This window comes from Lasioglossum baleicum, chromosome 3 (genome assembly GCF_051020765.1).
Source record: "Lasioglossum baleicum chromosome 3, iyLasBale1, whole genome shotgun sequence".
NCBI lineage: Eukaryota > Metazoa > Arthropoda > Insecta > Hymenoptera > Halictidae > Lasioglossum > Lasioglossum baleicum.
Window position 1 is genome coordinate 20,294,965 of NC_134931.1, and position 1,139,966 is coordinate 21,434,930.

Sequence of the window (1,139,966 nt, forward strand, 5' to 3'; positions counted from 1 at the left end):
AACAAGATTTCCACCTCCCCACTGAAGATCGTGGTGTTAATATAATTATTCCGGTATTAGAAACCCTGTACGAAGGAGACTGCATCTATGAAATGAAAATAAATATTTATGAACTAGCTCGCAGCGATTGCTAGGATTCTATCAGGTTCCAGACGCAGTAAAACTCTTATCAAACTCGGTAAAATTGTTTAGCATAAGTTTGAATCAATACGAGCGCATGAATCCCGCAATCCGGCCAGCAAGTGATACCTTGAAGCCTTTAATTACGCGAGTCCCCGTATGCACGCGGCAGTGGGATCATTTAGAACAGGACCGAGAACCTGAATCGAATATAAAAAGGGGCAGAAAATGATTACGCTGCTCCAGGAAAGGTTTCGCAGGTGAGATCCGGGGGGTTTTGCTAGGATCGGACGTGTTTCTTCGGTCCTCTATTAACGTAGCCGTCGGGTTTTCTAGTGGGAGGATGCGGTCCTGGCGCCGTGGCCCGATAGAATTTGAAGCGTTACATTAGTCGGACTAATGACCGACATGACTGTCCGTAGGTAGATACCGGTTCTTCGAGATCCGAGAGAGGAGTATGCCCCGGGAGGATCGTTGCATACGGCCGCGGCCGGAGCAATACGGCGAATGATCATCGTTCGCGATGAGGGCGCCACGTACCCGGGTGCATTCGCAGGGAATATATGCACGCTCGCATGCATCGCTCTTCCCCGCCTCGGTCTCTCTCTCTCTCCGCCTCTCATATTTCGTCCGTAAGCACACGCATCCACGGAGAAATGTGCTTGCGCACCCTATTCGTCTTCTGTCCTCCCCTGCCCCCCTACACCGCCCCTATTTTTTCCCTGTTAGACGATCCCCGGCAGAGATTCAGTCGACGAACTATCGAACCCGCCGAGAAAAAGATGCGCAAACAGATACAGAAACATTATTGGCCGGTCGATTTGCATTTCGCGATAAGCCATCTATTGCTCCGCCTAATTGCGTGCGTCGATGGGTCAATCGACTTGGACGACCGAAGCAGATAGGCTACCAATTACTCGAGAATATGCTACCAGTCAAGATGTGGCCCAAGATGTGATCAAAAAGAGGGACCTTTCATTTCAAGAACGGTCCTGTATTTGTCTGTCGATCTAATGAACTTTCAAAAGACTAGATAATGCCCCGGAGGCTTCCGTTTCATCTGATTTTTGTGGTTGCCGAGCCAGCGCCGGTAATGATGCTCGACAAAGTATACCGGTAAATCTGAAGCAGTTTTAAAGCGTCCTATATTTATAGCAAAGATACTGAAGTTTGTGGGAGTAGGACGAAAGCGACTCGCGGTGCAAACTAAAACCGGGAAAACACGTCGAGGAAACGTGAACGCGGGGCGCGTGCCGAAATTGAAACAGGAAACGGGGACTAGCGGCGATCGTAAGTCAAGGGAGCACTCTGGGTCCCTTAAAAGCCTGTTGCGACGGTGAACGAAAACGAGTAGGGACGCTAATTCATAGGGTCTCGGGGCGAATCGTGATCCAGACGCGCCTCCTTCGCCGTGGTTACTTGTACGGAGATCTTCGTACGACGTAAATGATGCTTAAGGGACGACTACGTGTAATCACCGTGTTTCAGATGAGAACGATGTTTCTCGGGACCGATCCAGAAAATTAAATCCTGCGCGAGTTTTGCGATTCCAGGGGCATGGGGCCATTTGTCACGCCGCTTGCTTTCGTTAATGAGCGTCGAACTGTCTTTCCGCGACGAGATCCAGGAAGCTCTCCCAGCCATGATCAAATGAAAACAACGGATCACGTTGTCGCGAAACTTGTCTTCTAATTCGATCATCGTCTCGACGCCCTTTCTCCTCCACGGTTGTTCCGTGGTACACGGAATCGCGAGAAACCGAGGCTAAACGACGACGACGACCTCGTTATAATGGCAGACGCGAAGAGATCGATCGATTACCGCTTCTCGCTCTCGGGCAACCTTCGTTCTCCCCGTGGATCCGTGAATATTTATAACGCGGCATTAAACCGTGAGTGCGTTCAACGATAACCGTAATATTTAAGCAGGAAATCAGGTATCTTATCGGCGGGGCGTGCAATTACGCGAATTTATTTTAATGGTGTTCAATCGACTCCGAAAACTCGCCGTAACCAAACATGGCACCCGGCGAATAACGCTCGCCTCCCGTTGAAACGTAATTCCCTCGTGAAAATTGCTTTCCAAAAAAAAAACGAACCAAAAAAAAAGGGAGGGATTCCAATTCCCAGCACCTCGTGATGAAACCGGGACGAAATTCACGCCCCTCCTCTTCCTCCGACCCTGATAACTTCGCGAATCGGTCGAAACACGAAACCAATCGAGCCACGCCGATGGACATCGTAAAAAAATTCAAAATATTGGAAGAAGGCCCTGGGACCTAGTCTGGCACTTCGCACACTTGTCGTTGGACACTCGTAGAATGATGTTCGATGATCAATCGGACACTATATCGAATCCTCTCATTAAATTGATAGAATAATAATGTCCTGAAAGTTTGAACAGTTGCGACAGACCACTATGAAATGAAAGATGCGATACAGAGTACGAATGAACAGGAAGTGAATCTTCGTGGAAAAGCGACACGATTCTCCGATGAAATTTGATCGTTTAAGCGTTTGGCGAATCAAGGTGAGTAACTAAGGTTGATATTGATTAATCCAAAAAGCAGCGACATTTTTAAATCCTTCCATTGAAATCGTCCAAAACAGCCTGCTTGCAACGTGACAATAGTATTTGTCTGTACATAATAAATAGTCTGTCCACGGCTTACCGTTCCTCCTTCTCGGAGATGCTAACACTTGAACGTGAAAACCGAACATTCTCGAAAACTAGGTCTCGAATGAAAAACTAATACGCTTCACCTCTTCCCCTTTGCGTACCACCTCGAGCTTCGACGAGCCTAACTTCCGATCACATGCCGTATTAGCAATTCTACGTAGAGAAGGTAGCAAACTAGTTTCCACAGTTCGCTGTGCCGAGGAGGAGGAGAAGAACACTGCACGGAGCGAGTAAAACTACCTCAAAGTCGGCAAACGCGATGAAATTATGGCAGATGCGTTCGCGTGTTGTCGGGAAGAGAGTTAGCGAAGGAGGCCTAGCCCGAAATCCTTGGAGCAAACGAGCGCGACGCGGAATGGAGCGGCGGCGACGGCGGCACGGCGCGACGCGGCGGTCCAGAGGAGTAGAAATCCAGAAATCCGCTCGGGCGACGATTTCACGGGTAAAAACACGAGGCGGCGTTCCCGGTGCGGCACTTGTCTCGTATCGGCACACTCTCGAGGCTCGAAATCCTCCGAGCCGACGACGACGGCAGAACACGGAGCGGAGCGGAGCGCGGAGCGCTCTGGGGAGATCCTCCACTCGGAAACTCGCGTCTCGCGAGCAGGCGGCGTAATACCGCGCGTAGTCGCCGAGTGGAGCGAGACACGTCGGTCGGCGCGAGTCGAGACCGAGGGTTCCCGTGGCTGGTTCGTGCGATTCCGCCGGCGCTCGGCGATCCCCGACACCCCCGTTCGCCGTTCGAGTCTGCCGACGCGAGACGAACGGCCGCGACACTCCGCTCGGCCGACAGACGCGTCCGCGACACCGACCAGAACGGAGGTGCTGTTCTCTCTGCGTTGAACGGCGCTCGTCTCGAACGAACCTCTCGTGTGCAAACAGTCCCACTGTGTCGAGTCCCGGAGCGAGTCGCGCCGATCTACGACCGGGCGCAGCATAGTCGACATCGACCGTCTCCCCGAGTGATCCAGGATTGTTACAAGGATTCTTTTTTACTCCGGAACACGAAAGAAAAAACGGAGATCTTGTTCTTTTTTTTGTGGATCAGTGAAGAGCGTCGCTCTCGAGGCGACCCGTGCGAATCGCAAGTGCGTGAGAAAGTAAAACCGGGGGTGTGCTCCAGGCGAGAAGGATACCGCCTCGTTTCTTGTGCTCCTCGTGAGATCCTCCAGTGCGATCTTTGACTCCGTGGTTTCTTGCTCCGTGCCCCGTGCCGCCAGGATCGCCGCGCCGAGAAGACTATCTCTCTCTTTCTCCGGTGCTGTTACCTAGCAGTGTTTTCCTTTTTTTCCGTTTTTCGTCGAAAGTTTTTGTGGTGAAGAAACAGAGTTGCTCTCACCCTCTCCGTGTGGTTTTTTGTTTGTTGGTTTTCAATGTTCCGTCGAGCTACGTGAGCGACGCCGGGATGCTCGGCAGGTTGGTCGTTCGGTGGTCGGAGTGATTCCGTCGGATACTGTTCGCTGCGGCCCCATCGGAGTTTCGTCGAATCGTTCGGATTAATCTCGTTAGGATATAGCTCGCGCGCTGCACCAGTCTTTTACCGATCGAAGGCTCGTCATCTGTGGATTTTGGTTGATCGTTTCGGGTCGGCGTGCAGATAAAGTTGGACCAATGAGAGGGTTTGCTGCAAGGTGCGCTCCAGGTGAGAGAAACACGGGGTGGACCCATGGAACAACGCGTACCTCGATGGACACCGTTGGAAGCAGCCGAGCACCGGAGAAACTCGATCGGTTCTAATCGGCGGTCGATCGCGGCCGATCCTATCAGACAGCGTCGCGAGTCCCGAGTCCAGAATCGTCTCTGACTCGGCTCCGTTTCCGAAGACCATAGAGAGAGGCGGCTGTGTGTGTGATCATCCGTGCGCCGCTCTTTCCGCTGGGAATGTCTCGAGGATAACCGGCCCGGGAAAAACAGGATCCCCCGCTCAACCGAAGAGCGTTCAGGAGGGCTGCGAGAAGAATCGGAAAAACGCGACGAGGAGAACCGTTAGCCGTTCGGGGAAAGTGAAGCGTGGATGTGGTGTTCGTGCAACGGTGGTGGAACGTGGTTGTGGACGGCAGCAACGAAGGTGCAGGTGTTGTTGTTGTTGTTGTCGTCGTTGTTGTTGGTTCTTGTTGAGTCCCGGTGAACGTGGTGACGGTGTTGCTCGTTGTCCACGTTGTTACGATGGTTTCCTCGTCCTTTGTGACTTTGGTGTTCCTCGTATGCCTGCAAACGGTACTGCTGTCCACTGTGAGCAATTGCGCGAAGACGATCAGCATGTACTGGAACACCACCAACTCCATGTAAGTGCCACCGGAATTTTCGCAAACAATTTCCTGAGATACATCCCCCCACCCGTCGCTCCCCGAGGAAAAGAAAATGGCCACGTGGCTCGGACACAATAACCACCAGAGAATTCTGAGCTCAGTTTCGCGAAACCGTCGACGCGAACATGTCCGCTCTGGCACGCGTGCCAAAGCGTTTTCAAAGTCGTCGCCGGGGAATCGATTTCTCTTGGCGTCGTCGCTTTTGAGTAACGACCCCTCGCGCCGGTGTCTACCCCCGTGCGCTTCCGGCGGGGCTTTTATCGCGTCGAGCCGTGCGAGACCGGAGTATCGCGTATGCCAAAATTACAGGGTGCATCGCCGCGACGTCTTGCTCGCTTTAATATGCTCGCGAATGGCCCTCGACCAGACCATTCCGTCCGCGACGTCGTCCAAATCGTCGACGATAAAAGGGACGAAACGGCCGATTCCCAGCGAAGTAGGAGAATCGTACCTGACGATCTAGTTTCCCTGAATTGTTCCACTATGTCTCCGTTACTTGGAGCATCTCGCACTAAAACGCTCCTGCCCCTTTGACTTCGAATTTTTACTGCCGTCATGAGCCACTGTCCCCGCCTCGGCTTTTAACCGTGGAATATCGAACTCTTCTTATTTCCGAACAAAGATATTCTATATATGTTTCTTCTATCGATCGTGTTTAAATTATAAATTATAAATAAACGATCGAACCGTTTTGCGCCGAAAACATTTAAAAATTTATTAAAAGATATTCTATCTTGTGAAAAGAAAAGATTTAACACGCAATTTGTTAGTTGATTCAACGTTAAACTAAAAGTGACTATTTTACATTATTTCGTGAAAATAACAAGACTGTGTCTGTCCAAATTTCTAGCTATTTTTTTCAATAAAACATTATATTTATAATTTGTGTTGTAAAGTATTCATAATGTATGAAAACGTTTGTACAGTACTGCAGAATGATCTCTTCCTTGAGATTCAAATTGCATGAATAAGCGTTAACGATGCTTGCTTCGCTTTACGCGTCCGAGCAAAGTGATTAGAATTTGAAGCGCATCTGAAGCATCCATCTCGATTCAGTCGCGATTGTTTCGGAGTGGTGAAACGTAGTGTAAAAATAATTGATTGCAGAACCGCTAAACGCAGGATTAATGGTTGAAGGGTGTAAAGGAAGCGTGTTGGGATTGAATGGGGATTCCGACGTGAAATTCCACGTGTTCCGTGGGGCTCCCGGGTCGTTTTCGCACGAGACGTGTTAAATCGGACCGCGTAACGAGCCTCGTTATTTTATCTGCGGAAAAAAATCTATAAGCGTTCTCGTTGTTTCCTGTCAGAGGCGAAATCGCCCTGGCGCTCGGCAAACCGAAGCGGCAGACGCGATTCACCGCACTGCCAATTAAATCCACATTATGTGGTTAGGCTAATTTGTCACGGCATTTTTCTGCTCTTCCGAGCTGGATCGGGTTCACGCGCGACTCACCGGCAAAAACGTTTTCGCCCGAAACGATCGCGGCGGCTCCGTAAAAATTCGCGTGCGGAATCACACGCTTCGGAGAACCGCTGCCCCCCCTCGCCCCCGACACGATGAAAACTAACAGTTCAGAGAGTTCAATTACCGGAGAAGTCTCGTAGCGTTTCCCCTCCATTTCTGCCTTCTTCCTGTTGTCTCCTTATACGCAGCTTGTTAGCCGAGCAAATTTCTTTCGCCGGTTACGCGGCGATTTGCGTAGACCGCGATATTTCTCGACCGAGCGAGAGGCGACAAAACAAATAATAATTGACGCGACTCCTTTTTCTCGAGCTCGAAAGACCTGCTTGGAGCGTAATTTTCTCTCGATCGCCTGGAATTTCTTGCCGATCGTTTCGTCGATCGGTGGATACCGGTTAAAGGTCAATTCGCATTACCCGTTCAGGCAGAGAACGATTTCAGAAAAACACTGTTGCGAGTTATGATCCGTTAATTGTCCAAATAATGCCCAACAATCTCCGCTTTCCCGTATTCTGTTCCCCTTCGTCTAATAACACTGCGCATTGATCGTTCAAAGATACATGCAAACACATTTTCAAAATGTCGTTGCCAAACATTGCATTTGTCCGAGGTGAATCGTTCGAAACCTTCGTAAAACGAAAAATTTGATCGAGAACAGGCTCCGGAATCTCGAAAAGGGAGAGAGAAAGAGAGACACGGAGGACGAATCCCGGAAAAATTACGACAGGGCCGAATAAAGATGATCTGACACCTATCGGATACACTGTCGCAAGAAAATCTCATTCAGTCACGATATCGAGTGAAACGGAATTTTTCCAAGTTCCGTTGGCCGCGGTGTCGCCGAGAAAAGTGGCCTAACTTTTTGCCGTGAAACACGCGCGGGCGGTGCAACGTCCGAAACGCATTCAGGTTCCTCCCTGCTCGTCCGAAAACCGTGAGCCTGTGTGCGCGGATCGGCGCAACAACGAAATCCCGGGCACCCTATTCTCCTCTCGTATAAGGCCCAGGACCCCGACGTCCGGCTGACTTTGACGATCGGTTTGAAGTCGCGCATGCATTACTTGCAGCCAGGACGAGGTGGCCGGGGTCGGCCGGTGTGTGCGTGCCTCGTACGTGTGAGAATCCATTTCGCGAAGGAGAAGGACGTTGTCAGACTGTCTTCTTCGCGGGACGTACGTAGGGCAGTAAAAAACACGTCCCGTGCAGAAAAAAATCGAAAAGGAAGTAACGCGTACACCGAGCGCGCAAAAAGGAGAAACTGAGAAAGAAGAAAGGGGTGTACGATCCGGGGGCCCCGAGCTCGCCCGGTCGGCTGTAAATCTTGGCCGCATATTGGAAAATCGAAATTCGCTTTACGAAAAGGCGATGAAAAAAGAAAGCCAGAAGGTGCATCATGCTTTGCGAAACAAAACCAGAGAGAGAGAGAGAGAGAGAAAGAGAGGGACGGAAAGTTGTCAGCGAAAACCAGTGGCTCCTTGATTATCATAAATCTGTTTCCACGTGGAAGGCGTATTCCGGCTCCGCCGGGTTCAAGTACGGTGTCTGACGTTTACTGCCTCGTTGTATTTTCGACGGTGGTGGGGTTCGCTTTGTAGTTACGACGGCGAAATGTATTAAAAAGGATCGGAGACCGTTCGACTGGGCGTGTCGCGTGCACGTTAAAATTGCGTAATGTTCATGGAAAATGTCGTAAACGTCTCGTTAATTCCGTGAGTTTGGCATCGAAGGCTGAGATTATTCAGCTGGCTATTCGTGCGGTTCGGTGGCAGCCGATTCGGTGAAATATCGGGGAAGATCCCGCTTCGGTTTTTGCGAAACGAACGACGACGGCGAAGAAAGTACGAGCGATGCGCGGCAGATGCTGCTCCCGCGCCGCTGGAGACTTCAATGCCGGACAGGAGATCTCCCGCGGCAGATTATTGAACTCTCCTCTCCTCGGCTCGGCTCGACTTGGCGCGGCGCGGCGCGGCTAGACGATTCTATCGGGTTCAAGAAGCCGTGGAACGGACCGGGCAATAAGTATTTCTAGTTATCCCCCGAGAGAGCTTACGGTTTCGTATTCTACTTGTTTGCACGCACGCGTAACACGCCCTATCGTATTTTTCACCGACCGGCTCGTTAATTCTCTCGCGCGCCGCAGTCAAACGTGCTGACAAACTATTAAATTGTACCTAATATTTCACGACACCGCGGCCCGATATTATCGATATTTCAAAGATGATTACGCGCATCCCCGTCGAACGGGATATTTATGGAACACGTTTCCACGTTGAACCGCGTTGCTCTCCCGTTGATTTTGATGTTCGTTAAAGTGCCCGTGTGCGTCCGTCGCCGGCAGAAAGAGAGAAAGAGAGAAAAAAAAGACAACACAGACACACATACACACGGTTTCGCATTCCGCGGTGTTTCACTCGGACGCGTGAATAATTAACGACTGACGTCAAGAGCGAGCGTGTAAAATTAATCGGTTTCCTCTCGAAAAAATTAGTATAGCTGCGGGGAGAAAAATCTGTAGACTCGTTTTTTCGCGGATTCTCGGCTTTTTTAATGTTCTACGCGAGGACTCGTGCGGGTATACGACGACACGGGGGACGGTCGTTTTCGTTTTGGTCGGTGCTCTCGGGTGACAGGTGTCGAAAAACTTGGTCCGACCGACTAGTCCGCGTTACGAGCGTGTGACACCTTCCGAGAAGTTGGAAAACCACCGCACCGTCGCGAACCGCCTCGCTCTCGCAAACTGTCATTTCGACACGGCTCCAATTATTCCGTACGGCGAGTCACGTACGTACACACCGGCGAGCATGAGTAAACTTAATGAATGGCAAGTTGGCGAAGTACCAAACGGTGACACGTTTCGCCGGGATTCTCGATACCGGCAACCTCTCGGACCGTTCATCATTTCGCTAGTTTCGCCTGTCACGAAATATTCTCGCTTGTCATTATTCATCTCATACATTATGCATATCCGGTAATGTGTGTACACACACGGGGGCCCCCGAATTCTTCTACGTTGTATCGAGCTTTCGTATTCGAGATACCTCGCGCGCGAAATTATGGGCTTAGGCGGGGCCGGCGTGAACGGATAAGCTTTCGGGCCAGCCGCGCCGCGAAAATTAGATCGCAGGACCGTTTACGAGCGAAAATCTTAATTTCCGCCGGTGCGGATTTCATGAACCGTTACACTTTAACACGGCCTCGGTACCGTTATTAAATTGCCGGTGTGTAGTACACGCGGCAGCGGGCGAGCAAGCTCGTTTTTGAAAACCACCGTCGAGGTTCCTATTATCCTCTTCGGTAGCTCCGTTTCGTGGCGCTTTATAGCTCCGAGTATTAAGGCAACATCGATTTGCAGCGGCCACAAATCAGTGGTTTCACCGAGGAAACTAGTACCCTTCGTACCGAAGATTGAGAATTCGCTGCTCGATTCATGGAAATAACCATCGGCCACCGCTACGCCACCGCGCCGCGTCTCGAATCACGCGGAAACAAAGAAACGCTTCGGTCACGACGCGGTGGAAACGAAAAGAACGCATGTGAACCACAACCCGCCGTCTAAACAGGAAGAGATATGACATTTCCATTGTTCCATCGTTCGCGTAAACAACTTTTTCGGAGCCGCATTCCCAGAAAATCGCGGCCGAAATTACATTCCCGAGTCGCATGTTTTGGTGTCTTTACTATCTTTCCGCTATTTATTATTATTTATATATTATCCTGTTTGAAGAAAATTTCCAGAAAAATCGTAGACACGCGTCATGGATGGTCGCATGGGCAAATCGTTGAACGACGGAAATTGTTGAAGGAGTCCATGAAACTGGATAGTAAATGATTCAGTTTTATTGGTGTAATAATGATGATGCGATTGAAGGCAAAAGCTACTGCGGTAGCAATATCTGTCACCCGCGGAAAAGTGGCCGTTGCGACAAGAGAACGGTACCCATTTCCCTTGAATCATGTTCCCTCTAAACTCTAAAGCGTAAAGAATCGAGTCCCGCAAAGAATACCTCTGACTACGTTAATCGCGACGTACGATAAAGAAGTGTGTACCGAAGGCAAATTGCATAGAACCAAAGTGATATAGTGGCAGGTAGTTTCCGTCAGGGGATACCATTATCCATAGTGTGTAAACGTGCATTCGCGTCGACGATCAACGCAAATCAACGGTTTTCCTCTCGGCCGTGCGACGCCGCGCGTTCAAGAAAATTGAAAATTCCACGGGAAGCCGGCGAATGGCTCTGGCGAACGGTAAAACGCTCGTTTAACCAGTTCGATGGAGAGAAACGTGCCATTCGGATACACGCGGAACATTGTTCGGAGTATCTAGCGAATAGTCCAGCTTATGGAAAATTGTTTGAAGCATTTTCGTGGCGGAATGCGGTTGTCGAGCGGAATCCGAGCGTTCGGAGGATCAGGACGGCAAAAATCGTGGAGGACGCCGCGCCGCGAGCGCTTAACGAGTGACAAATTAATTATTCATCATTAAAGACTAACGGCGCTCGGCGGTATCGCGTCAGCGATGTCTGCGCGAGAAAAACGAGATGCGAGACACCGCGTTGACGTTTACGAGTGCGCGGACAGCGCGTAAATATCTCCATGAACTTGCGGGACGCCTTCTTCCTGTTGCCACGTGTTTCGCGTTCCATCGGCTGGCCGGATCAAAGAGAGGGGTTCCTCTCCTCTCCCGGAGGAGACGCGAACTTACGCGGAACGGTGCGGAGCGGAGCGACAGATGCGCGAAAAAGCCGCGAAAACGCGCCGCTAGTCCGCTAGAAAACCGAGCCTCCGCTGATTTACCGACCTCGGCGGGAGCTCTTCTGCTTTCGCGTGATTTACTTTCCGAGGGGAACGTCCGTCGACTGACGCGCCCGCCTTCGCGCGGCTATCATTGCATTTAATTAGGCAATAAAGCCGACCGGCAAGAAGACCGAAAAAAGATGCGATGAGCTCCGCCCGCTTCCTGCGAGGCCGACTCTGCAGGACCAGGATTTTGTCGCGACAGTAAATTCTCGACCGAGTCAAATTTACCTCTGAAGGACTTGCTAGAGCGAACGGGATGCCGGGAAAATTTGTTTAGTACAGTAACCGACGGGACGTAGCAGTATTCCACAACTAGGGAAAGTCCGTGTTGTGTTTATTTACCCTTGTTGAAGATGCGCGCGTAAAGTTAGCGAGCGCGGGCTTCGTCGTTACGTTCAGCGGAAAATCGGAACGCCCGAGGAAAAATCATCCAGTCAATCGGCCGAATTATTGGCTGACAGAGCATCCAGATCCTTGTAGAAGGATCTGGTCGTTCAAACAGGAAGTCGGTTTTTCTATCCTGTTAGCCAATAAATAGTGCAACTCCCTCTTCGCAATTGTTGCTCTTAACTATCGTTTGTTCAAACCCGATCGACTTCAATCCTTTTCGCCTTATTCAAACGGCAACGATAAAGATTCCTTCGCGACTCTGCGCGAACGGAATCATTGCTCGTAAACACTCTCAGTGACGACTCTCAAAGGAGAAACAAGTTATCGTAACGTGAAAGTCTCGAAAATCGAAACTGGAAATTCGAACTCGTTCATCTAACAACGAGTAATTCGAACTCGCTTTTGTTTCAATCGCGACAACCCTGGTATGCGAAAATGTTCTTGTAGTCCTGTTGACTCTGAGAAATAGTAGGAATAGAAAGCGAGAGTGTAACAAAAAACGCTGCTCTTGCTGTGTGGAAATGAGAAAATGACTTGGAGAAGGAGCGCGTTATGATTGGTGATTGGGCATGCGTGTTTTCGTGTCGAACTGTGATACTCGACCGACGGTAAAATTTCAAAATCATGCGTCTCTATTTTGAATAAAAGTGGCTGGATCGCGCTGTTTACGCGTTCCATGGAAAAATATTAACATATCGAGAGCTGTGATACTCGACTGACGATAAATTCGAATTCCGGGATAATAAATGTGTATTTATGTGAAACGAAAGCAGCGCGACGGGTCAGCACTTTCGGAGCGGATTTTTGCAAATCCCGCGGCACTCGAACGCGAGCGAATCAGATCATGGAACAACCGGGATTAAGCAAGGAGAATAGGGTCCTCTGCTGCTAGTATGTCCAGCTGGCCATCTCCTCATCTCTGCATAGCAGGAGCCAAGTCCGCGTGCACGGTACCATTAATTCAACGCGAGTTACGCCGATAATCCGGCGTCGTATCGCGATATATGGACGCGCGCGGGACCCGCCGGAATATTCGATTTTCTTGGTCGTCGGTAGGAAACGGGGAAAAAGACTAGCTCTCTCTCTCTCTCCTCCGAGGCTCTCCGTTGGAGGCAGCCTGCAGAGTTTATCGGTACCGTCGCGGCGCGCAATAAATCCTGCCCGTTATCAGCATTTAATATCTTCGTTAAAAATCCACGAAGAGAGGCCGAGAAACAAAAGATCATTATTAGCGTAAGCACCGCGTGTACATCATTACTCGGTGTCCCGAGCAACCAGTGCTCCTCCTCCCGCTTCCTGCTCCGGCAACAATACGGAGCCACTCGAGTCGAGTCACCCGTACCCGGGGAAAAAAAGCGTACGTCGGGGCGTTACGAGCTACGAGGACCGCGTTACGGTTAATTAAGCGCGAACGGAGCTGCTGCAGGGCCAATGCCAGGATCGCCTAGAAACTGGAAGCCAGACGTGCCGAGAGAACACGTCCAGTAGCCCCCCTCTCTCTCATATTATCTGCTGGTCGGCGGTCGTGTTGAACAAGGCCCGCCGAAATCATCAGAAAAGTGTCCTTCCTGCGGCAGCTGTTTCCTGTTACAAAAACTCTTCGGGTTCATGGGACACACTGGGTGGGGCACCCTCAGCCACGGGGGTAGCCAAAGCCCCCAGTAGCGTTGTGGTTGCGACTTACATGCGATTACGTGCTGCTCTCCCCGAGCACCCCGTGTTAGACACCGTAATCCATAAAACGCGACCCTGTCGCCGAAGCCCGAAATTTATGCTCCGCCTAATTCCGTGAGGCTCGTTCCACTGCCGCAGATGGACGATAGATCCTATGTTGTACACGAGGACGTGAAACGCGGGGGAAAATTGCTTCGGGTAAATTGTTTTCCTGGTGCCGTTGGTGATCGATCGTCGGATAAAGAGAGCGGTGCGCGAAACGGGAAACGTTAATGAAGTAACAGCAGAACTAATTTCTAGTTTTCATTTCTAATCGTTTGATGGCTAGTTCGACACTAGGTTTACAGGACGTGTCAAAATGGCGCGTTCTAACATTTGCAATTTACAGTCATTGAGATTGTAAAGGTATTTCACGTGAAGTATTCATGAAAAAGAAACAAAGACCAATATTTTTGTTTTATTTTTGGTACTCGGGATATGTGGTGCAGGTTTTTGCGGGATAAATTCCCCCGATCTATGGAAATTAATGTTTACCCAACAGAACCGGAGAATGTGGGGGACGCGTGTGCAGAAATAAGTCGAGGGGTAGCAGGTCGTACATCAGAATTATGGAATAATCGGGCATTGTCCGTCGACAGATCGCCGCGCGCCGTCAGCGTTGACGGGGCGCAGATGATATTTCATGTTACCCACGCATTCCATTTTTCCTAGATCGAGTTTCCCCTCGGTCGATTGCGGCGCGAATCGGCTTGTTCCCATGCGTTTCGCGGTCCCCGTGGGGCAAACACGGTCGCAATGAAAATCTCTCCGCGACTCAGCAGGTGGCGGCGGCGGCGTGTAGGTCGCCGTTGCGCGCCGGCCAGAAAAAGTGTATCGTTCGATTGTGAACAGGCCACACCGGTAATAATCGTTATTACACCAATTAATTCGCGCCTACGTGTGTACACTGGACTGCGTTATCCGTGGTCAGCACGCGATTCCATCTGCGGAGGAACGTCATTAATAGCTAGTCGGATATCGCTATACACTTAAAATAATTGCGACCACAAGGATGTATGCGTTGCAGACAGCTCTCCAGCACACGGTTGCTCGTCTCCGACCACCGTCTCCCCGTCTATGTACACATACGCGAAAGTATAATTTCAATCCCCCGTGGGAACTCGCGAGGCATCATCGCGTTTACCCCAATTAGCTCGTGATCGACGCCTCGATTTTTTGTCCCCGCGCTCGAAGGCCGAACGGTCCCTTTTGTTTTTCGAGACTGTTTAAGAATTTTAATCGACCGGCTACGTCACGCGTGTTATTACACAGGGGCTCAATTATCGGCCATAATAGTCGGAGAATTACTGAGACGCTTCGTAGAACGTTACGATCTTCGCGAAAAAAAAGTTGTATGCATTTAACTGGATAAGATCACTCTGAGGTGAGGACTGAGATTATGACAATTGTCTACAATAGGTGGGAAGTATCGTATTAGCGAAGTAAGCAAAGATTAAAGACGTACGAGTCGCGTATAATGACAGAACAGAGTACTGGAAGAAGAAAAGGAGAGATGGTTTCTAATTTCGTGGTTCTCCGCAGAACGATTCCTCTTCTCTGTGTCTTTGAGCAAATTCTGCGCGGCCAATCGCATAATTCGACTGGTACAAAGCCTATCGGGCGATCGAACCGGGCCAATCTGGTATCGGGAAGCTTAGCGTTCCATTAGGAGTCAGCGTTCGTCCGGGAAGCTGGAGACAAATCGACGGAAGATTCGCGATAGTGCTTCGAATCTCGTCGGGGCGACGAAAGGAAAAACGTCGGTCCGCATCGGGACAGATGGTTATCGCGTTATCTGCGCCCTTTGTTCCCGGTCCTTAGCCGTGACAAACCCGTGGCCCGGAGAAAATCCCGTTCCTCGGTCGGCGAAGTCCTCGAGCAGGCTCGTCGATGGAAGAGAGAAGGCTCGCGAGACAAGGATGACCGGGACAATGCCGATTTCCGCGGCGTCACCACCCGGAAGAGTCGCTCGGACGCCGATGATTTCCTTGAAAGCTTCGAATAAGAGAGGCGGCGACGTTGCGCCGGAAAGAGACACATGCGTGCGCGCTGCGTTCACGCGGCCAGAGAAAGAAAGGAAGAAAGAGGGAACGAAGCAGAAGAAGAAGTAGAAGAAGAAGAGGACAACGAAAGAGAGAAAAGGAGAGGAGCCGCGCGTGAACTGCGTATAACTGCACGTTTCGCCTGCGAAACCGTGGAGGAGATTGCACCTCGAGGTCCTGCGGTGCACGTTCCATGAAGGGACGGCACCGGTTACCATGGAGGTGGTGGGACGACGGAGGGGAGGAGGTACGGAGAGAAGGAGCGAAGGAGCGAACACGAACGAGAGAGGAACTGCCTCTCGGTCCCTTCCACGACGTATCCTCGCTCGCTCGTCCTCATTTGTCTCCTCGGTTTTCGAGCCACCGGCCAAAACTCGTGCCTTTCTTTCGCCCTCTTCTCCTCCAGCTTGTGCCCGGCCGTACCCTCTCTTTCTCTCTCTGCCTCCTCGCCCCTCGTCGCCCCCACCACTGGTCTTTTCATTTTTTCCTTCTCTTTCTTTTCTTTACGCCATCTCGCTTCCAATCCACCGCTCGCTGGGACCCTGAAAGGCCTCGCGGCTTCGTCAGGCCAAAGGAAGGGAGAGCGGGAGCGAGGCTTTTTCGAATCGAATCCCTCATTGTCGACTCGGTAATTCGAGGAGGATCGAAATAACCCATTATCCCGTAATGAGCGGTGCATTCACATCCGCGCGGGGATGTGCGCGGGAACTTGCGCCTGTGCTTGCGTGCGTCGGTGCGTCGGTGCGTGATCCTCCGAGCGTGTGCGTCCTTCGTGCGTACACTTACACCGCGAGCAGGCAGTGTACACGCACAGCAGAATCCAACACCGCCAGACCCCGTTACATTTACATATAGAGATCCCCGGTAATCGTCGCGCGATCGAGTACGAGTTTCCAGACCTATAAAGAGCGTTCGAGCCGTTCGACGCCTCGCTACGATCTCTCCCCCACCGCACCAGCTAATAATACACGCGATTGATTATTCTTCGAGTCGGCAAGTGGAATTTGCGTCAGGCCCTCGTTTCCTCGCAGCGAGAATGTCGAGAGCGGCGCCTCAGGTGACCGAATGATCTATACAGCAGTGCGTATCGGCGTGGATTTTTCCTCGTGGACTCGTTTCACGTCAGCGACGGGTCATAGGTAGCCATTACCGTGTTAAATCCGGATCGCGACGACTATTTATACCCTGCCGCGGCCAGTTTCTTCTTTTATAGACTTCGCGGAAACGGCATATACATATACATGTGACACGGATCCGCGCGAGAACAGAAGAAGCTATCGACTCTGATCGATAGTTGGAAAACTAGACGGTCTCTCGCGTTCGAATAGCCTCTCCATTCGACTAGGAGAGTTCAATATATCACTTCTAACTCGTTTAAAAGACTCCTTTGTCCCTCGCAAACGAGGCCCGACTAATCCCGATCTTCCGGCTAACTTGCCCGCTTTCTCCTACCCGGGGCACAACGTTAACAGTCAGCTTATTAGCTTAACATAACATCGCGGAATCCCCGGGGAACTTTCGGATTCCTCGTCCGGGAAAGTTCCTCGGCAGCTGACGCCCGCACGCGACCGGCGCGGCGGCGCGACGGACGACCGATCCCGGAAACTTTTCTACTTGGCCCCCCGGAAACCGAAATTCGGATTCGCCGGGGTTTTAAGAGTGGCTTCGCCCGAGCATTAATGCAAACTATGCGGCGAACAAACGTTAAGTCGTGTGCGGAGAAACCACAGAGACCAAGGGTAATTCCCGAAGTGCCTCGAACGCTCGAAAGGTCTTCGAACCGCGTCGAGTCGAGAGAACTCGCGGGGAGAAGAGAGACAGAGAGAGAGAGAGAAAACGGTGTGCTCTCGACGGTACAAGCGGCGCCATCTGTAGGGCCGACCGGAAACCGGCGAGAACCCGCTCCTCGTTTACGACTCTTTCAAGGACCTGGTTGCACTAAATCCTTGCTCCCGACTCCCCTACCAGCTGCGCTCTCGCCTCGCCGAGTCCTCGACATACCTCCGATGAACGGTACGACTTTCGCGTTTACCGGCCGGTAAACGGCGTCGCGTAATGAAGTAATCATCCCCGTTATCGGCCCTCATTAATCGATCCACCTCGAGCAGGCGAACAGTTACTTTTCACCGCACATACAACTTCCTTCCTTCTCCGGCTTCAAACGATCAGATCCTGGGGATAACATCTGTCGCACGTTTCACGCCGTTTTCCCGGGCAATAACCGTATACCCGCCGCGCTCGGAAAACAGGATCCAGCATTTCCATTCGGGGGTCACGGTTTCTTGCCAACCGCGAGAGCCAAGTATGTACTGTTATTCCGTAACGAAGGACTACGGCCGTAGGTATCCTGAACGCACGTCGCTCTTTGTTCACTGAGTTTCCCAGGACCAGGTGTAATTATCGCGAATTCGCCGTCTACCGGACCGGTCTAGCTAATCTACTTCTTCTTGAAAATAATTAAACTTAATGCCCAGAGCTTTCGCAAAGTCTGGTCGAACCTGTCGCCATCCTGTTGGCCTTCTTCATTTCCCGATAATGCGTCCGCCGAGCTTCGTTTCCAACATGCCTTGAAATATCTGCGGAGATGATGTTCTGTATTGTCTCGAAATTTTTTGAACAATTCCTCGTGGGCGCGTCTGTAAGATCGATAATCGTAAATTAAAAATATTACAACACGTCCTGTAAACCTAGTGTTAAAGCTCTACGAGTTCAATAATCAAACAGCTCCAATGCTGAAATTAATTCCTGTATTTTAGACATCAAAGAGAAATACAATCAATTTATTCGGAACAATTCTAATAAATATTTCATAAAATTTTACTGGGTTCCGTCCCATTCCGGGATCTGGGGTAATGAAGTTACCGATGACTTAGCTAAAAGTGCTACCACTTTCTGTTCCTTAGGTATCTCTAAAATTCCTGATACTGATTTGTACGAACTGTTCATGAAAAAAGCCTTGTTCAACACTTTCATAATAATTAAAAATCAAGGGTTATGTAAAGGCAGATTTTATTTTCTACATTATTATAGATATAACCGTCTTCCTTGGTTTAATGGTATAAATTTATCCCGTCATTTCATTGTCTCAATAAACAGAAGCATTATTATCATTACCATCTTGCTGGCTCTCTCGCATGGATTGGCATCATTGACAGCCCTATGTGTAGATGCAACTCCGAGTGTGAAACTCTTAATCATGTCCTTTGGCAGTGTAATTTATATGATGCGCAAAGATTACTACTGCTGAAAAACCTTTCCAAGTTCAAATTCCAACTGCCTCTGGACGTTTCTATATTTTTGGCTGGGCCCAATATTAAAGTCGGCCTTTACATTCACTCGTTCCTAAAAAGTTGTAACTTATATGTTTAAGGAAACCAAAATGGTTGTACATCCTCATGCTTAGTTTTGTAAATAAGTTTCTTGTTCTGTTTACTCCATTTACATTTATACCTAACGTTGTAATAAATCTCTTACGAGATTTTCTATAACAAAAAAAAAAGAAAAATCAAACAGCTTGGATTGCGTGGGATTTTTAAGTGTTTAAGACGGATATAGCGCATTCTTCTGGACATATCGAAGGTCCGATATCTCTGTTTGCCCTGGAATATCGCAGTGCACATTCACGAAAGTGCATCGATCCGCCACGAAGAAGCTAGTCAAAGGTTTTCTTCCCGTTGGACTTTGCACGGTTCTCTAATCTCTTAGCGGTGTTGCCCTCACGTTTCCCGTGGTTTCTTTCCTCTCGTTGTACCCCGTCCATTGTTCCAGGGGGTCCGCGGTACGTTCTAATCATCGCGTTAGATTCCATATTCCCTTATCTGTCCGGGACAAGACAAAGAAATCTTACAGGGTTATCTCTAACAGCGCGCGCTCGAGCTCTCCCCGATACTTGCATTAACGTTTCTCGGATCCGCGCTAATGGCTCGGGCCCTAGGCGACGCGACGCGACGCGCGGATCTATACACAGCCTAAAACACTGAGAATTTCCGTGCTAATGGATCGACCTGTTGACACGGGAGTTCGTTTGTTCATCGGGAATTCTGAAAGGACATCCTCTCCGCCTCCTTCTCCTCTCTTCTAGCTCGAGCTAGAGGCGCCGTGCGCCACGGCAATGGAGAGAGAGGACTATTTGCAAACGGACTAATCACGAGTTCCTTGGATCCCGACGGTTGCCTATCCCCGCATGGAAATGCCAGGCGAACAATGGAAATACCTGGGAGTGGTTTGTCTTCGCCAAGCAAACCACTACTGTCGCTTATCTGCGCGAATTATCTGCCTTTAAAATGTTTGTTCCCTGAAAATTCGGTGCTGGGTGCGTGTGTACGGGCGAGCGACGACGGGCGCCATGTGCCCCGAGCTGGAACAATCTGATCGCGGATCTAAGGAATCTACTAGTGTAATACGATAGCGAGGCCTTAAAACAAAGACATAGAAACCTAGGATACGGCAACATAACACCTGGACCCGGGGGCTACCTGCTGCTGGGTTTTCGGTCCACCGTTTTTCGTAGCGGCTGCTTTTTTACGCGCACGACACCCCGGTCCAAGGTATTATAAATTTCGGTATTTTAAATTCCCGAACGCGCCCGTCTCGGAAATAATTCATTCGACGTTTACGAATTGGAGCCGCGCGCAAACAGCCCGGCGCGATCGAACGCGACTCTTGCAGATGCATCTCGCCGCCTAATGATGTCAGGCCGACGAATATCTTCCGTGTGAGAGATCCGTGAAAAGGTTGTCGAGGACGAGCGGTCGAATCGCTCGTTTCGAGAGAGAGAGAGAGAGAGAGAGAGAGAGAGAGAGAGAGAGAGAGAGAGAGAGAGAGAGAGAGAGAGAGAGGTTTAACGCAATTCAATGGGGTATAACAAATTCCACGATTCGAAGTCAGAAAAAGGGATCGGGCATCTCGGGACAGGCGCGTTGCCTCTTCTCTTCTGCTCGCTTGCCTGGCTGCCTGTCTGCCTGCCGGGCTGACTACCTGGGACCCGAGCTCTCGAACGTGTCCAACCGTTTCCCTTCCGAAGATCCTTCTTCATACATATCTACACATATATTTTTTTTAATTTCGGAGTTTCACCCGACAGAAGAGGATTAATGGGTGCTCCGAAGCAACGAAACCGTGACGCAGGAGGAGAGAAGGAGAGAGAGAGAGAGAGAGAGAGAGAGAGAGAGAGAGAGAGAGAGAGAGATCGGAGAGCGAGCTCTCTGGGTATCCTGAAACACCCCATTCCGTCCACCCCAGGTTGCCAGGTTCCTCGAAGCAGGAATGCCATAATCTAGATAACCGAGCATAATAGAATACCTGGACCTGGACTGGTTGCTTTCTACCTCGTTGCACCTTCACCTTTTTTTTCTCCCTTGCCTGTGGCCAGCTCGTATCTCGTTGCTCCTCTTCGCCATGGCTCCCTCTCTTCCTCGTGTCCTGCCCTTCTCCTTCGTTTCTCTCCTCTCCACCGGGCCTCGCTCAGCTCTCCCGTGTCCTGCTCCACCCATCTGGCCTGTTGATCCAGCTTTTCCAACGCGATCGTCATCGACGATCCCTGTGTTTCTCGGTGTCCCAATGACAGGGACGAGCAGGAGGCATTCCTCGTGCTCGACAAGAGACTAGGAATGCCGATACCTACCAGCCGGACAGAACTACCCACCCTTGTCTATACGTCCTGCAGCTAGGACACGTGTTTTCCACCGGACTGCCGATGCCGTTCGCCAAGAAACAAGGGAAACTCTTGTCAGCCTCGGTGGACCGACCAGACACGATCGTATCGGGTTTCTTCGGCGGATCAGAAGCTCTCCCCCGGTTACCCCCTGTCCCCTCGAGTCACATGTGTATCCTAGAAATTTCGTGAATGTCCTGATGAGACTGGCCGGGGCACCCAGTCCTCGTTATTTCTTCCCTTGTTAGCCGTTCGGCGATAATTCAACTCCGTCCGGTCCGTGGGATCGGACCACGCGGTGGCACGCACAAGCCTGACTCGCCACAATGTTCTTAGCCGTCCACGCAGCAGCTTGCCCCACCTCTCTTTCCTTATCGGTAACAATAACTTTCGGGAAATCGGAGCGAGGGAGGCTATAATTACTATGATCGCGCCGGTTCCACGAAGAAACGAACGCCAAACCGCGAAACGTGTAACAGACTGTACGTATAGACGGGTCTTCGACCATGGGAACAGCCTCGGCAGAATAAGAGTTCTGCCCCCGGCGAAAAAAATCGATTCGACACCGGTCACCGGTGGCCGTTAACGAACCGATCCCGAACGAGCCCTGGCATTCACAGAATTTTAATTCGTATCCGAGCACGCCGGAACGAACGATACCGGCAGCATTCCGGGATTGTGTCTACACCGGGAAGGCGTCGTGCCGCGATCGTTTGCTTTTACGTTTATGTCGCCGTTACGAAATCTCGGTTCCAATTGTCCTTCCACTCGGCCGATACGGATCGTTGCCCCGCGACTCTTTATCTAGATGGATCTCGACTGCCTCGCCGTACACACGAAACCACGGAGCCTGCCGGAGAGAGGTCAGACCGTTCCACCTTCTTTCTCTCTTTCCGTCCGAGTTCTCCGTTCTCCGTTTCCGCCTTTGTCTCGCCGTTCGTCGCGAGGGCATTATCGGGCGAAAGCGAGCGATAATTAAACATTTTCGCGAATTGGACGGCGCGCTCTCTCTCTCGCACACACCCGCCATTAATTGAGAAGCTGGATATCGCCGGCTGGGCTCCGGTTACTTTCGAGCGACGTTCAACTGGAAATCGCAGCCGACCGATAAGCGTTTGCACCGTTCCCCTTCCGGTTATGCTGATAAAGCATACGCTGAATGGAGCTCGTAAGCGACATTGATATAGGACGCACGCTGAAAGGACCGAGAAGCTTGCACCTGGGCATCGGGGAGCGCGTCTGCCACGAGAAACCTGTTCGTTTTGACTCTAGCGCTTCGCGAGAATGAACTCCTTGATCGAGAAAGACGGGTTCTCAATTGTATGCCGGAGCGCGATGAAACTGGTTGCAAATGCACTTAATAATATAGTGCACTGCCCTCGGTGATCTCTTTTCCGAGAACGCAGCCCCCGGGGCTTTCGAATCAGAATCACTCAACAGTTTTTTTCAGTTTTCAGCGAAATTGGATGGCCCGACCGAACACTTATTAACCGGTAATGCGTTGTGTACGCGTATGTTAATGATTCACGTTGCCCGCGTCGCGTCGCCTTCATTATTTTCATTCGTTAATTTAATCGTGAATCCCGAGCTCACAGCGCGGCTGTCGTGGAATTCGAAGTGGAAGCGGCCGGGCTCGTCATTTAACAACGTTTAAAACAACGCGCGGGAATGCCCGAGATATAATTATCAAACTTTCGAGTTTTCCCTCGAATCTCGGACACGCGGAAACGATATAATTTTAAACCGTCCAGCCCGAAAAACCGGGAATACCGTGGAAATCGATTGCTTAATTATACGAAACGCGGTTAACGCTCGTTACCCCCATTATCGCCGACAATTTCGTTAAAGAATTCCGCTCAACTTCGAACTGTGAAACGACCGGCGCGGCGCGAGCATCGAAAATGTTCGCGGAACGGCCCACACAATTACGAAATTGGATCGCCGTCATGGTCTTTCCGAGCATCGAGAGGAAAAAAGAGATCGTCGAAGCTTCGAACGCATTCATCTGCCGCGATCTCCCTGTGATCTGTTTCGGTGATCAAGACGCCGCGGTGCATGAACGCAAATGTAATTACTTTAAAAAGAGTTGCAGCACCGCGTTAAACCGTGACCCGGCGCGACTAGAATCGAAGAAACGAATCGTGAGCGTTGCGAGAGAGCAACTCGGCGCAGCTTTTTATTGTACATCCCGGCGACCATCGAACCGGTGACGAACACCGATCTTCCGAATCGGCGATGCGTGCAATTTTTAATTACTTTCGGCGATTAATAGGGCGACGCAGACCGCCGCGCCGCCAACGAGTCACGAAGAAATCGAAATAAATATGCGCACTCACGTGCTGAGTAATAAACCGGCCGGTTTTATATTTCGAACGAGAAAAGGAAGACTCGTTACAACGTCTTTGCGGCGACTAATATTCCCTATCCGTTGAAAACATCGCAAACTAAGGGATAGAGCGATCGAAAGAGGTGCGATTATTTCAGTGTGCGTTGACTTCGCTTCCGATAGAGCTTGTAAATGTTTTTATCGGAAGGTTCTGTTCTACATTGACTGCTTGATTTCCGGAAACTCTTAGTCTTTTCATTCGCCGCCAATGTTTCCCTTTCGAATGGAAAAGAATCCTCGACGCATTATAATTTCCAATGAAAGGCTATTTTTCAGGAAAACTAAATTTTCTGAATGGCGTTCGTGCCCGTTCATTGTTATGCTCGGCCCGGTTACTTGATAGTGAAATATGTCTCCATTGTTCTTTACCGAGAACACATTCCTCCAATAAATCACCGGAGATTTTTCCATCTCGTGGTCATCAGCTTAGAAACGAACGCGAAACGAAACGAAACGCGGGGGTCAGGCCGATTCACGCCTCGACATTAATTTCTCCTCGATTTCCGTCGTTTAGACGCGGAGGAACGTTAAGGGGGTCGGCTCGAAGCATGACGAGAAACAGAGGAGAGCGAGTTACGCTCTCGCGGCTCCGGAACGATTCCCTTCGGGGTGATCGTGGATCGTTATCGCGCGTGGAAGAGTAGTCCTCTCTCTCTCTCTCTCTCCCCTCCGTAGTTGGGAAAAAAGTGCAAAACGACCGGGCCGGCTCCAGATGCGCGATCATTTGTAATATTTAATTATGGGCGAGTCCGCGGGGAAGATTGTCTCGCTACTTTGGATCGAGGGGAGGATTTTTTACTCGGACGTTTTTTCGCTCGGCCGTCGATTTTGCCTCTTTGCCGTGCGATTTAGATCACGGGAACCGATGCGCCCCGAAAAATCGAGGTATTTTAATTGAATCTCGAGCGGATCGGTAGGGATGCTCTTTGAGAAATTCGAGAGATACACAAAATACTCTCGGATGATGAGAAGGGAATAAACATTGGCTGATAAAGCGACGATAGAGCGATAACGGAGATTACGGAATTTCGCAAGCATTCGGCGAAGCGTTCGACGCGCTCTTTGCACCTCGAAGTCAACCGAACCCCCAATCCGCGGTTGTAAAAACCGCGGCTGATCACACGAAACTGGATACCGTATCTGTAACGGCAACGAGGGCACAGCAACGAGTGTTTCCGAGCCATAATGCCTGGTAAATTGTCGGGTTTGCGCGGTGCAAAATGCGAAGCGGCGTCATTTCCCAGCGGCGTTCTTCTAAAATTATCGATAACTCATCGACAATCGACTGTAATTTCCCGCCGTACGCGGACGTTCCAACGCGAAAATCTCTCTCCAGAAGACTCTCGACCGTAGTCCGTCTCGACGCGAGGATCGAGAACATTGTTGCGCTTTGTCCTGTCTGCGAGGATGCGCTTTTTACCCCGCGGTTGCGCAGTCCCGTCACGTTCTTCGATCTTCTCATTAAACGATCCCTGAACGTGTGATGATAATGGAAACCGAGACGTTCCCGCATTCTTGCGGCTCTTTTTCCGCAAAACGAGTATAATGACTCTATAATACGAAATTTCAGCTTGCAACACTGTTCTCTCATTATGCGTTACACACGCGGGCGCCCCGAGAAATTCGCAACGAACGAGCGTCGCGGTTTTGTTGCTCGAGCGCGCGTTATCGCTCGAAAATCTTTCGGACGGAGCGATTTATGTGGGATAACCACGGCCAAATAATTATTTACCTGGCACTTTCCTTCAAATTCTTAAATCGAATTTTAATATTCTATGCTCGACCCGTGTCTATCCTTTTTTCCTCGGCGCACGTTTCGGCCGCAAACAACTTTCTGTTCCTTTTTCGATGTCTTGTTTGAAATCACTTTCACATGCTGCGAAAGTTTCTTCAAATTTAGGACAAATTAAGACAATCGCAAGGGATCTACTAAATTTAAAAATGTCACGTGAACAATTTGAGAGGCTGGATAAAATTATTGGAGGATCTAAATGGAAGTCCATACCGACTAGAACAACTGATTGGGATATTGTGTGCATTGTGAATGCATTGTGTGCGTTCTTCGGTAAGAATGGCTCGCCGAACAAAGTGGAACGAATTCGAACAAGCGTTTTCATCTGGTTTCTCGACGGTAACAAGCATCATCGGGAACCATAATAAAGATGTTCGGTCTGGCCGAGCGAGTTCTACACGGGCGATCCACTCGAGCTTCCTCTATTCATCGATCCCTAGACAAACATTCTTCAGCATTCAGCGGGGATGAGAAATATTATGTTAGTGGGGCTCCGGCGTTGCGTGCCAGAAAGCATCCTAATGCGATTCCGATGTACGAGCGTGGAAGAGGTTCCTGTAGCGTAGAAGAGTAAGTAGAAGACGGGAAGTCTCGGTCAAGAAGCAAAACCGTGGACTGCTAGACGCGGGACGCGGTACGAATGATTCTTGCCGCGGCTGGCATAAGCCCTGCGGGCTGGGCGCGGCATGAATCATTGGAGGACTTGTGCACACAGACCGGATGCGGTAAAAATCTTTTTCCCGCGGTCACGCGCCCGTGCATCGCCGCCCTTCGCGCATACTTCAGGACTGGTTCTGAAGTGTCGCGTTTGTCATCCTCTCCTCTATCCTTTTCGTGAAATCCTCGACTCCCTGGCAACGACGGGGCCGGCCCGGGGGATAAAGGCCGAGAGAACGCGCTGCGGCGTGTTTACATTCGCACCGGCCGCACGGATTTTCTGCAGTGCGGCGCGGCGCGGCGCTCTGGACGACTTACGCTCTCGCGTACACTGAATGGCCGGTCCCCGAGGGATTTACGTTCCTCTGAATGGAGGTTAAACGCGAGCGCACCCGATACAATGCGGCCGAACACCGGCCCTTGCTTTTCGCCGGCTCCTCTTTCTCCTTCTCCTCCTCCTCCTCCTCCTCCGGTACCTCGTCCTTCTTTTTCTTTCCTCCTGTAGCTCGAGCGGTGCGTACGCCAGGACCAAATAACGCGGCGGCCGAGTACGCTTTAAGCGCAGTGTAAACAGGACGCATTGAGATGTTGCAGACCACTCGTCGACTGGCAAACACGCTGCCCTCGGTGACTGTCTCGAGATGACGAACAAACGCGCGCCGATGGGTCCTCCCCGGCGGAAAAAATGTTGCTCCCGGGGTGGTCGGACGCCGGCAGAATCCCGCGGGATCCTGATCGGTATTAAATTCCGAATCTGTACTCGCGAGTCACCGCCGAACAGTCACCGGGGACGGTGTTTCGCGAGGTAAAAACTCGATGACAGCTCCCGGCTGATTAATCGAGCGCACACCGCCCTCTCATTAATTCCCTGCTGTCTCATCGGGCCCGAGACCCGAATTATTCTAATCTCCTAAACATTTTTGACTCGGCGGGCTGCTGCTGGTGCTGCACCGTCCACGCTTACCACCTGAGGCGCGATAGAAGCTCGAGGAGGTTTCCTTTTCTCGTGGCGACGCGTTTTCCGTCGAACATCTTGTAATAAACATGTGGCCGAGCACTATGCCCCGCACCGTATGATCAGCCGAAATATTCCTGAATATATTTCGCATATTACATGCATCCTGAAATACGAAAGATGTTATTACCGCGTACGGCGCTCCTCGCCGAGACCAAGAATGGAGATCGGGGCCCGGGTTCGAGGGCGAGCATCATCGTGTACCGGCACCGAGCAAGAAAATGTGCCACGTAATGCGCCGCGGGGCCGAAACCAGGATGACCAGAACGAGGAGAAACCTCTCGGTCGGCAACAGAGAAAGAAAGTATGAGAAAAAGAGAGAGAGAGGCGAGCAGGGAAAGAAGGCAAGGGCAGATGCAACAGTCCAAAAAAAGAAGCAGCTGCACCCTCTGCAGGGACTATCCTCTCCTCGACTTCACGATTCTATGCGCGTCTCCCCTAGCACACACACCCGACTTCTCTCCTTTCGTTTCACGGAAAGGAAACGATACGCGTTACAAAATATTCGCCGCTTTCTTACCGCGGGCTTTGCGGGCCGACGAACCGTGACAGACCGCGTGAAATCAACGAGTCCGGCTCCGTAACGATGAATCCACGTTGTTCTCTCCTGCTCTCAACGCGCCCGATACCTAGAAAAGAGTAACGAGCTGGTTTTCGGAAGAGCTTGCTACCAGAATGGACGCCCTCTTTGCCCCACGAGTCTTGTTGCACGCTTTGACGCGCTCGCCGCACCGCAAACATATTTTACACCTTCTCCTTTCCATTAATAGCCATCACAATTGTTCCGGCAGTCGGTAGTCCTCCTCTGCTGTCTGTAGTGTTATGTTACTTTCCCTAGTATGTAGTTTAGCTCATCGATTCCATTTCCCTTGCTGCTGATTCGATTCTCCGGTACTGTGGTCTCTGCTTATCGTATTTGCTGGTTGATTCCAGCTATTCTAGCTTCGAACTTTGTATCGACGAATTTTGTTCGCTATTTCCGGTTAGGTCTGGATTTACAGTAGCCGTTAAAGCTCGTAAAGTCGGTCTATCTGCACCTACGGCCCTGTGATTGAAAGTCTCTTGCTAATTTGTAAAACTTCTCAGTCATGAAAGTTTTTACCGAGACAGACCTCTGCTGTACTCACGCGCGGCAATACCATGCCGAAAGTTATAAACAGTCGATGAAATTAAATTGAACGAATGGCATCTATACTTATGAACGCTGACAGTCCTGCTACAATAAAAACGATGCAATAATATCCGGATGCAATTTTACGAGCCGCACTCCCGTCTAGAACGAGGAAGTCCAGCACCGCGGCATGACAACACGATTAAAGTGTGAGTAATGTTGACTTTACGACATTTGGGTAGGTCGGTTCGAGTCAACACGCTCTCGATACACAGACCCAGAGACATCGAGGTTGCCCGGGGATTGATATTACAAATTCCCCTTTATCAATCGATACCCTTTATCTGACAACCGGAGGGTGAAAAACTCTCCCTCGGTTCTATAATTTGTTTCGGAGCTAGAGAGAACGGACGCGATTGCATCGCGAATATTACCAGGCTATTTCTATTTAGAAAACGAGAATAATGGAAAGTAATACCGAAGGAGGAGGTCTGATCGGAAAGTGGGGTAGCGAGTAGAGGAAAAGCGAAGAAGCAACCGGTGCAAAGGATCTCGAAATTGCGAGTCCGGCCAGAGAGAGAGAGCAGCACACCACCTTTTCGCTTTGATAAGAATATCTCGCACCCGTATCTCACAAAGGTTATACTATATTTCTTGTCGAACGTTATCAAATACGCTGAAGGATAACTGGCTTCCGAGAAGGAACAATCTGCCGATGCACGATAAGCTTGTTAGTCTCGAGAACCTGGTTCCCTGGCTCCCTTTAGCTCCCTCCCCCCCTGCGATCCTCCTTCACCATCCACAGCGTACCCCGTCAAGCAACACTGAATCATAACTGACACCGAATTAAAAGCAAAGTCCTCGTTACTCTTTCCTGCTCGCACGGAGCAGCGAGAGCCGGGCCGGGCCCGGTCGAGCTCCTTCTGGCGTTTCCCTCCGTCCCGTCGTGGTAATTACGAGCACACGGTGTTTATAAAAGGTGTTGCAATAAAGTTAAATTAACCTGTCCTCGCCAGCGGACCGTGCGTATCGGGTTCGTTAAACATTTACATCTGTCAGTGGTCGGTCCTCGGGATCGGCCCCGCGCCTTGCGGAAATTTAGAAAACACACGGCCCCAACGTCATCGCCGTCGTCGTCGTAGTCCTTGTCGTTGTGGTAGTCGACGTCGTCGTCGTCGTCGTCGTGGAGATATCAAATTACCCTCGTTACGCCGCGACAACGCGGTCTTGATTAACTTGTCCGAGAGTTGGTATGTAAACGACGCGACGACGGGAAAGTAACAGCCTGACGAGTTTAACGCGCCGCCACGGAGAGGAAACTCCTTAAACTGAATAACGCGAGCATCGGGGGTTACGTAGACGGCCTTCAGCGACTTTAGCGGAACGGCTTTAGCGCACCTCACCGTAAATAGAATAGAACGAAGCCTGGTAACGCGATCGAACCCGTCTTCTGGAATCTCGGGACGAATCTCGGCTCGAGTAGCGTAGATCTCGCGGAAAAGTCTATGGAAAGATTGTTTCTGGTTGCTATAGGTTCGTTTGCTACTCCTAGGACTAGGCATGGGATCAAGTACCTCGCAAACTGGTTTGAACCTTGATTGATGGAATTCGAACTGTCTATAAGTACATATGTTTCTTCTATCGATTGTATTTGCTGATAATAAATTAAAATTGCGCCGAAAACATTTAAAAATGTCTAGAAGTACTTCGGAAAAAAAGAAATAGTACTCCCAAGTATACTCGGACCTTTGCCAGACAGTTTCGAACCCTTTACATGTACTGTGGTGACGGTAAATAATACTTGCAAGTATACTCGCAAGTATAAAGTGAATTAAACTGAATTTCTTTGTTCAAGCGATGGACTTTAATCAATAAAATATTTTCTCATTTATTCTTTCTGGCAAAAGATCATCGAACAAAAGGGAATATATCTCTTTATTCATTAAAGCTCATAGCTGGAATAAAAAAATTGGGCTCTATTTCACTTTAAAATGCCGTAATTACTTTCTTGCCGACCCAATATAAATAAGAAGCAATAAAAAAATGATTTTCTATACCAGGAATTCTTAATAGGGTCTATAACCTAAAAACCGGAATTTTTTTAGGAAATTTGAGCGTTTATTAAAGAAAATCTTGTACAATTCTGTTATTCAAAGTATTGTCCATCGGAAGTTACAACATTTCCGCATCTTTCTGGCAATTTGTGGATGCCATCCCAAAAAACCGGTCATCCTTTGCCGTTTAAATCAAAAGTGCCAGTAACCACAGCAGTGCCAGCAATAGTACAGTTTACCCTACTTGTGAGAGTTTCGATTACTTTCAACATCGAAGCACTTACAAGTATCTTTCCGAAACTTGTAAGTACTCATTCCGAGGTTCGATAACTACTTGTATACAATGAATACTTTTCAAGTATAATCATTGAAACTTTTATTGCTTTTAAGTAGTAATCGAAACCCATGAGATGAGACTTGGTTATCGAACTTGACTCGAATTCGTGAGTACATATTGAACTTGATCTCACCCCTACCTAGGATCCCATGTCTCAACGTCTGAGAAATTGCTTCGTCGAAGGTTAAAACTATTTCTACACATTGGTAGCCCTATACAAGTGTTCATTCGTTGGAACACGACTAACCCTACAATCAAACTGATCGTAAATCTTTAGTCCCACTGCATTCCCAGCAACTAACACCGCCAAAACTCTCAACAGACGAGTTAGAAGGATCGTAGGCCTCATTTGGCGAATTTCTGGTCGCGAATGCATCTCTCTGCGGCATTTTTTAATCTTCTGTGATTGAGACGATGCAGTCGTTCTGTGTCGACGAGATTCGTCTTCCGTGTAGCAGGTGCCAAATCCGTGGGCGCTTAATTAGCACGACTCGTTTCCAAGTCCGCTGGAAATTACGTGTTCGTGCACCACATAAGAAAAATAGACGAACTCGGTCTCACGTCTGTGAAAGGTGGAAAGAGGCAAGAGAGAGAGGGAGAGAGAGAGAAAAAGGGGGCGAGATGGAAAGAGAGTGGAGCACCGGTTATCGAAGGTTCAATCTTCGGGCCATGGGGCCGGTCAATATATGGGATTCTGGGGATACGGGGGAGGTAATCGATTACCATGGGACCGATCTTTTCTCCTCCTTCTTCCCTCTTTTTTCTGTTCTGCTCGTTTTTTCCCGGTTGGTCCGCCCCACTCCTCGGAGAAGTCTCCCAACCCCGAGCTCTCTCGGACCGACGCCAAAATTTATACCTGGCGGCTGCTACGGAGATGCACCCTCGTCTGAATGGAGGCAGGGCATTCAACGGCGCCGCGAACTGTGAAACGAAAAATATATGGTTTCCAAAAGAACAGCCGTAGGTCGATCCTCGAAGGCGGAGGAGAAACGGGCGATGCCGCGGCGGAGGGAACGAGAGCCGAGAAAAAGAGAAAGAAAGTGTATGTGCGTGTGTATGAGGGAGAGAGAGAGACAGAGTCGGGAGTGCACACACGCGGGGCGAGAGAAACGAGACGAACGAGGACGGAAGAATGAAAGGAAGGTGCGGAGAGAGAATAAGAGGCGAGAAAGACCACGGCTGTAGAGTCTCCTGCGAGTCTCCGAAGGGAGAAACGGATTCTTCGAATTTTCGAGACCGGCAAGATTGATGCTGAAGAACGTTCTTAGATGTCCGTAACCATGGACGGTATTGTCGACAGACAGTTGGACGTCTAATGACGAACGATGGGGGCTTCTTGTCGTTCCGAGCGGGCGACCCCCTGCGCTATATCGGTGATCTACCGACGACCAGGTTTAGAAAAGTATCGGCGATTCGATCGTTGCCGATACACGTCCTCGATTCTCGTGGGACCATCCCTCGCGCGCACCGCGACGGTATGATATAATTAAAATGCAGCTGTTTGTGAGACCATCGCTTTGCTCGAGCAGTCAACGTCTGTCCTGATAGTTTAGAAAAGATTTGTACGACCAAAAATTGTTCATGTCCCGGCAAAGAGAATCCAAAAAGCGATTAACAATTCGGTTTGCTCGCAAAGATCCTAAGGTGTGATCGGTACAGGCCACGGGTACCCTACATAAAAATCCTCGTTTAAAGTTTGTGCAGCAGTTTGTGTAGCCGGGATCCTCTTAAACTTGTTTTCGAGCTTCTGCTCGCAAACCCGAGAACGATCCTGAATGATCATTACCGACTCTAATCCCCCATTCATGGACATTAAACTGTTACGCCGCGTAGCCCGGCACCCGAATGCCCCCGGCTCGAAAACACTCGACAAAAAACCCCGACGCGACAAAGTACCCCGCGAACTATTAACCCCTGGCAACAATGCCAGGCAAACAAAACGCTGCACTTCTGTCCGCAATAATTTTTTATCCCTTGCTGGCTCGGTATCTGGCACAATGGGAGAACCTTCCCCGAAGGATCCAGATCGAGCGTGGAGCGTGACGACGCTGCGGCGGCCCCGGCACCCTAACCCCTGGACGATACTCACAATCAAGTGGGCCATTATTTGCCGAAAACTCGACAGGACGCCATCAGGCTACGAGACTAGGAGGGAGAGCCGCGTAAGGAAAAATCGTAGATCAAAGGGGATGCTCGAAAGACGTCAGGTATCTCTGGATCCCGGTGGAATATCTTCCAGGTCGTCGCGGCGTCTACTCCAGGTATACCCACGTAAACCTTCGACCTTCCTCCTGCACCGGTCTTTGGGACCGACGAGCAAAAGACGTCGGTGCTCTCGGTGTGGGACAAAGGCGAGACGATATGGCGGGTTGTGCGAGAGCTTGCGTACGCACCGTTAGGCCCCATTTGTCTAGAACGGCAGGATTTATGCCGTGGCTACTCCGCCCTTGGGCCTTCGAGAGTTCCACCGATTTACTTTTATGGGCTGTGGTGTGGTGGCACGCTACGAGAAAGCGGAAAGTCTGGCTCGTGGATGATCCAGCTTGGCCGTTGCGCAAGGGAACATACCGGGAGAAAGCATGAGGAATCGCCATTCCTCTCTCGAGAACAACGCTGCCTATGGGAGCGCGGGGCGTGCGTTGTGAAACACGAGCGAAAGAGATGACGCGCGCAAGAAATCGTATCCCGTCCGGTCCCTGTGATTCAAGCATCGGACGTTTCTAATTCACTGGAGCATAGGACTCCCGAAGCGTTTCTTCTCTCGCTGGCTGCCACCGTTCCGCGTTTCCCCGCGAGCGTGTTATTCGACACGATTAAATTCTCCGCTCGTTTAAAGACATATTTCCGAGATCTTTCGGTGACGCTAATCTCTCTCCCCCCCTTCTTCCGTATCATTTACTCGGCCGCCGCCGCCCCGTCGAATCTCTCCTAGACCTCGAGATAAATACGCTCGCAATCGTTCCCCGAACAAAGACGAATCTACCTCTGGTGCTCGCGCGGCCGCGCACGCGGGATCCCTTGCACCGGTTGGTCTCCATTTGTCTATGTCTATAACGACCGGGATTCATACGAAGGTAACCCCGCCCTGAACCCGGCCCGGAGGGGCCCCGGGTATTCACATCCACGGCTTAAGTGTCCGTGGCCGCGTCGAAGAAAAAGAAGAGAAAAGAAAGAGAAGAGGAACATACGAATGGTTCCTCAAGGTTGATTTCTACGCCACTTGCCGGTGGTATCGGAGCGGCGCGCGGACATTTTCTTCTTCTGCCGCGTTCCTCGGCCAAACAGAGCCCCTCCCACGGGCTCTCGAAAGTATCCCGATTATCCGGAGGTCCTTTGTCCCGAAGGACGCCGCACGTGGTGAGGCCCAGGTACCCGGTGTCTCGCGGCGAGGGGCTCCGGGACGAAAGTCACGTGCGCGGGCCAGCAGCAAAGGTAAAAGTCGTCCCTCCCCGGGCCTGTTTCAACGAGGACTAAGGTCGTCGTGTTTACCCGACTGCTTAGCACGTCGTAAAGGGATGACGAGTCTATTTCCTTGAACCGAGCGGACGACAGGACATCGCCGGCGCGGGGGAGATTTGATGTATGTGCACAGAGACAGAGAGAAAGAGAAACAGAAAGGGAAAAAGGCGAAGGAGGAGTCGTCGAAAGAAATCTTGGAGATGTTGACAGAGCTGGGAGCACGGAGGGGCGAGCAGATAAAGAGGCGGCGAGAAGAAGCAAGGGGCAAAAAAGTTATCTGCCGCGTGAAGAGGATCTGGCGCGGCCAAAGAGTAAACGATAATCACGACTTCCTGATTCGGCGCGGTCGTTTCGGGCCGCGGGCTTTGCGTCGGCCGAACAGATGCCGCGTGTCCGCGTGTACAGACTATTTGTTTACACGTCGGTAAGACCGAGCGTGGTGCGCAAGAGCATCCAGACACACGGGACACACACCAGACGCGGACAACAGCCCGCCGCTTCTATCCACGGAGATTGTGGGAATGTTCCTCCGTTGGCCGAAGCTAATGCCGAAGTCTCGATAATAGCAACCCGAATGTTATCGGGTTAAGTGGGAGCGTGGGTCTCCGGGGAATCACGATGTAATAAATTGCTTCCTGCGGGCTGGATCGGGGATACTGCAAGTATCCCGGAGATCCAGGTTTCTGAGATCCTCGGGCAAACAATATTCTTGATTGCTGGTACATACTACCCGCTCGATGAATTAATATCACTGACCCTGGAAGTACATCCAACTACGCGCTGCACGATGTAAAAATATATGGATGATTGCGTTTTCATTCGGTGTCGTTTGTTTCTTGATGTCCTCTCGACATGCCCGTGCAAGAGTGTGGTGGCACACTCGCAAATCGCTAGATCTGCGTATACGTATATTAAATTACAAGGTTTACAAGAACACAAAATGACGCTTCAACATTGCAACGAGGAGTTCAGAAGCGGTCAATTGTGATTCCTAAGAGTCAAATCTGCGTCTGTCCGGTGCTCTAAATGCATATTTCTACGTTATCGAGGAATAATTTGTAATATTCGGCAGATACCGCTTGTCACGAGGCATCCGCGAAAAATCGCTCTGCATCGACATAGCCAGGATATGTACAAAGGCGATGGTGTGTATTTTTAGTTGATTAATTAATTATTTAAACACGAAAAATGGGTTGGAAAATAATATAGCACCTCGAGGTTTCGAAATTTTGCACTAGTAGCACTACTGTCTCTTTCCTAAACTGCACGTTACAAATGTTATAATAAAATACGAACGATAAATCTCTCAATATTTACGAAAATCTGTCAGTGGCGGTCATCTTGTGATATCATGCTTGCTTCGGATGACTCGTGGCTGGTGGGGGGCATCTGTCGAATATTACAGAATTATTCCTCGATAACGTAAAAATATGCATTTTGGGCTCCGGACAGACATAGATTTGACTTTTGAGCGTCATTTTGTGTTCTTGTAAGCCGTGTAATTTCATATACGTATATGCGGTGCCACCACACTCTTGCACGGGCGCGCCGGCACCCTTAACCGTTAGCACTATAATCATTTTTTGGTGGCATAGAGTGTTTGAGTAGTTGGATCGCATGATTACAGACTAGAGTTCGTTGGACGGAATTTGTAAAAATGGAGCAGTCTCGACGGTGCAAGGACGCGACGTACGCGTACGATTGCAAGGAATTTGCGGCGACGACGATTCGATCGCGAGGAGATTTCTAAACGGCGCGGCGCACCGCAGACGGAGGAACGCTCGGAAGGGAGTCCCGTCGCAGATTTCTCACAGATGCGATGCCGAGAAAAAGGGAAGAGACAAGATGCACCGCCTCTTCGTAGTCTGCGAGAGGAGACGCGCGGCGAGAAAGGATCGAGACGGGTGATTTTCCGCGAGTCACGCGAATTCGTGACTGAATCCCGAGAATCTCCGGCGATGTGTCACGCTGGTGTGAAACGTCACGGCACTAGGAAGTGACCCCGAACTGTCGTTTGGGCCCCGCGTACCTGCGCACGACAATGTCCATAAACAATGGGGGCTATCTCGGCAATATCAACACGATGGCCGGCAGAGGATCTGACCCAGGAACGGGGCCCTGACCCCGAACGTGCACCGGGACACGGGTTATCTTCCATATCGGCCGGACAGAAATGTCTCAATGCGCAATCCGGATCTTCGTCGAAGGTGCAAATCCAGCAACGGCGTTCTGTCTCTGTCAAGGAAGTCCGCTGTCTAACGGATGCGAGCGGGACCCGCGATCGGGACCGCCCCGGGACAGATTAATTATAAGGATTATGGAATCGCGACGGAGATAACGTGATTGATGCTCCTCCGCCGGCCGTTTTGTTAAGATAACAGAACAATGGAGACGGATGCTGCGGTTTACGGACAGGACGTTCGTTTCGCTGCCTCCGGGGATGACGTGATTTACACGGAATATTCTAATGTTAATCTGATCGCTAGACGCACACTTCACTTTCCGTCTGAACCTACTCGGGGGGAGCCTCGCTTACATTCCCCAAATAAATTAGTCGGGTATCGTAGACGTTGCGTTCAACGAACAACAACGGACCATCGACTAATTCTTTTCAACGGACTGTTTACGATGTCACCGAGGCGTAGTTTGGAAAGAAGAAGGTCGGACGGAGGAAACACGTGGATTTCTCGGATAAGGTGTTCCCTGTGTACCTGAACCTGGACGACATTGAAACGAATGGCCTCGGGAACATCGCTCCGGAAAGTTCGAAAGCGAAATCCGACGCACCATTTCCCCATCATAGGTACACAAACATTTCCATAACCGTAAACCTTTCATCGGCTCCCTCGTACCCCGGCAGCTGGTATCAGCCATAAAACTGAAGAAGCTATAACGTAGCAAGGTCATGCCGCAAGCTCGACGATTTCTTTCCGAAGCGGAGTGCTAATACAGCCAACGGTACTTCCCCGAAGAGTGGTCCCCGTCTAATCGACGTTCGGGATCGCCATAAAGTTGCCGATCGTAAAATTAAATCGTCGTTAAATGTCACCGGGGGTCGGGGGCCGATCTTTCGTTGCTTTCAGGACGATGACAGTGTCCGTGAGCGGAAGGAGGCAAACAAAAAACACAAAAACAACAAACGAAATTGGCCAGCGCGGCAGAGCGAGGGGCAAATGGCTCGACCGAACATCCCGCTAAATAGTGGTCGAAAAGTGTGTAACCGGTATCGTTACGTCCCCTCGAATGATACTGTAAAACGGGTCCCATTGCTTTGTCGTGTTCGGTTTGGCTCTCGGATCCTCTCCTCGAGAGAGAATTAATAGGCGCGTGACGCACTCGAGAGAGAAAGAACTTGTTTAAAAAAAATTCCGATGGAACCGCGAATGAAAGCAATTAGCGGTGTTCAGGTTAATGAAAAGTCGAGTACGTCCACGACTCTATTAACATCGCCACCGTATACGCCGCGTTCTCCGCAGCAAAGGTTCAAAGGGTGAAGACTGCGGTCGCTTTCGACACATTCGAAACTGCCACGACTGATAAATCTGCGGCTACCAGCCCCCGGAGGAACTTCGAAAGCACGCGCGGCGTCGGGACGCCCGAGCCATGTGGTGGGCAACCTTCGGGTCGCCGACTATTTCTTTCGACGACGCCCGGCATTTGATCACCGATCGGGAGAGACACACCTCTACTTGCACGGTTGGTCCAATTACAAAGCGGTGGCGTGACGGTGCACATTAATTACGACGGCCCTGGCTAATTCGAATTCCAGTTAATCTCGCTCGGAGGCTGCTTGTGCTTCCAGAATGCTCGATGTTCTGCCGATCGATTTGTCTTCTTCTGAAAGCGTGCAATTTTATATTTATTAAATGCCTGCCACGCTTTTACGTAATCAATTGGGCTCCAGAAGAATCAGACACAATCGGACCTGACCATTACCAGATCCTGAGATAAAGTCTCTCATTCTCCGAAAAGAATATACTTCTAGATCAGAAAACACCGTCTCCCCTTGGATTGAATATATGTTCAACTGTATATTCTAACGCAAACTCCAATTTTCATATATCATGTCACAGAAATAAGAATAATGTATAAGGTTTTTCAATAAGGACATAACAACTTTAAGTTTAAATAAAACACAGAAAAATTGAAATATCGGGCTGAAATTTATTACAGTTTCCACGGGCACGACGGCAGCAATCGATTCCTTGAATCCAATTTTCAACTACTCTCCCACACATATCAGCCGGAATGTTGGTAATTTCGTGTTCAATATTGTTCCTGAGATCGTCTAACGTCGTTGGATGGTTGGTGTAAACTTTCGACTTAAGGTAACCCCACAAGAAAAAATCCAACGGCGTTAGACGATCTCAGGAACAATATTGAACACGAAATTACCAACATTCCGGCTGATATGTGTGGGAGAGTAGTTGAAAATTGGATTCAAAGAATCGATTGCTGCCGTCGTGCCCGTGGGGATCATATGAACGACATCGAATTCCACACATAATTGTAACATGTGTACTACAACTCGAGTTGTTATGTCCTTATTGAAAAACCTATATTGTCTCTGACATGAAGAAGATTACGATTCAATTTCTGCTTCGCATGAAAATCCGCAGTCCGGCGATCAATCGGCGAGCACAGTGACGTGTGATTTCAGCACCGTTGCATTACGACGTGCGTATGCCACGAATGCGCGAGGTGTCGGTGCGTAATAATCATAGGAAAGAATAGATTGTCGGCGTCACCTGTTCGAGTGCGAGTCGAGGGCGAATTCCGTCGGACGGTCTCGAGGATCGTGTCGCCGCTTTCGACGAGCTTGATAAATCGACGGTACGAGACGGAACCCCGAAAACACGTGCGCGGACTTGGCTGCGGCATAACGTCCCGGCGGACTATTTCTTTCAACGGCGGCCCTCTGATCTCCGGCCGGCTCTGACACTCCGTCTAGCCACTTTAGTGCCTCCATTCCACGCCTCGCGAGGGAGGTGGAACGACGAGAGGCGAAAGCGCGTTTGTACGCTCCGCGTCCCGGCTTTTAATAGGACGCAACGTCGCGGTACGCGTGGATCGATGAACTTTCGGTGAAGTCGCGCCACGCCGACGGGAATCGTGTTGTTCGCGCTCGCGTGCGCACCAGCTCCAATCGCCGCTCCGATCCTCGAAGCTGTTCGGGCATCTCGCTTCGATCCGCCGTTTCTTTTTTCTCTGTCTCGCGCGCGTCCTCGTGGAATCGAGCACCAACCATTGGTCTCGGGACGTGCCAAGAAAATGGAGAGAATCGGCGGCCAAATTTTCTCGGTTTACGGCTCCGTAACTGCCTGGAGACGCGGATCGCTGTTTTAGGACCGGGAACATTTTCGCTCTTCCCACAGCTGCTTCGTCAAACCGTAGTTAATCTCTGTATGGAGCTGTTACTACACATTTTGTAGTTGAGAACCGCTTTCCATCCCTACCGCTCCAGTTTCTTATTGGTTGGTCACTAGATAACGTCACGTGATGCTTCATAGGCGTTACAGAAGGAATCTGTATCTGTACTTATAGTACTCTTTCGAAGTTGTTCGTTTACAACTCGTTCAAAGAGCAACGAGTGGAAGAAAGTTTTTATCCTGGCACAGATAAGTGTCGATGTAAAATCTGGGATCTCGATATACACATTCGTGGTGTCACTTTATTTCGTCTGGCTGCGAAATACGTTTGATTTTTAGACTCGCTTTGATCTCGAATATCTCGAGCAAGGGGAACAGTCGGTGACGTCGACGAGCGACGTCGGAGGACCTCGTAAATTTCTTGAAATGCTCTCGTTGACTATGATCGCTTTGTCCTCCCCTCTTTTTTATATCCATAAACCACGACGGCACGGTGTATTCTTTCGCGGAGATTTATCCCCACGAAACATCGTCAATTTCCTAACGACCCGGCGTTATAATGGAGCCGTATATTTTAAGCGGGCCCCTCTCGATTCTTCCACGGGTTTCGACGTGTTTAACGCGAGTCCGCTTTGGCCCAGAATTACACCACTACGAGCACGATGCAATCTTCAATAAAACTTCGAAAGGGTTCCCGAAGTTCCCGCCGGACCACGGAATCGACCGCAAACTCGATCGCGTGAGCAAATGTAGACCGCACTCACGACCGCAGAGCGACGTTCGGTTTTTCGAGAATCGGCCAGAAATCGGTTCCTATTGTTTTCCTCCCTTTTTCGGCACCGAATCCAATCAAACGCCGCTAATTCCTCCGGAATCGCGTGAACCCGTCTGATCGCGGGAAACCGAAAGCGATGTAGAGGAGAATCGATGCTCGGTAACAGGTAACAGGTTCCGTAGCGGAGATCGTTTTGCTCTTTATAGTCGAGACAGAGTTATAACCCGAGGGAAAAATTGCCGAGCCCCTCGTTAACTTTCGTTTCGTCTCTTCCGCGCGCGCGCGCGCGCTACGCTCCGCAATGTTTCTTCCTGTGTTTTCCCAGCGCTCGTAAATCTCGCGGATTATCGGCGTCAGGGAAAAACTCTCGGCAGATTAGGGTAATTAGAATGCGAAAGGAGAAACGGTTTTTTTCGTGGAATCCTTCCATTGATTGCTCAATCTCCCCTTTCGACTGAACTTGCAGAAAATCGCGAAAGAAGTTTACATCGAAACATAAATATACCGACACTGGGAGATCAAAAAAGCTGTAATTGCTTCGCAGGATCGTCGATACTTCAACATATTTTCTTCGACTCTTGTTCTTTAACATCGCATCGACGACTTGGTCCTTAGCGACGACAATTGCGTTTCGTTTTACACGGAGATACAAAATATCGCTGACGTTTTCCACTGTTTTTACAAAGCACAAAACGTTTGATTTCTCTTTTGCCGTGTATGTAACGCGAAAACGAGTGAAATATCGCTCGAACACCTTCTGTATTATTTCTGAAGAATGCACGAGGGTTGCCGCGCTGGCGCAAAAAATTGTCATCGACGTGAAAACAGACGTTTCGAGGAACAGTATGCAGAAAATGCAGAAGTAGCAGGAAGTCTATTCGAGTTAACCGGTACACAAAAATAGACCGAACCCGAGACGGATTCGTTCGCAGTCGAAGACAGATGCCATGGAGGGAAGAATATAATAAATATTTGAAGTTAACTAATAATAACGCCGCGGGGTCGTTCTAATGGCATGGAGAGACGAAAAGACGCCGCCGCCAGGCCTCTCGCAGACGACGACGACGACGACGACGACGAATACGACAACGACAACGACAACGACGACGACAAGAGAATCACCCCGCACGCTTTTACATAACGCATTAATGTCGTGCATTAAATGGACCGACTGCCGGCGTATAGTGGACCATGTTGCAGGAAGTTATTATAAATACGGCACGAGATCGTGGTATTCGTCACGGAACGGAAAGCCGCGGGAATGCGAGCGTCTTTTATAAATAATTTAAAAGTCGAACGGGCCGCGCCACCGAGCAGACGAACAAACGGAACCTGTGTTTCGGCAAAAATGTCCTGTGCCTGCCTCGGAAATAGATTTACGGGACCGAGTGCGGGGTGTCCGGTCCCTTTTATATTTCCACGGTGAAGTAAGTTCCGTCAGTGGCAAGTTGAATCTTCTTTATAGCCGGGCTTAAAAAGTCCTCGGCCTCGCCTCAGCTCCTTTTTCTTTTACAGGGAAGAAGCTCGTCTGCTAAGAGCAATCGAATTAAGCTGATTTAAAGAACTTTTCGAAAAATCTTTTACCACGGACGAAACAAAAGGTTAATTATACATACAATGGGGCACACTCTGCACAAGCAGTCGGTTGTCGCTACGATTAACAAACTCCTTAAAAACGGTGCCTGTAAAAATGTTCACGACCGTTTCGCACGAAATTACCGTGGAAAAACAAAATTGTCTAGGGGAGCAGCAATTTGCCGAGCACGTTACAAAATCGCGGCGGCAGGTGGAGATCGATACGCAATACCTTCCCGGAACCGTAAACTACGATTCCTATACATGTATTCCTGTTTGGATAGGAAAGCAACCGTGCCGGTATCTTTCGAGCCTGGCATTTTTCCTGGCGCAGGTGTCGCGATTCGGCTGGCGTGACTAATGTTCGAATTATCATAATTACCAAAACTGTGGCCCTCCGACCGAACAGTTGGGGTTAGACTCGAAAAACCAGAGTGGCTTTAACGAACCATTGGACTTCCTTAAATTATTCATAGGCGTCCGACGCTATAAATTTTCTACGCTAATTCTCTCCGCACCAGGATCCGTTAACCGTCGAGTAGAACGGACAGGAAAAATGCGCGTTACTCACCTTTGACCGTAAAAATTGGGACATACCTTCAGTTTATACAAGAATATCGTGTTTAGCCCATAGTGTGTTAGCATTCTATACTTGAGTCCAAATAAGAATGTACTTGTACTGCGCAAGTCGTTGCGGGTCAGCCATAAAATTGATGGCATTAGCCAATGATCGCGTGGTCGGTGAAGTACGAGTAGGGGGATTAGCCAATGAACGAGCTCCGTTTATAGTGAGATGCGCGTCTTAAATTCGTCGGCTAGTAAAGTACATTCTTATTTGGACTCGAGTATACTAAAATATGAAAAATTGAGTATCGCAACGAACGCGTTAATATTGGACACAAATTATTACCAATTCCAATCGTCGCTTAAGCGAGGAAGTAGTCATGTTTTAGTTTCAGGTTTGTTTCGTCCTTCTTAAGCGAGCCAATCCGCGCACAGAAATTGTCCGAGGAATGAAAGCACGCTGACTGAAAGGGTCAATCACTAAGGATATATCCGCGAAGCCTTTTCGCTTCTGGTCTCTTTCCACTTTTCCTTTCGGTCTCTCTTCCTCCTTCGTGCTCGCTTTACCATCCCTGTCTAGCCTCTTTGACGCAAGCGCGCGAGCTTTGATATTCCTGCCAGAATATCCCACTTATAGTTAGTGTCTGTGCTTTCTCCGCACGCCCCCTCTCTTTCTCTGTTTTTGCCTCTGTTGACCATCCCGCTCGCGTGATCGTTCTTCCCCTCGCATTTTCACGGTTCCCTTCCTCTTCGTCTCTCTGTCCCGCTTCCTCCGCGGTCCCGGTTAGCATATCTTCCTCCGCGTTTCTCGCGGAGAGTCTTTGTCCCGTATGCACCGCGAACGACGAGAACGACAACGACGTTTCGCGTGCTTTGAAAATCGTTCTGTTCCCTCGCGAGGATGTTCGTTAACACGGCGAGACGAAGGTCAGGGATCAATGATTAAAAAGGCTCGTTTTGCAGGGCACGAGAAGCGACCGTGTCGTTTCTGCGTCGATCGTCCTGCGATTTCTATTGCTTCCCGGCGTTCCTTTCCGTGATCCTTGAATACCGTGAACCGCGGAGAGAACGACGGTAATTACGCCGATAGGAATCTCGCGTAATTGCGGCCCTCGGAGCGATAACTTTTTAGCTTCGGCTACGCGCCAGACCTCTCCTTCTCCTCTCTTTTTTTTTTCTAACGCGATCGGCCGAGAAAGAGAAACGATAGAGCTCTCGACTCTCGCTGCGCGCCGTTTGAAAACGGGAAATGAGGATTGGACACGGTGTACACGCGCCTGTGTGCGTATCCTATGTGAATGTGCCCGTACACACAATTTGTATGCATCCCTCTCTGTGTGGTTATACGCATGTGTACGCGAGCTATGCCCGCTCGTTCGAGACGAGAGACGCGTAGGCAAAGGAAAGAAGGAGTGACGGATAAAATTGATCTCGGCGAACGATCAACAGGAATTTCCAGGGGTCCCGAAACGATGGAGGTCCACGATCGGTACACGCCCACTTTTTCGTTGTTCCAATTAGGCGGACCCTTGCGTAGGTTTTATTTGGTAGTTGATTGGTGTCGGCCGGACAGTAGTGGGAATTAATGAAGACGGTGAAGGGGTAGGATATGTCGAACAATTATTGGCCCTCGAATAATTCGGGCAGCCGCTCCGCCGATTTTACAGGCATTTACCCGTCGAAGCAATTAGCACCGGCGACACGATTCCCGGTGAAAGAGAGCCGCGGTACGCGTATTATACACATGACACGGAAATTACGAATGAACGAGTACAGCTCGGGGAACAGGACTCCGTAAATACAGTCGGCTCCGCGAGATCGCCAATAAAGACCGTTTCATCGGTAACCGAAGGTTCATTAGCACTTCGAAAATCCTTCTATCAAGTTTCAACGTCCCATTAGACGGTGAAGAAATTTTATTTATCGGCAAACCTCTCGTAAACTTGCGAACGTGATGAACTCTATGAGATTTCCAACCAATTTTTATAAAGTGTAAGATTAGGTCACGCCGAGCCAAATGTGTTCAGGATGGATTAAAATGAGCGAAAATTGGATAATTTTCCGGGAGAAATATAGCGATCAATGGGAGCGGCGGCAACCCCATGTGCAACAACCGCATAACACAGGGCGAACATTAGTCCGTGCAACATTATCGTGTGTATCAGGTGGACGAAAACGTTGTCCACGCCAGCCCCCCGATATTTAGAGACGCACAGGTTTCAGGTTCGAAAGGGTCACCGGAGACTCGGCCATACATATTCATGCGGAGTATTTACCTAAGGCCAGAAAAGAACTGTTAAGAACCAAGGCAACGTATCGCATTAAATACGAGGGTCCTCGGACAGAGAGAGAGAGAGAGAGAGAGATCCTACGAATACGTAGGTATATGCAAATGACACCGTTCCCGCCGGGGAAACCTTTAAATCACACATCGAGGCTACCAATAACACGTCGACGATCGTAATACAAGACAGCCTTTATGCGCTGTACCAGCAAGAGTACCAAAACCGCCTCTCGTCCTCGAGTTAAAAGGATCGCGTTCTAAGTACCGTAACATGCAATAACAGGCTTTCATCGGACATAATTCGAGCCGGGATTAAAATAACAAATAGACGAGAGGCCGACGCGTGTTCCGCGTAATCGGTATACCTTGTTGGCTGTCCACGCGATTGGTAATACCGTGTCGTAATGTTTTCTTTTTTTTATTTAACGCGATCCTAACGCGGAGAGAGGAAAGAAAACATCGCGTTTCGTCGAAGGCGTTCTTTCGACATAATTTTCGTGTTTCGTTCCGTCGGCCAAACGAGAGCTCGAGAGAAAGGGACTGCTCTCGGAGAGCGGGTTTCCTTCAAAACGGAATCCCCGGCAAATTTATACATCACAATTCACCGCGCATCGCCGCCATTAACGCGTCGACGACCGGGGAACAAGACGGCCACGGTACATCAACCTCCGTGGAAACGGAGCTGCCCGTCCCGAGGTACCAAAAGGAGCCATGCCGTGCTTTTATCGCGAGTAATTCGGGCCACGATCGTACGTATACGGTGTCTAATAAATTCGTGAATGGCCCGGCTGCGACTGAAATGTCCTATACACCCACGCGCGACGCACACACACGCGCACACACCTTCCTCGAAACGAACAGGAACACAACCGGAGGGCCGGTCTCGGTTGTGTGCGCGTGCCTCTCTCGGTCTTCCTCTCGGTCCCGAGGTTGTTGGCGTTGGTTGCGCGCTTAGGGTGGGTACACCGAGAGCCGGCGCGACGGACCGACATGGGGGCACCGAGAGAGAGCGGATATTATCGCCAAACGTTAATTTGGTCGAGGCCCGGCCTACCTTCCAATTTTCGAGCCCTTACACGCCCACTTACGAGATTGTCCGTTAATGCTCCGAAACGTCGGGACGCGTTTTCGACGCCCGCGTTTTACCGCCATGGAGAGCTTTACGGGCTGCTCTCCCCGGTATACACCAACGCCGAAACCTAAACAAAAAGCGGAACGTGCTTGCAGACGCGAAGCGAAATTACTCGCGGTGAACCATCTTAGCGCGGATACGCACCCCGGAGACCAAAACGTCGCGTTCTTACGAGCAGATAGAACTTGGCGGACATCGAAACTCCGAGCCCCGACAGGTACCCCGGCCCGTTTAGGTACCAGCAGACTCTCCGGATACCAGTAATTTATGAAGATACCAGTGATTTAGACCCTAAATATGGATCCTGGCATTAAGATAATAACTGTAAGAACTAAATTCACTAGGTCCCCATGCGTGGATACTAGTTCTTAGCGACGAACCTCTATGCAACGCGCGTGATATTGCTGCATGATTCTATTCATTACCCGAAATTGTACGTCATTGCTCTCCGCGTGGTGCGTCCGATTACTTTAATCGAACCATTAGTAATCGGACCGACGCGACGCGACGTTTGTGCATTTCAATAGCGTGCAATAAAATTTGATGATGTTTCACCTCGCTCGCAGTATACAGGATATTTCACCTAACTTGACCACCTTGAATATCTTTGTTGTGATTTTTTTTAGAGATATCAAGGTCACCTTCATCTTTTTAAATGGAGCGAGGTATTTTTTAAATACCTCATTTTAAATAATAAAAAAGTACTAACCTATGTATGTCGAAAAGTCATTTATTAGTTCAGGAGATATTTTAGAAAAACAAAAATCATTTTTGGTATCGTATGAGCCCCATTTTACCATTCAACTTTGTCCTTCAGACGTTTGACGTATCAACAAAGACAACAAAGATATTCAATGTGGTCAAGTTAGGTGAAATACCCTATTACCATCACCAATAGAAATGAAAAACGAAATAATTCGCAGATTACGAACACAACGTCGTTGATTCGTTCAGTTTAATAAATGAATTACTTACATTGTATAATATTTCGCCGTCCGGTAGGTACTGGACTCAGCAATTCGACGCGCGTGAATTTGCATAGCCGACTACTGATAAGTAACCGCAAATTTATCATTAATAGCGTGTCCCAACATTGACACGATAACACGAAGATCGGTCCCCTTGCCGGACGATGCGATGGGGGATTCAACGTCGTCGTCGGCCGAGCCTTCACGGTGGAATTAAATTAAGCATCGCGAAAAAGAAACGGTCCGAGAGTAGGTCCGTTCGAGCGTTGAGAAAACAGGGAAACCGTATTTCAACGGTGCCCCCGAACATTCCCGTGGACTCCGGGCATCATCGCGCGTCCGTATCTAATTTATGTAACCCAGAACAAATATACTCGGCGGGCATGCCACGGTCGTATGTGGCGGAGGCAAGCCGGCGAAAGGAAAATAAATATAGGGTCGAAACAAGTGGAGCGACCGCGAGAACCAAGAAAATAGTCTCTGCGCCGATTCGTAGACCCGAAATAGGGCGGTGTGAACAGCAGGAGACGTTACTGTGCTCGGTGCAACGTGGAGGAACGGACATGTATTGCCGTATGTGAGCGCCGTTGGAAAGAACCGGTTATATAGGAACCGTCCTCCACCTTCTTCACCTTCCTTCTCCTCTTCTTCTGCTTCTTCTTCTTCTTCTTCTTCTTCTTTACCTTCCTTTCTACATATTCGCCGACCTTTCGTTCCATCCTCGCCGAGTATCCAGCAAGCTCTGCTACATAATACAACCGAGCCTGTATATACAAGCTCACCTGTATGCGTACATGTGTGTACATACGCGCAGAAGCCGTATGTACACTTACGTGGGGTCCCGACACCATGGGCGCCTGCCTATCTGACATTGGGTGCCTACGAGGGCGAGTCCGCGCGTCGTCCTCTCTTTTTTCTCCTTTTCCTGACCTGGCTACCAACGGACCCGGAGGGAACCGTGTACTCCCTGCGAGGAACCTCCGGGGGCGTCGGAATTTCGCGAATGTTTCATGGATACCCTCGTTTCCGAGCGACCGATACGCGGAAACGGCCGGACCTATTGTGCTTCCCCCCGTCGACATCCCGCGGCGAACGGAACGTAGTCGTTAATGTTCGTACTCATCGCGCGGATATCCCGGAATTCATTTTTCAAAGGCTCGGGCCGTGTACAACGACGGATCCTCCTCTTCGTTCGCTATAAAAAAATATATTAACCCTTTGCCGTTCGTGATACATTCCTGATTTGCGTCTGGTCGGTTGGCTACACTCATCAATTGCCCTTCCTTCGCGTAAACCTCTCGATAGAAATCGAGATATACATATCACATGTATTTGTATGTTTGATCGAGCGCAGTTGCTAACGATCCTCTTTTTCTGTTGCAGATTTCGAATAGACAATACAGACCACATAATAGACGTGAACAAGAACAACGCGGCGTTCGAGTACGACCAAGTGAACATAATATGTCCTGTGTACCAACCAGGGACGTATGACGACGACGCTGAGAAGTATATTATCTACAACGTGAGTACACGCGGTTCGACCGCGAATAATTCAACTCTCCTTCCGGTAAAAGTTGGCCGCGACGCGACGCCACGTATGCTATACCGCGTTCCACATGCCCCGGGATCGGCAGATATAAATCGTGTTACGGGACTGCCGGCCCATTACACGAACGAAAAAATTGTCAAAGGGCGTTCCGTGGATGTTTAGACAGCTGTTGCTACTCGAAACTCGTTCGTTAACTCGCTCGCCGCGGACCCCCAACAACGACTTCCGCTTCGGAGCCAACTTTTAACACCGCTCTGCCACCGACAGGGGCTGCTACACCACCCCACCACCGCCACTCTTCTCTTAAAAATATTCACGGAATATCGTTACCGCTATTCCTGAAATAATACAGTACGCTCGGTTGCCGCGTCGCTGTTCGTGGTCGTGAGAAAAACATCCCGTGAATCAAATTGTTGCTAGCATCGTGGAAAGTTCTTGCCCTCCTGCGTTGCTATCGTCGATCCCGGGACCGTCCGGCGGCGCAGACGTAAGCACAAACTTACGAATCATCGTCGAGATCTAATCACCGCTTCGACGCCCATCATCCCCCTCGTATTGTCTCGATAGCGCGGCGATCGGGTCCCGACAATAGACATTATTCCTCCGGTTCACCGTGTCCTGCGAGGCGAAACTAGCCGAGTAGCAGAAATCAGCCTCCTCCGGAACCAGGCCACGCAGACTACCCGACGGGAACTTCTTTCACAGTAGTCAATCAACGATTAATGTCCTTTTGTGGGACTGCGCGCTCTGCCTCCGCAAACACCGTGTTCGCCGAGACGTAAAACAAAGAGAACGTTCTCCCTCTGCCTCTCGACACGGCCGGTTTCGCGGCAAACCGGAAGCGTCGCCAATTGATTCGCCACGGAAGTTTACAACGCCTCCGATCCGTTTCCGTAGGTGTCCAAGGAGGAGTACGAAACATGTCGGATAACGAATCCGAATCCGCGGGTGATAGCGGTCTGCGACAAGCCGTCCAAGACGATGTACTTCACAATCACCTTCAGGCCGTTCACACCGCAACCCGGAGGCCTAGAGTTCCTGCCGGGACACGATTACTACTTCATCAGCACCTCGTCCAAGGAGGACCTTCACAAACGCATCGGCGGAAGGTGCTCCAGCAACAACATGAAAGTCGTGTTCAAAGTCTGCTGCGGCAACGAAGCTGACACATCGTCGTCCTCAGCGACGTCGCGCAACAACTGTAAGTACTTCTTTGCAATATCTAACCAATACGCAGACTCTTCCCGATGTATTTCTCGATATGCTGTCCCCATCCTCACAAGTGCTCAGACAAAAATCCCAATCCACAGTTACAGAATTAAGGTGGAATCTCCTTTGCGCATTTTGTTATCGATACTACATTCGTCGTAGCTCTTTTCAGTGCCTCGCTTCTGTTTTTTCGCTTCGAGACCTCTGAATGTTGGGCTAGACCCAAACGCACGGGTTTTGTGACCCACTGCTTCTGAGGAAGTCCAGACACTCAGCAATGCGTTTTGTCGACCCACTGCTTCAGAATACTATTATAATAGCAGAACTAGCAAACCAGCAAATGGTGAAAAAACAATTTTTTTTTAAATAACAACATTTTGAGTGGATTCTCTTATGTTTTCACTACAAGCTCCTGAAAACTCATTCTTCTCGGTTGACGCGCAAAGGAGATCCCATTTTTACGCCTCCCTTGAGCGTCGCGCGCGTGCGGTCCTCGGCAGGAAGAACCGAATCAGAAGAGGACCGCGCCATAAATTCATTATCCCGTGATCAGTTCTAAAGTGGAACAACTTTTGTGTCAGCCGGTCCACGGCTGCTTCTCCTTGTCCGTTCTCCGGACTGGTCCCTCTGTGCTCCAGTGTTTCTTCTGGCGGTCCCCCCTCTTAAATAATCCCTATCAATTATAATTCTTACTGTGCACCATTTGTTGCGGTTAGGGGGGACTAACACTGTGTCCCAGAGCACAATAAATTCCACTATTTCATTCTAGTCCGGTCTCTCCACTCTCCCTAATTCGTTCCAGCCGCCCTCCCTGCACCACCTCCGCCTCGTTCTGCCCGCTACCACCGGCCCCGACACTCGCCAGAGACGATTCATGCGCCGTAATGACTAGCTATTTCGCTGCCCGAGAACTCTGAACTCTTCGGCGTCGGGCATTCAGGATTCCACGGGACTCACGGCCTCGAAATCCCCGCGTGTCGGCCGCTGGATAAGCTTTGCGTGGACCCTGCTCGGTCTCTACGCGCGCGCGCGAACACCACTGTGGCCTACGATTACTATCGCCGGTCACGAACCGCGAGAAATGTTAATCTCGCGGAAAATTTCAGGCGCTCCTCTGCTCCCCGAGGCCTCGCGACCACGGCGTACGACGTTTACGGTGGCAATTAGCCGGCGAAAACGGGGAATTAATTTTCGATTTTATTTCCACGGTGGAAGCTACTTCTCGCCGGTCCACGGGGACGTGAATATCCCCTGAACGCGGATGAATCGACGCTTCCTCGGGCGATATTCCGTTAAAGGAATCTTTACTTTCTTTTACGGCAGTCACCAGATTTTATTTCTATTTTTAACAGACTTCGAAAAAGGAGGAGGTTACTCAATTCGAGCCGCATATGCCTTTTTTCGCTTTTTTTCTATGTATGTTCACCGATTACGCCGAGATCGATGGACCAATCGGAACGAAACCTTTTGCATCTTGTAGAGTATGTCCCCGAGGTGGTTCCTTGAAAACAAATGTTCCATTTTTCCGTTCTTTGCGGTTTTTATTGCAAATAAGCAATACGACCGAAAAACCATCCTACGGTGTTCTACAAATCCTGCTCGTTCCCCTAAAATGTGTGAAATAAAAAAATTAAACCGACTTCGACAAAAACACAGTAAAAGAATGCACAGTATGAAATAACTTCCACTTAATTTATGTGAATACACACGAACAAAATGCAAAAATGAAAAATTTTCCAAATGACAGATGCTGCTGATTATGATTTCATTGGAATATGATGGACTTGGAAATCAGTAGGTGGAAAGAGAAGATACATTAATATGTGAAAGCATGTAGAAGAATTTAATGATCTACGTAATTTTTAGTGTCGAGAATTTTCAATTTCGCACCGCCTGTGGAAAGATTGTATTTTATTTATTATAAGTTCGTGTGTATTCGCATAAATTAAGTGGAAATTATTTCATACTTTTTAGTGCGTTCTTTCGAAGTCGGTTTAATTTTCTTTCATAAAACCATTTTTCCGTAGATTCCCGTTCGTGGTTAGAGTATCTACCGATGAAAATCCATTCTTTCGCGCGGAAGCGTCCGCGGCTTCTGATGCAATATCGCGGGAACGAGAATTCTCTCGTTGGCTTTTGCTTTCCGCGGCGCGTCACGGTTACGTAAATTCGTATCAGATTTTTACTGCGCCACGTTTACGGTTATAACTGTAACGTCGGCGGCTACCCGCGCCGCTATTATTATGTATACGGACGTCATACACACGGCATGCAACGCCGAATGATCGTCGACGCGATTAAATAAAATTTAACGGCCGCAATCATAACCGCGTCTATTTCGATACGCGGACACCGCGCCGCGTTAAATACCGAACGCGCGTCGTCCTCTGCGCGCAGCGCACACCGATAATTGAAATCGATGCGCGATTCCACCGTGGTCTGCGTTTACGGCCGGTCGTCGACGCGGCTCTGCGTCCGCGAGGCTCCGGCTCGGAGAACGCGCCGAAAATTACGCAAAACTCGGTCGTTCCCAAAACCGAAATTGCATGGGAAAACGGTATCCTAAATCATCCGACCGAGAACGCCGTTGTCGCTCGTAACGGCGAGTATAATCGAATCACACGAAATTGCGGGCGAGACTCGTTTCCTCGATCCGATGAACGAAACTTTCACAGTCCTCTACCTACCGCGATCCTCGACCTCTCCCGTAGATCGATAAAGCTCGCGCGCGATCATATATCCCACTCGTTCTGCCGGAGCATCATACTTCGCAGTGGTAGTTTCGTATACTTTATTTTGCGATGAACGCGCGAGCGCACGGCCATTAATAAAACTCGCCGGAAATTGAACGAGACGGCCACGTAACTCCGGCGGCACGCGATCGCTCAAAAAATATTCGCAGATCGGACAATGTCTGAGCCGAAGCCGCGATAACCGGCTACGCAGAGAGGGAGAGAGAGAGGGAGAGAAATATAATTTTTTACGTGTCGTTGCAGCCGTGCCCGTGACCAGCAGCACCGTGCCAAGCAGCAGCTCGACCAGCACCGCAGTTTTGGGTGGAGGAGCCGCCGGAATGGCACCCCAGCCACCACCAAGCGTCTTCAAGGGCGGAGATCGATTCTACCCAGGGGGCAACATTCATCATCATCACGATCATCATCAACCGGCCACGGCAGCGCCGACCCTGCCCCACGCGCCCCCTCCGGCTATCTACCCCGTGCATCCGCATCAGCCTCCGATTCACAATGGACCGCCGTCTTCCTTGCCGCCCAAGACCTCGACCGGCCCGAAGAAGAAGAACAGTACGTATACACAGCGCCTCGCCACCTGCTCCCTTTGCCGCGGAACGAGTTTCTCGATGCTCCTCGTGACCATTATCTTGGCCAGCGATTTTTCCCTGGGACCTCGTTCACCGACATTAATTGCGGAAGGGAGGGCGAGAGTACCTACCACCACGTGAATCAGAGTCTTTTCAAGCCCGGACACACTCGGAGATTGGCGGCCGATTTCCAGGATCGAACGATAGGAAATATGTGAATCAGCCTCGCACAATAATCGGCTGGCCCTCCCCCTCCCCCTGTCCGTGAAACCGCCCCGAGGGCCGGGCTCTCTCCACCACCGTTTATCGGTGATGAACGCGAACCCTTTCCGCGAAACGAATTTCTCGATGTTCCCCGGAATCATTCATCACGGCACCGGGATTTCTTTCACGGCGAAATTAATTATACCACGAAGGATCTCGTTGACTGACGCAGCCAGAGGGCGGGGCGATCGTATCATTGGCCATTCCCCCGGAAATCGTCGAAATGGAAAGCTTCGCGAGCTATCGATGGCTGGCAATTAGTCTCGGAAATCTTGCTCGATTGTTCGATAGCCGGGGCCCGATTTAATTATCGGAAACGGAAGCCACGATAATAACATAAATTCGAATCGAGTCGCGTCCTGTCGTGTCGCGTCGCGTCGCGTCGGCTAAATGCTGAAACGCAAAGAGAAGTCCCCCCCCCCCCGTGATGCATTGCGAGAAAGCCGAGTCCCCTGTTAGTCGGGTGGACGCGCACCGCGTTTGCAATTGCACCGCTCGGTCGAGGTGTCTTTAATCGTTGGTTCCTTTTTGTCGGACTGGTAATTATTACTTTGTATCGGAATTACTGTTGCATAAAATTAAGATAAACCACTCGTCCCCGACGACTTTACTGCTCGTTATCTTATGTAAATCTTTCTTTCGGAGGCAGAATTGCCGGGTTGCGTCGGGGTTCGTTATTAGCGCCACGTAATTGATATTTCTCCTTTTCGAGACGGCGCGCATAGTCACGAGATCCTCGCGCTTCTTCTCTCCTTTCTTTCTTCTTCTTACTTTTTTTGTCTTCTTCTTCTTCTGCTTCCTCCGCGATCGGTTAGACGGGGGAGAGAGCGTCACCGGTTTCGGTGGTGTGTTCCACTCATTAAATTACCGTTACGTAGTTGGACGTGACGGTCCATTGCGTGCCAAACAATCATTTTACGTGATTCATTCGGCTTATCGGTCGAACGCATTAAGTCGGATAAAGTAAATAACGAGCGAATCAATTTTAATGAGGTTTAAAATTTTATCGTCCCCGAGCACCTTGTTCTACTTATTACCGGGCCCCGGCCGAGATGCGCCTCCAGTGAAATTGCATCGAAAAGAGTGATTATTAAAGCAGCGTACGCGAGACCTCACCGACCGCCGAATGTTGTCGGCGTTGTAACGCCCAGAAATAAATTTTTTCCCGTATAAAAAATAATTTATGGGCCGGTCGCATCGCGGCCGGAGTATCTTAATTTTCTTCGATTACCGTGGCGCGGAAAAAATCGAGTCGATCCGTCGATTACTGTTATCGATGTTTCGAGCGCGTGCGCGAGAAAGGGAGCACGGTTAAATAGATTAAAAGGAGCACCACTGTGCGCGCGAGCAAGCGCGTGCCAGATGGAGAACAGTCCGATGAAAACGGGGAATTGAATTCGACGACTCCCGACAACCATCTGTCGGATGCGACTCAATGCTCGCCCTTTTTTACGTCGTCACCTATGATAATTCGACTTCGAAACGCGCGCGCGGGCAAAGCGTGCATTTGCATTTCACCGATAAGCCGAGCCACTCATTAACCAGTCGCGCCGCTCGATCGCCCCGCACGGTCGAGAATTTGTATTCACAAGCTGTCCAATTGAAATTACTCGAGTCGGTTTGCTTAATTCATCAATCTCTTCTCGATCCTCCGATGTTCCCCGCGAAATTACAACGCGTGGATAAAATTTACAACGTCGCATTAACGATTTCATAGAACTCGGCATGTGTGTATACCATTTAAACGGAAAAGGCGAGAAGTCATGCGTTGGCTGTAGACAGTCCTCGACGAAGCGTGATAGGATCGGGTTGGAAATTCGGGAGTGTTGAAAAACTTGGTTCTTGCGAAACGATAACACATCCCGTTAATTTTGTAAAGCAACGCGCACAGATATTATATTTGCGAGTTAATAACGGTTTCTTTTTGTTCCAACAGAAGAATATTCGGACCACCCGAACGAAGTCGTGAAGAACGAGGAGTTGACCTACAACGGAGCGAGTTCCAGCCGAGTACAGGATCGGTACAGCCAGCTGTTGGTGGTTGTGACGGGAAGTCTGGTGATCAGTGCGCTCCTGCCGCAGTTGTTGCGGTGAAGCGACGGCGCCGCCGACGAGAACGTATATCCCATACGTCGAAACCCCTTTTTCTGTGATTATCCTACGTTTAATTAATTTCTTGAGGCACGCGCGTAGCCCCGCGCGGCCGCCCGTCGATCGTGAAAAGTAAAACGCGCACGATTCACGGTCGGACTGCCTCGAGAGAGAGAGAACGGGAAAGCTTAATCGTGAAGAAGACGCGCGAGGAGACGCGAATAAAACTGAAGAAAATCAATGAGAAAACAAAAAGGAAGCGAAGAATGTTATATATGGGTTTGGGGAACGTAAAGAGAGAAGATTGACGAAAGATCGATGAGCGTATACATTATGTACAACCGTCGAGAGAAGAGACACGCAGCACGACACACGAGCAGAGCAACGCCATATATATATATTGAAATAAAAATAAAAGAAAAACTATCAGGAGAATAATAAACGGAGAAAAAAGACGAGAGGAAGGATGAACGAGGACGTAGTAGATAGTAAGATTACAAAGACGAAAGAAAGAAAGATGAAACGAGGTGAAGAAACGCTACTACTAGACACTATTATAGTATGCCCACTATTATCACTACTATAAATGGTAGTCGTATTGGTTGTCCTTCTTATCATTACGCTAATTCTAGATATTTATTCGAAATACGAGAGGAAAACGCGAAACGAAGTCGTGTGAAACAGCGTGCTAATTATTCTTTAGCGGGGCACGAGGACAGGGAAACCGTTTCGAACTTCCCGTGCGATCCTCGATCGATCGGTACGACCGCAGGATGTCGATGGACGAGCGAACTGTCCTTTGTTACCGACCAACTCGAGGCCGTTTTCGAGAATGCCCTTCGAGATCATTCACAGAGAGAACCGTTCGTTTCTAACGGACTTTGGATATTCCACAAACGACCGAACCAAAACAGACTCGACCGACACGAACTGACCGAATTCTCTCGGCAATCTTTCTTCTCGGTGAAACACGTCCATACACAGATACGCAATCTCGCGATGCACTGGGCATTGAATCGACAACTAATTGTTCAATTAGTTCAGATAACAATCGAATCGAGTGTCTAACTAGGGTTTGGTTGGACAGCCGAATCGATGACCGACCGACGACGACAATGATCCCGGTCGATGAACGAAGGACTGTTCGCGACGGGCTGAACGATCGCGACCAGGATAATTAGCACGCGTGTAAATAAATTCCTATTGAATATGTACAAGTGGCCCTCGCGCTGCCATGCCGGGGCGAGGGGATTTAAGAGAGTGCCGTATACTAGGTAAAAATCTTCTATATGACACACGCGCGGAAAGAGTGCGATATAAAGTGTGCGTGGGAAACAGTGTGCGTGTGTGTGTTGTTCCACTGTGTGGCGAGACCTCTCTCGCCGAGGATCGCCTCACGGGATCGTCAGTGTCATAAAACAGTAAAACGTGCGACGAACCTTTGTTATGTTCCGGCGAGAGACCGTGTTTTCACGTTCACGGGCACACGAGAGAGCGAAGCAGCGCCTCATCGACGCACGAGAAAAATAATTCCTCGCTCTTCGATGTCGGACGTCGTCGATCACCGAAAGCGAGCGAGCGAGCAAGCGAGAGCGAGTGCGTGCGTATGCGTGAAAGAGAGAGAGACTGATCGCGGAGCGAGACATGATGAAATTTTTGTATCATAGTTGTACCATACCGAACTCTATCTATAGATCTGTATTATATTTATTCTCCGCTATCATTACGCTACGAATAATCACACACTCGATATTCTATATTTACTAGTAAAAATATCAAATTTCACTAGCGAATAAATTGCGTATTCGGCGGGGGTGTAGACGACACGACGAGAGCGCAGGCGAAAAGAGAAAACGATCAGCTCTCCACCTGTCATCGTCGAATCGACCGGCGCGCGTTCGTTGTTCTCTTCTTTTAGATTTTCCTCGTGTGCAACACACGCTCGGGTCTCGTTGCAAATACTTGCCCGCGACCCAACATCTTGCCGATTACAGTCTCGCGGGCTTCGACCGGTCGGCCACTCGTTGTGACCGCTCGTTTCCATTGTATCTTCTTCGCCATCTTCTTTCGCACTCTATTTATTGTTCGCTGGATTCGTTCGTTTCCACACACACGCGTGCAGCTCTCGCAATTCTTTGCCAATCGTGCAGGACTCAATAATATTTCACACAACACGCAGAGCGGTCACACGCGCGCGACCGTCATTCGCGCTGCCGTTCGAACCTACGACGCGTGTGCCGATCACACTGACCTCTGCGCATGCGTTGAGACTCCGTTCACGCTGCGAACGCAGCCAAATGTAATTCGACGTTCTTTGTTAAACGACGATCCGTCAAACACACAGTACTGCCATATCCGCGATAACCGTTGAGCATTAACCGAGAGATAAGAACGTTATCTCAAATTGAATCCGCGCATCGCGACCCGCATGCGCGATCACTACGATCACTTTTGCCCGGCGAGTTTCGCTCGAAACTGAAAGTTTCCCGCGAGAACAACGTCGGGGCGATTATCCGTTGCTTTACGAGCCTGATTTGATTCGCGACTTAGCCTCGACGAGCGAGGAATTCTGTTCAATGATATCATATATCTCAGCGATGCGAAAGTAACTCGTCGGGAACGGTGTGAACGGAGCTTGATGCGGAGAACCGAGAATCATCCGAGGATATAAAGGCGAGAAGAACGGCGAGCAGAAGCTGTCTCGTGTCGGCCGAGCGAAAAATGATGAACCGAATGGCGACTAGAAGAGTAACGAATTATTGTAAATACGAGTATGCGGAGAAAGATAGATGTATGACGCAGAGCGAGAGAGAGTAAGAATGCGAGAGAGAGAGAGAGAAAGAGTAACAGCGATCCCAATTCCGAATCGTAGCTAATAAAAAAAAAAAATGAAATGTATCCTGAAGGCTGCTCGATTGACCGACTCGTTTTCATCGTTTATCGATGGTTCATCATGGTCTTTGATTACTAACGCGACAACCAAGTAGGAAGGTCAACGACACAACGATCAGAGCCGTGAATGTTGAGAGGGAAACGTCGGATATTGAATGCGTGTATAATGTTATCCAATACAGTATTGTAAGCCTAAGTATTACATGCCTCCGATCCACGTCTGTTTGTCTGTCTGTCCGTTCGCCTGTCTGTTTACAGTTTGTACTTTTACGACCCATGTGTTAATCGCAATAGCAATCCGTAATCGTACGAGCGATCGACGGAGGGGAGGGGACACAGCAGTCGATGTCCTGCGTCCACGATTCAACAATTTTTTCAAACCTGTTGTTTCTATATATACACATATAGAGATATATATACATATTTCTTTTTGTTTTTTGTCCACTGTATCTTTCCTTTCATACTTCGTTCCCATTCGCGTCGCGTTTCACGAGGTGTACGCGTCTACGTTTTAGTTTTCTCTAGTCGTAGAACCGTTCGATCGCTGACCAACCCGCAAATCGAAAACCCAAAGACAATCACCTGCACAGTGTAGAAAAAAGAAAAATCGAAAGCGTTCGCGTAACGCCTCAGCCGTAGACCAGTTTTGCCGCCCACCCAGTAGCGTTTCACGATCCTTCATAGATATAACGTTCGTCGTTGTCCTCACCGTAGGAGCATTCACGCGATGTACAAAATATTTCTCTTTACGTACAACAACAACAACAACTTCGTTTTGCGGGTCTCTCAGAGTTTTATTTTATTTCCCCCGGGGTAAACGGGGAGGGCCGGGCGCGATGCACGGTACGTAGATGCGGCGCGATTACGTCTCGCGTGTACATGTGTATATATATGTGTGTGTACGCGACGCGTTGCACATCGTTGGAATCGTGGATGCAACGGAGCGACTGCGACCCCCGCCTGCCACCGGATATCGATCGCCTCGGTAGCGAATTTAATCAGAACCAGCGGAAGGACGCCCGTAATAAAAAGAAGAAAATAAAAACGAAACGATGAATTACATAAATGCAATAGCAATGCAGCAACGTTACATAGAATCCATTGTGAATGGTACTCATTTTTACGGACGATAGGTGAATAATAGTAATAACAATAATATAGACTCGAACTATCGATAGAAAATAGACAAGGTCACTCACTGCAATTCAATTTTTATTTTTCTTTCCTTCTTCCGTTTTGTTCAGATCCGTTCCAAAGCACCCGCAACAAAACCAGCATCCACCGCAACGAACCCAGTCACCCCCTCGTCATACTGATCATACACATACACGTACACAACAAACATTTACCCGCACACAACAAACATACTGTACGTGAAACGCTGCTCCTCGGAAATGATATTTTTTTATCCAGCAAGCCAGGAACAAGCGTTGTCTGAAATATTTAAATCGTCAGTAGAAAGTATAATGTGTAGATATATCCGATATATTAGAGAGTTCACAGGCACCGACATGTCGACAGGAATAATTTTAACGTCTAATGGAACAGTTAATTAGGTCGCGCGTTAAGATTAGCCTTCACACAATTAATCGTGTAAGTACCGTGCATACACGCGCGCGTTCAACCATACACATGCATAGACGAGGAGAGAAAGGAAAGAGAGAGCAAGGCATACATACATACATACATACACACACACACGGAGAGACACGTCGCGAGCTAGCACGTTTCCGAGCAGATCCGCGAAGAACAGAACGAGGAACAGGTTTCACGTTTCATTCCAAAGACATCCCCGTGTTTCCCCGACTGCGATTTCTATCGTTCGTTTTCGCTATTTCATTGTGTTATCCTCTCGTGTGCGTGTTCAGGAACAATGTCGAAGGAGATTAGAGGTCTCCGAGGAAGATACAGCACGTGTATGTACTCTCGTTGCGTACGCGAAGGACTTGTTCCTCTCTTCTCTCGAGACAGAGGTTTTTTAAAATGGGGGATGTAAACGAGCAAGAAAGAGAGTAAACGAGTACAGAGACAAAGGAAGCGAATGGGGGGCGGGGGGAGGGAAGGGGAGAAAGAAAGAGCGAACGAAAGAGAAAAGCCAAGAGGAAGAAAGAGGTTCAATTATATCCACCGCGTGATGAGAAACAGGCCGCGGATTATCGAGCGTAAAAAGGGATCGAGATGATTTCGTAGGTACGTCGTTGTAAATATGAAGAAGAAGAAGAAGAAAAAAGAAAAGATACCAGATTACGATCAATAACGATAACACGATGAAATTTATATTAAATGCATAGCAAGTAACGAGGATAGGTTTCTAATAACGATTTATTATAAAAGTGAATGTACGTTGATGTCTAAGATTTTTAACGAAGATGGAAGAACTCGAAGTGGTTTATTATTAAAGTATGATTATTAACTCGTAACCGAGAACACAAGTACTAATTAAACGGGAACGTTTGAATACAGAACCACACTTTTTAGCCAGGTCATGAATTCTCTCACAGTTGCATATATTAATTTTGTAACAGGTACATTACATGACACAATACGGTCCCAGTCACAGAGAAAGCATACGGGGCGCCGCGTTACCATCCTGTCGCCATTTTACCCTTCTTCTTTGGTGCATTTGTTTCTCGATCCACGGTGTCGCGATCTAAATGATTTCGAACAAAGAAAATCACAATTTATCCGATTAATTTACATCTCCGACGATTCCGGTTGGTTCGCTCGCACTTTTTTTTCCTTGCGTATGTTGGTCGTGCTATACGTAGTAGAACTGTGGTAATTACAGAAACGATTATCAGCGAGTGTATACGTTTAAACGAAAGAGAAACCAAAGAAAGGACAGGAGATAGTAGCGCGGTCCACGTCTGGCGTTCGTGAAACGGGATCCCTTTATAGATTGCGTGTGCTCACCAAGTATGCACGTTCAGTACAGTACAGTCGTTCATTACAAAGCATTACAATACAATACAAAGTAGCGTAGAGTTTCATAATGGTAGTCCACTTGTAGCGAAATAGTATTTAAACAGTCCAAGCAGACAAAAAAACCGGAAAAAAGACACATAATCGACATAAAAAAATTGCAGCTAACCGTAACACTGAGTAAACGTTGAAAGAAAAGAATCGATCTTCATGAAGTACATGGAAGACCACGCATACACACAGATACACGGATACACGTACACTCGCACAAATCATTGGCATCGAACATTCGCGATACGGAGCACAGGGCAGCGTAAACGTCGCTGAGAAATCGCGATACGGCCCGGAACTAAAACTACGAGAAAAAGAAAGACATCCATTTACATGTTCACACGCTTCACATCTTCGCCAAAGCTACATACACAAAACGACAAGAAAATTACGTGAAAGGCAAATTTTCGACGGCCACGCGAGAGACGACGCGAACGCGTGCGCTCGCACCGGGAAGGAGGAAAGTAAGAAAGGGTCGACGACGCCTGAACGTGGACTTGTCGGCGGCGTCGCCGGATTTATAATAGGTATATTGTATTATGTATGTCGATATACGGTCACATGTATCGATGGAAAACGAAAGTAAACAAAAGAAAGCGAAAGAGAGATAAGAGATAAAGCCGGAGAGTAAAAAAAAAGAAGCTACGATGTAAAAAAGAGAAAAAAGAAAATATGAAGAGATAATGCCGGACAGGGAGACCGGGCGTCCCCCCTTTATCACATACGTGAAGAACACACATCCGCACACACACACACAGAGACACGTTTGCCACACACGTACAGAGAGAGAGAGAGAGAGAGAGAGAGAGAGAGTACCGTCGACGGACGTCGACGCCGTTTCGTTTTGAAAGTACCTTGCGCGAGTCGTCTCGAATTGTTTAGTACAAAATGGAAATGCTCTCGGCGGACGAGATGCGTGCGATCCACGTTCCACGCGGTTCAGACCAGGGTATCGAGCACCAGTCCGCGGATTCGATGAAGAAACCAGGTTTCCTTTTTTGCGTTTGAACGCCGTCATCAGCGACGGGCCACCATCGCGTGGGTTGCGAGCCGAACGATTCACGGTGCTGAATAGCCGGGTAGATTTGAGGAAATCGCGTGTCACGCTCTTTCCGTTCCAACTCTGACAAGCATTAATGTGTTCCTGGAATAAACATTCGGAGCGACGACGAAAAAAAAAAAAACGAACGAGCGAACGAGAGAAGAGCTCGGTTTCTAAATGATTTCTGCCCGCTTACCTGCCTGCCTGAATTCGAGACATACATTTTCAAGACGCACCGTGAACCATTCGGATCCAAGCTGGAGAATAAACGTATATTTTTTTGTACAAACGAAAACGCGACGATGATTTCGAAAACCGCATGGTGGAAACACGTTCTAACATCCACACTTTGTTGCGCTGATTTAACCAGATAGATTTTATCGATGTTAGGTGTGCATCCTTGAACGTTACTGTAACTACACTTTAGAGGATTGTAAATGAGCGATACGCGAGAGGAACTCGATTATTATGTTGGGTCTCGGGTTGTTCCTCTTTTTTTTCATTCTTTCGTTGTTCGTTCTCGAAATTGATGGTTCTCGGCGTTAGGAAGAATTCGAGTGGATTTCGACGGTGTTCCTTTTTCTTTCAGCGATACCGTGCGCCACGGCGGCGATGACGATATCCGGCTCCAACGCACAGAAATAAACAAAGGTTCCTCTTCGCGCGAGCTCCTCTCGCGTCGCGCGACACTTCGAATGAAACGAAACGAAAACTGCCATTTTTCAATTATTATCACGATCGATGCCCTCGGAAGATTGACAAATTTATTGAATAGTCGTACATTTATTCGTTGTCCTACCTTGCGGAACGAATGCGAAAGAGAAACGAGAAGGTTATATACAGTGCAAAGAGAAAGAGGAATGTGAGAGTTCGCGGCGAAAGCGGATGTCCGGTTCGATCGCATATTTCAATTTTGCGAGTCTTTCGGTACTGATCATAGAAATCGCTCCAATTCGTTCCATCGAAACCGAAACGTCGTCTCCCATAGACGAACGCGCTACATTCACGACCAGTACATCTTGCAAAGCACATAATATCCACCCGTTCATCAAGAATCCTTTGAAATATTGGCGAATTATTCGGAAAATCGCACGTTCTTTCGAATACTCGTAACGAAACCGTCGATACGTTTCTTATCTATCTTACACCCTCTTTCGAATACTTTACACCGACTGCTAAAAAGAGAACCACTGAATTACGTGGAAATTCAAACGTCGTAAACCTGAATTACTTATGCAGCTGATTACTTAAGTAAGAACTTCGTTGAAGTAGCATTAAGACGATCGAAACTGATCCTTTCTAATCGGCGCATTTTTATTTTCTACCTACGAAATACTACACGAATGCAATTCGATTGTTCAACTGCGGAACAACCATAATTGGTCGACTATTGATTGATTGAGTATGATTAATTTACACTTAAACAGGACATATCAACGAAACTTGTTTTATATTCTGGACGCATTGGATAATATCCTTTAAGTAACTGAGAAGCGATACGGAATGGTAACTGTAAGAATGTCGAGTCTATGGGATATCGTGTGCTTTATGGGATCGAATGTACATAGCGTATACATAATAGGAAAAATTGCGGCGGCGTGTAGTGTGTACGAAATCTCACGATTCGCGATGCCGAGAAGGAAGATGATTATGTTTCGAGACGCGCCAGCCCAACGTTGGGCACGCGGCCATGCCACTTGTTTCAGTCGATTCGAGAACCAATTGATTAAGCCTCGATTTCATTCGCCTATGGTTTTTAGCCGTGTATGCTTCACAGACAACGAATCTCTCGACTCGCCAAACGACTCGCGACCGACAATAGTTCGCGACCCTTCGACACGATTGATTTCAGTGCGGGACTTTTATTACGTAAGACAGAACTTGCAGAAGCAAAAAAGGATAGCCATTCTCGCGAAACTTCATATAATAAATATATATGTGTATATTATCCTCGAGCAAATTTGTTGTCAGATGAAAATTTTGTATTTTCTCAGAACGGAAATATCGTTTGGAATCGTAAGTTATGAACCCGGAAAAACAGTCAACGTTGTGGAACTTCCAAACCGTGTCTCTTTCTGAAACGACTACGATGAAAACTCAGTTCCTCTGTACCGCGTTAAACGAAGCGTAAGAAAATTTCAAAGCGTAGCAGCGTTTATTTTCTTTCGCGAGCTTTAAGAGGAGAAAGTAAACTCGATTCAACACGGTTGTTAAAGAGAAATATTTGTAAACGTGCTGTATCATAAGTTTTGTCTTACACGTGTATTTTGTGCTTCAACTGCAAAAAGGAAAGATGCATACGGCGCCTCTGATTTGGAAAAATGCAACGACAAGCGAATATATTTTGAACGGTTAGAGATAAGTTCCGACAATTAGCGTCAATTGGTGCCATTTCCGTGCCATCGCTTCCCTTCGCGAGCACTCGAGATCGATCGTGGATTAGCGTTCTCTACGCGACTAACGGAAACACAGAAGAATATTTATTATCCGACGATGTGCTTGAAAACGATTCGACTAATAAATTCTCAACTAATTTGCGAAAGAATTGGATAGATTCGCGGCGTGGAAAAGGGAACGTAAGGGGGTACGATGCCCGATTTGAAGAGTGCGAATCGTTACGACCACGAAGTTGAAACAATCGGAAACGAGACGAAAGGAAGGAAGCATTTTTAGACGGCGACGTATCGGAGTAAGGTATTATACAGAGTTCTTAGTGAAAGTAAAAACTAACGGGGATGACACTGATCAGGCGATAGCCAATGTTGTTCGACTTATCTGCGGAATGGAACACTCGCGTCCTAAGATCTAAGCATAAGGAAAAATGAATGCGGGAATAAAAGGGGAAGGTAATTAGAAATGGAGCACAGAAACGATGAGAAAATGGCCTATTTAGATGGCCTACGTACTGTCGCACTCGTTTGAAAACTTATTGCAAGAATGCACACGAAGTAGCGTACACTTTGCTGTACCGTTTGTTGACGCGAATAACCACGCGAATTAAAAAGTCGATTTGATTTATATGTACACGGTGAGCCCGAGATTCGCACGAGGACACGCGCGTTTATGCAGGAACAAGGGAGAACGATATGTCGATCGATCGATCACCGTGTCTCTACGGTTAGCTTGGCCGGAGGGCACGAAAATCAATCAATGGCCGCGAGCCGCTTCTTTCTCGTAAGCGCAAGTATCCTCTGCGGCGATAATTGTTATTATACGAACGAATTCAAGACGGCATGGTATACAAGACTAAGAACAAGACCTAAAATGGGGACATAATATTTTATAACTCAACTTTTGTACAGAATAAATAAATACTTGTACTGTGGACCAATATTTGTTTTATTTCATTAACACCCCCCTCGGTAAATGGAAATCGATCTCGACGATTTCAGAGATGCTGCAGCCGACGATGGTCATTTAAAAAAATAAACCACAAGTAAAAAAGCAATGGATGATCTGTTTTATACATACGAGAGTCTGTGTATCTATATGTATATCTTTGTACAATTGAGTTCTCTTCCGTTTCTGTTGCGTAAACTATTTATTTTTCGTCTGAACTAGTGGTATTATAACAATGCTATTTTTCGCTTCCGGTATGCGCCACCATCTTCCAAGTCTGTGCTCTTGACCGACGCCAGCAATCAGTTGAGTTCCATCCGGGGTGAAGTGCAGCGCATTTATGAAACCCACTAACTGAATTTCAAATAGCGGATTCAACGATCTGAAGGAGTCGCTGCATTTCCATAGCTTTATAGAACCGTCTCGCGAGCCTGCGATTTCAAGTAGAAAATGTTTTTCACTCCTTCTCTAAATCATACTGCGCGATATATGTATTGAGGAAAATGTATGCGATACCTGATGCGACTAAATCTGTATTGAGCAATGCAGTTATACTCGAGATCCACATTGGCTGGTTATTCATCTCGTCCGTCCCATGCGCGTTTGGCACACAACACAGAGGTTTCTTCTTCAAACAACCCCAAACAGACAACTGTCCGTCATCTCCACAACTGAAGAAATTTTCTTCGTTTATAAGCTTCACGCTGTCTATGCTACCACCGTGACTATTAAATATGAGCTGCGATTCTTCGACGATTTTCCAAATTCGGACTGTCCCGTCGAAACCGCCGCTCGTGATGGCTCGTTCCCGTGCCAGTGCGTCTATCGACGTAATACCACTCTGATGCCCGAATCTATTAAAAAGTTGAAACAATAGGATTTTAAAATGTGGACGAGACAAAACACATCGTTTTTAAAAAAGAATACTTACAGAGATTCAACATATGCCATGTCATCCAAGTTCCATACTTTCACGCTTCTGTCCTCAGAAGCAGAATACAACGTATGTGTGTCTTTACGAAAAACCAGACCAGTCACGCTACCCCTGTGACCCTGCAAATTCTTTATATGACTCAACGTGTCCCCACAAAGTACTTTAATCTCTTTACAACCACCATCTCCTACTACCTTTAAAGAAAAGAACTGTGATTTATGTATGCTCTTATATTTAAATATATTAGATAGAGTAATTAACTAACTGGCGAATGTTTATAATGTCGATAATGCAAACAGACGTCGATAATGTAAATTTCTATTGAAATATTGATTAAAAGCTGCTACGTTCTATTAAAATATTGATTAAAAGCTACGACGTGTTCGTTTTTTGTTGTATTGAAATATGATTCTAAAAGCACTTTTAATTTTCCCCGAATTTTCCATTTTTCCGTGACACTTTTCCAATTTTTCTTATCCTATACCCTAGTTCGGACTAATACGAACATTTTAAAAAAAGAACTAGCCAAATCGGTCCAGCCGTTCTCAAGTAATATGCGCTTACCAACGAACAGCATTTGATTTTTATTTTATTATATAGAAGATATATTTTATTATATAGAAGAAGAAGATATTAGAATATTTGTTTATGTAGTCTCACCAAAAATTTGCTATCAGTGCTAATAGCCATACACTGTACACATTTCATTCCTCCTTCTTGATTCTTTCTCTTCCCTTTGATGGATTTTAATTTGGTTCTTTCCTTCAAAGACCCTAATGTAAAATGCAACGTAAGATAAAGTAATATGAAAAGGGTTATACATTTGTTAGCGATTCAATTATAGGTAATATACATTTCACTAAACTGCCGTCCTTTGAGCCAGAGTATAAGAACTTTCCATTGCTAGACAGGCATATGCAGGTAATAGAATTTTTGTGCTCTTTACACTTCAAAACAATTAGCTCGTCATGACCAACATAATTTGATGCTACAGTTTTCCTTAACCGTCCTTTCTCTTCTAAATATTCTTCGTGTAGCCTTTTCGTTACTGCTCCCTGCTCAAATTCTGCTCTATCTCTCTCTGTATTTCATCAAACCAAAGTTAGAATATCGTAATGTATAATGTTCTTGAAATATATCTGTTCGAAAGGTTACCTTCTTCTTCAATATGTTCTAAATATTTCTTTGCCAGTCGTATACGCTTCTCCTGTGCAGTTTCTTGTTCTTCCTCCTCACTTTCGTACTCTTGATACCGACGTCTACAAATGCCAATAATAGTATCGCATAAGGATACCTAAATTTTGTTAATATAAGTTTACTGTATTGTACACACCCTTCGTTTTCCTCTGCAAGTTCTTCATCTGTACTAGCAATACTTTCATTGTCATTGGGTACAGATTTCTTTATGCTTTTCTTTCCCTTTGTCTTTGCAGCATGACCATTAAACTAAAAGATCATCGAGAATATTTGGTTAACGATAATTGTGTAATATATAATCTAAAATATAGATGTAAAACGTACCTTTCTCTTGTTTGCTACAGTACTTTGATTTTTTCGAATGAAGAATGACATGATATATTAAAAATACTTCTTATACTGTCTAACCTATTTCATTTAAAGCACATGGTATGTATTCGTACACATAAGAGCTGCCAACTATTTACAATGCGCAGCTACTACTGCTGATTTCTTATATTTTACAAAATTGGTACTACTGACAACTACTGACAAGTTCACTCTGAGAGGAAATGAGAGTGCTCATCGGACTGAATCGTCGGTGATTGGTCGATAGTGTCAGAGAGTATTGTAGCAGAGAGTATATCTCTGATTGTAGCAAAAAAAAAATGTAAAATGTAAAAATATAGGAATCTACATTATCGATATCCGCCACAGAATGATGGAATGGAAGATCCCTACAGCACAGACAGCTCCTGTGCAGTTGTGTGCAGTGTTTCGATTGAACCCACCGTAACTCGCGCATGCGCGGCCAAGACAGTCAGTAGCGTATCTACAATGACGCAGCAGAGCGGCCAGGGCCTGGTGCCTTGAGGCAGTTATATTGGCGGGAATGTACCGGTGTTATTAGCGGGACGACTGATGGACGAGAGACGTGACGCGGAACGTTAATATTTTATTATACAATGGCAGTTTGGACACAGTCTGGACACACTAATACTGTTTCACTCTATTGACTGCAACAGCTAAATTTTGATTTCCATGATAATATGTTTTTACTGCTAACAGAAGGTGTTATGGCTCCATCTAAACCAAACGTTTCTTCTCCAATTTCATTTTCTTCCATTGAGACCGTAACATTTTGTTTTGTGCCTCTGTACGGGAATACCTTAAACCGAGAAAGATGTTTGTACATAAATCTTTGTAAAATTAGACAGACGTTCTAGTAGATCTTAAGCTACTTACCGATGGTTCTTTGAGCGTGCTGTTGCACTTAATAGACTCATTGTGTTCCATGTACCGACTATATCATGCACAGGTACCAAGTTAATAGTCTCAAGCACGTGTTCAGAACCCATAAGAGTTAAGGAACCATACACTTTAAAGACAGTGTATTTTTTCTGACAAAGAGAGACAGTATACTTCTATAGTACGCTTTAAATGAAATATAAGTTTGTCTACATATAAATATGGTACAGTACATGATAACCCAAGCCTCGAGGAAAAGGAGAAGTCTTGGAATTATTAAGATTCCACTGCATTTCATAAATTGATATCTAGTTCTGGTATAACTTTTATCAGCCCTTGTTCAATATGAAATTTGTAATGTTAAGGATCATACTTACCCATATAGCATAACGGGAACTATTCGAGTCCTTCATGTATATGTCTGAGATGCTTAAGTTATTGAAATAAATTGGTATCTCCGAATTATTTCCCAATGTCAGAGATATGAGAGTAGCAGACGTCTCCGTTTTCGGAACAAGTTCTCCCAAAGTTTGGATTGTTTTAACACCATTCTCTTGGTAATCCTCGGAAGAACAGTGTATGGAGATGTCCTCAACCAATATGGGAATATATGGAATATCATACCGCAAAAGGCTATTACGCCTTCCCAAAGAAAAACTCCAATTTTTATGACTTATTTTCAGGAATTTTCTACACTCATTTTCCAACATTTCTCTGCTTGTATGCAGTGCTGCGATTCGGCTGGATTCGGCCCAATTTTTCTCGCGCACAGTGATCCACAGTGATCCCATACATTGGGATCAGTGTTCCGATCGAAGCAAGCGTAACTCGCGCATGCGCGGCAATTTCAGCCTCAGTAGCGTAACTATTTCGATGAAATCGGGTAGCTTGAGCACCCCACAGACTTTTAAAAAGTCTTTCTTCACTATCAACTGCCATTTTATAATAAAATATTAACGTTCCGCGTCACGTCTCTCGTCCATCAGTCGTCCCGCTAATAACACCGGTACATTCCCGCCAATATAACTGCCTCAAGGCATCAGGGTCCTGGCCGCTCGGCTGCGTCATCGTAGATACGCTACTGTCTTGGCCGCGCATGCGCGAGTTACGCTTGCTTCAATCGGAACACTGATTGGCAGATGATGAGGAGCAGAGGCAGTTATATTGGCGGGAATGTACCGAAAAACCAGTGCTTCGATTGTGCCCAACATTTTTCGTACGATGGATGGCCGCTAGAGGCGCTGTGCGGAAAAACAGTAACGTATCTACTATTGGGTAGCAGAGCGATTCCAGTTATTCATCACTGTTCCAGTTCAATCCGTTCAATCGGAACTGATCGGAACTGATCGGAACACTGCTCCTGTGCACTGTGCACTCCTGTGCCACCGACGAATTCTGTTACATGATGGCATCACCGTGTAATTTTAATGTATTCATTTCACTGATCTGTAATCCTGTAATCTGTGTAAGAAGGTAAGAATACAGACCAGCGGCAATCAGTGGTAGTGGTCAGTAGTGATTGGTAGTGGTACCCTACTGTAAACAGAAACGTGGTTATGTTCTTCAGTGTCACGCTATTAACAATAAATTGAAACAACAACTTTCTTTACAAAGAGTATTTGGGTACGTGTTTTAAATATATAATACTGCATAATTTAAAAATTTTTCTGGAAGTCTTCTTTCAAGATAATAATTAAGTATTATCACATTGTTCATATAACTAATTTCTTTCAGATATAAAGATCATGTCTTCGTGGAAGAAAGCAGCCAAATCAACACAGAAAACTCATAGAGAGAGACATCAACCTGATTCTCGCAAGCATTTAGGTATTTTGGAAAAGAAGAAAGATTATGTTGCTAGGGCCAAAGACTACCAAGAGAAACAACAAACATTGAAACTTCTACGGAAACGTGCTCTAAATAAAAATCCTGATGAATTTTACTTTCACATGATTAACTCTAAGATTGAGAATGGAGTCCATAGAGAAAAGAGCAAAGATGATTCCTCGACTCCAGACCAGATACAACTAATGGAAACTCAAGATATTCGTTATGTTACTCACAAAAGAACCATAGAAGCCAAAAAGATAGATAAGCTTCAAAGTCAATTACACATGATCGATGCTGTAAACGAGGTTCCAAATAAACACATATTCTTCTTGGATGATTCGGAAGAAATAAAAAACTTTGACTTAGCGAAAAGGTTAGACACGCATCCAGCATTAGTAAATAGACGCACGAACAGACCTAAGTTAAGCAGATTAAAGAACATGAAGGTACCAGAAATCGATGAAAAGACTCTCAGTAAAATTGAACAGCAAAAACACATGTCGTACAAGGAATTACAAAAAAGGATCGACAGAGAACGCGAGCTGACTATTGTACAGCAGAAGCTAGAAATGCAAAGGGCGCTGAAAGACAAGAAAATTACTAAACCTAAATTAATGGTTAAGGGCACAAAGAATTCTGCTCCGATATACAAATGGAAATTTGAAAGGAAGCGATAATGTACATTCAGTCTCTTGTTTAATTAATATTATTTTTAGGCATATAAAATATCTTACAAACTTCATATAATCAATAATCTTCATACTATGTCTGAGAATTATTCAATGTAAATAATTTTTATCTATTAATCAACAACTCTGATTGTCAGTAATAAAATCCAATAATTTCATTTTGGGAATGTTATTTCACAAAGACTCTAATCTCGTAAAGATTAATCAATCAATATCTATAATGGTCGTTTCACTTCCTGGTACAGTTATAAATTCCACATCCGGTGTTGTTTCTTCGGTTTCTACTCTAGGCGGCATCATCGTAGACATCATTGTCGTTTTCATAGCGACAGTCGTTGTTCTCATTGTAGTCATCGTCATCTGACTGCTGGACATTGCTGGCATTGGCTTCATCGTGGTAGTTGTTGCAGCCATCATTTTAGTTGTAGCTGTAGTAGCATTGCCCATCATTTTAGTAGTAGTAGTACTCATCACTTTAGTAGTGCTAGTGCTCATTGCTGCAGGAACTGTTGATAAACTGACACAATCGTAATTCAGCTGCCATATTCGTTTTTTCGAATAGATGTCCAGTCGAAGGCAAACCGTAATCGACCTGAAAAAAATATATTTAATGACTACACACTCGAGATCAACTGAACATCAAAATATTACCTAGAGAACTGATTAAGTTCCAAAACGTTTATGCACGCGGTTGAGAAAATACATCGCGGTATATCGATGCAAAACTTCAGCGGCCTATAGTCTGCAAAGCAAAGAAATCAGTTGCCGAAAAGGTGTATTTCGAAAAATAACGATGTTTGCCGTCACCTGTAACTTTTCTGGATTTCAGTACATCCGAATTCAACGTCACGTCGATTCTTACTCCGCTTCCCTGATAGATGAAGTTAACGCACACTGTTGTACAAATTGGTTGTAGATGACCAAAAGAAGTAATGACTCTGTGAATAATAAACGCTGCTAAATTAAATAATTATACACTTACAATTTTTCTCAGCTTTGATGAATAAAATGGTAACAATCTGGCAACAGGAACACGCATAAGACAAAGAACAGCTGCAACTTGGCCGAATGCTCGTCACGGTCTTGTAAGCCAAAAATCCATTTGTAATTGGAAACCCTATCACACATTTAACGATATTCACATATCACGAAACAAGGAAATAGATATACATAATAAAGAAACCAACTTTCTTCAGCGATAGTAATGGGCCAGTGAAAGAAGAAATGCAACCAAAACGAAATTAGGACACTGCACATTCTAGAATCCATGCTTAGAGTGTTCCAATGCACGTTTTACTATGGTGCACTCACAACTCGATGACCAATACAAGTTGCACCTCTCATGCTTCCAGCGAGCACCAGTGTCCACGGCGATTGTTATTCTACTAAACAATATTGTCAGATTCATTCTCGGGTCGGTGATTTCCCTATAGAAGGTGCAGGATGATGACCGAGATATAACGAAACAATAATGTTTTTACTGCACCTGTGTATTATGTTTATTCGCCGCTTTCTCTCTCGAACGCATATCTATTGTTTAATGTCGGCAATCGGCTCAAACGAAATCAATCATCTCACAATATTTTCTCGAACGCAATACATTATGTACATTTGAACTGCGAATTTAATACCTGGATCCATTATAAACAATTTAATAAATATCTTATAAAGTGAACGATCGAGCTTGCTCCAAAATGGAAGAAATATGAAACAATCGATTGATAAGTACGGGAGTTGGGTCATAATAAATAATATAATCATATTATTCTTTCAAGACAAGAAAAGTATAATAAATAGACATTTCCACGTTGAAAATGGCAGAAATTGCGCATAATTGTGCTATTAGAGCGTTCCCATCGGTCACGGAGGCAATATTGTGATTTTTCATAAATCGAGTATGTCGTCATCGTCATCATCGTCGTCATCGTCGTCATCGTAATCGTAATCTTCTTCTTCTGCATCGTCGTCGTCATCTGGCAAGATCTCTACTTGACCTATTCCACCTCCATCCTCCGGTTTAACCAGAGCTAAGCCGTTTGAGCCGAATCTGAGGCAATCTAATCCGACCTGGAAATGTGTACGTTCATAATGAATCGACTAACGGGAAATCTTACAGCTCGAATAACCTGGACTTAGACGACTTACCTTGAACAAGGTGGTCTCCCGAAATTTGCCTTCCATGTTCACGCACATATGAATGTTTCTTCCTTGGAAGTAAATGTTGTAGAATCTAATGCAGGCCTTAACTATCGGCAGTCGTGGCACTGGCACGCATATCGGCCGAGGATTCTTTCCTGAAACAATAATTTCCGCTCGTAAAAGTGTTCGAGCAACTTGATTTTATGAAATTCACTTCAATGGCGCTATAGCTGGGGTCTACTTTAATCAATTAATTATTATAACGTGAAAGAATAATAAAACCACTTGGGTCATGATTTAAGAGAAACAAATTTTGCAAATTTCAAAATACTTTAGAGACCAGCTAGAACAAGAAACAGTGATAAAGTCTCCTTTCATAAGTGCGACAGAAATAAGAGAATTGAATAACGCAGATACAGTGACTTCCATTAATATTCGGACGCTCCAAAAAAAAAACGATAACTTTGTTAATATTGGACTATGCGATTTGAAGTTTTTGGGGAAAAGAAATTTTTTCAAAAATTGTAATTCATCGGAATTGTAGAAAAATTACTAAAAGTTGCATTTTACAACTTTTTTATGCGGGTCTATATTGAAATTTTAAAAAATACGTTTTGTATATGCACTGTGAAAGTTTCATAGAAATCAATTGATGCGGGAGAAAACGACAGGCATTGAAAGATGTAAGAATCCTTAGAATTACTGGAGTTGGAAGCCGAAAATCGCGAAAAACTGCAATCTTTACCATCTTTAAACTTATACCATCTGTAGCTCATTACAACGTCGACCGATTTTGACGAAATTTTCAGAATATGTTTAATTGATACAGGTCTACGAAACGCGTGTTTTCTAAATTTTCCATACAAGTCCACATACAAAAGTTGAAAAATACAACTTTCAGTATTTTCTCTGCAATTCCGACAACTTGTAGTTTTCTTCAAAAATTTTTCTCGCGTTGTGTAGCAAACCAATTGTTCTAACTTCCCAAAAAAGTACAAATCGCATAGTCCAATATTAAAAAAGTTATGGTGTTTTTAAGAGTGTCCGAATATTAGTGGGAGTCACTGTATGTTGAATCGACGTGTTTGATCAACCCACCGGAAATCGTTCTCGTGTACAGAACTCTATCGTTCATTGAAACCTTTGCAGTGAAGCTGAACTCGTCTGCGTCGTAGGTGACATTCACGCAAGCCTTTTGTTTCCAGGTGTCGAACAGTATCCTGGAGCAGCATCCGCATAGTCCTCCTCCGCATTGGCAAGGTCCTTGTCTAGTCGCGGTGACCTGAGTACTCTGGTTCGTAGCAGTATTGTTCGCTTGTTTCAGCAATCTCGCCAGTTCCACTACTGTCTTCTTGAAGTCCTCCCTCGAAAGTACATTATTCACAGAGTTCTCTGACCTCTCTTCTTGTTCGACGACCCATTCGCTGATCCTTCCCGCGGAACTTTGGGTAATAAAAAAAACGAGGAAAAGCAAGCGATAGATCTTCATTGTTTGTCTGCGAATTCAGTCGCCACGAGAGGACATCTTCGATGAACGATTGGAACTCGACTGACCGGTTAACGGGCAACTTTGCTGTGACCTCGTTTTATGGAGAAATTTAGGTTTGACTGGAGCCGTTTATCCATATATTCGATCGTTTCATTAACTTTTCTGGAAACTAGATTCCGGAAGAAGACGCGGCAGGCAAGTTTCACCGGGAAATCGAAAGTACATTCGTAGGGAGGATGCAATTTGAATCTGTACAAAATACTGTTCGTTTATTGAGATATAACACTTTATCTACGATCTTAACAGTACCGCTTCACGTTAAAATATCTAGGTGCACGGCAGTGCACCAGCCAAGTTCTCGCACTACCTCCTTTTACACGAAACCACTTAGCCGTGTTTTAGAGGCTTATAATTCGGCACTGGAAGCAGATGGAGAGATGTAATTTCGTATACTTGTTAAATGCTATTATGTCTCAATATTGACAAAACATTAATCTTCCAACGTTAGTAGGTTCCGAGATATAGGACCTCAAAAATCGCTAAATTTGTCACTGACTGACTGACTGACAGATCATCAAATCCTTTTAGGTACTTCCCATTGACCTACAATGTATTAGGTTGTCCCAAAAGTTTCTTCCGTAATGTGATCCTTTAATATTGCTAAATAAATATTAGGTTGTCCCAAAAGTTGGTTTTCGATTCATGCACATAATGCAAATTCATATTAAGAAGTACTAAAATATTAACATAAAGATTATCGTATTGTTTGTATTTATTTAGCGACATTAAAGGAACACATTCCGGAAGAAACTTTTGCGGCAACCTAATATAACAACATATAACAAACACTCAAAGGAATAATTATCGAAGTTTGAACTTTTACACCTTAACTTAAAGGGGTCGTATTGAAAAAAACATTACGAAATAGATACGTAGGATAGAACATAGCAGCATAACATACATAAGTATACGTTTTATTAGCTTCGAAGTCGCAACAAATAGTCTGATGATAAAAAACAATCGCTCTAACGTAAGCAAAAGAAACTGCACCGAGCATCGTCTATACCAGGGGTCGGCAAACTTATTTTTTTCCGACAGCGGTGCTCGGGTATATTTTGACCCAGTATCAAAATTGTCTTACAATTATCAATTTCTAGGAACCGAATGAAAAGTTGTCACATTATGAATATCAAGGAGATTAATGGGTCTACAAAAAGTATAAAAATCAGTCTTAAAACATCAACAATTTTAGTTACCAAAATGATCCGTCGTCCGAGGGTTAAATGATAGGATGAGATCGCAAAGATTGTAGGAAACTTTTTCAACGAATAATAATGCAACCAAAGCTACATTAATTGCAAACAAAATGTTGGTGGAACAAGAGTAAAAGAGAATTTGAAATAATTGGGGGACGAGGACACTACCTGTCAATATAGTTAAAACCATGAAGATTTGTGTAAGCAGATTAAAGATGAATAGTTTGCACATTATTTGCAAAACATGTACATAATATCGAAGTACCTGCATAGTAAAGTAGTGTTTAGAAAAATGAATAAATATATGATTACGATCAGTATAAATATACATTATCAATAACAACCGTTTCGTCAAGGCTCTTGTTACACTTGTGGATAATGTCTATGCCGATCGATATCATTTAAATAGTTGATATAAATTAATTTGGATATTTCTTATATAATTATATACATATCCATATGTGTATATGGAGCATAACTCGTCCATGATCACAGCTTAAGCTGTCCAATCTGTGCTTCCTCTTCAGGACTCAGCGTCGATGTATAGTTCACATAAGCCTCCAAATCTTGCTGTTCGAACTCCACCTCGTCGTACACTTCCGGTTCCTCTACTAGTGTATGCATCTCAAGAGTCGATGCATCGGTAATGTTCCCGATTTGCGCCCAAGAGATTCCATCGACGCCGACTTTCACGCAATTGAAGTGCAAGGTCAGGATCGGCGAGCCAACAATACGAGTTTCCAAGTCGATGCAGGCGTGAAGGTTTCTTCCTTCGGTGTGCAAATCGAAGAAACGAATGCAGAAGTTGACGAAAGGCAGATAGGGCACTGGGGCGCACAGTGGTGGCGGGTTTCTGGCTACGGTAATAACGAAGGTGGATTTTTACAAATATAGGAAGCACATCACGTTTCTTTTCGTACAATATTTTTTCCAATGAAATAACAAGAACAATCACTTTTATTATTAGATATTACTATCAAATAACTTACCAGACAAGGTATTGGTGTAGATCTCTCTCTCGTTCATGGTGAGCGCCATGTTAATAGCTAATGCTGAGGGATCGTAAGTGAATTTCGTGCACGCGCGACGATTGAAATTAATCGAGGTCAGATTAACACCGGTACAACAGCTACATTGGAGATTCTCGCATTGGCAGGGCAGACCTCGATACGCGATCTTGGTTGACAATGGATCTCTGCTAGAATCTTCCCTTTCCGGCTTGAGATTGACTCCAGTCGCCGGATTATAATAAACGGTAGTGTATTTGGCAAGATCTGTTAAATACAATTGTTTTGCCGATATGATTGATCGATTCAATTTGTTTCCTCCAATATCCAAACTTTTACCGGTACTAACAATTTTATTGTCCAACTTAACACTGTGAACGTTTCGCACCGCGAGAAATAATACAAAAACACACAACATCTTGGCCAACATGGTTCCCGAAGAGAAACGTCCGATGCCGATCGGTTCTGGTCGTAGACTGAAATTAGGCTGAGATTCGACCACTCCACGATGTGTCTTGACCTTCATTAATTATACATAAACTTTCGATAGAAAGCAAGCCCGGGAGATTCGAAGGGATCCTACGTGAGAGTGTGTATGTATTAATGTCTTTGTATTTCTCTGTCCTGTTCTTCTTTTCTCGTGTCGTTTTGTAGATTCCGTAGACGACGTTATCCTCGTGCTGGGACTAGTCAAGCAACTAAAACTTTACTATAAATAGAATTCACGTTTTGACTGACAGTATTTCATAGCGAGTGTCGTAAAAATACTTAATACTAATCGTTTTATTGAATAGTCGGTAAGGTCAGAACGGTTTCTGGTCAATTTTCATTCTAAGTAAGTTGCTATCGAACTGCGATAAGATATTTTAATCGGAAAGTTATATTCCGTGTCTGTCAGACTAATTACGAGTACAAGTATCACAAGGATTCATATTTACGCGTCTCGCGTGTTCGTACACAGTCGAAGAAAATGAAATCTGTAAAAGTACACTTTTATTCAATTCGTTTAATTACAATTTCAATAAATTAATTCAATAAATACATATAAATACGTGCATATCTTAAACAATAGAGTATTACACTAATCGAGTGATTCGATATGGCTGAGGTCGCGGACGACGTTTGCGACTCGTCTGATCGTGTGTCGATTCCCGTCTTTGTATCAATATTTTGAACGTTCTTTCCACATTTGTCGATATAATCATTTACCAAAGAAAGAAAGAAAGAATTCATCAGTCTCCAATATTCCTTAATCTAGCCAACAGTGACCCGTTTAGTCGACAAAATTTCTCCACGACGAGAATCCTGTCTAATCGACGGATCTACAGCGACTCTCATTAATATTCGGACGCTCTAAAAAAAGCGATAACTTTTTTAAATGTTGGACTATACGATTAAAAACTTTTTGGGAAGCTAGAGCAACTAGTTTACTACAGGATGCGAAAAGAAATTTTTTCGAAAATTGCAATTGGTCGGAATTGTAGAGAAAATACTAAAAAGTTGCATTTTACAACTTTTTTATGTGGGCCTATACTGAAAATTTAAAAAATACGTTCCGTAGATCTGTATCAATTAAATATATCCTGAAAATTTCGTAAAAATCGTTTAAAGATGGTAAAAATTGCAGATTTTCACGATTTTTTCGGCCTATAACGGCAGTAAATCTAAGAATTCTTACATCTTTCAATGTCTGTCGTTTTTGTTCTGCATCAACCGACTTCAATAAAAATTTCACAATGCGTATAATTGACACAGGTCTACAAAATGTATTTAAAAAATTTTTAATATAGGCCTACGTAAAAAAGTTGTAGAATGCAACTTCTAGTATTTTCTCTGCGATTCCGGCCAATTGCAATTTTTGAAAAAACTTCTTTTCACATGCTGTAGTAAACTAATTGCTCTAGCTTCCCAAAAAAGTTCAAATCGTTTTGTCCAATATTGGAAAAGGTATCGGTATTTTGAGAGCGTCCGAATATTAGTGAGAGTCACTGTATATAGAATCCCAATTATCGAATGACTGGTGTGAGAACAGTCGTGAACACTCAAAGCCTCATGACTTTGCTTTGGCGGCCGCCTCTCGAATGCCTGCTCCTCGCCAAAAGTCCACTGAGACCCAACTCGTAATCGTCATCGTCCGCATCCGAGCTCTCGTCATTCTTCTTCACTTTTCTCTTTTTCACATTTTCCTTATCGCCGTAAACCAGCGCACTGATCATAGCATCCTCCTCCTCGTCATCGTCATCGACTAGATCGTCTAGATCTTCGGCTTTCTCGTCTTCGTCTTCAGCATTCCCTTGTTCCGTCTCTTCTTTCTCGTCCTCGTACTCATCTTCTTCCTCGCTGTCTTTCTCATCGTCATCACTCAGCAATTCTGCTTCTTCGTCGTCGTCATCTAAGATATCATCATCATCGTCGTCATCGTCGTCATCGTTGTCGTCGTTGTCGTCGTCGTCTCCTTTAACCGGTTTCTTCACAGGTTTCTTCTTCTGATCCGTCTCGGTCTCGATCGCATTGATGCTTGTACTGGTGAGACTAGGCTTCTTGTTGATTTGCGGCACCGTCACCTTCTTCGTCGGGAGTTTTCCTGGCTTCGCGTATGCCAACACTTTATTCGACGTCTCGGTGACAGTATCCTCGAACTCGTTGACTGCTTCGGTAACGGAGAACTCGTCCGAGTCCTCCGCGACGTTGTCCTCTGGCTGAATACTCTGAACCGGAATATACTCGTTATCGTCGTTGCTATTGTCCTCTGCGCTGTCCCCAACGATCACCGCTTGGTCAGTGTTCAAAGGCGTCGCGGGCGTAGGCTTCGCTAGAAGCGGAATCGTAAATTGAAGAAGAGGCGCGGCTGTGGTACCCTTCGGTTTCTTCGTGGTAGTTTCATCGTCTCCGGTGAAGATGTCCAGTAGAGCTCCGAATCCAAGAATGTCGTCGTCGTCGTCGTCGTCTTCCTCGGCTGACGAATCCGGTACAGAGTTAGTCAATGGAGAAATCTCCGAAGGGTTGTCATCGTCGTCGTCCTCTTCGTCGTCATCGTCAGCACCCAAACCGAAGATGTCATCGTCGTCATCTTCTTCCGGCGATTCTGTCTCTACCACAGGCAGAGGCTCTGCCGGGCGTAGCTTCAGGCCATCGGGACCGAATCTGTGGGAAGAAATAGTTTCTTGAATGAAGCATTGCAATAAAAGTATATGCTATCTCTCTATATGCTATCTATAGTGGAGTAGTCAGCTGTTTTAAGCGTTGTCGTTCATTAATAATGTACTGCTTTCTAAATTTTTTATACGAGGACGTGAAGCCTGCATCGGAGGTGACGAACAAGCTGACCATTCTGGCCATTTTAAGCATCTCATCAGAAAATTTCCAGCCGTTCCGTCAATGTTGAAAAATTGCACAACATTAATTTTAAATTTTATTACCTAAAGCAGCTGACACGTAAACTGGCTTCCAGTTCCGTCGACGATTGCAGCTCCAACCCAAGACAGGCTTTGAAGTGGTTCTTGGCTTCGCGTTGGATCGAGTAGATCCTGCCACAGAATTTCGTGAATCCTCCGGGTAACGGGACGCACACCGGTTTCGGACTCTTCCCTGAAAATCAGGCCGGTGCCGTTATTAGTTGGACAGATCTAACCTTTTAGAAAACGCATTCCTTTGTGCGATCATTTAATGTATGCGAAACTTTCACCTTGGCGCGCGCGCGCGATCGATCCGGACACGTTGATCGGCCAGGCGACGCCTATGCGTTATGAATAACTTTGTTCTGACACGACGCCAAGTATCCGATGTTTGTACACCGGAGAGACATGAATTTGTTCGGAACTGCGAACTTCTCTGACCGACAAAATCTGCCGTTTGCCTTTGTGCACGAACGATCGGTGAAAGTCGAAACGAGTTTCTCAAATTCCGAGGGGGAGTTGAAAGAAGCGCGTAACAATTAACACACTTTTCGGGTGATTAGCTATTTTCGTAAACGCGGGAATTCATTTATATACTAAACAATGCCCATACAGCACTCTCTTTTCTTCTTTAACAATCTTAACATTTTACCTATCGGAAGCCTATTAATAGGATTATCAATAATTGTGCTGCATCAAAAGAAACTATAGAAATCTTCAGTTACATTGCGATCTTAAATGAAACTATTAGATGACGTTATTGAGGGCGACTTGTTAGTTCACAATGAAAATTGCTGTTGCTATTGAAGGTTCCATTAAAAAGTGTTTAGCCATTTACCATTGATTTTTCAAAATTATGCAATAATCACCGGTCGGTAATGTGTTAATAAGTTCCCAGAGATCCTAGATGGAAGATTTACCGGGGTAGAAGAGAGTTCAACAAAAATATTTACCATTTACGATAGTGCTGGTCAAGATGTTGTCGCCGAAGCTGAGCTGAACTGCCAAGTTGTCCCCTTGGAGATACTGCAAGGACGCGCATCCTAAAATCAAAGAATCCATGTCATGCAATTACATAGCTCTTCCGCGGGCACAGTTGAAGAGACAAGTATAACGTGCCGCGGATGCGTTATGTCGTTATCTCTCAGCTGTTATACTTTCTAATGTCCGCGTTCTAATACCTTTAATCAAATCAGAAAATAATTACCTGGCCCCTGCAGTTGCACCAACGGTATATGGAAGTCCCGGCAACAATTGCATATGTTCTCGTTGCAAGTGCAGTATCTGTTGACATTATCGGTCGCTTGTTTCAACGACAGCGTCGATACACCGACGTTGCTCTGCTTGGAACTATTACTGATGGCTCGTTGCTCGATCTGGTTCTGATCTATATAAAATGTTCAACTTCGCTATTGCCTTCGATGTTACATCTCTTAATGCTACGGGCACGTTAACTATTGGTTGGCAGGCTGCGTGAATTGTACTCATTCATCAGAGGCAGAGACCACGAATTGCAATAGTTATTTCGCAAAGTATAATGACTCGATTGCGAAATGTATGCGCTTATGTTTAGATAGCTTCGTTGCACGTTCAATTAATTTTCACGAGCCAATAACCAAAAGAAAAAGAAAATAATTGGATCACTGGATCTGCAAAGGCCCAAACGACTGCATTGATACCCTAATCACGTCTATCCAGTAAATACAAAAAAAGAATTAAACCGTCTTCGAAAAAACGCACTAAAAAAATGGTCCAAAAAGTATGAAATAATTTCCATTTAATTTATGTGAACGTAAATGCAATACAATCTTTTCGGAGGCGGCGCAAAAATTAAAGTCGGTTAATTATAGATACTAAATGTAACAGTAATATTTACTGTTTTACGTAACAAAACATGTGAAAGTGGATTACACGTTGCACAGGTAAATTGACTCTTCGACGGAAACGAAGCGTGAATAAACCCTCTTCCACGGTATGTCATCGACAGTAAGCATTCAGCTCTGATATACTAACTAGCATACTTATTACCTTTGCTTCCCTTTCAGCGGAGAAATTGATAAAAACAAAAACATAGAGAATATAAAGAGTAGTATTATTACCGATAACTCTGCCGTAAGCTGAGTACGCGATAATCGCCAGAATCAACAGCCACTCGATAACCACCGACAGCCGCATCTTCTTGTTTCCTCTGCAACGTAAAGATTAAGAATGCGATAAATGTCTGCCACAGTTGTACTATACGCGAAGACACGTGCGCCCATCATTCCCTTGGCCGGCTCGCTAAAGTCAACCGGCCATGCAATCAACGTTCCACGATTTTCGGCATTATCGCGATTTGCGCAAATTTTTTTTAAACGAAAGCTGAAACGTTTTTTAACATTGAAAGAATTCGCTAAACTCGCACAACTTCAAGAAAATTGTGGTTTCTCCAATGCTACGCGCGGAAGAAATTTCTTTTTAACATGCGACACATCATTTCCCGTAGATTTTTGCGCGCTGATTTCAAATCTGGTTTCAAAATTTGTCTACGACCTCGCAGGATTTTGCAAGAAATCGATTTTCGTGAACACAACATATGAAATCATTTTTTCGTTGCAAATTTTAGCAGAGAGCATGACGTCGGTGTTACGGAAGCTGTACACCGCACATCTTCGAAATTCTATGGATCTTTTCAGGTGTTCTCGTATCGACTTACCTCCAGGACGAGTGTGCAGCTCGAGAGGTTCACAAGACAAGATTGTTTTTCGATCCGAAGGAAGAAGCGTCGGAGAGCCACTCACGAATTGCTTGACAGAAAAGCTAACGGAACCGCGAAGCGTGTCACACGGAAGTACCGGATGCGGCGAAACGGTGTGAACAATACGATCACGTGTTACGCTCGTTAACGATAACGTATCGCGAAGGGTGAAGAAGCATGGTTGTTTGTTCGCGTAGGTAGAGAGCAATCATTTCGAGCAAGGAGAGCACGCGGGAGAAACGATTTCTGTCTCGAGTTTCGAACGGAGAATTCGCGGCGTGCCGGCTCGCACGAGGTCTAGAAGCTCTCCGTCAGTCCGCGACCGGTTGACCTAAATCCCGGTCACGGTCAAAGACGAGTTGCGCGCCGTTCAGCTGGGTACTTCGGTGACTCGATTAAGGAAGCACGTTTGCGGACGCACATGCTACCCATTGTCTTCGCGCCGGTGATTATACGGTTAGAACACGGGGAACGGTGCACAGTACGCCACGGTATGTTCGTTAAATCTACCACTCCCGTCTCATGCTGATAACATCGTCAAGATAAAAAGAACTGGATTTCATTCATATCGTCTACAGAACGCTGACAGAAACATTGTTCGGCGAAGCGAGTTGAATTCGTTTCGATTCAAGTACCCGGCGTGGATATAACGAGTTTGAGGGTTTACGATGCTCGGAATCTGACGAAAAGATTGCATCAGCGGTTCGAAGGGAAGCATCCACAAAGAGAAGTGACGGCTGTTGAAGTGTTAGAGAAACAACGTACACTTACCTGTGCGTTGACGGACGAAATCCAAGGTAAAAATGTGATCGGTAGCCAGGCGATCCTTCGGAAAAAACGTCTCTCTTTGTCGCACCCTTCCGCTCTTTTTTGCGACTCTTCGTCTTACGGAGGCCAATGTCTAACTGAAGTTGCCGCCCAACTCCCCCCAAAGGTTTCTTTAAAAGTCGGTCAAGCCACCACCACCTACCTCGCTCGACGTTCCGATTATTAAGCATTCTAATACAGTCTAGGTAAATGAGACGACGATTCCCCACCAGCAAAGATCCCCCAGGTGATCCAGACTGCAAAGCTGTCGTTCCGACGACGAAAGTTGCCAGGAAGTTAGCGTTTTCGTCGCTCGTCGAACCATTGTCGGTGTCGGTGTCAACCACGTCCGGATCCACTGGTACCAGCCTCGATCCTCCATGGACGATTTACGCTCGAGCATTACAAAGATGACTCAACACACGACGACAACACCGAGATCGCAAGATCGGATAACAGTCGGGGAATCTTGATGATCGATCGTTCATACTAATTATTTTATCGCGTTGACCACATCGTCTGCGTGATGTAATTCCAGGAATGGAAATAAAGGAACTTCGTTATCGACAGAAGAGAAATTCAGTTGAATTTTTAACTAAACTTGACGAAAGATAAAGCGTAAATGATGCGAGGAGCGTGTGCGTTCGAGGTTCCTGTTTTCTTAACCGGAGTTAACTCGACGTTCGCATTCAACTAGAAGTTTCGATGGACCGATTTTCTATTCGTACTACTTACACGACCGTTCACATGTTGGGCGTGGAGGAAACTTGAACTTTGCAATCGAAAGAGTAGGATCGAATGCTTGAAATTTTATATGTTTCTAGTTAATCCATACAGAAATGCAGTGGCCCCAACAATTATTTGAGCACGTTTGCGATTTGCGACAAATCGTCGACATTTAAGTGTGACAATTTCATGAAACAATAAGTTGGAGCTCGAGTCTTCCATATGCTTTCATAAACAACAATCCATTTTTGTTACGGGTGGAAAACTGAGTTGTTCTAAAAAACTTCCTTTTGTGAATGAACCAGTCATAGATTTAAAGATTGAGTATGCTCCGAATGTTTCAAAAGTCGTCTTTAAAGGTTTTGGTACAGTGCTACTACTGAATTAATCTTATTAACACTTTACCTACCGAAAGCCTATTAATAGGATTTCCAATAATTATGCTGTACCAAAAGAAAGCATAGAAATTTTCTTTTACGTTACAATTTTAAATGAAACTATTAGATGACGTTATTGAGGTTGACTTGTTAGTTCACAATGAAAATTGATGTTGCTATTGAAGGTTCCATTAAAAAGTGTTTAGCCATGTAGCATAGATTTTTCAAAATTATGCAATATTCGCCGGTCGGTAATGTGTTAATAGGATTCCGGTAGGTGAAGTGCTAACACTGGCCAATCTATCCATCCTGTTTATGTCTGGCAATTAAAGCGATAGACTATAATCATTAGATTGGATCTCCCTAGCAGTTAATAGATCATTATATAGGAAACAGGTCAAATTTAGAGACTAATTTCCCGAACCATTTCCTCCGAGCAAGTTGCATCTCGTTAACGAGCATGGGTAAAAGTTAATCGAGTTGTGTTTATTGCGTCCGTACATTGTTCTTCGCTATACAGTGTATTTTCAGCTGCGAACAATCGTGTAGAATTCTATGTACACAAATTTGCACACGCCCCAACACACAAACCCCAATAGCCGCGCGTTCTAATCATTAGTCCCCGCTCCGAGCCAAGCAATTTCTACCGCTATAAATTATAACGAAGGAAAGGTGTCCGCGCGCGGTGCGTCCGTAATGAGCGAGACGGAAATTCTTCATTCATCGAACGTGCAGTTCGCTTTTACACGTTACAATTAACGCCGAGACATTTCACCGACCTTCAAACTGGTCGTTGGTTCCGTATGCAACGGTCGAACTACAGTGGCGAAGAAAAGAAAGTTTAAACAGTGATGTATACGATCACCACCACAATTTTTACCAGCTGAAATTTAATTTCAATGCAGCAATGAATTTTTCATGAATATCTACGTCTTATAAAATAAAGGACGCGACAAAACTAGAAAATTAATGGTATTCGTATCTTATATTTACCATAAGACACTTTCCAGTTAGCAAATCTACTTTCTCTTCATCTGATTTTCATAAAATCTACTGTCTGCTTATTACAATGTACTTTTGACCGCTGCCCGGGTCGAACAAAATTGATTATTAACGCATTAATAAAGTATATTGATGTTATATTTTGTGGTAATTTGCAAAATTGCTTAGTTCGTAACATCAGATCGAACCAGTGCGCTGAAAACATCAATATACCTTGTTAACAAGTTGTCGATCGAGATAAAGGAATGGCGGAGATAAAGGAATAAAGGAGAATGCCCTAGATTAGAATGTTATCAAAAGTTATTAATATCCCAATGCAGAAATTCCGATTTGAATCTTTCTTTTGTTTGGCATTGTAGATTTGACACTTGGATAGTCAGTCCGTCGATCAACCACCGCAAAAATCTATCTCTAAACATGCTCCGAGAGGCTAATTGACGCGTGATTAATAATACGATCGCCTCTCGGCTAATCTGCGCGACAAACATTCTTGCACGAGAGATAAGATCCTTCATCTCGCTGGGATCTCCAGGCGGAACGGTGTTTTGGTAATCGAGGAGGGGTCTTTCTCCGGTTAGTAGGTCGAAGAAAGTAGTGGTCAGGAGTGGTTTGCCTTGGTCAACACTTGTCCGTCAGCGTAGAGATTCTACAATGGAATTCAAACACCAAAGGACTGTGGTACACTGGACAATTATTGTCGATGACGTCCATTCTGTTTTACCAATATGTATTTTCCGGCAACACGCTCCTCGGGATTCTAAACCGTCGCTCGCCGGACCAGGTAAATAACGAAGAAGTAGGTCGGGATAAGAGAGGAAACGAGTTTTTACGGAACATCATGGATAATTTCTCCTTCGATTCCATCCTTTTTATTTACAATCTACAAAAGAACAATTGCTCACAGTTCACTTTATGAGAATGTACATTTTTAATAAGATCAGTTCCTCCTGTTGTGTTCGATGGAATTAATTTTAATTGAAGGTGTCCTTGTTTAAGACGAAACTAGGGAGCTTTTGTTAGTTGTTTACGATAAATAGTATGAATGCCCTTCATTTTCATAGTGCATAAAATGAACAGAGGTAGCCCAGTGGACGATAATTATCGAAAGAAGCTCAAAATACAAATTGCGAATCGATTACGATAGATTTTGTTAGACAATGATGCTATTTATATCTTGAATAAATCTTTGAATAGAATTAGATCTCTTTAACGATACTAGAAATTTACAATGCAATTACGACGACGCTGATCGCGGCGAAGTAATTAGGACTCCGGAGTGTCCAAGCGTAACCATAACCGATTTTCCTCGTCCAACCGAGCATACACTCCTTCCCCTTTCGTTGGACGTTTTCATGCCACTGTTCAAGATCGATCTGGAAAAAGCGAAGGTACACGCGCTCGGCCGGATAACATGGTGAAAATATAATTGCCAGGGAATTGTGGCAACGAGGAAACGGGTTCATGCTAACGACGGTATCTAATCATTGTCGGGCATCGATTTCTGGTGCGTGTATTACTATAATTACGCGCCATAAGCATGACGTTCCGCGCTTTGAAAAGAAGAGCCTTGAACAGGACTCGTTAGTTATAGATACGTGTGTCTAACATGGGTTTCCGTGTGTCCTGTTTTTCGAATGATCAACTTACCGAAAAGCGTATATATTCACTTTTACTCGGTTCCGAATGTTTGTCACCTTTGTGAGAAGGAGCAAGGAGGGGAACTGGTCGACCGATGTAAATTGTTGAAGGAGATCGAGAAAAAGGAAATGCTTTTCCTGTCAAGCTGTAAACGGTAGCCATCGTTCGCTACGAAAAAGAAGAACACAGGCCCGTTTTTTTTCCAGCGGAGGCCCGACACCACAGATGGGACGGTGGCGTAAGTCCTCTCTTGGTACCAGGTTGCCGAAGGAGGTCACCCGGTCACCCAGATGAGGTTCCTTGCCCGTTGTTACCTCCGCACCTCGGCCAATGGCGTGGCACCTCATCGTCGCCGTGGCCAATCCTGTCGCCAGTTTTCGTGCCGACTGCCGACCGATCGCCGATCCGAGACCCGCGCCCGGCTTTGTGCCCAGATTTAAGCTTCTTCCTTGCTGGGCAGGATCTCCAGCCTCAGGAACGCGTGTATCCTTTTGACAGTTCTGTCGCGCGGTGACTTCTGCGTCCCGCGTTTCGTCGACTCGGTCGCCGCGAGCACAAACGAAAAAGAAAAACCCCGTCGGAGGAATAATCACGCCGAGAGGATCGCACGAGGATAGGACACGATGGCTGTGAGGTTTACCATTCTGGTGCTGTTGACCACCGCCGTCGCCATGGTGTCTTCGGCTGGATTTCTCGGTGAGCAGATCAGTTCCTCGTGATTTTTCGTCGGATCCGACAGCTCGCGAACTGTCCGCGGCGGAACACGCCTGTCAGAGGCACGTCGAACTCCTCGCACGACCGAGAAGCTCGTCAGGGTAAACAAACGCCGCGTTCTCGGCATGCCAATCGAGGCTCCTTTTGCGGAGGGTGTTTCGGTTTTCAACGCGAGGTTACTCTGCTGTTTCTACCGTGGCGTGGCGTGGCGTGGTACACTTTCCGTTAACCAGGTTTTCCGGCGGGTTCGTCGTACGACGGGATTCGAATTCGGAGACGCGAATCGTGGCTACACGTCCTAGTAAGGCGAGAAAGTACGCGCGGCCCGAAGTCTTCCTGGCGCAGATTGACGAGCTTGACACACTTCGCGCTACGTTGCGTCCGCGGCGATCGCGAATTCGAGAGAACGGTGTCAGGCCAGCGAGGGGAGATCATTTCAGAAACGACGTCGAAACTATCGATGGAAAACGCAACGATTTTTTTCATTGACTTTCGATCGACGACTTTCGTTTTGTTCCAATTTCTCTTCCTCGTGAGTTTCTCCCGAACACGTTCGTTATTTTTTCCCCCTGAACAGAAACGCTGCTCTCGTGGGACCTGCCCGCTTCTTCTGGCGGAAGATCGACCACGGCGCAGTCCCAATGCTTCTGCCAGATCTCCAATTGTCTGTGCTGCGTCGATTTGAACCTGACCACGACCATTGACCTAGGCGGCACCGCCTGCATCAATGTCAAGCAGAAGGAGCAGAACGTTTCGTTGAACTTGAGCTACGCCGACAATCCCGTACACAATGCCACGATCAAGATTGGTGAGGCATCAACTCCATGACATAGTAATCTAACACAACCGTCGTTTTCATGATAACCCGCTTGACACCAGAACTGCCAAATTTGTTTAAACGATAAACACCAGATGTTGCTTGTACAATCGTCGATATCAGATGTATTTATCAGAAACTATTCAACAATTTAATTTCTCAAATTCTTAGTCAGTTCCTAGATACAACATCCTGTATATTATACGTAACAACAAAAGTAGTCGTTCAGGAATTTCTCTTTTCAACCGTTTGGAAGTTCTAGCGTTTAAATAATGCGATCTTGGAAAGATCATTAAAAGTAAAATTCTAGACATGAAATAGGTAATTATTGAAAAGCTTCCGGATGTCAAATTTTACGTCCGGTCTTCGCTTCATTGGACACGGAAACTGTGAGTCGACAGTGCGATATGATTTGATTTGATCGACACGCTAGGCCTCGTTCAGACTGGAGAGAATTGTTTCGTCAAAGTGATCGATTTAAATGCTTCACAGCCGACGCGGCCAACAAACCAACGTGCATGAACCTTCTGTCAGATCTGGCGCAAATATGCGCGAAATTTACGTCGATAAAACAAGCGGACGCTGGTTACGACGGGTGTCTGGTGATCGAGCCTGCATTGCTGGGCACACCGCAAGCCACCTACCACATGGGATGCTTCAATTTCAATCAAGTGGTGCGGCAAATCGAAGTCTCCGCGTGAGTACGATCCCGAAAACGTTATGCGATCAGGCCCGCGCATATAATCCGTATTGGATTTCGCTTTGACGCCACACAGTCGTCCAAATCGAGAAGTTCAGTGACTTTTGGCCCGAAAACGAACTTTCTCGTATTGATATCTAATCATTGAACATGTCCATCGACCTCGGAAATGGAGAAATTAGTACAATTTAATAAATATTATAGTCGTAATAAATGTTGAAAGTCGGACATTTTAAGAAGAGTATTTTCCACGAGAAAAATTGCTTCTCTTTGATGCGATGCCCTGACGTCCCTACTTAATATTTTCTCGCGCTATTTGTTTAAAATTAAAGAGCAGATTTTTGTGATCAGAAATCGTATCTTACATTATCAATTAGGCTGCATAATATATGAAAAGTTAATGCTGGACTAAATGGCGAAAATTTAAAAAATTTTTCACAATCGGTAAGGGATATCTTTAAAGTTCTGGGAAGTCCCAGTTTCTAACAAATTGGAATATTTTTAGTACACCTTCCTCTACATAAGGAGGTCTACCAAATTGACTATTTTTTCAATGAATTTTTGTGGAAATTTCATCTCGATATCACTTATGGTTCAAAAGTTGTAACAAAAAGTCACTAAATTCCTCGATTTGGACCACTGTGCGCCATTTTCACGGTTCGAATAGTTCCCTCTTCTCCTCGGGGGGATTTGTGAGGAACGATATCGACCGTTTACCGATGAAATGGAGAAAGATGTACAGTAAAGCCTTGACTGAGAAAAATCCTCGGGTCCGTGCTGTTTTTTCGCTCTCGTGGTTCCACTATTTCTTCGTGACCTCGCCGACCTGTTCGAAAACCGTGAAATCTGTACCCTGATCGAAACGATTTCTTCCGCAGCATCACCGAGACCACAGAGACAGCTGAAAGCACGGAAGAGGAAGACTCTCTGAACACCGAGGAGCTGATAGCAGCGGTGACCGCTAGCGCCGAACAAGGTATAGCTCTCTTCTCGCAATGGTTGGGCTTGAACTTGAACCCGAAGCTGAACTTGACCAACAAGAACAAAAATCAACCGGTGAACCAGCAACGCGCCGACGTGCCCACGACATCTAGATCCGCTCGTACACACTGGGACCAGGAGAAGAACAACGACGAACGATTCAAACAGTTGCTCAGCGCGCAGGACAACGTCCTGAAAGGATCAGCGATGATCGGTCGATCGATCGGGGCGGAAACGACGTTCGTTTACTCGAAGCCGTCCGAGTTGCTGGCCGAGAAGAGTTCAGGCGACAAAAGGGTTCCGGATGTCGTTTCCGAGCACCTAGCCGTAGTGCCGAAAGAGTCCAGACGAGGTGGCCGAGCGTACAACATTCACCAGCACGTAAACGAGATCTGAGAACGCTCGTTTCTCCGGTTCGACGCGATCGGTCGAGAATTGAAATTTCTAATGTTCGTAGAATTTAGGGTACTGCACGTAGACTGTATTACCATGATGCGTTAGGAAGGTTTATCTATTATTTTTGTTGTATCTTTCTCTCTGCTATTCATTCCCGACTATTATTTATCCAATGATTCAATGTGCAACCATTTGGACACACAGCGGTCTGTCCTTTTTAGCGAACAACTCGTGAATAGATTGCTGAGTATATTTTTTAATGAACAAAATCGATCGTAACGGTTAAAGAACATTGTTCGATAAAGTATTAGATCCGAGAGACTTGTTCAACGATAGACCACTGCGTGCGTTAGAGAGCTTAAGGATCGTCGTTCATATATTTCAAGGAGGCTAGGTGAAGTGTGCCCGCATCAGCTCCGACAGAATGATCTCTCGCAATTGTGATCGTCCGTTTTCTTCGTCAAGCTTCTTTTATTCGATGCAGGAACGATCCCTGTCTCGTTCTATCGACTGGAAACGCTTGACCTTCTGTAACGACTGTGTTACGGAAAACGCGCGAGAAAAAAAAAACGGCTACGGCCGATTGGGAAGGATGTGGGCAATGCGTTCTATAGGTCGGGGGGGGGGGGGACACGGGACTCCATTATACGATCTATTTTATTTGCATTCGAGCCCGCATAGCAAATAGAAAATACAGTAACATTATCAAGTCCTTTGCATGCGTATGCGATAACATTGCGTCGCGCTCGCACGCTCGCCAGCGAATACACGTACGCGAACGTTGTCGACGGAGTTTCCGATGTTCAGTCCGGGGAGGAGGTATAGTCTGCCACGCATATACAGAAACGATCGGACACGATCGAACTCGCATGGTCGAACGATATCGACTGGAATCCTCTCTCAGTCGAACGAGCGCAAACAGAGTAAATTAAGTTCCTTCTGATGGAATATCGTCGAAAACGTAACCGTGGACCAATCGTTTGATAAAGAAAATTTACGCAAACCAATCGTTGTAAACCACCAATCATTGTAACATCGTCGTAACATGGAGGATGATAATTAATAAAGCCAAAAAGACAACAGTTCGATCCGTCTTCGTCCATCCAGTCCTCTCTTTCGATGAATCGTAGTTGTCGGAGGGGGCGGCGTGCGCGTCGTTTCTAGCGCCGTTCAACGCGCATCTCAAATTTCGAGTGATTAATTCTAACTTAATTAACGTCGCCTCGATCCATGGAAGACAAAGAAAGTTGCTGCAAACGCGTTCTTCGTCCGCGATGCCGACTCCTCCTGTTGGAGGATAGAAGGAGAGAAACAGAAAGGTCGCGAGCGTAATTCGACGCTCGAAAACGAAAAGGAAAAGTGCCTCGTTGTTAGAATTAATTCCTCCGCGCGAGCGATATCGTCGCAGGGAACGCGACACCTTAAATCTAATCTAATGATTAACCGCTCGTTACGTTAGCATCTTTTTCGCCTTTTAAAAGTCGATATAAGAAATATATAATTGTATACTTATTATATATATATATATCTCACCATATGTATATATATATTTTTTTCTCCGATTATACGTATATCTATAAAATAAACAAAAGAATCGAGTGGATTGAAAAGTTTATCTCGAAATGAAATATTACACATGGACTAGATACTAATAACATTTCTCGCCTTAAATTAAACGCGCTCTCGCTCTCATTCCGTCAAAATATATATGTATAGTTCTATAGATATGCACTGTTTCCATCGTCTTTCTCATCCCGTCGCAATCGTCTCGTAGTAAAAATATTTATTTGGACTTCATCTTTGGGCGATCATCGTTACATTCTATGCGGTAGTTAAAAAATAATTCGATTCTCACTCACGGCAACGTGGAAAACTTTGGCCGGTCCTGTTGCGCGCCTCCCGATTCGATCAGGCCATTCGAGGTTTACAGAATTCCGGTTGATCCGCCACGATCGACCGTTCGGATTGGTTGATATTTCGCTCTCGCACAGTTCCTTTCCATTTGTTCGATCCTTGCTTTACAAAAATAAATCTGTTTAGTTGCTAAACCACGGCGGAGGTCACCGATCGTCCCTCATCCGCGTCCGTTTCATTCGATTCGATATCGCGATATCGTTTATTAAAATATAGATCATTTGCTCGAGAACAGTCTAAACATTCGATTATTATCTCGAATAATACATCGTTTCGTTTGTAAAAGTCGATACATGAGAGGGAGTACGAATTCCGGATCTTTCACACGATCCGTTTGCTATCTCCCGAATTCCAAGAAATGATACATCAGTCGCAAATGTATCGAATCGATACATTAAATCGCAAAAACCACCTTCTCGACCCACCTTATGCGTCCGCAATCGGAACCGAATGCACTACTGTTAGTGACTTCGAAGATTACTAGAGAGAATGATTAAAAGTTATCGATAAATACGGCAGTACATCGATTACAAATACACATACCAGATTATAGGGTTACATCGAATTTTGATTCATTTATACCTGCTCGTTCCTCGCCTCCGTCCGAGCGACGAGCATTGAAATCACTAGTAGGTAGGCAGAGAAACTTCTGTTCAATTTATGGCGTCGAACCATCGCGATCGTCGTTGTTATCGAGACGCAACGATAACGATATTCTACCTGTTGAATTTTGAACATCGAATTGATTGGATTATACTCTATATATGCACGTGTAACGCATTAGCACTGAGCCTTCATCGGCGATTCCCATCGCTGTCGAAACAAGGATGGTGCTCAACGAATTGTCAAAATTGTTACCACGGAAGAAAAACAACTTTCTCGACATATTGATGATGAACACGCGTACAAATGAAACGATTCTGAACTAGAAACATCCCCGTCGTAATCGAGAACAACCTGCGGAAGCCGGTCCAGCTTGTTGCGGTGCTATGCGGACGCAGTCCCGCTCTTATTATTGCCAGCAATAATAAACGATATTGCTCACTGGTGGACAGCATCTGCAAAGCACATGCCATTGCACTTGTTAAAGTCGGAGGTAGCACGCCTTCGCGCGGAATGTGGGTGTAAACGAACACTAGTTCACTGGACTTGTTGACGAGGCGCCGCAGGAGCCACAGGTGGTAGGGTCAAGGAATCCCTTTTCTTTTTATTCACGCGCCGACCGACGTGTAGGACCACGTCCCCAGCTTTCACGGATTTGAACTCGGCGATTGCTTCGGCGTGCGTCATCCCGTGAAGAGGTTTCGAATTTATGGATAAAATTTCGTCCCCTGAAACAATATGTGTCCGTTGTTATTTATTTCTTAGTTGATGTAATCACATTTGAGAGTGTGGGGTTAACGAAGAGCCAGTTGTACCTTCTTTAACAGTGCCAAGATCAGCAGCCTGCCCATTCGGGAAGACAGTCTTCACGTAAATCCCCATGGTCCCTCGGGGACTATCCGTGCCGCCTACGATACTAAAACCGAGTCCCTTGTGGCCAGGACCCTTATAGAATCTGGCAGTTAGTATTGTGAATGACGCGCCACCCTTGCCTGGCCTTGGCAGGGTGCAGAACCTCGACTCTTCACCCTCGCCAGCTTCGTCGATGTCTTCGAGTTCCGAGTCGGTATTCAGGCCTTCGTCCGTGTCTTGTGTACCCTGCAAAGACACGTGTCGCGGGGTCAGTCATCGATCACCATAAAACAAATCTTATGCTCGCTATTCTAAAAAAGTTTACAGGATGTCTTCTATAAAACACGTGGAAGCTTCTCCGTGGCAGATTGCAGAGGACTTATTGTTAGAAAGGAGACATCGAAGTTGAGTTACGTCGCCATTTTTTAGGCATTTCCGGTAGTGTAATTGAAAAATATTTTAGACAAGAGAAGGACGAAGGTACGATTTTACAATTTTTAATTTGCTAAACGAACGTTTGCAGGAAGCTGTTGTTACAAGCATTGTTATGAAAATCCTTAATTCTATGTCGAGATTTGGATACGTGTTTTATAAATGAGAGTTCGTAATTTTTTTGCAAGATTTGAAAAGCGTCCAAGCGAACCTCAACCGGGTCGGTATTCTTTGTTTTGCGCCCCAAATCCAGTTGCGCCCGTAGCGAGCGCCTCTTTCGCCACGCGCCCTCGTTACGGCACTGTCCAAAACATATGGTGCCATTTAAAAAAGTCAAGGTGACCTTTACTTATTTACGTAAAAAGCATTTTTTCAGATTTAAGAATATGCGAACATGTAGCTCACCAAGTACTGAGAAACCTTTGTCTAACAATAAAACATTTTTTAATTGCACTACTGGAAATGCCTAAAAAATGGTGACATAACTTAACGGACACACCCTGTATAAAGTCAGTCTAATAATTGATGGCACACACTTTAAACCAGACTGACTTTTTCATAAATGGATCAAACGACTTCAGTATTTCTGTCAAGCGATATGGATTAGTTTATTAGATGACATGTAATGAAAATTTTCGAACAATTGCATTCATTGCGATCGGGCTTGTAACAAAAATGTTTAAAAATATGTTTTGTGGATTCATATAAGTTATGTACACAAGCTGAGAAATCGTTTCTCTGTAAGTTTATACAGATACAGTAAGGAGCATAACTGAGTCAACATACTTTTTATTTATGAATGGACCAAACGACTTCAATTTCTCTGTAAGGCTAGAGGAATTAGTTTAGTAAATGACGTGTAAAAAATATTTCGAAAAAATGCATTTGGTCGGAATTGCGAAAAAAAATAGTAAAAATCAATTTTAAAGCATTCTTTCAAGAGAAATTGAAGTCGTTTGGACAATTCGTAAAAAAGTTATTCCGATTTAAAGTATGTTGAATCAGTGATGCTCGTTAGTGTATAAACCGACTTACTTGCCAAGTCTTCAAACCGGAACCGGAGGAGCTAGGAATGTTGGCGACGCTTCTGCTATTCAATCTCCTCGTTGTTTTCTTCCCAGGACTCTTTTCAGCGCCCAAACTGGATGGGCCGTCCTCTTTGCTCATGCAACCGGATCCAGACCCGTTCGTGTAAGTGCTGACCTGTCCGCCGACTTTGAAGTCCGTCACCCTCTTCCTGGGCGTCACCCTCGGTATATGGATCTCGTCGAACGCGGGTTCAGACTGATTCCGAGCCTTGCCATTTTTCTGGAAGTGGACATTTTCATACGAGTGATGATCTCTCGTCTCGGAGTTGCTCCTCGCCAGATGCCTGTCCGATTGCGGGCTAGTTACCGCCGACGATATCTCCGACCTGTGGCCCCGTTGGTAGCGAACGTTCTCGTACGAGTGATCGTGCTGTCTGGCAGCATCGCGGTTTTCCGAATTGCTGCGTTGTAACACGCCCCTGGATCTAGGGAAGCAGCCCGGCGACGAGCTGCCTGCGTACACCACGTTCTCGTAGATATCCTTGTGGCTGTGATCGTGGCTGAGGACAGGCGAGTCGTAGGCGCTGCTGTTCTGCGAGTACGAGAACGTCTTGTTGCTGTTGGTCACAGTGCTGTTGCAATTCGGAGAGTTCGGCACGCTGGTCTCCGCCAAGGTTTCCAGGTTGTCGTGGTACGGATACGGTGGCAAAGACGTTGGCTCGCTGGAATCGTAGCCGTCGCCGTCGAAGTTCTGACTGGACGACGAGGTCAACGGACTGGGCACGTAGAAGTTCGACGCGTTGTCCTTCTGCGAGAATACTTCGGTCACGCTCAGAGCCTTTCTCTTCCTGATCCCAGCGTTTATCTTACTGAACTTGCTCCGGAGGACGTTTTGAATGTCCGCTATACCCTTGGTAGTGCCTAAACATTCACCAAGAACATCGACGATTAACTTAATTATTGCTCGCCTTTTGCAATTGGTAATTCGAGCGTCTTACCTGGTAGTCTTAAAGAGCTGGTCTGCAACAGCTTCTTCGGGGAATTGCCATCTTGAAGGCTCTTCGCAGCCGGCGAGGACTCTCTGCTGGCTGGACTGGATCTCACCGCTTGAATAACCCCCTGGGTCGTTCCGCCTTGTATCAAAGCCTCTTGCGGCTCAGACGTTTCCTGCACGGAACACCTCCTCCTCAGCTTCCTCCATCGTTGGCTGATGCTCTTATTCCATAGAGTCAAGTCTGCAGGAATACAGAGGCAAAAAAGTCCCGGATGAGTCAGAGATCGCAGGATATCCTCCTATCTCTTCCAGCGTGCTCGAAGGGGAAAAGGGAGGGGAAGAATGGCCGCTTTCGATCGTCGGGCTAAACGATAGGAAGCGCTTATCCAGTCGTCGAGGAGACGACGTGTTGTTATTTACCGAAGATAAAGTCAGGTCTTGAAGGAAAGGAGAAGAAGGAAAGAGAAGGAGACATGCAGAGGCTGCATCAATAACGATATCGCATCGTCGGATCTTTAAAAACGTTCCAGAAATGTTTTGTCGGATGATTACAATTCAATATAGTCTCCATGTTGTTGTTCAGAAGTCCACGTGGCCGCGAGAGACAAGGCAGCGATCGAGTCTTATTGCTCCCGTCACCGCGCGGGTCGTTCGAAGGTTCGTGGCCCGTCCACTTCCTCTTCCTCTTCCGTTTCGCAGGGTGGCTCCGATGACGTTGCGGGGAACACGCTCATAACCGCCTCGACGATTTCGACTTTCCTCGATGACGGTGGAAAGCCAGCCGCATGAATTATTGATAGACGCCGGTGACGAACGCGGTCGCGGGGTCACCGAGGTTGCACTTGACGTTAATTCGGCCAATTACGATTGCAACTGCGTGTCGTTTCTTCCACGTTGCGAGCAGGAGCGTTCCAAGACGACGCATGCTGACAGACGTGTCACGGAAGGGACGACGAGGACGATGACGATGACGACGACGACGAGGGGGCCGAAAAACCGGGTGTCAGCTTGTCGTTGCCCTCGCCGATTGTTACGGACGCACTGGGGCGTCGGTGGCGGCTGCACTCGCCATTATCCAGAGTTACAGTCATCTTGCAAAATGCACTTTCACTTCTCGACGTATCTCCGGATGCGCCCGGCTTCGCGAGGCCTTTTTCGTTCCGCGCCGGACGTTACACGCTCTTTCCTCTGATCGTGAACGTTCGTTAAACTCTTTTTCCCCCTGTATCGGTTTCTCAATCGTTAACTCATCGACGAGAGAACGATGGTCGTTCCTATTTTTGCGGGAATGTTTTCATTCAAACGCTCCGAATACAAATGTACCGTGCTCCGGAGAAGACCGCGCGAAGGACGGCGCACCTCCCTCGCAGTGTGACGTTTCATCCCCGGTCGGTTCCGCGAATTGAAATACCGAACTTGTTTAATGGAATCGAAACCCCTGGTGAATGCTCAACAGTCTCTCCGGCTCGGTCGGGCGACGTCGAATAGCTCTGTTCATTATCGGTTTCGTTGTTGCGGAATAACGATCCGCCCGAGCCAAGCGAGACCGATATTTCGAGGCGGAAACCGCCCGTCCACCGTGGCGTTAATTAAAATTTGCCAGCATCGGCGAGAGCTTCATGTAAATCAGTATCGATTGCACGGAAAACGGGGATTTTACCTCGAGCAGGTCGACCGTGAGCGCGCCAAGGACAATTCGGCGTTCCTTGTAAATCGTCGGCCGATCATCTGTTTTGATGTTTCGACGAACGTCCTTTTCGCGGCTCTTACAGCATGAACCTCGTGAACTTATATCCGTCCGGGTGCACGAGCAGTTGCAACTCGAATCGAAGCATCTCCATGTAAAAGTAAACGTATCCGACGACGTACGCCAGCATTATCGAGGTCGATGCAGTAGCGACGATTCTTCGGACCGAACCGGATAACAAAACGGAGAAAAGAATACTGATAAAAGAAGAAAGAAGTATCGGGAAAATTCGGAAAATTCAGCCACGCGACGCACGGTCGAACTGTGATTTCGGAAACAGGGGAGTCCACACTCTACGCGGTCCCGACATCAACTGAAAGACTGGAGGTTTACGGTTCGCCGTGTGCGTAAGGCATTACGTGCGTGTGCGTAACAGAGGCTACACACGTGTGCGGGGCTACGTACCTGTGCATACAGGGTGACGCGCGAGAAACCGTCCAACGGTTCGCATCCCTCGTACACAATTTTCGTGATACGAATTCCTCGCATAACTACCGACCGACACGTGAGGAATTCCTTTCCTCGCGATATCCTTTACGTCCTGCCGCGACAGGCCCCGTCCACGCATAGCTTTCGCCCGGTCGACTCGCCTTCGAGCAATTACGGGCGGCAATGACAAATTAATTGCCTACATTTTCCCGTAGTAATGCTTTCACGGCTGCCAACTAGCTAATTATAAGAAACAATTTCCTCTGATTTATCAAACGTGGAGGATATTTTAGAGAGCTCCATGTGATATGCTACTGTCACCGTAAACATGGCGTAAATACTTAATAAATTGGCGTGTAACCCGCTACAGTAGGTCAACGCGTCACACTTTAATATTACAAACACAATTACTTTCGTTGTAATGGGATTTGTGCAGCTGCAACAAAGACCATTTCGAAAAATGTACTCCGTATGGATTTAACGAACAATTCTCCCGCTGGAACGCTATTCGAGCAAGAACCGTTTCGCTTTACTTCATATCTGAAGCACTCCCGCTCCATTTTACCCGCATATCGGATTCGTGTCCGTCTCGAATGAACGTTTTAAAGGAAAACCGGAACCCGGTCGATCAATTTTACTTCCCGGTTCACCGGGTATGTCACCAGCGTCGTAGACCGATTGTGTACTGATTGTGGGAACCCTTCGACGTGTGTTGGTGAACGTGTCCTCTCTCTCTCTCTCTCTCGTTCTCTTTCAGTTACATGCGTACACAAAGGTAACGATACTTGCGCGTGTGTGTGCCTATTAGTGTGCATCACGGCTGCGTGCACACCCTACATGCAATTCTACTCGTGCGCCTCATGGTCAGGGCGGGACGCATTATTTTCTGCAATAATGCGAATGAGTGTTCTTTGTGCGCGGGTTCTGCACGAAGGTGGACACGCGTGTGGCCAGGAACCCAAGATTTTCGAGCCACGCTGCCAACTGCGTCGCAGTAGAGAGAGAAGGACAGGTGAGGCGAACGAAGAAAGGGGAAATAATGACAGAGAGTTCAATAATCTGTCCCGTACCCCGAATCGCCGGCACTCGATCCTTTGCATATTGTTTTTCGTAACGGTACCCCCGATTTTCCATAATTCGCACGAGCCGAGACCTAGATTGAAAGCCGAGATTGATCCTGGGAACACGATGTAATAAGACTTGTGTCCTCCAATCGTTCCGATCCATGGGAGCATATGGTAAACCCTCCCGCCCGTCGCTACCGTTCAGCTGTAAACGATCGTTCCTTTTGTTCCGTTCGAACAAAAACGAAGCAAATCCAGTGGGTTTGTTTTTCTTTGTGGATCTCTCTTTTATTGTAGCCACGAAAGAACGAAAGCGTCGAATGTTTTTCAACTGTGACTTTATATTTTTGACGATTTCATGGCAATCGTACTTGCTGAATCCGTTGAAATTCTTCCGTCTACGAACCTTCGCGTTCCAACCTATTTTCTACACTCCCGGACAAAAAGATAGCACATCGTCTATTTTTTCTCATTTGGTAGAACAAACTGAAGAAAATGAGTATTTTAATATGTCAACATATTCTGACATGCCTCTATATATGTATAATGTGCTGTATATCATCGACAATATTTACTTCAACAGAATTCTAGAAATGGAAATATTTTCTTGCAATTTGGAAATATTGTCGAATTAAAAAAATGTATTCAACATGAGTGGGAGCAATTAAAGCAAAAACCATTAAAAAGCTCTATAAATCTTTGCCAAAGAGAATAATGGCTGTTATTAAATGTCAAGGAGGAGCCACGAAATATTAAGCATTAATTGTCATTCGTTGATTTACTGTTATACATAATTTTAAGTTAAATGTGCTATCATTTTGTCACACCATATTTCCTTAACAATTCTTTTTTTTTTAATAAAATTGTACACACTGGCGAAATTCAATTCAATTTCATTTGTGTCTGTTTATAGCGATATTTTGCAAGAATGTGTAAAAATAAAACCTTGGTTGTAATGTTAAATGAATAAATATTATGTTAATTTTAAAGTGTCCTATCTTTTTGTCCCGGAGTGTAAACATTTCGATTAGAAATGACTGTAATTTTTTTGTATTTTCTGGTCGAGAAATGTGTATTTTATTTAATGGATGTACATATTCATTACATCCTTCCGTTTCGTCATCGGAAAGAGGACCATGATCCTCCTTCGCGCGGCACGCGAGTGCTACCTTTTAAAGTGATTTTCTCAGGCAGCAAAAATGCAACAGCGGCGACTAGTGAACGTAGATTTTCCAAGGTTTCAGTTATTCGCGAGTTTACACGAGCAGGGAATGTCGATGAATTCCATCCATCATTCCTGCTTGACCTATATCCCATTAAGACCTTTCGGCCTGGATTACGCGTGCGCTGGACACAATATCAAAGCAGGATGTTTCCAAATTCAGCACCGGTCGCAAAAATCACCTGTTCGATAAATTTGTACTTTTCCTTTGCGCTCTGACAAACCAATGCTTATATATTTTAAATCATTCTTTGCGCTCTGACGACCAATACTTATTTATTTCGATAGAATCTGAAAACCGTTCTTCCATTTCGAAAAAGTTCCATTTTACGAATTTCTTGTGCGGTAACTGTAAAAGCAATGCAAACATTTCTTACGCAACATGACTCTACAGACTTCCCCAACACAACACAAGTATATGATTTCATATAGCATTATAAATATTTAAACATTTTACATAACACTCGGTGAGCGAGCGACACACACGTTAGGATATTCCTCTATTTATTTTCAAAAATGAACGCCTGCGGAAAAATGTAGCTATACCACGTAACAGACCCGGTATTCGCTGTACGCTTTGTAGAAACATTCGTCTAGATTCTGCGAGTAAAGCGAGAAAAATCCAGTTTTCTCTACGAAATTGAATGTTTTAGGAGTTGAAGGTGATAGAAAAAGTACTACGTGTACAGTACTCGCGCACTAGGTTTTGGAACGCAAAAAAAGTTACAAATTGTTAGACAGTGTGTTATCGACGATCTGTAGCCGCGATCAAAATGACGCATAGGCGGCAACGCAGTCTGGCATGCAGAATCAGCGAGGCGCGGCGTGTATGGGATAAACAAGACGGTTTACATAATAAGTGTGGACGGTTTTGATATTCTTTCCTCGAGGAGAAAAGAATTATCGCAGCTGGCACCGTGTTAGCTCATCTTATGCGCTTAGATCGACTTTGTCATGGTTACCATCCCAGCTTAAATACCATTGATATTTTCTTGTGTTCATTGCGTGCTGTCAACAAAGTAATTGATTAAAAATAAGAACCCCGTTGTTTTATAAACATGCGCCTTTCCGCGTTGACATTTCAGAAACTTTTCTCCAATATGTATAAACGTAGAGGCTATCAACTTCATTCTGACATTTTCAAGCCATTTCCGCAGAAATTGTATTATTTACCATAATTTGTCTTGTTAGACAGCGAATATTTATGCAAATGCATATTTTACCACGTTTTTATTAGCTCGCTTTCTTGTCTGTCTGTTTGTCCGTTCGGTACAAATTTTTAAAGTGATTCTATACTAACTTCCCGATGAGCTAGAGAATTGAAATTTTAAACATAGCTCGGAACTGGATGACAATTCAACATTTTAAAAATTTTTTTTAAAAAAGCCTATGAGTTTAGGAGATTAGAACTATTAAATTTAACCGTTACACCTCCCCGCACGACGCTCGGTAGTACGTTATCGCGTTCAGCGATCCCCACACCCCGTACAGGTTAGGAATCTGTAACAGCTCCATTAGAGTCAATGAAAAGTATAATGCCATTGCGCATCGAACCTCTGCAATGACGTAAACGAGTTGTGTAGAATACATTCCCCAGACATTCAGCTTCGAATAAAAAATGTAGAAGCGTGGAATTAATGAGACCTCCTCGTGCGTGCGAATGTGCGCGAATGACGCGATTGTCATGCGACGATTGTTTGCAAAATGAAAATCGGAACAGATCGGACTGAGCAGCGAGGGAACAGGAACGCGTGACGCGGCAACCGTACACCTTTTAACACGTATAGTATTAGGGACGGTCTAGTTAGAGCTGTCAGAGTGCTCTAAACTATTGTTCAAAGTAACCTGAGAACTGGAGAAATTCGAAAATGCTAGCTTAAAGAATCGCGGTGCTTCGCCTGCATAATTAACAATTAAGAGTAAAGGTATATTAAACATTTTTCTCATGTGGAACAATACCGACTGTGACTTCCGGTTCTCCCAAGAAATAATAACGGAACGATATACAGTAGTGTCTCGATGTATGTGAAAATTTCGGGACTGAAATGTCACTTATATCGTGTAGGGAGACTACTCGTTGACCTCTTACTTCTTGCCATCAGCGTCGAACGGAGGAGAAGATAGCAAGTGAATAAATCGTCGAAAACAGAGTTTCATTTTTAATTATTTGTTCATGAAACTACGGTGCTGTTGTACATGTACACAGTGCAGTGTACATCACTTTCACATACATCGAGACATTACTGTACTTCGTTCTTTGTACTTCAGTTCAATAAGCATAAATGAACAAATACATATACGTACATACAATTCTAAATTACACGTAATTGAAACTGTTCGTTGTCGTCTGAAGCTTGATATTAATACTACAGAAACAATTAGAAGACACGTGATCATCCGGAAGGCTTAACTAAATCGAGCGCGACTCGCCCGTTGATCTCTGTCGTGCGAACACCTACCGTGCAAAAGGTTTTAAGCGACACGCGACATGGCGTTTAGCAACCACACGTGCTTTGCAACTATTTTTGCATCGTGATGCCCGATAATAATGGACTTTCCCCCATAAATACTCCCACGGCAAGTGGCGCGAACCCATGGAAAAACAGCGGTGTTTCTAGACGACGACGATCGTCGGACGATAGGAACGGTTTAAAGACACACGTACCGCGGCGGCATACGCACACGTGCGATCTAAAGGGAGTGTAATGCTTGTGTGTTGGTAGCGCGAGGCGCGGAGCACGTGCGTGAACGCGCATGAATACGTAGGAGGGAATACACGCGAGTGTTTCGGTGACTAACTGACACGCTGTGCGTGAGGTCAAGCCGAGAGAATGTTTCTTTCTATAGCTCATTGTGTCTCGGTATGCTTTCTGGCACTATCGTTTGTTGTTCCGCTGCTATCAACTTTTAGCGAGGTTATTCAATTCAGCCGGGTATGCAGCAGCAGATTCTACAGTGCTGGACAAAACTATCAGTTTTTTCGTGTGTTTCTACATTTCGCATATTTTTGAACGAAAAACATTGTACATTTTATAAATCCTGTCTTTTGTTTACCATTCCGAGAACGGCGCGGTCGATGAGGTCACAAAAAGATAGTATACCTACACGATCTATGTCGGAGCACGGCCCCGAGTGTCCAGCTTACAATTAGACCAAGAGTATACTCTATTTTGGTTTAGCCAACATGCTAATGAAGCCGAGCTCTCGAGACTTTCTCACCACATATTGGCCCAGCTAAAAAAGTTGTAAAACTCAATTTTCACTATTGTTTTTTCACAATTCCGTCCAAATGCGTTTCTCCAACATATTTTTTACACATAATTTACTAAACTAATTCTTTTAGTCTTACAGAGAAATTGAAGTCGTTTGGTCCCTTCATAAAAAAGTTGTTCCGATTTAAAGTGTGTGGAATCAGTTATGCTCCTTGCCGTATAAATGCGTGGCACGTGTTCTAAAAACCTGGTAACGTTCCTGCCGATTTCCCTCAGACCTATTCCCTCGTAAAGCAGTCCATAATGGTTGCGTTTCACCGCAACGTTACAAGATGGCATCGGCCGCCGTCATTTTACGAACATTACAACAAAGCTATCGGCATGTATGAAATAGATCAGCGCGAGTCATCAACCTAGAAATGAACCATTGCCTCGGATGTGCTCCGATATGGAGCACGCGCGAGATTAATCTTGTTTGCGTGAATCGATGTAGTACAAAGCGGTGATTAGATTCCGCAAAATACCGAGCGGAATGACGGTTCGTCGCGGCGCGGCGGCGTGGCTGGTGCATTCTTCATATACACTACGTCAACGCGGAGCGAAGCCGAAGACGTGTATTCAAACAAGTGGACGTGCCGAGCGAAGTGAGGAGGGCGGTAAAAGACAGAATGGGAAAATGCAAGGGATGGTGGAGAGGAGAGGGACTGGGACATGGCGGGAAAGAGGGAAAGCGGGAAAAGGGAAGCTTGTAGACATGTATACAGTCAGAGTTGGGAACGCGTAGACTGCTGCCTGCGAGGAATGCGTAAACGGTAGAACCGTTTTGTAAGTGGCGAGAGAGAAAATGTGCTTGGTGGCTGAATGCACTCGAGAGACGCCGATGAAAAACTCTGAGAGTTCCTCGACGCCGACCGGTTAAACGATTTCGACAAAAACCGCGAATACCGCGCCCTGTCTACACAATTTTCTTCGTTGTCATCTTCTTCTTGTGTTCCTCTTCTCCGGAACACTCCGCGCTCGGCTCCAGCGTACGCCCCGTTTTTAATTATTCCCCGACTGTGTGCAGGAGCTGACGGTCGCAGGCGGCCTCTCAGACTTCTTTTCGCCAGCTACCGACTCGTTTCGCAATTTGCGTAGCCCTTGCGTTTATCGCGGGACGCTGCGTCTGAAATTACCAGGGGGCGTTCCACCGGCTTCCGGTCCCATTCGGAACACGCCGCCGATGCCTTTAGAACACGACTGATTCGCGGATCGTTGCTGGCCTTTTTCGCGTTTTCTGCAAGGTCAATGACGCTCGCAATTAGCATCTGGAACATTGACTTCGTCGTTGATTACACATACTGTACTATCGTGTGTCGCGATCGCGCGATGCCTCCACATCTTCGCGTCGCAGCACAGCGGGACAAAGACCCAATCTAGGTGGGAAAAAATCAAAACCCGTTTTACGTTGTTTACATACGCCTAAATATTTACTTGAAACTTGACTTTATAGTGTTTTAAAGATCATACGAAGGTCAACTTCATTTTCTTTAATGAAATGATGTATGAAGACGCGTGATTCACCAGCCGCAAGAATAATTCCACGAATGTTTAGAAATATGGTATTGGAACGATCTGTACGCGAAATCAACTGCACGTAAGCCAGTGAACTAGAACGTGAATTATACCAATAGAACCTTGGAACGCGAGCTGAATGGTCGACGTGAAACGCAGCGTTGGTATCGACAGCAAAAACACAGGGACAGAAAGAAGTCAATTTGCAGGCGCATTATGCGAACGACATGCAGTCTCCACATCGATGTCACCCGTGCAGCCGCCAGTTTTGTCACTGGTGTGAATAGTACGGAACGTGTTCGCGGAATAATCGGCTAACTGTATGCAGACAATGGCGGAGGCCACTCGGTACGCATCGTTGACTCCAATTATGCAAGGAGTTCTCAACTTGGCACCGCTGCCGCTACTGTCCTGTTACACGAACACGTTCGCGTAATGGGCATATCGAACCTTGTCTCGGGCCCTCCAATATTCGACACATTAAGCGGTCATTCTGGCTTTTTATGTTCAAACAATCGATTTTTTTTTTTGCGTCTTCTTTAACAGTCTATTTACGGGACCCTTCAAAGTAAAGGATTATTGATAAAAATCGCTAGTTACCTGAATATATACATTTCTGTTATTTTTATAAACCGAGGCAAAATAATCACTTTTGCGTGATATGTATCAAATTCTCGCTGCCATCAATTGTTTCGTTGCCTATCTTCACTGATCGAATGTTTTATTAGAGAAGTTCTTGTGTCGGATGCGCGCGAACAATATTTTGAAAATTTATCCGCCCTCGCATCAAAGTAGGACTGCGAACAATTAACCGAGACGCTTGAAAGCGTTACGTTCAACGCAAAAAAGAGGAGGATTTCCGTTCCATAGTCATCGGGCGATCGTACTTATACGTCCGAAAGAGAACACCGTAAAACTTTTTCATTGTTCCTGTGCCGACACGGCGTCGGCAGATCGTGGCTAATGAGAAAGTAACGACAACCGTAAGCATTAAACGCACAGATAATAAAATAACCATTATGTACGTGGGGCTCGGGTAGTGCGTGTCGCAACTCGCAACGCACCGCGTCGGCCACGGCGGACTTTTATGGAAAATTACATTTCCGCCCGAAGCTTCTGGTCAATGGGAATCGCCACGACTCGCTCCAATTTGCTTCTCTTTTTGTTTACCGAGATATAAAAGTCAACTCGAGTTTCTTTATTGTAAACGGTAAATTTCAATCTTGTGTTTAAAGAGCGAATTGAACTCCGAATCAAAAACTGTAAGGGTGTATATGTTCTCTATAAATAAAATTTGTAATACACAAGCGATGCTAGCAATGTTCTCCATTACAATTAATACAGTTTTTGATTTAGAGGATTCATCTTATTTCTTTACAATTCACGATAAAGAAACTCAAGGTGGTCTCGATAAAAAAAGCAGGACAGTATGCTACTCTTGAAACCGTGCAACGTTCGCGATTCAATAAATCTACATACAATAAATATCAATAAATTCGTGGCACCATTTTTAGCTGGATCACCCCATGAAGTTGGGATTCGTGAAACCGGTGCGTGGAGCGTCTGAACTCCATGCTTCTCATAGGTAACCCGGAGCAACCCGTGTGGAACGCGAATATAGATTCCTCGGCGTCTACGCGACGGAGCGAAAATTATCCAACCTTGCGTAACGTTCGTCGGCGATTCGAAATTTGCATTGAAACGCTCGCGAATGACTCTGCAATGTTCCCGTTCGAGGGTGAAAGAAAACTCTGCGGCTGCGGCCGGTTTTTGTCGCACCGGCCGATAACGATAAACCATTATTGCGCCTGCGACACACGTTGACCTTTGCATCCTAGCTCTCCGGCTAAGGCTCCAATAGGCCGGACGACGATTTAAAGAATGCACGAATTATGTACGGGTGCACGGTGCGTGACGCGAATACCTTGTTCCCCGTTTCCGGACGAATTATCGCTGCCTTTATAGACATGCTTTCTCGGCTGCACCGTTAGAATCGACGCGATGATATGTTACGTAAATATTTATGAACCACCCCCTTATCATTAACACACCGTCGCGCGCGAAATGGACGATAGAGGAACAGGAAACGGCACGGAAGGGAATGATGACAGCGATGCAACCGGTGACCGAATGTCTCAGTGAATCACAGTAATTTTCGGACATTTTTAAAAGGATTAGGAAATTAGAACAATTAGTTTTCTATCAAAAATTCGACTGTCTCGGATTTACAGAGAAAACACTAAAGGTTGTACAGTGTTTCATCGATAAATGTCCCAAATGTCTGGCCGACAATTGTCCCAGAACTATCACCACTCCTGCGAGGTGTACCCCCTTGAGGGGCCGAGAAGTATGACATCATACGACTCGGATATATCGGTGAGACCACACTAATCCAATGATAAAACTTCTATATTTTTCATTATTTTTCTATGGAACTTTCGCCAACATATTTGTGGCATTTTTCTAATGAAAATGGTACCAAATATGATATAATTCCGATCATATTGACTTGTGTAATGGACGATGAAATCTCTTTCTTTCCCATACGTTGTCCTTCTTTGCGTCGAAAACTTTCATCGTTCATTACACGAATAAATATAATTGGAATTATATCGTATTTTTGGTATCATTTTCATTATAAAAATGCCACGAATATGTTGGTCAAAGTCCCATCAATAAATAATGAAAAATAAAGAAGTTTTGTTATTGGATTAGTTATGTTTACACTTCTCGGCGACCGAGGCCTCTCGAGCTCCGTTGTCCTTTTCTACGTTCGGCAAAAGTCAAGGAATAGTATCCCTGGCGGATAATTGTCCTGGGCAGACCCGTCTGTATTCTACAATTACATTTACTTTTTCCAAAGAACCAGTGTGCAGTCAACTTTTAAAGAGTATCTATTTAATCGTATACTCCACTTCCATGAACATATCGAGTACTACATCAATGCCCATAATAGTCACACAAGTTGAAAACACCAATTTATTTAATAATAGAAAAATAAAAATGACAATTTTTATTGTGACAATGATTTTCGTGACACTTCCGCGCCTCGTAAATCCTACTAGAATTCAGTTTACTTAATAGATTGTAGTCGATTTAATTCTGTACGTTCAATTGTTTAATGGATTGTAGTCAAAATTAACTTTCAAGTGAAAAGATTATTTCGGTCATGTAAGACCGACATGGGGCACTCAATGTGTTAAAAATTCGATACTCTTTGAACGTAGCTTTCGCGCGACTGCGCCCACGAAAAGCAGCGGTCAACGAGCATGCCCGCTGATGTCAACGTACGCCAACTAAAGAACAGGATCATTCGACAGGAAGTACTATCTTTATACACCGAATTTCAATCAGACGGAACTCTCGACCGGCTGTCTCGCGACCCGTATCCGGTCAACGATCGATCGGACGATTGTGGTGGAAACACGTCGCCGCTTACTAACTAGCTTACTGACTAACGTTACCAGTAAGAAAATGGATAACGATGTCGATATGAACGCGGGAAATTTTCCTAGAATCTAAAAGAGGTACACGTCACAGTCTTCCTCGCAAGATGTTACGAAAATTCTACGCATTTCTATCTGTACGAGTAAAACTGTTGGCACAATTAATAACAGACATAATTGTTACAAGACAAAATTTAATAGTTGGTGAAGACGGTAAAAATTGAAGCTTTTGGTCATTCACCTTCCTCATTTATTAGTAGACTGCGGATCTTTATGCAAAATAAAAATTTCTTGCCTGAATTGCACAGCAGATTGTAGTGAAATAGAAATTTAGATTTTCTTCCTTATTATGTTTAATAGGTTGAAAATAATATAATAGTATGTTTAAATTTTCCAAATATTTTCGCTATTTTAAATTACACCTACTCCTTTTTGTCATAAATGCATACAATCCGCAGTCTATTTATTAGATTGTCATCTATTGGTTTGGCAATAAAGTAATTTCGGTATTTTGAGGTGAAACAAAACCCAATTTTTTTTTGTTCAAGCAATGAACTAATGATGTTGACCTGAAATCGGACTTGGATCAGTTTTTTGCCGATAAGGACCACAAGTTTTATGAGCGCGGAATTGTGAAGAAAAGAACACGTCGAACAAAAAAAGTTGGGTTTTATTTCACCCTTAAAATACCGAAATTACTTTATTGTTAACGCAATATATTGACGAGCTTTTTCTAGCATTGTATTTTTCAGCCGAATTGTCCTCGAAAGTGTGATCCCACTCCCTGCCTATCTTCCATAGAAATATGAATGCCAGCGTTCTTAGAATTTCACCATTACTCCGTTGCCACAAGAATACGGCATATACGAGAATAATTTCGGGGGTTGTCGGACGTCTGGAATTAAATTACACGATTACCGTGGCAATTCGTCAGCTTATGGTGTAATTCGATGCGTGACATCACGCTGATGCCCGCCGACATGCGGGATATGAATCCGTCGAGCGGGACAGAGTTCATCGTCTCCTTGGAACGTGGAAACTCATCGATGGAACCGTGCTCACAATGATAACGAAGGTTTATGAGGAGATCAAAAGAAACGTCGGAAGGAGATAAATGTCACTAGTATGCTTGTAAATCTTGCGGGTAGATTGTTATTCAATTTAGAATCATTGACACGCCATCATTTACACGCTAAAGATGTACGAATGCATTTTTAACTACAACCCCCGCCCCCTCCTTCCCTTAAAGAAGACAAAATCTGATATAATCTGCGTTCGGCGTATCAACATAAAGATCAGCATAAGAAACATACAGAATTTCTACGAACTCGTGAAATAAAAATCAAAACAAAGATGAAACCGTACCAGCTACCTAAAACGCGACACTCCGCTATTTTTAGTTTCGTAGATATACATATGATAACGAATAAGAAGATAGGTGACACATGTCCCTCAATGCAGGGTTAATGTCGCTTACTAACGTCGCTTAATAACCATAGCAGTTGAAGAACCGACGTAAAACAATCAATCAAAAAAGAGTTAATGCAATCAGAGAAACTCAACAACTTTGCTGCAGGTAACATCGACGATACTGATGTTACGGACAAAGTCTTATCTCTGCTACACATCTATGTATTGTTTTCATTTCAGTTTTCTAGAATAATGTTTAATTGAAGCTCTCCAGACCCTGAAATGGGTCCATTTCGAATAGAAGCGTTGCTACTACTACTATGTATCAGGTTGGAAAGAAAGTTCTCGCGGTTTTTAACTATTAAATTCAAATGCAAAACCGTAAGAACTTTCTTTCCAAGCTAATACTATCACAACGGGTGCTGTTGATTTTCGATAACCCGATTGATCCATTTCGTTTTCGTGCAAGTCGCACACCGAACACTGTTACGATTGTTAGATCGAATAGAACGGCGGGGGGGATAGAGGTTAGCGCGATTCGGAACCGAGGCACAGTTACGATTTTTCGCGCCATTGGGGCGCGCCGCGATGCGGTCATCATAGAATAATACAGCTGATAAATTTTTTTCCCCGATAACAATTCTTTTCAACAGAATGGAGGGCGATAAGCAGGCGCCTGTGATGGCGCACGGCGTACACAAGCTTCCCACTACTGTGCTTGATTTAACGCCGACTCTGTCTTTCGACTGCCATATAATTTCGCGCACGGAACAATGTGCATTTTTCCCAACTCTTTCTCGAATCTAAACACAAAGCGCACGCGGGGTTCCAACTTTCTAAATAAAGTAAAACGCTGATGATTTACTCGTTGAATTAATTGTCTACGAAAGCCGCTGCTGCTTGTATCACAGTTTCCGTTTCAAGCGAGCGAATCGGACAGCAGAAAGTGTTAACAATGCGGGCGTTCGATCGATTAACTTGACATTATCGTGTATCAGGCATGTATAAATAGCGCTAACCGAGGGTGGACCATTATCTCGCAAAGCCTCGAACAAAAGTCCACGATTTCGCTGAAGTCTCGTTCACGAAAGGCCAACTGTCGCGGATATCGTCTTACACGACGCTGCGCGGCAAAGACTCGAGAACGGATCCCGTTCACGGAAACCTAAAACATTCCTGTGCCACTGCTGTTTCAAGCATGCTTCTGAAACGAATTTTCCAGGTTTTCGGGTGCGGCTATAAATCAGGCAAACCGCCTCGAAGGCGTGAGAAAGTTTTCCCCGAAAAATAACGTCGTCCAGGCCTGGCCCGGCCCGGTCCGACTCGACAGTCGACAGTACGCAGCCGCGCTCACTCATCGAGTGCTCGTAATTAAGTGCATAACGAGGCTTGTTTACACGGAGTCCGGTCCTCATAATCTCCAGAGCCGCTTAGTCTGCCGTTTTAATCGGACTCTTCTCGGAACGGAATTTATGGCACGCCCATGGTGTACAATAGCACGGAGTTGCGTCTCGTCATGCCTCGCGATGCTTTCGATGGAATCTTCGACGTTCGCTCATGATTGCTCGTAATAACCAACTGTTTCGGATCGGAGAAACTGGCGAATATTCCGATGAATGACCATTACTCGCGCCTCCAAGATTGATACACGCTCGAACATAACAATAATTTAGCACCAACGGAATACGGGATCAAATCAGTGGGCAATTAAATTATTTACGCTCAGAGGCGGGCATTATTTGGCGAAACAAATATTTCAAATACTATTTAATATTTTAGATTTCACTTTGCTTAAAGAAAAATAGTATTTTAAATAAGATATACAACTCCGAAAATAAAATATTTCTATTTTAACAAACTGAACCTCAAAATAAAATATTTCTATTTCAACGATTTGATCCACAAAATTATTTCTATCTTAGCAACCAGCAACACGAAATGAAATATTTTACTTTTTGCATTGTTATAATACTCTGGAAAACCGCATAAACATACAGTCTATCCTATCGTTGAGAAACGATTTACACTGATAAATGTATTGAATGCGACCATTACTTACAGCAATAATATTTTGAATTGAAATTGAAAATAAAGACAAAAAATACAAATATTTTCAATATTCTTCAAATAAAATACTATTTTCAAAAATTACTGCCTCAAATAGATTATTTTAGTTTCAAAAATTACTGCATCAAATAAAATATTTTATTTTTCAAGTTGTACACACACTTTAAATTAAATAGGATTATATTTACTATTTACTATTTTAAAAAAATATACTGTTTTGTACTATTCTGTCGAAGACGAAAAATTTGGGTGCAATGAATATATTGGCATAGAACTTTATCTTCGAATATGGACGAATAATGCCATCAGTCACATATGGCTGACATGACAGTGAATATGTTAAAAACTCGGTTACAATTGCGTTGGCCAGACGATGCCGTAGAATCCGCGATCGATGTTATATTATATTACAAAACGTCTTCTAAAATAAATGTAGCTGTAGCCACAGCAAGGATCGTGGTTCTGGATGTTTTCTCTCCGGCTAAGGTTTCGAGCGTCGTGTTTCGCGAGGCGGTTAGACACGTTTACACGCGTGAGGGTGAAAATGTCAGGCATTTACCACGCGATCGCCGCGGTTTCTCTCACCTTTGCGACCGCGTATGCACTGCGCCTCTTTCGGCGAGGCCGGTTCGCGTAATAAATACTCTTCCGTGACAAGACCATGCGGTCGAAAACACGGGAACCCCTTATCGATCGGTATCGACGATGCCGCGACCGTACGATGCTCCGAATGCCGACAAAACCCCCCTTCTTTCCTCTGCGCCCGGCTACGAACCGAGCTGATTAAGCATCGGAGAGAGCGCGGTCTTAAAAGGCTTAAAAAGAACCCTGGCCGTTTAATCGGCTCGGCCAGATGACTCAATTTAAACAACCCGGCGACGAATCGTTCGTGGAAAAAATCCGATTCACGATTACTTGCGCGAGGCACGTCGTTCGGGACACGTACGGCTTTCACGTGAGCTTGTCAAATTTCACCTGTTCGCGGAAGGGTTGATCGGCCGGCTAGAATGCCGAGGCTATTGTCCGCGAAATTGTACGTGTATCTCTCGCTCACCTTTGTTGTCGCAGACGTCGCACAGAACCATCTCTGGGTTGATGAACGGGCTCGCGTGTGCATCCGACCGCGTGGTCACGCCTGCACTGAGACACTTTATCAGAGGAACGCCGGTCGTCGGACGACAACGCCGTGACGAAGAGGAAGACAACGCGGAGGAACGCCGCGTACGTATCGACCGAGTTCAATAACGCGTAACCGGGCTTGTTCGAGGACCGCGTGTCTCCGAAGGAGGATTGGGAAGCAGGGGGATGGAAAAGCTGAGGAACGAAGCGAGGAAACGAGCAGCTATAGCACAGCACGCGAGAAGCACGGGTTATGTATCTCTCTTCAAGGGAAAGGATCGCGGTGGAGGATGTTGAAGAAGAGCAACGGGGGGAGGAAGGGAATTACATCGACACGCGAATTTCACAGGCGCGATAGCGTCGATTACTGTTAGCGGTTTGACAGCTAGGTTTGCACTGGAGAGCAACATACGCCTGTCTCAACGGGGACACGATGGGTCTGCGAGCTGTTGGAGGGGCGAAGAGGATCCTGCGTTTCATTGTACGCACACCATGGCCCACCATGGAGGGGCAGAAAGGACGCCGGGATCAATATTAGGGCGTAGACTCAAGGGCAAGGGCCGTCACCGCCTATAGATACATATACTGATATACATATACGCCGCACCATGCGTGATTCTCTCCTGCGGTAAGGAAAACCGAGGATATTTTTGGGCCCATCGTCACAATGTATCGATGCACCGATCGCACGATTGATCGCGCAATTGATCGCACGATCGATCGCTCGTGGAATCCTTATCGAGACCGTGGGCTATTGTGTTTCGAAGTTATCTGAGGCCTTCCGGTGGCCGGAGGACAATTTGTAATCTTCGCACGGCCGTGCAGATGGTAACCTCTGCGGTTTTCGCGCGGTGTGTTTCGATTGTCAATAGACGGTTACGTTGTTGGGGAAAAATGTAGGTGTGTTGGCCTTCCGTCGCGCATCCCGAGGACAAATGATAAAAGCAAGCAGTCGGTGATTAGTAGAAATAGATATTAAAGACCCACGGATAAATATATGTACCCACAGAGCACGATACAGCTGAAGGTTCACTATCTAGAAATTCAATAATTCTATAAATCCAAAAATTCGTTGAATGAAATAATAATCAACATAACGTAATTACGTAGCAACTGGAAAATGAAATAGCTGAACAGAAGAATGTAAGAGATAATCGAAATAACTCTGCGGCACATCTGTGTTTCGTATTGACGTTGCGCATTCCATGCGAGCGCGAAGGAAGAAACCTGCGGGCGAGAAAACCCGAAGCGGAGAAAACCCGCCCGGGGAAAACCGTGGAAAGTAGGCAATTTCTTTTCTTTTCATACGGTTCCAAGAGCGTCGACATTTCATAAATATTTAACGCTCCTTGCGTTCCCCGTAACCGTGACGCAAGATGAAACGTACGCAAGACCCGTTGAACGATTAACACAGCTTTTTGCGTAACCATTTTTCTGAATCTCAGCCGCGCAAATCGAATGCAGGAGAAACAATTACGTACCGCGATGCGCAAGACTCGGGAGAAGTAAGTACATAATGGGCAAACAGCATTTCAAAACGCATTCAAATGACAAATAAATTACCAACTTGCGGCCGCACAATCAAAAAAATGTTTTACTATTGTATCAATTTGATACGCGAGGGACACATTAAGCTGTAATAAAAATGACGGACGGATGAGAGTCCAATAAATTATTTTTAGAAAAGTATACAGTCTAACGTCTACAGAAAATACCAGAGCTTTTGCGTACACAAGTACGATATTATCATAGTTGATAACGTCCGAGAGAATATGTAGACCCTTCAGCGCCTCTTCTCCGAGAAGGCGGATCCGAGCCCCCGCTATCTTTCCCTTTCCCTTTCAGCGTTACAAGTGTGCCTGAAACTGTAACGCGATAAAACTTTTTCGAGGAGGTACGCCGCGGCGCTGGTAAACGTTTTCGTGCACCTATCTGATACATGGCAGACACGTAAGCAGGGAGATAGAGTAAATCCACGTGTACGAAGATAAGCACTAAACCGAGCGCCCCTCCGAAAGACAGAGAAGAACGAGAACGATCGGGGATTACGTAGACCGAGACGTTCGCCGTCTCGGGACTTTCATCGCGGAATCAAGGTGAATGATCGCGATCGACGAGGAGTGAAATTAGATGGTTCGAGACCGGTGGCGTGAGAATCGAGAAAATCGGCTCCGGCTATGCGGAGGAAACGACCGTGCGTCATGCCAGAATCATTCGCAGCCGCGATTTCAAGCTGGCAGCAACTCGAGTCTCTGGATTTCCGTTGACAGCGTGTCGCGGGCCATTTCTCGACGGGTCGTAAAAAACACCGAAGCGACGAGACGATTGTAGAAAGGCTTGAACAGTTGCAGTTTACGCTTGATCCCGCTGTTAGGATGTGAAGAGGGCAGGCAGAGAGCATGTGCCTGTTCCTCCAGGCAAATCCATATGTCGGGACTGTCGGGACATATGCTAGGGAAGCGGTGTACCCTGACCTGCGCCAGTAACACGCTCGAGAGAGGGAGCATTGGAAAGTCTACGCATAGGGGTGCTTTAGGGCAAGGGATTAATGGCCACGTCGGTTGTAATTTTAAACACCTCGGCAAACGTGGCTAATCCAATCTACCGGCTTATGAAACGCACCCTTTAAACCGACCGAAGAGCCTACGCGCCGCCGCCGCCGCCGTCGGGGGTCATCGAAATGGCCAACAGAAATTCCAATAAATCTCACTTAACGCCAGGCCACGGTGTGCGCCCGTGTGCGTTAATCAGCCTTTTACACGCGCGTGAACGCTCGCTCTCCCCGGAGCATTGAGACATCGTCTCCGTGGGTCGAATGGAATGCCTATGTGGTCGTGAGTCCGACGGTAATCAAGCACTTCGGATCTTTTGATTCGATCAGATTTCCCAAATCCCAAAGTCGAACTCGGAGATTTTAGTTTCGATTTGCAGGATTGAACCGTTTGCCAAGTAATTAAGCAGCCCTCCCTGATCCATTTCCCCTCACTCGACGCTAACGAAAGTTTGGCTGGCTCACCTTTCTTCTGATCCTCGCTATCCGAATGCAGCTCGACGTCGTGCAGCCTCATGGATTGCACGAATCCTCTCCAGTGACTCCGCGATCTCCCCCGCTCGTTCAAATCGGACTTCAGGTCGGCCAGCTGTTTGTCGGACTCCTTCAGCAATCCGTCCAAGATATCCGGCCTGTCGAGCTCCCTGGTCTTCCTTCTCGTGACTTCGCTAGCGTCGACGACGTTCGGGCGATCCTTGACGTTCGACGTGTCAACTTCGTCTCTCCCGACGCCTCGAGAGCTTTCCTCGCTACCGTTTCTACCGATATCGTCTCTGATCCTGTTCACGTCACAGCTCAGTCTGCTCCTCGACTCTTTTCTTCTCCGTACGGGAGGACGCGGCTGCGTTTCTTCCGTCGGGATTTTTTCCTTCGCTTGTTTGGAATCCGCGCCGACGCTGCTCTTCTGAGCTGTCGTTTTACTTGGCACCCTGCCGTTCGCTTCCTTCGACACTTTATTCGAGGAACCGTTCTTGGGGTTGTTACAGCGATCCTTCAACGACTCTCGATTAGTTCGCGACGCCTCCAGCAGCTTCTGAGCCAGTAATCTCGTCTTATTGATTTCCGTCCCCGTTCGCTTCTCCTGCTTCTCGGACTCGTTCTTCTTCTCAACTCTTTTCTCACTGGACCTCACCATTGTCCGCGGGGGACCGTCCGACGCCTGAAACATTTGTTGTATCTTCAGTATGTCCGATCGGATCTTCGCCGAATTCGACAACTCGGTCTTCTTGTTCGCGGTTGAGTACTTCGAGTCGGGCTTCGCGGAGATCCTGGGACACCTCTGCGCCGGCGGAGTGTTTCTGAGTCTCTCCAGATCTTTCAGGTCGGCTAGCATCGAGCTGGGCGTCCTGGCGTTTCTAGGGGAACTATCGACGGCTATGGTTCGCGGCCGGTCTCGCTCCTTACGGCCGATCTTCTCCATCGGTATCAGAGCCGGATCGACGAACACGGTGTCTCGTATCTGACTGATGTTACGCAGCCTCGGCGCGCCGACCTTCAGCCCGGTCGTCCTCATAATGACCTTCTCCACGGTCTCGATGTCCCTTTCACGGCCCAAACGTCTTTCTTCGATCAATTTGGCTCGTTGAACGTCGATTGCCGACACAAACGGCCCGCGATACACCGGACTGTTCACAGGGCCGGCGGATCGTGTGTTGGACATATGATTGTTCGGCCTGCTGGCGCGCAATGGCGAAATCCTGACCAATTTCGGCGCATCCCGAGGATCGTCCGTTTGCAAAGTGCCCCTGTACACCATCTTCGGAGGTTCTGTTCACTACTGCAGTCCAGCAATCATCAAGAAGTCATCCTCGGTGGTATGTCTCCGGTCTGAAAAAAGAGGGATTCAGTCTATTAATGGAAGCCCACTGGTGCCTGCGTGTACGCGCGTATCCTACTTAAAGGCGTATTTAAAACGCGAGCCGTGGAGATGTAGATCATCGTCTTCCGCTTCCCGTATCTAAAGAGGGGATGCGTAGCTAGTGGCGCGGTAGAAACAGATTCGTTTCCGTGTGCCGATCGTAACTAAAACCTCGCATCCGCTTGAAAAAGTTCGACTCTTAGATGCTTGGTCGTGTCTATTATATTCTTCAAACCTTGATCCAACTTATTGCGATAGTTTTAACTGACAAATAATTCGACGACACTGAACGCTTGGGATCAGTGTTCGAGTCTTTCGCATTGAACAATTACTGGAGAAATCAAAAGTAAACAATGCATTGTTGTTTAAAAATTAATGAAAATACAGTAATTCAATACAAGTACGCGCGGATAAGTATGAAAGAACTAATTGAATATAAGAGCGACAGGGAGCCACGAGTATATCTACGGACCAATACTTGCTTTGTACTGCAACGATGATCATTAGCACTATATTTACGATCGTTAGCACTGCAGCGATTATTAGCATTATAACGATCACTGACGCCATTATGACGCGATGCACGCATTTATTTGTATAGTACTTTTACCTTCTCGGTTTTTACAGCGAGAATTACATTTCATGCATTATAATGAAGACTACTTTCAGACGTAGCCGGCCAGTTGAGGTGTAGAAAACAACTCTTTTCCTCTTTTTCGTCTCGTTTAGTAAGCCTAGCGTTACAAATTGAATACGTTTATGTTTCCGCTCGTGAACGACGACGCGACGCACAGTGCGCCGAAACGCCTGTTTCTTGGACAAAATTCAATAACTTTTGTTCTGTTTACGATAGAGACATGAAACAAGGTGGGTTTTTTTTATTTATATGTATTGAAAGCAATCTCAATATGATATTATTATAAATATAGCAATTTATTTAAACATTGAGAAACGATATTTATAAACAAAATTTTGTTTTATTTATTCAGTTCTTCCGAAACTGAAACTTCGTTTTAAATTAAATTTTTTTCATAAATAACAACTGATCGGAATTGTAGAAGAAATACTAAAAGTTGCATTATACAACTTCTTTGTGTGGGCCAATATTGAAAATTTCACGAATACGTTTTGTAGATCTGTGTCAATTGAACATATTCTGAAAATTTCGTCAAAATCGGTTGATGCAAGAAAAAAAACGACAGGTATTGAAAGATGTAAGAATTCTTAGATGTAGGCCGAAAATCGTTAGAATCTGCAATTGTTACCATCTTTAAACGTTTGTAGCTCATTGCAACGTCGACCGATATTGACGAAATTTGACTAAGCAGTGACTTTCTCGATTTTTTTCAATGGTTCGGCGCACTGTGCGACGGTTGCATTCGGAGTTCTCCCATCGAGTCCCCGATACACCCGGATAAAAGGAGCTTTGCCCCGCATATTTCCCGATCGTCGAGATCTCGATCGACATCGAATCGATCAACCGGTTAAATCGGCTTGTATCCGCGCGAGGTTTTCTCCGAGGATTGACGCGCGTAACTGTTAATCGACGTAAATTACAATCGAGAGACAGAGAGAGAGAGAGAGAGAGAGAGAGAGAGAGAGAAAGTGAGAGCGAGGGGAAAAAAGAGAAGGAACAGCTAACCAGTATATTATTCGTGGCGAAGGCTGCGTCTCAGGAGTCAGTGGGTGTCACCATGTAGGCAGTGACCCGGCCATCTTGCGACACGTTTACCATTGGCATGTAGGTGTCTCCGCAGTTAATACGCGACAGTCCGTTTCCAATGCATATATCTGCCGGTGTATTTAATCGGTCTTAACTCGCGCATTCTAATTACGCGGGATGGGATACGTCGGGGGTGACAGTTGACGAACGAACGCGAACGAACGAACAGCCCGTAAATGGACGCCAAGACCGATCACACGGAACGGTTGTTGCGCTCGCTCATTCCATTAGGATCGATCGAGTCGTGCCGCGCTTTGTGTATCGAGCACCGATCACCGTGGCAATTGTTATGCCGCGGATATCTCCGGATAACTCCACGATCCGTTATATAACGCGCCATCGCATCGTATCGTTTTGTCTACCTCGCCGCAACCGGCAATCATCCGCCCGATACCGATGATATTATTACCTCTCGTTGCCAAGCTAGATCGACATTAACACAGCAGATACAGCGTGCAGGTTGCACGTTCATGCGGTCGGCCAGACTTGGAAAGAGAAGCTCGGGACTACAAACGACGATGCGCATTTCCCTCAATCGTAAATGATATCTCGCGAGCACTTAAAATATCCGCACCGGTCTGTATACGTTTTTGCGGTCTCGCGAAGTGAGACGTTGCACCTCAAGTATCTCGATACCCAGTACATACCATCGTCCATCGCGGCTACGACAAATAACGACGAGCATCGCAGCGTTCCTCCGGTTCTGCGGTTCTGGCCTCGTTAAGAGAAATCTACCACGTCGATTCGCTTCCGTGCGGAAAGCCTTTTTCTTCCGGGTTCGACGAAAATTTCACGAAACGTGTCATGCAACAGCGTCCCCCTTCTTTGCCCCCCCCCCCCCCGTTTTGCCACGCGTGTACAGCACCAGCTCGATCTGCAATTCCGTACACGTGAACTTGTTACGACCGCTTCTGCCTCGGCTCGCTTGACCATTAGTCACGGTACGGGAGCCACGGTTGAAAAATCCCATGCTAAATATTCCTACATGCTCTCCGATTTGATCCGTGCGTCCGGAAGAGAGTTCGGCGTTTCGCAGACCGCGCGGTGTGTTCCGAGGACATTTTTCTGCCGCGAGAGTCGTTCCGAAGCGAACCAGAGGAAACCATAATAGCATACGTACCGTATCCGCAGTGGCCAGGCGGTTATGATCGAAGGATGTCTCTCGCGAGCATGCGATTCCGGCAGCAACGGTGTTACGGTAGCCTGCGACTCGATTGTATCTTCGATATCCGCGGACTGGTTGCGTGGAATCTCTTTCACTCGTCCCGTTCCGCCGTGGAATCCCAGCAACGGAAATTGCTCTATGCCCGCAGCTACTCTCTTGTTAGCTCTGCAACGACAACAACAAAAAACGAATCAGGCTCCTCATGCATTTTCCATGAAAAGAATGCGGCGCGAGGCTTGTTTCACCGGGAACCGTTCACGCATCCGTTCCCCTTCCCGTTTTCTTTTCGCTTTTCCCCTTTGTCGCCGCTGTTTTCGCGGCTCGTTCACGGGATCCCGAGCATCATCACGCTTTGCCGAGGCCGACGTCGAACGAATCGAACTGGAAACTCCGAATCGTTACTCCGATTCCCGGCGAGCGGGCTCGTTCGCGTTGCGTAACGCTTCTCCTTCATGGGATTCGCAAGGTTCTTTTTTGCTTTTAACCGTTTTGTGATCAATTAGGGATTAATCGACAGGATAGCGGACCGTGTGTCTGTCCGCGCAACAGGATAATCGCGTGTGCTCCTCTTCAGTAACCCTTTCGTGCCGTGCGCGGTTTATCGCGAGGCGAAGATCGCTCGGTATACATATTTATGTTGAGAACTTAGCGGATCCGCTTCCTTCGACTTAGTGACAGCTAACCGCGACTAAACTAGACCGATCCCATACCCGAGGATGGGAACCGCCGCGGCAGGCCAAGAAACATTCTATTTTTACGCGCGTTTGTTGATAGCGCACCAAGGCTTCCCCGTAATAAATGCCCCGCTATCTTTGTGCAACAAAGGAACGAACGATTTCCGATGGACACTGGTGATCGCTAGTTCTGTCACGCCTACACGTTGCGAGCAGACGCCCTACTGGAAACTTACGAAACGCGCACGGCTTCTTCTTCACTCACCATCCGGATGTTTCGGCGACGATGTAAAGTAAACGGTATCGATTTGGTAAACTCACCCAAATGGTCCGATCCCACGTGAACAGCTGCGCCGCAGCCACCCCCGGCTCAGCCCCTGACAAAAACCACGAACGTCCGATGCCACGCGGTTGATTCTGTGCTACGATGGCTGCTATCAGGACCGATTTTCACATTATCACGTCGCCGGTAACTAGCACGAAACTTCTCTTTCTGCTGTTCACTGAAATCGACTCCCCGGCGAGCATCGCTCTCTGTCTCTGTCTCTCTCTCTCTCTATCTATCTCTCTTTCTCTCGGTTTCCAGTGGTAGCTAAGCAAACACCTGAAACGACGCGCACGTGATCGTGGCCTAAGGGAGTCGCAGTTTCAGCATAACACGCGCGAGAGAGGATATCCCTCGTCTCGTTCCGGCTGGTAAATCACCGGAGGATACGCGTCGACCGTCGTCTGGACGCCAGCAGCAACCGCACCAAGTTCCTTCGTGCCGTAAGGAGCACTGAATGGGTTTGCCAGCGACGAAACATAATCGCGTTTACGAGCCAGCTGTAGGTACACCACTCTTTTCCTTTCCTTTCCATGCGAGCCAGTCGAGTACCGGAGGATCCCCACTACGTACACGCGTCGAGCACGAGCGTACGTACACCCACGCGACACCCGGTATACGTGGGCAGCCTCGCCTGGCATTGACGAGGAATCAAGAGGCAACAAATGCTCGATAACTGTCAAATGTCCTTGCCGGTGCTCTCCAGAGTCCGCGAGATCTACAACGGGTCACTTTAACATTTGGACACCGCCAGTGTCTAGCTGACGATAGTACGGATTTTCTTCTTCTTTCGTTCTTTAACGTCGCGTTGTAACGAGAAAAATATTCGGTCGGTTAAAAATTTTTAAGAAGTGATTAAGTTATTTTTAATAATGATTGTTTGTTTGTCACGCAGCTGTTTTTAATTAATACCGTTTTTAATTAATTATAACGGGAATGTGGATGCGCCAGAAATTATGATTACACGCTCGAACATTTTCCTCGACGCTATTAAGCAAATCGGACGGGTGGGATAGTTTGCATCGAAAATGTGGAATATATTCAAGCAGCCGAGTACCACGGGGTATAATTACAAACACAGACGATACATTTCAGACAAGTCTCACGCGGTCGTCGATCCATGTTCGTGTCGCTGGTGATCGTAAGACCCGCAATTTCCATCTACTTGCCCGTAACCGTGGTGACGTCTTCTATTGAACGTTATCGGTGAACCCCGTTTCACAAACGCCAGCTCGCTAATGTAAACGTTAATACCCACCCACGGGGCCTGAACCTAGCAATGAGCTTCTTGGTGGACGCAACGTTGGATTTACGAGACAAGCGGATCAACGCAACATTTCTCCGCTGACAATTTCTCAATGAAATCATTCTCCAAGCCGTCGTCTGAACCGCGTAATAGCGCATTGCATTTGCGATTACGTTTCTCTTGAAAGACAGCAGATTTATACTCGGCATAAAACCACACACCGCTGACACGTTGAACACGCCCGATCTGCTCCCGAACTGTAAATCTTAATCTCTTCTACATGAGACTATGTACAGTGGATCCAAGAAGTATGTCATTAAAATCTCTTGAAAATTACTTACAGTAAGGAGCAGTATTGTTTTTCACAATTCCGACCAAACGCATTTTTTCAACTTATTTATTAGACGTCATTTACTAAACTAATTCTTCTAGCCTTACAGAGAAATCGAAGTCGTTTGGTCCATTCATATGAAAGCTATTCTGATTTAAAGTGTGTGGAATCAGTTATGCTCCTTACTGTAAATCTCGAAAAAAATTTCCTATATTTAGACAGTGATCATTTTGTAAAAAATTAACGTACGACATGAAAGGACTCATTTTAAAGCTGGATGCCTCTGGTTTCATAATCCATCGATCGTTTCATTCTGAGATTTTTGTTCGTGATTTAGCAAACGAGAAATTAAAGACAGAACAAATTTGTATCGTAACTGAAACTACAATGAATTTGAAGATTGAATGTGAGTCGAGTTTGAATTATAACCATTTCGTAATTATTTTCATAGCATGAACAATAAGTCCATTGTGAGGTTCTGGCCAAGGTTTGATGATTTGGGAGTACACCGTGAAACGGTTCGGGCATTGATGTGTACAGCTTCATTTCCCGGCCGAGCTCGTTGCGAACCGTGCCCGTCGCCGGGCATCATTGTTCCCTCGGCGACAATAGTCATTATCGCAGAGCATTATTGTTTTCCGGGTTCGCAATCGTTCGAACAATCATTGTTACCGGTGAGTATAAGTCGCAGAGACAGTCTAGCCGGCACGAAGCGCGATAATAATAGCATTCTGGACAAGCCCAGAGATGACACAACCTGCCAACAATGACTGCCACGTGCAGCGCGGTTAAACGGCGAGCAGACTCTTTTCAAGTGTTATATTGTTCAGCATCGGCCGCGCGATCGATCGCGTTCGCAGTGTGCACAATTTGAAATTGTTAAACTCGAGGTCGTCCGGTCTCATTAGGGATCAAGATGGGCGAAGCCGACGGATCGTTCATCGCGGCGAAGTTCTATGGCGCGGTGAGCATCGATCGTTGACATCGAAAGCTGTTGCTTCGAGTCCTCGGTCGCTTCCAATTAATATCTAGCGACGAGCGTCGTCGTATCGATGACGATCCATTCCCGACAGAAAGTGCACTCCGCCGTCTCCGCCAAGGTTATCCGGTTCTTTTTGCCGGCGATCGAATCAGCGGGGAAAAAACGAGGATCGAAGATTACCCAGTCCTCGGACAAGATCGCAGGCTCGCTCGAGATTAACGTCTCGCGGCTAATCAAGCCCCGTGTTTATCCTTTACTGCACACTCGGGGTATAGGACGTCCCAACGAAAGTTTAGCTTCAATTTCCTCTTGGTTACTACTCGAAGATTGCGTATCTACCATTCGAAGCTTCCTCTTCGTGACGACGGACATTGCACGCACAGCATCAGTCTTCTTGAAGTATAGTAGAGTCTTCTTCCGTATCCAAACTACAGTAGTACAGTAGTTTGTGCTTCAAGCCAATGTATTCACTTTCAATGGTATATTTCACAAACAAGTTTTTGGCACAGCAATGGGTTCACCCATTTCCCCTGTCATTGCCAATCTAGTGATGGACGAATTGGAAAACGTTTCCATTTCAAAGCTACCTTTCGAATTAACAATATATAAAAGATACATAAAGATAAAAGATATATATACATACCGAATTTATACTATAATTCGTTTATACTTAGCAAGTATGTCAAAGTTTTATTGGTATTACCCGGTTCTGTTGAACAATTACTATAGCTTTTAGTATTTTGCAGACGCAAAATTCCTCTTGAAAATGGTCCACATTTGGATCGAAACGTCGAGACAATTTAAATTGCAAAATTGCTTAGTGAATAACATTTGATCGAACCTGTGGCGCCGAAATCGTTAAATTGTTTATTTACAGTAGTGCAGTTTCGTTTCGCAATAAGAAAATCGCTATCCCCTCTTCTTCTGTTGAAGTTCTCGCACACCTCTAGTTACAGGGAAGAAGTGTGCCAATCTTTTTCACCGATGATCGTTGCGGTTTCCATGGAATGATAGCCCGCGGAATTATCATCGAAACGGTAAATACGAGACGCGTCGCTCGCGTTCGCCTCGGTTGTCAGCCTCAATCAAATTCAGCCCAGGAGCACGCTTCAAGGATTTCTATACGCGTATACCTGAGAGGAGAGCCTGTCGTCGCGGCGCGAGGGATCCTAACGCAGGCGCGCGCGCGCGTGTACCTTTTTCTAATGAAGCAAAGGTCACTTCCGGTCATACGGAAACCGGAAACGCAGCGCGTGCTCGCCCGTATCCGGTCTATGCACGGTTACTTATGCTCGCGCGCTCCCGGCAGGCTACCTTCGCTGCAGGATGCACCTTTGTTTACACGCGAGCCTACGCGTCCCTGGAAATACCCGGACCGTAGGACGATTCTACTTTGCTTGGGTTGGGAAAAAAAAGGACTTGTGACCCGGGCAACTCTACACCGCGTGTCGTTTATTCCTCGGAACCGATTATATTCGGCGAAAAAGGAAACTCGGAGGCGTTATTTTAGCAACGCATTAGCATGCGTGTATGAGTCACAGCATCAGTATGTCTTTCTTCGATCCGACAGACGAAAGGAATCTGTAGACAACAATATCGATGCGGAAAGGCGAAAGCTGTGGAAGCTTTTTCTAGAGTTACGAGGAGCGTTTATACTTTTAGTTCTATCCGTCGCGTCGATTAAGAAGGTGGTATTCTGGAGCTGAGCTTTCGATTGTTTTTACTTGAAAAGAATAATGTATGTACCAGAGTTGGGCATTAATCGATTAAAATTTTAATCATGATTGATTGATTAATGTGTACAATTAAAAAAAGAAATCGACGAAAAATCGACGATTGATTCAATCGAAGTTAATCGTCAACCGTTGATTAAATGAAGAAATCGGCGATTGATTCAATCGATTGATTTAATCCTCAATCGTTGATTAAAAAAAAACGTGGTAAAATAGGAATCATCGAAAAATCGGATGATTTAATCAATTGTTGAAGTTAATCGCCTCACGGTCTATCCATAAATTGTAATAAGGATGGAGAGAGAGACAGAGAGAGTGGGAGCAGAGAGCGGATGGAGAATTGACAGAAATAGATGTAAGAGAAAGAGATGTAATTGAATACTCGTGTAATTAATTACTGCCCAACTCTGACTCTTTAACGATTAAAATAATGTCTTAGAAAAATCTTGGAACGATGGTCGAGATAAGCAAATCAAAGTTGTAAAATGAAAATGTGCGAGTCCTCTAACTAAACGATACGTTGGGAGAATTTAAGATCGAAGTGGCAACGTGTAAGCAAGTTTATTGCAACGTACGTAACAAGTTTCACTCAGCCGCGTTCGAAGTGATGTATGGGACGAGCAATTTCAATGAAATGCATGGGTGAGTGAAATATAGCGAGATCGTACATTTCGAGCAGTCGAATAATGTGGTATAATATACGGATGTATCTATTTGACAGGATTAGAAGATGCAGAGAAATTAACGAGGGCTCCGGTTTTTCGCCAACCAGACGGTGGATGCCGCTCGATTCCCGTGGGAAGATAGTCACGTGGGCGAATTTCTCTCCAAAGGTCGTAGATCACGTGTTCACACGAATCGATGCGTGTCTTCGCTTTTAACGTGATCAGCAAATAATTGTAATTATTACGTAAACTTGCGTGTTTGCTTTACAGAATCTCATTGTTCGAACCTTTTAACGGTTATTGGATTGCGTCGCTTGTTACAGGATCGATCACAACCGAAACAGAGACGAACAATTCATTAACCTGCATCAACAAACGAGCAAAGATCATTAATTCGTGGAAAAGCTTCTAAAAATGTTGGAATTAAAACGCGGTTTGTTAGTCAATGACAAGCAACGGATACACACATTTTTTTAAGACAATTACGTCGAATAATGAAAGTCGAACGACGGTATTTCATTTTACACGTTCGATTTATTTTAAACATACAATCGCTTTGTTCTCGAATCGACTGGTTCGCTATAATTACACTCAGCAGAGAGGGAACAAAGCAAACCCGTCTCCGCCCATGCTTCACGTAACTAATAACCTACTAACATTGCGATCAATCGTAAACGCAGACCGTTCTCACGAATTCAACGGGCGTTTGGTAAACGAAGTAACTCGCGACTAATTGGAGCAGAGACTAGCGTAAATATAGAAACTCGTGACTCGAAAGATTTATCGAAACCTCGCCGAAACGCTAACGGGCGAAACGATACGCGGAAATTTGCAACGAATTACTCGCGGTCTGACGATGTTACAGCGGTACGAAGTGAAAGCGGTTTCATGCGCACATCAACAAAACGAATTAACAGGACGGGCTCTTGTTAATCGACAACGATGCGTGTTATCGTCAAAGTTTCTTCCAAATATTGAACTGTCTTATACTTTCGTTCGACACTGTGTATAAACCATTATTATGACGAGTAATCTCTCCGTTAACTCGATCTACATTTCTCAAAGAATCACACGCGTGTCTCTTCCTCTCCTACTCAGCTTATGACGCACCTTCGTTCGAGTCTTTTTCAGTTTCCATGGAAAGCAACTTTCCGCCCTTTTGTCACAGTAATTGTAATACATTTTCTCGAACATTAATATCAGGCACCCTACAACTACACCACACACCAGGATAGATAGGATTGGCGCGATTCTGCCCACCGTGACTGCGGGATACTTATTTTCGGAAGGACTAGTCGCCACGAGGTACATCTTTCTCAGCTTGTTCAGCACTCCGTTGTCTTTCAATAGCTGCAACCTAAAAATCATTTGTTCAGCATAGCGAGAGACTCGTTTTGTTCGAGACAACGAAAACGGGAGAGGTAGGATGAAAGGGGCGCGTATAGAATGGGACATTAAAATTATCTCGATGGTGAAGAACATTCCCCATATGACAGAAGTATTTTTGTTCCAAAGAAACAGCAAGTTACAGCGTAATTTGCATTATTCTATTATTCTAATCCACTATTCGCATGTACAGTCGGTGTACAAGGTATTCGTAATTCGTACACATTAAAAGAACGAATTCCTTTTTCAAAATTGGACCCAACAGCTTGAGTTTCTGAACGTCTAAACGTTAGAAGGATTAGTTTACTTGCTAATGTGCAAATGATTTTTTTTTAAATTGTTATTGGTCGCAATTGCGAAGGAAATAGTAAAGGCCACGATTTTTTAACTTTTTATAAACCTGTAATGAAAATTTAGAAGGCGCCTCTCTTTGGTAGGTCTAAGTAAGTTATATACTTGTACAGGGTGTTAAAAAATGTTTGGTCTTAGCAAGCATAGGCGTATTCAAGGTCCTTGACCTTGAATTTTAAGGTCTTTACTGTTCCTTTCGTAATTGCGACCAATAGCAATTACAAAAGAAATTATTTACACATTAGCTAGTAAACTAACCCTTCTATAACGTCTCAAAAAAACGCAAGTCCAATTTTGTGAAAAATTTATTCGTTTTTAAAAGGTGTACGAATATACTTTGTACACCGACTGTAGCTATTTTCATAAAGCTGCGATAGCTACATGCTGCCGAATAATGCAAATTACGCCTGTTAATGTAAAAATAGGACTTTCGAGGGCGAACGCGGCCTAGATTGATCTTTTATCTAGCCCTTTTGACTACTGAAAACCCCATCTTTGCAATGCTGAAAACGAAAAAGTCTACTCTCTCAAGTTTGTAGCTCTAAATTAAAGCGTTCCCTATACCCTACCTCTTCCCTGCGTTATTTACTGGTAATTTAGGACTTGTCTGTATGGGCTGCGTTCGTTCAGAGCTATCGCCAAGTTTTCAATCCTGTTGGCTCCAATGTGTACAACCGCGCACGGTATGTGACCCACGGAGTTCACGATCGCCTCGGTTATGTAGAAGCCTACTTTTTGCGTGCAAACCTACGGGTGGAGCGCAAACAAACTCATGGATCGAAGTTTCCGATAAAATATTCATAAAGGCCTCACCTGTTGAAAGCCGTCCGCCACCGTCAGAGGCAAGTCTTCCGTCTTCTTCAGAAGACTCTGCAGCCTCAATGACACGCTGTCGTTGTCCGACTGAAATGAAACTTCTTTAGCGACTGGTCGCCGTGTCGGATCATCGTATTCGCGGCATCAAGCTTACAATTATTACATCGTAGTCTGCGCTATCTCTGAAAACAATCAACTTGTAAGATCCATCGTACGCGAACTCCTTCAAAGTGGAGAATGGCAGGCTGGCTGTTGCGAGGGTCAAATTGCTGATCAACGAAGCAGAGTAGGCGGACATGATAACCAACGATGACACGAAAATCGACATGAAGGCGACCCTCAGCGAGGTTTCGCGTGGAAATTCTGGAAAAGATTCGTTTAGCCTTTTCAACCACGTTCAGCTTAGCTTCGATAGTGGGACATACAGCGAGAAAGTAATGTTTTCACAAAGAGGTGCTGCAGAAATATGTATTTAGAACTGCTAAAGCAAATTACAATATCCTTGGCACGAAATGATCGTTCATGTGGATACGATCGTCTCAGCGAAATTGTTTTATCCATTTCAATGCAACAACTAACAAGAATCTTTCCCTATATCATATCTTTCCCTAATTTTGCTGTGGCACGCGATACAATCCTAAGATTTTACATGTTTGCTTTGGAAATAGTATGTAATATACAGGATACAACGGAGTGGACATTTTCTACCTTTAAATATAAGAAATTTAATAATATGCTAGGTGTCTTATTATTTTGCCGAGGACTGTAACTGTTAATGTTATCGATACCTGTCAAGCCCTGCTGGCAATAAATTCCCCAAACGTTTATATAGTAATCTCCGATATCTTTCATAACGAGGCGACCTCTCGTCTTCATGAGAGTCAGAATTATCGGCGTAGACAGGATCATGAGTACTATCCCCATCCAAACGTTTATATCAAACTCCTGAACACAGAAATATTGGTGTTATCGTCACGTACTCGTGTAGAGAGAGCATTGGAAGGCAAAGATCTTAAAACGACAATGGGAAACCTTGATATAGGCGGCCCAGCGTACTGCGGAACTATCGGGCTTCTTGAAGTACACCTTTACACGGGATAGGATCAGCGGTAGCGTAAAGTCGACCACTTCCTCCCGGTGATTGGTCATGCTGAAATCTGCGACACCTATGTCGATCGTATTCAAGACCAGCTCGCCTATCACGCCTGTCCAGGTTTGCGTTTCCTCGTTAAAATTGCCATACGAGTCCAAAGTGTTCACCACCTTCATCGTGAAGTTCAGCGTGATGCTCAACTCGTGGACTACAGCGCCAAGAAACTTCGAGAAGACCCCGTCCTTGAATTCAATCGGATCGCGAAAAATGAGATTCCTTTCTGCGATCAGTCCCGACAAATCATGGCACGCGGGGGGGGGGGATGCATAGACACCTCAAAAGAAGCGATACCGAGCTCGCGTTCACGTCGCCGCGCGTTTTATTGCCCTCGTAAATCATGCCTGTCGCCGATTCGTTTCCGTTCGCAGGACATGTAACGCAATTATCGAGCGGGCGTGTGTTCAAACACCGATCACTGAATCCTATAGTGCACCTACCTCGACGTAGGCGATTCGCAAAACTTCTCTGTGCAGGTTATTCCTCCTCGCGTACAGGCTCCTGTTCGTTACGGGATGGAACCCCCGTTCGGCCGTCCACACAGCTAAATCGGAAACCACCGTACGATTGTCCCGCAATGCGTACCATTCCCTCAGGAGCGGCTGGCCGTAGCAGAAAACTATCATCTCAGTGTTGAACAGCAAATTGAACGGGTTCCCGGTAGGGTTTAGACAGAAAGATTTCAGGGGATTTCCCTGGTGCGGCAGGAACATCACAAACCAGACGGGAAAAGAGATATCGATCTGTCTGGTGGCCATTACGAACTCGTTCATGGTCTCCTTTGTGCTGAGAAGGACGACGTACAACGGACGCGCTTCGTAACCTTCGTACTTCTTGGTCTCGCGCGGAAAATCGGAAAAGCTGACGATCATGGTCAGGATGCCACTGTGGGAGAACGATCGAGACCATATTTGCGTCACGGTCGTCTCGTTGAAATCTGAAACGATGATTCCGCTTGTTCATTGTCAACGACGCTAACTTGCATCGTCTTTAAAAAGAATATTTAAAAAAGTAATAATATCTCTGTCGTTATTACAGTAAACATATCTAAATTTCTTAAACGAGTAAATTCCTACCAACGATTTAAACTACATTCGTATTGTTTTAAAGTCGCTTTTACGATGGAATCACCCATCACATTTATGACTTTTTTCTGTTATACCAGTAAGCAACAAAAGAAATACAATAACCAAACGAAGAAATACATTTTTACTTAATTAACTCCTGTTTTCTGTAATCGATGCAGAAAATTGTTATTTCGCATAAAAATTCACAGTCTAATGATAACTGTGATAGTGGCATGGTAATCACTGAATCACTGCGGATTTTATGCATTTATGACAGAAATAGGTACGTACAATTTAAAGCAGTGAACATATTAAAAAGATTTAAGGACATCAGTTTCTATGTGGCCCCTGTTCTTTGCAATTGATGTAGAAATTTTTTATTTTGCATAAAGATCCGCAGTCTAGTAATCAGTAACGAAGACTACAAGATTTACTTATTCTCACAAGTCATTCTATTTGTAATAAAAACAACAGCTTTCTGTGTCATCATTACAAACAATATAATATGATATCGTTCGCAAAGCAATAATGTGATGCTTCCACAACCGAGCTCATCGGGCGGGTTGTTAGAGGAATTAACTTACCGGTGAAATGATTGGAGTGCACGATTATGATACAGGTCGATCCATAATAGTTGCGTATATCCGTGATGAGTAGTATATAATTATAACTATCGTTTATATTCACGGAAAGACCGGCCACTGTCAGAATCAGTAGCACACCGATGTCGTAGCAATTAAACCTTGCCATCTCGTCCGACAAAATGACATTTATCGTTAAAAATTGTGTGCTTCGAACTAATTAATTCCGTTATTAATTAATTAGTTACCGCCGGATTTACTTTTTCCCGATATTTCTATTGGTGGTTTGATTACGGAAAATGATGCGGAAAATTCCTGAGCAGCAAACTAGTCGAATTTGTTTCCCCTCTCGCGATTTCCGTGTACCTCGGACGATAACTAACTAAACTGAGAACTAGGCAAACCGTGACGCGGCCGCGTTCGAATTTATCGAATCTATGAATCTAAGGACGCCGGGGCATGGCAGTACCTCATTACGAGCGAAACACAACGTTCTACGTTAGCCACTGCCAACGCGATCCTGCAACGAGTTGTGTACAAATTGTACAAAGATTAACACCGATAGGATTATCTATGCTGATATTTATATCCGAGAATAAATCACATTATCAACTTGTGCATCGTATAGAATTAGAAAATATCTACAGTGGGGATCCAAGAAGTATTCGAACGTTCAATTTTCGGTGGACAAACTGAATCCGTGTGCCGTTTTGTGTAGAAACTGTGAACGATACTCATCAAATACGGAAATAAGTGTCCCTTATTGTTCGATGGATTGATGGTCAGACCTCTCTCGATGCCTGTATTTATTGTAGCATACTTCCCCAGCCAGTACTAGTAACGCAATTGCAGTGCCGAGGATGAATATCATCAATACAGATATAATGCTGCCGAATGAGACCGGTTGATATCCCGTGTCCCGCTTAAAGCCTGTCTCGTACTTGTCGCGATTCAACACTCCGGAGGATAACAGTTTCTGCAGGCTGTAACAGAGTGACAAATATTTCGGGAATGCTTTAACACTAAACCTACCGAGCCTTAAAAGTAACTTATAAAAATGACAAGATTGATTTTACGTCCCGCAATGGAAGGGATATTCGATTTCGTAAATCCTACAGTTCCCGTTTTCTTAGATTAAGGCTTTACTGTGAATGAAAGTTTACATAGAATGATGTCTAGTGAAATATTGTTAATACTGTTTCAAGTTACTAACTGATAATTCAACACTGTAGTAAACTGGTTGTCCTTTGATAAAACCATAGCTAAACTATCCACTCGACCGTCGTAAATGCTGAGGAGGTTGCACGGCATATAAATGCTTTGCGATTTCCTTTGCATATCGGTACTGAAACCGATGTAGAATCCCAGTTTATCATTATTACAGATCTAGAAACGTTTAAATCGGATAATACAATGCTATGTTGTTGCAATGACGTAAGAGTCTTGACGTTATCCTCTTGAAATAAAAACCCACCTCATTAAATCCGTCTTGCGGAAATAAAGGCAAATCTTCTTTCGGTTTCATTAATTTCGTTATAGTTTTTGACACAGAATCGCCCGAACGCTGAAAATGTAGCTAGATTTCTTTCTGACGCTGAAGCAACTGTTTCTTTTTTTTACAACTCTTGAGATATTCAATTGCATTTAAAATATTTTCATCCACGTCACTAAACTTGACGTCATCAAGTATACAGGGTCTGTCCGGAAAGTAATGCGACCACATTTTTTTTTTAAATCTATTGAATATATGAGTACAAACCTTTAAAATTTTTCAAAGTAGGACCCTTGGGCGTCGACACATTTTTTCCACCGCGATTTCCATGCTTCGTGTGCTCCCTGGAAGGCGTTATCTGGAGCCTCTCGTAATACCCTCGTCGCAGCTTCGTCGAGCACTTCCAACCAAAACTTTTCCGTAGATTACGGGGAAAACAGTAAACAGTACTTCTTAGTTGGATCACAACGCTTTTTCAACCCCCGTACAGTCCTGACTTGTCTCCCGCCGACTTCTTCTTGTTTCCAAAAATTAAAAATCTGCTAAAAGGATGCCATTTTGAAAGCGTGGAACGCGTCAAAGAGGCTGTGACGAGGGTACTACGAGAGGTTCCAAAAAACGCCTTCCAGGGAGGAATATGGTCGCATTACTTTCCGGACAGACTCTGTATACTAGATATAAAGATATACAAGATAAAAAAATAAACTGTTTTCACTGATGAGGTTTCCAAGTTGCTCTTTACTTTTTATATTCTTTGCACAAACTTACAACGATGATGTCATAGTTTGCAGATCCCCTTGATGTGATTACGCTATACGTGCCATCCTTGATAAACTCGTCGAGTGATCGGAACGGTACGTCGCGGATATGTGCTGTCAAAAAGCATATCAAAGACGCGGAATAGCCAGCGTTTGCCACAATCGATGCCACAAATAAGCTTATATATGCCAATCTGAGTGATGAGTTCCGTGGGAAATCTGAAAAGAAGTTGCTGTAGATTAACCCTTTGCACTCGGACCTATTTTAACTTTTAACTGGAAAATTAAACATTTCTTTCGACCTAGAATAATTCCATTCTGTATTAATTCTTTTCTTTGTGTGAACATGAAATTGATATAATACCTCACTAAGAAAATGATAATATGATAAGCAAATTTTTTTTTGATAATTTGAGGAATTCTTGGAAGATTTTATTATATATTAAAAATCAAAATATACTTAAACGTGACGGGTATATGTATATGTATATATGGCCCACAAACTGAACATTGACCAAAATATAAACCAGGGCGTAAAGAAATAAGAGATATATTTTTCGAAAAGGGCTCGATGTGTGACCGACCTCGTTGTTGTTTACGGAACACGCTCTCGGAACTTAATCCTTCCGTTTTTATTTAGAATACGTATTGTAGAATCATAAAAAGACGAAAATTCATCATGTTGCAACATCTCCAAAAATTCAAGTCATTTAGTCTCGAATCTGATGTCTTTAATGCTTCGTTGTTCACAAGAAATTCTGGAAATAGCACAAATCCGTTCGGCGCGCGGTTCGTCAAAATGTTCAGGTCTGTACGAGACATTAGATACGTAAAATGAAAAATACGATTATTCAAAATGATCAATTCACCTGTCATGCCTTGAAGGCAAAGAATGCCCCAAATTCGAAGGCACTCCTTGTGAATCACTTCTAGTGCAGGACACGAGCACAATTTACATATTATAAATGTCGTAACGATCAAGGTAACAAATCCTGTTAAGAACGTAGCGACCCATACTGCAAAGCTGAATGCCTATGGCACACGAGCCACAAAGATTATGGTTTCCACTAATTAAACGACTGATAATAAAATTCTGCGCTGTACCTTGTAATAGGCGGACCATTTCACGGCGAAGATCTCCGGTTCCTTGAAATACATACTTTGCCTGACGGTCATTATGGGTGTCGAGAAATCCACGTAATTGAGTCTGTCATTGATCATCGAAAAATCGCCTATACCGATGTCTGCCTTCCCTGAAACAATTATTCCCATCGCTCCGCCCCAGCGTTTTGTCGTCGTATTAAAGGATCCGTACTCCGTATGCCTGGCTACGGGTTTGACAGTGAAGTTTAACGCTCTCTCGAGCTCTCCAACAATGTTGCCGAGAAATCCACCTATTTCGTTATTGTGGATTGTGAGCAGTGTCGAGGACTGTAGATTAAAAATTAAAATGCATACATTGAAAGTTCTGTTTCGAACCGGGACAAAGGAAAAATCGATTTAGTTGAGGTGAAAAATTTTGGAAAATCTAGTTAGCATCTTTATTTGAACTTGTCTTCTGACCAAAGGTGGTCACTGAAAGGGTTATTCCCGAAAAACAACCCCTGGAAATAAGTTGTTTTTTTCACCCAATAATAGCCGACTTAAAATTCTGAATAAAAGATTCCAAATAAAGCTAGATGGTAACTTGATTTTTGCTTTTGTTTCATCTAAGTACCCTAAGTAGTGACTGTGGAAATAACAGATAAAGTTTATGCTTTTCACCCCGTGTAGACATTCGAAATTCTACAGTACAATGTTTTAGGCAAAGAACATTGTTTACCAACCAAAAAAAGAACAAATGGAACATGACATGGGGGCGGACTACCCCTGCTTATCCTTCTAGAGTAATATATAATTATAACTATTATTTATACAGTCGCGGAAAGACCGGTCACAGTCAGGATCAGTAGCGCCAGATTTACTCCTACTGACATTATTATTGGCGGTTTCATTGTCAGAATTTGTAGAATTAATTTAATCAAATCACGAAAAATTCTAGAGCAGCGAACTGATTGAAATTTTGAGAAAAATGAAACTTGACATGGGGGCGGATTACTCATATGCTTATCCTGCTAGACAGAAATTTTTCGCATAGGGAGAATCGATCTCTCTTTGGTTTAGGTTGCAGATTCTCCGTTCCAATTGCGTTAGTGAAAACAACCCTTACCGGGACAAGAACTCCTCGCAAAACAATGCCCTTTAGATCGTTCCTTCTCTCGTATAAACTCGCTGTTGTGAACAGTTTGAAATCCCCAGGCGTGTTTATATCCCACTTAGCTATCTTGAAAATTTCCGTTCTCTGACCGTCTATAGAGTACCATTCGTACACAGTGTCATCTCCAGGACACATGACGAACATTTCAGTGTTGAACGACAGGTGAAATGGATTTCCCACAGGTTCATGACAGTAGTCAACGGTAGTCAGGTTGTTCCGTGGATACGGCATGAACATCACGAGCCAAGCGGGAAAGGACATCTTGAAGGTCCTCGTGATGTTGGAGAACTGGTTGAACGAGTGCGGTCCAGGTATCACAACAATGATCATCGGTCGAACAGTGTTCTCGTAGTATCTCGACAATAAGTGCATTTGACTGTGAGAGACGGTCAAGGAAGCGATGTTGCTTCGTCCGAGCATGCTCGTCCACACGTGTGTCACGTACTTTGAATCGAAAACTGTATAACGCTTATGTTGTACATATTAGGTTTCGAGGGCTACCAATTTTTTGTTGTATTCGGAACACATCATTCCTCCATAAAATGCTCACACATATTATTATTTCATGATAAATTAAGAATACTATTAAAAGAAAGTACGAGCGAAGCATGATATATACCGCAGTAGTCGGTACAGTTACTCTATTACCTATTTTTACTCTATACCATTTTTGCATCAAGCAGCTAAATTCATGAGAAGAGCGAAGGGCAGAGAATAAAAAAAGATAATTATCGATTAGAATAAAGTAACCAATAAATCATACCGTCGAAGAATTTGTCGTCTCTACAAGGTTCTACTAGAATGACAGCGGAAGTGAAACAGTAGCTGCGCATGTGTTTTATTAGTGGAATGTATAATTCCGGTTTAATGCGATCAGCGATCGATAAACGAACACCGAAATAAACGAGATTCAAATATAGAATTGAAAATCTCATATTGTACGCGTGTATATCGGTGTTTTAAAGGATGTTTCGGAATAACGTTGCACTACTGCGTGGAACGCAAATGACTGAACTCCCGTAAGTCGAGATAGTCAGTTTTATGGTGGATAATTCCAGCGTGTGCAGCGACGAATGTGATGAAATATTGAAGAGACGATCGTATAGCGTATAGTGCTCTTAACAACGTTGATAACAAGTGTCTTAAACGCGACGCCAGCCAACATGACGATCATCGAATATTAAACAGCATTTTATAATTATGTTATCGATTCTAATGCGACCACTGTGGACGTAGGAGGCGATAACGGATAAAGTGCATGCAAGATGTGAAATATGAAAAGCAACGCGGGAAGATAATAGATGATTATAATGTCGTCGTCGTTGTACGGCCAATTGGTCACTTCAGAAAAATGAACAGCGATGTTATCGGTAAATTCATTTGAAAGTTCGCGGCTAATTGTGTCTGCGCACTAAAGTCCAACGTTTCCATCGTGTATGAAAATTGATTTCAATTTACAATAATCCAATTCGAACAATCGTGCCGATCTAAATTCCATTAGAAAATTGCGTCCAGTGATGATATAGCTAGACTTTTACTTTTCCTTTGCCGTCGACCGAGTACGTGCGAGGGAACATCGTTATTTTCATGCGTTCCGTGTTACATTATAACGATCACAGTGTTTTACATAATGATACCAACCAAAGAACGGCCCGGGTTTCAAATTCTTACTGTGCCCACACTTCCGCCGATTCACAAAAATTGAACTACAATATATACAGTCACTCGAATTTCGGACGCTCTAAAAAAGACGATAACTGTGTCTTAATTGTACTATACGATTTGAACGTTTTTGGGAAGCTAGAGCAATTAGTTTACTACAGAATGTGAAAAAAATCTTTTTCATAAATAGCAATTGATCTTTTTTATGTGGGCCTATATCAAAAATTTAAAAAGTACGTTTTTTTAGGTCTGTGTCAATTATTATATGCACTGTAAAAGTTTCATCGAAATCGGTTGATGCGGGGAGAAACGACAGGCATTGCAAGATTTAAGAATTCTTAAAGATACATAATAATCTGCAATTTTTGCCATCTTTAAACGTTTTAAATTGATTTCGACGAAATTTTCAGAATATGTTTAATTGACACAGATCCACAAAACGTATTTTTTAAATTTCCAATATTGACCCGCATAAAAAAAGTTGTAAAATGCAACTTTTAGTATTTTTTCTACAATTCCGATGAATTGCAATTTTTGAACAAATTTCTTTTCACATCCTGTAGTAAATTAATTGCTCTAGCTTTCCAAGAAAGTTTAAATCGTATAGTAGAATATTCAAAAATTATATCGTCTTTTTTAGAGCGTCCGGATATTAATTCGGGTAACTGTATGTAAAATGCTAAGCGAGTTAAATAATCTACTCTAATGAATAAGTAATATTTGGTGAGTGCGTACGTAAATAATATTTGTTGTCTTAACCTGAACAAATAAGAAAATAATTAACAATTTCATTTCTGAATACAACGTATTCAATTTATATTCAATGTTATAACCGAGATTGTTTTTTATCATTACATTGTTATTTTGAAGTATTAATTATATATATATTATATCCAATCAATATTTTAGTTTGTATCGGAAAGTATACCGGAGAACTATACAACATAAACCATATGCATATAAATGAAAATAGAACTATAATTTTGTTGAATGATGCTTAAAAATATCTTAAATATGATGTAACGATCTCATATGATAATTAAAAAGTTGCAGTATACGTGTGATATACATATATATGTATGTCTCCTGAATCATCGTTCTTTCGTAGAATCCCACGTGATCGTTTGTCCAATTTTGCATTTCATTCAAAAATGGCGCCGATTAGAAATATGTAGAAATCTACTAATTGTTCGTCCAAAACGATGTTTATAAGCGATAATAATAATTATTTTGTAATAATAGACTATCAAAATACTAAAGAGACCACATTTTTATTGGTAAAATGTACAGAGCAATTTCATAGAATATTCTGATTCAATATCGTTGTGACCGCCATTTTGTATTACACTACGCAGCAGAGTTTTGACAGTCATACGTAAACTGTCTGTATACATATAAAAGCGTCCTGGCAGAGTTAACCAGACATTAGGAAAAGTATTCGTTGGAACTGTGCAAGTGTGATCGTTGCTAGTATATTTGTAGCATACGAATTTTTCTTATTTAACACCGTTACAGTATATGGTTTAAACATGTCCAAGTTAAATCATTGTAAAGTTGTTTTACAAAATGATGATGGCTCTGCTATAGAAACTCGAAGATTTGATATTCTGGCACATGATCTCAACTTTGAATCTATGTGTGGGAAATTAAAGAGTATATTTCCTGAATTACGGGACAAGAACTTCACAGTATCATTTATAGGTAATGATTACACATTTATAAAATGATGTTAATTTATGAATTTATATTTAAAATAAGGAGAGTCTCATATTAATCCTTTAGTTTTCTAATATAATACAAGGTTACTGATTTAAACCTGTTATCTTCAAAACAACTTTTATTTTTATAGATGAAGAGGGCGATAAAATTAGGATGACGAGCACTGAAGACCTAAGTATTGCTCTAGAGATTTCTGAAAAGATGAAGAGAGTAGATACACCAATCAATGAACACTATCTATTAAATCGACCAATTATTAGACTTCACGTTAAATTAAATCAAAAGGATAAGAATACACGATTTTTCCAGAAAGAGGCAATAATTCATGATAATGTTATATGCGACGGTTGTAATAACAACATAAGTGGTTTTCGATACAAATGTATGACATGTGTAGATTTTGACCTATGCTCTCAGTGTGAAAAATTAGGTTTGCATGCAGAGCATTTTATGTTACGCACGTTACAACCATTGGATTGGTCAACTCGAAGTCGCAGGTATTTCCACCATTACAGTGATTACATCAGAAAATTTCTCAGAACAAAGAATACGAATTATTGTAATAGAGAGGCATCGTGCCATGAAAGTAACAAGGAGAAACAACCCAAAGGAAATGCAGCAACAAACGAGAATATCATTGAGGAATCTCTGAAAAAAAATATAACATTAGTTGACCTAACTGTCAACGAGCCACTAGCCTTCTCTGATAATACATTTGTATCACATAATGATACTGTTTCAGCAGTGAGTCCACTAATGGAGGAATGGACAATGTTAGATAAAACTGACATCAGTCCTGCATCTTCAGTTTCGTCCAATTTAAATGAATCATCTGAAAATAATGTAAGTCTACAGTTAAAACAGACGTAATGTGTTTTTCATACTATCTGCTAAACTGTGCCTCTTATCGAGCTTTCTCATGTTAGTTAGCGACTGCACCAGTGACTACAACAGCAACTGCGCCAGTGACTACAACAGCAACCGTGCCAGTGACTATACCAAAACCTACAACAGCAACCGTGCCAGTGACTATACCAAAACCTACAACAGCAACTACATCAGCGACAGCACCAGTAATTACACCGGTAACTATATCAGCAGCGACATCAGTAATTACATCAGCAACTACGTCAGCAACTGCAACAGCAACTACATCAGAAACTGCATCAGCAGCAGCTAGGAAAGCAGCACTGCATCATTTGTCAGCATTGAATCATTCACGGATTTATCCTGCATTGCCAAAAGAGTCAAGAATACACCATCCAAATCCTAGAATTCATAATGCTCTCGTAACTATGATATCAATGGGATTCTCAAATAATGGAGGAGTGCTGACTCATTTGTTAGAAACTGAAAATGGAGATATTAATAAAGTTTTAGATATACTAGAGTACGGTAAGACATAAATACAGAGTTGAAAATTTATAGTACACGGAAGAACATAGTAGTTAATACATACGTTATTGTCAATACGAATATAAATATTTTAGCTTTTTTCTTTTGTATTTTATCTTTGAAATTTAACGGATAAATCTGTTTAAAGTGGTAATCAATTTATTTTGTTGTTAAATACATTCCTAATCTTGTACTGTGTCATTCAGATCAATAAAATACACTTATAAAAATATACTTTTAATTGTTTATATGAATAATTATTTACAAGAAGATAAGTCTGATAAATCTTTTAGCAATCACTTTTATTTATTCTATAAAGGTTTACAACGAAACCAAAGTTCTAGCGGATTTCTATTCGACAAAGTCTCTAATTCTTTTTGTCCATCAAAGCTGATCTCTCTAATCCATTTTCTATCTTTATAATATTCCATAATGGCATTAAATTCTTCATAAGTGTAGTTTTCAACAACAACCGGAAGAAAAGGATCTAATAGTTCAAACCCTTCTTTACCAAGTAAATACCTCGGATATTCAGAATCTCTCCGATTCTAAAAACAAAAGTAATTACACGTTATTATACATTTTGTATGTATATGTACATATTAGTTGTACAATATTACTTGTCGCGTACCGCATTTGCTTTTGTATCCACTGACAATATTGCAGCACCATTACACCAATTGTGATCGACGCTATTTAAAAATGTGCTGGTCAGTGATATTCTTTCTGGTGGTATACGTAATTTCTTTTCATCTCGAAGTGCTGTGATATCAGAGGTAAGCGTATTAAAACCATCTAAGACAGTCAACACTCTACATTTGCCTTCTGTGCTGGCTATTTTAAGTTCGTTCACAAGAGCATCAATAATACCGCAAGCAAACTTAACTCTTTGTACCCCAAATTCAATCATATTTAAAAGCGGTTCTCCACATGCTGTAGTTTCTCGTGAAGACCATACATAATCCTTAGAAACTTTGAGCTGCAGAACAATTATCTTATTCACATATAATATGAAATAATAAGAAGAATTGTATTAGATGATTGCAAAAGTTTGTGTCTAATTGCAAAATCAGAAACAAGTGATTGTATTCTAAAATAACAGTTCTATTAATCAATTATATAGTCAGCACCATTTTTTACAATTGCCTCCCAATCTTTTATAATCTGGTGGATTTCTTTTTCATAAGAACTGCATGATTTTTCTTTCTAAAAATAGTCATGAGGTCTCTGAAAATTAAGCACAAACTTCTGCGACAATCCAATATGACATAGTACTTACGTCAAGTATTGATAATATTGGCGCATTTAAATGTTTGAAATAATTTAACCATGTCCCTGCATGCAAAGGAAGATCTAGTTTGCCAGGTACAAGTGGGGATTCAGTAACCTCAGTTCTTGGATATTTAAACCAATTGTTAACTAAAAATTTTTTAAGTATTTATATTATATAGAAAATATACAGGGTGTCCCATGCAACTGGAACAGGCTGTACCTCCTAAACGGTCGGGAATAGAAGTCGGCATAAAAGTACTAACATACTTATGCCCTAAACTTATTCGTTAGGAAGTTATGTGTTCCGGAGTACCTACGTTATGTTCCATTATAAATCAGAGAACTTGTAGCTTCGATAACTTCCTAACGAATAAGTTTAGGGCATAAGCATGTTGGTACTTTTATGTAGGGCACAACAAACTGCATCGATTGGTGCAGTCAAAAATGTAGGTTTCCAGTTTAAAAAAAAGTGCAGTTGCATTTTTCGGATGCCCCAATGCACGAAAGTGCATAAAATTAGTTGTATGCACCATCCGATGCCATTCAACTTTTTCTTATAACATTTTCCTCTATTCCCGACCGTTTAGGAGGTATAGCCTGTTCCAGTTGCACGGGACACCCTGTCGAGGAAGATATACATTATTACAATTATCTTACTTGATGGTACGAATAGCATAATATACTTCTTTGCGAGGCCATAGTGAACTAAATGCAATATTGTTGATGTTTTTCCTACACCAGTTTTACCATCTAATGCGTACAATAGTAATAAAAATATAGCTACATTTTAGTAAATTTTATATTTTACTATACTACTTATTTGGTATATGCTCGCGAAAGATTAATTATTATATTATATGCTCTCAATTGTAATTGAAGAGTTAAAAAGGATACATAAAACATATTTATTTATCGGCTTCGAGTAATCTGTTTGTTCTAAATATGATATAATTTCAATCGCTGGTCTTCTAATTAAAATACCAAATTCTGCGAATACTTTTACTTGTTGCTTCCACTCGTTTGGCATTCCATTTTGAAATAGCTTTTCTATATCTTTTGGCATTGTATACACTCTTCTTAAATGGGTCTCAACATGATTTGGAGGGTATGATTCAAAAGTACGAAAAGTCTCAGTGTCTATATTTTGTAATTCTGGAGCAGAAACTGTTGCCAGTGCTCGTCGTCCGCTTGCGATGCATATTCCTCTGACGAATGAATCTGATGAACAAAATTTCATACGTATTAGAACAGTTGGTGAGAATGTTTACAATAGTAAATGAATGCATGTGATAATTAAAAATAGAATATGAGAAATAAATTGATTTAAGATATTATAACAATATGTAAACATAAATGGTAGAAAACATACAGGCACAAACGGATAACATGTTGTTTCATAAGTAGAGGCACTCAGTATCTTTTATTGAATATAACTCTTCCGAAATTCATTGAGCAGATAAACAAAATACAATAAACCGTATATAAATATACTTATTCGGATTCGGATACAGTTGGATACAGTGATACAGACTGTGACATAGAAAACCTACTTGAATAGAGACGAAACTTCAACGTTTTTTGAGAACACATTTTCAGTGGACATATCTGCATATTCTGCATGTACGCACAGAATATTGCATCGTCTCCAATCGTCTCACTGGTCAGGTAATAACGTCTGATGTTATTAAAAAATGTAATTGGCGAATATGCACGTGCTTCAAAGTGCCTGCAAAATGGATGTAAGAAATCTACCGTGAATGTATTTTATATTTACCACAAGGGAAAGAAACAGTGGTTATTCAATTTAAATTTGCCGGTGTTTTCATTTTCTGTCTACACCACGGACTGAGCGTAAAGTAGATTTAGTCATCGCTGCCATATGTATAACGTCGCGGCAACATTTCAAATGTAAAATTGAATTACGTATATTCCAAGTCATAAACAGTCATAAAGGATGTGTTTTGAAAAATTATCTGTGTTTTATAAGGAATGTATACATTTTCGATGTGTAGGATCAATAACAACACGATAAAAGAAAACGACGCCACGATAAGTATACTTGTAAAGTTGTAAGCACGTGTTATTCAGCGGGACCGGTAACCGGACGCGACGGGCGCGGGGATAACGTGGAACTTACAGTGATCTGAAATACCACATCGCTAAAAGTTCTACCAACGACGAGATACTCGTCAAGTAGAAGAAGAATGATATAGTATTTACCCATTCTGTAATTGCCTTATAATACTATCACCGACGAAATACTATCCCGTCTCTTTACCTAAATAGAACCAGACGATATATGACATTGTTCACGCCCGGGGCAAATCAGCATGGATAATACATATATTTTGATCTGAAGGAAGGTAAAATTGCAAAATGTTGTGAAAGACAATAGGTATAGGAATAGAATTTATTGAAAAATCAACATATTTATTAAATGTGCAGCTATTAGCTCGATATTATCCTTTATTCGTAAGACACTAAAAGTTCTTACAAATAAAGGATAATACCGATTGCCCAGGTCTCACCACGAGGAGGTTGCTGCACAAGAGACCCGAAAGGGAGTCAGAACGAATGCAATATTCCTTCTGGCTCCCTTTCTTACAGCGATGGACTTATACTAAATTACGCAAGTATGTCGAGCAATTATTGTGGAGCAAAAGGTGTGAATCGGAGAAGAAGTCTCCGATCCACGGGGGATCAAAGGCGAATCAGGCAGAAGGCTCTGATTCTATCAAAGTGACAAACAAGATCGAACCAGAGCAGAAGGCTCCGGTTCGAAGGTGACGCGGCGCCCCCCACTCTGCCAAATATCGATCGATGTCGATCGCCGTGGCAATTATTGATAAATTTATTATTTCCAGCTGGTTAATGTTTATAACAATTCTATTTTACAGCGATGTCCACAAGCAATCCCTTGGCTATCTGACCACTTAATTTTTTAGTCAAAGTGGATAATAGTATTCGTGATACGGAATAACTTTTAAACCATAATATTCGCTCGCATTCATTTATTCGATACAATTCATAGATAAATTTATTATTTCTGGCTGTTTAATGTTTATAACAATTCCTTTTTCTAATGATGTTAACGAGCACTCCCTTGACCAACTTGCCATCTAATTTTTTCGTAAAAATAGACAATAAAACTCGAAATATAGAATAACTTTTAAACCATGAACATTCGCACGGATGAATTTATTCAAAAAAGTAAAGTCTTTTCAAAATATTTCTGTCCAGATCGATTCTTGGAACATTTATGTATAAAAAAAGTGAAAGGTAATAATTTTTTTTATGAAATGTTTTGAAATTACAAACTGAGGTGTCTCGTATAAAATTTGAAATAGGAATTGTTGATTTTCCTAAAAAATTATGCTTCGATAATATATTTCTAGGAATTCTTTGTCCTTGAGTTTTGCTTTTAATATTGAAACCAACATCGTCTGAAATATCTGCTCGGTACAGAATGTAACAATTCATGATGATCAAAGAATATGGTTCCGTGACGATTGGCCTTCTCACCGACGAGAATCTCCTCAGTAGCCTTCTGCACCGACGAGATCATGTCGATGGCCTTCTGTTTCTCACTCCAGTCAGAATATATCTTAGAGGGCGTAAGAGAACACCGAAATATTCGAGTGACACGAACTCCCATAAGGCTGGCAGTCTTTAATAGTATCTGGTCGGTGGTTGTAAGTACTTCACAAAACGCTACCTGTCGCTACCGCAATTGCGTGATCCTACTTCCGTCTTTGGCTTCACGTTTCACCTCCTCAGAAGACCTTTTGGTCCGCGGTCTACATTCTGATTGGTTCACTTATACGACAAGTAGCGCAGCACTTTCGCATATGCACATAATTCATTACAAACGTCGACGAAGGATCATTTTTGTTACGCATGAAGTTTACTTTTGCTTTAAACTAACATCGACTTATTTTATTAGTGTGCCTACTGTACACATTAAGGACAATGTCTTATCAATTATATCGAAATACAACATTAGGTAATACATTACAAGAAAGTCTCGATGAACTAATTCAGGTACGTACAGATGAACTTGTCTAGCGTCAGGTTAGTGTTCTCGGTGAACACTGGATATATAAATAATAATATGTTAATTTTCATGTAAAACAGATGACGATACATAATAATAGTGCATGATTAACGTGTAAACATGTGAAAATATTTTTAACGTATTCAGTTTACCTTCTTGTCAGTTAATCATAAGATTGTATATATAAAAATGTTTAATACTAACGAGAACTAAACAAATGTTTATTTAAAATTATGTAATATAATTTTATAGTATGGACAAATCACACCACAATTAGCAATTAAGGTGTTATTGCAATTTGATAAGGCAATCAATCAAGCGCTCGCGACCAGAGTTAAATCAAGACTTACATTCAAGGTACACGCCTTTAATTACATACGTTTGATACTCATTATATAAAATATACTTTCACTATTAATAACACATTATTCTGACAAAATTTTTAGGCAGGTAGACTAAATACATACAGATTTTGTGACAATGTGTGGACTTTCATGCTAAACGATGTTGAATTTCGAGAAGTTCAAGAACTCGCCCTAGTTGACAAAGTTAAAATTGTTGCCTGTGACGGAAAAGGTGAGTATTACTGTACGATCAGTTTAAAATTCGAACAAGTATTACAATATTTTTTGTCCTTTCGCAGCATTGGATGCAGATGCTGCAACAAAACGATAAGATAATTCTATTTTATGACTAAGTATATTTACATTTATTATACCACACTAATAAGAAGGTACTAGCCATAGAGAAACCTTACAATAGACATTAAGACAAAATACAATATCTTTAATATAGGTATGTAATTATATCATTCACTTCCCACAGTCATAAGTCTTATCATATAACAATTATACATAATCATTATAATATATTAAAAGTGAAAACATGAAGAATAATTGCTTTTACCAGAATGTAGCATTAGTTTTATCTTTATAGTGTATTTGGGAACTAATAGACTACTATATATCATATTATGTTTAGGACAAATTATTTTCGAAGAACCCAAAAGCATATTATAGAATATAATTCTCTTATATCGTCCAATTTATTGTTCCAAAGATGTAAATAATTCTACGAATGGGACTGCAAAGTTTATTAAGATATTTGAATAAGTGATACAAAGTGGCATTAAGATTATATATGAACATAATTCATTACAATGTAACTTTGTACTATAAATATAAACCTTGAATAGTAAAAAATTTCGTTCAATTATTTATAATAATTTAGTTATAATTGAATACAAGATATTAATAGTAAGGAGCAATGTTCCTATGCTTTTTATCGTTATTACAATTGGTTGTTTAACACGTTTATTTCGTCGTGTATACTTTAATAAATACGATACAAATACATCGATAATGTACTGCCCGTCCAAGAAGAAACAAGGCAAAATATTAACAACTGCCATTCCTGCGGAGAACATAGTAATATATTTACAAAGTTTCACCACAGTTTCTGGCAATTTAGGGTTCATAAATGAATATTTAGGTATCCAATCAGATATATCAACTGTGTGATATATATCTGCTGGATGACCAAAAAATAGAACATCCTTTCCTTCTCTTCTTCGTATTTGAACAATCTATAATGTATGTAGAATCATGGTATCGTTATCTTGCTAGTTCAATGATTAAATAAAAAAATGAAGTTACACTTTACATACATACCTTACTAACATTATCAAGGGAAGGCTTCAGACAATGAGTATCATGAAACACACATTGATTACTTGCATGACAATAATTTTGTGATTGATTAGTTATGGTTCTAACTGGAAGACAAGAATGTGGAGGTAAGTGAAGAGGGGCTGCTTGCGGGCCCTCGATGTATTCGAAACACAAACTTCCACTAGCTTCGCTGTCTGATGTACAACAATTTACAGCACCATTAGTTTTTTGCCTAGATGGAATTGACTCATCGTACTCCTGTGTTAAAAATAAAAAATTAGTACCTCTAGTTACTGAAATATGTAATATCAAACAATATTCTTACCTGAATAAGTGATTGTTTAACACAATATCCAACAGCAGGTTGATTTGTTGTGTTTAAAATGCAATCGGTCCAGTCCTCGCTATGTTTTACATAGCAATCATTAATTTTATATACTATATCCTGCTCTAAAAGTCCCGCTGAACCCAGTAAAGAAGAATTCTGTAAAAACAAATGATTACAATAAGAAGTTATTACAATCGACATATTACAGGGTGACAAGAAATAACGGAGTTAATCATTTCTTATTGTAATCCTGTCAAATTGACGAATTTTGAAAAACCAAATAATAACAACCATAACATGGACCTTTAGTATTCATATATTTAAGAAATTTCGAAATGGCCACCCTTTGCGCCGATACAGAGGCTCAAACGAGTCTTGAAATTTTCGGCAATGGGCCGCAGCTCTTCTGGCGTCATTCGGTCCCACTCCTGGTACAGAGATTTTTTCAATGACTTCAAATTTTTATGGGGCCGAGCACAGGCCCTGGACTCCAAAATTGACCACACGCTGTGGTCCATCGGGTTGAGATTCGGTGAGTACGGCGGCCATTCCACAGATGTGATGAAACCTGGAAAATGGGCTTTGCATCACTCCTGAGTCGTTTTCGCCCTGTGGGCCGGCGCGGAATCCTGCTGTAACGTCCATTCGGGATCGCCGAGGTGCTGTTGGGCCCACAGAAGTACGACGGCTTCGAGATTGTGCCGTCGATACACTTCTTGGTTGATTTTGACCCCTTGATCCACAAAAACCGTAGCAAATCTCATTTTCCAGGTTTCATCACATCTGCGGAATTTTGGTGCGAAAGTTTGGTCGATTTTGGAGGCCAGGGCCTGTGCTCAGCCCCATAAAAGTTTCGAGTCGCCAAACAAATCTCTGCGCCGGGTGTGGGACCGAATGACGCCAGAAGAGCCGCGGCCCATAGCCGAAAATTTCAAAACACGTTTGAGCCTCTGAATCGGCTCAAAGGGTGGCCACTTCGAAACTTCTTAAATATATGAATACTAAAGATATATGTTATGGTTGTTATCATTTGGTTTTTCAAAATTCGTCGATTTGACAGAATTATAATAAGAAATGTTTAACTCCGTTATTTCTTGTCACCCTGTAAAAGAATAGGTATAGAAAGAAAGGAAGAAAGATGTTCCACTTACAGGTAGAATAGTTTTTATATACACTCCATTTCCATATAAATAAAAAGGTGCCCATAGCAATGTAGAGGACATCAGAATAACTGCAGCTATCGTTGCAAGTACAATGTTATGCCAAACACCTGCACAAGTAACTCGTAATTGATTCTTCAATGGTAACGTACGAAGCTGCACCATACTCAAGTAGACAAAAGCCACAGGTATTATGAAAATAAGCAGTATTCCCACACCAAATAGTTGAACGCCTTCCCTTGCCGCAGCCAATGCATGTCCTAATTCATGTACAATGCAACATAGTACTAATGTAACAATAAAATATCCATACTCGCTAAGGGGCATATTTACACCAGGAAACTGAAACAAATATATGAAATATAAATTGCTCGAGTGAGCTTAAGCGACTAAATAATCTCTGATCGATTAAAAATAAATTTACCATTGGTTTTAAGGTAAAATCAGAATCACTATTATTATTATCAAGTGACGGACCACTCATCCATATATTGAAAGTCATCTTTAAGATTGCTATTATGGATAGGGGTAGCAGGATAGTAGTAACAATAACCCCTGCATTGAACCAAGCGCTCCAAAATTTGGAGCGTGTCATTCCCCATTTTCTTATTCTACGATTCAACGATGTTGTCATCCATTTTATTCTCAAAACTTGTATTTCTAATCCGCTGTTCTTCAAAAAGTAGATGTATGGGTAATGTGAGCATGTCTGAAAGATAGAAAACAACATTGTTTCAAGCGTTGTTTATAAATGAAACATTTCACGAATGTCTATAGAAAAATCATTTTGATGATAATTAATATGTTTTTGGCGATGTTTACCTTAAAAATTGTGTCAAAAAAGAATAACGAACAGTGAATGAGACCTATTGTGATTAGTATACTTAAACCATCCATTGCCCACACTTGTACCACAGAGTACTCCTACATACAAAGACAAAGTTTGTCACCACTTCGGAGTACTATTTAGGGGCGGTGTTGCCGGTTCTATATACATATATATACCCAGACAGCACAGTCTGACCGAGCCTACCGCCGGACCCAGCTAGCAGAGCCCCTGACCTACAGGTTACGGGCAAACACAACGCTTGGAGCTGCGTCGAGACTGGTCGAGACCCAGACAGGCCGATTTAGCCGGGCCCCTGTGCACAAAATGGCGCGAATATCACCTGCCGGGGGCTCGAGCCCAGGGCCTGCCGGCCGGGCTGGGATTCAGCCTGTTTTTGAGAGGGCAGCACGGTATCACACTAATGTGGCCAATCAGTGCTTCGATTGAGCCTGATTGAGCCCAACTTTTCTCGCGCATGCGCGACACAGGGCGGGTCGCATCAATGTGGCAGTACTGTGCAAATGTGTAGCAGTCACCCTTTTTACCGACAAAAGTATAATAAGTTAATAAATAAGACCTTTGAGGGTGATTGCTGCCTAGATTGACCTTTATCTGGCGTTTTTGACTACTGAAAAACCCCGTGTTTGTATTATCACGCAATGAGAACGCGAATCCCGCACCCTTGCAATCTTGCAAATCAGCTGAATCCCAGCCCGGCCGGCAGGCCCTGGGCTCGAGCCCCCGGCAGGTGAAATTCGCGCCATTTTGTGCACAGGTGCCCGGCTGAAATCGAGCCGGTGTGCCGTCTGAGAACTGAATTGAATAGTAATTATTTGAATTTTAATAAAGAATGTTATTAATATATACACAATATAATATGTGAAGTAATATATACACAATAGAGAATAAATTGCACGCTATATTTTATTTTTTGTTAGCTATAGCTAACAGTACTATTTCAAATGTAGCCGCGCAAATTGCGTTTGAAATTGTAGCTCACAATCAGTGCTGAGTTATTGGCCAAGAATTCTCGCGCATGCGCGGCGATCGTTAGCAATCAGTAAATTCTCGATAAAATAGGATACCTTGGTCACCCCGTGAAATTTTTCAAAATTGTTATTATCTGATTGTATCTCTGTGCATTCTGTAACTTGTGGGACACTATTCTCGTCTCGTGTCGTGTTTTGTTTCTCGTCCTGGAGTCTGTTTGTCAGAAACAGGTTGTTTCGGTACTTTCCCGCCAATATCACTACCAATCACTACCCAACATAAATATGAATGATGACGATGAGTCGCGTGTGTTTAGTGCCTTACAAACGGTTTTTAATTACGAAAACTTCAAAAATGAAGTCCAAAAAGAAGCTACGATTGCTATCAACAAAGGTTAATCCATTGTTTATTTATAAACTGTTCGATCGTGTTCACTTCACATTAATTTTTGCACTTTCGTAGATTGCGTGCGTTATCGGGTTTTATATGAATTAAAAAAAGGTACATCTTAATTTTTACGTCCTGTTAAAGTCATTATAAATTTACAGGCTTGGAAGATATATGCATATCTCTGCCTCCCGGCTTCGGTAGATCGCTTTGTTACGAACTACCGGCTGTTTTACAAAATGGCAAAATAGTCATTGTTATTTCACCGAAATTGTGTTCTATGAAGGTAAAAATTCCAGTACCTACATATATGTAGCCAATCCAATTTTTCTTACATATTTTTATTGCTTCCAGAGACACGTAGAATTTTTAATCGATAAACGGATCAATGCACATTTATTAAGCTCGAACACGCGATTAAAGGAACAACAAGTGATCATGAAGGATTTAATGTCGAATCGCTTGACCATGAAATTATTGTATGCTACACCTGAAATGACGATGACCGTGTATTTTCGGGTATACTCTGTCGCTATTAATCAATTTATTCTTTCTATAGTTTGTTCGTCGATAATTAATTGAACCAACTTTGAATCCGTAGAATCTTGTACACTCGTTAAATCATAGAAAATTATTGTTGTACGTTGTATTTAACGAGGCACATTGTGTAAGCGAACAGGGACACGAATATATACCCTGTTACAAAAAGATTACTTCGCTCAATAATGTCTATGGATCTGTTCCTAGAGTTGCGGTGACTACTGCCGTTACCCACGAGGTAATTCAAATTATCATTGACTTATTAGCAGAAACGAATAGCGCTTAAAGTATTTTGAAATTTCATTTATTTTCTGATGAAAATTCTGTCGCAGATAATCGAAGATATTTGTCAATCATTGACGTTACGCTCTCCAAGAATGTTTAAAGTACCTGTGCAACTAATGAACCAAGTAATGGATGGTTCATTTGTGAAGTATTGTCTACCGATAAAGTAAAAACTATAGAACGTAAGATATGGAATATCTCCAAAAATATTGATTGTACGCAAAAATGTTTCAGATGGAAGTTGTTCAGTACCGAGGGGGACATCATGCGGTGGGGCTTTTATTTTTACCGGTGGACAATCCAAGGTGAAGTGAAGGACAACCCTCTTTTTTAAATGGAATGTCCTATTTTTTATATCATAGATCGATAGAGTATCAAATTCTGAGTATAAAAGTGTTGAAAAGTGATGATATGTCCTAAACCAGAGTTGGGCAGTATTTAAACACTTTTCGCCTCGGCTCTACAACGCCATCTCTATACTACAATATGGAGTAACGAATTAAAATTATTTAAATACCGATTGGAATAAAAGATACATAACTTTTATTCGTTATTCGACTTTTATTTAAATAATCTTGTATTCGCCGATAATAGTTACAAATTGTATTCGAAGCTTCGAATACAAGATTATTTAAATAAAAGTCGAATAAAAGATACTTTTGTATTCGAATAACGAATACAAATTTTCTATCTTTTATTCGTTATTCGAAATTTGTATTTAAATACAATTTAAAGACAATGTATTTAAATACAATTTTTGCCCAACACTGTCCTAAACCAAATAGTTAACGAGATATTATCCAAAGAAGAAAGAAAATTGTTTCGATAATATCTCGTTAACTATTAGATTTAGGACATATGGAGGTCAATAAATTTTTACTCAGAATTCGATAGTCAATCAATTCATGATACAGAAAGTAGGTCTTTCCAATTTAAAAAATCAAGGTGACCTTCTCCTCACCTTGGAGTGTCCATTGGGACAAACAAAAATCCCACCACATGATGCCCCCCTCGGTACTGAACAACTTCCATCCGAGACATTTTTGCGTATAATCAATATTTTTTGAGATAATCGTCTGTAACGCTTTATAATTTTCACCCTGTATAAAATCATGTTTAGATGCCGTCACACGGTGATTAGTGAATATTTCGGGCATGTGGCAGATCCTTGCAAAGTGAACTGCGACGTCTGCGAAGATAGAGATACAGTAGTAGTACAGCAAATTAAAGACGACATGTAAGTATACCGATCGCTTGAGAAGTTTAGAAAAAAGTATATTTAACTGAAAACATGTGTATTTTTTAGTTGTGATATTAGCGACGATACGAAGGAGGAACAGTCTCGAAGCGTTAAGGAAAAATCGCCGGAACGCGCGGAAGAGGGAGCGAAAAAATGCAGCGCTGCGCGCGGAGAAATTTCTATAGACGAAAATAACAACGGTGCGATTGTGCAATATAGAGATAAGCAAAAAAGTAGTTCGTCGACGGAGGGGGGCTATATTCAGCCGTGCTCGTCGAGCACGGTGAAACGCGCGAAAGATAATTCAAACGCGACAGGTGCGAACGAACTGGTAACAGCGGGCTCATTGCTGGCCAAATACAATCTGAACAATGAGTTATCGCTGGAGCCGTGCGGTTCGAAGAACAACGCGGCGAATATCTCGATAAGAATAGACGGCACTCAGATTTCCAGCGGGAGAAGCAACACCAGGACACGGACGGTCGAGAAAGAGGATCGAGTTACGGGGAACGATTCCTGCGAAGTGATTTTCGTCGGACCGAAGAAACGGAACAAACGCTACGCCAACAGAGCCACGTGTCCTGCGGAATTCAGCTCAAAAAGAAGGAAAATCGAGACCGAAAATGAACCAACCGCTGTGCCACGGGACAGAAGTGGGAGTAGAACTTCCGATCGGGATGAACGCGTCAAGGATGATGCAAATGAGATCGTGTCGCATACCGAGTCGAGAATCAAAGGTGCAAACAGCAACATCAGGACACGGATGGTCGAGAAAGAGGATCGAGTTACGGGGAACGATTCCTGCGAAGTGATTTTCGTCGGACCGAAGAAACGGAACAAACGCTACGCCAACAGAGACACGTGTCCTGCGGAATTCAGCTCAAAAAGAAGGAAAATCGGGTCCGAAAATAAACCAACCGCTGTGCCACGGAACAGAAGTGGGAGTAGAACTTCCGATCGGGATGAACGCGTCAAGGATGATGCAAATGAGACCGTGTCGCGCTGCTATGCGACGGCGGAATATTTAATGAACAAGTACAAACTCGATAAGCAGTCGATAACGTTAGTACCGTGTAGAAAATGACGGCGGAGTTATCCGAAGTTTTCTTGTAAAAAAATGCGCAAACCTAATAGCGCAAACGTAATACATAGCCAATACTCGTAGTTATGTTAAACGGTCCTCGCACTTAAGGACGATACGTCGTAATTAGCTCCACTTATCGCGTGGTCGTAGAAAATGACTCTATTACGAAATCGATTGGGATTTTCAAAATCGCTTTCGATAAAACAAAACGACGCTTTACAGTTGCTACCTCTTTTGTAGACAGATCTATATCACAGCGATAGCAGTAGCAAAGTAGGTCGAAGAGTCATTCTGCTCGTAAAACATCAGGCTCGCGCACCCACGCAACAGGTGACATCGCGTATGATCCATTGTTTGACGCAGAGGAGATTCTCCATGCATATTCGGTATTAAAATAGTAGTTCTAGCGGAGCGATCGTGAATGGAAATTTCACCGATGAAACGATCCCGAAGGCAAATTGAGAAATATTTTAATATTCCCGCAGAGCTGAACAAGCAGATACAAGTCAATCGTAATTGCATTAGATTCGGCGCGTCGAACGGCAATTGTCTCGGAATTTTTGGCACTCGGATCGGCTTAATATAATTCTGCGGTTTAAGCCCGACGCAGTGAAATTGATTGCTGCGCCCGGTTGCCTAGAAGCTGAGGTCTAGACAACTTCATCAACTCGGGCAATAAAGAACATGCAGTTGGTTAATCGTTTTTGCTCGTAAATGACCATTTGTTTGCTATTAAACGTAAATCAATATGCACATAACGGCCGTTTATTTTGTGAATTATAATATTGTGACGATATAATAGTTCAAAAAAGTAATAATCTAGCAATAAAACTGAAGTTATGCCATTTCAAATAATTCGCGGTGAAATATTTCCTATACTAAAGATTTTCATTAAATATCACTTTATGCACAATTACGAGTTCAATTAACCAATGTAATGTAACATGATTCCAATTAAAAACACAAATTTAACATGAACAAACGGCTCAAGTCTTATCTGAAATATTTTTAATTAGTGTGTTTTCAGCATAGACATATAGAGATAGACTGCGCCGTCTTATGGGCGAGTTGAAGCCCACAATGGCGGCGCGCGGTACAAAGAGTGAGAGAGAGAGCATTAGCCGGGGTCCATAGCGCTCTCTTTCTATATGATGTGTCGACACATCAATTAGAAAGAGAGCGCTATGGACCCCGGCTAATGCTCTCTCTGTCTCGCACGCCGCCATTGTGGGCTGCAGCGCTTCGTTCAGGCCGCGCAGTCTATCTCTATATGTCTATGGTTTTCAGTTACATTTCATCCTGTATCTAACTTCATGGTTTTGTCTCTTTCTAATTTGTTTACGCTTTTAACACAACAAATCTAAGAAGCGTCGTTATTTTTCGGTGTCTTCCTAATTATAATTGATAACTTAGAAGCAACGTTAGCGTGCAACAATAAAGTACGGTTTGGTAACTGGTCTAACAAGTTATCGAATTCGTAAATCCAAAAATTATGGAACGTTGCATACAGGTAGAGTAACAGGCTAAAATTGCCGTGCATGCGCGAGAAATCTTCAGAAATCTTGCACAATATCTCACCACTGGTCTAAGGTCGCCGTATCAGTGTGTCCAGACAGGGGTAATCGAAAAAAGGAATCGGGGGGAATACAAGTACCCCCTCTCTGATGACCAGAGTAATATGTGACCATATGTGACACGTTGCGCGACGAGAATAGAGTGAGGCAGAGTGAGGCGAATGGAAGACACGTTGCGCGTGCGCGATACGGACTGAACGGTGGAATAGGATAGTGGAAGGGGATAAGGTGGAGAGCCTGGAGGGGGAAAATCTGGCCACACTGTACCGTATATACATATATGGTCTATATGTAATTCTAAGAAAAATAATCAGTAATATAATATAATATAAACAGTTATATATTTAGTATAATGAATCCTTTAACGTAAGTATATTACTCTCATTAGAAAATGTAAATACAATTATCTAATTTTTTCTAGAATTTGTTATAAAATGATTTTAGAAATGTTAAGAACATTCAAAAACTAGGAGAACAAGAGTTACTGAGAGGCAGTAAATCATCATGGCACGATCAATACAGAGATAGCGCATGGATTTTTGTTGGTGGTTTACCATATGATTTGACAGAAGGTGACATTATAACCATCTTTTCACAGTAAGCATTTAATTATTTTCTGAATTCAATGTCTATCTAAAATATAGATATATTAATAGTATAAATGAATTTAATCGAATAAACAGTAATTATATTAAATTCTCTTAGGTATGGAGAAGTAGTAAATATAAACTTAATTAGAGATAAAGACACAGGTAAGCAAAAAGGATACGGATTCTTGTGCTACGAGGATCAAAGAAGTACAGTTTTAGCTGTTGACAATTTTAATGGTACTAAGGTATGAGTATTCTCCATTACATATAATACATTGCTTAAATTAACACCTTGCTGACCAGATATTTTGAACCAGAACTGTCCCATGTTGCCAACTATAATTTCTGCACTTGAATAGGAAATGAAAAAAATTTAAATAAACTTCAATCAAATTCGTTTGTGGTCTAATGTCAGATTCATTACTATCTTCTAATGAAGTATCATCTTCCAGATGACTATCGAGGTCGTTCAAAGAGTTAAATAAAATGTATGCTCATCATTCGCTCAAAAGTTCTTCACTGCCACAATGTATTCTTTTTTTAGCTCTTACCACATTAAAAGATAGATGGAAACAATCAGAAATATTGCATTTCGCATCTCTGGAAATACTGACTGCATAATTAACTCCATGCCTTATAATATCGTGTCAGACTCGTGATGAACATTCAGTACTTGGCGAGCTACATGTTCGCATATTCTTAAACCTACCCTGTATATATATATATATATATATATATGTATATGTGTGTTAGTAATCTCCTTTAAACCGAGATGAAATTCTATTTTGGTTTCGTTAATGGATAGTTATTGGAGAACATGTAGGCATACAATGGATATAAATTTTCTCCTTTTTTAGGAAATTACAAACTACAAAGAAAGTTCTAATCACTGAAACTGTAAAATAAATCGTAGTGACCAGTCAGCAAGGTGTTGAGTGACAGAATTCAATTGTAGCATTAATTATATTTATTATTATATTAATTATATTATATATCTCAGATTTTAGGAAGGACAATACGAGTTGATCATGTTGCAAATTATAAAGCACCAAAAGATTCAAAAAATATTGACGAAGAAACCAAACAATTAAGAAAAGAAGGTTGTGCTCCAAAAACTGTTTAGCATTAAAGTTATACGTATATACATTAGTGTATTTTTATTATGTTTCTTACATTATAAAAAATCATTACATCAATAAAATAATATATATCACAGTCACACAGTGATCTGATTCCCTCATAGCACTTCGCCTACAACCGTCACGCGTCACCTGATAGGTGTAGGTTCACCTCATGGACATAGCATTGATAGCATTCCTATGTCCATAGTCCATGATTCGCCTACAATCCACAGCTTACTCTAATCACTAATATATATATATATATATATATATATACATTGATATACATATATATAAGATATATAGCCTGATATAGCCGTGCTGAACAACGTGGCAGCACTGGACCCTGGACCCCCCCTCAGGAACCTCTTATTTCCGGGTTCTGCAGGAGTTTTGGGACACCCTGTATAAATATGTAGTGTCATTTGTCATTTCATTGTTTCGTGGGTTTCGTTGGTTTCGTCAGGTTTCGTGCAGGTTTCGTGCAGTTTCGTGATAGAATAGAGACTTTTGGGTTTATACATATATGCTGCTTCATGCTGCTTACATATACAGTATATAGTAATAAATGTTATTCGTTCACATAATGACTGCTGCTGATATAATTATTTTTATGAAGTTTGATAACCATTTATTCTGGTTTACTTAACATGTGACACACACATGTTTTAACACCTATCGGCAATGGCAATGAAAATTGATGTACCAGTGCCAGTTTAAAGTATTGTAATGAACTCAAACAATTACATATTGTTATATCAAATCTGTACAGAAAAAATGTACATACACATCATGCATCAGTGAATGTATATAATACATTACGTGTAACATCGAGTTAGAACATGTTCCTTCAAATTCTCATGAGAAATAGCCTTTGTTTTTGGTTATGACAATTATGAAATTATTAAAAATTCAAAGATCATACTCGACATGAATTAGAGCAATAAAAATGGTTATAACGAAGAATCACTCGATAAGTAGATCGTCTAGTTGTTTACGAAAATATCGGATACTCTTTCTATTTGGTATTACTGTACTGTGTATACAAATTTATTTAGCACATACATTTTTTGGTTTGGAAATTCGAAATCGGAAATCTAGTCGATTGTATTCGGGAGAAGTAAGTCTCGCTTACTTTCTTATTGTTTGCATTGTACATGTTGTTGATAATTGGACAAACATTAATTGCATTTAATGGTATTACACAGGACGATATATCTCAATCCGAAGAAGATGAAGGCTTACCGAAAGGTTTACGTCAATTGAAACTTCCACCCGATAAGCAAATTAATGGGAATAAGGTCTCGCAATCTCAGCGAAACCAAACTACTAGAATTAAATTAGATCATAAATCATTAAACTTTATACCATCTTGCGAGTTCAATGGCAGAGAAGCCGTGAGTGCTGTAACACGTGCACAAAGTCAAACATGCAAACAGCGCATTGTCAATGTGACGTGCCTTAATCAACAAGGGTTATTATATCCAGAGAAGATACAGTCTCTATGCCCTCACTCTCCAGGATTTATAGAGAAACCTGTCAGTTTAGGATGTTTCAAAGACGATAAAGCATTGCGCCTACTTTCTGGTTATTATCATGTTTTCAAAGGGAACAATTCTCCAGATCAATGTGCTTTCTTATGTCTGCAATCAGGGTATTTGTACGCTGGCACTGAATATTCGTAAGTATAATTGCACCAATCGATGCAGTTTGTTGTGCTCTACATAAAAGTACTAACATACTTATGCCCTAAAAGTTCTGGAGTACCTATGTTATGTTCCATTATAAATCAGAGAGCTTTTAGCTTCGATAACTTCCTAACGAATAAGTTTAGGGCATAAGTATGTTAGTACTTTTATGTAGAGCACAACAAACTGCATCGATTGGTGCAGACAAAAATGTAATTCTGATGCACTGATGCACAAAAGTGCATAAAATTAGTTGCGTAGTATGCACCGTGTAATGCCATTCAACTTTTTCTTATAACATTTTCCTCTATTCCCGACCATTTAGTAGGTACAGCCTGTTCCAGTTGCGTGGGACACCCTGTATATTTTTAATTTTAAAGGACGGGGGGGGGGGCTGTAGTATTAATTAATAAATAAATTTCGTTTCTATTTAAAGAATTTTAGTAAATTGTAATACCATGTGTGGTGTGTGCGAGAAGCAGACTAAAAGGGATGAATTAAAGCTAAATATATTCCCTTAAAATTATACAACTTTCACATGTTTTTACATGCGTTTCATTAATGTTTAATTCCAGTGTTGAATGTTTCTGTGGAATGGACAAACCACCGCAATTAAAACGATTACCAGATTCTAGCTGTAATATGAAGTGTCCCGGTAATCCGAAATATTCTTGTGGTGGATATTTAACAATTAATGTGTTTTGGACTGGAATTCAAAGTAAGAATCCAAAGAAATAAGTAAAAGAAAAACGTATAACTTTTAAAAATTATAAATCTCTATAGAATATTACTTCTTTATTAATAGGATTTAAAGCACGGGAAGCTAGAAACGCAAGTGTAGAAAGTGAAAATGAGAAACCTATTCGAATAGCTTATTTACTAACAGTAAACGGCAGAGCGAGTCGGCAAGTTAAACGCCTCATTAATATTCTTTATCATCCTTCACATTTATTTTATATTCATGTTGACGCGGTAATTAGATAATTCTGCTTTCAAGTTTAGCAAGTGTCCATATCATTATAATGTTTAATGTAATTTTCCAGCGACAAGATTATCTCTATAGAGAAATGTTAGAGGTGGAAAAGTCATGTAAAACAAGCAATATTAAAGTAGCGAGAGGAGAAGGATTGCGACATGCAAGCATTTGGGGTGGCGCGAGCCTTTTAACAACTCTTTTGAAGTCTGCAGAACAAATGCTTGCGCATCAACATCATTGGGATTTTCTTGTGAATCTCTCGGAGTCTGATTTTCCTATAAAAAGTAATGCACAATTAGTTCAGTTTCTAAGTTTAAACAAAGGCATGAATTTCGTGAAGTCACACGGCAGAGAAGTTCAACGTTTTATCACTAAACAAGGTTTAGATAAAACTTTCGTAGAGTGTGAAACTCGTATGTGGAGAATAGGCGATAGAAAGTTACCCAATGGTAAAGTTTTTCGTTTCGTCCGCTTTCAACATTATTCGTACAACATAATTTTAATAGAAGTGAACCGTTATGCTTTTAGGTATTCAAATCGATGGTGGTAGCGATTGGGTGGCTTTAAGCAGAGATTTTGTGGAGTATGTCGCTAGTCCGGTTCCAGATATATTAGTGACTGATTTATTAAAAGTGTTCAGATACACTTTACTTCCCGCTGAGTCCTTTTTTCATACAGTTTTACGCAATTCCAGATTTTGCAATACATATATAGATAATAATTTACATGTTACAAACTGGAAAAGGAAGTTGGGATGTAAATGCCAGTATAAAGCGGTAGTCGATTGGTGCGGTTGTAGTCCGAATGATTTCAAACTTGAAGATTTTAGCAGAATTCGAAATACCATAGACCGGAACTTATTTTTTGCTCGGAAATTTGAGTCTATTATCGACCAAAGAATTATAGACAGAGTGGACGAATGGTTGTACCCTGAGAAAATAAATGAAACCGTTACAGCTAAAGGCTACGACGCGTACTGGCAAAGTTTATATCATGCAGCAGACTTGAGTCCTTTGATTGATGATGCACAACTAACTATTTCGAATTCCTTAGCCAGACTAGTATTTAAGAAACTGAAGATAGACTACGATGAAATTCATCTATTAGAAACGACTGCCTATTTTAAACAAAATCAGTATGTTGGCATATTAATTCGCGCAGACGTTGTAATAAAGCAGTCATTAGCTCAACAAAAACACGCGGAAAAAGTAGAAGCTCTGGTCTATTTAAGACGTAATTTTTCTACTAGCAGAGAATGGTTAGGAAAGATACAAAGTTTATCAGTTAATACCGACTATGATCAAAAAGAGAAAACATTTAGAAATTTAGTCGGAAGTATAGGACCATACTCGTATCCAATTTTATTATATGAATTTGATTCCGGGATGACTACACCGCAAAATTTATCGATACTCTGGGTGGACCCGTACGGACGATTAGCAGATATTAATTCTATACAAGTTGAAGAAATGACATTAGTAATTATACAATTTCTTTTAATCGACAATATTTTTTTCATGAAAATCTTTCCACTGTAAATAATTAATGTATTATTTATTTATTTTCAGACAGGGTATGTTAAACCACAGTTCAGTGAACACTTGGTTGCGGGTACATGGAGTTTACTTTTAGTTACCGATTCCATGTCAGTGGCGAAAGTGAATTTTTTGGTAACTCCATTGGGATATTGGAAAAATAAAAAGATTGACCCGGAAAAAGCAAAAACAGTAAATAACGCATCAGGTGACAGTTACGACGTTACTGAAGAGATGAATAAAAAGTGGTCCCACTTATTACACTCTGTAAATTTTCGCGAGCGAACTGCATATAGCACCGGTGATGAAAATAATGTCAATTCTAATTTGGATCAATGGATAGACAGATTAGTACAGGAACACTATGAGATTGACAAAATATGCAATGCTAACGATGTCACCATTTCCGAAGTAAAAGTGCAGAAGTGTATTAATACTTATTGGAGCTCATTGAGCCCAGATTCAAAGGCTGATATCAGTAACTTATGTTAAAAGTATTGATTAGTTTTTTAAATATGTGCCATTTTCAACACTTTTAAACTTTAACATGAACCTACTAAATATGCATAAGGTTAACAATTTTTTTAGATATTTTTATATCAAGTAAATACTATATATATATATAATTATATATATATATACGTATCCGTAAGAGTATTTTAAAAGTATATATTACACCCATAAAATTAAAGAATTCTTCTTCTATAACAAAGATAACTTTTTTCCACTTTCCTTTGTATTCAATCTTTCTAATTAATTTTAACATAATGAAAAGGTATCTTATTGGTCGACCGTTTTTGTGTTTAAAGTTTAAAGCATCGAACGTGTACATGCCTTATTATATCTACGGTATTTTCTGTACTAACAAATGACAAGCATATGAAAATTGATTTAAAGTTTTGATACATTTTCGAGTGAAGTAGACGTACACCCGAATTACATGAAAAAGTTCGATTTCAACATAAAATCTAGATCTTTATTAGCAAGGTTATTTATAATTTTTATTTAATATTCAACTTGAAGAAACTTTTACTTATGGTAATATTGCTTTTCTTATTGAATTTGCCACAGCTAAGTGTATAATCAGCTTTTATATACTTAGCAGGGACACACCCAGTCAGCCAGGCCTGCTCCGAGCAGATATCGAGCACAACCCAGCGAGCAGATGGCGGACATTATCCCAGTCAGCCAGAGGCCAAGCCGAGCAGAAAGCGAGCCCAGCCACCGGGCAGGTGGTGGGTAGTATCCTGTAAGAACGCTGCTCGGAGCATTGGATGCTCGGAATCTACTCGGAATCTGCCGGGCCCGCCCTGGCGGCTGGCGGTGCAGCTGCGGACGCAGCGCCCCGGTATCTATCCAGTGCAGTGTCGCCAGGTCGCCAGCAATCGAGGGGTATCAAGTACCCCCTCTCTGATGACCAGTCCAGTCTACGGCACGTGCACCGTGGTCTACGGTCTTAGTGGGGGACGTTGGAGTGTGCGCATGGTGCTGGAATGGGATAGTGGAAGGGAAAAGGAGGAGAGTAATTTAGGCTCAATTCAGCCTCCACTGGCGACACTGATCTAGTGTCGTAGACTGACGTAGACCACGATCACGATGCCCGTGCCATAGACTGGTCTGGTCATCAGAGAGGGGATATTTATATTCCCCTCGATTTTCTCGATCTGGCGACACTGTATCTGCCTACAAAGCATCGGCCCGACAGAAACTGCCGGGCAGATAGAAGGAAGCTCGGTCCTGGATTCTGCCTCCCCGCAAGATGACAGCACGACGGCGCAGAATCTCTCCCCACCAACTCGTCAATTAGAAAGAGAGAGCACTCCTGTAGCTATATTGCTCTCTTTCTCACTCCTTGACTTGACCCGTCTTGCCAGGACCGAGCTGCCTTCCATCTGCCCGGCAGATACTTGGGAGGAGGATGCCGGGCAGCTGCGGACGGAGGTGCCCGGCAGAAAGCATTTGACTATTAGTGATCCTATCCGAACAACGCTCGAAGCATAGGATGCTCGGAATCTGGACGAATTTGCCGGGCACACCCTGTCAGCATAAAGCGCTACCTCTGCTGACGCAGTTGCGTGGTAATCTCCTGGCAGTGTCTGCCCGGCAGAAGCTTCCGAGCAGATGGAAGGCAGCTCATTCCTGGATTCTGCCTCGCCGTAACACCGAGGACCGAACTGCCTTCCATCTGCCCGGAAGCTCCTGCCGGGTCTTTCTGTCAGCAGCAAGCGTTGCCTCTGCTTACGCAGCTGCCCGTCCAAAACCGAGCATTTGGCTGACTGGGTATATATAGTTTATTATAATGCTGTACTGTGTAATATTAATTACAACTATAGTTTTCAAATGTATTTACAGAATTTATATTATATTTATACAAAACATTGTTACATGTGCCTTCAATTTTATTCAGGATTAGAACATTTTGATTTCACTAATTAATCATATGTATATATATTATAATGATTATAAACAATTGTTTTTTGTTCTGAAGTTTAACAATGATACAGTATTACATGCCAAGAATAGTGTACCATATATTTTGTTTTGTATAAACTTCTATTGTTTGTTCATAGTACTGTTTTAATTCTAACATAGTTCAAGTTTTGTTGTTTCTCCCTTGTATGTATTAAATTTATTCTTCCAAATTAAAAGAAAAATGGAGAGACTTCATGTACTTTTAAGATTATACTGTACATAAAAATTGTATTATATACACTGTACAATAAATTGGATACAAACTATACAAGCTAAAATTAAATTTTGGCATATTCTTTTAATATACTGCGACTCAGAATAATATTCGGACGCTCTAAAAGAGACGATAACTTTCTTAATATCGTACTATACGATTTGAACTTTTCTGTGAAGCTAGAGCAATTAGTTTATTACAGCATGTGAAAATAATTTTTTTTAAAAATAGCAATTGATCGGAATTGTAGAAAAAATAGTGAAAGTTGCATTTTACAACTTGCATTTATGTATTGTCACTATTACTTTTTCTCGAGGTTAATAAACTAGATTACAGCAATATACATTGACAAATATGTATATTAAATTTAAATATAATTTGTGAAGTTTCGTCTAACAAGTAAAATAGAAGACTCGATCTTTTCAGTTTGAAAACATTTTCGTGACTGATTTATGTATAAATATTATCATTATTTATCGTATCGCTTATATTATAAGATATTTTGTGTTTGTTTCCTATTTGTATTAGTTTAAACATTTAAGATTACGTTCAGAACAAATTAATTGTTATCAATTTTTCATAAGTGACTTAAAATGATATTTTCATTAAATACTTTGATTAAATAAGAAAGTTGATGAAAGCTTTAAAAAAAATTTACTCGCTCGATACAGCCGGTATTTATAAATAAAGTTGTGTATAATAAGAATTTTAAATTATACAGCTTACTTATTTTTAAAAAATATTAGCGCAGTTTTTATATACGCACCAATACGCACTGATACGCACCAATACGCACTTATCAGAGCACTTATATATATATTCCATGCTCTATGGCAGTCTATGGAAACTATTATACCCATGATGGAAACTAACAAAAATTTGTACACGAAAATTCCTACGTATATATTTACTTACGTTCTTACGTTCCTACTATTTATAAATCGTGCAACACAACAATATTCTTAACAGATTCTGGGACCACATTTGTCGCGTGATTTCATATACTCAGTAATTTATATTAACAATTTTTTGAGAGTAATGGATTATTTTACTTGCCAGATAAAACTTCACAAATTAGATTTAAATTTAATACATTTGTAAATGTATTTTGCTGTAATCTAATTTATTAACCTTAAAAAAAACAAAATCATGGTGACAATACATAAATAGATGTTCAAAATAGTATAACAATTATGTTATAAAGTAGTTTATAATTGTGTTTTATCTGCTCTAATTTATAAAACTAAATAGATAACACTAAAACATAACCACACGTACGATTTATATATGGTAAAATCACAAACGTGAAAATGTATAAACTATTGTGTCAGAGATTTATTTATCGGAGTCAGTATACATCGTTTTGTATACGTCAATGTCACGCTGACATTAAATGGAAAAGCAAAGATAAAGGCAGAGTGTCCGATATGAAAACATATTGGTTTAATAGATACATAGATTATATTAAAAATTATGATCGTGTATTAGAAAAGAACTTTCCGCAAACAATGCAGGTATATCGCATGTTTCGAGTTGGCACTGGAGAATTTGTAACAGAATTTAAAAGATATATCACTGTGATACAAAAACCAGATAGAAGTTTAACAACAGAGGAGTTAAGATTATCTCATACAATGGGCGCAGACTTAAGAAAAATGTGTCCCGTTTTATTAATACTCGCTGTACCTTTTACAAATTATATAGTATTTCCTCTAATATATTATTTTCCAAGATATCTTCTCACTTCTCATTACTGGACAGAAGAGCAAAAACTTAAGTTTATGCTGTTAGATCAGAAAAGGCGATTAAAACATAATAGACCGTTGTTTAGATGTATGCAAGCGGAACTACGTACTATTAAAAAGAAACCATTGAAAGCGAAATGGAACGATGTTATTGCGTGCCTTGGTAGTGGCACGCATCCGCATATAAATGATATTATTGCCTGTTCTGAATTATTCGCTGATCGGCCATACGCATTAAAGAAACTTAAAAGCAGGCATATAGTATGTAATATGCTTTTAATTAATTCTACATAGAGCTACGGAACAATATGCTTGTGTTTATTGTAATTCTATAAATTTCATAAACGATGTAATAATTCTGTGAATCATATTTTAGAAAGAATTGCTTATCGTACATGACATATCTACTTGGAGACTTTTTAAGAAAAGAAAATTAATTGAAAGAGGTATGCTTATTAAACATATGGACGAAGCCATACAAAGAGAAGGAGGTGTTACAAAATTATCGAAAGATGCGATACGTTGGGTGTGCATATTAAAATTATGATTTACATTTTTAACATACTTCTGTTATAAATTATATATTATCAACATTATATAAAATAAGATAAGAATCAAGAATAACAATACTACGATCTTCGTTTCGTTTACAAGTTATTAACAATTAAAATGTATCGATTGCATAGCGGATGAACCAGTTAGCTCTATATCTTTATCTCTGTCTTTCGCACAACTACTTTTGCATTATCTTCGTCATTCGCATGATGTCTATCCTCGTATCTTCTTAAATAATTTTAAAATATATATCTATATATATATATAATTTGAAAACAAAATTGTAACCACAATATTATTATTCTTGATTTTCATTTTATTTTACATTTATGAACTCATTCCGTAAACGCGCACTTACCTTGCGCAATTATATAGATATACGCTTGTATATACATAAATTATGTATTGTTTTAGGCACTCTTTTTCAGAGGTGTTAATCCTGAAACTATGTCGATAGAGAGTATGCAAAAATGGCTTACACAGTGGCTGGAAGTATCAAACACTGTTAATGAAAATACAATTTCATTGTTATTACATTGCCCAATATTGTTGGCATATAATCATTCTTCTAACTGGAAACTTATATACGGATGATGTGTTTCGAAATATATATAAAAGTATTTGTAATATTATACGTAGGTATTGTGCAAATATAATATTTAATTAGTGTTCACGACATGGGAATTTCTTTTAGTTTTGGAACATAAAACCGAGAGAATGATTAAATCTTCATTCTCTACTACATATTATAGACATGTACCCATAGTTAGAGACCGGGAATCCCCGGCCAGGCCTGGCTGACTGGGTACACTTTCATCCAGAAGTCACCGGACGCTTATTATTAAAATTTGTACCAGCTTTGATACACTTCTCTTATTCTATCTGACTCATCCCACAATTCTCAATCTCCTTTTCAAACATTTATTGAAATTGTATACATATATATTTAATTTTGCATTCAGATATTGTTGTATAATAGCTACATATAAAAAAAGAAAACAATAAAGTCAAGCTGGAAACTTGGATCCTTGTTTAAATTAATGTTTTGCAAAAAATAAGCAAGTATCCGGTGACTTATAGACAGAAATATATATAGTAAAAAGGTTTTACAGAAATTTGGAACGGGAATAGAAGATGGTATTGGGTTTGAATCCATAAAAAATATGACACTCTGTGTAAAGAGAAAATACTTTCATTTCAGCAAGTGTACACTTTTCTTCATTTATACATAAGTATGTATATATACATGTTATAAAATATAAGTTTTTTGTCTCTTGTATACACCTAGATACAGTATAGTACAAAATGTAATTTTATATCGGATATGAAATATTAATTTCACTTACGATCAGATTCTAAATGTGATATGTTAATAGAAATAAATAAAGTACACAAGTATACTACGGTGAAAGACTGAAAAAATATATATATAAAAAAAAGAAAGATTTTTATACATAGAATTAATGTTTACATTAATCAATAGGTATGTAGGCAGGTAGATTGCCAATTGGCGGTCGTTTTATTACTTTAGCATCAGAAACATCCTCTGATATAGAATTCTCAAGAGTAAACTCGAAATTTACAGTATCGTCAAGTATTTCTATTATACTATCAGTCTGAGCTACAGCCTTCATAAGGTTTAACTTTTTAATAAGACCGTCTCTTCTTTTATTAAAACTTTTATCAGCAACTGTGTCCGTTTGCTCGTAATATCTGAGTCTGTTTTCATTATTGGAAGGGGACATGTCGTTCAATTTTGGATGTGTTATCTGATCATTACGCACATTGTACTTTCGTTTTAAATGATTCTGTTTCGTTAAGGATGTTTGTGATTTGTGAGGGTAAGGACAATGCTTACCTTTGCTGCACTTCTCCATTTTCTCAAATTCTGGACATAGATTTTCGTGACGTTGTTTGCACTGTAAGAGAAAAAACTTCTAATTTATTTCACATTAGGCTTTTAATATATTGTTACCATTATATAAATAAATATATGATACAATTGATAAATAATAGGACCAATACATACACAGAGGTATTTTTTGTTTCATTGAATCTTTTCTGACGTTATTTCATTCTATACAAAACAGCTAATTAAATTTATATATACAAAACGGATATCTTATTGAAATACATATATGAAAATATATGCATACATTAAGTTCGTTTGAAAAATTGTTACTTTTAAAGGATCATATAAAATTTTACATTTTAATCGTTAAAGAAAATCTAATGTAAGTAAAAACAATGCAATATAGGTGAGGATATTACGTCAGCGATGCACGTGTAAATAGTAATTTTTTATTTAGGATTTTAGGATTCTTACTGTTGTACGTATGACGCATAAAAATATATCCATATTACCTCTTGACCTTTAGCACAATATCCTTGCAAAAATTCTCTACAGATTGGGGTGTTAGAAGAAACTTTAATGTGACGGTATGGACATCCATCCCTTGTACAACAACCTTCTAAAAAATATTTACATGTTGGCATTTTTTCAGGACCTATATCATGAGACAACGGGCACTTATCTAGTAAGCAATTTCCTTGGAGAAATCTGAAAACATTTTATCGTTTCAGAGTTAAGTCGAGTATTCTTTCTTTATATATACCGCAACAAAGCGCGCGCGCTAAACTTACTTTCTACAAAGAGAAATTTGCTTTTTGTCATGACGTTTTAGACAAGTTCCTTTCTCATGATTAGAACAGTATCCAAATCGTTGGAATATTAAACAAGGTTGATTGTTTTTCTGCATTTTGTTACGCAGTATTTGTATACTTCTCTGTTTAACTTTGTTGCTGTAATTTTCACAGTTTAGAGTTATTATAATAATACGAAAGACCTACAAGATTTTGTAGAAATGCGACAGGTAAAGTAAACTTAAAATTAGAAAGATTAATTATAAAGATGCACAGTGTAGTTATTCGTTTCATTTTAACGAATACGTTACTATTAGGCTGCAGATCTTTACGTAAAATAAAAATTCTCTTCGTCGATTGTAAGAAATATGAGCCAAATACAAATATCGACTATCTTCTATCAGCATTCACAAATTAGTGTAATCTCTTTGCTGTTTAAAAATTTGACAAACACAATTTTCCAGCAAATGCATAAAATCTGCAGTCTAATTATTATTTACTACATTGTTTCTTGCTTTAAGAAAGCGTTGCATACCTAATATTAGTTTTATAGTTACTCTTCTGAGATAAATTGGGTGAAAGTTTTGATCCAGTAACTTTATTAACTATTTTCATTCTGGAATTTCCTAACGCTTCTTTCAAAGGTTTTATCCTACACAATTTTTTTCCGTTTGTAGCCACAATAAATTTATCACTTTTTATATTTGTTGTATGTTTTTCTGTAGTAAAATAACAAATTCCTATATATCTTTATACAGTAAACGATGTCAGTATGTTATCACTTACTTTTCGCTCCATAACTTTTCCGTACTAATTGGTTTTTAGAGGACTTGTAGACAATTCCGGCGATTGTAATTAATTCCATTTTTTTATTTCTACAATTATCAAATCGTTATTTCTAAACTACAATTTCACGTTATCGAGTTATAGTAACCAGATAAAATACATACATGACTTTCGCCTGAGTTTGATTCAAATGGTCTTTGACAATAATAGTCTTTGGAATAGTTCTATCTATTCTATATTTATTTATTTTAGGTTTTATAATTGGAGATTTCATGGAAGTTGTATATTTGCTAATCGATTGCTGCGAAGTGTTTATCGTTTTGGTTTTCAAAAGTTTATTGGAAGAAGGTTTAACAGTCTTTACTAAGTTTAACGATTTCTTCATTTTGGAAATTTCTGTTTGGGAAGCATTTAAAGACTTTCTTGAACTTCGCTTTACACGTATAAGTTTTCTTTTAGACAAGAGTACAATGTTTGAATTACTTTTTCTGGGGCAATTGACAGTTCTTACAGAGTTTACATTTTTAATAAATTTTAGTCTTGAACAAACTGGATGGCTAATGGTCGGCGTTACTGTTTCTTTCTGTTCGACTGGTTTAGGTTGCATCGACGAAGATAATTTTTTAATTAATTTTGGATTTACATAGACAGACTTCTTTATAGAGTTTTGCTTTGGCAAGAAGTTATCTTTAATGTTCGTTGTTACTTGTATAGAATGATTTCCAGTGTTTTCATTAGAATTGATAACACTTTTCATCATTTTTGGATTAATGTGCACCAAAGATTTCTCCTGTAATCTTGGATTAATATGTATAGAGGAATGTTGCGGTTTAAAATTCGGATTAATGTATACATTAGTAGTTGTTGTTTCGTTATACGAAGAACCACTGCAAGTTTTAGAAAGTGTTTCGGATTTCTGAAGTGAATTTGCACATTTAACAGATTTTGTAATGCCCGCGCTTCGATTCGGAAAACTTTCTTTCGTGTGGCAAGATTTGTCTAACGATTTCTGCTTATGATGTTCTATTAAACCTGAAATAGATAACATTATTTCATTATAAAGTGGGAATTCAGATAAAATAATTAATGCAGAGGCAGTTTTTTCGACGCTTAGTTGTCACATCTTTTATTGTGACCTCCCACTGTACTATGTAACTGTTTTCTTTGGAATATTTTTTCCTCATATAAATAATCCTAAAAAACATATAGGTATAATGTTTCATCGATTAGCAAATATAATTATTTCATAGAAATACGCGAATAGAAAATGTAAAAAAATCTAATTAGAACAAAGAAATAATTAGCTTCGTAAGAGTAAGGTTGTACAGTTTAAAATTACAAACTCGATTGATTCCTATGAATCTCATTGTTGCGATTGATACAAATAAATCGAAAAATTATGATACATATAAGGAAACAATTTTTCAACTAGCTTTTTAAAGAAAGGAAGAAAATAAAATTAGGTTTATAAATTGTACAAGAGATTTGGAAACAATGAAACTTATACATTGCTTATTGAAGATTGCTATAGATAAAATAAATAAATGTACGAAATAACGGTTTCTTAAATTACTGCTAGGAACGAATTATTTGTTGCGTATGTAAAGTGTATGTTAACGCAAGAATATTTATATTTAGCTATATATCAGTGTATATATATATTATTTGTTAGAAGCTGTAACGATTTCAATTATTGTACATATTTAGTTTTTAAAGTTTATCATAATAAATGTCATGAACATTTAAGTGTATATAAATAATTTTTGCGGGACACACTTCGAACATGTGAGAGAAGTTTTTTTCTATGTCATTGTGTATAATAGAGAAGTTATTCTGAATACAAAACTTACGTGTCAAATATTGGATTTCTTTTAATAAACTTTCATCCATATTTGATCGTTCCATACTGCGTTTTTATGTAAACATAAAAATTCAATAAATAAAAGAAGAAACACTTGAAAATAACAACTTTGTGATGCAACAATTTCTTTCCCTAATTACGTTACGAAGCAATTGCAGCATTTACAGCATGCCTCCCACTTCCCACTGCTATAGAAACAAACTAACCAAACTATCAAAATCAAACACCAATTGGCTTCGAAGACGTGAAACCGTGAGAGAGTGATATTAACACCACAAGTGTGCGATAGTGGAACTACTGCTTCTGTTACGGTCAAATGGCGGCAGTTTTTGATTTGAATGTGGTTTATTATGACACGTATTGAAATGTTTCCCGATGGCTCTCTCTATTCGCGATAATTTATACCAGAGTTTTTTTCATAAACGGTAAACATTCAAAAAAAACTGAAGAGGAGGAAGTTAGTGATCCCAGTGCTTCGATTGTGGACACCTTTTCTCGCGCATGCGCAGCGATTTCAGCCTCAGTAACGTAAGCTTCTCGATAAAATGGGATTCCTTGAGCACCCCGCAGAATTAAAAAAAAATGTATATGATTTGATTCTGAAAAATGAATGTATAACAAGTGTATTGTGTATATTTTGTAACTCGTAGAACACGTCCTGGAGTACTTTTGTCCGGTAAGATTATTTCGGTACATTCCCGCCAATATAGCTGCCTCAGGGCTCTAGCCGCTCTGCAACCCAATAGTGGATACGTTACTGTTTTCTCGCGCATGCGCGAGAAAAGGTGTCCACAAACAAAGCACTGGCTGATTCGGATCCGATATCCGATATCCGATTGGATCCGATGCATCCAACTCATTAGATTTGTCGTCATGCACCATCATGCACTTCGCATTTGATTAGAGCTTTTGATATATATGTATATAGTATATATATATATATATGTATATATATATATATTTATCGTTTCATTTTATTCGATATGTTATCATTATGTCAATTTGACTCACGAAGGACACATTAAATGCACATTAAGTTGCGAAAATGATGGACGGATGAAGGTTAGTTAACAATATATAAGAAAACACATATAAGTAAATTTTACATTTATTAAACAAATATATATACCGCACCGAGTGCATTATTGTAGTACGAATTGCGTCATTAATTGATTACACGTAATATTAGACTTAAACAAATTGAATTAATTCTGCAACAGCAGTAATCCACGTGGCAACTCCATATGCACCGGCATCTTCATTTTGTAGGTATTGGGATTGTTTTGCATAACTAGCTCGTCCTACTCTGTAACAGATTATGTTTGATCATTCTACTTGCAATAAGTATGAATAAACTGAATTATTATAGAAATATATTTTTTTTATTTAAATATATATTAAAATTTTTTTTTTTATATTATATTTTTTATATTTTTTAAAATATTTATATATTGAAGTTGGTTTCTATGGTAAATTCTGTTTATAAACATGCCAATGAGAAATAGCAATACAAAATAGAAAAATATTTATTTATCAAATTCGTAAAATTTAATTTGTTACACAAACTTCAGTTTATTTATAGTTTTTAAGTAATAATATCTATATCAACAATAGTAATAGTAAATATTTAAATATATAATAAATATTCAATATCAATTTAAATGTCGAACTCATACCTACCTCGGTGTCATTTTCTTTGTTGCTTCGCATGCTTGCCAAGCAGCAGTCATTACTGTATCGCAAATACAATTTGTTTTTTTATTCAACGTTTCCTCACAAGCTTCACATACTGCATTGATCACGTCAACCTAAAAGATCAACAAATGTTCAAAGTAATGTACATACCACTTTTCATAGGGAAAAGATTATTCTACATACAGTAAAACAGAATAACTTTTTTATAAGTTTACCGAACGATCCGATGTTTTGTAAGCAATTAGAAGCGTTGGTTTATTAAATAATTTAAAAGAAGTTAATTAATTTAAAAGAAGGAAAGAGTACAGATAGATTTCGACAAAAACGAGTTTAAAGTTAAACCAATAAATATTTAGCTTGAAACTTGAAATTGTAAATTTAAGATGCTGAAAAATGGTAATCTAACAATGTAAGTAGCGAATTTAAATCTGAAACAATTTTAGGATAGCTGTTATAATAGGGCCGTGTATTATAAATCTAGAGCATTCTTAAAAATTTCGGGTTTTCGCAGCTTGGATTGGCAATTAATGATTGTTTAATTAATATTGTTGAAGACTTGCAATGTACCAGAACTTCGTCAGAATTTTTGTACGTATGATTAATAGGGAACTCGAGGCAAGAAATTGTGGCATTTTCGGTGGCGGGTGAATTTTGCAAAATTTCGCAGAAATTAGTATGTATGCCTATCAAGCAAAAAGCCATGTTTTCCATGTTTGTTCTTTGAACTTTTATATCTATTATGGAAATGTATATTTTATAAATATTGCGTACCATAGATCTATCTCCTGGTTTCGCTTTACCATATTTTATCAAACAACACAACCCATTGCGAAGTGCTCTGGCCGAAATTGATGGCCAGCCTTCTTTTTCTTGAGCCGATGCCAGATCTGTCGCAAAACTGGTAAATAATAAACAATATAATGCTCCAGACGTTCCACCCATTTGTTCTTCAGCTATGTGTGCCAACTCGGAGAAAAATGACGAAGGGTGTGACATAGGAAGACTCGAGAGTCTTTGCAAAATATCTGAAGAAGAAACGATTACAAAAAAGAAAATTAGGAAAAAATTTCATTATCATATATCGATTTTAATTTTACTTTTTACACTCACTGAGTGTATACAAAAAAATTAATTAAAAACTACCATTGGGGTCGAAATTGTGAAGAAAAAAGTGAAGGTCACGACATTTTTTTAACTTTTTCATGTGTACCTGTAATAATTGCTCGAGACCCAATAATTATGTGTAATTATAACGTAAAAATTGTGAACGACGAAATTAATTGAATATACATATTTTTAGAGTGGTTTACCTTTATCTTTTTTAAAGAAGTGTTTAACTTTTGAAACATAATTTAATACTTTCGATTTACCTCTTCCTCGAGTGTATAATACATATCTGGTAGGTTAAAGTGGGGAAAACATTGCATATTAAAAATTGAAATGGGAAAATTTACTTACGTACCACTAGCAAGTCTTTTAAGCGTTGAACCACAATCGCCGTCGCCACATCCTCTATCCAGATTGTTGATAGCAGTTTCCTTCTCAATTAACTGTTTGCAGGCTCTTGTTAAACACTTTTCGAATAATAACCGCATGCTTGCATCAATTTCTATCCCTACTTGCTTTACGTTACTTCTGGTTACTTTATCCTGTGTGGCTCTTTGTTTAGCCTTCGAACGAACGCTATAAGCACAGCCTGGCCATTTTGGCGCATTTGTAGGACTATCCAGACAACCGATAAATGTATCTATGTAATGTTCTGGTAATTTGAGAAGAGTAATATGGATTCCAGCACTGTTCAATGAGGTCATTAAAACGCCTGAATATATACGCTCAACATGGATGTTCAAATTCCCTGCGAAAAAAATTTCAGAATTCTTATTCCTCTTGAAGAGAATAAGTATACATATGTATAAATGTGTACCCAGTAAGCCAAATGCCCGATTTTGGAAAGCACTAGGCTTTGTAGTTCTGGGACAAATAAAAATCGTACTAAAGTCTGTGGAATTTTACATTCTAGCATTCTTTGAAAATATTTAGAATCCATAAATGCATAAAGATCCGCAGTCTCAATAACTTACCGAGTTGGTTCACCAAATCGTGAACAACAATCCCTTGTTCCAGCTGACTCAATGCTCCAAAATTATTAATAATCGCTGCAACGGTATCGCCACTAACTAAAGACAAGGAATCGCATAAATGTTTCAACATGAGCGAGACCACGTCACTGCAAGATCGCAATTTCTTCTTTTCATATCCAGCTTCCCCATGAACTCCCATTCCACATTCTATTTCATCTTCGGCGAGATCAAACATTGGAGGTTGACCTGTAAATGTATAAAATATAATTAATGTTAATTTTAATTTTATTGATTTATTAACGCTCATGGAAATATTTCGTACACGTAGATTAACAATTACAACGAATTACGAATAAATATTTACATAATAATATTTCATGTATGTATTCGTAACACAATAGAAGACAAAAAGTAAAATTCTGTTTCTCCGATCTCTTTTCTTAATCACACATGTATCCTTCTATTCTATTAGTAACTAATAATAATTAAAACATGTATTCTGCGCATAAAACGCGGGGATATTGTCGCAAAAAAGGAATGTAATAAAATTTTTAGTTTCTTTCAATTAGCATACATCTTTTAACGCGTTGACTGAGCGTAGTCACAGCACTCTGATAGCCAGTGCATCCCCATGATTTTGTTTTGAGAATAAAATTAGAGCGGGACTGCATATATGTATACAGGGTGAGGCGCCAGAAACAGGCCACCTGAATAACGCTGCTGCTTTTGGTGTTAGGAAGAAATGCATCAGATGGAACTTGCTTGGTTTCGAGGGGGCATTAATCAGATGTTAGTAGCTTTTTTGTAGGTGGACGCGTAAATGACGTATGAAGGTCAACTTCATTTTTTTAAATGGAATGAGGTATTTTTTAATATATCAATCTTTAATATATCAATCTATGTATGTCGAAAAATTAGTAGTTCAGGAGATATTTCAATTAATGTTGATACGATGATATTTCAATGATAGCGTTTACTTGTTGTTAAATGTTGAACAATTTTTTTTAATTGCATCGTATATTTTACTCGTCGCGAGGGTCAAAAGTGCAAAAGGAACCATGGGTCGCAACTCAACCGCGACGAGTAAAATACGATGGAATTAAAAAAAAATTGTTCACCTTTTGACCTTAAAATTCAAGGTCGAGGTCAATTTTGCGGCGGCACCTTCCTTAGTTCAATTTCTACCAAATCGAGGGTGTAGAATCATATATCCTATGGTAGCCGTAGCCGCGACATAACTCAGAAACTTTTGCATTTGAATACTAACCAGGTATAGCACACGTGGTCAATCCGACTGCATACGTAGCCATGTTCTTCAAAACGTTTTGTGTAACGTCATAAATTTCTTCCAGAGGTAATCCTTCCTCAGCCAGTGCACCTGCTATTTTTATGACGAATAATAATCCAGTTAGTCCACGTTGACCGGCGACTCCTTGCTCCTTGATCGGTATACTACAGTCGTCATTTACAATGATCTCTGTCACCTAATATTTCGATCGTGAACGAGATCGATCAAATTGTTCAGAAGTATCGTCATACAGAAATTCAGAGAAATGATTGTTGAAATATGTCAAAATTAATCTAATGTTCGATTATAATCGACTCGATATGATTCAATAGTCGTAGCACTTGACGTGTGACATTTAAACCTAAAAGACGTGTTTTCTTTGTGCTCATTAGTTCGTTTGCTTGTGTTAATAAAATTCAGTTTAGTTAATTACATAATCTAATAATGATTATAGAAGTCTTTCTTACTTTTTTTTAAACGAAAAAGACAAATTGTTGTATTCAGAAATCCTTGATCTTTTCAATGGCTTACGGATGAAGCTTTGATTTTTTTAATCCTTTGCAGTTTTGCACTCCGAATTGTTTTTCAATTTTCTTGCCAACAACTCTACTATTTGAAGTGTTTCACTTGAAATTTACTTTAAACGGCAGTTCCTTGACTGCTACTGATTTTAAACAATTTTGTTTACTACTTATATTAAATATTACTCAAAGTCCGTTGTAATTTATATTTGTGGAAGTTATATTGATTTTTAACTAAAAAACAAGACAAATAAATAAAGGAAGAAACAGATACATATAAAAACCCGTCTTATTTACATTTCTCTTTCTCTGATGTCGAATGTCGAGTCACACTCGGCAAAGAAGTGCAAAGGGTTAATTCGAAAAATTGTCATTTGTTTCTGTTTTACAACAATTTAGAGATTGTTCTCACCTTACCTTCGCACCATTTTGTCTTGCTTTTTCGACTGCAATGCCAAAATTAAGGCAGTCGCCAGTGTAATTTGGAATAATCACTAAAATTCCAGCTAAAAGTACAGTATGTATTATTTATAATAGTATATTTTCAATATATTCCCAGATAGCACAGTACGTCGTTTTCTCATCATTTTTACGTCTTTACGTCTTATGCCTCTAAAAGACGCCCTTTATACGTTCATAACGGCGTCTTTTTTGAGACGCCGCGCCGTTTTTACGGTTGAAGGAAGGTGGCTTTTATGCAACTCATTTTTGCCGTAAAAACGACGTATCCAAAAAGACGCGTTTATGGACGTGTAAAAGGCGTCTTTTTGAGACGTCGTGTAGTTTTTTTTTACCAGGGCTGTGCTGGGAAAGACGTTCAATGCAAAAGGATATGTGTTGCGATGGCGGTGCAGCAAATATGGAACCTGCTACCGATGCGGTTAACATTCCATTTCCAACGAATCCTGGAACAAGTCCCGTTATAATGTAATAGTACATTATAATAAACTAATTGTAAGATACGTAATGCACAACGCATTATAAAAGAATGTAAATACATAAAACGCCAAAAATTAATGCGTAAACCACCGCTAACTATAAGCTTACATAAAGAAGCTCGTTTACAGTTTTCTGAGAATCATATGTTCATTGGAAGAAAAAATGGCGAAAAGTTATCTTTAGCGATGAGAATAAGAGATTTACGTTACATGGACCGGATGGCTACCGTTGTTATTTCCACGATTTGCATAAAGAACAAAAAATGTTATGCAGTCGACAATTCGGTGGTGGTGGAGTAATACTGTGGGCGGGAATTGGGTACTACGGGAACCCGGAAGTTAAGTTTACAAGTGGAAAAATGAATAGTTCAAAGTACATCAGTTTAATCGACGAACAAGTGAAGAGATATGCTGTAAAAATTGCGAGTACAAACTTGATTTATCAGCAAAATAATGCAAGTGTTCATACCGCGAATAATTGTAAAAGAATACTTTAAACGGGGGAAAATATTCAAATTTTGGAGTGGCCCGTCAGGTCTCCAGATTGAAATATTATAGAAAATTACCGGGCCCATTTAGCCAAATCGGTATATGCCGGCGGAAGACAATTTCAAACCCTCGACGAATTAGAAACGTGTATTGATCGAAACTGGGTATTGTTAAGCAGAAGCGTATTTTCTAAGAAAACGTGTAATTACCTGCTGCAAAAGGCTCATGCCCGCTTCCACCGCCGCATATTAGAGACACTTTATCCTTTTGATCTTGGAGCTAAATCATATGTAATAACAAAGTTCACTAAACCTGTATTCATACGAAAACAAAATGGAGAACAATCATAACGGAAATAAACTTTGTTTTTTTCGATTCTATACATACATTTGGCATGAAAAAAATTCTGTGTGATTTTTCATAATCGAGCTGTGGATATGCATACGACAAACCAGAAAGAGACTCGGTCACTGCTTCATCGAGCGAATTAACTAGGCTCTTCATGGCACTGAATTGAATTAGAGCAGCGCTTGCAATCGAACGATGGTCCACGAGATCGTGCTGCGATGCACTGAAAGCTGCGACCCTGGGGGACGCAGGAAAGTTCCCATTTGAGAAGAGACCAAATGCTAATCTTTGTTTGAAGGTTACAAGTTATCGCGCACTTATGTAAGACTTTATTATGTATTCGTTTGACCGCGTCAGAAAGTTCGTTTGACGCATCAATAAAGTCGATCGTGAGCGTAACAAATGTTCCGTCCTGTGTATCTTCCTACGGTGAACCCAGACCATTCGTCCTGTGTTTACGGGGACAGATCTGTATTTCAACTTTCAACAGCCCGAGCCCGAATTTTTTTAAGAAATACGAGACGTAGAAATGTCATGTATTTTTTATTTTTTGAGCCCCCGTATTTGCGGGACACGATATTCTATCGATCAACAAGCGTAGGCCAGATAGCACACGACGTATTAAAGTCCTAAGAAGAGACGTATTTAAGACTATGAACTGTGTAGTTTTTATATACCCGTAATCTAGCAGCACTATATATAGCTTTTGTATTATTTGTTCGAGTTAGTGTTTTTGCTTCAACTTTAATTTTTCAATTTCAACTTCAATTTCAATTATAAAAAACAATTATAAAAAAGTTATACGGTTTTAAAGTGCGTTCAAATACTTTCGTGGTTCACTGTATATATGTATATAAAAAAAAGATTGGTCATTCATTGAATTCTATTTATTACAAAAGAGTTATTATTTACAAAAGTAATAACTATAAATAAAGTGTCTTGCAAACTTTATTACGCATTCCTCACAGATCCTTTGACGATTTTTATATCATCCACTGGTCTGTCATTCTTGTCTGTTTCGACTAAACCAATTCTCTTCACGATCGCCATACCAGAATGGATTCTACCTGTTAAAAAATTGTCGTTATACAATATATACACATACATATAGTACAGTGTAGTTGTGTTTAAAAATAAAAACATTGGATGAGACACTTTGTATTTAAACATTATTCACGAAGCATACCAAAAATCGTGTGTTTTCCATCTAACCACTGTGTAGGTGCTAATGTAATAAAAAATTGTGATCCATTTGTGTCTGGTCCAGAATTAGCCATAGACACTATTCCAGCACCTGAAGCAAATATTATATGTATGTATATCACTTTAAATCATACGAAACGAATTGAATGTTTATAAATAGTCAATTTGTAATATGATTTTCTATACATCTATTGAATACAATACATATTTATACATAATATCATATCAATCATATGTATGTATAATACAATATATTTGCAAATTTATTAATTCATAATAAGTACCTGTGTGTTTCAGGTCGTCATGTATTTCATCATCAAAGCATTCGCCGTAAATAGATACACCACCTTTGCCCGTTCCCGTGGGATCTCCACCTGAAATAACAATTTTGTAGAAAACTCTGAATTTGTATATCTTTGGACATGGGCAGTACGATGGCAGGAAAAAAGTTATGGCAATATCGGTAGGTAACATAATAGTATACCTTGTATCATAAAATCTCTAATGACTCTATGAAACTTCGTCCCGTTGTAATATCCACGTCGTGTAAGTTCAGCAAAATTTCTACACGTAATTGGTACATGTTTCCAATAAAGTTCAATGACTAGTTCACCCATGCTGCAAAGAGTATATTCATTGAAATTTTTGATCAAACGTAAAATTGTTGCGAAAATAAAAGAAACATACATTATTGAGACCCATTTCAAATAGTGATATCGCGAAACCATTTTTCGATTTGTAAATAGAAATCTCGATATCGATTATCAATTTTCGAGAAAAATTCTTAGAAAAATCGGGAATTTAAAAGAAAATTCTATTGTACTAAAATAGTCGATTATTTATAATCCCGAGACTCTTGAAATTTGTCGGAAGAGAATCTCGAGAAATCGATTAATTAATGATTCAAAAATTCCTGACTTTCGAGGAACTAGAAATTTGGGAAAACGTGATCGCTACATGCATTTATACATATATGTAAATACTTCGTGTCTACTCGTTTACTTTTTCTTCTTCTTCTTCATAAGGAAAGTTGTATACGTAAACGTAAATATAATTTTATAATAACATTTTGTATCTGCTTACGTTGTTTCGAGGGCTACAAACGGTGGTTGCCAGTGTTTGTCAGGGATTCCCGATATGTTCGCAAGGGCCATTGTTTATTCTTGCGTTTTTATTTTTCTTCACCTAATACAAAACGTTAATCGTTGATTGAAGATCTAATAAAATTCAATTCTGAGAAGAAATATATCAATAAGCAAGATGCTCGATTTTGAACGGGCATCTGCGTCAGCAGAAGTATCGCTTTCTGCTGGCAGCTCGGTCCTGCATTCTGCCTTCGTTTAAGGGGACAGCACGGTCGCCTGTATAACTGCATTCGCCACATTAGTGCAAGCGTGCTGCCCTCTTAAACGAAGGCCGAAGTCAGGACCGAGCTGCCAGCATTCTGCCGGGCAGACCCTGCCAGCAGAAATGCCGTACGTCTACGTCACAATAAGTATCGCTTTATGTACTGTCCAAAATCGAGCAGATTCCGAGCAGCGTTCTGGCAGCATAATGCTCGCCATCTGCTGGCATCGAACGGTTACAAGCTGTGCTCGTGTATCAAAAGCCTCGGGGAGGTTCGTTTGCATTTTTCGTAGACGGACACTATTTTTTTTAGCTTCGGATGCCGAGCCGAACGTAGAGAAGTGCAAAGTGTGTAAAGAGAGACCGCTCGCGCTGCCGAAGCGTCTCTTTCTTGCCCATATGCTGTCATTCCGTGCGCCCGAAACGATTTTTCCAAATCACATTTTTAGTTATGTTTTCACTATAAGCTTCCAAAAACTCATTTTCATCGATTTGATAGTTCTAGACTTATGATTGAATGAAAAAAGGCTGACACGTTTTGATTACATGTCTGTAGAATCAACAATTTTTAAGATATCGAAAAATCCTTTGAGAGATTCGTTCATAGGTCACTGAAGACTACAACATATTTAAATTTTAACAAAATTCGAAATTTTACTCCGAAAAGTGTCCGTTTTTGCGTGGAATGACCCTATTAACATATTTATTCTTAATATAGTCGTGCACCTAAATAATATTTTCACATTGCAGAAACTTAAGCGCAAATATTCTTTGATAGAAAAATATTACAAGTATTATAGAAAAATAAAATTCAACAATAAAGCACCCTTGTTTACTATACATCATTTAGGTTAGTAAAACGAACTTTTGGTATTTAGCTTTCTATTAAAATATACATGTTACTAAAACTGTTATTACAACTATAGGCTAAATACAACTATTGATAATTATATGGTGTCACTTATTTTTAATATATTACAAATACAGGTTTTTAGTTTTATGACATTTGTCGAGTAAGGTTATATTTGATATATATTCGATATATGAGTATTCTGATTAATATATTGTGTACAAAGAATGTAAATTTTAAAAACTATAAACTACATCATTTTGACATTACAATGAATATCACCATTTTCGTAAAATTCTAAACTTATTCTTGTATATAGTTCATACGTTGCCGTTAGCTCAGTATTTTATGTTTTTACCAGTTTTTAAGCAGTCACAATTCTCGAATGTTTTTATGACACTCCTATGCACTTTATCATAGAATTTAGTCAGCTAAATACAATTAACACAACAAAGGTCAGATTGAACAAATAAAATAAATACACACTCGGTAAGCAGCAACCAGCTGCAAGCTGCAACCTGCAACTTACGGCACTGCGGCACACTACCTTGCACTGTCTCACGCATGACCGGCATGACTGCATTTCGACCGCTGGAATTTAAACAGAATATACAACATAAACAGAAGTAGGTATATCAAAATTATTTACATCTCAATTATATTTTCTATAAATAAATAATAGCAATATGTATATAAACTGTGTATATATATATGTACAACTAATATTCCACATATTTAAACATCCCGGGCTGTTCGTCAGTTCGTCAATGTATTTATGTACATTCCACATTGAAACCATACTGAACCATACTGTGAAAAGTGTAAGTAATATATTTTTGCTTACTTAAGAATAAACATGTTTTCGAATTATGCTCTTTTGTATATAATCTGCTAACAATGTTGGTAATAAATTTACGCAATTAAAATCAATAAAACGATACGAAAAAAATTAATAAATTCATAGGTAACCTATACGAGTCAGTCAGTTTTCTAATGGAAAATCTCCAAATATTTTATTTATTATAATTTTTTATTCCTTTTACGGATTGAAACGTGTTATATTAATTACTAATATTATCCCATTAGTCGAAATAGTCAACTCAACTATGCCTCCGAAGAAAAATCAAAATACTTCGAAAGGGAACAAATCCAAAGCATCGGAGGGCAGTAATACGAAAGAAGAGAAAAAAGGAGGAACTGCAGTAAAAGTACGTATAAGAAATATATATATATATATATTATACATATTTATCTATTCTAAGTGTAAGTCAAAATTATACGTATGTTATACCCTTATTATTAGTAATAAAACAAGTCAGGATAAAGGATAACAAGATTCATAACACCTTTATAATCAATATAAGAATTTATATATTAACTTACAATAAAAGCACTAAATTATTAATGAAGATCTTAATAAATCATAGTTTTGCCATTGTGAAAGTTAAACACATTGTTTTCACTTTCACAATTTGCTTGACTCTTGTTCTTTTTAGCCCATTATTAGATCATCTAATCAATGATAACTAGACAGCTGATTTTATGTGTTTGTGACAAAAACGAGTAGGTGTAATTTAAAACAGTAAAAACATTAGAAGAATTCGAAAATACTGTTATATTATTTCCAGCCTATTAAGTTAATATTAAGAAAGAAAATAAATCTCTATTTTACTTGAGTTTGTTGAAATTTGAGTAGACAATTTTTATTTTGAATAAAGATCCGCTGTCTAACGTTAACATATCTATTAATGTCAATGTATTTCGTTTATTGCAAAGGTCAGACATATATTGTGCGAGAAACAGTCGAAAATTTTGGAAGCTCTGGAGAAACTAAAAGCAGGACAAAAGTTTAACGAAGTTGCAGCTACATACAGCGAGGACAAAGCACGCTCTGGGGTAAATATGTATATTGTTATACAGAGTGTCTCAGCCAAAGGAGGCCACCTAAATATTTCCTTTAGTTTTAATGGTACAAAAAATATTTATGGAAGAACAATTTTTTGTCCAGTTCTTTTTATCAGGAAAACTTATTTTCTGTGTACAAGCAAATATTATATCTATTATAATTTCATTATTTTATTTATGATCTTTGCATTGCATCTTATTATACATATTTATGTAATATTGGGTATGGGAATAAGTTTCCATCCCTTTTTGTTGGAAAGAATTGATATTTGACTTATATTCTTAAACAAAATGTCGTTTGTTTGATAGTAAATACATGTATACAATACATTTAATGATTATTTTAGGGAGATCTTGGATGGATGACACGGGGATCCATGGTTGGCCCATTCCAAGAAGCTGCATTCACGCTACCTGTTTCTTCGCTTGGTTCTCCAGTCTATACGGATCCACCAGTTAAAACAAAATTTGGGTATCACATTATAATGGTGGAAGGTAAAAAGTAGATAGTTCTAACTGTTAGTACTTTCAATTGAATATTATTGGTGATGTTGTGAAAGAAAATAATTTTTTTTCGCAACGAGAACCATGTATGTACATATTTGTCTATGAAGTATGGACAAGACACATTTTACATGCTACTTATCCGTTATAATTAGATTCTATTGTACTAACAATTGAAATTTAAAACGGAAAAGATTACGAAAGGATAAGTATGACTTTTGAATTTTCTAAATAATTGCAAGTGGTCAAGGAGAAATGTAAATACCCATAACACACGTTTGTATAAATATCCTTTATTTAGTATCATTTACAATAAAGATTTTTACTGAATTGTGATGATATAAATATTTTAACTTCTAAGAATCTTACAACCAACATAAATAAAATATAGCTAATATTTTACACTCACGTAATACAATGGCAAATGATTCTTTACATGGGACAATAGAGAGAAAAAGATGCATGCAAACAGGATTCACCCATAAAACAATATCCATTTAAATGATCTAAATACTAGAAACGAGAAAAATGAAATTAATATAACCAATAGGGATACAAGAATTTCTAGCATTGTTTATAAAGAAACGTGCAGAAAGTAAAATTTATATTATAATAATGCAATATTTATAGAGAGGTAAAATGGAGGCAAATGAATGTCGATCATCAGAAGTTTCTGAAGTGTAACAGTTATGAAAGAAATATGCGCATACATCTTTCTTAACTGTTACTAAGGCAGATATTTTCCGAGAACTTTCCTCTATACAGAGAATTATACTATTATTTTCGATAGTATACTTGTCAGAAATCTTTGTAAAATTTGGCAATTGTTTCTTAAATAACGTGTCGGTTATTCAATTCACGCTTAAGTCATTGCAGCTGCTCTCTTTTGCGTGTGGTGCTTATTTTAGAGACGAATATTTGGATTGGTGAAATGAACGTATTTCAACAAAGAATCATTCTCCTCGCAAACCCATGGTTTTTTGTGATGGCAAGCAACATCGTGCCAGTTAACTCCGTCATTATAGAACTGATTAAGTACAGCCAAACAATTTTCTGGTGCGCCTGCTTGCTGAATAGGCTCACGATTATCAGGTTGAGGTTTTCCAATGCTAAAAGAAAGCACCATTATTTCTGAAACTGACTGTTCATCAGCTTGTTAAATATCAAATTGCGATAAAATATAGAATATTCATTTTACCCGCCAGTTTCGGACCAATCGTTTTGGGATCTGTCAGTAGTTGGCGCAAGTTTCTGCAATTCAGCAGTCCAGAACCAGCCATTAATGTGAAGAGGCTGAAGATCAGGCCTATCGCAGCCTTTGAAATCACAAAGACGTCCGGATGTCCAAATGTATTTTACCTTATCTAAAACCGGTGATTATTATCGGTCTATCATGCAGCACCGCCATTGATGTATAAGAAATGTAAATTGTGTTAGTATATCTACTTTGAACAATGCGGCTTTTGATGAATTCATTTTCACCAGAGGTTTCCAAAGATACAAGATCCATACACCTTTGTCTACAGAAGTTTCTTCCTGCCAACCAGTCTACTTCTTGTCCATTTGTTCTCGGATCGGCCCATGAATAGTAATAACCCTTGCCGTTAAAACGTTCATGAATAATCCCTGAAACGTTTAAAGTTTAAATTACCTCTCTACAATAGTGTTTACACAAGTATTCTTGGCTCTTTCTCTCTGCTATCCGTTTAATAGAAATAGAAACTTTGCTCGACCCTATCCGTAATAACCGAACCAGTGATTTGCGATTCGGTTAATACCTTACTTTCCCCAGAACGATTAAACATTTAAAGGATTTCCGTCAGTGGCGCACCCAGGGGGCCTTGGGGCCCCCCCAAGAAAAAAGGAAATAGAACACTGGAAAATTGGTCAAACTGTAGAACAGCTGCTTTCTCTCCGATTTCGATGATTTTTGGATATGTTACGCGTAAAACTCAACATTATGTACAGGGTGTCACAAAATTATATGTCGCGGATATCATAGCGCGATTCTACACCCCGATTTAGACGAAAATGACGTCAGAAACACCCCGCAAAATTGACCTTGAACGTGAACAACAAGGTAAAAAAAAAACAAAATTTAGGATCCCTGATTGATCTATACCCTACCCTAAGGATCACAGATACTATTAAGGATTAAGATTTTTTTTATTTTTATACCAAAGTTTTCTTTCAAGATTTAAGATCTTTAATCTTAAAAAAATTCGTTTTTTACCTTGTTTTTCTTGTTCAAGGTCAATTTTGCGGGGGGTTCCTTATGCCATTTTTCACTAAATCGGGGGAGTAGGATCGCGCTATGGTGTCCGCGACATATATATGTAATTTTGTGACACCCTGTACATATGTAAGTGACGCGTTACTGTATAGGCAATGGGCAACTTGGGCAAATGCCCAAAGCAAAAGGGGGCCCTGAACACAAACCAAGATCCAAATTCTACGTTTTTCCCCGGAGGTCAGGGCCGGTAGCCGAAGCAGCAAATGCTGGGGGCACCGCGCTTTTGGAGCAGAAAATGTTTAACTTGTAAAATTGTGGGGAACAGCCCTGGTTACCGCTAACAGATATTTTTGCTAAAAAAAGAAAAGGTCTTATTGTGTTTTATTCTAAATATTATCATACAAAATCTAGGGCCTCCTGGTAACATTTGCTACGTGCCCCACGCTGGCTTAATCCGGCCCTGTCCGGGCCCCGACGCGCTACTTTGGCAATTCTTGCACCAGGCCACAAAATTTCATCCGTTCAACCCGGACCCCCACGCCCCTCAAGATTAAATCCTGAGTGCACCACTGACTTCTGTCATTTTTATTGACATTCCGACGTGATAATGATTCCGTCTTCCAAGGTGAAAGTTACAAAATCAATGCCGCTTGTAAATTCAGATAGTACGGTCACGGCGCGGCGGTTTGAAGATTGACATCGTTCGGTGTATGTTAATTTGTACAAACTACTTTCCCAGAGAAAAAGAAAGAAAGTTTGTCACAGTTTGTATAGCATATTTAGGATGTCCCACCTAACACCGCAGGTCGTTTTCACCCAGTCATCGACCAAATATTTTCCTTCGCGTCAAGTCGACAGCCAGGGCCTACTTACAGCTTACAAGTATAACTCCGAAGCAATAACATTGAATAACCACGAACTTACTAATTGTTGGTTTTACGTATATTTTGTAGCTTCGTATGGAACGAAAGTGCGTCGACGTAATAATCCAGCAACTGATGAATTAGTATATGTTATACCTCGCTCGGTCATTAATATTAATTAATGTAACACTCCAACCATATAATAGAAATATTATCAAAGTAAAACGATAATACTTCCTTATTTTTTATGCACAAATTAGAGGATAAAAGAGATTTTAATTAATCAGATGAAAAATATAACGTATTAGTTGGGTTACGAAATTTTTATTTCTATGCGAATTGAAGAAAATGAATTTTCAATATGTGTGTATTAGTGTGTACAAATAAATATTTGACATATATTATTTGTTTTGGATTCAAGAAATAACGCAGCAGGTTCTAATTCCTCATTATAAATAATCCAACAATACTATATACAGCGACCCGAATTAATATTCGGACGTTCTAGAAAAGATGATAACTTTTTAAATATTGTACTATACGATTTGAACTTTTCTCGGTTTTTCACGATTTTCGTCCTATAACAGCAGTACATCTAAGAATTCTTACATCTTTCAATGACTGTCATTTTTTCCCGCATCAACCGATTTCGATGAAACTTTCACAGTGCATATAATTGACACAGATCTACAAAACGTATTTTTAAAATGTTCAATATAGGCCCACATGAAAAGTTGGAAAATGCAACTTTTACTATTTTTTCTACAATTCCTATCAATCGCAATTTTTGAAAAAGTTTCTCTTCACATCCTGTAGCAAACTAATTGCTCTAGCTTCCCAAAAAGGTTCAAATCGTATTGTACAACGTTAAAAAAGGTATCGTCTTTTTTAGAGCGTCCGAATATTAATTCGGGTCACTGTATATATATATGTATAGAAGGTATAATTTTTGTATGGAAAACACAACCGACGGGATAGTTCGTGGCTCATGACAACGTTCATTGATTTCGACATAATTTTTATGTACAAAACGTATTTTTTAATTTTTTATTACAGGTTTATACGTTTATAGAAGAAAATTGTAAATGGTAACCTTTCTTATTTTTTTCGCAATTATGCACAATCAATTGTAATTCTCTTAACATTTTGTTACACGCCAACTAGTAAACTAATACTTTTAAATTTTCAGAAAAACGTTCGGTGAAATTTTTAAAAAATAATTCAGGTTTTTGAACGGAAACTGTTTTTATTCACTTGTATGTATGTTTATTATTAATTATTTATGTAAAGCCTGCAGTTAAGTGTTTTAAAACATTTTTCTGTTTGGTCTCATAAATTTAAAGAGATTAATCAATTCAAAAGATAATTAATAAAACACAGTACAGTTCAGAGAATCATGAATAAATATTATTTATCAACATTATGCTTTCAATTTCGTCAACAAATTCCAGCGATAGGTTTATTACGGAAAGTACAAATGTCAAGTTTTTGAAATCAATTACTGTAAATCTTAAGTAATTAATGAAATTATTATTCTGAATGTATAAAATTGAAATTCTATGGGTAAACAGATTCGTCTTCCTTTCAATTCGAAGTGAATTCCGCATGCTTCCAGTATGTTTATGCGAACAGATTCATTTTCGTACTTACTTTGTGCGCAAAGAGCAGGAATCGGCGGTTCCAAAATCCTTCCGGTAGATTGAAACTGCGCCGTCGACACAGCAACAAGTGTTCCCAGGATAAGAAATCGAAACATGTTTTCTTATATGATCTAGGCAGATAATGAACGTACAATAATCTTTAAAACAATTCCAATGAAAAGTTACCGATACTATAACCGCGTATAACCGAACGAACTATCGAATATAATTTAAGAACATCGATCTGAAACTCTATAGCACACAATTTTCTTAGATCTGTTCTTGTTGATCAAATTCAGGACCAGCGCTATCACAATATTATTCTCTTGTAGTATATTGTATAACAAGTGTTCTTTCAATTTATTATCCCGTTTAACAGATCAGTGTAATTTTTATTTGTAGGACGGTGATAATTAACAATATAAAGAAAACGAGAGCCACGTTAGATGTAGTCCTACGTATTTTGTAATATCAAATCGACGATGCTCACCCAAAGACGTTCTCCAAAGAACTGAGGCGCTTTCTTCCGAAGCATCCCTATATATACATATATGTATGTATATATTACAACGGGGACATCGTGTCAGTGCTTTTACGATAGTATAAGCATTTTCGAGGAACACCCGAATAACTTCGTTTGCCCCTTGTCATTTGAACGATTTTCACCTTCTCTCCACATTTTATGGACTTCCGACGAAATGAATACTATTCTCATCATTTCTCTACTATATATGTATCTCCCATCAAATAGTTTGTCCATTAACATGCCAGCCATTCTACTTTACAAATAATAATTTACAAAGCATTTTCCAATGTAAAAGGAAATTATATACATATATTTGTATATGATGCATTGTTGAAGATATACAAAACAAAGTTTAAAAAAAATCACCAATGAAATAATACGTTACGAGTAAAAAACTGTTCATTGTATTCGTCGATTTCTTAATGTTTTGAAAACCAGGTTAAAACGATATTTACAAATAATAAAATTAATCTACAGTCATGCTAATATCATGTAACTATATAGTTAGCTAATATAACGTTGAAGACACATATTATTTAACCAGATAGCACAAGACGTCTTAAAGACACCCGTTTCACGTCTATCTTCAATCTGAAAGTCTTACGCCCTAAAAAGACGTCTTTAAAACATCTTTAAGACTATAAACAGAGTTAGTGTTTTTGCTTCAATTTCAATTCCAATTTCAATTCCTATCTCAATTCCGATTTCAATAAAATAAAAATTTCAATTTTTATTGTGATTTTAATTGTAATTTCTATTATTTTTATTGTGATTTTAATTGCAATTGTTAATTTGATTACACACCTTTTATGTCAATTCCACGTGCGTTCTTTTGATAAAGCTAGGTTTAACTTGAAACTCGTTTTTGTCGAAATCTATTTTTACTCTTCCCTTCTTTTAATTTGATTAACATTTATGGACCTTTAAGACTTCTTAGGGATGTCTTAAAGACCTTCCGAATGTAATACGAACGTGTTCTGACATCAAACAGACATCTTTAAGACACCGTTTTCTAACACAAGACATTCAATGATTCGAAATTTTATGAAAACTCATCATTGATTTAAAGCAAGAAATTTTATTAATACGAGCTTTTTATTTACATTGTACAGATTGTTGTTACATATGACTCAAAAAAGTATTAATATAATATCTATTCATTGGAAGATATTAATAAAACATACAATTTTAATGAAAGTTTGATTTATTACACGAAAAAAAAGTATTTTGAGAGTTATTTTTACTTTCATTTTGATGTGTATGTTAGTATAGGATCATTGTTCGTCATTTGCATAAGTAAGGCACTACTTTGCATATAGAAGTCATTAAGACTGACATATATACTCGTAATCTTATTGAATTATGTGTTAGAGAATTTCAAGAAAATGTACACTTTCGCCGAAACATCCCTAAAGTCCAAAATAAATCGCTATCGTTTTGTGCTGAAAATTATATAACGAAACGTTAATATTTATGAGCTTCCATAAATGATATTAATCAGTATACTAAAAGTAATATTATGAGAAAGTTTAACGAGGCGATACCATACAGATAGAAAGTATAGTTGCAAACTTAACAGACACATGTGTTCATATATTTTCATGTTCCAAAAAGTTCTACAAGACAATTTATTATTTCTCAATCGGTTCATTCATATTTCCAATACTCTTTTCCATTAGTAATCGAGAACACACACACACGTTTCATGTACCGTTAGACATAATAATTTTAAAAGGTGATGTAGGTGACCTGGAAACCCAAAACGTAAACCACGTCGATTGGTTGAATACGATTTCTTTGGTTCATAAGTTTATTGATGAATTAATTTGGAAACGTTTATTAAAAATCTATATACACATATATATATATATATATATATATAGATGTACTAATAATACATGTATGTATAGATATTTTAAATAATACTGCACAGTAAATTTTAACGTACGTATTACGAATGGGAATTTAGAAGAAAATTAAGGGACAAGAAACATAATTTTTTAATTTGTTATAAATATATAACCATTCTCTTTTATGAACTTATTGTTTACAATATTTATATTTTTAAAATAGATTCAATATTGAATGAATACTCAATATTAAATGTAAACATACTATAAAATTATGTTTTTTATGTTTACAAGAGGTGTAGCGGAAATTATGCGAGGTCCATATTTTTCGATAAATAAGTATAATAAACAGATCTGTTTACATTTATTGTTTCGATTACATAAATCTCACATACGCTAATTCGACGTCTTATATTAAACTTGTAAATTTTTAGTGAAATTGATATATAATTTATTATATATTTAAATCTCATCGAACGATTCATTTATTGTTTATTTAGAATATACACTCAACTTGTCTCAGATCATTTTCAGAACGACGAAATTGAATTTCTCGAAGAAGAACAATGTGAAAAATTGAGCGGAATGGTGCTAGGAAAATAGGAAAGTTCTATATTGTTATCATACATATAATGGTTTGGCCTAGAAGATGCGATTACCGGTCGGGGGAAAGTGTTCGCGAAATAAGTGCAACCGCAACATCGCAACATAATTTCTGTACTTTGATCAAGATAAACTAATTCGAAAAATTACATGTTGCTTTATATTAGCTCCTGAGAAAATAGAAGAAACATCGAATCGAACTAATTTGATTTTCCAGGCGAGTAAAAGCTATAAAGCTCTGCTTCAGTTTGTTTCATTTTTATTAATTTAACAATTTCTTATTTTTGCCTTTTCTTCCGTTTACGTTAACGTTATACTTATGTATATAATTTATCCACAAATCGATGATTATTTACTTTTTGATGCAAGGTGTGCCAAACAAAACGTTACGAGCTGTTTTCTCAGAATATAATGAAGATAATATTCACACTTTCGTTTCAGAAGTAAATAGTCCAAGGAATAAGTTAATCTTTTAATATGCAATACATTTTTTAAGAGCAACTGCTAATGGAAAAAAACAGGGATCCAACATTTTTATAAATAGGAGGTACTATTAATTATTTGTTATTGTAGTAGCTCTCATTATAGTTACTTCAACAATTTTTTATTGTTCATGGTGGTCCCAGATAGCACAAAGACGTCTCGAATGTCCTACGAACGCTGAGGTAGTTCGAAGTTACGTAAAAGGTAAAACTAAAGCGAATATACAACAGGAAAAATCGAGAAAGTAAATATAAAAGTGAAAGAGAAGAGCAAATAGCTTTCGTTGACAGTTCGAAACGAACCGAAGGTTGCACCATAGTGACACCCTTTTACTAATTGAAATATGTCTTCCTCCACTGTAACATGTATACGCATATGTATACCTAAAGAGGCCAGGGTGCACAATGATCCTTTTCCAGATTTACGTTTACCTACTTTTAGCAGCTATGTTGAAACACTAATAAGTGTGCAGTGTTATTATTTCGGCGTAGTATTTAATAGGGTTGTTATTTTTCCTATTCGAAGGTCAAAGATTTTAAAGCTCCAAAGGTTCTCGAATTTCATCAGAGTTTCAATTTCAAAAACTTCGAAGATGATGAGCATTTATAAGTCTCTAAGTTTCAACATTTGAAACTTCGAAGGTGATGAGAATCGAGGTTTTGAAGCTTCGAAATTCGAATCTCTGTAGTAAATGGAGTTTCGAAGCTTTGAATTTTTTAATTTTGCTGCTAACAATAAGTTATATATTTGATACAATTATACAGACACCACTGCGTTTTGAAAAATACGCCACCACAGCTAAAAGATTGATTAAGTTATAACTTCATACGATTCGAAGACTTCGAAACGTCGTACACTTCGAAGTTCCCTTCGTTCCTTTGAATCCTTCGAATTTTCGAAGAGTCAAAGCTACGGAAAAGTGACAGCCCTGGTATTTATATTACGTAGCGTTCATGCTTTTTGATGAAATGATAACCATTTTCAAATTAATAGGATACATGATCATTTCAATTCCATAAAAATATCCGGCAGGACCCAAAGGAGCAGCCTACACTTTTTAATTGATGTCAATAATACATAAATACATATACGCAAATGAGTAATTCGTAATTGTATCACCGACGAGGTACTATTAAAGACTGCCAACCTTATGGGAGTTCGTGTCACCCGAATATTTTGGTGTTCTCTTACGCCCTCTAGGATATATTCTGACTAGAGTGAGAAACAGAAGGCTATCGACATGATCTCGTCGGTGCATGAAGGATTTTAACGATTTATTCATGTCAATTCTCGTTTATGTACAGAGAACAACTGATTATTTATAAAACATTGGAAACTGAAGACAGAAGATATTCAATTCTCACGCACATTCACACGCATTCACACATCTTCACACACAATACACTCAAAGATGTCGATTGGCCGATTGTGCCAACTCGCGTCTAGGTCGCGCTCTGATTGGTCTGTGTTTTTCGTCCTATATAAACAAAGCCGCGGATAACATTTTTGCAGAGGAAAATGTCGCTTCAAATGACCTCAGGAACCTCCCATTTCCGGGAAGTGAAGGAGTTTTGGGACACCCTGTATATGGTCAAAGGTCTAATTGTAAGACAAAAACTCTTTTTCTCATCGATTCTCTAATCTGATTCCGACTTTTTCAGAGAATCGATTCTCACATTTCGATTCTGAATCGACTAGAGAATCGATTCGTTGAGGTGAATCGAACATCCCTACTGTGCATGCATATGCATGTGTGAGTAACTAGCATGTGTATTGCGTATATATGTACTGATATGTATACTTATGTAGATATACGTAGCAGCGGCTGCAGCGCAGAGGCGCAGAGTAACAGTATACACTTTACTAAACAAGCATAATGAAATAAATGAGTGCTTTTATTCAGATATAACATAATGGGAAGTCCAGCGCTAATTATTTCCTAAGTATCTAGCATCATTAGCGGACATATGTATTAAGAGAAAATCCATGAAAATAATATTTTCTATGTGCACTGAAAAGCAGTTTATATTTTTATTGTGCAAAGAAACAACATGTCCGCTATCTTGTTTGGCGTCCGAATCAATTTTTTATTTATCACGTATCGCAGTGTAAATGTGAGATGATGCGATGAGACCTTCAATTTTTGTGACAATGTACTGCACCGCGATACATACCTTCAGATTTTGTATGTGAACAATGACGGAGCCGGAACTTTGCCGGCTCTGCGCCGAGACCAAAGAAAATTTTATTGGCATTTATGATGCTGAAGGACAAAAATTAGCTATAGACGCTAAAATAGCCAAGTGTTTGCAAATTCAGGTGAACATTCGTATTCTTTGAAAGTTTGTCTTTAACATGATCGAATTTGGTATTCTGAAAAATTCTGTTTGTCATTCTCATTTTCATTAATTAACAGACAGTAAATATTTTTCTACTTATTGGTTTGTTACGTGCATACAATTCACTTTTTTTTATAGGTATGTGTCATATTTAAGTGGATGTTTTTGCAGGTATTGATAAGCGATGGATTGCCGCTCACAGTTTGCATAGACTGTTGTATATTATTGAATCAGTGCAATGAGTTTTTTGAGAAAACCAACCAGGCACAAACGTCTCTCAGGCAATTACTTATAAATACTAAGTCTGAACCACAGTCATTAGAAACAAACATAGATTATATTCAAAAAGCTGACGCATTTCCAAAAGAGGAGGAAGAAACTAGAGACACTGTCGCGGAATGTCGTCAGCTGTCAAATAATTACATTCACGAGTCCAATGTTTCACACGACTATTTCATCGAGGAACCAAAAAGTATTAATCAAAAAAAGTACGAGGTTAAGGAATCGGAAAGCAATGCAAAAGAAAAAAAATGTAAAATACAAATGAAGAAAACATTGCCCAAACAGACAAAAAAAAAGCTAAAACGGAAAAGTCAGAATGAAAAATTGGACGATACACACCTATATATAAATTCTGATTTAGAAAAAGAACACAACAGTATGAATGTAAAAACTAATGTTAAGATTCCGGATAATTATATGACAGGTAATTTCTAATATCAATATACGGTGACTCCCGCTAATATTCGGACACACTTAAAAAGGCAATAACTTTTTCAATATTGGCCAATACGATTTGAACTTTTCTCGGAAGCTAGAGCACAATTAGTGTACTACAGGATGTGAAAGGAAATTTTTTCAAAAATTGCAACTGATCGGAATTGCAGAGAAAATTCTAAAGGTTGGATTTTGCAACTTGTTTATGTGGGCTTATGTGGAAAATTTAGAGAACACGTTTCGTAGACCTGTGTCAATTAAACATATTCGGAAAATTTCCTCAAAATCGGTCGATGTTGCAATGAGTTACAAAGTTCAAAGATGGTAAAATTTCAAATTTTTGGTCTCTGCAATAAATCTAAGGATTCTTACATCTTTGAATACCTGCCGTTTTTTCCTATATCATCCGATTTCGATGAAACTTTCGCAATGCATACAATTGACACAGATCTACAAAACGTATTTTTAAAATTTCTAAATGTAAAGTGAAATGCAACTTTTAGTATTTTCTCTACAATTCCGACCAATTGCAATTTTTGACAAAAATTCCTTTTCGCATCCTGTAGTAAACGAATTACTCCAGATTCTCAAAAATATTCAAATCGTATAGTCGAATAGATCGGAATTTCCGAGAATTTTCGGGTTTCCCAAGCACGTTTGGGTTCTCGAATAATTTTCTCGTGGATAATCCCGGAAATTTTAGCCATGCACCATAGATTTTTCAAAATCATGCAATAATCACCGGTCGGTAATGTGTTAAATTGTATGTAAATTTTACCATGCGTACTTACATTGATCGGAGTATGCTGTTACGTATATAGGTACAGATTCGGATTTGGAGATCATCGAATCGCATACATCGGAAGCATTAAAATTTGGACATAAAAGAGGAGACAGTATGGATAGGTACCCTTGGCTTTGCACAGACTGTAATGATAAATTGCCAAGCTTAGAAGGATTAGAGGTACATCACGAGACTGTTCACAATCAACAAGCGAAATACATGTGTGTTCTATGCTGTAAAGTTTACGATAAATATTACGGTTTCCTTACTCATGTCAAACGACATAAAAATAAAGCGAAATTCAGGTAAATATAATTTCTTTTAACCGAGACACACGTGACCACTTATTATTTTGTATAGCTTGTTAACATACAATACATTTTCATATATAATATATACGGTGCACATATATACGCATGTATGTATGTATATATGTATGTATATGTATATATACTTAGTTGCGAAGATTGTGGGAAATCATTTGTACATAAAAAAGTATTAGATTCTCACAAAGCAATTCATAGTGAAGAACGGCCTCATGTATGTCAAACTTGTGGAAAGGCATTTAGACAACAAAGTGCTTTGTACATCCATAGTCGATGCCATTTACCGGATACAATGAAGAATAGATTTCCATGCGATCAATGCGACAAAAGGTAATTTTTAAAGTTGAACACCATAATCTCCAATGTTCACGATTTCAGGTGTAAACGAATCTCTTACGTTTATGTTTCTCAAACATTAAAAGGTAAAAACAACTTTTCCAGATTCTCGACAAAACCAAACTTGGTTACGCATAAACGAATTCATTCGGGCGTTAGGAATTTCACGTGCGATCAATGCGGTAAAAGTTTTATCCAGAAAGGAAATTTGGAGGCACATTTTCTAACACATTCAGCAGACAAGCCTTACAGTTGCACCCAATGTTCAAAAGCGTACGCTTATTATTTTATAACAAAATCTAGATATAGCTTGTGCATTTATTTAATGTAAATATACATATATAATAACAGAGTCGAATACAATTTGTAGCTTTAAAACTCCGTTACAATTGAAGAAACATGAAACAGTTCATACCGGAGCTAAGCCGCATCAGTGTGCTGTGTGTGGAAGAACTTTTCGAGAAAAAGGTACATTAAGGGAGCATCATAGAATACATACTGGAGCAATGCCGTTTACATGCGAATTTTGTGGTAAATGTTTTCGCTTCAAAGGCATATTAACTGTGAGTTCATTGAATATTTTCGTTTATATTGTACAGGGTGTTCGTGGCTGTTACTAGCCATCGTTTATCTTTTCTGATACTGCTTTTTGCAAATAGTGTAATGGCGTATGGCGTATGTGATTTTGTTTCTGTTTGAACTACTTTTTTTTAGAGATGAAGGTGACCTTTAATTTTTAAAGTGGAATGCTATATGTATATTTTTTTTATATCGTATGAAAGCGTGCCTCACGACAAATTCATTCGTATATACAACGTCACAAATATGGAAAAGGAACACTCTTTAGCTTTTCCCTAATATGTATTTATTATTTGCAAGATAAACGATGGCTAGTAATAGCCGCGAGCACCGTGTGTATATATCATATGAGTTTTTCATATACCACTAATGATTACTTTAATGTTAGACTCATAGAAGACAACATACGGGTGAACGTCCATATAGTTGCCTTGAATGTCAACATCATTTCACAAATTGGCCAAACTATAATAAACATATGAAACGCAGGCATGGCATTAATACATCTCACACAAAACATTTGTCTCAATCTCAACCATCACAGCAACAATTACATCAACAGCAGCAACAATCAGAACAAACAGTCCAGTCGAATACATCTGAAGACCCTTTATCAGCTATATCCCATTCGGAATCGTCAACAGTCCAAGTAAAAAATGATTCTCTTATCAAATACTCTATTTCATGCAAGGTGTTCAATTCTCTTATCGGTAGAATATATTATTATTAAACTAGTTTCTTTAAATGGACATCGTACAGGGTGGTCCTTTCACTAGACCGCCCCACACCATCGCCGACTAGCGTTTTCAGTGGCGCTCACCACTATAACGGTCTGGGTTGGGTCGTTCGACGGGTTACGGCGCGGCGAACGGCCGCGCTAGTGGTGAGCGCCAGTGAAAACGTTGGTACGGTCTAGTGGGCAACAACCTTAAATCTACCACTGCCAGTTAAATAAACGGTCTTAAATTTTTAATTTTATAATTATTGAAACGATGACGTTGCTTACATAGAAAAATTGATTCTATAAATTCATCCAAATCCAAGCACGTACTGCAATGAGAATTGCACAAAATCTAAATAAATAAAGCCTTGTCATTTTTATTAAATGAAACATTTTAATCGCTTTCCTAAAACTATCAAATTTTATTGAATATTAATTTTAATTGAACACCTTGTATTGTATTTTATATCTCATATCCTTTATACTTCTTTTGTTTATTTTGACTGTTCATAGGTAATACAAGCTGTATCACATGCATCAGCATCTCAACCAATCGTTGTACAAACTATTCCAACTACGGCCATTCAAAATTTTCAATCCGACGTAACTGTTACCGCGCCGGATGCTGTATTTCGAGAAAGAAATGCAACATACTTTAATGCAGTGCCAGCTCCACTGCAAAATTTTTTACCTCCCAACTTACCGTATAATTTTTATAATATATCTAATGTTACATACCGCGAATGATTTCGTTCAACATAGAAAGGTTTACATTGTGTTATATAAACCAGTTATCAGTAAAAAAAAAAGTATAAAACAGACTATAATTACTTAAATGTACGAATATTTCGAATTGTATGCAATTCTGTTACACTGAAAATATGTATATGAACGTAACGAAACGAGATTAATTTACTCGTATAAATTATTTGAACCTTTTACTTTTTAACAGTCTAGAAATGATATGAACATAGTTGTTTAATGTTAACATTACGCGACGAAAATGGTTTTGTTGTAGATAATAAGTGTACAAATGGTTTAACTGTATCTTTTACTTCAATTACGATTATATACTTCAGAAATAAATAGAAAATAAAACTCATGATCAAAATAATCCTGCTAACTAATACGGTGGTATATAAAAAACTTTCAATCAAATACTGATACTGTTTTACTTGATTAGAAAAGGAGATAACACCATTTATAATCTAAAAAATAGGTTATTTTTAAAAATTCAAAGTGTTTCTTTTATAAATCAGATACGCTCTATCAAATGGTGATATTTTTAACTTCCGGTTTCGGCCGGAAATAGGTGATTGAGACCGGAAGTTACATTTTTTAAATGGAACATGGTATTTTTTATTACGGATTCGCATTCTATGCGAAAAAACAAGCAACTTTTGTCTGAAACATTTTTTCATGGATTGATGTATTTAAAAAATACCTCATTCCATTAAAAAAATTATCGATGACCTTGAAATCTTGTAAAAAAAATGTCCTCGAAAATTTTTTCCCTTGCACCGTTACATGTGGCCCTTCGAACAGTGTAACTTTGTCCGAAGAAGTTTTTTTGTACAACGAAAAGTAACGGAGATATTTAGGTGTTCTGTTTCTTCGGACTCACCCTGTATATACGGTACGGTGTGGTAATCAATCATTTTTAATATCAATTATGACATACAATTAAGTTTATACAGTTGTATAACATAATTTTATGCTATTTTATTACTAAATAAATTAAAGTACATTTATAACAGAACATATTCTTATTAAAGTTTACTAGACGCAAGCTCCTTGATGCGTGTAAGTATATCGTCAGACTTTAAGTTTTGTAGAGAAACACACTGCTCTTTTCCGTATTCTGAAATACGTAATGAACATATTAATATAAAAGATAATTCGCTACTTTGGAAGAAAACAGGCACAACTCGAAAACCATTGGAGAAAATCCCATTTAAAGATTTAACCAAAGTTCAACTGAATATCACTTATCTCCATAAAATCACATCAGTAATATCTTCTACTTTGTTTAAAGTACATACTTAGGGTTAACTTTTGTATAGTTTTTTTATTCTTTCTAACCGAAATATTAACCCTGAAGGTTTTAGACATGTGATACTTTTCTTTAAAAAAAACTTCAATTATAGCTAAGTGGCCGGATATGCGAATTACATTTGTGACACTCTTCCACATAAAAATATACCACTTTTTCATTTTGATTGCGACATAAATAAGCGAACAATCGCAATTTTTTTAGTTATGCCGGTTTTCTTCCAAAGTAGCGAATTATTGAATATGACTTGAATTTGTAAAGCTATAAAGTTTGACCGAAACAGATTTGTAATCTAAGTATAACATGGATGTAAAATATTTTTCAATATCATTTACCATATCGTGCGTATAGAAACGGTTCGGTTGCAGAACATTCTCTAATTAAAATTGGAAACTGTGGATTATTTCTTTTAAGAGGCACATACTGCTGTTGGATAAAATCTCTGAAAAAATAGGTTAGGATTTAAACATCATAATTATCGACAAATATTACATTTTCTAATGATTCTAATTTCATATTTAAAAACAATATCATTACCTAACACCTTGACTACTCGTAGATGTTTGACACAGAAGAATTCGTAACTCTTTTAAATGTGGACCAAGTTTAACGGCAGCCATTTTTTATTACTTATTACTAAACACACAGCACAGCAATACACAGGCGAGCGTACTGAAAAGACAGAATTGCAGAATGCTATTTATGAAATTATAATGTATATATTGGTATATATCTAATTTAAAGTTTTCAAAATTACTTGTACTCTAATAAACCGTAATATTTTGTACAATTTTCTAAGCATTATGTAAATAATTTGAATAATTTATTAAATTTAATTATTAATTGTGAATCATATTGTATTTCTTCTAAGATAGAATATTCAATTAAAATGTGAGTCTTATCGAAATTGCAGCTGGTTGGCACTGATTTCGAAAATGTGTCTAGTTTGGTCTAGTTTATGTGAAATTGGAGAAGCTCTGGTGGCCAGTGTTTTGGTCGAACCAAGTGTTTTAGTGGCTGTACTGATTTTCAGTACTCCAATGACTCCAACTGCGGGATTACCCAGACTATATACATAGCACACGTAGCCACAGATTCTCGTCTTTGGCAGTTTGTCGTAACTTTTACCAGTCTCTGCTTTCACTAAATAATCATGACTTTAAATCCGGATAATTTGCTAAATGAAGTTTTAAAACTTGACTGTGTTAAAAAATTAAAAGTTAGTGTTGAGAATTCAGTAAAATATGGAACTTTAGTTGGAGCAGCCACAGTAATGTCTGGGCTTCTTTTTGGACCTCGGGGACTTGTAATTGGTAATTATTTTTTACATAATAAAAAAATTTCAATTTAGCATTAATTAAACGGGGTAGACTCGTTTTTCAGGATTGCAAGAGTGCGGGAGCACCTTCTCATTACTCGATAATGCAAAGAGGGGATTTAAAAGATCAATCAATTTTTATTTAGACCGCAATTGCCCTCAAAAGTCCTATTTTTACGTTTACGAGGGGTAATTTGCATTATTCGGCAGCGTAATGTGCATATTATTCGGAAGCATGCAGCTGCGCACGTAGCTAATTTCATAAAGCTGCGACAGCTACATCCCTGACAACCAAAAATTTCAAAACGAGGGAAACAACGCTTTTGAATACTGAAAACCCCATCTTTGAATTATCGAGAAATGAGAACGCGCAACCTGCCACCCTTGCAATCTTGGAAAAATGAATCTAACCCCTTAAACAATCCGTAATACAAATTGTAAATTCCAAATGGTTTTTGTAGGTGGTGTATTAAGCAGTTGTGCAGCTAGTTATGCATCATCCGGAGAATTTAAGTCTGTTCCACATATAATTTTGTACGAAACCACTCCAGAAGAAAGGAAAGAATTAGCTGGAAAACTATGGAAATTAGTTACCACAAGAAATATAAAAACCCTTCAAAAATTCATATATTTAATACAAACTAACAAAGGATTTCTGGAGACCGTAGTACAAGTTCTAACAATGTTTTTGTCTAGTAAGATGGGATATGAGGTGCACGCGTAACATTGTATTATGTGTGTTGTATTATTAAGATTCTCTCATAAGAGAGAGATTGTAATCTAGAATTTAAAATAAAATTTCTCACAGTTTTTAATCTATTGTATTGTATGTAATCAACGACCTACTAATGATAACCTCGCCCGATGCTATTGCGTGGTGGAAAGTGCCCAGCCTCGTTATTTAATTGCCACACCTCGTACAACAATAACGCTTAACATAAACTTTTGCCATCGAATCCGAGTCTATTCAATTTTTACTCATCTGTAAAGATTACCTCAAGCCACTGCTCTCGTGTCTAATTGATATGTTCTTTCACAAAGACAAATTTCGATCCAAAGGATCGAACCGTAGCGCCGAAAACATTTAAAGATTTATAAATTTAAAAAATGTTTGAACTAAATCTGGTAGAAACAGTTTCTACGAAAAATGATTGTTAATATCTGAAAAGCGGTGATTAATTTTAGGGAATACACCGTGAATATTTTATTTGTGTATTTTTTGTACATTTTATTTATATATATACATATACTATTTACACATAATGTATGTTACTTGTACATTTATTCAATGCTTTTCCAACGGTACAAGTTAATTTAAATATACTCTATTTAGGATAATCTTAGTCCTGTTTTATACCCATCGCTCACACTGTTATTTTGTTGAATATTCCGTTTTGTCGATCGTAACGAATTAATAGAAATTAGTTTATTTATGTTATCGGCGCACAGATTCGATCCAAAATCAAGACAAAGCAATTTTGCAATTTAAAAAATCTTCAAGAGAATTTTGCGTCTGAAAAATACTGAATATTATACCGAGTGTTTCACAAGATCAACAATAACCAACAACATACTTTTTCACCGTACTTGCTATGTGTAAATTGTTTATAAGTGTATAAATTTGCAACTGAATTCCATGGAGGCACTAGCGGATGAGCTACACGCTACGCAAAAACAAAGGAACGACGTATATTGACAATCAGCTAATCAGACACGTTGATCGAAAAGTTCTTGAATCGATAAAAGAACTTCGTCTCCGCATATGAAGTATTAATGTATTGCAAAACTATTCTCAGTTTTCATTGCATTTTTATGCTATCTACATTACTTTAAAAGAAAACTTTTTGAAAAATATGCAGACCATAATAGACACTTTTATTTGCTTCATAGCAGGATCATTATGCTTGATTAGGAAGTAGATAAAGAAGCATTTACGTATCATTATGAGAAATTTTCAAAAATTGACAATATATCGTTTGTATATTCAAGAAATGATCAATTAAAGTAGTGTACACATAAGATAGAATTAACAAAAATAAATGCTTCTCTTGTCTAAGAAATTTTTGGAACCTATTACTCTTTGTATTAACTGTTATATGTGTTATATTGATCCTAGAATTATACATATTATAAAAATACAAGCAATTTTTGTTAATATCATCTTATGTTGAGCAAGCTTTTTTCACAATATCTTATTTCATTTATTTTATAGATACAGAAGTTTCTTTTTAATTTAACTTTTAAAATGAAATACATTTTGTATGATTTTGATCTTCCGAGTTTATTTTACAACACTTTGAAATATCTCTATCCATTTTGTTAAAAATGCAAACAGTTCACAATAAACAGCATATATGTTGAGAAAATATTCTGTTATATTAAAGTTTATATAGCATACTTCTATTATATTATATACATATTCTTAATATTTATTATTTTGTACTAATATGAGAATAACTAAATTGTTAATCATAGTTGCTTAAGTAGATACCATTCTATAATTTTGTATAAGTAGAAATATAAATTTAAGAAATGTACATTTTTAACAGTTTTAATTCTAAAAACAGAGTCTAGAATTTAATGTAATTTTATTGACATGTCAATAAAAGTAGATTTTATATTATACTCATATAAACATTAAATAAATAATAGGTCTAATATCTATTTTAAATTTTAAATAGAATTTATACAATCATTAGTTTTACAAGCCACGGATTCCAATTAATTTGAACAAATTTTAGTGCATAAATTAGATATTCTGTATGTTATTGATACATTTCACATTTCTTTTGTTATTCAAATCTTTTTACCTCCAGGTACTTATAAATTTACCCATTTAAATACACGTAATATTTTAAAAAAAAGGAATACAAAACCACGTATCTACAAAGTACATTTACAATTTTATAGGCATATAAATACTCATGTCTTACTAAACATAAGTATCAATAAGAAAAAAATTTATAAATAATTATACGTAAAATTAAAAATATTTATCACATCTCTCTCTCTCGTTGAAGATTAAATTATATAATTATTTTAAATATGTATAATATTTTACAATGGTTTATACTATTCTACAATTCCTTATAGAATCAAAAATTCGTTGTTAAATTTGAAATCATTCACGACAGTAGTGAAGCGTATAATTACTTATTTATATCTTCAACTAAAAATATTATTATTCAACAATAATATAAAATAAAAATTCATCCAAAAAGTCATACATTACAAAATTCTTCTATGTTGAATATATTAATATATCAAATTTAATATACCCAAGAGTTTTAATAAATATATTCATTAAAGTGGAGAATATATAAAGCATATACTATTGGTTCACTACAAATAAACTCTTGCCTCTCCTAATGATATATAATTTTGTAAGAAAAACTGAGACATGGACATACATATTTCTTCTAGAGATCACGAGTTTGAACGTGTATTGAAAATTCATGTGTACACGTGTAACGAATATATACGTGTTTGAGTTCGTGTGTAATGTTTAATACACAAACTTCAGCACGAACATTCGAACTACACGTGTACACGTGTATTTCAGTAACACGTGAAATCGAAATCTCTAATTCCTTATAATACTTAATCGATTGTAGTGTTATTTTAAAAATAATATCTCTATTAGAGCCCGTTCAGACACGACGGAAACCGCGCGGACCTTATTTACATTGGCGTAAATGGATGCGTTCACACGTGGCCGCGTGGCTGTCGCCTCTGAAAACAGCAGAAAATCAAATCCGCGCTGTTTCCGCGCGATTTTCATCTTCGTACTGAGCCAAAACTTTGCCCCTCTCCTGCATATCCGCGCGGTTACCGCTTCATCCTGAACGACTGTCAATTTTGAGGCGGTTCAAATAGCGCGGTCGAAAACGCGCGGATTCCGCCGTGTCTGAACGGGCCCTTATAGGCTTGTTTTGAAGAAAGGACGACAGTCTTAACAATTGTTCTATTTTTATAATTTTAGGCTCATTACGTATCGGTAACAGATCGTCGATTTATTGCAAACAATATAATCACAACAGAGGAATTTTTTCAATGATGAAATTTGAATTGTAAAAAATATTTTAGAAAAATAAGTTTTCATAAGTTTACAGAATTATATTGTACATTTTATTGCATTTGTAATAACAAAAACAGATAATTAAAGAATCTATCTGTAGTGAACAGGGAGACAAACAATCAAATCGTACTCCGCTATACTATGTCTTTCTCATCAATTTGCAATTTTTCATATCAAATACTCTTTATAGACTGCCGAAATCTTTTGTTTTTGATCCTAAATATTTTAGATAGATAGTTATAAGATGATGTAGTGTATGGCACAACATATATTGACATAGAGGTACTTTTTTGCGACACTACAAGCATACTTCTCTATGCAGGTATTAAAAAACGAAAAAAGTATAGTACACATATATATATGTACAAGTTGAGTAGAAAATAAAATGAATGATCGAGACACAGAAGAGTATTAAAATATAAAATTTATAATAGAAAATATAATAATTATGTTACAAATAAAAAATGGAATAAAGTATTTTACTTTTACACGGGAAATAAATTTATTTATACTTACACAAACTTAGTTTTCTAAACTTTTTAAAATGGCGTAATATGTATAGATAATTTACGAGTGATAAAAATATATTTATTATTCTATAATATAATTATAGATTAAAAACCATAACTTTTTATTTCAATAGTCGATAGATTATTCTGAAATTATAGAGATCGAGTTTTAGTATATTTGTTGCGTAACATTGTAAGTACAATACTAGTATACCTAACCTATATTGTACTAAGTACCTACATACCTTATATTAAACATGACATTTGACAATGTCATTTGAATTGTCACACATCAATTTGTATATCACTGTCTTCAGCTTCACTTTCAGTACTAATCATAGCATCTTCTCCTACTAACAAGGCGGCAGGTAGATTTTGTGGTACATTATCGATATCTAATCTTGGAGTTGAATAAACATTTAATACTTGAATTGTTGTTGGAGAAGTTGAAAGGCATTGTGGTACTGATCCTAACGGATCTGAATTTAATGTATCGCAGTCCAAAGGAGCTGACAATTGTAACTGTAAATTATGTAACTCAGGTATATGTGGCCGAATCTGCAATGATATAAGTAGTAAATCCTTTTATAGCTGTTTAAGCTCATGGATAAAGTAAAGTCGCGATCTAGCTCCCTGAGGATCTCCACGATCACTTTCTCTTCGTCTACCCCTTCCACTGGGGGGGGGGGGGGGGGCATTCCCGCGAGGGGCTAAGAAGCTCCTTCTTAGGTTGGGCCACCAGTGGCCTAGTCTAATAGCGGCCTAAGGAGTATTGTGGAGTATTGTGGGCAATAATTGAAGTATAGTCAAGCGTATGTATGTGTGCGGTATGGAAATGAGTGAGTGTGATAGTGGATTGTATAAAACCAAGTCCATTTCTGGGCTGCGAAGTCGAAATAAATAAATTATAGTTTCCTTGCACGATCTTCTATCCCCTCTCGAAACAGGCGATGGGAGGCTAGATCGCGACTTTACTGTACTAATTATATCGAAAATTTGATATGTTACCTTTAATCCGTCTGCTGTATGAGGATTTCTACAACCTCTGCATCTACACTCGACACAAGGCTTACTTTCAACATAACAGGGACACCGTTGACCACAACAAGTTAGTTTTCCAGGTATTGCTGTAGCATTGCCGCATCTACATCCTTTTCTCTTACTTCGAGCAGAACTCGACCTTGGTTTCTTAAAGCCAGACGACTGCTCAAAATGAAACCAGTTCTATTACTGTTAATTATTATAGAATGTTGACATAAAAATAAGAATTGTAGACTAATACAGATGTAAGTAATATCCGATAAATACATACTACATATATTGTATCGTATAATGAAATTGACATATAATCTCTCATCTGCATTAATCTTAGTATGGGACCTATTAATATATTGTATATATATGTAAAATTTATTTAGATCTAATGTTAGTAATGAAAATGTGTTAAGTATTATTTAGATTGTATACATTACTAAAGATTGTTAAGTGATTAATGAAGATGTGTATATAATTTAGCGTTCAAACAAAAGTTATAGTGCACTGTAAATATCCTGTAAGGCATAAGATTAATCGAATATCTATTGAAATTACTTTGCTGCCTTTTGAAGATTTTTTCTGAGAAGGGGTCCCATATTTAAGGTGGGAAGATGGAATACATTTTACCCCTCCTACAGAGCTGTGTTGACTTCCATCCATATCCTGCTGTCCTACTTCTGTATCTTCCGTAGCAGCTGCTTTCCGTTTTATTGTTATTTTGTTGCCAGACCCAGCATACATCACAGAGTATATCGAAGATCCATTTGACACAGTACGAATAGCGGGTGATTCTGTGCAATATATAAATGAGTTGCATACATTAACAAGTTTCGATTGTTTTTTGTTTCCTTTTCTTTTTTTTTTGTACAAATTATTCACACATTTATAAATAAATATATAATTCTCTAATAACAGTTGTCAAGTGAAATAAAGTAGATAAAGAAAGAAAAAAGAAATTTAATTTCTTTAATAAAGTGTTCAATGTATATTATCCACACAGAAAAAAATTAAATTAAATTAATCTAGAGAAATAAGAAAGTTGCGAAGAAGGCAAGATCATAAAATCATAGTTTGATTACCGAATAAAGCGATCGAAAAAGGTGGAGAAACTGAAACCTTATTTACAGCTGTACAAAACATTTTCATTAATATAATTAGTTTCTGATCAAAAGTTTTGATATATTTGAAGAATACTATACATGTATTTCGTCCGTTTGATTGCTCCTTAGCTGATACTTAAGATCTGTTTCTCTCTCTCATATTATTTAATTCAAAACGTCAACTATTCCCCGAACATTTATTTTTCACACATATTTCAATTTCAGAGACTTCTAACTTGCTTCTATTGATCATGTGTGGTAGGAGAGATTGTTTCTAGTTATGCGAAACTAAAGTCTATAAATATTTTTGAGAAAATTAGAAAATTTAGATTAATATTTTTTTACAAAATATCCGTTTTCATTCGACGTCAGTTATAAAATGAAAAAGTATTTATATATTTTGACGTTCTTCTTATCCTTCTTAGTAAATGTTATATATACAAAGTTTTAACAGCTTTTGAAATAATAAAGAAATTCTTCTATAATCATTTTCTTTTTTTGATTTAATAGCTATGCATTTCTTTCTGTATGTATGTATTCTAACATTCAGCAATATACTTTGTGGCAGGCCTGGGCGACGCTGGCTTGCGGAACAGATGAGAAGTGGCTGCTACTCTCCCTCCCGCAGAGGAGTAGCAGCAACATCTGTTCCGCGAGCCAGCATTGCCCAGGCCTGCTTTATGGTATCGATCCGTAGAAATCAAGAAAGTGGTCCAAAAAGTCGATATGTACTACTGGTAAATAAAAAGTTTTTATTTGAAAAAAGTAAAAAAAAAAACAAGTAAATAATAACGTATAGAATATTTGAATGTCATTCATTACATTTTTAGGTACTAAATATTAGGTTGGAAAGAAAGTTCTTGCGTTTTTTAACTATTAAATTCAAATGCGCACATATCTCAGCTCAAATGAAACTTTATTAATAAAAATAAAGATCATTGCAATCGATGCACTTTCGCCAACGAGAAACAAGTTTTATGTTATTCCGGTTGAATAATCCCGGAGAGATGCTGAAACAGCATTCTACGAGTTTGTCGCCTCCAGGACTCCAGAATTTTATTCAACCGTAATAACAAAACTTGTTTCTCGTTGGCGAAAATACATTGATTGCAATTGTCTTTATTTTGATTAATAAAGTTTTGTTTGAGCTTTATTTAATTCCTTTATTATTGTGTCTATGTTTTTGAATATTATAAATGTTCGTATTAGCTTCTTCTTTATACAATATTACATTTTATATATGGATAAAATTATAATATAAATAATGAGAATTCATTGATTTATTTATAAAGAAGCAATATACTATACCAGATATACTTTGCGATATTGTTTCAGAACTTTGTATCGTGTTTCCTTGGGTCTGGGTCGAAGTTGTACTTGTGTAAACACATGGTAAAATACTATACGCAGACTTTGACAAACCAGCAGTACTTTTAAATTCGTCTTTGAAGCCAGAACCTTCTTGTATAAGTTCCATAAGACTGGTAACACCAATAGTTGATGGATTATTGCCTGTTTTATTGGAAGACACTGAAAGTATTAAACTTCGATAAATGTTTGTGTTTGTCAAGTATTCACACAGTTTTTTATAACACTGTAACAATATTCGTAATTGGACATTTTCGACATATTTGTCATAGTCCTTGCACCAACCACACGAAGGTTTAAGTTTTTTACGTCCACCTCTACACCCACGACACACATGATGTTGACAATTAGTTTCAGTCGGCGTATGAGGTTCAATTAATAAATTTGAACACACAGTACAACTAAGGCTTTGTCGCAAATAAGGAACTAGCCTATATAGATCCGTCCATGAATTTGGATCATCAGCGTCTGCTTGTAAAACTAACCGACACGTCGATACGTACAGACTCGTGGCGTTCATTTTTTTTCTAAATTTTCCACGAGCAATACGTATTATTACACCGGGAACGTAACTAAACAAAGCAACACGACATTGTCAATACACACAAACAAAACATCAGCCATATTTAATTTTCTATCGTTTACATCTTAGACCATATATACTTATAGACCCGGCATAGGTATAGTATGTGTATAGGACACTGATATAATACTATATGAATACGAGCAGCCGTACAGCGATTGAAATTTGGATGCCACCGCCCCCATCGGAGATGCTTATGTATTAAATAGCGCGAAGCTTGAAAAATATGGTTCACAAGAGCGCCCAGCCGTCGAGATAAATTCTTTATATCTCGTCACAGCCTCCTCTACTAGAGTAGGCTGTGATCTCGTCGGTGCTATCATCCAATAATTCGCGCTGTGCATTACACGGCAGTAACAGTATATTAGCAACCATGCGACGAATATTCTCGGATGTGATTTGGCAACTAAACTAAACTCAAATCGTAGAGTCGTAGAGGCACCGACGAGATATAGACTGATATAGACCTGGCAGTCACTGGCAGTCTGCTGGCAGTCTCTCGTCGGTGGCACAGGGGCTGACAGTTGGCAGTCTTTATCTCGTCGGTGCCAAAACTTCTGATTTTTTGAACAGACGGTATTTCAGAACATGAGACACGAAGTCCCATAAGATGATAGGTCTATTCTATAGTATATCTTGTAGGTGGTATATGTGTAGCAAATTACTGGTACAAAATATATAAATATTATCATAATAATAATCGTATAAGAAAAATGATAAAAATTTCAATAATTTATACCTTCCCAATGTTATAATTTCACATGAAACTAACGAATAAATTTTAATCTGCATTATTATATTTCAAGTTCTACATATACTAGTACAATTTAAACAGTTCTATCATATTTCGATTATCTTTCGTAAAGAAAATATATTGCCAAATACAGCCTATGGAAGAGATGGTTCTATTTTGGTCGTATCAAAAATATTAATCTTTTTATTCTTACGAATAATTTATTATATCATTTTAGAATTTATAACAAAACGTGTATCTTACTTTGTGAGTATAGTATAAGTATATATATATATGTGTATAATAAATGCAATTTTTGTCTACTTGTTCGAATTCCTATGAAAAGTAAATAATAATAAATAAGAACAATATAAATGATACACAGGAAGTCACAGTAATTTATTCTTTTCAAATTGAATGTAATAACTTAAGATAATTAAGATTTTATTTTATATGGTACTATAATACAAGCTTCACTAGTTTATTAGTATGTTATATCATGTTCTGTAACAGCATAACAATTTTTGTGAATAAAACTTGCTAAGAACTCGTTTTTGCTGCATCTTTGGAAACTTTGCTACAGTCTCTAGATGATTGTTGCCTTATTGTTGTATTCAAATCTTCTTGACAATTAGAATATGCCATACCTAATCCAAATCCTGCTCCAGTTAAAATAGGCCATTTTCTACCTACAAAAAATCAAAAAATGTGATTAAGCCTGCATTCAAAATTAAGCCTTCATTCAAAAATAGCTTTTTCAGTATAAAAAAAAAATAGTTCTTAAATTTATATTACATTCAATATTGAGGAACATATACGAGTTCATGATACCTAACCTATTTCCCCACACTTGATGATGCAATTTTTAAAAATACGATAGCATGATTTCGATAACTACCTATGTGAAAATGTAGAATAATATTTGATATCTTCGAATATACGAATTAGATTAGATTTTTCTGTCACGAATCGTACTATCTTAACCTTCAAAATTGAGTTTCTAATATCGATGTCAGGTGACGTAGATTAAGAATATTATTACATATTCTACAATGTTCTCTTGTAGTGAAAAAGTAGCATTAGTTTAATTTGTAATCGAGTAAATATTAAAGTAATTGTGCCTTACGTTTGAAGAAGAACAGGGAAAACACACCACCAAGTAAAGTTCCTCCTCCTAAAAAAAGGTTACAATTTTAGCAGCGAATAAAACTTAATACTTCCTCAATGCTTAACAGGACTTATAAACGTAAGACAACATTTACCCAATTTAAAAAGTGCATCTGTGAAACATCGATCCCATTTTCTTCCAATTTCGTCTTCAGTCCAAGTAGTAGTACCAGCCATTTTTCTGTATGTATTAAAGTAGATCTATAATATTGGATGTTATGTCATACGTAAGTTTCTGGTCATCCCGGGAAAGGTTATCGAAGCATGTAAAAGCAATATTGAAATAATTTGTTGTTACTTTGGTTTTTCAGTAGTATAGATGTATGTATATGCAATGTGTGATACAGAGGAGACCAATACAATTAAATAGTTCCCATTTCATCAATCGGTAGATGCGGGGTCTCGTATATACACACTGATATACAGTACGCTATTGTTACATGTTTGAATGGAAAAGGGTGATATTGACCGCGTTATTTATTTAATATCGGCTAAATAGAACAATTGTTTCGCCCTGCAGCTTTATTAATTTCATTAAAATCCGCTCGCTCTACTTTTATAGTTTGGTTCTATAGTCGCGCCAATTTGAACGTGAAATCCAGTGAAATCACCGTATCACCGATTATACCTATAGTAATTTGTTATATAAAAGTTGGTTCAAGTTGTCGCATAAAATCACTAACGGGGAGCGGCGAAATGCATGAATACAGCTGAATACATCCGATTTTCGCAAATCGTTTGTATCAGTTTGTATGCAAACCGTGGCAAACCCTTTGTATATATCTGTATATATATACACGCATAATGTATAATATCCCAGACAGCACAGTCTGACCGAGCCTACCGCCGGACCCAGCTAGCAGAGCCCCTGACCTACAGGTTACGGGCAAACACAACGCTTGGAGCTGCATCGAGACTGGTCAAGACCCAGACAGGCCGATTTAGCCGGGCCCCTGTGCACAAAATGGCGCGAATATCACCTGCCGGGGGCTCGAGCCCAGGGCCTGCCGGTCGGGCTGGGATTCAGCCTGTTTTTGAGAGGGCAGCACGGTATCACACTAATGTGGCCAATCAGCAGTGCTGCCAGATGAGGGGAATCACGCCGATATGAGGTACCCCCTCTCTGATGACCAGAGTAATATGGGCAATCAGTGCTTCGATTGAGCCCAACTTTTCTCGCGCATGCACGACACAGGGCGGGTCGCATCAATTTGGCAGATGTCGTTAAAGTAAATTTCTACTGTGCAAATGCGTAGCAGTCTCCCTTTTTACCGACAAAAGTATAAGTTAAAGACCTTTGAGGGCGATTGCTCCCTAGATTGATCTTTTATCTGGCGTTTTTGACTACTGAAAAAACCCGTGTGTGTATTATCACGAAATGAGAACGCGAATCCCGCACCCTTGCAATCGGCCGAACACCGGCCTGGCCGGCAGGCCCTGGGCTCGAGCCCCCTGCAGGTGAAATCCGCGCCATTGCGCGCACAGGGGCCCGGCTAAAATCGAGCCGGTGTGCTACATATCTGGGATATATGTATACTGTCTATATATTCTAAAATTAATAATCAGGTGCATACAAACCTTTTATATGTATACACATATATTTATATTCTCCTTTAGATATATTTATAATTTATTAACAATTAATTTATATAATTGTCGATTCGTTTTTTTGTGAAGGGTTTTTTAAACCCATCGCAAGAATGGAAGTCATGTCTGGTCATGTCTATGCGTATTTCATTGTCTTATCAAATTCGGTGACTGGCCCTTTGGAAGACTATATATAAATTTGAGGGAGATTTTTCTGCGAACTTAGCGATATATTATGTTTCTATTCTACTGTATCGTATAAAACAAATATTCCGAAATACATTGGGAAATGTGTAAAGAGAATTCTATCTATTTTAGCGCCCTCTTGTAATCGATCCTACCCTTCTAAATACTAGAGCATTCTATGTAGTAATGTCCACTGTATATATCCGATTTGACAACATGGTCATGCAGAAACATCACTATAAAACTGCAATGACAGAGTTTCCGGCGTAAAAATAAGCCAAAATTCGTGCTGAACATGTTTGCTAAACACTGTAAAGAGAAAACGGGATAGTTTTAGCCAATGTTGACTTCATATTAAAAGTGTATAATTCGATAGACATACACGCACGTTAAAGCTGCATCACAAATAATGTTATCGATTAATTTTTTAAGAACCTCGGAATCAGTAAGCAAACGATCGAATAACATTAATAGAAGAGTGGTTAATATAGAATTATTAATGAGGTTCTCATTTTTTATCGTGATCTTCATTATAACAACTAATTTATTGTCGTCGGCTGGTGGAATCGAGTCATTGGGAAACCCGTATAAAATCTTAGGTGTTCACAAACGTGCAACCTTACAAGAAATTCGAAAGGCGTATAAAAATCTTGTTAAAGAATGGTAATTATTAAAGCGACTATTATATTTTGTTTTATCGTTGAAGCGTGGGCGTCTGTTCTTGATTTTCATGTGTCGCACAATCAATTTACGTATGATAATGTCATACTATTAATAAAATTAACATTTTATATTTAGTATTGTACTCATCGCAGACATCAAAATATCTGCTGATTGTTTACAAAATTGTGTGTTACATCTTCAGGCATCCTGATAAAACCGATCACCCCGGTGCGGAAAATAAATTTGTAGAAATTACAAAGGCTTACGAGGTAAAATTAATGTTCTCTCAAATAAAAACATGTTTACAGATGGTTTAATGAACGTCGCGCGTCATAAGCACTTATTTCCATAGATTTTGACTGATCCAGAAAGGAGGAAAAAATTCGATAATCATGGCATTACCGAAGAAAGTATTCCCAGGCAAAGAAGAGATAGTAGTCAATTTAATGTGCTCGATCCTTTGGAAGAATTATTCGGAGGGAATTTCAAGTTCCATTACCAAACTCGAGATATTTCACTCTTTTATAAGATGAGCATCACATATCGGTTCGTAAATTTTCTATTATAATATTCATTTCGATTAGATGCATTTGCGTAAGCTCTTCTGACATTTTCAATGCGAATGCGTTTGTTACAGATCATTTGAAAATGTAATAATACCAAAAACCTATCGTACACCTTATATAGTATTAGTTTATTCGGATTGGTGTTTTGCGTGTTTGCAAGTAGAACCGACATGGCGCCGTTTGGTTGACGAGTTAGAACCGTTGGGTCTTGGCTTAGCGACTGCGCACGCTGAGAAAGAATCTGCATTGGCAAGAAGATTGAGTATTCATTCAGTGCCATGCCTTGTTGTGACGATAGAGGGTCGCACTAGCGTGTATAAGGAATCTCTTTTCAGTGTTCAGAAGATCGTCGGTACGCATTTGAAATGTTAATCGAGTAGTTTATACGTTACGCTACTTTTAAAAAACAAATTTTACATGGTTTTCATATTTCAGACTTCTTACGAAGCAAATTCCCATACAAATTGATACCTACTATAAACGAGAACAATGTAGACAATTTTCTCTCAGGATGGATAGATAATCGAATTCGAGCTTTAATTTTTGATAGGAAAGAATCTATACGATTACGGTATCTATTCATTGCATTTTACTACAGAGATCGTGTCGCATTTGGTTTTGTCCAGGTGAAAATTTCATATTCAATCGCGAGCGACAAGAACTATACATCCTCTCGGTGCTATACAACTTTCATTTTTACAGACTGGAAACAAAGACACGGAATCGATTGTAACAAAGTATAAGATTTCTGCGGATTTAGATACTTTGTTATTGTTTAACGAAAATTCTGAGAAACCTATGGCATCTGTCAGCATGAAAGATATATCCAGCGACACGATGCACAATATTATATCGAACAATAAATTCCTTGCTTTACCAAGACTCTCGAATCAAGCGATGCTGGACTCTGTTTGTCCACCGGAATGGTTAAGACCGCAAAAACGATTGTGCGCAGTTTTAATATCTCAACAAAACAATCCTCTCCATGATTTTGCGAGACATAAATTTCGACAGGCAGCATTAGAATCATCTTACAGGTAACATTGTTGTAGAAGCATTGTCATTTAAGGATTATGTCAACGTAACAACAGTTATCTCATTTAAATTTCCAGCACTGAGCGAGTTAGGTATACATATGTGTTCAAAGATACACAACCAGAATTTGTATCGGCACTGTCGACAGGCGAAGGTAGTCCCTTAGAACCTTTGTTACACATTGTCATTATCTGGAGAAGAGACGCAAATCATTTGAAGTATGAGTGGTTGCCTACTGGTTGGATCGAGGCCGCTGAAGATGAGAACCAGTGGAATGAAACACGTCGAAATTTGGAACAAACTATACAAAGATTATTGCGAGCTACCGAAGCACTGCCATATGCTGCAGTCGTAGGAGAACTAGCCGATGAACATGCACAGGTAGATTTATGAATTTTTCTAAACGATCGAAATGTATCTACAGTCAGTCTCGAACGACTTCAGTTATTTTCAAAGACTTAAGAACATCAGTGTATTAGTTTCAGTTCAATAAGATAACTAGAAGAAGAACAAAATTTTTATTTGGCTCCTCTGTGACTTTTAATCAATGCAAACATATTTTATTTCGCATAAAGATCCGCAGATAAATATTAATCACCTATAACTCGTAAACCAATTAATCAATTACGATGGATCTATAAGATATTTCTTAAATTTCCGAACGAGACAAAATAAAAGAGTTGTAGAAAGCAATTTATACTATTTTCTCGTATTTCAGACTAAACGCAATTTTTCCAAAATTTTCGTTAAAAAACTCGATAGAAACTGAAGTCGTTTGGCTTATTTATAAAAAAGTTATTCTGATTTCAAGGCTGTGCCATGAACTATGTGACTGACTGTACGTGTCTACTGTATAATTTAATTTCTTCTATAGGGTACTGTAGATAAACTTATTGGCAAGGCATTGTTAGCTGTAGATTATATATCGGATAGTCTTACTAAAGAGCAAATTTTGCTTTTGGTATCGATAATCGCTACTCTCATATTAATCGGTGCTGCTGGATACGGAATGTCATATTTAGTGTGAGTAACTTGGAATTATAAAAACTTTTAACATCGTACAAGTTTCTTAACATGATATTTTATTGTAGGAAATTAGAAGAAGCGAGTGTTGAAGCTGAACGTGCTCAATGTAAGGATACCAGTATATCAACGCCATCACAGCCGCAGTTACGATTACATGAATTACGCGCAGAAAAATACAATGGTTTAGTTCGACTATTAAAACCAGGCTGTAGAACCATTATACTATTAGTTGATGCTCAAAGTAGACTAAAATTATTACCAGCTTTTCATAAAGCTGTGTGGCCTTATAGGTGAGCTGAACAAATCTGTATACAGGGTGGGCCACCCAACTTGTTCTCACCCTCCATAACGTCCAAAGTAGAGATCTCGATTTCACGTGTACACGTGTAGTTCGGATGTTTGTGTTGTCGTTCGTGTATTGTTTACTACACGGGTACACGTGTACACGTGTACTTTGATACACGGACACATGTATATTTTACCCAGAGAGCACACGACGTTTTTTAGACGTCGTTTCACGTTGTTCTTGCGTCGTTTTTACGTCTGTACGTTTGTACGCTCTTCCATATTTTGGCACAAAAAATATAACATGCCATTTTAAAAAACGAAGTTGACCTTCAAATCTCCGAAACGACTCCACTTACAAAAAAGGTATATGAATTACATGATGTATCCCTTCAAACCATACAACTTTTCTGGAAAAAGTTTTTTCATACAATGCATACTTTGGAAGTTATTGAGGGCGAACAAGTTGCGTGCTTTGTTTAGGAGTTATTATATTATATATAACGAAAGACACGGACCAATCGGAGCGCGACCTAGATGCGAATTGACACAGTCGGCGCGCCGGGCCGACTCGCGTCTAGGTCGCGCTCTGATTAATTCGTGTTTTTCGTTAATAACTCCTAAACAAAGCCGCGGACAACATTTTTGCATTTCCGGGTTCTGCAGGAGTTTTGGGACACCTGTATATTGTATGTACTATGAGAAAATAAAATTATTCTGTCCTTTATCACAGGAAAAATAAGACCCTTATGTTTGGGCTCATGTCTCTCGAAAGAGGACTAGATTGGTATAAAAAACTGCTATCCCTCACTTTGCCAGAACAAAAGGAATTAAATATAAATGCCAAAAATTGTGTTGGCACAGTACTATCATTAAACGGGCACCGTAAATATTTTTGTATGTACCATGCCAAACATCCAGAGTGCAGTAAAGGCAAAGGTTCTAAGGTATACATTAAAAATATTTAAATGAAAGTACTTGCATTGCACTGGGAGATCAAAGAATTTATTTAACAATAATTATATCGCCAGCGAATGGAACGAATGACAAAACAATTAACCAGAAGAGTAGATGACGCTGAAGCTGGTGCATTTATTGGTTTTAATAGTTCTAACGAATCTGATCTTTCTGAAGACGAGGTATGAAATATTATATGTAGATATTAATTTGTTAGAAATTTCGGTGTCAAAATGAAATCTGAATAATTTATGTGAGTTACTTTCTTCGCAGAGTGGAAACAATGTTTTGTATCAGGATAATCTTCTGGATGGTCTACCTATGTGGCTAGACAGATTATTTGAAGGTTTAACACATCGTTATTATGTAAACTATTGGCCCGAATTCACAGCCAAGTAATTAAACACCGGTATGCATTCTTGTAATGTGTATACTTTTAGCAGTAGCAAAAGGGATCCAACTAGTCAACATATTTCACTTGGAAGTCCGATAATCGAAGAGATACATCTTTACTTTTGTCCAAACTAAAAACATATTCATTGTATATGAAACATAATTTCGAAAGTTACTCACGATGTTCCGTATACATAGATTTTAGATAATCCATTTACTGCAATTGAACAAAATTTCATACTATATCATCATAGTCGATAATATTCTTGTAGATTTAAACAGTTTGCATTATTTCGATCGGTCATTATAAGTAATGATAATCTCTGAATTTTTAATATTACCTTAAATAATTCTAGTCGATGCCATTAAAGACATAACAGTATTTATATTATTTGTTTAAATATTAGGCACTGTATAATATTTATATATTTGTAATATGTCAATAATTTCCATTCATTTCGATTTCTCTTGACATAATGTATGGTTCTACATATAACAGTACATTAGAGCAATCTTTACTTTCCATATTATATACAAAGTTTGATAAAATAAATTTTCCTAGGCGTAACCGTCTTTCGATCGATATTTCATGATTTCTCTGAACGCTTTAAAATTATTTAAATTAATCCATAAACTTCATCATACAACTCAACATCGGTATCATTTTGATAAGTGTAATGTCATTACTGGACTCCGGATGTTTATGCAAAGTAAAATGTTCGTGCATCAATTGCAAGACGCGCACGAGCTAAATATAAATTTATATTCTTCATCAATCATTTTAATATGGTGAAAATAATATAGTAACACTCTTTAAAGTCTTCGAATATTTTCACTGTTCTAAATTGCACTTGCTCGTTTTTGTTGTAAATGCATCAAATCCGGAGTCTAATCATTACCAAACAGAGATCAATTGCGTTAATTTTTATTATTAATTTAACATTTGGCACGGGTTTTACAAAACAATCTGTAGCATAGCGGAGTACAGTACTCTCGCGATAAGTGTCCAAAACACGGGTCGGCCAGAGACATTTATCTATAAGAAAACACTATTGTTTGATCCACTGAACGTAGAAGAGGACAGCGAAGCTTGAGGACCTCGGTCACCGAGGAGTGTAACATAATATGGGTCGGGTATATCGGTGCAGTGCAGCCAGAACGGGGAAATCGAGGGAATACAGTTTACTCTCTCTGATAGCCAGCCCAGACTACGGCACACAGTGGGCAATTTGGTCGAAACTCGATTCAAAATCAAAGAACTTTCGATAGTAATGAGGTGGAGCGATGAAATTTTTTTAAAATTAAAGCTGAAACTTTGCAGAATACGAGAAAAATAGGGAGATTATGGTACGAACGTTTTTTAACCTTGAGAAAATTCGTTAAACATGTAGAATTTCAAGGAATCGATTTTGCAATATCCCGAGGTCGTAGAAAAATTTAGAGGCCAGATTTGAAATCAGCATAAAAAAATCTACGGGAAATGAAGTACAGCATGTTCAAAAAAGTTTTTCCGCGCGTGGTATTGGAAAAACCACGATTTTCTCGAAATTGTGCAAGTTTAATGAATTTTCTCAACGTTAAAAAACGTTCTTACCATGATCTCCCTATTTCTCCCATATTCTTCAATGTTTCAGCTTTAATTTTAAAAAAATTTCATCGCTCTACATCATTTCTATCGAAAGTTCTTTGATTTTTAATCGAGTTTCGACCAAATTGCCCACTGTGCGGCACGAGCACCGTGGTCTACGGTCTTAGTGGGGGACGTTGGAGACTGGAGTTGGTTGGAGCGTGCTCGTGTAATACTAGTCCAATAACAGAACTTCTTTATTTTTCATTATTCTTTTATGAGACTTTCGCCAACATATTTGTGGGATTTTTCTAATGACGATATATTATGTTACACACCTGAGCGACCGAGGCCTCTCGAGCTTCACGGCCCCTCACGGGGTATACCCCGCGGTAGATCTTTTGGACATTTATAGCGGGAGTACTGTACTTTATTATCAAACTTTGTGTATATCGCATTAATATTTAAGAATGTATTTTTGTTTCTCTCGCGGACATATATTTATGTTACCTTATACATTTTTTGAATCTTATATTTTTATTTACCGTAGAAACTGGTAACAAACATATTTCTACATCCATTAACTCGTTCTAAGCGAAAATTCATAATTATAATAATAAAAATAACAATAATAACTAATGATACGTGCTTTATACAAGTCATGTGCCGATTAAAAAAAAAAGAAAATAGATACTTTATAGTTGATCGAAAGAGAATGGTTAATATTCTCATAGAACAATACTTTAATATTAAATAATACAAAAACTAGTCCCTTTTCAGCTATATTTAAGTGATGTATATCTTTAAATTATATTTTGAATAATTGAAAAAGCCGATATATCACAGAGCTACTCATTTGAATAACAAGTCATCACATAAATAATGTCACTTTCATACATTCAGTTAAGTATAATAGAGTGTATAATATTTGTTCATCGTTAATATATGTATACCTATTTTTATGTTAATATAAATTATATATATGAAATGAATAATATTGATAAATTAAAGTATAAAGGGGTAATATATCGTGGTATACTTTATTTATTGGGTACCTTCTATTTATTGTTTGTTTTGAAGATTGTTATCGTTTTACAACTTAAAAGATTTTATAGTAATATAGAATTTAATCTAGAGAATATATATATACACATAATCTATAAAAGAATAAAATTAAAGAATGCTATATTGCAGAATACAAATTACGATCGATACATTTCCAATTTCTTATATAAACGACAACGCACATGTGATACTTTATGAAATGTCTTATTAAGGAAATCTATCATATATACATGTATATGTACATAATACGTATCATGGTAAGAAATGACTTGGCTTATGTGATGACTGAAAATAAATTTATGTTCATTATATATGTATATGTACTTGTGTACACTTGAATCATCATATTTTACAAAATTATCTCCTAAATCTTTAAATGCATGGAAAAGAGCGATGTATAAAGAATTGTTTACATTGTGTATACATTCTATGAAAATATTTAAAACATGGCGAAATAAAGATATGTAAACAAAATTTGTGTTTGTTTCATTTGGAAAAAATGCAAGGAATAATTTACGAAATGAAATGTATGTATGAAAAAAATACTCGTGGATATATAGTTTACTGCAATGAATGTTTTATTCCTGTTAATTCTGGAAACACCTCGTACATCACAATTTCAAAGATATCCTGTAACAAAACATTAAATATATATCCAACAGACAAGTTGCAAATGATGAACTTTATCATAAAATAGTAACTTACATAAATTAATTGTTTATTTAAATTCACATTCTGCAAAGAATCAAAAATTTTGATTGCTCCGCGTTGAGCACTTTGGGCGCCAACTAGATTAGTTAGTACTTCAGGTACATTATTTAGGAATTGTCTTCGCGCTTCACCTCGTGTCTTTAATTTCTCTTCATCTGTACGAAGAACATTCCCAGACACTAAGTGGCCATTTGGCCACCAAGATTTTGTAAATAATTGCACATAATAATGAAGCATTGGCTCCGAGAATATCCACGCAATAGTGTCCCTGATTTGCCTGAAAAGTATATTCTGTGCTTCTGGCTATTGCATGTTAATCGTTGAAATCATTATAAAAAGATTTATTAATCCTATACCTATTGATTGTTCGACCATAAGTTATTTGAACAAAGATAATTAATGATCGCCTCAGCCATCGAAATACCCCTCTTAAATCAAAGATTTCACCCAGAAGCGTGTACAAAGGTTCTGCTATTGCATCTTTATTGGAACTCAAGTATCCATCTGTGACTGATCGTGCACTGTCAGTATCATCCAACAAAAGAGAGTAATCTTCTTCATCGTCCTTATCACGAATATCACTGCTAGTATTAGACCTAATGTAAATAGTTCAAATGGTTATTACACGGTATTGCATGGTATTCTAAATTCTAAATCAATTATAGTCGGGGATGAAATTCACTGGACACCCTTTAAAAAACTAATCATTTTTTTTCAAAATTCGACCAACCGACTTGCGTTTCTGTAGCTGTTAGAAGGATTAGTTTCCTAGGTAATGTGCATAAAATTTTGTCCCCGACCGTACACATTCTCATACGTTTTGAATAACGTTGACAAAGAAAATCGAGATTTTTTAGGTGACGGAGGTGCATGTTTCAAGTGTTCCGAGCTTGGACTAAGAAATGTATACAACGCTTCGCTTTGATTCAGTTTCTCGTCTTCTAAAACAAACTGAAAATAATAAATATACTATTAGTTGAACAAGAAAAGTCGCAAGTTCCTAATAAGTGTGCATAATATAATTTAGAGAATAATATAATAATTATATATTTTAATAAGCATAGAAAATATTTTAAGAAACCCACATTTAAATATTTCTGAATTTGTACTTTTGCTTTGTCCAAGGTATTTTTATCAGATTTCCCAAAGAACTTTAAAGGTTGTGACGGTAAATCCAAATTCTTTATGCTAGAACAGAGTTGGCGAAGGTTCCTGTGTAACTCTTGAAAGTCTTGCAGCTTTCTCAACACCACCCAACCGCTACAAATACTATCGCTGTTATTTTCGTCTACAGCCATATGAACAACCAAAACGAACTGCGGCGATTCTCCGTTGTCCAGTATCTGTTTTATAAATATTTGTTCCATTAAAATACTCAAGTAATATTTGTTCTATTTGCCGATGAATATAATTTATCCTTGACTTACTTCCGCACTTTGTACTTCTGCTCTCCAGTGACCTAAATGCTCTGCCCACATTTCCGTGTGAGTTAAATGCGCCTCCAGTTGCCTCTTCTCACTTTGCAACCATTCAACTTCCTTAGCCAAGAAATTCAAAACTTTGCTCTCTGGTTTTAACGAAGCTTTCAACGCTTGCAAAGCCTGCATCTTGTTGTTCAACTTTTCTTGTAACTGATCCAATTTACTGCGAGCATAGTTCGAATGTTCCCCGACAAGTAAGGACACATTTTCTGCCAATACTCCATCTGTTATATGACGATCTTCTGCTAAATCTAAAAATTATTCACATGATACTCGGCTAGATTACATCTTACAATACTAAGCACTTTCATACGAACCATCTGTTCTTTCATTAAGTAATGCTTGCTGCATGTTCTTATATTGTTCGCTGACCGCAAACGATGGATAATATTTCTGTTCCAAGATTTTAACAACATTGTGTTGTACTTCGTAAAACACACTAGGCCCTATGTCACCCAACAAAAAACTTTCCATCTTTTTCCGAATAGATCTGTCAACTTTAATCTCAGCAGTAGGAGACGTAATGTAGGTATAAAAAATTTCAGCACCCAATTGATGCCAATGGGATTTATCAGCGTTGCGTAATTCCTGCACAGCTGCCCAATACCCGATCAAATCTTGACTAGCAACTTGTTCTAGAAATTGCGAAAGGTATCTTCGACCGATTACATTATCCAGGATGTATTGCAACGGTAATGTATCATTTGCCTATAAAACATACTTATCAAATACAATTGCTAGCGACAAGTAATAAAGAAAACTGTTTTTGCAACCTGAACAGTATATCCATTCCATCCCAACGATTGCATGTGACATTCGCATGTATTTTTAGCATACGTCAGTTGACTGATATACCTCTTTAATTTTCTAGCTTGGATAACGTCAGACTTTCCAAATGCATTATTGTCTGGATCTAAACCTTGTGCTCGTTTCACATTTTGTATTGTCGTGGCTTGCATAATTTCCGTAACGATATTGTATCTGATATGTTTCAAAACTTCTAAATCCTTGGAACTTTTAATCATGCGTATAAAGTCTTCAAACGATTCAGCATACTCGTATGTTTTTCTATGCATTGCTTCTGCGAGCTGCTGTTGATCAATGTAAGATAAAATCTTTTGGTTGATATAATCAGGATCGGTTATTAAATCTATCGCTGGCTTTAAGACTGCAAATATACAATAAGTAAAATACACATTGAACATATGGTTCTGGAATTAATAGAGATGTATGTGCACCCAATGTCTCCCCGACCATTGGGTATCAGACATTTTCGAGTTCTCGCACAACCCTCTAAACTTTCATAAATACATACAGTAAGGAGCATAACTGTTTCCAGTTTCTACACACTTTAAATCAGAATAACTTTTCTATGAATGGACCAAACGACTTCAATTTCTCTGTAAGGCAACCAGTAAGACATTACACAAGTAATGGTGCATTCATAAAAAGGTTATTCTGATTTAAAGTGTGTGGAAACAGTTATGCTCCTCACTGTAAGTTCTACAGCGAACTTACTTTTACACGCGAGAATTTCTCTCAATAAATATTTGACTGGTACAAGAGAGTAAGACGGTGGTAACAAAAGTAAAATGTACAGTTCGCAGACTCTTCTCAAATAATCTAATTCAGACGTAGGTGACATTATTTGCGTTGATAAAATAAATACTGGATCTTCACCTTCCGATCTGTTTACAAATAATGAAAATATGTAGTTCTTATCAATAATTATTATATAACAACGAAAATAATATAGCTGAACGTACGAAGCTGCTTGAGCAATCCTGATCTTTTCGAAATGAAACGTTATCTTGTTCACTATGTTACAAACAACTAATTTCGTGTGATCCACTTTGGATAAACGTTCGTGAAGACTTTGAATTGCTCCCCATAGGTCTTGTTTCATATTGTCTATTAGTTGCTCAGAATTGAAAGACAAATCGCTAAGCCAAACGCCGATAAAATCTTGAAAAATCAAATCCAACAGATTTTGTAGAGCTCCGTCCACCATACGAGTGAAAACCAGTGGATACTTGGCATATTTTTTGGTATTCGAAGTTGGAGGTGTATATCCCTTCTGAAATTATGTATAGAGTTGGAAAATTCTGTCAGTCTTAATTAAGTTTGGTAGCCTACTAACGATGATTATGAACGCTAGAAACAAGGTCCACTGAAAAATCTAGCATGAACATCATAATTATTTAATATCGATACTAAATGAAAAATATTGGGTTGGCGAGAAAGTAACTTCGGTATTTCAAGGTAAAATAGAGAGCCCAATTGTTTATTCAAGCGATGAACTCAATAATCAATAAGATATTTTCCCTTTTGTTCGATGATCTTTTGCCAAATAGAATAAATAAGAAAATATTTTATTGATTAAAGTTTATCGCTTGAATAAAGAAATTCAGTTTTATTTTACCTTAAAATATCGAAATTACTTTCTTGCCAACCTAATACAATGAGAATGGAGGAGTTCATAAACTGAGAAAAAAGCTTCGACGTGCAATGTCTATTGTTTAGATGTGATACTTGTTATCTTATCCATACGTATCAGTAAAAAGACTTGTAGACGAAAGGTACTTCAATGTCAGTGTTTGCAACAATAAATGTATACTTTGGAAATATTACTTACGTGTATACGTATTTATGATAAATGAAATATGAAACTCTTAGTATAATGTAATCGTCAACAAAATACAATAGATTTTTTATCCATAATATATTGGCAAAAGAGTTTGGTTCTCACTTCAAGTCTAGATATAAATTAATTATTGTATGAACATACCATTAACAAATTATGGAAAGCGTCGATCTCCGCAACGGTTTTCAACGTGCCTGCACCAGTTTGATGTTTCGGAGAAAGAGCGATGTTTATGAACATAACAATCAAACATCCCATACAGAAACATGATATGGTTAGCACTCCAAATATGTAGCACCATATTAAATTATTCCAGTAGAAGAATGCGGTAACAATTGGAATACACAAAATACCGACCGACACCATTGTTCCTTCTTATTCTAATTGTATGACATTAAATATTACATCTTCAATCCTGTGATTAGAAAACCAATTCGATTCCACAACAAAGAGACCGCAAATAACACCACCATCGGCATCGTCACCGACGAGCACCGACGAGATATTATTGTTGATCTGTGTTGATCGCGAACTAAGGTTTAAGAAACTCTCGAAAGATGACACTTTCTCACCACGTGATTCAAAGCCAATTGAATACAGTCGTTTTTTTTTTCTTGAAGAAATAGTTATAAAATGAAACGTAATTGTATAACTGCAACCAATTATATTAATTTTACTGAATCTTTATGTGAAGCTCATAAAGATAAAAGTTACCGCGATAAGCATTTAAAAAATTTCAAAGTATAAAATTTAATGCCTAATCGTTATATGGATACATTTTGGTTGCAATTATATATTGAAATAATATTTATATAATTATAATTTTGCAGGTAAATGTATATATTTGTATACAGGGTGTTCCGTTTATCTGATAACGGAAATAATATATAGTTGTTGCCGTTTGTCAGTTAGTATTGACTTACATGCTGAAAAATAATATGCAAAATAATATTTGCAATCATATTAAAGAAATATACTGCTAATTAACATACACCATCTGCTGTATTCATTCGTACACAATGGTGCAATCGACCTTGCTTTGCGTTCAACCACCCTCAATTGCGCATGCAGTTTTCACAATACCGTCCGAGGTCAGACTACTAATTGTAAGTACTAAGCGAAAACAATGGGGTTTTTACGTAGCAGGTGTCAAGGGTACTACAACGTAAATATATAGTAGGTTCTAAAGATAGATTAAAAAATCGAACAAATAGAAAAGTGTACCGAGATGAGTACTTATTAAGGGTGTGCAGGTACCCCAGAAATGCGGAGTAGTTTGATGAAAAGATTTTCTATTTAACAATTATTGAAATCGTAAAGGTGTTGTCATGGGAATTTATTGAATATATTTTTTTACTCCAATATATATCGCTGCTCCGGAAGTATAATGACGCAACTGTAAAATTTTGTGAAATTGACTTTATTGTGTTGACGGGCTCAAAAATACATTTACCAGATGTTTGTAAATCGACATAATTGTACTTGCAAAATTATCATAACGTTTTCTTCATATTTTTACTTGTTTTTCTTACTATAAGCTATAGCGACAGAAGCGTAAAATTTGTGATGCATTTTCAGAAGAACAATGACGTATTTACATGGTACTGGTACTACGAGGCTGGTATATTTATTATTTTATAAATTGAAATAACTTAAAAGTTGCAATAATAACCCAGAATATCTATAAACTCTCAAATACTCTCATAGAAGAATTAAACCGAATCTATATATAGGCCTATTCTATTAAGACAAATTGGAATTATTTTTCTTTCGCTTGTCCTGTAAAATTTCAATTTTTGCAGTTGTGTCATTATATACTTCTGGAGCAGCGATATATGTTGTAGTAAAAATCGCACAAAATATAAATAAATTTGGTCTTGGTATTTTTAAAGAGTAAAATTTTAAGTTAAAATTTTTTGGTGTTAACAAAAGTGCCTATTTGTTGAACATTTTCCTTTTTTCGGTGAATATACCAACAGATGTATTGGTAACGTCATCTTTTAGCAAAATCGACATTATTAACCGAAACACCTATTATAAATAAATTAATTAATAGAAAAATATATACGTAATTTAGAAAAGAAGTAGCAGTGCGGTTATACATATAAAAAGTTAGAGCAATGTGATACAGAAGCACGATCATCGTCGAGACAAGTATTAATGGCGGTGTCCTTGAAATAAAGAAAGTGGAGAAAGTGGGGGATTTGGTACTGAAAAGCACAAGAAGTCATATTCGAGATAAATAATTTGAGGCGTCGCGCGCCGCGCCGTCTAAATTGGGAAAGAGAAAATTAGGGTACTTTTGATAGAGCGATGTCGTGAATGACAGCGAGGGTGGGAGAAACCTTCTCCTTGGTCGGTTCGATTTATCCGTTCCTACTGCGTACTTTCGATTAGCTACGCGAAGCAATGTACACGTTAAAGGTCGGGAACACAGGATAAATGAAACATGCACCATGAGCACCTGTTCAAGCCGCCGTCACATATAAAATACCCACGTTTTATCTTCGACGATTTGTTTGAAACATGATGCCGTCCTTGCGCAGTCTCGTCGTTCTGCAACTTTTTATAACGAACACCTATTTCGGCGCCGCATTTCATAATGAAAAAGGTCATCCAGACGTTGAGCTTATGGGAGTGAGTTATTATATATGCGTTATGTTTATTTTTTATTTTATTATATAAAATATTTTTATTTCAATAGCCAGAACTAATACGGAAATACGGTTACCCGGTGGAAGTTCATAAAGTACTTACGGGCGATGGCTACATTTTAGAAATTCATCGTATTCCCTATGGCCGACACGATAAGACGTCCTCCGGAAGGCCACCGGTTCTGGTGCAGCATGGCTTAGGCGGGAGTTCCGCAGATTGGATTCTCTTAGGACCACCTAACTCGTTAGGTAACTAAATATCAGTACATTGCAATATTTTATGTTTTTTCATTTTCTATTGGGATGGCAAGAAAGTAATTTCGGTATTTCGCGGTGAAATAAAACCGAACTTCTTTATTCAAACGACATGATTTTCTTGCTTATTCTTTTTCGCAAAAGATCGTCGAACAAAAGTGTCAAATAATTTGTAACCGTTATTATTTTGTTATTTTTAGGGTATATACTGGCTGATGCGGGATATGACGTTTGGCTCGGGAACAACCGAGGCAATATTTATTCGAGGAACCATACGACAATCCCTACAACAGATCGTCGTTATTGGGATTTCAGGTAATGTCGCTCGCGTGTTAAACAACCTACAGAGGATTAGTGTCGCCAGATCAAGACTTGTTTCCCACTCTACCCTTCCCCTTCCACGACGCTATTCTCCCACGCTTCCGCCACGGGCGGGTCATGTGACTCGTCTAATCTCTGTCGGGCTTGTGTCACAATGTCACGTGCCTAATCTGATACTGACAGGGAGAGAGAGAGTAACTTTTCACCCTCAATTCTTCAATTCACACATATCACGTACGTTCACTCATAAAATGCAGCCAAATATTGGAAAACCATTGCTCGGAAACGTAAAAGAATGACTTTTGAGGCAAACGGCGGCCTAGATTGATCTTTCATCTAGCGATTTTGACTACTACAAAACCCCGTCTTTGCATTATTGAGAAATCAGAAGTGGAATCCCGGATCCTTGACAGTGTCGCCAGTTGAGCTCCAAACGGAGCTCATACGTTCCCCTTTTTTCCCCACGGTGCCCGTCAGTGCCCGTGCTGTAGACTGGACTGGTCATCAGAGAGGGGGTATTTGTATTCCCCTTGATTTTCTCGATCTGGCGACACTGCCCTTGCAATCCTCGCGTACGTATACGTGGTCTAGCAGTGTGTGAGTGTACCCTAGCGGTATGTGAGTGTTCACGCGCGAGCGTCGTCTGCTAGAAAAGAGCTTAACGATGCTTTTCATTTACTGTTCGAATTATTTTTCAACTAGAGTTGAAATGCCTGCCTATGGAGAAAGCGAACGTAAACAGTTAAAAATTAAAAAAAAGATAGGAAATTTTTTCAACAAGTCACAACATAAAGTACCTACACAGTTACACACACCTAGAATTAGTTGTACGATGAATCGTATATCGTCTGCAGGCCGATTTATTCGTGTCAACTTCTCTTTCTGAAATGCGACGTGACTTTTCAGCTACCACGAACTTGGCGTACACGATCTTCCCGCAACGATCGATTACATACTCGACCGGACTAAGTGTGAAAGGCTTTTTTACGTCGGACACTCACAGGGGACCACTCAGTTTTGGGTAATGATGTCGCAAAGACCAGACTACAATGGGAAAATTGCATTGATGATCGGCCTTGCTCCCGTCGCTTTTACCGGGAACATGCGCGGACCGATTACAAAACTGGCTAAATTAACATACATGGGTGTGGTAAGGTCTACGTGAATTTCTTGTCGATTGCGTAAAACTCCCGTAACCGATACCCATTACGTTTCCGCCGTCCTTGAAATGCGTTGATGTAAGGTCCAATGAATTTATTCAAAATCGTATCAAATCACAAATAAAACACAAAATTAAAACGCATTTGTCAAGCGTTTCATACATTCGTGTTTACGAAAAATGGTACTATACCCTATTATTGTAGTTGAAATTGAATTTGGAATTGGAATTGGTAGCACATCGGTATATTAGTCTCTAAAATGAAGAATTTATGTCAACATCTGTTAATTATTTTTATAGAGAATCGGTGAAAAGTTCGGCTATCCAGAAGTGCGGACACGATCTAGCTGGGGAAAGTTTGTGACGAATCTACTTTGCAAAGATCAGACACAATCGATAACGCCGCTCTTTTGCACTAATTTTCTGTTCTTTATCGCTGATTTTGGCCAGTCAAACTTGAGCGCGGTAAAATTGAATCTTAAGTAATTAATATAAACTAGACAACTGTTCCGTTGAAAATTTACATAAGTTTCAAACGATTTTCAGGACAATTTGACGGTAATTCTTGGGCACATTCCGGCGGGAGCTTCTTGGAAGCAAGTGGTTCATTTCGGCCAGGGGTATATAGGAAAAGGTAATGTAGTTATAAACTGTAAATGACGGAACTTCGTAACTATATGAAAGGTAAATGTATTTAAAAAAAAAGCGCGTATGAATGTTTCAGACTACTTCAGACAGTATGACTACGATAGTGAAGAAAAGAATTATCGGTTGTATGATTCTTCAGTGCCGCCAGAGTATAATTTGAGCAAAGCGATTGCTCCAATTGCACTTTTTAGTAGCGACGGTGATTCACTAGCGACACCAAAGGTATTGAAACTTTTTATCGTACGATCTTGGGAAATTATATAGGTGTGTAAAAATTATTAGACTAATATCGATAAACTTTTTAACATCTGGTATTTCTTTTGTAAATGATGTTCCATTTACAATATTTTTTTCTTGGTTTGACACATCTTGTATGCAATGTCCAGTACATTGAGTGTGTTGAAATATATATATATATTATATATTTTACAAAGTTTTGTTTAGAACGGGCAACAATATTCAAACAACTCGAATTAAAAATATAAAAGCGATCATTTCACAGAAATGTCCAATTTATGAATCCGTATAAATGATAATTATCTTTCTTCATGATATTTACGTTCCAAGATATTTCTGCTAAAATCAAGCAAACTAGAAAAGGAAACGTTAAGTCTAGTAATTTGCATACCTCTGTAAAATAATACAAAATTATGAGAGCACTGTTAATAAATATCATTATATTTCTTTAGGACGTCGATCTTCTTCAAAGAAAACTTGTTAACGTGGTGTTCCACGAAAAATTATCTATTCAAACGTTCAGCCATTATGATTTTCTATGGGGAAAATCTTCTGTAAAATTCGTGTTTGAGCCTATATTAAAATTATTGGCGACCTATAAGTAAAACTGGCATTATACCTGACAAAAGTGAGATATGTATATGCGATAAAAATTAATATAATAAATAAAAAATATAATAAATAGAATTAAATAAAGATATATATAAACCGACAATTTTCTGGTAAAGAATTGTCTACATGGGGTATTATAAATTGTACAGTTATACTTTTGTATGCAGCTCTTGTATAAGAATTCATTCCCAGGAATTTTTTAAAATATTTTATTATAAATAAAATGCACTACACAAAGTTCTGTTTCTGTGTTTCAATTATAAGATTAACTTTCAGTTACTAACCGATACGTATTGAATACTATTACGTGAAATTATAATAACTACAGTATCGTACAGCCAGGAAGATGTCAACATGTTGGAAAATTAAATTTCACAAGTAACAAAGCATAAATCGCTTTAAAATTCCTTTCATATATATATGTAAACGATAACAAGCATTTTTCTTTCTTATTTTGAGCGCGCAACAGTAGAATATTTAAATAACATAGTTCTCATTATATAATGTATCTCATAGTCTTTACTCGCAGTAAAAGCTATATTTTCATTAATATATTTTTAAATATACTCTTGGAACTGCCGCTTGGAACATACTTTCTGACACACGAAAAATATTTCTTTTGAATCGTGTGACCACGAAGAAATAATAAAAGTATATATAAAAAATTGTAGTGAATAAAAATAAGAGCAACAATTTCTTGATTCTGTTCTGACAAGTTATAAAATAATTTAATATTTTCATTTTGATTGTACTATCCTATGTTATAAAATAATTACGTTATGTTGTACGTTTAAAGTATTAAAATTCGTTATATTATCTTTTATATATGCGGATGAAATAAAATGAAGTATAATAAACACCTCGTGTTTATGTATACATGCATAAATATATATATTATTTAGTATACAGGGCGAGGCACTTAAATAAAATGATAATTATAAATATACCATGTATCGACTACAATTTAAGTATTTGTTATAATAGTGTCGTTAAATAATTTTATTCTCTTTTAAGTTCTCGCGTTGATATGTTATTTTTACTTTTACAAAAATGTATGGAACACGAATGTAAAAATACATTTTATTTATTCATGTTCAAGATAAATGAGATATTCATTAAAAAAAAAAAATGGTATTATCGTTACATACGACTATAAAAATATGGTAACTATTATTTTGTTATACTTAAATAATAAAAAGAAATTACATTATTTTATTTTCATATTCCAATATTCAAGTTGTAAACTAAAATGATAGTTTTTATTTTACGTATTACAATATAATATATATGTATATATATTACAAGTAACACAAAAGGTTGTAACAGATTTTGTTAATCGAATCGAAATGTCTCACTCTGCATAATATAGTATACATATCTGGCATGTAACAATATAAAGATAATCGTTAACCTTCTATAAAACGTTTTCATATAATGTGTTTTGGCAATTTTATTTTCGTGTGTGTCCTTACTCTAGATTCCTTTCGAATTATCCTAAGTTCATGTCAAATCTCATAACTCTCTAGTTCTTTTATCAAGACTTTTAACAGTTTTCTATATTTATAATAATCACAGGAACGAACAACTGTCAGCAGTAAACAATTTTGTTAGAGTATATCCCTTAAAAAGTAACTTAGGTATGTATATTCGATTATTAAAATTGCACAAAATTAGACGCTTTCGGTGATCACTTCTTACAAAATTATTTGCGAAATATAATAATCTTCTTTTCGAACGTGTAAACGTAAACCATTAACACTTGGAATTCATAACGGATGCAAAACAGTATGATAGTGGAAGACTTTTATTCTATTCTACTAGCATAATAGCCGTTGAAAAATCAACGGCTGGCTTATTTCTGGAGGTATGTCACTATTTTAGACCAGGCCTGGACGACGCTGGCCCGTGTGAACAGATGTGGCTACTTCTCTCCTTCTCTTGCAGAGAAGGTGAGACGTGGCTGCTTCTCTCCCTCCCGAAGAGGAGTAACAGCAACATCTGTTCCGCGGGCCAGTGTTGCCCACACCTGTTTTAGACTATAGGCTATATTTAATGCCATATTTAATCTCGTATTAGCAACCGTTTTCTCTATAGTTGTACCAATTTGTTATTGTTTGAAACTGAATATAATAAAATCGTATTAATGCCGCGAATTTTCACACCATCTTTCCATTTCCACCATTTCCACATCGAAGGTTTTTTACCGTTAAAGTGGACAGAGGAGCTGGCATATATGTACATATAGATAGATAGATAGATTATAATGTAAATATCTTGTAAAAAATTGTTGGGTGCCTTCTATCTTCTTCAATTTAATCTGTAATAACATGGGATCAAATTATTAAGGAACGATATTTTCTTATTTTGTGCAATTTTTACCTCGTAGTCATAATTTACTTTTCTTTTAACAATACACGGAAAAAAACATGCTGCAGCAAAATTGTTTACTGTGTAACTTTCACGTTCTTGGAGCACGTAATTCACGAACAAAAATACTTGAAAAAACTTGTAACGCTATAATGTGATGTGATTAAAATTCTTTTTAATATACATTGTGATCAACATTTCTCCTTTAAAAGTGTTTAGTAGTGTGTATATATGTTTGTGTGTTTGTGTGTGTATATATATATATATATATATACATACAGATATATATATATATATATATATATATATTCATATATATACATATATATACATATATATATATATACATATATTTAATAGTAATATTTATCATTAAAATATGTATATATATGTATATATAATAGGTTTATATATTATAGATTCACAAACTGTCTGTATAAAAAAAAAAAAAGAAATGTAGAAAAAGAAATGAGTTCTTTTAGAAATATACGTACACGTTTTCTGTATTTTTTTAAAACGCAATTAATCTATAATATACAGTGTTCTTTTCTTAAATAGATATTAGTTTGATAGAAATATATTGTTGCTATTGTTTTCAATGAATACGTTCATGCAAGCGATATAATAGGATCGTATAATGCTTGTAAGTATTTAATAGAACGACTGCATAACGGAATGACATATTATCTACGAGATTAATCGAGCAGTCAGGTACATTTTCCATTTTAATTCATTCCTCATCTAAAAATAGCTGAAAATAATACCCATTGATAACGCTTACTTGCAGCACCATGTGAAAGAAGAGTCAAATATATGATCGTTATACATAATACGTGGCGCAAATTAAGTACTTTTTTCTTCCAAATACTTAATATAAGGATTCTGTAAACTTCTCAACGTTGTTACAGGTTCTCAAATCTCTTGCAATCTACAAAATTTATATTAACTATTGATTAGAGGCAATTTTGTAATATTAAACAAGCCTTATTTAGCTTAATTTAATGGAAGGCAAAACATTTGCTTCAAGAGTCCTTTCTTCGGACTTTCATCTTCCTCATCATCGTAATTGTGTTGATCATAGTTGCTAATGATCTCATTGTTATTGCTAGAGCCGTAAGTAACATCGGTGATACTTAGAGAACTGGAGCATATCGGACTTTCGTATCGGAATGGAAATGGTGGCGATAACCGATATTCGTTATAATTATTGTCGTTCTCATTCTCTTCGGAGTACGTCATTAAAAAAACGTTGTTATGATAACCTCGATTTGTTGAGCTGATGTTCAATAGAGGATCGATACGGAGCATCGCGAGTTTGTCTTGTAATTCATACATGTAACACGGCTGCAATTGCTGTTGATATTGATTGTGACGTTGCACAATAACGAGCGGTTCTTGTCACACGCAGTCTTCCAGAGACATGAGTAACGGGTTCACGTATTCGAAGCCTTCGAATTCGCTCTGATCAATTTTGTCGATCACCCTCCTGGATAATATATCAGTCTCCGTCAGTAATATTCGCAAATCCGCTTCAACAGATAACTTAGAATTTAATACTTACGGATCATCCGGCGTTAAATGAACAGGTTCGTCCGTAAATTCTGGTGGGAAGTTGGCTAGATCACGATCAGAATCTAAACGTGGTTTGTAAGGCGGTGTGACCTGCTTCTGTTCCAACTGGAAACGAAATAAATAATAGACAATACCAAACCGTACAAACTTTAATATCGTGCTCGTTCAGAATTACGAATAATTACCATTTCCCAGTCAATTGCTTTGAAGAACGGATGCGCAACGATATCAAGGAAAGCAGCTGGCCTTTTGCCACAACCTAATCTTCGAACAGGATCTTTACAAAGGAAACCTTTAAGAACGGAAGCCGCTTTGACTGATAACGATCTAGGTATACGAATAGTTTTCTCTAAAATAACTTGGAATAGATAGTCTTCAGTGTTCTGATCGGGATTTTCTGACGCGCCCGCGACATCAAACGGGCTACGGCCTGCAAGCATTTCATACAACAGTACACCAAGTGCCCACCAATCTACAGAGAAACTATAATCATCACCCTGTAATATTTCAGGTGCGATGTAATTCGGAGTGCCGCAGAATGTGGAAGTTGTGTCGCCCTCTCGGACGCCTTCTTTACACATCCCGTAATCAGTTAATTTAACGTGACCTTCGTGATCAAGCAGTACATTGTCCAACTTCAAGTCTCTGTATATTATACCTGTAAAAAGAAGTTATCGTGAATTTCCCTCGTACCCATAACATCACAATGCGATTATGCACGAACTACGCTAGTTTCTTGCTCATAAGACGACCACGTTTAATTGATTTATGCTTCTATGAGTGGACATTATCAACATTGTAGCATTGCCGTTTTTGTTTATTAAATACTTGAGATCACACTTAAAACTTTTACACATTTTTATTTATGTAACTGACACGAGCCATTGTTTAATAGAGAAGTCGTGCAATAAATAGGCAGTGTTTATGCTCGTGTAATTGAAATTTAGATTGAACAAATAGCTTCTAATATTTCTATGATTTTTTTGCTAACTAGAGGGGAGTTGTTGCTCGCTCGCTTCGCGAGCTTTGCGATTAGGGAATATCGTATGCTTGTTGATCGCTTGGTTCCTTGTTATAGCAGAGTAATGTTGCAAAATAGAAATGTTATAATGTCGATAATGCAAACAGGCGTCGATAATGTAAATTTCTATTGAAATATTGATTAAAAGATGCGACGTTCTATTGAAATATTGATTAAAAGCTACGACGTTTGTTTTTTTGTTGTATTGAAATATGATTCTAAAAGCACTTTCAGTTTTTCCCGAATTTTCCATTTTTCCGTGATACTTTTCCAATTTTTCTTATCCTACAACCAAGTTCGGACTAATACGAACATTTTAAAAAAAGAATTAGCCAAATCGGTCCAGCCGTTCTCAAGTGATGCGCTTACCAATGAACAGCATTTGATTTTTATTTATATAGATTGCTTATATCTTAATTTTGAAAATTTCTTCTCCTAAACATTAAATTAGCACGCTTGTTGCTTCAACGAAAACTGAGGGTCATCGAATAAAGCCTGTTCGAAGCATGTTATCTGTGTAAAAGTTTCACTGTGTCCACTTTCTTGACGCGATATTTCTAAACTGATCAAGGAGACCGTGTATCCCGTAAAATTCTGAAAAATCGTAGCTTGTAATCTGTCTTTTTATGGCATAACTATCGCTCTGTAAATATTTACCCTTCTCGTGTAAAAAGTTTAAGGCGAGGCTAATCTCAGCTGCGTAGAACCGAGCGTGTTCTTCCGGAAGACGACGTTGTCTTTGCATGTGGAACATAAGATCACCGCCACGTACAAACTCGATCACGAAAAATAATCGCGAGGGTGTCTGAAAGCATGAGTGCAACCCCACAAGAAAAGGATGATTCGAGGCAGTTTCGAAGACGTGTTTCTCCGTTTGAACCCAATCTATGTCCTCGTCGTCGGTCACCAAGGCTTTTTTAATCACTTTCATCGCGTAAATCCTCTTCGTACGCTTCAGTTCCACCATCAAAACTTTCGCGTAGGAACCACGACCGATTACCTTAATCAGTTCGAAATCATTTAGAGAGTATTGCCTCTGCATATCGTTCGAGTTGTCTGCATCGTTTAGCGCATCCAGTGGCGATTCCTCCCTCTCTTCGCTTCCAGTTCCTGTAATCGTATATAGGCCATATTATAATTTAATCCGACTAATTTACATTTTTTTTTTTAAGAGATACACCTATTCGTTTGAAAAATGTGAAACTGTACTTACTGATACAGTCAATACTAATCCTAGCAAAAAGTATTCAATCGAACTAGTCGACATTGATTATACGGGAATGATTTAAGTATATTTTGAATTTACATAATGTATACATATACGTATTGTGTCGTGTATCGTATACATAATTAGTTGTACGTATATTAAATAAGTAGATACAACGATTTTTGTCATATTGTAAAGAACATGTAGATAAACGATTAACATGTTTACCTATTTACCAGCTATGAAATAATGAAGTATATTCACAAGAGAAATGTGAAAATTTCAAAGAAATGTGTAAACAATATCCGAAAGTGCGAGAATAGCATTAATTCTCTGAACAAAAGAAAATTGAACATTTGGAAGATGATTTAGTATTTTCACTAATCACTGTTTCAATCCTTCATTCTAATGAAGTTATTTCTTGTTACATCGAAGTTCTCGAATATATAGGCAACTCTATTATTCTGCTTCTTTCGCTATTGCTTTAGTTTCTTTGACCAAATACTTTTTTTTATCGGGAATAGTATATGATGTATTTATTACACATGCCCATTTAAAACGAACTCGTAGTCTTTTTCATAAAAGAAAGATCACAAGTAATAAATATTAAGATTCGATTTACAGATTCTCAGTGTTCAGCTAATCAGCACAGGGGATTCTCTACTGTGACCGGTTCCAAAAATCGTTTTCCAATTTACAAATATAAACTTTTAAATATTGGAAATAAATTGAAAAGTGACAATTCAATACAGTTTCAAATATGAAGCATATTCCGTGTACGTATCCTGCACGAGTCGAAAGTTCCTTCTCGGACGATGCCCATGCAGAAAAACCTCTTTGGTTTATTAATTTATTAATTTTATTGTATTACTCTGGTATTCACTTGAAAAAATGCTGCACACTTTTCAAATAGACGTTAACAAATCTATGCAATTTCGAATTGATGTGCTTAATGGTTTTCCTGAGAAAGGTTTCCGAGGCTCGGCCGCCTGTTTTACCGTCACCGTAGAGAGCCCCCTCGAAGACGTTCTTACGATTTCGTGAGTGCTCCTCGATGATCGGCGACTCTGAGATCTCATCTTCGACGTGAGGTACGTTACTGCATTGAACGACATCCATCAATTGTTGATCGCCGTTCCTGTCGATCGCCTGCGCCTCTATACTTGGTATCTGCTGTTGTTGCTGTTGTTGCGTGCTCAAGCACGACTTCCTCACCACTTTGTGACATTTCTTGTGGACCAGCAGCTTGCATTGGATGCACTTGAACCCCTGTCGACCTAGTCCCCATATCCGATCCTGGCAGAACGCGCAAAACGCCTTCTGCGGAAGTTAAACAAAGAGAGGAACTTATACGGACCCGATTGGCGCGCTTTTCTTGTCTAGCCCTCAGAACGAAAGTAGTGTAAGTCAAGGAGAGTCCGTAAGTCTAATTACAATTACTGACTTCATTCTACACTCTTCTTTTCTCTCTTCCGCGCCGACCCTTCTCTTTGTCCATTACTTCTTTCATTACCCCCACCCCTCCTCCGCGAATTCTACGCGTGCTTTCGTCTTCTTTCAACCGCTCCGGTCTTCCCTTCTTCGTCATCCTCAATCTAAACGCAACAACCCCTATCGCACTTCTCTACCCGTATCCCTCCTCAAACACTCTGGAGACTCTTCCTATATAGGGTGAATTACTCAAAACTGGAACTTAAAGTAACTCCGTTGTTTTTAATAACACGAGAAACTCCCTCGGGAAAAGAAACGGTTCCTCTAAACCAGTATCGCGACGGAGAAATGATTATTTTATAATGTTCGTTCTTGATGTTGGGCAACATATTGATCTTTTATCATTTCAGGGCAACTTTTACGGCAAGCTAATATTACAGCCATTATCCTTTCAAAGTCCATGCACGAAAACACGTGTATCTAAACGCAAAGGAAGTTAGTCTTTACGCGCGCGCAATGGAGATTTATGTACACAAATTAAAATACCTTGTCGACTAATGACTAATGTCATAAATGTAAATGTATCTATGCACCTGTATTTAATGCAGACAATTTTTATGTTGCACGGAAATTCGCGGTCTAATAAAATTGTCAACGGAAAATCCTTTTTACCACGAGATACATTTTCTTGAGATGTGTCGATCATGTTGTTAAAATCAGCAGAGATACTTCCGGTTGCAGCGTTGGGTAGCTCACCCTGTACATTAACCCTTGCTGTTCCTCCTCTTGCTCTTATCCATTCCTCGTCCGAGTGAAATCGACTTACACCGCCCTCATTACCCCTCGGCTGGAGCGAAGAAGAGACCAGGTAGGTACTGGGACCGTTAAATACAGAATAATTCTCGGTGACCACTAGCCAGCAAGTTCCTTTTATCAGGAATCAAATCTATCCGACCGACAGAGGGTCGCTTCGAGAGACGGCGGTGTGTAACAGGTAACAGTAGTGTGTGTTCGTAGCCACAATGGAAAAAGATGGTGTGAAATTATATTCGAGAGCAGCGAGAAGCGTGGGTGGACGGTGTATCCGGAGGGGTGGTTCGTTCGGGTGGAGTGTGGAGCGGGAGGTTTGTGAAAGCGATTCGGGGGTCAGTAATTGAATGAGTATATGATGCTTACCCGATTGAAACGTTTCGCCTGAAATATATGACCATTCACTCGGTACAGCTTCCTCCATCTACGTGCGCCGCGTCTGTAGATGCTGCCTTTGGAAAATGAAAAAACATAAATATCACAAACGAACAGAGAGCAATCCTGTCTTGAATGTCTGCGAACGGTGTTTCTCGTTCCGGGGCATACGTATTAGCTGACCGCGGAGCTGCCTATCGAATTTATCCTACGACACGGCCGCACACGACACCCGAGGATCTCTCGAAAATTCGCGTGCCTCATTTATGTTCTATTTACAATCCCCCCTCTCTCTCTCACTCTCTCTCTCCCCCCCCCCCTCTCTCTCTCTCTCACACACACACACACACTCTCACTGGACGAGTACGATAAGGAAACGCGCGTCACGCGGGACACTTTAGGCGAAAAGACGGATCCATTGGCATACCGCACCGAAAGATCTGCAGCAAAAATGTGATGCGTCTGAGTCGCTCCATTGCGAGGCACGTCAAACACTGAATAGCCACGGCAAGGGCAGAACACAACCGAGTCGGCGAATTTGTAAACACGACAAAAACATGTGAACCGTAAGCCCCGCGGTATTCATACGGGGAAATTCGGTCTGCGTTGGCAAGTGTGATCGAACGATCTATTCGGTGCTCATCCTGCCGACACGCATCATACGTACATGATGAAACTGAACAGAAGGAGAACGAAACGAATCGGAAAACAGTCGACGTACACCATGAGAAATTGATCGGAATGAAATCTCTTGATGCGGCAATAATAGATCAAACGAAAAGAAACAAGCGTCGATCAACGAAAGAACGATACACCAAAGAAGATAATACAGTAATCGTTTACAGTAGACCCCCATATAACGCAATGAAACAATTGTTCAAAATTACTGTGTGTATTTGTGTCTTCTGTGGCAGTAAGTGTACACAGTCATCTTGCGCAATGTTTTGTACATTATACTGTACGTTTACTGTAACATACAATATATACGCTACTGGACAAAAGGATAATACACACTGTGCATGTTCGTATATCATGAAATGTGCATTTTGTACGGTCTACTGTGCATGTTTGTGTATTATGTGTATTCGAAACAAGGAAATATGCATTTTGCACGTTCTACGTATGCTTTGCGTGCAACTTCGAGTCGAGAATAAGCACAGTGTCTTGTACTTCTGTCCAACTCGAGGTACATCGTGTTTGGATGTCTTCCTCTCCCTTCTCTGCTGTGTTCCACAAACTGACTCCTTGGTACTCACTCTGGAGATGACACGCAACATATAGAATGTGCAAAATGCACATTTCATTGTTTCAAATACGTATACGTAATATACAAACGTGGACAGTGTCTTATGCTTTTGTCCAGCACTGTATACAGTCTTTTTAAACAAGTTTCTGGTCGCGTTATACGAGAGTCCATGGTACATGAATCGGTTAGCCAGACCAGTCGTACACATCTCATGAGAAACTTAAAAGAACGTATTGCTAATCGTATAACTCGCTGGCTAGTTTATTCGTATTGGGAGACGAGTGCGTGTGTTAGAAACTTGCGACTATTGTTGCGACGAAAAACTCACTGTCTTCTCCCTGACAGGGCATTCCAGGTGCAGGCGGAACGTTAGGAAAAACTGGAACAGAAACGGACAATTTTCTTGAGTGCACAATTACAATGCACATTGTCAATGTAAGTGACAAGTAAACCCATTTCTTAAGACTTGTAATTTAGTAAATAATAAATATTTCCTAACATATGCTTTTTGTTTGTTGTTTTTAGACATTTCCATTGAGTAGGTATCTAATTACTTTTTTTTAGTGCCATTTTAGCGTCAAGTAATTGCAATTACCAATTACAATTGCATGTAATTGTAATTTTATTTCTGCTATTTCAAATTACAGTGATTCGCAAGTAATTGTAATTGAAATTACATTTTGCCCAACAGTGGTCGCGTACACATTACACTTTTCCAATTACAAATCGCAGTCACTTTGCGAACATAAACGTCTAAACAACTACACGCTCGAACTTCAAGTTCGATGATGAAAAATCGTTTCTTCTACAGGGTATCCCAAAAATGTTCTACTTCCTTGAAAGAGGCGATTTCCAAGGTCACTCGAAGTAACGTTTAACCTTTGCGAAAATATTATCCGCGGCTTTGCTAAGCAGTTATTAATAGAAAATACGGACCAATCAGGGCGCGGCAACAGCGGACAGACTCCGGCTCGGCCAATGCCAACACTGACCGGTGTTTTTCGTTAATAACTCCTTGACAAAGCCGCGGAGAACATTTTCGCAAACGGAAAAGTTACTTCGAACGAGCTCAGGAATTATCTCCGTCAAAGTGGTACATTTTTCGGACACTCTGTATGTTTTATCAACCCACATAGACCGTATTAATTTAATCTAATTCCGCAACCCCTTGTTATCGACCCATGTTTATCACACGTCGCAGATATTCGTTAGAGATAAGGGTCTATGTCACGTTTCATTTTCGCCAGCATAAATCCGACGCGGAAGATCTGCATTTAACGATGTCGATGTCGATCGAACAAATTGAAAATCATATTGACTCGCGCGTCGGAAAATGTAAATGCTGATTCTCGACTGCTGTCGCACGAGAGTGCAGTCACTTGAATTCTAGCCGGCGGCATCACAGTTGCCTTTTCATTACGCATTCGCCATCGTCGAGGGGGTAATGGCATATCTAATTAGATTGTAGTTCCCCTTGGTTGATCGAAAACTCGGTTTTCGAGGCACGGAAAGAATATCTCATGAATATTCAGCGATGCAAAATCATGCAGAATCATGCAAATTCATGCGGCCACTAATTTATCATTTCTTTTCCCCATCATCGAAAGCCTCAAATTGTACACTTCGATCTGTCTGTCTGAACATCCACTCGCGGGTACGTCATCCCCGTTCGCAAGTTCCGCGCGTCCGAAACTTGAGGCACACTCGAGCCGGTCTTCTCCGTGCCCCGAATCGAAATTTTCCGGGATCGATCTTAGAACGTTAGCGAATACTAACAAAGATCGTGTATCACGGACAACGTCATCATAACGACGCGGCGGTGTCCTCGTCAGCACAGCATAGACAATGATCGGCGACTAGCGAGGATGGAATCGCGCACCGTGTTCGCGAACGTGTTCAGCACTGCACGGCCTACCAAATGTCTTCAGGACCACGATCGGAATTGGCTTTTTTTCCGTTACATGTCGAGCCTAACCGCTGCGCCTAGCCGAGGACACATAGGTGTACCCTATACTGTCACTTTTATTCAGCGACTTGATCATTAACCGCTGCCCGATAACGTGTAACATTCGATTGAAACGATGCGATCGCGTTATCGCTTATCGACGAGCAGCCTTCGCGGACACGGATAGGTGCAATGTTGTTTTCAATCTACGCCTTTACATCTCACTCGCCATCGAATAATCGATCGAAACTATCGGCGAGGCTTGCCACAAAATTAAAGAAACCGTTCTAACTCGGTTTAGCGGCCGAGTATCTTATCAGCAAGTATCCGCAAGCTCTGCGGTGTACATACAGTGACTCTCATTAATATTCGGACGCTCTAAAAAACGCGATGATCATTTTAATATTGGACTATACGATTCAAACTTTTTTTCGGAAGCTAGAGCACTTAATTCACTACAGGATGTGAAAAGAAATTTTTTCGAAAATTGCAATTGGTCGGAATTGTAGGGAAAATACTAAAAGATCCATTTTACAACTTTTTTATGTGGGCCTATATTGAAAATTTAAAAAATACGTTTTGTAGATCTGTTTCAATTAAACATATCCTGAAAATTTCGTTAAAATCGGTCGACGTTGCAATGAGCTACAAGCGTTTAAAGATGGTAAAAATTGCAGTTTTTCACGATTTTTCGGTCTATAACAGCAGTACATCTAAGAATTCTTACATCTTTCAATGACTGTCAGTTTTCCCCGCATCAACCGATTTCGATGAAACTTTCACAATGCATATAACCCACGCGGATCTACAAAACATATTTTTCAAAATTTCAATATAGGCCCGCATAAAAAAGTTGTAAAATGCAACATTTAGTATTTTCTCTACGATTCCGGTCAAATGCAATTTTTGAAAAAATTTCTTTTCACATCCTGTAGTAAACTAATTGCTCTAGTTTTCCAAAAAAGTTCAAATCGCATAGTCCAATATTTGAAAAGTTACGGTGTTTTTAAGAGTGTCCGAATATTAGTGGGAGTCACTGTATAATATCAGATCGTCGGAGCTTAGAATATAATTCGTTTAGATAATAACTATGTATATTCTTCGTTTGGCGACTCGAGTAATTTTGCCGAATGGCCGATTGTTTTATGTTCATGTCAGATTCGAAAAATTCGGGAACAAGAGGATCTGATCTTTTCAGCATAAATGCTCGCCGAACGTTGTGCCCGAAACAATTTAGGAAAAGCCTTCGCGTGTATTAACGATCGATATACATACGTGTGTGATACCTCGCGAAACGATTTCACCGCAGCGAGTATCACTATAGATATTGTTTGTCGCGAATTAATACAACTAGCTACGTGTTAATTACGCCTGTTACCCAGCGATTGCGATTGCGATCAAACGAGAGCAAACAAAGACTCCTCGATACATAGTGCAGCAGCAGCTTGTACGTCTCCCTTTTCATCCCTTATGCTGTTACTCGTCTGGTTCGACCTTCGGGAATGTGTTTAGCATTGTTTATTGTCTTTTTATTTTTTATTTATTGTTATTATGTAATTATGTATCGTTAGAATGTATATAGTATCGTTTCAACGATCGATCTCGAGTGTATTAGATACGAGGATTCATGGGCGTTTTCGTTCGTAACAGTAAGAAAAACAAAACTGCTACGCTAACTTCCGCATGCGAAGCATTGTATATCGTGTGGCATCTATTTAGCAAATTCAGAATGAAACGATGTCCGTGAGTCGCGCACTGATCCTTCTGAAAACGTGAAATATGGGACTAGGCAGAGATGATTAGATAAGCGCACATGTTAGCACACCATCTCGAAAATACACGCTATTCTTCGCGATCAATATGTTGCAATTGCATCCGAGCATTCGGCTCGTTCGGTTTGAATCGAGATTGTGTTGACTCCGTCAACCGAGTGAACGCGAGTGGATTTGTGCGGGCCACGACGTGCAATAACGTGCAATATCGAAAAGGTTATACAAACAACAGGGCTGCGAAACGGAAGGAACGAAGGCGGTCGATGCACCTGTGCTTCGTTGCGAATCAATCGACCAAGTTAATGAAGCGCGGATAGGGTGTCGAGACCTACCCCAGGTAATGTCGTTGAACCAAAACTGCGGGAATCCTGTGGTATCGTCGGCCGTGGAAGGAGCAGGATCCGGACGTTGATTACACGGCCCGTGTACGCGACACCTGCTAGGCCCTATAGCTTGATTGCTGGCCGCGTACATCATCTCCGTGGCGATCACTTCGTCCAGATCGAGTTCCGAGGTGTCGTCGACACCTTTTTTGCCAAGTAGCTTCATCCTGGACGTCGAGGATCCCGGTTGCACGAATATTTCGTCGCGCGGACTGTTATTGGGCGAACACTCGCCTCGCATCCCAGCGATCGGCTGTTCGTACTCGGCGGAATCGCTGCTGGGCGAGGGTGGGTACGTGCTGGTGCTCGACTTAATCGGTCGATCACGCGGCAAAACTTGAATTCCCGTGGACGAGGTGGAAGGTACTTCGACGGCCGGTGGAATCTTACGGCCAGCGGCAGCTGCCGCCGCAGCAGCCAGTGCCGCGGAATAAGAATAGAAGGAACCACCCTGTATCATCATACTGCAGGGTGGTTCCTCGGCTGCGGCACCAGCAGCACCACCGCCACCACCACCACCGGGCCCGGACGACGTACCGACACCGATCTCACCCTGTACTTGCTGCTGTACCCCGTACAACCCCGTGCTGATCCCCGGCTCGGTTTGGTGAAACTGTTGTTGTTGTTGTTGTTGTTGCTGCTGTTGGTGCTGCTGCTGATGCAAACTTTGCGATTGTTGTTTATCCTTCTCCCGACGGGGTGATCGACCCCTATCGCTGACTGACGTTGCGCTCCAATAACCCCACGCCATTTCCTCACGAATTTACCCGTATATTTATCTTTCTCCACTTCCTCTATCCTGGCTGTCTGATATCGTCCGCCAACAACCGTACACCACTAGCTCCCGTCTTTTGCTCGCTATCACCCTCTAACTCCCACCCCCGAGTTTTCCCTACTTTCCTACCCAGCGGTACGTGCGCACACGTTCCCTCAATCTCTCTCTTTCCGGCCCGTTGTCTTTCCCTTCCTCTCCTTCTTTCACCCCCGTGCTCCTCTGCCCTCGCCTCTTCTACCGTGGCCGACCTCTTGCAGGAGCCCGGCTGAGAATGCGACGAGTCAGCGCCGATCGATGCTGGTTTATCGCCACTTTCGCAACCTCTCCAGTGACAACAGCGATTGTTAAAGATACACCGTCACAACCTCTCGACACGACGCTCGCGGACCACTAAAACAAGCCTAGCCCCACTGCGCGTATATTCTATCCGGCCTGTCCCGTTATCTTCCCGCGGATAAACCTCGGGGAATGATCAACCACGGCCCTCCACCCTCTCCACGATCCACCCTTTTTCCCTTCCCAACGAGATTTCCGGTTGGCTTCTTCGCGCGGCCGTTCTCGCTGGTTCTCGCACACTCCGACAGCCTCTCTCTGACGGATCTTCGCGAGGAAACTGTCGCCCAGTTAATCTGTCCGCGTAAGAATATCGACTGCCGCTGCAGTATTCATTAACTGCCATCACCGTCAGGCCAATTTTACTCCACGAAATGCGCAAACGCTAGGATAAAGTCACGCCGAAAACACAACTGATTTCTGTTTAACAAACCGCCCCAACTCTTTTTCCTTCCCGTAACCTCTCCTCTCTGTTCTCTCTGCTACTTCCTACCCGACCACCCCCCGCCCATCATCCTCTCCCTTGTCCTCCACCTTCTTCCCCCACGCGTACCCCGCCCCTTCTTCTTGGCTCGCACTTCCCTATTCGCTCTAATTCTTCTTCCTCAATATTTCCTTCCGTGATCCCCTTTCTATGTTAATATTCTTTCTTCTCCAGCCCTACTTCAACCCTTTCTCTCTCGTAATCTCTCTCTCTCTCTCTCTCTCTCTCTCTCTCGCCCTCCTTTTCACGTTCGCTTTGCTCAACTACCTTCTCGTGCCTTCCCACCCTTGCCCTTTTTTCCTCAAGAGCCTCTTTTATTAGTTCTTATCCGCGTGTTTGCCTTCTTTCCCGACGAAGTCCGTTAAATACTACATAATCGGGGCTCCGGTAAATACACACGAATGGAACGATTCTTAAGGGATGCAGGAATGTAATCGAATCGGTAATGCGAATCGGACGTAGTTATCCGAGGTGGTAATTATTCAAGTTATTAGTCGTTATTATCCGCGATGAGAGTCAGAATGTTAATGTACGATATAATTCTCTCTAGTACGTCTAAATTTAAATTGTTCAGTACTTTACACGGATTCCAATTTTCATTGGCGACGTACAAACGTTGTAATTAATAATATCATACAAATATTGTATTGAAAACTATCATAAACGAGACACAAACAAAATAAATGTGCAATAGAGTATAAAATAGATAACCAAGAGAAAATATATTTAAATACCACTATCCTGATTTTGAAAATTATTCATATTTGCGTAGCAAATAAATTATTTAAAAATGATGATCACATTATGAATAAAATTCACAGATTTGTTCAGAATTCTATCAGGTCAATACTAGACTGTGTCAACGGTAGACTGCTGATTACAACAAATAGGGATCACATTAGAATTAGAGATCACGAGTTTCAACGTTTATTGAAAATTCACGTGTACACGTGTAACGAATATATACATACGTGTTTGAGTTTGTATAATGTTTAATACACGTGTATGTATCTAAGTACAAAGTTTTTGTAAGCAAATTGTAATAAACTGCATAAAATCCACAGTCTAGTTATCAGTAAAAGTACGATAGGCGAAAGAACCATTTGGATGGGTTTCTAAATGTCAACTACAAATTATATTTGCTCTAACGGAACATCACTTACCATGTATGGTTATCTCTGGGTACTTCTCTAGTTCGTAAAGGCGTAATGCTTCATCCACTCCTTCCTGAGAAGCAATCCTACATGGATCCCCCTCATCGTCAACCCATTTCATCGTAAATTGATCTTGACCCGATGCATCGAATCCACATATCGTACGCATTTCCTCCCGCAATGTATCGAACGAAATTCCAGGTGATATATATGTAATCTGCACTTCCCTGATGTAAAACAAACTTGACTGAATGGAAACTTGAACTGATGGAAAACTTAAGTATATGGAAAACAAGTATGAATCATATGTTGAAAGGGATTTTGTTTATAGAAAACGTGCACAAATTACAAGAACACGTAAGTAATATATGCCCAATATATACTTACTTCGTATCATTGAAATATTTAAATAAGTTTCAACTCGTGGGAAGTCATAAATCATTGTATTACAAATGCTATATTATGTACAATACACTTATGTACAGCTTGTCGAATCTAGCTGTGCGCTTGACCAAAACTTAGGAATGCGCAGACAAAAACAAAGACCGCACTTGACGAGAGAAGGATGCAGCATGCAACGTATGAACGGTAAGGTACACACCTCGTCAAAAGTGCATACTGTCCATTATTTCTTACAGCAGTAAACATACAAAACAACTGTTTATATGTTTGTGTGAATTTAGTTTGTGTCACTTTACTTTTTAACTGAACTGTCGCCACGTGCATCGTTCGACAGGTGACAATCAGTTCACCATCATTGCGAAGTTCCACCTATTTACCATTGCGCAGCGGGGACATTTCCCCTTGCAGGGGACATTCAGCCGCACAGCTAGATTTGACAAGCTGTAGATAATATATGAAAATCAATATTTTATTTCTTAGCTTTATTATTTCTGATTTTTTCACTGTTGTTTTCACAAAAAAATACACGCTATTACAAAGAAATTATATATTTATATTACCCATTGTAAACAATTTTCACTCGAATATCGTCATTCTCTGTTTGTGTAGGCATTTTCAAAATCTCTACCGATCTCTTCTCGCTGAAAAATAAAAATAATTAAAAGGTATTATTGTCAACCTATAATCATTGAATTATAAAAACATCTAAATTAAATAAAAAAAAACATAATAAAAAATCGTAAATGTTTGTACAATTAAAATTGTTTAGTATAATAACGGATGTGAAGCAGGGAAGCAATTTATAATAATCTTATAGAATTCTGTATTAATCTTGCGAAATTCAGAATACTGTGTTAATTAGAGCTCGATACATCAACAAAATTGTCATGGGGTTAATACCCATGGAAACATAATAAATATTCTAATATTCTACTTAATTATATAAATAAGTTGATACTTTTTTTCGTTTAGTTGGCTAAAATTAAAAAATTATACATAATTGTTACGTTTGAAATCTAGTTAAGTTGATGACAACCTTAGTTTTGTTGTACGTATATGATTTCTGACTCACCACAAGTATTTTCAATAATGATCTAACTATTAAGTTAGATGAAATAATCCTGACGTGTACTTCTAGTAGAATAAAATATCGTCGTTATAAAACCACTAATTCGAAATAGACATATGATAAACAAAATTGAAAAGTACCTAACACAGCAAAACGCGTTGTCACTTGGCAGTCGCCATGTATGTATTTACTGTAGTGAAGTTGAGTGTGTAGTTGAGTGTAGTGCAGTGATGCCAGAATCGTGGACGCGAGACGCGAGCAGTGATGGTAGGTAAGGCGCTTTTTTCGCGCATGCGCGACTATTCTAACCTCAGACGGCCTCAGTCATGTACGAAGATCGGGTACCTTGGCCGCCCCGCTAATTTTTGGCCCCTGCCGTAGGGCAGCGCCAAAGCCGCCACAGTTCCCCACAAACTTCGGACGTAGATACGGTCCTGACGAAAATCGCGCATGCGCGAAAAAAGCGCCTTATACCTATACCATCACTGCTTCGATTGAGCCCAACTTTTTTGATACGATGGATGGCCGCTAGAGGCGCTGCGCGGAAAAACAGTAACGTATTGTAAAGCGGACCCTACACGGTAATCAGGAATGACAGTCTGATTGAACAGTCAGACCAAGTCGGACTGTCAATCCTGCCCAATCCTGACTGATCCTTACTTCAATCACGATTGACAGACTGATTATCAGATTGACAGTATTGAATGTTGAAATTTTTTAACCAATAACTAAGTCGCAATGTCTTTTAAAGAGAAAGCCTGTTAGTCTCCCTTCCACTTCCCGTGATTGAAGCTCGGATTTCCAAATATCTGGAAATCCGTCAGTCCATTTCATCAGTACATCAGTATTAATCTTTCACGATCAATCCGAATGTCAATCTTCGACAAAACTGTCATTCCGATTGACCGTGTAGGGTCCGCTTTACGTATCTACTATTGGGTAGATGAAATGGGGTTCCTTGCGAGCAACCCGCAGAATTTTAAAAAATTTATATGATTTGATTCTGAAAAATGAATGTATAACAAGTGTATTTGTGTATATTTTGTAACTCGTAGGACACGTCCTGGAGTCTTTTTGTCCGGTAAGATTATTTCGATACATTCCCGCCAATATAACTGCCTCAGGGCTCTGGCCGCTCTGCTACCCAATAGTAGATACGTTACTGTTTTTCCGCGCAGCGCCTCTAGCGGCCATCCATCGTATCAAAAAAGTTGGGTTCAATCTGGTTCAATCGAAGTTTACCAGTAAAAGGTTAACTGTGTAAAACGTTTTCCAAGCAAAATAAAGGTAAAAAAAGTTTGTTTTTACCAATAAAATTAAATAAAATAAGGATATAACCATTTACTTGAATTGTTGTTGAAAATATAACACTATTGTTTTAAAATTTCAGTAACAAGATGAAGAGATCATATTCTAAAAGCGATCGAGATGACTCTGAATTCAAAAGTCACCGTTCAAGAGATCGCCATCACCATAGGGACAGAAGCAGTAGAAGGAACGATCATTATAAAAGAAATTATTATGAAGAATCGTATACGGACGAACGATCTCATGGACGACGTGATATGAAAAGGTCGAGAGATTATGAAGAAGACAATAAAAGGAAAGAAGAAAAGGACAAAGTAACAAACAAAACCATGGATAAAAGAGAAGGAAAGAATAGCTCTAATAAGATAACAGAAAGACAAAATCGAACGGTTGATTTAATAACATCAAGAACTGGAGGTGCATATATTCCACCTGCAAAATTAAAAATGATGCAAGCAGAAATCACTGATAAGTCAGGAGCTGCTTATCAACGTATCGCATGGGAAGCTTTGAAGAAATCTATCCACGGCTACATTAATAAAGTTAATGTAAGTAATATAGGACTTATAACTCGAGAGCTATTGAAAGAAAATATTGTCAGAGGTAGAGGTTTGCTCGCTCGATCTATAATTCAAGCTCAAGCAGCATCTCCGACGTTTACTGCTGTTTATGCAGCTCTTACTGCAATCATCAATTCTAAATTTCCTAATATTGGGGAATTAATAGTAAAACGTCTTGTAATACAATTCAAACGTGGGTTTAGAAGGAATGATAAACCTCTTTGTATTTCGTCGGGAACATTCATAGCACATTTAGTAAATCAAAGAGTAGCTCATGAGATATTAGCATTAGAAATATTAACATTACTAGTAGAAACACCAACAGATGATTCTATTGAAGTAGCCATTGCATTTTTGAAAGAATGCGGTATGAAACTGACTGAAGTTACCAGGAAAGGCATTGAAGCTATATTTGAAATGTTACGAAACATATTGCACGAAGGTCAGTTAGATAAAAGGGTTCAGTACATGATAGAAGTCATGTTTCAAGTTCGAAAAGATGGGTTTAAAGATCACGAGGCAGTTCCAGAAGAGCTTGATCTCGTCGAAGAAGAAAATCAGTTTACTCATCTGGTGACATTAGACGAAGCAACCGATGCTCAGGACATATTGAATGTTTTCAAGTTCGATGCAGAGTATGTTACTAACGAGGATAAATATAAACAATTGAGTAAAGAAATATTAGGTTCGGACGTTAGTGGATCAGAAAGCGAAGAAGATGATGGAGAAGACAGTTCAGATGAAGATAGCAGCACTGCTGTAATGGAAGGGAAAGAAGATGTGATTGTAGATAATACCGAAACAAATCTAACAGCTCTTCGAAGAACAATATATTTGACGATTCACTCGTCTCTTGATTTTGAAGAATGTGCACACAAACTGATGAAGATGCAACTGAAACCTGGGCAGGAGACAGAACTCTGTCATATGTTCTTAGATTGCTGTGCAGAGATGAGAACATATGAAAAATTTTTTGGTCTATTAGCAGGTCGATTTTGTGCCATTAACAAGATCTATGTTACTCCATTTGAGCAAATTTTTCGAGATTCGTACCACACGATACATCGTTTAGATACAAATAAGTTACGCAACGTGTCAAAGTTCTTTGCTCATTTATTATTTACCGATTCTATTTCATGGGAGGTACTGTCTTGTATAAAATTGACCGAGGATGACACAACCAGTTCTAACAGGATATTTATCAAAATCTTGTTCCAAGAACTTTCGGAATACATGGGATTATCTAAACTTAATCAACGTGTTAAAGATGTTACATTACAAGAAGCATTCGAAGGATTATTTCCCAGAGATGATCCGAAAAATACTCGATTTGCTATAAATTTTTTCACATCAATCGGTTTGGGTGGTCTTACAGACGATTTACGAGAACATTTGAAAACTCATCCGAAACCAGCAATAGTGCCTATAACAGAAGAAAAAGCTGAAAGCGCATCTAACGAATCCTCCCCGTCTAGTACAAGTACATCACCATCGTCCTCGTCTTCATCTTCTTCGTCTAGTAATTCAAGTGACTCTGTCGTCTCTTCGGAAGAAGAGGAAACTAAAAAAAAGAAAAGATCAAAGAAAGATCGAAGGAAAAAGCAGACTATAAAAGAGAGCAAGAAGAAACACAAGAGAAAGGACAAACGAAAGGTGAAAAAACCAAAATAGAATAGATGTACGATAATTCTTTTTTTTTAATGTAATAAATAGAAATAATGTAATTAATTTGTAATAAACATATTTTTATTAATGATTACTTCGCTTCTTGGATTATTTACTATATGTATTTTATGGATATGTCACGTTAGTAATCACGAGTTCGAAACAAAAGAAATTATTTAATAACATAATTTGTCTTCGGTTATCATTTCCGATAAGGCGTATCAAAGTAAGAATGATAATTGTTGTTATGTGCGAATGTATACGAATTAATACATGGATAAGCCTGTAAGATCCCGAGATATTTTTGGACAAGATTAGAATAACACTTTCGAAATAGACTAACGAAAATGCTGTTTTGTCGCGCTTCTTCAAAATCATCACCGCTGCTGCGGTAGCTTAACATGCGCAACGTTAAGCTTGCCCTGACAATGAACGTGGAATTAGGCGCGCGCTCTGTCAATGTGGGTGTTGACACTGTTTTGACGGGAAGATCACGTGATTAAATAAAGTATATTTACGTTATAGACTTGCGGTTCGTTACCGGTGACGAGCTTACAAACGAATAGTCGCCGGTGGCTTGTCGCTTTAGTTTTGCAGTAAGCGCGCGAGTGTGAGAAAGAAATAGTCCGCGGCGTTGTTTGTATACAATCGAAACTGGTAGGGATAGTGACGAGTTTATAACGTGGAGGATAAATCGAACTCGTAACGAGAAAATATTGTACTCATGTCAGCCGTTTCCACCATTAACAACAGTGCTGTCGTCGTCCGACCAGACTGGACCAGACCGACATTATTTTATGATCCGTAGATACGCAGCAATACGCAGACTCAACCATTCCAAATCTTTCGGAAGCGAGCGTGGTTACGCGAGATCTGTACGTGCGTGGTGCATATATATATACACACATATATATGTATGTGTGTGTGTATGCGCGCGTGTCACCGTGTCACACCACACTGGTCGAGAATACGATACAGACAAAGCTGTTAAAGTAGTAGATAGAGAAGCACGGTAGCAGGCTAGGCATAATGCTAGCTCGGTGGACGTTGCGGTGTTAAAAGGGGTATAGTGAACTTCGATCGACGACGTGACACTTTGTGAAAGAGATCGAAGACGCGCAAAATTTACGATAGTTCTATGCCATCCGAGCCGAAGACATGAGCGAGAGAGGCGGTTCCATGTATACAACACAGGCAGATAGAAAATTCTCTGTAATTAAGAGTGTAATGCTCCGTGCGTTCACAAAAGTGTACAATGATCTACGTCCACTTTAAGGATCCCACGACGAGACCTCCTTGTGTTTACATACGCGCAGGATTATAGTGTACGCGCGCGTGTGTGTGTGTGGCTGGGTATACGTGTGCAGAAAAAAAGCAAGGTGGAGACGGTGGAGAGTATTTGTACCAGAAAAAAGACACTAGTGGAGGGAGAGGAAGGGTGGAGGGAGGGAAGGAGAATACACGCATGCAATCGACGAAACGTCTTGCTACGAAAACGCACTAGTATAAATATATATTTGGTTTGTGTGAATATCACGGCGTTAACATTGGATGGCCGAGTTGTGGATATTTTGCGGGGCCTCGCGTTGCCTGTGACCAAACAACGTGCAACGCGATCAGAAAATATGCGTATCTTTTTCAGCGGTTCTTCGTTTCCGAGTTCGCGTGCGATCGATACGTCAGTTGGTCGCGATGCGTTAAGTCAATCCGTTGTCTGACGATGCCATTCATAATGTTCATCGATCGAACGTGTCATCGGTTTCATGATTACTTGAATAAATAGTGTGATTAACTTTATATTTATTTGTGCTCGTAACATTGTTGCGAGGAACGACAATAGTATCGGTGGTGTCGGGTGGTGGTGACAGTGAAGAAGACGACGAAGACGAAGACAACGACGACGGTGGCGGCGACTGTGACGGCGGTGGCAGGGACAGTGGTGGTAGAAATAACTGTGGCGGTGGCGGTGGCGGTGGCGGTGACGGTCGAATTGGTCGAATGGCGGTCGCGGTGGCGATCGTGATAGCGACGGTAGCGACGGTAGTAACGATAATACCGAAAGCATCGACGATAGAAACGACGGCAGTGATAACGAAGATCGCGAAACAATGGATATGCTTATAACCGAAGGGATTTCTTGCACTGTAATAAAACGATAAATGGAGAAATATGCGAAGAAAATCAACGAGAAGTAAAAAGAGAAGAACCGATTGCGAGCTGTAAAGGAGGATCCGTGGACAAACAAAAGTGGACAAATGTGAAATCAGAAGGAATTAAACCGTCTCGACGACTGCGGGTTCGTTTACAGTGGAGGCTATATCGTTTTTCTCGTTTTTTTTCAAAGTATATATATATATATACACACACACACACACACATATATATATATATATATACATATATATATCTATCTGTATACACACATTCGTTCTACAAGTACGAATTATCATGTGCATGGAAGCGACGTTGCGATGGACAATAGACTGTGGATAATAGATAGTCGGGATCTTTGTGTTGAACATAATATTACGGCAAGGGGAACAGACTTCGAGAAAGACATATATGAACGGGTTAAGCGTGTACTCTCTCGCGTGCCAAAGGAGAAGCGACTGGATGTAACAGTGCATCATCTGAGATGAACACATCGTATGGTTGGCCACTAGTGCTATTTATCAGTCCGTGATCGTAAACGCGGACTACTATGAATGACACGAGTGTTGAATTAAGTAGTGCAAAAGTGAACGCATGTAGGTTTTGTATATTGTAGGTGGTAAATACGCCTATGTTACGGATCGGACGGACGAGCGTGGTATGTCACGAGCTGTCTCGAAGATTTCATGCAACGAACGGAGCTCGCTATCTTGTTGAATCCTTGTACACGCGAGACAAATAATGGAGACCCTATTGCCTGGCAATACAAACAGTCAATCGTACAGCCCGCAATTGAAGACCGTCTTAAAGACATATCAGCTATCCGCTGTGAAAAGCTTACAGGGTCCGAGCTCGGCCTTGCTTGGTATGGACTGCAAGAGCCTATTACAAGATCAGGCACCTTGTTACTCCCCTTCGAGTCGATCGAGTAATTGTGTCATTGATTCAGCATTCGAGCAAGTCTCCACGAAAGATATAGAAAAAGATAATAATTTAACAGTGACACCTCTCATCCCGTGTAAAGTTCGCAGGATAGACCAACCGCTCGAAGATTCTGACGAGGATCCTCAATTAGAACGCTCGAAAAATGTTTGTGAGAAAAGGGAATTGGAATTTCAAATTCCAATTTTAACTGCGCCCGATCAAAGTTGTTCCGAAAGGTGCGAGACTGTTTTGGAGGGTGAAAGGATATCTTGTTTTGTGGTAGGAGGTGAAAGGAGGTTATGTTTACCACAGATTTTAAACACAGTGCTGCAAGATTTCTCGCTTCAACAGATCAATCAAGTGTGCGATGAATTACAAATTTATTGCTCACGATGTACAAGAGATCAGTTAGAGGAACTAAAACATTCAGGAATTTTGCCGCGTAACGCTCCTTCCTGTGGCCTTATTACTCAAACCGATGCCGAAAGGCTTGTCAGTGCTTTGCTTCTAAGGACAGAGTCGTGCGACCTCTCTAGAATTGGTCAGAATGAGGATAACACCGAGAAGAAAGTGTCTACTAAAAGTGACAGCGACAAAGAAGCTATTGTCAAATTTAAAGTATATCACGAGTGTTTCGGGAAATGTAAAGGCATTTTTGATGCGAATTTGTTCGAATCCGACGATTCGGTGTGTATAGAATGTATCGAATGTGGCTGCCAATTTTCACCTCAATGTTTTGTTAGACACGCTCACAGATCTCTTGAAAATCGTACTTGTCATTGGGGTTTCGATTCTGCGAATTGGAGATCGTACCTGTTGCTCTCGCCGGAACAAGAAAATTATAATAAATCGCTGAATACATTTCGAGAATTGAAAGAGAAACATCTGATATTGGGTTCGAAGCGAAAGTCAGAGGTATTGTACATTATATATTATTTCTTTGAAATATTTATATTCCATAAGATTTTCCCATTTTACTGCTTAATTAATGCTGATTGTATATTAAAATACAAATAGAAGAAGAAAATAAAGAATCCTTTTCCAGTTGCGCCATGATTCTGAGAAATTGGCTAAACGAATTAGAAGAGACGTAACGAGAGACGAATGTCCAGGAATATATAATGGAAGTGGCTTAGGCTTATATCATCCTGTATCACAAGTAGCTAATGCAACTGATCCATATCTACAAATGCAATGGGCAGTTTTTGAATTAGCAGCTAGAGGGGCGTCAGCTTTTAGACCTTGGAATACTACAAGTACTTGCAAGCACAAAGATAGGTAAGGAAAAGCATTGAATATATATATTTAACTCTCATCTGTCCCTCATTATCGCAATTTAATGTGTCTCTCATGAGTCGAATGAACGCAATGGTAAAAGATCAAATGAAACGAAACGAGAAATAATTCACTTCGCTAATTATTTTATTGAGAATCAAGAATAGATATTTACACAATGTATTGCTCGTTTCTACATGTCCGACTTTGCTTTGTTTCGATCTTATTGTTCTTAGCTTTGACTCGCAGCAAGGAGAATACATAACGTCTCTTTCTCTCTTGTTCGAGTTGAGGCCAACTTTTGATTTTCAAAGCTATACATTTTTGTGTAACAATTACAAAACAATAGACTAGCTGTTGAAGAACTTGAAAATGATGTGTGTCAAATTAACACACCAGGGTCCTTTTGGTAACAAATGTTATGACATCTTTTTGTCACATGTTTTGCTATGAACAATACTAATACTTTACAAAAATAAAAGCCACGAAGTTTCAGATGAGTTGTTCTACAAATGGCAGACTAATATTATCCTTTACATGAAAAATATATCAAATTGACACACGAGGGACAGATGAGAATTAAAGTAAGGAAGGTTGTATAATAAATATATAATTTTTTCTGTAAACAGTTCATCGTTGGTGCCTGCATATCTAAGCCGAGGTCCACCTGTACTGCAACATCCAGAACGCGTAGTTCCTCTCTCTGAATGCAAACGTTTCGAACCACATTTTCAACCAAATGTAGCCTTAGCACCTATACCTGCACCATCAGTGCCTGTAGTACTTCCACCCTCTGCTCATCATCAGCGACGGCATCACCACGAACACAAACGTTATAATCATCACTTATCAAGCCCGAATGAGAGAGACAAGAAAGAACCACCGCCGGACAGTGTGAAACTCGAGAAAACATCTCCTAGTTCTGGATCTAGTGTTGGCACTTATTCTGCATTCCCTTCGTGTACACCTGAAAGCAATCAGAAAGAATTGCCACAGAAAATTAAAAATGAAGTCGGCGAAGAAGAAGAGAGTAGTACTGCGGTAACATCTTCTACGGTAAACATAGAACCACCTTCAACCGACATTGGTACCTCCGCGCTGGAAAGTGATTCTGACTCTGAAGGAACAACAGCAATAGATTTAGAAGATAGATTAGTGGCTTTAGAAGTACCGCAAGATGTCCTGGAGCTAGCACGGCGTATAGTTTCAGAGAATGCACAGTTGCGACGTCATCGGCGTTCGGATGCACGCGAAATATCTCGACTGCGCAATCAATTGCAAATGCAACAGCAACTACAATCATCTAATGGTGATGATAAAAAGGAGGAACCGGCGAATGCAAGCGCAGCAGACAGTACAGAAGGTAGTGAAGAAACGGAAGCTATAATACCATCAAATAATAAAGAGTCTGAATCTGTTGTTCTAGCAGTTAGTAAAGAATAAAATCAATGATTAGAGTTTTTTAAATTATTTAATATTAGGTCGTCCCATAAGTTCGTGCCGCGGATATGTTTATTCGATTCAGGGCCAAATGATTCAAACGCGCGATTTATTCATATTCGATTTATTACATAGCGCGATAAGCAACCGAAGGGATTAGAGTTTAATGATCGAGTTCAGTCTGTAGAAGGCATTCGAAAGAAACAGTTAGTGAACAGCAAGCATTTCGTCTTTTACATAGTGAAAAACCATGAGGGAGACGTGTATTGATTTTCGGCAGCTTATGCTGTACGAGAGTTTCGCAAAGGAGATACAGCAACAGTTGCCGCAAACAATACTTGTGCCGTTTACGGAGAAGGTGTTTTATCACCCCGTACGTGCAGAAAATGGTTTGATCGATTTAGTAAGGGAAACTTTGATCTTGAAGGTCAACCAGGTTCTGGACGTCCAACCGAAGTAGACAAGGACAAAATTCGTAATCTAGTGGATGAAAGGCGAAGTTTGTCCGTTCGAGAGATGTTGGAATCATTAAATATCCCGAAATCATTTGTCCATAGACACGGGCATAGCTCACAGAACGGAACCGCCGTGATCGCGTATAACGTGCATATTTTTCCTCGCAACAAAAATTACGTGAATTTGGTTGGCAACTTTTATTACACCCACCATATTCTCCAGACAAAAATTTGATAACGGCCAAACCATAAAAACAGACATCGAACAATATTTTAACGAAAAACGAAAAATGTTTTACAGTGACGGTATAATATCTTTACCGAAAAGATGGGAAGAGGTTGTAGAACGAGAGGGTGATTACATTTTTTCGTACACTCTAAAGGTATTTAAGGTAAACTTCATATATTAATTGAAATTTTTAAGTAGTAGAACAAGAAGCAGCACGAACTTATGGAACGACCTTACAAAACTGCTCAGCAATTTTTTGCATCGCTTATCTTTTGGCCAGATAGGCGTGCATTAAATTTAGTATTAGATCTACTAATAATGATAAAATTCTAAATGAATAAAAATCTGTTTAGGTTTATGTGATACATAGAAAGCCTTCAACATTGTAAAATTTGATTTCAAATTTTTATTGTAATCGTACTTCATTGTATCGATTTTCGAGTAAAATCGAATGTAGATATTGTAATATAATATGGAAAAGCAACATAAGTTAACCAGAATTTACCATGCCATTTAATAGTTATACTTAAACGAACGTAAAGTAAGTTTTTCATGCATATTAAATATTCACAACCACAAAGATTTTTATGATCACTTGTTTAACTAAACGAATTAAACAATGATCAGAAAATAAAGAGATTAGATTGCTTTCCATTTACTTTTTATAGTCATGATTGCATAATGTAAATACATTCAAAGTAACATACGTGTATGTTTATATTAATAGCATTATCATGCAAAATATTGCTAAAGTACAAAAAACCTTTAGGTGCTATATTGTTATATTAGGAATGTTCTAAGCATAAATCTAGGTGTATTTCAGCAGTTCGTACTATACCATAATATTAAACACCTTGATTATGTTTTGTTTTTATTGTCTTTATAGCGTCGAATACAAATGAAATTTTATTTCTCGCTAATAAACTCAATTTGATTAATTGCACATAAATTAAGTTAATTATTTAAAAATTGAATATATTCGAGTGATATTACAGGGAATCGGGAAAATTTAACTTATATTTTCAAAAGTATCGTGACTTTTTGTATATACTTCTTATATTATTTTGTGACAAATAGCTAATTCGAATTTCAATAAAATGAAATTTATTGTATTGTGAACAGTTGGAACAAGAATGGGACGAATGTTATTTTATTAGAGGCGCACGGAATCGCGATATGTGTACTTTTCTTGTGTTTCTTTTTGCAATATTGTATAATATTCCCAAGTAATACTTATTTTATTAATGATTTTTAATTTTTGACACAAAATACTGTACAGTATAAAATTGCCACAATCACGTTTGTACAGAATGATTATACTTTTTGGTATTAATATTTATTTGAGACATAGCATCTACATATCATTTTAGTTGTATTTAAAATTCGGACAATATTTAACCATGTGGGCCGTGAAATATTAAATGTGATTTATTGAAAATAATTTTACATAATTGGAAATTAAGTTTTATAATAAGAATATGTAATTGATATTTCTAGGAGATTGTGGAGCAAAATTATATGCACAATTTTACCTTTTATTGACCGCTATTCTTCTTTCTGCTGATATTATTATGGTGTGTACATGCAATAATAGAAAAATACATTTTTTGAAATATTTATGAAAAATCAACACTGATTTAGAGATATACCTAGATACGCACTAGATGTTTAAGAATAAGATAACATAAACACAGAAGATATATATATATAAATATTTGTATATATCTCGAATACACTTTTTTTAACTTCCATTTTGTTTTTTGTAATTTCATTATACTCCTTTATTTTGTTAAATTTTTGTCATTGTTTTGCTTGTTTTATCTTGCGATATATGAAAAAGTATAACCTGAACGTAAGTTCCTTCTGTTCGAGTGCAATTTTTGAAAAATTGTATCTCAGATATTATATTGTTTTTTTCTTTTTTTGGGGGGGAAATATGATTAAAAATTCCACGTGCATAAAGTATTCGAACGATTTAAAATATATTGGAAAGGTTGTTTTAAAAGCTTGAAAAGCTTTTTGTATTGGATACATACTAGAAATAGGATATAAATCCTACACATATTTACATACTATAGTGAAACCAGTTAGTTATACATTTGTGTATTCGAAACATACATACACATATATTTCGAGACTGCTTCGAAGATCTCTTATCATATACGTTTTTCTAACATAACAAGAGTGCCAGTAATTCTTGTATCACATCAAAGCACAAGGCATAAGAAATTTCCATTTTCAATTTTATTATTCGCTACGCTAGCTTTTTAAATAACAAGTGAACGATCAATTTTCAAAGCAATCTGTTAGACGAGGAAATTGAAGGTGTATGATATAATGGATTATATAGGATAAAATGCATTCACTATTATACTTCGTATAACATTTGGTCAATACATATGACATATATACGTTACATCATATTGTTGTAATATTATAAGCATCCCACCTACGGTTAAGAATGTAATAATTTATGATTTTCATACGCTCTCAGTTTATTATAGATATATCTGTTAGAGTATGTCGTAAAATAGTATCATATATGAATTGCATAAAACTCGGTTTTTCAATATATATATATTTGAGATCTGCATATGAAGTTTCAATGAATCATGTAACTGCCATGACTAAAGATGTATTTTCATTTCGAATGGGTAATGTATTAAGTTCAAATGGGAAATTACAAATAAATACACAATATGCGACGTCTGACTTTATTAACATTTATGTCACGACATTACGACGTCTTGATGTGGATTTCGTTCGTTCGAATAAATAACAATTCGCTATTTGGCTTTCACTTTGATTAAGGTGTGATTCATCAAAATAATGTTACCGAGTATTTCATAAATAAGAGGAAATCGTTGTTGTTATAATATATTTATTTTAACTTTCAAAAAAGAGATGAAGAGTCGTGTGCTGTAGCTAAATGTATTAACTATTGCATACGCTATTATGAATATGTACATTCGATATTTGAAGCACATTTAATATGCGTGTAATTAATACATTAATATTCAAAAACTCGTTCGATTTTAATTTCGAGTAGTAGACTATAATATAGGTTTCTTTATTTGTGTTGGAAATAGAAATATGAAATACTAATCGAACGAGTTTTGAGGTCTATTGTTTGTTCTGTCGCGTTCATGGATCGAAATTCAAGAAAATAAACTATTGATAAGACGTTCGTTACGCAATAAAGGATCGTTCAATGCAAATAGTTTCATATTAATTAGGTAATTTCAATACGTTGCTTCGTGTATGAATAATTTATGTATGAATAATACATAGCGTATCTATTACATATATATATTATGGTCTCGACAGAGTTGTGTAAGTAGTAGGCGTTCTTCCGAATACGAGTTCAAGACCTTTGTTTGAATTACCATAAATTTAATTCGTCGATGAGACAAATAACAAATAATTTACCGGGGACGTGGTACCGTATATTTCTACTATCAATAATCTTAGTGTGTCTAGAGAGCCGAGGGATTTACATCCTCTCAAGCACACACTATCAATAGTTTATTTTCTTAATCATAAACACACTTATTCCACGATTAATGGCATAATAGATTTCGAATAAATGTGTTTCATAATAACACAGAAATATTTTTAAGAAACGAAGCGTGTCATTAAAAATAACATATAAAACAAGTGCAATATGAAAGTACAAAATTTCACCTTTCATTTGAACTTTGTATACTTTACAAAAAAAACAAAAGAAAGAAACGAATATATGGACGACTTCTCCGGTATTCTAAATTCTAGTTATAAGAATTTCGAAAATGTTTTACCATTAGAGAATCTCAAGAAACCTGTATAAGTCCATGTCCCTGATAAACGTACTTATAATATATTATAGCGTTGAACTTTTGAATATTCTCTGACGATAAACGGAGAAGCGGTTTAGAACGATTAACGATAAACAATTTTCTAATCACTTGAACGTTATTCTGAATTTTGTATAATCGAATATTTATATTCGAACGACGAATTCCATATTATTTATGGATCGATATATATAACAATGGATATTAATGCGTAGTTCCAGTAGCGATCTGATTGATCTTTGGTATAATTGTAGAGTAAATGTACATATAATTATTTTCCAAAAAATACTCATTGTTAAATGTATATGACGGAAACTGTTATAGATAAGGCTATTATCGTCATTTATATTAATTGAGATAATAAACGACATTTCGATTAAATAAGATTTTTCTATATTATTGCATTGTGTGTGTGTGTGTGTGTGTGTGCTTCTAAATACATAATAGTGTATATTTAAAAAAGAAAATGTTATTTATATATTATACATATGTGACAATCGTATTTTATTATTTTTCTTTCTCGTGTGTGTTTTATTTTTGTTGAATAATATATGAAACGCGGCACCTGTCCGTAAATTCCTTTCGTATAGGTTAATCATTCATAAATGATTAAATATGTATAATATCTTTATATGTATATCATTTAATGTTATACTTAAATATAATTAAAAAATATAATTAATATTGTAACTTTAAATAAGATATACATAAAGATATTATATATACATCATTTATAAATATATATATATATAAATCCATTTTGGGAATTCAGAAACTAATATAATATTTAAAAAGTTGTTATTTTGCATTGTTAGTAGCTGTAATAAGGATATTTTAAACGAGAAAGGAAAGAATATTGTCAAACAAACTTTTATATGGTACCAGAGATGGTATACCGTGCACACATGCAATCACACACGAAATAAGTTATATGTATTTATACCTGCATTACGTTCGTGTATCGCTAAAGCGCCGTCTACCTGTTGCATTCACCACTATAAGTGCCTGAATTCCAGTTTCATCCAAAATCCTTTAGGAGAACGAAAGACTAATTAGATTTCTGGTTCGAGACTTTACCGTTATACTCTTAGTATATTTATATATATTCTTCGATGTAAAATACCTTAAATATTTTTCGTTTAACATTACTATTTACACACGGAAGATCTGTATAACGTTTATTAGCATGTTTAAAATATGTGCACTTCTGTTATGTTGTGTCTGGCCACAGTGAATTTTTGACATTTAACGATTCATGTTTTGGAAGTGTGATTTTAAGGCAACTTTGAGGGAACAGAATGGCTTTTTTATGCCCAGTGCGTATACGGCGAGGAAAGAAAAAGAAACGTGAGTAAAAAAACATTGTTTTATGGTTTTCAAGAAATTTGTTTTTATTCGAACTTGAACTGTCGCGTATACTTAATATCCCCGTACGTATTACTTATCCCGAGTGATTCATGTTTCTACATACTGTCATTTTTATGAAATAAGATCAACATTTGAAAGTACGAACATCTTTTATATACCTATTGGAAAACGGAAGAAATGTTAAACAAAAAGTATTCGATTCGAAATGACAAAGTTTTACTCGTATATATAGATGAACATTTCTAAAACTACAGTTATATTTTCTGCATAATACGCTATACTTTTCTATTTATCCTATGATAGAAAGTATTATAACAGTTCTTCCTACTTTGAAAAGCCTGAAGTTTCCTCTGTTAAAATCCTTCTCTGAAAAAGAAAGATTTCTCAAAGATAGAAGACTAAATAGAGATAGTAGAACTGTATAATTTCGATATAATTTTCTCTAATATAGCTGGAGTACATAATTTTAATTTGGAGAAAGATTGTGTTGGAGGAGGTGGTACGGGATTGGGTTTAGGAACCAAAGTGCCATTGCCGCCTGGTCGTATAACGGGAAGTGCTAGTATTGAAACTTTAGTTAGAGTAGGTATTGAAAAAGAGAATGGACTTTCACCGGATAGTAAAATGGTCATTGTCCACGACTTTATGCCCTGCGTCGATGATGAACTTCAAGTGAAACGTGGCCAGGTTAGCAGAGCTGTTTTATTCTGTACTGCTTAAAGAAAATGTAAATAACTCTTTATGCGGTTCTTTTTATGTTCGCTTTATGTTTCATAAAGTTACATTTAATTTCATTTTTCTGTTTAATGTTGAATGTGAAATGCATTCTTCAACGGTGTTGTTTTGTTCATTTTCTGCATGTGTTCTAGGTTGTAAATGTTTTGTATAGAGAGAATGATTGGGTGTATGTAATAGCAGCTGATACTCGTATGGAAGGCTTTGTACCACATTCATATTGTGCACCTTACACATCGCAGCTTGCCGAATTAACACTTGCTACTCTTATGAACAATGTGAAAAAGAAACTACCAAGGTCTAACGAGACTGATTGTGATTTTGCTGGTACAGGTCGTTCGCAAACAGTTGACGCACAACAAACTGATACAGGATCTGCATCAGACTGTGAAAGTTATGCTCGTAATGTGACCACAGCTGACGCAAACGTTAATAGATCTAATATTACACAATCACAAAATTCCATACAAACTATATCTTCTCAGCCAGATGTACACCCTTTTTTTAAAGTAAATATACAAGTATTTATTAATCTCCTAATCTATAATGTAAACGATTCGAATCGACTGAAACTTTATAAATATGTCATAGGATCCGTCAGCTGGAAGATATATTGTACTTTATACTTTTGTCGCTAGAGATGAAAATGATGTTAGCGTAGAAAGAGGAGAGTTTGTGACTGTGCTCAATCGAGACGATCCCGACTGGTTCTGGGTACTTAGACACTGTGATGGCAACGAAGGATTTGTACCGTCTGGATTTGTATATCCGGGACATGTTCTTCATTCTTACGCGACAACAACTAGTACAACTACCACTACTACTACCGCAGCTACAACATCTGCGGAAACGCATAGTTTAGGTAAGTTTGTTCGATCTGCGATACGTTAAAGCGTGAACTAGTCGAATGTTTGCGCTGGAGAAAACATTAATTTTTGCAATATACAATACACAGGAAAAGGTAATAGCACTATACCAGGAAATGAGTCGTTACAACAGAAAGGTTTGCGAGATTTTCGAGATGAGACTAATGGGACAGAATTAGTTGTACTTTACGATTACAAGGCGCAGGCGCCGGATGATTTGTCAGTGAGAAGAGCTGACTGGATTTATGCAGATTTGGGAAATCAAACTGTGGATGGCTGGTTATGGGCATACGCACCTAAGACGCGCAAATATGGTTTCATTCCGAAAGCGTATGCCCGTCCTCCTGCTATGACAAGCTTATGATACAAACTATAATCTTATGTATCTTGCATTTTATGCATATATTCAACTAATAAAGTACTTTTATATAATAATGCATTTTAAACGATACTCAGCCATGCGGATACAACACGAGAATTATCTCTGTGTAAGTACTTTTACTAACGTTGTTATTAGCGAGAGCTTTTATTAAGTTTACCATTCATATCTTTCGATGTGATATAGTTAATGTACAGTAACATTAACATTGAGTGTAGCACAATCGGATGTAATATGACGAAGGAGACCTTCGTGCAGGACTATACAATCACCTGTCGACAAAATCTCTCGAGGACATTGGGCTGTTCTTAATGAATTCACTGGACCTGTGTATGTCAGGGAACGTAAGCCTTCAGCATTAAACTTATCTACAGCCTATTTTGGGAAAATAGTACATTTTTTATTATATTCATATCGTATATCATGCATATAGATTTAACTACATGTCTAATTGAATATGTTCGATGAATATACCTGAATACTACATAGAAGTTTCTCCGTAGTGTTACCAATATCTAATCCAGCAACCCAGGCAATAATTATGCTTTTCTCGCAGTAATTAATTTTGTTACATTGATCTGTTGAATGTAATCGAGCAGCTAGTACTGGTAACGGCAATCGATTCCGGAACTTTGGATTAATTTGACTGCTGTTAAATAGTCTTGCAACAGGATCTCTTATTATGAAGATATGTTTAAGGAACGCATAAGAATGTACATACACGTATGCGGTATCAGCTAGGTATAAGCTATACTTACGAGAGTTTACCGGAAACTAAAAGAAGAGCAAGACATCGGCTAGAATTCAGAGATAAAGCATTGAAACTAACAATCAGTGTGCTTTTAATGCCTGGTTCCACATTCAAAATGGGAACTTCTGGATGATCGAAAACAAAATGATGTGTTAATGCTGAAAAAGCAACGTTTATAGCGCAATCGATTCGTGGACATCGGATTGGTCTGCGAGAACATTCCGCTGTAATTTGTCCATTAATTTTCGTCTCGGATATATAAAAGTCCGGGTTTCCTTTTTTATATAGATTACAATAACTATGTTGTCTTTGTTTACTGTCATTGACGTCTCTTTCTTCTCGAGTATTGCTTTGATTGTTAACTCTGTCGCAATGAACGTTGTCCTCAGAATCGTCGACGTTAGAACATCCCCAAGTAGTCTTTTCTGTGTTTGTTATTGGTGTCGAATAATTTTGATTCCTAGACTTAATATAAGCTTGTTCGGATTGGCGATACCTAACATGACACTCTGGTTGTTGACGTGGAGCTTGCATTTTTCTCGGACAAATATATATGGAATTTAAACTAGTGTCGCTTTCTTGGGACAAACTTAAATTCGAACGTTGAATTTGCGCTTGGCAAAGAATACAACCTGCATCTGTAATATGCGATCATAATCTGAAACTTCTACGCCTTGTATTCACAAGTTCTCTAAGACTAATTTAATCAATTCGCAATATTAATATAATAAAAGAATATATAATTACAATAGGTTTTGCAAAAGTCTACTTTAAACCACCTGACGGAATAGTAAATTGTTGAATACAGTGTTGGCACAAAATGTGCTCTTCAGAACAAGGAATATTTTGATGAAACGTGCTGTTCATATTCTCAGCAGCAAGATGACAAATAGCACAAAGTCCAAGTATTGTATTCGAGTGCTGCGAATACTTTTCTTCATTATCTTTCTTCTCGTTTCCTTTTTTCTCTTCGTTAACCATTCTAATCCTACAGTATTTTTCCTCCTGCACTCTTCTCTCATCATTTGATTCTATTGATTCTGCATGCTAAAAATATTCTATTAAGCTTTTGTTATACTCGTCAAATAATCCTTTGCAAATCTTTATCTAATCTTAGTTATAAGTAGTTCATTGAATTATAAATTCATTCATTACGTTAAACTATCCAATATTAAATCTTATGTCTTCAATGTACTTAGTTACATGCCTCATTCTGAATCTGTATCGGGTTGCAGTATACTTTGTTAACTCGATAATTTTCTTTTTCCATCTCTTTTGTCAACTCACGGGTCAGGCCTTGCGTCTCTTTGAATGATAACCTTTAACAATCGTCTATGTTGCTTTGTTAAAGTATGTTATTATTGCTGCAAAATGTAGCCATTGTACTCCGCCTATTGTTATCACAACTTGGACAATTTTAATGAATACTATGGCTATAAATTTAAATACGCGAATACGTTGTTTGAAAAAAAAACTGTACGATGACCAGAGTACAATAAAAAATATATATTATTAATATATGTGCATATGGGAAGAAAAATTATAAGGAAAAACATGTTTTCGTTCAAAAAGATTTAATATGAAAAGGTAATAATATGGTTCTAACAATGAAAAATCGTCTTGTCAATAAATGAGTATTTACCAAGATTACAGAAGAAGAAAATCAGAAGTATTACCAAATATAATATCAAAGTCAACTGCTCACAAGTTATTTTTGTCAAGGTTCTTGAACATTTCGTGTTCCAATAGTTTCGTGAATAATTTCCAGCATAATATATATTTTAGGCGAGACTTTTAAATGGGTTCTACGAATGCGTATATAAATAAACCGTTTTGATAATCTTGTCAACAAAAATGCTTATATTTTCGGTCCGCTGTAATTTATTTAACAATGTTTTTCGTTCATCAACGCGATAAACTTTGATACGTACGATTTTTCAACTACATTTGAAGAACCATTTTGACACATGTATTTTTTGTCACTTTCTGATACCTTCAAATATTTGAAAACTCGTCAAAAACTGTGGATTAGAATGTTTCATATATTTAGTAATGTCACTATTTCAATTTTATGCTTCCACAACTATATTCATACATCAGTTTCTCGAATGCAGATTTTAGATTCATTTCTTTATGTCATTTGACAGAAAGGACACGATTCAACAGTTTTGAAAAACTTTTAAGGCGAGTATATATTTGCTAATGAGAGTTATTTATACGAAAACGCAGTTTGAAAATTGTAATTTTAATGAAATTCTACATGTGCTAAAACCGATTTTCTACGTTCTCAATTTTTTAATGTATACATGTAATGGAGTGGAACTTAAATATGCAAAATGTTTGCATTATTTATTTATTGCAATATGTATACATTAATTGCTGTTGTATAGTCCGAAAGAATTTTCATATAGAAAAAATGATTCTGTCATACCTCGGTGAGAGCAAATATTAGAGAGTACACGTGTACACGTGAATTTTCAATACACGTTCAAACTCGTGATCTCTATTCGAAAGTTACTAAAGTGTAAAAAGAGATTCGAAAGAAGATTATAAAATGTTTGAACAAACAAAGTCAATCAACTATATTCCCACTTAAACTACAATACGGTAGCGTTACATAGAAAATAGATAATGGTACAAACCATTTATCGATAACAATATTTTGGTAATACAATATCGATATAAGAAGCTCTAAGAATATAATAGGCCTCGCCGAAGCGTAATGTCTTCTATGCATGTACATATACAGAACGATAGCAGACAATTGGCAAGATCTAGAGTCAAACATAGTACATAGAAAAATTACCAATAGCAAATCACATACCAAAGTAAACGTTTTAGTAAAACATTACAAGAAACGTGGCAAAGCTAACATTTGTATAACTTATTCTATATTTCACTGTTTCTTTTCAAAAATGCAATTCACATAATTTTTGGTGGCATGTAACAGTTTTATAAAAGTGTGTAATGTAAATCACGGAGTTCTTTGTACACGAAAAGATGCAAAATTACAAATGCAATTGTACCTAATAAGAAACAATCTGTAAATTAACGAGACTTCTTTTTGTACAACATATTTTTGATTAGTTTATTTTATGCTATTGATGTAAATTCTATACCTATTTGGCAGGAAACGTTTGTAAAATTAATACTACTTAGTTCTTACATCACCGAAGAAAGTTATAGCATGAACCACGTTTGCAAAATTAAGATAATATAAATGTTCGTCCATGGTGGCATATAAATTGTTTTTAAGAATAATCACGCGTTAAGTTTATCATACAGATTATCACATTTCTTTTGTATTTGATTGTAACTTTTAATTCTTATTAAGAAATTTCGGAACATACATTATTCTCGAAGTTGAATGTTTCAGTACTCAGAGGTCTAATATTACTTAAGTGTAAATTGTCTAGTAACATATACTTGTGCTTGTCATTTAAATTAATCATACTATAACTTTTGCCACTACCACTTGCTAACAAATGTTTTTTATCAAGCAACATTAATAATGGTAGCTCCTTAACATTTCGCGTTTTCGTAGTTGTTTCTTTAATAGTACAATGATCGTTACAATCATTAGTTATTTGTTTTAAATTTACTGAAGATGAACTGGCACTATGAGATAAAAATTGCAAAGAATTAGATCTATTCCACTTCTTTGTCAATGCTGCGTCTTCTTGTAATTCTGAGTTAGTTTTACAATTAGTGTGAGTATTCAATTGTGCCTCATGCAAGTTTCTTGTAGTATATAGATCATGCTTATGAGCGTCAGTATACTTTACATTTAAGATTTCTTTATTTAATTCAAGATTATCAGTCTTATTATCTAAAATATCATTCATACTTTGATATTTTCCTATGGAACTGATATCAAGATTCGAAGATAAATTAATGTCGCTATTGCTTTCAAGTTTGCTATTATTAAAGCCAAATTTCGAGGTTTCATTTGGCACATATTTTGTTGTACTTTCCACTTCTTCGATGGACGTTGAGCCTAATCTGATCAGATTAATTTTTATAGGACTATTACCTAATGATCTTGATATACTATCTCTAAAGTTAAATTTGCGTTTGTTCGATACCACAGAGTCAGCAGTTAGATCTTTTGCTGCATTCGATAATCCTTCACCAGATGACGGTAAGGACATATTAGCCAATGGATTTTTTAAAGACTGTAGATTCTTTAACAATTTTTGAAACTGATTTAAACTATGTATAGACAGTTCTTTAGTCTGCGAAAAATTACGATTTAATTCTTGTGTAAAAGTATTTGATTTTGTACTGTCTTCTTTATAATATCGTAATTTCTTACTGTCGGTGTCATGAGAATTGTCGAAGGATAAATTGCTGAGTTTTTTCATGTTAGCCTGCAGCTCTAATTCCCATTGTGTAGATATTGCTTCGCTTCCATCTACCGATCTCTTCTCGAGATGTTCCTTATCTTCTCGCAATTGACAAGCATTCTGCAACACAATGAACACTCTGTTAATTTTCTTAAAAACCAGATTCTACCAAAATTAGACTAAAGTTACAGACTGTTTCACTTACATATTCTTGGATTCTATCACATTTATTAAGTTGATGATTCGTAACATCCTTTATTCTATTGTCGTTTAATTGATTAAACTCTATATCGTAGTTTAGAGTTTTTTGTGGACTAACTAGTTCTGCGCCAACACCTGGTTCTCGAGGACCATTAGCTATAAAATCTGGAACAGAAAAAGTAATATAAACAATCCACTGAAAAATAATTATTCAGTCAATTAGCGTTAATAGTATAATACCATTATCTCGCCGTTGTTGATGTATTTGATTACTAATTTCTTCTAATCTATGCAGACTTGTGGCGTAATTAGTTTTCGCAACTTGTATTGCTTTCTGTATACATTCAACTCTCTCTTTTTGTGTTTCCAACATTTGATCGCATTGAGCTTTAACTTCAAAGTAGGGTCGTGCTTTTATTATAGCACGACGATGCTTTTCTTCTAATTGCAATAATCTTTTCTCAGCATCGTGGAACAGTATTGCTCGTCGATGATGCTCTCTGCCACATTCTGCTTTCTGGTTTTCTGCATCCATTACCTGAATAAAATACATTAGACTAGGACCATGCTATGTAGGTTCTTTATTTTATATTTAACTTACTTTGAGAGTTGCATGGTTTAACATATCTTGCCACGCCTGATCAAAGTTCCACTCATGCTGATGTGACATAAACCTACTTTCGGCTAAAGCCACAGTTTCTTTTGCTGCCGCATGAATTTCGCTTGCTCTTTGAAATAATTGAGCTTGTTGTTGGCATTGCACCTGCGCAACCAATTTTACACGAGTGATTCTATTGTTCTAAAAGTCTCTTCAGACGTTCTCTCACCTGAGCACGACGTGCAACTTCGAGCGCATCATAATAACATCTTGCTTTTTCAACATAACTATTTCCTACTTTGTTTATAATTTCCTTTAATCTCTTTGTAGTCTCGGACAACAGTTGTCTGAACGCAGTATGAGCTTCCTAGATAAAAAAGTATTTTATATTAATTTTAATAATAACGATTCTCTTTATAATAAAATAACTTACATTTAATTCAGTTTCGAGTTTATTTATGTCGTCCGTTGCATCGTTCAAATTCTCCAGCTCAATCTACAATGTATTCAAGTATATTGTTTATAAAACAATCGAATGCATTAGACGATAAATAATTATGGAAAAATACATAATAACTTGAAAAAAAAAATTAAATTTAGTAGTAATCATAATTTTTGATTCGAGATCGTTGATTAACGCATCTTTTCTTTAAAAGTAAAAATAAAAATTTTCGATGAAGAAGAAGTGAAAGCAAAGTGGAACATGGTACCAGGCTGTGTTAGGCCTCGCCGTCGCAATTACTAATTATATTCTTTTTACATGTATAATCAATTGCATACTTCGCTATTATCAAAAACAGGCTTACAAATACAATAAAAGTATAAATAGAAGATGCGTCATTACAGATAATTACCTGTATACGAGGATCTAAAGATCCATCGGCGTTGTCCGCAACATCCATGCTTTAATACTTGACATTTAATTGAACTTGACGTATAATCGTGAACGTCAATTCATTGTGAGTTTCAATCTGTACACAAACATTCCGAATCATGAAAAATGTATAACTCTTGCTGCATCAAATTACTTACTATCGTTTACATTTCGAAAAGACATGATGACAAACAATTACAGGTAACATTGGTGTCTGCGCTTACACTGGCTTACACACTACGAAGCACTACGAAGTATATTTACATACTACGAAGTAAATTAGTCTCGGCAGGAACACTACAGTGTATACATATACATCATACATACATACATATATAGTAACGTATCCCCACCACAGAAAATACAGCACTTACCATGGCTTACCACCTGTACCTACACACATATACATAGATATATATTGTATATATATACATATATATATATACTCTGCAACGTTATCAAAAATCTTCTACAAAGTAATTTGAAGTAACTTTTTCCTTTGCAAAAATGTTCTCCGCGTCTTTGTTAAGAGTTATTAATGAAAAACACGAACCAATCAGAGCGCGTTTACAGCAGGCGGATTCTAGCTCGGCCAATGCCAACGCCACGCTCAGCGGGGCGTATCGTAGCCGCGCTCTGATTGGTCTGTCTTTTCATTAATATAATTATATATGTACAATATATATATATATATATATATAGACTGCGGATCTTTATGCAAAATAAAAATTATCTGGATCGATTTCAAGAAATAGAAACTAAATTGAATGTTATTTCTTTCCTTAATCATTTTAACATTAAACCTACCGAGCCTCAAAAGTAACTGGTTCCTTATAAAAATGGCAAGATTGATTTTATTTAGACTTCGTGCAGCTCCTATTTTAATTAAACTTTGTCAATATATGATTGTCAAAATGACCGGTTCCAGATTTTTTTATTTTACGATTACTGATATAATACTCCGGTCAGCCAGGCCTGCCTCGAGCAGAAATCGAGCCCATCTGCCGGGCAGAATCTAGGTGTCCAGGACCGAGGACCGAGGACCGAGCGGCTAGCATTTTGCCTGAAGGAAGAAACGTTCTTGTTTATCTAGTCACACATAATCAAAAGTCTTTCCTTCAAATATTTCCATTCCTATAAAATTTCATGTTTTTCGCAACTTCAACCTCAATGTGGCACGTCTTTCCTTTATCCGATCAAGCTCATCTTTTGCAGGAATTATATAGATTATATTTTCTTTTATAATTGGCCCAGAAATGTTACATTTTATGCTGTTCATTATGATCCTCATCAATCACATTTTTTGTTATAGAGGTTATTTAGATTCAATTTACTTGAATTTACTCAGAATTTACTTTACCTAGAAATTCCTAGTAACCATAGATGTAATCAGATGTAATTCGCGAAGATCCTGTAGGTTGGTAGCGCTGTACATACAGGAAGTCTCTCTCTAGTGGGCCACGTGACGTCTTTTCCTTTAAAATCGTGCTGTTAGGAGGTACGTATGGCCTGGCTCGTAACAGTTTTTGAATCTATCTGCATCTGCGATTTTACGGCAATAATCGTCTCAACATAAAGAAATTCTTCAAAATGTGATCGACAGCTGTTGTTTTATTGGAAAATGTGTGACTTTGTTGCTCGACAAATAATGATTGACGCGACTGAAAATCGCGTGTCGGCAGGTCGGGCTGCGACATTTAGGTCGGTGGACACTGGATGTGATACAGTTTGTCAGTGAATTTTTCTATGATTCCAGAACGCAATGGGACGTTACTCTCACGAACCGGAGAACGCGACCAAGTCGTGCAGAGCACGCGGCTCCAATTTGCGAGTGCATTTCAAGGTAAATAAATTAATACATCGGTAGATCTAACCTTCAAAGATTACAGTAGCGTGTGTTTACAAAACTCGTCGTGACGGCACGTTTGGTGAAACGAATTTTCGTGTATTAACCTTAATCCGTGGTTGCAGAACACGCATGAAACAGCACGTGCAATTAAAAATATGCCTCTGCGAAGAGCGCAAAAATATTTGAAAAATGTGATCGAACACAAGGAGTGCGTACCATTCCGTAGATTCAATGGTGGTGTTGGCAGGTGTACTCAAGCAAAACAATTCGGCACCACGCAAGGTTAGTTTCAATGAATAATAGACATTTCCATTGAATCAAGAGTATTTACTGTTTCCCCGTTTCTTAACCTCAAAACATTTTGCAGCTGTTAACGAACGCTTCTTGTCTTAGGTCGATGGCCCAAAAAGTCAGCAGAATTCTTACTGCAGCTTTTGAAAAACGCTGAAAGTAATGCCGACGTCAGTGGATTAGAGATCGACAGACTCGTGATTAATCACATTCAAGTGAACCACGCTCCTTGTTTGCGAAGAAGAACGTACAGAGCCCACGGTCGCATCAACCGTTAGTACCCGCGATTAATTTCTTCTGAATGCATGGAATTATTTACTAGTGATTCTGGTAACCTAATTAACTTTGTCTGTTTTCGTAGCTTACATGAGCTCGCCATGTCACATCGAAGTAATTTTGACGGAGAAGGAAGATTTCGTTGTCAAAAGTCCAGAAGAAGAAGAGCCTTCCAAAAAGAAACCTAGTAAGAAGAAGCTTGCCAGGCAAAAGGAAAAGATGATGAGAGAATAATTTTATCTACTAATTGGATACTGAATGTACTGTGGAAAATGAAGATTGCACTGTTCTCTAATTCTTTTCTGATTTTATTTATTATCCCACCTCTTCGCGTGTAATTTAGAACATAAAAGACGTTTGCTTCAATAGCTATAGTAATTTTAGTTATTAAGAAGTTATTTGAAGACTTCTAGTAAGTAAAGTGTTGAGATAAGTTATTTTTTTTTCAAAGTCCACAATACAAGAAAAGTTTATTTCGCTATTTAGAAGATTTATTAAAAGTACAATACATTGTTTAGTCTACATTTGTTGAAGTCTTTATTTTATTGCGTGTTACACATTCGAACATATTATAAACGCATAATAACCACGGGACGAATAATTCAGTACAAATCAGGAAAAAATAAAGGGATAGCTTTAACCACTGGAAGTTAGAGTATTTTTCAAAAATAATTATCTTTAATTGTTACATTTCTTTTTATATTTCAAATCCTTCCAATTGTTACAGTTTAAATTAGAAATATGTAGGAGAACACGATGTACTTTACAATGGTAATGTTATGTGAACGAAGGATGAAACATACAAAAGTATGCAGTAAAATGTTCTCGAAAAATGATCTCTACTCGTATATAAGTGCCTGTATCTATACATTTTACGTTTATCATCAGTATACAAAATCCACACGCTCTGAACATATTCTAGAACGTTTTATTGAGGGTTTAGTGCTTCGAAAATATATATATAAATACTTTGAACACTTTATATTGCTTTATAAAGAAAAGCATTGTACTAATTCAAGTTATTTTAATTTATTCTTTCTTTTTAAAAAATCAGATGTCTAGACAGCTGTGAATTCAATATTATACCTATATTAATTGTTCCCAGAATTGAAAACGGTCGAGGGTTTTTAAATAACTGGTGTAGAAAGATTGCAAAAAATGTTTAATTTATAAAAGCAAAAGATATGTACAACTTAATGTTGAAATTCATTGTTCACGAGGTGACTTGGGATTATTTTTTCTAAAGTGTGAATAATTCTATACTATCATGACATGTATCTCCTAAGATTTCTGTTTCATTATCGTTAGAACTTGATGTATAAAATAGGAATGTACGTTTTGATTATAGCAATACTGCTGTTTATAATGTCATCCGTTAATAAACTAAAGTGTAGATACATGAGCGTAGGAGCGCCGGTTTGAATGCGTTTCAAATTTTCTTTAAAAAATGTATACATGACTGTACATTGAATTAGGATTGATAGAATTCTCCACTGGTGTCAAGAAAGTGGTTCACGAGTTGTGTTTGGTAAGAATAAGCACAATAATCCTCCACCTGAAAAGGAAAAGCAAATATTAGAAAAGCAATATTATTTTCTCTTCATCTTGTTGAGAAATAAAATCGAAATGAAATTAATTGTAAATCCGATTCTATCCAAGTGAAGTTGTGGAGGGACCAACCAATTAAAAGAGCAGCGACGATGAAGGTGGGTGCCGGACAGTACATGTCCAAAAGTTGAGCTATTACAATGTTCCCAATGATACCACCAAGACGTGCCGCGACCATGGAAATAGCAATTCCGGTCGCACGTAGATGCGTAGGGAAAACCTCAGTTATTAAACAGTCCAGTGCTGCATTTCCGCAGCTTATCACACCGCTGAAGAAGGCTGAAACGATCAGATTCTGGTGCTTGTTGTACACGAAGTATAATCCAATCGAGCACAATCCTGACGAAAACGTACTAAACACTGCAGAAAATATATAATCATCAGTTTATGTATTCTTCGTTCTTTTTCATTTCATTTCTCACTGTTTATTTACTAGCTTGTCGCATACGAAACTGCTATTAAGGGGTAGACTCGTTTCTAGGATTATAAGGGTGCGGGATGCACTTTCGCATTTCTCGACACATAATGCAAACGATGGGGGTTTTCACTAGTCAAAAGTGCTAGATAAAAGATCAATCTACATAGGTCGCGATCGCCCTCAGAAGTCCTATTTTACTACGTTTTTGTTAGCTTGTTTTCTTGTCTGTCTGTCCAAATTAAGTCTGTCCTTCGGTAGGCGTATACATAGCCGGATAAGCATGGGCCAGCGGCCCCCGCTCCGATTTTCCTGATTCCTGTCTTAAAACATCGTTTTATGTCTAAAAAAAACATTGTGTAAAATTTCAAATGTCTACCCCCACCGATAGGGGTGATATTGAGGTAAATTCCCCCGCACTTAAATGCAATTTGCTCTAAAACGAGAAAAGATATCGCGACATGGGATAAACGGCAAATAAAAGATATAGATACACTCTATATTTGAGATATTTTTGTCAGAATTTTTTACTAATTATTTATAGTTGAAAATAATTAATTAATCTTTTGGGAATTTTTTTCACTATCTTCCCCTGGGTTGACACCTACTAAAAAATTCTAAAATATTGCTATGATTCTAACCTATTTTGTGAAAAAATCTCAGAAGTGTCCGTTTGGTGGAACAGTGTCAAAAAAAATAAAGTATGCCGGCGAACGCTCGGTTTGATCAGTAACGGCGCACAGTGGGCTAAACCGATGAAATCTGTGTCAAAATCAAAGAACTTTCGATAGAAATGAGATAGAGCGATGAAATTTTTAAAAAAATAAAATCTGAAACTTTGCACAATATGGGAAAAATAGGGAGATTATGGTACGAACGTTTTTTAACCTTGAGAAAATACGTTAAATATGTAGAATTTCAAGAAATCGATTTTGCAATATCCTGAGGTCGTAGAAAAATTTTGAGACCAGATTTGAAATCAGCGTGAAAAAATCTACGGGAAATGAGGTACAGCATGTTCAAAAAAAAATTTTTCCGCGTGTGGTATTGGAAAAACCACAATTTTCTCGAAATTGTGCAAGTTTAACGAATTTTCTCAATGTTAAAAAACGTTCGTACCACAATCTCCATAATTATCCCACATTCTGCAAAGTTTTAGCTTTCATTTAAAAAAAATTTCATCGCTCTATCTCATTTCTATCGAAAGTTCTTTGATTTTGACACAGATTTCGTCCGTTTGGCCCACTGTGCGGCGTTTGTATAAATATTAATTTTGTCTCAAATCCTGAGCATTAATTAAATTGCTATTGTGTTGGGATTATATATTTGTTAACATGACGTCATGTCAACCGACGGTTAATATGAAAAATAAGATAAAAATCGATTTGTATACCCACCAAGGAAAAATTTACGGCCGAGACGGTCCATTCCCAAAACAGCGACGATATTTGCGGGAATAGCAGATGCTACGGTGATTAACGATTCCATGAAGACGGAGGCACCGACTTTTTCCGAACAGAGGTTCTCGATTTTATGAGAGCCTTTTTGAACCACATATTCGGTCACTTGGCATATCGATGCCACCTCGCCTGGATGGTCACGATGGAATTCGTCGAAACGATTGAACAGCTCGGGGAACCACATCATTAAACCATAATAACCGATGTGAAAGGTGAAGTTGATGATGATCGAGATTATGGTGAAACGAAGAATCGGCGAGACGAATAGTTGTCTGCTGTTCTTCACGATGTCACCGAGCATTGTTTTACATTTATTTTTCTCGACACCAACCTTCGCCGGTTCTGGCTCTTGGAAGTCATCGAGGATTAATTCTTTTACCTGCCGAGCAAATTTCAAAATAAGAATATAAGGATAGTGTTTCTAACAATTAGGGGTAGTTCCCTTAACAACGGACAGTACCTATATAAAATTAGTAATTATATCAATATTACTTATATAATATTATAATTATTAGACTCCGGATTTTATGTATTTATACCAAAAACGAGCAAGTGCAATTTAAAACAGTAAAGATATTAAAAGACCTTAAGAGTATTAATATATTATTTTCACCACATTCAAATGATTAATGAAGAATATAAATTTATATTTTTGCATAAACATCCAGAGTCTACTGTAATATTGTTAATTTAGAGATAACGCATTACATTTGCAGGGGTAGTATACCCTCGGATTGTAACTAGAAAGGAACTAGAATCTTACTAGAAAAATGGGTCGAAACATGGGTTTGCGCGCTTCGGTTGTTTGACCTTATTTGAGCAGATTTTCGGCTGTATTATTCGACGAATGATACATTAATGTGTATAAACTTACCGTGTAACTTTCACGCGGTTTGCCAGTGTTAATGGCATAGATCCCGCGGAAGATCTCGAGCGCCTCCTCGTATCTTCCGCAGGATAGGAGGTATTTAGGGGATTCAGGGAGCAGCAGGAGCAGCCCCGCGACGATAAACGACGGAGCAGCGCAGATCAGCAGGAAGATTCGCCAGGAGTTATATGTGAACGTCGAACTCACAATGCCGATTTCATTAGGGATGATCAACCATGCTAAACCTGAAGAAAAACGGTACGATTTTGTTTACGTGTTATCCACACAAGAAACGTATAGTATTACACATATTGCTTAACACAATCAAACGTCTCACAATTTGTAGCGTTTCGAGAAGGTGATAAGCAAGATAAAAAAACAACATAACTTATAATTACTTACCAGCGACAAAGAGGTTCCCAAGTGTCCAGAAGGCAGCCATAAAAGATAACATCGAGCCTCGCTTAGACTTCGGCTGGAACTCTGCAAAGTACGACCAGATGACAGGTCCACTGCCTCCGAGGCTGAAATGACAGAAAAACGATATGGAAAACCCTATATATTATGAATTGGTACCGGTACCAAGGAGAGGACCCAAAGTAACTACATAGTTTTAGCCTCCGACCGAGCACTATTGTACGCAAGACTTGAAATGGGACACCATAAACGATGGCATGCACGTACAAACGATATTGTGTGTTACTTACGCAGCACCGTTTAGAAAACGGAAAAGCATGAAGAGTTCATAAGACTGGGTGAAGCTGGAGGCCACGATGCAAAGGGCGTTCGTGAACGAGATGGCGATGAGAACCTTCCGACGGCCCAGGGCGTCCGCGACGGAGCCCCAAGCGTACGCGCCGGCCATCATGCCGATGAAGATGATCGAGTTTAGCCATCCCTTGGCTTGCGTGTCGAGCTTTAGGTCACATTGTGCACTCGGCAATATGAAGGACATGGAGATCACGTCCATCTCCTCGCTGGTGCTGACGAAGCCGCATACCGTGAGGAGGAAGTAGTGAAACTTGCCATAGTCTAAACAAACGGGAAGTAAAATCAACTGTGTGTCCCCTTCGCTTAGAACAGGCATGCACAACTCGTAGCTCCAAGAGCGGCTCGTGACCGTGTCACCTAAATTACATTACTATTTGGTATATGTACATATGACAAATAAATGTTTATATAATATTACTAGCTGTACCCGCGACTTTGTCCACGTGCAATAACAAATCCAAAAGTTATAAGCAGAAACGTGCCCAAAAGGGGGCGGAAAAGTCGTCTTTGGTCACTAATCACGTCACAACTTTTGAACGAATGGACTCTTTCGCGAATACGGATTTCTCCTAAACCTTCCCGAAGAAACGCTGCGTCTAATGGCTCAAACCACAGCTTTCTACGTTCAGCCGTTCTCGGTTGATGCCGTCACAAACAGTCAGACCGACACGATTTTATTATATACGAGAGGGTTAGTGGTACTAACGAAATAAATTGTAATCGAAATTAACTAACTGGCGAATGTTTATAATGTTATAATATCGATAATGCAAACAGACGTCGGTAATGTAAATTTCTATTGAAATATTGATTAAAAGCTGCGACGTTCTATTGAAATATTGATTAAAAGCTACGACGTTCGTTTTTTTGTTGTACTGAAATATGATTCTAAAAGCACTTTTAGCTTTTCCCGAATTTTCCATTGTTCCGTGATACTTTTCCAATTTTTCTTATCCTACAACCTAGTTCGGACTAATACGAACCTTTTAAAAAAAGAATTAGCCAAATCGGTCCAGCCGTTCTCAAGTGATATGCGCTTACCAACGAACAGCATTTGATTTTTATTTATATAGATAGAGATTATACAGGGTGTTTCGTAACTGGTGGCACAAGCGAAATGGGGCTGATATTACATGAAAAAATAAGTCGAAAATATAGACGAAAATATTTTCATGCGAGGCCTTGTTTGCGAGAAAATCGACTTCGAATTTCCGCCGGGTACGTGCTTTAGTATATGCGAAAAGTAGAATTGGTTGATCATGGTCAGACGCGTCAGCCGCGTCAGACGATTCCTATGCAATAGCACGTGTATTCGCTGGATTTTCAAACTCGATCTTCTCGAAAACGAGTTGCCAAACGAAAAAATGTTGTTCCCTTTTTTCGACTTATTTTTTCATGTAGTATCAGCTCCTTTTCGCTTGTACCGCCAGTTACGAAACACCCTGCATATATTATTACATAGTTCTTCACCCCATGTACCCTTACAGTTTTTTATCCAAGGTTCAATTGTCTCTTCGATCGTAAGATTAAAATTTACTCTTACACTACTTCACAATAGAGAAATCCAAGATGGAAAATTTACTTTTGCACACTACTTTAAAATAGAGAGAACCAAGGTGGCTTTTATATTTTTGTTTGGACTTACCGGTAAGTTCAATAGCTTTCTCGAAATCTGCTTTAGCGTAGGATCCTTTCTCGGGATCTAGGGTCTTGCCCTTGGTTCCAATACCTGCGCAAAAAGAATCATCTCGTTTAAAGGACCGAAGAGCAGAGAAGCTGATTTAATTAATTGCTACCTACGGGCAAGTTCGAGATCCTTGGAGCTACAGCCGTTTAGCCGCTCGTCTTTTACATCACACTCTGAAATGGAAAAGTTCAAATATATGTATAGTGTCTTCATGCCTTCGGTACATCTCGCTCATGTTAACATCCGATCCTATTACGGGCTCGCTAACTATAACTTATCGCTTCGCGTTTAAGGAGTCGCAAATATCGACAGAAACTATTAACCTTTCCCTGCGAATCACCAAGTTTAGTTGCAACCATAAGAAGCACTGGGAATGATCGATTTTCGAGTAGATCGTAAGGCAAAAGAAGGTTGTTGCTCTGTGTCTTGTCTATTCAGTATTCAGATCTTGAGATTCTACTTGCAATAAGAGAATTCATTACTTTTATTCAACAAATGACACGGGAAAAGTATTTTCGTTTTGTGTTCGATTCATCGAATGATCTCCAAATAATTTTCTATTTCAAATACTCGACTCAAATAAAATAATATACAATTTTACGTGGAACTTTCCAATAAACGAATCGTTAATAAATTGAGTTGAAGGCAATGTGTTCATATAATTACACTCGTATAGAGTTTTGCGCGCTAATTCCGAATCTGCCCATCATTTTTCTCCTACACGCATAGTTTTTGAGAAGCATGACTTTGAAAAAGAAACGTATTTTTCAACTTTAAACAAATATTGTGATGTTAACATAAAAGATATTGAATTGTTCTTTACCGCAAAAGATTCTACAGACTTTCCCGAATCCAGTGATACCTAATACTAATACATTATGATTGTTTAAACATGTTTCAAACTCTATAAGATCAACCCAACAGTATATTGGAAAGAATTTTGATGTTGGACAGTGTTAACACATCACTCAATAAGTCCCCGGTCTGACGCATATATGGCAACAGTGTTGACAGACCCACGTGATCTCCGGGTAGTACTATCCTTCAAACAGTACGTGTCAAAATTTCATGGCATTCTGACCGTTATTTTAGAGGTTACAGTCGTTTTAGTGACCCCAGTTTTGTAATTTTCAAGACAATGGATAGAAAGGAATTTCGTGTGTTGTTTAAACACTGTTTTTTGATGGGGAAAAATACTGTTGAAGTCAAACAGTGGCTTGATAAGCATTATGGGGACTCTGCACCAGGGAAATCAACTATTATTGACTGGTATGCTGAATTTAAACGCTCTCTGGTCTGAACGCTCTGATCGCCCAAAATCGGCAGTTGTTCCGGAAAACATAAAAAATGTCCACAGAATAGTTTTAAAAGACCGTAAAATGAAGTTGCGTGAGATAGCTGACACCTTGAAGATATCAGAAGGCAGTATATTTACAATTTTACATGAAAATTTGGGCATGCGCAAGTTGCTTTCGAAGTGGTTGCCGCGTTTGCTCACATCGGACCAGAAACAACAACGCGTCGACGATCCAGAGCGCGATGGAAACAATGGTTAAATTGGACGAGTTACGCTTTGAATTGCTTCCCCATCCAACGTACTCTCCAGATTTGGCCCCCGGCGACTACTGGCTTTTTGCAGACATGAAAAAGATGCTTCAGGGAAAGAAATTTGGCTCAAATGAAGAAGTGATCGCCGAAACTGAGGCTTATTTTCAGAGCAAAGACAAATCGTTTTACATAAAGGGCATCGAAAAGTTAGAGGAGCGTTGGAATGAATGCATCACTCTTGAAGGAGAGTATGTTGATGAATAAAGTGGAATTTCTAAAAGAAAATTTGTTTTTCTTAGTTAGACCGGAGACTTGATGAGTGATGTGTTATCATTCAATAATGTGTGCTTATCCTGTGTGCATGATACACGACACGTACATATCGAAATTGATGTGTGTTTCAGTTTATCTATATTTTGTTTAAATAAGAATTTGGGAATACGTACTATGATTGTGCTTAGAGCCAGGTTCACTCTCTACCATTCTACGATATCGACGCAGTTGGGTGAATCTGGCGTGGTGATAGGGTCAGCTAAGAAACCTTCGTTCTCGATGATGGGCTTCGATCGATATTAAATTGATCTCGTTCTCGCGGTTTGCTGGATCTCGGCGAATTCTTCCTGCTGAATCTGCGCTGATCTGCTGCTGCTCGTCGGCGGGGCTAGGTTCTGCGCTCACTTGCGAGCTGGAACACGACGCAAAATCAGATCTGTCGTTACATAAGTGAAAAAGTGACGCTTATGCTAGCGGGTATCCATGGCCAGACGGGTGGCAAATTTTTACTGGAGACAATAACGCAGCGCGCTAGTGCTCTTTAAGGCGGTAGTCTTTTTCGGATTGTAACTAGAAAGCAACTAGAATTTTACTAGATTTTCGGTCGAAAAATGGGTCTGCGCCCTGACGTTGTTTGACCTTATACGAGCATATTTTAAGCTGGGTGAGGGCTCATTCTAAAAAGGAAGGTTAGACGCAGTGCGCTCCAGTCATCTCATAAGTCAAAAAAGTCTTTTAGAGACTTTGGGCCCTCATACTATTAGATATAAACATAATCTCGTTAAAATCATGAGAAGAGCGCACTGCATCTAACCTTCCTCTTTAGAATGAGCCCTCACCCAGCCCAAAATTTGCTCAAATAAGGTCAAACAACGTCTGGGCGCAGACCCATGTTTCGACCCATTTTTCTAGTAAGATTCTAGTTATTTGCTAGTTACAAACCGAGGGTATACTAATGAAAATAATGAAAAAACAAAGTTGACCTTCAAATGAAATCCTTGAGACACGTGTTTCACACTTTTTTAATATCTTTCATACTTTTCGAGATATTCGGCTGGAATGTTTTCAAATGAACACCCTGTATACTGAGAATGAAAATCAATTTTTATATCACTCCAGTCTGTTGCAATTCAGGTAGAAAATGTCTATTTTGCATGAACATCCGCTATCTAATAATATAATCAGCCAGCACAACTGCACTGCGTTCAGTTTTGTCGAAGTGCAGTTATCTTTCATCGAACAGTTCGAACAATCGATCGCGAATAGACGACGATATATCTCGGCTTATGGAAGATCAAGACAAGATCCACGTTTATTTGCTTTTACATCGAAACGCTTGCTTCTATGCCGGGGCGATATCACGTGCTAGAAATCAATATCAACGGGTTAAGCAGGGCTAATTTGTAATTGCACTGATAATAATGGACGTGGGCCGTAACGATTTGAAAGGCAACGATTTGGTGGTTTCCCAACGATGCACACGACAATAGACTCTGTTTACAAAGAGACTGCTGAGAGGGACGTGATTCGCATCGCAGAGAATCTGATCGTCCCCCAAGAGATAATGAGAGTGTTATTGCAACACTGTGTCACGGGGAGAGTTAAGCCCTACATAAATACGTGTTTCGAGACGCAAGTCAAACTTGTTCACATGAAAAAGTGTACGGATCAGAGATCGAAAGAGTTGACTATTTCATAGGTTCTTTCGAAGACGTAGATAATTATTTATGTTTCTCAACTTATTCGTCATACAGGATGTCCCAGAAATGTACTTCTTTCTGGAAGGAGCGATCCTGAGGACATTTCAAGTAACTTTCTACTTTGCGAAAATGCTCTCTGCGGCTTCGTCATGGAGTTATTATTTTACTAATAATTTTTTGTTTATAAACTTCTCAGTTCTTATGGACCATTGCAGATAAAAAAAGTACGTATCAAATAGTTTTCAACAAACTATATCCTGTATAAATTTCATTAAAATCGTGTTAGTTAGTGTTACATCTGGCTGATGTCCTTTGTTAGTTGAGTCAGCCTCTATACTATCGGCAATAACTGAAACTGATCTTGGAGCTAACTGTGAGACATTCTCGAGATAGAACCTCCACTGAACCAAGTGGAGGAAGGACACGCATATCTCACGCCTAACGAATCGGAATATATTCTGCAATTATGTACATGTTCCTCCTTGTCTATACTTTTTCGGAAACAGCAGCCACCCTTGGCCGTTCTCGTGACCGGAAAGATGATGAATACGTCCATGACGTTTCATGCTCCACGTTTGTTTCGAATCAAATGTTCAGTTAATGCCTCGTACAGACCTGAACATTTCGACGAAGAAATACGGAAAATTTGTTTTTTATATTAAGGTTTAACGTCGCATCAACATCTAGGACATTAGCGACGAACTTCTATTGTGTTTCTTAGATTTTGTTGAGGTGGTTAATATCTTTAAGGAATTCACTGGTGTTTGTTATATGCTTTTCGGATGTGAGGGCCGTGTTCCGGTTGATTTCAAATTTGAGTCGCTGGGTGGAGAATTTTCGGCAGTCATGTCAGACGTGGTGGACTGTGAGCGGGGAAATACAGAAAATGTTGGCAGTTCATTGAGTGAATTAAAGTTTCAAAGTGAAATGTTCAGGTCTCTGTACGAAGTATTAAAGACATCGGATTCGAGATTAAATGACTTGAATTTTTGGAGCTGTTATATGACATTTTTTGAACGCTTATTGTAACGAGAGTTTTTCATAACTTTAATTAATATTATCGTTTTCGAGGACTTTGATTTTTTAGCCGGTGAAAAGCTAGCGCGTCGATCTGGCGCGGTGCGGCGCTCCGCGTGTACGAACAGCGATGTCCAATGCGTAAATAAATAAATGTTAAATAAATGTACGTTATATATTCATACAAAGGAAAAAACAAGTAAAAGTAAGTAGCTTCCCTGGTTAATGCCTACTCGCATAAAGGAAGAATTATAACAAGTTTTTCATAACGATTAGGAGACTCCTCGTAATAAACGTGACATAATAATGCAATTAAGTTTCGTTGATATGCTCCTCTTCTTGCATTCTACACTTTTGCACGCGCCATAGATGCATACAGATACGCAGGATACTGATTGCCTCTAACGAAAGAGCGATCGCGCGATAAAAGCGTTGAGGTTATTCTTTGGTTAACGTCTTGCTAACCGAGTACTACAGACAATTATGATGTTCGTTTTCAAGATAAATCTGCGATAGTTTCAATCTCATTAATGCAGCCGAGGTATCGTTGATGGATATGGGACGATGAAACGTGCACTCCTTGTACTATTCATTGTTCGGTCCTATATATTTTAGAAACTGATTTTCTCTCTTGATATGTTCAACAGGTTGAAAATAATATAAAAGTATTTTCGAATTCGTCTAACGTTTTCAACGTTTTAAATTACATCCACTCATTTTTCTTATAAATGCATCAAATCCGCGCTGTCTAATTAATTATCATACTTCAAATAAGTAGTAAAAGTGAAAATAATTTGATCACTCTCTACGTCAACATAAGCTGTTAAGAAACTGTCCAAGCTATTTAGATGTATATGTACAGCGGCGTGCTTATACCCCTCGTGTACTACATAATAATATAATGAAGCAATAATAGAGTGTACTGGAACGGAAAAAATGTTGTTCCCGCATGAAATCACAAAGCCATGACCTTGAATTACAGATGACTGCACCCGTTTAACACACAAATAGAACACGTTACGATCGCTTTAATTATTACGTGTTCCCACAATTCTATTATGTTCGACGTAATGATCCGACGCACGTAACCGTCCGTGTTCGCCACTGTGTTTCTTCGTTCAGTTTACCATTGATCGAATAAAATCCCATCACTTTTTAAGAAAGCATTGTCACGGATGAAATGACCGGAATCACGCCGCTTACCGAATCACCATAAAAAGACAAATAGCATTCGATCGTGACGCAGTGTATGACGAATAGTGTCGATAAAACAGATTGAAACAGAATCGTGTATAGCAAAATTTAGTGTCATGGTTTCGGCAGATGGTTGGTTTGCTAAATGACTTGCGAAAAAGATTTTCCAAAAATTACAATTTACAAGGTTGCATGCAAAAATTAAAAAAAAGCATTTTTTAAAACTTTTTTATTTGGGCCCTCAATGAAAATTTAAACTATATGGTTTGTAGATCTACGTTAGTTACACACATGCTGAAAATCTCATCGAAATCGATTAATATACCCACAAGAGCTACAGTGGTTGAATGTGGAGAAAAATCATAGCTTTTCGCGACTTTTGGTCAGTTTCTCCTTAAAATCCACAGATTCTTACATCTTTCGATGAAATTTTCAGCATGTGTATAGCAAACATTCATCGACAAAACGCATATTTTTATTTTCCACACGGGCTCTAATAAGTAAGTTATAAACGGTGCCTCTTTTACTTCCTCACGTAATTCTAAACTATCTAAAAACAGAAAATTGATTATTATTTTGGAAAAAGGTGTTGTGTTGTATCGGTTCAAGATGGGGTACATGATGAATAATTAGAAATTAATAACTAAAAGAGAGATATGTAATTATGTTTTTTTGATGGATAATACAATAGTAAACAGATGGGATATTTGTAATAGCATAAAAAAGAAAAAAATTAATTGTCGACCGTGACAGGACTCGAACCTGCAATCTTCGGATCCGAAGTCCGACGCCTTATCCGTTAGGCCACACGGTCGTTGAAGGGTAGTTTCCTGAAATTAGTATTTCTACAGTGCTAGATCTGTTGCCCCCGTAACGTTTTAATATGAAATCAACTCGGTACGCAACAGTTTCAACAATTTATTTGTAACATTACCTTATAGAATTTATATGTTATATAGATATTATCATTTGAAATAACTGAGGACCATGTTATTCGTTGAAATAAGCATGTTTGGATTTCTGGCGATCGTTTCTTGTTTATGCTAATGTTATTTATGCATTATTAAACAATCTTGGATATATTATTATTGCGAGTGTTTACTACAGAGCCCATCATTATTTCTTAATCATTGCCAAATATGAATAGCATTAAAATTGTCGTAAACTCTTTTTTGAGTACACTGAAAGTAGCAAATAATATAACAAATTGTTTATTGTAAGTGATAAAATTCTCCTTTACACTTCTTCATTTTCTAGATTGCAGTCGAAGGAGTTGCTGCTATAAAGAAACATCTTCACGCTCGAGTAAGTGGAATAAATTAATGAAAAGCAATAAAAACTCAAGTACTGTTTCAAATGTGCTATTTTGAATTTGTGGCGTTGTGGTATCATTTTGCACAGATACAACCTGTTACTAACTGAGCAATAGATACACAAAACGAGAACTGTAGTTATTCAACTATATTTGCGAAAATTTACAAAATTGGATATTGCGCTACCCTTTTGTCGCGGAGTATACATACAATCGTTTCTTGTGAAATCAGTTATAGATTATTTTTCTAATTGTAAAGTAAAAAACCTGGGACCGGTGATTTCGACAGCGGTGTCGGTAGGTTTATTGTTAATTCCGATTTGATGTCGAAGAGAGTCAAGATCGAGAGTAACTTCCAAGATTTGCACAAGGATTCAAAGATGGCGACACAATTTCCAGAAAAATACCAATTCAATACCTTGGCCAGTTACATCGCAGACCCTGAAGCCTCAACTATGTAATTGAGAGGGGGGCGTGTCGTAGCTTAATGCCGTTCTAGAAAACGACTGAATATTAGCAGACATTGACGGACATCCTGTACCAAATACTCGCTAAGGAGGCGACATCACGCGTGTCTCTACGAAACTTTCCGCAGACTATGCGGAACGCGATTATCCTAATCAACTTTTGCGAAATTATGCGGAAACAAAGACGGGCATATTTTCTATCCGCATAACAAGCGTCGGACGAAGAATAACAGCCGAGGCAGTTGTACTTTTAAAACAGAAACCAGAGTTCTGAAAATAATTATCGATTATCAGACGGCGAATTATATGTAGGGATGGGATCAAGTTCAATATGTACTCACGAATCCGAGTCAAGTTCAATAACCAAGTTTCATTTCATGGGTTTCGATTACTACTTAAAAGCAATAAAGGTTAAATTAAATTCGTAACTATTTCAGAATAATATTTCCTTTAAAATACTTGGTTTTATCCTATTCCTTTTTTTATCCATGATATTTCCTGCTTTTGAAAAAACTCTTTCTGAAGATACAGAAGTGGCCATTATACAAAGATAGTCACGTGCAATTTTTGATAAAATGGAGTGCTTGATTGAATTTTCACGCCAAAATAATAACGGGTCTTTCTTTGCGTTCTAAATATTGTGATTTTACAGATATAATTTGTAAAGTCTCGTTGCGTAAGCACGCGAGTAACGATGGGTGGTCGAATTTTACGCGAACGTTAGGTCGATTAACGAGAAATCCTATCCGGTCGATTAATTAATAGTGGTAGGAAAAATGATCAAAGAAAACTTGTTCTGTTTATCGAGTGCGTGTACACGTTGCACCTGCGGTACGCATCGTTGACGGTAGCAATTACATCAGCCGGATCATTCAACTCAATTTCGTAACGGATAATTGACAATTTAACTGATGTAGTTAATTACACCGGCGTGCAACGACCTCAATGCGGAGTCGCAAACCCTTTATACCTTTACAAGGTGCTCCACTCCGGGACAAAACGATAGCACACTATCCAACTTACAATTAGTCGATTTCCACAAATGTCGTTGAATATCTACAGTTTTCACACACTTTCACACACTTTAAATCAGAATAACTTTTTTGTGAATGGACCAAACGACACCAAAAAAATGCATTTGGTAGGAATTGTGAAAAACAATAGTAAAAATTGATTTTTACGACTTTTTCAGCTGGTCTAATCACGAAAATTTAGAAGATGTGTTTGGTCATCTTGTATAAATTATATACGCTCCGAAAATTTCATTGAAATTGGTTTACGAGTTATCAACGATCAAAAGTGCTAAAAATTGCAATTTTTCAAGATTTTCTGCCTTCTTACCACTTTTAATCGTTTATAACTCGTAAACCAATTAACCAATTTCAATGAAATTTTCAGAGCGTAATAATATCATTTATACTTTATACGAGTCGACCAAAGACATCTTTTAAATTTTCGTTAATGGCCCCGCTGAAAAAGTAGTGAAAATCAATTTTTACTATTTTTTTTCGCAATTCCAACCAAATGCATTTTTTCAAAATATTTTTTAGACGTCATTTACTAAACTAATTCTTCCAGCCTTACAGAGAAATTGAAGTCGTTTGGTCCATTCACAAAAAAGTTATTCTGATTTAAAGTGTGTTGAATCAGTTATGCTCGTCAGTGTATATTGAGCAAGATACCTTGCTGTAAAATAAAACGACGCGAATCAATTCTATTATTCTTATCCATCTGTGTTAACGAGGATGCAGATGTTAGTTAAATTTAATTCACAGAAATGAAGAGAAATATCGACAAATGTGTACTACGTAATTGTTATTAATATTACTAACAACGCAAGAGACTTTGAACTTATCTTTCTCCGCTGCACGTGTCGAACAAAATGGATTGTTAACGCATTGTGTGTAAACGGACGAGTAAACAAAAGAAGATCATTAGTGCCAAAACACAACTTTCTTTCGTCCGTCATTTTCGTCGCTAATACATCTGCGTACATTCAGACTTGAGCTTTCTAAGGGATGTTGGAGTATTCGTTCGACAGTAGGCAATAGTATTCGATGATGTCATCTGCAGTCAGTATAGTACCTACGCGGGGCAGTATAACCATAAACCTTTACTGTTGGGAGACAACTGCAAACTCAACGCGGTCAACGCGACCTTGACCATACTCCTAATTATGAGGCACGTGCCTTTCACCCTAAGGGAGAGGTACCTTTTATATTTGCTGTAGTCGGTTCTAGGGGAAAGAGACCTGACATAAATAGTACACTGGTAATAATCATTAGGAATTGGATCAAGTGCCTCGCAAACAGGTTCGAACTTTGATTGATGGAATTCGAACTCTTTATAAGTACTTCGAAAAACAAAAATAGTACTCCTAAGTATACTCGAACCTATGCCAGACAGTTTTGAACCTTTTACAAGTACATTGGGCAACGGAAATAATACTTGCAAGTATATTCGAATTTTGGTCGAACTGATTCGAAACTTTTACGAATATCGTACCGGAAATTCTCTGATTCTTCTAATCATTATTTTTTTCATCTTTAAGATCAAATATGTCGTCCTCAATGCATAATTTAATTCAACATGTGTACCTGTAATTTCATAATCCATCGGAAATACTATTCTTCTATAGTTACGAATTTAATCAAGAAAGTGCTTAAAACCTACTATGCAGTTCTGATTTCCAAGATTCGAGTACTACTCGCGAAAGTTTCGATTCCTTTCAACATCGAAGTACTTATAAGTATCTTTTCGAAACTTATCTTATTGTATAACTTATAACTTATCTTTTCGAAGTACTCATTCCGAGGTTCGATATCAGTTTGTATAAAATGAATACTTTTCAAATCTAATCATTGAAACATTATTGCTTTTATACATATTGAAGTTGATCCCATCCCTAGTAATCATAGTAGCTTCGTTTGACACCCCAAGTGTTGGCCCAGGTCACTTCAAACGAATGGCATTCGGCTCTGATCGAAGAGAGGTGAAAACTATTACATCTATTAATCCTTCAGGGACATCTGTACACCGTACTGACTCTAAACAGTATTCGAAATTGATTACACAAGATTAGATTATATTAGTCGACTGCGGCTCTTTATGCATGTATGGCAGAGTTGCGCAGAATTACAATTGAATTACTCCAGGAATTATAATTACAAGGTAATTGAATTACATAGTAATTCAGTTATATTGTAATTCGTAATTGCAATGGGAGTACAATTATAAAATAATAAGTAAAGTAAAAGTAATTCGTAATTGCAATTAATTTAATTACAATGTAATTCGTAATTGCAATTAGAGTACAATTATAAAATACTGTGATATATAAAATACAATACAAATTATAAATAAACGTAGGTCAATACACAAGCAGTTTTAAAGATGTACCGTTTTCTTAAACCTTGAAATACAGGCGTCCAGAAACGAGTAAGTTATTTTGCATATCTCCACCGTAGGTCTAGATAATAGAACATTGCACGAAGGCGGAAGGAAAAGATGCAGTTTCTGTAATTGCCTGATAAACTCCAATCTCCGTTCATCAAACGTGGGACACTGCTTTCACCACTTTTGATCGTTTATAACTCGTAAACCAATTAACCAATTTCAATGAAATCTTCATAGAATATATAATTTATATACCAAACACATCTTTTAAATTTTCGTTATTGGCCCAGCCAGAAAAGTCGTAAAAATCAATTTTTACTATTGTTGTTCCCAATTCCGACCAAATGCATTTTTTCAACATATTTTTTAGACTCCACTCGCTAAACTAATTCTACTAGCCTTACAGAGAAATTCAAGTCGTTTGGTCTATTCATGAAAAAGTTATTCTGACTGAAAGTATATGTGATCAGTTTTGCTCCTAACTGCATTGTATAATACGAAAACTGTAGTTATCCAACTACATTTGTGATAATTAACAAAATTGGATGGTGTGCTATCTTTTTGTCGCCGAGTGTACATTGTACACGCATACCAAGAAGTAGTAATGCCATGGAAAATATATTTTTGTATCAAGTTTTACTACAAAACTCTCTCTTCAAAAAAAACAAAAACGTGAGATGCTTTATCGTTTTGCGTGGGAGTGTTATGGTCTCTGTACGAGACGATCGAACCCCGTGAAGCTGGCTTTGGCTGTGTCGAACGGCCTTCAGTCGGACGCGATGTATTGTCGCAGATTTCGATCGAACCTCGGCTCGGGTATCACTCGTGATCGCGGATCGAACGGTGGAAGAGAGGAAACGAGGTCAACCTGCTCTCGAAAGCTCTAATCGGCGTGTCAAGCGTGTGGCACTGAAAGTAAGGCGGTTTGTAATTATCGTCAGTCTCGCAAGGACATAATAATCAGTCTCGTTGCCGACAAATTTACCGGGGCGGCCTGGGGGAGGCGGGCAACAGTGCCGTCGCTGAAAAGCGGTGTCATCACACTCGTTAAGATCGGTTCGCACCACGGCACTTCGGCTAATTGACACGTTTTCGACAAACGTTTCGCCGATTCATCCTCAAGATCCATCGCGGACGCGTGTGTCCGCGCAAATCCAGCGCCATTCATCAGCAACACTATCTTTTTATCAGGGATCATAACTGTTGTAACCAAAATGACGAGCAGAGTCACTGGCAGTGATAGCCGAGAAACGTTTCGAAAAATATTCGAATGACTAATATATTAGTCGCAAAATTGGTTCTTCTCCTATACTTTCTCTATACATATGTTCTTTTATCTTTTGTCTCTCTTATCTTCGTCTCTATATCTTCCCTTTTCTATTTCTCTCTTTCAAATTCTAGTCATCTCCCTTAGCTTAAGTTAACCCCTTGCACTCGGAGCAATTTCAGCTCGAAAATTAAACATTTCTTCCGACCTAGAACATTTCCATTCTCTATGATTTTTGAAATTTTATGGATATGAAATTGGTATAATACCTCATACCTCATACTGTCATATTTCATAATGTAAATAATATTTTGAATAATGGTACAGCAATTTTTAGTGGCGCCTCAGAGTCGCCATTCGAGTGCTAAGGGTTAATTCTTCTGGCGTGCTGTGGGCCGTTCCACTATGTATAATTTTAACTTTTGCCAATGCTCGTGCCGCTTTTATTTTATACACCTAGACTTATTTATTTATTTATTGACGAGTGGTTGCGTGCGCGTGCGTATGCGTCCAAATAAAAGAATGTCTGCCACGCAGAGGGACATATTGCTCCCCCGCGCCGAACAGTGGGACCTTTCGTCCAAATCGGAGACAAAATCAAAGAACTTTTGATAGAAAGTAGAGCGATGAAATTTTTTTTAAATTAAAGCTGAAACTTTGCAGAATATGGGAAAAATGGGGAGATTACTGTACGAACGATTTTTAACCTTAAGAAAATTCGTTAAACATGTAGAATTTCAAGAAATCGATTTTGCAATATCCTGAGGTCGCAGAAAAATTTTGAGACCAGATTTGAAATCAGCGTGAAAAAATCTACGGGAAATGAAGTACAGCATGTTCAAACAAAAATTTTTCCGCGCGTGGTATTGGAAAAACCACAATTTTCTCGAAATTGTGCAAGTTTAACGAATTTTCTCAACGTTAAAAAACGTTCGTACCACAATCTCCATAATTATCCCATATTCTGCAAAGTTTCAGCTTTTATTAAAAAAAATTTCATCTCTCTATTTCATTTCTATCGAAAGTTCTTTGATTTTGACACAGATTTCGTCGGTTTGGCCCACTGTGCGCCGCACACCTCACCAAAGTTTATGACGTATTCTATCTAATTAGCCCTCGCCGAAAGGCGATAACGATGTACCGCCCCCGAGCATCATGTAGCTTCGGGGAACGATTGCCTGAATAAACGCCTTTATTGCTAAATAGGAGATAATCCCGGCACTGGTGAATAGTGAATATATTCACGTGTAACTGGTAAGTAATTAATTATATTCTCCAACTGCATTCCAGTGTCTTGTTTTTATTTTTTCCACTGGATACAAACCGCGCCAGGGAGGAAAGTAAAGCGCGAGAGACCACAACAACTTAGCAATTCAATAAATAAAAGAATGGGAGCGAGTGGTGTTGATTCGAATCAGAGATTCCGATTTTCCCATTCACTCGCATCTACAGCGTTTCTGTGTTTTTAATATTGGACGGCACGACGTAGAGCGACACTTTAAATATATGAATTATTCAATTTTCTAGTGCAATCTCTGCGAATGATTTGCACACCTGTCGTGTAATCATAATTCAGAATTAATAGAACATGCGATGTTTTTATTTTTCTAGTTTGCATCGATGCAGATTATTTCGTAATTAACGATCGTTGAAATTACACTCTTTGTTCTTGTTTGCCCTAACGGTTATTATTCTATTCAACCATTATCGTTGTTATCAGACCCCGGATCTTTATGACTAAACTGCGGATTTTATGCATTTATGCGCAATTTAAACCAGCGGACATATTGAAAAGATTTAAAGACATCAGTGTATTGGTTTCAGTTTAATCATAGATAATTAGAAGAGGAAAGAAATTTTTATTTCACTCCTCTGTCTTGCAATCAATGCAAACATTTTTTATTTTGCATAAAGATTCGCAGTCTATTTATGACAAATAAAAAGGTTGTGCATCAATTGCAAGGCACAGGGGCTAAATCATTTTTCTTCACTAATAATTCTAATGTAATGAAGATGTTACAGTGTGATATTCTGAAAGTGTTTTAATCTTTGCTTGAAATTGTGTACCGACTCATTTCTACTACCACGCTTATATGAACTTGCCGTGTTGTTGTTGTTGTACGCGTCAAATCTTGTAATCTAATTTTAAACCTCTTCCCGTAGTCCAATGTTGATGAAATTTTGTATACACACTTGCATCCGATGACAATATTTGGCGCCATACTAGTGGGACCATAATTACTTAACCTAACCTCTTCCTTCATAGGAATATCCAGATTTAATAGGATATTTATTTATTGGCTATAAAAACGGGATAATAAATTATCTAATCGTGACACAATATTTCCCTTTTACAAAAGATCTTGGTTGAAATGGTAATTAAAATCGATTACAAGTAGGGTTGGGATCAAGTTCAATATGTACCCACGAATCCCAGTCAAGTGCAATAACCAAGTTTGATTTCAGGGGTTTCGATTACTAGTTAACACATTACCGACCGGTGATTATTGCATAATTTTGAAAAATCTATGTTACATGATTAAACACTTTTTAATGGAACCTTCAATTGCAACAGTAATTTTCATTATGAACTAACAAGTCACCCTCAATAACGTCATCCAATAGTTTCATTTAAGATAGCAATGTAAAAGAAAATTTCTATGCTTTCTTTTGGTACAGCACAATTATTGAAAATCCTGTTAATAGGCTTCCGGTAGGTAAAGTGTTAAAAGCAATAAAGGTTTCAATGATTATATTTGAAAAGTATTCATTGTATACAAGTAGTTATCGAACCTCGGAATGAGTACTTACAAGTTTCGAAAAGATACTTCTAAGTACTTCGATGTTGAAAGTAATCGAAAAACTTTCACAAGTAGTACTCGAATCTTGAAAATCAGAACTGCCATAGTAGGTTTTAAGCACTTTCTTTATTAAATTCGTAACTATTTAATTGTAAGAATAATATATTTCATTTACAATACTTGGTTTTATCCTATTCCTTTTTTTATCCATGATAAAAAAGGGATCCCCAACCCAATAAGATGCTATCGCAACAGCGAAACAAGCATTTTATTCAAATGAGTGGTCTGATCAAACGAGCACTTTATTGAAATGTAGTCATTGTTCGTTGTTGCATTATGCATGTCAGAGTTAATTCAACCAACCCGGAATAAACGGTAACGATAACTACAAATTGGAAAAATGTTAAATTTGTCGTATAATGTTTATGTATTAATTCTCCCCATAAAAACAGAATTGATTTACTGAAATATAACTACATACACCGTGTGTAGTTTAAGTAATCTCCATCGCAACGGTAGGTTAATATAAAGATGAGAAAAAAAAAGTTAAACCGACTTCGAAAAAACGCACTAAAAAGTATAAAATAATTTCCATTTAATTGATGTGAATACACACGAACTTGAATACAATACAATCTTTTCGGAGGCGGCGCAAAATTGAAAATTTTCGACACTGGAAATTACGAAAATCCTTAAATTCTTCTACATGCTTTCACATATATTAATGTATCTTCTCTTCCCACGTACTGATTTCCAAGCTCACCATATTCCAGTGAAATCATAATCAGCAACATCTGTCATTTGGAAGATTTTTAATTTTTGCGCCGCCTCCGAAAAGATTGTATTGCATTTAAGTTCGTGTGTATTCACATCAATTAAATGGAGATTATTTTATACTTTTTAGTGCGTTTTTTCGAAGTCGGTTTAATAGTTTTTTTTATAAAATTTTCCAAATCATAATTAGGATTATAATTAAAGGGCCAGAACGTAAAATTTTTAGGCTAGGGGGCCGGTAGCAAGCTCGAAGATATTTACATGGCTAGCTAATTCTACTCATAGAGCAACGAAAACAACCAGGTTCAAAATTTCTTGATTAGGAAGTGATATTTTTTATTTTACGTAATTTGATTTATTTTTTCGTGTCCATTAACCTCGCGGGCCTGATTAAAAGCAGGCGGCGCGGCGCGGCGGGCCGTAGTTTGCCGATCCCTGCTTTACACATCGTTGATATTTGTCAAATTCTGCCCTACAATCCAAAGGACAATGTTCCCCTATAGAAGCCTCGTGTGCTCCGATCGTGGTAAACAGGAAGCAATCATCGTGAAATCATGCTTTTCGTACTCACTTTTAATCTATTATAGCGATCAGCCGTCGAGTCTTCCTGCGCTTCGAGGTGTCGTCGTTCGCACTTTCGTTGACTCGCGAGAATCGTTAATGTCATAGAGCTAGTACGAATTTCACACAGCAGCGCTTCTATTATCACCTTGCACTTTATCACTGCGGTAATTGTTTCAACGCAATCGCATTTTCGTAGCCGGCGAACTGTTTGTCGATGACGGTCGAACAGAGCAGCGCGAAGAGGACGCTTGGTCCTTGGTCCAGGTGACGAGGCTTGGATAAGGACACGCGTTGCTCCAAGAAGTATACCCACAAAGATCTTCGATCCTGCGATCGTGTGCTCGAAGAAGACGATCACACCTTTTGTTCTCTGAGCACCGTTTGGTCATTCGTTGAAGCAGGAATATATATTCTTATTCACTTGGGTCGCTTCGATCGTTCGATGACTTCGACCTCTCGGAAATTGTCCTAAGCTGTCTGTGTATCTCCGATCTTCTGCACCGGAAGGAAATCGTCAGAGAAGATGCTCGAGCGATCAATAGATCCAATGGCTGTAGACAGATTTTCGGCAACTTCCGATTTCGTTTAAATTATTTTCGAAGTGTACGATCTGACAATTGTAAAGTTTAACCGAGCGGTTCTTCTTCGAATGGTTGATATTCGATCCTCGAGCTCCCGACTCTAGGTTCTTGACACTTCCAGGAGAGGAAGCTGTTCGGAAATCGTAGATACACAGCGAGTCTGACAATGAGATAACACGGAGATTCGTTGGCTCGACGATGATCGACGGTGGTCACACTGATTCTCCGACACGATGTCCGTGATCTCTGGTTCGAATCGTTCCGGTGTACGTTTCAAGTCAACATTTAATAGGCTGATCCGCGAGAGACGGTGCGTGGAAATGAAATGAGTGTCGGAGAGCATTGAAGCGCTAAAAGCTACCTGCCACCTCCCACTAACTATCATGGTGGATGCCTGTCGAGTAGTAACGTTACCGTGCGTTTCCTAGTCGATCGAGTGACATGCCGATGACAACCGCGAAGGGGGATGTCCTCGTTAGTTGTCTCTAAGGACACGTGATTATTTAAAAGGGGTTAGACTCCTCTTTTTCCACGATTGCAAAGGCGCGGGATTCGCGTTCTCATCTCTCGATAATACGAAAATGGGGTTTTTCAGTAGTCAAAAACGCTGGATAAAAGATCGATCTAGGCCGCTGTCGCTCTCCAAAGTCCTGTTTTTTCGTTTACGAGGCGTAATTTACATTATTCGGAAGCATACAACTGCGGATGTGGCTATTTTCATAGCTACTACTAGATTTTTGTTTTTGATTGTTCGACCACGCGGATGCGTGTGAACGAATCCATATAAGTACGTCAATGTAAATAAGGTCCGCGCGGTTTCCGCTGTGTCTGAACGGGCTCTAAAAGTTAAGAATATCGTATTAAAGTGGTATTTTGTAATTGACAGTAGAAGAAAAAATTCAAGGAATCTGCGTGTCACAACGTTAACTTTTTCCACAGCAGAATGTTTGATTAGAATAAATGCAGAATTTAATTAGAATTAATTAGAATGTCCGTGTTTAATCGGAACGGTTTTACATATTCTTGAAAGATCAAGAAACTACACGGTTCTTATTTATAGAATAGAAAATGTATTATATTATACAGGGTGTCCCAGCTAACTTGACCACCTTGAATATCTTTGTTGTTTTTAAAGATACGTCAAATGTCTGAAGGACAAAGTTAAATGGTAAAATGGGGCTCATAAGATACCAACAAAATTTTTTTTTTCATGTAATTCTTTTTAGAGATATGAAGGTCACCTTCATTTTTTTTAAATGGAATGAGGTATTTTTTAATACATCAATCGATGCAGCTGGACATTCGTTATAAAAAAGTAGTAACCTATGTATGTCGAAAAGTTAGTAGTTCAGGTGATATTTCAATTTAAATAACTCTAAAATACCATTACTGTCGTACTAAAACGTTAGTGTTTACTTACTTATGTAACGTCTTAGTACACACACACACGACAGTAATGGTATTTTAAAGTTATTTAAATTGAAATGTCTCCTGAACTACTAACTTTTCGACATATAAAAGCATTTATTCCTAAACTTTTTGCATCAACGGCTAACAAAGTAATCCTACAATAGCATCACAAAAGGTCGTCCGAATGGCATTTTAAGGGTGATCTGTTTTAAAGGGTATATGGATAGTTATTTAACCGACTGTATAATTTTTCGAAGCGCTGCTTCGCACTCTTACGTTTTTTTTCGATTTTATATTCCCGAGAGGTACGATTAAATGTTTACTAGACGAAGACAGCACAAGAAATTGCGGCAGTCCTTCGTGCACAGATGGAATGAGCCTTGCCCCAGTGACGCCGAGGTCGACATATATGTTTCCATTTTTCATATTATCTTACTCGAGAAATCAGTTCCGCGGCGCGGCGCCACAAGTGCTCCAGCTTTTGTTTTAAATTGACGCTAACTCTCTACCGCGACCGTTTTCGTATTTATCTTTATAATGTGCTATCTTTTTGCCGCGGAATATAGGCAAAAATAATGAATTTGATAGTTCATGAAAGTAAATATTTTAAACTTCAAAATGAGACCCCATGTTCCAACTAATTTCATATATGAAGACTTGATTATTTTATTCTATAAAAAATGTCGATTTTACGTTTCTTTAGTTCGGTTCTGTTACGTCACGAAGGCCATATTTTCGTTTCTTGTCTGTTTCTCGATTCAAGAAGTTTTTATTTTAAACAGAGAGAGAGAGAGTTCTGCGTGTTAAGATTAAATCCTCTGATATAAAAGTTTTGTTATTTGTTGCTGTATGTGTGTTGTATTAACACCTACTATAAAAGGAGCAGGAATAGCGCGCATATCGGTTAACTTGTTTGTCGGAGTGCTAGCTTTCAATCCCAAGGATTTATTTTATGGTTCTGGTATCGATGATTCATGCTACGATGAAAAATGGGTTTTGTTCGTGGTAGTTTAAATTTTTTCTCGAAGTCTGAATATGCAGTTTTCTCGAAAGCAGCTTTCCAAAAATCGCACCAACGATTATTAAAACATTGATCGCACAGTTCGCTTGAAAGATAGGGCTAAATGGCACGGTTTTTATATAATTACTTTTTATATAATTCACAGTTCTCGTTTATTGCATAAAACAGGAAAATTCTTTGTCTAAAAAAAATCTCTGTTCCTGAGAACTGGTGATTGAACAGGTAATGTATGATTAATACTTTTATACAGTTTCCAGTGCAGTTTAGGAAAGAGACAGTGCTGCTACTAGTGCAAAATTTCGAAACCTCGAGGTGCTGTATTTTTTCCAACCCATTTTTCGTGTTTAAATAATTAATTAATCAACTAAAAATACACACCACCGCCTTTGTACATGTCCTGGCTATGTCGATGAAGAGCGATTTTTTCGATTGGAACGATAAATCACTCTATATTTACGAAAATCTGTCAGTGGCGGCCATCTTGTGATATCATGCTTGCTTCGGATGCCTCGTGACAGACGGTATCTGCCGAATATTACAAATTATTCGTCGATAACGTAAGAGTATACATTTTGGGCACCGGACAGACATAGATTTGACTTTTAGGAATCACAATTGACCGCTTCTGAACTCCTCATTGCAATGTTGAAGCGTTATTTTGTGTTCTTATTGTAAACCTTGTAATTTTATATACGTATATGCGCGCCGGCAACCTTAAATATATGTATATTTCTGGGTAAACAAAATGTAGAAATAACAGACGTTATTTCAGCTGTTCTGGAATAATGAATAACACGATCTGGCACAATAACCGATAACACGATGACGAATTAAGAAGAATGATCGTTCCCCGGCTTAATCGTGGCGGCAACTATAGCAACAGGTGGTCGGAAATCGCCAAAAAGTAAACATAGAAATTCCACGATAGATGTCACTGTGTACGGGACACTTGAAAAATTTGAAGAATCATTTTTCCTACATCCCGAAGATCTATCCAATAAAACCGAAACCCGCAAATTTGTTTCGACCGAAAAGGTGGCAACCCTGAATGTACCGTAAAAGAGCAAATGTCGCGGCGCGAACGTTGGCGAATTTTTCATATTCCGCGGTTCGTGTAATTGCGCGCTCGTAATCACTCGAACGAATTATCCCTGGCTGATTGTAACCCCGCCGGAACACGTGTTCTCAACATCAAGACCTTTAAAAGTGGTTCGAACCGGTTGCGTTCCGAGAATAATACAATGCTCCAGATCTTTCCGATGTCCCCGCGCCACGATCCTGGATCTTTAATTACGCGAAATTCGCGCGGACTGTTTGCCCGATACACGGAAGGTCGTCGTATCGTCAACAATGACAGACAGCGCCCCCCCGTGCCGAATAATGGAACACACGCGAAAAATGTTACCCCCCCCCCGCGACTCTGAATTAGGGCTGTAACTCCTTCGAAGGTCGAAGATTTCGAAGCTTCGAAGCTTTGAATTTCGGAGCGTCGATTTCAGAAACTTCGAAGTTCCGAAGTTCCGATGTCACCGAATTTAATAAAACTCATTAAAAGTTTGTTTGCAAAGTATTATTTTTTAAGTACATTCGTGATATGATCCCGAAATTTATTAATAGAATGCAATCTTTTAAATTTAATTTAATTACGAAAAATCAAAACGGAAAGTTCAGTGTCAGTCACCGGTGACTGAAAGTTAATATTGTAAACATTTGTGTAAATGGACCTCGGTCCGTTCATAATAAATAATAATAATAAAATCGTGACATGGTATGGAACTCATAAGTTACAACTTCATACGTTTCGAAGACTTTGAAATTTCAAGCACTTGGAAGACTTCGAGGCTTCGGAACTTCGAAACTTCGAAAGTTCGAAGTTCCCTTCGTTCCTTCGAATCCTTCGAAGCTTCGGAAAAGTTACAGCCCTACTCTGAATCTCCTCCCGTCGTAAATTCTATTCCCCAAATATTGGACTTACGTCACTCGATAACTGTGCGGGTCAAATGACGCGGAATGAATTGCTAAATTTCACGTTGAGTGACTTTAACCACTTCTATTGCGATGTGGCAGAAAACACTACGCGTTCGAAACTTCGGTTTATTTAGCGGCGTGTACGTATGTTGTACATGTGCATACGACACAAGAGGATGAATCCGAATCGTCAAACTGTACTTCATCTTGATTTATAGAGACCTGTCATTTGTCCGCCAGCGATTCTGCTACTCTGCTAGACCCTACGTTGGCGACACTGGATTCACGGAGCACTAGAAGTTACCATTTCGCATTAGTTTAAAAAAATAACAGGAACGTGTCCATACAAATTTTTAGCTACAGTAGCGGACGAAAGATTAAGACCGCTCTATAAAGATGACGATAACTTTTTTAATATTGTACTATACGATTTGAACTTTTTTTGGGAAGCTAGAGCAATTAGTTTACTAAAGGGTGTGAAAAGAAATTTTTTCAAAAATTGCGATTGATCGGAATTGTTGAAGAAATACTAAAAGTTGAATTTTTAACTGGAAGTAAACTTTCGGCCGCTGCTGTATATTTTCTATAATACAGAGTATTTCACCTAACTCGACCACTTTGAATATCTTTGTTGTTTTTAAAGATACGTCAAATGTCTGAAGAACAAAATTGAATGGTAAAATGGGGCTCATAAGATATCAAAAAATTTTTGTTTTTATGTGATCTTTTTTAGAGATATGAAGGTCACCTTCATTTTTGTCAATGGAATGAGGTATTTTTTAATACATCAATCGATGCAGCTGGACATTCGTTATAAAAAAGTACTAACCTATGTATGTCGAAAAGTTAGTAGTTCAGGAGATATTTCAATTTAAATAACTCTAAAAAGAATGGTGGCTATGTAATTGAGATTGATAAAGCTGTATTCTTTAAAATTGAACCATTGCATTTTATTTTCAAATCGGGTACGAACTTACAGGTATGCAATCACCTGATACATAAAATCCGCAGTCCATTTATCACGTTAGATACGGTAGGCCATTAAAGATTACCACCAGACCGAGGATTTTTATGCGGGATAAATAAAAATTGCATTACTTCCAAAACGTAGAAGCTACATAAACATTTACTTCGTTTCTTAATAATTAGAATCAAATGGAAATAATACAATTCTTGAGATTGTTAAAATCGTTTTTACAGATCATTTAGCAAACCAATGTGCTTCTAATTGCTTACAAAAACATCAGGTCGTTCGGTACAATTATAAAAAAATTTATACTGTTTTAAAGTGCGTTCAAATACTTTCGTGGTTCACTGTAGATAATTTTTCTAAATAATAATGGACGCGCGTGCACAACAGCGTCCGCATGAAGGTCACCTTCAGAACTTATGGCGGGAAACATGTAAGGTTGTTCTTTACCAGAACGCGCGCATACGTGCGAATGGTTTATATAAATATTTCAATAGCTTTATAAGCTTTCCAAGAATTTTTTCGACAAAGTTGTTATCAACTTCTCTGGGAAACTAGTTATGCAAGTGTATGCTTCATCTACATTCACCGTCCTCAGAGGAGTCACCAGATTGTGTGTACACTTCTCAGAACACTGCTCAATAGCATAATACAGTACATTCGACGTACTTTGTGTTTAGTTTTGTTAATACTGTTAATTCAGGCCAAGGTCAGATCAAGATTTTCGGCAATAAATCGTGAAAATCTGCCATTTTTACCATCTTTAAACATTCGTAGCTCATTGCAACGTCGACCGATTTTGACGAAATTTTCAGAATATGTTTAATTGACACAGATATCTACAAAACGTATTTTTTTAATTTTCAATATAGGCCCACATAAAAAAGTTAAAAATTCAACTTTTAGTATTTTTCCAACAATTCCGATCAATTGTAATTTTTGAAAAAATTTCTTTTCATATCCTTTAGTAAACTAATTGCTCTAGCTTCCCAAAAAAGTTCAAATCGTATAGTACAATATTAAAAAAGTTATAGTCTTCTTTAAAGCTGTCTTAAACATCTGTCCGCTACTGTAGCTTAAATTTTCATTAAGGGCCCAAACAAAAATGTTTTAAATTGTTGACCTTGTAAATTGTAATTTTTGGAAAATCTTTTTTGCAGATCATTTAGTAAACCACCTCTCCTAATTGCTTACAGAACATCAGGTCGTTTGGTACAATTGTAAGAAAGTTATACTGTTTTAAAGAGCAATATCATTTTGCAAGCCGCACACTGGCCAGTGGAGCCTTACCGACGGAGATAAATGAAGATAACGATGACTGCATAGCCGGAACTATTTGTAATATATTTAAATGTGAAGCTTGACCTACATTCTATGTAAATTTACAAGACTATAAACACTGACTTTCTTATATACAGGGAGAGCGCCACTAATTGTTTAACACTACGATAAAAAATTTTCCATTTTAATTACCAATCGAAACTAGTAATGTTCTATGATTTTTACTTCTCAGAAAATCCAATTTTGGTGGACAATAAATACATATCTGTGTGAGCTACTTTCTTAACTACTTTTGACATACTCAGATAGCACAAAGACTTCTCTAAGACGTCTGCAGTTGGACATTCGGATGTCTTATAGATGTTCCGAACGTTTTGTAACACAAGACGTTCTTGGAGACGTTCGGAAGATGTTCGTAGGACATTCGGGACATCATTAAGACGTCTGAATGTCCAACTGCAGACGCGTTTGTGCTATCTGAGTCTGGCCCTGACCTTCAAAATATGTTTCACTTCCTCATTTTTAATCTTTCACATTTTTAACAGTTTGTTAAACTGTAATTTTTCGATTCTAAGATTCGTTTACTGCACCACAATCGTGAGGTTTAAACTAATTTAGAAAAATAACAAATTTGATATATCGAACTGATAGTTTTAAATAATTGTTTGTGGTACCAGCGCGTAAAACCCTCGGTCTATTAATAAATCTTGCTACATCGTATTCACGTTGATTAGAACAGAATCTTCGTAAATTGATTTCATTTGTCTTCAACTCTACGTCTGTATACAGTACTGGACCAATATATTCGGACAGACTGCGAGCCTGGGATGATCGTGATCCCTTCTCGCGGTGTTGGATTATTGCTGCGAGCAAATGCAAGTAACTATCAATACAAAATATGCAAATAGAAAGATAAAGAAATACAAGAAGCGCGAGAACAGGGCAAGGGAATGTCTACGAATCGCAGATTTCGTGCTGTCAATATTTAAAATTGTAATAATTTCGCCATAAAAAATAGTACAACAACAATTTTCGACTTTCATTAAAGCTCGAATCCTCCACTTTCTCGGACCACCCATTCATTTCTCTCTAGGATATTTGTTCTCCGAGAAAAAAATGTTTCTCGGAACGAATCTATCACAGGTCGACTGGTTTAATCTTGATCTACGATTTTCGCGGTTGCTTCATTGAACATGAACGAGGAATAGGTTTCCTTGGTGTAAAAGATGGCGGTAAACTTTCCAGTGAAAGATCGATAGATCGACTATAGAACAAATCGTGTGTCGAGTTTTAAGCGTTCGTCGTAGAGGGGAAGCTTCAATCTTCAAATAGTCGGTGGGTTCAGCGGCGAGGAAAATGTTTCAATGTTTTCACAGAGACGTTTCAATTCGTACCGATCTTCGACGAGAAAAAAGTTCAGACAAAGATGGCATATTGCTGTACCATTTTCGTTCGCGGAATGCTCGCGGAGTTGAACGTCGTAAATTGCTCGAAACTGGGAAACTCGGTATCCGAATACTTTCTGGACCTACTGTACATCGCACGCGGTAAAACGTTTTATCGACGAAGGATAGCGAAACAAACGGTGCTGGAAAACACATTGAAAAGCGAACGGGCCGATCGTGCTGGCGACCGAACGGCTCGCCGAGGACGGCGACAAGCGAGACACAAAGGAACAAGAAGAAACAAGCAAAAATATCGTGCGTGTGACTTACGGAGTGCGGTTTGCCAAGTCTCGGAGAAGTTGCCCGAATTGGGAAACAACCGAGCGGCGATGGTTGAGCGCAAACCTTATATAGGGGAGGCCACGAGTAACTAATCTCCCCCCACTCTGCTCGAAAAGAACCAATGCAAGCCTGGACCCGTCGTAAACGAGACGCGGAGGAATCGTCGTCGAGTGACAGAGGCCTCGGCATCGTGGTTCCTCTGGATCAAAGCTCTCTTCGGGACACTTCCGGTTCTTGGCTGCCGACCGAGGAACACGAGGGCGGACACGTGTCTTCTTATAAACAGAGAATAACGCGAGTACTCGCAGCCCGGCCGCCGCGCCGCGTTGCGTAATTTCTCCACGCGACGCTATGCGACGCTAGGCACACATGCTATGTGCTCTCTCGCATCAGAGCAAACGATATAGCCGAACGCGGCCGACCGACAGCAACCGTTCCGATTTTCTGGGCCGCGGTTCGAACGTTCGATCACCGTAATTCATTTAAAAATCATCATCCGAGGGGAGCGTCGCCTCGAATTCCACGGTGTCATCGCTTACTGTCGTACGATCGTAAATCTAGACAAACGGACGGACTGATTTATTATATCCCCGCTGAACTCTCGCGTCGTCGTCGTGTCGTTTGCGCCATCACTTGTTTCTGCTGCTCTCTTTCAAACACCGACGATGTTTTGGACGCGTTATTCGCGTAATTCATCCGACGAACACATAGCATTTTATTTACACTCATAGGCGAAAGTGTTTGATCGCTTACAATGCTAATATTCGACTAATGAGATACGTACATTCAAGCATTTGATGTAATATCCCACATGCAGCAAGGATGGGTCTCAAAACTACATAAGCAAAATTAGAAAATAATTTGACAAAATGAACGCTCTGCTGCTGTCTCTAGTGTAGGATAAGATACTGGCACTAATGTTAATCACATTATTGATTAAATACATGAGTTTTTACGGAGATAACAAAAGTACAGAAACTTTCCCTCTAAATTACTGTCCACAAATGATAGGTATGTAGTTCTTAGAGATTACAGGAATAAGTATGCCTGCAAATATACAGATATGCTATCTGAGCATACAGAAAATAAATAGTAAAACGAATGGTATAAAAGCAGCAGCCTAATTTTTCAGATACGGCAGCATGACTTGAAAGAAAATGTACGCCACTATTGCCCAAATACAATGTTTACACGCGCCAGAAACGGAAAAACGTAATCCCAAAGGCGCAGTCATTAGAGAGTCCCAACCCTAACCCAAACACCACGCGTCAAATCACTCGCGTCACTCTTGTCAAAGACATGGGAGAGAGATGTACAGTGTTCCCGCGATTGTTGTGAGAACCTCGGGGGTATCGAGCCTCAGGAAACGAAATGGTGCCATGTTTTTTTACGTGTGTGTGCTGAACATAGAGATTTCTTGGATAACTTTTCCAAGAGTAAACGACGATCCTGGGTACACAACGGTGCTAAGCGGGAAACTGTTGTATTGTACTAATGCTATTCCACACCTGAGATGATACATCGAGTATCATAAAACCCCCATTTAAACACCCTAATACCTTAATTTCTTTGTAGCGAGGTCGACCGCCCAAGAGGGAACCTCCTAGTAGTGGGGATAAAAAAGATCACATCATCCGCGTACCCGAAAGTCACGTTAATCGCGGGAACGCTGTACTCTATTTCTATTGTATTTCTACTGGCAGGGCCCGCTCTAGGACATTTGTCCGGGGCGCCAAAATTTAGGGGCGCCATTTTGGCCGTATATATAATTGTGAGAAAAATATTGATGTGTTAAATACCCAATTAATAGAAAATTTGAATAAAATTCAAATCTGTCTGTTCAAAAAATTATGGAGAAGTCCTAGCTCGAAAATAAGTTAGCCTAGAATTGTAGAAGATACGAATTTTTCTCCGTTTTTTCTCCATATGGCGTCGAACGTAATCAAGGCTGTCGAACACAAAAGAGTTTAATAACACCAATTTGGAGCGCGATAAATTCGAATATATGCGAGACACTCGCAGACGCCCAGAAGCGATTACGAAATATTTATTTCGGCTTATATGTCCATGGAAACAGATGTCGAAACGTGTCGATCTTCCATGGCGGCGAATCGATGAATCATTGTTCGAACAGGACGAGGCTGCCCGGAAAGCAAACGAAAATACTGATTTCGCAGCGGGAGCACGGCAGCGGCCGTGTAGATTTGCAGAGTTGTAAGAGAATCGTGGGGACTTGATAATGGAAACATTGTTTGCGGTAAATCTTAAGGAGTCTTAGCGAGCGCCAAAGTGGAACCAGATTTTCGCCGTGTTGTGCAATTTCGTGACTAACAGGGAAATTCCGCAAAAAGAGCGGCTATAAATTTGGTGTTTACTTCGTAGATCTGTTTACTGAGCTTTTGCAATTACGCTTACCGCGATAAATAGCCTGTAAATATCTGCGCAAACAGTTGAAAAATAGTTTCTCTCTGTTCATGTCTCTAGAATATTTCTAAAATTAAATTCAGATTTCTTTCACCCATACACAGCGGTGGACAGAAGAAAGTTCAAGTAGTAAGTTGCACGATCAGAGAGTGTCTAGCCCAGGGATGAGCAACCTTTTTTTACAAGGGACCAGCTACAAATTTAAAAATGTCGTGCGGGCCGCATGTAAGAAACTTACGATGATACAAACACTGAATGATGAAATCAAATTATCTCTTTATTAACACAATAAACCTAGGATAAAAAATTACAGAAATAAAACACTCATTAATAAAAATACAATTTTAAAAAACGGCGAAAGATATATATATGTGAATTTGGCATTGCTTCTTTGCCATCAATTGGTCTATATTTACAAGTACAAAATCACATGTGATTTTTGAGGAAATTGATTTGTGTCGATGGAAATTTTGTCAGTTCATTTTGCACCTGGTTTCACTTCGAAATTCTCGAATGGACAGGTTATATAATTGTTGAAGCATACAATGACCAAAAGTCAATACGAAAATATCTAGCCGTCGAATTTCGCTGTGTATATGTACTCGTGAGAACTTTCTTACGAATAGAAACTAGAAACTACACTTCTCTATTTGTTATGACAGTGTCTCTAAAATTCGAAAATTTCTAGATAGAGTATTTAGAAACACGAAACTAGTTTCCCGTAAACCAAATATCGGAAAGTACCCGAAGTTCGAGTCACTCACTATTCCTGTACTCGCATGTCGCAGGACGACGTGTATCAATTATCGGCAACTCTGTACTAACCATTCTGTAACTATTTGACAAACATAAATTAGATGTTCGACAACTGTCTTTCTCTTATCACCTCCTATTCCTTTGCTTTTTCAGATTATTTCCTTAACTTATTCGAGATTGTATACAGAGCGAGTCACCTAACGTTTGTACCTCAAAAAATATCTTTGTTGTTTTCAAAGATACATTGAATGTCTTGAGGAATCACTGATCGACTTCCGAGGCCTCCACGTGTCGTTCATTCATAAGAAAAGTGCCACAACTCAAAATATATTTCTGAAAAAAGGTGCTATCTTTTTTGTCGCGGAGTGTATCATCGATTAGTAACGCCTTTATCGAGAAAAAGTAAAAGCAACTTACTATAGATCATTTGCTAAGGAGAACATGCCGGGAAAGGCATCGCGTCGAGCAAAACAAAGACAAATAGAGGCAATCATCTCGCGACGAGACAATCGATTACATGATAGTCGTATATCATTGCGTATATTAATGCTGAGCACTACAAGACAATGTAGTCGCGGTTCTCATCGTGCCGCGCGTATCTCGGCGCGCCTGAATACACACTATATTTAATTTGTTCACAAGAATCCTCGATAACGATAGTATGTGCTCGGGAAAAAATTTTGAAACTGACTTCCCCGAGCCTAATGTAATAGACTAGGGATTCAACGGTAAAATAGCAACATTGGACGAATTTTAATTAATTGTTTTCGTTTTTTGAAGTTTTGAAATTATAAGAGAAAACACCCAAGTGTAGTATGTAACTTCTGTATCGCGCAATCAATACAGATCATTTTTATTTTACAGAAAAATTAAACCGACTTCGAAAAAACGCACTAAAAAGTATGAAATAATTTCCATTTAATTTATGTGAATACACACGAACTTAAATACAATACAATCTACACTCTTTTCTTAACTGTTTGATTACAATATTCTTTAATTGCTTGTACTGTCTTGTATTCGACTTTGTACTAATTTTTGTCATAAATGCTTGAAATCCACAGTCTAGTGATTACATTTCTTGATAAAGTTTGATTTCCTTCTATGTATTCTTCTGATTTCAAGGCTACGAGCGCTTCTATCTTGTACTTCCTCCTTGGGATTCGGAGTCTCTGACATTTGAATAAGAAGCGGTACATTGATAAGGTACCACTTGCTCACATCAAATAATAATCATACGCGTGTTAAACACTAGACTGTTAAATGGAAATATGCAAATAAAATCATTAAAATATTGTTCGGTTTCGAAAGTGTTCGAACATTAAATTTCCGATTGGCGAAAAATCGTCAATATTCAAACCGTGATAATTTCATTAAAAATATACAATAAACCTAGCCTCACTTTAAAGCTTAATATATTTACTCTTTTATAAAGTATCGCACTCATTGTTACCAAATACAGTTTCACCTAAGAACAGATATTTAAAGAAAACTTTCATGAATAAATGATTGATAAGTTTAAAGATTGACGCCTCCTGTCTACAACGACGTAAAATAAATTCATGTGTTTCCGTTTACGTCCGTGCTCGAAATTGGATGAAATTTTGGGAATCGGTTCTTTTTTTACTAAAATGATGATTGCCAGAAGGATTTTTGGCGATTCGAAAAAAAAATTTTTATCATTTCAATGTCAGTCCCTACCTTACCGACAAATTTTTTTTACTATTTTAATGTCACTCTAGAGTCTAAGTAGAGGTTGCATTAAGAATGATTCAATAACAGATCACATGTGTGAATCTTTATGGCTCTATGAGATCAACAAAGCTGGTGATTCGCTGTTGCATTGTCTAATCCTCAAGTAGGATCAGAACTTTAAAATTTCGTTTGTCTCGGGGCACGTACACGATCATGTAGGCTTTTTTGTCTATACGTATAATTCTACACAATCAAATTTTGCAAAAATTTTAGCAGCTTATATTTCAACAACTATTTGTTTGCGATATATGGCTCCTTCTGTCTTTGTTGTAAAGAATTTTCTGTCAAGTTTCTTTTACAGATGTCCACCGGTCCAGAGGTGTAGATTCACCCCTACGACAGATGACCTTTACATTTTATACAGCCTGTACATACCTACGTGGATATACGTTCGACGATCGTAGACACGATTGTGCGTCTGTTCAAATACATACGCGTGAAAGTAATACGAATCGTGCGTGTGTACGATCATGTGCGTTCGCTATAGTGTACGCGGCTTATACATAGTGAGTCACCGAGCGTTACTGACGTCACCAACATGCTCGGGGGGACAATCAACCGGCGAGCAGCATAAAAATCGCGCGGATCACGCGTCATATAGTGCACGGTTGCACCGTGCGTGGGTGGAAGCTGAATGAAACTCGGATACGTATCGTTTCGGCGAAACCGAACAAGTCCGAAGGGTTGTTGCGTCACAAAGCTTCCTCATTCGTATAAATATGTCAGCAATTTAATAGAGAGAACTTTTAAAGGGGGGCATCCTGGTTTTCGAAACCGTTTTTCCGCCGATTTTTCAAAACTATCTTCTCGCGGAACACCTCCCATGGTGTTTGTTTATATTTCGAAAAGTCGTGTTCTCACTACTGTAGATGCATTTAGTTTAGTTTCGACAACAGCGCAAGTGTTTGGACGTAATTGATTGTAAAATTTGCTAAAAATTATTCCTTAATTATTTTTATTATCCAAAGTTTAATGGTGAAATTCGCCCCCGGCGGGATTTCAATCGAACTTGGACCCTTCGATAGCCTACCCAAAAATACCCTCTCTGCCAAGTTTCAGCCCCCTATCTCATCTGCAAGGGTAGTTATCGAGAAAAATCGGAAAACCAGTTTTTGGCCCATTTTCCCTATTTATTGACAATTAAAAATTCTGAAAAAAATCTGACACATTTCGGATACCAAGCCACATAGTAGGTATCATTTCAAGATTTTTCCGTTGCAAGCTCTGCTTGTAAAAAATGAAAAACACGAAAAAAATCGAAATAATGCAGATTTGATATAGAAATCTGAAAGGTGCTTCTCCAGATTTAATTTAGCAACGAGATATTATCAAAAGTATTATGCTCAATTTTTTTCAGATTTTTGTGAGTGGTGCGTCATAGTTTAAAAAAGTAAAAACCGCTTTTTTCGGCGTTTTTCCTAAGTTATCAATCACCAATTGCAATTCGTTTTATCATTCAGATATTCAGTTGTTTAAGTAATAAATTAGATTCTTGATTTCTGTTAAAGGAACTAATATTTCATTTCTCCATTACGCAACGCTAGTCGATCCGAAACAATCCCTTACCTATTTCACACACTCGGATCCGGTTTCACGAGAAAATTTTAAATAGATCAGTCGTATGCGAACAATAAATCTGTCCGTCAATGAATCTAGAGACATACAAGTCTCGGCCGTCATATTGTAAATCACGAACTCGGTGCGCGCTAGATCTACGCACTATGTTTGTCGCAATGTAACTTTACATACGTCACACGGCAACATTCGAATTTATTCTTCGCATATTTCGATGAGATTTCGAAACGATAATTGCGACGAATATTCCATTCTTCTTTACGTTTTCTCTCCGCGAACATCGAATGGAAAAAGGTTGAATGGAAGAAACTTGACAGATGTAGAGAAGCAAACTTTCACGAGTATTATTATAGCATTATCATTTAGCATGAAAGACGTATTCTTGCTCTTCAGTTGTTATATTGATCGTTTTGTTGATCTGACATTTTCATCCGTTTCGCATATCGCAACATCAAGAATTGATCAGGTTCTTTTCTATCCGTGACCTTGAACGTCCTTGAGTAATTACGATCACAGAATTCGTAACGAAAGGAACTATCATTGTAGATGTTTGGAAAGGGGTGGTTCGATTTAAAGGAACGAAGGCGACCTTGATAAAAATTACATAAAAGCAAAAGGGTGAATGTAGCTTTGAGGGAGCCATCTCGGATGACCTTCACCTTGTCATATGTTGTCAAGGACACCATTCTGAACAACTTCGCTTTATAAATTATCCGTCGCTCGGCCTTGGTTGCCCGAGATATTCGCAAAAATAACAAAAAAATTAAACCGACTTCGAAAAAACGCACTAAAAAGTATAAAATAATTTCCATTGAATTGAGTAACCTCCTCCTTTTTCGAAGTCGGTTAAAAAGAGTGATTGGAGCAGGTAGTTTCAACGTTTCAACTGGTTTGCTTACGAGCCACTACATCCAGCCATCTCGGATCACCTTGACCTTGACATATGTTGTCGAGGACGACATTCTGAACAAATTTTGTCATTACATCCATTCGGTGCTCGGTCTTAGTTTACGAGATATTTGCAGAAAACTATTGCTAATACTGTATTGTCGTATGCGTGGTCGCATACCCCAATCTCCGCCCCAATCTCCGTTTCGAACAATGACAGAAACAACGAGAAAAAGTATACATCTACCAGAAAATCGTGATCCTATTTTTAGAGTAACCGAGGTTTGAATCGACGCGACGAGGGAATTATTCAGACGATTCTGGTTAGTATGCAACAGATGTTAAAATAGGAATTCACATGGTCAGCCGTAATCTAGTAATAAAGTTTCAGCTCAATAGAGGAACGTTACTCGTGCGCAGTGTGCAACACCGGAGCGAACAAGTATCAAAAAGTACTACTTTAAACACGATTACATCCACCGTGAGTGTTCGTACGTGTCACGAACGGTCGGTATCATCTATTTCCGGTCGAAATCATACTAGGCTTATTAGCGTACCCTGTAAGCTGATTTGACGACGAAATCGCTTATCTGCTGCACCCCGTTGAATATTTACGACAGTCGAGAAGCGAATCCAACATTCCTGCCTAATAATTTCGTACTATGGAATAGTGTAAACAAACGTCCGCACAAACAAAACGATCGAGGTGTGTATTTTGAAACATGTAACCGATTTCAAGTCTCTAGCTCATCAGGAAGTTAGTTTAAAATCAATTGCAAAATTTGCCACCGAACAGACAAACAAACAAGAAAGCGAGCTAATAAAAACGTGGTAACAAACGGGGACGATGCGACACTTCCTGGCCTGTTAGCAATCTGCGCGACACAATATTTTCGTCAATCAAAACCACACATTTCAAAAGCTTCAAGTTATTACGATATAATGAACTTTCCTTACTAATTATTACCAATGCTATAATGGACAAATTAATTACTTCTTAGCAGAAAAATATCCAAGGTTAAATACCCAATTATAAGTCCGAACCTCACTTTTCTGAATTTGTTTGAGATTAGATGTATTGTATTGTAAGATCGATCAAATTGAGTTTGATATACTGATTGACAGATTAAAATGAGATACTAATTATAATAACGTTTGTCAAGAAAGTTTATAAATACATAATTTATGATAAACAATGTTATTTGCGCTGCAGAATTCCTATATTTTGTAGAGACCTGTTAAATTTCTATTGGAATTAATTATATAATGTTCGAGATTTGTATGGCTTCTTTATTATAACGTGAACTCTGTTTCATGGCACGTGACGCATTTCAATTCCGCGGGACTAAGGATTTCGTTCTTCATTCTTATATAAGTACATATGTGTATATAAAGATCAACATATAGGTGAACATAAAATCTAGAGAGGTTTGTTTTGGAAAATAAAGTATATATACAGGGTGGAAATTATAAAGCGTTACAGACAAATATCTCCAAAAAATTTATATTAAATTTTTCTATCTATTCCGACACTGATTTTATAACAGAAGATGATTTCAACTAATCGCTTAAAATTTTGGGGAAAAATATTATTAATCATTTAACTGGATTCGGTATTTTATGGAGAACCAGGAAAAAAATTATTTGCTTCTTTTTCAGTGCATTTTAATGTAAGCGTGGTTTTTAAAAAGTTTTTTTTTATAAGGACGCGATACACAGAGTAGATTTTATTGTTAAAAAGACTCTATAACAGTTTTTAACGATAAACCACACACGATTTTGATAATACATTATTTCCTTTTGATAAAATTAAGAAACTCGAATCACTCGTGTTCCACAATTAATTTCTGTGTGAATAAAAAAATTTTACTTGGCTCTGTATAAATAAGTCTGTAAATCATTTTTCCGTGTCGAAAGGATCTGATCATTAGCGTAAATAAACAAATCTACAATGATTTGAATTGTGCTTCAATGATGAAGATATGACGTTCATTTGGACGACTGTACGCTGTACGCATCCACTCGTGAATCGGTGGATTTTAAAGTCGCGATAGCAATCAACATTACGAATGCAAATTCTCGATAATTCACCTAGCTAGCAACCATCGTGTAATCGCTAAGTGCAGAGGATATAAGACGGTATCATTCGAATAGCTCTTTCAAAAATTAAAGGTTTCGATTGTAAATTGCACTGTAATCTGTTGTTATTAATTATGATGGATTATGATGGCTGAGAAGCCACAGTAACCACGGTCAGAATTTTTGCGGAGAAAGGCATAATACGAAAATGTACAGTGGATCCAAAAGCTTGAAGCTTTCTACTTCAATTTCTACTTCAATCGTTAATCGCAATTAACAATTAATCTCCTCGTTTAGTCGTTAAAAAATTGGGGTTAACGATTAAATACTTATTAATCGTTAACTGCGATTAACGATTATTAATCGTCAATCGGATAATTGTTCAATGATTAACTGCTGAAATTTCGAAATGAAATACGTAATCAGAACTGTATTAATACTGAAAAAAATGTAAACCGAGTTTAGGTGTACATATTGTCATTTGGTCCATAATACAAATTCTGTTTTCGTGCTTCTATGTTTTTTTTCGACGATTCCTTCTTTTCATTAACGATTGACGATTAATTCAATCGATTGAATCAATCGCCGATTTTTCGATGATTTCTTCATTTAATCAACAATCGATCGAATGAATCGCCGATTTTTCGACGATTTCTTCATTTAATCGTATACATTAATCAATCAATCAATCATGATTAAAATGTTAATCGATTAATGCCCAACTCTACGATCGAGTAACCATCGCTACACGGAGGGTAATAGCTATCGCGGTATAGTAAAACAAAAACAAAATGTGCACCGTAAAGTGTCGATATTTGTTATACTGAAAATTTAGATATCACACTGAAGAATATCATTGGAATCATCGGTAATCATTGGAAATCGTCATGAAAATCTTGCCGAACCGATACATCGGCATGTCGAACACAGGTTTCATTTATTGATACAACAATTTTAACTCACGCAAAATATCGCTCGATTTTGATTCGATACATTTTTTTAAATATCTGTTATAGTTTTACGAATGGAGACACCTTGATCTGTCTGCAAATAAGGGTGTTTGCACCCCAAAGATCCAAAATTGAGTCAAGAAAATTGCTGAAGTTCCGTCGTCGTTTCAAAAATTGACTACATAGAAAAGAAATATTTTTTCAACTATACATGTACCGAGAAAGAGAAATAAATTAACCGAGAAAATTGTCACAATAGCATAAACCAATTAAAAGGATTGGCATACTATTTACGAAAATTCGTCATTGCCGCAATATAAACCCTAATTTTTGAACGAGCTCGCGAAAATTGATACGTCGAATCATTTCGAGCGCAAAGATAATATTAAGATAGAACCATAAGTTCTTCCTCAAACCGACACGGAGGTAATAGGTTTATTAGAGCTTCAAGACAGTCTAACAGAGCTGGTTCAGGCTTATGATTTAGCAAATAAAGAGCCGCTTAATGTCGTACATTTCCTAATAAACCAGTATTTCTCATAATTTGGAATTCCCACGCACGCATTAGCAGATCAAGGTCGTAATTATCGAGCATCCCATTTAACGTGTTATTAGAAAGATTTCAGTTAGAATGCGCAGTCTGCTGAAGCTTTTACCCCCGGGGCAACCGTCTCGCAGAAAACGAACTTCAAGGTACGACGAAAAGAAACATCGCCCGAGGACCAAAACTTGACAAATCCTCGAGAGCAAGAATCATTCGGACAAAGCTATCGTCTAGCAACCATCGAGAAGTAGCTTATTAAATGAACGGGATCTGTCGTAATCAAGCGGAGAGAATCGAATCAGAAGAATGTAAATTTCGCTTGACTTCCTGTCCCCCGGTGGACCCGTTAAATGGTAAGCACGTATACATGTACATATTTACCTAATCATAATATCTCGCCCCGAGACGATCCCGAACCAGCAGAGGTTCATTCAGCGGAAACCGCACGATACCTTCTGATTCAACACTTCCGGCGGCACTTTTCTGTTCTGTTCTCTGTCCGTTGTTTCTTCGTTCCTTCCCTTGGTAGGAAGTGCTATCACGACTCGGCGTGGCGTCGATAGCGGGATAACTAAATCACTACGAGGGGGTCAGTTCGCGGCGAGTACGTCTGTCAATCTGTTAGTACCACTGCCATCTCAGGGACGTCGCACGGGACCGCGAAATCAAGCTCAACCCGGACTCTCTTCCCACTCCTTCGCCTCCCTCACTCCCCGCCGCCCCCGCTCCCCTCATCGAGCACTAGAAAAAAAAGGTGTAGCAAAGACGCAAAGGGAGATAATCGACGACCATTGACAGCTTCACGGAAGTAATCAAATTCACGGTTAAGGATAACTACCGAACCGCGAGGTCCTCCCTGGATCAATCGATTTACGATCGACGCGGGGATGTCGTCGCCCCTCAACCGCCATGTCAGTCCCAATTTATAGAGGACCTCGACGTTTTTCTTGAATACAATAGCCCCCCGGCCGTATAAAAAAAACTGTAGAGTAAACTATATGGAGACGCCACATTTGCTATATCTTTTGGGGTGGGGGTTATGTTACTCAAGTGCCTATGTACACTCATACGCGAAAGTATTCGAACGCTTACAATTCTAACATTTAAATAATGCAATGTGTATGTTACTTTGAAGTATTCGATGTACTTTGCCACATATAACGAGGGGTGGGTCTGAAGTAACACTCGAAAATAATCCAACAATATTCAGCGTTTTTACGATATTTACATTTATTGTAAATACGTACTAAAAGTGACACACAAAAGTATTCGAACGGAACATTTAATAGTTATTTATATTGTACTTTGTTTTGTCCATTATTCCGTCAATGAACACAAGGTTTGCCACTCCACTAGATGCCGTACAGCCCCAAACTAATACAGATGCACCATTATGTTTAATAGCAGTCGGCCGTAGATCTCGCGATTCCAATTCTGTGTTCTGTTTCCTCCAAACGTTTTTCACATCCATCGCTACCAAAAACGTTGAATTCACTCTCATCAGACAATAATAGTGTGCCGCAGAACGAATTACTTTTGTAAATAAATTTTTCGGCGAATTGTAAAAAGCATAATTTTATTTTTCTTGCTGATAAATGGTTTTCACCTTGGAACTCTCGAGCATGTAAACCATTATTTCTTGGTAATCGACGACACAATTCGGCATAAACATTATTGAGGCTTGTTAATCAGTTCACTACTAGCACACACAGCGCAGCGTCCCTTTTGATTGACCTACAAAGGAGAAATGTGTGTGAGATAGCAGCCATTAATGCAATCAACTGATTAGATTAATAGCAAGTGCATTGATACGCAATACCATAATAATAATTTACACATGTTTCCTTGCAAAGTGATTTTCGAATGAAACAAAAAAAGAAAAGGAAGAAAACGAGCGGTGTCTAACTCTGGCGAGTCGAGAAAACTTTTTTACTAATCAAATATATTGGCATCTACATTAACGAATTAAAAAATAAAAAGCGAAATCACCGAAGGGCCGGTCTCTGCACCCCTGTGCCCTGCTCGAGTTAAATTACTATAGAAGACTTTATCCACTTTAGGCACTGGCCGTCAGGCAATCATCCTATTGGCGTGCCATCGTATCATGAATGACGGTAAGAAAAGCTACCGAGAGCCGGTTGCCACGAGTTCCCCTGAAATACTATGTGCCGCTCACTCTCTTGTATTCCCACGGTCCACTTCGCCAAGACAAAACAATACGAAACGATGTTTTCAATCGGCCCCCGACAATGGTACCACACGTAACGAGTGCTCATCCTGACGGATGTTGCCCAGGCGGTTGACATGTCTGTCAGCGTGACGTTCTAACGAGCCGAAGAAAGACAAAGCATAATTGTTACCAATTCAAGGTAATTCGATCGCTGATTGGTTCCCGAGAGATGCGAACGATACGAGCAACCTTCCGACACATCCCACAGTGGGGTATTTGCCCGATTCCATCGGTCAAAATTCAATTTTTATTTACAACAATTATTAAAAAATTGTAAAATTTTCGTGGCTCTCGAGTTCGTTGAATATCCACCCCCAAATAGAAAATGTTTGTGCCACAACATGTCCCCCTCTGTACCGTGCAAATTTTGTTCGTAACATTTTTCCATACTGCTACAAATAACGGAGACTATTCTTTGTGATAACTATTTTCAAAAGATATTTTTATTGTAAACGATTACACTTTTCGATAGTGTACATAAAATAGACGAATAACATTAAAATATTGATTACAATCCGCAGTATCTGATTGAAAAATACCTACAAACTTTGCAATCTGATATGCTCCTCTGTATGGACAAATTTTGCACTCAAACCATCTGTTTCGGTAAAAACGGCACACAGTACAAAAAGTAGAAATCTCAAGCTTTAAAATAGTTGTTTTTTCATCAAATTTGGATAAATTTCAGCAAAGTTACAGCAGTTTCAATATTGAGTGAATTTTGAACTAGCTGTGGCCGCTGAAATCGGGCAAATACCCCACTGTGGCATCCCGTGAAACGGCTCGGCTCATTTGGTTCCAGCGATACCCGCCCGGAATGCTAGAACGCCGCGCGGTACGCTCTCGCGTTGATCGAATTTTACTTGACGCTTCTCTATCAAGGAATTAGCCGAGCGTTTTACGTCGCTCTGTCCGGCGAAGCCTTCTCATTGCGTCTGTGGCCACTTTAAGAAGGGACTTGCGAGATAATGACCCAATTAGATGTCATTTACACGTGAGTCACATTGTCAATTTATCCATGTCCGGCTGTCAGACTCTAATGTCTCACGCGCCATCGTTCTCCACGTTTGGTATCGAAAGGTAACTGCCTCGAGCAACAAGCACTGTGTTGTCAAACACCGCCTCTCCGCCAATTCTGCGCTTCCATGGAGACTCGTCCTGCGACCACAACAAACATCCAGCATCTTCCATCCTTCGGTACACATGTCTCGCTCAAGACAGAGGCTTAGCCTCCTTGACCCTCTTGCTGCAGATGTCTGCGATTATACTTCGCGAGCGAATCGCATGTTTCGAACAGGATTTGGTCCTTATTTGCTTCGATTCTGCCGGCCACAGCCTGTCGTCAAATATACCCAGCCAAAAATTCCATATGGAAGCCAAATTGAGACCAAACCTTGGCCTCCTCATAGAGGGCAGGTCGGTTGCACGAAAAGCGGAGCCAGTCTTGCTCTAAGAGTAAATATCGAACAAAATCGGAGTAAACTTTGCCGTAGGACGGAGAATCAAATTTTATTAAAATTTCTAAATTGTACAGTTTTAAGTTGCATGCATTTTTAATAATTTAAATGTTTATAAGTCTTGAAATAATCGCATTAGGTTCGCTCTTAATGCGACCGACCTGCCCTCTGTAATTAGGCCAAGGTTCGATCTGGATTTGGCCTCCGTTTAGCATGGAATTTTGGTACCGAACAAAGCTTGTCGCCAAATTCATACCAAATCAAGACCGAATTGCTTACTGGGAGACTGCGGATTTTTATGTACAATAGAAATTGTCCAAGTCAGTTGTAAGAAATAATTCATCCCTGAGACAGTGCTTCCCAAACCGTGCGCCGCGAAATAATTAACGTTATATAGAAAATGAGTTAAAAATAATTAGCTACTAAAATACATGCGCCGCAATTTTTTTATTTGCTGTAAAGTGCGCCACGAGCAGAAAAAAAGTTTGGGGTAGCACTGCCCTAACAATGAGAGGAATAAAATTGTAAAACGTAGACCACGGCGAAATATCCATCGTGAACGCGAATGTACGTAGTGGTTTTTTTGGTTATGTTCTGACTGTTGTAGACTCTGTCGCATCCGCAGGAACACGGTTCCGAAAAAAAGATGGAGCGCCGACAGTGAACGGGGCAGTGGACGCTTTAATGCCGGTGATCTCTCTTCCTATAAGAAAGTAAAATGACCCTTCCGTTTGAATAAAAGCAACAGACATAATTGCCAGCGCACTGTGTCTGACGGTGTCCTATTAGCGAGAGGGGTCTCGTTAAAACTGGTTCAACGTCGAATGACGTCGGAGCTCTCGTTTTCTTACCTAGCTAGTATACATATCCGGTCGCGGCGGACACTCTGCAACTTTCCTACTTCATTCATCGACGCATTCTGTGGCCTTTGAAGGTTGCACAGGCAGAAAGGAGCGGGCACGGTCGCGCGCCGGCGATCAGAGTCAGCCGGCGTGCACGCCGACCAGTTTCAACATAATAATTCCTTCTTGGAAATACATCGTGGTACCACTGCATTCTATGGTATTGCGAACGGGATATATTCGTATTCGTTGCATGTGAACCGAACCCGCGAACGCTTTGCTCTCATGGGCTTCCTATAATTTCTTTTATCTGGATCTTCCCACAGTCGAAACACATCGCTTACCGTTCCTAGAAAAGTCATAGTTCATCCGACAACAATCAGAATATAATTTAAACACCGATCGAGAAATCGAGCGTATCAGAATTAGGGTATGATAGCTTCTAGGTAGTATTCAAGTTCGCGTATTGCGATTATGTATCGCCGGAATGCGACAAGATAAGAAATACGAGATCACGTGACCGTATAACAGGAAGTCGTAATGATAGGGAGCACAGCATCAATGAAATGGGAAACTACCAATGACTGGAACACTATCGTCATCTCCGACGGTCCCTACGTCACCTTTAGGTCAGCAACCGTGACGTGGCTTTCACCAGCCGTACAGACACAGTCGCCTCCAGCACTCTACAACTTCTTGCTATCGCTGAACCACTTTCGAATTAAAAACCCTCCTGGAAAGGACTATTCAGTGACGTTGTGCAATATCTACTGAAAAAGATTTCGACGATACCATTTTAGACTAGTGGGGAATTTTCTAGACCAAATTCGGAGAATACGATGAGAGGACGCCAATGAAGTTTCTGTTTCTTCCAGGTCAGAAGATTTAAATATCCACAGAGTCGATGTTCATTGTCCGCTACCGATGCACAAATTAGAGTGGTCTATCCTGGCTAACAATCAACTATAATCTATAATATAATAAAATCTAAGTCTAGGATCTTTCAGTACGTCAGGAAAAGAAAGAAGCAAAAGTCTAATTCTCTCCTCAATCCCATTTTCGGACTACTGATAATTTTGGAGATAAAATCCAGAGAGAATATCACGAAGAAAATTCCAGACGATGTTTCAAATTTAAATTCCCCCAAAGCCAAAATTGCCGGCCACCGATAGAAGCAGTCTACTTTTATCAGGTCCTCGTTTAAATTCCCAACCCACACCTAACCTTCTGGTACTTCACTCTGTAACTGAAACACGCTCCCTTATAAAAATGGCAAGATTCGTTTATGATTTAGACTTTGTACAGCTCCCATTGTAATACGTGCTCTATTAAACTCATCTATACAATAATTTCTTATCAAATAATTGTTATTATTCCAATAACTGTGTAAATTAAAAGATCTGGAACAGTCAACAGTTCACTGTCAAGCAAAGTGAAGAGAAGAAGAGAAGTCATAGTACTCCAGTTGCAAGGAGCGAAGCAGTATAGGAATAGCGAATCGACAGGAATACATCCTGGGAAACGGCGATACCGAACGAACTCCGCGTTCCATCGAAAATTCCGTTCGTCGATTCTCAGGGCGCACACAGGTATTCGTGGCTGTGGCGGTGCACGTGCGCGTGAGCACCCTATCAGGGAACTAAGAGGGGAAGGTTATCGACGGCGCCTCGGACAGTGAAGCGAGCGAGATAGAAAGAGAAAGAGGGGCGAGAGAGAGAGAGAGAAGGTTGAAAAAAGAAAGAAAACCGAAGGAGATAGTTCAGCCAGGTAAGAGAGACTGTGTATAATAGGTGTAGTCGGCGAGTTCGCGGTTGCAGTGGTGTGCGGTCCGGTGTGCAGTGGTATAGACCGCGTGCCGGGATACGCCGGTGACCGGTGGTGGGGAGGAAACGTGAATGATCCATAGAAGTTGTGTCCTCTGTGTGGTACGGGGCCGGGTGGTTGTGTTGGTCTATGGAGAGTAATGTACCGATGGAAGGGAACGGGATGGTAGTGGAACGGTGGGAAACGTGAAAGAGATGGTAGGGATACGCGGCCGGGTTGAGCGGTGGGGTGCGGGTAAAGGTTCGGCTTCGGAAATGGCCGCGGGAAAGTAGAGAGCGTTACGTCGTCCGGCAGGCAGGCAGGCAAGCAGGCGAGCCGAAGTTTTTGGTGTGCAGCGCGCTCGTTAACCCGGCGCTTCGGGCGTGCGATTCACCAGGGAACAGAGTGGGACAGAGTTGGACGGAGGGACACCAACACGGGACACGTACCGCCTGCGATGTTTTGAGTGAAAAGCCGAGGCTCTTTCGGGACCGATTCCGTAGGAAATCTATCTGGCCGGGTCGACGGGTCGACGGAGTCGGTGTCCGGGTGGACGGACAGCCAGTGGCTGGGAAGAGTGCGGCGGCGGTGCACGAGGATGGCCGGCGACGACGATGCACCACCGAACAATGAGATCCTCGGTGCGGACGGAGAGGGGCAGGGTGCGTCAGCGCGGGGGGAACCGCATTCCAGAGTGGGCGGCATCCTGGAATGCGATCCCCCCGGTAACAGGAATTCGCCGAGCGAGCGAGCCTGCAACGAGCACGACGACGGAAGCGGTGAAACCGTGATTGCCAACGACGATTGTAACAACACCGCCGAAGCCGTTGGAACCACCGTAATTGCCGACGACAACGGCGGCCTGTGCCGATATGCTATCGGCACCGCCAATACCGCTATGTCTTTCATCGAGGTTTGCCAGGTAATAACCGGGATTACCGGTGTTACGTGCTTTAATCTCCGCTGGCTGTCAATGAGTCCTCTCCTAGTCTTCTCTCTCTCTCTCTCCTTTGCTCTTGCTTCAACTTTGCCTTTGCTCTCCGTCTCCTTTCCGCGCGCTTCACCGACCCGCTCTCTCTCCTCGTCGCGCTCACGTGAATCCTCCAACCGCTTACCCGATGTCAAGATCGATGGACAACCAATTTCGGAAAATGATCGTTTCCTCTCGAATTCATTGCCCGTCGCTATGCCGGTCTCGCGCGTCGAGACCAACGATCGGGATACCATGTCTGGGAACCGGTGTCGCGCGTCAAGCTATTCGGCATTTGAAGTAACGAGAACGAAGCACCGTTAATCGTTCAATTACTACCACGCTTTCTCCTTTGCATTTATTTCAAAGGCTTTTTCGTCCAGAACACTGTTTGCAATGTAGTTAATCTTCTTTTCTTTCTTTTCAGATCCGACTGCAGCATCTTTTCCCGCAATTAGTTTCGTCCTCCCAGCGGTACAGCCTCTGCGAGGACTCCATCGAGCTGACAGCGGAATGCCTGGGCAACGACGTGATACGATATCTGCTGAAGGAAGATATTTATCTTATATCACGGGACCCGGTCTCGCGTAGCATGAGACACAACGTGCATCAGATGCTGAACAAACACAGTATCTTATTCGCAAGCATGGTGAACCGTTTGAACGTGATGCCGGACACGGCGTACGAGGCGTTTATGGGAGTCGCGGACGAGCTGTTTTTGCACGGCGGCGTTACATGGCCGAGAATCGTCTGTCTGTACGCGTTTATGGGAAGACTCGCGCTCTGGGCTCGCGATAGGCGAATGCACACCTTGAGGAAAAAATTGCCGCTCTATGTCTCCAGATTTATCGGCGAGAAAGTCGCGCATTTTATCAAAGGATACGGAGGATGGGTACGTGCAATCTATCACGCTGATTCCGTGGTTTGCGTCGTTTGTAGAACTTGCAGATTATACGTTTATTTGTACAACGTTACATATTGTTATTCCTGGGAACTTACTTATGATTGATGTCTCGATTCTTAGGATTTGCCTAATCATTTCGACGTTGGTACTTTGAGCGAATGTTAATCGCGTAGAGATTAAATTAAACGACGATCGATCATCTCTTATCTACGTCTTGATATAATTTTTTCGTGTCTGATGTTTATATATTTTCGCAGGACCAGCTGTGTATAGAATATCCTGTGGCGGAAGAGATTAGCGGAGCTATATGGAGGAGTCTTCTGATGACTGGTGCAACCCTTGGTTTGGTTGCAACTATTTTAACTATAACTTCCTGATATACCCTTACAAATCAAGTCTCACAGGGTATGTTCTCCGCAAGACCTTTTAGCGTACTTATATTCTACCAAAATGCGCTGAGAAACAATTTCCAAGAGTTCGTAAAACACTCTCACATCGGCAATGAATATGGAATTGTGTGATTGGAAAACTGAATGTGTATTATGTCTTTGTAACGGATGCAGGATATGGATTTATGTTCTTCTTGTAGCACACACGATCGTCATATCAATGTCACTTCGTTTAGAAACGTCCTACTTTTTATGTAACTACAACAACAAATATGTAGCATAAGAGAAGGATAACTATACAAGTTCCCTATTATATTCATATTTCGTACTAATTGCAGCTCGACGGAGTAGTTAAATTAGTATACAGAAATCTTATTTAATGTTTAATCTAGCCATGTCATATCAAAATAATGTCATACGATACTCAAAATTTACCTTCCGGATACAATTTATACCGAACAGGATTCTCAAAATTTTATTGAATTTAGGTAGAAGCAATCTAAATATATATTTATTTATAATTTATTTTAGGTAGAAAATATATTAAATAATAAATTCCTCTCGTCAATCAAAGACCATCAAAATGGATGTGTAGAATTTACAAAAAGTGATTGATGTAATAGTGCTCGTTAAATATATATGATAACACCGTAAAAGAAAACAGTGAACATTATATATGTGGTAGCTTCTAATAACATTACAAAATTTTTATATAAGCATTTGAAAATAATAAACACTTCTGCAAAATATCAATTTTTTCTTTTTCTATGTGTGTCAGTTCTTCTATAAACCTGTAATAAAATAAATGTCATCTGCAAAATCAAATACAATAGTTTCATGTGTGATGCGTTTATTCGATCATTTAAACATTTTACGTTAATAAAATATTTAGATGTCTTTCTTTCACGTTTATAAATGAAGCTCTTTCATGACCATAGGATAGAGTAGATGATTCAATTCGAGTAGCTGATTCTTATGAGAAATGTTCAGTCAATTTCATTAAAGATAATTAATACATTCATTTACGCTTAATAATCACGTTTCGTATAGTATTACTCGGTAATCTACATGGAGTAATATCGGTTTTATACTCTAAAATACAGTGGGTGTGCAAAGTATTCGTACACCTTTTAAAAACTAATAACTTTTTTATGATTGTACCAAACGACCTGATTTTTTATAATCAATTAGAAGCATTGGTTTACGAAATGATATGCGAAAAAGATTTTCCAAGTAATTGTAATTTACAAGGTTAAATGCAAAAATTAAAAAAGGCAATTTTTAAAACTTTTCTCTTTGGGCCCTTAATAAAAATTTAAAATATATATTTTGTAGATCTATGTTAGTTATAGACGTACTGAAAATTTCATCGAAATCGGTTGACGCAGGAAAAAACGACACGCATCGAATGATGAACGATTCTGTTTATTTTAAGCAGAAACTGATCAAAAGTCGTGTAAAACTTCGATTTTCACCATTTTTAACCGCTCGTAGCTCGTATGTATATGTTAATCGATTTCGATGGAAGGGCCCAAATAAAAAAGTTTTAAAAATTGCCTTTTTTATTTCTGCATGTAACCTTGTAAATTATAATTTTTGGAAAATTTGTCTAGCATATCAATTCGTAAACCAATGCTTCTAATTGATTATAAAAAATCGGGTCATTTGGTACGATTATAAAAAAGTTATTAGTTTTTAAAAGGTGTACGTACACTTTGTACACCCACTGTATGTAATGAAAAACGTCAGGCTCTAATATCTATCTGAGAATAGTAAAAAAAACAATAAGTAAACATAAAACAAAGATCATTGCCAATAGATAATAGACAATCTTAATAGTAATAATATAATGTCTTGTAAAAAGAACAAACAGAGTATAGTTCGGGATATAAGATCTTATTCCTAAACAAATTAATTTCAAGAAGGTATTTTCGTTAAAAAAAAAGAAAAAACTAATATTTTTTACCGCTAGAGTTATTAAAAATATATTTTTTAGATATTGATATATATAGTTTTATTTGAAATAGTATACTTGTTCAAACATAAATACAGTCTACGTGTACTACTCAAAATATATTCCATTTATTGATTGATACCAGAGAATGCATGTATTCTAAAACCAAAATCTTTCTATTTTTAATGTACATGGATATTAGCGAGTGTATACCATATTATATGACTGTTTTACCTTCTGAACAAATAAGACAATATTATTTCAAGTACTAACGTGCAGCATTAATTTTTTTGGTTGCGGAATTGAACGGATCGTTTAAACTAATTATATTTTACGTAGCTTTCGCGTACATATTGCCAATAACCGATCATCGACACGTACCACGATCGTGTGACTAGAGAACACTTTCTCTCTAGCGATAAGCGGCTCCTACACGGTCAATCAGGAATATGACAGTCTGATTGAACAGTCAGACTGTCAATCCTGACTTCAATCAAAATAAATTCATATAAATTTGCTCCGTGAGATGTCGGTAACAATTTCTGATGATTATAAAAATTATTTTCGAATGGACGAAAACCTATCGAAGACTGTTAAATAGTTTCTCCTCCACTTCCCGTGATTGAAGCTCGGATTTCGGATTTCCAAATATCTGGAAATCCGTCAGTATTAACCTTTCACGATCAATCCGAATGGCAATCTTCGACGTGACTGTCATTCCGATTGACCGTGTAGGGTCCGCTATAGAGATCGTTACTGTCGAATATCATATTCTTGATATCTCGTTGACAGATTCCAGCACTATTTCTGTTTACGTTCCGCGGATATGTTTAACAATTTGAAAAGTTTCAGCTTGACTATTGAAAAGTCATCGCATGCTTCCTAACAAATATATGATGATTTTTAAGAAGAAGTAATCATTACACAAATTACATAAAAATCCTTCCTTTAAATATATCTATGCTCGAATGTACAGGGTGCCCACCCGATTTCAACATCTTGATTTTCTCGCTATTGTTACTCGTAGCAAAAAATGTTTCAGCAGAGGGTTGAAACATTTTTTGCTGCGAGAAACAATAGCGAGAAAATCAAGATGTCGAAATCGGGTGGGACATCTTGTATAAAAAAAAAAGAAAACAGAATTCCTTGATATCTATATATGTATAATTTTACGCGTTACATGAATATACAATAAACTAGAGAATAATTTCCTTCGAATATATATCTAACAGTTCTCTTAATTCTACTCAAATTTCGTGACTGTACAGAAAACAACTGCATTTTACGTTTCTCTTTTATTTCCTAACGTGGATAATAGTAAGAATCAACAATTTTTCCATTTTTTCTTTAATAAACCTTCAAATGTTTCTACTTTAGTTTTGCTAATATTGATATTACAACTATATATATATATGTATATATATATATAAGTATGTATTATGCATTTATGTGTGAATATATAACTATATAACTGTACAAACGGAACCGTTATTTCGTTCCCCACTTATACAACAATAAGCGATCATTGTGTCATGGTCATTAACCGTAAATTAATTTGGTTAATGGTACATATCGTCAGCACTATAAGAATATTATTTAATCAAACAAATTTGAACGAAAACGATCGTTTGCAGACTCTTTCAAATTTTAAAGAAATTGAAACTACAACATGTATGATGCGCATATTAGAAATTAGCCATTTGAAAAAGAAAGAGATATATATGTATAGTATTAATAAATAAGAAGTTTTATCAAAAGAAAAATAATTGAAATTACAAATTCTAAAAAACATTGGACCCTTCACGTCATGGAAGCATAATTCCAATAATTTGTCCGAGCGTAACAACGAGAAACAGAATTAAAATCTAGCTCCAACTCAATGTAAAAGTTACTTATGATATTGACGATATCATCACTTGAACTCAGTTTCCATAAAAATTGGCAATTATAGCCTGGACGTATAGTAGTCCAAAATAGAATGAACATGATCGAATTGTCACCCGAATCTTATTTGCACCAATATTCTCTTATGTTCAATTACCCCTTCATAAATCGAATGCGCAGATCTGAGATTAAGAGACAGATCAAGATATTCTAGTCCTGTAAGTAACCTTTTCATGTACTGCTTAACAAATTCTCGAAGAGTTTCCTGTTCTCTCATATTTACTTAATTACTTTTCTAGAGAATCTTATAGTAATCTGAAAAGGTACATATTTAGTTATGCTACAGCGATAAAATATATCAACACTTTGGGAACGGACCGTTCCCTGCGGAACAGTTTCGGTAGATCGGCAGATTCACAGAAGGTAATTAAAATCTCAAGAGAGATCTGCATCATGGTGCCACGCGTTGAGCCCAAGTTTAGGCGTTCAAGACACCAAAAAACAAACGCAGCGACATCAATCAATGCTGACTTTTAAAATTTAATTTGCGACTTTCCTTATCTCAAGGCTCGGTACGAGCTGTCAACGTCGTCCCCAAGGTGTTAAGCGAATTTCAGAGAAACTCTCTTTCAGTACTAAATCGTACTGTTTCGATTTGTTTCACATCTCCATGCTTTTTTCTTTTAACAACTGACGTGTGTATAAAATCGACTGAATACTCGAGAATACCATTGCAACCCATATTTATGAAGGATCAAGACATTACGACTGTATATAGCACACAACTAGCGCAAATCGGAGCCCGTAATCAATATAAAAGAATTTTACATGTAGCGATTTTTAATAAATTCAAAATTCATAACGATATATGTGTTGCCATAGATCATGTTGTGTTTAAAGTATATGTAACACGTAAATCACTTGGTGACATGTTCGATTTTCTTGTCTCTTTATCAGCTTTCTTGATTTATCACAGCTGGGGCAACAGTAACAAGATAAAGAACTTGTTGTGCATCCCCGAAACACAAAATTGGTACAGTTCTCTATTCCACATAATCCCACCAATCCTTTTCGTATCCTTCGTGTACATGTTCTAAAAGCACTTTCCTCCGACTATCGCAGTATCTTAAAACATAAACCACAGTACTCTATATATTTGCTCTTGTTTTTATAGCGTTACATGTACAAACTACTTGCATTGCTCTTCTCGAGTGGCTTACCTATATTTATCTTGAACTTTTTGTTTAATGTCAGCAAGGTTTTCACTTGTAATATCTCTTTCCAGATATTCCGAGAGCCGTTCTGTCGTTCCCTCTAGATCTTTCTGGTTGTCTTCGAAAATCACAGACTGGTTATTTTTTCTCAAATAGTAAGCGAAAACGTAAGTATACATAAGAGTCTGTCGACAGGAACACAAAATATCTACAGCTTTCTTCAGGAATTGTACCTAAAAATATGAACGGAAAATTGAATGTTAACGGTGCACACGCATAACACGAGTCTACTCCCGCTTAATTGTATCGGTTCTACCTCGATCCAGGACATATTGTGCTGTTGCATTTCTTCCATTTTCTCTTTCACACTCGCGTAAAGTTTACTTTCAAATTTCAGTGACTGCATATGATTCATGTATCTATTACAATAAAATAAGTATCGTTGCAGGGCAGATCTTTTTTTCTCTTGAGCATCTCTGGCAGCTTTCGCTTCCTCCTCGTCGTAACGATTACAATTATACCAACTGGAACCGTGTGGCTCCCAAGGTCCGAGACACACCCAACAAAAGTCAGTTTTGCAATTCTGATTTTTGCACACCATATGATTACATCCGCCATCTTTCTCGATAGTAACATTACACTTGGGGCATTCTTTTGTATTCGCGGCGATCCAATTTGATGTTTCCGAATCGTCGTCGCATTTCTTTATCCATTTACGTAGCAAATGACATTTCACTGGATCGTGCCAGTTCTCGCCGCAATGGAAACAGAATGTATGTCCGCATTTACAAGTTACAGGTCTAGCTTCAATGTACTGTACTTTTATAGCATTATTACAATCTGGAGATGGACACCACCTTAGTAGCCTATTACACTGTGAAGCCAAACGACAATTAATGTATTTCGAATGTATTTCTCTCACTCAGATAAATGCAAACCGATAGATAATATGGAATAAAACGATAGTTACTTCAACAAAACTATTGGTTATTAAATGCTGATATTTCAGCTTGACTTTAGAGTCTTTTACAAGTCTCATAACGCTGGCATCATCAACTAAAATGTCGCAAGCATGTGCTGCGCAAGCAATTGTTTGACCAACACCTTCTTCCATAATCTTGGTTGTAAGATATTCTCCCCAACAACCAGTACAAAAACGATGTCCACATTCAAGCCCAGTCATCATCTGGTAGAAATTTGAAAAATGACATTACACTTTGAAGATATTTTTAGGCTTATCGATAAACTGCAGATCTTTATGTATTTACGACAGTTGCAAATTTATAAAATACAAGAAAGCAGTTGGATTATTAACATATAACGATACTCTCTGTTTAGCTTCTCTACAATGAATCTTGTTTAGAAAATCAACTATGAAAATGGAAAACAGCATAAAGATCTGTAGTCTACGTATTATATTATATCGCACATACTGCAGATGGTTGAACCATGAAGCAGATTCCGCATTCTTCTGTACCATTTGTCATCACTTTTGTCGACTAAAGAGAAAGTCATGCGGTATTACGATTATCTGAAATGCGTAGAAAGAAAAAGGAACACTGAAACTTACCAGAGCACTCTGGGACGATTGACTTCTATTTATTAATGGACCCTTCCTAAATGGATTGATAACGCGTGCTTCCGTAAATAATTTCTCTTGATCTCCGTCGTAAAAACGTTCCATTAATTTCTCTTTATCCCATTTAAAGTGATTTAACAAAATACGTGTTGTTGTCGCCGGTATCTGCAATGAAAATTATGTAATCCACAAATTGTGATTGTATTTATAAAAGAAAAAAACTATAAACAATTAGAGATTTATCTTATTACTTCGACAACTGTGTTGACTTCTTTTATAGAATCGATCATGTGCTGTACTATCTCTTCCGTCGACAAAACTTCGAAGGGATAATCGTCAACATCTGTTGTTCGTTCTCTCGGATTCTCAGCTTCGATTTCCATAGCAAAATCCACATCGTCTCCGCTGGACTCGTTACCAGAATCAACATCATCGTACGTCTCTTCCTCGGAATCCATTTCGGTATGAATTTATTAAACGATCAAAATTTCAATGTATACTTTTTTCTTATTTTATATAGTTTGCACCTGTACAGAAAACCATGCAAATCGTATGACATTTTTAACAGATATTTTAACAACTATAATCTTTCAGATTCTATATGCTATACTTCGTTCATTGACTAGCTCAATGAAATCGTAAACAAATGTGTATTCTAGTAAAGAGAAAGCAGTATATCGAAACGTGAACATTTCACTTCCAAGATATTTACAAGATAAATCAACTTTTGAATTGGACCAACAGAGGCACTTCCACGAACGCGAGAACCGTTTCGTTGCTCCAGGGACGAATGCGCGGAAAATTAAAGTATCACAAGGAAATGCATCACACCTGTACACGCGAAATATTGTTGTAGCGGAACAAGGTGAAAACAGCTTATGTTTCAGCACATGACGTCATCGTCAGCTACTTTCCGAATAAAGCCAGAAGCTTTATCGTCCGTTTTTCCTTTAGCTTCTGCCGACAGTATCGCGTTAAATCTACTGTCACTACACTCTGCGAATCTTCCACTAACATAGACGGTAAAAAAATTTTTCCGATAATCCTACAATGCCCGTAAGCAAGAATAAAATCAGCTGCCAAAACATCAGAGTTGAACTCCGGTAGCTGATACATGCAATGCTATTTCCACGGGGGAGCGATGAATGAGCTACCGTGGCTCTAGTCAATCGGGAGTCTGCCGTGTACAATATTTCTCCGATATAAGCTCGAGATTACTATAAACTTTAAACGAGAAACCTTTAATTTCTTTCAAAAATAAGAAAAACCGATTACGAACGTAACGTTACAATGGGGAATATTAATTATTTACTATGGGTCAACGTAACAATGATAATCACGAGCTTATAGCATGAAAGTAAACTAAACCTATAGCGAGGCAATACTATTACACGTAATGGCGTCTCGTGTGTTTATCGAACTATATACTATTTCGTATTCCTCGATTTTTGTGAAGCCATTTTTGCAACGGTTCGCTAACATTGTAACAAATATTCTAAGTCGTACTAATAAATTATCAATAAATTCTTTGTAGACGTATATATATATTATATATTTACACTCATTTACTCTGTATACATATATACGCAGTGTATATATTTACACAGAGCAAATGTGTGTAAATATATATATGTATATACATATGCGTGTGTATGTGTGTTATTCTGTGTGTTTTTTGTATACTAGAAATATAATGTACATGTAGAAATTGTGTTATTTGGTAGTGAGTAAATCTTGTACATTGTGTAATAATAAAACTCGAGTAAATTTAGTTTAACTGACAATTTCTTCGACAAACACGAAAAAAACACTAAATACACTTAACGCGATATCTTGGCATTTGATCGATGTCGGAACACTTAGAAAATGTACAAGATGTATTACCATGCACGATAATGTTCTCAGCCATCGCACCCAATCAAGTTATCGAATTAGCAGGCTAATCAGATAAAAACCATAAATTAATCGAAAATGCACTGTTTGCCATGAACGAATGGACGAGCTTATAGCTCGAACACTACAGTCACGTCCACTATCATAACTTCTCTTCGATTAACTTGGAAAATGTTACTTTCTTATTCTCACTGGTCGAAGCCAAGGCTAACTGATGAGTGAACTGGAACGGATACAGAATTTCGTGTGATATTAGCCGAGAAATAGAGATTCAATTAGTGACACGACAACGCGAAACGTCTCGTCACCAAGTGGCGTTTTCACTGACTCGAGTCAACTACTTGAAGTTTGCTTCGTCGCGGCGCACAGCTGACGCACATGAGCGTCTCCACGAAGGGCACAATTTTGACATAACTATTTCAAGCGTCTTACGGTATTGTCCCCAGTGTGTCGTGTCCCAATTTAAACATACACGCGGCGGAAACTGATTTGCAAATCGAATAAGAATCTCAGAGGTGTAACGAGATACGTTGAAAATATAAAATAAAATTCTATTACCTGAAAATTACGTGTTTGGTGATGGTGATACCTATTTCGATGGTTTAACGCAGATTATATGTTTAAGACGCATTATGTAATCTAATTCAGAAAGAGTGCAATTCCCGTAAAGATATTCAATTTGTATTTCATGTTATAATAGAGAATGTATGTAAAGACGTCAGGATTATTTACGATTCGAGGCGATCTATTTACGTGTATATAGAAGTTTAAGTAGCTACGCCAATGTGTATACGACAACGATAAACGGAGTGGCTCACGGCGCTCCGTAAAGTGAACTTAACCCCACTGTATATCGTAATACATTCGGGAACAGACATAGATGTGAATCACTCAGTTATCGGGCGAGATGAGTTTGCCCAGTGTGAGTGATTATTCTTTGCTAGAAAAACTCGGCTCGGGGAGTTATGCGACCGTCTACAAAGCGATCAAAAAGGTATGTACATTTTGAGGTTCAGAACGAACAAGCAATCGAAACATATGATGACAGTGACGTAACTAATTCGGCGGGAGCCACAATTTTACTTCTCGAATCGCGATTTCCGTGCATACTTTATCGTAAGATAACATAGTTCGAGCATTTTCTGCGTCTTATTGTGTCGGTGAAAGACAAAGATAATACAAATTCGTGGTTTTTACATTGATCGCGACTTTATTCCGTAGAAAGGCACTGCAGTGCAGTAACAATTGTTACTTGACGTCGAATATATGTATCTCGCTGACGATCTAATTAATTAATAATGTCACTGGATAATTCAATCAATTAATAATGCTGCTCACTGTAATGTACGAATTTGACAGTTTTCAACTATTCGTCTACCATAATGATTAAGCGCAGATTCGAATTTAATGAAAGATCGTTATCGCGAATTTGAATGTAATATTAAATTCTCGCTATTAAAAAGTATCAGATGAGAGCAATACAAAACTTTAGCAAATAAAAATACATACACAAATTAAAGATCAACCTTACTCCAATTTGTTCTGCAATGCATTATTTATGAGATTATTTATATTTAGTCACGGCGAAAATAAGTTTTGACGATAACGAAGATATTCAGTATTTAATGGTTTACAAATGCATACATATTTATACAAAGTTACAACTTTTAACTTTAAAAACTAAAAAAAAAAAATCATTGACTCATTTGAAGAGAATCAGTATTTTTTGCCATTTAATTGCCATTTACACTGTATTCATTAGGGACTCTGTTAATTACACTTAATTTATCACCATCGTCGCCATAGTTTAACTATACATATGACACTGACATTATCCATAAGAAACAGATACATTTATTAACTCGTAGTTCTTGAAAATTTGTTTAAAATTCGTATCTATAATGACAAGATGGAATCTCGCACGTTTTCATTGAAATATTGTCAACGAGTCGAAATATTTTAACGTTAGGACATTTTTAATGTCTGCATAAAAATTCGAAGAGACTTTATCCCATCGAATTTGAGTTTGCCGTACGATATACAATATACACTACTGTGCAAAAGAAAAGACACAATACAATACAATTTCTACATTACTACATATTGTTTGTCATTATATCTTATAATTATACTGGGTGCTTCTTTCTTTTGCACAGTGGTGTATACAGATTACAAATAAATTTATTGGCAGTATTATTGAGACGAAAATTTGAATACGCTTAAAAATATAATTTTCAAGAACATTGCAACTGCTCGAGACTCACCGGGTGTGTTCACAACAGCTGGACGCGTCTCGCACCCATCGCTACCTGAACGATAATATAATACTGGTCAAAGTTTATGCGAATACACTAACCTTTGCGCTACTTTTTATTTTCTGTCATAACGCAGAGCAGAAATATATCGGTTGGTCCCGCGTGTCGCGGATTCCAGTGTGACTTTTAATGTATTCGAATCAGACTGCGGTCTCTGTCAGTCGAGTGGCTCCGTTTATTTGAGAGGTGGCCAGAAAAGATGGTTGCATTGAAGCTTGAAAGAAGTAAGTTATCTCAAGGCGATATAACGTAATCCTATTGTTGGTCGTTTGTAGGATGGATGCCGAGAGGTAGTCGCAATCAAATGTGTAGACAAGTCGTCGCTGTCCAAGTCAGCTATCGATAATCTCGTCACGGAGATCAATCTTCTAAAAATTCTGAACCACGAGCATATCGTAGAGATGAGGGACTTTTTCTGGGACGACGGGTTAGTAGAGCCCCAAAAATCACTAAACGCACCAACTAAAATATAAGGACGGTCTACCGGGACGCTAAAACAAATTAATTTCGAGTCGGTAAAGTAAACCGTATACAGTCGCTTTTCGGTCAAAATCATATGGGACTTTTTAGACTTCCGCTGTTATCGACACGCTCGAGTCAAATAGAATCGTGATCAGTCCCGCACTCTAGCGTAGTCGATCGTCTCCTGTTCCGAGCCGCGCGTAAAGACAACTCTATCACTTAGCGTAACTTAGGCATATATACATCGTAATGGAGTACTGCGACGCCGGCGACTTATCGAGTTTTATAAAGAAGAGGCACAAGCTACCCGAAAAAATTTGCCGGGGGTTTCTGCAACAGCTCGCGCTGGCGCTGAGATATTTACGCAATCACGATGTCTCCCACATGGACCTGAAGCCGCAGAACCTACTCTTAACGAGAAAGCCGCAATTGGTGTTAAAAGTCGGAGGTTCGTGCCCGCCAAAAACCATTTTTCTTTCCCGTTGGCAGCAGTCCCCACCGCCATGGACTCGATCTTTTCATTTCAGACTTCGGTCTCGCTCAATACCTCTCCAATTCCGAGCAAAAATTCGCCGTTCGAGGCTCCCCCCTTTATATGGCGCCGGAAATATTATTGAAACGGAAGTACGATGCCCGTGTCGACCTCTGGAGTGTCGGCGTGATCATGTATGAGTGCCTTTTCGGCAAAGCACCTTACTCCAGCGGTAGTGTCCAAGAATTGGCAGAGAAAATCAAGGACACTCGACCTATAGAGGTGATTACCGTTGTTCATCTCGATTGTCAGACCAAAAACAAAATATCCCCGTGCACACAGCTATGTATAGACACATGTACAAGTTAGTTCGCACACCTGTTAACGGTGGCACTCTGTCTACCATCTGCCATACTACTATTTACATATGTATGTAGTATGTACACTATTCGCAGGGTGTTCCGACGTTACTACGTTCATTGCGATACGGGCCACGATACGCACACTCGCCCCAGGCCAAATAGTCATGTCTCATTGAACTTTCATTGCATGTTTGGATGTTTGTCATTTATGTTTTTTGCTGAGAAAACTGCTACCGCGCACGTATGAAAGTTTAATGCGAGGCTCTGTTAACCTCCCGTCGAGTATGGAACTCCGGGAAAAGAAATACGGTGGTTAACTTGTTCAATAACTACCATTTGTCCATACAATAACGTTTGGTAATAGAAGAAAATATGCTAGACATCGTCGTAACATTCGAATCGCTTTGTTGAAAAGTTCCAGAGAAATTTACAATTATAAAGACTGCAGTGATAAGTAGATATGTGAATTACAAAACTTACTGTTACATCACTTGCGAATTATTGAAACAATATACTTTATTCCATTTTTGTTTCTGACAGAATGGGTTTAAGACTTTCGTTATAATTCAAGACTTGTGCTTGTGTACATACATGTAAATTAAATAATATATAGTATAATTTTATCGAATTTTCGTTTGAATTATTTAATCGAATACAACTTTTAATACACAGCACGTGTTTCTGTGCAGTACCAGTTTCTTTCGGTTAATTTGTAATTGCAACTTTTTAACGAAACGTTTCGTGAACCATGACATTCACGAATTACGTGTTTGCAACATTTTTTTAAACTTCTGGTCACGACCCACAGTGACACAATTCAACCGCTTAACTTCGGAACACCCTGTCTAAATATAGAAATGTATATACGTAAAGGCAGTTGCGCAATTAACTATAATTATAACTTATACGTAACTTATATATTTGTGTTGTTATACATGTTGTATATATTCGTGTGAAATGAGTGTATGTATAAGTAGTCTGCACTTACCGCGCGTAACTAATTTGTGTACGTGTGCACAGTATGCAAACAGAGCGGAACATCTTAACTGTAATTTTTCTTTTAAATCAAAGGTAGATAGACCGTATTGCGTTGTCGAAACAATAAAATCACACTTACTTAGATTTTTGCGCGATTTTCATTATTATGCATGCGCGAATAAATAATTCAGAATTTCTCACTAAAGCATGTTTGTAATCTCGGTAATTGTACAGTGAAAGAACGGAAACTCGTACTGTCGCATTTTTTCGAATCCAGTAGCGTTAATGACGGACGTAAATTATGTAAAATTATTAAATAAAGTAATTTCCTGATCTATATACGCTGTAGCCCACAAAAGTTTTCGTACGCCCTTTAAAACAGAATATCTTTTTTATAATTGTACCAAACAACCTGATGTTCTGTAAGCGATTAGAAGGAACTACAAGGTTACATGCAGAAATGAAAAAGGAATTTTTTAACAATTTTTTATTTCGGCCCTTTATGAAAATTTAAAATGTATGTTTCGAATTGCGAATTTCTAGTCACAACACCGCGGTAATCGAAAAAAAACTGTCAACGTCAGCTTCACTTTTGATCAACTTTGACGCGCTTTTTCGGTTTCGGCTCAATTAGAAGGCGCCATGCACACTGGGCCAAACCGACGAAATCTGTGTAAAAATCAAAGAACTTTCGATAGGAATGAGATAGAGCGATGAAATTTTTTTTTTAAATGAAAGCTGAAACTTTGCAGAATATGGGAAAAATAGGGAGATTATGGTACGAATGTTTTTTAACCTTGAGAAAATTCGTTAAACATGTAGAATCTCAAGAAGTCGATTTTTCAATATCCTGAGGTCGTAGAAAAATTTTTGAGACCAGATTTGAAATCGGCGTGAGGAAATCTACGGGAAATGAAGTACAGTATGTTCAAAAAAAATTTTTCCGCGCGTGGTATTGGAAAAACCACAATTTTCTCGAAATTGTGCAAGTTTAACGAATTTTCTCAACGTTAAAAAAACGTTCGTACCACAATCTCCATAATTATCCCATATTCTGCAAAGTTTCAGCTTTTATTTTTAAAAAATTTCATCGCTCTATCTCATTTCTATGGGAAGTTCTTTGATTTTGACACAGATCTCGTCGGTTTGGCCCAGTGTGCGCCATTCCGAAGCTTGTTGACTGGTTTGCATGTGAAACTCGTAAGCCCATGTCTCATCACAAGTCACAATGCGTTTTATGAATGTGGGGTCGGAATTGACTCGTTCTAACATGTCTTCGCGATTGAGTTTTCTGCAGAAAATTCGCAAAAATCGCAAAACACACTTGAGATGAACTGACAAAATGGCACACTGTAAACAAACTAAGTGACAAGTGACGCTCAAACTCCGCGCGAGTATAGAAGACAGTTGTGTCAACTTAGCGACAAAACGAATTTCAACAGTCCTTTTATGTGGGCTTTTTAAACGATCGATTCCCGGTACTTTCTTGACAGAGTGTATCGCGAAAACGCTGAAATTTCAAAAAATATTACGAACATTTAGATGTTCTGCCATGTTTCGAGAGAGACGTTTATGTGTGAATGCTCGATATGTATGAATGCCTTCGAAATGTCGCTTGTATCGTGTTAACAATAAAACTCGTTTGTTCCCGATAATTTTTTTCTGAAGCTTTTACCGACATGTTCGTGACACTTTTCTGATTAAAATGAGACCAAACACGACACAATTCGGAGTCTTTATGAACAATTTTTCTTACATTCAATCATTCAATATTTCTGTTTTTTCAAAATTACTATAACACATTTAATTTACAGACGCGATTCAAATAAATCTTGAAAAAGATCCAAACTGGGATCGAAACGTTGATTTTGTTTGACAATTAGCAAAGTTGCTTTATAATTCGTAATAAACGATGGAACCGTTGCGCCGAAAACATTTCAAAATTTATTATCAGCAAATACGGTCGATAGAAGAAACATATTTACAATTTGGATCATATGTACCTGTTTAATTCACGACACAGTAGAGCCTCGGTTATCCGAACTGAATCGGTAGAACATGATAACAAAAAAATTGCCAATTTAAAGTGCCGATCTTCACTGTTCGTATGTGAAACACGTTTTCGAACAATGAAAAATATCATCGGTTCGGATAATCGAGGTTTCACACAATTAAACGGGTGAATGGTAAATATGATCCGAATTGTATCGTGATTGGTGTCATTTTAATCAGGAAAACGTCACGCATATGTTGCGGTGAAGTTTTATAAAGAAATGATCTGGATTTTAAGTTCTGTTCTATTCGTTAACGTTGACGTTTGTGGGTTAGTTGCCAAAAGGATGCCACGTGTCGCGCGGGTGCAAGGATTTATTGCTGTCCTTGCTTAAACACGATCCTGACCAGAGGATAACGTTCGATGATTTCTTTGCCCATGACTATTTGGATTTGGCGCACGCGCCGACAAAGGAGAATTACGAGAAGGCAGTGGAGTTGATCCAGCAGGCGGTAAAAATGGACACGGAGAAGAATTCAAAGGAAGCGTTTTATCTTTACTGCGAAGCGCTTAGATACTTCATTCCTGTTTTAACAAGTAAGAGATGATCGATCCCGCTATAAATAAATTCTAGGCGGTTGTAAACAAAAGCATAGTGGACCAATGGCTTAAAAATACACGGTATTTTATCAGATGAGACTGAACTAAAACGGAAAGAGATTTTAAGGTCACACGTAAATAATTACATTAAGAGGGCTGAAATACTAAAAGCTTCGTGTATCGAGGGTGGTAGCGACAAGGACAAAGCGAACCCCTCGATGATCCAGAGTGTGGCATCCTCGAACGAACGATCATCGTTAATGTATCCTGAACTATGTTCGTATCAAACTTTTACTAACCCCTTTGTTAACGCTTAATATCTGGTGGCGGTAAATATGCATAAAACAATATTTCTTCTGGCTCGCGATGTTGCTTAACGGACGAATAATTCTCTGCTCGAGCTTTAAATGATTTCGAAATTAATTAAAGATCCGATATAAGATAGCCATGTCACTGTAATTAAGAGTAACAAAGTTTTAAACGCGTTCTCTTTTTCCATCGATTGTTATTATGTTACGAGGACGGCAGAATTTTCCGATAGAATTTCAATGAGAATTGAGAGATAAAATTCAAACAAAACGTGATATTTACTGGAATGGAAAGGAGTCTCTACTTGGTCGTGTTCGCTAATAAAAACGAAGTCCCTCTATGGCACGACATGCGATTGAAGAACGTAATTGATGGAACCGGCTTTACAGCGTTTCATCGATATTGTTTGTAACGAAGAAATATTACTTTATGCCCATGCAGCGAAGTTGGAAAATGGATTGCAGTGTTTGGGTCTCGAGCGAAAGGGGTGGACGTGAAATTACATTGTTTGTTGTTGTTGCGTGTGTTTAGGGACACTTAGCAAAAGTACCACCAAAATGCTAGACGGATTGGAGATAGGAGAAGTGGCCGAACAGTATCTTGCCGAAGGAAGCTACGTGCACGCGTTGGAAAGGTTTCAGTCTTGCTTGGGGATTTTGGTACCGCTGCTAAAGAAGGAGCCACCAGGCCGAAGAAGAGATTTATTGTACAAACAGGTGATTAAATATCCTCGTGAGAGGATAGCAATATGTAATTGTCTTCGATTAATTTAGTGTTACATTCACGAAGTCGCTCTTCGACTCTTTAACAGGGTTGACATATGCGAGAGAGAGTCTCGCCAGGTCTCTTACCCTTCCGCTCCTCGCCCAGCTGCGCAGTGAAGCCCGCCTTTGCTTCCCCCACTCTTCCCACTAACGCTGACTTCAAAATTTGATACTCTGTCGATCTATGGTATAAAACAGACAAACAGACAGACAAGAAAGCGAGCTAATAAAAACGTGGTAAAATAGGACATTCCATTTAAAAAACTTAATTTGACTTTGAAATCCCCCTCCCCACCATTCTAATCCTCAAAAAAGTTAGACTATATGATTGTACCCTTCATACCGAACAATTTTTGTAAACAAATTTTTTTCGTAACTTCAGTGCGTCACAAGATATTTCCGTTATCAGATAAACGAAACACCCTGTATAGTATTCGTATATGTATCTCTGAAGCAGAGTTGGGCAAAAATCAACTGATATTTAAAAATGACTAATAGTCTGATTGATTGTTAGTCAAAACTTAAAAAAAGTCAGTTAAAACTTTTTGATTAGTTAGTCATAACTACATGGCACTAGTTAGTCACAACTCTAAGTAATCATTAGTTATTGCTTATTAGTTATGATTAATCATTAGTTAGTTTAAATGATCAGTCATCAATCTTTAGTCATCAGTCACTATTATGCGATTAACATACATTAATATGTACACTTAAACTATATCGAAATTAGCAGTGACCAAACGTGTCATAATCTGTATTTTATTTGTTTATAAACTATAATAGGCTATTTTTTTGTTATTATTATATCTTATTTTAACATTTTTAGTCATTAGTCATAGTGAAATTCTGATTGCGTATTTAGTCATTAGTTATGCCATTATATATAGTCAGTAGTCAATATTCATCCTTAATAAAAATTTAGTCATTATTCATTAGTCATTACGTTCAAATACTTATGTAGTCATTACTCATAGTCACGCTCAAGTATTTACTTAGTCATTAATTATTAGTCACTTTTCGTAGAGCTTATGAAGTTATTAGTCAATAATCATAATTGTGACTAGCGTTTGCCCAACTCTGCTCTGAAGTAGACTGTCTAGAGTCTAGAGTCTAGAGTATCTATCTTATCTTACTAGTAACTCGCTCCGAGCGGGTTAACCCGGTCTCTCTCTCTCTCTCTCTCTTTCTCTCTAGGCCCTAAAACCCGTTCTCTCCGGGATAGTATGGGTTACGGAAACCTTCCTTGGTTAACCCGGGTCGGGTTAGGGTTAGTCCGCGGTTCGCATCCCTGCTTGCAACATAATTCGAAGCTTAGAACTCTTGAAACTCTTGGACGTCTTGAAAGTCTTCATTGTCTTGAAAATCCTGTGAAAGCCTTAAAACTTTGGAAGGTTTGTAAGAATTGAAACTCTTGAAATGTTACATCTATCACGAAACAATGATTACGTCATTTCAGAATTGGGATGAATAAAAGTACGAACGCACCAATATTATAAAAAGTAAATATAACAAGGTTATATCGAGACTTCTAAAATTTTCAAGGCTTCAAGAGTTCCAAGAATTTCTGATTTCGAATAAATATCGAATTGATTCGAAACTCTGTGCTGATTGATTTGTTCGAAAATTTTTGCAAGACAGGGTATTGTATGCCCATCACATATTTTCAATAGTCTTGGACTCAATGTGTTAAACATCTGGAGCGCTTCTACATAGTTCAATACCATCCTCAATAAACGTCTTAGGATTTAGGATCACGGGTAGGTCAAGCGTCGACCGTACCATAAATTGACAATACTGTTGGCAGCGGAAGTTGCTGGCGGTACGATTATTGCTATACCTGCGCTGGCCATTTTTTACAATTGAAAAGAAAATACCGAGTCATACCCCCACGCAGTGCCGTAACGAGGGTATGAAGCGCCTGCGGCAAGTGTCCAACCCAAGCATGAAAATCAATTTTCTCTACAATCTATTAAGTAAACAACATTTCATTAGGACTATAAAAATCATTGTTACATTCCGGAAGTATGTAGTAAAGATTTTCAAATAAAATCAGACGTAACGTTGCAACTTCGTACCCTAACTATGTATTGTTTTGATCGAGTATATAATTTTGTTGTATGTTGTGTGATATTGTTGCATAGGTTCAGCTCTGGATGAAAGAAGCTGAAAGCACCAAAGGACTCCTAGCGACGAAAGACATTGAAGACTCCGTCCAGCGTGGTTCCTATTCGTTCGAGCAATGCATAGTACAGTAATTTTAAATGGGGAGACCCTCTGACCACAAACATCACGTGTTTAATTTTTTATTTATTTAGGATATACAAGGTGTCCCATTTTGAATTACCGGGGCAAACATCTCGAAAAGTATGAATGATATGAAAAAATTTGTCTGGATAGAATTTGTTGATGGAACGGCTTATATGCTAAAAATGCTAAAATTAAGTTGATGCGGTGCGCAAGAATAACACGATATCACAATAAAAAATATTGGTCACAGTTTAAAAATTCAAAGTTGACTTTCACAGGCCTTTACAGTGTCATCTCAAGGTGAAATGCATGAGACATGCATACATCTTCTATTTTAAAAAAAGTATCATATCATTTATATTTTTTTTGATATGTTGAAAAATTTGCCACGTATCTCGAAAATCACCAGGTTTAAGATAGCGTGAAAATGGCCACACGCGTCGATACACAAATTTAAAGAACTCCGCGTTTAATGATATTTTAGAAATTATTAGAAAATTACTATTTCATGAATTTTTCGTGAAATTTTGAATTTGTTGATTTGTATATATTAACACCAAATATTTTCACAGCGAAATACTCACCTATACTAGGTATTACAACTTAACTGGAAATTTATATTTCTAATAGCAGATTTAAATTATTTCTAAATATAATGAGAATTATAGGTACATACCACTATTGGATAGCAAATCTATACGCCCGCCTTCCAAAGAGACGTAGAGGTACATATCAAACATTTTGTCAAACCGATTGAAAAATATCGATAAACATAATGTGATGTTGGGACGCACATTATGTTGTTTTTGTATTTTTGTGTTCACTGGTTTCTTCAAATACGAATCAATCATTGTAATTTTAGATTGGTTTTGATTTTAGATAAATCGAAATAAATTTTTTCGATTGCTCGTAAATAACATTAAAATTAACTTTCGAAAACTTTTTCGATGTGTTAATTCAGATGATAAGGCAGCGCGGTAACAGTGGCCGACGACGCGTCCTACGCATCGCTCTCTTTTTTCGAGCGTGCGAGAAAGAGACCGCAAGATGCGGCTGTGACCGCAGCCTTAGAATTTCAGATAAAAATTTGTCGTGACTGTGACCGGCAGCCTTAGAATTCCAAATCAAAAATTTCTTATCGTCTGAAAGAGTAGTTGTATTAATAGAAATCACATCAATCTTGTATAACATTTTGTAACCTTCGCTACAGAAATATTTACAAAGATTACCTATTTTTGAGCATTTTAAACAGAGGGTCCCCTCAATCGAAAAAGTGTCCTCGTCAGCGCACGTTGCAAATCCAACACGAGTTATTTACAGTTTACATCACGTTGATGTGTGTTTGTGTACATCAAATATATTAACATCACTTTATGAAAAAATAAACACTTTCATATGAAACTTTTGTTGTGCTACCAGGTAACCATAACATTCTTTAAATAGTAGGCATATTTTTTTCAATGATCTACTGACTTGTATGTTGAATTTATAACACTCTAAGATCGTCAAAGTGTCAAAGACATCACAAGATCTGAATCCTGTCTATAAACATGTAAATAAGTATTAGAAGGTCTTGTTTACTCTTCTTATTTATTTAATAGCAGAAAACATGGACTTTGTAAATTTGTATTATTTTTATACACCCTTTTATTGTAAAATGTGTGAACAGTTATTTTTACGATTAAAAAATATTGTAACACTGGAATTTTTAGAATTAAAAAATGCATCACTGGAATTTTCCAATTTAAAAGTGCCTTTTGTTTAATAAATTAATTAATAAATTATAAAATGATAATGTAATAATATTTTCCCACTTCTATTGCTCCAGGACAATGATAAGACTACAATGTGCAAATTTTTAGCGCGCGACTAATTAAATAAGTTATTAGTTGCTAAGACTTTTCGTTAACCTACACGGATCATATACAGTGGCTCACGAAAGTATTCGAACGCCCTTTAAAACAGAATAACTTTTTTATAATCGTAACAAACGACCTGATTTTTTATAATCAATTAGAAGCATTGGTTTATGAAATGATATGCAAAAAAGATTTTCCAAAAAATTATAATTTACAAAGTTACATGCAAAAGTAAAAAAGGCATTTTTTAAACTTTTTTATTGGGGCCCTTAAGGAAAATTTAAAATATATGTTTTGTAGATCTATATGTTAGTTATACACATGTTGAAAATTTCATCGAAATCGGTTGACGCAGGAAAAAACGACACGTATCGAAAGATGTACGATTTTGTGGATTTTAAGCAGTAACTGATCAAAAGTCGTGTAAAACTACGATTTTCAACATTTTTAATCGCTTGTAACTCGTGTGTATGTTAACCGATTTTGACGAAATTTTTGCAGCATGTGTATAACTAACATAGATCTAGAAAACACATATATTTTAAATTTTCTTGAAGGGTCCTATAATAAAAAAAGTTAAAAAAATGACTTTTTTATTTTTGCATGTAACTTTGAAAATTATAATTTTTTGGAAAATCTTTTTTGTGTATCATTTCATAAACCAGTACTTCTAATTGATTATAAAAAACGTGGTAAAAATCACAAGTTGTTTGTTACAATTATAAAAAAGTTATTCTGTTTTAAAGGGCGTTCGAATACTTTCGTGAGCCACTGTATATACATTATACATATCTATATTTCCTCACTATTACAAATGACATGTACACTAGTGATTATAAATTGTATATCTTTCTTGTTTACTATTTTGCATTTTGCAAAAACAGATCTTTCGAAATCAATTTAGCAGTCCGATTTACCACCACTTTGCCGATCACCATGATATTTACTTCAACGACTTTCTCTCACCATTACCAATACAGCCATAAAAGAATTATTAAGAAAGCACACCGAGCAAATAGTTTTTGCCTCTCGGATAGAGAAAGAACAAATCTGTTCGCAAATAATATTTAAAATACACGAATTTTATTTTGAGTAATTCGCGATCGTACAATGTTGCACGCATTCGAAAAATGTTAATCATTTCATAAATGTATTAATTACAGTGTAAGTGTGTAATATTTAAGTCACGCTTAGTTGTTGGTAAATAAAACGTAAAAAGTTCCTGCCCTGTCCTCCTATGTTCCGAGTTGTAAACACTCCACGTCTAATGATAAATAAACAAAAAATGGAAATATTATGTTCGAACTGTATTTGTAAATTATTATGAACATTGTAAATAAATAATTATAGATATAAGTTCCAAGATATTGCAATTTAAACGTATACACTAACGAGAGCATAACGGATTCAACACACTTTAAATTAGAATAACTTTTTTATGAATGGACCAAACGACTTCAATTTCTCTGTAAGGCTAGAAGAATTAGTTTAGTAAATGACGTCTAAAAAATATTTTGAAAAAAATGCATTTGGTCGGAATAGCGAAAAAAAATAGTAAAAATCAAATAAAAAAATCAACGTTTACTATTTTTTTTCGCAATTCCGATCAAATGCATTTTTTCAAAATATTTTTTAGACGTCATTTACAGAGAAATTGAAGTCGCGCGCGCGCGCGCGCGCGTTTGGTCCATCCATGAAAAACTTATTCTGATTTAAAGTGTGTTGAATCATTTATGCTTGTTAGTGTACATATCGATATATCGGAAAAATTTGAACATCTTATATTGGGATTAACAAAACACAACGTTTTAACATATTGTTTCTTTTGAAAAATTTGGCAAATAAACAACCTATACCGCGCCGCGTATCTTTACAACCACAAAATCACAAAAAACCACAAAAAGGACAAAAATCCTTGAAGGGCATCATCCGTTAACTATTTACACTTTGTTTTCATCGTTAATCTCATTGTCAGCTCTTCGGAAGCAGTTTTGCGCACTTTCTTATCTAAATTGTATATTATTCATTTGAGTATTTCCGCGATAGACAAAAAATAATCTAAATACTAACCAAAGTCATTCGTATGTACACCATGTCCTTGTACGGAACACAGCTCTAGCGATTGAGGATAGTTCAGCGCGACCTTGACACTTCCAAAGAAAATACGATTGCAAAATTGATCCGTAAACATAGATGGGTTGAGCAAGAGTACAAGAGAACTCGGAGAAATATTACGTTCGACTTGTGCGGGAATGGTTAAAAAAAAAAAGGAATTTTCTGAAATGAAAGTGGTGAATATCGTTTCGGATGAGAAATTGGGACTGGAACGGAAGACGAGGGCGCGCGCGTCGTGGCGCGTCGCCCTTACAACTTCCGGTAGAGACACGTGACCCAGCTAACGGTCGGTGTTGCCCTGAAGCGTCATGGAAAATTCCCATTCCCGAGCAACAACCCTCCCCCCCTTCTCTATGTACATAGCCCCTGCTCGCCCCCACCCCAGCCGAGTCCCCACTATGGCGTTGTCAGGTACTTGTATAACCCCCACTCCGGCACAAAATCTCCTTCCCCCACCATCTGTCCATTGGTACCGGATGTGCGGCAACGTCGCAACCGTTAAGTACATAAGGACTAGTGGTAGGGAGGGGAGGGGAAGGGGGGACGGTAGGGGGGTACAAGAAAGAACTGGCAACGTGTACCACATTCAAATCTGGACGGAACCCGGTCGGCCTCTCCGCTCACCTCTGCACTAAACAGCAGAAAACGCGGGTCGCGATAGAATCGCGTGTAAATTTGGAACGAACGAGCGACACGCGTTCCGTGCGACAAATCCAAGGATCTTTCGGTGCGTGTACGCGTCTGGTGTGTGTCTGTCTCTCCGTTGTCAAGTGATACAAGCACAGCCGAACTGAATATCACAGTGGGAAAAGAGCGCATTTCGCGGCGCCCTCGTGCGACTACCCTTTCGCTTTTCCCTCCCAGTAAGTAAATGTAAATTTCGCGCGCGCGCACCTAGTTTCATGTGTAAATGTCACGGGAACGTAGGGGTAGCGTGACCGTGTGGCGGAAGTGTTGTTTCGTGCCGTGGAATTATGTGTATGGACATTCAGGTTAACGAGAAGAAGAAGAAGATGAACGAGAAGAGTGTCGACGAGGACGTACAGATCGTCGAAGCCCGAATCAACAAAGGTAAGCTTTGAGGTTATGGGTGGCGGCAACGGCGGCCGCGGCATCGGACTCGCGCGTATCGTTTCCCCCACCTTCCCTCGTCTTGCTTCTCTATCTGTCTCTCTCCTCCGTACGATCATTTGTATTCTTCTCTCGCTAGTTAGTTATTCCCGTCCTTTTCTTCTCCCATTCTGTTTCTCACTCGATTCTCTACCACATCCAATCACGTTACTCTCGGTGTTGTGTGTCAGTGGCCAGTCCTTCGGAATACACATCATGCTTTCTGTTTTCTGTGAGCTGCGCCTCGTGCAGACCCGGCGAAACGTGGGTCCCCCACGATGCGACTACCTGTCAACGTCTCTGCGACATACTCGCGTTTACCATTTACCGTTCGAACATTTTACACGTGGACCTACGAAAAACTGTTTTTATCCGTCCGGAAAAGATTGATGCACGTTCCCCATCGATTTCCCGGCCTCCCAATGTTTGTGTTAGTGCCAGTGCCTCGTTATTAATAATCCTTTCGTTTGTAAACATTCCACCTTGTGTCGAACGTTCTCTCGTGCTGCATTATGCGGGGCAACCAGCTTTTTCGTGAAATATTAATTATAGTAATTAACGAAACCTACCTCGTGTGCAAACAAATCCGAAATTCTTCACGTATGAATTTACTTTGCAAAATTTAATTAAACGATACGCAGTAACGTTCAAATTAAAAATGCATAAAGAAAGTGTTCCAACAAAGCTTTTGTGTGTTAATTAATTATTTTATCACGAATGTAGGGGTCACGTGACTTCGCAGGGTGCATACAAAAATAAACCAGAAAATACAATTTCTCGTTGATTTAAAATTTCGTCCTGAGATTATGTGTAAATAATAGATATATAATCTTCAAAATAAGTGAATATTTTGTGACCATATATATTCGTTAAAAATTATTCTTTACGTACTGTTTACTTTGATTGTTTACAATTATCAATATCAATCCCGAGTTTTGATAGAATCGCGAAGCAGGATCAATAGAAGAATGTTAATTCTCATTTCATTTTACCCGCGTATGCTTGCTGAAAATGACGTCACGGTTTATTTAAAGCAAACTGTAAGATGATCCTGGTATGTAATATCGTAGATGTTTTTTAGAAAGACCCTGTGTAACGAATACATAGATTAGAGTATGAACAAGAAACATGAAAGGTCCAATTTTTCATTAACAATCGCTACCCTGTTATTCGAACCAAAAGAAACGTTTTCCTACAGAGGAATATTTTATTCTGTGCGAAAATGAGTTTGTTCAATTTATAAAAACAGCATGTCATTGCACGTACATAATTTCCAATTCGATTCTCGAATTTGTTTACATTAATTGATTTAACAGTCAAAGATGTTTTATGATATGTGCCATTAAAACCGATATATGCTTCGTCATGCCACAGCAACCGCACTATAGAAAAAATGGTTTATGAATTGTTTTGACGCGAGTACTAACATGCAATATAGCGCAGAATATTTTTCGATTGTTAAACGCGATTGTGACTTGTTCATCAACCAATTCGATATCATCCTATCATTCAATTATTTTCATGTGCGGTTAGAATCGAATTTGTTGGGAAGAGAGTTTCCCTCGTGTTTCTATATACACGTAAAACATCGCAATCGAGTGTGATTAGTAACATCAATGCATCGTTCCACTATTAGCAGGTGAAGAACTAAGTGATACAACACTAAAGGTCGAAGAACGTCGAAAGCGTATCGAGTATTGACATTGAAGGGGGATAGTATGGCAGCCGTCTTTGAATTTGTTATGATCACACGAAATGGTATTATTTCCACTTAATATGCAAAGTAATATTATAAAAATCTCGACTGTTGCTCATTATAATTGTTAGCGCCGGTTATTATGACAACAATGTCATTTTGAAATATGCAAAAACTGATAGTACATAGCTTCCCTGCAAAATCAACTCTTTAATAATACATATATTCCATTTAAAATCTTTAACGGCGTAATACTCTCGTTACTAAACATTCCTGATACGCCTACAATCATTTATTTTTGTAACATATTTTTACATTTTTTATTTTCATATAAAATGTGTCTGCTAGAGCCAAAAGATGGCGGTTAAAGAATTATTAAAAAAAGCTCGAACACCTCGGGGTAATAGTTCCGTGAGAATTTTAATTTCAAACAGAATTATATCTAAATTTTATTGTAGCTAACTGTAAAGTTAGAAATAGAGGTAGTAACGTCTTTCAGATTATTGGGTCCGTTCTAGTTCAGATCTCTATACTTCGTGTAACACGGATCGCAGTTCGCTTCTCCAACCGTCCGTCCGACCGCCCGCCCGTTTGCTCCGCCATCACATATATGCAAAGGCAGCTATATATACTGTATATACGAGAGCGCGAGCTAGGGGGAGATATGTGCAGGCGTAGTATATAATGTACCCGCTCCCTATGTACTACATAAGAACCGAAGAATGATGTAACAAAGAGGCAGTTTCACGAAGTTTGCCGAGCTCTCCCGAGTCGGCGGCGGCTTCGTGCAAGTCGCATGCGTGCTTGTGTACGCATGGAGACACACACAATGAAACTTGTCAGCTGCTGCGAGTGTACGCCGCCATGTGCAATTCTGCGGAGTTGCGCAAAAAATTACGTCTACAAAAATGATAGAGCATGCTTGGACGACCCTTTTCCATCATAGCAATCGAACCGTTCACCTTTTCTTTCCGCGACAACTTTATTCTTTCTCTCGGCATGAAATAAGCAATGCGGTAACCTTCGCGTCGGACGTCTTATCACGATGGAAGGTAGCATGTTTCATTCATACATGCCTAGATGTACAATATTTCGCCGTGTTACGTAACATTCGTTTCTAGGAAAATCATAATTGAATAAGACATAATAGGGAACCTATCGCGTTGTTGAAAAAGAAAAAAAAGATCGTACCAGAAAAGGAACAGGAAACACTGGTGAGATAGGGAAAGGCAAAATGTGGTTATGGCAAAGAGAATGGTTAGATTGGAAGAGGGCACATCCGGTTCACCGCCATATTGTTCTTTGGTAATCTCTTCCCCCTCCATTTCCAACTGCTTCCCCTCCGCGTATTTGCCGTGCCTTCACTCGGCATAGCAACAGCAGCAATAGAGGACTCCTATAAATAGATCGCTACAACCTTCCAGTGTTGCCAAAACGACTGGCCCAACGTGTGGCGTCGAAGAAATCGAGCCTATCAAGGCCGCGTCCTCCATTTTCAGATGGCAACGTCGCATTATTCTAATGTTTGACGAAACTGGTACAAGTTTCACAGTCTCTTCGTATATATAATTGGTTTCAGCATATTTTTCATTTGATAAGCTTCTAAAGGTTCTCCGAGAGTATATCATTCCGCACAAGGAAGCATATAATATACGTATATATCTACACTGTTTGTGGAATTTATATCGCGTTGAATATGATAATGGTACAACTCATTTAGCATGCTTTTTTTTATTGCGTGCCTCTTTCAGGTATCGATCATGCGACGTTGCTTTTTTTCCGCATACATCTTCTATGCATTCGTATATATTACTGAAAAGTGAAAAAAGCGACGAAGTGGGCGTGCCTGCGGCGAGAATCGGCAACGCTGCGGCCGTAAATCATGATTAAAATAATAAGTATAATACATATGTAGTACATAGAGCTGGCCGGCGGGTATATGTATGTAAGAGCTGCGCAGAGGCACAAATAGCAACGTTCGTCTGGCTGGGTTCTGCGCAGCTTCGGTTCCCCCACTTTTGTTATTCATCCCCCACTATCACGCAGAATCCCACGGGTAAGTTCCAGGAGTGACGGTGGGGGGTAAAATGCGGGTGTTAGAGGAGAGAAGGGCACCTGAAACCACGACTATATACCCCCGCGTGCGTTTACCAATCTTGGCACTTTGCCTGAAAGAGCATATCGACCGTGCGACGTTGTCACATCGTCCGTGCGATCTTACGCGCTGGCCCTGGCCACTCTTTGAACGGTATGTACCTAGCTGCTGCAGCCGATCCCTGATACACGATGCGAAATCCGATCAACGATATATGGTTCACCTATTTATATGATTTAGCGAATGTGACTTGTGCAAAAGATATGGTATACTTACATATCGAAAAGTAGATATCATAAAATTAAACAATTTAACTATGTGGTAAAGATGAAAAAACTCGAGTCACAATACGATATATTTCTGAATGATAGTTATGTATATGGAAGTCGTTTTTTTTATGACTGACCATGGATGTCGTTAGGTGACAGAGTAATGGAAATAAACATATTTCGTACACTTATATGGTGAATGTTCTCCACTTCTAGTAAACAAATTTATATATACATATATTTTTTTATAGCGCAATGTAATACAGGCGCAAAGCACTCGATGACTCTGTTTAAGTATATGGTGCGCGCAGGAACGCTATTCGTAGTCTCGGCGTGTTTCGAAAACGCAGTGCTTCGAGTAAATACAATATATACGAGTTATGTACTATAAGGTTTGCCACCCGTTTCTGCTTCGCTCTTCCCTACAGTTCTTATTCGCTGTCGACAATGTGCGTACAGTCAGTTTCAAATCGTTGCGGAAACACGAGTCATCGTGTAAATTTTTTAATACGTGCATTGTCTCTTCCGTACAGATGTTATTGACGGATTAACTAACCAGGTGGATTTTACGTTCGTATAATAACAAAGAGAGTGATAAACCTTTTTTACTACGAGGGAGTTGATCGTCGGTCACATGGCACAGAACAGACATGCGTATTAACCAAGGACATAAAGATTTTCCAATTTTTTCGTATTTTCATCGGCACTTGTGTGTGTTCGATATTATAAACCAACGCGGATTGACGATGTGTTAAATGTATGGTGACAATTTAATATTTTAGTGTTGGTGTACTGAACATTTATATCCATATATACGTGTAAACACAACATGAGAACTATTTAAATAATTAGTTGGAGGATCTTATTAACTTCATAGTATAAAATCGTGTACATCCTTCTCTTGTCACTGTTCGGCATCGACTAAAGAACTGCCGCCACGCAACGCTCTTATATACCACTGTGTATCGAACATCAAAGTTCGCGACTATATCGCTTGTATTAGGATAAAGAGAACCACTCGATATTCTACATTTCTTTCATATCGAAAATATCAGTGCACTGTTTTCCACGTTGAACCTTTAGTATTCTGTCACCACTTAACCAATTTAGACATTAAAACACATATTATTGTTTGTTGTCGAACCTTTATATGCGGTTGCATTTGGGTTCGCTTAACGCAAATTGCTAGTACATGCATTACACTCCCTTTATGCGAAGAAACTAGACACTATATAATTAATAATATTAGACGTAGCAGATAGATGGCGACAGTTATCGGATAGCTTCCTAGATCCATTTTATCCCGAACAATAACGATCTTTCCAGATAATACTTATTTGACACTACGATAATTAATTTTCCAAATGTCAAATCCGTAATTATATCTTCAGAAAATTGATCCAAATTTCGGCTGTCCGTAGTGATCGAAGCAGTACTGCGCATAGAATCAATGTTTCTAAATTTGGAAGAGTTTCTCGTATACGTTACACATATAGTACATATTTTGGAAATTATAAAGATTTAGTGGCTTGTTGTTGTGTTATTACTTGAAGTATACTATATTGGAGTGAACTCGAAGAAAATTCAAAAACTCAACACGATGGAATAGAACCTGGATAATTTGAAGGGACGATTGTGCAAAAATATTGAATGTATGTGATACAAATGTCAGATGGATTCCTAAAAATGGAAAGTTAAAGCGAGATGGTCGTGTATGCCCAGAGGACGACACTGGACATGTATACAGTCAGGGATAAAAAGATTGGACACCCTACTAATTTGTTAATTTTTATTTAATTGAAAACATAAATGAAATTTCTTATACATATATCGTTTCACATCGGTTTTGTTTGTTTGGCTCAGTTGGCAAAATGTCATTGTTATTGTTCCGCATGAACTTATTTAGAAAAATGTAAATTTTCAAGACAAATTAATGGGACAAAAAGATAGGACACACGTTTAAAACAGGAATAGATGACGATAATAATTTATCAGGAAAATGATTCCGTTTCAGCAAAGGTTTCTATAATTTTTTCATTGTTTTCTCTCTTAATTGGTGCCATTCGTGTACGATGCGTTGTTATAATTCATCAAAAGATAAAAAATTGGTTCCCCGGATATTTTCCGGTTTAAAATTCTAGGTTTAAATCCTGGTTTAAAATCGCACGCTTTTAATATAACGTTGACGCAGGAGGACGGCCAAAGCTCTTTTTTGTTCTATAATTGTCTGGATTTTTAAAAACTTTACCGATTTCTACTTTGACTTGAGACTTGGCAATACTTTTCTCGATACAATTTTGAAATGATTTCCATTACAAACGCGCTCAATGTTTTTCCACGGCCTATTTTACGCTGAACGAACAAAACTATTTAGATCAAATACTATGTACGTCTCGCGACACACGACATTAACATTTCCTGTGCAGATTTACAATTGAGAAGAGAAAATACGACGCGTGTCCAATCATTTTTATCCTACTCGAGGACTACAATGTTCGCGTCTTTTTCCATAAAATTTCCGAGAAATTTTCCGTACACATATTCACAGCTACGTGTACGAATACAATTGATTTACTAAAACGTACATACAGTGGGTGTACAAAGTATTCGTACACCTTTTAAAAACTAATAACTTTTTTATAATTGTACCAAACAACCTGATTTTTTATAATCAATTAGAAGCATTGGTTTACGAAATGATATGCGAAGAAGATTTTCCAAATAATTGTAATTTACAAGGTTAAATGCAAAAAATAAAAAATGCATTTTTTAAACTTTTTTCTTTGGGCCCACATTAAAAATTTAAAATATATATTTTGCAGATCTATGTCAGTGATACACATACTGAACATTTCATCGAAATCGGTTGACGCAGGAAAAAACGACACGCATCGAAAGATGGACGATTCTGTTTATTTTTAAGCAGAAACTGATCAAAAGTCGTGTAAAACTTCAATTTTCATCATTTTTAACCGCTTGTAGCTCGTATGTATGCTGATCGATTTCGATAAAATTTAAAGCGTGTGTATAACTAACATAGATCCACAAAACACATATTTTAAATTTCCATTAAGGGCCCAAATAAAAAAGTTTTAAAAATTGCCTTTTTTATTTCTGCATGTAACCTTGTAAATTATAATTTTTGGAAAATTTTTCTTGCATGTCATTTCGTAAACCAATGCTTCTAATTGATTATAAAAAAATCAGGTCGTTTGGCACGATTATAAAAAAGTTATTAGTTCTTAAAAGGTGTACGAATACATACTTTGTACATCTACTCTGTATCTCCTTCGGATATTTTATGGAAACACAAAGAAGCATAGATGTCCTATCTTTTTGTCGGTGACTGTACCTAGCGGTACAGTCCGAGTGGAAAACTAAGCGTATCGCTGTGGCCCGTAGGATTCGCGGTCGGCTAGACCACGGAATGCCTAGTGTCCCGTGCAGCTGCAGCCAGACAGCTCGATGCTACGGCATGGCCTACTGGGCGGCCTGGAATCGAAGATTTGCAGACGCCAAGTTCGCGTAAAATGGCGCTATCCTCGACCGAGAGCACCTTAATCCATGGCAAAGCTTCGCCGGGGTCCAGAGATACGCCTGATCAAAGAACATGTACGTAGTCAGTGTCAACGGGTACCGTCTACGTATGTTTATTCTACCCTCGATGTATCCCTCGAGAGCCGAGCGTGGTGAACTGTTTCACGCCACCTGCTATAATTGTAGTCAGCGGGACAAAGTGAAACGTCGAGGGAAAGCGTGAAAACTAGAAGCCGAGAGAGTCGAAACAGGACGAACTTTTCCTCCATCTGAGAGCCTGGTTCTTCTCCTCGTCGTGTAACATGGTCGTGTGTCGTCTCATCGACAGTGCACAATCGGTAGACGGACGCACTCTCCGCGTATAACCTCTTTGCTGGTTCGCGTTCACCGAAATGTGATTTCCCTTTAAGTAAGGCAACACGCAAAACACCATTGAAGATGAGGAACGACATTACGGACATGCATACTGCGACCGCTGATAGCAGCACGGACGCCATATGGCTCGAGAAAAGGAGTCCGTCACAGACGGCGCCCGATCAAGTGTCATTCAGTACGTCCTAAATACATCTTTCGGAATCAAAGAAGAGATGTTGCGTTTCGCCGAATTAGTACATAGAATCTACTTAATCGTGTTTCTTCACAGTACACTCCAGCCCGTTTTCGCATTGACTCATTCTTTTCGTTTGGAAATCGATGCTGGTAGAAAAGAGCGCGAGGATTCGCTTTTTTTCCTCTCCTTTCTTCGTTCGGTTCGCGGATATAGACGAAACGAACGGTGAAACTTTCGTACGTTGTGTTCTGCAGTGACAATCGGTGTATGTAGTTCGTTTAAATGTGATCGTGATGATTTATCATGGAATTACTTGAATGTTTGGTAAAATTTTATTCAGTTTCGTGATAATTATTTGTTAACATTACGAGATTTGAGAGCGATAAAATTTTTAAGGTTGCGCGCGCGCGTGTGTGTGTGAAGATTAAAAATAACAGTAATCGTACATCATATCCAAATGAAATGTATCGATTCTTGTGATGCATCGCAAACGTACAGATTCCGCATTTCTTTCGCATAATCGTGCTTGATATGGAAGCGGATATAATTACGTGTACGGCCGTTATTGTTTCTACCATAGGCTTGTCGTTCGAATATTAGTGTTTGGAAGTTATGCAACTTGTAATTAAATAGTGAAGGAATCGCTACATTAGTCATTCTATCGTGTGAATTATTTTCACGTAAACGGTACCTCTGACATGCGCACCGTTTCGTACACGTGTATTACACCGTCGAAAAAATGTTCGCATCGTGAGGATCTGTTTGTAAACTAAATCTGAATCGCACTAGATAGTGTTGCAAATAATTAGAATCGTCGCGCTCTTGTGCAGTGCGTACGGCCTGATGATAACAGTTAATTTGCCCGTGTTCATTACCGATTACACATCGTCATCATGCATTGACACGCGAATGCCAGTTTTCCCGCGCTCTTCTCCATCGGCTATAGCTATAATCATCATGTGAGGTGTTCCAAAAATGTTGTACTTGCTTGAAAGGGATAATCTCTGAGGTCACGCTTGAAGTAACTTTTTCCGTTGCGAAAATTTTCTCCACGGCTTTGTCCAGGAGTTATCAACGAAAACCACGGACCAATCAGAGCACGGCTACAGTGGGCAGATCCCGGCTCAGCCAATGTCAACGCCCTGCTCGGTGGGACCTCTTGTCGGGCCGGAATTCCTCCGCTGTAGTTGCACTCTGATTGGTCCGCGGATTTCGTTAATAACTAGACAGCAGTAGACAGCAGATCGTGATGCGATCATAATAAATAAAATAAAAATGTTCTACTTGCATTACAATAAACTTGAGTGACATTGAAACTTATTTTCTTTCATAATATGTTTAATAGGCTGAAAATAACGTGACAGTATTTTTTAATTTTTCTCATGTTTTCACCGTTCTGTATTACACCTATTCATTTTTGTCATAAATGCATAAAATTCGCTGTCTATTAATAACTCCTGAATAAAACCGCGCACAGCACTTGCGCAAACGAAAATAATTATTTGGAAGTATGTACAACATTTTTTTGGGACACCCTGCATAACAATTTGGAGTGATCCTGTTTCGATGAATATCTTGCATTAGATTTTTAAAGAAAAATTGTTACTGCTCTTTTGTCATATACCATTTCAGTAGTTACTTTTCTATTGACTATTTGTTTCTGTTGGACTATACATAAGAATATTGATTTTTTTATAAGATGTAATAACAAATAGCTAGGGGTATGCGAGATTCCCGAGAATTTTCGGAATTCCCGACAATGCACGGGATATAGAATAATATTTTGGATTCCCGAAAGTATCGTTATTCGCAATTACTTTCTACAATATTACCAGCATAGACATTCCCGACTAATAAGATATGTAATCCTCGAGAACACAATGGCTTTCAGATTCTTGTAATTATTGGAAGTATGTATGGAGAAACTTCAAAATGTCGGGAATCACAAATTTTTTCGGGAATTCCGAAACTTTCGGGATTCGATAATTATTTATTCTTACTTTTATACGGGATTAGATATACATGATTGATAAAAAACGATTGAATATTTTAAGCTGAAGATATGAATATACACTTTATTTTTGCATAGACCTAGTTACCTTAAAACAAGAATACAATAAAGCATAGAAAAGTCAAAATTCTTTTGTAAGTTAACACTAGGTTTACTGGACCCATCAAAATGACAGGTTTTAATATTTATAATTTACGATTATTAAGATTATAAAGATGCATTTATTTCTTTGATTTCTAATGAAAGTAATGTAAAGTGGACGACTTCTAGTGGTCCGTAAACCTAGTGTTAAGTCGAAATCTTGACTACAAGTCAGTCGACAACTTGTACAAGATTAAATCTAATCGATATATTTTCGTTGATTTGTTTCAGCTTTTGATCAAGTTGTCGTTAAACAAGAGCATCCTGATGAGGCGGAAATCCGAGAATTGGCTGCCAAAATGGTGGAAGCAAACAAGGCGAAAATGGTAAACGTTCCAGGGACACAACAACAACAACAACAGCAACAACGGCCTGCAGCACTGTGTTTCCAAACGAATATACCAAGAATTTTAAGATTTTTTGATAAGAGGCCCGCCGATTCATCGACCGGCGTCGCGACGAAACCCCCTCCGGCTGAAGGGAAACTACCACCCGATGATGAGAGTCAAAGAGGCAGATTCGGATGGACGAGTTTCGACGACTGTCACATACCGTACATATTTCGCTCCGGCGAGAAATATTGTGCAGTACGAATCCTAGAATCTAAGTTGCTGAACAAGTACCTGAGCTACCTGCACTCGGACATCTACAGCTGCACGTGCATTAGGAGTTACTATATTACGGAAGCTGAGAGTAAACTGTTTACCGAGATCAATGTGAAACATTGCGAGAATCAGTTCGGCAGAGAACAATTCACGTGTAAAGATTTGGTGGTGCGTCTATCGGACGCGAAGGAGTTCTACACCTTTTTAGACGTGTGCTACACGAAATTAACTGCAGGTACAAACCCGAATGTATCCAGCGGCCACAAAGCGGACAAGTGCGGTTTCATCCGAATAAACAAGGAATCCGTTGTTCCTTACACTGTGAAAGATGGCCTTCAATACGTTCCCTTGTTTTATTTCGAGGGCGAGACTGAAAACTTAAAGCTGAAAGCGGAGAAACTCGAGGGGTGGGACTTATCGTATTTGAAATTTTGTTGCAAAGTACAGGGTATACGCAATGAACTGTTTGCGAGTGAGACATGCTCAGTGATTAGTTTGAACGACATTAAAAGTTATTTCCCTCCCGGCACTGGTTTCGAGGACTATTGGCCGACCAAAGTTATGGACTCTCAGTTGTTAGTGAATAGTAAAGGTGGTGGCGGGGGCGGTGGTTGGACAAAACAACCTCCGACACCACCAGCAACTAAACCTGTTTCTGTGCAAAATAATGTGAACAAAGCGACAATTGACGCACGTGCAACTCCTATGCATAATATGTTACCATGTGGATCAGTTGCCAATGCGTCTCAAGTACAACGTACTGTCAGCCAACCGAGGCCTGTCACAACTACGCATCCTGCGCATTCTTCGCCAACGGTGCTTCCCTCCGGAAGACCAAACATTGTGACACAACCAATTCTGAACACAGTGCAGAATGTTAACGGATGGACAGGGCTTGTTGGTGGTCAACCTACTTTTCAAACGGCACTTGTTTCTCAGGCAAATTCCATTATACGAATGCCGTCATCTCTAAACATGCACAATGTAAGTTTCACTCAAAAATATCAAAATTTGTAGCTCTAACACAATAAGTAAAGATATTAGACCTTCCTAGGATCTTCTCGTCAATTATACATTCGAAATGTAGATGAGAATCTTGTGAGAAATCTGATAGTTATATTAACCTTTCGGGGATGGACATATTCTTTCGAATCGGGCGGTAAATTCAAAAGTAGAAACCAAAATGTTAAGTGCTGTGGTATCGCTTGATGACAATTCTTCAAGTTTAATTCACAACCTTTTCATTGCAAGGCTCGGTTCAAGCTGCCCCAAAATATTACGGAAAATTGAATATATTATAAAGTACAAGATCAATAGTATAACTGTAATCTCTTATTCGTAGGGAAAGATCTGATTTACTTTTATCAGTTGTAATTATTATCAATTCTAACACAATAAATTCAAACTAACGATATTTGTGTAGTCAAAGCGAGGTGGACAGCTATTGTAATTGCTATCATATCTCAGTTTTCTTCTTTCAAAAGCAGACAGTAGCAGTCTACACTTTGGAACATTTGTGGAGACCTGTGAGCCAAATTATTTTTTTTTGGTAGTTTAAGAATATTTTGAATTAAGTAATAAGAAAGTATATCACACATTATCTGCATAAATTAATTCAAGTAAACTACTGAAAGCTGTTGTTTGTTACAATAATCATTGTTAGATAATAGATTTCATGTATACAGTAGCGGACGAAAGATTAAGACCGCTCTATAAAGATGACGATAACTTTTTTAATATTGTACTATACGATTTGAACTTTTTTGGGAAGCTAGAGCAATTAGTTTACTAAAGGATGTGAAAAGAAACTTTTTCAAAAATTGCAATTGATCGGAATTGTTGGAAAAATACTAAAAGTTGAATTTTTAACTTGGAAAAATACTAAAAGTTGAATTTTTAACTTGGGAGAATACTAAAAGTTGAATTTTTAACTTTTAGTATTTTTTCAACAATTCCGATCAATTGCAATTTTTGAAAAAATTTCTTTTCACATCCTTTAGTAAACTAATTGCTCTAGCTTCCCAAAAAAGTTCAAATCGTATAGTACAATATTTAAAAAGTTATCGTCTTCTTTATAGAGCGGTCTTAAATTTTCGTCCGCTACAACATGAAACATAATATTCGCAGATTTCGTAATATTACAGAAAATTTCGAAACGCTGTCATTTTCTAACCACCTTGTGAAAATTCTTAAAGATGAAAAGTAAATTTTTATCGAACTCTTGTTTTTTGTGTTCGCTTCAGGATATTTTGATTTTGCCTGAAGATTTTATCTGCAGTCTAATCGTCAGCATTGAAAGTTTGAATAGCGAATCAGAATAGCCGTTACGTTGCTATTAAAACTTTAGAGATACTCATTTATTTTATATTCAATATATTTAGATTAATTATATTCAATTTTGATGACGCTCGTGAATATGAATTTTATATTACAGCAAATATCTGCGCAACCAAAAAATTATTCACAACAAACAAGTAGAAGTAGAGGGGGTGGTGGCAGTGCAGCAGCTCAGTACTCTGGAGTATACCCAGTTACAACTATGCAGACTGTTGCTCAAGCCCAACCACCCCCTCTTGTAAGAGCAACAGTCCATTCCAGTCAACCTAATCTTGGGTAAGTAATACATTGTATTCTTAAATATTGATGTCTCTTAATATGTTCTTTTAAATATTATAAAGAAAACTTTGAAATATTCAAGACAGTTTTGTTGTTTCACATTTAGCATTTCCTCTTGACTTACATAGCGTTACCGATACTTTATGCTTGCTTTCAATTTAGTGATCGAATACAGTATATTGTATTCTAGGTGTGAGTTTAATGTTAAGAAGCACGCAGTGAATCATATTGTTAAAACCTGTTCGTACTTGATATTATTCACATCTAGTTACTCTCTCTATTATTTTTTTGTTCTTTTTAACGTTACTCGAAATACATTGCAAGATACAATATAATTGTTCATTAAACAAATAGACATATTATTTAATATATCGATACGTTTCTTTTAATGTTCTTTATAAAAATTTGAAATTATTATATTGAAAAAATAGAGACTGTTCATACGATATTTATTAGAGTAAGATGAGCATGCAGTATCAAATTTTAGGGTTCTTTTATTTGAACATACACAGTTTGTTTTTGTGAAATTTTATTATTTATTATGTGGTGAACCTGCACTATAGCTTTTTGCATTTGTACATACAACATATGATTTTTTTGTATAGTTATCCAACCTATGGGAAGGATGACTGGTGAGTCCCTGTAAAATGTACTATAGTCATGATTACTACATAAAAGTAAGATAGCATGCACAAGAATACTATGATTAACCATCTTTTTATTTCCGCAAAACGCAATAACTACATATTGCCTGTATCGCCTCGTTCAACTTTACTCATGTATTCACTCTTTGTTAATGTTTTTATTCCTTTCGTTCACTAAACGTACATATTCCCTTTCGGGAAGTAGCCTTTTTTTTTATTTATTTATGATTCAGGTTGTAGTCAATTTCTTTGTCTCCCATATTTCACTAAATTAGATGTTGATATACATGGGAAATGTAAAGAAAAGTATTATTTGTTATCATTATATCGGATGTTTCACTCTTTCTTGAAATTCTTCGAAAGTATAAAAGTATTACTAAAGTACAAGATCTGCTAGAGTTTAGAGACATTCATATAAAGTGTACAGCTTAGTACAGCTTGTCAAATCTAGCTGTGTGGCTGAATGTCCCCCGCAAGGGGAAATGACCCTGCTGCGCAATGGTAAATAGGCGGAACTTCGCAATGATAGAGAACTGATCGTCACCTGTCAAACGATGCAGGTGGCGACAGTTCAGTTAAAAAGTAAAGCGACACAAGTGTATTCACACAAGCATGTAAACAGTTGTTTTGTATGCTTACTGCTGTAAGAAATAATGGACAGTACGCACTTTTGACGAGGTGCTTCCTTCTCTCGTCGAGTGCGGTCTTTGTTTTTGTCTGCACATTCCTAAGTTTTGGTCAACCGCACAGCTAGATTTGACAAGCTGTACTTAGTACTGTTAAACAGGTCAATGTATACATTTTGTAGGGAATCTCTAATGTATTATATATTTGTGTATGTATTTCTCTTTGCTTCGATATACTCTTTTTACAAATACATGGATTATACATGAGATATATACAATAGCAAATATTACCAAGTATTTCATGTTTCCCAAGTATGACAAATCAGTTGACCTAGAATAATTTTCTGCATTTTTATACTTTGAACGACTTAACGAACAATTTTTCTATTTTAGGGTCACGTCAACATATACCACACCTTCTTTAGGTGTACCCAATGCTGTCACTGCGAGTACATACCCGCAAATGCTTGGTCTAAGCGAACAAGTACAAGCTCTAATGCCATCACCTACGTCAGCATCCACATTGTTACATCCGCAAAGTCATACACCGTCTGTACATAACGCATCTCATGCAAAGTATCCTCCACCGTTAATACCAGTTAATGGTAACAATAATAGTGCCAGGTATGTAAATAAATATCCTGATTAGTAGACTGCGGATCTTTATGTATTTATGGCCCCTAAAAATTTTCAAAAAATGCTAGAATATAAAATTCCACAGAATCTCGAATACGAGTTTTATTTATTTCAGATCTATAGAGGCTACTACCATTGAAAATAAGATTTTATTTGTTCCCACTTTCTCTCTTGAAATTTGTCTAAAAAAATTAGGAATTGCATAAACATCCGCTGTCTACTGATTAGTATGTATGCGATACATATCTCGAAGTATATGTGTAATTTCTTGAACACGTGTTTACAGAGACTCTAGGGGTAGAAAACCATTAATACCAATTCCAGAAGCACATATATCTCCCTGTCAAGTTCTACCTTATAAAATTCAGAAAGCACTCGTTGAAGATAAAATGGTACCATGTATTAATTTCAAGCCATACATCAACTCGGAATTGTTGATGACGCTTCCTGACTTCGTCGCTCATTATTTTCCTGGCTGTGACATTGATATTTGTCGACAAGTCCTCACGGATGTGTTACACATAGACTTATATCAAGGAAATAGGTAAGACAATTTCTTTCTACGTAATTTGTGACAACTAATACTATTATTATTAATTTGATATCTTCTCTCGTTGTAGGTTACAAATGAAAATGTTAATGGAAGCAAGAAAATGTTCATCCTTTCGCGACGAACTACCTTTAATTCAAGTGAAAAGTATAATGAAATACATGCCCCAGTTGAAATATATGTTGATCAATAGAGGAGATATGGCAATGCCGGCACCAGCGCATTCTTCAGAGGAACACCCATCCAAAAAGCGGCAACGCACCAGCTAGGATTGGCTACAGCCTTACTGGCCTACTTATGACTATTATCATTCGGCATTTTAAAAAATGCCGATCACTTTGACTCATGTGTAACAAAACAGCGTTAACCTGCTTTGAGGAAACATAAAACACAGATGAATCTATATTGACGTCATGTGCCAGAAAGAGTGCACGAATCTGAAGGATTACCTTTTATATACAAGGAATCTGTGACACACTGTGAGCTACTTCTTTCTCCAAAGTGTATCTATGAGACGAAAGTCTGTTTGTAAATAAAACTGAGATGTATAAAACTAGCGTTGCACAGTTGGCAAATCGACTATGTTTTTATATTAAGATCAACAACACACATTTCTTTGATATATGGTTTGAAACCAGACATTTCGAAGCACAGATTTTAAGGCAAAAAAACAGAATACACCGTAACTGTCAATAAGATCATTCCTCATTCTTTTTTTTTAATTTCATTTTTCTACCTCTGCTGCAGAGTATGTTACATTTAGTATTTCTTTGTAAATAATAAATGAAAGTTTTAATCTTAATATGTGATCCGGAGAAAGAAAGTGCTGATATGCGATTCATTGATGGACATAAAGTGGAAGTAGGTGTGTCGTTTAAAATTCGCCTACACTCCCTTGTTTGAACGGATATCAAAAGAAATTTGGCATATGTATATTTAAAGAAATGGAAGTAATGCTTCTTCAAGTTCCTAGCTATTACTAATATGTATCCTGATAACTAGCTGCAAAATAATTTAATAATGTTAACAAATTCACAACAATGATTTAACTGTACGCGTAATTTTCGACGTGAATTTAGCCAAACTTATTAAATAAAACATTATCGAAAATTTTTGAATGTTGGAAAATTCTATTTTCTAAAATTCAATTATCAAGATCACCGTACACAGTGATGCAGCTAATTCTGTTCTTATATTGTCAGTGTGTAAATAATGTAAGCAGAAAAACGCAGCTTAGGATACCATTAAGAACATGACACATTAACAATCAATGAGATATGTATTACGAGTACAATCATTCCAGAAAACGTAGGCGGTATGCAATTGATTCTGTTTCATTTTCATTAGATCATACTGTTCCTTTATGATACGCTTAATAAAGTATTGTTAATTTTCTAACAAATTAGTAGTTGAACAATTGTTTATACAAAGTTAGAAACTGTTGTAACAGTTCGGTTAATATTAACGGATTCCATGCTTGTTAAGTATTTCTTCAACGGCAAACATATCTCATGAATGTTAATTTCTTTAATGTTGATCTAAAAGACTCTTATCTGCACAAAGGAAAACCTGTAATTATTTTTGAATTTCTGGAAGTAGAAAACGGCGGAAAACTACTTGTAAGTCTGCGAAACTGACAAATCGTAGAACTTGTAAAACCGCCTAGATGGTCTTCCGTTTCAAATCCTTTAACGACAGATTCGCTATTGGAGGAACCTCGTCTGCCACGTCGAATTTGTTCTTTCTTCTTCGGCCCCCTTGCCCTTCTGCTTAGTTAGAAATTGCCTGTTTGCCTTTCTCTAGTTTCGGCTTCTTGGCTTTGTTACCATTTTTAACGTTTTCGCAGGCTGAGCGGTTTTAGTTAGCTTAACGTTTCCGAATATTGTGTCTGTTGATCCCCATCCATCGGTGTGGAATCTGACGTTTCAGGCAAGGCTACCTCTAACAGCGTTTACGTCAACTTATAGCCTCGTCACGAGCAGATGCGTAAACTTGACATCTCTTGTAAAATTTACAGCCGCGTCCAAGTCGCGACATATATCATACCAGAGTTGGCAATAAATTGTTCGTTTGCTCCCCTCGAAACTGTATGCGACAAAGTGAACTCGATCGCCTCATTTTTCGCGCACGCTGTGGACGTCGCGACGTTCACGAACATCCTGGCTCGCAACATCGCCCTATCGGATAGTCTCTTTTTGTATGGAAGAAATAGATTTAAATCTTTATAACTTGAAGCGCAAGCTCGTTCGAAAGCGATTATTTAATATAATTTTTCTATATTCAATTCAAAGAAAATAAACAAGTAGGGTACGACTAATTAATAAAAGTGAAATCCAATATACAACGTATAAGTACATGGTTTCAACTGGTCCTGCCCTCGGAAAAGAGGCTTAAATTAGTATTACTGACTGATTAACTTTCACATTCGCTATTACTCGTAAAAGAAGCTAAGTGTGTATATGCAAGAAAAGGTGTGTGTATGTATATATGTATGGAGATATAATTATAGTGATAAATTAATGCTGACCATCATGGATTTTCCATATTATGAGAAAGGCTTTAGGCATCCTGTTACGGTGGAAATGGTATATTTTGTTATTTATAAATTACATTTAGTCATATCATAACTTTCAAAGATTCTATTGCCATTGAAAAGACTATATATATATATGTACCATGGACTGGTGTCTACCCTTTTTGTTCAATGTTGACGAGGGGAAACAAAAAGATAGAGATAAAACAACACAAGAAATTTCTATACGAAAAACATTCAATGAGAAAAATGTGCAAAGATTCTAAAATAAAAATATTTTAATGTTTGCATTTAAACGACCTGCCAAATTGTAATCTTTCTATTTCGGTGGAATAAATTATCGAGAGACACGAGCCGATAATTCATTTAACGAGAATCGTTTGGTTTCACAGGCGTATATATACGTGTATCGTATTGTATATATTTTGATCAGTGAAGTTTATTGCGTTGATGTTGTTCTTGTATTGAATTACGCATGCGTTGTTACAAATAAGTAAATGCAATATTTTTATGAGCGAGAAACGGAGGAGGTATATTGTAAAAGATGATGAAACACGGTATGCGTGCTACGGGGATGAGATACACAAATATGAGTTCAAGTTCGAAGAATTTCTTAAATTATTTTAGTAATAATTCCAGTACACATGATTACTGTACACTACTAATTATGCTGTATTACTGCAAATGGGCGAGTAGAATAATGTATTGCTCGTAGTGTGTCTCGAAATAAAGAAAAGCCGAGAAAAGACGGTGATCCGTGGGGCCCAGTCCAAAAAATTAAAACTTAATTATTTTTTAGTATGTTAGATTAGAGCATTTATTTGTTAACACATGTTAAAATAATGCGTGTATTATACTTTACCACATTATCATCTGTACATATAGATCATAAGAGTTAGAAGTACTAGACATTTCAAATAAATTCATGATATAATTAATAAAGTGTTGATTATTTTGTGTATCACGGTTTTTTAATCTTAAACATTTTCAGGGAAACAAACGTTACATTTCATAGCACGTTACGACTCGCAACGAGAAGTTGTGATTGATTGGTGTAGGTGAGCTTAAGATGGTATCAAACATTGTTACCGAAACATATGCGTGTATTTAACGTATTTATATTGTTTCTCATTACTTTTCTCAATATTTCATAATAATAGAATCAGAGTTAGCGTTAGCGGGTATGGTCCGGACAGCGGCCGCGAGGAGTTCGAATACTACATATTTGGAAATATAGTTTTTAAATGCCTCGAGATATATTAAACCGCACTCAGCTGGACCGGAAGGACGTCATGTATATTTGAATTGTTCAGTGCTGGCATCTGTGACGGTGGCGAACGAAATTTCACGAGACTGGCCGAAGCAATCAGTCGCGGTCGCCATTTTCTCGGGTAGTCATCGGGTACGTCGTGTTTCTTTCGGGTCGCTGTGTTTTTTGGGGCAAGCACCGCCGAAAAATTTGGGGTACGGCATACTCGTACGCTCCCCCAAATGGCTTGTCTGAACACCCTTAAACAGGAGATCAAAACTCTTGAGTCCGTCTTCCCTAAGAGCCATGAGAGATTTCAGATAATGTCTGCGAGTGTGGACGAACTCAGCTGCAGGTTCGTCGGTAAAAATGGGAAGAAATACGAAATACACGCCAATATTACAGTAAGTGTAACACACATGGTAACGATTTGAGATGATAAATCGATTCGAAGCCATCGCCAGCGTTTTTCTGTTCGCATGGGACCATGTTAACTCTCCATCGCTGTCTGCGTCCGATTGGACAAAGAAACAATAACACTCGTGTTATTATTTGGGCCTTTTGACAAGAGCCATGCCCGGGCAGCACGTACACCGTGCACCCACCATGCACGCTTTTCCCATCACAGTTTTTCGGTGTCTTTATAAGAGGATCTCGTTCTATGTAGATACTATCGATTCTTTTTCACTTCAATCAGTTTGTTTCCGACGAGATTTTCAGACGTATTAATATTGCGGTAGAGGTCAATGTATGCCACAAATAGAGGGTAAGTCCCTCATAATAGTACCTGTTCTCTCCATTTGTAGGTACTTACAGATTAAGAACAAAATAATAACGTTTGTCGTTTACATCTCGCAGACCGCCTCAGACAGTTTATATTCTATTTGCGCGAAATTATTTGTTTCGTATACACAAGATAATTTTGATAGATAAACTAGATTCCAAAGAGTAATATCCATTTGCGTTGTTCTTACCGTTGCCATTACCGTTGCTTCCAATGCGAAATTATCTTCGATTGTCATTTAATGCTCTTTGCTTGTTCTACAAACGTACAAACAAAATAAATAAATATACATATATTATATTATCATATAATAGTATATAATATATATTGTATAATTATAAAAATAAACAATATATTCATTCATGTATATTGTTTATATATTTTCTACACGCGATTCAATTGATTTACGATGAATAACTCGAAATATTGATCGTATCCAAACGAAAAATTTAACATTTAATGAAAATATATCACGTGTTTAAAGTTATTTTCCACATCTATTTTGTTGTTCAATTGTGACACAAAGTTGCATACATATGGAAGTATAATACAGTGATCACAGTTTCGTTCTGAATTCAATTTCGATCAGATTCTGGGACCAAATGGAAATTCGATAGTTTACCAAAAAATAATTTTATTTTTCGCACAATGTGAAGCGGAACAAAGGCTAAACGCGTGAGCTTAATTCGCGAATATTGATTGCGTGCGTTACTATTTACATTTTTTTTTCATTCGATTGTTAGTAAAATCGATAATCTTTATTCGGTTTTTGCCTTGTGTATCAGTAGATTACCATTTGACATTACGAATTAATTTACGATACGTGCTGTACGTATATACGCGTCCGTGTCATTGACATTAATTATTGCCGTTATCGATAAAAACTACGTATAAACATTCCTTATAAATAGATAAATATTCGTTGTATAGTTACTATCCAACATAATTTTTTAGATTAGGTACATAATCACGAGGTTTTCAAATTGTTTACATTCGTTGAATATCATTCTATGCATTCATTGAGTTCTCTGTATTCCGCTTTATTTAATTTTAACGAACGCTGCTCATTTGTCATGTTGCACGAGTTCTCAGATTTATGCGAGATTTATCTCAAGCTATACAGGCCATCGATAGTCCATGTTATTGTGTTCATTACGAGATTATAAAACTAATTGTTAGTAAGAAGGGATAATGTAAACTGTACATTCTGAAACAAGCATATCTTTCTGTTTAGAAAATATATAACTAAAGTGATATGTAATCTTAATTCTAGCAGATTATTAAAATACCTTAAGTCGGACCTGGGCGACGCTGGCTCGAAAAACACATGGTGCTGCTTTTCTCCTTTGCCTGCTCGACGAGGCAGTCCCCACCATGTCCACTCCGACTCTCCATTCAGCACGAGCCCCATGATGCTGCACTGGCAGGTTACTCACCACCACTATGTAAATATGTACACGCACATAAGACCCTGCCGGTGCAGCATCATGGGGCTCGTGCTGAAGGGAGAGTCGGAGTGGATGTGGCGGGGACTGCCTCGCCGAGCAGGCCAAGGAGAAAAGCAGCAACATGTGTTTTCCGAGCCAGCGTCACCCAGGTCTGCCTTAAGCGATAAATTAATGTGTCAAATTGTGATTAACCTTTCATCGGGCGCAACCAATCTGAGAGGCACAGTGCGATCATTTAGTATCCGGAAAACACAAGCACCAAAAGGGTAGCCCTACGAGTATAGACGGCACCAAGTGCACTATTTCCCTAACGGCAGTTGTATAAATGAACTTAATTAGGTGTTTATTCCGTCAAGCACATTGCGCCCGAACTCGGCAGTCCAGATATTGCGCCCGACGGAAGGTTAAATAGTGATTGTGAGACTATAAGTTAATAATTATAAAGCACATTTGAAAGCTTGAACTCTAAATGTTGAATCTTTGAATGGAAATACTGAATTATATTCGTTATGCTTTGTAAAATGCTTACAGACGCTTTAATTATTGTTTCACAGGAAACCTACCCTTCTACCCCACCAGTCTGGTTTGCAGAATCAGAGGAGACTAGTGTTACAAATGCGGTACAAATTTTAAGTAATACCACTGGCCGTGACAACCACGTCATTAATCAAGTCGGGATTCTCTTGAAAGAATTATGTAGACTTCATTCATTACCGGAACCGCCTGACGTTGAACGATTGAGAACAGCTTTGGATCCATTGCGTTTGGGTGGAACGAATGAAACCGTTGCGCAAAGGATGGAAGCCGACGATGTTGAAGACATTGACGAAGACGAAGAAAGCGAGACTGAGGAAGACCTTCATTTAGATATGGACGAGGGTGACGCGAATGCCAAGAGTAAGGTAAATACTAGGAGTATACTAAATACAAATCTATCTAAACCATTTTATGTTGAAATATATGTATAATATCTATATCTAACTGTTCTATTAAATTTATATTCCGTTCTATTAACTTTATAGGGTGAAGAAATGGATCTGGAACATTTGGCGACATTAGAAAGGTTGAGACAAAATCAAAGACAAGACTACTTAAAAGGTTCACCTTGCGGAAGTGTACAGGCCACAGACAGACTCATGAAAGAATTACGTGACATTTACAGAAGTGACAGTTTCAAAAAAGGTACCATCTTATATTTAATTCTGTTTCTCATGAAGACGACGTTTATATTCTTTATACTGTTTACAGGGATGTACAGCATAGAATTAGTAAATGACAGTTTGTATGAATGGAATATCAGGCTGATGTGTGTCGATCCTGACTCACCGTTACACAGCGATCTCATACTACTAAAAGAAAAAGAAGGCAAAGATAGTATTCTTCTCAACATGCTATTTAAGGTACATTATTTATTGATAGTTGACGTTGTTGTTTCATCCTGTTTCAACATTAAATGATTCGATGCTAATGCCGATGTTTAGAATACGAAAGCTCACATTTCCAGTTTTTGTTGTTACAGGAAACTTATCCATTTGAGCCCCCATTTGTCAGAGTTGTTCATCCCATGATCTCTGGTGGATATGTCCTTATAGGAGGCGCTATTTGCATGGAGCTCTTAACGAAACAAGGTTGGAGTTCAGCGTACACAGTAGAAGCAGTCATCATGCAGATCTCTGCAACATTGGTAAAGGGAAAAGCACGTATACAGTTTCAAGGATCTGGAGGTGCTGGCAAAGTGTGCGGCGGTCAAGGCCAGTACAGTCTAGCTCGTGCACAACAATCATTCAAGTCTCTTGTACAAATACATGAAAAAAATGGTAAGTTTGCCATCTGAATGATTAATATCGTTAAAATCTTCGATGAACGTATGTACTTTTTTTGTTTCTCTCAAAAACATGAGTTGAACTATAATGAAATATTTCTTATAGGTTGGTTTACCCCCCCGAAAGAGGATGGCTAATGAACAGGAATCACGAAAACAGAAAAGTTTGACGCGTGCTTACAGCTGAGACTTTAATTCGGTGTGTGCCCAACAAATAATTGTTACGATTAATGATTTAATACACAAAAATCACAACATTAACTAGGTAACTTAAGATACTGAATTAATCTAACGCATAATTCCTTTGATGGCTGAGAAGGCTGCCGAGCAAACAGTGAAGTGTTTGGTTCCATATGCATAGATTTTTCAGTAATTAGTGATTAGATCGTCAATCGCATTTGTGAATGCGAGACAATGATCGTTTCTTTTTCTTCGTTTCTTTTCTTTTTTTATCTGGAATTGATTCCTACATTCGGAATTAACTAAGGAATCGTGATTATTCCAAATAACGTTTCGTCTTAGTTCTTTCTTTTCTTTCTTCTTACGCGAGAGAGTACACATTATTATTATATATGCTATACGTACGTACGAAACAGTGTTAAAGTGAACGAAACATTCTGCGAAATGCGTTTGCGCAATCCGTGCTTCCTGTCTTTTCAACAGGGGGAGGGGAGAGGAGGGAGGGGGAGGCACTGACGGTTAGCAACTTAGATAGTTATATTGAGAATTTTTCTAAATGTTTTTTTTATCATTGTGCGCTTTCATTCGTTCCAATATTCTATCTTTATTATAATTTTAATTATTATTCATTTATCGTGCAATTCGTGAACGTAAGTTGTTTCGGTATACACATTTGTAGTAAAGCAATTTAAAGAAAGATACGAGATACGAGAATGTCTATGTTTCCGAAGAGGTAAATTGCGAATTTTGTTATCAACTTGTGTATCGGTCGCGACCCACTGTATTGAACGAGCGCACAACCAAACACCCTCACTCAAAGAAGTACCTTGAAATAAGACACATAATTCTCTGAACGTTATCTTGCAGTTTACAAATTAAAGAGGCTCTAGAGGGTATTACGTATTGGTAGTAAACTTCCTTAAAATTCTGCGCACCGTACAAAAATCGGAAAAATACCTTATTCCATACCAATTTCTTTTTATCTAATCGACGATACTTTACATTTATCTTGTAAGACAATATTTTTTACATATATTTTAGGTTACCAATCTTGCAGAATTAGCCTATGATACTGAACAACACTTTACACAGTGTAATACTGTCATTTATTTGTATTTAATCGTGAGCGGTTGACTTGTGAATTACATTTGATCAGATTTCCGAACGTCATGTCTCTCAACTTTTCGATCGTATTTACATATAGGAGTCGTATAGCAATATTAGGTAGTATATATTTCCCTAACGTAACTGAAGAAAGATAGATAGGGGTTGTATAGTTGTACATACATACACGCGTTCGTATATCGACGTCTTGAAAAAGTGCTCTTTATAGAGTCCGATGTTTCTTAAAAGTCGTAAGAGATAACCAAAAAAAAGAAAAAAGACAAAAGAATGAAGAACAAAAAAAGGTTTTGGTTGTGCGACTCGTTTAGTACGATCTACAGTTTTGTTGCATCGTTTCAACGAGCGATTGATGTGCCGAAGATCCACATAAAAAAGAATGTTTAGTCTGTATGTTGGGTATACGCTCAAAGTGAAATTTTAGTAGTACCCTGTACACATATACATATATATATATATATATCGTGACATATGATTTGCAATTCGCGAGCTCTATTTACACGTGTCTCAACATTGAAACATCAAGAAAAACGAATTCGTGCCACAACCGGAGTCCATCGCGTGGCCAGTTTCACATACGAGACAAGAGGATGTTCATCAGATTAGCAGAACAATTAGGATTACAAGACCAGTGCTTTTGACAAATTAGTGTATGCGTATTATTGTTGCATGTATATTTTTGATGTTCAAATGATTATTTATACATATATATGTATATATACAGAGATTTGCAAATTGCCAGACTGGAGCGCTACAAACGTATCCGAGAAATAAGAAGATTTGAGAAATTGCAATCGTTGATACAACATGCAGATATGCATTTTCCTGATTCGAACGAACAAGTGGGAATTCCTCAGAGCTGCAACCGATTCGACGGAACAGTTTCGAAAGAAGCTGTGTGGAAATAAATGTCTAAATATTAAAATTAACCACGGAGAACCGAAAACAAAACTTTTTCGAGCGAAGAAAATGGAAAATCAAAAAAGAATACATTTTCTTCTCGGCATTAGTGATGTACAATTTAAGTGAACGTCCAAATTATAGAGATTAAGTTTGTCTGGTGATGCCTTTATTTATTAGAATTGTTTAATGATTCTGTGAGATCTGAAGAATTTTAGGGGAACTAAGTCTATATTAATTGCACATCTCTGTATTTGTTGGAACAAGTGCAACGACTTTGTTAGCTGCCGCAGGATAGGATGTTGACAGTTTACGAACAAAGTGAAGGGTATTGCTTGACGGTCGATTCGAACGGGCAATAAGAAAGGCGCTACATTTGTTCCACCCGCTATTACGTTTCTTGTCATCTGCGAACGACTTTTGTTTTCTGTTTCTGTTTTCGTATTACGAACCTTGTTGATTTTTTTACTCGATGCCTTTTCCCTAGTTGGGAATAGTGATCAATTCTCGCTACACGGCGATGTCGGGGGCTAAACTGTTGCTTACTACGTTCGAAACTAACAAAATTTCTACAATTTTTGAACGATTTTTCGTTTATTCTTTGCAACTTCACTTCCAGAATGTTTATGCGACTTGTTTCGTACATACATATGTACACACATACACGAGGGATATTCATTCATCGTACAGACATATACACACATCCATGCGTACACGCATTCATATACACATGGTCCGATTCTTGTATATAAATATACATATTCCGTTCCTTGCGTTTCGTCTTCGTACGCGAATGTGAAACCGTAAACTTGGGTGAACCGTAAAGTATTAGTAGAACAAACAACAGTTAAAGAAGGACTATATTTACTCTTAGAAGACGTGTGTGTTGGCTATAAGAGGATGCAGTCATTTTCCGTATTGTTGGAAAGTCTCTGTCGTAAAACTAAAGCGTATCGTCGTTAAGAAATCCTCCGTCTTTCGAAAAACTAACAAAAATTTTGGTCGAGGACTGTGATAAGTTTATATTTGTCTTTTTTACTATTTGTTATAGAAGAAAAAAGCAACTATCACGTGTATCTCCTATGGTAGATCCAAGATCTTATTGTTTTACTGTACAAAAAGTAAACCAAAATCTTTACGTTCTCAGTACCGAGTTACATCTGTGTGCGATACTGCATTAAATGAACAGTCTTCCTATCGGGAGTTATGAAATGTTTGTTTGCAAAAGATCCTATCTAATCTAGAGAATTGGACATCGCATCGTTGGTTTTACGGTAGAGAAAGCTTCCATCGATGCTTCGTAAACGCTGCATGCTCCGAGAGCCAACGTGTGACTTTGTAGAGTTGAATTGGTCGCTTGAAATTCAATTTTCGTTTCCATTTCTATGTATTCTACTAGATGAAAGAAGGGAAAGCTTAAAGAGGACCGTATATCACAAGTTTATCATTTCTTAAACATTGTTAAACTTCAGACTAATCAGACTTCTCGAAGCTGCCTTCGCAAAGTATTTCGCCCACTTTGTCTTTCGTTCCTATGAACAATTGTGACAAAAAAAAAAACGAAACAGAGATTGCGCCGGTCTCTATCTTTGCGTTTGTCGATGGAGCTACGACAAAGTGGGCGACGCAAACGATCGGTGATATTCCGAGGAGTTCAGTTGGTCGAACTCGAACAGGTGTTTTGCAAAAGAATGGTAGGCTCGAGGAGCACGGTTCGTTCTCAATTTTTGATTTTCTTGTTGCACAGAATGTCAAGAGATTAAAAGAAAACAGAACGTTTGATCACGAATATCGAGGTCAAGAACGATGACTATTGTCGACAAGCGTACGAGGATGAATCGATGCATATGTTATTGGCGGTAACGTATGTGCGATACATCACGACCGTCTCTATTTAGTGCAGGCCGGATTGGCCGGAACATGGTATAAATTTGGCAATGCTGTCTCAGTCCGATTTCAACTAATTTGAAGTCGTTTGTGTACAACGCCATCTTTATGTGTCGCCGCATCACGTGTTCCGGTCTGTGCTAGAGACGGCTTCGGATACATCCGTAAATATGAATTATTGAACTAATCGAGCGGAGCAGCATGGGTCTAGTTTTGTTCGTGGTGTAATTATAAATGAAACAAAAAGGAGACGAAAAATCGTTTGTGAAATTCGTGCGAGCATCATCGTAATGAAACGAAAAAGTGTCTAGATTTCTAAGTGTAGGTATTTACAATCAACGAACTCATTGTCAGCGGACATCAATGATTTGTACAGCCGACTGTCCGACTGACACTGACAAGTGCTTGGTTGTTCGACGTCGTTAACCGTTATGTTCTTTGTCAACGGAGGAAAAAGGGGGAAAAAAAAGAAAAGAATAAGGAAGATCGGAGGTTTTTTCGTTTTCTCTCGTGTACGTTAAGTTTTCCTTCTTTCTTTCGAAGAACTCGCGAAGCGAATAATAATTGTAAGCAGCCCTGTGGCCTGTATATTTTTGCTACAAATATCGTTAGTAGTACCGTTTTTAAAAATGAAAAACGTTCGAACGTTCCCTCTGTTTCACTTTCTTCTTTCCGACATTTTTGCTTTTCTCTTTCGTTTTTCATTCAATTCGACGCGCTGAAAGAGAAGCCGAGGACAAGCAAAAAGCAGAACAAAACAAACGTGAAATATACAATGTGAACACGATTTCTCAGCTGTTGAACGAAAAAAGAAAGATCTTAAAATAGATGCAAAAGTAACGGGAATTTCTTGCGTGGAAATTCAACGATCGAGTATTTTTTATCCAATGCTATGTCGATATTCAATAAAGAACATTCAACCAATCTGGGCGTCGGTAGTTCTTCATTTACAATTCTCAGTCACGACGAGACCGGAGTTTCTTGCCTGCGCCGAAGACAACCGCGGTGAAAGAAATTCTCCTCACTCTTGCATCCGCGCTTTAGATTTCCGAGAAAGAGAACAATTGCGCCCCGGTTCATTCCACGCGGATCTCGATCCGTAATAATGTAAAGAAAAACAAAAAGAAGAAGAGAAAAGAGTTAACGAGCAAAGTATCCGAAAAGACGATGGCAGATAGTGACAGACTCATTGTGTCAGTCGATCGCTGACTTCTCCGAGAAACAATCGAATGATTTTGACCAACTCGCCTGGCAAACGACGAGTGTAAATGCGCGAACGAATATGCTTAACGAACTTTCGACTTTTCACGGTGATTTACAGTGGATTTTCGATTTTTGAAGACTGATTAAACGAAACAAAAAAAAAAAACAGAAAAGCTGGGACGGTCACGTTCCCTCTTCCACGTCGCTAAAAAATAAGACTCGCTTTCCCGCGATCATTATACCGGTCTCGCCATTCTGATTTCGAACGGAGTGATGCGAACACAATCGGCCTGTATACGCATGTTCAACCTTACCATTTCTCTGATTAACTGGATGGCGTGAAAGAACCGGAAACGCCCCCCCCCCTCTCCCCGAAATCGCGACTGATTAGTAGACTGCGGATCTTTATGCAAAATAAAAAATGTTTGCACTGATTGCAGGATACCAGGAGCCAAATAAAAATTCTATTCTTCTTTTAATTATTCTGTTAAGCTGAAACTAACACGTTGATGTCCTTAAATATTTTTACATGTCCACTGCTTTAAAATATACGTGCCCATTTTTGTTATAAATGCATAAAATCCGCAGTCTACTGATTAGCGAGACAGCAGACACGTTTCGATTTCGTTCCGAATGTATTTATTTGTGGCAAAAAAAAAAAAAATAGTTGTGAGTTCGTTAGAGCGTCGTTGAGTTTCACCTCTGTGGAGTAAAACTGACCCTTTCACGATCCCCGCAAAGACGATCCGTTATAATCGATCCTCTATAGTATACATATACTTATTCACGGAATTACTAACAGTTAGACTGCGGACCATTTATACAAAACAATTTTACACAGACCGATTGTTGCGGAACGAGGGTCAAAGAGAAATCGAATTTCTCGACGACAACGATTTGATTCAGTTGGAAATAAAGTAATGGCAAACGATTCTAAACGGCTCTGTTTTATTCCAGTAAGTTATGTACACTGAACATTCACAGTTCGCTACGGTAATCCCTATTGGCGTAATTTTCCTATCCGCGATAGTCACCGTCGGTTAGAATCAGTGGTTGAAACGGTTCTGAAAATAACTGTTTGGAACGGTTATATGTATGTACAGGGTGGAAATTATAAAGCGTTACAGACGAATATCTCAAAAAATATTGATTATACGCAAAAATGTTTCACAAGGAGAGGGTGCGGTAATTTCGCAAAGCTATAGCGCGCACTACTCAAGATTTTCCGAGAAAATTGCATTTGAAAATCGCTTTACTCGGTTATAAAGAGTTTGCGTTAATGAGCCAATAAGAAGGTGAGTGGCCGAGAGCGTAGCGCGAGAAATACTAGTAATCTGTAGGGGTTGCTGGTTCGAATCCCGTTATCAACATTTTTTTTTTCTTGAAATTGATATCTACCTCAATTTTAATAAACCTAAAAACTATTATATAAAAGTTATTTTTATTTTTTAAGTAGAAAATGGTTTTTTTTTATTTGTGGGAAATGGGGAAATAAAATAAATCGAAATCGAAATAACAATAATACGAAATGTTACTTTATAATACAACTTACTGTATTATTTCACATGCTCTTTATTGATTACATGCTAGTATGTGTGTGTGACACGAGTCAGGGTGATATTTATCGTAGAAACATGGAAAACAATCATTTTGACGGAATTTAGCACACACTATAAACACAGCGTTTGTACAAGTGCACGTTATTTTGAGGACTTCTATCGGAAAACATACTTCGTTCACATTCATAAATATACCGCGCCCTCTTCTTGTCACCTAACCTAACCTAATAATAATAATAATAATAATAATAATAATAATAATGATATACAGTTCAAAAGGAGTGGTCACTAAACGAGGTTATAATGATACAATAACAGAATTACAAATCAAAAGGTAATTTGAAAAATTTAGTTGACAACCTAATGATACTCGCATGATGACGCGCAGAGGTAATTAATGTTCTACAGTAAAGCAAACAGAAAAGACAATTCTGAATTCACACGTAAAACAGCGGATCGTTTGCTTAATGAATCAACAGACAGGTATAATTTCATTTTAGAGCAACTTAAAGCAAACTATTGCCTTAATAATCAGCTTTGTATACGGAATGATATGTCCTATACATTTGTTACTATCTGTTCCAATTTCCCGCGGGAATGTTCACTACGTCCCATTGCATGTAGTTTCGAGATAACATGACTCTGGTCCGCCGTGCATCAAACTTCCAACCGAACTTATCTATTTTTCTTTTTTTATTGTCGAATAACTTTTCTCCGTGGTGTTATCTGCGCGGATATGTATTCTATAAGGTCAATATTACGATCACGTTCATTATTAGTCCTGTGAATGATTTTGATACATATAATATTATAATATCTTATCGATAAAATCTATTAAATCTACTAAAATTTAACAATCGAATTTTGTATTAGGAGAATATGATATCGAAGGAGGTGGCACGAAAATTCAGTAGTGCAACTCAACGTCAAACCAGACGGCTGAAAAATTTTCCAAAATTTTAAAATTAAAACATTTGAAAATTTTTAAATTCAGTAGTTCTTGATTTTTTACAAGCAGGATTTTCAGTTGAAAAATCTGAAACCAATTGCAGAATATGTATTTGGGTCCTTGACATGTGTCAGATTTTTCTCAGAATTTCTAAACATCATTAACTAGGAAAAATAGGCCAAAAACTAGTTTTTTTTCGTCACTCTCGAATAAAATAACTGATCGAGGAAGCGCGTGTTCCCCGGAAAAATCGAAATCGATCAGCGGTCGACTCTAGTTACCCTTCGATAACACCAATGCCGTTCGGGTGAAGTTTCTCTGAAGTCGATTCTAGGACGCAGTGGTCGGCCCCGGGACTCCTTGTCGAAGGACGAACTCACTCCTTAGGCTGCGTTTATAGTTCCTGACTCGCGTGCTTTTCGTCTCGCGTGCTTTTGGTCTCGCGAGACAGCGGGTCAGAAATTTCGAGCGGGGTCGACGGGCCCACTGTGCCCCCCGCTGTGCGTGGCACAAAAAAAGGTCTCCGAAGATATCCTACCGCCTTAAAGGAAAGCTATCGGTAGTTTACCTAAACGAACCGTGAAGCCGTAGAGACCTTTTTTCGTGCCTCGCACAGTGGGCCCGTCGACCCCGCTCGAAATTTATGACCCGCTTGTCTCGCGAGACCAAAAGCACGCGAGACGAAAAGCACGCGAGACAGGAACTATAAACGCAGCCTTATTCGCCCGATGCTACGCGACGCGACGCGACGGTTCGAATCCATGCTGTTGGAACTTGCTAAATTGGCCGGGCTCGGAATTTGTAACGGAAGCCACTGTCACGGACGAGTTTCGATGCAATTGGACAAAGGGTGGACGGGGATGCAGGTGCGTGGCCACATAAAGGGGACTCGAGGAACGACGGGCACATTTTGCTCGCGCGTTAGTTTCGCCAGAATTCACCGGAACCGTGCTACATTGCGTTCGCTGTTTATGACGCCGCGTTATCGCGGACGTATAGACATGCGAGGACGGCGGTGGGGTTTTCGGGGTTGGGGGTTGAAACCCCGTGCCAACAACAAACCAGTGATTTTCTCGTCGCTGAATCTCAGCTATCACTGACTCCCATTCCGTTGACTAATTCATTCGATTGTCGCTGATATTCCCGCGTCACCGGGACACGCATGAGTAATTTAATAACCGGCGGATCTGGCTCAAATACGATACCCTTTTCTTTTTTTTTGATATTATTTTCCTACTTTATTGAAACTGAAACTAACACTTATTCCTACTTAGTTCTAATGTATTCGCTATTATACGTTCACAACTGTCTTACAATCTACTCTTTTAACACCTCGCACATAATCACTTATTCTATTGTTGCCTCCGAAACCCTCTGGGGGACGGGGACTTTCCGAGGTTATAACCTTTTTTCCGGTTTTCTCCCGCTATTTGTATAATTAACCCCCCCTTTTTGTATCATAGGATTAATCCTCGATTAACTCCGCCTTCGGGGAGTACCCACACTTGGTACTTTATACGTACTTTAAACATTCAAATACGATACCCTAATTCTTCTAGATTTCTTACACTCGTGGACGAAAGGCATCTCTGCCATATTTAATTTCTAGAAGAATCACATTTCTTGCTGCACACCTGCTACTATTGCATTGTTGCATATTGTAAGGAAAAGCCAGAATGGGTTTATTAACAAGATTGAGCACACGGATAACCATTGTCACTAGCAAATATCTAGAATCTTACTAGATTTTCGGTCGAAACATAAGTTTGCGATTTTTCACTTAACGTCCTTATACGAGCAAATTTTGGGCTGGGTGAGGGCTCGTTCGAAAGAGGAAGGTTCACCGCAGGGGGCTCTGGTCATCCCATCAGTAAAAAAAAGGCTTTTAGAGACAGAAAAATACATTGAAATCTGCAGGATTTTTTCTCGATTTTTTCCCTACTTGTTGCATGTGTTATCGGTTATGATAATACTATTCCGCACAACGCGCGTTTGTTTGCCCACCGGAATCGACATCCGGAAAATAGCAGTTGCAGCATTAATTTGGGTGTTTATTTTTCACAGACGCGCCCAGCCTAAATTTAAACACGTTCGTTTAATTAAGCGATTCGATTATCGTTGATGCGAATGCGCCCAGAATCGGCGTGATCGTGTTTGACCTCGGTTCTTTTTAGTGTTTAGTTCGACGGCAGAGAACGCTGTTTTGCGCGAGTGAACATATTCCGTTATCGTTTGTCTCGCTGCGTCTCGCAGCTCGGCGATTCTGAAAAGCGTGAAGGGATGATCGCAAGTTGCGAAATTTCATTTAACCCTCACTGATTTTGGCTACAAGGAGACTGCACAATTGAGATTTTACAGAGTTATAGATCTCGTTCCCCTGATCACGAAAATACCCCATTATAGGGGCAGACACTCAATAGTTTTCAAGATATTTGCAATTAAAGTTTCATAACCTGTATAATACTAGTTTAGTTCAATTTATTAGCAAGCACTGGTGTGGCGTAGCGGCAGCGAGCTGAACTTCTACGCCGTAGACCCAGATTCGAATCCCTTCGTGGTAATTAAAAAAAATCTTTTTTTACCGATATGGCAGCGCCCTTACCTGTCAAAAACACTGGAGATTGCTCAACTTTAAGCAAGCATAACTCCTGAATCATTGATCCTACAGGATCGAAACTTTGATCTGCAGGTTCTCCGGGTACAAATCTACTGGATTACATACCAAATGCATCATAATTTATAGGAGAAACGGGCAAATTTTGAGTCCGGTAATCTTACTTTGTTCGTATTTGATTTTTTACGCTTTTCTATTAAATATGATCGGATGCTTCTCTCTTTTGCACAGTAGTATATGCGATATTTTATGTATATTGAATTTCTCGTGTTAACAATTAGCTAATAATTACCTCGCGACTGAGTTTAAATTTATGCCGATTTCACTCGTGTTGACTAATCCGTTTAATTGCCGATGAAATTTCCCCGTTGCCAGCAGACATCAATTAGATTAATGATGAAGGAAGAAGCATCGGTGGAACCAATACGCCCCGTTAATTGACTGTAATTAATCTTTATTTCTTGGTTATTGAATTCAACGTATCATTACTTTCGTTTAATTATGACTGAATTGTTAAACTATTGTGCAAAACGTTCTTTCTCTGTGAAGATCAATTTGTTCACTAATTGTTAAGTCATACTTTATAGAACTGAATAATATTATTGATGATCTTTCTGATAATCAAATTGTTTCTTCCATTTCTGACCTTGCATGACCTTGAAGGTCATTGTGTAGTAGATGGATGAATTCCCCATGACACACGCTTTCATACGACATAAAAATTTAAAAAATTGGAGGTCACCTTCGTTTCTATAAAAGTAACGTAAATGCAACAAAAATGCATATATCAATTTGTTGCGTATAAAAAACAGTACTACTTTTTCCTCTATAATTTTTTTCTAATATTTACTATTTACAAAAAAAATGCTGGCTAGTAATAGCCTGAACACCCTGTATAGTGTCGCATGGTTTAACGATGTTTTGAAGCATTCCGGCCGTTGCTTAGTACTGTAGGACGCACATATGTTCCTGCGTTTGGTCGCGCATGCGCGTGCAACCCCGCCCAATCTGACAACACTGACCCGTACCCGAAATTTTCGGGTACCCGCCCACCCCTATTAATTTACCCAGCGTATTACCGGAACAGACTGCAACGTGGTGGTAGGATACATCGAATTCTCTTATTTCATCTTGTCATCGTAAAGCCAACACGCGTTAATCGCACAGCATTGTTAGCGGTGAAACGTTATGCACCGTTACTTCAACAATATTCATGTAATATGCGCTCATAGTATTTTGTAATATAAAATGTGGGGGATTGGAGGTGCGGTGTATAACGTAAAATTACAGCGGCGTATCCGATTATTGAAAATCTTCCGTTGACCCTGATAATCTGTTATGCGGGAGTAATAACGCGACCAGATAAACGAACGCGGATGAGTAACGATGAAAACTGATACACGCTGGGAACTCGTTTGCCGTAGCAACCCAACAAATTGAAACTACGATGGTCCTCCATTCGGCGTGTTTAGAGCGATTGTCCACTACAAGATTGCCGCTGGCTCAGGGGCACTTAACGCTCCGATTCGCACAATAACTTGTGTACTTCACATTCGTAGAACAAGAACACTTATTGTGAACTCTTAGAAAGACCAAGGTTCAAAAGTTCATAGTAGAAAGTTGCTCGGAAAAGTTCATAATAAAAAGTTCATAGGAAAAGTTAATGAAAAATTTAAATTGTTTTAATATGTCCAATGCTTCAAATTGTGCTTGCTCATTCTTGTGATAAATGCATAAAATAAAATCTGGTTTAATTATGAGTAAGGATGAGTTAGGCACTATGAACTGATCTTGCTAGTCTGCACGCGGACAAGTTCCCGTTCGCCGGGTGAAAATCGTACGGTGAACCGAGGTGAAAAGTGTGCACTAATCCGTGGAGTACAATTTTCGCCGTTCTCATCTCACAAACATGAACCAGGGTAAGGCGATGGCGATGTATACATAGAGTACAGACACATACGTACGCCGCGGCGGTAGTAGCGTACGGTGGCTAGTGAAATATCAACAGGTGCAGTCAGTCGGTTGTTTCGCTTAATCGGTTCCTATTCTGTGACCGAGACTTCTAAGCTCCACCCTGTAATTCGTGATAGCCCTCGAGAGAATCCAGCCGATGCGATTCCAGTGTCTTCAGCCAGGTATGATTATCCGATCGCCTTTCGGAATCGTCCAGATTCTAGACTCCAGAACGTGCGACCACACTGATTCAAAGTGGAATAACCCTGGTCTCATCTTCCCTTGGAAACCACTGGTTCTGAAACTAGAGAAACTGTGACAGGATTTCAATGACCCCACTCAAATGTTGTTCGAGACAGTAACGTCTCGATATATAATATGTACACTACCGTCCATACGTATTTGACCACCTTCACAGTTTATCGGAAATATACAAAATACATTTAAAATGTATACTTTGTAACTTTTGTAACAGTATTATCTTTCATACACTCATATAAAAGTAATAATTAATAGTACAGATAATATTTGGTTGGGGACTAAGTTTCTTCGCATTTTAATGCAGAAATGAATCAAGTTTTTTCCATATTTTAAATGAAGTTTATTTATGTTTTGATCGACCACCTTTTGCCATTTTTGAGGTAGAACCACAGACGAGATGGGTCCCATGGAAATCATCGACACAGATTTCGCCGACACGGTTTACACCGACAACATTTCATTAATTTTTTATTTATTAATTAATTAAATCAAGAACACTCGGTTTCATATTTTGTTTTTCCACTGATTTCCATTCAATCCACATTGATTAATTAATTATTAAATAAAAAATTAATGAAATGTTGTCGGTGAAAACCGCGTCGGAGAAATCTGTGTCGGCGATTTCCATGGGACCCAGACGAGATACAGGAATAGACCTGACACCTTATGGCGAGCACTTGTTTTATACATTTATGTAATCAGAGTACTTAATCGTTTTGTGGAAAGAAGACGTACCATGTACTCGATAAATGTGGCGGTGTTATTTTTCACTATAATTCCACAGGCCAATAATTGCGCGGACTGTAATCGTATTAGCACGCTAAATTAATCCCGGGATATATCACTGACAATAACAAAACACGCCGCACGGTTTACCCCACATAATAACAGACGTATCACGGATACGCGTGACACCTTCGTCTCTATTGTCTACTTGATCCTTCCGGTTTGATATCCTATCTGTGGCGCGTATCGAGTCAGAACCGTCAATCATTCAGTAGACAGACAGAGAGAGAGAGAGAGAGAGAGAGAGAGAGGGGGGGGGGGAGGGAGGAGGGCAGATTGTAACAGGCGGGAAACAACGGGGGAAACAATAAAAGAAAGTCAGGCTTGGGAGAAACAGTGGAGAAAGTAAAGAGCTGGAAGCCAATGGGGCGCGGAAGGAGGCCGGGTGCCAGGCATAAGTTGTTTGGCATTCATTTGGCGTGCAATGCCGAGCCCATTCCGAGATTGAATCCCACAAAACTGGCTGCGCCACGGCGTTATAATTAATTTATAATACCTCTAATTACGTGGCCATGTCGGATGTGGCTGTCCCGACGTTTAATTTGTCCGCTAATTAAACAGGGAACGCGCCCTACGAGCGTGCAACGCGTCTACATAGTTTCTACGGTTTTCTCTCTCTCTCTCTTTCTGTTACACAGGACCATGCCCTTTCCCAACGACCTACCGGCCGCGGCCGTTCAGGTTATGTGCCCCGAAACGACGAACACACGACTGCTCTTTGCGGTTACGCTTTATCCCCGTACAACCCCCGGCTGCCTATCGCCGAGATTTTACGATGATCTTCGCTGATAACTATCCCCCTTCTCTCGAAGGTCTCCGCGGGCGAACGTTGAATACTGTTTCCTCTTGATCTTTTCGTTATTTAGCAACCTCTTAACGGTGCAGAGTGATTTTTTATTCCCCGCAATGATTGTACTACAATTTCTCTTTGTTTGTTTCTAACCCATTCTACTGAAACAACCAGTCGGGTTGCGAAGAAGTATTCGAACGCCCTTTAAGACAGAATAACTTTTTTACAATTGTACCAAACGACCTGATTTCTTTATAATCAATTAGAAGCATTGGTTTATGAAGTGATCTGCAAAAAAGATTTTCCAAAAATTATAAATAATTTGCAAGGTTACATGCAAAAATCAAAAAGGCCTTTCTTTAAAACTGTTTTATTTGGGCCCTTAATCAAAATTTAAAATATATGTTTCGTAGATCCATGTTAGTTATACATATACATGCTGAAAATTTCATCAAAATCGATTAACATCGTGTGAAAATCATAGTGATTTCCATAGTGAAAATCATAGATTTTGCACGAACCTTTTTGTACCATTACTTTGAGTATACACTAAAAAACAAAATATACAAAGTGTTACATTTTTTTTGACAAAATTGTGGTGCCTTAATGCTCGGCTTTTTAACTTTTCTTCGTGAATGATGAAAGAGAATCAAGTTCGTTTTGAAGATTTTGGTTCATACGATACTGGCGAGTCCGTTGAAGTTTCTTTCAAAGTTTGAAGTCTATCGGAGAGCTAGCCGTCGAGATGTGTCAGCCGTATCAGAAACTAAGGTCTCGAGGAATATACGTTTAATGTTTTTTCTTTCAGTTATATGGGATATACGTATATGTACTTATTTCAAAAATCCATAACTTCGTTATTTTTACGAATTGAAACAACCACGGTTTGGAAGTTCTACACCAGAATACTCTCGTAATGCGTTCGGTATCCCCATTTGTCTTCGTAACAGCTTTCACAACTACGATGTTTTACGAAATGTAACATATACGTACTTGATGAAACGTGAACGAAATTTACCACACTAGAGCCGCAGATTCCACGAATGTCCCGTGTTATAATTTTCATTTTTGTACTATGCGTAGTGTAATTTGGAATTACAAGCGCGTAAAATTAATTTTGGTTTCCCCTTCGCAGAATATGGTGTGTTGCGGTTCCTCACCGATATACATATACATACCTACATATCTTTTGTAATTTGTTATTATAATTTGTTATTTTTATATACAGGGTGAGGCGCCAGAAACAGGCCACCTGAATAACTCGGCTGCTATTGGTGTTAGGAAGAAATGCATCAGATGGAACTTGCTTGGTTTCGAGGGGGCATTAATCAGATGTTAGTAGCTTTTTTGTAGGTGTACGCGTAAAGGACATATGAAGGTCAACCTCATTTTTTTAAATGGAATGAGGTATTTTTTAATACATCAATCGATGCAGCTGGACATTCGTTATAAAAAAGTACTCCTATGTATGTCGAAAAATTAGTAGTTCTGGAGATATTTCAATTTAAATAACTCAAAAATACCATTACTGTCGTGTACTAACAATAAGATGTTAGCGTTTACTTACTTGTGTAACGTCTTAGTACGCTTTCGCGGAGTACATTTTCGCAAAGGAAAAAGTTAATTCAAATCACCTCAGGAATCATCCCTTTGAAGTACAATATTTTTGGGACACTGCATATTGTTACGCACATATGTATATTGTAAATATTGCGCAATACATTGGTTATTATTAGACTGCGGATCTTTATGCAAAATAAAAATGTTTTGCATGGATTGTGGGAAGCAGGAATAACATAAAAATTGATTTTATCCCTTAACGACTTTGTTACACTCAAAGCAACATTACAACCAACATTCTTGAATTTTTTAAATCTCTTACTGTGTGTGTTTTATACATACATATATTTCACCCAATCAATTTCTTCATAAATGCATAAAGATCCGCAATCTAGTTATTATACTATGTATCTTGTATCCATTAGGAAATATTTTACTCGATATTTGTTTATCTAATGAATAAAATAATCTAATCTTCCTTCTTTTTACGAGCAAAATCTTTTCGTCGCGTTTCAATTGTTTGATAAAATATGAGAGTACACCGATTCTCTCTATTTTCATATTAATATTTAAAAAATGCACCTTACCCTCTTTTTCTTTCTGGTTTTAGATGGATACTACAGACTTTTAGAGAGATCACTGGATTTGCTCGTGTACTCATCATTTACGCGTTTCGGCAAGGTTTGAAAGAAATGAAGTAGATCTCGTATCAGGTAGGTGCGAAGATGAAAGCCGGAACTCGTACAATGATATCATTTTGGTTCGTCTTTCTCTTTAATGTTCCTCTTTGACGGTGAACTTTAATTTCCTATGGGAATTCGTGGACACTCTGCAGGTACAGTATCTATTACCCCGGTCTCGCCGGTTTGTCCTCGACCAGATCTCTCTTGCTTCTGCACCTTGAATACTATATTCTGCCGCTTATTGCGTCCACGAGGATCAAACACAAACCTTTATACATACATCCTACAAATTATCGAAACGCTTCTGCTACGGCCACGTCTAATAATAATTGGTCCGGCAGGGCCACGTTTCTCATTCCGAGGACTATAAACCACGAAGGCTGTGCTACTGTGCATTATTGCCGAATTGTAGAATAAAAACAGAATTTTCAATACTACATTATAAATTAATATAACCTACCAACGTCTTCAAATGAATTATTCGATATAAATTAGTAATGCAGCAACGATAATGGAATTTCAGTCAAACATACGCGATATCGTATTAAAAAGTTTTTATCACATAAACGTAACATTTCATTGGAGATGTATTACAATGCGAATTACGAAGATCGTTAAACAACGTACAGGAATCAAAGTGCTTTATTTTGTAAAAAGTCTTCAATTTTTTTCATTAAATGTTCTTTCCTCTGCCGCGCGTACACGTTAATGAAATTGCAGGATTTAAATTCATGTCGATTCTCGACGCGAACGTTTTCATTGCTCCTAATTGAAAATAAACGACTTATCTCTTTTATTACTGTACCGTTATCGTTTGTTTGATCTCTTTAAAGGTATCGGGGCGAAGTTGAAAGCTCTTGGTTTACTTTGGACGTTTGCTCGCCGATCGACTTCGCCATTTTCTCCCTTTACACCACTTTTTCGCTTATTCATTATCATTTTTAATTCGGAACGATTCGGTAACGATATTATATCGTTTGAACCAATGAACTTGTTCGACTGACACGACTGAAAATTATAGCATGCATAAAACAATCGTTGCGGTAAACATTTAATTGTTCTTACTGTGCCGAATAAACGAAATGAACTTCCAGCTTTCGAGCTTATTACTAGACTCTGGATGTTATGCGTTTACGACTAAAATGAATACAGTTAAACCCTTGATCTGAGAAAATGGAAACTGTAGGACGTAAGAAAAAGTACCCCCTGTAAGAAAATGTAAATTATACAGGGTGTCCCAAAATTCCTGAACATCCCGGAAATGGGAGATTCCTGAGACCATTTGAAGCGACATTTTCCTTTGCAAAAATGTTGCTTCAAATGATCTGGAACCTCCCATTTCCGGCTTGTTTGATTCCGCACAAAGATTTATATTTCCCCACAGCGTAGAATATTCCTTCCAATAGTTTAATCTTTTCGAAGTGCCTGTCATGAGGCAAACAGCCATAAAACGTCTCTTTAAAAATACAAGCTTAGAGGACGTTGTTCATCCGAGCCCCTTTTTTTTTATTTGACCTTCCTTCAGATACCTAGAAAAACGCCAATTCTCGAGTTGCCGCACTTGGAGGCACTCGAGGGTTCAAGCTTAGGGCACCGGAAAACGGTCATAAATAAATCCGTGCGACTTCACTCCGAGGAACGTTCTCGAGACACTTGAGGGTCCCGGATTCGGACGCAGCGGGTCTTATGGTCCCCAAAATCGGCGGCCAAGGTCGCGTCCCTTGTGCCACACGTGCAATAACCGTTCGCGCAGCTAAATACGTGTCTTAGGAATTTTCCGTCGGTTTGACTTGAGGTGGGGATTTTCTCCTCCACCGGTGAGGGCTGTTGTAAATAGAAGCGAACACGATCGGATCTAAAAGTAATCTCGTACATCTTCGAAAGGATCACCGAATATTCGTAAAGGTTCACTCCGAAGAACTGTAAACGTGCCGTTTTCCGCCATCTACCGCTATATCCATTGCTTCGGATTAAACAGTCACCCAATGTTAATTCGGCCGGTGACCGTGTTGTAAATATTATAAATAAACATTTGCGTGAAATTCAAACGAGATAATTATTTGCATCGCGAGAAACAAAACACGGCTGTTGAAGGAATTCTGGGACACCCTGTATTTTTTTTTATAATAATAATATAGAATAAATACGCGATGGAATATGGTCACGAAAAGTTTTGCCGTTCGGACATTTCATATTTCATTTTAGCGCAAAATTAATCAATACTGTATCCTTCGAGCAATATCGATGTTATTGTCTTTTTGTAAATACCGTACCCTCGGTAATAAGATGTTAGATTTTTCTGTTCGTTTTTTACGGACGCAGATTTCAATGATTTAATACATAAGGCGATGGCTGCATCCTTCCTTTGCCAGGAGATTCTCTGCTTTCTAATTATCCGTTGTTCTTCGGAGATAACAGGAGTGCATGGCTTCGCTTCGTCGATACAGGCCTTGAACGTAATATTATCGTCGATATTATAATATTGATTCTGCTTAATTAAATTTATATACGAGTAAAATGATAAATAAATATTTGACAGTCTCTGGGTGTAAGGAAACCTCTTTTTTCAACCACCCATTATGCATTCTCTAAGGTTAATCTATCTGTTCATCTATGTCTGATACTTTTACGTTGGACTCTTTTAATATCCCATTGATTTAGACTGTTTTGTGATTTTTTTCTAATAGTATAACGATTTTTTTTTGCCTGAAGAGAAACATTCTTTGAATCGTTTTGTTAAATGTAACTTCAACAAAATGCCTGTTGGTTTTTATACACAAACTAACGAAGACATAATCGATTCAGAACAGAATAATAAAAAAGATCTATTTTATTTGTTCCATTTGTTAACTTTATTTTTTAAGATACGTAGCTATTCTTAAATAAATGAAATTGCATTATTTCTCGGCACGTTGAATGTCAAGGGGAGAGCTAAAATCCTGGAGTTGTTGAGGTTTCGCCTTATCAAAGTTTTCGAGTCGGAGAAGTTTAACAGAACAAAGTTCGACTTCTAGGGCTTTGTGCCAGGGTGAATGTTATTCGGATTGTGTCCAAAAAATTAGAAATTCAATTTTGAAGGGCAAAGAGTTTAAAAATATTAAATGAACTTTCTACTTTTAAATATATGCGATGTTGATTTATAGAAAGAAACTTCGATTTGTAGAGGACGAATTGAATTTACACACATATGGGAAGTGTTTTATGAATTTTTTTATCAATGCAATAAAATTGCAATATAAACGAGTAGGTGAAATTCAAAACACTAGAAAGACAAGCAAAATTTAAGAGCATCGATGTATGATCCTCAATGTATTAATTAATTAATATTTCGTTGCTTGCGATTGGTGCAGAAAATTTTTCTTTTGCAGAAAGATCCATAATTTAGTTATCTTCACTGTGGTCAGTGACAAGAAGTGCTTAATATTTTTTATTATAAAAATTTTTTATAAAAATGTATTATTTGTCAAACTTTTCGGTGGTTCCTTTTAGCAAAGAAAATAGCCTTCGTTGATCAATGAATTCAAATATAGATAATTTGATCCGAAAAAACACGGTTGACCTTCACGTATCCTTGTCGTATTAACCTAATAACAAGCAAATTAGTTACGTTTAATTACGCGATCCTATAGTATGTATTCGAAGAGAATGATTTAATACAGAAGTTCTGTATAAAAAATGTAATTATTGTGGTAATACTATAATTCTATGAAATATATATCTATATTTAAGTACATACACGCGAATATATGAAACGAGACTTCCAATTCTTTTTATTATTATATTTGATTTATTTTCTAGCACAAAAATAAAATCTCTTTAACGCAACGTGCTGTGGCAGTGGCGCGGATGCTTAATTGTGGAGAGAGCCAAGAGTTTTCTAAAACTCATAATTCACACGAGTGTCAGTTAGCTGTTGAATGGAGTTGAATTATGTTTTAACCCTTTCGCCACGGCATATGGCAGATCTTCCTCGCCAATGCAGTGCCATTGTACGAGACAATCTTTCATGGGATTTCCACATCGTCGCTCTCATTTCTATTGTACAAATTATTGAATTTTTATTCAAATTATATTTAGCGAATGTTTGGTCTGTACCAGAACGTTCTAAATAATTTTAAGAAACATCTTTTTCAGGTATTACGTTCGACATTTTATTGCATTTCGACGGTGCATACGACTGAATCTTCTAATGAATCTAATGGGGTTGTGGGGTGATGATGGGGTGTTCCAAAATTAGTCGATCTTGAATATCAAAGTCACTGCACTACACTAGTCTACACTACACTCTTCAGAGCACGAAATTTATTTATATACACTGATGGATGCGCGTACGACCACAGACACAGCTCAACCATGAATGCCTGCAGGGGACACATGGCTGCGCGGCAAACCTATCTGCTTCAATTTTTCGGATTAATTAATTTTAATCAATTTTCAGGCTTCTTCAATGGAGGTTCCAGGAGACAGAGAAATTAATTTTCGACATCTGCTCGACATCTCACTCAAGTTGTGTGACACCCACGCTCCTAGTGAAAATAGTTAGCGATGGTCTATCACTCACCGTCGCTAACGAAGAAGGACTTGCGAATGCACACATACAGGGTGTTCATTTGAAAACTTTCCAGCCGGATATCTCGAAAAGTATGAAAGATATTAAAAAAAGTGTAAAACACGTGTCCGGGGATTTCGTGGGGGAAAGAGGGGGGGGGGCAGTATCAGTTTTTTATTTGGGTAGCGTTTTCAAAGTCATTTGGAGGTCAACTTTATTTTTTCAAATGGAAACCTATATTTTTTATTATGGGACGTTATTGTACGTAAAAAGACCAGCAATTTTCGTAGGTTCCTTTTTTTCCACTTTGTTCGATGATCTTTTGCCATCTTTCTATGTTATGCCAGGAGCAGATAGTGAAAAACATTTGTGATGTGCGTGAAGAACGTGCTTTGACAAATTTTCAAATGCTGTTTTTTACCTTTCGAATAAAATAAAATTGGATCGGTGAACGACATTCGATATCGAAGGATTAAAAGTTCCAATTGAAGCTGCAGTTTTTAAATTCAAAACGAAAAATTGATCGATAAATTGAAGGACGTCACTGAAAATGATGGTTGATACAACGATGACTGAATGTATAAATGTATTCATTTATTTAATTATCGATGCCGTAAACCAAACGATTAAGGAGCACGTCAGACAAGTGTCCTCGTTCTGAATCATATTCTGGACATTGCCAGAGATACATAATATGATTAAGGTCTTGAGCTTCTGTTCCGCATTCACAGGAACCATCCAGAATAAAGTGTCCTCTCGCGAGGGAAGCATTTAAATTATAGTTGCTCGAAAACCAAGGTATTCTTGCATTGTTAAAGAAGTGTTGGAGTTATTTTGGTAGTTTTAACCTTACAGTTAGCGTAAAAAAATGATACAATTTATGGGAGCATCTAATGAATGGGTATAATTAGAGTAGTAGTCAAGAGAGAGAGAGTCGTATATCAAATAAAATATTCTCGAGATAATATCGTTTCGTATCCCAGCGATACTTTATACTCACAAGGTGAAACATTGAAGCGCCAATCAACGATTTTGATGAAATTTTCCTACGATGTATTTCCTATAAAAAGTGTTTTACACATTTTTCACTACAATTATTATATTTTAATGGATATTTCGGAAACTATTGTGTTATTAACACAAAAATTATGTATTGTTGTGTTGTACGTACATTTTTCACAAAGAAACGAGGCCAGAAAAATTCATAAGAATGCCACTCTTTCTAAATTCATTATTTAAACACATCTTTTATTTGGGAGCCTGCTTGTCTAGTCAAAATTATTCTCTCATTTCTAATTATACGTTGGAGGCGTTCGTCAAAATATATTCGCTACCTCTTTTTGCCAGGAATAATTTTAGCTCACCGACATGAATATTAATAGAAAGAATGCGTGTCAAATATTTTTATGAAGACTAAAATTGTTGCAACGTTTCATAAAAAACGATGATTGGCAGTTCAACATGCCCCCGTTCCAATATGCAAATGCCTGTTTATCGGTGGAGTTAGAATTTTGTCGATATTTCTAAAATTCGAATGTTGCAGTTAACAAGGCAATCCTTCTCTTTTACCAAAGTAAAAAGAAAAAGATGATTTGGGATATTGCTGTTTTTCGAGAGAAATTGAAGTCGTTTGGTCCATTCATACAAAAGTTATTCTGATTTAAAGTGTGTTGAATCAGTTATGCTCCTTACTGTAGTTATCACTAATGACTAACGTTCACACAAAGACTATTGGTCATTTTTAAATATTAGTTGATTATTGTTCAACTCTGCCGGGAACCTGTAATTATTCTCAGCACTGTGGATCATAAAATTTATAGACGTGGTGTGTTTTGTTACGGACCGTGTCTCCAAAATACCTAGTCATAAAGTTTTCATTACCCGGCTAAATAGGGGCCCCGACACACCGTGCATCGCGTCACGCGTCGGCTCTGGTTATCCTGTAATTTTTGAAGAATCCTCCGGAGCGGATTGCCGAAGACGACGATTCTACCGTGAGGACCTTGCGTCGGAATGCCAATAAAACTCATGAGAGAGCTCAGGGTGCGAGCACGAGGTACATCCCGTAATTTCGATCAGAGGGTAGACGACGCCGCGCCGCGCGCGTTCGCGTTACATCGGGGGTTTCGCGAGAGAGCACGTTCGACGGGGGCGCGAAAGGAAAGCTGGAAGCGTCGAGAGAGAACTCAGAGAACGGCGCGGCGCGGCGCGGCGGCGGTCTGGTTCGTATTGGTATTGGTTGGTATCACCCCGCGATAAAGGGGCCAAGGGGTTCTAAGGGGGTAGATGCGTCGGCGTGTTGCGCCGTAGCTTTTGCCGCGGCGCCCGCCAGTCCATAGGCGAAGTCCTAACGAGGAGCTGGCGTGCGAGCCGCGTCTTCGAAAAGCTCGCTCTCCTCGCGATCGCAGCCGATATATTTACGTGTTCGCGGGCCCGCGCGCGCGCGCATCGGATCTCGTTCGTAGTTTTCGCACCGTTTCGGACCGCGTTCGCTTGCCAGCCGATAGCCGATGCCCGGTTTCAGTTATTCGCCGCCGGTCGCGATCTATATCGTCATCCGAAAGTTTCCCATCATCGAGTCCCGGAAGATCTTCTGTCGACCCAGTGCGATTCGGTGAAAATCGTCTGTGACGAGAGCTAGTGTCCGCGGATCGATCCCCAGGATACGGACAGAGAGTGCTGGGAACGCGGTGATCCATCGGTGAGCCTCCTCCGGTGCGGAGACTCCGGCGACATGTGACGGGAGGTTGTCGATCGTCCGTCCACCATAAATCTCGATCCCCCCAGTGTGTGGATCCCGTATATACCCAGACACGTCCTTCCCGGAGATTTGTAATCGACGGAAGGTTGATCGAACAACTTGGTGATTTTATTCGAGGATACTGGTGCGTTCCCGTGTTACGGTTTTCCTCTACCTAGCTACCTAGCTACCACCCGGGTCGACGACAAGTGTGTGGGATGTTGGATGAATTGTTTTCGTTTCTGTGATTTATCGTCGCGCGGAAGTGATTGAACGGAGATCCAGGCCAACTGTACGCGTATACGTGTAAGTTTCACGGTCCCGCGGATGATGCAAATCGAATTTTTGGTCTGATGAACGGTGGTGGACGGTAGCCGGCTCGTTCACCGGAGAGCTTGTTTTTACGGTTGCTCGGCGGCCTTCGTAAACAACTGGAAGCGTCAGTTGAAGCCTTCGCGCGATCACCCGAGAAAGGATTGCGCGAGAAAATCGAGTGAATTTTATTATTTACCGTTGCCGGGAAATCTTCGGTTTTTACGGGGATCGCTGTTTCTCTGAAGATCATCGAATCTTCGTGTTCATCTTGTGTTCTCTATTGGTCGGTAACATTTCTGTAATGTGATTGTTGGACATATCGTGGAGGTAGTCGTGATCGACTTATTTTATTTATTCTCTCTTGAAACCTCTACAATATATAATGTGATTGTTGCACATATTGTGGAGGTAGTCGTGATCGACTTGTTTTATTTATTTTGTCTTGAAATCTCTACAAGATATAATGTGATTGTTGGACATATCGTGAAGGTAGTCGTGATCGACTTATTTTATTTATTTTGTCTTGAAATCTCTACAATATGTAATGTGATGATTGTTGAACATATCGTGGAATTAATCGTGATCAACTTATTTGATTTATTCTGTCTTGAACTCTCTACAAGATATAATGTGATTGTTGGACATATCGTGGAGGTAGTCGTGATCAACTTATTCGATTTGTTCTGCCTTGAGACCTCTACAATGTGATGTGATTGTTGCACACGTTAAATGCTGGTCGTGTTTAACTTGTGTGTGAAGTTTCTATAACATCATGCGGTTGTTATACACATTTCTGGTCTTGGTCAGGTTCAACGTAATTTGCCTCATTCTTTTTTGAAATTCCTACAACACGTGCTTGTTGTACATATCATTTCGTTTGTAATCTTCCGCGAAATTTCCATAACACCATGTGGTTGTTATACACATTGTTGGGTGCGGCGAGTTTCAACATTATCTGCTTTATTCTTGCCTGCGATTTATACAATATGACGTGGTCACCATACATGTTATTGAACGGGGTGATTTCAAACTATTCTACTTTTTCTTGTTCGACGCAGGCTGACAAAATCGGATTATTTAACAAGGATTTATATTTCAACGTAGATTTCTGATTTCGCATTGTGCATGGTTTGTCCTCTTCTTTTATAATTAGACTGTGGATGTTATATGCATTCACATAAAGACATAATTCGAAGGATTCCAGAGTATCGTTAGACTATATTCGACTTCTTAAAATTATTCAATGAAAGATGTAGATCATTTTTATTTTGCATAACTGAACATAGAGGTAACACTTTAAAAACTACCTTTAAAAATTAATTTTGTTCGTTATACAATTTCTCTGGAGTAAACTTTGTCGACATTTGTACGGCTTAAAAGAATTCAATAATTCCTACTACAAGCTTCGACTTTTCGGTTTTTATTGCAGTGAATGAAGTTACGTGTTAATTCTGTTGACGTGTTAACTTGTTAAAAGACACTGCAGTATTTAAAACATTACCACTCATAAACCTGTAGTTGCTGATGACCCTTGTGTGTGAGGTTGATGAATCGTGAGATCGTTCTTTTCTAAATCATTTCGTGGAAAAACGAATGGTAAATTTCTTAATCGTAAACTGTAGACTCTATATATGTATATATAAATTCATCGACCTCTCTCTCTCTGTGTTGTCGGGAAACCAGGTAGAGCTATTCATTACCGTCCCGGAACTTTGAATTATGAATACCTGGACCTATTGCGTGCTACCGCGTTCCTACTTTCTTTGAATTTCAGAAATTCTTCGCAGCATATTTGTAAAAGTGGTCGTCATTGGTAATATTAAATCATAAGTGAGCTTTAAAACTAATTATTATCGATGTGTTTCGAGAAGGTATTAATACAAATGAATTAATCAACGCAACTAGTACAAATCTTTTCGAGTGAAACATGGAATCCTTTGACTTCGTAAACACTATACAATTCAATTCAACGGTTCTCCTAATTACAAGAAACTAAAATCCCAATTCCGATTTTTTATAATTATTGAAATTATGACGTTGCTTACATGGAAAATGATTCGATAAGTTTCTTTATCCACAAGCGCATATTGCAATAAAAATTGCACGAAATCTAAATAAATAGAGCCCTGTCATTTTTATCAGCTAGAACATTTTAATCGCTTTCAGTGCTCGGTAGTTTCAGTGTTAAGCGAGTAATGTACAGATTGAGTAATTTGAATTATATCGTATTTCAGTTACATTTCGTTTCTAATTACATCGTATTTCGATTACACTCATGATTCGCGTAATTAGGAATTAAATGAAGTGATAGGTTCGAATTGTGTACTGAAATTACAATGTAATTCAAATACTGTGTATATAAAATACAATGTAGTTAAATTAGCACAACTCTGATTACAATTAACACTAACCTCATATTAGTCAACTAGTCCCGGTCTCCCCTAATATTAAAAACTGTACATACTATGTGACCAAGATGTTATGACTAGACTGCAGGCCTTTATGCAAACTAAACATCGTCTGCGTCGATTGCAAGAAATAGAAATTAAATTGAATGTTGTTTCTTTCCTTAATGATTTCAATAGAGGAGAAATCATACATATATCGACGTCTTCAATTTAAAAAATTTTCCAACAATTTCGATTTTCACTATAACATAAATATCTTCGGATTGAATACTTGGAAAGTTTGAATTTTTAGCACTGCGTCGAACACGGTGTTCGGGGAAATCGCGTGCCTTCTCACCTACGCGCATAACAATGCGGCCGTATCTCCGCAAGCTGGGGTCTGGAGATTGTTGGTTATTCACCTGCGATTATAAACATCGTGCCGGTCACCGCAAAATTGGGGCACACCCAGCCAGCTCGCCGTTTCGTATCGGAGGTTTCCGGCGTACGAGAAAATAGGGAGGAAAAATGGTGAGCTGGAAAGGAGGCGGGGGATGAAAAGAGATGGGGGAGAGAGTGGAAAAAATACGTGTCGAGGAAAATGGGGTAACAAGGGAGAGAGACAGCGGCGGGGAGTCAGGGACGCGGAACCGGGAAACACCGAACAATACCAATTGCGACAAATTACACGTTGCTTTATCCGGTAGCGTTGGCTTGCGATTAAAAGGGGATGCGACGGTACACCGAATACTTCGAATGGGGTGATTCACATTTTTTATTCGTTGCCTTCTTCGATGCAAGAGCGAACGTCATATGGACGAAAGTTACCGTGGCCATCGAGGGAATTTAATTAACGTATCTGTGATTCCACGCTTCGCACTCTTCCTGCACTTTTTCGCTTCTGAATCCGCAGAGCGGATTTGCTTAGAATGTCGATATGGCACTCCTCCCGCGGAGGTTTCGATTTCATTTTTATGCCAATGCCCGACGTCGTACAGCTATTCTAGCCATTTGTACTCGAATAACTACGGTGAACCACGAAACTATTGGGTATATGGGAATAAGTTTCCGCCCTTTTTTCGTTGAAAAGAAGCGTATAAACCATACCCATAACGTGTAAACGTTTTCCAACAGTAGATCGATCGACGTTTAATTCAATTGACAGTTCTTTAAATTTTCACGTGGATTTCCATCGAGTAATGCTGGCAAATCTGTATCTTCGAATTTTTTGGCACACCATCGCGATCTTTGTCCCTTACGTCGAAATCATGGGTTTTAAAGGGCGTTCGAATACTTTTGTGGACTAAACTAGAAAAGAAAACTAAACTTAAGGAAACGAGTGGACTACGTACCAGGAATAGCCACATTTCATTTGAAGTTTGTTTAATGTTTAATGGGTACACAGTTTAGCTGGGCATTCGCCAATTTAAAATTGTTCTTTAGTACACGAAGTAATAGAATTGTTAAGAGTACGAATTATTTAATAAAATGGAAATTGATTTAAGTTTCATTTGGAATTCAAACAGTGAAATAATTTTCTAAAAATTATTTGGCTGTTCGTGTCAACTAACATATGATTATTTCAAATGGCACGTAGCCAAATAGCACAGTATATTATCTTAACGATTATTTTTCAAATAATTTATTTCGGTGATATCCTAGCTTGTAGAAGTAGTGCGGGATATTTCGAATACGTATCAGTTTGTTTAAGTTGAATAAAAATCTGCAGCGACGCGCGATGAGCTGGTATTGCAAAAGCTGGCCAAAAAATTCATGTGTCCAATAGCCTTTTCAGTGGTTTTCGTTTTTCTTACAATTAGTAATTTTTAGTAATCATGTAAGAATATCGTCTCGTATTATTATTATCTTTACATCAAGCGAGTATATTCTAAATGCGTTCAATGTAGCTTTTTCTTATTTACAAAACGTTTTGTCTAATACTGAATAAAATCAAAATAATAAATAAATAAAATTTCTCTATTTTTTTTGTAGTCAAAATATAGTTTCAAGCGCAAAAAGGAGTGTCGATAATACTTCTGCTCGAGACTTATCTTGCAATCTGTCGGCGTTATTTAACCAGATTGATTATTGAGATGTGAATTTCATGAGGAGGAGGGAGGAGTGTCAAACACTCTCTTGATCTATCCGAGAAAATTGCATCTCCATTTCGTGATACAAGTTTATTATCAGACGTCAGTGATCACACGAGTCTACTACTTCACTTTGAACAGAATTGCAATCCAGCTTTGATACAATTTTTCAAAATACACTGATATCAGTCAGGATCCGAGAGCACCCAGTTTTTTCATGTTCTGCCACTCTACTGTTTATCTCTTGACATAAAATACAGGGTGTCCCAAAATTCGTGAACTTCCCGAAAAAGGGGGGGTTCCTGAGGCTATTTCAAGCGACATTTTCCTTTGCAAAAATGTTATCCACGGCTTTGTTTAGGAGTTATTAACGAAAAAACACGGACCAATCAGAGCGCGACCTAGACGCGAGTTGCCACAGTCGGCCCGGCACGCCAAATGTCTATTGGCCGACTGTGGCAACTCGCGTCTAGGTCGCGCTCTGATTGGTCCGTGTTTTTTCGTTAATAACTCCTAAACCAAGCCGCGGATAACATTTTTGCAAAGGAAACGGTTGCCTCAAATGATCTCAGGAACCTCCCATTTCCGGCTGTTGAAGGAATTTTGAACAAGTACCAGCGTGAAACAGTACCTACAAGAAATTGCATAAACTACTTCTCAATACTGTAATATAAATGAAAGATGTTGCGAACGTGTATTTGCGTTTATGTGTACCAGGTTTAAGAATAAAGTGAAATATTTGGGAATTTAGTGAAGTCTACCTTCGACTTGTAAGAGTTGCCATTGAAATCATGTGTAATTAATCAATAATTTATGCATAATAAACTATTTTAGATTTATATTAATTTTTATGAAATGTGTAATATTTAATAAAAATCCTTTTTTGTCGTTATTCTTGTTATTTTGCAATAACAGAAGTCTTGTTACGTCGGAACATTGTTGAATTATATTTTATTTAGCGGGGATACTCTGTCGTGGACTAAAGTCGTTGCGAGTCGAAATCGTTGTTGGCCAAAGTTATTGTCGGTGAAAACCGTGTCGATGGAACCTGTCTGAAACATGTCGATACCGAAGCCTTATTCTTCAGACGTTTCACGCGTCGGACAGTAAAAATTTTGAAATCGACTTTTTTCCAACTTTCTGGGCCACAGTCGTGTATGACTGTGCGATGTTCAAAAAGTTCTCGTCCCTTTAAAAGTGTCCGAATATTACTGTGATTCACTGTATGTAATAGAGGCTGGTACTTCAACCCTCCCGCGCGCTCTAAAATTCAGAATAAAATTCGATTTACCAAAATATACCGCGGTAGTTAACGTGTTGAACGGTTTACCATGAACGAACGGCGGTATCGTTCATCAAAAGTGTGTTAGCAGATTTTTACACGAGAAAGAACCGGAGGAAAATATCCTCCGATCGTGGGAATATCGAGATCCACTGTGTACGCTTTTATATTGTGTTATTCAATTTCGACAGCATACGTTTCATCCGCCACTTTTTCCCTCACAGTGTATAAAAATTGTGAAAGCCCTGGTAAACTCGAAAAAAACTCTGGTTTAGTGCTTCCAAAGGGAAATATAAATTTTGAATTTGTTTGGAAAGCGTGCGATTGAAAAAAAAAACAAATAGAGGAAAGCGAAGTTTGGAGTTGGTGAATGGCTAAGGACGGATACGGAAAAAGCGCGGAACGTTACGCACGGATATATCAGACTCTCGAAACGTTGCGAGATTACAAGGAAATCGTCGGCGGATCGTATAAATTTCGCGAATCCCGGCGCGGCGGTTTCGTTGTGGGTTTACAAGAACGACTAAGCCCGTGCGCGGCACGCGTGTCGACGCGACTTTCGCAACGCTGGAAATCAGGTTTTTATAGGAAAACCGAATTTCGAAAAAAACCGGGTTTCGCAGCCTGGTGCCGAAAAAAACTCTAAGTTAAACCGCTTTTCGGATGTTTACAAAAGGTAATAAAATATTTTTAGCTTTCAGTTCGGCTTTTTATAGGTTGGTCCGTAAGTTCGTGCGGTTTTTATTTTACGATGCATACACAGCCGATCCAAAGAGTATTTAGACCCTACAATCTTTGCTTCTCGAAAAATTGTACTTCAACTTACAGCAGTTGAACAACACAACAATATAAATACTACCGTGAATACATAGGGTGAACGTTATAAAGCGTTACAGACGAATATCTCCAAAAATATTGATTGTACGCAAAAATGTTTCAAATGGAAGTTGTTATTTCCACATATATATTCAGCTGATCATATTAGTTCAGACGTAAGAATTCAAGTCTACATGCAGTACAAACTATTTTCATTATTTTTCTTTATTAAGTTGATAATTCCTATTCAGTTCTTCAGTGCCAATAACTGGTACATGTTATGTGTCAGTAACTGTACCAAATGTGCCAATGACCGTACTATTTGTCTTACGATTGTTATTCGCCGTATATATTTTCTAATAAAAGATTTACGACTCGTAAAACTGTTTGTAACTCGTAAAACTCGTTGAAATATTTCAAAAAAAGATTAAAAGATTTTTACTATGACTTTGGCTTAGGGTGCCAATCATTGTACAGTTTACCCTATACGTTCATAAACAATTTTGCCGAGGTTTTCGGGATTCTGGCCGGCCGGTAGCGTGGTGTGGCGCGGCCGAGTCCCGCGGTGGCTAGATAATTGTTTCCTCATCGGGTCCATCCCCCCTCCATTAGCATTACAAAGAGATTCTCTGGCTCCCCTTGGGTCTCCGTGTTTTCCGCGTAACGTTATCCCGTCGTCGGAATAACACCCCATTGGACGGTGGTCCATCGATGCTTCCTGTCCGGTGATTGACACGCGGAAAATTACGAGTGACCGTCGCGTCGCGTCGGCCCGCGTGCCTGCGTCACTGCTAACAAATCCAATCCAAGCAGTCGCCGCGATTATTCGGGAATTAAGCGTGCTCAGAACTTGATGTTTCCAGGTGTCGTGATCGTGTCATCATGCCGGGCTTAACGAGGGAGCAGTTAACGTCTGGGTCGTTAGGGAACGCGGAATGCGAGTGGACGCTTCTCTCACGCCGCGTTGCGAATCCTCGAAACTGCCGCTGCGGCGATCGTTAGACCGGTTCGGTCTTCACTGAGAACAGTGCTTTACGGTACGCGTTCACTCTTGACACGCTCTCCATCTTCCTGATCGACAGGTAACGATGTATAAGGTGTCCCCCGCCGATTCCGGCCAACTACAGTCTGCCGCGAAACTGTACAATAGGGTGCACCTTATTTGTTGACCTTCGAATTTTTGTGTAGGGACACCCCTAGGACTGTGACATTGGCCAACAAAAATAATCTATGCAACATTATAAATCGATCGATCGAACAACGGGAAATCTGTCGCATCGAGCTTGAAAATGGTTTATTTTGGTTTATTATGGTTTATAATGACCGCGTCCATCTACAAAAAAACTACATACTAACATCAGATTAATGCCCCCTCGAAACCAAGCAATTTCCATCTCACGCATTATTTCCTAACACCAATAGCAGCCGAGTTATTCAGGTGACCTGTTTATAGTGCCCCACCCTGTATAGTAAAAAAATGTCTGTTCCTATTTGTGTCATTATAAGAGGCAGAACAGAGGCAGAACAGAGGCAAAACAATTCTTATAGCATTAAGGATTTAATGAAATTAATGTACCATAACAGCTTAGGCGACAAATAGTTCGTACATGCGCTAAGCGAGTCTAACAACTGGGTCAAGCTCTCTAATATAATTCTACTATTTCTATAGAACGTGGAAAGCGGTAGACAAAATTTTTGCATTTTTCAACAAAGCTTCACCGTTGTATAGTGAATTTTTAAACAGAAATGCACTGGTACGGTAGCGAAGAGCTACGAAACTGGTTCTTTCAAACCCAATAATTTTGTTATATGAATTGGTTACGCATGCCATTCGGATTGAACAAACATTTAAGTCAAATCATGACAAGGTTTATACTTACGGTAACAATGAAAATTTTCTTTGACGTTAATGCAATAAACGTTTCACCGCTACATTCTGGACATTGTTCTATATTTCTCATTACACCGTCCTCTCATTCGAAACGCGCATTTAAATATTATCCTTTAATTTGTTATATTGATTTTAAATTGTTATCAGGAAACTACATGAGAATACAGCAGTCTTCCCAAGTTACTGTTAAATGTCGCATGCGATTGTTTACTCTCAGACCACATATTTTTGCATTCATTTCAAATAATCTTCTTATCTTTCAACTACTAATTTATTACAATCTAATTTATAGCAACTGTCCTTCCTCAATTCTTGTCTTTCCACAATCATTTTATTCACCTTTTACCAGTCTTATTATTTAGTACGCAAATCATCGTCTCAATTTATGTGGTATCAGAAAATTGTGGTATTATTTTTATTTTATGTGGTATTATTTGTTAATACTTTATGTGGTATAAAAAATTTATTTGGTAATATTTTTTATTATTATTACTAAATAATAAGAGTGGTAAAAGGATAAATAAAACGATTAGAAAGTCCAGAATTGGGGATGGACAGTTATTATAAATTAGATTGAAATAAATTACTATAGTTGAAACATAAGAAGATTATTCGAAATGAACGCAAAAATATGTGGTAGCATAATATTCCGAGAATTTGTAACTTTTCCGTGACAATATCTATCTTCATCTTTTACAAGATTTCATATCTAACATTGCCTTTAATAGAACATTGTAAACATTCAGGTGAATTACCCTGTATAAACAAAATTCTAATTTTTGATTTCAGATTCGCCACCTCGCAAGGTACCCGTTCTACCGAAATAGCTATCGAGTTGATTCGAATAACTCGAACACCAGAAGAGTCGAGAAGTTAAACAGGAGTGCAATTCTGACTATGACTCAAAAGGACGAAGCTCTGGATGCATTCAGCGAATAGAACTCACCGAGCGAACGTTCAACTACCCCAATCTTGAAGAGTGCTTATGTTCTGCATTTAGAAGAGAGCGGACGGTATGGTTATCAAAAATTATTGGGAAATTTGGAGCAGGAGTGGTATTCGCTTACGCACCACCGTACACTAGTACACATCTGGCATACGCTAGGCCTGATCAATCTCACTGAATTTCGCCTAGCTGATACTGGCTAGCATTCATTGATCTTCGGTGCTACAGTCTACGAGTCCGCTAACTGTAAAGAATCCCCATCAACGTCCAAAGCAATCTGGCGTATAAAGGAACTTAATATCTGGTGATCTCGAAGACTTCTCCACCCGTTCGTTTCCAATCGTCGTTGAATTTTTAGCTGATTCTGGTTAGCATTCTTCTGGAGACTATAACCGTGAAGAATCCCAAACGACATTCGAATTAGCCAGTGTACCAAAACCGAGAAACTGAACACCGTGATCTTGAGGAGTGCTCGCTCGCCGTTCTCGGGGAGCTTAGAGGAAGATGAAGACCGACCGTGGTTACGCGAACGTGCTTCCTTAGAACTAAGTTCCCGTGGATATGGGCTACCCGCGAGTGGAGTCGGTGTGATTCCTTCCGGAGACGATCAGAACGACTTCTGTTCCGGAAACCAAGATTACGGAAGCATCGAGTGAAAGGGGCCGAGAAGGTGAAGAGAACACACACAGGGAGAGAGAGCGAGAGAGAGGATTGGCGAGTGGTCAGGAAAAGGTGAGTACGTGTCGATAACAATAATCGTAGGATAAATTAATGTTGGCAGGAGGAGAGGGTATGCGGAGGGATGGTCGCGCGGGACGAGCATTTATCAGCTCCTCGTACGCGATTCGATAATGCTGATTTACATATTTTCCGATAATGTCCCCGGCATATTTCGACGTGTGCCGCGAGCGCGAGCGCGCGCGCTCCCCGGCTGTAATCGCGTGTGTAATTCTTGTCCGTGGGTGCGCGCTCGCGTCAGCTTATAATGGCCGGGCTGGGGAGGGGAGGGGAGGGGTATTAACGAAAATCCGTCTTAAATCTCTTGTAAATTAAATCTTCGATGATGCTCCGCCGGTATCATCGTTATAGCGCCTGCCGCGTTTGATATCGATGCGCGTGATATAACCAGGCTAATTCGCTTTTCTCCGGGATAATAGGGGGGCTTTATCGAGGCCTGGAGTGTATCTTAAGTTTTGAAGCTCGCGTACATTATCGACATGTTCTACCATCGCGCGCGCCCGGCATTGGGGTAATTCACCCTTGTGGGATTTAATGACGCCCGGTACACCGTTCAAACTTAATTCTTATCTCTTTTAGTACTTTGTTCTGGGTGTGCCTCTCTCCCCCTCTTCTTCTTCCTCTCTACCTTTTTTTTCTTTATCGTTTCGACGAAGTTGCAACTTCGCGAAGTGTCTGGCAAGCTGATGTGCCGCTCCGGCATCTTTAAGGCTTTTTAACAGGTTCGCTGCTGAACCACCGTTCTGAAAAATCTTACGATGATTTAGTTCAGAGCCGGGTAACTTCTACCCCGCCGCGCCGCGCCGCGCCGTGGCTGCGCGATCCCCAACGAACTCGAGTCGTTCACAAGACTCTACTCGCAAAAAATAGCCCGCACCAATATCTGAAAAACCGTAAATTTTGTATTACGTCATTATTGTAGCGATAATATTTTTAGTCTTTTAATTAACGCATAATGAACGTCCATTGATATATGGCCTGGCTTATTATAACTTCAATCATTTTGGTCAATATAACTTCCACTATTCGATCTCTGTGAAGCACCAAAATTGCAATAAAATGTTTTGTATTTAATGAATTTATTGGAAACAGTAGACAATAGTAACTCTCAAATGTTATTCGAATTAAGTGTTATATGATATATAATTTTCCGAAACCACAATGGAAGTTAACTTAAATTATTGAATTCAATGGAATAAGAGTGCTAATTATTTTATGCATATAAAACAGATTCTAGTTGAATAACTGCTGCAGAGACAAAGGGGGCCCATTTAGTTCGTTCAAATGAAATGGCATATTAATATCTTTTGTTCATATAACTTTTGTCGAGCTGAATTTCATTTACTTAAAATATTTATTGTTGTTCCTCGTAGCTACAAATTTATTACGTTGAATGCTTTGGAACCGTCTAGCGAAAATTATTTGAAACGCGGATTCATTAAATGAAAATTTCGCTAACACGTCTATACATATAAAGATCTATCATTTATTGCAAGCAATAGTAGCAACGCTTCCATTAAACTATTCCCTTCCAAATGTGTTGACTGCATTTGCGATAAAAATAGCAATATTCTGGTGAATAAACGTTAAGGTGCACGATAAACGAGCGACCGAATATCATTAAACCAGGAGCTATAATAGGGTATTTGAGTACAGGTGGGAGAAAATTTAAGGGGTGGTTCTCCATGATAATGTAAGACGAAAATGAAGAATAAGAAACTTGAAATTTCGACTTCGTTATTTAGTTATTAACAATTAAAAATCCGCCTTTTTCTCAGAATTCAACACGGAAAAGAAATGCTCCGTATTTACATACGTTTCGTTATAAACGGTGTCAGTAGAGGAACGAATAGTTATTTTGACGAGAATATCAAGGACATTCGAGCAATTGTAATTCTAATTAAAATCTGGCAGTGAATTAACAGTAAATCAACTCGAAGTCAGTGCGGATTGCCACGAGCGAACAGATGCGCCAATAGCTCGCCTCAAAGGCCGTAAATCTCTATTCAACGGGCGGCGCGGTAATCGGTGAATGTTTTTGTTTGCGATCGGGCAATCGAATAAATCGGCGTCAACGTTAACATTTGGGACCATTTATGTTAATTACGCCGCTTCATCGAGGACCACGTATTACAGTGAAATCGCTGGTGCACCTGCGCCTGTAATCGCTCGACAGAACAGACGCTAGACCCACGAAAAAGGAAGACCGTCGAAGAACGACAATACGCCACCATTACGGGATAATTTATCATTTAAAAGTGGCTTGTTTTTGCACAGCATCCTCGGCAAGCTGCGACAGCCCCGTAATTAACTTTCTTACGTGAAGACCTCTTGACCCGCTTCTATCTTACGCGAAGCCAGGTCTCGTCTTATGTTAGCTTAAACGCATCCCTTAAAAAGCTGTTTCGTCCCCCAATTCCAATATATTAATTACCTTTAAATGTTTTCGGCGCAACGGTTCGATCGTTTATTACGAATTATAAAGCAACTTTGCTAATTGTCAAACAGAATCAACGTTTCGATCCCAGTTTGGATCTTTTTCAAGATTCATAATTCGTAATAAACGATCGATCCGTTGCGCCGAAAACATTTAAAAATTTATTATCAGCAAATACCATCGATAGAAGAAACATATGTTAATTATCTTCGCAAATCTTTCGGAAGAACAATTACACTTACCAGCGTAACGAAACCGGCATCCGCAAGTTCCGCCATTTTTTCTGTGTTCTTTCTTATATTGTAGTTTTGTAGTAAGTTAGGATTTCATCTTTCGTTAACCGCGTATTTCAGAGCTGTGAATTTTGGACAATTTATAAGGTCAAAAATGGTCAAGTGACTATTTCCTCTGCGAGAGAAAATATTCTCCACGGCTTCGTTAAGGAGTTATCATAGAAAAATACGGGCCAATCACAGCGCGACTACTGGCAGTTCGCGCTGACAATGAGCCAGGCGTTGGCATTGGCCGAGCTGGAATCTGTACTCTGTAGCCGCGCTCTGATTGGTCCGTGTTTCTCGTTTACTAATCCGAACTTTTATATTGAAATCAAGTTTGGATCAACGGTATATGCATTATAGAAATCATGAATTAAATCCTGGAGTAGGTAAATAGTATAATTTAAAATTGTCGAACAAAATTTGTTGTTAATAAAACGGTCCACGTATTCAATCATCAATAATCCGAACTTTTCTATTGAAATTAATTCTCAATCATTTAGTATTCGATTAATCACCGATATTTGATGAATCACGGTCGCGAGAGGCGCGGCAATTTCATCCGTTGGTCTTTAAATTAATTTCTAGATTCGCTCGAGCCAGAATGTGACGATGTTAATGGGCGGTATTAATTCGCACATTGAACTGTGTTTGTCCGTGAGTAAATAATTTGGGAAAGACTAATTTTCGTTTAATTTGATTTATCTTTTTGTTGTCTGTTTTGTATATTTGTTGTGATTTAAAAGCAAAACTGATTTAAATGTCGGCTTTAGTATTTTTAGATGTTGAGAAAGAAAAATTTATATACAGGATTCATTAATTTTCTACATGAAAATATTGATTTCCATCACCAAAAGTTTAAAAATAGTTGTAAAATCATATTTCAGATGTTGAACCCGTTTTTAATCTTACATGTGCTTACAAGTAATTCAACACATTTAATAAATGCATTAATGACTTCTCTTTATAATTAGGTTTCATGTTTCGTTCATTAATTACTGCATTGTAAGCTTCAATTATTTAAAGTAATATGAAATGTGATGCTACTCGTCGAAGAACTTAATATACTTAATATTTATATGTATATTATATGTTATGTGTGTTATTGCACTTCTAAATTATTCTTCAAATTATTTTCCAAATATTATTGTTAATACTCCTAATACAATATTACACTGTCAACGAAGAACACTCAGCTCGCAATTACTCCGAGCAATCGCTTTGTCATTAAATACAGTTTTGTCATTTTATTTTGTACAAAAATAGTGAAGCCGATCTAAAATTAAAACGTTTATTGAGAAAATTAAGCAAACTGTCGCAAACAAGTGTTAAAGCAAGCTTTGAAAGGGGTGATATAAAAAACATATCCAATGTTATTATTAGACCGCGGATGTTTATGTAGTTATATAGTACAATGCACCTTTTACGTCACAGTAAAACAAGTATCAAAATAACCTTACGTACATACATAGAATGATTATACGCGAACAAATGAAAATTGTACGAGCATACGCAGTCTAGTTATTATATTTTTCGAGTAATACTAATAGTATTTAAACATCTACAAACTTCTATACAGGGTGGAGCAATAACTATAGTTATTGTATTGTCTGTATTATATGTCCACTGTCCACTTTGAATATTGCCGTTATTTCTAATAATATGAAAAAGTGTTATATACAAAACTTACACGGTATAGAGGGGGCATATTGTGACACACACATTTTCTGCGTGGGTAAGAATTATATCTTGTCAAATTTCCAACAATTTCGTTGCGTTTTTATATACCTCCAGAACATCCTTAAAATTCCTTTTACACGCGTGCCACCTACTAAACTAATTCTTCTAAATTCTTGAAAAATCTCAAGTCATTTAGTTCACTCGTTGTCAGAAAAGTTACATAATTTTAAATGATGCACGGAGATATTGTCGACGGATTATTAATAAATATATCATATATATAAACATAATGATATCTTCTTAAAGAACTCCGGAGTTCTTGGCTGCGATGGGTTGAGGCCAGAATAAAATTTCCTGATAAGGAGGAGGTAAGAGTGTAAATGCGATTGACAGTGTTGGTTCGCATCGATATAAGTACGCACCGTTATTACGAGCGGTCTGAGGGAACGGTACAGCAACAGGAAAGCGAGCGGGCGGTTACACAAGCGCAAACTCTAATGTCGCAAGACGCTTATTGTCGAAGTAGGTTCTCTAATATTCGCGGTATTAGACGTCAGAGAGTTCCGGGGAGAAAACCAATGGGTACGGGAGCTTTCAGAGTAGCCTTATCGCGAATAGTTTGAAACGATAGCAGTTCCATTAAGTAGACGTTCTGCCGCCGCGCCCCGCCGCGCCGCGCCGCGACCCTCGCCCGCGCTTTACAGCCGCTGCTTTCCCTTACACACAGGCTACCACAGACACACACCAACACAACGGGAATTTCTCCGAGGTGCATCCATCGTGCAATATGAGCTGCTCAGGCTCCCGTTCACGAATGCACAATTTCTGAACCGCTATCTGAGACTGAGTAGTGCCGTCGAAACGTAAAACACAGTCGACGATGGAACAAAATGTCTCCGCGGAAATTACGCCGCGTTAGAAACTTATCTCGACCGGCACAACCACCGGCGAAACTGTTTTTTCCAGACTCATTCTTCAAAGTACCGAAGAAACTCGTCTGCGCGAACAAACTCCCGAGACTGCACCAGCGCGGATTAGCAGCGACATTATAGGCCGTACTTGTGCGAGATTCAAAAAGTGACTTGTACTCCTTATAAGGATTATAAGTAACCGAAAATTTTTTCTCTTGTTGGTATATGTTATCGTTGAGAGAAATTCATTTCGATCACTTAGAACCAGACTTGCGGATTTCATGCATTTATGACAAAAATCGGTGGATGTAATTTGATACATTGAGACAATTTAACAACGCCCATGTGTTATTCTCGATTTATGAAAATTGTTGAAAATAGAAAGAAAGTTTTATATGGCTTCTGTGTCTTGCAATTGATGAAGACAATTTTTATTTCGCATTAAGATCCGCAGTTCACTTAGAACAGTTATCAATGAGAGAAACTTATTTCGACCGCGCTCATAACAGTTATCGAGGAGGATCCAATTTTCTGAACGCTAATAACTGTTATTTGTAACCAAATTTTTATTCATTTTGTTCTTCAAATTTTTCTCTTTATATTTTTTGTGTACATTATCTTAAATTTCAATAATAATCAACATTCTACTAATGATTTTTATCGAAGAAAATTTTCGAATAACTGTTACAAGAGTTCTAAGCTTCGAATTATGTTGCAAGTGATTCGAATATGTTTGTCGTAAATATTGAATCGAAGCGATTCGAAGTGATTCAGATCCCATCACCAGTTAGGAGACGTTATTCTATTTCAAATGATTGAATTACTGTACCCAGCACCCGACAGATGCACTATGAACCAACAAGGAATTGCATATTAGGATATCTCGACAGTGCCAAGCATCTCTCTCGCAGACACCGTGGACCTAAATCTTTAATATTAGAGCCTGTAACGCAGACCCAGGATTGTACGCATCGAACTTTGCGAGGTCTCTGGCTCTCCGTTCCGCTGTCCCGAGTTTTCTGCTCCGCTCGTTGAATTATGTACAACACCGGATCCCGGAGTTTCAGATTTCGGATTTAGAATTTCTCGCCTGAAATCTCAAGTTTGTACTCTGTCCGAGACGCCGTGCCGCGCCGTAACTCGGATTTAAGGCCCCTTACACAGCGGAATCTGAATTTTGAGCGGTTAGATCTTACGTTTACGCAGATGCTATTTTTTTTTCGCGGTGCGAGGCATCGCAAAAACTTCTCCCCGTCGCGTCGTTTCATCATTGTAAAGATCTTTTTACGGTTCACCGCTGACGACGGGCCTCGTAACTCGGCAAATCCGGGGACTAGCTGTTTTGTCGGCACCCTGTTTCCCTGGACGACGCGACGGGAGAAAAAACGAAAGGCGTCCAGCGTGTACGGTGATCAGAAGCACGGGAACCGGAGGTCGAGGATCGCTTTCAATCCGGAGGAAAGATTCACGGGATCCTTATCTCCGGCGCAACCTTCGAGTACCAGCCTCTCGCGATCGAACTTCTATCGTTCGTGGTAAATCCGGGACACTCGTCGGATTGGGAAAACAGTCAATATTTCGAGAAAATGTCAATATGGCACTTCGACCATATATGTACATTGTTAACGGAGTGTAGATTTTCCGTCGCAGCTACGTGGTCGCAGAGGAACAGCACGGAATAGTTAAATACATGTTCCGACGAACGTTTGAAGAGACATCAAACAGTAGATTGAGGCACGTTCGTTTTCTGTAAGACTCGAAATCCCCGGCCCCTGTTCAGCGTTACTCGTGTCACTAGACGTCACCTCTGGTGGAAGTACTTAGGAGAACTTTCCCGACCCACCATTACCTGCTAATTTTAATCGTCGGAACTGAACCGCGGTTGACAATCGATTATTCAAATTACATGCTCAATTTGAATGTTAAAACCGAGGAATGACTCAGTAACAGTGAGCGCGGGCGAGCGTAAAAAGTAGGAGTGGACTTGAACGTTATCGTTGCTTTTTATTGGATTATAACTGACCGACACTGAATAGCTAAAAGCAATTTAAATTATACTTCACGGACTTTAATCGCGTCTCGCTGTTCGGTCCAATTTATCCACGCTTTCGACTCGACAGCGTGCACGATAAGTGGAGCACAAGTATATGTGGCCCATCGATACCAGTGAAACAAATAACCGTATGATCATGCATGTGAAACAAGCCTGCAGGTACAAATTGTTAGGAACAATTATCGGGACCGGGGAAATAAAGATGCGTAATATACGACTCTTTTTCCGTTAATTACCAAACAAGTTGTTCCAATTTTGTGTGACTTTTATTATGCCCTGAAAAGAATTTGTACCGCTGAATGGCAGGGCAGAACAAGACCAGGGGATTCGTAAGGGTGGATTTATAGCGGAGCAGCGAGGTGAGCTGTGCGGTGAAAAAAAAGAAAAACAAAGAAAACACATATGTGCTTTTTCATTAGTATGTGTCGAAATGTTGTCACGAATGTTGGTTTCTTTTCACCGCGCCGCTATCATCGATGCTCGCAGCTCCATTATAAATCCACCCTAAAACAGCTTTTCGGATGAATGAAGTGTATTTATATTTATATCTCGTTAACGAAACGGATGAGATCGATGGCTCTCGTCAGACTATAATATCATTCCGTAACGTTAACCAAAAATGGCGACGGCGCGGCGCACGGCGTACGTGTTATCCATTCATTAGAAAATGCGCTGCCTGGCGGAACATTGGGAGAGGGTCAAGCGTACTTGAAAAAAGGATTACGTTCCAATTTGTTTCATGTTCCCGCTCGTTACATTAAATGTCCGCGGTAGTCCCGGTAAAAGAGGCAGGTGTTGAACGATCCATTAACCAGTCCGGGTAATTGTGTTTTAAGCACGGCCTCGTTGCCGTGTTATTTAGCGTGGAGTCTTAATATAAATCGAATCGTTTTGCGACTGGCGGAAAAATTGATAGAGTTCCCGCTTCGTATAATTTTTTAATATCGGCCGGTAATGTGTTCGAGATAATTAGCTGAAAAGTCAGTGGTCCATCGCCTGTCGGCGGGAAATTCATTATACGCCATTTCAAAACTTGCTTCCGAATTACGGAAAACGCGAATCCCTTCATCAATCTAAAACCGTTCCTCGTTTTAGTAAAATAACATTCTCATAGCTGAACACTTCATACACTTGAGAACGATATTAATAATAATATAATAATATAGTAATATTAATTTAGCAATTAATGTACTAATATTAATATAATAATTAATATAATAATATTAATAAGATATAGCAATACAATAATAGTAAAATATGACTAATATTATAGTATAATTTTATCGGTTTACAGTGTCTCGCGTCAAATAACTGATATCTTACACAAAAATATAAATATTCAATTCAGTTATTTATTGAATAATTATAGTAATAATATTAGTTCAATAGAAATCGATACTACTTCCCCTACCTATCCACTTACTTTTGTGCCAGACTGTACCTCATTAGCGATTCAGTCTAATTTGTAACTAATTTCTGCATCAAAACAAGCCAAGTTTAACCGTTGAATTCCTATTCATTACCACCACCCCCCTCCCCACCCTTCACCTTATTACCTTCAGTCACGAATTATTTAAGACAGTTGTAGTTTCTGAGCAGTTAGTCTTAGGAGAGTGTTCTTAATGATCTGTGTACCCCTACTTATTAATAGATTTCAACACTTCATACACGTTGTCGGGAACAAATATGGGAAATTAATGTACTTTTTGAAAATAATGTCAGATAAAAGTATCTACTACAAGAGTCTAAACACACAAGAATATTTGGGGAATATTGAGGAATATACAGGATGAATCACGAATCGTGATCAGTAGAGATTACTCTGTTATTAGCTATTTAATCGAAAATGTTTTATTATAATTAAGAAAGTAATTTGTTTCCTAACTCGATGACCAGGAGTAAGGGACTGTACATTATCGACTCTCGGAGCATCTGTTGCCCAGGCATGTCTTATAGTTTTGTCATGGGGCGATGCGCGATGCGCGCGATAGTAGGGGCGCCAGGATGGAGCGAGACCGTATTCTTTGTCTAGCCATCATCTGAATGACGAACAGTACGGGGGGGGGGGGTTACCATGACTCTCTTTCTCTCTATCGAAGGTTGTCTTACAATCCGTCCCCTCTTTTAACAAGTTCCTCCGCTTCCGGGAATTTTTCTCATCGGTTCCGCGCTCGCCGGGTCTTCTCTCGCTCTCTCCAGTTTGCGACCTCGAGCACGTGGGGAGCGGCACGAGTTAGCTCTCCTTGAATCGAGTTCATTTACTATGATAATAGGTGCAGGAAAATTGAGTTGCCTGGATCAAAATGTCCCTGGAAATTGGCAAAATTATTTCTATGATTATCTACGTCTTCAGCGAACAGGAATGGAAGGTAGTCTGCTTGTCCGAGCTGTGACGGATCTTTAACTCCGACTGCTCGGTTTGACAAGCTCTTGTTGGCTCGACTCCACTTGATTCGATGTGTCACTATTACCTAACGAGTTACTAGAGACGCGCTCTATTCCGCCATACAGTCGTGTTAAAAACCATACAACGTGCTATGTTTCTTTTATTGTGACGGCTGACGAAAGTGGGCATTTTTAAGAGTGGCTGCAATCCAAAATGGTGGGAAGTGCTTAATATTAAACGTGCAATATTAGAAATAAACCTGTCAGATGTCATATTTGCATAGAGGGTGTCGCAAAAACGTACTTCCTTGCAAAGGTTAATTCCTGAGATCATTTGTGAAGAAACTTTCCCTTTGCGAAAACGTTCTCCGTGACTTTGTTAAGGACTTATTAACGAAAAACCGCGGACCAATCAGAGCGCGGCTGCAGCAGACGGATTCCGGCTCGGCCAATGCCAAGGTCTGACTCTGCGCGCGTCGCGCCAGTAGCTGTGCCCTGATTGGCGCGGCGAACATTTTCGCGAAGGAAAAAGTTACTGCAAATGACCTCAGGGTTAACCCCTTTGAAGGAAGTACAACATCTTGGGACATTCTGTATAGTACCGCAAGATAGAGTGTTAAACTAAACCAAAGTGTGTGTGTGGTGAACGTGATTAGTGTATTTTAAGCGGTTAGTAATTACTCTGTTACATGAAGAGTTACATAGCAGAAGTCTCCTCGTCCTTATTCCAATGAAAGAAAATTAACGTTGTACCTAAGCTTGGGCATGGACAAGGAATGTGAAATTTTCGGGAAAAATACGCCGGTATCTGTGGCAATCAAACAGTATCGCTATTTGCATGAATCGCAGACCCTGTCCAGTTCGAACCTTTTAATATTTCGGTGCCAAACATCGTACCGCGTTTCCTGTGCGGCGATAAACAAATACCTCGGTCGCATCGCTTTTTAATGAGAGAAGTCTTTTGATTACGAAATTAAAAAGAGCATCGTTTAGCAAATGAAAACACGAGCCACGGCGCGGCGCGGCGGCGGCTGCCGATTTTACCAGATACATCGAAAGGTCTCTCTTGTTTAATACTCGTAACAAAAAAGGGAAAGTAGAACAAGTCAATATAGTCGCTCGTCAAACGAGTAGACCAAGTCAATAACGAGGTATCAGGCAACTAGAACAAGTCAATAGTGATTTCGAATACAGTCGAACTCTAACAAATAGAACCTCCTACTAATTTAGCAATTTGTATTTAACAATGTAACATATACGAGGCTTACTATACTATGTACACACCGCCTTGCACTGTTTTTGTGCGTATGGCTCAGTTGACTAAACTAAAATATTGATATTCAATGCAAATGTATCTGGGAAGATATAAATATTCATAAAAGTTAATGGAACAAAGTGTGATCGGACATGCATTTATAAAATGCAACTGCGAAAAATACTTTACCAATTCTATTTAATGTTTAATGCCAGCAGAAACTGGAATGATTTTTCATTGCTTTTTGCCTTAATCGATTTGAGTTTAATCGATTGTTGTATCTCATAGATAAATTAAACGTTATCAAATTCTTGTTAGTGTCTTCATAATTTTGTTGAAAATCCGCTGTCTAGTCATAACTGCACGCAGCGAGAGATCGAATTATTATAATCTATTTAGAAGTGTACCGTAACACACATTTTGCGCTGTTGTAGTAAAATAATATTCTGAAAGACAGGCTTCTCTAAAGACAGCTGACATACATACATAAAAACAGCTATTTTTGTGTAATTTTGCCATCTATATTCGTAATCATTGTGCTCACTGTGAACTCCTCAGTCTACTCATAACGAGGATGATGTTATGCTGCGTCTTGTAGCATAATCACCGAGTGATTTATGTTAAAACCGTTTTGCGTTCATTTATAGTTACACAAGGTTTACGGAACCTGCCAAAATGACGGGTTCTAATATTCTCAATTGGTGATCATTAAGATTGTCAAGATGCTTGCCTGAGGAATTATTTGCCAAATTTATTTCTTGGGGTACATAGGGTAAAGTGCCCAAATATGCACCACGTTTTGTTGATGTTTTTTAGTGGGTATGGGCCGGTACATTTTTGGATACCGTTTCGAGTCCCACACTTTCCCCCCGACCGTCGACTTCAGGGGGGATGTCAGTGCGTACATGTATTTTTTCCCCAGTGTCCTTAAACTATAAAAAAAAGGACCTACGTAAACCTAGTAGTTAAGATTATAGAGTAAGGGTGTTAGGTTCGCGCGAGGTTTCTCCACGGGACTAGGAAGGCAAGGAGGAGCGTTCGTTCGGAAGTTGGTTGTTCTATAGGTGAAATCTCGCTGTTCCCGTGATTTATGGGGTTCATGAATGTCTCAGTAGTCAGTTGATTCGATGGAGACAGGTTCGGGAAGCCTTCGAGTAAGCTCGCGAGCTCGTCGGTGCTCGCCGCGCCGCGCCGTGCTGTTCCGACGTCCAATTAGGGTCGCTGATTCGACGCGGAACAGGGAGAAAGGCGATAGAAATAAAGACCGGCTAGACGGGGAGGCATCGTGATGAAAGTTTAAGGCTGAGTTTAAGCTCAGAAAGATCATGGCCGACTTTGCCAGCCAGCGTAACTTCGACGAACCGATCGCGTCGGGTCGGCTCGGCTCGGCTCGGCGCGACGCGAACGGCAACAGAACTGATTTCTCGTTTGTGTTACTCGCGCGGCGGATCGCGACGCGGAATAAATTGATTCATCACGCGCCAGCTGCGGTGTAATAACGAGGAAATTGTAGAAGTCTCGGCACGTTACGGGATCCCGGCTATATTTATGCCCGGCCCATAAATAAACCAACAAACGTGAGGTCGGGGGGCCACTTAGCGCTGAAACCGACCAAATAAACACTAAACGGTATCGAAACGTTGTTTATTATTCGCCCTCCCCCACGCCAGTGCAATCTGACATGTCGTTACTTGACGCGCGGCTACGAGTTCAGCAAATCTGGAGATTCCTGTACTGTTTCACCACGCTTTGCCTGACTGAAGCGTTTTATGTATTAGGTTGGCGCATATGAAATGTCGGATTTTGAAATGAATGTTATTGCCGATTTCTGTAATGCCTCGTACAGACTGAACACTTCGACGAACCGCGCATTTCGGCGCGCCGAACGGCGAACGGAACGGATTTGTTTCCAGAATTTCTTGCAAACAACTATGGGAGCTGCAGCATTTCGGCGCGCCGAACGGTGCCACGAACATCAGCTCTGGGAACGACGGCGCGCATCTCGGCGCGTACGAACGCGAACGGGTAGCACTTGCAAATCTGTTTGATGGCATATTCTAAACAATTCATAATATAAAGAATAAATAACAAGAAATAGAAAGAAATTTATAAACAAAGACATCGGTGATTTAAATTATTTTATTAACCGTTACGACAATCCCTTACGTCAGAGACGAAATGCGTCACGTGGTCGGGTGGTAGCGTGGTAGAAGGAGAAGGTAGAGTGGGGACACACAAGTGTTAATCTGGCGAGTCTTATGGTAGGGGAGTCAGAGCGGAGAGTGCGAGAACGTAAATACTTTGCCTGACCATCATCTGGGGGATGGACAGTACACAGGTCTTTCATTTGCCGCGTGGCTCTGCAGCAGCCGAAAGTTGTGAAGTCTGAGAAGCGGGAAGCCGAAAAACGAACATCCCGGAAGCCGACAGAGTAAAATTTTTATTCCGCGAGCCGTGAAAGTCAACACAGCCGGGGAGGAAGAGCGAAGTGGAAAGGCGAGAAGTTGAAACAAGACGCACATAAAGCGAGAAACGGCTGCGCTAGATTCACTTCCTTCTCCTCTCTCTCTCTTTCTCTCTCTCTCTCTCTTTCCCTGTGAACTACCCGGGAAAACACGTTTCGACAGGGAAAGGTGAAAAGAGGCAAGAGAGAAACGAAAAGAAGCGTCTCGTCCACGCGTACTTATGGATGCCGGGAATATCTGGAAATCCTAACAACGTTAAAGGAGAAGAAATCAGAAGTAGATTGGAAGGACGAGTTAGAGGATGCTTCTTCCTCGATCCTCTTCCTCTGTTCGGGGAAAAGGACGAACACTCGAGAAAGAGTCGAGAGGCAAACCCCTTGATGAAAGAAAATAATCGAGAGGGTGCAATGGAAATGGGAAATCCTGCTTCTCTCTGTGTATCCACCGTATCTATCGACCGAATTTACAGGAAACTGATCGGGAACCGAACAAGAGCTCAACCAGCTTCGACCCGAGAAAGCTACACACGCTGGAAAAAATATTTACGCACCGATTAACCTCCCAGCTATTTATTTTCTTTTTAGTCACCCATATTCTTCCCATATAATTACGAGTCAAGGTCGCGATCGCTTTGTCTCCCAGTGGACCCGAAGCTTCGCAATTCATCGTTCATTTTATTCCAAGATTTTTTCCCATGATAGGCGAGTCACTGAAACTGCATTTTTTCTCGAAAATGGTGTACAGGGCGTAACAATATTTATGGACATGTCAAATTTTTTATTGTTGCGCCGTAATTCATTCATCGAGAGAATGAAACGTCTCTCTAGAACGAACCACGGGTTTCAAGTTGACCGTTTTCTTAAAAAACTTCTAAATGTCTAGAGGTTGTTCCAGAATGGTATCATATAAACGTGGAGGAGGTAATTCTACATGAGAAAATAAATTGAAAATTCTTTTCGTTTGACGCAAAGCGTTAACAGATTCGTTGCCAGCGTTCGTCATAACACATTCATAATTCCAGCGTTCTATTAAATACAACTCGTTCTCTTGAAAACCGGGAAATCATCACAGAAAAACTAGAAATCCTGCGAATATAATACCACGTGTCACAATTGTAAATAATGGCATGCACAACGTTAATTTGATTTGCTTGACGTCAAATGGAAAATCGTGGTCGTTGCGCATATGTGGCGCTGGCAGCGAATGTATTACGCGCTTATGAAACCCCAATTGACGTTTATTACAGCTACATTTGTTGTGCAAACAATAAGCTTAACAATGCAGAATAAGGAACGCGTAACGTGATTTGACAACCTAACTTAAGAGTAACTTTTATATGTTGTTAAAGAGCACCTACATATGCTGGGGTTGCAGTCTTTTAAAAATTTATAAATACAATGCACAATAACACTTCTGGCTTTTCCCGAAAAGTAGAGAGATCGCTTTCCCTAAATAAGAAACCGAAAACATAAAATTCATGCGAGCTCATTGATATTTAACAAAATCCCAAACTGTTTCGGTTCATATTTTTGGTTTATTTATATTATTTTGCATACATATGTACATGTAACTGCATATGCACATTCTTCGAAACTGACTGTGTTTTCGCATCACGATATGTAAACAAAGTTTTATCTCGCGTTCAACCGGACCAAAATTTATATTGCAATAAATTCCCGACTACATATAGCGTCAGATCAACTAAAAGGTGTCGTAAATAAACAAAAGTGTACATTGATATATTACGATGACAAATTTTACCATACACGGTGCAAATTATGAATGATAGTTACAGATGTCAACAGCATGCCGTGAAATACATAATAATAGACAACATAGTGAGAATGTTTGAAATGTAAGATTACATTTTTTGTAAAAGCTAAGATATAAAGTATGTATTAATCACATTTTGTATGCATGAATTACATAGTATGAACCTTATTCGTGTTGTTGTTTTGTCAATACTTAATTATCAATTAATAATAATACTTTTTTATGAATTCGCGAAGAATGGGCTACGAACCAATTTATACACCTAATAAATAATAGTAATTTGTTTCCGGCTTGAAATAGTTGAACAATTGATCGCAAATGTAGCTTCGTCTTAACAAAAGTTTCAATCATAACGACCCGTACATGATTTCCCGTTGCAATTTGCGAAATCTGTTCGCGTTCACGCGTAGCAATTTGTAGAATTCGACGGAAGACTTTCGCGATCGATCTATCAACGTGATTCTATCGGGGTGGTTGTATGCCGAGTGTGATGAAACGCTGTTCTCATGATTTTTCAATATGATACGATACGGAACTAGATTGACGCTCGGAATACTGTATAATAGAGTTAAATGTTGTCGATCGGCCCATTTGGAACGCACAGTTTTAGCGAAACGAAAAAGCTTCACTAAATAATGTTTCTCTTCATTTGCTCGGTATTTCTCTGTTCAAGGTCATTCTAAATTCGAGACATAGTGCTCACGGCATAAAAAATAGACATAGAGACTCAAAAATAGATACGATAGTGATTAGATATGAAGTATTAAACTTGAATATAAAGTATTAAATGAAAAATAGATAGGGATCATATATAAAATGTTAAACAAGAAATATATGTATAGTAAGCGAATATAAAATATTAAATGAACAATGTAATGCACGGTAATTAAATATAAAATATTAAATGAAAAATATATATCATGCATATACAGTAATTAGTGAATATAAAATTATTATGTACAAGAATAAATGACACTCGATCGTATATGTATAAACCGAATTCTGCAACATACATATGTAGTATCAGATATTTTGTTTGGTCAAAGCGAGTGTACTCTCTTTTCCTCTTACTTTGTTTAACCTAATGTGGAGCTACATATGTTTATATGACTTCCGCGTCAAGAAGTTTCTTCGTAAATTTAATAAAAATCAGAGAAGAAAGGTGCGTCTAGGGATTATGGATCTATCCCAACGTTAATTCGGCAGCCGACTGAGAAAAATCGGTTTGTAGGAAATCCGCCAACAATAGCGGCTTTCAATCGTCCACATCGTAAATAAGAGGGACTCTAACTGGCGACTGGTGGATGATGAGTTTTTTGATTGATATATGCGAGGTTGTTGGCGCGGGCTCGATTTTCAGAGAGGATATTTGTTGCTAAATATTCCACTGCATTGCTGTAAATTTCGGCCGGTGAGAACGTTCGTTTTTACAACCGGAAAATTGCCCTTTCAGTACGAACTGTTGCGCGAGTCGTTCGGGGCAGTAGTTTTACTAATAAACAATAACTTAGGTACTTCGGGTACCCATGAATGTGTGCTGGAAATCCTAATACAAAATGCTTAGCAGTTCTCGTGACAAAAATTTCCAAAGATCGATGCAAAATCGACTTCGAAGACCGGATCGACCAAAAATCGATTTTTAATTGTATGTTTTAAGACGATGAAAATTTTGGACGCAAGGAAGAACGGCGTATTGGAAAGAAAGAGACGCGGACAGTCGTCGTCGCCGGTACAGTTGAAAGGCCCGCGTTGTCGCTGTCCTTCCTTGCTCCCGAAACTTTCACCGTCGATTAAACCGCTGAATACAGTTGAAATTGTATCGTGTTTGGTGTCATTTTAATCAGAGAAATGCCAGAAATAAGTTAGTGAAAGTCCCATAAAAAAAAATAATGAAAATTAAGAAGTTTGAACGTTCGATTCACTCGAGTCAATATTGTGGTGTTCAGCCGAGATCAATCATAGCCGCCCGCAGCGTTGGGCGGCAGTGGAGTGAGGAGGCACTGGACTTGGATTGCACAGGCGACCCAGGACTTCGATTGAAGAATTACTGTAAAATACAGCAAACTGAACGAATCGAAACTGTTACAGGAAACTCTAAAATGGTAGAGGAAAGGTGCAAAGTGGATGTAACCGTAAGAAAGGGAAGCGGTGAGGACGATGAGAAGGGAGGATGAACCGAAAGAGCAAGGCCATCTGAGAGGATAAGGCGCGCATTAGGTAGTACGTACTACGTACGTAGCACACCTATGGCCTATTATCCCCGCCATTGTACCACTCCATTAAACATTCACTGCAGTGTACTATAAAGCATGATATAATCTCGCAATGCGGTAAACAGTGCCGAGTTAAACAAGCGTGGACTCTCTGCGAACCGCGACAGAACCAAGAGAGTGAGAGAGAGCGGCAGAGAAAGATAAAGAGAGAGAGAAAGCCGCAACCGCGTTCGAAACGGCGAACGTCGCTGCGAAAAGTAATTCGCAGACAAAATCCCCGATTCTTCCGATGTTTAGAATACTTCTCGTAACCATAATTAATAATTAACCCTTAGCCCCTTTGGGGCTCAGCGACACAACTAAAAATTCATGTTCCGTTATTCAAAATATTGTTTAATTATTAAATATGTCGGTGTCTAATCAGTTACTAAACATTTAAATATTGTACGAGGTGTTCTATCAATTTCATATGAATTGGAAAACATCGTGTCGAATGAAATTATACGAATGCATTGTTTGAAGGCCAATGGTTTGGTGAATTTGAATTTTGTTCACGACTCTCACTTTCACTATTCAGAAGTATATAATTGTTATCGCAGTAGTCGGTTGACTGTTTTAGTCAGTTATTCACGAATTACTCACGTAAATTGAGGCGGGGCACCTCAGATGAACAAATAATATTTTTTCTTGGCACTATCATACTAGTTTGCATAAAAATTTTCCTGATTTGTAGCCCGGCCTAAAATATTTTTGATCCGAAGAGCCTTTTGGTCGTTTCTTCACCGTTTGATTGCGAACAATGCCGCTTAACGTCTGCTGCGGAAGTTATCGTAGTGCGCTGTTGACGCCCCGAGGTATTCGCAGGGAAACGCTCCAATTATGACCACTCCTGTGTCGCATAGAGCAAACATCTTGTTTCTCGCTGACCCGCAGTCAGAGGATCAAAAGTGCTTTCTTCCTGAACTCCGCAGCGAGAAAATTCAGATCGTTTAACGTTTAGTTAAACGCGCATTGATATCAAGGGACTACTGCAAAATTGTAACTCTGTAGCGGCTAATTGCAGCTCTATAGCCCCATAACTATATTGTTTATTAACATTTTTCCTTTTTAAAAAAGAAAATAACAACCTGTTTCTCGATACCTTTTTATCTTACACAATACGAATAGATTTTGTACGTTATGTTTGTACCAACCAAGGACGGTTTGATAACAATAAAAAAATGAGACGACGATTCCGTTCAGTTTTGTTGAAACTTTTCTGATATTTTACGGATTTCAATACCATGTGAATCCACGCACATGTGCACGATTCGTGTCCTACTACTGGAATTGTTCTAGAGAACCCGACAGAAACCGAGTAAACAATATGTATTGGTTAATTTTCGCGTAGGGAAAAAATATATCTGCAGTTGTTTGCTAAACGTCTCTGTCCCGAATAGAATATTAATATGTAATCGTAATTGCAAACAGAGTAGCAGAGACCGCGCATACACCGACACTAGAGTACTAATTAACAAATTCAACGTCAACAAGCGTTTATTCGCACGTACAGGCGAAACGACATTATTCATGAATATGTCAGGGCAAACGCTTGATGATAAATAAATAGTAACTATAACATATCCCGAGGGGACGTCTTCCTGGAATCTTGTTTAATATTCAACAAAGTCTTTAATTGTTCTCTCTCGCAAATATGGGAATTGCGAGCACGAATGCAAAGCCTGAAATTACTCAAATTACTCAAATTACCCGGAAATTCCTCGATCAAAGCCAAAAGCCTGTTTAATCAGTCGCGTTGACGTCATACCAAGCGAAGATGAATTAGTGGCGTTTTAGTGGCTTATTTAGTGGCGTTTCGAGTCAGACATATGCGTTCCTACTGTCAAACAAAAAGTTTCGTCCAAGAGTCGAACCAGAGTTCAAGTCCTCGTTAACCCTTGCACATCAAATTCAATTTATCCCCTTATAACTGGGATCATTTCTATCAAAAATAAGATTTTATAAAAAAAAATTAAAACCGACTTCGAAAAAACGCACTAAAAAGTATGAAATAATTTCCATTTATACAAGTCGATCATTCTCCACTTATATATCATAGAGTCATAGGTGGTCAGACAAAGAGTATAGGCAAACCACACGAACTGGTCTAGATGTAACAATGTAACCAGATGAACAATCCAATTGACATGGATCTCAAGCAAGTGGTATAATTCAACCACTAGTCATACAAGTCGTATATCAACCACTGATGAGATAAGAGTAGCAATATGTATCTCAACCAGTGGTCATCCAAGTAGTATAGCTCGACCACTGGCCATACAAGTAATATGTTGTTCATTCATAAGAAAAGTTACACAGCTCAAAATATATTTCTAAAAAGAAGTATAATAATAAATATTATATATAAATTGTAGTGCACTTTTTATAACTAATGTTTTTATCATTATCACCATTCAGAGATGAAACACAAGCCAAGTGCAAAGAACAGAGACTGAACTACATAGAATATCCAAACCACCGTAAAATGTCAGAACGAAGTATCATTAAAGCTGAGGTAACTCGTTTAGAGTTTTGAACAAGCGAAAAATATTCCCAGAAGCGTGACGACAAGTACAAACGGGAAGTTTCATTTGAATTCTTTCGGGACAAAGAACTAACTCCTTAACTCAATACTGTAACCGGATTAATTAAACGGAGGGGAAAAATATGAAACCATGGGGAAAGTGGGTGAAACTAACTTAATAGGAAAAGTAAACGATGTTTGCGCACATCAAGGCGCCTACATCCTCTTCATTATACGAAATACATCCTAATTTTACGGCAAAGGGAACGGCCCCGACACGCTACTTTATTTGGCCGGCACGATCTTAAATAGTTTCAAATTTATGCTTCCGCCGACTAACATGCATTTCCTCGCGGGCCTGGGGATTCTATCCCCTGCAAAATTTACAGGGGAACTTGCAAGCTTTCGCTATAAAATATTTAATTAGTTGTCTTAACGACTCGCCGGCTTCCTCTTATTCCGCCATGCCAAACTTTTGCGGACTACGCCATGAAAATTTCTACACGGGGCTAAATTTTCGCTAAGGTTGCTCGTTTCGTTCGCGACGCGACGCTCCGCTTAATAAAACAACAACGATAACAGTGATACGGGGAACAGGCGTGATATACAGGGTGTCACAGGTATGGAGGTACGAACCGCAAGGAGGTGACTCTGAATAAAAAATTAAGAAGAAAAAAAAAAGGTATGATTTCTCGTTCTCGAGAAAAATGGGTTCGAAGTTGGGTTCGTAAACATACAGCAAAGATTGTTGAGGATTGGTTGCAATAAAATCCTCCAAGTCAACTGAATTCTCCACCGTAATCCTCGGATCTTAATGTAATAGAGAATTTGTGGGAAATATTACATTTCTGAACTTAAGCAAAATAAAAATTACGAACAAGAGAAACTTTAAATAATCGAAACTTTAAATGCCGTGTTCTCGAGGTGTATATGTCACTTTTGACTCTCACTCTGTACATGGCCTAAGGCCATGTGACTAGTCCGGTCGAAGACTAATCCGGTAATGACAGAGAGAGGGTAACTGTATTCTCCCTTCACTTCCCCCCACTGGTTTGGTGACACTGGCTGCTCGATAAACGCAAGAGACCTTTGGGAAACGCGTGTCTTATTGCGTGAAAATTTGTAGGCGAAACCCGGGGCGGTATTGTTTTCGCCAATGTCGTAATAAAAGTCGTTCCACCGATCGAGCGATCGGGCGTCCCGTAATTCACCGATATTTATCCCTCATAGTGTGTGTGTGTGTGTGTGTGGCATATGGCCTGAAACACGAGAACGGTTCTTGGCTCTCCAATACTTTATGGACAGTTTATACGACTCGTAAAATTTTCATGTCGTTACTTTATTTGCAACCTTTAGCGACCAATCGTTTCACTCTCGCGCCGAACTGATGTTCTGATTTAATGCCGTTCAAAGATTGACGAACGACGAATGCAGAGCATAAATTGCGCAGTATTATCGTGTACGGTTCAATCATCGGACGCTCATGAAGAATTACATGTTATCATTATTACGTTATTATATTATATTGTCCACCGAGTTGCTCGTCACGAGAAATAATGAAGTCATTACAGAAGGTTCTATCTACACTGGAATCAATTATTTCTTACAACCAATAATATAACTGTATGCATCGTTTCGAACGTCACGGTGTTTGGGCTGTTCAGAAGAATTGTCATGTTGGTACACGGGCACTGAAGAAATTTTGCTAACTCAATTTGTGGTAATTTCGGGGTGAATGCAATTTCGCAGAGATCTGAAACGGTCGGTTGTTTAATTAAACAGATCCGTGGGGATAGGTCCACGCGGACAGGAAAGAATTCAGGTGCAACGGTGCCGAGCTGAGATGCGATTCATCACTTTGAAGATACGACTGTCAGAGACAGTCCGGGACCGGGACCTAATAAGATGAAGCGTCCGCCAGAGGGAAGTATGTGCACTCGCGTCTTTGTTCCGTAGCGGCTTGTTAAGTGGCAATCAATTTACGATTATTGGACGTTTCCCGCGTTTCACATGATCGAGTATTCTTTTAAATCATCCTCATCCCTTAGCTTTTCACTTTTCAGCTAACCGAGCCACATTCTCCACGTAAATGTCAAGTGAACGTTGTACCTACACTCCCAAAGAAAAAGATAGCACACGCGTGCTATCTTTAATTTCTCGCGTTAAGATTATGCCAGCGTGGAAACATAATCCGACACAAACAAAATGATATATGGCACACTTGAAAAATAAAGATATATATTCTATACAACACAACTATATGTTTCATGAAACAAAAGTATACATGTTTCTCATAACAATATACATATACAGCAAACTATATTTTTCTAATAATGTGTGGAACCTCCTTTGTTTTCTACGATTTCCACCATCCTTTTAGGCAAAGAATTATATAGTTCTTTAATTTTTGTCTAAATTAAATTTTCCCATTCAGTTGTAATGCAAGTTTTTAATTCATTTATATTTGCAAAACTGCATTTGGTCGGGATTGTGATAAACAGTAGTAAAAATTGATTTTTACGAATTTTCAGCTGGGCCAATAACGAGAATTTAAAAGATGTGTTTGGTCAATTTGTATACATTATATACGCTCCGAAAATTTCATTGAAATCGGTTAATTTGTTTATACGAGTTATAAACTCGTAATATTATATTAAAAAATTGGGCTTTAGTTATTTAACGAAATGGTAGTCCGTAAGTGCTTTTGAATTATGCGACTCAGATCGACAATGAAAGGATCCACTTAGGGCCTTGTTTCTGATTTACTTTCGCCGAGACGTTGCTCCAGTGTGTGGCCCCGATTCTAGGTTATAAGATCTTGTACTTTGAGCTTTTTACTTCAACATGCAGATGCTGAAGATCGATCATAAAATCTTAAGATAGCTGACGTGGTAGCTCGGATCATAGGCTCTGAATTCCGAATTATGCACTCTGAACCTCAGTCATTAAATCTTGAATGGACCTAGGGTTATCGATCTTCACTCGCTGAGTGCACCCGTCGAGGTGAAAATTAACCACCAGGTTTTTGTGATACTGTCACGCAAACATGGATAGGCGTAGTCTTCCTCTGTTTTTAGTACCTCCCCAGGAGCTGATATGTAGTGTTGAGACACGCGTCAACAACGTTGACAGTCATTCAGTTTTGCATCAGATGTTTCAATATTTCCTAAAAATATTTAAAGTATTATAACTTCGCGAAAAAGATCGAACGAGATAATCCTACTACACTCATATTAAAGCTTGAAGCCAATACTTTCGGAATTCCACTTTAGATTTTCTCTATGATACTTGTGTATGTGTTGTAGCTGGACAATGATTGTGTTGTTAACAAAATTGGTGTACGGTTCTAACTTATATTAGAAATGACGCATACAGAAGAAATGCTTCGATGCGAAATGGGTCAGTGGAGTGGGGATGAGTCGGAGCGGGAACACGTAGTGGAGTAGGGAGCGCTGGCGCGCGGAGTGGGGATCGCTGGCCGCGATGACGTACTAGCGAGCGTCGCGCGGCGAGGTGTCACGGTTAATATTAAAATGTTTTTTCTCCTAGACGTACGGTTTTTTTAAAATTTGTTTTTTAATATTGTATTGTCACCCAGTTCTGAGCTATGTTTAAAGTTTCAAGTCTCTAGCTCATTGGGAAGTGGTTTAAAATTCGATTACAAGATTTGACGCATACAACAACGACACGGCAAGCTAATATAAGCGTGGTAAAATAAAAATGAACCGGTCCATAATTTCTAGACAATAAAAGGATCTAAATCGGGCTTTCCGCTTAATATCCAAAGGTCCATTAGAGCCAAGCCAACGTCCCCAATCAAGAAGACAGCTTTCGTCTGTGGAAACACCAGGGTAATCGCCGTGTGTCCAGAACATTGTCCCCTGTACAGAGGTCTTGAAAATTGCACATCCATTATCTGAGAGGGGGCACTTCATCAGGCTTATGGAATTCGGAAAACTGTGGAAAACACGGCTACGAATTTACAGCGATGAAATTCGCCGTTGAGACGCGATTCAACTTCACTCTTGAAGATCTTCCTGGGGTTAACAATTTCCTCGGCAACGAATTCATGGTGCCATGTTCCTTCCGCGAGTGAATCCTGCCGACAGGCTGCGGGATTTCCCCTAGTCTGATTTACATTCGGCCAGCTTAATTGGAGAAACGGGAGAGCGTTACCAGTCTCTGCTAGTCTACACTAAATTCCAATCAGCGCAGCGTTGCGTTGGCGTTCTTGCGCACAATCGCGTGTCGTTCCAATCTTACCGGCGCAAACCTTAATTAATCATTTGCCCGTCTTCCGGGAATGCATCATTTGAGTATTCCATCTTCGTACTTTTACACAGCAGAGTTTCCGTTCGGCGATCATACTCGTCCTCTCGGATACTTTCAACTTTCATCGCTAGGATTTTAGGAGATGGTTCTACCCAAAGCTGCGATCCTGAAAGAACTATACTTCAGTCTTAGGAGATAATTCTTAGAGCTAGAGTCTGTTTTCCTGATCTTGTGTCTTAAATCCCAGCTCTTGAACACTGAGCCTGTATTCTTTAGGACTTTGCATCTCTAGGTTTGCCTCTTCTATCTTGAATCGTATCGTTTCATGTCTGGATTCAAACATATCACGTGTTTCTTGATTCTGAACTTCGCATTAAGGAATCTATTTTCTTTACAACCGTTTCTTTGTTAGCCTCTAGATCCACTTCGTTTAATTCTTTAATTAAGAGATTATATACTGCATTTTCTTATTCTTGTCTGTACACAATTACATTTAATTCCCCAGAAGCACACCATATCTTTATCTGTCTGTATAAATCCTAGCAGGAAATCCTCGCGATCTTAATCACAAATCTATAATTTTTTTATCGAAGCTATCGCACACGCTCCGTCTTGCATTACAGCTTATGCAAGCTGCTCCGCAAAAACGGCGAAACTTGCTGAACTTTAAACATTCATAACTTTTGAACCAGTGGACTGCTAAGATTAAAACTTGGATTTTCGGTGTTTTCTAGTCAAAATTTACAGGATTATATAAAAAAGGTAAAGAGCTCCTGGCTCCCTTAGGTGAAGTTTCACCCAACTTATCAGACTGCATATATGTGCGTGGCCTTCTTTTAAATATCGATAAACAATTTCTCTCTCTCAGAAATTTCCTGTGCCGATACTTGTTGGAGTCACTGTTAAGTATCCTAGGTGCTTCTAAATGTAAATGTGTGCCACGCGTAACTTTGTTTATCTTTCAGTTTAAGTTTGCCACGTAACGATTGCGGGTCATGTAAAGTTAGCTCTGTTCTCTCGTTTGTTTTCTTATGCAAGACCAACACAGCGGGCTCACCGCCAGAGCGACAGAGAAAAAAGAGCAAACCCTTTGGAAAATGTTGCACTTCTATTTTCCCTTTCTGGCGGCTTTGCGACGCAGCTTCAAAGCGAAGTTGCTGCCCGAGAGCCCCCGTCGGTCAGACACAGCACTTAAATTCGAGCGATCTTCATTAATTCGAATGTATCATTCATCCAGGTTGTATTCCCAGTCCCTTGGGCTCTCACTGTTACAGAGATTCCGCCGTAGCGCGTTACGCCTCCCGCATAATTCAGTTTTATCGGTTACGGTTTGCAGAGCGAGCTGGTTATTTTTATCGGAAAAACCGCCACGTCGCTTTCGTACCCTCGTCATGCTGGAGATCGTACTTACTTACTTACGCTCATTAGAGCCAGGAACTCGATCAACTTTCCATCGGCGTGATCGACGCCGGATGCTCACCAGTTATTTATAGGCTTATTTACAAATATTAATGTACGTCGAGGATAATGAAGTCAAGGTATGGATCAGAAGAAATTTAACGAATGTGTAGGGGAGACCAGGGCTAGCTGGCTAATGGGGTTAGTCGACTAAATCCATTCTAATTGTAATACTACAAAGTAGATGATTTCCGCGATATTCAAACATAAGAATGATAATGTGTTGTCGTGACCGAAACTTCCGTGTTGTACCAATAAGAATAAAAAAAACCACGCACGGCAGAAGTAAAACTTCTTGCAGTCTAGTAATGTTTAGAAGTAAATTAAGATTGGAAATGGTAAATAATCCTAATGAAGCGACGACAAGATCCGGAACAACGTTCGATGCAGTATTTGCAAGACATATAGACAAAATTGAATCAAGAATATTTATATCATATTTTAGCTATCACACAAACCAATTCTTTCAATGATAGAATCATAGAAAAAAATATTGAACAATCAAAATTTGCGACGCAAAGAAGGAGAGCGTATGGGAAAGAAAGAGACATAGTTCATAGCATTTCCCATACGTTCATAGCAATTTAGAGAACCAGCTAACAAACGATGTGCAACATAGAAAACATAAATATAGATTTACAAAAATTAAGTGAAAGAAAGGATAAACAAATATCTCATTAATTAAGACTCGAGAGTTAATTATATTGAATCGTAGTATAACGATAAAGTTTTATGCGATTTATATTTGTATTACATTTTTTAAAAGCATGTTTGCCTGGAGTGCGGCCCACTGTAACGTTACGCGTCATCAAAGTGGCCCGTGAAACCATTTGTGTTAGCCCGGCCCGGTGTAGATGCTATGTCAAAAATAAATACCATAAATACCGACAAAACGTATAATGCTTTACCACTTTGTCGGTTCAGATTGCGTTTCGTCAAAGAGAATTAATGATCGTATACAGAACAAATTGTGTTGACGTTTGCAAGAGAAATAATCGGACTGCGTGTTTTTGAAGGATTTTAACGGGCAATTTACGTATTGACAAAGGTATTCCTTCTCTTTACTCGAACCCAGATGCAACCAAACGATTGTTCCACTTTCTACAATACGTAATGGCCTGAAAAGCTAAAAGATTATTAGAAATTAAAGATCGGTTTCGAAGCTAAAAATGGTGAAAAAATGCATAGCTAAATATATGCTTAATAGCTAAAGTATGCTTAATTTTTTCAGAATTTTCAACTAAAAAGGAAAGAGAAATTGCGGAAAAACCTGATTTTCTTTGTCACCCCACATGTAGACATGAGGGGCTGAAAATTTGCACAAAGTATTTTCTTTTACGCGGAGCGTATGAACAACTTTGTTTGTCAGATGTCCACGAATGTCTGGGAGGGGTCACAGAGAAGGTGGAGCACCTTGTAGAATTCAATATATCCAAGGGGGCGAAGACAGAAAATTTAGGATTCAGCATCGAAAATCTAATATCCTCGGCGCGCAGTCTGTCACTTAAAACGGGGAATCCGAGGCACAATCCGGGACGTAAAGTATACGGTGCCGCTTGGAAGTCGTCCAATGATTTACCAATAACGAGATATTTGTCTGTGACATTCGAAATTCCGACCGGCGCGGCGAAAAGAGCAGAATTCGGCTGTTGCAGTGGCCGTTGACAAGTTGACAATATACCGTGAAATTTCCAGCTCGCGCGTCGCTATTTATGCTCGCGATTCGACGGCGACGTCGCGTCGTCGTCGCGCGACGCGTCGCAGCGTTGGACCTGTTGAAAACACGACGCGACACGCGCCCCCGATTAAAACGAATCGTGATTCGCGTTACCGCGCGAATTCGTTGAAAATTTTGCGCGAAAGAATTGCGGGGACAATCCGGAATCGTTTTCCGCGATTAAAGTGGATTCCCCGTCGCGTCGACGCGCGACGGCAGCGTTGTGTGCGTCGATCGCAAAACGAAACGGTCGTAAACACTTTGTACATAACACGTTCGCGCGCGACCGATCGCTAAGCCGATTCCGTAAAATAATAAGCACCGTTGACAATCACGGGGGCGCAAACGTCACCAGACGGAACAAACGGAAGACTTGTATGACAATTAGAATTAATCCCCTGTGACGCGTAAAATCGCGAAATCGATTAAACAACAGCGCTGCCTGTCGCGAATACTCGTTTCGCAAAGCTCTTTCGATTAAGTATAACGACACGCATAACGACGGTGTTCGACTACAGGTGGCCATCTTTTTTAGAGGATCATCCTGCTCGCCGGAATAGGTCGACGGGAAGAGTAACTGCATTGCAATGGTGGATTAGTTCGCGAATTATTAACAATTGAACTGCAGTAAATCCTCTACAGTCGCGAAAAGGTCGTACACGTTGAAGGCAGAAAAAATATCCCCTCCACTGTAGTAATCTAATCTCGGCTCGGGTATATCGATGTGAATCACTAATCGAATTACAAAACTTCTTTATTTTTCATGGGACTTTCGCCAACTTATTTGCGTCACTTTTCTGATTAACCCTTTGCGGTCCTATGTCGAGTGTGACTCGACACGGAAAAATTTTTTTTTTTATTCTTCATTTTCGTCTTATATTATAATTATAAATGCTTTTCAAAGTAAACGGTACCAAGTGAATAAGCGACTGGGGCGAAATCTGTGCGGACCGGCTGGTACGAAATTGCGAATTCCGCGCGGACCGCAAAGGGTTAAAATTACACTAAACACGATATAATTTCAACTGTATTTCGTGGTTTAATCGACGATGAAAGTTTCGGGCGCAAGGAAGGACAGTGTATGGGAAAGAAAGAGACGCGGAGAGTCGCAGTTACCGGCACAGTTCTGGGACACCCTATAGATATTTCCGTAGGTATTGATACGTTATCGGAAACGTGAACGGTATCACATCGGTTACGAATTTTGCTATAAACTGTCAGAACCGTATTACCGGACGAGTTACGCTTTTTTTTCGCGTGGAAATGTCGAGTGCCACGGACAAGCGGCACGTTATCGGCGAATTATTACATGATTTTTGAACGCGAGAGTATTTGCCTCTATCTCCGTGTATATTTTTACCGTTATCGCATTAACACCCAAAAGCCTGTATCCCGGAAATTGATATGAGTATTGGAAAAACATTTCGGTTGTGTTGGACACGCACGCGGATTAAAGTTACATATTAGTAATCGGCGAGAGGAAGAGAACTGTTTATAAAAATAATTCCTTATCGAAACCGTATCAGCGGGAATATACAGAGCGATCGGTAACTTGTGGTACAACCGAGTCACCCTATACATATAAATATTTTTCAGATTTAGTTTGTTTCATCAATTTAGCGATGCAAACAGTATGTATTATCAAGTAATAAATATACAGGGTGTCCCAAAATTCCTGAATTTTGTAATAATGTACAACTATTATGCTCGTGCTCATAATTTCTCAAATAGCTTATTTGTTCCTTGTACATATCGCTATCAGCGCCGAATCCGTGTTGCGAGAGCATATTGTCATACGCTGTTTGCTCGATCATAGATTTCGTAATAATAGCGTTAGGTTTTTTAGTTTATGGTCCCGGGCAGAGGAGAATTCGGTAATTACGACAACAAGGGTGCATAATGACGTTAACTTACCACAATGCAACCATCAGCCATTTGTGGCTGGGAAGGCTTTTGCATGAAAACACTCCCAGTCTATTCGCCAATTTCCTCTATCGTCACAATGTCTTTGTACTAATTGTGCCACTAATTGAGAGCGTGTCGAAACGAAAAGAAAACTTTCAATGTGCTGACGGTAAATTATTTTTAATTAAAGCAGCAGTCTTTTGTTAATACCATTCAGAAATCGTTTTATTTATTCGATACGTCTGAAATTGAGAATCGTTGAATCTACCGCTATAGAATTGATCATTTTAATCAGGGAACGAATGAAATTGTTAACTTTTATAAACAAAAGTTGTTCGTCTCACTTTTACCTTTCATTTCGTTTCTATTCTAAGTTGACTTTGTACATTAGTACTCTAACTTGTAAAATGAAGACTTGTGTCCCCACTTTAACTTGTGTTCCCCACGTTCAACAGTTTTATTCGGTCTTTTAACTGATTATTATCTACTTCTCTCGTTTAGCCTTGAATATACGAAATTGTTCACCGATTACCAAGAACGCCGAACTTCTTCTAGTCCACTACTCTCTTCTGGACACGTTTGATACGCAATCACGATTTAAATTACAGCAGCGAGGCAAATTTATCTCGACGAATTCACACCTATTACGATACCGATACATTTAGTCGCGTGACTCGCGTTTGCCTGTTACATTATTCAGAAGCTCATTTAAATGGCGGACGCCTCGCGTGCGTGCACTTTCGAAACGGCGAAGAATTCGATGCATCTGGAATCGGTCGCTGTTCATTTCTACCAGCCGCGCATAATTCGCGCGAAAATATTGATGAACGAGCGATTATTGATGTATCGACGAACGCTTAATTTCCCGGGAATACTTTGTGGTGCTTACAGTTAATCGACTATAAATGGTCAAATCTATTAATCGAAAAGAACGCTCAATGGCTTGAAGGAGAATGCTGTAGTTTACAATGCAGGGTGTCCAAGAATGTTCTACTTCCTTGAATGGAGCGATTCCCAAAATCAGTTGAACTAGAATAAATCCTATATACAACTCGCAAAAGCCTCGCGAAGGTTTATTTGCAAAGTTCGTTGACGGACACTATCTTTTTAAGCTTCAAAGACAGCGTGTGTAAAGAGAGACCGCGCGCGACCGACTCTCCGCGTCTCATTCTTTCCCGTACGCTGTCCTTCCTTGCGCCCGAAACTTTCATCGTCAATTAAATCACTAATTGTAAGTACAGTTGAAATTATATCGTGTTTGGTCTTGTATCAATAAGAAAAATGCCACAAATATATTGGTTGAAGTTTCATAAAAAAATAAGCAATAATGAAAAAGATTTTATATTGGTATTGCATTGCTCCGCGTCGCATTAGTAGTGGTTTCACACCGATATACCCGAGCCGAGATCAGATTACTACACTGGAGGGGATATTTTTTTGCATTCATCTTCTACGACCTTTTCGCGACTATAGAGGATTTATTGTAACTCTTCCTCAGAGAAATTAAGGTCGTGTTATTAATATCTTTGAATGCGTTTCAAGACCACCCTGTATAGACGAATAAAAACTTAGAGCAATAATTTTACACATAATAATTACAGTACTCATCTGTCTTAAAATATTGTTAAATTTAGAATGAAAAAATACTTTTACACAACTTGAAGAGAACAAAAAACTATCTGGAGAAACGTGGATAAGGGGAATTTAATTTTGGTAGACTACGTGCTGTTTTTTTGTTTTAACATAATAATTAATCTGACATTTGATACGACTAATGGCAGAGGATATGGAACAAATGTCGAATCTTCTACTTGATTTTTAATTGAATTAACGATCGATTCCGTTCGTAGGAACGAGGATTATGAATAATATAATATTACGCTGAATATTTTAGAAAGCCCCAAAAAAATTGTCGGTCACCATGACACAGAATCCTTTTGGTTTTCATACGCAGCATCAATTCACTCGATACTGAAGTAATATTATATTTACGAGCATCGATCGGAGCGCGCTCTAATATTTCTTCTCTTCGAATCGAGAGATCCACCGGGTCATCGTCACCACCTGGGGGAATAAAAATCTTGTAAATCTGCCACCGCGCAGATGGTAGATTCCGGGGGCAATAAATAGAAAAATTTTCTAATCATTTGGCATCAATCTTAATCAGTTAATAAATCAATAGTTTTCGGTTTCTTTAAGCAATATGTACAGCAGTATAGCAGTGAACTGATCATTTAATGTACATAATTGTCTGTACCTCGCCTGTGACCGCAGTCCGCAGTACATATTGCAGTAGTGCTGTAGAAGTCTGCAGTAAAAGTCTTCTTGTTATAAATGTTTAGAATATAAGTTATGTAAATGTAAACTGCAAACATTTTACGTAATCTACAATGTAATGAGTAAACGTATCTACGTCTATATTTATCGAACCACCAACTTTTCCCGAACGTCCGACTTTTCGTTGAGTTATACTACTGATTTCCGCTAAAATTCACGACTGTCTAACTTGTCATTGAGTTAGATTACTGATTAGTATACTGCGGATTTTATGCATTTATAAAAAAAAAATTGGTACGTACAATTTCAAGCACTGGACGTATTTAGAAGATTTAACAACATCGAAAAACCTCGAAAATCGACTGTTGTATTAGGAGAATATGATGTCGAAAGAAGTGGCACGAAAATTCAGTAGTATAAAATCGCAGTTTTTTATTTAATGTTTTATTTTCATTTTATCTTGTCATGAAAAACCACCTTTTTTAAATTTTCCCCCACCAGTAGTCGAGCACCCAGTACAGCTGTAAAATTTAAGTATAAAAACCGTAGTTATTGTTGCACCGACATTATTGATGACCAGCACGTGTACGGTGATTCTTCTAATTTACCTACTGCACGCTGTTTCCATCAGATTTCCGAGTGGAGCCGCGGTATCTTTATTTCGAGGCTGCTTCCGGAATAAAAGAGCATTCAATGGAATGTGTGGAACGAGCGCGAGGGAAATAGGCAAAAGACGCGCGTTGAAGCAGCTGAATGGTCGCCTGGAGTTACAGCGTCCGCGGCGACATTTAAATGTTTGACTTTGCCGGGTAAATGCGGGAGTTTCTGTAGAATTCTCGCGTAAACGAGGCGGTTATTACCGCGATACTTAATCCTATATACAGTGGGCTTTAGGCGATAATAACGTGAGACATTATTTTACCTTCGTCAGAATCTGAGGGATTAATGTAAACGATACGAAATGACTGACAGCGAATTAAGACTGCTGCGAGGTTTTAATTTCGACGGGTTTAATCCTTCGTTATCTTCCTATTATTATATTTACTGGACGCAGGCGACATGATCGCTGTATTATCCACCATATTCCATTATCCCATTTGCTAATGTGTCTGTAGTCTTGGTATAAATTAATAAACATTTAATCCGCTGATATCCGAATGATTTCAAGTATGCTGGTAGCTTCGTATATCTCCTTTATCTCCTTTAAACAAAAATCCGTTTCTAATTGTTAGATATATTCCCGTGTGTAATAAAGTGCTAAGAAAATAAAATGCCGTTAATATGCAACCTCCGTAATTTTCATTGTGGAAAATTGCTGAGCGCGTCGATATATTTTTGTGACTCTAAATATCGTCGCAAGCGAGCGTAGCAGGATTTACAACCCAGCGAAATTCAGGAAATGAATTGCGGTATTTGGGGACACAACGCGCACAATACCGTACAATCCTATTACGAACAATTTCATTAAATACGTTGATTTGATGTTAGTGTTGCGTACTTGTCAAATTGTCGACTTTTGAAAAATCGGTTCTCAAATTCCAGTATTACAAAAAAAAAACAGTACACTGGTCTCTGAATTTTGACAAAAGAGGCATGATATAAATAAAACAGTAAAAATATTCGTGTGGAACTACAGAAATATAACAAAATAAAATGTACTCAATTCATTTAATAATCGTAATTTAATAATCATTTAATTCATCTAATAATTGTAAATTATAAAAATGCAATTGTTTTGTTCTTCAGCAAACACGATTCCCAAGAACATTAAATGATTGTGCGCTGCCACAATGAACAGCACAATAGAATGCGCTAGTGGATTTGCATGTCAAACATTAACCTGATTTATAAAGATTAGTTCCCCACGTTGCTCTATATGCAACACTATACCATGTACAACCAATAAAGATTGAAGCTGGTAATTTAATTAATTGTTTAATTTAATATACTGTTCTATTGTACAAACTATCCGGTGTCTGTTTAGTTCGCACGATCGAAGCTTTACTGTAATTTTGTGCTTGTAATTATTTATAATTCTCGAACAAGTTTAAACTTTCCTGTGACGATATCTTTCTTCATATTTTACAAGAAGACACGTAATAGAATATTGTAACTGCGAAAGCATTGCTGAAATAAATGCTGTGAATGTGTTAACGCTAAACCATCGAAGTGACTAGTCTAGTAAGATTCTAGTTCCCTTCTAGTTACAATCTGAGGGTATCCTACCGCCGTAATGGCAACGTTGATTAGTTTAGCCGAGCGTCGAGTAGTTTCCGGTGTCAATGCATAACGTTCATCGATGTCTTTACATTCATTTCACGCGGGGAAATTCTCGTTCTACATTCTGCTCCGGAATAAATGGGGCCGCATACAGAACGACGAAACTTTCTGATTATAGATCCGAGAACTATTAATTTTTCGTAGCCGGTTCGAATACCAAGTGGAAGCGTTTGAATTAGTGTTAGGTTCCGCTATTAAAAGTTGTTCGAGTTCAATTATTTTCACACTGGCGTCTGCGAACGAAACGATTTCCGACAGGAGATGGAAACTGCGCTCTCATAGTGGACCTATCTTTCGGATCTTATTCCTCGGGACTGACATCTGTTCGCCGAATTGAAGAAAGTTCCCCGACGGGTAGGGACGAAGAACGTTTTGAAGATTTAACCGCCGCTAAGAGGTCGATGTAAATCGAAGCGCGCCGAGGCAATGCCGTCGGAGGTTTATATGAAAGTGCTAGAAACGGTTCCGCACTTTTTCACTGAACTGTGTTCTTTGACCTAAACCGCCGTATTTCGTTCTACGAAAGGGGAACACGTTACGAATTGAAAGTGCCGTTCTACATAATGATATTTCCTTTGTACACTGGATCCAAAAATTATTCGAACAATAAATTTCTGATTTTTGAAAAATTACACTGTCCACCACCAGAATTGTCTCCAATATACTGTTGGATGGATCTTGTAGAGTGTAGAGTTTTTCGTGCTGATTCCGAATCTGCTCTTAATTTTTCTCCTATACGCACAGTTTTTGACGAACATGACTTTGAAGAAGAACGTATCTTTCAACTTTAAACAAATATTGTGATGTTATTATAAAAGATATTGAATTGTTCTTTACGTTACGTACATACTGTACTGAAACTCGCGTATTAAAATTAAAATATCTTCTAAATTAATGATTATATGACAAATTAATGATTATATATGGATAATGACGAGTTCGATTGAAGAGTGTGCATTAAAAATATATGATCCCAATAAAAAAGAAAGTTTACCTTCATAAGAGCTCCACGCGTTCACATAGAAAGAAGATATCTACACCGAAAAGTGTGCCCCCTGATACCTTTTAACTTTCGTTTGAAACATTTTTTAGTATTATCAACAGTTTCGGAGATATTCGACTGGATCGATTTAAATGGAGAACACCATCTATACATATATGTATAAAATTGTAAACTGTTCTGCTGGAATTAACAAGAAAACATTGCAGTTAAAACAATAAAATAAAAGACAATAGAGATACACACGTAACGACTTTCATACGCAATTTTTATCTTGCAAATGTGCAATTCACCGCATATTTAACACCAGAATTACGGAACATTACAGGTGACTAATTTCTATTGCTTTATCAAAATAACAAGACTGTGTTTATTCAAATTTTTATCAGAATTCGCTCGAGTAAATAAATTTATTCAGTAATTTCCTGCAAAAACACCTTTGTCATTTTAGTGTCTGTACAGTTTTTATCACTTACAATATACGGTTCGACAAATGAATTTATTTTCGAAACTTCTCTTACAAAGGCATCTTTACAGTGATTGTAACATAACCGCTACGTCAGGCCACACCTCCCCTTCCTACTCCTGGGTCCTCCCCACCAAACTCCTGTGAAGTGTAGGAAGAGGTTGGGGAAATTAGGAGGGCATAGTGGAATCCTCGCAGTCTTGTGAAGCAAAGCACGATAGGGGGACAATATGGGGGAACCGTTTCGTAAAGACCCTAAACATCATCATTTTTTTTCTTAGTTGTTAATTAAGATATTAAGATGAAAAAAACGACAATACTCAAACTTATCTCCTGCGTCTCCTGAGTTAATTTTTATAGGGGTTGGAGTTACAAGCAACCCTTTGAGTGACACCTACCAAAAAATTCACGAACAATGTTCTGGTACCTATCTAATATACATATATGTACCTATATGAAAGTTTCTGGATGTTCGGATTGGTGGAACATAGTTAAATAATTGAAAAACAAATGAAATTACGCCATTATAATATTATAATATGTATTATGTAATTTCACTTGTGTTTTTAGACCCTTTCTACAAGAAAAAGAGGGAGCATTCGAACACAAAAACGACGGGTCGAATGGGTTAATGTAACCATTGGCGGAATGGCGTCGCCGCTGAAATATCAGCAAAAATTTTCCAGAAGCTTGCGTTTTACAAGCAGAGTCATAATATTAATTTCGACCATAAATTCCGTTTCCACAGGCCGATAAGAACAGCATCGATCACTGGGAGCCTGCCCAGCCAGCCACAGGGTAAAGATCTTATCGAACTGTGTCCATCTAGCACGATTTGCGCCCCCACCCTCTCCTCTTTTTTTCCACGGAAATTCCATAAACTATTCGGCGAACGCCGGAAATTGAGCGGTCGACGCGATCGGCCATAATCTCACTTTATACTAATTCCGGTATCGTCCGGCAGTTGGCATCGAACGGAATTAGATCGAGTTCGCAAGTTTCTCGATTTGGACGGCGGCTAGCAAAAACAAGAATGACCGACATTTCTTCGGCCATCCTCTACCCTATCTCCTCTGCTTACCCCTTTTGTCTCGGAATAGCCGATCATCCTTTCACTCTTTTTACCCCATTGTGTTTTTTCGCCGGCTAGCTTAATCCGTTCATTCTTCAGCTCGTCTTCCGATAAGTAACTGGCGGGGTTAGTTTCAGTATTGTCGATTAGGATTTCGTCCGCTCGCACTTCTGTTTTTCCGTTCACTCGTTCATTTGAGGGGATCGATCCTTGCCAAACGTGTAATCTTCTTCTAGCTTCCTGATTCCTGGCTCAGAAGTCTCTTCTTCTTCTTCTTCTTTCTACTTGCCCCCGATTTTTATTTCAGACTTCGCGCATTGTTTACTCGTCCGATCATGCTTGACTGCTCCCCCCCCCCCATCCGGCCTCGCCCACCGTTTGCCTATCTCCCAAGATTAGTCTTTTCTATTTCCATGATAAATCACGGGCTTCGCTCTGATTGCCCTTTCCGTTCCTTTTCTACTTGCCTCGCCGGACTTAATTCCACTTGTCTCGTCAGGCATAAATCCTCTCCTACTTGTCGGACCAAGTTAGGGTATAATGCTATCCAACGGCTGATGACTGTTGGGCTTTTCGCTACTGTCCAGCGCTCTGAAGAGAGCTGGCGATTTTTAAATATGATATATCGCAGTCTTTGACAAATTTCATGTTCCGTCGCGAAGGAACCGTTTACACGGGGGGTTTTCCGTCGAACCCTTTTTATGGCGAGTTCGTGACGAACAGACTTTGTCGAGAATAAAGCTGCCATTGTTATTTGGTGACCATTCCAGATGTCCTCCAAATGGTTAGCTTTTTACTACGTTTTTATTAGCTTGCTTTCTTGTCTGTCTGTCTGTCTGTCCGTTCGGTACAAATTTTGCAATTGATTTTAAACTAACTCCCCGATGAGCTAGACACTTGAAATTTTAAACATAGCTCAGAACTGGATGACAATGCAATATTTAAGAAAAAAATTCTAAAAACGCCTGTGCGTTTAGGAGATATAAACTATTAATAAATTTAACCGAAGAACAGCTACTTTTAAGCCGTCGTCAATTGGGAGGCGGCTGTGTGATAATTTCGGCCGATATTGGATATTGGGATGAAACAGAAATCAAATTTATAAAAGGACGAATGAATAGTGGACGGTATATTGAAATGATAAATGATCAACTAAACACTTATGCTGTAACAATTTATGCAAATAAACATATTTTGTGTCGACGTCCAAGGGTCCTACTTTGAAGAATTTTAAAGGTTTGTACTCATATGTTCAACAGATTAAAAAAAAAATATATGGTCGCATTATTTTCCGGACAGACCCTGTATTCCATTTGTACCTCTATATTTCGTTAATAATTCTACTTCATTCAATAAAAATAGATAAGTCAATGAAGCTTCGTTTCATTTCAATGTTAAGAAGGACAAGCTAAAAATATGTGTATAAAAAAATCGGATTTCTCATGTTCAATAAACAGAAATTACATTAAGTCCCGGAGTGTAATCCGGATATACCATATTTAACATGTTAGAATTACACATTCATTCGAAGGTGCCCATTTCTCGACACCGTTTAACCCACAACCTTGATTCATCACCTTCAAGTAGATATAATACATATATGTATACCGTATACTATATGTACGTATCATGTAGGTGCGGTGTACGAGCGATATACCCATTTTGGAGAATTAGGGAAAACCCCTAATTCTGACGGCATCAGTCGCTTGCAGCCGTGTCTCGGATCTCTGTGAGGTTATGATACGTTAATCACTATTCAGTCGCAACAAGAAATTCCGAATTTCTAGTTTTTCAATTAGTGTTTACGCTTCTCCAAATGAAAATAAGCATATTAAACGATTCATTGAAAAATTTCGCACATCACGAAATAACAAATCTTTCAAACGAAAAGTTAATTTGCAGGTCAATATTCTCCATCATTAATTGTTGAGTTATAATGAACATTGAGAATAAAATAACTGATATTATTGGTAATGATATTAGTGATATTATTGCATAATATTAGTGTAGAAAAAGTACAATGGATAAAATCATGTCATATTCTGAACTACCAAGTGGTTTTTACGTAGCCAACCACTTCTATATTTCGCAAATCGAATATTTATAAAGAATTTGAAAGTTTTAACTACGGGTATGTATTCATAGTACCTCCATCACTACCACTATCAGTCTCACTAAATTCTTCTCGCGGTCGCTTTGAATTGCAAATTCCGCGAGATGTTGGTGGCGAGCTCATCTTGAAAATAATGGGATGGAAAATCAAATTTTTCTCGTGAAAGAAGTGTAGAAACATGCATTCAGAACGAAACAGAGCAACTGTTTTAAATACGTTGAATTTATGTTACTTTTTATATTCTATGATATTTATGCCTAGAGCTGAGAAGCAAGTCTAAGTGAATAACGAAATAACTTTTGCAGATCATAGTCACACCTTTTTGCACTTCGAATTAACTTTCGCAAATCAAATTCACCTTCTTGTAAATCAAATTCATCTTGTACGCGACTCAAAAGTGAAGTAAACCATATTCGTAGTTACTCTCGTGCGATAATATGATATTAGGTTGTTGCATATTGAAATGTTCGATTTTTAGCAGACTGACATTAAACGAACGCAATTATGTATACACAATGTGTTCTATAAAATAAAATAAGATATTATGGTCAATCACGTTTGTCATTTACAAGATTGTTATCTTGGTTTTGTAGTTCTTTTTACCATCAACGACTGGTACGTTAATTAATCACCACATTTTCACCAAAAATTACATAATGCTATCGTCAATAAGTTATTTCTCCTGATGCATAAAAGGAACGCACGACAGTCGCGTAGGTTGACGTTGAAATAAACATTATTTAAAAGTAAAATTATACAATAAATGAATTCTGTTAAAGCAAGCGACTGTCAGCGTTGTTTCGGGGCGCGCGAATAGATGAAAAATGCAAAGCGACGCGCGAACAAATGAATAAAGAGCGAAGTGACGAGCGAAGGATAAACGTTAGAAATCACAGTCGTGTCCGATCGTCGCGAGAGCAAACATCAGATTGTAACCTCATCTTCCCAAATATCGTTAAAATAAATACGCGTTTGTTACCCACATATTGCTGAAGGCCAACTCTTAAAAATAATTAAGGGATTAACGCCGACAGAGAACGAAGCCCATAACAGACGAATGTTTCTCGTGTCTTTCTAAGCGGAAGAAGTTCTGGTCGTCAGAGGGGGGTATTGTGCGCGGCGTGTTTGCGACGAAACGCGAGTCGTTCGACGCGACTTTTTCTGGAGACCCATCTGGAAAGACGGCGGCGGCAACGAGAGAGGAAAAGAAAATGGAACAGCCGAATCTCAAGTCCCAAAGATCCATTAACGCGCCGAGGGAAAACTTTCCGCGCGAATAATGCAAATTATCCTCGAAACGCCCGGAGGTAGTCGCACTTTTGTCGTTGCCGGTCCTTGTCTTTCCTCGTTCCTACTTCTCTAGCCCGTCTTCTCCACACAACTTTCCTGGAAACGCTTCGATTCGCGTTCCCTCCGCGCGCTTTCGGCCGATCTGCTTTCTGCCTCTCTCCCCCGCCCCTCTTCCCTCTCGGTGGGGGATCCCTTAATCGTCTTCTCGAAAGCCCGGATGTGGCACCCACGACCGAAATGAGTTGATCCGTTTACATTAACGCAACCCGCGGACGCGTGAAATCCGGTTAACAGAGGACAAAGCTCGGCCGGACGTACATACGGTGAAATCGAGAAACTAACCCGGCGACCCGTTACGCCGCGACGTGGGATCCATTTTTTCCCGTTGGATCGATGGTCTGTCTGGTTTTGAAGCACGGAATTCAACCCTCATACGTCCCCCCGTGTGCGCCGCGCCGCAGGGAGCCCGCGAGAATGAAAGTGACAGTTCGACTGGGAAAACCGAGAAATATTACAGCTCGATAGGACCGGGGCAGGTTTCACCTGAAGAGAAATGCTATTGTCGATTGCTAGAGATACACTCCCGTGACAAAACCGTAAGACATCCATAACTTCGCCGAATACGCGTTGTCCAGCCATTTTGTACACCAAATTAACTCTTTCGCGGATCTTATTCACCCTTCCGCGAATCAAATTCACCCCTTCGCAGATCAAATTCGCCCTTTCGCAGCACAAATTTTCTACAAATTTGTTTCCTCAACCCCTTTGCACTACGACTTATAAAACTTCTTTATCGTTCGTAATGTTCTAGAGAAGAAAAGATTGGTTATGTTTATTATATGCATGTATATTTCACACGTTGAATATTTCAATTACTTGTAACAGTATGAAAAATAGTGCATGGAGAGAGGATTTCTTTCAATGGAATGGCCCGTACTTCCAAATTCATTAACAATCCGTCAAGTTCGCGTGTGCAGCGTTCTTAAGAAGTAGAATGGGTTCGGTCATGAACAGGCGCGCGTGTCAGAGCTAAACAAAAGTTAGGGGTGGTTAAAACCTGCTTATTGACTATCCCCGGTCCCGTTGTCAATCTTTAACCGATGCAAACACAATTTCATATTCAACAACGGGATACTAAGTCGCGGGGAATCCTCTTTGGCCGGGTCCTCGGCGGGTCTCCGGCAACAGCCGAATGAATAGTTAAAAGCAATAAATAATTAGCCGATCGCAATCCAGACGATGAAATCGATAAGCCTGAGACGGAAGTTGGTTCGATCCCTAAACACCCGAACGGGGGGAGGGAGGGGGGAGGGTAGGGGTGGCCTTAATCACGACGAAGTAGGTTTCCCAATAATGAAATATCGAAGACGACGGAGCAAAAGGAGACCGTCAACGTGGCTGGGGAGGATAGATTCTCTGATAATGAAATATCAGAGCGATAGAAATCCCGGAAAGACAGAGAGGGAGGATTGGCAAGGGTGAATGGAGGCTGGAAGACTCCGGGAGTGGTGCAATTCGGTTTCTTCGAGGCTCGTATTCATCCGAGTTTCTGAACTAGCAGCGACTAGGGCGTCGCTTAGCAGACAAGCTTGCTGGTAACGCTGCCAGTGGCGTCGATGCTGATGCTACCAGTTGGGTGCTGCTTCGGCTCCGGGGCAATTAGCGGAACCAGTTAATTACGTCGTTAATGAATAGGCCGATCAACGGCCGCCGAAAGAGGAGGGTACCAGCGGACGACCGGCAAAGAGGACCCAGGAAACAGGGAGAAAGGATCGTGTTTTCCGTGAGAGAGTTGAAGTGACGTCATACAATGACGCCGCGCCGCCTGTGTATAGTGTAGTATAGCATGGCCGTCGATAGGGGTAGCGGTAACGATCGCGGCGATGCGGTTCCCGCCGACGACAACGACAACGACAACGACAACGATGGCTAGATTAATGACAGGTCCGTGGTCCATCGGGGAACAGTGATTCTGACGTGAGCCGGTGTGACGCGGTGACGAATCGTTCGGAGACACGATCGTCCTCCAGCACCTTCACCGATGGAAACGAATTGCCACCCCTCGCCTAGTTTAGACTGATAGCCTAACCGGCATGGCGCGTCCGGCTCGATCACCGCCGCGAAATTCCTTCTTCCGCCAAGCCGTAAAACACCGGCGACTTTGACAGGACGCGTATATATGTACATGTACACGCGAAGAATGGAACGCCCGGCGAGATCTCCTCGAGAGTTTATATCAGCTGTTAGAAGTTTACCCGGCACGTTTCAGGTTTATAAGAGCGGCTCAGCGCCGCCACCGCCGGGCGAAAAGATGCCACCATAAAATTCTACTCGGCGAAATTACGGAGATGCTCGGCGCGGTGCGGGTGAAGGTACGACCGGTACACCGTGGGCCGTTTTTATGAAATGGGTCGAACACATTCGAAAATTTTCCTGAATCAAGTTAAAGCTGGGCTGCTCTTTACTTTACCGGACTCAAAATTTGTGCCTTTCTCCTGTAAATTATAATATAAGTATTTGGTATGTAATCCAGTAGATTTGTATCCTGAAGTTTGGATCCTGTAGGATCAATGGTTCAGGAGTTATGCTTGCTTAAAGTTGTGTATTTTTCAGTGTTTTTGACAGGTAAGGGCGCCACCAGAGAACTATATGTATAGTCACAAAACTATATAAAGTTTTGTTGTAAACATTTCTGTGTAATCGTGGTCCAAAGTCAAATGGTCACTCTGGAATTGTCGCTTATTCGACACCGGCGAATCTGTCTCTTTGAAAAAGTATCACGTTTATCGGTCGATCGTACGTTTGTTATATCGTGTTGTTATTATTATTGCTGGCATTATTATCAGTTCATCGAAAAAAAAAGACGGGGGAGGAAAAGTTGAATTGGCGGTTCAGCTCCGCGTGAATTATTGGTAAAAATAAACGAGCGATTTCACGATGTAATCAGCGCGAATTCGGCTGTGAAGTGCCGCGTAAAATTTCTCGTTCCTGCGTAACGGTAACAGGAAATGAACGGAAATTGTAATTAAGTGTTAATGAATCGTTAGAACCGGAATATTAAGCCCGGATAAGGTGTCGAGCTTCGTGGTCGAACATTTGTTGGATGCGTTGCGAATACAACGCGTCAGCGTTATAGGGAGAAATGTATAGTCGATTGTTGCATATTAAATACCACATATATGCTTACAGCGTAATCAAAAATCGATCGAAATACTTTCACTTCGACGGTAAGATTTATACGTAGATAAAATTGCAACTGTTTTCATTGAAAATTTGAACACACTTGTGACCTTTTAGTAGACAGATACAGTGGGTGTGAAAAGTTTTCGTATGCCCTTTAAAATAGAATAACTTTTTCATAATTGTGTGTACCAAACAACCTGATTTTTTATAATCAATTAGAAGCATTGTCGTGAAGCAAATAATTATAATTAACAAGGTTACATGCAAAGATAAAGAAGGCATTATTCAAAATATTTTTATTTGAGCTCTTAAAGAAAATTTAAAATATATGTTTTGTAGATCTATAGTAGTTACACATATGCTGACAATTTCATCGAAATCGATTAACTTACACACGAGCTACAAGCGGTTAAAAATGGTGAAAATCGTAGTTTTACACGATTTTTTATCAGTTTCTGCTTAAAATTCACAGAATCGGACATCTTTCGATGCGTATGTAGGGCATACGAATACTTTTTACACTCACTGTAGATAGATAGTACAATATAGTACAGATAGATAGTAGAATTTAAATTATTTACAATTTCATACTTATACACCACCTGTTATTTTCGACCCTAAGCTCTCTATGTATAATGAAAAAGTTGTTTGATAAAACGTTTTCCGTCATAAGGACGTTCTCGAAAGCTGATATAACGAAAACACTGTGAGACTCTTTGATAAAAGTTTTAATATGAAAACTAACTAGAACATGTGAAGCACTCTCTCCCTCTCTCTATCCCGCGCGCTTGCGCGCGTTCTCTCTCTCGGTCTTCTCATTCACTCTTTCCTCCACAAAGTGCTCGCACTCTATGTCAGTTTCGACCTAATTACACAATTCGAAAAGTTAATACAGATATTCTAATGACGAACGCCCCGAATTTCCTCGCGAGTCTAATCCAATTACAGATAAAAATCCCATTAGTATTATTATACGAGCTGTTATCCGGCGTTCTCATCGCGGTCTGCGTTCATTATATTTATATCTGCGCGAAAAATCTCCTTTCGATTGTAACGATCGTGTCATTTAATATTACCGGCCCACCTACCGCAGTGGGGACGTGTCCGATTTCTGGAGACTTTAACGATATTTTCGAATAATTAAAAATAATTGGGGAGCTGTCCGAAATGTCGAGGCTAAACTTTTGGTCGTGTACGCTTATGCGCTTTAGCGGTATGTACAAATTCATTCGAATTTATTTCTTTTTAATAAAAGTAGTCACTGCTTTTTCACGGTGGTATTTGTGTGTATTGATTCGTTATCAGTAAACTACGGTTTATACAGGGTGAAGATTATAAAGTCGTTACTGAACAACTTTCATCTGAAACATTTTTGCGTATAATCAATATTTTTGGAGATATTCGTCTGTAACGCTTTATAATTTCCATCCTGTATAATTTCGAATCACCCTGTCCCTAGTTCGAAACTGTAATGAACTTGTTACGAGGCGGTGCCACGAGCGTGTGGCCGGCGAGGTTTGTTTGTAGGGAAAATGCTAGTCAATTTGTTAGTGAGTGTGCACGGACGCACCTGACGCGAAGTCAGGGAGCCGTTGGGATATCGAGAGAGAGAGTTCGTGAACGAACCTGAAGCGAAATCGGGAAGCCGCCAGGAGAAGTAGACGGGAGCCTGACGCGAAGTCAGTCACCTGCTGGGAGGTTTGCGGAGAAACGTGGGCGAACGCGATGCGAAATCGAGGAGCTTCCAAGGAGGTTGAATAACGTACGAACGACCCTGATGCGAAATCAGGGGGCTTTAGGAGACGGTCGAATCTGACGCGAAATCAGGGAGTCGTATAGGCTGTTTTGGATTCTTGTATCGCGTGAACGTGTTCGATGGGAGATCAGGCAGTCACAGGGAAATGTAGGTTACCTCGAAGCCGCGTAACTTAAATATTACAGTGGATCAGAGAAGTTTTGACACGCATATTTTGCAGTAAGGTCAATGTACCCACTGTCAGCCGTGTCTAGGGTTGCCAGATCTTCTATATTTGATTTGAGTTTTCTATATTTGAACTTGATCTCCTATATCATATTTGAATAAAAAATCATCTTTGCTTCAATAAAAAAGTTTAACGATAAAAGTAGAACGGTAACCTATGACAATTTTATCTTTTTATAATTCTTGCCAATGATAGTTTCTATGCATTAGGGATTTCAGTACACGTTTCGCAACTTTCATTATGTTCGTTAGTGTGTGCTGTTCCCATTTATTCTCAAGAGAGCAATTTGTCCAACAATTATTGGAAAACGCAGAATTCAAAGATATGTAATAATTACATGACATGCCACAAAGCACGTATTCTCCAGAAGTTACGGCACTGAACAGGTCGGTACACTGGAATTCAGAGATAACCGCTCGTCCTATCCCAGCCCCATGCACTATACTTATGTGGGAGTGCGTGCTTTCTGCCATAACCCGCCCTAAAAGCATTTTAATTGGCGTTAAGATATTCCCGCTTTTGACTTTACTGATCCAAAGGGAATTTCGAGGGAGACGTCAAATTTCCTTAGCAAAATTTTCGTTGTCAAAAGGAACAGTAGTTAAAATACACTCTCGAAACCGTAATTTTGAACAACCTTTTGCTATAGTCTAAACGCAGAAAATATACAGGACAAATACACAGAAAATATACAGGAACAACATTAGATTTGTTATACGTGTATCTATTAAACGTATATCTATTAATCTATCGCTCCTGGAAGCGATGAACAACAATCTGATCAACTGAGGATGACTTAATAATCTATTATTAATCTACTATAATGTTAAATATTACACGAATAAATATTGCCAAAATTCTTTCTTATAATTAGTGCCCAAGTACATATGTGTTGAAATGGAGAAAAGAATGCTTGCTATACAGGGTGACTCACTTAAGTGTTTTTTGTGCTTTCTGCATATTTTACGTGCATGAAGATCCGCAGTCTAATTATAAGAAAAAGTTGTTGAGAATAGTAATTTTGACAGCATGTTTCAGGGCCATTGACAGCGGCGATTGGCTAAACTCCTAAATAATTACCAAAGGGACACATACAAGACGTTGATAAACAGTGAAGATCGTATCAATTAAGCCACACTCGTTGTCAGTTCGATCGGACACGGTCCCTGACCTGTCGGAGACGCGTGCGATTGACCGTGTCAATCAGAAGTGTCTCACAGTCAGCGTACTGTCACTCTAGGACACTCTCATCAAATCAGTTACGCGGTTGGGACAGTGATACGGTTAGTAGGAATGACTCTACAGTCTACAGTCTACAGTCTACACGTTCAGTTTACAATGTTGTTTAGGACGTTGCTAGACCACTATACAGAAAAGTATTTTTAAAACTATTGTACACAACGCAGCTTAAATCCACTCAACTTCATATTTTTTCAAGATGCACTTTTTATCATAACTCTTCTAGGCGAGTTGACGACGTCATCACTTCTAATGAAATTAAATTATAATTTAAATTAAGAAGTTGTGCATGCAGCGTTAGAATAGCAGTTATGTATATTGAGATTGTGAAGATGCATTTATGGGGAATTATTCAATAAGTTATTTCTTTTGAAGAAATTTTTGTACCATTTCGAATTGTATTTTTCATTTTTCGTATTTCCGTTCTGTCTAGAAGTAATAGGACTCCCGAAGAAAGAGCTTCTATGGGAATGTGTATGTACCATTCATTTCATGCTGTTAAAATGGAACTTTATTCCGAGACAATAGAGTTCTTTCCTTTCATGAAACGTTGGACTACAATATACCTTCAAAAAAATTTCGATTTGTAGACCTTAATTTTAAACTGGGAACGTAGAAACAGTTTCAATGAAACGTACAGAAATGTTTCACCGTGGAATTCCTCAATTTCGCGAATGTTACAATGGACGAAATGTAGGGAACGTGTGTTGGGAAATTACCGTTGACCATTGTGAAACATGAGCAAAGAGTTGTACGAGGAATAGAAATAATTGCGTAGTATTGTTCCGAGTATTATTAAGTCAACATTAACTGTGTCATTTTCATTAATAATTTGTTTTAAAATGTGAGCCGTTGTATAAGTACATTATTTTTGAGTTATTTTAAGAATTGTGTGCTATCTTTTTAATGCGTCGATTTTTCGTTTAATGTTACATCTGTTCCATTACAATTGATTCTTCTCGTAATAAATGCATAGAAACGTATTGAAATAATTTTTCATTCGTATCACCCAGTATCCAGGTGACAAACAATGTAATATACTACTTGAAGAGCTAAAAAACCATTTATCTCTATAATGTGCTATCTTTTTTGTCGTGGAGTGTAATTGCAGAAGGTTCTTCGGGAAGAACGCGCAAATTTAGCGGTGAATTTTCCAAGCCGAGTAACAAAACTATGGCCTCGCATAAACGTTCTCGCAGTCTGTTGATATAATCTTATCGCGTTTCCCTTGTCTCTTGACCAGATCCTGTCGTCTGGTTCATATATACCAGACTGGCGTCATGTCGTGCAAATTAACGCTAATAGCTGCACGACTATCTCGTCCGCCTCTCTTTCCCGAGGTTTCACATTCTCAGCTGTTCGTTCGTTCTTGCTATGTAAATGTACCGTGATTAGCAATTAGCTGTAACAAGCCTACATCCTCCCTCATATACATATATCTCATGACGCATCGTGCTGCTTATCCTCGGTATTACGAATTTTAAATGATTCCTGCCTGAATGTAATCCATACAAGATCTCGACGAAGGGACGCGTGCTGCGAGATCTACGATAATTGTGGATTAAATTCACTTGCCGCCATGAGAGAATTCAGTGATCTTGCCGGCACACTAACGAAGAATTCCAGCGTTGCCGCGGGAAAATGAGAATGCTGATTTTTGCTCCTTCCTCAAATACAGGGTGTCCCAAAAATGTTGTCCCGGAAAGAGCTAATTCCTGAGGTCATTTGGAACAACTTTTTCTTTTGCGAAAATGTCCACCGAGGCTTCGTTAAGGAGTTATGTATTAGCAAAATAACCCGGACCAATTCGAGCGCGCGGCTGCAGCAAACGGATTCCATTTCAGCGCGAGCCGAGCCTTTTTCGCAAACGAAAAAGTTACTTCAAATGACCTGAGCAAAATTTGTACCGAACAGACAAACAGACAAGAAAGAGAGCCACTAAAAACTTTAACAAATTGTAAAATTTTATATTCTTGAGTTAGTTAAATATCTAAGGAACAATCTACCAATTAGAAAGTTTTCTCATTCATGTATCCGTAAAGCACTTTAATTTGTTGAGAGGTAATCAATTTTTGTTTTATGGCTATTATGTATATAATTATAGCTATAATTTTAGTTCTATTTCAATTTTAGGTTCAAATATAGTTCTCGCCAATGCGTGGAGGTATCATATATTACGCACGGCATCATATGTGTTTTGTATAGAGCAACAATGGGTTAGGAATATACGGTTTCTGTCACTCTCGGACGGAACAGTTGCGGGGCGAAACAAACTTTGACATTTGACAACTGTATGGACTCCAGTGGGTAAACAGATTTAATATGCAACCATTTGTGCAAGAGTTTTTCCCGCACGCATTCATGCAAATTGATACGCCAGTGGCCTCGTTTTAAACAGGGCTGTCAGACGCACCGGCATTGATGTATTTTTAGCTATTTATAATTTAATAGTTGGTTGTGCTTTATTTTACAGTGTATTAATAATATATTATAACATAAATTCTTCGACATTTTTCTTCATTTAAGCGAATTCTCAATGCAACAAGATTTTAAAAGTAGATGCATTAATTGCTGATGATTTCGAAATGCATTTGCACTGTATTCTTAACATTTTTTTTTTTTAATGAATATTATTTCGACGAATGTCTTCGATTTTATTTAGATGCGAATAAATTGTACTTAAAATATTGTACAATACGTACCAGGGACCAAAAATAACAGTTATAATAAAAAACGTCAGGTCGTTTGGTACAATTATAAAAAAGTTTTTCTATTTTAAAGGGCGTACGAATACTTTTTACGCTCACTGTATGTCAATTTGTAAGCGTAAAATATGGAATATTTGCAACTTTTTAACACGCAGACAAGACAGTAAATTCACAAAATTTCTGCCCGTGATCTAATCGATGATGTACGTCGTCCAATTATGATGTTTCAAGCCAGGTTTATCTTTCGATCAAAAAACATGAACAGCTATCGTGATGAAGCATAGTTCTCGCTACAGCGTGATTACTAGTTCGAACGTGTCGAATGAAGAACAACAGGATATGAGATTGTCAACTTTGAATGGAAATTGTTGAAATATTTGAGAACGCGAGCAGCCAATAAAAACCGTTATATTCTCCAATCGACAGTCTATTTGTGTTGTTTTCTATCTTGCTACGTATAACGGGTGCAATGTGAAACGTTCGTATGGTTTTGTGTCGATCTACTATTTCTAATTATCCTCCACTGTTTGCTCAATAGCCATTTTTCAATATCGGATCACTTATATGCTTGTGCGATTTGCTAGGTTCCGTTCATTTTAATGTTTCTTTTGCCATAGTAACCGAGTGTTTGCAAATGCCAAACTTGACTATTTCTACCGAATGAACAAGACCCACTGAAATCTTGCATAGACTGTGTCAACAGTTTAGAGGTGAAATGTTGTGAGAGACGCAAGCGTTAACTAAGCAGAAATCGTTTAATAGGACACAGTGGCGGACCGTTAAGTTTGCGTAAATGTCGAAATCACTCTGCGACCTCGCGTGATACACGATATCAGTACTTCATCATAGAAATGTGACAAAAACGTAAAATAATAAAGCCATTGTATAATAATATTGATCGAAATGAACAAATGAATAGCGTGTATTTTCTTTTCTTCTCCGGGTACAAGAGCACCCTTAAAAGGTTCAGCTCTGGGCGTTAATCACGCGTGCTGGTGGTACATTAACACCCGAGACCTCCGAACACGTTCCCATCGGCCGCAGAAAACACGCGAGCGACGGTCGCCTAACCGCAACCCCATTCGTCGAGGCTCCGTTCGACAATGCATTTTTCACGGGGAACAACGCGACTGTGTTTCGAGTTCCTGAATAAGTGAACACATTAAAGCCAGCGCAGCGGTGGTACGTCAACCATCGATTCCCGGCGTCGATATATTTTTCCTCGCGAAAGTTTGGAATTCGGGTGGGGCGGTGCGCGGGTTGGCGAGCCGCAGGGTAATATCTAAGAAATTGCTGACATTTTCATCGGCATTCCTGGTAGCGGGAGCACGGCTAAGGGGGTACGTGTGCACCTATTGGAATGCGTGCAAATGGCAGCGAGAGAGAGAGAGAGGGTGATCCTGACCGTGTTGGTAGGGTCGCAGTAACAAAAATGGACGCTAGTTGGGAAAGAATTCAGGTCAATGAGAAAGTTGCGCCGCGTCGTCGTCGCTCCGCCACGCCGATTGAAACTCCCTTGCTTTTAGATCGCGAATTGTGCATCGCTGGAAATTGCTTGCCACCGGCAAGGCATTTCGATGAAGGTAATCGCCACTTGACGATACTCGAACGCGCTTCCCCCTTTTCTCTCTCTCTCTCTCTATCTGTGTCTCCTCTCTACCTATCCCTAGCGCAACCGATACCATCGCCCATCCTCCCCACCCGCGCACTCCGCGTCCGCCTCTTAAATCCTTTTTGTTCTCCACCGGATCGAGGAAAGAACGCTTCCTCGCCTCGGTTTGATAACTGGAAGACGATTCTCTTCTGGCGGAAAATTTAATCCCCTCGGCCGTCTTATGGCTGTTTACGTCAATAACGAGCGGTTTTATGTCTCTATCGGCCCCGTCTTCTTTACCACCGACACACTATTAACTCGCACGTAACGTGATTTTATTTCGACGAGCCTGCGATAATAGGAGCCCGGTTGGCAATGGCTCGAACTTCCCGGAAGATGTATGCCGGCCGATTAAATTTGACGGCTGGACTTTATTGCTTCCTCGAGCCCAGCAATTGGCACTGTTCGCCGGTACATGGTGATGATATTCGAACGATCACTTTCGAGCCACTTCCGAGCAATTATGTTTACGATTGCGTTTTATACTCGGAAAAGATTCGACACGGTCCCCGCTCTTTGCTAAAGGGGTCGTGAATGCTTGATCGTGAATAGGCCCCTTAAGTGTACACTAGGGTGGACCTTATTTTTTATTTATAAAATTTTGAGCATGCCGTCCCCTAAAATTGTTCCACATTTCATGAAAAAATTATACATCTAAAATTTTAGATATATCGGGCGTTAGCACATTGAAAATGCGAAGTTTTGAAATAGATATCACTACACGTTAAGTGTCAAGAGTACACAGAAAATTCAATATAAATATGTCACACCTCCAAAAAAATATACAATTCCTTACATCCATTCGAGTACAAGTTTACTTTTTATGAATTAAGATTTCACGTTAATTGGCCTGTCTAATTACGGTCCGCGTAATCACAGAAAGCCTAAATAAACTCAAACTTGTTAATCTCGTTAGGTTTAATAGATATTTGATTAAAATGTAATGATTAATCAACTATCCGTTGATGGTAAAAAAAGCTACAAAATGGAGGTGAAAATCTTGCGAATGAAGCACGCGAATGACCGTCGAATATGTGTGGTTAACAACAGTTGTCTTTTTTGCCAAAATTTTGTAACGACGACTAACTCTAATTATAGCAAAGAAATTAGCTATTGCATAATTAATTTCATTCGACCTCTGAATAATCTCTACGAATGCTTCTACAACAAATATATGTTCCATTTCTAAATAAAATTGACGAAAATTTTTCAATTGAAGAAAAGAAACTTTTGCCCAGGATAGAACGACGTGTCCGATTGCAGAAAAAGGAAATACCGAATTCATTTTCCGGTTCTCGGTTCCTCGACGAGATGGCCGTTTCAGAAATTGCTCCGCGATTTAATTCAATCGATCCCTACGCGGGCACCGGTGCAGCTGTTAATTACAGGTAATTAAATAAGTCGACCGGCGAGCAATTTTTACATCGATGCGGATCTTTCGAGCTCTCAGGACCTCGCTAGATTATCCGATAAATCATTAGTGCCCCTTGCGTAAAAACTTTAATCACCTCTGTGGCCTGTGCAGCCGATCTATCCTGTGGAATAGAACGAGATTGGCTGGCTTGAGTCAATATTCTTCCATAGAAACTTGTTGATTTTACGGTTACTAGGGACTACTGAAAGGTACCTTCGAACAAACCGAAAATATTGGGTTGGTGCACATGAAACAATAGTAACTTTAAATTAACACGTTACCGACCGATAATTATGAATTAATTAATTATTGCATATATATGAAAAATCTGTAGTTCATGGCTAAACACTTTTCAACCCTCCGAGGGGTAAACTTTACTTTACCGGACCCAAAGTCTGTCACTTTCTCCTATAAATGATGATGTAAATATTCAAATAGCGCATATTGTCCACCACAATTTTTGGTTTATTTAAATTACTTGTTCTTCATTTGTACACGTAAAGCCGCCACTTCGCTGTCGCGATGTGTATTTTTACTAATTGTGTACATTTCACATTTTACTCGTATGAGCTCAATTATTTTATCATCGTGGAATATGAAGTATGTGATCAGTAAACTGGATCGAACATATTTACTCGCCGTTACAAATTCTGCATAAAATTGAATTGCCGTTTATTGTATGTTCATTGCACATATGTATGTCTTTGGCAAGCAATGAACGCTCGGCCTATGTTTATTATTGCCAACGTAAATATAACAACTTGAATGCTCGTATTTGTACATCTGGAGTATTTTTTTGATTGCTTCTATGGTATACTTGTCGGTTTCATCGATTTCAAAATGTGTTAAACGTTAACTATTTATGTTTGAAGTGGTCTGTTGAAGCAGATGCACTTCAAAAGTTAATTTTATCAATGTCGAACCGAATTTTTAATGTTATTCTTAAGTGTCCGCATTCGGTCCCGACTTTTTCCAGGGCGGTGGAGAAATGCTGTTGCGCACACCCCCCTACGATGAAATTTGGGGGTAGTGTGGAACTCGGCTGCCCCCAGATGAAATTTGGGGGAAATTTAGGGACTATATCCCTAACCATACCCACTAAAACCCCATCGCCCAAGGGTTGTGAAACCCTTTTCCCTCTTCTAACTATGCGGAAAAGTACAATGGAGCTGAATATAGAAAAGGGCAGCATGTAAACACAGATCGCGCTGTCCTTCCTTGCGTCCGAAAAAAATTCAGAACTTTTGTAATTGGATTAGTAGTAGTTCACACCAATATACTCGAGCCGAGATCAGATTACTTCGTGGCCCCTGCGGCGGCGCGGCGTTGCCCCTCAGTGGAGGGGGTAGGCATTTGACAAATTCTGGGTAGGCGGTCGCTGAGAAATAACGCGACTTTACTGTACATGGTTACCGCACATTGTGGACGCCGCTATCATATAAACTTTCATACTTTATTCCACTTTCTCCAGGCGCGAGAAGGTGGGAGAAGCGTACTTCGGGACATTTGGCCGTGACAATGCATGCGCACGGCCGCCGACGCAAGTAGAAAAGAGGTTAGAGCCATCCCCGTATGGTCAGGACATAACATTGTCCTCGTAAAGTTTACGACGCTCTTCGGTTACGTATCGTCGACAGTCTATAGTCCGCGCGTTCAAGAAAGAGACAAACGGGGTTCGAAGGGGTGGCTGGACCCGGGTGGGCAAGGCTGGATTAGGTTTATTTTATCGAGCGTGAAATACTGAACTGCAGGAGTTCGCTCGTTACGTTCCGCGACCGTGAGAAGGGCTACATTCGTTATCAACAGGATCGTTTCTGAACGGAATCGGGATTGACCGACTCGTAAATAAATTCGAGCGACGCTAGGACATTCCGAGAATTGGTTTTGCATAAGTGCCAGGATAAACTCGTCGTAATAGCGTTAACTTTGATTCTGGTGGGCTATTATGCGCGGCAATGATTTGAATGCTTTGTTTCATTACACCTGGTAATATCGGTAATAAATTGCATTTCACGACGGAACTGCGCCCTGTAGTGCTTCACTTCACTGAACCGACAACCACCATTTCATGGTAATCCGTAGGATCACCTAAAGTGATCAAAAATTTTCATTATTAGCGCACGAATGCAAATATTTTTCAAGTTTCACTTTTTCTTTGCCTCTTTTCTAAATTAATTTTCAATCTAACGACTTCCACTGACAGTGTACCGGTCCCTCCAATAATAGTGTACCAGCTCTCCCCTCTACCATAGCGGTTCCCTCACTCCTAGTGTACCGGTTCCCCCACTGTCAACTATTTTATATTGCCCCTACCGTGCTACGACAAAGAAAGTTTTAATTGGTCTACTAATAACGAAAGTAAAATTCAGGTGGTTTTTACGTTAGTTGGAGCTCCGTATATGTATGTAGAATTCGTTTGTATTTCATTTCCTTTGAGGTATTCATCGTTATTTCTCTCTTCTTGAAAATAGAAGATTTATTCAATAGAATAAATGTAGTAAAGAATACATGAGTAAGAAAAAATATGGGAAATAATAAAAGTGAAAATATACTAAACTACGATACAAAGCAAAGGGCAATTAATTGACTGTAGATTGACGAGATTCGTGTATCGACAGATGGGCGAGTGTTATTGACATTCCTAACTTTTACGTGGTTCCTCGAACGATACTTCACAAGCTTGACACTGAATTATTACATTTCGTCAATAAAGTCATCGATGAAAAAGTTGCTGAACTAATAAAAGCCTTGAACTAAAAGTATTGATTATCCCCACTATCCCCACCACGACCGTTAAAATGACAGGTTTCACATTTTTTATTCTATAATTATCGAAATGACAAAGCTGCTTCCATTACAAATTATTAAATAAATTTCTTCAATCAAGTGCATATTGTTATAAAAATTGTGAGAGATATCAACGAATTCAGTTTTACAATTTTTAGAAAACAACGTGTATCAGTCACAATTTTAATATAACCGTTTCGTGCCACTTCTCCCTCTGAGGGCGAAATCAGCCCTTGACGAAATTAAAAAAAAAAGTTGAAACGCAAGTCGAGCGGTATTATTGTGTCTACCAAACAGTGCAAAACAAAATTTTTTTTTAAATGTATTTTTCAAAAAGAGAAAAGAATTTCAATATTTTCGGTTTCGTGAAATATCTCGAGAGTAACAAATGATATTTTGAAAAAGTTTAAACGAATGTTGCCAGATATTATTGTGTTTTCCGAACCGTGTAAACAAATTTCTTTTACCATCCAACTTTCGTTTAAACTTTTTTTTCAATATAATTTGTAGTTCTCGACGTATTTCATGGAAAAGAAAATATTGAAATTCTTTCGAGGGCTGATTTCACCGCTTTAATAAAGTATGGTTGCATTAGACTAACTTACTCTGCTTGTGTGCAAAGTTTCACAATTTTGTTGAGTTTATGGGTTGGGTAACTTCCCTTGTAAGCTTCGCAGGAAAGTACCTGTTTTATATTTGCACTCTCAGTCCCGTTCCAAATACCATCATCGCGAAGATAATTGCGTTCCCGGTGTGATGATAAGAATAAGGGTTCACGCTCGATTGAGAGGAGCTTAAGCCCGGAGCGTAAGCGTTACTTGTTACATCTCGTTGAATAATAAATGACGCTTTGCATAATAAACTGCGGAGAAGTTCGGCCAGATTTCCACGGGCTCTTGATCGTATTACACTCTTCTTTGAGATGTATAAAGTGTGAGTCCATAACGCCGGCGAGCACATTAAATTTACATAAAAATTCGCCGGCCGGAGTTCAAGCAACGGGGCGAGGACGAAAAGATCGAGTAGTCGGAGTTTATCTCTTGCTTGGACTCGCAGTCGCATTCTGCCGGAGACGTAGCGTTGCTTTTCGCCTTAAACTGATCCTGGAGCAATGAGTACCTTACTCGGGCCCGTTGGAAAACGTACATCTGTCCCCGGGGACATGTAAATCCTTCTATTGTGACGGAATAGTCGGAGATAAGTTTTGTATCCTGGGCTAGCAATTTTCTTTTTCGGATGAACGTGTCTGAATATGAAAATTCGATACCCGAACGGATCAAATGAAAAATGAGTTTACTTTCTGCTGCGGGCTTCTATTATTCAATTTTTTCATCAAAGCCCGCGGATTTTGGTATGTCCACCATGGACGAAATGTAGCGTACTGCCTCCTGACTTACGAGCTTGGAACTATTTTGAGAAAAATTGAACTCCGAAAGTTTCCAGTATTGAATTTTTTTTGTCAAAGCGCCAATTTCCCAGGCGTGGTATAAGCATTTAAAGCGGAGACCCTAAATGCGAAATGGCACGGTGGCAATCGTTGGCTGCAACATTGAAACTACGGAACAAAGAATGAAAAATTGTGACGTGAAATTGTTTCAACTTTTATGCAATTCAAACTGCAGCCTGACCTCGGCCATTATCATGCAAAACCATAATCTTACTGGACAGCAATCCACGCGTCTTTTGTTTTGGCGCGTCCAGGTTTCATCAGAAAATGGCGGCGTGAATTTCAGCAGCATTATTGTGTTATACTAACAAAAACCGGATCAGGGCACGAGCCAACACGGTTGACAGCGTTATTTATTGTAGCAGTCGTTGTAAATTATTCGCCTGAGCTACCATGTGCGCGAATCTGAATGCGATTAAATTTCCGACAGCTGCACTACTATCCCAAAATATTGAAATGCGAACTACAGTCACGGAAATTTGTTGTAAATTGTAATGTACAATTTATATAAATTCTCTATAAATTTTCTGATATCACAAGATCTCCAATATTATGTAAATTCTTCCAAAGTAAATTATACAATTCTTGTGAAAAATTCTTGTGTTTCGTGAATACTCCCTCTGTCGCATAATAATACACAGTAGCAGTTGATGAATTTAATTTGTCCCATAATAATAGTAGCAAAAGAAAATAGATATAGAACGCAACATTTATTATAAAAAAACTATTGTGATTACATTAAACAATAAATTGAAAACATTACTCTTAATTTTTATTTTGAGTGTTCAGATAGAGTTTCCGGATTTTTCAATAACTTTGTGACTGCATTTTAAAGTTATAGGTAGGCTAGGTAGGAGAAAGTTATTGGCTTTCCCTATATGCGTGAGCTTAAAATTATTCGAGCTATCGTTCCTCATTGCTTTGCAGCTTAACTTGTTATTTTTTCATCTTACTTTTACAATGGGTTGATATTCCACTGAAATAAAACGATTGATTTCGATCAGCGGATGAAATTAGAAAAATCGTTATAATTCGTAAGAATTAGGTTAACCAGAAAATTGAAAGATGTGTCAAAACAAACGGCAGATGTCATGAAACATTGATTTTGATTGAAGGCTTCGCTATTTTGCGCTACAACATAACTTACAGCTGCTTTCGCCAATAATTCCCGCGTAGATATTCACTTGCTACTATTATTATGGAACAGAGGAAGTATTATTTCAGAACATGGGAGAATGCTTTTTTTAATTTTCATTTATTTTCGTTGTTGAAAACTGCTTCGTTGCGAGACTGACAATGGGACACATTGACGGACGTTATAGAGGAAAATTTAATTCTTGATCGACTTAATTCGTATGGAATTTTATTTGTAATTTTCGCTCGCGCTTTATCATTCAGAATTAATTTTTGCCCCATTCGATTTTTCATCGGATATTTTTCTACATTCTTTTGTTCAAATTTATGTCAATCATGGTAAAATTATAACAACAGTGACTGGTGCATGCCGACGGTAAATGTTAATAAATTTTAATTGAATTAAAAAATGACGCCAGAAAAGCTGCGGCCCATAGCCGAAAATTTCAAGACATGTTTGATCCTCTGAATCGGCTCAAAGGGTGGCCACTTCGAAACTTCTTAAATATATGAATACTAAAGGTCTATGTTATGGTTGTTATCATTTGGTTTTTCAAAATTGATCGATTTGACAGAATTATAATAAGAAATGTTTAACTCCGTTATTTCTTGTCACCCTGTAAATAGAAAGTGGTGCGATTCGCCCGAATCTATCCTGCCCAGAGAACGGTGGTGGTGCATCACAGAGAAGCGCCGTCGCCAGTTTCATTTGATCCTTGGTTTGAACGTCGATCGTTCCTCTTGCGTTAGCCGTAATCGCGTTAGTCTCACACCACGGGGTTTGCAAGGTCCATTGCGCGGCGACGAAACGAAGAACCTCCTCTGCGGTGGATGTTTGACGAACGTATGTTCATCGAGTTCGCATGTTCACCGTGTGCCGATGTGCGAGATATTTCCTTCTATTTCTCTTCCCCTGATCAGTTCTCGTCCTTTGTTCACCTGTCCTCTCCCTCCCTCTCTCTCTCTCTTTCTCTCTCGCTCTCCGTTTGGACGGCACAGCCGGCCTATTATGGTCAATTGCCGCGCTTCAAAGTGGCCTCTGGACCGAGCATATTTATTCAAACCACAATGCAGTATCGTTTTTATTGGCGACCATCGAGCATTCCGATCGGTCTTTCTACCAATCGCTTTGAGGTTGCGGGACTTCAGATTAAATTTCCACTCGTGCGTACACTATTCCTAAAGTCTGCTCGCTGTTGCGAGAGACCGCTAATGAATAGCACGCGTGCCTCGTTACTCGTTACTCGTTCGCGTCCAATAGGATCTTACTTGTCTCGGCCTCGTCACCGTTCGTTCGTTATTCCCTTTATTCCTTTAACGATTTATCTCTACCGAAAAATGCTTCCATCCGACCAGCAGTCATCGAGTTTCATTCTGGACACAAACAAATTGGGGCATTAATTATAGGGAATACCGTATCGTATTGTCGTGGGACCACCGTCATTCGTCACTCTCATTTGCCTCCATTTCGGGGAAAATTTCAAAGAAGCCGACCAGCTCTCCAAGCGCCCCTGGTTGCTCATAATAATGCAATTTTATGGTACGCGGGCTTTTCGTCCAGAACTCTGAAAATATCAATTTATCCTTTTCGAAATTTTGTTAAAGCACATTTATCCAAAAATATGTCTGCGAAGAATAACAAAGTTATGGATGATTAAACAACGCAGATCTCACTGTATACAGGGTGTTCCCGAAATCGAAATTATTACTTATTTATTACTGTAAACCAAATAAGAGATTTATGTCAACAGTTTGGATATATTAATAATATATTAATGTATGTATATATTATTTAATTATATATATATATATATTAAATATATTAATAAATATATATATATTAAAATATATTCCTACCGACCATCAAAAGTGACTAATGTTTATGGTGTTATAAAAATAACAAGATTAACTGTATTTATATTTTGTGCGTTTTTTACTATACATAATATATATACTGGAGTCAAAAAATGTATTCAATCGATTCCCATGAAAACACCTTTACAATCTCAATAATTGCCGAATAAAAAATTGAAAATGAGTCATTTGACCCCTTCGTGGTAGGTTTAGTGTTAAGGATAAAATTTTGGGGAGTATTTTTAAGGTATACTTTTAGAAAATACAATTAACAGAATCGATTTTTAGACTCGTCTACTACCCCCTTAATCCCGCGAACTATGCATAGGAAAATTAAGCGACTAGGATGTGATGGTATAAAGTAGCGTCTCCTCTACATGATATAAGTGCACCTTTCTGCAACTGGCCCCTTCTGCGGTTGGCGCAGTTGGTGCAGTCGTCGGCGTTCACCCCTTTCGCTCCAGTACGGTCCACCCCCTTTTTTGGCGCTGTACTACTTGCGACTAAACCGGGAAAAGGAAAAGGGGAACGTGATAGCGGAGCGACGTTATGGAATTTATGCGGAAAATAGGAATTCACGAGAGAAAAAAGTGCGAGCCCGAAGAGAGGGCGAAAGTGCGACAGGGGTTAGGTAGAAGAAAGAGATCGGCGAAAATAATGTCGCGGAGGGGAAAGAAAGGGATGTTAAATTTGGACGTCGGTTATCACGGAACCGCCTCCTCCTCCACCCTCATTTCGTTTCCGTTTCCTGCTCACCCCCTTTCTCTTCCTCTTTTTTTCGCAGGATTCTAGCTTATAGACCTTTTTCCATCGTTTAAGAGGGTACTCTGGTTTTGAGTGCCATTCTCTTTACCAATTTTTAGGAATGTTAAACCTGAAGTAGATATATTGTTTTCATTAAAGTAAAAACAATCGAAATTATATCAGTAACATATTTTTATCATAGAGTAGGATAACTCTGTGTAATATTTCACTGTGTAAAATATTCCGCTTTTCGATTATTTCAAAATTGATCGTGAGCTCAAGCAAATGTTTAGGACCCTTTATCACAAATATTCTATAAAATATCGTATCTCGGAACACGCAGTTCCAACGGAAAAGAAAAATATATAGTCTTTTAGTCGCAGTCAAAGTCGTCTTTAATCTTTTTTTAGTCGCAAAATTGTCTTTGACCTTGAATTTCAAGATCCAATTTTTTGTTGCATTGTGCTCTACGCGAAAGATTTAACACATGTTCAACAACAGTCGTGTTTTTAAAAAATGCGAAGAAAATGAATTTTTCGAGATTCTAAAACCAGAATGTTGAAGCGGTCCCGACAGTTCAAGTTGGACATAAGCAGGCTGTGAAACGCGCGCGGCTCGTTTCCTTTAGCCGGTTTAATTAAATAATTTCCGTTTAATTAATAGGGATTTCAATCGCTGGCTGGCGGTAAATGTCATTTCGGGGATCTGTTCCAGTTAATTAATTCGACAAAATTGATTTAGTGGAGACGAACTGTGCCGCCTCACATCGCGTTGTTTCGCGTTTAACAAAGCAGGTTGTTGATTTAGACCAGCAGGCTAATTATCATCGCGACCCCTTCTCCAGTAGGAGTTCTGGTGCATTATTAGTGCGCGATCGGACTGCGGTGATTCATGGGGTCTCACGTTCTCCTCGTCTTGAACCTCGCGGCACGAGCTGTATCGAAATTCGCGAAGACTCGAGACGATTGCGAATCGAAACGGACCGGAACAGAGAATTCGTTGGAAATCAATGATGGGTTGCGAAACAAATACGCGCGACTTCGCTCTAGAGAAAATAACGTTGACGATGTTCCGCGCCCCGAAGTTCGAAGTTCATAGTTGCGCGAAAACTCAAAAATTAACTGAATCCGATTTGAAACAAGTACGAGCTCGTGAAATACCGTGGACCGGGAGTTATAGTTGGTTATAAAGGACCTAACTTTAATCTAGTTCCGTGATTTACTACATTTACCTTTGCGCTCAGGCGACACAGTATGAAACTCAGTTAACACGTTCGCTCCATCATAATTTTAATTTCGCGCTGTCTTCTCGCGCGCAACATTAGTCACTCAATTTCCACGGTTAATCAGGTTTCTTATCTTCGCTGCGACGACACGCAATAGTCACTGGAACAATAAGACTGATATTCTACACTGTCCAAAGCTGAGTTGCCTGGTAAGGGGAGGGAGCACGGATTCTGGGGAAAGAATCACCTTCTCTTTGCCAGTACCGGATTAGCAGCGTTGGGCGAAACGTAATTTCAATTACAATTACAATTACTCACCAATTACTGTAATTTGAAATTCCAGATATACAATTACAATTACATGTAATAATTGTAATGTTATTTAGTATAATTGTAATTTTATTTCTGCAATTACAACATTAATTAGATACCTACTCGATGGAAATGTCTAAAAAGAACAAACAAAAAGCATATGTTAGGAAATATTTATTATTCATTAAATATATATCAATTTGTAGCTAATTATTTGATATTTCACAAAAACGATTACCATTACTTTTCAAAATGACCCTCATTTCAAAGGGAGTCGGATAATATATAACATATGCTTTTTGTTTGTTCTTTTTAGACATTTCCATTGAGTAGGTATCTAATTACTTTTTTTTAGTGCCATTTTGGCGTTAAGTATGATAATTGCAACTGCCAATCACAATTACTTGTAATTGCATTAAAGTTACTTGAAATTGCAGAAATAAGATTACAATTACATGTAAAACATAGAAAATATAAAAATTATCGAATATTGCGCATGTGATGACCGAAACAATAGAACGAAAATCCGAATGTAATCCAAGCCTGACTGTCAGTGTACGTGCGATAGTCTCTCGTGCTGCTCCGATCGTGCCGGGTTAGTGTAATATTGGTGAGGAGCTCGAGCTACTATGAATATGCATTAGTGAAACATCGGTGTGAGTCATAAATGGCTCTAGTACGGGTCTCCGAGCTTTGGTGGTCGGAAGGTTAATGAGTGCAATACTACAGCTGCAGTAGTGTTCATATATATTTTCGTCTAAAATGTTCATTAGAGTAGTCCTGAACAATGGGGTTCAAAAATGTCGTTCAAGATTCTTCTCGTCTTGCTAAATTGTGACACTTGCCACGGTATTTCAAGTTCTACAAAATCTTCAGCAGATACCTTGTTATCGCAGGAACCAACATTTTGGAAATCCGTCAATTTTTTTTATCGTGCCGAAAAATACCAACAAGATCTGTAATTAGACTTTAAAATGCCATCCTATGATAGCCGTGTATAATTTGTATGCAAACGGAATAATAAATTTTCTTGGGGTTCAATTATTTCAAAATGTGGCACACATCATTCTTTGACCAGGTGTCACAATTTACTGCGATAAGACAAGCAAAAATCGAAAGTTTTTTGAAACATATGAATCACCCTCATGATCATTTTTAAACTTTATATATATATATATATATATATGATATTATGATGTATTTGGTATGTGATCCAGTAGATTTGCACCCGGAGAACCTGCAGATCGAAGTTTCGATCCTGTAGGATCAATGGTTCAGGAGTTATGGTTGCTCGAAGTTGAGCAATTTACAGTGATTCGACAGGTAAAGGCGCCGCCATATTGATTTGTAGTGACGGTCGCGCGCCCGTGCTGCCATCTAGCGGTTCTGCTCGGTAAGCGGCGCGCTTACTACCTGGCAAAAACACTGCAAATTGCTCAACTTTAAGCGCCCATAACTTCTGAACCATTGATCCGACAGGATCGAAACTTCGATCTGCAGGTTCACCGGTTGCAAATCTACTGGTCTGCATACCAAATACATAATAATTTATAGGAGAAAGGCAAAAATTTGGAGTCCGGTAAAGTAAAGAGCAGCCGTTCAGCGCGTTCAATCCGATGCCAGAAGCTGATTCCGATTTTTCTCAATTCACCGCTCGCCGATGCGTAATTTAGTATTCTTTTGCCGCCAAAACGGATGAGAAATGGGCAACGGAAGGAAGGCCGAGCCGGTTCCGAGGGGAACAAGGAGGAACGCCGACGTGATTTCGAGGAAAAGTGAAAAAGTATACGTACGAGGTAGCGAGAGGTGGAAGGATGCACCCCGGGTCTGCTACAGATTAGAGATATTTATGGTCCAGTAAATCAGATACTGTCTCCTCTTTTCCCGTGGATCCTGCGCGACGTTGATTCATCAATATAAGCTTTTTCCGGTGGAGGCCAGTGTTTCCGATATACAACGGTTCGTAAATGTAAAAAGCCTGCGCGGCGCGGCGGCCGAAGGGGTAAAGATCGACCTTGCATTGCGCCGCCGATCTCGAACGGGAGACGTCGAGTCCGTAATGCACCACCTGGCGAATTGCAGCGAATTGCAGTGAGAGCCGCATCTGGCCAGCGTTCGACGTATCACCGGATTTCGATGTTGCACGACCACACCCGGGGCAGAAACTTACGACCGAGTCGGTGTTAAGCACTACTTCGTGCCACTCTTAAATCCTGCGGTGCGTTGAAACACTTTTATTCTGTCCCCCGCGAACACGTGTTACATTTGTTGCCCGTGGAACGTTGCCCATTTTATCGCTGAAAAGGAACATTCGCTAACTGTTCTTCACCGTAACTCTCCGCGGCCTCCGGGAATATATCCGCAGATGATATTCCTGCTTTTACTTGTTTCTGATTCTTCTGTTTCAGATTGTTCAACTTGTAAAATGTTTTCATTATTGAAACGTGCATGTAGGATTTTTTTATGGTTACATACTGTGGTGATTGGTTTGCTTGAAAATTTGCAAGACAGAGTATTGAATGCCCATCACTATTAGTCGCGAGCAGGATTACCATATTCTAGTCTCGCCAGGCCCCTTACCTTTCCGCCCCTCGCCCAACTGCGCAGCGAAGCCGTGTACGCGTACCGTACGCGTCAGCGTTAGTGGGAAGAGTGAGGGAAGCAAAGGCGGGCTTCGCTCAGTGTTCCCAGACGGGTCACCTTTTTTCGCGCATGCGCATCCAAAACAGTAACGTATCTATGATGAGGCGATGACGTACCAGAGCCCTGAGGTTAAACGATTAATAATATGTTTAAGCAATTTTAACCCCCATTTTAAGCAATTAGTTCAAAATTTCTTCTGTCATAAAATTAGGGTCAGCATAGATAGAAAAATTTAAATGAAATCACGACACTAGCGACTATAAATAAAAGCGTGGAGCGCCCACGTAGATTACGTCAATATAGTTTAGCGCTCCACGCTTTTATTTTGATAGTCACTAATGTCATGGTTTTATTTAAATTTATATTAAATTTTTCTATCTATCCTGACCCTAATTTTATGGCAGAAGAAATTTTGAACTAATTACTTCAAATTCTGGGGAAAAATAATATTAATCATTTAACGAGATTCGGTATTTTATGGAGAACCAGGAAAAAAATTATTTTCTCCTTTCTAGTGCATTTTAATATAAGCGTGGTTTTCAGAAAGTCTTTTTTTGATTTAACATGCATATCCGCAGTGAATTGACCACGAACTTTTGTTACTGAAGATTCGAAGCAGTCACTTTTCAGTTGCACCAGGCGACAGCACACCTGCGGTGCTGCATCGCGAATGTAAAAATAAACATGGAATAATTATTTTCAGGGAATATAAGGAGGTGTCAGGATATCTTTTACCATTATACAGCTCCTCGCGTAAAACGTCAGAGTCGGAGTAAAATGATACAGGGATATCAAGTGTCATCTCTCAGACTCATGCTCGGCCAAAAGATGGTGGGAAATTTGCTGTGTACGTGGGGATGGGATTCCCGCATAGTGATCTACATAATACATATGGAAATGTAGCTCGGATATTCGAGGTACTTGCCGGATGGTCGTTCAATAACGTTTTGCCGACGCGGAATATTCGGTTTTTACTATTTATATTTTAGACGCGCACGCCCGCCGCGCGCGGGAAATTCGCTTTTATCTAAATTGCACGCGTGTTGTTAATCGTTAGAAGTACTCAGGACTCGGTGCTGTACAGGTTATTCACGGAAATGGACGAGAGGAAATATCGAGTGAGTTCAACAATTCGTTTGGTCTCGATCGGCGTAATAGGGGTTGCACCTTTTGGGCTTCGATGTGGTATATTTTTCACGTTTGCAAGTTGTCTGAATGTTAACGTCTAAATTGCTCCTAACCTTTGGTTCAGTCATAACTTTTTTTATTTATAATAAATTTCCCAAATAATACAGATCAACACCATTATACGACAACATTTTTTTTTGATCGCCGAATAATAAATAATTTATTTCAGAAGCTATTCTGATTAACTCCGTACTCTAATGTAAATCGTTGCAATAATCGAGTCGAATGATTGGTACAATATATCAAAACCAGCAGAAGAAAGAGAGGACCATTTAATGGAATTCAAATGACTCGTAAGGATTTTGTCTCAACAAAGCCTTTAGATCATTAACAGAGAAACAAGAAACATTAACAGAGAAAAAAGAATGAATGAGTTACCAGTAAATTGGCTTAACAATGAACTGGATAAAATTAGAAAGGTCAAAACCCCACGTGATACAATTCAAATACGACTTTAATCAAGATTCAGAATTTAGTGGCATAAATATAAAAACATCTGGAGCAGGTAGACCACTAGGTCTGAAAAATATAGACCAGCCTTTGCCATATCCTATAGGTAGAACTGTGACCAAAGAAAAGAGGAAGGATAAAATTCATTCCTCCTATTAAACATAATTACAACAAAAACTTAAGAACAAATCGATATGACGGGACCTCAAATACAGCTGGTGAAGAAGACATCATTTATATTGCTGATGAATCAATAACAAATAATAATATATTGTAAGAGAACAGTTATTTTTCATTTTTGCGAAAAATCTTTTAGAAAATGTAAAATAATGATCTTTTTCTGCAGTAAAAACTATAATTTGAAGACTGATTTTGATGTTATTATTTTTTTTTTATTTTGAAAAATAATGTATATTATTTCATCACATTTCTCCACTTTCCGTTTTATGGAGTTAATCGAAGCGGCTCATACGTCACTATCCAGCAGAACTAAATGAAAATTAAAATTATTAATTTTAATTAAATTATTAAATTAAAATCATTTAAGTTGAATTTTTTAATTAGTTCAGTGTACTTTTTAAGAGAAATTAAAGGAGGATTTAAAGAAGGTATAAAATATAAAATTGAAATATACACATACGTGATGTGATTGCTAATTGTATAAAATATTAATAAAATACAGTATACTGGCCGATTTATCGACGGATAAAAGAATAAATTAAAACGTAAAGTTCCCCCCTGATTGTCCTACGGTAGAAAATGAATTTTGTATCGATCTTGTTCGTCATTTACAAAATTTTCTTCCTCGTTTTTTAATTTTATCCATCACCGACGAATAATACGTCCATTTGCCTCCACATTTTTACCAAATAATACGTAATACTAACGCCACTGTGTTTATTTTTCCATTCACAAGAAAACAATACACGACAATCACATTGATTGACATTGAAATCAATTTTATTTAAAAGTATAATAGAATATTTCAATCCAAACTGAAGGCAAGACCTTAAAAATCGGTTTTGCACATTAAAATGACGTATAATAAGTGGACTCCGGATTTTATGCATTTAATATTATTTAATTCAACACTAGAACTAATAGCAAAATATTATTCTGACTAAACTGTGGATGTTTATGCAATTTCCAATTTTTCCCAGAATGGGAAGTTTACTGTTCAAATACTTTCTGAATCCTGCAATGATCCTAAACAGATTATGGTGGTATGTACTTGAATCGCCTTTAGAGTTACCAGAAGTCCCCAGAGACTCTAGAAGGGCCTGCAGCAACTTGTGTAGTTTGTAAAGATCCTCGAAGGGCCTGTAGAATCCCTCAGGATCCCTTAGGAACCTTTTATAGTTCCAAAGAATTTCCAGAGCTCAATTGATGTTCCCTACTCCATAACTCTATTTACTATTCAAGTGTCAAAATTGTTCTATCGGCTGTTATTTCCTGCGAATTCTCTTGAGGTGAATACAGAGAATTTGGCGAAAGAAAATGTAATACAAGTATTGTTATACATATACGTAGCTCTTTTCGCTGAAGAATTGTTTTTTTTATGAAATGGTCAAATTGAAGCTTGAAGAATGCAATTTAAGCTGCAGTCATTGCTAATTAAAAAGAGTGAGGTTCTTTCTCTCACGGAATTTTTTATTTCCGGAATTAAAGCTTGAAGAATGCAGCGTAATCTTGCAGTAATTACGAATTGAATAGAACTGCTTTGACGTATTTAAACATAGTGATGAATATATTTCAGTAGTTCGGTATTTTATTAAAAAATGCGGGAAAATCTTTTATATATTTTCCATTCCGTTTAACATTTTGAGTAGATAAGTATAGAAAAAGTCACATATTATAATTTTAAGTATAAATATTACAAAGTGATATTTTTATATCATACTGTTATTTCTTGTATTTTATAATAAGCTGGAGTTTAATCGTTTACATATGTATAATTCATTTACAGGTAAATAATTGCAATATTAACGGGACCTAACTTCCACACATATTCTAAAGCGGTTCACTTACCGTCAGTAAAAGAGAATAATGTAACATGAAATTTTATGACATAAAATATATTATCGTTCTAATTAAAATTTCATAATAATGCTCCCTGCAAAAGTTGTATTATTTTGTGGGGCTGTTGCATAGGAACAATAATTTCATTCCGTATAAGCTGCATAAGCTTAACAATATGAGAGAGTAATTTTGTTTTCAATTGAAACGTTGCATTTTATTTTGTCCGAAGACCGAAGCTTCGAACGTGCAAAATAAAATTTCGCTAGATATACTACTAAGTTTCTTAAACTGTGCAATTTGTTGATTAACATTGTATGTTATTTCTTTTCAGATTCGACGACAGAATCTGATCACTGGTCACGAACTTCGAACAACCAAGGATAACCTGCTTAACAGGTATGTCAATAACATCTCACGCGAATGATAACGAAGTTATCAATGTTACTAATCGGTTTCTTCAAAACTAATTTTTTTTTGCTGCTCTTTACTCTACCGTGACACGGTGTCTTTTATTATTCCACAAATTCCGACACCAGATTCTACGGAATGTAATATATTCATTACGATAGTTTAATAACAAGGAAAGTTGGGGATTCTGAGCAGGTAGGAAGTTCGAAATTCCGAAGAACGCGAGTTTCCTTTTCTTATCACGGAACTTTTTACTTCTACGCCTTCTCGCTGTATGTATCTATGTGTCAACTTCATAAAAATCCGCCGTGTTTTTAATAACTTGAAATATAATCCGCGAAAGTTGAACAACCCTAAGTCCGAGCGCGGATCGGAAAAGTTAATCCACGGAACGGTATTTAAGAATTTAATCTGCGACGATTACAGAATTTCAGTATTTAATCCTCGCACAGTAAGGTCTAATAACACATAAATGGTAAGGTGGGGTCTCTTAGGCCCCGACAAATGAATTTCATAAATAGCCTCGTCTTTAATAAATTTGAGATAAAGAATAACACAGTAGGGGTTAACACTAAACGTTCCACCACCGGTCAAAACTGCTGGTACCAGATTTATTGTCTTTCAATTATTGAAATAATAAAAATGATTGATTGTATAAATGTCTTTAGTAGAGCACATATTATAATAGGAGCGGCACAAAGTCTAAATAAAATCAATCTTGTTATTTTTATACGGGAACATGTATCGGTTACTTTTAAGGCTCGGTAGGTTTAGTGTTAAGAAAAAATGATAGACTAGATTTTGTGAACACCTTGAATTTTTATCGTCAGGCGGTCTCGTGCACGATGTTGTCTCTCTGGTATTATTTTTCCGTAATTTTAATGCTGGCAAACATCGATGGAATACGGTATAGTTCGGTCCACCCTTTCGAGACGGCAAATAATCTTGACTTCGATGACGCCCGGCTTAAAGAACGTCTGAAAGCTTCCGGCACGTCGCGAGCCGCGTTATGGAACAGCGCGTTACAGTAAACGGGTTAAAGATGAAAGCGTTTTCTCCTCTTGTTCGTTTGCCGTGGCGCGCCGGATGCCGGATTCACGATGCGACGCGACGGCCCGGTATCGACTCCGAGGCTGAAAAAGACCGATTGCTCAGGGCGCTCATTAGTTACTGTCTCCTCGCCGGCAGATAATCTGAAATCGCGTCGTCCAGTCGATATGATGCGATTACTAATTGCGCTTTTCTGCCTAGCGGAATTCTCTTCTTCTTCTTGAACACAATCGGCTTTGTTGCGGACCATTCGGCGTCCAATGAGAAACCGATACTTTCAACAATTTAGGACCTTCGCAGCGTTTGATTTCGCGCTCTTATGCCAGTCGATAGAAAATTAATGACTTCTAAACTAATCGACCGAAGAATCCTTCTCAAAGATGACAAGAAGGTGCATCAATTTTGTTAAAAAAAATAATCTGGCGACACTGCTGGTCGTGCATGTGTGTCTCTCTATTATTTATTGAAATTCTTCATTTCAGCACCATTGTTAAAATAACTCTTTATTTAATAACCGCCTATTTAAATGACCCTTTATTTAATCACGCCTGTTTAAATGACCCTTTACTCATAAATAATAAATGGATTCATTCATAACCTGCTTTCTGTTTCGAATGGCTCTTATCAAATGGAATTATATGTACATAAAGCTTTTTCTGTTGTTCTGCATAATTGAAGAGCTACGGCGAAGGGGAATTCTCAAGGGCCATGTCCCGGATGTCTATCTCGAGTGCACTATGTACTACGAATTCTTCATTCTTCTATAGTTTCCATGAATTTTTCCTGTTTCCTTGACTGAACAAAGTTTCATGCGAAACATAATTTATAAAAAATAATGTAAGATACACACATTATATGACTTCTTTGTTGTAAACATTTGCGCACACTATTTTAACTTGCACATTGTGACAAAATATGTTACGATGCGTTTCCGTCTTTTTAGATACGCTCTGTTAACCATTGTTGAGCAGAGAACGCAACGAACTAAAACGCATATCCACGTCGCGTTCGAAATTTCTTCCGCGAACAAAATTTCGCAGGAACGTTATAGACTACCTTAAAGTTTAGAAGACGTGGGAGGGCTAACCAATTGATTGAGAAGTTTGATGAAGCGTAAAGAGATGACAAACGAAGCGGAAGATGTTGGTCACTTCGTTTCAGATGGAACGAGGCTGAAGAAATATCATAGCGCTTGTTCCGCTGGTATAATATCTGCTATTACTTTTTTCAAAAATTTCTTACCTAACTTCCTCTGACTCAGAAATAAAAAGATAGATCACAATGAACACATTGGTGATATGGATGAACATATTGGCGATTGCAGAAACTCACAATTAGGAGATATAAACTATTAAATTTAACCGTTACACATCGAAACTAGAGGTTTCACGCTTTCGAACCATTGTTTAACGATATCGATACAGCAATTTTGGCCGGAGTGAAGATCATGTAAACTTAATTCTTTTGAGGAGTGTACTATACATTATTGTACTATTTTTTTCAACGAAATTATCACGCTTTAAGTGCCGACAGTTTCTCGAAATTGGGAAATTCGTTGAAATACTTTCTGGACCCACTGTACCTGCGCGAATAATTCCTCGAGATTGGGAAATTTGGTGTTCAAATACTTCACTGTATCCACGCGAATAATTGTATTTTCGCGGCGGTGCATTACAGGAACACGATATTCGAAATTTCGCGGTTAGAATCTCTACGGTTCCGTATTGTATCAGGAAACGGCGAGGCAACCCATCTCGAAATTACATCCTTTGTCCGATTTATGAATCGCGCCTGGCACGATCATAATTCCTAGATAGAATGCATTAACCCACGGTTTACTTCGACGAGGGTGCTCCCTTCATGCGAGCCAGTTTCGGCTCTAGGTGAAACTCCGGTGGCCAGTGAGACTTCATCCCGGAACGGGAAGACGGGATGAAGAATCATGAAAGCGGCGAGCCTCATGAGATTGGCCTTAAGCCTCGAATAAAATCTCGACGGGGTGACGATGCCAGAGCCACGGGAATTTTTCCTGCCGAAAGGTTTATGGATCTGTGGTCGAGCCTTGCCGGCTCTATTGCCTTGGACGTTTCTCCTTCACGAAATTAAGAGACGCCGACTCGTGGGGAACAGTCCGACCATGACCGACCGTGATGATTCCGTTGATGTGCCCTTCTCCAAAGGAAAGACATTTCGTGTCCATTTTATGCCCACCGGTTACAACGAGGCTCTACCATGGCCCCATTAAGACCGATTCCGTTGCGATCGTTCCGACAGGAAATACTGATTCCCGGGGATGCGAATAATCAAGTTTTTCTTTTACGGTTTTTGGGAAACGAACCGGAGATTGGCCCTCTCTTGAGATTGCGGCCATTCTTCAGCGGTTAGCTTCTAACGGCAAGAGAAGGCGCCATTGAGAAATTAAATGACTTAGCACAGACTCAGCGCTCTAGAGGGTCCTTTCTTACGGGGAGGCGTTCATTCAATCAGATGATTTCAGCTAAATTTTCGAAGCTGCTGAATATTTAAGAGGGTGAACAACCCTCTTGATGAAATACGAATGCATTATACCTTGTAATGCTCATGAATGTGCAAGCTACTAATAATCCCATGTGGGGTTTTATAGCTTAGTAAAAAAAAATGGAGATTTGCAATATTAAAATTAAAATATTTATCTCCAAAAGTAATAGTTCCTCGAAATAAATAGGTTAGTACATTTTTATTCAGAATACCAACATGTATCGAATATGGCATGAAAAATTATACATACGATTCATCATTGTATGATGAATGCTGAACGCTTTCTAACAAATTCCACAATTAATGTTTTCAATCGAACCTGTACTACCTGAATGTAGTAACTCTCTTGATCACAGCTCTCTACATCCACCGCGAAAGAGGAATCGGTTGACTGACCTTTTGGATTCCGATGTGATCGGCGCAGGTCAAAAGTGTTCGGGCACGCTTGCCAGCAGGCTTTTCCCGGAGATGGAGTGTAAACGAGGCCCATTGATATTGGACAAAGACAAATTCGACGCCGGAGAACTTCCCCATGACCAACTTGATTCCTCATGTGAACCTACTTGACCCGGGCTACGTTATCTTGACGGGATGCCATATGGAGTGGATTTCAGCCCGTTTCTTCTTCTTTCCTTCTTTAACATGTTTCGTCACATGGACAGATTACTCTGTAATTAGCAACCACTACATCAATATTTATATTTCATCCCGTACAGGAAAATTGGAATTAATAGATGCGCAAATAAGTTCCTTCTCCCTTTTTTTCTACGATCATAACTTCTGACTGAAGTCGAATCACTTCCCGATTGTGGCAACATCTGAAAGAGCGTTCTTTTAGCTTTAAGAAGAGTCGTAATGAGCGCTCTAAGAGTTTCCAGTCCTATGCAACAATTTCAAAGAATATGGCGTGCGAGAAGCATCATTTGCATCACTGCTTTTACTCTATGCATTCCAGCTTAGGAAGTCAGCTGTTGAAGCTACTGAAATGGTTTGTGCGGCACTGAGAGAAAAAACTAACAAAATGTAGGAATATGAAATTTTCACAGAAAATTATTTCCGTTTTCAGTATACACAGCAATTTTATAAACTGAATACCTATACAAATATTCGTCATATAATTTGCATTACTCTATTATTCAATGTTTGCTTTCCATCCATCTCGTTAATTAATATTAAACTTCATATACTGTCATATTATATTATGAAATAATTAATGATAATTATCATTAGCATCTATATAAACTTTGCACGGAATTTTACACGAAGCTTAAAATCTGCAACAATCGAAACGCTAAAATTATGCAATTGCATAATGACGGCGCGCTAAATATCAAATAAACTCTGAGAAGTCGAGCAAACGAAAATTTCAATGCAATCTGAATATTAAATGCTGTTCATATAATCTGCAAATCCTGGGACTTTCAGTGATAAATGTTCGCAAAAACAATATCCGGGCTTAAAACTCTGAGCTCTACTTATCCGATATTCGGGCAGAAAATGTTTACACGCTTATCAATTATTATAATAAGCGAAAGTATTACTGAACTGTCTACTCAAGTCTACTGTATTTACTCTCTATCCAGTTTGAAGTTCCTTTATATCGAAAAATAAATAAGAGCGGGGTTTGCATAAAGAATTCCTCTAAAATTTAGTTTATTATAAGATTTACTCTAAATTAGTTCTTTTAATTCTTTCAATATATTAATTTGAACTTGAAAATCACTCTAAAAGTCTAAAAGTAAATTTAAATTTAAATTTACAATTAATTTAAACTGGAGAATCCCTCTAAAATTAAATTTAAAATTAATTTATTCTAAGAATTTCTCTAAATTAGATTTTTCAATTCTTTCGAAATTAATTTAAACTTTAAAATTCCAAATAAACAAAACAAGAAAGGTTTGAACGTGTTTCGTCGAAAAATCATCAACAAGTTTTTCCATGAATTCTATGTAAAAATCGTAAAAATGGCTGATCCATGCAGCACCAGAAGCATGTATTAAATGTATGCAAAAGTTTTAATCTTCTCCCGAATTTTTTTTTACACCTGACGTATGCAGTGTGTTACCAGTAGGAAATAAAGTTTGTTATTTACACATTCGATAGATCGAATTCAGGACAGTGTAAATATTTAAAGAATTATACTGTTTTACTATTACCGGCTTGTTACAAAATAATATTTTATAAACTCAATTATATTAAATATAATCAATAAATTATATTATTGTAAATTGGATTATTTTCAACTTTCCATGATGAACTAACACGTGCAGCAGCAACCTCACCATTTTACCCTGATTTTAAAACAATGCAAATTATTTTATCTTCCATCGATGCGTATTTTGAGCACCAGACGAAATGACATACAGTAAAGTCTTGCTCTAAGAAAATGTAAACCGTACGATCTAAGAAAAACCTAAGATCCCCTCCACTGAAGGTCACAAAAAAATATAGTAGAACCACACGATCTAAGAAACAGCACGGACCCGAGGGTTTTTCTTGGATCAAAGCTGTACTGTTCGTGTATACCGAATGATTCCGAAATGCTCAGTTATCCAGGGTTTAATCGCACATCTATCTGTCTCTTGATCCAAGGAGCATTCCGATGGTTAGTCGATTGGAAATCGTGGAATTCGCGTTTGTGGCTTCCATTAAGAGAGTTCCGGGTATAGTTTCACGTTGGCAGAGCGCTATATGCTCCTTCTATTTCGCAGCGCGTTGAACGAACGATTCTCACCCCTTTCCTCGGCTTCGTTTTCGATGGCATTTATACCCGAATTCTAGCGTTCCTGGACCCTTAATTAATGATACTCGCTAACCGCCGTTATCATTTGTATTTACCAGCGGGGACCATTCGATTATCAACCGTCTGATAACTGGTGAATACGAAACGAGTTGGTCGCGACCTAATCCCCTTTTCCACGATTATACACGCACATTATACATACAGTGAGTCACGTTCAAAATTACGCATCTGATATGAACGTACGTGTCACCTGGTAAAAATATATTTATTGTCGGTACATCGTCCATGTAAAATTGTTGTTCTACCAGAACGTCAATGTAAACTTTAATATGACCGAATCTCAAAACTGCAGATTTTGTTTAATACGACTCGTAACAAATTTTCAGACTGTTTCACTTTATTTTCAATTCAGTTCAATCAAATAGGTACTGAAGAAACTTAAATAATTTTCGTTTGAATAAATTGTGCACCGAATTAACTTCTACACCTAATATTTATTTTGGTCGCTAATGACCTTGATGTTAATGCGATCTTTATAAACAAACAGCTTTATAAAAATAAAAAAGAAAAGATTATTTTTATGGGTACCCTTAATAATAGACTTCCGGTAGACGATGTGTTACATTCTTTTGAAAATAGCATTACAAGTTCCGATATATTTAGAGAGAAATGAAAATCAGAAGAGAAGCGAATTGAATTTTGCGTTGTGAAAAGAGTCTCTCGTCTGTTCCTTTGACATTTTGTATCGTGGTACGTGTTCGTAATCGCGAAGATTTTCGCGGACGTATTTCGTTTTACGACATCGTCCCCGGCATCGGCAAAAACTGTGTCCTCGCGAGTTTCTTTCTCATTGTCTCAGCGAGTAACTCTTCTCTCCAATCTTCGGCCCACGACAATACACGTTCCAGGCATTTTCGTTGCACTACTCGGAGATCCGCGCTTCGACTTTTATCTCATCGGACGTATTTTCCGATCAACAGACCGGGCTCCGAAATAAAGATCGGATATATTATAAGGAAGCCGGGGTATCGGGCGCACATATACAAGGTGGCCCAAACATTTTTCACCACCTCGAATATTTCCGCGTTATTTGTAATAATACGAAAAAATGATATGCACAAAACTTGCTTTGGCATGGGGGAGGAAATATGCAGTAGATTACAATAATATAATATGATATTACAATATTTCCCCTTCTATATCATGCAAGTTTTGCTCAATTTTTCATATTATTACAAATAACGGAAGTACTCGAAGTGGTCGAAGTTATTAGACCACCATGTATGTGCTGCCTCCGCGAGAATACGAAGACGTACACGCGTCTCCTCGCGAAAGCAGGTGCGTTTCGAAGAATAATACATGAATAACTAAAGCTGCCGGAAGCAGACGCTGTCCTCGGGCTTCTGCTCGCATCATCGTGAATTACCCTAGTCAAACAACATTTTACCATAACGATTTCAAATTCTAATCCACGTTACGTCTCATCGTAGTTTGTGAATGTAAGAAAGACTGTCGAATTTTTCATTCGGGGTTTTTTTTTAACAATAATAACCAGATTTATAATAGTTAATTTAATTTTTCATGCAAATGATTCTACATTACTTCAACAAAATAAGAAGAATATATATTCGTTTAGATTTTTAACGATTTCTAGTATAATGTGTATGTTTAAACAAATTAATTGATTGAATAATTTCTCAATAACGGAATTTCATTCGAATTTAATTGAATTGAATAAAAAGATTGTTAAATTTATCTTATATTGAACGTTGAACCAGAGTAAAAATTCGTTGCATAAATCGCAGGAGTCGCATTGTTTCGTCATCATCGGAAGCATTATTTGAAGGACTCGTTCATTCGGCATCACAATGACAATGGCAACCGACTCGTAAGACTATACTGTAGCATATAATAGTTGGATCAACGGAAATTCATGTAGATCGTCAGACGATGTTCCTGAAACTCGCAATCCAGCCAGCGGAGCGGACTTTCGCGAATATAGGCCGACCTAACGCACCGATAAACATTTACAATAATACACTATACTCGGGCGCTATCTGCGAGTAATATCTAGTTGCACCACGGGGAGATGTCGGGTTTCCGTTTCACCGAAATCAGGGATATTTGTAATATTAATACTCCGTAACTAATTACTGTTCCAACAGTAACTTTCAATATGCGACTGAAGCTCAAGTTTGCACAGAGGATAAACCGGTTCGAGCGGAATTAATTCGATGTAACTTGCCGCGATGTAATGGAATTTCCCAGCTCCGAGTTGCGCGAACCGTGGAACAAAGGGCAAGCCCATTACTTATGCGATCACGCATGCTACCGTTCGATTTTTTATAGTACATACTTGTTCGGTTAAGAGGCTCTACAACGTGTCATCGTTACCAGAGTTGGGCAAAATTTTATTCGAATGACGGATAAGAGACGAAGACTAACGAATAAAATTTTATTCGATACTATCTAACGAATATTCAATCGAGTAACAATTTATTTAAGGTGGAGTGGGGTAAGCGCGCCCGAGTTTTTGCAAAGTTGGACTTCAAACTGATGTATTTTCAGTCTGGTATGTAAAAACCTAACGCTCTTGGCATCAAAATCTTGCCACACTTATTACTGATGAATTAATATTATGTAGGATTCTAATTTTGCTTGAAGATTATCATTTTCATAGGATATTATACAAAGTGTCACACTTGCACAACTCTGTCACATCATTATCAACTTATTAAGATGACTTGGCAACGAAATAACTCCTGGACATTAGTGAGAATATTTTATTATTTTTAAATTTGATCTTTAGGATAAATTTAAAAATTGAAGCAACAATACTAAGATATAACAATATTTAATGAAATTATAATAATAACTTAATCCATGCAATAAAAACAACAAGTAATAAAAAAAACGAAGCATTTTTTAGAGAATATTTTAATGAAATTAGATTTTAAAGGGTGTTAGTTTAATTATGGATTAAAATAATTTCATAAAATATTCTGAGGGTAGCTATATAATTAAAATTTTTTTATCGCTTATTTAATTAATTTGTATCGCAAAATTAAATGTAGCGAGGAATATTTTATTGCTTTTAAAGGCGAATAAAAGAACCAAATAGAATCGTATGTCGAGTTTTAGAAATTCGTTGCGAAAAGGAAGGTTCCAGTTTTACATTTCTGATCGATTTTATCACGAAAATAATTATCCAATGTTTGTATAGATAGATTATTGCAGATCGACAAAGATGTATCTTACAGTGACATTAACCACGAGGTCAATTGGCAAGTGTGTGAGTATTAGTTGATGCAGTAGCAGAGGCCAGTGACTAATCAAGCAAGTAATCTACCATTACTCAGGCATTCGTGTAGCGTCTAATCATTGATCACGTGACAATGGTCGATGTTCAATCACTCCGGTGATTGAAATTTGATATCGACTAAACAAGTAGGATCTGATACGCCATGCGAGACAAGTAGAACCAAGTGCTGATCGTCTATCAGGAGACGAGACAGTGATTTCGACAATTGAGCGCAGGGGGATCAGCGAGACCACACTCTTGACGCCAGGCTGCGAGACTCCACTCTTACGCTTAGGTCCTGGCAATTCTGCCAATAGCGGAAGACGTGTAGCGCGGAGTGGGAATAAATGCGAGGAACGTCGGTAGATTTCATGTATCAACGTTAGCACGTGTTGCTATCCCTTGACTCCGTAACCCAGTCTTACTGATACACCAGCACCCTTGCGCTGTCCTAACTGGATTGATCGCAGTACCCTTGCTGAGGGGGCATCTTTATCAGTAGGTCACTTGTGGCATGCCCACATCGCAGGTCAGGATGAAGGTCTCTTTCTACGTAACTGAAAGCCTATCAAATTCTCACTTCCTACTTAGCAAAGCCGACGCAATTTATCTTCTTGACATGAAAAACATATATACACAAGAAAGATAATTAACCTCTTCAGGGCCACTGACACGTATGCACGCTTAGTTTAATTAAAAATTATTCTAAGTAAAAATAATTACAACCTGTTGGACAACTGTCACTACAGAATCTCTTAACAACAGAAATAGAATGCTTGTGAACTTGAAAACTGAAATTCTCCACTTAAAAAAATTGTTCCCGAGAAGGTTGACAGAGAAGAACTCAATATACATACATATAAAATTATACAGGGTGTCCCAGAACAAGTGTCGTTCCTTGAAATGGGAGGTTCCTGAGACCATTTTAAGAGACATTTTCCTTTGCACCAATGTCAACTGCGGCTTTGTTTAGGAGGTCTTAACGAAAAACACGGACCAATCAGAGCGCGCCCTGGCCCGGCGCGCCAAGCCGCGCCGGCAAGCGAGTGTCGCGGTACGCCGTGACATCGCATCGTGACGGCGCGGCGGCCCAGGGCGCACTCTGATTGGTCCGTGTTTTTCGTTAATAACTCCTAAACAAAGCCGCAGTTGACATTGGTGCAAAGGAAAATGTCTCTTAGAATGGTCTCAGGAACCTCCCATTTCAAGGAACGACACTTGTTCTGGGACACCTTGTATATGGCAATTCTGATGTCAAATTAGTAGAAAATACGGCGAAATCTTTAAATTTATAATATATATATATAAATATTAACGTGAAAAACGTGTTTTATAACACGCTGTTCACCCGATGGAGTGCTACTTTCTTGTCGCCGTGTACACCGGAGGAGTGAAGTAACATTCGGTCTGCGCGTGGCAAGTAGAATTAAGTGGACCTTCGTAGCAACAACCAAGATAGCTGTTTCGGACAGTTTGCTCTCGCGTTACCGCGAGACAGAAATCCAAGTGGTACCTTCAGAACCGCAACTAACCGAGTCGGTGAATCGTATTCACGGTTGCATTCTGATCCTGATCAGAGTCGCCAGATGAGGGGAATTAACTCGAATTGGGGGGAAGAAGTTACCCCCTCTCTGCCAGTACCGGATTAGGCCACGTGCCATTCTGACAGACACACGTACGACAGAGACGGAACACGTCATGTGACCGGGCCGTGGTGGAAGCGTGGGGGAATACCGTCGCAGAAGGGGAAGGTAGGGTGGGGGAATAGCGTCATAGAAGGGAAAGATAGAGTGGGGACGCAAGTCTTACAATTAATCTGGCGATTCTGCAATTGCAGTAGCAGATATGCCCCTGCGTTATTCGCGAGGTACGCAACGGTACATGGAAGGAGATGCTAAGAAAAGATAATCGACACCCCCGCCCTGGATATTTTCGCCGCGAAACCAATCAGTAATCGCCGTCGGAGAACAATATGGAGGGCATAACCGGAACGATAATTGTTATTGCGCCCGTTAACACATCGAAGCGGAGCAGGTCCCTAGTGCACGGGCACGAAAGTACCGATGCCCGGTTGGTAAACGGCGGTTGGGCGAAGGATTAACAATTCCGCCGGCGCGGCGTTAAGAGCTGCTCGAGCGACGCAGGCTTCCCTCCCTGCCGAATTGCTGCCGATTCAATGGAGTGGCTAATGAATTTAAGCTATCTTCAGCGGCCTCCACCTGTGCTTAGGTCAGGTTCCGCTCGAACGTCTACCATACACACGGGGTAAGTCAATAAGAGCTATCCCGCTGGCCCGTAAATAATGCAGGACTCCTACGCTAGGGACTGCAAAATCTAAATCGCGAGTACAATCGACGATGAAGTCTTACGATTCGATTAATTGTCCAAAATACAGTAACGCAAATATGTATACGTACGCCGACAATGAGCTACAAACTCGTTTAAAGGTGGTAAAAATTGCAGATTTTCAAGATTTATTGCCGAAAATTTTGAAAATCTGCAATTTTTACCATCATTAAACGTTTGTAGTTCATTGCAACGTCGACCTATTTTGACGAAATTTTCAGAATATGTTTAATTGACACAGATATCTACAAAAAAAGTTAAAAATTCAACTTTTAGTATTTTTTCAACAATTCCGACCAATTGCAATTTTTGAAAAAATTTCTTTTCGCATCCTTTAGTAAACTAATTGCTCTAGCTTCCCAAAAAAGTTCAAATCGTATAGTAGTATATTAAAAAAGTTATCGTCTTCTTTAGAGCGGTCTTAAACTTTTGTCCGCTACTGTAACTCTCTACCCGATGTATGAGCACGTTCTCTTCCGTTTTATCTTGTCCCATGCTTCTATTCTTCGTTTTACTGTTCCTCATTCTCAGAAGTTCACTTTCCAGATTTACTTTTTTATTTCTTAGATTTTCCCTTCCTTGAAGATTTACTCTAGAGAGAAAAAGGCTATCGCTCTCGGTGCCGCGCCGCCTCAAGGGATAGCAGCCTTTCTTTGTGTGGCTCTTATTCAGGTTTCTGAGAAACATGCATGTTTATCTAAAAGTCGAATGCGTTACGGCAAAAGTTAATTAACGTGTACAGCAATGTCTTGATGTGGGTATGTGAGAAAGGTGTACAGGATTGGTTGTGAAAAATGTATCCCCAGGATCGAGGTGTCCGCCCCGAGGGTACTATGATACGGGATTATATCGCGGTGAGACAACACCAATACAATGACAAAACTCATTCACCTATAATTATTTTTTTATGAAACTTCTATCAACATATGTATGTGTGACACTTTCCTGATAGAAATGAAAACAAACACGACATAATTCGAAGTACATTTGCTTGCTAAATTCACGATTTACAATTAGTAGAACCTCGGTTATCCGAATCGATCGATCTCAAACTTGCAGGGATTTCTTTCTCACTTAAAGGAACAATTCCGGAGGGTGGCGTGAAAAAATTCGTTGGTCAAAAATTAAGGTCCACCCTCTTTACGCTGTTCATGGCAAATAAGAAATTTTATATTTTCCAACTGCATAAATCGAGGATTACGCATATTCCACTATACAAGCGTGCTAGAACGAACAGACGCTATGTATAACGATCGAAGTTCTGAAACCAATTATATTCGGTCTGGCACACTGCACAGTGCTCCCATAACAAGAAAATTCGTGCAAAAAGTGATAGTTCCTAACAATGTACCGGTGCTGATTATGACGATGCATTGTGAAACACGTAGCCATCATGGGCAAATTGGTTTATCAATTCCACCTAAACTCCTACCGAAACTCCGAACAGTTCGACACGAGTATTCTACCTACAGTTTCTCGTGAACATTCGACTGAACGAAAATTTCGTAGGGACTAATTTTAAGTCAGATCCATCACTCTTTGATGTCGATATCAGAAAGTGTGATCACGTGGTCTGCTGCCTATCAAAATTACTGATCCCAGTGAGTTTAAAACATCGGTATTCTGGATTTGAATTTTCTGTATTGTAATCAAAACTGTACAAAAATCATCGTTATGATATACTTTCTTATCTTTCCTAATCTTGTCTTATTAAATAATTGGTTTTGACTTTGTCTGGCTTTCACACGGACATTGGTGTGGCACTTTGTGGGTTAATAACATTGAAATAATTTTTCTTTTCCATGACACACCTAAGTTCAATATAACTAAAATTAGGCAAACCTCTCCAAAGAATACTGTATATTGTTACGACCTGTGTGTGCACCTGGATCTTTTGATTAATCAAGCTTTGATAGCATTCTGCACGTGATACGCTCGCCGAGTCTCTCGAAGAACGTCTCTTCAAAATGGAAGGACCAGCAAACACAATTTGAAGTTACCCGTGTTTGTTTAGAAATGTTGATCGTCTTATGTACTGGGAACTCTGAAGTCTAAGTCACGAGTACAATCGCCAATGAAGTTCTGAATTAAATGGAGATGTTGGTAGATATACGATCGAAAACGGAGTCTTACAATCAATTAATTGTCTAAAATACAGTATGGTCAATATACAGTAGGGAGCATAACTGATTCCACACACTTTAAATCAGGATTCTATTCATATGAATGGACCAAACGACTTCAATTTCTCTGTAAGGCTAGAAGAATTAGTTTAGTAAATGACGTCTAATAAATACGTTGAAAAAATGCATTTCGTCGGAATTGTGAAAAACAATAGTAAAAATTGATTTTTACAACTTTTCTAGCTGGCCCAATAATGAAAATTTAAGAAATGTATCGTTTTCTAATTAAAATGACACCCAACACGATCTAATTACGAAATCATTCTGAAATGTTAACTTTCACGAATAAATTTTCGAACAACTGATTATACTAAAAACAGTAGTAATTCCATATTAAAAGGTATGATGTTATCTTTTAATTTTAATCCGAAACAAATCTTTTCCAGCTCTAACTAGTGTTTCAATTTTGCGACTTACTTGGTATAATTCTCTCTAGCTTCGAAGAGCCAGATGCCATAAATCCTGTCGAAGAATACTTACCAAGTATTGCAATTAACCTGTAACTGGTGACGTAGAACCTGAAAAACTTCTGCAGAATTATATTTTTAGTACTTAAACCCCCGTGAATTATTGGTCATGCACATTGAGCCCTTTAAAGCCTGATTTACGTTATCGCTCGTTTTTTACTGCAATTTTTGTTCCTGTTACTTGAGAACTGTTCAAATAATGCGTATTTTAAAGTAGAAATATATTTTTTTAAATCGTCGAGGCATATATGGTGCACCCACAAACAATTATGCTTGTGAAAATATACGATTCGAATGAAACACGTAATTTTCATTTCTTGAACTGTGTCTCTGCGACTCTCCGCGTCGCATTAGTTCACCCCTGATATACCTGAGCCGAGGTCAGATTACTACAGTGGAGGGGATATTTTTTTTGCGTTCATCGTGTACGACCTTTTTTGATTGACTGTAACCGTAATTATATCGTGTTTGGTGTCATTTTAATTTAGAAAATCGAGACGAATAGAATAAGTTTCATAAAAAAAAAAGGAAATTTAGAAAAGTTTAATTTTTTGCTTCGCTTGTATTAGTGTGAGTGAACGATACTCGACCCCCCGCTGGCTCGGTCGTCGAGCGTGTTTACCGCTTTGCTGGTTCCAAGGGGTTCCCCAGTGGTGGGGATAACATTTGGACAGTTATGATAGAGAGATCTTCGCGCGACAGAGAGACAGAGAGAGAGTGAATGAGTTACGGAGATAATAATTTACCGGATCTATCTCGACGGCTCTGTATAAGAATCGTTTGCTGGTTATATCTAGACGCAGAATCGGTGTTGTGCATCATGATTTTTTCCGTTTATCAGACAGAGATCGGGTGGTTGCAATAGAGGTAGGCCGGTTACCGAGGCCGTTGTTGGAAAGCAGCGTTACAGGCCCGCCAACGTGGACTCGTTAACACGAACCTAGCCGTAACGTATGTTTTGCATTTAATGAAAATGTGTCCGGCGTATGCTGCCGGAATAGACGCAAGGTATCCACCTACGTTCCGTCGTGTCAGCCATTGCCGGACGAAAATCAAAATTTACCGCGCGTCGCTCTCGAACATGGGCTTTGTTAATCCGGATTCCGGGCTTATTATCTCCTATTAGCCGGGGAAAAAGTAGAGAAAGCCGCAGGAGGAAAACTTGTCCGGAAATTCGCTGAACATTTCTTAACTGGCGTTGTCTGCAGGGATGAAACTTTTCTACATTTTTTCGTCCGGAGAAACTTCTTGGCGTCCGCGTCCCCCCTTTTCCCACCCTCATCGAAGAGGATATTTTCCTTTATTATTCTCCCCCTCCCCTCCCCCCAGCCACTCTTTGCCTCGCGTTTCCTCTCGGAAAATGATACAAACGTTTCTTTATCAGGTATTTCGTTTTATTTTTATTATGAGGAAGAGGTTCTTTGCGAAAAGGATCGAGATTCTCATCAGACGGAAGGGACGTAGGGTGAAGGGAACATTTTTGCTCCGAACAAGATAGCGAGGTAATTAAAGACCCATTCCGAGACTGGCAACATTGGAAAGTCCAGCTAACTCAAAACAATTATACCTGGTTATAATTATGCTTTACTACAGGTTTTCCCAAAACTCTCCGCCCACCCCCCTCCCCCTACCACCTAATCCTAATTAATTCTGATCGCATAATCTTCCCATTGTAGATATTCAATTAATTGGCTTAACAATTGGAATTTTGAACACATTTTATATTAATTTCCAGAATATATCATACATATTTAATATCTTTAATAAATTGCAAAAATGGATCATCACCAGCTTTGTTGACCTCATAGCGCCATAAAAATTCACACATGTGATCTATAATTGAATCATTCTTAATGCCACCGCTACTTACAATTAGACTAAAGTGACATTGAAATAGTAAAAATATTTGTCGGTAAGGTAGGGGACTGACATTGAAATGATAAAAAATCTTTTTTCGAGTCGCCAAAAATCCTTCGGACAATCATTATTTTAGTCAAGAAAGAACCTACTCCCAAAATTTCACCTAATTCTGAGCACGGACGTAAACGGAAACACAGCCAAAAATTCTACTTTAAAAGTGTTACTGTCACGAACGAAAGAAATTTAACGTATGTACACACAGGCTAAATTTTAATGCCGGCCAACCCAATATGTATTTAGTTTTCGGTCTCGTTTGACTCTGCGGAGACGCTCTCGATCGTTAGAACGCTAAACAAAATCTGCCGGCCGGTCTCGGGCCATCGAGGTCGAGGGCCTTGCCTTGCCTCGCATTTTCCCCACTCCGCAGAGTCACTCCGTCCACGTGCACGCATTCTAAAAGGGAGCCGATTTTGTTTGTCGCAGCCGCTCAAACGTTTCGGCCGCGCGTAAGAGTAACCGATCCGCGATCCCGACTCTTGCGGCCGATCTAACGTCTCGGCCGCGCTACAATGTAAATGCACGTGCGAGCACTCAGCAGCCGACTCCGGCAACCTACAACGGCAAATGCTCAGCCCATGCTTGTCCTGAAAACACGCTTAAATCTACGACATATGTATTATGCCTATATCGAAAATTACTTACGGGGTTCGGAAGGCTTCTGTAATTCATCTGTTTTGTATTGTAAGCATCGTAAAATTGGGTTTATTATTTTCCCCAAAAATATGATTTTCCGTACAGCGTAATTTGAGTCGCAGTAACTTGAGCATGGTAGTTGAAATCACCAACGCACGCGTTGCGGTCCGAGATATTGAAAAAAAAAAATGCGGAGATCCGACACCGTTCTGATTCATACAATCCCAAAATGTAACCGATCCTCTGCTAAGCTCTGCTGGCAGCTACAAATAGTATTTTATTTGTCGGATTGTATATCGTCCATCAGAAACGAATATAACAATGCCAATATTCAGTTACAACGCTAACATACCTTTTTACAAAATCAAAGCTTTCTTTATACTTCGTTCATCGAGTATTTTTTACGAATTATTTCAACTTGACAACCTTTGTTTAATAAAAAACTGGCGAATGCTGTGTGCAATGTTTGATACATCATAATGTTGATTATACTGTGAATCATTGCATGATTTAATAGCGTAATTTACCATACCTGCCAATCATATTTTCGGTTATAAATGAACTACAGGTTTTAACACAAAATAGAAATGATTTGCAACGATTATAAGAAACAGAGATTCTATAACAATTAATTAATTAATTAGTTGTAAAAAACACACTTAATATTTTATAGTTTTTCTACTATTTTTATTGTTTCTCAGTATAAAGATGCTTTCCTGGTAAGTGATTAAATAAATACATTTAATAGCGGAGATATTATAATATGAGCCGCACAAAGTTCAAATAAATTTAATCTTCTTATTTTTTTAAGGCGTCATGTATCGGCGACTTTTAGAGCTCGGTAGATTTAGTGTTAAGTGCTCGCCCTGTATTTGTTAACAGGTGTTGTGCAAAACTTAAACGCAAACGAAAAAATATACCTAAGCCGCTATGATTGAAATAAATTGATACATACGAGAAAACGCGGTAGTTACACTAATTGGCTTCTGGGCTCATGTAAACCTCGACGGCCTCCTTTCGCCGAGGTACCCTGTATTATGTACTGTCGTTTAATTGCGCGTACAAAACATACAGACATCGGCGTAACAGATGTGTTCAGCAACGGTTCACCGAAACTGTTGATTGTTAGAACACAACAGGGAGCACAATGCAGAAACACTATTACAAATTATCCTCCCCGGGGGGCCATCTAACAAGCAGGACGGTTGCAAAGTAAGTTATATGCTGGTCGGCAAGCTTTACGATGACATTCGAGTCTCTTTGCCGATTGTACTCGTAAAAGTTCGATGGTAAAGTCGACACGGACACCGGACGAACGATTAATTTAATTGCCGTGCACACCTACCGCGATCCGACCCCCATTCCAACTTCATCGTTTCAGCCCATTCGATGGAGTCAGCCCGTTCGGTTCAGATTGATCCGTGAATACTCGCTACACCATGTCGTACGATTTAACATTAGCAGCTACACAGACCACGGTGGTCAATGTACTCGAAAACATGCGCGAAAAGGGAAATCCTTCGGAATTTCTAATTCTTGCACCGAGCAATCAACAATATATACAAATATGTAAGACTTCAACAGATACAATTGTAATTATAATAGTAATATATAATTTATAAAAGTATTTCTATGCTATACTATATAATTTATAATTATATTTCTATGCCACACTATATAATTTATTTATTATAGTAAATATTATTATTTTTCGATGTAGAATAAGAATATGAAATAAAAAATATGGGTTTCCATTTGAAAAAATGAACTTGCCCTTCGTCTGACCCTTAAAGGGCCATTATGGAAAAATGTGCATAGCGCCATTAAATGTGCCCCTTCATATGAAGAATATTTTATATAAAACATTTTTTCATATTCCTGCTGGTTTCCGCAATAATTGACTGTCTCAAGATAAATGGACCACCCTGTATATTGTGTGTATAGTATACTGCACATTTTATAATTATACAAAATTGATTTAAAAGTAAAATTAGATATCTCGATCAAAACTGAATTTAGGACCTTAAAGATCATGTTTGTACTTTAAAATGATATACAGGATGTCCCAGAAATGTTGTATTTCGTTGAGAACGGTGATTTGAAACAACTTTTTCCTTTACGGAAATGTTCTTCGCGGCTTTGTTACGAAGTTATTAACGGAAAACGCGGACCAATCAGAGCGCGGCTACAGCAGACGGACTGCGGCTCGATGATGGGTTCCGCTGAGCCAAGCGTTGGCATTGGCTGAGCCGGAGCGCGTCTGCTGTAGCCGCTCTGCGATTGGTCCATGTTTTTCTTGAATAACTCCTTAACGGAGCCGCGGAGAACATTTTCGCAAAGGAAAAAGCTGTTTCAAATTGCCTTGGGAATCACCCTTTTCAACGAAATACAAAATTTTAGGGAATATTGAACATGAAGATTGTAAGAGCATTTCTTGTCGAGAGCGCTTCACATGCGACCACCTTCACCAACTCCAACTAACCACCAGTAGAAAATTAATTTTATTATAAAATCATAGTTGTCGCGCATATGCGACGAACGTGTTAGATAAAACAAAATCAAGGAAGAACAGAATACAAATGAAACGTGCCCCTGGTTAGAGGGAATTTCACAGGCGATCATGGTAAAGAACTGGTTCGAAAAGCGTAAGGGCGGTTCCAATTTGTTCGAGTTCGTTGTTCGGTAACAATAAACGAGTTCTCGCGCGATTGGTCCGCGGCCACGTGCAGGGCGAGTTCGGGGTTGGGATTACACGGTGGCACGATCTGACACGTACTTTATGGTTGTGTAGAACATGCCCCACCTACAATGTAACGTAGTTGTTCTGCGCGCTTGTTACGGGTAACTAATGTGCATCGCGTCCATTCGATAGCGAAATCGAATGGTCGTGCAAGTCGAAAATGGAAACTGCCCGTGGAATTTGGGGACGAGTGAGGCACGGAAAAATGTTTAAAAAAGTCGAAAAAACGTTTGCTTAAGAAGGAATGCTTATTACCCCCTCCCCCCTGCTGTTTTGAGGCATAAAATATTAGGGAATATTTCCCCCTTTCGTTTGAAGCAAAAAATATTAAGAAATTTTAGCCCCTTTTGTTTTGACGCATAAAATATTTTAAAAATATTTGCCTTCTTTTATTTTCACGCAAAAAATATTCGGGAATATCGCCCCCTTTTGTCTCGTAGCTAAAAATATTAGGAAATATTACCCCCTTTTGTTTTGAGGTATAAAATATTGAAGAATATTACCTTCTTCTGCACCGAAGCCAAAAATACTAATGTATGTTACGCCTTTTAGCTTTGAGATATAAAATATTAATATCACCGCCTTTTACATGTATAATATAATTTGATAAAACTTTAGACAATGTATCATAATAAATATAATATAAATGTATAAGTGAATATAATGGAAGATATTGTATTAATAATAATTATTGCAGCGACGAAAAGCTCGGTAATATGCGATATTAATTAAAAAAGTATTGTACGTGTTAAACAGTTCTCCAGATTTTATTTTTGTCTCGGTAAAGACTCGGCAACGTTTCTCACAATATCGCGAAACAGTAGTTTATTTCGTACCATTTTCGACGCAAGCGGTGCTGGGTAGCAGTGTAACGAATTCGACAGTTATGACAGCTATCTAGACGTACATATACTTCAATTTTATATCCTGAAATCGCGTCGGCTAAGGTTTTCACGATTTTAACTCGACGCGTGACGCGGCATTATTCTGCGTTTCACAGTATAAAACAAGCAAAAAATCAGACCGGAGAAAAGTGCCAAGCGCGAGACCAGACGAGACAGAACAGAAATACGCGAGATCCGAGAAAGAAGCACAACGCGAAACAGCAAAACATTGCAAATCGAATAGGACAGTGATTGTGATTCGAAATTTTTATTATACGAATACAGTGCACGAGCAAATTCCTCGCGCAAAACCAAATTGGAACTGTAGAGTGAGTTCTTTTGCGGAAAATACTGTTCTCGAAATAATTGAAATCAAACGTGTGTTGGACACCTGTAATTACTAACATGACAACGTAACTCATCTGCCAATACATTCTGCTTTTAACGAAGGTAATAATTGAATGGTGCTGCCTATTTTCCAACAACTGCGTGGCTGTTTCTATAGCGCAATAATTTATTGGATCAATGTGTTGCTTCGTGCTTTGCAAATTGGGTGAAAACGATCAGTCAGAAGTAACATAACCTTTATTCTCAATTATATTGAAACATTTCTGAAAATGTAATATTTATTTTGGGGTCCAATAAAATCAAAATATAGCAACAATGAATACATACAGTAAGCCACGAAAGTATTCGAACGCGCTTTAAAACAGAATAACTTTTTTATAATTGTACCAAACGTCCTGATTTTTTATAATCAATTAGAAGCATCGGTTTACAAAATGATATGCAAGAAAGATTTTGCCAAAAATTATAATTGACAAGGTTACATGCAAAAATAGAAAAGGCATTTTTTAAAAATTTCTTATTTGGGCCCTTAATGAAAATTTAAAATATATGTTTTGTAGATGTATGTTAGTTATACACATACTGAAAATTTCATCGAAATCGATTAATATACACACGTCATTATATGATGTTTCCTAATTTTAATGTCGTATTTCTTATTTGTAAGAAGGAATTATTTTCACTGTCATATCCGTTATAACTAGGTGGTAGATAACTAGACTGGAATAGCAACGTTAGAACGCTTAGGTGTCTAGCGTACTATTAAGCAATTTTCTCGGAAACTGCAGTTTGCGTGAAAAATGCTGTTGCAGTACTTTCGACGCAGTCGGGTTTATAATGCGGACGGATGGAACTCGCTACTTTTGAGGTAACACGAACGACCGGCATTTCCAGCTCTCGACAATTTACATGTTTGCCTACACGATTGCATTCATCTTTACTCTATGCCATTCAACTGAAATATAAGCGGTACTAGTAAATATTGGATAATACATCACGTATCCGATCGTACGGAATACATTTATCAATTAAAATTATCGGGCCGGTGTACTGCCTGATAGGTTTAGCACACATATTTGCATAATTGAGTCGTGCATATTGTTTTGCCGGATACAAAAGCCAAAATGGCTTCGACCAAACTAAACCAATTTCTTTTTAACCTCTCTACACAGAACATTACTAAAATTTTATTATTAATTTTTGTACTAACTATGAAAGTAGCAAATTTCGTTTTCTGAACACTCTTTCATATCTACTAGAATTGTCCAGATTCGCAAAAAGATAAAAAAACATGCACTGACTTTTGTAAAAGATTTTTATCCTTTCGTACCGTAATCTCCCTATTTTTCCCATATTCTGCAAAGATTCAACTTTTATTTAAAAAAAATTCATCGCTCTACCACATTTCTATCGAAAGTTATTTCTTTTTGATTCGAGCTAGGTCAAGTTTCCCCACTGTGCGCCGGTCCTTGCCGCTCCCGACCTAATCACCAATCAACTCGGTAGCGGCGCCCTTACTTGTCAAAAACGCTGAAAAATGCCCATCTTTAAGCAAGCATAACTCCTGAACCATTGATCCTACAGGATCGAAACTTCGATCTGCAGCCGCCCCGGGTACAAATCTACTGGATTACATGCCATACATCATAATTTATAGGAGGAAGACACCAATTTTGAGTCCGGTGAAGTAAAGAGCAGCCAAAAATATATTTAAAACACACATAACCACGAAATTACGTATTCGGCAATATTTCGTTGAACAAAGCAAGCGTCCAGGCGCGAAAATCAGAAGAAACAGTATCGTCATAAATGTGACTAATTAATCTTTCACGGTGCTGCGCTGTGCAACGAAGCGTCCACGACCATGTTCCCGCAATAGAAGCGTTTTTATTTTTGCGGTCAGGCTGGCTAATGCGGCAGAAAGACCAGTGAATAAACACCAAACGCGCGGGGGAGTTGTTACAAACCGTGTTCAGTTTATTCAGCGACATTGCAGTCTCTCCGCTGTAGCAAAAGTTCTTTCCTTTTAATATCAGCTTGTAATAGTCTGGCCGCAGCCGGAAAAAAGAACAGTTTTTCTCGATTCGAGGAAGTATTGACAGATGCTATTGTGAGAGTGGCCGCGGCGTGAGTACTTGTTGAATAAATTATTGGTACATAGAATGTAGCTCTGCAGAATCCGCATAAATGGAATCTAAAGCTTTGACCAATACGATATACAGTCGCGAGACATGTGTCGCGACTATCAATTGATGCGAGAAACGTGCCGCAAAATTAACGTTGTCCTTAAACTTCAAGTTCGAGAGATCAAAAATTTTTTTAGGAATACAAAGTGCAAAAAGAACCATCGGTCAATGGTACTCTTAATATATGGTAAAGCTTTTTCATTATCAGACTGATCTCATTTATATTATACTTTCATTCCTAAGTCAGATGGAATTTATATGCGAAGCGTGATATTGACGAAGCCGTAGGAAATTATTTCTTTATATTTATTTATATTTGTGGGTCGCATGGTATTAACACAGTACAAAATTCATATAAGAAGCTACCAAGACTGTAATTAATAGAAACGAAAGATGCATTCATGCACAAGCAAGTCATAGAACGGATACTGGTAGTCTCGTTGTAGATAAATGCAATTAGTACTGACCTTGTACTGACCTTGAGGTGTCCGAACATTACTGTGAGTCATTGCGTAAGTGTTCGTAGTATCGGATGGTATCAGCAGACACACGTGTCTGAAACAAAACAAGTCTTATTAAAGTATTATTAATTATCTGATACGAAACCGTTCCGTGTCTGTGCGGATAAACTGACCTTAATAAGTACCATTGCAAACATAAGCGGCGATTTATCTACTCGCAGAAGGAGCACAGCGTCTCTAATAAGATTAAAATTGGCGGAAATCCAATGTGAAACGCGGAACAAATACACTCGTTTCCAGCATTCTCTTTGAATGTCGGTTAACAGGAAGCTGCTTAATCTTTGACCTCCCGAAGGCTAGCGAAGGATTCGGTAAAAGCGTAGCATGTATTCACCTATCGGTCATCAGAGATCATTCTTCCAACCTGACCGAAAGTGGGATAGAAAAGCTGTAGACTCTCTATGGCACCGAGCCTTTTGTGAAAATCCCTCTATTCAGTGAACTTATCCGGTTGAAATGAAGACAGCGAAAATGAGAGGCGAAAGAAACGTGATTCGCGTAGCCGGCGCAACGATTGCGGTGCCGGTAACCGAAATGCAGCTCGGTTTTAGTACGCTAAGTCCAACATTTAAATGAAAGAAGAACTGCTCCCCTTTCTGAACTTCACTCGATATTTGCGGATGTATGGGGAGTTCTTCGTCTTTACTCGAATCCGTTCCAATTTCCGTCACTTCCACCGTAGAACCCGTTTAATTACAGCGCACTGGGATACTAACCCTTTGCCGTAAGAATCTACTTATTTTTTACTTTTAAGTTAAAATACAATTATATATTTTTATCATCTGTAAGGAACTGACGTAATGGTTAGGACATGTTTCGTTTTTCAGCTGTAAAATTTCGTACAATAAGAATTACGCCGAAAAATTTATACCACTGGAAAGGTATAGTTGCCAGCTACATTTTCGCTCCAGGAAGTGTGATGATAGCGTTAACGCATAAAAAGTTATAGCAAATTTTTTGAAGACAATGTTTTCGGCAAAAAAATTTGCCGTAATGGTTAGGACATGTTTCGTTTTTCAGCTATAAAATTTCGTACAATAAGAATTACGCCGAAAAATTTATACCACTGGAAAGGTATAGTTGCCAGCTACATTTTCGCTGCAGGAAGTGTGATGATAGCGTTAACGCATAAAAAGTTATAGCAAATTTTCTGAAGACAATGTTTCCGGCAAAAAAAATTTGCCGTATAAGTTAGGACACAAAAGTGGATTGGTATTGAATGAAGAATTTATAGATGAAGGTAAAATCTTGAAAGATATCACTTTTTCATAAAGATAACACGAATTATTTATAATAACATTCTTTAGTATTTCTTGTCATATTTTTACATTGTAAAGGAAGACAATTTCAATGGCATGCTAAGAGTATTTATTATAATTAATTATCTGACACTACAATAATGTTCGTTTTTTTAATTGTCCTACAATTAATTTGTTTATTTTATAATAGTAATTCTTGCTACTAGATCAGGTATTATCATTAACGTTTATGAATACCAATATTTCCTTATACATATTAAAAAAATGTGAATGCTACAAATGCACAAAAATCCGCTCAAAAAAATATATAACTCTGTAACAAAATATTTATTGCAGAAATTTGCATAACATTTTCTCTAATTTTTATGCAAAGGATGCAACTCGTTAAGAAAACTTCATTTTTACTTCAATTATTATTACAGATTTTGTCCTACAGTTCTGGTTCGACTGCACTCGACCGCAGTCGCCGGCTCCCGGTTAACCTATAAACAGTGTCCGAAGCCAAGGAAATAACGCATATACATACATGGCTTATTTGGAACTTTCAACAGCTTCACGCTCCTAAAACTTTTCCTGGCAAGTGTTTATAATCTTTCCCTCGAAGCAGTTGCGACTATCTGTATCAAGTGTTCTATTGTTATACTGTCCTCTTTTTTCCTGACTACAACTGTGCCATCCGGGGAGACAAGTTTTCCGTTTAAAAACGCCAAGTATTTGCATTATTAGAGCTATGGCGGGAAATGAGTTTTCGGGTTGCCGTAAAGAAAACTTTCCTCTCCTTTAAATCAGAGTTCACTCGAGTATTTTCATAATTACTTTTCTTTTGAAATATCGTGATCCTGTTCCGGGCGGAGAGAGCGAGAGGTAAGCTCGAATTAATGTCTTGAAACTTTCAATCATCGTATCATTTCAATCGTGTCTTTCATACACACTCAACACAACATTTCGTACTCGAGCGAACGTAAATCTTCGGGGGCATTCATTTAACTGCTCCAAGGGACGAAAGTTTGCAAAAGTTAACGGCTCGAACGTTCTCAAAAGTTACTCGAAAAGTTGCCCGTGCTCGCGAACAATTTCTAGTCGAAATTCCTTCTGGAACCTGCGATTACCGTGCACCGATGATTCGAGAGGCCTTTCAACGGGGTTGCATTTGGTGCATTTGGTGACTACAATTTTTTAAATAGAATGCTATGTATTGTCTTATATCATACGAAAACGTGTGTCAAAACGAATTTATTCGTATACAATACGATGATTTTCAAGGTCATACAGTAGGTGACAAATGGAAGAAACATTTTTACCATTTGCAAGGAGAACGCTGGCTAGTGTTATCGTGAACACCCTGTATAGAGATGCAACGTAAATTAGTTGACAAATTATTTTTATCAATCAAGATTCTACTAAATTCTACTTAGTACAGTAATTAAGAGAAAATGTCAAGAACGCGTTTTATGAAATATTAATAAAAGGCACACTCTTCAAGGAAAGTTTCATCTTCTTGTAAATTGTAAATTGTAAAAGAACGAGAGGCATTCTCTCTTATTGTTGGAACTAGAAGGAACTGGGGTTTACCTCGTGCTGCTTCGCAAGAAAATGGCAATTGAAATAAGTTCTACCTGCCCCGTCCAATACACTTGATTCTCAAACATCAGTATGGAACGAGAATATTGCGATTTAAAGGTGCATTCTATTGCATTTCTATTGAATTGTTGGCATTATAATGTGTTTCCTCAACTTATCTCTACATTTTTTTCACTGAAAACGTAGTGGTATTTTCCGGAAATAAATATAAGCTACTTTATAATGTGTTGTTCATCTTTGTATTGGTATTTTAGTATCTTCTGACTGACTCATACATTTTACCATTTTGGAAAATACATAATATAAATATTATATTACAGAATTTCTATGGTAGTATCGTAGTATCCAGAAAAGGAATAGTTGATTCAAGTGCTTGCAGGTGCAGCTATTTCTCTAAAAATTTATTAATTGTTACTATTACGATTTTCATACCACCAATTCAATAAATTTAAAAATTACGTGATATTATAGAAAATATGAAAGAACTTGTTTACATGTAGTATTTATTGTACAGATTCCAACACATCTCTGTCTAATGAGAAAATTTGATGTTCCTTTTCACCAGAATCAGAGTGCGCATTTAAGCCAAAGAGAATCTTGAAAAATCTATACAAAAATTTATGCAATCCTCCTGATATCACCTAAACATCAATAATAAGCAACATCGCCTAAATTATTATGCTGTTGTGGAATTTTCGAGGCTATCGAGCCTCGACTTTTCCATCTTGCATCCGAAACGGCTTCATTATGCGCTACAGTGCTATAATCCGACGACACAAAGAGCGCCGAAAGTCGCGTGATTCAATTATTCAGCGCTTCGCGGATAAATACACCTGATTTCTGGTGTGTCCGGGATTCTGATGTTGCACGGGAGGTCCTTCCCGCCGATGTAATTAATAACTTGCAGCCCGAAAGCCAGTAGTTAATAGTGGTTAGTTTGCCGAACGTACAGAGGTTTATCGAGTAAACATTAGTCAAAACTACAATTGGTCGGATCCTACTGCCCGAAATCGATCGATCTGTGCTCGCTGAAAGACGACCGGTTGGCAAAACAGCGAATAGAGGATTGATAAATCTCGGCGCGTCAACCGCGGCTTTTCAACCGTTTGTTTCACTTTGAAAAGTTTCCGTTGCAACGAACAGCGGGATATTAATAAGCATCCGAGCCGGTCGCGCGCGGTACATAGTCCGAGAAACTCGCTCGGACCACGTCGACGGCGGCGGAGACGTTGATTATATGTACAGGGTGGTCGAGTTAAATCCGGGAGAATCGTTGTACAGGGTGAAAAGAAATGACGGAGTTAATCATTTCTTATTATAATTCTGTCAAATCGACGAATTTTGAAAAACCAAATAATAACAACCATAACCATGGACCTTCAGTATTCATATATTTAAGAAGTTTCGAAATGGCCACCCTTTGCGCCGATACAGAGGCTCAAACGTGTCTGTAAGGGATTCAAGGCATAAAAACAAAAATTTTTCGGTATCGTGTGAGCCCCATGTTACCGTTCAACTTTGTCCTCGAGACACTTAATGTATCTTTGAAAACAACAGAGCTATTTGGCGTACAAATGTTAGGTGACTCACCCTGTATTGTTCTGCCACTTTGTACAAAATCAGCGAATAGTTTACCATCTCCCAGAATCGCCAGGTTAAGACTTGCGTCCCCACTCTACCTTCCTTTTGTACGAAGCTATTCCCCCACGCTTCCCCCACTGCCCAGTCACGTGACGCGTTTCGTCTCTGCCATTCATATGTCACGATGTCACGTGACTAATCCAGTACCGACAGAGAGAGAGGGTAACTTTTTGCACTCGATTCGAGTTAATTCCCCTCATTTGGCGACTCTGCCTCCTTGTCTATTTTGATCATCATTTCCGGATGGTGGGCTTTAGGATATATCTTTGGTGTTGTGACGCTTTGCATTTAGCTTTGCCTCGACTACGCCTTTCATGTAATAGCCAAGAGGATTGCAGTCGGCGCTACAGGGAGATCACAAATCGTGAGACCAGTACTATCAGAAGCTTTCGTAAAGCCTGATTACATTGGTACAAAATGTTGGTTATAATCGTGATAACTTGGATCGATAGATCTATTTAGAAGAATGTATGTTTTAAAATATATGCGGCACGATCTATTAATAATTATTGATAATAATAATTAATAATATTATCTAAAAAATGGAATAATTGTATATTCTATATGCTTGAAAATACCGTTCATTATGCCTTCATTATTACAATAAAAAAAAAGTAATGGATTTTTGTTCAGAAAACGAACTTCGTGAACACACTGTGCCGCCGCTTCAAATTTTCACGTTCCATACGCGATGTTTGCGAGAGTAATGTGCGCCGTTAGCGGAATATTATATCACCAGATCCAATTATTATTAAGTGTGATTAGCAGCTGCCAATCAATCGTAAGAGTAGGGATCAGAGAGGGATTCATGGAGGATATTTGGGGACACATGATTTACTTGGTCTCATTGATTATGGACATCTACTACGTTCGACTGGACGAGATTCATCTACCATAGTCGATTCAGTGACGGCATAATTTTACGTCTATCTGTGAGGACAAAAGTAATTCTATAAATTCAGATTATAATTACATAGTCGTAGATAATTGTAATTGATACGGCTAACAAGAAAACGAAGATTTAACTAAATGTATAAATGGTACTCGGGCAACAAAATTTTCTCAAGGTCACTTCCTTCGAGATTTCAAGGTCGTAGGAGTTTTTTAAAATGGGACTTTATACTTTCATTACAACAGTCTTATAGCTCATAAATAATAAACAAATTCACGTGACCTTCAACGAAGATATGTTTATTAAAAATTTTTGTGGAAACTATAACATACTCGTATCTTTCAGACATTTTAGAATGTTTTGAAGCAAGCACGAAATAAAACGAAGGGAACACAAAATTGGAAATCTGTGTGTACTGTAAATCGTTTAATATTTATTAATTTTTGCGAAGCATTGCAGGCACAAACTTCAAAAATGGGGCTACAGCACTACGAAATAAAAATCCATTTTCAGGTTAAATGGCTAAGAAAATGCACAAATTCGAGAAAGCTCCTTTAGCTTTGAATGTGGCATCTCAAGGATTAGGAATTCTACGGTTAACGGCTAGCTCAATCGCCACTGTTTTCCCAAATTGCGCTACAATCTAAATGCCTTCGACTAACTTGACTGCACATTTTCGAGATAGAGATTTCTCTATTAACCGTATCCGTGGAGGTAATGTTTCTACATTCCACCCATGTGGAATCTACGAAGTTTCATACTGTCCAATACATTTGCAATTGAATTTACGTCTGACGATTAAACAATAAATAAAAAGAAAATATCTATTCCGGGAATATGTAATATTTTTCCAAATAAAAATATCGATTTATTCTGAAGTTATGGCGGTTTTACAAGAGCGTTTTATAAAAATTGTAATTTATATTCAAGATGAATATCGGCTATTATATAATAATTCATTTATTAATGCTTTAAACCAGATAGTTTATTCAGCAAATACAATGTTGATGATAGCTTACTTAGATATTGTATAGTTACTAAATTTCCATAATATCGTAGTAGTATATGCGTATCACATTTTTCATTTCTCTTCACAGTGCTCTTGTATGTAATAAGTAATTTTACAACTGTTCGGTTATCCGAACCTAAAGCTTAAGTTTGCATTCCTCCGTGTGAAAGCACAGAAAAAACAAAATTATTTACAGAAATGATACATTGCACTTTGAAACGCCAGAAGTTAAAAAATTTTGCACAAACTTGCACTCGTCTCCGGAATATCGAAGTCGTTTGAAGTCCGATTTTCTAGTTGAACATCTAGTCGAAATATCGTTAGTTTCGTGCGTTAATTATTACCCGAAGCCGTGGATTCGACAAAAATGTTCACCGCAAAACACTGGGTCCACATAATTAAAGGTGGCTGAATGCGTTTAAAATGCAGCCCCGTTAACGCTGTTCGTCTCCCGTCCGAGTAATAGTGCAATTAATATAATTGCGTAATGAAATTTTTTATGCGAGTAATTGTAGAACCATGCGAAGGATAAATTGCAGGTTACAAGCCGCAGTCCATGGCGTGAATAGAGAGCTATTAGAGCGAGGATATGGAGACTAACACACCCAGTATACGCATGTATATGTATATGTATACACGTTGCGAAAATTTTACACGAAAATTGCTCTCCAATTAAAACTTTGCGCTTTCGATTCTCATGGATCATTTTGCTACAGCGGCGGGTTAATTACAGGGATATCCTTTCGAACTGTTTTAATTATTCTCATCCGGGAACGAATGTCTGAAGTCCCCTGCCCCACCCCGCTGCAACAGATTACACTGCCGGCAAAGGATCACGAAATTGTTGATAATCTCGAATGGGATACTTCAAAAGGATCGCTTCCTTTTTTTATCTCGGAGGCGTTTCACGGGGCTGAGCACATCCATGGTTAAGAGTTGAGCTTTTTGCTTGGCGATATCGGCGAATGATTAATCCGGGAAGGATTAAAAAGGCATTGTTCGCGCTGCCGCTAATGAAAACGAATACTGTTCTTCGCTCCCAAGCAGATTACGCTCTCCGAACGAGTGTTGCCTCCACGCGATCTTGTTTCTCATTCAGGATCGAAAGTTAGTTGCGCTGGTATAATCTGGTAGTAACGAGTCCGTTCCACCGGCGCGCGGCGCTTCCTTTCTTTTTACTCTGCTAGGGGATCGCTTGCTGCGATTCGAATACGTACTAATAATCTAACGGAACGAGATGTGCATTGCATCATCGATTCCATACATACAGCGTTAAGTATGCTGCGATCCGATCCGCCAAATTAAGACTTGTGTCCCCACTTTACCTTCCCCTTCAACGACGCTATTCCCCCACGTTTCCGCCCGGTCACGTGACGCGTTCCGGCGATGTCGCGCGACTATTCATGCTCCCTCCCCTCCCCTTTCCATTTTAAAACACTGACTGACCTTCATATGTTTTCTACGCGTCCACCTTCAAAAAACTATTACACTTTTATTCACTACGAGAACCATCTTCCGCTACGAATAATAATAAATCGAATATAATAACTAATACAGTATTTTATCCAAAAGTGTCCCAAATTTCTGGCCAGTACAGTGATGCCAGATGAGGGGAATTTACGCTTCTCGGCGATCGGGGCCTCTCGAGCTCGGCTGTCCTTTTCTACGTTCGGCAAAAGTCAAAGAATAGTATCCCTGGCGTATTAAGTGTCCCTCGGCAGACCCGAGGTATTCTATCGATAAAATACTGAACATGGTAGAACAACAATTACATTTCGTTGGTTTACTCGAACCACTTAAAATTGGAGCAACCTCGTCGTCGCATCAGCCTTTCAATCCCCGAGAAAATTTCCGGTCCGCTGAATTGAAATTTCCCCGGAACGTGTGCCATTGTTATTCCAAATTTTGCAGTAAAATCAACTGTCGAAAAATGGTCGAATTCATTTATGTATGAGAACAAAGCTGCGGAATTACCTCGCGGTAATTTCTGAATTGCAAAGCGTGAAGTATCTGAAATCTGGAAGTAGAATTGATAGAATCAAGTTTTTTTCCAGCCATCGACTTTCGTTAAACCTCGTCCCCCTGACTCGGTGATCCCTTATCGTTGTCCAAGAATATAATAATAATGATACCCTGAGATTCTCGGTAGAACGGTTTCTCCGTCTGAGAGGCGAATCTGAAGGCGGAAGAGTGTTCTGCCATCGCGATTCTTTAGGGTAGCAACACCTGCGTCAGACACTGAAATAATTTCGAATTTCCAGTGGCGGCAACAGTCGCCGGGGCACCAGAATGCGAGGAATTACTCTTGCTCGACGAGCCGAGGGCGCGAAAGGATCTTCCTACGCGGCGAAACGGTAGAAAGTGTGGGACGTTAGAGTGACGACCATTGAACGAGGACGAGGAGGGTTAGGGGGCTCGGGAACGGAGTCGACGATAGATTCATTAGGGCGGCACCCGGGAACTTGATGGCGTGCCGTGTTTTCGCTCGAACTTCCGGTCAAATTGAATCACACGGAATTTCGTGGTAACAATCTTCTATTTGACTTGGACCAACCGACTGATTTACCCTGGCCTTTGAGTCTACATACGTGGTTCGAGGCGATTGACATTTCGGGAATCCCCTCCGTCCCTCGCTCGCTGACGAATCCGTTGTTACCCAAAGTTTCTCAATCGATCTCCCCCGACAGATCTGTTGCTATCTCCGTTTTTCGCAGCTCTGCAACACTGTTATACATATAAGGATCTGCTGTATTGGACAAGTGGTGGTTTGTGGTGGGAACCTTATCACAATTTGGGACAGATTCTTCTTATGTCACCTTACAGTCAATGACAAAATGATCTGAAATTACTAATATTTAAATTTTTTACATTGTCAATTCTTGGGGTAGTTGGGGTAGTTGATATTTTTGGTCCCAATATTCACTGATACAATATTCACTGACTGGTGTTCACGAGGAAATGAAGCACAATGAGTATCGGGGTATGTTAAACTTCTAATCCAGCTGTGAAACTCAGGATTCTTTTTTCTGGGACGCCTACATAGATCGGGGGACTAACGCGTTGATCTCTGCCTCGGGAGGCTTTGCGTCTCATGAACCCGATTGAGTTAGCCCCGGGCAACCGGAGGCGTTATTTCGAAGTCCTAGGGGATTTCGACAGGCTTGCTAGGATCGTTTGGCATCGCACGCCGCGCATTGGGGAGAATCGCGTATAATTAACGACCGCATCCGTCTACTCCCGCTTTATCTTTAATTACCTTGCGATAAGATTCAATTTCAGATATTGATTCGGATTACGCTGTTCGCCCTAACAACACTTCGAGACATTTGGAAGACGTCCTTTTTCTTTTGGCCCTTCGTCACTCGTTTCAAGTAAACTCTATTCAATCCAACCCTCCCTGCCCAAACATAATTGACATAAATTAAATCGTTCCCCCAATAATTCCTCTTCTGGCCCATCTGGATTAGACCTAACTTCATAATTGAGCTATCCATATGCAGAGTCGCCATAACCCTCTTGTTCATAACTAGAGTATGGGTTTTATGCATTTATGACGAAGATGAATGGCCGCGATTTAAAACAGTGAAAAGATTAAAAGACTTTAAGAGTATTTATATATTATTTGCAGTACGTTCAGATCATTGGTGAAAAATATGAATTCATATTTAGCTCCCGTGTCTTACCTATAGGTTCCAATCACCATTCACTAAAATCTTCTACCTGATTTCAATATATTCTTTTCGTTAACTATTCGATTTGTTCCTCAGTTTTCGATGACCTCGAAATATGTTGTGAAGGTCATCATTCCGAACAACTTTTCCCTATGTATATTAAGTACACATATGTATCTGAAACGTTCACGAAATAAAAACCTGAAATAATTTAATTTTAAAGGGGACGCGTAGGCAGTTTATGTAATGAATTAGCTCATTAGCAGCACTGAAAACTAGGAAATGAATGTAAGCATAACATGGAAATTGATCATTTTAAATTTCAGATCAGGAGAAAAAAGGCCCCGAGTTCCAACTTTCCAAACAGAGATGAGTTGAGGATTGACTACGATGTTGTGTCGTATTACGGCCGTGGTGGCCTCCATTTTGGTGCACCAACTACAATTTCTGTATGCCGCCGGTCCAATTGGTAAGCAATCAAATCAATTTTTTCTCCTGCAGCCCTTTTAAAATAGTCAGATACGAAGCTATACACTCAAGCCTGCAGCGGGTAAAACAATTGGGATGGTCGGATCGCTCGAATATAATCAGAATTGATTAATTCTCCCTTCTAATTAGTTCCGCATAATGCAAGCTAATACTCGCGTAATCGTGATTTCTATTCATATATGGAATGGCGGATATACCTCGGACGCTGCCTGTGAACCAGCCTAGAAAGAGCATAAATTCATTTCCATTGTGATGTTTTGGTCTCGCATTATTAGGTGGTTACATATAAAATACTTATAATCGTTATAATCGTTTTCGTCACTCATCTAAGATGAGTAATTCGATGTTCGTTGGTAAACACGACTTTCGACCACTTTGCCTCTATCCAATTAAGAAAGATAAACCGAAACCTGGCACGTAAATTTATTTTAAACGCCAGTGGCTTTTGTCGTGCAGACCAATCTATTAGATTAAATTCTCCCCAATCCGACGTTGGACAGATCGCGCGCTGATTTCATTGTCAAGGTTTGGCAATATTTCACCGCAAATATCATCTGCGGTTCTAAAGCGGTTAGCCTCGGAAGGATGGTGAATCGGACAATCTGTTCAACTGTCTGTTGTATAGGATTTTCGCTTACAGAGAGGATATTTCTCGAGAGATCTGCTGTAAATATTAAAAACTAATTCACAACAGTGACCTCTTAACTGAGCGATTTTCCAATTATGAGCATTTATGGAACGAAAGACAAATGAGGTTGAGATGACAAAAGATGGGTTAAAGTATCATTCAATTATGACCGAAAATATTGACTTTTGAATTCCCGCAACTACGTCTAAAAAGAATGTTACATTCTGTACGTGTTCATTTTAAAGGGCGATCTCGTATTTGCGCGTTCTTGAACTTAATTTTGTCAGAAACTCTTCTTTATTACAAAACCGCACGAAAAATGACTCTTCTTCATTTGAAATTGTGCGAATTCAAACGGTTCTGTGGTGTGAAGCAATTCATTTTTCTCATTGGTTTCAAAGTGAAATTATAAAGGGATGCATCCCCTTTACAATTACTTCTCGGAAGTCGATCTGCGATCTTTTTGTTACGGTTTTATTGTACCTTAAAGAAAAAGTATGCCGTCGGAAGTCACCCGAACTTAATATAATTGGAAATTGTTACGGCGAGCTTGCAAGGTCGGTTTACGAAAGGGAACGACAATTTAAAAGCGTAGATCACTTAAAGAACAATGTCACGGAAGAACGGGCGAAATAACGATAAAGAACAAATTTCGAAATCGTTAAAATCATACAAAAGCGAACGACTGTATTTAATCACATTATTGTGAGTAAACATATTTTTATTCTCTTCTTTCTAGCAGTTTATGCTATCATTTTTTCGATATACATATACTGTTGCAGTATCTGCATTTTTCAGGCCAAAGGTTTATTTACTCTTTAAAGCTACTTAATTTTACAAATAAAACTAGTTGCTAACATATAGATAACATTAAAATTTTATTCGATTTTTACAAAATTATTCATTGAAATTTTACTGAACAGTAAATACTACATATATTTTATGAATTCGTTAAATTTAAGCATTAAATGAACTTCATGGTCGTGTCTTCGAACTGTTTAAACAGTCTCCATTTCTGAACATAAAACTCCAATAAATACCTCGAAACGAAAAAGATGCGATTTACAGTTGGTTCAGTTACAAAGTTGTTGTATAATTAACTTTATCAGTAGTACGTCCTCGTACATAAACGATGAAAAAAGACCGAACGTGAGAATTAATCTCCACGGTCCGTGAAATTGTGTGATGACCACGTCACTAAAACTCAGTCATTAGTCAACAATGGATCTGGGTATCGACAACGTGTAATAATAAAACTTTCTAGCAGCCCGACAATTAAATACCCTTATCGGACAGTGACATCGTTAATTTTTGCGGATGGGTAATTAACTTTGAAGTTAAACACGGTATCATAAGCGATCAGTATATCCGCAAATTCTCTACGAATACTGAATTGGTAATTGGTCATTGAATTCGGGAACACTCGTGTTTACGGGGAACAGTGATTTCGAATTCAAATCCGCCGCTTAAAATTACCATTTAAAATTCTGTCGACCGGAACGATGATTCTGTTATCTCGAAGTGAAAGTCTGGGTGACACGTGAGCTTCTGTTGGAAAGGAAATATCGAGGTGCTGTTCGAAAAGTCGGCGAGGGGTAGATTATACGCGCTGAATAACGAGCCGTGCGCCGAACGGTCGGTTCCCAGACATTGTCCTATAATTTTCCAATTAAGGCATCGGATTCCCATAAATCTCACGGCTACGGACAGCAACCATAAATTCAACGCTGTACAGAGCGACAAACCGACCTCTATTCGGCGCAGTTTTCGATCCGAGCCTTTACATTACGAACTAAAATGCCAGAATCGACCAGGGGGGGGGGGAAATCTATTACGTTTTATCAATCTTGCAACCCCTTAGAAACCGGCCATGATTTATAAATTGGAACATAATTGGATCACCGTACTGCCTGTCAATTCACTCACAGTATCGCTTTGCTTTTTCCTAGTGATGGGCACGAGACCCTTTCCAACTAGGGTAAATGTACCTATTACTGCGGGTATACGTTTCCACGTTTCACTCCGGTATTTTTTCATAATGAGATTAAAGCACGTACAAATAAATATTTTGCCTTGAATAAATTTGTACCAGGGACTATAACTGTTGTAGCCAACAAGAAAAACAGTCATAGAATAACAAGTATTTCATCGCCGATATCGTATTGGTTACAAATAAGGATTATGTATATGTAAGTAAAATATACAGTTAATGTTAAGAAGCCTTATTTGTTAAAGTAATTTATAATGTTTTTTTAACCATCGAAGACTGTCTTTTCAAGATCCCTTATTCGCTGGTTCGGATAATAGTGGCTCTACTGTTATACGAATAATGAAAATATATTTTTACGATTTCGTTTTCTTATTTTCGATTCTACAATATTCTCACAGCATTGTTATAGAACAGCGTTGCGCCATAGTCATATAAAGTAACGGATAAAAAAAAGCATTCGTTATTCGCTAATAACGAATAAAATATATTTTTCTTTGCCTGTGCAAATAACGACTGGAAATATGATGGATAAATCCGGTTACTCGTTATTCGTGATTAACGAATAAAATTGGCCGATGCCAAAATTCGTCACATAAAACATTTATTGTATATGTAAACATATTTTTTATCAATCTTCCTTATATTTCCTAATAAATTATGATGTTACCTTTAAATAATGTGCGTAGACTATTCTGATTCATTCCCACTAAAAGGAAATGAGAGTGATTTACTGTAACACGCAAATGGCTAATACGTCTACACTATTAGTCATTTGATCGTTGGCTATCCACGATGAATTAGCTAATTATTAGTCATATTTGGGTAGATACGCTTTAAGCCATTGCGACGCCACTTTCTCCAGAAATTCTATCTCACACCTGACTGCCCGGGTGCAGCAATGCTAGCGGATGATCGAATCGGCGAGCCTAAACAATTTCCTCGGTGCAACCAGCTCGAATCGATCCCATTGAGTAATTCCGCGCGCGACGTCCCTTCGCGGACGTATTTCGAAATCCTGACCAGCGAGAGCGGGTTTATCCTTCCGGAGAGATTATGTGCTCCGTCTTTCCAGCAGATATTAGAAGTCCCTTCATTCCTTTTCTCGGCGTTGCCTCTGTACCAGGAGAATTCGCCTCGCGAGATTGGTCCGGCCAGAAAGGGCGAAGGAGAGTCCTCTCGCCCCGGAGCTGATAAATTTCTCGAGGATTATCCTGTCGTTCTTCGCGAAATAGTTAGAAAGGAGAGTAAGTAGTGGGTGTCGTCGGGGTCCGGGAGGGGGAAGAGAGAAGGACGAGACAAAACGTCGCCGCCGAGGACCTCTGAGGAGATGGTTAACAGGACCCGAGAATACGGAGGAATGTTCGAACACTCGAAGGGAAAGAAGGTAGTTTCCTTGCTTGCTTTGCTCGCTAAGAACCGATCAGTTGGGTAAATGATTTTCAGGTGGGACCGTTTCGGTCGTTCCCGAACTTTTCGTCTTCTCGTGAGATGAAGGAGGACCTTCTCCCCGGGTCGTCGTTCCAAACGAACGATTCGTCGACCCGGGTTCGCCGTTTCGCTCGCCGAATTTCATGGAGAGATATTGCGGTCCCTTGTGGCCTTTCGAATTCTACTTTTCTTATTTTATTTCCCCACCGGCCTGGCTGTGTGTCTCTTTCAGTCGCGGCCTTTATAACCGTCGGGATTCCTCTGGTTCTCCGATTTCGGCTCAAAGGGCGAGGCCCGTCTGGAAACTGACTTTATTACTTCTTCCGCGCGCGGCGCCAACCTGTGCCAAGACCGTCGGGCGCAACGCGCAACGCACGATCCTCGCTATCAACGATTGTTTAGGCTGACTACCGAGGGACTACTTGCTCCTCCTTGCTCCACGCGGATATCGGGGGAAATGATCCTCGTCCGCTAAGGGAGAATACAGTACTGAACAAACTGATACATATGACACTTTACACACACTACGGGGCAGGGGGAAAACACGGGGAATGTGTTCGAGAGACTCGCATGTTGGCGGCAAACGACAAAGTGATCGGCCGAGCATCGATTGTGTACACATCTGAGCTGAACTTCAACTCCGGAAACCAAACATTTTTTAGTTTTTTTTTTAAATATAATCCTGTAGGTTTCGACGAGAAAATTCCAGAAACTGAAATTTTAATGTTGGGAATGCACTGGTTCAAAAGTTATGCGTGTGTAGAGTTGAGCGATTTTGGTATGCAGCAGGCCAACTCTGTTTGCAAACCTACGTTATCGATATCACACACGATAACTGTTACGGACGGTTATATTGACCGTAAGTGGACCTTCAATATGTACTTTAAAAATGGAATGATTCAATTAAATTATATTCAATATTATTGTAAAATTGTAAGAAGACACGTAGTGACGTTGCAAAATTTGATCTAATCCACAAATAGTTATTAATAGTTACGCATTAAATAATTAGCATACATTAGAGCTGCATCAGCCCCAATGGTTCACTTAAGAGTCAGGAAACATGATTTGAAAGTTCTACATTAATAGAATACCGACATTGATCTTACACATTTATCTGCATGAATTTTATATATATTTTCGTTTGCAACTGTTCATTCATCTTGATCCGAAATTAAGACGAATGCTGAGGGATCGCTGTACTGGTCTTCGTGGTGACACTGTTCCGGCTAATTTTCATGAACGATTCATCCGTTACCTGTCAGTTAACATTCTATAACGAAGTAAACAACCGGAATGAGGTCACGGGTACAAGGACGTAGTATAGTGATCGTGCTGGTAATAAAAGTTCCCTAGGATGCCACCATAAATCACCGCTGTAAGCCACGTCCAATGCGAAACGCAGCTTTGTCTTATCCAGCTGTGATCCTAGACACAAGACGTTATCCTGTCTTCGGATCGGAAAGAAAGCAATGCGGTGCAAATATCTGCAACCCCGCCATTAGTGCAACAAGCCTGGAATTCACAACTATTGTATCAATTTATTGTAAAGTTCGTTGAACGATTAGTAACGCGGTAGAAAACTTTCCGATTTGCCTGAGCGATTAATAAAGAAAAAGTTTTAATTATCCAATACTGCAATTGTAACGAGCTTTTTGAGATGATAGTGTACAGATTTCGAACGATACGGTGTTGCAAATAAAAATTAAGCGATTAAGGGAGATACATAACATAACGAAGAAGGTCGATTTCATGGAACCAGAGTCGTCAGATTAATGCTTGTCTCCCCACTCCACGAAACCCCTTCTATATATTTCTATTATTTATCAGTTAGTTCCTGGATAATGAAGTTATCATCTTACATTATAATCTAGTAATAAATTGTTCTTCGATGCCATTAAGCAATACATTCCATTCTTAAGCAATACAATGGTCACCGGTGACCACCATGACATTCGACATGTTAATAACTTCATAGAGTTGAAAACAATGCAACAATATTTTCAATTTCTTTAAATGTTATTCCTGATTGCATTCGATTCGATACATATAGAAAAAATTAGCCGGATCTTTAAGAATGTTTCGCATACTTTTCCTTCAATTTACGTTTGATTATGTTCAATATCTATTTTCATTTATTAATAAAGTGCAGAAGTAAAATCAATGAATTATATAAGTTCGCGGTCAAGGTCTCATTACGCTATTGTATACAAGTAACAAAGCTTAAGCAAAGGAAGGTATAATCTGGTTCGAAATTGTTTCAGGTGCTAAGCCGTTTCCTGGACTGGAAAACCTGCCGAAGCCGTTCTGGCATCACCTCAGCTCGCCTTTTACCGAGGTAAGTCGGCTGCATAATTGGAACAAGGAGTTAAAATATCTTTTGAAAAAGCCACGGCCATACCCTTTGCGCCGTTTCGCTCGGCACGCTGTACAGAACACTGTTATCTCTCTTTCTTGCTGGCTGACAAAGTGCCTTCAACCTTTACGTAATTTCTGCAGTGCGAAACATTTGAACGCTCTGCTGTAATTTCAGGAACAGCGTCTCTGTATGTTAATTGTGTATATATAGTGGGAGAGAAAATATTAAAACATTTTACTCGTCTAAATGCCTATATTTCGTTTACACAGAGGTAAACTTTACTTTACCAGACACAAAATTTGTGCCTTTCTATAGATTATGATGTATTTGGTATGTAATCCAGTAGATTTGTACCCGGAGAACCTGCAGATCGAAATTTCGATCCTGTAGGATCAATGGTTCAAGAGTTATGCTTGCTTAAAGTTGACCAATCTGCAGTGTTTTCGACAGGTAAAGGCTATGCCATATTGGTTTGTAGTGACCCCCCCCACCCCGACCTAATCTCTCTCTCATCAACCAATTTATTAATTATTCTGCTCGGTAAGCGGCGCGCGACCATCACTACAAACCAATATGGCGGGGTCCTTACCTGTCAAAAACACTGCAGATTGCTCAACTTTAAGCAAGCATAACTCCTGAACCATTGATCCTACAGGATCGAAACTTCGATCTGCAGCCGCCCCGGGTACAAATCTACTGTGTGACATACCAAATACATCATAATTTATAGGAGAAATACAGAAATTTTGAGTTCGGTAAAGTAAAGATCAGCCGACGACAGTATTATCCGGTAGTAATATTGTTTGTAAAGATGGCGCTGACATAAAGATACAATTATTATACTATTGTATAAGAAGTTAGATGCTGTCGGTTAACGTGGTTGTGAAATGATGTTAATAGCGGATAATACTGTTGTTTACTAAAGTTGTTTAAACTGTGTCGGTGAAACCTGTGACGGTGATTTTGATGTGACCTCTCCCTGACATGATGTGACACATTATATTCCATCGTGTTCGCAGGTATATGAGGTGGAAAGTATCGCGACAGAGACTGGCGGCACTCCCGAGCCTAGGCCCTTTTTCGAAGATTCGGAAAGCAACATTACCGTGCAACTCGGCGCTAATGTCTATATGCACTGTAGAGTACAAAACCTGCAGGATACTCTTAAGGTACGTTCCCATTTCTCTTCTTTTATCGCCGGTCTCCCTGGCGCAACGTAGCGCATTTTGGTCGTCGCGTACGCCCTAAGAGCACCAGTTGAATAATCTTGGAATGCATCCGTCGCGTCGTCGTGCTCTTAAAGGACGTTTCTTAAAGGATCTCAAAAGCGTTGTTGTACGGTCTCGCAACTGTGCACATGTTTCCGGAAAACTTCTTTTCTTTGACGGAATTCGTGCTCTCTTGCTATTTCATCTTCCAACGCTTCCTGTCAAGGACGGTTTACAGAATAAGCATATTATCAGTCTCATGCATATGGACGTTGTCCATTTTCTTGTTGGTACCAAGCAGAATGTTTCTTCTCTACTCATATGTTAAATTATAACCAGAGTTGCAAGTGCATGTTAATCTTGTTATTCGCTCATTAATGTTTAATTTGCCACTAATTTGGTTACCGCATCGCGCGAATCCAATTATACCTCCTAACGTGGTTATCGTTTAATATTACAATGACTAAGTTTTTGCAAACAATTATGTCACTTATTACGCTACAGATAAAATACAAAAACGCAGCTTGTTATCAAAGATAGATTCTCTTTTGTATAATATTATAAGCTTAAGAAATAAGCTTGCCTGGGTTTGCTCCTGAATGCAATTACGTGTGCTTTGCCATTTCACCGAATAGTTTTAATCAGAAGAAAACCGATGAACTTGTAAAAGAGGGTCCTTCCCTCAGATTTCAATAGTTTTAATCAGAAGAAAACCGATGAACTTTTGTAGAAGAGGGTCCTACCCTCAGATTTCATAATCCTTGAAATATGACGTCAAAGTCACCATTCTGAACAATATTTCCCTTTAAAGTTTTCGACGGTCGGCTGTAGAGTTCACGAGATAACTGCAGAAAACTTGACTTGTAAATGGATGGACGACCTTGACAACATTTATATAGATAATATTTCAAGGTCACTGAACTCTGAGAGGAGAACTATTGCAATAAACACTTTCGTGTATGAAACGTAAGATTGATAGGTTCTGAACACAATCTATTCCTGTTTTTAATTATTGCGAATGCTATGATATGTATTAATGTTTAGTAATCGTGTGTGCAATACTTGCACGTGATTCGTGAACAAATAAATACGTTTGAAGCAACAGTCGTTGGTGGACAACGTATTTCCTAATAAAATAACGCAGTTGTTCACAGACCGAAGTGTGTGTGTGCTCAAAAGTAGTTTAAAATTATTCACATAATGTGGAATGGTTGGACATAATTGGCCAGAACCGTGCACTTCAAAGGAAGGTAATTTCAAACAGTTAAAAAGTGATTTGAAATATGTATCTTCTCCACATTCTACTTCCACATTCTTCTAATGTAATTTTAACATTCCCCAATATTATAATAAGTTTTAATAAATGTTCTAAAAAATCATTTATTACACCTATAAAGACCCGCCAACATCAAAGAAGTGTAATATACTGTTTCAACGTTAAAAAAGGGTATATTCAAAAGGGATGTGGGCTTCTTGTCACGTACTGTATCTGCGAGGAAGACGAGCGAAGAATGCAGGCGACCCTACCATGAATTGAGACTGATTATGGCTGAAATGTGTGGCGTTTCACGGCGAACAAGTGTATAAATTACTTTTGTTATTGCTAAGTCTGAGGACAATACTTTGTAATAGTTGTATCCACCAAAACAGGACTCATCAAAACACCTTTAAATTCTTTTAATTTTTTCACTTACTGAATATATTGTAATAAAATCCGTAGTCTCTATTTACGCCTGCACCGTCGTGTTTCAGCTAAATGACGCTTTGTATTCTTTAGTTACGTGTGGACTGGTGCTGCAAAAGAATTTTTCGCTCTCGAGCTGTAGCAAGGTGCGCTCACAGCGCGAGATTTATTGAAGACGACTGGGTCGAAATGTATGGGGTGAATTTTTACCATTGTTCTTCGAATTCTCGACTTGAAGAAGCGGTTTAGCCGTTCGAACGAAACAAAATGAACGCGATGATGAAAATTCTGTCGCGACTGATGAACTTGATGCAAGGAATTAATCTTGTTGCGTTCAACTCTGGTATTGTCAGTCCGAATTCGTGTTTCGTTCGTCGGACTCCTCCTTCTTTTTCGCGCTAAAAGCTTCGCGTCGTTATCATTATTTGCCCGGAAGAATTCCGTCGTGGATACCACACCCCTGACACGGGCGGCAATCTAACCCGTTGCTAACACCGGCAAAGAAAATTTCGCGGTAGCAGCCAAATATTTTCCTCTTAATTTCGCGGTCGTTTGAGCAGAAAAGCCGCCATCGATGTAACACGCGCCTTATTCTCGGCGAACGAAACCGAGAGACAAACTGTGGCAAAAAATTCTCCCCGGTCGGTCTTATATGAACGTTGCAGTTAGCTTTGAGAGTAATTTAATCCTGCAACGGTCTCCTGGGCTCTCTCATGACCCGAACAAATAACACAAACCTAACACTTACTGCTAGATTATGAGTATATAAAAACCACACTGTTTATGCTCTTAAAGAGATCTTTTTAGGACGTAAGACTTTCAGACCTAAAATATACGTAAAATGGACGTCTTGAAGACGTCGTGTGATATCTGGAAATATCTTATTACTGAATTCCTATAAAACTGATGTCTCTAAAACTTCAATACCAAATATGCATATTCTTCGAATGTTTGGAGGCTTCCAATTTTTTTAAACATGTTCGCATAATCCGAAAAATGTGAAATAAATACACATTAATAATCACGATGGGACACAGATAAATATAATATCAGTAAAATATATAATAAAATGCATAAAATCCGTCAGGCTCAACTAGTCTGGACGATAAAATTAATTCAAGATTGATGTTCGACTACATCTTAACGAAGAAATTTGTTCACGTGGTGTATAATCAAGCGTGAAGATTTCAGAAGGATCGCTAAATGTATTTGGAGTTATGTAGCTATTATTATAGATGTTGATGCTATCCACTTGATTAATGGTATTATGGCTCCGCTCGCATTTGCATACAGTGAAACGCCAGAGAATTGCAAGCTAATAATTACCCTGATCATGAGTCTATAAGATTATACCATTTTTAGGTGAGTGAAGTGCAAGAAGATTACCCCAATTCTACTGAAATATTGCCCAATACGAAACGCGCTATAATGCACGTGAAATTAATAATTGATCTTGAATGTTCAATTTCCTAAATTTGCATTTGTTATTTTATTCTATTTTCGGCACTATGTTTATCGTATTAGATCGAATTCTTTTTCGTTTAAACTTAAAACAGCCGAATCATTGAATTATTGCAATAATGTTACTCACAGAAAAACGGATACTTGATGTTCAAATTGTAATGAATTGGTAAAATGATGTACAAGTCCATTCTTAATTTACGCGCACTCTATACGTTATACTTTATGTTAATTAAAATCGCTGATAATCAACAAAGTATGATCGATTTAATGTAAAATGACCTAAAAAGTCCAAAGAGCCGGCAAAGAAGAGACCGATGAAAGATTAAATTTTTTCAAATTGATGGTTTAATTAATTTAATCTCTGCATTTATATCGTCAATCAGATTTACTTTCACGCAGTCGTGTACTGTAATAATGACATAACGAAAGGTTAAGTGCCCGATTATATGAATTCCTGCCGAGCGTCACTCTAATTACACGACGCGACGATTAACAGCTAAAATGCACGAAAAGTCGATCAATGCGCAACGTAAAATTTACACCATATGTTACACCATCAAGCAAATTTTGCAGTATTTGCGTTCAGTAAACATGAAATAATTCAATAGGTAAAAGGAAATTGCAGTTGTTCATTCGAATGAAACTAAAATACCGAAGAAATTTTTATTTTATTTCGCGTAAGAGCAACAATATACCGGGTGAACCACGAATCGTGATCAGTAGAGTTGGACGAAATAAATGCGACGAACAATATCAAATTATTGGTACAACAAATTCACCTCTAACATACGTTCATAAGGTCTGAAACGTCATTCCGCGCATAACCAAATGATTAATAAAATCCACTTATTGGAACGCAAACTACAATTGTCAGAACTTCTAATGATATATCATACGATACGACAGTGAGGAGCGCGCTAGTTGTGCTCGTATTATACGAACGATCTGGTTATGCGAGCAGTTTGTCTCCCGAGGGATTCATATAAATGAAGTTCCGTATTCGCAGCTCGGAAATTAAAAATGGAGACGCATTAACAGCGTGCTATGCAACACAGCCTATGTTTTATGTATACGAATTAAATAACTAAAAAGTACAATTCAAAGAACAAGAAGAACAACTGAAATGTATGAAACATGAACTATGCTTATTTTCTGAAGTGCACAGTTTCGAATATCAGGCCGCCAGCGTATGATAAATTCTGAACGATTGTTAGCCTCGCGCGTAAAGCTGAAAACAAGAGGACTTCCGTTCAGAGACGAGAGAGAGAACATGGCTCGTTTCGAATTATTTCAATATATTTGCCCTTAAAACAGTCGAGGCGTAAAAGTCGGCGAACTCCGCCATGATGCATACGGAGATCCCACAACTGTGAAAAAAATATCTCGGGGCGCGCATAAATCTGTTCAAGAGGCCGCGACAAATTCACCGAGCGACTCAGCCGTTTCTGCCTCGCATTATCCCCGAGCGGAACACCGTTCTAAATCGCATGCGGCAGTAAAAAGAACGCCACGCGACAGGAAATAGCGGCAAACGTTCTGTCGCGCTTATTGCGCGACATTGCCGATAAATCGTTGTCGAAGTCACCAATCTCGCGCAGAGTTTGCGTCGCGGAGGACGACGCTGCTGTGGAGAACCTCCCTCGAATGTGACACGCATGACTGTTTTGTTCGTTCGCACGCAGTTGCCCCGGCATTCAATCTTTCTAACGTGGAGACCTAACAGATATCGACTCGGCAAGAAGTTGTTCTGTTCGATCGAACTCTCGAACTGCGTGCACGCAAACTTTAGTAACAAATATGCGAAAACAACTTGCATCCATCAGGGCAGTCCAAGGGGTGCTTAAACAAAAAAATTAAATATATTTCTTGGCTGGTATTTTGGACTGGTGCAAAATTCAGTCAGGAATAAAATATTGTCAAGATATTAATCGTTCCCCGAGCTAAAATAATTTTAAAATCGCGTGCTTCTTAAAATCTACGGCGCTCTGCCTTACTGAATACATAGATAATGATTTTTGTTTCTTTTAAATAGTTTCGTTGGTTCAATTTTGTTGTAGGTCACTGTAGTTGTGCGCGGTGTAGGAATAAACCGGAAATTTTTATCAAAGTGATTCATAGCGGCGTCTGATGCGACAGGAGCGATAACGGGTTGGACAGTATCGCAGTATATTCGGTATATTCGGATCGGCAGATAATGACGGGGCGCGAAACAGGTGCATTCTGACCGGCGGATATTTTTCTAAGGGTGTTTCCGCCGATCCGGGGAATTAATGAGGGCCGTTTGAACGAGGGCGAGACTGGAATCCCGTAAATCCCGGCCTGTTAGCGTGACATGGAACAATTTCACTCGTCGGCTGCCGTAGTATCGTTGCGATTCGCTCGCGTGCAATTAGTGCAGCTCCCGGCTTACTTGTTAAGCTAATTACACGTGTATAAACTTCCGGTGGCTGTTACTCGAGAGAGGAAGAGACCGTTGAAAGTTAGCCTGGTCGTTATAAGTGGAAAAGTAGCGAGTTCCAGGCGCCAGGTATATAGAACCGTCACCCTCGCTTGATTCTTCCCGGCCTGTGACCGACTTCCGAAACTTCCGGACACCTAACCCGACTCTAGAGAGAGAGAGAGAGAGAGAGAGAGAGGTGGGGCGGAGAGGAACCAACTTCGACGATCGATCGTTTCGACGGTCAATCAAAACACAGACAAAACGTCTAGCTAAGAGATTAGAGAGTTCGGGCGGCTCGGCGTGGCGTCGCGTCGCGTTACCACGCCATTGATCGCCGCAGCCGAGCCCGAGGAAACCGGCTCTTTTGTTGCTGTTAATGAAGTTTCAGCTTGAAGTTGCTTACTCCCGACCTCTTAAGACAACTGACAGTCTTCCAGGTGAACTTCGCGAACCGTGGATGGTGTATCTAACCCATATCTAACCGATGCACACAGCTTCCGAGGCTTCAGACGCCATCTTAGACGGCCGAGGAGTTTTCATGCCGCGGATAATTACGAGCCCCGGGCTCTTCAAGGTGTAAATGACTGCTCTTTGATAGGAATTAAACCTGAAATACGGTAGTATGCAGATTGTTAGATCTCTCGAGCTCCGGGAGGACGAGTAAATAACGTTTTAATCTTACTCCGGCCGCACATAATTCCCAGTTTGCGTCCCTTTGTTTTCAACCCCTCGCGGCATGATTTCTTTGGCGACCATGTCTGCTGAAATGATTTTATTGTTTGTGATTTAGTACTGCGAATAGAGAAAGTATCTGTTCCCGGTTAAATGTTTATAAATCTTGATTATGTTTTTTTTCAGAAAACTAATCCCATTAGGCAAGCGTTTTATGAACTACGAAAAATTAGGATCGAGACGATTATTATGCAAAGCACTTTTATACGGTGAACCTTGCAGCAATGACTTTGAAGTAGTAAAAAGTGAATAAGTCAGACATGGAGAGAAAAGACTGAGACTACATTTAGAAAATATAGATTATATTATATTTTGGTGTGTATTATCAGCAATACGTCGAAAAGCCGTCCCTCGCTATCGTCCAGACTCTAGACCATTCCGATAATTCTCTCCTGTATTCGACAGACCCAGTTAATCCTCGCAATCTAAATCAGAGTGGATTGAAGAGTACGAAAGCGCGTTCGCACAAAGGAAAAATCAGCTGCGCCCGATCCTTGGCGTCAACGAAGTCCTCAAAGTGTTAAGAAACATTGAACATTCCATCCCGATACAATTCTCCGTTACGGCAAAGCGATTTACAAGTTCGCAACGCGATCGGTGGATGCAAAATAACATAAGCGTGGGGACGAACGCGGGGACGCTAACAGTGAATCCCTGACCCCGTGTTCCAAGTTATCAGCGGACGTAATACGCGTTTCAAATGATCCATTAATGGAAATTATTAATCAAGTCTTTGTCGCCAGGCCGCGCACTCTGACCTTTGATTAAACATTCGTATCGTAGATATTGTTTCGCGGAGCGGTGTAATTGAGACGCGGCGCTGGCCAGGCATCATTGTGTCGCGGCGCTCGCAAAAGCGGACGCCGCCGCCGTCAATGGCTATGTTATTACCGCGTGAAAATGACGTTGCCACAGCACGGCGGCGTTTCCCTCGTACCTTTCCCTCTCGAGGATCGGTATTTCACTTTGATTATTTTGCCGGCGCCAAGAACGCGCCGTGCAGCCCGACTACCACTGTTAGGGTATAAATATTGCGGCGACAGTCGAACGAACGGCCAGAAGGACTTCTTTTTTCCCTTTTCCCCTTCCTCTCTCTCTCTCTCTCTCTCTCTCTCTCTCTCTCTCTCTCTCTCTCTCTCTCTCTCTCTCTCTCTGCTCTCTGTGTCTTTGTTCGGTGTACGCAGCGAACGCCGAGCCGAGTCGGTTCAGGAAAAGCAAAAGAGCCTCGCTCGAGGACCCTCGAAAGAAAAGATACGTTGCAGGCGCCGCGCCGCGCCGCAGGAAATGCCGCTAGACGAGGGTGAAGTTGAAAGAGGGCCGCGCGCGTCATCGTGCCCCGCTTAGAGAGGATTCGGTATCTTTGTTTGCTGGCGGATTAATCCCGGCTCAAGGCCACTTTTACGCAAGCCATCCCTGATCCTGCCTCATCCTCCAAGACCGACCCGGACTCCGACGGATTTTTTCATATCCCTGTCGCAGCCACGACGCGACGCAGCCGAGTCCTCCAGGATTTTTCCCAAGGCTCCGCCACGTCTCGTCCCTTGATAAATTCCGATCGGTGTACAGAGATAAATTGAAGAACAAAAATTACCTGCGCGATGGCTTAGTATGCTGTTGACGCCAACGGGATATTTTCCTGTCAACCAGTGAAAAGGTTCTTCATTTATTACTGAAGGTATTGACAGAAGTTGCTACAAGCACCGACAAAAGGTTAGGACACTATGTATAGGTTTCATCGCGTTCCAATTATATTGCACACGTAGCTGTATACATATGTATATAGTAAATCCTCCATAAACGCAAAAAAATATCCCCTCCACTGTAGTAATCTGACCTTGGCTTAAAACAGAAAAATCGATTTTTTCTATTTTAACATATGCATATAGAAGCCCCTTGACGAAGGTACAGCAATTTCGAGAATGTGATGTATTGTTGAAACGACCATACCGGCTGTTCTAAATGACTGTCAAACAGAAATGAAAGAGGAAAATGTTTTACTGTTTTTTTTATAACAAATATAGTGACATGTATTGTTTTATATCTGCAATTTTATTTCGACGAATGAAAGCGACGGCCAATTAATTAAATGGAATGTTTCATTTTATTTTTTATGTTATATTAACATATACGTAGAGACGTGTGCTGCACAATAACCATCAAGGACATGCAAAATCAGAAATGAAAGAAACATAACATACATTCATCAGAGATCTAAATGATTTCGAAGCAAAAATAACACAAACACATGCAACAATAGCTTTGACTTTCGCAATAATTTGTCTAGTACCTACCCACTTCACTGGCGGCCAACGCCACAGGGCGGCGACTCGGTTCCGGCATATCGGTGTGAACCGCTACTAATCCAATTACAAAACTTCTTTATTTTTCATTATTTTTTCATGGGACTTTCACCAACTTATCTCTGGCACTTTTCTGATTAAAATGACATCGAACACGATATATGTAATTTCAACTGCATTTAGTGGTTTAATCGACAATGAAAGTTTCGGACGCAAGGAAGGACAGCGAACACGCGTCTCTTTCTTTTCCATTCGTTGTTCTTCCTTGCGCCCGAAACTTTCAAAATACAGTTGAAATTATATCTTGTTTAGTCTTATCTTTATCAGAAAAATGCCAGAAATAAGTTGGTGAAAGTCCCATAAAAAGATAATGAAAAATAAAGAAGTTTTGTCATTCGATTGGTAGTGATTCACACCGATACGCTTCGGCCGCGCGATTCATATTTACATGCTGTCCTTTCCTACCTTCGGCTTCGTTTGTGCTCTCGGCGCGATAGACGCAGTCATAAAAAAAATAGTTTTTTGCAGAACAGCCGTTGGCAATATATCGAGACTTTACTGTACTATGATGTTGCACCATTTTCTCACTGGTTGTAACTACGACAAACAGTTTTATTGGCACTCGAAACGTATTTTGCCGCTCGGAAAGTACTCGCTCGCTTAGAGTATTCGCAGTTCAAGCCTCAATTATACGAAGCTAGTTTACTCGTTACTCGTTCGCGAGTGAACTCGTGAATGAGTGAGCGAGTCATGAAACGCGCAGCGTGTATCGTTCTGATTGCTCTCTGGTGAGTTTGCTATCTCTATTGATTACATGAAACGTGTTTAACAACAGTGAGTTGTTTAGCCGTCGCGTCATGTCGTTATGCAGCGCGCGAACTGCCTCCGCTGTTTAATTGATGTTTTCGGAGATGAAAAGGGAAGACAAGATATCTTGTTGATTGTTTCCTGATTGCCGATCACATAGGAAAACGATATCTACATCGCAAAATGTGTCTGGAACATTTTTCAATATCATCAACCGGATCGATTTAAATGGGACACCCTGTATACTGCGAGAATGCTTGACTTTAGCCATTTCGACAAAGGTAAAATCTTGATTTCTGATTTTCTATGAGACGTCTTTTTATGAATGTCGGTTAATGATGATGAATTGAAAGAGTCAATTAAGGATCGTGAAGAATCAATGAAGAAAGAGTCAATTCAGAACTGTTTTCAATTCCTACACAATTGAACCAATTTTATTAAATAAGACTCATATTTTGAATATACATTTTATTAATAATAATTAAATTCGTCAAAATTTCCATCTTACTTTAAATCAGTCGTTCATTCTCAATTTTAGTTGAAAGGACTTTATTTGCTTGCTTTGAATACTTACACAGCAATAAGACAACCTTCGGATCTTGTTCTGAAGGTAATTTTCCGTCCTCTGTCCGCAAAGAGTCCTCGAATATTAGCAACTTTTAATCATTCTCACCGGGCACCCGGTTTCCAAGAGTCTACCAATTTTTCCGAGTCACCAATTTGAGTGAGATCTCATCCATTAGCAGCACGATACGCAATTACACTAATTATGTCTTGGCAATTGTATCCACTCATGTATAGCAAAATACAGTATAGCCAAATGGAAGTGTACTTGAAGGCACGACATTGTCATTATCGTAAGTCCTCGTTGTCTCGCCTAATCTTCTTGAGAGTTTGCAGAAGTAGGACTTTCTCTTAAGACGGTCGGTATCTGAACTATTACTCACCTCGTGGCTTGATTAGAACTTGACGAGTTCATTATGCAAGTGTTAACATTTCCTCTCCGTTCGACAGACGTGTAATCTCTTTTAAAACTTGCGTCGCGCTGAGAAATATCAATCGTTCAGTGCTGGGCTCGGTTGGGGCCCCTCAAACGCTTGCTTCCCCCTCCAACCTTTCTTCTGTTTTCCCTCAATCGAGGCAAACGTGCCCAGCCCTAGTTCACTATGTTTCCACGATCCCATTTCGTAATTCTTATTAACCGTTTGTAAATTTTTGCTTAAACTGTCAGGGATAATTGTTTAGAGATCAAAGTTGTGATTAAAAGGGACTTATTATTACGATTTAATGTCTACTCGTTACAAATCTTTTAAGTGAAAAACAATTAAGAGAAATAAGGCAAAAATTGTTTCAACTAGATCTATCGAAGCCTGGTCTCACATGCGTTATTTATAGTGACTGATGAAATTATTATAGCCACACTATAAGCAATATTATTAATAAATAAAGGAATACAAATATTTTTCGAGTTAAACGCATTTTTGCAGTTTAATACTTAATGTTATCACTTCGAATAGTGTAAACATGCAATATTAAAAAGTATGTACACCTTTTCTAGTGAATTTTACCAAGACATTTTAAACAAATTACGATTTATCTCTCTAAACGCTTCATTTAGGCGCACGTATGTAAACTAAACTAAAAGGTGAAACCAAATTAGCTGCACGTTCAACGCGTTAAATCCGTTAGGTGATGTAATAGTTAGCCAGGTTGGAAGTCACTTCAAATATTGTTTCCTGTCGCCGACAGTAACGAGTCGAAAATCGCATTGGCGTTAGTCCCGCATAAATAATACCATAAATGTGATATCGGAAAACGGTCAGTAGTGTCCAATATTTATTATCGTTTTCCGTGGGTTTCATTGGTTTCCTCCTTGACTCGATTGACGTCGTACGAGGCTGGAGGATGCTCTTCGCTCGAGCGCAGTGATTTCTCGCGTTCATCGACTCCAAACGGAACTATAGACTGGCCTCGATCCACTATAGTCCAGAAATATTTGATCGCGCACGATCAATTCAGGAAACAGTTCCAGAAGCGATCCCTCGAGCTGAGTAAATGCTCCGTATAATTATGCTGCGTCTGCGTTCGGGAAGCAAATCAACACTACAGTACTCTCTCCGTAACTGTGAAAACTTTGGCTCTACACAATTATAGAAGAGATAGACTGCAATCTTTGTAGCGTTTCGAACGTAGAGAAAGTCATATTTCAATTGTATGACGTGGGGGGTTTTGACCTTCCTAATTTTATCCAGTGCATTTTAAGCCAATTTACTAGTAACTCTAATTTGTTGAGACATAATTCTTACGAGTCATTTGAATTACATTAAATGGTCCTCCTTTCGTTTTGCTGGTTTTGATAATTAAATATTGTACCAATCATCCGGTGAAAAAATGTTCTGAATTTTTTTCGCATGTGACTCGATTATTGCCCAGATTTACATTAGAGTACGGATTTAATCAGAATGGCTTCTCTCTCTCTCTCTCTCTCCGAAATAAATTATTTATTATTCGGCGACCAAAAAATTTTGTCGTTTAATGGTGTTAATCTTGTATTATTTGGGAAATTTAGTAGAAATAAAAAAATGTTATGACTGAACCAAGTGCTTTGAAACTTAAATTTAAAATAGTTCAAAAAGTGGAGTTAATCGATTTGGCCTGTGAACGGCACAATTATGATCGTGATTTTATCGTGTTTCGTGTCATTTAATATATAAAAAATCTAGAACATCATGGTATCGAATAAACGTTTAGCTCTGACGATTGATGCGAGTTCGTTTCTCGAGTGTCGGTTTGGGGAAGTAGTTTCGCAACGTTCTATATAAGTGTGTCGGAGGAAAAATTTGATGACGAGGCGGGAAAACACGTATATCGCTTCGGTAGAATATGAGCTGGTGGAGTGTGAGCATTCGCCTGAGAGAAGGTGTAAAGTTAAACAATTTACGAAGCCAGCTTGACACAGGCTGGCTTAGCTTATGGCAAAATTATACCGTCCCTGAGATCGACAGCGCTGATACTACGTAAACGCTGCTTGGGGTGTAACTTTTCTGACACGGATACTTGCCTGTATAAATCACTTTGCCCTGGCTACGTTTGAATTGGAGTCTGCAACTTTTGTTGCTGGAACGGAGCAAGCATTAGATGCAGTGGCGATGGAATGAGTTTCTCTTCCTGAGGGTTAGAAGTAGTCTCGTTATTCACTATTCTATATATATAAGAATATGAGTGATTTGCACAAGTAGATAAATAAATAATATGTAGTACAACGATTAACTCTCTAATTTCCATTGCAATGATTGGCACCTTATTATCCTATAGTGATTGGCCCCTTCAATGTACAATGATTGGCAGTGCCAAGAATTGATCAGGAGACTTCTTCCAACGAATTAATTAAATCCAAAGCATTAATCTTTCGAATATTAAAAATGTTATAGGTTAAAAGTGTTATAGCTTGCAGTGCTATACGAGGGTTCCCACAATTTATCCTATCGTATTAGAGCGAAACCATGTTATACATAGAAGGGCTACCTGTATTTCAAATAAAGTAGAAATACGTAAAATTTAATCGAGGCATGTCCCGGTTATTTATTCTTGTACACACAGTGCACGGCAGAGGAAAGCGGAGGAACTTCGTTAGAATTGTTCAGCACTGCACATTATGCTATCGCTCTTTGTATATCCAATGTAATATCGTGTCGGAAGTCATTACGGTGAAAATATTTGTGGAGGGTCGCGAGACCTTTGCCTCCGACTTCATAGAAACCGTTTCAAGTCACTTGAAAAATATTGAAACGTGTACCTCTGTGTTTATGTTCCTCGGTTCGCGGACAAAAAGGAACGGAGTCCCACGTTCCGTGCTCCCGGAACACGGCCGGCAATAGTGTTTTGGTTACCGCTGGAACTGTCGACTTCCTCCTTGATTTCTATTTATACTTATCGCGGGCCAGGTGAAGTAGAAAATCGACCGAAAAAGTAACTTCTCGTTGGAAGTTCGTTTACCGCGAACACTTAAATGTAATTGCAGCTTTTACTTACCGCATGGTGTTTGTTTTTACGAGTGGCGAGTTATGGTGGAAAGAAATACTTAACGTCGAGCGAGATAAACGTGACGACCCGGTTCACCTTCGCCTTCGCTCCAGAATATTGACTTTAATTACATCTCGTTTTTGCGAAGGCGTTTCACCGAATTAAACGTACGAATTAAACGTACAAATTCGGAAAATTTCCTCATAAAATGAGTATAAACTCGCCCTATCTAAGATGAAGGACAAATTTTTTGAAAATTCCCCTCCCCCCTCTGGTCTTTTATAATGTTCCAAAAATGGAGAAAAAGTCTTTAGTGACCTGTCAACGAATCTCAAAGGATTAAAAAACTTTTTGATTTTACAAAGCGTCACCCTTTTTTCGTCAGATTATATGACTTGAACTAACAAATCGACGAGAATGAGTTTTTAGGAGCTTATAGTGAAAACATAAGGGTATCTATTAACAATATTGTCATTTCAGAAAAATGTTTCTTCCACCATGTATTTTGCAATTATTTTAAACAAATGCAACGTTTTCGAAACACCCCCACCCAAAAGAAAAGCAAGTACCGTATAAGAGATAACCCCTCGAAGCCATTTAAATTCTATGTTTTACAATTTTCATTGTAAATGTATCGTTTAATATTTATTCGGGGTGACCACGCTAGTTGGGGCACCCCGAATAGCTTGAAAATTCAAGAACGAAAACAGCAATTATTTTTGCACGAACCTCGTAGATTTCATTGAAGACCCGAGCTTTTCACCACGCTCATGCGTTTGAACACGTTCGACTTCACAGTCTCTCTATTACGTGACCCCTTAATGGAGTCTTTCATGTTCTGTAGTATGTATAAATACTGTGGGTACATGTAGCGGAGCCTTTCGAGCGTTAAGTATTGAATTTCGGATAGATTCATTTACATTCCATGTAAATTTACATTTTCATCGATATTACCTTTCCATAAAACGATTGGTTCACTGTAAAAGCCTCGTGAAACGTTCCAACGAGGAAAGAAAGGATACCAAAGATTATGCAGTGGCTCAAAAAATTGGCACACTCAGCTTTTTGAAATAATAAAAGGTACTACATATATCGATGCCTATTGATTGAAAGGCACTGTATACATATAGTGCTACATAATATACGGATTCAGAATTGTTAGTGAGAAATGAAGTTCATCAAGAAGTAACATCATTAAAAACAAAAAAATATTATATATAAAAAAAAAACTTTTTAAAAACCACGCTTATATTTATTAAAATGCACTAAAAAGGAGAAAATAATGTTATTAGACATTAGTGACTACATGTATATAAAAGTCTTTGTAGGCGCTCCACGCTTTTATTTACATTCGCTAATGTCTAAACAAATTATTTTCTCCTTTTTAGTGCATTTTAATGTAAGCGTGGTTCTTAAAAAGTTTTTTTTTTATATATATGTTTTATTCTTTACTTTTTAGTCTTTTTCAAATGGAACGCAAGAGGATTATTTCTTAGGATTATTTCTTCCTATTTTTATTATTAACGTGTACTCCGCTTTTAACTGTTTCACTACATAAACTAACAGATTGAAATACGTTTTTTGATATTTACACAATACATATGATGGAACTGTCAAAGAACAGCAAGCCATTAGCACATCGATCATGTACATATGTGAGTGACGCTATTCTTCGATTAGGTTTAAATAAATAATGTTCATTGTGACATATTCGAGAATAGACACTACGATCGATTTTTCCTTTAGAGGTTTGATTTTATTAATTAAATTACGTCGACTTTGAGAGATTTTTGGTGGTTCGCGTTTAACATTCGACGCGTCAGCAATGAGGATAAAAAGAAACAGTTGAGATTTGTAGCAGATCTTGCCGATTCGTGGAAAAAGTTTGAACACCTACGGGAGTTTGAACGCTTGGGGACGTTCGAATTGTTTCGCAGTTCGGAGCTTCTAATGGAGAACGCCGATCGTTCGTTTTCAACCAGCGAACGTCAAACCTCCGAACTATGCCACAATATCGCAAGTTTCGCTAAGTTTCAAGGTGATTCGAATCTCTTCAAATGCTCCATCGTGCGCAGGATGGGCTACCGAAAATAGCAAGTCAAAGTTAGGGGAGATTGGTGTCGTAACAATTTGGTTTTTAACCATTATTATGTAAAAACTATTGTATTTACAACTATTGAATATTCGAATGCAATTTTAAAGAACGCCTACTACGCACGAATGGTTAAAAATTATGATACACGGTGGTTAGAAGGCATTTATTTTTAAAACATTTCCCCCTGGGTTTACAGTGTCCATTTAGGGCTAGGTAAATTATGTCAGCTGTTGGTGAGGGTAAATATTGAATGCATAAATATAGCAATAGTATAGGTTAGGAAAATAGAATTAGGTCAGTGTGACTATCGTGTGACAAAATAAATCTCATCAAGATCGCAAAATTGGTTTCATCAAGGCTTGTTCAAGAACTGAAACAAGAAAATAAATAGATGAAAAATAAGACCATGGACAAGAATAAAATAAATATTGTAGATAAAATGAGAAAATTGAAACTTTTATTTAAAGAAACGTGTTTTTGACATTTAACATTTAGAGAAGCTAAAAAGCATTGAATTAATCGAAACAAACGAAACAAAATTGAAAAACACGGAATTGGATAGCCTGTTAACGATTAATTCGATTCTTTGAAATAGCTGCGATGAGATAAAATGACTAACTTTATCTCCCCCCAGCTGAACATTTAATAGTCGATTCAGTTCTTTTTATGCTGTATCGGAGTATAATATTTTATAGATCATTCAGGAACATTTAAGCTTCGTAAAACATTCGTAAACTTCGCCGTGAAGACCGAGCGACATTCCATGCAATCTAAAGGAATTATTTGGATATGAAATCGAGTGCTGGTATGTGTACTAACTTTAAGAACAGAGTTACCGAGGATCGAGGCTAAATTTTAGATCGACATTAGCCATTTACGATCATCGCTGTGGAAATGGGTGTAGCATCTCTCCTTCGAGATGCGGGGTTAAAATCGCTGCCATGGGAAACGTCGTTGATATACTTGAACGTCCTGTAATTGGAACTTCCAAACCTTTCAAACTCTCTCTTTGCCAAAGCAGCAGCCCCAAAAATTTCATGAAATCGAGGTAGATTATTTAATGGAATAAAAATTGAAAAGCTGAAATGTGCGATGCTAACAAGAGAAGTTATCGAACCCGTAAATTCAAAAAATTATGAAACTTTGCACACAAGTAGAGTAAGCCTAATATGTACAACCTTTTTTCGTGCTACTTCTCGCATTAAAGGAGCGAACTCAACCCTTGAAAAAATTTCGTGAAATATCTGAAGAACAACAAACGATATTAAAGAATGTATCTACCAAACAGTGTACAAGAAAATTTTTTAAAATGCTTTTTTTTATTCACTTAGAGAAATGCGTAACAAAAATATTTTTTTACACAGTGTGGTAGACACGATAATATTATGCAACTTTTGTTTCAACAGATATTTCACGAAATTTTTTCAAGGGATGATTTGTTTGTTTATTTTTTTTCTCTAGATTTTCCACGTCCTTTATTTTTTGGAATTTTCTCTCCGGAAAATTTCTTACAATATATTCTTCCCAGGTTGCGTATAGGCTCCGTTGCTCTTCTTGCACGTCTACCGACCCTCATCAACCCCTGCACTTTCACTCTTTATCACACTTTCTCCGAGTTTCCTGCTTTCGTCTTCTCCGGCTATATCTCATCTTCTGTATTATATCATATATTCTCACTTCTTATTTCTTAAGAGGGATTCTCGTGCATCAGCTAGAAAAGCAAATGGTTCTCATAAGTTTTTTTAAGAAAACATTTGATTATAATATATCAGTGAGTCTCTAAATAACCATAAGAATATTGCTCGTTCATTTCTCAAAACTGTAGGTTTTTATCACAGAATATAATTGTTGCAGGGTGTTTGCGTCATTACTAGCCAGCGTATCTTTTGGAAAACTATTGTGACTCGAAAAAACATTATAGTGTTTTCCGAAGGTGATTCAATTTTCTAAATGGACTAATGCTGTGTATTCTTTAATATCATTTGAGAGCGTGTGTCAAAACGAATTCATTCGTCACAGACAAGGCCACAAACAGTTCAAGCACTGTAAACTTTCTTTCACATTATATCGTAAACATTGTACCCATTGATAGATTGATTTTGCGACACAGCTACTTTATTATTCGTCCCGGAAACTTACAAGATAAATTAATCCGGAAAGGCTTTCCCGTTATTAAACACAACTTTCACGATTAATCCAACATCTGTCAAAATGATTAAAAGATTAGCTTGTTCTGATAAGAAAAGTATCTCAATAGACTGACATGTCTGCTCCTCATTACTGACTTTGTTTCTCCACTATGGAGCTGAAGGCTGGAAAATAAATAATGAATTTAATATATTGACCATAATATTTATAATTTCCGAGGGTTTTTTAATGCGCAATTGAAACAAACATTGTTGGTATCAATTGCATGGATCTATAGATTGTAAACTTTTAACTGAATTTCCCACATGAGATTGCTGTTTGAACTATTTACTGAAAAATTTTTAATCGTTCCAAGCTTTTACAATTTTGAAAGTTGGTTTTGCGTGACAGGCTTCAATTGTTCATTGTGTTTCTTGGCAGAAGCGATTATCCGATCGATAGGATGACTGTTTGATTTCAGCCGCAACCAATCTGTTTGATTAATGCAGATTTCGTTTCCCGAGTGGCTCATTCCTCGTGCTAATATAGGCTAAGTTATTAAGCACAAGATAATGCCACAGCCCAGTATTATATCCACACGTGGCTGCTGGGGCCGCAGCTTATGGCGGAGGGTTGCGACTTACACGCGCCGATATGCATATATACCGCGTGCGTCTTCAGATTACGGCCTCGTAATTGCTCGCGAGTGATGAATTAATTATTTAAGGAAACGGAGAACTCTCGTTAAGATCTGAAACGGCGTCGAGATTGCGATACGGATCTACGAATTCCGTCGTGCCGCTGAATTAATGCGCCAAAACTTTGCGCGGGATCTCTGGCCTGTGATTAATTCGAGAAGAAATCCTCACCGCTGTTCCACGATATCAAATTACACGTTAAACAGTTTCACTCTTTCACGCGAACGCCGCTACGGGAGCTGATTGAATTCTTCTGTCATTTATCCGTATAATGCCACCGGATACGCTTATATTTCGTTAAGAAATTTTTTTTAGTGTTTGTTGCTCCGTTCTGATTCCTTCATCCCCTCGGAATGTCTCGACATACAGGGTATTTCACCTAACTTGATCATCTTAAAAAAAGAAGGATAAGAGGAAAAAAATTTCTAAAGATTACTTTTCGAGATTTCTTGGACATCGAAGTTTCTTTTAAATAGGCCTACATATTATCAGTACAGCAGTCTTATAAAAAAGAAACAAATTCAACGTTTTGCAGTATGATGTGCAAAATCTGAAAAGTCGAGATTTATTATACACGAACGACCGAGAATCGACCTCTGAAAAAGCAGAGATATTTCTCTGGCAGTAATTCTTTTCGACACGCGACACCCATCTCAGGCAATAGAGCTACGAGACGAATTAACAAGGACCAGAACGTCATTTTGAGACAATACCCAAGTCTTCTTATTAAAATAAACAATTTAAGACGTATGTTTCTATCGAATTAACGCTCGGATTAACATTTTCGCAAAGGAAAAAATTGTTTTAAATGACCTCCGGAATCGGCCGATTTAAGGAAGCGTTGGATTTCGTTTTATACATCCTGCTATCTATTACAAGCACCTTTCACGGCAATCATCCTCGTGGTCGCCAATACTATTACTCTAAGAATGGAATTTCGTCCTAGTTCGTTAAGAAGGTCCGGGACTTAATTAAAGTTCTCAGAACGTCGTTCGATGGGTCGATCATCTGCCGGGTCAGTAATCTTATTTTTAGTCACTACCAGACGTGGTTTTACATACGCTAGACGCCAGGAGAATGTACTCCGAGGATAACTATACATAGTTCGAAGAATACCGAAACTTCTCGGCACTTCCGTTCCTTTATCTCACACATTCACGATCATTCATATTTCTTCTATTAAAACTTCTGCGTTTGAACACTTTATGTTCGGTAAAAGGTTATTAAGAAACAATTTCATTAAATCATCGAATGCGTGTGTGTTGTGATTCATTTGAGATCATACTAGCTGTTATATGTACATGTCAAATTTATCTTTTGTGGCACCAGTGAGCAGGAATTATCTGTTGAAATCAAATTAATATGATCTGTTTAGGAAAATACCACGTTTTTAAAACGGACTAAAAAGTATAAAATCATTTTTCCTAGCCCCATACGGATTCCTAACCCGGTGCAGATAGTCCTGAAAATTTGTGATTGTGAATTTTGAATAGCTATGAAAATACTTGTTCGATTTAAAACGAAAAACGTGGGGCGCAAGATAATACATAGTAAGGAGTGTTGAGAGTAGCTGCCGTTGAAAAAACTCGCACAACAGTTCGTATCATTTGCAGTGCAATAAAATTGTTAGTGATTTCGGTGAACTGTTCATGCATCAATTATGTATATCTATTGCATGCGTATACCAACAAAATGCAAAATCGACATTATTCACCGAAACACCTATTATTTTTCTCAGTTTTCGAAATACAGCTGGCTTGACCATCGCATCGCGTCGAGAGATTAATAATTCTCATCTTTCCCCTCCTCCGTTGAATAGACGTGAGAGTACTATTCATTTCCAGAAACAGGCCATGTCTCGGTTATAACCGGACGGAGGATCGATACACGATCGATTCGCTCGAATTTTCTCGGTGTATCGCGTTTTATCGGATCTATATCCTCCTTAGCAGATCGCTGCCCGGCCTGTCGAGGGAGCACTCGAGAGTACGTTCAGCTTTCCGTCGATCTCGCATTTTAAACTGCTGATTCGACGAACGACGATTTATCTCGGATACTGCAGCGACAGGCAAACATTATTACGCCTTGTTATCGGGGGTTGCAGCTCTACGTGCGATCCCCCTATCAACTTTTTCCCCCCTATCTTCCTTCGTCTTTTATTCGCGTCTAGTGTCACCGTACCTGTTTCTCGATGCCTTCTGATCGCTCCGCCGGCCGACAAACAAGACGACTAACAGTGGACCGCGTTTCTAGAATTAAATAAAAATAAATTTTTTAAAAATACCACGTTTAAAAAACGGACTAAAAAGTATAAAATAAATTTTTTTTAAATACCACGTTTCTAAAACGGACTAAAAAGTATAAAATCATTTTTTCTAGCCCCATAGAGATTCCTAACCCCGTACAGATAGTCCTGAAAATTTGTGATTGTGAATTTTGAATAGCTATGAAAATACTTGTAAGGTTTAAAACGAAAAACGTGGAGCGCAAGATAAAATACATAGTAAGGAGTAAGGAGTGTAGAGAGCAGCTGTCGTTGAGAAAACTCGCACAACAGTACATATCATATTTGCAGTGCAATAAAATTGTTAGCGATTTAGGTAAACCATTCATGCATCAATTATCTATTGCATGCGCCCCACGTTTTTCGTTTTAAATCTTACAAGTATTTTCATAGCTATTCAAAATTCACAATCACAAATTTTCGGGACTATTTGTACGGGGTTAGGAATCTGTATGGGGTCAGGATAAACTATTTTATACTTTTTAGTCCGTTTTAAAAAAACGTGGTATTTTTCAAAAATTTATTTTTATCTAAATAATATATGTCGTAGATTTAAGCGTGTTTTTAGGATAAGCATGGGCTGAGCATTTGCCGTTGTAGGTTGCCGGAGTCGGCTGCTGAGTGCTCGCGCGTGCATTTACATTGTAGCGCGGCCGAGACGTTTGATCGGCCGCAAGAGTCGGAATCGGTTACTCTTACGCGCAGCCGAAACGTTTGAGCGGCTGCGACAAACAAAATCGGCTCCCTTTTAGAATGCGTGCACGTGGACGGAGTGACTCTGCGGAGTGGGGAAAATGCGAGGCAAGGCCAGCCAAGGCCCTCGATGGCCCGAGACTAGACCGGCCGGCAGATTTTGTTTAGCGTTCGAACGATTGAGAGCCTCTCCGCAGAGTCAAACGGTCAGAACACTCGACACGCGACGATGAAACGTATTATGTAACGCCGGGGCGCACGGGTCGCGCCAAAATGTTACTGCCACGACATATGTATAGTTTTAGGTTAACAAAAACATGCTACGTTTCATAGGACATCAAAACAATATAATATCATAACTAAAACATTATCTTCGGTATGAAAATGCTCGACTAATGAGTATATTTTCAGCAACACTTCGAAATGGAAATGTTTCTCTGTGCCCCTTTGTTGCACTTAATAATCCAGATTCTCTCTCTCTTTTATTCGTATTCGCTGAGCAAAGCCATGTAACCAAGTAATTAATGAATTCGTTTCGAAATCATTTTGTTAATTACCATGAAAAGGTAATCATTACAATAATAAATAATTACTCGTTGGCCTATTATCAAAATTCCTGTGTCCAATAGTTAATTACCCCGTTAGTATTATTTCATAATTAAATAAAATATCTTTCGTACGATTACGGATAATTACACGATTTTACGAAAAGTCTTATTAGGATTCATTGATAATTGAAACATTACGAAAGTACACCTCTCGAATACATATCATATGTATCAAATGTATTACACTTCATATGGAGCCCGGTTTCGACCGGTATTCGAAACTCCAATATACTTTTTCCAATGGGAACTGGCAGACGAAATTGAGTTTCAACGTATAACCGGCGGTATAATCACAGAGCATGCAATTTTCTCCGAGAATAGATGCTATCAACGTGCCTGAATAAGAAGCTGCAATGTACTCGCGGAGTTCTCGGTTTGATTAATTTTGATTGATTAACCTCTTCGCCCGGGATACGCATTAAATACAAAGAGACCGTAATATGCGAGCTCACGACGCTCATCGAGCATGCTGCTGCGGTGCTTGTACATAATATCAGATTTTACTGCCTTATTGGCCACGTAACGTTCATTGCATACGTCTATTCTCTGAAGGTCGTTTGTCTCAATCTATTTTGCTACACCCTATAACCGCATATATGTATTTCAGAAGCAACGCATTCATTCTCTTTCCGGCTTTGTATGCTCATGCACTGACGGACAACAGAAAGTTTAAACTTAATAACTTCTAGACGGTTTCCAAACCTCGATAACTTTAAGAACTTGACGAATTTCTTTTGTTTATTACATCTAAATTACATCTAAAACCTTCGACGAACTTACATGACAAATTTATTGAGAGCTCTGAATTTGTAAATATACAGTGAGCCACGAAAGTTACATTTTAACAGTGAAGGTTTGGCAGCGTGAAAATTAAATAAAAATTAATTTTTTCTTTGGACAAATTTGAGTAAGTTAAAACCAGTGTAACAACACATTTTAAAATTGTGTATGCAAACATTTTTAGTACTTGAATTAATTTGGGTTAATTGGTAGACGCCCAAACAGTGTTAGCCCAGGGTCCCAAAATCAACAGTGCGCCGCTGCATGCACAATTTATACAATAGAGGAGGATTTTATACACTATTGAATTTTTGGCGCACCTTTGACGAGAATATGCGAAACCGCCGACAGTAACGAATCACGGAATGGAAAAAAAAAGAAAAATTGATTTCCCTCCGTATTTACTGTCGACCTCATTTGGAAACACAGGAATTTAACGAGCAAGGACGCTCTGTATGCAGCCGGTGTACCCTTGATTACAGGAGCTGCTCTCTTTGTACAATGATCATAAAACATCATCGATTAAGGAAGAAGCTCAACGTCGAGTGAATACGAAGGTAACGAATTGTCTATCCGACGCGGCGTGCCGCTTTTTGTTACGAGCTGCTCGTAAAACTGCAGAAGGTCCACATAATGCTACTCACTGCTTGTAATTAAACAGTAAGAACGCAGTTTTAGGATGGTGGCTCGATAAAGAAGGCACAGATAACGTTAAACCTAGATCAACAAATTAAACGGAAAGATTTCTGTCGAAAGAGGAAGGTATTACGTCACAGAAATATTTCTCTACGTTTATTATTATTCTTCTGTACGTACACGTCAAACCAAGTTACGTTTCTAATTATTTTTGACAAGTCTATAATAAAAATAAATTTATATTCAACCCTCATCCATCCCTTGTGTCAATATGACACAGTTTTCCCGAAATACGTTATACTGTTCTGTTGTTTGTAGGTAAGGTTGCCCATAACTTCGTGACTTTTATTGTTTTAGTACGAAACACAGACTTTTAAAAAATGGGCATGCCGAGTTTGGATATCAGATTACACAATGTTGAAAGCCTTCTTGGTAAACGGATCGCGGATAGACTTTACTTTACCGGGCTCAAAACTTTAGCCTTTCTCCTATAAATTATTTTGTATTTGGTATGTAATCCGATAGATTTGTACCCGGAGAACCTGCAGATAGAAGTTTAGATCCTGTAGGATCAATGGTTCGGAAGTTATGGTCGTTTTTGACAGATAAGTGCACCGCCATATTGGTTTACAGTACTGCCGTCTAGCGGTTCTGCTCGGTAAGCGGCGCTCTGTCTTCACTACAAATCAATATGGTGCCGCGCTTGCCTGTCAAAAACACTGGAAATTACTCAACTTTATGCGACCATAACTTCTGAATCATTGATCCTACAGGATTGAAACTTCGATCTGTAGATTCCCCGAATACAAATCTACTGATATACATACCACATACATAATAATTTATAGAAGAAAAGCAAAAAATTTGAATCCGGTAAAGTAAATAGCAGCCCCGAATCGCTATTGCGCAATCGGAAAACCAAATTTCAGCGACCAATTCGCAGTGGTGTTAATTGCAAGGGGGCTGGGGGTGGCGTGCACTCAGAAATCTGGATAAACGTTGCGTATACCGGTAAAACGAACTTTCGTTTCGTTAAGATGCAATTATTCACTGCTGAGTCCTTTATAATAATGATAAACGACTATAACGGTGCCGTTCGCCGTCTACTTTGTCCTGCGTGCTCCACCGCGCGCCTTGAAATAACCGGCCTTCCTGTAATCCCGGCATGCCTAACGATTCTTTAACTCCTCCGTATCAAACTTCCGGAACACCGACTACAGCCACTGTATTAAATTGTACCGTCGGAATTTCCGACGAGACGTTACGGCTGTGAGCGCGATACCACTGCGCTCCTGAAGCCTTGAATTCGTCGCAGCTGGTACGAGCAGGACTGTAATAGATTAATCCTTGAACGACTTATAATAGACAACGGATATGGCGATATGGAATAATGGAATTCTAACGGCGGCCCGGTATTTTTCAATTTAATCTCCACCGGCACCCCCGTTCTTTTGTACCCTGCATAAGAAACATCGTCTCTCTCTCTTTGTATGTTCAGAGTGTGTGGGTCGTGCAAAATGAAGTTTAATTTTTTTTAATTCCTGCATAACAGTGCCGCACAGTGGGCAATTTGGTCGAAACTCGATTGAAAATCAAAGAACTTTCGATAGAAATGAGGTAGCGCGATGAAATTTTTTTTTAATTAAAGCTGAAACTTTGCAGAATATGGGAAAAATAGGGAGATTATGGTAAGAACGTTTTTTAACGTTGAGAAAATTCGTTAAACATTCTTTTAACAATTACTTTAGTTTGAACCTGTTTTCAATTAAAAGCATCGTAAAATTTACAATATTTCACAATTGCATTTACAATGTAAACTCCTTTATCCCTCTCAATTCTTCTTTCTTTTTATTTCTTAAAATCTCCATTCTTTCTTTGTTTCTGAAGTTTTCAGTTCCATATGCGGATCTTTTCCTGCACACTTCACTTTACTTTGTTTTTTATTTCTGTTACCGTTTTTTTCATTACTTGTAAAGGTTCTACCGCACATTTCATATAACTGTAGTACCTGTTATACACCCTGCTAAAAATATTATGTCAATTAATAAAACTCGATTTCATAGAAAGTAGACATTCTCAAATATTATTCTACGCAATATTGTGAAATAAAACGGAACTTGAAAATGTGAACATCGACAAATAAAAGTTTTACAATTACTACATCCAATATATATTTTTTTTATTTGAAATGTGCCCAGCTTAACAGTTGAGCGGTTATTTACGCGCACACGCGGAAAATATTCAGGGGTAACGACCTCAATTTTTCACAGATTTTAACGTGTTTGTTCCTGTTATTTTCATCAATATTGTGTTTCGTTCATTGCTACACATCCTGCGTGACTGTTACGTGCACAATAATTTATATTGAATAAATGTTATATAATAAAACGCATTTCTAGTAAACATTTATGTATAAATGCTAATAAATTTCTCAGTTATTGTTGCAAAAGATATATTTGTTTTCAAAATTTTTAAAGGAATGTATCATTTCTTTTGAAAATATAGATTTAATATCAGAATTGTTATTGAAAACCTCTGTTGGCATATCCGATATAAAGGGTACAGTAGGAAGCTATATATAAGTTCCTGGAAGCTGCTCGCAATTAGTTTCATAATTTGTTAGAAGTAGAAGTAAATTTATATATTGAGTTGTGGCAAGAAAGTAAATTCGGTATTTTAAGGTGATATAAAACCGAATTTTTTTATTCAAACGATGAACATTAATCGATAAAATATTTTCTTATTTATTCTTTTTTGCAAAAGATCATGGAACAAAAGGGAAAATATCTTATTCATTAAAGTTCATTGGTTGACTAAAAAAAATTGGGTTCTATTTCACCTTAAAATACCGAAATTACTTTTTTACTTTTTACTTTCTATGTATTCTCCAATGGCTACATACCGACAACAACGAAATAGAATTTTATTTGGTTTCGAAGGGATTGAATAACATATTATATTTAGTAGATTTTGTTTGACAAGGGGTTAATAATTTTACAATGAAAACGTGTGTAACGTTCGCTGCTCTTTCTTCATGCGGAACGCAAAGTAATTGTTCCCGTATAATACCTATGTGACGGTGGTAGCGAACGTGCTAATTGTTTTACAGCTGTTGACCTAGGAAAGCGAGATTCCCGGGCAGCTGAAAGCTGTGCACGCTGAGGTTACACTTGCTAGTTTCTTTTCGCAACTTTACGACAAAACTTGCTACCCAGACTCCCAGAACAGTGTCCGAGAACAACCAAGTAAGCTTTCCTTTCTACGCGAATTTCTGTGTTACAGTACGTTCCGACGCCACTGAAGTTGCTCGTCAATCTTGAGACAACATTTCCTAGATTTAGTGAAAGTAAACCAGTGAAAGAAAAGGAACTATCTTTTTTTAATTTATAGCAGCAGTTTTTCTTTCTCCTAATATTAATTAACCTTTACTGATTGATTTTACTGACCTTTAACTGACCTTGATCGGTAACTTAGCTGTCATAAAAATTGGATACAATATTAGCAATTTATTTAACACCGTATAGAAGTAAGAAGATTGGATTTACTTCAACTTTGTACGGTTTTCATTATACGTATGTAGGTATCCTCCTGATGATCAAAAGATTAGTTTGTTCACGTTTTCTTTTATTTTATGAAGTACTCGATAGAACTTGGTGACACTTCTTTTAGTACTTTGTAAAAATCATAGATCCGAGGGAATTCTGTCCCCTCGCAGAGACGATAATTGACGTAATCATGAAAGCAGAGAAAATGATTAACGAGTGAGGAGTTGAGTTTCCAATGGGGATGATCATTTACAAGGCTGAGACTTCCATCGCACTAGTGTGAGGATGAAATGTATCCCTTATGTGGCCAGTAGGGCTGTTGGGTCTAATTGTAAGCGGTATGTGCACGTAGCGGACTCATTGTCTCTTGCGTTGCAGCCGGACGTTTACAAGACGTCAATCGCTATTGAGCTGGAGAACACGATGGACACAAGTGCCTGTGTTTACGAGGATCTTGCAGTAATAAACTAACGTTTAACGTCACACAGCGGTAAATGTTTCGATTTTAGCTGGACGAAATTATTTTTGAATAATTTATATCCTCTAATCGGATCGGATTTCTCACTAAGTAGCAGGTTGTAGCAGCTAATTTTTCTTCGACATTGTTAAGTAATTCATATAGATTAAATATAAAAAACAATGGCAGCTTGAAACGAAGCTGCTTCTAATTGATAAAATAAAGTAGTCTGTATGATTTTCGGTTTCGGTGAATATCGGGCGTCCCTCTAATTTTCCAGCGAATCACTATCAAAAGCTACGATCTGCGTGGAAATTCGCGAAAATATGAACCTTGTTTGCGGCAGCTTTCAGAGGAGATTCGTGGCGTTCCGATATCCTCGTGGAAATGTTCATACCTCCAGGGTTTTTCTACGTACTTTGGACAGAGACGTCCACACAGCGTGGCGGGTCTCTTTGAACTCGGGATCTACAAGGTGATTATCTCTGGAGGCATGTGTCAAGAGAAGGGTAGGTCCGCTGGAAGATGGTATTCGAATTCGTATCTGGTCTAGGACGCGATGTGCACCAACGCGGACAGGATGTCCGATTTACATTAAATTTACATTGCTATAACTTGGCCTCGCGACTGAGATTGATACACACCTCGTCGTTGGTGGAAACTCTTCCGCGTCGAATCTCTCTGGAATACTCCTTCATTCGATACAACACTCGAGGAAACGTCGATACATGTCTCTGCGAGCTTTCTCCTTCTTTCTCTAACCTCCCTTTCTCTCTGTTGACGTGGAATCATTCTCAGGCAGCTCCTACCAGAGTTAGAAAGAGTTGTTACCGTCTCTGTGCCACTAGCGGACACATGCACGACAGAGACGAAACGCGTCACGTGACCGGGCTGCGGTGGAAACGTGGGGAATGGTCGTAGAACGCGAAGTTAAAACGTTAGCTTGCGAATATCAACTCCGAAAAGGTCTTAAGGCGGTAGACTCGTTTCCAGGATTGCAAGGATAAGGGATTCGCGTTCTTATTTCTCGGTAATACAAAAATGGGGTTTCTCAGTAGCCAAAAACGCTAGATAAAAGATCGATCTAGAGCGCTATCGCCCTCAAAAGTCCTATTTTTTCGCTTACGAGGCGTAATTTGCTTCCGAATAATGCGGCGCGCCAATTGTCAACTGTGTGTAAACATGGAGTCACGATTATAACATGTTGATTAATAAACCAACGGCGATAACGATTCCAACAGTTGTAATTATGCTAGTTTGTTCTCACAACTGTTAGCCTCCTTGATGTGACTAAATAAACAAACATGTTTACAACTCGATAAATTGTAGGACCCAAGAAGAAGAATAACAGAAATAAATTACTATTATCTCGTTTCGGTTTATTCTCGTTTCCGGAAATTTTACTTATTTACAAATGAAAACATGTAAATTCCTTGTACTGCTATGTACTTTTTTTGTATTTGTTTAATTCTTTAATTTTGTAATTCTTCCCAGAATTGAAAATCTGTAAGACGACTTATCTATTATCAGAACGCGAAATGGACGTTGCGCAGCATACTAGTCAACAAATATTTATGCATACGTTTCGAATTTTATTGTTGGAAATATCGATATCAACTAAAAACAAATCCGCTGTGTTTCTTCGACAGCTTACATAAAACGTGCAACGATTTGCGTTTCGCGAGAAGTAATATGAATGTTTCTAGTTTCATAATCAGTGATTTTTCGATCGATTTATCGGAAACGTAGCACGCTCAGTGACATAACTCGCGCAACTTTAACCTCGGCTCCTCAGATATATAAAGTATTGGGGCCGATCGGTTCGATGTCAGTCGATCCGATTAATTAATCAAGTGTCGTCAAGATTCAAGAAATCAGAGATCCATCACCATGAAGTTTTTGATCTTGTTCATGTTCGTTGCCGTCGCCTTGGTAAGTACTCTACTTTTACTCGAAATCGAAGAAAAACGTGACAATAAAAGAAATACAAATTTTACGACATCGAAGAATATTCGACAATCATCTGGATTTTGTTTGTTTCAGGCGGACCAGGAGTCCGAGGATAGTCTAAATGATGTGCCGAAAATATTAGCCAAAGCATTCGAAATCGAGCAGACGGACGGTCTTGAGTGCGTGAATAAATCAGGAACAACATATGGTAAACATTTTAATTACATGTAATCCTTTAGTATTCGTTTATGAAATAAAGTTTTGCCTTTATTTTGATTTTCATAAAATATTAGGTCGTTCGGACGGTGATTTCGTTTTCATACCCCATTTCGAATAAGTTTTATGACATTTTGTTGTACAGGGTGACAAGAAATAACGGAGTTAATCATTTCTTATTATAATTCTGTCAAATTGACGAATTTTGAAAAACCAAATAATAACAACCATAACATGGACCTTTAGTATTCACATATTTAAGAAGTTTCGAAATGGCCACCCTGTGCGCCGATACAGAGACTCAAACGTGTCTTGAAATTTTCGGCTATGGGCCGCAGGCTCTTCTGACGTCATTCCGTCCCACTCCTGGTACAGAGATTTTTTCAATGACTCCAAATTTTTATGGGGCCGAGCAAAATCGACCACACGCTGTAATCCATCGGTTTGAGATTCGGTGAGTATGGCGGCCATTCCACAGATGTGATGAAACCTGGAAAATGGGATTTGCACCACTCCCGAGTCGTTTTCGCCCTGTGGGCCGGCGCGGAATCCTGCTGTAACGTCCATTCCGGATCGCCGAGGTGCTCTTGTGCCCACAGAAGTACGACAGCTTCGAGAATGTCCCGTCGATACACTTCTTGGTTGATTTTGACCCCTTGAACCACGAAAACCGTAGCAAATCCGATTTTCCAGGTTTCGTCACATCTGCGGAATGGCCGCCGTACTCACCGGATCTCAACTCTATGAACTCCAGCGTTTGGTCGATTTTGAAGGCCAGGGCCTGTGCTCAGCCCCATAAAAGTTTCGAGTCGCTGAAAAAATCTCTGCGCCGGGTGTGGGACCGAATGACGCCAGAAGAGCTGCGGCCCATAGCCGAAAATTTCAAAACACGTTTGAGCCTCTGAATCGGCTCAAAGGGTGGCCACTTCGAAACTTCTTAAATACATGAATACCAAAGGTCTATGTTATGGTTGTTATCATTTGGTTTTTCAAAACTCGTCGATTTGACAGAATTATATCATAAGAAATGTTTAACTCCGTTATTTCTTGTCACCCTGTATGATCTGTTGCGATCGTTCAGGCAACATAAAGAACCCACGCTCGCAGAATTTCAGCTTTCTATTAGCCAGAAATTGAGTTACATAACTTTTTAATTTTTAATTTTAATGGAACGCGGTGTTTGAAAATGTTTAATCCGCGCGGTCGAAGAGTTAAAGAATAAATGAAGATTTTTGCGCTTTGTTACAGACGATATGAAAAAATTGACGTGGGCCATAAATATCAGCGATGGTGGCGACATTACTTGTGAAGTTAAGGATAAGCCAAGTTTGAAGAAACCGGCTTGCGCAGTGGTTTGTTGCGCTCAAAAAAAGGGGCTTGTAAGTCCCAACATCTATCGAGATCTACCGGGTGTTTCGTTTATCTGATAACGGAAGTATCTGGTGACGCACTGAAGTTACGAAAAAAATTTGTTTACAAAAATTGCTCGGTATGAAGGGTGCAATCATACAGTCCAATTTTTGGAGGACTAGAATGGTGGGAGGGGGGATTTTAAGGTCAAATTAAGTTTTTTAAATGGAATGTCTTATTTTTTATACCATAGATCGATAGAGCATCAAATTCCGACTATAATAGTGTTGATCTTCATATGTCCTAAATCTAATAGTTAACGAAACAATTTTCTTTCTTCTTTGGATAATATCTCGTTAACTATTAGGTTTGGGACATATGAGGTTCAACACTTTTATACTCAGAATTTGATACTTCATTGCTCTATCGTATTAAAAATAGGACATTCCATTAAAGAAAATCAAAATGACCTTGAAATGTCCTCTATGCCTCCACCCACGCAGAAAAGGAAATTGGACTATATGATTGTACCCTTCATACCGAACAATTTTTGTAAACGAATTTTTTTCGTAACTTCAGCGCGTCACAAGATATTTTCGTTACAAGATAAACGAAACACCCCGTATACAAATAAACAAATGTGACGATAACTGTGAATCAATGATTACAGATGATAGGAAGAGAGGTACAAGTGGAAGAAATGAGCAAGTATATCAAAGGAATTTTTTTGGCGAATGTAGAGGTCCAAGTGCGCAATGCAGTTGGTACTTGTAAAGAAGAAGGTATCTATCCTAATCACCTACATGTATAGTGAACTTTTTGCGCTGATTGCAAGCAACACGAGATAAACAACGATTATTCATAAGCACCAAGTAACGTGAGAATAGTATAAATGAATTGGGTCCCATGGAAATCATCGACACAGATTTCTCCCACACGGTTTTCACCGACAACATTTCATTAATTTTTTATTTATTAATTCATTCATTCAAGAACACTCGGTTTCATATTTCGTTTTTCCACTGATTTTCATTCAATCCACATTAATTAATTAATTATTAAATAAAAAATTGACAAAATGTTGTCGGTGAAAACCGTGTCGGAAAAATCTGTGTCGGTGATTTCCATGGGACCCAATGAATTACAGTAATCGCGCGTTTATTGTCAGGGGTCGTCTGTGCGATCACTGTCAAGTGCCTACCCGCTTCAAAATCAAAGAAATTTCGATAGAAATGAGGTAGAGCGATGAAATTTTAAAGAATTAAAGCTGAAGTAACTTTGTAAACACCGCACGGAGCTCGAACGCACACTGAGCTCCTTCGGTGCGAAGCGGGTCACGGTAACGGTTAAATTTAATAGTTTATATCTCCTAAACGCATAGGCTTTTTTAAAGAAAATTTTTTAATACTGTATTGTCATCCAGTTCTGAGGTATGTTTAAAATTTCAAGTCTCTAGCTCATCGGGAAGTTAGTTTAAAATCAATTGCAAAATTTGTACCGGACAGACAGACAAGAAAGCAAGCTAATAAAAACGTAGTAAAAAAGTAGTGTCTCTGAACGATCACTGTCTGTGCAGAATACGGCTGTTTGACGGTAAACGCGCGATTACTGTATAATTAATGGCCTGGGTTAACGTTAACCGTGATCTACCATAATCGTTTTTCTCTGTTGCTCTTGCTTAACATGAACGGATTATAATAACTGATCTAACCGATACTGTTTCTGTTTCAGTGACAGAAATATCCGACGAGTGTATGGTCGGCTTTGAATTTGTGAAATGCATGTACAAGGCAATAGGGCACCTGAGGGAAGACCCGAAGAAAAATTAAATCGCCGTTACTAGTGTGCAAGAAAGCTGCGCCGTTTATCTTCGTCGCGATGTAAATTTGAAAAAATGCCCGGTGAACGAGTAACAAGTTGTTAATGACTAAATACGAACAACACCTTGTCTGTTTCAAGAAAAAACACTCGTGTTTACGACTGTTATTAAACGACCGCAAACAAACTTCTATGTAAATATACCTGTGAAAATTAGTTTGCTGTATGTATAATATAATGTAATGGTTGTATACAATTCGTCAGAGATTATTCTCCGAAATATACATACATATTCTTGAACACGAATTAAATAGCTTTATTCTTGAAACCTCATGTCAACAGCCCTTAATTATGCACAAAAATTCATAAAATTAGTTGCGTAGTATGCACCGCCTGATGCCATTCAACTTTTTCTTATAACATTTTCTTCTATTCTCGACCGTTTGGGAGGTACAGCCTGTTCCAGTTGCGTGGGACACCCTGTAGAATCAAACCTTGCCTTCTCCTCGTACATCGGTACAAATAGTTTCTTTTTATTCCATGGCTAACGACTAGCGTGTTTCTTCGCCCTAAACGGTAATAACAGATTTTTACTTTAGATCATTTACTTTAGATATATATATATATATATATATTTTGCCAAGAGAAATTAATATTTAACACATCAAAGACCGTGCTGCGATTGTTGAGGGAATTCCCACAATGCCAACCCATTATCAAACCACAGCACAGCCGATGGAAAGACAAAGCAATAAAACGATATTGTCGGAACGTAACAATACCTAGCACCACTTCTTCTATTACTGAACAAATTGTTACGTTTCCAATAGCATATGATTTTATATTATTTCTGAGTGGAGAAACTGCTGCAATAAAGGGACAGCTCCATGCTCGAGTAATTTGAGTAAACCAATAAAAGGCAATTACGAAATAAAGCGTTGTTTCAAACGTGCTACGAATTTATGGTCGACCATCGATGCGAACCATGGACTGTAGAAATTTTCCGCGATAAAACGACAAATTATTATAAACAACCCGACCTGTATTTACTAATCAAGATATACATAGATAGGAGACTGCGTCCCCCTCAGTCTATGCATACGCAAGTTCTATTCGCCCGTCGAGGGTTGATGATGCAAACAGGTTAATGAATGTAAAATATTTGCCTGGAATTGCTCAGGAAATGAATCGATCAGCTAGGTTCGTTCACTTAACCCCTAACCCATTTTCTTTGCAGGTGTCCTGGGTTCGTAGACGAGGCGAGGAACTCCATTTGCTCACGATCGGTCGCGACACGTACGCGAACGACATGAGGTTCTCTCTGGAGCTCGAACAACCGAACGATTGGAGGCTGCTTTTGCACTCGGCCACTGAACGCGACGGTGGCCTCTACGAGTGTCAAGTCAGTGCTCATCCTCCATTAATCAGAACTGTCCATCTGACGGTGTCCGGTGAGTAAATGTGTCTTTGTGTACGTACGCCTAGCTATCCGCCCGTATCTAGTTGTCAGAGGCCCGAACTTGCAATTTGCGGCTCCAATTTCTAGCATGTATGCCCTTTGATCTGACTACTTCGGTGTTAGTGATAATAAATCAGATCCGCGTGGACTCCGCGCAAAATGGGACACGGCCGCGATAGATATCCGCTAATCAACCTTAATGAGAATTTCACGAGGACCCTGTTAATTACCGCCAATGGAAAAGTTCTGGTCACCCGGATACTTTTTCTCTTCTTAAACGCATGCAGATTATATTTCCAGCGCCGCGGTCACGGAAACGCCTTAAAAAAATACAAATTTCTCAAAAGTTATTTATTTATCAACTTTGGAAAAACACAAGCAAGGTTAACTATCGCCAACAATGAAAATTAAAAAGATAATAACAAATATTGGCGCTATCGGCGCCCCTGTGCTTAGTGCGTTCGATCACATCACAAATTCATCTGTGATATTACACATCGCCGATTAGCTCGTGGATTGACATCAATTACTCTATGATCAGGCAATGAAAATAATATGTAGCACATTATGTTACTACACATTGTTCATGTAATTTAACACTAATGCGCTCTTCAGTGTGGAAATTCATCAAATCTTTTTCTCTAGATACACATATACCAGGAAATGTTTCATATTTCTAATTCTGTTTTTTTTTCTCAATACATTTCTGAAAAATCTGAACAAGTTTCATATAAATGAAACTTAATGTATCAAATCTAGTTGTAAAGAAAGCAAAAATTTCTGGTTACGCAGGAAGATTAAACCAATAAAGATCGATAGGAATTTTTTCAAAATCTTAAGTGGTTTAGCACATTTAAAAGAAAAAGTGTTCACTTTTAATTAGGGATAAGCGAGTACTCGTGTGACTCATTGTACCTGTAAAAATATCTCCATCGTCCGAGGGTTAAAGAGCGATTCCGCACCCCAAAATATAATCCCCTAAGTAATTCCTTAACTTATTCAGCCCGAAGAATTAGGTTGCGAGCTAATGATTTTCATTTTCTTGATAACATTGTCCCATCCCATTGCGAATTTGTTCCACGGGGGGATACGATTTACGGCAGATGGAAACTCGCGACAATGAACGTTTGTTCGCGAGAAACGACACGTTTAATATGTTATCAAGTATCCATCGAAATAATATTCATGAACGGTACTCAACATTACCCCCTGGCGGCGACCCTTCACAAAAGGTTCTCGCACAAGGGTGGACCTGAGGACATTCTATATTAAAACATCCCCACGGGCCACAAACTTAATTATTACAAGCTTCGATGTAACCCCCTGTAATTTTACCCTGCGTCACATGAATTATCGCTGAGTAACCGTTAAATTCGAGACAGTAAAACGACCGCGAAATTCTCGTCGATTTCAACACACCTGTGTCTCGTTTAACGTAATTGCTTGTAGTTCCAACGGAAACCGTAACACTCGCGGGGCGAAACGTTGTCGGGAAGGATGATGGGGCGGGGGGGTGCCTAACGGTGAACCCGTGAACGGTTGCATATTACACCCTCGTCGGGTTAATCTCGTCGAAGGGGCGGCGACAAAAACCAGCCTCATTATTCTCTTAATCTAGTCCCGCAAAGTGTCCCGGGAAAGTTGGCCCGTAGATACATAATCCGCCGCGTTCCACAGGATCATAAATCACGAAGGCTCGCATCGTTAGGGTCGTCCTTGCGCCGCATAATGGCGATCTTGGTGCTGTAACGATGTCCTTGTGGCACTCTCGGCCCGCCGTACCTACACCCCTTAATTGGAAGGTCCCCTCACGCTTCTCCGAAATCCGTTTCGATTCGACCCCTTTCCCTCTCCCTCCCGCCAATAGTCGACACTTCTGTCGATGAAGTTGTTCATTTCGATCGATGGTTTCACGAGTTTGTCGGTAGTTCACAATTTCGTAAATGAACATGACGAGCATAAACATCGCCGATGGCGCAGCATTGAAACCCGTTGCACTCTCGGTATTCGTACTCTCAGATGGATAAAATTTCGAGAAGAAATACGAGGGTCGATTACTAAGTACATTAACGCCCCTCCTCTTTATTACTTAATAACCTCGTTAACCTAGGACAGAGTATTATTACCTTATTACCTTAACAGAGGTTATAACTAGACAGAGGAATATTATATTGTATACCTCGCTAGTCTGTTCTATATTACTTACTTTATATTATTTTATTCTATTTTCTTTTATTTCATTTTGTTCTATTTTTGGTTAGTTTCATACTATTTTATTCTTCTTTGCTACGCTTTACTTAATTTTACCACGTTTTTATTAGCTCGCTTTCTTGTCTGTCTGTTCGGTACAAATTTAACTTCCCGATGAGCTAGAGACTTGAAATTTTAAACACAGCTCAGAGCTGGATGACAATGCAATATTTTTAAAAAATTTATTAGAAAAGCCTATGCGTTTAGGAGATATAAACTATTAAAAATGTAACCGTTACACCTCCCGGCAAGACGCTCGGTAGTACGTGATCGCGTTCAGCGATCCCCACTCCGATTGTGAAAAAAAACAACGGAGTAAAACGTGCACCCGCAGTAATAGGTACATTTACCCTATTCCAAATCTTGTGCAACGATTCTGAAAGATTAATCGTGCCTAAGCTTCGACAGTCGGATATTGAGACGAACACGGTTTAGGATATCTCGTCTCCGGAAAATGATAATTCACGAAGCCAAGAATCGTTGCGGGATCCTCTCCCGCGCAACAAAAGTTGAAGCTTCTTGGTAGATACATGCGACTCGATTCAGGTCTTCTTTGTAGCGTATGGTGAAGCTGGTTAGCGTCGGGTTTCCACGAACGGCAGCGCAGCTAATGTTTCCTTTACAATGAACACAGGTTATTGCAACGGGGGGAGATGGTTTGAATTGTGTTAATAATACGTGGATTTACATTATTTTGCCGCGTGCTCCTAATATCCGGGGCAACGTTATTCTAGCAAACTCCCGTCCGTAACGACCGAAAATGTTCGCCCCCGTGAAGTTTAATTCAATCTGCTCGAGTAACATGGGAACTCCATAGTCGTTAAGGAAAAATTGATGCTCGGGAGATGATTCGTTACATAAGCACGATTAAATATGTATGAATTCCCAGCGAGCCCGAAACAGTTGAATATTGCGCGAGACTGTGCTCGTTCAACCAGACGAGAGATCTATTCTCAACATTCAAATGACGAATCCTTTTAGTTCTTCGTGCTCCGTAAAATGGATAGATTTAAAGCGAGCGATCCAGATAATCCGTTTGGTTACGATGCATATGCAGATGCACATTTTATAAGAAATTCGTAACAAAGTTTAATCCGAATTTCTTTTCACTACTCGGTCAGCCACCATGATGTTTTGCATGTATGTTCACCGATTACGCCCCGAGATAAATAAAAAAATAAAAAAATTTTATAACAAAAAAAATTAAACCGACTTCGAAAAAACGCACTGAAAAGTATAAAATAATTTCCATTTAATTGATGTGAATACACTCGAACTTTACATACAATACATACAATCTTTTCGGAGGCGGCACAAAATTGAAAATTTTCGACACTGGAAATTACGAAAATCCTTAAATTCTTCTACATGCTTTCACATATTAATGTATCTTCTCTTCCCACCTACCGATTTCCAAGTCCACCATATTCCAATGAAATCATAATCAGCAATATCTGTTATTTGGAAAGTTTTCAATTTTGCACCGCCTCCGAAAAGATTGTATTGTATTTAAGTTCGTGTGTATTCACATAAATTAAATGGAAATTATTTTATAGTGTTTAGTGCGTTTTTTCGAAGTCGGTTTAATTTTTTTTATACAATTCTTTTTCATTGAAAAAGGAACGTCTTTGGCAAGCATGTGAAATCTGGTGGGCCATATTAGGTGCAGTTACTATAATGCTCGATTATGTGTATTGCAGTGGATGGTACCTATTTTACACCCCGTATATCCGTGACACGGCTGCAGGCTCTAGCCACGTGTATCGTAAACCGACAGTTTACGATGCCGACGGCTCAAAAGCGTTCGACTGAATAGTGCTACATAAGGGTAATATCTCGCTGCGAGTTGCCCATTAAACTTGTCGTCTTCGTAGCCGAGGTTAATATTCCTTGGCCCGGTTTCACTCCCTTCATCTTGCTCCTCACACCTTCAACCGATGAAATGAACGATGTGTGTGAAATTGTTCTTGCCCGCTGTGATTATTTTTCTATCCTAGAAATGTATCATGTTCGCGCTGGAACTCCGACAAATCTGCTCGCTGCACCGAACCACACAGAGATGGTATCACAATTTTCATAATAATTTATATCGTTAGGTGTATACGATGCGCACGGTATGATATGACTACTTTATCAGCTGTAACGTCGCAGCTATTATCAGAATTTCATAAAAACGTTTCCCACGGAAAATACATGGCTTTATAACAACCAACATCTAGTAACAATAGCTCTAATCAAGCGTTATGGCAATGCCCGATCTACGATAATAATAGAGATGCTCTGATTCACAAAATTGCACTATACAATAGATTCCTTTTTGTGCGGAGACAATGTATTTTGAGATGTTCCACCATATTGTCAACCTTGGATTCTAAGTTGTCTGTGTAATGTTATCATGCACAGTCACGTGCATGCTGCTAATAATCCCACGTGGGGTTTTATAGCTTAATAAAACAGAAAAAAAGTCATTCGGGTAAATGAAATAGTTATTTTACATAAAGATTCGCAGTTTGATATTACTATCCGTAAATAATGGTTGATGGCTAGGATCTGTTGCGTTGCGGGTCGTGTAACCGAGAATCTCCTGTAACTTTTTCCCACTCGGCTCTCGCCGCTAATGTAATTTTAAAGTCCCTCGAATTCCGGTTTTTGCGGGAAGCGACACGGAGGGCAGAACTAAGTTAAAACGCGAAAAGGAGAATCATTAATATTGCGAAATTTTTCGTAATACCGTGGCACGAGGTGTTCCCCTGGGTCTCGTTGGAATAATACGAACCTCCGCCCAGGGAGACGCCATTACTGTGTACAGGAACCTCTCCTGGGCAATTTTATTTGACTAGCGCGGGGCACGTATGCTAGCGTAATGAATGAACTTCTATAATTCGAAAACCGGCGGAACTTCTCTTCCTTAATGCACTCCCGCGGACTCGTAATTCCGTGATCATGTCTCTTTGAACGATACGTGACGGGGTAACTTTCCTACCGGAGAAGAAAAAGGCTTTGTACGGTTTCAAAGCATGACTTGAGATAACTCGAACAGGCGCGGCGCACGCTCAGGAGGCAGGAGGTTCGCGTGTTTGCATAAAAGCTTCCATTTACTTTGTCATATTCGAACGCGACCGCGTCGCCTGGTGTAGAGCAGCGTGACACCTATGTGCAATTTGAACGTCGCATCGTGTCGCGTCGCTTTGTACGACCGTTCTGCTCTATGCCTTTTGAAACAAACACGCCAAGAACTCGCGCACCTCAAATGAGCGAGAAGGCGGAAACTGGTTGTCTTCCATCTTTCGTTTCAATTCCTTCGCGCCATCGGAGATCATTCGGAAACGTCTTCAGAAATTCTTCCTTCTGACGAAACATTGCTATTAGATTGTTGCATATGGAATGTCCGTTTTTACAATGCAACTCTTAGAACGTTTTGATCAAGAAATACTATTACAGTCTTTAGGTTTATTATACAGGGTGTCCCAAAATTCCTTGACCAGCCGGAAATGGGAGGTTCCTGAGATCATTTGAAGCAACATTTTCCTTTGCAAAAATGTTATCTGCGGCTTTGTTTACGAGTTATCAGGAACCTCCCATTTCCGGCTGTTGAAGGAATTTTGGAACACCCTGTATAAAACTTCGAGGTACGGTGAGTCCCACTAATATTCGGACACTCTTAAAAAGACCATAATTTTTTTGATATTGGAATATACGATTTGAAATGTTTGGTGAAGTTGGAACAGATTTTTGAGAAAAAAACTGCAAGTTGTCGGAATTGCAGAGAGAATACTGAAAGTTGTATTTTCCGACTGTATCAATATTAAAGATATTCTGAAAATTTCATGAAAATCGGTCGACGTTGTAATCAAGTTAGGTAGAACACTCTCTTAGGTAGAACGTACTCGGTGCATAATGTACACATAGCTGTGTCGAATTAAATGATCTTCTCTTTCCATGAATAGCCTGATTTTTTAGTGAACCGCTTTTCGCATCTCACGTGTTGTTCAATTCGTTTCACGTGCAATTATATGCAGAATAGTGAGATTCAACGTGTTGATTATCGCGTGACTCATATGTGAGTCACGCAATTGTTTGATTAGATTGAACAATTAAATACTGGGGCAACCTTTTATGTCCTAATTTTTGTCAAGTTTAAACAAATTGTGTATAATGTAAATATGTGACTGGATTTTCAAAAAACGCCAAAATCCCAATAAAGACAATTTTCCATTTCAATTTAATTGGACAAAACGCGAAGTCACAAAAACGAAATAACTTTGTTAGCGAATAATCAAGCTATTTATCTTGTTGAAACCATTTTATGTTCACGAAAGCTGCTGCGATTTTTAAACATCCGTGATATCTCTGTTAACAAGGTAAAATGCATAATTCATGTGGGAATTAAAATTAGAAAAGGTAAAACATGAATATATCCACGTTGCTTCAGGCTGCGTCAACGTAGCAGGGATTAAAGGCTGAGGTAAGCACGCACGTTTTGCTTTATCTCGCTTGTCACTTCTTAATCCCAGAGCTGACATTGTATAAAGTACGTGCGGATGCCAATCAACTTGCCGAGCAACTGCACCCTTAAAGAATACGTTCTGCAATACGTCTTATCGTCTTTGAAAGACCTGCAGCTCATTGGGCATCAACCGAGAAGAGTTTCATGCTAATCATTACAGAGGGTGCTGAAATTATTGGGGTGACTGTGTGAAAAATGTTTTTCCTTCGTTTACACCAAGATAAAAAAAATCGTAGGATCAAAAATATTAATGTTTCGTATATTCGCATATGTTTTGTATACAGTACTTGGTAGTCAACCAAATATTTTCCCTTTTGTTCGATGATCTTTCGCAAAACAGAATAAATAAGAAAATATTTTATTGATTAATGTTCATCGCGTTTGAATAAAGAAATTCGGTTCTGTTTCACCTTAAAATACCGAAATTACATTCTTGCCAACATTTGATTAAATCTTCACTTCAGCTATATTGCGATGAATTAATATTACTTGATATCCACCAAATTTAATTAAGGCTGACGCATACAAATGAATGAACTAAAACGTTAGAACTGTATGGAAATAGTAAATTTACAAATTTCATGTGACCAGCCGATAGTATTTTGCATTGAGTCGTTACTTTTTCAAGAGATTTTCAGTAATTCGAATTTCTCGAGAACGCAGTTTCCGGCAGGAGAAATTTAATTCGTGTTTTTGCGTGTATCAACCGATACGGATATATTCGACCGTTTCTATTTCGCCATGTACGTACGTATACACAAATAGAACTTCAATTTCAACCGGCCAATAAAAACAAAAGTTTATTTTCATGAATCTTGCAAAAAAAAAAAAAGAAAAAGAATCTGACGGGATACATCCGTCATGTGTATTTGAAAATACGGGAAACCAACGATTTCTGCTAACTAGAAGAAGTTTGAGCAAAGTGAACGGGCAACGTGAATTGTCTGTAAAGTTCGCAAAATTTCGGGGGGCATTCCGAATGGAATGTAAGCATCCTGAGTGCGGTCACTGATACCTAGGAGATTGGCAACTAGTCTTTCGTGAACAGAGTCTTCGAGACATCTGCTATTGAAACTCGAATAGCGTGCGAGAACATTTCCTCTAACGCGCAACTTCGAAGGACTATAACTCGGAAGGCAAGCATTTGCTGATCTATGTACGTCGTACGTTTATACAACCGCTGCGCTGTTTCGCTGTTTCGCTGTTTCGTTGTTTCGCTCTTGTGCTCAGCGGAACACGTTACGAAAGTTTGGTCAAATGTTCCAGACGTCTCCGACGAGAAATTAACATAACCATTTCACATAAGATTATAATATTATCTCCGTGATGGGGTTCGAATAAGCTCCCGAGCAAGTTTTAATACACCTGCGTTTATGAAACGTTCCCTCGTTTCAGAATATCCCCAGAATATCTTCTTGAATTTCGACAAGGTAAACCATTTTTTATGTGTAATTCGAATGGTACCAAACAGGCACCATAACTGTTACAATCAAAAAGAAAAAGAGTCAGGGAATAACGAGTATTTCATCGACTAAAATCGTATTGGTTACGAATAAGGATTATAAGTGACCGAACATTTTTTCTCTTGTTGATAAATGTTATCGTTGAGAGGATATCATTTCGATCATTTATAAGAGTTATCAATGAGGGAATTTATTTCGACCGCTCATAACAGTTACAGATGAAGGAAATTTGTAACAGTTATTATTAAACAGTACAACTTTCAAATGGTAGACAATCAACTATTTAAAGTTGATTTTCGAGGTTGAAAAAATTATTTTGTAACAGCCGAATCCTTTCCGAATAAAACAAAAAAAATGTAGCTCAATCGGACAAACAGTTCCCGAGATAAAAATTCGTAAGCGAGGCCCGTTTTCGCCGAAATGGGCGAAAAATGGAAAACTTTGAAGGCCTGCCATTTCTAAAAAAATTCGCAAAATGATGACTTAAAAAAATCGAAGATGGTACCCACAAATTTTTTCAGCAGCTTGAGTCGCGTTCTTTCCTGTTTTCTAATAACATTTCAAAAGTATCGAATTTCTTCTTTGTTCTCACTCATTTTCAAGACGTAATAACTTTTGACTAAATAAACAAATATCACTTCTTGTTTGCAATTACTCTATGATATATCACCTTTTGGACGCACTCGAGTAATGCCAGATCCAATTAATATTACCAGTGTTATGACGTGGTAAGATCATCGAAGAAACGTTTCCCCCGACCCAATATCATTATCGAAATGAATGAAAGCTTGCTTCTCTTGTTCAGCGGCTGTGGCTGAATCAGATACGAAAGCTGTTGCCAATATGCGGCTGCAATAATATGCGTATTACTGGCGTAACGGTACATGGGTTTAGTTCTGCGGACCTGTACATACAACTACAATGCCGATTTCAGCGATACCGTTCGTGTGCATTCCACTCGAAACGATCTGGCGACAATTTAACCGATCTTCGCAACAACCTCTTCCGAAACCGTGCCCCGATAAATACACACGGAAACAATGAAACGACGCGTACGAATTTCCACGGAGTCGCGAGAACCCACCGTTCGTTCGTCGCTCGATTTATCTTCTTTCTGGTTTCGGATTTTGGAATCGGCGGATTGGCAATAACGGTGGCGCCGTAAAAATACCGCGAACAATACCGGAACGCAATTCGATCGGCGTGTTTCCGCTGGAAACGAAACCGTTCCGTTTGTGACGGTGCTGCGATCGTACGGTTCAACGAATGCATTTTCTTTCGCAGTCAAGCTGCGTTTCATTCGGTCCACGACCCATCTGTTATTACAATGAACGGCTGTTTTATATTTAGCCTCTTCCGCTGCAAATATGTTTGCTGTCGTGTTATTGCAGGCTCAGATTAATAATAATGCTTACGGGACGTTGCGCACAGTGATTCGTGGAATGCACATCGCATCAAGTGCTCAATCTTTTTTTTACACATTCAAACTACATTAAATTTCCAAAAAGTTGGATAAGGTGGAGTGGGGTAGGTGCGCCCTGGTTTTTGCAAAGTTGGACTTTAAACTGATGTATTTTCAGTCTGGTATGTAAAAACTTAACGCTCTTGGTATCAAACTCTTGAAAATGTGAATATTTAATGGTTTAGTATCCCACCTCGATGTTTCACTAAAATGCAAACAAGCCACTCACGCGCATGTCATATTATAATTAATGACGCTCCGGGTTTCTGAGATCCACGGTGCAGTTCCCGGGTAAACAAACAGGGTTGAAGGATTTTCAGTTGAAGACGAATCAATGAGAAACGCAATAAAGAAACTTTTAAATAATAAAGTTGACACCCATAACATTGGTGTTTCTAGTACGTTACTCTGGAAAAAGCACTGTCCCAACTTATATGGTGTCTAAAATCCTCTACAAACGCAAAAAGGCTGTACACGATGAACGCAAAAAAATATCCCCTCCACTGTAGTGGAGAAACCGCTACTAATGCGACGCGGAGAGTTGCAGTCGTCGCGCGTCGACACAGTTCAAAGGCTCGTGCGTCCTCACCATGTAACGCGAATATTAAATCTTTTTTATTATTACTTATTTTTTCATGAAACTTTCACGAATATATTTGTGGCATTTTTCTGATTGAAATAAGACCAAACATGATATAATTTCAACTGTATTTACTGGTCTAATTGACGATGAACGTTTCGGGCGCAATGAAGGACAGCGTATGGGAAAGAAAGAGTCTCCGAGCTTTGCAAACGAATCTCACCGAGGCTTTTGCGTTTACAGAGGATTTACTGTAGCTGGGAGGTGATCAAGACGACATTGGTTTCCGTAAAAATCTGCCAAAGCTTGTAGACCGAGCCTGAAGTTTCGTGACCGGCCGTTAGTTCACGTTGCGTCTATGTCAGCGCGAAACAACGAGAGACTTCAGGGAGCAAGATATCGGTTGGCCTCGTTACGACGCATAATTGCGCCTTAATAGAATCAACGAGCGATCGGGGAGCCAATGAACCGGTTTGAACTCGGCCAATGATAAAACGCAGCTAAACGAGATACGGCTCGTTCAGCGGCTTCGCGTTTCGCGGCGATCGACTTTTCGATTTACGATGACAAAGCCAACGAAGCGTCGCGAGATTCCGTTCCTGCGGCTTGGCGCGGCGTCGCGTCGCGTCGCGTCGCGACGAGTGGTCGTTCACGCGGCGAGTCACAAGATTGAACGATTCATTTCGAGGACTTCCAGAACACTTCGAGAGTCTTCGAAGAAAGCTGACGGTTTCGCAGGAGTTTAGAAGATTGGAAGATGGCTCGCGTCACCGCGCTGATGAACGGAGAAAACGTCCCCCGGTGTAGAACTTTCAGCGACGCTTCTTGTGAAAGCCACTCGAAAAATCGGAAGCTCTTCTCGAAAACAGCGGCTGTTTTTGAACCAGTTTCTAACGACGTCCCGGAAACAGTTTACAGAGCTGTGTAAATTAGACTCCGACGAAATCAAATATTTGATCTGTCGGCTGATAATTGCCGGCGAAAAGAAAGTCTCTCCCGTTTCAACGCTAACGATTTACTGGCAGACTGTCATCTCGTTTCGCGCCAACACTGCCGCTGGTTATTTCACTCTTTCCACTTCCGGTTACTAGGACGAAAGTACCGACTATCCTTGGAAGTATTAAAAAACTTTTTACTGTCATGAAATACATGTATTTGAAAATTTGAATTAACACAACATTATAAGATTCTAGGGAATCTAATGTTACACCCTACTTTCTTATTATCGTTTAAAATTTGTATTTCGAAGAAGTGTAGAAATTTTAACTTAATGTACAGTCTGTATTCAATCAAACAAAACCAATTATCGTTTTTATAATTAGTATGGATATTGAAAGTAGTAGGTATTACATGCAAACTATGTAGAATATGAAGACCAGCGAAAGGTAACAAACTTCGTACTTAACGTCTCTTTATAATTTAAGTAAACTCGGAGCACTCACAGTTGAACTTTCTAATTAACTTTTCCGTGGAGTTTTTTTTTTAACAAATTTCATAAAAGGCAGTTGCCTCGACCGCGTTTAAAGTTCAATCTGAAAAGAAGTTGAAGAAACTGCGTTCCAGTACTTTGGACAAAGAGTATAACTTCATGAAGATGAGTACAAAGAGAACCTGACATTAAAATCAGTTGCTGACGTACCGAATAGCAGAGTGAAATTTTTACACCTGAATATACGTTGTCCGAAGTTCCTTTTAATACTTAAATACATAAAAGCATGGCACAATTTGCCATTTCCAAAATGCCCTTGTAACGTTTCTTTTGACAAGAATCATACAAAATGTTTTGTTACAGAAACGAAAGAAAGAAGCGTCGGTTTTTGTAAACAATTTTCGTTATTTCAGTACGATTGTTCCTTCCAGTACGGAAGTTCTATACTTTTTCTCATAATTATTTTTTAAGTTGCATCAACCTGACAAGGGTCATCAGCAACTAACGGTTTACACGTGAGTGGTTTTCTTTTAGATTTGATTAATTAATTTTGTGTGTTTCAAGAAATTGATTAGGTTCTCACAGGTTCTATACTTTAAACTTCTATAATTTTGTCGAATAACTGAAACATTCTTTTCGACTGAAAATTCGACAATTTCTCGATTACGCCGTCTTTACGTAGCGAGACAATACCTATTGACGACACGGACGGTATGCACTTAATTAAAAAGTCCCGTTCCGCGCAGAGAACTTCGAAGAACCGTTGCCGTCAAACTTTCCGGCAATAAAAGTAGTCTGCACGCTTGCGCATAATCCCGATTTATGGTACCCTTCAGTCCGTCAAAGATTTGTCATTTGGGAACCCTTTTATTCTATTCTAGACACCAGCGCATTGCGTAGACTTTCTCTTAAATAATTATTTAAATAAAAATTAATTTTTTAGAAAATACAACGTTTTTAAAACGGACTGAAAAGTATAAAATAATTTAAATGAAAATAGATTTTTAAAAAATATGTTTAAAAAACGGACCAAAAAGTATAAAATAATGTTTCCTTACAGGTTCCATACACCAGGAGAACTGCCTAATAGGCTAACTTTGTCATTGGATAACTTAAAAAGCTGATGGAGAATTAAAAAACGTTTCGAATAAAACTCTTGTTCTTTCTCACACAGAATAAGTTGGTATAATAAAAAGATTATGTTTCCATTTAAAAAAGTGAACTTGATCTTAAAATTCATTTTATTCATTCATTTATTTTTGTATGAAATGTCATCTGCACTGCATCCCTGTAGGGTATGCTGGTGAAACCTGATACGTAGAGAGATTGATACAGATTTATATTTCCTATCTTACAAACAAAAACGAACAGTTTGTTCTAGTTTCAAATGGGTTTGTTAATCTAGACTTTTTTATGCTGCGTTTCTTTTTTATATTTGCAAAGCCATAAAAAATCATCATAAAAATTATTGTTGTGTGAAATTATTGTTCAAGAGTATAATATATAGACTGTGGATCTTCATGCAAAATAAAAATTGTCCGAGTCAATTCTACGAAAGCGAAGTTGAATAAAAATGTATATTGTTTTTAAATCATGTTAAAAAGGCGCAAGTAATATCAAAATATCCTTAGATTCGTCTAATGTGTGTTTAGTTTTGTATTTGACCTATTCATTTTTACCATAAATGTATAAAATCCGCAGTCGGCTAATATATCAATTCTGGAAAGAGGTTACTTTCGATTCTCAGTTATACACGATTTAATATAAGAATGGTCGCATGCAGTTGCGAAATTACTAGTACATGTATACCATAATATTGAATAGGGTCCGATATCGAAGAATTGGACATCGATTTTTAATTCGTCCGCCGGATTCTGCAAACCCTTAGAATTTTATGAAAATCCACGAAATCCTTCTCACCGACGAGAATCTTCTCAGTAGCCTTCTGCACCGACGAGATCATGTCGATGGCCTTCTGTTTCTCACTCCAGTCAGAATATATCTTAGAGGGCGTAAGAGAACACCGGAATATTCGGGTGACACGAGCTCCCATAAGGCTGGCAGTCTTTAATAGTACCTCGTCGGTGTTTGTGCTATCATTTTGTCCTACTTGTGGGCCTCAATATTTACGTTTTCATTTCGAAAATTCTATTTAAGTAAATATTGTGGATGATATTCAGTACATTGACATATTAAAATATTCATTTTCTTCAGTTGAATGTACCAAATGAGGAAAAATAGACGATGTAGATTTGATGCAAAATCAAAATTATCGTAAATTGCAGTACAGGGAATACAAATTTTTTTCTTCAATAGATTGAACAAGTTGGAACTTGTATATTGATATCCTCTGTGATTCCATTAGTCCTTTTACTATATGTACATATAACGCTTACTACTTCCAAATTAACAATAATTCTACATGCAATATGTTGTTTATATCGAGGTTAGTTAAACTGCTTGGCGAGCATGCCTTGCATGCTTCAAATAATCCACATATCTTATTGAAACTACCAGCATCCATCGTGGTATTGCACGAGATTTGACTTGCCAATATTTGTTTCATTCTAGGTCCGAATTCACCCTTTTGCTTTTGCGAGCAGATGCAAGGTCGCGTCCCTAATGCGTGTTTGTGAGTGAAATATGAATCTAGACTAGAATTGCTAGAATTGCAAGTTGGAACTGTTCAAACATGAATTTAGTGCCTTGAACAGCATAGTTCGGACTCTAAAAGAGTTTTCAGCGAAAAAATTAAAATATTTGATCGCAAAAATTTAAAATTAAATGATTAAGGAGTCATATACATATAATATACATATACAATAGAATGGATTTTAAAATGTATTTTACTGTGGGGATTTTTATACTTCTGGGAAATGATTTGATTTTATTACTGTGGCTATTAACCTAATTTTCGTTTATACTATACGAAGATTATTGATCTCGTGGACAGAAGGAGATTATTTAATAGAATTTGTAGTTTACCGTACACGAACTTAATGAAATTTATTCGTTTAAGCTACAGTTTGAGCTTCACCCAACTTTCATATTTTGCATAATTATACCTTGTGAAAGGTAGAGAAGCAAATTAACTATTGTTAGAACCTTATTATGTCAATATGTGAAACGAAAGTTTATGCAAAATAAAAACTTTCTACCTGAACTGCAGCAAGCTGGGGTGAAATAAATATTTAATTTCTTGCTTAATAGCGTATTTAAATTCCCCAAGTATTTTTACTGGCTTAAATTGGACCTACTCATTTTTATCATAAATGTATAAAATCGTATCATGCAAATAGTGCATAAAATAAGCGTATAATCCATAAAATAGTATCTACGTAAGGTAACAAATATTGATTATTTAATTTACGTCTAATGAATATTATATGTCAACGCAGAAGAAAATAATGAAATCTTTATAAATTGAAATTATTAACGATATTATTATCATTCGATTAACCGAATACACGTAATATTACTTTTGATCTAATTGTCCAAATTGGACCTTGTCCAAATTGTTGCATAGGACTGGAAACTCTTAGAGCGCTCATTACGACTCTTCTTAAAGCTAAAAGAACGCTCTTTCAGATGGTGCCACAATCGGGAAGTAATTCGAATTCAGTCGGGACTTATTTACGATCGTTGAAAAAAAGGGGAATGAACTTATTTGCACACCGAATATTACGGTGTAGGAGACTTGAACGTGTACAACATATTAGCTCAACAGCAGAAACATTGAATTCGTTGAATATGGACCGAGTGTGTTTGGCGAACTATGAATTAATGTCAAGTCAACTGGCCGCTATTGTATATTCGCAAACAGTCTAACATACAGCCAACACCTATATTAGCACACAGTTCAACAAACAGTCAACACATGGATTATATATAGTTCAATAGTCACATGTACACTCAAACACAGCCAAGCATAACAGTCAACAGCTATACATAAATGGCATCAGACGTCCAGTCAACAAATAAACACAAAAGGCAATCATGTTTCCAAGACTGCAACTTTACGTTGTCTTTTAATAACATTTTACCACTCTTCTTAAAGCTAAAAGAACGCTCATTCACATGGCGCCACAATCGGGAACTAATTCGAATTCAGTCTGAAAGTTATGATCGTAGAAAGAAAGGGGGAAGGAACATATTTGCACAGCTAATACTTGAATGCACAAGATATACAATTAGAAAGAAATTAATGTGTATTCGTTCTACATTGTCTACGTACACTACAAAAATTGTACTGCAGCTTTTGCTCAGCACTGTAATTAATGCATCGAGTCCACCACATAGTTCTATCCGTTGTGGTTAGCAACAATAAAACTCCATTTATACGAACCCGTTGGGAAACAAACAGTTCGTGCAACTGTGTCGTTAATGTACAATGATAGGAGTTCACCTGATTTTCCCCAATATGATTTTATGTTCGTATAATCGGAGCTCGCTAGCAAACACTCGCTTATAGCTTATACATAATAACGTTTCAAACTTTGCCAATTTGGTCATAAATTTGTGGCAACAATAATTTCGTAATTGTTATCAAAGGCTTTCGGACGCAAACCATGTCGAGTAGGAATGTTTTCCCAATGTTTCGCCATTATTGCAGGCGATCATGATGCACCAACAAACACACTCACGCTGATATGTCGACTGTAAACTATATGCAATCGTGACAAACGTTAGTAAATGAAATATGTAACGATAGAAGGATTAAAAGATTATATTAGGTCATCCAATAAGTTCGTGCCGTTTTTCGAGCGGTCGCATACGTTAATTTTGTAATCATACCTTTAGGATTCATGAAAAAACGTAATCGCTCTCTCGTTGTACGACTTCTTTCCATTTTTTTTTTCTTTGGTAAAGCCATTATTCCGTCCCGATAAAAATTCTCTGGTTTCTCTTCAAAATATCTTTGCAAGCTATTTCTGAGGATGTTAATATTTTCAAACGTTCTACCCGCTAAAAAGTGTTGTAATGCTCCGAACAAATCTGGGGAATATGGGAGATACCTAATAATTTATAGGAGAATGGCAAAATTTTTGAGTCCGGTAAAGTAAAGTTTACCCCAAATATGTATAACTTTTATTATTTGTTTTATATACGTCGCACCAACCTGCGACTTATGGTGATTAAGCGACGGGACCTACAGTTTATTAATAATAATAGTAATTTGCTTTATTTCAGCCTTACAGCTAAGAAATGTGACTTGGTTTACATTAATCTATCTGTACAAAACTATCTTATTTCACACATTCGGTCCATACCTTCTCTCATTCATTTCTATGTCTCACACATTCCTACCCTGTCCTACTCTTGTAGTATCCTAATTATCACTAACCCACTTAATTCCTTACTTATTGCTTCCCATTCCCTAACTTTTGCATTTTTGGTTTGGTATTCTCTTTACCTTATTTATGCTCTCTTTTCTCTTCTTTTCCTCAACTTTTCCAACCACTCTTCAAACTTTCTATTTTTTTCCCCCGCTCACTACATCCTCGAGCTTGATCATTTCCCCCATTATCCTGCAATCCCTTGTCAAATGCTCTAGGTTTCCATACTTGTCCCCACATAGGTCGCATCCTCTACCTACAGTTTATTAAGGTGGGTTCCGAACCACCGGAATCGGACACCCTGTATGCAAAGAGTTTGAAGAATTCCTCTTAGTATTCAACTGTTTGCAGATAAGCAACCCCCTGAGATAGTCGATAATTCTCATTAAATGTGGGAGATTTGACATTGTTCCGTGAATGCTGTTACGAAGTAGACTCCCCAGAGGAATTGGCTGGGCACGTTCGCCAGCGATCGTCGCCAAAACCCGTAACGATCGGAAGATCAGTGGCCGATCGTAAGGGCTTCCGACCGGCAGGCTCCCATGGGATCAGGGCTCCGCGCGGAGTCCGAAACGCCGCGCCGCGGATCCCAAGGTCGTGGTAGATCCAAATTACACGGGAAAGTCGGTTGAACTCTGGGGGCAAAGTCGGCTAAACTGTTGTGTTGGCGAAGTTGAACGGTTTTCCTAATCTAAAGTGCATTAAGCTGAGTGACACCGTCGAGCGAAGCGTCGCGTCGTCGGCATCGTTTGCCGATGGGACGGGGGTGGGGTGGGCTGGCCTGGCCTGGCCTGGCCGTGTCTTTCCCGTAAGTATCGATTCCGTTTAATGCGTCGAAGCGCATTACTACAAAAGAAAACGTCAATACGTCCGGAAGGCGAGAGCGCGAAGGAATGAGTACAGGCGGCGGTTATAGGGCGGGTGGAACCGATAGATGGAAGCAATAAGCGCACGGCCTGGGCCGGAGGGGCATTTTTCAGCCGGGATCGACGCGATAGACTCGTACGCGATGGTTATGAAATATTTGACCGAAATACCAGGTACGGGACAGGCATAAATTCCCCTGGTCCCTACACGATCGAAACCGGGGAGCGTTTCGCGTGTTCAAATGCCGGAACGAACGAACGGACCGTCTCCGCGTTCTTCGTACGTGTCTACGGTAACCGGGTATTTATCATCCCCACTTGTACGGCTCCGCGCCGCCTGTCCGTATCGTTCTGTCCGAGATTTTTATTGTTGATTTTCGATAGGGCCGTAAACCCTTCCTTTACGGGATCTTGCGTCCCACTTGACGCCCACGCGAAGTACCCATCGCCGCGCGACCAACTCGCGGGAACAGCATGAAAGTGGCCTGCGGATCTGTAACACAAAGAAAGAAAAGAATTTTACGAGCTCGGCGTGTGGCATGCACGCTCGTTTCTCCGATTGTTCGATGGTCGTTCCTTTCAACTAAATTACCTCGTTGCTAGCAGATATCTGCGGATCGAACGGGCATCCTCTCTCCGAGAGAAATAAGAGGATTATTCAGATCGCGGAGGAACGCCGCGCCGCGAGCCGGGCTCTGTGCTCTTACGTTCATGTTACTTATTTCTTAAGTGTCCCCGGAGCTTGTTCAAATAACGTCCATCGATCTCAGGCAACATACCTCTCTCTCTGTTCTGAATGTACAGGGAAATTCATCGTTAATCTTGCACAAATAATAAGTGTTTTCAGAAAATTTCTGAAATAATGCAAAACTGATAATATTATTTTACGCAATTCAGTGTTGGAAAACAGCGTTGAAAATCTTAGTATGGCCTTGTTTGTCTGAAATCCGGTTGCCTCTCGACAAATTCCCGACACCGTAGTTAATGATTTGCTTTGAGAGGCCACGAGTACGCTCGTTAGTCGTGAAAGCTTTTTGCTCTTTTCCGTTTCCCCCTTTGACAACGAAGCATCGTGTCGATCGTTCCCTCCTCTTTGTTTTCTAGCTGTCTCCGTTGTGCCCTCACTTTTAGTAAAAATTAAAATACCATACTTTCGTGTAATGTTTAATTATATTTATAATTAGAGCTTGCATACGAGAGAATGCAAATTTGTAATTCTAATTGAAGTTGTCAAGGGAATTTTTCGTTTAATAGATTATATCTATCGGGTCGTTACGAAAGTCTTGATACGAGTTTCGGTTTATCTTTAATTTTCTGTTCACTACAACAAATTTTACAATCAGTCAATTAATAAATTTTAGATTGTTTGTTAAATGACTTTGACTAGATTGATAAGTGAGTTTGATAACACATTTCAAGGTCATTGGAATTGGAGAGGGGGTAGCACATTTACCCCATGGATTTACAATAAAAACAAAAAACTATAGAGGAAAATGTCGTTTAAAATGACCTTGACAACATCGAAATCTGAGGGTAGGATCCTTTTGTACAAGTTCACAGATATTTATACAAAATTCGTTGCTGCTTTAAAATGGAATTTCAGTTTGTAAAAAGTGTGGTAGTATACATTACCATTTATGGTAAATTTTCTTTTGTCCGCCACTGTACCTTCAACTACCACTTCTTTTCTGTTTTACGTCGCTGAATTCTGGATTATGTATGTGCACAGTGAATGGTCAGGAAGAAACAGTTACGGATTCAAATTTGTCGAAAACTACCACTGTCGTTTGACTTGGAAACTAGTTGGCCGAATTCACCCCTGCCTTTGTTCTGGCTTACGGAATTACTGTGCAGCATTTCCCATGCAGTTCTGATTAATTGATCCTGAGTTACCGCGCAGTGCATAATCGTCGACGATTAATTGTATCCGAATACGTTGAAAGTTGCTTCTTTATTGATAGACAAAAAGAAATAAAGAAATTCGAATTTCTGATAAAATTCGCAGTCTACATAGATTGTTGCGTATGTATAGACACGGAGCAGCTTGCATAAAAATTACGTCATAGAGACTTTTACGCAAAGTTTTCAGTGATTATATCAAAAATTTTAAAATATTCACATGATGGTAAGGGTGTTACACTTAAGCTTTCCGAGGATTTTTTGTTGCATGCACGTGACCAAGGGCCATTGGTGACTGAAGTTGGAGGCTTCAAACATCGTTACCGTTGAAAAAACGTTCCCAAATATTACATGGTTATACTACTTATACGTTTCTTGCCACCAACTCTTTTTTGTATAGTATGAGTCCCATTTTACCATTCAGCTTTATCCTGAAGACATTTAATGTATCTTTGAAAACGACAAAGATATTTGTGGTGATAATGATATAGGTGACTCACCCTTTATGTATATTTACGTTATTCAATACTCTATCATTTTATTAGGTGTTCAAAATGGCGTCCTTCTTTCCCTCTTCTTACTTATCATTGAACGTTGAGCAGCAAAAACGTCACTGGCAACTATACCTTTCCAACGGTACACATTTCTTGCGTAATTCTCATCCTATGTAATTTTATAGCTAAAAAAGCGAAACGGGTCCCAACCTTTGCGACAGTCCTTTACCCCATGCGACTTGTCTCACCGAGTGTAGCAATGGAAGGTGTTATCGCTCACACAGCGCAGTAGAATGAGTGGGTGTAATTCTATGTTACCGGATGCGCTAAGAGGTTGAGTTCCACGCATTCCTCGGGCGTAAGTAGCGCAACCAATTTCAAACGAAACATACTCTCGCTGGAACGGCAGCCAACTAGCAACCACCTCGATCATGGTCGCGAATGGAGGAGAGGGGGAGGGAGGAGGTGAATGTGTGTGGGAGAAACGGCGGCGAACGGCGGCGGTAAATTCGCGCGTCTATGCACCATGGCATAAAGTTGCTCGCGAGAAGGGTCTCTCGTGGACGGTCAGTTGATCCCCATTTCCGAGCTGGTTCCAGCAAACTTGGGGTTTTATGTCTTGCTGTGATAAAAATGGTGGTCGCCGGGGCATAGATTCCGCGAACGGTTCGGCAACCGTTTCTTCACCGGTGGAGAACGGACCCTGGTACCCCACACAAACAGCTTCCCACACTCCCTTGTTCCAGCGAAATAATTTCTGGGCGGGGTACCGGGCTAGAAGAGAGCTTTATTTTTGGCAGACGTTCAAATAGTTAGGAACTTAAATTCCACAAGAGAGGACGCGGAGCTCTTTTTCGGAGGCGCAAACTGGTACCGGGAGCAGTGGCCCTTCTCTCATCCCTGGTCTCAAGAACTTTACGGCCCTTCGCTCTCGCCTGGGTTCTACGCCGGCCATGTTCTAATCGAGTTTCGATAATGGCTCGGACCATCGATCGAATTTTTCAACCGGCCCGAGGAAAAAACCAGGATATTTGTAACGGCTGCTTTGAAATCGATGTTACGAATCGGAACTGTTCTGCTAACTGGGCTGGAGTGATCGACGTTGCGGGTGCGAGTGACTGGTTGATCAAGAGTCTTCCAGTTTTTAGACTGCTGGGTCAGAGTTGAAGGTAGCAGTATTGCGATGCACTGTGGGCCGTAAATGAGCGGAATTAATTTAAAAGGTCACGATTAAGGGGTTAAGACACAGTAACAAGTGGGTCGATCGTCAATGCCTAATAGATATTATCATGAAGATAACCGTACCATTTTAATGTAATTGCTAAGGTAGAACTCGAGATATCTTGTACACCGTTTTGCAAACGCAATTCTGAGAAAAACGCGTTTAAAATTCACTTTAAAAAAAGTAACTTCTTTGTCGTTCATAATTTCCTAGAAGAAAAAGAAAATTTATATTTATTGCTGTGTATTTTCCCAAGGCTGTTCGTCGTCTACAACAATAAAACATAATTCTGTTTGCATGTTAAGGAAAATTAATAGTACAATTAAGAAACTCTGCTTGAAATCTTCATCGCGAGTCTGACTTGATATTATGGTCACGTTGAAGGTCACCTTAATGGTCACCTAATTTCGCACATCGCTGAATGTGTTGATTGTTGTAATGAAGATATGTAGTCCCATTTAAATAGAAAACCTCGATGATATTTAATAAAACCTCTTTTCACAAGTAACCTTCAACTGTTTAAAAATGCTCCTCCTCCATTCATCTTCTACCATATTTAAAAGCATTCTGCTACGTCCCAAAAAAGTAATTATTTAAAAAGAGAATGGAATAAGCTATTAACGAATGAAAGAACGAAATTCTGCACGAGACTCTCCATTACGAAGTTTCAGCTCACCCATTATTAAAGCCAGGCTGTAGTGAACGTAATTTCAAAAAGACACTTTGAGGTTCAAAGGATCCACAGACCTACGGTACATCCCATCTGCACTGTAAAACTCTAAAGTTTCCAGGGTTTTTCCTATTCCAAAACCGACGCTCTAAATATTACACAAACACGAATTTATTGACAAACTGTTTCAAATATCTATGCATACTTGGGGCATGTAAAAGTTCGAGGAACTTTAATAGTTTAAGGCTGGAGCTCGCGATAGAAGAAAATGAGCCCTCTCCGGGTAACAAGGATTCGTAGTTGGCCACATAACCGAGCACTCGCTAAACCTGAACGGTGATCATAGTAACCCGACCAGCAGTTTCAAAGGCTTCGAGAGTTTCAGAAGCGGAGTCGGAGCTGGACAACTTGGAGCTGGATACACACATAAAATATTCATCGCCATGAACACCGGGAATTATTCGTACAGCATGTCAAGAAAATGATGGCGAACATTATATATTTTTCGAAAAATTTTCCCTCGAAATTGTTTACTGGAAACAAATATTTTCACCAGATATGTACGTGTATACCAATTCGAGAAACTGGTAGTCGAAAAACAAGTTGAACGATGCTGTGGTTCAATGGTTTCTGCGCTGCGGAAATTAAAGAATACCCATAAGAAGATCGGTTTTGTATAATTTGTATTAATGTTCTCCAATTTTTTTTTTAATATTCTTGTTGTTCTGTTACATGAAAAATTCTTTTATACGAACACTTTGTCTCCCAATTAATTCATATAACAGAGGTTCTACAGTATACAGGGTGTCCCAAAATTTCTGAACATCCCGGAAATGGGAGGTTCCTGAGACCATTTGAAGGGATACTTTCCATTGCAAGAATGTTATCCGCGGCTTTGTTTAGGAATTATTAACGAAAAACATGGACCAATCAGAGCGCGACCTAGACGCTAGTTGACACAGTCGGCCCCGGCCGCGACAGAAGAAGAAGCGACGTAAAACAATCGAACAAAAAAAGAAGCATTCTATGGTTTACCTTCGAAGGTCCAAAGCCACAAACACGGCCTTAATAAAATGAACAGCGCCATACGGGAGTCCGTTGTAATTCTTCGGAACAATTTTTAGCAAAAGTTCGTTTGCAAATATGGGTCCAACATGTTGCGGAGGAGCAGTGCTCGCACGAATGACCATTACTTTCTTGACACTGGTACGTGCCCGAAAATGCTGGGGGATAGCTTGCCACTCTTGTTCAAAGCTGGGTTAGGGGGGCGGGGGAGGGGGGGCGGTTTGCAGGTGGATTCTGGCGTAGCAAAAAGGATTAAGCAACGTGACTAAATCGACCACTTGGAACGAATACGTCCCCTGTGTGGTTGTGGTGGCCGCAAAAAGGGAGCTAGCTCGGGGAACTGATGCCTCCCAAGTTATAAATCCGTGGTCGGAAGACACGGAATCCTAACGGGGGAAAACGCGCGTCGCTTCATCGCGAAGCGCAGGGAACTACTTTCTCTCTCTCGCATTCACTTCAAAGGTTCGCGTTCAGCCGCCCGGAATAAATCAAGGCTTGCCAATACCAAGCGTTACGAGCTTTTATTAGAGAGTCAGCGGCGGTCTCTTGTCACCCCGGCGCGTTTATTTACAAAAGGTTGCTACTTCTACCCGCTCGTTTCCCCATTTCCTGTCCAGTTTTTCCCGATTTCCTTCGGAGCTGTTTCTCTATCCCCCTCCAGCCCCACCCCGGGGGCCAGTTATCGCGATCGACTTTCTTAACCGGCGTTTTCGTACGCGCTGGCTCGAACCCGTGAAAACGTGTTCGTCTCTCTATCTCTCTCTCTCTCTCCCTCTCTATCGTTCTTCCGAGGTTTTCTCCGTCTATTAACTATTAATCTGTACGTTACAAAATGAAATATTGTATTTTTTAACTCTCAAAGAAAATCAAACATTTTTTACGAAGAATGTTTTTTCAAATCTTAAGATTATAGAAATATGACACATAATGATTGACAATTTCGTTTGCCTCGCCAACAAGAATACATTCTCATTAAATTGTACAGATTTATTCAGGGCGAGAAACATTCATTTTTACGTAGTTTAATCTTCTTGGGCAGAAGTACCGCAGTAATAGGTACATTTACCTCAGTAAATAATATCCGAAAATGTTTGTCCGTTTTATTTCGAGTACTGTTTTACCCGGACCCGGGAATTTCCGTTCGCGAAACGCGGCGCGGCGGGTTCGTCGCACCATGTAAAGTGTTAATCTTCGTTGAAATAAAAAGAGGCGGGCTTTCAACGGCAGAAACGGCTGAACGAGCTCGAATTAACGCGGTCGCAATAAATGAGGAGAAGAAGGGGGTAGGGTAGGGTAGGGGAAGGGCAAACGGTATTGTGTATTGGACGATACATAAACCGGCGAGAGAGGAAAGAGTCTCGCAATTAAAATGGCGAGTGGCGGTGGCGGCAGTTCTAACCGCGTTCTGACAGGCGAACGATGTCGGTGATCTACTTTCGCCGACACGATGCGCCCTGTGAACTTGGAAAGTGCTTGTACTAGCGTTATTATTAACGCTGGCGGCCATTAAAACGGAAACCCCTCGGATACCGTGTTCCCGCCGCCGCGCCGCGCCGCCGCCTGTGATTTTCCCTGGGAATTCGGCTTGAGTTTCGACGGGCCGTGTAAACGGGCACAGCTACACGTGTGCTTCAACCGTCGAGCTGGCAAGAACGATGGAAACGCTGGCAGGCGGCTCCCTGTTCTGCTTACTTCAACCCCGAACTTCGCCGCTTCTTTCCCTTTTGTCTTCCCCAACTCCGACGCCCGCTTTCCGCCAACCCTTCAATTCACTTCCCCATGAAGTTTATTACCCCGAGCGTAATTGCAAGTACCGCCCCCACGTAGCTAAAACGCGTGTGTGTTACTTTGAATTTCTCCGCGACACGATGAAAAAGTCATCACTCATTTAATAACCTAACGACCGAACGATACCAGGCCGATATTGTATTCGCGAACATCAAGACGAGAAAGAAGGAAAACGAAGGAGTATCGATAGATTGTCGATGCTGTGGAGCATGTATCCATTAAAATCACTGGGTAAACTTTATTTTACCGGACTCAAAATTCTCCTATAAATTATGATGTATTTGGTATGTAATCCAGTAGATTTGTACCCGGGGCGCGGCTGCAGATCGAAATCTTGATCTTGTAATTTGAAAATTTGTGTTGATATTATTTTTGGCCAGATAAAAATTACAAACATCTTTCAAACGACCTGGTTTTTAAACACCATTTTTAAAGAAAGAGAGCTTTTAAAAATCCATAGATACGAAACCTACTTAACAGATTGTTCACACGTTCAACATTTGTAAATAAAGCAGTGATTCGAAATGGTGCCATTATACTTGTGAAACTGATTGATTTTTCAATATCAGAATTGGTAACGCCGCCGTTCTAATAACAACATTATGGTTATCAGTGTTTCATTACAGAGTTCGCTCATGGTTATAATTCTGCTCGCCTAATCACATTATCCGTATTATCCTTGCGCCCCTTCTAATGGTAATTATTAACTGATGATTTTCAGTAACAGCTTTCTCCCCTTGATGCCAGGGCTTATCGAAATTACATTTGCAGCAGAAAGATTGATTCTTGGCTCTGATTCTTACAAAAATAGTACAGTGAATCGACGTAGAAGCGCCAAATGCATAATTCGCATTTTACATTACGTTTCTTCCTCGTTGAACTTTTTGTAGTTGCTTGAAATTACGAATTGTACATTCGATGTGGTATAAAATTATTTCATTAATTTGCAGCATTCTCTGAAATATTGATTATCACGTGGAATAATAATGTGAATTTTTCAATACAAAAAATATAACAAAATATATAAAATAAGTAAAATCGGTGAATTATTATTTTATTAATATTGTACGTTATAAATGAATACTGTATACTTAGATAGAAAAACAATATTTTTCAGAAGTTAACAATCCAAAGATAATAATATATTGATACTCGATTCGTCATTCTCGTTTATGGGTCCTACATTCAGATATTGTTAGGAAATAGCGTATCAATCCAGAAACAACTGCGAACACAACCGTGAACAATAGTAAACGAGTAATTTACTTAATCGTACATTTGCATTGCGCGCAATGCATGCATGAGATCGTTTTGCGGCTGTTTTGTCGTCAGTTACAACACGCGCGCTATTTGTTTGCATAACCATAACTATATTTTCTTCCTGAAGTAATCGATAAATCCGATAACGTGCGCTCTATACGAGAATATTTTAATTCTTGGCAATAACACTGCACATCATTTATTACATTGCACTAATAATTTTCAATATTAATTATTTCCATCATTTATGTTATCTATTAGATCTAGCTCTTATAAAGGTCGATACATTTTCACAGAAAATTCGATACTCTGTTCATGATGCACAAAGGAGGTGTTTTCATTTAAAGAATTCAAGGTGACTTGGAAATGACCTGCAACTCGAAAATTTTGTGTGAACCTAATTTTAATGACAGATTATTTCTACGTTGTATACGACACACCAATCAATAATGTTCAAGAATTTCGGAAATGCATAACAACTGCATGCAAGAACATAAACCGAGACGGCCTAATTATAGTGACGGCGAAAAATCTAACACAAAGAGCGTAGCTCTGTAATATAGAAGAGGTAACCTGATTTATTTTCTAAGAAATAATTTTTCATTAAAATTACGTTTGAACAAAACTGTCGAGTTCAAGGTCATTTCAAGGCCATTTTAATGCCATGTGAAATTTATTTTAATGGGCCAAATTTATTGCCCAACCCTCTACGTTTCGTAGTCCGGTGTGTAGGCATAGGTGTAAAAGGTGAAAGCAGCGAGAACCGCAATTATATTTTCGCTCGGAACAGAAAGAACAGTAGAATAGACACACGGTGAACGAAAAGCCCGTGGGCAAAACAAAATCCTTTCCATATCTCATCCATACGACTGAATGGACGGGACGTCTGTCCGCGGTGCCGTTCCACATGCTTCATCATAGAGCGTGGCGGCAGAGGTGAAAAACCTAGTATCCATGAAGCACTCGACCCACCCAATCCATTCGGCAGCGAGAAGCCGCAGTCTTCAAAACATGCGGCGTGCAATCAAGAAAAATCGAGATTCTTCGTCATGGCTAGAAAACATCCATTTGAAAGATTGTCGTGACGCTAGGCGACCGCGATGGGGAGAGGGTGGAGAAAAAGACAAAGACCTCGTTCATCCAATTTCATGGGGCAATTTTCAAAGCTTCGGGTCCCGATCATGACAGCACGCACAGGAACACCGGCCGCGATTTCTTCGGTATTACGTAGGGGCGGGTGTGTACCCGAAAATTTCGTGTTCGGGTCCCGACTCGAATCATCGAAAACCGAACCGAGGCTCGCGAGAACATGCCACCCACCCATTATGTAGAATTGGCGTTTCCGTGACGGAAGTTCCTCGTTTTCCCGTTTATTTCGGCGGAGGCAGCGGCTCAGCTTTCAATTCGCGATTCAATCCAGTCGGATCAGGAGATAGGGGACGCCCGACCAGCTACGAAGCTGCGTAATCCGGATGATAACGCAGATTAAGTCCGCCGTCGAAATACCAGGAGTAAATCGTATTCTGGGGACACAGCCGTATAATTATCGCGGCCACGCGTTCCGCATCGAATTCCCGCGCCCGCCCGGAGAGTTTCCTAATTTCTGAGGGACCGGCTCGGCTCAAACCCGCTCCAATTCGCTGACTAGCTAATATCGAAGTGACCTTTATCTCCTTTATCGTGCCCCTCTTTGTTCTACAACGACTCTTCAGTGGCTTTTCGAAACGTTTCCGCGGAACGCGATTAACCTATAGAACCTACGCTTCATCACTTCCCCAACCCTCCACCCTCCCTCTCGCTCTCTCTCTCTCTCTTTCTCTCTCTTCGTGCACTGAATGTGATCACGCGACCTACGTATTTTCCACTTCATAAGGCTTTACACGCGTAGCTGATTGCCCGATTACTGATCTTTGTTCAATTGCCACTGTGTAGTCATTATTACGCTCCTAGATGGGGGTCACATTGAAATCGCCGACACATTGTTTTCATCGATTCCAGATTTAATCGACAACAGCTTTAGCCGGCGGCAGTACTAACCGATAACATTAGCCATATAATATTCGACAGCGATACTATTCTATATTATCGGTCACATTGATTATACAGTTCTCGCCTGCAATAGCGTATGCTGGGATAGAGAGAGAGAGAGTTATGCCTTTTCCTCCCTCAACTTCTGGCTCGCTGGAGGGCCAGACGGGGCCCCGTTTTCCGCATTTCTCACGTCTGGTTTATTATGCGAGCTGGCTCCACTCATGTTCTTGTCCAATAGGCTTACCCCTAACACTCTTCCTTCCACTTGCGCCTCCGGTAACTGATTGTGAGCAGTGATACCCGGTATGCCAGAAGGCTTTACTTCGGGCGAGAAGCTCCCTGCGTCAGGTTCTGCCTCACCGCCTATAATTCTAGCGGCTCCCTGATTTCGCATCAGGTTCATGAGTTTAACCAACCTCCCAGTGGCTCCCTGATTTCTCATCAGGTTTGTCTGATTTTCAATCCATTTCTAGAGGCTCCCCTACTACGGGTCAGGTTCGTCCTTCGAATCCTAGCGGCTCCCTGATCGCATCATGTTCGTCCACGTACCGAACTAACAAATTCAAACCATGTTGCAAGGGTAAGAATCCTTCCGACGGCCGTTAGCGCAGCACCCAGCCCTGGCTCGTGACATGTTACATCGAAATGAATAATGAAAATAACCCGTGGAAACCTAAGAGAGAACAGATGATCAGAGAAAGAATACCGGTCAGACGTGTGTGTTAGCGAAAGTAGAAAAATTAGCTTGATCGATCGAAGTGTTACAATAACCGGATAGAGCATTGTTTGATTGAACAGGGCAGGAATAAACGACGCGCGCGCTGTCCGTCGATACAAGCGCGCAAGGCTCTCGTGCGAGGTTGGTTGGTGACGTGAAACGCATCGTCCGTTGAATCGTGACGGTAACGAACATTACCGGAAGATGAATTCGTTACCCCGAATGGGAGCTGGCTGGAGGAAAGGGACAAAGTAATTCAACGACGACAGGACTCGAAAGCGAACGGCGAAATGCAATTGGCTCGTCTTGTTATTGTTAATTAACGGCCGCCACCAGAGGCGGTTGATTGATAATTCGATTGATCGACGGCGAACGGTAAAGGCCGGCTTTCGTGGGCCGCGTTGACCTCGTGCCACGTTTTCGAACTGCCGCAAACAGCTCGCTGTACGTCCCCCGATCGGTCCTCATAATCGGCATCGCTCTAATGGATCGTTGCTGTTTGCCACGCAGAATCGAGTGTTTCCGCGGCATCATGCCGTTAACGAGATTATGCGATAGCGACCGCTCGCAAATATGTTACAGGATGCGAACCCAGCCCCTGATGATACACGGCTGCAATTACGTATTGCGCCATCAAGAAATCAGGAGATGCGGTCCGACCAACGATTTACTGCGCTCCTGATGTCGCGCCTTCTACCGAAGCAATTGTCGTTGACCTATACCTACCACTGTTCTAATGCACCATCTTCCGTGCTCCCTCTCATTCTCATTCTCACTGTCCATGTTCGCCTTACTGCTGTCATTCGATTTCAATGATACAGTCAAGGTATTAGCAGAACTCGAATACAGTGGAACCCACCCCGATTATTCGAACAAATTGGGATAGAAATCAAGAAATACATGCAATGACCGCATGGTGTGAAGTGTGAACGCATCGCAAACAAGATGTCAATGAATATTTTCTTGTTACTGCTTTGTGATTTGCGTTTAGCATGGCAAACTCTGCAAGAATCATCCAACAAATATTGCTGAACAAAGGTGTTGTACAGTGTGATCTGAAATAGAGACATCGACTTTACCGCGCGCGAAGAACAAAATGGCGATTGCCGGTAACCTTCCCCGCACGTGTGGCTTTCCATCGCCGCATCTTTTCACGAACGATATTACGATCAATCAGTGGACTATGGCCAATTCCTCGGTTGCGGATCGATCGTGGTTTCATCGCTTAGCCGGCCGCGTGTTTCTCGGTGTACAGGTGCATCCGCAGTGCGCGCAACCCGATTGTTTGTACTGCTCACGTACGGATACAACACCGGCGTACAACCTGCACAACAATCAACACGCGAATGTTACGTACGCAACATACATACATCGAACATTGTCGAGGGGGTTGGCAGGGGGAGTGCTGGGTTGAGGCTTTTGGGAAGGAGGGGGAGGGGAGGAGCGAGGTTGTGCAGGAGAGGGCCGCAAAGCATGGTACGTGTACGCGCTCATGCATTTATTTATGGAAGATCCCGAGAGTCACCGGGCCAGATGCAGTTATACGACGAAATCGTGCCAGTTTGCAACGACAACGTGTATCGCGACGAGAGAAACGGATTTACATCCGCAACTTTCGCAGTTTAACGGCGAAAACGTCGCGCTTACCTGCTAGTTCGTATCCACGACGCGTTTGTATTGCTCCACCGGCGATTCCGAACCTGTGTGCTGCCCGTTTTATTGTCCGCGGTTTGCAACACAACATTCGGAGGCTGGCAGATTGAATTTCTGGATATTGTGCGGCTCGTTCCGGGACTGGACTGACTAGAATTGTCTAGACGCGTGCCTCAGTTTCCGCTACGAAAAATACTGCAGAGCCTCTCGTACCCGAATACCCCGATATACAAACGTTCTATTCTCCGGACAGCGCAGCGTTTCGCGACGATGTGTATCCCTAAAAAAATTAGTAAATTCGAACCAACTCGAGATATTCCTCGCTCATTTTCTTGTTCACTGCCTTGCAAAAAGTATACGCTTGTATAGAAAAAGGATTTTGACTTGCGATAATCATATCTGCGTCCCATTTTAGGCTTCTTTGGTTGAAGCGTTCACTGATGATACAGTACGCAGTTCCATATGAAATAGCTAATTTGTCTCCGATCTCGTCTACCGTGATTGGCCTGTTTGCATTAATCAATTCATTAACACGTTCATCAACACTGTCATTTGATGTCGGAATTGACGGCATTCCTGTCAGCAACCGTTTTCGATATTCGTACAGCCATTCTCGAGTAAAGTGCGTCATTTCGAAATCATCTGACACGATGTTTTATTGCCATTGAACTTCACACAATTGACAATCAATTTCAGTATATTTCTTTGCCTACAAAAAGCGAATCACAGCTTCGACTTTCAATTTGGACATGTTTCACGATTAATAACGAATGAAAGGAGATCGTTATACTGTATAAATAGAAGGAATGTAACTTCAATACAGAAGTGTAGTAATTTACTGCAAATTAATTTCACGAGAATCATTAGGTTTCGTTTAGAAAGTAAATTTTGTAGAAATACAACAATATAATCAAATTGTTACAATTTGCTAACACATAATTAGTATCTTTTGTTTGTATCTTTTATTAAACGTTTTTAACGTTCGATTAAAATCGAAACAAAGTATTTTCAAAGACATTTTAACTTAATAGCAGCTAATTCAAAATCATGTATAAAATGCCTGTGTTTATTTCTGTTTAGCGAGACTGGAAATGCTCGCATTTCTGCCCCCGAGCGCGTTCCAGTTTCTGTTGTTGAAATATCCACGTGCGATATATATTCTGATAGTAATACAATAAGAGATAGAAATTCAAATAAGGAAATCTGTCTAAAATTTAAAAATACCTTTCATTTGCAAACATAAACAATATAATAAAACTGAAACGAGAATAAATTTTAATTTGTAAATACGCGCGCGAAAGTGTGTTAAACCTACGAAAGAATAAAACTGACTTTATTTGCTTTGAAAATTTTTGCTGAAAATTGAATGCCCACTATTTCGCTATTCAGAGCAACCCCCCATAAAAAGATCAAACAAAAGTCTTTAGAAGTCTAGTCATTCAGCAGTATTATCATTTGTCAATTATTTATTATTTTAACCATGTATCAAATCTTCCTCACTGTACAATAAACATTTGTTTCTACTCTTATTATACTTTAAACTTTAGTTAGGATTAGGTGGTGGGCCGGGGGGAGCGGAGAGGTGCCGTAGTGATACGTTCACTTACAGCCTGTAAAGTGTTTGAAAAAGTAATTGCCGCCATAAATTTTAGCCTTTCGGTCTTTGTTTTATTTAATAAATTGCCTTGCTTCTATCCAATTTTCGCAAAAATGTCGAAACCCGCCGGGCACATCGCAGTCCGTGGCAACTCGACGATTCCGTTCCCTGTCTAGCATCATATTTCTCCCTCGGATCTAGCTGCACCGCTCTCTATTCTTTTTTGTTGCTCTTTGTTTTCACTCTCAATAGACACCCGGTGTGTTCCGGTCTGTGTTGCTAGTATTTTGTTCACTAGAATTTCTTTCACATAACCGTTGTGCCAGTACAGTGTGCGCATTATTGACGCAGAATAGAGGAACACGTCCGAAGCCGTGGGCATTCTGCGTTCCTGCCAATAGCTCCACTGTTAAATGGCTTTTCACAGTCTTCGTCTTTGTTCCTGTCGCAAGTCACCCTCTTTTTTCAACGTTCCCTCTATCGTCTACTTCCCAACATGGCCATTGTCAGCCGCTAAACTAAAATTGGACGGACACAATGGAAAAAATCGTAACGCTAACGTGTTACCCACGCTAATGCATTGATGAGGTTTCGACGGAATTTTGATACACATCGTTTTCACCTAAAGCAACAAACGACAGTACTGTTCTCATTTCAACTATTCTACGGAGTGTAGCAAAAATGTTGTACTTGAAATGGGCGATCCCTCAGGTGATTTGAAGTAATTTTTTCCTTTGCGGAAATGTTCTCCGAGGCCTTGTTCAGGAGTTGTTAACCGAAACCACAGACCAATCACAGTGCGGCTACAGCTGATTGAGCCACACCCCGTCCGCAGAAGCAGCGCTGTGGTTGGTCCGTGGTTTTTCCTTAATAATTCCATAACGAATCCTCGGAGAACATTTTCCTCAAGGGAAAAGTTACTTCACATTATCTCAGGAATCAGCCCATTCAAGGAAATGCAACATTGTTGGGACACCCTGTATATTCCTTTATCGACAGCACGAAATTATCTTTTCACACAGAGTCAATAGGAACTAACATATTTTAAATGACTCGTAAGTTGAAATATCCCTTAAGTGAATAATTTTTCGATATTCAAAAATATATGTTTATATTTAATAAAATGAAGGTAATCTCCGAAAATCTTTCAGCTACAAAAAAAAAACTATTATTGCCTATTATGGTCCTTTTTATACTGGAAAGCTTTGGTTATGAAAGTTTCGTCATATTTTCAAAAACAGCGGAGATAATGATGAGGTAATATATACTGGACCACTCAGTATATACATATAACATCCGTTTCATTCAGTAAACATTCTTAATATAATTACGAATGCACCTTTTAAGAAGTGGCTTATTTATTACGCATTCGTTACCACTTTATTCGAGCCACATCAATTTCCATTTTTTTCTCGCTGACTCCGTCCAGAGAGTATTTATACCGTATTTTAAAACGATTTCCGATTTTCGTGATTTTTTTATGCCAGCCCGATGAAGTTGATTGTTTGATCGCCGGTTGCCAAACTAGTGAAATGAATTGACTACGGCCGATCGCGTTAATTTATTCAACGTCACACACCCGTGGACAGCAATAATCAATTAATCTCTCATATGCCAACTACATTTCTCGAATTTTCTACCGATCCTGTAGAAGGGTTTCAGCGATTGCGTAAAATTGTCACGAGCATTGTTTATATCGAAATGGTCCATTAAAAATGCAGTTGACGTCTGTGAAATGGCTTGACAAAAAACCGACGCGACGCCAACATACACGCTTGCGCGTAGATACATATATCTCGACCAATTATTTACCCGTTGTATTGTTTTGCGTTTGAAACGCACGAGATTGTTCCTCTCGAATTTTCAATCGTCGAATTTCCTTTCAAATTTTCGAGCAGAACGAGTGTACTGTTTCATTTCGCCTTCCGTTATCGTTTAATTGTAACTTTCATTTGCACCCGCTCGCCATTCTAATATACATATATACATGTATACATATGTACTGGGTGCCAGAAAATTATATGTCGTGGACACACCATAGCGCGATTCTACACCCCCGATTCAGTCGAAAATGACGTAAGAAACGCCCCGCAAAATTGACCTTGTTTTTCATGTTCAAGGTACACGTTCAACATACATATACATGTCGTAGATTTAAGCGTGTTTTTAGAATAAGCATGGGCTGAGCATTTTCCGTTGTAGGTTGCCGGAGTCGGCTGCTGAGTGCTCGCGCGTGCATTTACATTGTAGCGCGGCCGAGACGTTTGATCGGCCGCAAGAGTCGGGATCGCGGATCGGTTTCTTTTACGCGCAGCCGAAACGTTTGAGCGGCTGCGGCAAACAAAATCGGCTCCCTTTTAGAATGTGTGCACGTGGACGGAGTGACTCTGCGGAGTGGGGAAAATGCGAGGCAAGGCCAGGCAAGGCCCTCGATGGCCCGAGACCGGCCGGCAGATTTTGTTTAGCGTTCGAACGATCGAGAGCGTCTCCGCAGAGTCAAACGGTCAGAACACTCGACAGCCGACACGCGACGATGAAACGTATTATGTAACGTCGGGGCGCACGGGTCGCGCCAAAATGTTAGTGCTGCGACATACATACATATATGTATTATGCATACTAATGCATACATGCATATTGTATGTATACTACAGGGTGTCCCAAAATTCCTTCAACAGCCGGAAATGGGAGGTTCCTGAGATCATTTAAATTTAAAGCAACATTTTCCTTTGCAAAAATGTTATCCGCGGCTTTGTTTAGGAGTTATCAACGAAAAACACGGACCAAGGCGCGTCAACTGTCTATTGGTGGCCGACTGTGCCAACTCGCATCTATTGTCGCGCTCTGATTGGTCCGCGTTTTTCGTTAATAACTCGTAAACAAAGCCGCGGGTAACATTTTTGCACAGGAAAACGTTGCTTCAAATGATCTCAGGAACCTCCCATTTCCGGCTGTTGAAGGAATTTTGGGACACCCTGTATACGTATACTTCATACGAAAATGTAGTATGAAAATACACAATAGAATTTTTATACCTTTCTCGAAATTTCAAACAATCTCTCGTGTTCGCGAATTATTTGCATTTCACGCGAAATTGAATGCTACGGTAAGAATGCTTTTGTGATATTCAAAGTGATTTTAATTACTCCTTTACTAATGCATGCTGCGTGAACAGTGACAATCCATGCAGTATAAAAAATTGTTTTAATGATTAATATTCATGATTAATTTTTATGATTAATATCTCGACGTAATTTATCTAATGGAACGAGTACAGAAGAGATTTATCATAGTAATCAACGGACTGTGGATTATATCATGTATTTATAATATGTTCGCAAAATGCAATATGAAAGTGGTTATTTTAATCTGTAAAGGGACGGTTCCAGAGTGTTACCGGTACTCTGCAAATGTTAGCTTAATTTCTAAATCAACTTACATTACGTAGTTAATATATGTATATATATGACGAGTCGGACACGTTCCTCATTCCACAAGTGTAGATATTTACTAGAGGTGGGTGGGTAATATGATATATATTTCAAAAATTTACTTTAAAATTAGAAATATTATTTTCGGCCATGTGCATGTTTGCCAAATTTTCTGATCGTATATGTTTACGTACACTAACTAACAAGTTGAACAAATTTTTGTTTCAATTGTATTAATTTTACTAATAGTTTTTTCTTAATTTTTATTTTTACTTCTACTCGATAATTTACTAATTAAATTCATGTATTAACTTGTATGAATTTAATGATACATGTGCAACTTTCCGTGTTCATCGCGACAATATTCCAAACGACTTGAGTAATCGACAGTAAAGACATATCGCCCTTAACCTGCTGCTTTCATCCGGAAGTTTGAATTATTATCGCGTGCATTGCCGCATTTCGCCATGTAAATGTTCAGGACGCAATCTGCTCGATAAGAACTCGCGTGTGACGCTGATCGGAGATATAACCAACATTTACTCTGTGACCGATTAAATTAAGCCGAACGAGTTCAGGAGGTTTTCAATCCACTCCAGGAATGTTGAGAGTGACATATTCCAAATTACCATGATCCTGGTAGATTAATTTGCATTTTTTTAAAAATTGCATTCCGTATATTAAACCTTTTCACTCGAATGGCTACTCTGAGACACCGTTAAAAATTACTTTATCACAATTCCAAATGATTTTTACATGAAAGAATTGAAATTTAAAAGTGCTCATGGTTATCCTCGATCTACTGGAGTTATTAAACGAAGAAACAAATTTTTATTTCGATTTTAGTCCATGAAATACTTGTTATTCTATGACTTTTTTTCGTTTTATTTATAATAGTTATGGTTCCTGTTAAGAATTGCTGTTTTTAGTTTTGCATGCAACCTTGTAAATTGTAATTTTTAGAAAATCTTTTTTGCGGATCATTTAGTAAACCAATGCTTTTAATTCTTTACAAAACGTCAGGTCGTTTACTTCCGGGGCTCACTGTAGATTTGTATGGTTTTGTATAGTGTTTTATTTCGCGGAGTGTAACACGTAAGAGTAGCATTTAATAGGTAGTACATAGGATGTTATAACCACGGACTCTGTTGTCGAAACAGCAGGCAACGAGCGTATTAAAAAATGAAAGAGTATTGAGGAAACGTTAAACGCTAGATCAAATCCACCCGGTATACTCCGACGCCCTGCCCCGCAATTTACTCGCAAAGAGGTATCGTTCGTTGTTCAATTTCAGCGCGCGGTCACGACTACCCGACGATGATCGATGAGTTCTTTCACACGCCATTTCCGGCGTTGTGCATCGTAACGCGATCTTTGAACGTCGGCGAGGCAGAGAGGCTGGCTGGTTCTCCTTGGGGGTTTAATATTGTGTCCACACGCTACCGCTCTATAGCAATTGCTCGACTTCACAAACATGCCGCGTCGAAGCGGCGCGGCGCAGCGTTCCCCAGAACCAGAATCCCCAGATTCAACCCTTGCCGTACCATTTTCTTTACAGTTACAGTGATTAAAACGTCTTTATGCACAAAAATACTAAAATCTACCCTATAGTGGAGAGACAAGTCTTAATCTGGCGACTCCGCATACAGCCTCGATCGATGCGGTGGTTCTTGTGGGCGTGAAACTTGGAAAAAACAATCCGAAAAACGAAGCGGTCGCACGAGATCCGTATCGGTGCCTATAAATTCGATCGGGATTCTCCTTTTGCACGGCGGGTCTACCAGAAAACTTTCGTCCTTTTCTGCCGCGTCCGCTTAATGGCCCGTGAACCCGTTTTAATTCGGTCGGATTCAAATCGCTCGATTCCGGGAGGGGAGGAAAGGGCAGTCTCCCGCCGAATTGTGAACGGACTCTCCGCGTTCATTCTTCCCCGCTTAATTTATCCCCCGTCTGCTTTTCAGAATCGCGTTATTTGATCGGCCCCCTGTTCGCATACACCATTCATCGCCCGGGACGCGGGTCGCGCGAATAAAGTTCAAATTATATTGGAGTAAAGCTCTCGGGTGGTCTTTTTCTTTTTTATTTGATTAGTTAAAATGTGAATTTGTTTGATTAGCGCCCATCTATAGAGGCTCGCGGGTTTGATCGATGGACGGATCACTCTCGCCACACGTCGAACTCGCCGGCCGAATCGATTTCGCTTTTGACAAGTGCTTCCTATTCTACGCTCTCTCTCTCTCTCTCTCTCTCTCTCTCTCTCTCTCTCTCTCTCTCTCGCTCTCTCTCTGTCAGGCGATACACTTGTAATTTCCTGGACAACTGGTACGCATGAAACTTTGAAACCTGACCCTGTACCTACTTTTGCCGGTTTCGATGCCACTGGACACTCCGGCACTACTCGTGATTAAAAGTATTTGATCAAACGAACAGCGCAGCGGCGTTGAATACGCGAAATTCAAGGAATGCTGTACTAGAACCAAGAAATTCTCGTTACTACCAAGCATGTGCGCGCGTGCATGTCAATTATGCACTGAAAGAACTCTTGCGAAGCGAGAAACTTTTGTTAATAACATATTTCCGTTGGCAGACGATCTAGCAATAGGATCGTATTTCCTGAATTGAGACACTACAGTGAGCCACGAAAGTATTCGAACGCTCTTCAAAACAGAATAACTTTTTTATAATTGTACCAAACGATCTGATTTTTTATAATCAATTAGAAGCATTGGTTTACGAAATGATATGCAGAAAAGATTTTACAAAAATGATGATTTACAAGGTTACGTGCAAAACTAGAAAAGGCATTTTCTGAAACTTTCTTATTTGGGCCCTTAGTGAAAGTTTAAGATATAAGTTTTGTAGATCTATTTTAGTTATACACGTGTTGAAAATTTCATTGAAATCGGTTGACGCAGAAAAAAGCGGCACGCACCGAAAGATGTATGACTCTGTGGATTTTAAGCAGAAACCGATCGAAAGTCGTTGAGAACTACGATTTTCACAATTTTTAACCGCTTGTAGCTCGTGTGTATGTTAATCGATTGCCAAGAGTGAAATTTTTTTTAAATTCCAATAATCCGTATCGAGGGAAAATAATTTTATTTTTACTGTGCTGTTAGAATATAGTATGTCTCTTAACGGAGATACAAGGTAATTGTAAACAACGTCATTGAGACATATTGTCATCGGAGCGTAGGAAACCATCCGTATCAGTTTGAAGAAAATAAAGAAGAATAGAAGAACACGAGTAGAGAGAGAGAGAGAGAGGAAGGAAATGAGAACACATACGATAAACAACGATTGGGAATCAATAGGGAATGCGGAAGAAGAGGACAGTTAAATAAAAGACAATATAGCGAAAGTGTACATTACTGTACATACACCACGACCGGAACATGGTAAACGTGGCAACGCTGTGTCAGTCCGATTTGAAGTGATTTCGAGTTGTTCGCGTTATATCAATAGACTTATACAGGGTGTCCCAAAATTCCTTCAACAGCCGGAAATGGGAGGTTCCTGAGATCATTTGAAGCAACATTTTCCTTTGCAAAAATGTTATCCACGGCTTTGTTTAGCAGTTATTAACGAAAAACTCGGACCAATCAGAGCGCAACCTAGACGCGAGTGGGCACAGTCGGCCAATAGACAGTTGCTCGCTTCTAGATCGCGCTCTGATTGGTCCGTGTTTTTCGTTGATAACTTCTAAACAAAGCCGCGGATAACATGTACCAGAGGCGGCCGTGCGTGGACCAGCTGATCGGACTGATGCTCCGCCTGTATGCGGTGTTGCCACGTCGCATGTTCCGGCCGCGTGTAAAGACAAAGAGAATGTTATTAGGACTCTTTTCATTAGGACAACAGGAAACAATGGAGAACTCGAAGATAAAAATTCTGCGACGGGTTGATCCAGCTCCTATGTCGACACAGCGGCAATTCCTAAGATTCATACGCCGCGCCGGGGTTGGCTACACCAACGATTTGGCAACCTCTGAACATTCGAGCCCACGGAATAGGCGACTGTATAATATCAGGAAGAATCGGTTTCGCGGAGGAATTGCAACGTTGAACGGAAAGTGCCAAAGGATAGCGGGATAGAGACACGGAATGAAACAGTGACGGGGGACTAGAGAGAGTCCGAATTTTACGGCGAACCGGGGTCGTGAAAGGGTGGCAAACCCTATTACCAAACTTTTAAAGCGTCTTCGAGCAATATTGCCTTCGCGACGCAAGATGGAGCGCCGCTATCCCGCTTTCTTTTTCCGAGACCGTCTCGCCCGTGTTCCTGGCGCGGCGCGGCGTCGTCGACACTGCATCCGCCCGCAGCGGATCCTCTTCTTACCAGTTTTCTTCCCCGCCCTGTTCTCGCTCGTCTCTTTCGTCTTTCTCTCGTCGCTCGTCACCCTGAGCACCCCATTTCCATACCAAATGGATCGAATTATTTCGAGGCCGCGATACCTTTTAATATGTTCGCGGCTGAAGTTTCAACACTTGCCAGAAGGAAGTGTTAAGGGATCGTGTCGGGCCCTGGGAGAGCTCTTCATCTTTTAAATTTCCGGAGACGGTTTGCGTTCTGCGAGAGTCATAAGTTTGACTGAATTACGGGAGACAGGGGCTAACATTTGTTATGTGTCAGGGAACATTACTCTACTTACTTACTCACTTACTGTATTCTACTGCAGGCCCGAGTAACTTCTTCCCCGCTGTCGCTTCATCAATCACACTATCAGTATACCGGCGGCGCGGCGCGGCGCGGCGGTTCCCTCATTATCAGTGTACCGACTCACCCTCTACGTCAGGCATGCACAGCTCTTTGCTCTCAGAGCAGCTCCCGTGCTCCCAAGTTGCTCCCCGTATGCTCTCAGAGCAGATCGGACGTATGGAAGGGGAACCCACTAAGCGTGACTTGTAAACAGAGCACGAGAGAAGACGAGTGGGAGGGGCGTGGGGAAGTGGAGAGCACGCCGCAGTGGTCAGACTACAACAACGTAGACGCCGCCCCCACTCTCATACGCTCTTCTTCTCGTCTTCTCTCGTGCTCCGTTTACAATTGGTGGGTTCCCCTTCCATACGTCCGAGCAAGGTCACTGCTCCGACCCTGCTCAGGAGCAGGGTCGATTGCTCCTACTCCCAAATCGTCCACCTGTGCATGCCTGCTCTACGTACTGTCCAGTGAAAGAGCGTAAACTAGCGGGACGGGAACGGTGCAAGAGGGACGCAAAGAACACCTGAGTGGTCAGACTAGAACGTAGACGTCTATTTTCACACGTATTTTTGACTCTAACGCGCTATTGGCGGAGACGAGCACACTAATCGGGCGCGCGACGCGGGCAGCGAGTCAGATGTATACAAACAAACGAGACAGAGCGAGCGATGCGGCCAACGGCAATCTATTGGCGTAGTCGGCGTATGTAGTCGGCATAATCTGCGTAATCGGCGTAGTCCAAGAGTTTTTTGTGCAATGAGGATACTCGTATATTTTCTTTTACATTAATGAAGAATTTATAACAGTATACTAAATGCATAATAATTTTTAAACGCCCTTGTCAAAGATATATCTCGCGTGAGAATTTCAATTTATGCGAACACAATAAATAATAAATATCAGGATCGAATGGAAATAAATTGCGCTTCGACGTGTTTTCTACGTGTTATTAATTTTTTCAGTTGTCAAACGAATGATTCTACAAGCCAATGTAGGACGAAGCTAAAAGCTAATAAAACTGCTGTTTCGATTTCGTTTTCCATCAACGATTAAAAATAATTTTTATGAGTAGGATCGGTGAAGGGCAGTATTTTTATTGAAAATTCATAAGCAAACCCCTATACGGTATTAAACTCGCGAAAAATTAATATGAGAAAATTAATGTGTGCGTTATTTGATTTTCAAGTAAAAAACGTAACATCCTTTCCAATAAACCATTTTGTTTTGAAAAATTACTCGCATGTCCACCCGATACGTATAAGCTTTGCAATAATATTGATAGCAAATGTAATATTAAAGTCTCGTTCGCGAACGTCAATTCGAAAATTTTCCATGTCAGTACAAACAAAACTGTTATTAAATTATCAAGCATGGCGAAAGGAAAATTGGAAACTAGAGTTCGAATATGAATGAAACGCCATTTAGAAGTTGTTGTTGAGCGATCACATGAGACCAGCAGCAAGCAGACTCTGTGTTCTCGGCCGAAGTGGTTCGGGAAAACAAACATCCATCATGGTTTCGTATTTTTTTAAGCCAGTGGTGTTCAATACACGGCGCACACGCGACTGGATCAAATTGAAAACTCTGGTGAACTCTTCAGTTCAAACAAAATAATTTATTCGACAACAAAATACAATTTCACTAAATTGTTTTTTCGCAAAGAAACTTGAGCTCCGAGGGAAAATCAGGAATCACTTTTTTTCTTAAAAAGAAGGGGTTGTTTTTTAAAAATGTTGTTTTTCTCGTAGTTTTCAGTTGCCACGTATAATTTCGTGTTGCATCATGACACGATCTTCAAATGGCACCTTGAACTCCGAAGATGAACTTCAAACTTAAACTTCGTTCGTAAGGAAAATACAGTCTTTGAAAGAAATTGTAACACCTGCGAATCTGTCAAAAGGCTAACACCTAATCAAATGACACAGTAAATAAAAGTAGGTCATTGAAAATTTCATGATCAATCCGTCTCGCGCGATATTCTTTATGTTACAAAATTAAAAATGATATTCTAGGAGTAATACTTAAGCGAGACACTCTGTATAGTAAAATAAGTAAATAGTAAAATTTGTAATCAACCCAAACAGTAAAATTTGGATAGGTTAGGTTATCAAATATTCAAAATAATGGCTAACCTATATGTATTCTGTGTAGAAATGTATATGTGAAGTCACAGCGTAGCTCAAAATTTAAGAGAATAGAATTTCCAATTGTTATCAATCATTTACCGTAACTACGTTCATTGCACGTCAGTGGGGCGAATACGAGCCCTAAAGTGGTCCACAGAGACGTTAGGTCCTGAAGGGACGTGTGCTTGGTAGATCCGTTGATTGTTGTGTCCCATCTGGAGGTTTAGAGGCAGAGCTTCAAAGAATTTCGAAGATAAATGTTTCAAAGCATTATCTAAGACTTCGCAGGGAAATAGGACACGAATGTCGTGATTCCTTACGAGCATTCTTCGTCTGTTCTTTTTAACAGACACTTGCTTTTGTGGGGGATAGAACGAGTCAATTTCGATTTATTATATCGGTCGTACACAAGTTGCGACGACGTGATATTTCTGAGGTTATTGTTGGAATAAACGACGACAGCAGTATGGTTTCATCGATTTGAAGCATAGGAAAGTGAAGATACACCGCGAGATACGGTGTCGCCGGGGTGACAATAAAAATCGTGTAGAGATAACTCGTTTTGCTTTCTGTCATTTCGATTATCGAGTTCGTTGACTGACGAGCTAACAGTGGCTACCACGCGATGCACAGTGCTTCTGATCGCTCTTCCGAAAATGGCAGTGAGTTATTGTTTTACATCCAGTATCCGTCGGCAAGGTTTACCGCGCATAAGTACATATCGGGAACATGAGATATGCATGCGCATGCACATGGGGCCGAGCATGTATGGGATCAAGATCTTGTCTTGACGTCGCGCGCGTATATCCGGTAAGGTATTTGCTTGCTGCCCGTTCCGTGGCTTGACATGTACATGCACTTTTGGATGCGACGGGGAAGAGCTCTTTTCAAAAAAAAAAAGAAAAGAAAAAAGAAAAGAACTCCTGGCAACGTAGTCCCGCGGACAACGCGAGAAAGCTTCTTCCCTAAGTGCGTCGCGATGGAAAATCGGACTGCCAACCTCCTCCACCTCCTTGAACCGCCTCCTTCTTCCCAGCCTCGGTCCCTCCACCTTCGCCCCGTCGGAAATGCGGGCCGAGTTTATTGGCTACGGTCGGTTAGCCACTCATATCCGAAAGGGTCGTCCTCTATGATGTAGCCTTCAATAGACTCTGCGACACACATTGGAACGTATATGTATACATATAATGCTAGGCAGTTCCTTCGCTATAGGGTCACGGGCGAGCTCTTTCGTTGAAGCTGAAGCTTCATATGTAGTGTGGCGTTCGCAGTGTGCGTACGAACGGAATTGAAAAGGAACTGTCGAATTGATACGCATTGTTCATCGTCTGGTTGTCGGCACCTAACCATTTCGATGACGGGACATGTAGGTAACTGTCTCGATACTTGTACATTATGACTCCCATTAATATTTGGGCACTCTTGAACAGATAACTTTTTTAATATTGGCCCATACGACCTGGATTTTCTGGAGAATTTACAACAATTTGTTAACTGCATGACGTGGAAAAGAATTTCGAGAAAATTGCAATTGGTCGGTATTTTGGGAATCTGAAAATCGGGATCAAAATGTCGTTTATACATATGTCCTCTCAATATATGTATATGTATGTATATGTTATGTTGTATACACGCGTTCATATGATATACCAAAATACATGTAGCAGGTAGGTTCCATTTCCGACTTTACGTGACCTTGCAGGTCATTATGTATACACGCATTTATACCTGTATGATATAAAAAATACATGGATACATAGCTTTCCATATAATATAGGATAAAAACTCGCAGAAACTTGCGAACCAATTGAATACGAGGGTGTTCCTGACTCGTCCTTTTACTACCCCTTACACAACCAAGTTACAATTTATCTTCGTTAATTGAATGTCGACTTGGACTCCATCTGATTCGCGGAGTATCATTCTAACAATTACCCAGATCGATGCTCCGGGATTAAATAAACCGTCGCGTCGGCACCCGTTCAACGTGAGTTGGCATTATCATGCAGAAGTTGATCGTTCACCCGATTCCCATCATTTTGTTGAAGAGTCATGGTAGCAGCGTCTAGCATATTGAACCGAAGTTCTGCGTTAGATTGCGAGCGAGCGAGCGGGCGAGCGTTCACCCGGTTGCGGTCCCATTTACCGAAATGTCGAAGCTCGGGCGAGTGTCATGCAAACTTTACGATAGTGAAGGCAATAAAAGAATCCCTATGATCGACATTTTGGATAGTTCGATGCGTGCTCGGCCTGACCGAATTCATACGGACTATTCCAGCGAGTTTTGGACCACTCGGAGTCGATCAAGTGGTAGATAGAATCGTGATGGATTTACTGCGGCGTTCAAGAGCTGAAGTTTTGGATTACATCAGGTTTAGCGGGTTTGCGCAAAATTTATCCGCTCGCGTGCGCGTGCGAGCTGCCGTTTATAAGTGTTTATCGGATTCGGGTCACTCAATATTACTCGGATCGATTCTTTGCTTTTTCATCTTTTGGTTGGCGATAACCAGTTAATTCGTCCTTGGAAGTCGTTATTACACTTCAGACGCTTTTCATTTTCATCTTGAGTCAACAAAGAACTCGAACACTTCGATGTGTAACGTATCCAAATTTAAGTTTGATGTTTGTCTTCGGAGTTCAAGGTCATGCGATATTTAAATGCATTTTCTGATGAGCCACGAGATGCAATACGAAAAGAAATGTTGTTATTTAAACAGAAACACATCAACGGACCTTGAAAGTTACGTGGGAAAAACAACATTTTTAGAAATAACCTCTGCAGGATACTCGATATCATTCAAATTACACGTAAAAAATTGTTTACTTTGTCAAAATAAAAGAAGATATTCTGGTGATCACACTTGAGTGAGACACCCTGCATAACTTAAGGCATAACATTGAACACCGTTACTTTGAAGAATATCATCTCTCGCATAAAAGTAATAATCCTCCCAATTGTATTAACTGTCAGTTAAGCCTGGTCTAATTACTGTGAAAACGTCCAACGAAAGTGCAAGTTTGGTGTTTGAAGTTTCAATGTTCGCGATTTCGGATCCACATTGCGCCTTTGCAGGTAATACCATTGAAAAGCTATTAAATCCTACGAAAGGGGTCCCTTTACATATATGCGGCTCTGGTTTGACAAAGCTGTGGACTAGTGAACGCTTCGAGAGGATAACGAGCCCAAACATCGAAGCCGCATTTGGGCCGAGTGGAAAGCAAGAAACAGTACAACCTCGTTGAACTGGACGACCCAGCCTCCTGATGCAATCCAGTCGAAAATGTCTGGTCTATTATAAAACATGAACTGCGAGGAAAACGTAGTTTAACCATGAAAGTCCTGGTTTGTCGAATTTAAAAAGCGTGAACAATGTGAACATCTGTCGAGAAGTTGATGAAATCTAAACTACATACAGGGTGTTCGGTAACTGGTGGTACAAGCGCAAAGGGGGTGATTCTACATGAAAAAAAAAGTGTATTAGTTCCATGCGCGCAACATGAAAAAATCACGTAGGTTGGAATTATTCCAGATTGGAATAAAAGACTGTTTAAAGGTTAATAAAAATCGTTTAAAGTTGAAAACACGTTAAAAATTTCTGCAAGGACAGGTCTCTAATGTGTAATAAATTCGTTGATTATCACTATGATCTATTATCAGTATGATCCCTCGTTGGTGAATAATATTATATTTGCTATGCGAAATTATGCGTTGCACTGACAATGAGCCAACTTGATTCGCAGAAATGATTACTGGCACAGTATTTTGCAGGTAAGAGGAACATGTCTGTGTTCATGCGTTATACATGAACGGAATGAGCAGTATGGGTTCGTCGTTGAAGCAGGCAGGAGGCGAGTGTAGCAGTTCATTTTCGTTTTAATCCGTCAAGTGTAACAAGTTAGTTATTTCTGGAAAAAGTAGTACGACTCGGTCTGTACCGAAACAGGTGGTACAAGTTAATCCATCCTCAAAGAAAGTAATTTTTTCCACATTACTCCCGCCTCTTCTTCGCCATCATATATTTTACGTTCCCGACGTGTAACGAAACTCTGAATAAAAAACGCCGCAATTCTAAAACTCCAAATTTCGCTCTGCGTTAACACGATAACTACCAGATGGCTTAAGATGACAACTTTCAAACTTCTCATCTCTTAATTATTGGATTTGTGGAATGCTTTCGTGGAAAAACGATTCTCCGAATGAGCACATGATCACGCAGAATTTGAACACATGCAGCCTTGTTATTTTTAGAAGGTGATACAATCTGGTTTCACTGTTTGCGTGTCGCATTTTGCAAGGATTTGCCACTTTCGATTGTAGGTGGTTCGGCTGAACGACCTGTGAACGTGTCCAGAGCAACTTACGGCTCGCGAGCCACGAACGACACCTCTCCCTACTCTTGGGTCTCCCCCACCAAACTCCTGTGGAGTGTCGAAAGAGGTGGGGGATTATTGGTCAGTATAAAACACGGTGCGGACAATACGAAATAGTTGATAGTGGGGGAACCGGTACACTGGTAGTGGGGGGAGGCCAGTTTTGCCGAGGCCTGCTCTAACGTAACGGGAAATTCCGTAAAATCGTGAAACGTCGATAACTTAAATACCGTCTGGGGAACGATTGGACGGCGGTGTTGTTAACTCAACGCCGCACTGCAAAATACACGTCGTTTAAAGTCCGTTGCAAACACAATCGAACTGGTTTCCACGGGCCGACCTCGTCATGCCCGCAATGCTCTTCCGTTTCGTAAAAATCACATTCTCTATTGACCCCAACCGGACCGCAATGCGCACAATAATTCAATAAGCCAACGCGGTAGCTGAAGGGTTTTAAATTTCCCGCAACCCACAAATCTTTTCCATCGGGGAAAATGTAGCAAGCGGTAATTCACAGCGAACACGCGTCACTCTTAATTGCGTCTGTTCCGTCGACGTTTCGACACGCATAAACTCGCTATTCATTATGAGAGCCGAGTACGGAAAGTACTTTTCAAATTTCGGTTGAATAAAAAAACACGGGAATCGCGTTCAAGGGCGAAACATTACGTTCTCGCGGAGCTCGTTGAATGAGCGCGATAACTGAATGCGATTTTCCGTTTACTTTCGCGCCAGGAGCACCGAGCAATCAAACCGAACGGCTCGCCGTGTTTTTTTTTTTTTGCAAAAATTACAAAAGAGCATTTGTTCAAACATCGCGCGATTACTAGTCGGGACCTACGGTTCTCTGTCGGAAAACTTGCGATGGAAATATTGTGGATATAACCGCTGAAAGAATGATTTGAACGTATATTAACAGACTGCGGATTTTGTGCATTCGCAACAACAATAAAACTGTGAACGCATTAGAAGATGCTGCTAAGCTATTTTCGGCCAATTAAAATTTTTGGAAGGTAAAGTAAAATTTTTATTTCATTTTTTGAATAGTTTCATTTTAATATCAATTGTTAAACATTTATATTGACATCCCCAAACTCTTTCTTTCAACTGGAATATCTTTTTCAAGTTAAAAATGTTCATATTCCACAATAATGTAATTAAAATCAAACGAAGGGTTCTTCTCCCAATTAGTGTGGAAATGCTTCATGGATATGTCCTTTGAAAATGCTTTGAACACAATATAGTGCGCCGCCAGTTAATGTGCTCGTCCATATTTGTGTACCTCCAATTAACGTGTCTGTTCAAATACTGCTCCTTTAACAATTGTTATTCTTTTTAAAATAAGTGTGTTCACGAAGTTTCGTGTCATAGAAGTAAAAGCACGCGAACGTGAAATATACCGTACAAAATAAATATACTGCTTAGTACGAAAGTGGAGTTAGGTATTGAAATTAATGGCAAACGTTTCATGATTTTCTCGACGAAGGTCACGCGAGGGTCAACATATCGCACATTGTTAAATTTGTTTTTTTTTTTATAAGCTCCAAGACTGTTGTAATGAAAATATGTAGCCCCATTAACAGAAACTTCGATGACATTGAGATCTCGAAAGAAATGACCTTGAGAAAATGGAGAAAATACCCTGTATAATGTAAACCTTACAGTGTGTCTCTCAATTATGTTCATTTCTCCATTTAATTACTAGCACATTAATAGGAACAGGCTGGTCAATAGCGACAAGTATCCTAATTCCCCATTTTAGATCGCCACGTTCTACAGGAACAAGCAAAAAATCAGTTTCCAAGTGCCCGAATTTTCTCCAGTCATATCGATACTTTTTTGATCGACCGTGACACTGAATTTTAAATTTTCCGTGAAAAAGTGGCAGCATCTTTGCGGCGAGATTGGTCAAATCATCCGTCAAAATGCAAGTATCCGTGAAGGGATTCACGAGCAGGTAGCAAACAGGACTCTGACGAGGGAAGCGATCATTCCCAATAGGAACATAAATTTCAGGGGCAATTTCACTCATACAGGTTACTAGAAGGGCGTTGCGGCCGGTGAACCCTCGCGTTCAGCAACACCGTATCCGTCGTCTGAGCATTGTGCGCGGACGGATGGAATTATCAACCCCCAAAGGCTCGTAACTCCTCCGGATACCGTGTGTGGACTGTATCATTGTGTATCGTGACACTATATCAACCTGTACAACTTCTATTGAACACTCCGCTATGATGAACGTATTTTCCATGGAGGCCGAACCGAAATGTTTATCGGGAAGATATCCGATATACTCGGTCCAATAAAGGACGTATTAGGGACTATCTACTCAATTGCTAGAATTTGCTAACACAAACATTTCACAATCTACCATGAATAACTAAAGACACCGTGTAATAATAAAACGTATCTGCGTATATCTTTATCGAACCACCAATTTTTCCGGAACTTCCTATTTGTCATTGAGTTACACAACTGATTTGGAATTAGAAAAATCGCGAAACAGCCGAAAACAAACATTTTTGGCCCTCTGGCTGGTCGTTGAGTTGCACTACTGACGTTGAGTTGTACTCCTGAATTTTCGTGCCACCTGCAGTTAAGACTAATCTAGGGCAGGGCCCGCTAGATAGCCTTACCGACGTGTCCTCTAGCGGACCTAGAACGAAACGCTCCCTTTCCTTTCCCTCCTCTTTCTCACGCAACTTCAGCCACCGCTAAAAGAGGATGAAAATATATCCATTATACCTATTAAAAAATCCTGTTTCTTGCAATCGATGCAGGCAATTGCTATTTCCCATAAAAATCCCCACTCTACTGATTAATTGCTCCGTTCCGAGCTCCGCATAATAGCACCTAATGGCTCATCAGTGCTCCCTAACTACAAATACCGGTAGCAAAACTACTAATGACATTGTCGGATGAGAACACGTCGCGTCGTTCCATTCGCACGGCACGAACGTGACACACAGCGTATCCCGAGGAACATCAAAACTCAATCTACGATGGAAGGTGGTAGGTGGTAGTGGTGGTACTGGTGAAAACAACAGCTTCCGTACTTTCGAGTTCACTACGAGGAAAGGCATAAACCTCCGGAGACATGAATACTTAAATAGATTAGCAAATGTAAAGTGGAGACCGCGACCTACTTCGCTCGTCCCCGAAGTGGCTGCGATATACTACCACTTGGCTGATGTAAAATGAAAATTATTCGGATTGTCTGTAAACTGTTCACCCCGTTTTCCTTTCCAGGAGGGAGGGGGAAAAAAAGTTTCAATATCTGTTTCTCGAGTGACGTCCCTATTCTGCTCGTCACAAAACTTGCACCACTGACGTGATCCCCGACAATCTTATTAAAGTTGCCTGACTCTCTCTGGCGTATCTATTCGCTATGCGCTACTAAAAAAAACTTTGTAGAGGTTACATAAACTTAGGGACGATAAAAGTTACCTTTTGCGAATTTCCTCTTGCGTAGAATCATATTTTTTGTTCAGTATGTGCCCCTCGTTATTGCTTCAATATATAATTTTTACATTAATGTCTTTCATTGGAAAATTTTGGGAATGATGGATGATAAGCTTTTATCTAGCGCTTTTGACTACTGAAAAACCCCATTGTTTGCATTATCGAGAAATCAGAAGGCGCATCCCCGCACCCTTGCAATCCTGGAAAAACGAGTCTACCCCCTTCACACCTCGGCCTCCTTACCTTTTCGTGGTTTCACCCCCGCTTCTGCTGCTTTACTTAGTATTTTATCCCTATTTGGGGGTGGGCGGATCTAACACTAGGTGCTTGAAGCGAGCCCAAGGGTTCGCCAAGACCGCACGTGCTTGACGACCCAATCTTGGGTTTTTCCAGGCATCTGGAAACTATACGCGCTGTAGCTTCAAGCACGCAGCCGCGCTCAGCCCAAGAGACGACAATTTTAAGCGTTTTATGGCACGGTCTGCATCGAAGGTGCCCAGGTACAGGCCCAACACAATGAGTGTGACAAGAACAGGCGTAGTTTAAAAACGGATGAGCAAAAGGTCCTGTAGGCCTTGGGCGGTGGGGTTTCAGTGAGTATGGCGGAGTCATAACGCCATATAATCCTCCACATCCACCTTAGGGGGGAGCCGAGCCCCACACTACCCTCTCCGACCATCATCGGAGGAGAGGGTGTACGTAAGAGCATTTCCCTACCGCCCTTAAACAACAGAAGAAAAGGCCCAATACAGTAGCGAAACTACAAAAAATCACGTACCAGGCCCACTGCACAATAGCAACGTTGACTAAATGCCCGCGCTCGGATTGGTCCGTGCTAGGACCAGGAAAAAGCTACTTCAAATGACCTCAGGAATCACCCCTTTCAAGGAATTACAACATATTTGGGGCACCCCCTGTTTAGAATTGAAATTTCAGACTACGTCCTTCAGTTATTTGGATGCTTGCAATCCAAACTTTTCTTTATACAACTACCCGTCGCTCGGACTTAGTTTCCGAGATAATTGCAAGAAACTTTCGTTAAATTTCGGTTACAAGTACACTTTATTCTCGTGCAAGCTGTCACCGAACAGTAATTAGAAACAGCGACAAGTACAATTACTTACAATGTTCTTCTTTGTCCATAACTTTTTCATAAAAAGCGAGCGGCGTCAAGAACCTCTTGGGGGTTACTCGGAAAGGTGACCTTGACAACATACGCCAAGTTCAAGGTGATCCGAGCTGCCTCCCCTAAAAGTAACGTATTTACCGATTGCAGTGTGTATCATTTCTCATGACATTTCCAATTTTCCAGAATGGTGGACAGACTCTTAGAATTCATAAGATTTATGGTAGAACTTGAACACAGCCTTTGATTGTGCCCGAATCATGTAACTCCCTTTAAACTGTCAAAGGTAAGTTTACTCTGCCTATTCACGAAGACTATTTTATGCTGTTTCCCCAAAATGTTATAACTTTATTTCTCACGTTTTAATCTCCCGATTGGCTGAGAGTATTGTTATTACCGCTGACGACCTTCTCGTATCTCTGTCGTTCCAGACGAATTCACCATCCCGTGGGGATGCGTTTCTTATCTGCTGAAAACAAATTTATTTAGCTTGAAGGCTCCTTTCTTTCGTGCACGGATTTTTGCGAGCAAAATCCGGCCGTTTATTCACAGTTTTTATTCACCCCGACCAATAGACCTTGACGCGAACTGCGTCTGCCAAGGTAGAAGAGCGCTGATAAGCTTTTGCTTTTAAACGTTCCGGACAATCGGGTTGCGTGCAGCGACGGACACTTCAATACAGGACTCGAAGAGGGACGCTTTACGTAATTAAACCGTGATCTTTTGTCTCGATAAAGCGATTAATTTACGATGCTTGCTGCGCTAACTGAAGCGACGCGACGCGGCAAGTTAATCAGACTTACGAGGAAGTTTTCTTGGAGGATGGCCCGAGACGAGCGTGCAGCTTGCTGCCCTTAAATATAAGGCGTGTCTTCGGAATAGCACGCTTTATCTTTCATCGCCATCCACTCTCGCCAGTTTCAGAGCCACCTTTTAAAAGAAATCTCTTGGAATCCTCTACTCTAGCCGGGGACGCGCCCCACGGAAGACATTCCCCCAATTTGTTTAAAGTAACAAGAGGGGAACGTTCACTCCTTAAAAATTTTCCAGCCCGCTAGCCGCTAGGCTGGTTTTGTTTTCACGCGAACCAACCGCACGGAACCCTCGATATCGGATCGGAACGTAATCCGCATTAGATGAAATCTTGATTTTGAGATGCTAAGGGTTGCGGGGATAGCGGACTGCTAACCCGGTAAAGTCGCAAGCGTATTTTCCAACCCCTTATTGGCTTGGGCAAGGTTGTCCCCTTGGTTATCGAGGATTTATCTCCCGGATGCGCGTGGCCCATCGATTCCTCTTCCTTAGCGTAACGGGGTTAAATCGAGCGTCCCCCGCGGATGCTGTCGTTCTCCACCCTTCCACCATGCCTCACGACCTTTATTTTATCTCGGAGAATTTTTCTCCGGCTCGTCTCACGCGCTACCGTTCCAACGACAGAAAGCAAACACCCCGTTTGCACCACATTGCCCGTGGTGCTACCTCTCGAACATCCCGTTCTCATTCTTTTCACTTTCGCTTCGAAATTGGCCACGGGGTTAGGGTATTCAGGTTCTCGCAGAAATGTCCGATTTTTATAATGTCAAATCTTATTCGGAAAAGCAAACACCATTGTGTTTTTAAAAAATGTAATTATTTGTCAATGTTGTAATAATAATCATTAATATTCCACTGTTAAACTTCACTTTCTGGGACCGCAAGGTTTGCACCCTTTTTTCTACAGTCCGGTAGATTTCGACGAGAAAACTCCAACAATGCAAGCTTTAAAGCGAGGAGTACACTCGTTCAAGATAGTTATACTAATACAGTATGTAGTAGCTCATACAATATTGAACAGTTTAGTAATTTCTTACTAGACTTTATGCATTTATGGAGAAATTGGTTGGGCGAAATATAAAACAGTGGAAGATTTTAAACGTTCAAGAATGTTGTAATGTTAGTTCTAATCTAACAAAGTCATTAAGGGATGAAATCAATTGTTATGTTATTCCGGTTTCTCACGATCAATGCAAAACATTTTTATTTCGCACAAAGATCCGCAGTCTATTTGTTACATACAAACGAATTTGATAACGTGAGAAATAAATAGTTTCGATAATTGTACAGCAATTTCTAGTGGCGATTCGCAATGGAAAATACTTCTGTGGGAAGAGGTAAGCAATCAATAATATTCATTTTCCGCAACGAATTATTTACGTTCAGCAATTTGTCAGATTCAGTAAACTCCGGCTCCGTGTGTATCGTAAAATTAAACTGGCGTCCGGCACGTAGTCGAGATGTGTTCTTGCACTGATGCCTCCTGACACAGTCAGAATCAGTAATAAGTTGTCGGAATATGTCCACACAGCTGAAAAACTCTCTCCGACGAACGCCTGGAATTCGTAATATTCCATGGTGGACTTGGCAACGTCGATGTCTATTCTCTTATCCGGGCGCACGTGCCCCTTGGAATCATGAAACTTTTTTCTGCTTCGAAGTGAACATTATACAGAGTATCACAGACTTTTCCCGTCAGATATGCACCGACGTGTTCCACGAGTCAAAGTAAGGTGAAGTTGTGCAGGTTGCATCGTACAAGGTGATCCGAGCTATTTTCTCAAATACAGCATCTACGGTGGATCCGAAAAGTATTTCAACATTGCATTTCCGATTCTCTACGCATCTTCTTGGGTAGTTAGTCACCAGTCTGTTGTTCATTGATTATTTTCTGCGTTTCTTCTACGCAGTGTGTTTATTCTAATTTCTTCTCGACTATCTTTTACATTCTTCGGTGATGAATAAATTTCAACGGACGTTTCGCTTAATTATTCGCTCGCATAATATATTTAATAATAATAAAATAGATTTTTCTTAATTCTATCGCTCGCAATGTAGTTTAATATACGATAATTCAATATTAATTATTAATTATAATATTTGATCTTTTTTATTTCTCATACAACATTATTAGGGTAAGTATTTAATTCTCAGAAAATGTACGGTATACATGATCGGTTTCATCGATTATTAATATTGGCTGAACCACCGGACGTGACAATATTTAGAGGCTTGATTTATTATTATTAAGAAGCCACACGCATGTTTTACATTGCTACGAGCTCCGGGATATGTGTGATTTATGGAACACTCTGTGCACACGACTGGTCTAACACGAAGCCGTACTACTTGCACGTGTCTGAACACCGACGTGGTTGTACCACTTTCTGGCAGATAACTAGCTACAGTCTTGTACTACTTGCGGCCCGGCCGATCATGTATGAGTTACTATGGTTTTCAAATAACGCGTATGTTCGTCAAATAGTGATACGTTCACAGTTGTACAATTGCCATATACATATGATAATATGGCGTTAGCCACGTGATGAAGAGCTCAAATAATATCTGTAAAAAAAAATTATATTTATATGTAGCAGATATTATAGAAAAGATTATATTTCTATGTGAGTCGGAATAAAATTCTGTCTTTCTGTTATGAATAGATTGCGGATCGAAATCCAACATTTTCTATTACACAACCTAATAGAAAAAGATATCTGCACTAAAAGGAAGCTCCCAATACCTACCATTTAATTTCCATAAAGTAACCTCCTCGTATTTCCTTATTTAAAATTCTTTGAATACTATGACGACCACTGTTATCTGCAGTTTCACGTAATCGCAGAGAGAAATGGAAGGGGCGAGGGCACTACTGTACTCGGCATTTACGAGAAAATGCTGAGCTATTAACTTCGTGAAAGCCTTGCACAGAAAAGTTACTACGTGTCTCACAATCGTTAAAATTGTACTTTTCGAACGTGTTTGAGAATTTACGAAATCGCGCGCTATTTAAAGTCGCGTGACTGCCAGTGATCTCTCAATATAGGAGAAACAGATTAGCACGATACTTGTGAAAAACTCCACACTATCGCAGACTGTAGCACTTGACGAATTTTTTCCACTTCGCTCACGGCCTCTTCTTTGCTATCATATTTTTGTACAGGGACCGAAAATAACAGTTATTCTACAATTTTCTGCGATAAAAATCATTAATAGAAAGTTGATTATTATTGAAATTTAAGATAATGTACGCAAAATATAAAGAAAAAAATTCGAAGAACAAAATTATTAAAAAATATCGATTTTCATACTTTTTCGTTAGAAATGACAGTTATTAGTGTTGAAAAAATTGGATCCTCCTCGATAACTGTTGCCGATGAAGAAAAACTGTTTCGATCGCTCAAAGCAGTTATCGATGAGAGAAGTTCATTTCGATCGCTCATAGCAGTTATTGATGAAGGAAATTTGTAATAGTTATTATTAAATAGTAAAAACTGGCGAGTCAGAGTGGTGAACCGCATTCAGTGGATCTCAGAAGTCGGCCGAGTTGATGCGCGAGGTCTTGACGCAATGTCGAGTGCATTTTCATCGTACCGACAAGGGGAATACTTCTCTTCGATGCGGAGAATGAGGCCTGGAATTTAGATTAACGATCGTGCGTGACTTCGAAATTGTCGGTGATGCCATCGTAGCATCCGCTTTATATTTTTCCCCCCTCTCCGACCACATACTTCGGTCTTTTCCTTATCATCGTTCCAACGTTCTCCCCGCCTGCTCAATTGTCTTCCGCGGTACTTCGGATATCTTCCGTATGCCAGGAATTTCGAATATACATATGCATTTATTTTATGCATTCTGACCCGCGAGAAATATTGTTCGTAGGTTTCACTGTTAGGATTCTTTTGAAAAAATGAGTCTTCTGTTTCCCACCCGCTACATTAGGCAAAAACATCTTAGAGGAAAATTATCAATGCTCACGTGCAAATTTCCACAGTTTCCATATACACTACCGGCCAAAAGTTTGGAATCACTTGTTGAGTTTTGTAAAAATCGAACATATCGATAAATTTTGAGATGATCCTTCGTTGTAATATCAAATATTAACTAGTTTTTTAACTAGTAGTTTTTTTTAAAAAACAGTTTCGAGTTATGTTTAAAATTTCAAGTCTCTAGCTCATCGGGAAGTTAGTTTAAAATCAATTGCAAAATTTGTACCGAACAGACAGACAATGAAGCAAGCTAATAAAAACGTAGTAAAATAGAACTTTCGAGGGCGCTCGCGGCCTAGATTGATTTCTTATCCAGCGCTCGCGACTACTGAGAAACCCCATCTTTGTATTATCGAGAAATGAGAAAGCGCATCCCGCACCCTTGCAATTCTGGAAACGAGTGACCGCCTTAACGAAGCCGCGGAGAACATTTTCGTAACGGAAAAAGTTGCTTCAAACCGACTTCACGAATCACCCCTTTCAGGTACAACATTTTTGGGACATCCTGTATGTCAGTTGAGGTTATGTTTGTTGTTCTGCTGAACGTACGTTCGATTTCGCCGATGCATTCTTCCCCGGACTCCGAACATCTCGATGCAAAGGGTCGAATCCAGGACACGCGGAGACGATTTACAAGACGAGAAACGTAATGGGAAACACGCTGGCTTCGCAGCCGTCGATGCGGCTCCGTGGAATTGTAAATGAGCGTCGCAGTCTCGTCTTATGCATTTCATTTGTCGCCGCATACGACCTCGCCGAGCTGTATACGACGTGGAAAATAAAATGCATGGAAAGGAGGTGCGAGGAAAAAAAAATTCAGTGAAAATATTCGCGATGCGGATCAAGGTTGAAAATATCCGTTGGGGCAAGGTGCAATAACGACGAGACTGCTCGAATACCTAGAGAAACGTACCAGGGGAGTAGGAAGCGAAATGAGGGCTCCGGGCAAAACCTATTTAAGAACATTACACTCGACGGAAAAATTACGAAAGGGAATTATACACAGGGTGTTCGCGATAATTTGTACCGGCGGTATTTTCGAAAACGGCAAACATTAGAAGAAACCGTATAGGAGGACATTGTAGTATATTTTACTAGCAATATGATAGCGTATCGCGGATAGCGATCAAAAGGAATGGTCACTGAACGAGGTTATAATGACACAATAAAAGAATTACGAAACGAAAGATCGCGAATTTAGTTGCCAACCTAATCATTTTTATATTGAAGATAAATTCTTAAATGAAAGTTTCGCTACGTAGAATGATCATCATCTTGTTATTGCTACATTTTTCGTACCGTGGCTCTAATCTAATTCGAACGTCAACCTCGATTAACTGAAACTTCAATTTCATCCATTTGTAAAGGGTAAGAAAATTTTTATCAGAATTAAAATTCGAAAATTTCCACTTGAATGTAAAATTCGCCAGGCAATAATAACTTCACTGAGAATCGGCAAACCATTAAAAACTTTGCTGACACGATTTTTTAATTTGTCGAATTACGAGACGCCGCGCGTCGGTAGTATGATTTGAAAGGATCCTCGCTCGTCGATCATCTGCTTCCAGGTTCGGGACCCGATCGATTATCTTTTCAAATTGACCATTGAACTTGAAAAGTTGCCATTAAAAGATAATTTCTGAACTGTTCGAGGGGCAGGCACTCGAGTCTAGTGTATGAAGACAGGTTGTTGATGTCTTGGGGAGAAAGGTCGATATCGCAGTAGAAAGAAAAATGAATGTGACGAGAGCACAGGGAAATAGAGTACGACGGTTCATACAGAACGTGGGTCAGATCCTCGGTGATACAGTGGCCAGTGGACGGCGCGTCACTATTCAACGTCAGTAAATCGATTTCAGTTTCTGAGAAGAGAGAGCCTCGTCGCTATATCTCTTTAATACTTAGACGTGACGTTGTTATATCTTTCTCGGGCTGCAATTCCTCGGTGTTATCAAACTGGAAACGTCGCAATGAAATATAATTGAATCGAATTAGGGTGGGGTTGCCATCCGCCCGGTTTTCTACGAATTTATTCTACTTTTTAACCCTTTGGTTACCCCGGACTTTTTTTTAGCCAACATATCTGTCAAGGGTTATTCCGCGATTTTAATTTTGGAAGGTAAACATTTTTTTCTTGGCGGGGGACTTGGCCCCCTGGGAGTTCAAGTAAAAGAGGTACACAGCACATTTTAAACCTTTTTGCTTAAACAAAGATTTCTGAAAATTATATGCTATTCAAATATGACGTAGAAGATCAAGTTCAAATATAGAAGACTCATATCAAATATATGTAGAAGACCTCTGGCAATTCTAAACACTAACAAACTGATGAGAATGAGAATGAGTTTTTAGGAGCTTATAGTTTGAAAACATAAGTGTATCTACTAGAAATGTTGTCATACGAAAAAGATGTTTTTTCCATAGTAGAGAACTTTTTGAAAATTTGAAGAAATGAGGATATACCTCTGAAGTTGACATTATTAAAAACCAATGATTATTAAATTCTCTAAAAATGATATTCTATACAGTGTATATCTATTTGGGAAAATTGAAAGAACGGAATAAATATTTTCTACCTGTTTCTGTAGCTTAAGTGTGGGAACATAAATCTAAAAAGTAAACAATACTATTATTTATTTTATTTATAACGGAGATGAATATTGTTAGTAGCGATTGTGAATACTTTAATTGCATTCCTTCCTGAGATGAAACTTTCATATTTTCATTCTCCACATGAAAAAGTAATTTCATAATTGTCCCCTTTTGTGTAGCAAAACAATACCTATTCGCGATCCGGGACGGTATACATTTAATTAAAAGTCTCGTTCTGCTTGGGCATACTTCTTCCCAGAGTCATTGTCGTCGAACTTTCCGGCAATAACAGTAACAACGTGCACACTTGTTCAGAATGGGGCATTGCGCACATCAGCAACAGCCTATTTCGATTCGCGATAGGCTTGCTCCAGCTGGTTCCGTCAAAATTTGTTTCAACTAAATCAGTAATTTGATTTTCATTAATTTGACACGTAGCTGATAGATTCGCTCGGAATGATTATTATATAATGATTACATACATACACGCGCCGGTATTAACGGTACTAATGCTTCACCCCAGACACTATTCACTATGTGTAATGAATTTATACAATGTTTGCTGCGGCGGAATTACCAAATCATGTTTACGACCAACAATGGAAAGATAGTGATGCTGGTTCAATGAAAAATTTAAATACCTCCATAGAAAATCGAAGGGAAGTTTTTGCAGATGATAACAAAAAGTATCGGATAAATTTAGCCGGAAAATATTTAAGTCTATTAGCAGAAACAGTTTTTCATGTTTGTTCTTTAATTTAGAGTGTTAACAACAATTCCCTTTTTCTCGGACCCTCCACCACCCGTGTTCTTGTCTATCAGTTGTTTCATGACACCTATTTTTAGCTGACTTGCACATAATTCGTAAAACATTGAATCTGAATTGGGAATTAAATAAACAAGGTATCTCGTAGAGTTTATAAACATCTGTGTTTACGAGATTCAATAACGTGGCACAAAATTCGATGACACACATGGATATAGAGTATTGAAGGTCTGATAATGTTTCAATTTGTACTCGTTAATGTTGATTGAGATTAAATTTCGGTGACGTTTCGGTGAAATTTTGAGAGCCATCATTATGGCGCAAATGAGTGAAAATGAAATTAAATTCGGGCAAAGGTAAATGAATGTTCTTAGTGAAATTTTATGTTAATCATTTTATCATGAATTTTAATAATTAATATTCTGACCGTGGCGAAGGCTGCATATTTAACCGCCCATATTTGAACGTCATTATCTTATGACAACGGAAGACGGAAGATGAAGTTATTGTCGGTAGAATTGGAACTACCATCTTCTGATGTATACAGTGGTCGAAATTTCCATAGTTCCATACTTATTTGTTGGCAATTTTGGTTCATTTATAAAAAGATTAAATAGGCTCTAAGTATTTATGATGATTAGAAAGACATCCGAATGGTTTCAAAATAGAATGTCTTCTCATTTAAGTGATAAAGTTAAAAAGTATGTATTTTTAATGAAGGATTGTGCAAAATTTCTATAGTTCCGCTCAATATAATACTTTGTTTATTTGTAACCAATACGATTTTAGTCGATGAAATACTTGTTATTTTATGTCTTTTTTTCTTTTTGGTTATAACAGTTATGGTCCCTGGTTACAAAAGTGCACAGAACTATGAATTAATTATTTCTGGGTTGATGTACACATCGAATCATTAGATCCCTACAATCTTTATCTTCGTTTTACAAAGTTTTTAGTTAGAATTCCATTAATGAATCGATCCTATCCTAAGAGTATAGTCGATCAATGTAGGTTCACGTGTCGATGTTGCAAAGACGAAGCATCAGCTTGCCAGCCAGCTGCTGTCTCCCTTCTACTTTCAGAGTTTCTCTGGCGTTTCTCGATCAACACGACGAAACCTTGTCGCATTATACGTGTTTTCTTTACTCGCTGTATCGCGCAAAAACATCTTGAAACGTCTTGCTTGTTACCACAACGTACATACTTTGACATATTGCATATTCAAGATGCACGTTTGTAATACCATACAACATCGGGATCAAGGTAGTCGCCACAGTTTCCCCATAATTCCAAACATTGCAAATGCTGCAGAGGACCCAAAGCAGTTCAATTACCAGTCCCATACTCTACACTAGCAATGTTTCGGAAAGCTCTCAACAAAATATCGATTCGATAATGAACGCGACGAAACTTGTCACGTAAAGTCAATCGTATTTCGAATAGCCAATCGAATAGCGCTAACTAAACCGTTACACGGTTACAAAATGTAATTGAAGCCCAGCAAGTAGTGGGTTGAACGATTGAAATCAATCTCCAGTTAATAGAACGATGTATTTCGCATCTCCCCCGCGCAATAGCATAAATTATCATAAATATTAAGTATCAGACTCTGAGCGGCAACACGCCACGAAGCGGCGGCGCGGCGCTTTGTGGGTTACGAAGACCGGGTTAATGCAAATCTAGGCGTGATATAGGGTCTCCTTAATTATTTTCCCGAAGCGAAGGATCTCGTAAGCCGTGTAATCGTCCTCGTATTTGTGAGTCAAATCTGTCGCTATTGGATCCGAGGACTTTCGACTCGATCCCAATCAGATTACTAATATTTGCGTTCACTTTTTGGGGTCTGACCGTACTTAGCCGAAAGGGAGCTAAAGATCACTCTCGATCAGTTGAATTCATTACTCGGCGTAGAATTCATTACGAGCGAATCGATTGTTTCAGGGCTTGTTACAGCGATAACGAAATTCCTAGTTGCCTCTTCCAGTTCTTGCAAACCGACTGACTACTAACTACGGTAAATGTCCCCAGTATCAACCGCGTATCTATCAGCCAGTCGATCGTATAACTCTGTCTACGTCGTTTCGTGGTGATAAATAACAATTCTACGTACGATTTAAAAAAAGCTAAGTCAATGAATTTTAGTAATAGAACTGAAAACTTGATGTCCAATTAAATTTTAGGACTGAAAAACAAACAATTTGTTTCGTGAGTTACTTATTTCATGTAAAGGATCAATTGCTGTGTAGGCTGCTTTTTACTTTACCGGACTCAAAATTTGTGCCTTTCTCCTATAAATTATGATGTATTTGGTATGTAATCCAGTAGATTTGTACCCGGGGCGGCTGCAGATCGAAGTTTCGATCCTGTAGGATCAATAGTTCAGGAGTTATGCTTACTTAAAGTTCAGTAATCTGCAGTGTTTTTGACAGGTAAGGGCGCCGCCATATTGGTTTGTAGTGACGGTCGTGCGCCGCTTACCGAGTTGGTAGGTGATTTGGCCGGGGGCGCTGCTCGGTAAGCGGCTCGCGGTCGTCACTACAAACCAATATGGCGGCGCCCTTACCTGTCAAAAACACTGCAGATTACTGAACTTTAAGCAAGCATAACTCCTGAACCATTGATCCTACAGGATCGAAACTTCATAGACAAATACATCATAATTTATGGGAGAAAGGCACAAATTTTGAGTCCGGTAAAGTAAAGTTTACCCGCTCTGTACATTTTTGTACTCTCATTATTTAACATGAAATAGTAATTCAAAAAATTTTAGAATTAAATTAATTTCTATTAATTATATAGCGTAATGTATATGCAAATATGTAAATCGTTGCTTTTTTATTATTCTTAACTCGTTTTCCGCTATTTTTCGCTTTTGAAAACTCATAACCTTAAGTTGTACTTTTTAAAAACGCTTTCGTTGTGTGATTTTGTTGGTGAGAGTAAAGCAAAAACCGTTTTTCAAATATTTTACACTATCAAATGTTTTCGCCCTGTTCAGAAAAATTTGTTCGCTGCTCGAGCCATCGTAAATTCGAAGCTTGAACTTTCTCATTTACGCCGACGCCATGAAGCTTGATGTTCGATTTTTTACTACTCTTTTACGACACTTTGAATCCGCCGTCGACGTAAGAATAACTCGTACTATCTACGCGGAAGTTACATCCTCCGGCTTTCGCCACGTGTGCGTGAGTTTTATGCGTGATATACTTGACGATGATGTTTAGTGTGTGTTTCTCTTCAATCAACTACAAACACTGTTTTTCTAATCTTGCATTAGGAAATGATTCTTGAGGTCATCACAAGAATTTCGAGGAAGGTAATATGTTTGAACCTAGGGTGAACTTGTTGATATTCCACCTCCTCTCCCAGTTCAATGTCCTTGAAATACAATATGTTGTCAAGGTCATCTTTTCGAACATTCCCTTCAAAGCTTTGTACTCGCAAAAAATTTTCTGGTAAATCTAATACTGATGTAAAATATACGTATACGAATCGATATGTCGAAAATTTTCTTTTTCAACACCTATGTTTAATCGATCAATACTCTTGCGCAATCCTTCAAATATTGAATCTGAATTGAAAATGGAATAAACAAGGGTATCTCCGAACAGTCGGATCGAGATAGCTTGTGTGAAGATTCATATGATCTAACAAAAGATCCCGAATGGCAAGAGGAACAGTACAGTGGGGGCGTCGAATAATATTTCAAAGTGATCTGCGAATAGAATTTCCCGAAGCTTTTCGGACATCAAAAATCTACTTTATTCCAGGAAGAAGTTATCGAACGAGTGTGATGCTCGACCGGACACAATAAACCGCAAATATCCCGTCGTTTTGGGTTAGGTGTTGGGCGTATTAAGAATATTAGATCCGACGGAAGCCGGAAAAGTTCTCGCGTCCATTAATCATTGGTTGTGATTCAGTGGCGAAATAACTAGATCCACTTGGCCGAGATACGTACAATTTCACGGGGGTCGCGGGTGTCAAAGTAAATCTCGCGCGAAGTGGATTCAAGAAAAATTATTGTTTCGCTCTCGACCCACTTCCTAGACAGAAACTAATATCCAACCGCGTCCTCCATGTCAGCCGTGAAAACTTCGAAATACATATAATGCGGAGGCGACAGAAGTGTCAACGGCCTACGTCGCGGTCGTCTACGTTCCGATTCACGCCTACACGTACGTTAGGTGTGCACGTGGCCTCTATGAACGAGTGTATTTCTTCTTCACTTACGGCTGATACAACAATTAACAGAAATTTTATTAACTGAATAAGCAGAGTTACTATATCTTTCGCTTCGGATCTTTACTTTTACTTTCGCTGTGCACTTTTCAACGTCTCACCTTCCTCGAGCCTTAGTGATAGGCGATACGGATCGATATTTTTCAGTTCAAATATCGTTATTTTGGATTGTTCACAATTCCACGAGCGGATTATTCTGTTGCGTTTCTCGGCAGTTTTTGCGTCATCGACGATATACAACCGGCGATGACAACAGTAGCGCGTTATAACTAGTTGGGGCCTTGGGCAAAGTAGAGTTTCGGGGCCCCTAACCCCAACTAAATAACTTTATGAGAAAAACGTGGAATTTGTATCTTGGATCTTGGTTTGTGTTCGAGGCACACTTTTGCTTGGGGCCCCGGGCATTTTCCCAAGTTGCCCATAGGGTAACGCGCCACTGCGTGTAAAACAGAAGGAGTTCACGATATAACCATATTGTACGATTATAACCTTAAAAGTGACATTTTTGTACGTGGCTCTAATTCGATGACCAGGGACTGTAGAAGCCGGTGTATTAATTTTGATCGCAGATTCGATACTCCGCGAACGTATCCTCATATTTGTGTGCCGATACGGTTCGTAGGTAAGCGCGGCAACCGGGACGCACCGCAATCGATCTGTTATCGATTGTTCGTGCCAGTTTGAGTTTACCTAATCATGGAATCCGGCATGTGTTCTCTCTCTCTCTATCTCTCTCTCTCTCTCTCTGTCTATGTCTCGCGACCGAATATCGCAACGCCGTTATCGTCGCGATCATCGAAGAAGCACGCGCGCCACTGCAACGCAACGGTGGAATTTAGTTTCACCGGCGATCAAACTTCCGTTCTATCGCGCAAACGACTACTTCATGCGGAAATGAAGTTACGCGGGCTCCCAGTTAACACGAATTTCGCCACTCTCGGCAGCATTATGCGAGCCCATCCGCGCCCCCTCCCTGCGTAATTGAGGATTGTTCGGGGTCGAGCGTGAATTATTAGTCATGCAACGAGTTCCTCAGTGAATTTCTGTTTGCGTGTTATTAACGGATGTATTTAGCTTACACGCCGGGACCGCGGTTTATTATCGCCTTTCCGACGCGCTTGATTTCGTCCTTCCATCGTTCGTGGACCGTCCACAGCTCCAGGGGAACACAATGGAGCGACACCCACGAATTTATACTATTTTAATAGTACATAACTACAGTAAGGAGCAAAACTGAACCAATATAACCACAAGATTTGTATAAATCATTATTTATTGCTAGGAATATAGAAGAATAACCGAAAAATCAACATTATAATTATTTTTATCATAGTTAAAAGTAACTTGAGAAATTTTTTTCAATGATTAATGTCTCCTCGTTTAGCAATGACAACAAAAATAGGTTGACTTCGGTTTTGCACGACGTCCAATACTTGGCAATATTTAACATATTGTGCACAGAAGGAATATTATACAAAATACTAAGCGTTTTCATAATATCTTTTTATAATTTTTTCGAGTGAATTGTCTAAACGACGAAATCAAAGTTCAGTATTTCCTCGAAATAAAATTGATTCACTTATGCGGAGGATTTTCAGCAGGCAAGCATAAGCTACAAATTATCATTAAGTGCAACGATCGGAAGCGACGATTTATGGTAACTGTCGCTTTAGCATACTATAAGCTTCGCGTCGTCAGTAACGCAGGGCCCTGTAAAACTTTATAACATTTACAGTGGTATGAATGATTAAAAATTCTTGCGAACCTCAGGACGAAAGTGAACGAAAAATAATCTATGTTCTACCCTTATGAACCATAAAACCCACAATAATTTTTCACACTGTCACATCGTTTCGCATCACATATATTATTCTAACACAGATAGTGCAGTAAAATTTGCAAAATTTATTCTACATTATAATATTATCTTACACAAGGCATCGAAAATCAATCAATTTTATGCTGTTTTTTGTTTGAAATATTTGTCCTCTACTTTTAGTTTTAATTACTGTAAAAATAAACACACACATAATCGTTAATTGAATTAATGGTTACGGTTGGTACACCTCACTTACGTTAATTCCTTCCGCATCTATTTAATTATTCAATTCAGCTTACGACAGTGAGGTATTTCTGTGCATGACTGGTGGAGCATACGGAGGTTATAGTTGCGATTGGTTCGTGACAGTGTTGCACATTGTCAATCTGTCACAATAGATGAATAAACAATGGACGGTTATCGCGTACGATCGGCGACGAGCGACGCTCTATGTATTGTTCGCGATTCAAATGTAGAATTCAGTATCAGGTGCATCACTATTCTCGCGTGGTCATGTTGTTTTGTTCATGGACGCTGTCGATGACTGCAATTATTCTTATGTACACCGTTATTATGGCGCGTGACGATTTGTGTAAACTGACGCGAACTGCCATTTCGAGGAACTAGCATACACGTCACAATACGCAACTGAAATAACTTATCAGAACTTATGAATAACAAATGCGAGTATTATTAGTTTATTCAAAGCAATTCTTCCATTGTTCTGTAAATTAATCTGTACATACAATTAAGAATTTGCACAGAGAGAGAGTCTAACAAGAATATTATAAAACTCCATTATTCTGTACCTTTATATGTATACAGGGTGGTCCACGCAACTTGCACACCTATAATAACTTCCAACGTATGCGTTGCTGGAGGGGTACATTATGTAGTGTATTTATTTTTTTCACAGGTGGAAGCGTTTCGGAGATTTGAAGGTCGACTTTGTTTTTTTAAACGGAATACTACATTTTTTATACCAAAATATGGAAGAATGCCAAATTCTGAGTAAAAAAGTATAGAACTTCATTAGCCCTAAACCTAATAATTAACGAGTAATTCAATTTTATTTCCTGAAAATTTTACTCGTTAATTATTAGGTTTAGGGCTGATGAAGGTCAATACTTTTTTACTGAGAATTCGACATTCTTATCTAATTTGGTATAGAAAATATAGTATTCCGTTTAAAAAAACAGTCGACTTTCAAATCTCCGAAACGCTTCCACCTGTAAAAAAAATAAATACACTACATAATGTTGTGCCCCTTCAGAACATTGCAACTTCTGTATACAAAACGTTTTCGTGCACCGTATACTTTGGAAGTTATTATAGGTGTGCAAGTAGCGTGGACCACCCAGTATACTGTCGAATAATCCTCGTGCTCAGTTCACATTAAATCAGCTCTAAACAGAAATTGAATATTTATTATTTTCAATATTTCAATACGTTTCAATCAATATGCATATTCACTCGATATTTGTGTAGAAACATTGACGCATGTGGAAACACCACGGAGCATGTATTTTGATTATTAAACACATTTGTGTTTAGTTTTTTACGTTATAGACAAACAAAATTTTGATGGCATGCGAGGATGAATATTTTCAGAATTGACATCATGTCAAAGCCCAATACATAATCATAATTATAATTATAATAATAATAATAATTATTATTATTATTATTATTATATTATTATATTATTATATTATATTATATTATTATTATTATTATTATTATTATTATTAGAGAACAACTTCAAAGTTGAAAATTTCTATTTTTGTTTTTAAAAAATTGATTTCTCTTTACATCCCATATGAGAGAAAACAAAGGCTCACAGATTCGAGTTCAGTGGACAAGCGTGAATAGAAAAACGTCTTTCAAAGGTAGCGGCCTGGAACAGTTTTTTCAAAAGTTTTTTTTTCAACATTGTAGCTGTTTGTGTAGTGCATTCAGATTCATGGTCCCTAACAATTGTTTTTATCGTTAAAAATAGTTTTTCCAGGCGGTTGGTTACATGTCTGCGGACTATATTGAACAACCAAACAAAATTGAATTACATGGTAGAAGCGAAACAATATTGTTTCCAAATAAATGGATTTCAATGGTTCAATAATTCAGCTGACGTATATTTGTTCATTAGCAGTTTCGTCGAACAGAAAAAATTGACAATCCGTGTCGTGTCGGGCAGCGTTGTCATTGTTGAATGTGATCGTGTGTAGTAAATTGCTCAGTATATTCAAAGTAATTGTGGGCCAGCCGTGGTCAGACGTATCTTGTGTTGAAAGTGAGAATGGACTGCCTGTGGTCAGACACATTCCACGCTCAAAGTGGCAGCGAATTGCCTTTGGTTACAGACCTTCTACTAAATTTCGTTCGCGATATTAGAACAGTGATCGTTGCAAAGTTGCGCCATATTACGTTATGCAACAATGAAAATGCGGTGTTTGATGTGCCATATATGGCACAGTTAATTTTGATAATTTTTAATTTTATAGTAATTTAATAATAACATATTGTAATATTCGCATATAGAATGAGGTACTTAATTAGGTACGCCTAAATATCTTCATTATTTGCTCTTGTAAGAAGAACTTCTTAGAGCGAAATTACACTACTGTAAAGGGCACACACTGTGTAAATACAGAATAATTACTTTCCAGAACGTATTTCTGTTTCACATCTGTTTGACAAGTTAAATCTCCATAACTACTTTAAATTTCTGCTTGAAACTTTACAGATATATTCTCTTTATGTATGTTCCTATCGATCACAAAGCAGAAAAATGAAATAGAATTCTTTTCGAGTTTCGTAGGATAATTTGTATCTTGTACATATAACTTTGAAAAAAAAAACACAAAGAGTATGATCATGTTTTAATGTACAGTTTCGATGCAACAATAATTGTACTTGCTAAATCAACTATCTGGTATAAAGCATTCGAAAATAAAATAATGTACTGGTGAAGTATGAACAATTAAATGAAGATTTTATTTCATTGCGAATTCTTTGGGGTACACTAAAATGAAGGGAAGAAAGATATCGGCTTGAACAATGGTTGACAGACTCCCATAATTATTTTCCGCCCCGACGATTCGATAATATGTACATACATAGGGTTTGGAAGAGCCGCAGCTATCAGTCTATGATCGATTCGACAGCCAGCTCTGAATGACCGTGCCTGAAAACAATGCGACCATAACTACCATTCGGCAAACCAATTACAGTTGTATAGCTACTGTCTACAGGAACATACATGGGCACACCTTGCATGCTCGAATCGCGTTCAACACGAGGCAATCATAGTTTCATCGATCAGCCGTTCGAAATTCTTTTAAAACAGAAATATCGTTTCTCTGGTTTTGTGTGACTGATATAGCACATCTGAAGCACACAATTATCTCATAAAATGTTTCTCCTTAAAAGGATGATATGAGGGCAAATACCCTTAACTGTATCTAATTTTTTTCTCGGTTGTTAATTAAGATATTCAGATAAAAAAAACAACGAAACTACTCGAACTTACCCCTTTCATATCATATATTTTTTTTTCACAATTGTGATAAAATTATTAAGGGTAGAAAAAAATCATTTAATTGTTTAGGGGTGGGAATTGCAAGCAACCCTTCAACCCAAAAGCTTATTGTTAGTACAGCCGTTTTTATTCTCAGGCCGAGAACTTATTTATACACCTAATACGTGTATGTATATTATGTATAGAAGTTAAGTACATATACATATGTATGTATCATGCATACTATTGCATACATGCATATTGTATGTATACTATATGTCGAAGTTGTAGCCTGCTACTAGTACATAGTGATCATATTGTCATAAGAAACCTGCCATTTTGTTAGCAAGTTGAAAATACTGTTTACGTACGGCTCTGTCCTGGTGGCGCATTATATTCGGCGTTGCAGTGCCCGTGGCGCATCAATTATCGCCGAGAGCTAGACAATTAACTGGTTCGTTCAATTTCTAATTAACCCTCCTTTAATTGTTTGACTTTTAATTAACAGGCCAAGTTTGATAGCAATTACTGTTCTATTATTATTACAAGCTTAACCGAGATTCGCGAGATTAGCATACTTAATCAGTTTCTAAGGCGTGTCTAATATAGCCTATTCCATTAAACTCCATTAAAATCTCGTCTGTGGTCTTCATTATCAGCACCACGCATAATTATACACTAACTTCAATCAACTCCGAAAAGAGTATCACTCGCTGACCTATATCGTTCGTTACGGAATGTTCTTGATTAAACAATCAACTCACCACGTAGTTCGCAGCGTATTTGCGAAGGCAACGCAATCTTATTTGTAGTTTTAACCTAGTTACTGTGCAAAATTTGCCTGGTTTTTACTCCTGGAAAAACCACTGGTTCCGTTTGCGAGGTGTTTCCAATTTGAAATTATACAATATATGTACATACACTGCCGGCCGAAAGTTTGGAATCACTTGCTGATTTTTGTAAAAATCGAATACACCGATAAATTTTGAAATGATCCATCGTTATTATATCAAATACATATTAACTAGCTGAATAATATTTCTCATCAGATTTCAGTATTTTCTTATGTTCATAATGCTCTTGTATAGTTTATACACCCAGTGTAAGATAATGCCCGGAATGCATTTTTCTAAAGGGACATTTTTGGCAACTCCTTCAAAAAGCATGGAAAAATGTCAAATTAGAAACATTCGAAAAACTATGATAAGTGCCAAGATGTCGCGAATATATCAGGCTGTTATCAAAAATAAAGGCGGTTTTTTAATGAAAAAGCAATTTGAAGAAAAATACGGATTCCCTGATAATAAAAAATAATGCAAAATGTACTACATACTATTCGTAAGATTTGTGACAGGAAGTTTTTGTCAAGTTCACTCACATTTTTTATTAGGAAAACGTGTATTCTTCTCTATTGCATTTTGTACTTGATGAAGGAGTACATTTGACTATGCCAAGAACATTTCTGTTTCTTTAGTTATACATGTTTGAAACAATTGACTTGCCATTGAAATTGCACAAGGAAGAACACAAAGGTTCACCGATTCGATTCAGAGCACCATAGTTTATAGAGAATTACTTGAATCAATTGAAAAGTAGCAATGCGAAATAAAGTTTTAACGTCGTTATTGTTCGTGTTCGCGTTCGCGTGCACTCAAATTTACGGGCCGTAACTATTGAATTTATCATTTAAAACAAACAGTATTTCGTAGATGATTGGTTGCACGCCTGCAGCCAATGTGAAAGGAAATTCAATAACACAATAGAATGAAAAGAATTCGATTTTCAGATAAATGGATTTGAGGAGATTTAACAATTCGTACTTACAAAATGGAATTCGGTTAACATCTTCGTTCATCACTCATGATTTTCACTATTTGTAAACGTTGACGATGGTATCGGTTTTTGATAGTATGGATGCAAACATTTATTATCGAGCACATTCAATAAATATCTCTATACAGCTGGAATTTTTATATTGCAAATATTTTTCAGGTGGACGCTGAAACATTAACAAATGTAAAAAATATTCAGTATTCTTCTCCAAACTGTGTTTCAATGCTATTGCTAGAAGCAGTGAAAAGCAATTCTAGTTTTTCGTATGTTCGTAAATGTGTTAATAAAAAGTACATTTAGCTTTTCAATTTCAGTATACTTATTGTATCAATCTCAGTATATGTAGTGTTTCAATATATTTAAAATAAAATGAGAATTATCATGTTTTCTTTCATCTGAGAAAGGAATGTCCCCATGCGCCCCCTGTCGAAATCACTGCCATTCTTTTTAACGTGGTACAGTAATAAACGCAAAAAAATATCCCCTCCACTGTAGTAATCTGATCTCGGCTCGGTTATATCGCTGTGAACCACTACCAATGCGACGCGGAGAGTTGCAGTCGCGGACACAGCTCAAAGGCCCGTGCGTTGTCACAATGTGACACCAATATTAAATCTTTTTTATTATTACTTATTCTTTTATGAAACTTCCACCAATATATTTGTGGCTTTTTTCTGATTAAAATAAGACCAAACACGATATAATTTCAACGGTATTTAGTGGTTTAATTGACGATGAACGTTTCGGGCGCAAGGAAGGACAGCGTATGGGAAAGAAAGAGAGACGCGGAGAGAGTCGCAGTCGCCTCTCTTTACACGCGCTGTCCTTCTCTACGTTCGGCTCGGCCTTTGAAGCTCAGACAAAAATAGTGTCCGGTCTACGATAAATGCAAACGAATCCGCCGGAGGCTTTTCCGTTTATAGAGGATTTACTGTATTTCGAAATAACACTTTGAGAGAGTGTTCCAAAAGGACCTAACAGGATAGACTTTTAAAGAATTGATTTTCTGCTCTACCAAGGGAACGTAACGACTGAATCCCTTACTTGTAAAATGTCAATGTGCAATTAGAAACTGGCGTTAATCGTCTCGCGCAGTCTATTTGATCGCAAACACGACGCGCACTCTTTCATTTCGGGCGAAGCACTTAAGCCTGTTATCAGATCCAGCGAGCCAATTTACCAGCTCGTAATGGCCAATTCCCGGTAGCGACAACTTTAAGCGCAGCTTTTTCGGACGTACTCCTTAGAGCGCTGTAACTATAGACGGTTCAGCGTTGTTCTCGCAGAGGGAGCCCGATAAATTTCGGCCGTCTCGCGAGGAAGAAATTTATACGGGCCACCATAAAGCGTCTTCTTCCATCGGCTTCATTTACTTGGCGCCACCGCTCCCTTGTATTTTTTCCCGGCCTTCTGAAGCCCTCGCCCGGCCCCTCTGCCGCCTCCGCAGCCTGTACACCAGTTAGCTAATCTTTCGCAAGATTTATCCCCAACATGCTAAAAATCTGCATTCACCGTGGCCAGGAAGAGGCTTTCGCATCTTCCTTTCCCATTCGTCCCCCCTCCCCCCCTGCTTCCCCGCCTCTCTTCTTCGGAGACTATCTGGCTCGTCGACAAACACGCTGGCCGCCCCTCGGCACGTGAATATCATTTACGGAAATTCGATTTTCAACGCGACCCTCTTTTGTTCGCCGGCTTGTTAAAGCTGCTCGCGCTCGAACCTCGTAGATGTCTCCTGCTCGAGCAGATTACCGCTCCCCTGCCAAATTGTTCTCTCTTGCTGCGCAAACTACGCGTGTACAGTAGTGTCCCGATAGTAGACGCACGTCGGAGTCGCGTCGCGTCCTCTAACGAGGCCGTCGGTATCTCCCGGGAATTCCCCGTGTTATTATTATGTTTCTGATGCACCCGATTCTGAGCGGAACAGCAGGAAATCGCCTCACTTTGTATTCATCATTTAACCTCTGCACTTTTTCATATTTCATTCTCATCGCATTAGTTCATCTTACTAGCATTATGGCTGTCATTGTTCGCATTTATTTATTCAAGATGTATCGCTGCTTGAGAAAAAGGCACTCTCGTATTTTAATAGTTTTAATAATACCCTTAAATTTGTCATATCGAATCGTATATTTTTTAACGCTCTACTCGATGCTGCTTGTAATTATTTCCTACAAAAACGTACTGAATCACTTATCGCAAGAAATCGTTAGTTTAGAAGATATTTTCATTTTTAGTTGATTTTGCTTCAACCACAAAAAATGTTCCCACTGTTTTTATCTGTGATGTATTTCAATCTGTAACATTTTCGATCAAGAAAGTGCCATCGGTTTGCCAGTCGCTGTGCAAAATCTTTCAAGCAAAAATAAACGATAGAGTAGAAGTTTCAAGCTTTAAAATGAGTCCAGGTATATCGCGTTGTACTATTTTTTTTTAATGAAATTAGCATAGTTCAAGTATTGACAATTTCTCGAAAGTGGGAGCGTTCAAACACTTTTCGGATTCACTGTACCAGTCACGAGACGGGAGAGCTTTCCCCTTCCCCGAAATCGTAATTAAGATTCACAGACACTGTACCAGTGTTGACTAACCCGGTAAGTGGCTTTACGGAAATGGAAACAGTTATTCATCCCTGAAGACTCTTTCTACTAGTTAACCATACTCGTGTAGACGAAGGATAGCATCTTGCGTTGGTGCTCAAGAACCAGCTTTATAACGTGGCTCATAATGCCAACGATAATTAAAGCAACATACTGGCAACGTACTGGAACTGTAGCACAATGTACCTCACGTAGCTGAAGGGAAACAAGCGAAGAGAGAGAGAGAGAGAGAGAGAGAGAGAGAGAAGAGGGAGAGAGAGATGCCACCACAAATTCCTAAAACACATAATTGCTAATTATAGCGGACTAGTATTTCAACCCCTCATATCTTGGAATGGAAGCAATCAGGTTTCAACGGATTGGTGGTTCATTTCAGAATAAAATGTGGAACCTGTCACATAATCTATAACTACTTTCTGGATTTTTCACATGATCTAAAAATATTTTTACCGTACAATTTTGTACAATTAATTACAAAGTCTTGTCAAATGACAGCTCCCTTATGTTTCACACCATCGCTAAACATTTCCACTTTCCTCAAAGGAGACTAGCAAGATCCAATAGTAGAGCTGTTAACCAGTGTCGCCATTCTGAGAAAATCGAGGGGAATCAAGTACCCCCTCTGTGATGACCAGTCCAGTCTACGGCACGGGCACCGTGGTCTACAGTCTACGGTCTTAGTGGGGGACGTTGGAGTGCGCGCATGGTGCTGGAATGGGATAGTGGAAGGGGAAAAGGAGGAGAATTTGCGAGCTCCATTTGGAGCTCAACTGCCGACACTGCCCTCATCTGGTAGCACTGATTCCGCGACAGCGAGCATCTCCACGCTTCTGCCACAGCCCGGTCACGTGACGCATTTCGTCTTTGTCGCGCATGTGTCCGGCACTGGCAGAGAGGGAGAATAACTTTTTCCCCTCAATTCGTGCTCCCACCCCTTCAATAGCAACAGTCATTTTCATTGTGAACTAACAAGTCTAATAGTTTCATGTAAGATTGCAATGTGAAAGACAATTTCTATGCTTTCTTTGGGTGCAGCACAATTATTGAAAATCCTATTAACAGGCTTTTCCGGTAGGTAAAGTGTTAACACATTGATTTCGTCGATTCACGTAACCGACATAGGAAACGAAGAAAGTTCGCTGCTCAAGCTGACCGTGGACTCGAACTTTATACAACACTAATACGAATAATCGTTCGCACCAGACGTTTGCAAAGAAGAAGCGGAACGTCCGTTTACAAATGTTCATGATCAAACGTCGACCCTGATACTTCGTTATTCAGGCGACCCGTCGACGGAGCCTGAAGTTAACTCTTCTCGTATTCTTGAGGGCGCACGCGAACCTCAATTTCATTTCAAGGAAACTCCCCGCGAGAGCTTCAGCTTGGCGCATCCATCTCGAGATAGAAAAACTAATTTCCTAATTGCCATTGGCTCTCAACTTCATACATCTCCCGTGGGACATTTATCCCACCGATTTGCAGTTATCGGTACACGTCGCGTCGGGGCGGTGGTTATTTTCCATTTTAGGGCGTTCGGCGAGCTGCATTCGAAAAGAATTTCCTAATGGATCCTCGAGGCCGATTGCAATGGATATAAACCATCGGGCGAGATGGGGACAGGGGAGAGGAAAGCGCAGAAGGAGGCCCAGTCACCAGGGAGAAGAGACAAAAGACCAAGCGGATATAGGCGGAATAAGAAGGTGAAGATATAAGATCGAGGGGAGTGGGTAGCAGTTTGGAGGAGCAGGGCGGACAAAGACTAAGATCTTTGGTTTATGCCGGTTGTAAAGTGTAGCGGGAATGCTCCCTGTATGCAGAAATAGTGGATCGTGCGGATCACATACACGATATACATAGCTGGACAAGATGGTCGAAAGCGCCCGCAAACCAAATTGGTTTTTGGCCATACCATTCGATAGGGCTTCCAATGAAAAGCCCCTGTGGCAAGTTTTAAGTCGGTACCTTTATGAATATTCTACCTAATAGCACACGCGACTGTGATTCTTATCCAGTATTTTTTGGTTGCAATCTCGATTTTTTTAAAAATCCGAGAACTCTCATTTGTCCATTCAATTGTCCGCGGACAATCTTGCGGCAAGTTTTTTTTTAAACAGATCTCCACCGATCCGGAGGTGTAGAATCACGCTCTAGTGGTCGCGACATATAACTTTGAAACACCTGTGAGCTGGGTTACACGGAAGAGCCAAGGATGTCGATTTGCTCGTAGTCTTGCGACAACTGAAAACTTTGGTCATCGAGAGCTGCTTTTATAGGCAGCAAATGTCTGAAAAAGACATTTAGTACTTAGTACCACGCCGAAAAGAGCGCAGCGGCATGCGGCAATGTGCCTCGATCGGCAAACGCGCAGACACGTCGTCAGCTATTTTAGTGGTAGATATAATTTTTGGTGATTCGGGTTGGGCGTTGAGTTAGAATCCCTGACTTGATCTACTAACAGGCTTCTGCTGCTTTGTAACAATTACGATACCATGCGTTCCATTCGGAAATTCTATGTAGCCTTCGAGAAAGGAAAGATAAGCAAGTGCCACCGTTTTGTCCAGGAACAAACATATGTAGCTGGTGGATAGGCTGTCGAGGGTGTGGCTTGACGTGCCGCGTGGGTAGAACACGGCGGCATATGCCTTCTACGGCAGCAACGTGATTCCCATGCATACTGCCCGGGGCTGGTCTGTGTACGAGCTTGCATACACGCGCGTGTCTAGGGACCCGGTGTCACCGCTGCACCGTTGCATCGTTGCATCGTTGCACCGTAGCCGCACGTGTACCTCTACCTCCTTCACCTTCCGTGGCACACGTGGACTCGGGGGCATGCACGCGTGCGTCATTCAGCGTGTAGCTGACGGAAGCGAAATTCACGCTCCACGTCGCAGAACGTCGTCTGTGTCGCGGAAAGTGCTTCATACGTAGGACAAGAGTTTATCGAGGTAACGTTTGCGCGATTGTCTTAACCGCCCGCGCCCGGGCGCGCGCAACCCCTTGCTCACTGGGTTACATTAGTTTAATTGTTGGCCGCGTACTGTGGTTCTGCGGGAACGAACTGAAATGGCTAGACATTTCGAAAGAAACTGGCTGCAGGGAATTCTCCTCGTACCAGACGCACGAAGTTTCCAAAATATCGGGTTGGCAAGAAAGCTAGGTTGCTGCATATGAAATGTCCGAGTTTTAGCAATAACGTTAAGCAATTGCAATTTCGTAACCCAATGTGTTCTATCAAGTTTCTTGATTGTATTACGGTAGAAATAAGATGTTATGGTCATTCAGCTTTTGCCATTTACAAGATCGTTATCTTGATTTTGTAGTTCTTTTTTTACCATCAACGATTAGTAAGTTCATTAATCACCACATATTTTGACAAAAAATGGAATACACGACAGTCGCGTTGGATGACGTTGAAATAAACTTGATTTAAAAGTAAAGTTGTACATGTAAATTGAAATTCAACATAGCATATTAACATTAAACGTACCAAGCTAGAAAAGCTACAGGCACGTGGTTCCCTTATAAAAATGACAAGAATTCATTCATTTAGACTTTGCGCGGTTCTTATTACATGTGCTCTAATAAAGATATTTATTAAGTCATTTCCTATGAAAGCACCTTCATAATCTCATTCATTGTGAAATAATAAAATCTAGAACCGATCATTTGACCGGTCGTGGTTTTATCGCAAGGACGCATAGTTTCCGAGATATAAGCGGAAAACCGAAAATGGGGACCGCTTCTAGAAGAAGTGGGGACTATTAGTATGTTTACCTCCTAACTAGTCCGAACAAAAATCCAAACTTTTCGTTGACTATACTATTCGCCAATTTGCGAATTTACAAGATAAATTATATATTTTGTGGGGGCGATAACGATAAACATATTTTATTATAATAGATTTTTTGTTTTAGTCATTTTATGCATTTATGACAAAAATGGGTGGATGTAAATGAAAACTGAGAAAACCATTAAGACAATTTAACAAGGTCCATATGTAATTATCAAGTTATTAAAATTGTTAAAGATATACAGAAATTTGTACGTCGTTCCTCCATCTTGTAAGTGTCGAAGAAAATGTTTATATATTGCATAAAGATCCGCAGTCTACCGATGATCTACGCCAGTGAGAAACAAGTAATTAGAACTGTATAAAAAATTATTCTATATGACGAAAGGGTAGCCGAGTCAATTCCAGAAAAAAGAAAGATTATCACGTGAGACGTATTTTGAAAAAATTCATGGAAATTGGTAAATTTCGCAGCGTTTACGCGAGACCGCTTCCCCGAGTGTTCCCGGAGCGCAAACGCATTGAATCAGCGGCAATTAACTGAGCGCTCGATGCAACGCGCGAATCAGGCATTATTATTATGTGCGGGGAACAAGCATAGAAACGATAGAAGTAATCTACAATGAGCGTGGATACGGTTTCGGCGGGCGTCAGTTGCGGAAGTACATGGAAAGGTTCGAGATGTCATTGTTCGCGGGGCGAGCCACGGATTTGAATTCATTGTTTGAAAGAGCCAGTTACAGCGGCTTCCCATGGACGATATATTATCTGTTATTATTGCAGCTCGACTCGCGGCCACAATGGCTGGCTTTGCCGCGGGGCCGATCTCCATATTTTAATTAAAAACCGCTTGCCGCACATGGCACATCTCGCGCCGCGCCGCGCGCCGGTGACGCGTGTGTGCGTTCTCCGGAATATTAGGGACGAAAATGTCCGGTCAAGACCCTCTGGTCCACACAGAATACATTTTGCTTCTTCGCTTGCCGTTATCTACGGTGTTTTTCACCAGCCGAGGCCGCTGCTGACCTGACAAACGCACGAGAAATCCACCGGGCTAAATTTCAGCCTCGGGACCTAGAACTTTTTATATGATAACATTGATTTTGAAGAGGAAATGTCGAAAATCCAAGTTTTGACGTTAGGAACCCACTGGTTCAAAAGTTATGGGTGTTTAAAGTTAAGCGATTTTAAGCGTTTCTTACCGGTAAGGGTGCTGACGCGTTGGTATGTACTCCGCCATCTAACGGATACGCTCGTTAGACGACACTGAGTACGTACGAACATGGCGGTGCCCTTACCGGTCCAAGACGCTTAAATTCCTCAACTTTACAAACACCCATAACTTCCGAACCAGTGAATTCCTAACGTTAATACTTGGATATTCGGCATTTGCTAGTCAAAATCTGCAGGATTATGTAACAAAAGGTAAAAATTTCTCGGTCTCTAAACCGAAGTTTAGAGTTTTGCTTTCTCGAGAAACAAGAAAACGCAGGAGAATGTTAAGAAGTGACCATATTTTCGGTAGACACCTGAAATATTTTACGCTCTACGATAGTGAAAGCTCACCTTTACTTGTTGGTCAAATGATGGAAAACTTGTAAAAAAAGTTGGATGAAGTAGAAAACGCATAGAGCGAAAAATTGAAATATGATATATTAATTTCAAGTTGTCGTCTCGTAAAAAAGGCATGAAATGTAAAAATTCTCTCTCGCTTTTTTATAGCCAAACATATACATATGTCGTAGATTTAAGCGTGTTGTTAGGATAAGCATGGGCTGAGCATTTGCCGTTGTAGGTTGCCGGAGTCGGCTGCCGAGTGTTCGCGCGTGTATTTACATTGTATGTAGCGCGGCCGAGACGTTTGATCGGCTGCGACAAACAGAATCGGCTCTCTTTTGGAATGCGTGCACGTGGACGGAGTGACTCTGCGGAGTGGGGAAAATGCGAGGCAAGGCCAGCCAAGGCCCTCGATGGCCCGAGACCGGCCGGCAGATTTTCTTTAGCGCTCGAACGATCGAGATCAGTGTCTCCGCAGAGTCAAACAGTCAAAACACTCGACAGCCCGACACGCGACGATGAAACGGGTCGAGCACGGGTCGCGCCAAAATGTTAGTGAGACGACATATAATTAAAAAAAAGTGAATTCATATTTATTATATGCCTACGTCAACTTTATTGATAACAGAACAGAAGAATTTCATTTCGACTTAAAAGAGAGCGAATTTAGTGCGTTTTATATTATTTGAATCATGCGTCTGGCTCAATACTATATGGTAAGGGGTTGGCAACTGGCAATACTATTATCATACAAACAAATGCGCTATGTTGCAAAGCAAAAATGTTGAAGCATACAGTGTTAAAGTGTCTTGTGGCGGTCATTCTAACGCGGTATGTGTCTGTAACGCCAAGGAAATGGAGCTCTCAACGATACCTGGAAGCTGTGTTACGTTACGTGTCAATTCTCGGGTGTAAAGGCTCAAACAGAAGTCGTGAAGCGTGATGAAGCTCATAAACCCAAAATCGTTATCAGGTATGTAGTGTTCGAATGGCACTCGGAGTTCAATCGTGAAAATTTAACCGCCGATGGCCATCAACAGAATGGCAAGCCAGGGATCGTTGATCGGAATATTGTCGTCTACATCATCGAGAATGATTCGCACACGACTAATACACGTGCTTTGGCACAGCAACTTGGATAAAGTGGCGCAGAAATTGATAAAATCTCCTTGCCTGCTGATATCTCGTGCACTCTATTTGGCGATCATTTTGAGCAACCTAATTATTCTTCTAACGTTTTTACCGTTAGGGTAGAAATAAATCGAATCTAGGGTGTTTTAAATTGTGCAACGCGTGTTGATCCTGTGCAATTTCTTGTAGCTTTCTCGAGAGTATTGGCACATAATTCAATGTCGCCTTTACGCTGCGCATGGGTCTGCGATTGGTCAACTGCTATTAGGACAGGTACGACTGGTCTGTTTTCCTTCCGAAAAGGGAACTGTTATTTCCCAACCGTACTCGAGGTCTTAAAGAACATTTCAAAAGCGATAAGTATCTTTAAAATGGTAGTATACCACTCGACTGTAGAGTGCATTGTATTTCTGAATGGAACACAGTATCGTAATTGTTACGGAGAGGAGAAAAATTAAGAGCAGATTCGGAATCAGCGCGAAAAACTCTATATAAGATCCACCCATCAGTACATTGTAAACATAAAAGAAGTTGAAATTTGTTGGACAGTGTATTCGTGAAATTATGCGGACGTTCTTAATTCCATGAATACATACATACGTGTAGGTACGTCCGATAACTTTCCATGTAGAGTCTGTGCTCTGTACATAGACGGGCGAAATGGATGGGAATTCGGGAATTTTGCGGGTCATAATTGAATTCCGACCGCAGAGTACACACCAGCATTTCGTGGCAAAACTACTAAGCCTATTCATTGTCACTAATACCTAACAGCATCGATCTGCGATGCACCCGTTGCTATTAACGTTGAACGTCGGAACGCCAGACACTGGATTTCGCCAAGCGTGAAATGGAGATAATGACTGGCGAGCCAATCAGTTAACCAGACCGGGTTAGAGTAGACTAATAATGAGGATGCACCCTATGGTGTGCGCGGTTATTTGTGCATGGGACAAGTCAGACAAGCAAAAAGTGTCCAACGTATCAGGTGCACGCTTTGTCTCGATCGTGTTTGCTTTAGCTCGCGTTAATAGTTCGCATTATGTATTACCTTGAACTACGGGGCTTGGAATAAGCATTTATCTTTCGTTTTTCAGGAGATTCCGTTCACACTTTTCATTTAGGAAAATATATATGTATACTGGTTCCAAACAACATTTGAACACTAAATTTCCGATACTTACACTGTTCTCATTTCGTCGAAAAAGTACTGCAACAACAAACCTGGACACATTTTAAAGCTTACACGCTTGTACTTTTGTAATCCTTTATTTATTTGTTTGCAAAATGAAGGCATGTTTTTTTCAAAAAATACTACAGGTTTAAATGTTTCTACAATCATTAAGAATGTTTTTTGTGAATGAATATGCCCAGAAATAAGCTCCATCATTTTTTACGCATTTGCATCATCTTATAAATAATAATTAATGGATCTCCAATATACGGGGTATGTAACATGTTTGAACTTAATCCTGGATAATTATTTTTTTATAGAAATTTTATATGTATTCTGCTTGTTTATAGAGAGTAAAATATATTCATTCGATGAAAATAGTTCAATGTGTCGTTTCATTTGGTAATTTCAACGCACGATGATCTAGCTATCCAGAGTTAAAGGAATGTTACAATTAATTGACTGTGAGAGCCAGGAATTAATTTGTACAACTTAAATAATCGTGCTTGCAAGCAGATTCTGCAAGCCTTCGAATTAAGCTTTCTCCGATAATACATAACAATTGCACATCTTACGTCGAACAAAGGACAATACAATCTTGTTCCGCTGGTTCTGCTAAGAAAATCTTGTAAGCGTCGTCATCAGTTTTCTTTGAACAGAAAATATAATTCTCCTTGCTCCGCAGCACTTGTCCCGGTGGAGGAGACAATAACCAACGGGTGTATGCGGCAATACCGCTCGGAAATTAGCGGAACAATTAGAATCTCGAGATTATTACAGGCCTGACGGGTGCGCCAGGCAAAGAATTGCCGTCTTGAACTCCGTATCAATTTCTCTGGAGAAGCTACTGGAGGAGGCTTTGCGATGTACAACGCTCAAAGTACCGGATCATTTCCTTTCGTTTGCATTCCATATTTTATTGTCGAGATGCTCGGCCAAAGACTTTTCTCGGGCCCGACCTGAGAATTTTATCCTTCGAGCAAGAGTCTCGGGAAGAAAAACGCTGTCTTAGACACAAAAGGAGTCGTTTCGTTTGGATAATTGGTCCTACTTCGCGAATAACCGTTCCATTTCAAACTCTCGGTCGGCCCGACTCGATTCCGCTTCGTCTTTCCGAACGCGATTACACCGGGTATCCCGAAACTATGGGATCACTTTATTTGTACGTAGAAGAAGTAAATTGAATGGAATTAATGGAAGGTGAAATGGCTTTTAATGTGTAGGTGAAACAGTATCAGTTTTTATTCTAACAATAACGCATTCTAAGATATGGCAAATAAAAATTGACTGTTACAAGAAATGGGAGCCATTTGTGAATTGCTTTCTCTCTTTAATTATTTTGATAGATCGAAAGCAGTACTACATCTGCTAGAAAATTTTATTAATTCGCGCTTTTCTACGGTTCTAGGGTTAGTGACGCCAGACGAGGTGAGGGAACAAATATTGATAGGAGGAATTTTTTAAACAGTAAAAATATATGATTTTCAATCTATTAAACATATGTATTAAGAAAGGAAATAAATGTCCATTTCATTCCAATTTGTTGTATGTAATTCACATAAAAAATGTTTATTTTGCACGAAGATCCGCTGTCTACTAATCATGACCAATAAAAGTTTATCAACAATTGCTTCGAATTAGCTATGGATATTATATTTTTTCATTCGTATACATATACACGCGGTACGCGCGGCTTATCGATCACCTAATTGCGGTTTAAAGCGGCACTACTTAATATGTGGAGTACTGGAAATAACTGCGAGAAAACGAATAAGTTGGTATTTGCCATTTGCATTTATGTATACATACTCAAAGTAACAGCACGGTACGTTTCATAAACATTTGTAACATTTGTTAAAAGGTTATGCTACAAAAAGCTATTCAATCAAACGCTTTGATTTCGCCGGTTCCAGTCTTCTGAAAAGTCCCCGTTTTAAATGAATTTCATTCCAAATGTATAGTTCGACGTTTAAGTTGAATTCAGAATTTCTCCTTATTAAAAATATTTATTCACAGAGCAGGTGTTTGCATGTTTCTTTTAGGTCGTTCAGAAGGTTCCGCACACTTTCCATTAAAACACATTTGTGCGTTTTGTGCAATTGTTTCAATCGGTTACAAATGGTAACTTTGCCTGTCTGCAACTGTTCTGCAAGCTCATTTGCCGATTTAGCAGGGACTTTTCGCCTTGTGTTTGCACCACGATCACGCATGATTCGGGTATCATATTTCTGGTACACTTTACACCCCCGAGAGGCGGGTGGGAGGGGTTCTTCGGTCGTGAATAGAATGAAAGAAATCGGCTCGCGCTATATATGAAACGACATGTGTCACCTTATCGATCGCGGCGAAACGAACGCGAGGAAATTTGTGATCGTTTGCCGCCGTGCGTCCCTTTGTCCGCGAAAAGATTTTAATTCTCGTTTGCAGGTTTCGCCTGAATACGACCACGGTTTTCAAGTTGCTGGAATTGTTGGAAATGAAAAATTGTTTGCAGCGATGGCTTTTGCACGCGTTGGCATCATTTCAGTTTATCTAGTGGGATACCGTACGTGCTCAACAGAGAACAAAAATGTTTAAACAAATGTGTATATCTGTCTGCGCTATGAATCAAAGTTAATGGAGGGGGAAAACATTGGTTTAAACCGGGAGGAACGAATATGCCAAGACCGAGCGCAAATAGTTTATATGTCCCTGGATGCTATAAATCACATTAAATTATACAGTGATACTTTTACCAGATGCTGTACATTATGCTCTCTCGGTATGACTATAAACGCAAGTAAATACGGAGTATAAATTGTCTAGGTTCAAGTACGAAATGTACCTGGCGTATAGATTAACAGCGGACAATTGATCGTTGGCCCAACTGAATAAAAGGCGACATTTCTAACGGCTGCCCAACCAACACCCCAACGAAGGACCAACAAAATGCCAACCACAAATGCTACTAGGGAAATAACTCCTCAAGACAGTTGCACGAAAGGAACGGACTCAAGCTTTTATTGAACGCATCATGTGTTGGCGTATTCGCGAGCATCATGCATCGCGGCATCGACGAAAGTATCTGTGGCTCGAGACGAGTGCCTGGTGACGGTAGAGCGGTTCTGCAAGAGTCACATGATACACACTCCTTGCTCACTCGGATATGCGCCGTTCGCTCACTTAGACGTGGTTTTAATTGCTGTCTCCTCGCCACCATGCGCTCCTCCCCGTTCTTTCCAGAATGAGTTTCTGCTTCTCTTTCGTACCCGTCAGCCTGGATAAACATAATTAAGTAAAGAATCATTCGCGGACCAACCAACAGCCCCCATCGCATCGGTATGTTTGATGACACGTCCCTCGAGCATGATATTATTGCACAGTTTTCGGAGTTTATGAACAGCATCGCGTGGAGAGAGACAATTCAGCGAAAAATGTTTCAGAGGTCGCTCGAGGATAATCGGTTTTTCATATTTTTAACTATGTGCCCTCAATTTGAAAAATCTGAAAAAATTATATGTTGACAACTGTAACGAGTCGCTGAAACTGTAAATATGTGAACTTAATATTTCATAACTTTTACAAGAAAACATTAAGAGAATTTAAATATACTGTTACATTATTTTCTCTATTTCACTCCAATTAGTTGGAACTCGTGTAGACAATTTTTATTTCGCACGAAAATCCGCTGTCTGGTAACAAGTTACGTCAAAAATGGCGAAAAGCAATAGAACAGAGTGGAAAATATGTTATTGAATAAATATCTTAATTTTAATTTAAAAACGCCACGAACTTTCGTCCCAATCGAATATTTCCAAACCATCGATATTATTTTCATTTCCACGTAATATTAACGATTGCAAATAGTCATCTTTTGTTTTGATCCCCAAATGAGATTTTCCCAGATGTGCTCACAGGTACAACAAAATGAATCTTGATCATGGTTCCTGTTGCATATTGTAAAGGCGGAAAATCCTCAGCCTGTTCATCAGTTAGAATTAGTTTCCATCGGAGCCTAGCGCGTCGAAAACTCTATTACTCTCTCACTGTAATCTCCGCCACTTTGAAGTTCCATTTAGACAACTTATGCCTTACGGAATTCTAAAACAGTTTCCCTACATCCACAAACGGATCGTTTTAGCAGCCGCCGTGAAAGTGCAAAGTTCCGAATGAAAATTTATCGAGTGTTCACTTTGGGAATTAAGGATCACATTGGATTAAAGTCAAGCGCGCGGGAAGTATCTTCTAACGGTATCAAAGCACGAGCAACAAGAAAGCAAAATGCGCTGGCAGGCCGCTCTCGCTCGCTCGCACGCTCGCTCGCACGCGCGCGCGCGAACGACCTAAGCGCCTAAGAAGGTCGAGACAGGTAGAACTACGGGAAGCTGATACGTGAAAGAGATACGGAAAGTTCACCGCGTAAACTTCAAATTGGTTGCTGGCTGCGCTGCGGTCTGCGCGCGGATGCTCGATAGGAATTTCTGATATGTACTTATTTCCCGTCGAACTTCCAGACTTGTCGTGTGTCCTGTCTTTTCTCCGTATCCCCTGCTTTCACGATTTGCCCTTCCTATGTAAGCGATTCCCCATTTCCTTGTCTCCTTTGCTGGACTTCCTTCCGGTTGCTCATTGTTTCTCCTCGTTCTTCAAAGGAATATTCCCCTTTTAATTAACGCCAGAGCTGAAAATGATGGTTCGAATTCACTACGTTTATGGGTATAAATAGTTTCCTAACGATATAAGACACACCGTATGTGTATCAACAAACAAAGAATTTTGAAAAGAACGTGAACGTTGTACGCGACCCATTGCATACTTTTTGAACACACTATGTACAAGCAGATAATGTTTCTTTCGGTGATATACACTACTGTGCAAAGGAAAGAAGCACCCGGCCATATTTAATTGGAAAGCGTAAAGAAATCAAATAAGAACACGAGTCTGCTTATTTTGTCTCTAGAGAGACAGAGAGAGTTACCACAAAATGTGACTTCTCTTTGTGAAATCGAACCAATATCTGTCGCTAATCGGACTAGGAATATGTAATCGAAGTTACGGGAGCGGCATGGTAGCTCCTGTGCAGGAAGATCAAACAGATCTTTGTCTAGGTGGTAAATCAAAGCATTAGAAAGCGGCACAGATTGATGTCGCAGTACTCCGGACAGTACACTGCGTTCTGTTTTAGGGTTTCGTAGCAATATGTTGCCTGAACTACATTGGCATGGCACGCCTATTGCGGAATTCAATTTACACATCCGTAAAATACAGATTTAGCGCGCTGAGTAACTTTATTCCGCAAGTTTGAATACGCGACCGAGTTTAACGCGTGCACTCCTGTGTGAAAAATTCTTTTACACGACCCTGACCGTAGTATTTCACAGCCTACCTACATGTGTTCGGAACTATCATGTCAATTAAGGTGGAGTGGGGTAAGTGTGCCCTAGTTTTTGCAAAGTTGGACTTTAAACTGACGTATTTTCAGACTGGTATGTAAAACCTTAACGCTCTTGGTATCAAACTCTTGCCACAGTTTATTACTGATGAATTAATATTATGTATGCCCACTACTCCTACACCTACGAAAAAGCATTAACACAGAATGATGGAACCATATAACTTTTGTTTGAAATATTTTCATGAATTATTTCAGAGATATTCGAGCGGTTCGTTAGAAATCAAACACCCTGTACATTGTGTAATTACCAAATTCATTTAATGAGAGCAATAGACATTTCAATAGTCAACTGATGCTGTCGCTAATATTTCGCAACGTATACGGCAATGAAATTGTACGGTTGGTACTGCAACAAATACACACAAGTTCCAGTTGTTCTGAAAATTTGATTGCTAATGTACATCGCTCTTACAAAGCGTGGACAGTTGTGTGACACAGATTGAGACACGTACTGTCTCCGCACAGCCGGATTTCACGGCTGAAATGCGTACTTGTAATTACGCGTGGAGGTTTGCAACTCTAGACCTGCGGACGTGTGAATTAGTCTACACAGTCGTGGATTTGTTACGAGAGTGACGTGCAACGTGAAACAGTGTGCGAAAATGTATTAATCCGAACATGAAATAATTTGACCGGGCCCTTTATACGTAAATACGTACCAATGGATCGCGCGGATAGGATTGACAATGCAAAAGCATAAACTACCTGTTTGCTGTCTTCTCAGTTTACCGAAAACAATCACTCTGTTATGAAAGCTTGTTTGCAGGAGATTCTATCCGAGTATGGAACCTCTCTATTTTGACAGTATCAAATAAATTGTATCATTTTTGTTTGCGGTTTCTAGCAATTTTATATTTAACATATACTTTGCAAAGCTTTATTGTCAATTAGTTCTTAACAAATGCTGGAAAAATCATTTTACAAATATTTAGAAACGGATCTGATAAGTAGTAGTCAATACATATATACGATAGAAAAAAATTTAAGATAGAAAGTTTATGAAAAGTATTGTAGTATTGCATGATGACCTTAACATGTAGAAAAAAGTTCAAGATAGAAATTTGTTTATGAAAAATGAGTTCAACGGCCTAGTATTGTATGATGACCTTAACATGCAGGAAAAAATTCAAGATAGATATTTGTTCATGATAAATAAGTTCAACGGCCTAGTATAAGTATGATAACCTTGACATGACTCTAACAGTGAGGTCTTTTAACAGTAAGATAGGCTTTAGTTGTTGATATGCCTCAAAATATTGATCTCTCGAAAAAAACTACAGTTTCGTGGGACACCCTGTGTATGTCTTATATCAACAATTTTGAAACATATCTCCAAATAGAAATAGTAATCAAAAAATAAAAATGGTAATACAGGACACAAACGAGAACCATCGCCAGGACACCTAAAACTTGAATCGTCATGTTTAGATGTTGATGATGGGACAGTCAAAGCTGTAACCATTTTATACATCTTCGGTAGGTAGCTTTGGGAGTGGCGTAGCCACGAAAATTTCGAATGGATGGACAGCTGAAATGTCAGCGTTATACGACCGAGTGTTACAGCTCTACGACGAAACAAGAAACGTCATCGCAGAATATAGTACCCATAAGTCTTGGATGGCTTAAAGCATTACCACCAGCGTTGCATAGAAATGACGACCTGCATCTTAAGTGAAGTCTACATAACGAATCTTTATTTAAATGCGAAATAAAGTTTAAGTTTAAGGATGAAGTTTAAGAATTTATACTGACTCCCTTTGTTGCATATTATTTTGAGGATTATTGTTTTGACAAACTTGAAATATTGAAATAATGATTATTGAAATTCTGAATTTCGAAATGTTATTTCTAATTTTCATTTGAAGAAGATAAATCTTCCAAACGTCAAAGACTTTTATAATGTATAAATCCATAAAAATCCCGAGTAACTGATGGAATCATGAACATTTTCCGCTACGTGGTCCCAACATTTGATGAAGAAGATAGGATTCAATAAAACATAATAACCCCGAAGACTATTACCGAGACGAATGTTGCCAGAAGACTTGTTAATCATCAGGAGAGATTATACGTGGCTGACGTTTCCCTTGTCGCCCGTACGAGCCAAGTGCACTGTGTTTCCGAGGAGCTCTCGCGAACGGTGCTGCACCCGTGTAATTTTTCAACACTCGTCTAGCGGAAAATTGAACAGAACCTCCCGGGGCATAATTCATCCTCAATAATTGCAACGATAACTCGAGGAACGACTTTACATGAAAGCGAGGCTCGTGAAATTACGATGTCCCCGTAAAACGTAATGAATTCATAAAGCCCATATGTTTCAGCCCATCTTTCAACGGCTTCAATCATCCGGCGAACGATCGACTCGTCGTTGCCGTTCCCTCTACATTTTCCTCCCATTCAGCTCTCGATTTTTCATCCAGAATTCTCTTTCTACCAGCGTTCAGCTACTTTTTCTTTTCTTTTCGATTCGATTTTGCGCCCCCTTCCCCTCCCCTTCTTTTCGCAGAACCGATTCCGATTTTTTCTTTTCTGCCCCCCCCCCGCAAAGTCGTTTCTCCTCTTCCTCCATCTCAAACTTTCTTGCATTCGCTACGTTCCCGGCGACTTTTCTATCTTTTTTCGGGGGCTCCTTCAGCCGGCCCACACATTCTTTTCGACCTCGCCACGTTATCTCGTTTCCTGTTCCCTTCACGTTCGCCGGTTATCCCGCAAGTAGTAAAAGTCGCGCGCCCCGCCGCACCGTGCCGGTGGACCCGTAGTTTTTCCAGTTTCGTTTAAAACTCCGCCCACTCGTTTCTCCTTATTCAGCCTTTGCTGGTGGCCCCCGTCGTTGACTGCGTAATAGCCGAAAGAAACACTTTGTTGGGAAACACCGTCCACCCAGAGAACTCCGCGGCAGTTACGCGAACCTCTCTGGCTCGATGAATTTCCCCGCAAAGTCTCGGTAAGGGGTAAGTTCCTGTCCGACAAAAGGAAGCCAGGAAAGTTGGCGGACGAGAGGGCCTCGCCAGAACTATTCCCCTTTGTAGGGCGGAAAGAGAGGCCGCGGAAAGAGCCGCGAGACGCGTACCACGTGAAAAAGTTATTCCGACGTAGGTATCATATTTCGGTCGAATAAATCTAGCCGGGGCGACGTTGTTAGCGAAACTTTGATAAGGAGGCTTCGTTAACCCTCGCCTCTCGACGAACGTCGACGCATTCCGACTTGTTCGCTACGCTTTTTCTTATTGTTCGTATATAAACTAAGCTACACTCTGAGAAGAAAAGATAGCACGTATAAACTTCATCTTAGCAACTCAGAAAGTAACATAAACCTGTAGATTTTGACGAGGAAATTCCGAAAATCCAAGTTTCGATCCTAGGAGATCAGTGGTTCAAAAGTTACGCGTGTGTAAAGTTGAGTGACTGCAAGCGTTTTTGACTGGTAAGGGCGCCACCATGTTGGGATGTACTCAGCGTGGTCCGTCGCGTCGTCTGACGAGCGGAGCAAGAGCGAGAACGATTTATTAACGTTGAGATCGGAGTCGAACAGCTGGCAGTTTACCGTCACCGTCGAACGAGTGATTGGCAGATCGATAGAGCGATCTGCCAATAGGAATCCCCTTTCGATGGGGACGATAATCGATCCTAATCGAACTCCGACGGTGCTGGTCTATGCTACTGCGAGCTGTTTATTGACTCTCGATCTCGCTGTTACGTGCGGGTCCGCCAATAGCGGGGCGGCCAGCGTAGTAGATCCCAAACATCCTGGAAACATGAGTCCACCCCCTTATGGTAATTAAAAAATTCCGAATGTCCAAACAGCCCGAGAGAAATTGACGATTTCTAACAATTCGAAGTTCGATCAGATCGAATGTTACGTTGATCCGTGCACCGTCGACCCGAGAAATATAGTTTCACAGCTCGCCGAAATGCTCGCCGTCCCTTTCCGGTGAGTTCTGTGGACTTTCATTGTCAATACAATTTGTGTCACGCTTTGCCGTGAAAGAAGGATCGCAGACAATTTCGGGCGACACAATGGGTTGGTAGTTAACTCGGGGTAACACAGGTATACACCCGGCTCGACGGCGCGGCGCGGCGCGGTGGCGGCCACCGTATAACACGAAGAAAGGACAGAGGGAAAGAATTGAAATGAACGGGTAGGCAGTCTTCATTTGGGGGCAAATGGGGTTTTTCCGAATGGACGTTTTAGAAAGTTTGCTGCTCGGAGGCATTGTTTGGCCGACACTGGCAAAGCTGAGGGGGTGAGTCGGTCGAAGCTTTGATTAACTGGCGCCACGAGGCAAAGTCCTCTCACGATTGTTTGCCACTCTTGCTGTCTTCGTTCCTCTTTATTCCTCCCAGGTCTTCCGCTTTTCTTCTTCCTGGTGTTCTTTCTCGTAGCAGTTGTCGTTTCCGTTGTTGTCCGTCTCCTCGTTTTTCGATGCAACAACCATTCAACCGCATCTTTCTTCTCATCTCTCTTTCTCTATCTCTTTTTCAAACACACACACACACACAGACATATATATAATATCTCCTTCCTCGGTCAGTTGCCTCAGCCAACTTGACCAGATACTTCAATTAAGTTTGCCGTGGAAAGCAAGCGAAACTACTTTTCGTACGCATGCACTCTATTTGTAAGCTGCGCTCGGCTTTGGCCCGTGAGTTGAAATCCATTTAGGGCTGCCACGTTCTTGGAAAGGTATTGATTAGTTCTCAGGATTCTGTAAACGGTGCTGGGCGTGCTGACCCTGTGAAGAGCGTACGCCGTTTATGCTTGCCAGGTTGCGTGAGTGATCGAATGAGATGTGTTGCCTCTAAATACTTCTTCAAGATATTCCTGTGACGTCCGATAATGCAATTCCGACGACGATTCTGATAAGTGGCCGCAACGTAGACCAACATGGATTCGATCATGCGAATACATGCCTCGATACACGAGATGATAAGCAAAAGGTCCGATATTTATAGTACCCACCGCAATCCAATCGACATAGGTCCTAAAAGCAAACATTTCCCTGTGAAATCAACCTTTGTTGTTTATTACTGTTCCATATCATAACTGGTTCTCTTCGCAACATATTCAATGTATACAATTCGTAGACGTGACTGGAGATTTGTACTTCGACTTATGTTTACAAGCTTCTGTTTACAACCCTGTGTTTACGCGCACCTCTTGCGTTTACAACCTTGAACTAATGTTTCCAACTTCTCTGTGTCGGAAGCGAAATACATAATGTGATCATGATATGGAACGCTGATAAATAATAGAAGTTGATTTTACAGGGTTAGGATTGCTTTTAGGAGCTCTGTTCGTTAGGCAATTTTTACTCCTCTCGGTGAGTGCTAGAAATATATAGAAGACTTGATCAGGAATCACACACTCTTTTTGGTCTTACTCTTTGTAGATGGTCAGAGGGGTGTTCTCAATAAATATTTAATATAAGGCGTTTTGGCTTCATTTCAACACTTATTTCTCATAGTTTTCGGGGTGTACCAACTTATACGGCAAAATGTCGTTTTGCCGAAAACATATTAGTAATTTCTTATTTAGTCGCCCATTAGTAAATTCGTTAATTTAAGCGCGCAGCTTTAATCATTTGATCACCTACCATAAACTGCGACCGAGTAGACAATCGAACAAGAGTATTGTAGCTCCCGATCTCGTCGAACAATCGAACAAAATAGAGTCGAGTTTATTTCCCGAAGCGGAAGGCTAATACCGCGGGAACTGCTTCGGGATTATGCATTTATTTGCGTCCTTTCCAATTTTTCTTTCGTTGAATAAAAATCCCATATTTCCTGCTTATTCCTTTGCCAATATTTCCAATTTCATTAGGACCCCGTCTATTTTTCCCCGGCCGATGTAACCAACCAAAAACAAAGGAACAATTTCCCCATGTATTTTCTCCTTCTTCGGTATTGCGAATCCGTGATCAGGGAGATTCTCCCCCTCCCCCGCACCCCCTTTTTTTATTCCGTTTCCAACCTCCGGCTCTGTGATTGTTTCATTTACTCGCGCCTTAGAAGTGCATCTCTCCGGCCCTGTTTCCCTAAATAAACCGAAACAAGGCAAGAGAGAATACGGAAACTGCTGGTAGTAAATTCCTCGAGGAATACCGTTCGCAAAATTAAATTCAACGAAAGGTTATACTGATATCAAACCAATCAGACCAACTGTTTCGAACTTATAATACAGATAGCCGATGGCCGGAAGAATATCTGCGCCTGGCTTCGCCGTTCTCGATGCTGTTTCTGATACTGCATTCGTCCAAAATGGATAACAAATATTATACACAAAAATAAACAGCTAAAGAGGGTTCAACATTAACCTTTTTATAAGTGGCTTTTCAATCATGAACATTTAGGGAGACGTAACATAAGACAAATAAAATTAGCAAACTAACACTTTTGGAGCAATCAATGTAAATACGGTTAGGTGAAATGTGGGGTAAGTCCGTCCGCGCGCATTAACTGGTTACATATTTTTATTATGATATATACAAAGAGCGGAGTTCTGTATCATAAAAGGTGGATCGCAGTTCGAACATCTGATGTAACTTGATTTATATTGTAAGAAATAATTTTTCATTAAAATTACGTTTGCACAAAATTTTCAAGTTTGAGGTGATTTCAAGGTCATAGTATAGAACACTATTAAATTCGTCTCGACGTCAGAAATAATCCCATGATGTCCGAAGCGTGTGGTGTCATTTAAAAAAGTCAAGGTGAACTTTACTTTTTTACGTAAAAAGCATTTTTTTCAGATTTAAGAATATGCGAACATGTAGCTCATCAAGTATGTACTGAGAAACTTTTGTCTAAAACATTTTTTAATTACACCCTGTATAAGGGGTAAGTCGGCGCACAGTTTTATTAAGAAACAATCGAGTTCAATAGCGATCGCATTGTGTGTCAGTTCCTCCAGTTCTCAGACTTACTCCATTCTCAGTTTACCACTATCGCTGAAATTAATTCCAGACTGTTGCTCCCAGCAGACTCCATTGAGGCATGGTATAACTTTGTACTCAAATGGGCCGTTCCATTATACTCCCGTGCATCGACAGTTAAATGAGCCACGTTTCGGTCGAAGGTAGATCTCGCGCCAACGAATAACACGGTCACGTACCCGTTCCTTTATTCTCCTTTTTTCAGATATGAACGATACCACTGTCCTTTCCGCCTTTGTCTTCCGCGAAATTAAGTCCGGGATAATCGAGCCGTTTGTTTGCACGCAACGTCGCGCTCCCCCTCAATTTCGTTACGGAGGAATTGAAGAGAACAAGATCAACAAGAATTTCTCTAAACGTTTAGCAATTCATGAAGGATTGTCGCGAATATTATTTGCCGTATATGTACCATTAACGCAAGGAAATGCGGAACCTCGGAAAACGAATGTCCTTTCATCTTGATAATTTCATTTTAATAATAAAAAAAAAAATGTAGATTTTTTGACAGCAAGTTGAAGGAAGTTAAAGCACCGTTTTATTCGGCGATTCGGTATAGCCGTTCGAGTTATCTCTTTACATTTACAGCAATCGCCTGTGGTTGATCGGAATCGATTACCGGCCGGACAAACTGTCTTGCGGCGACCTCGAAGATCGCTGTAGACATTCCGGTCCCATCGAAGAAATTCGATACCGCAAAGTGCCCGTATTTATCTGTCGCCGGCGCGGCGTGGCGCGGCGTGGCGCGCGTCGGAAATATGTTCGCGGGTGAAATAGAACCTCTTCATTGTCCCCCAGAAGTCGTTCACTCCCGATTTGCGGCGATAACGTTTTCCGTCGTGGTCCGCGAATGACAGGAGGTGAAATTCGCCGTGGAGTAGGGGCCTCTGCGAACTCTGCAGTCGCATCTAAGCCGATTTCCCTGTGAACTTTCGGTTTTAGTTTGCTCCAGATCGGGTCACTTTGTGTACTTCGAATCTGAGGAACGGGTTATATATTTCTCTTTGACTCCGCGAATCTGATGGCTTGGGCGTGGCCGATGGAAATTGTGCCGATTGTCGTTCTGTTTGCCCCGAACTGTATGCAGAACTATTATACAGTTTCTATACTGTCACGGCTTACGAGACATTGCTCACTGTTTAAAGGAATACCCGGCGAACTACGTTTCTACAGAGCTACCTCATTCGGGGGCACCAAATTACACGTTTTACTGTTGCAATGGTCTTTCCTCGTGGATGATGTTTTAGCCTATTGCTCCGGTTTACTTCTTCAACATATTATCATATGTATTCTTGCAATTAGACTGTGGATCTTTATATGAAAAGTAAAAATATCCTGCAATGACTGCAACAGAAAGGAGCTGCTATCCTAACATAGAGAAAATATATCAGAAAATATTTGAGAAGAAATATCGTAGAAAATATTTATTGTAAGTAGAAATATATGCAATTATGACTTCAGGCCGGGTTTTCACGATTTTGGAGTGCGCGTCCGAACGCCTAAGGGTCTCTTTATATTCGCCAGAACAAGCCAACGGACGGAACCTTGCTACCCTGGTTTTGTATCCAGTATTTTTCAAATTTCTTCAATTTTCCAATATTTCTTTTCGAGACTGTCGGTCCATCTAGCTCGAGCGTGTTGACGGTTCCCTGCTGTGCGTGGCACAAAGAAAAAAAAACCGGTGTTGCGCCAGACGTCTGGCTGGCTGATATAAAGAGTCCTTAATTCGTTCATCCATATTCGCGTCACGGTGCGAACGAACTTGCCTCGGCAAAAACCAAGGCTCGATAGAGCTTCCGGGGAAGTGTCGTTTAATCGACGAAGTTTAAAACTGATGGGAGACAGCGCCTAAACGAGAGGTGATACTTCACGGCCGCTATACGAGGGTAATTAAGCAAGACGGCCGACCTGGGTCCAGGGAACCGCAACAGATGCTGGAACACTGCCGATTTGGTATTCGTGTTTGATGAGGACGGGTACGGCTGCACGGGAGCGGCGCGGCGCGGCGCATCCATACGTTTCACGGGAGAAGAAATGCACAGCTCTTCCCGTCGTTTGCATCCATCTTCGTGAAACAGCCGAAACTCATTGTTCCAGCGACGCGGCGCGGAGTGGTGGTGGTTCTCGCGACGACGACGTCGAGCACCGTGCAAGATTTTTTCGCGGTTCATTTGCAGCGTGCGGCTCGACGCTGAGAAATTTCAGCAATTCCTCTCGCGGTTAGCAGTTCCCGGGCACGTTTCTTATGCGGGACCCGAAGCGAACCGATAACCGGGGAAACAACTTATTTCCCGGAGAAGTTGCCGCGGCAACGTGAAAGTATTCGGTTGCCGCGCGAGTTGTCTGCCACTTCGTCCGTATAAATGATCTATGGCCAAGTTACTTCATTCAAATTCAACTGCTGCTAGGCGTACACAGAGTTTCAGCCAGGCTTCGGGAATACGGAAGTTGCTTCCTCTCGCCGTTTTGTAGATTACGTCGGGTCCGTGGAAAAATACGCCCACGGTCTACGCTAATCCGGTTGTATTGGCTCAAAAAACATAGGGTCATTCCATGCCAAATCGATCACTTTTCGCAGGCATCATCGTCGATTTTGTTCTAAATTAAATATATTGTAGTCCATGTGGAATTAGGGGAGGGGGGGGGGGGGGGTTTGAGTCATCGTTTTGCCGGTCTCGAATTTTTTTAGAAATGGCAGGCCTTCAAAGTTGTCAATTCTTGCCCATTTAGGCGAAAATGGGCCTCGTTTACGAATTTTTATCTCGGGAACTGTTCGTCCGATTGACCTACATTTTTTTTTGTTTTATTCGGAAAGGATTCGGCTATTACAAAATAATTTTTTCAATCACGAAATCAATTTTATAATGTCAAAAAATTTAAACAAATTCTTTTTTCACGTCTTTTTCGATGAGGGGCCGGAGTGATTTAAATTTCGAAAAAGATATGGTTATATTCCTTGAAGTTTCCCCTTTAAAATGAGCCCTAAAGAAGTGCGCCTAAAGAAGTTTTTTTACTTAAAAAATAACACGATAATTATTTGCTTTCGAGGAGTTCCTATCTGGACTTTGGCGTATATTGTTAAGAACATTCCCCTCAAAAACATCCCAGAGGTTCTGGCGCGCTATCGTTCGATATTCCTTGCAACATTAGTAATTATTTAAAGTAGGACACTCCCCGAGTGAATATTCTGGACTTGTGTGTGTGTGTTAAGAATGGGAACAGATTGTTTTGGCTACAATGACTCCCATTAACATTCGAACACTCTTTAAAACAGAATGGCTTTTTTAAAGTTGGACCAAACTACTTTAGCTTTTCGGGAAGTTAGAAAGATAAATGTAGCAGATACCGTGTAACAGAAAGTTTGTAACCATTGCAATTGATCTGAATCGTGGAGAAAATGCTAAAGGCAGCTTTTTGGCAATTTCCTTATCTGAACTCGTAATGAAAATATGGAAAGTACGTTGTAAATGATGTGTGGATTCCAAATTAATTCAAATAATTTCTCATTTCCTCTTTTATTCGATCAAACAATTATTCCCCTAATTATTTCCGAAATTACAACATTACATTGTCATCATCTGCTCCTGTGAAGACATTTTCTTTTGTAACAATACATACTATATATGTACCACAATACAAATGTCTTCCCGATGAACTGTTTGGAACCGTATGATTTTTTTCTACTCTCAATAATAATTTGATCACAATGGTGAAAAAAATGTATGATATGAGGGAGGGGAGTTCGAGTATTTTCGTTTTTTTTTTTTTGGTTAATCTGACTAACTTAATTAATAACCGAGAAAAAAATGATACAGTTAAGGGTATTTACCCTCATATCATCCGTACAGGAAGGGTTGGCGACTTAAAATTTTAGGGAGTTATCTTTCAACCTAAAACCATTGTTTTCCACACAATATCAATAAAAATTGTGAGTGGGGCCGCTGGACCCAATTTGTGCGTTCAGAGGCACAACAGAGAGCTACGACGAATGGAGTATGGATAAGAAAACGTTGCGTCCAGACGCGCAAAGGAGATCCCACCTTTAGGGGAAATTCCCGTAAACAGGATCAGTAACGCGCGGGGGATTCGACGGCGATTTTTCCGAAGTGAAAACCGCAAAAGCGACCTAACCAATCGGGGATCGATGTCTGTTTCAGTGCCGAAGGTGGAGATCGTGGACGAGCATGGTGCCACGGCCGGTGACAAATTTTACAAAGCGGGCAGCACGATAGAGTTGAAGTGTGTGGTCAGCAATATACCGCAGCCCACCGGATACGTTACGTGGCGGCATGGATCTCGAAAGCTGAATTACGACACTATTCGCGGAGGAATCAGGTGAGCCCCCCTCCGAACATAGGATTTAATGGCACTGAAATTGATTTCACTGTGCGCCGAGCACAGTTATCATTTCACTGGAAATTGGTGTTATTATCGAGAAACGAGATTGAAGTTATAGCGTCGGTAGAATCTAATTTCATTCGGGGCCCGTTCGAATCTGTAAGGGTGCAGTTTCATTAAAAAGGGGTGTTAACTTAACAACGGAAGTCATCATCGGGTACACGTTTACCGGAGCTCGCGGGCGTCCTGTGTATTCATTCAGATCGCTGCATTATTGAAATCATACGCCTGTCGTCGGTTCTAGCGAAGATTTAAAAAGAGCTGATGTATTTGCAGGATGTACACTACTGTGCAAATGATAGAAGCACCCGGCCATATTTAATAGAAACGCGTAAAAAATCAAATAAGGACACAGTAAGTTTTGAAAAAGGATTCCGCTGTTTAATTGAATAGTTCTGAGAATACAGTAAAGTTGCGATATTTCTCCGCGACCTTCTACCCAGAATTTATCCGGTGCCTACCCACTCCAGTGCCGGCCAACGCCGCGCCGCGCCGCAGAGCGGCGATGATTGATCTCGGCTCGGGTATATCGGTGTGAACCGCTACTAATCCAATTACAAAACTTCTTTATTTTCCATTATTTTTTCACGGGACTTTCACCAACTTGTTTCTGGCATTTTTTTGATTAAAATAAATCCAAACACGATATAATTTCAACTGTATTTAGTGGTTTAATTGACGATGAAAGTTTCGGGGGCGAAGAAGGACATCGTATGGGAAAGAAAGAGCGGTTCGCTGTTCTTCGTTGCGTTTGAAACTTTCATCGTCAATTAAACCACTAAATACAGTTGAAATTATATCGCGTTTGGTGTCATTTTAATCAGAAAAATGCCAGGAATAAGTTGGTGAAAGTTTCATAAGAAAAATAATGGAAAATAAAGAAGTTTTGCAATTGGATTAGTAGTGGTGCCGTACTGTTCAAAATGTTTGTACAATGATGGACAATGTCTGGACAAGAAATATTGTTTACAGTCTTATCTATGAGCAAACTATACATTTCACGAATCTGAGATAAACAATTTACTCACGGTGACATTTTTTATCGCACGTGAAAAATGTCTGGTGATCTTTTTCAAGAATAACGTTTTAATTGATATACCGACACAAGCATAGAAAAAAATTGTGTTTGCGAAACGTTACTGTTAAAAATCGGACATCACAATATGCAACAACCCAACGCGCTTAAAAGGGGACTACACTGAAGGGGATACAACTTGGATGAAGATTGAAATATCAAATTTTGTTTATGTGCGTTTCCGAGTGTTTTTTTTTTTAAAGAGAGTTGTATTTCATTGTTCAGTGGACGAGGACACGTATCAAAACGAATTGCGCATTTCGATTCCACTCGATGGGATGGAATGTTTCGATCCTTTCCGACCGGTCGGCTGTTTTTTTTAAAATCAGAATCTACTGGTATTACACGGTACAACATTTGACTGCACGGCCCATGCTCGAGTATGGTTTGCGGCCACTCTAGTAATTTCGTTGGCCGGCGGTCGATAGTTTATGCAGGCTGCATGGGGATTCTAATTGCTCCGATAAAGAATGGAACGTTCGCTGAATTTTGAAAGGCTTTCATTAAAGTTCTCTGAACTGGCACCAGTCGCCCCGGCGTGTGTGACCTAATTGGTTATAGATATGACGGAATTCATGAATTTTAAATAGCGTCGTTCGGTTAGCGCAGCTCCCGGCTTTGGTCGCCTTTCGATCAACGAAGACTCGTCGATAAAACGATTTGCGGTCATCGGCCGTTAATGCGTTCACTGTGATTTCGCGACGTGGTTTTCTTCTCGTTGCTTCAAAATTACAACGGAACGAGCACCGAGGTCGATCGTTAAGAAACCTCCCGAAGGTCATTCCGCGTACACGAATCTCCTATAGTCGGTCATTAAAACATTCGATTACTCATTTTACATAATAGTGCAGGGGCGACGAACTTCTCCTCCGGGAGCAAGAGGAACCCCCACTATACCAATGCGACAGTTCTCCCACTATGGAACAGAATAGCCCTCCCGCTTCCTCTACCTGACCCGTGTGCCAGCTTGATGGACATGATACCCCCTTTTTTTAAGTTTAAGCACTGTTAGGAAACATGCATTTACGCACTAACATCCCCGTCAAGATGACGGTCGGAGGGAAAGTGTGGGGCTCGACACGGCACTCTTGAATGTACCGGGCGCATACTCACTAAAAAAAAACGGATAAACGGATTAAAATTACAGCTGATTTTCCGAAGACAATGTTTGTATAAGTTGGAACACCCCAAAAATTTTCTGAAAAATATGCGTTAAAATGAGAAGCCAAACGCCTTATATTCAATCATTGTCATCGAATTAAAAATGGTACAAAATTTGTTGATGTTATAACATTAACCAATATTAAGCAGCGCGCATAAGAAATTGGGTTAATCATGTTACAAAATAGATAGTTAGATGGTTAGAATCATTTTTTGGAAGGAAACAAAGCTAGTTGGTCGACATTCTTTTATAAATGATTTACTGGTTCTCGGCATCAGCATTATCCGGAATGAGCAGATTCGTGATACTCGTGGGAGCAGACAAGTGTGTAAAGAAACATAGAAATGCATTGCCTGCACATGTTTTAGGAGCGACAAAACTGACGCACAACACATAGTAGGGAAATTCCTCTCGAACGATGTTAAGACGCGCTTTTGATTAAAATAATAACGGGAGTTTAAACTTTGTTGTTTGGAAATTCACGCCGAAAATATCGTTTAGAGGTACTTCTACCGTTGAACGTGCCGGTGATATTGCCATTATACTCTTCGACGATGGTCATACGAGCCTCATTAATATCTTGCAGGTATTAGGGTGTCGACGTTAATGAAATGCTCTAGCAATAACGTCAAACAACTGATGAGAAGCGTATATGTAAGGCAGGTTGTCGAGAACAATAAAGTTCGCTTAGTCAGGTTTCTATAGGGAACAAAATACAGGGTGTCCCAAAATGTATTTGAAAGAGGTGATTGCCGTGATCGTTTACAATAACCTTTTCCTGTGCGAAAATGTTCTCCGCAGCTTCGTTGAGAAGTTATTAACGAAAAGCGCGGACCAATCAGAGCGCCCCGCTACGGCGCGGCGAACGGATTGCAGCTCGGCCAATGCCAGCGCTACACTCTGCTGCAGCCTCGCTCCGATTGGTCCTCGTTTTTCGTTAATAACTCCTTTACGAAGCCGCGGAGAACATTTTCGCAAAGGAAAAAGTTACTTCAAATGAAGTAGCTTTGTCATTTGTCATTTGTCATTTGTCATTTGTCATTTGTCATTTTTGTAAGGTGAAACATTGTAATCTATTTTAGTGCTTGGTAGGTTTAGTTTAGTGTTAAAATTAAAGTTTGCAAAAGACTCGATAACTGTTAGTATCCAATAGTTCGAACATTGCTATTTGTTTGAGATCATTAGCGTGGCACAAACATAAAATATTTAATTAGATTTCATGATTGCGTGAACTTCTCAAGAAGAAATAAATTCTAGCTCTATCCCGTCGCGTGATTCCATCTTGACACCTTTTTTCCCATTCATTTGTAGTCAGATAGTGAAGCGGATGCTATTCACGCCAGACACGTACCTAGCTTCGAACCGATAAATTCAGACAGATATAGGAAATACGGAAGAGACGAAGGCAAACAAGTTCAGTGGGAATTATTTATGATTAGATGAGTGGCATTCAATCAATAGAGTCGAGGTGGAAAGAAACAGGAATTGTACGCTGTCAATTAAGTGAAGTAAACATCGTGTACTGTCACAAAAACGACATTAGATTAATGGACAGTAAGCCGCAACTGGAAACGTATTAATTTGAGACGAAACAAGCGACATTTACACGGAGGAAAATTACACTATATTCCGAGTTTCTCATTTATACATATGTGACCCCAGGATATATTGTAAAGTTGCAAAAAGTAGGTTCAGTGCTAAAGGGAACACCTTGTATGTATGAAACGTATACGTACATATGTATACATATTATATAATAAAGCAATTACGGTCAAATTAATTTATAGCGAGATAAGTGAAATGACTGCTACTATAGTCAGTTAAATTCCACGACGCGTGTCTACAGCCGGACACGACGAACAAATCGGTTGAGTCAATAATTAAAACACGAAATGCGGACAACGAATTGTCAAACGGAAATACGTTATTAATAATTATTAAATTACTGACACTTGTTGAAATATTAATGCCCCATTATCGTCTGATTTTCAAATTGCATATTCGTTACGATGAAATAATTTGCAAGTTGCGTCATTTATTTCAGATTACATGTGACGACAATGAAAATTTATGGTTTTTTTTAATGTTAGCATTCGCGATTGTTTCTCGGCACGAATAATCAGAAATATATGATAATAATACGAATTGAAGAGGAATACTGTTATAATTTATATTTGTTTTTCCCGCATTGTCACTTGTTCTTATTATATTATACACCGTTTCAATTAAAATACTGCTGCATGCTGACATAAAATAATAATTTTATAATTTGAGCACACATTCGATGAATATATATATTTGTGAGTTTTACTTAATTATGCATATATAGTTCGATTGCACCGATAAATTTTGTATATGTATCATGTTTTCATTACTTTGTTCACAACTCCGTTTCATAGAAGTCCTCCGTGTCATGTTACTTACTAATTACGTCAGTAAACCCTATAAAAAAACCAAATAGTTTAGTTTTATACGCGTTCATGATACCAAGCTGTGTGTGTTTCCGAAAGTGGATCAATAAGTTTCAAATGTTTAAGGATGTTCTGAAGGTATATAAAAACGCAACAAAATTTTTGAAAATTTGACATGATCTAATTCTTACTAAATTAATGCAATTACCAAAGTTTGGGTTCGATCCACTGCACCGTTTAAGAATTATAGCAACTTAAAGTTTGCACATTTTAACACGTCTTCTTATGGAGAATTCATAAAATTCCACTTCAAACCCTATTTAAACCTTGAAAAAACGCAGCTAGAAACTCCAAAAAAGAAATACAATCAAAAACAAAAAAATATACTCATGAATGGCTTTCATTGCCAATATATTGATGGATTTCGAATTTCTTGTACTTTTGTCTCCCATTGTACCTCCAGAACATCCTTAAGCTCCGTTTAATCTTGTCAGATACAACAAATTAAACGGTATTTATAGTGTATGTAAACAAGAATCTATACAGTTCTCGGAGTACTTACCTTCTATTTTTTTTTTTTGCTTGTTCGGTATTTATACGTGGTCTAGTCAAAGAATCAGGAAAATGGTTTTCGCTCGTGGTAGGTTTGGGGTACGATATACCAGATGCATGTTACCCAACTGGTATGCCATGAAATAAAAGACACCAAAAAGGTACGGTTTGTACAGACGACAATTTGTGACCGTTGCTGAAATGATTCCCCGCTATGAAACGCTCGTTCCTATTTCCGCTGTTGCAAATGTACGCTCGCTTCGTGTCTACCTGTCGGAACCCGATTCAATTAATGCTAAAGGAAATATCACTAAAATTGGTTTTATTGATAATGGCGTTCATTGCACAAACGTTATAATAATAATTATTATTATTATTAACAGTGTCAATTTATACAGTCAACTTTTTCGACCTTTGCAATGCAGAGGAAACATAGCTGTGAAAAAGGGTCTAATAGGATAAGCATGGTCCAGCGGAAGACAACTTTTTTTTGAAAATGTTCTCCACGGCTTCGTTAAGGAGTTATTAATGAAAAACACGGACCAATCAGAGCACCGGTATAGCGGACGAATTCCGGCTTGGCCAATACCAACACCAACACCACGCTCAGCGGGACCTGTCGCTGATTGGGAATGCGTCCACTGTAGCAGTGCTCTGATTGGTCATTGTTCTCTCATTAATAGCTCTTTAACAAATCCGCGGAGAACATTTTCGCAAAGGAAAAAGTTTTGTGAAATGATCTCAGGAATTATCCCTTTGAAGGAGTTATACAATATTTTCAGACACCCCCTATAGTCCTGTTTCACGGCCAGTCTTGTTCAGAGAACAATGGCTCAGCCGAAATCTCTGTGAAGTGGGATCAATGCGTCCTTCGGCATCGTCGAACGCGAATTTCGTTTAGTACCGGCACGGGAAAAATCAGTGGGAACCGTGATAATGAATGCGCCATGTCCTCCCGCTCCCCCTACACACCCTCTCGACCATCCGCGCAACCCCACCCCCCTCCCTTGCGAGAAAGGGAATTCTGTCAGGCGAGCTGTTGAAAATTTAATCATCCCCGAAAGCGCTCGATTATTGTGCCGCGACACGTGACGCAGGAGCTTGTTCGCTATTCACGGTTGTCGTCGAAGAGAAAGAGAGACAGTGAGGGGCACGCGGGCGAGGGGCCAGGGGGGCCAGGGGGGCCAGGGGGGCCTTGAATAAAACATACGGCGTTTCCAATAAATTCGTGAAAAAGGGACGCGATTCAAGTCCGATTTTCGACTATCCAACACGTACCAGCGGCAGCGGCAGCGCGGGCTCAGCTATAGACCGTAGGTTGCATGGTAATGCTTATCAGGGGGTGTGCTTGCGGGGATGAACAGATTTCGTTACCGTCGAAACACATTCCGACGATTTCCACCGTTAAATGCCGTTTAATTTCTCTCGATCTGATCGTACACTCCCGGACAAAACGCGCGGATTGTAACACGGGTGCTATCTGTCATTTCTCGAACAGTAGGGACTGTACAGACTGTACTATTACTGCTATCGCAGTACTTTATGGCACTTTTGATTTAAACGGCAAATATTAAGAATATAAATAAACCGTTTTTATTGTATTTCAAGGGGGGGGGGGTGTAAAATGGTGTCGTTGATTTGACCTTGGATAGTCGTTTGAAAATCACGTGAAGGTTATCTTCAATTTCTTAAATAGAACTCCCTATAAATACAGTGTTTTAATTCCGAAAAATATGATTAACCTTCCGAAATAGGGATGCCATCCATGATCGTGCCATTGACCCTTTATCGGCCATTCCTAAAAGGGTAAAGTTTCGCGAACTGGAGATACTCCTCGAGCGAGGAGAGACGGTCGTTATAGAAGGCGCGATGCGGCGGCGCGGTGCAACAATTTATCCGGACCATTCTATTACGCTTTGATTGGCCCCGAGAGCCATTTTACCGAGATCGTTTAACCGGGGGCGTCAAACGCACCGTTGTAAATAAATGACGTTCGATCGAGCCATCCTGGTATCCCAATCGCTCGTTCGGCTCTCCTATTACGGGCTTCGGGCCTTCACCCGGGGCCGATAACGTCGTTCAGATTAGGGGCAGCCGATTTTCGGCCCTCCGCCGCGCCGCGCCGCACCATCCGCCACGCGATCAAACTTAATCCGGGCAATCCAAGGCATTCGCGCCACGGTTTCTAGAACTGAAACAGCCGCTTAATTATTCAGTTATATAACAAGCAACTTTAAACAAGCTCCGCGCCGTTGCACAGTGACCAGAATTTCAAAAAGCTAGACAGAATTCATGGTCTCTGTTAATTAATTATAAGGGACTGTCGTAAAGATTGGGACACGTTTTGTTTTTAGCTATAAAACTTCATAGGATGAGAATTACGTAAAAAAAAATATATTTTTTGTTTTTGTAATGAACAATTTTCTCTACACTCTTGCTAAATTAATTAATATCTCATACAAAAATGATAAGAATTCAGTGCAGCCATCTATTTTATAAATTCATTGGTTTTAATCTAAATTTGTCAATTTGTTCAAATAGTTTGAATAATTGGATCACCCATTTTAATATTCTCGGTGGTAAACGATGGTAAAGCCTCTTTATAGAGTTTTGACGACTTCATGAATTGATAAAATCATTTCGGACGTTCAGGCCGCATTAATTATGCAGTTGTGCAAATCGACAAAGATTGGGGAGTAGTGGGAGTGTCTCGAACTCTCCATCGATAAAGTTAGGAACTAGCATAACGCGATTACGGAGTCCGCTATGAGCTGCATTACTCCGGAGCACCCTCTCTTCGGTGTACACGGTTCGCCACCTTTCTCTCTATTACTCTTCACCTTGGGCCCCGAGGAAGTTGGTCAAGTCCGTGAGTGCATGCCCCGAGCATGCGCCACGGTACGAGCTAACACAATCATGACCGCAACCGCAGTATTACGTAGTTCCACGATTTATATAATTAGCAGACTCGCCCAGAATTATCGAAACGTTTCTCGCGAAAAATAGTATACACACTAGCGGATCGTTTGCATTTATGAGACAAACTAATGATGGATACAGAAGGCTATAGAAAATATCGTACACCGAAAATACTTTTACTACTTCCACTTCATAAACAAACTTTGCCGGAACGCTTCAGACTAAATCTAGGTGCACGGTAGTGCACCAGCCAAGTTCCTCGCACTACCTCCTTTTACACGAAACAACTTAGCCGTTTTTAGATGCTTATAACTCGGCACTGGAGGCAGATGGAGAGATGTAATTTCGTACACTTGTTAAATGCTATCATGTCTCAATATTGACAAAACATTAATCTTCCAACATTAGTAGGTTCCGAGATATAGGACCTCAAAAATCGCTAAATTTGTCACTGACTGACTGACAGATCATCAAAACCTTTTAGGTACTTCCCATTGACCTACAAGCTTGAAATTTGGTACATAGGTCCACCATATCAAACAGTCAAAGGAATAATTCTGAAAAAGATCTCACAATTTTTTACGGCCATAGGAACTTGGCTCCTGTTTACAGGATGTTTTTCTTGGGCTTCTGTAACTTGAGACTGACGAGAATATTCCATTTCATAAGCATTTACGATAAATGTCTTGTTTTTCATCAATTTTAAAGTTCACGACCTTGAATAACCTTGAACGGCTATATCGTTGAAATGGTCTCGAAAAGGGCTACAATCGTAGGAGTTCAAAAATATGTGGTTCCATTTAAAAAAACTAAGTTGATCTTCCAATATCATAAGCACCTCCGCTTGAAAAAAAGTTTTACGTAGACTACGTAATGGGCCCCTAGAAACAGTAGAAACCAAACAGCACTTGTCTGAAACGTTTCCTTCCATCTCAAAACATGTAGAAGTTATTCAGGTGGCTTAACTTAGGTGACTCACCCTGTATACAGAATAAAATCTAGTTTCCTTAGAGGGGGGGGGGGGAATGAGTGCGCCACTGGTATCTATTATCTCGTATTATCAAAGTTACAAAGCCAGAACCGAAGCAGCTGTTTCTAACCTTAGAGGTTACCTAATACGAGGCGCATCCATACCCTGCAGCTTTCTGATTTCGCATCAGGTCTGTCTGCACGCTAACCAACCTCCGTGCATCTCCTCAATTTGGCATCGAATTCGTCCACGATTCTCCACTAACATCTCTACAGTTCCTCGAATTCGAGCTCGTCTGTGATTCTCTTTTCTAAGAGCTCCCCGATTCCGCATCGGGTTCGCTTACAAAATTTCACAAGTCCCGTCAGCTCCCTGACTCCGCATCATGTTCGTTCGTGCATCCACTACCCAATTGACTACCGTTTCGCCTTATAAACACACCACGTGGCCACTTACGCTGCTCGCGGCTCTGGTTTATCAGTAGACTGCGGACTTTTATGCAAAATAAAATGAAATAATTGCAAGATACAGGAGATACACAGACATTCATTTCATTTTCTGGATGAGTTGAAAAGAAAACGATAATATTTTAGACTTTTAATGCTTTTAATAGTTTGAACTTGGTCCACTAATTTCTGTCGCAACTGCACGAATGAGCAGTGTGTTCATACTGAACACTCTCGTGTCCTCTCTGCTAATAATTAGTAAAAGAGCCGTGGTTTCATTTCATTCCGGATAACAGTAACCTCAGTAATTCTGTGAATATTTACAAGACAAATATTTTCAGAACATCCACAAATAAGGGATGCAAGTTCCTTGAAACTCGACTGAGAGACAGAAGGATATCGATTTTAGGAAGTTTCTCTAACGCCTTTGAACTGGAAGGATCGTAGTGGTTTAATTATATTTTACGGCGTCACTTCGGCAATTTTGTTCAGCAGACTGTCCAGTGCAGTAAACGCATAAAATCCATTTGTGCGGTCAAGAATCGATACGGAATTCCGTTGGAAATTAACGGGGTAGCCTTTCCTCCTCTTTTCGAAAACCGGCAGCTCGGCGTCTGATTGCTATTAGTTCTGTCCTGGTGGTTTCACTGTTCACGGGGCGGGGGGGAGGGGGGGGGGCAATGTTCGCGATAACGATATGGAATTCCGTTGGAATCTGTGTGAAATTGATATCGGTATTCCTCGTCCGTTCCGTAGCTCGTGAAAGCGCATCGGTTCGTTCGTGACGAGTAAGCCCAATCATTTCTTCGACCATCGACATGTGAAATTGTTCGATTGGCCGCGCGTGTATTGCCGATATAGATAGTACGTCGACACACCGCACCGGATCGGCGCGGCGCGTGGCGTGGCCCTTTTCGTATTATTGGCCGACGATAGCCGGTTGATCCATTACTCGGCAAATCAATTAGGACGCAGGCACGATCTGCGTCGTAACGTGGGAAAAAAAGAGTGGCGAAAACAAAGCATTTAATCGGATTTTGTTTTATCGGCTGCACGCACCGAGGCCAGCCTAGCAAATATTTCACGGGAAACAACGGGAAGCCCTGCAGCCCATTTTTTTTTTCATCCATACACGCGTGCATGCAGGGGACACATGCATCCCGATGGTGGATGGGCCGCGGGATTCTTTATTTGAAAAATTCTATACCACCGGTGTGTGCCTCGGCTCTTTTTTTACTCTCTTGTGTTGCGTGTCGGGAAAACCGACGAAATTGTCGGCGATATTAGCGGCTCGCCTGATAATCGTTGATAATTTTTTTTTTATCGCGGCTCCAGTTCAATCGCGGGAAAATTCGGTTATCGATTCCGCATGCATTTCGAGCGGGAGATTTGCGAGCCATTTTTTTCCGCGCGAGCGCCAAGAACTCCCTTTCAAATTCTTTTTTATGGAGTGGCAATGATATTTAATTGGATGCGTTTATTCGGCTTCGTGGTTAGGCATGCGCGGATTTATCGTTTCCAATCAAAATAGGTTTCAAAATTTTGAATAGTGATATCATTTTTTTAATAGACATTTTTCTATGCACACTTTTGAGTGAGTACCTTTTGATAGGTACGTTTTAATAGGCTCCATTTGAAACATATGGACCGCAGAACCTTTGAAAGGTCCTTGTTTCATAAATTATTTGACAAATTACGATATTGTGAATAGTTGATAGTCAACCATTTGAAAGTTGTACTATTTAATAATAACTATTACAAATTTCCTTCATCCATAACTGGTATGAGTGATCGAAATGAACTTCTCTCATTGATAAATGTTATGAGCGATCGAAATAAATTTATTTAATCGAATAACTGTTATGATCGATCGAAATGCATTTCTCTCATCGATAACTGCTTTGAGCAATCGAAACAGTTTTTCTTCATCGATAACAGTTATCGAGGTGGATCCAATTTTTCTGACACTAATAACTATTACTTCTAACCAAAGAGTATAAAGGTGAGTATAAATATAGATAAAGAGTATAAAGAGTATAGAGGTGAAAAGAAATTCGATCATCGATAACTGTCATGAGCGATCGAAATTTTATTTCTAAATGAATATATAAATGAATTTCTTGCAACGATAACATTTACCAACAAGAGAACAAATTTTCGGTTACTTATAAGCCTTATTTGTAACCAATACGACTATAGTCGATGAAATACTTGTTATTCTATGACTTTTCTTCTTTTCGGTTATAACAGTTATGGTCCCTGTTTCTGACACAAATATCTCGTGAAGTATTAACACTTCGATGATTTTGTGTTATTACTTTTATGCGTAGTATCGATTTGTTAAACAAAAAATATTGGGTTGCATTAAAGACTAAAGTGCACTCGCACCTGGCGGGTGCATCGGTGCATCCTCATGAAAAATAAAATCATACGAAGGTAGGGAGTATTACGATATTTTTTTCCTACATTATTGATTTCTATTTTTACTTAAAAAAGAGTAGTAACTTGTCCAAGTTCCCAGAATCACCCGGTATATTCATTAGCGTCTTTCTCATAAATATAGTATTACCATTAATCACTGTGAAGCACACCATTGCAATTAAAATGCATCAGCTGCTCCCGTAGGAATTACTAATAATTCAAAATGTAAATGTAATAATGAAATTGAAAATATTAATTATATTGTTGGCAGTATCGTCTTTGTAATTCACAGACCGCAAAAGTAATTAGTCATCCGCTGAAGCGTAAAATTCATTTATCAGCAATTCTAGAAAATTTACCATATCCTGAATGATTATAATTTAATTCTGTGTTGTTGTGTTTTTTTTCGTACTACTTCTACCTTTAGAATTTGTTTAACGCTGTTGTCATAATATTTTTTTATAATTTCTCGAAAATGTCATATATTTCAAAGAACAATTATTTCAATATACCTCCAAGAAACCACTGATGTAAAATCAAAATTGAGTTTATATTTGTTCACAGCTAACAGCACAATTTTTCCAGAGAAAATGTACCGTATTTTGAAAGTTTAAAAGAAAAAGATTTTCTATTTAGTTTTACATTACAGTCTGTCATTGTGTAGACGATTTTGTCCATTTTTGTGTCGCTATCCTGAAAAATCTAAAAATAGGATTGAAAAAATTGGCTCGTTTTTTACACACTTTGATCGAATAACAAGAGCGCCTTTGATATCATGCGTAGAGACAACGCTGTTTTGATAGAACGAACAAGTGCATACAAATTTCCAACGACATTCTGCGTCAAACGTTCTCACTTCCCTTTGACGCACAGATTTCTCACGCTCCTAAAATAATCAAACTTCCTTTCGAGCCACGGCAACGAGATAATTCCACGCTCCAGCGGTTTCATTTCTCTAATGTTAAATTGAAACGTACAACGTCAAAAAGTAATTGTACGACATCACATGGTTTAATTAGCCTGAACGAAAGGAATAAGTGAAATCTGATTGCAGCAATTTTTCTGTCTTCCCTTTCGATATAAAAGGTTGATTAAATTAATAAAATTTAAAATATTGAATTTGTATTTTTATAAATCTATATCATCGCCGGCAGAGGAGTGGATAGGCACTGGATGAATTCTGGATGTATCTCGAAAAACATCAATATCTCGAAGTTATATGGTTCCGAAAAGGACACAAAGTTTTTATTCATTCGACCTTGAAATGGCCCCTATGAACTTTGAATTCTTAAATCGGAGAACCCATATTTTTCATTGTATATTATTATTACTCGAGGCGTTTCCGAAACACCACATGCACGTAAGTGTGGCATAAGCCATAAGCGGTTTCCGGGATATGAACTCTCAAAGTTGACGGGCCAAAATGGGACGCCCAGAGTTTGCTAAATATTCTACGAGCCTCGGGTAAGCTAACGTGATTCTTGGATCGCATCACTTCGGTCATGGCCGGATTTCTAATTCCTCCATTAGAGAAGCGCGAAATGAAGCACGGAGTTGAAGTAAATTATCGGCGCAAAGGCGCGGTGGCCTCTAAGTCGAAAGTTTTCATGGTTCGCGAACTTTTGCGATACTTGCTCTGGCGGACTTCTTTACGACTTCCGGCAACGGGTTGCCGTCTACGCGCCGGCCGGGATTCTGTTACGAAACAAAGACAACTGTGGGAATTTGTCGCGCGTAAGTGGTGTCTGCACCGGAACTTGCCCCGGACCCAACTTTTCGGAGTTCACTGCCTTGGACGAGAACGCGTTGTTGGCTAAACATAACACAGCGGATACTACCGGGAAAAGTGTAACGCGTAAATAATAAAATCCAGAGACGAGCTCGGCTTATGGGCTTTTCATCGAGCCTCCTGTTCCCATTCGTGCCACCGATAAGATAGATGTCCCCTCTACGTATACAAGCCATGTAGTGGTGCAGCTTTTCTTTTTAAATAAGTCTTTTCAATATAAAACATAAATAACCTAAGAATGATAGTTGAAAATGTACACTTGTAGCTTATGAATAGACTGCGGATCTTTATGCAAAATCAAAATTGTTTGCATTGATTGCAAGACACACGAGCGAAATAAACATTTCTTTCTTCGTTTAATTATCTAATTAAACTGAAACCAATGCGCTGATATCTTTAAATCTTTTTAATATGCCCTCTGCTATAAATGGTGTTTACCCATTTTTGTCATATAAGCATAAAACTCGCGGTCTACTTATGAATAAGAAAATATCTTTAACTTTATCAATTTGAAATTTTATGATAAATAAAGTCAACTTGCAGTAACCATGTTCCCTCCATTGGCATAACTCTCCTAACTATTGGCATGCTCGCGTCTCCTCTATATGAGCCATCATAAAAATAATTTTCATAGAGTCTTAAATAATAATCATAGAGTAGTTACATGAACTTTATAACTCAAAGTAAAAGTAAATTAAATTTTATCTAGTTCATTTTTTAGTAAAAATTTGTTTTCTTTTGTTGTATTTTTTATCCGTTTTTCTTCTTCTAAGAGCCGTTTCCTAACTTTTTCTTCGGCAATTGCTTTCTTTTTGTCTTCAACTTTCTTTTTTAATGACAGCCACTCTTCAGTTCTTTTTCTCTTCCTCAGTTTCAACCAGGTTTTTTAATTTTTCTTTTTCTTAATATTTACGAAATTGTTTATTTTGTAATGCACCGGGTGATTCACGAGAAACAGGCCACCTAACGAAGAGAAAAGAGATTTTAAGAGAAAAGTTGCCTCCTTTAACAGTACAACTTTTCTCTCTATAACATTTTCTTCTATCATCAAGCCTTACGGAGTTATAATGTTAATATTATAGATTGTATCTTAAATAACATTTTAATCAATTTATACATAATTAAATAAGGAAGTTTATGGACAGGTGTTCATAACCTCGTTGTCATGGACAATGGGTATGCCTCGTATCAGTCACGTGATCGACCCGTGACGGAAGCGTAGTAGGGGAAGGTAGAGTATAGAGTATACCAACATTCGCGTTAATGAAAATGCGAAACAATTGCCGCGGTCTAAGGCGTAATAATAACGTCAGCTGCTAACTAAGAAAGTTGCGCGAACGAAGCCAAATTTCACAGCGCCTAACAGCCCAAACAAGTTTCGGAATTCGCCGCAACGGAAACAAGTATGTTTTAATGAGTTACATTCAAATCACCGACCTCGTTTTGACCAACAAATTTTCTCAAAAATCTCTTGTAATTTTCTTGCGCGAACAGTCGAATTACGTGTATCGACTGTTACTAACTACTTTGCAGAAAATTAAACATTTCTCCCGACCTACAATAATCCCACTCTATATGATTTTTTAAATTTTATGATCATATGTGAAATTGATGTAATACCTCATACAATAGTTAAATGTTTAGTAATTGATTAGATGCCAACATATTTCATGAAGAACATGGTACAGCAATTTTTAGTGGTGACTCTGAGTCACACTTATAAAGGTCACTGGTTGTGAGGTTAAGTGTGATCCCATTTAGCTCGGGTACCTAGTAGACATTTTCAAAGACGTTCGCGCACGCGATAAACCCATGAACGACCATTACCAGGTTACGAGATATGTATATCTTTCGCAGTTCGTCCGACGTAAGAGGTCGCGAAACTGCCATTTGTCCAGCAGCTTCGGTATCGCTTTGAATGTCTGAATCTCGTTACACGTCGTAATTCCTGTACGATGACGCGTGTGACGCGTGGAAACGTCGGAATGAAACAAGCAGTGGGCGTCGACGGTTGCTCGATATCCTGTTCATGCGAAACAATCTACGCTATCGATTTTGGCTGACCGTGTTTCCCAGTGTTCGGGCCGGTACTGCCGGTAGTGCGAGATAGACGAGCAGCCCGGCCAGAGGAACAGAGAGAAATTACGTAGCCGGGTAACACGTACGCGGGACTGTAGGGCTGGCCGCGTAAAATCGGATAAATCCATTTTAATGGATTCGAGATATGTGTACTCTGGACGGGCCCGGGGTTGTGTATCTTCGCCACAAATTAAAGCCCGGCGCCTGGGACCGCGCGAGAACCCCCGGTCGGGGCCGCGCATTCGCTTTCGCGCGAATGTCGCGGTACGTGACGACTTAAATCAAGTTGGCCGAGCTCTGTGAAATTTGTGAACTGCGGATTATAGTGTTACCCCGTGTCGCTGATATAAGGGACGCGCCGGTTGTTTTTGTATCGGACTGAAAGAGATCCTGATGAACGAGCACCAGCGCCAGGGGGTGGAGAACCAGGCCGACCGAGCTCTCCCGCGCGCCATTTTTATAGACGGTCGAGTGGTTGACAAAGCTGTTTGTTTGTTTGTTTGCAAAGTCCCTCGGTTGGGAATTCCGGCGGCTTGATATACGCGCGCGGTATATTCGGGCCCGGGGTAATGCGGAGGAATCGGATCACCGAAATTTCTGATCTGAATGAAGATCAACGAGATCGGAACTCGCGCGACACCAAGTTTCTGATTTTAGGACGCAGAGACTGTTACACGGTAGTTCTTGTAAACGGTTTATTTCGCTGTATTTGAAGTTACAAGGGTTCGTTTTCTCTATTTTTCGTTTCATAAGGTCGATGTCCCCCCTTTAACTCATTTAGTGGCGCAGTTTTTTTTTTTAAATAAGTTTTTTTCGATATAAAACATGAAGAAATAAATAAACTAAGAACGAAATTTAAAAAAGTATACTTGTAGCTTATAAATTAAAAAAATATCTTTAACTTTATATTAATTTATATGATGTCCCCTCTATTGGCGTAGCTGTCCTACCTACTGGCATGCTGACGTCCCATCATATGAGCCATCATACAAATAAAGTAAATGTAAGAATCTTTTTTATAATCTATGATTATGAAGATATGAGAATGAGATTGACAATTTTGTTTGCCTCGCCATGCCAACGAGAATACATTCTGCGTTCAATTGTAAAAATTTATTCCGCGTAAAACGTTTATTCTGACGTATTTTAATCTCATTGCCCTAGAGTCCTTACGGAAATATCTACGACTGTATTTTTGGTAGTACTCTCTAACCGCCCACTATTCGCATATAGGTATGAATGATTTCAGACTGTTCGAAAAGACGTCGCAGGATTCAAGGTTTATGGGACCGTCGCGAATTACAGGCGCATTTTCAATACCGACGATACCGCGGCCAGCCACGCAGAACGATTCAAAAATATTTTCTACGACCGAACGCTTTGGCACTGGTCCAATGTAATTAGCAGTATTTTCGCGCGAAGTGGCTTCCGAGGGTATCGCAAATATCCCCCCGTTTTCTCTGATTTTGGCACGAGGGTGGACCCGGCTGTTTTTTCACTTGCTTCGTTCGACGACCCCCCGGGCCGCGCGTCGTCGCGCCGCGGATTATTAAAAGTCGGTATACATATTTATTATTTGCTCCCGGATTCCCCTTCTCTTGGACCCCTCTAGACCCGGCAAGAGTCACTCTCTAGAGTTTCAGGCAATTACTGTCTCGTATGAATTCCGAAAGGCTTGGAATTACTCCAGATACAGTTTACTCGAGTTTCACGGCGATTTTGCGTTTCTGCCGAATTACGTAACCGACGCATGATTCAATGGCGTCTGGCTGATCCCGTTCACAGTCGATTTGCTGGTTTTCGTCACGCCCGCAAGTGCCCACTGCAAAAGGCCATTGCGCTTTCAAAGGAGTTTTACATTTCATCGAGACAAAATCGATTTTTTTTGTTCGCTCACTTTGAACCCTTTGTACTCGCGCTGTTGGGTTGACCACAAAGTCTGCGTGTTTCTTTCTAGTCTGTTCGTGGTATTGTTTGCGGGAACAAATATCGAAATAAAATAAACACACTGTAAGCACGTTTGCTCGAAAAAACCATTGAACCTTTCGCATTGGCATTTTGCATACATGTTTATTAGTATTTTAAAACTAAAAATAATCTAAATCACACGAGTTATATATATTTGTATAAAAGAGTTTTGTGGTGGACGACAGTTGCCAGGGTTCTGGTCTTTCGCGTGACTCCTTTTCGCCAGCGGTTATCGACCGCTGTCACAAAAATGTGTCATTTTGTCATTTCGATCTGGGTCTGACTGTACTTCATTTCAGGGGACCAAAGATTTTCAACTTTTCCAAATACAATTCTGTAGCTTTCTGCGAGAACATGCCGAAAATCCAAGTTTCGACTGTAGGAATTCACTGGTTCAGAAGTCACGCGTATGCAAAGTTCAGTGATTTTAAGCGTTCGCGACTGGTAAGGGCGCCGCCATGTTGATATGTACTCAGCGTCGCACGTTGCCTTCTCGGAGCCGCTAGATAGCACACAAGCACACACGTGATGTCGATATAACGTAAATTTGCAACAAATGTGGGCGGGTTGATAAATGACTTCATGTTTACAAAACGTTCAGAGTCCTCGCAACTTTGTTTCGAATATTCCGTGGCAGTTTATGTAATGAGAAACAAATGAGTTGAACTGATCACTGGGCTATTATCGGAGTTTCGAAACCGGGATGAATGATGTATACGTTTTCGATGGGGAGGAGTTATTTTTCACCATTGGGAAGCTTCATCGCACTCTACGATCAGTCACTGAAACAATACCGATCAACTTAAGTGAAACATTATCGACGCCGCCGCCGGTACCGGCAGGATGTATTTGTCCGTGATGAATTCGTCTTTCCAGCAGAGAATAGCATTGGCGGTAAGACAAGGAACAGTGATGTTCTTTGCAGAGTCAAGGGCTGTCCAGCAAATGGGACAGCAAACTTGGAAAATTCAATGACTCTTTAAGCTTCGATTTTCTTTCGACTAAACCGGCGGACGAACTTTCTATTGAAATTTTGAATCCCTCCGACGCGACGTTCGCCGATAGACGAGGACGGAACTTGTTACGGGCGAGTAGACCGAACAAAATCGATTATATTATGGAAAATTATTATTCTCGCGCAAAGTCAAATCGCTCAGGTCACCTGAAAAGACGGTCTCGCCGAAGATAAACTTGATCGCGCTTGAATACATTCCGTTTTAAATTAAGCTATGCAGGTACATAGTTGTTCCACTGAAAATTTAATATGGAAGAAAGTAGTCTCGACGTCGCAGATTATAAAACTCCTCTGGTATTCGATTTAATCGTCTCGCAGTACTCGATGTATGCACGTTACGAGAACTATGTTGAGGGTGCCTATGTTACAGGGTGTTCCAAAAAAAAAGTCGGTCCACTCGAATACAATCATTCCATAAAATAATTATGATTTTTCAGGTCAGTTCTGCTCGTATCTTACACAAATAAAAAGTTGATTATTATTGGATATTAAGATAATGTGCACAAAATGTAAAGAAAAAAATTCGAAGAACAACATGATTTCAAGCACACCATATTTTGCCTCCATATTGCCTCAAGAAACGCTGACAATCATTCCGAGGTATGAAAGCTGTAAATAGTAAAAAAATTTGGAGATTGTCAACGTGCAATGTCCACGGCAAGTGTACGTAGAAAAGGCACACGATCTTTTGTGTGCTGGTATAAAGTCGATCGCTTAATATGCGTCATATTTCTCGACGGTTGTACGGAATAAAATCAATAAAGCTGTGAATTAATACCTGCCATCTTCCTATTCAGTCTCGAATTCTCGGCGTCAAGTTTTCATTCATCGACAGTGAAAAGTGGAGGAATTTGGCGCGCAATGCGGAAAATCACGGAGGAAAAACGGTGTTACCGTCGAAATGAGAGAGCCCGTAAGTCATCTGACACTGTTATTTGTCGAAAGTGTGTCACTGCATTTCGTGTAATTCGAGTCGAAAATGGATCCGGATGAAGCCCAGAACAGTACAGCGAAAAATGAACATGTATCAGAATGTAGTCAGTGTTATTTAAAAATAATGTTTGATAAACGTTATTGTTCTCTACTACACGTAAATAGTATAGTAAAAATACTTTGATGCAATGGCAACGTTCATTCACTGTTTCGTCGCGTTGACGTAGAAGCAAATATTTGAACAAACCCATAGCACAATACATTTTTTCATATCAAACTATTCAAGAGGTGTCCATTTTTTTCCGAGAATTCAGCGAAGATGCATTTTTAAACATTTTATCTATACAGTTTGGCAGATACATTAACACCATGCAACTTTCAACTTTTTTAAAAATATCATTTCGTTGTTCTTGAGATATTTGACGAAAAAGGAAAAATTTTTTCAAGGGCTGATTTCATAAAAACAATTCCTGACAATGACATTTCTTTTTTTAACAATAGGTACATAGGGATCCTTAAACTTTTTAAAGATTGTTTATTTCGATCTCTTGTTCAAAATGGCGCGGATTCTAATATAGAACAACCCAAACTTAGTTCGATGAAGGAGATAAGTAAATTCAAAAACTGAGGGATCGACAACCAAGAATATCTAAAGTTAGGTAGTCTAAAACTGGGGGTTCAGAAATCAGGGATTTCGAAGTCGGGAGATCCGAAATCTGGAAGAACTTGTAATCAGGGTAGTTCATAGGAAGGGTTCCAAATCGAGGGGATCTAAATTCAAGATATTTATATCAGAGGATCAGAAATCTAGAAAATCAAAAGTCGGAAGTGTACAGTAGTCATAATAGATTATTATTTTAGTCCATTCCAATTTGTAAAATAGGTGATCGTGTTTTAATGCCTGTATAATATGTGAATAGTGGTTGCTATTATGATACTTCACACGAGAGGTATAATATCAAAATAGGCTGTGTTTAGTTTAAACCATTTTGAGATAGTTAATGGATTTCATTTTCTGAATATTGAAACAAAAAATTTAAACATACTAGTAACAATATATGATACTAATTGAAGTTGTTGTAACATGACCAATAACATGACCAGGTTTATTACTAACCACCGGACATAATAATCAAGCGAGTTCTGATTATAATTACTAGCAGGGCAGCAGGAGTCAAATAAAAATTCATTTCATCCCTTAATCCATTTTTTTACGTTGGAAACGTCATAACAATATTCACAGACTTTTCCTAATCGCAGTCTAACCAAAACGCTTTAATGCAACTACAATATTCAAAATTTGATTATATTCATTTCATCTTTAGTTGTTCAGATGATGTTTCTTACAACACTTTGAAAAAGGGCACATACGTCAAAATTTCATTTAAGAAAGAATTAATATCAAAGTTTTCGTCATAGTATTATTTAGTAAAATGCAAAACGACTAAAATTCAGTTTGATCACAGTTACATGAAACTTCCTCGATACGTATTCAAAGCAGAAGTTAAAATTTGTTATTGATATATGCTTTGATTTGTAATAATCAGAAAATTGGTTCATGCCCATAGATTGGTCCTTTCCATAGATCGGGTGAAACCGACGAAACAATTTTGTGTTTATTTAAATATAAAACTGTGCACACTTTTGCCATCGATGGCCTCAATCATTTGATAAACAGAGAAAGGTTACAGTGCACCCCGCTCGTTTTATCACTCGTAACCGATCGGTAGAAAAACAAATGCATCCCTTTACAGCATTGAACAAATATTGTATTCCTGCACCGTGTTGTTTGTATGCTTTGTTTGCCTTCAGTTAAAATGAATTTTCACTGTTTGTGTTTTTCAATTACGGGGAACTACTATGTAGCACGGTGAAACAATGGATCACTGTTGCGTAGGTCGTCAATATTTATCTTTGACTGTTGACGTTTTTCTGTTTAGGTGCCCCTCCTTTAATGAGCTCGTTGCCATGTTACTCAATTTAGATGAACAAATCATGTAATCGTGTTGGCTGATTATGAATTGCCCAATTACAGTGACTCACATAATTGTTCGTACTTGTAGGCGGACAACATGTAGGCATACAATAGACTTAAGTTTTCTCTTTTTTCGGGATATTACGATCTACAAAAAAATTCTAGTCATTGAAACCTTAAAATAAATCGTAGGGCAAGGGGTTAATGCTCATCTTTTCGTAATCAATTACAAAAGTAAACAGAAAATAATTGACTACTGCCCCTCTCTGATACCTGTTGTATCATCTGCTAAAATTGTAGATGCGTCCTTCAGAAATTAAAGATGGCACACGTGTGCTATGATTGGGAGTGTACGATGGACCCGGTCCTTTCTTTTTTTATAGAAAAATGGCTAACAACAGAACGCAAAGTTACGTTTACATCGCATCTGCAGTTTACGTTCTCGGTCGCATCGCCGATAAATATTCAATGCAGGATGTCGAAGTTCGAAGCATTACGACGGCTCGTTGCGTAGATGCGCGTGATTTACTCCCGCCTCGGTGAGATTTGAATTTTACGAGTAACCCTATAACTTTTCAACGAGATGGCAATCCTGCGAATGCGTCCCCCGAGTCTCAGGTAACGCAGCCGTGAGCAACTTGCTGTGAAGCGCGTTCGGATTCCTGCGGCAACGGGGAACACTCGTTCGCAACGCGCCGTGCCGTGCCGTGCCGTGATTCTGGAAGGTGTAAAAAAATTTACAAGCTCTCTGTCCCGGCTATCACCGCTCCCCTTCTTCGTATCCTGGTTTACAAGAATGACGACGGATCAATCTTCAGTTTATCGTTGCTTGAGCCAGCCAGATATGGCGCGAAAGATATTCTTCAATATCCAATGGCAGAATATCGCGGAGAAAAACAGTTTCCACATACTTGTCCAAGCCAATGGAATATATGCTTGTCCATTTACACGAAGCTTAAACGTATCTACATTTACATGAAATATCATACATATTGCCGCCCTGTGTAATGTAAATATAAAAGAAATGTAAAAATAAAGAACATCTACGAGATAAATGCTTGCGCTGCCACCTAGCGGAGCAGCTCGGTAAACACCAATACGATGGCGGCGCCCTCATCTGACAAAAACACTTGAAATCGCTCAACTTTACACGCGTATAACTTTCGAACGATTCAGCTCCTAACATTAAAACGTGGACGTTCGGCATTTTCTCGTCAAAATTTATAGGATTGTATAAAAAAAGTGCAAAATTTTTTGCTCCAGAACGTCAAGTTTATCCGTTAATTTTTACTGCTTATTTAAATACCCTATGTCTCGCAGTTCTGTCGCGGGTTGAGCTTGGATATTCGTCCAGGGATAGCGTTAATTTCTTGCGATCACGTCTGATTTGCTTTATCTCTGCTGGGGCCGATGATCAGAAGCGTCTCTATCCCACGACGATGAGCCAATATCTTGGGCACGGTTCCATCTTGAGACGCCGCGCCGCGACGCGTACCCGTCAATTTCCATCTGTCGCTGCTGCGTCTCGATTTAAGGCTGCTCGAGTGTACCGCTGCGATAACATTATGTCGATTTCCTCGGTGTTTTCTATCGCAGCCGGCTAAAAGCGCACCCAACGGCTATATACGTATATATTTATCCGAGAATATTTGCTCGAGAAAGAACACGATTCGGCGTCGCGCGCCCATTTACACCAGCCGTCGCGTCGTAAGAGCCGCGCGGGAGGGTGGGGAGGGGGCAAGGAAAAAAGGGGACAGCGGGGAAGATACCGGTGGCGTGGGTGAGAGCCGTCGTCGTTCAGACACTCAACTCGCGTTTGCAGACGAATTCAAAAACGTGAAGAGTGAGAGGAGAAAGACTGGAGAAGAAATGGGCGGGGAGAGAGGGGGTGGAGGATGGCCGGTTTTGGAGGAGGAAAGACGAAGAGGTCTGCGAAATAGGGGGTGGAGCGCGGAGAGAAACGAAAGGAAGAACAAAAAAAGCAACGAGTGCATCTCTTTCCTCTCGACTTCCTGGGTGTACCGTGTGTATCCTCTCGAGCAGTGCCAGGGGAATTTAATTCCATTTTCAATTTACCTAAACCCCCTTACGCAAACTCGGCTCCGTCCACGAGCACCTCTGGACTCCTCCCTTCCCCTCTCCCTCAACCTTTTACTTCTTGCCGCCTCCTTTTTTCTCCTGTTTCCTCTCGAGCCGGATGGTTTCTTCGCGTTCGAGACCCGCGGGTGAAAAGGGACTTCTTCTTCTTCTTCTTCTTCGTCGTCTTCTTCGACTCGTTCCTCGAATCCTCGAAACGCCGTTCTCCGCCAGATCTCGGGATCATGGATTCGTGGACATCCAGCGACCAGCGGGCGGTTACAAGTCGGGGGTGGAAGCAGGCGAATCCGTGGTTTCGTTTTAACCCGTTCCGAACGCAAAAACGTCTTCTCTCGTCTCGGCATTCAGAGCCTCGGCAGCTTCAACTCGACGCTCTTTTTTCCGAGCCGCACCGCCGCGAAGTGTCACGCGCCAACGCTAATTAGTTCCTCCTACCCAGCTGTTCCTTCGCGTTCCCATTGCCACTCGTCGTCATTTCTCTACCGCTGCCCTCCCTTTCTTCTCGGGCTCGCCCTTCTTCTCCTCGCTCTCCAAGTTCGAGGGTCCGCGCGGCTAAAGTTCCCACCGAGTGCCATGCCGCCATCCTCCACGCCGACTTTTCCCTATCTCGACTAATCTCGCGCTGTTATCGCCTCGTTTTTTGCCGTTCCTATCCGCGTAAAGCACACTGTGTTGACGCTCGAAGGCGGATCCGGGGGCGGGACACGATGCGCCCCAAGATATTTGCGATCGCGAACGATGCTCCGCGCGAGGGAGCCAATCAGGAATTCTCTAAAGGGTGAGTCACTGAATTGTTCGTCCGAGTATAAATAAAACTGTTCAATGTTGCATAATATGCCTATAGAAAATTAATGAAACTCATTATTTTAAGTGTGACGCGCTTCATAAAAGAATCTGGAAAAAATTAAAAAATATTTTGAAACTGAAAATATATTCTTAGCTTGTCCTGTACATTTTTAAGACATTATTATTGTAACAGTAGAATACATAATAATATCAATGACTTAAAAAGTAGAGCTGAGCTTATGTAGACACAACTTGATTATATATTGTATAAAACGTCTGCATAAAATCTGGATTATTATACCCCAAAAAAAAACACCCTGTAAACAGGAGCCACGTTCCTACGGCCGTAAAAAGTTGTGAGATCGAAGAAAATACGGCCAAGTTCGTTAGCTTAGAAATACCTCTTGCAATACTGAAAAAAGTGTTTGTAAAAATTAGTTTAAAAGAGCGCTATTTCATTTTTAAAGAGTTAAATGGAGGGCTAAATTATTCAAACTTGACCGCTACCTAACACCTTTTATGACCATTCGTTTAAAAAGTAAGTAAAACTCCGTTATTTATTTTTTTAAATTGAAAGTTTCTTATTCATTTACTGCGTAAAGTTTTCGGTTACTCTGTCGCGTATAAAGACGTTTAATATAAATTCCATATGACTCCCATATCCTAATAATTTTCGTACCTTATAATGTTGTTCACGAGTGTAGCACCCTTTCGTAGCATGGTCAACATTGTTTCCCATGCTCGGGCACACTCGATGGCAACAACAAGAAAGTTAAATCATGCTAAACGAGAGATGTATCGTTTCGAACAAAGTACAGGTATCACAACAGCCCGACCGAACGTGCAGCAGTTCCGCGGGAACTTATATTTAATCACGCGATAAATTGACGCGTCGCGTTCCATCCGAAAAAAGCTCGTGTAAATTACAACTGATATTCCGAACTAAACTCGTTAAATCGCGGGTATAGTTCGCGGGAGCGCGGACCATTACTTATTGTTAGCCCGTTAGCCGAATGAATTAAACACGCTTTGTACTTCTCGGCGGCCAGTGTCTCAGAGATTTATAGGATCCTGACGGAACTCGGAGACAAACACGCAAAGCTGGCTATGGGAAGATCGTTGCAGCGAAAAATCACGTCACTGATTGACCGACAAGCTGGAGATTTACGCTGGATCGTGCCGTAGATCGTTCGTTTCGGTGAACGTTGAAGACCGGCGAAAAACAGAGGAATTTTTCGGCTTCAGGTTCTTCTTCTTGCGATTTATTAGTGCGGAACGAAGATTTGTACAAAATTAATCGCTAGGCGACTAACTTTATTGACGCACAGCACATTCCGTCGTTTAAAAATCAGTTTTGGGGCTGCTCTTTACTTTACGGGACCAAAAATGTTTGCCTTTCTCCTAGAAATTATCTATTTGGTCTTATAACTCATGAAAAAGTAAATTCAACGACGTGCCATATGTTGACCTTCACGTTAGTTTCAAAATGTATAAAAATTCGATTCGATATAACGCAAATTTAAACAATCCTGAACGCGTCTACGCTTTTAAATAATATAAATTAAAAACATTATAGTTTTATCGAAATCATCAGTTGTTCCGATAATTTTTCCATGCCGTGAATAATAATGAATGTGGAAGAATTTATACTTCAATTATCTCTGTGAGAAGATGTTAAATAGACGACATTGGAGAATAATGAATGGAACATTAATACCCTAAGATCAATTCTGAAAGTAAAAGCTATGGAAAAAGGAAACGATAATTGGAAGAAAAGTGGCAGGTTCAAAGGGAAGAGGGTTGACAAGGAGGTAGTTTAAGTATCTTCAAACGAAGGGTGGCCTAACTCGATCAAGGTTACACCTTTTAGAAGAAGAAAAGGAAATTACTTCCTTTTGTACCAAAGGGTCATTATTTCTTGTGAAATTAAGCGCCGAGAATTGCAGTAAGCAGGCCAATGTAAAAGTGGCACATTTAATAATACAAGTTACTACGAACAACATTTAAAAAATCGTGAGTTTTAGTTTCTCATTAATTAGTAAAGTAAAATCTACATTCTACATGTTCTTTAGTTACCAGAAAATGCAAATACATTGGAAACCAGCGTATTAGTATCTTTATGTATAACCTAACTATATGATATATCTATAATATAAAATTTAATCACTCTGTATAATCTAAACACTGTGATTATTATTTGATGTCGTAGTGTATTGATCAAATACTATTTATAACATTGCACTGCAGTCAAATTCGCTAATTCACATATCCTGTTCCGTACGCGTGTTAAAATTTTGAAGTTCATTAAATTTTCAAGGGAATGGTATATTTTCGGAGCAAACTATGGACGCAAACTCTGTTTTATTTATTTATACATGAACCTTTACTCATACTTTACTTCGTCCAAATACATCTGGGTCTTTCTCCATACGGTGAATATAGGTTAAAAAAGTTGTAACAAAATTGTTATTATATAAAATTTATCTAGGGTAAAGTACGAAACTTTCGTTAGACGAAACTGCAGGATACATACACATAAAACGTTATGAACTTTTTTTTTGGACTTTTCTTATGAACCTTCATTATGAACATTTCCTATGAACTTTTCTTTTGAACTTTTCTTCTGAGCTATTCTCTGAACTTTTCTTATGAACCTTTATTATGAACTCTTTTCCTATAAACTTTTTACTATGAACTTTTCTTTTGAACTTTTCCTACCTTGTACTGGACATACGCTCTAAACACTCTGTATAGTGTAAAAAGAAATCCAAGTGTTCTATCAAATTCGTCAAACGCCCTCGGCAGGAGATGTTGGGGAGTTTGCGTATACCGCAGCTTGTTTTTGAATGTAATTTCGTATTCGGACGAGCGGGGATCAAGGAGGCTTGAAGACATAACAGAGTTTCCGCGAAGATAAATCGAGAGCCTGGTGTGTAAATACATATAAACGTATTCGCGGCATAAACGTAGCATAATCTCTACGGGTGGAGATATGGCAACGGCAGAATGCTACCTGCGACACCTAATCTCCGAGCTCATACTTCCTTAATCTCTTAGGTCAGTGTCTTTTGACTGCGTAAATTCCAACTGGAATAAAACTCGGAGTCGCTGGAACTATCCTCCTTCTTTGCGATATACAGGGTGTTTCCGAAATCATGGTACAAACGATAGTGATTGTACATGCAAAAACACGTCGAAAGGAAGAAATACCATTTTTTGAAAAACACTTAGTATTATTATGGGACAGAGGGAGTATATTAAACAATTTTTTGTCGCGTTATACGGTAGTTTGCCGTACATGGGGAAGGAGTAACGTTTCCTCCTGGGTTTGGCGCGATCTTAATAAAACATTGTACAGAGTATACATACATATACCGGACGTGTCACGAAGCGGCATGATGCCCGAGAATCGCAGCCATTGTTTTTGCCCGCTCGGAAAAAGTGAAAGCGCATGCTAGAAGTTCGCTGTCGAGCAAATCTGGCGCACCGAGGACAGCAGAGAAGTCGCGCGAGAAGCAAGTTGTCGACCGGTAGTGGCTTTAGATCGGCGCGATTAATCTCGATATCTGAGGTCTCCCCTTTTTCTTCCGGTTTCTTGTTATGCTCGTCCATTAGAGGCGAACAAAAACGCGACCGAGCAAATGAAGTTCCTGGCTTTGAAGTCTCGTTAAAACGGCTCTGGCTGTGGCACGGCGCCAGGTTTATCGCTCGTGATGGATGGTTTTCATACTTCCCTTTCATAGTTTTCCTTTTTTTCATTCTCTCTTTTTTTAATAACCGTCGGTGGCCGAGCAAAAGAAAGAGAGAGAAAAAAAAGCAGAAACGCGAACAGAGAGCAGAATGCGCGCCGCTAAATTACATATATTAAAACCTTGCGCGAGTATAACTTCCCGCTCCGTTTACCCGTTCATTCTATCGCCTCCGCGCTCGCTCTTTTAACACAGAGTTATGCACCCGACGTATGGATTTTATACGTTCCCGCGATAGCTCAATTATGCGGCATTAATTTATGACGCTGACCACTTTCTGTTATCCGCTATGGTTTGCGAACCCTATTCTACCGGCGCGCTTCGCAACGCACCGCGCCGCGCCGCGTCGCGTCGCGCCGGCCCGAGAGACATTGTTTCGCAGAGATTCGAGTTGCATTGTGAAAAATCGTCGGTGACTTACGGATCAATTCGTTCGCAGTGAAATGCTCTCTGCTCTACTCTACTCTACACTCTTTTGTAGAACTCTGTGACGTGTTCTCTCGCGTCACTTTGCATTTTAATCATTTTCTGTGCTCGTTATGTTGCGGTTCCTCCAAGAGTAGGTGAACTCGAGAGCAATGTATTTTTAATGAATGATTCTACTAAAAAGTTATTGAAAATTTTATTACGAGTTTTGATAGTAATTGATTTGGTTGCAATCTCATAGAATAATCACAGAAAATATTATCTATAAAGAAAATTGGAAAATTTGGGATAATAAAAATTCAGTCGTCATAGAAATGATGGGATGTAAAAGATTCTTTTATGATTATTTTTTTAACAGAATCAAGAAAGTAATTATTTTATAAATTAATAAAAATACTGGTGGTAAACTTGTCGATGTGCTACCTCCTCTCAGATTTCAATGAGCTTTAGATATGTCGTTAAGGTTATCTTTCTGATCAGCATTTCCTTTTAAAGTTGTTGGCGATCGGCTTTAGCTTACAGATTCGCTTGTAATTAATTTGCTGCCGAATTTTTTGAATTCTTCGTTTAAAAAAAATATGATTTATTTGGACATTTTTGACATAGTACGAACATATTATAGTTTTAAATCGATATGGAGCAGTGAACTCTTTTTCGATTTTTGTCCGTGGTTCTCGACACCGTGCGGGGCGGGTGTATATTGTATATCAGTGCAGAAAATGCAAAGCAGTCTGGACGGTTCGCCCTCGAAGGGTAAATGTGAGTTTAAACAGTTATAGGAGGAGACAGTTGTAGCGTTTGCGGAGAAGGAGGAACCAACGAAACGTAAAGAAGGGGGGTGGTTGGTGTAAGATCGACAAGTGGCGGCTACGGGGGGGGGGGGCGTGGGATAAATTGAGGCGAGGGAGGAACGTCGAGGGCCGAGTACCGCTTTAACAGCTTTTAAGCTCGGCGTTAAGCCGGGATTTATTTCTGACCCTGTTTACAACGGGGAAACAATTGACCCTGCGGACGTCTTCGGGTAGACCGTACACGAGTGTCTACTACAAGCAGACCGAGAACGACCGTCTTCCCCTGGCTAACGGCTCGGGCGCAGAACGCCACTCACGAAAGAAACAGTTTATTCGCGTTAAATCGACCCCTAGGGTGTCATTTTTATCTCGCGACCCGACGTACCTCGCCAACCATTGACAAAATTATGCCCACGCGCGTCTCTGCTGACGCGACGTCGCCATCATCGTTGTCGTCGTCGTTGTGTGAATCGACGTCGAGATGGAACCGACATTAAACGATGCATAAATCTGACTCTTTGTTGCCTCTTTCAAATGGCCGCAGCTTCCTCGCATTTTTACTAATGTAAAAAGACCAGCGTCGACTTCCGGAGTTCACGGCTAACCACGCGAACTTCACTCGACTGCTTTATCATGCCCTGTCTTCACTGTCTCGTTGTCGGCGCTGGATTCCGTTAACTTTAGTGGAAAGATACGACGGAAGTTAATACGAAAACACAAACAAAGAAACAAAACGTATGATATAGTTCAGGTTGTGCACATGACATATTGTGCATATTTACTTGTAGCAGGTAAAGTAGTTGTAACAAGATCATGACGTAATGTACCCCCTTTTAAGAGTAGAACGACTTGAGATTATATGTATAGAGGGTTTTAAATGTCGATATACTCTTAAAGTGTACTATAATCCTCTGAAGGTAAACCCAAGAGACTTCTGCACAATATCGTAAAAATACTCGTGAAATTATAATGACAGATTAAATGTAGTACCAACATTATTTTATATAGTGGAAAGTAAGAAGCATGGGCCCGTATCAAGCATTTCATTAAATTACAAAGCAGTCTACTCAATTTACACTGTGAATTATAATATAAATCTACCAATAAAAGGCTACCAATTTTGTGAATTAGCTATGAAATACACTATTCTGTTTGCGTAAAATAGAGCTTTGATAATGATTGAGAACTCATGACGAAGTAATAAGAAGAATAAAATTAAAATTATCCAACGCTGCCAAATCGTCAGAAATACAGTGGCTCACGAAAGTATTCAAACGGTATTTTAATCGGAATAACTTTTTAAAAATTGGACCAAACGACTTGACCTTTTTCAGGCCATTGAAAGCATTGCTTTAATAAATGACGTGCGATAGAGATTTCGAAAATATTCCAATTGGTAGAAATTACATGAAAAATTGTAAAAGGCGCTTTTCAACACTTTTTTATTTGAACCAGTAATTAAAATTTAAAATAATCGATTGAGAAGTTATTCCGTAAGACCACTGTATGCAACCAGCACGCAATATGTTAAAAAGAAAGACCACCATTTCACTGAGGTCTTATCACGCTGTATCAGTGTTCTGGGCCGGTCCACTTTGTACGATAGCATTTCTTCTTCCGACAGAGGCAGAAGTTCGACGACCGTACTTTCCGCGGCATTAAAAGTAACAAAGATTCCCCAAACGATCACGTTCCAAGTGACCATTCCGTGTAGGGGAATTGAAAAAAGGAAATTGATTGTTTACGTGGCTGAAAGTTCTTCCGGTGGAAAAGCCAACGAGGGCGGGAATTTTGGCAAGGTAGACCGCGCCTCGGCGGGACGAACGATAAATTCCGAAAGAGCCGCAAAAGCGGTCTTCCGCGCGAGGTGCGCGCAGGAGCCGCACGCGAGGCACCGCTTTAAACGTGATTAATACTGGAGCGGGTTCGCATTCAGCCGGTACAGCACAATTATTGACAATCCTATTAATAGGCTTCCGATGGATAAAGTGTTAATTTACTTGTAAACATTACTAGACTGCAAGAAGTTTCACTTCTGTTTCGTTTATTTCGTGTACTATCATTTTGTCGAGGAGTATATATTCGCGCGCGGCCGTGCACCACTGTGATTAATCAAAAGGCCGACGACGCCGGTCATATCGACTCTTCTATTGCATTTTAATTCCCGTTAATGGCCGCGCTCGTTGACCGAAGAATCGCGTCGCGTTGCGGCTAATAAATTAGCCATGCCCGTCGTCGGAAAGTTCGACCATTTTTCTTGGACCAGGACCAACGTCCGTCCGAAACCCTTTTACTTGGTAATTATGTCGAAAAAATGTTCGACCGGCACACCGGCGGCGCTTCATGAGGAACGCGATGCGTGCTCATTATCACAGGAATTGCGACACGAATCGCGCCCCGTCTTTTTCCATCCTGCGAAGTCGGTCGTAGGGGATTGAAGTTCTGCGGGCGATATCGAGCTGCCAAGATTGTTCTACTCGTTTTGGAGAGCGTTGTGGCTTCTGGGACGGAGAAAGATGGTCACATGAGTGACGGCGGAATTAACTTTTTCATGAAAAATGGGGAGGAAGATTGCGTCCGATCGACCGGAAAACAATCTATCTGTAGTTGCGCCGGGAATTTGTTGTGATTGACGGAACCGGATTATAGACAATAATGGAGATTATATCGTAATTTAACAGCGACAGAGTGCAGTGTGTCCTGTACGCGAACAATTCAGAACCGAAAGTCACTTATATCGTGTACAGACGATCGTAGGATAGTAAAAAACATTCTTCTTTTATGAAATTTTTACCAACGTATTTGTTACATTTCTCTGCTTAATTAGGGTTAATGGATGGGTAACTAAGTTTCAGGGTTTACAAATCTTAGATTAGACTACAGAAACAGTTACTATTTTTTAAAGAAAATATTCTCAGCTGCAGTGAAGCACCTGTATATGTATGTATGCATGAAAGGAAATGATCATTAACTTTAGTGTGTAAACGACTGTACTAAAAATTACTCAAACTTTTTAATACTCGAGTAGTGCTAAGTTTGCCAATCTGGTTTCCATATCTTTTTAGTATTATCAAAATTTGCATTGTTTATTTCAGTTGACAACTTTCTTAGGCTTTGTAAAGAGTGTTATGAAAAAGTAAATAGAGAATAATTAATTGTCGAAATACTTTGCGGGGTCAAACAAATATTTAGATAACATCAAAATTTTAATTTGACGGAGTTGTGTTTAAGGGCAATTAAGGGATTACGGGCAAAACGCACAGTTTTTAAAGAGACGCATTTACATAAATCACATTGAAAAAGTGCAAAATATAAATCATTTTACATATGTCAAGGACTTCATGCCGCGCAATGCAAAAAGTTATTTACATTGAACTTTGTTTATTATGTAAAATTCAATTGTCCTGTATCACTGTGCAGTGATTAAACAGTTGAATAAATAATCCTATAAATCAATAACGATAAAGAGATTCGAGCGAATGGATGTTCAGTACCGCTTCTGATTATTTAAACGACTTTAAACGTTCAGAGAGCAGAATGCTTCAAAAATAATGCCATAAAAATTCACATAGCAAGCTTGCGCAGTACTCGAAAATTTTTTCAATTTATTATATAATAAATGAAGATTATTACGTGTACGCATATTGCTACGATTATTGCCTCAATTCCTGTTTAATGTTTAAGTTTAAAACGGTTATTTAACGTTTCTGCTGACTGATTTCACTGACTGCGCTTTTTTTATTATGAAATTTGTATGAAACCGTTATTAATGTTTCTACCGATATTTCATCGACGCAACGGTGCATTTTTTATTATCAGATTTAAATAAATGTAAAAATTCCAAGGCAAAAATATTTCATATACGATTTAAAATTACTGTAAATTGAAAAGAATGTTGATTGTTTCATTATAAATATAACTACACTGGGAACACTGTAAATGTAAGTAAATAATCGTATCTTAGGATATTAGGCTTTCTAACAATACAATTCTTCCATTCACGAATTTTCTATTCCCAAAACAAAACAAAATCGAATTTTATAAATAATTCAAAGTTAACAAATTGACTGCTACACTAATGCCTATAAAAGTTACATTAAATCGTAACGCTTATTTAATCATATTTTCTAAGAAACTTATTTAATAATATTATAGATACTATAATAGTATAATTTTCTGTACCTCGCTTGTGACTACAGTCCGCAGTATTGCAGTAGAAGTCGGACGATCTGCCGAGTCCCTCGGATCCAGTCTACATACTTGTTATACATGTTTAGAAAATATATACGTCATATACATGTTACTATAAATACAAACAGTTTATGTATGCATCTACAATGAATACATAAAGACAATATAATTTTAAAAAACGTATATGCATATATCTATGTATATATTTATTGAACCACCAATTTTTCCCGAATGTTCGACTTGTGGTTGAGTTGTGCTACTGTTTCCACCAAAATTTACGCCCGTCTAAGTTGTCATTGAGATACATTACTGATTTGGTATTGCAAAAATAGCGAAAATTCTGACTCGTCCGATTCGTCGTTGATTTGTACTACTGAATTTTCGAAAATTTTCGGTCTTCTGGCTTGACGTTTAGATGTACTGCTGGATTTTCGTGCTATCTCCTTCGATATCATATTCTCCTAATACAAAACTAAATTTTCAATGTCTCCGACAAATTTTCTTTCATCTGGATTATTATTGTGTTGTACTACTGACTCTTCGACCGTCCGGCTTGCTGTTGAATTGTATTACTGAATTTTCTGAATGTCGAAGGAGGTATTCCGAATTTAGTAGTACAACTCAACGTCAAGCCAGACGGCCGAAAATTTTCTAAAATTCAGTAGTTCAACTCAATGACAAGCCAGCCAGCCAGCCAGCCGAAAATCTCACATGCGACAATCTAATATCTACGCAAAATTACATGATATAGAAACGATCAGCAAGGATATACGCGAAGCGTTGAAAATGAAGGGTCCTCGAGGAAAGGATTTCCGGGCGGTGCACGAGAGGAGAAGTACCCGGCGCACTTGTATCTTAATTGTTCGCAGCGAGTGGTTGCTGAGCCTGACGTAAATGCCGTTCATAAACAATGCGCGCCTCGGCGCGATTTCAAACTAGTCAGGCCTGCCGTAACACGCACTGACGGACGTCTCACGGCTCGCGAATCTTCGTCGTTCTCTTTGCTGCTCGATATTTCTTCAGAAAACCACGGAGCGACCCGACGAATTACCGACGTCGCTGCAGATTACCCATTCTGTGAACTGGAAAACATGGAAAGCTGATTAGCGTCCCACTTCCACGAGTGAAATTATTCAGCCGCCGATAAAAACCGGTTTTTACGGCGTATTTTATGGAACATTCCAGCCACCCTTTCCGCATTCAACCTCTCAACAATTCTGTGTTCCATGGAATTTCCTGATTGACGTTGCAGCTGCGAAGAGCAAAACCGACAACGACCGCTCGTTAAATAACCAATGCTTCACTCCGAGGTATTGTTTCTAGGAAAACCTTTGAATTCTTATTGTATTCGGTTGGTATTGCTGTTTTATTAGGTTGCCCCGAAAGTTCCTACGCGATGTGCACGCGCAATATTCTTGAGCACCACGAGCATATGAAAAGAATGCAATCATCATTCCATTATTTTCTAGAAATGAAAACTACAGCAATGAATCGGTATACAGGAAGCCACGAAAGTATTCGAACGCCCTTCAAAACAAAATCACTTTTTTAGAATTCTACCAAACGACCTGGTATTTTATAACCAATTAGAAGCATTGGTTTACGAGACGATATGCGGAAAAGATTTTCCAAAAATTATAATTTACAAGGTTACATGCAAAGATAAAAAGGCATTCTTTAAAACTTTTTTATTTGGGCTCTTAATGAAAATTTAATATAAAAAGAAATGATTAGTTTTTTTTGTTTACTGAATGTCTAGTTTTCATTTACTGATACGAAACTTGGTAAAAATATGTCAAGATAGGAGATGATATGTTTAGAAAATTTCACTGTGCAAGATTTTTGATAATGAAAATGTTGTAAAATTAGAGACGTTAAAACTACAAAACAGGTCAGATGCACTTTTCCAAACAAATAGTATTTTTTTTTACTTGCATAATACATTGCCACTGTCACTGTTTATTTTTTTCTTGTCACGAATATGACATACATTTTTATGTTTGTATTCGAACACCGAGCATCGTTATCAATCATCATTTGAACGGACAAGTTGTCAAAATCGAATCTGTTACATCACCAGATGTATCACTGCAACGCGGTATTCTTCTTTTAAGCGTGAAGATACGACAGCAACGAATATCCGATGAAAACAGAAACGCAACAGTTGCGTTAGCTGCGTCAGTGAAATAACTGACAGAATTCGATATATACGTCAGTTGTATCGAAAACGATAATCCTTTGTTATCAAAAATGACTGCAGTCATCCACCACTATTTAACAACTCTGATTCAGCTCACTTTCAATATTTAACTATATTCCGATACGCAGTTCTTTTCAATTTTATCACTCGACTGCGGATTTTATGAATTTGTAACAAGAACGAATTGATAAAACAGGAAACTGTTCGGTGCTTCTTTTTTTACTTTTATTTGTTAATTGTAAAATATAATGCCTCCTCCATACGACATTTTATCAATTATTATCAATGGCTGAACCACCGGACGTGACACTATACACATGCTTCAGAATTAACATGAATGAAGAGCGGGAAGGCGTCGCACTATGGGCCAAACCGACGAAATCTGTGTCAAAATCAAAGAACTTTCGATAGAAATGAGATAGAGCGATGAAATTTTTTTTAAATGAAAGCTGAAACTTTGCAGAATACGGGATAATTACGGAGATTGTGGTACGAATGTTTTTTAACCTTGAAAGAATTCGTTAAACTTGCACAATTTCAAGAAAATTGTGGTTTTTCCAATACCACGCGCGGAAAAAAATTTTTGTTAACATGCGACACATCATTTCCCGTAGATTTTGACACAGATTTCGTCGGTTTGGCCCATAGTGCGTCGCACCTGAAATTCGCTACTCCTACTGTGCGTTAGACTCTTGCGGCGCCAAATTCGCATGACCGCATCGGTGGAACTAATCACACTAATACCTAATTCTATCCGAAACGTGCAATTACAATTCCAGATAAATTCCTCGCATTTATCTGGTATTTACGTCGGCCTGACCGACGTTTAATTGCAATATCCTTTAACCCTCGTGCTGGCACTGCTTCGGTGCACCATATATCGTGTATCGAGTTCTCGCTGACCTTTTAGAGTACGTTCTACCTTCCAGAATACAGGGTGGAGCAATAAATTAGACCTACCCATTTTTATCATGAATGCATAAAATCTGCACTCTAGTGATAAGTGATCGAAATTAATTTCTCTCAATGATAACATTTACCAACAAGAGAAATAATTTTCGGTTACTTCTAAACCTTAATTTGTAACCAATATGGTTTCAGTCAATGAAATACTTGTTATTCTATGACTTTTCTCTTTTCGGTTATAACAGTTATGGTCCCTGCTGTCACCACATTTTTCGTATCGTACAAAATAGGCGAGATATTTAAGATGAACAAGTCAGACGAAATACCCTTTATATATATCCGAGGAAAATATCGTGCAGAATATTCTTCCGACGTGCTAATTCGAGAAGAACGCGTTTCTCGATTTTTACCATAAAACACAGAGAGAGAGAGAGAGAGAGAGAGAGAGAGAGACGGCTATGGAAATGGTTGACTTGACCTACTTCTCACTCGGTGGAAACAGGTAATTACCAAACCACCGATGCGTTTCTAAAATATTCAAAGCCCTTTTGGTGTACGTTATTCCCTCCACAATGCGTTGATCCGCCTTTCCGCCGAAACGAATAGCCACGAACCACCCTCGATCTCGGTGCATTGAAAACGCGACAACGTGGACGAATTTTACATGGAACTGGAACGGATTACGGGTCGTCGATTGCTTCAGCGTGGCTCGTTCCGTTGGAAAATATACGATTCCGTGGCCACAACCCTTTTCGCCGGGCTGTCCTCGAATAATTCACGACCAGCAAAGGCGAACAATTACCGCGCGCATGCAACGGGACTAAGAGCTTTGATAAATTCGCGGATTTCCTTGGCGAATCCGCAAAAATTTTCGTCCGAGCTACGAAACAGTGATACACACCTCCCCGGCTCTCCTGGCAGCGTTGAAATAAAGGAGAGATTTCCGGTCGGCTCCTGCCTCTTAAAGAATACCACCGCGAAAACTTTAAATTATGGCCCATAAAAAGTTTTCAAGCCCGCACGATTAAGTCGTGGATAATATAGTGGTCGAGGACGGTGCGATGGGGCTGCTCGCCCGTATACGTGTATGTAGCACACACCTGCTTCAATGCACCTAACGAGACCTGTATAGGATGGGCCACCGGTCTGCAAAGTGCCCCACTACGTTCAGCCCAGCTAGCTCACCTAAATTTCAAGCCAAAGGTCTCTCAGGGCTGCCTCCTGTTAGACGGAGACCTGGATCAAAAGAATTCCGAAACAGTTCAACTTCGAGATCTTCATTTATGCATTGGCTGTGCTGCTTGCTGCACGAGTTTTGCGCCGGCGATTTTGGCGCACAACGAATCTTCCAACTTTTCAGAAACGTCCGGAAAGTACCTTTTAAGAGGCGCGAAAACGAGTTCCCCGCGTTCCCTACATCCCATCATTCCGGCGATGATACTCAAGTGTGATTACTACACCCCGCGACGAATTATAGGATGTACAGGGTGTCCCATGTTTATTAGCTTGGGGTGGATTAGGCATCCTAATTAATTTCTTATTGTCAGAGTTGGGCAAAATGTAATCTCAATGCCAAAGTTCTTTTGTAAAAATAGAAATAATAAGTTTAACCGATTTTTCGGAAATACTGGAATGTGGAAACTGATTTTTCCAAGAGTCGATTTTTCTCTAAACAAATGGCATCTCTAAACTAATATGCAATCACATCCGTATGACGTAGTAAGAAGTTGTTAATTTAAATATATAACTCGAATGTAATTCAAATGATGGTACATGGCACATATAATAACTTTAGAAAGGTCCTGGAAATTGTTACTGTAATTTTTCATGAACATCTGCTAATATCCCATTTCTTTTTACCAATCCGAATGCAAAAGCCAGTCTTTTATACACGCATTCGCATCTGTGTTTCCTGAAGCGGTAAATGCAATTCGGTCTTCAATTGCTTCGCAGAAATGAAGGTTTCTTCTTATTTCCTTCGTACCAATCGATCTTGTCGAGCTGTAGTTTTACGCGATTTTCTTGATTGCAGAAATGATGGACAGACCCGCACCTGTTTTCACGCATTCATCAATTCTAAGTTTGAAGCTCTCTTGCAGCAGATGATTCTCATACTTTGGTCCATACAGGGTGATTCACAAATAGATCGCTACGATTGGACAGCGAATTGAAAAGATCAAATGAGGAAAATCCAGTAGGTTTTATAAGATTTAGAAAATTGTACCGCAATTATAAGTTTAAACAAAATGAAACACACATATACCCGAAGAGTTCTCTGCCTTATAATACTATCACCGACGAAATACTATCTCGTCTCTTTACCTAAATAGAATCAGACGATATATGACATTGTTCATGCCCGCGGTGAACCAACTTGAATAATACATATATTTTGTTCTGAAGGAAGGTAAAATTACAAAATGTTGTGAAAGACAATAGGTATAGGAATAGAATTTATTGAAAAATCAACATATTTATTAAATGTGCAGCTATTAGCTCGATATTATCCTTTATTCATAAGACACTAAAAGTTCTTACAAATAGAGGATAATACCGATTGCCCAGGTCTCACCACGAGGAGGTTGCTGCACAAGAGACCCGAAAGGGAGTCAGAACGAATGCAATATTCCTTCTGTGGCACCCTTTCTTACAACGACAGACTTAATACTACATTACGCAAGTATGTCGAGTAATTATCGAGGAGCAAAAGGTGTGAATCTGAGAAGAAGTCTCCGATCCACGGGGGATCAAAGGTGAATCAGGCAGAAGGCTCTGATTCTTTCAAAGAGAAAAACTAAAGCGAACCAGAGCAGAAGGCTCAGTCCAGGCTGGAGTTCTCACTCCAGTCAGAATATATCTTAGAGGGCCTAAGAGAACACTGAAATATTCGGGTGACACGATCTCCCATAAGGCTGGCAGTCTTTAATAGTACCTCGTCGGTGATACAGCTTCGTATAAAATTCGATTATTCCAAAGAGCTGAATTAATTTTTGCACGTGACATTATCCCTGTATGCCCCGATTATCAGACACCAAAAATTCATCAATTTTCAGTGGATTAAACATTTAGCTGAATATTCGTAATATGTGAAAAATGATTAATCCTTTTCAATCTGGAAAATCTTTTACAGGTTGCAAGCATTATGCAGCACAGTTTACCGACTGAAATCATAAATGTTTTATATAAACCATTGAAATCGCTTTAATTTTTAATAAAAATGTTTCATTTTAAATTATTTTCGACTAGAGAGCTCCGCCCCCTGCTCGCTTCGCTCTCTCTCTTTCCCGCTTTCTCACTGAAAAATACACACTGTCACGGCGCTGAATTTTCAGTTCCCCTTCGGAAGGCAACCCGCTTCTCAATTTTCGGTTCCCCTTCAGAAGGCAACCCCCGCTCGGCGTTTTAGGGCCTCGCAAACCACAGAACTATTTTTTATACATATAATAATAATGACCCTGTATAACAACTCACACACACACACATTTTGATTTTACAATATTAAAATATTACAAAATTAATGTAACGTCTTTATACTTTCCATAAAATCCAGAATCTGTTGAGTAACATAAAATTTGTAATTTTTCAAAATAATCTACAAGTTCATTTCAAGATCAGTTTTTATCAGAAGTGAAACGCGTTAGAAGACATGCACGATTGGATGCAGTTTTATTATATGCATACGTTAAATTTCTTTCTCGCGTTTCACGCCCAGCCAGGAGCACTCAATTTAGGTCACTTCTTCCATTAATCTTTCTGTGATTTCTATGCTTATTTTAAGTAAGCAATAAATCACACAGGTAACAGGGGTTCTTACCGATAAATGCTCCTACTAGAGAAGCAATAGCCACGAAATGCCGAGAAATGTGGAATTTGAAGATGGCGAATTCCGTGAGCTCTGCAATGAATCCGTAACAAATTGATTCAAACTACCCTACGTTCTCATATAAAATTGCTTCGATAATGGTCCAATTCGATATTTTCCAAAATATATATTACTAAATCGGGTTACAAAGAACAACAATGTTAACTTTTATGGTCTAGTTTAAAAAAAAAAAAACTACAATGAAACGTAGATCTAGTGTTTCAATCGTCATCTCCATTTCTAAACACATAACGCACTTAAAAAATATTACAAACACCATTACACCATTTCTTCTCTTCCTCTTTTTCGAATCACAATAGATTTCGAAGAAATCGCTGGTTAATAATGACCTGTATAACTGGTATGAGTTCACGGAAAATATTTTAAAAATTTTCGTTACAGGCCCGAATAAAAAAGTCGTAAACCGCAAGTTTATCTTTTCTTTCGTAATTTCGACAAAATGTTTCAAAAGTTTTCATTACACATCGTCTGATAAGCTGATACTGGCTCGGCAGAAAAAAAAAACTGGAGCGATTGGACCCATTAATAAAACAGTTATCCCGATTTAAAGCGAGTACGATGAATTATTAAAGTTCGTTGGACACCGTGACAAGAAAAAGGTAGAACCAAAAATCGAGAATCGCGATGTCGCTTCATTGTTTTCTGGTAATTATGCGAAACGACACTTGCACGAAACAAAGTTGTGGAATGAAATGATATTATCGCGTTCCTGTTTTCTATTTCGCGAAACAACGTTCGCGTTTCTTATTGTTTCCGAACCGGTGTGGCGGGGCGCGGCGCGGCGCGGCGGCAGAGCTGCGCGATCGTAGCAAAAGTTCAACGAGCGCCAGAATCAGAGAAATTTCAGAGCCAACGGCTTGTAACATTCTGTTTTCATTATACGGCCAAACGAGCTTTACTTTCCTTTTTCGTTATTCGAAAACCGATCGTAACGAATACACCGGCGCGGCGCGGCGCCGCCGTGCCTTCCCGCAGCGAAGCGAGTAACGAAGGAGAACAGGAATTATCTTTCAGCGGACGATTCGCTTTAAATCCATTCCATAAATCGGATTAACGGGCGCGGCCGTAGAAAACGCGGCTTTGCAAAACGGCAAATCGAATAAATTTGCAACCTGACGCGGAAAGTAAGCAACGGAGCAACCAAACACTTTCGGTGCATTAACGCTGGGTCCCGATAAATTTATGGAGAAATTACACACGCTCATGAACCAATTTTCTCGCGTTCGGCGTCGGCTAACTCGGAGGATGGTTGCTGGTATGTATCTACGTGCGGTATCTCAACTCTGTTGGGATTTGCGTCCGCCACGTGCAAACTTATCCGGAACGCACCATCGCGCATCGGTTACGATCGCGGATAAGCAAACTGATGAATATTGTCTACTAGATGTTTACTATTTCCAACTGGAATTTCTGCTCAAACTGTGCTCTAATGATTCCGATTCACCGAATACCGAAGTCAGCTGAAACTGGCAAATTTTATTCCAAATTTTCGACAATTCCAGTCTTTTAAACATGTTTGCATAATCCGGCAAGTCTGAGAACAGTACACGTTAGTAATCACGATCAGGCACAACTAACATAACAGCATAACCGTGGTCGACTGAAAACTTCGATATGAAATCGAATTTGCAACCAAAAATTCTGAAAAAAATCACAGTCGTGTGTGCTATCACGTTGAATTTTTATGAATTTTTTCATAATTTTCTGTTGAACGGAACAGAAGAAATAGAGCATAACTTAGTGAATGAGTCTGATCCATCACGCTCCGAGGTGAAACGCTGTTCGGGTAAACCCGCGGGAGCCGAGTTCAGCCGAGCAAGCGAGAAACAGGCAGGTGTGCGCAATCGCCATGGAAGTTTTCACTTCGATCGTGCGGTCTTATGCGCACAGTCTTTGTGTGTTCTTTTCGAACAGTTTATCTACAGACTCTGCGTACCAATCCGCAGGAGAAAAGAAACACCCTGTATTGTCGCTTTGTGTCGGTATCAAGAGTGTTTGTCATTGCCCGCTTTCTTGCTATAACAGATGACTCGTCTGTTTACGTTAAAAACTGTTATGCCTTGGAATGGTACAGCATCGTGGCGCCGCGGGTCTCATATCGTTGCGCTATAAACATGCTGCTTGCCTCCATAAAACTCGAACTCGCTCGGATAACTGCTCCAGAGACGAATCAGTTTATTCGATGAACGGGATAGACTCTATTATACTGACCTCGGAGGACGATGCCGGATTCGGGATCCCCTTAATCCTTCGCTGTGTTATGTCGGGGCTCATTTAACGCGTTACATACCGCCGCGCCGTTTGCATCTCCGCCGATGCGCCGACCGCATCGATTTTATGCAGAGATAAGAATAAAGTCACCGGAATGATCGATGCACACACGAATTTGTCTACATGGTATTATACGTTCGCAGGATCGGTTGCGTTCACTGTATTTTTGATTTACGGTTATGGTACGCTCGTCATCATTTTATATCAGCCTTCCAAAATCAATCCGGCGAATACTACAGTATCATATCGATAAAAGTTCCCATTACGGGCCTGCCTAGAGATAATTATCCTGCAGGGATAATATTCTTTGATTTTTGCCGAACGTAGAAAAGAACAGCGGAGCTCGAGAGGACTCGGTCGCCGAGAAGTGTCAGTTGATTGTAGTGTATTAAACTTAAAACTAATTACAGTTACATTTTGGTTATTTGTGTATGAGATGCACATAGTTTTACGAACTATTCAAAATTATTTTAAACAAACACGTTTAACTACCACTTTTACTCAAATCACCTATGTTTTTATTGCGTAAAGATAATGTAAGTAACATAACACAATTTCTTCAGAGTATCGAGGAATTTTAAGAAAGTTGAAGTGCTACAAGAAAGAAGCATTTTTCTTCATGGTTCCAACCTGTGCACTGCAAAGTTAAGAAAGGTGCTCGCGTAGAATCCTCCCAAGTCTTTAAAAAGTTCCAATTTCCCAAAGAGTTTCACATTTGCAAAAATAAAATAGAGCGCTGGGAAGCTCTTGCATCATCGACTGCAAAAAAGGGAAGTTTCAGTGGTCTTTTATACTTGGCTTGCACAGAAGAAGTTAACTTTGAGAAATATGCTAATTGGTTCATTCATACGCTTGCGGGAGGGATTGGAAGGCATGGTGTGAATTTATACAAAAAAAATTAGACTATATGATTGTACCCTTCGTACCGGACAATTTTTGTAAACAAATTTTTTTCCTAACTTCAGTGCGTCACAAGATATTTCCGTTATCAGATAAACGAAACACCCTGTATGATCGATATCTTCCATTTCGTGTCAGCATCCACATTGTATATAATTAATGTAGTTTCTCCTAGCAAGTGAGCTGCTAATTGTAAGTTATAATGATTAGCTCTCCGATCCTACTCAACACGTTTATGGTTCGTCTTCCTATATTTTTTATGCATTCTTGGAAATATGTATAGTGTTCAAGTACTTTTAGGGTCCACCGTAAACCTTTACAATAATAATAATCAAATAAATTCAAACGAAAAATTCGCTATTGCAATGTCAACTATCTTGTGAATGGTACATAACATTATTTCGCCGACAGTGAAATCCTGCAGTTTCCCGTTAAAGAGTTTAAACAGATTTAAAACTTCCCCTGCAATCCAGTACATTCAATGGCCACTTGTAAAGTTTGTTCGTTACATGCACAGTGCATAGTAGAGTAGCGTTAGCCCGTCGAGTGACGCTAAATCTTAGCCAGCGATTCAGTGCCATTTTTCCGGCACAGTGGCGTTCAGATTACTCGTGCAACAAGGTGTTGTCTTTTCGTCTTTTTGCCGAGTTCTAATAGGATGGAATTTGATACCAAAGGACTCTGACTCTGGGAATTTGATACAGACGATACGTAAGATTTAACAGAGAAGCCCTTAGAGCGCTGCCTAACCTAATTATCGGATGTAGTATCCGATACTGTACTCAAGGAACTTGATATCAGTCATCTTAGACTGTTGAGATAGAATTATCGTGGGGCGAACAAGTTCTTAAAGAATCGTTTAAAAATTTGATTTGTCTCGGGAACAATATATCGTGTTATTTACCTGTCTCAATATGTTAGGCGCAGAAATTAATTCGTGGCCTTTACAAAGGCAGGGTAAATTCCAAATTTAATTTAATCTCACGCCTTTTATCCACCATATTGAATATTGGCGATGTTAATGTCACGCAAGCTCCATTGCCTCAGCTCATCGGACGCGACCGCAGAGATTAAGTGCGAGAGTGAGCGAGAGGGAGAGGGAGTGAGGACAGTAAGATGCGAAAACCGCGAGAATTGGTGTGTACGCGAGAGTGTGTGTTAGCACGTTAGCACGTTAGCGGCCCTGTATAAAAGGTATCGCTAATAGTTTCTGGAACAGTATTGATCGTCGCAGACAAGCGGCGGGCAATCATTTCGAGCATTTAACGTAAAAACTAAGAAAACAGGAGCCAAATAGAAATTTCTTTCTGCTTTTAATCGTCTCTTATTAAGCTGAAATTAATACACAGATGTCCTTAAATCTTGTTAATTCGTTCACCGCTTAAAATTGTACGTGCCCATTTTTTGTCATAAATGCATAAAATCCGCAGTCCAGTAATAACACATTAATAAACGCGTTAGATTTTCCTTAAGCATGGTAGTTGAAGTTTTTGGTACGTGTAACCTATGTCTTCGTACATGTATCCATGTTGGAGGAAAATCAATCGGTTACTTTTCGAATATGATTAAAATCGGTGAGTCCGCGCCGCGCCGGTTCTAAATAATTACCCAATGCGAGGACATATCAAAGTAAACCGTGCGGCGAAGGTACAGGGTGGACCAATCGCGAGATCGTTCGGCGTGAAATTTAAAATCCGACCGCGCGGCACACGTAGAGAATATACTTGGTATATTTTCTGTATATCTTAGCCAGGGTCCCGAGGGCGTGTCGGTTTCGCCTTTACGCGAGGGTGAGCCCGGTGTCCAGAATGGTCGCGCAACAAAGCCGCACTCCTCGACTCTTTTCATGCAGCTTTAATGAGGTGATACCGGTTTCCATCGCGGTGGCTGGGATCCCGGGGGCACCGGATTTTCACTCGGCGGGCCCCAAGTGTTTCCTTCGCTTTCAGTGGCCGGTAACAAAGCACCCTTTTCTCTATACGTCACAGCCCCGCTATCCCGGCCGCGTCTGCGGCTTTCGGCTGTGTGTCCCGAATCAATCGAAGAACCATCCCGATACGAGGACTACGCGAATGCAGGATCAAAGGACAGGAAACGACGGACCGAGCAGTTTACTGCTTTGACACAGAAGTTCCTTTGTATTCCTGCTTCTTCTTGGGTTTCTTTCTCGCAAACTGCTTTCCGAGAGTCGAAAGGCCAATGAAGGATTAGTAGAATGGGGGAGAAACGTTACCGTTCACTGGTTGCAATTCGGCTTCCCGTTCCTTTTGCGACTTACAGCGTTCCTCCAGCTGGCAACGTCTTCCGTGTTTTGATACGAAATTCGCCCGAAGGCGGCAGAACGACTTTAACCGTGCTGTCGGAAGTTCAACCGAAACGAAAATCCAACGTTTAGTCACTTTTCCGCCAGTGCGCGCGGATCTTGATGCAGAATAAAAATTCTCCGCCCAAATTGCTGGGAGCAAAACGAAATTTTTCCCCTTGCTTCATTTCGTTCCTTAAATATTTGGAAATTCCTTTAATCTGTCATTTTTCTTTGTATTTCGCCAATTCAAATTTTTCACCTACTCAGTTTTCTTTATTATGTTATATGTTTTTCAGCATCTTCCTTTAATTGTTAGTTGTTGACTAAAATTGAACTGACACTGAAAACATACAAAAATGTCCATTAGAATAGTCGAATTAAAAATTGCCTACCTTAATTTCAACAAACTGAAAATATAAAAGTTTAATTTTAAATTGTTCCAATGATTTTACTGTTGTGTGTTTCGCTTATTCACTTTTGTCACATGTGCGTGAAATCCGCTGTCTAGTGATAATACAAACAAATCCCATCGTCAGCAGAAGGAAAGAATAATTCAGTTAATAAAAGATAAACCAATAGTGTTGTATTAACTGTTTCCACGAGAAAATGCAATGAATTACATACAATTAACATTAGCAAGATAGGCAATACTGAATAGGCGATTAAAAGGGTTAAGCCATTCGAATGTCCCGAGTACAAAGCATACCTAATTGCTAATTGCTTTTAGCTAGATAGATGTGAACGCTAGCCATCGGTTGTTACCCGTGTGGAATGTCTTTCGTTATAAATCACTTAAATGTACATTGATTTGTAATTTAACAGACATTTGTCCATATAAAATTATATTCTTACTCTGATCTTTATCGAATTAGTGCAATGTTATTTTGTGCTAACTTTGGTTGTAGTCTGAACACTTTAGATGCAAGATTAGATAACAATTTTTTGTCTGGAGACTTTACATGTAAGTAGAGAAGTATATTTAATAGTACATTATAATACGATATCACTTATTCACTTAATCAGAAGTGAATGCAGCTTTAGAAAAGAAGGAAAAAGGCCATAATGGCACAGGACGTAGCCAAGTACCCTTTCTGCATTATAACGCAAGACCACGTGCAGCTGCTATAACGAAACATATGATAATGGAGCTCGGGTGGAAAGTACTCCAATACTCGTTATACTTCCATGACGTGACACCCTCCGATTTTTACTTATTTAGATCAATTTGGTATGGAATACGCCATCAAAACGTCGAATACACTATTCGATTCTTATTTATTAGATTGACTTCCATCCCTCTGTGGACAATTCAAGTAATTACTATATTTAAATATTGTGGCACGGACTGCGAATTTCATGCATCTACGACAGAAACGGTAAAACCAAATGCAATACAGTAGAAACATTGATAACTAGACAGCGGATTCTATGCATTTATGACAAAAAAGAATAGGTGCAATTTAAGACAGTCAAAATATTAGAGGAATTTAAAAATACTATTATATTAGGGTAAACCTTACTTTACCGGACTCAAAATTAGTACCTTTCTCCTACGATCCAAGTTTCGATCCTGTAAGATCAATGGTTCAGGAGTTATGCTTGCTTAAAGTTGAGCATTTTTCAGTGTTTTTAATAGGTAAAGCCGCCGCGCCGCCGGCCTAATCACCAAACAACTTATTAATTATTCTGCTCGGTAAGCCGCGCGCGACCGTCACTACAAACCAATATTGGCGGCGCCCTCATCTGTCAAAAACACTGCAGATTGCTGAACTTTAAGCAAGTATAACTCCTGAAACATTGATCCTACAGGAACGAAACTTCGATCTGCAGCCGCCCCGGATACAAATATACTGGATTACATACCAAATACATCATAATTCGTAGGCGAAAGGCACAAATTTTGAGTCCGGTAAAGTAAAGAGCAGCCCATTATCGCAAAGGAAAAAGTCACTAAAAAACGACGCCAGGAATCACGTCTTTGAAGTTTGAAGTACAACATTTTCAGGACACCGTGTCACGTATCCAGGCTATGAGAGGACAAGACTCGAATGAATATGGCAGTACGTCGGTCCTTATGAACAGACGTAACAACGATTGATTGCTGAAAGTTTGCTTGGCAAACATCCGGACGATTAATGCCGAATTTCCAGGCACTAAAGGAAATTAGCGGATGATTCTGGCAACTGGGCGCGACGCGAATTGCAGCAGCTACATAAATAACCGGGGTAACAGAAAAAAAGCCGCGGCCATTCGGAACGATCGTTGAATGCCGCGGGCGATAATTAACCCAAAATTTCGCGGCGCAATATAAAACTTCCGTGACAACGGGTTTGTAATGTCCGTCGTATAATGTTCTGGCAGCGGCGCACTGGCGCGACTAAAGAGACCAAAGCTGACTTTTATGGAACGAAAGTGGAGGAAAAAAGGGCTGTCGATGTAAAGCACAAAAGTTTCCGGGGCTCTCGTTGCATTTTTCACGCGCTCAGAAGCCGGAAATGTGAGCCGGAAACGCGTTCGATTCGGTGTCGCTTGTCAATTAACACGTTCACTGCCCATCCAACAGCTACAGAAATACTACTGAATCGAAAAACAATTTGTTTAATGCAACAGATACTTCCTGGATCACTTTGGTACTAATATAATATGACTTATAAAGCGTGTCCTTACATTGTGTTGGAGTTTTTCATTTGTTGCTTGCTTCTTCACTTCATCTTCATCTCACAAAATATTAAAAACTACTGACATTTACATGTATTATTTAGTCCTCTCAAAGCATGTAATTGTCGCCAAACTTGGCTTATTTTTAATGAAACAGCGGAGGCGATCGAGGAATTTCATTTCCGGATTTGTATCGAATGCTGAGAGCTCTGTAAAGATTACCCAATGTAGGGCAATCTGTCCACGGAATGAATACTTACAGCGCACATCTGCCAAGTATAGCAATCACAAATTAATCCTTTGAACGCTACCACTAAAAGCAATCTGTCGCATTGCTAAGGTCATTCATCCCGGAATACAGTTCTAAACGCGTCCCATAATTACAGCCTTCGTGAAAAGTTTAGCATAGGATTAAGTGGAATGCGGGTTGAAAGGCCAATCAATGAACATAAACTGCAGGCGAATGAACGGAGGTACGGTGAATGAGTAGAAATAATGTTGGCTTAAGGGAGGTACAATTCTTACATTTTTATGGTCCCGATAATTGTTTGTAGTCTCAGAGTTGGGCAAAATGTAATTTCAATTACAATTACAATTACACTTACTTACCAATTACTGTAATTTGAAATTGCAGAAGATTTATCGATATTTCTTTTAATTCTTTTGTGACTTATTCAAGTGTACCATTTATATCTAGAACCTTTGAACTTTTCGGCCATCAAAGGGAAATCTCCTAACGGGTCAGAGAAGGATATAATTTTAATTTTAGTGTGTGTTTCAGCGTGTACGTTTCAAATCTGAAAAATTGCGGATATTACGCGAAACATAAATTTCGGAAGAACCCATTCCGCCAGTGATTTTTACGAATTTTATATCGGCGGGCTTTCTTTTACGATAGAATTATTCTCACACGGTACGAGCTAGACCCGTCGGTCTCTAATTATTATTCCCACTCGTCGACGCTCCGGTTCGGAATATTCTAATTTCTCTGGTCGGCCAAGCTGACGTTATTCCCTTCCATCTGAACGACATGGGTGCCAGTGACTGCGAAACGGAAAAGACAGAAATAATTCGTCACAGATGTCATCAGAAAAATTTCAGCATCAGGTGCACCTCTTTTTTTTCTCTCTCTCCGAAATGGCTTTTAATACGGGGGACTTATTAGCAACGTTAATATTCTGCACATTTCATGGAATCCGCTTTAATTTAATACGAGGTAGAGGATACCTCCATCCTGAATTATGAAATAAACTTTTTTTTAAGCAATAAAACATTGGAATTGTTAAACCATTCCATAAGTTAACTATGATTCTTTTAGGTCAGTGTCATTCTCGTATTTTATTGAAATTATTCACAATTATTCTTTTGTTCTCACGTTTAATAAATATCACGATTAATAAATATATTAGATAGTTTATTCTTTCTTTAATTCTTCCAGTGATTCAGTTTCACTGAAAGGAGAAAGGCACAAATTTTGAGCCCGGTATAGTAAACAGCAGCCATTCAAATATTTAGAATTTTGCCAAACTGATTTGTCCTATCGAAAACCGGTCCCTTTTCTACACTTCTCCCCTATTGTGCCAATAATTTCCCCCGGCATTCGATATCCACGTTATTGAAGGGCTCCCATGTAACGACCTAAGATTTCAGATTCTCCCAATATTATTTATTCCGAAGGAAAATCTTGAAAAGGAGTGTAAAGTTCACGGAATCATACGAGCCGAGCATAAGAATGGTCGAGGAGCGACATAACGTGTGGAAGAAAGTGGGTCCAGGGGATAATAAGAAGCAAACGGGGGCTACGGTGTATCCAGTCCGTTTTACCATAAATGAATAGGAAACAGAAGTAATCCGTACGTATGCGGCGATTTAAAGTCCTGGTTGTTGGTCAGCGGCAGCTAAAGCGTCGAAGAAAAGTCAAATATGGCGCCGGTTGCTCCGTAGTATATGGTACACCGTAGACCGTGCACCGAAACGCGTTGGGGTGCATACAAAAGGCCCCCATAACGTAATCTTTGGCCGTTGCGGCGTCCCTCCGGTGTACACGTGTACGTATTCAACCGCGAAACTTTTTGGGATTCGATTTGCGAAGCGGCCATTTGCTCCGCACTCGCACCACCACCGATTCCAGACACGTCACCTTTGGATACGCGGGATACAAATTTCTGAAAATAGGGCAGAAATCTAAAATCTACAGTGGCGGTCATACGTACTTACGTACAAGCACTATTTTAATTTGTTAAACAATCTGTACCATTTAAATTATGCCATAAATATTTTTTTTGTGCCATTAAAAGTAAAGGAGATATTTAGGTGGCCTCCTTCAGCTGAGACACTCTGTATAATAATTATTCAAAATATTGTGAAAATCTCTTCTATGCATTTCCATGCTCTTCTCATGCACAAACATTTCAAAAAATGGCTCAACATTCGAATGTGAAATACTAAAGGTGAAATTAAATTTTAGAGGGGTTTAATTGTGAATTCAAATAATTTCATAGAAAAAAATTTTAATATCACAAATAAAATAAAAGTTTTATTTAGGTTTCTATATTATTAGTGAATTTTAATAAAATATGGTTAATTCGTACGATGATTAATATTTAGCGAGGAATATTTTACTGCTCTTGAATGTGATTGTCAGGAAGGGTAATATCAAATTGATATTTGAATTAAATGGATTAGAGAATGTTTTAATGAAATATGAATTAAAGTAATTGCATAGAGAATAAAAAAGTTGTGCAGCTGGATTTCTCAGTTAAAGAAACACAATTTTGCTGATTGAATCACCTCATCTCTAGCTCCAACTAACAATAAGAGATAATCGATCGAAGGCTGTTCCCACCCCTTGAATACGAACGATGGCCGCTAAAGGAATGACGTGTCGAGCATTTTTGCAAGCGCTACATCCCCGAAAAGTATCATTAAGATCTGGCGATGTTACTTATTGCGGTCGTCTCATGTTTGACGATTTTATCAGGTTGAAAACTGGCCACGAAACTTTTTAGGATTCGATGCGAGGCGACCATTTGCCCCGCGCTCTCGCCAGCCGATTCCAGACACGTCACCTTGGGATCCACGGGATACAAATTTGTAAAAGTAGGGCAAAAATCCAGAATATATCGGGCCACGTCGAACTTTGAATTATCTACGTAGTTTCGGGATACGGGCGCGTTCGCTGTTTCGCCGAACGTGCCTCCCTTTAGCCGAACGTGTTATGAAAGTGCTCGTACGTTCGCAGCTGCTCTTGATAAATAAATTTTTGAGGGGAGATAGGTCGGTGTCGACAATCAAAGTTCTGCTACTATACAGGGGCTGAGGCACCTGAATCACTCGGTTGTTCTTGGTGATAGAAAAAAAATGTGTCGGAGGAAATTTACCGTGGTTTCGAGGGTGGCATAATTCCAAGTAAATAGTTTTATTTAGGTCTACTCGTCTACACACGTGTTCATCCTAATGGTCGTTTGGTTTTTAGGCATTTAGACCAATCTGACAAAAAAATGTTTGGAATAAAAGTTAGTCAGTGCCTTAGTGGCAATAACAAGAATATTCCGAAAAAATGTTTATTCAATAGAAAACTGAGGTGACCTCATTACAATCGGAGAGGAGGTAGCACATCGCCAAGTTCACCCTTTAACTACAGAGTCAACACCAACAATAGCGAATACATACTTCCTGCAATGATATTGTAACGAGCTTTTCACCCACGAATCGTAAGGAATTTCTATAGCTAATGGGAAAAGTGTTGACAAGTTTTGCGAACTCCTAGAAACTCGACTAATGTTGAAAGGTGTCGCAAGGCACGCTGAACCACGCGCAAGGGATGTTGAACCGCATGCCGCGCGCGTAACAACACTCCGCGAAAATCAGGAATGTTTCGGATATCGGTATGTATTAGTGAAATTAGTATCGGAGGTGTATCGAGTTGAAAGAGAACGGCCGGCCGGCCGGCAGTTTGTTGCGTGTTCAGAATGCTTTATGCAAATAGTTCGACAGGCGATCATCCATTAAATGCCATTTTCACCCTATCTCGAGTCACAAAGGCGGACATATTTCGCTGGTTCCCTTGTGTTTCTCGCGCACGTCCGGTCGAACGCGTTGCGAAAATTCTGATATGATCGTAATCCGCGCCGAGCGTGAATCTATTTCACGGTTGTAATAACGTTTGTTCGGGCCGCTTGCACAAACACAAGAGCGAGACGCGAATAGGCAGCCGCGACCTGTCCATTCGCGCACGCCGGGTTCTCGACACGTAGTTAACACTGAATCAATCGACGGCTGATAATAACGACAGCTAAATGGCGCGTTCCTGATCGATATACCGAAACATTTTTGCATGGTCGATTTCGTCAGTAACCAACACTATGTAGATCCGACCCGGCAATTGAATTTCGGTTTTCACGCTCGCGGTTATGGAAGATGTAAACATTCTTTTCCAGTTGTTTATTCAGACTTTGATTCACGTAATCGTACGTCATGGTTGGGCACATGTCATTTGAAATAAGGTAAATAATCATTTGTAATAATTCGTTCTTTTATAAACTTTGCTATTTGTATTTTAAAAATGAAAGATTTATTTTTATGACGTTCAGATCATATGAATTATTTACAAATAATTCTAATTGCAATTACATTGTTCAAATAATATTTTATTTGAATATAATTGTGTATATTTCAATCATATTATACAAATAATAGTTCATTTGAGTATTTTCCAACGTCAATTACATTAATTTCAACATTCAACATTAATTTCAATTACTATATGTTCAAATATAATAATAAATAGTTTCACCTCAAGAAGAAGTTGTCGGAGTAACTAAATTAATTTTTAGATATGTTTAGAATTGTTTTCTTAGTACACGAGGTAACTAGAATTTTGGAGAGTACGAATTATCTGATCAAATGAAAAATTATTCGAATTTCATTTGGATTTAAAACAATGAAATGATTTTTAAAAAATTATTTGACTTTTATTTCGAAAGATTATAAAACTGTCGAAATTCGAGAGAAAATCACGTCATTTATATTTTGCATAATACTTATTGCACGCTTCTTTAAACCGTGTGAGGAATTGTATTGCATGTTTTATATGTATACATTTATAACACGTAGTTTGTAAAATTCACAATTAATTACTAAACTTCCGGACAAAACATGTGAGAACAATAGAAATTCAAGAACTGCAATGGGGAACGTCGGAGGTATAATTATGCTGAAATGGAATGCAGTTTTGAAGAGAACCCGCAAATTGAAAACCATATTACAGATGGTTGAAATTGCAGGAAATACACTAGTTGAGAAATCAATAGAATTAATCATGCTGCTGAAGCAAATCTACATATGTAAATACCTGTGTTCTGTGTACCCATATGTAAGTGTCCATTCTCTGCATGCAAATTAATTTTAATGAGTAGACGTTTTACGTACCTACTAATATTTTACAAACTGATAATTATTTATACAAACTGAATAGAAACTGCAATAAAAAAGTTTTAAAAAATGCCTTCTTTATTTTTGCATGTAACCTTCTAAATTATAATTTTTTAAAAATCTTTCTTGCATATAATTTCATAAACCAATGCTTCTGATTGATTATAAAAAATCAGGTCGTTTGGTACAATTATAAAAAGCTTATTGTATTTTAAAGGGCGTACGAATACGTATTACACCCACTGTAATTGTGCTGAAAAGTGGATTCGTCCAGCTTTCTTTTACCAGCGTTTACAATTACATGTATAATAGTAGCAAGAGAAATTACGGAAATAGAAAAGTGAATGAAACATGAGTGTCAAAGAGCAAGACAAAAGATGAGGGTACGACTGGAAAGGACTGTATTCTGAAATAATGGAGGAGATGAGGAGCATAGATTATGTATTTCATTAGGTCGGGCCTGTGAGATCAGAGAATTGTGTAATTCACGGTGCAATTGAGTGCCAGCTTGCAGAAAAATGGGGATGAAATGAACAGCTAGAGGGTTGGGCTGTGTTTGAAGAAGTTCCGACCGTGGACAGAAAGGTTTGTTTAAGCAAGTGGAAGGTTAAATGGAAAAGGACAAAAAGATTCGCTAGGCAGACAGGAGATAAAAGAGAATGGGTCTATCAAACGGTATCATTGTTCCGGGCAGATTACTTCCTACGATTATGCGCTGTACATAAATTTCTTGGGAGTTCGTTATCCTTTGGAGCAGCGGGTTAAAGAACCTCGAGGTCTTTAATAAGTTTTAGAATTTCTTAAAAATAAAAATAGAAGTTGAAAAAATTGATGCGAACTGTGCTGTACAAATAGTTATACAGGTTAGTTTCACTCGGATCGATGAAGTGTTTGATGAAAGATGATGACTACACATACAACGTGGACGTAGAAAGAAACGCTGTAAAAATGTTGCTTGCATTTGTTTGTCGTAGATTCAAGCGTGTTTTCAGGATAAGCATGGGCTGAGCATTTGCCGTTGTAGGTTGCCGGAGTCGGCTGCTGAGTGCTCGCGCGTACATTTACATTGTAGCGCGGCCGAGACGTTAGATCGGCCGCAAGAGTCGGGATCGCGGATCGGTTACTCTTACGCGCGGCCGAAACGTTTGAGCGGCTGCGACAAACAAAATCGGCTCCCTTTTAGAATGCGTGCACGTGGACGGAGTGACTCTGCGGAGTGGGGAAAATGCGAGGCAAGGCTGGGCAAGGCCCTCGATGGCCCGACACCGGCCGGCAGATTTTCTTTAGCGTTCGAACGATCGAGAGCGTCTCCGCAGAGTCAAACGGTCAGAACACTCGACAGCCGACACGCGACGATGAAATGTATTAACGCCGGGGCGCACGGGTCGCGCTAAAATGTTAGTGCCACGACATGTTTATCAAATTTACTGAAGCTACATATGTATATGTAGTTTCTTACAGAAACTGTGTGTGTGTGTGTGTGTGTGGCACGCGAGAAACAATTTATAGTAACTAAAATCGTCCAGTATTGTCGCAATAAAAACTGGTGCATCTATCCCGAAATTACCCTTAGATTGATACAGTCTGCAACGGAAGGCTGTGACACGCGACGCGCGAGCCTGAGCCGGAACGGTGTGGGAGAGTGTTACTCAAGATATTCCGTTACAATGTCTCGGCATTAGGTATTCGCGCGGATTGTTCTCGCTAATAATGCAAAGAACGGCGGACGTACGTGTCGGTCTAATGGCCTGTCGGGGCTACAACCTGGACGATGAATCTTTCGGGAGCGATTCGCAGGGAAAGTCTCGCAGCTCGCCGAGCGCGACGGAGATATCTATAACGTGTAACAAAGATCCGCACTCGAGACCATTAAGGCTCGTTTGCCATTCCCTTACTTCACGGTATTTATCTTGCGATCCTCGGGAAAGACGGAATACGTAGTTCCTTATCGGATACGTGTACAAAGCGTTCCCAGGGCGCGGCGTATAATTTTGTTGGACCTCCGCGGCGATTCATTCCGCCGACTACAAACATTGTTGCAACGGCGAATGCTCGCCCTCCCTGCGCACGCCCCTCCCCGTCGCCGAACATCAACCACCCACAACCCCTTCTGTGAATTACGGAGTAGCACGATATTCTTTTGAACTCTCGCAGATGAAATCGCTGCATCCGACGCCCGGCCTCGGGCTCCTTGGCCTCCGAGCCTCGGAATAATTCGTTTTATCGCGCAGCTTCGTTGCTTCAGCGCTTTAGCCCGTTGTTATGCATCTCCCCCGGAACCCTCGTATTTTCAGTAGTTACGGCAAATTTATTCGCCGGATGCTGTACCCTCCCGATGCCTGATACGTCTGTCAAATTGATATACACCGACTCCCATTGATATTCGGAGATTTTTCAAAACACGTCTCTAATATTGAACCATACGATCTGAATTTCTTTTTCGATGGCTTGTCGACGAACCAAGGGTAACGCGAAAAACGAGTCTATCCCCTCAACGCACTGTTCATAAACAAACTTTTCAGGATCATTAGAAACAGCAACATATAACGGTTACGGTACAGAATACGTTCCACGTGGAATTAAAATTTAAGCTATACATATTACATACAATAATAATAGGTAACAACAGAACGAATATTTTTGTTCCAAATATACTTATTACATTACAGTAATATTCACATTTCCCTGCATTTGTTCTTCTCTCGAATATCATAACTGACGTCGTGATTTTTATTTTCCTAAAAACAACCAAATATTTCGACGAAAATGTAATTCAAGAGAGAATCTCCATTAAGTTTAATAAATCCTCTGTTAGAATTCTTGTTTCATTTAATATTTTAATCTAGATTATCCGTGGCGGCGTAATTATTTTTACCATTAACATCAAAATTGAAACGAAGATCGGATTTCCGTTGCGCTGACAGGTACACACGTAGTTAAAATAAATTAGAATCATTTTGAAGGTGTAATAGCAGTAAAAATAAAAGTAATCTCTACGATAAATATAAATTATAAATTACTTCAAAAAGTGTAGAAGAAATATTAATTAATAATAGAATACATCGGTACAAGCACCAGCTCCAGGTATTTGGTAAGTATGCATTAAAAATTATTTCGATAATATCTCGTTAATTATTAGGTTTCGGACATAAAAAGGGAAATACATTTTTCCGCAGAATTTAATACTCTGTCGATTCACGATACAGGTCATTCCATTAAAAGAAATCAAGGCGATCTTGATAAACGATTTTTCCTTCCCATCGAAATAAATTTCTTTTATCGATAACTGTTATGAACGATCGAAATATAATTTTTGTTAATAAACAACGAGCAACGGCTAAAACCTTCTGAAGGTGACTTAGAAGCAGACTCAAGTCACTCAAGTTTTGTAGATATAGGTATATAATTTTTTCATATTGTTACGAATGACGGAAATATTCGAGGTGGGAAAATTGATTGTTCGAGTTTGTACGTTGCACTTTCTCTAATGAAATTAACAGTCTTGCGAACACATGCTGTTCCCCGTGGTCACGTGTATTAACAAGATTGTGCGTTGCAATAAGCGGTAATAGCCAGCGGCAAGTGGAAAGAGTTATTGTCAAAGGGGAGGAAAGTCGGGCCATTATTCGTTTATCCTGTAATCTTCTTCGAAACGCGAGCGCGGGGACGTTCGCAGAGGAAGAAACGGTTCTGCAACATCCGTCAACCTGTCGGCGCGCATTGTCGTGACACACAGAGCGACTCGTTCGTTTGCCACTTTATTAAGAGCACCTATGTCTTCGCGATCTAGCACTTTATGAAATTTGAGCGCGTCCCTCTCGATCATAGTCGTCAAGCTTCCAGAGATTCTGTTCTTACTTTTACCCGAGTATTTTCTTATACAGGGTGATTCAACTAAGAGGGACATCCGGTGATCGATTCTACACCAATTTTCGTTCAATGAACATTCAACGATTCATGAAATTTCTTCTGCCATTTCTTATTCACATTTGTTTAATTATGTTTAATACAAAGATATACATATAGCTAGAATAGTTTTAATTTCATAGGCTTGTTTTTTTTTTGTTTTCTTTTCTTGGCATAGTTTTGTTTATTTCGTGCAACTACTGGTTTCCACGGCTTGTTCTCATGATGTAAATTTGTTTTAACAGCACGCATATATATATATATATCATCATGAAAGTTAAACCCAATTTATTTCGAAAACGAAGTTGCTTACAAAGTAACAAAATTCGAAATATTCGATTTATTTTTTCCATAAAATCACTGCCCTCCGGCCCGTATTACTCTGCGACGGTTCATGGGGTATCGTGCTGTATAAAAATTTCAAATACGGTACAGCAAATATGCGAAATTCAATATCAGTCACTGTCGACCGTCAGCGGGTGGTGCACGTGGTAAATTCTAGCAATTTTTAAAAGTTACACGGATCAAAATCATATATCTTGATAAATTAAATATTTTGTATACCTCTGCGCAGCGCCGTTGGGAAAAATTTGGCAAAATACCGCTTGCTCCATCACATTTGTTCCTTTTTCATTTGTTTACTTTATGACAGAAACTACATTAAGAAATAAATCTGACTCAGAATAGATTTAATTGAGAAGTAAGGTTTATTAAGAACATATATATTTTGTTAAGAGATAGAGAATGTGATTTTTCTTATTTCATTACATATTTAATCAAATATTGCGAAAATATCGAATTTATTTTTCTGCTAAATTACTGTCGAGAATTTGTAAAAAGTATTTAAACATTTTTTTCAAAATTTTTATTTATTGCATATATTATATGTATAGTTTTCACGAAGGAAGATATTCAAACAAAACTCCTCTCAAGCCTTGGATATTTCTATCCAAATACCTTATTTTCAAGTATTTAGCAACAAGTATTTCTATCGATAACTGTTATGAGCGATCAAAATGAATTTATCTTGTCGAATAACTGTTATAACTTATAAGTGATCGAAATGAATTTCTCTCAACGATAACATTTACCAAGAAGAGAAAAAATTTTCGGTTACTTATAATCCTTATCTGACAATGAAACTTACTGAAACCAATACGATTTTAGTCGATGAAATACTTGTTATTCCGTGACTTTTTTCCTTTTGGGTTATAACAGTTACAGTCTCTGCATTTAAATATAAAAGGTTGCGTTATTGCATTGGTTGGACAATACAGTTTACCCCCCTTTAGCCTTCGACACCGTAGGACAGGACAAGGATCGACCATGGCTGGAAGAGAAACGCTCCACTTAGCCTTGTTATTAATAGCTTTAATACCTGTGCCATTAGACCGGTACGGTGGGAAGCTGCACACCTGTGTTACTTCACATGCCGCGGAAGCTGCACGGACAGGAAGTCACGATGCCCGTTAGATTTCTTGGAATTGTGCTCGGTTCCTGTTCCAAAGAATAATGTGTTTTACCGATTTTATGTCCCTTTGCGTTAACAACGAGAGCACGCGACGTTCTATGTTCCAGCTATAGTCTGTTGCCACTAAAGATTTTTCTACCGTTTACTGTTTACCTGTTACATTAGAGTGAACGAACCTATTACTGCGGGTGTACGGTTTACTGTGGTATTTTTCCTCATGACATTAAAATACGTAGAGATAAATATTTTGCCCTGAATAAATGGCTAAACTTCCGAAGAAGTCCATGCTCCGAATTGAATACAATTTTTAGAATAGGTTCCCTTTTGACTAAAATGATGATTGAATTTGTACAACTCAATGAGAATACATATATTCTCGTTTGCGAGGCAAACGAAATCGTCAATCATTCTCTCATGCTTTTGTAATCTCAGAATTTGAAAAGACATTCTTTGTAAAAGGTAAAAATACGACCATTTTTTTTCTAACGTCACAGGACTGTTGTTTCCATGATTGTACAAAGGCCGAGAGCGGTCTTGTTAATGTAGGAAAAATCGTTCAACTTCACACACACATAACTTTTGAACTGAAGCGAATTCCTACCACTGAAATTTGGATTTTTGGCATTTTCTCGTCAAAATCTACGGGATCGTATAAAAAACAATCGAAAATTGTTGGTCCCGTTGGGTAAAATTGAACCTTTACGAATACTATGCACGCGAATTTCACCGACGACATTCGAAATCAATTTTCTCGACAACGAAGCCACGTATCAAAAAATGTTATCCCACATTGTCGATGTATTTTTCTATGTATCAGGTCATTAAGTATGAAACTTGACAGATAAAACACGTTTGTATAATAATCCCGCTTTTCAGCTATACCACCAGTTACCGATCACCCTGTACATTTGTCGTATTGTGTCTCTAATCATTAGATCAGCCGCCGTACCAAAACCACCATGTTCGTGGGTGGAATACGGTCGAGGGTCTCGAACAAAAGAAATTTTTATGAGTTTTCGTCGGAACATTCTTTACACTCTATCTTCGATCATTCTTTCTCGAATCTTTGATCTCCCGTCCGCAACGCTGCTGGCTTCGATACGTTGTGTCCTTTATCGCGATAGTCGTTTCTCTTTCGAGAGCGACCTCAGTCTCCGCTTCTCGATAATTCTTATCTACGTTAACGGTAACGACAAGCGTCGTTACACGGATGCGCTCATAAGGGTCGGGGGGGGGGGGGCTAGAATGAGCCCGTACTGACAATTCGCTTTTCGAGGGACACGAAAGAATATATATGTATGCTGTATGTAATCTCCGGCGAAGAAGATCGACTTTGTTAAGAGGTTCTCACTGTGTAAGGAAGATAAGGAGCTCTCGGTTTTCACGATCCAGGCACGGCCAATTTATTAGACGCCGCTCTCGATCCTCGAATCGGAATGTCCTTAATGATCAAAGCTTCCCGGAATCAGTGGTAAATCGATTAAACGGTTCATGCATGCCGAGCAGAATTCGCATTAAACGAATTGCTACGGAGTGATCTCGTTTATTTCCAATTAGCCGCGCTGTTTGGATTCACCCTCCATTACAAGTTACAATTCATTTCTGCGGGCCGAGATGAACAATTTATTAGAACGTTCGATGATACGGTCCAACTGAAAACGATTATCTTCGAGAACCGGCTCGAGAACATTATTTTCTGACATCAGCTACCAGTTCTTGTACTTTTTGCAACAACCGATTTATGCAAGACCACTCACTCGAACATCTCTGACATTATCAATCACATCGAAAAATGTTTCAAATGAAAGTTATATGGTTCTGAAAGGGACATGATTCTAAGGTAACGATTCTTCTGTAGATGAACAAGTAGAGAGAATATGAAGGTCATCTCCGATTTTTTCAATGGAATCATGTATTTTTTAATACACCAATCGATGTAATTCATTAATCCCCATAACAAATTATTAACCTTCTTATATTAACAAATTATTAGCCTTCTTTATATGGAAAAATTGTTAACCATCACAGGTCAGTGTTGGACAATAAATAAAAATTTAAAACTTGCCCAACACTGGTTTAGGTGATATTTCAATTCTAATACTACGAAATAGTGCTGTGGTTTCCCCGATCTCTAAATGATGCAAAACAATGAACACATTTAAAGAATTTTGAAACACTATTCTATTATATTTTCAATTTAAGAAAATATAAATAGCTTCTGCACCTTGCAAACAAAATACAGCATTGATCTTTTTACATTTCTTTAGAAATGAAAATTCGCAAGTTTATAATTTATCAACCGTTGACTGCCATGGTATCCATATATGTATTAGGGGTGCCATTATACTTGTCCAGATTTCAAAATTAATTGGTATAGTAATGTACCGAGTATAGCAATGATTTAGCTCTGCGAAACGGAAAATAGGTGGAAGAGTAATTATATTAATAGTAATAAATATTAATCTTCCAGTCTGTGTTCCATTAAATAAATTACTCCGACTTTGTAACATTTTTAGTGTTGCTGCGCTTCGACAGTGAACTTTATACACATTTCGTTGAAGGACTTTTTAATAAAATCCTTATGTAAACGTAAGCAAACGTTTGTGCGCATGATAATTTTTATAAATTTCAATCAATAACTTGAAGAAACAAATATCGAGGTGAATCAAAGAAGAAATATAACGAAATATATGAGAAAGCGCACGCACACAAAGTACAGCCGCCGCTGGAAATTGAACTTTATGTCCATTACCATAGCGTTGAACGATTTAACTTCCTGTAACAGTGTGAAAGCCACACAATTTACCCGGTTTAATATGGCGCGTTGCAGGTTTCGGATGCGAGATTTTGACCCAGTCCTCATCGAGTATTAACTTCTTAATTACATGATAATCGAAATTGTCTCAGTTTAATTGCAATTAAAGCGTGGCTCTATTCTCCGTCACAAATTCTATAGTTTACGCAAAATTGCTTACACGTCGGACCGATCTAATTCCAACTTTCATCCGGAACACGCTGAAGCCACATTTAAATTAATCCGGGGAATCAAATCAGTCAAATTTCAAACGGGTAGCTGCACAGTGCACAGGGTCTCTCACCTATTCGAACTCCCGCGGCAAGTGTCTCGATATGAAAAACTGTTTTAGATGGAAATTATATTTATTCGGCCCTTTTAGTGCCGAATCACGATATCACGATGTACATACAATAAACAGTTTTTCATATCATTCATATTTCTCGAGACATCTGCCATGGGAGTGTAAAACGGGACACGCTGTATAATTTCGCGGTTGTTCGCGCGATCGTTCAATGGCAAAGTTTAAATAACGCTAACCGTATTGATATATCCCAGCGATTATACGACAATTAAACTGTTGGCGCCGGGACGAATTCTAATTACTTATAAATATGAAACAGACGCGTCTTTTCAGCGGAAAGTTTTCGCCGCTCCTCCACGCGTTGGAATATCCCGTCGTGACGACAAACTCGGCGAAAAACGGGATTTTCGAGAGCTCGGGATATATGTACATAGCTTGCGAAAAAAGAGATTCCGCTCACGAGAAGTGAGACGCGAAGTTCTAACGAATGCAGAAGACCAAACATAATTACTTTCTTGTGTGCTGATACGCGGACGGGCTGGCCAGCATGGCCGGACACAGCATACGAACACGGCCGGATGCTGAGGAGTTCTTCCGTTAATCAACGTCTCAAAGTTTCGTACCTTTCAAATTTCACACAGAGGAGTATGTATTACATACTTTCTTATTGACACGGAGCCGTGAATCGCGAGACTCTGCCAAATATCAGGGATTATCACAGCATGTCCCAGTTCCTTCTTTCTGCTTAACTAGAAGCGAGCGAGCCCAGCGACTTCTTCAGGTAGAGGTGCTTAGGAGATCTGAAGATCAACAATAAAAAGAAAAGGATGCACAATATAAATTCACTGTGAATGCTTACTGCTTACGCAACGAGCTGTGCTGCCGGAGTCAATTTTGACCGGGAACATCCAAATTGCCATTTAAGTACTCAATTTGTGGCCATTACACTAACTGAATAGTTGTTTCATCGAGTAATCAAAAGTAAATTTTTAAAATTAAAAATTGTTAATTAGAGCTGTGAACGTTCCTAAGCATTACCAGCTATAAAAATCGTCCGCTGTTCGAGGGTTAATGAAATCACTCAAAGAGTTGTTTGTGCAACCCCCACTTTTAAAAACTTAATAATTTGCTCACAATTGTGAAAAAAATATATGAAATGTAGGAGGTAAGTTCCAGTATTGTCGCTCTTTTTTCATCTTAATATCTCAATTAATTGTATGTTAAATATCGTAAAAAATTATTATCGGCGAAAAAGCTCGAACGTGGTTGTGCTTATTTTGTCTCTAGAGGGACGGAGAGTTATCACAAAATGTGACTTCTCTTTGTGAAATCGAACCAATATCTGTCGCTAATCGGACTAGGAATATGTAATCGAAGTTACGGGAGCGGCATGGTAGCTCCTGTGCAGGAAGATCAAACAGATCTTCGTCTAGGTGGTAAATCAAAGCATTAGAAAGCGGCACAGATTGATGTCGCAGTACTCCGGACAGTACACTGCGTTCTGTTTTAGGGTTTCGTAGCAATATATTGCCTGAAACTACATTGGCATGGCACGCCTATTGCGGAATTCAATTTACACATCCGTAAAATACAGATTTAGCGCGCTGAGTTTAACGCGTGCAGTCCTGTGTGAAAAATTCTTTTACATGGCCCTGACCATAGTATTTCACAGCCTACCCACATGTGTTCCAAACTATATCATTTCAATTAAGGTGGAGTGGGGTAAGTGAGCCCTAATTTTTGCAAAGTTGGACTTTAAACTGACATATTTTCAGTCTTAAGCGAGGAAAAAAACCTTTATTCTTGGGCAACATCTATGTCGAATAGTTCATACTAACTTATACTACATTAATAAATAACACAAGCTAGAGAAAAAGTTTCTCGTTTCCTATATTATAATAAAAATAATTTAATATTACCTGAGATGAGATACAAATATTTTTTTGCCGTTATTAGCGACAAACAGGGCTGACATAAACCAACTTTCAGTCTTTCATTTCCCAGAGGCAAAATTTTTTCACCTGTGACGACATCGTACTATTATATTAAGTCGTCCGGAAAGTTCGTGCCGTTTCATACTCTGCGACTCTATTATACTTTTTCATAAGAACTGAGATCTCGTTTGACTTTGCGAGCAATCAGTCTTCCAGAAGCGTACCACGTGCGTTCTCCATATTAGTCAAATCCGGTTTTTTAATCTTCTGTGGAAGAAACAAGCAGGTAAAATCTACCACAGGAGCGAGATTAAAAGGAAATAAGAGTAACAATGCATTATTTTTAACTTATGAAAATTATTAAAGAAATATCTCTCTCTCTCTCTCTCTCTCTCTCTCTGTTTACGAGAGTAAACACACGCACCACAGTTTTAAATGGCAGTGCAGAGGTAGCACTTCGACAAGTTTACCAAACTTTCTTTTTCAAAACGAAAGATACATAGTGTTGTGTTTACTTGGAACCTTGTGAAATAGGATTTGCGACAAAAATAACGTGTAACAAACGGAGCTGCCTCTATTTCAAAAATAACATTAAAATAATCGTAGAGTGTGATTGCGTTGAACCGGCAGTAACGATCCGAATCTAAGCTGTTGAAACAATCCACTCTGCGTGAGCGTATATTTCTAAAAAAATTAAGTCTCCAGAGCGTGATTCACAGTGGCACTGTGGCCGCACGTTTGGCGCGTTCGTCCTCATTCCGAAGTTTTGCACAACGAATCACGTTGCCGTGTTGAAAGTTCGGTCGCCACTCGGTAATGGAAGCCGACGCATAATTCCTGCAATGTTTCACGCGATGCAGCCGCCTGCACGCGCTCGTTGACGTTCCTTGTCCGAGCGGTATCCCACTTTAATCTGCTTCAGCCGCAGCGCACTCGCGAACACTATTTTTTCTGTTAGCGACTCCTCCGGTTTTGTCCCATCGCGACGATTTTTCCCCATTACCACAGCTTTTTTTCTCTCTCCGTTCAAACTAACGACGCGCAATCAATTTTCGCGGCTGCGTCTGCTTTTCTGGACGATTACGCGATTTGTTTATCACTTCGTTTGCAGCGTTAGCAGCTTTTAGATGAGCTGCTTTGTATGAGTAGTACATCTGTTTATGCAAAGCAGGGACCGTAAGTGTTCTAAACGAAAAAAAAAGAAAGTCATAGAATAACAAGTACGATGATGCTTCCATGTTATGCGGTGTGTCCGTCGCTCTGTGCCATTCATATATCCTTATCGTCTCAATGACTGTACTTTCTCCTCAATAAGTGAGGTAAAGGACTAAGGAATTCATTTCTTCTCAACCTTGAACTTTTCCAACCATGTTCATAATATTGTTAACTCCGCCTCGAGAACGCTCGGGTTTATACTACGGCTTTTCTACTGATTTTCACTCAATACATACAATTAAATTGCTATATGTATATTACCCTCGTCCGTTCCCAGTTGGAATTTGCTTCAGTTATATGGTCTCCGAATAGCTTAAATTACGAAATCATGCTAGAGAGAGTAAAGCATAAATTTCTTAGGTTTTGTTCTTATAAGATTAATAATCCTATGTCAATCTTCGATCACACGATTACTCCACAATATTAAACATAGTCAACCTGGAAACATTGTCTGCTCGCAGAAGCAGAGTTTTATTTTTAATTTAATTAATAACCATATAGATTGTCCCTCTCTCCTTATGCAAATTAATTTTTACGTACCTGAACGTGCTTTGAGATCTCGAGCAGGTTTTCGAACCCTTAAAGCCAGATCTACCTATGGATTAATTAATCCAATAAATCGCATTATTCCAGACTCTAGCGCTCTGTATAATTGTACTTAAAAATATTACGTGGTGTAGTCAGACGGGGTGTAACAAATTAGTTTCTTCAAAAACTTACTATCCAGTTTTTGCGACGATCTGATGGTACAGTACGTTGAAGTCAATGTTTATTGAAGCTTCTATCCATGAGAAAGTTTCGAAAGAATGTGTTATTTTTTAAACTGGAGAGGATACCAACAGACTGCGTCCACTGAAACTTTGCGAAAGTTTAAACGAGAAGGACTAATAGTCAAGTTTCTAGGATATTGGCCCAACTCGTCTTATATTAGTTCATGATGTTAAGTGAAAAAGTATAGCGAGAAGGTGTAACGTAATGTAATCGATACGTTCTAAAGAACATGATGTAAACGAAATATTTCGAGAATCATTTTAAAAATCTACCCACTAAAATACTAATAATGGCAATCTTTGATCATCTTTTATCGTGATACGAAAAAAATGAAAGCGGAAAAGTTATACTGTTTTCTGTAAGCAATGTAATTTTGTAATTCCTAACTAATTCCGTAATTTTCTCATCTACATTATTCTTTTAAAAATGAAGGCGATCTTCAATTGTTTGAATTGTCACTTTCATTTTAAGAAAAATTATGCAGTTAAAAAAAATACAGACACCATGAAATTGCTTGCAAAAAACAGTAGAACTTTTTCAAGTCGTTTACATTTCTAAATCGTAAACGAATCGTAATTACAATTTCTATTTTTGTCCGAAAATCATTTGCAGCTTATGCAGTATATTTTTCCACTCTTATTAGAATAAAGAAAATATTCTTCATTTTCTGAACGACGAAGATACCAACAGAAAAGATTCGCCCATAAAAATCAAAGTTTACACGCAATTTCATCGATCAAAAATACTTCCCACGACATATTGTTCTAGCCTTGCAACACGTTCCTTTCTTTTTCGAACGTGATACTTCAAGGGAAACAATTTTTTCGAAGAGCACCGAACCACAAAAAGTGAATGTTGTTTCGCGCCGCTGAAAAAGAAGCAGGATGACCCGGCAAAAAACGAGAAAGAGTTTGGCCGCTGCATTCTCCCGTTGTCGTAGTAGGATGCACCATAAGCGCGTTATGTAGCCATGGCTGCACGGAGGGAAAGGTAGAATAGATAGCTGCAGGAAGGTTGTAAGAAATGAAGGAAGGAAGGCTACGCTCAGCCCAGGACGACACTTGCAGCCTGCAACTTTTCCCATCAGCGTACAGCAAGCTCCAACCTTGTTATGCGAAGCTTGAAGCATGTAACGCCAGATGCCGCATATTGGCTTGCACCTGACCCACACCATTCAAAGCTGAAGTTCTTTTCCCGATTCAAGCCCTGCTCCTGTAGCCCGCTGCACCTCTTGTCCTAAACTACTCATTGCACTCCTCACGAAGAAATTCGGCTATAATCCTATCAACATTGGCAACGGTTTCGTGCTATTAACTATTAACCCCTTGCAGTCTAACGCGGTTTCGGCTCTTTCTCCAGCAGCTTTCGTTTAAATTACTTCATGCAATTCCATTTCGCCGCTTTATTATTAAGTTGTTGCATATGAAATGTCCGATTTTAGAATGCAATTATTTCTTTTTAAACGCGACGCATCGTATTACATTCTGTTTTCCTCAAGAAAAGTTAGTTAATATATATATCCCTGATCGTTTTACAATTTTCGATTTAAATCGCCCATGAGATATATAATAAATAATCGTAGCGACATGAGAACAGCAACCCACTGTTCTGTTGCCATTAGCACAGTCACATGTATATCGTTTAATTGCGGTATAACCAATCGAATGTGGTACATATTCAATGTAGCATTGATAACATTTGCGATTGTTATCAACCCGACCTGACCCGACCCAAATCCAACATTTCGGTTTCACTCGCACACCCCTGTGGTAATTACTTTTCTTCAGCTTTAACACTGAACCTACCGAGCCTTAAAAGTAACTGGTACACGTTCCCTTATATAAATGACAAGATTGATTTCATTTAGACTTTGTACGGCTCCGATTGTAATACGCGCTCTACTAGAGCTATCTATGTATACACTCATTTCTTATGAAATAACTTTTATTATTTCAATAATTGTGAAATAAAAAATATCTGGAAACGGTGATTTTGACCGGTGATGGTAGGTTTAGTGTTAAACCTCGCGGCAACATAGATTGACACATACACATTTCGGTCTTAACAGAGCACTTGTGTTTTTTATTTTCACCAGTCGGAAAACAAGAAAATCGCTCGATAAATCAGACTCGTAATTCTGTTCCTTGGGAGTGAGTAAGGGGAACGTAAACCTCTTACAAGTATATGAGACTTTCCCTCTTCCGAGGTCCCAGCAGAGAGACTGCTACAGCGTTTAATATGTTACATAATACTGTGAAAAACGGAAAAGCTACTCTCATCCGGCTTAACAATGTTCTCAAAGCATTCCTTTCGTTTACTTCGTAGCGTGTAAAAAATAGTTAATTATTAGAAGTAATGATTTAATTCTCTTATATCGGGTGTCTCGTTTAGATCGATCCGAAACTGTTGATTACACGAAAAAATTACTAAACCAGCTTCTATAAGAGAAAAAATCGTTAAGCTTCAAACTATTTGCACAAATATTTCAAAGAAATAACGTATTCCGTATATCAATCTAAGATAAAACCAATAGTTGACCAATTAAGAACAATTTTCTCCGCGTTTCTGCCTCAACTGCCATAATTAAACCGCGGATTTTGTGCATCTATAACAACAATGGCTAGGTGAAAAAACGAAATAGTCAAAATATCAGACTATTCTAAAAATACGATTGCGTTATTTTCATGAAAACCAGCTGTAGTAAAGAGGATTAATAGATTAGCGAATGAAAATTTGTACGATCGTTATACAAAAGGAATCCATTTGAACTGTTTACGATCCGATAGAATTCATTTGACCTGTCAGTTACGACGTCACAGATTTTCAGTACTGATTTTTCAGTAGCACGCGGTGCTCGAAGTTCCCTGTATTTCCAACAGCGAAGCATAATATTTCGGAACACGAAGTGAAAACAGACTGAAGGAAAATTCCGATCGACGTAGAATAGGTGTGCACGTTCTCGGAGGCAGCTGTGTCAGCTTCGGAAATCGTTTTCCTGTAAACGCTTTTAAATTTGACGGCAACAACGTTGCTTCCGTTACTGTATCGTTTCTCTTCAACACCGTCATACTTCAGCCATCGCGCGCGATCCACGACTTCTATCGGGTCTTATCTAAACGGTGGGATATACGAATGCGCAAATAAGAGAACCGACACCTGTTTTGCTGAGCCAAGGATCGCGTGTGCCCGTTGTACAAAAGTTGCTCTGTTTAACTGGGAACGCCCCATTTGACCGACACATACAGTCAATCCAAATAACTACATATCTCAACACTAAATCTCCGATTTGCGAAAAATTATCGCTAAGACTGTATATGTAGAACGTTCCATTTAAACACGCACATGGTGTGTCGCAAGATTTCAATATGAGAAGATGACCTTGAAAAAAATTGTTTCCGTCATAAAAAATAACAGATATTTCAGTGTTTTCATTGAACTGCGGCGCCGCGCCGCTTGTGCTCTTAGGAAAAGTGTGAAGTCGACAAAACGAACGCTAGAGCCAATTGTCGAGGAGGAAACAACAAGAAAAGGGGGCCAGAGAGCAAAAGAGAAAAAGACACGTTGAGGGAGAAAGGAAATGTAAGGGAACAGAATGAAGTATGGGAAAAGATAAGAAGAGAGATCGCGCAGGCAGGGGAGCAGAGGGAAACTTAACTATCTTTTGAAATTTAGAGGTGCTCTTGGGAACATTTAGATACGATCAATGATTGTTTACCAAAGTTATAGGGACCTGTTCTATTATGGTGTAAAATGAAACGCGAAAGTGTAGGGAGGATGCCTGTTTTCGAAATGATACTTCCATTTGTGTGTGTGTGTGGATATTATGTATATCGAAACTACATAGTTTGATCGTACTCAACTAACCTTTGCTTGCTGCTAATTAAAATTTGTTCATTACACAATTCGTTCGTTCGATAACGTAACAATACCAACATACATACTAAAAATGTACACTCTATTACGTGCAGTAATCATTTAAGACAAACAGACGTTTGCAAAATTAGTTTTATCGATAATATAATTATCATTTTACATTTTAGTACACATTTTTTTTATTCCACATTTTAAAAATGTGTCAGGTTTTGAACTTATAATGACAATACATATTCAGAGTCTGTCACCCGATTTTAACATTTTCTATACAAAATCTTTCAGGGGAAATTTGAACGAGTAGGGGAGTGGGGCATATTTTGATGTTGTTTGTTTTTTCGCGAATGGCCACAGACAGGTCATATGAAGGTCACCTTTGTCTTTTTAAATGGAACGATGTATTTTTTGAAACATCGATTAACCTATTCGTGCCGAAAAGTTTAAAAGATATTTCAATTGACTACGTCGATAATTCAATACTAGGGTGTTTGCGTCTATTTACTCCAAAAAAGAAAAACAAAAAGAATATTACTTCGTAGACTGAATATCGATTTTGCATTGTCTTTTTATTAGCTTCGGTGAGCTGTAAAATTGGGACACAGCTGCAAAATCTGAAGTTGGTCAAATAGATTTTGGGATTGCATCATCACAACTAACTTGAAAAACGGATTCAACATTTTCAGTAATGAACACTAGCACCCTGTATGCTGTGCATCGCCATATTTAAATCACTAGAAGTCCATCAATATTTTTTGAATATAAAAATACTGTTTTAAAAACATGTTTTCGAAGCCCTATTCTTCAAGAAAATGCAATGATCGATTTTCTCAAGCTCTCTCTCTCTCACACTACAATACGCACTCAACCTTTAGCCTACTAACATAGAACAATGGACATTCTTTACCGAGAAGGGTCGCTAAGGGACCCTGAGGTTTTTTATTGTTCTTTTCGTTTTTATTGTACTATGTTTGTTGCAACCATGCTTTATCGAAGCTAGTAAAACTACCCGTTTGCTGAGAAGGTTTACCTATCTTGTACTCTAGAAAATAAACTTTGTAACTAAAAATATGTGTGCGTAAAGTAGAAATCATAAAAGTATGGTATTGGATGATCAATGTTACTAGCACAAGGAAAACGATCTCAGAATTGTATTAATACACAGAGATTACGAAATACCGATAAAGCGTTCGCAGAATCGTTTTTAAACAAAGATTTCGGTTAAAAATTGTTGGTTTCGGGAGGTGAAGTGTAACCAAATCTAAGAATAAATATCTTAATTTGACTTTGCCACCATTGTCTTTATAACGCCGCGCCGTATCTCACCACGAAATGATGTAAAATGACTAATACCTTGTATTTGGGGATTTTTAATGGTCGTCATTTTATATATATGAGCAGATATATTGAGCATGAAAAATTGACTTTTGGCTAGAAAAAGGTTGCAGATAACCGTGACATCCGCACCGTATAAGAACGACAAGACGCGCGGCCATCAGTAAATAATGACAGAGCGCGATGAAAATGATGCTGAGCCTTTGCCGGGAGGATTTGCCGCGTCCGAGGCGTGTCGGAAATATAAAATCTCATGGATCCCATATAAATCACGCGCAAGCCTTGATCCCGAAATCTCGCGTACGAGGGATCTCATAATTTTTTCGCCGGAATTTTAACTACCGCACCGACGACGGCGGCAAGGCAACCTCCCCTCTCGATGACTCCGAACTCGAAGTGCGGTCCCGGGAACACATTTCCATGCAACACGTTTCTGCCAGTTTAATCTGTCTCCTTTTATTTACATTTCCCGCGGCGCGGCGCACACTCGAGGAATTAAATTCCAGCGGCGGCGCGGCGCGGCGCTGTTCCGGCCTGGCGTTGCGCGAGCGTTCCGCGCGTTTCGATCGTCAGACAGAAAAGAGAAAGAAAGGACTACGAGAACAGAGCAGTGCGGCGTATTGTGCCGACAGAGTCCCGGATAATCCGTAGAATTCTACGGCGGGACAAGGGGGACGCAAGCTCTACCCGTGAATTACCCGTGGCGTATCGTGTAATACGCGCGCCTCCTTCGTCCTTGTGTCCTCGAGAGTTCAAGCCTAGTGCAATCCGCTCGACGACGCGCGACGCCCAGCTATGAAAAGATTTGCGTCCGTTCCGCTTCGCTCGACGAGCTCTGAGACGGCCCCGAAAACGAGAACAACGCGACGACATGCAAACTACGTTAGCCTCTGTCGATGTCTTGTTTTATCACTACGGATGAAAGGAATCATATCTAGCGCGAATAGAGGGACGGCGACATTGAAGAGAGGTGATTTCCCCAATTCGACGCGGAACTATGCGTTCTCCTTTCGCCAGTCTATTTCTAGTAATGTTTCCGAGGTGTTTCTCGGGAAATCATTCCATTCGAGGACAGCAAATTTTATTCAACTCTTTCCTTCCTCCAGTGAACCACGAAAGTATTTGAACTCACTTTAAAACGGTATAACTTTTTCATGATCGGACCAAACGACCTGACTTTCTTGAGCCAATTAGAAGAATTGAGAAATATGTAATAAATATAGCTATATAAAGTAATGTACATTTCAATAAGGATTAAGTTCAGCACTGAAACTATGTAATCGTTGTATTATCCGAACAATCATGTTCCACTAATTAGCACGGATATTCAAAGTTTACTGCATGTACATAATACAGTTGAATTTTAAAATATAATAACTTTAACAATAAAGTACTCGTTAAATATGAGAATATCTATATACTATTACCACGTAATTTTATATGTTTCTTCAAAATTGGAACTTTCAGCCGCGGTCTCCCCTACTTGAAGTGTCCCTTAACTTTCGAAACGATAAAGAACTTTTGAATTTGCATGCGGGTCACGGGTAATTTGGGCGTTCCCATATTTTCGGGACACCCTGTGTAACGTACGGGTGTTATGAATAAGGTTTCTAAGAGCCGTAGAGATATCCCGGTAATGGTGACTAAAAGTGCGCCGGCGAACGCGGAACCACCGCATCGCATTAACGAAGAGTGACTCAGTCGCCTAACGGAAAAATATCTGGTTGTTACGTCGCAGTTTTATACACCGCAGCGAATTCACCGAATTACGGGGCTACAGGTTAACGAAGTTTAATTATTTAAAAAGGGCCGGACGGTTGCTCACGAAAGAACGTATTTACTTACGTTTCTGCAACCACCGCGCCGCGCCGCGCCGCGCCGCGCCGCGCCGCGCGTCGCACGTCGCGCGTCGGCGAAATGAATTCACCAAGCGACGTGAAATGTGCGGTTCGTTAAAATATGCATAATTCGAAACAATTTGCACCATTCGCGAAGCGCATGCGTGCTCCAGCCTTATTTTGATGCACATATTGCATTCCTACGCTGCCGCTGTTGCTGGCTCCACAACTACATATACCGCCGCAAGTTTTCCCAAAGACAGATATTCGCCTCATGCATTATTTCCGAACGTAGATGGTTTCTGCATCGGAACTTTTTGCAGACTATGGTTCATAGTTTTTACATGTAAATGTCGTGTGACCGGCGCAAGTTTGTACGTTTCTGACAGATTTTACCACATTTTAATCCCGTTAATTGTCTCGGTGAAAATATGGCATATACAGTGTTCCCTCGGATGATGCGACTCTCTGGTACGCGGATGATGTGACTTTTTTATCCCCACTACTAGGGGGCATCATTTAAATGCTAGCTGTTACTTCTAACAAACACTTCTGATGTCTTCGGTTAAAGTTCCGCGTCGTTAACCTAGTCATTTCCTGTGGTATTGTTGCAGTTACGTGCGCAATGATAAGACTCTGCTTGGTCGAGAAAACAAAATGGCAAACATTGCTCTTTCCGACTGCACGATTCAAGTGTGGAAAACGTTGCAAAGCTAACATGATCGTTCCATCGCGACCTGAATTTTAAAGTCTTTATTCTACTCAGCTCTGCGACGGTTCTCAGTTTGACCGTACAGGGTGTCCCATTTCGAATATCTCTCAAATTGTTGATAATACTAAAAAATGTTCCCGACAAAAGTTGAACTATATGTGGAGGACAACTTTTTGTTTAAGTTGGAATCGCATATTTTTTCATTATCTGTATATGTAGATATAAAATATCGGAAAAAATTCTTTTTTACAAAAAATTAAATTCATTTTGATTTTTTAAGTGTTAATATGCACTTTTAATTTCATAATGTTATAGCTGACGTTAAGACGAATTCACCGCCGACCCATACTATATTATGACCTTGCGCTCGTTTTTTCCGATTTTTCGGGCCAAATACTCCACCGTGGTTCGATCGGATTCAAGAGCGATGTTTGCCTGTTTATTCGGTTACACGTTGTAAAATAGCAGTAAGAATTCCCAGGATCGACACTGACGAAGCGGAAATAATTTCGAAAACTACTATCGAATCCGAAAAAATTGAAAGACCGATGGCGATAACGACTCCTTCGTATAATTGAGATTATGTTCAAACTCGGTAGAACGACTCGTCATTAATTCCCGGCAAGCGTCAACCGTTTACGGGGGTATGTAGTACCCATCAACTAGAACTCGTTACGCGGCGATCCAATAAAACTGGTTCCCATTCGAACGGTTTTCTTTCTTTTACTGTCACGATACGGAAGTCGAATTCGCGCAGAGTCGACCAGACCCGGTCGCGCAAACAGACTAAAAAATTCGAGCGAAACGCACCGAATGCGGAAATCTTCGAGGAGTCCGAGGTTCGCCGAGCTTTCATCGATTCTGCTAGTTCGCCTGCTCCCGTCACCGTCACCGTCACAAACGTTTGCTTACACGGAGAAATATCGGAGAAACGAGAAGTTATTACACTCGAATCGGAGGCTGAGGAGGCGGCGAGGATCGTACAATGAATTCCGTTCAACGCGTCCAATTCTGCAACACGCTTGCCGGCGTACTGCGTTCCCGCGTTTAGCCGGGTCAGCTGTAATTGGAAGAAAATGGAAAATGTTTACTAGCCTCGAAAAAACAGTGGAAAACGTGATCCAGAAACCGCGGAAACCTGGTCAAAATTCAAGTTTTCATCGCAGCTTTCCGAAAAAAGGTTATTTGGGTCGTTGATAACGAATTTGAGATCGAGGTCAATACAAAACGGCGGCTTCAACACTCCTATTAGATATGTGTAATAAAAAGACTGCAGATCTTAATGCAAAATAAAAATTTCTTACCTTGCCACTCTGTATATACTGATAAATTGGTGTTAGAATATTTTCGAGTTGAATACAAAAACAGTGAGAAAGGGACAACCCTACGCCATCATCAGTAGTCATTGTTGGTAGAAGCAATCTGTGCCGAACAAACATAAATGGGCCAGCCATATTCAGGCACACGTATGCCCTATGAATTATTAAACCAGAATTTCCGCATGGTAAACATTCATTTTTCATTCTAGATATGTTTCTACTCCATTCATTTTTTACATTGCACGCCGGATTACATCTCATCCCATGTGCTGTGATTGTTGTAGAAATTACCTTCGATGCTGAACAATTTTTCAGGTTATATGTAGATGCTGATGATTATACGTTACTCGTATTTTTCATAATTCTTCTCCTAGCACACGTTAATAGGTCAGAACCTATCTGAATATCAACCTATTTTTTACCCGCTTCCAATTATTTTAATCACCGTATTCGAACGATTTTTATTGCGTTCTCGCCAGAAATAAATGAAGGGAAATTTTCTTTTATAAAATTACTAGACTTGCGGCTCTTTATGCATTTCAAGGCTCATATAATTTTGTAGAGAACGTTGGATTACAAAATTCGATAGAATTTAGTACAATCTTCTATTAACATATTTTGGATCTCTATAAAGGCTTTTCCCACTAAAAATAGAATTTTAAGAGATTCCACTTTCTTCGAACTCGTCTATAAAAATTGAAAATTGCTTGAACATCGGCGGTCTAAAAAGAACGTGTGATGAACTTCCGTGTGTTTAACAAATACAGCGAAAATTGGAATACTTCGAATACTATTCTTGATGACTTTGGAAATAGAAAGTATGGGTACCGTTAAAAGCTATTTTCCTTTATCAGAATTCTTAAACGCGTAGCTGGCTGTGTGTGTCCACCGGAAATGCGGAAGTTATTTCTAAATTTATTAAACGGGAAGGAAAAGAAGAATAGACGCGACCAGTGCCAGTGCAACGATCGATTCAGCTACGGCGCGGCGCGGCGCGGCGCGGCGCAGCAACGGTTAAACTCATGTGAACCGAATCGTCAGTTTATCGCGCACAAAACGATACATTGCGGCTGTCTAACGATGCCCGCAACCGAGCAACACGGTTTTTTCTCCGCCGTCGGTACGCGGAATTTAATTTCAACGCGTTGCACCGAAATTTACCCGCAATTCTCTCCGACCTTAGCCCCCGACGCGACGGTCTCCCACCACGCCACCACCCTCTCGCTGCGTTCTGAGTTCCACCTCCTTCGCGTTCGACCTAGGAATTTTTTCCGCGCCGTTAACGGAGCCACAATGAATTTCACTCGCGGCAAGGCCGAACCGAGAGATTTAAAGGTGCAACTCGCGTTTTCTTCTCTTCACCATTTTTCATTCCAACCTCTCCGGACCGACGCGACGTCCAAACTTCACGATTTTTTACCCTGCAATGCATTATGGCAAAAAAATACCAAGACATCTTCAATAAATTTATTATTGCAAGCTCAAAAACATACTGTATTATAATTATATATAATTATATTGTTTACGGGTGTCTCTTGTTGAAAGTTCCATAAATGAATCATATCAGAAATAATATTATCCGAAAGCCAAAATTTAAGCATATTTACAAAAGATCTGTCGAATTTGGCAAACATCGATTCATTTAATTTTTGTTCAGACCTCTTGTCCAATTAGGAGAAAACTTTTTTGCAGTTTCTGGTTAAAAATTCAAAATCTATTTTAAAGCAATTTCATTGCACAGTTGGCAATTTTGTTTCCGAAGTTATATGTTGTCATCACAAATCTCTCTCTCTCTCTCTCCCTCTCTCTCTCTCCCTCTCTCTCTCTCTCTCTCTCTCTCTCTCTCTGTCTATGCTAAGGGAGAGAAGATCGAGTTTTTATTCAGAGTAAAAAGATGTTTATTCGATGAATCAAGTCTCTTGAGACTTTCATAGCCGGCGCAAAATTCGAACTCGCAGACGTAACCATAAGATCGGAAAAGATATTACGGAGGTTTGTCTCAGTAGTTCTTCCCTCTCGTCCTTTTATTACAATAATCTCTTCATCGCAAGGATAACTAGAAAAATGGCTGTAATAAAGAAAGGAATTCGATGGTGCATCTTCGGGCGCAGTATTTTCCGGCAGCATCGCAGGGGGTAGTGAAGCTATTGGCTCTCACGTGGGGCGGTCGCATATCGAATATCCGGGGATTCTTTCATGCAGTCGAGAATTTGACCAGCGACCCATTGATTCGTCGTGACACGAGTCGGTAGAGAAAAACGCGTGAAATTAAATTCTTGCGAATATGAAGCGATGACTATGAAGCGGAAACGAGCCGGGGAAATCACCGGCGCGGCGGCTTCCGCTTTCGAGACCGTGGACATGTCAACCAATGGGATTACAGATGGGATTACAGGCGAGAGAGATTGACAGGGGAATGTTATTAAAAATGCTCTCTTCCCGGCGCATTTGCACGTCGCGTCGAGCTTCGAGGAATCCCTGTTCATCTGCTTTGTGGATTACATCGTGCTCGTGAAGAAGCGAATGATCGCAATGAATGGTTGCGAACGGTTCCAGGGCCGCAGTAAGGAAAACTTGCGCCTGGGGCCAAGATTATACTTCGCGCACCTCTACAAAAAAAGAAAATCGAAATTTTTTATCAGATTCATTACGAGAGCCGTTTTATTATGAAAGTGGCCTAAGTCCATTTTCGAAAAAATCAAACTAGCAATTTTAATATTTACATTTCTACGTTATCTTTTCGTTCTGAAGCAAATTGTAACTAACATATTTTAAATCACAAAGATATTGTAAAAAGGAGATTAGCTGGTTAATAGAATGATGCAAATTTTGATTTTGAAAGTGGCCTAAGTCCATTTGTCAGTTGTTTGATGTTAAGGTAGTCGGAAGTGTGGGGGAATAGCGTCGTAGAAGGGGAACGATAGAGTAGGCGACAAGTCTTGATCTGGGATTACCCAAGGTGCACCTGTTCCTCGGTGTCTCGACTTTCCCGACTCTTTCCACGACTCCACGGTCCTCTCCTAAAGAAGATCTGATTGAAGTGCGTAGATACATACCACCTGAAGCGAATTCGTTCTCTGTAGGCAAGTGTTCAGCAAACTTTTAGTCGGCGCGCGTTTGCATGGAACTCCGAAACATTTTGAAACAGTAGCGGTTGTTTTTTTTCGGCGGCTGGTGGTGCGCGTTCGCGAACAGTTTACAATTTTCCACACGCCGCGCCGAGGGCATTAAAAAGCATCGCGAGGGAAATGCGAGCGGACACGTGTTCCTCCCGCGCGAGCACAGTCACGGAATAGTAAATACCCCGTGGATCTCTCCCAGGGTGGCAATCGGGAGAATTCCGGGCCGGGTCGGATCGCATGGATCGATGTCACGAGCTTTGTTACACGAAGTCCACCGGGCAATTATCGTCACACGTGTTCTCCTGTGACGCGAAGGCAGAGGGGAACGACACAACGTTCGACTTGAATTACAAACGACAACCGACCACCCCCCGGTTTCGGGTCCCGTCTTCCCGCAAACTCTAACCAATCCGTTTCCCCAGCAGGGAACATAAATTTCTTTTTCTCTCTGATTTGCGCGAGGATTCGTAAATCAGGATCGTGTATAGCACGTACAAGCCGGATCACTGAAATATTTCCTGTATTTATGGCTATATGAAAAGACCGTTTCAGAATAGTTTATTGCTCGAGGGGTGTCGGCGTTTTGTTTAGCCCTCGTGTAGGCGACCATGGTGGATACTAGGGTAACTGTACCGATTACTGCGGTGTCATGCTTCGATCGTACTTCATTTTAACCTTCGCAAGGTAACGTGTGTGTGTCTTGGAAATCCTATTTACTTCTGAAAAATAATAAAATTTGATTTGAGGATAGTAAAACACGCTGAATATAAAAATACGTGCTTCTTTAAAAGAGGACAAAGGTCTTTTACTGGGGTAACTTGAACGTGTCTTTTAAATGCAGCTTTAGGCATTCGAAATCTTGCGCAGCGAAAGCTTCAACTGCCTTTTGCAGACTCTTTTCATTCCATTGACCGTAAATTCTTTTCGACATGTTCCGCTGTAGAAAAGAACTTTCAGTTTCTGGGCATTTGATCAGAATCTGAAATTGCTGCAGGAAACCGAATAGCAGTTCAATTTCGGAAACTTCTCGGCGCTTTATAAAATGTTTAATTCAATTTTACCTGCGTAGGTAATATAAAATACGAGAGATTTAATTAGTATTCAAGGAAATTCATCTGCGGTATTATAATAAATATAAATAGCGGTATTTTTAAGAAATAGTATTGCTTATTATTGGACTTATTATTGGATTTGAGTTTGTGCGTTTGAGACAAACGTAAGTAGGTCAATAGGTTTTATATTTATATGGAAATAGTAATTATTCATGAATGAATAGGGATTCGAAACGCATTTGTAATATCCTTATAGAAATATATATAAGGTGGTGAAAGGAATGTTGGAAATGTGTACTAATCTGGGTAATCAGGTGACTACACAATGGGCAACCGTGTATTTAACACATTGACCGCTGCGTGGTCTGTTTCAAATGACGGATACTGTCTCTGATGAGTCACGTCAACTACGTGACTATATGTCTGACGATACGTGTACACACAGGCTCGTCTAAACAAGTTAGGATAGTCAAAGGATAGTCAAGAGGATTGTACTACAATCGGTATATAACGAAATTGCGAAGATCATGTGCGGTAACAGAATGCGGGTGATCCAGATATTCGTGCACTATAAGCGTAACAATGGACCCCCCTGTATTTCGAATAATATAGAAAGAATACAAAAGGGTTAAAATATAAAATACGAATTTAACATATCACTGCGATACAAGATCCGGCCGCTAACAACAAAAAAAAACTAAAACCGAAACCACGTAATCCCTGGCTGCTTATTTGCAGTTTCTAATAAAGCGAATTGCGCAACTGGTCGCTAATAGCAAACCCAGTCCGGAGCAAAGACGTTTCATTCCCTCGAACAGGGTGCATAAGGGGTAAGAATCTCAGCGTGGTCGACCTTCTGATGTCTCATCCAGGTCGCACCAATTTCCACCCTGCTCGACCATCCTCCCCGCTGTTTATGTTTCGCGTTTAGTTTCATCGGTGCGGAGTGGGGTGAAAAATGAGTCTTTTTTGCGCAACCGCGGGACCACTTAACTCCTGCTCCCTTTCATAGAGCCAGCGGTCGAACGTAACAGGGATTGGGCTTGCTGGAGAGGGGGTTGAATTTGAGAGAGAGAGAGAGAGAGAGAGAGGGAGAGGGGGGGGCATACTGTGCGACGGGAAGAGTAACGATAACGGGGTGGCAACAAGTGCTCTTAACGCCCTAACGGTTTCCCTTGGTGCGCCTCGGGGGAACGTTCCCGATGCGGTACTCTCAAAAGACTCCGTCGGTACTCCTTACGCGAGCGGTTGGAAGCGAGGAAGTAGTTGCGGCCTCGGCAGATGGCAGTTACAGGGTGCCACGACGTGGCATCCCAGCGATCCAAATGAATTCTTAAACCAGTCCGTCGCGAAGGAATGCAAGACACCACCACTAGCAGCAACGGCACAAGAAGCACCAGCACCAGCTCCAGCAGCAGCCTCATTTCCCGGCCTCTCCTCCCTCCGCAACCTCCATCCCTCTTCCATCGCCACCCCTTTCCTTTTTGCGGCATCTTTGGCCTGCTCGTTTTTCCGACCTCCTTAGCTGGCCTGCCTCCTTTAAAGCCCACCTTCCTTCCGCATCATATCCAGAAGAGCCCCGCTGTAGTTCCTGCTTAATGACTCCACTTCTCCCTTCATCCTTGCCGGCCCCTAACCGGTCTAAAAGGTCACCGCGAGCACGCAGTCGAGCGACGTTTGCTAAAGGGTTTCCTGATAAGAGCCTACCTAATGTTTTTGTTGTCATCTTGGCATCCTAAATATTCCAAAGAATTATAAGAACAAATAACGCTGTTGAAGAAACGACCTGAAAATATGGAATTGTAAGGGCCATTGTTGTGTATGGTTTTCCTTAAAGTGAAAACAAGTAATCAACTTAACTGAAGTGCGCGGAAGTAGGAAACGTCAATATATTGAAACGAGTTTGTTGCCAAGCTTATTTGGAAAGCGAGAAAGTTTATTCGGAAACGCAGGAAATATCATCTGTTTCCGATTCGATTAATTTCGTTCGACCGATATCCTTACCGTTCCTGCTGAATCGCGATATTTTTACACATTGACCCGATCGAGTTTCGCAAACTCCACGGTAAAGTTTAATTAAATATTTGTTGAAATATATCGCTTGCAACAAACCGTTGCAACGTATTACATACTCGATGCATGATCTGCTGGTTTGCCCGTCGTGATTTACTTTCGTTCCGTTCCCGACTGTTTTTCAATGCATTGTCATCGTGCGACCGGTGGGTATACATTCGACAACTTAAAGTATTGTTCTCTTGCTCCGTGAAATATTGACATTTGAACGCTTCCCAAATGTGTAACGAGATTGTTTCTAGGTCCGTGAACTCGTCGTTACTGTCATCCCTGAATGCGAATGATTTTATAACAATTTTGTCCGACTTTTCGCTGTATAAAATATGGAACAAAAATGCAAAACACATTAACACGCATTTGCGGCGCATGATCATTAGCTGTCGTTGGGCATATAATATTTAAACATGGTCTTCTCGCAGTGCTTTCCGTATACATAACGTGTTTCAGTTAATTAATTAGGATTTCGTGAATTTGTATTATTGCACAATTCCATTTTATAATAATACAAAATATGTTTAATCGTAACGAGATATTGTATTTAAACCGTGTTTGTCAGTATACTGGATTCTATAAATTTGTTAATTAAAATCGGACAAAAGCGCGGTAATTATGAATTTGCCAATGCAGTGGTATTATCATCAATATACATGTGTATGTAGTGTTGCTCGTAGAACGAGCTCTCATTTCTTTCACTTTGTTGTTAATTCTGTTCAATATTTTCCTTAATTGCACGGATGTATAATTATAGACAATCAAAGATAGTAGATATCGCACCCCTGCAAGAAAAGTGACAGAACTCAAAAACATGCAGCATTTGAGAAAAATCAACTTAAAGAATACTATCAAACTTATACATATTTCTCAATGACATAACCTGAAAATTGCCATTTTTTGACTTGTGTCACTTTCCTTGCGGGGGTGCGATATGAAAACGTAGAAACAATAGAATGAATTTGTTTACGATTACCAGACTTCAAGGATTTAATCGAAGATGTACGACAATAGGGGTATCACTCGATACTTATGTATGTTGACCACAATGGAACCCTACGTACCAGGGTGTACCAAATATGTTGTAGTTTTTTGAGTGGGTAATTCCTGAGGTCACATTTGAAGTTACTTTCTCCTTTACGAAAATGTTATCCACGGCTTCGGTAAGGAGCTATTAACGAAAAACACGGATCAATCATAGCGCGTCTTCTGCGGACGGAGCCCGGCTCGGCCAATGCTGACGCCACGCTCGCTGTAGCCGCGCTGTGATTGGTCCGTGTTTTGCTCCGTCTAATAAATTGTGTGTGGCCATGTGTAACCAATATTTAAATAGAATTCATCAAGGTCCTAGTATAGTGTTAATAAATATATTATCATAACATACAAATAAATAACAATAATAAATTGATGAATGTGCCTACCCATTTTTGTTACAAGTGTATAAAATCCGTACTCTCTAGTGACATCGGCAACTGTGTGCCCTAAGAAGACCATTGGCGAAAAAAATTGCAGGGCGCTAATTTGATCGACTTCAGCATCCCCCGATAATGATCCGGATCAGGCGATTGGCTACGCGTCCCCAATAAAAAACACCTTTCCGTAGCCCTCGTGAAATAGATTCCATCATACGCGGCAGGGTCGTATCCCCTGTCTGTAGTCTGTAATTCAATATCACCGCAGACGCGTAAAGAAATTCTCGGAACGGCCCAATCGGCATACGAAACACACTCGTAAATTCCTTCTCCGTCTTTACCAGGAGGCGCGTCTCGTAAATCGAATGAAACTGTTTCACGTTGGCTCAGACAAGTAGACTGCGGGGGTGTATTAAGGACGCGTAATATGCTGCGCTACCTTCCATTCCGCGTCTTTTACGGACGAAGGACGGTCGATCTGTCAGTAGCAGACGCTCCGAGAAGGGTGCAACTTGATTTACACTTTGCCCAACCTATCGCTTCTCCGTTCCTTCGAACTTTTCTGATCGAAAACGAACCGGACGATTGCTGCTCGATAATAAACTTTTTCACAACCACAATAATTTATTCCCGATTGATCTATCAACCCTGCATCGAATTTTGTGACATCAATTTCGAATCCTGATTTGAAACTGGTCTGAAAGAGTTCCAGTTTTCCTGGGTTTTATTTGAAATATGAACCGTACAATTAAAAAAAATATATTTTAACGTTATAAAAGCGTCGATGAGACGGGATGAAAACCACCAAATACTCCTCTCAAAAGAATTAAGGGATCGACGATGAATGATTGAACCCGAAAAATTGCTACTAGTTTACATGATGATAACTCCGGCCAAAATTGCTGTATCGATATCGTCAAACAATGGTTTGAAAGCGTGAAACCTCTAGTATCGGATGCTATGTTTCAAATTGTTGCAATGTTGGGTTTTTACAAAGTTATAGCGAGATAAAGACAACAGTGACGGTTAACAAAAATTTTGTGCAACTTCGTAACATCACACGGGGAGAAACAAATTTTTTTGATAAATCGCATTAATATCATTTGGAAGGGCTATCTTTCCTGCGTAAAATGTGTGGTTGTTGATTATTGTGCGATTTTTTTTATTCGGGTTATTCAACATTGAAGTAAACATTGGCTTTTAAACTTTTCTACAATAATTTTTTCGCTTTCCGGAGCCAGTTAAAGTTAAAAAGCCAATATTTACTTCAATGTTGAATAACTCGAATAAAAAAGATGGCACAATAATCAGCAACCACACATTTTACACAGGAAAGATAGCCCTTCCAAATGATATTAAGCTGGGAGTCGAGTACCATTAAGAGCGATACAACCAGGCTGACTTTCCCAAGTAAGTCAGCTGATGTTTTCCAGCCGTACCCGATCCATAAATTGGTCAAAGGGACGCTGGAGAAGACTCTAAAAAACGGCATCGTCCATAATGACCCCAGCGTAGATCCAATCTAAAATTCGCGAGCCGGCCACACAATAAGAACCCCTCGGCAGTAAAGCATGAAGGAACAACGAACAACATGAAGGAATAACGAAGAACGATTGAGGAACTTTAGTCGCGAATAACTAATAAAATTTCATTCGGTATTCGTTATTGGAAGAATGTCCAACCCCGTCTTACAGTCGATAATAAGATCCAAGGGTTCAATACTCCGCTCCTCCGAATCTTGGCAAACAAAACAGAATTGATCCGTCGAGCACCCAGAGACTAGGATGCACTGAATATCAAGCTGCATTAGTCTTTGATTTCTCTCCTGGGTAGAGAGTAGGTCAACGACTCACGGCGAGAATAACAGTTTCCCGAGCGACCATTTTTCATCGGTGCCGATCCTTCAGAGTCCTTCCGTTCGTTCCGCGTCCCGGTTGCTCCTCTTTTTGCGAATCTTCACTTTTTGCCGCGACGATTCAAAGCAAACTCCTTCACTGTCGTCTTCCGTGTTTTCCAAGGCTTCCTGCGGCCCCCGGGGCAACGCAGGAAGAAGAACCCAGCCACCGAGACGGTGAACGTCTGGTTTCCGTTTAGAGTTTAGAGGAACGATCCTTAGGGTCTCGCACGGCTGCTACAGGGACCCTCTGCTTTCTGTTTCAGCGTGAAGACGGACATGGGCACCAACGGAGCGGTGTCCAGGCTCTACATAGCGAACGCGAACAAAAAGGACAGCGGGAACTACAGCTGCGAGCTGGCGGATGTCGCGGCAGCCACCACGGTTTCCGTCCATGTGCTAAATGGTATGCTCTTACTTATCTTTGCTATGCTCGCTCGGTTATCTTTCGAGCTCCTTTCGTTGATACAGGGCCTGTAGGCTAGGTTGGTCCTTAATTCTCAGTCCACTGTGCCATATAAAACTATGGTGCCCAAACTATGCTTCTTGTTATTTATCTTGTGTATATAGTCTGTTTTTCCCGGTAGTTTTTCATACTTAATTCCGTGTATGATTAACCCAGGAAAAAATTGAGTAGGGATCAGGAGAAATTAGTTCGACGTCCGGTTTTGCGGGATTGAAAATTACAGTTATAACGAAGTTGCGTCACAAGGCAGTATATACAAGAGTAATTAAAGGGCGTACACTTAATACACTAAAAGGGATGAGTCACCAAGATCCAAGATCCAAGGAAGTCTCATCAACGATATTTAATTACACCACCATCCTCAAAGTTATAAAATTTTGTACGAGGCGAGCTCTTATTGCTAAGGATGACACTTGTGTCTTCTTCGCGAAGTCTCCGATGTTACGAAGTGTAATACGAGCTGGCGGAAAAACGATATCAGCAGAAAACTCCGCATCCTGTTAAAAGATTAGATGGAGACTAATGAAAATTCTGGCCGGCAACGATAAATAACAAAATATAAAGATAAAGAGTAATAAACGTTCATCAAGGGACACGAACCTTTGTAACACATTATGGAATTTACGTCCATGACCCCGTTAATTCTATTACACAGACATAGAAACGCGCGATTGAAAAATTTCATTGTTCGGATAAAGTGGTTTGCGGTTTCTGGTTTCGGGTTTCAAAATGACCATCCGAGACGAGAGTTTCATCGTTCGATGCTGCTGAATTACTATCGGTATGTGATTAAAACGTGTAGTAACAGAGAAAGGTGTGTGTTGTCGGTGCAATTACCAACTGCTTCTTTCATCCCACTTCCGAATATCAAGCGTAAGATTGCCTCACGAGAGCATGATTCGCCCGCAGCGTAAATTTTTCATTTCCTGGTGAAAACGTGGCACCTACAGTGGAGAATCAAAGTGCCATATCTTAAATGATTTCCGTCGGGGCGATAAAGTCCTCAAATTATTCTTGCTATTTCCAGCCTCGGCGCGGTCTTCACCGCAAAGATCCTGACTGTCATTGCGCCGCGCCGCGCCGCGCCGGCTGTTTTTGAACGTTCCACGCGGAGTTTATCTTCGAACTAAAAACGGTATGGCCGGTTATTAAAACGTCACCGCGAAAGAATTCGCGGGGTTTCGGTCAGACACGTCGCGTAATTTCCGGCACGGCGCGGCGCGGCGCGGCGGGTTTTTGTTTCGCGGAAAAGCAGGAGTACGTAGAACGCGGAGCCGCGCATAATTTTCATTTACGTCGCGTAATTCACTTTGACGTATGTTCAAAGCCGGCACCCGGTGAAAAAATATACCATCGGATGTGCCTAATGCAATAGAGCGGTCAGCCTCCAGAAACACTTTATGACCGGCCCTCCCGTTGTAATCTTAATCCTGACCGTCTCATGAATAAATATGAACCGGCGCGCGGCGCGGCGCTCGGCGTCACGAAAAAATTCCGATCCACCGACGAATTCGACGTTCGCTTCTTTCTTTTGCGCGATAACGCAATTACCCGCGAAGTTTAAAAGGGAAGTTGGTCAGAGTGGCCGAAAATTGGGAACACTTTTTTCACCGGTACAACTCACTTTCTGCATGAAAGGTGAACTAGATACGGTGAAATTATTTTCGTACTCGAGATTTCATCATCCCCCGGGATGGAGATAGACGAGAAAGGAATATCCATTATTAAGGGTAAAAACGGTTTATGCAAAGCAACGCATTCGTTTATCTTCATGATTGTTGAAATTGTCAAGATGCTTTTGTGGGAAATTGCTGAATAAATTCAGTCATTTCGGTAACTGTGAATAGAGGTTAACTAACAATAATTGTACTGCAGAGTTTTATGCAGAATGAACATGTTCCACGTCGATTATAACAAACAAGGACTATCCTTGTCTTTCTGGGACCAAACGTTTTGCACTGTTTTAATACAATCCCATAGATTTTGGCGAGAAAACTCCAGAAAATGCTAATCGAATGATAACCTTGACAAAGGTCCTTGTTTCATTTAAGGACGTCGAAATCGAAAGTAGCTCCCTTTTGTGAACATTTACCTTTTTCTTTTTTCTTTGTTTAAGGGCGGTGAGGAAATGCTGTTACGCACACCCCCTACGGTGAAAGTTGGGGGTAGTGTGGGGCACGGCACCCGTAACAAAAAGAGCGCAAGGTCGATGAGTCTCAGATTTGATTGAAACTTTGTAAAGTTTAGATCTCATTCTCCCGTTAACGTGTATATACCATTGTGGGATAAAAATAACTGACTACGTGCAGGGAAATAAATAAACCAGTATATATATATATATTTAAAATACTCGTTACTCTTAACTCTGGCCGCAACTAGCAGGCCGAAGTTGTCTCACGTGCGCTTTTCTCTCGACTGCCTCGTCGTTTTAAGAAAACGCGTCAAGCTCGCACTCTACGCACACACGCACATACACACAAACACACAAACACACACACACATATACAGTTCCTTAAAGCTAAACAGTCCAATGCTGTATCTTAACCTAAACAGCCGAAGAGTATCGGTCCTCGACGGCGCCGAAATCACTCGACGGGGTGTCGTTTTCGTCTCGACGTTTCGACACGGTCCCGACGCCCGACATCCGACACCACACCATTATAGGCGCAGATACTCGATAGTTTTTAAAAAATATTTATAATTGAAGGTTTCTATTACCATGAATATACTAGTTGTAAGTTCCAAAATGATCCTTCCCTCGGTTGATTCGGCTTGGCCTCGTCAGCCGTCCTTTCTCATTTTTCCTTCCGGTTCCCGATCCTCGGGGGGTAACCGCAGTGTTTCGCATCCCCGTGACCCCCTCCCGCCTGCACTACATGGCGTATTCATAGAAAAGTTCGCCGGAGATATTCAGGTCGAGCCATTTCCCTTTTCGAGTCATCTCCATTCGACTCCGCTTCTTTTCCCGCAATCTTCTCGACCGCTTTCCCGTTTCCTTACTCGTTTCCTCGTCATTTCCCCTGCCGTTCAACTACACCCCTCGCCCCTGGATCCAGTCCTCGAGCCCCACGTATCTCGGCAAGCTTTGTGTTTTCGCGGAACGACAAGCGTGAGCACACTCGTCTCTGATCCATTTTTCCGGCATAAGCGTCTCGCTTGTCTCCATTTACGTCGGCTAATATCAAGCAATCGGGATCAGAATTCTTTTATCTTATTCCGCTAAAACCCCTTCTCTCCTTCTACATTCTCTGTCGTACTGCTCGGCAATCGATGCGCCTGTGCGACATACCGTATAAGTAGACTCCTGATGTTGCTTCTCTTTTGGTTTAGGGTTCTTTGCTTCAGAGTGTCTCCTCTTTCGGAAGTTTCTTAGGAATTGCTACCTGAACTTGGCTAGCAACGCCGACTTGGCCGATTCTTTTAAAAGTAATTATTTCTGAAAGTAGTCTTTATTTAATAACAGTTATCTGCATTTGCAACGAGCCACAACTAAATTGTTAAAATTAGAACATATTTATATTTATAACCTAAAGAATTTATGTTGTAACCCAATATAAAACTATCTTTGTAGGAAGTCTTACACGAATTAGAAATAACAATCTTTGCAAAACACTATTTTATTTTTTAAAAATCTATCTGTCTCTCTCTCTCTCTCTCTCTCATAGAGTTTGTATAAATAAACAACTGTATGTATCTATTATACAGATACAATGTAATTCTAAGATTTCACAGATCAAATGACAGGAACTGTGGTAGTAAATATCTTGAGATACAATAATCTAAACTTTATTATTGTACAGATCGATGATTTTGTTCTTATACTCTAAAAGAATATGCAAAAAAGTATGTCATCCCATTAAAAAAAGTAGTGATGACCTTGAAATCTCTAAGAACATGATCTTGCACAAAGTTACCCTTCATTTTTATGGAGAATTGTTTTGCATAAAATCATTAATAGCAGAGATGTTTCCATTTAAATGCTCCCCTTTGTATAATATTAATATCAATTTGATAAAACGTAATTGATACCGCCTGTCCACTTAATTTTGGCCCCATCTGTATATGAATTAGTAAATGGTATAGCGCGCGAGCAGAGAGATTTATTACTGATTAATATTTGCATTATTCAATTTATGTTACGGTACAATGCGAGTTGTATTGATAATGCATTGGTTGCTATTATATGTAGGACACATTTACACATTTCTGTACATATACACTTTTCTTTCCGAGCGTTCCAGAAGGTTTCACCGAGCTTGCTTTGTACAGTTATTTCCCCTCGGCATTTCCTGTGCATGCTCGGCGTTAACTTTTTCTCGACGTTTCTTGTTTCCTAACATCTTTACTATGGTTTCCCTCAGACCTGGTTAACCCTCGTGCACATTTAGCGATCGGGATCTCTCTCGAATTTTCGTGCGCTTACCGCTCGATTTATTGCTTCGCTACATTTTCCCAGTTTTCCCGCGTTTTTCACATCTTTCCTTTTACGACCGGTGCTTTCGGTTTTTTAGCCCGACCCTTCTCATTGCAATCATTGCTCACATTGATTTATATGTTACGCTCGATCACCTTATTACAAATTATCCTTCATTTTTTATCGGGACCAGATTGTGCTACCGTATTATAATAAAACATTTGTGGTTTATCTAACACGAAGGACTCTATATCGACCTTTCACAAATACCATAAATGTTGAACTGTAAATATGCACATAAAGTGCATACAATAAGTATTTAAAGTTTAAGCACTGCATGTCCGATTATCGAAAAATTGTTGTCTATCGAAAAGAACTTGAAATTGTGATAATTTCATAAAAACGAATAGTACTATAATGACGCAGTGAGGTCAGAAGGAATGTATAGTTTATATGTTCGTAGTTTAGTAAAGAAAAGCAATATATACATATATACCGCGAGTGATTCATGAGAAACAGAACACCTAAGTAACTCCGTTGGGCTTGGAGATAGAAGAAAATGTTAGAGAGTGCTAGTTCTCCGCAAGCTCGTACCTTCAGGTTATTGTGATGCAAAAAATATTTGTTACGTAACGTGCATGATGTCAATGGACCAAATATCTGGCAAGAATATTTTTTTCCGAAGGTCATTTTTTTCGGAGTTATCAAGGTCATCGATTTTTCTTGATACGTAACTACATTTTTTTTATTGCGTCGTGATTTGTTACACCTGTACAATCAGAAGCTTGACATATTGGATAGAATATGGGCAGAGCAACGGGACCCAGACAAATATTTCGTTTATCATTAGGGATTCTAAAAACAAATTTTCTATTTTGCATAACGCATATGTTCTGTAAAGCATTTTATGCAGATTGCACATTCTTTGCATATCGTTCGCATATGTCTCGCATATTTCGGACATATTTAGATGACTGTCTACCGTGTTAAACATGGGACTCTAAAAAAGTTAAGTAACGAACGAAGGATGTCAGAACGGTAACTCGTGGACCATAATTTCTGTTACACAACGCCAGAGAAGGGAAATCTTTTTTAAGCGACGCGACGTTGCGTAAAAGTTGTACCATAATTAAGTGAATTGTAACATTCGTTACTCTCTGTTGCACTAGCAAATCAATTATACTTGCGTGTGCAGAGCTTACTATGTCCCGAATACTGTATATCATACTAATGCTGTATCGTTATCAATTTTACAAATATTTTCCATAATCTGAAAAAACACGTGGAACAAAAGTTAGCCAATTTTCAGTCAGCTATAAAAAGCAACAAAAAATATTGAAGAAAAATTGTCCAAATATATTGTTCACAATGCTTATTGTAGATTTGAAGATAAAGAAGTAATAAAGTTATTTATTAATTGAAATGAAGGGTACTGTACCGGACTCAAAGTTTGTGCCTTTCAAATAACCATACCAAAAATAGAGAATCATGGTCACACCTGATACTAATAACCACCACGTTACATTGATATGACCTTCCTGAGGGTCAATCATTATAAACCTAAGTGAACATTTTCTGACCCATGGTATCTTCGCGAATATCAATTTTTCAGAAACTGTATCCTTGTACACGAGTATGCTTATCTTTGGCTTCGTCATAGACTTACAAAGTTTCGATGAAGTCGGGGGTGTGGGTCGCGATAAAGTACCCCGCTATAGTGTTATTCCAAAAGCGATGTGCCTGGCGGTCTCCTTGACAGACTAAACACGCAATTCCAGCGAAAGAATCATCTCCGCATTAGCATGGAATTTTTCAGAAATTCAAAAGTAGGGTGCGCGCCATAGTGAAGCCAACCTACTAGCTCCGGGCGGCTCGGGATTCCGTCGTTTCGCCTCAGCTCGAGGAGCCTAAGCCACGGAAACTTTTGTATCCCAAAGAAAATCGCGTGTAAGTCGAATCGATGAGGTCGCGTCGATACGTATTGCTAAACGCAGGCTTTGGATCCCGCGGACAGAGGGAGCTTTTCAAGTTTCAGGGAAACGGGGTTCAACTAGTTTTCACGCAGGCTTTTCGCGGCGGCATAGGATTGCCGGTAGTATCGGGTACAGTCCCGTGGCGAAGGCGTTGTGCATTATTTACAAGGGATTACCGTGAGTCGGCTCGCCGGGGGAGTTCGATCATATCCGCGGCGAGGCTTTCGACTTTCGAACAATAGAACCAGGAAGGACGAAACAATTTGCACCGAAGCCGGCGTATCTCCGTGCGGATGGGCGAAAAAGAGATCATCTCGATGGAAATTTTCCATCGGTTTCCGTTCTCTCCTGAGAATTCAGCGTCCGCGTCGACATTTGACTAATGACTGGCCGGGATATACGGGGTGTCCCAAAAATCTTGTATTTCCTTGAAACGGCTAATTCCTGACGTCATTTGAAGAAACTTTCTCCTTTGCGAGAAAGCTCTCCACGGCTTTGTTCAGGAGTTATTAACGAAAAACCACACAGACCAATCAGGGCCAACGCCAACGCTTCACTCAACTGTAGCTGCCATCTGATTGGCCCGTGTTCTCTGTTAAGTTTCTCCAAATGACCTCAGGAATTTGACCTTTCAAGGAAATAGTACATTTCCTTGACACCCTGTACAGTGTGCGCAGTGTTTAAATGGGAATAACCTAAATATCGTCGTAATTTTTAGTTTTGTCAAGGGACCACGACCGAAACAGAAAATACTGGTTGTAACCGAACGTTCTGTTATTACATTTTAAACGAATAAACCTTTTATTAACTTTAACACCGTAATATTATATAATATCACATAAATAACTAAACACATTCTTTTAATAAATATTTGAGCAATATTTGTTATCTTTAGTTTGAAGCTGATTTAAATTAAGAGCATTATGCAGTTTACAACATTTCACAGTTGCATTTACATGCAATGTAAACTCCTTTGTGTTCCTGAATTCTTCTTCCTCTTTGTTTCTTAAAATCTGCATTTTCTCATTGTTTCTTAAGTTTTCAGTTCCACAAGTAAATCTTCTCCTGCACTTCGTTTTAATGTTTTACTTTGTTTTCATATTTTCTTTAATATCTTCTTATTTTATCTGTAATACCTCTTTATCTAGAAGATAATTCTCATTGAATTGTACTTTTACGTATTTTAATCTCATTGAAGAAAAAGAGACCGCAGTAATAGGTACATTTATCCTATATTCGGATGGTAGTCCCTGTTCAAATACACTTTTGGGGTACTTCCTAGGAACGGAAACCGCTACAGGATGGTATAAAATTCGACTTAGCTCCGCTTCCACGAAATTTATCCACGGAACCGGGGATTTGCATAAACGTTCGCCTTTTAATAATAAACTCGTTCGAAAAGGGTGTTTGGACGTGTTAATTATATCACATAGTTTCATATACTTTCGGAACTTTTAATCCAAGTTTAAGGGCGCCGCGCCGCGCCGGGCCTCGCCCCACAAGTAATGGTGTTCGGGGGAACGTAAACTGTAATATAGAGGATCGCTTAGTAGCTTATATCGGGAGGGTCATCTATCGAGTGGCTGGGCCACGTATGGTGCGAATTATAGCGAATGCAGGGGGCGCAGTGTTCTTCACTGATAACGGTGTTTGGGAGGCTCGAAGGCGGACGGAAAGGTTATAGCCAGGCGTGTGCCGGCTGTCGATTGAATTTTCCAGACTTTTGCCACGGTCGATAATTGATTTTCCATGGGGTTTGAACGCTGCTGCTGTCTATTATCTGCTCCCTCCTCCTCCTTTCCGCACCCTCTTCCTTCTCCTCGCGTTCCTCTGGCGTTGCTCCTCCGTCGACGACGATTTTTTCCCCATTTCTTCGCTATGTATGGAAACCAAGCCGCCTAGGCGGCGAGGAGGGGGGGGGCGAGGTGTAATCGAAGCAGTAGGTGGACAAAGTCATGAAGACTGCCGATGACGGCTGGCTCGATTGCCATTCGCGGACCCCCACCTGCCCACTCGATTTTCATTTCTCTCGACGACGCTTACGTAACCGACAGCGACCCCCTCGACAACCAGCTACTCCAAGAAAATTGTCTACCGGCTGTTATTAAGCACGCCACGCTCGAGAGCCACTCGTCGAGCAACTTCCGATCGGGGAACTGTCAGTCCGGCTACCAACCACCCTTCAGGAGACGCGAGTTTGTTTGCAACTTACAACCGGAACGAGATCCTCGATGACGTACGCGCCACGAGGAAGTTATTCTTACATCCACTCTGGTTTATACAGGCTGACTCGCGCAAACTGTAACAAGGGGTAAACTTTATTTTACCGGACTCGAAATTTGTGCCTTTCTTCCATTAATTATTATGTATTTGCTCGGTAAGCGCCGCGCTATCGTCACTACAAACACTACAAACCAATATATCAGCAGCGCCCTTACCTGTCAAAGACACTGAAAAATGCACAACTTTAAGCAAGCATAACTCCTCATGAACCATTGATCCTACAGGATCGAAACTTCGATCTGCAGCCGCCCCGGGTACAAATCTACTGGATTACATACCAAACGCATCAGAATTTATAGGGGAGACACAAATTTTGAGTCCGGTAAAGTAAAGAGCAGCAGCCGAAACAAGTCGTGCCTTCTTCTGGCTGAAATTAGAAAACAAAGTTTTGGTGAAAAAATTATTCAAACTGCGACACTGACACTAATAACATTCCAGAGTTAAATATGTGTATCGAACAGAAATGGACTCTCTGAAAAAAATTTTCAATTCATACCGGTGTACAGTGTGTCAAATAGCCATTCTAGATGGGCAGAATTCACTTTCAAATAAACAAAAAAAGCTAACCGTGCCAATATAATTTAAAAGAATCACGTATTAAAACCCTTGAATAATAAAACTTAAAATCCTTTTGTTGAATGTTTACAGAGCGTGTAAACTTCACCTTAAAGACGGACGGTCAACCTATAAATGAATGGCCACATTTAAACACTTAAAAATTTACTAAGGATTATTTAAATTTTCTATACATGCAGGGTGTCTCAGCTGAACGAGGCCACCTAAATATCTCCTTTATTTTTAATGACATAAAACAAAATATTTATGACATAATTTAAATGGTATCGAAGGAGAATACCAATTTTGTTAGTGATAACAAGCGTGTTAATTACGTATTGAAGTTCACCATGATTTGCGCTCGAATAATACTTGTTAATAAATTGCACAGCGGTTTAATTAAGCAACCTGCTAACGACGCGCACGGTATGCATGTAATTAAAAGTTCTCTTCCACGAGTGCAACTTCTAAGAAGCCCTTGCCCGTCAAACTTTTCGGTGATAAAAGTAATTGCACACTTGTGCGCAATTGGGCACCGTGTACCACAGCTGTAGTCTACGCCCATTTAGGATGTGCACGTTCGCACATTCTTGAATCACCTGTTACGGGGGCTTCACCAACCTGTACCGTGAGATCTGTTACTCGCGTTCCGAATCTGAACAGAGACCAATCACTCTGACGAACCTTTCTCTTCAAGAACACAAAATTGAAGTCGAGCATTCGAATATTTCGGACGTATAACACCAAACTCTGTCATTTGTTTCGACACATCTTTCAATTTTTAGGCAATAACCTAATTATTGCAAATTATAACTATTTCTCTAATTTCACATCCGCTGATCGAAATCAATTGTTTCTTTTCAGTTGAATATCAACTTGTTGTAAAAGTAAGATCGAAAAATAACAAGTTTTGTTGGAAGCAATGAAGAACGATGGCTCCAATAATATTTTAAGCTCACGCATACAGGGAAAGCCAAGGGATCCTACCTACAAGCTTAAAATGCAGCAATGAAATTATTGAAAAATCCAGAAAAAAACTATCTGAACACTCCAAATTAAATTTAGAATAGTAACGTAATTATAAGTAATGTTTACGAAAATCTCGTTTTTCATGTATCTATTTTTTAATTACATAATTATTCTTTAAGGAGTCCAGGGAGAAATCGAACGAAGTTCGTCATGCAAAGACGAAGGGATCGTGTTCTTGCATGAATGGATATTTTATTGGACCGATGCACATGAAATGTCGAAATTCGAAATGAGCCTTTCAGCGAGAATATCATTGTTAAACATAATGCTTATTAATCGAAATGTGTCCCCATTAATGTATATTCATTCCATGGAACAGCGAATGCATTTATCCAGACCTGAAAGAAATTTGGATTTTCAGAGAGAATAAATTCACATTGAAAGAATCTTCTCTCAGTTGGATATTTATCCAGGTTTCGTATTATCATTGAATTGCTCGTTCAATGACAGTATTATATCGGTCCAAGTCAAAAAGCTTTTATTATATTCAACGTGTTTACATTGTTGTCCAGCTTCATGGTAAACCACGTCGTTTTCAAACAGTCCATCTGCCTGTATTGCTCATTCCAGCTAATATTATACGCAATGGCTGCATATGCAATATTTCTACGATTAATCAAACAACGAGAGAACTTCAAGTGTTATCAAATCATCGGATACACTTAATTAAGGCCACAGGCTTAGAGAAATACTTGCATGCAGAATCGCCAGATTAAGATTTGTGACCCCGTTCTTGAAATTTTTCGAAAAATCCTGGTGCGACACTTCATTATACGTATAAAAAACAAGATATTGTTTCAGGGTTGAGACTGTGACGATAGTAATTCTTTGACGCAATAGACGGAAGAAAAATTCGGGCCTTTTGGATCGCCTTTGCAAAAGGTGCAAGTTATTTTGTAAACGCCGCCACTTTTCCGCCGAGCGAAGGTAGTTCGCGGCTATAAACTTGAGTTTTTTTATAACAACGTGCACCGGAAAAGAGGTCGGCCGGATGATGCACCTACCTGAATCGTCGAAGACCGTGGTTTTTGTTGGCATGCCTTCACCACAATTTTAAAGCGACCACAAATTAAGCAAGCGCAATTGAAAGGGGAAACAACCGCAGGATACTGCAAAAACAGCTGCACTTCCTGAAAACCTCTGTGAAAAGAGTTTAAATTTACCACCGCGTAGACTTACGACGCGACGCGTCCGTCGACGTTGATGATGCTGCGGTTGAAATATTTTTAGACTCAGTCACTGACAATTTCCGGCTGTAGTTTATGAGCGCAAAATAGGAACGAATCCTCGCAATTTCAATGTACCGTTTTTATCGCATGGCAATGCGTTGTTGTGTGCTCTGTCAATTGAAGAATAAGCGAGCACGTAGCTCACCAAGTACCGATAAACTTTAGTTTAAAACATTTTTTAATGGCACTGCCGAGGGAATGCGTAAAAAATGATGACATAGCTTAACGCGTCGACCCTGTGTATCAGGCATCAGGTGTACGATCTTTTCGTGGCGGAGTGTACCGCTTAAGCGGCGTCCGTAGTTAGATAGCACACAAAGCTGTGCAACAGAGCGACGACGACGACGACATTGCGCTACGCTGGGTGTGTCGAAGCGATAGTTTCGAGGAGAGAAATTATTTCCGCGCGGGTCCAATGATTTGGCCAACAGCGTGAAATAAAAGCGGTTGTAGATCGTCGAAACCGGCGCGGCGCGGCGCGGCGTCGACGCAGCGTCACAGTTGACCAATCCTTCCTTTCCGCGGCAATTCCGTTCGCAGTCTCCTCCATTCATCCTGTGCGGATCGTGGTGAATCGCTCGAGGGGACCGCGACGCGACTTCTCGCGGTTGCCCGGAACGTTCGAGGCAAAGAACACGTCTCCAGCCCCAGGTTGGCTGTGCTTCAACGGGGAGAGTTATTACCCGGGGTGTTGTATTCAGGTAACTACAAGGGCGACCATAATGCTGGAAGTAATGCGAATTTGCTTGACAAGTGGTCGGAGGGTTGCGAGCTGCATTCGAAATCAGCTCCCCGACCGCCGACGGGTCCCGGGCTCGGAAATTCCGCGCGTTTCGCCAAATATTCCTCGCGTTCGCGTCGTACGTGCGTTCCACCGTCACCTAGATAGGTACGTACGGTGACCACGCGGTGACCGTTCTCCGTGAAAACGCCGCCAGGAGGATGCGAATTACGATCGATCCGACGCGACGACCACCGCGCAACGTAATCGCCCGACAGTTTCGACACTGGAAAATCGGACCACGGGATTCCGGGACTCTCGACGCTTCGACGATCCGTAAGCGTTCGCGTCCGCGTCCGCATCCGCATCCGCATTCGCGTTCTCAGGAAGATCGCCGTTTCTGTATCCGCCGCGCCACGGGAAATGACCATAGACTAGAGATTTCGCAACGTTTATGTAGATTGCAGGAAGCAGCCGCGTAGAATATCAAGATCCCCGGTCGTCGCGTCGCGCGTCGGCCCGTTGAATTATTATGTTATAGCATTACGTGGCTGCTCTTTACTTTACCGGACTCAACATTTTTGCCTTTCTCCTATAAATTGTTATATATTTAATGCTGATAATACATATAGAGCGGGTATTGCGATTGTTGTTTGAGTTTTGGAATGGCCACGATTTTTCAAGTTTTCCATTTTTCTAACCACAGCGAACGCGTCTACATTAATCAGCTGTCTGAAGTAAGCCTTTTGACACACCGATTTGGAATGTATGATATGTTCACATCAAGGACGGATGTTTTCAACAACGATATGTTTTTGCTACCACCAAAATATGTGTCAGGGGCTACAAACACATTCTGAATGACCTGCTATATTAGATAATTCAGATATTGACGGAACGAATAGTAATAAATTTTGCCCTATTTATCGATTCGTGGGAGCGAATTTCTTTTCTACAGAGATCGCGGTGACTTTAAGTTCACCTAAACAGAACATGTAGTCGTATTCTCCATCGACCTCGCCCCCCCTTTTTTTGTAATTAATATTTATTACCCATGGGGTTCGCGGCGGTTATTAATTAAATGTGATCCTCACCGGAGACGAGGTACATTACTCGACACGATCCGCCTCGAGGCTTTCTCAAATCTTCCCTTCACCCCTTCCGCTTCTCTTAACCCCTCCGCACTTCTCCGGAGGCCATTCTTATCTGTTTCAATTGTCTCAATTGCTGGAAACTTTCCACAGAATTATCGCAACCAGTGTAGAACTTGTCGATGATCGCGCTGTTTCCCAAACTAATTCGAGCGTAGAATGCTTTAGGGGCTGTTTGATAATTTAGGGCGGTTTAGTAGTAAGGGTCGCAAGGTCACGTTTCATGCATGGATTTGCTTAGCACTTTGGGAAATTGAGACGAACTGTAGTATTTGATTCGAATTTATCCTATTTATTAGTCAAAGTGAGCGAAAGTTCTTTTGTCTAGAAGTCTCCGAGTAAATATCCATGAACCTTTTTCTTCGGATAATTTATAATTAAACAGCAGAGACTTTTATGCACAATGCAAATTTTTTTAGTCGATTCTAAGAAACAGGAAATTCAATAAAATTGAACTCGCTCTTTTAATTATTTAACCAAGTCAGAAATAATGTATGTATAATACTTTTTTATTAATTATTTACACTTACGATACTTTTAACTTCTTCCAATGTTTCCTCAGTTCTATAAACATTGCAGTCTATTTATAATTTATTGTTTCGAAAATAATGCAAATTTTGGTTTTTAAAAATATACTGGAGTTCCAGTATATTTCTTCCTTGAATTACTTTAAAACCATAGAGAAATTTAATTAATAATTAAAAAGCAACTCCATGATCGTGTACACGCCTGCTACTTAATACCGATTGTTCGTAACGTGGGATACTCAGTATACTTCTATACTCAGTATAGAAGACACCGATGTCGAAACTCTGGGAAACACTGCTCTAAGGCATTGCCAATTATTTGTATTATTTGTAAAATCGTCCGTTGTCCGAGGGTTAATAACCCATTCATACCAACGAATAAGGATCAACGAAGAAGCGATGTCGGTCGAATTTGTGTAAAAACATTCCGTACCAAATACACCTTTGGGGATTAGCTCCCACGTAAATTTGATCAAACTCAACATTCGCGGATCCAGCGTATCCGCGGCTTTCAGCAAGTGGATCCCCTCATTTGAAAGGAACCATTTGAATTCTTAAATCGCGAGCTCCCAAGTTGAACACACGAGAAGACTAGGTCTCTCGAAATCCTTAAGAAACCAAGATCACGCTGCAATCCGTGTTCCCTCTCTCAGTCTCCCCGATTAAAGATAATTATCAAGTCCGAAGAGGTGGGTAGATGGGACTTCCAGCGAGAAGAGGGTGGTTCACAAGTTGTCGGGGCAGCGATGGCGGTAAAAACGTAATGAAAGCCGATGGGAACGAGGCGAATGTAAGCGGATCAACTAGAAAAAATAAGAGAAAAAGGTGAACAGGAAGAAGAAGAGGCTGTTCGAGGAGAAAGAGAGAGAAAGGGAGGAATATAGGAGAGCGCTCGTTCTCGAAAATGAGCAGTTCTTGGCCCAGTTAACGCCTACGAGGAGACAAGCGACTGGCTATAGAGTCTGTTGCTGGTCGGTCTTGGCGCGGGAGCTTTCGCAAAGAGGTTATTTCGCGAGATGTCACGCCTGGTCCATTAATAACCGTGGCCGCAAGCTCCCAAGGACTAGGGTGTCCCCTCTCTATCCGTTCTTGTCTTCTCTTGGAGTCATGGCGCGAGCAGAGAGCAGGGTGCAGGGAGCCCATGTCTTCAACCCACCATGATTCTCCTGACGGCGCGGCGCGCGGCGTCGAGCGTGAGGAGTTTGCAAAACTCTCCTCGCGAGACGTAGTTAACGGAACCGGCGGGGCGCGGCGCGGCGCGGCGCACGCGGTCATGTACATATAATAGACAGAAGGAATCTCCCGTGGGTGCTTGGCAGCTCATTTCGCATACGGGTTTTTTTAGTGGTCGTGCAAGTCGTTCCTAGCGAATCGTTCCGTGCCGGGGGTCGAGTGTGTCGCGAGCAACAAACCCTTCCTTCCTCTTTGCCCTTCAACGTGCCTGGGTTTCCCTACCGTGACGCGGAGCATTTTACCGGCAGCGATGGGATCGAGCCTGCTTCAACCGGAAACAGAGTTTTATTTCGCTCGGGAAGGGTTGGAGCCGGCGCGGATCTTGTTGCATCGTTTGTCATACAAATATTAGAAATTCTAATATACTATATGATATATAATATGTTGGGCAAAAATTGTATTTAAATACATTGTCTTTAAATTGTATTTAAATACAAATTTCGAATAGCGAATAAAAGATACTAAATTTGTATTCGTTATTCGAAGGTCCGAATACAAAAGTGTCTTTTATTCGACTTTTATTTCAATATAAATGCTTAATTTCTTCGTTTTCCTAACGAAACAGTTAAGTCTTCGTCATTCATTTATGCACCCGCATTTAATGACGAGTATTTATAGGCAGGCATTTAGTCTGCAAATACTCGTCCACAAACATTCGTACGCTTACGTTTAATCTCAAAGAAGCTCTCGCTCCCAAAGAGTTTTACACAGAGGTCTAACAATTCTCGTCCGCAAACAGACGCAAACGCGGACCCTCGTTCGAGAAAAGCAATTTGGGAATCTTCGTTCTTAAACACTTGCATTTCCTCGCAGCCCTCATTATAACTGACAATCGTAATATGTACATTTTAGTTCAGCAAAATTAATATTTAAATTTTTTATCACGTAAAAGTATAGTGTAGGGATTATATTGTATACGCAAAATTGAAACGCAATTAAATTTTACAGCTAATGCTGGATTTAAAATTAAATACATGTACACGAGACAATAAGGTCATTCCAAGGACATATGTTGAACTTGTTCTTTTCTGTACAAACACAGAACTCGTTCTTTTCTGTACAGACGGCCGCATACAGTGGGCTGGATCAGGAAAGGTGACATTTTACAGTAGTTCATGTCTAACTTTTAGAAAGCAGTTAGAAGTGTCCGGGTTTCAGACGGAAAAGTCCGGAGTTTTTATGTCGTTCGTTCTAGGTTCGCGATTTCAGAGATGGCAACCTCGCTGTCAGTAATATAAGCAGCAGCAAAAACGTGTAAATTATCCATAAAATAATCTCGAGTAAATAATCAGTCGAAAAAAGAGTGAAGAAAAACGATCGCTGTGCTTCGTTAAATCTGTTTACGGAGCTTCTCTGAAACGTGCGAGAATCGTAATTAAAGCATCTCGCCGAGAAAGCGAAGATTACCTTATATATTTATCATGAAACTCAAGAAGCACGCTCTGCAGCCCCGGGAAGTGGCGCTTGAGCTCGTCGAGTTGGCGGAGCACCTAGTCACGCCCGGAAAATAATTTTCACAGTCAATATTACAAATTGCCGGGAATTAAATTCGCTTCGGCTGACCACGCTAATAAGGGCGTCGCCGTTCGAAGTATCTCGTGGAGCCATCGCGACGCGCCGCCGCCGCCGCCGCCGCTGCCGCACAGTTTCGTGGACGAAGCAAATTTTACTGACAATCGCAAGCCCCGCAGTTCGTTCAATAATGCGAATTTGAGGAATATCAGCTTGCTCCCTCGGTCCCCACTCATTTTACTTCCTGCTCCCGTTCTAAGTAAAACGAAATCGCTCCAAGTGGAACTTAATACGGGAATAATGAGCTCTTTCATTGTGGTACAAATTAATAACGCTGATACCTCCTTACCGGTATCAATTACACTAACCTTATTACTCGCTTGAGAAAACGTTGAGGATGTACCTTGCCCAGATTGCGTCCCCTTCTCAAAAGATCTTTATTTTATACAGGCTGTTCGCGGTAAAATGGCCTAGCGTTTTTCTCGTAAACGGTATTTGGCGAACTTGTAGAAAAGGGTGCTCCCCTCAGATTTCAATCATCCTGACACTATGTTGTCAAAATCACCATTCCGAACAACATTTGCCTTTAAAATTTTTGTCGGTCTCTCAGCCAGTATTTAAAAAAAAAATGGAAAAAAGGAAGAACTTACAGTATATCATTTTTATATTTGTACAATTTTTTAAATGAATGGTATACGTTTCTTAAAAACGTAATAAAAGTAAAAGATTTTCGGTTACTTATAACCATTATTTTTTGCCAATACGATTTCAGTCGATTGAATACTTGTTATTCTATGACTTTGTTTCCTTTTAGGTTGTAACAGTTATGGTCCCTGCTCCTTATGTAATGATTAACTGTTTTGGCTTGCACCACTTTCACATCGAATGGCTGACAGAAAAAAAAAGAAATGCTAATTTCTATAATTGTTCAACCGTACAGAAGTATGTAACCCTTTAATAATTTCGACTCTGTGAACATTGAAAAATTAATTCAACAGAATTTGCGGGAGAATCGAGTATTCATCGTGACACGGAAAAGTGTGGGACACTCCGGCCGTGGGAATCGAGTACGGATCAGCAATTAAGGAAATTACAGGGGCAAAAAGGGGGAGAGAAAGGGGACCGGAGGGAACAGTGAGAACGCGAGTATGATGAACGACGCCGAGAAAGAGATAGAAAAACATGATAAAACCCGGACCAAGGCCGGATTAATGTACGGTTCTTAATTTTTCGCTAATCCATAATCTTCCTCCACTGGTCGGAGCACTCTCTTAATTCGATCTCGCCGTATAATTATATGTAAGGTGGTACGGTTCAAAATTAACGTCAAACATCGGGGGTAAATTCTCCGAGAATCTCGTTAGGAAACGGAAGTGTCGTTAGATTCCATTAAAAATCAGAACGAAGAAATTAGCACCTCATCGGATATCGTAACTGTAGAAACAGAGACGGGTGATGACAGTCTGACGATAAGAGTTAAAAGTGTACTCGAAGTGTCGACAACTTTCATCCGCTTGATACACTTTTCATACTTCGAATCTAATTGTAAGTCGGCGGGCTTATCCGGTCAAATTGTGGGATGAATTAAAGTACAAGAACCTTATTCCCTTTCCAAAATTAGTTACACTAGAATCAAGTTACACTGGGATTTTAATCTTTTAATTAGTTTTAATTAGTTTTCTTTCTATTTTACTTTTCTGTTATTACTCTTGCTGTTTTACTTTTCTTTTATTACTATTACTATTTCACTTTTGTTTTATTATACTATTACTATTAAATACAAATTATTTATCTGCATTCGTTGCAAAATACTGGAGCTACCACGTATACATTTACTTCGCTTTTTCATCATCTTAATAAGTCAAAAATACTGCAGCAATATTTTTAGAGAGATTCTCGGAACAGAATATTATCACTGCTTCGAATTTTTCTCGTAAATGCATAAAATCCGTAGTTTAATAATTAGTAGATGCCCGAAAAGCCCTCTAATGCGATAATATGTGGAGCACATGTTGAAATAAAAACGGGATTTAAACAATTTTACGTAATTTATATTTAACAACATATTATTTCATTTTCATGGACTCCTCCGCTTTGTTAGTCCAGATATATTCTTATTGATTATTTCTTATTTTAAGTTATATAAACGTCCAGAATTCGTATATTTACAAGAGAGAGGATCAAGAATTCAATTTTGTATATTACTGGCGGAGGTAACATAATAAATTCTATGAGTTTCACGAAAATTGTTTTTCCGCTGTTTTATAACTATTTTCTTCATCGTTCTCTAGGTATTTCATGAAAAGAGGAAACTGAAATGATTTTACCTCCCTTAATAACAAAAATGGAGCGAGTACAAGCTATGTCTGCATTGCGGTTGACTTATACTACTTGTACACCGTTATGTTCCGTAATATTCTGAATTTCCAGTTCTCTAAACCTCTTTGCTGAGCGAACTCCAAGATCTACAACAAGAATAATTTCAAACGACATTGAATGACCTTGGAAATATAAACACAAAGACGTTAGCGTTCACTCACTTGTGTAACGTCTTAGTACGACAGTAATGGTGTGTTTAAAGTAATTTAAATTGAAATATCTCCTGAACCACACTAACTTTTCGACATACATAGGTTAGTACTTTTTTATAACGAATGCCCAGCTGTATCGATTGATCTATTAAACAATACGTTATTCCATTCAAAAAAATTGAAGGTGACCTTCATATCTCTAAAAAAAATTACATAAAAACATTAATTTTTTGGTATCTTATGAGCCCAATTTTACCATTCAACTTTGTCCTTCAGACATTTGGCGTATTTTTAAAAAATACTTTCAAACGATAAATATAGTATGTGTACAGACTGAAGCCTAATTGAAATTTCTGAAGTCAGATAAATCGGAGAACGGATATGGCAATCGCGTCAATGAAATAATTACGTGTTTTCGATTTATTGAATTCGAGATTGCATTATGCCCGCGAGTAATTCAATTGAACCACTCGATTTCGTCGCGAGATCTTCTATTTTAACGGTTGATTCTGATTCCATAAGAAACTTCTGCTCCGGCAACGGACCGTGGAACGGCAACTTAGAATCGATTCTCTTCTATGACAGTTGAGAAAATAGGTGTTCGTTCCTCTGTCGTATAAAACGAAGATGTCCTCGGACGGGGTTACCTTCGCGGGAATTCGAGGGATCCAATTAACGGTCCGTGGATTCAGGGCTAATTGTGAGAATCGTCTCTTACCGGCGTCGAGCGTAAACAGAGTTGTAAATTTTTCCAGCACAGTCCACGTTTAATTGAATCTTTGAAGCGGACCTTTGAATGCTTCGTCGCGCAAGGCTCCTCGAGTTTCAGAGACATCGGAGATTCCACGACCGATGGCCGAATAACAGTAAGGTATTGGCTGCCTTTTATGACCAATCGAATTTAGCTCGGGTCACAATTATGTGTATGAAGCCCCGGGTCAGGTGGACTAACTTTATCGAAGCCTCTCTCGGTAAAACGATTCCATTCCCCATAATTTGAAAGGTACTTTCTAACGAGAAAATATATTTTTTTCATAATATGAAATAAATATTATCTGTATATTATCATAGTATAGTGTGCGTCAAACCAATTGTAAGCAACAGTCGAGACAAGAACAATATAATACGTAACATCTGTTTCCCGTTGGTGTTCTAGGCGAGAATCCAGCAGCCATGCAGCACGGAGGTAGCGGTGCGCTGAGATCCGCCATAGTCCTGACCATGATCGCAACGCTCGGCTCGTCGCTCTTGAGGTGACCGTGATGGCTCGACTCAATCTTCGCGGGCCTTCAGTTCGAATGGTGCTAATTTGTTCTACATCTTCGCGGGCAACCATCAGTCGCCAGGCGATCCCGAAGAAACGGACTTGCTGGGCCCGCGGCTCCGGCGCGGCGCGGCGTGGCGGAACATTGCGACGACCGGGCCGAACTCTGTTCACGAAGTGGACGGTTTCCCCGCCGAAAGTGGAAAGCAACCAGGAAAAACCCGCGGACGCTTTCCACGGGGGAAGGGAGAAAGTTAGCGAAAACGCGGAAGCGACACCGGGCGACACGTTTTTCGCAGTCTCCGCGAAAACGAATGCAATAGAGGACGAGGCTCCTGCGTGAGAGTCCTCGTTCCTCGCGAAGGCACCATCGACAAACTCTTTTTTCTTGTTCCTTCACATTTCCTCTTTTCTTTAGGGCGTCGAAACGGACGATAGCGCGAAGATCTTCACCAAGAAGGACAACGAAGTTTCCCTTCCACCGAGACTATACATATACACCGACGGCTCGTGTGCACTGCCGCGCGATCCCTTTCGAGCTGTGGGTCCACTGCTCCCAAGATACTCTGTATTCGACAGTTTTTCTGTTTACGTTTGCGCACAGGGAGAACGTGAATACGTCGAACACGAGAATGGGACGCGAATGGGTTATTCTCTGTCGTTGTTTGCTCCGTCGAAAAACGGCTTCTCGATTACGATAAGAGACGATGACGTGCACGTGATCAACGCGAGGAGGACGCGTTACCACAGCTGCCGAGGATGAAACGAAGTTCCGAGTAGGAAGACTAACATATCAGTCGATTTCCGAGAACGGAAATCGCGGATCTTTCGGTTCGTTCGAGCTCGGCGCGAGACGCTGCTCCCGATCAAAGCTGAGGAAAAGCGTCCTCGGGAAACAGAAAGTTTCTGTGACGACGCGGCGCGACGTAATTAATTCCGTCGAGACTCTTTCCTTTGAAACGCGACGTGGTGTCACTGTTAAACACGGCGGCACTGTTCGATGCCGCGTGCTCGGATCAAAAGGGATTTGAACAGAACTTCTGTCAAAAGAACGAGTACGAAACTTGCTAGTTACTGTACGCACAAGAACCGTAGAAGTCGAACTTTCCTTTCAGTTTCAGCGGTTACGGAAACTTCGGAAACGCAAGGGAAAGCAATGATTTTTCATGGTTTTCATGTGTGCACGAAATTATCAGAGGCGTTCTACTCGTTGATTGGACGTCGGGAACTTTCGGATACGCGGGGTGTCCCACGTTACTGTCCCCACGATTTTTCTGGCATTTCCGGTAGCTAAATAAAAAAGATCACCTTCATTCTCTTACGTGGCAGTACATATTTTCTTGTACATAATGTTCTTGCTTATGTCGAGACGAATTCAACGGCCTAGTATACTATGACCCTGGTATGACCTTAACAGTAAGGTCTGAACAGTAAGGCAGGCTTGTTTCAGGCTTAATTGACACACTCCAGAGACGGTGGAGAAAGCGAGACCAGTGTCGCCAGATCGAGGAAATCGAGGGGAATACAGTTTACCCCCTCTCTGATAACCAGACTATACTTGGGCCCAAATAAGAAGGTACTTGTTCTGCGTTGTTTTTAACTGTTTTTTTTTTTTATCTCTACCGGAACTGCCCGCGAAAAATCGTGGCGACAGTTACGTGAGACACCCTGTGATAGAACGAATCATGTTTTATGGCCCTGTACACACTTGGCAGGCAATTACAAGATTATCAGCCTGATTGGTAACGGGTAGGCGCGGTATAATAACCTAATCAAGATCTAATCAATACTGCTTTGTGTAATTATGCACGAGCACATACTACTTCGCCGATCGTTGACATAACTGAGCTACGTTGGTGGAAAAGCAATGGCTGTTTTCGAACGGTGACGAGGTTATTCGCGTTATGAATAGGCAGCGGATCTTTTTGCAAAATAAAAATGTTCCATATCAATTGCAAGAAAAGAAAGTTAAAGAAAAGCGTCTGGCTCCTTCTAATACTTTCGATAAGCTTCGATACCTTCGTAGCTGTATGTTTCACTTGTTTCTGCTGTCAATGCATAAAATGGATAATCTACTATGATCATGAGACAGGGTCGAGAGACGACCTTGGAAATCGAAACAAGTGGAAAGCATGAATTTGATGACATGCACGATATATAAAGCTGGACAAACGAGCGTTCGTAAAATTTCGAATCGCATGATGCCCCCGGTGTTTATTGCGCAGCGGTATGCAAATTTGCTTTCACTTCGCGCCGCTGCAAATTTGACACTTTGATTACCGGACCGTTGAGAGGACAATCATTTTTGCATGGGACCCGGCACACGACCTGGCAAATGCGCTTGCATAAACGCCGGATACGTGCGATCGATCTGTCCAATTCACGTCCGTGGAACCTATGACGTACAATCGCGCGTGTTAATCGGTTTTTCTGGCCGGCTCCGCGAGTGGATTCCAGGTTCTCTGTCCTTTTTCCCTGTCGAGTCAATCGAAAGGGATAACGTGAATCACGGCGATATCCCCGGCCTATCGACCTAATCGGGGCTACGTTGATGAATTTCATGACGACGATCATGAATCCGGAGAGACCTTTCAACCACTCTAAAACGGGATTTAGTGAAATTGGGATCGGTTTCGGTTGATCGACGACCAGCTACCTTTATTATTTACCGTACTTGGATTTGATGCCCCTTTGAAATGACTTCGTCGTGGTTTATGAGCCTCTAGAGGGTGCTGCTGATGTAATTATAAAGACTCGATCTGAAACTGTTGTTCCACAACAGGCATGTCAAGCACGCGGCCCGTCGACAAGTAGTCTGCGGCCCGAGCAAAAACTTTCAAACTGTTGATGACAATTTATAGGTTTTACACTCCAATTTTACTGCAAATTAATTTCAACCTTCTGTAAATCAGATCAATCATCGAAATGCGAATACGTGAAATAGATTCTATGTAGCGATGGCGATACATTTCAATTGTATCGATATTCCGTATCGTTACAAGTGATATATCGGAAATGTACTGCTCCTGTGCTTGCTCGTGTCCTGATATCGATATGTGTTACCTTTCATTTTTATTGACAGCGCGCAGTATTTATTTAATATAATTTCATCTGTATAGGGTTCGTCAAGTCAATTTGAATGGCGATTGAACATCGAAAGTCATAGAATCGATAGAGGTGAAACAATGACATTGTTAGTAGTGATAGTCTTAATTACGATACACTTGTGGCTTAAGTATCGGTACAGCAATACATCGTTACATTAGGCATCAACGTATCGAACTTGAAATTATAGATATCTCGATATAACGATGCTGCATCGCCATTACTAATTCCGTGTCTTTTCCACTGACGAAGAAAAACGTCGTTCGACCGCGTTCCGCGTGACAAAGAACTGGGGAGAGTAGTTTTCAAATATCGGTCCGGCAATTACAGGATGCTCGCGTTCTCGTTTCGTTTCCATGGAAAGGAAGCGGCTGCGAGTTCGTTGAAATTTGTAACATCGAAATAAAGAGTCTCGTCGCTTAACCGCAAACTAATAGAACCGTCGAATCGGTGAATTCAAGGGGAACAAAACAATCGAAAGAGAAACGTAGTTCTCTATACGTACCTACAAAACACAGAGACTACGGACGAAGGGGACAAAGGAAACAATGGGTTGATTGAACATCTATCTATGAAAAAACCAATAGCTGCAATTTGATTTCCCGTGAACGTTCGGTTCTCAGGAGCGGACGCGGCCGTTGAAAACCGTCCCGAGCATGGTCCAGGTGATAATTAAATTTATCACATGCATCGGTTACACGGATACGCGGGTTTTGTGCATGCGCGTGCCCACATTGAAATATTTTGCACCTGCCCGTGCAATAATGCCCCTTGCTAAATTATCGTATTATACAAGCGGCGAGCGCGAGCGGTTACCCCGCGCGCGCGCGCTAGGGGTTGCTGATTTACGGTCAACTACCCGCTACGTCATTGTCACGAGCCGTTTAACCATTCTGAATCGTATCTATTGCCCATTTCCATTCCATGATCGATTCTTAACCCGCTTTGCCCGCAAAAACTCGATCCCGTTCGCCTCGTTACCACGTTCTTTAATCGCCGGGCTAACTCATTCTACGCCATTTCGAAATCACTTTTTACAATGGACTCGCTGAGTTCACACGTTCGCTGCCTCGTCACCCACATTTCGACGACGACATTAGTTTTTCTTCAGCATTTTTCCCATGCGAGACTTATTTCTGCTGTACAAAAATGTTGGCTGTGTTTCCGTTTACGTCCGTGCTCAGAATCGAATGAAATTTTCGGAATAGGTCCTTTTTTCACTAAAATGATGATTGTCAGAAGGATTTTTGGCGACTCGAAAAAAAATTATTTATCATTTCAATGTCAGTCCCTACCTTACCGACAAATTGTTTTACTGCGTGCAACTGTAACGAGCCGTACTTTCTTTTGGGGTGAAATTACAAAAAAGTGGACTACACATTCGTGATCATATATTTTCCGTAAGCGGAATAATGCATGTGCATTTAGCAGTGGCACTATTCTTTTTTTTTTTTAACGGAGAATACGTAAAAAGTACGTATTTGGAAAAATATCTTTATTAAAAGCTACTTAACTTTATTAAGTAAACGTAAATTATGATCTATAATAAAACCCACCAGTTTTTATCAGCAGAGATTGCAACGGTTGTAGACCTACTGTCTTAAAAACTCTGCACAGTTACTTCTCTTTCTGTCAACATGTACAGGATGATTGAATAAGAAAATGACCGTTTGTCGTCTTCTTGAAATTCTTCCGTATTGTCATTCCTTTATTTATGTATCTCTGGCTCTCGTTCCGAGTAATTTTCTTCAATATCTTGTTTACCACTCGAGACCTCCCATCTTGCGTTCTCAACCCTTCTTTTTCTTAGGGGCGCGTCCCGTCCCCGCCGGAATTGCCATCCATTTCCATTTCTCAGAGAGCGAACCGCTGCTGTCGACGGTTGGAATTCGCAAAAAGCCGCATTTGCGAATTAATGGTAAACACTCGATGGTCCGGCTTTCAAGTCGAGAATCTTTTCCAGGGTATCGTGGTCTCCAGACAGAGTTGACGGCGACTTCTGTTGTGTAACTTTGTGCATCGAGTGTACTCACCAAGACTTTGTTCATATTTATTATAATAAGCGATTCCTACTCTCATAGAATTAAAAAGTTTCGTTTACCAACGAATAATGTTATTCTTACAATCACCATAATCGTGAATAAGGTCATAACTAAAGTAAAATACAAGGATTTGTGGCAAGGACAGTGTCACTTTAGAGTCGATGGAGGCATCCATAATATCATTTTATGGAGCCTAATCGAATTTACTTTCAAAAACAGTTTTCTGAAAGGTCAACCCTCCGAGTGCTGTGCCGGAGTCATTTTCGACCGGGATCATCCAAGTTGACATTTAAGTACTCAATTTGTGGCAATTAAACTAACGGAATAGCTGTTTCCTTGAGGATATCGAACGACTAATGTGTCCACGCGAGATATCATCAAAAGTAAATTTTTAAGAATTATTAATTAGAGCTGTGAACGGTCCTAAGCATTGCCAATTATCTGCTAATAATAGCTCAGGTTTATGGATACATCGATTTATCAAATTATTGGGTTGGCAACTAAGTTCATTCGGTTTTTGTGATTTATCTCAATGTAGAAAATCGAACGAACTTATTTGCCAACCCAATAGTATCAGTATGCATTGTGATTAACATATGCATATAAATATTCACGAAAGTAACACATTTAATGTAATTTAATTCATTGATTTAATTCATCAGATTGTACAATGGGAAACTTTACATATCTTAAGTAGAATACTTTTTTCACGTTTTTATATGTTAAGTGTTAATTTTAAGTATTAATTATTTTCCATGTTGATAAATATCATTTCTCTGGCTCAAAAATTCTTAATCTTCGAAGCCAAAAACTCAAATGTACAAATATTAAATTATTAACTAACACGTTTAATGTCAACTTCATGGAATTATTTAAGCACTTACATGGAAAGACTTACATTAAAATTTTGAAGCTTCATTTTGATTCCTCCTCGTAATTATCTATTTTAAAAAAGACATATATATCGTTGAATATTCAAAAACTTGTTTGGACATAACCTGAATATAGAAAAGATCAATTTTGTTTAAACAATAATAAGCAGTTTTCTTTTAATCACATTACGCAGTGCTATTCAACTCGTTGCAAAATTGATTTCAAGTTAATTTTGCTGGTACCGCTTGTTCCGAATTGCGCGAGAGTTAATTCGTTTAAAATCACATGGAAGCATGGATGCGTTAATATAAATAACCTCCCTTACCCTGCCAAGTTGGTAGAGTATACGGGAGAAAAACCATAGTCCAATAGACTAGCCATTTTCGTGCTAACTTGCCCTCCACTTGAACGGTGTATAAAAGAGACATTAAAACAATCTGTTTATACACCCCTTGTTAAATGCATAAGGTAGCTGGTCGGATTCGATAGAGCAGGTGCGACATCACGGAAATATTTATCGCCTTCGCAGCTCGTTGTTGACGTAAAACGGTTCGTTAATTAAAAACTCCACATCTACGGGCGACTCATTAATGCGCAGCGCCACTATAATCAGGTCACGACCGGCTTAAAATTCGTTTAAGCACCGGAGTTCGTTCTTAGCGGACATAAAGCTTTCATTGTACTTGCAGCGATTTCCTCAGACCGCGAAATTATGTAAAACCAAACGAAGTGGCACCGTGTGGAAAACAAAGCGTGCTTTAACAGCTATTGCTCATTCACTCGTGACGTAACTTACATGGTTTTTTTCGCGAGTGTTCCCGATAATAACTGAACTATGGCTTCCGGGAATAACAATCACCTATTAAGGGTGCCGGCGCGGCGCGGCGCGCCCGTGCAAGAGTGTGGTGGCACACGCACACATCGCTAGATCCGCATACACGTATACGAAATTAGTACAAGGTTTACAAGAACACAAAATGACGCTTCAAAATTGCAATGAGAAGTTCTGAAGCGGTCAATTGTGATTCCGAAAAGTCAAATCTATGTCTGCCCGGTGAGCAAAATGCATATTTTTAGGTTATCGAGGAATAATTTGTAATATTCGGCAGATACCGCCTGTCACGAGGCATCCGAAGCAAGCATGATATCACAAGATGGCCGCCACTGACAGATTTTCGTAAATATTCAGAGATTTATCGTTCGAATCGAAAAAATCGCTCTGCATCGACATAGCCAGAACATGTACAGAGGCGGTGGTGTGTATTCTTAGTTGATTAATTAATTATTTAAACACGAAAAATGGGTTGGAAAAAAGAATACAGCACCTCGAGGTTCCGAAATTTTGCACTAGTAGCACCACTCTCTCTGATTAGCCGTATTCTATTATAACATTTGTAACGTACAGTTTAGGAAAGAGACAGTGGTGCTACTAAGGCAAAATTTCGAAACCTCGAGGTGCTGTATTATTTTCCGAAACATTTTTCGTGTTTAAATAATTAATTAATCAACTAAAAATACACACCACCGTCTTTGTACATGTCCTGACTATGTCGATGCAGAGCGATTTTTTTTATTCGAACGATAAATCTCTCGATATTTACGAAATATAAATGTTACGAATTATTCCTCGATAATGTAAAAATATGCATTTTGGGCACCGGGCAGACATAGATTAGACTTTTAGGAATCACAATTGACCGCTTCAGAGCTTCTCATTGCAACGTTGAAGCGTCATTTTGTATTCTTCTGAACCTTGTAATTTCATAGACGTATATGCGGATCTAGCGATGTGTGCGTTTGCCACCACACTCTTGGACGGGCGCGCCGCGCCCGGCACCCTTAAAACTGCAATATCGAACATATAATTTTTCATAGAAAGTTTACTTCTACCATGAAAAACTTCATAGAACGTTCGAAACTGTATTAATTTGGTCAATTCTCTCGTAAAGGTAACCAGAATTCTACAGTGGATGACCGCATATAAACGTTTATTAAATTCTGCTGAAGTTTTTATGGCACTTAGTTTACGACGCGATGCAAGTTTTTATAAACCATTAATACGCGGAGATCCGCAGCCTAGTTATTAGCGCGACGTGCGAAGGTGGATGACCTAGTTCTACGGAGAATTGATTTTCGAAACGAAACGGATAGGTCGTTCGTTAAGGGGTTGCCCCGTTTTCAAGTTCCATTTCTTTTTGAACGTGTCGCGTTTCGAAATTATGTTCCTAAAGTTTTATACCTTATTGTCGATTGAAAGAAATGACAACGTTACAACGATAAGGATTAGTGAAATATCGTTGTCGGTCAGAAATGATTCCGGCTTAGGCCTAGAATTCGCAGGAGTCCGGGGTTAACTATTACACCCGCACGAATTCCGACTTATGATGGTATCGAGCCTCATATCAGACGAGCCGGAGCCGAGGTTAAAAGCTCGAAACCCGACAGAGAATTGCCCTGATCGGCTACGATTAATCGTTCGCGCGAACCAAGTGGCGGAAACTTTCCTCCTCGCGTCGACGTCGCGCGTCGTTTAAAATCCTCGAGCGCTCCCCAATTTCCGGTTTACCGAACCAGGCGACGAGAATTTCACGCGTTCCGTATCAAACCGACGCCTATGCCTCCGATCCGCGAACGAGAGAGTTTGTTGGTGTGCGCCTGTTGTCTCTGTATCTGCATGTGTACGAGTATGCGTGTGTGTACATCCCCGACTGTTCTCGATTTACGAATAAAACGCGTTTGATAAACCGAAACGAGAGATAACGTAAGATTAACGAAACGACGAGGGTACAGTATCCCGAGGTTAGAGGAAATAAGTCATTACGCAATGGATCGTTCCGAGTGGAGATCGGCGAGATCGCTGGGAAGAGCGCGCGAGCAGCTTCTTTCAATTGTATCTGTTCAGATACGAATGCATATTCGTTAGCGGTGTGCGAAACCGGGACGGAACGGGAACGGGAACTTCGGGGGCTGTGTTCCCGTTTACATCGGTGCTCAGAATTGGATGAAATTTTGGGAATAGCCTCTTTTTTCACTAAAATGATGATTGTCAGAAGGATTTAATAAAATCTTTTTACTATTTTTATGTCACTCTAGACTACTCTAGAGTCTAAGTAGAGGTGGCATTAAGAATGATTCAATTATAGATCAAATGTGTGAACTTTTATGGCGCTATGAGGTCAGCAAAGCTGGTGATGATGCATTTTTGCAATTAATTAAAGGTATTAAATATGTAGATTCTCGAAATTAATATAAAATGTTTTCAAAATTCCAATTGTTAAACCAATTAATTGAATATCTACAATGGAAAAATTATGCGATCAGAATTAGTTAGGATTAGGTGGTAGGGGGGCGGAGTCCACGCATACGAAAATGCAGGAGTGGTGTCAGTAAGATAAGGAGTGACATTGTAAAATGGTGAAAAATTTTTTTTCGGGTAGCGAAAAATCCTTCCGACACACATCATTTTAGTGAAAAAGGAACCTATTCCGAAAATTTCATCCAATTCTGAGCATGGACGTTTCGGAAGTTCAGCCTTTATTGCAAAGTTGATAGTGGATTCTAAATGTTGAATTTGTTTGTATATAAAAACAAGAATATATGTATTAGTTTAATATTTTCTACCGAGGAAATATACATGTAATGGACACGATGTGTCGCAAGAGGGTAAAAGGGGTTAGCGTAATGCAGAAAATATGTTGGAAAATGATAAAACAAGTATGTATTATATTAAATGAACAAAACATGTTGCAAGGGAGTAAACCAAGTTTGTGTAATAAGTTGCTTGCAAGATGGTAAAGCAAGTTTGTGTCAATGTTTGGTAAAGCGTGTTTATCGAAAAATTAGCGTCTACCATATTTTAGGACAGTGGAACCAGTGCCAATATTCGTAAAAAAATTGTTTCAATTCACCAAGTCGATTTCTACTGCGTTAAAAAATAATTGTGTCTAAATTATCTCATTCGATATTATCGCCTCCAGTAATTTATTATTTATTCGACAGTATCAAATGTGTAATCTGAAAGTTCTAAAGTTGTAATCCAACTTTAAACACGCGTTACTTTTGAACCGGTGGATTCCTAACGTTAAAATTTAGATTTTTGGAATTTTCTCGTGAAAATCTACAGGATTATGTAAAAAGAAGTCTGAAATTTCGAATGATTTTATATAAATCAAGTGAAACATTTCAGCAGTTTATTGTTATTTTTTTCTGCTGAGCAGTTCAAGTGTGGACGCGAACACTTCCGGAAGAATGTGCATTGATTCCGATGTCCAGTCGTAACGATCCAAACCGGAGCACATTGTATGTAACATCGAAAAAACATTCGTCTATAAAGTGTTCGGTTCGATATATTTGCTCATCGCTAATCACGTCTCATCATCCATAGTATTGTATTCACGATAACGATAACGTAAATGAAAAATAAAGACATGTCTAATAAGCATCCATAAGTTATTGGTACTATTAATGTCATTACCGCGGTTAAGAAGACGCAATCGTGTCGTAGGAGGATTTTACCATTTTCATGGTAAACAGACAGAGAAAGAGAGCGAGACTGAGTGAGAGAAAGAGAGAGAGAGTATGAGAGGGAGAGAACGAGAGAACCATAGGAAATCTGTATTTGCTGTTTACTATTTGTAAGAGTCGAGAAGGTACATACAATAAATTCATAGTAACTAACCGACCGTGTCTTTCACTTTCCGCCCCTTCTGTGTATAATCAATAGACTGCGGATTTAGCTGCAATTTAAAACAGTGCACAGATTGAAAAATATTTAAGAACCTCAATGCATTAGTCGCAGCTTCTAAACGTTATTAAAGAATGACAGAAATTATTACCTGACCCCTGATTGTTGCAGTTGATCCAAACAATTTTTATTTTGCACAAAGTTCCGCAGTCTAATATAATCAATTTTCAATATGTACACACATTGAACAATCGTTCACTTGCTGTTCTATATTTTTCTCGTGGAGCCTTTGTTATTTTATCTGTTGTGTTTAGCGTTAATAACTCCTTAAGGGGTTAGGACTTAGGGCACAGTAAAGTTTCGCAAAAAATCGAAAATTTTTTTTAATAGAAAAATCACTTTCGTAAACTTTAAACGCGTATTTCTCAGAGTTGCGTTTTTCAAAACGGTGTACAGACATCTCGAGTTCTACCTCAGCGATTGCATTAAAATTTTAGAGTCATCGTCATTATAATATCTATTAGGCATTGACGATCTATTTTTTTTTTTCATTTGCCTACTATTTTGTTAAATATAGATAAAAATATTTAAAATATCTGCCATTTTGTGGGGGAGAAAGCCACAGATTTTGAGTCCGGTAAAGTAAAGAGCAGCCGTAAGATGTACCAGTAAATAATAATAATTAAATAAATAAACAATAATTACCGATGAAATTTCCTATAAGGTAGAACAGCAAATATTTGTTTCATTCGCAGAGTTGTGCGAGGAGCGCGCTACTCTCGAGACACCTTTTATACTTACAATAAAGTAACCCCCGCTCTCCGGTGACGTATGGGAGGAAATATGTCTCTAACGAATATCTCTATTATCTATAACTTTAGCGCGTAATTACAGTCGTTAATGGATATCTGTTCATCGCAGTACCTAACTCTTGAAGAAGGATTCTAATCTTGCTGAATGTCTGGCTTCGCAGTGAGCCAAAACAGTTTTTAATTGCTCTTTAGCGTGCAACTCGAGAGTTTAATTGATGGAACACAGTCCACTCGAGAAGAGAGAGAGAGAGAGAGAGAGAGAGAGAGAGAGAGAAGGTTAGGTGGTGCATTTTGTTCACGCGAAGTAGAACAGAAAACGAGAGGGTCGCGGGATTCGAATGCTCAAGGAATTACGAAGAAGGGCCGACGAAAATTTCAAAGGTATTTCCCCAGTCCTCCGTAGTCATCGTGTTTTTTTTTTCCTCCATGCACGTTGTCTCGCCTCGCAGTCCGGTTTCCTGCGGCTGACACAGCGGGTCTAATTAAGAGGCATTCCTTGGCTTTTGATCGTGTAATTTCTTTAACCGGTACGCTGACTCTGAAAAATTAACTAGGTTTCCATTCCTCGGCGATGAATGCGCCGAGGCTCTCTGGCTGAAAGATCCCCTCTTGAGGTTGTTACTAGCTGGTGCATTTCAAAAGTTGTGAAAATGAGAAAGCTTCCTGCGCCTGTGCCGATTTATTAGTGACGTGGCCTGATTCCGTTTCTTTCTTCGAGAACGAACGTATCCGATGAGCGGTACGGTTATAATCGTAGAATAGACTTGTTTATTTTCACGCGACCCGACGTGTAAAAATATGCGGCAACGTGAAAGATGAACGAAAAGTGCGAAATATTGAAACGGTAACGAATCAGCGAAATAAAAGTTATATTCGCATAGCAAATGTACAGGGTGTATAGAAATTATATGTCGCGACTGACATAGCGAGATTCCATCCTCGGTTTGGTGGAAATTGATGAAAGGTGCCGCGAAATAACGTTCACCTTGAATTTCAGGTTCGAAAGGTCAACATATACATATTTTATCCTAATTTTTAATCTTTTTATTCTAGATTCGCTAATAAATATCAGTACCAACTGAAATTCTCGCGCGCAAATAAATGACGCGAAAGTGTCTCGTCACGAGATATAACGTGCCCTACTACCTTCCTGTTAAAATTCACACAAAACAATCGAAAGAGCCGTCGAAAATGAAGACACGGGAACGAGGTCGACAACAATTACAATAATGAAAAATGTCACCGCATCGAGAAGCGGAACTGCGAACTGAATTAATTGCACGTAGGAATTCAAATAGTCAAAGGGAGATTCTAGCCAGGAGTGGAAGCGCGCCGCGCCGCGCCGCGGGGAAACGTTCACGAACTATTAATTATTAATTAAAGCAGTCGAGCAATCGGTGACACGGGGAGCTTAATTTCACGTAAAAAAGTTACGGGGTGTTTGTTGAAACCCCGCGGCATTGCCGGTGCCACGTTTTCGTTTCAGACAGATTTCCTTCTCTCCTGTATTTCTCTCCGCGGCGCGAAGCACGGCGTGGTGTTCCGGCGCTTTTTGCGGCGAGGCAGAAAGCAAAAAAGAGACCGGTACCCTTCCGTCATAATTCCCATCGTGATGGCACGAAGCTACTGCTTCGCGCCTGGAATCTCTGCACGCATACCGTCGGCCGGCTATATATCATAGTGATTCCGCCCCCGCTGTCTGAATTTACAAAAAACCAGAGGTAGCAACGACGAGGGTTGCGTACCCCGGCGGACAGATCCCTCCTCCACACCCCCGACACACTGACAACTAACACTTTACGTGCATAAGTTGCTGCTGTTCTTTCGTTAAATAAATAAAATAAATTTTTAAAAAACACCACGTTTAAAAAACGGACTAAAAAGTACAAAATAATTTTTTCTAGCCCCATACAGATTCCTAACCCCGTACAGATAGTCCTGAACATTTGTGATTGTGAATTTTTAATAGCTATGAAAATACTTGTAAGATTTAAAACGAAAAACGTGGGGCGCATGATAATATAATACATAGTAAGGAGTGTAGAGAGTAGCTGCCGTTGAGAAAATTCGCACAACAGTAGTTCGTGTCATTTACAGTGCAATAAAATTGTCAGTGATTTAGGTGAACCATTCATGCATCAATTATCTATTGCATGCGCCCCACGTTTTTCCTTTTAAATCCAGTGCGCACTTACTCCACTCCACCTTACGACTTTAAGCTGTAGATGGCACCACTTGGGACGCTGGCTCACGGGAATTTCAATTTAACGCAAGTAATTCCTTGGTATTTAATCAATCCTACAATTCATTCGTGATTTTGTTTATGAGGTACGACTCGGACAACTCTGCCCTGAAATACAAAATGTAAAACCGGCCATTTGAAAGGTCGGGGTACGGTTAGTGGTATGTAATTTGTGTCGAGAAGGTAGCCCAAGGAATCGAGTAGTCAGGGACGTCGAGTTTCCTGCGCACCTGGTGGAGACGATACAGCCTGAGGATGTCCCATTTGGGATGGCCGAAGTGTTAACCTGTTTATATGTATACACGGTACAGCGACGCGCTATTGTTGGCAAATTGGCGGTGGACGGATCCGTCGACGATGACCAGGGTTTGATGAAGTAATGGACGTTCTCTGTCGACGTGTTGACCCGCGTCGATTATATACACTGTAATAGTACATAGGCAGGGATGAGGGTCTGGCAACCGACATAGTGACTACCGATACGTGTACACACAGCCTTGCACGTGCATCCTCTACACTCTACACTCTACACTCTACGCGCATGCTGCTCTCTATGCGCGTACAGATGGCCCACTCTTCTTCCCATCGGTACTACCCCAAACGTCAATGGGTCACAGTTAAGGGGGCAGTCTCGTGTAAGCTCTGCAAAGTTCAATAATTTTCATGAATTTTTTTCGTAGTTGATTTAGCTTCTCGTTTAGAGACTTTAGTTTCTTGGTTCTACACCACCCGCAATAAATATTTGTTTATAGTTTCTTGGTTCTACACCACCCGCAATAAATATTTGTTTAAACAAAAAATTTGGGTTAAAATTGTGGGTTAAAACAAAAAAATCAAGATGATTCTCAATCAGCTGGCATAATAAATTATTTATCTCGAAAATTCACAAAATGGTGAATACGTAATCTGCATATTTCCAAATGTCATTATTTTTCGGTAATTTTTCAAACAAATCAAAAATTGTGGTATTGAGGGACGAGAGCTAGTAATAAGTGAGAAGCAAAAACTTATCGTTTAGAATTTTCTGTATAAGTTCAGAGTGTAAGTTTTATTCTTGAACACTAAACCTACCATCAACGCTAAAAATAACCGGTTCCAGATTTTTTATTTTACGATTATTGATATAATCAAAAATAATTTCATGAGAAATGGTTGGATAGATATCTTTAGTGTGGAGCACATATTACAATATAAGAGCAGCACAAATAAAATCTAAATAAATAGCTTGTCTTAATGTTTGCTGAAAACTTGTCTGAATAAAATCAATCTTGTTGTTTTTATAAGGGAACATGTGCCAGTTACTTTTAAGACTCGGTAGGTTTAGTGTTAATGAAATGCATCATTTTTATTCGCGAGTAAAGTTATGAGCGAGCTATGTGAAAGTTTAATAATATTTGTCTATTAACAATGCCTTTGACAGTATCCCTAGAATGTCTTTGAATCGCAATACAATTAACAATGAGGTCACAGTTGCTTCGGAGTTTTGGAGAGTATAACAGTAACGATTAAATATTCTATGGTTAACTTTACATACCAACTATTTCCAAATATTCACATTTGCCAGCAGTTAATTAAGCTTTATGAATCTACAATACGAAGCGAAATTAACCATTCAATCTAATTAAGATCCGTTTAATTTTCTGCAATTACAAGCTGCTAAAACAATGATTATTCTCTTTGGTCCGAGGCGAGCAGAGCTGAATTCTCTTCTTCAGTTGGCGAGTCGTCACGTTCGACGCAGTGATTTCGCGGAGCATCGCAAGTAGATAAGTATCCTGTCGAAACACAGTTCGCATCGCGACGTGTTGTTTCGCCTAATCACGAAACGGTCGGTGCCCGTGGAAACGCATTTATTTTCGTTACGCGCGGGCTCGTTTTCTGCGCACGATAAGTTCTCGTCGGGCCAGCTGTCAGTGCCGCGGATTCACCCGAATTTAATTAAACAACGCGAGACGTAATTCTCTGATTTAGGGAAAAACTACCCGCGCGCCGTACTCGTTCGGTGAAACCATTCGCCCTTGCCGTACTCGTATAATTAATCGGATAACACAGACACGACTGTACGGAATCAAGCCCTGATATTATAAAAACAGCATAAAGTCTTGCATCGGTATGCTGTTCACGATGAGGAAACTATTTCTACATTAAATGTGTTCTTATCTGTTTATGTACGGTGCTGTAAATAATACATTATAAATTCAATTTTCCTTCTAGATTTATCGTGACAGCAAATCAAATGTTTGCAAAATTGTTTATACATTTTCATACTGCACGTGAAACTAAACCGAAGATGCAGAAAACGGAGATCTTCTTCTTCTTAGTTTTGGGAAACAAATTTTTTCTTGAAATTGTGTTTGCCATGTTCACCAAGTATTTCCCCATCGGATTAACATTTATTTCGATTAATGCAACCATGTTGAAGTGATTTAACGTGACTTAGTCGTTGTTATTAGATCAACTTATTTGCTTTTGAAGTTTCTACTTTAACTTAAACAACATTCCGATCTTTCAACATGGTCTGGTTGAAATGCTTTTTATTGCATTAAATTATATTGTTTAGTTTTATAGTTATCCATTTTTAAACAAAAATGTACTTCTATGCTGAAATATGAAAGGGGATACAGTGATATAAAAACAAAGTTTAAAAATACTTAAAATAAATTTTGACGAAAATTGAAAATTTGTGTGTTTTATTTAAGATGTCTTGGTATTTGTTTGACATAATGTATGAGAAAGAGACGAGCTCGATATTTGTGAGAAATGAATTCCCACTATCGCGAGGTGTCCAAATTTAGCCAATTGATTAATTAATATAGGAGACTACCGATATACGAGTATGAAAAATCTATCGTTTTATCATATATATGTAGATTTATTAGGCGAGCGAAAAGCACCTATTGAGCGAAATATAATAGTTCATATAAAGTGAACCGGAATTAATTTGACTTCCATCGGGAAATATATTTGTTTGATTTGGCCCCTGCGCAAGACATTTAGGAATTTCATTAAAACCCGGTGAAATTCCAGTTTACTTCAAAAAGGTTTTGAAAAATACTGGTATCATTATTTCAATGAAAAAATTTGACCTTTTAGCAACTAGTATCAATGTTGTCGAAAAAGTAATTTATTCAGTCTACTATATGATATAATTGTGCTTGTCATAGTTTATACGAATTGTCATACAAATTCTAATTTTCAAAGATTATTTTATAAATATGAAAGGAATAAAATTGCTATCGATTCTCGTTAACATACATACATGTCATAAAGGTCCGCAGCTCGATCACAATCCAAAGTGTAATTGGTCAAACAAATGAAATATATCGGACACTAATCATGCAAGCATAATATGTTCACCATCTATTCATTATATTAAATGGACCAATTATCTGAAATTTGTCCGTTTGGATAATCAATGGACAAAGACCATTGCAGGAATTATGTGGTGCGCGTGTTGATTCACTGATTGGAAACTATATTTATTGCATAGTATTGCAAATCACTTTTCTTTAACCTTCGCAAGGTAATGTGGGGTCTCGGAGACCCCAGCTTCAGATTTTCGAAAGAATGTTTATATGAATAAACTTATACACTCATTTCTTATGAAATTATTTTTATTATATCAATAATAATTGTTCAATAAAACGAGATCTGGAATCGGTCATTTTGACCGACGAGATGGTAGGTTTAGTATTAAGTAAAAAATGTCAAATTCGTATCGAACGAAATGATTATCATTATTATGAAGTTCGATTATGAAATTCGACTTATTCAAAAATCTTGGGATAAATAACGATGGAGTTAATGATACATGTATTCGACAATTTGCCTATAATTAGCGGGCGTTCTTAACTCGAGTGTAATGATGTCCATTATTGTCACATGACAACGCGTAATAGATCGTATAACTCACGTACCAGTAATCGATATGGTGTAACACAACAATGCTTGATACTGTCCGGGTAATGAATGCCATGTAATATATTACAATGCCGATGGTGTATGACATATTGACTCTACAATTAACGAACAAATATTTATACGTAAACAAGAAGAGCATATAATCGAACTTTCTTGTAAATATCATTGTTAACACGTCGCCCGCATAATTTTCTTCTCAGCTGCGATTCATATTCCTTTGTTCATACGAACGCAGACTTAGACTATACCTACACGTATACGAAAGTATTCGAACGCTCTTTAAAACAGAATAACTTTTTTATAATTGTACCAAACGACCTGATGGATTGTAAGCTATTCGAAGCATTGGTTTACTAAATGATCTGCAAAAAAGATTTTCCAAAAATTACAATTTACAAGTGTGCATGCAAACATAAAAAAGGCATTTTTAAAAACCTTTTTATTTGGCATATACTGCCAGTAAGTACTAGCAGTAAGTAACATATATGTATACTGTCTTACTGGTACAAGTACTATGCCTTAAATGCATAGATATTGACGTATATTGTGTTAGTAATATAATGGAAAATAATGTAATATAATGGAAAAATTCTGTTTTCGGGTTTAGATAATCAAAAATCAGTGCTTTTTGATGAGGAATTATGACCATCTTTCGTTAATTTTTAGAATTGTTTTCATTAATCGAAAATTGTTAAAGTAGAATACTAAATTACATATTAGTTGAATATTCATGTACTAGTACATCGCAGTACAAATCGGCAGTTTAACAATCAGAATGTGCCATCATATTGTTCAGTCAGAATATATGGATTCCCGAATGAAAAGCATATTACCGAACCTTTCATTAATATCTCTCTTTACGTTCCCCGCAAACCGTAATTAACAGAGCAAGTAGAGCTGTTCAGCAATCAAGCTGTGATGTGCTCCCTTTTTAATCACCGGAAATTTCGCGACGTAATAGTTAATAAAAAGGTGCCTGTTAAAAAAATATGACAGTTAAAGAACAGCACAAGTTGTAGATCGCATGGTAGAAAAAACGATCGTCAACTGATCCATTGATAAATTCAATTGGAACGTATTACAGAATTAGAGAAAGAAATTAGATAGATAGATATAGATCCATACTTGGATCGATACTTGGATCGAAACGTTGAGAAAAATTTAGCATAAACTAATTTCTATTAATTCGTTACGATCGACAAAACGGAATATTTAGTGACTGTAGTTTTTGAGAAATTAAAGATAGTACACACGCGTGCTATCATTTTGTCCACGAGAGTATAAGTGCTTCGATTGAATATATCCAATTTCGTTGGAGATCTTACCGCTCCATTTTTGTGCCAGCCGAAGAACAGTTGGATTGAGTGGACTGTTCATGAAATTTCAATGGTCGTGCCTGCGAACGTAAGTAGCTGATCGCGTCGCGTCGCGCAGCGCCGCGCCGCGCCGGGCGTCGCAGATGGCACGTAGCTCCACGGAGAAAGTCACTGGCCCGTGGCTCGACAGTCTTCGGTCAAGTAAACCCAGGGATCGGTTTAATCGCGTCGTTTAATCGCGGCAGGTGGGCCGCCGGATTAATTATTTAAAGCCCCTTAGGCTAACGTCGAATTAATGGACACAGCGCCGCAATACCACCGCGGCATCGATAATTCTGCAGTTCTGTGGCCTCTCCCATTGGTTCCGGGGCGCGTGCCATTCGCAGACTGTAGCACGGCACTATGTATGTAGTATGTAGATACGTTCCTCCTGGAGGTACTGTACAATTTCGTTGTTGTTCGGACTTCCCAGTGATTAGTTTGCTCGGTAACTCCGTGGTCGAGTCGGACCAACCCGGTGAAATTCGACCGGTTTTGATGGTCGCCGCGATGACGTCCACCAACCCCTCGAATTAATCGGACACCTTGGAAATTCGCAGATATTATCGATGATTGCAGGCGTACACTACTGTAGCGAAGTAAGTTTGTTCAGCGAGCACCACTTAACGAGAAACTTTGATAACCCTCCGCCCCCCTCTCTAACTTTTGTCTCGAGAGAGGTACAGTTAGGGGCCAACTTTTCCCGAGACAATTCCGGGATATATGAAGGACAACTCCGTTTTTTAAATTAGAATCATATACTTTTCTATGGAGGGTAAACTGTACCCGCTCTAGCGGACGCTGGATCTATTGATTATTTATTGATTATTTATCACTAGACTGCGGATTTTATGCATTTATGTCAAAAATTGGTACTTACAATTTAAAACAGTGGAGATATTAAAAAGATTTAAGGCCATCAGTGTATTATATTCACCTTGACAAGATAATCAGAAGAATTAAATTTTTACTTGCTTCCTGTGTCTTGCAATCTACGCAAACATTTTTTATTTTGCAAAAAGATCCGCAGTCTATTTATCACGTATATTTTCTTATTTAAACTTTCGTTCGTCGGTCACTGTATTACCTTTTCCGTCGACGTTTAATGCTTTCGCTAAAACTTGTTTCATACACTTAAATAAGATCCTCCGTGGGTTCCAAATGCTTAGCGCAGAACGTCCGGGAAACGTTTCGAAATCTGTTCTCACATTTCGCCGTCTCCCTGACCGTTGAAATTCAGAGGATCGAGCAGTGGAAGTTTAATCGAGGCCATTTCTTGTCCAACCGTAACGCGGTTTCCGAGTGGACGAGCCGTAAAACTTTTATACCGAGCCCACGGAGGTTTTTGATTACGGACCGGGCAAGAATTTTTTCACGGCCGTTTACGAACAATAACGAGTCTCCTGCAATGAGAATCGTCGGGTGCACGTCTTGATAAAATTATAGCCTCTGTGGTTTACGGCTGTGTGAAAGAATGATTACTGTTAAAACAGAACTACGTCTGGCCATTCTATTCGAGAGAGAGAGAAAAAAGCTGGAGTTAGAAATACAGAGGTGCGCTTCAAGAAATATAGTAATTGAAATGTTTCCAACGATCGAAAGAACTCAAAAGAATACATTTATACGTTTTTGGAAATATACGTAATAAATGTGCACAGTGAATCACAGTATTATTTAAACACTTTCGAAAAAACCATAACCTTTAATATTTTGGACCATACGACTTGGATTATTTGAGAAGTTAGAACAGTTAGTATACTACACGACGCGAAAAAATTTGTTTAAAAATTGCAATTGGTCGGAATTACAGTGGAAATACTAAAAGTTATAGTTTACAACTGTTTCATGTTGGTCTATGTCGAAAATTTAAATAATACGTTTTGTCACGATTATACAGACTCTGACAATTTCATCATATTTTTTAAATTTTCAATATTGGGCCCTCATAAAAAAGTTGTAAACAACGTTTAGTATCTTTTTTTGTAATTGGAACTTTTTAAAAATTTCTTTTTCACGTCATGTAGTAAACTAATTGTTCTAACTTCTCAAAAAAGTCCAGGTCGCATGGTCTCATATTAAATAAGTTATCGCCGTTTCAAAAGTGTTCGAATAATACTGTGATTCGCTGTATACGTTTCTCAGCCCGTTTATGCAATAATTTACGAGACCATGAAATTGTAAATCTTCAGTGGCCATTTTGGTGGTCGTAAAGGACCGAGGCATGTATATCTTTTTTGCAATGAACTTCTTTATCTTTGCCTTAAATTCTTATTTGTCAGTATTTTTTCTTGGAGACGTTCGTTAAAGAAATAATTACTGTATCAATTGTACACGTGAATCAGCTATTATCTTTTACAAGTATATCGGTATTTGATGTAATTGTTTTCCTAATTTTCGCAACGGAAAAGGTTGTTCAGAATTTACTCCTAACAACTTATGTGTCGAGGTCATTAAAATTGGTGAGGTGGGAATGCCTTATTCGGAATAATTACCCAATCTTCAAATCTAATATATGTATAACAGATTTATTTAGATTAAAAATGTTCGATACTTTCGAAGGCAATTTAATTTGTAGCATTCTCGTTCTATCTGTTATAGCGAAATAATCATAGTTCGAATATTGATATAATTTCTTGAGAATCGGTGCAATTTAATGTTGAAATACCTTTCGGATCCACTGTGCATATTAATCGAATCCGCGCGAGAGGTATCGCCGCGCTCGGACATTCACTGGCCATTAAACACTGCATTGATTAAATTGTTTATAACGTCACCGACTAACCCACGTCGCGATAGTGTATTATAATTAAAGTCGTTTCAGCCGTTTAAACTACCCACAGCGCCACGCCGAGCAAAAATGTTTTTGTTCTGGTTAAACTCACGGTGCTCAACGGAACTTTAAGCTTTCTTAGGAAACTGTTCTTAAGGGAAATCGCTACACGGGAACCCTCGATGGAGTTGCTTAAGTAACTAAAGAAAATTCTCGGCCGGTGCGGCAAGCATTCTGATGTAGTCACAATTCCAGCGCAGTTAATCCTAAATAGGCAGTTTTATACGCAGACATTTTAAAAAGAAATGAAATCAATGGGAGTTCCTCGGCACGGTGGAATGCGAAGAAACGCGAAACGGCAAGTGTTATTGTCACCGTAAAAGCTGCGAGCATTCAGCCGATAAACCACTGAAAATTAAATAACCGTTGACAATTCCCGTCAGTAATCCAAACGTGCACATTTTTACAATCCTCATCTGCGAAAACGTATGCAGTAAGTCGGTTTAATGCCACTGAATAATCGTATTTTCTGCGCCCCCCTATTACAGTTAACAAAGGCTATTGTCAAACTCGAGTTCTTTATGAACTCAAAGTTAATGTAGACTCAAAGCAGATCAATCGGTTTAAGTAATCACTGTTACAAGCAGGGACCAAAAATAACAGTTATTCTAAAATTTTCTACGATAAAAATCATTAATAAAATGTTGATTGTTATCGAAATTTAAGATAATCTGCACAAAATATATAAAGAAAAAAGTTGAAGAACAACATGATTAAAAAATAACGATTTTTATACTTTTTGGTTACAAGTAACAGTTATTAGTGTCCAAAAATTCGATCCTCCTCGATAACTGTTATCGATGAAGAAAAACTGTTTCGATTGCTCGAAGCAGTTATCGATAAGAGAAGTTCATTTCGATCGCTCATAACAGTTATTGGTGAAGGAAATTTGTTGAAATAGTTATTATTAAACAGTGCAAGTTTAAAATGGTAAACCATCAATCATTTCATGAATATGTCGCGGCAATAACATTTTGGCGCGACCCGTGCGCCCCGGCGTAAATACGTTTCATCGTCGCGTGTCGGCTGTCGAGTATTCTGACCGTTTGACTCTGCGGAGACGCTCTCGATCGTTCGAACGCTAAAGAAAATCTGCCGGCCGGTCTCGGGCCATCGAGGGCCTTGGCTGGCCTTGGCTGGCCTTGCCTCGCATTTTCCCCACTCCGCAGAGTCACTCCGTCCACGTGCACGCATTCTAAAAGGGAGCCGATTTTGTTTGTCGCAGCCGCTCAAACGTTTCGGCCGCGCGTAAGAGTAACCGAACCGCGATCCCGACTCTTGCGGCCGATCAAACGTCTCGGCCGCGCTACAATGTAAATGCACGCGCGAGCACTCAGCAGCCGACTCCGGCAACCTACAACGGCAAATGCTCAGCCCATGCTTATTCTAAAAACACGCTTAAATCTACGACAAATATTTGATTCGTAAGACTAATTGCTACAATCAAAATTTAATGTGACAAACAAACAGATTTTGTGTCGTTCTTATGGTCTGTTCATTTGTCTTGTTGTACTGTTATCGTTGGTCTCTGATTTTAACTGTGTATTGGAAATAATACTTAAAATATTTCCTAGCAATGAAAATACATTGTTTTCAATAAATAAAGTATACTTTATGTGTTGCTCCCCGTGTCATTACGCAATACAAACTACGACCTGTTAATCTCACAGTCTCACAGACATTGATAGAGCAGTAATATTATATTTTTCCTAAATAATAAGACTCGTATCCCATATTGGTGCACTCGTTCTTATTTACTACCGTCGCGTCGTATAGCTGAAGTGAAATTAGGTCTGGTTTACGTCGTCTTTATTAATACAGCAAATACGATCATAAAAGCTATAATAAAGTATTTTATTGAAAGATTGCAAGGCGAATTTATTTTTTGAAAGCGTTTACCACCATAAAAGAAAGGACACACGATATTATATTGGACATAAAACAGTGTAAAACTGTCTGCTCTTTCATTTTTTCATGCACATAGTATTTCCATAAAAAAAACGCTGACTAATAACGTGGACGCCGCACAGTGGGCCGTTTCTATAAAATAGGTGGAATTAATTCAAAATTCAACGACCCCAAACCTCGTCTAAGACACAGTTCTGTTTGTAACTAATATGGTATAATTAACAGAAACTAGAATTTTCTTTAAAATTGGAGAATTTCGTGGGACCGATGTTCCTTATAAATTTGATTAATCAAGCCGAGGGAATAGATACAGGCTGTTACTTTCCTCTCACATTTCCAGTGGTTCGACTAGTTCCTTCCCCTCCTTTCGGTGTCTCCTTTTGATGATCGAATCCAACGGCGATTGCGCTACGATTTCGAATCGTTTAATCGTGCTAAAATCCAGGTCACAGCTTGAACGATGCAGTACTATATGTATACGACACGCATGGCTCCGTCGATCCGTCGAATGACAGATGCTGCAGTGGAAAGAAAAAATGTGCGGATTGACAGACGCCTGCTCTGCCATGTTTTTAATTACTGTAAACTAGTTTCCGTCAAACACGGTTGTTGCAATGCAAAATTCTTTGGAATATTCGCACTCTCGCGCACTGTCCGGATCAATTCTCTGCCCGAATCGTTGCTTTTTAATTCTAATTTTTCTTAATGAAATATATATATATATAAATTAATTTAACCTTCTCGCAAGGTAATGTGTGGGGTCTCAAAGACCTTCAGATTTCTGGGAAGAATTTTTATATGAATAAAGTTAAATCTGTTTGTTTATCCCAAATTTATTAAAAACGAGGCTGTTCATGAAATCCATTTGCCGGGGTCTAACAAAGAAACTCCACCTTACTAATTATGTGTTATTAGACGTGAGCTTCCGCAGAGTTGGGCAATAATCGATTAAAATTTTAACCAAGATTGATTTTGATCAATGTGTACGATTAAAAAAAGGTAATGAAGATAAATGTCAATCGTTGATTAAAAAAAAACTTTTTAAAAACCACGCTTATATTAAAATGCACTAAAAAATTGAAGCCAATGTCAAGACGAGTTCAACGATGTGGCACACTATGATCTTCAAATATGACGGTAAAACTTTCATGAAGAAGTAACTGAGAAACAAAAAGATTTCAGATTGCAAACAAGACAATTTGTCATGCATACATATGGCGATGATATTATTAGCAAATGTTCTATTTAATAGTGGATTGAAAGGTTCAATACTAATGATGATCAGAATGTGGAAACACAGTGCGACACAATTTGTCAAATAATATACATGTGTGAAATGATCGTGCGTGTAAATTAATGAACATTTATCGTGAATCTTTATCCCTCTTGTAAACTATTGTATTATCATTGAAATTATAATACGCATTTTCACGAAAAATGTCAAAAGATTTGATAATGTAACTAATATCTGGAGCGTTTTGTATTCGTATACTCTTTGGAATTGCTTTACCTACAGGAAAATGGTGCCGTTTGAGACTTAAAGCATCGATATTCGACTGTAGTATCGCTGGTGTTTCACCTGCGAAATGAAAACTCAACGCCAGAGCAAAAAAACGTCTCTGTTGGGTTTTAGATTTTTGTCTCTGAAACAATCCCGTGTGGTTCGAAATAAATCGATACTGCTGCCTTTGAAATATCATGGCTGTGGATTTAAAAAATAATCGGTTACAGCTTTGTGTATAGTTTCCGTCTACGTATACAGGGTGTCCGAGAAATGTTGTGCTTCCTCGAAAGGGATGGTTCCTGATGTCATGTGTAGTAATTTTTTCCTTTGCGGAAATGTTCTCCACGGCTTTGTTAAAGAATTATCAATGAAAAACACAGACCAATCAGAACTCGGCTACAGCGGACGGATTCCGGCACGGCGGGAGGTCCAGCTAACAAGGAGACTGCACAGCCTTGCCCTCACGGATTTAGTTGAGATTTTACAGAGTTATAGATCTCGTTCCCCTGATTACGAAAATACCCCATTATAGGGGCAGACACAAAGATAGTTTAATTGCAAATATCTCGAAAACTTTTGAACCACCCCGTATATTATTTCATTTAGAAAGTTGTAGAGATTTTATATAAATAACATCCGTATAACGTTTACAGGGGAGAGAAGTTTCCAAGATCGAATTTAATACGCGAAAAATCATATATCGATTGTTGGAACACGTGAAAAAAAAGGTAAAATTTGTTGGAAAGTTTAATTAGCAAGATAATTACTTAATGGAATGAGCAGATTGTCATCTACACTTCCTTTTATGCTAAACCATGAATTTGAGTGGACTATATTTACGAGGGTCCAAGAGAATAGAAACCGATAAATTCTTGTTCCACCAATAGAATAGAGTTAATGGCTAGTTAGGCGAGTGGAGAGTGACCAATAATTCGTCGGCTAAATACAGGAGATACCATCGTCGAACAAAGAGATGAAGCAATCAAACTAATCTCGTTTTTTACGCCGTAATCAAATAAAATTATGTAAAAGTTTTATTGAACCAAATAATGTTTTTACAAATGATATAAATCGAAATAGGTGGCAGCAAAATTATAAAATGGTTTTAAAACATTTACCTACTTCCAAAAGATTGTAAATCAATCTTGCATGCTGAAACTGATTTAACCACGGCTTTGTAAAATTATTTTATGCCAATTTAAACTGAAATATTGTGTCCTATGATAGTACGTATAGTGTATGTAGTATGTACATATTTTGAATGGTTTACAGCATCAATAAATAATAAATAAATAATATAAGTATAATTTAATAGTGATGTTAGAAAGCATAAGCTACAGATAAGGTTTTATACAGGTTCTTATTCACTGATAAAGCTACGTTAAAAAATTGCGGAAAGTTACTTGAAGGTATATGCGTTGTAGGTCACCAGAAAGCCCTTATTGGCATCACGAGATTGATTACCAACGTCAGTGGACTCTGAATGCTTGATGTGGCCTCATTGGCCATCGTATCGTTCGATCGTATTGTACTAATTGATCATTAACACCAAAATGTGTTGAAATTTCCTGTCTGAAACACTACTACATTCAATTTATTAAACTAGACGATATTACAAAGTAATGTTTATGTTGTCAAAAGCCACGATCTAAACATTTATTTATTTACATTTATTTATTATCTTGTATCACATTATTTTATACAAAAGTTTCATACTTGATCAAAATTCAAAGAGAAGAGCATTCAGATATCTTCTTAGAAAACTCAAAGTTTTTTTTATTAATTTATTGATTTTCATCATAGCAATTAATGAGAAAAGAGTTATTATTTTGTACAGCAATGTGGAAAATTACCAAAGCAAGTCGGTGGCAAATTAAATAGAAACTTAATTAGGAAATAGGAGAAACTAATAGTTTTAATCAAGCTATAATTTAGCTTTGACGAAGATAATAGGAAAATTAAATAGGAAAAATATTCATGTATTCTTTTTTTATTAAAATAGGTATTTGTTAGTTTAATTGCCATTTAGAACTTTGTTGCGTCTAAAGGTAAATAAAATTTCGTCTCGTAGAGGTATCCAAATTATCGAGGCTCTGCTCAACTCTATTTTTATTACGGGTACCCAGAAGTACATAAAACTGCCCCTTCTTCTAACCATTTCGAATGAATCCATTGTGTAATTGTTCGGAATACAAGTCTACAGTAACTGTTTCTTCATGTTTCAATAACTCGAAGTGAACGCTGTACCGCTACGGTCCGACCAAACACACGCGCGATAAAACCTTTCTCAGGAATAAGGTTGGGTTAGGTGTCGGTCTAGGTGTTGACTGGTGTCTGGTTCAGAGATAGTCATTGTTTGGAACTCCTTATGTTCACAGAGGATCCATTTCTCGTCTTCGGTGACGACGCTGAGTAGAAATGAGTTTCTATGCAAACTGTTCATCGGAGATCTTTGTCGACCTCGGATAGTTGGCGTGTAACCATTGTAACCATTTATAGACCTTTGTACAGTTGACCAGATGGACACAAGACTTCTTGATCATTTCTGTACACTTAACCTTGGATCAGATCCCACTAGAGATTTCAAGGCGTCATAGCCAGATTTCACTGGTCGTCCACTTCGTGATCTGCCAGACAGATCATAATCACCAGTAGCAAATATCCTGAGCCGACCCTGATATTTGTTGAATCGCAAATTTTCCTCGTTGTTCTGTTGCCTTAACATTTTATCGTAGGACAAAAAATGTGTAACTGATCGGAATAATTAGCTATCAGGGTGCCTCTATGGAATTAGATAAGAGCCTGAGTGGTATTATACTCCAAGGCGTTCCGAATTTACCTCGACGACCCTGTATGGTGGATGATTACAACAATCTACAACAACAGGACAAAGAAGGAAGGAAACTCCTTGGAAAATGTCACTGGTGCTTCAGAAATGATTCACATCGGAAAGCCAATTTTCTTAAAGACGGGAGGGAGGTTGGCTCCTTTCGCTTTTCGCAGAAGCTCGTCGTCGTCGTCGTCGTCGTCGTCGTCGGACCCGGTGCTTCGGTATTCACAAGGAACTCCCGGCGTGAGCTTCTGTCTTTTCGCTTAATGAGATCGAATCAGGCCAAGGTGACTTCCCTGAAGGCAGACCGATTGCCGCTGGGTTCGACCGGGGTCTCGGTAAGTTCGTTATCCCCCGGCCCGAACCATATATCCGACAGATCGCGTCCGTGACAAACTTCTTGATTATTCATGGCCGGCCTCCTTTGGGAAATGCATGGCACACGTTTAGAGAAAGAGAAATGCTGCTGACGCGAAATTAATGACCGAGCTACGTCGATACGGGACGGAAGTTCCCTTTCCGGAATCGACAGATGGATCGGAAACGGTACCGAGACACGATACGGTAGAACCTCGCTGGTTGCACAAAACGAGACCGAAAATGCGTGCACAAATCGAGTGCAACGCAAGAAATAACCAATCACAGTGATTCGTACTGGCAATCTTCTTTTGTTCCTACGCAGACGTCGCAATCCACGTCACGAGTTCCAGAACCTCGTCGTGGTGGGAATAATTGAGATTGCAACTATCGAAGTTCTACCTGTAAATAAATTTTTAAACAGGGTAACTGTACCGATTACTGCGGTATCGTGCTTCGATCGTACTTTATTTCAATACTTCTTCTTCTTCATTCCTTCATTAACGTCGCATCGACTTCTTGGTCATTAGCAGGGCTTGAAACGGGCCCGGAAATAACTGTTTCATTTCGGGCTTGATTGAAACAGTTGCGAAGTGTAATAAAAATAACAATTGCAATTAAAATCACAATAAAAATAGAAATTGAAATTGAGATTGAAATTGAAGCAAAAACACTAACCCGAACAAGTAATACCAATGCTAATACTTACTGCTAGATTATGAGTATATAAAAACCACACTGTTTATGGTCTTAATAAAAACGTCTCAAAGATGTCTTAGCAGAACGTAAAACTTTCAGACCTAAAATAGACCTTCACTACATATTTCAAGGTTATCTCAAGGTCATTTCGAGGTCACTGAAATGATTCTAATATAGGTGAAAAAAGTTCGAATACTTTCGTAGGCCATCGTAGATTTGTATGATTCTGTGCAGTATCCTTTAGTATTGTCGCGGAGTGTGTGAACAGCTTGTTTAGTGCGAAAAACACTTGTCAAGTATCATACCGTTCAGAATAGATTTTTCGTGCTTGTGACAGAAATCAGGTCACTGGAGGATTACCGGGTCGGTAGGGATAATAAGTCGAAAAAAAAAGAACGAAAGGGAGGGGTGGCAGGCGAGAGAGGGAGGAATAAAAAATGAACTGGAAAGCGAGAGGCTGGGAAAAACAGTGTCTCCGGGTTCGGGATTTTTAAATTACCTATCTTCCGGCGTGGTCGGCATCCAGATAAAGAGGACGGCCTGAAACTCTCGTTAACGCATTAATCTCCTCTGGCCCCCTTCTTCCTGGCTATTTTTTTGTCCTCCCTCGATGGTCACAGAGCACAGGAAAGAATGATTTTCAGACGTGTACGCGTCCAACCTGACGGTTCTTTGCGAGCTGGCGAACTAATTGCAACGTAATAGCGTTAATAAATCGAGTTAATTTTATCGTAACGTCGATCGGCCTCTTTCTCGTCCACGAGACGGTTCAAACTAGTTTTCACCTGCGAACGACCGAGAATCGACCTCGGAAAAAGCAGAGATTTCTCTGGCAGTAATTCTTTTCAACACGCGACACCCATTTCAGGCAATAGAAGCTACGTGATGAATTAACAAGGACCAGAAGGTCATTTTCAGACAATACGTAAGTTTCCTCATTAAAATAAACAATTTAAGACGTATGTTTCGTTAATTTTGTCCAACACTGTAGGTTATTTACACGATGAACTATCCGGTTCGATGCTAGCTAAAACAACGTTTTCCTGTCAACTGCCTACAGGGCTCCTTTATCGCGCCGATAGCAATGATCCGAATCCCGTGGACCTCTTTGAACACGTCTCTGAGAGTTCGTTCCCTTTGCCTGGAACTCGGACGACACTGTCCAGCGAGTACGAACGCATCGATGCGGCGCGGCGCGAGAATATTCTACGACCGAAGGATGCGACGCGACGTGTAGCTTTCCTATCCAAGGGACTGAAAGAGTAAAGGAGGAGGTAGCCCCGGAAAGGACGGTCACGACCCTTTCCATTTGCAAATTAAACGGCCACGTCCTTGATTTCAATCCGTGAAACCCAATCTCAGCTTTTCCATTGTGCCCTAACTTAAGCGCAGCAACTAGGCGTTTAATCTTAATCGATCTCCACGGGGGACGGGGGGGGGGGGGTAGGTGGTCTAGATATATATCCGCGTCCTTTTCTAGTTCTGCTCCTCTCCTAAAACCCCTTCCATAATCTTGGCTCCCTTTCAGGAGGACCGTCTCGTTCCACTTCCTTTTTCCGACACCTTCTTTCCCGATCTCGCCCCGGCCTCTCTGTTCTCCATTTACCATCGGGGTTGTCCCTCTCCAACCCCACGCCACCCCCCTAGCTTCGTCTGTAGTCCTCTCCTCCATCGTCTCCTCCCTCGAATGTTGCTGTGCTACTCCCGCAACCTTCCTCCCTCCCTCCCTCCCTCGTCCCTCCTCCCCCGCCACCGCCGAACCCCTGCGGCCCGCTCCTTAAAGCCCCAACCGTTCCGTTTTGCCGTCTTATCTTAATGGTTCGTCCCGGCAATCGAAAGTTTAGTTATTATCGCGCAGCCGTTGTCGCTACGGTTCGCGAGGCTGTGCTGCCCGGCAGATCCCATGAAAATATGGCGGTAGATAGGGTGAAGGAAATTGCCAGTACGCCCGCCCGGTACTCGCCGATCTTAGCCGAGATTCGCGACGGGAACAATCCGTGTTGAAAGGGAAAGTTGTATTGCGTACAGCCCTGGTAATGGAGTTCCACGGGACTTCCGGGGGGATTCTATCGGCAACCGGAACTCTGTTACACCGGGTCAGGGACGGGAGGTTATCATGCAGTGCGTTCCCGGCTAACCGGAATATCTGTTGTCAGCCGCGAATCAAGCGTGCTGATCCGCTGCGGCCGGTTCCACGGATTTAGATGGACGGAAAGATGGATACATCCAACGTTTACGATATTTGCTTTCTAGGTCATCGGTGGATCGGTTGAAATTGTGTCAGCCGTTCCCTATCGACATGGCCGAACAACCCCTTGCGCTGCCATTCATTTTACGGTTACGGCGAACGGAACGTCTTCGTCGTTACCCTAACCTCACCCACAATCATCGACACCGAATTTCGCCGACAGTGTGTACGGTGAATGTACCTATTACTGCGGTTTTTTCCCAATCAGATTGAAATAAGTAAAAATAAATATTTTGCCCTGAATACATTTCTACAATTCAATGAGATTGTATTCTCGTTGGCGAGGCAAACAAAATTGTCAATCATTTATGCTATATTTTTATAATCTCAGATTTGAAGATGCGTTCATTGAAAACGGCAAAAATTGTACGTATTATTTATAGCAGTCCCATTAATAACAGTCCTGTTATGTTCGATCGTTCAGTATTCCAGTAGCAACGATATGATATGTAATTTATATGTTTAAATTTAAATTATATATAATTTATACCACAGAGAGATGATAATGATGTGTTTGGACTTATTTCGATGTGAAAAAGCTCACGAACATTATTGCGTTCTCGTGTGTTGCATCTCCTCTCTCGGTATATTATGAAATTAAATAATTATCACACGGTATTTACAGATTATTTGCAACGTGAATACATTTTAGATTATTTATGTCACTGAGATCGTGAAACGTCCACCCATTCCAGGATTTTCAATTTAAATCTGCTTAATCGATCCGTTAGGTATGATTAAATTTTTGTTGGAGCACAATTCATTCTGTATACAGAGGATTCTCCATCCAAAATAAATCATTAAAACATCTTCAATTAAGGAATTAGCATTAAGAGAGAGGTGTTACATTTTAAAGAATTTATCACTTCTACAGAGAGTCAACTTTTAGAAACATGCAAGTTACCAGAAATAACGGTTTAATTATTTTAAAATTCACTTCATAAATGGAGTTTCTGTGATAAATTGTATGTGGATATAATAGAATTATTTACCAGGTCCATCACTGTTATAACCAAAAAGAAAAAAATCACAGAATAACAAGTATTTCATCGACTAAAATCGTATTGGATACAAATAAGTATTACAAGAAGCCGAAAATTTTTGGAGGAACTGTAATTTTTGGTCCCTGGTATTTACAATTTCACAGAAATGTTCGCTGACTGGAAAAAGTGGATACAAACGCAGTTCTTCATTCCATTTGTACATATAATGAAACTTACATACGATTCTGACTGAATTAGTTTCAAGCCTAAATGAGTTAACATGGAACCCAATGCAGCATATTTTATTTGTAAAAATTTGTTGTAAAATACATGATCGAGTACTATAGTTAGCATCGAGATGTCTTGAAAACATGAATTCGAAACGGTCCTTTGACGATCCCAATGAAATCTCCTTTTCGCGGCAGCCGCTTTACGAGAGTATCTGCAAACCACAATTTAATTCCAAATAGTTGCAGTTCATCCGAGATTTCCAGGTGACTTGCACATCTTCGGCGAGTCAACAGTGCTTTAGGGAGACCGTCCTACGATTTCTGAGATCCAGCTTGCGCCGCTGGAGGCAAGAAAACGTTCGACGCCGCCGAATATTCTAGTTTGTCAGTAATGAGTTGTTCTTAACGAGTTGATATTCCCAGACTACCATTCTATTCGTTGCGGTAACGGTGGGAACATTTCATTACCGTGTTGTTTGCGTACACCGTTTACCTGCTTGCACATGATTTGTACATCCCCAGTCAGCACACCTACAGTGAACCACACGAAAGTATTTCAACGCACTTTAAAACGGTATATGTATGTAACTTTTTTATCATCGGACCAAACGACCTGACTTTCTTTGAGCAACTAGAAGAATTGATTTGCCAAATGACACGCAAAAAAGATTTTGAAAAACTTCCAATTGCTAAGAATTAAAGTGGAGTGGGGTAAGTACGTCAACGGGGCACGTGCGTTAATTGGGTATTTTTTATCATAATATGAACGAAATTTCTCTAGCTTGTATTTATTAATGTAGTATAAGTTAGTATGAACTATTCTACATAGATGACGCCTAAGAATAAAGGTGTTTTCCTCGCTTAAATCAACCAATGCCAAACAGTCACGTGCAAGGTACACGTACAACTTTAAGGTTACCCTGAACGTGCAATAGTTTACAAATTATTAATACAATATATTCTGTGTTGTTATTTTAGGTAAGTACAACAAATATTGATATGTTGGTTTACATTAAATAAACCGTTTTTATTGTATTCTTTTAAATTTATTGAGAAGAACAGTAACAATAAGATGCACTTGCCCCGTAAATATTACTACACGGGCCATTCTTAACTGAACCTCTGGTTCTAGTAATTCGCGCTGATAATTCTTATTTTGTCTCGGCTAACCTGAGCATCTGAATATTCACCTAAATATATTGCTTGTTTTTTACAATATAAAAAATGTTAACAGAAAAATATATTGAACAAGATAATATAGTTAACCAATGATATTTTGTCTGTTCAACGCTGAGATGTTAAAATATTCCTTCTTATAGAAGAAAAATCAAAATTATCTTTTTGTTGAAATATATTGCCAATATAAACAATGTTGTATGTGCATCATTTTTATTATTACCGGAGAGGAGACGCGGCAGCGTTTTGAAAACAATCGCCGTGCAGTTTCCTGTTGCCGGGGAAGACGCGAAAGTGACAGGTTATTCAACGAAATGAAATAACGAATGGTCCTCTCTCGGCAAACATACGAGCATGAAATCGAGGCGACCTGTACCGGAGCCTCTCGGCAAACAATTCGGAAAAACGGATCTCGATCGAGTTGGTAAAGTATACATCAAAACCGTTGAAACTTCCTGCTTCGTACTTGAACTTCTTCGTTACAACCTCCTTCTCGCAGGGTTTTTCCACGACCCACGGTCGGCGCCCTTCGGCACGTACATCGGAACACCTGTAAAGTTTCGGGAGGGCATCGAGAAGGGCCGTCAACTGCACCCCGGCCCACCCACACCCTTATTCGAAGAGAAATTCACACGAATTTTCGACGGAGAGGCGTTGAATGAACCATGGCGACTCGACGCGAAAGAACGGGTAATCGACCGACACGATTTCGAGGAACTTTCGTCATGTGATTCCTCCAACTTCTAGCACCGGTAGATCTGTCAAAGTCACCCCCCTATCACGTTAACACTGAAATTTTCTCGATATATATGTATGTCTTGCCTCGCGTAGTGTGACTTTCTTCTTTACGGATAGTGTTACTTTGTTTTCCCCCTAGATTATACAAGAATATATATGTATTATTTATTAGGTTCGCGACTATACTTGTATCGCTCAGGCAAAATGCTTTTACAGTTGCATTTACCGAGCTAAGGGCATCAACCTGACACGACTGTTTCGCAGCTGGATCGCGAAAAGGCGAAAATTGGCGGCCGCCTATTGCCACCCTCGCCTGCGCAGAAGCACGCGACTCCGGGCGATTATTATGGGTGCTTCGAGAAAGTCAGTCACTTTAATCCGGCAGTGAGAGAGAAGAAAAAGCGCGATCCGGAACTTCCGAATGTGAAGATCAAACCTAATCCCCGAGGCGGACCGGGATACGCTGATATCGGCCTGAGCCCTTTTCCATCTCACTCCTATAATCCGTACGATCGCGAAACAGGACCGAAACGTGGTAAAGTGGATTCTATTTTTCATCTTTCACTACAGTTATAATAAAATCTATTTCTCGGCGGTAGATGTTATTTACACAAGCGTATTAAAAAAAAAAACGAGAAGTGCGGCTACTGAATTGATATTTTTCATCCTTTTTTACGTTTATAACCTTAAATGACAATGTCTATATCGTTGAAATTGCTTCTCGCGAAGGGCTACAAACGTAGCGTGAACAGCTAGCGCGTCGATCTGGCCTACTGTGCGGCGATGCTAACAAGAAAAGTACAGACGTGCAAGTATGTATGTATGTAGAATTGCATCGCGAGTTAGAGGTTCTAATTTTTGCATTTCTCCAGCCCCCTCCTCCCTCATTTCTCAGTTTTTGTTCATTATCCACATTCCAGGAACGGTAAACACGACAGACAATATCGCCAAGTAAAGAAGTAATATAAAGGGGGCTTGGGGCTTGGAAAGCGGAAGAAGATTGGAGTCTCCCTCTCTCTCCCTTTCCACGTTTCCGCTTACTTTTTCGGTAGAATTTTGTTTCGCCAAGCCGGCACAAGTAATTACATTTTTGTCGTAAGAAACGCCCGGAAACTGGGAGCTCGCTACACCCTCACAGTTTTTTACCAACCCGCGAACGTTAAATGTGTATGCACGCGCTTTCAAACCTTCACTCGAGACGGATTTCAGCCGGGCAAGAAGGGGTCCTTTAAAGCAAACAAAAAAAAGCCGCAATTAAGTGAACTATTTAGTTTTATTGGGTCGGCTGTTACGAGATAAACGCGTTAATTAGGAACGGTTATTCTGTAACGCTGTAACGCTGTAAATGAAAATTAATAATAGGAGTCACTGTACGTGTTAAAAATGATTTCAATAATATCTCGTTAATTATAATTATTAGGTTTAGGACATATCAAGGTCAATATATTTTTACGTATAATTTGATAGTCTATCGAGGCAAAGCACGACGAGAGCAATATGAAATGGTTGATAGTGGGGGAACTATACTGTAGTCAGAGGTAAACAGTCTTTCAGTCCAAGAAGGAAGTGTTTCTTCTTTTTATTCTGTTATTTATAAAATAATCAATTAAAATGAAAGTCATATCTTTTTATATCAAACGTAATGTTCCTGTTTTTGTGTAGGAAAACCCGTTGGTCGATTTCTGTATGCCAGCGCGCCACTCGATTTTTTCCCACCAAATCCTTACGAGGACCCGACCACGGGTCCCATATATACACCGCCGGAGGAAACTAAAGTACGGATGATACCACCCGGCCGAATTTATGTCCCCTTTCCAAAGCGACCAGGCGGTAATCACTCGGGCTGTTTTGAAAAATTTCCAAGCTACTCCAGTGATCTTTACATCAAGGATACCCGGGAGACGAAGAAGGAAGTGGGTCGCTTTCTCCTCGGCGCGCCGACTTTACGATCAAAATACACTGATAGCATCATCAATCATGTCACCGCGGTTTCCTGTAACGCACAGAATTACAATAGCTACCGACCACGTGTTTATCCACTGGGAAAATAACGTTTGTGTAATAACTTTCTAATATGTTTTTATTTTTACAATAAAACATCGTGAGGAAAAATTATTTACGCGTTAGGGCATTAACTATTTACACTGTTACACTGACAATTCACGTTCATTAATTTTGATCGTATTCGCTTAATTGCTGGCAAATGGATACGTCGCACGTCGAGAAGAAAAAAGGGGCGAAAGCAGGACGGTTAATGCCGCTCCGCGAAAATATAACGACGCTTTGTTCTCTTCCATTTTTATTCGCTCACTATTGCAACCACTTGTGGCTCGGAGTTACAATTTTCTTGGAAATTACGGCTGTTTTTCTTCGCAACAATAGTCTCGTGATAGGGTAAATGCACCTATTACTGCGGGTGAACGTTTTACCGTAGTTTTTTTTCCGAATCAGACTAAAATACGTAAGAATAATTATTTTCAACCGAGTATATTTGTACAATTCAATGATATTGTATTCTCATTGCCGAGGCAAACAAAAATTGTCGATCATTCTTATATTTTTATAATCTCAGGGTTTGAAGAAACACTCTTCATAAAAGGTATAAATAATAACATTTTTCTTCTATCTCGATCACCAAAGAACTGTTGTTCACATGATCGGTACGTTCTTTGTATTGCTTCAAATTGCATCGGAGAAAGTTTTATACAGGGCGTCACAAAAGTGTTGTATTTCCTTGAAAGGGAGGATTCTTGAGGTTGCGTGAAAGTAACTTCTTCTTTTGCGAAACGGAATAATTTTATTCTAGAATTTTATCGTTACAATTTTATTAACGACACTGTAGAAAAATCTGACGATCATTTCTCTAGAACCATTCGAATAGTTTCTTGCGGACATACGAAGAACAAACATTCGGCAAGTTCCATTTCCGGATGGCGATAACACTTGAGAACTCTTTCGTAACGTTCGGGAGAAGAATAACTTTTATTTCTGTTGCTAGAAAAATAGAGCTTCGATCGCGCTGTTTTCTACAAACAGTGTTCTGCTGCACTTTGTGTACTGTCGATTGCGTTAAGTATTCGTGACGCATGCAATATGCGATGTAACATAAATCATTGAACACTGTTTACACATTTCGCTTAAACATTTACAATTAATTAACAAGTTAACAGTATACGAATAAAGTTAAAGTCGTCTTTCTAAACTATAGAAGAGAGTGAAACTTGTTTGATAGTATTAATATGTTTATATTTTATATTGACGTGTTATGTAACTGCTGATTTTTATGCAAAATAAAAATTGTATTGCATAAAACTACTGAAAATAAAATTAAATAGTAGCGAATATGTCAATATCTAAAATTTCCTATTTCTCTAGTTTAAATCGTATTGGATAGCAACGTGACTCTAGTCGGCGAGCCCGGAACGGATTAGTACCTCGAAATAAATACATATACTCCAGTAACATGCTAGAGCAAGCGAGTGCTATAACGAAAGGGATTTTATGAGGTCCACCTGAAAAAGTTCTATCCATTTCCTAATTACCTGCATTTACCGGTTCTTGCTGTGTTTACGGAGAGCAATAAATGTTTGGCGTCGTACGTTTTAGTTTCATGTTCATGCAATTCAATGGTAAAAATGATGAAAATGGTGAAAATGGTGAAAATTACAGGTTTTTCACGATTTTCATTCTAATTCTATTATTCGGGATTCTCATGCTTTGTAATCGTTTATAACTAATAAACCAATTGATCAATTTCGATAAAATTTTCAGCACTTATTGTAACCTCGATGAATTTAGAAAACATATTTTTTAAACTTTTTGTTACACGCCCAAATAAAAAGGTTGTAAAAAGCAGCTTGTACTTTTTCCATAATTCCGATTAAACGAAATTTTACAAATATTTTCATTGCGTAAGTATCATCTAGTAAACTGTTACGTCCTAAGGTTGACGTTTTAAAGAGGTAATTTTATTTTAAAGATTTTTAGATAGAGGATAAAACGCAGTTTTTTAACCAACCTGCATTCACCGGTTTCGGTTCGGCTAATTGAGGATTTCGCATAACTAATTGGCCTTTATTGTGGGATTTGGATCTTAGAAATCGAAGTCAGTTATTTAAAAATGATTTGAGAGTTTGATTTTAAAATAAATAAGGTGGAGTGGGGTAAGTGAGTCAATGGGGCAAGTGCGTTAATTGGTTATTTTTATTATAATACGAACGGAATTCCTCTAGCTTGTATTTATTAATGTATTATAGTATAAGTTAGTATGAACTATTCGACATAGTAGAATAGTATAGGTATAATATACGATAGTATTTGATATTTTATTTCCCGAACAACATTATTATAGCAAGTATAAATAGAAATTCAGAAAATGTATGTTATACATGATTGATTTTTGGTTTGGTTTGAGTTTGGTCCATTTATGACAAATTATTTTGACTTAAATTGCGTTATGCGAGTGACTGTGGATATTTAAGATGCTCATGTTAGGTGGGACGTCTCCCGTACATCGTTTAATTGGCGAAGATGCAGCGCTGCAAAGAACATGTCAGCGACGGTTTGCCAAATGCAGAATTGAGAACGCGATCTTCGAAGATAAACACCATTTAGCAAAGTCATCAGAAGTCTGTATTGATATTCTGTAGAGAATTTTCAAGTAAGATTCATTCAGGCGTTCAAGATCGGTAGGTGGAACCGTTGAATGTGGCTGAACAAACAATTTCGGATTACATTCTACAAATTGGGATTCGTCTGTATACGTGGTCACAATGAGTCTGACAACATCAACAGTGGCCAGAACTTTCCAGTAGACCAATTAAGACGCGAACTAGTTCATTATATAATACTAAACCCCACGGTAATCGCAATTGAGTTCTTATTATCTCTATAATAAGTAGAATACGGCAGCCAAGATCAAACATTAACTGACAACCTGTATGTACAAGTGGTTTGTTCTGATTCGGCCGGATTCCAAGAACCGTGGGGATTGCCAGTTGTTTATTGAAAAGATGTGCCTTTCGTTGGCAGCGAGACGCATTATGGACTGGAGGAACACGCGGAACGAATGGACGGAAGGAAGGCCGCATTGTGAATTGTGATGGGGTACAAGAGACGAAAAACGGGAACCAGCGCGAACACAATGGTCCAGGGACGCGCGAGACACGGTACTTTCAAAGCGAATCACTCCGCGACGAGACCCGAACTTGGTAATGAAATTCTAACAAACGTTCTACACCGCGGAGTCACTGCTGGACGGTCGCAATTAAACGTTTCTGGCAAACACCAACGCGTACCAAGAGAACAGCCTCGTTACGTCACTTAAAGGCTTGCCACGCTGCTAAGGTCATTTGTATTTGACTGGCGGCAAGTAAGGCCGCGTAATTAACTGGTGGTTTTGCTCGTCGTGAGAAGAACCCACCGATTTCCTCTAACGAGCAACGGATCCCGGGACCGGCAAAAACCTCGATAAAACGGCCGCTGCATGGCTCAAGAACGAGATGAAATTATGCCAAGTCTCGGCTTTAGACGTCGCGTCGCGCTTCGTCCTCTGAATCGGTCGGAACAACTCAACTGTCAATTTCACATGTTTATATCGTAAACAACGATCTATCAGAAAACTGTTTGTTTGGGACACGAGTACTCTTCGAATTTATTTGCCGCTGGTCCAGTGTAATTACTCGAATTAGTTTGGTAATCAAATTGTCGCTATTCCGAGTAGGGCATTCCTCACCGACTTCAATCACCTTGAAATACTGTTCTGTTCAAAAAGTTCGAGGACAGTCCTGTTTACAAGAAACCGTGCAATGCTATAGATCTCTTATCAGAAAATACAGAAGGAATCAGAATTGCTATGGGCTATAGAAATTCTACTCCGACCAATGTCATGGCGGTTGAAACCGGGATAATGCTATTCGAGGGAAGAGTCAACTTGCTAGCGGAAAAGTATATTCTGAAACTGAGATAAAGAAAGTTAGCAAAGTCGTGGAACATATAAATAGCCAAATTATTAATTTTGACGGAATGGTTACACTGGAAGATGAGAATATTATGTTAAATAAAGCATGGAAGTCATTATATGAAAAACCGATATCTGGGAAGAAGAAAACGATTTGAAGAACTGAAGGAAATTGAAAGGAAAGATCTGATAAATCTAGAATCAGGTGTTGCAAGAAAAAACAACAGTTTTAACACGATGTAACTCTTATAGGCATGACTTAGGCAAAACTTGGGGGGGGGGGTCACTGAACCGATCAAAAGTGGTAAAATTGCAATTTTTCAAGATTCTCGGCCTTTTTACCATTTTTCATCGTTTATAACTCGTAAACCAATTAACCAATTTCAATGAAATTTTTGGAGCGGATATAATTTATACAAGGCGACCAAACACGTCTTTTAAGTTTCCGTTATTGGCCCAGCTAAAAAGTCGTAAATCAATTTTTACTATTGTTTTTCACAATTCCGACCAAATGTATGTTTTCAACATATTTTTTAGACTTTATTTACTAAACTAATTTCTTCTAGCCTTACAGAGAAATTGAAGTTGTATGGTCCATTCATAAAAATGTTATTCTGATTTAGAGCGTGTTTGTGATCAGTTTTGCTCCTAACTGTAAACCGTAGTTAGGTTAAGTACTTTAATATTTTTTTGCTTGCCAAAGACACAGCGGGTCCGATTTCTATAGCTAGAAAATCACGTTTTCCGAATTGCGTTATTATTGTTGCAAGTGTGTGATATATATATGTATACCAATTGAGATAGTGGAGATTCGTCCTCGAAGCTATTGCCACGAATTTACTTGCTCCGTACGCAAACAACAACCTCTACGTAGATGGTAAACTTAGTTCACAAAGGGCACTCTGCAAATAACTCGCGTGGATTTCAGTTTAACTTCGCGTAATTATTCATTGATGTTAGTTTTGTAGTTTGACTCCAACTTGCACTTGCTTCACATATTTTCTAAATTACAAACTAATAAAACATGCGATCCAAGATGAGACGAATTTACACTGCATTCAAATTAGCAGTTGTCACTTCAACTAATTTCTCAGGCAACTAATAACTAAATTCAACAGCGAGAAAGCTGCATTTCACGAGCAAGGTTACATCGTGTATTTATGTTTATATCTATTAGATATAGAACTATACCTATGAAATAACTGATAAAACCTATTGACATTACGTCAGCTTATTGGCTCGTCAGGTTGGTCACTTTGACAATTACCGAACCGCACGGCTCGTTACCGCTACTGTCCTCGAGTTAAACGAAACAAATAGTCGGACCGGTGAAAAAGAAGAAACTGTATTAATCTTTCTGGTCTGACGACTCCGCCACCCCTCGCGGAAATAATCTCATCTCGAACGGCACGCAGTGAAAGGAGTGAAGATTTTACACCCCCTTTAATCCCATTCCACGCGCAATCACGGCAGCAGCCAGGAGGGTCAGGGATCCACTGGGATCTCCTGAAACAGACAAAAAGAAGGCTGCGAGGAGAAGCAGGAGTCTCGCATCGAGCCGCAATAAGCGTTCTCGCTCCGGCAGGCCGCTGAAAAATTTTCAAGTGGGCGTCTGCTGGCAGACAAGAAATGGCGGCAGGTAGGTATGATTCCGGGAGATTTATTCCGTGGCTGAAGCCGGCCATTTCTCCGTGCCGTGTCGTTGCGCCGGTATTAAACATTCCAAGCATTGCGATACCTTCCACCCTTCTTCAACCCTCTCCGGTTTTCCTCTGTACACCGACCCCAGCGACGTTTGCGCACACCTATACGAGGTTTGGACCGGAACCAGAGACAGCCGCGCGATCAGCCACACACGCGCGAGCTCCCTCCTCCTCCTCCTCCTCCCGAGAGAGAGAGAGAGAGAGAGAGAGGGGGGGGGTGGGGTGCGAGCGAAGAGGATCGGGAAATATGCGACTTCGACGAATCCAGCGAAATCTTCCAAATCTGCTCCGTTTATCGGGGAAAACTCTATTCTGGTAAACCAGAAATGCTTCGCCGATGCACCGTGAAAACCAGACCCAAGAACGGGTCTATGGTTTCTGCTGGTGTCGCAAATCAGAATCTCCTTTGCTTAAAACATATACGGTACAACCTCGTTTATACGAACCACTTAACCTTATACTTCGTATACGGGGTGCTTGCGGTAAATTGAACCTGCGTTTTTCTCGTGACCAGTAAGTATTCCAGAAAAAAGATAGAGGAGGAAGAACTAGGCAGTATATTTTACTGGCAACACGATAACCTATTTCAATTTTTCGTGACTTTCAGTTTTTTAAAAAGAATGATATGTGGTTTTTAATGTCATATGAAAGTGTGGATCGAGACATATGTATAGATTGAACATTTCGTAAAATAACACAATCACTTCCAAGGTCATACAAAGTGAAAAATAAGAGAAATATCTAACTTGATCATTTCGTAATGTGACACAATGGCTTATATCGTCACACACAGTCACAAATCAAAGAAATGTATAGTTTCTTAACATTTCTTAACATAACATTGAAGAACATGTAACGATCCATTTAAGAAGCTGTAGGTCAGTGAATCGCAATAACATTCGGACACTTTTTAGAGCAGGCCTGGCCAACACGCGGCCCACCGGGCGATTTTATATGTATTTCCATTGAAACTTTTGTTTCTCGTTGTATGTACAGAAAAATATTAAGTAAATGAAAATTTGCATGTGTCATTGTTATAATGCGACGTATAACAATAAAGTTTTATTCATTTTGTATTTGTATTACATTTTCTAAAAGCATGTTTACCTGAAGTGCGGCCCGCTGGCTGTAACGTTACGCGTCATCACAAAGTGGCCCGTGAAACCATTTGGGTTGACCAGGCCTGTTTTAGAAGATGATAATAGCGTTTGAATTGTGTCATTTTGTTGTGAATAACTCTCCTTTTCTATTACTTTGTTCATTACATCCTTGCAGAGAGTTAAAAGACTGAAACCTTCCGATTGCATTCCTTTATACTCCGATTTTCTTCGGGTATGCAAAAAACTGCAGCCACTAGAATTTGAATAAATTTAACGATCGATTACCAAGCGATACTCCGAAACGTACTTTCTCCTTTAGAAAACTTCCATGGAACTTCCAGCTAACAGCTCACGTTTGAGGCTACAAGATCTTGCTTTTACATTGGTACTCTCGTTAGTTCGAGTCAGCAAAACTTCCTCTTAACTCGTCTACAAACTTCCAGTTCGTAAATTTATAATTTTTCAAGTGGCGGCTCCCTAACAACACAACGACCGTTCAATAGAGATCAAAAGTCAGCGTTGCTCCGGTGTTCATCCTGGATTAATATTTTCTTTTTATTGAGAGCTTAAGTGGAACTCCCCATATAGGGGGTTATATAAACTAATGCTTCTAATTGCAAAAAAAAAACAAAGTTAGGTTGTTTGGTCCAATTTTTAAAAAGTTATTCTGTTTTAAATAACGTTCGAATACTTTCGTGGGCCACTGTACGCGCATTAATTCACGGGAGAAAAACTCTTCTCTGTTATCAATTTTTTAGAATACGTTTTGTTTGAATTTTAACCTACCCCGATAACGGAAAAGTCCTTTTACGACATCATTCCACACGTTCTAACGAATAAAAAGTGTAACAGCCGTTTATCCGAAAAAATGATGAGAGTTATAAAAGATGCTTTTAGATGCAAGTATGTAACCACGGTTATAGCTCGTTTCGCAGGCAGCAATATTCGCGGAAGAACGTCGAATTTATTTTATACTAACAATAAAACACGTTAATGTTTAAACCGATACATAAAACAATTTTTCTTCTAAATATTAAAATTAACATACAATGTATATTATTCGTTGTAAAATGTCAATTTTGTTACATACTTCACCCAAAGAAATTAAGTTCGAGTTCCATTGCAATTAAATAAGTTATAATCACAGGATGATATGTCCTTCTTCAATCATGTTTGAAATAAACACAGTGGCTGAACAAATTATTACATTATTATTACATAAATAACAAGAAATAAATGCATTACTTATGGGTATGAATAATGATATTTTAGATGAACATTAATAGCACAATAAGTCGTCGATCCTGTTCTAAATGAAATATATTGTAGTACATGTGTGTGTGAAATTAGGGGTTCATCATTTTTCCGGTTTCGAATCATTTTTGTATAATTTATTATATAATTTTTTTGGTATACAGTCTGCTGGTATTTTCTCGAGACCAGCGGTATATTAACCTGCTCATTGTGACGCCAATTTTCATATCACCATCCTTTTCAAGGGCTCATTTTAAAGGGGAAACTTGAAGGAATATAACCATATTTTTTTCAAAATTTAAATCACTCTGGCCCCTCAACGAAGAAAACGTAAAAAAAGAATTTGTTTAAATTTTTCGACATTATAAAGCTGATTGTCGAGTTTGAAAAAATTATTTTGTAGCAGCCCAATCCTTTCCGTATAAAACATGAAATGTAGCTCAATCGGACAAACAGTTCCCGAGATAAAAATTCGTAAGTGAGGCCCGTTTTCCCCAAAATGGGCAAAAATTGCAAATTTCGAAGGCCTGTCATTTCTAACAAAAAAAACCCCTCCCCCAATTTCACATGGACTACAACATATTTCATTTACAACAAAATTGACGATGGTACCTGCAAAAAGTGTTTGATTCGGCATAGAATGATCCTAAACTACTCTAATGTCTGCCTCTACGATAGTATTATAATGGTTACCCTCTTTCTGCCAGTACCGGATTAGTGACTGGCGTCACGTGACCGAGCCGTGACGGAAAAGGGAATACTATCGTAGAAGGGGAAGGTAGAGAGAAGTAGAGTTGCTAAATTAAGTGTGACATAAGCTGAAGCTTATTCAATTATCTAATAACACTAAAATATTAGAATTTCATTCTAACGTCATACTCTAACAATAAGATTGGATTCGATTTCTTATTTTAAGCTAGGGATTTTCGGTTGAATATTTCGGTCGGCACTAAACGGGTTAAATGAAATTGATGTATTTGTAGCACGCGTGTCTCAAAGGGGATCATCCGAAAGTCGAGCTGCGAATCGAATGCCGACAATGCCGACTAAGCGATTCATAAAAGCGCAATTATTTGGGTATCGTCGGGTTACTCCGGTTCTGTAAACAATCTACACATTGGGCGGGAAGTGTGTTTGCTTGCGTATTTTCAGGGTATTGGAACAAATCGCGTCTGGGTTTACTATCCCATCCGCAAGGCAAACGGAGGAAATGCGAAAGAGAAAGCTAAACAAGACGCGCGTAAAGCCACGGATGTCAGTTAGCTGGAACGCGATTTAGGGAGACTTGTACGGTCTCGAAAACCATCTTGGCACTCGACATAGACGTCTTGGACCTCCACTCTTGACAGCGCATATTTATCTTTGCGTTTAATCAACCGATCGACGGATCCCGGAATGTACCCTTGCCAATTGACGCTAGAACATGACAGAATTGGTGCACTTGATAAACGTAATATGTTTCAATGAAATACATCATTCTAAATGATACAGGGTGTCCCCTTTACGATCATGGCCAAAGAGTCCACAGAATAAGTTTCTCGCTTCTTCTGAAAAATATATCATTTCGAGTTGTGTCACCCTTGCAGCGGGGGTGCAATGTGATACTTGAAATTGTTAATGTATTCCAATGCATAGGAAAAATGCATTGGAATTATTTTTCTTTTGCTTGTCCTGTAAAATTTCAATTTTTCCAGTTGTGTCGTTATCCTACTTCCGGATCAGCGATATTATATTCTTATATATTATAGTTGACGACGTTCTGGGAAATTTGCTGTAGGCGTTATCACCGTTGATTAAAAATTTAAAGCATTCACCTTCGTTTCTCCATACATGTATTTTGTTTAAAAACAAATCACCAGATTTCTGTAAGAAGTATACATATATGATAGTATTTAGCGACGAGTCAAAATTTGAACTTCGATGTGGTAGCAGGAGAAAATGTGTATAGAGAAAGCGATAAGGTGAATGCTTGAGGGAATTTTGAAAAACAATGTATGTTATTTCATCACATTTCTCCACTTTCTGTTTTACGGATTTAATCGACTTTGCAGCGCAAGTGAGCGACCCATATATTAAAAATAAATATTACCTCGAATAATCGAAATGGGCATAGGCGAGTGCTCCATGAATCCCTTGCTTACTCGATTGGACCAAGAACTGCTTGTTCCTCGACTAAGTAAGTAAGAGTGGCTCGACTCAAAACATAATTACGAAAACGTCTACATTACCTGTACCGGAGCAATGCTTCGAGACACATACATATAGACACCATCCTCCGTTTCTGCAGAGGAGAAATGTTGCCGTATCTGCGTACATATTTACTTAAGCGGCATTTGGAGAAGAGACACACCCGGTTTATCACTGTCAGCTCGAAAACACAGAAGACGGAAGAAGAGAGGAGAAGCGAGAGTGGGCGGACAAGTGGAGTAAATCTACGGCTCGTTTAAGACGGAAACATTCTCGAGACAATTGAATTCATTGTCCTCGAGGAACGTTTAGGAAGCAGAAGGGCGTGACAATTTCTTTTCGAGACCCTTATCTGCGTATCGTCTTATAATTACAGCAATTCAAACCTTTCATTCCACTCGTTTACATACGGGTTTCGCTACCGTTCTCGAGAGGGAAGTTATCGAACCTGTAAATCCAAAAAATTATGAAACTTTTCACACCAATAGAGTAATAGAGTCAGTTATTACGAATACAACCATATTCGTTTTCATGATACTTGAAGGGGTGAAGTCAGCTCTTGAGAAAGTTCCAATATTTTCTTTTGTGTGAAATATTTCGAGAACAACAAATGATATTAAAATACAAGTTGAAACGAAAGTTGGATGCTATTAATGTGCCCACCAAACTGTACTACAAAATTTTTTGTTGTTGTGTTTTTTTCTTGTTATTTATATAACATTTATATAACAAGAATATATTATTATTTAACTTACCATGTAATCAATTACAGATTAATTTCACTAATTAATCAGATTAATGTCATTGGTATGTAGGTCGGAGACGGTGAATAAATACGCGTAAAGGTAATCGACATCAATAAACGTTCGTCATAAAAATTAATTGACGTCCACGCCAGAAATTTCAACTGATTTCATTTTTCTATGACCTCGAGAATTCTCTGGATCCGACAAACCCTTTCCTCTGTCTTTTCTCTTCTTAGAGTTTTTTTTTCAGATTACACGTAATCTGACGTAATATTTCTTAGGGAACGACACTTTGATATAACTGCAATTGTCTGGGAAAGGTTGTCTCTTACAAGCTTCGACAGTAAATTGATTGCGAAGAAATGGCAGACGAAATAAGACGCCGAGAAAGAATATGTCAGCTTTACTTCGAACGCTTTATTATTCGTTACCTACGGACAGTTATTCTTTTCGTCTAATTTATGCAAATTCGGATCAAAACGAAAGCAATGCATTCTAGCAATAACAATAAAGGAAGATTAATTTACTTTGCGACAGATACAAAAATGATATTGGGTTGGCAAGAAAGTAATTTCGGTATTTTAAGATGAAATAAAACCGAATATCTTTGTCCAAGCGACGAACTTTAATCAATAAAATATTTTCTTATTTATTCTTTTTGGCGAAAGATCATCGAGCAAAAGGGAAAATATCTTATCCATTAAAATTCAGTGCTTGAATAAAAAAATTGGGCTGTATTTCACCTTAACACGCTAAACCTACCACCACCGGTCAAAATGGCCGGTTCCAGATCTTTTATTTTACACTTATTTAAATAATAACAATTATTTGATAAGAAATTATTGTATAGATGTCTTTAATAGAGCACGTATTACAATAGGAGCCGTACAAAGTCTAAATCAAATTAATCTTGTCAGTTTTACAAGGGAGCATGTTCCAGTTACTTACTACGGCTCGGTAGGTTTAGTGTTAAAATACCGAAATAACTTTCTTGCCAACCCAATAGTTTATATTTTATTTCTGCTACAGAAATGATGCAGTGATCACGCGAATTTGCTTTTTCTACATTTGCACTTTTAGACAATAATAAACAGATTGCAATAAAAGGCAGAACACAAATCGAAAGACGGAGCATCATACTTTCCTCTTATGCAAGTAAGATAAGACTCCATTTATATGAACTGGTCGGGGGACAAGCAGTTCACATAACTAGGTAATTTATACTATAATAGAGAAGTCCACTGACTTCCCAAGCTATGTATAATACTAGCAACTTTGAACTGGAGTCCACGTTCAGATACATAAGTGGATTCAGTCGTAGTCTTACTCAGTCCCCGGATTATAGTGATAGTTTAGATTCTATGAATTTGGGAATGACACGTAAAAACAGTAATTTAATAAGTCAGGCCAATTAATTCTTCATCTATTCAAAAAATAAAATGGTAAAGATCAAAAGCTTATATTATTTAGCAAACGTAAAATATATCTAGGAGAACTATTTCCGGCGAACTCGGACGAATGAAAACGTTCAATGCGGTTACGCGTTATTTAATGTAAACAACTTTAGTCTGTACCGACAAAATGGTTGGATAACAGTGCGAGGAGACAATGACGACAATGCAGACTCGGGGCGATATGCACCCGGAAATTGTATCCCGCAACTCCTGATTTCAATCACGCCCTCTTCCGCGTTGCAGTACGTCGAAACAATTTGTTTAAACGCTTATTTCCGATTAGATGCGGGCCCCGGACTATTATTCTTGTAGCGCGCGTATATTAAACCGGCTCCATGGGGATTAAAAGGGTTATTGTTCCATCAAGACCCAACGTTGCATAAATGCAACATTTTAAACTTTCTTTTCGTGTATTTACATTATTGAACTCTGTAGTTCACGTTGCCGGACAGATTTATAATAAATAATATTTATGGAAAAGGGGATTTCAAAGAATTGCTTGATACATTTTTTATCTCTGCGGATCTCTGTACATACATTGAAGATTGAAACATTAAAATTTTTTAAGCTTTCTCAAGTATAAATACATCGAATTAAAGCGGACAGAGGATAAACCGAAAATGTTTAGTACGTTTTACATCAATTACAAATTTTCAAAGTACCCAATTCATATTTCTCGCTTTTTGAATATTAAATTCAAACAAACTCGTATGAACGCTCAAAGAGACGAGCTAAAATTAATTTTTCTCTGATTTTGTTTAGGACTATTCGAATCACGAACATGTTTTCATGAAGAAATGCTCAATACAATTCTTTATTCAAGCTGATATAATTAGTAAAAAGTTAATAATAAAACAGTAAAAACACTAAAAGAATTTGAAAATACTGTTATACATGTCGTAGATTTAAGCGTGTTTTCAGGATAAGCATGGGCTGAGCATTTGCCGTTGTAAGTTGCCGGAGTCGGCTGCTGAGTGCTCGCGCGTGCATTTACATTGTAGCGCGGCCGAGACGTTAGATCGGCCGCAAGAGTCGGGATCGCGGATCGGTTACTCTTACGCGCGGCCGAAACGTTTGAGCGGCTGCGACAAACAAAATCGGCTCCCTTTTAGAATGCGTGCACGTGGACGGAGTGACTCTGCGGAGTGGGGAAAATGCGAGTCAAGGCCAGCCAAGGCCCTCGATGGCCCGAGACCGGCCGCGGCCGGCAGATTTTCTTTAGCGTTCGAACGATCGAGAGCGTCTCCGCAGAGTCAAACAGATTTCCACGAAATCATTCCTTTTCCAGTTCATTTTCAATCAAACAAAATGTGTGCAGTGTGCATGAATCACAAGCGCAATGAAATAAATCTGAAGGCTCCGTTTCCTACGAGGACATTATAGTGAAAGATATATCGAAGTTATTGACATTTATGACGCATAAAAACGTGACAATAACAGCTGCCCGATAGCCGGCTGGTTTTTATTTTTACGAAGTCGTAGAACGCGTATACTGCAGATAGTAAAATTACGGTTGTTTAGGATACGAGTAGTTGTAAAGGGGCGAACAGTGGAACCATTCAGCTCTCGAGTGGTTTGATCCTAAACTCGGTTACTTTTTCGCCATACGCGAGATTTACGAGAATCGATAGTGTTAGAACATTCGCGCCCCGCGTGTATGTCCATTTATGTATACGGTCACGTATACATTACGTTCTAATAAGTAATAAATGTCTGAGCTTCCACCGGGTCGCGCTACTTCGATTGATACAAGACTGCCTGGAGTGCAATAGTGGTACGGTGTGGCTGAAGGTGTGTATGAAATTCTGTCTGACTATATGTCGAGTTACACACGACTTTCCGGTTTCCTGACTGCACAGTGTGAATCACATTACTTCTCAAAGTTGGACCATATATTGGCTTGTACTACTGGTCGGCTGCGTGACCAAGTGCCAGATCGTATTCCTTCCCTAAGTCCGCCTGAAAAATGTAACATCCGAAAAGATCTTCTCGTTCAGAGGAGCGAATAAATTTAGAAACTCGTTATTCAAGTTATTGCAGCGTAAATGTATCTTCTCACCTGATTCGTGAAAATTCTATCATTTCCTGTTCCTACACTGGTGGAATTAATTCTGGACGCTTTCAAATTTTTACTTAAATTTCGCATTTATTCAAATATATTTGATATATAATCATTTTTATATTTTACAATCTAATAATTGTTTTCTAGTTTTATGCCGTTGCTTTTATACAGGATGTTCATTTGAAAACTTTCCAGCCGAATATCTCAAAAAGTATGCAAGATATTGAGAACGTCAGCTTTTTATTTGGGTGTCGTTTTCAAGGTGAACTTTGTTTTTTTTTTATTTAACTTTGTTCATCAACGAGAAAAATTTTTGAAAGTTTTCGGAGACGTTTGAGTTTGCAGCATGTTCGAGGAAAAATGGGTGTACAACTTGAACCTGCTGCATCATGTAAAAATACCCGAGTGGAAAATGAACACTCCTTTGCGAAAGTAGAGGTTTCAAGTTTTCAAATGAATCTAGACTTATTTTTCAACAGCGTTTAAGTGCTTTTTTGCCCAGCTCCGGTCTTATTTCATTCCCTCCTGTGTACGAGTATTCGCCCTATTCAAATTTCCTTCTGTCTTATGAGGGAAATTCCGAGAAGAAACTCCGAGATAAGTATATAGTCCCGTCTTCTGGAGGGTTGCTAATAGATACCCAGCATAAACAGGTGGGGCAGATCTGTGCCTTTCAGTTTACCCAGTAACCGGGATATTTCGTAGTATTCGATACCCTTCAGAGAACACCCGCAGAAGACCCTATTCAATCTATTCTTACAATGTGTATGCTGGTTTTAGCTCGCGGAGATTGATATTCCTAACATTCGTTGAAACGGCTGGCTTTACGGCAGCTTTCGCGTTGAAAGCTCGCTTGGATGCGGCCGTACCTTGCACCGCCTTGCCCCCTTCTTTCGTTTCAAATTCTGAGCCTTCCGTCTCTATTCTCGATCCCCTACCACACCTTCTTCGACCCCATTTTTTTTCTTCTTTTTACGCGCCGTTATTGTAGCCCTCGCACGACCCACTCCCTCACGGTTTTATCTCTTCCCTTCACCACCCCTTGCCAGGAGCGATTACGACGGACCGAACATTTCAACAATTCTGATACGTTCGTGATATAATTAAAATCGTGCAATTACGCCCCGCATTTTGTAGCTACAGTATGTATTGCAGACAGACAAAATATATTCCGAATTTTCTCTTACCTTTAATTACCCCTTAGGGGAGACCGGGGCTAAAAAAAGTTTCCGGGGTAAGTTGTTCCAATCATTATTTATTACAAAGGACGGAAATTCTAAAGCGTTACACACAGACGAATATCTCCAAAAATATTGATTACACGCAAAAATGTTTCAGATGAAAGTTATTCAGTACCGAGGGGGACATCATGCGGCGGGATTTTTATTTATTCCCGGTGGACACTCCAACGTAAGGTGAAGGTCAACTTTCTTTTTTTGAAACGGAATGTGATATGTCTTTCTATCCACCATCAAATAGTGCGTTTTAAGATGAGTTCAATGACATATGACTCAAGGTCATTCAGGGTCAGACTTGATAGTTAATTTGTATAATAATTAATCACTTATATTGTTCGTCATAAGTGTCGAAACGGATTAAACGATTTTTCCCATCATACAATTCAGTATGATGAATCTGCGATTACATCAAAACACTTTCAATCTATGCACCTGTAACGCCTCGTAGTATACCACTATTTCGAAAGCATTGTTTGCTTATTCTTTCGATCTTCTTTTCCATTGCACCCATTTATATTATTCTCTAGGAGTTATTTATCTTTCTCGCCTTTCTTTCTCCAATTACTCAACTCTTCCGCGTCTTCTTCCCTTTGACACCATTGTTTCCTACTTCTTTTCAGACTCTCCAACCAGTGCTTCCTTCCTCGTGTTTCCACATTTCGAGTTGCTTTTAACCGCAACCTTCAAGTAATTTTAAACCAGGCTTACCTAACTTTACGCAGCAGCATGGTAGCAGTATCTTGTTAAAGTAAAATCCAGTAAACTTGTGTTCGAATTTTATAAACACGTTACAAGGAGTATACATACAGTGAGTGTAAAAAGTATTCGTACGTCTTTTAATATAGAATAACTTTTTTATATTATAATTGTACTAAACGACCTGATTTTTTATAATGAATTAAAAGCATAGGTTTACGAAATGAAATGCAAAAAATGTGTTGTCAAGGTCACCATTCTGGACATTTCCCTTTTGTGTTTTTGGCGATAGGCTTTAGTTAACGAGATATTCGCCAATAACTTTAAAGGGAGATGCGTTCAGACTGATGACCTTGGCAACATATTTCAAGGTCATGTTCATCGGAGTGTAGGAACTAGAAGTTTTCTAGAAGTTCACCATTTGGCCTACATACAATCGGATTAGTGGCATTGCAGAAAATGTTGACAAAATCGTACAGTTCTTTCTATTCGATGTTCGAAACAATTTACATAATTTTCGAAGTAATAGTTTTTATATACATTTTTTGTGCAACCTCAAAAATATTTTTATTTCGTTTCATTTGCACAATCTCTTTTTCAAGCATATGTGTCATTCTTTCTCAAGTTCTCACCTAATTGTGTTCGGAAACCTAAAATGAACGTGTATTTGCAGATGTTTCGTTTTTATTTATTTTCCAATTTTCCATTTTCATATTCGTTATTCTGTTGCCGAATCATCAGCATGATCGCGACCAGCCAGTTCCCAGAATCTTGTCCGTTATTGCACTCTCGAACTGCCGTGTTTCCAATAAACCGAGCGGGAACGCGATCGATTACGCGAAACTCAAGCGTTTTCCCCATTCTTCGAAAGCTTCCAAACGTTTCCAGGATCGAAGAATGCCGAGCTGAGAGTAAATTCTTCCCCGAAAAGGATCCTGAATGTTCAATTTTGAAAACTGGAAGGAACGCACATTTTAAAATGATGTTTCTGTAAAATCTTCTATTTCTCAAAACTAATAGTCGGAGCAATTTCGCTGGTGAACTTAAAACGTTCAGAAATAAGTGGCAAAAAGTCATTCTCGTTGGCGCACCTAATGTAAGAAAAAGTGATATATGTTTCTAGGGAGAGTATAAGGATGATCTCTTAAGCGTGCTCACAAAACAAGCCTGAAGGGATCACGGTGACAAACGATATCCTTTTTAGTAAATCTTCCGATCGGCAATTCCGCGGGTTCATTCAGCAGAAAATTCCATTCCCGTAAATTGCGAAAATGCTGTACGGGAGGGTGAGCGTAAACGGAAGATGCCAAAGGGATAATAATTCTACGCACGCCCATCCTTCTATCATAGTATTTATATGGGGCCACATTCGTTATTGTACGCTATACATATTGTATTCTACTATACCACTATTATACAATGCTAGCGAATAATATTATAATAAAATTTTTCAACCAACCCCATCGCAATAAATGAACTATCGAAATGAACTACCTCCCATCGATAACTGTTATCGAGGAGGATCCAATTTTTTCGACACTAGTAACTGTTATTTGTAACCGAAAAGTATAAAAATCGATATTTTTTAATCATTTTGTTCTTCGAATTTGTGTCTCTATATTCTGTGTACATTATCTAATAATTTCAATAATGATCAACTTTTTATTAATGATTTTTATCGTAGAAAATTTTAGAATAACTGTTATTTTTGGTCCCTGATTTAAAATGGTCAAGTTAGCTGAAGTAGCCTGTATAACTACTACATTGTATTATAGAATTTCTATGGTCACTTTTTGAAGACGTTCGTGAGAATAACAATTGTTTCCAGAAAAATTCAACAGCAACGAATATTTCACGAAACGAAACAGATAAGCTCGAGCGCGGAATCTTTTCAAAAACGGAAGATAACTGTTTATTTCCGGGCAAGCTATAAATTGTTTAGTAACTGAAAACCCAAACGTACGATCATAATAAAGATTTGGCTGTGTCAGAGTCCGCATGTATCGAAGGCACAAAGGCAAGAACTAGGAATGGCGAAAAATAAAATCGAACGGAATTTAACGGTTGAAATAAGGACAGTATAGTCGGGGGCCCACGGCGCGGCGCGGCGCGGCGCGTCGTAAAATCGAGGGTTAGAGGGGTACACCTTACGCCTTACGCAGGGTTCGAGTTTAGCGGCGTGGGGTGGAAGAGAAAAAAATAGCAGTAAAGCCAGGCAAGGATGGCAGATTGCCCCACAGGGATAGAAGTCGGCAGTGGCTGGTGATTCAATAAAGCAGATAACATATATGTATGTAGAGAACAAGGTTGTGGAAGCCGGGCTTGCACAGCTGACTATTGGAAATCTTCCAGCAACCTCTAGGAAACTGGCTGCCTTAAGTCATTTCCCCGTACGCAGCGCGAGCATAGACAACGTTTGCAGAGCGTAGACACGTCGGAATAGAGATTCGTAGCTGACGGAAAAGTTTCGAGATCTACCGACCAAAGTATCCGCTATCGCTAGAATAACATTTGTCTCTAAAGAAGTTCTTCCATTCGAATGGTTCCACACAAAATGAGTAATGCGGCTACAGAATCGGACAAAGTGGTAGGACGTTTGATATATGTATATCAGGCTATCCCAAAAATGTTTCACTTCCTTGGGGGGGGGGGGGGGGGGGGTGATTCCTGAGGTTATTTTTCCAAGAAATTTTTTCCTTTGCGAGAATGTACTCCGCGACTTTGTTAACTCCTTGTTGTATTTTGACGAGCCAGATTCGTGATGAAGGTTCTTAACGAAGTCTAACAGATATGAATGTCACTCGTTTCATTTTAGATGAAATGTTTGATTCGTTTGTAATCAATATGTATATGTATAAGCATTAAAATAAATGTAGCCATACTGTATAGAGCGTAGAAGTAGAAGACTGCCGCTGGCTCAGGGGCAATTAACGCGTTGGTTCGCACAATAACTCGTGCATTTCACATTCGACAAACAGGAACACTTGTTGCGACCTCTTAGAAACACCAAGGTTCAGAAGAAAAGTTCAGAAGAAAACTCTGTACATGTGTTAATTATTAACAAAAGTGTCTTCCTGCAGATAACACATAATAAAACACATCATGATCAATTCATCTCGACATTCACTGTACTACAAATTAAAGATGATATATCCTGGGGGTCACACTTAAGTGAAACACCCTGTATGTATAAGCTTATTTGCATATCTGTAGTATCTACAAGCACCTCTAAACGAAAATGGACCCATTGCACAAATGGTGCAAATCTGTTTCATCCTTCTGCCCTCCGAGGCACAAGAACGAATTCTCTTGAAATAACTCTGCCAAGAACGAAGCCAAGCGATTTAGGAGATTAAAACTCCGAATCTGAATCCGCCCTAACAACATTCTTTTATATGTCCTCTATATTTTCCAAATTCTCCTGTCCAATTACATTCCGGCTCGTATTGTATTCTAATCTCACAATCAGATTAAGAGAAGACAGCGACAGAAAACCTCCTGTCCTATGGGAGGTACAAAAAGTTGCTTTGTTTGCCCAATTTTAAAACTGATACAGTCCGGAAATAATTCTATCTCCGTTGTCTATGCCGAGTAGTCAACGAATTATTTTCTTTGCAATTGGGCATCCTATAAAAACTATACGCAACAGTAAATTCTCTATAAACGCACAAGAGCTGTAGCAGATAAACGCAGAGAAAATATCCCATCCAGTTTAGTAATCTGGTCTCGGCTCGGGTATATCGAGCAGTGTGAACCACTACTAATGCGACGCGGAGAGTTATGTTTGAACAGTATCATAGTGTATGAAAAAAATAGCGTCTCTATTTTCCGCAAATAACGTCCACGTAGAGCGTCTGGAAAATCCTGTCTCGACCTTTCAATGGAATACACTACGGTCGCCATACTTAACGTCTCCCTTAATTGAACTTCGCCCGATAACGTAGACGACGACGACGCATGGTTCGCCCGATTATGTCCGATTTTTGCCAAACAGGTGGAAGGTTTTCGATATCAATAAAGATGGCGCACGTCGATAGAGGAAGAGTCACGCTGGCCGCGTTCGTCCCTGTGTAAGGGGACCGGAAACGGGCCGCCGAATTGGATCTCCCGATCGTCTTCCGATCAGACGGTGCATACATGTGCACGGGAGAGGGTTTTTTTTGTGGAATTTACTGGCTCTCTGATTTACGTGTTATCTGTTGAAAAAGAAAGGAGAATGGGCAATGTACCGAAAGGAACGGAATTTAGGAGGGATGATAGAGCTCTGGAGATCGCGGGGGTGAGGTTTATGGACATACCACCTTATCGGTAATATCCTTTCACCCTGGTGGTTCAATAATTAGCTTGATCGGTGCTAAGGGTGGCTTGGACGATTTAGGACACTTAACAATTTAATTATTCACACTCGTGTTGTGCCGGTAAGTGAATTATTTAGTCGTTTGGTAAAGGAGCCCCTGTCTATACTGAATGTGCATTGACCGAGACTTATTGCGAGAACGCAGATTTATGCATTTCTGTCAAAATTGGGTGAATATGAATCTTAAGAGACATTAATTTAAAAATGTTAATGCATTATTTTGAGCTTGTTTATATTACTGAAATTTTTATTTTGCATAATGATGTACGTAGGGTGGACCTCAGGTATGCCCGGTGAAATTCTTTTTGCGAGATTTTTTCGCATCCCCCCCCTCCCCCCTTAAAATTGTGCCACTGGGTAAGAAAATAATAGTGGCACGTCTTCCCAACGTCCGATTGATCTAAAACTTTGGATATATCATTTTTCATGAAATGGAAGAATATTGGGGGGTGTCGTGCCCTAATTTTCATGGTCGAGAAATAAGGTCCACCCCCTAATTTTATTTTACACCATCAAATCTTCAGAAAAAGATATCAACTGAATTGAGAAGTATTAATAGAAAAGCTGTTATCAGAGCGAGGTAAAATATTATTCGAAAAATAGTAAATAATAAACAGTTTATTTTACTTCCGAATATGTATATTAAGAAGTCCATAAACACTACGTACCAGATATTTTCCGATTTGCGTCATTATAGCCGGCGTGTTGGTGAATAATATTCGTTGGAAACGAAAGGATGGGATTCAATGGAGAATTCTTGTTACATATTCTTTGTTACGAGATGGGTCTGTATGTAAACAACTGTAATTAACGTCACTTTAATTTCATTAACCTGGTAACTTGAGATAGCTTATACCCCATTGTACCGTGCAAAAGAACCATGTGGAAATGGGATATCATTTTTTTACCGTTTCAGTTAGCCATAAAGACAGAATGAATCCACCGTTCGACCCAATAATCTACATTACGGTTATCACGCTATCGACCGGTGCACTAATAGACACTTCGAGAGAGTTTCCTACAGTGGATCTCCAAGAAGTATTTCAACACTAAACACCCGATCCTTGAAAAATTACCTATATTTAACCTGTGACAATTTCGTAAAAAATGATCGTATGACAATAAATTTGGACCGACTCCAAAGCTAGAAGCCTCTAGTTTGGCAACCCATTGTTCGTTTTATCCAACGTTTCTTTTTCATAATGTAGCGGGCTAGAAACTGAAGACATGTTTTTTCACGAAAATGTTACATTTTCAAACGTAGTAGGATTTTCAAACAAAAGTGGGAGCGTAGCTTCACAAACATCCTGCTGAGACTGCAATACTTTTTTTCTCCAATAAAATCACTGTGACAGTGTCGGTGAAATTCTTTTTCTTTCAATTATGATCTGGAGAGACTACCAATCAGTTTAACAACACTGTTGAAAACAAAGAACCAACTGTTGTCTGGAATAACATTTTGCCCGTCGTTTTTTTTTCTGCAAACATGCGAATATTGAAATCGGAAAGCAACGAAGTCACTTTAACATCGTTCTCCTGCATAACCCATCGCACCTGGAACATCCAGCAAACTAAACTTAACAGAAAGTTGTTGAACCCATTGCACTTGATGTTTGCGCGAACTTCATAACTAACTCAGCGTCCAACTGGTGAATGCATAAATGTTTATGAAGTTAAAGCTGAAGACTCCGAGACTGAGGACGACAATTATCGCAGAAGCTGCCTCCGTTCGTTCAGTTGTCATTCTATTATCCTCAATTTATTTATTTATTTATTTATCACTGCTTTAAACCGGATGGTTTATTCATCAAGTACAAATATTGTTACATGTAGCTTCTATTACATAGGTGTTCAGTGTAAGAGCAATTTTAAACAGTAGAAACGTTCGAAGAATTTAGAAATATTATTTCCAACCTATTAAACATTTTAAGAAGAAAAAATTAATTTCTATTAGTTTGTTACAATTTGGCTAGAAAATGTTTAGTTTGCAGCAAGATCCGCTGTCCAATCAAGTAACAGAAACTTAAATACATTAAGTATATGTATGTATATACATTGAATACACCGTTTTTATTGTATTTTTTAAAATTTATTGAGAAAAACACTAAGATGCTCTTGCCCCGTAAGTATTATTACACGGGGCAAGTGCGAACTATCACGGTGAGGTAAGTGCGTACTACAGTACAGTATGGATAACTATAAAACTAAGCAATACATATATTTAATGCAATAAAAAGCATTTTGTAGCAGGCTTATAACCAGTAATCAAGAGCGTTAAGTTTTTACATACCAGACTGAAAATACATCAGTTTGAAGTCCAACCTCGCAAAAACTAGGGCGCATTTACCCCGCTCCACCTTATGTGGCAACAGAAATTAATTTAATAGATAGACGAAAAATTGTGATAAGTGAGAGGGGTCACTCGATGTGTTAATTAGTTCGTGTCGAGTTTCGTCGAGGTTTTCGTGGCAATTGACCACGGCGCGGCGCGGCGCGGCGCGACGTCAACGATTGACGAAACCAACAGTAGTTCCGAAAATCGTGGCGAGATTGCATCGTGCCGGATCGAACGTCGATGTTCCGCATATCGCTTATCTATCACCGAAAGTTCTAGATCACTTAGGCACAGGCAATAGTTCAAAACGAATTGTCGGGACAGCTGTATGCGGGCGTGATTTTTGGCAGAATGACCGTTTGAACGTCCGGGAATTGGCTGGGAGTGTACCTGATCATGAATCAAGCGTTGCACAGGGTAAGCCTACCAGCGATCGAGCAGTCTGATACTCCCGAGGTACACAACGCAATATGCCTCTGTTCTCTGCTACACATACTAATCCCCCGAAACGGACCGATTCACTCTATCTGGCACGGATGTTTCCTGTCTGCCATATCATTCTCTCGTGGCTCTGTACTCTGTACCCCACCCACGCCGCCCACCCCTTCCAGTGCAGTCACGCAAATCCCTAATGTCGTTAGAACGCAATGAGAATTTCTGCTAGCACTATGCCGCGTTTCGCATTCCTTCCTGTTGCGGCGCAATTACGTATTATTTGGGAATATCGACGTTAGCGAGCTTTGCGGTTCGAATCCGCCATTTTTCAAATATTTTCCAACCGCTATGTTTAATTCTAACGAAAGTGCAATCGCACACACACACACACACTTAGAGCGATGAATAAAAATATCGTAATCAAATATTAGGTCATCCCATAAGATCGTGCCGACTTCTGTGTATACATTTCATGCGTCGATTTATAAACGTTAGGGTGATAAGGGTGATAAGCTGTTCGGGAACATCTGGAAATTTGGAAAAAGTCGATGAAATCATGCAAACATTAGCAGTCGTGACATCGGTAACGAACTAAACATCGACCACAAAACAGTTCGAATTGTACAGAAATCACGAAGTTTATCAGTTGAGGAGATGTCAGATGTTCTAAAAATACCTAAAACAAACTTAAAAAGGTATGTTTACAAAATTAACATATGCAACAGCTCGAAAAACGACACGAACTTATGTGGGATGACCTAAAATTGGACACGAATTGCTGCAATCATCTAAACCAGGTTTGGAGCGTAAAGACTCAACACTGGCAACTATAGTCGCGAATGACTACGCCATGGCATACGAAGGGTTAACACTAGGTTTACGGAACACGAAAAGTGGCGATTTTCAATTAGTTTATAGAAATAACAACGATAAATTGTCGTAACAATTGTAAATAAAAAAATTTTAAAACCGTCGCATTTTGACGCATTCTCGAAATCTAGTGTCAAGCTGAATCAGATGAACAAAGCGCTTATGACGAAAGAATTCGTGATTGAAAGAGGATGTTTTCAGTGAAATGAAAAGTTGGCAAGTGAGAAAGCACTTATAGGTGGAAAATTAATAGAACAGATAGGGGAAACTCCTTGGAGCAAACTCGAGAGGCGTGTTAATTTGATACTCCTGTGGGTCGGACCCACCACGGTATTTCGCTTCGTTCATTACAGGCCGGCATTTAGTCAACTACTTGTAGTTTACCGAACTTCGTCACCTAAGATTACACCTCTGCAGCTTTAGCTTCTCATCTCTTCGCGTACAACGTGCTCCCCTATTTTCGTCTTACTTACTGTTCGGTCATTTCGTGTCTAAGGATCTACGAGATCTTTGTATCCCAAGATCTAGTTTCAACGGTTATGCAGAAATGTGTATAGCGTTCTACAGGGTATCTCAAAATTGTTGAGTGTAGAGAGACAAAGGACGGGGTTTAGTTTAGTCTGGACATCGACCCAGATACACGTCGCGTCGCCCAGACGGTGCCGAACAATTTGTGGTGTTTTTAACAAAATCAATGCGGCTCTGGATCTTTCAAGTCTGGACAACAGCCAGATTCTGTTGTCGCCCCGAAAAGTACGGCGAATGTCGGTCCTCGAATTGCTCGCTCTGCAAATTTACCAGGCCTTTTACACGCTGTTGGATAAAAAGCACAGGAATCCGGCCAAACAGATCAGCGACCATTCCTGAATGGAAAAACAATGGTAGGTAGCTAGGTGGTACACGAGCCACAGCGTTCAACGTTCAACGCGAACCGAATTCAGAATCTTTATCGATGCCTTAGTTGGCAAACAATCTCCTTTTTGCACCTTCCACGAGGATTAAGAGTTGGATTACTTCGGTGTCTAACTAGTCGGAGATCGTCGCTCGCAACGATGCAAACAGTTCTTCTATCATATACATATCTAGATGTACTCACGGTAGAATGGATAGCAGTAGAATCTCCGTTACACGAAGTAATTGCTGGGCAGAAGTGTTCACTCAAGAGAATGTTCACGTGGTATGGTAGCGTTACCACTTTGGATTATACAGGCCGTGCAAAATAAACTATTGCAACCTGTTTTCTTAGAATCCAACGCAGATATCGATTTCGTTTCTTTCGAATTCAATGGTCCAAGGGAGCTAATCTCATACTATAGAATACAGTTTTCGAGAAAAACAGAGCTCCCCATTTTTAAGGAAAGGGAAGTGTACAATAGTATCTCTGACAATTACAATAGATGCGCTACGTTCTTTCTAGACGAACGTAGAGACAGGTAGCGGTTGAAAAAGAAGGGGGATCTGAGATTCAATGCTTTGATTTTTTCTCTCTACTAATTATGATCGTAATTATATCGTGTTTGGTGCCATTTTAATCAGAAAATCGAGACGAATACGACAGCGAAGGTTACATAAAAACTAAAAAATAATTCGAATGATTGCAGCCTTTTGCTTGCTTGCATTAGTCGATACTCGACTGGCTCGGCTGTAGAGCATGTTTACCGCTTGACTGGTTCCAATGGGGATTCTCCAGCGATAGGGATACAATTTGGACAGTTACGGTAGAGATCTCTGCGACACTTATATACGGAGATAATAATGTAGTGTTGATAATCTGAGCGAATGTAGCGAAAATGCGTGATGCAACTGTGTGCGCCTGGCCAATCGGACAGTTTCTTTGAGTGTCTTCTTATGAGACACGAACTATAAATGTGCATAGAAGGAAGTTGCTGGATCTTGGAAAGCTCGTGGCCGGATCGAAAAAAATCGTAACTTTGTAAGGAATATCGGGTGAAATGGGACGTCACAGGAATGGGAATACAATCGAAAAAAGTTCTCGCTTTTATGTGCTCGTAGATTCGCGAAATGACATACCCATTAGCTACGTTGGCCTCCCTATAGTCCCCCGAGGTTGCGTCGATATCTCTGTATATCGCTTCGATGCTTCGAAGGCCTACGAGAGCAACCGACCTCGATATCTAGTTTCCGATATCACAGTGTAGTAATACAGCCGCTTTCTCGCTCTCTCTCTCTCTCTCTCTCTCTCTCTCTCTCTCTCTCTCTCTCTCTTTCTTTTTTCCTCTTTCTATCTCTGTTTCTCTGTCTCTCTGCACCCACCATTCACCCTCTTATCAACTCTTTCTTTCGTTTGTCGTACTTGTGCTTCCTCTCCCTTCATTTTCGTTTGTCTTTACCAGCAGATAGGATCGTGTCCTTTGTTTCTCTCCGCCGAGGGATCGTTCGCGGATGTACGAATTCGCGATCACGGAACGAGGGACAACGGTCCCTTCAATACGTTGTGTCTGCGAAGAGTTCTGCTTCTAGCCGGAGAAGGGAATGATCTAGGATTTGATTTCCTCTGGTCACTCGTGGCAATTACGATATCGACGACCGAACAGTAAGAAACTGAACACGTTGATTGCCAAATTGCTACCCCCAAAGATTCAACAGAATCAAAGTAATTTAGCATGTGAAACGAAAATTGGAGAGATGAGACGAATAGAGATTATTCCTTTAAGCTTTGAACCTTCTATATCATTCGGTCCTGATTAATTTTCGCCAATACATTCTAGTGCAAGTTAATCTCTACACCTAGGGGAAAATTGCGTCACCCATATATGAACGAGGTGGTAGCGAACGTGTTAAAGAGAATTCAGAAACTAATTTACTTGATTTAAGACTAATCATAAATAAGAAATATCATGACAATAAATTGCAACAAGTTATGTAGCTTGTGTTTAACCCTAGTACTGTGCTCTGATCTTCTGATCTGAGCAGAAAATTATTGTATAAGAAAATCGAAATAAACTTACTTGATGACAGGATTTATAATGAGGCTGGTTTAGGGCAGACAATAATACGTAAAGCAACTTGATTGACTCACAATCGGACGTATATTTGGTTGCCGTTGTATGTGCTGTTGTCGCTCCGTAGTTCGTTAAAAATTCAAGTGGTACGACTTAAGCACTGGTACGACTTGAACAACCTTACTCTAAACACTGGTTTGCCAACGGCGGTGCTTAACGAAATCAGAAGTAGAGGATATTACCAAATGATCGTGGGGCGACTCGTCGCGTCGGTTCTTCTCGTCGAACAAGCAAAACTGAATTTTTTCCTCCTCTAAAGAGAATCCTCCGTTTCTGTCTCCGCGATTTCTTTCTTTACTGCACATTCACCCCCCCCCCCCCACCGCTGCGCCGTGGACCCGCGCGTCGAATTGGAACGCAAAACGTAATTTCGAGGGAAATCGGGCAACCCGTTTGTCGATCGACTTCGACGTGACTCACTGTACCACTCTCCAATTTCCTGTGTTCCTCTTTCCCTCTTTTCTTCCCACTCTCTCACCCCCGACCTTTTCTCTCCTTTCGAACCGCTCCGTTTTCCTCGCGGTGCGGTGCGGCGCGACGCGGTGGCCTCGCCTTCTCCCCCATCGCGGCCGGTGAACGCGCTCCGACCATCGAATCCTTCGTTACTTCAGCTAATTGGGAACCTGATTAATTAGGGAACTTTGGTTGAATTACAGCACGACCTCGCCGCGTTCCGCGGTCTACGCCCGGAACCCTCGAAAACGCGAAGAGTGGCTTCGGCTTCGGCGAAACGGCTGCGGGCCGGTGGCCGTGCGAACGAAACACTAGACGAAGAATCAAGGAACGTGTCCTAAACTGTAAAGCCTTTGTTTTCCCTACCGTCGCGTCGCGTCGGCTGCCACTCGGCTTTAGAGAATGTGACTTGTCGGTTTCTAGTCTATTAATCCCGGAAACAGCGAAAAGTCGTTTATCGCTCCGAATAGTGTTCCATCCTTCGGTGACAGCGCACAGTGGTCTGGAAACCCTGTCCTTGTCGCCAAAATTCACTTTTTCAACTTTAATACGTTGAAAAAATTTTTTTCCTATCAAGTAACGACCCTTCGAAGCTCCCAAATCCAAAATATTATTCATTTTAGATAATTCTGTGATGAGATACAGCGTTCTAAAGAAGAAAGAAAGAAAGAAAGAAAGAAAATTCAAAGTAAAATAAAACGTTTGAGATTTCAATCATCGAATATCAGAAAATAGATTTTAATGATGGTTTTATATATGTTAGTAAGCGCGCATTTCAAATATTTAATCCATTTTTATTTTTAAGCATTGTTTCGTCTATACACGAATAGCGTAAAATAGCATTTGAAACCTTTAAAAGAATAAAGGTGAATTCTACTCGATCGAAAATTAAATATATAATAAATTTTATGATTTCGGCGCAGGATTCGATCATTTATAGAAAACCAGCAAATGTACAATTAATTAAACATACTTCTCGACTTCTTGAAGAGAATTATACAAAAACGCTTAAGACCACTAAGCATCGGACTTGTTTTATACGAAAGCTTGAACATTTACTAAGAAGATCATGTAAATTTTAACTGCAATCTCCCGCAATCTTGAACTATAAACGGATTTTAAGAAATACGGGCCCGCGGTTATTCGACGCCTGGATACGCAGTTCCACTTGAATCTTGCATAGCAGCTTGGAATTATCATACAATGTATGTATGCATATGTTTTCAACCTCTCATTACTAGATTTCGTTTCGTATAATTCCTATGAAGAATTCAATCTTACAATTAATGAGCAACATTTGATCGAACCTTGTGGCGTCAAAATCATTAAATTGTTTATTTGCGCTATCTACGATCGACATAAAGGAATATTCCATGATATATGTATGTATAAATATTAAACATAACGCTTCAAATTTATTCTAAAATTATTTATACAGATTTATTCTAAAATTAAACACTTCACTGCTTATTTCAGTTGGAGTTTGCATATTTTGCGTGATGGTAACTTCAGTATTTACCCGTGTGATATTTCCATAACTGGGACAGCCGCTTAAATCGGGCCAAAGGACACTAGTTTTGATGCGTCCTAAATAACTAAAACCCACTGTACCATAACTGAATCCATCGAAATTCTGCATTTTCATTGCACTTTCATTTCACTTACGAGTTCAGAATTATTGATTCATTATATTTCGGAGCTTTTGCTAACTCCTAGTGGACATATTGCGTTTTTTTTTTTTACTATGATAACATTGATTCTATTCAAACTAATACTTTCATTCTCAAGAACGTATGTATGTATGCGTGTAACAAGTATGAACGTCTTTTGATCACCCCTTTCAATGAAGTACTACATTTTTGTACAATATGTGTTAGCTTTCTCTATGAAATAACCTTCTTTCTTTAACTCATTGTTAATTTGTCCCACGGTGTCGAATTGACACGACGATAAATATTCAATATGATGAAAACATAAACTATTAACTTTATAAATTTCTTCATCGAATATGAAACACTATATGGTTAAGCATGTACAATAAGTTTAAAGTTGGATTAATCGCGTCGTGTACAAGTAATACGACGTGCTATTTATTTATCGCGTTACCACTGATTACAATATCAGAGAAATCCGGCGTCAGGAAAACGTGTAGAAAAGGAAAAACCGTGAGCACAAAATGAGAAGAACAATTATTGTTAGGTGATAGAAAAGTCACCTAGATTTAGTAGGGATTTACTACTATACTGGTTTTACACTGGCAATTTATTCTGTCACATATGAAGCATGGGAAGTGCGCAACAGCAAGGCACAGAGAAATTGCACATAAACTGAAAGGAATAACGCTTGTCGCGTAGAAAAGAATTGGTTAGAAATTGCTCGGCGAAACCGGTATTATTTCCTCTTAATAACTCGTACATAGTTTTATCTATAAGTATTGACACTTTTTATAATAAAATTTACGAAAGCAAGAATTTTATTTAAATTATATATACATAATATTATATTTATATATGAAATATACGCATGTTCTAGGTTAATTTGTAGAAAACAGAAGTTAATGTTTTTAAAACAGTGTTTATACCATGAAAACTATTAAAATCTTGTCATTATTTCTCGTCATTGTGAACGTTACACAATATGTAATCAAAAGTGAAATCAGTGTTTCCATTCCATACATGTCAAAGAATATTTGTAATTGCTATTTTAATAATTGCAAGTGCTACATATTTCATGTTAAAATATTTCAGTAACTTATTCTATTTTAAAGGACGTACGAATACTTTTTACACTCACTGTTACATCGAAACATTACTGCATTTATTCTTATTCACTTGTTTCGAATGACAACAACAGTTGGAAGAGATAATCGAGAAATGTTTAGTTAATCGTGGGAGATGAACCGCGATGAAGATTAAACATGAAGATTCATTATTACAACGTTACCAAGGGGTCCAACTCCGCTGCCAACACAGAGGAAACAATTTTCTACGGTGCAAGAAGTTTTCCTTTAAGAATCTATTACCGAGCTATCAAAAGTTTTTCCCCGGTTTAAGCTGTTCGAGGTACAAAACGTCGTTACCCGCACTGTGCCGTAGCAAGAACGTAACAAGTCGATAATTGGAGAAGCTTACCGAATCTCGGGATTTTGCTGCGATGAATTTTTGCTGTACTCGTTGTCCAAGAGTTCCGCGAGATCACAATTTCCTTAGTACCGTCGCTACAGTTTGTTAATCATTTCAATATAGACTTCTCGAAAGAGAAATGTGCACGAATCGAATGTCACGCAGAAATCATAAGTCACAGAAATCACACGTCACACAAAATTCATGTCTCTGATAATTATACTTGTCATTAACACTTGATTGTTAGTCAATTTTCTCGAAAACAACGCATCAAATGAAAAAATTTATTCTATATTTTCTGTTAGATTATTGAATATATAACGGTTTATTGATAATGAACGATACATGAAGAATACATATTGCGACACGCGACAAGACACGAGGACCGCACAATGGCTTGCGTAGACCAATGCTCATGCGCACATCATACTCGCGCGCACTCTTGCAAACACTTCCGCGCACACTCGTCGGCGCACGCTCGCACGTTACAGGATGTGTGACAAACTTCCATCATTTTCGACTTATTTTCCCGTGTAGAGTCGCGCTCTCCACTTTATACCGACTTATATCGACCGTCATTTATTTATTTAACAAATGAGAACAGATACAGGCCTGTGTCCCTTCTCACTCACAATCAGTCTATCTCAATGACTCAGCTTTCGAAAAGACCTAGTTTTAACCTATCTGATAAAAATTTTGTAATTACAATTTCAGCTATTTTATATGATAGAAACGGCACACCGTGCGTCAGTGGACCAACATTGAACTGTTAGTTACACAGTACATACCTCGAGAATATTTCTGCACAACTTCCACTTGGACGATTTTCATCGAAATACATAATATCGGTTATCGACGAAAATGATATAAATATTTTTTGCCAAATAAATATTCGATTCGATGAGCAATAAATCCGATTAAAAGCCGTGGAGCTGGCGATTGTCCACTTAAAAATTTGCTTTGTCGGAGAGATTATAGAAAAGTTTTTTAATTCACTGCTTGTATTTCACGCAGGCACAGAGAATTAATCCACGCTGAATGTGTATATTGCAATGAAATTGCAACGTTTATTCTGGTATTTATACAATTTAAAACTCTAAATTTAAGCTGCTTAAATATAAAAAAAAATAAAAACAGCGTGATTTGTTTGGAACGTTTGTCGGGACCGATTTCGATGCACGCCGTTAATTCATCGAGCTCTCCGTTGCGGTTTCCGTTTCCACTGAGAATTTGTTATATCGCAAAGCGGGTTTTATTAAAATATTAAAGAACCTACGAATAAGAAGCTCAACAATAAACTCCAGTTTATGAATATTAACTATTTCTCATGGAAATATTGTGCTAAACGTAATAAACTGTGTACGTGCACACCGGTTAAAAATGCGTTAAAAAGTGTATAAAAAATGTATAAAAGAAATTTCCGAGAATCGAAAATGCTGTGCTAAAATACTTTTTCGATCCACTGTACATATATGTATTATTTTGAATTGCTGGCTTCCGAGAATATTTTTATTTCCATGAAATATATATGTAACAATGATAATACATTGAAATCGTAGTTAAAATACGGCACGACACTTGCAGAGCCAGTGTGTGACGCATTCTAACAAGTAAGACACAACGTTGTTCGACATATTCGTGGCAGGTTTTTGGCAGTTTGCCATACGTCGCGCTGCGCTGTACGCAGTCAAGCGGTCAAGCGCACCGAGCATGCTGCGTTGTATACACTCTATTTTTTCTCTCGGTTCCTGAGAACGTTCCATCTTTTTAAAACGTTCAAACGCGTGAAATTTACAATTAAATAAGCGTTACATACTTTTCAATGGTTGACATATGAGCCGCCCACAGGCCAAATCGATCAACTCCACTTTTTGAAGAAATATTTTAGATCTAACAATAAGTGTCAAAGCAATTGGTTCAGTCATAACTTTTCTTATTTATAACAAATTTGCCAAATATAATACAGATTTAACACTATTTAATTTTATAACTTTAATTTATAAGCAACTATTTAAATATATGTATATAATTGTTTATCCACATTTTCAGCTAAGCAATTGATAAGCGATATTAATAAGTAGACTGAGAATATGTTTATGCAAGTTTCAATTTTTGTAGATAAATTTCAAAAAAGCGGTACGAAATCTACTTTCATCTACTTTCATTGGCAATAACATTTGTAGGTCCAAAATAAATACAAATCATACATAATAAATAAGCTGTGTCGAATTTGATACTCTAGCATTTTTTGAAAATTTTTATAAACCATAAATGCATAGAGATCCGCAGTCTACTAATAAGTCAAAGGAAAAGAAGTTAATATCTGGCAAACTGTATGGACTAGAAAATAAACAATTTTCAAAATTTGCGTATCTGAAATTCTCAAGGCATACAATATATTTTGCGAGCTTGAAACATATCAGTGGAATACTGTGGAAAATTCTGTGCAATTTTGTGCGACACATACTTCCCTTCGGGAGAACTTCGGAGACGACGACTCCGCGAGGAGAATCATATCAAGAACGAAAAGATAAACGAACTGCAAAATGAGAGGGATGGTGAGAGAGTAGTAGCGAGAGCGTAAGTGAGTGAGAGAGAGAGAGAGAGAGAGAGAGAGAGAGAGAGAGAGAGAGAGAGAGAGAGAGCAAGAAAAGAGAGTCGAGATTTCACAGTATTGCGCAAATATATCGAGTCGGTCCGGGTTTAGCTGGCTCGTGTATACGGACGTTTACGTATCACGTTATTGGACAAAAGTTGCACCATCGGTTTTAGACGCGACGCGATCTGATTTATCGCTCGGCGCGGATTTTTCGGTACGAGAGGGAGAAACTACGAGACGGGCCATTTTTCTCAGGCTGCAGCTGGATAACGTGTAACCCTCCCCATCTTCTGTCTTTCTCTTTCTAAACCGCCCTTCGTCTCCTCTGTTCCTTTTTTTCATTCTCTCTCTCTCTCTCTCTCTCTCTCTCTCTCGCTCTCTTTCTCTCTCTTGTTCGACATTCTCCTTTCCTCCTACGCACGCGAAATATATGAAGTCTATATGGCGAAACCCTACAGAATCTATCTGTTCGGTGTTTCCGTTTCGGCTAAAGGCAGTTAACATATTACGGAAGATAGTGACGGTTTGCGGACTGTGTTAGAATTTATGTGTCCTACCATTCGACTACGGACTCACGGAATTAAGCAAGAGGATAGTAATCCATTAGCAAAATAACGTTTCCAGGAAACCGGAGATCGAAATAAATGTGGTCCGCATGGTATGTTCGTACAATGCGGGAATCAATTATCATTATCGATTGATGTGATCGAGCGAACCTGCGCACGACACGCGAAGATGCGTCCGATCGCAGACGTTGTTCATCGTGGTTTGACACGGCGATCGTGGTTCACTGTATGTGTGTGTATGATACTACATAGTTGAAAATAAAACTCTACTTGCTTGTTTGCTTTTTTCCATTCAAAACGGCAATTTCACGCGTGTCCGGCCATTAATTCGGAGGAAGACGCCCAGAAATATCAAACTATTGTAAGCATCAAGCGCTTCGCGTATTATCGCTGAAAGATTGACTAAAAAACAGTCAGAAATATAGTTTCCACAATCGAAGCAAGTTATTTCGATGAAGAAAATGATCGAAACACGTACAAAGGGAAGACGGGTGGAACAAAATCGACTTATCCTCTACAATTACTCCACTTGGACTCCTATCACAATTTTTTGTCAGACCAGATCCATCTCGACTGAACGCACGAACTAATTTCGAGAAGTTCCACCGGCGAACACGAAAACATTTCTCCTTCCACGGGGAACTTCCTCAAGCACAAAACGTCTTTCAATCCAGGAGAAACACTGAGCTCGATACAAGCAACGAGGGTCATCCTTTTTTTTTTATTTCCATAGTAATCGATCGATACTTTTTCTCCATCGTGGCCGGTTAATTGCATCAAGGCAATAGTCTACGGGTTGTTTATTATCCGTTCAACTTTACTTTCCCAAGTCCCGGTCCTGGGCTCGATAACACGAGTGCTCTTTACCCCGAGTTTAATCTCATACAGCGGAAAATTTGCTGGAAGTATAAATGTCGAGCCAGAAGTTAATCTAATTAGATTGATGCGCCAGAACGTCTACAGGATATCCCAATTCAAGAAGAACGTCCGAATGTCTCCTGCGTTTTTACTAATGCGAATAATTTGCTTCAAAGGATCGAAAGAGAGAGAGAGAGAGAGAGAGAGAGAGAGAGAGAGCTCTGGAACTTCCTAATAGGTTCTGCTTAAAATATGGGCCGTGGAACTTTTTTTTTAAAAAACTGTTCTAACATTAGAAGTTCTGACGAGAACAGAAAAAGATGAGAAAGTAAAAGTTTCAGCTTGAATAGAATTTTTTAGAACTTTTTGAAGTTAATATATTGATATACTTAAATTCTTTTAAACTTAAATAAAATATAGGACATTCCATGTAAAAAAAGAAAGTTGACCTTCTCCTCACCTTGGAGTGTTCATCGGGAAAATATAAAAATTATACCGCATGATGCCCCCCTCGGTACTGAACAACTTTCATTTGGAACATTTTTTAAAAATCAATTTTTACTATTTTTTTCGCAATTCCGACCAAATGCATTTTTTCAAAATATTTTTTAGATGTCATTTACTAAACTGATTCGTCTAGCCTTACAGAGAAATTGAAGTGGTTTGGTCCATTCATAAAAAAGCCATTCTCATTTAAAGTGTGTTGAATCAGTTATGCTCATTAGTGTATATTAATTGTTAATTATAATATCTTTGAAAACAACAAAGATATATTTGAGGTGATAACGTTAGGCGGCGACACACCCTGTATAGTTAGAATACAACCCATAATTCTATGGTTGCAAAGAAAATCGCCGCATGTCACAATTTCCAAAAATTTGAGTTTATGCATCGATTGAGCTTCTTCGTAGTACACATAGAATTGACGTATTTACCAGAAAAAAGTCATGAAAACAAATTCGAAAGGTTCGAAAAAATAATACAACTTAACCGATGTCCTATATGTCGAAGCATTAGCGATCAAACGGTGCGTGACATGCGGCGTTCTTCCCGACAACCACAGAATATTCAGAATGAACGTTTCCCTCGTTCAGTCCAGTGTTTTGACTAATCTGAGCGTTAATGCGCGCGAGACTCTGTAATATCGAAGAAAATCGAATCCGCACGGCAAAGTCTTTCAATAAGGACAACAGCTCCGCGAGCAGTCCGCTCGTTAAATCGAATCACCCCGCACCGTATCCCCGAGATTCCCAAAAACTCGCATCGGGCGATCGAATTATGCTAACTGCCGGCACGATCGGCCGCCGCGCGTTTAGCGATCGGTGCTGGCTGGCAATATCGGGGGAAAACGTAGCCTCGGACTCGAACACTTGTTTAATGTCGGCGCGGGGGATGGCATCGTCATTTAAGGCGCGGACATTCTCGTCTCGCATGCACGTTTTTAGCAGCTGGTGATTCTAGGACGCGTGGCTGGAATACCGTGGATGGCGAACTCGAAGAGGAGAACGGAATGGCGGTCGGACGGCCAGGGGGTGGGGGGGGGGGGCAGAGGACCGTAAAGGGGTAACAGCCGTCACAGTACCATATGCCTCGCACATTACTCGCGAAAGTAGAGAAGCCTCGTAAAAGTATGGCACACGTTTTTATTCCTCTTCCTTGCGTTTCTTCTTCGACTTCTCCAGCAAAGTCCACGGAAAAATCGCAGTCCGGATTTCTTCTTCGGGCTTTCATTACCCACCACGCATCAGCCCCATCGCTTTTTTATTTTAGGTTGCTTACAGACGGGCCGCGTTTCGCATAGGCGTGGGTGGAACATGTACGACACGCACGGTGGCGTTCGCTCCAGGACCAAAATTTTAAAAAATACATAAAAAAACTTTTTAAAAACCACGCTTATATTAAAATGCACTGAAAAGGAGAAAATAATTTTTTTCCTGTTTCTCCCGAAAATTTAATATAAATTTAAATAAAATCATGATATTAGTGACTATAAAAATAAAAGCGTGGAGCGCGCCCACGAAGATTGCGTCATGTAGTTTGGCACTCCACGCTTTTATTTTTATAGTCACTAATGTCATGATTTTATTATTTATATTATTAAATATATTAAATACATATATCAGAGAGGAAAGAAAATAAGTTCGTTGCAATTTGAACATTATTTTCAATCTTGAGCATTTGTGAGTAATGCACTTTTTACCTGCATTATATCTATTTTTTCTTTTGTTTGTAACCTCTGAGTATCAAGACTGGAAAATGTCTAAATAATACATGTTTTGAAACAGAACTAACAATAATAATAGACTGCGGATCTTTCTGCGGAATAAAAAGCTTGTGCATCAATTGCAAGACACGGGTGCTAAATATAAACTTATATTTTTTGTTCATAATTTTAATTGGATGAAAATATAATATATTATATATTAATACTCCTAAAGTCTTCTAATCTTTGCACTGTTTTAAATTGCTCCCACTAATTTTTGTCACAAATGCATAAAATCCGGAGTCTAATATTGTCTAACATCCAGCAATATCATTGCTCTTTTAATTTTTAGTTCGCTGATACTGTGTGCATTACAGTGTAAGCATTAATGATTAATAGGTGGTCACAAAAATGAACTATGTTCATCACGTATGATGTAACGCATTAACACACAGTCCCAACCAGTGTAAAGCGGTTTTACCAATTTACCATCTTCCGGACGCAAGCGGTTCATCGATTCAGTTTCCCAGAAAACTTTGACCGAAAAGCATTTCCTCTCGCTAACCCATTAAATATTCTCTTTGGCAATTATTGCAAACGGAAATGACCGCTGGGGTTTAATGAAACTGCAACGGAAAAAAACAAATGTGTACCGCACGGTTATGAACAACAAAAATGAAAATACCAAAACGTAGAATGGATGAATGGGGGCGTTGATATGGAGATGGATGTAAACGAAGTAAAAAAAAAAATACTCCCGAATGCTAGTTGGACAGTTACAACGGGAGTTGAAAAAATAGGAAATGTAGAGATGTTGCGGACGGTCCGTATAAATCAAAATGGACTTTTTTCGAAACACTTTTGTTCCTGAAAAGCAAAAACGAGACATGGTTTTCTGGTAACGTGCAAAATCCTTGCAAACAAGGATTTATTTGTAACGAAACAAGCGATCGCTCACGAACTTTTTACTACACAGAAAATATAATTATTTTACAATTCTTTTAATGCTGAAAGTCTCAACAATTTGTATAAGAATACTAGAATGTTTTATTGTCTAGAGAATATATTTGACATAATGAACAGCGCGATATTCAAGTTACTGTGAAATCATAACTGGATTTTTAAGCAAACTAAAAATTGCCTCTATTAATTATAAAATACAGGAACATATATTGTACATGGTAAAATACAGGAGCATATTGTATAAAAGACAAGAATATTTTATAAAATTTATTAATTCTGTCAGCAAGATTATCCAGAAAATACAATTCTAAATATACATGTATATTGCATTCTCGTATGCTATTCGGGTGTATAAAAATTCTTGCATAATATTGATTGTTCTTTTACGTCTGTTTATTTTGGATTGGTTGCAGGAATTATTGCGCTTTCATGGAATTCATTGCAGAGTCATTTCAAATGCAAACATTTTCCTAGCGTGTTGAAATTTCGAGGTATTAACAGCAATATTTTCGTAAGGGGTTAGGTTATCTTGAATGTATAACATACCATTATTATAGAAATTTTAGAACTGGTGCAATCCAGTTCGCTCTTGTTAAAGCAATATGACTGCCGTCAAATTCGCTCGATCACTCTTATTAATATTGAAATCAGTATACGCGAAGTGCTCCTACAAAATAAATGCCTATTAATAGGAAGCTTTAACATGCGGAAACCCTATGTCAAAGACTTACTTATCAAACTAAATATGAACAGAATTCTATTCAAAATAGATTGCCACGAAGCTCTCTGTCATTACGTTATTTTCAACACATTGGTACCGGATCATTTCTATTACAGTCGCTATAGAGGGAATTCAAAACACTCCAGAAACTGCTTTTCAATCAACCAATATGTCTTACTCCTAAAACATCTATCATATAAAGAAAGATACATGAAGATAAATTGACCCATTTATAACGATTTATCCACTTATTTGATGACGGAAGATTGAAAAATCTGAAAGCTCATACGTCATTCGGTGCGAATGTGTTAATAAGTATTAATGACACAGTTTCAGTGTGAAACCCGTTTGCAGACGATCTGACTCTATGTATAGGTACATATTTGAAGGAAGAACTACTTCGGTCTAGTGTGCGCCTACCTTTAATGTACGTAATGCTGAGAGCTTAATATTTTTATTAAGGTGGCAAGAGAAGTTTTCTTGGTGTCACTTTTCTGCCGTTGAGTATACTACTTTCCGGGACATCTTGATGATTCATAGTTTAAACATATCCAGGGTGTCAGGGTTTGTTTTCGTTATATCCAGTATTTCCCACCCTGGCCGGGAAATATGAAAACTCCAACGCGAAGGGCTTTGCCGGTCGCCATACCTGTGTGACGTGGTGTTATTCGAGACGGTAAAACTCTAACGGTGTTTTCTTTTTTATCGTGTGCTCAAAGCTCACAGGAAAATCCGGGGGATTTTTTGGAAAAGAACGGGTATCTATTATTATCGGTTGGATCGTGGATCGCAGGAACGCAGGAACGCCGGATGAAAAGGGCAGTGAAAGAATGCGGAAATAATAGTAGAACCCCGGAGTGTAGAATCGGCGTAGAAGTGACAGTGAAGCGCGCGGGAAGAACAGCGAAGACTTTCCGTTGCGGTAATTTTACAAAGCTTACCTCCGGAATTTACAGACGCATGGATTATATGTATATGTATACTGTGTATACTCTGTGTGTATACATTATACATCGATCCAATTGTACCGCGGATAAAGAATGCAGACTGTGTAACGTAATTTATTGGAAAACTGACGTTTCACCTGTTTCGCATCTTGGTTATTCGCATTTCCGAGTTCCTCGCGAATTTCCCCTAAGGAATGCTAGCATTAATCATTGTCTCGTCGGTTTTCATGGCTTTGCTTACCGTTTCAATCTTTAGTGATAAATTTCAAATTGCGGCGATGATCCTGCTAGGACCTATGAGTTACCGTGCAGTTAGGAAATATTGAAATGACAGAATTCTCTTGACCTATTCTTTTTACATTAACAGTTTTCGTTCTCGAGTAGAATAAGTAAAATCGCGTTGTCGCTAATTCTTTGTTAAATGAAAAGGAAAATTTATATTTGAGCCGTTTATTTTGAACAGTAGCCCGAGTCCATTTAAGTTTAAATTGAGATATTTAAGAGTTTGTGTTTCAATGAAATTAAAAATGTACGTACAGAACATAATTTGATTTCGACCTAAAAATGTGTTATATTATGTTAAATTCTCTGCCCATATAGACAGTGTCTACATATATTTGCTACAATATCGAAGAAAACAGCACGCAACATTCATAATTTAACCTAACTTGACATTATTAATGGGATCCAATAACGCTCGCGTCATTGATTCAGTTTGCATTTCGCTGGTCTGTAATTTGATCATCTAATTTGGGTTAGTTAATTACTACTGTTTAAATGATAACGGTGAAATATTATATAAAATTTTAATGTTACGTTCTGTTGGTAGAGCATACTGTAGCATACTGCGCATAATTGTGTGAATTTATGCCGATGCTCGTAAACTGCGTTACAGCAACTGCCACCAATCCGGAATATATTATATTTATTTCATTAACAGACGATATTAATGTTACGAATACGTAAAATCGAAAGGTAAAGGTTACTGGAGCATTATTGATTAACAACGATTATCCTTTCACAGATAAATGAGCGTGTTCGTGTGCATTTCTGTGCGGCGCGGCGCAGTGTCCTTGAGGGAAACGTTAAGGATTGCTTTCCTCGTCCACAGATAGGTATCTCATCGAGTCGTTCAGGGACACGAAATCGACTTCATATTTCCGGTGGGTTCTGGTCCCCCTGAAAAATTTCGCTCACGTATTTTTAACCTATATCATTTTCCCTTCTGAAACGTCATGTGACGTGGCGCGGCGCGGCGCAGCGCGGCGAGGAAAAAACCAGGGTCGTCCCCGTTTTATACGTACTCCTTCGACCGAGTCCGTCTCACGGGAACCCTTCGCTCGATTTTCCCGTCCATAATCTTTACCATCGACGTTTCTTTTCCGCTTTTTTATCAATGACCAATACTGAATAAAATTATACTCTCCTTTAACTTTATGGGAATCAGGTAGAATATGATCTTCCGTCGAGGAAGAACCAAGTCAATTCCGAACGTTAAGATTAAGGAGGCATGGAACCAGTAAATCCGCTAGCCTCTTTCTCCAAGATAATAGTACTAAGATGGTCAGTGAAATATTAACCGGATTTTCTACGAGCAGTATCGCCAACTCTACAGATTTTTCCGTAGAACTACGGATTTTTCATCTTGCCCACGGATTTTTGTGATCTCTTTCTTTTTCCTTCTTCCTGTTCATAATTTTTTCATTCCTGACGATCACATAAAAACAAACATATTTTTGGTATCATACCTTGACCTTGAGCTGAAGGTAAAACTTTAATTTTCCAAGATGATGGTCATTTCAAGGTCATGTTATTATAAATATCTGAATGTATTTTTCGATCAGTTACACGATGCAATAAAGAAAAATATGTAGTTATGTATCAAAAAACATCGATGATCTTGATAACTCCGACAAAAAATATTCGTGCCAGATATTTGGTCCATTGACACCATGCATCACAATAACCTGAAGAGATATTTAGGTCTCCTTATTTAAACGGACCTCCCTGTATACAGGGTGTGACCGGACGGGTGGTACAACCGAGCGGGGGGTGATATACTACATGTAAAAATAAGTCGAAAAAAGGGAATAACATTTTTTTGTTGGACGCTTCGTTTTCGAGAAAATCTAACGATAAGTCAATCAATCTTTCGGCGATAACCCACGAAGCGCAGCGATGCTTAAACAGTTCGACCTTATAGTGAAATTGTCGTTTTCAAAAGAAAAGAGAAATCACAATTTTATTCTTATTCTTTATTCTTGTCGCAAAATAATTTAGGCAAATGGAAATTCGCATAAATAACCGTAATAACCGTTTCTTATAAACATCTTAATCGTCTTAATTCTTTCGGCATCTGAACTCAGCCGTCACAGCAATTCATCCATTCTTTCGTGACTTCAGGCATCAACTGACCGTAAGTAATGTCGATTTCACTGTCGCTTTAAGAAAAGAAGACAAGGTTGAAATACTGTTTATTCGAAATGTTGTTGGGGGTCTCAACGCTTTCTATTCATATCACGAGACTGTCAGCGCTAAAATGCTAATTCTCGGACAACTATGCAGTTTTACCTCTTGCAATTAAGTTTAAAAAAGTTTTGAAGCTTTGCACATTCTCTGCTCTGAATTGTAATCGTCTAGAGCAGGACTCGGAATTACTTACTCGCGACGGCCGATTTTCGCAGGCTGTGACAGGTATTTACATTGAAATGGTAAAAATTTGTTTTTCGAGTCCCCAAAAATCCTTCTGACAATCATCATTTTAGTCAAAAAAGAACCTATTCCCGAAATTTCATCCAATTCTGAGCACGGACGTAAACGGAAACACAGCCCAAATATTCAATAATTTATCACATCTACTTAGTGGTTACACATCTATTTAGTGGTGATTATTATATAATAACCGGCAATTATACATAATCCCCGGATTAATCACATTTACCGTGACATGTATTTACACTGCTAATCTTCACAACCTCCTTTTACACACCAAGGAATTAGGTGGGGAGGACCCGAAAGTCGAAAGTCGAAAGTCGAAAGTCGAAAGGACAAGAACAGGTGTGGTGTTTGGACTGAACTTCCTATTAGCTCGGGCATTAAGATGATTGTACTGGGGCAGCCCATTGAAAATAATTTTTGTTTTTTAAGAAAAATGGTTGGGAGGACCCAGAAGAAGAGAAATGGGTCGTCTGTGGCTCGCGAGGCGCAAATTGCCCAGGCCTGACATAACAGTGCTTGTCTCGAGGTCTGCTAGAATATTTAAGAACTCCGGAGGAAAAATGTTTCTAGAAAAAAGTAGAACCTTTGATGCCATTCGTCGTATCGTGTAAAACATCTTTCGCATTCTATTATAATTTATCTGGACACTCAAGTGGCCCACTTAGGTAGACCACTCTCTCTCTCTCTGTGTGTGTGTGTGTGTGTGTTCGCGTTGAAAATTTCTCCGAGGGATCGTAATACATATAATTAACTTAATGAATTTACTCAAGTTCCTCCAGTCCCTCATCGCTGTCTTGTATTTGACAGTATCCATCGTCTTCCCCAAGCGAGTGGTCCGCTTGCGATATTTTCGGGGCGTTCTCCACGCATTCCATAACCCAAAGGAAACACGCTCCCGTGATATTCTGGAAGTATGGTAGATAGAATTTCTCCTTGAAGCACCATTTGTACCATTCGAGCTCTTCCCTCTTTGCGGCCTTCTGCCTGAGTAATTCGTTGAATTCGATCGATTGTCGTTCCTCCTCCGTCCCCGCCCCTCGCTCTTCCCAGCGTCTCTTCAAGCCGTATCTGTACGTCGTCGCGTCGATCGTCTTTTTCATGCCCAATGATAAATCGCGAAGATCGCGCTCCAACGAGTCCAAAATCTCCTCGGTGTCTTCCTGCATGTCTGCACTTTCGGCTGGCGAAGATGGACCGCTGGTACCACCGCTCACTAACTGATTGTAACACCGAATGTTTGTATCATTTCACCGATTCGTGAACAAATTAGCAGGCTGTATACCGTGCCTGGGTAATTGGTGCTCCGAGACAGTGTCGCCAGAATCGGCCAAAACTGGTCGATTTTCCCACACCGCCTTCTCCTCTTCCACTATCCCATTCCAGCACCATGAGTCAATGAGCATACTCCAACATCCCCCGCTAAGACCGTAGGCTGGTCACGTATTAATCCGGTTATCAGAGAGGGGGTAAACTGTATTCCCCTCGATTTCCTCCATCTGGCGACACTGCTCTCAGAGTCGATGATGTAGAAACGGCTACCCGTTATAAAGAAAATATAAAGAAATTTATATAACCCAATTACATATTGATAAATTGGTAGAAACATTGCCAGACTTGACATAATTAATTTATATTTCCGAATTGACCAATATGCTAAAAATGGACCAGCTTTACTTTCAAATAAATGGTCCCAATGATAAAACACAAGCTGCAATTTATGGAGCCAATCTACGTTGCAATTCATCAAAATATCTTGAACAAGTCATGAACTATTATGAAGGTCTTGGTTGGAACAACTTCGAAAGCTTTGTTCGATGAGAAACATTCACTATTGATCAAGGTAGCACATTCATTATTGGTCAATGTAGCACAGAACTGCTTATACATTCCTGATTCGTTACCTGTAATGGACGGCTGTTCCCTACAGCTGTGAATGTTGTTCCGATAAAAAGCTACCGTGGTTCAGAAACGCGCGCGCGTTTCCATTTCTCCGTATTAGAATAAATTTTCAACATTTACGGTATCAAACACAAAATGGCACTGGGCAACTGTACCGATTAGCGGTATCATGCTTCGATCGTACTTAATTTTAATGTTAGTTCTAATTTATCATTAAATAATATGTGTAAGCATTTGATCGAAAAATGATGCATTCTGCTTACAAAAATATTGGTGGCCCTCAAAACCTCTAATACAGCATAAGGAAATATTAAAAAATAACAAAAATTAAAAATTCCAATATGAATTTCCTTAGATTTGTCTAACAATATCTGCTCGGAATTACTGCTACAAATTATTTGAATAATTCCTAATCAAAGTATCTCTGTAAATTCAGCAATTACAAAATAACCGTGGTATTATTAGAATTAAATATGTATTTGAATACTTTCACTGTCGATAAAAATTCCTGAACATAATAGAGAAAATTAAAAAATACTATTCGTGTTCACGAATACCGTAACTAAAGACACTTAATAAATAGTTGTTTTCTTTCCATTCTTTATATTATCATATAATAGGAAGGGAGTAAGAGTAAAACGAATCCACACAGAATATTCTAGCGCTCGTAGCAGAATTAGAAAGGCAGTATCACTAAGTGGAAAAATAGACGAAAAATATAGATTAAAATTTTTTCATACGAGGGTTCCTTGTCGAAAAAGACGAGTTTCAAAATTCTGGCTGAAGTATCTGCTTGTGCTTTACCATTTCTACATACATCGCATACATACTAATGCACGTGTGCTCGATGAATTTAAAAACTCGACTTCCTTGGAAAGCTCAGATGAAAAAATTTTGTTTTACATTTTCGACTTTACCATGTAGAGTCAGTCTCTTCCCGGTTGTACCATGAATACTAATATTCTCTGTATATGCGATGTACTTTTAAAGTACTGACAATGTTAGAAAAATTCTGAAGCAACTGCTACTGTTTTATTAATAAATTTATACCGGTGTTGAAATTTTTATCTTGTCCTTACAAAAACGTTCATTTAATACAAAAATATACTGGATGTTCATCCTAACGGTCCCACCAATTTTTCAGGCGTTTAGGCCAATTTGACAAAAAATGTTTCATATTCCGTGTGCAATAATAAAACTTTCGAAAAAATTTTGTATTCGATAAAAAACTGAGGTCACCTTGACTTTTTTAAATAGCACTACAAAAATGGATTCAAACTTTGAAACGAGCCCAGGCTTATGGTTGTACTATTTGTTGTTATGAAAAGATCATAATTAAAATATCGATCAGTTTTTGGGAATCGGAAATGTAGTATTTAAATAATTTTTAGACACACTGTAAATATCGTATTAATTTGAAGAAGCATTTTATTCGTTTCATGGACGTTTTAATTTTATCTTTAATCTTACACACGCGGCATAAAAGTTCAATTATAGATTTAATTACGGAGGATTATGATTACAATTTACCGTGTAATCTTCTACAGATTAAAAATTGTAAAAACGTGGTTTTGATTCTCTCGGCTGAACTAATTATAATTCATTTCGATAGGTTCATTAAACGATTTAATCTGATAATAAATTAAATTTATTAAAAAAGTAAATTAAATTTAATATTTTATATCTCCTAAACGCATAGGCTTTTTAAGATATTGCATTGTCATCCAGTTCTGAGCTACGCTACGTTTAAAATTTCAAGTCTGTAGCTGAGCGGGAAGTTAATTTAAAATCAATTGCAAAATTTGTACCGAACAGACAAACAAACAAACAGACAGACAGGAAAGCGATCTAATAAGAACGTGGTAAAATTGGGAACTCACGGACATCCAATAGTGACCAAGGGCTCTTTGTATATTGATCACTGCATTTTCGCCAGATTTCTTGAAACCATACAGAACACGCATCTCCAATAATTTTGGCAGCGTGTTATCGTTTTCGCAGAGAAATGACAGGTCATGTGTGTTTTTCCGAATTCCATTGCCTTTTCTACCGAAAGGAAACAACCAGTCGTATGGAATGGTGTACGTACTTCTCATCAAATCCGTTCTGTCGAAGTTCGTCGGCCTAACTTTGTACTCCTGTTGTTAATAGAATTGTCGCGACATTAATAACTAGTCTGTAGATCCCTATGGACAATAAAAATTTTCTAACTAAATGGCGTTTTTCATGTTTTAAATATCTCAATTTAAATATCAATGGACTTGGGTTAATTTCAAAATGAACGGCTCATATTACAGTGATACAATTTGGATCGCGTTAATGCTTCAGGACGAAGGTTAAACCAATCTTCCATGGAGCGATTACAATTAAATTTTGAACAAGAAAAAGCTACGTGTAAACGTGAAATAACCAGATTGTTAACACACTAGGTTTACGGGACATTTAAAATTTACGATTATTCGGATTACGAAGATGCATTATTATTCAACAAATTTATTCGTTTCTATTTTCTTTCTTCTCAGCATCGGATGCTCTTTGAAAATGCATATTCGAATATTACACGTTGTGTAATAAACACAAAAAAAATCTAATTATTACATTCTATATACCGGTTAAAGCCTAACAACATTTGTTTGTGACTAAATTCACATGGCAGAGATGAGTGACTCGGCCTGTATATTACAAAAAAGAGGCTAAGAATTTGAATAGACACATTCTTGTTATTTTTGTAGTAATGTAAAGTGACTTTTAGTGTTCCGTAAACCTAGTGTTAATCTTCCTTTTGGCCAGGAATGCGTCCTCTCGGTCTCGAGTCAAGTTAATCCCAGGGAAACGAACGTCAAATCTCGACTGCATTCGTTGGTTGGCTCGTTCTCCCCTGACCCATTCCCTCGAACGAAGAAACCCGAGCTCGGTACAATTCCCTTCGCGTCCCCTCAATTTTCTTTCCTCGGTGGCTGAAATTCAAAGGCTACTTTGTTAAAGTAAGCATCCGTGCGGCGCGGCGCGGCGAGCCAGGGTCAGGGAAACAAACGGTAGCGAACTATTCCGATTATCTAACCCGAAATGATAGCGCGGCCTTTGATCGTGACTCAGGTTTCGCCGTCTCGAGCGTAATCAGACGAGGAAGTTTCGATCGTCGCGGTGCTGGATACAAGATCACGCTGTTCTCGTTATCGGGAACAGCGACCGACTCCGTCTGGTCCCTGGTCGATCGATGATGGTACTCGTAAGCCGTCAGATCTCGATTCATCGAGAACAGTCTGCATCGACTGGTCGCTAAGGCCGCGTAACCTTCCGCGTGCTCGCAGACACAGTCGGAGCCCTCGAAATCTTCTTTTCCCCCGAAATATTCTTCCTCCTCTTCCTCCGCGCTCGATCCGGAACCTCCCGCGTCCGACGTGAACTTGTGCCGTCCAGGCGGCTGACTTTTGCCACGATAGCGAGTCGTCCCGTCGCCTTTCACCTCCAAGATATTTCCACAGACGTCGACGCTCCTGAATACGACGCCCGGCAACTCGGAAGGGAAGAAGTTGTAGGTGGACGTTGACTGCCTGCCACAAGTGGCGCACGTGTTGCCCTCGAACGATAAAACGTCGTCCTCGATCTAATAGAAATTCGACCCGTATCGATAAGTTGACGGCTACTCGATATTATGCCTAACGCCGCGCCGCCGTTTGTCTCCGGTTGTAGAAATGTATAATACTGCTATACAAAAGAAAGAAGCATCCACTATAATTATAAAACATAACGACAAACAATATCTTTATGTAGAAGTTGTATTGTATAATGATCGATTTAATGCATTTAAAGTACAGTAGGACTTTAATCGATCGATTAACCGGATCCCGATTGTAAACCAACATGCGTTTGAATATGATTATTATTTTGCAATATAATGTACATATCTATCGGGCAGAGTTGGACAAAAATTTAATCAACGATTGACGAATAAATTTCTACTTCAATCGTTAGTCGCAATTAACAATTAATCTCCTAGTTTAGTCGTTAAAAAATTGCGGTTAACGATTAAATACTTATTAATCGTTAATACGATGAATTCTTATTTCGCATAAAGACCCACAGTCTGATTCATTAATTAAGAATAAAATTGAATGCAGGAACACGGGATAAGTTTTTCGTTTGAAAAGCTTTCGCGGAAGTTCGGGTGGATCGCGATGTACAATATGTATACATATATCCGTAACCAAACCGGAATTCCTCGGCATTAGATACCGGCTCCTGAGGAAATCTCATCTCGCGGGTTTCGATTACCTTTAGATTAACTCCGTCCGCCATCGAAACTTTGTAATGACCTCTTCTCGATATGCTGACTCGAAGATCGTCGGGCATCGATAGGGTGCAGCTAACTGCTGACTGATCATAGAACACCGTCGCGTAGTTCTTGTGCTCGGCACGGCATGTCAACAGGACAGAGACAAAGCTGTCCGCGATCAATATCTCGCCGATATGGTCGTACCCCGAGGAGGCCTCCCCGTAGAATTTCAGATTCGAAAACGTACCATCGGCATAGTCATCATCCTCCGTGCCACTCGTCCCGAAGAATCGTACGACCTCCTCTTCGGTCCAGTCGCACATCACTGGCTCCTTTTCCACCGTGTAACCGGTCATAATGCGTGTACCGTCTAAAATGTGCACGAGAGCTTTCAATTATACAGTTTACACACGAGGGAATACACAATGGAGGAGAACCATCGCGCGCGCGCGCATCCTACAACGAGTCGTTGACCGTATACGATCCAACCGAAGGAAAGTGATGTTCACCGCTGCTAGCGATGAATTTACGAGAATTATACCGGTTTCTTTATTTTTTTTTTTATCTGTGTGCCTCACTTTTAAAAAATACACTGCTGCGCAAAAGAACGAAGCACCCGGCCATATTGTAGCCGTCTATTTTGAAATAGGCCCAGGTGTCCATTTATATTTAAATTGAGATATTTAAGAGTTTGCGTTTCAATGAAATGAAAAATATACGTATAGGATACTGATGTATCACGCTCCTTAAGTGTATCTAAGAGAGTTAAATTTACAATTCCTATTAAAATAATAGCAATTATTAAGTGAATAATATGTATCTTCTTACCAAGAATGGACTTGAGCCGCTTTCAAAATTAACAATTAGATTTGTCATAAAATTTGAAACAGCCCAAGTCCATTCGATATCATTTAAAATGCTTCAAATTGAAAAAGCAATATTCAATTTATTTTATATTTGATTACATTAGGCAACGTTTGTCTAAAGTCTAAAGGAAACTTACGAGTCCTTAGGGATTGTTTTCGTGTTGCATCGCATAGCTCATACAAAGATACATCAAAGTGACTTGACCTTCAAATTCAAATGACCTCGAAATGAAGATGAAACTTAAATTTTGTTCGAAATTAATTGAAATTAGCCTAATTAGTTGCAGGGTAAGGATTAGTATGCGCCAAAAATGTATATGTACATATATTATACATACATACATATACAATGTAGAATTGAGATTGTAACTGTAAGCGGAATTAATGGTATTATAATGTCAAACATTACGCTGAACTTGCGGAGAAATTGAAATCGTCCCATTTAACTTTATACATTTTTCAATAAACTCAACGTAAATGTACATTGCGAGAGCGACCACATAACTGCTTTCCTCGAACTCGCGGAGCTAGTTCGGAAGGCAATGAATTTAAAAGCGCTTAAGGCTCTCACAGTTATATTAAAACCGACATTGTCGTAAATGGAGCAAACTCTTCTAACAGAGGAACTTTCCACAGTCTTAGGTGGCGTAAAATTATTCAACTTTACCTGGCCGATGATGGGCCGGAAAGTTTCCTAATCAGAACCAATAATTGCAAATGAATTGTTGAATGCAATACTAATAATTGTGCTAGCCAAAGATACGCTGATAAAATTATAATTTACAAGGTTACATGCAAAAATAAAGAAGGCATTCTTTAAAACGTTTTTATTTGGACCCTTAAAGAACATTTAAAATATATAATATGTTTTATAGATATGTGTATAGTAGTTGCACATATGCGGAAAATTTCATCGAAATCGATTAACATACACACGAGCTACAAACGGTTAAAAATGGTGAAAATCGTAGTTTTACGCGACGTTTGATCAGTTTCCGCTTAAAATCCACAGAATCGTACATCGTCAACTGAATTCGATGACATTTTCAGTATGCGTATAACTAACATAGATCTACAAAAAAAAATTTCATTAAGGGCCCAAATAAAGAAGTTTTAAATAATGCCTTCTTCTTTATCGTAAATTATAATTTTTGAAAAATTTTTGCACATCATTTCGTAAACCAATGCTTCTAATTGATTGTAAAAATCAGATCGTTTGGTACAATTATAAAAAAGTTATTTTCTTTTAAAGGGCGTACGAATACTTTTTCACGAATCACTGTATGTCGAGAAATCGTTAGTTTAGAAGAGATACTTTGATTTGAATACCGAGTATTACTGGAGTTAAAAGTTGTTTTTCGAAAGTAGCCTATCTGTAGATGTAGGCTAGCTAGTAGAAGTACCTATTAAAAATTACACGATTTCGATGATATTCCTCCCGAATGTAAGTAATTTTTACGAAGAATGTGATTTTTGCTAATTTTAGAAAAATTCGCAAAAGCAGGTTTTAGGTGGAAACAGAATGCAGCCGAGATGAGGAAAGTTCGGTAGCAAGTTCGTAGACTTGGCTCTCGCGTACATATGTTACGGGAAAATGGTTGATGCGACGCAGGCGTGAATCACTGCATAATTTTAATCCCCCCCCCCCCTCCCCCCTCGCTCAGCCTGTAGAAAATAAATATTTACAGTCGGGGACTTGATAACGCGACATCGGCGAGAAAATGCTTGACAAAAATGCAGGCACACGTCGAAGGACTTTCGTTGCATTAACGGTGGAGTTTTATAAAACATTCGAGAGGAAGCGGGATTACGAATTTTTGTCAACTTATTCAGTTTTTTTCGATCTGTTTGTTATATGTTTTCGAAGCTACCGATTAAAGAACGTTCAAATACATTCTACAAGCAGTAATATTTCTGCACCATTAGCATTTAGCTATTCTGGAATAAAAATATCATCTACTTTGAAACGCGATACATTAAGAAAACTGAATAGAGTATTTCATTAAACTTATTTTACGTACAGTATACTTTCGATATACATATTTCACGTGCAAAGAAATCGAACTATGAAATGAAAATATATGATAATATAAATAATGAAAAAACTTGACCATTCATTTTTAAGAGAACGATTGGGTTTTGACTGACGATGCGATGGTCCCTTTCGCGCACTCTTTTTGCTTATGATGAATAGAATACGATGCAATAAAAGAAATTGTTCACTTTTTGACCTTTAAATTCAAAGTCTCGCTGTGATAATAATCGCAACATACGATGATATCTAAACGGTAAGTCAGCTAAGACAAGCCACCTGAATAACTTGTACGTTTTTTGAGATAGGAAGAAATGCTTCGGACAAAAGTTGTTTGGTTTCTAGGGGCCCATTACGTGGTCTACATAACTATTTTTCTCAAGTGGAGGTGCTTAGGAGATTTGAAGGTCAACTTAGTTCTTTTAAATGGAACTACATATGTATTTTCGAACTTCTACGATTGTAGCCCTTTTCTAGACAATATCAGCGATATACATACAGTCATTCAAGGTCGTAAACTTTAAAATTGACGAAAAACAAAGTTATTCAGGTGACTTGTCTTAGGTGACTCACCCTGTATACATCCTGTTCGACAGAAATAGCGGCAATTATTTTAAGAAGTAATCGACCATGTCGAACACATAACAGGGAATCTTTATATTTGCATTTCAGAAGCGTGGGGCGGAATGCAAACACTTTGTCGTTTGAATAATTATAAGCGGTTTTGTAAGCGCGCATGAACGCGTGCATGGACCTTGTTCGTCACTGTGACCGAGCGTGATGCGTCGACAACCATAATTTCGGAACATTAATATTCGCTTTGTAAAACCCTATGAAATTTTGATGTGTCTGGGAGGAGTAGAATGGGTCGGAGGAATTAGAATTCGTTCCGCAAAATGGTGGGAATGCCGAGAGACCTACCCGAGAATCCGACAATCAACTCTCCATTGGAATTCAGCAACATGTCGGTACCGTCGCCGCGACGCGTGAATTTCTCGTCGACCTCGTAGTCGGACGCTGTCCTCACGAGTAATCGATGGTCTTCGCTTACGACCAAGTCGTCGAGCACCTCGTACTGTCGACCATTGTAATTCACTACAGTGTATCGCGACACCTTCACCCCCTTCGTGGCGTCTGTCATCGGCTGGACGCTGTCACTGTCCTAAGGAAATAGGATATTCAACAAATCCGTCAATCACGTGGTGTTATACATATACATATATATATGTATAGCTCCAGTTAACGTTCCTGACAAATCAAAAAATTAACAGAAAAACACACAGATTTTGCACTCCAAATACAATTCACGAGGGTTAAAAGGTTAAAACACGTAAAAATAAATATTTTGCTGAGAATAAATTTGTGCAATTCAACGAGAATGTACTCTCGTTCGCGAGGTAAACAAATTTGTGAATCTTTTTTTCTTTCATATTTTTGTAATTGTAGAAAAATTTTAAAAATAAATAAATTAAAAGAATACAATCTTCGTGAAAAGTAAAAACAAGACCATTTTTCTTCTATCTCGATCACCAAACGTCAGTAATCGGTACATGGCTCTTTTTCATCCGCAATAATACGTACATAATGTTATCGAGTTTATTTTTTAATCATTTTAGATCACGTTCACCTGCTCGCACATCGAATTCACGGCATGTCACTGCATTTAACCTCGTGTAATTTTCATTATAAATGTTCTACCAGAACCGGAATCTGTCCGATGTAGCCACGCTCCTATGGCTCAGTGCTTTTCGTTAATCACTTCTTAACATTGCCGAGGCACCTTTTTCGGGACACCCTGTATAAGGAAATATACTCCCATCCCCCCCCCCCCTCGGTTACCGCCACAAGTGTCCAAATACATTTTGGATCCACTGTACATTATGATTGCACTCTTCAGTACTATAAATTACGAGAGTGGTTTATTACGTGTTCATGTAAATTAATCAAACGTTAACACAATTTCCGTCACTGCATCAAGTTCCCAATAATGATTGTAAAATCAAGTTCGGACATAATTATACCACATTACGTAAAATTATAATTGATTTGTTCCATTTTGAGGATAAGATTTAGGAGGTCTTCATACTTTAGAATTGTAAATTGTTGCGTGTTTTCAGAATATTTTATGGCTTTTATTAACCTTTAAGGGAGTAGACTCTCGTTTTCTTCCAGGATTGCAAGGGTGCGGAATGCGCGTTCTCATTTCGGGTTTTTCAGTAGTGAAAAAAGCCAGATAAAAGATCGATGTAGAATGGATTAGTCGACTAACAATGAAAATTTCATCCAAATCGGTTAACGTTGCTATGAGCAATAAACATTTCCAGACGACCACGAAATGTTTATTGCTCATGGACATTCTTTTGTCCGCTATTGACAAGTGCATAGTGCATACATACAAAAACTATTGGTTCTTCGAATTCGACAAAATAAGAAGGCTCTTTGCTAAATAGAATTTGATATACTCAAAGAATGTTAGTGTAAAACTGGCTCCCATAAAGTTCCCGAGGACGAACTCGATGCACTGAGGGAAACGGAGAACGTTTCATTTCAAGTTTCCCGGAGATGTTCAAGCGACTCGGGGGAATATGAACGATCAAACGTGGACGTGTTAAGTGCTCGTGAAGCCTGGATTTTTTACTTATTGGATCAGACCGTTCTGGTGGACCGGCCAAAATGAAATTTAACGATCACTTGATTCACCGTCCTTGAAATCTGCCACGCAGAATCCCCCTGGTCCACTTCAGGCAATCGGGATTTGAAAGAAGCCGACGGTGTCCTTCTACTTTTCCCCGGAAGGCTCGATCCTTTGGCTGGTCTGTCGCCTTTGAAAACGGAACGCGCACGCTTTTAATCGGTCCGCTTTAATTTACAAATATTTGCGGCCGTGAGAACGTCGTTCATTTCACATTTTTCCTGTTGCGAAATCATTCCCGATTCCCCGAGCAAGTTAAAACCGCTCGTTAATGTTATGTACAGATAAAGTACACAAAGTTATCATAGTTCAATTTAATACACTACAGTCTCCCGTATCCGAACCCCCTTGTCCGAATGTTCTGTTATCTGAACAGCGTTTGCCAGCGATGTTTCTATACAATGTACTCGTATAGAGGGAGTCCCATTTTATATACAATATGTATAATCAATAAATACTACACACTCTGTCCCATAATAATAGTAGCAAGTTAATGTAATAAACGGGAATTATTGCAAAATTGCGAAGCGTTCAATCAAAATCAAGGTTTCATGACATCCGTCATTTGTTTCGACACATCTTTCAATTTTTCGGATAACCTAATTATTACGAATTCAGGTGGAGTGGGGTAAATCCGTTAATTGGTTACTTTTATTATAGTATGAACGAAATTTCTGTAGCTTGTATTTATTAATGTAGTATAAGTTAGTACGATCTATTCTACATAGATGTCGATAATTGTTTGTTTAAAAATGGATAATTATAAAACTAAACAATATAATTGAATGCAATAAGAAGCATTTTATAGCAGGCTTGTTAATCATTCTTTTTTTGCCCAGTAGCACTTGAAAGGAGGTTCGAAAGCATTTTTGACTCCAAGAGACGGACTTGCCCCACTTTCAAAGTCCAGAAACTATCTGAACGCACAAAATAAAAATTGGGAGTAATATTTTTAATTTATTGTTTAATGTAATCTAGTTTTTCGATGATAAATGTTGCGTCCTATATTTATTTTCTTTTGCTACTATTATTATTGGACAAATTAAATTCATCAACTGCTACTATTATTATGGGACAGAGGGAGTATTGTTTACAGAACTATTCGTTATTTGGCAAATGTTTCATACAAAAATTTCTCTTTTTCCAGGAGGATGTTTCCAGTGCCCCTGTTTCGTTTGTAAATGTACGCCTATAAGAACACACGAAGGTCTTCTTTGTTTTTATTAATGGAATCACATATATGTAGCTTTATATGCACTATTCAATGCATTTATTGATTGAAATTGGACACCCTATGTGTATGTATATGTAGTAGTATAGTATCCAATATTCCGTCGACCGAATCACAATCATAGACGAAACAAGAGATATTTGAAAAAGTTACTACAGCAAAATTAATAATAACGAATTGATTATACATATTTGTTTCTGATATTGAATATTACATAATGCTATACAAAAGTAGGCAAAGATTGCTGCAACGTCACAGCGTTAATGAATGAATACCGAGGGGTTAATACTTTCGAAAAATGGAATATTTGAAATCTGTAAGCCATAATAAAATACTAATTGATCGCAATGAAAAAAATGAGTCAAATTAAAGAATTCATGTTGCACACCTTTCTCGAAGCTTATTTCGTCGTTAGTCTTTTTGTTCTCGTTATCTCCATGGAGCTGTTCGAAAGCTATACAAGTTACGATATCTCCATTTGGTCGAAGAACGATGACTTTGCCATCATCAAGGTACTTTAGAACAGTTCCATTCCTGAGGAACTTTCGACAAACTTCGTGGCTCCCTGTAGCGCCACTGCAACTAGTCCTAATGTAGGATTGGTGGATGTAGAATGGATTCTCTTCGCTGTCTCCGATGACCGGTTCTATTAACAATCCTGACGGCCATGAACCTCTGAAATCGAATCCTCTGTTTGACCAATTACTCGTGAAGCTAGGACTCGCTGTATCTGAACACGGAATAGGAGAGGATTATTTGGTAGGAAGACTCGGGATTATTATTTTTTTTTTTGTTTACGACAAAGAGAGTGCACTCTTTTGCGTTACAAAATTAACATATCGACACTAAAAGTTATTGTTCGCAATATGTTAAAAATTAATATTCAATGAAATCAAAAATTGGCCAAATTTTTTACATTTGACAAGGAATACCTAGAGAACCATGAAAAGTCTTGGATCGCAATATGTATTTAAAATATTTCTTTTTGTCTACACAGGAAAGCATTCTTTTGCGTGTTAAGGATTAAGACCAGCACTAAAAATTATTGTTCATATGCACTTGGTAAAAAAAGGTTGAAAGACTACATTCGCGAACAATTCATTTTTTAATCAAAAAAATATTAATGAAAAGTTAGTAAAAATTAACTTTAACGTTTAACAAATTCAAAAAATATTTAATTATCTCTAGGTAAGAATTACTATTTCTTAAACATTTTTTTGGTGAAGATTTCATTGCGATATCTCTAATAGTTGAGAAGTTCTAACAAAATGACACCAACTTCTTCGATCCGGACCACTGTGGGCCGTGGTGAAAGCGTGGGGGGAATAACGTCGTAGAAGGGGAAGGTAGAGTGGGGAGTGGGGACACAAGCCATAATCTGGCGACTGTGGATGTAGGTAAGTTGTATCATAGTATTCATGCGCGATGTTTCGTAAAAATCGATCAAGGTTGTTATGAGCAATAAATGATGAAAAATTGTGAGAAAATATTTAAATAAATCGCGAGACCAAAATTTAAAGGTCTTTCAATGCCTATAGCTTTTTTGGTCTATGAAATTATATCATTTTCTGTAAAAAAGAAAAATGTATATTGTCTAGAATTTTATATTCGGTAACAGTTACTTTGTACAAAAGTTTATCTACTTGTAAACATGTCCCACATTTTGAGATTAGAAACGTACATACATTTTGAAAGAAGTAAAATAATCTTACTGCATAATCCCGATAGTTTCTCGAAGGCAAGAACAATTCCCAGAGGACTGTTCAAATGAAACACCTCCGCGATTTTCGGGTTGTTTATTCGATGAAACAAATGCAGGCTGTAGTCTTGAATAGTGGTCGTGATACGTACATCCTTGTTCTTGTAAAGCCAATCATCCATTTCCACCTTAACGCGCGTACCGTCAGCCGAGAGAAACACAGTTTTGCGATTTCTTACGTGCACGCGCAATCTTCCTAGATCGTAGCCAATGAATTCGTAACTAGCTTCTTCTTGGATGGTTTGACGCGACCGACTTTTCTTCGAGCTTCTACTCGAAGCGTCGTCTACAAACGATTTCGCTTCTTTTTGCTTCTTCTTCTTCGTGGATTTCTTTTTCCCGCCTTTCTCCTTCTCCGATTCTTCGGAGGTCTCGTCAATCGCCGAAAGTAAATCTGGCTCTGTATAAGGAATCTTTTTTTAATTCACATCATTTTCTCTGAATTTTTCATCGCCACAGGCTATTCATTTCTTGTTTGACTTAGTTTTGACTATACAGAGTGTTCAATAATTTACGTCTAATTTTTTTTTTAAATTAAAATTAATCTCAGTAAAACAAAATTAAAAAAATAGAAAATTCACTGTATGGAAACACTAATAATTTTATATAATCAAACCAGAAATTATTATACATATATCTCTCCTTTTTGCTTGAAGAGGTTGAAAAGAAATTTTCACAGAGAAAGAATAAGCTTATTGTTGTATTGGTGCTTTCTTTATTTTAGCCGCTTCCTGTGGCCGAGAAGGGGATATTGATTTCCGTTTAGAGATTGTCTCATCTAGAGCAGAGTACGGTTTACGTTTTATCTCCGCTAATTATTCCCCCAAGGGGAATCGTCGTCTTAATCAACGATAAAACGTAGATTCGCCGCATTGTTCGTTTGCATTAATGTATAAAGAAATTGCAAGACAATTTTATAGAAACATGTTTTCCTCGAGACTGTATCGTTTTAAATCGTGATTACACCCTACATGTGAATGAATTCTTTACAATATTTCTACTAAAATATTAATAAATTATTCATTTAAATCTAAATCTAAAAAAATAGAGAGAAATCTTAATCTAAAAAGCTAAAATAAACCTTCAAAATCCACAGAAAGCTACCTCTTTCTAGCTGTATTTTATATTATATATTATCAAATATCAAAACACATTTTTCGCTGATGTTTATTGATATAAAGGATAATGAAACCACACTTGAACTTTCAAATTCCCGAAAAAATTTTTTGAATTTGGTCCGACATTTTTCTAAATTTTTTCTAGAACCGTTTGTTTTCTAAAAAAAGTACATATCATAATAAGTCATAAAGTTTAGCGCTCCACGCTTTTATTTATAGTGACTAATGTCTAAAAAAGTTATTTTCTCCTTTTCAGTGCATTCTAATATGAGCGTGATTTTTAAAAAGGTTTTTTTATAAATGTTTTGATTATCTGATAGAATCCTGGGGTGGGGGGTGCCGTAAGAGAAATTCGGAAGTCGAAAATAAGAGCCGCCCTAATAAAGATTCTTCCACTTGAACATTGCGAATAGAACTTTCGGTTTAACAGAGAATAAAATGGCGACGCGAACCTGCTTTTCGTTTGGCGAGGTCCTCGGCTTTGAGGGACCAAGGCAGGATGAAGTCCTCGTCGGCGAATAGCAGCTTTTCATCGTTAAGTTCCGCTGCCTTCTTCATCAATCTTTTCAACGACTCGCTGGTCAGCAATCTGTACGCCTGGTCTTCCCGGCGTGTCCAATCTTGTTCTTCAGGCGCAACGTGCTCGCAGAAGTCACGAAGTCTCACTGGCGTCCGAATGCTGGACATTCTTTCTTCCTCGGTCAACCCATTGGCTTTCCACTCGTCGCGGAAGTGCAGCAGCACGGAATCCGTCGGCTCGAAGTAAACTATGCCGCAGCCATCGTACTTGGCCACACAGTCTTGGACGCGTTGCAGAAAAACCGATTTCGGTAACAGCTCTACATCGTTGAACTCGTTTAATCCGCCCCCGTTCTTGTACTTCAAGCTGAACACATTCTTCTCCAAATAGCCAGGGACCAACAGCTCCCGAGGGTCTATGATCGCGAACAACGGGGCACAATCAATGACGAATGGCAAGCACTTGCCATATGCAATGTCGCGGTCGCTGTAGAACTGTATTTGTTCGCTAAATTTGAAGCTGAAACTTGGCACCGACTTGCTGCGTTTCGTTAAAATCTGTGACCGATTGGTACTTAGAATGCTCGCAATTTTCTCTACTTCCAGGCCGCTATCCACGGGATGCATCAACTCTGGCGCTGACTCGAATATCATTCTGTCGAACATTAACACGTGCAGACAGTGGATGACTTCCTCGCTGCTAGCAATGGTGTCGAAGTGCCGACGAATTTTCTCGATATGCCGGGAGTACTTGTCGCGATTCTTCTCGGTAATTAGGTGTTCTTCGTGCAAGCCCATGATGTTTGGCTGCCATAGGATGCGCAAGATGTCGTCGGTCAAGTCGGCCGGGTCCAGGACGAGCGACTTTGTACAGTCGTCGAAGAAACGGGTCATTTCGGTCAGGGGATCTTCGCGGAGGGTTAATTCGATATGGGTGATCGGTTCTTCTTCGAAACTGTCGCTGTCTCCTTTGTCCAAATTGTATTTCGCGTTGAGCGTCCGTGTTGTTTCGTCGACAAATACGCCAAGGTCTTTCGTCGCTTCAAGTTCCTCTTGCATGACGGCGTTCACCTATTTCATATTCTTTGATGTACATATTAGGGGTATCAAGTTCCTTCCCCTTTTTTTCTACGATCATAAATTCTTACTGAATTCGAATTAGCGTAAACTGTACAATGATTGGCACCCTAATTGTAAGCCAAAATCGTAGTAAAAATCTTTTTCTGAATTGTTTAATTTGGAAGACGAGAAAGTTCGGTGACGGTGAGTTAGAGGCTAGAGGAATTGCTCAACGAAAATCCGACACAGACGCAAGAAGAATCGGCAGAAAGATTGGGAGTCATTAGACGAGATTTTATTACATTTTATTCTATGTAATAAAATGTTGAATTTGGAAAAAAAAGGCGGAAAGAACTTAATTTATATTCGACATATATTATTAGGCACACCTAATATTAGTGCCAGGAAAAATGTAACAGGCGCAAATATGACAAAGGCTAGTTTAAAATGTTGAAATAATAATTATATTATATTTTAAAGATTATATGCTTAATGATTATTTTATGATTATTTTATGATTGACAATTATTCCCATAATTATCTCCAACAATTTGAGCGCCTGACGTATCTAGAAATATAAAACAGCATAAACAAACGAAGCATACTTGTTGGCCGTTAGGAGCGTCCGTTCCTTCGATCAGGTTTCCCCTGTCGTTGGCATCGACTTGAGCCAGAATGGCAAACAGTATCAACGGGAGGGAAATGCATTCGTGCGGGACAGCGTCTAACAGCGCCCTGTAAGTCTCCGTATCGCATTTCCTCTCGGGGTGATCGACTACAGCCGTCTCGATCCTCATGCTCTTCAAATAATTCTTGTGTTGTCGATACAGATCATAGAGATCGTACATGAAATACGAAACCTGATCGTACAGATCCTTCTTAAGATGTTCGTATTCGTCGTCTTGGATAATCTCGGGCAACTCTGGCGGACGGAAAGCTACGATTGCGACATCGAGCAGACCCGGATGCGTTTCCGGATCCATCATTCGCTTCTCGATCTTCGTCCAAAAACGGAACAGATCGTATATGCTGCAGGTATATACGCTGAAACGGTACACGTTACGAGTTTTCTCGGACTCCTGGACCGTCCCGTACTCCGCCAGCCGATCCAAATCTCTGTTTGATCTCTTTATCCGCATTATGAAGCTTAAAGGCACACCGGCGTTTATTAAATGCTCCGGCAGGTCCGGATCGTGGAAGCCTGAGAGAATTATATAGAGATTTGGACCATTAAGGGGCGCGTCGTCCACATACACCATGTCCCGCCATTCCTCCCCACGCTTTCGCAGTCTCGTGATCGCTTTATTGTTCAGTTTTTCCGCTTTAAACGATTTCGTGCCGGGTTGACCTAGTTCGTTCCAAATCGAATTAGCACGACTTAAAACGGTTCCGACAGTAACCGATTTCAATATGTTAGACAGAGTCTTGCTTATTGTTAGTTTTTATGATACGAAAAAGCTCGGAGGAAAAAATTCTCTCGAGAGCACTTCTTTCGAGATTTCAACGTCATCAATGTTTTTTCAAATAGGACCACATATTTTTATTAAAACAGTATTATAGCTCGCGTAAAAAGAAACAAATCCGCGTGACCTTCAACTTTATGAGTGCAAGCCACGCTATTTCTTTAAAAAAGAATTCATTCTCTTAACATTTTTTCATTATGAATGACTCTACAGGATGTTCTGTTGATTAAAATTTATCAACACCACATTTAAACTGAAGGTGACGACTAGACTGTGGATCTTTATGCATATGCATTAGGGTGGTCCTTAGGTATAGGAGCCAAAAATTTGTTTGAAGATTGTTTGGCCTTGCTTCCCTAAAATATGACACTTTGTGAAAAAATGATATATTGTTTATTTGTGAAACTTTTGGTTTTCTACATTATGGTACATCGTAAATCGTAATGTACATTCCTATGTATCGTTGAATTTATCTTTCCATGCTCTATAACAATGTGCAAATAAAGTACAAGGTCATCGTAGAAAAAAAGTCTGCACCTTTGAAATTTCGAAAATTGGATTTCAGAGAAAATTTTTTTCTTCAGCATTACCTATATTTACTTCGTCTAACAATACAGCTTTTGTTTTTGACAGATTCTTTCATATATTTATTAATAACAAAGATTTGATTTCTCGTTATTTTCGAACATGATTGTGATCAACTATATTTTGGAAGTGTTATTGAATGCTTGTAAATAAAATTAGAATTTCTTAAATGTGTATAATACAACCCCTGGGTGAATGTTTCCGATCGGAGGGATTGATACGGATTTTAGAGGAAACATTCACAATTTAGAAGTATTAAATATTATACTTTATGGAGTTAAAACTGATGGAAAGATCCGCAGCCTAGTGATGACAAAATAATATGATTCTTGCAAACAAAAATGATCCAACATAAAGAATCAATAAAAAGAAACAAAATTAAAGTATCTGTTTTAATAAAATTGACTGATACCCCAGTCAGCCACGGTCTGCATGATCTTGTACTCTTCGTCTATCTCTTGTTCGAGATCAGCCATCCTTTTTACAATACCAATAGTCTCCTCTTTGATTCGATAGATCAAAAGCTTGATGATCTGAGCCACCAACCAAGCTGGTATCATAACATTTTCGTCAATTAAAAGCTTGTTAGCATAGTGGCAAACGCCCTGGATAGTTGGGCATCTGTCTAGACTCGGTTTTGATAACATTTTTACGGTGGCCAGCATTTGTCGGAAGCTCAGGGAGCAGATAGCTTTCCGCTTGCCCTCTTCAGCAGCAGTGTTGAAAACCGACACGCACCTGGAGTGCTCGGTAGTCATTTCAACCATCATGGTTACGATGCACCACCAGTTGTCGTCGTTTATGGAGATTGCCTCCAATTCGGCACGCCATGAGTTTTCATCTGCTGGTTTGGTGGTCTCCTTTCCAAATGCTTCTTTGGTCTTTGGCACATCTTTCCTCTTTTTCATTGTTCACCAGTTTAACAGACCGACAACCTCAAACACGTGTCGTCGCGTCGTGGCTGATACGTCATACGGTAACAAATCGATCGCGGAAAACAAGCGACGAGCTTTGTCAACAGTTTTCTACGGGGTGTAACGTTAGTTACCGATGGAAGTGATCGCGTTTTTATTATTATACTTTTATGTTTATCTGATTAGAAGTTCTACTTAACCAAACAATTGTCAATAACTTAAATAGTTGCACTTTTAATTATTTTTATTGTTACGTATTCTTCATTACATTACATTACGTAACATTTATTAGTTACAATGGTGTTTTTATTTCCCACCCTGTAGAAATTTAGAAGTCTAAAAGTCCCGAAAATTATTCGAAATACACGAAAATTGAATTTTGTATTAGAAGAATATGATAACGAAGGAGGTGGCACGAAATTCAGTAGTACAACTCAACGATAAGTCGGACGTTCGGCAAAAAGTGGTGGTTCAATAAATATATCATATAATATGCGAATACATTTTTTTATTAGACTGTCTTTATATATTCATTATCGATTCATACATAAAATGGTAAATTAGAATTTTAATTCGAGGTATTTTCGTTCTGTCACACTGTTTTACTTTTCGGAATCAGTCAATCTTCCACACATCATTTCCAACTTTCTTTTAAACCTTCATGGTCCTACTTCATAAAATTCTAGTAAATCAAGGTGTCCCTCAAATCTTCAAAACATTCAAAGATTTCGGCAGGAATACATTCTAATTGTAATTCAGACTATAGTTCATCCGATTGTGTGTCCATCCGATTAAAATCCATTGTCAATACCAAATTTATATAGCCCGAATTCATTGTTAAATCGCATCTCGTTTAGCTTTAATCCAGAGTACAGTGTCAAACAAACATTACATAGTTGTGACTTGAATTTATACTTCAATAAAACACATATTCGTTTTTTGGAACTACGCATTCTTTCAATCATTGGATTCTTTGGAAAACTCACAATTAGTTATCAGGCTAGATATAGCCAGGTAGATATACCATCATTCTCGAAATTTAAAAAATGCGTTTTGCGAAGTGAAGTGAAGTGAAACTGAAACTGTGAAGTGAACTGTGACCACTTCTTCGGAACTTTTCTATGAACCTGCCTATGAACTTTTCTATGAACTTTTCTATTGACTTTTCTTATGGACTTCTCTCATGAACTTATCTATGAACTTTTCTTATGAACTTTTCCATGGACTATTCTTATGAACCTTTCTCATGAACTTTTCTTCTGAACCTTGGTCTTTCCAAGTTCACGATAAGTGTTCTCGTTTGTGCGAATGTGAAATGCCCGAGTTATTGTGCGAACCAGAGCGTTAATTGTCCATGGGGCAACGGCAATCTTGTACTGTTCAACGCTCTGAACAATGACTCACCATGTGTTGTATACTGTATACGAATAGAATGTTTTCTCAGATGATTAAACGGTCACGGTGGTCGACGTGTTAATCATGCGAAACCTCGAATTAAAAGGAAAAACCGGCGAGCGCAGAACCACAATCATTCGGTTGTTAATTCGCACGGTTCCGATCTAAATGACCTCTCACTTGAACAACGTGGGGACTGGCAGTAATTTCATGGCACCGGTTGCGTAACTTGTTAGGTTTGATATCTATCGCGATGGCCCCCTCCGGTTACAAATTACGACGCCAGTTGCGAGTGGGTCAAGACTCGCGAACCCGCGATAAAATACTGCATTCATTAATTAATTCGCCGGTGAAATATCGCGGCGATGTGTCACGCTGGAAGTTGCCCCGAATCTCGCGACAGTTTTGTTAATGGACAACGTTCCCCCGCGGAACTACCGTACTCGCGGATCCATTAAACAGCTCGCGAGCACCGGGAATTAAATGAAAAGAATACACTGTCTTCCGACCCCCGAAGCTGCCGCGCCGGGACTCGGTCTACTCGTAACGATTATGAAAACGTTGACAGATGCACCGATCTGCCTCGGCGCTGAAAAACGAAACAACAGAGTGGATACCCGTGACACTGATATCACCGCGGCTCTTAATCATGACGATGATTAGAAACATCGAATTATTTATGATGCACTTACAACATTCCGATATGGCCGGCGCCAACTTCTTTGCTGAGATGAATGAAATTTCGCGAATAACCTCGAATAGTTTGACAAGTAACATTTTCATAATTAATTTACTAACTTCAAAGACTTGATTGGTGCACTTTTAAGATTGTAGAATGTAAAATGAACCCTTGGCTACATTCCCATTTCAGTTTTATGCAGGTTTGATGCTTAAATTGTTAGTTATTAACAAATTTTGGAGAAGTGGTATGTTGTTTATCATCAGTAGAACGATAAGCTTTGGTCACGGATGAGCATTGCGGCAGTTAGCGTGATAAACTGCAGCTGAAGCTTTCTTTATGTGTCACGATCACGAGCCTAAAGGTATTTAGGTAATCGTTCTGATTCCGCCTCCGCAATAACACTTTGCACACCACCGCAGCAGGTTTACGTGTACACTGTACACTACTGTACATGCAGAAAGAGGAGGTAAACAGAGAGCAGGACCGACCGACAGGGCTCACCCTCCTACGGTTTGATTGCTCTGGTCGAGAGTTTCGCACTCTTCAGAGTAAATGTGATCCGCGCTATCCTTTTCTCCGCTCCCCCCCCCCCCCAACGCCCCCTGGACCGTTGCCAGTCGTTTTCAAAACTTCCATCCGTGTTTCTCTTTTCCATTCGCTGATCTCCCATCGACCCTCATTTCGGGTCTGACATGTGATTCTCTCGGCCACGACATCGCCATTCCCTCAAACTCCAACCCCTTCTTATCCAATCCAGCCCCATTTCGATCTTCGTAGTCCCCCTAGCGCCGTCCGAACTTTCCGGGATGTTTGAACGCGAAATATTTCGACGCGGCGCGCGGCGCGCGGCGGCCCTCCGCTGCGCCGCGCCACTCCGAATAAATGCCGGAACGAGGAGCCGAGCTCCCTCTTTGTTTTCGTCGTAGCTGACGGCTGTTGTTTGATCGTGGAAATATGCTTATCGCTCAAGAGTAAATATTGGAGCCGGATGGGAAGTCCTAAACGTGCAATCGAACTTGGAGGAAATCCCAGCGTGGACCCGTACCTCCGCCATATTTACGCTGTATAATGGCGAATTTCGAACTGCATGTTTTGCTTCGTTCCATTGTGTCTACGGCAACCCGTACATTGTGCTTCTCTTTAAACATTCCTTGGAATTCGACGCAACCTATTTTTCTCAATACACTAGGTAGATGATTTGAAAAACATTGTGCCGGTGCCGGTTTTTCAGAGATTTCACGGATTCGAAGAAAAACTGCAGTTTTCACGGAAGGGGGATCCACATTCCTGTGAAACGTTGAGACTTTCAGAAAATGGTGATTTCGGTATTTTAAGGTGAAATAAAAAACCCAATTTTTTATTCAAGCAATAATATCTTTGCTAACGATGATAACCTGAAATCGCACTTGGACCAGTTTTTGGCCGATAAGGGCCAGAAGAGCGAAGAATTGTGAAGCTACCAAAAATATGGTAAAAGATCGTCGAACAAAACAAATTGGGTTTCATTGCACCTTAAAATGTCGAAATTACTTTCTTGCCAACCCAATAAATCGATTTTGCTATCAAAAATTCGGAAAAAATTCGCAATCGTGTGTGCTATCCGGTAGAATGTTTCTGGATTTTTTTCGTAATTTTTTGTTAAGCAAACAGAAGAAATAATGTATGAAATCCCGTGTTCTCCCTATAACTACATTTGTAGTAGGGGTACCGACTTGAAACTTGCTACAGACGGTTTTGTTTGGTGGCTCTATCGAATCGAAAAAGAAAAATCAATTTGATTTTGAAGCACATTTGACCCCGCTCCTATCCGACTATACACTTCAGCCGTGCACTACTGTGATTGTTTGCTTCCAATCAGCATAAATCTGGACTAATTATTATAGTGGCTGAATGAGCTTCCCTGTAAAAGCCCCCGACGGCCACCCTGATACTCATCCAGCCCATTTGTGTACAGTGTACAACACCATCGTCTAGCCCTCCGGTCCATTGCAACTCGCACGTAATTTCGGCCAGGTTGTCTTAGCGTTCCACACAACCGTTCTCGTTGGAACGCCGACAGGTCCTTGGAGCATGATTGCCCTCGACGATGACTCCCTGTTCCGTCGTCGTGCCTCGTCGGAAAAACTCGCTCCGTCGACGGAATTAAACCGGACAAGGTGACGGGGCAGCGCGAATAATTGAATGGTGTCCAGGATCAACAGCTGAGGAACACAAAAGGAGATTAAAGCTGCAATAGCTGCCAGCTTCGAAGTCGAGACGGCGCGGCGCGGCGCGGCGCGGCGGTCTTCTTTTATTTATTTGCGAGGATGCGATTAAACCAGGCCCGATGAAAACGAGGACGCTGCTGCTTCCTTTAGATATTGTTGCGATTATGGAAATTGTTGATGAGACTGGAAACGACGACAGTAAAGAGAATTTCCTTTTCATCTCTACCTACCGTCTCTCCACAAAGTTCCCGAGATGAAATTCAAACACCGACACATATTTCGTAGGATATTCGTGCTTTTTACTTCGAATTTATCAGTGTAGTATTCTCGCGCAATGTACACTCTCCACAATCATTATTTTACTCTCTCATCCATAAGTATTGGGACACCCGCAGCAAATTCATAGACATTGTGAGTTTCTGCAACAATTGCCTGACTATTTTTCACTAATGTAATAATAATAATAATAATAATAATAATAATAATAATGTTCATTGGACAGGTAGTCATCGTGAATTACAATAGATTTAGGACATACGAAGGTCAACACTATAATACTCAGAATTTGATACTCTATCGATCTATGGGGTAAAAAATAGGACATTCTATTAACAAAAAAAATTCAAGGTGACCTTGAAATCTCCTCTATGCCTCCACCCCCGCAGAAAATGTTTGCGTCACAATATGCCCCCCTCTATACCGTATAAGTTTTGTATAAAACATTTTTTCATATTTGTATTGCTATTATAAATTTCTCTTCGCGTACAGTCCAAACCTTTGTTCGTCACTGTAGCTACTTACCGGTATTATGTAGTTGCCGTCCGGAGACAAGGAAACTACCGCTACATCTATTTCTTATCAGAGGAGCTTCGATATCGAAAAAATAAACGAGCGAAATCCGATGGAACAAGCGACGTTGAAAGTGCAGGTGTAAAAAAAATCAGACACTCTCTTTCGCGCGGGGTAAGCGGTTAGATAATTCGGTGACAGGATGGTTTTTTGTTCGCGGGTGTCGCAGTTACGGGTCGGGAGTTAAATCGAGCATTTTACGAGGCTCGGCCAGTAGTAATGGAAAACGTATTACCGGACCCGTAAGTTCTGTCAGTAGGGACACAGGCGCGCGCGGCCGACATTATAACGCGGATGTGCAGGCTGTACTTAACGACGAAACTCCGTGGAAACTGTAATTTTTGTCGAAAAGGAGGAAAAAGTAGTCGCGATGTGTGGTACGGTTCGGTGACGGAGGGAAAAGGATGGAGAGAGTGGCGAAGGGTGTAAGGTAGGATGACGGAGACGAAGGAGGTCTCGAACAGGAAAAGATGAAGCGTCATGCAGTGTGTAAAATACGACCCGGGCGAAAAAGTTAAACAAATGGGATGCGAAAACGAACGTTACGAGCGACCGGACCGAGCGACGCGACGCGACGCGACGCGACGGTTCGCATCCCGGCGAACGAAGAACGAGATAATGATAATTGGAAATGCACCGAGACCGCGTGTGACCGTTCCCTTCGAATGTACAACCCTTGTCGAGCCATTAACGTCCACCCTGACCGCCCGAAGATTTATCTTTTCGTATTAAACGTCACTTTCAGCTCAAGTTTGTTTTTCTTTTTCTTTTTTTATCTCCACGGCTTCTATTCTCCAAGTTTTCTGCTGAAAAGGGAAGGTAATTAGCAGGCCAAAAAATTAATGTACCCACGCCCGCGTATTTGACGCTTTCGTGACTCGCCGGGCCTCGTTAAACTGTTTAGTCCACGGCTGTTCGCGGAATAAGAATGCTGGTGCAGCGGAACCGTGATTACGAACGCGCGCGAATTACCTTACTTATTCATTAACCCCTTGCCGTACCTTTTCTTTTACGGTTACAGTGATTAGAACGTCTTTATGCACAAAAATCTCGTAGAAGGCAAAAGAAAATGTATATTTTTCGTATGGCTACATTTATTTTATTTTAATGCTTAAATATTGATTACAAACGAATCGAATTTTATTTCGTCTAAAATGAAACGCGTGACATTCATATTTGCTAGACTTTGTTAACCCTTTGATTGCTAAAGGAGTCTATCTATACATATAATATACAGGGTGGTCCATTTATCTTGAGACAATCAATTAGTAATACGGAAACCAGCAGGAATATGAAAAAATGTTTTATATAAAATATTCTTCATATGAAGAATATTTGCTATGCACGTTTTTCCATAATGGCCCTTTAATAATGTCCTATTTTTTATACCATAGATCGATAGAGTATCAAATTCTGAGTATAAAAGTGTTGACCTTCGTATGTCCTAAACCTAATAGTTAACGAGATATTATCCAAAGAAAAAAGAAAATTGCTTCGATAATATCTCGTTAACTATTAGAATTAGGACATAGATATGGAGGTGTGAATACATTTTTACTGAGAATTCGATAGTCTATCGATTCATGGTACAGAAAGTAGGTGTTCCCATTAAAAAAAATCAAGCTGCCCTTGAAATGTCCTCTATGCCGACACCCACGCAGAAAATGTTGATAGTTTGTTCATAACGTTTTTCCATATTATTACAAATAACGGATATATTCAAAGTAGACATAGTTATTGCTCTACCCTGTATACAAAACTTACGCACGGTATAAACTGTAAACCTTTAACCTCTAAAGGCGTAACTAATAAAGTAGGACATCAATTTCAGTTTTCTCAAAAATCTGTCTACAAACATGTTTTTGTATACATAGATATATTTGCTGTCCGATTCCCATATCGATAGATCAAACTCGTACGTTCAACGAAATTCTAACGAGTAAACACCAATTTAACCCATGTCGCACCGCAAGACTAATATTAGTCGTTTCATCGCCGATCACCAACGACCAAATGAATAATATTAGTCCTATATTAGTAGTCATATTATTCGTACTAATCATTTGTGACTCGCAGAAACTAAATCACTTTAATTTCTTTAGCGATGGATAACTAAACTATTGCAAAAATGCATCCAATGTTTCAATTAGTAGATTATACAGGGTGAGAGTCAACTAACGTTATATAATCTACACAAATATCTGTGTTGTTTTCAAAGATAGATTAAATGTCTTGAAGACAAAGTTGAATGGTAACATGGGGCTCATACGATACCAAAAAGATTTTTCTTTTTATGTAATTTTTTTTAGAGATATCAAGGTCTCACAATCCCTATCATTACGAAACTGAACATCTCCCTTTCATTACGAATTCAGTTTCAGTGACTATATGTATAATTACTCAAGGTCATTCAAGCTCACGGACAGAAAAAACGTGTAAAACAAAAATATGGAAGCAGAACACGTTTATCAGCAGTGAGACTTGTAGTAAACTAAGGTCCTTCAACGCAATGGAATGTTTCCAAACATCCTCTAGCCGATTACGCTGCGATTTATTTTCTAACAGTATTTGTGTGTTTCCAAACGCGATTCCGCTGTGTCTTACTCGATGATTGAAAGGTGTGACATGATCACGGTTTACTGTGAATGTAGACAAAATGCATTGGAGGCCCGATTGCTTTAGAAGAAAGGTACCCCGAGCGAAACACTCCATTTCTAGGCTGACTTTTGCTAATATCTGCAAGTTATTTAGAAATACCCGAGGCCCGGATCAAGCTAGCCTAATCGAAATTACCGCTATCGAAATTGATATTTGTTCTGTGGATCCGACCGCGGTTTTTTCCACCGTTGATCCGCGCGCTCAGCGACAGGCAAAACCGGCGCAACATCGGCCAACAAATTTAATTAATTCTGATAATTGAGAAGTTTATCAAGTCGGGAGTTTGCGTGTTAGAGGAAGCGACGAGGGACAGGGGTTCGCTAATTTGCCGACAGTTTTACGTCCGCAAACGTTGGTCGACTTTATAAATGAAAACGAAGCCCCGTTGTGTTCCGAGTTACCGCGGTCGCGGTCGCGTGCGCCAAACCGACGACGGGTTTGCTTTTAATTAAATCATAATGTACTTTCGCGCATATACGTATGTGTGCGTATCTAATCGCACACTTCAAAGCTTCGAGATTGTCGCTTGGCCTCTCACCGATCCTCCACAACTGACTAACCCGCCTCCTCTGCAGTGTCCTCTGACGACTAACCTGGTTCCCCTAATTCGGCGAGGCGAAAAAGAAAACACTTTTCCTCTCAATCACCTATTTCCGGCCGAAACCTGAAGTTAAAAATATCACCATTTGATAGAGCGCATCTGATTTATAAAAGAAACACTTTGAATTTTTGAAAATAACCTATTTTCTAGATTATGAATGGGTGGTACGGATGGTCTGAGACACCCGGTATAATTGGCAATGGCTTAGGTCCGTTTACAGCTCTAATTAATAATTTTAAAAAATTTATTTTTGATGATATCTCGTGTAGACACGTTAGTCTTTCCGATACCCTCGATGAAACAGCTATTCGGTTAGCTTAATTGCCACAGATTGAGTACTGAAATGACAATTTGGATATTCCCGGTCAAAAGACTCCGGCACAGCACTCGGAGGATTAAGGGATATGAAGTATATCGCGCACAAAATTTTATTAGCTCTAGAAGTACATATTTTGAAATGAACCTGCTGTGGAGCCAGAGTGACAATGATAATGGTCTCGCTACTTCGCGACTTTTCTAGCATTGATAAGTATATCGTTGTTACTCGAGCCACCGGTGGAGGCGTTACCCTCTTATGCCGTTTATCAAAGACAGCCATATATTTTGCTCGCGTCAAGTGCACGCCGCTGCCCGGCTACTTGAGGTAGTGCCATTCGAAATAAAGTGGATTTTCCCCGAGGACGCTCTCCAACCCCGATTGAAAATTATTTAATTATTTGGAAGAGTAAATTAGACCAATGCCTTCTCTCCCTTGCTATGCTCGACTACTACAAGTTATGCCCAAGCGTGAGCATTAATTTGGAAATTAAATAATTATTAAAATTAATTTAAATGAAATTTGGTTATTTCTAAAAATATATATTTTACATTGTTATCTTAACACTAGAAACTACCGAGCACTAAACGCGATTAGCATAAAATTGCCTTATAATAATGACCAAGTTGCATTTATTTAGACTTCGTACGTTCGTTACGCTGTCAATTGTTGGAGCATCCACCATATTCACCATACCTGACCCCCTTAGCCTTCCACTTGTTCCCAACCCTCAAAAAATTCCTATGCGACAGGCGTTTTTCATCAAATGAAGAAGTTACGGCAGCCGTAGATGAGTATTTTAGAGGTCTCATGGGGTAAACGAATTAGAAAATCGCTGGAAAATATGTATTGAGCTTAAGGGAGAATGTACTGAAGAATAAATGTATTTTGACTCATTATTTCATGTCCGTTTCATTGTTAGGCTACGAACTTTGTGAATGACGACATGTAGCTGTTGCAGCTTTATGAAAATAGCTACATGCGCAGCTGTATGCTTCCGAGTAGTGCAAATTACGCTGCCGAATAATGCAAATGTCGCGTCGTAAACGTTAAAATAGGACGTTTGAGAGCGATCGCGGCCTAGATTGTTCATTCATCTAGCGCTTTTGACTACTGAAAAACCCCATCTTTGCATTATCGAGAAATGAGAACGCGTATCCCGGACCCTTGCAATCCTCGAACAAAACTACCCCCTTAAAAAGTAGTTAAAAGTGTCCGGATTTCAGACGGAAAAGTCCGGTGTTTTTATGCCGTCCGTCTTAGATTTGCGATTTTATTGGTGGCAACCCTAGTTGTGTGAAGTAAAATACGAGGATTAAGAACAGTAAATATTCCTGACTGCGATAGGAGAAGTGGAGGATACCGGAAGGAAATTCAAAATCGCTACCAACCTCGGGGAACGAGAGAAATTTCAAAGTTTAGCGATGTCTTACGGAAGCGAGCCGGCAGTGTCCGATCTAGCAAATTCGCAGCATCCGATGGTCCTCGCCATTCCAAAGATTTCAGGGGGAGAAACGGTTATCGCGGACACGCGGCGCAGCGTTGCGGAAAGAGGCGGCGCGGAGCGGCAGCCACAGCGAAAAGTCACTTAGCAGCAATGGCGCATTCGATCCAAGTTAAACGGCCGTTTATGGTCGACGAGACAGCGGATTAGCGGCTAGGTAATTGCGGAACAGCACGGATGGACGTGCGGACGGAAGCGAGCTAGTTTTCGAGCAGTATCAGGAACCTGGATATCGCAGGTAGGGACGATGATAGGTAAGCCAGCGTAATGTGTCGGTCCATTTAGACCAGGAAGTATAATGACAAGAGAGGAGCGGAACGAAACGGAACGGATGGATGGCTGAAGATAGCTCCAACACACTTGGAAAACGGAGAAACGTCGCGTCGCGAGTAGAATAACACCGGGGCGGGGCGGGGCGGGGTAATGAAACATACCGGATAACAACTGGGCTATCTGCGAAAGGAAAACAGAAAGGGTACGAAGAATGGAGGGTAAACGAGCCCTCGGTGAAATGAAGTTGTGTATTAGTTGAGAGGGAAATAAGGGAAGCAAAAAGGCGGAGCAAGTTAACGAGAAACAGGTGAGAAGCGTAGAAGAAAAGTTGAATTAAGTTTGAAGAGCGGGATGAGGGTGAATCTACGACAAAGACTGTAGACACGAATTTTCTCCGGCTCTTCGACTTTTCTTTTACTTTCGAACCGTCCAACTTCTCACTGAAAAGAGTCACACGACAGACTGACATCGGGACGCTCTTTATCTATGATTGAATTTTCATTACGAGCACTTTAAGGTTGATATTCCGATAAAAAATACGAGAAATATAATATTACAACTCGTCCATGTCAATTTTTAAAGAATTTTACTTACAATTCATTGCAAATTCCACTAACTTGGAACCACAAACGCGTCGCGCGGCGCCTGACGGTATAGTCGGAACCTTTTGGTGTATTGGTTATATGTACATAGTTATGTCTTCGTTGTAACCGGTGTGTGAGCGAGCGAGTTTCGCAGAGTATACTTACAATTAGTTTGAGGGAAGAAACCGTTCATAAATATTAATTTATAAGCTAAAATGGTTCTACGATTGCGTTGTTTTGTTTTTCAATTCTAATATATATATAGCTGAAGATAATAAATAAATATTATTCCTACCGGAAACCACGCCGTGGCGCTCCCTTCACACGTACCCTAACAAGGTGAACAAGTTTTAATTCGAACTAGAAATTACTGTTTCGAACAGTACGAATTTTGAATTATACGGTTTGAGAAGTATGTACCGTGCACCCTCAAGCTGGAAAATATCGAACGTAAAATTCAAAAACAATTTTGTATAAAGTTGTTAATACTGTGATTAATATTGATATCGTGTACCGTACAAAGAGCTTTAATATAAGCGACGGAAGGGAGTCAGTTTAAAAACCGTCGGAAACGGCACTTATTATGCACTGAAGTTCGTAAAAAAGATTTTCAAAAATTCAAACAAAACTCTCAAACCTAGGATTAACAAATCATGATATAATACATTTAATACACTTTACAGTTGAAACTGTCTCGAAACTTTAAACTTTAAGCTGTCTTAGATTCCGAACTGTTCCAAAGTTTCAACCAATTGAAACCATATGTTCAGATTCGATCTAGTTCAGATTACTCCAAGTTATTATAAAGTATTATACCATTTGTATATGTAATTCATATGTTAGTCGAAACTTTACCAACACTCCCAACTTGAACTTTAATCTCAAATTGGCTGCCTGTTATCACCAAACTTCAAAATCACGCTGAAAGCGAGTCGATTTAAAGAATTTACAATCCAAAGTTAGAGGCGTGCGAGAATATTCGTGAATTCCCAGATTTTTTCGAGATTCCCTGGGATATTCGGGTTTCCTACGAACGTTTCCTGAATGTCCAACTGCGGACGTCTTTGTGCTATCTGGGTTAGAATTTTTCAATAGTACAAAACCATAATTATCAAGAAAAGAGTGTAGAGTTTAATATGCATTAGACAACAAATCGATAAAAAAATTTTTAAGGAATTATTTTAACAGACACACATATGGTTCGTTTTTTAATGAGAATTCCAATCGGCCTCAGCGGAAAGTTCAGCGTGGGGCGCATGCACGCCCCCCCCCCCCACGTGGCACGGAACGTGTTAACCTAAGTTAGCTCAAGTATCAAAAATTTTTGTATAATTTATTTTTCTTAATTGTACTGTCATTGTTTTGGTTCGTGACTGTAAACAGGTGTATATGTAGAATACGAAGCCCTTATCCCGGTCATTTTCGGGATGTAAGTTCACCAGCGTAGAAGAAAACGAGAAAAGGAGGGAGCAGATGATGATAGGAAGCATGGAATAGGGAAGAATGGGGGCAGACATAAGTAAGGCGTCGAGCGTGCAAGCGATTTAGTGGGAGGATAGTTCGAATTTGGGCGAAACAATGGCTGAGGATGACCCCAGTGCACAACTCTGTACCGTTCCAGCATGCGAACCCGACAAGGACCACTTATCTCCAGGGTAAACCCTGGCCAAGTTCGGTCTCGTACTCAGGATTGACCTTCTACCACTACGAACCGCGGCTACAACCTAAGGCGGCTATGCGACCACACTAATCTCTCTTTATCCTGACGGTTTATACTTTCGCATACCTTCACCCCTACGATAAATTCCCACTTGGAGTTCGTGTTCGATAGTCGGTGCCTTTGGGAAACGAATAAAAAGACTATTTTTATGGTATGTACAACTGTGTATTCTCTCTTTCGAGTTTATTCAGTCTGTAAACGATAAATCTTTTCAAGTTGCAGTTAGATTGTTGTTCGGCTCGAATCGAACCACGCTTTGTAACTTGAAACTTGTCAATCCTTGTCCTCTCATTATTGTTAATACAGTGGCCTGCAAAAATGTTTGCACGCAAAGCGAAGGCTCGTTTAATTGGGTTTGATTGGCTTATTAACACATCATCGACCGGTGATTATTGCATAATTTTGAAAAATCTATGGTTCATGGCTAAACACTTCTTAATGGAACCTTGAATAGCAACAGCAATTTTCATTATCAACTAACAAGTAGTCACCCCCACAGTAACGTCATCTAACAGTTTCATTTTTTAAGATTGCAATGTAAAAGAAAATTTTTGAATGCCAATACCGACCGAGTTCGTGCACACGAGACCAAATTAATTACTCCGGGAGCCGACGAGATATGTACTATTAAAGACTGCCAGCCTTATGGGAGATCGTGTCACCCGAATATTTCGGTGTTCTCTTACACCCTCTAACAATAAGATATGTATTCTGACTGTAGTGAGAAACAGAAGGCCATCGACATGATCTTTCTGCTGTGTCGGACCTTGCTTGCATGTACCAGACCGGTTGGAGCCGGTATTCGGCGTCGACACATTGAGAGGCGTGGCTCAGTGAGACCTGTTCACTCGTGTAGCCATGCTACAGTGTCCTCTCTATTCGTCATCCTACCCGAGTTCACCTCAACTTGTGTTGCTTGGTGACAGGTAGTTGGTAGAGAAATGGGATATCGTTTGAACACTTCTCACTGTTCATTTCTCTCGGTGAGGACACGTCGGGTATCGGCTCTGACCGGAGCTGGGCTGCAAGCATTGTACGCGCCGCGTCACCATCGAACAGAGCAGAACCTTCTGCTCTGGTTCGTTTTAGTTTTTCTCTTTGAAAGAATCAGAGCCTTCTGCCTGATTCATCTTTGATCCCCCGTGGATCGGAGACATACTTGCGTAATTTAGTATAAGTTCGTCGTTGTAAGAAAGGGAGCCAGAGGGAATATTACATTCGTTCTGACTCCCTTTCGGGTCTCTTGTGCAGCAACCTCCTCGTGGTGAGACCTGGGCAATCGGTATTATCCTTTATTTGTAAGAACTTCTAGTGTCTTATGAATAAAGGATAATATCGAGCTAATAGCTGCACATTTAATAAATATGTTGATTTTCAATAAATTCTATTCCTATACCTATTGTCTTTCACAACATTTTGTAATATTACCTTCCTTCAGAACAAAATATATGTATTATTCAAGCTGATTTGCCCCGGGCGTGAAAAAATTTCATATATCGTCTGATTCTATTTAGGTAAAGAGACGAGATAGTATTTCGTCGGTGATGGTATTATAAGGCAATTACAGAATGGGTATAATGTGAGCATATTCTATACTATATCATTCTTCTTCTAATACTTGACGAGTATCTCGTCGGTGGTAGAACTTTTAGCGATGTGGTATTTCAGATCACTGTAAGTTCCACGTTATCCCCGCGCCCGTCGCGTCCGGTTACTGTCCCGCTGAATAACACAGGGGCTGGCAGTCTTTAATAGTATCTCATCGGTGCTCCGGGTAATATGGCCGACCTAGTTTTTCCGCCAATTACTTATTTCCAGGTCGAGAATACGTTACGCTGCGTTTCGAAACGATAGCCACAAATATGGCTCATGGTTAATTGACGTGCAAATTTATACCCGATTCGAAATATTCCACTGTATACGTATAGCGAAAAAGCCGCGAATTATCGTCCATCCGTATAGTAAAAGAAATGTGGATAAACACACGAAAGTGTCGCAAAAATGAAATGAAAATATTCATGCAACCCTATAGATGGCCAACCTTGTTTTATGAGCGCGGAATTATGAAGCTATGTACCAGAAAGATGGCAAAAGATCATCGAACAAAATGGAGAACATTCTCTTAAGTTAATTGCTCGAATAGAAAAGTTGGCTTTTACTTCACATTAAAATACCGAAGTTACTTTTTGGCCAACCCAATACATGCTTAGCAGTTAGTACTCAACTAAAAATGCTTTGGCACCAAACATGTGGCAAAGATTAACCAGATAATCTGGCAACGAGTGTGTTAAGAGGATAAAGGCAACTTTACGATTCTCCGTAGATGGGCAAAGTTACGATAATTCGCGCACATTCTGCCTTGTTTGCGACGGCGCGGCGCGGCGCGGCGCGGCGCGGCGACACTACAACTGAAAGTCGCAAACACGCTCCAGTTTTCCTGTAAACAGTGGAGACTAACCGGGGCTCAAGCGTCTCGAATGATTTTTCGTGTTTGTCACAGTCGTGTGCCTGGATCAACATAACTGCACAATTTTCGTAAACACACTTCCGATCGAGTTACACTGAATCTACAGAAACGCCTGTACACGTACACGTATATGACAAACGAGTCCACTCTAGTAATATGTGTAACTAAATTAACCCCCGGACGGCGCGCGGCGCGGCGGATTACCGCGCGACTGATATTGGGTCCATTCGAACGGAGAAATTAGTATGTTTGTCATTGAAAATAAGTTTTTTGATCAAACCTTTTTCCTTTCTATCTATGGAACGTCGAATTCTTTTAAAAATAAAAAATTTATTTTCGAATATAATGTACATTTTAATTATTTCCCTCGCGGGTCTTGATTACCCACCGGGCCTTAATTTATCCTGGCTGTTTGTCTCCCGATCAAGCCGGTAATCGAGGTCCTACTGTACTATTACAGTACTATCACGTCCGATGATCCAGCCATTAGTAATAATTGATATAAATAATCATGAATACAAATATTTCTTAATTTTGTTTAATATACTTCCACTAATAATGTTACGCGGGAAATAAAATATCCAATATTATAATTAATAATGGATCATCGTATACTATGTCATACTTGCGAGCGACAAGAGATAATCCGAAATACTACATATATGTAATAGGCGAGCGAGTGACGCAACAAAGCATCCGTAGACCATATTCAGCACAAAAATTGTAAAAACATATGTACATATAGTTAGAACCTCGTGAATGGCTTTCATTGCCAATATATTGATGGATTTCGAATTTCTTGTACTTTTGTCTCCCATTGTACCTCCAGAACATCCTTAACGTGCACAAAGTGCTGATATAAAAGAAACCCTCTCTCAAACCAACAAGCTGTTGTAAGCTGTTCGTCGCGAAACGGTCATCTACCCTCAGCCCTCAGGTAGAAAAACCGCGCAATTTTCGAGAGCATTCAGCTTTTTTTTTGAACCGACAATGCCCCATGCTTGTCGACATCAAGCTTTTCTTCCGATGACTTGGTCGATCACGGTATTATCTAAAAAAAATAAAGGTCGACGCTGACGAACGCGCGTCTATGGTTTCATTTGTTCCATTGAAATGAATCGGCAATGTGGAACGCGGCGAAGTTTCACGCACGTCATCGAACTGTGTAATATTTCTATCCTTGCTCGTAATAGATGGAAATATTGGGCCACATACTGTCACGGTTGAACAGGCCCGTCATAAAGGTACATAGGTTCGTACCACACGACCCGGCCACAGTAAACACCGAATGACTGCGTTTTAATTAAATCTCTATCGATCGAACCTGCCCGGGCTATTCACGCATTGATGAGTTTTAATTTTAGCATCTGATCCGCAATCAGCGTTCTTCTGGAACCGGTGAAGCCGCGATCAGTGGATGCTGTCTTGAACGGCGCGGCGGGGTCAAAGATATCGCAATTGTCGTTCACTTTCCATCTTTCAACAAACAAATAAACTAACACATCTGGTGGCAAATAATTGTAGGCTGTGTAAGCTGTGTTCCAGTTTTCGAGGTCATTTTTTGGCCAAGTTTCCGTTTACATACGTCCGTTGCCAGAATTGAATGAAATTTTGAGAATAGGTACTTTTTCGAATAAAACGATGATTGTCAGAAGGATTTTTGGCGACTTGAAAAAAATTTTTTTACCATTTCAAGGTCACTCCCTACCTTACCGACACAAAAATGAACAAACCGATTTAATTTTATTCGTATAAAAATTCTGTTGAAAAATCTGAAACTGGGGTCTCCGAAACCCCACATTACTTTGGGATGGTTGAATAGCTCAACTGTGTTGCTCAGTTTTTTCAGATTTAGCGTTCCATTTACTGCGTTTCCAGTTCAACATTTTATCGTATCCTCCTCATGCGATAGAATAATTGTTAATGTAAATCCGATGTAATAAGGTATTTGAGAGCATGCTTGCATAATAATGCTCGGTATTCCATGCACCGGAAAAATGTGTGTTTTATTAGGGAGAGACTGTGCATATATTGTTTGCCCGAAGCCAATTTCATTGTATATTCATAGTGCATGCGCAATCTTCCACGCGTTTATCGATAAAACAATGCGTTCGTTACCGATGAGTATCAATTCACAATATTTGTAGCTGCCGCGCCGAATGAATTAACATTTTGCTCGTCAAGAAGTTACAAAGTAATTTTTTATACGATTTATCTGCGTGTACACGGCTTCATGCTCGCGAGTATTTAACATGGCAATGTACAGGAGAGGAACTTCTCTTCGAGAATCATTTCACGATGTTCTCGCGAGGAGGTCGACAGTTATAAGTAGGGTGAGTGAAAATTATGCTACATTTCTTATTTGAAGGTTAACCCCAATTTTCTACTTTCTATACAGTAAAATCGATATTATAGGTGTATGTAATATTTATTTTAATATTTACGGATTTATGGAGGATTTATGGAGATTATTATATGTTTAATATTACGGATTTTATGCATCAAATGGAAAACATTATAAACGTATAAAGAATTTAGAGACACTGTTGTATCGTTTTCAACTCGCTAAAATTATTATGAAAAGAAATATAACTATGAACTAGGGTACCCATACGTGATTGCGTTTTTACTTTTTTTTCACTTGTCACATCGATTAACTCCTTTAGTCACCCAAAAGTTGTGATATTATAATAACGATTACACCAAGGCTATTCTATCTTATTCATTTTACGTGTCATTATATGAAAGCTACAATGTTTACTTCAATTTTCATTTTAAAGGAAATTTTGAAAAGTAATGTATATGTATTATTTCATCACATTTCTCCACTTTCTGTTTTATGGAGTTAATCGATTTGGCAAGTAGCGGCTCAATTATACAGACTCAATTATACTGTTTTGTATAAAAATCTGAGAGAGAAGTCCAATTATAAGATAAATTAATTAATGATGTTACATAGGTGCACAGATTGAAAGGAAATTACCTTTTCCGAGCTATTGCTAGACTCGTGTTAGAGTATATCGATTGGTTGACAGAAGAGGAAGTGGTTGAGGAAATTAGCGACGATGTAGCAGTCAACATTCGAATGGCTCAGCAGAAAAAAGTAGAAAAGAGAGGTTTGTCCCTCGAGGTTAGTCAAATAGAATAAGTAATTATACATATAACTATGTATACTGTATACATACCGGGTATTTCACATAACTTGACCACCTTGAATATCTTTGTTGTTTTTAAAGATACGTCAAATGTCTGAAGGAATGGTAAAAAGTTGAATGGTAAAATGGGGCTCATACGATACCAAAAAAATTTTTGTTTTTGTATAATTTTTTTTAGAGATATGAAGGTCACCTTCATTTTTTTAGTGGAATGAGATATTTTTAATGCATTCATCGATGCAGCTGGACATTCGTTATAAAAGTTACTAACCTATGTATGTCGAAAAGTAGTTAGTGTAGTTCAGGAGATATTTCAATTCAAATAACTCTAAAACACCATTACTGTCTTACTAACAATAAGACGTTAGCGTTTATTTACTCTTGTGTAACGTCTAATTTAACCGCCTTTTAACGCGAGGCCTTGAATGACTATATCGTTGACATTGTCTCGAGAAGGCAGGTGCAATCGTAGGAGTTCAAAAATATGTGGTTCCATGAAAAAAAAAAAAACTAAGCTGACCTTCTAATCTCCTAAGCACATCCACTTGAAAAAAATAGTTATGTAGACCACGTAATGGGTCCTAGCTAGAAACCAAACAACTTTTGTCTGAAGCATTACTTCCTATCTCGAAAAATGTACAAGTTATTCAAGTGGCTTGTCTTAGGGTGAGTCATCACCCTGTACTAGGAATATGTATATGATATTATAGCGTGCATAGACAAGTTCTCTGTAAATACAATATAACTGACAATGAGAGTGAAATTAGAATAACTGAAACTGCATAATAATTTGACTGAACGCCTTCTGAATGCTATAACCAAAATAAATAAAATACTATTTTCCATTTAAGGATCGTTCTATGCTTTTGACTAGACCAGCAGAAAGGACTAGCGTGGAAACTACGTATATATACGAATTATTCAAAAAATTCCGTGCTTTTCGAAAATACCCGGAAGATTTAAGAGCATCTATAGCCAAGTTGTGTCTTTACCAATACTTAAAACCGGGGCGAGTAATCGTACGACAAGGTCGTGAGGCAGAGAATCTCTATTTCATAATAAACGGAGAAGTTAGCTTATCTAGGGTTGTGGTCGACCGCTGGACGGGTTCGTGAGGTTTTTTCATGTTACATTTGCTGAACTGTGAATCCTTGATATTTAGAGCGTATAAAAATACTTAAAATACCAAACAATAATTATAGTAGACTGCGAATTTTATGCATGTACGACGAAAATGGACTGAAAACGCTTAAAATCACTCAAGTTTAAAACATGCTTTCTTAGCTTTTTTAGCTAAATATAATAATATAATTTTATATTTCGCTAATTGATTAATTTTGCTGGAAATTTTGTACATTAGACGAGGCTAAAGAAATCGATATGGGTATCTTAACTCCTGGCGACATATTCGGTGAAATTGCATTGCTGCATGAGATACCAAGGACTGCAACGATAATTACTAGGAGTATGTATCATACAATGTATAAGTATAATATGTCTATAACCGTCACTTTATTCGTAGGAAACTAATTACATTGTATGGATATATTTGTAGTCCGTAACGAACATATGTATGACTATGTTTCTGTTTCGACAAAATTTCAATCACAGCTCCGCCATTACATAACAACTTCCGAATCTTTGGCAAAATTATTATTTAATTGATCACTTTATCGTGACTCAACAAGTTTTTACAACACGTCAGTTAATATTCAATTATTAATTACGTGATAGCTCTTTCCGAATCGGGAACTTGTAAATAGTAAATCGTTGACAGAATATGTTGATTACATTGGTACTTATTTTAATCAGTGAGTTTCATTTACAAAGATCTTATACATGTGTATAATATTTCTACAGTAAATCCTCTATAGACGCGACAGCTTCGGGGGGATTTGATTTAGTCGCATCTATCGTGTAGGGTATGTAGCTATTTTATTATCTCCAAAGGCCGAGCCGAAGTAGCCGAACGTAGAGAACGACGCGACGGCGCGGCGCGGCGCGTGTAAAGAGACCTCGCGCGGGCTTTTGAACTGTGCCGGCGACGGCGACTACTGTCCGCGTCGCGTTAGTGTGGTTCACACTATAGAGGATTTACTGTACGTATAACGTACGTATAACTGTTGAATATCACATACATATGTATATGTATTTCAATTGTAACAACCTAATACTTACTTCGTTGAAAAAAGCCTATAACATAGTGTGTACTTACATTGCAGAGGTCGACATTATTTGGCGAAAGACAAATATTTCAAATACCATTTTAATATTTTAGATTTTATTTTGCTTAAAGAAAGTAGTATTTTAAATAAGATATACAATATCGAAAATGAGATACTTCTATTTTAACAATCTAAACCCCAAAAAATAATATTTCTATTTCAACAATTTGATACAGAAAATAAAATGCATCTCTATTTTAACAATCTGAAACACGAAATAAAATATTTTACTTTTTGCATTGTTATAATACCCCGAGAAATCGCGTAAACATACAGTGTATCTTATATCGTTAAGAAACGATTTACACTTTACTTTTAATAAATGTATTGAATTCGAACCATTCTTTTCAGCAATAATATTTAAAGTTGAAATTGAAAATGAAAAGACACACACTACAAATTGTATTGTCAATATTCTTAAAAAAAAATACTATTTTCAAAAAAATTACTGCCTCAAAAAAATTATTTCATTTTCAAAAATTACTGCATCAAATAAAATATTTTATTTTCAAAGACGTACACACATACTTTAAAATAAATAGGATTATTTACTTTTTACTATTTGAAATACTATTTTCCCCAGTTCTAGCACATTGCTGATACTTCTTGCTACTACATTTTATGTTTCGAAGTTGACTAAAAGTAATATGTTATTCAAACTACAATAGGCAATTCATGGCTATAGGTATCTAATAACTTAAAAAATTCAATTAACAGCTACTGTAGATTTATTTCTTATACCTCAAAAATGTTTCAACAAGATCCTTCGACCCTATTTATCAAAGGAGTGGGATATTTTGCAAGATGCTTTGATCCATTTCAATTACTTTAAAACCTGGAGCAAAGACACTGTGCGAGAATGCTGTATTTTAAGCAGAATGAAAAACTTTCACCCCGATGAGGTAAGAAATATTCGAATCTGTATTACCGATGAAGCTACAGCAGAGTATTTAATTGTTCTTCTATGATATTCCTCCTTCGATACCATTTAAGTTATGCCAAAAATATCTTTTTTGTGCCATTAAAAATAAAGGAGATATTTAGGTGGCCTCCTTCAGCTGAGACACCCTGTATATTATTCGATAATAATTACATTAGTGAATTTGATGATGTAATAATTAGAACAACGAAATTGTTTAAAACGACCAATTTGATATTTCATATTTTACAATGAAAATATAAAGATAATTTTGTTTGAAAGGGCTGTATATGTATACGAGCGTACTCGGAGAAAATTGCAAATCATTTATTCTAACTGCCTGCTTTAGTGTTAATGGTATACATTGACTTGTTTAAATATTTTACTCGGAACAGTAGTGTTTTATAGATAAACCAACGACAATGACTATATAGTTATTAGTAAATAGTTATATTTAATAAATTATTAATATTAATGAGTTAGTAATATTCCCCCCAATATACTATTTACTATACTATAAAATGCAACTATATACTATACATATATGTATGTACTATAAAGAATAACAACTATCGAATACTACCTAATAAAAACTATTTAAGGTCTTATTAGGTGACGGCAAAGGAATGGTTAATTACGTTCACTTCGTGCTAGAAGGCGAATGTCGTCTCATAGAACATATGATCGTACATGAGCACTACATCTCTAGTGGAAACGTACGATATGAATTATACCGTCCCAGTCTTACTGAAACGAAGTGGAAATCTTCATGGTTAAAAGCAGAAATCGCCAAAGAAAGAAAACAGCAAGTAATACGACAATAATATTTTCCAACATTCATTTTTCGACATTTTATATATATATATATATAGAGAGAGAGAGAGAGAGAGAGAGAGAGAGAGAGAGAGAGAGAGAGAGAGAGAGAGAGAGAGAGAGAGAGAGAGAGCGCGAGAGCGCGAGAGAGAGAGAGAAACTCGTTATAACTATATGATAACGATGAACATTTATCCTTTCGTAAATTAATATGTAAAACCAATTTATTAACTATGTAGTGGCACTAGTGGACATCGAAAACAATAAATAGAATGATTTTTCCATTTTCTTTTTTCAACATTCCAGTCCTTAATTACGTATTACTAGACTCCGGATTTTATGCATTTATAACAAAAATGAGTAGATGCAATTTAAATAGATACAATATAGTTTAATAAATAGATTGTATAGCTCTTGTGCCTTGCGATTGATGCACAAATTTTTTTATTTTGCATATATGTAATCCAGAGTCTACGTATTACACCTATGCTCTATGTACTAACTGCAAGTGCAGCAGTATTTTTGCATATTTAAAAGTTTATTTAAAAAATAACATACATAAATATCTGCGTATGTAAACAATTAAATGATTAAACCCCTTCTTTCTTACGAGTGTCGTATAACAAAAACAAATTAATTTTAAAGCAGACCAGCCAGGACACTGTAGCCACTGACCATGTCTCGGCCCTGGAATTATTACGTATGTCAGAACGATCGAAATTACTTGGTGAACAAATCGATCAAGACCGTTCTAGTATCATTACGACTTCACTGTTGGACGTCGTAAGTACTATACATATGTATGTACATATATCAGAATTGTATGAGACAAGAAATTCCCAGTGAAATCTTGCAAAGTGTAAGTTTGGTAAACAGGGTAAGGCAATAACTATGTCCACCTTGATTATCTCCGTTATTTGTAATAATGTTGAAAAATGTTATCAACAAAATTTACACGGTACAGAGGGGGGCATATTGTGACATAAACATTTTCTGCGTGGGTGGAGGCATAGAGGAGATCTCAAGGTCACCTTGATTTTTGTCAATGGTAACACCTACTTTCTGTATCATAAATCGATAGACTATCGAATTCTGAGTAAAAATGTATTGACCTCCATATGTCCTAAATCTATGATAGTTAAAGAGATATTATTGAAACAATTTTCTTTCTTCTTTGGATAATATCTCGTTAACTATTAGGTTAAGGACATATGAAGGTCAACACTTTTATACTCGGAATTTGATACTCTATCGATTATAGGTAAGAAAAATAGGACATTCCATTAAAAAAAAAATAAAGGTAACCTCCATATCTCTAAAAAAAATTACATAAAAACAAAAATTTTTTGGTATCGTATAAGTCCCATTTTACCATTCAACTTTGTCCTTCAGACATTTGACGTATCTTTAAAAGTATCAAAGATATTTGAGGTGGCAACGTTAGATGACTCACCCTCTATACATATGTATGTATAATAGTATAATATCACATAAATATCTAAATTAACATATTTGATTAAAATATTTATTATCTTTAGTTTGAAGCTGTTTTGAATTAAGAACATTGTGAAGTTTAGAACATTTCACTCTATGTAAACCACATTCTCTATCCCAATTCTTCTGCCTTTTTTATTCTTAACCTGCAAAGTAATGTGGGGTCTCAGAGACCCCAGCTTCAGATGCTTGAAAAGAATTTTTTTCTGTGTTATTCTTTATCCCAAATTTATTGAAAATGACGCTATTTATGAAATTCATTTGCCAGGGTCTAAGAGACCCCACCTTACTATTAATGTATGTATGTATATGTATTAGGCCTTACCTTGCGAGGGTTAAAATCTTCATTCTTTCTTTGTTTCTTAAATTTTCACTTCCATAAGTAAATCTTTTCGTGCACTTCACTTTCCTGTAAATAATCTAAATTTACTATATAGGTGCACGAATGGCACAAAATTACGGACGTAGTAGAAATGTTGATGAGAGAACCGTCCACTATTTCTCAACAACGTTACCCAGAAGGTGTACGGACGATTTTTATGCAAATTTGTACGTTTGAAAGAGGCGCCTGTTTCGGCTTAGGTAATATCTTCGATAATTTTACTGTCATTCTACTACTATATTATATCTTACTAGAGAAAAGTCGCGTTATTTGTCAGCGACCGCGCATGCGATGGCACCCATGGTGCCTACTACAACATAACCACTATGTATACTAACCAGTACTAACTCCACCAGTGTTCCGATATGGTGCATCTTTTCTCGCGCATGCGCGGCCAAAACAGTAACGTACATATGTATCTATATCTATACATACATATATTAGGATGATGAGGTAGCACAGCGCTCGCAACGGCCGAGAATCGGAGACTCTGCGTCCCGCGCGTCTCGCTCCCCGGATCGGCCGTAGTGCTCGGAGCTGCTCAGGCGCGTACCATTTCATAGGCGCTATTCGTGGTGCATCATGATGACACTCGTGTCAATAGGTTTCCACATTATGTACCATTGAGGTACTATTGCCAATGCGTTTTTTTTGTTAGTGGTATCCCCTGTAGGCCTACTCCACTATGTCGCACGATAATTTCGGACAACAGCTGTAGAAAATTAATTAGAAAAATAAATTCATAAGATAAATTTTGAAAATAGTTTTTAATTCTATTATTCAAATTTTAATACGATCCGAGACAACTTTATGTTCGCGCAAATTTAAACTCGTGATCCTTACCTTTCAATAACCAAATGGCTACTGCTCTAACAACGTTCCCATTCGAACAAAAGAGGCAAAAAACAAATGACAAACGATTGCTGAAATGACGCTGTTTTCTAAAATGTGTTACAAATGTTACAATGTAAAAGTGTCGGCGCGGCGATGCGAACAGCTACGTTCGAACCTCGCGCCGAGCCGCGCCGCGCCGTAGATTTTACTAATTTGCCAAGCACGTTTAAACGTGCGCGAACATCAAGTTGTCTCGGATGGTATTAAAATTTGAACAATAGAATTAAAAACTATTTTTAAGATTTATCTTATGAATTTATTTTTCTAATTAATTTTCTACAGCTGTTGTCCGAAATTATCGTGTGACATAGTGAAGTAGGCCTACAGGGGATACAATTAACAAAAAAAAAACGCATTGGCAATGTGTAATGAGGAAACCTATTGACACGAGTCATGATACACCACGAATAGCGCCTATGAAATGGTACGCGCCTGAGCAGCTTCGAACACTATGGCCGATCCGGGGAGCGAGACGCGCGGGACGCATAGTCTCCGATTCTCGGCCGTCGCGAGTAAAAATTTCCGAGCGCTGAGGTAGCAGGTAGCAGAGCCCTGAGGCAGTTATATTGGCGGGAATGTACCGAAACAATCTGATCCAGACAAAAAGACTTCAGGACGTGTCCTACGAGTTACAAAATATACACAAATACACATGTTAAACATTAATTTTTTAGAGTCAAATCATAACAATTTTTTAAAATTCTGTGCAGTGCTCAAGGTACCTCATTTTATCGAGAATCTAAATTTACTGAGGCTGAAATCGCCGCGCATGCACGAGAAAAGATGCACCATATCGGAACACTGAACTCCACTGACGGCCAACGCCGTCATCGGGTACATATTACATATATTGGTGTGAATCACTACTAACTAACCCAATTCCAAAACTTCTTCATTTTTCATTATGTTTTATGGGATTTTCACCAACTTATTTCTGGCATTTTTAACTTCCCGATTTTATAGGGAAGTTATTGTAATGACCCCGAAAATCGAAAATCGATTTTTTAGCAGATCTTCACGTTTCATGGTCATTGCAGTCATTCTAGACTATTTTAAGCAAAATGTTCGTATGTGTGTGTGTGTGTGTGTGTGTGTGTGTGTGTGCGTATGTCTGTTTCTATGGTATCAAATTTTTCGTTAACGTTTTCTGAAAAAGTAACAACGCGATCAGGATGATGAATGATGCAATCGATATGCCCCGCTGTAACTTAGAGCTGATTAGATTTTGGTCCATATTGGTCAAGTAGTTTTTTAGATTTTTAGTTTTTTTCGAACGGAGTTGATTCTACAATGCAATTTATACGAGAGAATGGAAAGTTTCCACCGAAGAAACAAACGTAATTACACAAAAAAATTTTTTTTCATTTTTCTTAAATTAAAAAAATTTTTTTTAATTTAAAAAAAAATTTTTTTTTTGTACCTTACGCTAATGTTTCCGCTTACAATAATCGAAAATTATCCCAATGCAAGAGTGAGTTAATCATCTCTACTCCCGAGAATACATTTTCAAAGAATATCGATGAAAGTACAAAAAAAATTTATATTACAATCTTTAAAAAAACAATCAGTTCAAAACGAATTATTAACTGAGATTAAATTGAAAATTAATATAAACAATATGATAATTATTAATAACATTAATGTTGAAAACGGATTGGTTAATGGAGCACACATGCGGAATATTAAAATTTATTACTTTTCAAGAAAATACTAAAATTCCGTCTATATTGTGGTTAGATTTTCAATTGGCCAGAGTAGGAGTGAAAGTAAGAACTCGTTATCGTGATTATATGAAAAATGCAAATATTCATCAAAATTTGCCACCAATAATAAAAATATCGAATCAAGTAAATATGTCGAGTGAGGAAAAATATCAAATCACACGTAGTCAATTTCCAGTGGTTCCTGCTGAAGCGATTACGATTCATAAAAGTCAGGGACAAACATACGAGAAAAGTATGTTTGAATTTTAAAACATCAGAAAAACGAACTTTACACATGTTGTATGTAGCACTGAGCAGAGTTTCAAAATTGAGCGGTTTATATATTTTGGGACAATTTAAATTAACAGTATCGAAGAAAACCAAGGTCAATACTGCTAACCCGGATAATGAGGAGTCGTATCGTTTGCGAAAAACTATAATAATTAAGACAATTTATTTTGCAACATCAGTACGCTATAACAAGGAACCAAGCGAGCAACGAGTCTACGATGTTCGTTTAAGGCGACGCCATATAGCAAACATCTTGATAAGTAGAAAACTATTGAATTTCCCTGAAAACGTATAATCTTCTTAAAACGTACTAAAAATAATGATAATAATATACTGCAACTAACGAATCGGGAAGTTCTTTGTGTGGCTCGTGGAGAGTCACACACCAAATCAAAAACACATTAATAGCTATAGGTACTACTAGCCATGCGTACCACTAACCCTTTCGCAAGAGCAGTCCTATCCGCGAGCTCGCGAAGCGAGCGAGCAAAAACAACCCTACTCGCGAGCGAGCGAAGCGAGCGAGCAACAATAACCCTCTAGTTTTGATTAAAATGACACCGAACATCAATCGAACATCACTCGAGTACATGTTCATAAATTATATTTTCGCAGTCATCATTTGTTTTAATCACAGTCTTTACATTTATATGATAATATTTTAGAAATCAAGATAGAGATTATTAAAAAATTTAATAATTAAAGCCGTTAGCTTCCTGAATACTACGCTAACATGAATTACAATTTCAATATAGTATCTCGAAAGATAAATTGTGCCTCGTATGATAAAATACAGGTGAGAACATGGAGAATCGGAGGATAGTGTCCACGACAAACGTACGATGCTTCCTGGTGCCCCGATACTTTTTGAATGAACATAATCGAGCGAACATCTGGGAGCACGTGAAGCTGTTCATGGACTCGAAATATCCGACCAGGAAGGAGCTGTTCGATAAGTTCGTCCTTGACCGAAAGTACATAAATCTACTCATTTGTCAGAGCTGGGTATTGCAAATAATAAATAGAGGATAAAATATTTGTTTTATTTGATGCAATAAGTTTTTCAAATAGTATTTAAGTTTCAAGTTTAAGGTTCTTTAAGTTGAAATAGTATTAAGTAAATTTCTAAAATAAATCATCTTATTTCGTGTTTCAGATTGTTAAAATGGAAATATTTTATTTTTGAAAATATTGGCTTGGCAAGAAAGTAATTTCAGTATTTTAAGGTGAAAAAGAGCCCACTTTTTTTATTCAACCAATAAACTTTAACGAATAAGATATTTTCCCGTTTTGTTCGATGATCTTTTGCCAAATAGAATAGATAAGAAAATATTTTATTCATCCAAGTTCATTGCTTGCACAAAGAAATTCGGTTTTATCTCACCTCATAATACCGAAATTACTATTTTAAATACTATTTCTGTAAGCCAAATAAAATCTAAAATCTAAAATAATATTTTGAAATATTTATTTCGCCAAGTATTTACCCATCTCTGCTCATTTCTAATCAGGAGATTATTATCTGAATTTCTTGTGTATGTTTTCTTGTTCGTAGATGGAGACAACACAAAAAACTATTAGTCGATACGATTGGCAAACGAGGACGGCGAATCCACAGTAATGTGACTATGCACGACGTGCCCTACTCTATAAGAATCGAAAACGATGTGGGTCTGTAAAAAAATTAATTACCGAGTCACTGGAAACGAAATGTTTTATAGATAAAGATTTTATTTTACATAGTTTCGACCGTAAAAAATCGTTCAAGATTACAAATCTTATATTATTCGAGCATCATTATAAAAATATTTCCATACAAATAAAAAATACTTAATCAACATTGAAACGTTACACGTCTTTGGTCGTATACATATATATTGATAGATTTCACGAAAATTCACATTTGTTACTCGGTAATACGCTAAACCCTGTGACAAAACTCGCAATACAGTGAGTATTAAGTACTGATTAGCAAGTCCGTGCTTACTCTTCTATGGCTTGTACATCTCAAATTTACACTTCAGTTACTGGATATTTTCTCACTGACTTCTTTGTTACTGTTTAAAGCGGTACAATTCCAATGCACACTTTCCAAAGCCGATCGTTCATCATTAACAGTTACTAAGTACGTCGTTCATTTATTTATCTGTAAAAACGCTTATTTATGTACCTGTAAAGTATTGTTTCTGCGTCTTTTTTGTACATTCGGTCAACTATTACAGAAATAAAATTATAATATAATCCCCTAGATACGATGTGTAGCACTATACGATATAAGTAGACTCCGGATATTTATGCAAAATAAAAAGTTTTTGCATCAATCGGATGATGCACGAGCTAAATACAAATTTATATTTTTCACTAATAATTTTGATGTAGCGAAAATAGTTGTATATTAATACTGAAAATGTAAATTAATTAACATTTCCAGTGTTTTAAATTGCACCTACTCATTCCTGTCAGAAATGCATAAATCTATCTAGAAAAAACATTTTTGACATTTTCATTATATCAATAAATCTATGGTGGATTCAGCGGCGAAAAAACATGTTCTCATGCCAATACGATTTTCTCGTTAAAGGTGATGTGAAGGTCAACAGATCGCACATCGTTGAATTTGTGAATTTATGAGCTATAATACTTTGGTAATGGAAGCACGTAGTCCCATTTAAAAGAAGTTCAACCTTGAAAACTCGAGGAAGGTGACCTTGAGAAAATTTGCTTGCCTATCACCGCATTTGCCCCATCGAACCGAACCCTCTTTTCCTCTGACCTTCTTTCCTATCATAAAAAATAAGTGAGATATTTAAGATGGTCAAATAATTACCTATAATTCTAAAATTCAGTAATATTGTGTATTATGCAAAATAAATGCTTCATTGTGTACCACTGATCGAAAATTTCTAGTCTATAGTAAAGCATTAGTAAAATGCGGAAGTCTATTTTCATTGTGTTTGCTGAAAATTGGTTAAAAACATGCCTACCCGATACAAAGCGATAATCACAAATGGAGATTGGTTCTACACGTAGTACACGGCTCACTACACAGATTACTTTTTGCAGAGTGTGCATGGTGTACGGTCTTGTGTGACGGATTGCGCGTGAACGACAAAACGCTTTCGAGCTTGTGGCAAAATTAAACTTTTATGGTAATTTGCCATGAATCCCCGAGCTACTCCTATTGTCAGTGTGAAAATGTCCTCGTGTACAAAGTGTTGGACTACATGTATGTAGTGGTTCGTTCCCAGGGCGAGTTTACAAAATCTAAATTAAACGAAAATTGAGGCTGATGAAATTACATCCGAGATTTTGTTATCGAATCACCAACAATTTAAAATCTCCCGAAACTTTGACAATCCGCCAATAACGGTAGACACAGCTACCCGAAACACGCTACTTTCCCTGTCCTATTGATATTGAAAAAGCAAATAATAAAGCTATTTATTTAGTTTATCTTGTAGAATTCATTAAATTGACGGGGCTAACAGACGAGAAAGTTGTTTCTTGACTGATGGTGCATCCAAATATGCAGAAAATATGATAAAATAAGTCACAAACGTGGAGTAACATTTTTTCTTGCGCAGATTCATTTCTGAATAAATCGATGTTGAGAATTTGACCGATACACTTGTCTTTGTGTTTACAATAAATAGCAATGGTAAGTAATAAAGAATGATTATACGTTAGACGAGTCTTCTTAAGTAGTTATTTGTTCGAAAACAAAACTATCCATTTTCGCACACATGTTTGATCAAAAAGCGGACCCACACTGGAGACGTATAAAAAATATTCTCATTTTACTAATAGATATTTTGGAACCTTCGTCGGTACAAGAGTCTAAGGCTCTAAGTATCTAAGCTCTAAGAGTCTAAGTATTTTTGACTATTGGATGCACAGTGATATAATACGATCTATGTATATGTATATCTAAATGTGCACATACATATATAAATACCGGCGTTTTTAGTTGGTAAAGTTGATCTCACATATAAAATTCGTTAGAAACAAAGAAATATTATTTTTCGTTTTCTGTTTCGATAAATAAGAGAATTGAATTCGACAATTCAATCGACACGCATTTTGCCGAAGACAGTTTCAGGCGTTCTCTGCACTCCATAATCTGTTATGGATCGTCGAAAACTGAATGCATGCGCCACGCGCGTTCGAGCAATATTCAAATTCCTCGAAACATTTTATTGTACACTTGTTCTTCATTTGTTTACCTGTTCACGTCTTTTAAATTCCCCACACTTGTGAGATACATGAACACATTTGTTTGAGTATGTTTCCGATTGAAATGTTGTTCATATTACTCTTCCCTAGATTATGTACCTAGAACAGAGGTGACGACGAATCTCCATCCCCACTCTTCTCTCCGGCCTAGGCGAAGGAGAGTCCCCCTCTGCCTCCTCCCACTTGAAGTGGGGGAGCTGTTCGAAACTAGAATAACTTGAATAACTTCACGTTGCTGATGTCCCTCTGCCTTTCAGCAAAATCTAACTGTGCACTATTAGCCGAACATTCCATGGCACATTAGGTCGATCATTATTCTAAAATATACAAATAAATTCCCTCTCGCGTCACGCAAATTCAAGCTTACAAATTGCACGCAGGCAATCTATTCAATTAGTTTCAATTAGTTTGCCACACTGTCCGTCCAGATTGTTTTCATTGCCGCCGCATCCCCCATGCCGGAAAAGAGAAACTTGTTGAACACTTCAGATCCTGGTTTGATTCACCTCTCATTTGCCAATTATTACGTAACTGGGATTGCTGAATCCATCGGGCGCGTCTTTCTTAAAATCGTTCTTCTGCTGGGGCATATTCACATAATTGTCCTGAGTCCTAATAATCGGCGGAGCGTAATCCGTCTTGGCCGTCGGATTCGAATTGATCTCGGCCTTCTCCGTGCTCTCGTTGTTTTTTTTGTTCAGATCTATCAGCTCGATGTTCTTCGGCGTGTTACAATAACCGGAGTCTCGATCTATTGGTCGATGCGCAAGCTCGTTCTTCATAGTTTGCCTGTTCCTGGCAAACTCAGCCCTCCGCTCGTGGACATTGATTGGTTTCAGATAGGGATCTTCTTCCTCCTTCTTCAGCATTGGCGATATCTCCACGGCGTCTTCCGAGTCGGATGTCGGCGACGGGAAATCGAAATGGGACCGTTCCTGGCGAGGCCTCGGACTGAATATACCCGACTCAATTGTTTGACTTCGGGGACTCATGCACAGGTAGGTCGTGTCCTCTGTTATCGCGGACACAGGCGAGTTCGCATAATCGTGGCTTGGCGAAGAGAGCATCGTGTGATCAGGTGCAGACAACATTGTCAAATAGTCGTTCTTACCGCCCTCTAGCAGCAACGTGTTCATGTCCAGGTAGGGGGCGTTTAGCTGGATGTAATGCTGAAATCGATTAGCAATTTTATTTTTAATATTAGCTTGTTGCGTATGAAATGTCCGATTTCTAAATGCAAATCACATAAAGTGTTTATCTTTATGTAATTTCCTGTCATTTTGATAAGGCAGTGTAAAATAATCACTCGCGGAGCTCTGCAAACCTAATGTTAAAATGGATTTAGTCGAGCATGAAGAAGGAGGAAAAATTAACGAACTTACCGCTCTCACGCTGTCTTCTAACAAATCTCCTATACTCTCGACTAATTCCGTGAAGCTCGGACGTAGAGTGGGCTTTGCCTTCCAACACTGACGCATTATTTCATACCTACGAATTGAAAATTACTAAAGTAAAATCGGTCACCCAAATGTGACGCCTAGATATCAACGCTGTACAACGTTAGCTTTTCATCTTTTAGCTTTTCATCCCATACACCTTCATATAGTCTTCTATCCAGAATTCAATTCTCTCTTCAATATTAACCCATTGCTTTACAATATCGTGACTGACTCGTGACGAATTTTCTGAACAGATTCTGATAAAAATGTATGTTAATATAATTTCCTTTAAGAATCTGAGCTGAACTTACACTTCAGGGGTGGCGTACTCGGGCTGCTCCATTCTGTAACCCGCGATCAGATTCTGGTACTGTTTCTCCGCTTCCATCCCAGGATATGGAGTCTCGGCCAGCGTGAAAAACTCCCACAAAACTATACCGAACGACCAAACGTCCGACTGCGTCGAGAAAATTCGATCTCTGATCGATTCGATGGCCAACCATTTAATGGGTAATGGGCCATCGCCTTTCTTCTTATAATTTTCGTCTTTGTACATAGTCTTTGCTAAACCGAAGTCACAAATCTTCACTACGTTGTTTTCGGCTAGCAGGATATTTCTGGCGGCCAAGTCACCGTGTAGTACCTAGAAATGAATTTTTAGAAGATGCATAAGCAATTTTGTCAATTTCTATTCCACCCTTTTGAAAAATCTAAACAAATAGGATTAGCATCATAATCGTTCACAGCGCTGCACATATTGTTAGCGTGGAGGCGTAGAGTATGAAACTGAAAGGTGAAACAAATAAATAAATAAGATAGAACAAATCAATGAACCTCACCTTTCTATGACTAAGATATTCCATTCCACGAGCTACTTGGAACGCCCAGGACAACAGATCCTGGGTGCAAATTGGTTTTAGATTATAGTCCTTGTAGTCCCCCCGATAGTTAGACCATCCCAGTTGAGTGGAGCCGTTACTGAGTACGAGGCCATCAGGCGACATACTGACACCCTGGGAATCGGTAGCTGTAGCATGATACTGCACCGAATCAGTTCTTGAATTACGGCTGATACTGCGAGAAAATGACAATTCCGCATATTTTATCCTATCGTGCAGACAGAAGAAAACAGAAGAGCGTTAGCACCGCAACCCCTTGCATGCACCGGTGTTCTATCGTGTTATTTACGAGAAGCGAATATATGTAGTTGCATCTTCATGCGTGAAATACACTAATGATCGATATTGTATGCGAAAGAGGTGTGCACGATATTTCGGAAAACTTTATCCCCACTCCTATTAGTTTTTAACATATTTGTGACATTTTTCTGATGAATATATACGAATACATACAGTATATGTGTTTCACACGTGGACAGTTTAATTTAAAGTGATGTACACATAACACGATTTATGGTACAAATTGGTAATGGCTATTTTAATTGATAAAGCTGTGCACACAACAATTCGTTCTTAGGTGTAAGGTGTTAATGCATGTTATCATTCAACAATGATAATGTTATTATAAAACGTGCAATTCACTAGTTAATTACCATCACAGAAGATAGATTCATTTTTGTAAAGGTTCGATATAACTATAGCGTGTTATTAGTAACCCGGTCAGCCAGGCCTGCCTCGAGCAGATATCGAGCACAGTCTGAAATCGTACGATGCCAGGAGATGGCGAGCATTAAGCTGACAGAATGCGCTCGTAGCTGAGGATGCTCGGAATCTCGTCGATTTTGGACAGCACTCGCTGCCAGCATAAAGCGATACTTATTCCGACGCAGAAGTATGTTGTTCTGCTGGCACAGCCTACCGTCCAAAATCGAGCATGTTTGCTTACTGGGAAGTATAGTAACATGAAGCGTAAAAAGGGAAAGGTATAAGAACAAACCTGTTATTGCTGCACACGCTGGCAGTTCTTGTCAGTAGATCAAGGCCGATAGAAGGATCAAATTTGCCAGTTGTTGGATCAATCTGATTAATAAAATCGCCTCTATGCCTCAGTAAATAATTATGCAAATTTCCAAATCGACAGTACTCAACGATCACTAACAGTTCACCTGGAGAATCATCATAAATTATTAAACAAACTTGAAATCTTCTTAAACAATAAACTTACAAACTAACAATATTATAAATACTTTCTGCTGAATCTTTCCGAGCAAAAATTTAACGCCTGATAATAATTAACTTCTCTCAAATCGCCTACATACAATTTTGGTTTCTAATATCGTTAATTTATAAATAACAAAGGAAAAAAAATAGTTTTATATTTTCTAAATTTATTTAAGAAAAATCTTAAGTGTCCGGGGCACTATAGGAAACTTGCCCGAGTGAGTTTGAGAGCAAACAATAAATGACTTGATCGTTTGGATACGTACGTTTGGAAATATTTTTCGTACAAGCACCGAGAAGATTAACAACGTTCAAGTGTTTGCCAAGGTGTACCAAGATCTTCAGTTCGCTGGCGAGAGCACGGACATACGTGGGATTGGTTGTACGGCGTACCATTTTCACTGCTACAGTACTAAACGCCTCATCCTCGCAAATCCCTTGAGCCTCCGCTTTCAAGACTACACCAAACGCGCCGCTTCCCAATTGTTTTCCTGTCAACGATTACCATATACTGTATACATACATATGTACATATAGAATATTGTTCATCAGATGTTACCACCGTGATTTACGCCATTAGCCATTAGTAATGCACATACTGGTGTTAGTTTATTTGTAGGTGGATGTGTCAAGGAATTACGAAGATCAAGTTTGATTTTTTAAATGGAACCGTATATTATTCGCTATAGAAAAAAGGTATTAGAAGCAACAGCGTTCGTAAGATTCATTCGACTAGTTTTATGCAAACTATGTGTAACGATGATAGCGAAAGTGTTCTAAGGTAACCGAAAAACTGCAAACATACATTTACTTATTGAAAATTTCCAAAATAATAATTCATTTTTTTGAAATCAAGGAAGCATTACCTAATTTCAATCGTTCCCGGGGAAATTCCCATTTTTTATCATAAGGGAGAAACTCCGCTTGATCGTCCACTGTCATCTCTGGATTCAAACACTCGACCGCTCCCTCTTCGAAGTGCGTTAGTCCTGCTTCCATTAATTCCTTTCTCATAATCTGGAACATTATATTTAATATAATCGATCAAATTCTCTCACTACGAAACGGCACCGCGTAACACTACAAATCAAAATTACCTTTTCACGGCGAACCTTGATGGTGAAGTAGATTATCAGGATCACAACAACAATTACTAGGACGACGATTGAGATTATCAATCCTACGGGAACTCCTTTCCCTGTTAATTAAAAGGAAAAATCACAATTAGAAATGGTCGTTGAGACATTTATACAGTTAGTTTCACAATTGATCGTTCATTTTATGCAGGCGAGAAACTTAAAACGCGGTTCTTCTCGAAAATGCTGTACATACATTCAAACGTCTGTGAGAACTTTGACCATTTTTTTGCGTTCCTGAAATGCTTTTTCTTCACAACGATAAGAATCAATTAAGAATTGACGTACGATTTTTTATAGACGTTTTATCAATCTTTGAATGGGAAGTGTGTCACCAACTATAAAGTTACTATAAGGTACTATAAAGTAGTAGGTGTATTAGGTATAAGTTGCAACATTAGGGCTCAACACTTTTCATTTAAAGAAAAAGTATTTGGTTCTTATCGACCTCGGATCGTATGCATTTATGACAAAAATGAGTATATCAAATGCAAAACAGTGAAAAGTCACAGTCAAAGTATAATATTTAAAAATACCACTGTACTATTTTCAACTTATTAAAATTATTAGAAAAACAAATAAACGTCTGTGCAGCTTCTGTAATTAAAAATCTGCACAGTCTATTGATGATGTTCTCCAGTAACCAGTTTTTATTAATAACTCGGATAGCTGTGAAAAATTTTGGTGTGCAAGTTTTTGTTGTAAATATAATACGTATTTGCGTAATCATAGTCCTAAGACAAATTGTTATTTTTGACCCAGGCCTCCATACGCTTCTCTATTTAACAAATTACCTTTTATCGTTAACTGCTGATAAGCTTCCACTTTTCCTATACGGTTTTCCGCTCGGCACGTGTACTTGCCGCTGTCCATTTCCAATGCATATTGCATTTCAAGTACTTGGTTGTCGTAGAAAAATTTGTACTGCTCATTATTAGCTAGCAACAATGTGTCGTCCTGCCAACAAATATACCAATTTTCCATAATTTACATAAAAATAACTTACCAAATGCAGTGAAAAAGGTCAAGATCGGTCAATACAGGAGCAAATTTATGAAAAACATCTTCTCAACATTGTACTGTGACATGACCTTCAAATGACCATGAACTCCGAAAATAAAGGTGAAACTTTAATTTCGTTTGTAACGAGAATGCAGACTACATATAAATTACACGTAAAAGAATTTTTATTTATAAAAGACGATAACTTTTTTAATACTGTACTATACGATTTCAACTTTTTTGGGAAGCTAGAGCAATTAGTTTACTACAGGATGTGAAAAGAAATTTTTTCAAAAATTGCAATTCATCGGAATTGTCGAGAAAATACTAAAAATTGCATTTTACAACTTTTTTCTGTGGGCCTATATTAAAAATTTTTAAAATACGTTTCATAGATCTGTGTGAATTAAACATATTCTGAAAATTTCGTGAAAATCGATCGACGTTGCAATGAGCTACAAACGTTTAAAGATGGTAAAAATTTTCGGCCTATATCTAAGAATTCTTACATCTTTCAATGGCTGTCGTTTTTACCCGCATTAACCGACTTCGATGAAAGTTTCACAGTGCATGTAATTGACACAGACCTACAAAACGAACTGTTTACATTTTCTCATGTATAGGCCCACATGAAAAAGTTGTTAAATGCAACTATTAGTTTTTTTTTTCTAGAATTCCGATCAGTTGCTATTTTTGAAACAAATTTTCTTCACATCCTGTAGTAAACTAATTGCTCTAGCTTCCCAAAAAAGTTGAAATCTATAGTACAATATTAAAAAAGTTACCATCTTTTTTATAGCGTCCGAATATTAATTCGAGTAACTGTGTACAATGTAAATGACTTTGAATCTACGTCAATTTTGACTGATGTTTCTAACTAATGTTTATAAAATATGAATTGAGACCTACCTTGAACCAAGTGATGGTCGGTTTAGGCATACCCTCCACGTAGCACACGAGAATCAGTTTCTTGTGACCTTGTATATTAAGATCAATGATCGTTTCGCCTTTTGTCAAATTGGTGTTGACAATAAAGGGCGCTTGTGCATCTAAAGTAAATATTGACTTGTTAAATAATTTATCGTTCAATCTTTCCGGGAATTGACATTTATTATAATTACCCATCACTGTCAGATCATATCCAGTAGACTCGAACTTATTATCGGTGGTCCTCCCTATACAAATGTAGTACTGCGAGTCCTCTTTTCTCACGTCTTTTATCGTCAAAGTTGATCTGTATGAAAATTGCGTCTTCCCTTGATCGATCAATATCCTGTCTACAAAATTTCAATTAAATTACATAAACTTTTCAATAGCTTCCTCGAGGTAAATTGTAAATGGTAAATGTTAATACAGAGAGTGATGAAATTACATTATGAACACTTTGAAACTGCTACTTTATTGAAGTTTGCTAACGAATGGAATTAATATTGTAGTTATAACAATACCTCCTCTATATTACAGAGACAACTGTTATGTTTGGTTGTTAAGCTAAAATAATAATTACCCATTCTACCTCACGTGTTTCTAAAAAGAATTTTGTGACACGTCCAAGATCAAAAATTAGACATAAGAAATTACCGGTTTTTCTGATGGGCTGGTCGTTTCCATTGGTCCATTCAAAGATGTTCGAATAATTGTAAATCGAGGCGGCACAGGTCAGCTGCCAATCGTCACCTCTTATCACTGGCTCTTCCGATCGAATTATACCGAATCCCTCCTTTACATCTTAAATAATTCCAAGTACAATATAATCATGTTAATATTTCGATGGCATAGTGAATGTACACGATTCTGTGTGTATATGTGCAACGATTTCGAAATGTTTATACTATGTAGATCGAACCACAAACAATTTTCATTTCTGCAATTCCGTCTTCAACCACAAGATTAAAATTTAACCGTTACAATAAAAAAAAAACTCCACGGGACCATTACAATTTCAATAAAAAAGAAAAACAAAACAGAGACAAACTGATTATCAGATTGTATGCTACTCTTAAAATCATATACATAACTTTCTTTTCAATCATTTTTTCATATACCAAATAGTTTACATGTAATTTAGAATATTTGTGTAGAAGGCGGAATATTTTCGAAACTGAAAATTACATGGACAAATAGAAATCGTTCAGCACTTCTAGGTTGAACGTGCCCTTCAAAAATTAATGTGCTCCTTTAATTACCAGTAACTAACACATTTTCGGTCACAGAATCGCAACCAGCCATGTTGCACGCGGTGCAGGTAAGTTTGCCGGACATTTCGATAGTCGTCGATACTGTGGATTTGAAGGGAGTCGTCACTCCGATTTCCGTTGTGTTCTGCAAGTTTTCTTGGTATAATTAACTGGTCGTAATCAATGAAATCAGTTTAAAAGTATTGGATGAAAACTGTGTGTGTGTGTGTGTGTGTACCGTTAAGGTTTCAATTGTACCATCCTCGCAAGAAGGATAGTTCGGACACTTAAGGAAAGTCCAAGTAATAACTGGCGGAGGGAACGCTGCCACGAAACATGGTATCTTCGCCGTCTGATTAGGGGCGTAATACGCATCAAGTTCCTCCATCATTGATACAGGCTTACCTGAAAAACTTATTTCCGGTTAAACTAGTCAATTATAAAAGAAAACACAGTGACTCACAGTAATATTGAAAAATCCTTTAACCCTCGGTCAATACCTAAAACTTTCTACTTTCTACTTTCTACCACGTTCGTCGATAACACTAATAGGGTGTTCCACGTAACTGTCGCCACGATTTTTCGGATAAATACGGTAGCCAAATAAAATAATGTTTCGAACAAAATTAATTAGTTGTTAGTCAGCCACAAAATGCAATGGAAATTTGTTCACGAAAAATGTAGGTCACCCCCATTTTTTAAAATGACAATAGACTTTTATGTCTCAAGTGTAAATTAATTTACAGTTATCCAGGAAAAAGTAGAAATCTACAACAATCTTGTTATTTGTCGATAAAAACATTGACACTTTGAAGTTTCCATAACACCTCGACGACTAGGAATTATTCTAAAAGCTATAACTGATCTTTTGTAGACGTTTTTCTTTTAAACAATGAAAATTACGTACCTATTACTTCCAACGTAAAATTTAACGTCTCAAATCTATCCTTATTGGCAGCTTGAAGGGTATACGTTCCCATATCATTAAGATCTAAACGATTAATCCTGAGTATCGTCTGAGTAGGTGTGACGTTAATGGCAAATTTCGTATTCTCTGGCATTGACCAAGTTGCCAGAATTTCCTGTTCTTTTGGATTCAACCTACAAAATAGAACTTATTAAAATCGAAACATTGAAACTACGTGATAATATACAGGGTGTTTCACCCGATTTTGACATTTTGATTCCTTCGCTGCTGTTAGTCCTATCGAAAAATGTTTCAGATAAGAATCGATAGATGTATTGAATAGTATATAATTCCATTGTAAAAAACGAAGTTGACCTTCGTGTGACCTTCACCCGCGTTCACCCACGAATAAACTAATAACACCAAATTATGCCCCATTCGGCACCATTCAATTCTATCTGAAACACTTTTCGGTAGGAGTAACAGGGCAGCGAAGAAATCAAGATGTCAAAATCGGGTGAGACACCCTGTACGAGGTACGCTAGAAAAGTAATGAGACTGGCAAAACTGTCCATCAACCGACATCGCTGTTGCCTTCTACATCGGAAGGCAGTTATGTTGAATCGTGACTTTGTTGTCCACGCTTGTTTCAAGTTGCTACTGTTGCTAGAAGAGTGTCGAGAGCGTCTGAAGCGAAGTACATGTAGTGACTATCAAGTGCGTTACAAACATAGAGCTGCACCACGACTATGCGCCCTGTCACACGGCAATCTCGATTAATGAATTTTTGGCAAAAAATAACATTCCTGTGGTTCCTCAGCCCCCCTATTCGCCGGATCTCAGTCCCTGCTCAGTTTCGCACTTTGGATAATATCCAGAAGAGAGTAACCGCGACGAGCTAAAAGGTATTCCAGCAGAAGCGTTCCAGAAGTGCTACGAAGACTGAAAACAACGCCTCCGTCGCTGTGTAGCTGCCCAAGGGAAATTACTTTTGAAGGTGACAACCTTCAGGTGTAAAAAGAATACGATTCATGGTAAGAAAACAATCAGTCTCATTACTTTTCTAACGTGCCTCGTGTATTGTGCATTGTACGATGTAGTCGACTATTTTAATATCTGAATATGTTATTCGAAATGTGTTTCTCAACATACCATCTTAGTTGAGGCGGAGGATACGCGTGCACGTATACAACCCATTGTACTTTTTCACCGTGTCCACGTTGATAAAACCTATCAGGATCCTGCGACGTTAGGTTGATGAATTTATTCTCCGGATCTAAACATACGATCACCAGAAATCGTAGAAATTTCAAATGACGCTTGTTTCATGCGGAAGTGCAGCGCCTATTACAAGCTACCTAAAACTAACTCGGTTGCTGTTGATGATAGAAAAAAATGTGTCGTAGAAAGTGGCATAATTTCTTGTTAATAGCATTTTTTTTTGTAGGTGGACACGTAGAGGACACACGTAGGTAAACTCAGTTTTCAAATTGGAATGGTCTATGTACTATCTAATAGGGCGTTTTAACTTTTAAGACAGTTTTAGTACAGTGACCTACGACTCAAGGTCATTTAAGATCGTTGAAGGTCAACTGCGGAGTAAAACGGAGTGAAACGGAATTAATTGACCTTCATATGTCCTCTACGCGTCCGCCTACGAAAAAAAAACTATCAACAAGAAATTATGCCACTTTCTGAACCACGCAAGTTTATCCCGGTACAGTTTTTGTATCACCAACAGCAGCCGAGCTATTCAGGTGGCCTGCTTCGAATCGAGGCAAATGTGCCCGGCACTTGATATTCGCAAGCGCAACCACCCAGTAAGCGAACGATTATTATCGGTCACTGTATCGGTAAAATATCGGTAAAACAGTGACTGAATATTGAGAAACTAGTGCTCCTAGCTGAAAATGCCATGGAACTGATACTTGTGCCGAAACCCTCCGTTTAGGGGTGTACTTCGTACTCTTTTCAAACTGTGTGTTTAAACACGTATAGTTTAACATATTATAATAAAGACATTAGCGAGACGTGGTTTGAAAAGTACGGGACCCTTGCAACCTCGTGTACGTATACAGTATACAGTATACAGTATACAGTATACAGTGTCTAGCGGTGTGCGAGGGCGCCACCACACTCTCGCTCGACCAAGATCAACTAGGGACCCACACCCTTTAACAACGTGAGGCGCGGTCACCGCTAAGATAGGTGACAACTCGGTGAAAAGCCGGGGGTGGCTCAGGGCACTTTTTCGCGTGTTGTTGACATATAGATGGTTCGGAATCCACCTTATAAACAGTACGTCCAAAAGAAGAAAAGAAGAAAAGAAGAAAAGAAAAAAGAAAAAAGAGTAGGAATTAGCCTGAACATCAGGGCGGCGTAGCTGATATGGAGTGAATCCGAGGTGTAGCATTCCTCTCTTGAGGAGGATCGCCAAAACTGAATGTTTCGGTACATTCCTGCCAATATAACTGCCTCAGGGCTCTGCTACCTCGATAGATACGTTAATGTTTTGGCCGAGCATGCGCGAGAAAAGTTGCACCCGCCTGGCATCACTGATTCTGCCGGCAGGAAAACCGGCAGCTTGTGCCGGACAGAGTCAGGCAGAGTCCAGGACCGAGCGGTCAGCATTGTGCCCGAGCAGCTTCTGCCAGGGACGGGCTGGACGGATGCCCGGTCTTTCTGCCCGGCATATGCGCGCGCAGATACTCGTCCAAAATCGAGCATCCAATGCCTCGAGCAGCTTCGAGCGACGTTCGGCCAGTTATCTAATGCCCGTTCGATTTCTGCTCGAGGCAGGGCTGGCTGGCTGAGTGGGCAACAACGATATATCGTTGTAGGGCACTAAAAGGGACCCCATTGTTTTAGAAACACGGGCGTTTCCAAAAGAAAACGTTACCGATCTTCTAAGGTCTAAAATGATATAGAGAGAAAAACTGAGGGGGTCGACGAGACGGTTACGAAACTTCAGAAGGTAGAATATAACGTAGTCGAATGTCGTTTGCGGTGTCAATAGACGAACTGATCGATCAGCTGGGCGCGTCGATCCACCCGTGGCGCTCGCGGGGAACGTCGCGTCGAAAGTTGTCAAAGTTTATTCGCATATGATACGGTACAATGTCAAAATAGCTGAAAAATCTCCAACACCCATTAAATTAAATGTCATTGTACTTACTATGCACCTGGATATACTTCCGCGATTGTTTCACATCCTTGATGCCCTTGATCATGCACGTGTAGTTACCCTGATCCTCGTAGGTCACGTTTTTTATAATCAATTCGTTGGTGATCCTTAGGAGACTCGTAGCGATAACAGTGCTGTAGGAACGGGTAGTTATTCTGCTGCTCTAAAACAGAAAAATTCTGTGTTGTAGCTCGGATCACACACATGGCGCGAATGAAACTTGTAAGCAAAGATCTCGATACTTGTTGCGGTGTACTCCAATTGAAAATATACTGCATGTCTTTTGGAACATCTACGGTACAGTTCACGTAAAGAGTTTGGCCCCATGTTACGTGCCGCAAAGTGTCCTCAACGATCTTGGGTTCGTTCAATGGATGCTCGACTAACGAAAGAAAATGTAAGATTATTGAACGCGTTGCAATTCTCACTGTTTCGTAGAAATTACCAGTGGCGTAGGTAGCAGTTCGAGTTTTTACTGTTGAAATGCGTTGAATCGCAAATGAATGAATGAATGAATGAATGAATGAATACGTTTCTAAACTAAATGTTCTTGCCCAGGTTACTGAATATGTAGCTACGCCACTGGAAATTACGCAGTATCATCAGAGTCGTCAGATTAACTAAGACTTGTGGCTCCACTCTACCTTCCCCCCTTCTACAACGCTATCTATTACCCACGCTTCGAGAGGGTAACTGTTTCCCCTTAATTTGTGCTCCCCCTCCTCGTTTGGCGACTCTGAGTATAATTGAAGAATCACGCGCAAAATACCTATGAAATTCTCTGCGTAAAACCTTTTTTAACAAGAGAGAGAGAGAGAGAGAGAGAGAGAGAGAGAGAGAGAGAGAGAGAAGCGGTCAAATATAAACGATGCCATGCGGTGGTACAATAACGAAATTAAAATTGTACAATGGACAGTAAAGTTGAACCACAGAAAGGATCTTCTTAAAAATCAGTGTTTATCTTATCACTTTATCAGTGAAAAAAGAACACATGGTTTGACATTTATTTTAGTTTGAGAAACGATTAATATTTTAATTCTGTTACATTTAATTTACGTAGTATTTTATTCGTAACTCGATTTTGCACCAATCCAAAATACAGTGAACGCTCAAAGTACCAGAACACTTGAAATAAATATATTAGGCTGAGAATCAATGGATTCTTAGTTGGAAGCCTAGATACTCTAAATTCTAAACTCTTATTAATTTAATAAATACATTGCATACGGTCCGTCTCTTAATTGCTTTCAGTATCGAAAAATAACTAATTAACACAATATGTTAAATTATGTCTTATGTATGTGCCACGATAAACCCTACTTTCAATGTTCGAAACATGCAGAATGATAATTGTTTAGAGACGCTGGTAGCCGCATTTGTGCCACAAAATATTTATTTATATTGATATTTGAATTTGAATTTGTTTATATCGCGACAACCTTAAAATAAAGCCATCTCTAAAATAAAAAATTCATAGAGATTTCGAAATTACAAATAACAAGTTGCAAGTTGAAAATTTATTTACATACTATTTGTATTACTGTCATTCTTCAGATATCATTATACAAAATGCAACGATTAGATTAAATAAGTTAAAGTGCGAGTTATACGTGAAAATCTTGTAAAAAGCGTTTCGTAATGGTAGAGCGAAATGAATATAATCCAACAGACACACTTACTGATCATGTATAAATGATAATTGACCTCATAAGGTTTTCCATCGCGCTCTGTCGTGCATTTGAAGTAGCCACTGTCTTGCAACGTGAGGTTCTTCAGTAGGAATCCAATTCTCGGATCGAAAGAAACTCTGTCATCTTCGAGGTCCTGTGCGAACAATTTTATAATTCAACAACATATAAACATATCGATCATTTAAAATCAGAAGAATTTTCAAATATTAATAGTACTGTCAATCGGAAAAATTTGTATATTTACACATATACATATACAGGGTTTATGCATATGTATATTTAAAAAAATCTAATTGTAAGTTTTGATCCTTGAACTTTTTTATATAACATTTGAACCAATTTTTAATTGAATTTCCAAAGTATTTCAATTCAATTCAATTTTCAAAATATAAAAATCTGTTTGTTCTCTTAATAATTTCAATAAACTGACAAGAACGTAAAAGTATATTCATTCATACTTCAGATGCATCCACCGTTTTGTATTTCTTCTACTCATTTCTGCAATGAATGCATACAATTCAGAGTCTACTAATCTAATCAACAAACAATTGTTGCACAGAAATGTTTGTTTAAGTCAGATACCTACACCGTCAGTCTTTTCAAGAACAACTCGAAGATTTGGCGACGTTGGCCTGCACGGTATCACAACATCTCCTCCAACAACTTCGTGTAAAGTCTTATAAAAATCATCTTCCACGAATGCGCTCACGTTGGCTGAAACATAATAGTTTAACTACTAAATTGGAACGTTCTGATTTACAGAGATCTCTGTAGGTTCAATCCGACGAACTGCAGCTATCGTGTCTCATTGAACTTTACAGATCAGGACGGCTTTAAGGGAGTAGACTCGTTTTTTTCAGGATTGAAAAGATCAATCTAGGCCGCGACCGCCCTCAAAAGTCCTATTTTTACGTTTACGAGGAGTAATTTGCATTATTCGGCACCGTAATTTGCCTTATTCGGAAGCATACAGCTGTGTCACGTCCGGTGGTTCAGCCATTAATAATAATGGATAAATTCAAACATGTATAACATACATTTTTTCGAATTTCTTTTTATACTTGCTCTAATAATTTTGTACGGGAAATAAAATATCAAATACTATACATGATGATTAATATTAAACTATCGTATATTATACCACATTGCGAGCGACAAAATTACGGAAAACTCGTGAGATATATTTCGCAGTTGATTACATGGAATCGCTAAACCATGTGATTTATTTCAAACTTAAAACTCATCTTGAATTTAAAGCTTCATTGAACAAATTAAGAACACAGCGATATCTATTTTATTAAACAAATGAAATAATTCGAATTTGATAAAACTACGACAATTACATGCTGCCGAATAATGCAAATTATGCCTCGTAAACGTAAAAATAGGACTTTTGTGGGCGATCGCGGTCTCGCGATGAGAACGCGCATCTCGCACCCTTCTCGAATCCTGGAAACAAGTCCATCCCCTTAAGGCAAAAGTAACGGTTAATGTACATCAAAAATATGTGGACATTTCCTTTTTCTCTACAAAACGTAGTTTAAGTTAGTAGAAATAATATTTTGAACAATTTTGTCACTTGTAATTATTATTATTAGTAGTATTATTATGTATATTGTGTGGTATCATAGCACAATAGAATTTATTGTTATGTACAAATTATTATATAATGAAAATGCAATAATATTCTATCCACAAATACGAAATCTATAGTGGAACGGTCTCGGTGCTTGGAAGGATTTCAAGTTTCACTTCTTGTTTCATTTCTACGATGCAGAGCGAATTCAGAGAATTTTTCGATACAAATACTATTCGATATTCCATAAAAAATGTAATAAAGATCGATTTTAGTCACTATTTTCGATGCTCAAGTAACTTTTAGGCGTTGCTATTACACATTTCGCGAGCGTCCACATAGTTTTGAGCGGTAGTGTACGACAGTATACAGTGACGAAGAAGAGAAAGTTTAAATATTAATCTACACCAGACCTGGGCAACTTGCGGCTCACGAGCCGTAGACGACTCCTCTCCCTACTCCTGGATCTTCCCCACCAAACTCCTGTGAATTGTAGGGGAAGGTTGGGAAGATTAAAAGGCCGCGTATCTTCGCAGTCACGCGATGCAATGCACGATAGGGGCAAGGGGCAATATGAAATAGTTGATATTGGGGGGGAACCGGTACGCTGGTAGTGGGAGTCGTGAAGTCACAGCGGGGAACTAGTTGCCCGAGAGCCTGGTGTACATCTTATAAAATTATGGAAGCGAGAAAGCTACAAAAGAGGATAGACTATATTGATAGTTTATTTGAGATAAAGAAACAAGCAAAGCAACTGGATGGACAAAAGACAGATTAATTCTACGTTTGTGTGTTTAGAATTTTGATAGTCAAACATGCTGTTAGTTTTATTACTCCGGTTGGATCTCCGACCTGAAACGAACACTGCACATTGCATAAACTTCTGTGGTTTAGTAGAAGTCAGAGAGAGAGTGTATACATACACTTACACTCAACATAAACGTAGGCCCAGGTAACATCTGGATCGGGATAAGAACCCACGGTAGCATCGATGGGGTGATCCGAACAACCATACCAACCAGTGTCCCCAAACACTGTTTTTGGTCGCCGGAGCTCAAATTTGTAGGTACCGTTTTGCCCTTCTTGGGATTTAATTATTTCCATTGGAGATGTAGAGTTCTGTTATCACGATATGTATCAGAGTTGCTTTCGTATTTTGTTCTGCTACTATTATTTTGTTAATCAAGTACTTACCGAATCCGACGAGTTAGTGGGATACGTAAAGAAAATATCCGCTTCACCCGAGCACAGTAGCAGCAATGGGTCGCCTTCATTTTTAATAATGTCCGCATTTCCCGATACATTTAGTTGTAGAGCTGTCGAGTCTAGGAACAAGAGAAATCAGTCAACGACAAAGTGTAATTCATTGCAACGATGCATCTGATATATTTATTCTACTTGTGAACTGTAATAAATAATATACAGGGTGGGGCAATAACTGTACTAACACTCTTCAGATATCTTCGAAACTATAAGAGTTTCACAGAAATATTTTCTGAAATAAAATTGCACAGTACGAAGGGGGCCATCCGGTGGCGATTTTTTTAAAACGAAAAACGTGGGGCGCAAGATAATAGTCAGGAGTGTAAAGAGTAGCTGCCGCGAACTCTATTATCGATGCATCAATATTATCTGTTGCATGCGCCCCACGTTTTTCGTTTTAAATCTTGCAAGTATTTTCATAGCTATTCAAAATTCACAATCACAAATTTTCAGGACTATCTGTATGGGGTTAGGAAAAATTGTTTTATACTTTTTAGTCCGTTTTAAAAACGTGGTATTTTTAAAAAATCTATTTTTATTTTGTTACCAAACTTCAGCTAACAATAAGTACCTAGTAGAGAGAGAGAGAGAGAGAGAGAGAGAGAGAGAGAGAGAGAGAGAGAGAGAGAGAGAGAGAGAGACAGAGAGAGAGACAGAGAGTATATATGGTAAATAACTGTCGCAAGTAGTGCAAATACGAGAAGCGTATAACAGGAAACCATACCACCAAAAAACGCGACATTCACTGAACAAACACGAATGATACAATTATCGTCACATCGATAAAGCTGACGAAAAAACATCATTCTTTGCACATTCTCATTCAAGACAAAAATACTACATACTCGTACAAACCTAACGTTTTGTACGGAAGTATATTTCCTTCTGAAATTTCAATACAGTTATTTGTGCATTAAAAAGTTTAAATGTCGTATGATAACGAAATTTTTGTAATATCGTTACATTTCGGACGCAGTTACGCTAATAGGAGTTTTTTTAGATTCGTGTAGCTAAATAGCGTAACTAAAGTGTAACTAAAATTAAAAATGAATAAAAATAAGAATGATTGTGATTGGGTGATGATAGATAAGAGTGCTGATGCGAGCGATGATGTAATTCATCGAACTCATAAATCCCTGGTATGTGCACAGTGGTTTGTTGCGTTCTCATTTCGCAAATAGAGATACGGGGAAAGACCGAAGATGCCTCAAGTTGCTGCTACCCATCTCAAACGAATTGTAAACATATTTAGTAAAAATATTATTTACTTTAGGCCACACCCTACCGATTTTGATGACCTTGAAACTTGAAACACGATATGTATTCAGGTTTACGTCTCGTACACAGCCTTACGGAAGACGCGACGCATGGCCGTGAAATGACAGTAGAACCTCGATTATCCGAAAAATAGTGAATGACCTTCGTATGTTCTCTACGCGTCCACCTATGAAAAAGAACTATTAGTTAGAATCTGCCCCTCTTGATACCAGTCAAGCCTACTTAAACCATTTTCCGTTAGGAATACTAACAGAAATGTAAATCGAAGTGGTAATATGTGGTGACCCACTCCGTATACGATGTGTATACATATGTATATGTATATTTTTAGCATTATGTAAACAGGCTGAACATTATAAAGCATTACAGACGAATATCTCCAAAAATATTGATCATACGGATAAATGTTTCAGATGAAAGTTGTTCAGTACCGAAGGGGACATCACGTGGTGGGACTTTTATTTTTCCCGGTGGACACTCCAAGGTGAGGTGAAGGTCAACTTTCTTTTTTTAAATGGAATGTCCTATTTTTTATACCATAAATCGATAGAGTATCAAATTCCGAGTATAAAAGTGTTGACCTTCATATGTCCTAAACCCAATAGTTAACGAGATATTATTGAAACAATTTTCTTTCTTCTTTGGATAATATCTCGTCAACTATTAGGTTTAGGACATATGGAGGTAAACACTTTTATATATTTAGAATTTGACACTCTATCGATCTATGGTATAAAAAATAAAACATTCCATTTAAAAAAAGAAAATTGACCTTCACCTCACCTTGGAGTGTCCATCGAGAAAAATAAAAATCCCACCACATGATGCCCCCCTCGGTACTGAACAACTTCCATCTGAAACATTTTTGCGTACAATAGTACAATCAATATTTTTGGAGATACATATTTGTCTGTGACGCTTTATAATGTTCGCCCTATATATGTATACATCACATTTATAATTACAGCAATAGTGCTCTTGTATTTAATCAATAATTTTAAAACTGTTCGATTTCCCGAACCACCTCGGTCCCAATTAGTTCGGATGATCAAAAGGTTCTACTGTATACGTTCCGCTAACTGAATCATGCAACTGCCTCGAAACTTTTGAACGGTACTGTACAGCGTTCCATTTTTACACGTTTATATGCGCAGAATTTCGATAAAAGTACTGTGTGTGCGAACATTCTGCTGAACATTCGTAAAGAGTAATAGTTGACATTCACAGCCGCAATGTCCTGTGGATGGTCCGGTTTCGTTCAATTTTTCCTGCTATAGTACACCGTAAAAACGCACGCGTGCCGCCCAGTTTCGTTTCTGCGTATGTATGTACGAGTGTTTGTAGGAAGGAAGTCCTTTCTTTCCTCTAGTGATAGCGCCGTCGCATTATCAGCCAGCAGGCTCGTTTCACCAGGCAAACAAGTACATATAGAAATGAATTAATAGTACACGGCTGTGAGAACTTTTTCACCGGGGCCACTGTTCAACTTTTTATTGGGTAGCCCCCCCCCCCAAACAGTGTTGGCCCAGGGCCCCAAAATTTACGATCCGCCGCTGGTGCTCACGTTGATCGATAAGTTTTGTTTAGGAAAAAGATAGGTTTCTTTGACACAACAACGTCATACTTTAAATTATGTTGGAATATAATTTAAATGTCATATTGTACCCTGTTATCTTGTTTCATTACAATAATACACAATAGGCCTGAAAGACTGTAATAATATCGATTTCGATTTTAGGAACGGTAATGAAAAACTTCTATTCCGATTAACTGTTATGATTCACCGAAATTTCCTATTATTATCGATTATTCCAACTATTTGGGTTACGATTCTTATATCAGCTCCGATATCAATTCCGTAATCATTATATTTCCGGTTTGATATCGGTTCCGAAATAGTTCCAGAATAGATATTTTTATGGGCTTTTCCGTCATTGATAGCACTAGACTGTGGATCTTATTCATTTTTGCGAGAAATGATAATACATATGGTGTGTGTGAATCACAAAACCGTATAATATAATGACGAAAGTATTTTATAATTACGATTTCTATTAATTTGCAATTTAATATTTTCAATAAACTATATCGAATAAAAGACTTTAGACGTTACTACTAAACAATTACAATTATTAAGAGTAAAAATGCGTTTCCATTCATCTCCCATCTCTAGCAATTAATGAAGAAAATTTTGATTCTACATGAAGAAATACATAAACAGTCGAGATATATTAATTATTGCAGCTAGGTGTCACTGTATCTATTCAGGGCTGCGGTATGGAAAATTTGTGCCTGGGCCCAAAATTATAATTTGCGCCCCTCTACCAAAACCAAAACACATTTTTTATCAGATATTTATTCATCACAAAAAAACACAACCAAGGCTAACTATGTATCACCAAAAATGGAAATTAAAAAGATAGTAACAAATATCGTCGCTATCAGCGCCCCTTTCCAACAGGAACTTAAGGGTGCCAATTAAGGATTGTAATAGTAAGAAGCTGTGCAAATTATATTACAAAAACATTTTGTAACCGATACACGTGTAGAACAAGTGTCAAAACAAAAACGTGTGGAACAAGTGTCACAACAAGATCGTCATATGAGCCAGCTGCGATAAGAGGCGACCAGCGACTAGTCGGCAAAGGCAAGGGATAAACAAATGGTCCTTTCCTATCAAACACGACGCACACACAGATTACTATCTCTTAGTCGAATAGTTAGGAAAAAAATATACATTCACAATGAAAAAATATCGATCACCTTGAAAACTCCGGAAACGAGACTTTTAGAAAAATACAGTGGGTAACGAAAGTATTCGAACGCCCTTTAAAAAAAAAATAACTTTTTTATGAACGTACCAGACGACCTGATTTTTTATAATCAATTAGAAGCATTAGTTTACGAAATGGTATGCAAAAAAGATTTTCCAAAAATTATAATTTACAAGGTTAAATGCAAAAATAAAAGAGGCATTTTTTAAAACCTTTTTATTTGGGACCCTAATGAAAATTTAAAATATATCTTTTCAGGATAAATTAGGAATAATATTAAAATAAAGTACGATTGAAGAATGATACCGCAGTAACCGGTACAGTTACCCTATTTACTTCAAATAAAAATAAAACCATTTCGATTGAATAGGAATTTGTTCGAATGTAGTTACGCCGGGGATGCGATGGATCATAATGGATTCGTCGATTCCAATTAAGACAATACGCACGACACGCTTAAATTGAGGATTATTAATTGGAACACTGCTGGGAAGCAAGCGATAAAGAAGAGTATTAATTTATGTGTTATCAATACCTAATCTAATTGTAAGCAATATCGTTGTGCCATTGACACGTGCATCCGTAATTGCGTGTAGGAATTTCCTATAAATACACCATACATACAGTCCTTTTGTTATTGCCGAAGACGACACAGTTAAATATTGCTTACAATTAGTTAGATAATTTCTACGCATATATCAAACACATGCCATTCCAGACGTATTTTCCATTTTTCATTTAATTATATGTAGACCGCAGATTTTGGGCATTTACGGCTAAATTGGATGGGAGAAACATAAACAGCGGCGGACCGTTCATTTTGGGCAACACTGTTTGGAGACCTACACAATTAACCCGAATTAACTCAAGTATGTATGTCTTTTGGTATAATTTATTTTTGTCTCAAGTTTTTAATTTAAATTGTTTTTCTTTTTATTATTTTCCGCGAACGGGGACCCTCTAGGCTGCATCCCATAAAACCCATGACCTAGATCCGTCGCTGCTGCTAGAACTACATATACTATCTGGAGTTAGTATTATATTGATTATATATGTATTTTATAATTAATTACAATTTCTCTTTACTACCAATTTCATTCAATCAAAGACGAAATAAAAATTGATTATTAGTCTGCGGATTTTATGCATATGCAGCAAAAACAATTACGTGTAATTGCAATAATGCATGAGAAAAAATAATTTCGAGAAAATTATTTCGATAACATCTCGTTAACGATCAGATGTAGGACATATGAAGGTCAATACATTTTAACTCACAATCAGAAGTTGATCGACTGTATCGACTCACGATACAACAAGTAGGTAATTACACTTAAAAATAACAAGAAAATTAACAACAAAAAAGCAAGTACCGTATGGGATGGGCTCCTCGAAGCCATTTAAATTTCATGTTTTACAATGTTCATAGAATGTACCGTTTAATTTGTTATTCACAGTAATCGAGTTAGCTGGGACACCCTGTATATTAGAGAAATAAAGATTAGATACTTGTTATCTTAATCTCAAAAAGGTAACAAAACTAAATACACGTGAAAGAATAAATGAAAACCGATCGAGTGCACCTGCGGTACGCATGATTGCTACGGATCATCACGTAGAAAGTCGATGGTAGGGAATATGTACATGTATGTATAGTATATGCAAGGTGGGCGCGCGTGTGTACACTAGTGTACAGGCGGTATAACCACATTCCGAAATGATTCACGTAAAGTTCGCGTAAAAACCTTAGCTGCTGTTTCAGTGTCGCTATTATTAGTTACCAGAAAACTCAATGAAAGTCTGTATCAATAACTCGTTAACGTAATCTAACATGGTTACGTAGTAAATCAAATGAGGACTCTTAGCATCGTCAGCAATCGTACGCGAACCTGCATCCATTTTAATATTATTTAATATTGATGAGGTTATGTTCCGTGACCGCCATTATAAATAAACACAAGGCTTCGGTTTATTATGATTTATCACACATGCTTTGTTCTCTTGCACTCGGCTAACGACACACACGAGAAGATCAAACCGTTTTCAACCAAGCACGCCGACATCTGCACGCGTGCGCAAACACTCGCTCTCGCTCGAACACATGTATTCGAACCTGAATGATTAAACTCGGAACAGCATTCAGACTTGTCTAAAAAAATCATTTGCACCCTGACCAAAGAAAGGTCAACGGTCATTATTACATCACACCGAATTTCAAATAATGTCAGCTTGCATCGTTAATGCATTGATGCAACATTCATTGCAGCTGCTATGTAAGAGTAAAAGAAGGTTAAGCGTGACAGAGTCCACCAACAACGTTCCATTGGGAATTGGGAAGTACATATTTAATTGAGTACAAGGATTTAAACAAATATTTCATTCATATTATCTCTTTGCACTCGGAGCTATTTTCTCACTCGAAAACATTTCTTCGAACCTACAATAATGCCATTCTTAGTAATTGTTTGTGTTCTTAGTAATTGTTTTTATTTAGTAAATGTAATGCAATCTAATTGTATATCATGTAATAGTGCGATATTAATCTAATAATAATCTGATAACGTAATCTAGCTTGGTAATTGATTAGATTACAACATAAATATATGTATATACATATAATGTAAACAATATTTAGAATAATGGTACAGCAATTTTTGCTGGTGACTTTGACATGATTCACCAATCGGTAAGGGTTAACATTATCAAGATTATCGTTAGTATTTGACGCATAATGTATTTCAAGTAATGATATACATATACATATATCTCATTTCATTAATTGAAGGAAATTGAAGCTATGCCAATAATTAAGAAAGTAATAAATTGTCCAAATTGATCATTTGAAAGAATAATGTTTAATTGTTTATCGAGAAATTGTCGCTGAAATAACATTTACAATAAATGTCAATAAAATCAAGAGACTGTCTATATATTTTTAAATAATATCTATATAAGTGTATACGTACAGGTATAAATAATATCAAATGTCAAAAAAAAGAGAATAGTCAGTGAAAATAAAAAAAAGTAAAAAATAATTTATTTCGAGAAATAATAAATAATTTAATTGGAAATAAATTGATTGAATCTTCGTATGAAATACTTAGTGATAAAATATTGTTATTTGAAACATAGATTATCTCTGAAATAACTTTGAAAAGTAATTTAAAAATAATGTTATTTAAAGTGTGCTGATAGAAATAGATTACACCATTTGAGCATTCCGTTTGTAAAATTGCATTAATTCTCTCTCTCTCTCTCGCTATCTCGATGCGTACAATCCCGCAATTAACAATCACTTTAGTAACAATATCCAGCGTTAAAAATAGAACGATGATGTGCATAAAATTACGCACGAGTCACAACACTAGCAATCGAATGCTCGCAAATCTCGCAATAATTACGAGACAAGCGAGCCACTTTTCACGTCTCTCGGAACAATGATTCCAAGCAAAAAAGGTCGGCGCCTGAATGAAACGCGCACGCAACGTGTCGCAGGAACCACCGGAGTACATACTGTTGGACTGTTTGGAAAAAAGGGAATCAGGTGAACACCGTGTGGAAGAGTTCCAATGGAGCGTGAATGGTTGCAAGGCAGGTTACAAACGCCGCTGGATGATTGTACGGGATACGAGAAAACCTGTTTCTCTCTGGCCCCCGAGCTGACTCACGATCAATGGTGACTAAATAGTAGGTGCCGTGATCATGACGTTCGCGGGCGACAGGTAAAGCTGACAGGTAATATTACCTCTGTACAGGTGCGAGAGAAGAACGACGGCGAAGATGAATCGTTGGCGGGCACACAACATTTTCTCACTGTTCTCTTCTCCGGTGTTTTGTTACTTCGCAATCGGTTTCCCTCGTATATCACTACTTTCAACTCTTTACATGTTTGATAAGGCACTCCGGCACGGCATAACTCACATCGGAACACTCGTTGTTAAGAGAAGCACGTCACTCTTCGGCAACGCTCACGGCCGTTCTACTGGTACTCTCTGGTACTCTCCCAACTCCCAGCTGAACGAACGAGTTACAGCTTACACAGCTACGGCTACAACCGCCTTTCCACGAGCAGGCCCCACCCCGGCGATTCTCTGACTACGACTTATCGACGACGACGTCATCTTAACCATCGTTCACCTCGATTCCGCACTCCAGTACTCCAGTTCGTGCTCACACTTTTGTCTTTCGTCGCTTTCATTACTCTAGAGTCTAGACTGGTCTAGACTCTAGACTCATCCAGACGGCAGCCATGCGTGCACTTTGGTGCACCTTCTCTTCGAGCGAGAACCAATTATATTATCCCGAAAAATGTTTTGTTTTGATACTCTTGTAACGTTGTTTTCAATGACGAATGAACTTCCCAGTGCTAATTTAGTTGATCGAAAGTGAAGTAAACGATCTTAATGCAAAATAAACATTTTTTATGTGAATTATAACGAATTGCTGTAAAATAAAAATTTACTAATTTTTGCCACAAATGCATCAAGTTCGCTGTCAAATTATTACTGTTGTATTTGAATGTTGCATACGAAATGTCTGATTTTAGTTAGATGTACAAATGCTGCGGAACGTTATGATCAAGAATTAACATTCCAACAGATTTAGTCTATGCAATATGTAGAAGTTGTTTACTGAATTGAAATTTATTTTCTTTCTTAATATGCGTTTAATAGGTTAAAAGTGATATAATAGTATTTTTAAATTCCATATTCACGTAACTAAACAATAATTAGTAAAAATTTAATTATTTTTATTCAACTGCAAATATAGTTTTACCAGTATTTATTATAACGTAGTGCCTATGAGATTATTAAGCCAGAAATTAAGTTGGTTGGGTCTGCAAAAAAATGTTGTTCAAGAGGGGGGCCCCGGACTACATAAGTTTAAGAACCACTGCTCTAAAACCATCAAACAACGTAAATAACAAATTCGACATTTCTCAAGAGGCACATCCATTCCAATATTTTCGGCTACCAACAGCTAGAAACTGTGATTTTAAAATTGGCAGTTGTTACTTGTGAATTAATTAGGATTGTTAGTATACAATGAAAGTAGGTCTACAATACCAATCCGTTCAGCAGAGGTACAGTCAGTCAAAAAGTCTCCGTACTCCTTGAAGCACGATAATCTCTTTAAAATGATCATGAGTTCATACGACGTGTCAACTCATTTTTACTCAAAATTAGTTAAAAAATAGCAAGATTATTTTTTGTCTAATTTTCAAAGCCCTCACCCGTTTACGTTCTACACTTTAATTCGATTTAATATTGTCTTATTCAGTATCTCATAATTTAAAGATATTCATGTGCGGTACAATCGCAGAGAAACATCAAATTTGCAATAGAAATATCTAAACAGTAAACAGACAATGGATAAATTTTTGCCTGAGGAGATTCCGAGTGATAAATTAAATTATTGTGGAACCGCTATCATTTAATTTCGCTCTCAAGATCATTGCATATTAATTTCTGAAATGAATTTACACCGACTAATTATGAATATTTTTAGACTGATATAAAGATAATTCGACAACACAGATGGGAAAACGGATGATAGTCTACGACACTGTAAGTTACGGAAATAAAAAATAGACAGATTCCTACTTTTGCGTTGACTTCTAGTTATTAATCATGAAAAATCCGCCCGAAGAGCAGCAACCCAACCAACACAGACGCACGGCTGGCTTGCCCGGGTGGGAGTAGCCGATTCTACGTCATCGGCTCTCGGAGCACCAATAGCCCATGCCTTCTATTGGGTTGTATAGAGAGAGAGAGTTTAAATACAGTCTACAAGATGTACCTTCAAAAATATGTTTAAGAAGATTCATAAATGAAGTTGTGGATGGTTTTAACATCGGAAATTATATATTTGTAAAATAGATTCGCCGTTTAAGAATAGATTATGCGTTGATCGTTAAGTTATGTAAACTTTTTAATCTACAATATGGTATGATAAAATAGAGGTCCTCGCATTTCAATTTTTATTGTGTGACGTGCACACGAATGAGTAACAGCGTATAATAGCGTAACAGTGATAGGATACCAACGCTTAAAAATTTAATCACAAACTGCATTTCGATACTCGGATCTTTATAAAAAAGAAAAGAATATATTGCATTTCTCGTATGTTACAAAGACTCATTCAACACTGTGATCGACACTTCTTGGTTAATTTTTATAACAAATAATACGTGCATATCAGTCTGGTTATTATACTATAAAAACTGTGTCACAGACATGACCATCGTTCGTATAATTCACTCGAATAATTAAAAAGTATCCTCGAAATCTGAACAAGTTGAACGCCATATAGTGGTCATCGATGACCAGCGCGATGGAATTCGTTAAAAATGATTACCGTAAAATTAATGCCACTGAATATCAAAATCTATTAATGCAGAAACTAACTAGATTATAGTGTATGACGAGAATTTCATTATCAAGTGTGTGTGTGTGTGTGTGTGTGTGTGTGTGTGTGTGTGTGTGTGTGTGTGACTAACTATTGCTATTAATAACGCAAATCGCTTCTACGAATACAATAAATAAAAATTGTGTGAAACGCATAAAATTCGTGTGGCAATCAACGTGTTAATTGTGTATACATATTTAATTGTGAAAGTACCCTTTTAAAAGCGGATGTTTATCCGTATTATTTGTACGTGCAAGTTATGGAAGCATTTACTTCAGGATTCCACAGTCTTCTTCATTAAGATATAATAGTAGTTCCACGTTTAAAAATATACAGAACAGTTCGCCTCGCTGTATTCCGTAAAAAATGTAACTAAATATACACGTGGAATTATTAAGAACATGCGTTTCGAGAAACTAACAACCAGCAATCAATATTAATTATCAGTGTTTTTCCGATCACATTTTTTCTCACGGCATACCAGATACCTTATTTCTTAATACTAATTATAACAGTAGAAAATAGTCATTACAACAGTGACATAAACAATACGAGGTCATTGAATAAAAGGTTACCATTTCATAAAACCTAAAGCGTCATTTGTGTATTCCGCTTTATCGTTGAATCAAAACTAAGATTTACTTATTATAACAATTAGTCAATTATTTCAATCTAAACTTCGTACCCCTGTCGATGACGTAGCATCGGCTACCCCCACTCTCGCGGTCCGGTCGCCCGGCCTGGTGGGTGTAACCGATCCTCCTACGTCTACGTCATCGGCTCTTGGAGCACCAGGTCCCAGGCCCAGGCCTGCTCTATTATATCGCGTTAAAAATACAGTGGGCGATCATATTATTATCAACAGGTGGAAGAATTATAATTATTAATTATGTAACAGCTGCCATATAAAAGAGGTGTTACTATAAGTATAACTTTAATTTCGTTTTTGTTATTAAAATTTATATATGTTCATAATAATTTGATCACCATCTCTCTCTCTCTCTCTCTCTCTCTCTCTCTCTCTCTCTCTCTCTCTCTCTCTCTCTCTCTCTGTGTGTGTCTCTGTCTCTGTCTCTCTGTCTAGTGATATAAAAATAGAATTGTCACTCTAATTATTATCTTAACGTTACGACTCTATCTCAGGACTGCAATTGGTACTGCATTTTTGGTTACTAATGTCCACGGTTATCGCGTAGGAACTGTCATTCGCGTTATCTTTGTTATCTCCTGCTTGTCCATCAGTCGACCGACTAGCGATTCTATCGAGCGCGTAGCCCTCGTGCGACGCCTCGCCACCGAGAGCAGCAAATCCTTTCAGATCGACCACCAACGGAGCTGGAACAATTTCTTTCCTCTTGTTTATAGATTGCACTTGTTCCGTCGTTACGTGCGAACACGAGTCTTCTATGAATTTCTCTTTAGAGCAGCATTGGGAGGAACTGCAGTGCTCGCCATGACAGCGAATCAGACACCCTGTCTTCTCCATGTTGGGCTTCATCTGTTGACAAAAATCCATACCATAATACGGTAAAGCCTTGATCTAAAAAAACGGACACACACTTTTCTATGTTCGCGTCGCGGTCGGCGAGGTCACAAAGAAATAGTAGAAGCACAGAATTTAAGAAACAGCACGGACCCGAGGCTTTGTCTTAGGTCTTACAATTAGTTAGATCAAAGCTTTACTGTGTGTGTGTAATCGATAAGCAACATATCTCTTAAAAACATGTCTTCTTCTTTCAAAGATGCGAAGTATAACATATCCTAAAAATTCTTAAAAAATACGGTGTACAATTTATTTGAAGAAAATTCCCGAATTCTCAAAAAAGCTCGTCATGTATCTTCACATTCAGGTGTTGTATAGTAACCACTCGCGAAACATAATATTCACAGTCTAATACTATCTACTACTATTTTTTTATCACCTTAGCCATTTTTATAAAATGGAACCTCTCACGCGTATAACAAGAAAATTCTCTTCCTTATTTTATAATTACTCGGATTTACATTTTTCCCAGAAAAACCTGTGTTTCTTGACACTCGTAATCAGAGAAATTCGAAATCTTTAGTCGAGCATGTGCAATAATGTTTTGCCGTACCTTATGGAACTCTGGCTGAATGGTAACTTGCGTGATACCCATCTCAATAAAAAATTCCGTCACTTGATTCGTAATACTAGCGTATACCTATAAAATAAAATTATTGCAGATTCATTGTCCCGCTTACAACTTCTGAAGGGCCTGGGCAACTATGTAGTACTCCGGAAGTCGATAACGTAGCATCGGCTACCCCCACTATCACGTTGCCGACTCGCGCTCGCCGGCCGCGGCCGGTTGGGGGTAGGCGACTAACCCCTTAACTTGATTCGCCAAAAGAATCTTACCATAGGGTCCAAGAATATAATATGAACAGTAGATATAATCTTCTGGCCTGTCAGCTGCCACACATGCAAATCGTGGACGTTCACTATGCCTGGGAAAGCTTCCAGTAATTCCCTTTTCAGTGAGTCGATGTTGATGTGGTTGGGAATCGTTTGAAGTAGTATCAATCCCGATTCCTTCACTGCAACCAAGAATCCTGTTACCGGAAACCACAGGATCGTTAAGATGAGAAAGGGTGAAGCTACTTACGGTATGGATAACTGAGAACAAAAAGGGAGATAGCGGATATAATAGCGAACAGTGGGTCGATGTATTTGGCCACGCCGGAGTCGGTGAAGTACACAAGGATAGACACCAACATAACAAAGACGCAGCCGAGCACATCGCGACAGGTTTCTCGAAATCCTTGACTCTTCGGTATACCCAATGGACTTCGTCTGGTCTGGGAAGATAGCTGTTGCCCCTCCTTCGCCGGTTCGGAACTAACGTTTCTGAAAGCAGATAATAGAAGTCCTGGAAGTCGAGATCCTAATATGTATATGATATGCTAATCGTCGAGGACGACGACGGTGGAAGGATGCAACGAGATGATAAAAAGAAACGAAAAAGCGAACGCGGAGAAGCGGTCCCATTCCATAGATTGAATGCGTTGGTTCGGTATTTTTAGAACAACTAATTCTGGTATTTACGAAAAACAAATCCCATGAATTATTACTTTGAACCTTTGCAATTTATTTTCATCCTTACTTTAGTCTGATGCGTTTGTATAACGGTTTGTATAATCAGAAATTCGTAAATCAGAAATGTTTCTTGAAATTATTCTAATGAGAGCGACCACTTTTCTTTATTGTACAGTATAACAAGTGGTATGTTATAAGTAAATTAAGGTGGTATAATTAAATATAGCGCACCCTGTATACTGTATAGCATCACTGATAATAATGAAACTAATGTGGTTAATTACGAAGATAATTTTCCAACAGTCAGCTACATAATCTAGTTCAGGCGATAACATAGCCAACGAACTAATTGCAAAATATATGTATACTAGAAAATGATTTTCCAACTTTATTCAGCTGTATGTACAGTAGATCTTCTTTGTTTGCAATAATACCATAACTACGTGTTGAAACACATAAAGCTGTTTTAACAGTTTTAACTATTTTACTAATTGATAAGAAGTAATCTAATCAAGCTGAAACATATTTAGACAAGTTGACCGTACGTTTCACACAGGAAACGCGAGTGCTACTGTGTAGAAATATGTAGAAAGCATGATAAAATTTAATAATAATAAGAAGAAGTTTATCTTTCGTCCTGTTGGCCATGGGAAGGCACTCGGTTCACAGATAAAACTTTATTGTATACATACATATATGTGCGGTTGCAATTCATTCAGATAATACAAAGACAATTTTAATAAGTAACTTCTATTATAGGTATAGAATTCCGGTCTCATTCGGCCAATTTAAATATGGGAAACGTTTGGCCTCGGTGATCGTGAAATGTACATCGGAATGACAAAGAATTCAATTATATAACCAAAATTCAAAAGGTGCATTATTATAGGCGAACAGAACACGAGATATTGCGCACGTCACTTCTTCTGTCAAAACTCTAATTAACTTTGTTTGTCTAGTTGTTAAGTAATTAGTTTTCATATTACGTAAACATCAAGATTCAATAAAATCGAATGAAAAGCATAGGTACGTGAACATACGTTTGCTACTGCATCTAATAAACGCGTATACACCTGGTACCCTTCATCTTTTGATAGTAAAATATTATATTTCCGTATTTGTCTATTAAAATTTTGTTAAGACAGATTCAAATTTCCTTGGAAGAGCAAATGTAGCTTTTGAATACGAATTTCTTAGTTGAAGGTCAACTCAAGGTCGTAATATAGTAGGCCATTGAATTCGTCTTGAGAAATCACCTCTATACAGAACTATGAAACCTTAATTGTTGTTGTGACCTTTCTTTTTGTTCGAAAACCTTTTTTGTTCCATTATTTTTGTCCCATTGCTCAAATTTTTTGGCACAATAACGTCTTTATTAAACTGAAATGACCGAGTTTTAAATATGTAGAAACGTTTCTTGCAGATTCTTACTTTCACTGTAGCATAATAATAATTTAATTGCGAACATCGTGTAGCAATGGGCTAGCTCGTACATAGCTTCAAACTAGAAAGCGTTACATCAAAAGAATAAATATTTTTATTATTGTAAACGGGGGGGGGGGGATATTGCGGTGTTAGGTAATTTCAATTATTTCGATTACCTCCGTAACATCACGTCGCCATTGACGGTGACATGCAGGACGATTCCCTGGTTGAATGTGTACCCTCCGATCAGTATGTAGCAAAACGCGTTAAGGAGAATGCCGGAAAGGCCGATCGCTAAGACCGGCATAGGATGATGCATTTCGTCCAAATGGTCTATGTGGATCAAAGTCTGCAACGCTTCAACCAGCAAGGAGAAGCAGAAGGACGCGAGGAAAACGCAGCAAACAAGCATAGTGAGGACATCGATTCTCGCCCATCCAAAGGTGTTCTTCATTCTCCTGTCCGATCGTGATTGCTTTGAACAAAAATACGAAACGTCTGTAAGTATGATAAGTATGATACGCTTCACGACGCGACGATAGTATAAGACACTATACAGGTATACAGGTATACAGTGTACTCCGCCTAACTTGATGATCATCTTAAATATCTCGCTTATTTTTTATGAAAAGAGGTCAGAGGAAAAGAGTATTCGGTTCGAAGGAGCAAATGCGGTGACAGGCTGAGAAATTTTCTCATGGTAAATCAGGTTTTTTTAAGTAGGACTACATATGTATTTTCAGTACAACAGTCGTATAGATCATAAAAGAAATTAATTCAACGATTTACGATATGTTCACCTTCGCGTGATTTTCAGCGAGAAAATTATTAAAAATTAAAAAGAAATACTTTTTATGATGCTTGCCGAAGACGAGAGTCTCATTCTCTCAGTATCCCCTGAAACAGGCCTGGGCGACGCTGGCTCGCGGGGAACAGATATGGCTGCTTCTCTCCTTCTCTTGCGGAGAAGACGAGAAGTGGCTGTTTCTCTCCCTCCCGAATGGAAGTAGCAGCGACATCTGTTCCGCGAGCCAGCGTCGCCCGGGCCTGCCCTAAAAGATTAGTATAAAAAGGTTGTAGGCTTACCTGTACAAAACTGAAGGTGAACTTGATAACTCTGGGAAAAACTAAGGTTGAAGGACTACCAAGTACTATACTGTTTTGCTTTCAAATTTTGAGATTGTTGAATACGCTACTTCGATTTTATGGAATTGTTGAGGTTGCTGCTTTGACAGTCAAACTGCCAATGAGTTAAAAATAATATATATATTTTGTGCTTTTACTATTTCGCATTTGGCCTTCTATTTTTGCAGTCCAATGTTGAAATCGTAAGAAAATCGATAGAATTTTTTTATCATTTTATTACCTTGGTCTTGGTCGAAAGAGATGTCGAAGAAGCTCGGTCCTCATTGTTTATACAGATCACGGAATTCCGCAAGGAACTGGAGTTGCTGTTGCCGATTTGACGACGACTGTACTGTAAAATATGAGTGACTTGCTTGTATGAAAGAAATTAAATAAACAGCGAATTCGTGAATATGACTCATCCGTACCAACGTCCGGAAAAACAATGCAAACGATCGTGATAAAATGCATCATTATATAAAGTCTTTGTTAACATGCCAGCCTTGTATATTGGAGATAATATCTTGTTATTATATATATATTTCATTATTTAATATCAAATGCAAATGGCTGTGCAGTCAATTCTTGCGAATCGCTCACGTGAGCAAACAAGTTAAACAATTCCAGAGATGTTCGTTCTATTACACGGCGTAATAAGTTCGTTCACATTTCATTAAACGAATGCCAAGGCTGCAATACTGCTTCGCCAACCGTAATTTGTTAATGACTTCTCTCTCTCTCTCTCTCTCTCTCTCTCGTCAAGAATATTTTGGAGGGCTCGGCATGAACGAAAATCGTTAGGTGCAACGGCCGACGATTATGGCGAATTAAGCAACAACATCCCAACTAAATTGCAATCGTTTTTCCATTACACCATTGAACAAGTCTGCGGTCTGTTATTGTTACACTGCGAGACGATTCCAATAAAACAATAATGATAGTCGTTTCTCTTCTGTAATTGTAAACAATTGAATCGTCAATTGTAAAAATTCACTATTGCTTGTGTACGTAATAAAGTGAACGAACTCATTAATAAGCTATTATGCAGCGGCGGACCTTTCATTTCATTACACAGTTAACCCAAATGAATACCAAAAATTTTTGTATAATTTATTGTTTCTTAAGTTTTTAATTCAAATCATTTTTATATTTTTGTTAAACAAATCGTTAAACAAATCAAATCAAATCAAATCAACTCGTTCAACAAATTGCTTTAATTTACAACATTCTCCGATCCGTTGATGATTTTTTAGGCGAAAGAAAGTACATAGTGGAAATATATGTTTGGATAATTGAATTGTACCTTGATCGATGCGATGCAACCGGCAAGTGCGATAATGTTGCACAACATGTGATAGGCATTGAGGAGTAACGTCAACGAGTGGGTCACGTGACTAGCAACGATCTCGACGAGGAAGAAGGCGGTGGTGAAGAAGAGGAGCAGGTACAACTGGACAGGTTGTAGTCTTCTGAACCATTCTTTCACAGCCATGATCCTGCAGGCAAAGCAACACACAGTGGACGTTCCGTTGTTATTCTGATCTGGCCACCACACGAGCACCAATTCCTTCAGCTACCAACCGATCGGTTACTACTCTTTCACGGTGAGATTTTTCTATCACCTCACTGACCAGACAATCAGCATACTTTTCTTAGAGAACTAGATTAGAGAACCTCGATTATTATCTGAACTTAACAAAGAGACTTATTGATTTGTAAAAAAAAACAGTGTTGCTTGTGAACCAACTTACATTGAGCTACAATACAGTAGATCCTCGATTCCGAACCAGTGAACGATAGATCTCGAAAAAAATAGTCTTCGATGGTTAAAAAGAAATTAAAGATTACTTGCATAATTGATGTCTCACATCAGCTAAAGGAGGCCACCTAAATATCTTCTTTATTTTTAATGCCATAGTTTAAATGGTGTCGAGGGAGGAATACCATAGAAGACAAATGTTTTGTTGGATTATTTTTTCATAGTTTTTTCAAATTCATCGTTATCTTTTACCAGAAGGACTTATTCTTTATTTATTCCATCTTGTAGCAAATGACAAAATACATTTGAACGATATCTTGTCATGTCATATCTATATATGATATTTCTAATTATACTATGTAGTAATATACTTTTGCATTTAATAAGTGATTTTAAAACTGTTTGATTATTATCTGAGCAAAAAATTAGATTTTTCGAACCACCTCGGCCCCAATCAGTTCGGATAATCGAGGTTCTACTGTACAGCGAAGTCTTATTTACTGGAAGAGAAATAAAAATGTGATCGGTTTGCTGGGGCAACATAAAAATGTGTACAGATCTATTGTTATTTAAGTATTTAAATGATTTTTGTTTGCACTCTGCAAATAAGTTTGCATGGTAAAAATATTTAAAAAATTATTAGTTGAAGAGAAAGATGTATAGGGTGGAAATTATAAAGCGTTACAGACGAATATCTCCAAAAATATTAATAATACGCAAAAATGTTTCAGATGAAAGTTGTACAGTACCGAGGGGGAACATCATGTGTTGGGACTTGTTATTTTTCCCGGTGAACACTCCAAGGTGAGGTGAAGGTCAACTTTCTGTTTTTAAATGGAACGTCCTATTTTTTATACCATAGATCGATAGAGTACCAAATTCTGAGTATAAAAGTGTTGACCTTCATATGTCCTAAACCCAATAGTTAACGAGATATTATTGAAACAATTTTCTTTCTTCTTTGGAGTTTAGGACATATGAAGGCAAACACTTTTATATACTTAAAATTTGACACTCTATCAATCTATGGTATAAAAAATAAAACATTCCATTTAAAAAAAGAAAGTTGACCTTCTCCTCACCTCGGAGTGTTCATCGGGAAAAATAAAAATCCTACCACATGATGCTCCCCTCGGTACTGAGCAACTTTCATCTGAAACATTTTTGCGTATAATCAATATTTTTTGAGATGTTCGTCTGTAACGCTTTATAATCTCCACCCTGTATCTAGTATTAAGGAAATATCATTATGAAAGAAGATACTCAAACCACCTCTCCAATTTACGCTGCCCACGTGTCAGACACAGACGCGGACAACGCTTTTCAATTGTTTTCATATCTCTGGTTATTCTCGCACATTACAGCATTATGTACCCATTCTTTCGAAAATCTAAAAGCTGTTATGATAACACACATTAACGTCGGCAATTAGGAAACTGCCATGCAACCCTTGAGCATCTTCAATAAAGATATTTTCTCCAAATATCTCTTGATACCGAATCATGTTGCGATCTCTGTACCTCGAAAATAATTATGCATAAAGGTCTGCAGAGCTTTCTGCAAAAACATAACGTAGAGCAAGTGAAAGCTTGTATGGAAGCTACTGGTTGTTATAGTGAAGCTCTGGACTGTGTATACGATTAAAAGCAAATGCGACTTTTGACCTCGAAAATAATTTTACGGCGGCGTTTTTGCATGAATCTCCACCAAACCGAGGGGTGTAGAATCGCGGCGGTACGATAGTCGCGACATATAATTACATTTCTTTACACGCTGTACAATTTTGAATAAATCCTGATTCAACCGATAGTTGCACGCAGCTGCGGGCAGAAATCACTTGTACTGTCTAAATCGGTAGCACAGTTTGGCGACAGGACGAGGTGAGATTGAGATACGCACGTTGTTTGCTTAACAAAACATTCCAAGCAGCCGGGTGATGGAATGTTTTCCGATTGTGGCAGTATTAAATCGGTCGTTGCAGAACAATCGACGCGACGGCATGAATTCTCGTCTATCGGAACGTAGTTCGAATCAGTCGACGACTGCGGCCGTTCGATACAGAATACAGATGGAAAAACAAAGTATACTCGATGACTGTCAACGGTCGGTTCCACGAGGAGCGGAAGAGATACGGTGTGTATGTATGTATGTACAACAGAGGTTTGGTGGAAAGAGTTGAAAGTGGGGAAGGGATGCGGGATACGTGGATAAAGAAGAAACGGAGGGTTCTCGCTTGAGAATCACGGTCACTAGGCGAAAGAGAGTCCGCCGGAACGAAACGATACGCCGTGCATCACTTTACTTTCAGTCGCGTCGATCCGCTTGTTTTCTTCTGGAACTGTCTCCGATGCTTGTAACGCACTATACATATATGTATATGTATCCGCGGTTTCACCGTGATACCGTGATAACGGACTCGAGCGGAAACAGCCACTATTCCCGGTTGCTTTGTACGTGCTATACACCACACAACTACTTATGCTCCCCTCGTCGCGACGGATTCAACAATAAGATGAGGCCACGGATCAGCGACGAACCGAACGAGACGGTTCTCCGGACGAAACGATATTGACGAGACGGATGCTACCGCTTCCACGGTTCTTCTGCGTTTAGCCATGAGCTGGCTGGCTGAATGAGCAGTTTGGCTATCGCCGCTATCGGTCTCACCCCCGCCGACTTTGGTCCTTTCGTCTTCGTCTACCTACGAAAGTTCGATTGTTTGTTCGAACTATCCAGTCATACCGACGACGATAGTTTCTACCCTATTATTCCCTGACGTGTCCGCGAGAGTTACCCGCTCCATTCAAGCCACCGTTCTATGCGCGTACAAGCTACATAAATACATACTCGGATAACGGAGGACCAACCAGAGAAGGTGAGTCACAGCTCGAGCCTTGAAAAATTTCAATTTTTCACCATGTTCTGTGTTTACATTCCAACTGTTGATCCCTCGAACCACGGGAAAGTGACTCGATGTGACTAAGCTGTTTACCTTGTGAGATCGGCAATTAGGGGAGTTCTGGGAGTACATACCGGACACACATTTCAAAAGTATGTATGTATGTAGAATTGCCTTCTGGAACTTTTCTTTGCGTCAACATTCTTATTGCGAATAAGAGTACTATAGCGAATATTGTGAATATAATTTGGAAAAAATGATTACTTTATCAACATTAAGATAGTTAGGGTTTTATCATTTATTGGTTCGTGCTTTTTTAAATGATTAATATTTATGTGCGTGGGCGGTTTTATTCGTACAAGGTTATTGTCAACTTATCAAATAAGAGTAACTATATTGCAATAATTATTTCTCATTGAAAGAATCGGAAGAAACGTGTTTGCTTAACCCGAAATAACTAAGCTGATGCTGTGTGTATAAGTATCAACAATGATTAGAAACTGATTGAACACCTTTTATCCGGCAACCAAAATACTTTACCTTGTGAAAATCAGAATAAGTAAATTGAAGCATTCGGCAGATTATTTTGTTACAAGATTTAAATGTTCCGATCGTCATATTTACATCAGTTATCTGGTATCTAGAGAGACACCACCCACCGATCTCCACGATTCTTGAATGTATCGTCAGAAGGTCTCGTCACTCTGAATTGTGTACAGGGCGCTGCAATAACTTTCACCACCTCAGCATTGAAAAATTATATAAACAAAAGTTGCAGGGTATATGGTATAAGCCATAAAGGTAAATGTGATGTAAACACTTCTCATGTGACCGAAGGAGTTTCGAAGATTTCAAGGTCACCTTGCTTTCTTTAAATGGAAAGACTTGCCTTTTGTATCGCGAATCGATTGTAGTATGAAATTCTACGTAAAAATGTATTGACCTTCGATCGTATGTCCGAAACCGAATAGTTAAATCGATATTACCGAAAGAATTTTCTGATCTGACAATAAGCATGGAAATTGTAGAAAGTTATTTTGATAATATCTCGTTAACTATACATATTAGATCTAGGACATATGAATGAAAGTCAATACATTTTTACGCAGAATTCGATACTCTATCGATTCATGATATAAAAAGTAGCTCTTTACGTTTAAAGAAATGAAAGAGACCCTGAAATCTTGGAAACACCTTCGTGCATATAAAAAGTGTTTGCATCATAATATCCCCCCCCCCCCCACCCCTCTATACCAATCAACTTTTCAATATGTAATTTTTTCATATTATTACAAGTAACGGAAATTGTGATTAAATATTGTGCAGGTTCTACATTATTATTTCCAGTTTGTTAAACCTTGAACCTTGAAATTTGTTGTATCGGTTTAAGCGACACAAGTATAATAACAATAAATGAAAATGATTAAACAGTACATATTTGCTGATTGTATTGGAACGCGCGTAGCTTATAGTTTACAGGGCAACTAATTGTTTTGAGAATTGAATTTATTAAAAATTCTTGCACCGCTACGGAACGAACTATTTTTGCGAGGCTACGAATCACGATGCAATCAGTATTGACAAATCATTCGTTTACGTACGACCTTCGCTGCTCTGTGCAGTAATCGTTCCGCTATGTTGATTATATACGTGAAATTACAGTTTTCGTGTTTTAACAGCGATCGACCGGACGAGACGAGTACTTACTTACATCTGAAGAAATGAAATCACAAATTATACTGGTGCACATTTCCACTGAAATACAATAGTTGGAATTCCACTAGAGGAGAATTGCCATTTCAATTAAACTATGTATAACATATTCGCTGGTGATGGATATTAAAAACATCACGCAACAGGTAGAGTCAGATATGACAGTGACAGGCTTCCATATCCAACAAATGTGCCTGATTCATGCCTGATCTAAATTGAACGTGTTAGCTTCTGAAGCAACACGTTTAACAACATAGTTAAAGGTGAGTCCACACTTTCCAGATGACAGTAAAGAGTATTGATAAATATTATAGTTAATATATGATAAATAGATTATACATAAGTAGATTACAGACATCTTTAAAATGACATATTGTATCCATATATAATATTTAATTTAAAAACTAACAACAGATGTTCATTTGTAATGTTTGAGCCGTTCTTCAAAGAACGTGTTACAAGTCCATTTTTCGAAAAATGAGTTGATGGAAGTTTTAGTCAGATATAGATATAAAAAAATAAAAAGAAAACGAACAATATATTAATAAATAAATAGACTTACACAACTTCCAAAAACAAAGGCTCATTTCTAAATTACAGTTTGAATTTATGAATTTTCACATTCACGAACACATCCGGTTTGTTAGAATTGTCTAACTAACTTTTTTTTGTTGCTAATTTTACTATAGTTTTATATTTTTCATCTTACAATTATTGATATTATAAAGTTGCTTAACAAATGGAAATTGATTCGATAAATTTCTTTATCGAAGCACATATTGTAATCAAAATTGCACAAAATCTAAATAAATAGAGTAGATATTACGAATTACATGTTTACATCATGGTTAATCAACCAGGTAAAATTATTAGGTACGTATTATCAATAAATTAATGGAATGCTCTTACTAAAAATCGATACGCAATGCTACTGCAAGGGTCAATTGATTTGTGTGAAATTGGAGTACATATTATAAAAATGAACGTTTAAAGCAGAAATTTTTTCATTTCATCTCTTAACAATTTTAATATTTTTTAAATTAACTTTTTTGTTTAAATTAACTAAAAATAATTTTTTAAATTAAATTTTAAATTAACAATTTAACAATTGTTAATATAATAGATTGTAAATAATACACCAATGATATTAAATTGATTTGATGTTTCTTCTATTTCGTGTACTACCTACTCGTTTTTGTCATGAATAGTTGAATAGACAACACCTGTGCAGTCTAATGATAATGCTCTTAATAAAAGCGAGTGCTAATTGTAAAATGAAACATTTCAAGATCAAAACACATTTCCAGTCTGTAACTCGAGTAAACATTTAAATTATGAGTTAGCGAACGGTGACAGCTTCTTGTGCGGCAATACCTTGATATTACCCACGAATCTGACGAATTATAAGTGCATTTCGTTCGTATCTAGCATCTAATCATTTGTAGACTTCTGCCGCACTCTAATACAATTGCGTATGCACCTTAACAGCTCTGTACACCGTGGATACGTGTGCTAGATGTGGGGGCCATCAGAGAGTTAGTTACGAACATCCGGGCGCGCCGTAATAGCTTTTGAACTCTGAAATGCCCGCGTCTCCGATCATTATTTGTCGTCTTCATTCAACTTCGTTGAAATACACTCCTGGACAAAACGATAGCACACGCGCGTGTGTGTGTGTGCTATCTTCAACTCTTGAGTGACCTTCAAAATCTACTTTATAAATGCAATGATTCGATTAAATTATATTTAATATAATTGTATGTACATTTTACACTCTATCGAAATGGCAAATAGAAACGTAGTAAGATAGTAAAATTTCATCTAAATCCTCAAATAATTATGTCATAAGTTGTATAGTTAGACATCTCAGGAATCACCGCTTGAGACACCCTGTGTAGCGAATTAATTGTATTCTGCGATAAATGATACAATTTCACCATAAAAGCGTATTTGAGTTGTTAAATATTATTATACTGCTTTTCATTAGTACAGTTAAGAACAAAACTGACCGCACACACACTTTAAATCGGAATAACTTTTTTATGAATGGACCAAGCGACTTGAATTTCTCTGTAAGGCTAGAGGAATTAGTTTAGTAAATGACGTCTGAAATATGTATATGTTGAAAAAAATGCATTTGGTCGGAATTGCGAAATAAATAGTAAAAATTGATTTTTACGACTTTGTTAGCTGGCCCAATAACGAAAATTTAAAAGATGTATGTTTGGTCGCCTTGTATAAGTTATATCCGCACCAAAAATTTCATTGAAATTGGTTAATCGGTTTACGAGTTATAAACAATCGAAAGTGGTAAAAATTACAATTTTTCAAGATTCTCGGACTTCTTACCACTTTTGATTGTTTATAAGTTGTAACTCGTAAACCAATTAACCAATTTCAATGAAACTTTTGGAGCGGATATAACTCATACAACGCGACCAAACACGGTCAAATGCTATTCTATTTGTGTAATTATTGTACAATTTTGTTATGTTTTGTAGTCTATAAATTAAATATATGTAGTAGTCTATACATACTCTATACATAGATTCGTAGCATTCGTTCTGTTTATTCACATTTTTTACATGTACATACACAATTATGTTTGAAATTAAATGAAATATTACGATTTTTTATTCATTTGTGTATACCTATTAATAAAGTTTGTTTATCTGAAGAAATTCTGATTAATAAAGTAGCAACAAAAAACTTTGATCCAAATAAGAATGCTTCGTAATTCTCTTTATTATTTATTATTCAAGCAACTAAATGCTTCGACAACATAACAATGATAATAACGATTAATCTATGTACATTAGCAAACACGCGAATTTCGTGTCAGTGGAAATGAATGAACTCAAACTTGTCGCTGAAGACGGACTGTCGATGAAAACATATATGTCTACGATTTGACTGTGTCGATGAAAACGCATAGTGTCGGTCAAAGCGTGTCGATGAAAACAGTGTCGGTGAAATGGTTTGTCGACGAACCAAGCAGGTAACCCGCATATGCACAGTATCATCGTAATACATATACATACTGCGAACGACTTTATACTTTATACAACATATAAATCAGTTGATGTCGGTTGTGAGACAGCGTTGCCAAATTTACCATGTTTCAACCGGTTCTAAAGTCGGCCGTGTTAAAATCCGCAATCTAAAATCTAACTATCATTATGTTCAGGAGTGTACAACGTGAACATGACCCGTAGCAGTCAATTTAACGAGGTCGACCAGGCTAGACTCAAAATTTCAACACTATACATGTATAGTCGTCCCGTTATCTTATCGATCAAATTAATTAGTCGATGCTGTTATCGTTCCTCGAGAAACGACATTTTTACGCTAATTACGTGCAATCGTGTGATCCTTATCCTAAATAGGTTTCTTATTTACGAGTCGATACGGGCGACTCATATTACATATATTGAAATAAAACGCGACATGTAACTGACCTTGATGTGTGTAGCAAACCGATGAGCTCTTCCAATCTCCTTTCAACAATTCCCACGGACAATTACGCAAACGGAACGAACGTACATGACCGAATGGCACAGGAGCTTCTGTCTTCGAGTTGCTTAGCCTATATCTTTGTCCATTGTAATTATCTTGAAAGTAGGCGACACTCGATAACCCGACATTATCATTTTCGTTATCGGACGATCAACAACATCGAAACGCGGAACCGTGACCGTTTTCCGTTTTCTGATAGCCGCAACATACTACATACATCGTGTACATCGTGTTCTGGTTTCGGAAGCCGGTGCTGTAGCGAATTTTCAACTCTATCAGATATTCAACAATTGTCGAAAGAGGTCATCTCTATGACTTGAAAAGAAGACGATCTAGCAAGTCAAGTTAGCGAACCTGGAATTTCGGGAAATGATTTCGTTGTTTCTATCATATAATTGAACACTCGCGGACAAGATAAAATAAAACGAGTGTCTTTTAAGAGATTTACACCGAAAGCATTTTTAAAATGCGAAGGAAAACTGTTATTTGAGTATGCAATGTTAAACTGCAATACCATGATCAAATTTTTATTGAATCAACATTTATACATATACAGGGTGTCTGAAAAATGTTGTACTTCCTTGAAAAGGGTGATTCCCGAGGTCATTTCAAGCAACTTGTTCCTTGAAAAACACCAATCGGACCGATCAGAGTGCGATCCACTCTGTGATTGATCTACGTTTTTCTCGTTAACAAAGCTTTTTCCTTAACAAAGCTGCGGAGAACATTTTCGCAGACGAAAATGCTATTCCGAGTAGCCTCAAGAACCACCCCCTATATTAAGTACAACATTTTTAGGACATCCTGTATAAAATGCTTATAAAAAATTATTTAGTCACAATGGTGACGTGCCGCTTCATCTTATATGTGAGATAAGATGAAATGCAACATATATGTATCTGTGTGAATTCAATTCAAACATTAAGAAAGTCTAATTAATCATGTTACGAGTTTACATGATTCTCTTTTGTTTCTTCTCGTTTTGTTGGGTGTGTAGTTATTTTATACGCTAATAATTTATCCTTTTACACATGTTTCAGACTGTTTCAAACCTGTTACCTTAATTAATATGACGTTCTTATCTGTCTATCCATATCTTATCTATCGACTATAACGATTCGGTAGTGAGGTACCAAAAGTGGTGACTGACTATCGATCGACATTTAAACAAATTTCCTTTTTGCAGATCCCCCCAGACTAGTTTACAGTTGTGACTCGCACAGAATCACCACTAAAAATCGCTCTACCATTATTCACAACATTGTTTACATTATTAAATCTGTTGGTATCTAATCACTAGACTGCGGATTTTAGGCATTTATCATAAAAATCGGTACGCACAACTTAAAGCAGGATCATATTAAAAAGATTCAAGGAGATGAGTGTATTGGTTTGAGTTTAACAAAATAATTATGAGAAGAAAAAACGTTTTATTCAACTCTTGTGTCTTGCAATAAACGTAAATATTTTTTATTTTGCATAAAGATCCGCAGTCTACTAATTACTTACTAAACATTAAGTATCGTATGAAGCATTATATCAATTTCATATGGATAAAATGAAAAAAAAAACCATATGTAGAATGGAATTATTCTACAGAGTGACGCCAAAATGTTGCACTTCCTTAAAAACGGTGGTTCCTGTTCCTGAGATGACCCGAATAAACCTTTTCCTTTGCAAAAATATTCTCCGCGGCTTTGTTAAGGAGTTGTTAACGAAAAACAAGAACCAATTAGATCGCGGCTACAGCAGACAAATTCCGGCTCGGCCGGAAGCCGAAATCCGTCCGCCGCGCCGCGCCGTAGCCACGCTCTGATTGGTCAGTGTTTTTCGATAATAACTCCTAAACCAAGCCGTGAATAACATTTTCGCAAAGGAGAAAGTTACTTCAAATCACCCCAGGAATCACCCTGTTCAAGGAAGTACAACATTTTTGGGACACCCCGAGGGTCGGAAGAAATGTTTAATTTTCGAGTTAAAATGGCTCCGAGTGCAAAGGATTAATCTAATCAAAGAAATTGGTTAATAAATTGGAACCCTTGCGTAAAACTGAACATGTATAATCGGCTCGTTATAGTCACGATATTTCGTGTTGACCGCTGTACATACCTAAACTTTTCTTTATGACAGCATTGGCTGCTTCCCAATCTCACACTATCGTCACTTCCAAATATACTTTCACGCAGATATGAAGCATTCAGTTAATACCTTGTTCGTAACATGAATACCGATTCAGAGGATCTTTCGCTTATTAATTATTCGACCGCGGATTTTTATGCAAAAATGAAAATTGTCTGCATTAATAAACAAGCTACGTGAGCTACATAGACATTTATTCCTTTTGTTAATCATTTTAATGGATTTGAAATAATTAAACTGTTTTGCATTAGATCCACTCAGTTTTGTCATAAATGCACAAAATCCAAGTCTAACTATAACCGGTAAAATCGGCAGTCCGTTTGTTGTTTCTCAAAAAAAAAAACAATTAAAATCAATATTCACCTTACTAATTAGTATACACATAATAACGTACTATACGAATGCGGTTCGTCTAACTTTCCGACGGCCAGTGAAAATAAGTTTACAACAGTATTATAACATCTCTAATTTGTGGTTTCGAAAGTAGTTGTTTTCTGGAGTGTCAGCGTGATCTCCCCGGAATGAATCGAATGACCGAGACGGAAAATTTGATACTCACAACTCTGGTTTATTCGAATGTATCGCGTAATCTCCAGTGCAACCACAAAAGCTCGTGCAGTCTTGCATGATTGGTTTCGTAATTCATAATTGTCGAACAGCAGGTACCGCGAGTTTTTACGAGTGTTATGTATTGTACATCGGCTTAGAAATGTTTTCTAACGGCGAAAGGGAGAAGAGAAAGACTGAGGTCCCGAAAAATCTAATCGCAACGTTTAAATGTCACAATGTAATTACGTGATTGCACATTAAATACAGTCCCGCGATAATTGCAACCTGTGTTCTCGTCGAGTTCCATGCGCACCGCGATTCCCTTATCAGTAACGTCTTTTCACTCATAATTGCGCGGGACTGTACACGCGTATAGTGGCGTATACTGTATACACTGTTGTGCAAAAGATAGAAGCACCCGGCCATACTTAATAAGAAAGCGGAAAAAATCAAATGAGAACACAGGATGTTTTGAAAAAGGATTCTGCTGTTTAATTGATTAGTTCTGAGAATATATATACATATATATATATATATATATATATATATACCCCGACAGCACAGTCTGCCCGAGCCCACCGCCGGACCCAGCTAGCCGAGCCCCAGCCCGACACGTTACGGGCTAACGCAATGCTTGGCTCAGCGTTGAGACCAAATCAGGACGATTTAGCCTGGCCCCTGTGCACAAAAGGGCGCGATTTTCACCTGCCGGGGGCTCGAGCCCAGAGCCTGACGGCCGGGCTGGGATTCAGCCTGTTTTTGAGAGGGCAGCACGGTATCACACTAATGTGGCCAATCAGTGCTTCGATTGGGCCCAACTTTTCTCGCGCATGCGCGACACAGGGCGGGTCGCATCAATGTGGCAGTACTTTGCAAATGCGTAGCAGTCTCCCTTGTTACCGACAAAAGTATAATAAGTTAATAAATAAGACCTTTGAGGGCGATTGCTGCCTAGATTGACCTTTATCTGGCGTTTTTGACTACTGAAAAAACCCGTGTTTGTATTATCACGCAATGAGAACGCGAATCCCGCACCCTTGCAATCTTGCAAATCGGCTGAATCCTAGCCCGGCCGGCAGGCCCTGGGCTCGAGCCCTCGGCAGGCGGAAAACGCGCCCTTTTGTGCACAGGGGCCAGGCTGAAACCGAGCCGGTGTGCCGTCGGGGTATATATATATATATATATATATATATATATATATATATATGTGTGTGTTATTGCGGATTATCTAATACTTTAAACTTTAAATGCAATAAATCAATCATTGTACAATACAATTTCTACATAAAGATATTGTTTTTCATTATATCTTATAATTATACTGTGAGTGCTTCTTTCTTTTGCACAGTAGTGTACATTCAGACGTGTTTACATGCACACGCAGAAATACATACATACATACATATATATATGTATATATGTCATCACTTTTCGATTGCGTCTCCAAACTAACTACAAAAACGTCAGAAGCAATTGCATCTTTAAATTTGATGTAGAATTTAATTCGTCACATAGTTTAATTCGTCGATAATGTAAATTCATAAATTGGAATAGAAATAAACTAACTAGCGGATGTTGATAATGTCAATAATGCAAACAGTCACGTCGATAATGTAAATTCCTATTGAAATATTGATTAAAACGATTAAAAGCTGCGGCGTACAGTGGGGTATTTGGCCTGTTTAGCGCGCCAAAAGTCGAAATTTTTAGTTTGTTCAAAATGACTATAACTTTTAACCCATGTACTTGAATATATATGCGAGTAATCTACAATAATATTTTTCCATAAACAGTACCATTTAGTAACCCATAGATACTTGAAAATAACATTTTCTCGTGACCGAGAGAAGCATGGAAAAACTTGTGTTAAAGAAATGATTTTTCTCTTCAAATTTAGTGTATCAAATCGAGATAAAAACATACCTAGGACGTAAAGGAAGGTATATATGTAGAGTAATTTTACTGCTTTTTGTTTTGTACTCTTCGGTGGTTTGATAGAATAAACAATCGAAAGTGATATAATTTTTTTTCATAACACTTTTTCTCCGCATAACACCTCTTTAATTTTTTGTGAGGTTAATCAGTAGACAGGTTGCCTTTGCGTTCCTCTAGCCCCGTTCCCGTCCCGCTAGTTTACAGTCTTTCCCTGGACGGTACTTTGTATACTTCTGTACTTCATTTCTACTAGGAATGCTTCAAATAATTTAGAAATAATAAATGCATATATAAGGCACGTAAAATTGTGGCATCTTGTCATACAGGCACTTGGTCTCCGGAGAGAAATATTTGATTGTGTTGAAAAATCGAAAAACCGTGACCTCCAACTTTCGAGACGATCTTAGAATACAGTCGGTCTCATAATTAATGGCACACACTCTTAAATGTCAGTGTCAGGTTAGTTGGTCGAGCCAGATAGACAAGAACAGATGTGGAGCGGATTTGGAGGTGTAATGGGTTCGGTAGTAATGCGCAAAGCGAGCCACTGGAATTTCGCGGCCTCCGGAGTCCGGAGTCTGGACTAGGAGGCGACGGAAGGGCTCGACAGGATCCTGGGCGGTGGGGTTTTAGTGGATACGGGTACGGTCCTTTAGCCGGAAACCGTGCCGAGTCCTACACTACCCCCCGACTTCTATCTTACGGGGGGTATGCGTCGATACATTTCCCCACCGCCCTTAAACAAAAGAAAGGTTGGGCAGTCAGTCGAGCCGGGGACTGACAAGTTGTCAGTGACAACGAGCACCACGGCAGGAGCGGACTATGGACTACTTTGGGGCTAACTAGGGTTCTCTCATCCAGAGCTACCCTGCCCCACCTTCAATTAGCTTAGGGTTGACCAAGGGTCCACTACTGATCTACCTTGATTTACGTTCAACAATCTTAAGATTGATCAGATTTTTTTGTTAGGGTAATCCGCCTTATGGCACGGGGTAGGCCAACGGTTCTTTGATATGCCCTCTTTGTTTACCCTTGGCCCACCTTCGGCATGTCCTTTTCATTATTAATCCAAACACACAGTTTCTGTTTCTGATCCTGGACAGTATTTCTTTAAAAGTATATTATTTTACTCTTTTAAAACCAATATGATGCACCTAAATCAGATATCGTTACTGTGCAACTTTTCTTATAGATATAAGAAAAGGAATGGAAAATGGAACATTATTATATTTTTATATCTTTCGTAAAAAGCGTACTATGTGTATCACAATATAAAATTAAATTTTATATTATAAAACTAAATTTGTATAACTTGAGCTGCTGTTTATAAACCATGAATATTGTATGCAATTCAAATAGCTTGTAGCACAGTGTGCTTTCCTTAATCTAATTTATATATTGTAATAATAGTAAAAAATAAAAATAAACTGTTTATGACGTACTTGATAAAAACTTTATCAATATTCATCAGCATAATACGAAATATTATAAATACAGTAGGGCCCCAAGTTACGTCCTCCCGGTTTACATTGTTTCCCAGTTACATCGTCTCTACGCAACGTGATAGTCACAACTGTTTTTAACCGATATTTCCCGTTCCGCGTGTTTAGTTCTTTATTGTATATCTGTTGATGATAAATATATAAACATTAAATGTGTGTGTGTGTGTGTGATCTCTTCTACCATTTTTATACATTTAAAAGAGAAAATGTATCTCCTAATCTAATACACGTATATTGTATATGCTTACGTGTCTATCCTGCGTACTCCGACTTACGTCGTCCAACCTAAAACCAATTAGTACGTAATTCGGGGCCTCGGTGTGTAATTATTTCATTAATTTTTTGGTTTCATTTTGAACTTTCTTTTCTTCTTGAAACTTGTTTTGCTTTTCAAAGCGGTTTTCTTTACGTTATTTCCTATTTCTTTTGTAACGTTTCTCTTTACTTTCATTTTTTTAGTTTTACTACTTTTGTTACGTTCATTGGTTTCTATTGTTTTTGCTTCCATTTCTTCTAATAGTTCTAATTCTTTGGCTTTTACTAATGGGTCACCTTTGAATATCTCATCAATTGGGTTCAGAGAATACGATTCTTTTGGCTTACTAATTTCTTGAACCAACTTCTGTTCTACCTTGTTCATATATTTACCAGCAGCTTTTTTATTTATCGATTGGCGAAACTGTAAAATAGAAATGGTAATAAATGTATTACCGTAAATATACTTATAATATCGATATGTATAGAAATAGTTGCTGCGGCATACCTTTGTCGGGGAAATATAAGTAGGATTTTCCCAAAGTGCTTCTCCCCCGAAGCTTCCATTATATATTTTGACTGGATTTAATACGAATCTTGGACCAATTTCAGCTAAACCACCATCTTCGGTCAAAATTTGAAAATTTCTGAACCATATTCTGTTGTCTAATACACTAAATGTATACACATGGTCATAATATGGTTGACTCTTAGGATGATGGTTTGGCACACCAAATATTTGAATAAATAATTCTTTTAAAAGACTATAATGTGGTTTACCGTCAAAATTTTCATCAAATGACAACAAGGGACGAGAACCCTTTAAACAATTTCCAGTCAATTTTAATTCTCCCATTGTATAGACTATAATAAAAATATGTTATTTATAAAAAAAGCTAATAATTTCCAGTTTATAAAATTTTTATATTTTCATTGTTTTCAACCAAAAAGCTATTAATTCTTTTTTAAAGAAGCTGTAAAAATAATACTTGATTATATTTTTAAGAATATTATACATACTATTCTCTACAAGAAATTTAGCGCTTGGTCCATCGGAGATATTAGAAAACCACATGTAGAGGTCCCTTTTTCTTCTACCTTCGAATAGTATTGTTTTATTACAATTTTTCATTTCGCCTATTTCATTTACTACTTGTAAATTTTTAGTGCGTTCCATTTTTGATTCGGGTCGATGATGAGGCATGAGAGTCTTTAAATCATCCATAAGATGACGATGCCTGTAACTGATTTCTCTAGTAGCGAAAACTAATACCCGTTCTTTGTTAATCCATTTCACCTAAATAATCAAATAGAGACAGACATTTATCAACTCAATCACGTTTTGTTTAAATTGAACTTGTCTTCACTTAAATTCACTTACAAATATACATTACTTTCTATATAACATAAAAATATTTTCAAACCTTTCTCGAAGACGGTTCACCCATAGTTGCCAGTTGCAGAGGAAAAATTACCGCTCACAAATAACGTGATCAGAGGAAATCTGATCTAAAATGTGACCTAAAATCTCTGCTTATACCGCGCGTATCCAGTCTTATGTAGACCATATATGGTCTAAGTATCCAGTTATACATATATGTACATAGATCAGTGACACTTTAGTCGTACATAAGAACATTTGGCCGAAGTCAGGTTAACATCAAAGAAACACATGGACGAAGAAACATTTCACACGTGTTGTATTTACACCATAGACTTTATACTTCTATGTGACTGGTGACTGGTGACTCCTACTCCTACTGCGACTGCGCAGGAGCGAAACCGATACAAACCGATACCACCATTGGCGTAGAGGTCAACCAGAGGTCAACTACGAACAAAGACGGAGAGAGAGATATGTCACTCGCTGGAGAGACAAAGACAATAGTGTACAGAAAAAAATTCCTTCTAAATATAAAAACGCACACTATTATTGTTCATAAAGTTTCAAGAGACAAATTGCAAAAAAGGGCTCTGTACGGGACACCGGAATAATACAGAGAATATTTCAACACTGTGCTATTTAGCTGCTGTTTTTATTGGGCGATCGTGACAGCAGTGTTGTTAGATTGGGCGGGCTGCGCGCGCATACGCGAAGATTCTAGCGTCAGTGAGCGTCAGTCAGCGTCAGTGAAGTATAAAGTTGGACAAGTTGGAGTACCTTGGTCACCCCGTCACCCCACATAATCTCGCAAAATGTCTTTTTTATGGTAAGGTTGGGTAAGGTCCATAAAAGATGCGCAGGGTTTTTGGGGATGAGCAATTACAGTTGTTCGGTATTACCTGGTATTACCCACGAAGGCCAACCGGCCCCGGCCGTTGCTGGCCGTTGCATAGGACTGTACAGGACTGTAGGACAGTGATGCCAATGATGCCATCAGAATCGGGGACGCGAGGACGCTTCCCCTCCAGCACAGGTTCCCCCTCTCTGACGGACCGTCCTCGCCGTAGCTTCTGCTGCGCACGCGCTACACACGAAAGTACTTCTACTCTGTCCGTGTGAGTGCATGCTCGATTGCACGCGCGCTACACAACCAAGCGTACCTCTACCACGTCCGTGTGACTACCTGCTCGACCTGAAAGACAGAGGACCATTTAAAATCGCGATAACGTAAAATCAATATTAGCAGATTCAAAAATGACTTGAAAGAAAAAAGATAAGAATAAACCATACTATAAAGTTATACATTAATATTTTATTCTATACTTTGCAATCATGACTTTAACTAATTTTTTTTTTTTTTGTTATGTTACAGAAAGGCAGGGACCATTTAAAATCGATTTTCGTAACCGGAGATGTATGAAACTTGACAAATGTGTTTGAAATTTGTGTTTTATTTGTCTAGTTTCATACTTAACGACCTGATATATGTAAAATGTCGTTACAATAATTATGTGATTACCAAAATTGTTAGGAGTGATGCACATATGTATATTGAAATATAACGTAAATAAAATATTTTATATTGCATTATCAAGTCTGTACATTATTTTTCTGATTATAAAAATATTCAGTATTACATAATACATCAACAAAGAAGTATCGAAAAAATTGATTTTGATTTTTTAACAACGATACAATTTATAAAAAATTCTGAGAAAAATTAAGGACAATTGTTTCAATAATATCGGACTAATGAATTTTTATAAAACTGGTATCTCGAAAAGTTCAATACGAAATATGCATTTTCTTCGAATGCTTCGAGATTTTCAATTTTTTTAAACATGTCTGCATAATCTGAAAAATCTGTAAAAAATCTCAATCATGTGTGCTATTAAGTGGAATATTTATAAATTTTTTCGTAATTGTTTATTGAGCATGGTTCGACTAAAAATCAATTTGTGTTGGGGGCCTTCTGGACTACCTTAACTTTAAAAATCAACGAGAAAAATTTTTTAAGAAATACAAAACATATTTTAGGATTAACCATTAAACCCGGTTTTTTAAAAAAAAATTTAGTCCAAATTTCGCTTCGATATCTTTTTTAGATCAAAAGTTATAGCAAAATGTGCACCGCGCCGCGCCGCGCCGTCCCGGGATTCAAATGCGCGCCGTCTCCAGATCCCGACTTTCCGACTCGTGCTTTCGAAACTTCGGCAACATGAAAATTGGTGAAAATCGTAGGAACGCGTCGCCGACGCGTTCGGTCGAGCAGGTAGTCACACGGACATGGTAGAGGTACGCTTGTTTGTGTAGCGCGCGTGCAATCGAGCATGCACTCACACGGGCAGAGTAGAAGTACGTTCGTGTGTAGCGCGTGCGCAGCAGAAGCTACGGCGAGGACGGTCCGTCAGAGAAGGGGAACCTGTGCTGGAGGGGAAGCGTCCTCGCGTCCCCGATTCTGGCATCACTGCTGTCCTGCATAACGACATTCGCCACATTAATGCGACCGTGCTGCCCTCTTACAATCTCGGACCTACTTAAAATTTTGCAGAAATCAGGACCGACGGGCCGAGGGGAAGCTTGTGTCGGGTTTGCGCCGAGGGAACGTTACGAGCCCTCACGGTCATAAGAGCCCTCCCCAGATTATAGCCATCGTGTGCGTTTTGCCCATTCAAGCGACGTTCGGCCCGTCTACCTGCGTCTACCAGACCCCGCCACGCCGGGCTCGATCTGTGCGCGAGGATCGCTTGGCTATCTGGGGCTTTTCCCATAAGACGCAATGTTAATTCTGGCACGAATTAAGTATTAAAATAGATTATGATTTATTTTTAGGACATTTATGATTTTACTGGAATGTAACTCAGTAGTACAGATTTCAACATTTTTTTCAACATACATATTATACATAATAAGCATACTTCACTTCACAACTGAAACTCCCACATGTTACAATTCATTTTATTTATAATAAAGAATGTTGATAATATCTAGAACGATTCATATGATTCATTTCATTATTGTATATTTAGGTAATAGGTTCGATACGCGGCAATAACCTAAAACTTGTAATATGTCATCTGTCATTGTTGCGTCCCTATCGCGCAAGCGCCACGCGTCGTCATTCGCCCCACTTGCTGGTCATCAGAGAAGGGGTACTGTATTCCCCTCTTAGACCTATGGTCTAAGATTCCCCTCGCGAGCAGTGCTGCCAGACAGTGTTCCGATTGAACGATTGAACCCACCGTAACTCGCGCATGCGCGGCCAAGACAGTAGCGTATCTACAATGACGCAGCAGAGCGGCCAGGGCCCTGATGCCTTGAGGCAGTTATATTGGGGGGAATGTACCGGTGTTATTAGCGGGACGACTGATGGACGAGAGACGTGACGCGGAACGTTAATATTTTATTATACAATGGCAGTTTAATAGTGAAAAAAGACTTTTTAAAAGTCTGTTGGGTGCTCAAGCTACCCGATTTCATCGAAATAGTTACGTTACTGAGGCTGAAATTGCCGCGCATGCGCGAGTTACGGTGGGTTCAATCGGAACACTGCTGCCAGATGGTTGTAAGCTCTCCTGTACCATCCTGTACACTGTACATCACTGTCATAGACATATATATGTCTATGATCACTGTACATCCTGTATCCAGTGATGCCAGAATCGGGGACGCGAGGACGCTTCCCCTCCAGCACAGGTTCCCCCTCTCTGACGGACCGTCCTCGCCGTAGCTTCTGCTGCGCACGCGCTACACACGAACGTACTTCTACTCTGCCCGTGTGAGTGCATGCTCGATTGCACGCGCGCTACACAAACAAGCGTACCTCTACCATGTCCGTGTGACTACCTGCTCGACCGAACGCGTCGGCGACGCGTTCCTTCGATTTTCACCAATTTTCATGTTGCCGAAGTTTCGGAAGCACGAGTCGGAAAGTCGGGATCTGGAGACGGCGCGCATTTGAATCCCGGGACGGCGCGGCGCGGCGCGGTGCACATTTTGCTATAACTTTTGATCTAAAAAAGATATCGAAGCGAAATTTGGACTAAATTTTTTTTTTAAAAACCGGGTTTAATGGTTCATCCTAAAATATGTTTTGTATTTCTTAAAAAATTTTTCTCGTTGATTTTTAAAGTTAAGGTAGTCCAGAAGGCCCCCAACACAAATTGATTTTTAGTCGAACCATGCTCAATAAACAATTACGAAAAAATTTATAAATATTCCACTTAATAGCACACATGATTGAGATTTTTTTCAGATTTTTCAGATTATGCAGACATGTTTAAAAAAATTGAAAATCTCGAAACATTCGAAGAAAATGCATATTTCGTATTGAACTTTTCGAGATACCAGTTTTATAAAAATTCATTAGTCCGATATTATTGAAACAATTGTCCTTAATTTTTCTCAGAATTTTTTATAAATTGTATCGTTGTTAAAAAATCAAAATCAATTTTTTCGATACTTCTTTGTTGATGTATTATGTAATACTGAATATTTTTATAATCAGAAAAATAATGTACAGACTTGATAATGCAATATAAAATATTTTATTTACGTTATATTTCAATATACATATGTGCATCACTCCTAACAATTTTGGTAATCACATAATTATTGTAACGACATTTTACATATATCAGGTCGTTAAGTATGAAACTAGACAAATAAAACACAAATTTCAAACACATTTGTCAAGTTTCATACATCTCCGGTTACGAAAATCGATTTTAAATGGTCCCTGCCTTTCTACAACATAACAAAAAAAGAAATTAGTTAAAGTCATGATTGCAAAGTATAGAATAAAATATTAATGTATAACTTTATAGTATAGTTTATACTTATCTTTTCTTTGAAGTCATTCTCTTGAATCTGCTAATATTGATTTTAAAACCAGCGCTTTTGGATTGGCTTAGCGAGGTGAGGGCGATAGATTTCTCGTTGGAATCAAATCAAGTTCCACTAGATCAAGTGGAGCTTGGTTCCAGATGCCACGATTATTTGGAAGAGGCAGTTAGGGATGGAATGGCGGAAGTTGAGGTGTTCACCTTAAAGAAAAATTGCTTAAGGTTTTATGTGACCTTATGCAATGAATTGAGAAATCGTCTTCCTCATGACGATATTTTCCTCAGACAATTGACGGTCTTCAAATCGCCCGATTCCCTATTTAACAGCGACAGAGATTTAACTTTTCAAAATCTCGTAGCTGTCGCTAATAAATTAGGGAATTGGAGTGCCGTAGATCTACAAAAAAAGTGGGACTTCTTGTACTACGGCACTTCCCGGTCGCAGAGGGACCAATGGTCGAATCTGTCTTTTGACGATATGTGGATAGACATCTGTAACCAAACAGACCCGAATCATGTTCTTCGTTTCCCCCTTTTAACTTCTCTAATAAACACGGTCAGATGTCTTCCGCACTCGAATGCCGAGGCCGAGCGAATTTTCTCTTTGCTTCCCGACATAAAATCTCGAAGAAGGAATAAAATAGGCGCTGGCCTATTAAATTCCATGTGTGTGGTGCGCACATCCTTGAAAGCTAGACAGGAGTCTAGTCGCACCATGTCTGTCGATGACAGACATTTATCCCTTATGTCGGGAAAGCATTTATATGAAAATTCATCGCCCTCGCAAAGTTATAATCAATTAACTTTGCACTCGTTTTCGAACTAATGAGGTCGTGTTTTCTTCGTTAATCGTTCGATAGTTTAGTTCATATAGTAAACAGCCAACAGTATGGATGAAGAGAGTGGAAGAGATGAGAGAAAGGATGAGCAGCGGAACCGGGGGTCCAGAGTGTGTGAATGAGTGAAGAAGAATGTGTGAGGAATGAGTGAACGGTGTGCTCTCTCTCTCTCTCTCTCTCGTGTTTAAGTGTAAATTTAAGTTAAGAATGAAGAGATAAGGAAGGTGAAGTTTGTAAGCGGAGCGGAGGTCCGCGTTTGTACCCCGAAATGGGAAATAAAATACTATTATTATTATTATTATTATTATAGTAAACAGCCTACAGTTTCTTTGTCGCGTTTTTAATACTTTTTAATGGGTTTTTAACATTTTTTTATCTTATTAGGAATTTATTTTAGTGAGTGACCATATTCATCGATAAAAAAGGATAAGTATACGTTACTATTTATATTGAGTCCTACAAGATTGCAATTAGAATTACGATTTTAATTATGTCTACTTTTTCTTTGAATATAGCAACGCTTGGGTGTCAGCGGTAATGAAATAGCAGATTCAAGAATGACTTCAAAGAAAAGCGAAGTGTATCGTTACATTAATATTTCATTCTGTAAGTACTTTGTACTTATAACTTTAACTATGTGTTTTTTTTATGTTGTAGAAAGACGAAGGACCATTTAAAATCGCGGTAACGTAAAATCAATATTAGCAGATTCAAGAATGACTTCAAAGAAAAGAGAAGTGTATCGTTACATTAATATTTCATTCTGTAAGTACTTTGTAATTATACCTTTGACTATGTGTTTTTTTATGTTGTAGAAAGGCAGGGACCATTTAAAATCGATTTTCGTAACCGGAGATGTATGAAACTTGACAAATGTGTTTGAAATTTGTGTTTTATTTGTCTAGTTTCATACTTAACGACCTGATATATGTAAAATGTCGTTACAATAATTATGTGATTACCAAAATTGTTAGGAGTGATGCACATATGTATATTGAAATATAACGTAAATAAAATATTTTATATTGCATTATCAAGTCTGTACATTATTTTTCTGATTATAAAAATATTCAGTATTACATAATACATCAACAAAGAAGTATCGAAAAAATTGATTTTGATTTTTTAACAACGATACAATTTATAAAAAATTCTGAGAAAAATTAAGGACAATTGTTTCAATAATATCGGACTAATGAATTTTTATAAAACTGGTATCTCGAAAAGTTCAATACGAAATATGCATTTTCTTCGAATGTTTCGAGATTTTCAATTTTTTTAAACATGTCTGCATAATCTGAAAAATCTGAAAAAAATCTCAATCATGTGTGCTATTAAGTGGAATATTTATAAATTTTTTCGTAATTGTTTATTGAGCATGGTTCGACTAAAAATCAATTTGTGTTGGGGGCCTTCTGGACTACCTTAACTTTAAAAATCAACGAGAAAAATTTTTTAAGAAATACAAAACATATTTTAGGATGAACCATTAAACCCGGTTTTTAAAAAAAAAATTTAGTCCAAATTTCGCTTCGATATCTTTTTTAGATCAAAAGTTATAGCAAAATGTGCACCGCGCCGCGCCGCGCCGTCCCGGGATTCAAATGCGCGCCGTCTCCAGATCCCGACTTTCCGACTCGTGCTTCCGAAACTTCGGCAACATGAAAATTGGTGAAAATCGAAGGAACGCGTCGCCGACGCGTTCGGTCGAGCAGGTAGTCACACGGACATGGTAGAGGTACGCTTGTTTGTGTAGCGCGCGTGCAATCGAGCATGCACTCACACGGGCAGAGTAGAAGTACGTTCGTGTGTAGCGCGTGCGCAGCAGAAGCTACGGCGAGGACGGTCCGTCAGAGAGGGGGAACCTGTGCTGGAGGGGAAGCGTCCTCGCGTCCCCGATTCTGGCATCACTGCTGTCCTGCATAACGACATTCGCCACATTAATGCGACCGTGCTGCCCTCTTACAATCTCGGACCTACTTAAAATTTTGCAGAAATCAGGACCGACGGGCCGAGGGGAAGCTTGTGTCGGGTTTGCGCCGAGGGAACGTTACGAGCCCTCACGGTCATAAGAGCCCTCCCCAGATTATAGCCATCGTGTGCGTTTTGCCCATTCAAGCGACGTTCGGCCCGTCTACCTGCGTCTACCAGACCCCGCCACGCCGGGCTCGATCTGTGCGCGAGGATCGCTTGGCTATCTGGGGCTTTTCCCATAAGACGCAATGTTAATTCTGGCACGAATTAAGTATTAAAATAGATTATGATTTATTTTTAGGACATTTATGATTTTACTGGAATGTAACTCAGTAGTACAGATTTCAACATTTTTTTCAACATACATATTATACATAATAAGCATACTTCACTTCACAACTGAAACTCCCACATGTTACAATTCATTTTATTTATAATAAAGAATGTTGATAATATCTAGAACGATTCATATGATTCATTTCATTATTGTATATTTAGGTAATAGGTTCGATACGCGGCAATAACCTAAAACTTGTAATATGTCATCTGTCATTGTTGCGTCCCTATCGCGCAAGCGCCACGCGTCGTCATTCGCCCCACTTGCTGGTCATCAGAGAAGGGGTACTGTATTCCCCTCTTAGACCTATGGTCTAAGATTCCCCTCGCGAGCAGTGCTGCCAGACAGTGTTCCGATTGAACGATTGAACCCACCGTAACTCGCGCATGCGCGGCCAAGACAGTAGCGTATCTACAATGACGCAGCAGAGCGGCCAGGGCCCTGATGCCTTGAGGCAGTTATATTGGGGGGAATGTACCGGTGTTATTAGCGGGACGACTGATGGACGAGAGACGTGACGCGGAACGTTAATATTTTATTATACAATGGCAGTTTAATAGTGAAAAAAGACTTTTTAAAAGTCTGTTGGGTGCTCAAGCTACCCGATTTCATCGAAATAGTTACGTTACTGAGGCTGAAATTGCCGCGCATGCGCGAGTTACGGTGGGTTCAATCGGAACACTGCTGCCAGATGGTTGTAAGCTCTCCTGTACCATCCTGTACACTGTACATCACTGTCATAGACATATATATGTCTATGATCACTGTACATCCTGTATCCAGTGATGCCAGAATCGGGGACGCGAGGACGCTTCCCCTCCAGCACAGGTTCCCCCTCTCTGACGGACCGTCCTCGCCGTAGCTTCTGCTGCGCACGCGCTACACACGAACGTACTTCTACTCTGCCCGTGTGAGTGCATGCTCGATTGCACGCGCGCTACACAAACAAGCGTACCTCTACCATGTCCGTGTGACTACCTGCTCGACCGAACGCGTCGGCGACGCGTTCCTTCGATTTTCACCAATTTTCATGTTGCCGAAGTTTCGGAAGCACGAGTCGGAAAGTCGGGATCTGGAGACGGCGCGCATTTGAATCCCGGGACGGCGCGGCGCGGCGCGGTGCACATTTTGCTATAACTTTTGATCTAAAAAAGATATCGAAGCGAAATTTGGACTAAATTTTTTTTTTAAAAACCGGGTTTAATGGTTCATCCTAAAATATGTTTTGTATTTCTTAAAAAATTTTTCTCGTTGATTTTTAAAGTTAAGGTAGTCCAGAAGGCCCCCAACACAAATTGATTTTTAGTCGAACCATGCTCAATAAACAATTACGAAAAAATTTATAAATATTCCACTTAATAGCACACATGATTGAGATTTTTTTCAGATTTTTCAGATTATGCAGACATGTTTAAAAAAATTGAAAATCTCGAAACATTCGAAGAAAATGCATATTTCGTATTGAACTTTTCGAGATACCAGTTTTATAAAAATTCATTAGTCCGATATTATTGAAACAATTGTCCTTAATTTTTCTCAGAATTTTTTATAAATTGTATCGTTGTTAAAAAATCAAAATCAATTTTTTCGATACTTCTTTGTTGATGTATTATGTAATACTGAATATTTTTATAATCAGAAAAATAATGTACAGACTTGATAATGCAATATAAAATATTTTATTTACGTTATATTTCAATATACATATGTGCATCACTCCTAACAATTTTGGTAATCACATAATTATTGTAACGACATTTTACATATATCAGGTCGTTAAGTATGAAACTAGACAAATAAAACACAAATTTCAAACACATTTGTCAAGTTTCATACATCTCCGGTTACGAAAATCGATTTTAAATGGTCCCTGCCTTTCTACAACATAACAAAAAAAGAAATTAGTTAAAGTCATGATTGCAAAGTATAGAATAAAATATTAATGTATAACTTTATAGTATAGTTTATACTTATCTTTTCTTTGAAGTCATTCTCTTGAATCTGCTAATATTGATTTTAAAACCAGCGCTTTTGGATTGGCTTAGCGAGGTGAGGGCGATAGATTTCTCGTTGGAATCAAATCAAGTTCCACTAGATCAAGTGGAGCTTGGTTCCAGATGCCACGATTATTTGGAAGAGGCAGTTAGGGATGGAATGGCGGAAGTTGAGGTGTTCACCTTAAAGAAAAATTGCTTAAGGTTTTATGTGACCTTATGCAATGAATTGAGAAATCGTCTTCCTCATGACGATATTTTCCTCAGACAATTGACGGTCTTCAAATCGCCCGATTCCCTATTTAACAGCGACAGAGATTTAACTTTTCAAAATCTCGTAGCTGTCGCTAATAAATTAGGGAATTGGAGTGCCGTAGATCTACAAAAAAAGTGGGACTTCTTGTACTACGGCACTTCCCGGTCGCAGAGGGACCAATGGTCGAATCTGTCTTTTGACGATATGTGGATAGACATCTGTAACCAAACAGACCCGAATCATGTTCTTCGTTTCCCCCTTTTAACTTCTCTAATAAACACGGTCAGATGTCTTCCGCACTCGAATGCCGAGGCCGAGCGAATTTTCTCTTTGCTTCCCGACATAAAATCTCGAAGAAGGAATAAAATAGGCGCTGGCCTATTAAATTCCATGTGTGTGGTGCGCACATCCTTGAAAGCTAGACAGGAGTCTAGTCGCACCATGTCTGTCGATGACAGACATTTATCCCTTATGTCGGGAAAGCATTTATATGAAAATTCATCGCCCTCGCAAAGTTATAATCAATTAACTTTGCACTCGTTTTCGAACTAATGAGGTCGTGTTTTCTTCGTTAATCGTTCGATAGTTTAGTTCATATAGTAAACAGCCAACAGTATGGATGAAGAGAGTGGAAGAGATGAGAGAAAGGATGAGCAGCGGAACCGGGGGTCCAGAGTGTGTGAATGAGTGAAGAAGAATGTGTGAGGAATGAGTGAACGGTGTGCTCTCTCTCTCTCTCTCTCTCGTGTTTAAGTGTAAATTTAAGTTAAGAATGAAGAGATAAGGAAGGTGAAGTTTGTAAGCGGAGCGGAGGTCCGCGTTTGTACCCCGAAATGGGAAATAAAATACTATTATTATTATTATTATTATTATAGTAAACAGCCTACAGTTTCTTTGTCGCGTTTTTAATACTTTTTAATGGGTTTTTAACATTTTTTTATCTTATTAGGAATTTATTTTAGTGAGTGACCATATTCATCGATAAAAAAGGATAAGTATACGTTACTATTTATATTGAGTCCTACAAGATTGCAATTAGAATTACGATTTTAATTATGTCTACTTTTTCTTTGAATATAGCAACGCTTGGGTGTCAGCGGTAATGAAATAGCAGATTCAAGAATGACTTCAAAGAAAAGCGAAGTGTATCGTTACATTAATATTTCATTCTGTAAGTACTTTGTACTTATAACTTTAACTATGTGTTTTTTTTATGTTGTAGAAAGACGAAGGACCATTTAAAATCGCGGTAACGTAAAATCAATATTAGCAGATTCAAGAATGACTTCAAAGAAAAGAGAAGTGTATCGTTACATTAATATTTCATTCTGTAAGTACTTTGTAATTATACCTTTGACTATGTGTTTTTTTATGTTGTAGAAAGGCAGGGACCATTTAAAATCGATTTTCGTAACCGGAGATGTATGAAACTTGACAAATGTGTTTGAAATTTGTGTTTTATTTGTCTAGTTTCATACTTAACGACCTGATATATGTAAAATGTCGTTACAATAATTATGTGATTACCAAAATTGTTAGGAGTGATGCACATATGTATATTGAAATATAACGTAAATAAAATATTTTATATTGCATTATCAAGTCTGTACATTATTTTTCTGATTATAAAAATATTCAGTATTACATAATACATCAACAAAGAAGTATCGAAAAAATTGATTTTGATTTTTTAACAACGATACAATTTATAAAAAATTCTGAGAAAAATTAAGGACAATTGTTTCAATAATATCGGACTAATGAATTTTTATAAAACTGGTATCTCGAAAAGTTCAATACGAAATATGCATTTTCTTCGAATGTTTCGAGATTTTCAATTTTTTTAAACATGTCTGCATAATCTGAAAAATCTGAAAAAAATCTCAATCATGTGTGCTATTAAGTGGAATATTTATAAATTTTTTCGTAATTGTTTATTGAGCATGGTTCGACTAAAAATCAATTTGTGTTGGGGGCCTTCTGGACTACCTTAACTTTAAAAATCAACGAGAAAAATTTTTTAAGAAATACAAAACATATTTTAGGATGAACCATTAAACCCGGTTTTTAAAAAAAAAATTTAGTCCAAATTTCGCTTCGATATCTTTTTTAGATCAAAAGTTATAGCAAAATGTGCACCGCGCCGCGCCGCGCCGTCCCGGGATTCAAATGCGCGCCGTCTCCAGATCCCGACTTTCCGACTCGTGCTTCCGAAACTTCGGCAACATGAAAATTGGTGAAAATCGAAGGAACGCGTCGCCGACGCGTTCGGTCGAGCAGGTAGTCACACGGACATGGTAGAGGTACGCTTGTTTGTGTAGCGCGCGTGCAATCGAGCATGCACTCACACGGGCAGAGTAGAAGTACGTTCGTGTGTAGCGCGTGCGCAGCAGAAGCTACGGCGAGGACGATCCGTCAGAGAGGGGGAACCTGTGCTGGAGGGGAAGCGTCCTCGCGTCCCCGATTCTGGCATCACTGCCTGTATCTGTATATTGTATATCAACACAGATGATAGTGGATGGTAGTGAGGTAGTGTAGTTAAATATTTTCTGATCATACATATATGTATCCTGACTCATAATACATATTTTTAAACGTCAAATAAAAATATCGAACGATAATTCGTAACAATTTGTAACGAGATAATATTATTATAAGTAGAACAATGACTTTTACAAATCTATTGAGTGACTTCTATTGTAGACACCTCTACACGAAAGAGGGTAATTATAATTACACATTACTTTATTACATAGTTGATATTATTAATATATTTGACTATGTAAATCTTAATTTTCTTGTGTTGTAGATTTAAGTAAATGTAAGTATATTTCTGAAACAACCGATGATGGTATGCCAATTAAGAAACTATTCATCTGTAATTTGGCAAAAAGGGTTTGTATTTATATTTCTCATATTATATATATATATATATATATATATATATGATCAACGATTATTTACGATTATTTTAACATATTATATTCAAGATATTTGCTTCCCTAGACCACGTACAAAGATCTCATTAAACGGTTTTCTACGTATGGAAATGTGCAAAGTTGCTTCGTAATAAGGAATCCAAGAAAAAGTAATGTTGCTTTTATTACTTTTGATACAGTGGAATCAGCTGTGAGGTGAAAATTAAATAAAAATGAAGATAAAATTATACCGATCAGGGATTTGTGGTACTAATGTGGTATTACAATAATCCATAGAGCTAGAGATGAAGTCATTCAACTGCACAATAAATATTTAAGAGTGGAACCAGCAGATTCTTGGCATCAACCAGATAGCATAGGATATCAATACTATAACAAAGATGGGCAAACATCTGATAAGAAACAGTCGAATGAACAATGCTATCAAAACTTGGTTCAAAGTGACATTACAAAGGATAGCATTCAAATATTAAATGATGATTGCTTGATACATATTTTTCATCAATTGCCGATCGTAGATAGAATTAGAATAGAAAGAGGTAAGAACATAAAAGTATGTTAATGATTCATACTATTTTTTTATGCTAAATACAGAGTAAGGAGCATAACTGTTTTCACACAAACGACTTGAATTTCTCATTGTAAGGCTAGAAGAATTAGTTTAGTAAATGAATAAGTAATAAATAAGTTTTTTGAAAAAATCTATTTCGTCGGAATTCTGATAAACAATAGCAAAAAATTAATATATACGAGTTTACGAAACACGTCTTTTAAATTTTAGTTGTTGGTTCAGCTAAGAAAGTTGTAAAAATCAATTTTTTGTCATTGTTTATCAGAATTCCGACTGAATGCATTTTTCCAAAAAACTTATTTATTAGACGTCATTTACTAGAATTAGTTTTCTTCGAGCCTTACAGAGAAATTTATGTCGTATGTCGTGTATGGTCCATTGATTTGAAAAAGTTATTCTGATTTAAGAATACCGTGTGGAAACGCAGTTATGCTCCTTACTGTATTTTAATAAAAACAGACTACCGATTATAAATCGGTATATTTCAATACTTACACAGTGTGCAAAAGATGGAGAGCTTTAGTTCAAGAATCATGGAGCAGTGTTAAAAAACTGGATCTCTTATGTATGCCAAATTCACTTTACTACTTGGTAACCAATACGACTATTCTTCGTAAAATACTATTGCGATGTGGTAGATTTTTAAATGAAATCAACTTGTCGCAAACAAAATATTTAGTACCGAGTACATCGACGGTTGTTGCAAAATTGTGTCCCAATTTACAAAAAATCGATGTCACAGCTCTCACTATTACCTCAACTGGAATCAATTCGCTAACTAATCATTGTCATGACATTACGAAGCTCAGCCTTAAACCAGCCCCTTACAATTGTGACAGAGACTTGCAAAACTTATTTGAAGTAAATCTAAAATTACGATATGTTAAAATCGTCAGTGGCCAAATATCTGGAAATTGTTTATTATATTTACCTGTGGAAACAATGGAAGAAATTGTTTTAAAGAAGTGTACGTGTCTCCAAGAAAAATGTTTATCTCAGGTAAAGCAGATCTAAACTTGATCTACAAGATTTTTCCAAATCAAAAAGTATCATCTTGATCGATATAATATGTGCCTACTATTTATATTTTTGTTCAGGTATTTGAAAAATTGCAGAATCTACGCAGCCTTACAATCGACAGATGCTATTATCCTTATGTTAGTACATTACAAGCTATTAGTACACACTGCAAAAACCTGAAAATATTGAATCTCTTGGATGCTATCGAAGTGGACCTTTTATCGGTTAACGATGATATAGTACAAAGTATACAGTTGCCTAATCTTGAAACCCTAACAATCAATTGCAGTACGCTTGTTACCAACGAATTTCTCAGTAATGTAGTATCAAAATGTCAGCAACTTACTTACGTAAATATCGCTGGTAAGTTGAATGTTTCAAATCTATACAAAACGTTAAAACGTTAAATTTAATTTATTATATATTATATCAAAAAAACATTTAACTTGCATGCCTACCACAATCACCACACTAACTCCTAAACTATGCATCGCATAATTATTAATTATGCATTCAACATGTTGTATACACAAAAGTTGCATGAGTTTGTGTCAGTGGTTCTTTTTTGATAATGTATATACTTATTTTTATATACTTTCCTTATCAAGGCATTTAGGAATTTAAACAACAATTTCGTTTTCATTAATGGAATATTAATACGTATACTTTTTAAAATGAAATCTATGAAATAATGTATCCCCATTTTTATTCAGAATTTCACATTCTTTCTAATCTAATCCTGAAAAATATAACATTCCAATGAAAAACAGAATAAATTCGTCCTCTAAATCTTGTATGGGATCTTTACTTACAAAGAAAGAGATACAGTTATTATATTAGACAGCGAATTTTATGCATTTATGGCAAAAATGAGTAGGTGCAATTTCAAAAAGTAAAACCATTAGAAAAATTTCAAAATACTGCTATATTATCTTCAATCTTCAATTAAACGTATGAAGAAAGAATATAAATTTCTATTTCACTCCAATTTCTTGCAATTCGCTTAGAAAATTTTTTTTTTTTTTTATAAACATCCGCTGTCCAGTTATTGTATGTACACAGTGTACAGCATTCTTTCAATTGGCAAATTATTTGCATTTACTCTTGTTTAGGCCCCTCACTTTTCATATGCATACGTCAAACATATATTGTAGATATTTTCTGACATGTTGCAGGGTGTAAACTCGTGACAAGTGTTGGTATAGCAGCCATAGCAGCATTACCAAAATTGGAAACATTAATAATGAATTATTTGTATCAAGTATCAGACACGGATATGCGGAATGTGTGTAGTTTGAAGAAATTAGAGTGTCGTGGATCTAATTTTACAGACACAACAATGGTCGAACTTTTAGCTTCTGCATCTCAATTAGAATTATTGGATTTAACGTTCTGTCGTGGAATTACAAACGTAACTCTGAAGGAGGCTGCTGCAGTTACTGTAAATAGAACTAATAACATACTTCTGAAAATTTTCGTCGGCGAGACTGGAGTAAACTTAAACGATTTTAAGGAAGTCTCGCCGTTTTTGCAAATAGTCAACGTAATCCTTTAGGTGAGATCATTTTTGCATACAGTTTGCGTCACAATGAAATACCCTGTAATGGTTTTATAAAACTATGTATTTTTCCAAAATAAAATTTATCATGTTTTCTTTCATGTTTCAACACGAATCTTATAATTACATACCTACTAGATCTTCAAATAACAAGATTACATTTCAATGTAGGATAAATTTATTCTTTGCATAATTACAACATTTAGACAGTAAATCGGCGATACAACGGCAATTATTATACACAAATTTGTAACAAGGAATATATCCATATAGTATTTATAATAAGTGCCAGAAGTAATCGTTCCATCGACATTTAATAAGATTCACTGTTTTGTGTATTGGGCTTTCCTTAACTGTTATTTTACATTCCTCTTTTTTTCTTTTTTTAACAGAACTCTGATATTAAACATGATCTTAGTTTACAATATTTTCTGTATATATGTATCAATATCGTGAAAGTCGTGTCTTTAGTAAATAGCGTTACGCACATCATCATACATTAGATGTATTGTATAAACATAATACGAAAAATCAGTTCTTGGGCCTCTTACTCCGAAGCACATCGGTGAGCATAGTCTCACCGTGCTTGCAAACATCACAATATGCTCGTAGTACTATCCGATATTTTTTAAAGCCAAATCGGGAAAGGCTAAACAACTATATTTCTCTTCTACAAAAGAAAAAATGTGTATGAATAAGTGAAACTGATTGTGTGTGTGTGTGAGAGAGAGAGAGAGAGAGAGAGAGAGAGAGAGAGAGAGAGAGAGAGAGAGAGAGTTAGATTTTTCATATAACATGTGTAATGAATAGATAGATGTACATGTTTAATGCATTTTACTTACAATTCTCAATTAACTACTTACTTTATTGCGATATTTTCTAATGTAAGGAGATAACGAAATCTATAACCTTTGCACATATAACATAGTACGAATGTTTATATTAGCATTATGTATACTATATATAGATATAGATATTCTTTGCCCGTACATTACAATGAGAAGCAATAATCTACATACGTCCTAAATTATACAATATTAAACATTTCATTATCGCGATGCAGACAAAGTAGAATTCAATTAAGAATGAAGAAACAAACGCGTACTTTTGAGAGCGGATTATAACAACGAGATTAATAACATCCGAATTTGACAAGTTTTCATTTGAACGTAAATAGTCTCAATTAAGATTGTTAAGATTGTTGATATTAAAATTTCACTGAACCATCTTTCTCTTATTTATCTGTTATAAAAAAAAAGTAATTAATATTTTCTAATTACGTTTACATGTACTCGAGTACATGTAAACGCAATGACAGCCAAGCGAGTGGCTATTTTTCGAAATGTAATTCACAAAAATTGCACAAGAAAGACTCTCAACGCATAGCTATATATACAATAGGTACAATTGTATATGCGTATACATATTTACTTATATCATGTAAACACATGGACACGCATGAAAATTATGTTATCCATTGCACCTCTTAAGTATGACATTTTAGATCACACGATACATCATGACAATTTAACGCATATTTGCAAAGATATTATACTATTTTAATGTACATTAGAAAGAGATTGAGATTGATACTTGGAAAAAGTATCTTTTGCTTTTAGAAATTGTTTCAACTCCTTCGATCCCTCAGCGTTATCGTATCAAATCCGATATTCCGACTTTCCAACGTAAAATGTCGCATAAATCATAACTTTTAATAGAGCTACGATCTTCGATTGTTCGTTAACTTAATTTTCGCTATTATATTCGACTGAAACTAATTTTCACAGACACAATTTAAAATTGCAATATTCATTCAAATGAAAAAATGTATGTGACCTACAGACGCAATTAAATTGCATATAAGATTAATGTCTTCATTTTACATAAATGCTATATTTCTGTAGATAGAATTTGATAAAGTAGATGTATTACGAAAAATTAATTAATTTACGTAAGTTGAGAATCCTATTACACGAAGAATAAGTATATGTATGATAGAAAATATCAAAGCATAATATCAGTGTGTTTTGTTTATTCCAAATATATGTAAGTACTTATAATGAATAAGTGCCAAGTGCTAAATTGAAAAATTTATAGATCTGTACAGTCGTGTGCAAACGTCAGGTTGAAGGGAGGGATCAAAGTGTCCTTGTTTACGACGCGTAATAGTTTCATATTAATTAATGGTAAATAAAAAAATACTTCAGGGTTATTCTTAAATTGCACAAGACACAATAATACGCTGTTTAAAATATATTATTATGAATAAACACCCCCCAATTCTATGGCAAAGTTTTTGCCATACAATAATGTGTATCATAGACAGTAATTATTGTGATTACACGAAGTACACATATGTATATGTTCAATACTTTTACAATCCACTACTCGAAACACTGTTTTATTTCATTACAGTTTCCAATCGCGTCGAATCGTGGATTAATCGCTTGTAAAAAAAATAGTATGGCATTCTAGTAATAATGGAACAAAAGTGTTTTTTTTTGTTTTTTCAATGGAGTTAAAATTAATGCTCCATACGAATGTCAGGTACAAACGTTATACTAGTATGTAACTCGATTTCTAGTTAACAATTCTTTTGTTCGAATTAATGTTCTCGTAAATTCGATGCCCATTTATGTATCCTAGTATCATCATAGGGAACACAATTTGCCCATGAGAGTACAATAATGTTAAACTTATAACGATAATCGTTCATCTTACATACTTTCAACAAAAACATAAGACAATAATAAAAAATACGTCTAAGAGAAATAAAATCCAAGTACAGTGACGTATTTTATGCAAATACATATTGTATATGTTTGAAACACGTTTTCGTATTTCGTAATATGTATGTAGAGTGAAATTAATTACATCTCGAACATGTTCATTTCTACGTGATTTTTACGTCGCGACTTTGAAATTTGACCGTACAGTACAGATGAAAATAAACGAATATGTCTTATCCATCCATGTCTCTCTCTCTGTATCCTTACTATTAAAATGAAAATGACTACAATCTTCTAACGATTAATTTCGCCTATTTAAAAGAAATTATATCAGCGGGGCACCGCGTATCAAAACATACCTTCGTATTTAATATACCTTTATAGTACTTAACTCTATGCCCTATGGCCCTATGCGATGGATGTTTTTACCGAAACACTAGTTAATGATCGAACAATCATACATCAAATTTATTCTGGCTAGCAGCACACCAGCAAACTACAGAAAATAGTAGTCTATTTTCAAAATCGCGAATCACTTTCAATTTAAAAATTATTATCAAAAGAAAAAATAGTGTTCATGAACGCCACTGTGTCTACATACTGACCAATTGAACGAAAAGAAACTGAAATTCATTTAAGAGTACTGAACGTGTATATAGGTAGTCAAGTATGTAAGAGTAACATTTATTCAGGATTGTACGTTCGCTAAACGTGTTGGCGTGGTTGGTTGTAAATCCATTGTACGACATACCCATCCGGCAATATCCACGTTTTCGGATTCGGCTTTCTTTATCCATTCATGGTTCTAACGATAAATATAAACAAAAAGATCAACAACACATCAGCTATAATACACGAATTTGAAATAAATTAAAATTTATTATACACCCCTACAACAAAGTAATTGTACGCTACTTACCATCAATGTCTTTAAGTCTGCTCTCTCAGCAGGGTTTTTCTTTAAACAACGATCAACGAAATCCGTGAAAGCATCGCTGAAGATTCCAGCTGGCAGTTTTGGTGGCGGTTCGTTAACAATGTAATCCAATAATTCAAATATAGCCATTGGTCGTGGACTACCTGTGTCTGAATGATTAATTCGTATTCAAAATTAGACAGAATTTATATAAGTGTGGAACTGTTAAGGGAACGCAAAAAACTAACTATGTCCAGGTGACTGTGTTGGAGTGGAAGCATTGTTGGTGGTGGTGGTACTAGTGTCTGCAGGTGGTTGTCCCGGTGGAGTGCTAAATATTGTAGCTAAAGTTTTCTCATCCGGTGGTGGAATTGGATACATTCCGATAGCCATCTCTACAAGGGACAGTCCTAGTGACCAAATATCACTCTGTACAGAGTAATGTGTGCCCTGAAGTCTTTCTGGCTGAAAAGAAGAAATCAGCGCTAATAAACAAGATTTTTCGTTTTAGAAATAACAATCATCTTATAATCTAGTCGATAACAATTGATATCACCGACGAGATATAAGATTATATCTCGTCGGTGCTGATATACAATAACTGCTTACCGACATATAACTTCTTGTTCCAACAAATGAATTAGCCATAGAGTCTATTAGTTGACCGGATACTCCGAAATCACAAATTTTTATTTCTCCAGCACTGTTCACCAAAATGTTGCTAGGTTTCACATCTCTATGCATAATTGCATGTTTATCTCGTAGATAGCTCAGACCTTTCAACACCTATAAGGATATCCAATATTATTGCACTTTATTTCATCATTTCTTAACCTTCTGTGGAGTCTCTGAATTAAAAATGTATTTTCAAGTATTATATTTTTTACTTTGATATTCTTCCTTTATCAACAAGATCATTATGATGGTAATTATTATAAAATCGAATACATTCAATATACATATGTATTTATGTAGCGTATGTAGAAGGATGAAAAATCATGAAACCAAACCAAGACAAATTGGCCATGATTGCGATTTCTAAACAATTGAATTTTGAAAATATCCAGCCAATATTCATCAGCTGCCAAACTGCCAAACTGCCAAACATGTCGTAATTCGTAATTTACTTAAAGCTTACGTGTAATTTCATTTAATTACAATGCAATCAACATCTAAACATTCAACCACACATTTGGAGCATGGTGCTAAGAGGAGGAGGACTACCACCAATGAAATAGAAGAACTCCACAAAGAAATAAGTACTAACGATCATATGATTCCATTAAAAAGATTGTGCGAGAAATTAAACACTGACGTGAAAAACGGTTTAACGGAACAACATGCACGTGAAGTTCTCGATAGGGAAGGACCAAATGCATTATCTCCACCGAAAGAAACACCAGAGTACATAAAATTTTTGAAGTGTATGTTTCATGGATTTGCTAGCTTATTATGGGCTTGTTCGATATTGTGTTTTATCTTATACGGTGTTAGTATGCTAACCGAAGGCAGTGGTGGTGGCATTGATATATTTGGTGGTATCATAGTTATGGTCTGCATAATCTCTGGTGTATTCGCCTATATTCAAGAGAGTAAGAATTTAAAGGTAATTAAGCAAATTATATGTATGTATACAATACTAGTAGTAGATAATTTTAGAAAATGAATAATTACCAGAGAACCCGAAAATCGGGTATCCCCGATAGATTTTCGAGAACCTGTGTCCCAGTCCCGACCCGATATATTTCCGGGTTCTCGCACACCTCTAACAGCAAAATTACTAATGACGAGTATGTGATACCAAATGTGATCACACAGGTGATGGAATCCTTCGAGAAAATGGTACCAACTTTTGCTGTAGTAATACGTGACGGCGTGAAACAACGTGTAGCAACTGAAAACCTAGTTCGAGGTGATTTAGTACTCTTTAAATTTGGCAATAAAATACCAGCTGATATTAGGATCATAGAGTGCAACGGATTAAGAGTTGAAAATTCGAGCATCACTGGCGAAAGTGAAGCAGTTGTTAGAACCAATTATCCTACAGACGACAATCCCTTGGAATCAGCGAATGTTGCCTTTTTTTCATCTTTTGCTGTTGACGGCGAAGGTAAAGGTATAGTAACTGCTACCGGTGATAAAACCATGATAGGAAGATTGGCTGGTCTGACATCGAAGCTTCTAAAAACTGAAACTCCAATAGCTAAAGAAATTAACTATTTTGTTCAAATTATTATTACCATTGCCATAATATGTGGAATAATGTTTTTCGTCTTATCTCTAATCATAGAGCCGAATATAATAAAAGCATTTTCCTATCTACTTGGCATTATAATAGCAAACGTACCCGAAGTTCTATTGGTAACTGTTACCACAAGCTTGACATTGACAGCACAAAAAATGGCAATGAAAAACTGCTTAATAAAAAACTTGGAAGCTGTAGAAACGCTTGGGTCCACTTCGACAATTTGCTCCGATAAAACAGGAACACTGACACAAAATAAAATGACCGTGTCCAATTTATGGTTTGGTCACACAAGATACAATTTTTCACTAGGAGAATATCTGGGTGTTGAAAAGAACTTGTTAATGGAAAAACCAGCTTTCAATATTTTCATTAAGGACGCTACCCTTTGTTTACGCGCTGAGTTTGTTACAGAATATACCCTACTAAAACCAATCGATGAACAGGCAATAGTTGGCGATGCTTCGGAGACCGGAATACTTAGATTCTGCGAGCATATACACGACACAAGAGCATTTCGTGACAAACATGAAAAGGTTGCCGAAGTACCGTTCAGTTCGAATACCAAATATCAGTTATCGATACATAAAGATGAAAATGGATATGTAATGATTTTGAAAGGTGCACCAGAAATATTATTGGACAACTGTACTCATATACTAACTACAGAAGGACAGACTAATGAAATGACACCGCTCGAACAAGTAGTATCTCGAAGAGCCTGTGCAGAGCTGGGTTACTTGGGTCAACGTGTGTTAGCCTATTGTGATCTTCAACTACCTAACGATATCTACGGGCCTGATTACAAATTTAATACAGAGTCTTCGAAGACATATAACTTTCCAACGAAGGGTTACAGGTTCGTCGGATTTATTAGTTTAATAGATCCTCCCAGACCAGCCGTACCCGATGCTGTGAGGAAATGTCGCACAGCTGGAATTAGGGTAATAATGGTTACAGGTGATCATCCTGTAACGGCAATGGCAATAGCAAAAAAAGTTGGTATCATTAGCGAGGGGACTGCAACTAGATACGAAATGGAAATACTGCAGCAAAGCAGGGCAAGCTTACAAGTGTCAAGTGCGGATACACAAGCGACGATCATCACCGGTACCGAACTGAGGAGTATGAATGCTTCAGAATTGGATGACATTCTAAGGAACTATCAAGAAATTGTGTTTGCAAGAACATCCCCTCAACAAAAGTTATATATAGTGGAAAGTTGTCAAAGATTAGGAGAGATAGTTGCTGTAACCGGCGATGGTGTTAACGATTCACCTGCACTGAGACAAGCAGACATTGGTATAGCTATGGGTATTACCGGTTCGGATGTTGCGAAACATGCAGCAGATATGATTCTTATGGACGATAATTTTGCAACTATTGTAACTGGCATCGAAGAAGGTAGACTAATATTCGATAATCTTAAAAAGTCAATCGCATACACATTAACGTCTAGCGTTCCTGAGATGCTACCTATGTTAAGTAGTCTCATATTAGCCATTCCTCTTCCATTCATTCTTGAAATGATTCTATGCGTAGACATTGGAACAGATTTGCTTCCAGCGATTGCGCTGGCATACGAAAAAGCAGAATCTGACATTATGCATCGCGCACCACGGAATCCACAACACGATAAACTTGTGAACAAACGTTTAATATCTGTAGCCTATGGACAAATTGGCATGACACAGTCTCTGGCTGGCTTTTACACCTACTTTATGATCCTAATGTTAAATGGCTTTTTACCCGATCGTCTATTAGGATTAAGATTAGAGTGGGAGAACAAATCCATCAATGATTTACGAGATTCTTATGGTCAAACATGGACATACGATACAAGAATGGATTTACTGAATGAAGCTAGAACTGGATATTTCTTATCTATCGTTATAACACAACTCATAGATTTAGTTATGTGTAAAACACGGGTGAATTCAATCTTGCAGCAAGGAATGGACAATTGGTTCTTGAATTTTTCATTCATTTTTGAAATTATCTTAACCGGTATGATACTCTATATACCGGGAACTGTAAAAATATTTAAGACTATGCCTTTAAGTATTTACTGGTACTGGCCCTGTCTACCTCTTGGTTTAATTCTTTGGATTTACGATGAAATAAGAAGATTATGTATACGTAAATTTCCTGAAGGAATTATAGCACAGGAAACTTATTACTAAGTATTTCACATAATATAAGTTTGCTTCGCATTTCATTCATAATAGCATATTTCTTATTCATTAGTAAAAGAATGTTCCGATATTGTTGGAAACCACCATGTTGGCACAGTCCCCTTACTACGAATGATATAGAAACATATTTATTCCAACGACCACCAAGGAAACTAAGAATGAAGAAATTGATTTGTTTATAGAGTATAGAGCATGCTTACGATTTCTTTATTGTATTAAATAACTTATATAGTGAAAGTATAAGAAAAAGTATAATATAATATCTCCTCATTTTGGACTATGAACGTGTTAATACACAAGTAAATTACCTCTGAACTGTTTATAGAAAATATGTGGTAGCAGTTAATTAACTTACCGCAGAAGTAATCGTACTTAATATAGGTTCTGGAATTCGGCCAGCTTTCTTTAATATTAAATCAAGAGATCCACCATCCATATATTCCATGCATATACTAATTTCTCCATCGCTAAATAGTTTAAGTAATAAATATACTGTATAAATGTACAACTACTATTATATGTATTTTGATTATGAATTTCATTGATTTCATTTATGAAGAAAAGTTTACCTGTAAAAAGCACCGTAGAAACCTACTATGTGGGCAAAATTACATTCATGAAGAACTTTTAGTTCCCTAATTATTTGCTTCTTTATAGCAGGTTTAACTTCTAAATGTATTAACTGAAATATCATATTCATTATTGTTAAATTAGTCACTATCAAATATCATTAAATTCTACTATGAATAAATATATAATAATAGTTATAAGCCACACACACCTTTCTAGCCATTATAAGTCCATACTTTTTATGTCTCACTTTCATTACAACGCCACCGTTACCAGCACCGAGTTCACCAAGTTTTTCAAAATCATCGGCACACAATTCTCCGACCTTTTCCTTTTGTCCTAAGAAGCTTTCCAATCTTTTCCTCTGTTCCTCGTCCATTTCTAATTCTTCTAGCCTCTCTTGGATCGCATCTATACTCATTTTACCCATAACTCCGCTGTAATTGTAACAAACATAACTGTGTCAGGTAAATCAAAATAGAAACATAATATCGACACTTTACTAAACTGAGGAGATCTATCAGAATAAGAAAAGCCAATTACTCTGGTATCACTGGTGGCTCAGAATATATAGGCAGCGGCGGTACTGGTGGAGACGGTGAAACAGCTGGTACTGGTTCTATCGAGCCAGGAGGTAATGTTAAATTTAATTTATTTTTTGACATTTGGTAATGTCAACTGAACACCACTAATACACAATCTTTCTGCGATCACACTTGCTGACGATATCTTTAAAAATTACAGCACGTACTGATCAATTAAATAGTTTTGTAGTTGAATATATATTAATCTACGTATATTTTTAGTTTTACTTCTTTTTAATCACAGTATTACTGTCAAATTCGTTCTCATTGCGCGAGGTGCGTACAAAAGTCCAAGGAATAGCCTTAATTTAAATTGTTGTGAAAATGCAATTGTCGGGATTCGAACTGTCAAATTTTCTTCTAGTAAATCACTTTTGGTAGAACACGAAGGAATGTAGACTCAGAGTCAAAAAATTGTCAATTTTCTAAGAATGACTAGGAAATTAAGCAAACGCACATATTTTTCGCAAATACTGTGCAAATAGGAAGAGGTTATACTAATCTTCCCGGGAACAATCAGGAACAATGACGGACCAGTGATGTGATTGAGGCCACCTTTTCTCGCGCATGCGCGACCGAAACAGTAGCGTATCTACGATGAAGCAAAAGAGCGGCCAGAGCCCTAGCGCCCCGTGGCAGTTATATTGGCGGGAGTATACCAGTGTTATTGGCGGGACGACTGATAGACGAGAGTATATATATATATTATTATATATATTATTCAGTATTTTGAATACTGGTAAGGTTTTGGCAGTTTTCCTTACCCTAGCAACAAATGTTGGTATTCTTTAATTGATTCTGCCAAATAAAGTATTTTCTTGTTATATTATGTATTATTTTGTGTAATTATTATAGCGCTCTTTCCCTATCCCATCCTCAAAATAAAGAATAAGTTTTAATTATGTTAAATTTTAATATTTCGTATGTATAGACTAGTAAATTTTTTAAAGTCTGCGTGGTGCTCTAGCTACCCGATTTCATCGAAAAGGTTACGTCCCTGAGGCTGAAATTGCCGCGCATGCGCGAGAAAAGGTGGCCTCAATCACATCACTGTGACGGACTCACAGCAGCCACACAGCTCTACATGGCTCTACACAAGCTCACACAAGTGCACAGCAGTGCCTAGTGCCTATTTGAAAATTCACCACATGACCACACTACCTCTGTGTGCATCTGTGTGATAGTGTGGTACTACCATAGTATTCAATGGTATTACATACCACTACATACTGGTAGGAAGTGAGAGTGAGTGAGAGTTGACCATGGCTCGCTGCGCCCCCACCAACTATCGGTTTGCGAGTGAGATAGATATACAACCAGCCGCCATGACAGGCTTCAACGTTTCGTACAGGCCACGCCGGCGGCACAGCCGCGCAGTCTATCTCTATAAGGCTATAAGTCTATGATATATAGTATCAGTGATGCCATATGAGGGGAGTCACTGGGAGTCACGCTGAAATCAGTGATGCCGAAATCGTGGTACTGTGGTACTGTGTGGTACTAAGCCGTGGTACGAGACCCCCCCACTATGACCTACCGTTGCCCCTACTGGCCTTCTCCAACTCGCTCGCGCGCTACACTCACCAACGTACCTCTCCTATGTCCGTGTGCGCTGCTTGTGCGCTTGCGCCAGCCACAACAGTGATGCCGAAATCGTGGTACTGTGGTACTAAGCCGTGGTACGAGACCCCCCCACTATGACCTACCGTTGCCCCTACTGGCCTTCTCCAACTCGCTCGCGCGCTACACTCACCAACGTACCTCTCCTATCCGATAGGAGTATCCGTTGGTGAGTGTAGCGCGCGAGCGAGTTGGAGAAGGCCAGTAGGGGCAACGGTAGGTCATAGTGGGGGGGTCTCGTACCACGGCTTAGTACCACAGTACCACGATTTCGGCATCACTGAGCCACAATCTATTCTTAGCACTTTCCATGCATTGCTTTACGGAAACAAAACTGAAATTCGGCCGTCGAGCGATTGAATCATTCAAGTGCACTTCAGTGCACGACTGAAATTCATTTTATTTATAATAAACAATGTTTATAATCTCTATGTGGAACGATTCATTTCATTAAGTATAAGTACATGATAGGTACGATACGCGGCAATAACCTAAAACTTGCGATATGTCAATTATGTTTGTCATTTCATCGTTTCATCGTCGTGTCCCCATCGCGCACGCGCAACGTGGCTCCCATTCGCCCCACTCCGCGCGACCAGTCTACGGATAAGCGGACCCTACACCACCCTACACGGTCAATCAGGAATGACAGTCTGATTGAACAGTCAGACTGTCAATCCTTACTTCAATCACGAAGGAATATTTCCAAATATCTGGAAATCCGTCAGTCCATTTCATCAGTCCGTCAGTATTAATCTTTCACGATCAATCCGAATGTCAATCTTCGACGTGACTGTCATTCCGATTGACTGGTCCGCTCTAGAATGCTGGAATGGAATAGTGGAAGGGGTATGTAGGGGAGTACGGGAGCTCGAAACGGCGCTCAATATGGCAACGCTGTATAGTATCAGAATTTATCAGTGGTGTTACTTTTACAGGTGATTGTGTGTAAGATGTGCTTATATGGCTTATATCAGCTTATATTATGAAAAGTTGATTCAAATGTGAGAAAATGCTACGGTAATTTTATGTATATAGTCTGCAAGTATAGGGGTTTATTAAACGGGAAAAAGTTTTAAACGAAACCAATTGAAAACTTTGCAATTATATTAGAACTACAATATAAATGCGTATAACAGGAAAATTATTGTACCTTCATTATTTATTTTTCTTAAGATTATTTGGATGTATTATAGAAATGTACAATCGTGGATATCATCGCGCGACAAAATATATATGTTAAACTTAGTATATAGTATTTTGAATGTTCACAATAGTCGATTTTAAGAATTTAGTCAATACATCGCTATCTCATTATGTTACATAGAAATTTTTAAATGTAAAGAAAGTGATCGAAATCAGAATAGATTTCAGGTTAATAGAATAATAGTAACTAGCATGCTCATACAGCATTATTTTTCTTATTCTTGGAAAAATTTACACTTCTCTATTATACCCGATACATATATATCATAATCTAATACTTTTGTATGTTCTCCGTTTATTATCACTAAACAATAACACTCACGTTAAATGAATCTTTAACATAATTACATGCCAGAAATTCACATGCTACTTATTTGAAAATGCAAGTCACATTTTACAAATATATTACTCAAATATTCGGATTCAATTATTTAAAAAAATTTGTATTGTATATATTCTTTATATGTACGTCTATTAAATCAAAAGAATCAACCGCTTGTATATTACAAGGTGCATGAAAGTAGTGAGCATTGTGCTTTGTAAATTAAATATTTAAAAATTTCATCGTTTCAACTTTCATGCAAATGGTTGCAATGCAACTTAAACGTGTGAATATATACAATACATTCGTTTCGAACGTCCTAGCAACTGTATATACCCAGGGTAAAGATTTTTTGGTTGTCAATTTTCTCTTGGAGCAAAACTATCTTGCAATGCATCATGTATACGTATGGATTAATAGCACCATTTACTATACAAGATGCAAACGTTCTTCATGTTCGTAACATGATTTCAGTTTCTAGTTAACCAAGAGAAAGCTTTAAGGATTAAGTATGTTAATGTTAATGCATATAAAATTTTATCTCTTTGCTGGCGTTGCACCATGTCCAGCTCAATAGCCATTACACGACGATTTAATTTGCCTACTTGTCGACGCAAATGTTGCACCTCTTCGCTGGGTGGAATAGATACATTGAGCGCACTATACGAAGGTGTTTGTTCTCTGAAATCAAGTCGTAGACATTTGTATGCGAGCAAGTCATTATTATAAGTGTATAGATAATTATAAATATGTGTACCTAACATGCCTAACTATTTCTGTTTCTGTAGAATATGGTACACGAGGTTTAGGGGATACAGTATTTTTAACCTCTGGTACATACGGAGTTTGTTCTTCCTCATCAACTGCTGGGAAGTAGTGATTATCCAAAGTTAAAATTCTTGGAGGAGTCTACCGATAACAGAAGAAAGACATTGGATTCATTTAATTGAAAGAAATAAATAGAGGTGTGCGAGAACCCGTCCCCCCAATCCCGAATAAAATTCTTGTCCTGTCTCCTGACCCAACATTTTTGGGTTCTCGCACACCTCTAGAAATAAATACCACATAATGTATAAGAAAATATGTATTAGTAATGCTGTAAGACTGTGTAAGTATTCAAAATAATTCATGTAAAGGTTACGGGTTAGTATACATTATACAAATATGTATAGTGAACATTATTTTTACCTGTACTCTAACGATGTTTTGTTCATGAGGTAGTATAGCATTTTCCAATGAAATTTCTCTTGGCAGTGCCTTTGTACCAATGTGGTGGTCTTGTCCTGTATAATTTCGAGCATGTTAAACATTTATTTGATTAAATATACAGCGAAACCCAGTTTATCCGGCTCAAACGGGACTCTGTATGTATTTTCTTTATTGCAGATTTTATGTATGTATACTTGTACAACAATATTGCTAGTATGAAGCAAAACAGCTATTGTATACATGTACTATAAGTTTAATTTTAGTAAGCCTTTGATGGATCAAGTGTTAGACAACAATAACATTATATCTGTGCATGTCACAGTACTGCATGTCACAATTCCAAAAAAATTGAGTTTATGCATTAATTCAACTGTAGAGTATAGGATTTACGTATTTACTAGAAAAAAATCATGAAAACAAATTTGAAAGGCTCAAAAAAGTAATTCAATTTAAGGGATGGCCTACGTTCAGAATTAGCGATCAGAACTTTAAATGGCGATATCTCGAAAATAAAAATATGTGATGTGCGGCATTCTTCCTTACAACCGCAGATATATCATCTTTATATTTTATAGCAATTCAAAGTTAATAATGAATCATATATATTTACCAACAACCAAAATTCTCTCCGGAACATGCATCTCATATTTTTCCGTGGATACTTGATTCCAAGTAGAGCCATTCGTGGCAACTACGTCTTCGTCCGTGTAGTCACCGCTCACACGAATGGTTTTTGGTACACGCATCCTTTTGTTCAAGTCCAAAGTAAAATTGGATTCGTAAAAGTTATCAGCTTCTCCGTTAAATACAGTAGGGCTATGTGTTTTTGACATTGTAACTAGAAGATTTAAAAAAAAAAAACAAAATTTACAATCGCTGCTTTCACAACTATATAAATGTACGTTCACCGAATGTGTATTATCAATTCATGAGAACCGAAAACGTTACTTAAAAATACGCGAATATGCAAATACTTGAACGGAAGAAAGAAATCGCACACTTTTGTACGAATCATGAATTTCAAATATTGGGAATGTACCGTAGTCGTCATTCGTTACAATTTTATAAAGAAAAGTAAATGCATCTTCATTAAAACGACAATGACCGATAAAACAAACAATGTGAGACGTACAATGAGTATGTGCTTAATTTTATGGTACGGTAAATACCGTAATACATAGAGTATTTAGTGTCGAATACAATGACGACATGAAAGTATTTACACTCAGCCTAATTCTTGCGTAACGAAATCAAAGCGTAGCGTTGTGTTACACGGATCACGCTTATGTAGAGCATTTGTAACATTACACCGACACGCACATTAGGCACACATTTTTTTACAATTCAAAGAATTACCTTTGTACAGCTTGCCTGAGTCTGTCGATGATCGTTGAACACAAACTTGTCGAATGAAGTTGGCAACATAATAAAGGCGAGAATGGGCGAATGATCGATCTATAATATATTTTGTACATCTCGAAAATAATCGATAGGAAATGTATCGATTTGAATAAAACTCCCGCCAAAAGTATTGTTATTCGTATACGTATACATAAATATACGTACCATGTTGACACACTATTCTGCACTATTCTTCATCGCCATCATGGATTACCATTGATTACCATTGAAGTCTTGCTTGAGCAGTCTTGAGTTTTATGAATACATATTTCGTTGTAACTTTTAATTTGTTGTGTTTTTTCGAACCATCATTTACAATAATTTATGATACAGTGATCTGCGGTAACGATTTATCCTAAATAACAAATATGAGTGACACGCAATGTGAGTGTTTATAGAAATTACTCACATTGGAATATATTTTGAATACGAATTTTTAATGCATTTAATTATGTTTTATTTTTATAATTTAGCACCTTCAGCGAGTAGATCGAAACGTCAGAAGGTTGATAAAACTGGAAGATTGTCAGCATTGGAAAGATTGAAACAGTTAAAGGGTAGTAAAAATAAATACGAAGTTGATCGATTAGAAAATGTGTACGAAGAAGTTGATGAAAAAGAATACAGTCGAACTGTAATAGATAGACAGAACGATGATTGGATCGTCGATGATGGTAGCGTAACTTTAATTATTATGTTCTGTTAGTACTAAACATTTCAATAGTCTAGAAATAAGCCGAGTAATTTGTTTTACTCCATAGGGGAAAGTGGTTACGTGGAAGATGGCAGAGAAATTTTCGATGATGATTTGGACGACGAAAGTATTCAGGAAGCAAGAAAACAAAAGATTTCTGGTCCGAGGAAGAACAAGAAAGAAGATGTTAAAAAGAAATCATCCATTCAAAATATGTTAATGAATATGCCAACAACTAAGAGAAAAGCAGATGTTGCGCACAAGGACGACAACATTTTAGGAGATTTAATGTCTGAATTGAAAAAAGATGATACTCCGAAAAAGCGAGAAACAAGAACAGTTAGAAATAAATTTTGTACTACTCCTCAAGTGGTGAATAAGTAATTAACACTTTTTCTTCGATATTTTACGATTATTCCCAGATGGAATTACTAATGTTGAAACAATTTCAGAACTACCGCCATAGAGAAAAGACAAGAATCCACTCCTGTACATGAAAAAACGTGGTCTGATGACGATGAAGATTTGGTAATGTTTGAAGCAGCCAGGACAACACGTACAAATAAACAAATTCAATCAACTTGTCAATTAGGAAGTAGTAATAGCCAACACATTATCGATGATGAGAAAAGCGACGAATCACAACCAATTTCTAGAATATCCGATTCAGAGTTGAAAGATAGCGTTCCTGAAAAAATTAGTAGTCAAATAATTGAAGAGGACAGCGAAGATCTCAGTCAATTCGTCGGAGATGTAACTTGATTATATTATTCAATATTTGACACCTCGAAACAAATGACAGAGATTCTATAGGTGATTTTTATTGCAGTTTTGCAATTCAGATTTTGAGACTGAACCTGCGAAGCAAATTGAGAAACCAGTTCCATCTACCAGCGTGGAAATCTGTAAATCGGTTCCTCGGAAAGCAACAGATGTTAACAAGCAAGAAATGTTTGACTCTGAAGATTTTAGCGAAGTGTGGGACACTGAGTTTTCACTCCAAACACAAAACGTTCAAGTATCAATAGATACCACAAAATTGCCTTTACCACTTACAACCAACGCAAACAAAGAAGAAGTATTTAGATTTTACTGGTGGGATGCGTACGAAGATCCATACAAACTACCCGGAATTGTGTACATGTTTGGAAAGGTCTTTGTGCCATCTATAAAGGAATATTGTTCTTGCTGTGTAACAGCAAAAAATATTCCTAGAAGAATTTATCTTCTTCCTAGAGTATATGTACGTTGAAATATTTATCAATAGACTGCGCGCGGATTTGATGCACTTGTAACAGAGAATGAGTGGATAAAATTTAAAAGAGTATTCTCTGCTTCTTGTCGATTGTATATAATCGATACAGAAAATTTTACATAAAAATCCGCAGTCTATCAAGCTTGTTCTTTCCTTATTAGATTGTACTTATATGTTATTAGAATGAGATTATAAATTTTAGATAAAATCGGCAGGGGATAATAATGAAGAACCAAAATTGAATACAATGGAAGATGTGTATAAAGAATTTAATCAGTTCGCAAATAAGTCGGGAATAAAAGAGTTTCGTTGTAGCACGGTTACAAAACATTATGCTTTCGAGCAGGAAGGTACTCCGTTAGTGTCCGACTACTTGGAGGTGAGATATTCGGCACATTATCCAGTTATGCCCTCAGATTATTCTGGACCGTCGATAGAACGCGTATTCGGGACAACAGTAAATGCTTTGGAAATGCTTGTAATAGAAAGAAATATTAAAGGTCCATGTTGGCTGGACATAAAATGTCCATTGCCAACTGGCATGCAGACTAGTTGGTGTAAAATAAAGGTATAATAATTTAATGTATTGAGATATATGTACTCTCTATGCATATCTAAGGAAAGTTTTAACGCTCAACAAGTTATTTAACGTTGAAACAGGTAAATTGCATGAAGATGGAAAACCTATCAGTTTGTTCCGAGAGTCAAGCTCTACCACCACCATTAGGAATAACAACTTTAAACGTGCGGACATCGTTGAACTCTAAAACGCAACAGAATGAAGTGGTCATGGTTGCAGTATTGATACATCATAAATTTCATGTCGATAAAGAACCTCCTAAACCACCGTTTCAGCAACACTTTTGCTGTACGTTAATGTAACATACTCTGAATTTTAATGTTGCCTTCGATGTTCAATATTCTAACGTGTTTATTCGTGTATTCTATCGTAGTAATCACGCATCCGCGTGATACACCTTGGCCGAGGCAAGCGCGGGAAATGCTCTCCAACATTTCATACAGCAAAGTAATGAAATTTGATACCGAAGTGGAGTTGCTCGAAGAATTGCTAAAGATAGTGAACACAGCAGATTCGGATTTGTTAATTGGATACGATTGCGGCTTTCAATTTGACATACTGATGCACAGAATATTTACTTTGAAAGTTCCAAATTGGAGTAAACTTGGAAGACTAAGGCGCACGTTGCCTCCCATAATTAAGGTATATTCACGGAACTCTGTTTATGCAAGGTGTATCCCCTCTTAAAACTTTGTAAATTTTTAGTACTCAAGGTCACGCGAAGGGCATACAGTAATTCTTCAATCGAAGTCCCAACACCCGTGCTTTGAACGGACTTGAGTAGCGTAGAGAGGCTATTTTTTTCGACCGCGCCGAGACTTGAATCGACGAGCCGAACATAGAGAAGGACAGAATGAAATAGAGGATCGCGTGGCCGAAGCGTGTTGCCTTCGCCGGCACAGTTTAAAGGCCCGTGCGTCATCACCAAAAAGTTCTATCTTCTTTATTTTCCATTACTTTTTTTAATGGAACTTTCACCAACATATTCGTGAGATTTTTCTAATGCAAAATGATACCAAACACGATTGATAATTTCAACTGTATTTAGTGGTTTAATCGACGATGAAAGTTTCGAACGCAACGAAGAAGAGCGTATGGGAAAGAAACAGACGCGGACGGTCGACTTCGCCGTCCTTCCTTACTCCCGAAACTTTCACCGTCGATTAAACCACTAAATACAGTTGAAATTATCAATCGTGTTTGGTGTCATTTTAATAAGAGAAATGCCAGGAATAAGCTGGTAAAAGTCCCATGAAACAATAATGAAAATTAAGAAGTTTGAGAATTCGATTGACTCGAGTCAATCATTGGCGCGGCGCGGCGCGGCGCAGCGTCGTCCGGCAGTGGAGTGAGTAGGCACTGGACTTGGATTAGATAGGCGACCCAGGACTTGGATTGAAGAATTACTGTGTACCATTGTAGGTGATTAGTTTCGCCTTGACTTCCAGCTATCCAGAGATGTCCCTGTATGTAGCCAATACGATCTTATTGTTAGTAAAGATTTAATTAAAGTAAATTTGATTTCAGGGAAAGATCAGTATAAATCAGGTAGTGGCTGGTCGCCCTATGTGCGATATACAAGTTTCAGCTAAGGAATTGAACCTGAAAGTTAGGAGTTACGACCTGCAATCTCTCTGCGCAGCGGTAAATGTTTAATAAATATTTGTCTAATACAGTAATTTTTCGATCGGAGTCTCCACACCCGGGAGTTGGACGGACTTGGGTAGAGTACGGAGGCTATATTTTTATGACTGCGTCTACCTCGCCGAGACTTCAAACGACGAGCCGAACATAGAGAAGGACAGAATGAAATAGGATCGCGTGTCGCCGTCGCCGGCACAGTTTAAAGGCCCGTGCGTCATCACAATGAAACACCAAGACCTCAGCTTTCTTATTTTCTATGATATCATTATGGAACTTTCACCAACATATTCGTGACATTTCTCTGATTAAAATGATACCAAACACGATATAATTTGGCCAATATTTAGTGGTTTAATCGACGATGAAAATTTCGAACGCCACGAAGAAGAGCGTATTGGAAAGAAAGAGACGCGAACAGTAGCCGCCGCCGGTTCGCATCTCTTTCTTTCCACTACGCTCTTCTTCGTTGCGTTCGAAACTTTTACCGTCGATTAAACCACTAAATAACGTTGAAATTATATCGTGTTTGGTATCATTTTAATCAGAGAAACGCCAGGAATAAGCTAGTAAAAGTCCCATAAACCGATCATTAAAATTAAGAAGTTTGAGAACTCGATTCACCCGAGTCAATGTGTGGTGTTCACACCGATATACCCGAGCCGAGATCAATCATCGCCGCTCTACGGCGCGGAGCAGCGTTGACCGGCAGTGGAGTGAGTAGGCACTGGACTCCGATCGGAGACACCCCCCAAGACTCCGATCGAAGAATTACTGTATATTTTTTGTAGACAAAAATAGAAAACTAGAAGAAAACTAAGTCCAGGATTTGTTACCGCAGGTATTAAAGAAAAAGGGAAATGAATGCAAGGAAGTAAAGCCTGGCGAATGTGCAGCATTTTATGCTACAACAAATAAAATAGATAATCTAATTAAAATAACACTCACAGAGGCATTGTATATTCTCTCTATTGTACTTGAACTTAATGTTCTTCCGCTTGCATTACAAATCACGTGTATTGCCGGTAAGTATGCAAATAATGAAATATGAAAGATGTATTCGTTCTTTTCGTAACGCGTGTACATATACTTTTCTCTACAGGAAATATTATATCAAGAACGTTAACGGCAGGGCGCGCAGAAAGAAACGAATATTTATTACTACACGCTTTTCACGTGAAAAATTATGTAACACCGGATAAACATGTTACAAAGAAAGGAAAATACGCTGGGAACAATGGTATTGAACTTTTTAATAGATTAAATTTTGTTTAAATGTGACTAATATTGGATTATGTTTAGAAAATACCGGGAGAAAAAAGGCAGCTTATGCTGGAGGTTTAGTTCTGGAACCGAAAAAAGGATTTTACGATAAATTAATTTTATTGATGGATTTCAATTCTTTGTATCCTAGTATAATTCAAGAGTACAATTTATGTTTTACTACTGTGCCTGGCGCTGCGTATGCCGATAGCGGGGTAAATATATTTAGGTGTATTATTCATCATTTATTGTTAGCGAATGTTCAGAGTCTTTCTCTATAGAAATAAATACACTTGTAGGATTTAGCTATACCCGAATCGAATCTAGAGCCCGGAGTAATTCCAACAGAAATTCGGAAATTGGTCGAGAGTAGAATAGAAGTGAAAAAATTAATGAAAGCGCCGAATATTTCACCTGAATTGAAAATGCAATATAACATTAGGCAGTTGGCTTTGAAACTGACCGCTAATTCCATGTACGGTTGTCTAGGTGCGACTCATTGTAGATTTTATGCTAAAGGACTTGCTGCTCTAGTAACAGGTGAAAAATGCGAATTAAATTTGCTCGATCATATTATTATGTCTATACTCTATACTATGTATATAGAAAATGTGTGAAAAATCCTTGCAGCTAAAGGCCGAGAAATTTTACAACTCACGAAGAATCTTGTAGAAAAATTGAATTACGATGTGATATACGGAGACACCGACTCTATAATGATAAATACTAATTCGGTAGAGTACGAAGAGGTTTTTTCTGTTGGCAAGAAGGTAAATAGTAAATATTTAATGTTTTGCATATACAATAGGTGTACAAAATAGTGTACATCTTTACCAATGTAGTTAGATTTGAAAACGAAATGTTTTTCCAGATCAAACAAGAGGTGAACAAATTGTACAAACGAGTGGAATTAGATATCGACGGCGTGTTTCGTTATTTGCTACTTCTGCAGAAGAAGAAGTATGCCGCAGTTACAATGACAAAACTACCCAACGGGCAGATCGAATTAACTCAAGAACATAAGGGTTTGGACATTGTGAGAAGAGATTGGTGTCAGCTAGCCTGCGATGCTGGAAAGTCAGTAAAGAAAAAGTGGATAATGTATTGAAAAAATATTTTCTATCTTGCACTTACCGAAAACTAAATCTCTCTAATATTTGACAGAAAAATCTTAGATCAGTTACTTTCCGATCAATCAAATGAGAACCGGCTAGAACAGATTTTCCTTATGTTGCAAAACGTAGCGAAAAATGTTCGAGAAAATCAAGCTTCTCTATCGTCGTTAGTCATTACGAAACAGTTGTCGAAAAACCCAAACGATTATCCTGATAAGAAGCAAGCTCACGTGCAAGTTGCTTTAAGATTAAATAAGGAAGGTGGTAGAATGTGGAAAGCTGGGGATACTGTTCCGTACATCATATGTGATGTATTCATCGTATTCATTTTAATAATATCCTTAACGGTGTTCACGAGGACGTTTTGTACATTGTACATTGGTAATCTTTTTTATACATAGGATGGAACGGAGAACTCTGCAACTGAGAGAGCATATCACATCGACGAGTATAAAAAGAGTAATTCTCTAAAAATCGATGTTAATTATTATTTACTGAGTCAAGTGTTTCCAATCGCGTTGAGAATCTGTGAACCAATCGAAGGAATCGATGATGTGCTGTTAGCTCAGAATCTCGGTAAAATTTCAATTTCAATATGCAAAATCAATCAATGGTCAGACAAGTATTCTAGAAAAGAATATGTATATTTTCATAGGTTTGGAGAACGTATATAAATCTAAAAGAGTAATACACGAGGAAGAGAGCAACGACATACCACTGTTAGTAAATGACGATAGATTTAGATTCTGTCTGCCATTGAAATTTAAGTGCATAGATGAAAAATGCCAATCCGAAATCATGATAAAAGACATTATAAACGCAACGGTAAGGTGAAACGAAATTCTTTATTGTCTTTTTTTTGTATTGTATTTTTATACTTTTGAATAATTTATCGAGAGAAAGAGCCTATTATTTTATAGGCCAACGGTAATCGATTATCACTTGCATCGTGTTCAAATCCAGACTGCACAGTACAACCATGGACGTATGCAAACGCTATACAAAATGCATTGACACTAGCTGTACGAGAAGCAATTACAGAATATTATAATGGTTTGTTAGAATGCGAGAATCCGTTATGCGGTGAACGCACGCAAGCGCTTCCATTAGTGTTTCGCAAAAAATATCCAACATGCAGGAAATGCGGAGACGCTGAGTTACATAGAGTGGTGAGCTTGACATTATACATATACTGATACTCTGTCTCCGTTTTCGTTTTGCCAAGTATAAGTAAAAACTACAATGCTGTTTTAAATTTATAGTTTTCAGAAACGAAACTTTACAATCAGATGTGTTTTTATCTTCATCTATTCGATGCGAGTCAATCAAAGTACAAAAGTACGTGTTGAAAAATTTTCCGAATAAATACTAACAATAATTAAGAAAAATACAAGAAAAAGATTGTAGAATTAAGTGCTATTTGTGTGCTTTCAGACTTGTTAGCACAATATCCACAAGGTATGAGAGCAGCATACGATAGTTTAAAAGAAGCAGTGGAAAAGATATTGAAACGAAATGCATTTTCCGTTGTATGCTTGGACACGATATTTTCAAGTATGAATTTGCAACACTCCTACTCTGCAACAGGCCTACACACGGATATTTTGGACATATCTGACGGATCCGACGATGAGTTTTGGTAAGTTTAAGTTTATTTTCGGTATGCATATTATATAAATTTATACTATTAGAATAATTTTTTATTCTTTTTTTTTTTTATAGATTTGTGAATTTTTATGTTACCATTTTTTTATGCTTACTATTTTATTATATATAAAATAAAATATTTAAATATGAAAACTATTATACATTATTATGGAAACTACTTTATTCAAATGTTTCGTACGCAGATATGAGGGAACATTTGAAAATCATTTATTCTTGTATATTTGTATGAAAAATAAATAAGTTATTATGGTATATATGTAGATCATTTATTATATTCTTAACAAATTGATAAATTTAACCACATTCTATCTCTTTCAGTATATACAGTGTAGTATACCGTATTATATGTACACTGAAGTTATACAAACAATATAACAATATTATGTTTTAAACGGTGGTAAACCGAACATTTCCGGTTTGAAGTCTTCAAGACTGTTTATTATCAGTGTTGGATTTTCAATGTATTGTTTCGGTAACATTGCATCAGGAACCATAACCACTTGCATGCCAGCACTAAGAGCTGCTTTTACTCCGTTTGGAGCATCTTCGAATACAAGGCACTAAACATGTAACACAGAGATTGAGATTAGTTGTAAAATCATTTTAAGGAAGGTTGTACATAGTACATAAATTTTGTGTATAACAAACCTTTGAAGGATCAGGACTGTCGGAAAAACGTTTAGCAGCCACCAGGAAAATGTCTGGTGCTGGTTTACCATTTGTAACTTCAGGATCGGAGCTCCCAAGCACCTTATGCTCGAATAGATCAAACACTTTTGTCCATTTTTGGGTTTTCAAATCATAACTCTCTTTACCCGAACTTGTAGCTAATGCAGTTGGAATATTATTTTCTTTCAAATGTCTCAATAGTCGTTCCGCACCTATTTATCAATCATAGAGAACATTAAATTCAGCGACAAACACCTCTGGTAAGAGGTGTGCGAAAACCCTATTGTTCAATTGGCAATCTTCGGGGTGCCCAATAACAATAATTGGACTCCGGATTGATTTTATCCATTTATAACAAAAATGAGCAAATGTAATTTAAAACAGTGAAAATATTAAAAGACTTTAAGAAGAGTATTAATATATTTAATTTTCACCACATTAAAATTATTAGCAAAGAATATAAATTTATATTTAGCTCCTGTATCTTGCAATTGATGCACAAACTTTTTATTTTGCATAAACATCTGGAGTCTAACAATAATATACAGAGTAGTGGGGCAAAAACTTTGTTCACTTTGAATATTACTTGTATTACCATTACTTGTAATAATACGAAAAAATGATACATATATATATATATATAAAAGTTGCATGGTATAGAGTATAGAGGGGAAAATATTGTGATGTCAAGACTTTTTATGCGCGCGAAGGTGTTTCCAACATTTGAAGGTCACCTTGATCACTTTACACTTTACATGGAAAGACCTGGTTTTTGTTGTATCACGAATTGATAGAGTATTAAATTCTACGTGAAAATATGTAAAGTTAAAATAATATAACTTTAAAATAATGTTAAAAAAAATATATATATATAAATATATATAAATATATAAATATAATTTTTTTATATTATTACAAGTAACGGAAGTATTCAAGATGGACAAAGTTATTGGCCCACCTTGTGTACGATCCATTGTTAACCGAATCGTTTTTAAGCTATGCATGACTGTGTATTTGCATTTATTACCTGGCATTAGGTTCGCAGAAGGAAACAATTCTTGGTATATTTGGAGTATCTCAGTCTCAAATTCCTCTGTTGTTATCGGTAAAGATAACATTTCAACTACTGCTCTGATAGAATCGGTACTTTTGAAGCCCATAGTCTTCGCTTTATGCTCCCATGTAAATTCTTTGCCATAACGATTCGATATAAGATTGAAAGCTTTCAAGTACAGCAGTTCGGTATCTATTAAGTTTCGATAAAAGAAATATTCATGTTATTAATGCAGCGGGTAAACTACCTAATCTATTCACTTAAAAACAACGATTTGTAGACCATATGCAAAGCATAAAAACTTCCCCAAAAGATTAGAAGTGAAGCACATGCGAACTCACACATGATAAGTGTTTTTTACCCCCTTCATCGACTGTAGAATCCGCTCATACAGATGTGTAGGATATTTTAATATATTTTCTTGATCATATTTTTTTCATAATAATTGCCATTGTGATTTTATGCATTACTATACACTATACGTGCATGGATAAAACAAAATTACTATTTAAAATAAACATAAACTTATCTACAGGTTAACTAAGGGTGCAAACATTTTATAATGATGTTGTATTCGATGAAAGAAAAGAAAATGAACTTTACAAGTAACCCTGTCTGTAACTGTAACTGTTGAGCCAGGCTATTTCTTTAACGAAATCATTTTACAATTAGTTAAGAGTATGTTAAATTATATTTAGAGAACAACTTCATATAAATACATATATAATACAGAACAAATTACATAAATTGCCTACCAAGCAGCAGTCCATCCATATCAAAAATGCAATGTGTAACATCCTTTAATTGATTTTTCGACATTTTCAATGTTTTTTCCTAATTCCTTACGCAGTTGTCAGCAGTTATCATTCAATCTATTGATAAAAAATAATTTGATCTACCGCTGTAAAGTACAACTCGTATACTTACTTTGTGCAGTCAAACCAAATGAACGAAACACTCCGAAACAGTCAAACAGTCCAAAACATATATTGACTGATTAGTCAATCAGTCAAACTCAGTCAAACTCGAACTCTCGAACCAACTCGAACTTCGAACAGTTCGAACTCGAACCTGCTCGAACCACCGACATGTAGACCAATCACCAAATGTATTTTTTTGTCTCACGCTCGTAGGGCTCCAGAGCCCTGGTTTTTTACGCCCTCTACGCTGACGAACGATAAATGTTGGAACTAGATCCACGAAAGCGATCAAATACAAATGGCTAACGAGTTGTGACTGTGATGTTATGACTGTGTTATGACCAGAGTATAGGGCAAAAATTTTTATTTACATACAATTTTTGCTCAACTCTGGTCATCATAACATCACAGACAACTTTCGTTGTCTGCTTTCGTGGATCTAATTCCAACATTTATCGTTCGTCAGCGTAGAGGGCGTAAGAAAACCAATTCGACCAGTGATTGGTCTACTCTTACAAATACCTCGTCTGTGCTCGAACTGACTGGTTGATAAATTTTCCACACTAAATTGCTGCGCCAATTATGCAACATATGAAATTCTGACGTAATTTCCATTATTCGGCAGCACGTCAACTGCATGTATATATAACTAAAAATTCATATTTATAAAAAATAGCTACATGCGCAGCTTTATGGATAATGCGAAAAGTACGCTGCCAAATAATGCTAATATATACGCCTCATAAACGAAAAAATAGGACTTTTGAGGGTGATCGCGGCCTAGATTGATCTTTTATCTACAATCTACATATAGCGTTTTTGACTACTGAAAAACCCCATCTTTGTATTATTCCTGCTTCCCATAACCAATCCGTAGTCCAATTATGAGCAATTATGAGTAATAACTACAACTTTTCATTCAATTTTTTACATAATTGTTGGCAGAGAGGAAATTTCCTGTATGGTCATGTTGGGTCTACTGGGTACGAACATATTTGAAATCTCGCGCCACTGACTGTGACATCTATTTACGATCTACGCGCTTTAGTTGAATGAACTGGAAGAAACATTTTTAAATCCTTACAGGTATGCAAATTATGCCGAATATTACATAAAATTTTAATATTATTAAATGGTACAGGTTTTTATTAAAATCAATCGAATTTCAGTCAGAATTTTACTTCTATAGATTATTAATAACTAATACTTACATATAGCTTTTGGACATAACCTGTCTTTTATTAATTCTTTCTCGATATCGTATTACTATGTCACTGCAGTAGTAAAAATATTTGTTTACCAACAGCTGTGAAGTGATTAATCTACTGAAAACTGTGTACATACTAATTAAGAAGCAGCCATAATGTCTGCTCTAATTAAATTTGTGAAAGTGCCGCAAAATTTGCATTCGTTCAAACAAATTCTCGTCGCATGTCCGAGAAGAAGTGCAAGTTTCTCGTCGGCAGCACGTCCAACAGGAAGAACTATACTGAAAGCAAGTTTAATTGGAATTTCCGTCGGTGTACTTACCACATCGGGTTATTCTATCTATGCTAGCATACAAAATTCCAAAAGCTATCATCTCGAAGGAAAGGTTCAGAAAATTGAAGCATTGAAAGAGAAACCTCGAGTAACCGTATCAAGACAGGTATGTCAAAAGTTAATATTAAGTAGAATGTTGGCACAGTCAACAAATATTCTAGAACACGTTATTACTCTTTCAGATTATTTCACCAACAGACACAAGCGAGTTAAAGTTAACTCTCTTTCAGTATCAAACTTGTCCGTTCTGCTGTAAGGTAACACGACTATATTAATTGTATTAAAACTATATCCGCACTGAAGCAACATCCAGCAACTTTTTATCACCTATCGTGTTGCCTTCTTCTTATTTTACCGAATAAAAGAGCAGCAAATATGTAGTTGTTCAATGTGTCGCTTCAGTGTGGACATAGCATAAGATATACAGTGCTTTCTCGATAATTGTTCAAAACACGGATCCAGCCAGGGATACTATTCTTTGACTTTTGTCGAATGTAGAAAAGGACAGGAAAACTCAACAACAAGTAACTCAACCGAGAGGTAGCCGAGGAAGCAGAGAAGCGTAAATATAACTAATCAAATAAGAAAACTTGTTTATTTTTCTAATGAAAATGATACCAAATATGATATAATTCCAATTATATTTACTTGTATAACGAATGAACAAGGACAGCGTATGGGAAAGAAAGAAACGCGGAGAGTCGCGACGCTGGCACAGTTCAAAGGATTTACCGTACACAAGTAAATATCATCGGAATTATATATGTATATCATAATTGTTTTGGGACAATTAAAGGCCAGACATTTGGGAGATTTATCGAGGGAACACTGTGTGCACTTTGCATTTCACAGTAGCAATTCGGAAGGATTGCAATAGAATTAATAAGAAACATGTTACAGGTCAGGGTTTTTTTGGATTACTATGGACTCTCTTACGACGTTGTGGAAGTAGATCCAGTATTAAGGAAAGAAATATCATGGTCATCTTACAAGAAAGTACCAATACTTTTGACTGAAACCACGTCTGGTTATCAGCCTTTGAACGAAAGCTCGATGATTATTTCACTTGTTGCATCGCATTTAAAAGATAAGTCGCAGAAAGTGGATGAGCTAATGAGCTATTATCCAAGCATAGCGGTGCATGATAAAGACGATAAACTGAAATATGAAATTATGAATAAGTATTACCTAATGTATAAAGATAGTTTGCCAGAAAACAAGAACTTTAATGATATTATGTAAGTAATCAAAGTATGAATAAGTTTTTCTATTATTAAAAGATATGTATGTTAGAGAAGAGCATAGTTTTGTCAAAATGACGGGGAATCACACTAAAAATTTTTGGCCTTAAATTTCGCGCGAGCCGAGTTTTATAGGAAGAAAATAAAGAAAGACAATTAAATTGATTTTTACAGAGAAGAGCGTAAATGGAGAAAATGGGCAGACGATACACTTGTCCACACCCTTTCACCAAATGTATACAGAACACTTGACGAGGCCTACAATACATTTAACTGGTTCTCAAAAGTACAACTAATTTATATTGCATCCCCACGCGATATTGAAATTAGAAATTAGAATACGAACTATGTATAACACATTTTTCTATACTAGGTTGGCCACTGGGAAGAATATTTCCCAGCCTGGGAGAGATCTATAATGATAAATGTAGGTGCTTTAGCTATGTGGTTGATTTCGAAACGTTTAAAAAAGAGGCACAACCTTAAAGAAGACGTCCGACAGTCGTTTTACGATGATGTGAATAAATGGTTACGAGCTATTAAACAACGTGGCGGCAAATTTATGGGAGGAGATCAGCCTAACTTGGCAGACCTTGCTGTCTATGGGATTTTAAAGAGTATAGAAGGGTGTAGAGCTTTCCAAGATGCCTTAGATAACACAAACCTGAATACATGGTTCAGTGCTATGACGAAAGAAGTGGAAGCGCATTCTGGAAGGAAGTATCTTGTCAATTAGATAGTATAAATTTATTAATTTTATTTTACTTCGTTCTCTCCGCAGTAATTTCTATTAGTTGAATCATTTTCATAGTTCATACATAGAGTGAAACAAGATTTTATGAAAAAGACGTACAACTGTGAATTTTCGACGAAATATGATGTAAATAATAATTTATTATCGCGTATCACTGTCAAAAAATATCAGTTATACAATTGCATTTCACATATTATGTATACATATAATATAATATAATACACACAGTTTTATTCTATATAAAACTAATAAAATATGATAAAATAAAAATACGAATATTACAAGCTTTCTCACAATCCTATCGCAGTTTATTATCAGCTAATTTTTTAATATTGCTAGATTTTAGAAAGACTTTTTTCATTTATGCTGTACAAGGTATTTGACGATATGTCAACGAGAATCCTTTATTCTCCAAGTCGAGTGTTTCATTTCCGTCCGTGACAACATATAATACAAATGGTTTTGAAAACGCTAAAATAAGAAAATCATTAAAGTGCTGGTGTATGTACATTTAGTAGCATTTTTTATCGAAATCAATTGCGATACTACACTTACATGTTTTTGTTGTAAAAGCATTTCCACAAAATCGATCTGAACCGATTGCCGTACCACTTTGAAACGGATGAGGAACAATAACAAAGTCAGTGGTACAGTTTTCTCCCATTTGTTCAGAATCTGCTACGCCTATTTGCAAGTTAAGATTGTCACGAGAATGTCACTATTACAAATTCAAATTTTTTGTTACCTATTTGTTATTATGTTACCTATTAAGTTATCATCCAGAGAACCAGTATCTCCAGAAACGGAAAACGAGTTATTAGTTGTTTGTGACCATTCTATGGCACAATATCCTTGAGCCATTCTTACGCATACACCATAATTCGTGTTTCCTATTTGTCGTGTAGCGACGCCTGGCGCTGAATTTACAATTAATAATTAATAATTAATAATTAAGTAACAGTTTCCCAGAATTTTTATTACAATAGTATAAATGAAACTCTATAGTACCTCTTGGATTTGGCGATCTACCATAATTAAAACTCTGAACAACGTCTGAGGTACCAGTATAATATTGCAAACATCCGTTTGGTGCTATTCCAAAAAAATATAAAAATGTTAAAGTCACATTAAAAATTCCGTAATACTTATACATATGTAAATAAGTATGTACCTCTGGATGGGGAGTCACATGGTATCTGTTGAATTCTTATGTTCCAACGACGATCTGTACTGTACTCGGAATTAGTATCGATTGACAACATAATTGGTGTTGCACCATTGAAATCCATATATACTGCAAATGCGAAGAATATCTCTTTTACAGCAAACAATTTGAAAGCAGCAAGAAACAATAAAGTTCGTAATATTTAACAAAGATTTCCTATCATGTTATTGTATATTTTCTACACTCCTCGAAATGGAATTAAGGGATCACATGTGCGAACCCGAAAAATTGCTCCCACTTTAAGTGATCATAACTCCGTCAAAAATTGCCTTATCGATATACATATGTATCGTTAAGCAATGGTTTCAAAGCCTGAAACCGCTCTAGACGTTCAGATGCTCTGTTTCAAATTGTTGCTTTGTTGGTTTTTTACAAAGTTATAACGAGATGTGAAGACAACATTGACTGTTAACAAAAATTTTGTACCATTTTGGAACATCACACACGGGGAGCAACAAATTTTTGTTGATAAATCGCATTAATATCATTTGGAAGGGCTATCTTTCCTGTGTAAATTGTGTGGTTGTTGAATATTGTGCGATTTTTTTTTATTCGAGTTATTCAACATTGAAGTAAATATGGGCTTTTTAACTTTAACTGGCTGCGCAGAAAGCGAAAAAATTATAGTAGAATCTTGTGCAAAAAAGTAATAGAAAGAGCGTTTCTTTCTCTTCTCAAGGCACTCCTTTTGTTTTTTCAATTCTACGATAATTTTTGTGATCCTTTAATTCAAATTTTGAGGAGTAGTGTAGTGTTTGTTACCATGTTGATTCGCATTTTCACCGCAAATTCGAGGTACAGACGTCGACGATCCAGAAACCAAAGAGAGATCGAAATCACAAATTCCATCGATATTTGGGAAAGCAAGACAAAATTCTAAGAAGTCCAAGCGTAACTGAAATGAAAAAAAAAGAAATATTTACAAAATAATCAAGTAATGCTGTGGTATTGCAAATACTTTTCTTGAATGCATATGTACCTGACAGATATTTGAGTTACAACGCTGCACTGTTATTGTACATCGTCCTGTCCCATCATAAGTCATTGGATATTTTGGGTTTGTAAAATATGTATTGTTTAGGTTTGTAGTAGATCCGCATGATTTTTGAACTAGAAAAATCATTGGTACAACATCGTCGGATGGGAACATTTTCAATTTAGAAATTTCAATTAAAAGAGCAATAATCTAATTACTCACAGACACAACAAATTCCAAGTCCATTTGCACAACTACCAGACGCAGTACCTCCGTATTCACGACATTCTCTTCTTGTAAAACAAGTACCATTTAAGTTATTGCTAGCCAGGCATTGTGAGTTTGCAAAACGGACTACACTGAACAGCGGGAAAACTGTTTGAAAATTTATACTGATAAAATGATGTATGATTTTCCATAACGTTCTGATTATAAAATCCAGTACATTAGTAACGTAATATTTGAAATATACAAATTTCTCGCCAGAAGATACTTACACCTTGGGCGAATATTCAAATCTTGGACATCCAAAACATTATTATTATCCAAACGACATTTAACCGTGTTTCCAAGGAGAAACATTACAAGAACTGCACGCAACATCTTTCAGATTATAACTGGTTGAAAGATACGCGATCCTTCTAAAGATTTAGTTTAACGGTACCAAAGGAACCGCAGACAATTAGCACTTACAGAAAGACAAACATAACTGTCCTGTCAATTTACCTAGCGAAGAACAAGTTTAGTTCAAGAAATAGCAAATCAAAATTCTAATTCTTCAAAGAAGACGTATATGTTTTGGTTGAATTTTTATCTAGTTCTCTCGATATTCAATATACAAACAAAAGTAATAGCACATTTGAAATTATCTTTATTGCACAAAAATACTGTAAATTAAAAAAATAAAAATTGTTTAAAATCTCAAAATTTTGTACACTTTTTGTTCACTGTTTTTCTGTACATGTATATATATAGTTTATTGTAGTAGAATCAATTTTAATCATTAGACTTATTTACTGCTCTGCAAAATGGACAATGCCCATATCGCAATAAAGCCAGTTCATAATCATCCGAATGAAAGAGCTGAAAAAAAATGTTGATCTATCTTTATTCTATCTATATAATTATCTATCTAACTGAAAAAAAGAAATTGTTATCTATGATTCGCATTGATTCTAAATGTGCTGGTTTCGTACCTTTAGACAAGATTTACAAAAAGTAATTTGCAGATCGGGCAATAGATTTTTGAAATAACGTGTCTTGAATGGTTTAGGCCACTGAATGATTAATACGGTGCATGGGTCCATACTCTTCAAAACATTTCTTCCCACGATTATAGTAGAAGTACTTGATTTTTCCTAGAATATGAAATTAATCGTGGATAATTAAGGATGCAATTAATTCTATAAATGGAAAGAAAATATTCATATACATGGTATAATACCTCGTACTTTACTAAGCGTGCAGTAAATAAGTCTACTTCGGGAGCAATGGTAAGCTGATCTTTATCCATCGTATTATCAGACGAAGACAAAGACTCGTTTATTAATTTTTCTGCCTCTTCGTCTGAAATATCTTCTTCCAATTCGAATTCAACTAAGGGTAGAATCTCTAAAACAATATATATATATTACTTACAATTAGAAATATAGCCCAAGATTGTTTTATACTAAATTCTTTCAGAATGCCATATATAACATACCGAACATCACAAAGGAATATTGAAATTTTAATTTACACTGTACACATTGTCCCTGAGTGTCCGATGATAATAAAGGATTAAAAGTGGAACATTTGTAACAAAGTGGTAAAAGTTCTTCAGGGTCTCTGTAAGGGGAAGCTCTGGCCAATAAATTCGAAGTTTCTAGCTGGCCGAGCTGGCTAGCTGGAATTTTTGTTTTGCGCAGCTTTTCAAGTAACTGCATCGTCAATTTGTTTGCACCGAGCAGAGAAGCCTGTTTCAGTAGCGTGTACATTATAGTAAATTTCGAAATTCCTTCAACTTGAATACTTTGAGTCTTCGTTAATAGAAATCGCGAAATGTTGAAAAGAGCCTCTGGCATTAACGATGTGAATGGTTCTTCCTAAAAAATGGAATAATATAATTTCATATATCATCTTAATTCATATTCTAAATTCTCTTGAAATAATCATCTGATCACTGAGCTTTTTAACTTACAACATATTTGTGAATCTCGTGATAAGCATAGTAAACGTCAGCCTTCTCATAATACCGTAAGAACAGTCTTTTTAATTGATCGGTGCTTTTATCAAGATTTAAGCTGATCTGAGAGAGGAGCCAGTAAAAGTAGGAAGCATCGCGAAATCTTCTCTCGGCAACTGCATTTTTTGCCAGCCTAGTCAACACCATTATCGACTCTTCAGATTGTCCAGCTATTTGAAATGCTAAAAGAATGTGTCAAAAAATATTATTGTATAATTCAACGGTAAACAAAAAGGAATTAAAGAAAAATAAAGGAAAAGATTATTGTGGTAAAATAATTGCTAAAAAAAAAAATAATATTTCACCTTCTTGAGCTTCAGAAAAATGGCCCGTTTCTGCCAACCACCTGGCATATGGTCCATAGATCCTCGCTCTCAATTTTGGATTTCTTTCAGCCAATTCGAAAGCTTCTGGCCATGCTTGAGCATCCACTAGGACATCCGCTACATCAGGATCGTCTCCTAAACGACTAAAAATTTCAGCAGCACCATGCGTTGCGCCCAATTTCTTCAATTTCTTAGCAATTATAGTCAAATTATCTCTGTCTGATTTATCAAGCTGTCTGCCGACTTTAATTAACATATCGATCCAACCATATTCTGCAATTATATTAATGGCACGATCCACGTCTCCTGCTGACAGAAACGTTTCTGCTGCGGCACGCGGTTCTCCAAGACTTTTCGCCCATTCTGCTCTTTTGCGAAGTAGTATTGTACGATCCTTAACACATAGCATTAGAGAAGAGCATTAGAGAAGAGAATTAGAAAATATAAAAAAGAGAACGATAAAAAAAAGAAAGAGAAAGAGAGAATGGAAATTCTGCTAACCTGACTGTTTCCACCAGCAATAAATTCTTGCGCGATATCAAACATACGCAAATCGGAATACATGGTTAACGCATACTGTTGTAAACCAGCTTTTTGATAAAGCCTCGCAGCTTCTTTCAGTTTCCCCATAGCGGCCGCAGCGGTTGCCATACACGCTTCTCTTCCCCATTCGCCAGATTTCAATTTCTCTTCGACCTCAGACACAATCTCTATGTATCTCAGGTTTTTCACTTTAGCAAAAGCAGAATACGCTACGTTCAACTCCAAATTTTCTAAGGCAGCAGTACCCAGAGCAAACCAGTCCGAATCTGCTACCCCGAGACACGCTATGTTGTAAGCATGCGAGAATAATCCAATATCCAAGTATTGATACATAAATAATGATAAAGGCACCTGTTCACATATTATATGAAATTTTATTATAGTGTGTGCAGTGTGCACAATTCTTCTTTCTTTAAAACTCATCAGCAGACTGTCGATTTTATGCATTTACCAAACAAAAAGATTTAAAAATACTGCTGTATTCTGTTTTCAAATCGTAAAATAAATGTTCTGTTTCTGGCAGAAAAATCTGCAGTCTGCTCGTGAACATCCAAGCCTGATCTTACCTCCACCGTGACGATGCAAGACCTATTTAAGCAGTATACTTTCGATCCATTATGACCCACAACATACCCGGAAAACTTCTGTCTATATTCCGTAAAATTTCCTACTTTGATCACTAAATATTCTCCGCTCGTGAAGCACATTATATCCTCGAAACTACTGTTAAATGCTACACTGTTCACATCTTGAAATTCTTGAATTTTTTCTTCCGCATACAGATCAAACACATAAAGAACTCCTCGGTCGCTCACAACAGCAAGCTTCTCTTTCAATGAACTGATATCAAGACATCTTACCGAACTGTTGATTTTCGTCAAATGTGCTGGGAAAGGATTGTCTAGATATATTTTTACTATATAACCAGTAGTTAAACCTGAGAAACCACCATTAATTAATTATGGCTAGTAAAGAAGATACCTGTGTACTTCTGCTTTTAAATCTATTACGAACCTACTACCAAACACTCTTGTCCAATTGGACCGCCAACAACTTTTATATAAGTAATCAGCGCATCGAGTATCCATTCTCTCTCTATTGTGCCGCTAAAAGATAAACTCTGTAATCGTCTTTCTGTACACAAAATCAAGTTATTCGTTGTGACGACTAATAAGTTGCAATTCAGTGGTTGATTTAATTTCTCGCATATCCGGTAATGCATGCCATCATCGTTGGTGTTTGATGGTTCATAAATTATTACACGCTCAGACAACTGAACTGCTAGCCTATTTTTATATAGAGCTATACGCGAAACCTGAAATTATTTATAAAACTTGTTTAATATTCTAATGACAACAGATTTTTCCGATGATACGCTTACTTACTAGATCTTTACATTTAATCCGAACTTTCTGACCGGTAATTAAATTTTGTATTATTACATCAGTCATGTTTTCTCTATAAGCATATCTATCTCCGTACAGACCATGTACAATATCCCATGATAGTTGTAAATACGTTATCGTTCCATCTTGGCAACCTAATGCCTGTGAATCGAGAGAAAAAAATCCAAGAAAAAAGAATAATAATAAATAATTACTGGACAGAGTGGATCTTAGTGAATGCATTTATAGGAAAATTGAGTAAATGAAATAGAGAAAATTGTTGGAAAATTTGACAAATTGACAAATTGAAGATGTCGATAGATGATTTTTCCTTTATTAAAATCATTAAGGGAAGAAATAACATTCAGCTTATTAATTTTTATTCTGCATAAAGATCCGCAGTCTATTATCATTACGAATCTAATAAAATCAAGTAAATTAAATACTGTGCAGATTCTTACGATATGTGTAGATGCTGGATTTGCCGCGCAGCTCCAAACCCAAGAAGAGAACGTACCCCCAACATTGATTAATTGTATCCCATCGTATGTCATTAATATACATTGTTTATTACTTCCAGCTATTAAAATATATTGTCCATCCGCAAAGTTGCACATCTTCAGAGGAATGAAGCTCAATGATCTGTCTTTACCAACAGGTTTTCCTGTAGTCGAATAAAAAGATATGGTTCCATTCCATTCGGCGATACAGAGAACATCTGTAGAATTTTCCCTATGAACAATATACGAATTTCTTGATAGGCATTCACCATATCGTATATCTGTTCCTGTGTAAAAATAACATACATAACAAAATAATAGTACTGCATTACCATTGACGATTCCACAATAAACTCCATATAGGAACTCCAGTTTGTCTTTCAATGCGTATTTGTTCTTCTCCATTCTAAAATGTATACATTTTCAAACAGATTAATTAGTGATAACAATTCTTTTGATGTTAACTGTTAACACACGCACGGCCATCAGTATAAGACCCGCTGAGACCAGTGTCGACGGCCGTGCTAGCATTAATCAATATTAACCCTTTGCACTCGAAAATTAAACATTTCTTCCGACCTAGAATATATTTCCATTCTCTATGATTTTTTTAATTTCCTGGATATCAAATTGATATAATACCTCAGATACAATACTTAAGGGGTAGACTCGTTTCTAGGATTGCGAGGGTGCAGGATTTTTCATGCAGTCAAAAGCGCTATAAAAGATCAATCTAGGCCGCAATCGCCCTCATAATCGCCTTCCTGTTTTTAAACCAAGTTTAATCTATCTATCTATACATTTCTCTCTCTCTCTCTCTCTCTCTCTCTCTCTCTCTCTCCCTCTCCCTCTCCCTCTCCCTCCCTCCCTCCAAATAATGCTTCCAAATAATGGAAATTACGACTCGTAAATGTAAAATGTAAAATTGGACTTTTGAGGACGACTGCGGTCTAGATTGATATTTTGTCTGGCGCTTCTGACTACCCTGAAAAACCCTATCGCGTATGCATTATCAAGAAATGAGAAGGCGCATCCCGCACCCTTGTAATCCTGGAAACGAGTTTACCCCCTTAAGTGTTTAGTAATTGATTAGATACCAACATATTTAATAATCTAAACAATATTTTGAATATTTTGAGTCACCACTCGGGTGCTAAGGGCTAAAACAAATCTAAACTTGGCAAAGCGTTAAAAGGAAATCAAAACAGACTTTGTTTCTAATCGAGACATATCCGGAAGCCAATCCAAGGGCCAAATATTGACCGTCGCTTGTCCAAGCGCAACAATTCACTCGTCCTCTTGATTTATGTTTCATCACAGCTTTCTGTTCCGGAGACCAGAAAGCAAAGTCAGATAACGAACAACTCAATAGTTGATGGGACACAGGATTAAACTGCATAGCTTGAATGGCTTCATTGTGCCTGAAATAAATGTTATCTATACAAATAAATGATATAAACATTTAACTCAGGAAATGTATATAACGTAACAATATATAACTGACGAATATTTAAGTATGCCTTCTAATCTGGACGTCCAAATAATAACACTTTTATCTGCACCTCCGGATGCAAATTTTTTACCATCTCTCGCATAACATACACAATAGACTATGTCTTTGTGTCCTGCAAAATATGCATACATGCAATTAGAACTTGTAATTTCTTTATTTACATTATCTAATTGTAATAAATCAATCTACCTTTCAACGGCTGAATCAAAGCACCTTCGTTGGTCTCGTACACGAGAACCTGCTGCCCAGCAGCGACAACTAATTGTGTTCCCTCAGGATTAAAACATAAATCGTATATACTGAAACAATTATATTCACATTATCGACAAAAATGTTTACAGGAGAAGTAAAAAATTTTAAAAATTAAAATAGCGAAAAAAGATATAAATTTTTTAAATTACTATTATGAAAATTCATCATTATCATTTGAAATATTTTTTTTAATAGGTATAGTAACAATATATGTTGATCGCTATTTTATTTGGAATGTTTAATTATTCGATAACTCTTATATTTAAGATTGAATTTTATTGTTATAGAAAATATTTTCTGAGATTACTATTTACCATTCTGATTTTTCTTGAACTTTGTCGACCCACGTTGGAACAGCCTTCATTGTTTATTTCCTTACAATGAGACAATTTTCTAATATAAATTTCAAAACATCGTTGACATTATTTTCGTTTGTTGTTTGTTTGCATCGTTTCCACGGAAACGATTAAGATGGCGGCGTCAGCTGAATGCATGCTGAATGACGCCGAATCATTATACTTTATGACTTTAATATATATACTTGTACGTGTAACATCGAGGAAATTTCCTCTCTTTCTAAAATGATGAAAGGAAAAATAATAACCAATAATAATTACGAATATTTTTTATGTAATATATTGCATCAATAACCTACAATGAAAAATTAAAAAGTTAATTGATTCGTATGAATTGTAGGTATACGAAATGGAATATATATACCCGAATATTCTTGTTACAAAATATCTTATCATTAGATGATAAAGAACACATATATATATATATATATTTATACTTTTCTTTGGTGATATTTTGTAAAATGAAATTATAATAAATATTTATTACACATACATTATCGAAAAATGTTATGAGGATGAGTGTACCATATTAATGAATGACTTATCATATCATACAACTATAGTACAATTATACTTCTCTAATTTAATAAATGCACATTAGTACTCTATATAAAAATGACAAATGCATATATCTCGATTATGTTATTGACTGATAATCTAATATTATATATTACCACTGACTGAATATTCTGCACATGTTCAAGCAAGTACTTGAACTCAATACTATTGAACCTATATTAACAAGTTCTTATTAACAATAAATGGCAATTTTTTAATATTAACGACATCCAATGATGATACACAAGATAATAGTAATTATTAGACTGCGGATCTTTGTGCAAAATAAAAATGTTTTGCATTGATTGTGGGAATCAGGAATGACATAAAAATTGATTCCATTCCTCAACGACTTTGTTATATTAGAAAAGCAACGATACAACATTTTTGAATTTTTAAAACGTTTTACCGTTTTATATTTCACCTAACCAATTTCTTCATAAATGCATAAAGATCCGCAGTTTAGCAATTATTCAATTGTCCTCGTGATAAAACGTAATTTAGACATGTTACGTGGATTTCACACTATTCGCACACAAAATATTCCAAAACAGAAGCCAAATAGGGAATATTGTAGAAACTGCTACATTATAAAACCAGTTCCCATATATCATTGAATCCATAATGCTAAAAACGTATGCTTGCTTGCTAGCACGATAGCTACGGAACAAAATCGAGAGGAACGGATCCGTGGAAAAATTTGCATATGTGTAACACAATATGAGAATATTTGAGGTGACGAACGGATGTAAGAGGATCCAGAGAAACGAAAGGAGGCTCCGACATCTGAAACCAAATTATGACAAAAAAAATTTATATTTCGTACAATTTGAAAGAGGCAAACAACAAACAAATGTTTTAGAAGCACTCTTACTTGCTGCCAGACTTCTGTTTCGGTGTAATTGGTAGAATCATAGGCACATAAACTATAGCCACAACGAGCGCTAAAGAAAAATTGTGCATAGCTATACACATTAACACGGTAGCTAATTCCACCGATGCAATTACACAAATTAAAGCTGAATTTTTATACTTTATTACTCTGAAAATAATTCAAGCATATTACTATCTGAAATTGTATAGTTATGTCAATTCAACAACTATTATTGTAATGAATGTTTGAATTACCTTTTAGGATAAAGTGGCAACGCTAAACTCAGGATGGTTATCGCTGCGAAACCAAGATATATAGAATCTTCTGTACGAAGGTTAAACGCTTTTCTACCGATATACGTTAGTGCACTAGGCGATGAAGCAATTATTACTCCAAAAATATGAGCCCATAATATTTCCGAAGTTATAATTCCGATATCAAACCCATCATCTTTCTATAAAGTTAAGAAGTTATATTAGCGATCTCTTCTTAAAACAAATAATACAATAAGCTAACAATTTCAATTACAATTATCTTCGATTGTTTAGTGGTAGTAGCTACACTTTTTTTATCTTCTGCAGAAGGGGATATCTGAAGTCTCTGCCAGATGGAAAATGCTTTTATAAACACTCCAGCAATAATTAGAACCAAGGATCGTATATAAAGTCCTGAAAATAATAAAAATTTCCAACTTAATTGGATACTGCCTAACGATTTATGATACCGTTTCACACTAGGTTTAAAGGATGAGTCAAAATGACACATTCTATTATAATATTCTTAGTACTTATTGATTTCGGTATATATATATGTGTATATATATATAAAAAGTGGCTAAAAATTTGAATAAACACATTCTCGTTATTTTAATAAAGCAACGTAAAATAGTTACTGTTAGTGCTCTGTAAAGCTAGTGTTAAATAGAAATTTCCACTTACCAATCGAAATGTAAGTATCGGTTGACGGAAGTAGATAGAAAAAGTACGACTGATGAAAACGTTCCAGTAAATTATTCAACGACCGAATTATACTTTCCACTACGCGACCTACTTGATAAAAATTTTCATCAGGATTTCGTTGGCCACGTTTTTCAAAACCTTCCAGAGTAATTGCTTCAATTCCGAACCTTCGATAGTATCGGATAGTATTATATTATATTGAAATATTATAAAAGCATAATGTACTTAGCAGTTGATTAAATACCTATGGAAAAGTCCATGATTACCAGTAGGAATCCCAGTAGCCTGAGTACCTATCATCATGAGAAGCGTTTGAAAATGATAACGCCAATTTTTCAATTTGTTTTTGTATCTAACGTCGAAACGCTTTTGAACTGAATGTTTTATGCCTCCTTTGGCAATCATATTCTGTGCTAAATTAAAAAGATCCAAGTTGGGCAGTTGTCCATTTAAACCTTCAACCTACACATTAATTTCAGGATAAAAGCATATTCACATGTTTCTGCAAATTGTATACATATGACATACTTAAAAATGTTTTTGTACAAATTGTACAAATATATGACATACTTTAACGTCGATTGATGAAATTTTCATTGAATGCAATTCCAAATTAATAGCAGCTTGAATGGAGCCAGCACGACCTGCTAGATCTCCAGAAATAAGTACACCTTCGTCACCGCTTGTGACTCCGTGATAGGCATCCAGCCAAGCCTGTATTCCTAACTGTTCATGTTCTGTTATTAAGAATATAATATCCTTTGCCCAATACTTTTGTTCTGAAATAGAAGGAGAGAACAAACAAGTCAAAGTTTGGTGTTTATTTTGTTATATTACTCATTTCCAGGATGATGCGCCTTCCCATTTCTCGATAATGCATGCGATGCTAGATAAAGATCAATCTAGGCCGCAGTCGCCCTCAGAAGTTCTATTTTTACTTTTACCAGGTATAATTTGCATTATTCTGCGACAGCTACATGCTGCCGAATAATGCAAATTCCGTTTCGTAAACTCTAATCTACTACTACTATATTACCTCCTAGTATATTCAGAATATTAAATTTAAGGAGAGATAAGAATATATATAGAATATAGATAATTAAACTAACTGTAAGATTTAAAAATAGGACTTTTGAGGGCGACTGCAGCCTAGAAAAAGCCCATCTTTGCATTATCGAGAAATGAGAATCCTGGAAACCAGTCTACCCCCTTTAGACGACTTACTTCTACAAAATTTGGCGAATGCAAGAAGCAGAGCAACAGAGGGAGCAGTATCTAAATAAATGCTGTTCACCGGTCTAAAAGGAACACTGACTATAATCGCTTCTGTACTGGCTGCTCTTGGAGCTCTTATGATTCCATATATATTTTGTCCTGTAAACTATAAAAAGAAATTGTTCTTTACTTTACTAATAAAAAGAATATATAAATATAAATATAGAAGTATAGAATATGTATTTTTTGTTTACTTTTTGCTCTTGAAATGGATATACTAATGAAAAATTATGTATGTAGACATCTAATTGAAGCTGATTTAATTTAGCTGCTAGCCAAGCATACGGCATTGTATCGGGATAATGTTTCATTTCATTAATCAACTCGTAATAATACTGTTTCGATGTTTGTTCCAAATTACTTTCGGTGGTAACCAATCCTGGTAGTAAAGCATTCTCGGAAAAATAGGTATCTGAAATGATTACACATATTTGTCAGTATTATATAAAGTTTAGAGTATTACAATTAATCTTATACTTCACAGAAAGAAAAGTAATCATGCTATACAATATTACATAGAAAACATTATTGATTATAACTAGACAGCGGATCTTTATGCATTTACGAAGAAATTGGTTGGGTGAAATATAGAAAACAGTAAAAGATTTTTAAAATTTGGGAATGTTGTAATATATTTTGGTTTTAATGTATATAACAAAGTTGTTAAGGGATGAAATTAATTTTTATGTTATTTCTGATTCCCACGATCAATGTAAAACATTTTTATTTTGCACAAAGATCTGCTGTCTAATTATAACATAAAGTTATTTGTTCACCATGCGTATCTTATTGTTTTGCATGTAATATTTATGAACTATTTACATAATATATATATATATATATTAATGATACAATTTATGATAACTTTGTTATGAGAAATTTATAATATACTGTGTTACATTTGATAAACTATTGTAGCAATTGAATTGAAAACTATTTTTTAATTAACTGATAGATGAAAAAATATAACCTATTGTTTTCGGCATAAAAGATAGCAAGGTAAACACTTACTGTCATTAAATGTTGGTAAAGCAAGAAGTAATAACCAAATAATTCCGCTAATATAAAGAAGAAAACAAAGCGGTCGTTCCCATTTTAATAAAAATTTTATTATTTTCCCAGATCCTGCACTAGGATCTGTTAACAAACTCATTTCGAAATCTATACCATTGAAATCAGGATCAAACCAGATCAAACCACTGATATATCAGTGGATCATATGAGTGGATCAAACCAGTGTCGCCAGAAAGTGACCGAACCGTCACTCGAGGGGAATACAAGGTACCCCCTCTCTGATGACCAGATGAGTAATATGTGGTAATATGTGACACGTTGCGCGTGCGCGATGAAGACGCAACAACGACTGACATTTCGCAGGTTTTACGTTATTGCCGCGTATCGTATCGTACCTATTATGTACATATGAATCATGTGGGTCGTTCTAAATAGAGACTGTAAATATTCTTTATTATAAATAAAATTAATTGTAACATGTGGGAGTTTCAGTCGTGAAGCGAAGTATGAATGCTTACTATCCCTAGTAGCATTTACGGTTGGCCAACGGTGGCCAACGGTTGGGAGTTTGTTGGGGAATGGTGGGGCATGGTTGCAGAGCCCTGAGGCAGTTATATTGGCGGGAATGTATCGAAATAATCTTACCGGAGAAAAAGACTCCAGCACGTGTCCTACGAGTTACAAAATATACACAGATACACTTGTTATACATTCATTTTTCAGAATCAAATCATATAAATTTTTTAAAATTCTGCGGGGTGCTCAAGGAACCCCATTTCATCTACCCAATAGTAGATACGTTACTGTTTTTCCGCGCAGCGCCTCTAGCGGCCATCCATCGTATCAAAAAAGTTGGGCTCAATCGAAGCACTGTTGTGCGCCATCGAAGGCCTCTCGGGGGAAATTGAATGAATCCCAAAAGTACCGGGTAATTTAAATTACTGAAAAATGTTCCATAATAATAATAAATAACTAGACTCCGGATGTGCAATTTTCAATTTTTGTAGATGAATTTTAAGAGAAAGTGGAATAAAATAGAATCTTATTTCCCGCACGGTAGTAGTCTTTGCAAATCTAAAATAAATAAAACTTGTACTAAAATCTGTCGAATTGTATATTCTATCGTTTTTTAAGAATTTTCAGAAGCCATAAATGCATAAAGATCCGTAGTCTATAAATAACTAAACACAATTTATATTTACAGAATTGTTTACTTCCATACTTGTTATAATAATTAAAAATTTAATAAATGCACTTCTCCATCTTATGGTTAGCACTTACTGGAAATATGTAATTAATTTATACATTAAGCATAATACATATATAATCTTTTTTGTACACATCTATAAATATATATGTATATGTATATATATATATATATATCTCTCTTAAAAATAATGATCTTTGGTGGCAATCTTTGGATCATGAGAAACAATAAAAGTAAATTGCGTGGACTAGCAAAAAAGGTATGACAACATAAACACATTATTCTGGAATGGTGTTTGCGTGACATTAAATGCTCTTTTTTTTAAAAGCTTAAAAACAATGAATAGTAGTTAGTCAACATATTCTTAGAAATAAAAGTATAATGATGCTACATTGTATTATCGGGCTCTGATGATACATCAGGTGTATCATCGGTGAAGCTTCGCGTATCTATAAGGAGCTCTTCGTTATTTGATTTTTCTTCGGGCTCGTATTCATCTATGTCTTCTCCATCATCATTTATCATTTGAGATCCGATCGATTTATACTGAAACGCAGAGTGTGATAAGTCGACTTCTACAGGAAATAGTGTCACTGCGGATAACAAGTCTCTCGTATTGGAATAATACTTTCCTAAACCAGCTGCAAATTTTTGCAATTGCCATACAACATCTTGGACATGTTTATTATCTAATAATTCAAGTTTGACGAGCACATCCGATCTAAGTTTCGCGAACTTAGCTCGAGCCTCTTGTCGACATCTCAACACTAGCCGATACTCGTAATTGCCTGTTTCCATTCGATAAAGAGGCTCTTGCAGTGCTGCGGAACATTGTTCTTCGTCATCTAATTCTTTCACTTTCAAACAATAGGAAAGATATTCAAATTTTGCATCAGCATATTTGCTGATAGTCAGTCGAGTATCTGGAATGGCTTTGTTAAGATATGTACCAAGATCGTTTAATATTGGCTTTATCGACTTTAACATTGTTACACCAAACTTTTCCATTTGCCGATGCTGTTCACCAAACTGTCTGAAAGCTTCGCTAGCTCGTGGTTGCGGTTCTCTCACTCCTATTGCAGCGAATGCATCTCCAAATACTAAAAAACACATTGGTTTAATGCAATTTACGATAACATATAAGAAACACGAATATGCATACGCAATTTCCAATTGAGCAGGTCTTAATGGAAAAAAAAAGAACTGTTATTCAGAAATTATACCTTTATATATTTGTGTCAAGTCAAAGAATGCATGCAATGTTGACTGAGCATGAGAAACAAGACCTCTGTATAAATATTCTGTACGTTGAAGTGCCATTAATCTTTGTACAAGTGCATCGTTACAAAGAATAGCGTGCGACAATCCGAGTGCATCTGCCGTCGCACTTCCCATTCCTTCGACAAGCCTATGCTTCACCTAAAAGTTAATATCACTGTTTGTTAGCAATAATAGTGCTAACGAATTATTTATAATGAGCAGATAAATTGCAGAAAACCTTTTTTAGAGCTATATCAAGTGTTCGTCCTTGTTTAGGATCAGCGTGTAATTTGTTGTAATTAATACTGACTTGAGAGTCGCAAGACTGTATCATTTTTGCGACTTCTACTTTCGTCTTTCCCCTAACCGAAGATCCGTTAACCGCAACAAGTTCATCTCCTGCTTGTAGGGTACCATCCAGTGCAGCAGGTGTATTGTCAAATACTTGTACAATGTACAAACAACGGCACTGAGGTGCCCCACCTCCAATGCTTATGCCTATCAGATTACTGCTGTCCTTTTGTATTACCACATTTCCAGAGGTAATTGTCATCCCCCTGTATATAAAATCATACAATAATCAAAATGTATGGAATGTTCATGAATTTCTGTTCTGTTGAGCAAAAGACGAAAAACCTTTTCCAAATACATATACGAGAAAATGTAGTAAGCATATTTATATAATATCAGCTAATAAAATCACTAATTTATGGCTTATGTACACGTGTATTTACATAGCGATAGAAAAGTAATAAGTAGACTGCGGATCTTTATGCGAAATAAAAATTGTTTGCACTCACTGCAAGATACAGGAGCTACTTAAGAATGTCTTTCTTCCCTTAATCATTTGAGTGTGTTCCAAGTAATGTATTGACACTCTTCGAATTTTTAAATCCTCTTCTGTTTCAAATTACAAGTCCTCTTGTTTTGTCAGTAATAAGTAGAACTGCCGATTTCATGCATTTATGGGAAAAATGAGTGGATCGAATTTGAAAATATAGAATGCTCAAAATAATTTCTGAACATCGATATATTTTGAACTTGCTAGAATTATTCAAGAAAGAATGAAATGTGTATCTGGCTTCTGTCTCTTGCAATCGAAGCAGAAAATGTTTATTTTGCATTTAAAATCCACAGTCTAATAGTGTAATAAGCTTCTAATAAAATAATGCAAATAACTTGAAATAATTTGAAAGAATTACACAGTAGTAAGTGTACAGAATACTATGAATAATTAAAATGATTGTGTTGAACAAATAAATTTAAATGTATAAGAATATGTACCTAGTTACACAAATGTAACAAAACATTATTCTTATTCTTACCTCTGGAAAATCTTTTAGTTATCAAGTATTCGTTAGTAATATAACAAAAATATCGAAATACATTACTACTAGAGAAATAAATGAAATATTGCTTGATTTTTGAAATGTAGCTTACCGCATGCACATTATTATGTTACAACTTACATCGCACAGGTTTGCAGTTGATGAAGAGACTGATCTGGCGAGATCAGTTCTACATCTGGTCTATGTTTTACAATAATAAGAGAAAAGAAAAATCGTGAAATTGACAGAGTGCCGAGAGCGTGTATCAGTAGATAGTAGTGAGGGGGGTATGCGAGACTCCTGATTCCTGAGAATGTTTGGCTTTCCCGAAAATCTTTGGGATTTCTTACTAAAAGACAATATTAAAAGATTCCATACAGTATCGGAAATCCCAAAGATTCTCGAGAAACCCAAACATATTCGGAATCCCATCCCGACCCGATACGCATCTTCCCGTTCTGCCCCAAGCATCGGTTTCCGGGACTTCCCGGGATCTCGCACGCCATTAGTAGATAGATATGTGTAAAGAAAGTTGTAAAGAAATAGTAAAGTAGTAAAACATATCAATGCGTACATGCGATCTTCCATCATGGTATATTGATCTGATTGAGCGCTAGCCGATGGCACGGTGGTCAACAAAACAAGACAATCCTCCTGTAACTTTTCATCCAACTCTTTCCAAGTACCTTTAGTCGCAGATAAAACTGCTCGACCCTTCAAACTATACCACCGCACCGTGGCATACAGACATGCATGGTACAAGAAAATAGAAGCACATTTAAATTGAAATGTGACATATATCAATAATGGTAAAAAGAGTTCTCATGAAACCAACATCTTGTCCTCTTCGAAGAAGAAATCATCTTCGTAATCCATGCTTGCAACCTGTAACATTTAACGATCATTAAATCGATCATTCATATTCTGTCATTATTAGTAAACAAATAAAACCTGGTTGAGTAATAAATTCCAAAAAAATTACGCTTCCAATAATACATACGAAACATACTATAAATAATTTTCAAGTGTGAACGTTACAAATGAAATTTACATATGTTTTATACCTTTTTCTTAGTGTACAGGGAAAAATTGTATTAAGGTTATCTGTCAAAGAATCTGCGGAGAAGGCGAGAAGTGACAGTTACGTCGCCAGAAAGTGACCGAACCGTCACTCGAGGGGAATACAAGGTACCCCCTCTCTGATGACCAAAGTAATATGTGACATGTTGCGCGTGCGCGATGGAGACGCAACAACGACTGACATTTCGCAGGTTTTAGGTTATTGCCGCGTATCGTATTTATCTGATCGTATCTAAATAGAGACTGTAAACATTCTTTATTATAAATAAAATTAATTGTAACATGTGGGTGTTTCAGTCGTGAAGCGAAGTATGAATGCTTACTATATGTACAATTGAAAAAATCTTGAAATCTGTATGTAAATATGTAGTACTGAGTTACATTCCAGTAAAATCAATAAATAAATCATAATATATTTTAACATTTTTAACACTGTTAACCCTCATACGCTCCTCAAAAATAGTTGCATAAAAGAGACTGGGATAATAAATTTACTCATTTTTCTTCTACATGATAAATTGACAAGTTATGTTTTATTTGTAATGTTACATTCGACATAGACATAAAGGGATCAATAATTACATAGTATGTGAAATAAGTAAATGGGTGAATTAATGTACGTAATTATTATATTATGTATATAAATATAGTTGGATATAACAATATAATTATTTAAAAATATATTACAAATACACAGGACTCGTTCCAAAACCAAAAATTAGTAAAATGGTAAGTAATACGTGAAACAAGAAAGCATTATTTACTTTTAATGTTGTAAATAACGGATTTCTAAAATAAATTAGATAATACACCTTGTGTACTTACAAGTTTTTCAATAATGACAGGTAGCGTCAAAAATCATTTCTGCAACACATAAAATATATCCAAATTTGAAAATTTAATATTTGTTTCGCTCATAGTTTTTTTAGGGAGTTATCCGTATATATCTTTTATAATTTATAATATTATAATTTATAACATCTTACACAATAACCTGTAAAACTAACATCACTGAAAAATTCTGATACTATAATTATAGACATATTATGCATATATAGAAAATATAACTAGGAAATATAACCATAAACTAATCACCCAGCACAACTCATGATGGTGAACAACAGCTGAATTCTCGTTCTGTGCGCAATCCATTTTGTGTCCAATTCTACATGTGCACCATTCATATTCTGTGGTGTGCAATCCCGCTGTGCGCCAAACAGGAAAATTCGGATCTTCCAGTTGAACGTTGATTCGTCGGGTGGCTCGTCTTTGGTTGCTGCTCGATGGTGATTGGTGGTGGAGGTGCCTCAATAGCGCGCGCACGAGAGTCAGTGATGGGATGATTGTTGGCGCTTTTCACGCGCACGCGCGACGACTCTAGCCTCAGTCAAGTACGAAGATCGCGGGGTACCTTGGTCGCCCTGCTAATTTCCCGCCATATAGTCTCCCACTACTTTCCCCCCAGTAGTTCCCCACTTTCGGACGTAGACGTAGACACGGCCCTGACGAGAGTGGGGTACACGCGAGGGTGAAGGCCCGTCGAAACAAGGGTCGTGGGACCGAGCGAGAGAGAGGTCCGAGGGAGTTCCAAGAGGTCCTTGTGTGACTGAGAATTTACGACTTCCTGTCCTTGACCGATTCTAGACTTCGACTGCCTATTTATGCGTAATTGGTGAAGCTCCTCCAAGAGTTACATGACTTTACCCAAATTCCTCGATTAGTCTCGTCCATCTGGTTTCGTCAAGGATCTCTGTGGAAACCTCTTGTTTCCCTACTTATTCTAAGCCTAAGCTATCGTGCCCGAATAAAGAATATATGTATATGAAATACGCGGCTTTGACTAAACGTTATGCTTTATATTCAAATTTCCCTCTCAGCGCCATTAATCGAACCTATATTACGGTAACGCTATCGTAACTATGTTCGCGTGATCAACAGGTCACGCTACAGACCGTAAACAATCTAGGATATTTAGTTTCAATTTCTTGGTACCAGATGGCACTAATTATTTCTTGAGTTTTCATCATCTTTATACGTAACCTAAGGTCCTAATTTCTTTTCGCGTGTGGGAAGCGTAGTTGAAGGTATGTTAAGTTAGAGATTTTCAAATATTACTTTAATTTTATGATAGTTTCGATGAAGTTTCATTGATTTAGATGTAATAATTTTTTAAAATATATTTATAAGTATTTTTAACTGTTATAATGTTCTACTTTCGCGTGTGTATAGTAGAACGAAACTGAACGCATGGCACGTTGCAGTAACATGGTTTTACGCCGCTTTTTAATGAAGTTGCGTTAATAAAAGGAGAACGTTAATTCTTCTTCCAATATTATAATATCATATGTTTTATCTAGAAAAAGTCGATTTGGCCTTGTTACAAATATTAGGAATAAATAGTATTATAGTGTATTCTAAGTAAATATAAAGTGCTGTTGTTAATTATATTATACGTCAGTGTTTGTCCAGAGTACAATACATAGTACCAAATATATAGATAAAAGTGTTGGTATATGTTTAATTCTATGAAATATATGATCATTGAAATCGATCAATATGTTTACTGGACATAAGACGTTATATATGTAACGTACATTTCTTTATACGTAACAAATATATAAAGCCTGAACCCACATAGGTAGGTACATTTCACATTTCTGGAGTCTTCATTTAATATAGTAATCCATATGTCTATAAATTCAACCATTTATACGTAACATATAAAATGTCGGATCTAAAAGATTTTCATATAAATTTTCTGTATTTAACAGGTAGGTATTTATAAAATAACATATTTAATCATTACATTGTTGTAGATTAACTGTTCTTCTTTTCAGAATTGTTTGAGTTAAAGAAGTAATTTATTCTGCAAAGAAGAAACATCGTTTGCAATGCCGCAGAACGAGTATATCGAGAGACACCGTAAGTTATACGGTCGTCGGTTAGATTATGAAGAAAGGAAAAGAAAGAGGGAGGCTCGTGAACCTCACAAACGGGCTGAACGTGCCCGTACTCTGCGTGGCATAAAAGCAAAATTATTTAATAAAGAACGGCGAAATGAAAAGATTCAAATGAAGAAGAAAATTAAGTCCCATATGGAGCAGAAGGTGAAGAAAGATTCGACAAAAGTGTCAGATGGAGCGCTACCAGTGTATCTACTAGATCGTGATGTTCAAAAGGATGCAAAGATATTATCGAATATGATAAAACAGAAACGTAAAGAAAAAGTTGGTAAATGGGATGTTCCGATTCCTAAAGTTAAAACGCAGTCAGAGTCGGAAGTTTTCAAGATAATGAGAAGCGGAAAGACCAAACGAAAATCATGGAAAAGAATGGTAACAAAAGTAACATTTGTTGGCGAAAACTTCACCAGGAAACCACCAAAGTTTGAGAGATTCATCAGACCGATGGCGTTACGTTTTAAAAAAGCACACGTATCTCATCCTGAATTGAAAGCTACATTTTGCGTACCAATTATTGGAGTAAAGAAGAACCCATCCTCCTCTATGTATACAAGTTTAGGTGTAATAACCAAAGGAACAATAATTGAAGTGAATATATCAGAATTGGGGTTGGTAACGCAATCTGGAAAAGTAGTTTGGGGAAAATATGCGCAAGTCACAAATAATCCTGAAAACGATGGTTGTATTAATGCTGTACTGCTTGTGTAAAATGATATTACCGCATTGTGATTATTATTATGTGATTTGTACACAGATGGAAATCATTTATAATAAAAACTACGTTCGAAAGATAAACGTTTTGCCTAATTATTTCTCTGCACATTTACAATAGTACTATTTAGAGCAGTAAGAATAGTATACCGAATTGTATAGATTATTATGATCTTTTCATGAAAAGCCTCTAAATCCTATATAGCTATGTAATTTTACTCTTTTATTTTGCAGTTCCGCATGCTATTAATTTCAAGATGCAGATTTTCGTAAAAACACTCACCGGGAAGACCATCACCTTAGAGGTCGAGGCTTCGGATACAATCGAAAATGTTAAAGCTAAGATTCAAGATAAGGAAGGTAATATAATATTAAAGATAAGAATAATAAAATATGAATTCTATTTAAACTGGATATTTGCTAATAAGAATATTGTTACAGGTATTCCACCGGATCAGCAAAGATTGATTTTTGCTGGTAAACAGCTTGAAGATGGTAGAACCCTCTCAGATTACAATATCCAAAAAGAATCTACTTTACATTTGGTCTTGCGTCTAAGAGGTGGAGCTAAGAAACGTAAGAAGAAGAATTACTCTACTCCCAAGAAAATTAAGCACAAGAAGAAGAAGGTTAAGTTAGCTGTACTCAAATTCTACAAGGTAGGTTATTTGTCGTTTAAAATTTTCCTAAGAATTTGTCATTCCATTGATATCTTCAAAGATTAATTTATAGTATCTAATCATTTCCATAGTATTAACATAGAGATTCGAAAAAGAATATGTGAAGACAATTCACTTGTAAAAACTGAATTTGTTGATCATTATTAAAACCAGAGGTGTGCGAGAACCCGAAGATGCCGGATACCCACCCGATGGTCGAGGCGAGACGGGTTCTCGAAAATTTCCGGATGTAATAATATTCGGTTTCCCGAATATTCCCAAAACTTGTCGAGAACCCGAATATGCCCGGTAACCCTGAATATTCGCGGAAATCCCGAAATGTTCTCAAGAACCCGTCTCGACCCGACATTTTCGGGTTCACGCACACCTCTAATTTTAACATGTTATACTGTCTTCGATTGGAGATCTGAAACAATATGCCTTATTATCTCGTGTAAGTTCAAAAAAATGTTTCATTATACAGGTGGATGAGAATGGGAAAATTCACCGATTAAGGCGAGAATGTCCCATGGAACAATGTGGTGCGGGAGTTTTCATGGCAGCAATGGAAGATCGTCATTACTGTGGAAAATGTGGTTACACTCTTGTATTTAACAAGCCGGAAGATAAATGAATTGAAAGCTTGTATCTTCATTAAAACAGTTTTATAAGTTCAAACATGTTACTTATTATTTTATTTACCCACGTATTCGATATATAGAAGAATCTTTTCGGTAGGTAATTAAAGTACAATGGGTCATTCCATAGTAAATCGATCACTTTTTGCAGACACTAGCGTCGATTTTGTTCTAAACGAAATATGTTGTAGTCCGTGTAAAATTAGGGTTTTTTTGCCGGTTTCGAATTGTTTTAACACTTTACTTACTGGAAGCCTATTAATAAGATTTTCAATAATTGTGCTGTACCAAAAGAAAGCATAGAAATTTTCTTTTACATTGCAATTTTACATGAAACTATTAGATGACATTGTTGATGATAACTTGTTAGTTCACAATGAAAACTGCTGTTGCTATTGAAGGTTCCATTAAAAAGTGTTTACCAATAATCACCGGTCGGTAATGTGTTAATAATGGCAGGCCTTCGAAGTTTTCAATTTTTGCCCATTTTGGCAAAAACGGGCCTCACCTACGAATTTTTATCTCAGGAATTATTTGTCCGATTGAGCTACATCTTTTTTGTCTTATTCGGAAAGGATTGGGCTATTACAAAATCATTTTTTCAACCTCGAAAATCAACTTTATAATGTCGAAAAATTTAAACAAATTCTTTTTTTATGTTTTTTTTCGATGAGGGGCCAGAGTGATTTAAATTTTGAAAACATATGGTTATATTCCTTGAAGTTTCTCCTTTAAAATGAGCCCTTTGAAAAAGTTGGAGCCATAAAAATTGACGCCACAATCAGCTGGTAAAGGACACCGTGTACCGTGTAAATACTGTGTACTGTGTACCCCGTTCAACCTGGTTCAACCCCGTTTCAGTTTCAGGTAGAGGCGAGTCTAGCTGAGTCGAGCGCACCGCTCGAGAAAATACCAGCAGACTGTGACTGTATACAGTATACGATTATTTACCTCGAGAATAATATTAGTAACCACTCTTGGTTACAGTAACAGTAACAAACATGCTGATGCTGATTGTTCACAAGCTCGCTTTGCAACAGCATTACCAATTACAGGCACTAGAAGCTTTCATAACTTTACCCCATTATCGAATAAAGAACTGCTATGCAAAACTTGCTCGTGCGATAATGATGGCTCTGTTTTTAGTGTAAGGAAATAGTTTTCCTCATATTTTTTTCCAAAATCCACCCCACGCAATGATCCCATCGATATAGGAATATTCCTATATCCATGAATGATCCTATCCACATACTTCTTACCAGTGGCGCACCCAGGGGGGGAGCCAGGGGGCCAAGTCCCCCACCAAGAAAAAAATGTTCAGCTTCCAAAATTAAAATCGCGGAATAGCCCTGGGTACCGTTGATAGATATTTTGGCTTAAAAAAAGGTCATCAAGCAAAACCTAGGGCTGGGTTCAACTCGGCCCCCCCAAGATTACATCCTGGGTGCGCCACTGCTTCTTACTTGTTCTTACTGCTTCTTACCATAAACCATAAACCCTTCTTATCCCTCTCCGATGGAAGAAAACCATGACCTTCTCGTGGTTTCCATTGAGCAACGACACCTTTTTTGTAGAATATATAAAATTCGTATAAAAATTAATATCTATAAATGAAGTGATAATTAAAAAGATGTTATTGGCCAAGAGTGGTTACTAATATTGTTCTTCAGGTATAAATAGAGTTATTTAGTCGTATACAGTCTGCTGGTATTTTCTCGAAACCAGCGGTATATATGTATACTATAAAATTATAAACAGACCATGCGGCCCGCAATGTTAAATTGTGCGACCTGCCAGGCGATTTTAGATTTCTATTGAAACTATTGTTTCTCGTTGTATGTATACAAAAATATGCATGTGTCATTGTTCAGTCATTGTTATAATGCGACGTATGACAATAAAGTTTTATTCATTTTGTGTTTGTATCACATTTTTTAAAAGCATGTTTACCTAAAGTGCGGCCCGCTGTAACGTTACTGAACGTTACGCGTCATCAAAGTGGCCCGTGAAACCATTTGGGTTGGCCAGGCCTCCTATACATATACATATAGACTATACATAGACAACGGACCATGGAATTTGTTGAAATTTTTCGACATTATAAAGTTGATTTTCCAGGTTGAAAAAATGTATTTTGTAATAGGCCAATCGACGCCGCGCCGGCACGCTACTGTTCGCATCTATTTCTTTCCAATACGCTCTTCTTCGTTGCAACGTTGAAATTATATCGTGTTTGGTATCATTTTAATCAGAGAAACGCCAGGACTAAGCTAGTAAAAGTCCCATAAACCGATTATTAAAATTAAGAAGTTTGAGAACTTGATTCACTCGAGTCAATGCTGTGGTGTTCACACCGATATACCCGAGCCGAGATCAATCATCGCCGCTCTACGGCGCGGCGCGGCGCAGCGTTGGCCGGCAGTGGAGTGAGTAGGCACTGGACTCCGATGGAAGACACCCCCAGGACTCCGATTGAAGAATTACTGTAGTTCGTTTAGCACAAAATCGACGAATGACCCAATTATAAGTTTTGATTGAATAAAAGATTGTAATGACATTATATGTGGTTTTAAAAATTATTTATTTTTCTCCTTTACAATATTCTAATATACATTATCTATTCACATACACAAATATACATGCGTGCATTTATACATGTATGTATGTATGTATGACATTATTTTATATATATATATATATATATATATATATATATATATATATATATATATATATATATATATTTATAAGATCAGCATCAAAGGAGATTTGATAAATTTAATATCTTATCAGAGAAAGAAAATGCAACACTACATATTTTCAAAATTAATAAACAATTACGTTTCTCCTATGCGTGAAATATTTTGCATGCTGCATATTTTGGAGCTTAAAGAGAATGAATATCACAGCGCATTTCTGTGCCTTGTTGTAAATTATATACAAGTGCAACGCGATCCATTAATAATACCCTTGTTATTCGGAAAACTTAGAAGTTTACTGTAACGGTACTTTTAAATATGTATCGTATTACAATAATGATTTCATTGAAATATTTTACAGCTCGTTACATCTCTGAATGGCTCTGCTGTCCTGTATGCGAGTTAAAACTTTTTATACTTGGTTTTAAAACTGAGAACATTTTTTCTGTTGCAGTAGGATGAATGCTCATTTGTAATTCCGTCAGTGATTCTTCTGTCTTTAAAATTACGTGAGAAAGTTTAGCATATACTTTACGTAATGTAATATATTGTACATTGTACATATTGTGATTTTATAATACTAGAATATGCAACATACCTGTCTAAGTAATTGTGCAGCAGTATGTAGTACTCGTTGCCATTTTCTCATTTCTACATTATGTAAACTTTCTTGTTGTTGTAACAGGTGGATCCAATCTTCTTCAGTCTTTGGAGTATTTCTAAAAAGCAATCAAGTGTAAACAGTTTGTAGATACGTATTGCAATTAGTGTTGAATATTTAATACCCACTTTAACACATGTAAATCCATAATTGTGTAGGCTGCAGCTTCCTCCAAACTCCATAATTTATAATATAATAGGCCATTAATTACCATCAGGAATAATACAGCAATCAAAAGCATTGAACTAATTATAATATTTGGATCGCCTCGAATTCCAGAAGCTGTATGTTCAAAGATTATTTATAATATATTGTATAAAGTGTTAAAATGTAACAATTTCAGGTCAATTTATTTGTTCACGTACCAGCATTATCATTTATATGTGGCAAATTTAAAGAATTTTGTAAACTAGGAGATGCATGTTCTGCAGAATGAGGTTGTAAAGTAATACCAGTTCCTGTAACACGACGTCTTCTCCTTGCTTTTCTTTTTAATCCTCCGCTGTTACTAAATTCTTCGCATTCGATAGTTAGCGCTTTTATGAGACTCGTGAAATATTCTTCTAACCCAGCCCAACAATTTTTTTCAATCACACCTATTTTTGTTATAGAATAATCATTTATTATCCATTGTGTAAATATATAATCCGTATTTCCCATTCATTCATTGTTTCTTACTTCTTATAAAACCCCATACGTTCTTCCTATACTTTATTTGAGCATAAATTGTGAGATCTGTTTCATTCTCTGAGACACTGTGTACACAATAATGAAGTTGTACACTAAATGAGTCAGCATACATAATTCCAGCATTTACAGTCTCCACGTCGATACCATAAAACTGGCCTGGTCTGCTAGATGGCAACATTATCTGAAAATATTTTGTTACACATATGATATTGTATAAACGAAAACAATCATTTATATTTCTTTATATAATATTTAAAACATTTGTAACTTATTTAATAAATTACTGCTCAATATACACTTCCCAAAACAGTTGAGGGATCACCTCTGCGAACCCAAAAAATTGCTACCAGTTTCCATGATCATAACTCCGGCCAACATTGCTGTATCGATATCATTAAACAATGGTTTGAAAGCGTAAAACCTCTAGTTTCAGATGCTCTGTTTCAAATTGTTGCTATGTTGATTTTTTACAAAGTTATAGCGAGATAAAGTCAACATTGACGGTTAACAAAAATTTTGTGCAATTTTGTAACATCGCATGGGGTGCAACAAATTTTTTTGATACATCGCGTTAATATTATTTGGAAAGGCTATCTTTCCTGTGTAAAATGCGTGGTTGTTGATTCTTATGTGATTTTTTTTGTTCGAATTATTCAACATTGAAGTAAATGTTAGCTTTTTCACTTTAACTGGCTCCAGATAGCGAAAAACTGATCGTAGAATCTTGTGCAAGAAAGCAATAGAAAGAGCGTTTCTTTCTCTTCGAGGCACTTCTTTTGTTTTTTCAATTTCATTAATATTTCGATATATGTACCAGGTGTTTCTAAAAATATGCTTAAAATATGCAAAATCGATTTTGCAGAATCCTGAGGTCGTAGACAAATTTTGAGACCAGATTTGAAATCAGCGTGAAAAAATCTACGGGAAATGATATAATGTTAAAAAAAAATTTTCCGCGCGTGGTACTGGAGAAACCACATTTTCTTGAAATGCTACATGTTTAACGAATTTTCTCAACGTTAAAAAACGTTCGTACCATAATCTTCCTACTTTTCCCACATTCTGCAAAGTTTCAGTTGTAATTTTAAAAAAATGTCATCGCTCTACCTCATTCCTATCGAAAGTTCTTTGAAAAAGGTCCATGTCACGATCGAAACGTCGAGTTTTTAATTATTTGCAAAATTGCTAGTAGTTTATCTTTGATTGAACCTGTGCGCCGATATCATCACACCTTCATTATCAAAAATACGATCGATAAACATTAAATCTTATGAAAGTTCTTTGATTTTGAATCGAGTTTGGTCCAAATTTTCCACTGTGCGCTGGCGCGGCGGTAGCGTATTCAGAGATGCCAGGCAGCCACTGTACGTGGCGCGCTAATTTCTGCAAAGCACTAACTTCAAACACAGCTGCCATAGGTAAAAAATTGTCGCAACGAGTTCATGGGGAGCTCAATCGAATCGGCAGAATCTCTGCTTCAATCTGACTTTAGGATCATGATATAGCGACCATTTCTCGCGGAGATATAGCGAGTTAAAGGAAAAATGGAAATTGTGCATATTTTAAGCATATTTTCAGAAACACCTGGTATATCGAAATGTTAATGAAATTGAAAAAACAAAAGAAGTGCCTTGAAGAGAAAGAAACGCTCTTTCTATTGCTTTTTTGCACAAGATTCTACGTTTCTGAATTCTTTGATTCTTCGCTATCTGGAGCCAGTTAAAGTGAAAAAGCCAACATTTACTTCAATGTTGAATAACCCGAACAAAAAAAATCGCACAAGAATCAACAACCACGCATTTTACACAGGAAAGATAGCCCTTCCAAATGATATTAATGCGATGTATCAAAAAAATTTGTTGCGCCCCGTGCGATGTTACAAAGTTGCACAAAATTTTTGTTAACCGTCAATTTTGTCTTTATCTCGGTATAACTTTGTCAAAAACCGACATAGCAAGAATTTGAAACAGAGCATCCGAAACTAAAGGTTTTACGCTTTCAAACCATTGTTTAACGATACAGCAATTCTTCAATCGAAGTCCTGGGTCGCCTATTTAATCGAAGTCCACTGCCTACTCACTCCACTGCCGGCCAACGCTGCGCCGCGCCGCGCCGTAGGGCGGCGATGATTGATCTCGGCTCGGGTATATCGGTGTGAACACCACAGCATTGACTCGAGTGAATCGAATTCTCAAACTTCTTAATTTTAATAATCGGTTTATGGGACTTTTACTAGCTTAGTCCTGGCGTTTCTCTGATTAAAATGATACCAAACACGATATAATTTCAACTGTATTTAGTGGTTTAATCGACGGTTAAAGTTTCAGGAGCAAGGAAGGACAGCGACAACGCGGGCCTTTGAACTGTGCCGGCGACGTCGACTGTCCGCGTCTCTTTCTTTCCCATACGCTCTTCTTCGTTGCGTTCGAAGCTTTCATCGTCGATTAAACCACTAAATACAGTTGAAATTATATCGTGTTTGGTATATCATTTTGCATTGGAAAAATGCCACGAATATGTTGGTGAAAGTTCCATTAAAAAATAATGGAAAATAAAGAAGACACAACTTTTTGGTGATGACGCACGGGCCTTTAAACTGTGCCGGCGACGGCGACACGCTTCGGCCACGCGATCCTATTTCATTCTGTCCTTCTCTATGTTCGGCTCGTCGATTCAAGTCTCGGCGCGGTCGGCGCGGTAGACGCAGCCATAAAAAAATAGCCTCTCTACGCTACTGAAGTCCGTTCAAAACTATGGAAACTAGTAGCAATTTTTCGGGTTCGCAGAGGTGATCCCTTAATTCTTTTGAGCAGTGTAGCTACCTGTGTTTCCGTAATTTGAGAAGTTTTTGGTCCAATGGCTTGAGACAACGCTATTGTAAACGATAAAGTTCGAACTTTTTGGCCAGTTTGTTCATTTTGTGTCCAAGATGATTGTACCAAATCTAAATCAATAAAAACACTTGTACATGACAGAATAATCGCATTTTCGATTAAATCATGATCACTTACATGTATAAATTAATAATTACAAGATCATTGCAGCTTACCTGTAGTTTTGCGAGCTGCTTGAAAATCTAAGAAAAACTTAGAATTTGTAAATAATAAAGTGAATAGATGATCAATTTGGATAGGTAATGTGGTCTTGCCAATCTGCCGTCCTTCATGCGATGAAGTACATACTGCACTGGTTCGAATGCTTGGCTTCACTAAAATCATTAATACGTATTACAACGCGTTGCAACAGTACGCAAAAATTAATTCTGTATTCATTTTCTATTATTATTTTTATCAATTCAATGTATGGTGTATATTTCATATTTGTTAACAATTGAGAAATGTGTATGTGAATATATTAAAGCAGTTTAATAATAATAACTAATCAGCCTAAAATATGTTCCCTAAACATAACAATAAAAGGAGGAAAATATAGAGGGTCTCGTAATAGATACGAGAAAATTTAAAGGATGATTCAACATGACAATATAAGATGAAAATCAAGAGTATCAAAATTACGATTTCGACTTCGTTTTTTAAGTTATTAATAATTAACATCTACCAGACAATCGAAAACAAGACTGCTATTTCCTTGCTCTTGATTTTCATTTTAGCTTGGCTTGTAAAATCGCCTCTTCAAATATTTCTATATCAAACGCTAAATACAGTCGGATTATGTTAGACATTGATAAAAAATAACTGGCTCGCGAGAATATAAAATGAATTTTTGTCACGTACATGCATGTTTCTCAGCTTCGCTTTCCGTTGTATCGCTAAGATCTGTTTCTAAGAGTTTCTGTTCTCTAAGAGACCGATGTTCTGCTACTCCAGTTGCCAAACTGTCTACATTACTGCTTTCAACCTTTCATTTTATATTAAACAAAAGATATATATCAAGTCAAAATGTGTGTGAGCAAATATCTGCATTATAATGTGTATAAGTGTATACAGGGAAGTCTGTTTAAATAAGGACACCTAAATATCACTTCAGATTATTGCGATGCAAAGAATATTTGTTGCGTAATGTGCATGGTGTTAATGGACCAAATATCTGGCATCAATATTTTTTTCCGAAGGTCATTTTTTTCGGAGTTATCAAGGTCATCGATGTTTTTTCATACATAACTACATTTTTATTTTATTGCATCGGGTAACTGATCGAAAAATACATTCAGATACGTACAGGGTGCCCCCCCCCCCCGGATTTCGACATTTTGGTTTTCTCGCTATTGTTACTCGTAGCAAAAAATGTTTCAGCAGAGGCTCGAATGGTATCGAGTGGAGCATATTTTGATGTAATCAGTTTTTTCGTGAGTGGACGCGTAAAGGCCATATAAAGGTCAACTTTGTTTTTTTAAATGGAATGAGGTATTTTTTAATACATCAATCAATGCAGCTGGACATTCGTTATAAAAAAGTACTAACCTATGTATGTCGAAAAGTTAGTAGTTAAGGAGATATTTCAATTGAAATAACTCTAAAATACCATTACTGTCGTGCTAAGACACAAGTAAGTAAACTGGTTCTGTTGACTTTTTAAACGTGATCACCTCTATCACACAGCGCCATTCTTCACCTTTCATTCAAGCCCTCGAACATTACAAAACTGCCACTGGAATACGTTCTAAAATCGTCTCGAAGACGTCGTGTCTGATCTGGTTCGGATAGTCGAGGCTTTACTATATCGTGGATTAGGCAAATAATTATAGTTCGAACTGCATCGTGTGGGATATCATTTTAACCGGAAAAGAGCCGGCCGTGTGCCATAAATAAACAATCAAAAATAAGAAAGTTACGAACAGAATTCTGCGTTGAAAAATAAGTTTGAGACACAAACTGATCAGAATTGATTCTAATCGAATTCGTTGGCTAGTGTACAGGTCGCAATTTAAGGGCTGACATTCCTCGACAGCGTAATGTAGCAAACTTTATCGAATTCGCAACTAAGTAAACGCTAACGTCTTAGTACGACAGTAATGGTATTTTAGAGTTATTTAAATTGAAATATCTCCTGAACTATACTAACTTTTCGACGTACATAGGTTAGTACTTTTTTATAACGAATGTTCAGCTGCATCGATTGATGTATTAAAAAATACCTCATTCCATTTAAAAAAACAAAGTTGACCTTTATATGGCCTTTATGCGTCCACTCACGAAAAAACTGATTACATCAAAATATGCTCCACTCGATACCATTCAAGCCTCTGCTGAAACATTTTTTCCTACGAGTAACAATAGCGAGAAAATTAAGATGTTGATCTGAAGGTAAAACTTTAATTTTCGAAGATCAAGGTAATTTCAAGTTCATGTTATTATATACATATATATCTGATATATATATATATATATATATATATATATATATATATGTATATATCTGAATGTATTTTTCGATCAGTTACCCGATGCAATAAAATAAGAATGTAGTTATGTATCAAAAAACATCGATGACCTTGATAACTCCGAAAAAAAGACCTTTCGAAAAAAATATTCGTGTCAGATATTTGGTCCATTGACACCATGCACATTACATAACAAATATTTTTTGCATCACAATAACTTGAAGAGATATTTAGGTGTCCTTATTTAAACGGACCTCCCTGTATACAGTAGCGGACAAAAGTTTAAGACTACTATCTTTTCAGTAGATTATCGCATTTTACTAGAGATGCTAAACGTCTAATAGTACCCAATTGCTCTTAAGTGTCTAACAATAAGTTCAATGGAGTATCTTCTGACGGAGTTCGCTATATCAGACGTCGCACAGTGGGCTGTATGCCCGATTTCAGCGGCCACAGCCAGTTCAAAATTCGCTCAATATTGAAACTGCTGTGTAACTTTGCTCAAATTTATCCAAATTTGATGAAAAAACATCCATTTTGAAGCTTGAGATTTTTACTTTTTGTACTGTATACCGTTTTTGCTGAAACGGATGTTTTGAGTGCAAAATTTGTCCACAAAGAGGAGAGTATTAGATTGTAAAGTTTGTAGCTATTTTTCAATCAAGTACTGGGTATTATAATCAATTTCATGTACACTATCGAAAAGTGTAATCATTTACAATTAAAATATCTTTTTAAAATAGTTATTACAAAGAAAAATGTTATGAACAAATTTTCCATGGTTCAGAGAGAGACATGTTGTGACATAAACAAACATTTTCTGCGTGGGTGGAGGCATAGAGGAGATTTCAAGGTCACCTTGATTTTTTAAACCAGAATGTCCGTTTTTAACTTCCCGTTTTTATAGGGAAGTTATTGTAATGACCCAGAAAATCGAAAATCGATTTTTTAGCAGATCTTCACGTTTCATGGTCATTGCAGTCATTTTAGACTATTTTCAGCAAAATGTTCGTGTGTGTGTGTGTGTGTGTGTGTGTGTGTGTGTGTGTGCGTGCGTGCGTGCGTGCGTGCGTGCGTGCGTGCGTGCGTATGGCCGTTTCTATGTAATCAAATTTTTCGTTAACGTTTTCAGAAAAAGTAACAACGCGATCAGGATGATGAATGATGCAATCGATGTGCCCCGCTGTAACTTAGAGCTGATTAGATTTTGGTCCATTTTGGTCAAGTAGTTTTTTAGTTTTTTTAGTTTTTTCGAAAGAAGTTCATTCAACAATGCAATTTATACGAGAGAACGGAAAGTTTCCACCGAAGAAACAAACGTAATTACACAAAAATTTTTTTTTTCGATTTTAAACAAATTTTTTTTTGTACCTTACGATGATGTTTCCGCTTACAATAATCGAAAATTATCCCAATGCAAGAGTGAGTTAATCATCTCTACTCCCGAGAATACATTTTCAAAGAATATCGATGAAAGTACAAAAAAAATTTATATTACAATCTTTAAAAAAACAATCAGTTCAAAACGAATTATTAACTGAGATTAAATTGAAAATTAATATAAACTATATGATAATTATTAATAACATTGATGTTGAAAACGGATTGGTTAATGGAGCACACATGCGGAATATTAAAATTTGTTACTTTTCAAGAAAATACTAAAATTCCGTCTATAGTGTGGTTATATTTTCAATTGGCCAAAGTAGGAGTGAAAGTAAGAACTCGTTATCGTGATTATATGAAAAATGCCAATATTGATCAACATTTTACACCAATAATAAAAATATCGAATCAAGTAAATATGTCGAGTGAGGAAAAATATCAAATCACACGTAGTCAATTTCCAGTGGTTCCTGCTGAAGCGATTACGATTCATAAAAGTCAGGGACAAACATACGAGAAAGTATGTTTGGATTTTAAAAAATCAGAAAGGCGAACTTTACAAATGTTGTATGTAGCACTGAGCAGAGTTTCAAAATTGAGCGCGGTTTATATATTTTGGGACAATTTAAATTAACAGTATCGAAGAAAACCAAGATCAATACTGCAAACCCGGATAATGAGAAGTTGTATCGTTTGCGAAAAACTAATTAAGACAATTTATTTTGCAACATTAGTATGCTATAACAAGGAACCAAGCGAGCAACGAGCATACGATATTGGTTTAATGCGACGCCATATAGCAAACATTTTGATAAGTAGAAAACTATTGAATTTCCCTGAAAACGTATAATCTTCTTAAAACGTACACTTAATAATGATAATAATATACTGCAACTAACGAATCGGGAAGTTCTTTGTGTGGCTCGTGGAGAGTCACACACCAAATAAAAAAAAAACATTAATAGCTATAGGTACTACTAGCCATGCGTACCACTAACCCTTTCGCAAGAGCAGTCCTATCCGCGAGCTCGCAAAGCGAGCGAGCAAAACCAACCCTACTCGCGAGCGAGCGAAGCGAGCGAGCAACAATAAGCCTCTAGTTTATACCATAGATCGATAGAGTATCAAATTCTGAGTATAAAAGTGTTGACCTTCGTATGTACTAAACCTAATAGTTAACGAGATATTATCAAAAGAAGAAAGAAAAATATTTCGATAATATCTCGTTAACTATTAGATTTGAGACATATGGAGGTCAAATACATTTTTACTCAGAATTCGATAGTTTATCGATTCATGATACAAAAAGTAGGTGTTTCGATTTTAAAAAATCAAGGTGACCTTGAAATCTCCTCTATACCTCCACCCACGCAGAAATTGTTTATGGCACAACATGTCCCCCTCTATACCGCGCAAATTTTGTCCACAACATATTTTCATATTATTACAAATAAAGGCAATATTCAAAGTGGACATAGTTATTGCCCCACCTTGTATATTATTTAAGTTTTGTGTGTATACTGTTTTCTTATTTTAGTATATATTGTGAGTTTATTATTATTATTTAGTATTTATTTAAGTTAATACGAAGATATAGCGAACGCGAACATGCAGGATGTGAGAAATGCTGCGATTTTCGCGCGCGCGCGATGGCCATTTTTTCGTTGATCAACCATAAAACACGGAGTAGCAGTTTTTTTTTCTTGCATCTTAATCAGAAAACTTTAAAGAACACAATGGCACAGAAATGAACACCCGATCGCACCCGGAGGTATAACAAAGTCATTACCAAAGTCTTGGAATCATAAAGAAAGTGACTGAACCGTTGGTTATCTTTAAATATTAATAACTAAAAAGATGTATACATATAGTACAAAAGTGAATTTCTTGTAAAAGTATACCTCATACTTAGCTAAAAAAACTTCTATAAAACAAAAATCTGTTAGTGTACGTAAATAAGGTAACAATGACTAATAGGTGAATTCGTTGAAATATGAAAGCGTGTTAACAGAATTTCAAACTTCCGACTTTCACTGCTTTATGGATACATGAATGGGAAAACGAATGATGGGAGATTGTTCCTCAGATATTCAACTAACTGAAGCCACAAAAATTGTACAATTTATGTAAAGTTTTAAAAATTGAATTTTGACCGCTGAAATCGGGCATACAGCCCACTGTGCGTCGCAAAGGTGAAGATCTTAATTCAAACATTATTCGGCAGCATGTAGCTGTGAAAATAGCTACATGCGCACTTGTATATGCTTCGGAATAATGCAAATTACGCATCGTAAACGAGAAAGTAGGACTTTTCAGGGCGATAGCGCCCTAGATCGATCTTTTATCTAGCGTTTTTGACTACTGAGAAACCACGTGTTTGTATTATCGAGAAACGAGAACACGCATCCCGCACCTTTGCAATCCTTTGCACCGCAGCAAATACAGCATTGAAAGTTTCATGCGCATTCTGCCAAACACTGTTTATGTTTTGAAAGAGTCTAGATTGTTCGTAGATAGAGTACGAATATATATGTGTAAATGTTAAGAACAATTGAGAATTGTTCGACGTTTAGTGTCTCTAATAAAATGCGATAATCTACTGAAAAGATAGCCGTCTTAAACTTTTGTCCGCTAATGTATGTACAGTGCAATATAATGCATAATACAGGGTCTGTCCGGAAAGTAATGCGATCACATTTTTTTTTTTAAATCTATTGAACATATGAGTACGTACAAACCTTTAAAATTCTTCAAAGTAGGACCCTTGGGCGTTGACGCATTCTTTCCAGCGCGATTTCCATGCTTCGTATGCTCCCTGGAAGGCGTTATCTGGAACCTCTCATAGTACCCTCGTCGCAGCCTCGTCGAGCACTTCCAACCAAAACTTTTCCGTAGATTACGGGGAAAACAGTAAACGGTACTTCTTAGTTGGATCACAACACTTCCTCAACCCCCGTATAGTCCTGACTTGTCTCCCGCCGACTTTTCTTGTTTCCAAAAATTAAGAATGTGCTAAAAGGATGCCATTTTGAAAGCGTGGAACGCGTCAAAGAGGCTGTGACGAGGGTACTAGGAGAGGTTTCAAAAAACGCCTTCCAAGAGCATACGAAGCATGGAAATCGTGCTGGATAAAATGTGTCGACACCCAAGGATCCTACTTTGAAGAAATTTAAAGGTTTGTACCCATACATTTAATAAATTTCTTTTTAAAAATGTGGTTGCATTACTTTCCGGACAGACCCTGTATATGTAACCATTTGATTATTATGAAACGTTATTTGTACACTCCCATTATAAATTACCTCAGGAAACGATTCTACAGATAATCTTGTTGATAATTTGTCGTCATCAGCCGGTGGTAGTGGTGGAACATAATCTTCATCGTCTGATGTTAAACCTAATTGATCGCCATAACATGAATGGACAAGTTGCCACATTTCCGCCGAACTCATTGGCTAAAAAATCAAACATGTTATGCTTAGAATTATAATTGATACTTTGATACATGTTATTTCATAGGTGAAATATTACTATTTAATGTGGTGCATAATACGTAGCATTACGAAGTCGGAGACTTTGTTTTCGAAATAAAAGCAATTAAGCGTGGTTCGGTTTTTGATACGCGCTTCTTAATTACCAAATAGATATATTATTGATATGTGTTCGAGTAATAAGTTTGAATTTTTGCATTTGTGTGTGTTATGACAATATTTCATATACCAGAACAAATAAATAACTTCAGCAAATTCAAAAGGTCACACATGGTGGTTTTAATGAAAAAATAAAGCATTAAATAACTTGGTAAAAACACTCTAGGAACAAGGTATCATATGAAATTATAAAAAATATTTAGAACATGCAAAATCTTCACTATAAGAGAAATGAGAAAATCCGTAAGATTTAACCTAAATTAAATATTATTTTCTCAATATTTCTGAATAAAATCGTAAGACAAACAAAGGTATTTGATCCAGAAAAATGTGAATTAAGCTGTAATGAACACAATAGCGATAGAGAAAGTGATTTAAAATATTTTATTATTAAATACTATGAACTCCTGCTATCAAAGGAAAATACTATTGATAAAAATTAAAGAAACCAAGATACGCATCTCACATGTTAGAGAGATAATGATTAAAATAAGATTCAAAAGAAAATGAGAAATATCACATAATAAATTAACTGTATGTAATCGAATTATCATAATGATAAAATGGAATGAAGACATTTTACGAATATATCTGTTAGAAAATTTGGGACTGCGTCAATTCTTTTGTGATATTCTACAAAATTTCTCTTTTGATATCTATATAACACAATAGCTTGTTATTAGTCAATTAATCTTACACAAGTCAAGAGCTTTGTCTAAAATTATCTATTCTTATCAAAAATATCATTTTATCACATATTTCTTGAGAAACATTAATCATTTAAAATACTAAACGAAGAGGATTATTTACTTATGCAAAATGAAGCAACTAGCGTGGAAATTTTTCACGTAAAGAGGAAAGAACTACGGAAAAAATAAATTTAAATATTTGTCAGATGCACGTGCTACATGTATTTTAGTATAACTTGGTTAATGCGATTGTCTCGTGTTTACTGTTTCTGCATGTAAACACTGAAGGTGATAGGTTACTGTTTACTTTCTATCTTACTTTCTATAGTAAGTTTATAAGTAGATGCTGTTGACGTTTATAAATGTTTATAGAAGTAGATATAAGAAAAATAACAACAAAGTCATCAGATGATTGCAAATTGATTCCATTAGTTGTGTAATTACATACACTACGTGTACTCCTCTAGAATAACATTTTATATAACTTATGTGAGACATGTATTTTGTCTATATCTTATTAATAATGAAGAGAAAGAAAAAATAGGAACAATTAACTCGACATATGAAAATAAAAATATTTGATAAACATATTTGATAAAAACACGAGAAGTATGTTGAAATACTTACTATAATGTACGCAAACATGTATTTATACGCGTTTCTTGTTAATGTTCTATCACATGCTTGACTATTTAAGAAACAGCATACATCCGAAGTTGAATCTCGAAACTCTAATTACTTGTATTTCAAACACGATGCCAATGAGAAAATAATAAAATGTATTATGAACGTTTTTTTGTCATGAAGATTTTGCAATTTTTCGTTTGTCATGATTTCGTTGCATCTTTTTAGAATATTCTGTACAAGTCTTGTAATCGATTACACAACTTTTCCAAAGTGTAGTAGTAGCATGAAATATAAACGATGAGTAAATATTTATCAATCGTGAGATTACTGGGATTATCTGCTAACTAAAAACACCTCATATGTATAACGAATATTGATATGCATTCGTTTCGATTTTACATCCAAATGAATTATTATCGGAGTGTTAAAATATTATACAAAATGTTCATACCTTACCAATCAGGGCATTTTGCCATACACGAAATAGCATTACATATGTTTTATCTCTTGCACCGAAAGATGTTAAAAAAAACTTGTCTGTGGCAGTCGATATTGTCATTGCGTTAGGAATAACAATGGCAGTTCTTTCTTTGGTAATAGATGTAACATCCTTCCAACGTAAAGATACTACGGTTTCCCAACTGAAGATATTTGCATAAAAGCATACATAATTTTGAGAAACATAAAGTCTTCCATGAACCAATATTTCACGTTGTAGTGCACATGAGTAATCTAAAAATCACGCATTGTGATATATATATATATTCACACATATATATATATACTTTTGAAATATAATACTCATAATACTATTTAATATAATCAATATAATTTGTCAATGATAAACATATTTCATTACGTAACCAGTCACTTTGCATTAAAACGTAAAATATTTCTACTGCTTCTATTGTGTACAAAAAATGCCTGAAGAATAACAGTCACAGAATATAATGTGTAAGATGATGTTTAATACTTTGTAGTCTTTGCTTCTCAGCGAATAAAAAGAATATTAAGGGAGTTCCTTTTTCCAGGATTGCTAAGGTGTTTCCGGGATTCGCGTTCTCATTTCTCAATAATACAAACACGGGGTTTTTCAGTAGTCAAAAACGCTACGTAAAAGATCGATCTGGGACGCTATCGCCCTCAAAGTACGAGGGCGATTCAATACGTAACGAGACAAATTGATATACCTCAAAAACTGTTAATTCAATTAATACAGTATTGTAAAATTCTTTCGGTTGCTGTCGGAGCCACTTTTGCACCTGAATCTTGACTTCTTCATTTCAGCCGAATTTTTTGCCCCATAGAGCCTACTTAAGGGGACCAAACATGTGAAAATCTGAAGGGGCAAGATCTGGACTATATAATGAGGGTGTGAAAGAATCTCCCAGCCTAGTTTTCGAATGCATTCTTGAGTTTGAGCCGTGCATTATCGTGAAGCAAAATCACCCCTTCTGTCAAAAGTCCACGACATTTAGTGCGAATAGCAGGCTTTACTTTGTTCTCCAGCGTGTATCACTGTTTGATCCTGTCAAGGAGACTCTACGTGGCAAAAAATTCGTCTGAAACGATGAAGTCGAGATTCAGGTGCAAAAGTGGCTCCGACAGCAACCAAAAGAATTTTACACTAAGGGCATAAGAAAATTAGAGGAACGATAGGACAAATGTATAAGTGTTGGGGGGGATTATGTTGAAAAGTAGCCGAAATATTGTATTAATTGAATAAACAGTTTTCGAGCTATATCAATTTGTCTTGTTGCTTATTGAATGACTTACGTAGCTATCTTCATAGCTACACGCTTCCGAATAATGCAAATTACGCCTCGTAAACGAAAAAATAGGACGTTTGAGGGCGATAACGACCTAGATCGATCTTTTATCTAGCGTTTTTGACTACTGAAAAACCCCATTTTCTATTATCGAGAAATGAGAACGTGAATCCCGCAGCCTTGCAATCCTGGAAACGAGTCTACCGCCTTAAGTTAAATTCAATAACACTTAACGTTTGATAAAGAAGATATAAAGTGTGAATGTATTTTCTTTTCGAGGCGGTGACATTACAAAAAATACTGAAATTGTAATATACAGTGGGTGTACGAAGTGTTCGTACACCTTTTAAAAACTAATAACTTCTTTATAATTATATCAAACGACCTCATTTTTTTATAATCAATTAGAAGCATTGGTTTACGAAGTGACATGCAAAAAAGATTTTCCAAAAATTATAATTTACAAGGTTACATGCAAAAATAAAAAAGGCATTTTTTGAAACTCTTTTATTTGGGTCCCTAATGAAAATTTAAAATATATGTTTTGTAGATCTATAATAGTTATACATATGCTGAAAATTTCGACGAAATCGGTTGACGTAGGAAAAAATGACACGCATCGAAAGATGTACGATTCTGTGGATTTGAAGCAGAAATTGATCAAAAGTCGTGTAAAACTACGATTTTCACCATTTTTAACCGCTTATAGCTCGCACGTATGTTAATCGATTTCGATGAAATTTTCAGCATGTGTGTAACTATTATAGATCTACAAAACATACATTTTAAATTTTCTTTAAGGGCTCCAATAAAAAAGTTTTAAAAAATCCCTTTTTTATTTTTGCATGTAACCTTGTAAATTAAAAATTTCTGGAACATCTTTTTTGCATATCATTTCGTAAACCAATGCTTCTAATTGATTATAAAAAATCAGGTCGTTTGGTACAATTATAAAAAAGTTATTAGTTCTTAAAAGATGTACGAATACTTTGTACACCTACTGTACATAAAAAAGAAATGTTCAAGTCTGTTGACAAGAATGCGAATAACGCTGAAATCTAGAGAACTGTGATTTCCATAAGTAAACATTGTATTAGGTATCTACGAGAATTAAATATGTTTTTGACAAACACCTTTTTCATATTTAGAAAACTTTTATCATAAAAATAAACTTACTATACAAAAATATTTATTCTTATCAATGATATATCATTAATGAATTACTTACCAACGACTAATCTTTCATCATCTGGAACATCTTTAAATATTCGTTTAAAGTCGTCAGACCTCGATTTATATGTTGGATATAAAACATTGTACCAAGATGATTTCTTTTTATTTCGCTCTCCACCACGAGCTTCTTTCTTTCCCTCGTGTGGAATTTTTAGAGCTTGAGAGGAGTCCGATGATTTATTTGCTGCATCCTATTATTGAATGTCAATGAAATGCATCTTATTAACGAGCACATTAAAGCAATTTTATAATATATATGTTATAAAATCTTACATGTGACTGGTGTTCATCGAATTTGTTAACATTATTAGATTCTTTAGTAGCTGAATCGCTATTCGATTTCAAATGATCTCGTTTACTACGTGCTTTCGGACTAGGGCGAGGAGATAAATTTGGGCTTGAAACAGGGCTATTTCGTTCTCCGCATGCTCCGATTAACGATTCTTGGGTATTATCGGACGAGCCATTTCCTCTACTTGTAGCTGAATTAGGATTATCCAACGTGGCAGAATTTATATTAGTAATTACGTCGTGACTAGAGATTAATAAATCTTCCACTGATTTGCTCCTACAAAAGTTACAAATATTATAATAACAAAATTCTTTTGTATTAAAATACGCATAACAAGAAAAATGTTAGAATTGAAAATAATATGAAAAGCTTATAGTATAAAGTTACTCACATGCTTGCAGTTGGATACTTCTGCGAAGATTCCACTTCAAAGTGCATAATAATTATAATATGCTGTCATAAATACTATTGATAGTTCTGTGACAACTTATCAGAACTTTGTATGTCAATGTATTTATAGCAGTTTTACAATAGATCGACAATCGAATTGAACAATTCACCTTAATAATGCAACACTTTTTTTTTACGGTAATTACATTTTAAAAAGATAACATACGCGTGACTTTCGCAAAATGTGTAAATAATCGTTATGATAATGACAATTCATTTCAAGTAAATGTAGATTGTTATGAAATACACTTCAGTTGTTTTAATTATTTTACAATCACACGATCACGAGACGTTCATGTATTCGTTATAGAAATTCGAATCAATATGTACTGTTTTTTAAAACAAAATAGAAAACAGTCCGTGTATCAAAAACGTTCCACCATATTGTTCTAACCGTATTTTTTCCGGTTAACCACGGTTAACTGATACGCAGAAAAAATTGCAGTATCTTACGAACAAAGTTGCGCGTAATATCAATTTCAGAAATGTTGAACAATTTGAAGTACATGAACTGTTGTAAAACGGTATATATATATATAATTATGAATATTACTTTATCTAATAAATTCCTCGCTTGATGTATTTTATTTAGAGAATATAATCGCGGTTATACATACAAAATTGAAAATTTTCACAAAAACATTTATAAATGTCACGCATTTTTATTTTATAAATACTGTGTGGCAATCGATTGGTATTTAAAATCTAACTCGATATTTGCATTGCGATAGTGGTACAAAGCAACTTATTTGGTACAAAGTACAAACACAAACGATTCATGCGAACACTGCCATTCGTTCATTCACGTTCATTCCACACCACACTTTTACCACTTTACCTGACTTTACCACACACTACACTACTACACACACACAGATTACTTGAAATCCGTGCAAAAACGTGGCTGTGTTTGCATTTACGAGCAATATTGTACGTGTATTATTCATTGAATACAATAAATTAGGAATTCCGAAGTAATATTTGAAGAATGTATAATTTATCATTTAAGAATTACTGATTTGTGAGATTAAACTTTTCATTAATACTTTAGTCGTTTTTAGAAACTTAAAGGTATAATATATATATAGGTTATACAAGCAATCAGAAACACATATTGTTTCCATTAAATAAAAAACGGTGTAAAGTAGAAAGCAAGATCTTCCTTATTGTTTGTTTATAGTAATTGCAAAATTTTCTTGCAAGTATTTCAATAGACCCAATGGAATCGTATCATCCTAACCGGTCCAGTCGTTGCACATGGGAACCAAATGCAACAAAAACACCGCATATTGTCAGAACAGAGTAAGATTATCAAACAATTATACATAAATACGTTTTAATCATTTGAAAAAGTATTAGTATTGATACATGTTCGCTATAAAAATAGTGAAAAGTATCTATATCATAATAAATAATCAAATGATGGCATTAATAAAAACAATTAACGTTAAATGACAATTTTGAGCGATGGATTACGATTTAAAAATGTTGTGAAAGTAACATATGTTTTTTTAAATATATATATATCAATGCACTTTTGCCAATGAGAAACAAGTTTTGTTATTTCGGTTGAATAAAATTCTGGAGTCCTGGAGGCGACAAACTAGTTGAATGCCGTTTTAGCATCTCTCTGGGATTTGAAGCATCTCTCCGGCATTTCTCACGCAAGAAGTTGTCGAGGTTCTTGAAAAAGTGATAATCTTGAAAAAATGGATTCTTTATGACAATCGGCGACGATCGGTTCAGTGGCTAGACCACGACGAAGCTCCACAACACTTCCCAAAGCCATAATTTCACCAAAAGAAGGTCATGGTGACAGTCTAGATGGTCTGTGGCCGGTTTGATTCGTCATAGCTTTCTGAATCCTGGTGAAACCATTACAGCTGAAAAGAGTACTGCCACCAAATCGATGAAATGCACGAAAAACTTCAACGTTTGCATCCAGCACTGGTCGACAGATCGACCGACCCTTCAAAAGTTGAACAAATTGTGTTACGAAACTCTACCTTGTCCACCATACTCATCAGATCTCTCGCTCACCTATTACCACTTTTTCAAGCACTTCGACAACTTCTTGCATGAGAAATGCTTCAATTCCCAGAGAGATGCTGAAACGGCATTCAACGAGTTTCTCACCTTCCAGGACTCCAGAATTTTATTCAACCGGAATAACAAAATTTGTTTCTCGTTGGCAAAAGTGCATTGATCGCAATGGTCTTTATTTTGATTAATAAAGTTTCGTTTGAGCTGAGATATGTGCATTTGAATTTAATAGTTAAAAACTGCAAGAACTTTCTTTCCAACCAAATATAAATGTATGTTTATAATTTAATATTATATATGTTTTAATTTTTTGTGATCGATATACAGTCAGCGGCAATAATAAGTGGACACCCTTAAAAATCGCATAACTTTTTAGAAATTGGTCCAAAGGACTTGAATTTTTTTAAGATGTTAGACCGGATAGTTTGCTAGAGAATAAGTAAACAAAAATGTATTAATATTGCAATTGGTAGGAATCATACAAAAATTTATAAATGATGATTTGTCAACTTTTTTATCTGGGCCTGTAACGATAATTTAAAAAATTCGTTTTATAGATTTCGGTAACTTATATGCAAACTGAAAATTTCATCGAAATCGGTCAACATTGTAATGAGCTACAAACGTTTAAAGATGACCACGTGAGGGCGAAATGCCCTGGCAAGGCTGAAAATCTGCGACTTTCACCCTTCTGCTCTCATCTTTAAACGTATGTAGCTCATTGCAATGTTGTCCGATTTCGATGAAATTTTCAGTATGCATATAAGTTACCGAAATCTATAAAACGAATTTTTTAAATTATCGTTACAGGCCCAGATAAAAAAGTTGACAAATCATCATTTATAAATTTTTGTATGATTCCTACCAATTGCAATATTAATAAATTTTTGTTTACTTATTCTCTAGCAAACTAGCCGGTCTAACATCTTAAAAAAATTCAAGTCCTTTGGACCAATTTCTAAAAAGTTATGCGATTTTTAAGGATGTCCACTTATTATTGCCGCTGACTGTAAATATATGTTCATAATTTAATATTATATATATTTTAATTTTTATGTGATTAATATAGTTGTATTGGTGTGATCGAATATAAACTTGTTTTTAGGAAGCCCGATCGTAATAAAATATTGCCTGACATACTAACAGCTATTGGACAAACACCGATGGTGAAATTAAACAATATTCCCAAATGGTTCGGAATCAATTGCGATATCTGTTAGTATTAATTTTATAACATTATTATTAATATATATATACAAGTATAACTAGATGATTGAATTTTTAGTTGTAAAATGCGAATTTCTGAATCCTGGTGGATCTGTGAAAGATAGAATTGCATATAGAATGATTCAAGATGCGGAAGAGAAGAATTTATTAAAACCAGGATATACCATCATTGAACCTACAAGTGGTAACACGGGAATTGGCCTAGCAATGGCTGCTGCAGTTAAAGGTTACAAATGTATTATTGTTATGCCAGAAAAAATGTCTGACGAGAAAGTGTCTACACTCAATGCACTCGGTGCTGTAATTGTTAGGACACCAACAGAAGCAAGTTGGGACAGTCCAGAGGGTCATATTAATGTTGCTCAAAAGCTACAAAAGGAAATACCAAATAGCATTGTTCTTGATCAGGTAAGATGTATGTGTAAATTCAAAAAATCTAATCTTATTCTTTACCTTTTAAACATATACATATAGAACGATCATGAAATAGGCGACCAAACTTTGATAACGTGTGGCGGCCTTACTCGCAAATGTGCTACCACGGTACAGGGGCACATCGCGGAGGCACTTGTTTTCTCGCAATCTAACCGAATTTACTGACGTAATGTAATTTAATAATTCCTTATTTTAGCTGTGACAGAGATACAAAAAAACAAGACATCGTCAATTTTTTCAGATTTTTTGTTCTGCTGCATCATTGTCAAAAAAATGCATCACGTCGAAAAAATTCGGTTTTTATTGTTTTTGACAATGATGATCCACAACAAAAAATCTTAAATAAATTGACCGTACTGCCTGTTATAGTACTTTATCAGGGAACCAAACAGTAAAATAGCATGTTTTCATATTTTTGAGAAAAAAATATTTTTCCGATTTTTTGGAGGTTTTTCATTTTTTACGACCACAGTTTGCAACAAAAAAATCTGAAAAAATTCTCAAAAATGCGCCTGAGGATCCGGAATGTGTCACATATTTTTCAGAATTTTAGAACACATTTGAGACCGGAAAACGCGCCGGAAAGCGCAAAATCTATTTTACCCTGTAACTACCCTTACGGGCAAGCTAGAGGGCTGAAATTTTACTCAGAGGGGTTTTTCTTAGTCAGCTTTCGAATGGTTCAATAGCCATTGAAAAAGCTCTAAGGGCAGTTTTGACCATCTTAATCGGCTAGGTCACGTGACAAGCTAGTAATCGTATCGTCACCGCTAGTAACGAAAGGGTTAAGGAAGAAAAAAGCTATACAAACTTACAGTTAGATCTGGAAATATATCCAGTTTTGAATTATGCATACTTTCTGTTTTTGAAGCAGTGTCATGTTGTTATGTATTCTCTAATGTGTCGCGCTAGAAAACTTCTAAAAATGCAGTAAGAATTTACTAATCTGCTTGTTAAGTATACAGTTTAAAGCTATAAAATTGTAATGTTTAAAACAAGCTAAAGAAATCTCATATTTACATTTATTTTACAATACAGTAAAATATTGAAAATCAATGTACATTTTTCTGGGATTATATGCGACCGAAGAGTACCATCGCAGAGTTAATGTACTTGCCATACATATTATTGTATACTAATAATGTTTACATCTGGGAAAGGAAACTTTTATAGACTCATGTTTAACAACCTTCTCCTATTCTTACGAGTAAAATACATTATTAAAGTTAAACTGGCTGTTTCATGGTCACGCTTTGTACATAACATAATTTGATATTGTACTTTTTATTTACATTTTACGTTTAGTATATTAATTCTGGAAATCCATTGGCTCATTACGATCAAACTGCACTGGAAATATGGGAACAGTGCGATGGAAAAATAGATTATTTGATAGCTGGAGTAGGTACTGGCGGTACTATTGCTGGAGTTGGACGAAAATTAAAGGAATTGTGTCCAGACATACAAATCATCGGTGTAGATCCTAAAGGGAGTATTTTAGCTAAGTCACCTGAATTACAAGACGAGGTCGGCTTTTATGAAGTGGAAGGAATCGGGTAAAAAAATTTTATTTGCATTCTATTACTAAAATACGATTTCTTCTTGAGTTTTTGTTTAATCGGTATATATATTTTTAGTTATGACTTCGTACCAACGGTTCTGGATCATAATGTTATCGATAAATGGATGAAAACTGAAGATAGCGAATCATTCAATGCTGCTAGAATGCTTATACGTCAAGAAGGTTTATTGTGCGGTGGTAGTAGCGGTGCTGCACTTACAGTTGCTCTTAAAATAGCTAAAGATTTTCCTGAAGGAACACGCGTGGTTGTTATTTTACCCGATGGAATACGAAACTATATGACCAAATTTGTGTCCAATCATTGGATGGAAGCTAGAGGATTTTTGGTATGTTATTCTTTCATTACTTACTAAATTCCTAATTTCTGACTTATTCTATTTGACTTTGAAATAATATATTTTTACAATACATTATAGGAATCTACCTGTCGAAATGAAGCAAACAAATGGTGGTGGAATATACCGGTTTCGCGTTTAACTTTCGACGAAGTACCTATGTTCAAGGATAATATAACATGTCAAGAAGCTGTTCATATTTTTAAGGACACTAAATTTCAACAACTAGTCATCAGTAACGACAACAAGCATGTAGAAGGTGTCATTACCTTTAGTACGTTTATGTCAGAATTAGTATCTGGCGCAATAAAACTTACAGAATCTGTAAAGAAACCTATGACAAAACATTACGTCAAAGTGAAATTATCAGCAAGTCTTGGACAATTGTCGCGTATTCTTGAGAAAGAAGTTTACGCTGTCATTTTAGACGAGGAACATAATAATAGTTTTGTTGCTATTGTTAATCAGTCCCACATATTGAATTTCATCACAAAAAGTAACGGTACTTTGAATTCTGATAATTAACTAAATGATGATTTAACTGTTTTAACACGTTAAGCGATTTTAAAGGATATTCCTTCAGCGATTCATAGAAACCATAATGGCGTTTATTTAATCAAGGTTGTTTTCTGATATTCTATGTCATAAAATACTTTATTTCAAATGTGATATACAATACGTTATAGTATTATCTCCGTAACTGTCGCAAAGGTCTCTACCGTAACTGTCGAAATTTTCGGCGAGACTCTCACTAATGCAAGCGAAGCAAAAGATCGCAACTTTTCTAATTTCTTTTAAACGAAACTTTTACCATCATATTCGTCTCGTTTTTATAATCTAGGTGCACGGTAGTGCACCTGCCAAGTTCTCGCACTACCTCCTTTTACACGAAACAACTTAGCCGTTTTTTAGAGGGTTATAACTCCGCACTGGAGGCAGATGAAGAGATGTAATTTCGTACACTTGTTAAATGCTATCATGTCTCAATATTGACAAAACATTAATCTTCCAACACTAGTAGGTTCCGAGATATAGGACCTGAAAAATCGCTAAATTTTTCACTGACTGACTGACTGACTGACTGACTGACTAACTAACTAACAGATCATCAAAACCTTTTGGGTACTTTCCATTGATCTACAAGCTTGAAATTTGGTACATAGGTCCACCATAACAAACGCTCAAAGGAATAATTATCAAAGTTTGAAATTTTACACCTTAAAGGGGTTGTATTGAAAAAAAAAACATTGCGAAATAGGTACGTAGGATAGAACATATAAAAAATGGCTGTATCTCGGGAACGGTGCGTCCTACCTCAAAAATAACGAAATTTTCAAAAGGCTTAACCCAAAAGCATATAGAGTATGCCCAACCACATAATGTTATGTAGTCTTTTGATTTTTTCAAAAAGAAAAAAAAACATACGCGTGAAAAACCACGCGCGACAGAAGTGAAACTTCTTGCTTATTGGGTGTAGATACAAATTTCAACAAAAATTGATAAAATTTCAACAAAAACATTGTGTAAACAGGAGCCAAGTTCTTATGGCCGTAAAAAGTTGTGAGATTAAACAAAATACGGCCAAGTTCGTTAGCTTAGAAATACCTCTTGCAATACTGAAAAAAGCGTTTGTAAAAATTAGTTTAAAAGAACGCTATTTAATTTTTAAAGAGTTACATGGAGGGCTAAATTATTCAAACTTGGCCGCTATCTAACACTTTTTATGGCCATTGGTTTGAAAAGTAACGGTCAAGTTTGAATAATTTAGCCCTCCATGTCACTCTTTGAAAATTAAATAGCGTTCTTTTAAACTAATTTTTACAAACACTTTTTTCAGTATTGTAAGAGGTATTTCTAAGCTAACGAACTTGGCCGTATTTTGTTTGATCTCACAACTTTTTACGGCCATAAGAACTTGGCTCCTGTTTACAGAATGTTTTTGTTGGGATTAAAATGACACCGGACAGAATTACGATTATAATTGCTCGTATAATAAGTGATCCAAGTTTCAGGCATGAAAGAGGACGGAAAAGGAAAAGAAAGAAAAGGCAGAGAGTCGAAGCGTCAAACCTTGGTCCCTCTTTCTTTTTCAATCGCAATCCTTCTCTACGTTCGACACTCTACAAAGACACTCTCTTACTAGAACTTTCGCTCAGCAGACCAGACGATACGACAGTTACGGAGATGTTACTACACTATTATTTTTTATAGGTATCTAGAATTTTTAATAGTTTGGTCTTGTTTTATATAATTCTTTAGTAACTATTCGTCCGAGTACTTATCACACGATTGCGCAGTTTGTATTCTGTGATCAGACGTGCTACTGCTTCAGATCACTATGCGCACAAATTCCATTGCAGTATGTTAGCAATTCGAGTAATCGTCAGAACTATAGAACTGGATTACATAAAAACTAGACGCATAATGAATTTCGCCTTCATTTAGCAACATTATATATATATATATATATATATATATATATATATATATATATATATATATCACATTAGATTATAATGTGTTTTCATACGAAACAGTTTCCGAAAAAATCAAGTTTAATAATTCGACAAGCATAGGAATCGAATAACGTGTTTGCTCATGAGTGTTCTATCTTTTATAAATGTCAACTGTGTAATATATTCAGCTTTCGACGTCAAGTAAAAGAGCTGTGTTAAGATAGTGCAATATTTTATATGTAATTCTGATTTTTATGAACTTTTCATAGACTTCAAATTACATTCGATTGTTTCAGTTTTATACTATATTACGCAATTTATAAAACTTGAATGAAAAGCATCAATTATTTTTCATATATTATGTAAAATTTAATCACAGAACCTCATGAATACAATAACTTTATTATACGTTTATTCCAATTTTTATTGATCAGCTTTATAAATTTTACAAACAATAACTATTCTGGCAATTGTATGCATTTATTGCAACTTACAGGATTAAATAAAACACAGATAATAACAATTTTTCCTTTTCTTTTAATATAATAAGACTCGTAACAGCAGAAATAAACTTATTTTATGTTCTTATAAATTAATCTATGAAAACGATCAAATGTATGTAAATATTTCGAGTCTCCTTTGCAGGAAGGACAACGAATTTTCATCTATCTGTATTTGTAGTCACATTGGAAAAATAATCATGACAATTATTACATTTGTTGTACTTGTACATGAAATTTGCAACTTGGTAGCGTAGAGATTTCAGCGTTAACAGTACTAATTATTCCAAGGTTTGCTAAACTCCCCCGTAAAAGTCCACAAGTAAATGCTAATAAACGGGGACTTTCTTGAAGATATTGCTTATTGCTATTGGTACCTACTTTATCCAACAATCGAAATGAATTATCTTGTAATATGTACACACCGTGGTGATTAGTTCTTAAATTATCAATTTGTTTGTGGTAAAGACTGGTCCAAAAATCAGTACAAATGAATTTAATCATATCCAACTCGTCCTTGAATCGACTCCATTCCCATGTTAATCGTTCAATGATTCTATAGCCGACACTGAATCCCATCCACTCTAGTCGACTGAGTTCTTCTTCCTTTTCCTTTATATTTTAAACATTGTAAATATGAAAAAATTATTTGCTTTACCAAATTGATCTTCTAAAGTTATTGCGAACTTAAACTTAATAATCTCGTTATATTACCTTTTTGTTACATGTTTTAGTCAAAACATAATTAACCATTTCCGTGTGTAAATATTCGAAAAGACATTCGTCAGCTTCTCCAATTGCCTGGGAATTCATCTTCATGTCAACTATTTGTTGCCTCATTTTCCTTCTTGTTTATGTCGCAGAACTCTATTGTCTATAAAATCCGTGTTCAGGAGACTTAATATATTAATTACTATAGATAAAATGATTTGTGTTCATTTATATTTTCTTTAAAGAAATAAGTTTTCATTTATAAATACGCATACCTAACCTCGACTGTCACGCAGTGTCACAGCCCAGTGATGCCAGAGCTGTGGTTGGCTTCAGTGATGCCGAAATCGTGGTACTGTGGTACTAAGCCGTGGTACGAGACCCCCCCACTATGACCTACCGTTGCCCCTACTGGCCTTCTCCAACTCGCTCGCGCGCTACACTCACCAACGTACCTCTCATATCCTCGGAGAGGTACGTTGGCGAGTGTAGCGCGCGAGCGAGTTGGAGAAGGCCAGTAGGGGCAACGGTAGGTCATAGTGGGGGGGTCTCGTACCACGGCTTAGTACCACAGTACCACGATTTCGGCATCACTGGTTGGCTTGGCTGTGGCCAGCAGTGATGCCGATATCGTGGTACTGTGGTACTAAGCCGTGGTACGAGACCCCCCCACTATGACCTACCGTTGCCCCTACTGGCCTTCTCCAACTCGCTCGCGCGCTACACTCACCAACGTACCTCTCCTAGGATATGAGAGGTACGTTGGTGAGTGTAGCGCGCGAGCGAGTTGGAGAAGGCCAGTAGGGGCAACGGTAGGTCATAGTGGGGGGGTCTCGTACCACGGCTTAGTACCACAGTACCACGATTTCGGCATCACTGGTACTAAACCACTAAACCATACCCCCACCATAGCCTACTATTGCCCCTACGTTGTTTTCCAACTCGCCCGCGCGCTACACTCACCAGCGTACCTCTACGGATACAGTAGAGTGATACGCTGGTGAGTGTAGCGCGCGGGCGCGTTGGAACACGACGGAGGGGCAATAGTAGGCTATGGTGGGGGTATGGTTTAGTATTAGTACCACAGTACCACAGCTCTGGCATCACTGTCACAGCCTACTCTAGTACTAGTGAGTACTAGCCTGTACTAGCCGTGCTGAACAACGTGGCAACACCGCTTTGTTTACAGATCGGGAGTTCGATTTTCAATACTGGGAGTCTTGTGCTTGGGATTATAATTAAAATACATAGTTCGTTATTGATTATGTTTAAACAATGTGTAAATATTCTAACTATGGTAAGTAGAAGTGATATTAAAGCATATTAGTATTTATAAATGCGGTATACATTTTGTGGACTCTCGGAATAGTTTGGTGTTGTGATACATAATATATGAAATATTTCCAGTGGTTTTAAGAAAATAGAAGCATGAAGCAATGGGAAATCATCTTTGAACTAAAATGCAACATTTGAAAATGAATGAAGGAATATATAAGTCAATAGAAGCCCGAAATAGACGAAATTATTGTGACGAAGTCGAAGAGGTTAAGTGACTGCGTGTATACGTCAAAAAGGTTGGGTAAACCGTTACTGAAGAGAAAAGTTGTGCAGGTAATATATTATATTTATTATAATATCGTCTTATAAAGGATAATTTTATAATTGTTGTAAATTTCCTCACCACGCTAGGGGTATTACTGTGTGTATACACTAACATTAATAAAAATTCTTATTAATAATTAAAAAAATATAAAAAGAAAATAAATAAACTAAGACAAATAAAAAACTCTGTTGATGCATTAACTAACACATATTAGAAAGAATAAGTTAAATATATCAAAATTAATGCTTTAAAAAAAGTTGAATTAAAAAAAAATAATTGAAAATTTATGTTCTATTGTGTGTGAAAGTTTTTATTTTACGATGTTTAGAAATGGTATGTGCATTCATTTCTAATTGACTATTATTTATAGTTTTAACGTAATCATTTAGTAAAATATTTGAAAAAATTGATAATAATCTAAACAAAATACTGTGATAATCTTTACCACAAATGCATCTATCTAAAAATGCTAAATGGTATATATCTGATTGTATACTAATATATGTTAATTTACATAAAATATGTTTATGATTTTCAGATATTAGAAAATCTGATTCCAAATTAGGAACATTTATTATGGCCTCCATTATTGCACACATGTGAGTAAAAACATTTATCTTCTGTAGGAGTCAAAAGACCACCCCTTTGTAAATGATCAAAATATACATTATTTACAGTTGTTCTCCACAATTAATAATTTGCATATATCACAATTTAATTTTTTTGCAACAGAATGGGACCCATAACCGGATATATAAATCTTAATGGAATCATCAACAATACAAGTGGATAAATAATCAGTGTCAAAAATTTCTGAAAAACCGCCGACATCAACAGGAGCATCACGAAGATCGTTACCATCGTCGTCGTCGTTGCAAATTTGGAATTTATTTTTTATATCAGCAAAAGAAAACGAACTTGCCGATTTTGAAAACATACGTTTTAATCTAATCTTTTTTTCGGCATGAATTGCTTCATCATATGATACGTATCATTATTTTGATACTCCAATGGTTCGAAATTACAAGCTTTTCTTTATAATTGTTTATCAAATTTAAGAAACCACTAATTAGATCAGAATCAATAAACTCTCTAACTAAATTTTCATGGTTTTCAATTATTCTTTCCCTGCGCTCTATAGGATCTTTTCTTTGTGGTAGCACACGTTTTGATGGCGTATTGGAAAAAATGGAAGGTATTGCATTTTCCATAAGTCTTGGACATCTGAACAAAACATTCTCCAGTACACCGTTAGGAGATGGAATATTCTGATACCTTTGGATATCAGTTTCTGCAAAATGCAGACTACAAACTGCAGAATATTTTGTCGGTGTCCAATTTTTACGGGGAATAGCAGCCATCCATTTTTTCCGCAATTGCTCATCTTTGGGGAATTTAAATATAGAAATATAATTATTTTCTTTAAGAGTAGTATCATAATTTCCCTTACAATTGGGGACACAACAACGCCGTGGCATTATTAACTAATAAATAAGGTATAAAACTTTTGAAAAGAACTATGTAAAACAAATTTTCGGAGAACTCTGTATGTATATGATTTTGTAAAAATTTAGATGCTATACTATTAAAATGTTATTGAAATGCATTGAAAGAACAATAGATTGTATTAAGTAAATGTGCTAATACGTCCTGGACTAAACCGGACCAGCATTTTTGGCGGAAGAAAAGTCACAGCATATCTTAGTGACGACACGATGACCTAAAACAATTTTCCAAGAGAATTAATGTACGTAATTATTATATTATGTATATAAATATAGTTGGAGAGATAACAATATAATTATATTAAAATATATTACAAATACACAGGACTCGTTCCAAAACCAAAAATTAGTAAAATGGTAAGTAATACGTGAAACAAGAAAGCATTATTTACTTTTAATGTTGTAAATAACATTAAATCACTTAAGGATTTCTAAAATAAATTAGATAATACACCTTGTGTACTTACAAGTTTTTCAATAATGACAGGTAGCGTCAAAAATCATTTCTGCAACACATAAAATATATCCAAATTTGAAAATTTAATATTTGTTTCGCTCATAGTTTTTTTAGGGAGTTATCCGTATATATCTTTTATAATTTATAATATTATAATTTATAACATCTTACACAATAACCTGTAAAACTAACATCACTGAAAAATTCTGATACTATAATTATAGACATATTATGCATATATAGAAAATATAACTAGGAAATATAACCATAAACTAATCACCCAGCACAACTCATGATGGTGAACAACAGCTGAATTCTCGTTCTGTGCGCAATCCATTTTGTGTCCAATTCTACATGTGCACCATTCATATTCTGTGGTGTGCAATCCCGCTGTGCGCCAAAGAGCTGTGCGCCATCGTCTTGTGCGCCATCGAAGGCCTCTCAAACTGAGGCAGATGAGTCGTAATTCTCTGGCCGCCGCCAGACGGCGCATGGTCCCAAGTACTGTACATGTGCGAATGAGATTGCGCTGCTGAATACACACAATCACACTCATTCGCACACGTACGGTATCTGGAACCATGCGCCGTCTGGCGGCGGCCAGAGAATTACGACTCATCTGCCTCAGTTTGAGATGCTATGTCGGCACACCTGTATAATGCACCGTGATCTAGAGTTATGTGATCAATGGCCGCGCACACGTTTACAGGGAGGGGTAAAGTGAGTCTTTTCGTCTAATACGTTGTTGAGTGTAGGCCGGTTGTTGGAATCCGTTGTAATCTGCAACATAGAATATCCAAAAATATTTCTAAGATGACTGAAACTCTTCAACTAAGGGGTACGCTTCGTGGACATAATGGCTGGGTTACTCAAATTGCAACAAATCCGAAATATCCGGATATGATATTGTCGTCTTCACGTGGTAAGTTCAGTAACATATAGTCTTGTTTTATGCTAATTATTTTACTGATTACGCACTGTTTGCATATTAATACTATGATATTAATTGTATAGCATGCAGAAATATTTAATCCTGATACATATTTCTTCTAAATAATATAAATTAATGTGTAAACGAGTTTACACTGATTTCTTTGTGTTCTTCTATTTTGTACTTTCATATTTAAGTATGTATTTACCATGACTAGCGTATAACGACACTTAACTTAATGATTTTTCTAATTTCGTTCATAGATAAAACTTTAATTGTATGGAAATTAACACGTGACGAAGCCAACTATGGTATACCACAGAAACGTTTGTACGGTCACTCTCATTTTATCAGTGACGTAGTACTATCTTCTGATGGTAATTACGCTCTGTCTGGTTCATGGGACAAAACGCTACGTCTTTGGGATTTGGCTGCAGGCCGTACTACACGAAGGTTCGAAGACCATACCAAGGTGTGACATTTTACTGGTCTACAGTCGTCATTCGTCATGATATAAACGGAAGCTTTTTTTTTTACTTTTTTTTTTAATGCCACTGGCAGAAGATAAAACTACGTGAGTGATGGAAAACTATACTGAAGCTTTTTTTTATATATTTTTTTTTATATTTAAAAGTAGAAGAGGTGGGTGATGTAAGCCTGTGGTATTGTAAGTATTGATCATGTTTGATACGTCCACGGGTACACTGTTTTAGACGATCTAATTAAATCGAGTAATCGAACATGTGTTAACAGGATGTTTTAAGCGTTGCTTTCTCTGTGGACAATCGTCAAATTGTTTCTGGCTCGCGAGACAAGACCATTAAATTATGGAACACTTTGGCAGAGTGTAAGTACACTATTCAGGATGATGGTCACACAGATTGGGTCAGTTGCGTACGGTTCTCCCCGAATCATTCAAATCCCATTATCGTTTCCGCTGGTTGGGATAAACTTGTCAAGGCAAGTTCAACTATATATATATATATATGTATATATATATATATAAAATGTCCGTTTACTTAATAAACATACAACATGATGTATATTTTTATCAAACATGATATATTCATGAGTGTTTGCGGATATGGGACTGATGTAATTAGTCTGGTACGATTTTTTTAAGTTAATATAGTCGTTCGTATTTCAAGTTATAATATGCTTTTCAGGTTTGGAACTTAACAAACTGCAGGTTGAAGATTAATCACAGTGGACACACTGGATATCTTAATACGGTTACCGTTTCCCCTGATGGTTCGCTTTGTGCTTCCGGTGGAAAGGTATATATTAAAAAAGAACATTGTATCTTTTGTTATAATAAATTATGATCTGCGCTTGTTAATGAAATTTTTCGTTAAAAATTGTAGGATTGCAAAGCTATGTTATGGGATCTAAATGATGGAAAACATCTGCACACGTTAGACCATAATGACATTATAACAGCTCTGTGCTTCAGCCCGAATCGTTATTGGCTTTGCGCTGCATTTGGACCTTGGATCAAGATATGGGATTTAGAAACCAAAGAAATGGTCGAAGAACTGAAACCAGAGGTTGTGTCTACAACAACCAAAGCGGAACCACCCCATTGTCTCTCTTTAGCGTGGTCTACTGATGGACAAACATTATTTGCCGGATATTCCGACAATACTATACGTGTATGGCAAGTTTCCGTATCTAGCCGTTAACGAGTTTATACAAAAATAAAAGAATAAAAAAGGAAAAAGATATTGAAACCTATACATCTAGTGTTTTTATTTACATAAAACTTGGTACATAGATAATTACCGAACTATCATAAAACCTCTATTCTATTTTTCTTTCTTCTGTCCGGATGATTCAAGTTTTTCTTCGAACTTTAAAAATTCTTTCTTTGCAATTTTATCGGTTTCATCTTCCACCTGGATTACTCCAAGAACTTCTGGTATATAGAATTGCATCATATTTTGAACGCCGTTTCTTAAAGTGACCACGGAACTTGGACAGCTTGTACAAGAACCTTGCATCTTCAATTTTACTATTCCTTCTTCGAACCCCTAGTATTGGAAGCATTGTTTAGCAATATTGAAAATTATTCGGTTGCAGACAATTATGAAATACAAACCACGAATACAATATCACCACCATCTTCTTGAACTGTTGGCCGTATTCGATTGTCTAACAATTCTTTTATCATTTGCACTATTTCGTCATCATCCTCGGCAATTTCTATAAATATAACATTGTTGAACATATAATCGAGCAAACAATTATGTATCCATTGCAAAAATAAACGCCTAAAAGAAATTACGAGTATCTGCAGCAGGTTGATCTTCATTCAACACAGGCAAACCAGATGCAAAGAAATCCATGATAACAGCAAATACTTCTGGTTTTAATAATTTCCATTCGACATCCTCATCTGCTTTTGTAATTGTAACGAAATCAGGGCCAAAGAAAACCGATTTTACACCTTCTACGCGAAATAACATTTTTGCCAGTGGTGAACAATATGCATCGGAGGCATTAGGGAAGTCTTTAGTTTGACTCGGTTCGAGCACTTTAACTCCAGGTAGAAACTTTAAACTATTAGGATTTGGAGTGTCTTGCGTTTGAATAAACATCTTACGTCTTTGCATGTCATTCACTTGAAATCGTGTTGCAACTGATAAAAAGCATGGTTGTAAAATACGAGAATTGTTACAGGTATGCATGTGCAGTTCAGATTTTTTCAAGATTCTGCAATGTGAAAATGTTAGTATGAAATGTCATATACTATAAATATTTTCACATCTAGTATGTACTTACTTTTGGTGTTGACACGTTACGAGAGATTTACGGGCTAAACGCCGACTTATTTGTATGGTATTCATAAACATTTTATCCATTATTTCTGATCAAATTCGTTGCATCAACGAAAACCATAACTTGGACTTTAAGGTTATATTGTATTGTGCTTTGTATAAATAGATTCTAATATCCCGCTTATTTATGTTCGTCGTTCGTCTTCGTGTTTGCGTACTTAGTTCGATATTATTATTCTGACAGTTACCAACGGAAATGATGTTAGTAAGTCTATACAGATACTTCCGAATATACAACGAATATGTGACAATAATACGACATACGACGAGTGACAATTTGACTATTTATGTGATATAAATATATATTTATTTCACTTGATTAGGTTATGTACGATTTACAGCAGAGGTTCCCAATTAAGAACCAGACTTCAGCGCTCGTAGCGGAAAAATGCCGGAGGTGTAGTTTCAGAGGACCGTCCCTTCTGAGTGTATGCTTCGGCCACCGACGTCGGTGCTTCGGCTCTAGACGAACGGTCGGTTTAAATACGTTTGTTGCATTGACATTGTATGTGTCCCCGCTAGCGCGTGAGATTCCCACCGTTTCTATAAGTTTTTTGACAGTGGCAGCACTATCGCGCCGTCCAATACTTTTCGCGGCTCCGCTACATGCTGCCGAATAATGCAAATTACGCCTCGAAAACGCAAAAGTAGGCCACTTTTACGAGCTCGCGCGCTAGATTGATCTTTTATCTAGCGATTGTGACTACGTAGGGGCCCCAAATGTGCATTAGCGAGACGGATACCATCTAGAGCCGGACTCTTGCAATCTCGTGTACGTATACAGTGTCTAGCGGTGTGTGAGTGTGCCACATGAGCCATTTCCAGCCATTTCTCTTCAACTTAAATATGTAGTTATAGGTTTAACCTTAAATCTCCTCGGTCGGTGATTTCTATTTAATCTGTTTCTTTTTTTGTAAGAAGATTAGTAACCGCGCTGGAACCCCTTTACACGAGGTATGAAAATGGAAAAGCTATCAAAAACTTTCTCGCGATAGTCCATAACGAAGGATAAGTAATAGGGTGTATTTATTTACAAAGTATTTGTACACCTTTCAAAAACTAATACATAACTTTCTTATGATTGTACCAAACCAAAGAGGATTAGAGTCTAATCCTCTTTGGTACCAAACGACCTGATTTTTTATAATCAATTAGAAACATTGGTTTACGAAATGATATGTAAAAAAGATTTTCCAAAAATTATAATTTACGAGGTTAAATGCAAAATTAAAAAAGGCATTTTTTAAAACTTTTATATTTGGGCCCTCAATGAAAATTTAAAATATATGTTTTGTAGATCTATGTTAGTTATACACATACTAAAAATTTCATCGAAATCAGTTGACGCAGGAAAAAACGACACGCATAGAAAGATGTACGATTCTGTGGATTTTAAGTTTAAGCAGAAGCTGATCAAAAGTTGTGTAAAACTATGTACCGCTTGTAGCTCGTGTGTATGCTAATCGATTCCAATGAAATTTTCAGCATGTGTATAACTAACATAGATCTACAAAACATATATTTTACATTTTCATTATAAGGACACAAACAAAAAAGTTTTAAAATGTATGCCTTTTTTAATTTTGCATTTAACCTTGTAAATTATAATTTTTGGAAAATCTCTTTTGCATATCATTTCGTAAATCAAATCTTCTAATTGATTATACAAAATCAGGTCGTTTTGTACAATTATAAGAAAGTTATTAGTTTTTAAAAGGTGTACGAATACTTTGTACACCGGAGTACACCTACTGTATGTCTCTCTGAAACCAAAATTGCTGATATCCCTTTCTGAACTGTACCTTAAGTTCTTCGTTAGTGCTTATTATGATCAGTTCTTCTTGTAATATGACATCCGTTTCGTCAGTGTCACTGTATGGATCGATAATTAATCCATTGTGGTATTTCCATAGTCAAAATATCCTCGAACCTAGTTTCAAAGGCTGTGTGAAGCATATTTAAATGTTGAACGTAGGTTGAAACATCATCATCGTGGCAGTTTGTCTGTGACAAATTGGAAAACTAGGAAAATTCGCGCCATCCAATATTTTGCTTCATTAGTTTAATTTTGACAAGAAAAGCTGAAACAACGGACTTTGTTTTTATCAAATTTAGACAGTCACCTTGTAACTGCAAGTTAACTTCATTAAATTTAGTGAACAAGTCCGTTAAATAAGCAACGTCTGGTTTCCACTTGATTAAATTTTCTTTTAAAATTGGATCTTTATCATCCAAAAACTCTAAAACTCTCAAAAAGTGAAAGGAATCTTGTCAAACATAAGCCTTTTGACAGCCAGCGTACTCCAGTGTGAAGGAGCAATCGATGAAAGTTTTCGTCATTTTTGGAGGAATACGGTTCTTGCGACGGAACAGCAAGTTGTTACAAGTTTCAAGTACTGCGAATTCCTGCAGGCCAACCCTAGGTAATTACGGTTACCGTTGTGCGCTAGGTTCTGAATGGTCCTTCGAATGTTCCCGGTTTATGACACGTCGCGGCTATGGAGGAAGATGGAAACGAACGTTGCATGCCAAATGGTCGCCAAATGTAGAATATGCCTTTATCTCAAAAATAGCCTTCCCGTCACGTCCGTGTCATAAACCTTGTCGACGAAGACTCCACGTGTTTCATTCTTTCGCTACGGAACACTCGTGGACCCCCATTTACATTTCATGCACCCCTAATTTTTGTTTTCGCTGACATGGACCCCTTGCAGTTCAGAGTCGACCCCTAGGGGTCGATATAGACCACTTTGGGAATCATTGATTTACAGTAAAAATATATTAAATAGGTTAGAAAGAAAGTTCTTGCGGTTTTTAACTATTAAATTCAAATGTACATATCTCAGCTCAAACAAAATTTTATTAATCGAAATAAAGACCATTGCACTTTCGCCAACACAAAACAAGTTTTGTTGTTCCGGTTGAATAAAATTCTGGAGTCTTGGAGGCGACAAACTCGTTGAATCTCTCTGGGATTTGAAGCATTTTTCATGCAAGAAGTTGTCGAGGTGCTTGGAAAAGTGGTAATCTCGGACAAATTATAACGTGTGATGGAAAATTGATTCTTTATGACAATCGGCGACGATCAGCTCAGTGGCTAGACCACGACGAAGCTCCGCAACACTTCCCAAAGCCACAGTTTCACCAAAAGAAGAGCATGGTGACAGTTTGATGGTCTGTGGCCGGTTTGATTCATCACAGCTTCTTAAATCCTGGTGAAACCATTACAGCTGAAAAGTACTGCCACCAAATCGACGAAATGCACGAAAAACTTCAACGTTTGCGTCCAGCACTGGTCAATAAAAATGGTCCTATCCTTTTCCACGACAACGCCCGGCCACACGTCGCCCGACCGACCCTTCAAAAGTTGAACGAATTAGGCTACGGAACTCTATCTCATCCACCATACTCACCAGATCTCTCGCCCGCCGATTACCACATTTTTAAGCACCTCGACAACTTGTCAACAAGATGCTGAAACGGCATTCAACGAGTTTGTCGCCTCCAGGACTCCAAAATTTTATTCAACCGGAATAACAAAACTTGTTCCTCGTTGGCAAAAGTGCATTGATTGCAATGGTCTTTATTTTGATTAATAAAGTTTTGTTTGAGCTGAGTACAGTCAGCGGCAATATTAAGTGGACATTTTAAAAATCGCATAACTTTCTAAAAGTTGGTCCAAAGGACTTGAATTTTTTTAAGATGTTAGACCAGCTAGTTCGCTAGAGAATAAGTAAACAAAAATTTATTAAGATTGCAATTGGTAGGAATCATTCAAAATTTTAAAAATTATGTTTTGTCAACTTTTTTATCTGGGCCTGTAACGATAATTTAAAAAATGCATTTTATAGATTTCGGTAACTTATATGCACACTGAAAATTTCATCGAAATCGGTCAACATTGCAATGAGCTACATACGTTTAAAGATGAGAGCTTAAGGGTGAAAGTCGCAGATTTTCAGCCTTGCCAGGGCATTTCGCCCTTACGTGATCATCTTTAAACGTTTGTAGCTCATTGCAATGTTCACCGATTTCGTTAAGATTTTTCATACGTATATAAATTACCGAAATCTATAAAATGCATTTTTTAAATATTCGTTACAGACTCAGATAAAAAAGTTGACAAAACTTCATTTTTAAAATTTTGAATGATTCCTACCAATTGCAATCTTAATAAATTTTTTACTTATTCTCTAGCGAACTAGCTGGTCTAACATCTTAAAAAAATTCAAGTCCTTTAGACCAATTTCTAAAAAGTTATGCGATTTTTAAGGGTGTCCACTTAATATTGCTGCTGACTGTACATTTGAATTTTTCAACATAATATTTCTTTTTGTACAGGTAGCGAATAGTGAGTGCGAATAATATAAAACTGCACCCATTTGTTTTAGAGAAGTTCGTCTTTAATAAGTACTAGCTTTCTTATAAGCTTAATATTGTAAGTAAACAAGTAACAACTTATTATCGATAACAATACAGTGTATTTACTGCAAGATAAATTGTCAGTATGTAACAAAAATTCATTCGTTTGATCTGTTAAGTAGAGTATTTTCAGCGACATTCAAATATTATTCATTGTAGAATTTCAAACGCTAGATGCAAATTCGATTAAAGCTCATACATAATCTTTGTTAATGTACTAAATATGTAATTAGAGTAAATAAGTACATGAATTTTTGCATGTGATGTACTTTGGTTGAGTGTTTACTAAAAGCTGTATCATGGTTTTTTTTTAAAAAAGAAGCTACAGAACGTTTTAGGAGAGTTATAGCTAAAAATATCCAAAATACTCAACAGAGAAGAGTACAAGTAATAACTGTAGGTATGTACATGTAGTTAGATACGAAGCAGCAGATTGAGAGGAATCTTTTTGTTTACCAAGCTGCGAGACACATAAATCTTCACAATCTTCTTCCTTGCATAAGTCGCAAAGCGTTGCTTTCCGTGGTTCATAAAATACTCTCGCTTTCCTTGCTAAACAGAAGAAAAGAAGAAATATCTAAGAATTAAAGATAATATTGCTATAAATTATACATCAAAGATTTTGACTTGGCAAGTAACTTACAGGAATCATAATAGTCATATATAGTAACTGGCACTGGTTTCTGTTTTGCTACTTTGTGCGTTCTGAATGCAGATACTGTCGGGCAATATTCCCGTCTGTCCATCTGTAATGTATTATTTATTATTAATGTGCTTTGAAGTTGATTGAAATAATTCAAATAATACACTTGTCATACCTTATCAAAGTATAGTACCACAACAGTGTCGCCTTCTTTAGTTTCTACACGCTTAACGTTCTGCGATACTTCAAGACTAGGTAGCGAGTCTCTGTCTGCAGTGAAACCAGATGGTAGACTAACTTCCATCACAACCATGTTACTCTCGTTTGCTTCTTTTGTTGGCACAAATCTGTGTTTAAATAACACAGGTTATATTAAGATATTAAGACCGTAATTCCAGGTACATACAGTAAATCCTCTATAGCACTATTAAAATAATTTTTTCTAGCCCCATACAGATTCCTAACCCCGTACAAATAGTCCTGAAAATTTGTGATTGTGAATTTTGAATAGCTATGAAAATACTTGTAAGATTTAAAACGAAAAACGTGGGGCGCAAGATAATACATTAAATAGTAAGGAGTGTAGAGAGTAGCTGCCGTTGAGAAAACTCGCACAACAGTTCATATCATTTGCAGTGCAATAAAATTGTCAGTGATTTAGGTGAACTATTCATGCATCAATTATATCTATCTATTGCATGCGCCCCACGTTGTTCGTTTTAAATCTTACAAGTATTTTCATAGCTATTCAAAATTCACAATCACACATTTGCAGGATTATCTGTACGGGGTTAGGAATCTGTATGGGGCTAGAAAAAATTATTTTATACTTTTTAGTCCGTTTTTTAGGCATGGTATTTTTTAAAAATTTATTTTTATTTAAATAATTTTTCCCATACGCTCTCCTTCTTTGCGTCGCAAATTTTGATCGTCCATTATTTTTTCTATGATTTTCTCATGGATTTTCTATGGATTCTATCATTGAAACAATTGGCTTGTGATAGCTAAAATATGATATAAATATTCTTGATTCAATTTTGTCTAAATGTCTTGCAAATACTGCATCGAGAGTTGTTCCTGATCTTGTTGTCGCTTCATTAGGATTATTTACCATTTCCAATCTTAATTTATTTAAAATATTTTATCATTTTATCGAAAAGCTTATGTTATTGAGGCTGAAATCGCCGCGAATGCGCGAGAAAAGGTGTGCACAATCGAAGCAATGGCCGAGATTAGATTACTACAGTGGAGGGGATATTTTTTCTGCCTTCAACGCGTACTACGACCGCTTTGCAACTATGGAGGATTTACTGTATAATATTTATGGAACCTACTATACTATTGTATAATACATATAACGTACCCAGAGCAAATTGAAAGTTGCAAGTGATTAGCATTGGAATTTTTGTCGACTTGAGGATCCAAAGTAAAGAGCGGCCATGCTCCAGTTACATTTAGATTATACTGAAATGAAATTTGAACCAAGGCGAATCCACTTCCAGTACCTGTTATATTGACCGATCGCGTTTTCCTGGGAAGCTAAAGAAAGTGAAAATATTTGAAATACATTGAAAATTATGATGCCTACAATTTAAACTTACTCCGTGTTTTTGAAGTATCACAGAATTATCAGAATTGATATTCATCTGACTCTGTCCACCTCCCTCGTACATAAATGTTATCGAAATAGCATTATTCTTCGATGCTAATTTTTCACCTAGTTTCGCCAATGCTTGTATTCCGATCACAGTATCCTAAAAAGATTTGTTTGTAAGCGTTAAATTTTAAATGCTACATTTACATTGTGTACACCGCGCTTACGTATACAGTAGATGTTCTTATAATATTTACCTGTGTAGATGCGAAACCACCTTCGGCATTTCTTTGTTTCACAAGCCATTTCATTAGAGCTATGGAATCGGTGACTAGATTACGTCTGAGATAAGTTAATAAAGCATAGGAAGTCATTTCTACGTCAACGGGTCTTGGCAAAGAATACCATGGATTCTGATCATCCTTAGGTACAGGCTTACTCCACCATTTAAGATCTTCCTTTCCACTAGCTTTGGATTCTAGTAAATTAAACGCAGCAGTTTCGTACGGATGCTTTGCCAAATTTAAGGCATACGTGCAAATACTCAACGCATAAATATCATCCAAGTCGTTCATGTTACGGACAATGTAATCGATCCCTTTGTTTATCGTGTTGCGATATTTTTCATTATAATCCTAATTTTTTATGAGAATAAGATAAATATTTGATTTATATGTTTTAGAATTCTAAGCGAGTTAATATGAACTCTCTTACGTTGTTTTCAAGGAAAGTGATCAGAGTATAAGCTGTCAGCGCAAGACCTTTCGCAGCTCCTCCTTGCATGTCACGATGGCTAACTTTTCCTACTTCAGGGAAACTTCCATTCGGAGCTTGATTATTCGACAACCATTGTAAAGCTTCGTCTATTATTCTATCTTCAACAAGAATATATTCCATAGCCTGCTTGAAAGCTTTTGCCACAAAAGCTGTAAGCCTAATAAAATATAACATCGCAGTGCGATAATATTAGATACAGTGCCGGATTAAGCCAGCGCGGGGCCCGTAGCAAATGTTATCACGAGGCCCTAGGCCCTAGGCTTTGTATTAGGGCCGCTTGCGTGCAAATGTAGCGCATCTTTTTAAGGGTGACGGTCCGAATTGGTCGAGCAAGAGTGTGGTGGCGCCCTTACACGCCGCTAGATACATATACGTACACGAGGTTGCAAGGGTCCCGTAAATTTCAAATCACGTCTCGCTAATGCACATTTGGGGCCCCTTACGTAGTCACAATCGCTAGATAAAAGACCCACCAAGTGCGCTTGGTGTCTAAGATGGCCTACTTTTGCGTTTTCGACAGTGCTGCCACTGTCAAGACACATACATTTTCTTAAATATCGAGAGATTTAGGGTTCTTATAGAAAAAGCATACACCAAGCGCACTTGCAGGGACACATACAACGTCAATGCAACCTTTATTATGTTAAACTATACGTGTTTAAACACACAGTTTGGAATTTACGAAGTACACCTAAACGGAGGGTTTCGGTACAAGTATCAGTTCCATGGCATTTTTAGCTAGGAGCGCTAATGTCGGTTTCTCATCATTCAGTCACTGTTTTACTGATACAGTCACTGTGTCGGCACCGACGAGATACTATTAAAGACTGCCAGCCTTATGGGAGTTGGTGTCTCTCGAATATGTCGGTATTTCTTACGCCCTCTAGGATATATTCTGGCTCCATCCAGAGAAACAGAAGGCCATCGACGGCATTTTGTCGGTGAAGAAGACCATTGAGGAGATTCTCGTCGCGATGTATCGGAGAGAATGCGAATTATCACGAAACCATATCGATTATTATTAAATGTTACATTCTCCGCCATATTTCAGACGATGTTTTGGCATTATTGTGGCACTATTTCGAATTTTTAGCGATGTGGTATATCAGATCACTGTAACTTTCACGTTATCCCCGCGCCCGTCGCGCTCGGTTACCCGTCCCCCTGAATAACACAGGGGCTGGCAGTCTTTAATAGTATCTCGTCGGTGGTGTCGGTCACTGTATCGGTGAAACAGTGACTGAATGATGAGAAACAGACATTAGCGCTCCTAGCGAAAAATGCCGGAACTATAGTTGTACCCAACCCTCCGTCTAGGGGTGTACTTAGGTAAATTTCAAACTGTGTGTTTAAACACGTATAGTTTAACATAATAAAGGTTGCATTGACATTGTATGTGTCTCCGCAAGTGCGCTTGGTGTATGCTTTTTCTATAAGAACCCTAAATTTCTCGATATTTAAGAAAATGTATTTGTCTTGACAGTGGCAGCACTGTCGCGCCGCCCAATGCTTCTCGAACTCCGCTGCATGCTGCCGAATAATGAAAATTACGCCTCGGAAGGGCCCGTAGCATTTGCTACTTCTGCTACGGGGCTTAATCCGGCCCTGATTAGATATTAGGTATTGCTGTGCCTTACGAATTTGATAAATTAACCATTTTTATAATGCATACCATGTACTTCCATTGGTATCAGATTTGCCGAATGCACTAAATGATCCATCATCGTGTCTGTAAGTCAACTCTCTCTGATAACCTATTTCCATATATCTCAAAGCTTTACCTTCTACTGCTTGTGTTAGTTGATTTGTATTCTGCAAATGTATATTTATATCTATATAGTATATATATACAGGGTGTCCCACCCAATTTCGACATTTTTACTGAATTCTGTTCGTAACTTTCTTATTTTTGATTATTTATTTATGGCACACGGCCGGCTCTTTTCCGGTTAAAATGATATCCCACACGATGCAGTTCGAACTATAATTGTTTGCCTAATCCACGATATAGTGAAGCCTCGACTATCCGAACCAGATCAGACACGACGTCTTCGAGACGATTTTAGAACGTATTCCAGTGGCAGTTTTGTAATGTTCGAGGGCTTGAATGAAAGGTGAAGAATGGCGCTGTGTGATAGAGGTGATCACGTTTAAAAAGTCAACAGAACCAGTTTACTTAGTTGTGTAACGTCTTAGCACACACACGACAGTAATGGTATTTTATAGTTATTTAAATAGAAATATCTCCTGAACTACTAACTTTTCGACATGCATAGGTTAGCACTTTTTTATAACGAATGTCCAGCTGCATCGATTGGTGTGTTAAAAAATACATTATTCCATTTAAAAAAATGAAGTTGACCTTTATATGACCTTTACGCGTCGACTCTAGGAGTGCGCGAGTTCCCGAAATTTACGGGAACCCGACAGTCGAGCCGAGCCGGAGAAAGTCGAGCGAGCTCGAGCGAGTACTCGAGACATCTGAATGTTCGAGTAGCTTGATCGCATCGAGTAGCTTGATCGCATCGGGTAGCTTGATCGCATCGGGTAGCTTGATCGCATTGGGTAGCTTGATCGCGTCGGATGCTTGATCGTCACGGATAGCCGGAGACATTCGGATTACATTATTACATAGATTAGCCAAACTCGGACGCGATCTATTTATACTCGTGATTAAACATACGATTCGTAATTCGCACTAATGCGGTCCTGACAGTGGCGCACCCAGGGGGGGAGCCAGGGGGCTAAGTCCCCCACCAAGAAAAAAATGTTCAGCTTCCAAAATTAAAATCGCGGAATAGCCCTGGGTACCGATGATAGATATTTTGGCTTAAAAAAAAGGTCATCACGCAAAACCTAGGGCTGGGTTCAACTCGGCCCCCCCCAAGATTACATCCTGGGTGCGCCACTGGGTCCTGAAATATACAATATATATATATTTCGGTTGTGGATTTCGGTTTCGGCTATGATTCTGATGATTTCGATGATTTTTTATAATGTTATACAAATCAACATTTTGAACAAATAATTACAAAAATTTGTATTATTATGTATTATTAAACTATTATCTATTATTATTCTTTATTTGAACAATTTTTTAAATAAGTAATCTTTTATAATATTTACAATTTTATTTATATACTCATTATTTAAATACGTATTTATTATTTAAACAATTATCTAAATAAATTTTTATGCTGCAAAATATAATGTATACAAATCCGTTTGTATACTTATTATTTATATAGCTATTTATTATTATTTATTTAAACAATTTTTAAATAAATAAATTTTTATAATGTATAGAAACATGTTTATTTTACATTATTTGAATTATTGTTTCATAAGAATTTATTGTCAAAACGATTATTTAAATAAATAAGTATCTGTAATATATATATGTATATATAGGGGGAGTTCCCCTAGCCCCGGACGGCACCTAGTATAGGACATTAGCTGTATCTCAATAATCTGAAATGCAACAAAGTCGTTTTAACCGTCAAAACAAAGGAAAGGCTAAAACAAACGACGTGCGGAAATTGCACGTTTCTGTTGCGTGAACAAAGCCATTAAAATCATTCGACTGTTAGCGTTCTTGTAAAAATATTATAAAAGATTACTTATTTAAAAATATTATAAAAGATTACTTATTTAAAAATATTATAAAAGATTACTTATTTAAAAATATTATAAAAGATTACTTATTTAAAAAATTGTTCAAATAAAGAATTAGTTTAATAATACATAATAATACAAATTTTTGTAATTATTTGTTCAAAATGTTGATTTGTATAACATTATAAAAAATCATCGAAATCATCAGAATCATAGCCGAAACCGAAATCCACTACCGAAATATATATATATATGTATATATACACATATATTGTATATTTCGTCTTATAAAACCGAGTACATAATTCAGGACCGCATTAGTGCGAATTACGAATCGTATGTTTAATCACGAGTATAAAAAGATCGCGTCCGAGTTTGGCTAATCTATGTAATAATGTAATCCGAATATCTCCGGCTACCCGATGCGATCAAGCTACTCGAACATTCAGATGTCTCGAGTACTCGCTCGAGCTCGCTCGACTTTCTCCGGCTCGACCCGAACCCGTATATGCGGGAACCCGCGCACTCCTATCGTGCCATAATCTTCCTATTTTCCCATATTCTGCAAAGTTTCAGCTTTAGTTTAAAAAAAATTTAATCGCTCTATCTCATTTCTATCGAAAGTTCTTTGATTTTGAATCGAGTTTGGTCCTTTTCCACTGACAGAGATGTCAGGCAGCCGCTGTACGTGGCGCGCTAATTTCTGCGAAGCGCTAACTTCAAACACAGCTGCCATAGGTAAAAAATTGTCGCAGCGAGTTCATGGGGTACTCAATCGAATCGGCAGAGTCTCTGCTTCAATCCGACTTTAGGATCATGATATTGCGATCATTTCTCGCGGAGATATAGCGAGTTAAAGGAAAAATGGAAATTGTGCATATTTTAAGCATATTTTCAGAAACACCTGGTATATCGAAATGTTCATGAAATTGAAAAAACAAAAGGAGTGCCTCGAAGAGAAAGAAACGCTCTTCCTATTGCTTTTTTGCACAAGATTCTACGATAATTTTTTCGCTTTCTGGAGCCAATTAAAATCAAAAAGCCCATGTTTACTTCAATGTTGAATAACTCGAATAAAAAAAAATCGCACAACATTCAACAACCACACAATTTACACAGGAAAGATAGCCCTTCCAAATGATATTAACGCGATTTATCAAAAAAATTTGTTGCACCCCGTGTGATGTTACAAAGTTGCACAAAATTTTTGTTGACCGTCAATGTTGTCTTCATCTCGCTATAACTTTGTAAAAAACCAACATACTAACAATTGGAAACAGAGCATCTGAAACTAGAGGTTTCAGGCTTTCAAACCATTGTTTTCAAACGATATCGATACGGCAATTTTTGACGGAGTTATGATCACGTAAAGTGGGAGCAATTTTTCATTAATTTTTCATCACGCACAAGTGATTCCTTAATTTTTTTCAGGAGTGTACGTAGTAAAAAATAAAAAATTGTTCCCCTCTTATTCAACAATAAGTCGATTAATTTTCTACGAATATCTGAAAATTAATCAGTTCTTTCTAACTAATATTTTTGTGGATGTCCCACATTTTTTAATACACTGCATGAAAAATGATTTATTGTATATATACTTACTTTGAGATAATTTAGTATCACTATATTTGGAACGAAATTTAACATATTCTGTTCTCCGCAACCAGAAGGCATTTTAATTAAATTTGCCAAATTTAAGATGCTGGGACCCAAAATATCACCTAATAAGAAAATATTTTCATAGTAAAAACCCTCCATTCGGATGGAAAAATTATCGACTAAATTCAACTGCATGAATTACAAGAAATCCTATTCAAAGAGAGAGAGAACTTACCTACTGCAGAGATTTCAATATGTTCAGAACCTGGTACAGCATTTTTAGGTATGTCTATTGTGAAATTCATTGTTAAACTAGATGATTCTCTAAGATCCAAGAAAGCAGCTTTATTAAAGAACTGTGTTTCTCCTTCAGCCTGTACAATAAAAAATTGGATCCTATATTCAATCGATAACGACTTATGAATAAAGAATACATATACATATAAAAGACACGTTACTTTTACAAGTAGTTTACGTTCGATACTGTCACCAGCTAATATGCTATTTGCAGTTGCTTTAATAGTAATATAACCCAGATCTCTTGGAATGATCATAAATGATACGCTAGCACCAGAATTAGCTTTTACTTCGACTTTCTTTTTACGGTACAATTCTAGTTCTGAAATATATAATCACAGTTAATCAGTATTTGAGTTGATTCTGTAGCATATATCGCATGCAATAACATAACTTATGAAATCGATTAAAGTAAACCTTACTTGGTACATCGTGCACGTCATTAGAAATTTCTGCAAAATCAAATTGACCTTCGTGTGTCAGTAAAACTTCTGCTTCTACAGTCTTATTCATGTAATTGAATACCACAATTTGTATTGCAACAATTTCTCCACGAATCACCGAATAAGGGAGATCCATTGCAATGAAAAATGGTCTGAAAACTTTCAACTGAAAAAAGAAATCGTTTTTCTTGATTAGTTTTCATAATGTGCAATAAAGTTGCGTATTATTTCCAGTGGGTAACGAAAGTATTCGAACGCCCTTTAAAACAAAATAACTTTTTTATAATTGTACCAAACGACCTGATTTTTTATAATCAATTAGAAGCATTGGTTTATGAAATGATGTGCAAAAGGATTTTCCAAAAATTATATTTACAAGGTTACATGCAAAAATAAAAAAGGTATCTTTTTAACTTTTTTTATTAGGGCCCTTAAAGAACATTTAAAATATATGTATGTTTTGTAGATCTATGTTAGTTATATTTACACATGCTGAAAATTTCATCAAAATCGATTAACATACGCACACGAGCTACAAGCGATTAAAACTGTTGAAAATCGTAGTTTTACACGACTTTTGATCAGTTTTTCTCAGTTTCACTAACATAGATCTACAAAACATATATTTAAAATTTTAATTCATTGAGGGCCTAAATAAAAAAGTTTTAAAAAATGCCTTTATTTATTTTTACATGTAATCCTTGTAAATTATAAATTTTGGAAAATCTTTTTGCACATCATTTCATAAACCAATGCTTCTAATTGATTATAAAAAATCAGGTCTGGTACAAGGTTTGGTACAATTATAAAAAAGTTATTTTGTTTTAAAGGGCGTTCGAATACTTTCGTTACCCACTGTAATATGTATTGCCAATCTACGTTTACCTTTCGTGGTTGTTCTATGAGGCCTAACCCGTCGACATCGTTCAGAGAAAATGCTGTCAATACCCACGATGTGATCGAATCAGGTACATTCCTTTTTAGCTCATTCCTCCCATCGTACCTGGTTTCAATTTACATAGTTATTTTTCGTGTTAGAAAATGAGTTTTTAATTTAAAAGCACTATAATTCATAGTAAATGTACGATTTGATACATGTTTCATAATATGTTGTTGTATTTTACAAAGACTCAATCACCTTATTAAAAAACTGAGAAATTTACTTTGTATAACATGGAAGAATGAATGATCGAAAGTACAATATTAAACAAGTAAATGTATATAGCAGTCGTATACGAACACCGAGAACATCCCATAGCATTGATTTACAAAGAAATGTTCTGTACAAAACAAAAGCATGTATAATGTATACAATATATAAAGCCTTTGTAATCTGACAGTATTTATAACATAAATACCCTGAAGAGAAGTTTGTAAAAAGCCAGGTGTTTAAGATCTCATGCATTAGGAATACACAGGGCTTATTCCAGACGGGAGGTGGGATGCGAGAGAAGGCATAAGGACCTGCCAATGGTGGTCTTGTTGCTAGTTTGTGCGTAACAGGCGGACCAATGTCTGGCCGAAGTGTAGATGCACCGTGAGACGAGCCTGTTATTCTACCTTCCAATATTCCCGGTTGTCCTGGAATCCAATTCTCTGTATTGCATTATATCAGCTGAACCAAGAGAAAATTAAAATATAACGCTACCAAACAAAAATAAAGGTCTTATTAAATTCTATTCGGAACATGTTTAAAAGCGAGATTTGTTTGGCGACAACTTTTACGCATCTCGAAACATGGAAATAATGAAGTGTTACTTGCAGAATAAATTATAGTTAACTAGCAGGTGGGATGAAACAATCTGTTATGAATAATTAAACCATCACCTCGCAGAGTCAATTACATGAAACTACCTCCTGTTAGATACCCCCTCTCTATATGCATGGCTAATTTTAATTAAGCATTAGTGAAATATTAGGTCAATCGGAAAGTTCCATCCGTTTAGCGTCGAGTAGCCCCGTAGCTCGATTGCTCGAACTGTCGTTAACTATAACGTCTAAAGTAAGGTTAACTTTTTAGTTTGGACATCTTTCAATAAAATTCAAAACATAACAATATACGCTTGCATCAATAACACCGTTTTTTTTCTACATTGAAAATGTCGGAATTTGAGCCGAATAAGCGTCATTTGGGCGAAGCGTTAATCTTTAGCTTCAATTGGAAGAAAACTGCAGCTGAAGCTCATCGGATGATTGTATTTAGACGTTTACAGCGATAATGCTGTTTCTGATAAAACATGTATTTAGAGAGTGGTTTCGACGCTTTAAAAATGGTGAATTTGCTGTAGAGGACAAGGAGCGTTCTGGATGGCCACGAGAGTATTCGAAGACGAAGAATTGCAGGCATTGGTGGATGAAGATCCATGTCAAACGCAAATACAAATTGCGGAAGCGTTAAATTGTGTTTAATCTGTCATTTTCGATCGTTTAAAAGCCTTAGGGAAGGTCTACAAGAAAGGAAAGTGGGTCCTATATGAACTCAAGCCAAGAGACATTGAAAATCGAAAAACCATCTGCAAAATTCTGCTTGCGAAACGTCAGAAAAGTTGTTAAAGAAACGTTAGAAGCACTTCGCTGGGAAGTGCTACCCTATGCGGCTTATTCGCCAGACTCTGCCCCTTCTGACTATCACTTGATTCGGTCGATGGCACACGCACTTGCTGAGGAACGATTTAGTTCTTACGAAGATGTCGACAAATGGGTCTCTGACTGGATTACCTCCAAATATGACTCATTCTTTCGTCGCGGAATTCGCTTGCTGCCCGAAAGATGGGGAAAAGTCATCGCTAACGATGGACAATATTTTGATTAATGTACTTTTTCACTTTGTTTCTTAAATAAAGCTCTACTTTTTGTCAAAAAACGGACGGAACTTTCCGATTGACCTAATACATGAAACATGTTTAAGTGATGGTTAATATATGTCATGTTAATGAAACTTTTCACTTTACTTAACAAGTTACGAATCGATAAGTATTATCAGCAGGTAATAATTTCAATGGCTTTACCCAACATCAAGCATTTGCCAAAGCCAAGTTTCAGGAAAATTCTTGCGTACTTTCATCTTCTCTGACGATTTGAATGCAATTGAACCTCCAACAGCAGCGGCTGGAAAGGAGAGCTCTAAACCAGACCTGTAGTATACTACACAAACATAAGCCATGTTAAATGATAAATACGTTTTCTGATTAACTAAACTGATTTGATTGTAAGTATTATATGGAATGCTGAATGCTTTCAGGATATTACTCTCATGCTACGTTACGAAGTGGTAAAATATTTTATAACCAATTTGTTACCAAATTAGAAAAATATTTGGGATCACGTATATAATAAAGGTAGGTAAAGTAATATTAGTTACCAATTTTATAAAACCACGTAGATATTTGCCCGAATTTACTTACGAATTGGAAAATTTTCATGGACATATCCATTTGTCATAATAATAGCACCATTTTCCTAAAAAAAGAAATGATTACGCGTTCAAAAGCGGATAATATATCTCTGCAAAATAGTTAAATTACAATATACACAGAAAGTTATGCACATACATTAAAAACGTCGTTTGCTGTAGCCGATCCACGGCTCCAAAGATATCGATCAAAAACTGAGTCCGCGTATGGCGAGTCTTGTACCATGTCGTACGATTTTAACTCTTTATACACTTGTTCCTACAAATCATCGAAATATGTTGTTATTATTATAATATCTCAAACTATAACGAACTTTGAACTCATTAAACGATCAGAAAATTACATACACGAGAAATATCATTGCCAGACTTTAATAAAATAGATCTCTGATCAACACCTAATAAACCAACGTATGAATTTGGTTTCGATGTGATAACTAAATTGACATTTTCTCCTGGTCCAACTTCTTCTGGTGCAACATTAATGTCGACCTTAAATAAAAAGCGAAGAAAAATAAAGAAGGGTCAAATCCTATTTGCAGGCATCATCGTCAATTTTGTTCTAAATGAAATATGTTGTAGTCCATGTGAAATTGGGGGGGGGGTTCAAGTCATCATTTTGCCGGTTCCGAATTTTTTTTAGAAATGGCAGGTCTTCAAAGTTTTCAATTTTTGCCCATTTTGGAGAAACCGGGCCTCACTTACGAATTTTTATCTCAGGTACTGTTTGTCCGATTGAGCTACATTTTTTCTTGTTTTATTGGGGAAGGATTGGGTTATTACAAAATAATTTTTTCAACCTCGAGAATCAACTTTATAATGTCGAAAAATTTAAACAAATTATTTTTTTACGTTTTTTTTCGACGAGGTGCCAGAGTGATTTAAAAAAAAAAATATGGTTATATTCCTTGAAGTTTCCCCTTTGAGCACTTGAAAAAGATGAAGCCATAAAAATTGGCGTCACAATGAGCTGCCAAAGTACGCCGCACAGTGGGTTGTATGCCCGATTTCAGCGGTCAAAATTCAATTTTTAAAACTTCACATAAATTGTACAATTTTTTTGGCTTGAGTTAGTTGAATATCTGAGGAACAATCTCCCATCATTCGTTTTCCCATTCATGTATCCATAGAGCAATGAACTTTGTCGGAAGTTTGAAATTATGTTAACACACGCTTTCATTTTTCAACGAATTCACCTATTAGTCATTGTTACCTAATTTACATGACGTATAAGGTATACTTTCACGAGGAATTCACTTTTGTACTATATACATTTTTTTAGTTATTAATATTTAAAGATAACCAACGATTCAGTCACTTTCTTTATGATTCCAAGACTTTGAGAATGACTTTGTTATACCTCCGGGTGCGACCGGGTGTTCATTTCTGTGCCATTGTGTTCTTTGAAGTTTTCTGATTAAGATCCAAGAAAAAAAGGCTGCTACTACGCGCGCTACTCCGTGTTTTATAGTTGATCTACGAAGAAATGGCAGCATTTCTCACATCCTGCATGTTCGCATTCGCTATATCTTCGTATTAACTTAAATAAATACTAAATAATAATAATAATAATAAACACACAAAAATAAAAGTAAAATAAGAAAACAGTATACACATGAAATTTAAATAATGTACAGGGTGGGTGGGGCAATAACTATGTCCACTTTGAATATTGCCTTTATTTGTAATAATATGAAAAAATGTTATGACATGTTGCGACATGAACATTTTCTGCGTCGGTGGAGGCATAGAGGACATTTCAAGGTCACCTTGATCTTTTTAAATCGAAACACCTACTTTTTGTATCATGAATCGATGGACTATCGAATTCTGAGTAAAAATGTATTGACTTCCATGCATATGTCTTAAATCTAATAATTAACGAGATATTATCGAAACAATTTTCTTTCTTCTTTTGATAATATCTCGTTAACTATTAGGTTTAGGACATACGAAGGTCAGCACTTTTATACTCTATCCATCTATAGTATAAAAAAAGGACATTCTGTTTAAAAAAATCAAGGTGACCTTGAAATCTCCTCTATGCCACCACCCACGCAGACCCACATGTTTGTGCCACAACATTTCCATCTCTGAACCGTGCAAATTTTGTTCATTACATTTTTCCATACTATTATAAATAACGGTGATTATTCTTTGTAATAACTATTTTAAAAAGATATTTTAAATGTAAATGATTATACACTTTTCGATAGTGTACATAGAAATAGACGAATAACGTTAAAATATTGATTATAATCCGCAGTACAAGATTGAAAAATAGCTACAAACTTTACAATCTGATACGCTCCTCTTTATGGACAAATTTTGCACTCAAAACATCCGTTTCAGCAAAAACGGTATACAGTACAAAAAGTAGAAATGTCAAGCTTTAAAATGGTTGTTTTTTCATGTAATTTGGATAAATTTTAGCAAAGTTACAACAGTTTCAATATTGAGCGAATTTTTAACTAGCCGTGGCCGCTGAAATCGGGCATACAGCCCACTGTGTGCTGTGTATTCTACCTCCGTTTCAGGTAGAAGCGAGTCGAATGCACCGCTCGTTGTCTATACCGCTGGTCTCGATGAAATACCAGCAGACTGTATACGACTAAATAACCCTATTTATGCCTCGAGAACAATATTAGTAACCACTCTTGTTTACAAGCTCGCTTTGCAACAGCATTACCAATTACTAAAGAATAAAGAACTGCTATACAAAACATGCTCGTGCGATAACGATGGCTCTGTTTTTAGTGTAACGAAATAATTTTTCTTATATTTTGTTCCATAATCCTTAAGTCCGCCCCGCAATGATTTTATCCATACTTCTTAGCATAAAACCTCCTTATCCCTCCCCGATAGAAGAAAACGACATCATTTTTGTAGAACATATAAAATTCGTATAAAAACTAATATCTATAAATGAAGTCATGATTAAAAAGGTGTTGTTGGCCAAGAGTGGTTACTAATATTGTTCTCCAGGTATAAATAGGGTTATTTAGTCGTGTACAGTCTGCTGGTATTTTCTCGACACCAGCGGTATAGACAACGGACCACAATAGCGGTGCGCTCGATTCGCCTCTACCTGTAACCAAGTGTAACCGAAGTACACGGCGTACTTTACCAACTCATTGCTCCATCTTTTTCAAGTGCACAAAGGGGAAACTTCAAGGAATATAACCATATTTTTTTAACTTCCCGATTTTATAGGGAAGTTATTGTAATGACCCCGAAAATCGAAAATCGATTTTTTAGCAGATCTTCACGTTTCATGGTCATTGGAGTCATTTTAGACTATTTTTATCAAAATGTTCGTATGTGTGTGTGTGTGTGTGTTTGTTTGTGTGTGTGTGTGTGTCTGTTTCTATGTAATCAAACTTTTCGTTAACGTTTTCAGAAAAAGTAACAACGCGATCAGGATGATGAATGATGCAATCGATGTGCCCCGCTGTAACTTAGAGCTGATTAGATTTTGGTGCATTTTGGTCAAGTAGTTTTTTAGTTTTTTTAGTTTTTTCGAAAGAAGTTCATTCAACAATGCAATTTATACGAGAGAACGGAAAGTTTCCACCGAAGAAACAAACGTAATTACACAAAAAATTTTTTTTTCGATTTTAAACAAATTTTTTTTGTACCTTACGATGATGTTTCCGCTTACAATAATCGAAAATTATCCCAATGCAAGAGTGAGTTAATCATCTCTACTCCCGAGAATACATTTTCAAAGAATATCGATGAAAGTACAAAAAAAATTTATATTACAATCTTTAAAAAAACAATCAGTTCAAAACGAATTATTAACTGAGATTAAATTGAAAATTAATATAAACTATATGATAATTATTAATAACATTGATGTTGAAAACGGATTGGTTAATGGAGCACACATGCGGAATATTAAAATTTATTACTTTTCAAGAAAATACTAAAATTCCGTCTATAGTGTGGTTAGATTTTCAATTGGCCAGAGTAGGAGTGAAAGGAAGAACTTGTTATCGTGATTATATGAAAAATGCCAATATTGATCAAAATTTTACACCAATAATAAAGATATCGAATCAAGTAAATATGTCGAGTGAGGAAAAATATCAAATCACACGTAGTCAATTTCCAGTGGTTCCTGCTGAAGCGATTACGATTCATAACTGTCAGGGACAAACATACGAGAAAGTATGTTTGAATTTTAAAACATCAGAAAAATGAACTTTACAAATGTTGTATGTAGAACTGAGCAGAGTTTCAAAATTGAGCAGTTTATATATTTCGGGACAATTTAAGTTAACAGTATCGAAGAAAACCAAGATCAATACTGCAAACCCGGCTAATGAGGAGTTGTATCGTTAGCGAAAAACTAATTAAGACAATTTATTTTGCAACATTAGTATGCTATAACAAGGAACCAAGCGAGCAACGAGCCTACGATGTTGGTTTGATGCGACGCCATATAGCAACCTTTTTGATAAGTAGAAAACTATTGAATTTCCCTCAAAACGTACAATCTTATTAAAACGTACTAAAAATAATGATAATAATATACTGCAACTATAACGAATCGGGAAGTGCTTTGTGTGGCTCTTGGAGAGTCACACACCAAATAAAAAACATTAATAGCTGCAGGCCCTACTAGCCATGCGTACCACTAACACTCTCGCAAGAGCAGTCCTACCCGCGAACGAGCGAAGCGAGCGAGCAAAAACAACCCTACTCGCGAGCGAGCGAGCAACAATAACCCTCTAGTTCAAAATTTAAATCACTCTGGCACCTCGTCGAAAAAAACGTAAAAAAATAATTTGTTTAAATTTTTCGACATTATAAAGTTGATTCTCGAGGTTGAAAAAATTATTTTGTAATAGCCAAATCCTTCCCGAATAAAACAAAAAAAATGTAGCTCAATCGGACAAACAGTACCTGAGATAAAAATTCGTAAGTGAGGTCCGTTTTCGCCAAAATGGGCAGAAATTGGAAACTTCGAAGGTCTGCCATTTCTAAAAAAATTCGAAACCGGCAAAACGATGACTTACACCCCCCCTAATTTCACATGGACTACAACATATACCTCTTAGAACAAAATTGACGATGGTGCCTGCAAAAAGTGATCGATTTGGCACGGAACGACCCAGAAATTTCCTAATTAACATTTTCATTGTGATTCAACCGTTAAAATTAACTTACAAAGTTTTGAAGTACTCCTTCTAACTCTACATCTAAAGCATCTGCAATCACTTCTCCATCAGTTCCTAGATAATATACAATTACATGTGCAGTAGGCGCCATAACATATGTTGCTAAAAACCTGTAGCAAATGAATGTTTTATACAGTTTGTGAATGTGAATGAGCTAAATGTGAATAAACTAAATTAAAAATAACTAAATACTTGCTTGAAAGTTGTCGTGTACTTATTTTGTACATATATAGAACCAGCATCCAATATATCACCGCGTCCGAATATTTCATAATTAATATATTTTAATGGAATTGTGGAGTTTACCTCAATTTCAACATCGTGATTAACCTGCAAAAGGAAGTATTATAATTAATATCGATCGCGTATCGACATCTTCCATGTGTTATACAAATGTACATACAGTGGGGTTTTCAGTTTTCAAAATAATTTGTATGTATTCGTTGTTCTGAGACATAGCTTGATTTGTTGACGGAAACCACTCGTGTAAATTTAGATACTGCGCCTGTTAAATATAAATTTTGTACACGTGCTTGTTACAAATCAATTATTCACATTTTTTGAAAGCTTTGTAATATTTTACCTCGATGTTTAAAGGAAGCGAAGTGCTGTCATTAGTTTTCGATGGATAGAAATCCAATTGTACCATACCATTTTTATCTAACATTCTATCGATAATGGTATACGCGGATTGATTGTAAGTATATCCATACATTATTGTGACAGGATTTTTATCATCTTGCACTGGTGTTCCATCATGATATGTCAGTTTTATCTGCAAGTCTTGTTCATTAAAAACCATTATACATACGACTTTATACGATAAACATAATCTCATGTACGTACAAATGCTGTATACTTTAAACCAGGTTTATAATATTCTGATGTTTTTATTAACTCCATCGTGTACTTGTGCCTGTGTACTCTTACTTGCATAGAAGTATTTTGTCTTCTACCGGTTAAAGATTCTTCCACTGCAACATCAATCGTAACCGGTCTTTCATAATCGTCGGACAATCTGCAAAAAGTATACTAAATAAGTCAGATCTCAGAAAACCGTGGAGAAAAATACCTTTCGTTTTACGTACTTCAGTTCAGATTCAATATCAAAATCAACTACTACTTTTCCATCGATAGGTATCACTTTTCGTACAGGCTGCTGAAAAATTGGTTGTATCACGCCAGAAAAAATATCAGGGTAAACTGTAATTGTTGCCTCGCCCTTCACTGGTTTGCCGTAAGTATACCTAAATAAGTTGTATTTTGAAGCTTGTATCACATTTTTATGGACATAATGAACATTTGAACAGTAAGTATTATCAAACTGATTGTTAGAAACAATCGGTAATATGTTTTTAGAAAACTTACAGACGGAATATACATATAATTGTAGAAGCAAATACAGGGTGTCCCACGCAACTGGAACAAGCTGTACCGCCTAAACGGTCGGGAATAGAGGAAAATGTTATAAGAAAAAGTTGAATGGCATCAGACGGTGCATACTACGCAACTAATTTTATGCATTTTTGTGCATCGCTGCATCAGGAAAATGCAACTGCACTTTTTTTTAAAATGAAAACCTAGATTTTTCACTGCACCGATCGATGCAGTTTGTTGTGCTCTACATAAAAGTACTAGAAGTGTTACGGGTCTAACGGTATACTAGTGTTGCGGGTCTGCCGGTATACCCGTTGTGTGGAATTGGTGGCAGATTCAGGTTGGTTTCAATGTAATGAAGTCTCTCTTTCTCTAAATAAATGGACACACTTTTAACAACCGTAACGTATTAATTCTCGGAGGAAGGCAACTTATCTCTTTCTCTATTTCGCCTCTTTCGCCATACTTATCCCCTAAACTTATTCGTTAGGAAGTTATCGAAGCTAAAAGTTCTCTGATTTATAATGGAACATAATGTAGGTACTCCGGAACACTTGTCGAGACCGAAATAATTCAGTGAACTTTTAGCTTTGACAACTTCTTAACAAATATGTTTAGGGCATAAGTATGTTAGTACTTTTATGTAGAGCACAACAAACTGCATCGATTGGTGCAGTGAAAAATCTAGGTTTCCATTTTAAAAAAAAGTGCAGTTGCATTTTTCTGATGCAGTGATGCACAAAAGTGCATAAAATTAGTTGCGTAGTATGCCATTCAACTTTTTCTTATAACATTTACCTCTATTCCCGACCGTTTAGGACACTTTAGGAGGTACAGCCTGTTCCAGTTGCGTGGGACACCCTGTATGTATAGTATACAGGGTGTCCCACTGTATCGAGAACAGCAGAATATCTCGGAAGACAGTATCGTTATCAAAAAAGTGTTCCTACAAAAGTTGTTTGGTATTACGGGCTACGTTACGTGGTATTAATTGTTTTGTTGTGGGTGGAGTGGTGGAGGACATTTCAAGGTCACCTTGATTTTTTTAAATGGAATACTATATTTTTTTCTTTAGAAAATAATAGCGGGTAGTGAGACGAATCCAAAGATGTGCTAATTTTTTTTTTGCTAATTCAAACAAAAAAAATTTGTTTGCTAATTTAAAAAAAAAATTTTTTTTATTTTATTTTTTTGTGCTTTTTCGCGACTGCAATCTGTTTTTCAAACAGATTCCCACAAACCTATCGCAGTCCAATCGCAGTAATTTAATACCGACGTATTCGACGCCACTTATATTAGCAGCGGCTGCTGGCTGTTGGCCGACGACCGATCCAGGATGTAAACACAAGCTTTTTTCACCTTCATCAAAATCAGAATAATATCATGTAGCACATCTTTGGATTCGTCTCACTACCCGCTATTATTTTCTAAAGAAAAAAATATAGTATTCCATTTAAAAAAATCAAGGTGACCTTGAAATGTCCTCCACCACTCCACCCACAACAAAACAATTAATACCACGTAACGTAGCCCGTAATACCAAACAACTTTTGTAGGAACACTTTTTTGATAACGACACTGTCTTCCGAGATATTCTGCCGTTCTCGATACAGTGGGACACCCTGTATAGTATACAGTATACAGGGTCTACCCGTTAAGTTATGTCACCATTTTTTAGGCGTTTCCGGTAGTGCAATTAAAAAATGTTTTAGACAAAAGTTTGTCAGTACTTCTTAAATAAAAAATGTAAAGGTCACCTTGACTTTTTTAAATGGCACCGCATGTTTTAGACATCATAGGATTGTTGCTGACGTCGAGACGAATTCAACAGCATATTATCCTATGATCTTGAAATGAACATTTCAAGCTCGAAAATTTGCTGCAAACGTAATTTTAATGAAAAATTATTTCTTACAAAATAAATCAAGTTACATTAGATGTTCGAACTGCGATCCATCTTCTATGATACAGAACTCCGCTCTTTGTATTAGATATTTCGGTGTCGCCATAATTAGTTCGTCTCGGTTTGTTATTACATTCGGAGGATAAAAAATGCAATGCACACAATTAAAAAGAGAGTGACTGAGAAGAAAGCAATTAAGAAGAAATCGATCTATGAAATGCGCAGAGTAATATGATCTAGCCAAGAGGAGGATAAAAAATACAATGCACATGATTAAGAAGAGAGTGACAGAGAAAAAAGTGATTAAGAAGAAATCGATTAAGAGGAATTGGTGATTAAGTAACCACCTTATGAAAAATAAGCTAAGAACAAAGGATTGATCGATCTATAAAAGGGATGGCTCTTTGTTAGGAGCTCAGTCCACAAAATACAGTACACTATTCAAGAACATCAATTCATATTAACCAAAATCAGCTTGCCTTTTTATTGTGTGCGTGTGTGTGTGTGTCACCTCTAGTGAAGTGAAGTTTATCATCATAAGAAAAGGAAAAGGCGGTGTTGAAGCCCCCGGAGCACAAACCTCCAAAAACCACTTCCAAATCAACGCAGAAGTCCCCGGAGCACAAAACTCCAAAAACCACCACCAAATCAACGCAGAAGCCTTCAGCAAGAAGACTGTTCTGATCAAAAGCAGAAATCTAACTAGTGGTAATTACTAACAAATTATAATAAGATTTCGAGAAACATTATGTATCCGAAATTTGGTGTTTAAAATATACTTTTGTTTATTTCTATTCAAAAATAAAATATCAGATCATTTATTAAAGAGATTACCCATGGGCTCACAGTGGCTCAGTGGGTGAAGCGGTGAAGCGCGCGCCTCTGCGGACTCCGTGGTCGCAGGTTCAATCCCCGATGCCGGCACCTCTGGAAATATATTCCATGTGCTTTTTAAAAACTGTGGTGACCCAAGCTGGTTCGGAACCCACCTTTATAAACTGTAGGCCCCGCTGAAAAGGCGATAGTAATGAGAGTGGAAAGATAGGGAGTTGGTAAATGGATTTGAAATAACAGGTAATGTTAGTACTAGTAAGTAGGGAACAAATTTGGTGTTGGACAGTGTTATTGTGAACCTAAGATTATTTCGCTCTATTACCAGACTAATTTTTAGTAAATTTCACAATCAATTACGTCCAAACACTTGCGCTGTCAAAACTAAACTAAAAGCATCTACAGTAGTAAAAACACGACTTTTCTAAATATAAACAAATACCATAGGAGGTGTTCCGCGATGCAGATAAAAATGACAACAGTAAACACGCTAGTTCGGGCTATGAACCTATTATTATTTCGGCCACTGTATGTGGAAATCGTTCTTTGTACAAACTGTCCGCCGTGCGTTCACTTTTTCCACATTCATTGAAAACATATAACATATCCAATCTTTCTGTATTTGAAAATTTACTCATTCTGAAAGGTCAAATCGTGATACACTAAACTACGACTGAAGGAATACTGTCAATAAGCTGATTAAGATGATTCTGAACCGCAAGTGATAAATACAAACATAATATGGGAAGCAACGAGAGTAGACATAAACCGAGACGCCCTAATTATTCTTAAGAGTTCTGTATCACAGAAGATGGATCGCAGTTCGAACATCTGATGTAACTTGATTTATTGAGTATGGGAATAAGTTTCCGCCCCTTTTTGTTGAAAAGAAGTGTATAAACAATTCCCATAGCGTGAAAACGTTTTCCAACAGTAGACCGATCGACGTTTAATTCAATTGACAGTTCTGCAAGTGTTTGACGTGGATTTTCATCAAGTAATGATGGGAAATCTGTATCTTCGAATTTTTTGGCACACCATCGCAATCTTTGCGCTTACGTCGAAATCATGATTTTTAAAGGAGCATTGTCCCCGTAAATATATAATAAATATAATATAGTAAATATATATAACACCTTTCTTTAAAACAAAAATAATGCAACATGACTTCCCGCAAATGCTGCTTACTTGGCAACAAAAGTCGACATTTTTCACGCGAAAAATTGACTGCTGTTCACGCTCGAAACAATTGCCACTAACTGCGTTTTGAAGCTTAGACATAGGCCTTTCAAAAATATGTACTAAGCGTTCCATCAAATACGCGATCGGTATTAAGTATAACGACATCTGTCAAAAGGGCGGAAACTTATTCCCATACCCAATATTTTGTAAGAAATAATTTTTCATTAAAATTACGTTTGCAGAAAATTTTCGAGTTTCAAATTTTCATTTCAAGATCATAGGATAATATACTGTTGAATTCGTCTCGACGTCAGCAACGATCCTATGATGTCTAAAACATGTGGTGCCATTTAAAAAACTCAAGGTGACCTTTACGAAGCATTTTTTCAGTTTTAAGAATATGCAAACATGTAGCTCACCAAGTACCGACAAACTTTTGTCTAAAACATTTTTTAATTGCACTACCGGAAATGCTTAAAAAATGGTGACATAACTTAACGGGTAGACCCTGTACAGATTCGATAGAATGTTGAAATTCGCTTACTTTGCGTAAATCGTTGCAGTAATTTTCGAGTCTTTAAACGTAAAATGTTTGGGAGCAACTATGCTGACTTCAAAATTGGGTAGGATGTACTCCGCAACTTCAAACTCCTTCTCAAATATTTGATCACCGACGTTAGCAGTAATTTTCCAAGTACCTAACACAGGTGACTCGGATAATTCAATCTCTCCGTTAAAAATTCCATGTGTTACGGATGGACGATTCCACTGTTTGATTCTGTTACTTTTTCCATCCTATATAAATAATTACACATAATACGGTTTTATGTCTTATTTAATTTCTTATATCACATTTATTTAAAATTACTTACCGTTATGAAAATATCTACTAATCTGGCAAGAGTAGGTCTAAGTCTTGAATTCAATAAAATGCATCTGAACATGACTTTATTCCCTGGTTTGTAAATTGCTCTATCGGTTTGAATAAAAACTGAATAACTCTTATGAGCATATTCGAGAGGTTTCGAATTAGAGAACTCCATTCCTGATAGACCGCGTGCAACTAGTTCATACTTTCCAGGTATAACATCTCCGATCTGAGAGATTTAAAAATATTAATTAATTGCAATTATATTTTTCACCGAAACAATTAATTAAGCAAATGTACCTCAAGCTTTAAGATTCTTGTCGAATATGGCTGTACTTGAACACTTTGGGATACATTGTAAATATCCCCGTTGTCCAGCTGACCATTCAATTCAATGTATATCGTTGACGGTGTTGAAATGCCAATTGTGCTCACTGCTACATGATATTTTGAATCAGGTCTGACCACTTTTGGAGAAATTATGCTATAATACCTGTAGAAGATATTCAATAAAATAGTATTTCTTCGATAGATCTCAGTAAAACAATTTAAAGACTAATTACTAAACAACACACAGCAATCAAAGAGATTGGATTTCATTTTATTGTACAAATTACAAAAATGCATATATTCAGATATCAGTTGATTTTTATGTTTTTAATCATTGTAATCATTTTAGAAACTTGTAAAGGAACATTCCGATCTCTTTGGTAGTTCTAGTATTAAACATTAAATCGTTCGTAAAATGTTATATACATACGATTCAGCTTGTATGTTTGCAGTTATGCATGACAGGAGAAAAATGTAGTACCAATTCGAAAACATTTCTGTTGATTCTGTAAAATTATAAACGTATATATACACATATGTACATATACATAAATAAATGGTGTGACAGACAATTATTGTCACGCGTTCGGTTGCATTCGAACAATACGATACAATTATATCTATATATTTATATGATGTAAGCATAGCGCGCAGTTATTTCCTCGAACGAAGTTATCTTAAATCATCAAACTGGTTTTTTCACGAATACGTGTGGATTTCTTATCGTAACTCGTAACAAATATTATTTGTCTTTGCACAAACAGAAAAGTGGAAATTCCGAAACCTCGAACGATGACTGTAATAAGCAATCGTCATATGTATTTTAAACTTGGGGTTTTCCAGTGTTCATCCTAATAAACGAGAGCATTCGACAATGCAAAAGAAAATGATTTCCTTTGACGAAAATTAAACCTAAACGTCACTTATATAATAGATCGAAAAAATAACTAAACAATTTTGTCAAATTCTGGAATCAGCGATATCTTTTCGTTCATTAGAAAGTGGTACGGACAGAATCTTACAACCTGCAAGTCCTCGAAACCCGATTTACTATCATCACTCACACTGATTTTCGCTCGTATAGAACCTATTCGTGATAAATGATAAAAAATATATTCTTTAAAAAGTTCTATTTGTTATTATAAAATTTTCAATCGAATAAATTTGTGATTTGAATTTTGCTCATTGTGCAAGATCGCATAATGAAAGGGTGACTCACCTGATCGATTCTGTTTATAGCTTTCTCAATCTCGCTGGTTGCACGCAACCGCGAGTTAAATATATTTTTCTTACGCAAATTTCAGAAAGAAATGAAGCAACTGTATCGCAACGCTTCTAAACTAACAATCGAGCGAATACTAACAGTCACTACCGATCATGGCTTCAAGAAATTGAATAAATAGTGTACGTTTCCCTTCCTCCGGACCGTTTTGCTTCTACTATATCTGTCACGCTTTTACCGTTATAGAAGCAACAAACCAGCGGGGCAGCGGGGTACCACAAATATATTCTCCAGTTTGTCTGTATGAATTTCATCTCGTAGTATTCGAGGTTATATATATATATATATATATATACTACGAGTTCTCAATTCTACGAAAATTATTCTAATATTAGTTGTATTTGTTGAATGTATAATCATAAACTGTATAATAACTTATCGAAAATTACACAATATGTAAATATAATATTATAATGTAAAAAAAAGATGTATAAACCATTGCATTTAATTATTCCTCTAGTATATTTATCAATTTAAAACTTTTAAGAAATTTTTAAGGATAATCTATGAATTGTTGGGGAATTTTTAAACAAGTTATGTGAGTCATTATTTCGCATCTTTAATACCGAAAATGACCTTCAACGTATCTCATAAGTCAATCTTGATGACATCAACAGACAGTTTAATCTATGCCAAGTATATATCGTAACAATTGTGAAAGAATTTTATGCATGATTTGCCATATATGGTTAAACGCTTGACCTTTTTTCCATGGCAAGCTTTGTATCTCTTTTTCAAAATTAAAAGCAACTGTAGCAGCCATAATATATCTTCTTAAAATACAAATTTAATATCTTATTATAAAGAAGTTGTAATAAGTTCGAAAATAAATTCTGTTTAATTCAATGAAAATTAACATGGCATGTTATTACTATTTTTAATAAAAATAATTAACTAGTTCTTGTCTATATAATACAAAATATTGTATAAAATGTACGGTTATATGTATAGCTGATTTGTAGTGATTTCAACGGCCGCATAGGGCGTATCGCCTATATATTCTAGAACTGCGCTGTGCAACTGGATTCCGTATTGGGCGCATCTCACAATCAGCTTGGGGCGAGCAGAGGGGCGAGCAACCAGCTAGCTAATAATATACATAAGACTCCTCTTTTGACAAGTGTTTGGTGGTAGGAGATCTTCTAACTGTGTCTACCCATTGCCTATCAACTTATTTATTATGGTCCTCGATAGTCGAATACTCTGCAATATGTGCACATACAATACACTAGTCCAGGCATGGCCAGAAGCAGTGTTCCCAGACGGGTCACCTTTTTTCGCGCATGCGCGTTCAAAACAGTAACGTATCTATGATGAGGCGATAATTGATCTCGGCTCGGATATATGCAGATATATGGGTGCGAACACCACACATTGACTCGAGTGAATCGAATTCTCAAACTTCTTAATTTTCATTATTGTTTTATGGGACTTTTACTAGCTTATTCCTATCATTTCTCTGATTAAAATGACACCAAACACGATATAATTTCAACTGTATTTAGTGGTTTAATCGACGGTGAAAGTTTCGGGAGCAAGGAAGGACAGCAATAACTCGGGACTTTAAACTGTGCCGGCGACATCGACTGTCCGCGTCTCTTTCTTTCCTATATGCTCTTCTTCGTTGCGTTCGAAACTTTCATCGTCGATTAAACCACTAAATACAGTTGAAATTATATCATGTTTGGTATATCATTTTGCATTGGAAAAATGCCACGAATATGTTGGTGAAAGTTCCATTACAAGATAATGGAAAATAAAGAAGATGCAACTTTGGTGATGACGCACGGGCCTTTAAACTGTGCCGGCGACGGCGACACGCTTCGGCCACGCGATCCTATTTCATTCTGTCCTTCTCTATGTTCGGCTCGTCGATTGAAGTCTCGGCGCGGTCGGCGCGGTAGACGCAGTCATAAAAAAATAGCCTCTACTACGCTACTGAAGTCCGTTCAAAACACGGGTGTTGGGACTTCGATTGAAGAATTACTGTACTTCTGGCCATGTCTGCATTAGTCATACCTCATGTTGTGTGGCGCTGGCTTAGATCGTTTCGCTTATTCTTAATACTAACAGTAGAATCGTAAAAACCGTGTTTTATTCTGGTTCAGATGTACTCCGAAAACAAGTTTTATTTGTTATTTGCACGCCCTCTTTATGTTTCTGCTTTAGCATATCTGGGTCAACTAGAAATCGTTGCCATACTAAATGCCTGTCTCGTTCAAAACCTAGGTCAGTCTTCTGCAAGAAAGAATATTTTTTATTCTAGCAAACGTAATACCATATCGCGTTAATATTTATAAATTTACCATTCGTTCTTTCATTTGACTTCTTATTTTTGTTAAATCCGCTTGTATATTTTGTAAATGATCGAAAGCTTCCTTGTAATAAGTTTCTATTTCATATGAAATTGGTTTGAATCTATATGTTGGTCCAGTTTGAATTTCACTTATATATTCCAGATTTATTTCATTCTCTCTAGATAATAAAATTACAATTCCTACAATAACTATCGCATTATATTTTTCTTTGGAAATACATATGTATGTATAATACTTACAATATTTCCAACTGATCAATTTTTGAATTTATGTCTCTCCTCAATATGAATTGCTTTTTCACTTTGTTTTCATTTAAAAGTTCATTGTATTTATCTAATGCAGAATTTAATTGCTGCGTATTATCACCATCACACAAAATAGAAACTAAAAGCTTGACGAATGAATTAGACGTGTCTGGGCTAGACGATACAAGCGTAGAATACTCTTTCTGTTGCTGCTGCATACTTCCCTACAGCAAAATAAAAACAAACTTTTAATCAGTACATAGTTTTACGTTATTTTCTAATAACAAATTTAGTTACTAACACATCTTGTGGAAGACAACGAGTATTCCGAGGTCATATAATGATAGGTATCAGCCACAAATTCTGAAATATCTATAAGACGAGACAACTGTATCTGCATTAATATAAATAATAAATCAGCGTTTACATGGCCACACTCCTTTATAAGAAACTGCAAGCTTTTAACTTTGTCTAATTTAATTTTTCTTTGCTCAATTTTTGAACATGCATCCTGTTTCAAGATTTGAGTCATTTCTAATTCCGCGAACTGTGGTACGATCTCTGACAATTGATGTTCTAGCAAAGATACACTTTCTTCCAAGAAATCTCTTTTCGTGGTTAATTTCGAAATTTCTGATCTAATTACACATAAATAAATTGGTTACGCATATACTTGATATATTCAGATCATTTGTGGTATATAAATGATATTCGATTACCTTAATTCGGAAGGTTTAGGCACTTTTAAATTTCCATTATTGTACATCTTCTGTGCATATTCTAACATCGCAGCGTACGACTCTAGTTTTACTTTTGCCAAAACCTCTTCTACCTTTACATTAATCAAACTATAAAATAAACCATAATGTACTTACAAGTTAACGAGCGTAATCAATATTTTGTTCAATAGTTGTTAGAAAAAAACAAGTTACTTTGCTTTGCACATTGTTAGTTCCTGTAATTTTGCATTATCTACGTGCACTTCTTGACTCTCATTAATTAAAGAAGCATAGTTGGAATCTTTTTTCTGTTCTTGAAAACCATTTCCAAATCGCTTTTTTATATGAATGCCTAAATAATGATAATATAGTTTTATATTTTTACTGAAAAGTTCCAATGGCATTTGGGTCCATACCGACGGTGTTCCTTTCTACAAATAAAATGATTTATATTACAACGAACCCGAAACAAATTAATGACATTCACCTACATTTTCTGCTGCATCTGCATATTGATTTAAGAGACATTCAACTTGCGTAAAAAACTCATGATTATTCATATCAAAATCATCCAAAATCATGGAACAGTCTGAATAAGCTTTGCTTTCTGCGATGTATTCTTTGTTCAACAGTTCTGATTCCTTCTCGATTTCATCATCAAGCTCTGCCATTCTTTTTCTACGGGCATATTTTAATTAAACATAATAATGGCAATTAAATTCGAATAAAAGTGCATGTATCGGAGACAGTACTTTAAACTTTCAATTCCGTTTTGCGAGGTAAGGATATAATTTTCATTTTCATTGTATGAACTTTTTACTATTTCGAATTCAGCAAAAAGGTCACTTATATCTACATCGTCGAAAGAGACAATTCTTGATAAATCAGGGCAATCTCTGGTTGCTTCTTTCAATTTAGAATCCAATTCAAGACCATCCATCCATTCATTTGTTTCTCTTAATTTGTTTTTTCTAAAACATTAAATAAGACAAACAGTCGGTTTAGGGCATTCAATGAATTAAAGTATAAGTAGTAAATAAATAAAATGGATAATGAATACGTTACAATTGAACCTCTTCGTTTGAAAGAACATTCATGCGATTCACATTTTCGTTGAACCATTTTAAAAACGGTTGTGCTGATTGTTCGCAACATTTCTCTAATATGTCTGGTGAAATACTGTTTGAAAGTTCTGGACGTAAGCTAGTAATTTTATTATACAGAATCCTACTCGATACACTCATGTTTCGATGAAAATTTTCAAATGCAAAATGCAAACGTTTGTAATTCGACAGTAATTCGATCATAAATGGGTCAGTGCAGGTCAGTGCAGGTCAGTGTCAGCCAGGGGGCACAGACGATTTGTACAGAGAGTATATGAGAGTGCTCACGCCCGGGTTATGGCCGTGCCACTTTTGGCTGCCATCATCTCTTTTAGTCCGGACAAGAACCCGTCTCCACACTCAGTCTGGACAAGAACCCGTGAGAACCCGTCTCCACACCACCGCCGAGATATAGGAATAGACCTGACCACTGACGAGATACTATTAAAGACTGCCAGCCTTATGGGAGTTGGCGGGACTCGAATTTTTCGGTATTTCTTACGCCCTCTAGGATATATTTTAGCTCCATCCAGAGAAACAGAAGGCCAACGACGGCATTTTGTCGGTAAAGAAGACCACTGAGGAGATTCTCGTCGCGATGCATCGGTGTGAATGGGAATTATTACGAAACCATATCGATTATTATTAAATGTTACATTCTCCGCCATATTTCAGACGATGTTTTGGCACTATTTTAGCACTATTTAGAACTTTTAGCGATGTGGTATATCAGATCACTGTAACTTTCACGTTATCCCCGCGCCCACTCGCGCCCACTTACTGGTCCCGCGGAATAACACAGGGGCTGGCAGCGCTGGCAGTCTCGTCGGTGGTGTCGAGCCCAGTCGAGCCTGCTCGTCGCTGTGATGGCCGAATTGCGACGAATTTTATTTTTTTTCTCTGAAAAAATAGAAATTATTCGAAGAAAATTGAAAAATAGAAAATATACGAAAAATTTGTCGATGCAATAAGTAGTTTAGAAGATACTCCAGAAAAATGTAGTTAACATTAACATTTTCTCAATTTTCTCGAAAAGCGTTGGTTTTACGAGGAAAAGTGATAGGACATAAAAGACGCGAAATTTGGAGATCTACAGGGTTGGCGAACACATTTTTTGGTGCGATAAATAGTTTAGATTTAGATGATATTCGAGAATAATGAATTTAACAATTTTCTGAAACGTTTGTTTTACGAGAAAAAAGTGATATGACATAAAAGGCGCAGAATGTACAGATCTATTTACACAGGTATCGTCTTTCACACATGTGTTGATAAATAGTTTTGATGATCTTCGAGAACAAAGACTGAATAAAGTACGAGTCAACTCGGTAGTTCCTTGAATTGTATTGCATTTTATTTTCATTAAATATGATTAGAAAATCACTGTACATTTATACGCCTACACATCTTATGTACCCATAGAAAAAAAAAAACTTTAGTCTCAGCCATAAAATGTACAATATAAAATACAAACTCTGTCCACAAAGAACATCGTATAATGTATACGTTGGATAAATGCTGTGCTTCCCATTGTCCATCACCTACGCATCCAGGTATTTACTTGTACTACATGAATCACGCGTTTACGTATAAAGAAAGAAGAATTAGGCTCTATAAAAATCACCCTTTGCACCGCCGGTTTTTGAAATTAGCTCTATATCGGTTATCTTGAGGGCTGTCGGAGGGGCCGCGAACTTACACATGTCGTAAACGGTTAACGCAGCGATACTGACGGCCGTCAAAGCTTCCATTTCTACGCCTGTCTTGCCGGTACATCGAACTTCTGCCGTGATTTCTACTCGATTTGATTTCTCGTTTAAACGTAGATACACATTTGCGTATGACAACGAGACCGTATGGCAGAGAGGTATCAAATCGGGGGTACGCTTTGCTCCTATGATACCGGCTAATTGTGCCACAGACAATACGTCTCCCTTCTTCCCATTATTCTCCGTTATTAATTTGCTTATCGTTGAATCGACCTGTACAACTCCTTTCGCTATCGCGACGCGTTTACTCTCGACTTTCGAACCGACGTCCACCATGCTTGCTTTGCCGTCTTTGTCCACGTGCGACAACGAGGAAAACATTCTTCTTCTCGTCGTGGTACTTATAAATTCTTGCGAGAGAAGAAACGTGCGCGTTAAACCTCCGAGTGGAGCGTCGCGTTCTTGTTCATCTTTAAAACGTTTTCTCTCTAAGCGATTCTTTTTCACTGCAACCACAAACAATCGACGTTACGGTCCAACTTGGCCAGCAATAATTAAGTAAAATACACTGTCGAAACATATGTATTTGAAATCATTTAGATGTGTTCCGGTAACCAGTAGGTGTCTAGAATTGTAGACTTTGATCGGCTGAACGCAAATCGAAAAGAAGGAAAAAAAAAGAAAAAGCAACGTACGTTTTGTTTCCATCAGTTTCTATCATCAGATAGCAAAAGCTCTTTTATCAATTCTAACAAAATCGTGTTCAGTGCATCAAAATTTGTGCTAGAGTTACCTATTAATTACCAATACCTATTGTGAGAAACGTGCGGTTACGCATTGTGTACTAATGTATCTCTATGTAGGTTAGAGCGATAACGTTTGTACTTTGTACTTATACTCTTGAGAGAAGACCAAACAAATCGCGTTTAAACCTGCGTGTAAAATTTCCAAATACATAACAACGAAATCGATCGATCGATTCACCCTCCGATAAGTATCATCGGCCTGTTTTCCATCTTGGATAGATTGAACATTCCTGAAACACATACATTATCGGATAGGATCGGATAGAAACGTTATCGCTTCGTATATATCGTTTTCTCATGTTCTCGGCGAAGATAATAATCTTTCGAGATCTATTACCGAAGATCGGTGATTATGAAACGTACCGGCGTGTTGCTTTTTCTTACGTTGCACTGCGATGCCGATCATCTCCTTCAAACTCTCGTCGGACGTTCCGTTCCGCAAAGCGTCACGAAGAGAGACTTCTCCTTTTCCTTCGAACAAACAAACCTTCAAATTTCCATCTGCCGTTATCCTCAATCGATTACACGAACTGCAAAAGTGTTCACTCATCGACGTAATAAATCCGACCTGGCCTGTGAATCCGGGAACGTGGTACGCCTATTCCGAAGAAACAATACTTTTCTCAGTTATATCTTATATCAAGTCATATTAGACAGATTTTGATAGACAGGGTGCTGCCCAAAACTCCTGCAGAACCCGGAAATGGGAGGTTCCCGAGTGGTCATTCGAAGTGACACATTTTCCTCTGCAAAAATGTTGTCCGCGGCTTTGTCAAGGAGTTACTAACGGAAGAAACCCCGGTCAAATCAGAGCGCGACTTATCGTTGGACGCGAGTTGGCACTTTGGCACAGTCGGCCACACACGACGATAACTCCTTGACAAAGCCGCGGACAACATTTTTGCACGAGTTTCGGGAAAGCACCCTGTCTATCGTCGATTCAGAAGATCCTGTTTCCGCATACTTTCGATGTATCGTTGTACTCGTTTGGAAGACGTCGTAAGTCAGGATATACATTCCTTATAATTTTCTTCATAGAATCGAAAGACACCATTTTATTTTCGTTCCATTTGTTCCCTTGGAAAGGCATATATTCGATGAAACGTACTTCGATTGGACGACTTTTCGTTAAATTAACAAAATTGACTAACTCGTCATCGTTGAAGCCATTCATTACCACACAGTTCACCTACACACACGATATGTTTAGGAATTTGTTTAGGAATTTGTTAGGTAGTCGTCTTGATAACGACAAAGTTTTATTATTTTCTCACCACCACTCACCTTAACAGGATTATAGCCCAACTGAATGGCCAAGTCTATCGCAGCTACAACTCTGGACCAACCTTTCCTGCGAGTAAATTGCTCGAAACGATCTTCTCTTAATGTGTCTAGAGAAATATTTATCGCGTCTAACCCCGCTCGTTGAAGAGATGGCAATTGACGCGTTAACGTTAAACCGTTGGTAGTAATTGCAACCTGCTTCAAACCAGGCAATTCTTTCAGACCAGCTACGATAATGAAAAATTGTTTTTGATATATGAATAAAAAAAAAAAAGAAATTATATGTATCAAAGATTCTCTGTGTGTCTACTTACCAATAACATCGACAATATCTTTCCTAACTGTCGGTTCCCCGCCTGTCAAACGTATTTTACGCACACCTTCTTCCACAAATAAACTTGCTATTTTAATTATTTCTTCTGTCCTCATGATACCATCGTTCTTTGTCAATGTAACACCTTCTGCTGGCATGCAATACAAACCTACATATATAGATGTGGTAACATACCCATTATTCTGTCTGTCTAGAGTTAGAAATTCTATGAGTTTCTAGAGAGAGAGAGTACTTACATCGAAGATTACAACGTTCGGTGACAGAAATGCGTAAATAAGTATGATGCCGTCCAAAGGAATCTGTAAGCCTGTCATTGTAATCGCTTTTATTCAACAATTTCTGAAATTGCTGCACCTGTAATTAAAAAAAAAAAACAGAAAACATCAAGCCCATTCAAAGAGCACGCATATACGCAAGTAGAGATATTTGTATACATACATATATTATACACACACACACATATATTGTTTAACCTGTAACATTACACCTAAATATTCTAGATGCTATATAATAATGAACGTATTTATATGTAGAATGTAGATAATGGATCACACTAAATAAATACTATTTATATACACTATGAAATTGACATTGTACGAAATCCAACAAACGAAAAGTATAATTACACTTACCCTAGGTGATGTGTTTGACACCACAGATGCATCCGTGGATGAATGCGCACCACGGAGGATCGTTTTGACAGTGTGAATTTTACGAAACATTTATTTAGCTACCGTCTGGTGTCTCGTGCAGTGTCAAGGCATTGAAATCAGATCAATTTATAACCTAATACACCTACGCGTTTTAAATGCATATGGAAACTGCGGCTAAATAAATAGTATATGTATGTAATACCCTGTCGCGAGCGTATATAAGAAAAGAAAATATAAATTTTTTACACTCGTCGAATACTTATCAAAATACTCTGTGACTTGATTGAAACTGTATTGTGCGCAGTTACAACAACGATCCATCCATCCCCAGAACAATCAAGATAACCGCGTTTTTTCGTGTCCTTGAGCTTGGCAAAACTTATCATCAATCATCACTAAATAGATACGATTCAAATGTACAATGGGTATACATTACCGCTAATTCATTTTAACCAATCATCACGTGGTTTCTGCTGGTTTCTGCCTAATATACGCATGTAATGTACATGTATGTATATTCTTGTTGTAGGTAATGTATATCTATATCTATTTATGGAAGTGCTTATGTATTTAGACTCCATATCCAAACTGACAAATTAGAAAACAGGGAATAGAGGTAAAGAGGGTAAATTATTTGTTTCGCTGTACTTTTACAGCGAAAACATGTTATGTAGTATAAATTTTGAATGTGTAGTTTTTATTTAGATAATTGTATCAGAAGAAAAACAAAAGCAGTTTTTCTTTGCGAGGATTAATCTAAAAATAGAACCAAGTAGAGAATGATTGTCTCGTTTTTGGTATTACATAAATTGCATTTCTATTGGCCGTTTCACGCCAAAATAACGTTGAACGCTAATTGTTCGATTGTCAAACTTGTTCTTCTTCTTTAATTTGCGTATAATATGTCGTATACTGGTTTTGGGAGATAATCGCTACACAAAGCCTGTAGCCTCTCTTTACGGGAAACTGGTGTATACCTTCTCATTGGGAAAGTTTTTATTATACCGTCCATTAAAGCTCTAGTTACCGGTGTTAAATCCGCTTCTGGACCTTGAGTATATTTTTCGAGAGCCAACATTTCTTTCTGAAACAATTCTTGACCGTATTCCTTACGAGTCTGAGGATCCAACTGAGTCCACATTTCTCTTGCTTGTTCGAGTAAGGCGCTATTATCTTTTAACCATGCGTTTCCGGATACATATTCGCCGGTTTCGATAATTACCACATCTACACCCCATCTTCTCATCTCCATTCTAAGACAGGTTCCCCATGCATCGACTGCAGCCTGTTGGAGTAAATTATATAATTTTTGGGCTCGATTTGCAGAACAAAGTGTGTTCTATCGATATTATTAAAATTATTTTCACCTTGACTGCACAGTAAATCCCTCGAACTGGACTGGGAATACGAGCTAAAAGACTACTAACTAATACGACGCGCCCTTTCGATCTTCTGATTAGCGGTAGAAAGACCTTGAAATAAATTAGTAACGGTACCCGTTAATATATCAATGTATTTGTTTAATAAATCGTTTGTTGAAATATCTCTATTGTAGTCAAATTACCTGAGTTAATCGAGCAAGACCGATAAAATTAATGTCGATACTGCGTTTCAATATGGAAGTAGGTACCCATTCGCATTCACCCAAAGTTACCCAAGCTGCGGCGTGTACTATTGCCCACAAACCTAATGTGATACACAAGAATAAAGTGTATTGTGCGTTAAACAATTATGTAAATTTTTGTATGTAACAAACCTGGTGCACCGTCTGGTAAATTTTCGTTGACGTAAAGAAAAGTTGAATGTATATCGTGTTCGTTGGTAATATCTAACTGTAACATGTGTAACCTGCCAGAAGTTTCCTCTTTCAATTTTTTCATTGTTTCATCGTTTTCTGCTTTATTACTGAATCCAGCAAACACTGTAAATCCCTTAAAAATATACATATGTATGTATGTATGTATGTATGTATGTATGTGTGTGTGTGTGTGTGTGTGTGTGTGTGTGTGTGTGTGTGTGCGCGCGCGCGCGCGTGTGTGTGTGTGTGTGTGTGTACGTATGTGTGTATGTGGCCACGGTACAGTACAAATGTAAAGAAACACTAATTTCAATGATGTACACAAAGTTAATCTTACCAATTCATCCAATTGTTTACTCAGAGTGTATCCGACTCTTGAATCGCATCCAGTAACGAGAATGGCTTTTCCAGCTGCGGTTACCTGTGTGTACCATTTACCACTGATAAGTATGCACCGCTACCTCTAGTATTTTAAGCATTTTATGTCAACTACATGCAAACACATTTGTCATAAAACCAGAAAATAAATATCAAATTAAATAAAGGGTATTAATAGACGTTCCACTATTTTCATAGGCGAAACTGTTTCAGCTACTGGTAGGAACACCTTGTTATTTTTCTGTAACCACGACTTAACGATGCTAACAATTATTATGTTCTAGTCGATGATGAAATGGAAAACAAAAAGTATATATATCGAAACGATGCCCAAGTATTAACAGACATATATGTAGTTTAAGCAACGTACCTTCAAGTTATGATAAAACAATGTAGATCCTATGGATATAACCAGTAGTAAGAGAAACAGCACAAAACTGGAAGTTTGCGATATACCTAATGTATTCAATACAGCTGCTAAGATAACTGCCACTGCGTGTGAAAATGCAATTGGAAGAAAACATCTTTCTGCTAATTCCCATGTTTGACTGTCATCCGCCGGCTCTTTGTTTCCACTCGGTAAAGGCATTTCTGATCTGAAGTTTTATTCGATTTTTATTTTATACAAATGTAGTCACTTCCATTCAATTATGAGATTTGTGGCTCGGCTAAGAGGCCCAACTGGGCTAACTCTGAGCTAACTTTAAACTTAAAACAGCGTCCAGTCTCATTGATCTATATTTAGCCACACACACAGTGCTGTGTCTTAAACTCAGAGGTCCTAGTAAAAATGAATATTTTACCTTGATAATTACCTTGCATCTTGGTACTAAATATATATATATCTGTTCGGTAAAATTATTCTTACCGATTAATTGCATGGTTGTCACGTATTTTACTTATATGTATATCATATAATCGTAGCTGCGTTAGCTCAAAAGATCCACAATTCAAAAGTATATACTGAAAGGTTGTATATTAAAATAAACAGATACCTAGATAATATATATAAGTATATACTTACATATATGTCATGTAGGTACATATATATATATATATATATATATATATATATATATATATATATATATATATATATATATATATATACTGAAATTTCTGATGTATTATAATATCTATTATATAATTTAACTGAAATTTATTATACTAATTTATCACATCGGATCAACGCACCGAGGAAATCATTTTTCTAAACAATTGAACGATAATAAAAAAAGAGATATTACTTTTAGAGTGGGGTCGTGGGGGTTGGTTATTGATTTCCGTGTGGGTGCCATGTTGGGAGGGAATACACGAGGAGGGCATGAGGGTGTCTCTCGGTCGCACCGTACGCGGTACGCGATAGTCTTACAGTCTACAGTCTACAGAGAGACAGAGAATATAAATAGGAGGGGTAGTTGCACCATTGACCCAGTGTCACCCAGTGTTGAGTTGACATACGGTCAGTTCAGTCTGGTTCAGTCACTCGAACGTTACTTATCTTTATAAGCTTTTCCAAATTTTTTATTCGTAATCCGTAAATGCGCGGTTAAACATCGTACGAAATCTCATTGTCGGTAAAACTCGTCAAAACTCGATCTAATGCAATCCAAAACACTGCCCTTTCTTATGCGCGCCTATACAACGTTCCAACCATACAACTTAATATTTACCTAAATAAATACATAGTGCGTTCAAGTTGGTTCAAGCAGTTACAGAGTTTTCGACCAACGAAACGATTTTATTAAGATTCTTTGTGTTCGATAACAAGTTGACGATTTCAAAGGTATAGCTAAAAGAATTTGATTTGATGATACTCGACAACGTTGATATAAATACATACTTACTAAAATAATGTGCAACGATAATCGAGCCTCGGTAGCAGTCAATTCTTTTAATGAAAGTAAACTTTCGATGAGATAAATTTAATATACACGCGCGTATATTTAGTTGACCTACATTTGTTTCGCTTAAAAGAACATAACAACACTGCTTCCAGCGCGCTGTTTTAAGATTGCTTTCTGACTTGTTGTAATTTGTGAAGCAGCATGTCGGAAACAGCAGGTATATCGCAGGGGTTGGGCAACCCTTACAAAATTGTCGATCATGCCAGAGAGAAGCGAAAGGGCATTACCGCATCTTCGCTGAAAGAACTAACCAATATCGCGAGAAGTCGTTTATCTTTGCCATTGGATGCAGAACTAACAATAGTCTTGGAACAAGACGGTAACGTACACAATATCGTGTTTTTTACTTTTATTCAATTTTTCCTTGATTTTTCCAACCTATATTTAAGCAGTGTATGGTATCATTTTGTTAACATGTGTTTGTGTTTGTTTCTTTTTTTTCGTGATAGGCACAGAGGTGGACGACGAAGAATATTTCGCAACGTTAGAAAGAAATACTAGTTTAATGGTTTTACACGGAGATCAAAAATGGATAGCGGCGGGAAGCGGTAAAGCTGCTTCTCGGTATATTGTCGTGGACGACGTTGACAACAACGTAGAAAGCGGCGGTGTAAGAGGAAACGAGCTCAGAAGACGTCGACGGCTGATAGAACCATTAGTTTCGTCGTTGCACGGCGATCCATCGCATATATCGTTGCTCGGTGGAAGCGATTTAGAATTACTCAGCGATATGGACCCAGACAGCTTAGCTGACATAGTACCCGACAGGTAAATGCGCGCGATCAAATAACTTGAAAATCGCGTTTGGTTTACGCGTGTATACCGTTCGCGATCAGGTGGTTACCGGTGGTTACCAGTTTTATTTATGACAAATTATTCCAGAATCTTCTTGGAGCAACTGAAGGAGGCTTCGGGCAGATTTTTGGCTGAAAAACGACAAGCGCAAGCGTCTATGGCTCTTCTTCAGATGTTTGCGAGTAGCGGGGAGATGGAGCGAGCGTAGGCCATGTGGGGGGTGGGCGCCCTCACATTGGCTAATATGTACCGAGTGCGACGTCGCATATTTTACAAAGGTCGCCAACTACAGCAAACACTAATCCTTTTCTGGAATTGAGCCCATTACCCATTCATAGCGCAGCACAAGTGTACTTCAGCTGTACACTGTATTGCGCTACATTCAGTACCGCTGTGCTGCCAGCATTCGTGAAAATCGAATGTTCGCATCGCCAATGGAGATATTGACTATCTCTTCTATACCTCATTTCGGAAGGTACAATCAGAACCGAAAGAGAAATACAGGAACTAAAAAGTTCCTATGTTTGGCGGCGGATGGTCAAAAGTTATTTCTGAAGTATTTGCAAGTATCTAAATACACAAACACGCATAAATTTATTAGCGAAACAGGAAATGCATCGAAATTTGATGCTTGTACTTCTAACAGTATGTATAGTTATATTATACTTTCTACTAATAGAAAACATTATTTTTAGTGTCTTCCTTTTTATTTTATGCAAATCAGAGGCACAAACATGCGTCGGTGTTATTTTTGTTTTGTAGAGTGTGGCGTAAGGAATTGCTTTCCTGTAACACGAGGTCTTAAATACACACGCATAGTTGCATACAATGCAATTTAGCCGTTGAATAATCTGAATGTATCGCGTACACCAAAACTATATAGTCAAATATTATGTCAAAGAAATTGCATTCCGTCACGATGTTGTCATATCAGTATTAGCAAAAGGACGACACGTTTCGTTTATGAACTTTTGTACGTATGTAGATACATATATTATACCAAGCTTTAGTTCAACGAAGATCGATGAAATGTTTAAGACTGAATTTATAGCGGAAGAGTGCATCCCCATTACAATCACCAATTCATTATACACTAAATTTAGTGTTGTAATAGAAGAGAGAGAAGGAGAAAGAGTGAGCGAGAGAGAGAGAGAGAGAGAGAGAGAGAGAGAGAGAAAAAAAAGAAACAATATCAGCCTTTGATACCAAACAAAGTTATGCATTTGATAAAAAAAAAGAAAGGAAATCGCAGGAAAAGGAGAATACTCGTGCGCAAAACTTGTGTTTCTAAAAAGATTAGGCATATGCTGAGAGTACGCCACGTATTAAAATACCGATTATGTCGTTGTATAACTCTGTACTAATAACAAAAAGATAACTTCTTCGTATTCTAAAATATTAATATACCATTTCAAATCTATGAAAACGATAATTACCATGAATTTTCCAAGATCATTGAATTAATCAGAAACGCCTATGTTTACTCTTTACAGGAACATTCTTATTAAAATATCGTGACTTTCTTTGATATATATACCAATTGATATCTGTATATTACGAAATAATGTCCATAATGTTTATTGTCATTCGGATTTTTAAAATGAAACGATCCAGCATGCGAGTGCGCCAGTACATTTCAAATTTGTTCTGTATATCGTGCGTTTAACGCGTGGTCTTTCTTTACGAGATACATCGCGCGCGGAAGAAGTAATATTTTAATTGAACTTTAAGACGCGCGCTAGGAAACAATTGATACATTTAATAGAACTGCCAATGAAAGAGATGAACTACTAATGCTCAATATAATAATATATATATATCCTACCCACCTAATCCTGTGTGAGAGAGTAGCATATTTATTAATTTTCATTTCTCTGACAATTAATTGCACACATTATATGTATACTATATATCTATATGTATACCGATTGGTCATACAACGCTATTCATTTCTGTTTTAATACAATCATTGTTACCACTATATTCTCTATTATCCTATGTTTCTCATGAAATATTACGTATATTCGATACTTGTGTAAATTAAGTTTTAACAGAATGTAGAAAATTGACGTCCATCAGCTGATGCAAGGCATTGGAAGCATCTTTTGTTCGAATGCAGGCATTACGTAACTGACAAACTGCCTCCTGAAGAATCAGTTCACTTTTTAACAGTTGTCGATTAACGCATGACAAGTCTTGCGTGGCAGCGTCGATAGTGCCCTCGATCAATTGCACAAGATCTCGGTCCAATGTTTCATTGCATTCGTCTATTTTTTATTATGAAAATTGTTAATTGAAATATCAAGTATCAAGTTCCTTTTGAAAATTAAATGTTTATATTATAAAAAATTGTTTGCATATATATAAAGTAAAATCGAGGTGCAAAATGCTTCTAAGTAATTGCGATGATGAACAGACATTATTCCTTGAATTATTATGTTACAATACATTTCTCTGCATCAGAATTATTAGATGATATTGTATCTATTCTAGCGATAGTTCTGCGTATTGTATTACTACGGTATTAATAAAATGATAATGTCAACAAATTTTTATGTACCGAGAGAGAGAGAGAGCCTGTTTAAACTTTAAACTTACATAATTTCTTGTGTAGCAAACTGTTGTATCTAATGGAATTTATTTTTGATTTTGGTATTTTGATGTCGGTGTAAGGCATACAGGCTATGGCATCTACTGCTCCGCTAACGCTGCTTAAACTTGTTCCATCTGAGAAAGACAGCAAAATAGAAATTAGGAGAAAGCTATTGCTATTTTGCTGTTCGTACAATGTAAATATTTCTTTTATTCTACTCTGTACAAATAGAAACGGTCCTTTCGAACGGAATCTTACCATCGTCGGATTCAGGAGCTTCACCAGAAATTATGGTACCGCAGTAATTAGGATTTCGGATAGAAGGAAATTCCATACCCTGTCGATATAGCATTATAATTTTTCTGTGAATTTCTTCTTATATCCATATCTATTTGATTAGGGTAATTTGTAAAATAATGTAAAGATGTCATACGGTAGCAATTATGTTTGCACCGTCATCATCAGATTCTGGGGCTTCTCCGGAGACAACGACAGCCTTTACATCCATCTTCTAAATATGTGTAGCTATGGAAACGAAATTTGCAAAAAATCTTGAGTTTTTTTCTAACAAAGAATTTCAAATTGAAACTCGATGATCTTTTATATACAATATACACTGAAATGAAATCAGTTGTCAATCAACGAGAACAACAAAAATTGCTTTTCCATTTCATGAAATTCATATCCAGTCTTTTCGTTTCAACAGCAGTGTACCTATAACAAAAGTAAATAAAATTTTCCTTATGTAATTAGTAAAAACTACACAATGTAAAAATTATTCAAAATAAAAATTAACTTAACCTATACACACTGTTCTGTCGAAATCAAAATATCGTCGAAAGAAAAAGAATCTATTTAGTCTCTAAATATATTATGTTGTACGTATCTCGTATCTCTATTTTTTAAAATAACGATCAATCGGTATTTGTTTCACAAGTAATCACATCTTTTACAACATATTTATGTATACATAAATAGTTCGACTCTGCCTGACACAAAATTTGCGGTTTGGCATTATGTTGCATTATGTATTACTCATCACTGTAAAACAAAGATTTTTCGTGGAAGGTTTCTCTGAAACTTCCGTAATGAGTAATTCCTAAATGAGTAATATATTATTGTTTGTGTTTGTTTTTATATATATATATATACAGGGTGTCCCAAAACCCCTTCGACTCCGGGAAATGGGAGGTTCCTTAGGTCATTTGAAGCAACATTTTCCTTTGCACCAATGTCAGCCGAGGCTTTGTTTAGGAGTTATTAACGAAAAACACGGACCAATCAGAGCGCGACCTAGACGCGCGATGGCACGTTCAACCAGACGCGCCGGGAGACGAGCGTGGTGTAACGCCGCGATGCCCCAACGAACAAGAGTTTCTCGAGATTATGTGAATCTCCCCCGATTTGGATGAGCTTTGGATATGTTGTCAAGACCATGATTCTGAACAACATTTCCCTTTACAGTTTTTATCGGCCGGCTTTAGTTTACGAGATACATAATTGTAAAAACTTGTCATTGTAAATCGATCGATGAACTATCTTCTACCCGATTTGGATGAGCTTTGGATATGTTGTCAAGACCATGATCCTGAACAACATTACCCTTTACAGTTTTTGTCGATCGGAAGAACTTTACTTGTCAATTCATATGGGTGGATCTCTTTACCCGACTTACGGCAACTTTACCCGAACGAGGGAAGAAGCAGAAACTAATTGTATTAAAAACTCACTTATTCAGCCGTAAATCCATTTGCTGCTTCGAAAGGTGTGTCACTGGGTCACTCGGTGACGAACTGCACAGATGTCTTCAGGTATACGACAGTACCGAAAGCTAAGGGACGTACGGCCAGGTCGACGAACTGCACAGCCGCTGGTAGAAGGCCTAAGGGATACGCGGTCAAGTCGACGATCCAGAATTTCACTTTCACTTTCGAATCGATAAATAATTCGTATGTTTATTTCACACAGATGCCTTGAAATTTTTCCACACTCACAATCACTGTTCACATTTGTCAACACATAGTTATGCACTAATAATAATTGCTTAAACTAATTAAACGATTATTTAATCCAATCACTAGACTGCGGATCTTTATGTAAAATGAAAGTTGGCTGCCGCTATTACAAGGGACAGGAGCCAGACAGATATTTGATTCTTACTGTGATCATTTTAAGAAGTTGAAAATAATACATTGGTGTTTTGAAATTATTTTAATCTCTCTACTGTATTAAAATGCACCTACTCATGTTTGCTACAAATGCATGAAATCCGCAGTCTAGTAATTGCATTCCCTGATTGTCGTGATTTGTGCAGCAGGACAAGGATATGGCAATTATTATTAGTGCATAACTATGTGTTGACAAATGTGAACAGTGATTGTGAGTGTGGAAAAATTTCAAGGCATCTGTGTGAAATAAACATACGAATTATTTATCGATTCGAAAGTGAAAGTGAAATTCTGGATCGTCGACTTGACCGCGCATCCCTTAGGCCTTCTACCAGCGGCTGTGCTGTTCGTCGACCGGGCCGTACGTCCCTTAGCTTTCGGTACTGTCGTATACCTGAAGACATCTGTGCAGTTCGTCACCGAGTGACCCAGTGACACACCTTTCGAAGCAGCAAATGGATTTACGGCTGAATAAGTGAGTTTTTAATACAATTAGTTTCTGCTTCTTCCCTCGTTCGGGTAAAGTTGCCGTAAGTCGGGTAAAGAGATCCACCCATATGAATTGACAAGTAAAGTTCTTCCGACCGACAAAAACTGTAAAGGGTAATGTTGTTCAGGATCATGGTCTTGACAACATATCCAAAGCTCATCCAAATCGGGGGAGATTCACATAATCTCGAGAAACTCTTGTTCGTTGGGGCATCGCGGCGTTACACCACGCTCGTCTCCCGGCGCGTCTGGTTGAACGTGCCATCGCGCGTCTAGGTCGCGCTCTGATTGGTCCGTGTTTTTCGTTAATAACTCCTAAACAAAGCCCCGGCTGACATTGGTGCAAAGGAAAATGTTGCTTCAAATGACCTAAGGAACCTCCCATTTCCCGGAGTCGAAGGGGTTTTGGGACACCCTGTATACACAAAATATATACAAAAACACCCGAAAATACAGAAAATTATATGAAATTGATGATGCAGTTATGTGTATCAATTGCAGACAATTTTTTATTAGAAATATTATTGTATAGAATAATACAATATATGAACAATCTATTTATTTATGCGCATATAATATAGTAATAGTAATAATTGAAATCAACCGCGTAAAATATCTAATTCTTCAGGAGTAACATGCATTCTTAATTCTTTTTCTCGTATCACATCCTGAATTTGTGTAAGCAGCTGAGGTGCAACTTCGGCTGCATCGATATATATGCTCCTAGCCCAAGGGCATTGAGCTACACTTTTATGATACACTTCCTCCCCCTTTTTTTCGCATAAATTATATTCTCTGAGAAGAAGCATATACAACCTCCATAACAGAGGGCAACACCTGGTCGTTGGTTCTCTGTGTAAATATAGTTATTATTTGTACATTTGTACATGTATACCTATACCTATATATATGCATGAAATGTATTGTATAAACTGAAGAAAAACTGATTTTGAAAACGTACGATGCAAGAGTTTGATGAAAATTAAATAACTTATTTATCGCTGCATTCATGCTGACCGAGTCTTCAAGTTCTCCAAAGAAACGAATACGTTTACGATTTGCTAAACACATAGCGAATGCTCTCCATAACGAAAGTTTCGTGTTCTGGCTGTTAAATTTCCAAATTGGTGAGTTACTCTGCGGCGGTTCAAGGAATATGAAAAGAAAAAAATATTAAATATATCAAAGAATATAGAATATTCTTTGAAATGTAGTAATCTTTATATACCTCGAAACATGCCAATATCGAAAGAGCAGAGAAGTTGTTTGGATACAAGTTTAACATTTCGTTTAATGTACTTTTCAAAATGTTTACTTCTTGAGTCCGTTTATAATGGAGTTGCAGAATTGCAATTTCACTTTCGTATAATATTTCCTGAAAGACAGATATAGTTGATGATATACATACAAGTACTATATCTACAATATGTAACACGTTCACAATGTATTATTTATTATACACTATATAATTGAATAGTCTTTAGAATGAACCTGTGTAGGACGAGAATTTTTGAAATGATTTATAAAATCTGCAAACATATCTGTTACTTTGGTAATATCAAAGTCTTCTGTGTACAATAGGTACGCGTAGCATACGATCGCGTCGCATTTCAGATTTGGTAAAAAGTATGTGTCGGTTTCATCGTCTGCAGGAATTCCTTGCATAAAGCTTTTCACGTAATTTTCTAAATCTGTTTTAGCATGCTGAAACTGCTGCTGCTGATTATCACCACTGGTCTCGACAACCATTTGTTTGATAACGTTCAATATTCGAATCCTATGCGTTTCTTTGTATGTATCGGTGTCAAGTAAAATTTCAATGAATGTTCGATATAAACTGAAAAGTGCCGTTCTCTCGTCGAGATCAGATATTGCCAACAACGGGCAAGAGGATTGAGATTTAATCGCAGTTTCCAAAATATTTACGCAATTATCGAATCTACCCATTTCTTTTTCTACTAATGCGTACTCTTTGTAAAAATGTAAGTTGTTCCTGTTCTCCTCCTTTTTTAAGAATTCTTTTAACGTTGTCCTTAATTTCTTTCCTCTATAAATTTGAACATATAATACACATATGTACAAGTGTACGATAAGTATCGTATATGTATATACATAGATTGCATTCGATGATCGAGAGCGAGAAGAATAGAGCGAGGTATACACCTACTTGTTGTCGCCGCCGCCGCCGCATTTCGAAGAATCATCTTTACGAAGGAAAATAAGCAATCTCTCGAATCTTAACCACCAAATATATATGCTTGTACGCTGTATAGTTGGTAAATTTTCGGCTATCGTGGAAAATGTATCTCGTATAAAATCCAAGTACGATTCTTGTGCAGGATGAAATCGAAGATATTGCGGTCCTGACGTTAATCCTCCTTCGAGTATACCATTTAATAGTTCTCTTCTTTCGTTATTCCCAGTCATTTCACCTGCTGCGGGATAAGCAAACGGAAGTAACACTTCTGAAGTTTCTACGCTCCATTCGAATTTGTTCAAGGACAACATCTAGAAAGTAATAAAAATGTAAGTTGAAATGTAACAAAATACATATGTATATGTACTTGGTACTTATGTATGTAGTACATGCAATATGATTCATTCTCTCTGTGTAGCATAGAGAACGAAATACGTAATACGTATACACTTTTCAACCTGTAACACATAATCTCGAGTAGGTAGAAGCGGCACTTTAAGTAAGAGCAGCATATGTACCGCCATTTGAAAATTCAAATTTCGCGAAAGTATAGGGTGTACAAAATCGGCGACATCTTCTGGCAAAACAAATCTTCGAGAATCTCCGGTTAAATCCAATTCGTCCCTGCTGACGCTGATCCAGTGACCATTTTCTCTTAACGATTCTGTTCTTTGCCACAGCTGATTTAGCGGTAATCTCGACATTAATATTACCTCTTCCATTCCAACTGCAAATCGCGCGCGGTACATAAGATTAGAACGATTAGTTAGAATTGATAGAGTTGGTGTGTGTGACAAATATGTGTCGTGTAACAATCCATACTTAATTTCTTTTCATCCATTGTTTGTTTAAAGGATAGGCTGTCCTTCTTTAAGCTGAGATTCAAGCTGAGATTCAAACGTATCGTTTCCCACATTTGTTCCCAGAGTCCGGTGTGTCTCAGGAATGTTAGACACCAGCATAGCATTTCTGTTCGCATTCAAAAAATGTTTAAGCGATTCGCTCTAATGGAATTCGATACTAGTGTCAAAAGAAACTGTGTCTAAGTTGTTTTACATACGTAACAATCGTTCGTCGTACATTCGTGGATTCGTTCTAGCTTTTTCTTTTAAAATGCAAAAGCATTTCGAATATAAATCCAATACTTTTGGTACGGTGCACATCGCTACGGAAGCCTGTGTAGCCATAACCAATCCTTGCCATAAAGTAACATCTCCCGAATCCTTGTTCACCAATGTTTCAAGTTGTCTCGAAAACTCATCGGCTGGTAATAATTCTTCCATCAAAGATAATTTTATCCTTAGCAGTTGATCAGAGCCTACATTTTTTTCCATAGCTTTCTCGACAATAGATAATTTTTTCATTGTTGCCGCTCTATGAACATCCTTTTTCGTTTGATATTTTTCAAAGTACTCCAATGTGTCCTGTGTGTAAAGCGTTACTTGCTTACGAAACTATATATATATAATGATCGTTGGTGAGCAAACGATAAGAATCATACCTGAAATTGAATGTATTCCAGCCACAATTTAACATTGTTCGGATCATCTGTTAATCGTTGGTTATATTCTTTCGTTTTAGTTCTTTGTAGTTCTTCAAAGTTGATGCTCCAAGAACAAGCATATCCTATTTCTTTTAACGAACCCGAAGTGGATTGTTTTGTAATAGCGTTACTCTTTTTTTTTAGTTTATGTTTCTCTACGAGATCTATGTTGTTGGCATAGTATCTTTGGTAAGGATCTTTTTTCTGCCGCTTGTACGATGTACGAAAACCAAGGGAGTTTTTTTCAATACTATAGTGTGGCCTAACTCTAGAACAAAGCGTGTTTACCGTACTATTTCCTTTATCCCTATGCTTATCTTCGAAATATATGTTTTTCACTTCCTGCTTATAATATGGTTTCTCTGTTGTTCCATATTTTCTTTTTTCTTTCTTTCTCTTTGTAATATGTTTGCGATGTTTTCTACTTTCTTTATACATAGAGCTCTCTTTACTCGATGAAATAACATTGTGGGATATTTGTTGTTTGTCCGAACAAGATGCTTCGCTTGTAGCTTCGTTCGAAGATTCCGAAGGAAAATCAACAAAGTTGTACGACGAAATCTGATCTAGACAACTACCATTCCGTAACCAGTTGCTCGACGACGACGACGATACGTTGCCTACAATTTCAGAACAGTTTCCTTCTATTAAGAACATATATCGCGTAGTAAGTTATATAGTATATCCTAAGCTAATTAGATTGTGGACCTTTATGCATTTATGGTCGCATGTGCAAAATTGTCACAGATACAAGGATAACATTTTTCTCATACCTTTACTGCAATGAATTTTTCGAATCGACAAAATAAAATCTTTATCTTAAGTCTATTTGTAAAAATTAACCTGTGAAAATTGCATAATGATCCGCACTCGAATAATATGATGAATAATGAATATACGCATATTTTGTAGTGCATTTTAATATAACCTTTTAAAAGACTTTCTAATTTACTCGATGATGCTAAAGATTCGTCTGTCGTCTCAATGGAATAAGCAGGAAACATGATTTCAGAAGCATGTATAGCATTGTATTTACACACAAGTCACATTGAATCAACGTAACGTCAGTAACAAACTTTCATTGTCAAATGTCATATGCAATAATATGCATGGGGATGGGACAATGGGATATGATGGGATACCCAGGGGGGGTAACAGGGATACCACTATACCCAGGGTCTCCACCGAGAAAAAATATTTCGTACTAGAATATACAAGAAAAGGTACTAGATTTGAAAAAAAAGTACTAGATTTTGAATTCCTTACGTTTTATTATGGATTGAGCCCAACTTTTTTGATACGATGGATGGCCGCTAGAGGCACTGCGCGGAAAAACAGTAACTGAACGTAACCTAACGATAAAGAAAGTAAGCGTCACCAACCGTCAAAAACAGTCAAAAACCGCCAAATTGCCGCCAAATGACGACGCGCATGCGCGCAAGGCAAAGATAGGATTTCCCCACCACCAAGGCACTACTGTGCTGCATGGGTACTGAACTAGAACTAAATTCGTACCCATGGGAGTCGACACCCCCTGATTTTAATCTAAATACGACGAATAACAGATGATTTTGAATAGTTTCGTTGAAATAAGAAATAAAAATTACCATGAAAACACAAAATTGGAACGAATTGGAAGTACCTTTAAGCGATCCCGTATTAAAAACTGTCGAAGAATTGAAATACCCTTACATGACACCGGTGCAGGTAAAAGTTATACACACACAATAAGAAATACAGATTTATTTATATAAGTAGAGCCACGTTTCAAGACTCTAACTATATACTTGTAGAAGAGTATGAAGTAGTATTTATGGGTTTTCTAAAAATTCTAAACAGGCAGCTTCTATACCGCTGTTATTAAAAGGTAAGGATGTTGCGGCGGAAGCGGTAACAGGTAGTGGAAAGACGGTTGCTTTCGTAGTACCGGTATTAGAAATTTTGCAGGTAGTTATATACAGAATAGTTTTTTTTACATGTATTTCAACTCGACTTGAAAGAGTTGTTGTTATCGAATCGAATCATTGTTTTTCATCATGAACAACAGAAACGAAAAGAGACATGGAAACCCATGGAGGTTGGAGCAATAATAATCAGCCCTACGAGAGAACTAGCAGTACAAATACACCAAGTACTAGAAAAATTTTTAAATAATCTTCCATGCTTAAAACAAATGTTGCTTGTCGGCGGTGTAACGATCGCGGAAGATGCGGAGCGTCTTAAAGCTGGTGCTAACATTATCGTAGCAACGCCTGGTAGATTGGAAGATATACTATCAAATTGTAAAAGTATCAATCTGGCTGCACGCGTAAAATCATTGGTAAGCAGTTTTAAAATCTAACAGCATCATTTCTACAGAAACATGCGATTTTTTCAATGAAATCCTAATTGTTTTATTTGTATAGGAAATATTAATTTTAGACGAAGCAGATAGATTATTGGATTTAGGTTTTTCCACGTCGTTAGATACAATATTAAGTTATTTACCTCGTCTCCGAAGAACAGGTTTATTTTCTGCTACGCAAACGAAAGAACTGCAGCAGCTAATTAGAGCAGGATTAAGAAATCCAGCTTTAATATCTGTTAAAGAAAAACCAAATATATCGACGCCGTCAAATTTAATAAACAATTATACCATCGTGATGAATGCAGAGTACAAATTTTCCACGATGATAGACTTTATACAACAAAAAGGAACTAATTTGAAGTATATGATTTTTTTATCTACATGCGCTTATGTAGACTATTTCAGCGACATTGTTCAGGAGTAAGTTAGATTCGAGTAATGTATTTTACTTACTCGCGTTTGTATTGATCATGATGACCGGACCGGAACAGAACAGAAACGAGGCAAATATTATTATGTAGTCTGATGAAATATTCGTCGTAATATTTCCCAAACAGATAATGTTTGTCTCGGAGACATTTTCCTTCCTATTGATGCGCGAAACAAGCGAGATGTTTGACATACATATGTAACTGTGTTTTTATTTAACGTATGAAATTTTTAGAATGTTGCCGTCGGTTAAAGTGCTTGCGATACATGGTAAAATGAAGAATAAGAGGTACAAAATATTTGACGAATTTCGACGTATCGAAAGTGGTATTTTAATTTGTACAGATGTAATGGCTCGTGGCGTAGATATTTCAGAAATCAATTATGTATTACAGTACGATCCTCCTTGCTCGGCTAGTAGCTTCGTGCATAGGTACACAGAGATAATCAAAGTATAATACGCGATACGTGTTGTGTGATATGTATTGCGACACGTATTTAGATCGCTTGCTTAAATTATTGATATCAGCTGATCTATTTTTCTTCTTTTCTAGGTGCGGCAGAACTGCCAGAATTGGAAACAAAGGAAGCGCACTTTTATTTCTTCTGGAAACAGAAGATGCATATGTAGATTTTATTAAACGGAATCAAAAAGTAGACTTGGAGAAAATCGATATAGAACCATCTATACCTTTATATGAAAAATGTTTAAAATCTATGAGAGATTTACAGAAGAAAGATCGATTACTTTTCGATAAAGCTAACAGAGCATTTGTATCGTATATACAAGCATACAATAAGCATGAATGTAACTTAATATTGAGACTAAAAGATGTCGACCTAGGAAAACTTGCGATGAGCTTTGGCTTGTTACGTATGCCTCGGATGCCTGAACTTAAAGGAAGAGATACATCATCGTTTAAGCAATTGGAAGACATCGACGTTAATTCGATCGCTTATTTAAATAAGCAAAAAGAGCAAAACCGCTTAGCGAAACTTAAGACATTTCAAGATAGCGGAGTATGGCCCACCACCACTATATGCAAACGTAAACACAAACAAACCGAACCTTGGTCCGCGACTAAGAAGAGAAAACTGGAAAAGCAAGAGAATCGTAAAAAAAGAAAAGAGAAAAAAATAAAACAGAAACTGTCCACGAATTTAACGAAAAAACCAAAAAGGAAAATAAGTCAACAGGATATCGAGGAACTTGCCAAAGACGTGGCATTGATAAAAAAATTAAAAAAGAAGAAGGTATTCGTAATGCATAGAATTTTTCAAATCTACTTTGAGAAATCCGTTTTCTCAATCCGTCTAAATTATTTTAGATATCGCAGGAAGAATTTGACAATGCTTTTGGAATTGATCGATCTTAGCTATAATTGATTCGGATGAAAAATCTGTGAAACAAGAATCCTTTTGACTACCATCCCCATTTCGATTCATCTACTTGCGTATACAAAAGAAACTATCGACGAGTATGAACGCAGTACTAAGGTAAATACTTGTACATGGATAGTGTGGATAGGCAGTTACTCTTGCGCATAATTTAGATACATAAGTGTCACAGTACCTACAGGTGATAGAATATACGGGGTGTCTCGGCTGTATGTAGTATGTGTATTGTAAACTTCTCAAAACGAAATTACATATTATTTCAAGGTATATACATACTACATATGTATCTATGTCTATGTATACATTATATGTAGGGGTACACGCATGTTATTATTTATTCACGAAAATAACTTGCAAAAAAAACGTACCATTGTTCAAGGTTATCTAAGCTATTCGAAGAACTGAGACACCCTGTATTTTACATTTTTTCAGTCTACATTTCTACATAAATGAAAATTTGAATCGAATGTTGCATTGTTATTTCGATAAAAAGAAATTTAGCGAAAAGTAGAAGTTACACACACCTATATGTACTCTTATAGTATTTGACAAATAAAAGAATTTTCGGTCTAGATCGAAAAAAAAACATATATATATATATAGTTTACTCATATACATATACATGTATATTTCGTCACGAAGGATAAATGAATCGACGCTCCCTTGGTGTTATCCCCATATGGTTATCCCAGACCCCCTCTCCCTCTCGCCCCTCCCACGGCCAGCTGCTTATACCGTACCTGACCGTACCCCATCTGTGTTTACCAGTTTACCAGAGTTTACCCCCCATCACTATCTTGCAGAAATGATCTGTTTTGGTGGTGGTAAACACAGATGAGATACAAACAAGTGGGTCAGGTTCAGGGGATCACGTGGCCTTGTAAAAGCTATTTACATATAAGTTTCAAGATTTTATTTGATGCGTTGCACCAAAACATTCTACTAAAGGCGTTTATCGTTGTCCGAGATAGAATACCTTAAAGACGCTGAAACGGCTGAAACCAAGTCCGGTAAATACGTGGGGAAAACACGATAACGATATGGTCTCCGGTATGCGTATCAATGCGTAAATATGAGACATCGACGGTGAGCGCGATGAGTCACTTCATGCGTTTATAGGAATGCGAAGAAACCGAACCGAATCAGCGTACATACATACTGAGTAGGGTTCACCAGCGATATCGAATAAACTTTACGATTGCTTTGATTCGTGTCAAACTCAACAAGCGTATATATAAATAGTGAAATATTTGGACAAGGAATTGACAAAATAGAAATGACTGATATAGGGGCAAATGACGATCATCCGAAATGGTTGTTGGAGTTAGAAAATCGAAAAAGAAAGGTGAGCCTCAACAATTTAAAACTCTGATTAGGAACATATATATACGCATATGCATATAGATATTTGGTATATAATTTATATAAATATATACAGAGTGTTTTCTACTTTTCCCGCAAGATGGTAGCTATTTAGAGCATGATCTACAAGTGAAAATATGAAAAATATGTTATATGAAGTTTATTTATAAACGCTTTATTTACAATATTATAGGCAAATATTGAATATAGCCTGAATAGGTATACGGAACAGCAAATTTAAAGCTGAATAATACGGAAGGTCGATTGTGTTTATTTACTTTACAAGATATTTCTTAACGTACGAGGATCGTTACAAATGTTTAAATCATCATCATCGAAATGACCACCTTCTGCGTTGATACAAACTTGACATCGTTTATAAACAAACTTCATATAACATTTTTTTCGTATTTTCACTTGTAGATCATTATGCTCCTAAATACATTCTTGCTGGAAAAGTAGTCAACACCCTGTATATATATACACATATAGTATATTGTACCATATAATAGTTAATGGTAAAACAATCAATATTTATATAATAATTGATTTTGATCATTCGACGATGAATTCCGTTTACATGTAGGTGGTAAGCATTAGTTTATCAAATAATAATTCATAAATTTTAATCGAATAAAGCCCAATTATTTTTATAAAATTATCAACGCATAGTTTTGAATTTGCATGCATGATTGGTAATTTATTGTTGACGCTTACGTGTGTTTCTAACATAAAAGATACCTTTTCTTTGAGCTATATTGTAGTCTAACTATTTATACGTGTTTATATTTAGCCTCGATTGGCGCACGAAGCTGGAGCAGGAGCTTCTTGCGTGATTTGCAAAGATACGTGTCCAGGTTTGGACTTGCATTTTTGGAGAAAGACTTGCAAAAACTGTAAATGCAGTAAAGACGATCATGACGTAAACGACGAAGATTTTCCACAGTTTGATCTGCTGTTTGGGTCCTCTATTAAAAAGTATAAGAAGAAACCGATATGCGAGTACTTTTGTTAATTGATAATATTACGGCATAATATTTCATTTTGTATAGAAAGCAAACAGGATTGCATTTTGGTAAATTTCTAATATTGTAACCCGCTTGGTTTCACACACACAGTGCTACGTATACATAATCGGAAGGATCAAGAGCAAGAAGCGTTCGAATGGATTCCACCGGATACAACGAAAGAAATTGCCACCGAATATATGAGAGCTCTACCCATGGAAAAACTACCCATCAAAGGTTCGGCAGGTGCAGCCTTGAGAAGACAGTTGTTGCAAAAGCAATTGCCTCTTCACGATGTAGAGTATGAAGTTTGCGATAAATTAAGCGAACAAGAAAAGAAACATTTCGAGAAGTATTTAGAAAATATAAAGAAATATGTAGGACAGGGAGCAGTGACAAAGGTAAATTAATCGAATTCAATGAAATCTATTATATGTATTATAATCGTACCATCATCGACACGGATCAATTCGCTTTTTTTACAATTACAGATGCTGAGCGCTCGTCCGTACGATCGGTTGCTAATGACGCCCGCCAATGCCACTGACATGCAACAACTCATCTGTAGTCCACAAAATAAACACGACGCGCCACAAATTAACATGGTTCAGTTACGTACGCCGAGTAGTTTCATGGCGAAAACTCCATATAAAAACGACCTGCACGCAAAATTAAACATCTATGAGTCGTCATTGCCTGTTCCAGCAACGCTAAATAATTCTGGGGCGATATGCCCCATACGCGACTACGAGATATCTAACGGAATCGTTAACAATTGTGAAATAGTAAAGTCGGAACCAGTCAAGGGCGAACATTTCAATCGTTCGAAATGTTTCGATTCGGAATCGGTTACGCTGCGGCGGAACTCATTCGACGAGTATTTCGAAGAATTAAGTAAACTGAAGAATCTATCAAGTTCTTCCTCGCATTCAAAATCAATGGACCACGATAAAAACGATAAAAACGATGATGAAGCGTTTATCGCAGAATCTATATTAGCGGATGCATTACTTCCTCCTAGTACGATACACACGAACGACATAATTATTGGTAGTACGTTAGATCGAAAGGGTTTGATGTTCATACGAGAGAAACTTACAAATAAATATGGTAACCAAGGAAATTACCAACCGCAAATGTCTTGTAATACATCGAGTTTCGCAAAAAATTTCGATACCAGTGATTTATTAAAAAAACACCACGTTACGTCGCAAAGTATAAACAACGATACCGAGAACGACGACGACGACGTAAAAACTATTATTGCTACCACGAAAACGACATATCCACCATCCGGTGTCGTAGAAATCCAATCCACGGAAATAGAAGGAGAAAATGAAATAACGAGGACCAAGTCGGAAAATCTTGCGTCAACTCCTTTGGATCGAATGGTATCGCACTCGAATTCGATAGAAAATTCATCTTTACCAATCCCATCGTTTCAAACGTGTACACAACAGCGCAATTCGAACGCAAATAATCATCGAGCAAAGTTGGACAACTTTACGGTACCGTCGTGCACTACTATCATTCATTCCGAAAAATTGCATAATCCTGCATTCCCTTGCCAAAGTGTTGTTTACGGCGTTTACGAGACAAATCAACCAGAAGATCTTGCGGGTGCGATAGAAAATCTAAGAATAAATCCTGCTAAACAAGAAAAATGTCATAAATGCGAACAAGTAATACGCGTTGGCGATGTGGCTGTAATTGCGGAAAAAGCTAAAAATTCCATGTGGCACCCTGGATGTTTTGTGTGCGATACGTGTAACGAATTATTAGTAGATTTAGTATATTTTTACTACAAAAGCAAATTATATTGTGGAAGAGATTTGCCGTCGCTCATGGGAATCCCTAGATGTTTTGCCTGTGACGAGGTAATCGCGTCATCATTTTATCATTATCATTATATTTCTTCCAATGTTTTTTACGATTTCGAGTGTAACTTTTATTTCAAATTTTCAGCTTATTCACTTGCGAGAATATACTGTCGCGGAAGGACACAATTATCACGTCAATCATTTTTGTTGTTGGGATTGCGATGTTCCTCTGGCTGGAAAACAATATACAACAGAAAATGATCGCCCGCTATGCCTTCCATGTTATCAAAAAACATACGCCAAAACATGTAGCACGTGCGACAACGTAATTGCTGCGGATCAGCAAGGTGTTGCTCTAAAAGATTTAAACTTTCATGCAACGGGTGTTTGCTTTTGCTGTTATATTTGCAAAAAAAATCTATTACAAGCTCGAACAGCAGTTAAGGATAAGAAATTATTCTGTAGCAAAGAATGCATTGCAATGTTTTTGCAGTCAGCAGCAACAGAACATCGTAACATTAGTGTAGCAACGTAAGCGTAATAATGGATGCATAAACATATAAACATCGTATAGAAACATTTTCCGAGTATTCGAAATTCGAAAGTTTTATTACAATATTCCGTATACAATTATTCCGAATCGCTATCAACAACTCTTAAAACTCTCTTTAAAGCAGAGCGTGCTTGACGACGATGTTCCGTAGGGGTTTCTTCTCTCTTTCTTTGAGCACGTGTAACACGTCCTAAAAAATTAATATACCATAATTAGCGATTATTCTTACAATTAGATATTAGGTCGTTAATCAAATTATGTATATAAAATTCTGAACCTTCCGATATAATGTTGCTCGTGTTCAATTCAGCAATATCCTTGAGTCTCTCGTTTCTGTCTTTAGCCTTTTTGCACTTTTCCAGAGTTGGCCTTCCGCTGACTCCATTTTTTTTCAGTAACTCCTCGAGACACCGAATCTTTGCAGCATTCGATTTACATCCGGCCCAAATAGTGTTGTACGAACTAACTCGTACTCCAGCGGCTCTGATGTACTTTTTCAGCAATTCTATTCTCTTACCACTTGGTTTCAGTTTTTTTGTGTCTGAAACTTGCTCCGTATTCTTATCGTCTATCGTATCAGAATCTTCCTCCTCCTCCTCCTTCCCCTTCTTCTTCTTCTTCTTCTTCTTCTTCTCCTCCTCCTCCTCCTCCTCCTCCTCCTCTACCACTTTTTCATCTATTTGCTTTGCTCTATCGTGACTGCCTTTCAATTCGGAGGCCGACGACGACGACGATTTCCTTTTGTTCGCCTGTGTTTTCTTAAGTTTTCTTTTAGTTCGAGGACTATAATCTTCATCGGAAACATCGTCGTCGTCGTTTTCCTCGGAATCACCGTCGTCTGTTGTTGGTTTACTGAAAGAAGTCCGAGCCTTCCTTTTCCCTTTCTTTGTACTTTGCTTGGGTTTCACTTCGGACGAGTCTTGTAAATCTGATTTTTCTGCTTCAGAAGTACTAACGTCGAGTTCCGAATCGTTAGGTTTCGCTTTAATAATTATTGTCTTTGGTTTAGGCTTTTTGTCCTTTTCATTTTCGGATTCGGATTCGGAACTCGAAGATTCTTTATCGCTCGCACATTCCACTGAAAGTTCTAATCCTTCGACCACTTCCGTGTCTTCTATTTGCGATTTATCACGTTTCTTTCTAGGTTTGCTGCTGTTCATCTCATCTGCCTTTGCATCTTCGTTCTTTGCAATCGCTTCCTTCGTGTTCGCATTTGTCTCGGATTCTACAGGAATACTATCCTTTTATACGATGAAAAAGGAAGAAAGTCGATTATATCATATTAAACATTAGAATAAAATATCTGTTGCACGCGTAACTCCCCCCCCCCCCCCTTACCTTGTATTCGTTGTCGGTTGTCGACAATTTCTCAGTCTCGGTTTCTTTAATGTTATTAATAGTAGAAATTTCTTTGTTTTGATTTTTAGATTTTGTACTACAAAGTGTTTCTTCTGTCGCATCTGTACATCTTCTTACATCTTCTTTGCTGCTAGAAATATTTGCATCTTTCGCGTCTTGTGTACTATTAGAGATATCTGTGTCTTTCGCGCCTCCTTCGGCGATGCTTGTATCTTCTTTTATATTCGTTACACTGCCATTTATCTCTGATTTGCGTTCTAATTTTGTTTCTTCAAACGTGATTTTATCATCCAAAGTACATAACTTTTTGGGAGACGAATGCGCATTATCATCGTCTGAGCTGTCTTCGCGTAGTCTCTTCTTTGTATGTTCGTTGCTATCCAACGAATCGTTAAGGTTGTCTTTATCGCTTTGATCAGATTCAATCATTTTTCAGAGATTTATCTAAGAATAAAACAACAGCAGCAGCAGCAAGTTATAAATATATCAAGATAGTCCATGGAACGCATTGGAATGACAAAAAATTGGTTAAACGTAATTTTCTTACCGTGTATATAATAACGTTAATATCAGGTTGTTTAAATGATTATGCAATTTTTGTACGCAGTATTAATCTCTCTTCATTCCATATTCACAACCCAAAATTATTTCAACAATTCATCAATATAAATTAATAATACGATAGATTATGAAAATTGCGACTCACTTCCGTTGCAATTGCAGTGTCTTACTTTGCGAATGTTTATCAACAATTAAGTAACGTGTTATCACAGAATTAAATTTAGATGTAAATAGTGTAAGTATCTACCATAATACCTGATAAACGTAGAATATTTCGTGTTTTAAATAGTTGTCAGTCACTTTAATCGAACAAATTACTGGAACAATCAAACACACATCAAAATGCCAACCGACATTCAATTAACGACATCACGAGAGATGGTCGTAACGTTTGCGCGGCAAAATCTACGACGCGGTAAGCAGCGGTAAGTAACTGCGTAGTCGCGAGTCGCGATTGGTTGATTGGTTGTCAAGCCATCTATAATATATATATGGCATGGGCAGAAATAGCGTCAAAGCTAGGGAGGGTATACCCTCACCGACGATGCTGCCCTGTAAAACGACATTCGCCAATCATATCAGTACGACGCGACGGTACTGCCCTCTTAAACAAATGCAGATTCAGGGGCTAGCAGCCGGCCGGCTGCCTTCAGTTTACCTCAGTTTACCTTCGGCTATTGCCCTGCGCTATTAGACGGCAGAAATAGCTACTAAAGGTGAGCGCATACTAGATGGTCGCGGGAAGGCCGCGGATAGTCTCAGGAAGGCCAAAGCCGCCGATGGACGTCCACGCGGGAAGAAATCTCTAGCGGGCCGACGGCTCCACAGCAGGGAGCAGCAGTGATGCCAGAATCATGGGTCGTGGGTTTTTTCCCCTCCGCTCGTTCAGCCGACTCGACCCCCCACTATGACGCACTGTCGTCGCCACGTTGCTTCTACTGCGCACGCGCTACACACGAACGTATCTGTATCAGAGTATCTCGGCAGAGTAGGCGACGGTGCGTGGCGACGACGGTGCGTTAGAGTGGGGGGTCGAGTCGGCTGAGCGAGCGGAGGGGAAAAAACCCACGACGCGTGATTCTGGCATCACTGACCCACGGCAGGCCTGGTTATCAGGGCTGGTTATCAGGGGTCGGCCCGGTGCGCCAAATCTCTATTGGCGACGTGGCGACATATCTTGGCATATCTGACGACACTTATATAGTCTGTGCTCTGATTTGAAAAAGCAAATGGTTCGCTAGAAACACGCAGTTCGCGGCGCTGAATACAGCTGAATACTGGCAGTTACAAGATTCAAGAAAAGTTACTAACCATGTTTTTACCAAGTAGTTCATGTCATTTCATGATGCTACATATCCGCTTCCTTTAACCTCTTCCGTCTTTTCAAGTAGGAACGTGTAGGAACGTAACGCGTGTTCACGTTCTGTCCCGGAATCGTGTTCCATCTGTGTATAGTTTTTACATTTTTACACAGAATCAACCAAGATGCCTCCTAAATTCGATCCTAATGAGATCAAGAAAGGTATTTTTTTTAACTTGAAGTATTTTTTACGCGAAAGAATATAAATAGAATTTGTGTCTAATTCATGTACACGTTTGAATAGTGTACTTGCGATGCGTGGGTGGTGAAGTAGGTGCGACTTCATCCCTTGCTCCTAAAATTGGTCCCCTTGGTTTGGTAAGTCTCGGAAAACGTTAAAAATTTTCGTTAACGTTGATTAATGAATTCTGATTTGTTCATCGTTTCTATCTATTTACACTAAACTATGCGCTTTGGAGCTGAAGCCCTTAACCTTTATGTCAATAATCAACATTTTTGTACGATATTCAATGATATTCTTTCCATAATCATCCAAAGACATCCAAACTCTATAATAACTATTTAGATTGCGGATCTTCATGCATTTATGAAGAAGTTGGTTGGGTGAAATATAGAAAACAGTAAAGGATTTAGAAAAACTTGAGAGTATTGCATTGTTCCTAACCTAAGTTATTGACACATGGGTTAATTCCAATTTCTATCTAAAATATTTTTGTGAACCACATTATTATGGTACTAACAAAATGATTTTGGTCTCGTTACACAGTCGCCGAAGAAAGTTGGTGACGATATTGCCAAAGCTACGAGTGACTGGAAAGGTTTGAAGATCACGGTACAACTGACCATTCAGAACAGACAAGCTACCATCTCGGTAGTTCCATCTGCAGCCTCTCTAATCATTAAGGCACTGAAAGAACCACCTCGGGATCGTAAAAGGCAGAAGAATATCAAGCACAGTGGAAACTTGGCATTCGATGATATCGTTACCATTGCGAGGACAATGAGGCCGAGATCTATGTCAAAATACCTTAGCGGTACTGTCAAAGAAATTCTTGGAACGTGCCAATCTGTTGGTTGTACGGTAGAAGGCAGGCCACCGCGTGACCTCATCGATGACATTAATGCTGGAGAATTACAAGTTCCCGACGAATAGACCTGCTGGTAGGTTTAGAGCTCACTGCTAACTTTTCATCGTAATTCACATCTAACAGTCTGTGAGTCTAAATAAGTAAAAGAAACGACAAGAAATGAGATATTACGATGACAAGTATACGCTTTGAGCTCTTGGTAGGGGTTAGCATCCCATCCACCTGACTAGTTATAATTATGTTGTATTTTACATTGTTATACATTGTCAGGGATATTGCTACTGAGGAGAGACAACCTCAATAATAAATCATGAAGTAACATCTAATATTCCACTGTAGTACCTAACTCAAAAATTCTATGTTTCCATTGTTTCAGATTTTGACAAAAGGAGCAAAAAATAAAATAATTCTAAAATAAAAACATAAAAACTGTTATTATTTCTGTAGAAATTTCCTTTCCTTTCCTTTCTTTCAATCAAAATAATGCAGAAAACATCTTTACATAAATACGAAATAAAGTCGCATACATATTTAATATTTAATATTATTCAAGATTCATTATATCCAGTGATCTCTCTTATATAAGTAGCAATTACACAACAGCCAGCATTGAAAATTTATGTTTGTAAAAATCAATTGTTTAAAGAATTTCACATTTTTATCTATATAGTAGTATGTAAAACATTTTACTTATTTATATCTTATACAATATCTATACACCTATAACAAGGAGTAATCTTACTTTAAATCGAAGGAGAAAGAATTACATATAGATATATATATAAATTATAAATCATTAAATTAGCATTTGATGAATCGAGTTTCAATAATTATACAGATTACAGACCTAATCTAGGAAAAAAATTGCAATTTCATTTGATATGCTTTGTTACACGGTATCGGCGGTATGCACTCGTGGATATAAGCTGTATTTATATATATATATTAGAAAATTCAATTATAAAATTACAAATACGCTAATGGCTCTTTACAAATAAACAATTGTTTGTAATATGGAGAATCTTATAATTTACTTATTTTTTAAAATCTTAATTAATGGGTTGAGCTTGTGTACTGTTGGAGATAATTTTGAAAAGTATCTGGATAAAGTAAAGTTACACTTGATATTCATATATTACCACCACAGCCGTCACGGGCCACGGGGTTTCGAACAAATGTAATCAAAACGAGAAACAGTACTAGACAGACAATTATGATACAGAAAACGAAACTTTCCATCCAATAAAATGATAGGTAATAGCAGAGTTTATTGTCCTAGAACATGCCCTCGTCCCCAGTTATGACCACTAAATATGTTTCTGGTAGGTTGTGGATTGGGCTGTGCTCTTTGAGCTGGAGGTTCCCCGAACCATCTAATTCCGCTCCTCTTGGGTGGAAAATAAGATTCAAGTACTTTCGGAGTGTTCAATAATTCTGGACCTCCAAATTCTTGAGGGTACTTGAACTTCAAAAATATGTAAAGGTGTCCAACTAGAATTCCAAACAGCTCCATCATACCACCTCGGAAAATGATTATATTAATTGCGAATAGCACCCATGGCAGGTACATCGCTTTAAACTGTGCACCTGTTGGTTCGTCAAAAAACATACAATTTAAACTATTTCTTTGTATACTGCAATCTAATAATTTCGTTTGGGATTATTATGAAATTTCATGCTGTTCGTACAGCAGCACAAGCAAGGGGGTAGTCTCGTTTCCATTCCGTGCGGGATGCGCCTTTTCTCGTTTCTCGATAATGCATGCGATGGGATTTTTCCCAGTAATCAAAAGGACTAGACAGAAGATCAATCTATGCTGCTGCTGCAGTTGCCTTCAAAAGTCCTATTTTTACGTTTACCACAGGTGTGTAATTTACACATTATTCGACAGCATATATAAATAGTTGTCCCAGCTTTATGAATATAGCTACATGTGCAGCTTTATGCTTCCAAATAATAATGTAAGTTACGCCTCGTAAACTAAATTAATCGTTTATCTAGCACTCTTTTAACTATATTGAAAAACCCCAACTTTGCATTATCGAGAAGCGAGAGGGCACATCCCGTACCCTTGCAGTCCTGTGGAAACGAGATCCTATCCTCTAATTAAGATGCACGAAATCAGTTTCTTACTAAATAGGAGAACTACGTACCAAACCAGAAGCTAACGATAACATCTTTATTTAGTTGACACCAGACATAAAGTACGCCGAGTACCATGGGATCCATTAAGACATATATGTCACAGAGAAGTCCAATGATAGTACAGCATATCCAATTGAATAATAGGAGATAACAGTAGTCTGCTGGTCTTCCATCGTATTCTCCACGTTCTAACCTCGTCGAGTACATATAAAGGAAATAACAATTGACCAAGAAATGAAATCCTGTACCCGGTTCGAGAGGATAGAAGAAAACACTGGTCCCCGCTCTCCATATCTCGAAATGATTTATGAAACGATCATACGTAAGTATTAAAGTTGCTGGACTGATCAGTCCGAATCTACCGATCAACGTAAATAAACCCGTGCATAATAGCCAATATCTGGTGAAAAATGGTAAAGAATTAAACCAATCGTGGACGTCTGACATTTTTCTAACTTTACTGCAATTAACGTGACACTCTACTACTGGACATACAAGCAATTTTGCTCATGAATAACAATAACGTCTGACGTGTGATTACTTGGCGACCATAAACTGGACACCAGTGTCAGTCAGTGTCAGTGCTTCGATTGAACCCAACTTTTTTGATACCATGGATGGTCGCTAGAGGCGCTGCGCGGAAAGACAGTAACGTATCTACTATTGGGTAGCAGAGCGGCCAGAGCCCTGAGGCAGTTATATTGGCGGAAATGTATCGAAATAATCTTACCGGACAAAAAGACTCCAGGACGTGTCCTACGAGTTACAAAATATACACAAATACACTTGTTATACATTCATTTTTCAGAATCAAATCATATAAATTTTTTAAAATTCTGCGGGGTGCTCAAGGAACCCCATTTCATCTACCCAATAGTAGATACGTTACTGTTTTTCCGCGCAGCGCCTCTAGCGGCCATCCATCGTATCAAAAAAGTGTAAATTGTAATTGCTTCAATAATATCCAAGTACTGAATTTTTATAAAGCTGGTGTATCTAAAACTTCAATACAAAATATGCATTTTCTCCGAATGTTTGGAGGTTTTCAATGTTTTAAAACATGTTTCCATAATCTGAAAAATCTGAAAAAATACACATTAATAATCAGGATGAGACACAACTAACGTAATAATATAAATGTGGTCAACTGAAGACTTTTATATAAAATCGGCAATTTTATGTTCTCCGAGTTAGTTAAATATCGATTTTGCAACCAAAAATTTTGAAAAAAATCTCAGTCGCGTATGCTATTAAGTAAAATATTCATGAATTTTTTCATAATTTTCTGTTGAACATGACGCGACTAAAAATCAATTTGGATGGATACTTTTGACCATCTTATCCGGCTATACCTTAAGAATCGACGAAAACATTATTTAAAAAATACAAAATATATATTATTCTCTTTATATCATTAAACCCGATTTCTCAAAAAAAATTTAGTCCAAATTTCTCTTCGATATCTCTTTTAGATCAAAAGTTATAGCAAAATGTGCGCCGCGTCGCTCCGCGCTGTGCCGGGATTCAAATGCGCGCCGTCTCCAGATTCCGACTTTTCGCCTCATGCTTTCGAAACTTCGGTAACGTGAAAACCAGCGAAACCGAAGGAACGCGTCAGCGTCGATCAGTCGAGCAGGTAGTCACACGGACAGAGTAGAGGTACGCAGGTGTGTGTAGCGCGCGTGCAATCGAGCAGGCACCAACACGGGCATGCGCGGTCGACACGGATACGACGGTACGTCAGGGAAGGGGAACGGCCCACGGCCCACGAATATACCATTGGTATATATGGTCTAAGATACCATCACTGAATCTGGCCCATAGACATATAGAGATAGACTGCGCGGCCTGTACGGAGCGCTGAAGCCCACAATGGCGGCGTGCGAGAGAGAGACAGCATTAGCCGGGATCCATAGCGCTCTCTTTCTAATTGATGTGTCGACACATCATATAGAAAGAGAGCGCTATGGACCCCGGCTAATGCTCTCTCTCTCACTCTTTGTACCGCGCGCCGCCATTGTGGGCTTCAACTCGCCCATAAGACGGCGCAGTCTATCTCTATATGTCTATGATCTGGCCACACTGCTGGACACTAAACAATGCACAACAATGCACACGTAAATACACGTACTACGTACAGATCAGGTTAGAAACTGTGGAACAAATATGGAGTCGTATTTACAATACATTTCTATAGTGTACCTCCGCGGTATTGGGCAGAACAATGTTATGTCATGTTTCCAAAAAAATAATTGTATGTACTTCTTTTGAAAAAATGAAATGTATCAAATCAAAGTATGTTTGGAAAGAGACTCGTTTCCAGGATTGCAAAGGTGCGGGATGCGCCTTCTCATTTCTCGATACATAATGCAAAGATGGGATTTTTATTTAGTAGTCAAAAATGCTAGATAAAACTGATGAAAGATCGATCTATAATCTATAATGTAGGCCTCAATCGTCTCCAAAAGTCCTATTTTTACTTTTACGTTTACGAGGCGTAATGCATAATTTGCATTACAATTCGGCAACATGTATAGCTGTCGCAGCTTTATGAAAATTATACATGCGCAGCTTTATGCTACCGAATATATTGCAAATTACGCCTCGTAAACGTAAAAGTAGGACTTTTGAGGGTGATCACGGCCTAGATTGATCTTTTATCTAGCGCTTTTGCCACTACTGAAAACCCCCTGAAAACCCCATCTTTGCGTTATCAGCAATCAGTTATAGAGAAATGAGAAGGCGCATCCCGCACACCGCACCCTTGCAATCCTGGAAACGAGAGTCTACGCAATAATTAAAATAAGTAGAAAATCATGCAAGATTTACTTCATGCCAGTTCATGCATACATGCGATGGCGAATAAATAAGTCCAAAAATTTCAGTTGTAACTGATATACTATATATATTGTATTATGTAAAAAATTAACAAAAATGTTCGTGTTTCTTATTACTTCATGGGTAACACACACACACAGTTTCTAGTCTTATACAAAATATCTTCAGGATCATTCGTATCTTTTATTATTTCATCTAAATTAAAGTTAACGAAAATTTACAAAATATGTATATATACATGCACATTATTGCACATGGCACATTCTTCGTTATGCGTATGCGCGGCGTATGTATATGTGTGAAGATTTTATGCTTTACTATATACTATATAATAAATGTTTCTTTTGAATATACAGGGTGTCCCAAAATTCGTGAAAATCCCGAAAAGGGGTGGTTCCTGACACCATTCCAAGCGACATTTTCCTTTGCAAAAATGTTATCCGCGGCTTTGTTTAGGAGTTATTAACGAAAAACACGGACCAATCAGAGCGCGCACTAGACGCGAGTTGCCACAGTCGGCCAATAAACATTTGGCGCGCCGGGCGGACTGTGGCAACTCGCGTCTAGGTCGCGCTCTGATTGGTCCGTGATTTTCGTTAATAACTCCTAAACAAAGCCGCGGATAAAATTTTTGCAAAGGAAAATGTCGCTTGGAATGGTCTCAGGAACCACTCCCTTCCGGGATTTTCACGAATTTTGGGACACCCTGTAGAATACACGCAACGTGAGCAGAAGCAATTTGTACAAAATTATGATTTATTGATATTGTGTTTTTCACAAACAGACTCCGCTCTTTTATTATAGTACAAATACAAATATTTGTTTACAATAGCAATGAATGAAATTTTTGTAAATTCTATTCATATAGAAAATTTATGCGACGCATGTCCTGTGCTTTTATAGAATATTTCAATTCTGTATGGTCGAATCATATCATAGAAGACATTATGAGTTTGTAAAAATAGCTAACAATAAGTATTTGATAAAGTGTATATGGTTCACGTATTAATTACAAATTCATTGGTTCGCAATCTCAAAATAACTGTAACGAAACATCGTTTCCGATCGCTTAAACGAGCATTTCACGAAATGTTTCGTTCTCCGCCGCCGCTGTTACTCATAAAAAGACTTGGTAATTTTTGTTACAAAATTGTTACAAATGTGATACCCCGCATTTCCTATCTATCTCTTTTTTTAAATAATATATACATACATATATTAATATATTATTCAGTCGTCAGAACCACCTGTTCGTTTCGCTTTTCGCTGCCTAGGGCTCTGTTTCGGAGTTCTTGGGGATTTGTCTGCAAAAAAATTTCATAAATATCGTAATTATCGAACTAATATAATATATTCGTTTAAGAGTGTAGGCTCTCGTGTTTAGAATTGTAAGGATGCGGGATTTTCTTTTCTTTGCATTTCTCGATAATGTAAAGATAGACAAAAGCACTAGGTAAAAGATCAATCTAGACCGCGATCGCCCTCAAAAGTCCTATTTTACGTTTACGAGGCGTAATTTGCAATATATTCGGAAGCATAAAGCTGTGACAGCTACATGCTGCTGAATAATGCAAATTACGTACGCCTCGTAAACGTAAAAATAGGACTTTTGAGGATGATTGCGGCCTAGATTGATCTTTTATCTAGCGCTTCTGACTACTGGAAAACCCCATCTTAACACATTACCACCCTTGCAATCCTGGAAAAACGAGTCTATCCTCTTAAAGGATGAAACTTACTGAGTCTGTTCAGCGTATCTTTCGGTATCCAATCGTAATCTACGTTATTAGGATTGGATGTACCCATTTCCATGGGTATTTTACGGGAAGTAGAAGATCGTGATTTACGACCGAAAGATGAAAGAAGTTGTTGCCCACCAACCAGTGTAAGTATTACACACGCGGCAAGGAATACATACAAGAAAACTGTTTCTCCATCAAGACCATCATCTAATTCTACAATTTGAACTGTTTCATTATAAACAGCTTCACTGAAATTGATGCCATTCTGTAAAATCGTATATTATTAAATTCTGTGTTATTATATTATATTGTATATATATATGTATATTACTTGTTACATACAGAGTCTTTGTAGTTCAAATTGATATTGAAACTAAACGGCCTTCCAGCAAGATTCTCAGATGGAATGAATGAATACGCTAGAGTTGCCTCTTGCTTGGGTTTTACAATCTTATTGTACGTAACAGTTGAGAAGTTTTGAATGTAGAAATTAAAGTCCATCGCATAACGGAAAGAAGCGTCCAATGATTCGAGAACAAAATCTGATTCACCTTTATTGGTAAAACCGATAAGCAACTCGACCAGATTTCCAGCTGGTAGTTCTGAAAAAAAACATTGATTAATCATTATAACAGCTTCCTCTGAACAAATAGAATATAATCCTATGTTGAAAAAAAATTTGTGTACGCATACCTAATGTTGACAATCCATTATAAATTGGTCTAGTAAACAATACAGTAGTGTCGGCATCGGACGAGGCAGTGGTTGGTTCTTCCTCCGTCGGGTCTTCATCCGTTATTACAGAATTATCTTCGCCTTCTACATCTACTATGTCATCTATATTTTCATCTTCTTGACTGTAAACTATAATACGCAGAAATATAAATATAAGTATTTATTTATATGAGAAAATAAAATAAAATTTATTTTTATACATTATTCATCTTAATTGATCGAAGCTTTTTAATCCGAAATAAGCGTTATCTATAAAATTCAATTGTATCTTACTTTCTCTTAGGAAATGTGTAATTATGACACATTTCTAAAAAACAATTTGTCAATGTCTAATCAACTGTAATTATACTGTATTTTATGAATAATACCGCTACGAGTGACAGTAATTTTTCAATGGAAACGTTATTCATCTATAATGTGAAAGAATACAACGAATGATGAGATAAATTGATTAAATAATATTAATGCATATTATGCACATGTGTCAGAAATACAAACGACTATGCTTAAAACATATTTTCGGTATCATCTTTATAGTACATTACCTCTATCCGCGCAGAGAATAATCGGCGAAATGAATAACAACAAAAAGATGCTATAGTTCTTCATTTTATTTCGTCCCGTTTGAAACAAACTTTCTGTTATAAATACGGATTTCTCTCACTTCCCAACCACACACTTTAGTACCGACACCGGACTACACGCTTCGACATAATACAACAGCCTACCGTTGCTGTTTGCGACGTGGAAGTGTGGAAGATCAGCGCCGTAATCGTCAATTCTACAACGTGGAACTGATCAACGTTGGCATCAGTTGGCATATAGTGCATAGTGATTGTAGCGTGACCCGTTGATCACGCGAACATAGTTACGATAGCGTTACCGTAACATAGGTTCGATTAATGGCGCTGAGAGGGAAATTTGAATATAAAGCATAACGTTTAGGTAAAAAGCCGCGTATTTCATATACATATATTCTTTATTCGGGCACGATAGCTTAGGCTTAGAATAAGTAGGGAAACAAGAGGTTTCCACAGAGATCCTTGACGAAACCAGATGGGCGAGACTAATCGAGGAATTTGGGTAAAGTCATGTAACTCTTGGAGGAGCTTCTCCAATTTCGCATAAATAGGCAGTCGAAGTCTAGAATCGGTCAAGGACGGGAAGTCGTAACTTCTCAGTCAAGGACCTCTTGGAACTCCCTCGGACCTCTCTCTCGCTCGGTCCCACGACCCTTAAAATATATCCAAATTTGAAAATTTACTATTTGTTTCGCTCATAGTTTTTTTAGGGAGTTATCCGTATATATCTTTTATAATTTATAATATTATAATTTATAACATCTTACACAATAACCTGTAAAACTAACATCACTGAAAAATTCTGATACTATAATTATGGGGCTAGTCTACCCTCGATTTGTAACTAGAAAGGAACTAGAATCTTACTAGAAAAATGGCTCGAAACATGGGTTTGCGCGCTGTCGGTTTTCGTCCTTATTTGAGCAAAGTTTGGGCTGAGTGAGGGCTTATTCTAAAGAGGAAGGTTAAACACACTGCGCTCTGGTTACGAGGTTAACGAGATTATGTTTATAACTAATAATATGAGGGCCGAAAGTAGAGAAAAAGTCTAGGAAAATAACCAGCAGATTTCAATGCATTTTTCTGTCTCCAAAAGACTTTCTGACTTATGAGATAACCAGAGCGCAGCGCGTTGAACCTTCCTCTTTAGAATGAGCCCTCACCCAGCCCAAACTTTGCTCAAATAAGGACAAAAACCTACAGCGCGCAGACCCAGGTTTCGGACCCAAAATCTAGTAAGATCCTAGTAAATAGCAAATATCTAGCAAATAACTAGAATCTTACCAGATTTTCGATCGAAAAAGTGGGTCTGCGCGCTGTCGGTTTTTGTCCTTATTTGAGCAAAGTTTGGGCTGGGTGAGGGCTCATTCTAAAGAGGAAGGTTCAACGCGCTGCGCTCTGGTTATCTCATAAGTCATAAAGTCTTTTGGAGACAGAAAAATGCATTGAAATCTGCTGGTTATTTTCCTAGACTTTTTCTCTACTTTCGGCCCTCATATTATTAGTTATAAACATAATCTCGTTAACCTCGTAACCAGGGCGCAGTGTGTTTAACCTTCCTCTTTAGAATAAGCCCTCACTCAGCCCAAAATTTTCTGAAATAAGGACGAAAACCGACAGCGCGCAAACCCATGTTTCGAGCCATTTTTCTAGTAAGATTCTAGTTCCTTTCTAGTTACAAATCGAGGGTAGACTACCCCCTTATGGGGCTAGTCTACCCTCGATTTGTAACTAGAAAATTACTAGAATCTTACTAGATTTTGGGTCGAAAATATGGGTTTGCGCGAATCGGTTGTTTGTCCTTATTTGAGCTAATTGTGGGCTGGGTGAGGGCTCATTCGAAAGAGGAAGGTTCATCACACACGGGTCTGGTCATGATTTTAACGAGATTATGTTTATATCTAATAATATGAGTGTCCAAAGTAGAGTAAAAATCTAGGGAAAAAACCAGCAGATTTCAATGCATTTTTCTGTCCCCAAAAGACTTTTTGACTTATATTATGACCAGACCCGTGTGTGATGAACCATCCTCTTTAGAATGAGCCCTCACCCAGCCCAAAATCTGCTCAAATAAGGACAAACAACCGATTCGCGCAGACCCACTTTTTCGATCGAAAATCTAGTAAGATTCTAGTAAATAGCAAATATCTAGCAAATAACTAGAATCTTACTAGATTTTCGATCGAAAAAGTGGGTCTGCGCGAATCGGTTGTTTGTCCTTATTTGAGCAGATTTTGGGCTGGCTGAGGGCTCATTCTAGAGAGGATGGTTCATCACACACGGGTCTGGTCATAATATAAGTCAAAAAGTCTTTTGGAGACAGAAAAATGCATTGAAATCTGCTGGTTTTTTTCCTAGATTTTTACTCTACTTTGGACACTCATATTATTAGATATAAACATAATCTCGTTAAAATCATGACCAGACCCGTGTGTGATGAACCTTCCTCTTTCGAATGAGCCCTCACCCAGCCCACAATTAGCTCAAATAAGGACAAACAACCGATCCGCGCAGACCCATGTTTCGGACCCAAAATCTAGTAAGATTCTAGTAATTTTCTAGTTCCAAATCGAGGGTAGACTAGCCCCTTATAGACATATTATGCATATATAGAAAATATAACTAGGAAATATAACCATAAACTAATCACCCAGCACAACTCACGATGGTAAACAACAGCTGAATTCTCGTTCTGTGCGCAATCCATTTTGTGTCCAATTCTACATGTGCGCAATTCGTATTCTGTGGTGTGCAATCCCGCTGTGCGCCAAACAGTCGTGTGCGCCAAAGAGCTGTGCGCCATCGTCTTGTGCGCCATAGAGCCACCCCCGATTCGTGTTGGTTCTAGTTGGTTCTAGTTTTCGAATTCACCGTTCTTAAAGCGTAGAGGACGCTAAAATCGGTACTTCAGATTCCTATGGACACCAAGTCCCATAAGGTGTCAGGTCTATTCCTATATCTCGTCTGTGGTTTCACTACTGATTTTTGTATGAAATTTGTCAATTTGTCAGTAAGTTTGTACATCATAGGAGATTCAAGGAGACTTTACCACAGGCGAAATTTCTACTAGAATTTTATATGCTCTGAAATGCGAGTAAAATAGAAGTATAATAAGTAAGCAAGTATCTCTAAAAATTATTGTTACAAAGAAGGATATGAAGATTTAAAGGAAATAGGCATATCTTCGAAATAATGGCTGGAAAACATGGAAAAGATCTGGCGTTGTCATTAATGCGAACATTACCAAGATTAAATCTAGGTAATCTTCGAGACAACCCCGGTGCAAGAAAGCAAGTACGCATAACAATACGTATACGTTTTAAATAATATTGTATGTTAACATTGTAATACAATATCATGTATTATTTAACAGTCAAAGCGTGGTCGAGGACAACATGGAGGAGATAAACATGGAGCAGGTAATAAAGGTTCTGGTCAAAGACAAAATTTTATGCGTCCTGGATACGAGACTGGAAATAATCCATTTTATCTTAGATTTGGTTACGAACCTTATTATAAGGGACATCAGTAAGTTTTCTGTACTTTCTAATTCAATGTATAATTTTTCATTTTATATCAATTGATAATTTACTATTAGGATATATGGACACATTGGGACGGAATAATTTGTCCCGATAGTATTGTATTTTAGTTTTTGTTTCTTTTCCTCGGAATCTGCCCCAAATAAGCAGCTGTCCCGATTAACCCTGATTAGTGCTGGTTAACTGAGAAGTGTCTCAATTAACTGGCATTCTTTGTATTTACGAGGTACGTTAAAAAAGTAATGAGGCTGATTGTTTTGTTACCATGAATCGTATTCTTTTTACACCTGGATGCTGACACCTTCAATATAATTCCGTTGGGCACCTATACAGCGACGGAGTCGTTGTTTCCAGTTTTCGTAGCACCTCTGGAAGGTGTCTGTTAGAATACTTTTCAGCTTGCTGATTATGCTCTTCTGGGTATTATCCAAAATGCTAAAATAACGCCTTTTCAAGTGGTTTTTGATCCGGGGGAATAAGAAGAAGTCACAGGAACTGAGATCTGGCGAATAGGGGGGCTGAGGAACCATAGGAATGTTATTTTTTGCCAAAAATTCATTAATAGAGATTGTCTTGTGACAAGGCGCATTGTAACGCACTTGATAGTCACTACTTCAGTTCAGATTCTCTCTCGACACTCTTTTAGCAACAGTAGCAACTTGAAACAAGTATGGACAACAAAGTCACGATTCAACCTACCTGCCTTCCGATGTAGAAGGCAACAGCGATGTCGATTGATGGACAGTGTTGCCAGTCTCATTACTTTTCTAACCCACCTTGTATGTTAAATTAAAAAGAATTACTCTCATCGTAAAATTGAATACTAAGATATTTTAATTTTCATTTTAGTTTGAGGAGAGAATATCCACCTTTCTCCTTACAGAATTTACAGTTATGTATTGATCTAAATAAGATAGATCACTCTAAGCCCATAGATTTGGTATCGTTGCTTAATACAGGAGCTTATGACTTCAAGATTGAACATAAACATGCGGGTGTTCATCTTACAGATGAGGTATTTGATTTTGCATCGTTTCTTTATATTACATAAGTGTATGCAGGTTTTCATGTAAAAAGATATGTATCGTTATTAGGGAGCTGATGACTTTAAAGCTAAAGTAAATATAGAAGTTCAATGGGCTAGCGAACCTGTAATTGCTGCCATTGAAAGAAACGGTGGTACTATAACAACAGCATATTATGATCCCAATTCTTTATTCGCATTAACTAATGTAGATAAATTTTTTAAGAAAGGTAAGTACATAACTTTATCTTGAAATAAATATTAACTGATATTTGACGGTGTTATTATATAAAATATACTATCATGTTTAGGGGAACCAATACCTCGCAGATTGTTACCACCAGCAGACTGTTTGGAATACTATTCAAGTGCAACAACAAGGGGATATTTAGCAAATCCTGAAAAGATTTCTCAGGAACGATTGATTTTATCTCAGAAATACGGTTATGTGCTGCCAAAAATCGAAAAGGACCTACAATATGAAATGCTTATAGAGCGCAAAGATCCAAGACAGTTATTCTATGGTCTTGCACCTGGTTGGGTTATCAGTCTTAAGGACAAAGCAATTCTTAAGCCCACAGCTGAATATCTTACAGAATTCTATTCGAGTTGAATTGTTTCATTTTGCAGTATATCATTTAAATATAAATAAATAATTTGTTAAATCAAAATAACACGTTTGTTTGGTGTGGTTACGGACCCCCAGATTTTAATAAAAGGGTATAGCAGGGAGCTTAAGGGGCTACTATAGGCTCTATTTGTAACTAGAAAATTACTAGAATCTTACTAGAAAAATGGCTCGAAACATGGGTTTGCGCGCTGTCGGTTTTCGTCCTTATTTCAGAAAATTTGGGGCTGAGTCGAGGGCTTATTCTAAAGAGGAAGGGTAGACGCACTGCGCCCTGGTTACGAGGTTAACGAGATTATGTTTATAACTAATAATATGAGGGCCCAAAGTAGAGAAAAAGTCTAGGAAAAAAACCAGCACATCTCAATACATTTTTCTGTCTCCAAAAGACTTTTTGACTTATGAGATGACCAGGGCGCAGTGCGTTGAACCTTCCTCTTTAGAATCAGCCCTCACCCAGCCCAAACTTTGCTCAAATAAGGACAAAAACCGACAGCGCGCAGACCCACTTTTTCGATCGAAAATCTTGTAAGATTCTTGTTATTTGCTAGATATTTGCTATTTACTAGAATCTTACTAGAAAAATGGCTCGAAACGTGGGTTTGCGCGAATCGGTTGCGAGAGGATGCATTCCGCGGGCTAGTCGAGTAAAACACGTGCGAGAGGATGCATCCCGCAGGCTAGTCGAGTAAAACACATGCGAGAGGATGCATCCCGCAGGCTAGTCGAGTAGAAACACGCGCGAGAGGATGCATCCCGCAGGCTAGTCGAGTAGAAACACGTGCGAGAGGATGCATCCCGCAGGCTAGTCGAGTAGAAACACGCGCGAGAGGATGCATCCCGCAGGCTAGTCGAGTAAAAACACGGGCGTGAGGATGCATCCCGCAGGCTAGTCGAGTAAAAACACGTGCGTGAGGATGCATCCCGCAGGCTAGTCGAGTAAAAACACGCGCGAGAGGATGCATCCCGCAGGCTAGTCGAGTAAAAACACGCGCGAGAGGATGCATCCCGCAGGCTAGTCGAGTAAAAACACGCGCGAGAGGATGCATCCCGCAGGCTAGTCGAGTAAAAACACGCGCGAGAGGATGCAACCCGCAGGCTAGTCGAGTAGAAACACGTGCAAGAGGATGCATCCCGCAGGCTAGTCGAGTAGAAACACGTGCGAGAGGATGCATCCCGCAGGCTAGTCGAGTAGAAACACGTGCGAGAGGATGCATCCCGCAGGCTAGTCGAGTAGAAACACGCGCGAGAGGATGCATCCCGCAGGCTAGTCGAGTAAAAACACGCGCGAGAGGATGCATCCCGCAGGCTAGTCGAGTAGAAACACGGGCGAGAGGATGCATCCCGCAGGCTAGTCGAGTAGAAACACGTGCGAGAGGATGCATCCCGCAGGCTAGTCGAGTAGAAACACGCGCGAGAGGATGCATCCCGCAGGCTAGTCTAGTAAAAACACGCGCGAGGGGATGCATCCCGCAGGCTAGTCGAGTAAAAACACGTGCGAGAGGCTGCATCCCGCAGGCTAGTCGAGTAAAAACACGTGCTAGGGGATGCATCCCGCAGGCTAGTCGAGTAAAAACACGTGCTAGGGGATGCATCCCGCAGGCCTAGTCGAGTAAAAACACGTGCTAGGGGATGCTTCCCGCAGGCTAGTCGAGTAAAAACACGTGCTAGGGGATGCATCCCGCAGGCTAGTCGAGTAAAAACACGTGCTAGGGGATGCATCCGCAGGCTAGTCGAGTAAAAACACGTGCGAGAGGCTGCATCCCGCAGGCTAGTCGAGTAAAAACACGTGCTAGGGGATGCATCCCGCAGGCTAGTCGAGTAAAAAACACGTGCTAGGGGATGCATCCCGCAGGCTAGTCGAGTAAAAACACGTGCTAGGGGATGCATCCCGCAGGCTAGTCGAGTAAAAACACGTGCTAGGGGATGCTTCCCGCAGGCTAGTCGAGTAAAAACACGTGCGAGAGGATGCTTCCCGCAGGCTAGTCGAGTAGAAACACGTGCGAGAGGATGCATCCCGCAGGCTAGTCGAGTAAAAAACACGTGCTAGGGGATGCATCCCGCAGGCTAGTCGAGTAAAAACACGTGCGAGAGGATGCTTCCCGCAGGCTAGTCGAGTAAAAACACGTGCTAGGGGATGCATCCCGCAGGCTAGTCGAGTAAAAACACGTGCTAGGGGATGCTTCCCGCAGGCTAGTCGAGTAAAAACACGTGCTAGGGGATGCATCCCGCAGGCTAGTCGAGTAAAAACACGTGCGAGAGGATGCATCCCGCAGGCTAGTCGAGTAAAAACACGTGCGAGAGGATGCTTCCCGCAGGCTAGTCGAGTAAAAACACGTGCTAGGGGATGCATCCCGCAGGCTAGTCGAGTAAAAACACGTGCGAGAGGATGCTTCCCGCAGGCTAGTCGAGTAAAAACACGTGCTAGGGGATGCTTCCCGCAGGCTAGTCGAGTAAAAACACGTGCTAGGGGATGCATCCCGCAGGCTAGTCGAGTAAAAACACGTGCTAGGGGATGCATCCCGCAGGCTAGTCGAGTAAAAAACACGTGCGAGAGGCTGCATCCCGCAGGCTAGTCGAGTAAAAACACGTGCTAGGGGATGCATCCCGCAGGCTAGTCGAGTAAAAACACGTGCTATGGGATGCATCCCGCAGGCTAGTCGAGTAAAAACACGTGCTAGGGGATGCATCCCGCAGGCTAGTCGAGTAAAAACACGTGCTAGGGGATGCTTCCCGCAGGCTAGTCGAGTAAAAACACGTGCTAGGGGATGCATCCCGCAGGCTAGTCGAGTAAAAACACGTGCGAGAGGATGCATCCCGCAGGCTAGTCGAGTAAAAACACGTGCGAGAGGATGCTTCCCGCAGGCTATTCGAGTAAAAACACGTGCTAGGGGATGCATCCCGCAGGCTAGTCGAGTAAAAACACGTGCGAGAGGATGCTTCCCGCAGGCTAGTCGAGTAAAAACACGTGCTAGGGGATGCTTCCCGCAGGCTAGTCGAGTAAAAACACGTGCTAGGGGATGCATCCCGCAGGCTAGTCGAGTAAAAACACGTGCGAGAGGATGCATCCGCAGGCTAGTCGAGTAAAAACACGTGCGAGAGGATGCATCCGCAGGCTAGTCGAGTAAAAACACGTGCTAGGGGATGCATCCCGCAGGCTAGTCGAGTAAAAACACGTGCGAGAGGATGCTTCCCGCAGGCTAGTCGAGTAAAAACACGTGCTAGGGGATGCATCCCGCAGGCTAGTCGAGTAAAAACACGTGCGAGAGGATGCTTCCCGCAGGCTAGTCGAGTAAAAACACGTGCTAGGGATGCTTCCCGCAGGCTAGTCGAGTAAAAACACGTGCGAGAGGATGCATCCCGCAGGCTAGTCGAGTAAAAACACGTGCTAGGGGATGCATCCCGCAGGCTAGTCGAGTAAAAACACGTGCTAGGGGATGCATCCCGCAGGCTAGTCGAGTAAAAACACGTGCTAGGGGATGCATCCCGCAGGCTAGTCGAGTAAAAACACGTGCTAGGGGATGCTTCCCGCAGGCTAGTCGAGTAAAAACACGTGCTAGGGGATGCATCCCGCAGGCTAGTCGAGTAAAACACGTGCGAGAGGATGCATCCCGCAGGCTAGTCGAGTAAAAACACGTGCGAGAGGAGCTTCCCGCAGGCTAGTCGAGTAAAAACACGTGCTAGGGGATGCATCCCGCAGGCTAGTCGAGTAAAAACACGTGCTAGGGGATGCTTCCCGCAGGCTAGTCGAGTAAAAACACGTGCTAGGGGATGCATCCCGCAGGCTAGTCGAGTAAAAACACGTGCTAGGGGATGCTTCCCGCAGGCTAGTCGAGTAAAAACACGTGCGAGAGGATGCTTCCCGCAGGCTAGTCGAGTAGAAACACGTGCGAGAGGATGCATCCCGCAGGCTAGTCGAGTAAAAACACGTGCTAGGGATGCATCCCGCAGGCTAGTCGAGTAAAACACGTGCGAGAGGATGCTTCCCGCAGGCTAGTCGAGTAAAAACACGTGCTAGGGGATGCATCCCGCAGGCTAGTCGAGTAAAAACACGTGCGAGGGGATGCTTCCCGCAGGCTAGTCGAGTAGAAAACACGTGCGAGAGGATGCATCCCGCAGGCTAGTCTAGTAAAAACACGCGCGAGGGATGCATCCCGCAGGCTAGTCGAGTAAAAACACGTGCGAGAGGCTGCATCCCGCAGGCTAGTCGAGTAAAAACACGTGCTAGGGGATGCATCCCGCAGGCTAGTCGAGTAAAAACACGTGCTAGGGGATGCATCCCGCAGGCTAGTCGAGTAAAAACACGTGCTAGGGGATGCTTCCCGCAGGCTAGTCGAGTAAAAACACGTGCTAGGGGATGCATCCCGCAGGCTAGTCGAGTAAAAACACGTGCTAGGGGATGCATCCCGCAGGCTAGTCGAGTAAAAACACGTGCGAGAGGCTGCATCCCGCAGGCTAGTCGAGTAAAAACACGTGCTAGGGGATGCATCCCGCAGGCTAGTCGAGTAAAAACACGTGCTAGGGGATGCATCCGCAGGCTAGTCGAGTAAAAACACGTGCTAGGGGATGCATCCCGCAGGCTAGTCGAGTAAAAACACGTGCTAGGGGATGCTTCCCGCAGGCTAGTCGAGTAAAAACACGTGCGAGAGGATGCTTCCCGCAGGCTAGTCGAGTAGAAACACGTGCGAGAGGATGCATCCCGCAGGCTAGTCGAGTAAAAACACGTGCTAGGGGATGCATCCCGCAGGCTAGTCGAGTAAAAACACGTGCGAGAGGATGCTTCCCGCAGGCTAGTCGAGTAAAAACACGTGCTAGGGGATGCATCCGCAGGCTAGTCGAGTAAAAACACGTGCTAGGGGATGCTTCCCGCAGGCTAGTCGAGTAAAAACACGTGCTAGGGGATGCATCCCGCAGGCTAGTCGAGTAAAAACACGTGCGAGAGGATGCATCCCGCAGGCTAGTCGAGTAAAAACACGTGCGAGAGGATGCTTCCCGCAGGCTAGTCGAGTAAAAACACGTGCTAGGGGATGCATCCCGCAGGCTAGTCGAGTAAAAACACGTGCGAGAGGATGCTTCCCGCAGGCTAGTCGAGTAAAAACACGTGCTAGGGGATGCTTCCCGCAGGCTAGTCGAGTAAAAACACGTGCTAGGGGATGCATCCCGCAGGCTAGTCGAGTAAAAACACGTGCTAGGGGATGCATCCCGCAGGCTAGTCGAGTAAAAACACGTGCGAGAGGCTGCATCCCGCAGGCTAGTCGAGTAAAAACACGTGCTAGGGGATGCATCCCGCAGGCTAGTCGAGTAAAAACACGTGCTATGGGATGCATCCCGCAGGCTAGTCGAGTAAAACACGTGCTAGGGGATGCATCCCGCAGGCTAGTCGAGTAAAAACACGTGCTAGGGGATGCTTCCCGCAGGCTAGTCGAGTAAAAAACACGTGCTAGGGGATGCATCCCGCAGGCTAGTCGAGTAAAAACACGTGCGAGAGGATGCATCCCGCAGGCTAGTCGAGTAAAAACACGTGCGAGAGGATGCTTCCGCAGGCTATTCGAGTAAAAACACGTGCTAGGGGATGCATCCCGCAGGCTAGTCGAGTAAAAACACGTGCGAGAGGATGCTTCCCGCAGGCTAGTCGAGTAAAAACACGTGCTAGGGGATGCTTCCCGCAGGCTAGTCGAGTAAAAACACGTGCTAGGGGATGCATCCCGCAGGCTAGTCGAGTAAAAACACGTGCGAGAGGATGCATCCCGCAGGCTAGTCGAGTAAAAACACGTGCGAGAGGATGCATCCCGCAGGCTAGTCGAGTAAAAACACGTGCTAGGGGATGCATCCCGCAGGCTAGTCGAGTAAAAACACGTGCGAGAGGATGCTTCCCGCAGGCTAGTCGAGTAAAAACACGTGCTAGGGGATGCATCCCGCAGGCTAGTCGAGTAAAAACACGTGCGAGAGGATGCTTCCCGCAGGCTAGTCGAGTAAAAACACGTGCTAGGGGATGCTTCCCGCAGGCTAGTCGAGTAAAAACACGTGCGAGAGGATGCATCCCGCAGGCTAGTCGAGTAAAAACACGTGCTAGGGGATGCATCCCGCAGGCTAGTCGAGTAAAAACACGTGCTAGGGGATGCATCCCGCAGGCTAGTCGAGTAAAAACACGTGCTAGGGGATGCATCCCGCAGGCTAGTCGAGTAAAAACACGTGCTAGGGGATGCTTCCCGCAGGCTAGTCGAGTAAAAACACGTGCTAGGGGATGCATCCCGCAGGCTAGTCGAGTAAAAACACGTGCGAGAGGATGCTTCCCGCAGGCTAGTCGAGTAAAAACACGTGCGAGAGGATGCTTCCCGCAGGCTAGTCGAGTAAAAACACGTGCTAGGGGATGCATCCCGCAGGCTAGTCGAGTAAAAACACGTGCTAGGGGATGCTTCCCGCAGGCTAGTCGAGTAAAAACACGTGCTAGGGGATGCATCCCGCAGGCTAGTCGAGTAAAAACACGTGCTAGGGATGCTTCCCGCAGGCTAGTCGAGTAAAAACACGTGCGAGAGGATGCTTCCCGCAGGCTAGTCGAGTAGAAACACGTGCGAGAGGATGCATCCCGCAGGCTAGTCGAGTAAAAACACGTGCTAGGGGATGCATCCCGCAGGCTAGTCGAGTAAAAACACGTGCGAGAGGATGCTTCCCGCAGGCTAGTCGAGTAAAAACACGTGCTAGGGGATGCATCCCGCAGGCTAGTCGAGTAAAAACACGTGCTAGGGGATGCTTCCCGCAGGCTAGTCGAGTAAAAACACGTGCTAGGGGATGCATCCCGCAGGCTAGTCGAGTAAAAACACGTGCGAGAGGATGCATCCCGCAGGCTAGTCGAGTAAAAACACGTGCGAGAGGATGCTTCCCGCAGGCTAGTCGAGTAAAAACACGTGCTAGGGGATGCATCCCGCAGGCTAGTCGAGTAAAAACACGTGCGAGAGGATGCTTCCCGCAGGCTAGTCGAGTAAAAACACGTGCTAGGGGATGCTTCCCGCAGGCTAGTCGAGTAAAAACACGTGCTAGGGGATGCATCCCGCAGGCTAGTCGAGTAAAAACACGTGCTAGGGATGCATCCCGCAGGCTAGTCGAGTAAAAACACGTGCGAGAGGCTGCATCCGCAGGCTAGTCGAGTAAAAACACGTGCTAGGGATGCATCCCGCAGGCTAGTCGAGTAAAAACACGTGCTAGGGGATGCATCCCGCAGGCTAGTCGAGTAAAAACACGTGCTAGGGGATGCATCCCGCAGGCTAGTCGAGTAAAAACACGTGCTAGGGGATGCTTCCCGCAGGCTAGTCGAGTAAAAACACGTGCGAGAGGATGCTTCCCGCAGGCTAGTCGAGTAGAAACACGTGCGAGAGGATGCATCCCGCAGGCTAGTCGAGTAAAAACACGTGCTAGGGGATGCATCCCGCAGGCTAGTCGAGTAAAAACACGTGCGAGAGGATGCTTCCCGCAGGCTAGTCGAGTAAAAAACACGTGCTAGGGGATGCATCCCGCAGGCTAGTCGACCGTAAAAACACGTGCTAGGGGATGCTTCCCGCAGGCTAGTCGAGTAAAAACACGTGCTAGGGATGCATCCCGCAGGCTAGTCGAGTAAAAACACGTGCGAGAGGATGCATCCCGCAGGCTAGTCGAGTAAAAACACGTGCGAGAGGATGCATCCCGCAGGCTAGTCGAGTAAAAACACGTGCTAGGGGATGCATCCCGCAGGCTAGTCGAGTAAAAACACGTGCGAGAGGATGCATCCCGCAGGCTAGTCGAGTAAAAACACGTGCTAGGGGATGCTTCCCGCAGGCTAGTCGAGTAAAAACACGTGCTAGGGGATGCTTCCCGCAGGCTAGTCGAGTAAAAACACGTGCTAGGGGATGCATCCCGCAGGCTAGTCGAGTAAAAACACGTGCGAGAGGATGCATCCGCAGGCTAGTCGAGTAAAAACACGTGCTAGGAGGATGCATCCCGCAGGCTAGTCGAGTAAAAACACGTGCTAGGGGATGCATCCCGCAGGCTAGTCGAGTAAAACACGTGCTAGAGGATGCTTCCCGCAGGCTAGTCGAGTAAAAAACACGTGCTAGGGGATGCTTCCCGCAGGCTAGTCGAGTAAAAACACGTGCTAGGGGATGCATCCCGCAGGCTAGTCGAGTAAAAACACGTGCGAGAGGATGCATCCGCAGGCTAGTCGAGTAAAAACACGTGCGAGAGGATGCTTCCCGCAGGCTAGTCGAGTAAAAACACGTGCTAGGGGATGCATCCCGCAGGCTAGTCGAGTAAAAACACGTGCGAGAGGATGCTTCCGCAGGCTAGTCGAGTAAAAACACGTGCTAGGGGATGCTTCCCGCAGGCTAGTCGAGTAAAAACACGTGCTAGGGATGCATCCCGCAGGCTAGTCGAGTAAAAACACGTGCGAGGATGCATCCGCAGGCTAGTCGAGTAAAAACACGTGCTAGGGGATGCATCCCGCAGGCTAGTCGAGTAAAAACACGTGCTAGGGGATGCATCCGCAGGCTAGTCGAGTAAAAACACGTGCTAGGGATGCTTCCCGCAGGCTAGTCGAGTAAAAACACGTGCTAGGGGATGCATCCCGCAGGCTAGTCGAGTAAAAACACGTGCGAGAGGATGCATCCCGCAGGCTAGTCGAGTAAAAACACGTGCGAGAGGATGCTTCCCGCAGGCTAGTCGAGTAAAAACACGTGCTAGGGATGCATCCCGCAGGCTAGTCGAGTAAAAACACGTGCTAGGGATGCATCCCGCAGGCTAGTCGAGTAAAAACACGTGCTAGGGGATGCATCCCGCAGGCTAGTCGAGTAAAAAACACGTGCGAGAGGATGCATCCCGCAGGCTAGTCGAGTAAAAACACGTGCTAGGGGATGCTTCCCGCAGGCTAGTCGAGTAAAAAACACGTGCTAGGGGATGCATCCCGCAGGCTAGTCGAGTAAAAACACGTGCGAGAGGATGCATCCCGCAGGCTAGTCGAGTAAAAACACGTGCTAGGGATGCATCCCGCAGGCTAGTCGAGTAAAAACACGTGCTAGGGATGCATCCCGCAGGCTAGTCGAGTAAAAACACGTGCTAGGGATGCATCCCGCAGGCTAGTCGAGTAAAAACACGTGCGAGGGGATGCAATCCCGCAGGCTAGTCGAGTAAAAACACGTGCGAGAGGATGCTTCCCGCAGGCTAGTCGAGTAAAAACACGTGCTAGGGATGCATCCCGCAGGCTAGTCGAGTAAAAACACGTGCTAGGGATGCATCCCGCAGGCTAGGCGAGTCAAAAAACGTGCGAGGATGCTCCCGCAGGCTAGTCGAGTAAAAACACGTGCTAGGGATGCATCCCGCAGGCTAGTCGAGTAAAAACACGTGCGATGCGCATGCAAAACCTGCGCAGGCGCAGTCGAAAAAACCTGCGCAATGCGCATCGCTCAAAAACCTGCGCATGCGCAGGCATCCAAAAAACCTGGGCATGCGCATCTCAAAAAACCTGCGCATGCGCATCCCCAAACCAGCGCATGCGCAGCAAAAACCTGGCGCATCCCACAAAACCTGCGCATGCGCATTCCAAAAAACCTGCGCATGCGCATCCCAAAAAACCTGCGCATGCGCATTTCAAGAAACCTGTGCATGCGCATCCCAAAAAACCTGCGCATGCGCATCCCAAAAACCTAGCGCATGCGCATGCCAAAAAACTGCGCATGCGCATCCTAAAAAACCTGCGCATGCGCATCCAAAAAAACCTGCGCATGCGCATCCCAAAAAAACCTGCGCATGCGCATCCCAAAAAACCTGCGCATGCGCATCCAAAAAAACCTGCGCATGCGCATCCCAAAAAACCTGCGCATGCGCATCCTAAAAAAACCTGCGCATGCGCATCCCAAAAAACCTGCGCCTGCGCATCCAAAAAACCCTGCGCATGCGCATCCAAAAAATCTGCGCATGCGCATCCTAAAAAACCTGCGCATGCGCATTCCAAAAAACCTGCGCATGCGCATTCAAAAAACCTGCGCATGCGCATCCCAAAAAACCTGCGCATGCGCATTCCCAAAAAACCTGTGTATGCGCATTCCAAAAACCTGCGCATGGCAAAAAAACCTGGCATGTAGATTAAAACCTGTGCAGGGTTAGTTAGTGTGTTGTGAGAGTGGTTTTTGAGAGGTTAGTTTAGCGTTAGTGTGTTGTGAGAGTGTTTTTGAGAGGTTAGTTTAGCGTTGTAGTGTGTTGTGAGAGTGTTTAGAGTTAGGGTTAGTTTTAGCGTTAGTGTGTTGTGAGAGTGTTTTTGAGAGGTTAGTTTAGCGTTAGTGTGTTGTGAGAGTGTTTTTGAGAGGTTAGTTTAGCGTTAGTGTGTTGTGAGAGTGTTTTTGAGAGGTTAGTTTAGCGTTAGTGTGTTGTGAGAGTGTTTTTGAGAGGTTAGTTTAGCGTTAGTGTGTTGTGAGAGTGTTTTTGAGAGGTTAGTTTAGCGTTAGTGTGTTGTGAGAGTGTTTTTGAGAGGTTAGTTTAGCGTTAGTGTGTTGTGAGAGTGTTTTTGAGAGGTTAGTTTAGCGTTAGTGTGTTGTGAGAGTGTTTTTGAGAGGTTAGTTTAGCGTTAGTGTGTTGTGAGAGTGTTTTTGAGAGGTTAGTTTAGCGTTAGTGTGTTGTGAGAGTGTTTTTGAGAGGTTAGTTTAGCGTTAGTGTGTTGTGAGAGTGTTTTTGAGAGGTTAGTTTAGCGTTAGTGTGTTGTGAGAGTGTTTTTGAGAGGTTAGTTTAGCGTTAGTGTGTTGTGAGAGTGTTTTTGAGAGGTTAGTTTAGCGTTAGTGTGTTGTGAGAGTGTTTTTGAGAGGTTAGTTTAGCGTTAGTGTGTTGTGAGAGTGTTTTTGAGAGGTTAGTTTAGCGTTAGTGTGTTGTGAGAGTGTTTTTGAGAGGTTAGTTTAGCGTTAGTGTGTTGTGAGAGTGTTTTTGAGAGGTTAGTTTAGCGTTAGTGTGTTGTGAGAGTGTTTTTGAGAGGTTAGTTTAGCGTTAGTGTGTTGTGAGAGTGTTTTTGAGAGGTTAGTTTAGCGTTAGTGTGTTGTGAGAGTGTTTTTGAGAGGTTAGTTTAGCGTTAGTGTGTTGTGAGAGTGTTTTTGAGAGGTTAGGTTAGCGTTAGTGTGTTGTGAGAGTGTTTTGAGAGGTTAGTTAGCGTTAGTGTGTTGTGAGAGTGTTTTGAGAGGTTAGTTTAGCGTTAGTGTGTTGTGAGAGTGTTTTGAGAGGTTAGTTTAGCGTTAGGTTGTGAGAGGTTTTAGGTTAGGTTAGCGTTAGGGTTGGTGAGGTTTTTAGGTTAGTTTAGCGTTAGTTAGGTTAGGTTAGTAGGTTAGGGTTAGGTTAGGTTAGGTGTTAGGTTGGTTAGGTTAGGTTAGGTTAGGTTAGGTTAGGTAGGTTAGGTTAGGTTAGGTTAGGTTAGGTTAGGTTAGGTTAGGTTGTAGGTTAGGTTAGGTTAGGTTAGGTTAGGTTAGGTTAGGTTAGGTTAGGTTAGGTTAGGTTAGGTTAGGTTAGGTTAGGTTAGGTTAGGTTAGGTTAGGGTAGGTTAGGTTAGGTTAGGTTAGGTTAGGTTAGGTTAGGTTAGGTTAGGTTAGGTTAGGTTAG

At 38.9% G+C, this 1,139,966-nt stretch overlaps 87 protein-coding genes, 6 long non-coding RNA genes and 1 other non-coding gene across 224 annotated transcripts; 42 read left to right on the plus strand and 52 right to left on the minus strand.

The window, feature by feature from the left end:
- The first annotated feature begins 4,824 nt into the window (after nt 1-4,824).
- Ephrin (ephrin) lies at nt 4,825-66,456 on the plus strand. The gene is made up of 5 exons (XM_076420341.1): nt 4,825-5,084; nt 48,030-48,171; nt 49,096-49,399; nt 52,404-52,709; nt 54,927-66,456. Exons 1-5 carry the CDS (start codon nt 4,966-4,968, stop codon nt 55,082-55,084), a joined length of 1,029 nt encoding a protein of 342 aa, XP_076276456.1. The 5' UTR covers nt 4,825-4,965; the 3' UTR covers nt 55,085-66,456.
- U3-55k (U3 small nuclear riboprotein factor 55K) lies at nt 65,511-67,942 on the minus strand. The gene is made up of 8 exons (XM_076420337.1): nt 67,783-67,942; nt 67,595-67,707; nt 67,417-67,520; nt 67,115-67,342; nt 66,922-67,034; nt 66,259-66,455; nt 65,844-66,181; nt 65,511-65,758 (listed from the first exon to the last, which is right to left on the minus strand). Exons 1-8 carry the CDS (start codon nt 67,831-67,833, stop codon nt 65,526-65,528), a joined length of 1,377 nt encoding a protein of 458 aa, XP_076276452.1. The 5' UTR covers nt 67,834-67,942; the 3' UTR covers nt 65,511-65,525.
- Nucleotides 67,943-68,372: 430 nt separating this feature from the next.
- LOC143207183 (uncharacterized) lies at nt 68,373-69,613 on the minus strand. The gene is made up of 3 exons (XM_076420347.1): nt 69,063-69,613; nt 68,683-68,837; nt 68,373-68,605 (listed from the first exon to the last, which is right to left on the minus strand). Exons 1-3 carry the CDS (start codon nt 69,474-69,476, stop codon nt 68,524-68,526), a joined length of 651 nt encoding a protein of 216 aa, XP_076276462.1. The 5' UTR covers nt 69,477-69,613; the 3' UTR covers nt 68,373-68,523.
- On the minus strand, nt 69,063-72,693 carry LOC143207180 (uncharacterized). Its single transcript, XM_076420344.1, has 5 exons — nt 72,392-72,693; nt 72,187-72,321; nt 72,012-72,098; nt 71,856-71,946; nt 69,063-71,796 (listed from the first exon to the last, which is right to left on the minus strand). Exons 1-5 carry the CDS (start codon nt 72,471-72,473, stop codon nt 71,409-71,411), a joined length of 783 nt encoding a protein of 260 aa, XP_076276459.1. The 5' UTR covers nt 72,474-72,693; the 3' UTR covers nt 69,063-71,408.
- Nucleotides 69,933-71,362, plus strand: LOC143207181 (putative U3 small nucleolar RNA-associated protein 11). The gene is made up of 2 exons (XM_076420345.1): nt 69,933-70,308; nt 70,420-71,362. The coding sequence occupies exon 2, from the start codon at nt 70,431-70,433 to the stop codon at nt 71,190-71,192; it is 762 nt and encodes a 253-aa protein (XP_076276460.1). The 5' UTR covers nt 69,933-70,308; nt 70,420-70,430; the 3' UTR covers nt 71,193-71,362.
- Nucleotides 72,694-72,713: 20 nt separating the features above from the next.
- Nucleotides 72,714-74,988, minus strand: LOC143207182 (uncharacterized). Its single transcript, XM_076420346.1, has 3 exons — nt 74,442-74,988; nt 73,350-73,498; nt 72,714-73,271 (listed from the first exon to the last, which is right to left on the minus strand). Exons 1-3 carry the CDS (start codon nt 74,830-74,832, stop codon nt 73,089-73,091), a joined length of 723 nt encoding a protein of 240 aa, XP_076276461.1. The 5' UTR covers nt 74,833-74,988; the 3' UTR covers nt 72,714-73,088.
- A 103-nt stretch (nt 74,989-75,091) lies between these two features.
- Nucleotides 75,092-77,926, minus strand: LOC143207179 (uncharacterized). Its single transcript, XM_076420343.1, has 2 exons — nt 77,078-77,926; nt 75,092-76,945 (listed from the first exon to the last, which is right to left on the minus strand). Exons 1-2 carry the CDS (start codon nt 77,619-77,621, stop codon nt 76,578-76,580), a joined length of 912 nt encoding a protein of 303 aa, XP_076276458.1. The 5' UTR covers nt 77,622-77,926; the 3' UTR covers nt 75,092-76,577.
- Nucleotides 77,927-78,070: 144 nt separating this feature from the next.
- LOC143207171 (uncharacterized) lies at nt 78,071-84,439 on the minus strand. 3 transcript variants are annotated; one of them, XM_076420332.1, is made up of 6 exons: nt 83,999-84,439; nt 82,590-82,678; nt 81,698-81,877; nt 81,444-81,533; nt 80,515-80,683; nt 78,071-80,239 (listed from the first exon to the last, which is right to left on the minus strand). In XM_076420332.1, exons 1-6 carry the CDS (start codon nt 84,223-84,225, stop codon nt 79,138-79,140), a joined length of 1,857 nt encoding a protein of 618 aa, XP_076276447.1. In that variant the 5' UTR covers nt 84,226-84,439; the 3' UTR covers nt 78,071-79,137. The 3 variants fall into 3 exon arrangements, with proteins under 3 accessions (XP_076276447.1, XP_076276449.1, XP_076276448.1); XM_076420334.1 differs by having other exon boundaries at nt 83,993-84,127; XM_076420333.1 differs by lacking the exon at nt 83,999-84,439 and adding an exon at nt 83,186-83,924.
- Nucleotides 84,440-88,144: 3,705 nt separating this feature from the next.
- Nucleotides 88,145-92,467, plus strand: LOC143207178 (uncharacterized). Its single transcript, XM_076420342.1, has 4 exons — nt 88,145-88,473; nt 89,069-89,299; nt 89,801-90,005; nt 90,887-92,467. The coding sequence occupies exons 1-4, from the start codon at nt 88,401-88,403 to the stop codon at nt 91,383-91,385; spliced, it is 1,008 nt and encodes a 335-aa protein (XP_076276457.1). The 5' UTR covers nt 88,145-88,400; the 3' UTR covers nt 91,386-92,467.
- Nucleotides 91,456-121,872, minus strand: LOC143207168 (uncharacterized). Its single transcript, XM_076420330.1, has 6 exons — nt 121,731-121,872; nt 117,495-118,856; nt 97,213-97,449; nt 96,222-97,135; nt 94,718-95,000; nt 91,456-94,630 (listed from the first exon to the last, which is right to left on the minus strand). Exons 2-6 carry the CDS (start codon nt 118,783-118,785, stop codon nt 94,440-94,442), a joined length of 2,916 nt encoding a protein of 971 aa, XP_076276445.1. The 5' UTR covers nt 118,786-118,856; nt 121,731-121,872; the 3' UTR covers nt 91,456-94,439.
- Nucleotides 121,872-133,608, plus strand: LOC143207184 (uncharacterized). The gene is made up of 6 exons (XR_013008634.1): nt 121,872-122,918; nt 123,036-123,544; nt 123,870-127,421; nt 127,506-127,708; nt 127,788-127,965; nt 128,055-133,608. It is a non-coding gene; the product is annotated as an uncharacterized LOC143207184 (long non-coding RNA).
- On the minus strand, nt 128,879-133,260 carry LOC143207173 (glutamate receptor ionotropic, delta-2). 2 transcript variants are annotated; one of them, XM_076420335.1, is made up of 8 exons: nt 133,086-133,260; nt 131,875-132,371; nt 131,317-131,619; nt 131,073-131,229; nt 130,439-130,647; nt 130,282-130,371; nt 130,038-130,215; nt 128,950-129,088 (listed from the first exon to the last, which is right to left on the minus strand). In XM_076420335.1, exons 1-7 carry the CDS (start codon nt 133,249-133,251, stop codon nt 130,054-130,056), a joined length of 1,584 nt encoding a protein of 527 aa, XP_076276450.1. In that variant the 5' UTR covers nt 133,252-133,260; the 3' UTR covers nt 128,950-129,088; nt 130,038-130,053. The 2 variants fall into 2 exon arrangements, with proteins under 2 accessions (XP_076276451.1, XP_076276450.1); XM_076420336.1 differs by lacking the exon at nt 130,038-130,215 and having other exon boundaries at nt 128,879-129,088.
- A 227-nt stretch (nt 133,609-133,835) lies between the features above and the next one.
- Nucleotides 133,836-140,592, minus strand: LOC143207170 (putative glutamate receptor). The gene is made up of 8 exons (XM_076420331.1): nt 138,353-140,592; nt 137,542-138,047; nt 136,437-136,763; nt 136,202-136,364; nt 135,343-135,551; nt 134,557-134,646; nt 134,296-134,468; nt 133,836-134,065 (listed from the first exon to the last, which is right to left on the minus strand). Exons 1-8 carry the CDS (start codon nt 138,522-138,524, stop codon nt 133,843-133,845), a joined length of 1,863 nt encoding a protein of 620 aa, XP_076276446.1. The 5' UTR covers nt 138,525-140,592; the 3' UTR covers nt 133,836-133,842.
- Nucleotides 140,593-140,608: 16 nt separating this feature from the next.
- Nucleotides 140,609-142,599, plus strand: Ref(2)p (refractory to sigma P). Of its 2 annotated transcripts, XM_076420339.1 has the most exons (4): nt 140,609-140,952; nt 141,101-141,813; nt 141,897-141,939; nt 141,976-142,599. In XM_076420339.1, the coding sequence occupies exons 1-4, from the start codon at nt 140,781-140,783 to the stop codon at nt 142,374-142,376; spliced, it is 1,329 nt and encodes a 442-aa protein (XP_076276454.1). In that variant the 5' UTR covers nt 140,609-140,780; the 3' UTR covers nt 142,377-142,599. The 2 variants fall into 2 exon arrangements, with proteins under 2 accessions (XP_076276454.1, XP_076276453.1); XM_076420338.1 differs by having other exon boundaries at nt 140,612-140,952; nt 141,897-142,599.
- A 51-nt stretch (nt 142,600-142,650) lies between these two features.
- On the minus strand, nt 142,651-145,193 carry Mrps29 (mitochondrial ribosomal protein S29). The gene is made up of 6 exons (XM_076420340.1): nt 145,007-145,193; nt 144,532-144,855; nt 144,295-144,387; nt 143,645-143,784; nt 142,997-143,344; nt 142,651-142,913 (listed from the first exon to the last, which is right to left on the minus strand). Exons 1-6 carry the CDS (start codon nt 145,023-145,025, stop codon nt 142,677-142,679), a joined length of 1,161 nt encoding a protein of 386 aa, XP_076276455.1. The 5' UTR covers nt 145,026-145,193; the 3' UTR covers nt 142,651-142,676.
- Nucleotides 145,194-147,443: 2,250 nt separating this feature from the next.
- Nucleotides 147,444-148,442, plus strand: Tfiia-s (general transcription factor IIA subunit 2). Its single transcript, XM_076447596.1, has 4 exons — nt 147,444-147,678; nt 147,944-148,048; nt 148,138-148,267; nt 148,335-148,442. The coding sequence occupies exons 1-4, from the start codon at nt 147,607-147,609 to the stop codon at nt 148,364-148,366; spliced, it is 339 nt and encodes a 112-aa protein (XP_076303711.1). The 5' UTR covers nt 147,444-147,606; the 3' UTR covers nt 148,367-148,442.
- Nucleotides 148,443-148,770: 328 nt separating this feature from the next.
- Nucleotides 148,771-152,073, minus strand: S2p (membrane-bound transcription factor site-2 protease). Its single transcript, XM_076447595.1, has 6 exons — nt 151,672-152,073; nt 151,274-151,558; nt 150,841-151,191; nt 149,687-149,845; nt 149,362-149,619; nt 148,771-149,276 (listed from the first exon to the last, which is right to left on the minus strand). Exons 1-6 carry the CDS (start codon nt 151,744-151,746, stop codon nt 148,908-148,910), a joined length of 1,497 nt encoding a protein of 498 aa, XP_076303710.1. The 5' UTR covers nt 151,747-152,073; the 3' UTR covers nt 148,771-148,907.
- A 139-nt stretch (nt 152,074-152,212) lies between these two features.
- LOC143221928 (uncharacterized) lies at nt 152,213-157,186 on the plus strand. Of its 2 annotated transcripts, none has more exons than XM_076447593.1 (7): nt 152,213-152,503; nt 153,217-153,341; nt 153,410-153,574; nt 153,657-153,833; nt 153,928-154,046; nt 155,001-155,117; nt 155,187-157,186. In XM_076447593.1, exons 2-7 carry the CDS (start codon nt 153,336-153,338, stop codon nt 156,202-156,204), a joined length of 1,602 nt encoding a protein of 533 aa, XP_076303708.1. In that variant the 5' UTR covers nt 152,213-152,503; nt 153,217-153,335; the 3' UTR covers nt 156,205-157,186. The 2 variants fall into 2 exon arrangements, with proteins under 2 accessions (XP_076303708.1, XP_076303707.1); XM_076447592.1 differs by lacking the exon at nt 152,213-152,503 and adding an exon at nt 152,708-153,061.
- Nucleotides 157,187-157,489: 303 nt separating this feature from the next.
- On the plus strand, nt 157,490-159,587 carry LOC143221790 (RNA-binding motif protein, X-linked 2). Its single transcript, XM_076447308.1, has 4 exons — nt 157,490-158,144; nt 158,223-158,375; nt 158,484-158,613; nt 159,369-159,587. The coding sequence occupies exons 1-4, from the start codon at nt 158,131-158,133 to the stop codon at nt 159,489-159,491; spliced, it is 420 nt and encodes a 139-aa protein (XP_076303423.1). The 5' UTR covers nt 157,490-158,130; the 3' UTR covers nt 159,492-159,587.
- Nucleotides 159,588-159,827: 240 nt separating this feature from the next.
- On the plus strand, nt 159,828-166,072 carry Oxt (Xylosyltransferase oxt). Of its 3 annotated transcripts, none has more exons than XR_013011852.1 (8): nt 159,828-160,609; nt 160,698-161,170; nt 161,753-161,895; nt 161,983-162,149; nt 162,221-162,602; nt 162,682-163,631; nt 163,722-164,259; nt 164,791-166,072. XR_013011852.1 is itself a non-coding variant. In XM_076447303.1 (7 exons), exons 1-7 carry the CDS (start codon nt 160,439-160,441, stop codon nt 164,178-164,180), a joined length of 2,745 nt encoding a protein of 914 aa, XP_076303418.1. In that variant the 5' UTR covers nt 159,828-160,438; the 3' UTR covers nt 164,181-166,072. The 3 variants fall into 3 exon arrangements, 1 of the variants encoding a protein (XP_076303418.1); XR_013011853.1 differs by having other exon boundaries at nt 164,794-166,072; XM_076447303.1 differs by having other exon boundaries at nt 163,722-166,072.
- A 1,148-nt stretch (nt 166,073-167,220) lies between these two features.
- Nucleotides 167,221-169,953, plus strand: LOC143221789 (LETM1 domain-containing protein 1). The gene is made up of 4 exons (XM_076447307.1): nt 167,221-167,273; nt 168,206-168,380; nt 168,496-168,645; nt 169,089-169,953. The coding sequence occupies exons 1-4, from the start codon at nt 167,233-167,235 to the stop codon at nt 169,266-169,268; spliced, it is 546 nt and encodes a 181-aa protein (XP_076303422.1). The 5' UTR covers nt 167,221-167,232; the 3' UTR covers nt 169,269-169,953.
- Nucleotides 169,851-174,199, minus strand: Zc3h3 (zinc finger CCCH domain-containing protein 3). 3 transcript variants are annotated; one of them, XM_076447304.1, is made up of 7 exons: nt 173,954-174,199; nt 172,268-173,135; nt 172,104-172,192; nt 171,853-172,057; nt 171,318-171,476; nt 171,039-171,234; nt 169,851-170,593 (listed from the first exon to the last, which is right to left on the minus strand). In XM_076447304.1, exons 1-7 carry the CDS (start codon nt 174,006-174,008, stop codon nt 170,147-170,149), a joined length of 2,019 nt encoding a protein of 672 aa, XP_076303419.1. In that variant the 5' UTR covers nt 174,009-174,199; the 3' UTR covers nt 169,851-170,146. The 3 variants fall into 3 exon arrangements, with proteins under 3 accessions (XP_076303419.1, XP_076303421.1, XP_076303420.1); XM_076447306.1 differs by having other exon boundaries at nt 172,268-173,297; XM_076447305.1 differs by having other exon boundaries at nt 171,853-172,036; nt 173,954-174,198.
- Nucleotides 174,200-175,056: 857 nt separating this feature from the next.
- On the minus strand, nt 175,057-181,692 carry LOC143207528 (triokinase/FMN cyclase). 3 transcript variants are annotated; one of them, XM_076421123.1, is made up of 10 exons: nt 181,364-181,692; nt 181,186-181,255; nt 180,344-180,454; nt 179,967-180,055; nt 179,008-179,224; nt 177,741-177,986; nt 177,122-177,514; nt 176,431-176,684; nt 175,641-175,772; nt 175,057-175,270 (listed from the first exon to the last, which is right to left on the minus strand). In XM_076421123.1, exons 1-9 carry the CDS (start codon nt 181,478-181,480, stop codon nt 175,641-175,643), a joined length of 1,629 nt encoding a protein of 542 aa, XP_076277238.1. In that variant the 5' UTR covers nt 181,481-181,692; the 3' UTR covers nt 175,057-175,270. The 3 variants fall into 3 exon arrangements, with proteins under 3 accessions (XP_076277238.1, XP_076277237.1, XP_076277239.1); XM_076421122.1 differs by having other exon boundaries at nt 175,645-175,772; nt 181,364-181,685; XM_076421124.1 differs by having other exon boundaries at nt 175,645-175,772; nt 181,186-181,288; nt 181,364-181,493.
- A 504-nt stretch (nt 181,693-182,196) lies between these two features.
- Nucleotides 182,197-185,329, minus strand: Cypl (peptidyl-prolyl cis-trans isomerase-like 1 Cypl). Of its 3 annotated transcripts, none has more exons than XM_076421180.1 (6): nt 185,211-185,329; nt 183,611-183,712; nt 183,012-183,145; nt 182,812-182,901; nt 182,511-182,618; nt 182,197-182,391 (listed from the first exon to the last, which is right to left on the minus strand). In XM_076421180.1, the coding sequence occupies exons 2-6, from the start codon at nt 183,679-183,681 to the stop codon at nt 182,276-182,278; spliced, it is 519 nt and encodes a 172-aa protein (XP_076277295.1). In that variant the 5' UTR covers nt 183,682-183,712; nt 185,211-185,329; the 3' UTR covers nt 182,197-182,275. The 3 variants fall into 3 exon arrangements, with proteins under 3 accessions (XP_076277295.1, XP_076277296.1, XP_076277294.1); XM_076421181.1 differs by having other exon boundaries at nt 183,611-183,760; nt 185,083-185,272; XM_076421179.1 differs by having other exon boundaries at nt 185,083-185,271.
- Nucleotides 185,175-187,463, plus strand: LOC143207549 (peptidyl-prolyl cis-trans isomerase NIMA-interacting 4). The gene is made up of 5 exons (XM_076421183.1): nt 185,175-185,350; nt 185,485-185,545; nt 185,811-185,932; nt 186,501-186,620; nt 186,977-187,463. The coding sequence occupies exons 3-5, from the start codon at nt 185,831-185,833 to the stop codon at nt 187,133-187,135; spliced, it is 381 nt and encodes a 126-aa protein (XP_076277298.1). The 5' UTR covers nt 185,175-185,350; nt 185,485-185,545; nt 185,811-185,830; the 3' UTR covers nt 187,136-187,463.
- On the minus strand, nt 187,411-192,393 carry LOC143207545 (L-selectin). The gene is made up of 5 exons (XM_076421176.1): nt 192,360-192,393; nt 191,880-192,000; nt 188,580-188,759; nt 188,332-188,497; nt 187,411-188,242 (listed from the first exon to the last, which is right to left on the minus strand). Exons 2-5 carry the CDS (start codon nt 191,983-191,985, stop codon nt 188,038-188,040), a joined length of 657 nt encoding a protein of 218 aa, XP_076277291.1. The 5' UTR covers nt 191,986-192,000; nt 192,360-192,393; the 3' UTR covers nt 187,411-188,037.
- A 4,742-nt stretch (nt 192,394-197,135) lies between these two features.
- LOC143207526 (uncharacterized) lies at nt 197,136-202,247 on the plus strand. Of its 3 annotated transcripts, none has more exons than XM_076421119.1 (8): nt 197,136-197,650; nt 197,842-198,376; nt 199,209-199,476; nt 199,630-199,827; nt 199,939-200,106; nt 200,204-200,396; nt 200,801-201,061; nt 201,647-202,247. In XM_076421119.1, exons 1-8 carry the CDS (start codon nt 197,528-197,530, stop codon nt 201,878-201,880), a joined length of 1,980 nt encoding a protein of 659 aa, XP_076277234.1. In that variant the 5' UTR covers nt 197,136-197,527; the 3' UTR covers nt 201,881-202,247. The 3 variants fall into 3 exon arrangements, with proteins under 3 accessions (XP_076277234.1, XP_076277235.1, XP_076277236.1); XM_076421120.1 differs by having other exon boundaries at nt 199,696-199,827; XM_076421121.1 differs by having other exon boundaries at nt 199,768-199,827.
- Nucleotides 202,248-202,777: 530 nt separating this feature from the next.
- Nd-b8 (NADH dehydrogenase (ubiquinone) B8 subunit) lies at nt 202,778-205,601 on the minus strand. Its single transcript, XM_076421185.1, has 4 exons — nt 205,500-205,601; nt 203,724-203,858; nt 203,522-203,628; nt 202,778-202,994 (listed from the first exon to the last, which is right to left on the minus strand). Exons 2-4 carry the CDS (start codon nt 203,804-203,806, stop codon nt 202,903-202,905), a joined length of 282 nt encoding a protein of 93 aa, XP_076277300.1. The 5' UTR covers nt 203,807-203,858; nt 205,500-205,601; the 3' UTR covers nt 202,778-202,902.
- On the plus strand, nt 202,945-205,321 carry LOC143207553 (protein C19orf12 homolog). Its single transcript, XM_076421188.1, has 2 exons — nt 202,945-204,499; nt 204,966-205,321. The coding sequence occupies exons 1-2, from the start codon at nt 204,340-204,342 to the stop codon at nt 205,226-205,228; spliced, it is 423 nt and encodes a 140-aa protein (XP_076277303.1). The 5' UTR covers nt 202,945-204,339; the 3' UTR covers nt 205,229-205,321.
- A 165-nt stretch (nt 205,602-205,766) lies between the features above and the next one.
- Nucleotides 205,767-213,300, minus strand: Msl-2 (male-specific lethal 2). 4 transcript variants are annotated; one of them, XR_013008682.1, is made up of 6 exons: nt 212,535-213,300; nt 210,682-210,917; nt 210,100-210,294; nt 209,518-209,649; nt 209,337-209,441; nt 205,767-209,238 (listed from the first exon to the last, which is right to left on the minus strand). XR_013008682.1 is itself a non-coding variant. In XM_076421157.1 (5 exons), exons 1-4 carry the CDS (start codon nt 213,112-213,114, stop codon nt 209,377-209,379), a joined length of 1,212 nt encoding a protein of 403 aa, XP_076277272.1. In that variant the 5' UTR covers nt 213,115-213,300; the 3' UTR covers nt 205,767-209,238; nt 209,337-209,376. The 4 variants fall into 4 exon arrangements, 2 of the variants coding, with proteins under 2 accessions (XP_076277272.1, XP_076277271.1); XR_013008683.1 differs by having other exon boundaries at nt 209,337-209,444; XM_076421157.1 differs by having other exon boundaries at nt 209,337-209,649; nt 210,754-210,917.
- Nucleotides 213,301-214,285: 985 nt separating this feature from the next.
- Nucleotides 214,286-215,528, minus strand: LOC143207552 (MICOS complex subunit Mic10). 2 transcript variants are annotated; one of them, XM_076421186.1, is made up of 4 exons: nt 215,376-215,528; nt 215,173-215,278; nt 215,037-215,084; nt 214,286-214,599 (listed from the first exon to the last, which is right to left on the minus strand). In XM_076421186.1, the coding sequence occupies exons 2-4, from the start codon at nt 215,252-215,254 to the stop codon at nt 214,451-214,453; spliced, it is 279 nt and encodes a 92-aa protein (XP_076277301.1). In that variant the 5' UTR covers nt 215,255-215,278; nt 215,376-215,528; the 3' UTR covers nt 214,286-214,450. The 2 variants fall into 2 exon arrangements, with proteins under 2 accessions (XP_076277301.1, XP_076277302.1); XM_076421187.1 differs by having other exon boundaries at nt 215,173-215,258; nt 215,376-215,469.
- Nucleotides 215,529-217,008: 1,480 nt separating this feature from the next.
- Nucleotides 217,009-229,877, plus strand: L(3)80fg (dnaJ homolog subfamily C member 16 l(3)80Fg). Its single transcript, XM_076421094.1, has 12 exons — nt 217,009-217,513; nt 217,716-217,782; nt 217,866-218,059; nt 218,151-218,431; nt 218,515-218,705; nt 218,782-219,116; nt 219,192-219,495; nt 219,989-220,137; nt 220,206-220,430; nt 221,159-221,372; nt 221,457-221,564; nt 221,656-229,877. The coding sequence occupies exons 1-12, from the start codon at nt 217,260-217,262 to the stop codon at nt 221,779-221,781; spliced, it is 2,448 nt and encodes an 815-aa protein (XP_076277209.1). The 5' UTR covers nt 217,009-217,259; the 3' UTR covers nt 221,782-229,877.
- On the minus strand, nt 224,022-234,361 carry LOC143207518 (sorting nexin-25). 2 transcript variants are annotated; one of them, XM_076421093.1, is made up of 11 exons: nt 231,742-234,361; nt 228,366-228,676; nt 228,118-228,287; nt 227,373-227,767; nt 226,917-227,307; nt 226,546-226,850; nt 226,204-226,461; nt 225,936-226,069; nt 225,475-225,714; nt 225,113-225,395; nt 224,022-225,037 (listed from the first exon to the last, which is right to left on the minus strand). In XM_076421093.1, exons 2-11 carry the CDS (start codon nt 228,608-228,610, stop codon nt 224,969-224,971), a joined length of 2,490 nt encoding a protein of 829 aa, XP_076277208.1. In that variant the 5' UTR covers nt 228,611-228,676; nt 231,742-234,361; the 3' UTR covers nt 224,022-224,968. The 2 variants fall into 2 exon arrangements, with proteins under 2 accessions (XP_076277208.1, XP_076277207.1); XM_076421092.1 differs by lacking the exon at nt 231,742-234,361 and adding an exon at nt 229,388-229,609.
- Nucleotides 231,371-235,828, plus strand: LOC143207538 (lipase 3). 2 transcript variants are annotated; one of them, XM_076421160.1, is made up of 8 exons: nt 231,371-231,854; nt 231,948-232,146; nt 232,353-232,467; nt 233,380-233,623; nt 233,933-234,097; nt 234,179-234,266; nt 234,357-234,502; nt 234,970-235,828. In XM_076421160.1, exons 1-8 carry the CDS (start codon nt 231,846-231,848, stop codon nt 235,120-235,122), a joined length of 1,119 nt encoding a protein of 372 aa, XP_076277275.1. In that variant the 5' UTR covers nt 231,371-231,845; the 3' UTR covers nt 235,123-235,828. The 2 variants fall into 2 exon arrangements, with proteins under 2 accessions (XP_076277275.1, XP_076277274.1); XM_076421159.1 differs by having other exon boundaries at nt 231,374-231,880.
- A 2,921-nt stretch (nt 235,829-238,749) lies between these two features.
- On the minus strand, nt 238,750-253,845 carry Apkc (protein kinase C iota type). Of its 6 annotated transcripts, XM_076421109.1 has the most exons (12): nt 253,616-253,845; nt 253,479-253,540; nt 252,967-253,047; nt 252,606-252,847; nt 252,014-252,231; nt 245,487-245,537; nt 243,904-243,989; nt 242,331-242,616; nt 240,747-241,199; nt 239,254-239,726; nt 239,058-239,173; nt 238,750-238,982 (listed from the first exon to the last, which is right to left on the minus strand). In XM_076421109.1, the coding sequence occupies exons 4-12, from the start codon at nt 252,728-252,730 to the stop codon at nt 238,895-238,897; spliced, it is 1,896 nt and encodes a 631-aa protein (XP_076277224.1). In that variant the 5' UTR covers nt 252,731-252,847; nt 252,967-253,047; nt 253,479-253,540; nt 253,616-253,845; the 3' UTR covers nt 238,750-238,894. The 6 variants fall into 6 exon arrangements, with proteins under 6 accessions (XP_076277224.1, XP_076277226.1, XP_076277227.1 ...); XM_076421111.1 differs by lacking the exon at nt 252,606-252,847 and having other exon boundaries at nt 253,616-253,840; XM_076421112.1 differs by lacking the exons at nt 252,606-252,847; nt 253,479-253,540 and having other exon boundaries at nt 253,616-253,841.
- Nucleotides 252,086-259,370, plus strand: Ncm (pre-mRNA-splicing factor nucampholin). Of its 2 annotated transcripts, XM_076421115.1 has the most exons (3): nt 254,041-254,556; nt 254,654-254,762; nt 254,866-259,370. In XM_076421115.1, exon 3 carries the CDS (start codon nt 254,873-254,875, stop codon nt 257,012-257,014), a length of 2,142 nt encoding a protein of 713 aa, XP_076277230.1. In that variant the 5' UTR covers nt 254,041-254,556; nt 254,654-254,762; nt 254,866-254,872; the 3' UTR covers nt 257,015-259,370. The 2 variants fall into 2 exon arrangements, with proteins under 2 accessions (XP_076277231.1, XP_076277230.1); XM_076421116.1 differs by lacking the exons at nt 254,041-254,556; nt 254,654-254,762 and adding an exon at nt 252,086-252,361.
- LOC143207535 (uncharacterized) lies at nt 259,353-272,833 on the minus strand. 3 transcript variants are annotated; one of them, XM_076421155.1, is made up of 5 exons: nt 272,622-272,833; nt 272,194-272,461; nt 271,422-272,052; nt 271,138-271,312; nt 259,353-271,038 (listed from the first exon to the last, which is right to left on the minus strand). In XM_076421155.1, exons 1-5 carry the CDS (start codon nt 272,682-272,684, stop codon nt 270,850-270,852), a joined length of 1,326 nt encoding a protein of 441 aa, XP_076277270.1. In that variant the 5' UTR covers nt 272,685-272,833; the 3' UTR covers nt 259,353-270,849. The 3 variants fall into 3 exon arrangements, with proteins under 3 accessions (XP_076277270.1, XP_076277269.1, XP_076277268.1); XM_076421154.1 differs by having other exon boundaries at nt 271,138-271,324; XM_076421153.1 differs by having other exon boundaries at nt 271,138-271,339.
- LOC143207523 (uncharacterized) lies at nt 259,901-267,699 on the plus strand. Its single transcript, XM_076421114.1, has 3 exons — nt 259,901-260,998; nt 261,129-261,361; nt 261,988-267,699. The coding sequence occupies exons 1-3, from the start codon at nt 259,901-259,903 to the stop codon at nt 262,799-262,801; spliced, it is 2,145 nt and encodes a 714-aa protein (XP_076277229.1). The 3' UTR covers nt 262,802-267,699.
- LOC143207539 (SH3 domain-containing protein Dlish-like) lies at nt 268,079-276,127 on the plus strand. Its single transcript, XM_076421161.1, has 6 exons — nt 268,079-268,662; nt 269,135-269,370; nt 269,553-269,927; nt 270,010-270,280; nt 270,374-270,772; nt 270,882-276,127. The coding sequence occupies exons 1-5, from the start codon at nt 268,614-268,616 to the stop codon at nt 270,646-270,648; spliced, it is 1,206 nt and encodes a 401-aa protein (XP_076277276.1). The 5' UTR covers nt 268,079-268,613; the 3' UTR covers nt 270,649-270,772; nt 270,882-276,127.
- On the minus strand, nt 273,972-277,751 carry LOC143207525 (SH3 domain-binding protein 5 homolog). 2 transcript variants are annotated; one of them, XM_076421118.1, is made up of 9 exons: nt 277,592-277,751; nt 277,414-277,530; nt 276,993-277,055; nt 276,789-276,926; nt 276,563-276,724; nt 276,202-276,499; nt 275,966-276,126; nt 275,730-275,880; nt 275,425-275,649 (listed from the first exon to the last, which is right to left on the minus strand). In XM_076421118.1, exons 2-9 carry the CDS (start codon nt 277,459-277,461, stop codon nt 275,645-275,647), a joined length of 1,026 nt encoding a protein of 341 aa, XP_076277233.1. In that variant the 5' UTR covers nt 277,462-277,530; nt 277,592-277,751; the 3' UTR covers nt 275,425-275,644. The 2 variants fall into 2 exon arrangements, with proteins under 2 accessions (XP_076277232.1, XP_076277233.1); XM_076421117.1 differs by having other exon boundaries at nt 273,972-275,880.
- A 1,121-nt stretch (nt 277,752-278,872) lies between these two features.
- On the plus strand, nt 278,873-280,144 carry Rpl17 (ribosomal protein L17). Its single transcript, XM_076421178.1, has 5 exons — nt 278,873-278,931; nt 279,190-279,276; nt 279,405-279,564; nt 279,676-279,846; nt 279,935-280,144. The coding sequence occupies exons 2-5, from the start codon at nt 279,196-279,198 to the stop codon at nt 280,081-280,083; spliced, it is 561 nt and encodes a 186-aa protein (XP_076277293.1). The 5' UTR covers nt 278,873-278,931; nt 279,190-279,195; the 3' UTR covers nt 280,084-280,144.
- An 850-nt stretch (nt 280,145-280,994) lies between these two features.
- LOC143207529 (synaptic vesicle glycoprotein 2B) lies at nt 280,995-323,539 on the minus strand. Of its 4 annotated transcripts, none has more exons than XM_076421128.1 (11): nt 323,282-323,539; nt 302,979-303,798; nt 288,653-288,891; nt 286,772-286,831; nt 286,617-286,700; nt 284,908-285,232; nt 284,603-284,724; nt 284,207-284,445; nt 283,270-283,711; nt 281,530-281,817; nt 280,995-281,404 (listed from the first exon to the last, which is right to left on the minus strand). In XM_076421128.1, the coding sequence occupies exons 3-11, from the start codon at nt 288,687-288,689 to the stop codon at nt 281,349-281,351; spliced, it is 1,653 nt and encodes a 550-aa protein (XP_076277243.1). In that variant the 5' UTR covers nt 288,690-288,891; nt 302,979-303,798; nt 323,282-323,539; the 3' UTR covers nt 280,995-281,348. The 4 variants fall into 4 exon arrangements, with proteins under 4 accessions (XP_076277243.1, XP_076277244.1, XP_076277241.1 ...); XM_076421129.1 differs by lacking the exons at nt 302,979-303,798; nt 323,282-323,539 and adding exons at nt 306,362-306,508; nt 311,918-312,645; XM_076421126.1 differs by lacking the exon at nt 302,979-303,798.
- Trnar-ucg (transfer RNA arginine (anticodon UCG)) lies at nt 293,132-293,204 on the minus strand. The gene has a single exon. It is a non-coding gene; the product is annotated as a tRNA-Arg (tRNA).
- Nucleotides 323,540-329,144: 5,605 nt separating the features above from the next.
- LOC143207544 (uncharacterized) lies at nt 329,145-336,369 on the plus strand. The gene is made up of 3 exons (XM_076421175.1): nt 329,145-330,154; nt 330,630-331,094; nt 331,364-336,369. The coding sequence occupies exons 1-3, from the start codon at nt 329,831-329,833 to the stop codon at nt 331,481-331,483; spliced, it is 909 nt and encodes a 302-aa protein (XP_076277290.1). The 5' UTR covers nt 329,145-329,830; the 3' UTR covers nt 331,484-336,369.
- Nucleotides 331,134-340,330, minus strand: Ari-1 (E3 ubiquitin-protein ligase ariadne-1). Of its 3 annotated transcripts, XM_076421134.1 has the most exons (9): nt 340,011-340,330; nt 338,958-339,136; nt 338,378-338,653; nt 338,118-338,291; nt 337,981-338,046; nt 337,518-337,733; nt 336,864-337,421; nt 336,554-336,780; nt 331,134-336,458 (listed from the first exon to the last, which is right to left on the minus strand). In XM_076421134.1, exons 3-9 carry the CDS (start codon nt 338,582-338,584, stop codon nt 336,377-336,379), a joined length of 1,530 nt encoding a protein of 509 aa, XP_076277249.1. In that variant the 5' UTR covers nt 338,585-338,653; nt 338,958-339,136; nt 340,011-340,330; the 3' UTR covers nt 331,134-336,376. The 3 variants fall into 3 exon arrangements, with proteins under 3 accessions (XP_076277249.1, XP_076277248.1, XP_076277250.1); XM_076421133.1 differs by lacking the exon at nt 338,958-339,136; XM_076421135.1 differs by lacking the exon at nt 340,011-340,330 and having other exon boundaries at nt 338,839-339,966.
- A 6-nt stretch (nt 340,331-340,336) lies between these two features.
- On the plus strand, nt 340,337-352,546 carry Aduk (unc-51 like kinase 3 homolog Aduk). Of its 6 annotated transcripts, XM_076421149.1 has the most exons (9): nt 340,337-341,013; nt 342,411-342,558; nt 342,610-342,761; nt 343,030-343,244; nt 343,324-343,550; nt 346,937-347,198; nt 347,295-347,477; nt 348,042-348,226; nt 350,416-352,546. In XM_076421149.1, the coding sequence occupies exons 3-9, from the start codon at nt 342,736-342,738 to the stop codon at nt 350,527-350,529; spliced, it is 1,212 nt and encodes a 403-aa protein (XP_076277264.1). In that variant the 5' UTR covers nt 340,337-341,013; nt 342,411-342,558; nt 342,610-342,735; the 3' UTR covers nt 350,530-352,546. The 6 variants fall into 6 exon arrangements, with proteins under 6 accessions (XP_076277264.1, XP_076277261.1, XP_076277262.1 ...); XM_076421146.1 differs by lacking the exon at nt 342,411-342,558; XM_076421147.1 differs by lacking the exons at nt 342,411-342,558; nt 350,416-352,546 and adding an exon at nt 348,322-350,408.
- A 2,512-nt stretch (nt 352,547-355,058) lies between these two features.
- LOC143207520 (uncharacterized) lies at nt 355,059-375,056 on the plus strand. 13 transcript variants are annotated; one of them, XM_076421101.1, is made up of 9 exons: nt 355,059-355,566; nt 363,068-363,277; nt 366,136-367,493; nt 367,994-368,035; nt 368,944-369,122; nt 369,731-369,757; nt 370,789-371,019; nt 371,318-371,575; nt 371,652-375,056. In XM_076421101.1, exons 2-9 carry the CDS (start codon nt 363,196-363,198, stop codon nt 371,848-371,850), a joined length of 2,376 nt encoding a protein of 791 aa, XP_076277216.1. In that variant the 5' UTR covers nt 355,059-355,566; nt 363,068-363,195; the 3' UTR covers nt 371,851-375,056. The 13 variants fall into 13 exon arrangements, with proteins under 13 accessions (XP_076277216.1, XP_076277212.1, XP_076277221.1 ...); XM_076421099.1 differs by lacking the exon at nt 355,059-355,566 and adding an exon at nt 359,572-361,317; XM_076421100.1 differs by lacking the exon at nt 355,059-355,566 and adding an exon at nt 359,572-360,422.
- Nucleotides 375,057-375,471: 415 nt separating this feature from the next.
- On the plus strand, nt 375,472-385,647 carry LOC143207540 (ubiquitin-conjugating enzyme E2 Q2). Its single transcript, XM_076421162.1, has 6 exons — nt 375,472-375,767; nt 378,150-378,497; nt 378,618-378,777; nt 378,844-378,995; nt 379,115-379,412; nt 379,524-385,647. Exons 1-6 carry the CDS (start codon nt 375,606-375,608, stop codon nt 379,553-379,555), a joined length of 1,152 nt encoding a protein of 383 aa, XP_076277277.1. The 5' UTR covers nt 375,472-375,605; the 3' UTR covers nt 379,556-385,647.
- Nucleotides 375,497-377,571, minus strand: LOC143207557 (uncharacterized). The gene is made up of 2 exons (XR_013008690.1): nt 377,437-377,571; nt 375,497-376,404 (listed from the first exon to the last, which is right to left on the minus strand). It is a non-coding gene; the product is annotated as an uncharacterized LOC143207557 (long non-coding RNA).
- A 2,291-nt stretch (nt 385,648-387,938) lies between the features above and the next one.
- On the minus strand, nt 387,939-553,285 carry LOC143207550 (uncharacterized). 3 transcript variants are annotated; one of them, XR_013008685.1, is made up of 4 exons: nt 551,881-553,285; nt 544,415-544,482; nt 505,655-505,742; nt 387,939-392,088 (listed from the first exon to the last, which is right to left on the minus strand). It is a non-coding gene; the product is annotated as an uncharacterized LOC143207550 (long non-coding RNA). The 3 variants fall into 3 exon arrangements; XR_013008684.1 differs by lacking the exon at nt 387,939-392,088 and having other exon boundaries at nt 500,807-505,742; XR_013008686.1 differs by lacking the exons at nt 387,939-392,088; nt 505,655-505,742 and adding an exon at nt 540,759-541,119.
- LOC143207543 (opioid-binding protein/cell adhesion molecule) lies at nt 402,714-776,837 on the plus strand. 9 transcript variants are annotated; one of them, XM_076421174.1, is made up of 10 exons: nt 402,714-403,459; nt 412,724-413,612; nt 481,793-481,857; nt 516,088-516,230; nt 522,561-522,634; nt 523,675-523,824; nt 557,808-558,021; nt 655,881-656,058; nt 741,709-741,848; nt 744,025-750,132. In XM_076421174.1, exons 4-10 carry the CDS (start codon nt 516,152-516,154, stop codon nt 744,030-744,032), a joined length of 843 nt encoding a protein of 280 aa, XP_076277289.1. In that variant the 5' UTR covers nt 402,714-403,459; nt 412,724-413,612; nt 481,793-481,857; nt 516,088-516,151; the 3' UTR covers nt 744,033-750,132. The 9 variants fall into 9 exon arrangements, with proteins under 9 accessions (XP_076277289.1, XP_076277280.1, XP_076277281.1 ...); XM_076421165.1 differs by lacking the exon at nt 744,025-750,132 and adding an exon at nt 762,223-776,837 and having other exon boundaries at nt 402,715-403,459; XM_076421166.1 differs by lacking the exon at nt 744,025-750,132 and adding an exon at nt 762,223-776,837 and having other exon boundaries at nt 402,715-403,298.
- On the minus strand, nt 456,044-478,054 carry LOC143207555 (uncharacterized). 2 transcript variants are annotated; one of them, XR_013008689.1, is made up of 3 exons: nt 476,955-478,054; nt 474,856-475,009; nt 456,044-473,754 (listed from the first exon to the last, which is right to left on the minus strand). It is a non-coding gene; the product is annotated as an uncharacterized LOC143207555 (long non-coding RNA). The 2 variants fall into 2 exon arrangements; XR_013008688.1 differs by having other exon boundaries at nt 456,044-475,009.
- LOC143207548 (pheromone-binding protein Gp-9-like) lies at nt 553,008-556,881 on the plus strand. The gene is made up of 5 exons (XM_076421182.1): nt 553,008-553,168; nt 553,280-553,394; nt 554,651-554,781; nt 555,423-555,534; nt 556,484-556,881. The coding sequence occupies exons 1-5, from the start codon at nt 553,127-553,129 to the stop codon at nt 556,579-556,581; spliced, it is 498 nt and encodes a 165-aa protein (XP_076277297.1). The 5' UTR covers nt 553,008-553,126; the 3' UTR covers nt 556,582-556,881.
- Nucleotides 776,838-776,843: 6 nt separating the features above from the next.
- LOC143207542 (cilia-and flagella-associated protein 96) lies at nt 776,844-805,709 on the plus strand. The gene is made up of 4 exons (XM_076421164.1): nt 776,844-796,553; nt 796,629-796,819; nt 797,132-797,402; nt 798,530-805,709. The coding sequence occupies exons 1-4, from the start codon at nt 796,484-796,486 to the stop codon at nt 798,916-798,918; spliced, it is 921 nt and encodes a 306-aa protein (XP_076277279.1). The 5' UTR covers nt 776,844-796,483; the 3' UTR covers nt 798,919-805,709.
- Nucleotides 805,710-845,339: 39,630 nt separating this feature from the next.
- Nucleotides 845,340-858,893, minus strand: LOC143221970 (uncharacterized). Its single transcript, XM_076447716.1, has 7 exons — nt 857,762-858,893; nt 856,076-856,591; nt 854,821-855,186; nt 853,210-853,331; nt 851,431-851,671; nt 847,611-847,981; nt 845,340-846,942 (listed from the first exon to the last, which is right to left on the minus strand). The coding sequence occupies exons 1-7, from the start codon at nt 858,885-858,887 to the stop codon at nt 846,388-846,390; spliced, it is 3,297 nt and encodes a 1,098-aa protein (XP_076303831.1). The 5' UTR covers nt 858,888-858,893; the 3' UTR covers nt 845,340-846,387.
- A 20,283-nt stretch (nt 858,894-879,176) lies between these two features.
- Nucleotides 879,177-890,687, plus strand: LOC143207530 (uncharacterized). 3 transcript variants are annotated; one of them, XM_076421132.1, is made up of 10 exons: nt 879,177-879,438; nt 880,065-880,235; nt 881,112-881,367; nt 881,621-881,725; nt 883,203-883,387; nt 884,007-884,213; nt 884,863-885,000; nt 886,149-886,293; nt 887,698-887,821; nt 889,778-889,918. In XM_076421132.1, the coding sequence occupies exons 1-9, from the start codon at nt 879,358-879,360 to the stop codon at nt 887,790-887,792; spliced, it is 1,383 nt and encodes a 460-aa protein (XP_076277247.1). In that variant the 5' UTR covers nt 879,177-879,357; the 3' UTR covers nt 887,793-887,821; nt 889,778-889,918. The 3 variants fall into 3 exon arrangements, with proteins under 3 accessions (XP_076277247.1, XP_076277246.1, XP_076277245.1); XM_076421131.1 differs by lacking the exon at nt 887,698-887,821 and adding an exon at nt 890,537-890,687 and having other exon boundaries at nt 879,181-879,438; nt 884,866-885,000; nt 889,778-889,955; XM_076421130.1 differs by lacking the exon at nt 887,698-887,821 and adding an exon at nt 890,537-890,687 and having other exon boundaries at nt 879,182-879,438; nt 889,778-889,955.
- A 7-nt stretch (nt 890,688-890,694) lies between these two features.
- Pvr (PDGF- and VEGF-receptor related) lies at nt 890,695-920,037 on the minus strand. Of its 2 annotated transcripts, none has more exons than XM_076421091.1 (22): nt 917,507-920,037; nt 909,641-909,771; nt 909,376-909,565; nt 907,457-907,584; nt 906,859-907,003; nt 905,422-905,561; nt 905,171-905,342; nt 903,148-903,271; nt 901,996-902,189; nt 901,327-901,493; nt 901,098-901,233; nt 900,493-900,639; nt 899,821-900,188; nt 898,704-898,866; nt 897,871-897,971; nt 897,640-897,790; nt 897,040-897,264; nt 896,550-896,718; nt 895,493-895,727; nt 894,965-895,296; nt 894,597-894,702; nt 890,695-894,383 (listed from the first exon to the last, which is right to left on the minus strand). In XM_076421091.1, the coding sequence occupies exons 1-22, from the start codon at nt 917,565-917,567 to the stop codon at nt 893,724-893,726; spliced, it is 4,245 nt and encodes a 1,414-aa protein (XP_076277206.1). In that variant the 5' UTR covers nt 917,568-920,037; the 3' UTR covers nt 890,695-893,723. The 2 variants fall into 2 exon arrangements, with proteins under 2 accessions (XP_076277206.1, XP_076277205.1); XM_076421090.1 differs by having other exon boundaries at nt 895,493-895,760.
- A 150-nt stretch (nt 920,038-920,187) lies between these two features.
- On the minus strand, nt 920,188-941,847 carry Znt77c (Zinc transporter 77C). Of its 9 annotated transcripts, XM_076421143.1 has the most exons (9): nt 929,839-931,636; nt 927,359-927,437; nt 927,081-927,273; nt 926,019-926,129; nt 924,829-925,127; nt 922,797-923,038; nt 922,550-922,728; nt 922,266-922,352; nt 920,188-921,667 (listed from the first exon to the last, which is right to left on the minus strand). In XM_076421143.1, exons 3-9 carry the CDS (start codon nt 927,267-927,269, stop codon nt 921,296-921,298), a joined length of 1,479 nt encoding a protein of 492 aa, XP_076277258.1. In that variant the 5' UTR covers nt 927,270-927,273; nt 927,359-927,437; nt 929,839-931,636; the 3' UTR covers nt 920,188-921,295. The 9 variants fall into 9 exon arrangements, with proteins under 9 accessions (XP_076277258.1, XP_076277251.1, XP_076277256.1 ...); XM_076421136.1 differs by lacking the exons at nt 927,359-927,437; nt 929,839-931,636 and adding an exon at nt 941,730-941,847; XM_076421141.1 differs by lacking the exons at nt 927,359-927,437; nt 929,839-931,636 and adding an exon at nt 935,607-936,074.
- Nucleotides 928,476-938,163, plus strand: LOC143207554 (uncharacterized). Its single transcript, XR_013008687.1, has 2 exons — nt 928,476-930,587; nt 932,115-938,163. It is a non-coding gene; the product is annotated as an uncharacterized LOC143207554 (long non-coding RNA).
- LOC143207541 (ribosome biogenesis protein BRX1 homolog) lies at nt 936,171-944,455 on the minus strand. The gene is made up of 6 exons (XM_076421163.1): nt 944,328-944,455; nt 943,469-943,875; nt 943,065-943,341; nt 942,553-942,908; nt 942,038-942,468; nt 936,171-941,912 (listed from the first exon to the last, which is right to left on the minus strand). Exons 2-5 carry the CDS (start codon nt 943,490-943,492, stop codon nt 942,124-942,126), a joined length of 1,002 nt encoding a protein of 333 aa, XP_076277278.1. The 5' UTR covers nt 943,493-943,875; nt 944,328-944,455; the 3' UTR covers nt 936,171-941,912; nt 942,038-942,123.
- An 11,697-nt stretch (nt 944,456-956,152) lies between these two features.
- Nucleotides 956,153-959,869, plus strand: LOC143207563 (putative RNA-binding protein EEED8.10). Its single transcript, XM_076421205.1, has 7 exons — nt 956,153-956,395; nt 956,482-956,567; nt 956,679-956,806; nt 956,888-957,150; nt 957,682-958,181; nt 958,280-958,565; nt 959,378-959,869. The coding sequence occupies exons 1-7, from the start codon at nt 956,338-956,340 to the stop codon at nt 959,755-959,757; spliced, it is 1,701 nt and encodes a 566-aa protein (XP_076277320.1). The 5' UTR covers nt 956,153-956,337; the 3' UTR covers nt 959,758-959,869.
- Nucleotides 959,870-960,462: 593 nt separating this feature from the next.
- Nucleotides 960,463-970,036, minus strand: Dsor1 (mitogen-activated protein kinase kinase 1). Of its 4 annotated transcripts, none has more exons than XM_076421216.1 (9): nt 969,457-970,036; nt 968,959-969,034; nt 968,627-968,873; nt 968,415-968,527; nt 968,201-968,312; nt 964,015-964,191; nt 963,654-963,870; nt 963,409-963,575; nt 960,463-963,294 (listed from the first exon to the last, which is right to left on the minus strand). In XM_076421216.1, exons 3-9 carry the CDS (start codon nt 968,843-968,845, stop codon nt 963,178-963,180), a joined length of 1,122 nt encoding a protein of 373 aa, XP_076277331.1. In that variant the 5' UTR covers nt 968,846-968,873; nt 968,959-969,034; nt 969,457-970,036; the 3' UTR covers nt 960,463-963,177. The 4 variants fall into 4 exon arrangements, with proteins under 4 accessions (XP_076277331.1, XP_076277330.1, XP_076277329.1 ...); XM_076421215.1 differs by having other exon boundaries at nt 968,627-968,852; nt 969,457-970,035; XM_076421214.1 differs by having other exon boundaries at nt 968,627-968,852; nt 968,959-969,527.
- On the plus strand, nt 964,162-968,463 carry LOC143207560 (sodium/potassium-transporting ATPase subunit alpha). The gene is made up of 2 exons (XM_076421201.1): nt 964,162-965,011; nt 965,224-968,463. The coding sequence occupies exons 1-2, from the start codon at nt 964,565-964,567 to the stop codon at nt 967,831-967,833; spliced, it is 3,057 nt and encodes a 1,018-aa protein (XP_076277316.1). The 5' UTR covers nt 964,162-964,564; the 3' UTR covers nt 967,834-968,463.
- A 1,672-nt stretch (nt 970,037-971,708) lies between the features above and the next one.
- Tango11 (transport and golgi organization 11) lies at nt 971,709-974,811 on the minus strand. 3 transcript variants are annotated; one of them, XM_076421225.1, is made up of 5 exons: nt 974,713-974,811; nt 973,967-974,194; nt 973,336-973,430; nt 972,905-973,056; nt 971,709-972,828 (listed from the first exon to the last, which is right to left on the minus strand). In XM_076421225.1, the coding sequence occupies exons 2-5, from the start codon at nt 974,187-974,189 to the stop codon at nt 972,618-972,620; spliced, it is 681 nt and encodes a 226-aa protein (XP_076277340.1). In that variant the 5' UTR covers nt 974,190-974,194; nt 974,713-974,811; the 3' UTR covers nt 971,709-972,617. The 3 variants fall into 3 exon arrangements, with proteins under 3 accessions (XP_076277340.1, XP_076277341.1, XP_076277342.1); XM_076421226.1 differs by having other exon boundaries at nt 974,580-974,713; XM_076421227.1 differs by lacking the exon at nt 974,713-974,811 and adding an exon at nt 974,489-974,623.
- Nucleotides 974,127-986,699, plus strand: Dnapol-alpha180 (DNA polymerase alpha catalytic subunit). 7 transcript variants are annotated; one of them, XM_076421190.1, is made up of 22 exons: nt 974,127-975,141; nt 975,231-975,431; nt 975,519-975,831; nt 975,904-976,204; nt 976,281-976,694; nt 976,909-977,274; nt 977,367-977,574; nt 977,660-977,928; nt 978,814-978,930; nt 979,769-979,952; nt 980,030-980,167; nt 980,230-980,405; nt 980,490-980,730; nt 980,821-980,960; nt 981,062-981,267; nt 981,355-981,616; nt 981,707-981,881; nt 981,961-982,130; nt 982,226-982,474; nt 982,568-982,643; nt 982,740-982,944; nt 986,562-986,699. In XM_076421190.1, coding segments are annotated over exons 1-22 (4,428 nt in total). In that variant the 5' UTR covers nt 974,127-975,125; the 3' UTR covers nt 986,563-986,699. The 7 variants fall into 7 exon arrangements, with proteins under 7 accessions (XP_076277305.1, XP_076277306.1, XP_076277304.1 ...); XM_076421191.1 differs by lacking the exon at nt 986,562-986,699 and adding an exon at nt 983,028-983,225 and having other exon boundaries at nt 976,281-976,688; XM_076421189.1 differs by lacking the exon at nt 986,562-986,699 and adding an exon at nt 983,028-983,224.
- Nucleotides 983,215-985,814, minus strand: LOC143207570 (pseudouridine-5'-phosphatase). 3 transcript variants are annotated; one of them, XM_076421222.1, is made up of 5 exons: nt 985,624-985,814; nt 985,452-985,568; nt 984,670-984,888; nt 983,622-983,854; nt 983,215-983,533 (listed from the first exon to the last, which is right to left on the minus strand). In XM_076421222.1, the coding sequence occupies exons 2-5, from the start codon at nt 985,513-985,515 to the stop codon at nt 983,354-983,356; spliced, it is 696 nt and encodes a 231-aa protein (XP_076277337.1). In that variant the 5' UTR covers nt 985,516-985,568; nt 985,624-985,814; the 3' UTR covers nt 983,215-983,353. The 3 variants fall into 3 exon arrangements, with proteins under 3 accessions (XP_076277337.1, XP_076277339.1, XP_076277338.1); XM_076421224.1 differs by lacking the exon at nt 985,624-985,814 and adding an exon at nt 985,038-985,172 and having other exon boundaries at nt 985,452-985,583; XM_076421223.1 differs by lacking the exon at nt 985,624-985,814 and having other exon boundaries at nt 985,452-985,617.
- A 226-nt stretch (nt 986,700-986,925) lies between the features above and the next one.
- Su(p) (prostaglandin E synthase Su(P)) lies at nt 986,926-989,423 on the plus strand. Its single transcript, XM_076421217.1, has 5 exons — nt 986,926-987,264; nt 987,341-987,415; nt 988,059-988,396; nt 988,574-988,685; nt 988,773-989,423. Exons 1-5 carry the CDS (start codon nt 986,980-986,982, stop codon nt 989,133-989,135), a joined length of 1,173 nt encoding a protein of 390 aa, XP_076277332.1. The 5' UTR covers nt 986,926-986,979; the 3' UTR covers nt 989,136-989,423.
- On the minus strand, nt 989,221-991,993 carry LOC143207568 (uncharacterized). The gene is made up of 9 exons (XM_076421218.1): nt 991,852-991,993; nt 991,577-991,729; nt 991,358-991,488; nt 991,141-991,273; nt 990,325-990,447; nt 990,162-990,245; nt 989,918-990,070; nt 989,709-989,837; nt 989,221-989,624 (listed from the first exon to the last, which is right to left on the minus strand). The coding sequence occupies exons 1-9, from the start codon at nt 991,955-991,957 to the stop codon at nt 989,515-989,517; spliced, it is 1,122 nt and encodes a 373-aa protein (XP_076277333.1). The 5' UTR covers nt 991,958-991,993; the 3' UTR covers nt 989,221-989,514.
- A 304-nt stretch (nt 991,994-992,297) lies between these two features.
- Oseg1 (intraflagellar transport protein Oseg1) lies at nt 992,298-998,687 on the minus strand. Of its 3 annotated transcripts, XM_076421198.1 has the most exons (16): nt 998,412-998,687; nt 998,035-998,144; nt 997,837-997,957; nt 997,543-997,753; nt 996,665-996,738; nt 996,294-996,564; nt 995,833-995,994; nt 995,462-995,762; nt 995,014-995,384; nt 994,406-994,798; nt 993,884-994,298; nt 993,534-993,760; nt 993,057-993,438; nt 992,799-992,965; nt 992,551-992,712; nt 992,298-992,437 (listed from the first exon to the last, which is right to left on the minus strand). In XM_076421198.1, exons 1-16 carry the CDS (start codon nt 998,459-998,461, stop codon nt 992,351-992,353), a joined length of 3,504 nt encoding a protein of 1,167 aa, XP_076277313.1. In that variant the 5' UTR covers nt 998,462-998,687; the 3' UTR covers nt 992,298-992,350. The 3 variants fall into 3 exon arrangements, with proteins under 3 accessions (XP_076277313.1, XP_076277314.1, XP_076277315.1); XM_076421199.1 differs by lacking the exons at nt 998,035-998,144; nt 998,412-998,687 and having other exon boundaries at nt 997,543-997,769; nt 997,837-997,954; XM_076421200.1 differs by lacking the exons at nt 997,837-997,957; nt 998,035-998,144; nt 998,412-998,687 and having other exon boundaries at nt 996,639-996,738; nt 997,543-997,684.
- A 228-nt stretch (nt 998,688-998,915) lies between these two features.
- Nucleotides 998,916-1,003,379, minus strand: Gaa1 (glycosylphosphatidylinositol anchor attachment 1). The gene is made up of 10 exons (XM_076421204.1): nt 1,003,131-1,003,379; nt 1,002,314-1,002,531; nt 1,002,069-1,002,225; nt 1,001,415-1,001,623; nt 1,001,089-1,001,306; nt 1,000,824-1,001,011; nt 1,000,414-1,000,553; nt 1,000,140-1,000,339; nt 999,886-1,000,053; nt 998,916-999,797 (listed from the first exon to the last, which is right to left on the minus strand). Exons 1-10 carry the CDS (start codon nt 1,003,270-1,003,272, stop codon nt 999,521-999,523), a joined length of 1,917 nt encoding a protein of 638 aa, XP_076277319.1. The 5' UTR covers nt 1,003,273-1,003,379; the 3' UTR covers nt 998,916-999,520.
- Nucleotides 1,003,380-1,004,324: 945 nt separating this feature from the next.
- On the minus strand, nt 1,004,325-1,008,239 carry Pick1 (protein interacting with PRKCA 1). Of its 3 annotated transcripts, XM_076421210.1 has the most exons (7): nt 1,007,993-1,008,239; nt 1,007,764-1,007,813; nt 1,007,503-1,007,649; nt 1,005,839-1,006,157; nt 1,005,564-1,005,759; nt 1,005,291-1,005,440; nt 1,004,325-1,005,161 (listed from the first exon to the last, which is right to left on the minus strand). In XM_076421210.1, the coding sequence occupies exons 2-7, from the start codon at nt 1,007,802-1,007,804 to the stop codon at nt 1,004,728-1,004,730; spliced, it is 1,287 nt and encodes a 428-aa protein (XP_076277325.1). In that variant the 5' UTR covers nt 1,007,805-1,007,813; nt 1,007,993-1,008,239; the 3' UTR covers nt 1,004,325-1,004,727. The 3 variants fall into 3 exon arrangements, with proteins under 3 accessions (XP_076277325.1, XP_076277326.1, XP_076277324.1); XM_076421209.1 differs by having other exon boundaries at nt 1,004,327-1,005,440; nt 1,007,993-1,008,228; XM_076421211.1 differs by lacking the exon at nt 1,007,503-1,007,649 and having other exon boundaries at nt 1,004,326-1,005,440; nt 1,007,993-1,008,230.
- A 1,713-nt stretch (nt 1,008,240-1,009,952) lies between these two features.
- Ip259 (NSA2 ribosome biogenesis factor-like IP259) lies at nt 1,009,953-1,011,766 on the plus strand. Of its 2 annotated transcripts, none has more exons than XM_076421219.1 (2): nt 1,009,953-1,010,092; nt 1,010,846-1,011,766. In XM_076421219.1, the coding sequence occupies exon 2, from the start codon at nt 1,010,900-1,010,902 to the stop codon at nt 1,011,677-1,011,679; it is 780 nt and encodes a 259-aa protein (XP_076277334.1). In that variant the 5' UTR covers nt 1,009,953-1,010,092; nt 1,010,846-1,010,899; the 3' UTR covers nt 1,011,680-1,011,766. The 2 variants fall into 2 exon arrangements, with proteins under 2 accessions (XP_076277334.1, XP_076277335.1); XM_076421220.1 differs by lacking the exon at nt 1,009,953-1,010,092 and adding an exon at nt 1,010,100-1,010,646.
- Rps27a (ribosomal protein S27A) lies at nt 1,009,975-1,013,019 on the plus strand. The gene is made up of 4 exons (XM_076421230.1): nt 1,009,975-1,010,092; nt 1,011,917-1,012,042; nt 1,012,124-1,012,341; nt 1,012,826-1,013,019. Exons 2-4 carry the CDS (start codon nt 1,011,940-1,011,942, stop codon nt 1,012,973-1,012,975), a joined length of 471 nt encoding a protein of 156 aa, XP_076277345.1. The 5' UTR covers nt 1,009,975-1,010,092; nt 1,011,917-1,011,939; the 3' UTR covers nt 1,012,976-1,013,019.
- A 2,687-nt stretch (nt 1,013,020-1,015,706) lies between these two features.
- Nucleotides 1,015,707-1,032,745, minus strand: LOC143207561 (protein Aster-B). The gene is made up of 13 exons (XM_076421202.1): nt 1,032,408-1,032,745; nt 1,031,998-1,032,292; nt 1,031,720-1,031,915; nt 1,029,174-1,029,454; nt 1,027,059-1,027,211; nt 1,020,764-1,020,887; nt 1,020,079-1,020,237; nt 1,019,852-1,019,973; nt 1,017,018-1,017,210; nt 1,016,705-1,016,935; nt 1,016,468-1,016,621; nt 1,016,277-1,016,397; nt 1,015,707-1,016,175 (listed from the first exon to the last, which is right to left on the minus strand). The coding sequence occupies exons 1-13, from the start codon at nt 1,032,452-1,032,454 to the stop codon at nt 1,016,044-1,016,046; spliced, it is 2,208 nt and encodes a 735-aa protein (XP_076277317.1). The 5' UTR covers nt 1,032,455-1,032,745; the 3' UTR covers nt 1,015,707-1,016,043.
- A 118-nt stretch (nt 1,032,746-1,032,863) lies between these two features.
- Cbs (cystathionine beta-synthase) lies at nt 1,032,864-1,039,401 on the plus strand. 3 transcript variants are annotated; one of them, XM_076421208.1, is made up of 7 exons: nt 1,032,864-1,032,990; nt 1,033,670-1,033,768; nt 1,035,615-1,035,724; nt 1,035,795-1,036,144; nt 1,037,477-1,037,727; nt 1,037,809-1,038,079; nt 1,038,170-1,039,401. In XM_076421208.1, the coding sequence occupies exons 2-7, from the start codon at nt 1,033,686-1,033,688 to the stop codon at nt 1,038,611-1,038,613; spliced, it is 1,509 nt and encodes a 502-aa protein (XP_076277323.1). In that variant the 5' UTR covers nt 1,032,864-1,032,990; nt 1,033,670-1,033,685; the 3' UTR covers nt 1,038,614-1,039,401. The 3 variants fall into 3 exon arrangements, with proteins under 3 accessions (XP_076277323.1, XP_076277322.1, XP_076277321.1); XM_076421207.1 differs by lacking the exon at nt 1,032,864-1,032,990 and adding an exon at nt 1,033,224-1,033,537; XM_076421206.1 differs by lacking the exon at nt 1,032,864-1,032,990 and adding an exon at nt 1,033,225-1,033,396.
- Nucleotides 1,039,402-1,041,061: 1,660 nt separating this feature from the next.
- Trs33 (trafficking protein particle complex subunit Trs33) lies at nt 1,041,062-1,042,231 on the minus strand. Of its 2 annotated transcripts, none has more exons than XM_076421229.1 (3): nt 1,042,036-1,042,231; nt 1,041,759-1,041,918; nt 1,041,062-1,041,656 (listed from the first exon to the last, which is right to left on the minus strand). In XM_076421229.1, exons 2-3 carry the CDS (start codon nt 1,041,882-1,041,884, stop codon nt 1,041,255-1,041,257), a joined length of 528 nt encoding a protein of 175 aa, XP_076277344.1. In that variant the 5' UTR covers nt 1,041,885-1,041,918; nt 1,042,036-1,042,231; the 3' UTR covers nt 1,041,062-1,041,254. The 2 variants fall into 2 exon arrangements, with proteins under 2 accessions (XP_076277344.1, XP_076277343.1); XM_076421228.1 differs by having other exon boundaries at nt 1,042,031-1,042,231.
- Nucleotides 1,042,232-1,042,528: 297 nt separating this feature from the next.
- LOC143206979 (uncharacterized) lies at nt 1,042,529-1,044,679 on the plus strand. 5 transcript variants are annotated; one of them, XR_013008582.1, is made up of 5 exons: nt 1,042,529-1,042,567; nt 1,042,945-1,043,052; nt 1,043,163-1,043,366; nt 1,043,897-1,043,957; nt 1,044,091-1,044,679. It is a non-coding gene; the product is annotated as an uncharacterized LOC143206979 (long non-coding RNA). The 5 variants fall into 5 exon arrangements; XR_013008581.1 differs by lacking the exon at nt 1,042,529-1,042,567 and adding an exon at nt 1,042,599-1,042,634; XR_013008583.1 differs by lacking the exon at nt 1,042,529-1,042,567 and adding an exon at nt 1,042,799-1,042,817.
- LOC143206977 (THAP domain-containing protein 1-like) lies at nt 1,043,345-1,045,706 on the minus strand. Of its 3 annotated transcripts, none has more exons than XM_076419919.1 (3): nt 1,045,601-1,045,706; nt 1,045,331-1,045,369; nt 1,043,345-1,045,078 (listed from the first exon to the last, which is right to left on the minus strand). In XM_076419919.1, the coding sequence occupies exon 3, from the start codon at nt 1,044,834-1,044,836 to the stop codon at nt 1,044,336-1,044,338; it is 501 nt and encodes a 166-aa protein (XP_076276034.1). In that variant the 5' UTR covers nt 1,044,837-1,045,078; nt 1,045,331-1,045,369; nt 1,045,601-1,045,706; the 3' UTR covers nt 1,043,345-1,044,335. The 3 variants fall into 3 exon arrangements, with proteins under 3 accessions (XP_076276034.1, XP_076276032.1, XP_076276033.1); XM_076419917.1 differs by having other exon boundaries at nt 1,045,492-1,045,603; XM_076419918.1 differs by lacking the exon at nt 1,045,601-1,045,706 and adding an exon at nt 1,045,492-1,045,596 and having other exon boundaries at nt 1,043,345-1,045,369.
- Nucleotides 1,045,707-1,046,025: 319 nt separating this feature from the next.
- Rack1 (Receptor of activated protein kinase C 1) lies at nt 1,046,026-1,047,987 on the plus strand. Its single transcript, XM_076420495.1, has 5 exons — nt 1,046,026-1,046,242; nt 1,046,515-1,046,723; nt 1,047,005-1,047,211; nt 1,047,418-1,047,528; nt 1,047,616-1,047,987. Exons 1-5 carry the CDS (start codon nt 1,046,134-1,046,136, stop codon nt 1,047,931-1,047,933), a joined length of 954 nt encoding a protein of 317 aa, XP_076276610.1. The 5' UTR covers nt 1,046,026-1,046,133; the 3' UTR covers nt 1,047,934-1,047,987.
- Nucleotides 1,047,981-1,049,572, minus strand: LOC143207263 (NFU1 iron-sulfur cluster scaffold homolog, mitochondrial). Its single transcript, XM_076420497.1, has 4 exons — nt 1,049,033-1,049,572; nt 1,048,536-1,048,963; nt 1,048,350-1,048,453; nt 1,047,981-1,048,281 (listed from the first exon to the last, which is right to left on the minus strand). The coding sequence occupies exons 1-4, from the start codon at nt 1,049,110-1,049,112 to the stop codon at nt 1,048,057-1,048,059; spliced, it is 837 nt and encodes a 278-aa protein (XP_076276612.1). The 5' UTR covers nt 1,049,113-1,049,572; the 3' UTR covers nt 1,047,981-1,048,056.
- Nucleotides 1,049,573-1,053,459: 3,887 nt separating this feature from the next.
- On the minus strand, nt 1,053,460-1,081,010 carry LOC143207252 (thioester-containing protein 1 allele R1). 4 transcript variants are annotated; one of them, XM_076420469.1, is made up of 28 exons: nt 1,080,869-1,081,010; nt 1,077,998-1,078,073; nt 1,077,538-1,077,730; nt 1,077,242-1,077,466; nt 1,076,914-1,077,164; nt 1,072,165-1,072,323; nt 1,071,923-1,072,094; nt 1,071,660-1,071,851; nt 1,071,480-1,071,581; nt 1,071,273-1,071,406; nt 1,071,066-1,071,186; nt 1,066,239-1,066,382; nt 1,066,030-1,066,149; nt 1,065,883-1,065,937; nt 1,063,837-1,064,059; nt 1,063,364-1,063,481; nt 1,062,458-1,062,644; nt 1,062,197-1,062,357; nt 1,061,974-1,062,112; nt 1,061,742-1,061,860; nt 1,058,197-1,058,336; nt 1,056,462-1,056,681; nt 1,056,005-1,056,382; nt 1,055,755-1,055,907; nt 1,055,517-1,055,692; nt 1,054,329-1,054,500; nt 1,054,154-1,054,256; nt 1,053,460-1,054,062 (listed from the first exon to the last, which is right to left on the minus strand). In XM_076420469.1, exons 2-28 carry the CDS (start codon nt 1,078,060-1,078,062, stop codon nt 1,053,860-1,053,862), a joined length of 4,425 nt encoding a protein of 1,474 aa, XP_076276584.1. In that variant the 5' UTR covers nt 1,078,063-1,078,073; nt 1,080,869-1,081,010; the 3' UTR covers nt 1,053,460-1,053,859. The 4 variants fall into 4 exon arrangements, with proteins under 4 accessions (XP_076276584.1, XP_076276583.1, XP_076276580.1 ...); XM_076420468.1 differs by lacking the exon at nt 1,080,869-1,081,010 and adding an exon at nt 1,078,787-1,079,143; XM_076420465.1 differs by lacking the exon at nt 1,080,869-1,081,010 and having other exon boundaries at nt 1,077,998-1,078,624.
- LOC143207255 (uncharacterized) lies at nt 1,079,370-1,084,429 on the minus strand. 3 transcript variants are annotated; one of them, XM_076420480.1, is made up of 10 exons: nt 1,083,737-1,084,429; nt 1,083,197-1,083,323; nt 1,082,884-1,083,102; nt 1,082,623-1,082,809; nt 1,082,345-1,082,562; nt 1,082,132-1,082,260; nt 1,081,714-1,082,050; nt 1,081,407-1,081,636; nt 1,081,156-1,081,324; nt 1,079,370-1,081,084 (listed from the first exon to the last, which is right to left on the minus strand). In XM_076420480.1, the coding sequence occupies exons 1-10, from the start codon at nt 1,083,900-1,083,902 to the stop codon at nt 1,080,944-1,080,946; spliced, it is 1,923 nt and encodes a 640-aa protein (XP_076276595.1). In that variant the 5' UTR covers nt 1,083,903-1,084,429; the 3' UTR covers nt 1,079,370-1,080,943. The 3 variants fall into 3 exon arrangements, with proteins under 3 accessions (XP_076276595.1, XP_076276594.1, XP_076276596.1); XM_076420479.1 differs by having other exon boundaries at nt 1,079,370-1,081,087; XM_076420481.1 differs by lacking the exon at nt 1,079,370-1,081,084 and having other exon boundaries at nt 1,081,206-1,081,346.
- A 137-nt stretch (nt 1,084,430-1,084,566) lies between these two features.
- Nucleotides 1,084,567-1,088,475, minus strand: Mocs1 (Molybdenum cofactor synthesis 1). Of its 7 annotated transcripts, XM_076420485.1 has the most exons (8): nt 1,088,000-1,088,138; nt 1,087,806-1,087,840; nt 1,087,604-1,087,721; nt 1,087,348-1,087,515; nt 1,087,034-1,087,260; nt 1,086,714-1,086,938; nt 1,086,113-1,086,347; nt 1,084,567-1,085,449 (listed from the first exon to the last, which is right to left on the minus strand). In XM_076420485.1, exons 4-8 carry the CDS (start codon nt 1,087,502-1,087,504, stop codon nt 1,084,839-1,084,841), a joined length of 1,455 nt encoding a protein of 484 aa, XP_076276600.1. In that variant the 5' UTR covers nt 1,087,505-1,087,515; nt 1,087,604-1,087,721; nt 1,087,806-1,087,840; nt 1,088,000-1,088,138; the 3' UTR covers nt 1,084,567-1,084,838. The 7 variants fall into 7 exon arrangements, with proteins under 7 accessions (XP_076276600.1, XP_076276601.1, XP_076276602.1 ...); XM_076420486.1 differs by lacking the exons at nt 1,087,806-1,087,840; nt 1,088,000-1,088,138 and adding an exon at nt 1,088,457-1,088,475; XM_076420487.1 differs by lacking the exons at nt 1,087,806-1,087,840; nt 1,088,000-1,088,138 and adding an exon at nt 1,088,457-1,088,474 and having other exon boundaries at nt 1,087,348-1,087,497.
- On the plus strand, nt 1,088,373-1,094,066 carry LOC143207265 (DNA fragmentation factor subunit alpha). 9 transcript variants are annotated; one of them, XM_076420499.1, is made up of 4 exons: nt 1,088,373-1,088,549; nt 1,092,244-1,092,422; nt 1,092,553-1,092,871; nt 1,092,986-1,094,066. In XM_076420499.1, exons 1-4 carry the CDS (start codon nt 1,088,521-1,088,523, stop codon nt 1,093,104-1,093,106), a joined length of 648 nt encoding a protein of 215 aa, XP_076276614.1. In that variant the 5' UTR covers nt 1,088,373-1,088,520; the 3' UTR covers nt 1,093,107-1,094,066. The 9 variants fall into 9 exon arrangements, with proteins under 9 accessions (XP_076276614.1, XP_076276615.1, XP_076276621.1 ...); XM_076420500.1 differs by having other exon boundaries at nt 1,092,559-1,092,871; XM_076420506.1 differs by lacking the exon at nt 1,088,373-1,088,549 and adding an exon at nt 1,090,623-1,090,775.
- Nucleotides 1,088,697-1,091,138, minus strand: LOC143207260 (D-beta-hydroxybutyrate dehydrogenase, mitochondrial). Its single transcript, XM_076420493.1, has 7 exons — nt 1,091,065-1,091,138; nt 1,090,567-1,090,977; nt 1,090,156-1,090,239; nt 1,089,777-1,089,951; nt 1,089,585-1,089,706; nt 1,089,388-1,089,492; nt 1,088,697-1,089,305 (listed from the first exon to the last, which is right to left on the minus strand). Exons 2-7 carry the CDS (start codon nt 1,090,783-1,090,785, stop codon nt 1,088,907-1,088,909), a joined length of 1,104 nt encoding a protein of 367 aa, XP_076276608.1. The 5' UTR covers nt 1,090,786-1,090,977; nt 1,091,065-1,091,138; the 3' UTR covers nt 1,088,697-1,088,906.
- A 394-nt stretch (nt 1,094,067-1,094,460) lies between the features above and the next one.
- LOC143207267 (uncharacterized) lies at nt 1,094,461-1,096,637 on the minus strand. 2 transcript variants are annotated; one of them, XM_076420510.1, is made up of 5 exons: nt 1,096,303-1,096,637; nt 1,095,925-1,096,205; nt 1,095,750-1,095,828; nt 1,095,497-1,095,625; nt 1,094,461-1,095,165 (listed from the first exon to the last, which is right to left on the minus strand). In XM_076420510.1, exons 2-5 carry the CDS (start codon nt 1,095,997-1,095,999, stop codon nt 1,094,939-1,094,941), a joined length of 510 nt encoding a protein of 169 aa, XP_076276625.1. In that variant the 5' UTR covers nt 1,096,000-1,096,205; nt 1,096,303-1,096,637; the 3' UTR covers nt 1,094,461-1,094,938. The 2 variants fall into 2 exon arrangements, with proteins under 2 accessions (XP_076276625.1, XP_076276624.1); XM_076420509.1 differs by having other exon boundaries at nt 1,096,293-1,096,637.
- Nucleotides 1,096,638-1,098,630: 1,993 nt separating this feature from the next.
- Nucleotides 1,098,631-1,107,177, minus strand: LOC143207253 (nuclear exosome regulator NRDE2). Of its 4 annotated transcripts, none has more exons than XM_076420473.1 (10): nt 1,107,039-1,107,177; nt 1,101,847-1,102,508; nt 1,101,406-1,101,769; nt 1,101,168-1,101,314; nt 1,100,804-1,101,072; nt 1,100,316-1,100,656; nt 1,099,640-1,100,195; nt 1,099,377-1,099,523; nt 1,099,110-1,099,285; nt 1,098,631-1,099,000 (listed from the first exon to the last, which is right to left on the minus strand). In XM_076420473.1, the coding sequence occupies exons 2-10, from the start codon at nt 1,102,324-1,102,326 to the stop codon at nt 1,098,748-1,098,750; spliced, it is 2,733 nt and encodes a 910-aa protein (XP_076276588.1). In that variant the 5' UTR covers nt 1,102,327-1,102,508; nt 1,107,039-1,107,177; the 3' UTR covers nt 1,098,631-1,098,747. The 4 variants fall into 4 exon arrangements, with proteins under 4 accessions (XP_076276588.1, XP_076276587.1, XP_076276586.1 ...); XM_076420472.1 differs by lacking the exon at nt 1,107,039-1,107,177 and adding an exon at nt 1,102,817-1,103,030 and having other exon boundaries at nt 1,100,864-1,101,072; XM_076420471.1 differs by lacking the exon at nt 1,107,039-1,107,177 and adding an exon at nt 1,102,817-1,103,030 and having other exon boundaries at nt 1,099,697-1,100,195.
- Nucleotides 1,103,226-1,106,652, plus strand: LOC143207256 (putative ATP-dependent RNA helicase DDX55 homolog). The gene is made up of 7 exons (XM_076420482.1): nt 1,103,226-1,103,595; nt 1,103,728-1,103,835; nt 1,103,936-1,104,208; nt 1,104,294-1,104,655; nt 1,104,900-1,105,097; nt 1,105,219-1,105,918; nt 1,105,993-1,106,652. Exons 1-7 carry the CDS (start codon nt 1,103,497-1,103,499, stop codon nt 1,106,038-1,106,040), a joined length of 1,788 nt encoding a protein of 595 aa, XP_076276597.1. The 5' UTR covers nt 1,103,226-1,103,496; the 3' UTR covers nt 1,106,041-1,106,652.
- On the plus strand, nt 1,107,061-1,111,117 carry Tes (testin LIM domain protein). Of its 5 annotated transcripts, none has more exons than XM_076420474.1 (6): nt 1,107,061-1,107,112; nt 1,107,182-1,107,407; nt 1,108,218-1,108,422; nt 1,108,543-1,108,832; nt 1,108,923-1,110,308; nt 1,110,397-1,111,117. In XM_076420474.1, the coding sequence occupies exons 2-6, from the start codon at nt 1,107,339-1,107,341 to the stop codon at nt 1,110,784-1,110,786; spliced, it is 2,340 nt and encodes a 779-aa protein (XP_076276589.1). In that variant the 5' UTR covers nt 1,107,061-1,107,112; nt 1,107,182-1,107,338; the 3' UTR covers nt 1,110,787-1,111,117. The 5 variants fall into 5 exon arrangements, with proteins under 5 accessions (XP_076276589.1, XP_076276593.1, XP_076276592.1 ...); XM_076420478.1 differs by lacking the exons at nt 1,107,061-1,107,112; nt 1,107,182-1,107,407 and adding exons at nt 1,107,493-1,107,643; nt 1,107,848-1,108,013; XM_076420477.1 differs by lacking the exons at nt 1,107,061-1,107,112; nt 1,107,182-1,107,407 and adding exons at nt 1,107,495-1,107,683; nt 1,107,848-1,108,013.
- On the minus strand, nt 1,110,840-1,113,187 carry LOC143207258 (uncharacterized). 3 transcript variants are annotated; one of them, XM_076420491.1, is made up of 5 exons: nt 1,112,980-1,113,186; nt 1,112,711-1,112,889; nt 1,112,143-1,112,607; nt 1,111,082-1,112,045; nt 1,110,840-1,110,994 (listed from the first exon to the last, which is right to left on the minus strand). In XM_076420491.1, exons 3-5 carry the CDS (start codon nt 1,112,590-1,112,592, stop codon nt 1,110,882-1,110,884), a joined length of 1,527 nt encoding a protein of 508 aa, XP_076276606.1. In that variant the 5' UTR covers nt 1,112,593-1,112,607; nt 1,112,711-1,112,889; nt 1,112,980-1,113,186; the 3' UTR covers nt 1,110,840-1,110,881. The 3 variants fall into 3 exon arrangements, with proteins under 3 accessions (XP_076276606.1, XP_076276605.1, XP_076276607.1); XM_076420490.1 differs by having other exon boundaries at nt 1,112,711-1,112,893; XM_076420492.1 differs by lacking the exon at nt 1,112,711-1,112,889 and having other exon boundaries at nt 1,112,980-1,113,187.
- Nucleotides 1,113,188-1,114,059: 872 nt separating this feature from the next.
- On the plus strand, nt 1,114,060-1,115,562 carry Rpl12 (ribosomal protein L12). The gene is made up of 4 exons (XM_076420511.1): nt 1,114,060-1,114,246; nt 1,114,329-1,114,402; nt 1,114,812-1,115,206; nt 1,115,510-1,115,562. Exons 1-3 carry the CDS (start codon nt 1,114,210-1,114,212, stop codon nt 1,115,196-1,115,198), a joined length of 498 nt encoding a protein of 165 aa, XP_076276626.1. The 5' UTR covers nt 1,114,060-1,114,209; the 3' UTR covers nt 1,115,199-1,115,206; nt 1,115,510-1,115,562.
- Der-1 (derlin 1) lies at nt 1,114,811-1,118,137 on the minus strand. The gene is made up of 2 exons (XM_076420498.1): nt 1,117,287-1,118,137; nt 1,114,811-1,116,720 (listed from the first exon to the last, which is right to left on the minus strand). Exons 1-2 carry the CDS (start codon nt 1,117,723-1,117,725, stop codon nt 1,116,401-1,116,403), a joined length of 759 nt encoding a protein of 252 aa, XP_076276613.1. The 5' UTR covers nt 1,117,726-1,118,137; the 3' UTR covers nt 1,114,811-1,116,400.
- A 2,715-nt stretch (nt 1,118,138-1,120,852) lies between these two features.
- On the minus strand, nt 1,120,853-1,123,415 carry L(1)g0320 (signal sequence receptor subunit 1 l(1)G0320). Its single transcript, XM_076420496.1, has 5 exons — nt 1,123,139-1,123,415; nt 1,122,552-1,122,722; nt 1,122,201-1,122,460; nt 1,121,856-1,122,123; nt 1,120,853-1,121,420 (listed from the first exon to the last, which is right to left on the minus strand). Exons 1-5 carry the CDS (start codon nt 1,123,200-1,123,202, stop codon nt 1,121,347-1,121,349), a joined length of 837 nt encoding a protein of 278 aa, XP_076276611.1. The 5' UTR covers nt 1,123,203-1,123,415; the 3' UTR covers nt 1,120,853-1,121,346.
- Nucleotides 1,123,416-1,126,140: 2,725 nt separating this feature from the next.
- On the plus strand, nt 1,126,141-1,128,414 carry Mrpl15 (mitochondrial ribosomal protein L15). The gene is made up of 5 exons (XM_076421058.1): nt 1,126,141-1,126,468; nt 1,126,548-1,126,702; nt 1,127,566-1,127,731; nt 1,127,811-1,127,970; nt 1,128,052-1,128,414. Exons 1-5 carry the CDS (start codon nt 1,126,367-1,126,369, stop codon nt 1,128,351-1,128,353), a joined length of 885 nt encoding a protein of 294 aa, XP_076277173.1. The 5' UTR covers nt 1,126,141-1,126,366; the 3' UTR covers nt 1,128,354-1,128,414.
- The last annotated feature ends 11,552 nt before the right edge of the window (nt 1,128,415-1,139,966 follow it).

Coding starts and splice junctions, on each gene's coding strand:
- Cbs (XM_076421206.1), top strand. CDS start 1,033,245: ATGCGAACACTGCCATTCGTTCATTCACGTTCATTCCACACCACACTT. Junction 1,033,397..1,033,669: donor TTGCATTTACGAGCAATATT/GTACGTGTATTA, acceptor TTTTCTTGCAAG/TATTTCAATAGACCCAATGG. Junction 1,038,080..1,038,169: donor TGGAAGCTAGAGGATTTTTG/GTATGTTATTCT, acceptor AATACATTATAG/GAATCTACCTGTCGAAATGA.
- LOC143207182 (XM_076420346.1), bottom strand. CDS start 74,832: ATGAAGATCTATCGCTTGCTTTTCCTCGTTTTTTTTATTACCCAAAGT. Junction 73,499..74,441: donor GTACACGAGAACGATTTCCG/GTGGGTTGATCA, acceptor TTATTGTTTCAG/GAAAGAATCCTCGGCCGATA. Junction 73,272..73,349: donor GGGAGACCACCTTGTTCAAG/GTAAGTCGTCTA, acceptor ACACATTTCCAG/GTCGGATTAGATTGCCTCAG.
- Ephrin (XM_076420341.1), top strand. CDS start 4,966: ATGGTTTCCTCGTCCTTTGTGACTTTGGTGTTCCTCGTATGCCTGCAA. Junction 49,400..52,403: donor AGCGACGTCGCGCAACAACT/GTAAGTACTTCT, acceptor GTGTCGTTGCAG/CCGTGCCCGTGACCAGCAGC. Junction 52,710..54,926: donor CGGCCCGAAGAAGAAGAACA/GTACGTATACAC, acceptor TTGTTCCAACAG/AAGAATATTCGGACCACCCG.
- Rpl12 (XM_076420511.1), top strand. CDS start 1,114,210: ATGCCTCCTAAATTCGATCCTAATGAGATCAAGAAAG. Junction 1,114,247..1,114,328: donor TCCTAATGAGATCAAGAAAG/GTATTTTTTTTA, acceptor ACGTTTGAATAG/TGTACTTGCGATGCGTGGGT. Junction 1,114,403..1,114,811: donor AAATTGGTCCCCTTGGTTTG/GTAAGTCTCGGA, acceptor CTCGTTACACAG/TCGCCGAAGAAAGTTGGTGA.
- LOC143207535 (XM_076421153.1), bottom strand. CDS start 272,684: ATGGAAAAAGAAAATTATCGAGTTAACAAAGTATACTGCAACCCGATA. Junction 272,462..272,621: donor CGATACAGATTCAGAATGAG/GCATGTAACTAA, acceptor GAATATTTTTAG/CATGCAGAATCAATAGAATC. Junction 271,039..271,137: donor AACTTCTATGTAGTATTCAG/GTATATTCATCG, acceptor TTCCCAAAATAG/GCTGTAGATAAGTTTAATGC.
- LOC143207252 (XM_076420465.1), bottom strand. CDS start 1,078,212: ATGCTTACATCATATAAATATATAGATATAATTGTATCGTATTGTTCG. Junction 1,071,187..1,071,272: donor AAGTACACGACAACTTTCAA/GCAAGTATTTAG, acceptor CATTTGCTACAG/GTTTTTAGCAACATATGTTA. Junction 1,054,063..1,054,153: donor ATATGACTATTATGATTCCT/GTAAGTTACTTG, acceptor TCTTCTGTTTAG/CAAGGAAAGCGAGAGTATTT.
- Tango11 (XM_076421225.1), bottom strand. CDS start 974,189: ATGTCAAAAACACATAGCCCTACTGTATTTAACGGAGAAGCTGATAAC. Junction 973,431..973,966: donor GGAGAGAATTTTGGTTGTTG/GTAAATATATAT, acceptor GAAATTATACAG/GACAAGACCACCACATTGGT. Junction 972,829..972,904: donor GAAATAGTTAGGCATGTTAG/GTACACATATTT, acceptor ACTTGATTTCAG/AGAACAAACACCTTCGTATA.
- LOC143207563 (XM_076421205.1), top strand. CDS start 956,338: ATGACTTTTACAAATCTATTGAGTGACTTCTATTGTAGACACCTCTAC. Junction 956,568..956,678: donor TCTGTAATTTGGCAAAAAGG/GTTTGTATTTAT, acceptor TTGCTTCCCTAG/ACCACGTACAAAGATCTCAT. Junction 958,566..959,377: donor TACTTACGTAAATATCGCTG/GTAAGTTGAATG, acceptor GACATGTTGCAG/GGTGTAAACTCGTGACAAGT.
- Ncm (XM_076421116.1), top strand. CDS start 254,873: ATGAAGAGATCATATTCTAAAAGCGATCGAGATGACTCTGAATTCAAA.
- LOC143207253 (XM_076420470.1), bottom strand. CDS start 1,102,892: ATGTTTCCTGCTTATTCCATTGAGACGACAGACGAATCTTTAGCATCA. Junction 1,102,509..1,102,816: donor ATTAGAAAGTCTTTTAAAAG/GTTATATTAAAA, acceptor CTGAAATTGTAG/GCAACGTATCGTCGTCGTCG. Junction 1,101,315..1,101,405: donor GTACGACGAACGATTGTTAC/GTATGTAAAACA, acceptor GAATGCGAACAG/AAATGCTATGCTGGTGTCTA.
- Msl-2 (XM_076421156.1), bottom strand. CDS start 213,114: ATGAACGCCACGAGTCTGTACGTATCGACGTGTCGGTTAGTTTTACAA. Junction 210,295..210,681: donor AATCTTCAAAAGGCAGCAAA/GTAATTTCAATA, acceptor CATTTTGAGCAG/TCGTCTGGCTTTAAGAAACC. Junction 209,650..210,099: donor ATACAGCAGACGGATTAAAG/GTAACATATCAA, acceptor ATATCATTGCAG/ATTCGGCCACATATACCTGA.
- Tfiia-s (XM_076447596.1), top strand. CDS start 147,607: ATGTCTTATCAATTATATCGAAATACAACATTAGGTAATACATTACAA. Junction 148,049..148,137: donor AATCAAGACTTACATTCAAG/GTACACGCCTTT, acceptor CAAAATTTTTAG/GCAGGTAGACTAAATACATA. Junction 148,268..148,334: donor TGTTGCCTGTGACGGAAAAG/GTGAGTATTACT, acceptor GTCCTTTCGCAG/CATTGGATGCAGATGCTGCA.
- LOC143207570 (XM_076421222.1), bottom strand. CDS start 985,515: ATGTCGAAAAATCAATTAAAGGATGTTACACATTGCATTTTTGATATG. Junction 984,889..985,451: donor TATGGATGGACTGCTGCTTG/GTAGGCAATTTA, acceptor GAAACTTAATAG/ATACCGAACTGCTGTACTTG. Junction 983,855..984,669: donor TTCTGCGAACCTAATGCCAG/GTAATAAATGCA, acceptor ATTGATAAATAG/GTGCGGAACGACTATTGAGA.
- LOC143207560 (XM_076421201.1), top strand. CDS start 964,565: ATGCAATCAACATCTAAACATTCAACCACACATTTGGAGCATGGTGCT. Junction 965,012..965,223: donor AAGAGAGTAAGAATTTAAAG/GTAATTAAGCAA, acceptor GTGATCACACAG/GTGATGGAATCCTTCGAGAA.
- LOC143207525 (XM_076421117.1), bottom strand. CDS start 277,461: ATGGATGTTGCGGACAACGCCGATGGATCTTTAGATCCTCGTATACAG. Junction 276,927..276,992: donor AACTCGAAACTGAATTAAAT/GTAAGTTATTTT, acceptor TTTTTTATCTAG/GAAGCTCATACTGCGTTCAG. Junction 275,881..275,965: donor GTGATAGAATCCAAGAATAT/GTAAGTGAAACA, acceptor ATTGTGTTGCAG/AATGCTTGTCAATTGCGAGA.
- Oseg1 (XM_076421198.1), bottom strand. CDS start 998,461: ATGAAGGCTGTTCCAACGTGGGTCGACAAAGTTCAAGAAAAATCAGAA. Junction 997,958..998,034: donor TTTGATTCAGCCGTTGAAAG/GTAGATTGATTT, acceptor CATATTTTGCAG/GACACAAAGACATAGTCTAT. Junction 992,438..992,550: donor TTTGTAAATCTTGTCTAAAG/GTACGAAACCAG, acceptor ATTTTTTTTCAG/CTCTTTCATTCGGATGATTA.
- LOC143207553 (XM_076421188.1), top strand. CDS start 204,340: ATGACTTTAAATCCGGATAATTTGCTAAATGAAGTTTTAAAACTTGAC. Junction 204,500..204,965: donor ACCTCGGGGACTTGTAATTG/GTAATTATTTTT, acceptor TGGTTTTTGTAG/GTGGTGTATTAAGCAGTTGT.
- LOC143206977 (XM_076419919.1), bottom strand. CDS start 1,044,836: ATGCCACGGCGTTGTTGTGTCCCCAATTGTAAGGGAAATTATGATACT.
- LOC143207255 (XM_076420479.1), bottom strand. CDS start 1,083,902: ATGGCGGAGAATGTAACATTTAATAATAATCGATATGGTTTCGTAATA. Junction 1,083,324..1,083,736: donor TAAAATATATCCTAGAGGGC/GTAAGAAATACC, acceptor GCTTACGTCCAG/AACTTTCAAACAGTATTTCA. Junction 1,082,563..1,082,622: donor ATGCAGATGCAGCAGAAAAT/GTAGGTGAATGT, acceptor TTTTATTTGTAG/AAAGGAACACCGTCGGTATG.
- Mocs1 (XM_076420483.1), bottom strand. CDS start 1,088,089: ATGTTTCGTAAAATTCACACTGTCAAAACGATCCTCCGTGGTGCGCAT. Junction 1,086,939..1,087,033: donor TGGGCTATAATCCTGTTAAG/GTGAGTGGTGGT, acceptor TCGTGTGTGTAG/GTGAACTGTGTGGTAATGAA. Junction 1,086,348..1,086,713: donor AGTACAACGATACATCGAAA/GTATGCGGAAAC, acceptor TCTTCGGAATAG/GCGTACCACGTTCCCGGATT.
- LOC143207263 (XM_076420497.1), bottom strand. CDS start 1,049,112: ATGGATAAAATGTTTATGAATACCATACAAATAAGTCGGCGTTTAGCC. Junction 1,048,454..1,048,535: donor TCAACCTGCTGCAGATACTC/GTAATTTCTTTT, acceptor TTATATTTATAG/AAATTGCCGAGGATGATGAC. Junction 1,048,282..1,048,349: donor GTGGTGATATTGTATTCGTG/GTTTGTATTTCA, acceptor TTCCAATACTAG/GGGTTCGAAGAAGGAATAGT.
- Tes (XM_076420474.1), top strand. CDS start 1,107,339: ATGACTGATATAGGGGCAAATGACGATCATCCGAAATGGTTGTTGGAG. Junction 1,107,408..1,108,217: donor TAGAAAATCGAAAAAGAAAG/GTGAGCCTCAAC, acceptor GTTTATATTTAG/CCTCGATTGGCGCACGAAGC. Junction 1,108,423..1,108,542: donor GTATAAGAAGAAACCGATAT/GCGAGTACTTTT, acceptor TCACACACACAG/TGCTACGTATACATAATCGG.
- Ip259 (XM_076421219.1), top strand. CDS start 1,010,900: ATGCCGCAGAACGAGTATATCGAGAGACACCGTAAGTTATACGGTCGT.
- Trs33 (XM_076421229.1), bottom strand. CDS start 1,041,884: ATGAGGCAACAAATAGTTGACATGAAGATGAATTCCCAGGCAATTGGA. Junction 1,041,657..1,041,758: donor CTAAAACATGTAACAAAAAG/GTAATATAACGA, acceptor TAAAATATAAAG/GAAAAGGAAGAAGAACTCAG.
- LOC143207545 (XM_076421176.1), bottom strand. CDS start 191,985: ATGTTTCGATTTCTTATCCTGGGAACACTTGTTGCTGTGTCGACGGCG. Junction 188,760..191,879: donor TCCTGCTCTTTGCGCACAAA/GTAAGTACGAAA, acceptor TAAACGTTTCAG/GGATTATTCATGAACGTTTT. Junction 188,243..188,331: donor GATTGGTCCGAAACTGGCGG/GTAAAATGAATA, acceptor GCTTTCTTTTAG/CATTGGAAAACCTCAACCTG.
- LOC143207538 (XM_076421159.1), top strand. CDS start 231,770: ATGATGCCGTCCTTGCGCAGTCTCGTCGTTCTGCAACTTTTTATAACG. Junction 231,881..231,947: donor CAGACGTTGAGCTTATGGGA/GTGAGTTATTAT, acceptor TTATTTCAATAG/CCAGAACTAATACGGAAATA. Junction 234,503..234,969: donor ATTCACTAGCGACACCAAAG/GTATTGAAACTT, acceptor ATATTTCTTTAG/GACGTCGATCTTCTTCAAAG.
- Dnapol-alpha180 (XM_076421190.1), top strand. Junction 981,617..981,706: donor TTCCGTACATCATATGTGAT/GTATTCATCGTA, acceptor TTTTATACATAG/GATGGAACGGAGAACTCTGC. Junction 981,882..981,960: donor GCTGTTAGCTCAGAATCTCG/GTAAAATTTCAA, acceptor ATATTTTCATAG/GTTTGGAGAACGTATATAAA.
- Pick1 (XM_076421209.1), bottom strand. CDS start 1,007,804: ATGGATTACGAAGATGATTTCTTCTTCGAAGAGGACAAGAT. Junction 1,007,650..1,007,763: donor TTCTTCGAAGAGGACAAGAT/GTTGGTTTCATG, acceptor GCGGTGGTATAG/TTTGAAGGGTCGAGCAGTTT. Junction 1,005,760..1,005,838: donor TTGATATAGCTCTAAAAAAG/GTTTTCTGCAAT, acceptor ATTAACTTTTAG/GTGAAGCATAGGCTTGTCGA.
- Aduk (XM_076421146.1), top strand. CDS start 340,927: ATGAGTTTGCCCAGTGTGAGTGATTATTCTTTGCTAGAAAAACTCGGC. Junction 343,245..343,323: donor ATTGGTGTTAAAAGTCGGAG/GTTCGTGCCCGC, acceptor TTTTCATTTCAG/ACTTCGGTCTCGCTCAATAC. Junction 343,551..346,936: donor AGGACACTCGACCTATAGAG/GTGATTACCGTT, acceptor TTTGTGGGTTAG/TTGCCAAAAGGATGCCACGT.
- LOC143207180 (XM_076420344.1), bottom strand. CDS start 72,473: ATGGATTCTAGAATGTGCAGTGTCCTAATTTCGTTTTGGTTGCATTTC. Junction 72,099..72,186: donor CATCAAAGCTGAGAAAAATT/GTAAGTGTATAA, acceptor TTTGTACAACAG/TGTGCGTTAACTTCATCTAT. Junction 71,797..71,855: donor GAACTTAATCAGTTCTCTAG/GTAATATTTTGA, acceptor TATTTTTTTCAG/GTCGATTACGGTTTGCCTTC.
- LOC143207561 (XM_076421202.1), bottom strand. CDS start 1,032,454: ATGCACTTTGAAGTGGAATCTTCGCAGAAGTATCCAACTGCAAGCAT. Junction 1,032,293..1,032,407: donor AAGTATCCAACTGCAAGCAT/GTGAGTAACTTT, acceptor TAACTTTTGTAG/GAGCAAATCAGTGGAAGATT. Junction 1,031,916..1,031,997: donor TCGATGAACACCAGTCACAT/GTAAGATTTTAT, acceptor ATTCAATAATAG/GATGCAGCAAATAAATCATC.
- LOC143207528 (XM_076421122.1), bottom strand. CDS start 181,480: ATGAAGAGCCTAGTTAATTCGCTCGATGAAGCAGTGACCGAGTCTCTT. Junction 179,225..179,966: donor CAAGACAAAATGGTGCGAAG/GTAAGGTGAGAA, acceptor TCGAAATATTAG/GTGACAGAGATCATTGTAAA. Junction 177,987..179,007: donor GACCACGTGTGCTATACCTG/GTTAGTATTCAA, acceptor ATACATTTACAG/GTCAACCTCCAATGTTTGAT.
- LOC143207540 (XM_076421162.1), top strand. CDS start 375,606: ATGGCTTGTCTGAACACCCTTAAACAGGAGATCAAAACTCTTGAGTCC. Junction 378,498..378,617: donor ACGCGAATGCCAAGAGTAAG/GTAAATACTAGG, acceptor TTAACTTTATAG/GGTGAAGAAATGGATCTGGA. Junction 379,413..379,523: donor ACAAATACATGAAAAAAATG/GTAAGTTTGCCA, acceptor TATTTCTTATAG/GTTGGTTTACCCCCCCGAAA.
- LOC143207267 (XM_076420510.1), bottom strand. CDS start 1,095,999: ATGGATGTAAAGGCTGTCGTTGTCTCCGGAGAAGCCCCAGAATCTGAT. Junction 1,095,829..1,095,924: donor GTGCAAACATAATTGCTACC/GTATGACATCTT, acceptor CTATATCGACAG/GGTATGGAATTTCCTTCTAT. Junction 1,095,626..1,095,749: donor AGCTCCTGAATCCGACGATG/GTAAGATTCCGT, acceptor TGTCTTTCTCAG/ATGGAACAAGTTTAAGCAGC.
- LOC143207543 (XM_076421165.1), top strand. CDS start 516,152: ATGTTGTGTCGTATTACGGCCGTGGTGGCCTCCATTTTGGTGCACCAA. Junction 522,635..523,674: donor TCAGCTCGCCTTTTACCGAG/GTAAGTCGGCTG, acceptor TCGTGTTCGCAG/GTATATGAGGTGGAAAGTAT. Junction 558,022..655,880: donor TGTCCATCTGACGGTGTCCG/GTGAGTAAATGT, acceptor TGTCTGTTTCAG/TGCCGAAGGTGGAGATCGTG.
- LOC143207178 (XM_076420342.1), top strand. CDS start 88,401: ATGGCTGTGAGGTTTACCATTCTGGTGCTGTTGACCACCGCCGTCGCC. Junction 88,474..89,068: donor GTCTTCGGCTGGATTTCTCG/GTGAGCAGATCA, acceptor CCCCCTGAACAG/AAACGCTGCTCTCGTGGGAC. Junction 89,300..89,800: donor CAATGCCACGATCAAGATTG/GTGAGGCATCAA, acceptor AATGCTTCACAG/CCGACGCGGCCAACAAACCA.
- LOC143207568 (XM_076421218.1), bottom strand. CDS start 991,957: ATGTTGCGTGCAGTTCTTGTAATGTTTCTCCTTGGAAACACGGTTAAA. Junction 991,274..991,357: donor GTAACTCAAATATCTGTCAG/GTACATATGCAT, acceptor TTTTCATTTCAG/TTACGCTTGGACTTCTTAGA. Junction 990,448..991,140: donor TGAAAATGCGAATCAACATG/GTAACAAACACT, acceptor TCGCATTTGCAG/TATATATGGATTTCAATGGT.
- LOC143207168 (XM_076420330.1), bottom strand. CDS start 118,785: ATGGTGTACAGGGGCACTTTGCAAACGGACGATCCTCGGGATGCGCCG. Junction 97,136..97,212: donor CAGCTCTTTAAGACTACCAG/GTAAGACGCTCG, acceptor GTGAATGTTTAG/GCACTACCAAGGGTATAGCG. Junction 94,631..94,717: donor TCTTGGCACTGTTAAAGAAG/GTACAACTGGCT, acceptor ATATTGTTTCAG/GGGACGAAATTTTATCCATA.
- LOC143207542 (XM_076421164.1), top strand. CDS start 796,484: ATGAAATCGAGGCGACCTGTACCGGAGCCTCTCGGCAAACAATTCGGA. Junction 796,820..797,131: donor GACTCGACGCGAAAGAACGG/GTAATCGACCGA, acceptor ACTGTTTCGCAG/CTGGATCGCGAAAAGGCGAA. Junction 797,403..798,529: donor CGAAACAGGACCGAAACGTG/GTAAAGTGGATT, acceptor GTTTTTGTGTAG/GAAAACCCGTTGGTCGATTT.
- Rack1 (XM_076420495.1), top strand. CDS start 1,046,134: ATGACTGAAACTCTTCAACTAAGGGGTACGCTTCGTGGACATAATGGC. Junction 1,046,243..1,046,514: donor GATATTGTCGTCTTCACGTG/GTAAGTTCAGTA, acceptor TTTCGTTCATAG/ATAAAACTTTAATTGTATGG. Junction 1,047,212..1,047,417: donor GTTGGGATAAACTTGTCAAG/GCAAGTTCAACT, acceptor TATGCTTTTCAG/GTTTGGAACTTAACAAACTG.
- LOC143207260 (XM_076420493.1), bottom strand. CDS start 1,090,785: ATGCCTTTACCGAGTGGAAACAAAGAGCCGGCGGATGACAGTCAAACA. Junction 1,089,952..1,090,155: donor GTAAACAATTGGATGAATTG/GTAAGATTAACT, acceptor TATATTTTTAAG/GGATTTACAGTGTTTGCTGG. Junction 1,089,707..1,089,776: donor TTTACCAGACGGTGCACCAG/GTTTGTTACATA, acceptor GTATCACATTAG/GTTTGTGGGCAATAGTACAC.
- U3-55k (XM_076420337.1), bottom strand. CDS start 67,833: ATGTCATTCTTCATTCGAAAAAATCAAAGTACTGTAGCAAACAAGAGA. Junction 67,343..67,416: donor AGAACATATTGAAGAAGAAG/GTAACCTTTCGA, acceptor GATGAAATACAG/AGAGAGATAGAGCAGAATTT. Junction 66,182..66,258: donor ATGGCATATGTTGAATCTCT/GTAAGTATTCTT, acceptor ACTTTTTAATAG/ATTCGGGCATCAGAGTGGTA.
- LOC143207544 (XM_076421175.1), top strand. CDS start 329,831: ATGGCCGGCGACGACGATGCACCACCGAACAATGAGATCCTCGGTGCG. Junction 330,155..330,629: donor CTTTCATCGAGGTTTGCCAG/GTAATAACCGGG, acceptor CTTTCTTTTCAG/ATCCGACTGCAGCATCTTTT. Junction 331,095..331,363: donor TCAAAGGATACGGAGGATGG/GTACGTGCAATC, acceptor ATATTTTCGCAG/GACCAGCTGTGTATAGAATA.
- LOC143207181 (XM_076420345.1), top strand. CDS start 70,431: ATGTCTTCGTGGAAGAAAGCAGCCAAATCAACACAGAAAACTCATAGA.
- Nd-b8 (XM_076421185.1), bottom strand. CDS start 203,806: ATGGCTGCCGTTAAACTTGGTCCACATTTAAAAGAGTTACGAATTCTT. Junction 203,629..203,723: donor ACGAGTAGTCAAGGTGTTAG/GTAATGATATTG, acceptor CTATTTTTTCAG/AGATTTTATCCAACAGCAGT. Junction 202,995..203,521: donor GTTTCTATACGCACGATATG/GTAAATGATATT, acceptor TACGTATTTCAG/AATACGGAAAAGAGCAGTGT.
- LOC143207523 (XM_076421114.1), top strand. CDS start 259,901: ATGGAGACCCTATTGCCTGGCAATACAAACAGTCAATCGTACAGCCCG. Junction 260,999..261,128: donor GTTCGAAGCGAAAGTCAGAG/GTATTGTACATT, acceptor ATCCTTTTCCAG/TTGCGCCATGATTCTGAGAA. Junction 261,362..261,987: donor ACTTGCAAGCACAAAGATAG/GTAAGGAAAAGC, acceptor TTCTGTAAACAG/TTCATCGTTGGTGCCTGCAT.
- LOC143207539 (XM_076421161.1), top strand. CDS start 268,614: ATGGCTTTTTTATGCCCAGTGCGTATACGGCGAGGAAAGAAAAAGAAA. Junction 268,663..269,134: donor GCGAGGAAAGAAAAAGAAAC/GTGAGTAAAAAA, acceptor TCTCTAATATAG/CTGGAGTACATAATTTTAAT. Junction 269,371..269,552: donor TTCAAGTGAAACGTGGCCAG/GTTAGCAGAGCT, acceptor CATGTGTTCTAG/GTTGTAAATGTTTTGTATAG.
- LOC143207171 (XM_076420332.1), bottom strand. CDS start 84,225: ATGCTTAATAATCGGAACGTCGAGCGAGGTAGGTGGTGGTGGCTTGAC. Junction 81,878..82,589: donor AGCTTACGGCAGAGTTATCG/GTAATAATACTA, acceptor CATTTTATATAG/ATCAGAACCAGATCGAGCAA. Junction 81,534..81,697: donor GGTGCAACTGCAGGGGCCAG/GTAATTATTTTC, acceptor CTTTGATTTTAG/GATGCGCGTCCTTGCAGTAT.
- LOC143207552 (XM_076421186.1), bottom strand. CDS start 215,254: ATGGCTGGTACTACTACTTGGACTGAAGACGAAATTGGAAGAAAATGG. Junction 215,085..215,172: donor AGATGCACTTTTTAAATTGG/GTAAATGTTGTC, acceptor ACCTTTTTTTAG/GAGGAGGAACTTTACTTGGT. Junction 214,600..215,036: donor TTCCCTGTTCTTCTTCAAAC/GTAAGGCACAAT, acceptor GATTTTTTGTAG/GTAGAAAATGGCCTATTTTA.
- LOC143207520 (XM_076421095.1), top strand. CDS start 363,641: ATGAGGAACGACATTACGGACATGCATACTGCGACCGCTGATAGCAGC. Junction 369,758..370,788: donor ACCTATGGGAAGGATGACTG/GTGAGTCCCTGT, acceptor TTTCTATTTTAG/GGTCACGTCAACATATACCA. Junction 371,576..371,651: donor GACTTATATCAAGGAAATAG/GTAAGACAATTT, acceptor CTCTCGTTGTAG/GTTACAAATGAAAATGTTAA.
- Cypl (XM_076421180.1), bottom strand. CDS start 183,681: ATGGCCCTTGCGAACATATCGGGAATCCCTGACAAACACTGGCAACCA. Junction 182,902..183,011: donor TAGAGATTTTATGATACAAG/GTATACTATTAT, acceptor TTGTTATTTCAG/GTGGAGATCCCACGGGAACG. Junction 182,392..182,510: donor TGGAAAACACACGATTTTTG/GTATGCTTCGTG, acceptor ATTTTTTAACAG/GTAGAATCCATTCTGGTATG.
- Gaa1 (XM_076421204.1), bottom strand. CDS start 1,003,272: ATGAGTTTGTTAACAGATCCTAGTGCAGGATCTGGGAAAATAATAAAA. Junction 1,000,054..1,000,139: donor TTGCCACTTTATCCTAAAAG/GTAATTCAAACA, acceptor AATTATTTTCAG/AGTAATAAAGTATAAAAATT. Junction 999,798..999,885: donor AAACAGAAGTCTGGCAGCAA/GTAAGAGTGCTT, acceptor ATTTGGTTTCAG/ATGTCGGAGCCTCCTTTCGT.
- LOC143221970 (XM_076447716.1), bottom strand. CDS start 858,887: ATGCAAGAGGAACTTGAAGCGACGAAAGACCTTGGCGTATTTGTCGAC. Junction 856,592..857,761: donor CCTCGCCAAACGAAAAGCAG/GTTCGCGTCGCC, acceptor TTCCTTATACAG/AGCCAGATTTACTTTCGGCG. Junction 851,672..853,209: donor CGTGGCAGATTTCAAGGACG/GTGAATCAAGTG, acceptor CTATTTCCTTAG/GACAGTGACAGCGTCCAGCC.
- Mrpl15 (XM_076421058.1), top strand. CDS start 1,126,367: ATGGCTGGAAAACATGGAAAAGATCTGGCGTTGTCATTAATGCGAACA. Junction 1,126,703..1,127,565: donor CCTTATTATAAGGGACATCA/GTAAGTTTTCTG, acceptor TTTTCATTTTAG/TTTGAGGAGAGAATATCCAC. Junction 1,127,971..1,128,051: donor AGATAAATTTTTTAAGAAAG/GTAAGTACATAA, acceptor TATCATGTTTAG/GGGAACCAATACCTCGCAGA.
- S2p (XM_076447595.1), bottom strand. CDS start 151,746: ATGGATGGTTTAAGTATACTAATCACAATAGGTCTCATTCACTGTTCG. Junction 151,559..151,671: donor TTTTTGACACAATTTTTAAG/GTAAACATCGCC, acceptor TCTATCTTTCAG/ACATGCTCACATTACCCATA. Junction 149,620..149,686: donor TTAAACAATCACTTATTCAG/GTAAGAATATTG, acceptor TTTTTAACACAG/GAGTACGATGAGTCAATTCC.
- LOC143207265 (XM_076420499.1), top strand. CDS start 1,088,521: ATGTACATGTATGTATATTCTTGTTGTAG. Junction 1,092,423..1,092,552: donor AATAGTCTTGGAACAAGACG/GTAACGTACACA, acceptor TTTTCGTGATAG/GCACAGAGGTGGACGACGAA. Junction 1,092,872..1,092,985: donor GCTGACATAGTACCCGACAG/GTAAATGCGCGC, acceptor AAATTATTCCAG/AATCTTCTTGGAGCAACTGA.
- LOC143207179 (XM_076420343.1), bottom strand. CDS start 77,621: ATGAAGGTCAAGACACATCGTGGAGTGGTCGAATCTCAGCCTAATTTC. Junction 76,946..77,077: donor CTACACCAATACCTTGTCTG/GTAAGTTATTTG, acceptor TTATTACCGTAG/CCAGAAACCCGCCACCACTG.
- Znt77c (XM_076421136.1), bottom strand. CDS start 941,761: ATGCTGATGAATATTGATAAAGTTTTTATCAA. Junction 926,130..927,080: donor GTTGCATCGCATCGATCAAG/GTACAATTCAAT, acceptor CATATTTTACAG/TACAGTCGTCGTCAAATCGG. Junction 925,128..926,018: donor CTCTTTCGACCAAGACCAAG/GTAATAAAATGA, acceptor TTTTGTTCAAAG/CAATCACGATCGGACAGGAG.
- LOC143221789 (XM_076447307.1), top strand. CDS start 167,233: ATGATGGAAACTAACAAAAATTTGTACACGAAAATTCCTAC. Junction 168,381..168,495: donor AACTTAAAAGCAGGCATATA/GTATGTAATATG, acceptor ATCATATTTTAG/AAAGAATTGCTTATCGTACA. Junction 168,646..169,088: donor CGAAAGATGCGATACGTTGG/GTGTGCATATTA, acceptor GTATTGTTTTAG/GCACTCTTTTTCAGAGGTGT.
- LOC143207541 (XM_076421163.1), bottom strand. CDS start 943,492: ATGGGTGAACCGTCTTCGAGAAAG. Junction 943,342..943,468: donor GTGAACCGTCTTCGAGAAAG/GTTTGAAAATAT, acceptor TTGATTATTTAG/GTGAAATGGATTAACAAAGA. Junction 942,469..942,552: donor CTTATATTTCCCCGACAAAG/GTATGCCGCAGC, acceptor TCTATTTTACAG/TTTCGCCAATCGATAAATAA.
- LOC143207258 (XM_076420492.1), bottom strand. CDS start 1,112,592: ATGATTGAATCTGATCAAAGCGATAAAGACAACCTTAACGATTCGTTG. Junction 1,112,046..1,112,142: donor CAACCGACAACGAATACAAG/GTAAGGGGGGGG, acceptor ATCGTATAAAAG/GATAGTATTCCTGTAGAATC. Junction 1,110,995..1,111,081: donor GAGCAACATTATATCGGAAG/GTTCAGAATTTT, acceptor TTAATTTTTTAG/GACGTGTTACACGTGCTCAA.
- Zc3h3 (XM_076447304.1), bottom strand. CDS start 174,008: ATGGAACGATCAAATATGGATGAAAGTTTATTAAAAGAAATCCAATAT. Junction 172,193..172,267: donor CAAACTCAGGCGAAAGTCAT/GTATGTATTTTA, acceptor TGATAATTGTAG/AAATAAAAAAATGGAATTAA. Junction 170,594..171,038: donor ATTGTGCTAAAGGTCAAGAG/GTAATATGGATA, acceptor TTTCTCTTACAG/TGCAAACAACGTCACGAAAA.
- LOC143207549 (XM_076421183.1), top strand. CDS start 185,831: ATGCCTCCGAAGAAAAATCAAAATACTTCGAAAGGGAACAAATCCAAA. Junction 185,933..186,500: donor AAGGAGGAACTGCAGTAAAA/GTACGTATAAGA, acceptor TTTATTGCAAAG/GTCAGACATATATTGTGCGA. Junction 186,621..186,976: donor AGGACAAAGCACGCTCTGGG/GTAAATATGTAT, acceptor TGATTATTTTAG/GGAGATCTTGGATGGATGAC.
- LOC143207173 (XM_076420335.1), bottom strand. CDS start 133,251: ATGGCAAGGTTTAATTGCTACGACATCGGTGTGCTACTGATTCTGACA. Junction 131,620..131,874: donor TGCGAATCGCCTACGTCGAG/GTAGGTGCACTA, acceptor ATTGAATTCAAG/GACGGGGTCTTCTCGAAGTT. Junction 130,372..130,438: donor CAGACTACGATGTAATAATT/GTAAGCTTGATG, acceptor GTTTCATTTCAG/TCGGACAACGACAGCGTGTC.
- Pvr (XM_076421090.1), bottom strand. CDS start 917,567: ATGTTGTGTGCCCGCCAACGATTCATCTTCGCCGTCGTTCTTCTCTCG. Junction 909,772..917,506: donor TCTCTCGCACCTGTACAGAG/GTAATATTACCT, acceptor TCTTGTTCCTAG/ACTCGACAGCTCTACAACTA. Junction 901,494..901,995: donor TTTTACGTTGGAAGTAATAG/GTACGTAATTTT, acceptor TAAGTTTTTCAG/GTAAGCCTGTATCAATGATG.
- Ari-1 (XM_076421133.1), bottom strand. CDS start 338,584: ATGGATTCCGAGGAAGAGACGTACGATGATGTTGATTCTGGTAACGAG. Junction 338,292..338,377: donor AAGTCAACACAGTTGTCGAA/GTAATAAGATAA, acceptor TTTTCATTGCAG/ATACCGGCGACAACAACACG. Junction 336,459..336,553: donor AAAGTTCAAGATAAATATAG/GTAAGCCACTCG, acceptor TTATGTTTTAAG/ATACTGCGATAGTCGGAGGA.
- Rps27a (XM_076421230.1), top strand. CDS start 1,011,940: ATGCAGATTTTCGTAAAAACACTCACCGGGAAGACCATCACCTTAGAG. Junction 1,012,043..1,012,123: donor TAAGATTCAAGATAAGGAAG/GTAATATAATAT, acceptor ATATTGTTACAG/GTATTCCACCGGATCAGCAA. Junction 1,012,342..1,012,825: donor CTGTACTCAAATTCTACAAG/GTAGGTTATTTG, acceptor TTCATTATACAG/GTGGATGAGAATGGGAAAAT.
- Rpl17 (XM_076421178.1), top strand. CDS start 279,196: ATGGGACGTTACTCTCACGAACCGGAGAACGCGACCAAGTCGTGCAGA. Junction 279,277..279,404: donor ATTTGCGAGTGCATTTCAAG/GTAAATAAATTA, acceptor CCGTGGTTGCAG/AACACGCATGAAACAGCACG. Junction 279,847..279,934: donor AGCCCACGGTCGCATCAACC/GTTAGTACCCGC, acceptor CTGTTTTCGTAG/CTTACATGAGCTCGCCATGT.
- Apkc (XM_076421108.1), bottom strand. CDS start 250,009: ATGGCGTGGGGTTATTGGAGCGCAACGTCAGTCAGCGATAGGGGTCGA. Junction 241,200..242,330: donor CGAGGAGCACTCACGAAATC/GTAAGAACGTCT, acceptor ATACGATTACAG/GAACTGGAAGCGAAGAGAGG. Junction 238,983..239,057: donor CATTTAACGCCGGATGATCC/GTAAGTATTAAA, acceptor TATATTATCCAG/GAGGGTGATCGACAAAATTG.
- LOC143207256 (XM_076420482.1), top strand. CDS start 1,103,497: ATGAAAACACAAAATTGGAACGAATTGGAAGTACCTTTAAGCGATCCC. Junction 1,104,209..1,104,293: donor CTGCACGCGTAAAATCATTG/GTAAGCAGTTTT, acceptor TTATTTGTATAG/GAAATATTAATTTTAGACGA. Junction 1,105,098..1,105,218: donor GCTAGTAGCTTCGTGCATAG/GTACACAGAGAT, acceptor CTTCTTTTCTAG/GTGCGGCAGAACTGCCAGAA.
- LOC143207529 (XM_076421126.1), bottom strand. CDS start 288,689: ATGGTAGAGAGTGAACCTGGCTCTAAGCACAATCATA. Junction 284,446..284,602: donor TGGGAACCTCTTTGTCGCTG/GTAAGTAATTAT, acceptor GTTTTTCTTCAG/GTTTAGCATGGTTGATCATC. Junction 283,712..284,206: donor AACCGCGTGAAAGTTACACG/GTAAGTTTATAC, acceptor TTTGCTCGGCAG/GTAAAAGAATTAATCCTCGA.
- LOC143207170 (XM_076420331.1), bottom strand. CDS start 138,524: ATGAGATTTTCAATTCTATATTTGAATCTCGTTTATTTCGGTGTTCGT. Junction 134,647..135,342: donor CAAACTATGACATCATCGTT/GTAAGTTTGTGC, acceptor CTACATTTTCAG/CGTTCGGGCGATTCTGTGTC. Junction 134,469..134,556: donor CGCAAGACGGATTTAATGAG/GTGGGTTTTTAT, acceptor AAACGTTTCTAG/ATCTGTAATAATGATAAACT.
- LOC143207530 (XM_076421130.1), top strand. CDS start 879,358: ATGGCAATGTACAGGAGAGGAACTTCTCTTCGAGAATCATTTCACGAT. Junction 880,236..881,111: donor AGAGAGGTTTGTCCCTCGAG/GTTAGTCAAATA, acceptor TTTCCATTTAAG/GATCGTTCTATGCTTTTGAC. Junction 883,388..884,006: donor AAAACTTTCACCCCGATGAG/GTAAGAAATATT, acceptor AAACTATTTAAG/GTCTTATTAGGTGACGGCAA.
- LOC143221790 (XM_076447308.1), top strand. Junction 158,376..158,483: donor ATTATAACCATCTTTTCACA/GTAAGCATTTAA, acceptor AAATTCTCTTAG/GTATGGAGAAGTAGTAAATA. Junction 158,614..159,368: donor ACAATTTTAATGGTACTAAG/GTATGAGTATTC, acceptor TATATATCTCAG/ATTTTAGGAAGGACAATACG.
- Dsor1 (XM_076421213.1), bottom strand. CDS start 969,080: ATGTCAAAAAATAAATTAAATTTAACATTACCTCCTGGCTCGATAGAA. Junction 963,871..964,014: donor GAACAAGAAGTTATATGTCG/GTAAGCAGTTAT, acceptor TCTTCTTTTCAG/CCAGAAAGACTTCAGGGCAC. Junction 963,576..963,653: donor AACACAGTCACCTGGACATA/GTTAGTTTTTTG, acceptor TTAATCATTCAG/ACACAGGTAGTCCACGACCA.
- LOC143207526 (XM_076421119.1), top strand. CDS start 197,528: ATGACGGAGCCGGAACTTTGCCGGCTCTGCGCCGAGACCAAAGAAAAT. Junction 199,477..199,629: donor AAAAATAAAGCGAAATTCAG/GTAAATATAATT, acceptor ATATATACTTAG/TTGCGAAGATTGTGGGAAAT. Junction 200,397..200,800: donor GCTTCAAAGGCATATTAACT/GTGAGTTCATTG, acceptor CTTTAATGTTAG/ACTCATAGAAGACAACATAC.
- LOC143207548 (XM_076421182.1), top strand. CDS start 553,127: ATGAAGTTTTTGATCTTGTTCATGTTCGTTGCCGTCGCCTTG. Junction 553,395..554,650: donor TAAATCAGGAACAACATATG/GTAAACATTTTA, acceptor GCTTTGTTACAG/ACGATATGAAAAAATTGACG. Junction 554,782..555,422: donor GCGCTCAAAAAAAGGGGCTT/GTAAGTCCCAAC, acceptor CAATGATTACAG/ATGATAGGAAGAGAGGTACA.
- Der-1 (XM_076420498.1), bottom strand. CDS start 1,117,725: ATGTCAGACGTCCACGATTGGTTTAATTCTTTACCATTTTTCACCAGA. Junction 1,116,721..1,117,286: donor TATCGTTAGCTTCTGGTTTG/GTACGTAGTTCT, acceptor ACGAACCAACAG/GTGCACAGTTTAAAGCGATG.
- Mrps29 (XM_076420340.1), bottom strand. Junction 144,388..144,531: donor GATAAATAAATATGTTTTAT/GTATCCTTTTTA, acceptor TGTACGCATTAG/ATGGTAAAACTGGTGTAGGA. Junction 142,914..142,996: donor TGGATACAAAAGCAAATGCG/GTACGCGACAAG, acceptor TTTTGTTTTTAG/AATCGGAGAGATTCTGAATA.
- LOC143221928 (XM_076447592.1), top strand. CDS start 152,953: ATGAATGATGACGATGAGTCGCGTGTGTTTAGTGCCTTACAAACGGTT. Junction 153,062..153,216: donor TACGATTGCTATCAACAAAG/GTTAATCCATTG, acceptor ATAAATTTACAG/GCTTGGAAGATATATGCATA. Junction 153,834..153,927: donor CTACTGCCGTTACCCACGAG/GTAATTCAAATT, acceptor ATTCTGTCGCAG/ATAATCGAAGATATTTGTCA.
- LOC143207518 (XM_076421092.1), bottom strand. CDS start 229,609: ATGGTGTCGGTCGGTATTTTGTGTATTCCAATTGTTACCGCATTCTTC. Junction 228,288..228,365: donor AGGATTGCTCAAGCAGCTTC/GTACGTTCAGCT, acceptor ATTTGTAAACAG/ATCGGAAGGTGAAGATCCAG. Junction 225,038..225,112: donor TAAATAAACAATTAATTTAT/GTAAGTTACTAT, acceptor GTTTTGTTACAG/GATATCTTTGAAATTGTGAT.
- LOC143207183 (XM_076420347.1), bottom strand. CDS start 69,476: ATGGGATCACTGTGGATCACTGTGCGCGAGAAAAATTGGGCCGAATCC. Junction 68,838..69,062: donor GTTCCCGTTATGCTATATGG/GTAAGTATGATC, acceptor TCTCTTTGTCAG/AAAAAATACACTGTCTTTAA. Junction 68,606..68,682: donor GCACGCTCAAAGAACCATCG/GTAAGTAGCTTA, acceptor TCTCGGTTTAAG/GTATTCCCGTACAGAGGCAC.
- Oxt (XM_076447303.1), top strand. CDS start 160,439: ATGGTTATAACGAAGAATCACTCGATAAGTAGATCGTCTAGTTGTTTA. Junction 160,610..160,697: donor GTCGATTGTATTCGGGAGAA/GTAAGTCTCGCT, acceptor GGTATTACACAG/GACGATATATCTCAATCCGA. Junction 163,632..163,721: donor AAGTTGAAGAAATGACATTA/GTAATTATACAA, acceptor ATTTATTTTCAG/ACAGGGTATGTTAAACCACA.